This window comes from Dipteris shenzhenensis, chromosome 22 (assembly GCF_047967505.1).
Source record: "Dipteris shenzhenensis isolate YYH24624 ecotype China chromosome 22, Dip_SZ_1.0, whole genome shotgun sequence".
Taxonomy (NCBI): domain Eukaryota; kingdom Viridiplantae; phylum Streptophyta; class Polypodiopsida; order Gleicheniales; family Dipteridaceae; genus Dipteris; species Dipteris shenzhenensis.
In genome coordinates, this window is record NC_141617.1 from 29,046,908 (window position 1) to 30,057,577 (window position 1,010,670).

The 1,010,670-nt window shown below is 43.6% G+C and overlaps 7 protein-coding genes and 4 pseudogenes across 11 annotated transcripts; 6 read left to right on the top strand and 5 right to left on the bottom strand.

The window, feature by feature from the left end:
- Window positions 1–171,864: 171,864 nt before the first annotated feature.
- LOC147887965 (uncharacterized) lies at window positions 171,865–208,550 on the bottom strand. Of its 2 annotated transcripts, none has more exons than XM_087393655.1 (5): window positions 208,366–208,550; window positions 172,824–172,931; window positions 172,634–172,708; window positions 172,458–172,537; window positions 171,865–172,344 (listed from the first exon to the last, which is right to left on the bottom strand). In XM_087393655.1, the coding sequence occupies exons 1-5, from the start codon at window positions 208,404–208,406 to the stop codon at window positions 172,193–172,195; spliced, it is 456 nt and encodes a 151-aa protein (XP_087249781.1). In that variant the 5' UTR covers window positions 208,407–208,550; the 3' UTR covers window positions 171,865–172,192. The 2 variants fall into 2 exon arrangements, with proteins under 2 accessions (XP_087249781.1, XP_087249780.1); XM_087393654.1 differs by lacking the exon at window positions 208,366–208,550 and adding an exon at window positions 208,016–208,041.
- Window positions 208,551–254,402: 45,852 nt separating this feature from the next.
- LOC147887966 (pentatricopeptide repeat-containing protein At3g09040, mitochondrial-like) lies at window positions 254,403–257,919 on the top strand (annotated as a pseudogene).
- Window positions 257,920–355,052: 97,133 nt separating this feature from the next.
- LOC147887967 (pentatricopeptide repeat-containing protein At3g03580-like) lies at window positions 355,053–360,685 on the top strand (annotated as a pseudogene). Its single transcript, XR_015543142.1, has 2 exons — window positions 355,053–355,194; window positions 355,404–360,685. The product of XR_015543142.1 is annotated as a pentatricopeptide repeat-containing protein At3g03580-like (transcript).
- Window positions 360,686–405,087: 44,402 nt separating this feature from the next.
- LOC147887968 (uncharacterized) lies at window positions 405,088–725,781 on the top strand. Of its 3 annotated transcripts, none has more exons than XM_087393486.1 (14): window positions 405,088–405,280; window positions 405,481–405,550; window positions 405,714–405,801; window positions 426,389–426,526; window positions 426,804–426,884; window positions 459,559–459,620; window positions 483,354–483,511; window positions 533,758–533,906; window positions 548,819–548,914; window positions 599,606–599,749; window positions 599,896–600,036; window positions 630,047–630,121; window positions 649,879–650,023; window positions 725,702–725,781. In XM_087393486.1, exons 1-13 carry the CDS (start codon window positions 405,208–405,210, stop codon window positions 650,014–650,016), a joined length of 1,413 nt encoding a protein of 470 aa, XP_087249612.1. In that variant the 5' UTR covers window positions 405,088–405,207; the 3' UTR covers window positions 650,017–650,023; window positions 725,702–725,781. The 3 variants fall into 3 exon arrangements, with proteins under 3 accessions (XP_087249612.1, XP_087249611.1, XP_087249613.1); XM_087393485.1 differs by lacking the exon at window positions 725,702–725,781 and adding an exon at window positions 720,316–720,415; XM_087393487.1 differs by lacking the exon at window positions 725,702–725,781 and adding an exon at window positions 687,211–687,600 and having other exon boundaries at window positions 649,882–650,023.
- A 1,290-nt stretch (window positions 725,782–727,071) lies between these two features.
- Window positions 727,072–730,915, bottom strand: LOC147887969 (pentatricopeptide repeat-containing protein At2g27610-like; annotated as a pseudogene).
- Window positions 727,298–925,008, bottom strand: LOC147887970 (pentatricopeptide repeat-containing protein At1g06140, mitochondrial-like). The gene is made up of 2 exons (XM_087393483.1): window positions 923,124–925,008; window positions 727,298–727,387 (listed from the first exon to the last, which is right to left on the bottom strand). The coding sequence occupies exon 1, from the start codon at window positions 924,982–924,984 to the stop codon at window positions 923,209–923,211; it is 1,776 nt and encodes a 591-aa protein (XP_087249609.1). The 5' UTR covers window positions 924,985–925,008; the 3' UTR covers window positions 727,298–727,387; window positions 923,124–923,208.
- Window positions 753,938–757,903, top strand: LOC147887971 (pentatricopeptide repeat-containing protein At2g27610-like; annotated as a pseudogene).
- On the bottom strand, window positions 825,186–885,410 carry LOC147887972 (phosphoglycolate phosphatase). The gene is made up of 10 exons (XM_087393265.1): window positions 885,352–885,410; window positions 885,174–885,273; window positions 885,009–885,083; window positions 869,288–869,419; window positions 868,211–868,932; window positions 860,782–861,007; window positions 852,382–852,749; window positions 844,447–844,651; window positions 827,378–827,610; window positions 825,186–826,506 (listed from the first exon to the last, which is right to left on the bottom strand). Exons 1-10 carry the CDS (start codon window positions 885,408–885,410, stop codon window positions 826,332–826,334), a joined length of 2,295 nt encoding a protein of 764 aa, XP_087249391.1. The 3' UTR covers window positions 825,186–826,331.
- Window positions 898,825–902,074, bottom strand: LOC147887973 (pentatricopeptide repeat-containing protein At3g09040, mitochondrial-like). Its single transcript, XM_087393482.1, has one exon. The coding sequence runs from the start codon at window positions 901,494–901,496 to the stop codon at window positions 899,151–899,153; it is 2,346 nt and encodes a 781-aa protein (XP_087249608.1). The 5' UTR covers window positions 901,497–902,074; the 3' UTR covers window positions 898,825–899,150.
- A 19,680-nt stretch (window positions 925,009–944,688) lies between the features above and the next one.
- Window positions 944,689–947,596, top strand: LOC147887974 (pentatricopeptide repeat-containing protein At2g13600-like). Its single transcript, XM_087393484.1, has 2 exons — window positions 944,689–945,077; window positions 945,165–947,596. The coding sequence occupies exon 2, from the start codon at window positions 945,364–945,366 to the stop codon at window positions 947,116–947,118; it is 1,755 nt and encodes a 584-aa protein (XP_087249610.1). The 5' UTR covers window positions 944,689–945,077; window positions 945,165–945,363; the 3' UTR covers window positions 947,119–947,596.
- Window positions 947,597–965,818: 18,222 nt separating this feature from the next.
- LOC147887975 (uncharacterized) lies at window positions 965,819–981,442 on the top strand. Its single transcript, XM_087393358.1, has 8 exons — window positions 965,819–966,167; window positions 966,338–966,511; window positions 967,719–968,155; window positions 968,599–970,180; window positions 970,318–970,418; window positions 970,515–970,623; window positions 970,804–970,956; window positions 980,087–981,442. Exons 1-8 carry the CDS (start codon window positions 965,976–965,978, stop codon window positions 980,813–980,815), a joined length of 3,477 nt encoding a protein of 1,158 aa, XP_087249484.1. The 5' UTR covers window positions 965,819–965,975; the 3' UTR covers window positions 980,816–981,442.
- The last annotated feature ends 29,228 nt before the right edge of the window (window positions 981,443–1,010,670 follow it).

The following is a 1,010,670-nucleotide window of genomic DNA, read 5'->3' on the forward strand; positions in this document are numbered from 1 at the left end:
CCCACCATGCTACGCCATGTTGCAGCCCTTTGTAGGCACCATGTCCTGCCCGTACACCTTCCGTACATTGCCCTGCAGCAGCCCGTATAGATCCATATAGCGGTTTACATCATTGCACTTTCGTTCCTTGATGGAGATGCTATGTAGACCTGCTCTGCTCTGCCCTTGATAGTCACTTGGCCATTCTCTGCTAGATCTGCCCTCGAGGCAAGCTTTCTTCTGCCAGGTACTCTCCTTTCGTTGTGTGAGGTGCTGCCCATGTGGCAGCCCCTCCCTCTTTCTTTTCCTAGGTTCAACCCCCCCATGCTCTCCTCATATGGGGGCTTACAGATGGGGAGGTGACCATTCCAACACCCCCTCTCACTGACACATCGATGGTGTAATTATAGAAGTTTCTAGAAGAGGAAAAAAAATAGTGGCCCAGTACATCCATGAATATCTCAGTTTCTAGCATGACCTTTTTGCGGGTGTCCATGTGGGCGTGGTTATTCTCTTCACGTTTGTGTTTGCATTCTACAAGGTATCTGACTTCTAGGTAGTTTTTATAATTAGAGTACTTAGGAAAAATGACAATGATTTTTTAGAATTCCATATTACTCTCTTTATATAGAAAAAAAGAGGATTTTCTATATCATTTACTAGTTTGTAACTAGGAAGTGTGCAAGTTAGAGAAAATTCCCTATCTAAGAAAAATCACTCTTTGGAGAAATTTGTCCTATATAGGCAAATAAGAAATTCGTCATTGATTCCCCAAATAAGGAGTGTTTTTTCTTAGATACTAGGGAATTTTTATTAGATAGGCTATCTAGGAAATGTTCCATTTTCTCTAGTTTGCACTCTTCCTAGTAGTTATGTTCATTTTTAACTAGTAAATGATATGGAGATTTCTATTTTTTTGCTATATAGAGATTGGTCAAAAGTCCCTTGTGAGCTAGTTTGTTGCCCTTCTACAAACATTAATGGATTTGGTCTTGTTGATCGAATTTTCCCTTGAGTTATAGGCCATATTTGCTTAATGTTGTGATCTAGTTACAGTCATGATACTTAAATAAAGCTCAATTTCTGCCATCACAATCACCCTTATGGATTGTGTGGACGTTAGCTTTGGCGTGATGTACTTTTTGCATGTACGCTCTCATAAGTTGTAACACATGATAGCATCAGTCTTTCTTTGGTGGATCAGTGGACTTGTTGATTCGTAGGCAGGCCTGATAGATAATTGGAAACTACATTCTCATTAACTGGGTCTATCCCCCTTCATTGTCTCTATTGATTACCATTGATGGGGTGCTCATTAGATATGCACTCTTATCAGCTCTACCGTAGCTGACTGCGCAGCCCTCTCAGTTGCTGGAGCTCTTAACACTTAAGTTTTGGTTGTTAATTAGCGTTCTTTTGCAATGTTCTTGTGTCTTCCTTACCTTATCTCCATGTATTGCCAAATCCTTCATGAACTTCGATGTCTCCTTTGTCCTTTGCCCTCCTCTAAAACTTTTCGATCTGGAAGATGATGACTCATTCTTGGCTGAGATTGGCATCACTCATTCTTGGCTGAGATTGGCATCTCTTATTCATGGTTTAACAACATCTCTTAATTTTCATTTTCGGACTCACTTATGCCCTATTTTCAAGTTCCCTTTCTCTCATTAATAGGGCTATCAATTATATTTCCACCTTTTTCATTAAATCTATGTTTAGAATCCTTGATTAGCAATCATGGGTGTGGAGTACCTCCCATGATTAATTATTTATTTTAAAATAAGGAAGATATGGCCTTTTCTTCTCATAAGCATGTGGACTATCCCCCTTGCAAATTTTTCACATGAGAAGATGGATCATCCCTAAGTGTACTTTGATCGATAATGGGCCATCCCTTGGATTACATTTGCATAGATTTGTTTAGCCCCTTCAATGAATCTCTTATACACGAGGGTATGGAGTACTCCCTTGATTTTCTTTTGATACAAGTACTATTAGCCGGAAAAGAAATTAGGACCAGAGGATGGAGGCTAAGCATGGCGACGCTTGAGGGCCATAGAGGAAAGGAGATCGTGAGGGCGAAACGTTATCATGGGAGGGGAAAAGGAATTAGAAGGGGAGGGAATGAAGAGGGAGACTATGACACAAGGGGAAAGGGAGAGGGGAAAGAGAAGCATGTACATGATGGGAGGAGGAATGTAAAGATGGAGACATCAAGGGAAGATGACCATGATTTATTTAAAAGAAAGGATGAGAGGGAAATATCAAAGTACTAGCTAGGTGGCTTTACAAGAATGAGCGTGTCTCATCAAGGAATAGCCCCCTCCTTTTATAGCCAAAAGAGGGGGTCTCTCCCAATTAATGCATCCTCCCACATGCATGGTGTGTGTGGAAAAGTCTCCCATGTGGGCTAGGCGGTTACGCACTCTCAATTGTGTGCGACAACCCTTTGCCTCAATTTTCCACATAAATCAAGCCCCATATCTCAAGTCTATGATACTCCCTTGGTCTCTTCCCAATTTTATAATATGTTCAAACCTCTAGGAGGACAAGTGGAGGGTTGGCACAAGGAATCTTGCCACCTCATCCTACTTTCCCCATTATTTAAATTGCTCTCTTGGACCTTCTATACCTCCCCCACATGGGCCTATCCTATATGGAGGGAATATATCCATCTCCACCTATTTTATATTACTTCTCCCATGGACTTTGAGCCGTATCTCACTAAATGCAGCCTAGGTGGAGGGGTGGCACATGGAGGAGCCATGCCACCTTACATTTTATAATATTACTACCATGGATTATGTACAACACACCTTATGGGTCCTTTTACGTGGAAGGGTGGCACATGGTCATGCCCTGCCCTCAACCCTGGGCCCTATGCACACCATATTTTATTATACTATTGCCACATATACAAACACACACACATATTAATGCCTTTTTCCTTAGACAAGTTTATCCATAACAGTTCCCCCCCCAGGCAGGGAATGCATAGCATTTCCATGCCTGGGTCCATCACGCACAAAGAAAGGCTTGAGGTAACGCTTGTTGATCACCTTCTTGCCATATGGTTCATGCAGCTCCTGAACTTGTACAGACCCATTGCTACGTTCCTTGATGACTTTGTATGGACCAGTCCACAGTGGTAGAAAATTCTTATCCATTTGGTGGTCCAATCTGTTATCAAAGCATAGCACAACATCCCCCTCAGCAAAGTGTCTTTCCCATCCCTTGCGAATCTTAGCATCCAAGCGGGCCTTTTGTCGATTCTTTTGGATCTCTGTTTGGTGTAGTGCAAGGCGTCGGGTTTCATCTAACTTCTCAAGTTGTAACAATCTGACCTCTACATGTTCATCTTCTGTCATCCTCTATTCTTGTGCCAATCTCAAAGCTGGAATCTCTATCTCTAGTGGTAAAACGACCTCAGTACCATACACCAACTCAAAAGGAGTGTGACCTGTAGATGTTTTATGAGTGATGTTGTAAGCCCACACGGCTTCAGTGACCTTTTGATCCCACTGGCTCCTATTCCATGTGGCCATTTTTCCCATGGTTTTACAAAGGAGGCCATTGGTCCGCTCTGTTTGACCCATGGATGCCGGATAATAGATACTAGAAGTGTGATGATCAATACCCATGCGATCCATGAGTAACTCCACTGCTTCATTTAAGAATGGACTCCCATGGTCAAAGACAATCTCCATGGGTGTCCCAAACCTTGTGCAGATACGTTCAAATATGAAATTTGAAACTGCCTTGCCATTTGCAGTAGGGAGGGTGATAGCTTCAGCCCACTTAGTGACATACTGAGTGGCTACCAAAAGATACTTCTTTTTGCGGGCAGTCATGGGCAAGGGCCCGACAAAATCTATTCCCCACTTCTGAAACGGATGGATGGACATCATTAGATGATGTTGCCCAGAACGCAAATCCTTCCTACCAAAGAATTGGCATGGTTCACAGGTTTTGCAATACAAAGTGACATCCTTGAACAAGGTCGGCCAATAGTATCCAGCATGTAAAATCTTCTTAGCTGTATAGTCATTAGCATAGTGGCCTCCACAAAATCCATCATGATAATGCTTCAATACCTTAGGCACTTCATCTGCATCAACGGCCCGTCTTAGTACCCCATCCATGCCTTGACGGTACAACACCCCATCAAGGAGGGTGTAGCGCCTACTATCTCTGCGGATCTTCTTTCTCTCATAGCTAGTACTTTTTGGAGGAAAGGAGAAAGCAGTCAAAAACCTATAAATACCACAATACCATGGATCCCCAACTTCTATGGCTGCTACAAGGGTTACATCAAGGCACTCCTCTAAATCAATCAAAGCATTCTTCAAGTTGGAACATCCCCCTTTTACAATTTTGAAAGAAAAATCATATTCTTGTAGAACTGCCAACCATTTGGCCAACCGGCCCATGGGATTTGGTGATTGAAGAACCTGCTTTGCAAGACCAGTGCTAGTGAGTATAATGAAGTACTTTCCAGCCACATAATGCTTAAATTTCTCAATGCAAAACACCAAAGACAAGGCATGCTTGTTAGCCTTTGAATAGCGTCACTCAGTGTCGAGCAATTGTCAAGAAGCAAATCAAACGGGATACATGAACCGATCCTCCCCTTACTGGAGAAGAATACCTGCCAAAGTGTGCTCACCAAACCCAAGATTGATATAGAAAGTATTTGACCAATCTGGATTGCATAGAATGGGTTCTGAAGCCAGAGCATTCTTGATTTGTGCAAACCCATGATCACAATCCTCATCCCAAGAGAAATCAACCCCATCTTTTAATAGCATAGTCATGGGTCGTGTCAAAGCAGCATATTGATCAATGAAGCGGCGATAGTATCTTGCTAGATTGACAAATGAGCGTACCTGACGTTTGGTTGTTGGCGGGGAGAGCTTGAGGATAGCTTCTACCTTCTCAGGGTCAGGCTTGATGCCCTCGGATGAGACAATATGTCCCAATAACCTCCCTTGAGTGGCTCCAATGGTGCATTTCTTAGGGTTGAGACTACCGTTTGCATCATTGACCCTTTGGAAGGCCAATCTAACCTTCATGACATGCTCCTTACGTGACAAGAATATACAGAAATCATCTAAAAACTCCTCCAAGAAATCCCCCAAATAAGGAGCAAACACCATCTGCATAAATCTTTGAAAGGTAGCAGGAGCATTGGTGAGGCCAAATGGCATTACTTTGAATGCAAATGTCCCCCAGGGTGTGGCAAATGTGGTTTTAAGCACATCTTCTTTGGAAATTCTGATTTGATAAAACCCAGAGTAACCATCACAGAAAGTATACATCTCATGACCACTTACCTTCTCAAGAATGAGGTCTTGAAAGGGCAGAGGATGATGATCCCTCTTGGTGGCTGCATTGAGTTTCTTATAGTCGATGCAGACCCGCCACTTGTTGTTTTTCTTTGGGGTGACTACCACTGGTGAAACCCATTCAATATTGTGAACCGGAACAATAAACCCAGCCTCTACAAGCTTCTGCAACTTTGAGCGCAAAGCATCCGTCTGCAGGGGCCCTAATCTCCGATACTTCTGAGCCACAGGCTTCGCACCAGGCTTCAACTCTATCTTGTGCTCTATGGCAGTCACATGGTGAAGGTGGTGGTAGCTAGTTGCAAAGAGGTCAGGGAAATCTTTGAACATTTCTAGGAACTCGTCTTTCTCACTTGGAGTGAGGTTTGGGGAAAGCATAGACTCAAGCTGTTGAGGACTAGCTGTTACCTTTTCTGCAGATGGCGGGGTCAGAGACACCCCCATCATGTAAACTTCCTCCTATGAGAATTCCTCCCCCCCGTCTGATTCTTCCATTGATTCAGACACGGAGGATGAGAGAGTATCACTGTCTTGCTCCTCTTCTTCTTCTAGTTCTGTGGCATTGGGTTGCACTGGGATCTTCTCCCTAGAAGCACCGAAAGACATGTGTCCTGTCTTCCAATAGCTGACTGCATCACTCTTTCTCAACCATGGTCTCCCGAGTATGGCTGGGTAACTCCTGCCTGTATCTTCAATGTCCACTACATAGAAATTGACAGTGGTGGTCAAACCATTGACAGTGATGGGCAAATCCTCAATGACTCCCAAGGTGGCGAGTCGTCGACCATCTGCTACCTTGATTCGAGTGGAGGAACGCCTTGTACATTTCAAATTCAATTTCTTCATGATTCGGGGCACCATGATATTACATGCAGCTCCCGCATCAACACACACATTTTTGACAGGGCAATTATCTATGATGACATCGACTGTGTATGGGTGCCGATCAATTTCTTCAGAGATAGAAGATACCTCTCTTACCTTTCCCTTTTTCTTGTTCCTCCTTGTTGAGAGCCCTTGCTACAGCTCACGTCTCACCTTAGGGCTTAATGCTATTAGTTGAGGGAGCGTGATGCTCAAAGAATGATGAGCAAGGTCCTGAACGACGACCGAATAGTCTTCTTGCCCTGAGCCGATGGGAAAATCCAAGGGCGACCACTTACTCCTATGGGATATTTTAGTCTTCTCTGTTGGTGGGTCTGCCATTTCAGCATCTGAGGGCTCTGAGAAGGACACCTTCTTCCTAGGGCGGCCCGGTCCATGGTTTGGAGAGGGGTCCGAGGTGGTACGACTTCTTTTCCCGAGGTCAAGGATCTCTACATCAGAATCGTCAGTGCTTGATTCACCTAGAAGATTCACCCTTGGAATATTGGGACATTCCATGCGATAATGACCCTTCTGGTGGCACTCGTAGCATACAACATTAGCACGGTCTCTTGGAGGGCGGTTGTCTTGATTTCTGATGCCCACCATCTCAAGCCGAAGATCATTCAGGGCCTTGGCTAGGTCATTGACTCCAGGTTCTATTGCAGGGGGGGCCTCTTTAGCTAGAGGGGCTGAGGGAGTAGAAAGGAGGGGGGCTCGTGGGCGAGGCTGGGGAAATCTTCGAGGCGAAGGGTGAGAATATACACCTTTTTGAGGGTAAGCATCTAAGGGAGGACCATACATTTGAGGTGGAGGTGGTGGATACATCCCTGATGAGGGGTGGGGGTATGCCCCTGAGTTAGAACCCCCAGGTTGTTGTTGGAAGAATTGAGGGGGTTGCGGAGGGACAATCATCTTCTTTGAAGCCGGGTCAGACTGAACTTTATCAAACTTTTGAGCAATCTCATGTGCTAGCACCATGGTTTTTGGATTCTCCCATTTAAGCTTGAGGCGGAATTCATCACTTGCTCCTGCTACAAACACATGTTGAGTCATTCCAGCTCGAAATCTGGCATTGTCCTCCTGCGTGGCAATTAAACGGTCCAGGAGCACGGCTGCTCGATCCACATATCGACGCGCCATCTCACCTTCTGACTGCTTCAAGTTTGCCACCTGCAGATACACATTCTCCGGCTCCTCTTCTTTGCCGAAATACTCAATCATCGCTGCTGTCAACCTTGGCCAGCTTTGGCGAACGTCTTCGCCCTGCTTCTCATATAACACTTGAGCCAAACCCTCTAGAAATGTGGGAAGAACCAACAGCCATCTGTCTTTAGTAAGAAAGTTGAGAGAAACACAACGGCGCTTGAAGGCCACAAGATACTCATTTGGATTTTCTTCCACCCATCCACAAAACACGGGAATGTCAGCCATGCTTGGAAGATGGAAAAGAGAGAGGCGAGACGAGGCTTATCTATGGACAAACAATAGAAAGAGGAAGCTTGAACTGAAAATCGGGTGAAGATACATCAACAAAGCACACATAGGCAGGGTAGGGTGTGACTGGTGTATTGTGAAATACTACACGGGAAGAATCTTCAGCATAGAATAGCACATAGACAATTTTAAAAGGACCAACCCTCATGATATCACATCCACCTTTATAAGTGAGGGTTAGAGACACGGCGCTGCATAAGGTTGTTCATCAAGGCAAACAAGAATGCCATGACAAATGTCAACAGTCGGAGAGCTTGCACATCACCTTCAGCTTCTTCCAGTTCTTGTAGTCGCCATGCTATTTCTTCAAGGGGTGTGCGGTCTGGCATCCTTCTTTTGAGCAATGTCCTTGAGGACCTTTCTGATGATCTTCCGAAGTCGGTGAACTCGTATCAAGTATGCCCAACACTTAGTTTCATGATGACCAGAACCTTTGCATTCCTTACAAATGATCACCCTCCTTCGTGGCTTGTGGCTTTGTTGGGGTGGTGCTTCCACTCGCGTCATGTGTGATTGAAGTACAAGCTTCACGTGCCAAGAAATCAGCAACTAGATTTCGAGCTCGAGGGATATGTTGAATTTTTACCTCTTCAAATTGGTTGCAAAGTTCCAATGCTTGTTGATGTCGTGGAACCAAGCCTTTGCTTCGCACCTTCCACTAACTTGTTCACACACTAGTTGAGAATCTCCTTGCACTTCAAGTTGCTTGACGTGATGTTCTTGTGCCTTTTGTAGCCCAAAAATGAGCGCCGAGTACTCAGCTTGATTGCAAGTACATGCAGGTGCAGACTTGCTGTAACAATACTCCTCACCACCCGGTGAAGTGAGCTTCACACCCACACCAGTAGCCTTGGTCGAAGGTTTGTAAGCTCCATCAAATTGAAGGATCCAAGATGTCATCACACCAAGACTAAAATTCGGACATCCCAAGTTTCTCGGTAGTCCAGGATAGGTAGAAGGAGAGGGTGGGGAGAATTCAACACTTGAGCCAAACGTTCAGTACCAAATAGACTTGCAATCCTTTGTTGATAGTTTATCTTTAGACCAAAAAGAATTACAACTTGAAGCTCGAAATGAGGCACAAAAGGTTGATTAGGTACAAATGGATTCCTTGGTCGAAACATTACCAACCATAGCTGAGGCCTAGAAACCTTTGTAGTGAGATTGAGAATAAACCATTTAGGACGAGCTTATCCACCGGAACTAACAAGCAGATGCGCCAAATCTCCCCCCAAGCTTGGGGAGAATCCCACCCTTTGATGAAGGACACCGTTTTAATTACCTCTGAAGCAGCAAGTAGTTCGATCACCGCACAATGAGTAGAATTAAAATCAAAGTTCTCCCAGCGTATCAGTAGTTCTTCACCATGAATCATCCATGGTGTATCATTCCACCCATCATCTCCTTGAACAATGCACTGGACAATCAGCCGTTGAAGGTCGACATGAATATCAAGGAAGAGATCACATGCATTGGTAGCCGTAAGGCGCGAAGGACCAGGCACCAAATCCTTAAACGTGTCGAGAAGTGACATAAATATCCACCCTCCTCGTGTGGCGTGCATCCGTGAAGTGGACTTGGAAAAGTTCCGAATCAGTGATCTAGTAGGAGATGTGAATAGAGCACATGAAATGAAGTACTTTTGCTTTTTACAGTAAGAGTAAACTCCCCATGGTTAGAGAGTTACAGTTCCCAAGATTTCAAGACTTGTTGGTTGCCATTGCATACATTTAAAATGGCAAAAATATATGGCACTTTTGGTTGCCATTTCATACGTAAATATGGCAAAAACATATGGACCTTTGGGCTGCCATTTCATACGTAAAAATTGCTAGAATATATGGCACTTTTGGTTTCCATTTCACAAGTAAAAATGGCAAACATATATGGCATTTTTGGTTGCCATTTCCAAAAAATGGCGCATGTGGAAATGGCGGCAAGAAAGTGCCATTTACTAAGGTAGAAATGGCACTTTTAGGCTACCATTTCTACCTAGATTTGTAGTAGTTTGCATGTTGAATGCTAAGTCCTAAGTAGTACATAGTCATACCATTAGTAAAAATGACATCATCATCATCACCACAATCCTCATCATCTTGTTAATCAATCCATGTCACCGCAGATCTGATTCGTACAATGTGGCCTCACAGGGTGTAAATGTCAAAGGGAGCTTGAGAGGGAGCGGGGTCCTCTTGATGCATAGCCAACCAATGATGGAGCACTAGCGATTGTCTTTGGGCACTATCCATCTCAATCTCTTGGCAGTGTCTTTGCTCTTAACCAAGGCTAGTGTAACACCTGTGGGTTGTGTTCCAGGTCTGAACAAGGATGGGAGGTCACCCAATGTGATCTCCATGTCCATATGCTATCTAGTATGGCATGCCTCAGGCTCTTGGCCCCTACTCTGTTTGTAGTTGGTGGTTGTGTCGTCCATACGATCTGACTGGAAGAACTCCATGAACGTGCTTTGAGATGAGTCGGGTAATGTGTTTGAGGCCTACCCTTGTATCTTGAGTAAGTGCTCTCTATGTCGAACTGTCTCATGAACAAAAGTAGCGAGGCACCCCTGGTCTAGATACGAAAGAAGTTTTGAGAGGGGTCCAAAGTCATATGTAAAGAGACAATGATAGTGACCATAGATCTCATAGTACACAGGGCATCGAAGTGTGAAATGCTCCTCTGACTCAACCTCCTACTGGTTGCATAGCGTACATAGGCGTTACTCCCTCAGCTTGTCTGCTCTCGATACCGGTGTGATGATACTCAAAATTTCCCAATGGAGATCCTCGATGAGTGCGGTAAGTGATTTTGAGTGTACTCTGGCGAGACAATGAAGGCCCCCTCAAAGTTACAAATGCAGTGATCTCTATAGAAGTTGAGCTTCATTGGAAGCTCTCTCGGATTCCACCAAGTCATGAATGTGTGAAGCTGTAAGAGATCCTCTCGAGTGACCTGGTTCTCATCATACTACCCAAGTGGGATAGATGGAGTGTCTAAGCTGTGCTAGAAGGGGGTAATCTATCCATGTGGAACCCCAATCTCTCAAACAACCTATGCCTAACCTACGTGTCTATGCATACCAGACTCTCCTATCCCCTCCATTTGCAAGACTTATGGATGAAGCTACAGCCAGCCATGGTAGCCCACGTCTCCTCATGTGCAGTCTCCATATTTTCTGACATGGTGTAGATAAGTAATGGTCCGGAACGTTGCATCTAGCTATTGTGGAGAAGCACCAAACTCGGCTTGAATGATATGATGTGGCACTGATGGGTTTCCTCAGATTAACCGTGAGAGCAAGAGGATCCGGAGTCGCTCTATTTGATCCCTCTCTATGTTTGAGAGGTTGGGTCCCCAACAATGGTTACCATACATGCCGACTGGTCGAACCAAGGAGTCGAAGAGAAGATCCTTGGTCTGAGGGTCCTAGAAGTATGAGTGGAAGCACTATCTCTCCAACTGGGCAAGCGAGCCATATCCCCTGCTTAGCTGAGTCTGCATCGCCGGTCTAATCATGAAAATCAAGCTAGAGAAGACAATGCCCAAGTAAGTATATGAGGAGACGATCTCAACCGGGGATCGGCCAATTGTGAAGTGCTCCCTATGCATGGCTACTTGAGATGTGTTGAAGATCATAACCTTGGACTTGCCAACAAATCATGTGACTCACAAAAAGCTTGCTGGAGTAGTTTTTCTCTCTCCTCCCTTTAGGGTAGGTCTTCAACTAAATCTAATGGTAAAAACAACGTTGATTTGCACTAGCGAGAGCTTCTTTTTTTTTTTTGGGTGTCCCCCATTTCTGCTTTCTTCCTTGGCTCAATCACTCTGACATTGCAAATACGTGAGGTCGATCTGCTCATTATGATCTTGGTGTGCAACATGGATCACCACAAAGGGGGTGACTAGGGCATGCTCCAGAAGAAGGACCCTATCCAGGATCTCGCAATCAGCCCCAGGGCGGTCAAACATTTCTTATGCTTTGGCCACACCTCTGACTTTAAATGTTTTTGCCTTCCTCGAGTTGTGGCTCAGTTGTAGGTTGATCCCAAACAGCCTATCGAGGCCTATTTGCCTAATCATAGGTCGTATTTGCTTGTCAGGGGGACTTGGAATAACTGCTTTGAGTGGGCCATGCAAATAACAAACTTGTGCCATTTGATCTTGGGGGTTTGTAAAATGGTAAGAGAATACCCTCCAACCAATGGTCGTTAAAAGAGAAAATCAAGTCCCTTAGGGTAACGGACATTGGCCATTGCAGGACCTCAAACTCCATTCAAAATGAATACTTTATGCCCTTAGTGGATGAGCCCACTCCGTATTAACCGATTATCGTAATAACATCCCCTCGATGATCCTTTAACGCAATTTCATCAAAACTCTCAATTGGCATAAAAGAACCTCCACTCGTCTATGTTAATCTTTGCTGGGATATTGATAGTCCACTCGCCTTTAACATAATTTAATAAAAAAGGTCAATTGGCATAAAAGCACCTCCACTCGTCTATGTTAATCTTTGTTAGGGATATTGATAGTCCACCACGCCTTTAATAGGGATAACAGGAGAATCGATGAGCCCTACTAGGGTAGCCTCATTAGCCCTTCTAGCGAGGTCTAAATGATATTGTTTCTTTGGAATAAGGGCCACCATTTGATTTATCATATTCCTCTCATTGGTAGAGAACTACGCTTCCTTGCCCCTTTCTTTGTTGGCTCGCCACATGTAAAGGAGGAGGCCTATGAAACGGGCCATACAAGCCACCCCCGCTATTTGGTCGGACAACTGCTCAAGGGGAGTCATGCTTTCCTAGAGCGTTGATAGTGAGGTGGCGAAGTCTGTGCCTATGCTCGCCGTGCAGGGTGATCAGGGCTTCATTTGAGCAATATTCTTCCACCAGCAATCGAAAGTGGCGAGCAGTGCCGCAAAAACTGGGACCATCCAACTATAGCAAATGTGTTCATTGATCATTTGGCCAAAGGACTTTTGTTTCCACCGCGGGTATAGATCCTCCCCGCCACCAATAAGTTGTAGCTGGTTAAAGGCCTATATTTCACTTGTGGGGTTAATCATGTCCTCTGGAGAGGGCGGGGGGGAGGGTCTTCTCTCAATGGGAGAAGTAAGGGGCAGTGGCAGATGTAGTGGGGATATCAATAGGCAAAGGATGGGACCCTAAAAAATCCGAGGGTGTGGGCATATCAATAGGAGAACTACGGTACTCCTATAGTGCAGCAAGAGTCAGTGATGGGTTGGATGAGTGACTAAAACCTGAGCGAGTTGTCTCATATGAGGATATTGAGGAGACGCTATGGGGAGTCATCCCTGTTGTTGGTAAGGGAGTTTGGGAGTTCACGATGGGCTCTTGTGGGACCATAAGGGTAAATGTGAAAGGAATGCAGCCCTTGTCATCTATTGGGGGTGGGTTAAAGTTAAACAGTGGATTATTCTGAAGAGGCAGGTAGGCTAAGTTGAGAGGTTTTTCGGCTTCCTGGTGCTGAGCTAGTCATTCTTGTGCCTTACAATCATCTCATTTGCCACATTTTGACCCAACTAGGCCATCCGAGATTTAGAGTTATTTGGAATACAAACTCATCCCCCCTTGTAGAGTGTCTTATTAGGTATACGAACCCACGGGGACAACTAATCAAGGGAATAGAAGGTAGGGGGGCCTGCCCCTTAGTTAAGCACAAATAGGTAATCTGGCAGAGCTCGGCCTAGGGCTATCAACCCCATCCGACTTATTTTATGCCACCCATGTGCGGAGGAGGCATGGAGGGTGATGCTTACATAAACGGTTCCTCTGGAGGTTTGCCTTCTTTGAACACCGGCCATTCAGACGATTGCATAGTTGAGAGAGTGGTTGAAGGCTTGAATCGGCACTATCGGTATTCCACTTGCCTTACAATGGGCTATATACAAATGGTAGGCATACTTTAAGGGAAGCCTAGCCATCCACAGCTCTACCAAGTTTAGCCTCAATCAACTTTCCATAAAAGTGTACTTAAACGACTCTTTCTTAATGGCATCCAAGGAGGCGAGAGAGTTTGCTGAGGTAGCATCGAGGATCTCATTCTCTCTAGGGTTATATTCATTTCATATGTCTCCATTAAACAATTTTAAAGAAAAAACTACCCACCCCTCATCGTGGGGAAAACCCCTCTATTCAATGTGACTTAAGCTTCTCTTGGAGGACCCGGGAGGAGTAACATAACTATGATAATCAATCGGCACAAGGAACACACCCCCAAGTGCAGTGGTGATGGAAGTCTATAGAGTGGTTTCTTGTCTACCTCTTATTATATACACAAGCGTGCAACTAGGATCAGTGGAGGAACGGTAGGGTTAGAGGGTGTAAAGGAGTCGAGTTAGACTAAAACACCAAGGGCACATGAACTACTTTCCGTGTACGTGAGTCTACATCTATATGTAGCCAGTTGTCAAGCCCCCTACATGAAAGTGAGGCATGGAGGTTAGGAAAGGCCCTAGCTAGGCAGCGGGGTTGGCTTTGTAGTAGACAAAGACGAATAGGAAGCCGATGATATGGAAAAATTTGAAGCCTATCAGCACTTGGAGGATCTGTTGGGTCATCACATGGTGGTGCAAGTTAAAGGAGAAGGAGCCAACCCCAATCATAAGTTTATTTATGGTGTGGTTCTGAACTTTAGGGCCCTGTAGCCCCACCCCATTAATGATGTGTATATACTCTACCTCCTGTACCAACAAATAGGTGTACCAACAAATAGGAGGTGAGGATCGCAAGGGCTAGATGGATTACCACACTAACAAGACCTTTGCGTGCCAGGTTGCAAGTCTCCCTCTGGACGGCCTCTCTATGCTTTTGATCCATATAATGCTAGAAGGGGTAGGAGATGAGACTGTGCCCCTAACAAAGAAAAACTATTCTAGCTATGTACGGCTTTTGAGGGGTCACCGGCCATCCCACTAGCGATGTCAATGACCCTAAAGCCCTCCACCTTGATGGATGGTTGCCCATACCGCTTGGTGAAGGAGCTAGAAAAATGCATAACTAGGCTGAAAGATGGCTCCTCAACACGATGAAGAGCTGCTAGATCTTATCAAAATGAGGAAGCCATAGGCATAGTGAGGGTGTGCTACATGGTATTCTGCCTATTCAGGAGCAGGACTCCTCCTCCTCCCTCCTCCCTCCCTCCTCCTCCCCTCTCCTCTCTCTTCCTCCTCCTTCCTTATCCCTCCTCCTCAACCCTTACCCCTCAAATCCACGAAGGAGACTAGCTCTCCACTCCTCAACCTTGGACTCCTCCTAAACCCTGCAACCCCCTCTGAACCCTGGAACTCTTAGCTAGCTCTCTCAACCCTGTCTCCCTTTTGAACCCTGAAATCTCCTTCTAAACCCTTGAACTCCTGTGGAGGAGAGAGCCTCCATCAATCGTTATAATCAAGCCCTCTTTCTCACCCACACGTGCATGAGGTCTGCTTTCCACACTTTAGCCTACACCTCTCATTAGAACACGACCCGAGGACCTATGCTACACTTGTGAATGCTACAATGAGCAACAACTGGACTGTAGGTGACCAACACCCTCGGAACCTGCACTTGAGATAAACAGAGACAACATTTTTGGATGGGTGGGCCTTCCTTTAGAGTTGTTCTGAAGGAGTTGGATATCATGGTGTGCCATACCGGTATCTATGCCAGGTTGATGGGAAGGGAGAAAGCCCCTAACACATGGGAGGCCTCCTCCCTCTTGAAGCACATTTTCTCCTAGTGGGACAAGACATTACCAAACCCCTTCTAAAAATGCTACTTTATTTGGGTCTAAATGCCACAAGCATGGTGGGGGATGGGGCTATGATCATCTAGATGAAATCGACCTTGACTTCTATAGGAACTCTCTCTTTTTTAGACCCCTTTTGGACAAATAGACAAAATCTATTGGCCACGATTCAAAGGCATGCCTATTATGGTAAGCAGGTTGAGGCCTCCCTCCTCGTGAATCATAGAAGTCGATACCATAAGGGCCTACTCACCTCTTGGGCATTGGCTTCCCACGAGCTTGTCATCCTTATGACCATCGTAGACTAGCTGTTGCTTGATCGAAGTGGGATCCCTCTCAGCCCAGAGAATGATGGGCTGATGTTTCTAACCCATGCATCTACTAGAGAGCACACACTTCACTCACGGTATGGGCAGGGAGAGAGAGAGAAAAGGGAGGAAAAGGGGAGAGAGACAGAGAGAGAGAGAGAGAGAGGGGGGGGGCAGGGGGGGAGGTGGAGAGAGAGAGAGAGAGAGAGAGAGAGAGAGAGAGAGAGAGAGAGAGAGAGAGAGAGAGAGAGAGAGAGAGAGAGAGAGAGAGAAGATGCTCACCATTTTTGCACACGCTCACCAAAAAGATGCACATTGGGCTTAAGAAACAAAATTTCACTGTATGCCATTCATGTCCCTTAAACCATTAGTGTTTGACTTCTTTCTACCTCTTGTTAAAAAGAGAAGAAAATTCCACTAAATAGCTTGGCTATAGCAACTACCATGGAAACACAAGCACTTTCAAAAAAATAGATTTGCTACGAGTGTAAGATTTTTCATGTCACATAGTGGCGAAGTTAGTGACTCACTAAGCTATGTAAATGTTGCACATTATTTGAACCACTATGTGGCAATTGTTATTAGTTGGAAAAACAAGCTACATTTCATTTGACCAGGAGAAGAGTACATAGAAAGCTCCATTAAGCACATAATTAAAGGCTAAGGTATGGTGTAGGAAAGAATTAAAGTAGCCACCCTAGGATGTGGACTACATGATGTGGAGATGTGGATTGAGGATATCCACAAGGAGAGATGTGGATGAGAGGATCACACATGTGTTGACTATTCAAAGGGCACTCTTTATATAAGAGGCCTATCATGTATTGTTGAACACACATTGCAATAGAGGAATGCACATTCACTCAAGATTCTCTTTATGAGTCCAAGCTAATCTATCTTGGAACCTAATTGAATTGAGATACATGTCATGAGCATTCTCTTTATCATGTCTCCACACAGGTTCCATCCACCTTAGAGTGCTGCATAGATCCTGAGGCATGTATGTTTTGACAAGAGGAAGGTCTACATAAAAGAGTAAGGGAGAAGATGGGGAGAGGTTGAGGGGTTGATTATGCAAATTTAGAGGATATGGAAGAAGAGCAATGAGGAGAGGGCAGGTATTACCAAATCATGTAATTACACAAATATCTATGCTATTAACTAACATGATTATGGGATCAAGTTAGCAATGGGAAATCACAACGCGTTTGGTATGACCTAGTAACTGGTAATTATACCACTGATATAAGCCCATATTGTGGCGTCATATTTATATCGTTGTATGTATTGATGATATGTTGATGTACCGGTAAGTATTTGACATTGGTTTGGGCTTCCAAGATGGTTTGGGGGCTAATGCATGATTAAGTGTAGCCCATCACGGAACCATTTTTGGGATGTGCCATAATGTTTCTAGTGACCAGCTAACTTTCCATGAAAAACGTTTTTTGAAGCCCTATCCTAAAGACATTAAGGGTAATTCTAAAATAAATATCAAGATTTTTCAAATAAGACCAATATTCATAAAACTAAAATTCATAATATATATTAATTAACAAGGTTGTCTTTATAAGACCTATTGCAACTATTATGCTGGCTAGTATGCTATTTAAGCTCCATGTAGCCTCATCCTACAAGAATTTGACTACCAAATCATACATACACCTGGGAGGTAGCATGTTGTAGCCGACTACCTAAGTAGAATCAATGAAGGAGAACCCCCTGCCAGTATTTTTGATGATCTACCTGATGCTGACATTTTTTAGTCAGTGGAAGCACCAATAGATTGGTATGACAAGATGATTTTCTTCCTAACTGATGGTGTCATACCAAAATCATTGACCCAAGATCAGACTTGCGGGATAGGGGGTTGGGAGTGGAGGCCGAGCTCCGACTCAAACTCAAAAAATTCATTCTTCGGATTCATAGGGAAAAAGGAGGGCAACTGAGTGATGAGGGAATTAGTGGAAGAGGAGGATCTTGAGGACATGAACTGAGTGCTAGATTGCTATGTGGAAGAGGGCAGGGGGCTAGAAGATTTCTGACAGAATTTTGATAGAGTCTGGGGGTAAGTGCTATGGCGACAACCCAGGGGGATAGGGATCCTTTATATAGATTTGGCTATCCCCATGGTAGGCATGATACTAAGAAGGCGACGATCGGCGGGATAGGTAGATGGCAACGATCAATGAGATATTGAGAAGGCAACGGTTGGCGGGATACTGAGAAGGCAACGGTTGGCGAGATAGGTGGATGGCGATGGTTGGTGGGATATTGAGAAGGCGACGGTCGGTGGGATAATGAGAAGGTGACGGTCAGTGGGATAGGCAGATGGCGACGGTCAGCGAGATAGTGGAATAGCGACCGTCGGCAGGATAGTGCTATGGCAATGATCGGTAGAATACTAAGAAGGCGACAGTCGATGGGATAGTGGAATGGAGACGATCGACGGGATAGTGCTATGGCAACGATCGGCGGGATAAAGTCTGAGGAAAGTAAGGAAAGGGAAAGAAGGGGGAAAGTGGGAAGGTGAGAGAGAGGGGAAAGGGTTAGGAAGAGGCGGTTGTGTACGTGAGGTGTACCAGTGAGGCATGGGGTGGATTGTGAGGTCAGTGTGCAAGAATACAAAAAATATAGAAGGGACGTACTAGCCCTAATCACCTAGTGCTGATCATGCATATGGGTGGGTGTATGTGCAAGGAAGTGACTTGTAGGCTACGGGTGCGTTGGGGTGATATGCCTACCGTACATGTACGGCTCACCTAGACCTGGACTCGTGGAATGCAATGTTGATGAATGTCATGCTACGGCATAGTGTGTTAACAGTCATGTAGAGCATGTTGAGATATCGAGCTCCACTCGTGATATACCAGGGTGACCGTTGTGCATTTATGTCACCGACTTGTTAGCTGCAGATGCGGTTGGTACACCGCCCATGAATAATAGCTAGATGACAGCTATGTTTATGTACTCTAGTTAGTGGCTCAATTAGTATGCCACCTTAGTTAGCTGAGTTTGGTTTGAGACCTACATATAGGGTTCACCTATTCCTTTTGTACTTAGAGAGAGTTCTTTTGGCTTTCACAACTAAAGAAGAGGAAAACTATTTTCAACCTCCACCTTTGTGTGTATTCCCCCATTGTGTATGTGAGAAAGCCGCAAGTGAGACTCCTTCCTTCTCTCCCACTCTCTTCACAAGGTATCAGAGCCTGGTTCGTGGTAAGGAGCTCAAGAAAGCAAACCAAGTTCGTGGTGTCTTGGTAAGAGGATCAATGTTGCTTTTCTTTTTCGAGTTTGGGAGCAAATCTCTGCAGGTAGCACACCCGAAAAGTGCAAGAGTGCATTGTCTCAGATTGGGACGCCCGTCGCGGTGTGACATTATTTTTTTGATTCGAGGCCATTTCGGAGGCCCGTTTTGGTGGCGGAAGTTTTCCGCAGGCACTTAGAAAAGCACAATGTTTTTGCTGTGCGACCATTGTTCTGTAGGTCGGTGAAAAGTTGTCGCAGAAATTACATCGTATGCCTATGCGCAGAGATATTGGGAGTGACACAATCATTCTTATTGCCTGTTGATGCAAAATTGTCACTAGGAAGTGACTGTGTGGTCAAATACCACTTTCATCAGTTTTGCAGATTTGCCCTTGTGAGGCAAAAGTTGTGTTTTTTGCAGTGTTCTGTAATGGCGTCTGATGCTCTTTCATAGATAGTCACTGAAAAGCTTGACAAGAAAAACTTCCAAGCATGGAAGTTTAGAATGACAAATTTCCTTAAGGAAAAAGGCTATTGGGAGTTCATTATTGGAGCTGAACAAGAACCAGTTATTCCTAATGTTCCCAATCAACAGGAGTTGTAGGCATTTAAAGGATGGCATGAGAGAGCCAGAAAAGTTATGTACTGGCTGTCTATCAATATTTCAGATTCTATGATTGTGCATATTCAAGATGCAAGCACGCCGAAGGAGGCGTGGGATGCTTTGACAAAAATGTATAGCACAAATACGCAAGCCAGGAAAATGCAACTCAAGCAGGAGTTGCATAATGTGGAGAGAGAAAATATGAGCATCAATGAATACCACATGAAGGTGAAGAAGATTGCAGATGCACTTGCTTCCATTGGGTCGCCAGTGGAAGATGATGATTTAGTTTCTGTGACCTTGAATGGTCTAGCAAAGGATTATGCACAGTTCCAGACATCCATTGCCATCCGTGAGAATTTTCCTGATTTTGGGGAGTTGATTGCTCTTCTAATTTTTGAAGAGCAGAGAAATGGTAGTGCATCTTCTTTAGGAGGAACTTCAAAAGAAACTGTCTTCTACTCAAATGCTGGAAGAGGTAGAGGCAGAGGTAGAGCAGGTCGATCTAGTGGCCATGGCAGAAATCAGAATATGCAAAAAATTCAAGAAAACCAGTCCCATGGAGGACGACGTGGTAACTTTAGAGGCAGGGGGAGCCAAAGAGGTCGTGGTGGATGGCAGAGAGGCCAAAATGCAAAGAGCTATGTTGAATGCTAATACTATGGTAAAATGGGTCATATGGCTAAAGACTGCTATAAAAAACAAAATGACATCATGACTGGAAAATTGCAGCAAGGCAATTATGCATCCTCTAGTAGACAGGTTGATGAAAGAAATGAGCATCTGTTCATGGTGCAGCACATGACCAATTTTATGACAAGTGCAAAAGAAAGCAATGATGTGTGGTATGTTGACTCAGGTGCGTCAAACCACATGACAGGTCATGCAGAATGGATGTAGGATGTAAGGAAAATGGAAAGACCAGGATCTGTGGAGACTGGTGATGATATTGCACATCCTATTGTGCAGATTGGTAAAATTCCTTTGTCTATGTGGGATGGGAAAAAGAAATACCTATCTAATGTATTTCATGTCCCGAATATCACCAAGAACCTGGTTTCTATTGGACAAATGGTTGAGCAGGGCTTGTAGGTCAGATTTAATCCTCATGGATGCTTTGTTGAGGATATGAAAAATAAAGGTCGCTTGATAGGTTCCTTTGGAGCAGAATGTGAAGCTGAGCGCAGATGCAAGTGAGCTTCTGGAAGACCCTACTATGTACAGACGCATAGTAGGAAGTTTGATTTATATGACTATTACCAGGCCGGACTTGAGCTATGCTGTTGGTTTGGTAAGTCAGTTTATGCAGGCTCCAAGGAGACCACATTTGGATGCGGCTAGATGCATACTAAGGTATGTGAAGTCCACATTGCAGTTATGGACTATTTTATGAGACTAGGGTTCAGATACAATTGCATGGATACACTGATGCTGATTGGGTTGGTAGTATTTCTGATAGACGATATACCAGTGGATATGTGTTCTCTTTTGGGAGTGCTGCAGTCACTTGGAGCAACAAGAAACAACCTACAGTTGCCTTGTCGAGCACAAAGGCTGAGTACAGGGGTGCAGCAATGGCTGCATGTGAGGTAGCTTGGTTGCATAAGCTACTTTATGATATGCATCAGTCTACAGATGGGCCACTTGTCAATCATTGTGACAACATGAGCAGTATACACTTAGCAAATAACCCAGTCTATCATGCTAGAACAAAGCACATTGAGGTGCCTTATCACTATGTGTGGGAGAAGGTTCTAGTAGGTCTTATTGATCTAGTTTATGTCAACACAGAGGATCAGCTAACTGACATATTCATGAAGGCATTGGGTGCAGAGAAGCTACGTAAGTTCAGAGACCTGCTTGGTGTGCAGGAATTGGGATTGAGCTCGAGGGGGAGTGTTGAGATATCGAGCTCCACTCATGATATGCCAGGGTGACCATTGTGCATTTATGTCACCGACTTGTTAGCTGCAGATGCGGTTGGTACACCGCCCATGAATAATAGCTGGATCACAGCTATCTTTATGTACTCTAGTTAGTGGCTCAGTTAGTATGCCATCGTAGTTAGCTGAGTTTGGTTTGAGACCCACATATAGAGTTCATCTATTCCTTTTGTACTAAGTGTTCTTTTGGCTTTCACAACTAAGAAGAGGAAAACTATTTTCAGCCTCCACCTTTGTGTGTATTCCCCCATTGTGTATGTGAGAAAGCCGCAAGTGAGACTCCTTCCTTCTCTTCCACTCTCTTCACACCCAGAGCATGGTCTGACAAGATAGGATAGTATCTTGTCACTATTGGCTTTCAGATTTCCAAGGCAGATTTCTCACTTTATGTGAGAAAAACAGAGAAAGGTATTATGCTGCTTGTCATTTATGTTGATGATTTGATCATCACAGGTGATAGTGATAAAGATATCCTTCATGTGAAAATGCTATTGAAGCAAAAGTTTGAGATGAAGGATTTGGGAGAGTTGCGTTACTTCTTGGGCATTGAGGTGATTAGATCCACAAGTGGGATATGGCTCTTGCAGAGGCAGTATGGATTGGACATGCTATCCAAATATGGAATGACAGGCTGTAAGCCTATTTCAGTTCCCTTGGAGCAGAATGTGAAGCTGAGTGCAGATGCACGTGAGCTTCTGGAAGACCCTACTATGTACAGACGCATAGTAGGAAGTTTGATTTATATGACTATTACCAGGCTAGACTTGAGCTATGCTGTTGGTTTGGTAAGTCAGCTTATGCAGGCTCCAAGGAAACCGCATTTGGATGCGGCTAGATGCTAAGTATGTGAAGTCCACATTGCAGTGTGGACTATTTTATAAGACTGGGGTTCAGATACAATTGCATGGATACACTAATGCTGATTGGGCTGGTAGTATTTCTGATAGACAATCTACCAGTGGATATATGTTCTCTTTTGGGAGTGCTGCAGTCACTTGGAGCAGCAAGAAATAGCCTATAGTTGCCTTGTCGAGCAAGAGGCTGAGTATAGGGGTGCAGCAATGACTGCATGTGAGGTAGCTTGGTTGCATAAGCTACTTTATGATATGCATCAGTCTACAGATGGGCAAGTTGTCATTTATTGTGACAACATGAGCAGTATACACTTGGCAAATAACCCAGTCTATCATGCTAGAACAAAGCACATTGAGATGCATTATCACTATGTGCAGGAGAAGGTTCTAGTAGGTTTTATTGATCTAGTTTATGTTAGCACAGAGGATCAGGTAGCTATTATATTCATGAAGGCATTGGGCACAGAGAAGCTGCGCAAGTTCAGAGACCTACTTGGTGTGCAGGAATTGGGATTGAGCTCAAGGGGGAGTGTTGAGATATCGAGCTCCACTTGTGATATGCTAGGGTGACCATCGTGCATTCACATCACCAACTTGTTAGCTGCAGATGCATTTGGTACACTGCCCATGAATAATAGCTGGATGACAGGTATGTTTATGTACTCTAGTTAGTGGCTCAATTAGTATGCCACCTTAGTTAGCTGAGTTTGGTTTGAGACCCACATATAGGGTTCACCTATTCCTTTGTACTTAGAGAGAGTTCTTTTGGCTTTCACAACTAAAGAAGAGGAAAATTGTTTTCAGCCTCCACCTTTGTGTGTAGTCCCCCATTGTGTATGTGAGAAAGCCGCAAGTGAGACTTCTTCCTTCTCTCCAACTCTCTTCACAGAGCATGTGTCCAACTTGTGTCTCATCCTGGATGCCAGAGGTGCGTTGGCATGGTGACGATCTTTTGCTGCGGGTTGAGCAGGTTCTTGTGTGATCACCCTCCGTGCCAACACTTACTCTCGTGAGTTGGGCAGCACCATTGGTGATGGTGTGATTGGAACAACCTTTGTCAGTTTGCCTTCAGATTTGGAAGGAGGTTCTTGTGTAACTCCCCTCATTACAAGGGTCAAATCTTGTGTTGCTTCCTCATTGTCTTGGGCGATCGTCGTGTTGAGTTGTATGATTTGTGGTACTAGGGCACATTTGGGACTCTGGGGCTTATTTATTGCAGTCGGTTTGACGGTAGCTTCTTGTGGGATTGCATCCAGGATCAACACAGGTTCTTGTGTTTCTACCTTCGAAACCCTTACAGTTTGGGATTTGAACTTCGGTACCCAGACGACCTGCTTGCTGTTGTAATTATCTTGAGCTTCCAAGAGCTTGGTGGCAACCCAACACTTGGGGGGATGCTACGGTTGAGGAGGTGGATTAGGGCCTGGAAGCCGAGGTGATGGATGGCATCGTGTCATTATCCTACGTGGGGTTTCCTTCGGTAGAGTTGTCCCTGGAGTGGTTAGGACCCTGCTTGGATCTTTTCAAGTCATCGGTTGCTATTGAAGTAGCATTGAACATAGACAATAGCCTCTTGTACCTGCTGTCATGGCTTTCTTGAGTGGGGGATAGAAATGGCAGAGTAATGGGCAATTGCACCTAGATGCAATCGAGGTTTGGCGAGTTGGAGATGGATGGAGCTTTAGGTCCGTCCTCTTGTAGAACTTCCTTGCCTTGGGCCGGTGAGGGTGCAATAGAAGGAGTAGGACATGGTTCACAAAGTGGAATTACCGCAGTTCTACCACCATTCATGAGGGAAGCGGTTCTGTACCTCTACTCAATGTGGCAGCTCACAGCGTAACACCAAGTCCTTCCCAATATTATCTGTTCGTCTGTCGCTTCTGTGGGGAGAACATAAAAGTGGATTTCTACTGCCTAGTGAACAACTGTTAGACTCATGCTCACAAATCCTAAGGTACTTAAGAGTTGGCCATTAATAGTGCGCATTCAAGGGACAATGAGGTTTAGGGGGTACCTGTAGCTTCTCCCATAGATCACGGGAGATGAAGGTGTGGCTCGCTCCCAAATCCACGAGTGCTCAGATGCGCGAGCCTGGACCCTACAATTGAGCATGCAACCTAGCTGGTTCTACCATTAGTTCATCCATCAGTCTTGGGTGTTCAAGCATTGCCTTAAGAAATGCCATTTGCTTACGTTGTCTGAGCTTGGTGTTACATGCCCTGGCTTCTTTGATGGCCTGGCTTTTCATCCTGACTACCTCGGCCTTAATTTCTTATTCTCTTTAGATGGCTTGAAGGGTAGGTTGGTCCGTAATATCTCTTTAATTTGATCCCATTAAGATAGTCTTCCATTTCTACTCCATCAAGAGTGGCTATCCGCCGGCATGCCCCTTGCAGAGTGATCTCTACCACGTGGTAGGGCCCATGCCATGGTACTTGAGCTTGTGCTTGGTATTGCAGATGCTGTAGAGGAGTGCAAGATTGCCCTTTGCTAGGTCTTTGTTCTTGAGGTTGTGGTCAAACCACTTTTTGCATCGTGCCTTCTCTACCCGGAGGCAGTAGGCTACACACAACCTTGTCTCATCTAGATTTTCAAGGTCAATCAAGCATTTTGCCAAGGCATTCTCAGTGAGCCTTTCTTTGACAGTAAGGTAGAGGCTAGGCACTACATACTCCATTGGCATAACCGCCTGCACTCCAAAGGCTAGGCTAAAGGGGGTGCAGTTCATGGCCACCTTGTAGGATGTTCTGTTGGCCCATAGGGCTGCGATGAGCTTATGCTTCCAATCGGTACGACTGGCCTCTATTGTGTAAGTTATGATCATACGGCAAGTTTTATTGGAGCTCTCAGCCAAGTCATTCACCCTGGGATAGTATGGCGTTGATTTCCTATGTATGATCATGAATTTTCTTGTCACGATTGCTATAGTTTCATTGAGGAAATGAGTTCCTCGGTCGTCATTGACTAGCTCTAAAGGACATCCAAGCCGCATGATAACTTGCTCGTAGAAGAATTTAGCAGTGGATCTCGCATCTGCCTTCACGGTGGCTCTCTGTTCTACCCACTTGTGGTGAAGTAATCTGTGGCCAAAATAATGTATCTAGCTTTGGTTCCTTTAGCCGCTAGGCTTATAGGTCCAGTAAAATCTATGCCCCATTTCACAAAGGGCTGATCGGTTAATATTCCGGTTAAGGGAATCATGTCCACCTTATGTGAGATTTGCACATGCTGGCAGGGGTCGCACCGCTTGATAAATTCGGCTGCGTCTTCGAAGAGAGTTGGCCACCAAAGGCCATCCTGGAGCACCTTACGTGCTGTAATATGAGCATGGCAAAATGCCCTTCTGCAATTCTAGAATGGGCTTCTTTGAGCACCTTGATGTATTGATGCTCACACATGCATCTACGCATGATGCCATCTTTGTCCCTGAGGTATAGTTGGCCGCAATTAGCTGATACAGTGATGCATCCTTAATGAGTTTGCGGGCTCTTTCTTTCTTGAGAGCTTGGCCCAGAGGTAGGCAATCGACCAAGTAGTGACCGATCTCAGTGGCCCATTTAGGTATGATGTCAATGAGTAAGAGGGAAGCATCCAGGAGGTCATCTTGGACTCCCGTTGGGGTTCGCCATTTGGGATACTCAAGAGGTGGTCGACTAGGACATGGGTCTTCCCTTTATGCACCATGACTGTGAAGTCAAACTCCAAGAGGATTAGCATCCACCTGGTGATGCGTCCCGTCATGCATGGCTTGTTGACCAAGTATAGTAGTGCTTGGTGGTCCACAAAGAAGATGAGCTTGTTGGCCAACAAGTAATGCCCGAACTTCTTGACTCCATAGACCATGGCCAGACCTTCCCTCTCTGTTGTGTAGTTGACCAATGACCTCGGCCTCATTCAGTTGGTGACTTGCGAAGTACACTAGGTAGTCTAGGTTATGTTCCCATGGTTGGGTTAACACACACCCAATAGCAAAGTTGGAGGCATCTATATGAATGTGGAATATTAGATTCAAATCCGGGGCTCTCAATACCAGTGTGGTGGCTAGGGCTAGTTTGATGGCTTTGAAGGATTTATGGCATTCCTCAATCCATTTAAAGAATACTAATAGTTTGTGTAATGGGTGGGCTATGTTCGTGTAGAACAAGATGAACCTTCTATAGTAGCCCGTGTGGCTAGTAAATCACTATACTCCCTTGGCGTTGGTGGGGGGTGGTAGTTCCAAGATGAGTTTGATTTTGTTGTGGTCCGTGGAGATACCATTTCGGGAAACTATGTGGCCGAGAATTATGCCATGTTTAACCCAGAATTGGCACATAAGGGGGTTGAGGGATATACGGTACAACCGGCACTTTTCTAGGACCAGTCTCAGGTATTTCAGGTGGTCATCCCACGTCGAGCTCACACATTTTTCATCCAAGAAGACTTCCACGAAGCCCCTCAAGTACTCCTTGAAGACACTAATCATCAGGTGGCAGGCGCATTGGTCAACTCAAATATCATTACTTTAGCTGCATACACACCCCACTCGGTTGTGAAGGCTGTTTTGTGGTGATCTTACGAAGCGATGGACACTTGGTTGTATCCAGAGAATCCATCCAGGAAGCTATAGCTTCCTTTTTGGCTACCCTTTCTAGGACATGTTCCGTGAATGGCAAGGGGTAGTGGTCGTGCCTGGTGGTGGCATTCACATATTTCAAGTCTATGCATACTTGAATCTTCCTATTCTTCTTCAGGACTATCACGATGGATGACACCCAGTCGGTATGCTCGATCTCATAGATGAATCCTGCATCTATGAGTTTTGGATTTCCTCCCTCACTACTATGAGCGCGTATTTGGGATTCATAGGGTAGGGACATTGACGTACCATCCATCATGGGTATCGTGTGCTGCACAACTTTAGCGGGCACCCTTTCATATCGGTGTATTTCCAAGCCATACAATCCTTGTATTATTGTAGGAGAGCTATTAAAGCATTCTCCTCATTGGGGGAGAGATCATCAGCGATGAACACCGGTTGGGGGTCTTGACCTTCCGGAGCTAGGTTTACCTCCTTGATTGGGGCTGGACCATCATCTTGCAATCTTTGATTGTGTAGGCCTTGTAGTGGGATGGGACTTGTCGTAGACCCTCCTTCTCTTCATCTTCCTCTTCTATGCCTTGAAGAGGAAGGCGAAGAGTGGTCCTCTTGGCCTTAGCCGAGATTTTGGATAACGGTAGTTTTGGACCTAAAGGGGGCTCTTTCATGGCACTTATAAAGCCAATTGGGGAGGTTTTCCATGCTCACCCTAGCTCCCCAATTAGAAGAGAACTCATGGTGGGCGGTAGTTGCGCCAATGTATGCTAGCCAATGGAGGTCTGATTTGACCCTTACTATCCCCTTGCTCACCTCATGGGTTTTGAGCATGTTAAACATCGTAAGGGGAACCATTCGGGTCATTTTCTCGAGTTTGGGTGTTGTAATTTGAAACCCTATTCTCTCTGGAACATCAATGTTGGCGAGGATGTGCATCTAATTATGAGAAAATTCCAGCTCAGGGAGAGGTGAATACCAAAATTCATCGGACTCTTTCTCATCCTCTTCCCTCTCACAGGGTTGGAACAGCTTCAGGGATGCTGTCCAGATGGTTGTGTCTGATTCTGTGGGGAAAAGGTTTCCTGACAATGGGTGGCCCTTGTAGGTGCGCAAGTCCACCCGCATGATTTGTTCGTCATGCCAGTGAATTCCAAGTGAGCTCACTCATATCCAAGCATCCATATGTTGGTTTTCTCCAAGGGATATACCAAGAAGGAGATTCATCCATATGACATTGATATAATCATGGCTTTGATAGAATGGATGTCTTGTACTGATTTTTCAAGACCGTCCATGCCTCCTCCGCCATGGTGACATGTTGAATTAATGCCATGACAGAATCACTTACACATCAGACAATAGAACACATCGCATTTGTATTTCTTCTTGTCCACACGAGAATCCAATCCGCAGTTGGTACTATCTGTTGTCTTGCATTGGCTGGTGCATTTGGTCTCGCAACCGACTTCACGTCCACCCTAGTAGTAGTATCCCAAAGCTCTTATGTGCTTAGGATGGTCTTCATCTTGAACTTCCAGAGTGGATAGTTAGTGCTGTCCAACTTTTCGCTTTCACCGAACAGTGGGATTCACAATCTTGCGGGCTGGGCCATCTCTCAGCCATCTCTCACAATTTGCTCACAAACAGAAACACACTACCAAATCTTCTTGCTAGAGCCCAAGCTCTGATACCATGTAAGAAAACAATACAACGTCTGTGCTCAATAGATAACAGGATCTCGTATGCAAGAGAGAAAAGTTGATAGTATGGAGAATAAAAAATTGATTACTGTAAAATTGATACAATAGATGGCGCTGCCTCCCAACCGTGTGCTCCTGTGTGAGAAGCTTCGATGGCATGCTAGAAACAGTAGAGGACGGAGGCTGGATGCTAAGGAATCAGGGTTGCTATAGCCAATGATGATAATGGGCTTCACCGGCTTGCTCTTATATAGCCACCAGTCGTAGTCAGTTAGCGCCGCGATTGGGAGACCGACTCAGCCAGCCCAAAACGACCGACTGGAGGTCGGTCCCCAAATAGACCATTGACCACTCGTTAGAACCATGGTGCAGAATAGAGAAACTAACCTACGGTTGCTGTTCAGCCCAGAGCCATCTGAGATCATCTGAGGCTCCACCGCAACCCGAGAGTGGGCTGCCCCAGGAAATGCTCCATCTACCCTCAATGCGGTCGGTCATGGGATGCCTTCCTGCACTTGCATGTAGCCTAGTTGGCAGTGTGCCAACTCTATCTGAAGCTGTCCAGCCATTAGGCCACACTTGGCCCCCATCTGGTGTCCAAACCAGGACCTACCGGATAACCTAGCTACTCAAATGCCTCCTCCTCATATGGGGGGCTTACAAGTAGAGTTAGTTGGTTCCCGCATAGTTACTCGAGAGTGGAGCATTGATATCTAACACATACCTCTGCCATTCCTGTCAATTCTTTTGGGTTGGTGACACTCTTGTTTGTCACAACCTAGCAAATTCATTCTTCATAGATACATTGAATAGCTTCAGATCTGGATGCCTCTTCTTTAGAGCAACTACACAATTCACGGTGGGGTGACTCATGAAATGTTCATCTTTAACATGTTAGACATGTAGCCATACACACAGTATGCAATCATCTTTTGATCGACCAATCTTTGATCCAGGTGGACTTTACTTTCTACATATTTCCTTCCTCTTCCCTTCGTCCTATCTTTTGGGTTTTATTCCCAAAGGCGAAGGATGAACCACAACTTAAGAGTGGAAAATACACATTATGTACAGGATCTAGTAAGCTATACTCATTGTACATGCTTCCTCTATGTAGTCACTGTGCTCATATACACAAATACTACTTTGATTTCTTTTCAGTTTTGGATGCTATCATATGCACCAAAAAAAATCCACAAAAAGGTCTGGTACATGTACCCTCTACTTACCCAGTGCAATTTAAGAGGGGGAGTTAAGGATGGTGTAAATTGCAACATCTAGATAGGGCATTAGGGGTAAACCCTAACCCTAGCCCTAAGGGGTACTCATGTATATATTCATGTTTATGTTCAATACAACATAGTGTAGAGGTAGCTATATTGTGTGCACTCCTCTCTCTCTCTCTCTCCCCACTTTATTAGGGGCAATGTCCTTGATAAGTTTCATGGTCCTATCCTTGTTAAGGGCCTTATCTTGTGGGAATCCATTGGCTAAGAAGTGTTTGATCTCCTGCACCCATTAAGAAACTAGATCAACCAAGAATAACAGGGCATCTGGAAGATCATCCTCCACTCCTATCTCTAGTTCTCCATTGGGAATACAAGACACATGATCGACCATAAAATGGGTACGTCCCTTCCTTACAGCAAAGGTGAAATCAAATTCTAAAAGAATGAGCATTTACTGCGTGATGCATTTGGTCATACATGGCTTATTAACTAGATAGAGGAGAGCATGGTGATGTACAAAGGAGACAAACTTGTTTGCCAACAAGTAATGCCTGAAATTTCTAACTGCATATGTCATAGGAAGAGTCCTTCTCGCTCCATTGTGGTATAATTCATTTCTGCATCATTCAGTTGGCGACTAGCAAAGTACATCGGGTAGTCCAAATTGAACTCCTATAGCTGCACCAGCATGCACCCTATTGTGAATTTTGAAGCATCAATATGGACATGAAATATCGAGTCCTAGTTAGGTGCTCACAAAATTGGATGATGCTAAGAATAGTTTAAGGGTCTCATAGGAAATTCGACATTCTTTCATCAAATGAAAGATGATCAACAACTTATACAAAGGGTGGGAAATCTTGGCATAGTTGTAGATGAACCTACGATATAGCCCGTGTGCCCAGTGAACCTTTGTATGCCCTTTGCATTGGTGGGTGGGGATAATTCCAAGATAAGTTTGATCTTGTTAAGATTTGTGGAGATCCCATTTTTGGACACTACACATCCTAAAATAAGCTTGATCTACGATAAGTTTGATCCAAAAATAAGTTTGGACACTACGTTATAATTCTAGGATAAGTTTGATCTTGTTATAATATGTGGAGATCCCATTTTTGGACACTAAGTGACCAAGTATAACCCATGTTTCACCCAAAATTGGCATTTCAAGGGATTGAGGGAGATCCAATAGAGATGGCATATTTCGAACACATATCTCAGATACTTGAGGTGATCATCCCAATTGTAATGAACACACGTCATCTAGGAAGACCTCTAGGAAGTCCCTTAGATATTCCTTGAAGGCTGTGATCATTAACCTTTGGAATGTTGCAGGAGCATTTATGAGTCCAAAGAGCATCACCTTGGAGGCATAGACTCCCCATTCCATGGATGAATGTGGTTTTGTGCTAATTTTGTGGTGCTATAGGTACCTGGTTTTATCCATAGAACCTATCTAAGAAGCTATAAGCTTCTTTGCCCGCGAATCTCTCTAGGACATGCTCTATAAAGGGTAGTGGATAATGGTCTTTACGAGTCGTCGTGTTTACTTTTGTGAGATCTATGCATACGTTGATCTTACCATTCATTTTTAGGACTATAATGATAAGGGATACTCAGTCCATATGTGCAATCTCATAGATGAACCCTACGTGAATTTGTTTCTATATCTCTTCCCATACAATCATCACATACTTTGGGTTATTGGGTAGGGTCTCTGTCACACTAGTCTTATGTCATCCATCATAGGGATGGTGTGTTGTACAACCTCAAGTGGCACACTCTTCTTGTCCATATACTTCCAAGAAAAACAATCTTGGAACTCATGCATTAGAGCAAATAAATATTTTTCTTGCTCAAGGGTCAAGTTATTGGCTATATAGACTAGTTTAGGGTCTTCGGATACATTGGTAAGGTCCACTTCCTTGACCTTATCTAGAGCGTCATTGTTATGTCAGCCATAATACCAGAATTGACTGGTGCGATTATGGTGAGGCAGGAAACCAAGAGGGCTTGACACTGCAACGGTGGATGTAATTAAGTGTGACTAGGCATAAGCGGGACCTAGCATTAGAGAGGGATGCCAAGAAGGGGTAATGACTAAGGTCCCGTAGAAGGACACTTGGCATCTAGAAGTCCACATGGCATGCAGTGGGCTAGGTGGGAGGATTCTAGAGGGAGCTAAAACAAAAGGAAGTTTGAGATAGATGACTTCATGACTCAGAGGGAGCTCCATAGAGAATTTGTGGCTAGGAGGACTAGTAGGAAGAGGCCCTCGAAGTTTGTGGACCCGTAATAGTCATAACCGTATTGGTTTCCTTACTTTGCTAACCCATTTAGCATATTAAAAAGTATCTTGTGGTCCTGGACCATGTAATCCCTTAAGTGCTTGGGGACTTGTTGTAAATTAGCTTCCTCTTCCTCATTGTCTCCATGGCTTGTGAGGTAGGTTTCAGATTTGATGTCCTTATCCTGGTGTTTGGTAGCCCGTTTGTTGTCTTCTTTCTTGCTATCCATAAAGCCCAAATTCTTCTCCTGCATCCATGCATATGCTGTCCTTGCATTCTCAATTAATTGAGTCATAGAACCCACCTTGGTTTTGATGCAATAATCACGTAGCTCACTAGGCAATCCGCAACAGTACCTCTCTATTTGCTCTTTCAAAGAAACATGCCTGTAAGAGCTCAGTGGCAGCAAAACATCCCAAAACCTCTTGGTGTAATCATCAAGATTCTTGCAAAGTTTGTATGACAAGTCATGCCAGTGTGAATGTACTTCAACTTCAAAAGTTGGAGTAAGCCAAGTAGAAGAGAACACTTGCTTAAATTCCAGCCAAGTAGCAGGTGCATCTCCATGAAGCATAAGGTTGGTGTACCACTTAAGTGCATTGCCTTTCAAAAATGTGGCAACCTTCCTCGTCTTGGATGCTTCTAGTGGATTTAAATCCCATCTACATGGCTATGCCTCACTTACCTTATCATTTTCCTTGAGCCATATTACTATGGGATCTATGGTCGATTGGGTGGGTCTTGATGATGTGGATGTGGAGACTGTCATTGTCTCTTCATCCGAGTCACTCTAAATGATGACTCAATCTGATCCCTTTCCTGCCTTAATCGCATTCGCGTGGCCTTTACCATTGGATTGAGATGTGGCTACTCTTCTTTCTTAGCTTGCTTATGGAGTTCTTTACTCATGGATTTAATGACATAGAGGACACTTGGCCTCTCTCAATACTCAACAAATTAATGTTGGTTTTAGGGTTAGGGGCCACAACTGGAGCATGATGTAGCATTCGATTTAGTTGTAGATGTTCCAAGCACAGGTTGGTCATCCTTGTAGGGGCATTCCTTAAGGAAGTGGGGTCCTTGGCACTTATAACAAGCGATGGGATGATTAGCAACTACCTTGTAAGGACACTCACTTGCTCGATGTTGGCCTTTATACATATTATAGCATTGGATAGCCGGTCTGTGATTCACAGTGTTCATATGCCTAGCTCGTTGCATAGTGGGAGCATTTTGATACATCGGAATGTAATGTTTGTCCTGCATGATGTAGTGGCTTATGTGAATTGTTTGATACACAATACTTTCATAAGGCAAGGGATCAAGTGCCAATATGGCATAGTCAGGATCCTCCCATTCACTTGGTAGCTCTTCATGTGAAGATAGTGGGAGAGACGGAAGGAGTCTCACTTGCGGCTTTCTCACATACACAATGGGGGAATACACACAAAGGTGGAGGCTGAAAACAGTTTTCCTCTTCTTAGTTGTGAAAGCCAAAAGAACTCTTGTACAAAGAAATAGAAGAACCCTATATGTCGGTCTCAAACCAAACTCAACTAACTAAGGTGGCATACTAACTGAGCCACGAACTAGAGTAGATAAAGATAGCTGTCATCCAACTATTATTCGTGGGCGGTGTATCAACCGCATCTGCAGCTAACAAGTCGGTGACATAAATGTACAACGGTCACCCTGGCATATCACGAGTGGAGCTCGATATCTCAACACTCCCCCTCGAGCTCAATCCCAATTCCTGCACACCAAGCAGGTTTCTGAACTTACGCAGCTTCTCTGCGCCCAATGCTTTCGTGAATATGTCAGTAAGACCTAGTAAAACCTTCTCCCGCACATAGTGATAATGCACCTCAATGTGCTTTGTTCTAGCATGATAGACTGGGTTATTTGCCAAGTGTATGCTGCTCATGTTGTCACAATAAATGACAACTGGCCCATCTGTAGACTGATGCATATCATAGAGTAGCTTATGCAACCAAGCTACCTCACATGCAGCCATTGCTGCACCCCTGTACTCAGCCTCTGTGCTCAACAAGGCAACTGTAGGCTGTTTCTTGCTGCTCCAAGTGACTACAGCACTCCCAAAAGAGAACACATATCCACTGGTAGATCGTCTATCAGAAATACTACCAGCCCAATTAGCATCAGTGTATCCATGCAACTGTATCTGAACCCCAGCCTCATAAAATAGTCCATACTGCAATGTGGACTTCACATACCTGAGTATGCGTCTAGCCGCATCCAAATGCGGTTTCCTTGGAGAGCCTGCATAAACTGACTTACCAATCCAACAGCATAGCTTAAATCTGGCCTGGTAATAGTCATATAAATCAAACTTCCTACTATGCGTCTGTACATAGTAGGGTCTTCCAGAAGCTCACCTGCATCCTTGCTCAGCTTCACATTCTGCTCCAAAGGAACTGAAATAGGCTTACAGCCTGTCATCCCATATTTGGACAGCATGTCCAATCCATACTACCTCTGCAAGAGCTGTATCCCACTTGGTGATCTAATCACCTCAATGCCCAAGAAATAATGCAGCTCTCCCAAATCCTTCATCTCAAACTTCTGCTACAATAGCATTTTCACATGAAGGATATCTTCATCACTATCACCTGTGATGATCAAATCATCAACATAGATGACAAGCAGCATAATACCTTTCTCTGTTTTTCTCACATAGAGTGAGAAATCTGCCTTGGAAATCTAAAAGCCAATAGTGACAAGATATTGTCCTATCTTGTCAGACCATGCTCTAGGTGCTTGCTTCAAGCCATACAAGGCTTTCTTCAACCTGCAAACAAACTCAGGATGAATAGCATGAACATAACCTGCTGGCTGCTCCATAAAGACCTCTTCTTGCAAATCACCATCATGCAAGAAGGCATTCTTTACATCCATCTGATGTAAAGACCATCCCTTTGATGCAACCATAGCAATGACTGCTCTTACAGTTGCCATCCTTGCAACCGGACTGAATGTTTCTTCATAATCAATGCCATATGTCTGTGCATACCCCTTGACAACTAATCTAGCCTTGTATCTGTTCACAGAACCATCTGCATTGTGCTTGATCTTATAAACCCACTTACAGCCAATTGCATTCTTATCTTTAGGCAAAGGCACCAATTCCCATGTAGCATTTGCTTCCAAGGCATCCATTTCTTCATCCATGGCTTTCTCCCATTTTTCATTTCCCATGGCTTGCTCAAAACAAGTGGGTTCTGGTTCCTGTATCACTTTGACCATATAGGCATAGTGAATGGCTGTAAATCCATCATATTTCAGCCTATCCACAAGATACCTTAACCCTGGTAGACCTGCGCAAAATAGGCTCACTTCCAGGTGCTCTCAAAACATCCCTGGTCTTCCTTACTCCAGGTGTAACAACAGAAGGAATACCCAACTCATCATCAATGCTCTGTTCTGAGCCACTGGATTCACCATCCACATAAGAGTGACCTGTATTCACATCAAACATGGGCTGATCTACCTTCTCTTTTCCTTTTCGTGATACCTGCGTACCACTATCTGCATTGCTTTGAGGAGATTCTCCTGATCTCAATCTACCTGTCCATGGCGAAGTATGTGAACCACTGCCAGAGGACACTGTAGGTCCACTGATATTTTGTGATTGCTGCTGTGAATTTTGTGCAGCATTACCATTTTGTGCATCTACATCAATCATCACATTTACTGGTTTATACCAGCTGCTCATCTCATAAAAAACAACATCTCTGCTCAGTGTGAACTTACGTGTAGAAGGGTTATAGCATCTATACCCTTTCTGTTGCAGAGAATAACCAATAAAGACGCACTTCTCAGCCTTTGGATCCAACTTGGACCTCAACTCATCTGGCACATGGACATAGGCAATGCAACCAAAAATTTTCAAATGAGAAATGTCTGGTTTCCTACCAGTATACATCTCCTCTGGCGTCATGCCATGTATTGCTGGAGTGGGAGTCCTGTTCATTATATAAACTGCTATAGCAACTGCTTCAGCCCAATAATAATATGGTGGATCTTTTTCATTTAGCATGGCCCGAGATACCTCTCCAATATGCCTGTTTTTCCTTTCTGCAATTCCATTTTGTTGTGGGGTATGACTGCATGAATATTGCTGCTTTATGCCATGCTCCTACAGGAACCTTGCAAACTCATTTGAGAGGTACTCTCCCCCTCCTTAGGCATTTTATTTGCAGGCCTGTTTCTTTTTCAACCATAGCTTTAAAAGCTTTGAAGTGCCCAAACACTTCACTTTTCTTTTTCATAAAATACACCCAAAGTTTTCTGCTGAAGTCATCAATAAATGTGACAAAATAGTGACAGCCTCCAATAGATGTTTTGATGATCAATATGCTTTTGCTCCCACAGCTCGACTAACCACAATTCGTAGTGTTTTGGCTTTAGCTGCCCAGGGAAGTTGGCCCGTGTTTAAGATGGATGTGAAATCCGCCTTTCTGAATGGAGATCTCAAGGAGGAGGTATACGTGGAACAACCACCAGGTTTTGAGATCCCCAATTCAGAAGGTAAAGTATGCAAACTAAAGAAGGCACTTTACGGGCTAAAACAGGCCCCACGAGCGTGGTACCAGCGAATTGATGCCTACTTTCTGCAAAACGGGTTCAGGAGGAGCCCATCTGATGAAAATTTGTATATCTTCAGAGGAGGCAGGTGTATGATCGTGGTCCTTTATGTGGACGACCTTGTCATAACAGGGAACCATGAAGAGAAGATCTCGCAGACGAAGCATTTGCTAGGAAGAGAGTTTGAAATGATAGACCTCGGACTGATGGATTTCTGTTTGGGGATTGAAGTTTGGCAGGAGCCGAAACATATCTTCATTTCACAGCTGAAATATGCTGGAGAGATACTGAAAGCATTTGGCATGGCTGAGTGCAAAACAGTTGGTACCCCTATGGAGGTTGACGCGAAGCTCTCAAACGAGGATTCATCACCACTGGTGGACGAAGCGAAGTACAGAAGGCTTGTGGGCAGCTTGATCTACCTGTGCAACACACGGCTGGACATCAGCTTTGCGACTGGTGTACTAAGCAAGTTTTCCAATAAGCCCCGGGAGAACCATTGGAGGGCAGGGATACGGGTGCTGAATACATCAAAGGCACACTTGATTATGGCATCGCCTATACCAAGGGCAACATCTTGAACTGATTCTGTGACTCGGATTGGGTAGGAGACGTGGACAGCATGAGATCAGTGACAGGGTACTGTTTCTCACTTGGATCTAGAGTTGTGTCATGGGTCAGCAAGAAGCAACCCACAGTTGCTCTTTCTTCTACCGAGGCCGAGTACAAATCTGCATGCTTTGCTTCTTGCGAAGCAGTGTGGTTGAGGAGGATTTTTGGGGACATGGGTGCAGTGCAGAACAAGCCTACGCAGTTATCATGTGACAATCAGAGTTGCATGGCGATTGCAAAGAACCCGGTGTTCCACGCTCACAAAAAACACATTGAGATTCAATATCACTTTGTACGCGAGCTGATCATGGATGGAGACGTCGACTTGGTGTACTATCCGACTACAGAGAATGCTGCGGACATCTTCACGAAGGCTCTTGGAAGAGACTTGCCGGAGAGGCATCTTCATCGACTTGGCATTGGGCCGAAAAAGTAAGTTCACTTGCGGGTGGACATTGAGGGGGGGTGTTAGATATCAATGCTCCACTCTCATGTAACTACACGGGAACCAGCTAACTCTACTTGTAAGCCCCCCATATGAGCAGAAGGCATTTGAGTAGCTCGGTTATCCGGTAGGTCCTGGTTTGGACACCAGATGGGGGCCATGTGTGGCCTGATGGCTGGACGGCTTTAGATAGAGTTGGCACACCACCAACTAGGCTACATGTAAGTGCGGGAAGGCATCCCTTGACTGACCGCACTGAGGGTGGATGGAGAATTTCTCAAGGTAGCCCACTCTCGGGTTGCGAGGCCCGTTTGGAGCCTCAGATGATCCCGGATGGCTGTGGGCCGAACGATGACCGTAGGTTAGTTGCTCTGTTTTGTGCACCGGTTCTATCGTATGGTCGGTGGCCTATTTCGGGACCGACCCCCAGTCGACCGTTTTGGGTGGACTGGGTCGGCCACCCAATTGAGCTTAACCGACTACGATTGGTGGCTATATAAGAGCAAGCCCGTGAAGCCCATTTCATCACTGGCTACAGCAACCTTGATTCCTTAGCATTCAACCTCCGTCTTCTACTCTTTCCAGCATGCCATCGAAACTTCTTTCACAGGAGCGCACGGCTAGGAGGCAGTGCCATCTATTGTATCAATTCTACAGTAATCAAATTTTTGATTCTCCATACTATCTTGTTTTCTCTCTTGCGTACGAGATCTTGTTATCTGTTGAGCACAGACGTTGTATTATTTTCTTACACCAAGAGCACAATAGTCTTTCTACACAGCTCAAAGGATGTGGGATTCAGGGTGCACAAATGATCATGCAACTTGGCATCCCTTAACCCAATGAGGAAATGAGGCAAGTGCCATTAATTAGTCATCCTTTTGTGAGGTTCATAGGGTCATTGTTTGCTTGGGTGTAGCCATTTTTGGTGAGGTTCAGGGAATTTTATCTATATAGGTATCTTGCATGACCCATAACTTATGCATTGCTCAATGGAATTTGGCAAACTTTGTCTTCAAGTTGTAGTACACATTCCAAACTTGAACATGAGACCAAAAAATTCAGGAATAAGGATTGTGAATGATACCATTAAAGCATTATATGTGCTATGTTGCATGTGAAGCATGCATCCTAAATACTATAGGATATAGCAATTTATTCAAAAACATCAAATTTTATTCTTTACATACATGCAACCAAGTAATCATTCAAAAGTACACTACGTGAGCTTCTTCTCAACCCAAGGACACAGCTAAATGAGAACATTAGGAATGGATTAACGGGCCTCAAATGTTGTGCTAAAGTGATGCACACCCATTTGAGGCCACGCTCCATATCTTTTTTTTGATTTGTTGAAAACCAAAATAGATTGAAAATTTGGAATCCAAACTAGTGGGATATTGGATGGTGGTCTTAAAACATTGATAGTTGTTGGTATTGGTATCTAGATTCACCCTAAAATGGAAGGTTGAAAATGTGCAATTTGTGCATGTGCGATCTTTTAATAAATCCAACACTATTTAAAATTTTGAATTGTTTCTTTTTCCATGCACTTGCTTGCTCTATGGCTCATAAGCATGCCAAAGGTCATTGCATTTCATAATACATACATCAAACCCGATAGCATGCCCTTTGGTCTATTTGTGCTTTGAAGCATTTGAGGCCACATTGCACTTGTTTGCGATATCCAATTCTGTTGACGTGTATCGCCGGAGGTGGGAAACCAATGGCTGAAAATTTTGCTACTCCCACGAATTTTGAATTTTCACACCTTCTGTCCATCAAATTTTGAAAGATTAAGTACCTGCCTCCGTCGTGCAACCCGCACACACCTCAATGTGACCTTGTGTCATCTTTGGTTTGGCATTTTCGTCTTTCGGGTAAGATGTCTTCTATTCTTTACTCGCCTCACAAGCTAGCTTCTCTCTGTTTTGGTTTGGCATTGTTGTCTTTCACTGATCATTGCCATGGCAACATGCAGCTCGCCATGGCTTGCAAGAGAAGAAGACAGAGGTTGTGAGATAGGAAAGCTGAAAAGCTTGGTCAAGGCACAAGAAGCATAGGACTCCTTGAGAGCAGTAGCAGGGTGCAATTGTAGATGCACGCATTCGATCATTGCCATCAGAGCGAAGAACATGAGCTGCGATGTCATGATTGGTGGTAGCATTTGAGGAAGCAACATTAGGCCATTCAGGTGAATACTAGTCTCATGTATTCACAAGCTTTATCCTTCACCCTAAAGTTCATAGAGTGACAACCCTACCAATACCTCGGGAGATGCACATAGAGTTGAAGCAATGCCCAATCATCCCGATCCAAGTAGTCTATGGCTTCAACAGAACACAAGAAAAGGAGAGACAACCTTAGTGCAAAATTTGTTGCAATAGTGGTGATGTTTTGGCACAAAAATACGAGAGTTTCTCCAAATAACAAGGACATTTGTAGAAAGCGGACATGATGCAAGATGTTTGACGAGCATGTCATACACATGCTTGGTACAACGTAGGTCAGTGGTTGCCTAAACCATCTCGGTGGTTGTTTGTGATTGAGCTTTGGGATGGTTTACTTGTTTCATTTCTTAATACAACATAGGTCAGTGGTGGCTACCTAAACTAGCCCAGTGGTTGTTTGTGATTGAGCTTTGGACTTATTGATTGTACTAAACCAGCCCGGTGGTTGGAATATCATGCAACCGTGGTGGCTGGTTCAGCTGAAACACCAGAACCAGGCTGGCTTGGGCTTAATGTGATTGTCCTAAACCAGCCCAATGGTTGGAATATCATGCAACAGTGGTTGGTTCAGCTCAAACACCAGTTATGTGATTGTCCTGAACCAGTGTGGTTGAATAAAAAGTAATAGCAATATATTTCACAACAAAACAACAATATATTATTTTTATTAAACTAGCCAAGTGGTTGGAACGTCATGCAACCATGGCTGGTTCAGCTCAAACACTAGTGTGGTTGAACAAACATTAGTTGTGACCAGCTCGATGGCTGAAATTATTGTGTTTCTTAGTACTTAAATTAGTAAAATTTAATTTCTTACTGTTCAGGTCATATATCACTTAATTTCTAGACCGGGGTGGCTTGGAATTAATGTGATTGTGATTGTCCTAAGCCAGCCCGGTGCTATTTCAAGTCAAACAACAATATCTGACTGAAATTATGGTTGAACAAAAATAAAGAAATGAAAAGCAATATATTGGTATAGAAATGAAAAGAAATATATTGTTATTTTCTAATGGTAAAATTCAAAAATGAAAAGCAATATACTTGTTATCGTCTAATTGTGACCATCAGGCTAAACCAACTCAGTAGTTGAAATAGTGACTATCCTAAACTAGCCCAGTGGTTGAAATTGTGACCGTGTCCTAAACCAGCCTGGTGGTTGAAATTGTGACTATCCTAAACCAACGCGGTGGTAGAAATTGTTTTGTTTTGCTAGTACCTTATTATATATGACTGTATTAAATCAACCCGAGGGTTGAAATTCTTTTGTTTTCCCATAGGTTGATTAGTTTAATTAGACCGTGTTTTTGCACATACTGTATTTTGTTTTGTTTTCCTCATAGCAGTGCAAAAAGGGGGCCTGCATGTTGGATCAACAGATGGATTGTATCTCAATTTTATGGATCATAATCCTGACATTTCAATTGGGAAGAGGAGCTTTGAGCATTGGAAGCCTTGGTACATCAGGAAACTCAAAGACAGGAATGTTTGTTGTTGCCAATTTTCCAAACACACATAGGCTTTGACCTGTATAGGCAAGCTATGAATGACTTGAGATATGGTCGTATTGGAGCATCGCTCTGTGGGGATCGATGCCCATGCATCCCAGATGAATGTGCAATCTACTAATCTACCTAAGCTTGTGGACACCTACGCTCTGATACCGTGTGAAAGATACAAGATGTGATCACCACTAAGACTAGTGCAATAATATTGCCATCTAATATGCTATAATTTTCTACTGCGATGGAATGACATGAGTCTGTTTGCTGAATCTGCAAATTATGGTCCAAATTCCATCATGTCTTGATGGTGTACGAGGCAGATAAAAAATAAAGTCCATGGCAATGCTTTGCCAGGGTCTATCCAAAATAGGCAATGGCTGTAACTACCCAGCTGGATTATGCCTGTCATACTTTACTTTCTAATGAGTGATGCAATCGTTCCTCAAAGCGATCCAGTAGAAGAAATGCTCCACTTCTTTGACTATGGCTTCAATGCCTCTATGTTTTGCATATGGTGGGCCATCCTTAAGAGTATAGTGCTTATGCCTATGACTCTCAACCAATTGATCATATACCCTTGCAAAATCATCAAAATTAGCATATTGATCTATCATGGCATCAAGTTCACTGTGGTATGCAATGGTGATACTAAAACTTGTGGTTTCTTTGATATTGCATCGAGACTTGGCTTCTTGGAAAGTGCATGTGCAACAACATTCTTCTTTCCAGGCACATGCACAATCTAAACATGAAACATTGAAAGGAAATTTTCCCATCGTATGTGTTTTTCTGACAGCTTTCTCTAAGTGAGAAGATACCTCAAGGATCGATGATCTGCCTACACATAAAAATCAACACCTAAAGGTAATGTTCCTAAGGAGAAAGAGCATGTATGATAGCCGCCATCTCTTTCTCATAGATCTCAAAATTCTTTTTAGCATCAGTGTGAGCATCTTGATCTCATATGCAACTACTCTCCCTTCCGCATAATAAATCCTCCTACGTTGTTTTCACAAGCATCACATTGGACAGCAAAGGGCTTGCGTAGATCTAGCAATATAATGACAGGATCAGTGCATAGTTTTTCCTTCAGCTCTCAAAAGCTACATTTTCCTTAGTACCCCACCTGAAAGACACTCATTTCGTCTGTAAGGCATGAAGGGGTGATGCTATCTCAGTACAGTAGTGGATAAACTGCCTGTAGTGATGCTTAGCCTCATTCTTATAGAACACTATGATGTCATCAAAGAATGTACCAACAAAGGCTCTGTGCTCTCTAAAAATTCTTTCCATCATCTGATTGAAGGTGGTAGGTGCATTTGTCAACCCAAATGGCATCACAAGAAATTCATACAAGCCAAATGTGGTCCCAAAAGCTGTCTTATGCACATCCCCAGGCCATATCCTAATCTGATGGTAGCTACTCTTCAAATCTATCCGACTGAACATTGTAGACCCCTCTAACCTATCCAAAATGTCAATCATTGGTATAGGGAAGGTGGTTATCTTATTCATAGTCCTCTAATCTATGCACATCCTCCAAGTTCCATCTTTATTTTGTACAAGCAACATGCAGGAAGAATAGGGAGAAGAGTTGGGCTAAATCAACCCCTTTTATAGGAGTTCCTTTACCTGGTTCATGATCTCCTCCTACTAGGATGCACTAACCCTATAAGGAGGGTTTCCCCTCGATGAGTCAAGGTCAGCGTTCTATTCCTAGCATCAAAAAGTGCTCCCTTCTTGTTGTGTCAAGGTATACCCAACAAAACATCGCATCCATTCAGTGGCATAATATAGAACTCTTCAATGTCCACGTAAGTCTGAATGTGCATGCGGAGCTTCCCAATTATTGGAGTGACTGACTCATTGTTCCCTAGACAAGCCATATTTGCATCACATAGTGGCTGCATCCCTTCTGCCTTTATTCCCAATTTTCCATCCAACTCTAGAGGAATGAACTTGGCTCATGCCCCTAGATCAAAGAAGAAAAATATGTTTGGTCACGGATTTTGCCCCATGCTCTACATAGCTCCATGGCATTCACGTCCTATGTGGCTCCAATCACATCCACAACAATAGGTTTGGGCTTCTTACCCCTGTGGTCTTTCTTCTTTTATTCCTTTTGTTCACCCTGCTCATAAGAGGGAAACTTTCTCTTTCTGTTTGGGTAATCATGTGATCTGTGGCCTTCTTTCCTACATATGTAACATTTATTGGCATCATAGAGGGCTTTCTTTTCTTCCTCTAACATCTTTGGTCGAGGCGATGCCTCTGTCCCTGCAACAAGCCTTGACGGGCTTTTTATTGTCTAAAATTTTTATGACCTTCTTTCTTGCTGCCCTTGAAGCCCGAAGTTTTCCCTTGCAAGAGGGCATAAGCTGTAGTGGCAGTTTCTATCAGCTAAGACATACTGGAGACGATGGTTTTGGTGCAGTAGTCCCGAATTTCTTTTGGCAACACAAAAATACTTCTCAATCTATTCAGACAGCTCCACACACCTATAAGAGCTCGCGAGCAGCAAAGCTTCCCAAAACTTTTTGTTGTACTCCAAGTTCTTACAGTTTGCAGCATCAAGCTTGCACTAGGCTGTCATAATGTCCACCTCAAAAGTGGTGGTGAGCCAAGCAGATAAAAAGACTCACTTGAACTCAACCCAAGTCATAGGGGCTCTACCTTGCAAGAGCAAATTAGTCCACCATTGAAGTGCCTTGCCTTGGAGAAATGTGGTTGACTTTCTAACCTTTGATGACTCCGTGAAGTTCCCACCACCATAGGCAGCATCAAATTGTTGCAGAAAAGTCAATGCTTTCAGCCTGTCCTGTGTGCCATTGAATGTCTCGAACTTAATAGTAGCCCCACCCTCTTTGAAGTCTTTCAAGTTGCACTTGGGTGCAATATTGTCATACACAGGTGGCTGCAAATAGTACGGTGGCATCATCTGGCCCATACTCTATGCATTACTGCCAATTCCCATTGCGGGATTCACCATTCTAGGTCCCATTCCTTGCATCTCAGGCATGTTCAATGAACCACTCATATTTACTGGCATGCCCAGTTGCATTCCGGACGCATCCCTATGTTGGCATACATCATATTAGGATTTCCAGCCTGCATACCACCCATCATTTGTTGCTGAAATTTTGCATTCCTGGCTAAAAACTTCCCAAGTATGTGCTAGGCATTCCTAGACCTTCTGTGGGCTGTCCCACCATTGCTTGGAAGACCAACATTCCTCCAAAGTATCCTGGGTACATCATCGAAGGAGGAAAGGGTTGCTGTCCATACTTTACCAATAGAAAACTGTTGCCCTGTGGGGCATTCCCCATTCCAGGAGCAATTGAACGCATCACAGGTGGAGTCAAGAGTGGCTATCCACTTGAAGGTGTATCATTGTGTGTAGGCCTTTTCTTCTTGTGCTTCTTCTCGCCTATCTTTATGCTCTTTGGAGGGGCATTCAAAATTTTAGCAAGATTTTAGGTCAATTGTGTTAAAGTGCCCAATGCACTTGCCAATTGCACCTTGAAGAGGTCTTTTGCATCAAGTTCTTCCATCTCATTTGCCTCCTCATGGTGGTCCACAGTGGTATGTGTAAGAAAACAATACAACGTCTGTGCTCAACAGATAACAGGATCTCGTACGCAAGAGAGAAAAATAGATAGTATGGAGAATCAAAAATTTGATTACTGTAGAACTGATACAATAGATGGCGCTGCCTCCCAGCCGTGCGCTCCTGTGAGAGAAGCTTCGATGGCGTGCTGGAAACAGTAGAGGACGGAGGCTGGATGCTAAGGAATCAGGGTTGCTGTAGCCAGTGATGAAATGGGCTTCACGGGCTTGCTCTTATATAGCCACTAGTCGTAGTCAGTTGGACCCAATTGGGTGACCGACCCAGTCCGCCCAAAACAGTCGACTGGGGGTCGGTCTCGAAATAGGCCACCGACCACACGATAGAACCGTGGCGCAAAATAGAGCAACTAACCTATGGTTGCCGTTCGGCCCAGAGCCATCCGGGATCATCTGGGGCTCCAAACGGGCCCCGCAACCCAAGAGTGGGCTGCCCCGGGAAATGCTCCATCTACCCTCAATGCGGTCAGTCATGGGATGCCTTCCCGCACTTGCATGTAGCCTAGTTGGTAGTGTGCCAACTCCGTCCAGCCATCAAGCCACACATGGCCCCCATCTGGTGTCCAAACCAAGACCTATCGGCGGATAACCGAGCTACTCAAACGCCTTCTCCTCATATGGGGGGCTTACAAGTAGAGTTAGCTGGTTCCCGCGTAGTTACACGAGAGTGGAGCATTGATATCTAACGGTATGCTCAAAGGGAACATGCTATCCCACATTAAATTGCATGTGATGTGCTTCATCCTGTTGTGCCTCCTAATGTTTCTCCCATTCTAAGTCTTCCAAGTCTTTATATTCTAAGTCAAAGGATTCGGAGGGCTCGGAGTTCACTTCTCAATCACTGGTTGAGTCAACCATGGTAGCTAAATTGTGTGGCTATAATAAAAGTGCAGCATAGACTTCATTTGCCCAGCACTACCAGGGCTCACCTCTATGGGAAGATGGTGATTAATCCCGGCAATAGAACCACTAAAATCGGCCTTGAAAAATCTAAAGGACAGTAAACCTTAACTGACTCAGCATACACTTCATTCATAACCACATTACAACATTTCTACCCACTTCCATTAGTTAAATTCCACTAAAAGACAAACTTTAAACACACTTGTGGTGAGGCTAGAGTGCCCCTACTCAGAAACCAAACACCAAGGACAATAATTGGCCCCAAACACTTTGGCACCCCTTTCAATAAATGGAAATTGTGCAATTACATCAAGGGCTCATCCTTGTGATCTGCTACACTACTAAGTCCACTGCCCAAGCCAATACTTGGCATCAAAATGCATCCAATTCCCAAGTGTCACTAGAATCCAACTGTCAAGGCATAGCTAAGGCATTCCACACTGACTGTGCTCCACTAAAAGTGGCAATGCATTCCTTAAGTCCCATAAAATACTAAAATAGCCTGAAGGCATAAAAATTGCAATACACTATCCCTCTAGTACCTTTTCTAGGCACACCCTCTGTGGTTGGGTGTATGTTTACAACCTATGTGGCCTAGAGAGAGCCCCAAAGCAAGCAGAAGCAATAACAACGTTAAAAATGACAAATGAAATTCAAAAGGAAGTCAGCATATCGATATCCACCACTGCCCATGGAAGAGGGACAAGCTCTATCCCTACACCTATCCTCTGTCCAGGCCCCCAGGGATGTAGAAATGACTTCTAGCCAAGGGGAAAGCAAGAGAATATTAGAGATAAAGATTCCACGCGCTGAGAACGGAAAGAAGAGCAATGCCCACATGTGCAAAGGCCAAAAACAAGAGAAAAATGTCTAATACACCTTTAGAAGTCCTTGGAGTCAATGCCAATCAGCTCGCGTAGCGAGAGAGTGGTCCGTACAGCACCAAGAAGCAATGAAAGAGTTCGATAGCTAGAGAAAAACCATTCAATATTGCAGTTAATACCATCCGTACAGTCATTAATGATGTCCATATAGTCCATATAGTAGCAATTAATGATGCCTTGGGAAGCGTGCCATATATATATATATGTAGATGTATATATATATCTATATATATGTAAATGTATATGTACATATGTATATATGTATATATATATGTATATGTATATATATATATATGTATATACATATATATACATATACATATACATATATATATGTATATACATATATATATGTATATGTATATGTATATATATGTATATACATATATATATGTATATGTATAGAGAGAGAGAGAGAGAGAGAGAGAGAGATGCATGAAGATGGAGAGATGAAGGGGCGTGGAAAATCTGTACAAATGAGGAAATTAGACCAAACGTTGGGTGTAGGGAACTTTGGAGAGAAGGGTGCATTATTGCCATGTGGCACATTTCCCCTGACTTGATTAAAGTCCTAACCCCTACAACCAAGGACACACTTAAGAACTCTAACCCACCTTACCAATGGCACATTGGTTTCCTTGGGCCCAACATTTAGACCCTCCTTTCTAGCCTTAGACTAACACTTGGGACTAGTGGTTGCACCTAGGCATTGGATGCATTCCTAGGGCCTTCTAGGAAGTATCAGTCCCCCAAGGCTAGTCCCCCAAGACAAAGGTAGTCATGGTTACAAAATTCACGTCCCCTGACATGTCCTATAGAACTGTCCTAGCCACCTGCCATCCACCCAAGTCTGCGAAGCAACCCTCCATGTGGCTACGTGAATCTCCCTCATCCAACCATTGACCGACTCCTTGAAAGTGAGAGATTGACGGAGCCTGATTGGAGTCAAGTCCAACAAGCTAGCTAGTCTACTGTCCCACTGAGCCTAATCTATGTGTGTCTGTTGTTCGAGCATACAATCATCTTGATCTCAGACCTTCGGGTGCCAAATGAGGGGCTAGAACTCAAACTCTTCTTGCACCTAGGTGGGTCCTGGTGGATGAGTCCTCTTTCCAGTCTCTGCCAGACCCTGAAGAGGATCCACATCACTGGAGATCCCCTCCTTGTGAGGGGGGCCTCGGATAATAGCCACCAATGGGATTGCTGCCCCTGACCTCCTATGTGTGCAGTGTTCCTGAGAAGCCCCCTCTATAGAAGGAGATTCCATGGCTCTATACCTGGAGTCAGGCTCTGAACCACTAGCTTGCCCAAGAGGGATCCTCTCTGTATCACTGATCAATGATTCCCAAGCCACCATGAGCCTACGGCATGATGACTGTCTACCAAGAAACCATGGCCATGGTGTTCCTCGTGCCATCCAAACTAGCCCAAAGGAAATTGCACACCAGGCGCCTAAGTTGTCGCATGCAACCATAATGAAAACACTAGCAAGAAATTGTGTTCTATTTTAGCTTAAAAATCGACAAATTATCGGGAAAAACCTTCAAAATTTGAAACCCCAAGTTTTGTGATTTGTTGAGAAAAATATTTTATGTGGGGAAGCGGAGGTAGCAAACTCAGAAAATGAGGTATTGGATGACATTCCCTTGAATTTTTGCATTTTCCAACTTTTCAATTCGGTTTGCTGGCCATGGATTTCTCTAATCAAGAGTTGTCTATGCACTCACGGCCTTCAAATTCAAAAGAAGCTCATTGTTCTGCCTTATTCAAAAGAAGCTCATTCTTCTAAACTAATATGGGACATGCTGCGGTCTTTTGCCCATCGAGTAACCAGCTCTGTCCATTTCACAGGCGAATGCTATTCAATGGGCAGTTTACTATTCATCTTGTTTTTGGCCTGCCCATAGGAAAGGCTATAGTGATCGGCTGGTTTTGGTGGAGATGATAAAATGCCATTTTTAGCGTGCTCATGGATATTCAGCTATTTTTGTCCCCATTTTTTTCTCCCCCTTTCTCTCTCTTCTTCTTCTTCTTGCTTGCTATTTTCGTCCCCATTTTTTCCTCCCCTCTCTCCTCTTCTTCTTCTTCTTCTTCTCCTCTCTCTCACCTTAGAGGGCAGGCCCTTCTGAATGTATTCAACTTGTTCTCTCTCTCCCTCATCTCTCCCCTTGGCTCACGAGGCCACAAGAATCTTTACCATCCCTAAAAGGACGAGTCCGAAAACGGAATGTCGAAGAACTCGACAGTGCTATAGTGCCGAAACACTAGTGAAACTTTCCCTGGAGCTCCTCGCAATTGAACATTAGATCCATTTCGGGTACAGTGTCCGGGTAGAATTCCAAGAGCTGAAGGAGCTCCCCAACAGTGAACAGAGTCGTGGTCTGGTAGCAAGGACGGCAAGGCTCGAGGAATAGGAGCCCATTGACGGTGAGCACGCGAAAAGAGGAATATTGCTTGGCGCATTGGATGAGAGCTTTCTTGATCCCTTTGGCCATCCATGGCGTGAGATCCTGGTAAATCTAGTGGAAGAAGCTGGGGTAAGGAGTGGAATTTGAGAGAGTAGGCTGCACAGTGCAAGGAGATGGTGAGCGATGGTGTGTAGAGAAGCAAGATGATCGAGGACTCACTCTATTTACAGCGGCGAAGAGACCGGAGACATTGCCAAGTTTGAGAGGCCGGTGAGAAGCAGCAACATAGACGATGGTGACACTGTAGCGAGCTAGAAGAAGAAGAAAATGAAGGCTACGGTGTTGCACCTTTTACAATTCCAAGGAAGGATGCATCAGAGGAAGAGTTTGTCCACCACACCAAAACCCAGGCGGGAAATGGATTCAAGCTTCCACAGCGCCAAGCAAGGCTCAAAGAGCTGACATGCAGCTTCTCCCTTATGCACCCATCCCTTCAACTTTTGAACCGACCTGTATTCAGACAGTGATGTCCACAGCTGGTTCTGGAACGAAGACGGATATGAGCAATTCCAAACACCTTTTGAGCCTTCTTTCTGAATTGAATGGTTCTAGCAAGCAAGCAGCTCCTTAATCCGTTTAGAATGCTCGTGTAGCCCTTACCAATTGTGATATGAGGTTTGGGTACTCTTCGTGCTCTTTCTCGGAATCTAGGTCAAGATCATAGAGGGAATTTGATGTAGTTGCTATCCGCTCCCTTTCTTCCAACACAGCGAAGACGGACTCCTGCAGGGATCGCAAACTCCACGCCTTAGCCCCTGGCCGATGGTAGGCGGTTCCCTAGGACGCATTGAATTTCTCAATTTCAAGAAAAGCAGTTGGCTAAGACAAGAAAGAGTTGAGCCTCTGCCTGAAGAATGAACCTGCGCTTCCTTCCCTGACGTCAGTAGTCGAATTCGCATGCTTTCTTTGCCTCACCTTCGACATCTCCTTCTTGTATACATCCACCAGAAGCTTGACGAATTGAGGCTCAACCACAAGGTCCCCTCTCCGCTTGGATGACGAGATTCCACGGGAAGCCGTCCTAGCGCTCCCATGGAGCTTCTCCCTACAAGGCGCCAATTCTCTCAGCAATCTCGTAGACGGGGCTTCCTCAAATCAGCCTATTTGAGAAAGGTGGATGGGGGCTACGGTCCTGCACCTTGTACAATTCCCTGGATGGAAGGAAGATGACAAGGTTGGGCATATGGGAGAATGCACAAGCAGCCTACACGTTCATCACATCCCCATATGAGAGCCTTATTGGAAAAGCTTGGGCATCAAGCTAAGATATGAGATCTGCGGGTATCCCATATTGAAGACAGCATGCGTCGCATCCCAGTGGAGGAGAGTGAAATCTAGCATAGATGGTGCATTCGTTTTGCCTCTGTAGTCTACCAGCACTTTGCCCCTTCTCTGTTGCACATCTTTGTCTGCGTGCAAGCTTTGTTGCTGCCAGACCATATAACACGATGCTCATGCCTTCCCTGCTTTCTCTATAATCATTTCATAGCTCAGACAACCTTCCGTTCTCTCTACTGCCGAATTCAGCCTACCTGAGACCTTGTTGTTTAGACTTCGAGAGTGATCTTACAACGAGTCTTACAATGTCCATTTAGGACGAAAGGAAGCTTGCCAAGCCATCAAGTCCCAAGAATCGATATGCACTCGTAGCTAGATTTTGCAGCTTTCTTAGATGATTCTCATACGAGAGACAGTATTCAAAGACAGCTTGTATTGATTCAGGGGAAAATTAAAGTCACAAGCACCCTAATGAAAAATTCTCCACCCCTAAAAATTAATTTAATGTGTCGCTTCCTCTTACTTCCGTCGCCATCTTGCCTCTCGTTGCCATCGCTCCCTCACCCTAAGCTTGCCCTTGCCTCCTCATCTCCCTCCACTCTCCCTTATCTCACCTTTATTGCTCCGTTTCCTCACTCTCCCTTCCCTCTCTCCCTTTGCTCGTAGATTTACTTGCTCTGTCCTTTTCCTCGCTTTCCCTTTTCCTTGCTTTCATTTGCTCTCCTCCGCCTTCCATAGCTTTCTTTTCCTCCCCCTTCCATCGTTTCCCTTTTCCCTCTCTCTCTCTCTCTCTCTCCTCAACTTTGTGTCTCCCTCCCCTCTCTGTCTACTCAGTCTCAAAGCTTTTCTTGCTCTCCTCATCCTTCCATCGCTTGCTCACCTCCCCCCTTCCATTGCCTCCCTCTCTCGTTAGCCCAACAAGTCCACACGAGTCTTGGGTCCTTCTTTGACCATAGTCTATTGTTTTGTCGTGGAATGCTTAAGCTATCACCCTTGAAGTTACTATGCAGATACTTGTTCCAAGTTCTATTTTACCCAAGCATTCAATCTAAATGATGTGAATGCAGGTCCCTACTAATCTTGAAATAACACTCAAAACTGCCATTTTTTGAAGAGACGTTAATTTGGAAATAACACAACACACACAACATATCGCCGGAAGGCTAGTTGGGGGATTGAACCCTTGACCTGGGTTTCATAACGATCCGCCTCAACCACTAGGACATCCTTCCATTGATTAAAACTGCCATGTTAGAGGCTTTCGAAGTAAGTATTACAGATGCATCCAATACCCCTGTACCTTGTGAAGTAGGAATGGAAGCTTGTGGCATCACAACCTATGGTTGTTTCGCCTAGTATTGGGACTCAACACAACAATGGGGTGTTGTGTTATGGCAGCAAGATACATCACGTGTCATTGTCAGGATTAATTATAAGTAAGGCGGGACTACTTTTATTTTGTGGATATGCTTTTTGTATGTAAACTTATTCCTTTTCTCTGAGAGGGAGGGAAGTAGACTGTTAGAGAGGCTAGAAGACGACATAAGAGGGAGGAAGTGGTGGAATGGGAGAGGGAGAACATGAAGGTGGGGATGAAGATGAGCGAGGTGATCACGAGGACCCCACCAATCCATGATTGTGATCAAATGTAGTCGGCATAGCTAGCAAAAGATAAGGTTGAGGTTTGTAGCCAGCAAAAAATGTTGGCATATAGGTAAAAATACAATTCCGTGGCTTGTAGTGGAAGTTTTTTCAGCCATTGTTTTCTTTTTTTTAAATCATCTTTTCAACTTTTGCCTTAATTCAAATTTGTCCCTCAACATAGGTAGCAGGGGAGGGAAGGCAAGGGAGTGGGTGAGGAGGTGATGCTGACCTTGCAAGGGGGACCTTAATTTGTGGGGTTACCTTGATTTTTGGGAGGTTTACATACCTTAATTTACTCAATAATGGGTTTACCTTAATGTAGTACTTTAATGAACTTACCTGATGTACATTTAGCAAATTTAATGCAAATCGAGTTTTTGTTGTGCGATTTTTATAGGTAGAAATTAAAAAAATGTCAGCTTTGGAATCAAGGTAATTGGAGATTTGGATTGAAGTTGCCAATTTCACAAGAAACTTGACCCATTATTTTATGTGCCCCTAACAAACTTTTACGTTAGGATCTAAATTTATGTTTTGAATGATTTAGGATTTAGGATTCAAAACTACATTTCGAATGATTCAGGATTTAAAATATAGGAGATTTAGGATTTAAATGTGCATGATTTAGGATTTAAGATTACATTTCAAATGATTTGGGATTTAAGATTACCTTTTAAGTGATTTTAAGATATAGGATTCAAATATATTTAATTAGGATGAAATATAGAATTAAAATAAGTATTTAAATCTAGGTTTTGTTACAAATATTTTTAAATAAGAGCTTGCATGAAATCTTGAGATTTTAGAAACTCGCAATGGCCTTTTATAAGGATGAGACTCCAAGAAGATTGTGGTTTCTAATATAATGCTTTTGAAGTTTTAGGAATCTACAACATCTGTCGCAAAACTTTAAATGGAAAAGTACAATGACCTTGAAGAAATACATTGATCATGGTTGATTCTAGATGACAAAACAAAATATTGTCTTACTGAGTTATTACTTGTAAGACGATGTATTTGTACACCACCTCTCTGAGAGAGCATTTCTTCGACTTCTTTTTTTCTTCAATTTTGATTCATAAATTAGCCGAGAGAGATCAATCGTGGAATAGAATTAATGGCCAACCCGGCAAGGCTCATGACCCAAAAACTATGTATCTTCTCATGTGTCTAAGCATCAAAATTACTCTATGCAAGTGGGTGTTGTTATAGGCAAAACAATTACCAAGAAAAATGGTATTAAAAAATGTGTGTGTGAATGCGTGTGGCATTAGTAGAATAGTTGATGTGCTATGCCAAGCAATCCCAACGAAGACGCATGGATTTTCTCTTAGAAACCCACAACCACAACAATGCTACCCTCCATCCATCGAAACTATAGCCACTACTATGAGCTGACTAAAGCCATGCGTCAACAATAATCACACTTCCTAGAAATATTGAACAGAATCCTTGTTGTTCAACACACAGATGACGACATCACATATCTTAATGAACAATATAGAACAGAGCCAACATAGAAGCATACATTGCCACATCTCTTCTACACAAACAATGCCAAGGATAACCACAATAATGATGTCTTCCAAGCTTTAACATCAAAAGCACATTCAATAAAGGCAAAGGACACAAGGTAGAAAACATGCAGTAAATCCATCAAATTGCCAAATGACCCAACTTACAATGACTAGACTACATGTGCAACTAAACCTAAAACAAGGCATGCTCATAGAGATATGTTTAGGTAATCTGGACATCAATGACGGTTTAGTGAATGGAGCTGATGGAACATTCATCACCACTGGTCACATTAGCCAAACCAACACCATTGTATGGGTTGAATTCAATGACTGTAACATTGGAAGAACACACGTGCACATAATAATTCCTTGTACACTGAAAACATACCCAAAACCTAGACTCCGATCCTTCAAGTAACAAGGGAATTCCAGATTGGCAAGAAAAACCTTAACATTGTTACACAAACTCAATTACCAATCAAACTAGCTGCAGCAAGAACAATACATCAAAGCACAGGGAACAACCTTGTGTTTGCGACCCATCACATATCAGATTACACGGCCTGGTGTACATGACACTTTCTCAAATTAGAGATCCTTCCAATCTGTACTTACTCAACAAAATAGAGTCAAATCAAATTAAGGTCAACATTAATGTTCTCCAAGAAATCGAAAGGCTAAAAACAAATTCACCATGGAAGACAAAACAATTAGACTTCTCCAACCCTAACAACACATGCTTGACCATACAATCACTAAACACCAGGTCCTTCAAATACTACAAAGAAGATATCATGCATTGTAAAAGCATATTAGCCGCAACATTCCTATGTCTCCAAGAAACACATGAATCCAACCCCTATAAACTAGCCATGTTAGGATTCAAACTAGCATTTGTTGGTAAAAACATAGGAATTTCCACATACTACAAGCATGAAACAAAATTGCTCCACAATCAACAACAATGTGAAAACGGCAGTGAATGGTGCGGAGCAAATGGTTGATTTGGAACAAACGGATTGCATGGCGGAAACATGTTATCCATGTAAGTGCATGCTATTACAAAGAAACTTAGAAAATCCTAGCTTCTTAGCAGTAGTAGCTTTTGGGTTTTTTAGGAACCTTGACCTTGCTCTTGAAGACTTTCTTCCTTTTGACTTTCAAGTGGACTGAGTTAGATGATCATGAAGAGTTTGGCATCTTGGATGGCTAATGCAACATATACAAGATCATCCAAAAGAGCCTCACACCCCACTGGTCTTCATTCCCCACGAGAAATCTTTTCAAATGAACCTTATGATAGTCAAAAAATACCAATTTATTGACTGGGACAAGGAAACAAATCCTTAGAATGAAACCCCAACCTTGAGGCAATTCCCATCCATCAACAAACCTTACTTTACGTACCACTTTTGATGATGCCAAGACTTCAATGGGCGTGCAGCTTGGAGTACTAAAATCAAAATTGATCCAATGAATGTATAATACATCAATCTCCTTTATGTCCCACGATAGAAACTCCCATCCATCATCAAGCTCAGCTAACAATTGGACTATATGGCGCCGCAAGTCGACTAGAAGCTCTAGGAACACATCTTGCCAATTGTCCACAATAGCCAGTATTAGACCTCAAAGGAAGTCTTTGAAATTGACTATCTTAGTCATACAAGTTGAACTATCACCCTAATGTACCTTTGGTTAAATTTGATCTACCAACGCTGTCGGTTTTAGAGAATTAAAGACTTTCCCTTTTGATAGCACCTCAAAAGGAGGCCTAGAACAAAAGTTACAACCAACTGACGTGCCCAAAACGGAGTTGAACTTTAGCACCTTTGCAAACCCACTCTTTCTTGGTTTCAAAATCTCGTGATGTAGAGGTCAGAAAATTGAACAAACTATTAAAATTCCACTTCCATCAAGAGTTATGGCCACCAAAAACTTTTGACCGAACATAAAATCATATCCAACTTTTCCACCATAGTTACAAGGAACTTTGATTGGCCCAATGGTAAAGTAATACTTTTGCTAAAACTGAGGTCTAGAGTTCGAATCCTTTGAATGCTCCACACTTCCACATCAACAAGCACGTGGTACTGCCACAGCATTAGTGGGGTCACGAGGCAACATGTGGCAGACGACCATGAGGAGTGACACATGGCAGTGTATGGACTACCACGTCAGCACTATACGGTAGGACAAATGGCAAAGTGCCACATCGACAGTATGAGACAACTAATTGGTAGGCGATCCATGCTCGATCCATGTCAGTAGGGAAGTGCCACATCATTAGAGGTACGATTGGGTGCCACATCAGCAAGGGTGATCGAGCGGGACACATGGAAGATGGCCACGTAGGCAGAGGACTTCGAGGAGCAAGACAACGACAATGGTGCATGTGGGCACAGGGCTCGAGGTGTGTGTAGCCATGTAGGTGAGCGGCATGGGATGACATATGGTGATGCCACATAAGTGATAGCGAGTGACTGCATAGACTACCATGTGATGCGATTGCCACAGCACTAGAGGCACATGTCGTAGGTGGCCGTGCAGAGGCATAGAGCTACTACAACAGCTCAAAGAGTAGGAAGGGTAGAGGTTAGAGAGAGAGAGAGGGGGGTGTTGAGAGATCACGCTCAACATCATGTGATCATATGTGCATAGCACGAACCCAATAAAGTGCTATAAAAGAAAGGGTTAGATGCCCTAGCCCTAACCCTAAATGGCTTTGTATATATTCTACATTTTCAACTAAATCTAGTGTACTGTTAATCATTTGTGGTGTGCTCTCTAGCTATGCCCTCTCTCCTCATCTCCACTCTTCTCCTCTCCCCTCTTCATATTTTGTCATGGTATCAGAGCTCCCTTGCCTTCCACTGAGGCATGGCGATCCGTATGAGAGAGTGTGATTGATTGAGAGATTGAGGTTCTCTTGAGTGTTCTTCGTGCAAATTCACTTCCGTTGAGAGAAGGAAAATTCGATTCCAGTTTCATTCATGTAAGAGGAATTTCCATCCATATTTCCATTCATTGCTTTAGTTCTTTTTTAGGATTTCCATTCATCCTTCTTGAGAGTATCTTCATGAGAGAGAGAGAGTGAGTTTCCCTTTGAGAGAGGTTGTGAGAGAAGCCTTGTTGAGATTTGCTAAGATATCCTTGAGTTTGCTCTATTGTTTGAGAGAGATTTGAGAGAAAAGCTTTTGAGAGGGAGAGAGAGCTCGAAGCTCTACCTACACCCGAGTAAGCAACATCGGATGCCTACTCTAAGGCAAGCTTGGAGTCTACACGACCGGGCAACTAACTAAGCTAAGCTCCTATGCTAAGCCTCTCCAACAAGTCTCCTTCGACGGCCGTCCCTATCAAGAGCTCCCTGAAGCAGCTCCATTCGATCAAAGGCTACTCCAGCTGCATGCCAGCCAAGACTAATGCTCAACGGCTCTCTCGACCAGCCTAAGGCACTTTTGACACAACCGTATAGGTAGCGCCTCCATACGACACAATCGTCTCTCTAAAGCAAAGGCTTAGCTCCTACATGGACTGCAACAAAGGAGACTGCTCACAACATCAACTGCTCAAGCCAGCAAAGTCGCCATCATTGTCAACTCTCTGGCTCCAACGCCATTCCACCGAGCTCCAGCAGCCTCTCCAAAGTCCCTGATCAAGGCACTACAACAGCGGGCAGCGAGCGACTGTGTTGATGCCTCTAACTCAGAATTGCACCATAGCTCTAACCGGCTCCAATGAGCCTGCACAAAATTCTTCAATAGTGCCTTCTCCAAGTCTACAGCCAGATCTCACAGCCAAGCCGTCCATCGACACTGCATATCCCGCGGTTGTACCAACTTCTCAATAGCTACAGACGACCTATGCCACCAGCGCGAGCCTCTCCAACGAGCCAAGCTCCACCCGACAACCGGCCTCTCCAACAACCTAAGTTTACAAGCCTCCAGCCGACGTATCACGTAACTCCCACGAACTGCACGACCTCTCGCCTTCAGACGCATTCATGGGCCGTAGCGCCTTCCTTCACGTGGGCAGCTCATGCACGGCAAGTTGGTTGCGCACGACTAGCCAAAGCACCTCTCAGCTCCATAGTGTTGTGCAATTGTCGGGCCTCCATCAATGCAATGCACGGCACACCTCTCCATGGCTCGCAACGGAATCTCACATCTTTCGTTCAGGGGATCTAAAGATTTCGATCCAATCCACTTATTTCAACGGATTGGTAAAAGGTTCTGTTGGGAATCTTATTTGACCCCATCCTCTAGGGTCACCATAGGGTTGGCTTAAAATTTGCCATGTGGTAGATTGGATAAGAGTGCCACATCAGCTATTTGCCACATCACCTCAAGTGCCACATCAGCAAACCCTGGAGCTACCACATCATCGGGTACACGTCACCATTGCCACATCAACAGTCCATGTCATCAATGCCACATCACCATGCCATGTCATCATTGCCATGGCATCAACTTGACCCTGGGTTAGTCATCTTGACCATGGTTTGGTCAGCATGACCCTGGGTTAAGGTTAGCTTGTGCCACCTCAGCTGTCCAATCAGCACTAACCCCCTGTAGGCACAATTATCACTCTGCAGGCACATTGTCCACTCCATGTGCACCTAGCTGCCACGTCACACAGTGCTCCACAGGCACACCTCTTGCTAAGCATAGTGCCACATTATCACTGCATGTGACTCACAGTGCCACATCATCACTACACATTTCACTCTTTTTTGCCCCTCTACCTAGATCAAGCCGTATCTCTTGATCCAGGAGGAATTTAAGGGTGCTACAAAAAGGTGAAATAATTGATTTTTTATGCTCTACGTGCTCGTCACATCACGTGCACATTTTGGCTCAAGTATCACTCACTTTTGGGCCTCATCATGTTGATAAATCCACTTCCTACGTGCACATCAGCCTCTACATCGACATATCTGACTCAACACATAAAAAGAACCAAAGAAAAAAAATTATTTGCTATTCTTTCATCAATCGATAGTTGGTATAGATCTAGATCAGGGTAGACTAGATCTCCATAGAGGGGATGCTTTGAATTTCCCGAAGTTGCCAATCTAGTCCATGCCCGAAATTCCTGACTAGTTCCTACTCGGAGTTAGTCCCTACACTCACATACGGTTTCACATCATCACGTTAATTGAAACTTGATGTTCATCAGTTCAGTGAGAAGACTTCAGAGTGTTCAGAGGCATTGCCGATTGATAAGCGGGCAGATAGCACATGATTTGATTTCACACACACATGCCATCATTGTAAAGCCTATTCAGCTATTTCACGGCATTATGCACATCATTTCAGCCTTGTAAAGCCTCTTGGCTATTCTTGACATTATTTGCCACAAGCCTTGTAATTCAGATCCGATTATATACTGCAGTTCTATCTTCACCGACAATTCATATTTCACTTGCTACAGTCAGTGTTTTGTAGTTGATTCAGACAGTTATTTTCATGACACTTTGAGTACATTTCTTGTACCATGTCTACGACTAGCAAGCTCAATCTAGAGGCATCTGCTAAGCTAGACAACTCCAATTACGGCACATGGAAATATCGAATGGAGACCATTCTTGTACTTTAGGACAAATGGGAGTATGTCGATGGATCTACACCTAGGCCATTGGACGATCTAGCCAGCAGTAGCTCTACTCCACTTGTTGTCACAACCGGGACCTCCAACTACACAAATAGTTTTTGCACCTGTAGCAGATCCTGCCATTGCTCGAGCATAGGCAGAATGGGATAAGAAAGATAAGCATGCATATCATCTGATCAAGCAGAATGTGGAAGCTGTCATGCTAGGACAACTCAACACCGTCAAGACATCAAAAGAAGCATGGGATATGTTTGCAGCTCTCTACAAGTCCAAGAACACTTCCAAGATTCTCACACAGAGGGACCAAATGAACCAGAGTTTTCGCAACAGCAGCGAAACCGATCATGCTTATGTACTCCGGATCAAAGACTACAACAATCAACTCGCAGCACTATGAGAGACTATGAATCCAACAGAAATGGTTCAAGTCATCCTGAATGGACTAAGAGAGGGATACGAGAATCTAGTACAGAGTATTGCCATCCAACGGCAAATTCCAACACTAGAAGAACTTCAGTAAGTATTACTTGGTGAAGAAGTCAGGACTCAAGCTATTCATGCATGCAAAGGTCATTCTAATGATCAGGCATTCACATCTTCAGATAGAAGCAGAGGCCCATAAGAATTCCACTAATAATTTGTAAAGTGGTCTAGCTATCATGGCATACCGCAATATAAATCTTCTATAATAGCCGGCATGTCCCATAAAGACCTGTACCCCTTTGGAATTTGTAGGAGGAGGCAATTCCATGATGATTTTGATTTTGTCCATGTCAGTTGCAATCCCATGTTGAGAGACGATGTGTCCCAAAACAACTTCATGGGTGACCATAAACTGGCATTTTGTTGGATTTAGGGAGATGCCATACTCCCTGCATTTGATTAGTACTGCTTCAAGACATTTGAAGTGGTCTTGTTTCTTTGAATGGATGCACAAATCATCCAAGAACACCTATAAAAACTTATTCAGAAATGACTTGAAAGCTATGAACATGACTCGCTAGAATGTGGCCAGGGCATTACAAAGGCCGAATGGCATGACTCTATATGCAAAAATACCCCATTTTGTAGCAAATGTTGTTTTTGATTAGTCTTTAGGAGCAATTTGCACTTGGTTATAGCCACTGAAGCCATCCAAGAAGCTATATATTTTGTAGCCTGCCACCTTTTCCATTAATGTTTCTGTTAAGGGTAGGGGATAGTGATCCCTAATTGTGGCAACATTCACATTTTTTAAGTTTACGCATATTCTGAGCTTCTTGTTGTGTTTAGGCACAATGACGATGGGTGAAACCCAATCAGTGTGCTCTATCTCGTAGATGAATCCAACATCTAGGAGTTTTTCTAGCTCGTCATAAACCATGGTGCCATATTTAGGATTTGTGCAATAAGGTCCACATACCTTAGGGTGAGCACCTTCCCTTATAGGTATCATGTGTATTGCCACTTCTAGTGAAATTCCTTTCATCTCTTTGTATGACCATGCTAGGCAGTCATGGTATTCCATTAAGAGTGCTTTGAGTTTGGTTTCATCTTCTTGTCGAAGTTGTTTCCCAATGAAAACCAGTTTTTCTTCCTCCCTTCAAGGCCGAGGTTTATTGTGCATGTTTTTGTCCGTCCCTCATAGATTGGAGTTTCTCCAATGCTATCGGTTTCTTGAACTTTGGATTCTCTTAGTGGTCTTGGCATTGCTATTGGCGCACTGCCACTTGTGTAATTCTTGAAGTATTACAGCACTTCTCGAAGATCGGCCTCTGGTGGTGTTGAACTAGCCTGACATGTGCCATGTGTACTAGGTGGCATAGTTTCATTTACCAATTTGTTAGGCTCTTTTGGACTTTCTTTTTCTGAAGTCTCTTGATCGAGCTTCATCCGCACATGTGGCTTATATTTTCGAAACTTCTTACGTTGGGAACTGTGGGGTAACTTTTCCACTAGTAAGGTGTTTCCAAGTAAGGGTTCATTTGCTGCGCATACTCCTTCCAATCCCTCAAGAGGCGGTGGTTCTGATTTTGAGGGAGCTAACTTTGCAAGGTACAATTCGACGATCCTTGTTTGGACTCGTTCGAATTCATTGAAGTGCTCGGCCTTGGCTCTTCTGCGATTTCCTCCATCTTTCTTGCGGGATCTTCTGCTATTATTCAACTTTGGAGGTTCAAATTTTGGGAGCTCGACTACCATTAGGGCATGCAGAATGGCTAAGTCATTATCATATAGTGAACATGATATTTCCAATCGAAGGCCTTTCATAAATTGGGCATTCAAACAATATGGCAACTAGAAATGCTACACACATACGGTAATGGAGGCCTCATTGCAATGGATGCAACATTTGGCATGAATCGATACAAAGTATGTGTCTACACCTTGTCTATTATTGGATTATGACCATCTTCCATGAATGTTCTCAAGGCTATTGAAAATGGATGCAGTTCCATCTTTACACATCGATGATATTTGACAAGCATAGAAATAAGGTTCCTGTTGCCTGGCTTATCACTTCCTCTGCTACAAAGTTGGACATCTAGAGATGGCTTATAGCTTTTCGTAACCACATCCTTGACCACAACAAGTCATGGGTGCCTAATGCATTCATCGTGGATGATGCCCTCGTAGATTTGGATGCCCTATTGTACATGTGGGCTTGTGTGCATGATAAGATCAGATTGCCTCCCTTAATGTTGTAACACATATGTCATTGCAGGCAAGTTTTTGGAGTAGAGTTATATCTATTCCTATGGCACGTCTAGCATTCGTGGCTAAAGAGCTTAGTCAAGAAGGTACATGATTGGCCCACTAGAGCTACCATGTTCAAGAGGGATGTTGAGATATCGAGCTCCACTCGTGATATGCCAGGGTGACAGTTGTGCATTTATGTCACCAACTTGTTAGTTGCAGATGCGGTTGGTACACCGCCCATGAATAACAATTGGATGACAGCTATTCTTTATGTACTCTAGTTCGTGGCTCAGTTAGTCTGCCACCTTAGTTAGCTGAGTTTGGTTTGAGAACCACATATAGGGTTCATCTATCGTTTTGTACTTAGAGTTCTTTTGGCTTTCACAACTAAGAAGAGGAAAATTGTTTTCAGCCTCCACCTTTGTGTGTATTCCCCCATTGTGTATGTGAGAAAGCCGCAAGTGAGGCTCCTTCCTTCTCTCCCACTCTCTTCACATGGTATCAGAGCCTGGTTCATGGTAAGGAGCTCAAGAAAGCAAACCAAGTTCGTGGTGTCTTGGTAAGAGGATCAGTGTTGCTTTCCTTTTTCAAGTTTGGGAGCAAATCTCTACAGGTAGCACAACCGGAAAGTGCAAGAGTGCATTGTCTCAGATTGGGATGCCTTCGCGTTGTGGCAAGTGTTGGTAAACTGAAAAGAAAGAGTAGAGTGGACACAAACTCAGAATACTTGCATTATAGAATGAAGAAGAGTGAGGTCCTTATGTAGGCACGTCTTATATGCTCTCACTGACATCACTGATGACTTCAGAGCTCCACAATCATCTCCTCAATCTACTCCTAGATTCTCTCAATCATCCTATGTGGCTTTCCACCACCTAACTGTGCTTATGGGCACCTAACTGTGCCTCTAGCACTCACACATAGAAACCAAGGTGTGCCTGAGGCATACACCTTGAGATATCCCAACAAACCCCCCCTCAAGGGAATGCCTCAGGCTATGTCAAGGGTACAGCTAGCACAAGATGTCTCATGCCATCTCATGGTGGTCATGGATCTATCAATGGCTAGGATCTCAAGCTAGCAAGGGTTCCCATGGGTGTAAGGTAAACAAAAGGGATACAAAAGACCTTCCAATGGTTATCTCCCCTACATGTACATGCACACAATGTTTGCAGGAGGTACCATGGAGCATAAACACATACACATGGCCTACATCATAAGGTGACCAGAGGTGTTTACAAAACACACAAAACACAATAGTTTATTTCATTCATTTTGGAGGACTATCCAGGCTGAGTACCTTGACTCAACATAAAAAGAGAGATCTGGAGCATACATAGAGATGATTTAAAATGCATAATCTTCAAAGGATGCCTCATCTTGTGGAGGCACATCAACTGAAAGTAGATTTGCATTTTCTGTCTTTGGTTTGGCTCTGCAAAACTTCTCATGATGGTTGTTTTTGCCACAATGTTTGCATGGATTGATTTTGAAGCAGTCCTTTGAAAGGTGATTTGTCTTTCCACAATGATTGCAAGGTGTAAACTTGCCCTTCTGGATTTTTACAGCATAAACTGTGTCATTGCCTTTCCTGAGCTCCATGTGCCTTCCTTCTTCTTGGAGAGCAGAGATAATACCTTCAAGATTAGGATTAGGAAGATTTTTCAAAGTGGTAACAATATGATCATAATCTTCAGGCATACTCTTAAGCAACACTGCCATAGCATCATCTGTAGTGATAGGAGAGTTGATAGAAGCAAGTTGAGTCATAAAACTCCGCATGTAATTGACATGGGCTGCCAAAGGAGTGCCACTATCCATCTTCAATTCAAAGAAAGAGATTTTAAGTGATAATTTAGAGATGTGAGAGCTAGCACCAAAAATCATGTTAAGCTTCTGCCAAGCTTCTGAAGGAGACTCTAAGTCAGAGATGTGATGAATATAATCATCTCCTAAAGCAAGAGCAATGATACCATCCCTTGCTGGGCATGTCGGAGTTGAGGATTCTCCAGCATTGGAGGCTGTAGAAGAAGCGGTTGAAGTCGGTTTGACAAGTCCCCAGAGGTTTTCCCTCATCAATGCAAATTTCACCTTCATCTGCCATGTGTGGAAGCCCTTTCCATTGAACTTATCTATATTCAATATGGTAGCCATGAGAGGGTCTAACCCAGATATTGGGCAGTGTCTTTCTCTCTTACAAGGCTAAAAACAACTGAAAGGCTTCCAAATATAAGCACTTGATGTAGCAAAGACTAGTGACCAATATTCAATCTCAATGATGCTTTTTCTTACATGCTTCATAGAGGTGGCTAAATTGAAAACTTTCCAATCAAAACCAGGTATAGCAATTCAAAGCAAAACTGAAGCCACACTTGTACTGATGTTATTGAAAGTTTCAAAAAACCAGAAATGCTAGAATAGCATCTTATGTAGCATCATCTTCAAAAACTTGTCAAAACTGTCAAAATCAAAAGACTGAACTTGGAGGGCTTGTATCTTACTCTTCAGAGCAAAGGAAAAGGGGGTTTCTAAGGCAAAAGAGAGCTGATATACCACAAAAGGTCCTCTGAGAAGAAAAGGTGCAAAAACACGTCAGGGCACCATAGCTAGTCTCTCCAATTTCAACTGTTTTTTCTCTATTTTCAGCTTGAATATGCAACCATTGCTGCTCAGATTTCAGCACAAGATAGCTCTAGGTATGGACTAGCTCCCTCTGAAAGGAATTAGAGAAGTATGGAGTATGCTGAGAGAAAACGCAAGAACAAAGGTCGAAGAACTGTGTGTAATGGCAATGAAAGGAGCACGTATTTCTTCAATTCCTTTCAGCCACGGGTTCGTCCCTTCAAGGTGGATCTCCAGCAGGAAGGGCGTGGAAAATGGTAGAGAACCGGAGGAGAACAGGCTTAAGCAAACTTTGGGAAGAAGAGGAAGAGATTGTGAAGAAGAAGATGGAGAAGAAGATGATGATGTGGCATAAATGGATCAAGGGGGATCAAATGGCTCTGATACCATGTTGGTAAACTGAAAAGAAAGAGTAGAGTGGACACAAACTCAGAATACTTGCATTATAGAATGAAGAAGAGTGAGGTCCTTATGTAGGCACCTCTTACATGCTCACTGACATCACTGATGACTTTAGAGCTCCACAATCATCTCCTCAATCTGCTCCTAGATTCTCTCAATCATCCTATGTGGCTTTCCACCACCTAACTGTGCTTATGGGCACCTAACTGTGCCTCTAGCACTCACACATAGAAACCAAGGTGTGCCTGAATCATATACCTTGAGATATCCCAACAGCAAGAGGGCAGTATTATTTTTTTGAATCAAAGCCATTTTGGGGCCCATTTTGGAGGTGGAAGTTTTCCGCAGGCACTCAGAAAAGTGCCCTATTTTTGCTGTGCAACCACTGTTCTGCAGGTCAGTGAAAAGTTGCCACAAAAATTGCATCATATGCCTCTGCACAGAGATATTGGGAGTGACAAAATCATTCTTATTGACTTTTGATGCAAAATCGTCACTAGGAAGTGCCAAGCATTACCCATGATTGGGGGAGTCACTCATTATATGTAAGCCTATCACGTGAGGTCAATAGATGGACCTTTATTAACTCCATTACTTACGTAAACACATATATATACATAAGGAAGTAAACTAAGGCCTAAATGTTAAAATACAAAAGGATAGTTTAAATTATAAAAGTTTGAGAAGCTTGAGAGAAGCTCCAAGCATATAACATGGACATTTGCAAACTCTTTAGGAAGAGTGGTTTATGTCCTATGACATAAAATGAGCCCAAGTCTTTAAAGAAGGGTTGAAATCCCTACCTTGGATTGTTGTGGTGATTGCTGATATGTAGTCTTTACATTGTGTCAAATCATTGAAAATTTTCTCTTACATTGTCTCTATAGGAGGCAAAATCCAAGGATGATTTTTCGCATTAGTTTCATTAATAAGTGAAAGATTTATATGGCTTGAGAACGTTTTTCATCAATGGACAATGGAGTTTTATGTTCTTATTGAGTTGAGTCATCTGTTGAGCATGTTGTAATTTGGTTTGAGTGTGCCATACTGGTTAATTCGTTGTGGATGCAAATTAGGGGTTTGGCAAGATAGTTCTAAAGTAAGCCTCGTGATGTGAATTAATGGGATGTCAAGTCTTCTTAGTGGATTGTTATGATCATATTGAGTGGACTCATATGTAGTCTATGCTCGGGGGGGTCACTCATCATATGTAACCCTATCACGTGAGTTCAACAGAAGGATATTTTTTATTCCTAAAATTTACAGAAATAAATATACATAAGGGACTATTTAAAATAGTTTTGGAAAAAATTTACAAATTTGTATAGAAAAGGGGTACATTTTATTAATGAAAAAATTTACAGATAAGGGATTTTAAATATAGGCCTTGAACGCACGTGATATAGAGGGTTTATACATAGTGACCCCCCCGAGAGTCTATGTTATAAATGGTTGGGTGTGTGCCATGAGTGGTTAATTTTTAGTGGATGGTAAGTGGTTTGACAAGGTGATCATTTAGTTCTTGCATATGAGAGGCCTAATAGGTTTTTAGATGATAAGTTGGTTAAGGACTGGTATTAATGAGGTTGTCATTAGGGAAAAAGGGAACTCATTTTGGGGCCCTGTAAGAAATTCACTATTTTTTGATTTATTTCTCTCCTAAAAGACCTCAAAAATAGTAAAATACGGAAACGTGGCTCAGATTTGTCAGTAAGGACTACAGAACTGTCAATTCAAAAAGGAATAAGATAATCTTTTGTCTGACTAACACGATTTTGTATTAAATATCCTCTTAGATTTTTTTTTGTTTACCAAAGATTCCGCATCTCTTTGGCCGACGTGTGCAGGTCTTTCATTAAGAGTCCATCACTGAACTTAGTGAGTGCAAGTTTTCAAAATATTCACATGGATACCGCCATACTTCCACGATTCATGTTACAAAACGACGATGAGATTGAAAAACAAACTTCGCAACCTGAGGAGCACAAAAAATGGCCGATACTAGTGAGTCACTATCTGAGAAGAAGCGATTACACCATCTTCACATCGACTTGGAAGAACAATATGCTCCAGCACAAAAAAGACGAAAGGATACGGTGCTGAATGCTCAACAGCGGGAAAATATGAGAAAAGAAGGGCTTCAACATATTGACTTATGGTGCGACGGAAGCATATATCCAAAATGTCAAGTAAAAAACTCTACACCTCCATTTGTCAATCCCACCACATTACTGAGGTTTGCCGGCGATGGACAAAATGGACTTCTTGGTTATATTTCAGCGCAATCTGCATTTGCGGAAACGTATAAAATGATGTACCTACAAGAAAAGGGGGCCAAGATGGAGGAGATAGCCATTCATGCAAAATTGGAGCAGCAGTTGCAGAATGAAATCGAGGAGCATTCAAAGAGTAAAAAAGAATTGACAAGAGCAAGAAAGAAGAGAACCATGCTTGGAGACAGACAACGTAGCAGGAAGATTAAAAACATTGCAAATTTGAAGGCTGGGACTGGTGGATGCAAGCGACGAATTCAGGAAGCAAGGTTAGATTGAAATTTATCATTTTGTATACTCAAAGGCTCTCTTCCAGACTATATCTATTTCGTTGATTGTCGCAAAATAAGAATGGAGGTGCTGAATAATATAGTCATATAATGTTGTTATTACAGGAAATTATTGGAGCCTGCAAAAGAAAATATGGACCCGAACCTTCTTCCTGTAAAACAAATGAAAGGATTGCTTTCTTGCGGTGTAGCAAAAGGTTTGATTGAGGAAAAAAAATACAAAACAGTCAAACGCAATGTTGTAGAGGACTTTGTATCCAATAATCAAGTTGATGGCACTATAATCCAAGAGGCTCTTGATGTTAGTGGAGTTAGCAGGAAGGGATATAGTTCGATTTTCCATGCGATATCCTCAACTTTGAAAGATCAAAGGATTAAACGAGTTTTACTGCCAAATCCAGCAACCGTGTGGAGGATAAGAGGTCATTTGAATGAAAGTATAGATGAATTTATTGGGCAGTATATCCATATTGAAGAAATATTTCATGGTGTTAAAGGAACCACTGTGTATGATCCTTGGAACAATATATTTTTAGATCTGCAACAACTTCAAAAAAGAATGGTCGAGTTTTATGGAATAACATTTGAGGAGTGCAAAGGCATTTTGAAATTTGTTATCAAACTGGATGAGTGTGAGGTTGTAAAGGAAAAGAAAATGGAAAGAGTTACTATTACATTGATGAATGGAGCGATTGATACATCATTGACTGAAGCGAGTTCGAAGTATTTTAGTGTGCAGTCAGAGAAACACATATGGTGGTTAGGCTCGTTCCAGGTATGATCATGGGCTGTTTTATACTTGATTTTGGTCATTGTTTTCAAATCTGATATAGTAATACTTTTGTTTTCTATAATCTCGCAGGTGAAGACCGAAGACCATGAAACACTAGATTGGGTGTTTCATCACACGGAAATACCAACAATAATCAAAAGACAAGTGCAAGGCGAGAATCTCCATGTTGCAGGAAAAGGTGATTTTCAAGTAGAGTGGCACATGGCCGGGGATCTTAAAACACTTAAGTGCATGTATAACATTAGTAAAGGAGGCAACTCAAAGTCTCCTTGTCTTTACTGCAAAGAATCAGCTCAAGTAATGGATTCAAAATGGTGGAAGAGAGCACCTAATAGAGATAAAGTTGACCCTGACTTCAAGGCCATTCTGGACATTCCACTATGTAATGTTCACATCTGCACATTGCATGGTCTATGTCGAATTATTGAGAAATTGGTATTTTTATATATTGGATTTGCTTGGAAACTCCGTCCCGAAAAAAATAGAAAGGATGCTCTTCAAGCATTGGAAAAAGTGTTATCCGATATAGGTCTGCATGGAGGAGATGTTCAAATCACAAAGGATTTTAAAAAGTCTACCAATGGCAAGGAGGTACCAATCAAGCCCTCTATTGGTGGTGTTAAGGCAAGAAGATTCTTGTCTCGACCCAAACACATTAAGCAAGTAAGGCAAGGTAGAGCAGTTTCAAAGATTAATTATGAATTGTGGAAGCAAGTCCATAATGCTGTGAAAGATCATGAGGCAGATGGGGAAGCACGAAATAGGAAGGCAGAGGTGTGGAGGTCTCTTGATCAACTCTTCATGTTCTGTGACAAAGTAACATGGACAAAGAGTGATTACAAGAACTTTGAGGAGGCAATTAAACATTTTGGGAAGTCAATGAAAGACGCGTGGACAGCCTGCAATATAACTCACTACATGGTAAGGTTCTGTCTTTTTCTTTTACTTAAGTGTGATCCTCTTTTTTTTATTACTTACTATGCATTCTTATGTCTTACAGCATATCATATACAACCACCTTCCCTATTTTGTCAAAAAGTATGGATGTCCAGCTATTTGGTCTACCCAAGGCATGGAGAAGTCTCACTACATGGCACGTAATGCATTTTTTAGACACACACAACACTATGGAGGGAGTCAGAAGGCGAATAGTCTGAAGGAAGTCTTCCAATGGTTTTATCGAGGCATACTACAAAGGCTGCATGCTAAAAGAAAAGTTGCTAGCTCCAAAATCAAGCTTGCTTTTCTTCTAGCCCAAAAGCAAAGACGAAGACCAAGCTCTAGACAATTCAATTGCAGCAGAGAGACATAGACAGTGGAGGGAATCGAAGATATTTAGAAACCATAAATGGACAAGTAAACATGAATAGGACTCATTTGTAACTTATTGGGGTTATGTCCACATGTTTTCAAACTCATTCAATAGAAATTTTTTTAGTCGAACAAGTGACTCTTGGTGTTATGCATGAAAAAAATTTCAATGTGAAACATATGATCTGAACTTAATACAATTTGTTTACAATTTCAATATATTGTTCATTTAATATTTAACGACACCACTCTATGTAAATGTACAAATCATTTCATCATCAACTTATTAATCATTTATACAAGATCATACCAGATATCAAAGACTTTATACAAATCAGTTCAAATTTAATATAATGTTTGTGCTATATTCGATGACTAAATCCTATTTCTCCCAGGGCCTGTTCATCGGAACTCTCTTTTTGATCTTGATTGGAGTCTTTTTCTTCTTTATTGGCTTGATGTTGACTGTCTCTTTAGCCTTTTCTTCAGCTCTCTCCACCTGTTCCTCTTCTTGGATTGTGTGGCCTGATGCAATCATGGGTGGCTCTCGAAACCTTACAAGCTGGTGTTTTCCATAGCCCTCCAGATATTTGGGGTCCTTAACACCACATGCTAATGCATAAGAAGTGTAAGACAAAAAGTAAGCGGCCCTAGAGGCCTGCTTATTCACATAATCTCCAAATATATCTATGGCAGACAACCTCTCTATCAAAATGATCTTTTCCTTTTGCCATGAAAGAGCATGTCCACCTAAAGCCCTGGACAAACATTTTAGGAAGTAAACAATGGCTTCTCCATTGGTGCTCAACTGCCTATGGTAAATCAAGATCTTGGCACTGCCTAGATCATGAATATAATGAGCTAGGCCTGACATTTTGCGAAACCCAACCTGCCTGCTTCCACTTGATCTCTGGAGGAATGTGTCATCCTCAATTTGTAGCTGCAACATATCAAAGGATTGGAGTGAGACAATACCCAACCTACAAAACTAAAGTTAAGCAGAAGTCAAAGTATATGATTTGAAGTACCTTCTCATTTTCATCAGCAACAAGCAGTTCATCTTTCCAAAGATTTATCCCTCTCCCTTCTTGTACAGCCTCTTCTCTAGTCTTTTCTGTGTATAGAGCTGAGAGATTCATAGCTTCCTGTGTGAGCTGGAAGGCAGCTTCATCTGGCTCTTGGAACTTTTCAGCCTCTTTGAAACAAAATGAAAGGGCCTCTACAGGATCAAACATTGTTTCCAAAGCCAGAAGTGATTGGTCATCCTCTATGCCAACCTCCTTGTCAAGCCTTGAAGCCTGGGCAATAAGGGAAATGGCATAGTCCTCCCTCAAATCAAACATATACTCTATATCATGGAGGAAAACATAATCCTTTCCACCAATCAACACACCTGGAAGCATGGGCACTGCATAGTTGCTGCTCTGAACATCAAAATCTTCAACTGGCTCTACTCCCCTCAGAGTTTTATTCCTCAGTTGAACAAGGTCAAGAGCAGCCACTTGCAGCCCCTCATCCTGAAGGTTGATATCTTCTTCTTGCTCTGCCATTTCAGAGCCCAAAGAAACATCCTCCTTTTCAGAAGCTTCAGATGTGTCTTCTTCTTCTGTTTCCTGCCCTTGTTCATCCAAAGACTCCTGACTGAAGACAATGTACATGAGAAATGCCATGCTCTCCTCCAGCACTCTGCACTTTCTGGTGTGCAAAGTACAGTTGAATTTATAGTGATCAGGCAAGCTGTCAAATCTTCTGCTCACATGGTACCTCAGCCTGTCATTGGAGACAATATGATTAATGTGCACAAAAACCTTTTCACCTCCCACAATTCTTCTTGCCTCTGTCAGTTCTTTGAAGGCATCCCAATAGTCTGAAAGAAAATCTTTGTGTTGAGCTCATTGAGAACTCCATGTTGAAAATACTGTGGTATAAATGGAAGTTACTCTGAGCCTTGCATTTGTGAAGAAACTCAAAAAGGAGCAAATCTGGAGAACTGTCCTCTTCTGGTTCCATTTGTTTTTTGCTGGAAGAATCAGCACTCTGCTCCAGCCTCTTCTTTTTGCCTGTTCAAAAACTTATATACTATGAATTCTATATGCTGACATATGCAATCAGTGAATGCATTGTATATCACCAGATAATTCCTTCATGACATCTCATTACTCACCTGGTGATTGCTGAGGTTTTATTATAGCAGCAGAAAAGTCCAGCTTCCTCTTGAAAGGTGGGGCCTGGGAGCCAGCTGTTCCAAAACAAAAACATTTCTCATCATCAAGGAAGATCTCCACAGGGTTAAAGGTAGCAAATTAATGAGGTAGAAGTGAGAAACAAATAATACACAGGAATTTGCAGCAAAATGCGATATGGGCTGTTTAGAGAATTGTAAACCACTCTCCTCGCATTTTGTTGCAAATTCTCAAATTCTGGTCATGTGCATGTCAAATCAAGAACTTGGTTCATCTCAGTGATTCCTGGACACTATGAACTCATATACAAGAGAAATAATGGAATGAGTGATACTATTCATGAGGAATGTGTCAACAACAGGAATTTGCAGCAAAATGCGATATGGGCTGTTTAGAGAATTCCAAACCACTCTCCTCGCATTTTGTTGCAAATTCTCAAGTTCTGTTCATGTGCATGTCAAATCAAGCACTTGGTTCATTTCAGTGATTCCTGGACACTATGCTCTCATATGCAAGAGAAAAAATGGAATGAATGAAAATTTTCATGAGCAAGGAGTCCACAAGAGGAATTTGCAGCAAAATGCGATATGGGCTGTTTAGAGAATTCCAAACCACTCTCCTCGCATTTTGTTGCAAATTTCTTGTTTCTATTCATATCAACCTACAATCTAATTTCTGGGTGATTTACCACATTGTGGAAGAAGGATGGAGCTGAGTGAAGACATTGGGACATAAAAAATCCAATGGATGGAAGAAATAAATGTTGAAAAACATTGAAACCAAACTAGAACTCTGACCTTTTTTTTCCTTTTCCATGCTGATTGAGTTGCACTGGTAAATCTCCTGCTCTTTCTCTAGCTTGAACCTTGCACTCTAGGTAACCTGGAGATCTGGCAGTACTGTCTTCAGGCAGGTTGCAGTCTGGATGGAGTGTGCTGGGTAGGAAAGAATCAGAGAGAAAGGATCAGGAGAGAGTCGTGGCAGGGATGAGAGATTGGAATCCAGGGGAGGGAAAAGTGGTTGTGGTATTCATGATGAAATAATGAATGGCACAAGTTCCAAGGAATAAAGTGTACTTTCACACGTGCCAGATTTCAAACTCCAAGAGATCTGGGTCCCATCCACACGTGTGAAAAACGACTAGATTCCACACGTGTGGGATTTAGTGATTCTTTAATTCTATTTGCACTTCTTTGTGGTATCCTGTTTTAGAACTCTTGCCCTCCAGTCTCTGCTCTCTTGCCTCCCTACCTCCATACTCTGCAGCATCAGCATCTTGTCCAGCAGCACAGAATCATCCTCAGCACAGATTACTCCTCAGCAACACAGCACATCCACAGATAGATTCCAGGTCAGGAACAATGGGTTCTCCCCTTAGTCTCTGCAATCTTTTTGCCTAAAATCGAAAAAAAAATACTGTATGGAAATGCATAGACTCAAACCAAGACAAAGAAATCACTGTAGGAAAGCAGATCTTCAAGTGTGATATTTGCATGTGATCTTCTTGCATAACCTCCATTCATACTGTATTTGGTTGGAGAAACATAGAAATCACTGTAGGAGTGCACCAGCATGTCATTTAGAAAATTTGCAGCAAAATGCGATGTGGACCTGTTTGAAATTCCAAACTGCTCATATCGCATTTTATTGCAAATTTCTCTATTTGGCTTCTTCCACCCCTGTGATTGCCTTCTCTTTGTGAGAACATGTTCTGGTTTTCTGACTTCCATAGCAGTAGTCTTCTTGCATAAACTCCATTCATACTGTATTTGGCTGGAGTGACAAAGAAATCACTGTAGAAGTTCACCAGCATGTCATTTCAGAAATTTGCAGCAAAATGCGATGTGGACCTGTTTGAAATTCCAAACTGCTCATATCGCATTTTATTGCAAATTTGTCTATTTGGCTTCTTCCACCTCTGTGGTTGCCTTTTCTTAATGAGAACATGTCTGGTTTTGTGACTCCCCTTAGTCTCTGAAATCTTCTTGCCTAAAATAGAAAAATTACATCCTGTATGGAAATGCATAGGCTCAAACCAAGACAGAGAAATCACTGAAGGAATGCAGATCTTCAAGTGTGATATTTGCATGTGATCTTCTTGCATGACCTCCATTCATACTGTATTTGGTTGGAGAAACATAGAAATCACTGTAGGAGTGCACCAGCATTTCATTTAAAAATTTTGCAGCAAAATGCGATGTGGACCTGTTTGAAATTCCAAACTGCCCATATCGCATTTTATTGCAAATTTCTCTATTTGGCTTCTACCACCCCTGTGATTGCCTTTTCTTTGTTAGAACATGTTCTTCATGTCTTTGATCTCTTTCCAATCCTTTGTATGCAGTTTTTCAGAGTGATGGCAAGGACCAAATCAACTGCAAGGCAAGTTGGTAAAGGACCAGGTCTTGCAGCAACAGCAGCTGGGACAGGTTCCAAGAAGTTTAGTGTGCCTCCAAAGGGAAGAGCTTCACATGGCAGGAAGGGTAAGCCAATGAGCTTGCTCAAGCAAAAGGCCAAAAGATTGAATAAGGGTGCAGGTGTGCTTAGGGAAATAAGGAGGCAACAGAAAGCCATAGGTTTTGCAATACCCAAAGCACCCTTTCAAAGACTGGTGAGAGAAATTTGTGACAGTTGGAACCTTGGGTTCAGGTGGAATAGAACTGCCATTCTTTCCTTGCAGGAAATGGCAGAGGATTACCTGGAGAAATATTTTGAGGATGCAATGCTTGTAGCAGCCCATGCTCACAGGGTGACTTTGATGGCCAAAGATTTCAACACTTTGTCCAGAGTGAGATGGAGATATGACAAGCTGGTTCATCCTGTGGAATGGCAGGACATCAAAATGAGAGATATATTGCTAATTCCACCTACAAGGAAGGTCAAGGTTGATGAGGTAAAGGTTGTTGAGGTAACACACTCAAAGAACACCAGAGGGAAGGCTGCTTATGAGGACTCACTGAAGCAGCAAGTAAAAGAAACAAAATCTGTGATAGATGTGGAAACTGGAAAGAAGGAGCTACACATACATAGAAGGTTGAAGGAGCTGGGCCCTGATGTAGTTGTGCATATTGAGGATGAAGTTTCAGTCAATGATTTTGATTTGACAAAACAATGCTTAGCAGCTTTGGCTAACAAGAATGAGTATTGCTCAGATACTATCATTCTTGCAATGCTCTAGTAAGTGTCTTTGAATTTTACATTTTTTGCAAATCAATCCTCCTTGTAACTCTTTTATAACCTACCCTAATTATGTTCTGATCCTATGCAGCATGATGAGAAGCTGGCTTCATCCCTCTGTACAACATACAGTCCATATTGTTGATCCAGCCATTTCTTCTAGATTAAGAGATGCAAAAGAGACTCCCATGAGTATTTCCAGCTGGTTCAAACACTGCAATTTTGAAGTAATTGACATTTTGCTACTTCCATATCATAGCAGGTATGTGGGTGACTACTTCTTTTAAGATTCTTCTTTAATATTGGGAACTCTTGTAGCCTTTCATTTGCTTATGCTTTTTTCCTTATGCAGTGACCACTGGAGTTTTGTGTCTATTGACATCCAGCAGAAGCAGTGCTTTCTATTCAACTCTCTAAAAAACACACACAGAGAGCTGAAATTGTAAGTACTGTGTGTGCTTTTTGAACTCAAAACTTTATTATTTTGATACCATACTAACTAAATTATACATATTGCAGTTGTATTAGAAGGCTATTAGATGCATTGGATCATTGTCCTCCAAATGTCTCTCTGTTGGATTCAATAGAGCCATTAAGTCTAGAGGTAAAAAGTCTATTAAATGCTATGTCTTTGAACTTATTGAATAATTTTGTTTTGTGCTGATGCTCACAGTTTCTAACATTTTTTTCTAACTGTACAGACACCACAACAAAATGATTCAAGTAGTTGTGGATGGAGGGTGCTGATCAATGCAAAATATATACTTTCAAGCTACTTTGAAAAGGAACAGCCAGATCTGGTAAGGAAAAATACTTTTCATTTAGCTTGAATATAATTCATAATGATACAAAGTGTTCTAAATTATCCTCTGCCATTGCAGATGAAAGAGGATAGCTTCAGCCCCAACTATGTACATAATTTTAGAGCTCATACAATTTTGAGGTTTTTGAGCTATGCCTCCCCCAGACCTATTGTAGCAGCTACTGTGGAGCTGGGTGAAAGCTCTAAAGTACAAGAAGGTGTCATACACCTTGATCCCACATATGAAGCACCTGATGTTGAGGACCAGAAGCCACAGGAGCAATCACAGAGTGCTGAGGAGGAGCAGACACAGGAGCAAAGACCTGCTGCTGATGTTGAGGAGAAGGTGGAGAAGCAGCAAAGAGAGGCTTCTGGGGCAGTGGAGGAGACAGGATGGAGCACGGACAGGATGGAGCAGCAGAGAGAAGATCCTCCAGAAAATGTAGAGCAGCCTCTGGATGAAACTGTACATAAATAGAAAATGGATGTTAGAAATATGTTCTACAGATTCAGCTAAACAATTCTGTACAAAATCTTACTTGATTGAATACAAAACCTTTCTTTATGGAGTATGTGTGATCTCAATTTTAAAATTTTCTATGTCTTTGCATTTAACTGAGCTCTCTCTTCTTCTGAGTAACTACAAAAAAGCAATATGAATTAGAGTGGTAAATTAAACTAATAGCAATGCTTATAGAGACTAGGATAAATCAGATGGTGTACCTTTCTGTTCTTGTAGATAAATAAAAAGTCGTTTGAGATAGAACCTTCAGTCTCAAACAGAATGTCACTCCGTAATTGAGCTAGGGAGCAACATTCTCTTAACGAGATACTGGCTACCACATCACCATTCTCAAGAACATCAATATCAATAAGTTTATTTTGTGCACCAAACGACTCTTCATCTTGGTCCATTGGGACAAGCTTTGAACCTAGCATTCGACTGCGCTTGTAATAAAAAGAGAAAATAAAATTTTGTGATGCAACCATGTACTTCAGTTGCATAGAAGGTTGGACCACCTCACAAAACACTGAACTACATGTCTTCTTATCCCAACCTTTATCCAAAAATTGTGGCATGCATGCCGAATTTGTTGCTTTAACTGTGAGCATTGTTTTTGAAACCTTTACTGGAAAGGTATTAAACAAGTCTACAAAAACTGTGAGAGGCATGCACAAAGAAATTTTTACTATCCTAGTGGCAATATTGGGCCTCAGAGCTTTCTGTACTTCTGTAAAAAGCTTCGCCCTATATGCCTCTGTAACACTAGAATGTGGGTGAGGCCAATCCACCGAATTCCACGCCGGAAGGTCTTGTTTTATTAATACACCATGTGTGTTAGCTTTGTCCAGCAACTGATAAAAATGATCAGTAAAAAATATACCCGATTGAGCTAGCTCTGTTGCACATCGACCTTGGTATTGTTGTTCTCCTATCGATCCATGCAGAACATCTATAAATCCCAGAATACAATCGATGTTTTGCCATGTCTCATACGATGAAGGATATAAATCTGAAATAAAACAACACAAGAATGTCAATAAGTTAAGAGAGAAAGCTTCATCTTAAAAATCCATACACCTCATGAAGGAAAAAACCAGAATAGAAAAATATACAATTAGGCCTGTGTTGCGGAAGATTTTTTGGATAGTCTCGCAAGACAAGTTCTTTATGCATATACACGTGCTGAATCAAAACTTCTTTCACGGATATCTTCCCTTTGGTGATTTTAAAATCTCGTACTCTTCCCTTCCACGATGCCAAGAAAATGTTTTTTGTCTGGGGTCTTTTTCTTTTGCTAGGTTGCATGAGCACCCATGCTCCTTTCGAAACACTAAACCTTTCCCAAGTTCCTTCTGTTTTGACTGTACTTGAATTCTCTACCGACGAAATAGAAGAAGCAGGTCGACGGGGTAAGGATGTTTGGTATAATTCTGCCTTCGTAGCATTATCATCCACAGAGCATCTTGCACAAGAACGGCCGTGGTTTTGGTTCACCATGGAGATTTTCTGAATCTGTAACAATAGCAAAGTAATGTAACTAAGATAACAATTTGAAGTTTCAAGAAAGAGAAAGTGGGCAAACAGACAGTAGACGAGAAACATCTTACTCTACGCCAAACAGGATCAAGGGAGCAGTTTTGGAAAAGGAAGGCAGTTGCACAATGAGGCAATGGTGTAGAATGGTAGACCTTTCGCACGAAAGGCGGCACAATATTTGAAAATTCAAAGGAAGGTGGAAGCGGGATGGATCTTGTCAGATAAAATGTCAGTTTAGATTCTATCTTCTTGTCCAAAGATCTTCTACGAATAAAAAACCAATCTCCTCATTAATGTAGCACGCTTGTACTTACATAAAGTATTGTTTCTTTTTTCTATTTTCTCTTATTTTCGTGAATTTTCAACGTTACGTTGGCCTTCTATTGATTGGTTGAGAGCTTATTTTTCCAAACCGTAAAAGGCCCCAAAATGAGCTCCCTTTTTTCCTAATGCTTGGTAGTTCTTGTTTAGTGTTGGATTTCGATGAAGGATTGTTTTGAAAAGATGCCAGAGGTTCATCATAATTAAAGGAATGATTTTTGTCTACTCTAGTTGATTGAGCTACAATCTTTTCCTTTTGTAGGTATATATTTTTTTTAAATTGGAGAGGTGGGTATACTAGGATGATAATAATAGAAAACAGGTTTGGTTAGTCTAAGTTGGTTGGGTAATTAATAGTTAATGAGACATGATTAGCTAGTGGGACTTAATGTTAAATTGATTGGATTAAAGAAGTATTAATAGATGGGTGCTAATGGGCAATTTGTGATTTTCAATGTGTGGTGATAAGAGAAACCTTCTCTAAACCTCAATATTCTCAAAATCTACAAGATTATGGGGGCTAAGTTTATAAGTTTAAAGAAGTTTTTTCTTTCTTTGCTTTTTAAAGAGGTTAAGTTTATGATGGCTCTCAATTTTTGGTATTTCTTCGATGTCAGAAGATAAAGTAGAGAAATCAAAGGTATTTTTAATTGATAGATGCTTAATGAAGGTCGCCTCTAGAAACAATTAAAGAAATTGGTACTCTAGAATGCGTTTGTCATTTTCGTTATATCGGATGGATTGGGTGTATCTTCCTTGATCTTCTCGTGAAATATGATGGATTAATAAAGGAGATGAAGATCCATTTTTACTCCACATTATAGCCTAGTGAGTAGTGTTAAAATAGGTTGGATAGTACTCGTGTTAAGTTGATGCTTTGTTGTCTTAGGAAGCTAGGATTCTTTAGGAGAAATTAAAGATTGCTACCAAAAAGTTAGAGAGAGTTCCAGTAAGGCTCACTACCTTTGTATTGACATTTTGAGTTTGTGCATATTTTCAATCTGATATGTCATAAGTATGATGTTCTAAAACAAGTGCTTATTAAGGAGGAAGTTCAGTGATAAATGTGGGGATAATCTTGACTTGCAGGGACCTAAGAAGATATTTCACAAGGAAATTTTGACCAATCTCAATACACTGAACTCTTACCAAACTACAAAATTAATGGATTTTTACTAGATAGAATTACTCATTTTATCCTCTTTATATAGAGAATTGTATTTCCTATATAGCTATCTAGGAAATGCCAGTCCTTATATAGAGAATGAAGCCAATTTTTCCTTTCTTATATAGGGAATTTGATAACCTATATAGTCCCATCTAGGAAATCTGCGTTCCTATACGGAGAATGAAGTGGATTTCAAGTTTGTGGATTTCAAGTTTGCTGTGTAGGGAATTGTGTTTCCTATATAGCCTATGTATGCTGCTATCTTGGAAATGTGGGATCCTATATGGAGAATGAAATGGATTTCAAGTTTGTTGTGTAGGGAATTGCATTTACTATATAGCCCATGTAAATTGCTATCTAGGAAATGTGAAAGGTATGGCTCATGCACAAATGTGGAGATTGTAAGGGACATTTAACCAATGTTTTAAAGCTATGTATAGCAGATGTAGGAACTCATTGCATCCTCAAGTAAGCTGATCTCACAACAATGAAGGGAGGTTCAGAGGTAGCTCAAGATGTAGCACTCAAGAGTGTCTTATCAAGAAAGCTTGGGGCACAGGGACCATAGCAGCACATCCAGTAGTAGAGGAATCTCAATCGATGAGGAGTTGATAAAGTCTTGAATGCCAAGGTCCCTTGAGAGACCAAGGAGTATATCACTGCCCTTACCTGGGATGGGTGCTTGGTAGTGAGCAGAAGTGTGGAGAACATGTTAGTGTTCATATCCAAACCAAAAGATAGTGGATATAAGCAATAAAGTATTAACAGTATCTATGCCATTGATTTGGTTGCAAGTTTCTATCCTTGTGTTTTGGATCTAATTGGCTCTGGAAGGCCCCCGATCACAGCTTTGAGTGCCCCATGAAGAGACAGGAAGGTACCATGAGCTCATTTGGAGGTTAAGAAAATTTTATCGATATCCTTGGCATCTATTTATCCTTCCACTACCAATTTTAGCAACTTGTGGAGGTGGTGTTGTATAGAAAACTACAAGGTTCTTTGAAGGATCTCGAATTGCAATGGTGCTATTTTATGCTTGCAAGGTAATTCTAGATTTTTGAATTAGAAGAGACGTGAAGAATGTATTTGTGGCTTCTAAGAGAAAATTAGGTGTTGTACTCAAATTTGCAAGGTACTTTAAAGGATCTCAAATTGCAATGGTGCCGCTTTGAAGCTTGCAAGGTACTTCCATATTTCTGCATGAGAAGAGACGTGAAGAATGTATCTGTGGCTTCTAGGATAGAATTAAGAAGCATAGTAGAAGCCCTAGTATCGCCAACATGCCCTCTCCCTTTTCCTTCAGAATGCTTGCTACCTCCATTTCCTCTACAGTGTCCTCTGCCTCCTCCCTTGATCACCATCACCTCAAGTGTAACCTTTAAAAAAATGATGTTGCTTCCACCTTGACTTAGGCTCTCTATATTGTTTCTTGTTCTCCAAATCCCCTTCTCTTAACCAATAGGAAACACACAAATCACCTGGTGTAGGTGATTTCATTTTATTGATAATCTCTAAACGCTAGTGCTAAAAGAGATCCAAGCTATTTGTGGTAGATATGAATTTTGACCTTGGTAGACTCGTGGTAGATTTGGATTCCATCTTGGAATTAGAATCACTAGTACAAACAAAAAACACCATAAGGGTTGATTCACAAGAAGACTATATTAGTGGAAATGAATTGCCTTTTGCACATAGTTTTGAAAGATGTGAAAATTGAGACACACACAAACGATGGAAAAGGCTAGGAACAATCACGTCCATGAATGGTGGTAGTGAGCAGAGTATTTAGTACACTATCACTAGATCGATAGGGGCTTACTTTATCGTTTTACCTAGTCAAGCTGATGTTCAGCACCTAATCTCCTATTTGCGCATTGTTTCCTGCATGGATTTCCCAGTAGATAGTATTTCAAGCGTATTCTATAGCAGGGACAATAGTACATCATTTGTTGACTAGTTCTACACTTGGTGACATGGTACAAATCTTCTAAGTATGCGTTTACGACGAGGGTCAGGGCTTGAGGTCGAGGCCTCCTCTTCCATTTGTCCCTCCTGGAGAAGGAAAATAAAGGTCATTTCCCAGGATAGGAACCTATTTCCTGTGTTTCTGATGACTCCGCATGCTAGGAGGTCATCAGTGTCCACCTCCCTAAACCCTAGGGTGTGAGCTGGGCCCAAAAGCAATCTAAACGCTTCACAAACCTGGGTTCGTGATTGAACAAGTACTTCAAATAATCAATTGGGACCCATCTTTTTGTAGACTCATCAAGTTGATATGCAAAACTCGCGATGTGGTCTTGCATGTACTTGATGAGGTCTTCAAAATCATCTCGGGCTTCCAAGTAGGTGCCTAGGACATCTATGCTCTTATCAAAGACTGGAAATAACTCCTCCTCTCTATCAATTAATGGAGTACGATTTGTCTAATCTTTTTCAAAGTCTACCTTGAGACAAAAATATCTTGTTTACTTTCTTTGGCATATTCACATCCCTCCCAAGTGTTGATGATAGACTCAAGAAGATGACATCATGTAATAAGTCCATTTTGTTACTGAAGAATCCATTCCTTCATCTTCTTTTGAATCCTGAGAGCCAAAGATTTGGCAAAGATCTTGGAACTATAGTTAAGCATAGTCAAGGGCCTCTAGGTTTTAAGCTCATTTTTAGGTTTTTCTTTTCGAATGAGCTTGATAACTCCCCCATTAATGTGTGCTATCAAAGCTCCATTCTTTAAGCTTTCTTGCCACAATAAGAGAAGATAAGGGCCAATCATGTCCCAAAATTCTTTGTAGAACTCAATGGGCAATCCATCCTCAGCTAGAGTTTTCTCTTTTGCCATAATAGATATAGCTTCCTTTAACTCATCCAGTGGCCCCTCTAAATACACCATATCAAATTTCTTAACAGAGTTCTCTCTCACCACTTTACATAGCTCTCTAACCCTCTCTACCTCTTCATCTGGTGTCACAAAAGAAGATATAAAGGTTTGGAAGTGACTTTGAATAAGGTTTATGTTATCCTCCTTGGAAGAGAATAATGTGTTATCAGCCTTCTTTAGTAAAGGGATTACCTCATTAGCCCTTTTTGTTCTAATGAGTTTGAAGGCCTCTTTAGTAGGTCTATCCAAATTTCTTGCCCAACAATCTCTAAAATATATCTTGGTGTCATTTAGCCTAATTTGTTCCTATCTTATGAGCTCTTTTCTGGCTACCAACAGCTTATCTTGTGCATCAAAATCCCCCAATCTAGCCAGGGCTTCTAGTCCCTTAATCCTTTCCTGAATGTTATCCATCCTATGAGCTTTAATTTTGCCCTATTCGTCCTTGCTATCTTAACAAATTTTTGAATGTTCTCTACTGCTGCTACCAAAGAGTGTGCAACAGATCTACAATTTAAAAAAAGCATTCTCCTAGACTATATTTACCATAGACTAAACACTCTTTAGGGAGAAAAGATTTGGATCAGCTTTAAACCAAGAGGAATATCTTTGTCCAGATTCAAAGACACAAAAAATGAGGACTAGTTTGTGATCTGACAAAGATAAAGAGGAGAAAGTCTAGTTTTCATAGAACTCAAGCTACCCAAGAGTCCCTGAGATAGGTAAAGCCTTTCAAATTTTCATAGAACTCAAGCTACCAAGAGTCCTTGAGATAAATAAAGCCTTTCAAGTCTCGCCTCCCTCCTATAGGCACCAACCAGACTATTGCACCAATGGAAGTCCCCCGTTGGACAAGCACCAACAACTAACTGCAAATTGATCCATAAATTCTTCCCAAGCCTGTAGTTCAAAACATCTTATCATTGTACCCTTTTCCATCCATCTATCACTCTTCCTTTCCACCATATTGAAATCCCCTTAGGCAAAACAATTGCCATTTGTAGTAAAAGGTGATTCCCACATTGTTTTTCTATCTACAATAAATTTGAAGCATATTTGGATACAGCTAAAAGTTTTTGACCCTTGATAATGAATTTTAGCATGACCCATCTATGTTGGTCATCTGTAACCACTTGTAACAACCCTGCATTGTAATGAGAGAGTATACCAATAGTAGTACCTCCCTTCATGTGAGGTATAGTAGCAGTTTCTTCTTTTATCAATTACTTTAAGTCTACTATCTTGACTAGACCCAAGGAAGGTGGGGGAGGGGGAATTAGCTCTCAGCCACCAGTGAGATATCTCCTCACCTCTACCAAGATAAATCAATCCTCTAACATTCAAAGTCAAGAAAGTAACATATTTATCTGGCATTCTTTTTTTTCCCTTTTTAGCCCTGGGGTTTGTTAGATATGCTCAATGCCCCACCCTCCTGGTAACCACCAGTGGTCCAAGGTGCTCAAGTTGTAAGGCCCCCATATGAGGAGAAGCCATGTGTGAGCCCGAGACACTTGATGGATCCTGACTTGCATGTCAAATGAGGTCTATCAATGAGACTGTTGATGGTAGAAAGGTGATTGTGTGGGAGCCTCTTATTCTTACTGGGGCCAAGGGGGCCAACTAGCCCCCTTGGTGGGGGTTCGGGGGCAAGAGCCCTGACGCAATGGTATAGGGAATATTCCTTGAATATTCCATGGACGACTAGTCGGTTCCACCGACTAGGTTGACTGGTCAGCTTCACCGACTAGGTTGACTAGTCGGTTCCATCGACTACGTTGATCTGACTACCGCCCTCATAGCTATAAAGAGGTGACCTCCCCAATCCATTGCATCAGATCAGTTTAGATCATATCAGATCTTCCAGCTAGTAGCTCTTCACCTAGTATCTATCTAGATCGCCATCTAAGCTCCACTATGGGAGTGCACGGGTGGACGGAGCCATCTTTTGTACTACATCAGTATTGAAGGAAAATTTTATTCATCTCCAATTTGCTATGTACTCTTTATTCTTTGTTTAGTGTCTGTTCCGTTGCGCCATGTAATTTAATAGGGTTAGGGCTATTTTCCTATGGGGATGTTGCTTTAGCTTGGGACTATCTTCTTTTATTGTGTGCCATAGTAAAAGCTTTACCTTGACCAGTGTCCTCCTTGTACCTTGGACTAGATTTAGAGTGTTCCTCTTTTGAACCTTCATCAATTATCTCACCCCCTTCCATGACATCATATTTGTTAACATCCTCTTTAAATGTTTAGACCTACCAAATTCAATCATGATATCATCCTTAGTTTCCTGGCTTTTTTTCCTCCTTCCTCAGCCTAATTCTCCCTAAGAGATTCAAAGAATTTTCAGGAGGTAGAAGGGATGGGTGCTATTTCCTTCCCTTTTTTTGCAGTAACCTTGGAGGCATTACTTGTGTGTACTTCCTATTTAGAAGTATTAAGCATTGAAGGAGCCTTAGGGAACCATTTTAAAAAAATAATAAGTTGCTTGTGATAAAGACAAGCAGCCTCTTTGGGCTGACTCCTCTTCAAAGGACAATTCTTGACACATGGGTGGATAATCCACATAGGAAGCAAGAGCTGGGTAAGTTCTGACAAAATATGAAGAGGGGAGAGGAGAAGAGTGGAGATGAGGAAAGAGGGCATAGCTAGAGAGCACACCACAAATGACTAATTGTACACTAGATTTAGTTGAAAATGTAGAATATATACAAGCCCATTTAGGGTGAGGGTTAGGGCATCTAGCCATTTCCTTTATAGCACTCTATATGTGTTAGTGCGTAATCACATGATGTTGAGCATGGTCTCTTAACACCTTCCCTCAAGATCAACATCATGAAGTAGGCCTTCCCTCAAGATGATGATTGTGGGGAACCGAAGAAGGACTAAGCATTACATTCTTGTTAGATCTTTCCCAGGACTTCCACAGGAAGAGTAGGGTATTCTCAGTATGCAGGGTTCTAAGGCTTTTTGTCACCTACAGATATATCGGGGTTGTCGTTTGTAGTATACGTGTAGCTTAGGACCTCGAGTCGTATTCTAGTGAGAGACGTAGGCTTAAGTGTGGTAAGCAAACATAGTGCATGCATGTGTGAAAGGAACGTGCATCATCATGGTTGAGGTAATGAAGGATTTCGCCTTCATTGGGGGTTGAAGGGTTTAGGAGGAGTTTAAGGGTTAGAAAGAGGTTCCAGAGTTTAGAAGAGGTTCCAGGGTTAGAAAAGGGATCCAAGGTTCAGGGTAGAGTACATAGTGGAGAACTTGTCTCCCTCATAGATCATGGAGGTTAAGGGTTGAGGAACTAAGGGTTTAGCGGGAACATAGGAGTGGGAGAGGAAGAAGGTGTAAGAGCATGGAGGAAAGAAGAGAGAGGGGGGAGGAGGAGGAGGAGGAGAGGGAGAGGATGGGTTGCAAGGTTGGAGGAGAGGGGAGGAGAAGTTGCAAGGTTAGGACATGCTTTTGGACATGGAGTGCAAGGAAGCATGGAAACTTGAGACAATTTCTTGGAATACCAAAGTAGAACTCAACACAATGCCCCAAAAAGTGTGGGCTTCATTCCATTATGGGGTATTTATACAAGTTGGAGAGCTTCTCTCTTCGCATGTAGAACTTGCATATAGAAGTTGCATGTAGAAGTTGCAAGTTGCATGTAGGAGTTGCATGTATAACTCGCATGTTGCATGTTCCATGTAGGAGTTGCAAGTAGAACATGCATAGGAATCGCATGTAGGAGTTGCATGTAGGAGTTGCATGTAGAAGTTGCAAGTAGAACGTGCATGTAGGAATCGCATGTAGGAGTTGCATGTAGGAGTTGCATGTAGAAGTTGCAAGTAGAACATGCATGTAGGAATCGCGTGTAGGACTTGCATGTAGGAGTTGCACGTAGAACTCATATGTAGGAATCGCAAGTAGAACTTGCATGTTGAGGATTGCAAGTACAAGCGGAGCTTTGCCACTACTCTCCACACACATTCTGTACTACCTAAGTCCATGTTGGCATAGAGACAACAATTCCATCACATCCCTTTAATGGGAATGTCCTTCCTCTACATCAAACCAAGAGCTTGTCGGTGTTTCACGAAATGCTCTTTGCCGAGTGGTCTAGTAAAGATGTTTGCAGCATTCTCTTTGCTATCACAATGCTGTAGTGTGATGTCACCAAGTAACACTCTTTCTCTAATGAAGTGCTCTTTGACATCAATGTGCTTTTTCTTGGAGTGATATACTAGATTCTTTGACAATGCTTGAGCCAATTAATTATCACGGTATATTGTTGTTGGCTTTGATTCATCAAAGTAATCTATTTTTGACAATAGTCTTCTGAGGCATACAGCCTCACATGCACTTGTAGTGAGTGCTCTATATTTCGCTTCAGTCAAAGACAAAGAAATAGTTGGTTGTTTGTTGGACAACCATGATATAGCACCTTGACTAATGAAAAATGCATATCCCTGTGTGGATCTCCTAGTCTCATGATCTCCGACATAGTCTCTATCACAGTATCCATGCAACCGTGGATGACATCCTTTGTATTCTGTCCCAAAGTGTCTTGTACCTCTGATGGATCTCAAGAGCCTTTTGGTTGCATTCTAGTGAAACTGTTTTGGATTTTCCATAAATTGTGTAAGTGAGCTTACTTGATAACATATATCTGGTCGTTTGATAGTCAGATATATAAGAGATCCGATGTGCTGCCCATAGTACCTGTCATTGAGTGTAGGCTTTTCTGAATCTTTAGTAAGTTTCAAACTTTGTTTCATGGGAGTGGCTGCAATCTTGCAATCTGCCACATGAAACTTCTTCAGTAGATTGTCAACATATTTGAGCTGACTCATGAAGGTGCTATCTGAATCTCTCCAGAACTCAATTCCAAGACAATAGTGCATAAGTCCAAGATCTTTCATGTCAAACTCTGCAGATAAGTCTTGTTTTAGTTTTCTAATGAAGCTATCCTTGCATTCAGTCCCAATTAGATCATCTACATACAAAAGTGCAATAGTAATGTCTTCCCCTTGAACTTTGTAGTAGAGAGTATGATCTGCATTGGACTTCATGTATCTCATATCATAAAAATACTTGTCGAATCTGTTGTACCAACTTTTGGGTGCTTGATTTAAGCTGTAGATACTTTTCTTAAGATGTCAAACATGATTCTGCTTTCCTAGCTCAATATAGCTTGGGTTGTTGCATGTAGACTTCCTCATCTAGGTAACCATTAAGAAATGCATTCTTGACATTGAGCTGGTACACATTCCATTTCAATTCTTGCTCTTCTTCATCAACCTTTTCTATAGATGATTGTGAAATTGGTGAATCTATCTCCTGTGTATTTGAGGTTTTCCATTCTGATTCCTCATCAAACATTACATCTCTGGAGATAACAACCTTGTGGTTGATGGGATCATATAGCTTGTATGCTTTGCTTTCTTCACTGTAGCCAACCATGATGAATTTGCATGACTTTGCATCCAATTTTCTGCGATGGTCCTCATGTATGTGGGCAACCTAAGTTACAAGAATGGTCTCCATTCGGTATTTTCATGTGCCGTAATTGGAGTTGTCTAGCTTAGCAGATGCCTCTCGATTGAGGTTGCTAGTTGTAGGCATGGTGCAAGAAATGTACTCAAAGTGTCGTGAAAATCACTATCTGAATCAACTGCAAAACACTAACTGTGGCAAGTGAAATCTGAAATGTCTGTGAAGGTAGAACTGCAATAAATAATCTTATCTGAATTACAAGGCTTGTGGCAAATGATGTCGAAAATAACCAAGAGGATTTACAAGGCTGGAATAAAGTACACAATGCCATGAAATAGCCAAATAGGCTTTACAATGATGGCATGTGTGCGTGAAATCAAATCATGTGCTATCTGCCCACCACTGAACAATTGGTCAATGCCTTTGAACACTCTGAAGTCTTCTCACTAAACTGATGAACGTCAAGTTTCAGGTAATGTGATGATGTGAAACCATATGTGAGCGTAGGGACTAACTCCAAGTAGGAACTAATCAAGAATATTGGGCATGGCTTAGATTGGCAACTTGGAGAAATTCAAATTGTCTCCACTATGGCAATCTAGTCTACTCTGATCTAGATCTAGACCAACTGTCGATTGAAGAAAAGAACAGCAAATAGTTTCTTTTTCTTTGGTTCTTTTTATGTGCTGGGTCAGATGCGTCGATGTAGAGGCTGATGTGCATGAAGGAAGTGGATTTGTCTCAACGAGTCTCAAAAGTGAGTGATACTTGCACCAAAATGTGTGCATGATGTGACGAGCATGTAGAGCACAAAAAATTGAGTGATTTTCCTTTTTGGAGCACCCTCAAATTCTTCCGTGATCAAGAGATACGACTTGATCTAGGTGGAGAGGCAAAAAGGGTGCAAAGTGTGCTCAGTGATGATGTGGCAATTAGGGGTCACATGTAGTGACTGTGCCTATGAAGGGGTGTGCCTTTGGGGCACTGTGTGATGAGGTGACGTAGGGATTCACATGCAGTGCCTGTGTGTGCCTTGTAAGAGGTAATTGTGCTTGGTAGGGGATTGCCAGTGGCAGTGTTGAGGTGACAAACATGGCACTTTGATTTTGATTGGCTGACGTGGCAATCGACCAGTCAAAGATGATGTGCCAACTGAGCTGGATAATGTGGGAGCTGATGTGGTAGGGTGACATGGATCTGATAGCTGGAAGATAAGCTGATCACATGGATGTTGGTAATGTGGCCTTGCTTACGTGGCTTATAGACTAATGATGAAGTGGAAGTTTACCGCCTTGATGACGTGTCATTTAGAGCCTACATGGCAAGGATAAGGCTAGGTACCACGTGGCTATTATGATAAATCTACCATGTGGTAGACTATGAGCCAAGCTAGAGATTCCACTAGAATCTTTGCTAAGATTCTGCAGAGTTCGTGGGTTGCTACACATTGGAGCTGCTTTGTCGCTAGAGGGATTGAGCGTCGTTGGCTTTGTTTGAAGAGATGGTGTCCATGTCCTTCACAATTGGAGCTCTTGTGGGCGACCGTAGAGAGTCGTTCAGAACACCAAATGTTGGAGCTGTTATGGACGACCGGTCATGCTAGAGGCAAGGCTGACAGTCAATCGTCGAGGCAATGGAGATCGTATGGTGAGCTGCAAGGTTTGTTGATGGCACGGGCTTCTGTTCGTTGGATGAGCGATTGGACCGTTTGCTGGTGGCTGAAGCCAATGATGGAGCACTGTGTAGTCGGGCTGGCGATCTCGAGCTGGCTTGGATATGGAAAGGTTGTTTGTTGTTGTTTACCAGTTGTTGTGATGAGTCCTAAGATGAGCTCAATTAGCTACTATGTAAATTTGTTGCGCTGTAGGATTCAGGCACTATTGGAGAGGCATAGACACCAACAAGTAGGCTGTAGGTCATTTAGCCATTTGCAATGGTCGTCGCTCATGCATCGATGGATGCGGGATTGATAGCTCTTATGCATACTTAGAAATTCTTGTGCTTCTTCTCTGCTGGCATGCTCTCCCCTTTTGCATCCCAGAAGAAACTCCAGTGCTTGCTATGTCTTCTGGATTGATGGCGGAAGACATGAGGGCAGAATTCATAGAGATTGTGCCTGGGGCGATCAAAGTAGTGATGAGAGGAGATGAAAGGATAAAGGCGACATTATTGGTCTAGAATCTTGACGTGAATCCATGGCGGTTTTGTTTGCCTGCTTGCACTATACCAGAAGCTACGCTGCGCACTTGGAACTACTCAAACAAAAAGTTCATCTTGGTTGTAGAAATTTTTTTGGGAGTGAGCCCAGGCGTAGGTCCATTGTCTTCCTTTCTCTCAAATGAAATCTCTCAAAGGGATAAAACTCTCTCATAGAGTAGGCAGAAGAGAGATCTATCTCTTTCTCTCAAAAATCTCTCTTACTCAGAATGAATCTCTCTGAACTCTCTCATGGAACTCTCTCTCTCTCATGGAACTCTCTCAATCTCTCAATGATAGAATGGAAATCTCTTTCAATCAAATGGATGGAAATTCCTCTCAAACGGACGGAAATTTTCTTTCAAGAAAGTGGAAGTTCTCTCAACATAAGAGAACACTCAATCTCTCACTCTCTCACGTGGATCGCAATGCCTAAGGGGAAGGCAAGGGACCTCTGATACCATGACAAAATATGAAGAGGGGAGAGGAGAAGAGTGGAGATGAGGAGAGACCTTGGTTGCTCTTAGTCTACCCAGCATCTGTGTGATTTTCTCCTGTTTGTCCTCCTCCTATTGAACCTCCTCTGATTATGTCTTCATGTCGATTTTTGGTGCTCCCATCAATTGTGCCTATGTTGTGTTTGTTATCCTTTGTGGTTCCAACTTTATTGACTCCTCCTTCGTGCGCCACGATGGTAGAGTTGATACTAGCATCCTTGGGTCTTGGAGCGGGTTTTCCTCAAGTTTCCCTTTGCATGTCATCTTCTCTTCTAAGTTGATGAGCACTAAAAACTACGGCTTGGTGTAGTAGTTCAGAAGCCAAGGCCCCATCTAAATAGGGAGTGCCAATAGAGGATGTGATTCCAGGGGGATGCTTAAAAACCCGCCCCATGGCTTTTGAGCCGCATGCATGGAGGAGAGACATGCGTGTCCTCCTCCTCTTCCTCCCAGACTATACTAGAAAGGTCTAATTCCATAGTGTGATGAAGAAGGCAACAGCTCCTCGGATGCAACAATCTGCTTCTTATAGATGTCCTTTCTATTTGGAGAAACTCTCATATTTTCATGCCAAAACATCATCACTGTATTGTTGGCAAGCAGTGAAAAGGGAAGAAGCCCTTGGTCTCCATGTCTTGTCTTATCTGTTGCGTAGGTACATCAGTTCCATCTATATTGTACAAATTTTCATGCCTTGTTAGATCACCCGGAGCTCCATACTGGCAACTAAAAACTTTAGATGGGGGGAGGAGGATTAGCGTAGGTGCATGATCGCCAAATGTATTCAGGGTGGTTTTACCCAAAGCACTTCTACATCAGACCTTAAGCAAATACTTCCATCAAGAGCCGTAACACAGAATTAGAATACAATCAAATACAAGTTGGAACTAATCACAATTCAGAAATACATTGCAAATAGTAGATACAAAGTACAAAGAGTTCTCCATTCATTTATCATTGTCGGTTAAAGTAAAAGGTCACAGTGAAACTGAATAGACACAACATCATTGTAATCCAATTCATTTTTGAGTTCTTTCTGATTCACAAGACTCACAAGTACGATTCACCAGTAGCTACATGCATATATAACTAAATAACTATTTTAGGATGCTGACCATGACAATCAACCCCTCTAGGTATTATTTAGGACTAGAGCTAACTATAGGTGCCTAGTTAACCCCTAACACACCTCTTGATCCATTGCAAAGTCATAGGAGGAAGAGAGGTCTTTAGATTACAAGGTATCCCCATGGGATTTAGATGCTCATTAAATGATCGATGAGATTGTGTAATCGATAAAATCAAGGATAAAATCAATAAGTGGTAAGGCCTGCAACAACCAACTCTCGCAAGGAGAAAGTTTTTCCTAAGTCACTACATCTATCCATCAATTCTTTACTTTATTTCCTGTTGGACACCAACCAAAAAGAGTCTGGGAAAAATTAACAGCGTTTTTTTATCTTTCTTGTTGGGGGGGGGGGATACAGACCACCACAAAATGGCCAAAAATCAAAGCAGTTCTAGATCTCGACTCAACTTGGACTACTTAAATCCTTCGCAACATAAAAAAAGTCAAACTCAAAAGATGTAGACACTGGAAGTAGATTCTGTTTGAGGTGGTACTTTTTGTCAAAGAACCATGCATCACTAAAGGGTCAGAACTCTGGAAGGGAATGTGGCAAACTTGGGAATCAACATGCCCATATATCACCTGGAAGGGCTTTTCAAGAAAGACGGGTACCCTTTGTAGTTAAGACTCACTCTGGCTCCCCCTAATCTAGCCAAATGCACACGTGAGTGATGAAGACCTGATAGGAGTTCTTTAACTTAACAAGAAGGGAGTAAGAGTTTGGGGGGATCTTTGGAACTGAGAGCAGAGAAAGTGGCTAGATGACAAAATGATGATAGCTAGGTATTGATACATGAGAGATAACCACTGTGGTTGAGAGATCACCTCTCGTGGATGGGTGGCCATCTCAAGACTTTCATAAAGGAGTTCAGATTGGTAGGTCAAACTCAGATGACTCCTATCCCCATTTGTGTAGAAGGATAGGAAGAGGTAATAAGGCTCCTTAACCTAAAATGGCAAAGGAGAGACTTGAGTAGAACCTGGAAGAAGAGATTTGAAAATTTGTGGGATAAAGACATCTTAGAGAAACAGTCGTACCTTCTTTGGTTGATCTCGCACAAAGGAGTTTAGACAGCCAGTCGATCACGGAGGATAGGTCATGGTGACAAAATATGCAAGAGATGTAGGTGTGCACAAGAGGACATTCTACACCTCTTTGTTAATTGTAGACTTTCCAGAACTCTGTGGTCTTCAACACAATTACAACATGCCAAGATCTCGTTCAACTTTGCCTACCTACTGCTGGGCAACACGCCTAGCAGTGCTCCCCCCATCTAGAATGCTATCTGTGCTTTTGCACTATGGTCAATTTGGTTTACTTGATGTGCAAAAGTTTTTAACAATAACATTGTTGATGCTACTAATTTTTTTCTAAATCTATGTATTCAACCAAGAGCGAAGTGATAATCTGCTGAAAATTCTCCAAACTCAGACTTAGCTTACAAGTGTACATCCAAAAAGAGGACAACTTGGCAAGAGAGGAGAACACACTTTTGGCACAACTACAGCACAGAGAGAGAAAGGTGAAAGAAAGAGAGGAGATGCAACGCTAAGAATAGAGCAATTTGGCATCCTAGGGAATGCAACCTCTCGCCACCACTCAAGACACTACAACTTTTCCTATTACTCCTTCTCCTTTATTTGACGAGAGCACTGTGGCATGATGTGTGCCACCCACTCAAGATTAGAAGCTTGCTGCCCCCCTAGAACCACAAAGAGCCTCACCTTGCCCACCCCTCTTTAAGAGACTTGTCTCATGTGTTGACCCTGCAAGAACCTCTGTTAAAGTGTGCAATGAGAATTTGTCAAGAGAACAGTTCCTCTAGTCCATTAAGCGACCACACAGAGAAATATCGGGGAAGGCTTAGAAGTGCAGATGGTCTTGCCTCTACATGCATATTCTGGGCATTGTTGTTATCAGGGTTGTTACACACGTCGTGTCGAAGGAAGGGACGAACTAACATACCTATCTCATGGCCCAACTCAGCACTTCTTCTTTGGATAAATGAAATCCCCTACTTCTTCTCATAGTACTACTTACCCCTGATATGGGGTAGAGAACTTTGGTTGTAAAAATGATTGGTTCTATTTTTGACATGATAATATAAACCCGCAATTTATTTAAAAAATATTTTTGGGTTGTGGAGCCATTTTGCAATGAAAGTTTTCATTCTCCAAAATTGTCAAAATCAAATATAATTATATTTCACTAACCTTCAAGGCTTGTTTTGATGTTGTGATTCATTACAAATGATTCTTGATGGTTTAACAATGGTTGATCAACACTTTTTCAACTAGACATGTTAATATCCATGTGTATTGTCATGGTTTCAAGCAACTAGTTATATCAAGAGATGTTGTCATGAAAAAAAAGCTATTTAAAAGAGGTATCAAAATAGAGATTAATGGTAGTAGACAATGCAATACAATTTAAGGTTAGAGAAAATAACTTTGTAACTCCTATATTGAAAAACTTTATAAGAACTTTGCAACATGAATTAGATTAGCATAACTTTGCAAAAAAATGGACTCAGTGGTACATATAACATTTGCATGGGGAGCAGCCTAATCAATAGGAACTCCCTCATCTTCAAGGTTCTTGTACAAGGTCCTCTTGCCATGGGAGTATGCATAGTGATACTCATCTATGATTGGTTGCTACCCAACCGCAACTTTGACATTACAAGAAAAGAAGTTTCAAAGGCCCCAAAAAATAATTGCTCAAAAATGTTAATTAGCAATGAGAGAGAAGGGATTTACTTACAAAGAGCTTACAAACTCCACTTTGAAAGTTGTCTTGCCATGCCTCCCCCAACAATTGTCATATGTCATGCAACTATTGTGGTTAGATTATGATTATGATGTTATGTTGTTGCTTCTTTGTACTTTTAGGGCAAAGACACCCAATCAGTGGCTTCACCTAACCAAATTTATTATATGAGGATCTTTTTTAGTGTCTTAGGCCCTTTGGTCTTTTGAATACTTTAATAAGCTTTCTTTCTTTCTTTCATAACTACGCATTTTCAATCCATCTTATGAATGTGTGGTGACATGATTTCATGGATCTTTAACTTGTGGTGGCTCATTCAAGCATTCAAGCATCTACTTGTAATCAAACTCCACCCTCCATCAATAATATAACCTTGGAATGATACTTTATCACAAGGTTGTTCACTCCAATAAATAAAAATTTTATGATCAAATGCCAAGGTCATGAATAAACATATACAAGACATGACCACTTTGTGTAATATTCTCCACAATCCTCTTACTCTCATCCACCTTATAGGAGAGAACACCTACATGTCTCGACTTCAATAGGGGTATGTGGGGGGAATTAAAATCTAAACCTCTCACATAGGATGAATTCCAAGAAGTTTTCAGTAAAGAGTTCATTCAAGAAGGCAATTAGGTCAACCATTTAAATAAATTGGAAAGATTGTAGATGAACTCACAAGGATTGGATCATTTGTTTGCTAGCTTAAAGCTTTGAGGGCTAAAATATCAAATATAGATAACGAACCTGATGCACTTGGCATTTGCATTGTGACCCGGGGTAGGCCAGATTTAGAAGAATTGGAGGTCCCTAGGGATGGGCATGTTCACGCCAGGCTTAGACCTATATGCATCGGTAGATTGGTATGGAATGCCTCCCATGCTCCTTGCCCAAGTTGGATAAGGTAGAGCTTGAGGTAACGAGAGCCTAGTAAGCATATCTTTTTCATTACATATTTGTACTTCTTGGCAAGACACTTGGTAGTCATGTGGGACCCTAGGGACAAATTCACCCCTATATTATTGCCCTCCTCCCAAGAATTGATTTGGTGGTGTTTGATTGCCTACAAGTGTGATGGGACTTGGTTCTCTATGCATGTAAGTGCAGTGGTGTTCGATTGCCTACAAGTGCGGTGGGACTCGGTTCCCTATGCATAGCTTCTGACACCAGTAGTTGGGATGACTCTTGAGGCTCTTCTAGCACCCTGATCTATCTAGCAAATGGATTTACCATGTCTGTTGGTTCAGTCATCCCAAGCCTTCTCATCATATTAGAAATGGTTTCTTTCAGTCAAACATTTGTAGAAGGAGTAAGGGATTGAGTTCAATAGATCTGTCTTTTGATGCCATTGAGGCTCTAGCATTAGATGGTTCTCCCATGTCTCCATCAAAAATCATGGATTCTTTTGCACTAGATAGGTCACACAGGGGTGGTCCATGCAACGAATATGAGTGATATCATCTCAGGGCACTAAGGTAGTATCTCCACCCCATATGCCCAATCACACCCTTGTATTCAAATTTCCACTCCCCAGAGTGTGTGACCAACTAACACTCAAGAAAAAAAAACCCATACTAGCTGTACACATACTGACGTTGGGATAGAGCTACGTAAGCACCTCTTGGATAGAACTAAGTTACTGCCACTTGGATATGGCAAAGTTAGTGCCATTGGGATAGCCTCTGAACTAGAGATAAGCACATACAATTGCAAGGACCTACCTGGGTTGGTAATACCCTACGAGGTGACATTGTTTCATCTACATGTACCTTAGGTCTAGTAAAGTGCTAGAAGTAGAATCAGAGCCTAAGACAATTCCTCAAACAAAATCTTGGGTAGCTACCTCATTGCTTCGCATCAATCTGATCCAAGGCTTCAATCCTTAGCTTCACCCTGATTTCTATCGACATGTGATGATGCCATAATAATTCTTTAAAGGTTTGGATCAACGTCCAAGTGATTAGAATGAATCCTAGAGGATTTGGTAGCCATGCTACCTCAATGCCTTGAGATGTTACCACAACGGCTGTTGAGATATCGAGCTCCACTCGCGATATGCCAGGGTGACCGTTGTGCATTTATGTCACCGACTTGTTAGCTGCAGATGCGGTTGGTACACATGCGGTTGGTACACTGCCCACGAATAATAGCTGGATGATAGCTATCCTTATCTACTCTAGTTGGTGGCTCAGTTAGTATGCCACCTTAGTTAGTTGAGTTTGGTTTAAGACCCACATATAGGGTTCTTCTATTTCTTTGTACAAGAGTTCTTTTGGCTTTCACAACTAAGAAGAGGAAAACTATTTTCAGCCTCCACCTATGTGTGTATTCCCCCATTGTGTATGTGAGAAAGCCGCAAGTGAGACTCCTTCCCTCTCTCCCACTATCTTCACATGGTATCAGAGCCTTGTTCGTGGTAAGAAGCTCAAGAAAGCAAACCAAGTTCGCGGTGTCCTGGTAAGAGGACCAATGTTGCTTTCCTTTTTCAAGTTTGGGAGCAAATCTCTGCAGGTAGCAAAGCCAGAAGTGCAAGAGTGCACTGTCTCAGATTGAGATGCCCTTCGTGGTGTGGCGAGAGGGCAGTATATGCATGTGTGCAGAGCCCTTCGAGGCCATTTCGGGGCCCGTTTTGAAGGCGGAAGTTCTTCGCAGGCACTCAGAAAAAGGCCCTGATTTTGTTGTGCGACCACTGCTCTATTGGTCGGTGAAAAGTTACCGCAGAAATTGCTTCGTATGCCTGTGTGCAGAGATATTGGGAGTTGTAGAATCATGCTTGTTGCCTGTTGATGCAAAATCGTCACTAGGAAGTGACTATGTGGTCAAATACCACTTTTGTCAGTTTTGCAGATCTGCCCATGTGAGGCAAAAGCTGTGTTTTTTTGCAGTGACAAAATATTTTGCAGTGTTCTTAATGGCGTCTGATTCTCTTTCACAGATTGTCACTAAAAAGCTTGACAAGAACAACTTCCAGGCATGGAAGTTTAGAATGACGAATTTCCTTATGGGAAAAGGCTATTGGGAGTTCATTACAGGAAATGAAGAAGAACCAGTTCTTCCTAATGTTCCCAATCAACAGGAAATGCAGGCATTTAAAGGATGGCATGAGAGAGCCAGAAAAGTTATGTACTGGCTGTCTATCAGTATTTCGGATTCTATGATTGTGCATATTTAGGATGCAAGTACGCTAAAGGAGGCATGGGATACTTTGGCAAAAATGTACAGCACAAATACGCAAGCCAGGAAAATGCAACTCAAACAGGAGTTGCACAATGTGCAGAGCGAAAATATGAGCATCAATGACTACCACATGAAGGTGAAGAAAATTGCAGATGCACTTGCTTCCATTGGGTCACCAGTGGAAGATGATGATCTAGTTTCTGTGACCTTGAATGGTCTAAGAAAGGATTATGCACAGTTCCGGACATCCATTGCCGTCCGTGAAAAATTTCCTGATTTTGAAGAGTTGTTTGCTCTTCTAATTTCTGAAGAGCAGAGAAATGGGGGTGCATCTTCCTCAAGAGGAACTTCTTCTACTCAAATGCTGGAAGAGGTAGAGGCAGAGGTAGAGGAGGCCGATCTGCAGGCCATGGTAGAAATCAAAATATGCAGCAAACTCAAGAAAACCAGTCCTATGGAGGAGGACGTGGTAACTCTAGAGGCAGGGGGAGCCAAAGAGGCCGTGGTGGATGGCAGAGAGGCCAAAATGCAAACAACAATGTTGAATGCTACTACTGTGGTAAAATGGGTCATATGGCTAAGGACTGCTACAAAAAGCAGAATGACATTATGAATGGAAAATTGCAGCAAGGCAATTATGCATCTTCTAGTAGACAGGGTGATGACATAAATGAGCATCTATTTATGGTGCAGCACATGACCAATTCTGTGACAAGTGCAGAAGAACGAAATGATGTGTGGTATGTTGACTCAGATGCGTCAAACCACATGACAGGTCATGCAAAATGGATGCAGGATGTAAGGAAAATGGAAAAACCAGGATTTGTGGAGACTGGTGATGATACTGCACATCCTATTGTGCAGATTGGTAAAATTCCTTTGTCTATGCAGGATGGGAAAAAGAAATACCTGTCTGATGTATTTCATGTCCCGAACATCACCAAGAACCTGGTTTCTGTTGGTCAAATGGTTGAGCAAGGCTTGCAGGTCACATTTAATCCTCATGGATGCTTTGTTGAGGATATGAAAAATAACGGTCGCTTGATAGCAAAAGGAAAGAAGAAGGGCAGGATGTTTACGTTGGATGCAGACATGCCTGAATTGAGTGCAGCAATGTTTGCACATGGGACCAGTGTAGTTGCAGATATTGATATCTAGCATAAACACATTGGTCATGTTAATATACAGTGACTTAAATCAATGCAAGCCCAAAATATTGTTGCAGGATTTCCTAAATTCAAGGTTGCAGAAATGCATAAGGTTTGTGAAGGCTGTCAACTTGGAAAACAGGCAAGGAAACCATTTCCTAGGCATGTTCAAGAGAGTAAAAAGCCATTGGAATTAATCCACTCTGATGTGTGGACTACTAAAGCTGCATCTATTGGAGGCTGTCACTATTTTCTCACTTTTATTAATGACTTCAGCAGAAAAGTTTGGGTGTATTTTATGAAAAAGAAAAGTGAAGTGTTTGGGCACTTCAAAGCTTTTAAAGCTAGCAAATAAAATGCCTAAGGTCAGATGGAGGGCGAGAGTACCTCTCAAATGAGTTTGCAAGGTTCCTACAGGAGCATGGCATAAAGCAGCAATATTCATGCAATCATACCCCACAGCAAAATGGACTTGCAGAAAGGAAAAACAAGCATATTGGAGAGGTATCTCGGGCCATGCTAAATGAAAAAGATCTACCAGATTATTATTGGGCTAAAGCAGTTGCTACAGCAGTTTACATAATGAACAGAACTCCCACTGCAGCAATACATGGCATGACGCCAGAGGAGATGTATACTGGTAGGAAACCAGACATTTCTCATTTGAAAATTTTTTGTTGCATTGCCTATGTTCATGTGCCAGATGAGTTGAGGTCCAAGTTGGATCCAAAAGCTGAGAAGTGCGTCTTTATTGGTTATTCTCTGCAACAGAAAAGGGTATAGATGCTATAACCCTTCTACTCATAAGTTTACAGTGAGCAGAGATGTTGTTTTTGATGAGATGAGCAACTGGTATAAACCAGTAAATGTGATGATTGATGTAGATGCACAAAATGGTAATGCTGCACAGAATTCATAGCAACAATCACAAAATATCAGTGGACCTGTAGTGTCCTCTAGCAGTGGTTCACATACTTCGCCATGGATAGGCAGATTGAGATCAGGAGAATCTCCTCAAAGCAATGCAGATAGTGGTACGCAGGTATCACAAAAAGGAAAAGAGAAGGTAGATCAGCCCATGTTTGATGTGAATGCAGGTCACTCTTATGTGGATGGTGAATCCAGTGGCTCTGAACAAAGCATTGATGATGAGTTGGGTATTCCTTCTGTTGTTACACCTAGAGTAAGGAAGATCAGGGATGTTTTGAGAGCACCTGGAAGTGAGCCTATTTTGCGTAGGTCTACCAGAGCTAGGTATCCTGTGGATAGGCTGAAATATGATGGATTTACAGCCATTCACTATGCCTATATGGTCAAAGTGATACAGGAACCAGAACCCACTTCTTTTGAGCAAGCCATGGGAAATGAAAAATGGGAGAAAGCCATGGATGAAGAAATGGATGCCTTGGAAGCAAATGCTACATGGGAATTGGTGCCTTTGCCTAAAGACAAGAATGCAATTGGCTGTACGTGGGTTTATAAGATCAAGCACAATGCAGATGGTTCTGTGAATAGATACAAGGCAAGATTAGTTGTCAAGGGGTATGCACAGACATATGGCATTGATTATGAAGAAACATTCAGTCCGGTTGCAAGGATGGCAACTGTAAGAGAAGTCATTGCTATGGCCGCATCAAAGGGATGGTCTTTACATCGAATGGATGTAAAGAATGCCTTCTTGCATGGTGATTTGCAAGAAGAGGCCTTTATGGAGCAGCCACCAGGTTATGTTCATGCTATTCATCCTGAGTTTGTTTGCAGGTTGAAGAAAGCCTTGTATGGCTTGAAGCAAGCACCTAGAGCATGGTCTTACAAGATAGGACAGCATCTTGTCACTAATGGCTTTCAGATTTCCAAGGCAGATTTCTCACTCTATGTGAGAAAAACAAAGAAAGGTATTATGCTGCTTGTCATTTATGTTGATGATTTGATCATCACAGGTGATAGTGATGAAGATATCCTTCATGTGAAAATGCTATTGAAGCAGAAGTTTGAGATGAAGGATTTGGGAGAGCTGCGTTATTTCTTGGGCATTGAGGCGATTAGATCACCAAGTGGGATACAGCTCTTGCAGAGGCAGTATGGATTGGACATGCCGTCCAAATATGGGATGACAAGCTGTAAGCCTATTTCAGTTCCTTTGGAGCAGAATGTGAAGCTGAGCACAGATGCAGGTGAGCTTCTGGAAGACCCTACTATGTACAGACGCATAGTAGGAAGTCTGATTTATATGACTATTACCAGGCCAGATTTAAGCTATGCTGTTGGATTGGTAAGTCAGTTTATGTAAGCTCCAAGGAAACCGCATTTGGATGCGGCTAGACGCATACTCAGGTATGTGAAGTCCACATTGCAGTATGGACTATTTTATGAGGCTGGGGTTCAGATACAGTTGCATGGATACACTGATGTTGATTGCGCTGGTAGTACTTATGATAGACGATCTACCAGTGGATATGTGTTCTCTTTTGGGAGTGCTGCAGTCACCTGGAGCAGCAAGAAACAGCCTACAGTTGCCTTTCGAGCACAGAGGCTGATTACAGGGGTGCAGCAATGGCTGCATGTGAGGTAGCTTGGTTGCATAAGCTACTTTATGATATGCATCAGTCTACAGATGGGCCAGTTGTCATTTATTATGACAACATGAGCAGTATACACTTGGCAAATAACCCAGTCTATCATGCTAGAACAAAGCACAATAAGGTGCATTATCACTATGTGTGGGAGAAGGTTTTACTAGGTCTTATTGATCTAGTTTATGTCAACACAGAGGATCAGGTAGCTGACATATTCACGAAGGCATTGGGCGCAGAGAAGCTGTGCAAGTTCAGAGACCTACTTGGTGTGCAAGAATTGGGATTGAGCTGGAGGGGGAGTGTTGAGATATCGAGCTCCACTCGCGATATGCCAGGGTGACCGTTGTGCATTTATGTCACCGACTTGTTAGCTGCATATGCGATTGGTACACCGCCCACGAATAATAGCTGGATGATAGCTATCCTTATCTACTCTAGTTCGTGGCTCAGTTAGTATGCCACCTTAGTTAGTTGAGTTTGGTTTGAGACCCACATATAGGGTTCTTCTATTTCTTTGTACAAGAGTTCTTTTGGCTTTCACAACTAAGAAGAGAAAAACTGTTTTCAGCCTCCACCTGTGTGTGTATTCCCCCATTGTGTATGTGAGAAAGCCGCAAGTGAGACTCCTTCCCTCTCTCCCACTATCTTCACAATGGCTTGGAATGCTAACTTAGCGTGATGGCTCTTTTGGTGTAACTCATGGTTCTACAATGATATTTGAATATGAATATGACAAGGTAATTCCATTTTAGTTCAATTGGTGACTATGCTAACTTTGTGCCCTGAGATGCTATCTCAGTGTCATGGGTTGTATTGCAGCATCCTCATGAGTTGGCATGCCAACTGTGCACATTTAATGTTCAGCTATCATTATGTGAATTTGTCAGGGGGTAGGTGACGACAGGCTATACCAATGGCATTGAGATATATCTTAGTGCACTGGAATGCTAAGTCAATGTCCTATTTGCTAAGTTAGCATCTTTACTTCACCCTGGTCGCCGATGGGTTTTCGAGAATTTCTTGCTTAAATTTTTCTTGTGTTCGGGGTTTTTTGTTTCCTAAGTGTTCTACACTACCTTCTCTATCTATTGAAACAAACAAAAAAAGTCTATTCCCAAGTCACCTAATTCAACTTACCTCCAAATCAGTCCACTCATTTGTTACCTTAGTATCAATAACCACCCCTAGTGTCCATTCATACCCCTGTCATGGTCCTTGAACCATCGGTGTATCTAGAACGCTGAACACTTGTCCTAAACACGACGTCATGTTGAATTCAAGGCTATCTCAATGCCCTTGGGTGAATCACTAGTTTGTATGCTTATTTGCTAGTCCACATGAGGCATATGCATGCTAAGTCAACCCCCTGTTGATTCACATCTGAAGTCCATATCTGAAGTCCATGCTAGCACAAAAGGCCACAAATATAAGATCATGTTGAAATAGTAGCTAATTCAACTTAACTGAGTGAAGCACCACTTCCATACCTCCACGACATCTCAAGTCAAGTTTATGGCAAATTCTACATGTAAGAAGTCTACAATGCACAACATTACCCCAACAGATATACTTAAGGTAGAAATTCATGTCAACATGTCGAAATAGCTCTACAACTTTCACATAATCTCAAGTGCTCAGATCATTTCTACAAGTCTAAGGATGCTCACCCATGTCACTCTTGACTATTTCCTCTCCAAGATGGACTCAAAGCAATTATAATGTTGAAATAAGCTAATTTAGTATGGGTGTTTGAACTAACCAACTCATGGTGTGAAGGCATGGCAACCAATGCTCAAGTAAGGTCCATGAAGAAGAGCCACCACCATAGTTCCAAGCCTAGAGTTGTCTAAGAGTGCTTCCCCGTGATCTTGCCACCGCTTAGCATTTAGTATTTGTTTTCCCACCCAGTAGTGAAAAAAATATGCCTCGTGAAGGCTCGCTTTTCTAGAATGTGTCTAATGAAGCATAAACCTAGAAACCTACAGGCTATATCAACCAATCACATGAACGTCAGAGTATTTTGGGCCAATGAGAATGTTTGGCCATTGCAAGGATGGGCTAAAATCTTGAAGGATGTTGAGCTAGAGCTGTAATGCCAGCCCTTGATTCTCACCTAGCCCAGGCTTGCATAGGGATGTGGGACTTGCTTGCTATTGGGGCTAGGAGAGCTCCATGAGCATGCACGAGAAGGCACTTTAAGTGGTTGTGCAAAGAAAGCCTCTGGGACAAGGGGTGGCTAAGCAGATTTGGCTAATTGATAGTGGAAGTTTGGCACAAGAGTCGGACGGGTGGCACAAATAGGGAGCATATCAATTGTTCTCTAGTATACTGTGAAAAGCCCAGACACATACAAAGTACTAAACTGGTAGCCCCTTGGCTTCTACAACTCTCAAGCTTCTTTATTGATTAGATCGACACTTACAACTACAAGTCTGTGCATGCGCTAACCAAGCAATCTCCTCACATCTCCCCCCTCAAGAAGAAACCACAAAGGGTTTCATTCAACAAACATGAACACATGTTAGGCGACTATTGGAAAGTCATTGCAGTTGATATGTGAAGTGGCGGATCCATTTCAACACTTTGTAAGAGCCAAGCCAAATTATGCATGAGGCTTTCTGAAAGGCCCTTCTTTCAAACGGGACAGTATAGGGACACCAAATCTCCTTGATTGTATTGAACATCTCTTTGCCCTGCATCATAGTGATGTTGTTGAGGAACTTGAGCAATCTACAGATTTTGCAACCCAATAGAATTTAAAAGAGGCTAAACTTGTTGTAATAATCTTGTTTAGGTGGGCACCTACATATGCCAGGATTTCACTATACCCACGCAACTACTATACGAGCGGAACGACTAGGTAAGATTAGCGTCGGTGGCACATCAAATTTGGTGGGACTCGGGAGCGTGACTGAGAGTTTTGCTTGTAGAGTGTAGGGTTATCGCACGAATCATACATAGTGTAGAAGGCGACAGATATGCGCTCCGCAAAATCTCAATTAGTTCTGGCTTGTGGAACTTATTTCCCAACTAATCAGCCTTTGCAAAATACACCTTTCTTTTCCCGCCTGTGAGGGCAGGCCAAGAGCAGATGTGGGAAAAGTCATTGCCATTGTCATTGATGAGAAAGTATGTGCGCAATATGGATACTACAATGGATGATGCACGCTCCGACCAAACGCAAAGTTTTGGCAGATGCAGTTGAGCTTGTTGAGATTTTCTAACGGGAGCGCCTAGGCGGGTGTGTGCTGACTGAACAATCGATATATTCTTCTTCTTCTACCCAGTTTGTCCCTAGTGGCAGGGCAGCCAAAAATTTGGGCACACACACCGGTCACACACAGTCGTGATCACAGCTATTGACTAATCTTCATGCCATAGTCGCTAGCCTAGCAACAGCGCCGTGTGTCCGTTCCTGTCCTTTCCGCCAAACTAGATATTGGACAAAGGCATGGCACGATAATAAATAGTGTGCCCCCCGCGAGGCCCAAAGCATTAGATCTTGTAATTGCCACAACGCCGTTTGAGTGACGTTTGCGTGTGCAAAGTTTTGCAAAAGCTGAGATTTCAAGGTCGGCCAATGCGATTTGTGTGTCTCCAGCTGCTGGACAAACCATTTTGATGCAATCCCCTCCAATAGTGTCCTCAATTCCAAGGCCTTACTTTGAAATATTATTAAAATGGTCGATCTATGTCATCACCTCTTGGGTCGGTAGTCCATGAAAAGATTCTAGATGTACTTTGTGATTAATTTGATGTTGCACAGGTTGGGGATGGTGGTGCTGAGAAGCCAAGATTAACAGAAGGGCCTGATTTGTCTGAGCTAGTTGATTCATCAATTGGGCTACATATTCACCACATGGATTCTCTTGGAATTCATGTTGCTGAGAAACAGGTTCTGACATATGGTACTCTAGAACATGGTGGACAAAATCGTGCATCTGATGTTCAGGGTATGCCATCAATAGGGCATTTCCATCAATATATGACTAAAGTGCTTACCACAATAGCCCCCTACTACTACTACTACTACTACTACTGCAGGGACAAAAATTGACTAAGATATCATTGTCATTGGGTGTTCTCTTTTTCATTTACAAACACTCCCGAAAAAAAATTGTCAAATGAAAAATGGAAATGGGGAAAATTTTTGTCATTTTTATATATACACATAGGAATTTTGGGCCAATGACAAGTCGAGGATCAATACTGATTTTCTTTAGAAAAGGGAGGACGGTGCTGAATTTTTGTCCTTGCCCCCTAGCTTCTGTGACTCTCAGACACATACAAAGTACTAAATTTATGTGTTACGCTACCCAAAATTTTCCAGAACCCATCACAGAAAGGCTTGAGTCCCAACGTTGGTGGTGCCTTGGTGTTTCCGAGACTGGCATAGCCCTTGTCTTTTCCAGTACCACTTCAAGTTCTCGCTTTGCAAAATCCCTTGATTTTTTGACTCCGCATTCTCACTTTGGGGTAAGTAATAGACGTTCTACACACTAGAGTTGAGCATCAGCTAGATGCCACACGTCTCTGACTGATCCATTGCTTTTTGGCAATGGCAAGAAGAATGGAGGGACAAAAGTTGAGGACCTCGGCTTCTTCCATAAAGATGATCTATGTTATTTTGGATAGGGTCGAAAATAGTGCATAATTTGCATTTCTGAGAAATCCATTACCTCCGAGAAAGAGCTGAGATATTCGCATGTATAGTGACTCATGAAGATGTTGGCTGATAAACCATCCGTCTATTGTTCGTTTTGATTTTGAAAGCATCCATTTGGAATAATGGGAAGATAATGAGAGCTTTAGAGCCTCACTTGAATCAGCCAAGGTGGGCAACTTTAGATATCCTATCTACTCTCCTTCAAGATTACAAAGAGAATCGAGTTCTCTCTAGGAAGAGAATTCGAAATTCAAAGAGACAAGATGGAGTCGCTTCATAGAGTATTATTACATGGGGGTTTGAGTTTATTCAAAGATTTTATTACTAGATCAAGAAGCCCTTCTACTTATTCCAAGCAATCCTTGTTCTTTGCTTTGGTGGCATTCCCTAGTGCTAGAAAGAGCACTTTTGGGTTGGATTTTGGTAGTTTTTTGATCAAGCAATGGTTGCAGATCCTTGAAGAGACCAAAGCAAAAATTATTTGTTTATATTTAGAAAGCAACCACGTTGAAGATTATCTTAACCGGATCCAATTTTTTCATGATTTGAATTTGTGTTGCTACCATTCTCTCAAGGTAGATGAATGAGGGAGATGGCTAGCAGAGGAAAATGGCTTTCATACAACCCAAATTTTGGCACTACGTTGTCTCCATGTAGTTGTATATGCACCTATTCCAAGTAGATCTCGACTCGAGTCATAGGAGAAGGTTATCAATATTTCTTGAAGGGCTTGCAAGTGAATAGGCGTCATCTTCATGAGAAAATCGAGCTAGTGGACATGATTTTGTTCATCAGATTGGGTTTGGGTATTCCATGACGGAAAAGGTTTCTCTTGTGTTGGTTCTTCGATGGCCTTCTCCCATGACTCTAGTTAATCTACTTGGAATAGGTGCATATACAACTACATGGAGACAACGTAGTGCCAAAATCTGGGCTACATGAAAGCCATTTTCCTCCACTAGCCATCTCCCTCTTTCATCTATCTTGAGAGAATGGTAGCAACACAAATTCAAATCATGAAAAAATTGGATCATATTAAGATAATCTTCAACTTGGTTAAATATGAACAAAGTCTGATCAACAAGGGAGTTTTTCCTTGAAGGATGACAATGATGCTGTGTAGTCTGATAGTGAACCTACATGGTTTCAATTTCAGAGTATGTGCACATGTTGGATGTTGTACACACGAATGGTAGCTTGATGTTTCCCATTATGATAATAGGCAAAACAAGGTTTTCTGCAGAAAATATGAAGCTGCCTCTTTCATTTGATGAAATGTCTAACATAGTTAAGGCCTCATGAAGCAGCTTGCTTTGACTACAGAGGTAGAGGCACTAGATGATTCATAGCTAGAAGGTCTCTCCCTTATATTGCGATTTTGTGGTGGAATGTCCCGGATGCTTGCATTGTTAATGCGAGCTCTCTTGGATGAACACAACACTAAGTCGCCTGCAAGTTTGCTGGTGAGTTTGAGAAGAAATAGAAATTATGATGAGGTTGTTGTGGTTTGAGAAGGCTTTTGGGCAGGATAAGAGAAAATGATTATTTCTTAGGCTACCTTGGAGATGCTGAGAAAGTATTTCTTTTTCGGGCTCTAGTAGCTTCAATGCTAGGCATAATTGTTAGTCGAAATGGCAAGGTAATTGAAGGGTCAAATTTCAATGATACATGGGGCAATTTGGAAGCTAAGGGTTTGATTGCATTGAAGGTTCATTATCAAAATGGTCTATCTAAGCAAAGCAGGGGTCAAAAGCCAGGTATTGAGGAGAGGCATGTCGATGAAGTTGCGGATGTTGGAAACGCCAAATTGTAGGTGCAATTTTTCCCTATCTTATTATTTCATCTCTTTGATAGGGAATTTATCCTCTTTGAGAGAAAAACATGGCTATTTGCAATGCCAAATGTGCATGACCAATGGTGGAAGAAGACAGAGCATGCCCATATTTCAGTTATCATGCTAAACTTGAGCTCATGCAATTGTCCTATTGTTGGAAGACTTTCAAAGTACGAGATCTGTTTGCTCCATATGTGGTGGTACCTGAATTCTTGCAAGCATGGTCTTTTTATATGCTACTAGAGGACCATACAAAGATTCTGCCCTCTAATCAGCTCAAGAGAGCAGAGGATTTTTTTCGCATAACCAAAACTTTAGTAATGTCTTTATAGGACCTGCAAACTTTGGGCCTGACCCTTAGCTTAGTGCAACATAAGTGAGTGAAGGAAAGCAGGTGCTTTCGGTCTGCAATCAAGAAGTATGATGTTGGAGTAGTATGTGAGTATCAAGACAATTTTAGATTCATTTGAATGACTACGGAAAGTGGTTTCCCTTACCAAGAGTTTTAGGGAGCCTCAGGGGGGGAAAAAGAGAATGAGAGAGGAGATTTTAGGTTCTCGTTATGATGAAGGTGCAGAGCATGCTAATTCCAAAATACAATTGAGGACTTGTGACCAACTAGTTAGCTATGAAGAGGAAGAGGATGATGAATATGACAATATGATGCTGAAGCTCCCTAAGTTTATTTATCTGTATTGGATGGATGAGAAAGTGTCAGAGCAAGCACTATATCAATTGGAAAATCTAGTTATGAATGATGATCCTTGGGATGTTCAGATTGTTTTATGGTACAATGAAAAGGATCTTACAACTTCAGATCCATTGAGTTTTCTTTCATTAATTCAGTATGTAAGTCAACATACTTGATAAAGTAGGTTTCTAAGCAAACATCTCCCTGAAGCAGGTCTGTAGTATAATTGAGCACTTTGTTGTTGCCAAAAGATGGGATTTATGCAATGTTTTGGTACATGTCTCAAATACTAGGCAGTAGGGAAACCTCATAGACAATGTAGATGCCAAAAGGTAGCTTGGAGCATCTTTCATGGTTTTTGTTATTTTTGATGGGTTATGTTGACTATGCAAGTGATACTCGTGATGGAATGGTAAAGGATCCTTTATGCATAGGAGAGATTGTTTGAAGATGGTATTGAGCACGAAGCCTTTCTTGGCTTATCTGCTCACGTAACATTGCTGTCAAAGAAGCTTCACAAAATTATGTAGATGTTGGCCAAGTCTCTAGTTTGTTGATTTTTTTGTCATTGAAATTCCATTATGGTCTTTTTTCATATATATATTTTTCCTAATTGGTCATTCTATAGGTGGTCACCTTTTCTATTAGTATGCTTTTGTTTTAGCATTTTGTGTCACATATTTGTGCATTTTAATGAGCTACAAAGTAATTAACTCTTCTTTTCTTTGATATGTTTATTTTGTTAGGAGAGTCTTGGCTCTCTTAGTATAAGCAGCCATTTAGCCAAAAGCAAGGACTAGGCTTCTTTGATTTTGTCTATGAAGTATCATTACATAAAAGATTATTGGTTTTATGGTATGAAATATGTTTGTTTCATCCCTTGGCATGATCTTAAGTCTATTGGCATTCTCTTCATTAGCCTCCACTCCCCCTTCCCTTTCCATCCCTGTGCTATCACCCCTCCTTCAGTATCTTGACACTTATGACCTTGTCCTACCTTTTCTCATTGTCTACTCATTTCTCCCCATCAATGGCTAAGGTCAACATCATTTAAATATGGACCATTGGATCCTAAAACATACTTAATCATAAAGCACCAAAATTGCGATGATTGGCAATATTACAAAAAACTTATACCACAATTTTAAAAACACAAAATATTCAAAACTTAGCCAAACCATTAAAACTTTAATGACACATCAGATTGCAAAACGTGGAAAAAAACCAACTGGGTCCATTATTATAAAAGTCATTTACGAGTATACTTGGATACACTAGTTATTATTAATGAACTGCACACAAAAATTGTTAAACACTGCACCGTGAAGCACTGCAATAGGAGTGCCATGAAATTCCAATGCCAAAGCTTGGGCCACAATAGAAGAAACACGAAAGTATCTCATAACCATCATCCTCTCGATACACAGCTTCATATTTCAACGTTTGAAGGCATCTTATTCACACCACAATGAGAAACAAGTGAACCAGATATACCTCTTGAACCATGCTAGGTGAAGCTTCAACAACCATTATCCCCTTGATACACAGCTCCATATTTCAATGTTTGAACGCATCTTATTCACACGACAATGAGCAACAAGAAAACCTGATACACAGCTCCATATTTCAATGTTTGAAGGCATCTTATTCACACGACAATGAGCAACTATGCTAGGTGAAGCTCTAGCAATGCTAATGCAATTCTCAACTGTACCAACATCCAAAACAACAATAGAAACAACTCCACCACAATAAACTCCACCGACAGAAGAAGAATCCACACAAGCAAAAGCTTTGCCAACATTAGATAGTTTTTAACATTAATCAGTAAAGCCACTATGCCAGACACACAATAACCCATTCCTAAGGTCAAGATAGATCCTTGATGAAGAGATATGCTAAGTTTTCCTCCATGGGAACATAGGGTACATGTATATCTCTAGTTGGCAATCACTCTCGAACATAGTGATATTGTACCTCTATGTGCTTGGTATGCACATGAAAGGTAGGATTACACACAATGGACAAAGAACTATGGTTGTCAGTGTAGATAGTAATAGATGAGATCTAGAAAACATCAAGTTCTTCCAGTAGCTAAAGAAGCTAGACACACTCCATTGTAGCTATAAAAGCTACCTTGTACTCATATTCATAGCTAGAACTAGTGACTATAGGTTGCAGTAGTTGCCACTGTGAGACATCCGTGTGTCATAACAATGAGCCTTATCACTTTCCGTAAAATCATGCATAACTATCCACGAATTAACATCATATAATAGTCCCAAACACATAACTAGTGAAGACTTACCATCATATAATAGTCCCAAACACGTTTCACTATGCTAGGCATTTGACTTGTGCATGAACCTACTTAATGGGGAGGGGGTTGATACCGGCTTACAATCCTCAAACTAGAAGTGATGTAAGAGCTATACTTAGATTGGCTTATCATTATACCCCCTTGAAAGTGAGAAAATTGGATGCCAAGATAGTAACGCAACTTGCCCATATCTGACATGGAAAATTATTTTTGCAAATCATCCTTGAAGGCTGCAATTTGCGGAGTATGAAAGCCTAGTAATAAGCATGTCATCCACATAAAGAATTAAAATTAGCAAATATAACACTGTATTCATAACTTTTGGACTTGTCTAAAGTCCAATCCTAGAATTGGACTTTACACAAACCCAGTGTGGGTGGAGGCATCTTCCATTTGAGCTAGGAGGTACACATTCTCGACAACATGCAACAATTCCTCTTCTCAAAAATCAAACCTTCTTATCCTAAGTCTAAGATGCCCCATGGCTCCTTCTCAATATTATAATACCTAGGAGGACAAGTTGAGGGTTGGCACAAAGATGCTTGCCACCTCATCTACTCTTCCCTTATAGAATTATTTTTTCTTGGACTATATAGTCTAAGATTCCTTGCTAGCTCCACCAATTTTGTATTATATATCCCATTGAATGTGGCCATATCTCACTTAACTCTTGCATGGGACCTCCCTAGGTGGAGGCGTGGCACATGGGATACCCTGCCAACTCATGATACTATATTATGTTTTGCCATGGACTATGTACAACACCCCTCTGGGTCCCCTTACACGGAAGGGTGGCACATGGACTTTCCCTACCACCTCAACCTTGGGCCTTAGCACACTATATTTTATTCTACTAATGCCACACACATTCACACACACATTTATATATTCATTCTCCTTGGTAAATTTTTTGCCTATAATAATTTCCCACCCCCCCTAGAAATGGGATGCATAGCATCCCTATGCTTGGGACCATCACACACAAAGAAGGGCTTGATATCCATTTTCCTACTCTCTTTCTGTCACTACCTCCCTCAACACTTACACCCCTCTCTTCCCTTCCATCTCTTTCTACACTCCCTATTCTTTTTGATCCCTCTCCTCTCCCTACCCTCACTCTCTATCGCTACTTTCTCTCTCCCCTCGTGGACTCACACTCTTTCTTTTCTATCTCTCCTCCACTCTCTCTCCTCCCCCTACTCTCTCCTCTCTCTACATTATTTCCTCCTCTCTGTTTCTCTCTCCTCACTCACTCCCTCCTCTCTCCTCATGACCCCCCCTGCCCCACCCCCCCTTCTCTCTCTCTCTCTCTCTCTCTCTCTCTCTCTCTCTCTCTCTCTCTCTCTCTCTCTCTCTCTCTCTCTCTCTCTCTCTCTCTCTCTCGCTCTCGCTCTCTCTCGCTCTCTCTCTCTCCTCTCTCTCTCTCTCTCGCTCTCTCTCCCTCCCTCCCCTCACAACCCCACCCTCTCTCTCTTTAACCTCTCCCCTCCTTACTGTCTGAGTTGCCACAATAGCTCTATGCCTCTCCACGGCCGCCTATGACACATGCCTCGGGCATCATGCCAGTCGCACCACATGGCACTCTACGTAGCTAGTTGCTATCGCTTATGTGGAATCACCACATGTCACCCCCTATCGCTCACCTATGTGGCTACACACACCTTGAGCCCCATGCCCACATGCGCCATTGTGACTAGCCCAATCCCTCAAGTCCGCTGTGCCTATGTGCTGTCTGCCATGTGTCCTGCCTAGTCACCCTTGCTAATGTGGCACCTGACCATACCTCTGATGATGTGGCACATTCCTGCTGACATGGATCGCCTGCCACATGTTTACCTCATACTATCAATGTGGAAGTCTACCATTTGTCCTACCGAATAGTGCTGATGTGGTAGTTCGTACACTACCATGTGTCACTCCCCGTGGTTGTCTACCACATGTTGCCTCATGACCCTACTAATGATGTGGCACAAGCTTTCATCCACAAACACCCCAAAGAAACAAACATGCACAGGGTGGTAGCACGAAGGCCATCAAATCATGCAGTCATCTACGATGTGGGTCTTGTTGATAGAGCATTTCGGACCCTGATGCATAACATGATAGGCATCCGATTTAACTATTGCGGCCATCAATACCAGAGTTTGACTCTGCACATGAAGTTTCTTCTTGATTTTTTCCTCCCTCATCCTAAGGTTGTTGATGTTCTCCTTCAGCTCCTCCATTCTTTGCTCACTCTATGCAACATCTTCATCTGCTGATTCCCTCAACATCTCTTGAAGCTGCTTAAACTCATCAATAGCAACAAGATGGGCCGTTTCTAACCCTTCCACTCTAGTTTCAAAATATCTCATGATGACATACTGCTTTTTAAAACTTTTAAAAGCCAATGCAAGCTTGTGCACAACCTTATCGTAATCTTTTGTGGGGTTTTATGCTTAACTTTCCAAAATTGCAAAAGTGGTTCTACATAACAAGTTCCATTTTGGCTGTTGCAAGTTGCTCCACCGTGGAGGCTGCTCTCTGCATCTTTCCTAGGCTGGAGAGATTCCTCGTTGTCTTCTCCATCATGGCTTCTCTTTGCCCATCCTTCCTAGCCTTGAAGCTCTCTTGCAGCTCCTATATCACCGCTTTGGTTTTTTCATTCTCCCTTTTTAGTTCCTCCATCATCTGGTCTATTTCAAATGTTCAATGCATTCTGCATGTTGCAGAGCCATTTGTAAAGAGCCTCCTTTTTGGATCTCTGATCTTTAAGATTCTTTTGCATCATTGCTATCTCCTTCTCCACAATGTCGCATCTGTTTTGACATCTTCAAGCCTATCCTGGAGCTCCTTGATGTGTTTCTTTGTTTCTTTTCTTCTATGCCTTTTGATGTCCACCATTTTTTCAGTGGGCTCAGCTTGCTTTTGTGCTTGCAAGGCCCTCACTTCTGCTCCTCTACCTTGGCTTCTGCACCCTCCCTAAGAATTTTCTCATGGAGTGCTACCTTTGCTGTGTTGGTGGTTTTTCTTGTAAAAAAGTCATCTTCTAAGACATCTTCTTATCGTATTAGTCAAAAATCCCTTTGAGGGTAGATGTCATCAGGTGCATTGCAGCTCCAACAAACTGAGTTGACAATTTGGATTTGCCATCCATGCAATTCTTTAAGTTGATTATCATGCCCTTGGAGATCTTCCTTGAGACATCACGTCCTTTTAGTTTCTCTACTATTGCTTGAACATACCAAAACTTCATAGTTCCTCTCATATCAGGAAAGAAGTGAATTGTCTTCTTCAGCACATCCTAGAGGTCTATTGGCAAGCTACAAAGCTTTACTCCACCATTTTCACTAATCTAACCATTGTGGTATACATCTATTGGCAAGCTAGAAAGCTTAACTCCACCATTTGCACTAATCTAACCATTGTGGTATACATCTATAATATCATGTCTCTTCCACTGCTTCTCCAAGAAGTGTGCTTGCAAATTGCCTCTAGAAATGCCTAGCGCCTCCTTAACAGACTATTTGTCCCTCCTTCACGTTCACCTCCTATACCAACAGGGTGAAGTTGGTGAGAGCATACATTTAAGGATTTTGAAGAGCAAGTGAGGAGCTCCCATATGTCACGATTTCAAGATCAGGAGAGGAGAGGCTCTCGCATTGTGCTACAAAGGGGGAAAAAAGATTGTGTGAGGAGCTCCTGGGCTATGCAGAGGGGGAGGAAAGATTATGTGGGGAGCTTTTAGATTGTGTAGACACATTTTGGAGCTTGGTGTGTCCAAGGGGATTCATTATGATAGGGGATAAAAGTTGCAAGAAGAGTGCAAGGGAGAAAGAAAGGACCAAGAGGGATAGAAGATGAAACAATGAAGGAAATGGAATAGTGGAGGCTTAATTTTGCAGGTCCGAGTGCAAGGGAGACAGATATGGCTAAGAGGGATAGAAGAAAAAATATTGAAGGGAATGGAATAGTGGACGATTAAGCTTATAGCCCAACTTTAAGGGAGAAAGAAATGGTGGAGATGGATATCATACAAAATAGTGAAGGGAATGGAACTATCAAGGTGAGAGCCACTAGGGTGGTTGACCCAAATTTTGATTAATTCAAGACAAAAATACTACCTTGCATTGTAATGAGTGGTTAGACGTGATTAGGATTCATGATTTACATTTGTGGTAATTACTACCACCTTCTGCCAATGGTGGTGGCTAAGATTCTATCGAGGTGGTGGCTACGATTACTAGCCACATCTGTGGTGGTGGCTAAGATTCCATGGAGCTAGCAGTTAATTACTAGCCACCGTAGTGGCCTACAATTACTCACATGCCAGTTACCACCACTGGGATTGCATGATTAGTAGAGTGTAATTAATTACCAATCATCAGGCTTGCATGCTCTATAGAGTGTAGTTAATTACCACAATTAATTACCAATTAATTACTAGGTTGGTGGTGTCTTCTTTATGATTATCAGCCATGTTATAGTTAATTTCCAATGCCGTTCAGTGGCAAGGTGGGTGGCACCTAAGATTCCACTAGGTTGGCTAGCCACCATGGTGGGCTACAATTAAAATGGCTCATGATTAAATTTGGCCTCATATTTTGATTAATTAAGGTGGTGGTTTAAAATGGCTCATGATTATTTGGATGGCACACCAAGCCTCCAGTCTCTGCGTTGGCTAGACCTTTGACTGTGGCATTTGGCATTTTGGTACTTTGATTAAAATGGCTCATGATTATTTGGTTGGCACCCTCTTTGGATTTTGATTAATTAAGGCAGTGGTTTAAATGGCTCATGATTATTTGGATGGCACACCAGGCCTCCAGTCACCATAGTGGCTCAAACTTTGTAATATATAAGGTCATTGGCATTTGGCATTTGGTTACTTTGCTCTCATCCACCCTTGCTCTGCTACTTTGCTCCATGCACCTTCTTCCAGCTCTCTTCCACCCTTGCTCTACTTTGCTCCACGCTCCCTCCTCCAACTCTCATCCACTCATCTGCTCCCTTGCTCATCTGCTCCACTGATCACCCACTCTAAAGACCATGCCTATTACTACTATCACCCCTCAATACAACGTGATCCCAATCTTGCCTGCCTTCTCATATAAGGTCATTGTGTTGCACTCATTAGGACTTGAAATGCTTGCTCTTGTGGAATATCTTCGTTCCCTCGATTGATTCCCCCCACAACTGCATGTCACCACCTTAAATGGCATGCACACCTTTGTCATCTATATGTCTATGCTCTATGAATAACCTGGAGACGTTGATGAAGGGCTAAGGATTTTCACTACAGGGTACTTGCATCTTGTTGGGGGGGGCATATTTTGAGTCTTGCATTTGTGCAATTCCTTGGCCTCTCCATCATCTCATCCATTGGATCCCCAAAAAATGGTTGGATGCAATCTCTTAGCCTCTAAGGCTCTCAGTGATCTTTTAGCTCACTAGATGTAAACTTTTGGCCTCTAAGGCTCTCAACAATTGTTGAGTTTTTACAAATATAATCTCTTTTGTTCAATTTTTTCTCCATGAGGCTCTCGGTATAAACTGTTGTTACTTTTTATATAAACCACTCACCAATGGTTGAGGCTTTGAGCTACAGGAGATCCTTTAACTAGAGTAGATTGTGTATCATATCGTAAGTAAGGGACCTCAAGGTAGGGTATTTTATAGGTACCTCATCAAGTTTAAAAATTATTCGGCATTTAATGCCAAGTGAATGGATGAAGACATGTTGTTTGACTATTCACTACTGGTTCTGAATTTTTACAAAGAAGCTTTTCAGTTAGGTCAACTAATTAGAAGCCGAGGGGATGTCACCAAGTTATAAATATTCCAATTAAACTACAAATTTGACTTTTTATCGGACCAAAAGTTTCTTATTTATTTATGATTATGGTCAAAGAGTGCTTCTAATTGGTCAAAGCATTGACTTTGATCAAAGACACTTGACTTTGGTCAAGGAGATTTGGTTCAAGCCAAGAGGGTTGACTTTAGTCAATCAAGATATTCCAACCTCTGTTGGAGATATTGTTTATATATAAGGTTCGTTGACTATAGGTAAAGGCCCCTTAATTATAGTAAAAAAAGATTGACCCTGATCAACTAAAGAAATTAATGTATGTGTGTGCGCATTGGTTTGCTTGCCCACAGAGACTAGGATTAGTCTAGAGATTATTTTTTCATGCAAAAGCTAATAGTTAATACTTTTATTGCAGGTACCAAGAGGGGTTAAAGTGTCCTAGTTTTAAGGGGCTAAGGCTTCTTACCAAGAGGAATCCACATCACCATGTGACCCAAGGCTTGGAAATTCAAGAATGAGAGAGGGAGACATGATTTGAAGATCATTTCATAATTCTCTATGGAAATTTGCACGTTGAGATCATTGTGTTGGTGAATGCATGTTGTGAGAATTTTAGCTTCTCTTTCAATGAAATATAGATTTAGAATAGCCAATGTAGTGTTCAAACCCCAATCCTTCTAGGAGCCCTCAGCCTCATTAGAGTGATGCCCCTGATTTGCAGCCACTTGATGATGTGCAGCCACTTGATGATCATGCTATTGAATAGGCAGTTGCAGAGGAGAGGCATGCCACTATCCCAAGTTGGCTCTTCGATATCCTCACAGACAGCAAGCTAGATGAACCCTTAGCTGCCAACACAACAAATACATAGAGATAGATGCATGGAAATTTGATTGATGGTGCTTTGATTGCCACAGCTTGCAATGAAGAACCTCTAAGCCATATAGATGCATTTGATAACAGGGAATGGATTGATGATGAAGATCTACATGCCACCTCATAGACAAAGGAGGAGATGACTCCTTCTAGATGTTGTAATCAGGGAGAGTGTGGCCATCTGAACTTGATTCCATTTACTAAAATGGCACATGGGAGTTATAGCAAGAGATAGACTATCCTCACTCTCTCTTTTGCTTAATACTAATTGGAACTACAAGATGATGCAATCAATACACAAAGTGATGTTGTGGATGTGAGTGAGAGAATAAAAGGGAGAGAATGTAGTGGACCTCCAAAGAGGAAATAGATACAACTAAACAATGAATGCCCAAAGGGCTGAAAACAACTGTATGAAGGGGCTGAAATCCTCACTACAAAACTCGAAAGACTAGACTACCTAGAGGAGGTGAATCCTCACTACAACCCTAAAGAGGTTGAGGCTACCTTGTTCGTCATCCACTCCAGCAAAGAGGCCTTGTTGCTACTATTCTTTGGGTTGAAGTGGTCAACTGTGGGATCAAGAATGAGAGCCAAAGGTTTCCCTTTTATAAGCTATTAGGTTAGCCTCATTCATCTAGTCAATGCCGATCGTTGACATGTTTACAAAAAGTCAATGTGTTGACATCTAGACTTAAAGTCAACTTTGTGTTTTTTTACCTATGATGATGTGGCATTGACTGTATATTGAATGTACGCTGATTATGATGCATAAGGTTGCATGTCTATATGGATGCCTACATGGCAATCGACTTGGCTACCTACATTGGCACCAACTAGCATGGCCATGGGCTTGTGGATGCCTAGGACATCTCCTACATGGACTTAAGTAGCACATAATTTGTGTAGAGTAGCGGCAAAGCTTCTCTTATACTTGCATAAGGCTAGGAATAATCTCTCTTAGGAATCCTTAACATTCATGTTCTACATGCAACTCCTACATGCATGTTCTACATGCAAGTTCTACATACAATTCCTACATGTAGTTTCTACGTGCAACTCCTACATGGATGTTCTACATGCAACTCCTACATGCAGTTCCTACATGCAACTCCTATATGCAACATGAAACTCCTACATGCAATGTCTATATGCACGTCCTAGATGCAAGTTCTACATGTAGAGAGAGAATGCCTTACAATTCCTACATGTAGAGAGAGAAGCTCTCAACTTGTATAAATACCCCATAATGGAATGAAGCCCACATTCTTTGGGGCAATGTATTGAGCTCTACTTTGGTGTTCCATGCAATTGTCTCCAAGTGTCCATGCTCCCTTGCACTCCATGTCCAAAAGCATGTCCTAACCTTTCCTCCTACTCCCTCTCCTCCAACCTTGCAACTCCTTCTCACCGTCTCTTCCAACCTTGCACCTCCTCCTCTCCCCCTCCTCCTCCCGTCTCCTCTCTTCCCCCCACCCCCATGCTCTTACACCTTCTTCCTCTCCGTCTCCTATGCTCCCCTTACACCCTTACTCTCTTAGTCTAGCTCCTCAACCCTTGACCTCCATGATGTATGAGGAAGATGAGTTCTCCACCATGTACTCTACTCTGAACCTTGGATATCCTTCTAACCCTTAAACTCATTATGAACCTTGGAACTCCTTCTAAACCACATCAAGGATTTTTGGGACAAATATCTTGATATGAAAACTCGAGGTGGATGGACCCTAAACGACTTCCCTACCAGCCTTTGTTAGCACCAAATTACTGAAGCTTGGATCTGCAAGTTGGATCCCCAATGTGAATGGCAGTGCCCCAAGCTCTTGGATGTAACATTGTTGAAAGAATATCTCCGTGCACCTCCATGCCTCATGACCCATCCCAAATTCAATGCACTTCCACGACGCCACATATGGGAGGCCAAACACACACTTTGGGTGAGGATCACACCATTAATTGGCTAATGATTGAGCCATACTCTAGCATAAAATGGAACATCCAAGGCACACTCATCCGAGCACTTCAAAAGCATGAGACAATAATGCGAGGAAACATTGACGCATACTTCAACAAAGCACCATCTTTTGCAAAACCTTGGAATACATTCTGGAGGTTCCCAACCATATTGATCACCATTTGCCTACACTCAGTTTCAATCCCAATGGTTAGATCAATGCTCAGACTACAAGCAGACTCTATGAAAGAATCATCTTCTTAGAAGAATGTCGCATCCCTCTCCCTCTCCTCCTCCCTTCTCGTCTCTTCTTCTCACCCCCATGCTCTTACATCTTCTTCCTCTCCCTCTCCTATGCTCCCCTTACACCCTTACTCTCTTAGCCTAGTTCCTCAACCCTTGACCACCATGATCTATGAGAAAGAGGAGTTCTCCACCATGTACTCTACTTTGAACTTTAGATCCTCCTGCTAACCCTTAAACTCCTTCTGAACCTTGGAACTCCTTCTTAACCCTAGAACCTCTTCTAAACCTTGGAACCCCTTTGAACCTTGAATCTCCCTCTAACCTTTAAACTCTTTCTAAACCTTTCAACCCCCAATGGAGGTGAAATCCTTCATTACCCCAACCACGATGATGCATGTTCCTTTCATACAATCATGTGCTTCCCACACTTAAGACTACGTCTCGCACCAAAATATGATTCGAGGTCCTAAGCTACACTTAGACTACAAAGACAACACCGATATATCTATAGGTGACAAAGGCCATGGAGCCCTGCAAACTAAGAACACCCTACTCTTCTTGTAGAAGCCATGGGAAAGAGACAGCACTAGGGTAGGAAAGGGGCCTCCCACCATGCTAATAGTGGTGACTGTAAGTGGTATACCTGGATGATAAATCCTGATCTAAATGCCTAGTTCATGAATTCAGAGAGGTGATCTCTTAAGTCATGAAACTCAATCTATAGAAACTGAAGTCTTAGGTCTGGTGATAACTTCTTGTTAGGATATTGAGGGGATATTGGCTATGGTATAATGCTATAGGATGATGTTCCACGTGTTTTTTATCACTGCATATAGGTGATAGGGATGAAGGAAGACTAGGTTTGAGAGAGGCATCCAGGTCTTCTTGTAACCCTATTGCTTGCTATAATATTGTATCCTACTATAGTCTGTGTCTTGATGGCACCAATGTTGAGCCCCTCGAATGATTCATATCGAAGGTTGAGGTGGAACACCCTTGTAAATCCAATAGATGAACTGGGAGGTTGTTTATCTTTCTTAATAGCACTCCTCAAGTGATTAATCATGTGAAGCACATGACAGTGGTGGTGAAGAGTATCTAGGAGTACTTGGCATCCCTATACAATCAAACCTCTCCCATGAAGAGGGTTTCCTTGGAAGTCCAGATGAGATTGTTGGATCCCAAGAAGTACTCATCAATGTGGAAGCACATAAACAAGTTACATGAACTTTAGTAAGAAATGTGAGAAGTGCAATGGAATTGAATAGAAGTGAACAGAGAGAGAGAGAGAGAGAGTCAACCTCACACACAGCAAACTAGAAAGGGGGGAGAGAGAGAGAGAGAGAGAGAGAGAGAGCCTCAACCTCCCTCACATACAACAAACTGAAAAGGGCAGAGAGAGATGAGAGAACTGCAACAAGTGATCTCAAGAAAATCTCATGGGGTAAACCTTAGGCTATATATGGCTGAATTGCTCCAAAATTAAATGATAAGAACAAATCGGGGGGGGGGGGGGGGGGGGGGGGGCTATATATATCCCCATCTCCCCCCTAGTCAGTATGTATACTAGGGGGCCACAACCCTGGGGCACCACCTCAATATGTAATATGTTACTACCCTCGTCCAAAATCCAGGGTATGGGGGGGACAAGCTCCATAAATAATATGCATGGATTTCCTTTAAAATTTTCAAATATGCAAGGGAAAAATATGAAAATTTCATGTCCCCCCTCCCACAAAATATAAGGTATATACCTTGAAAAATATGCAAGATTTTAAGTTTTGTACATATTTTTCATAATATGTGAGGTCCAAGGGGGGGGTCTTTTGGATGAGGGGGGGTAAAACAAAAAATATACTAAAATATGAAAACCCATCTCCTTTCAAATGAATGTAACTTTTTCATGTGTTACCCAAATTTCAAGGTGTAAATACATATTTCAAGCTCTTTTAGTGTAGAACACAACTATGTTAATTTGAATAATTTCTACACATGGCATATTGTTAAATTCATCTCATACTCAAGATTTTGATATGTTTTCTTACTAAAGGGAGTTGGCGCCCCAGGGGGCCGACCAACTGGCAATGTGGGCTGGCCCAGAGCCCTAGGGGCAACCCCTCTTGCTCTATATGCTAGCTCAACACTACTTCCACACCTCGGGGCTCTAGCCAATAGTGGCTTTGATACCACATGAGAAGTGAAGTGGAACTGAACAAAAGTGAAGAGAGAGAGAACCAACCTCACACACAACAAACTGAAAACAGGAGAGAGAAATGAGAGAACTGCAAATAATCTCAAGAAAACCCCTGTTTGATGGGGAAAACCTCTTTCTATTTATGATTTAACTGCTCCACAATGAGATGATAGGAACAAATGAAGGGGGACAAGCATCCTGAAATGTGGGCTGATGATCCATAGCCCTAGGGACTGACCCCTCCATGCTTTGCTACTAGGCAACCCTACAAGGGGCTAATCCCCTGCCCTCTAGCCTGACTACAAGGGCTCTAGAGCCAACTTACTCACGTGTTAGGGGAAGGATGACTGATCATATGTATTGCATGATGAAGTAATGGATGGGCCCACTAGGGAGGATTGATCAGCCATGGGGGCTCAGCCATTTACCAGCTTGGCTTTTTTGCATTGCGGCCAGGTGAGACCTACACTGGCACACCCCGTGGTTGGAATTTGAAAAATTCCAAGACTCGAACCCACTAATTTATTTCTAGGTTCAACCTAATGGAAGTTAGTAGACCCCATTCATGATGTAAACATCACATCAATTCAAGACCATGCAGTTAGTAGAGTGGAGAGATTGGTGTAGTACCAAGGTTCAAACTACTCCCATACATAGATGTCCACTACCTTCCAAAAGGAAGAGATTATTCTACAGTAAAGTAAAACTAAGCTATAGTGCATATCATGATTATGTGAGTGTAAATACAGTGCTACCATTTTAGGGTAACATGCCGGCGGGCTAGGAACCCCATAAAATAAAGTGTCATCCATGCTAGTTTATACAAAATGAATAAATAGAACCATGCATGAATAAGTATGTTCACATTCCACCAGCACAAAATCAACATATTTCTCCAATCAAGCAAATAGGAATATGTCGATGAAGCTCTAGTGTCCACAACATATGTTGGTGTAGAGTCCTCAAAGAAATCCTTCATTTTTCTTTTAAAATTCTGAATTTGGATGTGATTAAACAATAGGAATTCTAAATTCTAAATTTGATCGATTTCCATGACTGACTTTTGACTTCGGACTAGCATTTTTCTTTTAAAAATTTGAATTTGGCTATGATTAAACAATAAGAATGTTAAATTCTGAATTTAATTGATTTCCATGATTGAATTTTGACTTCGGGGACTAGCATCCATCACATTCATGTATGAATTATTCGTACTATTTCAACAATGTATGTTGAATTAAAGAACACAAAAATTACTATTTTTCTATCATTCAGAATTTTTGAACTTCCTCTCTTTGAAATCAATTTGATAATCAGAATTTGGACTGTCCGAAACATGCCCAAACTGCTTTTTTTTATCAGACATACTTCTGAGTTGTTTGTTGAATTTATGTTTGTTATTTTTCATGATTCCCAGCTTTCATTTGTTGTATTATTTGACCTTGAACACTTGCCAAGTGTTGGAATGTTTTTGGTATGAAGTAGAGGTGATTAGGGGACTCCTCCAGGCTGTTTCCACTCCATTTTGGGCTCTTTTAGCCCTGGTTTAACCTTCTCCTTTTCCCTTCATCTTTCATCCTTACCATTTCATCCACTTCAGCATCAATATCATTATTATCATTTTCTGATTTTGTTTTGGTATTTGTGTTTGAACTTTTGGTTTGTGCTTTGCACTCAAGTCCTCCCACACAACTGGAACTTTGCCAACACTTGGATTTGACTGTAAACCAAATTTTGATTGCATAATATCATCTTTTGCATCATAAAATTCATCCTTAAACTCAGTAAAAGCATCATAAAATATTTCAGATATATCATCCTTCAAATCTAAAATTTTTGTTTAGGAAACCACCTCACTGAGTGATTCTTCTGAAACACTATCCTTACCATTTTCTTCACCCAATGATTGAACTGAAGTTAATTGCATTTTGTAATCTTCAAAGAGTTGGTCTTCAGCTTTATCTTCATCTAGCTTCTTTTTTTTTTAAACCTCACCCTCAATCCGATCATCACTTTGCCATGTATTGTCATTTGTGGATTGCAGAAAAGCAATTTTTTTACTGAAAAAACACACTCGGATGAATGGGTTAGCCTTATCCAAATCAAAAACCCTTTTAGGTGGATATAGACCATATATATGACTAACACTCAGCCATATAACATCAGTCATATGAGTCCATTTGACCTACTTTTGAAGCTCCTCAAAACTGCCAACCAATAGCCTACAATGCAGTTTCCAACTAGGCTTGCATTTTGGCATAGACTGAAACACACCCAAATCATATTCAAAATGAGATCCAAATTGATGAAATTGATGTCCATAATTGGTCTTGGAATACCCAAGCCCACTTGATGAAACTCCATCATAAATTTATCCAACAAAACATCTAAATCAACCTCTTGACATAGGTACGGGCTACAAACTGCTTGCTTTTGTAACATGTGGGTCAATGATAATGAGGGCTGGACACACCATATTCATTTTCAAGAGAAAGTAAGAATTGATCCATCACTTTATCCTCTTCATTCATATTCTTATCATTGAATCATAATACCTCATCCATAACATCATGTTGTTGTATGTCTGGATTCTTTTGCTTCCTCTCAAGCTTATTAGCTACTTGACATTTTGCAAATAAAATCATTAACATCATGCATTGTGCCATACCTCTTATGGATTCTAGTACATCAACATCTTGCAAACCTTCAGGTCGTGTGAGGTTTAGGGATGGAGAGGGCTCCTCTTGGCTTCTTTGGTTCTCGGTTTGCTCATCTTCTTGTCCTCCAACATTGTAACATCTAATTTGAGAACTGTAACCTCAAAAGGAGAACTCTAGGGGAATCTTTCAAAGATTCCCTTCTTTACATGTGAAATTTACATATTTTTTAAAAAGATGGCCATTTTGCACAATGTCTTTGGCAAAAGACATAAAAAACATATTTTTTTGAAAAAATTCGACAACGGTATTTCAGAAATCAAGCATGAAATCCTTACTTAGATTACTATTTAGAGTTCACACTCAACATCATGTGATCATGTGTGCATAGCACCATCACATGATCATATGTGCATAGCACTAACCTTATAGAGCGCTATAAAGGAAAGGGTTAGATCTCCTAACCCTAACCCTAAAAGGGTTTGTATATATTCTATTTTTTCAACTAATCTAGTGTAAGTGTACAGTTAGTCATTTGTGGTGTGCTCTCTAGCTGTGCCCTCTCTCCTCATCTCCACTCTTCTCCTCTCCCCTCTTCATATTTTGTCATGGTATCAAAGCTCCCTTGCCCTTCCGCTGAGGCATTGTGATCCTTGAGAGTGTGAGAGAGATTGTGAGATTGATAGTTCTCTTGAGTGTTCTTCAAGCAAGTTCACTTCCGTTGAGAGAGACATTTTCATTCATTGAGTGTTCAATTCCGTTCATGAGAGATATTTCCGTCATTGTGAGGATTGAGAGATTTCTATTGCATTTCATTGAGAGGTTCCGTCATTCTTTTGAGAAAGATATTTGTTCTTCTGTTAAGAAGAGAGAGCAGCCTTCTACCTATGCAGCTTGAGAGAAACAGAGCTTTATTTTGAGAGCTTTGTCTTGATTTATCAGCATCTTGATTGCGTACAACTCCAACATAGGCAACTCTAAAACTATATGCAAGAGAAAGGCCTTCCAAACGAGCTTAAGCAAACTCTTCAACAAGCAGACAATAGAGACGATGCCCTACGCCTTCTCCAAACTACAAGGCAGCTTCCATCGATGCCCGTGCTCCAGCCAACCTGCTCCAACAATCTACAACTTAGCTCATGGCCACGGTATCGCCAAGCTCACAAGCTAGGCTCAGCTGCTGCAACGGAACATCCAAACTCTAAGACCCCTTAGATTATATTTGACATTCTCTAATGTGGGAAAGCAAGGCCACCACTTTGTTTGAAGCCAAATAAAATAAGGGATTACCTGGTCATGAGGCAATATAGTTGCTAGAGTGGTGGAGCCAGAGGATAGAGATGAGGGTGGAATAGGAGAGGAGGGTGGTGGAGACAAGGGTGGATGATAACTTAAAGTTGATTAGTGTCCATCACATTGGTGGCCTAGCCTACGATCTGAAACACTTGGTCATTGGGGAATTTTGGATATAGAGCAGACAATTTGAGCTCTAATGGATCAGATGTTCATCCCATCATGCAAGCTAGGTTGCAATGCATGAGTAGGCTCAATACCAAAAGGAGGAGGAAGAGCATCCATTTTATATATGCAAGCTTGCACTGCTAATTTTATTGCATAAACAAACTCTAATCCAGAAGAAAAAAAGGAAATTAGAGCTCTTTTCAGATGCATGACTCCTTTCTAGAGAAGGCATGGTGGTGATGCAAGAGCATGCATCACACATGGGTTGGTTACTACTTCCATGTCCATTGCTTCTAGGACAATAGTTGCCACCAGGTACAATTATGTTGTGCCACAACAACGCACGTGTCCCCTTAATATAGCATCAGACCATCTATCATTGATCATTTTTTTGATACCTTTGTGTACAATTGTATTATTTTTGCATGATTGAAAGGGAGGGAGGGAGAGAGAGAGAGAGAGAGAGTTTTGTATTAAACGAGTAGGCAACCTTATTTTCAAAAGAATCACATATGGAAATTGAGAAAGGAACATCCCATTCTCCATGAGTTCTCCACTCCACCATCCTTACAGGTGAATATGGCACATGACTCGTCATTGAGTATTAGGTTGTAAAAACTAGCTCTAGAATAGCTTGGGGGTGCAAACCCTAAAATAGAGCTCCACATTTCCTTAATTGGTGGTTGTGTCAGCAACAACCAACATGATGGTTGACATGGGCTAGTACACTTGGACAACTCTACAATCCTCACCAAGTAGTTTCAGCTTATAGGTTACTATGTCATGAACTGAGTCTATGACACTTGCACATTGTTATAATCAAAGAGATTATACCTCACAAAACTCCAAGGACACTTGGTTGTTAACATGATGATATTTGAGAATATCTAATTTCGAAGATTGTTTAGATAAGATATACCAATGCATGCAATCTAAGTCCGAAAAATGTGTTGTTTTATTTGTAGAGCCCTAACTTAACTCTCCACTCTTATCTTGACTCTCTCCTCACTGTACCTCTCTCTCCATTGATGCTTCCTCTGATAGTTAGCACTCTCTTCCTCTCACATTGGCATGATTGGCATTTTCTTGGACACTCTACCTTCTTCTCCCCACTTCCCTACTTCAAGTGATTACTTTTGAGCATCTTCACATACATCTATATGATTAAAAGATAGTGATTTCCTAGACATTCTACTATATTCTCTCCACTTGCTTGCTTACTTCATGGCAACGGTGCCAAGTTCATACATCATGGATTACTCCTACCTATAGCTAAGAAGTACCTATAAGCAACAATGTTTAAGGAATACCTTGTGTCCCTCATAAGTAGTATGAGCTTCCCTAGCCTTACAATGGCTACATAATAATGGATCTTCTTTCTTCTAAATTCCGTAAATTACAATCTACAACTCAGATGATCATACTACCGAAGCCAACATTTTTGTTCTAAGCATATAAAAATCACATACTAAAAAACCAAAACTTCAAATTTCAAATTAATTCACATTAAAAGACATTGCTATTACCTTCCTTAGGGTAGTATCAACAATACTTGATTAACCTACGCTAGTTGAACTTGACCTTACCCAGCATGGTTCACCCAATCTAACGCGATCTTGTCCCTAACCTAACCTAACTTAGCCCATAACCTAACCATAGGTAGGGCAAACCCATCCGCCATAGCTGACTACCCATTGCTATAGCTCTTCCTCCTCCTCCTCCTCCTCCTTTTGCCATAGTTGGTATAATCCTCCACCTCCCATGCTACCACCACAAAATGGTTTTGTTGACCAACCTTCATTAGAGCATCCAAGATGGAAGAAAAGAGACTTCGAATAAGCAGTCTTACACCCTTTTTTGGGACTTTAATGTAGCAAGAAGAGAAGAATGAATGCAACAAACTTAGCACATCAAAACAAGAAAAACACACAAGTTAGAAAGGACCTAGGGAGAGAGGGAAGAGTAGGGAAGGAGAGAGGGAAAGGGAATAGTCTAGCTGAACTTGACCTAGCCCAACATGGTTCACCCAATCTAACACGATCTTGTCCCTAACCTAACCTAACTTAACCCATAACCTAACCATAGGTAGGGCAAACCCATCCGCCATAGCTGACCACCCATTGCTATAGCTCCTCCTTCTCCTCCTCCTCCTTTTGCCATAGTTGGTACATGCTACCACCACAAAATGGCTTCGTTGACCAACCTTTGTTGTGGCTAAGAGCGTGCAAGATGGAAGAAAAGAGACTTCGAATAAGCAGTCTTACATCCTTGTTTGGGACTTTAATGTAGCAAGAAGAGAAGAATGAATGCAACAAACTTAGCACATCAACACAAGCAACACACACAGGTTAGGAAGGACCTAGGGAGAGAGGGAAGAGTAGGGATCGAGAGAGGGAAAGGGAATAGTCTAGGGACAAGCATCACTTTCATCTGCTATGGTGCCCGGTACATGCTAGCATTTTTTAGATTGAGAACCCTAGCTTAAGTAGAATTTTCAGTCTAACAATTGTTGTGGGTATCCCGATGTGGTTGAATTTTCATTGGCAGAAACCTTGTCTGTTAATATGTAGGTGGACGGGCATGAAATGCACCAAAATCTCACTCTACATTCTGAATTTATAATTTCTTTAGTACAACTACTTGGACATGTATTAAATTCTTTATACACTAAATGTTATGTTCTTTAAAGAAACACTCTTATTAACTATTTTGAAGAACTCTACATTCTGAAATGATGATTCCTTTAGTACAACTACTTAGACATTTATTAAATTCTTCATACATTAAACATTTTGTTCTTTAAAGAAACACTCATATTAACTCTTGCTGCTATAGATGCTAGGAGTGAGCACTTGTGCATGCTTATGGTGTAGCTGATGTATGGAGGGGAGAGCAGGGGGAGTGTGAACCGACCCCACTTAGAGTCTGTATTAGGGATGTTTTTATCGAAGCTATACTAATATATTAATATAAAATTTGGGCGAAAGTTTATTGAGGTAATTTTTTAAGTTTCACAATATTAAAATAACATAGTATGCTTTTATATATTTTCTTTTCAATTTTGAAGTAGAAGATGCAAATCCTAGTGAAACTTCATATTTTTTTGTATAAAAGTTTCAAATCATGGCTAATGTTCCAAACATTTATTTTTATTAGGGCATACAAACTTTCGACACTAATATAAAAGTTTTGCTTCTTAACAAAACTAGCACGAAAAATTCATCCATGGTTTGTATGTCTTATTAACCACATTCAAAAGACTATGAGTGGAGAGACAGGGGAGTATGGGAGCACTTCCAAGGAGGTAGAGTGAACTACAATGGAATCTTCCGACGAGGATGATACCAAGAGCAAAGGTGCCTTGTCATATGCTGATATCCTCATAGAAAAAATGCTTGGTGGCTTCTCCCCACTCCCCGATGAGGAATCTCAAAAGATTTTGTGTGCAAAAATATCTTGATGAGTGAAAGAAACTAAGCATAAAGATGAGATAAAGATTGGTTTGAGACAGTAGGAAGTACTCCTTCTCAATGTGTGAGATGTAGATGGACGATAGGTCAAGTCGCATCAATGGATGAACTCACACAATTTATGGCATAGAATGCATCTGCCTACCAATAGCTTTACAAACTCATTCATGGGAAAGGGCTTCTTCTTGTTCTGGTGGATTTTTGAGGCAACCACCGTGATGAGCTCGTGATGAGCTCATTTTTATTTTTGAGAACATCTGTTTTGGTCATGCCATGGAGCCCCCCGCCTTTAGCATGGACAAGTTCCTTTACCATGACTGCCCTATATGGATTGAATTTTTGAACCTTCCCACTTGGCTAGGTGACTCCGAGGCAAAGATGACAACATGCAAAATTCTACTCATCCCCCCGCATGCTGCTAAGGCTCCATCAGGGTGGATAAGATCTTGGAACTATGGGATCATATGCAGGTGGTGCCGGAATATTTCTAGACGACATGTTGTTTGTGCAGCAAGCTGTTTGGAACATTTCCTGATGCCTATTTTGTCTGCAAGAAGTTGGGTCACTTTGCAAGGGAATGTCCCAGTAGGGAGGCCGCACAAGGGGAGAAGATGGCTAATGTAGAAGATGCATATGAAGAAAGGATCCTGAGCAATATCATTCATCAAGAATTATAGGTGCCATCTTGCATCAATGAGGGTGATAGGCCCCAAGTCTATACCTTGGAGGAAGTCGATGCTCCCCCTCAAGTTGAGCAATGGAAAACAATGGGAAAGAACGAAACGGTCATATCAAAAGTGCATGATGCTAAGTGGATCTCCTAGCATGTGAATGATCCATACGATTCAGCTAGCTAGGAATTAAGGGACATTCTATTCAAGTTTAATAAAAGATTACTTTTGATACATTTTGTGTGTCTATCAGGAAGGTGGGTAGGAGGTCAAAGTGAGACACTGCCATCCAAGTGTCATGTAAAAGGCTTGGGAGTGGGATTTCAGATATAGGACTAGTAGGAAGGATGCAAATGAGTTGTTGGTGGCTGTCAAGCAACCATTGAGAGCGGTGATGCCCTAACACCCCACTCACACCCCAAGACCAGTTCGTAGAGGGTTCGTATCTACCCTCCTTATTGAAACTGAGCTTGCCATGTAGGAATGGGAACTCAATGAAGAGGGATCTACAAGGTTTAAGAGTTGGTAGTTGTGCCTTGCCATAGGAAATTGCCTATTGAAAGATTTTTTACACTCCTTCAAGAGAAAGCAGATGAAGGAAATGATCGATAGAGTGCAAGATGCACATGAATGAGTTTTGGCATGTGGTAGATTTCATAAGGAATTGAGTGCCATAATAGATGAAGGTGTTGGGGAGGATGTTGTATTAATGCGATATTGGATGGATTGGATTGCTAGTTCTTTGAATATCAAAGAGCATGACTTCCCCACCCTATTATCAAAGATGAACTCCAAGAAGCACTCAATGCTATGGCCAAACACAAGTCTCCAAGGCCTAACAACCTTATCACAGAGTTTTTTAGGGCCTTCTAGAACTTATTGGATAGGTCCATCTAACTAATATGGCCAACTTAGCTATAGTTGAGAGGGGCACATTGTCAGAGGACATGAATGCTAGCTTAATGAAGCACTTTTCCAAGAGACAAAGCTGCTTGAGAGTTGATGTCTGGCACCTGATCATAATGCTAAACAATCCCGTACAAAGTGATTGCTAAGGTGCTAGTAGTGTGAATCCATGATATCTACGTGTCAGTTGTGGACTGTGAGCAAAACGACTTTGTGAAGGGAGGGACATATTGGAAAACATCCTAAATGTCTCGATGGATCTTGACCATGTCAGTGCCATAGGATGCATATTCTACTATTTGGTTTAGACCTTGAAACTCCCTAGAAAAGGCCTACAACATGTATAATGGGACCTTCTAGATATTCAACTTAAAAACATTGCCTTGGTTTGCATCTTATCATTCTAGGAGGTTGAATGACAGTGCATATGCACTCTCTCATTCTCATGTGATCATTGCTCAAGCATCAAAATCTCCTTTTATCATGCACACCTTTACCCCTCCCTTCTCATATGCCTCAACTTCTGATAGTGATAGAACTAAAGCTTCTCTAGGGCGAAGACCCATAAGTCATCAAAACCTGCTAGCAGCTAGAATCCAGCAAGCTGCCTCTCTATTATCACATGATAGATGATGGATAGTTTACTCAACTATCATCAGCCACCATTTCAACCTAGGATCTATGGTCTAGTTGTCTGCCACTGACACCTTTATCTTCATGCCTTTCATGATGAAGACTTCAGAGGTCCTTACCAAAATTTAATCAAAGTTTTTTCCTGGCCCAAGCTAAGACACTTGCTACACCTCTGTCGTCAGTCGTTTGCTACTTGCCAATCATTTAGACACCAACCACCAAGCGCTCTGGTGATATACAACCACCCACCCATTCTAGTTAGTGGTCTACGACATTATGGGCCTCTTCCCTACATCCTCTTCAGGCAACAAATACATAATAGTATTGACCAACTATCTAACAAGGTTGTAAGACCGCCGACACAAAACCCGCCCGGTGCCCATTTTAATGTTGGAGTGTGGAGATCCGTGGAGTGGCTCACATCACAAGCCCTTCTATTCACGTGCCGTTCATTTTTTTATTGAAAGAGGTATTCTCATATATTCCACAAAATAGTATCTTATATACATCACACACAATTTCTTACATACGGCTCAAACAAAAGACATCTCACTCAAAATACTCAAGAGGGACTCTAGCGCTCTCCTCGGGCCAATTAGCCACTAGCCATTTCACTTAGATCCCTATGTCAACTACTGCTTGTTTACAATTGAGAAAGAAGATAACCGAACTACTAACGGATGCCTCATAACGAGCAGACTAGATTTTGTGAAGTGTGGCGTATCTTATCACCTCCCACAAAGTGGCTCTATCTAGACTAGGACCTGTGCCAAAGATAGCTGCTCCTTTTGAAATGAATTGCATGCCCAAGGTTTTGGCACACCGCCCTCGCAAAATTCCCCACAGATTTCAGACCCAGGGGCAACCTCAGAAAAGGTGGGAAAGTGATTCTGCTGCGCATTTGCAAAGCTTACATCTGTCATCCACGCGGAGCCACGGTACGTGACTGCCAATAGGGAAATGCCCTCCGCATATTCTCCACAGAAAGTAGTTAATCTTGTTATAGGGCGTCGATTTCCACAGCCTCGCAAATCTGCCACTCCACATGGCCTCACTATCATCTCTAAGCCATCGGTCATTAAGGGCAGAGCATTTCAAACAGACCTAGGACTAAGTTCAGTTGGTCAAGGTCAGCCTTGCAGATCGTGTTGGAGTCATCAACAAACAGCTGAGCGAAGAGAGGAGTGTTGGATCTTGGAAGTCTCATGGGATCCAAGGAACCCCTTGCACTGAGCTTGCGGAACAAAGCGAGCAACGGTTCTATAACCAGAGCAAACAGCAATGGTGCCAAGGGGCATCCCTGTCTGATAGACCTCCTGAGCTCAAACGACCCTACCTCAGTTCTGTTGATGCAGATGGAGGCTGAAGCATTGGCTAGAAGTGCCTTTACTAGCGCGAGAAACTTATCTCCAAATCCCATTGTCTTCATGACTGCCGGGATGTAGCCCCATTCCACCCGGTCATTTGCTTTATTGAAATCAATGTTGAGCAGAATAATCTCTCCTTTTCTGTGTCCAAGCGTGTTCTAGAGTAGCAATGACATTCAGTACATTATCATGGATGTGCCTTCCCTTGACAAAACCATATTGTTGATTAGAGACCACTTCGGGTATCAGATGTGTGATTCTTGTAGCGAACATTTTGGCAATGATTTTGCATGAGACATTTAGAAGTGACAGAGGCCTCCAATCACCAAATCTTTCCGCTGGAAATCTCTTGGGAATGAGCCTGATGAGTCCCTTATTGATGTTTGGAGAGAAGGGTTCCCTAACCCATATCTCGTTAGCCATCCTCACAAAGTCGCCTCTGAGAGTGCCCTATAACACCTGATAAAATTCGAATGTTAGTCCATCAGGACCTGGGGATTTGTTTCTCTTCATGTGTAGAATCATTGCGTCTACTTCCTCGAGGGTGAAAGGCTTGCACAGCATAGATAGATCACTTTCCCCTATTCTTTTTTCCACACACTCCAGTAGGAGCTGCAAGGCCTCCATCTTTGCATCTGATTGCTCTTACTTGGCTCCGAAAATTGCCTCTAGAGACGAGGTAAAGTGCTGGCTGATGCTGTCCTACTCAGTGATCTAGATGCCTAGAGAGTCACAGACTCTACAAATATTGTCCCGAGCCTTATCTGCCCTTATTGTCCTAAAGAAGAATGCGGAGGGAGCATCTCCTTGTGCAATCCATCTGGCAGACGAGCAAATTGTGGCCCCCTCTGCTTTGTGAAATTCGAGCTGTCTAAGCACAGCTTCACACCATTGCATCTCCCTAATGTCCTGTTCCTCCAAGTCATCTTTCTCCCTCAGTTTCTTCAGTTTCTCTCTTGCAGAGGAGTCTAGAATGCACTTTCGAGCCGCCTGCAACTTACCCAGCATCCGCGCAACCTTGATAACATCAGAAATTCCTTTGTCAAAGGCTCTGACTGGATCTTTTGCACCTCTGACCCCATGTCTCCAGGCGGCTTCCAAAGCCTTGCAATTGTCTTCACTCAATAAAGAGGCATTGAGTTTGAAGGATTGGCGACCCTTCCTAACTGCTGGCTGCATCCCAACTACAAAAGAAAAAATGCATGGCATGTGATCGAAGAAGGTTTGTGAATGGTCTACCTCCCCTTCCCAAGGTGGGCAGGTCCAAGAAGCACCCCCACTGAACCAACATAGGTCAAGCACAGCTGACTACAAATTGCAAGCTCTTCTTCTGTACCATGTGGGTCTCGTATCTAACAGGCCAAGCTGACGAGCTTCTACAAAGCCATGCTGCTCCTGCATCGTAGAAAAGTGGCTGAATTCACCGACTGTCACCAGTCTAGCACTGAGTTCTTGGTCTCCCATCCAATCCCAAAATTAGCATCTGTAGGAACCGGGAATCCCCACCCTTTAAAATGAACGGCACATTTTTTTAAGGAAAAGAGGAGCAGGAGGCTCAGCAGTGCTTGGTGCATAATGAGGGTTCAGCATTAGGGGTTGACATCGATGTCGATGGAGAACCTCTATACATGCCGTTCATTTTAAAGGGCGGGGATTCCCGGTTCCTATGAGTCACGACCACCGTAATAGCAAGGCCAGCTCCAGAGTCCGGATTCTCAGCAAGGCCAAATCGACATGTGGCCGTACACTCCTTATTAACTCATTAAGTTTGAGGCTAACGAGCCGGTTGAGTCCAAGGCCCATAACATTAAAACCTGGTATACATGTAATGCGCACAGCTCCTTTGTCGTGCCGTACTTCTTCTCTTCAGTCTCGCTTCTCGTTGCTTGCTTCTCTTCTCTTGTGATGGTTCTAGGCTTCTACTGTTCATCTACTTAGTTGTTACAAATGTAATCAACGACTACCTAACAACCTGAACAACAACTGAAGGGAGATGATTCGAGGCTGTTCCTAGAGATTCAGTCGTGCCAGAGCAGTTCAAGCAAATGTCAAGTAATAATCATTAACGGTGGAGGTGTATAAACCTAGAAGCCTAGCGAGAGGAGACCATTTTGAGGCATGCTATTGTACTACGTACAATCACGAATGTCGCACTCCTTAAGTTCTCACGACACTCATTGTCATCAATTTCACCATCATCTTTGTGAAGTCGTAGCACATATTTGGCGAGATCTCGCATCTCTTTTAACAGATCTCTGCATTTTTCACGATTTTGACAGCTTAGGTTTTGTTGTCTCAAAATGTATGCCACCATTGATAGTGCGGTAGCAGTCCAATGGAGATTTCCAGCAGCTCCTAGCACATCTGATAATACTTTGGCCATGGCTCTTGTAAAAAAATCGTGTACCTGTCAAAAATTTGTTTGCCACTGATGATTTTCAAAACAGTTCGAATCCGACGACCGTGTACAACAAATGTGGAGCAAAAAAGGCGATGACGACCAAATATCTACAACCGTATTATCAAACAAAGACTAAGCATGCACACCTGGCCCTTTGCTTTTTCCGCATTATCGGCAATCTTGCACATGATTGTCGATACAATATCCAGGGTATGCTGGACAGCCTCTGGTATATCGAGGGGTGTCGATGGTTCACCTTTTTCAAAACTAGAAATGGCCTACAAAAGTTCTTGAGAGGGTCATTCGAGCAGTCTAACATTTGAGCCTACCATTTGAAAACAATCAAAGTAGAATTTCCTTCTTAAAAATATTCAACACACACATATACAAAACCTACAAAACAAACACACCCAATAAAATTTAATTTATATTATTTAAAAAGATTGCCATGTAGCATTATGGCTTATGATTATTTGAATGGCACACCGGGCCTCCAGTCACCACCATAGTGGCTTGAACTTTGTAACATATATGGTCTGTGGAATTTGGCATGTGTTTACTTTTATCTAATCCACCCTTGCTCTGGTACTTTGCTCCACACACCTTCTTCCAGCTCTCTTCCACCCTTTCTCTACTTTGCTCCACGCTCCCTCCTCCAACTTTCATTTACTCATCTGCTTCCCCGCTCATCTGCTCCACTGATCAACCACTCTGAAAACCATTCCTGTTACTACTATCACCCCTCAATGTAACGTGATCCCAATCTTGTTTGCCTTCTCATATAAGGTCATTGTGTTGCACTCATTAGGACTTGAAATGCTTGCTCTTGTGGAATATCTTCACTCCCCTAGGAATGTTGATGAAGGGCTAAGGCTTTTCACTACTGCAGGTCTCGCATCTTGTTGGGGGGGCCATATTCTGAGTCCTACATTTGTGCAATGTGCATGGTCTTTGGCCTCTCCATCATCTCTTCCATTGGCTCCCCAAAAAATTCGAATACAACAAGCTAGGCCGGCAACAATACTTAGTTGTACAAATATCCTCTTGCTCAATGAGGGTCATAACCACTTAGCAATGGTTGGATGTAATCTCCTAGCCTCTAAGGCTCTCAGTGATCTTTTAGCTCACTGGACGTAAACTTTTGGTCTTTAAGGCTCTCAACAATTGTTGAGTTTTTACAAATGTAATCTATTTTGTTCAATTTTTGCTCCATGAGGCTCTCAGTATAAACTGTTGTTAATTTTTATATAAACCACTCAGCAATGTGGCTGAGCTAGAGGAGATCCTTTAACCAGGGCAAATCATGTATCATATGGTAAGTAAGGGACCTCAAGGCAAGGTATTTTATAGGTACCTCATCAAGTTCAAAAATTATTTGGCATTGAATGCCAAGTGGATGGATGAAAACATGTTGTCTGATTATTCACTAGTTCTGGATTTTTACAAAGAATCTTTTCAGTTAGGTCAACTAATTAGAAGCTGAGGGGATGTCACCAAGTTATAAAATGTTTCAATTAAACTACAAATTTGAACTTTTATTTGACCAAGAGTTTCTTATTTATTTATGATTATGGTCAAAGAGTTCTTCTAATTGGTCAAAGCATTGACTTTGATCAAAGACACTTGACTTTAGTCAAGAAGGCCTGACTTCGGCCAGGGAGATTTGGTTTAGGCCAAGAGGGTCGACTTTAGTCAATCAAGATATTCCAACCTCCGTTGGAGATATTTGTATAATTAAGGTGCCTTTACTATAGGTGAAGGTCCCTTGATTATAGTCAAAGTGGGTTGACCCTGATCAACTAAAGAAATTAATGTATGTGCGTGTGCATTGGTTTTCTTACCCACAGAGACTAGGATTAGAGTCTAGAGATTATTTTGCATGCAAAAGCTAACAGTTAATACTTTTATTGCAGGTACCATGAGGGGTTAAAGTGTCCTAGTTTTAAGGGGCTAAGGCTTCTTACCAAGAGGAATCCACATCACCATGTGACACAAGGCTTAGAAATTCGATACTGAGAGAATGAGAGAGGGAGACATAATTTGAAAATCATTGCATAATTCTATGTGGAATGCACATTGAAATCATTGTCTTGGTGAATGCACATTGTGAGCATTATAGCTTCTCTTTCAATGAAATATAGATTCAGAACAACAAATGTAGGGTTCAAACCCCAATGCTTCTAGGAGCCCTCGACCTCCTTAGAGCAATGCCCATGCTTAGCCTAATTTGCAGCCACTTGATGATCATGCTATTGAATAGGAAGTTGCAGAGGAGAGGCATGCCACTATCTCAAGATGGCTCTTCAATATCCTCACAGACAGAGCAAGCAAGATGAACCCTTGGCTGCCAACACAACAAATGCATAGAGATAGATGCATGGCAATTTGGTTGATGTTGCTTTGATTTGCTACATCTTGCAATGAAGAACCTCTAAGCCATTTGATAGCAGGGAATGGATTGATGCCATGAGAGCTGAACTTGATTCCATTTACTGAAATGGCACATGGCAGTTATAGTGGGAGATAGACTTTCCTCACTCTCTCTCTTGCTCAATACTAACTGGAACTGCAAGATTATGCAATCAATACACAAAGTGAAATTGTGGATGTGAGTGAGAGAATCAAAGGGAGAGAATGTAGTTGACCTCTAAAGAGAAAATAGATACAACTAAACAATGAATGCCCAAATGGCTAAAAACAACTGTATGAAGGGGCTGAAACCCTCACAGCAAAACTAAAAAGACTAGACTACCTAGAGGAGGTGAATCCTCACTAGATCCCTAAAGAGGTTGAGGCTACCCTGTTGATCCGCTACGGGGAGGCCTTGTTTCTACCATTCTTAGGGTTGAAGTGCCAACTATGGGATCAAGAATGAGGGCCAAAGGTTTCCCTTTTAGAGGCTATTAGGTCAACCTCATTCATCTAGTCAATCCCGATCATTGACACGATCGGTCAAAAAGTCTATGTTTACAAAAAAGTCAACATGTTAATGTCTAAACATAAAGTAAACTTTGTGTTTTTCTACCTATGCTGATGTGGCATTGACTGTATATTGAATGTATGCTGATTATTGATGCATAAGGCTGCCTACATGGCTATACAAATTCCTACATGGCAATCGACTCGGCTACCTACATTGGCACTAGCTAGCATGGCTATGGGCTTGTGGATGCCTAGGACATCCCGTTCTGCTGAAACTCAAACTAGATGTTGTCTCTGTGCCAACATGGACTTAAGTAGCATAGAATTTATGTGTAGAGTAGTGGCAAAGCTCTGCTTGTACTTGCATAAGGCTAGGAATAATCTCTCTTAGGAATCCTATGACATGCATGTTCTACATGCAACCCCTACATGCATGTTCTATATGCAAGTTCTACATACGATTCCTACATGCAATTTCTACATGCAACTCCTACATGGATGTTCTACATTCAACTTCCACATGCAGTTCCTACATCCAACTCCTATATGCAACATGCAACTCCTACATGCAACATCTATATGCGCATCCTAATGGAATGAAGCCCATACTCTTTGGGGCAATGTGTTGAGTTCTACTTTGGTGTTCCATGCAATTGTCTCCAAGTGTCCATGCTCCCTTGCACTCCATGTCCAAAAGCATGTCCTAACCTTGCCTCCTACTCCCCTTTCCTCCAACCTTGCAACTCCTCTCCCTCTCTTCCAACCTTGCACCTCCTCCTCTCCCTCTCCTGTCTTCCCCCCACCCCCATGCTCTTACACCTTCTTCATCTCCCTCTCCTATGCTCCCCTTACACCCTTACTCTCTTAGTCTAGTTCCACAACCCTTTACCTCCATGATCTATGACGAAGACGAGTTCTCTGTCATGTTAGATATCCTTCTAACCCTTAAACTCCTTCTCAGCCTTGAAACCTCTTCTAAGCCCTAGAACCTCTTATGAACCTTGGAGCCCCTTCTAACGCATGAACCTCCCTCTAACCATTAAACTCTTTTGAAACCTTTTTGCAACAACTAACACCCTTCCATATTACTCTACCATGTCCCTAGATTTTCTCCATGCCCCGGCATCACCTCTGACACTACTTGTGTTGTCATCAGCAGAAATGGACCCAATATTTAATTTCGAATATCAGGATCCAGATTATCCAAATCACATTCCCATGCCAACTTCCAATAATGATGGGTATGATTTTGATGTAATACCACTTCCCAGTAACCACATCAAGGATTTTTGGAACAAATATCCTAATATGAAAACTCGAGGTGGATGGACCGTGAACAACTTGTGAAGATAGTGGGAGAGAAGGAAGGAGTCTCACTTGTGGCTTTCTCACATACACAATGGGGGAATACACACAAAGGTGGAGGCTAAAAACAGTTTTCCTCTTCTTAGTTGTGAAAGAAAGAACTCTAGTACAAAGAAATAGAAGAACCCTATATGTGGGTCTCAAACCAAACTCAGCTAACTAAGGTGGCATACTAACTGAGCCACGAACTAGAGTGCATAAGGATAGTTGTCATCCAGTTATTATTCATGGGCAGTGTACCAACCGCATCTGTAGCTAACAAGTCGGTGACATAAATGCACAACGGTCACCCTGGCATATCATGAGTGGAGCTCGATATCTCAACACTCCCCCTCGAGCTCAATCCCAATTCCTACACACCAAGCAGGTCTTTGAACTTGCACAGCTTCTCTGTGCCCAATGCCTTCGTGAATATGTCAGCTACCTGCTGATCCTCTGTGCTGACATAAACTAGATCAATAAGACCTAGTAAAACCTTCTCCCACACATAGTGATAATGCACCTCAATGTGCTTTGTTCTAGCATGATAGACTGGGTTATTTGCCAAGTGTATACTGCTCATCTTGTCACAATAAATGACAATTGGCCCATCTGTAGACTGATGCATATCATAAAGTAGCTTATGCAACCAAGCTACCTCACATGCAGCCATTACTGCACCCCTGTACTCAGCCTCTATGCTCGACAAGGAAACTGTAGGCTGTTTCTTGCTGCTTCAAGTGACTGTAGCACTCCCAAAAGAGAACACATATCCATTGGTATATCGTCTATCAAAAATACTACCAACCCAATCAGCATCAGTGTGTCCATGCAACTGTATCTGAACCCCAGTCTCATAAAATAGTCCATACTGCAATGTGGACTTCACATACCTGAGTATGCGTCTAGCCGCATCCAAATGCGGTTTGCTTGGAGCCTGCATAAACTAACTTACCAATCCAACCGCATAGCTCAAATCTGGCCTGGTAATAGTCATATAAATTAAACTTCCTACTATGTGTCTGTACATAGTAGGGTCTTCTAGAAGCTCACCTGCGTCTGCGCTCAACTTCACATTCTACTCTAAAGGAACTGAAATAGGTTTACAGCCTGTCATCCCATATTTGGACAGCATGTCCAATCCATACTGCCTTTGCAAGAGTCGTATCCCACTTGGTGATCTAATCACCTCAATGCCCAAGAAATAATGCAGCTCTCCCAAATCCTTCATCTCAAACTTCTACTTCGATAGCATTTTCACATGAAGGATATCTTCATCACTATCACCTGTGATGATCAAATTATCAACATAAATGACAAGCAGTATAATACCTTTCTCTGTTTTTCTCACATAAAGTGAGAAATCTGCCTTGGAAATCTGAAAGCCGATAGTGACAAGATACTGTCCTATCTTGTCAAACCATGCTCTAGGTGCTTGCTTCAAGCCATACAAGGCTTTCTTCAACCTACAAACAAACTCAGGATGAACAGCATGAACATAACCTGGTGGCTGCTCCATAAAGACCTCTTCTTGCAAATCACCATGCAAGAAGGCATTCTTTACATCCATCTGATGTAAAGACCATCCCTTTGATGCAGCCATAGCAATGACTGCTCTTACAATTGCCATCCTTGCAACCGGGCTAAATGTTTCTTCATAATCAATGCCATATGTATGTGCATACCCCTTGACAACTAATCTTGCCTTGTATCTGTTCACAGAACCATCTGCATTGTGCTTCACCTTATAAACCCACTTACAGCCAATTGCATTCTTGTCTTTAGGCAAAGGCACCAATTCCCACGTAGCATTTGCTTCCAAGGCATCCATTTCTTCATCCATGGCTTTCTCCTATTTTTCTTTTCCCATGGCTTGCTCAAAAGAAGTGGGTTCTAGTTCCTGTATCACTTTGACCATATAGGCATAGTGAATGGCTATAAATCCATCATATTTCAACCTATCCATAGGATACCTAGCTCTGGTAAACCTGTGCAAAATAGGATCACTTCTAGGTGCTCTCAAAACATCCCTGGTCTTCCTTACTCCAGGTGTAACAACAGAAGGAATACCCAACTCATCATCAATGCTCTATTCTGAGCCACTGGATTCACCATCCACATAAGACTGACCTGCATTCACATCAAACATGGGTTGATCTACCTTCTCTTTTCCTTTTCGTGATACCTGCATACCACTATTTGCATTGCTTTGAGGAGATTCTCCTGATCTCAATCTGCCTGTCCATGGCGAAGTATGTGAACCACTGCTACAGGACACTGTAGGTCCACTAATATTTTGTGATTGCTGCTGTGAATTCTGTGCAGCATTACCATTTTGTGCATCTACATCATCAATCACATTTACTGGTTTATACCAGCTGCTCATCTCATCAAAAACAACATCTCTGCTCACTGTAAACTTGCAACTAGAAGGGTTATAGCATCTATACCCTTTCTGCTACAGAGAATAACCAATAAAGATGCACTTCTCAGCTTTTGGATCCAACTTGGACCTCAACTCATCTGGCACATGAACATAGGCAATGCAACCAAAAATTTTCAAATGAGAAATATTTGTTTTTTTTACCAGTATACATCTCCTCTAGCATCATGCCATGTATTGCTGCAGTGGGAGTCCTGTTCATTATGTAAACTACTATAGCAATTGCTTCAGCCCAATAATAATCTGGTAGGTCTTTTTTATTTAGCATGGCCCAAGATACCTCTCCAATATGCCTATTTTTCCTTTCGGCAAGTCCATTTTGCTGTGGGGTATGACTGCATGAATATTGCTGCTTTATGCTATGCTCCTGCAGTAACCTTGCAAACTCATTTGAGAGGTACTCTCCCCCTCCATCTGACCTTAGGCATTTTATTTGCAGGCCTGTTTCTTTTTCAACCATAGCTTTAAAGGCTTTGAGATGCCCAAACACTTCACTTTTCTTTTTCATAAAATACACCCAAACATTTCTGTTGTAGTCATTAATAAAAGTGACAAAATAATGATAGCCTCCAATAGATGCAGCTTTAGTAGACCATACATCAGAGTGGATTAATTCCAATGGCTTCTTACTCTCTTGAACATGTCTAGGAAATGGTTTCCTTGCCTATTTTCCATATTGACAGGCTTCACATACCTTATGCATTTTTGCCACCTTGAATTTAGGCAATCCTGCAACAATATTTTGGGCCTACATTGATTTAAGTCGTTGTACATTAACATGACCAATGCATTTATGCCAGATATCAATATCTGCAACTACATTGATCCCATGTGCAAACATTGCTACACTCAATTCAGGCATGTCCGCAACATCTTGCCCTTCTTCTTTCCTTTTGCTATCAAGCGATCGTTATTTTTCATATCCTCAACAAAGCATCCATGAGGTAATCTGACCTGCAAGCCCTGCTCAACCATTTGACCAACAGAAACCAGGTTCTTGGTGATATTTGGGACATGAAGTACATCAGACAGGTATTTCTTTTTCCTATCCTGCATAGACAAAGGAATTTTACCAATCTGCACAATAGGATGTGCAGTATCATCACCAGTCTCCACAAATCCTGGTCTTTCCATTTTCCTTGCATCATCCTGCATCAATTCTGCATGACCTGTCATGTGGTTTGATGCACCTGAGTCAACATACCACACATCATTGCTTTCTTCTGCACTTGTCACAGAATTGGTCATGTGCTGCACCATAAACAGATGCTCATTTCTATCATCACCCTATCTACTAGAGGATGCATAATTGCCTTACTGCAATTTTCATTCATAATGTCATTCTGCTTTTTGTAGCAATCATATGACTCATTTTACCACAATAGTAGCATTCAACATTGTTGTTTGCAGTCTTCAGCCATATGACTCATTTTACCACAATAGTAGCATTCAACATTGCTGTTTGCATTTTGGCCTCTCTGCCATCCACCATGATCTCTTTGGCTCCTCCTGCCTCTAGAGTTACCATGTCCTCCTCCATAGGACTGGTTTTCTTGAGTTTGCTACATATTCTGATTTCTACCACGGCCTCCAGATCGGCCTGCTCTACCTCTGCCTCTACCTCTTCTAGCATTTGAGTAGAAGATAGTTTCTTTTGAAGTTCCTCCTGAAGAATATGCACCACCATTTCTCTGCTCGTCAGAAATTAGAAGAGCAAACAGCTCCTCAAAATCAGGAAATTTTTCACAGACGGCAGTGGATGTCCGAAACTGTGCATAATCCTTTCCTAGACCATTCAAGGTCACAGAAACTAAATCATCATCTTCCACTAGCGACCCAATGGAAGCAAGTGCATCTACAATTTTCTTCACCTTCATGTGGTAGTCATTGATGCTCATATTTTCTCTCTGCACATTATGCAACTCCTACTTGAGCTGCATTTTCCTGGCTTGCGTATTTGTGCTGTACATTTTTGCCAAAGTATCCCATGCCTCCTTTGGCAACTTACATCTTGAATATACACAATCATAGAATCTGAAATACTGATAGACAACCGATACATAACTTTTCTGGCTCTCTTATGCCATCCTTTAAATGCCTGCATTTCCTATTGATTGGGAACATTAGGAAGAACTGGTTCTTCTTCATTTCCTATACTGAACTCCCAATAGCCTTTTCCCATTAGGAAATTCGTCATTCTAAACTTCCATGCTTGGAAGTTGTTCTTGTCAAGATTTTCAGTGACAATTTGTGAAAGAGAATCATATGCCATTATAGAACACTACAAAATATTCTGTCACTGCAAAAAACACAGCTTCTACCTCACAAGGGCAAATCTGCAAAACTGACAAAAGTGGTATTTGACCACACAGTCACTTCCTAGTGATGATTTTGCATGAACAGGCAATAAGGATGATTTTGTAACTCCCAATATCTCTGCACATAGGCATACGATGCAATTTCTGTGGCAACTTTTCACCGACCTGTAGAACAGTGGTCGCACAGTAAAAACAGGGCCTTTTTCTCAGTGCTTGCGGAGAACTTCTGCCTCCAAAACGGGCCTCAAAATGGCCTCGAATTAGAAAAATAAAGTCACCAGGGGCTTTGCCTTCTTCCCGCAGCATATACTGCCCTCTCGTCACACAACGAAGGGCGTCTCAATCTGAGACAATGCACTCTTGCACTTTTCGGCTGTGCTACCTGTAGAGATTTGCTCCCAAACTCGAAAAAGGAAAGCAACACTGGTCCTCTTACTAGGACACTGCGAACTTGGTTTGCTTTCTTGAGCTCCTTACCACAAACTAGGCTTTGATACCATGTGAAGATAGTGGGAGAGAAGGAAGGATTCTCACTTGCGGCTTTCTCACATACACAATGGGGGAATACACACAAAGGTGGAGGCTGAAAACAGTTTTCCTCTTCTTAGTTGTGAAAGCCAAAAGAACTCTAGTACACAGAAATAGAAGAACCCTATATGTGGGTCTCAAACCAAACTCAGCTAACTAAGGTGGCATACTAAGTGAGCCACGAACTAGAGTAGATAAGGATAGCTGTCATCCAGCTATTATTCATGGGCGGTGTACCAACCGCATCTGTAGCTAACAAGTCAGTGACATAAATGCACAACGGTCACCCTGGCATATCACAAGTGGAGCTCAATATCTCAACACAACTTCACATACACAATGGGGGAATACACACAAAGGTGGAGGCTGAAAACAGTTTACCTCTTCTTAGTTGTGAAAGCCAAAAGAACTCTAGTACACAGAAATAGAAGAACCCTATATGTGGGTCTCAAACCAAACTCAGCTAACTAAGGTGGCATACTAACTGAGCCACGAACTAGAGTACATAAGGATAGCTGTCATCCAGCTATTATTCATGGGCGGTGTACCAACCGCATCTGTAGCTAACAAGTCGGTGACATAAATGCACAACGGTCACCCTGGCATATCACGAGTGGAGCTCAATATCTCAACACAACTTCCCTACCAACATTCGTTGGCACCAAATTACTGAAGCTTGGATTTGCAAGTTGGATCCCCAACGTGAATGGCACTGCCCCAAGCTCTTGGATGTAACATTCTTGAAAGAATATCTCCATGCACCTCCATGCCTCATAACCCATCCCAAGTTCAATGCACCTTATGGCTTGATATCATCCCAAAACTCCATACATATTGATGTAAACTAAATTTCGTCCCCCAAATTGAGTAGAAACCCTCCCAAACCTTTCTGTAACCCATATCCATTCAAAAAAACAATCTTTATCCACATATCCATTCACCCAAACCATCTTCATTCCCAAATCTATTCTCCTCTAACCTTGTTGGTATTTTGTAAATTTCATATCATGTCATGGCTTCATTTTTGCAAGATATCACCAACATGAAGTGCAAATGACTAAAAAGTCACACGAGCAGATAGCAAAAGAGATTCTTAGGAGAAGGAAAATCCTAGAATAGCAGATTGCAGAGCAGCAAGAGGAAGAAAGGCATGAGGACACAGCGGCTAAATTAGAAGAGGAAGAAAGTGATGAGTCTAACTATGCAGCAGCACAACTGATTCAAATATTGTTGACTCTGTGCCACCATGGACTAAGGTAGAACAGAATGTGTGTGTAGAGTAGCGGCAAAGCTCCGCTTGTACTTGCATGAAGCTAGAAATAATCCCTCTTAGAAATCCAACCTGCATGTTCTACATGCAAGTTCTACATACGACTTCTACATACAACTCCTACATGTGAGTTGTACATGCAACTCCTACATGGGACTTGTACATGCGAGTTCTACATGCAAGTTCTACATGTGAGTTGTACATGCAAGTTCTACATATGACTTCTCCATGCAACTCCTACATGTGACTTGTACATGCAACTCCTACATGCGAGTTGTACATGCAAGTTCTACATACGACTTCTACATACAACTCCTATATGCGACCTTTACATGCAAGTTCTACATACGACTTGTACATGCAAGTCCTACATACGACTTGTACATGCGAGTTCTACATGCAATTCTACATGTAGAGAGAGAATGTGCTACACTTCCTACATGCAGAGAGAGAAGCTCTCCAACTTGTATAAATACCCCATAATGGAATGAAGTCCACACTCTTTAAACCTTGCAACTCCTCCTCCCCTCTCCTCCAACCTTGCAACCCATCCTCTCCCTCTCCTCCTCCCTCCTCCTCCTCCCTTCTCCTCCTCCCTCTTCCTCCTCCTACTCCCTCCTCCTCCTCCCTACTCCTCCTCCTCCTCCTCCTCCTCCCTTCTCTCTCTTCTTTCCCCCATGCTCTTACACCTTCTTTCTCTCCCACTCCTATGCTCCCCCTAAACCCTTAGTTCCTCAACCCTTCATCTCCATGATCTACAAGGGAGATGAGTTCTCCACCATGTACTTGACCCTAAACCTTGGAACCTCTTCTAAACTCTAGAACTCCTTCTAACCCTGGAACCTCCTAAACCTTGGAACTCCTTCTAACTTGGGAACCTCCTTCTAAACCTTGGAACCTCCTTCTAATCCTAGAACCTCTTCTAAACCTTGGAACCTCCTCCTAAACCCTACAACCCTCAATGAAGGCAAAAGCCTTCATTACCTCAACCATGATGATGCACGTTCCTTTTACACATGCATGCACTATGTTTGCTTACCACACTTAAGCCTACGTCTCTCACCAAAACACGACTCGAGGTCCTAAGCTACACGTATACTACAAACGACAACCCCAATATCTCTGTATATATACACATGTAGACGAGCATGCCAGGGAAATGTTGGCTCTTTCATACTGCTTTCGTAGGAAGAGCAGGGTATTCTTAGTATGTAGGGTTCCAAGGCTTTTTGTCACCTACAAATATATTGGGGTTGTCGTTTGTAGTATATGTGTAGCTCAAGACCTCGACTTGTGTTTCGGTGAGAGAGGTAGGCTTAAGTGTGGTTAGCAAACATAGTGCATGCATGTGTAAAAGGAACGTGTATCATCATGGTTGAGGTAATGAAGGCTTTCGCCTTCATTGAGGGTTGTAGGGTTTAGGAGGAGTTTCAGGGTTAGGAGGAGGTTCTAGGGTTTAGAAGAGGTTCCAGGGTTAGAAGGAGGTTCCAAGGTTTAGAAGGGGGTTCCAAAGTTAGAAGGAGTTCCAAGGTTTAGAAGGAGGTTCCAGGGTTAGAAGGAGTTCTAGAGTTTAGAAGAGGTTCCAAGGTTAAGGGTAGAGTACATGGTGGAGAACTCGTCTCCCTTGTAGATCATGGAGATTCAGGATTGAGGAACTAAGGGTTTAGGGGGAGCATAGGAGTAGGAGAGGAAGAAGGTGTAAGAGCATCGGGGAAAGAAGAGAGAGGAGGAGGGAGGAGGAGGAGGGAGGAGGAGGAGGAAGAGGGAGGAGGAGAAGGGAGGAGGAGGAGGGAGGAGGAGAGGGAGAGGATGGGTTGCAAGGCTGGAGGAGAGGGGAGGAGGAGTTGCAAGGTTAGGACATACTTTTGGACGTGGAGTGCAACGAAGCATGGACACTTGAGACAATTGCTTGGAATACCAAAGTAGAACTCGACACAATGCCCCAAAGAGTGTGGACTTCATTCCATTATGGGGTATTTATACAAGTTGGAGAGCTTCTCTCTCTGCATGTAGGAAGTGTAACACATTCTCTCTCTACATGTAGAACTTGCATGTACAAGTCGTATGTAGAACTTGCATGTAGAACTTGCATGTACAAGTCGTATGTAGAACTTGCATGTACAAGTCGCATGTAGGAGTTGCATGTAGAAGTCATATGTAGAACTTGCATTTATAAGTCGCATGTAGGAGTTGCATGTAGAAGTTGCATGAACAAGTTGCATGTAGGAGTTGCATGTAGAAGTCATATGTAGAACTTGCATGTAGAACTCGCATGTAGAACTTGCATGTAGAACTCGCATGTACAACTCACATGTAGGAGTTGCATGTACAACTCGCATGTAGGAGTTGTATGTAGAAGTCGTATGTAGAACTTGCATGTAGAGCATGCAGGTTGGATTTTTCTAAGAGGGATTATTTCTAGCCTTATGCAAGTACAAGCAGAGCTTTGCTGCTACTCTACACACACATTCTGTTCTACCTAAATCCATATTGGCATAGAGTCAACATACTCCCAGATCCATTTATTACCCGTCCTCGGGTTATGTCTTATTTTGATTTCTAAGTTGGGATGCCATGTGCATAACCCAATGGCTGTTGATCTTGTGGCATGTGGGTCACTCCTGCTATAATGCCTTTGCACCATACAATTTGTGGTCTATAGTCAGGAAGCTTATCTCCTCTTAAGGAGGGGTAGACAGTTGTGAATTTCAGAGGGGATCTTGTCACTGAGGTTGCGGACTCTGCCATTGAATCTTCTTGGGAAGAGGTTTGGCGGGGGTCTTGTTGTTGAGGCTGGCATTTCCTGCTATCTTGCATACATGTTGGATGCGATTGTACTCGTATCATTGAGCTTGTAGATAATTTGTATGCAAGTACGATATTTTTGCATATGGGACATGGCTGTGATGTTTGGTGGGGGTCTCGTTGCTGAGACTGCAGACTCTTTTGCCAATTCATCTTGAGTTTTGGCATAGCTTCTTGTCTTACTTGTGAATTCATTGCATGCTTTGAGAGTATGGAATGAAAGTGTGTGATACTATTATTGATGCAAACTATTATGTGTCTATGCAAAATCGTGTGAGTGTATGTGATGTGTCTAACTATATGCTTATTTGTGGGATTTAATAGGGAAACTAAGACTCAATCATCCCTAATACAAAATTGATTAGGTCTTCCTAAATGTCCAAAAACGTGCATATGCTAGTGAGTGTGCATGTAACAATCTAATGCAAACTATATGTGCAAAAAAGTGCATATGCTAGTGAGTGCTCGTGATACAATCTAATCCTAACTAAGGAAGACTTGGTTTCCCAAATCTTCATTTTTGTCGGGATGGCTTGTGTGTTCATGTAGTAGCGCTTTAGTCAGCTCTCGTTTATTGTTGTGTTGAATTGGACTCCATCCAATGTCTCTAGCAGCACAACTCTGTTGGGATTCATCTTTCGTACTCGGTAGGTCCTTGACCTTTTACGTTTTTCTGTTGTCATGGCATGGTAGGCGACTAGTCTTGTCTTTGTATGCTTCTCCAACTGATAGAGCCTTTCTTGCAAGGATTCATGGTCTCCCATGCGTTCTTGTACTGCTATGTGTAGACTTGGCATTACAAAATTGAGTGGGACCACAGCTTCAAGGCCGTACACCAATTGAAAAGGTGTGTACCCTATACTAACCTTGAATGTGGTTCTGTATGCCCATAAGGCTGCATTCAGTTTCTTTGCCCAATCAAAACGCTGTGGTTCTACTACCTTGGTGAGGATAATGCATATTATTTTGTTGGTGGATTCGGCCTGTCCATTCCCTTGGGGGTAGTAGGGTGTGCTTTTTCTATGGATTACCATGAAGCCAGACAAAATTTCTTGGATTAACTCATTGACAAAATGTGTGCTTCTATCTGACACAATTTCAATGGGGCATCCGAATCGGGTGATCACATTTTCATATAAGAATCTTGCTATGCTTCTGGCATCTGCCTTTCTGACTGCTTTAGCTTCAGCCCATTTTGTAAAGTAATCAATGGCCACAATGATGTAGCATGCCTGTGTTCCTTTTGCTACTGGATGTATGGACTCACATAGTCAATCCCCCATTTTTCAAATGGTTTTTGTGCAACAACTATTGTTAGGGGATTGAAGTCTTTGTGTTGTGGTTTAGTAGTCCATTGGCATATATCATAGCCTTTTACATATTCATAGGCATCTGCCCACAGTGTTGGCCACCAGTAGCCTGCGAGGAGAACTTTTCTTGCTGTGGCTTCCCCTTGGAAGTGTCCTCCTGCAATGCCTTCATAGACTTCACCCAGGATTGGCATGATCTCATGAGGCATTGCACATCTTCTTAATATCTGGTCCTTGCCCATCTTGTACAATTGTCCTGCAATGAGTTGATAGGGTGTAGCCTTTAGAATCAATTTTCTGGCATCTACTACTTTCATTTCAGGGGGTGGTCTTCCTGCCATCAAGTACCTAATGATATCTCCACACCACTCTGGAACAACATCTATTTGAAATAGTGTGGCATCTGGTAAGTCGTCTTTGACTCCAATGGCTTCTTCTCCCGACTTGACTTGAGACATGTGATCCGCAATGTAGTGTTGGGCACCTTTGCGGACCACTATTTTGAAGTTGAATTCTTGAAGCAAGAGGAGTCATCTAGTTATTCTTCCTGTTGTACATGGATGGTTCACAAGATAAAGCAATGCTTGATGGTCAGTGTAGAAGACAAAATCATTTGCCAATAGATAGTGCCGAAATTTCTTTACACTATACACCATTGCTAGGGCTTCTCTTTCGGTGGGGGTATAGTTGATCTCTGCATCATTGAGTTGTCAACTGGTGAAGTAGAATGGATAGTCTTTCTTATATTCACCAGGTTGATAAAGCACAGTCCCAATTACATGCTTGGATCCATCAGTATGAACATGAAAATCGATATCCGAATTGGGAGATATAAGGATGGGTGCTGTGATTAGGCACCACTTTAAAAGCTCAAAAGCTTGGTCGCACTCTTTGGTCCATAATAATAATTTGTAAAGTGGTCTAGCTATCATGGCATACCGCAATATAAATCTTCTATAATAGCCAGCATGTCCCATAAAGACCTGTATGCCTTTGTAATTTGTAGGAGGCAATTCCATGATGATTTTTATTTTATCCATGTCAGTTGCAATCCCATGTTGAGAGATGATGTGTCCCAAAACAACACCGTGGGTGACCATGAACTAGCATTTTGTTGGATTTAGGGAGATGCCATACTCCCTGCATTTGATTAGTACTTCTTCAAGACATTTGAAGTGGTCTTGTTTGTTTGAATGGATGCACAAATCATCCAAGAACACCCATAAAAACTTATTCAGAAATGACATGAAAGCTATGAACATGACTCGTTGGAATGTGACCGGGGCATTACAAAGGTCGAATGGCATGACTCTATATGCAAAAATACCCCATTCTGTAGCAAATGTTGTTTTGGATTGGTCTTTAAGAGCAATTTGCACTTGGTTATAGCCACTGAAGCCATCCCAAAAACTATATATTTCGGATCCTGCCACCTTTTCCAACATTGTTTCTATTAAGGGTAGAGGATAGTGATCCCTAATTGTGGCGGCATTCACATTTTTTAAGTTTATGCATATTCTGAGCTTCTTGTTGCATTTAGGCACAATGACAATGGGTGAAACCCAATCAGTGTGCTCTATCTCGTAGATGAATTTGGCATCTAGGAGTTATTCTAGCTCATCATAAACCATGGTGCCATATTTAGGATTTGTGCAATAAGTTCCACATACCTTAGGGTGAGCACCTTCCCTTATAGGTATCGTGTGTACTGCCACTTCGGGTGAAATTCCTTTCATCTCTTTGTATGACCATGCTAGGTAGTCGCGGTATTCCATATGGAATGCTTTGAGTTTGGTTTCATCTTCTTGTCAAAGTTGTTTCCCAATGAAAACCAGTTTTTCTTCCTCCCCTTCAAGGGCAAGGTTTATTGTGCATGTTTTTGCCGGTCCCTCATAGATTGGAGTTTCTCCAATGCTATCAATTTCTTGGACTTCAGATTCCCTTAGTGGTCTTGGCATTGCTATTGGCGCACTGCCACTTGTATAATTCTTGAAGTATTCCGTCACTTCTCAAAGATCAGCCTCTGATGGTGTTGAACTAGCCTGACATGTGTTATGTATACTGGGTGGCATACTTACATTTACTAATTTGTTAGGTTCTTCTTGACTTTCTTTTTTTTAAGTCTCTTGATCGAGCTTCATTCGTACATGTGGCTTATATTTCCAAAACTTCTTACATTGGGAACTGTGGGTAACTTTTCCACTGGTAAGGTGTTTCCAAGGGTTCATTTGCTGTGCATACTCCTTCCAGTCCCTCACGGACCATTCAAGAGGTGGTGGTTCTGATTTTGAGGGAGCTGACTTTGCAAGGTACAATTCGACGATCCTTGTTTGGACTCATTCAAATTCATTGAAGTGATCAGCCTTGGCTTTTCTACAATTTCCTCCTTCAGCTTTCTTGCAGGATCTTCTGCTGTTATTCAACTTTGGAGGTTTAACTTTTGGGAGCTCGACTACCATTAGGGCATGTAGAATGGCTAAGTCATTATCAAGGATTTGATCTTCAATTTCAGCATTCTCAACCTCTGTTTCAAGGTCCCAAGGAAAATATGAGCCATCATTGGTATGGGTACCTTCTTCAGGTTCATTATTCCACTCAAGGTCAGCCGTAAAGAATGGCATCTCTAGATCGATTGGTTCTTCATGTGGGAGTGGAGGATCTACTAGTAGCACCTTAGCATCTATCTGTGAAAGATGGGGTCTAATGTATGGCAGTTGTTGATGGTTTCCAATGTTTGTATCTAGTTATTGACATTGCTTTGTGTGTCACCTACTATGGCATGCTGTTGCAAGGGAGCTGATTTGCTTGAGATTGTTGTTGAAGATGTGTCATCCAACGCTCTAGGCACAATTGGTTTAATAGCTCCTATCCCCACATTCACCCTGACGGCAGTGTCACGATTCTGAATTGTTAGTCTATCAGTTTCCCAGTCATGGAGGACTAATGCTTCCCTTAACCAAGGACGTCCCAATAAGATTTGATAGGATTTTTTGGGGAGATCCAAGATTGTGAATTGAAGGGAAAAGCGGACTCCTGTGATCTTTGTGGACATGCGATTCACTATTCCCAAGGGTTTAGCCCGTGAATCATCGGCAAGGCATATGTTGAAATTAGCCTTTTGCATTGGTGGGAGACCCCATTCTTTGTAGAGCTCCTTTGATAGGACATTTACACCTACTCCACCATCCACTATGGCTTGGACTTCATTATATGCCTTGTGGATCAAAGGCACAGTAATGTTGCGTATGTCATCTCTCTCACCTATCTGCACAAGGATATCTTCAATGTCGTTCATAGGTGGAGGGGGATTTGCGAGTCCAATCCATCCTTTGAAAGTCTCCCAGAGATTGGGACAATTCCGTAGGAGGATTCCGATGGGAATTGACACAGGGCAACTCAGGATGCTAGAGAGTGCTGCTCCTTCAAGTTGACATGGCAGTACATCATGTTGTGGAGTTTGTTGTTAGAACAGAGGCTCGAGTACAATATTAATACTTTGTGGGGCCAAGTCATGGATTGGGTCTTGAGCTTGTTTCTTAGCCTCAAATTGAGCTTGTTCGTTTTGTACCCATTGTTGAAGTGCCTGAAAATGAGCCTTCTCCACCTCTTCATTTGGGTATGTAGCTTTTTTTATTTGAGGCTCGAGAGTTGATGTGGATGAGCTCGGCTGCTCATTACTTGGTGGAGGTGGAGGCACTTGTGCTTTCTTTTTTAGAAGTCACTTTGGTTGGATTGGAATGTTAGGGTCCTTGGTGGCCTCTTTCTGTTGGCATGTAATTACATTTACAGGTTGTGATTTTACACTTGCCGGACCCAGACTTTGATGGTCCACCCCAATGATGCCGATTGGGATGTCAAGCTTAACCTTTGTTTGTTCTGGGCCTTTATTTTTCATGGTACAATCCATACAAGCATGTCCTATGCAACAATCTCTACAGAGAGGTTGGAAAGTAGTTGGGCTTCCACGATGAGGGCTCTCTGTGATCTGGTGATTTTCTCCACAACCGTAGCACTTGATTGGTGCACGATATGTGTTGGGATGTACTTTGAGTTGCATAAACTGGTATTAGACCCTCTGCACCTTCTACATAGTACACTGGGTACTCTACTTCATACTCAAATGGCAAGTCTATTTCCTCGGCTTGTACTTGTAATTGATGTATAGGAACTGCCTGAGGAGCTGGATTTGGTGCTCTTGGATATGGTCATGGATTCGGATTCCTGAGTAGTTGTGGGACTTGTGTCCAAACGGGAACAAGATTTAGCCTCGGAGCTAGGGCACTTATGCAAGTGTCGGTTGCCTGTATACTGGCATGGGTGCCGCCTGGTATTGTTGAGGCCGTGGTGGGTTATTACGCATGTTGAAGATGCAACTGTACTCATCATGGCCACTGATGATGCAGATATTGCACCACAACCTTGGCAGTGGATTTACTTATGCAGTGATCCTGCTTTTAGGACCGGACACTCATTTGCTGTATGATTGGCCAGGTAATGTGGACACCATACACTTTCTCGCCGTGGATATGTTTGAGTTTGTGGTTGAGACAATTGAAGTTTTTGTTCCATGGCCTGCATCATGTCTTCTTTTAGCTTTAGGGTCATGGCCTCTAGGGGATCTTCATTTTATGTTTCGGTAGTGGCCTTTGATTTGCCCTTTTTCGAGCGCTTATCACGTGTACTAGATTTGCCGTCATCACTGCTAGTGTTTGAGTCTGTCATGCCATCTTCGATGTCAATGGCTGCCGCATGAGCAGCACTGAATGTTTCATAGCTACTTATATTTTTCATATCCTTTCGGATTTTCTTTCTTAGTCCTGCAATGAACCATGTCGTGAGGTACTTTGCATCTGGGCGTGGGTCACATTTGGCGATTAATCTTTTCATCTTACCCAGGTACGTGTGTACATCTTCTCACCGGCCTTGTTTGATCTTGCTTAGCTGGAGAGCAAGATCATCTTGTAGCCTCTCCATCTGAAAGCCTCGTTTGAATTCTATTTGAAGTAGGTCCCATGTGGTGCGTTCTTCCACTAGAAGATCTAGGTTCCATTCAGATGCTTCATCAGTTAAGGCCATGGGAAACCAAGCCACCTTGGTTTCATGGGATTGATCTCCACCTACTCGGCATGCGGCATCAAAATGCTAGAGGAAGCGGGCTGGATCTCCCCTACCATTATATTTGGGAATTCTTAGTTTTCCCAAGGGGCATCTGCCTTGATTGTTATTATTTCTTCCATTGTCAGCTTCTGCATCGAGGTCGATATCCCCATCATTGTTGTGATGGCGTCCAGCCATGTTGGGGCGTGGAGGAGTTAAAGGGAGAGATTGAATTTCAGGGGGGGGATTCAGGGTAGAGGATTGGTGGGGGCGATGGTTGCAATGGAGTTGTATGTGGAGTGGTGAGCATTGGAGTCAGAGGCGTTGGCTTGAACGTAGCTGCATGTAGATTGGGCGAGATTTGCCAAGGGTGTCTTTGCCACAAGTGCGGGTGTGAATGTAGTTTTGTTGGGAGAGTTAGAGTGGTGTTAGTTTGTGTAGGGACCATCCGGTTAATAATGTGCCTAAGATTGTCCTACGTGTGTAGGGAATTGTGCCAGTGCAAATGGACCATTAATCGGAGGTCATGGTGTGAAGATATGAGCAAATTTGTGCGAAACGAGGCCCACACGGGGGTGCAAATGAATGAGTTCTAGGGATGCCAAAATGGTGTGCAATGGGCTGAAAAAATACCCCATAATGTGGTGTTTTTGTGTGTGAAATTTGGGTTCAAACGCGGTTCAGTTTGGGTCCCAAACGGATGAGATACGAGGGGTTAAAGTAGGAGTAAAATTTGCTTTTTATGGAGGGGGAGTCCTAAGGGTGGTGTGAATGGACTTTAAGTCCAACTGAGGGGTTGGAACCAAGTGTCTCAACTAACCTAGATCCTCTGAGTTATTGTAACTGGGAGGTTAACCTAACTAAGATAACTAACTATAGTTAGTTACTAACTAGAGGTTAGTTAGACTAACCTAACTATCAATACTAATCAAGGTTAAACTAACCTAACCAAGGTTAATAAAACCAACTAACCTAACCGAACCTAGGTTAACTAAACTAACTAAGGTAATCTAACCTAACCTAGGTGCGACTAACCTAATCGGGATTAGTCTAACCTAGGTTAATATAGTCGTTACTTTTTTTTTTTTTACTGTGGGGGGGGGCTTCCCCGACAGCGGCGCAGGGGGGTTTTGAGCAGGGGGGAAGGGGAAAGGGGACGGGGGCAGAAGGGGAGGGGAGGGGAGAGGAGAGGTATGCAAGGGAGGGGAGGGGAGAGGGTTGTTGCACAGGGGCGGGCGGGGAGGGGAGGGGGAACGGGGTCGGAGGGGGGGTGTGCAAGGGAGTAGTGGGGAGGGGAGAGGAGGGGAGTGACGGGGTGGGTGTGCAGGCGAGCGGGCACAGGGGAGCAGTGGGGAGGGGAGAGGAGGGGAGCGATGGCACGAGCGGGTGGGCGGGCGGGCACCGTGTTGCCCTATGGCCGGTGCTACGTGCAAGTGCTGGCCTGTGGCAGCAAGGGCCTTAAGGCCCTTGCTTAGGTAGCTCTTAGTTGGTAGCTTAGGTAGGTTGGTGGTAGCTTATGGTAGGGAGTGGCTGGCGAGGGGGGGTAGAAAGAGAGAGAGAGAGAGAGAGAGAGAGAGAGAGAGAGTGTGTGAGAGTGAGAATGGGGGGAAAGAGAAAGAGAGAGAGAGAGAGAGAGAGAGAGAGAGGGAGGGAGGGAGGGAAAGAGAGAGAGAAGGAAAGAAAGAGAGGGGGAGGGAAAGAGAGGTAGAAAGAGAAAGAAAGAAAGAGAGAGGGGGAGGGAAAGAGAGCTAGAAAGAGAGAGAAAGAAAGAGAGGGGGAGGGATAGAGAGCTAGAAAGAGAGAGAAAGAAAGAGAGGGGGAGGGATAGAGAGAGAAAGAGAGAAGAGGGAGGGGAGGGATAGAGAGAGAGAGAGAGAGAGAGGGAGAGAGAGGGAGAGGGGGGGGAGAGGGAAAGAGAGAGAGAAAGAGAGAGAGAAAGAAAGAGAGAGAAAGAGAGAGAAATAAAGAGAGAGAAATAAAGAGAAGAGGGGGAGGGAAAGAGAGAGAAAGGGGGAGGGAAAGAGAGAGAGAGGGAGAGAGAGAGAGAGGGGGGGGTAGGAAAAGAGAGAGGGAAGGGGAGGGAGAGGGGGTGGTGGAAATGGGAGGGGGAAAAAAGAGACAAGAAAAAAAATTGACGGACGGAAATCCAAAGGGAGGAAGAGGTGCTCACTTGAATGCTCTCCAAGTCTTTCTCGATGTAACGGAATTGTTGAGGAACAATGGACGGTGGGTGGATGACTAGGTTATCACTGCGAGATGGGCTCGAAGTCACTTACCATGTGAGGATGGTGGTCGATGGAGAGGGAGGAGTGTCTTACGTAGGGCTCGGAATGAAGAAGAGGATGGAGGCAAAATGTGAAAGATGAAGAATGAGGGGGTGGAGTGGGTTTTTATAGGAAATGAGTTTAGGTTTAGGGTTTAGGTTTAGGGTTAAACCCTAAACTCTTCCCAAGCCGTAACTTTTTATGAATAGCTCAGTTTGCTCTTCTGCAAAAAGGTGAAATGATCAAAATTGCAAGCTCTACACATTCATGTCCACTACCTAGCCTGATTGTTTATCAAGTGGCTTCTTTTTAAGAAATAAAGAAAATTTCTTAAGATAGTAACCCAAGGTTGATGCTTTGGGTTGATATGTTTGGCTAGATCATTGAGAATAGTAGGGTTTAGGAGGAGTTTAAGGGTTAGGAGGAGGTTCCAGGGTTCAGAAAAGGTTCCAGGGTTAGAAGGAGGTTCCAAGGTTTAGAGGGAGGTTCTAGAATTAGAAGCAGTTCCAAGGTTTAGAAGGAGGTTCCAAGGTTTAGGGTAGAGTACATGGTGCAGAACCGGTCTCCCTTGTAGATCGTGGAGATTAAGGGTTGAGGAACTAAGGGTTTAGGGGGAGCATAGGAGTGGGAGAGGAAGAAGGTGTAAGAGCATGGGGGAAAGAAGAGAGAGGATGGAGGAGGAGGAGGAGGAGGAGGAGGAGGGAGGAGGAGGAGGAAGAGGGAGGAGGACAAGGGAGGAGGAGGAGGGAGGAGGAGAGGGAGAGGATGGGTTACAAGGTTGGAGGAGAGGGGAGGAGGAGTTGCAAGGTTAGGACATGCTTTTGGACGTGGAGTGCAAGGAAGCATGGACACTTGAGACAATTGCTTGGAATACTAAAGTAGAACTCAACACAATGCCCCAAAGAGTGTGGACTTCATTCCATTATGGGGTATTTATACAAGTTGGAGAGCTTCTCTCTCTGCATGTAGGAAGTGTAACACATTCTCTCTCTACATGTAGAACTCGCATGTACAAGTCGTATGTAGAACTTGCATGTACAAGTCGTATGTAGAACTTGCATGTACAAGTCACATGTAGGAGTTGCATGTAAGTCGTATGTAGAACTTGCATGTACAACTCACATGTAGGAGTTGCATGTACAAGTCGCATGTAGGAGTTGCATGTAGAAGTCATATGTATAACTTGCATGTACAACTCACATGTAGAACTTGCATGTAGAACTCGCATGTACAACTAGCATATAGGAGTTGCATGTACAATTCGCATGTAGGAGTTGTATGTAGAAGTCGTATGTAGAACTTGCATGTAGAACATGTAGGTTGGATTTCTAAGAGGGATTATTTCTAGCCTTATGCAAGTACAAGCAGAGCTTTGCCGCTACTCTACACACACATTCTATTCTACCTAAGTCCATGTTGGCACAGAGTCAACAGATACTGGACTCGGATGCTCCTTTGAATGAAGCAGTTGGGGGATTTGCCGAGATAAGGAAATGGAGCAATGGAAATAGGAACAAGAACACAAAAGGCAGCAAAGAATGGAGCATAGGAGGAAGCTCAAACCCCAACCACAACGAGAAAGTCTATGGCCCAAAGTTGTCAATAATTTTTTGCATGGGAGGCCTATGGTGGGAGGAAAGTCACTCCCAAGGAGGACCCCACAAGCACGTCCAACCCAACAATCCAGAGTAGATCCAAGCCAACATCCCACAAGAGTAGCTCCAACCCAAATAACCCACAAGATAAAATGATCTAGAGGTGGTCATTGCTATTGGTGGTGGTGGTGGTGATGCTGGTGGTGGCGACGGTGGTAGTGGTGGTGAGTGACAGTGGCAGTGGTAGTGGCAGAGGTCGCAAAAGACACTACCGAATGAAACCATGGAGGGGGGAACTCTTGGAAATAAATAAGTATCAAAAGAGTGTTGAATTGTTTATTCCTAGAGTTCCTTTTTCCCATTTGGTGAAGGAGATTTGCAAGAACACATGGATGATGCACGAATTCAAAGTGTTGTGTTAGTGGCATTGCAAGAGGATGCAAAAGTACAGATTATCACTATTATGGAATATGCTACCTTGTGATGCATACATGCAAAGAGAGCAACCATTATGCACAAAGATATAGCTCTTGCTATTCATATCAAAAATGATCCATCGTTGAGAAAATGCTGAGTTGTATATTTTTTAAACCAATGTTACCAAAATTTCGGAATCAATGAAATACAATTTTGTTAAAAGATGTATCGGAAGAAATTGTTGATATTTCTATGGAATCTTACATATTATTTTGTTTTTTTCATGATTTTTTTTTTAAAGATGTAAATGGTCATAGTTTCTACCAAAAAATTTTAATCAAAGTGTTTGAATGTGCTTGTAATGCAAAATTTTTGAATGTACAACAAAGTTTTTTGAATGAATCAAATATTTTTGTTGTAATAATTGCAAGGGCCATTAGTGCATGGGCCATGAATGCATTGCCTCCGAAAAAAATTGGAGAGGGAAAAAAAAAGGGGGTGCACTCGTGTGCCTAAGGGCCAAACCGGAACCCTATCTGGCCCTTGGGCCAGTGCATCCCCCCGTTTTTTAGGCTTAATTTTCTTTGTTTTAATTACCTTATGCAATGGCAAAGTGAATCCACTTCCAACTAAAAGTTATTGCCCTAAAAAAATAAATTGGAGAGGAAAAAAAAAGGGGCGCACTAGCACGCCCAAGGGCCACACTCCTGGACCTTGGGCGCGGTAGTGCGCCCCATTTTTTTCTATTCAAATTTTTTTTTGGGCAACGCATTCATGGTTCATGCAATAAAGGCCCTTGCAATATTATAACAACAATAGCTTTTTTGTTGTACATTCAAAAAATATGCATCACAAGACATACGGTCATTTGAAATTCAATCAATTAATTTCTTCCAAATTTGCAATCAATCATATAAAATCCAAGCATCCTAGATTTTTCAATTAAAGGGACCTTGCAATACACGAGAAATTTTTGTTGATTTTTTTCTTTAGTACAACAATTAAGAATTTCATATCAATGAAATTCTATCTATTAAATTTTTCATGTTTATCTCTATGCAGACAGATTACATTTGCTATTAATTGATTCCCTCCACCAACGCTCCATCCAAAAGCTTTGTACTCCCAATGAGAAAACCTCAAGTTTGAACCCTAGTTCTTTTACAAACTCACATTAACATTTACACTTTTAAATGTGAATTTATGGAATGACAAGAAAAATTAATGCCCTGAAGAATGCAAACAATGTAGCATAAAAAGTGTTTGTATTCATATTGATGGAAGTATACAACTATAACCTTTGTCATTTGTTACGCGTATGTACTCAAATGTACATTGCAATATACAACTATATCTTTACAAGTATATTTTAATCCTTACCCTCTTTTTTTGCTTCTTCTAGCCTATATTGAACTGAAGCTTTTGTCTTTGAGTTGGTAAGATCGTTGGACTTGCAAAGCCTTGAGTGAGTAGTGGATCCCATCCATAAAGTCGATTGCCACACCAACTCCTACAAGTGCCAAGATCCTTCCAGAGACCTTTTGCCCAAAACATCCAAGTGCTACTTCTTAATGCAGCAAACTTGATTTATTTACATGTGATAATGGTGCAAAGGATGTAAATTTGGATAGTGCCTTGCACTTTATTAGTTCCTCTTTTCCATGGGGTGCGTACTTTGCATGCATGCATACAATTGTGTGCCTTTGAAAAAGCCCCATGTAGTGGGCAAGGGAGCAAAACATTGCCTTGTGCCTCCCTTCCGCATTCCAAAATCATCAACCCCAATTCCAGCCTAAGAAATCCAACAAAACATATTGATTATATTATTTTTTAACATGAATTGAAATTAAAACTCATCAATCATTGAAGGTCCAACAGACGAAGAAGCCTCTCCAGATGATTCAACTTGACATCATTTTGTAGCTCAGCCTCTCTCCACCACCATAGCTTGGGCTTGTTGATATTCTTCTTTTATGACATAGCTTTGTTCAGTATGCAACATCTCTTCCCAAGTTGCATGGAGTGCACCCTCCAAATATTCCACCTTTGCCAGATCAGTGCTGCTATGTAGTTCTTCATCTACAATGCTTAGGGCATTGCTTGATTTCCAATAAGACAATGTGGATAGAACCTCATCTTCATGGAATCCTATCAGGATTTGTATGTCTTGCCAAAAAATGTATTCTTTACCATCAAGAATGATAAGGGATTATAACACTACTTCATCCAATACAAGCTCCCCTTGTTCTCGATCTTCTACATCTATCACTAATGCCTCTTCAAATTCTAAAGGAGTGTCTGGTTCTGGTTGTTGTTGATATACAACCATCTCCAAACCAGTCACCCTGTGCTCCTCTATTCAGGGTCTTGGAGACTTGGTTCTACCTCAGAACTCTCTACTCCTGTCGATGGTCCTACCCTCTTCCCCTCCCTTTCATGCCTTCCACCCCTAGCTCCGATTGTGGGTGTTGCAGACTTGATTCTTCATATAATTGGATGGCCAAAATTTCCTCCATGTTGGCATCCCCATAATCTCTTTGACGTTAGCAACTTCTTCAATTGACAAGAGCATTGGCATGCCTTGCACAAATTGCGGAACATCAGGGCCCTCCATCTCTAGTAGAATAAGACAATAAGCCATTTGCCAAGACAAGTAACGGTTGACATGGCCTTGCAAACCAAGATCTTGTAAATCTAAGTCTAAGAATTGCAAAGAGTGTCTCTCATACAGATCCTTACATAACCTCTTAATCCTATGTTTGAATACTACATCTTTGTGATGACATTCAAATAGCCAATTACAAAGGAACCCCATCACCTCCCTCAATGCCAACATGAATAGTGTATGGCCGGAATAAATCTTATCACATCATTAAAAATACGGTGGTGCTTAAGGATGGTATGCTCTACATTGAGCTGGCGATCAAAGATCTTGCAGAGTTATCCTCCGTTTTTGCACAAGGAGTAGCATCTACAAAGTTGTGAAAGGCCAGGCGTGGGGTGGCCATGAGCAGTGTGAGGAGTGAGGAAACAATGACAATTTTATTTTATCTTTGCAGGGTCCACCTTTTATAAAATATAAATTATTAAAAATTAAACAAATTTATCATTAAAAAATATAAGAGGACTCATGGTTACAATTAAATAAGAGACATTTTTCATGAGAAAAAAAATCAAAATATTCATATATTTAGTCGATCAAATTGTGGACAGAAATTTCACATGATGGTTTCCAATGATTGTACAATGACGTAGCTTCATGCAAGGTCCAACTATAGGTTACTTTAGGACACTCGATCACACCATGTGGCATAGAAATATGTACCTCTGTTGTCTCTTCTACAACACAATCCAATGCAATCCAAGTATTGTGATTATTCTTCCAATGCGTGTATGCATACCTCATGTAACTTCCTTGATATCGCAACCAAGATAGAGGAGATTCTCCAAGAACCGTTGCACCCTTTGTTTACAAACCCACATCGTCTTTGTTCTATGCATGAAGATCGATTTAAAGCAATGGGCAAACACCAAAGAGGGCATGAACCAACTCACACCAACGGATTTCGAACCAAAAGTGAATTTCATGGATGCTTGAATATCTTTTTGCATCTTCATTGTAAATTCCTCTATGGTGAATGATCAGGAATGGGCCATTCTATACTATTAAAAGTGGGAAGAGGTAGTGGATGAATTCTTCCAAATGCTCGATCTCTTTGAGGCACTTGATAGCATGCATTATTTTAAAAAACCATTAAATTGATTAAGGAGACCGAACTATGCCCTGGGAATGTCAACTCCTCAATCGCTAAGTGGAAAGCTTGAATCTTCCGGTTAGACTCTCCAAAGGCTGGTATTCAATCTTTGTGGAAGGAAATATGTCTACATATAGATAGCCAAGCAAGAGAGTTTGTTCATGCTCTCTCTCTCTCTCTCTCTCTCTCTCTCTCTCTCTCTCTCTCTCTCACACACACACACTTTTCATAAACAAGCAAGCCACACACTTTTGTTTTGTGAAATCATCAGTGATCACACACACTTTTGTGCTCTCTCTCTCTCTCTCTCTCTCTCTCTCTCTCTCACACACACACACATACACACACACAAGTTTTACAACTTGCATGCCATAGACTTTTGTTTTCTCATAAACACACACACATTTTTCATAAACACACACACACATTTTTCATAAGCACACACACATTTTTCATAACTTGCAAGCCACACAGAAACACACAAATGAGTTTCTTAATGCTCAGCAACACATGGTGCATACACAAACCCACACACACACACACACACACACACATAACATAAAATTTGAATAAACACTTACAATGTGAAGGAAAGCAAGCTTGATTTGAAGGATCCAATTTCATGTCATGCCATGTACATGTGTTGGACCCTTGCCTTGATGCCCTTCTTGGTGTTCAAGAACCCAATGATACAACCTTTCTAATGCTTCTGTTTGTTGCCTTTGTCCTTCCTAAGAACCTTGTGTGGAGCTATTGTTGCTGATGGTTGCATTGTAACCCAAGACATGATCTTGAACCCTTGAGGAGTCCAAACACCATTAGCAGCCTTCAAGTTGTGGCAAATAAGAGATACCTTTGGTTTAGAAGATGGGGAATGCTTCACCATGTTGAAATGGAGAGGATACCAAGAGGAGAAAGAGGCCCTTCAGGCCTCACTTTGGAAGAAGAGGAAGAGTAGTTTGTACCTTGGTAGAGGGCTTGGGTGCAAGGGAGTGGTTTGGGAGAGCTTTTGGAAGAGTTTTGGGTGTTTTGGATAATTTTCCCAAAAAGTCAATTTTTTGGAGGGAAAAAGTGATGCAATTGACCAAGAGAAGGGAGTAGTTGAACAAGAGAGGGGCTGGAAGTGATGCACAAAAGGAAAAATGAGGTGGGGCACAAAAGGACAAGTGAGGGGGAGTGGGGGGGACAAGAGGGGACCTAGTGGCAATATGTGGGGACCAAGGCAAGTCTCTCCACCAATGAGAGGCATTTCTAGTTTCCTACATAGTGATCTCATTACCTCCTTAAGTAAAGGGCCCTTTTTGACCCCAAATCTCCCCTAATTTCTACCTTGGGAAACCCCAGATAAGTGGTGACTGCCAACCTAATTGCCAAAGAGCACATCAATCATGGAATGTGGACATTCTTGATTATAACATGGAGAATGATAGAGAACCTCAAGGCAACTCGTGTGGATGATGAAAATGTGTTCTAGAACACCCAATTTGAGATCTATAACATTTCTCTAGAGGCATTTATGGGTTTCCAAAGCGCCCAAACACTTCGGCTAAAAGGGGCCATCAACGACAGACCAGTTCACATATTGGTTGACAATGTCCAACCTATTAAACTACACCCCACACAGGTTGAGCATGGCCTGCAAGTTCAAGTAGCCAATGGGGAGCACTCCATTAGTGGATATTGCTATCAAGCCACCCAATTCAATTGTTCCCAAATTATACCTTCCAAGGAGACTTGTTTGCTTTGGATATGGGGCCAATAGACATTCTACTTTGCTATGAATGGTTGAGAGCACTTGGAGAGATTACTATGGATTTCAATCACATGTTTATGAGGTTCTTCCATGAAGGTAAGGAGGTACTTTTGAAGGGTCACAAACAACCTCAATTATTGTCCTTTTGGCCTTAAACTCAATATCAAAATCATAATTTTGAACTATAGAAAGCCATCTCCTTTGTTTGGAGAGAGATTATTTTGTGGCAGGAAATAGTTAAGAGTCCTGTGATTTGTCTTTACCTTGAACTAACCACCATAGACATAATGCTATCACTTCTGTATGGCATGGAGTATGACCAACATCTCTTGATCATATATGTAAGTGACCTCTTTAGCATCTAACTTTCTAACTCCATGAGACTGCTTAAGTGACCTCTTTTACTTTCAAAGAAGGCAGTAACTTCATGATGCTGCTTAAGGTTTCTACCAATGCCTCTCCCACTTGCATCACTTCAATAGTGAAGGGGGGGGAAAATCATGGCATACCAATATAAGAGTTGAGGAAAGGGCAATCTTTAATTGCTAGAAACTCTTTTTTGCATTTGATGTTCATACATAGGAATCCTTCTTGAGTAGGTCAGTGAGTGGTGCATCAATCTTAGAAAATGCTCAATAAATATCCTATAAAAGGAAGCAAGACCAAGAAAACCTCTGAGCTGGTGTACCTTCTTAGAAGAAACAACACGTGGGCATGCACTTTGAGTTTTATCACAGAGGGTACGAGTTGCATCACCCATCTACGGATAGCTTAGAGACTTGCTCTGTTGGGTCTCAAGGTGGGATCTTAAAAATTCAATAAACAAAAATTCAAGTCTCATGTAACCCAATTTACTCAACAAATGCAATTCAATTTATTGGGAGAGCTCTATGTAGATCTATTGTATCTTTTTGGATTTGTTGTCTTTGCTCTATACTCAACAAACACAATTCAACTTATTAGGGGAGCTCTATGTGGATCTTTCTATATATGGCTTTGGAGGCTTTAACACTTTCTTTTATATCATTGTGTTCTTTTGTACATCATTGTGATGAGGACTCTCTCTCTCTCTCTCTCTCTCTCTCTCTCTCTCTCTCTCTCTCTCTTTCTATCTATCTATCTATCTATCTATTGATATTTATTTCTCTCTCATAGCATACATACACTTGAGCAAGTGTGCACATATGTGATACACAAATGTATATATATATGTGCATATACACACACACGTGTATATATATATGTGTGTGCATATAGCAAGTGCCACCCCCTCGCCCCCGAACACACTTTTTTTTTGCAGCAATATTTTCCCCCTGTGGGTAAGAATATGCACATGAATATCCATGATGTTCAACCCATCATGCATCTTGGGAGAACAAATGTGATGCATCGAAAGCAGCCTATGACTTTTTCTGCCATGTTCGGATCGCCATAAGATTTCCATAAAGACAAACATGAAAGATGTAAGATCTGCCTTAGTGAACATGATCAATGGCAAGTCAAATTGAATATATGCCACAAGGATGGACTACACTATTCGAAGACGAATGTGCAAAGGCCAGGTTGCCAGTTTCCAATACTCAAGCTTTTTTCGAAGCTTAGCCAAAACCCAATCAGTTTGTTGTCGATGAGTGAGTTCCCACCCCAAAGGGTAACCAAGATGACAAACAAACTGAGTGGGTGGAATGATATTTCCATGCCATAATAGACTATGCCAGTCTTTGATATGCAAAGGGAACAGCTTAGACTTCTGAAAATTAACATGAAGACCAGTTGCCAAACCATAAACAGAGAGGGCCTGCATCAAGACACCAAGATCATGTGGCATATTCTTCGGGGTAAAGAAAGAATCATCAGCATAAGCTTGAGCAACCATGCTGCGATTAGCATCCAATTCCAAGCCATGAAGTGATCATATAGCCACAAGATGATCAATATATTGCAGCATAGGATGAGTAGCAATGGCATACAGTAAAGCACTGAGAGGGCATCCTTGACGGATTGAACAAAGAAGAGTCCACTCATCAGAGATATCCTGAGAAAGAATGCAAGCCGCATTGCTATCTCTGTAAAGCCAGTAAATAACCTACTGTATTTTTTGTCCAAACCCCAAAGCTCGCATAGTTTGCAAGATGAAATCCCATTGAACGGTGTCAAAGGCTTTTGCAATATCTACCTACAAGAGTATAATATCCTGCTGCATGTATTTGGCATATTCAATCCCAATATAAGCATTGGCAATGTTATCTGTGATATGGTGACGTGGAACAAAGCCATATTGGGAGAGATGCAACCCATCATGCAAATAACCTTTAATCCGGTCAACCACCATTTTGGCAATGATCTTGTAAATGACTGGCATGAGCATGATTGGCCTCCAATCACCAAGTGAATCATATAGCTGCTTCTTTGGAATCAGCTTGAGAGGACCCTTTTTCCATGACACAGGCATCTGCTAATTTTGCCATGCTGTATTTACCATTTGCAACAATGTGAATTTAACAAGATCCAAGAATGCAAGAAAGAACTCAACAGTGAGACCATCCCATCCTGGAGATTTCCATCTGCCACAGGATCTCAGTACATCAAACAATTCCCTTTCAATGAAGGGATGTTCAAGTTCCAAAGCTTGCTAAGCATCAGACAGAATTCCCAACATCTACTGCAGCAGGCATCCATCCTAGGAAAAAAATTATAATGGCATGCTTTGCATACTCCTTAACTGGATCAAATATATCATCCACTTCCGCCATAATGCCAGTGGTGGGAAGTGGATCTTTTGAACCTTTGTGGGTGTCTTCAAACCCTTCATGCATAACCTCATAAACAAGTCGAGCCTCAGCAGAGTCATGAAAGGAATCATCTGAATCCATCACCTGTTTTTGTTTCTTGTTGAAAACCGACTTGTCTTTGTGAAAGGTTTTCTCATAGGAATAATCCGCCATTCGAGTTAAGGAAAAGACTTGGAAGCAACAACACTTTACAAGGAGGAAAGCACATCAGGTACAAAACTGTACATATTTTTTCTAGCTGTACGGACGAAATCGTACGAATTTTTGACATTACGATTTTATTTTATTTTTTATTTTTTTTCGAATTTTTTGATATCAAAACTATAAGGATTTTTCCCAACTGTACGGGCAAAATTGCATGAACTGTACTGATTTTTTCTAGCTGTACAGATAAAATCGTATGAATTTTTAACAGTACAAAAAAAAAAGTTCGCATTTTCTAACAACAAAACTGTACGGATTTTACCCGACTATACGAACAAAACTGTACGGACTATACGGACAAGACAAAACTGTACGAATTTTTCCTGGCCATACGGTCAAAATCGTACGAATTTTTGACAGTATGATTATTTTTTATTTTTTATTTTTTTTGTGAATTTTCTAATAGAGCGTACTGACACAAAACGAGCGTCAAATGGAACCTCAAGGGCGTCAAACTGAGGGAGAAACAAGCAACTGCAACGTGAGAGCACGAGGGCTAGCACAGGATCTCTCTCTCATACCAAACACACACACTACTCCCTCTTCACACACACACACACACATATAGAGAGAGAGAGAGAGAGAGAGAGAAGCTCCTTTTGGCACATGCATTGATCGATTCTTAAATTGCTAATCAATTCACCTTGCATACTTGGATTACCTTTTGAAATTTTGGCTAAGTCTTAACCCATGGCTGTGCTGCCATCTCCTCCTTTCATTCCATTTACCTTCCATCTCCTCCTTCCTCCCAAAGGAGAACTTCCATCCCCTCCATTCCATTGACCTTCTATCTTCTCCTTCCTCCCAAAGTTGCCTCTTGTCTTTCCACCTCCTCTCCACTGAAAGCCTTCCTCTTGTCTTTCCGGCTCCTCCCCTATCCAAGCCTCCATCCAAGAGCTCCTTCTTTGTGACACGTGGCAAGCTCTTCTCCTCCAAGCTACCATGTGTCCTCATTTTTTATCCCCTTGTGTCCGTGGTTAATAGGTTAAAGATAAGGAGTGGATACATGGTATTCAAGAAGAGTATCTCTCAATTAATGAAGCTGCGGTCACGTTCCAAGACTTACAAAATCCTTCATGTGAAGACCATCCTCACCATAAGTTGTCTAATGATTTATTGTGGTATAAAGGGAGAATTTTTCTTATAGACAATTCTGCCTATAACTTGCTCGTCCTTCAAGAGATGCATTCTTCTCTCATGGCTGGTCACATTGGACTGTTTAGGCTTATGAAAAGGTCAGACAGTTTTATATGGAAGGCATGATAGAGAGATGAATATTAATTGTCTGAGCATGCAAACCCTGTCAGCAAAATAGGGAATCAAATCTCAAACTAGTTGGCTTGCTTCAACCTCTTCCCATCTCTAAGGGCAAATGGACCCACATTTCTATGGACTTTATAACTAGATTACCAGCGACAACAAAGGGGTGGAATAGCATCTTTGTGGTTGTGGATAGGCTTGCCAAGGCATCACATTTTATACCCACAAAGACACAATACTCAACTTCTCTGGTGGCCTCAAGAAATAGTACTAAATTTATGGGTCAGTTTTGGCAAAAATTGTTAAAGCCATCACTCTCTTCACCCAAGCATGGTTGACCATCCACACTGAAAGGGCCAATAGGTGGCTTGCGGGATATCTCAGACATTGTTGTTTTGGCACTCAAACCACATAGGATAAATGGCTTCACTTGGCTGAATTCTGCTGTAACAGTACCAAGCATACTTCATAGGGATGAGCCTATTTGAGGCACTGTATGAGAACAAAATTCATGTCCCTTCCACTATTCCTGATGGCACCATGTCCAATCAACAGGCCATTCAGAATGTAGCTCGTACGACAGCCCTACTTCAACAGTGCAAAGACCACATGATGAAAGCCCAAGCACGTATGAAGACTTATGCTGATACTCATAGGAAAGAGCTTGAATTTGAAGTTGGGGATTATGTTTTTCTCAACATCATAAGTCAAGATATGCCTCACTGAAGGAATACCAATCTTAAATTGACTCACAGGTATTACAATCCCTACAAAGTGTTGCAAAAAATTGGTGAAGTGGCTTAAAGACTGGAATTGCCCTCTTCCTCAAAGATACATGATTATCTCACATTTCCCTTTTAAAGAAGCACTTGGGTCCAACTGATCAGATTTTAGAGGAGCTTCCTCCAATATGAGCAAGATCAAATTCAGTACATACCTGAGAATTATTGGATTCAGGGACGAGATACTCGAAAACACATCTTATGCTGAATATTACATTAAATGGAGGGGCTTACCTGATGAGTAGTCATCATGGCAGCCATCATCGATAGTGAAAAGTATCCACATCTACTCAGCTGATCTCTTCACAGATTTGAGCCTCAGCCTGATGGATGGATTCTCTGGAATCTCAATCCTACACTTATTGCAATGCTCTCTATACCCCCATCATTGTTGTTGCAGACCCACATGTATCAGAGATGATTGTGTCATTTGGACTTGCTGTCACAACATGTTTTGACCAGATATTAGTTACTTTCCCATTTCTATCATTGTAATTCCTTGTTACAGCCATTGCAAATTTGAGGGCAAATTTGTTTTGGGCCCGAGTGACTGTAACAAAGGGTAAATTTACTTAGTTAGCTTTTAGAATGGTGGGCCTTTAAATGGCTTGTAAATAAAGAGTTCTTTTAGTAAGGGGAACCATAAGTTGCCACATGGCATCACAGGCTGGCCATCCCATAAATAGACTTGTAATTGATGCCAGGCCCACACCTATAAAAGGGGGCTCTGCTGTACTATGTACTGAATTCATTCTTAATGCAATCTTGTGATCATTCATTTGCAGCTGAGCTTAACTAGCTCTCAGCTAAACTAGAATGTTTACTCCTAGCCTAGGAATCTCCCTTCCTCGCGCTGTTGCTGGTGTAGCCCCTCACTAGCTATGGATCTACACACAAATCCAGGTACTTTGATGGTTCAGCTCATGAATTTCCGCAACCTATATGCTGTCCTTTATCTTTGCATTCATTTGCTGCCATTTCTACTTTACTAGGCTGTGAACTAGATCTAGCTGGAGGCTAGTTTAGCTACACAGTTCCCATGCATGATCTTCGGGCCAGGGAAATCACATTAGCTTCAGTTTTCAGGGAAGGGGGGGGATATATACATAATCCTATATATAATGAGGTATAATACTGTGCATGCCATATCAAAAAAAGGTGCACCTTACCTTCCTACATTTTCTGTCCTTTCCAAAGGAGTGGAGGCAAGCACTATGATTGTATGAAAAACTTAAGCAGCCACTTTTGTACTTGTTTTAGGGGGGAAAAGGAAGAAAGAGTAACCTCTTCATTATGAGACTAACATAAGCAATGAGAACATGACAATATTTCCTACCCTGCTCAATCTCTCTCAGTCAAGGACATTAGGAAGCACATGTAAAACAGAAAACATTGTCAGACAGATATTGTTGATCAAGAATGCACAACCAGTATACTAAGGAAGCCCAACCATTTTGTCTTCAGATGCATTCAGGCCACAAGATTTGCCAGAGATTGTAATAGTTGATGCATCTCAAACGGCTCCTGATAAGCCTCTTCTGGATTATTATCTAAGCTCTCATATCAATACACAGAATTACCATTTAAGGGCTTGATGTCTGGCAATGCTAAAAGTCCTTCCAAATTGAAATGAAAGGCAGCAATAAGGTTTTTCCTTTCTTAAGTGTAACACAAGAAAGAAACTTCTGTTTCACCAGGCATGAAGGAAAGGTTGACCCAAGTGTTGGCTCATTCCCATGGTCTACAAAAGAGAATGTGCTACTAGTTCAGTAGATCGTAATCATCAAGCCGATCATTGTACTGCAACACCTTCCTTCTAATTTTTGAAGTGTCCACCCATGTAACAAGATCCTCCATGTTCCGAGTAACAAGAAAAGCAGGATCTGTCACAGTCTCCGGTCCAATTCTAACATCTAAATTAAACATTAAGGAAAGTTTAAAATAGTTCAGGCTTATAATTCTTAATACAACTAAAAGGAAGAGCAAAATCAGGGTACGAAAAACCCTTCTCACATTAAAAGGATACGTCCTTGTTCAATGAATGTGACAGCCTCCTGAAGATGTTCAGCCAAGCGAAGCCTCACAATCACTACAGCCAACCTCCTTCTGCATACAGCAAAAAATCGGAAGTGAAATGATGAAGCATATGACCAAATCATTATCCAGTCTAAACACATCCAAACAGAATTGTAGATAACTCACCTACAGAAAGAAGACACTGACAATTTATCACAAAGAGCCAAGCTTTTCTTGCTCGGAATTACACCCATTGAATACCTGCAAATTGACAGCAGAACATTGATGTTTCAAAATTAGTCATCGTGTATTAAAAAAAGAAAAGAATGCAAACCTAGAGTTCCTCCCCTTTTTAGATCACAAGCATCAACCTTACAATTTTTCCAGTAGCTGCTCCGTCATTTTTATCCGAAAAGGGTCCATAGAATCCAATTTCTTCAATATACTGACCAGTTTTGTCACCATGCCACATATCCCATTATACCTGTACCAGAAATTAATATCTTATTCAGACACAATTGAAGGCCGACAACATGTGAAAACCATGCTCTTGAGGTTATTGCATATAAACATGATGCAAAAACAACATTGTGAACCTCAAATGAAAGAGTGTAACACATTTTATGTAGAAAAGGGGGTAGGGGCAGATTAGAGAAAGGGGATAGAAGAGCAGAAGAGAGAGTAAGGGGGAGAAATCATTCTCATTATAGCTGCTGTATTTGGGCTCCAGAAGCATCTTTACTTTGATGGGAGCACAATGGCTGTAGCAGACTGAATTCCAGCCGGATCCCCTGCTTGAATAGCATTGTCACTTGATGATCCTGCATCCTTTTTAAGTACTTCGTTCCTGATTGGTACTAGGCTGGTCACAGTATTCCTCTCCTTCATATTGGAACTGTACAAGGAATTTACCATCGTTATTTCTTACTGTGCCAAGGTAGAAATCCCACATGAACAGCATGAGGTCTTTAAACAAGCAACCTGGTTCCTTGACTTCTAGAGCTTGGCATATGAGATGTGCTCGAGAGCTAAATGTACAGATATAAAACTCAAGATGTAAGGTCTTCAGCACTCTAAACCCTCCTTCCTCCCAATATTCTTTGCCAGCGTTTTGCATATCAGCAGACACTCCTTGTTCTTTCAAAGAGGAGAAAACCAGTGCTTGATGCCCAACTGGATGCAAAAATATCCCTTTGTAAAACTGCATCCCTAAAAACCCTATATGTTGCATAAATTTGCCCATAGATCCCTTACTGCCTGCCTTCATTCGACAAAAATGAATCCTCCTTGAAGGCAGGTTTCAGTGCAGTATTTCCAACTTTGAAAAGCATATGCTGACATGTTTCTATACCAATCTTTTCTAAATTCTTAGAATCATCTGGGAGTGAACTCAGTAAAGAGACTTGCATCGTCACACATGCTTTGGTATCATCCATGGCCAAACCAGAATTACCACCCCAACATCCCCCTGCATGTCAAGCGGAAAGGCCTGCCTTGGTAGAGTGACTTCCAAGTGACTCATGCTTGAGTTCTTCATTGATTTCCTGAAGGTCTAAAGGAGCCAGACTGTCATCTACCACAGCCCTAGCCAAGAACAAGGCAAGCTCATTTGAATGTCCAAAGCAGTATCATCTGCACTTGCTACTAGTAGAACAAAAGTTTTTGCAATATCCTCAGCATATAGAGAAGGCAGTAAAACAGAATTTATCTCTTTCTCACGATTTTTCCTATCCATTGCCAAAGTTATCAATCTCTCTACAAAAATAGAATCCCTGAAGCTCTCCAACAGCAGAATTGAAGTTGGCGTACTGTTTCAAGTTGCCTTACTATGTGATCCTTCGATTATGATGTTGTATTGGTTATATCTTTTGCTCTGGGTTAACTCCCGGGTATACTCACCTAGTGAGCAGTAGTAAAGGGATTTAGGTATGTGAAAGTTGTGGCCATAGTCCCTATTGTCATGCTCTTGAATGCGTTGTGATGTAGCTTCAGGATTGAATCTGTCATACATATCTTGTTGATGCTGCACAAGCTGCTCCTTGTCATTGTGTGTAAGTTTACTTTGGCATCCTTTGTTATCGTCTGTGTGGTCTTCCATATCTTCTTCCTTTAGGGAGACCATACAATGCTGGATACTCACCTCCGCCTCGAAAAATTTATCCTCAAAGTTTGCATGCCTAGAAGAATCAAGTGTAAGCACACCCACATCCTTACCTTGTTGGAAAAGCACATTGGCACACACAGAGAAAAGACATGAAAAGTGGCTACCACATGGGAGCACACAAGCTGCCATGTGGGCAGAACATACCTGGCAGGATGGAGCTCTTATGGAGGACAGATCTGGTACAGCTCAGACGTGTGTATGTCAGGAGGTATACAGAGCAGATTTGCGCAGGAGAAGAGATGTTCAGATCATGGGACCCTGACGCGAATGTATAGCACAGATGCGCCTACTGTGTGGATGCTTGCAGGTGCCTGTACAGAGCATGAGCAGGGCTGGACATGTCCAGAACAGTGCAAGGATAGACAGAGCAGGTCTGTGCCTGTTTGGAGCAGTAATGGCCTGCATACGGCCTGGTATAAACACCAACTTGGGCACAGGATGGCCTGGGCTAGTGTCTGCCTGCCACGTGACCAGGCGGATCTGTTAGGGCAGCAAAAAGGTGCCCACAGGTCAGTGTAACAGACCAGCCTAGTTGGGTTTACAAACTGGCTGGGTCAGTTATTATGGGGCTGCACGTCGACCAGTTTTGGCCCTTGAGGGCCTCTAAAAGGAGCCCACTTGGGGTCTCACAACTCACTGATTAGGGATCCAAGCAAGGAGCAAATTGGAGCTGCAGGAGGCCTGCCTCAGGAACCAGTTCAAGGACAAGGGAGGTGGCGCATTAGCAGCAGACAAAGAGCCCACAGGAATCAAGACCCTTGGCTGTCTTCTAGGGCAGCAAGGAGAACGGGAGTCAGGAGAAGCTTGGGCCTCACCCTTGGCTGCACATCAGGGCAGCAAGGAGGTCTCTTGGACAGAAATATATCTATTGCGGGTTCTACATCTCTCTCATGAACTGTAAGAGTCGTGCTTACACGGAAGCATGATTTTCAGTCCAATAACTTGATAAACTTAGAATTTTAGAACTTTTATAAATTCCACATAAAAATACCACAACTTTAAATGCATTCATGCCACATAACAACAGGACAATAAAAGAGAGAGAGAGACAAGTACACCAGCACCCGACTGGAGGAGAATGAGGCTGCTCCCCCCCCCCCCCCCAACTAGGTAAACCCAATTGTGTTTTTTTATATTCAATGATGCTTAGCCTCGACCATGAGGGAAGTACAATGAGTCATCTTTATCACTACATGCAAAAGCTTAAAGAGAGTATGCTCAACTGTAGATCTCTCTAAAGTCATAGGTATGCGAACTCTTTGATGATTCTATCATGACTCATGAGCTACTACATAGAATTTAGAGAATGTTTATTTATACATAGTATTGAAATTTAATATATTGCAATTTACAGGGTGGATGATCTTCGTGCCATATGGACAAAAAGATGGAACTGGTTTCATAAACCAATCCATATTGTTTCCTACATGGTGCATCCATTGTACAAGCAGGAAAGTCATTGGTCCAATATTGTTCTTATGAATGGATGGACATCCTATGTCGATACGGTTATCCCCTCTGAAGAGCAAGGAATGTGAGTACTAACTTCTAAGTATCTTGATTCTTGATTCTAGTATATTGTACGATCAATTAGCTTTTACTTGCAACCTCTTTTGACTCTGGCATGCATGCCTTTAAAGTCTACTTCATGAATCATTATCCTAATTCCTATCTAACACTAAAGTGATGTCCATGAACGCTGCTCCTGCGAGCCTTCTCCCCTCGCCATAGCCTCTACCTCCCTACCTTCCTTTTCGCCTCGCCTCGCGCCCCTCGCCCGTCGCATCGCCTCGCCACCGCCTTCGCTTCCGCCCAGCCTCGCCGTCGCCTCGCCCTTCCCTTCGCCACGCCCTCGCCTTCGCCCTCGCCTTTGCCCTCGCCCTCGCCTTCGCCTCCGCCCTATACCCACCGCCTCGCCTCGCCATCGCCCCCTCTTCTTCCGCCTCGCCTCGCCTCGCCCCGCCTCCTCCGCTTCCACCTCACCTCACCCGCCACATCCCGCCCGCCTCGTCCCGCCTCGCCTCGCCTCACCTCCTCCTCTGCCCCGCCTCGCCTCGCCACTACCCACCGCAGCCCCGCCTCGCCACCGTTCCGTCGTCGCCTCGCCTCGCCTCTTCCTCTTCCACACCCAGGCTCCATCCCTCGTCTAGCCCCCTCCCCTTTTTGGTGGCAGCCTCTTCCTCATCGGAGGTCTCGCAGTCTGTCTTGGCGGTATGGCGGCTCCCTGCCCGAAACCGGAGGCCCATCCGGACCCCCCCTCTCCAGAAGCCTACCGTGTGATCTTGACAGAGCAACAGTCGTCCCGGGTACAACAGGTTGCCAATGACTTTGCCCACACTTCAGTCTATGGCAGAGTCATTGGACACTCTCCCTCCAGACCAACCATCAGGGATTGGCTTCAATCCACTCTTATGCTAGAGGATAGCCACATCGAGGAGGTGGCCCTTATGGGAAGGGGCATCTTCTGGCTTAAACTCTCCACTGCGAAAGCTGCGAGCAACCTGATTGCTGGTTCCCCCACATCTGTGGATGGAAAGATCATCATGATAGTCCCTTGGTACCGAGGATTCAGCGCAGCGGACTTTGATGCTCGTTTCCGCATACCTCGCCACCCAGTGACGCTAGTATTTCCAGGCCTTGCTACTGAGTTGCGGCCAATAGTCAGGGACCTAGGTTCCCACTTTGGCTGGGTGATGCATGACACTTTTGTCGACGCGGTTGCTGCGGCAGGAGCTCCCAGAGTCCGTGTGGCTGTGGCAGATCCTGCGTCCCTCCTTGCAGTGATTGAGATTGTGACAGATGCTGGCAGCATTACTCAGAGCATGGTAGTCACAGGGCAGCCAGGCCAGTGCCTGAGGTGTCATGGCTTTGGGCACCTGGCTGCTGCTTGTCCACGCTTCTCCAACCCGTCTCGGCCCCCCCCGCCCCCCCCCCCTCCCTCCAGGCAGCCACGTCACGCTGAGCAGAGGCAGCCGGAGCCCGGTCCAGAGGTGGCTGGCGGCTGGACCGAGGTCAGAAGAAAAAGAGGAAAGAATAAGAAGACTTCTGACAAAGGCAAGGAGGCAGAGGTTACCCAGCCTGCAGCAGTGCCTCAGCGACCTGACAGGCAGCCGCCCCAGGGTCTAGGGAGAGCTTCCTCTTCATCTGTAACCCGCCCTTCGCAGCCTCAGGTCCCCCTCTCTCCTGATCCCCAGCTCCCCCCCACCCAGCCCCAACCCCTACCTCAGCCGCAGTCCCCTTCTTCCATCCCTCAGCATCAACCCCGCCTCTTCCTCTTCAACCCCCGCCTCTTCCTCTTCAGCCTCAGTCCCAACCCCAGCCCCATCCCTCCTCCCCCGCCCCTCTCAGCTCTTCCGCAATGTCAGCTTCACCGGTGGTCTCTCAACCGCGTGTAGCCCCCACTCCCCCACCTCCGGCCCCCCCACTAGTCGCTTCCGTGGAGTCTGTGTCTCCTACCCCACAGCCTCCTTCCCCTTCCTCACCACAGGTAGGGCACCCCGAGACTGCACCACCCCTGGAGCAGCCTTCCTTATCTGCTAGTCCGGCCCCCTCAGTTGCAGATTCTGGCGGGCCTTAACTCCAGGAGAGAGAGCTCCCTCGCGACTTCTTCAGGTCCGGTCCCTGGGATTACTTGGATGTGGCCGACCTCGGGACTTTCCCAGCTTGCCTCGACATCAGTATCTTCCTGCTCCGTAAAGGGGCGGATGGGAAGATCACAACCTTGGCCCCGAGGGATGGCCCCAGCTTCGCTTTCACTTTTCTCAGCGACGGTACCGAGATTTGGACAGACGACTCGGTCTAGGAGGCTCTCAGAGAGCAGACGCACGCTCAGATTTGCTCCTGGATAGGCCCGACGGGTGGACAGCTTCTCGAGACTCAGTGGTCCGAGGGTGACGTGCGCCTGCGGTGGCGATGCGCCACCAAGCGTTTCAGATTGATTGTGATCCTCAGGCCCCCTCTGTCGTGGCCCCTCCCCCAGGATGTCAAACCCTGGATACCACAGAAACTTCGCGCCTTCTACGGGATGACTACCTCAGAGATCTCGAGTTGGCTCGAGAAAGCGTTTATCCATGGCACCAAAGGCCTCACGCCTCTGCTAAAAGTTTTGAAGAACGGGCAGGATGACCCCGCCTCCCCCTCCAAACCCTCACAGAAGCGTCAGCGCCTTCATCCCAAACTACTAGCCTCTTCATCGACCTCGGCCGCGAGCACACAGTTGTTTGCAGCCTACCAGTCCTCATCATGAGCTTACACCTTATCTCCTGGAACGTGAACGGGTTTCATTCTTCTGGCACCCGTGGTCCTAGGAAGCTCATCTTGAGACAGGAACTTCAACCAGCAGTGATTGGTCGCTTGGATATACTCCTGCTCCAGGAGCATAAGCTTTCAATGGCTCATACCCGTAGCTGTGGGAAGATCCTCCCTGGACGCTCTTACACTTATTGGGAGCCCTCGATCGGTGCACAGGAGAGGAGTGGCGGTGTCTGCACTTCCGTTTGCGAGTCGATTGCCCAGGGAGTTTTTGGCCATGGTACGTTGATCCCAGGCCGTGCACTTTGGGTTGGCCTAGAGTTGGAGGGTTCCAAAATAGGAATCCTCAACATCTATGCACCCACAGACCTCCGACGCAGAGCCACCTTTTGGAGGACACTCACAGATATTCTCCCAGACATGGATTCGTGGATTGTTGGAGGTGACTTCAACAATCTGGAGACTTTGGAGGACCAGCAGGGCAGAGGACCAGAGTTTACAGGTATAGCTCACGCAGAGCAGTCCGCTTGGGACTCCTTTCTCTTCGCGACAGGAGGTAGGGATAGCTGGAGAGACCCGTCCTTCCGCCGATGGCACGGGAGCTTGGACTTCTCGTGGGGTTTCCGCAGGGAAGGGGGCAGAGTCCTGGAGAGATTGGACAGATTTTATGTCAGTGATTGGGCCATCAGCAGAGGTGGTCAGGTGGGTGTAGTGCCAAGGACGACACTCTCCGACCACGCGCCAGTGCTCTTGTCACTAGACTCGGCAGCTCAATCCCTTCCTCCCCGTTCGTGCAGGATTCCTGATTCCATCTTCTCTAGGGAGGAGGTGCGCAGTAGTATCGGTAGCCTTTGGGACAGAGATTGGGGCGAGTGCGTGGATCTGGTAGAGTCGGTGGCGCAGGCTCTGCAGGAGTCCAACCAGATTTGCCAGCTTGCAGCCCTTCAGATTCGCCAAGAGTGGTGGGGCAGAGAGAGAGCTCTTCGTAGGGACCTCGCCTGCATTCAGCGGCTCCAGCAGGCAGCTCCGGGTTCGGAGGAGCTTCGGATCCAGGCCCTTCGAGCCAGTGCCCTTCTTGAGGAGACTCTCCAACGTCGCTCAGAGTTTTCTTATCACGCCTCCCTCTCTTACTGGGCTCGGAAGGGCGACCGGATGAGCAAAGAGTTCTTCAGGACGCATAGTCAGAGGGCAGCAGGTGACCAGCTCCGGAGTCTTAGGACAACAGAGGGTCACATCATTACCGACCAAGAGGAGGTCTTGGGGTCCATTTTATAATAACCAAAACAAGAAATTCGTAAAAATGCACGAGATCCAAACTACAAGATTAGACAGGCTTCCAATCTGGCTGAAAGCTCTGCATTCAAAAGAAAATAGCAACCACTTACAGAGGGGCTGGTCTCAAACAGAGGTTAGCTGAATATGCATGGCCTTATTTTTCAAGTAACTCAACTTTACAAGATGAACCTCACAAGGAGGAAAGAAACAATAGGCCTCTTTTGCTATAAGCCCATTGTATCAAAAGTGCACATGCTTGATCACCATGTAATGAAGCAAACTGGATACACATCCCCTCACGAGAAAATGCTGCTGCAGTAGAAGAGCTAACACCTCTTTAAAGATGGAAACTTTCTTTTGGTTTTGTCATGGCCATCACAGTACGTGTTGATGCCACTCATCATCCTTCTCATTTACTTATTGGCTAGGTTGGAAATACTTGGAAGTTGGCTATGTCTACTTTCCGGTTGCCATTTTAGCCTTCCCTTAGCCATAGTGGCTTCCCTTTGAGACGACTTGAAAATTAGAGATGGGAGATAAACCAGAAAAGAAGAATTGGCTTGGAGCTCTTTGGATGCTTTGAGCTAGAAACCTTATAGGACAAAGATTTCTTAGAGTGGTTTAGCAAAGCCTAAACTTGTCCTTTGTCGAGCACTGCTAAGCTCTCTCTTGCAGGTCGTGCTCTTGTAGTCAACCAAGTTCTCCTGGCCACGGCCTGGTATGTGGCCTCTTGTTGGTGCTTCTCGAGATCCTGCGTGGCACAGCTCAGGAGGATGGTCCGGAATTTCCTATGGTCTGGGGGGGATGGTCTCAGAGATACCAGAGCCAGGGTAGCCTGGCACAGTCATTCTTCCGCAGGTTGAGGGTGGCTTGGGGGTCATTGATCCTGAGCTTCAGAGTCAGGCCCTGCTGGGCAAGTTAGTTATCCGCGGTTTGACCCCGGGGGGGCAAACGTGGAAGATGTTACTTCAGCAGGGGATCAGTTCTTGTACCTCGCGCCGAGGAGGAGAGTGGCTACCGTCCCTCAGATGGATCTTCACCTCTGCACCGCTTACCCACCCCCGCTCCCCGCTCATTCGTAGCCTGCTCACGGTTTGGAGGCGACTCTGTCTCAGTCGCCTCCTAGCAGTCAGGAGGAGATCGACCGCCAGCCGCTCATCTGGAACGATCTGGTCAGAGATGCCTTGGGCCTTCAGCTGGGGGAGAGGTCACATATCCCGTGGGACGGCTGGATGCGGGGGCCTGCCCGATCCCTTCGAGTTTGGAGGGACACTTATAGACACTTGGAGACCGTTGCTCTAGCAGCCGCAGCCGGAGGTGTCCGTGGAGCTCAAGCGAGGCGCACAGAGATAGATGGAGCGATTCCTGCCGATTGGTTGGTTCCACCCGAGATTCAGATCCTCATGCCTGGTGATGCCCGTTGGCTTGGACAGTTCACCCCTCGTGGCATCCCACTGGTTGTTGCAGGCCGGCTGGACAACACCTCTGTCTCCTTCGCCGTTTTGGGGGACGGCCGACTCAGGAGTGAGGGTGCGCTCATCGACCCCCTTCTCTCGTGGCAGAGGGTCCGTGTCGTAGGCCTTGTCGTATAGAGCAAGATCAGCTGCAGTCATGGCGCCTTTGGCTTTGGGAGGGGCGGGCCCTGTCAGAGCTTGATTGGGACCCAGGAGAGTGGAGATGGCCAGAGGTTGTGGCAGACCAGGGGCCGACCCCTTTCTTCGCTTACAACACGAAACTGGGCAGGAGCGTTCTCGGGAGGATGCAGAGCAGACCGCCCACCCAGCGGCCCAGTTGGTATTCTCAGGGTATTTCCAGGCTATTTTTGCAGGCCTTCTGGAAGGCCTTGTGGGAGAGCTGGCGGCCCCGGAAGATTTCCTACTTCCTTTGGCTACTCGCCCACAAGGGTCTTCCAGTGGGGAGCTGGTTGCGGCAGATTGGTCAGGATGGACTCTGTCAGATTTGTCATGAGGACAAGGAGTCACCAAAGCACTGCCTGTGGAGCTGTACTCGCGCCCAGGACGTGTGGAGGTGGGCCTTCAGGATCCTTACTCGCGCAGCACCGGAGTTAGGTTTGATCGCTTGGGGCGCGTTCTGCTGGTGCAGCACCACACCTGGCTATCACTAGTTGTTCGAGGCAGGCCCGCAGGACCCTATGTTCCTTATCACACAGGGGACTTGGGGGCCGCTTGAGGGCATCCCGCAGCACTTGGCAGAGGCGGACACAGGATCTCAGGTGAGGCAGCCAGTCTGGGAGATCATTAGCAGCATCGTCGGATGGCACATTTGGACCTCGCGCTGCGCGCAGATCCTCGGAGGTACCTCTCTTTCGACTGCTCAGGTCATGGCCGACATCTGGAGCGAGATTATCCACATGCTCAGAGGCCAGTGGGACCAGATCCAAGGGGATTCCCAGGCTGGCCGGGAGAAGCGGAGACGTTTCCTCCGAGATTGGGATACGCAAGGCCTCTTCTTCAAGCATACTTCTCAGGGCCTTCAGTGGCGCTACTCACCGCCTCTTTGGCTGTTTATTCACACCCGCCTGATCCCTCCGTGAGAGAGAGCTTTTTGTTTCCTCTTAGGGCTGCGTCCGATTTGAGAACGCAGCCCCGTCATCTGCAAAACTGACCCCATGTATCTTGTTTTTTCGAAGTAATATAATCAGCACTATTTTTTCGGCAAAAAAAATAAATAAAGTGATGTCCATGACTCATCTTATAGGATTGAAAGACAGTCTGTCCTCTATGTTCATGACCATAGCCAATTCAGGCAAGACGTGGCTATGAGTCTAGAGCAAAGGAAATTTGTTGTATCATGGTGGGAGATAAATGGGCGACTTACTCCCACTTTGCAAAGATTAGCTCTTCGAGTTTTATCACAGGATTGTACTAGTGGATCAGCTGAGCGCATATGGAGCATATGTGCGGACATCCATACTAAGAAAAGAAATAGGTAATCCAACTTATAAGTTATGAATGGTTGGATGCATTTCTTGAGTCTTGAGTCTTCTCCAATTTTACAAATCATGACTAATTAGAATCTAGATGCATTTTCAATCTTGTTTTGGTTCAAAATATTTATGTTTTATGTGATGTATCATGTTACAGATTGAGCACATCACAGCTTGATAGGTTAGTCTATGTAAATGCCAACCTTCGTCTCTTGGAGCAGTTCAAAGACAAAGAAAGTACCAGTGGGGCTGAAGGGGCTGAAGTGTTACATTGGAAGGTGAAAGAGGTTGATCCTGAAGTTCTAAGAAAGCTTGAGCGAGGCTTGGCTCGAGGGGAGAATATTGATATATCATTCATCCAAAGGCGCAGCGATGAGGATATAGCATATGATTTCCTTCGAGAGGATGAGGCACGCTTTCGGCGCGTCACACGTTCGCAATCAAGGGTTATTGCACAAGCATCTACTAGTGCACCACCCTTGATTGCAAGCATTGGCAGTTCATCTTTACCACGTTGTTATAGACGCCAACGAGATCGTGGTCGTACCCTTGCTACTAGTGGTCATAGTAGTGATTCCTTTGAGGAGATGGTAGCAAGGGTAGAGGAGGAAGAGAGTTCCGATGGCACAGAATCCACAGATTAAGATGCAAATAGTGATAGTGAACTTGGTAGAGAGAGTAGTGAGCACTCAGTAGTTTCAAATTATGATTTGTTATCACTCATGCTACTCATTTTTGGAGCTTTGAAGTTTGAGCTTACAACTCGTCACTTTGGAAACTTATTATTTCATATGTCTATTTTGGGAACTTATATTTACTTGACATTTTGGAAAGTAATGACTCATATATCTAGATTCAAATTTCAATGAATCAATGATGTTCATATATCTAGATGCTAAAATCCAATGTCCAATGTCAATATGCTTTTAAGTTTTGACTCCATAAATATTAATTGGTCTAAATTTGAAACTTTAGAAAGAAGACTTGAATTCTGAATGTGTTTGTGTTTTGGATTACCTAGACACTGGGTGTCTTGACTAAGGACTTGACACTTGTATTTCTCTTTGTTCACTCTAAACTTGAATATAACATGTCTTATCTGCCCCTATCCTTGTATATATCAAGTATCATTTCGAAACCTATCCGTTTCATCCGAAGATTCGAAACGAAACTTGTCGAAACCTCGAACAACAAAATGGACGTCTTGTGACTATGGTCAGGCACAAGCTACGTAAGTCAGTCTCTAAGCCTTAGGTCAAGTCAAACAATCATACCTGTGACAAAATATGAAGAGGGGAGAGGAGAAGAGTGGAGATGAGGAGAGAGGGCACAGCTAGAGAGCACACCACAAATGACTAACTGTACACTAGATTTAGTTGAAAAAATAGAATATATACAAACCCTTTTAGGGTTAGGGTTAGGGGATCTAACCCTTTCCTTGATAGCACTCTATAAGGTTAGTACTATGCACATATGATCACGTGATGGTGCTATGCACACATGATCACATGATGTTGAGCGTGAACTCTCAACACCTTCCCTCAAGATCAACATCATGAAGTAGGCCTTCCCTCAAGATGATGATTCTGGGAAATCGAAGAAGGACTGAGCATTACACCCTTTAATGGGAATGTCCTTCCTCTGCGTCAAACCAAGAGCTAGTCGATGTTTCTCGAATAGCTCTTTACCGAGTAGTTTGGTAAAGATGTCTACAACATTCTCTTTGCTATCACAATGCTGCAGTGTGATGTCACCGAGTAACACTCTTTCTCTGATGAAGTGCTCTCTGACATCAATGTGCTTTGTCCTGGAGTGATATACTAGATTTTTTGCCAATGCTTGAGCCGATTGATTATCACAATATATTGTTGTTGGATTTGACTCATCAAAGTAATCTGTTTCTGACAATAGTCTTCTGAGCCATATAGCCTCACATGCACCTGTAGTGAGTGCTCTATATTCTGCTTCAGTCGAAGACAAAGAAACAGTTGGCTGTTTGTTTGACAACCATGATATAGCACCTTGACCAAGGAAAAATGCATATTCCTGTGTCGATCTCTTGGTCTCATGATCTCCGGCATAGTCACTGTCACAGTATCCATGCAACCGTGGATGACTTCCTCTGTATTCTATCCCAAACTGTCTTGTACCTCTTATGTATCTCCAGACTCTTTTGGCTGCATTCCAGTGAGACTGTTTTGGATTTGCCATAAACTGTGCTAGTGAGCTTACTGCATAACAAATATCTGGCCGTGTGATTGTCAGATATATAAGAGATCCGATGAGCTGCCTGTAGTATCTGTCATTGACTGTAGGCTTTTCTAAATCTTTAGTAAGTTTCAAACTCTGTTCCATGGGAGTGGCTGCAATCTTGCAATCTGCCATATGAAACTTCTTCAGGAGACTGCCAACATACTTGAGCTGACTCATGAATGTGCTATCTGAATCTCTCCAGAACTCAATTCCAAGACAATAGTGCGTAAGTCCAAGATCTTTCATGTCGAACTCTGCAGATAAGTGATGAAGCTATCCTTGCTTCCTGTCACAATCAGATCATCTACGTACAAAAGTACAATAGTAATGTCTTCCCCTTGAACTTTGTAGTAGAGAGTATGATCTGCATTGGACTTCATGTATCCCAGATCAGCAAAATACTTGTCAATTCTGCTGTACCAACTTCTTGGTACTTACTTTAAGCCGTAGAGATTTTTCTTGAGGTGGCAAACCTTATTCTCCTTTCCTGGTTCAACATAACCTGCTGGTTGTTGCATGTAGACTTCCTCGTCTAGGTGACCATTGAGAAATGCATTCTTGACATCGAGCTGATACACATTCCATTTGCTAAGTGTCGCTAGTGATATTAAGAACCGTATGGAATCCATCTTTGCTACTGGAGCATAAGTCTCATCATAGTCTTGACCATATTGTTGTGCAAATCCTTTTGCGACTAATCTGGCTTTGTATCTCTGAATATTGCCATCTGGTCTGTACTTCACTTTGTATACCCATTTGTTAACTATGGCCTTCTTTCCTGGTGGAAGGTCGCATAATTCCCAAGTACTATTCTTATACAAAGCATCCATTTCTTCATTCATAGCAGTTTGCCATTCTGGCTAGTCTACTGCGTCTTCGAAGTCGTCTTCGAAGTACACTGGCTCTTCTGTAGCCATGATGGTAGTCATAAGAGCATAGTTGGTGGTTTCCACCTGAATTGCTTTGCCTTTCTGAGCATATGTCAATCTGGCTGGAGGTCTGCTTTCCCTAGTAGACCGTCTGAGTTACTGTGGCTCTGCTTGGGGTGTTGCAGGCAATTCTTGCTCTTCTTCATCAACCTGTTCTGTAGATGACTGTGAAGTCGATGCTTCTATCTCCTGTGTAGGTGAGGTTTTCTATTCTGATTCTCATCAAAGATTACATCTCTGGAGATAATGACTTTGCGGTTGATGGGATCATACAATTTGTATGCTTTGCTTTCTTCACTGTAGCCAACCATGATGCATTTGCATGACTTTGCATCCAATTTCCTGCGATGATCATCATGTATGTGGACATATGCTATGCAACCAAATATGCGGAGATGCCCATTGTGTGGCTTGTGTCCAGTGAATGCTTCGTAAGGAGTCATACCTTGTATCGGTTCGATAGGAAGCCGATTAAGCAAGTAGTTAGCTGTAGCTATTGCTTCTGTCCAATACTGATTCTGGTGCTATGACAACAGATGGAGTAGAGCTACTGGTAGCTGGATCGGCCAATGGTCTAGGTGCAGACCCATCGACATACTCCCATTTGTCCTAAAGTACAAGAATGGTCTCCATTCGGTATTTCCATGTACCGTAATTGGAGTTGTCTAACTTAGCAGATGCCTCCAGATTGAGGTTACTAGTCGACATGGTGCAAGAAATGTACTCAAAAGTGTCGTGAAGATCTCTGTATGAATCAACTGCAAATACACTGAATATGCCAAGTGAAATCTCTGTACCGTCGGTGAAGATAGAACTGCAGTATATAAAATATGATCTGTATTACAAGGCTTGTGGCAATGATGCCGAGAATAGCCAAGAGGCTTTACAAGGCTGAAATAATGTGCACGATGTCGTGAAATAGCCGAATAGGCTTTACAATGGTGGCATGTGTGTGTGAAATCAAATGCTATCTGCCCATTGAAACAATCTGCAATGCCTCTGTACTCTCTGAAGTCTGCTCACTGAACTGATGAACGTAAGGTTTCTGGTAATGTAATGATGTGAAACCGTATGTGAGCGTATGGACTAACTCCGAGTAGATACTAGTCGGAAATTTCGAGCATGGCTTAGATTGGCAACTTGGGGAAATTCAAAGCGTCCCCTCTATGGCGATCTAGTCTACTCTGATCTAGATCTAGACCAACCGTCGATCAATGAAAGAACAGCAAATAATTCCTTTTCTTTTGTTCATTTTAAGTGCTGGATCAGATACGTCGATGTAGAGGCAAATGTGCGTGAAGGAAGTGGTCAGCAAGGCTCAAATGTGAGTGTAACTTGCACCGAAATGTGCGCGTGATGTGACGAGCGCGTAGAGCACAAAAAAACGAGCGACTTTCCTTTTTGGAGCGCCCTCAAATTCTTCATGGATCAAGAGATATGACTTGATCTAGGTGGAGGGGCAAAAGGAGTGCAAATGGTGCTCAATGATGATGTGTCACTGTGAGTCACATGCAGTGATGATGCAGCATTGTGCATAGCAAGAGGTGTGCCTGTGAAGCCCTGTGCTGAGGTGACAGAAGTGGTCACATGAAGTGACTATGAAGCACTGTGTGTGCCTGCAGAGGTCAGTGCTGACTGGACAACTGAGGTGGCACTGTTGAGGTGGCATAGATGATGTGACAGAGGTGACGTTGATGACATGGCACTGATGACGTGGCCTGATGATGTGTCACTAATGACGTGGCACTAATGACATGGGCTGATGGCGTGGCAGTGGTGACATGTCCTGATGACGTGGCTGGATGACGTAGCCAGATGACGTGGTAGAATGACGTGGCTTGCCTACGTGGCACTGATGATGTGACAGCTGACGTGGCAGTGATGACATGACTGCCACCGTGACAGATGACGTGGCACTTGGAGATAAGGTTGCCACGTGGCACACTGGAGACCTAGCCTACGTGCTATCTTATCCTGCCACGTGTCGCTTTCTGAGAAGCCGGAATCGTGTGAAGATTTTGACGGAATCTAAGAAGATTCGATCCGCCTGCGGATTTCCGTCGATGTCGTGTAGAGGCTGTCGTTGGCGGAGGTCGCCTGGGTGCAAAGCTCGGTGCAAGGCTCAAGGACTTGGAAAATGGCTTTCAAATCGCGCTTCGCAGCCTCTTTTCGAGGGTTGAAAGCACACTTGCAAAGCGGGACAACGTCGTAGTAACTTGATGGTCGCCATGAAAGCTATTTGGAGCTGAAGGTGCTGGAGACGCTGGAGCTCACTGGTACGCGGGCGTGGAAGGAGCTTGGGCTGCTGAAGCGCAGTTGGTTGCTTTGTTAGCAGTTATTGTTGCAGGAGACCATCTCGTTGCACAACCGGTTGACGGAGGAGGCGCCTTCATCTTATAGTCAATACTGTTGTAGATGCAGCTGTAGAGCTTTGTGAGCTACAGGTGAGCTGTCGTAGTAGCTTAGCTTAGTGGCTTGTAGTTGCCATCAGGTGCAGCGGCTGCTGGTAGGTTGCAGCTGTTCTGTTGGAGAGGCGCTACTAGGAGCCGAGTCGTTTCTTTGTGGCTGTAGGCTGTGTGCGGATGTCCTGGCCTGAGACACCGAGAAGCTTTCAATGAAAAAGTGAAGAGTTTGAAGGCTTTACTGGGGGAGACCTTCGCGACGGTCTCCTCCCTCAAAGAGGAATACCTTCACTTGCAGTCCACACAATCACCCTTGGACAAGCTGTATGATGCCGATAAGGCGGTGTCCCTTGAGATGAAAAGAAGCTTTCGGAGGTGGAGGATCGTTGATGGCAGCTTTTGCAGAAAAACAGTTTCAGAAATTCAGCCAAATGTTTGTTGTCATTGCTGAGAGCAAGAGGAGGTGTAGAGGTCGCTGAGCTCACTCCCTCTCACTCTCTCTACCTTTGAACTCTCTCCCTCTTGCAATGCAATAGATCCAAAGTCTCTTTCTCAAAGAAAATCTCACAAGAGAAATGGAAATGGACGGAAATTCACCACTCAATGGAAGTGAAGATCACTCAAGAAGAACTCTCTCAATCTTTCGATCTCTCACACTCTCTCATACTCTCGCATACGGATCGCAGTGCCTCAGCGGAAGGCAAGGGAGCTCTGATTCCATGACAAAATATGAAGAGGGGAGAGGAGAAGAGTGGAGATGAGGAGAGAGGGCACAACTAGAGAGCACACCACAAATGACCAACTGTACACTAGATTTAGTTGAAAAAATAGAATATATACAAACCCTTTTAGGGTTAGGGTTAGGGGATCTAACCCTTTCCTTTATAGCACTCTATAAGGTTAGTGCTATGCACATATGATCACGGGATGGTGCTATGCACACATGATCACATGATGTTGAGCGTGAACTCTCAACAACTTGTTCACTGATACCCACTGGAGAACAGCAGGTAGTTAGTGTTTCCATCTTATGTTAGGTTATGTCTAGGTCATAGCCTAGGATAGGAGCCCCAGAGGGGCCCCCAAAGGCTGACCAGTAGACCAAAGGGAAGCAAGCGAGGCAGCCTACAAAGGCTGCCCACAAAGCTCCCTAGAAAATGAGCCAAGGAAGGGCTTTTATAGGCCAAGGGGCTAGCAACCAGTCGGCTATAGCCAATTGCTCACTCGGCTACAGCACTCTATAAGGTTAGTGCTATGCACATATGATCACGTGATGGTGCTATGCACACATGATCACATGATGTTGAGCGTGAACTCTCAACAACTTGTTCACTGATACCCACTGGAGAACAGCAGGTAGTTAGTGTTTCCATCTTATGTTAGGTTAGGTCTAGGTCATAGCCTAGGATAGGAGCCCCAAAGGGGCCCCCAAAGGCTGACCAGTAGACCAAAGAGAAGCAAGCAAGGCAGCCTACAAAGGCTGCCCACAAAGCTCCCTAGAAAATGAGCCAAGCAAGGGCTTTTATAGGCCAAGGGGCCAGCAACCAGTCGGCTGTAGCCAACTGCTCACTCGGCTACAGCTAGGCTGGTTGGCTGGCTCCTCAGCCCCTGTAAATAGGCCCTTGCTGCCCTCTCATTTCTCATTCATCGCTCCTACCTTCACACTCCTACAGCTCCACTGTAGCCCCTCCTGAACAGCCTGACGCCTCCATAAGTTGGCCTCTGACCAGCCTCAGCTCTTGGCCTCAGTTCAGCTCAAAGGTGTTCACGCAACGCATTAGACGGGGAATCGGATCAGCAAATGAAGGTTTGGGGTTCTGTTTCAGCAGCTCTTTTCAATTACCTTTTACCGTTTGCACAGCTCACTTCTCAACTCTATATTTCAGTCATCTCTCAAGTCTCTTTTAGAATCTATTACTCCTAGCTTTCACTCTCTCACTCATGCAGTAACCCTACATTCCGGTGGACAGCACAAGCCTCCCCCTTGCCTTGCAGAAGTGCCCTACATTGTCAATGTGGACAGCATCAAGGTCTCGGTATTGGTCGGCGTTGCCTCTCACGTCTTTGGGTCTGCTATACGTGTGCACAGTGTACTCTTCAGAAGCGTGTTTCCATGCTCTCTCGAAGAGTGTTATTTGTATTTCTCCGTATAAAGCAAATTCTCCCCTAATTAGGGGAGGGGGCGTGGGTACAAGGACCCAATCGGCTGTCAACTCCATTCTCTCTCTACCCTTATCTCCTTTCTCTCTCGATGGTGCATAACACTAATTCCTCGCTAAAGGTTTAAAGAAGGTCTTGTTGTGATTAAACAATCAGATTACCGTTGCATGTTACATTGGTATCAGAGCTTCGGTCTATATCCAGCTTGACTACCGTGAGTGTATGGTTGTGTTGAGATATACAATCAAGTGCCATGGAAGGATCGAGAAAGCAAGTCAACTTTGAAGACTATGAAGAGGAGAAAGACTACCAAAGATACGCTTCCGCCAAGTGCTCAAAAAATGATGGCGAACTTTCTGGAGCAGAATCGGGTCCTCCCTACAGCAACTCGAAGAACATTCATCCCAGCTAGAAGAAAGAAGAAGACAGTCAGACCAAACAACTTCTAGAGGAGAAGGAAGTAGAAAAGCCGCTAGAAGAAAGAGGAGCCACAGATTTTGAGAAACTGCTCTTGTCGATGCGTGAGGAACGCAAAAATGAGGAGGCACTGCGACGTGCAAAGCTCGCCCAGGCAGAGAAGCAACAAAAGCTAGACCAAGAGACGATGCTTCTCCAACACAAACAAATGTTAGCCACTAAGCAAGCAAGTTTGAGCGCTACAACCGTCACCGCCACAGCTTCGTGATCGACAAAAATAACACCACTCACTCGGTCCACTCCAAATTTTGTTAAGTATGATGGTAAGTGTGGCGATTCAGCTATCTTCAATTCATTCATCAGTTCGTAGCTCATTTTTCGTTAGCGTGGCAGCTGTCACCGCCACAACTTCATGATCAACAAAGGTAACATCTCTCACTCGGTCCACTCCAAATTTTGTTAAGTATGATGGTAAGTGTGACCATTCAGCTATCTTCAATTCATTCATCAGTTCGTAGCTCATTTTCCGTTGGCGCGGATTCAAGATGAGCAAGACAAAGTCCACCTAGCAGCCCGTCACCTTAATGGTGAGGCGGTTACCTGGTGGCAACATTGGGCTAGTAAGCATACGAACTCAACAACGTTTGTTTGGGCAACGTTCGTTACCAACCCCAAAGCCCGTTTTCTCATGCCCCATTATATGCGACAAGATGATGCAATTCATTCGAGGATTGGACACTAACATCCGTTTTACCATCCGTGTAATGAAGGGGAAAAAGAGGCCAAGTTAGAGACCCTTTAGGTGAAAAATGTGGAGGGACTATATGAGTCTCCATCCACCCACTACTATGTATCTTTTTGATGTGACATCTAATCCTATCTATTCTCCCTCCTCCTTCCTGCTTCCTACTGCCTACACTCACAGTCTCTCTCCTCCCTCTCTCTATCTCTCTATCCCCTCATCCTTCTCTCTCTTCCTCTCTCTTTCCCCTTCCCCTCTCTTCTCCCTTCCTTCTGCTATTCTATCCCCATCTCCAAATCTGCCCCTTTCCCCTTCACTACATTGGTATCAGAGCTCCACTCTCTTGCACCTTTGCTTCTGTCCTTTACACCCTTCACTCTGAATTCTAGTAGTTGCTACACCAACGCCTATCCCGAACTTGCAAGCTACAAACAAGCTACGCCAACTTCCGAACGACGGGCATAAATCCTGAGCGTTGCTCCAACGCCTAAGCGTAGGGCCTCCATCACCACCAAGCGCACCACCACCATGATGATCACACTCAAGATCTGTGATAACATTTTGGAGCATCCTGTCCCCAACTGCCATTGCCAACGAGTCCAAGGTCTTCTGCCTCAAGATGAAGGGCGACTACCATCAGTACACCTTGCTCGCCTACAATTCTGCCCAGGCAGATCTTGCATGACGCCCCTAACGCCGTTTCTCGCCCGACCCAAGCCTCTTGCATGGCGTCGCTACTCCTGCGTCCATCCCTTCCCGTCGGACGACCTACCCTCCCCCGTCATCGCTGCCCGCGTCCATCCCTCCCGTCGCCTTTACCCCTACAAAAAAAACCTTAGCCTTTCTTCCTTCCTAAGGTTCAGTAGCCAGGGTTAGTTGGGTCAGGTTAGGTCTGGCTAGTTTGGTTAGGTTTAGTTAGTGGAGTGAGTTAGGTTAGTAGATTGGGTTAGGTTAGGTTAGTCAGTTAGGTTTAGTTAGTTTGGCTCTAGGTTAGGTTAGTACTAACTAAGGTTAAATGCTAGGTTAGATTGGTCTAAGACACTGTCCTAACAGTCCTAAAGGTCCTAGGTTAGAGCTGTCTTAACTATCCTAGGTGACTTAGGACCCCTTCCCAAAAAAAACAAAAAAAAAGGGGGCAAAAACTCAGAATTCTAGCCTCTTTTAGGGGCTTTCCACAGCCCTATTTGGGATCATTTGAACCCCGTTTTCGAAGCTTTTTCGACAACCCTTCTTTCGAGCCTCTCCATCGACATTTTCGTGTTTCCACGCACTATCTCAGGTGCTCATTACGCAGGATTTTGTTATCCATTTCTCCTTGCCTAGATTCGAGCTCCTCTCTCCAGGGCCAGTCACCATGGCACCGAAGTATGTCCCTCGTGATATATTGCATGACACTGATGTGGCTGCTCAATATGAGCAAGTGCCTACTGTGGCTGCATCCACTGGTGGTGCAAATCCTTCCACTCAGCCTCTCTCTCCTGCATCCCAGGAAGTGCAAGCAGTGCAGACGCAGTTTCTGGATGCCCTTTCCTCTATGCTCCAAGGTGCTTTCTGCCAGATAGGACAGGAGTTCAGCCAGCAACTTACCACAGCCATGGCTATGCAGGATACGGCTCTTGTCCAAATGGGACAGCAGATTGGTCAGCAAATCACATCTACCATTGTTATGCAGGATAAGGCTAAGCAGCCTGCACCCCAGCACGGGGACCATTCAGACAGTCACGATGTTTTGTCTGCTCCACGCAGGGGTTTTATGGCAAATGCCCGTCGTGCCTATGAGCATCAGTCTTCTGGACCATTGCATGTACCCCAGCTTGGGGATTATCTAGACATAGATGATGCATTTTCTGTGCCACAGAGCACCTTCTTGCAGGATGTCAGGCCATCTTTTGGCTCTCAGCTTTCTGCATCTATGCAGGCTGAGCCGTCTCTTTTGGGCCGACCCGTTGGTGTGTACTCCTTTCACCGCACCAGCGAGTATGCCTAGAGTTGGCTTGGGTTTATATGGCAGCCCACACCCCTAGGAGAGAGGTCAGTCCTCTTCTCAACCCTTTGGTATGCCATCATTTCGGAGAGATGCATTTGGTAGAGAGACCCAGCCCGGGGTTCATGCACCTATTGCTCCGCCAGCGAGCACATATAGCCAGACGCAGCCAGTGCATCAAATGGCAGCAGCTTCTACGCAGCAGGGGATTGGTGGTGGGCAGCAAGCCACTTTTGATGACATGTTGGCAGATTCTTTGCGTTCATACAGGGCCCTACCTGAGGCCATCAAACTTGAGATGCCCTTCTCCGATTATGTGAACCTCAAGCGTGATGATGCCCGCACTTCTGGAGTTTACACACAGAAGAATTATGCAGCCAAGGATATCAAGGACAAACTCATAGTGCATAAGTTTAAAGGAGACACTCGCATTCCCAATGAGTTGGAGGAGTGGCTCAAGAAGCTGGAAGACTATTTCCCCTTCTACCCCAAGTCTGAGAAGGAGCGCATCATTTTTGCAGGTATGCATATGCAGGACTATGCCCACACATGGTGGCGATACATGAGGGATTCGCCTCAAAGACCAACCACTTGGAGGGGTTTCAAAGAATTGACACTACATTTGTATCTCCACTTGTATTGGATCAATACTTGGCTGAATTTTATGCCTTGTCACAGACCGGTACAGTCCAAGAGTACTTGTAGCGCTTTTGGAGGCTTTCCCTGTTTGTGCAGGACGTATCTGAAAAGGGAAAGCTGTTGTGTTTCATCCATGGGTTAAATTCTTCTCTCACTGCAGATGCGAGGGCACATAACCCTCAAACAATTGAGAGGGCAGCTCAGCTTGCAGAAGTATTCGAGCCTAAATATGCTGGCAAGCACAGAAATGCCATGGGCAGCTCGCATGCTACAGGGTATGACGCTGAGTCGAAGCCTAAGTTTGCTGAGTAAACTGACAAGAAATCTGCAGCAGCACCATTTCCTCGCTTTCCTACTGTCTCAGGTAGTAAGATGCCATATGCTAGGCCTCACAGGTGATACGGTCGAATCCTGTGAGGTCGTGTCATTTGGTATCAGAGCCACCCTCTCACGGCAGGTAGAGAGGTGAAGTAGCGTAGGAGATTTCTAGGTACGGTTCTCATATCTATGTAGGATTTTCCATATTCTCTTTGATTCAAGACGAACATTGTGAAGATCCACACTTTTCGAAAATGCAAATGTGTGCAATGCATGCAGAATTTGAATGCCGATTGGCCCTCCAATGGGGAAGAGCGCCCTCGTGAGAGTACTTGTTTCTTTTTCGACCTACATGCAAGGTGGGAGAGAGATGACGGATGAATGCAATGTGGTAGAAAGAATGCTACGTGAGATTCACAATGAAAGGGTGATACCCTTTCATTAATGTCCCTTGAGATCACTCAAGTTTCATCTTCCCATTTACACCTACCCTTAGCCTATGACCCATGCACCTACCATTCAATGCACTCTAATGCACCCTTTCCCTTTCCTATTGCCCCTAGGACCTAGACACGTGTGTGCACATCTTTATTACTAATCATTGGCCAATGTTACATAGTTTTTGCGGTACTATTTACACCGCTTGATCGATCATAAATACAAACATATAACCGCACCATAAAATTGGCGCCTAACAATAATAAAGTTCTAATAGCTATTAATTAACTAAATAATCATTTCTCTTGTCATGACACTCCCTCCTGCTTGAATGAGCAGAAGTCCTCTTCTGGATTATTGCTTGTCTCTTCCTCTTATGTGCACTTTCTCTTGTTACTTCTGCCATTGCATCGCCTCTTTGTAATCTGCGAGTATCTGTGGAAAATCTGTAAAGAATTCTTCTTCCATCCATTGTGCATCACTAGCTGGCTGGTTTTTAAACTTCAGTAAATACATATATCTCTTCTTTCCACGAGTACTCTTCTCTTTATGGTACACGATCTGTTCCGGAGTAAGAACTTCAGTCCCATCTTCAAGTTCAGGTTCTTCTTGATGTTGAATATCCAAAAACGCAGAAGTATCGCCATGGTATCTCTTCAAATTGCTCACATGAAAGATGTTCTTCATACGCCAGTGGGCTGGTAACTTCAGCTCATACGCTCTGGATCCTTCTTCTGGATATAAAGCTGCTGAAATCTGAAATGGACCATAAAACTTCGGTGCTAGCTTGACATGTTTGGTACTTCCTCTCACTGACTTGATTCTTCTTTTATCAATCTTCAATAAAACCCAATCATCCTCCTTGTAATAAACTTCTTTTCTTTTTTTATTGGCTGCCTTGGACTGTTGAACCTGGGCCTTCTTAATATGTTCTTTTACTTGCTCAATAACCTGTGACATATCCTCAGCAAACTGGTCAGCAGCAAAAATTCGCTCCCCCAAGTGTGTTATTGGAGTGGGTAAACATTGCCCATAGATGATTTCAAATGGGGCTTTCTTGGTGGAAGTATGTACAGTGTTATTATAAGCAAACTCTAACATGGGTAAGAACTCTGGCCACCTTCTAGGTTGGTCATGGACATAAGCTCGAAGTAAAGTAATTATGGTTTGATTGGCATTCTCACTTTGTCCATCTCCTTGAGGATGGAAGGCTGTAGTAAATTTCAGTTTGGTTCCGAGATTCTCTAATAGAGCTGTCCAAAAGTTGCTAATGAAACGGCCATCATTATCGGATACAATGGATTTTGGTAACCCATGTAACCTGAAGATTTCCCTAATGAATAACCTTGCTGTTTCAGGAGCAGACAACTCTTTTTTACAGGGAATAAAATGAGCTTGTTTACTCAGCCTATCTATAACAGTGAAAATCTGCTCAAACTGACCAACCTTGGGAAAACCAGACACAAAATCCATTGTAATGTGTTCCCACCTTTCCGAAGGAATAGGCAAAGGCTGCAAAAGACCAGCAGTCTTACTTGTGTCAGATTTAATGCGCTAACATACGTCACATTGTTGAACAAAGGTCGAAACTTCTTTGCGAAGTTTAGGCCAATGGAAGTATCTCTCAATATTGTCAATGGTCCCTCTAATGCCTCTATGTCCAGAATATGGACTCGCATGTAACTCACTCATGACTAGATACCGAAATGTTTTGGGTACACATATGGCACGTCCCAAAAATAAGTATCCATCCACGATGGAATAAGCCTCTAAATCCCCAACCTCATTACGCTGAATCTTCCCATAAATGTCAGCGAAGTCCTCATCTAAAGGATAAGCTTCAACCATTGCTCCTAATGATTTCTCCTTAATCACAGAAACGTGATTAACTTGGGGCCGTCTACTCAAAGCATCAGCTACTAAATTCTCCCTTCCTGGCTGATATTCGATATTTGGTTGCCCAAAGGATTGAATATATTCAGCCCATTTGATTTGTCTTGAAGAGACAATGGGTTGAGAGAACAAGTGCTTGATACTTTGATGGTCAGTCTTAATCTTGAAAGCAGAACCATATAATTAATGCTTCCATAACTTTAGAGCATGAATGACTGCCAATAACTCCTTCTCATACGTGATATATTTCAATTCAGCCCCTTGAAGTTTTCTACTCTCATAAGCAATGGGATGCCCTCCTTGCATTAACACTGCCCCAATCGAGGTACCACTTGCATCCGTACATACAACAAAGAACTCTTTGTCCATGTCCGGAAGTGTTAACACTGGTGCAGTCACCAATGTTCTCTTAAGCTCCTCAAAAGCTACTTGGTGAACCTCTCCCCACTCATACAAGGAATGCTTCTTCAACAAATCTGTTAGTGGGGAAGCAAGACGTGCAAAATTCTTAATGAATCTGCGATAATAACTACACATCCCTAGGAAGGATCTCAGCTCATGTATGTTTTTGGGTATTGGCCATTCAATTATGGCCTTGACCTTTTTAGGGTCAACCCGAATTCCCTCGGCAGACACAATGTGTCCCAAATACTCTATTTCTGTCTTGAAGAACTCACTCTTCTTGGTATTTAGGAACAATCGATCCTTCCTTAGGAGCTCCATCACCTTAGCAAGGTGATCCTTATGCTCTTCCTCATTCTGACTGAACACTAAAATGTCATCGAAAAAGACTATGACAAATTTTCCCAAGTAGGGTCGCAAAACCCTTCTCATCAGCCTACTAAAAGTGGCTGGAGCATTAGTTAGGCCAAAAGGCATGACCAAAAACTCATAATGTCCAGTGAGAGTGCGAAAAGCAGTCTTATGTTCATGCCCAACTTTCATACGAAGTTGATGATAACCAGATTTCAAATCCAATTTGCTAAAAACTTTAGCACCTTTAAGCATATCCAATAAATCATCCACTCTTGGAATCGGATACCGGTTCTTAATCGTAAGTTTATTCAAAGCACGGTAATCTATACACATACGATATGATTCATCCTTCTTCTTAACCAATAATACAGGTGCTCCAAATGGAGAACTGCTTGGTCAAATCAGGCCTTTTTGCAACAGATCTTCAATTTGTTTTTCTACCTCCTCCATTTCTATCCTGTTCATCCTATATGGGGCTCTACATGGAGGGGAAGCTCCTGGCTCTAAGTCTATGGCATGATCATCTTCTCTCTCCATGGGCAATTCGAATGAGTCATCTCTTGAAAATCGATCCTCATAAGCTCTAAGGAACTCATTTCTCTTCCGATCTTCTTTTGAGATATGAAGATCTCGTGAATCCCGTATATACACAAGATTACAATCTACCCCTCTTTTTACCAATCTTTTCGCTTGGGTAGGAGTAATCAATGGAATTGTATACACGTCCCGATCCCCTACAATCCTTATGTTTTCATCCTTATGTACAAAGCAACAATGATGAGTATGAGGATGAATAGCAGGGTTAAAATCATACCGCCATGGTTTACCCAGTATCATGTCAACGTCTTGTAAAGGGGCTACTAAAAAATCCCTTCGATCTCTATATTTTTGTATACGAAAAGGAATATTTCGTACTATGGATGTGTCTTCTTCATTGTGTCCCCTAAAAGCTCCTGAAAGCGACATGTTTTTTATAGGTTCTAGTTTAAGATGGAGTAATTTTGCCAATCTATCACTTACTAAGTCATAATTACATCCATCATCTAAGAGAACCACTATTCTCTGTCCATTCACGAATCCATACACCTTAAAAAGATCATGAGGCCCAAAGGTATTGGCTGAATGGACTGGCTGAATGGACAGCATTCACTATTGGCTCAATAGTCACAGTAGATTTCGAGGGTGACAAAGTAGAAGCCTCACCCTCCTGCTTGGATGCCTTGGCTTTCCCTTTTATTGAATTCGTCTTGGCAATCTTAGCCAAGAGAACGGGACACTTATGCCATACGTGCCCTGGCTTATGTTTCTTACAACCGAAACATTTTCCTTCCTTAATCAACTTCCTCTTCTCTTCGTCAGTCATAGAAGGAAATGGCACCCATCCAGGACGCGATTGGCTGTTCACATTCCTTACAAGAGCTTTACCCTTCCCTTTATTATTCTTAAACCGGTTTGGTTTCCTAAAAGTGGGTATATTATTGGTCTTAGATGATGACCCATACTCCTTATTGAAGGGTTTACGAGGATTCAATTTTCTCTCGGCTATTTCAGCCAGCTTAGTGAGGTCCTTAAGCGTGGTCGGGTTAAACATTTCAACCTCGTACCTTACTTTTGGGCTTAAAGCTGCTAAATACTTCTTTCTCCTATCTTCCTCACTCTTTTCGGGTAACTCTAGAGAGAGTTTCCAAAATCTGGCTGTAAAATCTGCATTACTCTCATTATTGAACTGCCTAAACCTCTCCCAACGAAAGGTTAGGTTCTCTTCATGCCTCGGTGGCATGAAAGTGGTTTTCAGTTGCTCCACAAATTTAGCCCATTCATGAATAGGCTCTTTTCCTGTTTGTGACAAGGACCACCACATTAGAGCATCCTTCTGCAAATGCAATGTGGCAAGAGCAAGCTTCTCTTGCTCGGTCTTGTCTTGATGGGCAAAGTATAGCTCAAAATGACGAATCCAATTGAGGATTTTGTCAACCTCCCTTGCCCCATCATATTTGGGGAACTCAATTCTCTCTCGCGGTTGGAATTTGGACCTCTTAGAAGGGTTACTCGACTCTTCATTCCCGAAGTTTAAAGTCCTCTTAGTCCCTAATCTTGTCATAATGGACTGCTCAATCATATTGCTAAGCTGAAAAACCAGCTTATCAACAGGAGTCTCCTCTCTTCCTCTTGCACTTGGATTAGAATCCATGTGTATTGGGTTTTGAGTTGCAGGCGTGAACTCATCACCTTGTTCTTGGCTGGTCTCATTTCTTCTTTCATTACGAAAGGAGAACTCCCTATCAGGAGGTTCTTGAAGGAGAGACTGCTGTAAATCTATTTGTGGGTTATCATACTCAAGATGTGTATAACTCTCACCTAATCCATCCTCTTCAAGAGGGGGTGAAGGTGTTCTTTCTCTCTCTCCTTGGGGTAATGGAGGAAAAGGAATAAGTTCATTGTTATATGTCCCTTCCCCTTCCATTCTTTCCTTTTAGTAATACAAGAGAGAAAATGTCTTGCTGTAATTTCAAAAAAGAAGGTTTATTTTACAGCAAACTTCAAGTGTTGTAGAGGTGGTGGTACTTATCCGACTCCCGCTTCGTTTGTGTTGAGAAGACACTTAAATTCACCTCCTTTCCCTTCTCTTTCAAGCTTTTCTTCTTGTATTTCTGCTGTAAACTGGTACGCTCCGTTTGGGCTACTTGTTTTGAGCGGATTGGAACTCTAGATACCGTTATAGGGGTTACTTGATGGGTGGATCACTCCCTTAAAATCTTATTCCGATCCGACTTCCGGTTAGGTAGAACGGGAATCCCTTTTTCTCACGGTTTGAGGGTACATTCACATGGGGGGGGGGGGGGGGGGAGAGAACACCCCGTTCGCCGTTCGCCGTTGAAGGCCAAAATTTTTCAGAAAAATCCCTTGTCTCAGAACCTCCAGATCGGTCAGTCGCGATCCTTTTCCGCCAACCTCTCTTGCGACTTCCGTCGTTCGCAACTGTCGCCCTCTTCTCGTCCCGCTCTCGTGGATCGTCGCTGCTCTGATACCAAATGTGAAGATCCACACTTTTCGAAAATGCAAATGTGTGCAATGCATGCAGAATTTGAATGCCGATTGGCCCTCCAATGGGGAAGAGCACCCTCGTGAGAGTACTTGTTTCTTTTTCGACCTACATGCAAGGTGGGAGAGAGATGACGGATGAATGCAATGTGGTAGAAAGAATGCTACGTGAGATTCACAATGAAAGGGTGATACCCTTTCATTAATGTCCCTTGAGATCACTCAAGTTCCATCTTCCCATTTACACCTACCCTTAGCCTATGACCCATGCACCTACCATTCAATGCACTCTAATGCACCCTTTCCCTTTCCTATTGCCCCTAGGACCTAGACACGTGTGTGCACATCTTTATTACTAATCATTGGCCAATGTTACATAGTTTTTGCGGTACTATTTACACCGCTTGATCGATCATAAATACAAACATATAACCGCACCATAAAATTGGCGCCTAACAATAATAAAGTTCTAATAACTATTAATTAACTAAATAATCATTTCTCTTGTCATGACAAACATATGGGGTTGGCAATTGCGCTGGTAACTAGTGAAATCCTTGGATTTCTTTGACTAGTTGGGATTCCTCTGTGGTTTGCCTTTAGAGAAGGAATTGGACACTGGATTATTGAATGAGAATTCAGAATCGTTGATCAGCTAGTTGTTTGAGGAAGGTACCTAGCGTAGAAGATTCGATGAGGTTGATGGATGATGTGATTGCATGAGCGCTTGGTAAGCTCTTGCGATGGGGATGATAAAAGGGGAGGATTAGGCCGTTAGGATTGGGGAAGCCAGATGCGATTATCCAGGGCTGGATTGGGCTTATGAATTGGGACGAAGGAGTAATTCGCTGCTGATTGTTACGGGGCTGCGATGCTTTTCTGACGATCTACCACAACATAGCTTTGATTTCCTTGTTTGGACTACATGCAAGGATTTGGTACGAAAAGCAACGTTTTCCAACAATAACTGCATGGTGTAAATCTCGTCCAAATGCCCTGTTTTGATCGTCTCTATTTGATGCGCCAGGAGCGCCTTTCTTCTTCGAGGTATTAGCGCAACAGCATGGACATGCGTGGGCTGCATGGACTACTGCATAGGAGGTGGGCGATGTGAGCATGGCGTTTAGGGGACCACGGCCTTTGAGATCATCGCACAATGCTTCACTTTTTTTTTTCGGCCAAGAATAGAAAAGCAACGCTTTTTTTGGCAGCATGCTTTTGGAAAGTGTGAATGAGCTTTTCCTAAAAGCCCATATGTTTTTTGATTCAAAGCATTAGGCTTTTGGGATTCTCACCTTTATAAGATTCCCACCCTTGCTCTGTTTACCCTGATTTCCCCTTCACCCTCTTCGTTATCTTTCCTCATTCGTTGCTCTTCACACCTTTTTCGCTATTCCTATGGAAGGCCATCAAAGCACTATTTCTTTATTGAGATGGAGAACGAGGCTACATCGAAGATTATTCCTCGTAGACCTCACGACCTGCTACGAGAGATGGATTCCTTGATAGATGAACTCTAGGCAGCTCTCCACTACTATTAAACCCCTCAGTACTAGAAATATATTGAAGAAGGCTCGTGCTGTTCTAATTGTAAACAGCTTGTTTTAGAGTCTTTGTACCGCTTCCGAGTTATTAAGAAGCGATGAAGAGGTTGAAATCCTCAGTTTTGACCGACACCCAATTATTTTTTGCTCGACTGGATCTTTTGAACCACTCTTAGTTCAAGATGTTCCCCAATTTTGTATTTGTATGAATTATGTTTTAAATTGTCTTGTTACGGTAGGCAGCCTATGGGGAATTTTGGGTTTCTTGGCCTCTCCTTGAGCCACGTGTCCTAATATAAGCCTTGGATTTAATTTTGATCTGAAGGCCTACAACACTTGATGAAAAGCATGCTTTTTGGCCACGTGTCCTAATATAAGCCTTGGATTTAATTTTGATCTAAAGGCCTACAACACTTGATGAAAAGCATGCTTTTGGATGAAAAGGCATGAGCGCTTTTGAAGGCCTCTAAATCTATATATTTCGCAAACTTCAACTCTTTGGATTGTCTAGCTGATGTTGGCTCTGCCGCCCTCTCTCTCCAACATCGCTCACATCGAGAAATCGCTTCGGAGTTAGAGATAGGATTTCCACGGCAAATGACGGAAGAAATCATGACAAGAATTTGGTTGATGCTCGAGTTAGAATACAGATACACTCATTGATATTTAGGTAATATAGCATTACATATTTGCAATACTCAATCTCAGCGCTAATATTCTCAGCGATTACAACCTCAACGCACGGGGAAGGGCCCGTTCCCTCGGATTATAACTAATTGGGGAAGGAAGCGCACCACCTCCCCGCCCACACTATGTTTTGATCTCGATGTGATTGTGAGTTATGACGTTTCTTCGAGTTACCGTTGGACATATGAAGGTTCTTATTGATTAGACTAGGATGTGTCTTGTTGGATACCTTCTTGGAATCATATCCAAAGGCGAGGTCATTCTAATTCTCACTCTTTTAGCCCGAGGTCATGGATAGTCAGGATTCAAGAGTTGTTAGGGATGCTACCTACTTCTTTCCTTCTTTGACCTATTGGTTGGGATATTGTAACACAAGGGGGTGATATAATCACATTAAGAAAAGGATTGAAAACGGATTTGCCACCCTGACTCAATCTGGGATGGTCTGAGTGAAGAGGGATTGGCTACCCTGATTCATTCATATTGTCCACTGAGTTTTTTATTTGCAATGTACTTTGGTGGTACGGGACAATAAGGTATGTTACATTTAAGATTCTCTGATGTGGTGGTATAATCCAACGTGAAATAATACCCAAGGACCTCTAGAGTGAAGTACAAGTAGGCTGAATTGAATGGGGGGCAACGTGATTAGATTTTTTACGAGGACTAACTAAGATTCTTTACCCTAAGAGAAGCCATGTATTTTTTGGGTTCAACCTTGGAGCTCCATAGTCTAGAATCAATCTTAGGGAGGGTTACCACATCTCTTCTGATGATGGTCTATCAGTGCCTTGTTTGGAACTTGGTGTTCCTAGATAAGAGATCCTAAGAACTAGATGATCCTGTGATAGGAGCGGTTTATTGTTCACAAGTTTGGTTGGGTTGAGGACGAGATTCTAGGTTAGTGATTGGGTCAGATCCTGCGGGGTTGTGTCAGTTACAACGATGATTGCAGGGCAGAGGGTGGTGCCAGCAACGTTTAAGGAGCTAGGTCCATTGCATCTGGAGCAAGAGGCTCGAGAGAAGAAGTACAATAGCGAATCTGAATGTGATGACACAGCCCTTGTAGCTCAGGATAGGAGTTGTTAAAACTGAACCAAACAAAGGGTATCCCGCAGTGGAACACTGATAGAGCATCTTACGAATGCATGCGGAAGTGTTTAACTACAGAGTCCAAAACCTCTTTACTTATGTGTACTTAAAAACGTACATGTGTGTAGACTAGTAAATAGAAAGTGCTCTAGAGATATACAACCAACAAAATGTATTTCCATGCACAACTGAACACAATACAAATGAGGTCCTAAGTCCCACAAAACCATGGTCCTCTGTCCCTACCAAAAGTTGTCCTACTACCTCCATGGAACTTTTAGATCTCGGAGCCCGTGTGCTCCTTCCTGAGCTTCTGTAGACCTAGTCACCTGTGCCGACAAACACACCTCCAAGCTATCCTCCCAGATAGCTACCTGTGATGCCTAGAAGACTTGACCTACTTGCTGCCCTAAGATGCTCCTGTTTGTTGTACCTTGATACCCGAATCTTGCTGTCCGGATGACAGTCAAGGGTGCAAACCTTCCCAAAGCTCTTTGTCTGCAGGTCCTTGCCACCTCCCTCCGTGTTGTGTAGGCCCTTCTGGCTGGCTGTATACTGCTCCAATTTGCTCCGCAGAAGCTGCCACAATGGATGCCTAAAGGGCTCTCCTTGCTGCCCTGGGGGACAGCCAAGGGTATTCATCCTCAAGGTCTCTTTGTCTGCTGATGGCCACCTCCTTTGTCCATATCCTGGTCCTTGAGGCAGGCTCCCTGCAGCTCCAATATGCTCCATATTTCGACTCCTGGTGAGTGAGATATGAGACCCCAAAGGCCCCTTTATATAGGAGAAATCCCCCTCCTTGTAAATTGACCCAATAAGGGTATACTGGCCAACCCAGCAGCCCCTCCACTCGCCAACCAGCAGCCCTAACAAGCCGACCAGATAGTCAGCCTGGTTGGCAGCCTTACCAGCCCTATAGTTGGGCTTTACTGGCCCCGCCTGTCCACATGGCAGGCAACCAGTGGACCAGGCACCTCCAACTCCAAAGACTGCATATTAGGCACAACCCTTCTTTCTCTGTTCTGCACCTATTCTGCCCCTATCCAGCTCCAACATGCCCTCTAGATATGGGCCCATACCCAGGTGCTACTCTTCTGTACCCTTTCTGCAAGGTGCTGGAATGATGACGGGGCCTTCCAGCCTACATATGATGCTGCTGACAGCTCCGTACTATTCCATCCTGACACATGGCAGGTGCACACTATCTTTGGCTCCCAGAGAGCTCCAAATCAGCAAGGTATTGCCCTGATCTTGCTGCGCACATGGCAGCCCGTGTGGCACCCCATGTCTTTCTTCTTTTCTGTGAGCTTGCTACCCAAACTCATGTGGCAGACCCCTCTTCATGCTTTTATGCTGCCCACATGACAACCAAAGTGTTGCCCATGTGGCAACCCTAATCCTAAGTCCACCTCCCCCACGCAGTCCTCATGTGGGGGCTTACAGGTGGGGAGGTGACCTCTAAAGGTAAGGGAAAGGGTGAGCCTAGCAGAGGTAAGCCCAAGATGCTGGAGGAGACTCTTCAGATGAGGAAAACAGAAGAAAAGAAAGCAGAAGAAGTGCTTCTATTGTGATAGCCTGGTCATTTTACGAAGGATTGCAGAAAGAAGAAGGCAGATCAGCAGAAGAACAAGAAAGGGGCCAGCTCACATTAGGAGGAGTCGAAGACTGTAGCTAATGTGGTGGTCACAAGAGAATTTTTCTTGGTGATATCTCCAGGTGTTGCTGAGGTAAGGTATGTAGACTGTGGACATTGAGGTATGGTCAAACGAGATGTAAGAAACCTTTGTGAAGGTGAAGGACAGCGACGATGAGTGCTTGGATTCATCTAGGGCTTGGCTGGTATTACTGACATGAAGGAGGATTCCTCGAGCGGACCTATGGATTCAAAGTTAGATGGATGCCGTGGCTTAGGAGGGGCCATTTACATGACTGCACTTGGAAGCTGAGAGCTCATTGCGAGCTTATAGTAATCTGGATTTATTCTTAGGATTTGATTTCTCAAGATGGTTGTTTGGTTCCAGACCTTGCCAAAGGGAGGACAGGTTGAAACCAACCCTGAGAGCATGGTGCCTGCAAGACTCTAGGCTGTTCACTGAGGATGATGGCAACGCGAATGCTCGAGTTTGATGGTGGGAGGGCAACTGACGAAGGTGGTATCATATGGTGCTACCAAGGATGGAACTACATACCAGGAAAAGTTTGCTTATGCGGGTCGGACAGGATCCACTGATTGAAAGGATCAACATCGATACCGTAATGGTCTAGAGGGCTTCAACATGGGAGCTGATGGATCATCTTCATCGACGAGTTGGGATTGGGCCAAGATGTGTCGGTGAGAGGGGGTGTTGGAAGCCCCCATGAGGGGAAGGTGCACTTGGAGATGATGTAGTTGCCACATGGGCAGCACATTGGCTGCATGTGGGGCAGCATACCACAGAGAAAAGACATGAAAAGGGGCTGCCACATGGGCAGCACATACAAGAATGGCAGGATGGAGCTCCTCTCTGGTACAGATAAGACATGTGTCTATCAAGAGGTGTACAAAGCAGATCTACACAGGCAGATTCACTGCCCAAAGATGGAAACAAACCTTCACCCAAAGCATGGTTTCTAGGAGTTTTGAAAAAAGGTGATACGGTGCGGGTGGGAAACGGTGTTTTGGAGTTTCGGCCACTGGAAGGAGTAGAAATGGAGTTTCCATTTTTAAGGTTAATAATGTTTTTAATATTATACATACATATATCATTCACGAATACATTACAAAAGCTTGAAAGATACATGTTTGCTCAAGTTCAAAACGCTGCATAGGCTGTTTTGGAGCTCACAGAGGCTACAAGCAGGCTGCAACAGCCTATTTTTGGGCCAAGAAGACACCTATATATGCATGAGGAGAGCGGGCAGGGAGGGGTAAAGAAAACGGGTGAAAGGCGGCAGAAAAATAAACGCGTAGGACAAGAACAAACGGAGATCCGAAACAGATTTTCACCTACCCGAAACAGCGTTCCGTCCGAAACGCCATTTCTAGAAAGTATGGCCCAAAGAGGGAGAATAGTGCTAGAAACTGAATGACCAACGAATAGAGGACACTTCTACAAAAAAGGAAATCTTCTTACGCCAGCATTTTCTTTAAAGAAAAAGGCCTTAATCAAGATACAACGCACCTCTTAAGTGAAGAGGGAAGTTTCATTGATCAGTATTTCAGATTATGCGAAGGTCATCAAGGATTACACAACGACAACAAAATTTGCATCTATTCTTAAATCAAACCACATGGTCGATTTTGGCTACCTCTCCAACAATCAAGTGTGTCTGAGGAAAAGACATGACTCAAGTGATGAAACACAATTTATTCATGGAAAGAACACGTCTAAAAAAGTTTTAAATCCACGGCTACCACATGCATTGTGTGGCTTGAGGAAAAGACGTGACTCACGTGATGAAACACAATTTATTCATGGAAAGAACACGTCTAAAAAAGTTTTAAATCCACTCTTTGTAGGGCTACCACATACATTGTGTGGCTTGCCTTATCTGGTTGTTTTTGGTCACAACTTCCAGGGAATACCTGCTACGTTAATGGACAGTCTTTATACCAAAGTAGCTATATGGAGTGCAAAAACATAAGACACCCTGACCTGTTATGCATGGTAGAATAACTGGTTTTTAACCTTGTGACTTTCACCAGGTTAGAAACTGCACTGTATGCTATGTCTTGGCTACCATGACTTGCGCATGTTCCCTGAATTCTTCTAGCCGTATTGCTGTTCAGTACAGGTTAGGGAGCAAGCAACCTAAATCATTTTCCGGGATATAGGGATGCTGTAGAGTCTCTGGACGCTCTCTCTCTCTCTCTCTCTCTCTCTAATACACACACACACACACACAAAACTGGTCGATCAAGCAAGCACTAACGGTATTCATCGCTTCATTATTTTACCTGTAGTTTGTGTGTGTGAGAGAGTAGAGAGGGAGGGGGGATACTCACTTCTTGTAATCATCCCGACCGGTTATGTGATACCGACGCATGACCAAGGCCTCCCGATGGCCTCTTTCTCTCTTCCATTCGAGAAAGTTAACCTTTTTGAGAAGCTTCTGCTCATGATACTTGAGCTTGGAAGCATGATTTAACAGAGCAGATAGCTTCACGAGTTCCTGTTTAGTCAAGACATAGGACTTTTTGGGCACAGCAAATTTTTAGTCCATATTTTGTAAGTTTGGTCAACTCGACCATGCAAATTGTGGTTAGTGTGAGCTTTAAGTGTGTGTTATAGTAATGTGTTTAGGGTTTAAGGTTTTTGTTTGCTTGTGGAGGTCCTAAATGTTCTTGTCTTTTGTTGTGGAGATCTTAAATCGTTTTGTCTTTGTTAAGTATTTCTCTCTGAAGATAGAGACTCTCTTTGTCTCTTGTATGACACCACCTTTATATAACTCTCGCCAAAATAGGCATGTCCCCACTTTTATTTAATGGTCCATCCACCACACACCTCTTCCACCTCTTTTCTCTTTAGAATTGATTTTAAGACCCCCTCTAGTGTAGGCACTGCTTGCCTTGGCTCTATGCTTAGTTTACTCTATGCATGAGTATTTCATCTTGAGCACACATGTACAATCTCTCTCTCTCTCTCTCTCTCTCTCTCTCTCTCTCTCAGTATTAAAAAAAGATTATTTGAAAGTATTATTTATATATATATATATATATATATATATATATATATATATATATATATGTATGTGTGTGTGTGTGTGTGTGTGTGTGTGTGTGTGTGTGTGTGTGTGTGTGTGTGTGTGTGTGTGTGTGTGTGTGTGTGTGTGTGTGTGTATATAATCTCTCTCTCTCCCTCCCTCTCTCAAGCTTCCACAAAGAAATTAAATTAAAGAAACATTATTACACACACACACACACAAAACTAAAGATAAAATGAAAAATAATAGATAAATATCTTATATCTGATACAAAATCTCTCTCTCTCTCTCTCTCGTTCTAAGGCCTCAAAAACGAAATCAATGTTAAATGAAAAGTATCTTCAAAAAAGATTATTTAAAAAGTACACACACGCACACATAAAGATTATTTAAAAAGTACTTAAAAAGTTTTGTGTACCTATATAAGCCCCACCCTACATGACTGCATTTTCTTACCGTGGCTGAGATCGCTCTATTATCAGGGTAATTAGGTGAAAAAGAGTGGGCCAGTAGCCTCTTGGGGGATCACTCATAAACATGTAACATGGCACGTTAACGCACGGAGGGGTGTCTTTTTAATAGGGGGACTTACATGCCATTTACATACATGAGGGGATTTATAAAATAGGCACTCATTGTAATTCATATGTGTATATTTATGGAGGGGTGTCTAAATTTTAAGCTGGAAAAATGTATACATCATGCAAGAGGGGGTTAGCCAATTACATGAAAAAATGTAAAAATTAAAGAATAGGGGTATTTTTAATACATGATTGCTCGCACGTGCTATATGGGTTTTATGGAGAGTGACCCCCCTAGGGCCAGCCTCTTGTAGAAGGAATTAGCAGAGAGGTTAAGGTTGAAGGTCAAACCTTGCTGATATGCTCTTGGAGAAGCCATTCATGTAGGTAATGTCTCGTGCAGACCCATAGCCTACTCATCAACGTGACATTGTTCTAGGGTCTACTATACTCACCCATGGCAAGGCCATGAGAGTTTATTGGAAACTTGCAAGCCTAAGAAATAAAGATTTTAGGTTCCTCAATAGAAGTTATGACACATGTAATACCAGTTGAAAGATACAGGAGGCCTATAAAGATTGTCGATCCCATCTCCATTGGCTCTTCATGTCATACTTGGCAAATCTACCATATTTCCCATCACAAATCTATTATCATGTTCTCTACAATGTCCGCCATCTACGTAAAACCCGTGCAAATATTGCTTGGGATATTGCATGTGATCATGCATGGAGAAAGTAAGGGCATGATTCTGAACCGTAATTTTATGAAACTATTGTTTATGCATGTCAAAACAAACAAAAGTTTAAACAATTATGTTTAATCATAACCGTATATAAAATTTATAGGGAATGTCACAAAATTAATGCCTAGAATCACACATTACAACCCAAACTTAATGGAACTCATTTTTTAAAAACCACATCATTTATAGCCTACTCTTCCTCATAGAATAGGCTGGAAAGATTGGTGCATGCATGGTCAAATTCAAAGAGTAATAGAGCAATTAGCATTCGTAATCCTTTAATTACCATAGCTCGCTTTGACATTTCTTATACCCATAATTGTATAGAGAGAAGGGATGAAACCCCTTGTTTCAATCTAGAGCATATTCACTCGCAATATATCGAGATTGAACTACATGCAATGTTTGAGACCTCCGTGCTTATCTTTGTTCATGTGTGTAGTTTGTTGTTGCTTTGTTGAGATTATGATATGTAACCTAGCCATAGTTGTTCCCACATTAGTGACCCGACTCTTAAACTCTTCTTTCGAGGTAGGAGCATGAATCTCTCTCTCTCTCTCTCTCTCTCTCTCTCTCTCTCTCTCTCTCTCTCTCTCTCTCTCTCTCTGTGTATATATATATATATATATCGACTTAGCAAAGTGAGTTCAAAGAGAGCCAACACATCCGTCCCTCAATGAGCAGTGCCATATTGCACCGCCCTTCGAGTGCCATGTACCACCTTATCTCTCTCTCTCTCTCTCTCTCTCTCTCTCTCTCTCTCTCTTTCAGTATTAAAAAAATATTATTTAAAAAGTATTTATATATATATATATATATAACCTCTCTCTCTCCCTCCCTCTCTCAAGCTTCCATAAAGAAATTAAAATTAAAGAAACATTATTACACACACACACACAAAACTAAAGATGAAATGAAAAATAATAGAAAAATATCTTATATATAATACAAAATCTATCTCTCTCTCTCTCTCTCTCTCTCTCTCTCTCTCTCTCTCTCTCTTTGTTGATCTTTCATGTGTTACATACTTCCATGATATTTAAAGGTGTAAGATTAATTCTCCAATGAATGAACGATATGGATGTCCAGTTTGTGCTTTCCCTTTCCATTCCCATCTAGAAAAGTGAGTTCAAAGAGAGCCATCACATCCCACACAGGTGCCACACTTTGAGTGCCACATGACACCTCATCTCTCTCTCTCTTGCTCTCTCTCTCTCTCTCTCTCTCTCTCTCTCTCTCTCTCTCTCGTTCTAAGGCCTCAAAAAAGAAATCAATGTTAAATAAAAAGTATCTTCAAAAAAGATTATTTAAAAAGTACACATACACACATAAAGATTATGTAAAAAGTTTTGTGTACCTACATAGGCCCCACCCTACATGAATGCATTTTCTTACCGTAGCCAAAATTGCTTATTATCAAGGTAATTAGGTGAAAAAGAGTGGGCCAGCCTCTCGGGGGATCACTCATAAACATGTAACATAGCACGTTAATGCACAGAGGGGTGTTTTTTTAATAGGGGGACTTACATGCCATTTATATACATGAGAGGATTTATAAAATAGGCACTTATTGTAATTCATATGTGTATATTTATGGAGGGATGTCTAAATTTTAAGCTAGAAAAATGTATAGATGCAAGAGGGGGTTAATCAATTACATGAAAAAATGTAAAAATTAAAGAATAGGGGTATTTTTAATACATGATTGCTCGCACGTGCTATATGGGTTTTATGAAGAGTGACTCCCTTGGGGCGAGCCTCTTGTAGAAGAAATTAGCGGAGAGGTTGAGGTTGAAGGTCGAACCTTGCTGATATGCTCTTGGAGAAGCCATTCATGTAGGTAATGTCTCATGCAAACCCATAGCCTACTCATCAACGTGACATTGTTCTAGGGTCTACTATACTCACCCATGGCAAAGCCATGAGAGTTTATTGGAAACTTGCAAGGCCAAGAAATAAAGATTTCAAGTTCCTCAATAGAAGTTATGACACGTAATATCAGTTGAAGGATACAGGAGGCGTATAAAGATTGTCGATCCCATCTCCATTGGCTCTTCATGTCATGCTTGGCAAATCTACCATATTTCCCATCACAAATCTGTTACCGTGTTCTCTACGATGTCCACCACCTACATATTGCTTGGGATATTGCATGTGATCATGCATGGAGAAAGCAAGGGCATGATTCTGAACCATTATTTTATGAAACTATTGTTTATGCATGTCAAAACAAACAAAAGTTTAAACAATTATGTTTAATCATAACCGTATATAAAATTTATAGGGAATATCACAAAATTAATACCTAGAATCACACATTACAACCCAAACTTAATCAAACTCATTTTTTTAAAACCACATCATCCATAGCCTACTCTTCCTCATAGAATAGGCTAGAAAGATTGGTGCATGCGTGGTCAAATTCGACGAGTAATAGAGCAATTAGCATTCGTAATCCTTTAATTACCATAGCTCACTTTGACCTTTCTTATACCCATAATTCTATAGAGAGAAGGGTAAATCTAGAGCATACTCTTTTTTTTCGCAAAAAGTAGTGCTAGTTATATTGCTTGAAAACGAGAGTACAAGAGGGCCTAAAGGCCAGCGGGCTGCAATCACAAAACGGATACAGCTCGTGGTAACAAAATACTAATTACAAGCCTCTCAGGGCATAATCATCGGAGTGTGGACAAATAGCCACGGTGGGGGGGAGTAATGCCACTGAAGACTCTGAGTAGAGTGCTGGAAGAAAAGCTCTCGATGGCCCCAGTCGTGAAGGAAGCGCCATCTCTTCTCCTTGCCTGCCCGGGACTCCCCCTGAATCTGATCCCACTGACCCTTGAGCGTGTGAATGATCGTGCTCCAAATGTCCCCACTAGGGTCTGGTTAGCAGAAGAAGCCTGATCTCCTAAGGTCTGCGTGCATCTGGAAGTCCAGATATGCCAGCCTACAATACTCCCTATGATCTCCCAAACTGGGTGCCGAGTCATCGCTCCTGCATCTATCTCTGTCAGATGCCAAGGGAAGCTGTCCATGTATGCCCAGGTGGCCTACGTGATGAAGAAAACTGGATCCTGCCTAGAGAACTCATAAGCCAAGTGATGTCCCATTTCGGTGCTGCACCAGCAAACGGCTCCCCAAGTGATCGGTCCTATAGCTTGGGTGCAGCCCTCGCTAAGATCCTCATGACTCCCTTCCACACTGTCTGAGCATGCAAGCAGCTCCAAAGGCAGTGCTTCAAGGACTCCTCCTGAAAACACATATGGTAGTGCCCCTCCTGCCCCTTCTGCCTCAGCCAGCTGCCAACTAGTAGCCCCTTGTGGGCCACCATCCAAAGAAAGTAAGAGATCTTCCTCGGCGGCCAACTTGCCCAAAGAGTCTTCCAGAATGTGCAAAGAAAGACCAGAGAAATCCCTTGGGCATTCCAACTATTGCCTATGTGGGTAGCCTGTGCTGACGAGCCCCAAGAGCACGCCTACCAGTACGCGCATTGTATGAGAAGAAGGGGGTAGGGTTCTTTGAGGTCTCCAGTGGTGGCCAGCGCCACTCCCTTGGGTCCCACTCCACCTCTATCAAGGAGCGGCCCTCCCAGATCCAGAGTCTCTAGTCCTGGTCCTGCATAATCAGGGGGTCTATATGCTACGTTTTCCCTTGCAACCCTATGATGCAAAGGCACTGCCAGGGAAGCTGGGGGTCGATCATGGCCTCTCTGCTCTGGAGATGGCTATCATCGGTGACGGAGAAGAAGTGAATCGAGGAGTCCGAGAAAAGGCCTGCAACCACCAAAGGAATGCCACGGGGTGTGAACTACCCTAGCCACCTCTCATCTCCCGAGAGGAGCTGTCTGGTGATCATGGGAATCCTCCAACCTGCAGGAATGGCAGCATCGATCTCTGCTCGTCGAGCCTGGATCCCACGTGCCGTACCTACTTGTGCTGCCAGCTCACTTGAGCTCAGCTGGCTATAGATGTCCCTCCAAATCCGGAGCGAGCACGCGGGCCCACGCGCCTAGAGCGCCCAAGGGATATGGGATCTCTCTCCAAGCTAGCGACCTGTATCATCTGTCACCTGGCTGCTCCAGATGAGGGGCTGTCTGTCAATCTCCTCACATCAGCTAGCGGGAACCTGAGAGAGGCTGTGTCGCAACTTCCTCCAGACCGAGACGAGGCTACGGAGGAAGGGGGAACAGGGTTGAGTCAGTGGGGCAAAAGTGAAAATCCACCAGATAGACGGCTGCCAATCACCCCCTCTCTGGGGGGTACACATGCTAAGACCATGCTAAAGCAAGAGCTTCCACGTCTGCCCTCTTGGGGTCAGACCGCGGATGACTAACTTGCCAAGTAATGCCTGACTCTGCAGTTCTGGATCTATGATGCTAACAAGACCACCCTCTGTTTGGGGGAGAATGACCATCTGCCAGGTGACCTAGGCTCTAGTGGTGCCAGAACCATCTGAGACAGACCAAAGAAAGTTTCGCACCAGTCTCCTCAGCTGGGCTACACACGATCTCGAGAAACACCAGCAAGATGCCACGTACCAAGCGGTGCCAAGAAGGACCTGGTTGACCACAAGGGCCCTGCCTGCCAAGGATAGCCAAGCCGTGCTCCAGAAGGCTAGCTTCCGTCGTATGGAGACTAGGACCGGTAAGAACTGCTGAGTTGGTGTGATATCTAGGCCTACCTGGAATCCCAGGTAATGTGTCGTCTGTCCTCTAGGGATCCAGCGAAACCCCAGGAAAATACCCCACTGTGAGCTGGCTCCCGGATCTGTAAGAAAACCAACTGACTTATGCCAGTTAATTTTCGCCCCAACGGCTAGGCAAAAAACCTCTAAAGACAGTCTCACTTGCTCAAGTGACTCAATATCATCCTGCACATACAGGACTGTGTCGTCTGCATACTCAGAGTCCAGAAGTTCTGCATCGTCTCGAATAGGGAGGCGCATCCCTCGAAGACCAGTGGTACAGGCTCATAGGAAGTGAGTCATGGCGTCCGCAAAAAATAGGACGAGATAGGGCACAAGCGGGCAGCCCTGACGCACCGAGCGCTCGAGGGTGAATCTCTCCCCCATCCTGCCGCTGATGATAACCTGACTGGAGGCCCGACCTGTAGAGGCTAGCAATACCTCTAATCCACTTGTCTGGGAAACTGAACTGAGAGAGTGTACCTTCCAAGAAGGACCAGTCTACCCTGTCGTACGCCTTCTCAAAGTCGAGAAGGAGTGTGGCAAGGTGCTGGCCACTGTGCTGGGCCCACTCCGTCGCCTCTAAGAATGTGAAAATGTTGTCCAAAATGCTACGATCTTGGACAAAACCAGGCTGGGTGTCATGGATCAAGTCATGTAGCAGGGGGCGGATGCGGCTACTGATCATCTTGGTGAGGATTTTATAGGCAGTCGAGAGGAGGGTGATAAGGCGCCACTGTCTGATCTCCTAACGGTCCCCCCCTTTGGGGATGAGGCAGATCAAGCCTGTCGCAAGGCTCTCTGGCATATGACCACTGGAGAAGATATGCTGGAAGGTTGCGAGTAAGGGCTGGTGGACCTGCTCCTAGAAGGTGGTGAAGAAAGCTTTAGAGAGCCCATCCTCACCTGGGCATTTCTGCCCATCAATAGCGCTCACCGCATCCTGCATCTCTGCCATGGTGAAAGGGGCGAGAAGGGTTTCACTCATGCTAGGCTGCACGAGCGACGATGTATACCTCCACACCTCCTCCCTGCAACGGCAGGCACAAGGGTCTGGGGGCTCCTGCTGGAACAGGGATCTGTAGAAATCTGTTGCCAAGTCCCGGACCTCGTCTGGATCTGCTGTCCTGACACTACCATCCTGCGCTCTAAGAGATCGGAGCTGTTCCCCTGTTGACCTCTGGCCATGAGTCCTAAAGAACTCTCTGCACATCCTATCGCCTTTCCTAGCCCAAAAGGACTTGGAAGCATGAAACGAGAACTTTGAGCCTCACTGGGTGATCTCCTCTAGCATGGCTCGGGCTCTAACCTCCTGCCGTCTGAGCTCCGAGCTCCTCAGAGCCTGGAGAAGACTGCTGCATCCGCTATATCGAGGCAAGATCTCGTCTGAGACCCCTCTCCTTCACCCACCACTGCTGCCTGACCTGAATCGCCTCCTACTGATAGATGAGACTAGACTCGGCAAGAGCCTGAGCTACTTGAGCTGCCATATCCCCCATGGGGTCCCAATCCTACTCCCACAAGTCCACTATCCTGCTGCGAACCGCTGCTCTAGAGTAGATGGAGTCTGGGATCCGGCACGAGCGTGGAGGTAAGGAGTGAGAGGCTGAGTCCAGGACTAGGATGACTGGGGCATGGTTAGAGAGGGTCGTCTGTGGAACCACTCCTGACTCTCCACCTCTGCCTAGCGCCCAATCGCTGACATAGAAACGGTCCAACTGCTCCAGAAGTCTGCCTTACTCCCTCCTGTAACCCCAAGAGAAGTCCAGACTCCCTATCCCTCTGTAAAAGGAAGGCTCCCTCCAGCTGTCCCGACCTCCCACAATGAACAAGAAGGAGTCCCAATCTACCTGCTCCGCCTGAGCTATACCGAGGAACTTTGGGCCCCGTCCCTGCTGATCTTCTAAGGTCTCAAGGTTATTGAAGTCCCCTCCTACAATCCAAGAATCCATCTCTGGCAATAAGTTTGTCAAAGAGCTCCAGAAAGAGGCTCTCTGTTTGAGGTCAGTCGGGGCATAGATATTGAGGATGCCAATGCGGGATCCCTCAATATTCAAGCCCACTCAAAGCGCTCGTCCTGGGATCAGAGTGCCAAAACCACACACATGCTGAACTAGAGAAGCGTCGATGGAGGTACAGACACCCTGGCTTCTCCCCTGCTCGCCAATCAAAGGTTCCTAGTAGGTGTGGGAGCGTCCTGTGAGGAGCTTCCCACATTTACTGGTCTGAGAAGCCAAAAGCTTGTGTTCCTGCAATAGGAGCACATCTACCCTTCCCACCAAGGTTGGTTGGAGCTCCTGTCTGAGCACCATCTTCCTAGGGCCGTGGGTTCCTGATGAGTGGAACCCGTTGACGTTCCAAGAGATAATGCGTATACTCATGAAGAGGGGAGATGGGCCACAAACAGTTGTTTGCTTGCGGTCGATGTCGAAGTGGTCGGAGGATGTCCAGTGTGCAGACGAAGGCGCTTCTGTGAGGGTTTTGAAGGAGAGGCCGGATCATTGGACCCATCCTCTAAAACCTTCAACAAAGGGGAGAGGCCCTTCGTCCCATGGTGGTAAGCTCTCTCTAACCAACTCGACGCCTCCGCCAGGGAAATATTATAGAAGCCCGCTACCTCTGAGGTCCTCCACGGGTAGAACCCTTCTGTGTAGATCCACTCCAGAGGCGGTCGAATAATGACCAAAAGGCGGAATCATTTGGCGCTGTGGCGCCATCTCATACGACATCACCCTCCTTCCACTGCTGCTGAAGAAGCTCTGCTGCTCTGCTACTAATCTAGTCCTGCACCTGCTCCTAGGACTGATCTCGAATCGTCTCCCAAACATTTTCATTCGTCCATTGCTCATTCCCGTCACTGGTGATAGTGAAGGAATAGCTAGGACCATCGTGGGGGGCAAGAATGGACACCTTACCCTCCGCCCCCCTTCGGAGGAAGATGCTGATGTCTAGGCATGCAGGGAAGGAGCCAATACCCGCTGCATCCAAATAATCCCAAGGTCCTGCTCGGTAAAACTCCAAAGGTAGAGCTCTAGGAGCTGCCCTTGGGTGTGGGGACGAGGATGAGGAGTCTGAACTAGAGAGAGTGGTGCTGGCCATCTGTGGGGAAGGGCCTCTCCCCTCCGCTGGGCCAGGAGGGATAGGCACGGGGGAAGTTTGTGCTGGCTTCAGGGCCACAGGCGGTGCAAGTGGAGGGGGGGTTCCCTCGGGATCATGCTCGAGGGAGAGAGGGGGGCTGAAACCAAAGGTGCTGGGGGGGGATCCTGGAGGGGGGGGAGGTAGGGGGATCGAGGACGAGGGGGGAGGGGGGGGCAGGGTGAAGGATGAGGGGGAGGCTGGCTGATCTTCTCCTTCCCTTTCTCCTTCCCCGTACCGGGCTGCTGTTGATTGGTGACCACAGGGGGCTCTTGCTGTAGATGGAAAGGCTTTTTTGGTCCTGTTTTGTTTCCTTTCCGTTTTCTTTTGACCTCAATCCAGCCTTCCCCTTCGGGAGGGGGTGTCGATGCCTGGTGGGGGGATCCTAAGTTGCCTGGATGGGGGCCATCTGAGGTTCTGTCCTCGTGAAGCGAGGGCAGGAGCGCGCCTGGTGCCCGAAGCTGTGGCATCTCAGACACTGATCTGGGCGACCAATGACCATAATGCGCTGCGTCACCACACATGTATCCGTCTCAATCTCGAACTCCGAGGGGATACTCTGCGGATCTAGGACTACCACTTTGATACGTGGTACCCCTTGGGCTACCACCGCATCAACGAAGGTGTCCTACATGAGCCAGCCAAAGTGTGCCCCTAGGTCCTTGATGATCGGGCGAAGCTCAGTTGGAAGGCCTGGGAAAATGAGGGTAACTGGATGGCGAGGAATGCGGAAGCGGGCATCGAAGTCTGCTACACTGAAACCCCTATACCATGGGACCATAAGGATGATCTTCCCACCCACAGAAGTAAGGGACCGTTTGACCATATCGCTCGCAGCCTGTGCTGAGGAGAGCTTGAGCCAGAAGATACCACGTCCCATGAGTGCAACCTCCTCAATGTGGCTGTCCTCAAGGTAGAGGGTGGACTCTGCAACCAGTCCCTGATGTCTGCTCGTGAAGGGGCGTAGCCCATGACTCTCCCATAAACGGATGTATGGGAGAAGTCCGTGGCGGCCTACTTCACCAAGGAGACCTGATGCTCTGTCAGTGTTATGCGGTAGGCTGATGGAGGGGGGGTCCATTTGGGCCACCGGTTCCGGGCTCACGGTCGCCATACCGCACCGACAAACTGCAAATGCTCCGAAAGGTGGGGGAAGGAAATGGAAATGGCAGAGACGAGGGAGGGGGGAGTGGGACGGAGGCGGAGGAGGAAAGAGGGAGGGATGGAGAAGTACGGGGAGGCGGGGGGGGAGAGGTGGTGGAGAGGGAGCGAGTGGCGGAGGGGGAAGGAAGGAGGAGGGAGGGGGGGGCAGCGCAAGGCAGGGAAGAGGAAAAGGGGGGGTGTGGCAGCGCAGTGCGAGAGGGGGCGGGGAGGAAAGGCAAGGAAGGAGGGGAAGGGGGGGCAGCGTTGCGCAGTAGTAGGGAGGGGGAGGAAGGGGCGGGGGGGTGGTAGCGCAACGTGAGGGGGGGGAGGCAGGGAGATGACAGAGGGGCGGAGAAGGGAGGAGAGGTGGGGGGGATCGCGGGTGGAGAAGGAAGAGAGGGGGACAAAGGGGCACAGCAGGATGCGATGGAGAGAGAGGAGGGGGAGGGGAGAGGGTGCCACGTAGCGCGAGGGGGGGGGTAGACGGGAGCGGGGGAGGGGAGGGGGCATTCGCAGGAGCAGAAGACACTACACTTTCAACATTGTCTGTGTAATCTAGAGTATACTCGCTCGCAATATATCGAGATTGAACTACATGCAATGCTTGAGACCTCCATGCTGATCTTTGTTCATGTGTGTAGTTTGTTGTTGCTTTGTTGAGATTATGATATGTAACCTAGCCATAGTTGTTTCCACATTAGTGACCTGACTCTTAAACACTTCTTCCGAGGTAGGAGCATGAGTCTCTCTCTCTCTCTCTCTCTCTCTCTCCCCCCCCCTGAAATAATATAGTATTATATTAAATTCTCTCTCTATACACACACACACACACACACACATATATACATATATATATAGTATTTTTTTATAAATATAAATCTATATATATAGTATCTTATCTAAAATATAGTATATTATATATTTTTTATAATATAATATATGCTATATTATATTATATTATAGTATATTCTCTCCCCCCCCCTCTCTCTCTCTCTCTCTCTCTCTCTCTCTCTCTCTCATCTTCACTATGAGTTTACGATGTAGGCCCACCTCGGCAGGGGATACCCTTCATTGGTCAAATTAGAGAGGCAGTGTTTTCGCTTGCACTTTCAGGATCCACAAACCAAGGGGCTACATTTTGACTCGTTAGTCCACCCAGTGGGGATGTATGGCAACCCTTGCTGGGGGCCAGACTTGTTGGATATAGAGTGGGCTCCTATGTAGCAGCTACAGGTTCTCATGCTATCATGGATGATTCGTGGTAAGCCGTCCGGCCTCACCAGATCATTCAGGCTGAGTTTGGGTCGTCCCCATTATACCTGGGTGCTGTATTTTAGGTCATCACATATTTGTATCAAGTCAGGGAGTATGGGAATCCCGGATTACACGTGGATGAGAGATGCTAGTATGCATGCACAAAGAGATGGTTTGAGTGACTAGGGCTCCACATGGATAGACTCCCTCCCTTCCGGTATAGTATGGACACTCCTTTTTCTCCCCTCCTATCACACGAGGTCAACTAGGTAATCCGTGAGGATCTCTTATAGCTACACACATTCCGGACCGTGTTGGGACCGAGCAAACTCCCTTTGAAGCTCACCTTCTAGAAAGATCATTGCTTGCACATCACAGAGGAGGGTTTCATTGACCCACTAGGATACAAGCATATCAACTTACCCCACTCACTAAGGATCTCTATTGGACAGTTCCAGGTCTCTTCACATAGACTTTGTATCGAGAGCAGCAGAGCAGAGGGCCTACCCAAGGAGAGGCGCAAATGCACATTATGTGACATGCAGGTGGTTGAGACGGAGGATCACTTCATCTTCAGCTGCCCTGTTTACTATAAGATTCGAGGGCATTTCTACTGCCTCTTCAAAGATAGCTATGGGGTTTTGTCCCATTTCCTCTCCTACCTAGACCAGAGATGTTTGGCCTCCTTCATCCATGAGGTAGTCAGGCACTTCGAGAGGATACTTCGCTCACGGACACAAGAGCAACTTCTTCCTTGGAAGATCCCTCTCAAAGCTCTATTACAGAGTTCTTCTTACCAGATCACATGGACCCCCATGAGACAAGGCCTCAACATGATCGTGACCCAAAGCCAGTGACTCGACAGCTCAGACAGAAGATTGATGGGCCAATTACACTTGGGGATATCCCCTCTCTATTCAAAGTCAGAGCTTTGGCCGACCATAGACATGGCTATGCTGTACTTAGTACTATCATTTTGCATTTTTTATGCTCATTTAGTAGCTCCACCCTCACAACTCATTTTGTACCAGGTTTTTCACAGTCTCATAGACCCATCAGTCTCCGAAGACTTTATTAAACTTTCTCTCTCTCTCTCTCTCTCTCTCTATCTATCTATCTATATGTATGTATGTATGTATGTATTGTATCTTATATAAAATATATTATATTATATATTATAATATGTACGATATAATAGTATATTATATTGCTCTCTCTCTCTCTCTCTATATATATATATATAGTATTTTTTTATAAATATAAATCTATATATTTTATATACTATATTATATTATATAAAATATAATATGTATAACATAATATTATATTATATTCTCTCTCTCTCTCTCTCTCTCTCTCTCTCTCTCTCTCTCTCGCTCTTTCTGGACCCATCTTCACCGATGCATGCCCACCTGGACAAGGGATACGCTTCATTGGTCAAACTAGAGAGTCAATGTTTTTGCTCGCACTTTCAGGATCCACGGACCAAGGGATAGCTTTTTTACTCCTTGGTCCACCCAGTGGGGATGTATGGTAGCCCTTACGAGTGGGGGATAGACTTGTCTGATATAGAGTGGGCTACTCCTTGTGAGAGATGCAAAGCACGAGCCATCCACAAGTGTCACTCAAGTGGCTCCTTGATTGTTGCAATGTGTTTCCATGAGAGAAGGAGGGAACGAGGAGAGGGGAGAAGACAAGGAGAAGGGGCGCAGAAGAGGAGAATGAATGGGGATGGAGTGGCATACACAAAGGCACTATAAAAGAAACAATATAACACCCAAAAACACTCTTGGAAGAGAAGAGGGAGCTTGTATTTCAAACTTGTGTGTCCAACATTAAAGACCAAAGTCAACCACTTGGCCTTTTATACTTGTCACCTTTTGAAAGGAGGGCCAACCATAATCTCTTTATACCACTCTCTTTCCTTATTCTTTACAATCAACTTAGGCCTATTTGGCTCCAAGGCACAATCCTAGCTCTACGGACTTGCCACTACATTTCCACCAACTAATGTAGTTACCTCCCTTATTGTTCTTAATCCAATCCCATGGATCGTGTAAGGGTCATGGATGTTTGTTCTTTGTCGGTGAAGATCATTCTTGGTGAGTACCCGTGTGATTTTTTGCCATTTGCAGTGCTTCATAGGTCTTCACTGGATCCTCTATGGTGGCAAAATTATTGCTGGAAAGATGGATACTGCATCTAGTAGCATTGGATTCCAGTTGTAATTGGCATGGCATGGCTTGATTGATTGTAATGGTTAGACGTTGGGTGGGTGGATTATAGATGAGTACTTGTGACCTTTCAAAGAAAAAGGAAAAAAGAGAAAAAACTAAGGTGTAAGTTAGTAGGGATTCATGTAAGATCCTAGTGGTTTTAAGGTTAGCAAAGTAAGTGCAGTATATTCTCGTTTAGCAAATCCAGATCCTAGTGGTTTTAGGGTTAGCAAAGTAAGTGCAGTGTATTCTCATTCTCCTCCTTAAGCCTTGTATTTGATTTGAGTGGAATTTTTATTAGATTCTCATCAGACTATGTCTTTGACCTGCCATGCTTGTAAGTCCGAAGTTTTGCATGATATTTTCGCTTGCTTCTCTACTTTGAAGTTCTTTTAAAATCCATTTTATGGATTATATTTCATTGAGGGCTTTGTTTGAGTCATCATTATGGATTATATTTCATTGAGGGATTTGTCCAAGTCATCAAATTAAGAGGTGTTTGATAATACAACATCCTAAAATGAGGAGTATGGCTGAAGAGGTTTATTGCATTTTGGGTTCTAGGAAAGTCCTCTAAATTAAAACTGATATGACATTGGAAGGCTCAAATGGTTAAGTGGGTACTAGGCTTAAGCATAAAAAATAAGAATAATAATAACAAATAAAAAGAGGAGGGGAGAGTTAGAGTTAGCTAATGAAGAATGGGGTTAGTAAATGAAAGTGAAAACAAGTCTTTGAGGATGAAACTCATCTAGACCCCTTTGTTTTGTCATCAGAGTCACCTTGTAATCAAACTCATATGTTGCTATAGGATCACTTTTTGTTCTATATGTGGAGGAGTGCCTTAGGATAACCCCAAACCTTGTTAGTGGGGAGCTTCTTCCATGGTATCAATGTGTTGTGAAGAGCTCTAGTATCTTTTGTTGCAGTAGGTTCTTGTGGATCTACTCCATTTTTATGAGTAGGTTGAATGTTGTACTGAAGGAGTGGGTTTGTATCTCTTCATGGGAAAACTGATGAAGGGCCTCAAACTAGCATTGTCTTGTCCTTTGTGGAGCTTGCAATAGGTTCTTATGTTGCTACTCATGTTTTAGGAGTAGGTTCTTGTGTACCTACTGCCGGTGAATGCTTCATTATTGGTGTTGTAGACTCATACATTTTAGGTCTCTCCTTTGATTTTTGTGGGTCTAGAGGGGTGGTGAAGCTAGCCATGATACAAGCACGAGAAGGTGGGATTCCATGTTGATGATTCTTAGGGATGTATATTGCCATCATAAGATCTTTGAGCTTATGCCTTTGTCAATTACATCCTCTAGCCTATTCAACTTCCATTGTCTCAGCATAACAAAGTGATGTATGTCCTCTTGAACAAATGTGAGTTAGATCGTAGTGTCTCGGAGACCTTTTGTTTTTTTTGAGCCCAAGTTGCTTTTGGGAAAGTTGCTAGTGAAAATAAATTCTCATTCTCATTGGAAGGTTCTTGTGTGAATTCCATTGTGTCTGGCATGGTTGGTGTGACACGTGTAGTTGCCACAAAGCTTGATGCCAAGTTTTGTATTAAGGAAGGTTCTTGTGTAGCTCCCAAAGCGTTTGCTTTAATGTCTCCCATGAGATGAGGTTGCAGCTTGCTCGCCAATCTACCACGGCCAATATTCGGCACATTGCACAGGGTGATGTCAGCTCTACCCAAAGTTGAGATGGAGTCATATCTACCTCGTTAGGATAAATAACATTATTAATTGTAGGTTCAACTTTAGTAGGTAGTACCACTCTTATGGTGTAAAAAGATGTAATGGTAATAGGTTTATCATTGTGAAGGTGAATAAATTGAGTTCCTTTCATACTTGGCAGATCTATTGTGGCTAGTGTATGTGTCCAATTTCGTGAGTCTTATAACTTAGGTTTAGGAGCACAGAAAGAGTCTTCAAGACCAAAGTATTGGCCCAGTTTGTTGACTGGCACGACTGGCACACTTGGAAGGTCTTGAGCTTGATTGGGAGATTCGACATTCGTAGTATTAGTGGACTAGGGTGTCACTATTTGCCTATTCATCCAATCCAAGAGGTCTCTCTAAAGCGTTGGGTTGCCTGTGAAAGTGAGGGATCAAGGAGGATCAAAGCACCATGAGAGAGACGTAGGGTAGCAAACACTCAATCTATTGCAATGTATATAATCAACAATACATTATAGGCTTCTTATATAGAGAGAGCCCTTTGAATAGTCAACACCTGTGGAGATCCTTTGATCCACATCTCTCCTTGTGGATATCCTCAATCCACATCCTCACATCTTGTAGTCCACATCCTAGGGTGGCTACTTAAATACATTCCTATACCATACCTTAGCCTCTAATATGTGCTCATGGCACCATATCTCAACACCTCCCCTTGGTGCCATGATCTTTTGGCTACTGCAAGGTGGTCAGATGTGAGTTACAAGATCAAATCCTCCCCTGGGTGCTTACATGGCTACTCTCAGGTGGTCGGGTTTGATTTACAAACATGTGGACTAAAGGTGGAAAAGATGTTGCTTCTCAATATATGTTCTTCTTGTCATTCTGCTCATGGCTTAATGAGTCCATGTGGTTGACCTGCTGGTTCTTCAATCTGCAATCTTCTTCCTTGTGTCCTAGATTCTTGCAATAGTGACACTTTGGTTTGTTCTTCAGTCTGCATTCACTTTGATAGTGACCCATTCTTTCGCAAGGGTAACACTTCGTTGATGTTTTAATGATAGAACAATACTTGTTCTTCATTATTGCTGTTACGTGTTGATGTCGATGTCGATGTCAATGTCGATGTCGATGCCTTCAACTCTCTTTCTTTTTTAAGAGGAGAGGATATACATTCCTTAAACTTTGGATCTAGCAAATTCTTCAAAGTGGTTGTCAATGAGCTGTACTATGCATGCACGCTTTTAAGGAGAATTGCAAGTACATCTTTTTCCCCTACTTTAGCATTTATGCCTTCTACTTGGGTCATAATGCTTTTGATTTTGTTGACAAATTGTGCCAAGGATTCATTGAAGGTCATGTGCAAACCATAGAATTCAATCTTAAGATGAATTTCTTGGTTTTTGGCTTTTGCACCAAACACTGTGTTCAACTCATCCCATGCATCTTTGGCATGATCCTTGGAGTCTATATGATGAATTATGTTTGGACCCAAGTGCAAACCAACGAGTGATAGTGCTGCTTCATCTTTTTCCTTCCAAGCATCATTTTGTGCAGTGGGTATGCCTTCTTTTACTCAATGTCATACGTGTTAAGGCCCCTGCCAATCCAATGAGTGTCCCCTCAAGGGAGCAATGAATCTGCCGGTCACATGTACACCATTGTTTAATACATCACTGCCATTGTGCGCCCAGTGTGGTGTGGACCTTCTTTTTAAGGATTGCTCGATGAGAAGGCCATCTAAGACCATAAGCTTTAACTTGTTAAGCATTGAGAGAGGCCAAGTGTCATCAGTATCCTTAAATGTAATCACAAGGTTGCAAGCTAAAGCCCTAAACTAAAGCCCTTAATAAAGAGCTTTTCAAACAAGCCAAAAGGGATAAAGCTAGCACGCCACAGCCTAAGGATGTAACTGAATCAGCATGAGTAAGCACCAAGGGTGCAACGAAGATTGTGAAGGGACACAATAAGGTCATCATCCAAGATGGGTCAGATGAAGACACGGCCTCCCTAGCAACATTATCTTCCTGTGGTGGTACTTTCTCAAATGGTAGCAACAACAAACACCTACATGAGGCAAATGAGGGAACAATACCAGCCTTAGCCCATGGCTAAGCCACAACACCAGAGGGTCATGGTGAATATCCCAACCCATGGGTGGAGAAACAATGTCTCACTTTGGCACATAAATTGGTATGCAAGAGCAAAGATGAATGTGAGCAGAGGCTCAAGGCAAGCAAGAGTGTTGGTACAATTCATCCAAGACATAAGATAATCACTTGAGCCTTAAAAGCATTGCAAAGACCTGAAAGGGTAGATGAACAAGGTGTGTCATGCCCTTTAATAGAGGGATCCACCATAATGTAGTGGATGTTTGAACAAGACCCCGACCTGTAGAATCTAGAACCTAATGCTCTGATACCAAGTGTAGAATCCCATAGGATAGAATAGATGCATCTTGGAAGAGGGGGACGAGCATTTTCTGAGCGAAATCTTCCGAGCGTCCGAGCGAAGGAAAAAAAAAGCTTCCAACTATGCATAAATATGGCAAAAATCGATCAGAAGAAAACATAGTTTCACTTAGAAATATGCAAAGTATTATAGCAATGCCTATTTTATACAAAAATCTTTAGGTGAATTTGTAGGAATGGTGAGAGCATAATGGGATGGCTTTTGAAGAAACCCACATGTAGAGTAGACTTCTCTATGAAAATTCCCTTATGATCCTTCTTACAACTTTTACTTAATAGGGGGTGACATTGAAAACCCTCTCTCAACCTATCTTCATGAAAGAGTTTCTTCAAAGAAAACTCATTGAAGCAAGCCATCCAGGTAGTTTCGCCAGCGAAACCCCTTTGAAGCAAGTCTCCCAAGGTAGTTTCGCTGGCGAAACTACCTTGGACAGCACTTTTAAAAGTGACATAACTTTCATATCCAATGTCCAAATATAGTCATTCAACCACTCAAATTGATTGGAACACCCCATTTGAGCACATCTGTGAAGTTCTATTTTGGAAAATCTTCCATATATAGTATTAAATATTACATGTATTTTATGAGAGTGATATATAAGCCCAAGTTAATACTTATTTATAGTAATTTAAACTTCTTTAGAAACATGTCCATAAATATGCTATAAAAACACTAAAAAGATATTGCCATATGATATAAATGTGTTAATAAGTAATTATATATGCATAGAATTATTACATTGAGAGTGATTATGAGGAATGTTTCTTAAAGGAATCAACACTTTTTTAAGGTAATAACAGGCGTACAAAGGGATGTCTCTAAATAAGAAAATTATGTTGTGTAAAAATGAATGAGTGACTAGTCTGTATATTTTTATGATAAAGGGATCTAGTTCTAGTGAAAATAAAAGTGTAAAAACCATGTTTCCTAAAGAAAAACATTTTTAAAAATCTCTTGAAAAACACGCTCGGATAAACCTGCTCATAGGTTTTTGCTCGTAAAATTGACGCATCCAAGAGGAGTGAGAGCACAATGAAACCAAAATGTAGTTCTCTATTATGGATTGTGAGAGAGGTGACTCTCTCTTATAGAAAGGGGGAGAAGGTAGTACCTTCCCTACATAAGTGGCAATCAGCCCCTACATCAGTGGGAATCAACCCCTATATCAATGGGACTGGCCTAAATCAAAGGAACCTCCCATGTGGGGGCCTTTGGCTTACATCATCACTTAGGTCACACACTAGACACATCATAGCACTTGATGTGCCTTTACAACACACACAAACACACATGTGACTCCCCTAGATGCACACATGCACCATAGAGCAAGCCCTTGATCATACTTATCCCAACATACCCTCCCTCAAGGGTTTGCCTCTTGCAGTGTTAAGGATACATCTAGTCTCATAGTTTCTCATGCCATCTCATGGTGGTCAAGGATAAATCTATGGCTAGGATCTCATGCTAGCAAGGGTTCCCAAGGGTGTGAGCTTCATAGAAATGGGATAGACAAAACACATATCACATGGTCTACATCATATGGTGACCAGAGGTGATTTGCAAAAGACATAACATATGATATTCTTTTTGGAGTACTACTCCAGGCGGAGAACCTCAAAATTTGACCAAGTGATGATAAACAAAAAATTCAAAAGACAAAGTGCTTAAAAAGCAGAGTCTTAATTTTCAAAGTTTGATTCTTCATTTGCTACTGGAGTTCTTCCTGCAGCCAGATTTGCTTTGTTGTTGAAGTAGTCCTTCTTCACAAGAAATGCTTGATTCTCTTTGTTGTTGTTGTTTTTCATAAAATAACACATTCCCTTTTCCAGTTGTAGGTAAAGGAACTTAATAAGCAAGATATATTTGAAGCATTTTCCTTGTGCACCAAATACTGAGAGAAGATGATCCCAAGCTTCATGTGAGGTTTCAAAGCCATCAATGTGGTGAATGTATGAGTCACTTAATCCCAAAGCAATGGTAGCAAGAGCCTTCTTGACTTTGATCAACCAATTAGCTTCTTCTTTTGTAGACTTCTTTCCATTCACAACATTCCATATCTTCTTTTTCATAAGCAAAGACTTAGCTTTTGATTGCCAAGTATGGAAACTGGTTCCATCCAACTTCTCTACTTGCTTGGGTTTAGTCATCTTTACAATTCAAGTACTCATCAAGAGAGAATCACATAGTCATCATTCTAAATGCAAAGTATAAGGACACTTATGAGCTCCATGACTGAGTTCTACTGCTCAAGTACAATCAAAGCAATGAAAGTCTGCAGTAAATACAGAAAGCCCCAAGCTTATGGTGATTTCTCAACACCCTTTAACCAAAATATGCAGCATTCTATCAACAGAGACCAGAGTAGATTGGAGGGTGCAACTCTCATAGCTCATAGCTCTATTCAAGGGGATTTTTATGTAGAAAGAAAGGTCTTATACCAGAGAAGGTCCTCCACCAAGGAAGAGCGCAATGTTGCACCAGGTCGCCATAGCCAAGCTTGAGAAAATCGACTGGTTTTTTGGCGTTTTCTCCTCTAATTCTTAACCAAATGGGCTCAGATTTCATTAGTAGCTTGCCTGCAATGTTGTCCAATTGGGGCTTAGAGGAGTTTGCAAAAGGATAAGCACAAACGTAGCATTATGCGATAGATCGGCGAGTAGTCTTCGTGTTGGCATTGCGTGTACAGGAGAAATCTTTCTAATTGCTTATAGCTAGAAGGTCGCCCATACATGAGGAGTCTACAGCTCAAAGGGTTTGAACAGTGGTCGCTTATAGGTAGAGAACAGGCTCTCACAAAATTTGGGGAAGAAAGAGGAAAATGGAGATGATGAAGAAGCTTTGAAAAAACTAGTAGTTTATGCTAGAGAGAGCATCTAATGCTAGGCTAGGCTAGATCTAGAACCTAATGCTCTGATACCAAGTGTAGAATCCCGTAGGATAGAATAGATGCATCTTGGAAGAGGAGTGAGAGCACAATGAAACCAAAATGTAGTTCTCTATTATGGATTGTGAGAGAGGTGACTCTCTCTTATAGAAAGGGGGAATAGGTAGTACCTTCCCTACATAAGTGGCAATCAGCCCCTACATCAGTGGGAATCAACCCCTACATCAGTGGGACTGGCCTAAATCAAAGGAACCTCCCATGTGGGGGCCTTTGGCTTACATCATCACTTAGGTCACACACTAGACACATCATAGCACTTGATGTGCCTTTACAACACACACAAACACACATGTGACTCCCCTAGATGCACACATGCACCATAGAGCAAGCCCTTGATCGTACTTATCCCAACATGCCCTACAACACTTAAAAGAGGATGATGATAGGTCCTTTTATGGTTTTGAGGAGCCAAAATCAATCGGATTGGAGTCAACCATGGGGCCATGAGACGTCGCTAGTTTAGCCTCATTTTTATCCACAAAGGTGAAGATGCCTATGGCGACATTGTTTCGAGGCAATGTTGAGATATGGTGCCACGAGCACATATTAGAGGCTAAGGTATGGTATAAGAATGTATTAAAGTAGCCACCCTAGGATGTGGACTACATGATGTGTATACGTTGCAATAGATTGAGTGTTTGCTACCCTACATCTCTCTCGTGGTGCTTTGATCATCCTTGATCCCTCAATTTCACATGGTATCAGAGCATGGTTGTATCTTTAGTTAAGGTGCCATCCTTTGTTTGAGAGATTTGAGAGGTTTCTTCTATTCTTCAAGAGATCAGAGACTTAGTTCCTTGAGAGAGAGACAGAGAAAGTCCATTCTTTTCCAACTCCTTAGAATCATTTAGAGAGATTCATATGTTTCATCCATTGTTCTTATGAGCGAGAGAGATATCCTAGACCTTACTCTACTGTGAGGGAGAGACAAAAAGGCTCATAAGGCTCCTCTATCTATAGCTTATCTATCTATCAATGCTCATCATCAACCAAAGCTCCAGCTCAAATGGCTTTTGCAAGTAGCTATTGAGCCAACAGGCTCTCGCAACATATGGCTCTCCAAGGCGAACTCGCTAGATCTAAGCCTAGCCCTTCTGCACAACATATGGCACCTAGCTAAACAGCAAGTAGCCATTGCCCTCTGCACCTCTATTGAAGCCGCTCTCGTCTCCAAGCAACCAATCGCCAAGCTATCAAAGTTGCGCCTTTGGAGCCGATGCTGAGCATGAAGCTTCGGTTGATGAGCCTCCCAGAACGTTGTCATACTAAGTCTTGAAATGGGATTGTGCTGGAACAGAGCTCCTCCAAGAAACCAACCATGGCTCCTACGCTCTCATGGCTCATCCTCTACATCTGTAATGTTGGCAGAAAGGACTCACTTAGCGGCTATGATAGAACGATGATCGATCGCTTTGAATCTCTACACCGGTGTTTTCAACGTCCCGTCATCAACGATCTCCTACCAACAATGCTCTAGCAAACCCCAAATTCGCAGACCGTAGCCATTGTTTCATCGCTACAGCATCTCTGCAGCTAGGAAGTCTTCAAGCTAAGGTTCCCTTGACAAGACATGTGGCAAATATTAAAATTAACCATGGTAAATGATTTAACCTTGGTTGAGTACGTGGTTAATATTAAATGGGGTGGTTATGTTAGTGGGGTTAGGTTCAATTGCTTGGACTATGGTTAAGTTTGCTTAGCATTAGGTTAACTCAGTTGAGTTAAAAGATTGCCATGTGGCATAGTGCCACCTAAGCACATAGTCCCTTACTAAGCACAACTTGTAAGTTGCATGTGCACAGCCTGTGCCACATCATTAAGGTCCACTTCTTCATAAAACTTCAACAAGCCGTAACTTCCAATCCAGGAAGAATTTGCACACACTCTGAAAAAGAAAAAGTGATCGCCTTTTCAAGCTCTATGCACCTGCCAAGTCAATTCTATTGTGTGCAATTAGACACTGCCATATTATTTGAAAGTTTCTTCAATTGGTAAGACCTTTGCAATGGCAATATGCACCCCAACTCTTGAGAAGTTCACTGGGGAAGGATTTCACAACTAGTCTACACAAATGAGGTATCTCCTGATACATCAAAAGGTTTGGAAGACTGTCCAAGTTGCTCATATATCCCATTTTTTGAGGAATCAGCGCCGCTTGGTAGATTAGTACAAAGTGGTCATCTTACCTAACATAGTGACTCATAATGTTGGGCCATTTTGAATTGGCACCATATTGGGAGTCCTTGTTTCCATGGAAGTTAGGTTCAGGGTTGCCCCAATCACTAGGTAACTCTTCCACCCATACTTGATTCAGGGGAGTATTTAGTGGTGGTTGTGGTTGAGGTCCTAGTACTAGCGGGGATAATGGAATATTTTGAGCCCTAAATTGCCATTGATTGGCTGATGTGGCTCCTTGTATTGCCAATTGTGCCTGATTGGATGGATTGGGTAGTGCAAGCAATATTAGATGCAACCTTTGTTGATACATGGGTTGCAGAATCACCCTAGGATAATGACATTGGGATGTGTCATGATTTTCTCAACAAACACAATGGGGACAATAGAGTGTTGGCCTAGCTCTAAGATCAGGGCACTCATTAGTGGTATGGTTTCCATTGCATACCCCATAGCATACGTTATCTCTTTGTGGAAATATATGGGGGTTGCTAGGAGCACCTTGCAATGTTTTTGCCTTCCATTGTTGGCTGAACTAGGAGTTGCTAATTGATTATCCATAGTTCCTCTTGTCGTTTGGTTATTGTATACTCATCCTCAACGAACTCAAAGTGATCCCAATAGAACATAAAGCATAATGTCATTAAAATGGTAGAAAATCTTCAAATATATGCAAAAGAAAACCTCCCTTTCTTCGTGATATGGGCTCAGTAGGGATGCTACTCTTATAGTAAGAGGAGGATAAATAGGCTCGACAAGGTTGGTGTTGAGGCTATGTTCAAACCCTTAGCAAAAATATCAAAGGAAGACAACACTTATTGATGACTCTCCATACAAGGCTTGTATCAATCCTCCATAAAATTACATATTTCTTCCCCATTTCTTCTTACATTTAATGTGCAAGACAATGAAGATAGCATTATACTAAAAGAGTTGATGCCGTACTTGCTACATCTTGAAGGCACCAATCGTGTGCACATCGTGATTGAGAGTAATTTGTATGGGCAATTACCGGTGGTGGAGCGCCATAAAGATTTCAACTGCATCGAGGAAGTTCTTGAAGAATGGAGTGATCAAAATCATCAACGATCAATAACAAAATATAATACAAGAAAGCTTCCTCCTATAGACCAACTAAGGGCAAGGGTTAGATGTTATAAGAGAGAATTAGAGGGGGAATTCCATATGCCAAGTCACGGTGGTGGTGAATTCTTGCCTCAACTTAACACGTCACAAATAAATATGCTAAGGACTGTGCTCCACCCATCGATAGTATGAGTGCTATGCAAGCTTCTCATATGGCTATAGAACTAGGGTACAAAGGTCGCTATATCAAGAAGAACATTGCTAAGGCCTTTCTAAAGAGACTTCTAAATGAATATTTTGCATGAAGGTACATATGCCAAATTTTCATTTGATTTTGTCTCAAGTTACTGTAATGTTTTTTCGGCTAATTGGGTTGTCATCATTTGCCATGCAGATAGATATACTTTAAGATTTTGTCTGAGTATGTACGTACGTGGACATGATCCACTTGGAACACCAAAGTTTCCTATCCCCATTAAGGAAGTCTTTGGATTAAAAATGTGGATTTTGAGGTGCATGAGTCAACTATTATAGGCACTGGCCACGGTTTATTTGTGCATGATTCCATTAAGAGAGGGACTCCTATTCTCCATTATTGAGGTGACAAATATGTGTATCAATATTGGAAAGAATTTTGTGAAGTTAGATCAAGTCTAAAGAAGTACTCTATCCAAGAGGACCCTTATGTTTCTATGGAGGATATGGTGTACACTGTTGGTGATGTTCGGCATGGCAATGTCACCCAGTTTACCTATTGTTGTAGAAATACAAATTCAAAGCCAAATTTTTGTTATGTACTTTCTCCTTATTTACCACCTTGGTCCATCTCCACAAGGAGAGCATGGATACATTTGTGTTGAAACCATAGATGATATATGTGCAAGAGAGGAGCTACTTGCGATCTATGAGTTTTTATAATTGATATGTACTCATTTGAACATGCAATACTAGCCAATTCATTTTTTGCTTACCAGTTCTGGACTTTGGGTCTTAACTATTGTGTATGATTTTTGTTAGCACTGCCCCATTAGGGGCAGAGCTCTAGCTACTACAAATTTTTTATTTTTGATGCCCTTTGAAAATGAAACAATAGTAGTTATACTCAGCCACTTCAGGGCAGTGCTCTAGGCACATGTGCCTCTTGTTTACATAATGTGTCAACGTAGTTAAGGCAATGATACATATTTCATATTAACACTTTGTGAATATTAAACACTTTGTCATTGCCTCATATCATTGCATCAACTATAATCTTGCATACCTCCACTTAGTCTAGGGCTTTTGTGGATATGGACACCACTGAGGGTGATGACATGATGGAAGATTCACATGAATAGGCATGGTTAAGGTAAGAGATACTACGGTGTTTATGAACACCACCAAGGTTCATGAGATGATTCTCACTCCTTAAATTCCATTCATTTGACAAGGTGTTTGTAGACTATGACCCTAGTATCATTCTCCTTGGCATAGAATTATGGAGGAATGGAAGTGGTTGGATTCTTACCATTAAGTATATGCTTTGACACAATGCAAAGTGTTTGTAGACTATGACCCTAGTACCATTCTCCTTGGCATAGAATTATGGAGGAATGGAAGTGGTTGGATTCTTCCTATTAAGTATATGCTTTGACACAATGCATCTTTGTTGCATCATGGTAGGATGGATGAATCATTCGCATTCACCACTGACTTAGCGGTGGCGGCGGCTAATATTATAGGTATATATTTGTTAGTAACTAAATGCTAACTTGGTTTATTTAATAATATATTTGTTGACATTTAGAAATAGTTAGGTCCAAGGTATTGGTAAGCTCTAGTGACACCACATCTATTGGTCAACTTGCTAGAGATGGCATCTTACCTTGGGTGAATAAACTATCCTTTTGTCGCTTTATTTTTTTTGGCAATAAGTGAGACTTATTTCAATTGTGTTAGTGCATAAGATCGATATTATTTTTTCTTAAAACCCAATTTGAGTTTTTTGTTGGAACTCCAAGTTTGAGACTGTGTTTTTGGGGGATACATGCACCAAGTATATTATCGTATTATTCCTCGACGAGTTGCGGGTGCCTATGGACGACAAAGGATCTTTGTGTGCTTCTTGGGATATGAAGAGTATGTAGGATGGAATGCATTTTTTCATGGGAAAAATGAAGATTATATCTATCAATTTTTACATCTTATCTGTGCTCCTGTGTGTAAGTATTCTAAGTAATGAGTTGCAAAAGTCTTTTGATTTGACAATTGTAATTCTTGACTTGATTTATTTTCCTTGTGTAGGTACAATATGGAGTTCTGAGACTCCATAGTACAATCATGATCAACACCTAAGTGGGACCATAGTAACACCTTCCTTGATGTCTTTAGCTTTAAGATTTCTGTCAAACCATGCCTTTCTTCTGTGTTTTTCTATTGTCATGGCATGGTAGGCGACTAGTCTTGTCTCTATATGCTTATCCAATTGATAGAGTCTTTCTTTCAAGGATTCACGGTCTCCCATGCATTCTTGTACTGCTATGTGTAGGCTTGGTATTACAAATTCTAGTGGAATCACAGCTTCAAGGCCATACATTAATTGAAAAGGCGTGTTCCCTGTATTGACCTTGAGTGTGGTTCTGTATGCCCATAAGGGTGCATTCAGTTTCTCTGCCTAATCAGAACGCTATGGTTCTACTACCTTGGTGATGGATTTGGCCTGTCCATTCCCTTGGGGGTAGTAGGGTCTGCTTTTTCTATGGATTACCATAAAGCTAGACAAGAGTTCTTGGATTACCTCATTGACAAAATGTGTGCCTCTATCCGACACAATTTCAATGGGGCATCCAAATTGGGTGATCACATTTTCGTATAATAATCTTGCTATGCTTTTGGCATCTGCCTTTCTGACTGCTTTAGCTTCAGCCCATTTTGTAAAGTAATTAGTGGCCACAATGATGTAGCATGCCTGTGTTCCCTTTGCTACTGGATGGATGGGGCCCACATAGTCAATCCCCCATTTTTCAAATGGTTTTTGTGCAACAACTATTGTTAGGGGATTAAAGTCTTTGTGTTGTGGTTTAGTAGTTTGTTGGCATACATCACAGCCTTTTACATATTCATAGGCATCTACCCACAATGTTGGTCACCAGTAGCCTGCGAGGAGGACTTTTCTTGCTGTGGCTTCCCCTTGGAAGTGTCCTCCTGCAATGCCTTCATGGACTTCACTTAGGATTGGCATGATCTCATGACGCATTACACATCTTCTTAATACCTGGTCCTTGCCTATCTTGTATAGTTGTCCTGCAATGAGTTGATAGGGTGCAGCCTTTAGAATTAGTTTTTTGGCATCTACTGCTTTCATTTCAGGGGGTGGTCTTCCTTCCATTAAGTACCCAATGATATCTCCACACCACTCTAGAATAGCATCTATTTGAAATAGTGTGGCATCTGGTAAGTCGTCTTCGACTCTAGTGGCTTCTTCTCCTGACTTGACACGAGACATGTGATCGGCAATGTAGTGTTGGGCACCTTTGCGGACCACTATTTTGAAGTTGAATTCTTGAAGCAAGAGGAGCCATCTGGTTATTCTTCTTGTTGTATACGAACGGTTCACAAGATAAAGTAATGCTTGATGGTTGGTGTAGAAGACAAAATCATTTACCAGTAGATAGTGCCGAAATTTCTTAAAACTATACACCATTGCTAGGGCTTCTCTTTCTGTGGTGGTATAGTTTCTCTTTCTGTCGTGGTATACTTGATCTCTGCATCATTGAGTTGTCGATTGGCAAAGTAGAATGGGTGGTCTTTCTTATATTCACCAGGTTGACAAAGCACACTCCCAATTGCATACTTGGATCCATCAGTATGAACATGAAAATCAATATCCCAATTGGGAGATATAAGGATGGGTGCTATGATTAGGCACCACTTTAAAAGCTCAAAGGCTTGGTCGCACTCTTTTGTCCATAAGAATTCCACTAATAATTTGCAAAGTGGTCTAGCTATCATGGATACCACAATATAAATCTTCTATAATAGTCGGCATGTCCCATAGAGGCATGTACACCTTTGGAATTTGTAGGAGGAGGCAATTCCATGATGATTTGGATTTTGTCCATGTCAATTGCAATCCCATGTTGAGAAACGATGTGTCCCAAAACAACTCTATGGGTGACCATGAACTGACATTTTATTGGATTTAGGGAGATGCCATACTCCTTGCATTTGATTAGTACTGCTTCAAGACATTTGAAGTGATCTTTTTTGTTCGAATGGATGCACAAATCATCCAAGAACACCTATAAAAACTTATTTAGAAATGACTTGAAAGTTGTGAACATGACTCACTGGAATGTGGCCGGGGCATTACAAAGGCTGAATGGCATGACTTTATATGCAAAAATACCCCATCTTGTAGCAAATGCTATTTTTGATTGGTCTTTAGGAGCAATTTGCACTTGGTTATAGCCACTGAAGCCATCCAAGAAGCTATATCTTTAGGAACCTGCCACCTTTTCCAACACTGTTTCTATTAAGGGTAGGGGATAGTGATCCCTAATTGTGGCAACATTCACATTCTTTAAGTTTACACATATTCTGAGCTTCTTGTTGCACTTAGGCACAATGACAATGGGTGAAACCCAATCAGTGTGCTCTATCTTATAGATGAATCCGGCATCTAGGAGTTTTTCCAACTCGTCATAAACCATGGTGCCATACTTAGGATTTATCAGATAAGGTCCACATACCTAAGGGTGGCCACCTTCCCTTATAGGTATTGTGTGTACTACCACGTTTGGTGAAATTCCTTTCATCTCTTTGTATGACCATGCTAGGCATTCACGGTATTCCATTATGAGTGCTTTGAGTTTGGTTTCATCTTCTTGTCGAAGCAGTTTCCTAATGAAAACCAGTTTTTCTTCCTCCCCTTCAAGGGCGAGGTTTATTGTGCATGTTTTTGCTAGTCCCTCATAGATTGGAGTTTCTCGAATGCTATCAGTTTCTTGAACTTTAGATTCTCTTAGTGGTCTTGGCATTGCTATTGGGACATTGCCACTTGTGTAATTCTTGAAGTACTCTGGCACTTCTCGAAGATTGGCCTCTGATGGTGTTGAACTAGCCTGACATGTGCCATGTGCACTGGGTGGCATAGTTTCATTTGCCAATTTGTTAGGCTCTTTTTGACTTTCTTTTTCTGAAGGCTCTTGATTGAGCTTCATTCGCACATGTGGCTTATATTTTCGAAACTTCTTATGTCAAGAACTGTGGGGTAACTTTTCCACTGGTAAGGTGTTCCCAAGTAAGGGTTCATTGGTTGCACGTACTCCTAATCCCTCAGAGGACCATTCAAGAGGCGGTGGTTTTGATTTTGAGAGAGCTGGCTTTGCAAGATACAATTCAACGATCCTTGTTTGGAGTCATTCGAATTTATTGAAGTGTTCGGCCTTGGCTTTTCTACGATCTCCTCCTTTAGCTTTCTTGCGGGATCTTCTGCTGTTATTCAACTATGGAGGTTCAACTTTTGGGAGCTCGACTGCCATTAGGGCAGGCAGAATGGCTAAGTCATTATCAAAGATTTGATCTTCAATTTCAGCATTCTCAACCTCAGTTTCAAGGTATCAAGGAAAATCTGAGTCATCATTGGTATGGGTACCTTTTTCATGTTCATTATCCCACTCGAGGTCAGCCATAAAGAATGGTACCTCTAGATCGATTGGTTCATGTGTGAGTGGAGGATCTACCTGTAGCACCTTAGCTTTTTTTTGCAAGAAGATGGGGTCTAATTAATGGTAGTTGTTGATGGTTGCCAATGTTTGTATCAAGTTATTTACATTGCTTTGTGAATCGCTTGCTATGGCATGCTGTTGCAGGGGAGCTGATTTGCTTGAGATTGTTGTTGAAGATGTGTCATCCAATGCTCTAGGCATAATTTTTTTAATAGCTTCTGTACCCACATTCACCCTGACTGTGGTGTCGTGATTCTGGATTGTCAGTCTATCAGTTCCTTGGTCATGGAGGACTGACACTTCCCATAACCAAGGACATCCTAGTAAGATTTGTTAGAATTTTTTGGGGAGATCCAAGGTTGTAAATTGAAGGGAAAAGTGGACTCCTGTGACCTTTGTGGACACGCCATTCACTATTCCCAAGGGTTTAGCTCATGAATCATTGGCAAGGCGTATGTTGAAATTAGCCTTTTGCATTAGTGGGAGACCCCATTCATCGTAGAGCTCCTTTGATAGGACATTTACACCTGCTCTACCATCCACTATCGCTTGGACTTCATTATATGCCTTGTGGTTCAAAGCACAGTAATGTTGCATATGTCATCTCTCACCCATCCGTATTTTCGATGTCGTTCATAGGTGGAGAGGGATTTGCAAGTTCAATCCATCCTTTGAAACTCTCCCACAGATTGGGACAATTCCGTAGGAGGATTTTGATGGGAATTGACATAGGGCAACTCAGGATGCTGGAGAGTGTGGCTCCTTCAAGTTGACATGGCGGTACATTAAGCTGTGGAGTCTGTTGTTGGAACAGAGGCTCAAGTACAGTATCAATACTTTGTGGGGCCAAGTCATGGATTGGGTCTTGAGCTTGTTTCTCAGCCTTAAATTGAGCTTGTTTCTCAGTCTCAAATTGAGCTTGTTCCTTTTGTACTCATTGTTGAAGTGCCTGAAAACGAGCCTTCTCCACTTCTGCATTTGGGTATAGAGCTTCTTTAATTTGAGGCTCGGGAGCTAATGTGGATGAGCTTGGCGGAGGTGGAGGTACTTGTGCTTTCTTTTTAAGAAGTCGCTTTGGTTGGATTGGAATGTTAGGGTCCTTGGTGGCCTCTTTCTGTCGGCGTGCAATTACATTCACAGGTTGTGATATTATGCTTGTCGGCCCCAAACTTTGATGGTCCAACCCAATGATGCCAATTGGGACGTCAGGCTTAACCTCTGTTTGTTGTGGGACCTTATTTTTCATGGGACAATCCATACAGGCATGTCCTATGCCACAATCTCTGCAGAGTGGTTGGAAAGTAGCAGGGCTGCCACGATGAGGACACTCTACGATCCAGTGATTTCTCCACACCTGTAGCACTTGATTGGTGCTCGATATGTGTTGGGACATACTTGATTTGCATAGACTTGTATTAGTCCCTTAGCGCCTTCTACATAGTACACTTGGTACTCTGCTTCATACTCAAATGGCGAGTCTACTTCGTCGGCTTGTAATTGATGTGTAATTGATGTATAAGAACTGCCTGAGGAGCTGGATTTGGGGCTCTTGGATATGGTTGTGGATTCGGATTCCTGAGTAATTATGGGACTTGTGTCTGAACAGGAACATGATTTAGCCTCAGAGTTGGGGGCGCTTGTGCAAGTGCCGGTTGCCTGTACATTGGCATGGGTGCCGGTTGGTATTGTTGAGGTCGAGGTAGGTTGTTGCGCATTGTTGAAGATGCAACTATTTTCATCATGGCCGCTGATGGCACAGATATGGCACCACAACCGCGGCAGTGGATATGCTTGTACAGTGATCCTGGCTCTTAGGACCGAGCACTCATTTGTTGTATGATTGGCCATGCAGTGTGGACACCGGAAATTTCCTCGCCGTCCATAAGTCTGAGGTGGCAGTTGAGACAAGCGAAGCTTTTGTTCCATGGCCTGCATCATGTCTTCTTTCAGCTTCATGGTCACGGCCTCTAGGTGATGTTCATTTGATGTTTCAGCAGTGGACTTGGATTTGCCCTTTTTAGAGTGCTTATCTCGTGCACTGGATCTGCCATCATCACTGCTAGTGTCAGAGTCAGTCATGCCATCCTCGATGTCAATGGCTACTACATGAGCAGCACTAAACGTTTCATAGCTGCCAATCTTTTTCATATCCTTTCGGATTTTCCTCATTAGTCTCGCAATGAACCAAGCCGTGAGGTACTTTGCATCGGGGTGTGGGTCATATTTGTCGATTAATCTTTTCATCTTGCCCAGGTATGTGCGTACACCTTCTCGACGGCCTTATTCAATCTTGCTTAGATGGAGAGCGGGATCATCTTGTAGCCTCTTCGTTTGAAAGCGCCTTTTGAATTCTGTTTGAAGCAGGTCCCATGTGGCTTGCTCTTCCACTAGAAGGTCTAGGTACCATTCATGCGCTTCATTAGTTAAGGCCATGGGAAACCAGGCCACCTTGGTTTTATGGGATTGATCTCCACCTGCTCAGCATGTGACATCAAAATGCTGGAGGAATCGGGTTGGATCTCCCCTACCATTATATTTGGGAAGTTCCAGTTTTCCTAGGGGTGCCTGCCTTGATTGTTATTATTTCAGCGATTAAAGAAATTGTCAACCTTTGCATCGAGGTCAATATCCCCATCATCGTTGCGCGACGACGTCCAGCCATGTTGTGGCGTGGAGGAGTTAAAAGGATTTCTTGAATTTTAGGGGGGGAATCGGGGTAGAGGATTGTCGGAGGTGGTGGTTGCAATGGAGTTGTATGTGGATTTGGCAAGCATTGGAGTCAGAGGCGTTGTCCAGAGCATAGCTACATGCAGATTGGGTGAGAGTTGCAAAGGGTGTCTCTGCCACAAGTGCGGGTGTTAATGTAGTTATGTTTGGAGGGTTAGAGTTGTGTTAGTGTTGTAGGGACTGTCGTGTTAATAATGTGCCTAAGATTGTCCCACGTGTGTAGGGAAATGTGCCAGTGCAAATGGAACAAGCGAATTAGTGCGAAACGATGCCCACACGGGGGCACAAACGAGCGAGTGCTTGGGATACCGAATGGTGTGTTTGCTGAAAAAATACCTTGTAGCGTGTTGTTTTTGTGTGTGTAATCGTGGTTCAAACGGGGTCCAGTTTGGGTCCAAAACAGGCACGATACAAAGTGTTGAAGTAGGAGTAAAATTAGCCTTTTTTTAGGGGGGTCCTTGGTCTTAAGATTTGTGTGAATGGACTTTAAGTCCAACTGAGGTGTTTGAACTAGGTTAATGCCAGTTAGTCTAACTAGCCCTACTAAGCTAACTATCCTAACTATCTAGTTATTATAACTAGACAATTACTTTAACTAACTTAACTCCTTCCACTAACTAGAGTTAGTCTACAAACTGAACATCAGTTAAGCTAACCTAACCAACTCAGTTATACTAACCTAACTATAAGTCTAACTAACCTATAGTTAACCTCGATTCAATCTAACCTAGCCTAGGTTAACACTAACCTAACTGTAAGTAACTAACCTACAGTGAACCTAACTAACCTAGATTAACATTAACCTAACTAGAGTTAGTGGGATGATTAGGTTAGTTTAGGGTTTTCTTTTAAAAAAATGATAGTTATATATATATATTATTTATTTTTATTTTTTGGGGGGGGGCCATCGAGCGGCAGCATTTGAGATGAGAGGGGCCTGTGAGGAGAATGGGGAGGGGAGAGGAGTGTGAGGGGAGAGGGGGGTTAGGAGGATGGAGGGTGGAGGGATGGAGGAAGGAGGGTAGGAGGTGGGATGGAGGAGACAGGCGCGAGGTGGAGGGGGGCTGAGGCGTTGTAGGGCATCGGTGGAGGAGGCGTTGCAGGGCATCGGTGGAGGGGGGCTGAGGCGTTGCAGGGCATCGGTGGACGGGGCATCGTTGGGCGGGGCATCGTTGGGCGGGTAAGAGTTGCCAAGTGCTGGGCGTCACATTGGTTGGCTAGAGGAGGTGCGACGGGTGCCACCACGTGGTGGGCACCACCGTCGTAGTAGGGCAGAGGGTGGCTGAGCTGCCAAATTGGCGAGCGCCATCGGTGCGCCGTCGCTTAGGCGGGTGCTACGCGGGCCACCGAGCATTGCCTTGCCTTAGGCAAGGCGAGGGCTTATAATAAGCCCTTATTATTAGGTTAGGGGCTTTAGCCCTTTAGGTAGATGTAGGGAGGAGCGGACGGTGAGGGGGGGTAGAAAGATAGAGAGAGGGGGAGGAAAAGACAGAGAAAGAGGGAGAGAGAGAAAGAAGAGAGAGAGAGAGAGAGAGAGAAGAAGAGGGAGGGGGTAGGAGGGAGAGAGAGAGAGAGAGAGAGAGAGAGAGAGAGAGAGAGAGAGGGGGGGGGGTAGAAGAGAGAGGGGGGTAGAGAGAGAGAGAGAGAGAGAGAGAGAGAGAGGGGGGGGGGGAGCAAGTGGAGAGGAGGGGGTGGTGGAGATGGAGGGAGAGGGCTAGGGGAGATGAAAAGGGGGGGTGGAGATGGAGGGTAGGGGGTGGAGGAAATAGAGGAGGGGGGGGGAGATGGTGGTGGAGATGGAGGAGGGTGGGGGGGGGGGGGGGTGATGGTGGTCGAGATGGAGGAGGAGGGGGGGGTGGAGGGAGGGGGGTGGTTGGAGGGGGAGGGGGGGGGGAGGAGGTGGTGGTGGTGGAGATGGAGATGGAGGGGGGGGTGGGGGAAAAGGGGGGGGAATGAAGGGGGTGGTGGAGGGAGGGAATGGTGGAGGGGGAGGGGGGAAAAAAGAAAAAAGAAAAAAGAAAAAACTTTGACGGAAATCCAAAGGAAGGAAGAGATGGTCACCTAAATGCTCTCCAAGTCTTTCTCGATGTAACGGGATTTTAAGGACGAATGGATGGTGGGTGGATGGCTAGGTTATCACTGCAAGATGGCTCAAAGTAACTCACCGTGTGAGGATGGGAGTAGGGTGGTGGTCGATGGAGAGGGAGGAGTGTCTTGCGTAGGGCTCAGAATGCCTCATCAGGAACTCCTAGGGCTTGTTGTTGATGCAAGGATAGATGCAGACGCTAGAGTGTCTTGCATAGGGCTCAATATGAGAGGGATGGGTGCACTTTTAAAGGGAAGGAGGGGAGTTGTGGATTTAGTCAAACACATGTGCACCTTTGAATTTGTCCACATTTGAGTAGTCAAATACATGTGCAGCTTTGAATTTGTCCACATTTGAGTACGGAGGTGGTTTCAATTTTTCTTTTGGGTTATGGCATTTAGAACATTTAATCATTGATTATCCATAACTTTGGTGGTTGTGTCAGAATGTGCTTCCGTAAAAAGGACAAATGTTCACAATTTCAAGCTCTACACTTTGACAACCATCACATGGTCTAATTTATTCCTTTATGTGCTATTTTTCCAAAAAACATGCATTTTCCTAAACCGGTAACGAAGAGTTTCATCTAGGATTTATATATATATATATATATATGGAAAAATGTTAGCTCTCCTAGCCCTTGAGTGATTTGAAGTAATAGTTTGTTTGTCATGCGCACATGCTTGCACATGTTTATCTTATCATGAGACGATAGTCTCCCCGACAGGGCGCCAAATATTGGCTCTTTCCCATGGTAGGGTGTTCTTAGTATGCAAGGTTCCGAGGCTTCTTGTCACCTACAGATATATTGGGGTTGTTATTTGTAGTATATGTGTAGCTTAGGACCCCGAGTCGTATTCCGGCGAGAGACATATGCTTAAGTGTGGTAAGCAAACATAGTGCATGCATGTGTAAAAGGAATGCGTATCATCATGGTTGAGATAATGAAGGCTTTCGCCTTCATTGGAGGTTGCAGGGTTTAGGAGGAGTTCAAGGGTTAGAGGGAGGTTCAGGGTTTAGAAGGAGGTTTCATGGTTTAGAAGGAGGTTCTAGAGTTTAGGAGGAGGTTCCAGAGTTTAGAAGAGGTTCCAGGGTTTAGAAGAGAACCATCTGCATTGTGATTCACCTTATAAACCCACTTATAGCCAATTGCATTCTTGTCTTTAGGCAAAGGCACCAATTCCCATGTAGCATTTGCTTCCAAGGCATCCATTTCTTCATCCATGGCTTTCTCCCATTTTTCTTTTCCCATGGCTTGCTCGAAAGAAGTGGGTTCTGGTTCTTGTATCACTTTGACCATGTAGGCATAGTGAATGGCTGTAAATCCATCATATTTCAGCCTATCCACAGGATACCTAGCTCTGGTAGACCTGCACAAAATAGGCTCACTTTTAGGTGCTCTCAAAACATCCCTGGTCTTCCTTACTCCAGGTGTAACAATAGAAGGAATACCCAACTCATCATCAATGCTTTGTTCTGAGCCACTGGATTCACCATCCACATAAGAGTGACCTGCATTCACATCAAACATGGGTTGATCTACCTTCTCTTTTCCTTTTCGTGATACCTGCATACCACTATCTGCATTGCTTTGAGGAGATTCTCCTGATCTCAATCTTCCTATCCATGGCGAAGTATGTGAACCACTGCTAGAGGAAACTGAAGGTCCACTAATATTTTGTGATTGCTGTTGTGAATTCTGTGTAGCATTACCATTTTGTGCATCTACATCATCAATCACATTTACTGGTTTATACCAGCTGCTCATCTCATCAAAAACAACATCTCTGCTCACTGTAAACTTACGAGTAGAAGGGTTATAGCATCTATACCCTTTCTGCTGTAGAGAATAACCAATAAAGATACACTTCTCAGCTTTTGGATCCAACTTGGACCTCAACTCATCTGGCACATGAACATAGGCAATGCAACCAAAAAATTTTTAATGAGAAATATTTGGTTTCCTACCAATATACATCTCCTCTGGCGTCATGCCATGTATTGCTGCAGTGGGAGTCCTGTTCATTATGTAAACTGCTGTAGCAACTGCTTCAGCCCAATAATAATCTAGTAGGTCTTTTTCATTTAGCGTGGCCCGAGATACCGCTCCAATATGCATGTTTTTCCTTTTTGCAAGTCCATTTTGCTGTGGGGTATGACTGCATGAATATTGCTGCTTTATGCCATGCTCCTGCAAGAACCTTGCAAATTCATTTGAGAGGTACTCTCCCCCTCCATCTGACCTTAGGCATTTTATTTGCAGGCCTGTTTCTTTTTTAACCATAGCTTTAAAAGCTTTGAAATGCCCAAACACTTCACTTTTCTTTTTCATAAAGTACACCCAAACTTTTCTGTTGTAGTCATCAATAAAAGTGACAAAATAATGACAGCCTCCAATAGATGTAGCTTTAGTAGTCCACACATCAGAGTGGGTTAATTCCAATGGCTTCTTACTCTCTTGAACACGTCTAGGAAATGGTTTCCTTGCCTGTTTTCCAAATTGATAGGCTTCACATACCTTATGCATTTCTGCAACCTTGAATTTAGGCAATCCTGCAACAATATTTTGGGCCTGCGTTGATTTAAGTCGTTGTACATTAACATGACCAATGCGTTTATGCCAGATATCAATATCTGCAACTACACCAGTTCCATGTGCAAACATTGCTGCACTCAATTCAGGCATGTCCGCATCCAACGTAAACATCTTGCCCTTCTTCTTTCCTTTTGCTACCAAGCAACCGTTATTTTTCATATCCTCAACAAGGCATCCATGAGGATTAAATCTAACCTGCAAGCCCTGCTCAACCATTTGACCAACAGAAACCAGGTTCTTAGTGATATTCGGGGCATGAAATACATCAGATAGGTATTTCTTTTTCCCATCTTGCATAGATAAAGGAATTTCACCAATCTGCACAATAGGATGTGCAGTATCATCACCGGTGTCCACAAATCTTGGTCTTTCCATTTTCCTTGCATCCTGTATCCATTCTGCATGACCTGTCATGTGGTTTGACGCACCTAAGTCAGCATACCACACATCATTGCTTTCTTCTGCACTTGTCACAGAATTGGTCATGTGCTGTACCATAAACAGATGCTCATTTTTGTCATCACCCTGTCTACTAGAAGATGCATAATTCCCTTGCTGCAATTTTCCATTCATGATGTCATTCTGCTTTTTATAGTAGTCTTTAGCCATATGACCCATTTTACCATAGTAGTAGCATTCAACATTGCTGTTTGCATTTTAGCCTCTCTGCCATCCACCACGACCTCTTTGGCTCCCCCTGCCTCTAGAGTTACCACGTCCTCCTCCATAGGACTGGTTTTCTTGAGTTTGCTGCATATTCTGATTTCTACCATGGCCTCCAGATCGGCCTGCTCTACCTCTGCCTCTACCTCTTCCAGCATTTGAGTAGAAGACAATTTCTTTTGAAGTTCCTCCTGAAGAAGATGCACCACCATTTCTCTGCTCTTCAGAAATTAGAAGAGCAAACAACTCCTCAAAATCAAAAAAATTTTCACGGATGGCAATGGATGTCCGGAACTGTGCATAATCCTTTCTTAGACCATTCAAGGTCACAGAAACTAAATCATCATCTTCCACTGGCGACCCAATGGAAGCAAGTGCATCTGTAATTTTCTTCACCTTCATGTGGTAGTCATTGATGCTCATATTTTCTCTCTGCACATTGTGCAACTCTTGCTTGAGCTACATTTTCCTGGCTTGCATATTTGTGCTGTACATTTTTGCCAAAGTATCCCATGCCTCCTTTGGCGTACTTGCATCCTGAATATGCACAATCATAGAATCTAAAATACTGATAGACAGCCAGTACATAACTTTTTTAGCTCTCTCATGCCATCCTTTAAATGCCTGCATTTCCTATTGATTGGGAACATTAGGAGGAACTGGTTCTTCTTCATTTCTTGTAATGAACTCCTAATAGCCTTTTCCCATAAGGAAATTCGTCATTCTAAACTTCCATGCTTCGAAGTTGTTCTTGTCAGGCTTTTCAGTGACAATCTGTGAAAGAGAATCAGACGCCATTACAAAACATTGCAAAATATTCTGTCACTGCAAAAAACACAGCTTCTATCTCACAAGGGCAAATTTGCAAAACTGACAAAAGTGGTATTTGACCACACAGTCACTTCCTAGTGACTATTTTGCATCAATAGGCAATAAGGATGATTCTGTAAGTCCCAATATCTCTGCGCACAGGCATACGATGCAATTTCTGTGACAACTTTTCACCAACCAAGACACCAGGAACTTGGTTTGCTTTCTTGAGCTCCTTACCACGAACCAGGCTCTGATACCATGTGAAGATAGTGGGAGAGAAGGAAGGAGTCTCAGTTGCAGCTTTCTCACATACACAATGGGGGAATACACACACAGGTGGAGGCTGAAAACAGTTTTCCTCTTCTTGTGAAAGCCAAAAGAACTCTAGTACAAAGAAATAGAAGAACCCTATATGTGGGTCTCAAACCAAACTCAGCTAACTAAGGTGGCATACTAACTGAGCCACGAACTAGAGTACATAAGGATAGCTGTCATCCAGCTATTATTCATGGGCCGTGTACCACCAATCGAATCTGTAGCTAACAAGTCGGTGACATAAATGCACAATGGTCACCCTGGCATATCACGAGTGGAGCTCGATATCTCAACACATGCAACTCCTACATCCAACATGCAACATGCGAGTTCAACATGCAACTCCTACATGCAACTTCTATATGCAAGTTCTACATGTAGAGAGAGAATGTCTTACAATTCCTACATGCAGAGAGAGAAACTCTCCAACTCGTATAAATACCCCATAATAGAATGAAGCCCACACTCTTTGGGGCATTGTGTTGAGCTTTACTTTGGTATTCCAAGCAATTGTCTCAAGTGTCCATGCTTCCTTGCACTCCCCTTGCACTCCACGTCCAAAAGCATGTCCTAACCTTGCAACTCCTCCTCCCCTCTCCTCCAACCTTGTAGCCCATCCTCTCTCTCTCCTCCTCCCTCCTCCTCCTCCCTCCTCCTCCTCCTCCTCCCTCCTCCTCCCTTCTCCTCCTCCCTCCTCCTTCTCCCTCCTCCTCCCTCTTCTCTCTTCTTTCCCCCATGCTCTTACACCTTCTTCCTCTTCCAGGCCTATGGTCCCCCTAAACCCTTAATTCCTCAACCCATAACCTCCATGATCTACGAGGGAGACAAGTTCTCTACCATGTACTCTACCCTGAACCTTGGTGAACAGATACAAGGCAAGATTAGTTGTCAAGGGGTATGCATAGACATATGGCATTGATTATGAAGAAATATTCAATCCGGTTGCAAGGATGGCAACTGTAAGAGCAGTCATTGCTATGGCTGCATCAAAGGGATGGTCTTTACATCAGATATGTAGTCTCAATATGTTTATCCTGAGTTTGTTTGTAGGTTGAAGAAAGCCTTGTATGGCTTGAAGCAAGCACCTAGAGCATGGTCTGACAAGATAGGACAGTATCTTGTCACTATTGGCTTTCAGATTTCCAAGGCAAATTTCTCACTTTATGTGAGAAAAACAGAGAAAGGTATTATGCTGCTTGTCATTTATGTTGATGATTTGATCATCACAGGTGATAGTGATGAAGATACTCTTCATCTGAAAATGCTATTAAAGAAAAAGTTTGAGATGAAGCATTTGGGAGAGCTGCGTTATTTCTTGGGCATTGAGGTGATTAGATCACAAAGTGGGATATGGCTCTTGCAGAGGCAGTATGGATTGGACATGCTATCCAAATATGGGATGACAGGTTGTAAGCCTATTTCAGTTCCTTTGGAGCAAAATGTGAAGCTGAGCGCAGATGCAAGTGAGCTTCTAGAAGACCCTACTATGTACAGACGCATAGTAGGAAGTTTGATTTATATGACTATTACCAGGCCAGATTTGAGCTATGTTGTTGGATTGGTAAGTCAATTTATGCAGGCTCCAAGGAAACCGCATTTGGATGTGACTAGACGCATACTCAGGTATGTGAAGTCCACATTGCAGTATGGACTATTTTATGAGACTGGGGTTCAGAAACAGCTGCATGGATACACTGATGCTGATTGGGCTGGTAGTATTTCTGATAGACGATCTACCAGTGGATATGTGTTCTCTTTTGGGAGTGCTGCAGTCACTTGGAGCAGCAAGAAACAGCCTACAGTTGCCTTGTCGAGCACAGAGGCTGAGTATAGGGGTGTAGCAATGGCTACATGTGAGGTAGCTTGGTTGCATAAGCTACTTAATGATATGCATCAGTCTACAGATGGGCCAGTTGTCATTCATTGTGACAACATGAGCAGTATACACTTGGCAAATAACCCAGTCTATCATGCTAGAACAAAGCACATTGAGGTGCATTATCACTATGTGCGGGAGAAGGTTTTACTAGGTCTTATTGATCTAGTTTATGTCAGCACAGAGGATCAGGTGGTTGACATATTCACGAAGGCATTGGGCGCAGAGAAGTTGCGCAAGTTCAAAGACCTACTTAGTGTGCAGGAATTGGGATTGAGCTCGAGGGGGAGTGTTGAGATATCGAGCTCCACTCGTGATATGCGAGGGTGACCGTTGTGCATTTATGTCACCGACTTGTTAGCTGCAGATGCGGTTGGTACACCGCCCATGAATAATAGCTGGATGACAGCTATCCTTATGTACTCTAGTTCGTGGCTCAGTTAGTATGCCACCTTAGTTAGTTGAGTTTGGTTTGAGACCCACATATAGGGTTCTTCTATTTCTTTGTACTAGAGTTCTTTTGGCTTTCATAACTAAGAAGAGGAAAACTATTTTTAGCCTCCACCTGTGTGTGTATTCCCCATTGTGTATGTGAGAAAGCAACAAGTGAGACTCCTTCTTTCTCTCCCACTATCTTCACATGTAGAACTCGCATGTAGAACATGCATGTAGGAATCGCATGTAGGACTTGCATGTAGGAGTTGCATGTAGGACTTGCATGTAGAAGTTGCATGTAGAACTCGCATGTAGAACATGCATGTAGGAATCGCATGTAGGAGTTGCATGTAGGACTTGCATGTAGAAGTTACATGTAGGACTTGCATGTAGGAGTTGCAAGTAGAACTTGCATGTAGGATTCCTAAGAGAGATTATTCCTAGCCTTATGCAAGTACAAGCGGAGCTTTGTCGCTACTCTACGCACATTCTATACTACCTAAGTCCATGTTGGCACAGAGACAATAGATTCCAATGCGACATGCACCGTTTGGAGTAAAATCAAGCAAGATGTTACCAGGGTGTAAGTCTCTATGGAACCATTGGGCCTCATGAAAGCGTGCTACTCCAGCCAAGAGAGAAAGGATCAAATGGTGCACATTGGCACAAAAGAAGTTAATTCTCTGCACCACATCTCCTAATCCTTTGAATGCATCCTCTAGCTTGCCTTTTGCTTGTGCTCTCTTCTCTACTCCTCCCTTCAAATGTGTATCAAAGGAATGCTTGAAGGACCCTTCATGAAATGGTAGCTGAAGGACAATTTGAGACAAGCATGATGGTCCAAAGAGGCTTCTCTAGAGTAGTAGTGTTAACTACATTAGTTGGTGGCAGGTCCATAGATCTAGGATTGTGCCTTTGAGCCAAACAGGCCCAAGTTTGTAAAGAATGAGAAAAGAGAGTGGTATAAAGAGATTAGGGTTGGCCCTCCCTCCAAAAGGTGACATGTATAAAAGGCCAAGTGGTTGACTTTGGTCTTCATTGTTGGATGCACAAGTTTGGAATACAAGCTCCCTCTTCTCTTCTAAGAGTGTTTTTGGGTGTTCTCTTGTTTCCTTTGTAGTGACTTTGGGTTTGCCACTCCATCCCCATTCATTCTCCTCTTCTCCTCCCCTTCTCCCTCTCTTCTTCCCTCTCCCCTTTCCCTCCTTCTCTCATGGAAACACATTGCAACAATCCGGGAGTCACTTGAGTGACACTTGTGGACAGCTCATGCTTTGCATTTCTCTCACAAGGAGTAGCTTGGAGTGAAGGCTCCATCAACATTCCTTCAAGATCCCCATGACACATGAGTCACCATTGAGACTACATATCTTTGGCACCACTACTGAGGAGTTCACTTCTGCATTGCACTTGGTTTCTCTTGTCATCTATCCATTTCTCATTTCTTCAAGATTAACTAGGAGCATTGATAGTGGAGTTGTAGGAGAGGAATGAGTGAAGAAGTGCGAGTTTTAGAAGGGGAAAGAAGCAGATGTCATTTTCTCTTGGAAAACATTTTGGATCATTTAGAGCTTGTTGTTGATGTTTTTTAGTGTTTTGAATTGATAGGAAGATAGTTTAGAGGATTGCTAAGGTGTGTTTGAAAGCAAACTCCAACAAAAAAACCCAAAAGTGATGCTCGAAGTGATTTCAAAGTGGTTTTGGAAGGAGAAACTCACATTTTGCAAAACACCCTATTTGTCATTCAAATGTTTTTGTTTTTGTTGTTTTTTGCATTGAGTCGGTAGACCAGGTAGTTTAGCATTGAGTAGGTAGACTAGTTTTGCAAAACACCCCATTTGTCATTAAAATGTTGTTTTTTTGGTTGTTTTTTGCATTGAGTAGGTAGACTAGGTAGTTTAGCATCCCCCTATCACAAAAAAACCAGAACAGAAACTTCAAAATAAAAAATCATCAAAAACCAGTTGGCAAAACTACGAGTTTCTATCCTGCCAACTCGACACCATAGGCCAGCTATTCGACTAACCGGTGCCACAGCCCCCTATCTCATTGACTAACACGTGTCAGCCATCTAACCCACCTACCAAATTTATGGTCTTACACGAGGGTTGGGGAGGGTTGACCCGGTGCTATAGTTGTATCCCTTCGACTGGTACCATCTGTCTATTCCACCGACTGACGGAGCGGTACTGATCATTCTACCGACCTGCTATCCCACTGGGTTGGTGCTTTAACTTTATCTCATCGGGTTAATGCTTTAATTCTATCCTATTAGGTTGGTATTTAAACTCTATCCCATTGGGTTAGTGCTCTAGTCAGTGCTTTAACTCTATCCCTCTAGGTTGTTGCTTTAACTCTATCTTGCCAAGTCAATGCTTTAGCTCTATCCCATTGGGTCAATGCTTTAGCTCTATCTTGTCCACTCAGTGCTTTAGCATCTATCCCCCCATCTAAAGGGGTAGCTCTGGGAACACAAAATCAAGAAAAATCAGGAATATAATTGTATTCTATCACCTAAAATTTGGGACCCCAAGCATCGAGAAATGATGAAATTTGCATGCAAATTTCATTGAAATAAACCCTACTTTGCAAAAAGATCACTGGGGCAGCTACCTATGCACCTCACCACCAGGATAGTCCTTGGATCATACCCTACTATGGTACCGGGAAGCCACAAGGGGTTGCGGAGAAAAAAAATTGGGACACATTGCATAAATCTTTCATTGTGGGGTTTGCTCCCAGTGGTCCCAAGTGAAGCCCAATTAACCAGCTTTGTGAGGTAAAGTAGAAGGAGAGTGAGTCCTTAAGGGACTGTATTTCCAAGATTAAACATTTGAACTCATGATGTGAGCCCCACGAGAGGATGAGTCATGCTCAGCTCTTACCATGCTTCCTCATAGGGCTAGGGGATGCTAAGCTACATGATCATTTGTTTGCTATGAATCCCACATCGTTTGAGCTTTGTAGCAAGACAGTGATACGCCTAGGGGATAGCATGAGGGAGAATCCCCAAAAGGATATATCCTTAGCTTCCTCTGATATGTCCCAAACAGTAAAGGCTTCAACCTCAGAAGCAATTGCTCTTTCAAATCCTTCACATTAGTGAGATAGGCATCCATGTTTCCAACCTCATCAAGCTTCAAACCTTTCACTTGCTTGCAGAGATAGGCAACCCTCGCCTCATTCCACACCTGATACAAAGATGCAAGATGATCCCATGCTTGCTTAACTGTCTTGCAAGACCAGATGTGAGGGATAATAACCCATTTCGCTAAAAGAGCAATCAAGGCACATGCTTTGGCATCATGACCATCCCCAAACAGCTTGGGAAAGCTGTCAATGGATGAGGGAATGGATTCCTAACCTGCTTTGATACCGCTGTTGGTTATGACAAGGAATGGAAGCTCAAAAATGGAGGAGAGAAGGAGAAAACCAAGATGCTATAATAGATTGCTACAAAACTGAAAGTAGAGGCTCAAGAGGGAGCCAACATAACAAAATCCTAGGGCTAGCTGCCCTAATTGGACTAAGTGTCCTAACCTAGGTGGTACATGTACTAACTGTACCAATAGTCCTAATTGACTATAACTAGGCCTACAAGGCACATACCAAGGAATAAGTGGCACCTATAGATAGCCCATAGAATGGCGTACATAAAATGGGTTGTGCGTGGAGAGAATTGCAACGCATTACATAAAATTTGTAGGTTGGAGGAAGTGGGTTGGTGAGGTGAAGGTGATATTGAATGGAGGCTACCTTAAGGATAGTGCAATGAAAGTGGAAGGCATCTTCCATCATGTGGGGTTCCACGTTGTAGGTGCTTAGGTTAGTGGAAGCCTCTAGAACCTACTCATGCGCGATGAATTTTCTCAAATTCTCCTTCGACGAACCTTCTCGAATTCTTAATTCCAGCTTATGTTGATTCGCCGCCTTTGCAAAAGTGTGTGTTGTACCTAGGTTAATTTATCGGTGTGCCGGTGTTGCCCCTCGACTAATAGGAATGCACCAAAGCCTATGCCCATGAATTGAATGCGCTTGTGTACATCGTGTCTAAGTTAGAGTCATAAATCCGTTCCAATGTCAATAGCCAAGAGGGTTAAGTTCCATGGATGACTTGTCTTTTCTCCTCCTCCTCTCCTTGTCTTCTTCGCTTCAAAAGTTCCATTGAAATGTGAGTTCTTGTTGATTTCTCAGTTCAGTTCATTTCGCATGTTGTCTGTCTATCGTCGCACTTTGCCAACTACCCAATGCTTTACTTGCCTCCGCAAATCACATCCCACACGCTTCTGCAAAAGCAGACAGATCGAGTAGTGATCGATTATGGAAGGAGTACTTCGCCGATCCCTCCCAATTTTTTAACAATCGAAACAACCAAGTGCGTGTACGACGAGCTGAACTCAATCCTGCTTTAGTTGTGGATTGAATTCTCACTTGTAGACAATCCATGTTGGGTTAAACGCAAGCTCCAGAGAATGGAGACTTCAAACAATGTCATGCACAGCCCCACGGCACAACTCCCAGAGCTTAGCTTAGACGAGGCACTCGCTTCTTTGGAACGCATGCCCCATCCGCCTTCGGTTGACAACTTGACGTGTATCTTGCGCAAGTGCAGAAAACACAAAATTCCAGCGTATGCCCTGCGCTTGCATGCCTACCTGCGCAAAAGGGGGCTGGAAGGTCATAAGTCACTCGGGAACTACGTCGTCCCAATGTTGGTGGAAGTTGGATGCATGCGTGATGCCCAGCAGGTTTTTGATAGATTGGTTGATCGGAATGAGTATTCCTGGACTTCTCTCATTACAGGTTATATTGAATGTGGGGAGTTACTGCATGCCTTCGTACTACACGAAAAAATGCAGGAGCATTGTGTACATCCCAGTGGGTATACGTTCGTAGCCTTACTAAAGGCTTGTGCCAGGCTGAAAGATAAAGAAAGAGGCCGAAAAATACATGCTCAGATTGCGAGAATGGGGTTGTTGGAAATAGATCCTTTTGTTGGTAGCACGTTGGTTGATATGTATGCCAAGTGTGGCTTGCTTGCAAATGCACAGGAAGTGTTCGACAAACTTCCACTTCGAGATGCATTCTCTTGGAATGCACTTATCGGAGGGTATGCTGACCATGACCTTGGCCAGGACGCTCTGAACTGTTTTAAACAGATGCAATTGGAGGGTGTCTCTCCTGATGCAGTCACATTTGTTTGCATCTTGAAAGCTTGTGGCAGCATAGGAGCCATAGACAAGGGCCAAGGAATACATGCTGAGATTGCGAGAATCGGGTTGTGGGACAGAAATCCTTTTGTTGGTAACACCTTGGTTGATATGTATGCCAAGTGTGGCTTGCTTGCAGAAGCACAGGAAGTGTTTGACAAACTTCCAAGTCGAAGTGCAGTCTCCTGGAATGCACTTATCGCAGGGTATGCTGAACATGACCTTGGTCAGGATGCATTGAACTGTTTCGCACAGATGCAATTGGAGGGTGTATCTCCTGATGCGGTCACATTTATTTGCAGCTTGAAAGCTTGTGGCAGCATAGGAGCCATAGACAAGGGCCGAGAAATACATGCTGAGATTGCGGAAAAGGGGTTGTTGGAAAGAGACCCTTTTGTTGGTACCACCTTGGTTGATATGTATGCCAAATGTGGCTTAATCACAAAAGCACAGGAAGTCTTCGACAAACTTCCAATTCGAAATGTAGTCTCGTGGAATGCACTTATTGCAGGGTATGCTGAACATGATCTTGGTCAGGATGCTCTGAACTGTTTTGAACAGATGCAATTGGAGGGCATCTCTCCTAATGCGGTCACATTCATTTGCAGCTTGAAATCTTGTGGCAGCATAGGAGCCATAGACAAGGGCCAAGACATACATGCGGAGATTGCAAGAAAGGGACTGTTGGAAAGAAATCCTTTTGTTGGTAACATTTTGATTGATATGTATGCCAAGTGTTGCTTGCTTGCAAATGCACAGGAAGTGTTTGACAAACTTCCAGTTCGAGATGCAATCTCGTGGAATACACTTATCGCAGGGTATGCTGAACATGACCTTGGTCAGGATGCACTGAACTGTTTCAAACAGATGCAATTGGAGGGCATCTCTCCTGATGCGGTCACATTTATTTGCAGCTTGAAAGCTTGTGGCAGCATGGGAGCCATAGACAAGGGCCGAGAAATACATGCTGAGGTTGCGAAAAAGGGGTGGTTGGAAAGAGATCCTTTTGTTGGTACCACCTTGGTTGATATGTATGCTAAGTGTGGCTTGCTTGCAAAAGCACAGGAAGTGTTTGACAAACTTCCAATTCGAAGTGCAGTCTCGTGGAATGCACTTATTGCAGGGTATGCTGAACATGATCTTGGTCAGTATGCTCTAAACTGTTTTGAACAGATGCAATTGGAGGGCGTCTCTCCTGATGCGGTCACATTTGTTTGCAGCTTAAAAGCTTGTGGCAGCACAGGAGCCATAGACAAGGGCCGAGAAATACATGCCGAGCTTGCAAGAAAGGGGTTGTCGGAAAGAGATCCTTTTGTGGGTAACACCTTGGTTGATATGTATGCCAAGTGTGGCTTGCTTGCAAAAGCACAGGAAGTGTTTGACAAACTTCGAATTCGAAATGCAGTCTCGTGGAATGCACTTATTGCAGGGTATGCTGAACATGATCTCTGTCAGGATTCTCTGAGCTGTTTCGAACAGATGCAATTGGATGGCGTTTCTCCTGATGCTGTCACATTTGTTTGCAGCTTGAAAGCTTGTGGCAGCATAGGAGGCATAGACAAGGGCCGAGAAATACATGCTGAGATTGTGAGGAAGGGGCTGTTGGAAAGAGATCCTTTTGTTGGTAACACCTTGGTTGATATGTATGCCAAGTGTTGCTTGCTCGCAAATGCACAGGAAGTGTTCGACAAACTTTCAGTTCGAGATGCAGTGTCGTGGAATGCACTTATCGCAGGGTATGCCCAGCTAGCTGAGAGTGAAAAGGTTTTTCTTATGCTTTACAGAATGAGAGCAGAAGACATACAACCAAATGGGCTCACATTCCTTAGCATTCTTACTGTATGCAGTCACACAGGTCTAGTGGAGAAGGGCCAGATGTACTTTGAGTCAATGAGCAAAGACTATGGCATCACACCAACTATCGAGCACCACAATTGCATGATTGGTCTCCTTGGCCGTGCAGGCCAGTTAGAGAAGGCAGTAATGATGATAAAGAAGATGCCATTAAGTCCTAATCTCGTGTTGTGGCATACTATGTTGGGTGCTTGTCGGAAGTGGGGGAATGTGGAGCTTGGAAGGTGGGCCTTTGAACATGCAGTGGATTTGGATAAAGAGGATGCTACAGCTTATGTCTTGATGTCTAACATCTATGCAGAGGCTCACATGCAAGAGGATGCTAAGCAGGTTGAGCTAATGAGATCAAAAGAAGCAGCATGGAAGAAGCCAGGACAGAGTTGGACTAACGTTGATGGAATTATGCATTCATTCTTGATAGGGGATACAAGAAATTCCCAAAGAAATCATATATATACAAAGTTAGAATATCTTTCTTTCAAAATAAGGGAAGAAGGATATATACCAGATTTGCATTGGCTATCCCAGGACATATCTAATAATCTAAAGGAATTTGAGTTATGTGGGCACAGTGAGAAGTTGGCTATTGCTTGTGCCCCGATTAGTACACCCAAGGACGTACCCATGCGTGTTGTAGAAAATCTTCGTGTTTGCAATATCCAAAGTAGAGCTGTGAACCATTCTTGTTAGAGATGCTAACCGCTTTCATATTTTCAAGAACGGAAAGTGTTCTTGTGGGGACTATTGGTAATCCTATTGTAACTATGGTAGCGTTTATTCCTCTGACTTGATGCTAGCATGGCAGAAACATAGGTGAAGTGGACTCGGACCAGGAGAATGAACGGCTGAAAGTGAGTTGGGACCATGTGTGCTTTACTGAACAAGGTTCTGAGGTTCAAGAAATCCAGTCTCCTTACCTCAAAAGACTTTTGATTTCTGCAAAATACAGTTTGTGACTTTTTCATGATTTGTTAATTGTGGTGTTTTCATTTTGTCTTATCATAGATTCGTCCCCCTATATTAAATTTCCTTGTTAGAGTGGACAAAGTCTTCTATGAGCTAGATCTAGTATTTAAAGTGGACAGTCTTCTATGAGCTTCGTTCTAGTATCTCAATTTTGAAGTTTGTTACTAAGGCTATTTTATCTTGTATCTTTTTTTTGCTTAAGAAGGTGCGACATCAACTAAGGCATGTATCTTTGGCCTTTTATGACATGATAATATGAGAGTTTAAGAGTTGAAATTATATTGTTTTTTATTTGTACTCCCATAGGTTGCCATATTCAATTTGTGCAACCAGGTACTTTAGGTATCGAAAGTTCTACTAAGACGTTTCCAGAGTACTTAGCCTTACCATTGAGCAGAGTTTTGCAGGAATATTGCAATGGTATGGTTATGTAAACTAACTCTACCTCAGTTAATTTAGTTACGCTAGTTTGGGGCTTCATACATAACCCAAGATTTCATACTTTCAATTGTTGTTGAATGAAGTTTTGCTCCTCCAGTTTGTATGAGCTAACTCCCGTGTCCCGTTTGGTCAACTTCCAATAGGCCTCAAGCTCACAACTGGATAGTTTGATGGTACGCTTGATAGATAGTAAGTGGGCAACCTCATTTATTTGTGCTCTACGACGCTTGACATTGCCTATGCTATAAGGCTACTCCATCAGTTTAGGCATTGTCCCACAATCACGTTGAAATGCAGCCAAAAGGGTTTTTAGACATGTACATGGTACTCTCACGTTTGGTTTGCATTATGCTTGAGATTGGGAGATTGACCTTCATGGGTACGCAAACTATGATCTGGTCAAGGACATTGATTACTGACGATCCACTTTTGGCTATTGTTCTCATTGAGTTCATCAAGCTAGGGTCTCTCTTTTATCTAGTGAAGTGAATACAAGGCAACAAACGCAACCACTATGTAATGCATGTGATTGAGGAAGTTAAAACATGATCTACACTAATTCAAAGGTAGTGTAGCCGCTCCCACTTACTGTGATAATAGCATCGCCATAGCAGACAATATCGTCTTTCATGCTCATGTGATGCATATTGGAAGTCATCAACATTACATTCAGGACAAGTCCATTGACCTCACTATTTCCATCTAAGGACAACGTGATAAACATCTTCACCAAAGCCCATACATTTGTACATTCTGGAGTCTTCGAAGACACATGTATTACATCAGTGATAGACAAAGTGTCTCTACATCTACATTTGGTTTCTTAGCCAATTTGAAATCTTTAAAGAGGAGCAATGCCTTCATCTTCTACTATCCATATCTTGGTGTCTTTCAAGGCTTTGGTTTGGCGAAGAATTGCCAATCTTTGCTCTTGTGTCTTGAATGTGATGACAACATGATTTTGTGGTGTGCGTCAGAATGTCTCAACTATTGTAGTGTCCCAAGTGAGCATGGGCATGTTGTTTGCTATATTATCAAGGCATTGCTCAAATGGTAAAGGAACTTGAAGATCATTATAGCCAAATGCTTTTGGCAACCCCAATCTGCAAATTAAGTGTAATTTTATCGTTAGATTTCTCCTCCTAAGTGCTAAATCCACATTTTTGTTGAGATTTGATTTGACCCAATGGAAATCAATTTATCAAGCTAGGAAATGACATGCAAAGGGGGGCCACTCACATATTGATGTATAGAATCTTGAATGCCTTTGGGGCTAGGTTGCTTCTCTAGTTGGTTCTCCATTATGGCTAAACGTATGGCTAAACGTTTGAGGACCCTGTGCATTTGTCTTCTTAGCTCATGATTTTTTCGTTGAAGGTCCTCTACTTGTCTTGCAGACTCAAAGTCAGCTTTGGTTTACCTTGCTGGTTCGAGCTACGATCGACGATGTCGTTATACAAGAAGCCATTGCTTGTGCAAAATATTCGATCTTGTTTTGGGCATATTGGCTAAAAAGAATTGCTATATAATTTCATCAAAAGCACAATGTCTCCTTTCATCATGTTCGATGGAAAGCAGGATCCCATCACGTAGCAGTTTTTCATTCGACAAAAAATGGGATTCTGTCATGTAGGCTCCAATGGCAACCATTTTGAGCTTATTTGACTGTGTACGCAGAACTAGGTGTAATGACAAGTTCTTTCAAGCTTCTAATGCAATGGTAGGTTGTTGAGCTATTGTTTGGTGGACTTTTTGCAGCAGGCCTAAACAGAGACGAGCATGGCAATCGTGTGGCGATAGCTTGCTAGGTTTGTTAAATGGCAACTTTGTGGAGTTTGTCGGGTGGCTATTGTTCATTGAGCAGCATATCTGAATAGAGCTAGTTCAAAACGAGCATGGTGATGGTGCCTTGTCGGGTTGTTCGAGCTTTGGAGCAGCCCTAGAAATAGACCTCGATCAAAACAAGGAGATGGTGGAAGATGAGCTAGGGCTAGTAGATTTCGACAAAAACGACTGGTGGTTGTCAAGTGAGCGCAAGACCTAATTTTCGTTGTTATCTAGTACGGCCTCGAATAGAGCCATGCCTAGGCTGTGGAGTTTCTCCATGGCTATTCTAACACCTTGGGCTAAGCATGGAGCTTGACTTAGCAAGGCGAAATCAATCAATTAGTTTGTGGTGCCAACGCGGGGCAGGAGGGGGGCAATAAAGCTAAGGTCATTAATGGGATGATTTGATTGAGGCGGCGGTGGCTTCTTTGAGAAGCCACCGAATCGCGAATGTTCTACAGAAGCCCTTATAAGAGGAGGGGGGGAGGGGCAGTCGTTCGAGTAACAAGGAGGGGGCCGTGAAGCCTCCCAATAGAAGGAAAAAGAAGGCGACGAAGGGGGAGAGAGAGTGAGATTAGGAAGGAGGAGGAGAAGTGGGGAAGAGGAGGGAGCGGAGGAGTGGGGAAGGAGGAAGACGGGGGAGCGAGAGGAAGCAGAAGAAGCAGGGGGAGGATGAGGAAGCCAAGGAGAGGGCAGCGGGAGGGGAGAGCAGGAAAGCTGTGGAAGGAGGATTAATGCAGCGCGGGGCATAGGTTAAGGCGAAAGATGAATATTTTGGGCGGGGCATAGATTAATGCGAAAGTTGGGGAGGGGGAGGACGAGAGAAGTTAATGCGATTAGGGAGAGTTGCGATTAAGGCTGAGAGAGAGAGAGAGAGATTCATTAATTTATGTAGAAGACAATCCATGTTCAATGCTTCAGCAAAGCACGCAACGCATCACTGAACTTTCCAGTATATGCATGAAAGCATACCTAAGGGAGAATTAAATCACGATCGAGCGAATCCCAAGCTTTCGTGATAGGCTTGTCTTCCAAATGGCCTTATTCTTGGAATAGAGCAGGCTACCACTGGCTATTGGAATCCTTGTTCCTTCAAGCCAAGGTGTATACAATTTCTTCTATACGCACTTGAGGAATATTTGTCGTTGTGGCAGAGGTTCACCAAGTGGCATGGGTAGTGATTTTCAAGGAGAGACTCCAAGTAGAGGTGTCACGGGTGGCTAGAGCAGAAACAAGAGGCACGTCGATAACGACAAAGCTCGAGCAAGAAATTAATCTTCTCTTCCCCATCAAAGGTGACATAGAGGTGTCGTTGTACCTCGGAGTGGTGATCAGAGCGTCGGTACCTAATGGCCCAAGGATTGTCTTACCAGAAGAGGAAGAGACACCATGGCAGTTTGTTGCAAGCGCATATGCCAGGTTCGAATGGCCCTCCCACGATGGTAGTTTTGGTGGCGCCTGTGCCACCCTTGCCCTCGCTTGTCTCAACCCAGCCGGTGTCCAAAGCAGTTTCTGCGCCACCCTTGCCCCTACCTATCTCAGCTTAGCCTGAGCCTAAAGTAGTCACGATGCCACCACCAACTTTCAGAGCAGTCACGACACCACCATCAATTTCCGAAGCAGTCACGATAGGATTGCTTGTCAGCGATATAGGGACCTAGTCCAGTGCGACATTGATAGCCAGTCTTGTGGGGACAACGATGATGCCATTCCAGTGACAAGTGTGGTAAGTACCGCTATTGTGACTTCCAACATTGGATCTCTGTTGGGAAGTGCAGCAAGGTTTGGGAATTCTCTTTGACAGCGGTGGGAGAGGATTCTGAGTATCTCGATCACACCAACCTGTGCAGTTTCGACGACAGTAGAAGGAGCTTCATCAGTTTCTACGCAGCTGGTGTGTTCTCTTCCAATACTGCCAACACGATTCGTCACGGTAGGACCCTTGCCATTGGCAGTGCCACCAAGGACCTCACAGCCAATAATGTAGCGTGATGCTTTAACTTTATAAAAGCTAGACACCAAATCGTTGCGTTAACTTTATGGTAGTAGGTTGAATTAAAATAGTATGCAATGACTTGATTAATGCAGTGGGTTGATAATGCAGTGAGTTGATAACGCAGTAAGTCTGTGTCGTTGTGCTGCTCTATATAGCTACGAGTCAAATAAGGCAATGGGACAATTATAGCAGTGGTTGGGTCATGTAACATAGCGAGTCAGATATATGTTCAGCATAAGATTGAACTAATCCCAGGGGCAGAACCTATAAATAGACCCCCCTATAGGTTGAATTTTACTGAAGAGGCGGAGGTGCGAAGACAAGTGGAAGAATACCTCAAGTTGGGGTAGATTCAACCAAGTTTTCACCTTTTGCTTCGTCAATGATATTAAAGAAGAAGAAAGATGATACTTTTCGTCTCTGTATAGATTACAGAGCATTGAATAATATCACTATTAAGCACAGGTATCCGATGGCTCGGATCGATGATTTGCTAGATGCATTACATGGGGCCGTAATTTTTAGTAAGATAGATCTTAAATGTGGCTACCATCAGATCTGTATTAGGGACCCCCCCCCCTCTCCTTCGGCCTCACATATTATGAAAAATATGTACAAATCTTAAAATCTTGCATATTTTTCAAGGTATATGCCTTATACTTTGTGGGACGGGGGACACGAGAATTTCATACTTTTCCCTTACATATTTGAAATTATTTAAGGAAAATTTATGCATTTTCTATATGGACCTTGTCCCCTCATACCCTGGATTTTGGACTAGGGTAGTAACATAATACATATTGAGTTGGCGCCCCAGGCAAGTGCCATTCACTAAAAAATGCTTTCCAACTCAAAAACCAGCACTCTTTCTTTTCTCTCCCAAACAAGTTCTTATACACCAACTTTAACACTCCTAGTTAAGCTAGAAAGGTTGAGCAATGGGTAGTTTAACAACAAAAGAAAAAAAGCACAATGCAAAAGCATGCCTAGCTAATCCCCAGCAATGGCACAAAAAATGTATAGTCTAACGGTGACTCACGTGTCATGGGGATGTTGTAGGAACATTGATGGAGAACTCCTCCAAGCTACTTTGGCTTGAGAGCAACTCATGAAAATGCCATCTACTAGTGTCACTTTAGCAATTCCCAGCTTGTTTGTGATTGTGGATCCATAAGGAGAAGAGAGGGAGGGGAGAGGAAAGTGGAGAAGGGAGAGGAGAAGAAGAAGAAGGGAAGAGGAGAAGAAAACATTTGTGGAGAATTTGGGTCTCCAAAGGGCCCCCAATTAGTGTTTCCTAATTTCAAGGGGTTGGTGAGGGATTTGAGGTGTACCAATGGGCGTGCTTCTTTTTGTGGGGCAACGCCATATTGAGGTGGAGGGTGGGCAGACCTGCACAACCCCTATTGGTTACTCCTCTTATACCAGGGAACCATGCCCCCCCCTCAACCCATGCTTGACCCTCCTTCTGTGTGCACTCTATGGGGTCACTCAGCGTAATATGTCTATATCATGTGCATTCAAGGCCTTCTTTTCTAAATCACTTTGTAGCCTATTTTTATCATTTCCTTACACCCCCTTCATAAAATTTCTCAAAATTTATAAATCCCATAATGTAATTATATATTTTTTTCTAGAGGAATTTTTAATGTCCTTTTGTGAGAGATACATTACTACTTTGGAGTCATTTTGAAGGCGGTATGAGAGAGATTGAATGTATCACATTGTGTTATTTGAGTCTACATATCACATTGTGTTATTTGAGTCTACACACATGAAAGAGAGGTACTATAGTGCAACAATAGGCAACACATAAGTTTCAACCCTGATGATAGTGCCAAAAGGATAAGAGAAACAGAGAGTAAACAAGGCAATGCATGTATACCAAAAGTAAGAGAGATAAAGAGAAAAGAAGCTGAATCATGTGTGCCATACACACCAAGTTCCAACACTAAAGAGGTATGTAAATTAACTTGAAATATGCAAAGAGCTCGTGCAAGCCAAAAGAAACAATGTTTATCAAAGATTGGAAACTTTTATAAATGACATATATTCTTCAAAATGTCACAAAAGCCATATGTTTGGATTAGTCAAATTGACAAAATATTTTATGAGAATGCATAACAATTATTTCTTTCCAAATACAAACATCTAGATCTTTCCTATGTCAAAGATTGAGAACTTTAAGAATTGTATATGTCCCAAACTTATTAATTGCTTCTGCGTTTTTGTTGTTACAAGAATTTAAAAACACCATGGTTCTTTGCCACATTCATAGAAGGCCTTGCCACTTTTTTTCTTCTATAAAAACCCTTGATCATAATCTACAATAATGTAGTACTAAAACCTCTATGGCTGAATTCATGCAAGACCTTTTACTATATCCAATGCCAAAACATAATCTTCAAAAGCTTTGCCACATCCAAGCAAAACTTTGTTGTATCCCACACTGAAACATAGTATTTAGATTTGCTTTGGTACATCCATGTAAAACCTTATTGTAACCCATGCGAAAGCTAGTATCCAAAACCACTTTGTTGCATTCTTAAAGGACAATGCTGTAACAAATCTCATAAAGAGAATTGGTCTAGAGGGTTGGGGGGCGAATAGAGAAGAGTTTAAGGCTAAGTGGTTGGGGAAATCATGGAAGTCACCATGAAAATATTGCAAATCATCCACTTGTGTGATTGAAGGTCCTACAAAATGATAATTCAATAAGGACATCCATCAAGCTAGATCCAACTCAACACATAATAAAAATGTTGGTTTTCTCTTAGATAGGACTATCAAAAGCAAGATCAAGAAGAGGCACATACCAAGTACCCTTAGTGCCCCTTTACAAACCTATTGAATACATTCCAATCATTCTCATCCAAAGTATACTTGTTGCTATTACATGCAAAGGTGAGGTTTGATAATGCAATGAAGCCCAAGGTCTATCTGAGAGGTTGAACCCTCTCCTATATTCCACATATCCCCCACCAACCTTTCTCCTCATTTTTTGAACTCCTCCAAGATACCATGTAGCTTGTGTCTTCTTTCTTTGCAAAGAGCTTGGATTGGATTTCATTTTTCTTTTTTTTCTTGTTTTGTCTTCTTCTTTAAAGTATACAGCACAATCAGAACCTATTCCAAATAGGTTCTCATTTGATGTAGCAAGAGGTATCTCTTCCTTATAGTAGTATACTCCTTGTCGAACCCTTGTAAGTCTATCTTTAGAGAGTGTGGGATTTCCATTAAACTGGCTTACCAATGTGGACTTGAATAGAGTCTTACCATCAATGCTAATAACCGGGTTCACTACTTCTTGCTCATCTAGGAGAAAATCTACCAATTGGCTAATTTCACTTATGGAGGCATCATTGTCATTTTCCCCTATATTTGACACATGATCTACTTGTTGATCTTCCTCTTTGGAATCAAATTCTTGGGCATATGCATCTGCAAATCTAGTTAACTGAGGTTCTAGCCACCACTTCAAGTCCTCATCCTTTGGCTTCATATGCAAACTTTCACAGATTCCATGAGCAATTTTCAGCCCTTTCTTCAATGCTTCAATGATTTTATCATTAGTTGAGACACAAGTATAGTCTCCTAGATTAGCTTCTAGCATGTTCTCTTTGAGATTCAATTCCCTCCGAATATGTTCTTGCTTCTTATGTGCCCTTGTAAATAAGGGACTATCCTCTTTACATTGAAAGCATGTTCAGACGACTAGCACTATGTAGCATGTCCATCACATAAGTACATGCATGTCCCACCATGCTTCCAATCTTACTGAAGAAGATTTCAACTGCATCTGATCCTATAAGATGTAAAGGGCACCTAAGGCTTGGACAAAATTCTCTAAAGTTTTTTATTAATAAGATCAAAAAATGGCATGAGAGTTGCACATCTAAGAAGGCCTCCTTAGTTAAGAAGTTTATATTAAATGTATAGTGTGTATGATGAACAATCCAAGACCTCCAAATCTAGAAGGAAGTGGAAACTTTGCTCGCAAGATGGACTCGATCCACAAGGCTCAAGTGTGGAGACAAGATGTCAATGTAGTCGCTGACAATTTCAAGATAAGCTTGTGTTCCCAACATGCTTCTCTCTTTTCTATGCATTCCATTGTTTGCCAGTTCCCCCAAACACCATTGCGCTTGTCTACTACATATCCTTTGAGCTCCAAACCAATTTTGGCGGTCATCTCATCTAATATCTCCCTCCCTTAGCATATGCTTGTCATCGATGGAAAAATCATAATACACAATAATAACATAATTTAAGTAATCCAAACATTGCCTATAGCCAACTAATGCTTAGGCTTATCAAGAACATTGACTAATTTTTTCCCATTATGTACAAAGTCTTGATCATGTAACCCATAAACTTCATTTTCTAAAACTTTTTTGAGAGTGTCCATTGATCCAATTTCATCATAAATCTATTGTCTTTTTTGTCTACATAATCAGACAACATAAATGTCCTTTATTGACTATCACCATCAGATGAAGGCCCAATAATTGGACCAAGCATGGGCTTTAGCTTCTCATTCCATAAGCTACCAATGGCATTCCATTTCTTGTGATGAACAAAGCTTTCTATCAAATCGACTGCAAGTGCAATGAAGTGCAACAACCAAGCGTTGGAGGGCATAATGCAATGGTTAGCAAGGGAAACTCTTGCACGTTCACCAATGAACACAATTCTGAAAGACATCAATAATATTCTCATATCCTTTTTGTCCTTCTCCCACTTTGATCATGCATGTAGTTATACATTCATGATCATCTGTTTATATCCATCAAAACCCACGAGCATATCATCTTTTGGACGCCACCTAGAAGTAGTAATGAGCATGAGTTAGTAAGCTGATTTATAATTTCTTTTAATATAAAAGAAAATTCTGGATTAAGAAATTCTTTATGATGGTTTCATCTTCCACTAAGATGAAGGGAACTTTGACACAATCCCATGCTTTTCTTTCTCCTTTCTATAAATTTCACCAATTGCATAAAAAATATACTCATGTATGCCTGGTACAAATTGGGTGGCAAGTCTTTGCCCTTGCTGATAAAGAAGATCCATTGAGATAGGTACTCAAGAAGTCATGTAACCTTGGGCCTTCCCAGATTCTTGCAACCTCAAATATTGCTTTTGTATTCTCCACTATATCTTTGTCCTGAACTTGACCTATTTATTTTGTAGCAACAGCTTGTAGAAAGTCCCATAAGGTAGCTTTACCATAGAATTTGTCCAACCTATGGGCTTCAACTATGTTGTTGCAAAATCTTCTTACATCCTTTCGATTGAGAGACTCTCTGCTAGCTTCTCTTAAAGTCTAGACTCTTATTGAAAGAATGGCAACCTAAGACTTTGCCCACCATAGTTGCATAGAAAGATTTCTTGCTCGCCTTTTAGCAAAAAGAGTTGCCTTTGTAAGGTTATAGATAATCTAGTCTTCTTCCACAACTAGTACCCCTTTGTCCTCTCTTGTTCTCAACCTTCTCTTTTGTATACAATCTCATTCTAAAGTTGGCAAGTTTTACTATCCCCTTGCAATGGTGGCATGTGAAGCCTTCAAACTGTGGGAAAACAATACAACGTCTGTGCTCTCAACAGATAACAGGATCTTGTATGCAAGAGAGAAAACAGATAGTATGGAGAATAAAAAATTTGATTATTGTAGAACTGATACAATAGATGGCGCTGCCTCCTAGCCGTGCGCTCCTGTGAGAGAAGCTTCGATGGCATGCTAGAAACAGTAGAAGACGGAGGTTGGATGCAAAGGAATCAGGGTTGCTGTAGCCAGTGATGAAATGAGCTTCACGGGCTTGCTCTTATATAGCCACTAGTCATAGTCGGTTAGACCCAATCAGGTGACTGACCCAGTCCGCCCAAAACGATCAACTGGGGTTGGTCTTGAAATAGGCCGCCGATCACACGATAGAATTGTGGCGTAAAATAGAGCAACTGACCTATGGTCACCGTTTGGCCCACAGTCATCCGGGATCATCTGGGACTCCAAACGGGCCCCGCAACTCGAGAGTGGGCTGCCTCGGGAAATGCTTCATCTACCCTCAGTGCGGTCAGTCATGGGATGCCTTCCCGTACTTGCATGTAGCCTAGTTGGCAGTGTGCCAACTCCGTCCAGCCATTAGGCCACACATGGCCCCCATCTGGTGTCCAAACCAGGAGCTATCGAATAATTGAGCTACTCAAATGCCTTCTCCTCATATGGGAGGCTTACAAGTAGAGTTAGCTGGTTCCCGCGTAGTTACACGAGAGTGGAGCATTGATATCTAACACAAACAGTTTCCCATCTTGTAAAATTTGCATGCAACTTATGTGATGAAAGCATCCATCCACATAAATTTCATTACCTCCATCATGTAATATCGCCTTACCATGATGCTCTATAAACCAATGGTTTCCACCACAATGATCATCTAAGATAGAATTTATCTCTATTTTGTCAGCCCTTGCTGGTTGATGCACTAATTTGGTCATACTTCTTTCTGTAGTCCTCGAGCAAACAAATAATTGAGCTCATGCTTTTTACTCTCCAAGATTTGAAATATCATGAAGATAGAGAAGAAATTGTAAGCTACATGCTTGCCTTCAATCAGCCTTACCATAAACTTCATACATTGATGAGATTATGTCTACTTCTTAGCTTGTTTATAATACCCTTGATGGATTTCCTGATTCTTATGAAGGCTTTGCTGCTACATTGAGGTTGGTTGCAGGGGGTAAATCCAATCATTTCTATTTGACCACGTGGTTGCTCTTCTTCTTTAGGAGGAGAAAAGTCGTGCGAATCACAATGCTTCTATGGCTAGTGATCAAGCCTTTGCTGCCCAACACAAACACAAAGGTAAAGGCCAGGTTTCAGCTGGTAAACCCCCTCATTCCCATGCTGATCATTCACATGGTGCCTCTTCTTCAAGGGATAATAAAAAGAAGAAGAGATGTAACTATTGCAGGAAACCTGGGCATGATATTTCTGAATGCAGGAAGTACATTGCATCTAAAAAGAAGAAGAAAGAGTCTGGTCTTGTAGTATCTAGTTCTTCTAGTGTAGAAGATCGACACGAGTCTGCTAATTTTGCACAAGACCAATATTGGGCTTTCTTGGTTACATGTCAGTATAGTCCTGATGTTCATGATGCTTATATGGCAGTTTCAGATGTTCATGATGCTTGGTTCTTTGATAGTGGTGCTAGCAAGCACATCACTTCCTGCCGAAAGTTATTTAGCTCATTAGAGCATACATCTTAGGGGGATAGTGTCACATGTGCCAATAGTGCATCATACACCGTGAAAGGTATTGGGCAAGTTGCTCTTACTTCTGTCTCTGGTGGTATTGTTACTCTAGAGAATGTGCTTTATGTTCCAGGCATTCGTAAGAACCTCATTTCTATTCAGCCATGGCTACATGTGGCTTTCACAACCCTGTGACAAGGAAGAGGATGAGAAGGAGTCTGACGACTTTTGGTATGCACCTCTCCCTGAGCCAAAATTCTCGCATAACTGGATGCACATCTTAGTCAACCTAGATGTCCCAGAAAGAGTAGGGTTTTAGATCACCACCCCAGAGCTCGAGGGTCTGACCCCGTGGCTCCCTTAAGGATGTTCAATATGCTCAAACCTCGGGAGGTAAGCAAGGGAACAATAAGGGTAAAATCAGATCTTCACTGGTTGACCTATGTAGGCACCACAACCGCCCACCACAAGTTCTCCTCTAACTGGGGAAACAGGGTGATAAAGGTAACCACCCCTGTCAGCTCTATAAGAACAAGGGAAGAGCCCCCTTTAGGTCCCAAATCCCCTGCATCCAAAGGCAAGGCTAAGGCAGGCTAAGGCCAAAAATTCCACAGCCCCAGCAGAAAACAAGAAGGAGATTGAGGATAAATAAGACCTATGGCAGGTGCCATCCCATTACAAGGCCTATACTATTTAGGATCACAATATCTTATACCAATAGGCCAAAAGAACGCGAGAGGATGGTTGTTCTGAAGGATATGATGGACTGTCGGCCTCGGTCAAGGAAGTAAACTTAGCCTTGGAAGGATAAGACCCACAACAACTTAGCCTTGGAAGGATAAGACCCACAACCCATTGGTCTTGACTGGCACATTGACTAGAGGTCTTTATAGACTTGATGCTTATGACAGATGTTTGGATGATGATGTTGCACTTGTAGATGCACATGCCTTTGCTCTTGATTCTACCATGGCAGATACCCATTTGTGGCATGAGAGGTTTGGGCACCTCAATTTTGGATCTTTGGTGAAGTTATATAAGGATGGTATGGTTGTTGATCTTCCCAAAATGCATATGCCTTCAAAGCATGTTTGTGAACCATGCTTGCTTTGGTAAGATGCACCGTGCTACATTTCCCAAGGATGGGAGAGTTGGTGCTTCACACAAGCTTTATCTAGCTCATAGTGATATTTGTGGACCCATGAGGGTTGTAGCTCTTGGGGCTTCTATTATTTTGTCACTTTTATTGATAACTTCACTAGGTACACTTCTGTTTTTGCCTTGAAATACAAATTTGAAGTTTCTTCATGATTCAAGCACTTTATTGCCTTGGCTGAGAATGTTGCACATTGCTCACCTTAATACAGATAGGGGGGTGAATACATGTCAAAGGAGTTTGCTGTTATTTTGGCTTCCAATGGCATACATCATCGATGCATGGTGCCTTATACTCCTCAACAGAATCCCATGGCTGAGAGGAAAAATAGTTCAGTGATGGAGATGGAAAGGTGCATGTTGCAAGGCAAACATTTTCCTAACAAGTTGTGGTTAGATGCGGTCATGCATGCTAATTACATCTTGAACATATGTCCCATAAAGGCATTGCGTCTAGACTATCACACCTTACGAGGCTTGGGCGGGTCGTAATCCTCACATTTATCACATGAGGGCTTTTGGATGCTTAGCTTATGCTCATGTGTCTTCACAGACATGCACTAAGTTGGATGATAAAGCTATCAAGTGCATTTTTATTGGGTATAGCTCAGAGAGCAAGGGCTACAAGCTCTATCAACCCCGCATGGGCAAGTGTTTTGTCAGTCGGGATGTTGTGTTTGATGAATCTTCCACTATGCCTTTGTTGGACTATCAAAAACAGGCTGTTGTTAATGCCCCATACATTTTTGACAGCTTAATGCCTTTGTTTCCATCCAATGCTCAAGATGATGTTCCATTTGAGGTTGTACCTCCTCCATCTGTTGGTCATTTGTAGCCACATGTGTAGCTAGCTATTCAGCCTGATATGCTTCTCATTGATCAGGAGCATTTGCATAGGGCTCTTGACCAGGAAAGAGTTGATATTCAGTAGCCCAAAAAGGTACCCCGATGGCTCCTTAACACATTAAAAGATAGCAAACAAGATACTCCTCTGCCAACTCGTACTAGAGCAGCTGTTCAGAAAGAGCATGCTAGTTTTGTTGCTTATGCTTTGGTTGCTACAATATGCAATGAAGAGCCATTATGTCATCAATATGACTTTCATAATGCTTTTTGGTTGAAGGTTATTCAAGCTGAATTGGATTCTATCCATTAGAATAACACTTGGGAGTTGTGTGATATGCCTCCTGGTAAGAATGCCATTGGAACTAAGCAAGTTTATAAAATCAAACCGAAAGCTAATGATTTAGTGGACTGTTACAAAGCCCGTCTTGTTGGGCTATGCTTAGTGGCATGGCATTGAATTTGAGGAGACTTTTTCTCCCACTTCCAGGATCACTACTATTCACATTGTTATTGCCTTTGCTACCCACTTTCATTGGGAGGTACATCAGCTTGATATAAAGACAGCTTTCCTTCATCGGCATTTGTAGGAAGAGGTCTATGTTTCCCAACCTCCTGGCTTTGAGGTTGAAGGTTCTGAAAGCAAGGTATGCTGCTTGAAAAAAGCCCTTTACGGATTGAAGCAGGCACCTCGAGCTTGGTATTGCAGGATTCATACTCATTTACTCACACTTGGCTTTCAGAACATCCCTCCCTACAGAGGCTACCATTTACATCCGCAAGCGTGGGACAAATTTGCTGATTTTAGTCCTTTATGTGGATGACATGCTTGTGACTGGGACACATGCTCAACAAATTGCAGATTTTAAACTTGATTTGCAGAAGACATTTGCTATGTCTGATCTTGGTCTTTTGCACTACTATCTAGGCATCCAATTGGCTAGCAGTAAGGGGGGCATTTTGATGTCACAATCCAAGTACATTGGACAACTTTTTTAGCGTTTTCAATTCGAGGATTGCAAGCCAATATCCAATCCAAGTACATTGGACAGCTTTTGTAGCATTTTTAGTTTGAGGATTATAAGCTAGTATCCACACCATTAGAGCTTGGTTTTCACTTCTCTTTTGAGGATGGCAGCGGTACATGTGATGTCACTCTCTATTAGCAAGCAACAAGTAGTTGGTTGTTTGATTTACATATGCCATACAAGACTTGATCTATAGTATGCTGTCTCACAGTTGAGCAGATATATGCACAGCCCATCTGTGCATGGCTGTGAAGCGTGTTTTTAGATTTCTCAAAGGCACTCAACATTTAGGCCTTCTTTATGGGACTGATACTTCACTTATCATGCATGGATTCATTACTGATAGTGATTGGGTTGGTTGTTCGGACACTCATGTGTTATATAGTGGCAACTGTTTCATGCTTGGTACTTCATGTGTTTTTTGGTTCAATAAGAAGCAGAGTTAGTTGCTACTTCTAGATGTGAAGCTGGGTACAGAGAGCAGATTTTACAGCTACAATGGAGTGCGTTTGGCTTCGGAAGCTACTTGCAGATCTTTATGCATGTCAGACTGCTCCTACCGTCATCTTCACTGATAGTTAGAGTGCTTTGGTTGTTGCATGGAATCCATGAATTTTTTCTACGTGAAATCCACGTGTAACTTGAAATATTGGTGTCCATGAATGTTGAGTTTTGCTTGTGTAGAGCATTAAATTTTCAGCTTGTGCCTTTGAACCTATCTTCATGTCAGTGAAGCTCTCATGTAACAATGTATACCATATTCCTTGGATGAGTAGGAAAAAGATATTGGAAACCTCATGCTGGAATCCATTATAATTGATCATAAATTAATCTCTAATACATTATCAAATATGGGAAGGCAAGGGAGGGATTTCAAAATATTCCCAATTCTCCAAACCTAAGTACTTTCAAGGAAATGTAGTCCCTAGTGAACTCCTTCCTAACATAATATGAATTAGGGAGAAGTTGTAACTCTCATATACATCTTGAAATTTTCAATTTATCTCTTTTATACCTATAAAAATTATAATTTTAAGCCTAACATTACATAGATAATGAAATTTTAAACATTTTTCCTTTTTACAACTCCTCAATCTGAGCTAAGGAGCAAAAGTTATGACCCCTTCTGCGTAGGGTCTCCAAGGGTATTCCGCCGGCAGAATAGGGTTGGGGCAAGCTCTTCAAACCATTTCCTCTGGTAGAATACACTTAGAGGGTCTATTAAAAAGGCATTATATATTTTTCTTAGGTCATCCTGAGGAACTGTAAAGAGGATATTTGCTCAAAATTTCATGATCCAACCAATGGTGAAAGGAAAAGAAAGGATTTTTGAAAGTCATAAAATAAGTCACCACTTGGACATTGTATATGTATATTATATAAAGGTATATTTATATCTATATATATCTATTTATCAATATTTCATATTTACTTACATATTCCTTGAAATAATTTGAAAATTTTTGCTCCCAAAAAATGACTTGATCCTATATATTTTGACCCCTCCCACCTTTTGTCCGCTCGTCGCTCGAGGGTTTTTGCTCAAAAAATGGAAACCCCCTTCTTTCTCCCCTCTCTTTTCCTCTTCCATCCTCTCTTTTCCTTTACTCCTCTCTTTCCCCTTTCTTCTCCCCTCTCTTATTTGCTCTCTTCTCCTGTCTCTTCTCCTCTCTTCTCTTATTTCCTCTCTTCTCCCCTCTCTTCTCTTTTCCCCCCTCCTTCCCCCCCTCTTTTCTCCCTTCCCTCTCTTTCCCTTCTCTTTCCCCTCTCTTTCCTTCTCTCTTTCCCTCTCTTATTTCCTCTCTTCTCCCCTCTTCTCTTTTTTCCCCTCTTTCTCCCCTCTCTTTTCCTCTTCCATCCTCTCTTTTCCTTCACTTCTCTCTTTCCCCTTTCTCTTATTTTCACATTCTCTCCCCTCTCTCTTTCTCTCTTATTTCCTCTCTTTTCTCTCTTTTCCCTCCCTCTTTTCCCCTCTCTTTTCCTCTTCCATCCTCTCTTTTCCCCTCTCTTTTCTCCCCTCCCTCTCTTTTCCTTCTTTTCCCCTCTCTTTTCTTCTCTCTTTCCCTCTCTTCTCCGCTCTCTTATTTCCTCTCTTCTCTTATTTCCTCTCTTTTCCCCTCTCTTTTGTCCCCTCCCTCTCTTTTTCCCTCTCTTTTCCTCACTTCTTCCCTCTCTTATTTCCTCTGTTCTCCCCTCTCTTCTTCTCTCTTCTCGTATTTCCTCTCTTCTCCCCTCTCTTCTCTTTTTTCCCCTCTTTCTCCCTTGTCTTTTCCTCTTCCATCCTCTCTTTTCCTTCACTCCTCTCTTTCCCCTTTCTCTCATTTTCACATCCCCTTTCTCCCCTCTCTCTTTCTCTCTTATTTCCTCTCTTTTCTCTCTTTTCCTTCATCTTTTCCCGTCTCTTTTCATCTTCCATCCTCTCTTTTCCCCTCTCTTTTCTCCCCTCTCTCTCTTTCCCCTTTCTTTTCCTCTCTTTTCTCCCCTCTCTTTCCCCTCTTTTCCCCTCTCTTATTTTCTCCTATTCTCTTTTTTCCCCTCTTTCTCCCCTCTCTTTTCCCCTTCCATCCTCTCTTTTCCTTCACTCCTCTCTTTCCCCTTTCTCTTATTTTCACATCGTCTTTCTCCCATCTCTCTTTCTCTCTTATTTCCTCTCTTTTCTCTCTTTTCCCTCCCTCTTTTCCTCTTGTAGCCCCTCTTTTACCCTCTATTTTTTTGCATCTCTTATTTTCCCCTCTTCTCTTTTTTCCCCTCTTTCTCCCCTCTCTTTTCCCCTTCCATCCTCTCTTTTCCTTCCCTCATCTCTTTCCCCTTTTTCTTATTTTCACATCCTCTTTCTCCCCCCTCTCTTTCTCTTATTTTCATACAACATAACAAATAACAAAGAGAGGGATAGAACATAATCTCATCATGCATAGAGCATAACAAATATCCAAGAGGGGTTACATCAATTATCCAAAAGAGGGCTCCCCTCTCATATACTAGAAATTGTAAATACATTCTCCAAATCGGAGTACTTTATAAACTGTTATTACATTTTTCATTGTTTGGTCTTTGATGAAGTGCTACCCTCTCCTTTGTCATCCCTCTTCTTATTCGTATCCTTCACCTCTTTTTTATTTTGCTCCTTAGCCCAAGGAGCTTCCTTGGGTGTGTTGCCTTCCTCTTGGATGTAGTTTAGCATCTCCTTAATAGAATCCTCCAGGATCTCATGATTGGTCTTGTCCTCGTCGGAATGATCCTTGCCCTCGTCGGCGTGTGAGGAGGGACACAAATGCACCCAGGGAGTGATGGTACATATACCTCCCCATCCTTTATATCATAATATTGATGGTACATCTCCTCCAAGTATGCTATCACAGCTTTTTTATTGGTAGGGGCCATTGGGAGTAGCACAGAGAGAGAGCGATGAGAAGGGAGTGATAAGAAGGAAGTGACGGGAGAGTGATGAGGAGTAGTAGAGTGGAAAGAGTGGAAGTTTGGGAATGATGAGAAGGAAGTGGTGTGAGAAGGGATATAGCAAGGGAGTTGTGTGAGACAAAGAAGAGAGGAGGGGATACTTTTGTCAAAGAATGTAAGATCATGCTAAACCTAGTGCAACTAGATGAGCATAAGAACTATGGAGGCTCAAAGCATAGAAGAAACTCCATGAAAGAGATGATGAGCAATTATCAATCAATGTATTTCCAATCTATGCTTTTGCAATACAAGAGATAGGCTTCTTATAGAGAGAGCCCTTTGAATAGTCAATGAGAGTGCTCTCAACGGAAGCAAGAACAGAAGAGGGAGAGAGAGAAACAAAGAGCCACACAAGTTTTGGTGGGTGCAGAACACCCTAATCTTCTTTTTCATTCATTTATATATGTGTTTGAGTATTGTACATAACCGGGGTAAAGGCACAGTGACCTTTAACCCCCACAACCTCCCACTTAAAGGACAATGTGCCTTTAAGGGAGAACAACCAGTGAGCATACTATCCAATGCCCATCAATACACGACAATACTCAAACCGCAGACTAGGTAGACTCTTCGTCAGCATATCTGTAGGGTTATCATCTGTACGAACCTTGACAAGCTCTATGCGCTTGTCCTCAAGTACCTCCCTGATGAAATGGTACCTGACCTCAATGTGTTTGGTCTTTGCATGAAAGATCGGATTCCATGCTAGCTGAATAGCACTCATGGAATCACTATGCAATGTCGGTACACCTGTATGAATCCCCAAATCTCCCACTAGCTGATCAAGCCATATAGCCTCCTTGCAACGCTCTGTGGCTGCAACATACTTAGCCTCTGTGGTAGACAAAGCAACGCATTTTTGTGCGCGAGACATCCACGACACTGCACGACCTGCAAAGGTGAACACATAACCAGAAGTGGATCTCCTACTATCCACATGCCCTGCATAGTCTGAATCTGTGTACCCAAGTACACGCATGTCTCCTCTACCATAGCAGATGCACATCTCCTTGGTACCCTTCATGTACCTCATGATGCACTTAACTACCTCCCAATGCCTCTTTCCTGGATTAGCCATATACCGGCTAACAACTCCCACTGCAAATGCAATGTCTGGTCTAGTAGCTATCATAGCATACATAAGACTCCCAACTGTTGATGCATAAGGAACCTTGGCCATCATGGCCCTTTCCTGATTTGGGACTATTTGTATGACTCAGTTTCACATATGGAGGCAATGGAGTACTCACTGCCTTCCCCCCCTCCATATTGAAATGCTGCAATACTTTTGTAACATACTCTTTTTGTGAAAGCCAAAGGAGTTTCCTACTCCGATCACGCGTGATGCGCATACCAAGAATATGACCTGCAAATCTCAAATCCTTCATATCAAAGGCCTCATGCAACTTGGCCTTTAATGCATCTAGCTCATAGGTATTCTTGCTAGCCAATAGCATATCATCCACATATAGTGCCAAGATTATCAGGCTATTATCCTTAGCCCTTTTAGTGTAGAGGCAGTGATCAATTTCACTTCTTCTAAAACCCTGGGACCGAATGAAAGCATCAAACTTCTGATACCATTCTCTAGGTGCTTGCTTAAGACCATAGAGACTCTTCTTCAGCTTGCAAACCAAATGCTCTTTGCCCTTTTCTTCAAAGCCTTCCGGTTGCACCATGTAAATTTCCTCATGCAAATCCCCATGCAAGAAAGCTGTCTTGACATCCATCTGCATAAGCTCCATATCCTCTGATGCCACTAGTCCAAGCATGCATCTAAGTGTGGTCATCTTCACAACGGGAGAGAATATCTCATCAAAGTCCACACCCTTCTCTTGCTTGAACCCTTTAGCAACCAAACGGGCCTTGTACCTAGGCACGTCATCACCTGTGACCTTCATTTTGTAGACCCATTTACATGGCAATGCTTTCTTTCCATGTGGCAAAGAAACCAAGTCCCAAGTCTTATTCTTCATAAGTGAACTCATCTCTGATTGCATAGCATACTCCCACTTGCGTTGATCCTCACGCATCATAGCCTCTCTGTAGCAAGAAGGCTCCCCGCAATCAGTAAGCATCACATAGTCTACCCCTGGAACAAACCTATCAGGTGGTCTAGACACTCTAGATGATCTTCTCAAAGGCATTTCAGCTTGCTGTCCCATTTGCATATCAGCCACATTTGGCTCATTATTTCCACCAATAGATGATTCATCATCTACCCTTGATTGTATACCTGTGGGAGTACTTGGTGGTACCATTTCTTGCACATTTGGTGCATGGACAGCTTGCTGTCTATCAACATATGCAGGTGGAATCACATCCTGGAAAGTGATTCTCCTCATTTCCACATCCCTCATGGGTGCCTTATGCATCTTCTTCTCATTGAAGACCACATCATGGCTGCGTATGATCTTCTTTGCTTCTGGATCCCAGAGACGATAGCCCATCTCTCCACTTTCACCATAACCCAGAAAGATGCATTTCCTAGACTTAGGATCTAGCTTCTTTCGAAGCTCTTTTGGCACATGTGCATATGCCTCACACCCAAATATACGCAAATGAGAGTAAGAGGGCTTCTTGCCACTCCATGCCTCTTCAAGAATACCACCATCCAAACTCTTACTAGGTGATCTATTGATCACATGCACTGCAGTCTTCATTGCCTTAGCCCAAAAACCACCAGAAAGACTTGCATTGGAAAGCATGCATTGCAACCTTTCTTGAATGGTACGGTTCATCTTTTCTGCAACTGGATTTTGCTCTAGAGTATGAGGGGATGTGAGCTCCCTCTTCATCCCACGTGTATCACAGAAATGATAAAAGTCATGAGAGAGATACTCTCCACCATTGTTAGTCCGTAGGCATTTAAGCGTTCTACCTGACTGATTCTCAACCAAGGCTAGTCATTTCTGAAATACCTGGAACACATCACTCTTCCAAGCTATAGCATAAGCCCACACTTTCCTAGTTGCATCATCAATGAATGTCACATAGTATTCAACCCCGCCTAATGACTGTCTAGGCATGGGACCACATATGTCTGAATGCACCAAATCAAGCTTTTCAAACTCTTTCTTTCCCCTTCTTTTATGGGCTGATTTAGTCTGCTTCCCATAGAGACAGTGCTCACAAAATTCAAAATCAGAGAAACTCAAATGCGGTACATAACCCAAATGGCATAAGAGTTTCATTCCATTCTGGCTCATGTTCCCCAACCTGCAATGCCACAAAGAAGTGCTTGGCTGCTCGGTTATTGCAACAACATGATCAAATACCCCTGATACATGTAAGGGATACAAAGTCCCACACTTGGCACCCCTGGCCAAAAGCATAGAGCCCTTTTGAATTTTCCAACTCTGTAAGCCAAAAGTGGTGTGAAAACCAGCATCATCTAGCTGACCCATTGAAATAAGACTCTTGGTCAACTTAGACACATGTCTCACATGTTTTAAAATAAATGCAGACCCATTTGCAAAAGAAAACTTTATGTCACCTACTCCCACTATGTCACATGCATAGTCATTTCCAAGATGCACACAACCTGTCTTTCCACTGTCATAAGTGGAGAACCATTCCCTATGGGGAGTAACATGGAATGAAGCACCAGAATCCAAAATCCAATATGCATCATCTGAAGTGGTAAGCAACTCTACAGATAAACTAGACATGAAGAGAACATCATTGTCACTATCATGTGTGACTGCATTGATCTCCTCGATCTTCACTTTTCCTTTGTCCTCCCTTGGACTCTCTTCCTTTTGATTTGCACCCCAATTTGCATTCTTTTTCTTATCCTTTTGCTCTCTTTTTAGCTTGTAGCAATCCTTTTTCATATGGCCCTTCTTGCCACAGTGGTAACACTCAATGTTCCGTGCCCTGGATTCGCTACGAGACTTCCCTCTTTCTTGGGACTTCCCCTTGAACTGTGATCTGCCCCTTTGCACATTTAAGGCTGCATCCTGCTTGTTGCCGTCCATAGACTTTCGTCTAATCTCCTCGGCCAACAAGCTACCCACAACATCATCAAATTTCAGTACTCCACCAGGTGCAGAGTTACTGACAGCTGTACGAAAGGTATCCCATGAGGATGGCAATGAACATAAGAGAAATATTGCCTTACTCTCCGCATCAAAATTCATCTCTTCTGAGCCTGAAGCTGGTTGAAAATAATATTGAATTCATTCAAGTGAGAAGCAATGCAGACCCCTTCCTTCATCTATAGCTCAAACAACCTCTTCATGAGGTAAACTTTATTAGAGGCAGTTTCCTTTTCATAAGTGGCACATAGTTTCTTCCACAAATCTTCTGTAGTCTGCTCATTTACTACTGTGAAATAAACTGACTCTGCAAGATGAAGTCTAATAGTAGACTTTGCTAATGCATCCAACTCATTCCAATCATCCTCAGACATATTTGCAGGCTTAGCTTCAATCCTTGCCAAGGGTTTAATTTGCTTCTTTTGAATAAGCACATCCCTTATCTGTTCTTTCCACAAAGAAAAGTTTGTCCCATCAAACTTTTTAATGTTGAAAAACTCTTTTTCAGACATGGAAGAGGATGCCATAATGCAAATAAAACAAAATCCCAAATGCTAGTGCATACAAGAGAGAATCACACCAAATACGAGGTGCACCCAAATGTGTATGCCACAATAGAGTGAAATATCACCAAAACTCAAAGCTCAAAGCATCAAAAGATGCATCTAACTCATGTGCATATACTATGCATCCATATGAGCAAATCTGGCTTAAAAGAAAATGCCAACTGTAATGGCAATCCAAAATGCCAATAAGTGCCAAATGACTCAAGCATAAACACCGTCCACTAGCATATGCATCAATAATATCTCATCCAAGAGAGCATAGCACTATCAGTGCATCACCTGCAATGTGTCAAAGCTGTCCCTTAGCATAAAATAGCATCCATGTGCAAAGCGTCCATAAAAATAGCATCCCACAAGGCAATTTGGGCCTATCAGCGCATCCAATAAGGACCGCAATACATCCAAATGGCCTATAAATCATCCACTGCAACCAAATGCACACCACGAATGAGCGCACACTGCTCAAACTGCAACCAGAGTGATCTGCATAAGGTATGCTCAAGAAATCATGGTCCCACGGTAATGACCGCTACCAAAAATAGAACTTGAGATGCCTCAAAAAATGGGCGCCATTGCATAATTGGACTCAGCAAGAAAATCTGCAAATATCTCTCTTCTACCGGAACTCCAAAATCCCAACCGATGAGTGAGGAATGGGAGTCAACACTTATCCACTGCCATGTGGCATAAATCTAAGGTTTCAAAACCTTAGAATGAAAAATGCATAACAGAGAGACGAAATCGAATACACAGAGATCTATAACTCTGAAAATCCTCCACCGAATCGCGCAAGAACTGATAGGTAGGGGTTTTTGGGCGTTCTGAACGCAATGGCACAGACGGTTTTGGAAACCGTGGTCTCAATCACTGGGTCTAGCACACGGACTAAAAAAGGTTTTTTGAAACACAGTTGTTTGTAAACTCCACCAGAGTGCGAATGATGAGCAACATAGAAGTTTTAGGACCTCTTGAGTCCACCGGAACTGACAGATCTGCAAATGGTTGCTCCAAACTTGAGTTCCAACACCCGGGCAAAAAAACGTAGGAATTGACACAGTGAGTCAGAAATCCAATGAAATGACCCCAGATTCAAGAATGAAGGTGTTTCCAAGCTCCTGAAGTGAAGTGGACACCAAAAGCAAGCAATAGTTGCCTCTACAAGTCAATATGGAGTCTCTGTCATCGAACGGAATAGGGAAAAGCTTAAAAAACGACTTTTTCTTTGAAACCACTTAACAGGCTCTCAAAAAATCACTTCGCAAAGCCAAAGTGACTTTTCCAAAGGTTCCTCCAAGGTCTCTGCACACTTGAATGCAAGTAAAGTCCCCCACAAAGCTTCCCACAGAGCTTCTCCTTCTTCCCACAGAGCTGCTGAGCTTCAAGCATTCACGCACGCTTAGCTAGATCACCCGGGCTCTGATACCAGTCGAGAGTGCTCTCAATGGAAGCAAGAACGGAAGAGGGAGAGAGAGAAACAGAGAGCCACACAAGTTTTGGTGGGTGCAGAACACCCTAATCTTCTTTTTCATTCATTTATATATGTGTTTGAGTATTGTACATAACCGGGGTAAAGGCACAGTGACCTTTAACCCCCACAGTCAACACATGTGGGTTCCTCTCATCCACATTTCTTCTTGTGGATATCCTTGATCCACATCTCCACATCATGTAGTCCACATCCTACGGTGGCTACTTTAATACATTCCTATACCATACCTTAGCGTCTAATATGTGCTCATGGCACCATATCTCAACACCTCCCCTTGGTGCCATGATACATTGGCTACCACAAGGTGGTCAGATGTGAGTTTACATTCCATCACCTCCCCTTAGTGCATACCTTGCTACATAAGGTGGTCAAGTGTGGCTTTTACATGTCAATACCTCCCCTGAGTGCTTGCATGGCTACTTTGCAGGTACTCAAGTTTGATTACAAGAATATAAGCTAAAGGTGGAAAGGCTTTTGCTTTTCATCAATACATGTTGTCGAAGGCGTTCTCTTCTTTGTTTGATGTAGCTTAATGCATAATGCTTTGTTCTTCCTGTGTCTTTAATGCTTTATGTGCAGATGCCATGTTTTATGATATGGTCATCTCACGCACTTGTGCATTCGGCATGCTTATGACAATGATGTGTCCATTCATGCTTTGATTTGGCATTCGTTGCAAAGGTCTTACCAATTGATTTCTTTCAATATTGGTAGTGTCTAATGATTTTAACTCAACAAGTGCATAGAGCTTAAAAAGAGGATCACTTTTCCTTTTTGGAGCGTGTGCAAATTCTTCTTGGATTGGAAGTTACGTCTTGTTGAAGTTTTATGAAGAAGAGGTGGCTTGATGATGTGGCATAGGAGTTCACATGCTGTACACACACTATGCTTAGTAAGGTACTCTATGCTTAGGTGGCACTATGCCATGTGGTAGCCTTCTAACCCAATTGAGTTAACCCAAGGAAGCAAACTTAACCATGGTTCATTGTGGGTTGAGTTGGTCCTATTTGCCACGTGTCGATTTGTTGACCATGAACAGACCCTTACCTAACCTCACCTCGACGGGTTCACTTGACTAACCCTATTTGCCATGTGTTGATCAATAGGGTTACCACGCGTCCTAAGGTCTAACCTTAGGAGAGAATAAGGCCTGTAGATGTTTCTGAGGCGATTAGATCTATGATGGCATCCTGCTATATTGCTTGTGAATGGGGCTTCTTTTGTTCCTCACAATACACGGGACATTTGAGAAGCTCTCACCTTCTTCAACAATTTCATCCGTATTTCTTTTCTTTATCTGGGAATGCCTTCCTTACCAAGAATGATGTTATTGCATTGTGTTGACTGGCATAGATTCACTTTTCCCAAAATCAAAGTTTTGGTCACCAGACAAACCTGTGATGTGGGGCGAGCCACAAGACCTAGTAATCCAATGTGGAGCCAAGTGTGAAGCAAACATAGCCGTAGGAATCGAGAGTAGAGATCCGATAGCATAAGCAAGCACAAGTAAGCTAGAGAAGCGAACGAAACATAGGAGGAGAGAAGTATGCTATGAGATTTGAGTGGGTTCTTCAAATTCATGTGCACTTCCCGACCACAAGTTGTTGGAATGCTTAGCGTGCGGAGGAAAAACTCTACCCAAACATCGAATTAGATGAATGAAGGTGCTGCTTCTCGAATCAACATGACCTCACCTTCTTGGTTGCCCATATGGCTTGTTGGCTACCTTGTGACGGTTGTGCCTTTGGAGTCGATGCCAGTGCTTAGCCTTGTAGAAGGCCATTGAAGCCAAGTTGGTCTGGTTGGATATGAAGGCTGTGCCATTAGCATCATGGAATAGAGATGGGCTAGAGCATTGGTAAATACTTTAGCAGCTGGTGAAGCTTTGGTGCGCGACCGAGATGTTGTTGTTGATCCTCAAGAAGCCAAAGCACGATCGAGATGTTGTTGTTGATCCTCAAGAAGAGCTTCTGAGGTCTAGCTGAAGGCCGAGGCTAAGATGGAGTAGCTTGTTGTTGGAGTCATAGTAGTGAGTTGCATGAAGTTGCTTAGATAGGCTACTGCATGGAGATTTTGGAGTCGCTAAGCCTCTGTGTGCATGGAGCTGGAGCCTTTGTTGTAGCTCGGATTGAGGAAGTTGTGGCTGGTGAGGAGTAGGATAGGACTTCCTAGTTCTCTCAAAGTAGGATACAATGGAATCTAGGATCTCTTTCTCACAAGAATGGAAATGATGAGAACTCTCATGAATCTCTTAAGAAGAATGCTCAAAGGACTCTCAATCACCCTAAAACTAATCTAGGTTTAGCTAAACCTGCTCTAATACCATGTCAAAGAATGTAAGATTGTGCTAAACCTAGCGCAGCTAGATGAGCATAAGAATGATAGAGGCTCAAAGCATAGAAGAAATTCCATGAAAGAGATGATAAGCAATAATGAATCAATCTATTTCCAATCTATGCTTTTACAATACAAGAGATATGCTTCTTATAGAGAGAGCCCTTTGAATAGTCAACACATGTGGGATCCTCTCATCCACATTTCTCCTTGTGGATATCCTTGATCCACATCTCCACATCATGTAGTCCACATCCTAGGGTGGCTACTTTAATACATTCCTATACCATACCTTAGCCTCTAATATGTGCTCATGGCACCATATCTCAACAACTTTACAGATTGAGGGAGGATGGAGCGAGGAAGGGAAAAGTAAAGAATCAAATGTACAAAAGATAAGGAGGATAAAGCGGATAGGGTGATAGGGGATGTGATTGGCACAGATTGTGGAATAAAGGAGAGTGGATGCAATAAATTTTCCTAGAATTATCTTTTCAGAATATATTGGCTTGGGCGATATATATAATTTTTTGAATAGAAGTGAATGTGAATGTAGCTTGTTTATATCCTAAATTCTTTTATAGATCTTGAATGAGTTCCCCATGTTGCTATCATTCCGGACATCCAAACTCTACTATCACATGTAGCAAAAAAGATTGTGCATGATGCAGATTGGATAAAGTTCAACGTCAAAGTGCATACGCGTGGGTGGGTTCCAAACTGATCATGCATGGAGCGGCATTTTATGAGGGAGGCACGAAACAACCTATGGGATCTCTGTAAGCTTTGGAGAGACTGCTTCGAGCAACTACTTAGCAAGGAGGACACTATCAAAGACATAATGGTTTGTGTAGACATATTCTTAGACTGTGAGTACATAGTCCAAGAGGAGTATAATTATATAGTAGAAGAAGTGGAAGATGAGGTCCCGCATGACTTGTCTAGTGGTGAAGAGGAGGTCCTCTCTTTTGGAATTTTTGGAGAATGTCTCTTTTGGGGACAAATTTTGTTTAAGAAGACTATTTTTGCAAGAATTTTTGCATATGAAAAATCTTTTGGAGATAAATTTTGTACCTGAACACTCTTTTGGACCCAAATTTGGTATATGAATACTCTTTTGGATACATATGGTAATGTATCTTATGGAGATATATGATAATATATGATGAAGTCGTAAGTAAATTGTCTTTTCTTAGTTTTAGTAAATTGAACTTGAGTTTTAAGTAGTGAATTGTATTTTAAGTAGTATGTAAGTATTTATTGCTTTTTCCACTTTGTAATTGCTCTTGTGTTTATGTTTGTGTTTGTTTTCGTGTTTGTGTCTACATTTGTCCAATCCCCCCAAATTAGACATGTCACTGATTAGGAAAAAAGGGAGCTCATTTTGGGACCCCTGAGAGAAATCCACAATTTCTTCTTTCTTCGCGAGTTTGAAATATGGGAAAGTAATAAAATACTCCATAAAATATTTAGAAGTACTATAAACATGTCAGAGGAGGAAAAAATAAGATATTTTTCTATATTCACTCCCATATCTCATGAACATTATTATTTAAAGCTCCTATAAGCCACGTCTTTCTCTCAATCATTTTCTAGCCATCTCCACGATCGTTAAGCTTCTCCGTCAAAACACCATAACTAATCTTGCCATATGCTTGTTTTTCAAATTACCACCGCCATCAAGAGTCTTTGCCTTATTAAAGAGTAATGAAATCGCGAAGCAATGGAAAAACACTGCACTCAAAATGGCAACACCGAACTACAACTTTACAGAACAAGCCAACAAGAGATGGCAACACCATCTTCACATTGATTCAGCTGCTGAATATGCGTCTCTTCCAAAATGACAACACGTCGGTGCCATACAAAGAGAAAACATGAGGAGAGTAGTTTTACAACATATCGACTTATGGTGTGATGGAAAGATTTATCCAAAATGGCTTATTCGAAGCTCTACACCACCATTCTCAAATCCGACAACATTGCTAAAATTTGTGGGTGATGGAACAAAAGGTATGCATGGATACATCAGGGCTCAGTATCAAGTTGTGCACATGTATAAGTCTTTATCTGAGCAAGAGGCAAACACCAAAATACAATAGATAGTCGAAAGCCCCAGATTGAAAGAGTAGTTACATAATGAAATTGAAGAACATACAAAGATGAGGGAGAAGTTACATAAAGTAAGATCGAAAGCGACCCCTTTGGGAGATAGGCTTACAAGAAGAAAACTTTGCAACCTTGCAGAATTGAAAGCAGAAAGTGGAGGGTGCAAGCGTCAAGTACAAGTAGCAGGGTGAGATTGTTTGAAGTGTTTGGTATTTGCAATGTGGCTATGTAAGTCTTCCTTTGTTAACTCTTATTTACGCATTCGGTCTATAGGAAAGTTTTTGAGCCCCAAAAGGAAAATGTTGATCCGAACACTCTTCTCGTAAAACAAATGAAAGGTCTATTTTCAACAACTATTGCGAAGGGTTGATTGAGGAAAAGAAGTTTAAAACCATCAAACACAATTTGTGCAATAGTTCATGGAAAGTAATAAAGTTGATGTCAACTTTAATTCAGGAGACTCTCAATGAGAGTGGAGTTAGTAGGAAAGGTTATTCTTCTATTTTCGAAGCAGTGTCATCAACTTTTAAAGATCAAAGGATCAAACGTGTGCTTCTTCCAAATCTTGTAGAAGTTTGGAATTTAAGAGCTTCATTCAACGAACAAGTAGATGACTTTATTGGTCAGTGGTTGCATATTGAGGATGTATTTGAAGGTAGTAAGTGGACCACTGTGTATAATCCTTGGAATAATATTTTTGTTGATCTTGAACAATTACAAAAAAGAATGGTTGAATTCTACGGAATCACATTTGAAGAGTGTTAGGGATGGCTTATATTTGTCATAAAGTTGGATGAATATGAAATTGTGAAAGAGAAAAAGATTGAAAGAGTGACCATCACACTTATAAATAGGGCACTTGATACATCAATCACTAAAGAAAACTCAAAGCATTTTAGTGCACACTCTGAGAAGCACATTTAGTGGTTGGGAACATTTGAGGTAAGCATGAACTTTCATTTTTCAAATATATTGCTATTTGATTTCATTTATTAGATCTATATGCTTCAATATAGTTTCTTCTTAATGGCAGGTGGACCACCAAACCTTGTTTTGGGTGTTTCACCATACCAAAAAACCAGAAGTAATCAAAAACCAGGTTCAAGGAGGGCAACTTCATGTTGAAGGCAAGGGTGATTTCCAAGTTGATTGGCATATGGCAGGGGACCTCAAGACCCTTAAATGTATGTTCAACATAAGCAAAGGAGGTAATTCAAAATCTCCATGCCTTTACTGCAAGGAGCCAGCCCATGTCATGGATCCTAAATGGTGGAGAAAAGCTTCTAATAGGGACAAGATTGATCCTGAATTCAAAGTAGTTCTTGATATTCCTTTGTGCTATGTACATATATGCACATTGCATGCTTTATGTAGAATCATAAAAAAGTTGTTCTTATTGTATATTGGATTTGCTTGGAAGCTTCGACCAAAAAAAGAGAGGAAAAAAGCAATTGATGCATTAGAAAAAGTATTATCAGAGTTCGTGATAACGGGTAATACTAAGTAATCATTTGATATACTGCTAAATTTCTCTCATCAGCTAGGAATTTCTTTCAACATACTATTGTGCTAATCTGGTAAATCTATTACCAAGTCGAATTATTAACTTTAATGTTATAACCAAGACCCGACTAATCACAAACCCAAATGGCTTTTTTAGGTCCAATTCCAAAGATTTGGGTTGAGAAAAGTCTGACTTATCTATTGGAAACTAATCTGGTTCCTCTAATATATGACCTAAGTAGAAAAGTTTGAATTCGTGACTCGGAAAAATTGAGAAAATCGCTCGAATGATTCGAATGGAAGAAAAAATCGATTAAAAAAACGGTGACACGTCACGTTTTTTATATAAATCGCCATGTCATCACCACATATTCATATAACTTTTATTCGTATAAATAAGTATTCATACGAATAAAGTATTCGTACGAATAAACTTGTATTAGGACAAATATGTTCCTTTGATTTTGCATATAATCTCATTTTTTGCCATTTTTTCTTATCTCACGCTTGGTTCCTTAGCCGAGCATAAGAGACCTAAAAACGAAAAGAAGGAGAATGGTCCTCAAGGTTGTGAAAGCAATCTAGAAGGTCCGAAATAAGATAGATTTTTGTTAGGGAGCTTTAGGATCTCATTCTGAGTTCCTGAGATCTCTTGTTTGGATTTTGGTTTTGGTCTTTTCTTTGTTTGTTGGAGTTCTAGGTTCTCTTTATTGAGTACCTTCGATCTCTTGTGATAAAAATATTTTAGATATTTATGTGTTTGAAATTTGTTTGTGGGAGTTGTAGGTTCTCTTTATGGAGTTCCTTCGATCTCTTGTGATAAAAATATTTTAGATATTTATGTGTTTGAAATTTGTTTGTGGGAGTTCTAGGATCTCCCTATTGAGTTCCTTAGATCTCTTATGAGATAAATATTTTTGTGAGAGTTTGAGGATCTCCTTGTTGAGTTCCTTAGATCTCTTGTGAGAGATATGTTTGTTTTTGTGTCTATGAAATTTGTTTGTGGGAGTTTTAAGATCTCCTTGTTGAGTTTCTTAGATCTCATGTGAATAGATTTTTGTACGTGGGAATTCTAGGATCTATCTCTTGTGATACACAGGCTTGTTTTTGTGTCTATGAAATTTGTTTGTGGGAGTTTTAAGATCTCCTTGTTGAGTTTCTTAGATCTCATGTGAATAGATTTTTGTACGTGGGAGTTCTAGGATCTCTTTGGTGAGTTCCTTAGATCTCTTGTGATAAATGGGCTTGTTTTCGTGTAAAAGAAATTTGTTTATGGGAGTTCTAAGATCTCCTTGTTGAGTTTCTTAGATCTCATGTGAATAGATTTTTGTACGTGAGAGTTCTAAGATCTCTTTGGTGAGTTCCTTAGATCTCTTGTGATAAATGAGCTTGTTTTTGTGTCTATGAAATTTGTTTGTGGGAGTTCTAAGATCTCCTTACTGAGTTTCTTAGATCTCATGTGAATAGATTTTTGTACGTGGGAGTTCTAGGATCTCTTTGGTGAGTTCCTTAGATCTCTTGTGATAAATGGGCTTGTTTTTGTGTCTATGAAATTTGTTTGTGGGAGTTCTAGGATCTCCTTGTTGAGTTTCTTAGATCTCATGTGAATAGATTTTTGTACGTGGGAGTTCTAGGATCTCTTTGGTGAGTTCCTTAGATCTCTTGTATAAATGGGCTTGTTTTTGTGTCTATGAAATTTGTTTGTGGGAGTTCTAGGATCTCCTTGTTGAGTTTCTTAGATCTCATGTGAATAGATTTTTGTATGTGGGAATTTAGGATCTTCTTGTTGAGTTCCTTAGATCTCCTGTGAGAAATGGGCTTGTTTTCGTGTTTATGAAATTATCAAATTAGTTTGTGGAAGTTCTAAGATCTCCTTGTTGAGTTCCTTAGATCTCTTGTGGGAATTTTTGTATGTGGGAGTTTTACGATCTTCTCGTTGAGTTCCCTAGACCTCATGTGAGAAATATGATTTTATTGTGTTTGTATTCTCACACTTTCTTTGAATGAATATGTAATATTCTTTCAATAGAATGTGAAAGAATACAAAGAGTTTTAAAGTGTACGAATTGAAAGTTTTAAAAGTTATTAGAAGAGTTGTCTCATTCTTACACTTTCTTTTGAATGAATATTTAATATTCTTTCAATAGAATGTGATTATTTTAAAAGAGCGTGATTGAATGACAATTAATATATTGCATGCTTGAACGTGTTGCATTTTGTTTTTGGCAACTTCAAAAGCATGGTGCACAGCAAGATTTGGTCATACGTAACGGAGATACAAAAAGTACATGCCTCGGTCTCTTTCTTGCAGTGTAAATATTGTGGACACAAATTCACAGGTGGTTCTATTTGCATCAAGCAACATTTTCTCGGAATAGGCAGTGACGTTGGAGCTTACACATGCACTCCGTCTGATGTTCTTCCATTATGCAGATCGTATTTAGAGAAAGTGAAGAAAGTGGTTAATCCGACCCTAATAAGAAATTGTGCAAATCAACAAGATGTGAGCACTGAGGTTGATGAGAAGGTTGAAGGAGAAGCACCAATAAATGCGAGGAGTGTATCCATACATGAAGGTGATGTGGATATGCTAGCAAGCGGGTTGCAAGTGAGTTTTGATGCGACTAATGTCTATCAGGTAAAGAAGAGAAACAAGGGAGAACGATCTTCTATGGAGGATGGATTTCTTCGACAACAAGTGCATGAAGAGCACTTAAGATGGACAGAAGCATTTCTTAAAAATGTCTAGCGATATTGCCATCTCCTTCAATGACGGATGCAGCAAGCAAGGGAAGGCCTATCCTAGCTCCAACAGCACAACCCTAGCAGCAACGACCTCTAAGAGCAGCGAACTATAGCTTCTCCTACAAGCTTCCAGTAGCCCAAACGATGGGATGACAACTCCAACAAAAGCTTAGTCTTCCGAGCTCCCCTACAAATGACCATCCAGCACAAGCTCACCGGTAGTCCATAACGCTTACTCCAAAGCTCTCCTACACAACCTCGAAAGCCTGCTCCATCCAAATACGCCTCATTCAGGTCCATCCCTCCAAGCAAGTCAAGACACCCCACATCCAAGCCTTGTAGTCTACATCTTCAATGAGTAGCTACAAAGGACCCTAACAATAAAGCCTTCGATGCTCAGCCTAGCCCACAGCAAATGCTATCTATCCTATGTCAACCATTAAAAAATTGTTTGGAGAGACAAATAGCAAAAGGCATTTGATCCACTAAAGAAAATGTTGGTAGTAGCACCTATTCTTATTCCACCAAACTGGACCCAAGATTTCCATGTTTTTGTGGTTGCATTGGATATTGCCATAGGGGCAGTATTAATGCAAAATTTGAAAAAGGAGTAGTTCCAGCCCGTTTACTATGCTAGCCGCACCTTGTCACCAGTCGAAATGAAGCATTCAATTATACTCAAAACTAGGGTCTAGACTTTGTGTGCACTAGCTGCAAAACACACTGGGAACAACTACATTTTGGTAGCCATGGATTATTTCACTAAGTGGGTAGAGGCACAAGCACTACATGACAATTCATCGGACAGTACTGCAAAGTTCTTATTCTGCAACATCATTACATGGTTTGGATGTTCGATAGAGTTAGAGGAGGACACTTCCTAAAAAGAACCATTAAAATTTGACAAAATTTCACATGATTGTTCACAAAATTGTATCAACATACCAAAGTTCTAACAAAATCATGAAGCGGATTCTGAAATTGATAGTTTTGGAAAATAGAATGGACTGGGACACAAATTTGGATTCAACGTCGTGGACATTCCAAACAGTATTCAAAGTAAGCACTGGAATGAAACCTTTCAAGTTGGTTGATAGAGTTGAGGTAGTGGTACATATGGAATTCAAGTTGGTTTATGGAGTTCATGCAAGGAAGTGATAACTGTGACACTTCACATGTGCAATTGTTTCAGCACATGCAGGAATCAACATTTCACTTCGTTCACAACAACAACCATTTCAAATTCCTCGTTGTCCTTTGCGTGTTTCAGTTTTGTCAAAAAATCACCCTTGCTATTCTCATCGGTTTCCCAGCATGTAGACTAATCTCAAACCTATAGTAGTTGAAGAACACACAGCAGGAGAAGGTGGTGCGAGTAGTTCATCTAGCTTACAAGTGATGGCAACTTCCTTCAATAAGTCAGCACGTAAAAGGAAGGGACCACCAACATCATGGTGCGTAGTCAAGTGAGAGCTAATGTGGATGATAAAGCGATGAAGTCACCTTGACCCGTGCGAAGAAAAGGTTAGCAGACACTCCTAGTTGTGATTTTCAAGATTTTAAACACAACTTGGATACAACCAGTCCTCGAAACATTACACGTCTACATAAGATGGGACTTCATGAATACTTTCATCTGCCATGGTGCGAGTGGGCTATAAATATGGAGTCCTAGAGTCAGTTTGATTATTTAAGGAACACAAAAGGATTGCTTACACTAGAATTGCCAGTGATAGTGGAGTTAGTAGCTTGATTTTTCAAATTGCCATTTATTTCTAATGCACCAACAACAGCTCCGAGCAGATACCTGGACAAATTCATGGTTAAGAGTTTGGTGAGTAGGTTCATTCCAAGGGCTATTTCTATGTCAAAAATGCTTTTAAGGGTCAGCGATGTGATCAATGCAAGTCGTTTTTGGAAAGAGTATTAATGCTAACTAAATATGATTACATCTCCAAGGATAATTATTCATTAATGCATTTTTCTAAGCTAGGAAACTAAGTGAATTGGGCTGCCTTCATACATGAAAGGATAATGGGAGAGAGCAATGCCAAGGACAAGCGCAAAAGCACTACACGTAGTAAGCTCTAGTCATTATTGTATGCCCTATTCTTTCAAATTATAGAGGGTCCAAAACCATGGCAACGTTTACCATTTTTGGACAAAGAAAAAGAACCAGGTAACTAGCACATCAGGGAAGGAATTATGAAACAGGAAATAGATAGGTTGTTGAAGGAAGCTGGCTACGACCAATCAAAAACTGATGCAACACTAGGAGGACAAAAGGATCTTGAATCCCAATAGAAATCACTCATCAATAAAGCAAGCTAGAATCAATTAAAAAGCCCAAGCTAAAAATCAGATGCAAGACCACACGGAGACCATGCAACAAAGATGAACAAGAAGCTTAAAAATAGGGGGAGCAGCAAGTTCAGGAAACTCTGCCAACACAAGAAATCTAGGGGACCAGAAGTTGAAAGGTCAGCAGATGGAACACCCCCAATGCAAGAAGAGCATATGAACTCACTCTTGAGAGTTCATGCTCAACATCATGTGATCATGTGTGCATAGCACCATCATGTGATCACACGTGCATAGCACTAACCCAATAGAGTGCTATAAAGGAAAGGGTTAGATGCCCTAACCCTAACCCTAAATGGGTTTGTATATATTCTACATTTTCAACTAAATCAAGTGTACAGTTAGTCATTTGTGGTGTGTCCTCTCTCCTCATCTCCACTCTTCTCCTCTCCCCTCTTCATATTTTGTCATGGTATCAGAGCTCCCTTGCCTTCCACTGAGGCATTGCGATTCTCGAGAGTGTGAGAGAGATTGTGAGAGTGAGAGTTCTCTTGAGTGATCGTGAGTTTCTTCCGTTCACTTCCGTTGAGAGAATTTTCATCCAGTTTGAGAGAATTTTCGTTCATTGGTTTATTCATTTCGAGAGAAAGATTTCTTCCTCTTTCGTTGAGAGAACTACATCCATTGCATGTCTAAGAATTTCGTTCATTGAGAGAAAAATTTATGTCCATATTTTCGTTCATTTCTTGAGTTCTTTGTGAGGATTTATCTTCATTCCGTTTATACTTCGAGTGAGAGAGAAGGATATGCTGAGAGAGAGAGAGAGAGAGAGAGAGAGAGAGAGAGAGAGAGAGAGAGAGAGAGAGATAGGTCTTAGTCTTTGAGAGATAGGTTTTAGGGATCCAATTGAGAAAGAAAGACACTATCTTGATTCTGAGAGTAAAAGAAAGCAAGAAGAGGTCAAGCACTCTAGGTCTTGGCTCTATCTAAGGCGGCTCTCGCTACCATTCAATGTCATGAGAGATGACACATTCCGTAATGCCTTGAAATCATGTGCTAGACCAAGATCTATTTTGCCAGATTATAATAAAATGCGTACTAATCATCTTGATAGAGTCAAATAAACTGTGGCAGATTGCTTGAAAAAAAAGATATTGGACTTTATTCCTACATATGGGTGCACTCTTGCATTTGATGGATGGACTAGCAAGTAGGCCAGACCCTTGATAAATGTAATGTGCATTACTCCCAAGGGAACTATGTTTTTGGAGAGTATTGATACATCTCTAAAAGAAAAAGCTTTGGCATATATTGTAAAAATATACGAAAGAGCGATTCGCAAAGTTGGTGGTAGTGAGAGTGTTACTGCATTAGTAACAGATAATGCATCGAATTACAAGACCACAGGTGAGATGGTCATGGCAAAGTATCCCACTCTGACATGGGTGCCATGTGGTGCTCATACTCTCAACTTATTATTGAAGGATATTGGACAATTGCCATTTGTGCAACCAGTACTGCAAGATGCTAATGCCGTAGTGAGTTTTATAAAGAGTCATCAATACTTGCATGCAGTATTCAGAGAGCACTCTGTGAAGCAACTCAGGAAATTTTGTCAAACTAGATTTGCCACTTCTTTTCTAGTTCTTGCTAGACTGTTGGAAGTGCATCAAACCTTAGTCGAGACTGTTGGTGATAGACGATGGATGAATTTGCTAGAAAAAAGATGCAGTACGCAATACCCGTCTCTAAACGTGTACATTTTGTACAATCATCTCTATTCTGGAAAAATGTTGAAAGAATAAAAGAAGGTGTAGAACCATTTGTAATAGTATTGAGGATGGTTGATGTTGATGCCTTTGTTATGGGTAAAGTGTATTGGAAGATGCCAGAAGCAATACGACAAGTTAAAGAATTTGTGCGCTTTGCCCCTAGGGAGAAGCAACAAGTGGTATATTTGGCCGATAAGAGATGGAAGCAAATGCACACCCCTTTGCATGGAGCTACGTTTGCAGTACATCCACAATATCAAATTCATGCTCAATCACAGAATCTTGAAGTCATAAGTAACTTTCGAGAGGTTTGTAAAAAGTTACTTCCTAGAAATAAAAAAAAACTAGCCTATCAGCAATGAATGAGATATACGAATCGTGAAGGCTCTTTTGGAGATCCTTGGAATCTTGATGCTATTAAGATGACTATTGCACCTACTTGGTGGAAGGAATATGGTGGAGAGACATTGGAGTTACAACATGTTGCAACTCGTGTCTCTCTGTTGCTGCATCATCGGGTGCATGTGAGCGAAATTGGAGTGCATACGATTTTATTCATTCTAAGAGACGCAATCGCTTAAAGCCATCAAGAGCTGCAGATTTGGTATTTTGCTTTGGAAATCTACGATTGTTGAAAGGATTTAATGTTGCAGCTATGCAGCTAGGGCAGCAAGCGAAGCTATTGTAATGAGAATTGTTGGACAACGATTGACTATAGAATTAGTTGCTGAGAGTGCATTCAGTGAAGAGGAAGATGAGCTTGAGCTACTCAGTGACAATAGCGAAGTCGAAGAGATAGACAATATTGTACCTATGTTGAATGCAATATAGAGTGATAGAAGAATATGATAGGTGATAGAAGCAGTGGATGAAGCTCTAATTATATCGGATATAATGTTGTATGCAAGGGGATGGATGGGAGAATATGTCAAGCGATGGGAGAGCGCATATGCTCATATCCATCTCCTCTCCTTTTATATTGAAATCTAGAACCTTGTGGGCTACAAGCGATGTTGTGTTGTAATTATTGAGATTGTGGATGATTTTGGTGTACATAATAGTTAGAGACAACCTTGTGACTTGCAAATACTTTCAAGGCAACATCGAAGGGAACATCAAAAAGTTGGAAAGAATAATCGAATATGCACAATCGAAGTTTATATTTTCAAGTCTCAAGGGTTGATCTAGCTATTATGTGCACTAATTCATGTTGATATATTTTAATATTTTTGTATTAACTTTACAAGTCCACCTAATCCATTGAAAACCACATAAATCACTTATACCACTTAGTTCAGTTAAATCACTTAGTCCACTTAAATCACTTATACCACTTAATTCACTTAGATCACTTAAATCCATAGAAAATTATTGAAATCAATTATACCACTTAGTTCACTTAGATCACTTTAATCACTTAAGTCACTTAAATCACCTAGTCCACTTAGATCACTTATACCACTTAAATCACTTAGTCCACTTAAATCACTTATATCACTTAATTCACTTAGATCACTTAAATCACTTAGTCCACTTAAATCACTTAAGTCACTTAAATCATCTAGACTACTTAGATCACTTATACCACTTAAATCACTTACTCCACTTAACTCACTTATATCACTTGAACCATCGTTGTAGAAGAAGAGTATTATAAAGTTATATATGAAGTTTACAATGTACATAATTATGCAATAGGATCCACATCTACCTTTCCTTGAGTGCTTGGTCTTGCACCCTGCGAATCTATATTAGTGAGGTCCTTAAAATAAAAAATATAAGTATCCTCAACTACATCCAAATCTCCAAAGGACTGTTTGTAGTGTGCAAGCTCAGACTCCAATGTCTATACATGTGCTTGTAGGTCCTTGATCTCTTTGGCTTGTGATGCAACGCGATCTTGTAACTCCTCAACAGTAACACCTTGTTGACAGAGAGGTATGGCAGATGTGGCCAAGTCAACAAGATCACTGTGTGACTGGGGAGTTAGCACATGAGGTCTCTGAGACACGGGCTCTCTGTTCTCTATCCTTGCTCGCTTGCGCTCTGTAGGACATCCCTTACCTGTTCCTGACAAGTGATGCTTGTCATTCCAATCCACGCGTCGATGCAAGATCTCGTAGACATACACCTGTTGGATGAAATACATGGATATTTGCTGGTTATTGGGGATGCTTCCTTCCACCTCTATGAATTGTTGGAGAAGGATGTGGGCTAGGGTTTTGTGCCGCAAGTCTGTCAACTTGGGCTATGCATATTTATTCTTAGCACTTCCTGAACGAACAAATAAGGTGTTTCTTATGAACTCTGATGGGCATAGTCTCTGTACTTGTCAAAGAGAGACCGGGTCGCCTTGCATGGTATCATCATTAACTGGACCAGTAGCAAATATACCTAGTCCCTCTCTGCCTAGCATCTCTCTTTGCTCTTGTAAGATAGCCTGAGCCTCGGCGTGATTTAGCTAGTCTACTAAATCAGCCTCTTGAGGCACAAAAGCACCTTGTGGGCCCTCTTGGACTGGAGGTTGCTATGGTTGGGGAGGATCTTGTGGTAGAATGTTCTCTAAGTTCTCTCCCTCCATGCTCATACTTAGCCTAAAAAATGACAACAAGATAAAATTAATTTGTAACCACAAATAATATTAAATATTTGAGAGTGCTCTCAACAAAAGCAAGAACGGAAGAGGGAGAGAGAGAAACATAGAGCCACACACGTTTTGGTGGATGCAGAACACCCTAATCTTCTTTTTCATTCATTTATATATGTGTTTGAGTATTGTACATAACCAAGGTAAAGGCATAGTGACCTTTAACCCCCACAGCCTCCTGAAAGTCATGACAGAGATACTCTCCACCATTGTCAGTTCATAGGCATTTAAGCATTCTACCTGACTGATTCTCAACCAAGGCTAGCCATTTCTGAAATACCTGGAACACATCACTCTTTCGAGCTATGGAATAAGCCCACACTTTCCTAGTTGCATCATCAATGAATGTTACATAGTATTCAGCCCCGCCTAATGATCGTGTAGGCATGGGACCACATACGTCTGAATGCACCAAATCAAGCTTTTCAAACTCTTTCTTTCCCCTTCTTTTATGGACTGATTTAGTCTGCTTCCCATAGAGACAGTGCTCACAAAATTCAAAATCAGAGAAACTGAAATGCAGTACATAACCCAAATGGCATAAGAGTTTCATCCCATTTTGACTCATATGGCCCAACTGGCAATGCCACAAAGAAGTGCTTGCTGCTCGGTTATTGCAACAACATGACCAAATACCCCTGATACATGTAAGGGATACAAAGTCCCACACTTGGCACCCCTGGCCAAAAGCATAGAGCCCTTCTGAATTTTCCAACTCTGAAAGCCAAAAGTGGTGTGAAAACCAGCATCATCTAGCTGACCCACTAAACTAAGACTCTTGGTCAACTTAGGCACATGTCTCACATGTTTCAAAACAAATGCAGACCCATTTGCAAAAGAAAAAATGTCACCTGCTCCCACTATGTCACATGCATAGTCATTTCCAAGATGCACACAACCTATCTTTCCACTGTCATAAGTGGAGAACCATTCCCTATGGGGAGTAACATGGAATGAAGCACCAGAATCCAAAATCCAATCCTGGGAGTATGCATCATCTGAAGTGGTAAGCAACTCTACAGATAAACTAGACATGAAGAGAATGTCATTGTCACTATCATGTGTGACTGCATTCATCTCCTCGATCTTCACTTTTTCTTTGTCCTCCCTTGGACTCTCTTCCTTCCGATTTGCACCCCAATTTGCATTCTTTTTCTTATCCTTTTGCTCTCTTTTTAGCTTGTAGCAATCCTTTTTTATATGGCCCTTCTTGCCACAGTGGTAACACTCAATGTTTCGTGCCCTGGATTTGCTACGAGACTTCCCTCTTTCTTGGGACTTCCCCCTGAACTGTGATCTGCCCCTTTGCACATTTAAGGCTGCATCCTGCTTGTTGCCATCCATAGACTTTCGTCTAATCTCCTCGGCCAACAAGGTATCCACAACATCATCAAATTTCAGTACTCCACCAGGTGCAGAGTTACTGACAGCTGTACGAAAGGTATCCCATGAGGATGGCAATGAACATAAGAGAAATATTGCCTTAGTCTCCGCATCAAAATTCATCTTCTGAGCCTGAAGCTGGCTGAAAATAATATTGAATTCATTCAAGTGAGAGGCAATGGAGACCCCTTCCTTCATCTACAGCTCAAACAACCTCTTCATGAGGTAAACTTTATTAGAGGCAGTCTCCTTCTCATAAGTGGCACACAGTTGCTTCCACAAATCTTCCGTAGTCTGCTCATTTACTACTGTGAAATAAACTGACTCTGCAAGATGAAGTCTAATAGTAGACTTTGCTAATGCATCCAACTCATTCCAATCATCCTCAGACATATTTGCTGGCTTAGCTTCAATCCCTGGCAAGGGTTTAATCTACTTCTTTTGAATAAGCACATCCCTTATCTGTTCTTTCCACAAAGAAAAGTTTGTCCCATCAAACTTTTTAATGTTGAAAAACTCCTTTTCAGACATGGAAGAGGATGCCATGATGCAAATAAAGCAAAATCCCAAATGTTAGTGCCTGCAAGAGAGAATCACACCAAATACTAGGTGCACCCAAATGTGTATGCCACAATAGAACACCCGGGCAAAAAACGCAGAAACTGACACAGTGAGTCAGAAATCCAATGAAATGATCCCAGATTCAAGAATGAAGGTGTTTCCAAGCTCTTGAAGTGAAGTGGACACCAAAAGCAAGCAATAGTTGCCTCTACAAGTCAATACGGAGTCTCTGTCATCGAACGGAACAGGGAAAAGCTCAAAAAACGACTTTTTCTTTGAAAACTCCTAACAGGCTCTCAAAACCACTTCGCAAAGCCAAAGTGACTTTTCTAAAGGTTCCTCCAAGGTCTCTGCACACTCGGATGCAAGTAAAGTCAACCACAAAGCTTCCCACAGAGCTTCTCCTTCCTCCCACAGAGCTGTTGAGCTTCTAAGCATTCATGCACGCTCAGCTAGATCACTCGGGCTCTGATACCAGTTGAGAGTGCTCTCAACGGAAGCAAGAACGGAAGAAGGAGAGAGAGAGACAGAGAGCCACAAGTTTTGGTGGGTGCAGAACCACCCTAATCTTCTTTTTCATTCATTTGTATATGTGTTTGAGTATTGTACATAACCGGGGTAAAGGCACAGTGACCTTTAACCCCCACATTTACCCTAACAGAATATTGTCTCAAAGCAATCAAAGATAGAGCAAGACAAGTTACCGATTCAGTTATCCTTGTAGGACTCAAGTAGGTTTTTCTTTTTATATATCCATTTAGACAACCACTTATTTTGAACACTATTATGAATTCCTCTGTTAATTTGCAGCTTACTCAAAAAAAGTTACATGAGGAGATTCAAGGTATGGTACATATTGTGAATCTAGCTATCTCCTTCAAAATGAGGGATCCCAGGGAACCGGTGGACCAGCTTGCGAAGTGGTTGACATATTGCAATTTTGAATCTGTGACCCTAATTGTCATCCCTTACCATTCAGAGTAAGTGATTAGTAAGTACATTGCATAAGGAGCTAGATTGTTATTTTCAATCCAAAAATGCTAATCTTTACATCGTTTGAATGAAGTCGACATTGGAGTTTAGCTATAATACATCTGCCATCAAAAGGATGCTTTAGCTTCAATTCAATTACACATACTCATCGAGAGATCGATCTGTAAGTGAATTTATGCATGAAATAAGTATCGCAATTTTTTAAAATAATAAATTATTTATTTTGTAGAAAGTTGTTCACACTCACATATGCAACTTGCAGTGGTTTGAAGAGACTATCTTTTGCAATTGATTTCTGCATAAAAAAATCATCTAAGTTGGGTGCAATTGAACCACTACACCTGGACGTAAGACATAAAATCCTTTGCCCTCTCAGTACTTTTTTTAAATTAATTAGATTAATTTTATGCTTAGAAGTGACTGGATGGTTCACAAACACCACAACAATACGATGCCCACTCTTATGGATGGAGGGTCCTTATAAACACCAAGTACATTTTGGAGGCTTATTTGTAAGGAGATACAACAGGTCTCATAAGTACCATTATTGATGCATTCAAAATTTATACATAACATTAATCTTACAGAACTTGAAACTAAAGTTTTGTTTGCATTTCTACAGATGATAGAAGAAAGCTATGATTATCAGTTTGTGTTAAACTTCAGAGCTAGGATGACCATAGATCTCTTTCATATGCCTCCTCGTTACCACAAGAGAAAAGCAAAGAGGAGGAAAGCTAAGAAATTAGATGAGGGACAGAGCTCAAAATTGATGTAGGACCTCACTCTGGAGTAGGATGAGGACCCTTTGACAAGACTAAAGGACCCTAAGGCCCAACCTTAGATGCCTCCACAATCCACTGAACTTGGACATGAGGACCCTCATTTAGCCCCTCAAACTACCAAGCCTGGACCTGAGGATCGTGAACCCCTTACCCATCCATTTACTGAGCTCGGACCTGAGAATCATTTAACTACTTCAGAGCCTCCTAGTTGAGTTGAGGCACATTGTACTCTTGGAAGTTTGTAATGCATAATGACATTTAATGAAACTCATCTATATACAAGACTCTAGTTTGTAATCCTTAGAGCAAGAGCAAGAGAGAGAGAGAGACTTGATTCATGAATATAGATGTATCTTTTACAAAATTTTAATGACAAATTGTTACAATACCAAAGAAACGGATTCTCGATTGTTATTTATAAATTATAAAAAATATAGTTACAATGCTGATTATGGCTGTAACTTTAGAGCCAAAACTATTATGGAGCTTCTCTGATTCCAACAATATGAGCCTAGAAAGGTTCAACTACTAGAGCGAAGGTGAGAGGAGAACATTGAAGAGAAGGTGGTGGATGAGGAAAAGGTACAATAGAAGCTCCTTGGTCAACCGTCTTCATAGGATCATCCTAGGCATTGGATGCCAACTCTTCATAGCATCCACCATCGCCTGAATGGCACTGATTGTCTGAGAATCATTAGTTTGTTTGACATTATAATGTATAATTGTTATCCGTTGCCTCACAATTGTATACTAGGTAACAATCATTTCGTACCTGTAATCATGAATTTTGAATTATCTCAATAATTCCATTTGGGATATCTCTACACAGATTTCTCCTTTCCCTTTGCCGCAATACTTGTCAACATGTAGTGTTAATCAATGATTCATTCAAGAATAAATAAAAAACATTGAGTCACATTTATCTCTTTGTTTACCTTCTTGTTATTCACCCTCTGTCTCCACCTGAATGTCCTGGCATAATTGAGCAAGTGTGTAGCATTGTCTGAGTGATATAATTCCCAAGAAATTGTCATTCTCATTAATGGTGATATCCAGTGCTTCATTCTTAGGACTAAAAGAGTTCAAATCTTGATCAATTGGAACCAATTGGTTCCTAATCATTCTACTGTGTTTATATTAAAATGTTAGTATGAAATTTTGAGTGGCAATCATGTACTTAAGTTTAATGGAGTTGTGCACAACCTCACAATATACTTGGTTGGATGTCATCATGTCCCAACCATAATCCAAGAAGTCAGGAATTCTTTTAGCACCATTTGCATTATAAGTGAGCATCTTCTTGCAAATCTTGATAGAAAATTTATTGAATAAATCTACAAATATTGTTATTGGCATGCAAACAGTTATTTTGTTGATTCTACTAGCAATCCCTGGCCATAAGGATCATTGTACTTTTGAAAACAACCTGGCTCTATGTGACTCTGTTACAGCACCATGAGGAATTGGCCAATCAATGGTATTCCATGCTGGGAGAGCTAGTTTCTTCAACACACCATGTGTGTTGGCTTTATCCAATAGTTGGTAAAAATGATCGTAGAAAAAGACTCCTAACTAAGCTAACTGTGCTGCTGATCTACCTTGATATTGCAACTCTCTTATGGACCCATGTAACACATCCATGAATCCTAAAATGCATTCGATAGGCTGCAACTACTCATAAGATGAAGGATATATATCTAAAAATAAAAATAGACATTGAGGTTCAGGAAATTCTCTGATTATGAAATATAAATTCTCAATGAAGTCACTTACAATTTGGTCTGTGTTGTGGAAGATAAGTTGGATAATTCTCTCACAACACAAGCTCTCTATACATGTATACATGTTGAACCAATATTTCCTTTATTGATTTCATCCCCTCCTGGTTCTAAAACCTTTCACCCTACCCTTCCAAGATGCCAAAAAGAGATTACTTGAATGTGGCTTCTTCCTTCTATTTGGTTGCATGAGCACCCAACTTCCTTTTGATACAATCAGTCTTTGCCAGGAGCCATCCACAGTAACCTTGTTGGCAACATCGATGGAAGATATGGAGGAAAGAGGTCGACGAGTGAGGGAGCTCATGTCTATAGCTTCGTCCTCGATGGTCTGATTAACACAACATTTGGCACAAGAACGGTTTTGATTATCGATGCATGCCATTGAAACTAGTATCCAAACTTTTGCTTGAACACCTGAAAATTCAATGGACATATCAAAGAGCACACATTATACTCTAGTCTTGCATAAGCACGATCTTCTTATTCAAAACTTTAAGAATATTATCAAAGAGAGAGATTGATAAAGCAATGATGTCATTCTCATACCTTGCGCTTCAATATTATGATCAACAAAGCTTCCTGAACAACTAAGACCAGTCATTGTGTTGTTTTCCACATGAAAAACTTTCAAAAGTTATATTCCATTCTGCAGCATCTTTATAAATACACTCTTAGATTGAAAAAGCAAAGAGCTCATTATTTTACCTTGCTCCTTGATATTTTGATAAAGAAAGCTTCTCAAAGAATGAGGTCCCGTCAATGGTTTGCCATACCCACAAAAAACTTGCAAAAGTTATATTCTAGTCTGCAACATTTTGATAAACACACACTTTTGCACAAGCATAGATTAGATTCAAAGAGAGAGATTGAAAAAAAAAAAAGAGCTCACTTTTGTACCTTGCTCCTAGAGGTACCTCGAGTTACTGGTTTGCCATCGCCACCCAAAACTCGCAAGGGAAGGAAACCCAATCTACAGGTTGAAGGAATGTATACGAGGAGGCAACCAAGAGAGAGAGAGAGAGAGAGAGAGAGAGCAGGAAGAGTAATTTGGGAGGGGAGAGTAGTTTGGGGGGAAAGCACATTTCAGTTGGTGATGTATTTTGAATGAGACATTGTCAGATAGTAGAATCGTGTCAGTAGCTCGATGAAATTTTTTATTTGTTATTGATAGTTGTACATGAATAAAATATTCTTTCTTGCTCTAACAATCCAGATACAATTCAAAATTTTTATGATTTCCCCAAAGTTAAGTTGGCTCTATGGCCATTGGTTGAGAGCTATTTTTCATTTTGGCCAAAAGGCCCCAAAATGAGCTTCCTTTTTTTCTCGGAGAGCATGGACCCCGTGATCATGGGTCCCCTCGTAGGAGGAGTCGTCATGGGCTGTACTCTCTAGAGGACTTTCTTTCCACTCAATTGACTTCTGAGGGGCCTACCCCTACGACTACCCTGGGGTAGACTCCCCATGGGCCAACTCCTTAGGGGCCTACCCCTATGACTACCCCTTGGGGAACTCCTTTGCTAGCAGCCCATGGCTTCGTCGGGAGTCCCAATGAGTTTGCCGCATCCATGAGTGATGCGGAGGCAATGAGATTCTTCTCTCTCTTGTCCCAGAGAACCTTAACTATTCCCTCTACACATCTTAGGGGTAGATTAGGGAGGACATCGATTGCTTTGCCTACTTGACAGCCATCCCCTGTAGCCCCTTCCAAGGGGTCATCACCTGGGTGTTCCCATCGTAGGTCCAAAAAAGAGTAGTAAGGGTTGAGGCTGCTGTGGTGGCACGAGGGATGTAGACGAGTTTGCACACTCACATCCCTATAGGTCTCCCGTTCCTCATGAGACACAGTACCAATCAGACCCCTTGCCCTCTCCACTCACAGGCCATAGCACCCCAGATACCACTCGCTCGCTTACTCCTCGCTCCTTAAGCACTCGCTCCACCCCTCACTCTAACTCTACTACTCCATCCATCATGAATCCTTCAGACTTTTTTTTGCTCGAGTACCTATCTTACAGAGTGAACATCATTGGGGAGGTTATATAGGATGAGGACGGGAGGGCAGTCACAAGATACATGAGGAGGTTGGTGAGAACCCACTTCCCTAATGATATATTCAAACCTTGGAACCAACAGGACAATAAAGCCAAGGATGCCTGCATAGGTGCCCTCAGTAGACAATTTCCAAATCCTAAAGGGTATGAGTTTGACCAAAATGCCATGCTTACTCGCATGGGGGAGCTCTTTAAGTCTTGTAGATATGAATTACGGGAGGTTTCTAAGGAGAGTAAGCACAAGCCAAGGTGGGCAGACTCGAAGGATTGGAAGAGAGTGAAGAAGTTTTACAAGGAGAATCTAGATGCATTTGAGCCTCAGCGGAGGGCGGCGAGGATACACCTAGAGATTGTAGGTCCTTTGCACCTTGGGAGTGGTGGCAGACTTGGCAACGAGGCATGGGTAACAAATATATATTTATCTTCTACTAAATTTCTAATATGTTCAATCATTCAAATGTCTTGTCATTCATATCTAACTAATTGAATTTGGATCCACGTGAATCTATGATTGGAAGGCCTCCAAACAACGAGGAGTGTAGAAGGGCGTTCAGGATTGGAGCTAGGGCATGGTTTAAGGAGAAGGAGAGAGAAAGAGTCAACATATATTGGGAAAGGGTGGTGGCACATCATGTGAGTATACCCTATTCCTCTTCGTTATCATTTGACTGTTACCATTGTCTTACAATCAACGCTCTTAGTTTTTCTAAATTGTTTCATTCTTAAAGAGGCACGTTCAACCCATCCAAAGATCCGGATGGAGAGACGGGATCTGAAAAAGAAGTGGTTAGGCTAGTAGAAGAGGAGGGCAAGGGATCAGGCACACGTAGAGAGACCAAGGGTGAGGAGGGCAAGGAGGATGAGGAGGGTGAGGAGGATGAGGAGGACGAGGAGGAGCAATAGTAGGATAGGACATTTAGTGATTCAATATTTTGGCACTTCTGCCTTTTTGTAGTAGATTTCCTTAGTGGATTTGCCATTTTGGAGTTCGGCACTTTTGCCAAATTGTAGCACATTAGCGCATTACTTCAGCGGATTTGCCATTCTATAGCACATTGCTTCGGCACATTTTCCATTACTTTGTAGACTTTCTTTGCAAAATTGTAATGTACACCTCCACATTTGTAACATTTAATCGTGATTTTAATGGGAAAAAAAATTATGTGGGGCATGATGGGACTGAAACAAGCCCCATCCTACCCTTAAAAATCTTTTTTAAGCTTTTGTCAAAACATTAGTATATATTGATGCATGTACCAACATTGTAGTGTCGGTATATACTAATGCCTACACTGATGCCCATACTGACACTGTTGGGCATATTTTTTTGATGGTGACACCAACTCTCGCACCAACGGTTTCTTAGCAACGTCCACACTGATGGACTTTTTGACACAGTTTTCCACTTGTTTTTTTTTTTAATATTCATATTTAGCATCAATATTGGTGTCAAAAAGCGGCCAGTGTCTTGTAGTGTAGAGTGTATCATGATTCTCCAAACCCCCACATCCTTGGTTACAAGGGCTCTCGCTGGGTAGGTTATGCATTTAGCTAGGAGTAGCATCACGTGCAGCCTGGGAACCACCAAAATATGCAAATAAAACTCCCCCAAATAGCACAATAGTGTCATGTACCATGCAGAGATGCAAGTAATGTAGTTTGAAAAGCTAGAAGTAGGTGCTACATAATGCACATACAAAATGGCTAGATGTCTAATGCTCAACTTATAGAGAGAACACTTAGAGTTATCATCCACGGGAGCTACTATCGTTTTTGCCACGAGAAGACTTAAATCACATTACAGAGGAGCCCAAGCTAACAGAGCAGTCAAACTAGGCTTTCTTTTGACATGTAAGCTCAAACGTGGTCTAATCCTTTCAAGGTGCACTGGCTTGCTTTCAACGTGCAAGCGAAAATAGTGTTTGCAAATATTTCATATGCTCGATTAAGCAAAAGTTGAGCCCATCAACCAAGCTCACCAACTTATCCCAGTGGCTATGAACGTCTTGTCCCGTTGAAGCCAAAACTTGTTCCAAACAGTAACAACCATAACAATGTGAGTTGGGACGAAATGCTTCTTGAGTGGCTATTATAGTAGCAGACATAGTCCTTCTAGTGAGGTAAACAGTGAAGGTGAAGATGATGCAAAAGAAAAATGATGTAGGAGATAATAGAATAGAAGAATGCACAGAGGCTCGGCAGGGTTACTAGCAATGTCTCCTGTTGACTCTTTACCATGGCTTTCGCAACAAGAGCAGAGTATTCTCAGTATGCAGGGTTCTGAGGCTTTTTGTCACCTACAGATATATCGGTGTTGTTTTTAGTATAATTGTAGCTTAGGACCTCGAGTCGTATTCCAGTGAGAGACATAGGCTTAAGTGGGATAAGCAAACATAGTGCATGCATGTGTGAAAGGGACATGCATCATCATGGTTGGGATAATGAAGGCTTTCGCCTTCATTGGGGGTTGAAGGGTTTAGGAGGAGTTTAAGGGTTAGAGGGAGGTTCAGGGTTTAGAATGAGGCTCCAAGGTTCAGAGAGAGGTTCCAAAGTTTACAAGAGGTTCAAGGGTTAGAAGGAGGATTCAAGGTTCAGGGTAGAGTACATGGTGGAGAACTTGTCTCCCTCGTAGTTCATGGAGGTTCAGGGTTGAGGAACTAAGGGTTTAGGGGGATCATAGGAGTGGGAGAGGAAGAAGATGTAAGAGCATGGGGGGAAAGGACAGAGAAAAGTAGGGAGGAGGAGGGAGGAGGAGGGAGGAGGTGGAGGAGGAGGAGGAGGAGGAGGAGGAGGAGGAGGAGGAGGGGGGGGGGAGGAGGAGAGGGAGAGGATAGGTTGCAAGGTTGGAGGAGAGGGGAGGAGTAGTTTCAAGGTTAGGACATGCTTTTGGACGTGGAGTGTAAGGAAGCATGGACACTTAAGACAATTGCTTGGAATACCAAAGTAGAACTCAACAAAATGCCCCAAAGAGTGTGGGCCTCATTCCATTATGGGGTATTTATACACGTTGGAGAGCTTCTCTCTCTGCATGTAGGAATTGTAAAACATTCTCTCTCTACATGTAGAACTTGTATATAGAAGTTTATAGGAGTTGCATGTAGAACTCGGATGTAGCATGTTGCATGTAGGAGTTGCATGTAGAACTTGCATGTAGAACATGCATGTAGGAATAGCATGTAGGACTTGCATGTAGGAGTTGCAAGTAGAGCTTGCATGTTGAGGATTCCTAAGAGAGATTATTCCTAGCCTTATGCAAGTACAAGCGGAGCTTTGCCGCTACTCTACACACACATTCTATACTGCCTAAGTCCATATTGGCACAGAGACAGCATCGCCTCTCACTTATACGCTCCCTTGCATGAGCTTAACGAGTGAATAGATCTACATAAAGCCTAGGATTCGTAAAGTAAAGCCTATAAGGCCTCTTCACATGGCTATCTTTTGAGTCATTTTGTGACTCTTGAGAATAAAAAAATGCGAAGGCTTTGCCCTTTCACTATGTTGATGTAGTCTAGTCGACTAGTCCATGCATTCATCCAACTACGTGCTCACATGGAGAGGCAAGCTAGGCTAGTGCACTTGAGGGTGTAGTATCCAAGCTAGGAGGTGAAAAGGGAATGCATCAAGGTGAGCAGAGGTTGGGAGTCTATTCTACATAAAGAGAAATTAGTATCACCTCCCAAGAAGAGACAAAGAAAAACGAAGCAGACTGTCCAACCTAATCTTGTTGAGGGTGAGGTAGATTTGGGAGTTGAGACACTTGCGAACACAAAGGATACTACATATATTCATGACACTGAGGGTGGAGAAGATGAGGTTGATTCGGAAGTTGAGGATATAGACTCGGACCTTGTTAGTGGGGGAGATATCATTTCAAAGTGTAGGCTCCTTAGCTCAGATGAGTGTCCTAGCCTCCCTCTTTGTGGACTCATCACTTAGAGGTTTAAGGAGTGATGTGACTACACTAAAGAGTGCATTTCAGTATGAGGGGTATCTCCCTAAAAAGGGCGCATTCATTATATCCATTTGCACAGGGAGTGGGGAGGAGATGGTGGTTACTCCGGCAAAGAGAGACTCCTAGTCTCCAATATGGAGAGAGGTTAATGACATGTTCGAAAAAGAATTGGAGCAAAGGCTAGATTTGCATTATCTATGTAGCAAGATGTTTTATGTGTGGGAAGGCAATCATAGGACAATGGTATGGATGTTTGTCATTGAGGAGTCATACAAGGAAACAAGGGCAAGAAACATATGTGTTTTGTGCACACTGATAGACCCATGGAAGACATTTGAGATTGACTTACTGGCCAACTTGCACTGGATTAATTCGTAAGACTCAAGCGAATGGTGTCTATTTTTTGATTATTTGTATTACCTTTTTACATAAACTAATCATGGAATTGGATTTAAACAAATTGAATGGACATGCCATCATAAAGCTGAGCTTAAGGGATGTTCTCATTAATGCCAACATTTGCAAATGTGATGCTCAGGCATTTATGAGCACTTTGTCTCAAGAATTTCAAGTCATTATTAATTCTAGGAACAAGGAGGTGAAGGGAGCTATGGGATGGTATCCTCTTAGTAGAGGGTATTTGGCACATCTAGTTCCCAGGTTTTAGTTAGACTTTATTTTGTTTTGGATACATATGAACCAATACAATAACTTTGATCTATATGTGGTGAGACATGTGGGTGGCATACCTCAATTTTCTCCTTTCCTAGAGGCTAGTTTTAACCAATTTCATACATGCTTGTAGGGCTAGAGCTTGTATGGTTAGGGTGGGAGCACCCTGTGTTGATGCCCATGCCTTGTGTGGGGTTAGAGTGGGAGTCCAACTACTAGAAGAAGAGGTTGACAAGTGAGAGTGAGTTGAAAGGGAAATGTGTGTGTGTGTGTGTGTGTGTGTCTGTGTGTGTGTGAGAGAGAGAGAGAGAGAGAGAGAGAGAGAGAGAGAGAGAGAGAGAGATTAACATCCTTGGGATGCCTCGTGGACTTATGGGACAAAGTACACCAAGCAAACATAACTCATTGAAGCCTTGAAGGGCTGAAGCAAAGGGTGAACTAGGGCTCTTGGTGAGTACCATACTAAGCGTAAAAAGGCTCAAAAACTCAAGAGCTCAAAAAAAACTTAAATACAAGCTGAAAGATGAGACACAAAAGGTGAAACCTGTTACCGCAATTGCTCTTTGATGAGCTACAAGAATATGTTATGAATTTACATTTGTCGAGCTATCTCATGTTATGGTGGGGGATGTGGTCTCCTTCATCTCTAGATTCGATGAGCTATGTTAAGAGTGACACCTCATCTCTGGCGGTCCCCTCTGAGGAGGGTTGAGATAGGATGGACCTTGATTGTATAAACTCTTGCTACTCTCTATGTCGGGGGTTTGTGCTCTTTGCATCCCTCGCTTGATAGCATGGTGTCAGCTCTCTCTATTGATCCATGCTACCCTCATATGAGCTAGCTCCTCTTCCTCCACCCCACTATGCCATTGAGCTAACTCAAATGCACAAAAGTTTGTGGCATGCCGCTTTGCTTGATTTGCCTCAATGACCTGTGGTGTGTCACTTCCTACTACTCTCTAATATGTCGCAATAGTGTCTCTGTGTCATCACATCTCAATAAGATAGAGCCCAATGTAAACGTGGTTGTGGAAGTGGATCAATAATGAGAGTGGACCAAAGTTGTGCCCCTCTTAAAAGAGGCAGTGGTATCATCCTCGGATCTCATAGTAGGCTTGGAAGATATGTTGAAATTGCTCCTATGTCTCATCCTTCCCCACTGTAAATAACTTGTAGACCTGCTGCTCTTTAGGTATACTTGCAATTCTCCCTGCCTCAATCCTCAACTAATGGAATGAGACCCGCATCTGTCCAATGGCATCCTCAATGGTTGTAAGACTCCTCTATCCTTGAGGTACTGGGGTTTGATGATGAGCCCATCCTATGATACATGCAAGAAGTGGTCATGATAGAATTGGATCTTACTGGGGAACTCCTGGTCCCCCCCCCCAAGTTTGAGACGCATGGAGCTAGAAGAGATCCATCTATATGATATGTTTAATCTCATCTCATGGGATTGACTCAGGTGATGCATCCATGATGTACTAAAAGGGGGAAGCCAGTCCATCTAATTATCATGACTAGCAGACCATATGGATATGTGTGCATACCATATTGTATCAACCCCTCTCTTTGCTAGTTATTTGGATGACTCTAGTGCCAGCCTCAATAATTTCCAATGGGGTAGGGCCCAAACTCTGTGGAGGAATGTCACTGTTTGGAAAAGGACATCAACCTAGAGAGGTGTCATGGCAAACTCTACCTGTACTATATGATGAGGGACTAATTAGCTTACTCTGAATCATCATAGACCCCATAGTCACCTATAGCTACTCAAATATCCTCCACTCTATTGCTAAAAGACTACTCCCCCAAAAAGGTCACTATAAAATATCACTCCTCTCTTTGGCCGCCGAAAGATTGCTCCCGCAAAAAGGTGATGTGTATACAGCAGTCGGCCTCACTAGGGTGCTGAAAAGCCTCCCTTTGTTGGTGGATCTTGAAAATGCACCTAGGATCACTATATCTCTAGTTGAGCCAAAGCACCCCACCCTCGTGTGAGTCATGCTTTAGTTGAATGAGTCATCATGAAAATTGGCCTTATGAAGATTGCCCCCAGGTATGTGTAGGGCTACACTATCTCCACTAGCTCACCTCGATAAGTAAAGCTATGTCCATGAGCACTGCATGTGACGTGTTGAGGTCAACCTTGGTTTTCCCAAGGTTGATTGTCAATCCTCTCTGTCTACAAGACACCTCTAGGGCCTTCATATGTCTCTACAATCCTTCTATGGAAGATTATATGAGGGCTATGTCATCCCCATAAAATGGAATATGTATCATCAGGTCAACCACCAATAGCGATCCCTCACCTCCTAGCCAATTTATAATGGATGTGATCTCATCAATGTAGGGCCCAAAGAGAGTTGGTGAAAGGCGGCATCCATGCTACACCTTATTCGTGCTCTCAATCCAATCCAATAGGTCTCTTGGAGCACAAACTCTCCCTTTGATGGACTCATATAGGCTTATCACCCCACAAATCATAATCTCTAGAATATGCATCCCTTGTAGCCTTCTGATCAAATAGATCATGAGACAGTGTCAAAGGCCTTCCAAAAGTCTACAAATCAAATGTATCCTTTTGACATATCGACCTTGCCTCATCAATGATAGCCACAGGGTGAGGATGTGGTCTAGGGTGGAGTGTTGTTTCCAAAATCTTGCCTGCCCTAGAGCCCACTACCCATGAGCCTTTGTGTGGCCACCAATATCCCTCTCTAGTACCGACCCATAGATCTTGGCCAAGGTGTGGCCAATCATAAGAGTGCAATAGTTCCCAGTGTCCATGGGGTCCCTTGCTTTGTATATTAGTACAATAGTGGTAGTAGTCCAAGTAATTAGGAAGCCATGACATACTGCATGGTTGAAAATCCATGCTAGAATCAGAGCCAAGACCTCTTGCCCATGTGCAAAGTGCTCAATCAGCCCTATGCTCTCCAATTATGGAGCCGATGGACTATGACACATACATTTTGTGTGGTGAACAGGTGGCAAGTAGTGGTCCTGGGCATAAAGGACATATCGGGTGGTGCGTGCATATCTAAAAATATTAGAGAGAGCATACATATGTGTGCCAAATATTTGGATCTATCATGGGAATAGATGGCTTCCTCTCTCATAAAAATCCCCCATCTAATGTTAGGATATCCTCCTCAAAATGATTTGATCACCTCATCCACGTGGTGTGTGAGAAAAACCTTACGATGTGTCAATCATCATGAGATCTATTGTGCCTCATGTGATGCCATGTAGCCTAAGGCTCGCTCATGTGTGAGGTGAGATCTCATTTCTCTGTACTCGTCATTAAACCAAGGTTTTTGAGGAATCTTCCTAGCTAGGACATGTGCGGATCGAGTTGTGGGGAAAGATTTGATCACAGCATCATGTATTACTGACAAGGGTGTGTAAGGCATGGGCAAGGTCTACATTACCTCCAAGTAGGCTAGAAGCTCTCGGGCTAAGTGGCTCACATAGGCTAGACCAAGGGCACCTTCAAAGTGGATATGGACATGAGACTTGATACTGGCATAATAGTAGAGACACAAAAGGATAGGTATGAGTGGTCATCAGCACCTAGTGGGGGAGGAGGCACCACAAAGACGTGTATTAGTCTAAGCGACCCAATAGGTAGTCCACTATGCTTGTCCCTCCCCCACGTGGGAAATAAGTGAGTCTGCTAAATGTTGTCTACCCATGGAGACCGTTATATAATGATCAAATCATGGATTGCACCCAAATCCAATAAATGTTGTCCATACCCCATCACATGTTGTGCATCTATTGAGTGCCTCCTATCTTAAGATCTGCTACATCTAGCTTCGGTACTATGAGGGAATCAGATGCAAATTCAAGAAAGCCCAACTGTCTATCTTTTGTGTGTGCATTGAAGTCACCAAGAAGGAGGGTGTCCCCCCTACCTAGACAACTTTGTGATGTCATCATGTATCATCTCATATGGGCCATAACCCTCTATGGGCATGATAAAAAAAGGACAGCCGTGCCTTCAGCCCCCAGAGCCTCATACCCCACTGTCTCTCCTCATCACCGTCCTATGGGCTGACTCCCATGTATATCTTGTCACTGTTGGAAGTCCTGTCTCTGGGCTCTCATGCGTCTTGGCATAGAAAAACATGTCTTTGTTGTTATATGTCTCCAAGTACTCCCCCTCAGATTTGAGCGAAGGGTGCCATTACAATTCCACACTGCCATTTTTAGTCCTCTTTGTATGGGCCCGACATCGTCATAACCTTCTTTTCCATGTCTTCTTTCTCTTGGATAATCACCTTGCCATCCCTATAGGTGGCCCATTTTCCTGCTTCTCTTGTTGCCATTACCTGTACCATCCCCTCCCTCTTATGCTCTTGCTATAGGTGAATGAGATCACATCTAAGAAATTCCCAGTGCCCTTCATTGTTGCCCACATATTCATGGGGGTGGATCTATCTTTGGCTTTCCATAGTTTCACTACCATGGGCCTTATTGGTGCATCTATTGTACCCACTCTCCACGCTTTTTCACAGATGAGATTAACCCCCATCTTGGTAAAAAATGCTACAACATTTGCCATGGAAGTATCACTAACTAGCGGGTCTCTAACCGACACATTTAGTGCCTTGCTACTCTTCCTCTTTTCTTCCTCGATAGTTTCATATATGAGCTCTTTTGTGGGTGCTACTATGCCCTTTTTAACCACCTCTTTCCATGCAAGGATATCATCTTCTCCTTTTGTGATCTGCTGTGTGATCTCAACGTGTTTTCCTTTCATTGTTTCTTGTAGATCAGCCATTTGTTTCTTGAGCTTCTCATTTTCAAAACTGAGCTCCTCAACAATCTTGCATCCTCTCTCTAGTGTCCCCTTGGTGCCCTTGAGTTGTTGTATTTTTATGGACATAGGAGAGAGAGAGGGAGAGAGAGAGAGAGAGAGAGAGAGAGAGAGAAAGTTTATTAAAGTCTTCGGAAGACCGATGGGTCTATGAGACTATGAAAAACCTGATACAATGAGTTGTGGTAGTGGAGCTACTAAACAAGCATCCACACCAATGCAGAATGCAAAAAATGCAAAATGGCAGTACTAAGTCCTAAGGACAACATAGTCATGTCGATAGTCGACTATATATATCAATCTCAGCATCATCATTAACATCATCATAATCATCATCATCATTATCAACAGCAGGACATCAGGATGGATGAGGCATGAGGTCAGCAATAGAGCGCTGTGGGCCCCTCAAGGGTGCAGTCTTGGTACGTCTCCTGGTCGTAGCTCTACGTCTAACCAGGGCCACTGTGACCCCCATCGGTCGGGCCCCAACCCTAAACAAGGAGGGGAGAGAGAGAGAGAGAGAGAGAGAGAGATGCCAAATTATCACTGGTATTATAGGGATATTTCCCCATAGTTAACCAAATAACCCTACTAAAAGCCTCAAGTGAATGCAACGATAATCGAGCCAACTAGAAAGACAAAAAGGGTGATGGGATCATGGATAATACCAGTGGTATTCTCTAAGTATGTAGGCCTTAAGGAATCCCATGAATATGAGAGCAAAGTGAGAAGGAGATTTATCACCGCAAAAACACACGAAAGCACGTCGTGGAGATGAATGCCAATTGTCTCTGTGCTCAGGGCTAACACAATTTCTTTCTTGAGGAACTCATCTCCTCCGCTTGTGCAACAATATCATATGAACTTTTCACCTTCAAGCATCGCACTATATAGAGCTAAGAGAGATGGACTGAGCTTGTGAGACAATGTCGAGGGAGAAAGACGTGAGGTTAGCGCCCTTTGTAGTTTCTTGTGCACATCTGTAAAGCGGCAACATAGGCCTTGGTAAGGGCGCGACATTTAATTGGGTGAAGGACGAGTTGAGGGTCTAAGTTGGAGGGGTTATGACCTGTTAGACTTAGATCCGGGCACAGGAGCCATGCAAAGAATTGAGCATGTTTCAAATCCATGAGATGGTAAACATTTAAAGGAAACCCCTATTTCAGTTTTCCAAGGTGGGCGAAGGAAATAAAATCCCACAAAATAATTTCATCTTTCGAAATGAAGCATTACTAAGACCTTTCCTTTTTTTGGACATTGACTAGGTCCAATGTAAGGGCTTTCCAAGGTGGGTGAAGGAAATAAAATCCCACAAAATAATTTCATCTTTAGAAATGAAGCATCACTAAGACCTTTCCTATTTTTGGGCATTGACTAGGTCCAATGTAAGGGCTTTTAAGAGTGTGACCCAAGAAAAGGTGTATAGTAGGTTTTTGAAACCAAATTGTGGAAGTATGAGAAAGGGGTCCACACGGTTTCAATGGTGGGTGAACATCCTTCCCTTAGAGTATAAAGATATCTCTTCTAAAAGTGAGGACTAGTGTTTCCAATTAGAACAAGTATCCTACAACTCCTCCTACTTGGCTTGAATAACTTATGTGCTTTCGGTTGCTTCATACTTTGAGGTTTCAACAACATCCTTCCTTGACATTTCCAGCCACTCTTCGCAATTTCAATACACAGTTTTGTGCTTCATCTCCTCTCCAGCTTCCATGGTGCCTTCCGCCTCCCTCATCGTCATCGCCCTCTTGCTCTCGCTCGCCTCCTCTATCGCTCTTCCCCTCCACAGTACAGCCTCCCTCCATCTCGACCTTCCCTCCCTGCTTCCTTTCCAACTTCTCCCCCGTCGGTTCAGTAGAGATCTTCCCGTTCAAAGTATCGCTCAGCCTGCCTCATTCTTTGGGGACCCCGAGTTCTTCAATGAACTGGTTCTTCCGGACGAGGACGAGGATATCGATGCCGACAATGGTGAAGTGTCTTCGTTAGACATTGAAGGAGTCTCTCGTTTCATGGGCGATCCTGAGTTCTTCAATGATCCAACGTCGGTGTTGCTTACGAGCTGACCTGCATTCTGCAATCCCAACTGCAGAGGGCTGGACAGTGCTCATGAGTAGCAGTGACGATTGCAAAGTCGTTGAAGATGCACGACGTTTGCTCGACCCTCTAAAATCCCACTGCCTCGAGGCTTGCAAGTCACGAATTTCTGTATACATTGCGTAGACGATAGGCGGAATAGGTGCCACGTCGTAGCGCAAGTACTTCTGGCAAGTATGTGAAAGACTCGTGTAACAAGGAAGCCAATCTGCAGGAGCCTCTCTCCCGATCAAGAGAAAAAGGCTCCAACTTCCTTAAGTGAACCATGTATATATTTGTCGTAATAAATTAGTTTGAGATTGTAAAAGAGAATCATGTGTAGGTCGGGGAAGAAAGCGCTAAAAATCATGGTGTCTTGCTTGGCTCTCCAATTTTCCTTTTGCTTTTATAGTTCACCTTTTCCTCCATAACTAGACAACTTTTTAAATTGGGGGGGCAAAGAATAACAGATTCGAGCTATGTCCTAAAAAAGCTAAAAAACAGATTTCTTTATTGAAGCCATTATAACTATGAGTTAGAACCACTAAACAAAAAATCATGTAAAAAGCTAGGTAGTTTAGAGGGACACCTTTACACAAAAGTTAGGACATAGCCTGCATCTTACTACCAAGACAACTAAACTTAGTCTTTATTGGGAAAAGTTCTATCTATGTAATTAATGTCAAGGGTAAATATCATGTAGGAGAACTAACAATCACTATTTTAAAATGCATGAGAAAAGGGATACATGAAATTTGGGATTTATACTAGACTTGATATTGCATCAACGCCCATTAATTGGTATAATGTTGAACACTATGGCAATTAAGGTAATTTTAGTAAACAACTTTGAAGAAAGCACATATACTCTATTCTATATGGAGACTAATCCCATACGTGAGAGGAGCGAGGTACGCGAGAGGTTCGGCATGAAAACGAGGTTCGCTATAGGTTTGGGAGGAGAAGGTTCTCCAAAAGATGAGTCCAAATTATTTCTAGTCCATGCTGTTAAGAAGAAGGCTTCATTGAATGTTCTATTTGAGGTTGAGGACTGAGGGGTTTCGCATAGTCTGAGAGCACCCCTAGAGCAACCAATTGAACATGATGTTATAGGCATACATGGATGACCTTGGTCAATATTGGAGAGTATATGTACATGTCAGGACATGCCAACATCTCAAGTCTAGACACCTTGATCACACCTTGGTCACACCTTGGTCACAAGACTAAAGTAGTACATGTTAGGACATGTCAACAACAGGTCAAGGGTGGAATGACCTTGGTCATAGTACCGGAGCAGTGCATGTCAAGACATGTCAAGGGTGGATGACCTTGATCATAGTACTTAGTGGCACAGCCACATGTCAAGAAATATCAACATTAGACTATAGAAATCACAAGAGCACATGGTGGTGCACATGGGAAGTTGTGTCACCAATCTAGCTCACTACCAACTACTATCAAACACACTAGGAGGTGCATATGGAGTAGATAGAGAGATGCACATGGAGTACTTAAGTCATTAACTAGGAGGAGGATGGCAATTCAGGAAGTCATCGAAGCCATCAATAGACAAAGTGGTGGAATGGCTAACAGAGACAGGGGTGCAAGCATCATAGGCCTCCAATAACACCTCCAAAAGAGATCAAACCTCCCTTCAGATAGTTTATTGCGATCGCGATGGGACAATACCGGTGTTGAGTAGCAAAGATTGAAGTGGTGTCCTAGGGTCCATATCTTACACCGAGTAGTTCTGATACCCTTAAAGGAGCTAGTGAGAGAACTAGGAGGTACTTAAGGCGACTGGAGGGAAGACTTCCTGCATACCAAACCCAATATAAGAAGCATTGTGTGTAATAGAAGTTTCCAAAGTCCTCGAATTAAGTACAAAGTGAACCCATTGAATAGTAGCTAGAACTCTCAATGATCTAGACCAATAGTATCCCTAGGGGTCAAATCGAGACTCCAACACAGAGAAGAAGTGCAAAGTAGAGAGTGGGTGAAAGAGGAAGGTACAAAGCATGAGGACTCATCAAGAGCTCATCAAGGTCAAGACAACCTCCCTTCTCCTCTTGCAAGGGTGTCTTCATCCACATCCACTTTGATGGGATTCGTGATTGCTCCTCTAGCACTAGACTCAACTTCCACTAGTCAAGCTACTATTTTGTCTATTATGCATAACTAAGGTTTTCATCAAGTCTAGCTTCTACATTCATGTCAGTTGTGGTTTCTTATTTTTCCCCAATCTTGTCCTTGCCATCCATGCGTGACTAGAGAATGGAATCCAATTTACAACTCTCTTGATATGGTGAACGTGAATTATGATTTCATCGTACAATGCTAGAATTGTAAAGAGATCTTCATTTGGTGGGATGGGGGAGTGAGCTTAGGGTGAGCTCAATAACTCTTGAGCTTTGACCATTGTAAACATCAACAATCCGTCCTTAGATTTTTTTAAATAAAATAAGCTATAGGAAAATACCAAGAAATTTGAAGAGAACATAAAAAAAGAAACCGCTCTTGAAGGAGAGAGTTTGAAATTTTGCTATATTTTTGTCAATAAACTCTTCAAGAGGAAATCCCTTCCTCCCCTTGGGCCATCCACCCCTCGCCCCCCAAGTGAATAGATTTCACAATCACGACAAGAGAGAGTTGAATAACCTAACATAATATTTATTGAGTCCTCTACATCTATAAGTGTCACTAGTTTTTATGGCCCATAGTGGCTTGATTGAATTCTTGAGAGATCTCTTGTGGAAACCAAAATATGAATGTTTTAACTATACTTTGATAGAGTAAATTATTCTTTCTATGTTGTACATAGGTATGAAGTCTTTAGGGTCAAATAGAATTTTGAATCACTATCATAACCTCTCTCTGAGGGGTTTCTCCTTATATGCACACATGTGTGCACACTGTTTTGTCTATTGTTTTCACTATCCAAACTTTAGTGCAAGTAGGAATTTGCCTACACAATAATAGGACAACTATTTCCAGCAAAGTATTATTTCCAAGTCATCCAGGTATTGATCCCTTTACATACAACCAACCTTCCTAGAACACCACCACGGCATGTTTCAACTCAATCCTTTATTGAATTGTAACGTATATGTTTTTGGTAATCCTCAAATGTTTTGTTGGTCTTGGATTGTTAAAGCATACACACTGGTATGCAAAGAGATATTGGAAAAAGAGGAAAAATGTGTCACTTCTTGCAAGTTTGTATCTATAGCCTTGTGTAAAGCATTAGAACATGCCCATGTTTGTTTTTTATGCTCTAAGTTGTTAGAGTTTTTGTGCCAATTTGTATAATCACCCCTTGTAATGAGGAGTTTTGATGTAAGCAAGGAGCATGTCATAATGAGGTTTTTTTAAAATCACCTCTTCTAATGACGTTTTTTATGTTGTAAGCAAGGAGGATGGTTCTTCAAATAGGGGAAACACACTTATGTGTGAAGCTACCATAACCATTACCCTCTGACTACCAAACTCATCACAAATGCTAAAGAGGACTTGTAGATCCTTCAATTTTGTGGATGTTAAATGAAATAGAGCGTTTTGAAATGATACATTTACCTAAGCGTGGTGACGACAATCTAATTGAGTTTCGCTTATGGTATTTGGCAGCAATGCATTTTGCATTACTCTTTGTTTAAAATTTTCTAGCAGGGGCATGATAGGTTAGAACTCAACTTGTTCTTCCTATATCATAGTTCTTCATCTTTATTGAAATCCTTTAAACCAATAATTTCATATTTAAATTTTCATATGCTTTATATTGTCAACATGCTCCTCTCTCTCTCTCTCTCTCTCTCTCTCTCTCTCTCTCTCTCTCTCTCTCTCTCTCTCTCTCTCTCTCTCTCTCTCTCTCTCTCTATGTCTCTCTCTCTCTCTCTCTCTCTCTCTCTCTCTCTCTCTCTCTCTCTCTCTCTCTCTCTCATAATGCCATAAATATATGCTATGGGATATATATTGAAGTGTGTGCATTCACTTTAAGGTTGAGAGTGGTCACTCTTAACGTACATTCACACGGGAGATGCAAAGGGGTGTGGACCTTTACGGTTCCCAACTCCTTCACCTACTTTTTAGTCTCGTAGCTTTTCATTCCTAGGATGGCATGTATATTTTTGGATGATGAAATTAAGTGCAAATGGAATGCAATGTTTAGAATATGTATTCTCTTTTATGAACAATGTTTCTTATTCTTCATCTGCATTATCTTAAATTGTCATGCATGCTTTAACATTGGCAATCCTGCAGTTAGTACAATTATTCAGAACTCTCAAGAAAGACTAGCCTCTCTTGGGAAATGAAAACTCAATCATATCTTGTTGATTGATGCTTTGAGGTTGAAGAACATTGATTAAAGGCATGTTCATGAGGAAAGTTTGCTGAGCAATGCAATGAAGTTTTGAAGCCGTGCGAGCCTTTTGATCTCAGGAAAAGTTAACAGAAGAACACCCCAAGTACCTTATGAACAAGGAACACAAGCTTTCACAAGAAAACTAGAATCGATGAAAGTAGCACTATCCATTTGCATTACGAAGGTTTTGTTAAGACAATGAGCAATTGGAGCTATGAATGAGAAGAGTAATGCTCTCCCATGCAGAAGCGTGTGTTGCGAGAAAAATTATCTTCATCCTCAAAAGTCATAGGAATTTCCCTTTGTCTAATTGGAGGAAACTTTGGGGGATGATGACTTCCCAGTGTCTAGCGTTACAAAAGGAAGGAAACAAAATGAAATTGAGCAAGGCGGTTCCCAAATGGAGAGGATCTCACAAGCAGGGACCAGAGGACTGTGAAAACTTTGTCGCAACCCCTTTTGGAAGAAAGGTGACCATATGAAGTTTGTAAATCAAAAGAAAGGCAAGCAATCCATGTTGAAGGAGGGAAGCCTATGTTAATTTCCAATGAAATTGGGCTTTGTTTTCTAGTTCTGCATTGAAATCTCCATGAAAGTTTTATGCAAGGAAACTATCCATGAACGTTCAAAGAGGAGAACCTTGTAAGGCTTCTGAAGAGTAATCTCTGCTGGAGAAAGCATGATGGGAGTGACAAAATGCTGGTTTGGAGACTAGCATATGAGCATCCTATCCACAAGAGCAATCTAGCATCTTTGACAGTGCTATGTATCAACCCACTTGCAATTGGATTTAGTAGGAGGTGACATCTAACCTTGGTTTGATTTTGTTCTACATGGTATCATCAAATTTGATCCAAAGTCCAATAATTCATATCAACTTATCAATTGTGATGGTGGTGAATTCATCTCTAGAGCATCAATTGTCAATCTTGCAACTCTTATATATCATGTTTTTAATGCAATAAGGCACCTTTGGAATTTCCACTCTAGCAAAAATATGAAATCCATTCAATGTCCATTCCAATAGATCTGCCCATTGCGAATGCCAATCATAAATTGGTCTAGAAATTTAACCCATATTCCAATTCTGGTAATTACACAAGCAAGGTCCCAGGAATCTGATCAATCTAGAATAGCAATGTGGATGGCTTTGAATCAAATATTCAACAATAGAATTCTGATTCCTTCAATTCATCCAACACTTGTCATCATCAACAAGGAGAGGGAGTTTTCAGAGGAATACAACCCAACATGCAACAAGAAGACAGATCCTTATTAGATCGTGCTTCAGATTCTCAAAATTAATGAAACTCAACTTTTATTAATCCCTCCCATGGCAACAACTTCCGGTTTCATGAGATGGTGAAAGATTGACTACAACACAGGCAAAAGAGCAAAAGCATCAAAATGGCACAAAGACCTGACCAAGGTGTCAGGATATGAAAGGCAATTATAGCACACAATTAATCACTGAGATTTGATAAAAGATGATGGAACTTGATGATTGGATGAAGGTTTTGGAGTCCTCTATTCCCTTGGACAAAAGTTCACTTTCCACCAGTTGCTGCACTCCAAGGTCTAAGCGTTGTAGGGGAGAGTCAATGTTGATATCACCCACGATGGTTCATGGCTTCAAATAGCCATATGTAAAGGAAAGAAACATTTGTGCTCATCTTTAATTCAATCACAAGCTCGCATTACCAACAATTATAAAAAATACAAAGTCTTGAATGAACATCAATGATTTGCTATGTGGATCAAAAGCTACTAGAGGGTTTCACTGGGTCAATTGACAAGAGGCTAGCGATTGAGTCTTAGCGGCTCAAGAGATTTGGAAGTAATGCTGAGATCAAGCATAAAGTTCAAGAAACTAATCAAGGATGAGACCACCGAATGCCAAGGAAGGGCAATGCATGACGACTCTTGAAATCTCAAGTTTGAGGGCTAATAAAAGAATTTAATAAAAATTCTAGCATTCTCTATGTGAAGGTGCCAGAATGATTGAAGAAAGCTAAGGGTTTTTGAGAGATAGAGTTGCAATTTTGAAATATGGTCCAAAACAACAATCCAAAATAGAACAGAACAGCAATCAAATACAAAAATCTAGAAAGAGAAAAAAAGTTCGGCAATCAAGAGAGAGAACAAAGATCTAGAAAGAGATCCAAAAGAGAGAGAACAGTAATGGATTCTAGAGAGAGATCCAAAAGAGAGAGAACATAAATCTAGAGAGAGATCCGTAATCGGGATCCAGAACAGATCCAAAATGGGGGCCTTATGGGATTTGGATCTAGAAGTGGATTTCATCCATAATTTTTTTCCTTTTCTTTGCATAAGTTAGATTTGATGGATGACAAATCAAGGTTATTTTTTGATGCTATGATTGAGTTTGATGATGAATTCTTGGATGCAAATGATGACAATATACATTCATATTTGAGTTTTGATGTAGTTCCGAAGCTTTGAGAAGATTCTAGTGCAAAGTCAAAATCATAAATATCATATACAAATAAAAGCAAGATGATGATGATGCTTATATTGAGGAAATGAGAAGGATGAAAGATGAGGATGAATGGATCAGTCCAAATCAGAGCCAAAAGAACCCAAAAAGGATCCAAAAGATCCCAAAGGAGTTCCAAAAATATCTCTACTTCATACCAAAACTTTTCCAACATTTGGCATGTGTTCATGATCAAAATATATAGCAAAACAATAAACTAAAAAGGAAATTACAAGAAAATAGTAATCTAGAAACTGGATTATCGCAAACTGGAATAAAAACTGTAATCGAAACAAAAATTATAACTAAAATAGAAATTCGAACTGGAACAATAACTAAAACTGGAAAAGTAATAACAGTAACTGGAACTGGAACAATAATAGTAACAGAAATTAGAATAGTAACAATAACTAGAACTAGAATAATAACAATAAATTGGCAGTCTAAAAATAGTACAGTAAATTCAAGTTTTGATCTTCTAAAAGTTGTGCATTCCATACATGATGGGATCCATGTTGATGGATTTTTCGATGTCATGGATGGTATATCCCATTCTTTTATGACATATGGCTTTGATATTGCTTCATCGACATATTTCTATGGGCAATGTGATGCCTCTGCTATCTATACTCTGTGGCAGTGGAGTGTGTATATTCTTATTCATTCATGGTTTTATGTTTTTATCCTTTATGATCATATCTAGATGACATTATACTTTATGGGTTCCTAGCCCTAGCATGTTTCCATAAAATGGTATCATTGTATATTCACACTCGCATAATAATGGCATGCACCATAGCTTAGTTTTTCTTTATTGCATAATAATTTCTTTCTTTTGAGGATTACTAGACCGTTGTGTCTGAAAGTAATTTGAACCTTGTTACTACACCAAGCTCTTCACTCTACGTTCTAGCATGGTCTTGGATTAATGTGATCTCTTTCTCTCTCTCTCTCTCTCTCTCTCTCTCTCTCTCTCTCTCTCTCTCTCTCTCTCTCTCTCATGATAAGTATGATAAGTTTAAATAGTGTTTTTTCAAATTAATGCCATTACAGTTGCAGAATCCAAATTCATACGAGGTTGGATGCAATGTTTTTGTAAGAAAAACCAATAGTTAGATATCAAAGGAAAGAGTAGCCATTACTAAATTGTAAAATGATTGTATGTACTAACCTGACCAAGGGCTAGCTGGGATATCTGTGTGTGTATTTAGATTTAATAATCCCATCAATAAATGAACCATACAATTGATTCATTCATAGAATAGCTTAAAAGCATTAATTAGAAATTATTCAGATATGGAGAAAAAATACTTGAAGAACTGAAATTTAGTTTTATTTCAAATGTATTATTACATCCACCCGGTAGGGTTACAAAAATGAGTACAAGTGTCAAATCTATCAGGTAGTCCAGGCTCCAAGGTTAGGCTCCTAACATCATAGTTTCATTTGGGTAGATAGGTAATGCATGTTTTCCTTGGCTTGTCATTGCTTTACCTAAGAACTAGAAATCCCTCTAGATTCTAAATTAGGAAGGCATTTAATATTTTGGAATATCTTCAAAAAGTTCAAGGGGGTATTCCACATCCATGAGTGAAATAAAAAAGATTGGAGGTAGTCCTCACCCAATGATTAAACCTAAACCTCTCATGCAAAAAAATCCCAAGGGGGGGTAGTCCACACCCTTAAGTGATACATAATAAAAAGATTAAAATTTTAAATGAGAAAATTGAATCATGTTCTAAATATCAATAAATTGCATTGATATAGGGAGTTGTACATAGGAATAAAATAGAAATGGATTAAGAGAATTAAATTGAATAAACCTTTTGTTTTAATAAAGGAAAAACACTTACTTTAATAAGAGAAATAAATTGATTGAATGAGTGAAGAAATTATTTTAATAAAAGAAAAAGCAAATGAATGAAGAATAAAAGCTCGCTAACTAGATTGGTAATTAATTTAATAAAAGAGAAATATAACTAAGAAAGAAGAAAATGCATAAAGGACCATCAATATGAAGGAATTAGCAATTAAAAATCAATAAAAAAAGAAGTAAAAAATGACTAAGACAAAATCGAGTGATAAAGAAATGACAGTGGGTGTGACTAGGAGATAAGAGCTGGGACAAAAGCAGCATAGTGAAAGCAACTAAGAAAAAAAACCTCATAAAAGGTCAAGAAACAATAGAGTTAACCAAACAAAAATTAAATTGGCACATGAAGGTAGTTAAAAAATAATAATTTAATTTAAAGATAGGAAAATAATTTAAAGGAAAAATAATAATTTAATTTAAAGATAGGAAAATAATTGAGGGCCTAGAGAATAAAAACAACAACAAAGTGCCAATATTCAGACCTATGTGGAAAGGGAAAGAAGAGTAAGTATAGGCAAGAATAAGTGTTTCACACTTTTTGGGTGGTGAGACCATCAATTACATCACAAAAAAAACCAATTTGCTTGCATCGCAAAGACAATTGCAAGCAAATTGGCAAGAAGTGTCTCACAGGCATGAAGGGTATAACAAGTTCCATCTTAACTATATAGATTGTCTTAGGCAGATGAAGTGAAGAGCTAGTAAATACAGTCCCAAAGCATGGAAAACTCCATACTTTGAATCAATTTGGGTAACTTAGAGTCCAATAGTAATTCATACTCATAGTGTAAATGGCTAAGATCTAATCCAAGAGCACTACCAAGTATGGCTCAAAAGGAGACAAAATCACGTAATATACTTCTCACAATTTGATGTTGTAGTACCAGTCTAGTCTTGAACAAAGGTAGCGCATCCCATGAGAATTGTGAAGAGTGATTATTGACCAAGAAGGACAGAGGAGCATGAGGCCTAGACCCAAGCTAAGAGGGCGTGAGAAGATGATGTGAGCAAACCAAGAGTCCAAAGAAAAGGTTTGCATGTGATAGGTGATGGTGGAAAGAGGGAAAAAAATATGATGGAGTAATGAACTACTGCCAAGATCAAAGTCGAGATAAGAATCTTAACCATAACACTACAAGGAGATTGTAAGGTGGATGTGCAACCAGATGAGAAATAGAAGAGGCACCAGGAGGGTACGAGAAGAGACAACCTACAAAGAAACTATACAAAAGGCTACCAAGCTGCCCCACGATTGAGGAAGATGAGTGATAGAGGAAGCCGAAGTTGGTAGCTATGAAAGCAAGAAGGAAAGCTTGGCCATGACATGAGATGATGCAAAGGGGAAGCTGACAAGACCTCATCAGGTGGTGGAGCCATAAGGGGAGCTTAATGATGAGGAAGTTGAGGGCAAAGAGGCACGCTAATCGAAAGTTTAGGAGGACCAAGACCTTCGATAGAAATAAAACCTGAAAGAAGGAGTATAGTTGTGTAGCAACAAACTTTTATAGATAGTTTCAAGAAGAGGCTATTACGAGAGAGAGCTATGCCGCCAAGCAAGGGAGGAATGTAGGTCGATGGCCCACGTGGGAAAAATTCAGTTGGGGTCTAGTTAGGGTAAGGTTGGGGTTGGGGCTGGCGGGTTTCTAGAGTATGAGAAGTGGGGGGTTAGTAAAGGGGCTTTACTCAGGGGAAGGGGGATTAGTTAAATGTTTAGGTAGGGGAGAACTCGGGTTTGGATTGGGGTAAAATTTCATGTGATTGAGTGTAAGCAGTGTAAGTGTGTAGTGTAAGTGTGTAAAACAAAAGACAAGTGTAAGTGTGTGTGTGTGTGTGTGTGTGTGTGTGTGTGTGTTTAGATTTAATAATCCCATCAATAAATTAACCATACAATTAATTCAATCATTTGGATGGTTATAAAAAGTAATGGAATGATTTTTTAAAGAAAACTAAATTGAAGTAACTTTTGAAAATATTGCAATCCAAAAAATTTTGGCAATGAAAGCAAGAGGGTTGGCAATAGAATTTTTATTTTTATTGAGTTTGCAAACTTGAGCAAAGAATTAGTACAAAGTGTCGAATCCATTAGGTAGTCCAGGCTCTGAGATCAGAGTCCACTTCCACCATCCAGACAAAACAATGTGTTAGGACATCATAGTTTTTTGAGGGAAGACAGGTAATGCACTAACACAAGCGCTATTTGGGAGCCGGTTAGGAATACCTCCTAATTCCAGGTTTGTCCCAAGCCCTCTAATATGGTTTACACAAGTGCTATTTCTGCTAGTAGGGAGAGATGGAAAGAATAGCAATATGCCTAGGCACCCTATGGTCCCAAGAGCCTTTCATGTAAAGAGAGGGAGAGTGCTAAAAGGAAGCTGTTACTTGGGAGAGTGCTAAAAGGAAGACCAAAGTCAACACTTTTGCCTTTTATACCACCCCTCTTCCACCCAACACACTCCGAACCATCCTCCCCTTCAATCCTAACCACCACTATCGTCCCGTCCTTGCCATGTACTGATATTTTTAATTTGGCATTGGTATTGTTTTTCTCTATGTTTGATAAGAGTTTGAGTATCAAGTGATAGCCTAGCGGCTCTCACTTATTTCTATTTTCTAATATATTGTATGGGATTGAGAGGATGAGTGGAATGGATCATTGTAAATACCATAGGTATAAATTATTATACCTTGGTATGGGGTGAGAGTTATTTATGTATGGGATATTGTGGGGTTTTTAGAAAATAGGAAGAGTGAGTCATATAAAGAGGTGGACTCATGTCCACGTGTTCCAATAATATAAGAGAGTCCACATGCCAAGCGTGTGGAAGGCATGTGGAGGAGTGTGGAGTCAAGAGGAATCCTTCTAGAATTCCTATGTGGAATAAGGAGGATGTGGACATATGGAAAAGAGAGGGTCCCTATGGGCTCCATGTGGGGAGACTCTTGACTTTCTCAATATTTTAAGAGTCTTGAGCATCTTTTGATGGGACGCATGGCAAGAGTAGCCAAAAAGGACATGGATGGTGACATACAGGCTTATGTGATTGATGGGGAAAGGAATCTACAGGCACAGCAATTGTAAATCGGTGAAGGAGGGTGATAAAATCTTTATAAAAAGAGCCCTTCTCTCCCTTGTTCAACATCTCTTCCACCATTAGGCCTCATGTTGCTGTAGCCCTAGTCTCCTCAAGCCTCTTCCATGAGCCTTCTCTCCCTCTTGTAGATATTCTCTTATGTAGACTCTTGAGTCCATCTCTCTCTAGTTTATTCTCTCTCTCTCTATGAGTAGTCTTGGAGCTTCCGCTCCCTCTTGTATGTATGAAACCTCTTCTTCTCCCTTGTGTTTGTAGTATTTTGAGTGTATTTGAGTGGAGTCTTACTCTCATGGCAATGAAAGTCACTTCTTATCATTTTCCTTGAGTCTCCATTCCTATGTCCTTTTCTCTCTCTATTCAAGTCTTTAAAGTAGTTCTTGTTCGGCCGCTCACTGTGCACACATGGTCCATCCATTTCCCGAGCCACCATGCAAGCTTCTTCCTCTCTTTTAGGCGAATTCTAGGGGTATTGGATCGTTGATAATTGTGGAGCCTTGAGAGAGTAGTTTGCTCATGTGAAATTGGCATGGGTGGAGGTCACTTTTTATGACAGTTTGATCGCCTGTTAGTGTTTTGCTCATGACTTTCTGCTCAGTAGTCCGATTTTGATGAAAATTATATCAATGCAAAGCTCTCTTCAAGGCTCATGTTCCTATGTGATTAGATCTTGAATCATATACTACTGTAAAACGTTATGAGTCTCTGTGTTTGACAGTCTGCTTTCATGATAGTTTTTACCCCCTTTCAATAAACTATCCATATCTCTTCAACCGGTTATCTATTTTTAACGAAACTTATATTAGTACGAAGCTCACTTCAAGGCACATCCCTATATGTACTTTTATTTTTTATATCAATTTTTTGGTGGAAGTTATAGACCTCTGTGTTTTCTAGCAATTTGTAGAATGATTTTGGGCCATTTCTAGAGGCTTCTATGAAGGAGGTGCCATGTTTCCCCGGAATATACCCATCCAGCCAAATCAGCCCCTTCAAGCCCCTAGATATATATCAATTCATGTCATGTGGAGCCGAAAGATCTTCTTCCAACAACGCATCGCTCTTCTCTTTGGCGCCGACCGGCTTGGTGAGATAATGGCCTCTACGGATCCTTTTCTTCTCCCGATGCTGGACTAGAACATCACTTGGAATGTTACCATATTCATTCTCCTCTAAGGGAAGCAAGGAGAAAGATATGTTGTGGTTTTCTTTGCATGAAAATATTTTCTTCATCTCTCTTTACAAGTGATAAGGGTCTCTATTATTAAGATTGGGAAGAGCAGGAAGCTAAGAGGTGCGTGAAGTTTCATTACCCCCAACTTCATGTCACATCTTTTGGTGGAGACGCTGGGTACGTTTGGTATTGGATTCATCCCACCTTACTAAATGGTCTCGGATGTACTTGATCGCATGTTAGGCATGTGTTTTCTGATGTGATAAAGAAGATGCCTGGAAGAACTCTGTTAGAAGAGATTGCAGCCCATTTAAGAGAACTAGAAGATTGTGAAGGTGATGCTCAAGCTATTCGCACGGTCATCATGATCATATCCTTTATGTTTTCACTCTTGAATATGTTGGTGAATCGACAATGCCGGCAGCAGGCACAATGATAGATTGGGGATTGTTTCATGCACTGGCAGCTTGGTGTGAAGAAGAGTTGAGTCTTTGGGTAGTTTTTGACTATAATAGTGGAGTGGTGATTCTCAACACTTTCAACTTCTTTTGCTATGTAAATGATGAAGAGTACAATATCTTGAAGCTGTTATGTGCACTTCCAATTGTGAGAACGGTGATTCTTGAATGCAAATATACACAATGTTTTCATGGTGCTGGTTGGTCACTTATTTTTGAAGATTTTATTGAGGATCACATTGTGGACGGTTTTTAACAAGTGGTTATGCATAATAAGTTGGTCTTGGTATACTAAGGCTCTGTGGGATCTTGCTTGGATCTTGTTTAGGATATTAGTTGGATCTTGGTGTTTCCTTTTTGTGTTTCATCATGGTGAAGATTCTAGTATTTCGAGGGACCCAAGGGGAAGACCCGGAGTCTTATCTTTGGGATTTTGCTCGAGGATGCCAGCTTTCTGGATGGTCCATGAAGGATCGGGCAGAGATTTTGCCTAGTTTTCTTGAAGGTGTAGTCTTGAGTTGGCATGAGGCCTTGCCGGACTCTACCAAGGAGGACTAGGACTAAGTGGTGGCAACAATGAAGCAGATATTTGGGGCAGTGGAGTCGCCAAATGCTTTGATGTTGCAGTTGGACCAATTCTATCAAGGAGAGGGTGAGATGGTCTCTGCGTTGGCAATCCGATATGAAACTTTATGGACAAAGTATGAAACGGCAGCATTGCGAGCTGTGGCATCTACACCATCGGCCCCTCAAAGTCTTGTAGGGATGGAGCACTTAAAGATGAGCAAATTGTTATGGCTTTGGAGCCTCGTCTTCGCTCAAAAGTAATGAGTAAAGATCCAACAACATACGTGGAGGCACTTCGCATTGCAACCAAGAAAGAAGCTTCTTTAAAGATCAAATCCTCTTTGGGGTCTTAATTAGCTTCAACTTCTAAGGTGGAGGTAATGGGCACTCCTTAGGTACCAAAGTCCTCTGAGCTAGATCATAATATCTCCCAATTGATGGCAGAGTTTGCTGATTTGAAATTGCATTTGGTCAATGCACATGATGAAAAAGGTCACTATCGCCCTAAGTGTCCTAGAGTGAGAAAGAAAGAAGAAAAACAAGTATCCTTGTTAGAAACTTCTTCAGGGGATGAGGAAAGAGAGGTAATGATGCCAAACGGGGGCGTGGTAAAGCAAAAGAAGAAGAAGAAAGAAAGGAAGAAGTAGATGAGGAACATCAGGAAGAGGAACGCCGTAGTAAGAAAAAGAAGGCATCTAGAAGGAGAATTAGCCAGTCAGACTTTCCTTTAGGACAAGGCATTGGAAGCTCTGACTTGTTGTCCGACCTTAAAGAAAAGGAAGCTCATATCACCTTTGGTCAATTACTTGCTTTGTCTCCAAAACTATGGAAAGAATGGGGAAAGCTAGCAAGCACAAGAGTGTCAAAGAAGAAAAAGAAGAAAAGTTCCATTCCTGTTGTTCAAAAGGCAGATATAGATGTTGGTGATGATGTACCTATGGTTTATGTAATCATTGATGGTCAAGTGATTTCTAATGTGTACATTGATGGAGGTGCATCGATTAATGTCATGAGTGAGAAGACCATGATAGATGTTGATTTAAAATACTCTAGTACTACCTCTCCTTATCGCATCAAATTGGCTGACAACACTAGGTTAAAGACCTTGGGAGTTGTGAAGAATCTAGAAGTGGATGTGTGTGGAATTTTTGTGCCGACTACTTTTCAGGTGATCCCTACCAAGCCAGATGCACGTGCCTATCCATTGATTGTGGGAAGGCCTTGGCTATGCAAGGTGAAGGCTGTTCAAAAGTGGGATACTGGAGAATTGATTTTGCAAGGAAATGATGAGAAGGTGCGCTACAACATCAGAAGTTGCAAAAAGGAAGTTGTCAAGGAGGAGTCTTCAACATCAGAGAGTTCGAGCTCTGACTTAACCGATGAAGAAGAAGAGACAGGGTGTAGCTCCAAGGAGTCCAGCTCAGAGGGTGAGGTGGAAGGAGTGGCCTTTGGTCTTTGTCTTAGTGCTGATCGGGATGAGTCAGGAGGAAACAAGGTGGTGGTACAAGAAGATCCTGTAGAGATGAAATACTAGACAATGCATGCACAATGGCTTCTGTGAAGGAGGTGCCATGTTTCCCCAGAATTTACCCATCCATCCAAATCAGCCCCTTCAAGCCCCTAGATATATATCAGTTCATGTCATGTGGAGCCGAAAGATCTTCTTCCAATAACGCATCGCTCTTCTCTTTGGTGCCGACCGGCTTGGTGAGATAATGGCCTCTATGGATCCTTTTCTTCTCCCGATGCTAGACTACAACATCACTTGGGATGTTACCATATTCATTCTCCTCTAAGGGAAGCAAGGAGAAAGATATGTTGTGGTTTTCTTTGCCTGAAAATATTTTCTTCATCTCTCTTTGCAAGTGATAAGGGTCTCTATTATTAAGATTGGGAAGAGCAGGAAGCTAAGAGGTGCATGAAGTTTCATTACCCCCAACTTCATGTCACACCACCCCAACCTGCTAAGCTTCCAGGCGTGGTGCCTGGTCATCATAGAGTCCACAAACTATCCACAGGAGGATGAAGTAATGCAGCACCCTGCAGTCGGTGACTATACTCTGTGGATGTTAAGACTTGCCAATGTAAATTTTTTTAAAATATATATAAATCTATATAAAGTCACAAGAGCAAAAAGTACACTAGTGGAGAGTAAATTTTCATTAAACTAGTGGAGTGTAAAGAAGTGTAACAAAATGTAGAAAAAAGATTTCTCAAAAATAAAATAAAAATTAAACCTTAAAGAGTAACAAAACTTGAAGAGAAAAAAATCTTAAGTACACAAGAAACAAGTGGGGGGTCATCCACCCCCTCTTATTTATAACTAGAGGGTACTCAAAAAATCTATTAAAAAAACTAGAGCCAAATAACCAAAGTCAACCATCAGTTTGACTCTAGACAGCACATAACTGCCATGCAACCACGCGTACAACAAAACAACAAACAAGAACTGAATGCAAAATGACGAAGAGCTAGGTCACGCTACAAAAAGTGCAGTGAATAAGCAAGGGCCTAGATAACCATCACAAAGGTCACTACGAAAAGACACTCTAGTAAAAGAGAGGCAAAGTGAAGGAAGTAGATTAAGATACGCAAGTGAGCAGTTCATTACCAGGAGCCGATGCTATAACAGGACAAATAAGCAAGAGAAAACAAGCACCTAAGAAGGCCAGTGACTTGGAGTGTGCAACTTGAGTCCAGAAGCTAAATAAGCACCAGGAGAGTTTGCCCAACTGAAAGCAAGCAAGGGACCAATATATACAGAGACAAGGTTTGAAAGTGGAAGAGCGTCGTGAGCTGCAAAAGCACATAAACGATTCAACGGCTAGAAGATACAAGGATACATAAGGACTTAAAATGATGAACATATACAAAGGCGAACTATGTGAGTGGAGAGGCTAAAAAAGAGCATGGGCTCGTAGTTCAACTAGGCAGAATTAGAGCACATAAATAGGGAGTGGTAGGAAGGCAATAAATAAAGAGAGCATAATGCTCTATCAAGAAGAGTGTGTAGAATAAGGATGTGTAAGAGGGGAGTGGTAGTGGTGGTTAGGGGTTGGGCATTGGGTAGGGAGAAAATAAGGGTCTAGAACTAATTGAGGGAGTGATTACATGAATAGTGGGTTAGCATGATTAGGGGGTTAGGGAGTGGTTTGGAGGCAATCAAGGTTAGGGACTGGTTAGGGGAAGCAAGGGGTTTGGGATTGAGGTGTGGGTTAAGGTAGCATTATTAATAGGGAGGGGGACATCAAGGGGGGTGCTTGTCTCATGCTATATGTATGCATATATATATATATATATACTATTAATAAATATATAGAAATTAGAGGGTGTAGCTAGGTGGGAGGCGGGAAGACAAAACCAGGGTTATGAAGAAGAAGAAAAAAGAAGCTAAATTAAAAATGATATCTCAATGAACAATAAAGAATTACGTCATCTAAATTTTAAAAAGGGGTTTGGGGGGGGGGAAATTTTATTGACTAGGGATTGGGCAGAGTTAAAAAGGGGGAAGAACCAAGTTAGGGGGGTTAGCAAAGATAAAAAAGTGGAAAAAAAGGGGGGATAAGAGGGTTGCTTGTAAGAATTTTTTACTGAGAAAATTGTGTGTGTGCGCGCGCATGCATGTGCACGTGTGTATGCTAGCCAAAAACATAATCAATATCTTAGAGATAAGTGTGTGTGTGTGTGTGTGTGTGTGTGTGTGCATGCGTGCACATGCATGCGCATGTGTGTGCACGGCGTGCGTTCACATGCATGTGCATGTGTGGGTGGGTAGTGCTTGTTGCTGGGCGTTTTGCCAGTAGGCACCACACTGGCTCAACATCGAATTGCACCGGTGCATTGCTTGCATCACTCTTGTCCACCATGAGAAATAATTCTACATCTATTTTGGACTTATCCAGCTACTACTAGGACTCTCCTTGCAACCTTATTGGGGTTGGCCTTTAGATTTGTTCCCTTCACATAGCTTTTCCAAGAACTTTTGGGTGTTTGAGCGCTTTCACTCCTCTCTTGTTGACTATGGCACTCTCTTTTCAGGGGTTAGATTCACTCCATAGTGGACATCTACCATGATAGAAACCTGTGCATGTCCTCTCATGCCCCTATTGACACTTATGCATTCTTCAAGAACTCTTTGCCTATATCACTTTATGATGCTTATCATATATATGATATTTCTTTGAATATTTCAAAAATGTTTTCCCACTGCTTCTAGCTACTTGCTACACTTCATGGTAGTCATCGTGAATTGCATTACTTGAATTAGTGGTTTCACCCAAAATGTGTGTGTGTGTGTGTGCGTGTGTGTGTGTGCAGGCGTGCGCATCGTAGTGCATATGTGGGGGGGTAGTGCTTGTTGCTCGAAGTTTTGCCAGTAGGGACCACACTGGCTCAGCATCAAATTGCATTGATGCATTGCTTGCATTGTCTTGTCCACAAGAAACAATTCTACATCTATTGTGGACTTATCTAGCTACTAGAACTCTCCTTGTAACCTTATCAGTGGCTAGCCTTCATATTTGTTCCCTTCACATAGCTTTTCCAAGAACTTTTGGGTGTTCGAGCACTTTCACTCCTCTCTTGCGGACTATAGCACTATGTTTTCAGGGGTTAGATTCACTCCATAGTGGACATCTACCATGATAGAAACCATTGCGTGTCCTCTCATGCCCCTATTGACACTTATGCATTCTTCAAGAACTCTTTGCCTACATCACTTTATGATGCTTATCATATTTATGATATTTCTTTGAATATTTCAAAAGTGTTTTCCCACTACTTCTAGCTACCACACTTCATGGTAGTCATTGTAAATTACATTACTTGAATCAGTGGTTTCACCCAAAATGTGTGTGTCTATGTGTGTGTGTGTGTGTGTGTGTGTGTGTGTGTGTGTGTGTGTGTGTGTGTGTGTGTGTGTGTGTGTGTAAGACAAGACAAAACCCCTTTTCATAGTGAAATGACAAAAGAGTGAGGACAATGGAATAGAAAGAGACACTTACAGAATTAAGGGAAATTTTGAACAAGTATGTATACACCTACTAATATTTATTAAAAGTTCACAGGAGTTTGGTAATAATATCAAAATGATTTTGCAAAACTTGCAAAAAATTGAGCTTCAAAGCGTCGTGGCAAGGGTCACTTTTATACCATCTAACAAGAAAACATGGTAAGAATCAGTTCAACTTTGGTTGGGAAGGCAGGTGTCATAAACAGCCCTCCTTTGTTATTGGGGTCTCAATAAAATAGAAGCTTAACCAAAAACTTAAACAGCTCGATGTAGAATTATGAGTGTAAAAAGATGGGTTTATAGAGTGTGGAATGGGATGAACCAACTTGAAATAGTTATGGAGGGGAAGGAAAGGTGTAACTGAAGGTGGGAAGGTTATATAAGTAATAGAAGAGTTTTCTAAAAAACATGAAGAGGATATTCTTATTGGGATAACTATGGGTAGGGAAGGAATTGATAAGTAGAAATATGATATTGAAAATAAGAAGGAAAAGTGGAAAGAAAAAAAGAGGAAAAAACCTAGGTGAAAAGAGCCTTAAATGAATCAGGTGAGGTAAGGAAGAACTTATAATTAGGAATAGGTGAAAGGTTAATAACCATAAGGCTAAGAGTAAATGATAAGTGGAAATGAAAAATAAGTTAAAGAGGTAAAGCAAGGCATTAATAAAAGTTACTATAAAGGGGAAATTGTGTATATAGAAAAGGGGCAAGGAAAAAAGGAAGGAGGGGGGGAGGGGGGGAAGGGAATTATAAATGAAATTAATTAGATAAACTTTAAGGGAAGTAGGGGGAGGGTTTAGTGGTGGGAACATGAGAATAATAAATGAATGAGAAGGGGGGTGGGGGTCTGGGGGGGGGGGGGCAAACATAATGAAAAAAGAATAAAGGAAAAAATATGAATTTCATTCATGTGGCTTGCTCGAGATTGGTGCACGAAAAAGGGGCGGATTGAAAGTTGAGAGAGAAGAGATTAGAGAGAGAGAGAGAGAGAGAGAGAGAGAGATGGGAGGATTTCAAGGGTACAAATAGCAAGTGCAAATTAGCCCAATCATAACGAGATGGTGCATGGAAAAGGGGTGAGAAAGAGAGAGGAGAAGAAGAAGAAGAAGAGAGAGAGAGAGAGAGAGAGAGAGAGAGAGAGAGGAGGAGAAGAAGAAGAAGATAGAGAGAGAGAGAGAGAGGGAGAGGGAGAGGAGAAGAAGAAGAAGAGAGAGAGAGAGAGAGAGAGAGAGAGAGAGAGAGAGAGAGAGAGAGGGAGAGGGAGAGGGGGAGAGAGAGAGAGAGAGAGAGAGAGGGGGGGGGCGGGGGGGAGAGAGAGAGAGAGAGAGAGAGAGAGAGAGAGAGAGAGAGGGGGGGGGGGGGGAGAAAAAGATGGAGGATTTCAAGGGATGCAAATAGCAAGTGCAACTTAACCCCATCATAAGAATCCAAGTGCGATTTTCAAAAAATCAACTTTTTAAGCTTCTCAAAGTTGAACCTCCAATTAGAACTTCCCATGGGGTAGGCTAAAAAGGAGCCTTTGAATCCATTTCATGCAAAGAGGAGGATGAAGGGTGAGGTTTGAGGGTGGCTGAGAAGCATCGAACCTAGAGAGGTGGGTCCAATCGTAGACTATGGAGAAGCACGAAGATAGAGAGACGTGGCAGGTCGTGGGGGAAGATGCTCAGAAGCTGTTGCCATCATGAATGGTGGAGGTTGCAAGGGTAGTCCGCACAGTCAATGTCAATCCACATGGGTACACTAGTGATAGGGGGCACGATAGCTAGAGAGCAGGATAGTAGGCGGTGTGAACAGGCAATGTAAAATAGAATTGTGAGGGAGTAAAGTTAGTAGAGGGAGGAGTAAATAGGTAGCCATTGAGAAGAGTCAAGGGGAAATCAGTTTGTGAGGTGAAAATTTCAAAGAAAGGGGTTAGTCACGGGAGGCCTGGGGTAGCGCATTTTGCAGGGGCGGGGGGATGAAGAGTAGTTTGGGGAGGTTAGAGTAGTTGTTTTAGGGAGAGAGGTTAGGTTATGGAGTTTGAAATAGGGGGAAATTTTTGTAAAAAGGAAAAAATTAGAGGAACATGGGACGAAGGGAGAAAATAGGGAAATTTCAGGGGGGGAGAGAGAAAAAGTTTAAAATTCAAAAAGGAAAAAAGATAGGGAAATTTGAGAAATAACAAAAAATAGAGAAATTTTAGGGGAAACTAGGGAAAATTAGGGGAAAAAAAGAAGGATTTGGGAATTGGGGGGTAGAGTGTGGGGGGAAGGGGATGGGGGAGTGGGTGTTTAAGTTAGAGAAAAGTAGGGAAAGAGTATGAGAAAAATAGGGGGATGATTAGAAAAAATTTGTGTGTGTGTGTGTTCTCCCTAACACAACTACTCTAACCTCCCCAAACTACTCTCCATCCCCCCCCCCCCCCCCGCAAAATGCGCTACTCCAGGACTCCCTCTACTGACCTCTTGCCTTCCTTGATTGTTTGACCTTTTGAATTTTTCACCTCACAACTGATTTCCCCCCTCTCATTGAACTACCTATTTATAGCTCCCTCTGCTAACTTTACTCCCTAAAAATTCTATCCCACTCACTAGCTACCATGCCCCCTATCACTAGTGTACCCAGGCGGATTGACATTGACCATGCGGACTACCCTTGCTATCTGCACCATTCGTGATGGAACAACTTGTGAGCATCTTCCCCCACGATCTGCCATAGCTCTCTATCTTCATGCTTCTCCATAGTCTACGACTAGACATGCCTCTCTAGGTTCCATGCTTCTCGGCCACCCTTAGGCCTTGCCTATCATATCACTCCTCTTTGCATAAAATGGATTCATAGGCTCCTTTTTAGCCTACCCCATGGGAAGGCCTAATTAGAGGTTCGAGTTTGAGAAGCTAAAAATGTTGCTTTTTTGAAATTCACATTCGGGTTTTTATGATGGGGCTAAGTTGCACTTGCTTTTTGTATCCCTTGAAATCCTCCATATTTTTCTCCTCCCCCCCCTCCTCTCTCTCTCTCTCTCTCTCTCTCTCTCTCTCTCTCTCTCTCTCTCTCTCTCTCTCTCTCTCTCTCTCTCATCTTGGCTAAGTCAAGCTCAATGGATTGGCCCAAGGTTTTAGAAGAGTGATGGAGCAATTCCATAGCCTAAGAGCCAAAGTTATGGCTCTATTCAAGGTCACCCACCAGCCCTGGCTTGACTACCATAGTCATTTTTATCAAGGCTACCAACAATAGCTCAGCCACCATAGTCTCCTTGTTTTGATCGACGCTTATTTTTAGGGCATCTCAAAATCTCAAAGGACCATACAAGCCAACATCGCCATGCTCATTTCAATCAAGATCTATTTAGAGATGCTCTAATAACAACTCAATGAGCAACAATCGCCTGATAAACTCCACAAGTCTGTTGTCCAATGGACCCTACAAGCCACTCCCATAATTTCCATGCTCATCTTTGTTTAGGGCTACTCCAAAAGTCCACCAAAGATCAACTCAACGAAGCTTGAAAGAACCTATCATTAGATCTAGTTCTGTGTACACATAGTTGGATAAGTGCAGAACATGATCTTCGAGCCTACAAGACAGAATCTTATTTTCATCGATGAAAAAATGTTGTATGACAGAATCCCTCTTTCCATTGAACATGATTAAAGGAGACAATGTGCTCTTGATGAAATTTTAAAACATTGAGTTTTACCTAGTATGACTGAAACAAAGATGGAATCTTTTTCACAAGCGGTGGCTTCTTGTATAGGGCCTCATCGATTGCAGTCAGCCTCATCAATTGTAGGCCAAACTAAGCAAGGTTGACAAAATGCAGAATTTGAGTCTGTAAGAACAAGTCTAGAACCTTCAATAAGAAAAATGTGAGCTAGAATATAGATGGACGGGGACCTTAAGTATCTATCCACAATGGACACCCAACTAGAGAAGCCATCTAATTCCAAGTTCATTCAAGAACCTATACACCATTGTGTGTGACCCCACTTTGCATGTCATTTCTAAGGTTGATAATTTAATTTTGATTAGGTCAAATCAAAACTCAACAAACATGTGCATTTAGTGCTTGAGGAGGAGAAATAAAAAAAAACTTACACTAAATATGCAAATTAGGGGGTTGCCAAAGCATTTGGCAAAGTGATGATCTTCAAGTTGCTTGACAATTTGAGAAATGCCTTGCTAATATAGTTAATGCCATGTCCATGCTCACTTGGGATACTACAATAGTTGAGGCATTCCTATGCACAATACACAATCATGTAGTCATCACATTCAAAACACGAGAGGATAGGATGGGAATTCTTTGCCAAAGCAAAGCCTTGAAGGCACCAAGATAACCCTCAACATCTTAAGATAAAGGCTAATTAATGTCATGAAGTCCCCATAAAGTATAGGATGTTGAGATATGGTTCCATGAGCACATAAATCAGAGGCTAAGGTATGGTGTAGGAATGTATTAAAGTAGCCACCCAAGGATGTGGACTACATGATGTGAAGATGTGGAGCAAGGACATCCACTAGGAGAGATGTGGATCAAAGGATCCCACAAGTGTTGACTATTCTAAAGGCTCTCTTTGTATAAGAATCCATCATGTATTGTTGATATACATATTGCAATAGATTGAGTGTTGCCTACCTTATGTCTCTCTCATGGTGTTTCGATCCTCCTTGATCTCTCACTTCAACATGGTATTAGAGCATGGTTGGACTTTTTGCTAAGGCACTATCCTTCTTGTGAGAGATCGAGAGTTCTTGACCGATTGTAAGCTCATTTCATTCTCTTTCGTTGAGAGATTTCCATTTTTTTGAAAGAATTCCGGCCATCCAATAAGATCGAGCCTTCTCCTTGAGGAAGCTCTATAGCTGCAACCTTTGCTACTCTATGCAAAGTAGCCCATCTCTCCAATACCATTCATTGGGTTCATCCTCCCTCCGTCCCCAGCAACATATAGATTCCAATCACCATTGGCCTTTGAGGAGATTCCTGACCCCTGTTTGATTACAACCTTGTCCAAAGGGGTGGATATTGACTTTCCTGTAGTTCAAGGTCTAAGGGGATATCGGCCAACCAAAGATTAGGAAATGGTGCATTGCAATCGATGACCATGGACTGAAGATGATAGCACTACGCTACACGATCAAAGACATACATACGAAGAGAGCATTGTAGATCTACACTGTGAGTCAAGTCTCATAGAAGCATAAGAGCCCACTTTGCAGCTCTCAACCAAAGGTGGACACAGTGACGTTGAAGAGTTCTTGATCTGACTCCAAAGCACAGGAGACCCAAGAAGCCTGGCTCACACAAGCAGTAAGGAGCGACTAGCTGACTCACATGACTAGCAGCCAACAATTGACAAACCAATGCCTCAACTAGGCTGTGTGCCAACTAGCCGGCCGTCTACATCCGCCTCTATGAACTACATGCCTCTATGTGCAATTGACGTTAACGGGCAATAGCTATGTCATGCCACCAATGAGCCAACGAGCGTGCATGCAGTAGACTCGTCCAAAACAACCTTCATCTTCGACCAAGAAGATGGAATCGTGACTCCACCGTGCTATCATCGGAGAAGAGCACCGCACCATCGTTGTTCTACTACAAGCCTTCTCAGACCTTAGAAAATGGCATGTGGAGGGTAGGATAATTAAAACTTACCGTGGTCAAGTTTGTTTAGCCTTTTGTTAACTCAGTTTGGTTAGAAGACTAACACATGGCATAGTGCCACCCAAGCACAAAGGTCCTTACTAAGCACAATTTTAAATGCTACATGTGAATCCCTGTGCCACATCATCTAGGGCCATTTCTCGATTAAAACTTCGACAAGCCATAACTTGCAATCCAAAAAGAATTCGCACTCACTCCAAAAATGAAAAGTGATCACCTTTTTGAGCTCTACGTGCCTGTCAAATCAATTTTGTTGTATGCAATTGGACATTGCCAGATTTGGAATTTCTTCAACTGGTAAGACCTTTGCAATGGTAATACATACTCCAACTGTTGAGAAGTTCACTCGGGAAGGATTTCACACCTAGCCTACACAAATGAGGTATCTCTTGATGCATCAAAAGCTTTGGAAGACTGTAAAAGAAGACATACCCACTGCACAAAATGAAGCCTGGAAAGAAAAAGATGAAGCAGCACTATCACTCATTGGCTTGCACTTGGGTCCAAACATAATTCATCACATAGACTCTGACTATCATGCTAAAGATGCATGGGATGACTTGAACACAGTGTTTGGTACAAAAGCAAAGAACCAAGAAATTCACCTTAAGATTGAATTCTATGGTTTGCACATGAGCTTCAATGAATCCATGGTACAATTTGTCAACAAGATCAAAAGCATTATGACCTAGTTGGAAGGCATAAATGCAAAAGTAGGAGAACAGGATGCACTTTCAATCCTTCTTAAAAGCATTCCTAAAGAGTACAACACACTTATAGCCACCTTGAAGAATCTTCCAGATCTAAAGTTTGAGAAATGTGTATCATCTCTTCTTGAGAAAGATACAGAGTTGAAGGCATCAACATCGACACGCAGTAGCAGTCATGAAGAACAAGCATTGTTCAACAAAGCATCAACAAAGTGTTACCATTGCGGAAGGATGGGTCACTATCAAAGTGATTGCAAATTGAAGAACAAACCAAAGTGTCACCATTGCAAGAAGCTGGGACACTAGGTGAACATGGTAGGACATGTACCATCTACTATCCATAAAACAGTGGAGAGTACTCCAGTAGCATTTATTTATGATGCTCATCCACCATTATGATTTCAAAAAAACCCTTGCCGCATAATGCACCTTACGAGCAAAACAGCCACCTAGTGTTCTTGTCAACTAGTTACCCACATCTATTGCAATTGGCAAATGACCCAAGAAAAAATAATCACAACATGCTTGGCATATTCACGCACTAGATCCACTATGTCATCTACCCCCACCATAATTCCAAAAATAGGAGCAGAATCTTTCCAATCCTTGCATGTATCTTCAAAACCTTCATGCATGACATCATACACCAACTGGGCCTCAAGAGAGGCATGAACAAGGTCATCTGACCCAAGTCCTGCTTATGTTTCTTATGCATATAAGTCTTTGTAGTTGCCATTTAGTGAAATGAAATATAAGTGAAAGGAATAAGATAAAAGAAGAACATAGCGGAATGGACAGCAAAGAAAGCAGAGACAGGGGGAAAGAAAGGGCTGACATAGCACTAGCACCAGGGTCTATGAATAGCACTAGTAGCTAGAAAACAAAGCGCTAATAGCAGGGTTTACAAACAGCAAATCAAAGCTAAGAGCGGGTTCTATGAACAACATTAATAGAAGGGTCTATGAACAACGCTAAAGAGGAAGGTCTATGAATAGCAAATCCAAGCAAGCAGGTAAGCACAAAGTGAAACTGACGTGGCAAAAGGGAGAGCAGAGAGGCAGGACAAGGCACTGAAACGAACATCCAAAGGTTCAAACACCCACACATGCGACAACGTATGCTACCCGTGAGCACTCCGTACATCATCATTCTGATCTTCATATCCAAGCCTAGAACAACCTGTACAAGTGCTTGTACCCTGGTGTTATGTTCACGGGACAAACTATGTACAAAAGACAAAAAGCCATCCGAGTGACTAACGATGCCGTACACTCCCCACCCCCACCCCCCACCCACACACACACACACATTGGGGAGAGTCACAAAGTGGAAAGCGAGACTTCTAGATTGTATCTTTCGAGAGAGCTTGACTCAACTAGAAAGCTCCACTAAATAGACAAGAATGAAAGTACAACTTTTGGGTTATATAAAAGAAACCCAATAAGATAGACTAGACTAACTAAACTAAGAATATTAACATTCATAACAATACCATTTCATATGCTCCTACAATTTTTTCCCTCAATGATATGACCTTAGGACTCTAGAAATATCTTAGTAGTACCTAGTGTACATAAAGTACCATGGCTGCACAGATTCATATTTAGCAATATAGCAACATATGGAATTTCAAATAAGTAAAACAACATCATTTTTCAACCTCCATTGATATTTTTAATAGATCTCTCATCCCCAAGCCTTCTTGAAGAAGATGTACAAATGTATGGGTTTTGGTGAAAATGTTTACCACATTACCCTTGGATGGAAAATAATGAGGTCAATGGATTTGTCTTCAAGACAACCCTAAATGTGATGCGGATGACTTTCAATATGCTTCATGTGAGCCTAAAAGACAATATTGTATGCTATGGCAATGCAACTCTAACAAGCACGCTATCTTTTGAATGATGTATCATGTTTTAACTTCATCTACGAGGTTGTATTTACTACCTTATATTTCATTTCAAACGATAAAAGAGAGACCCTAGCTTGCTGAGCCATGAAATGCAAGCTGAACTCCTGAAACAATGCCCAAAATTGGATTGTCAGTCATCAATGTCCTTGACCAATCATAGTTTGTGTACCCATGAAGGTCAATGTCCCAATCTTGAGCATAAAGGCCAACCAAAAGTGAGAGTACCATGTACATGTCTAAGAACCCTTTTGGTTGCATTTCAATGCGTGATTGTGGGACAATGCCTAACTAATGGACCAAGCTTGTTGCATAGACAATGCAAAGCCTTGTAGAGCAGTTACTATGTATGAAGCATACCATCAAATTATTCAGTTGTCTACTACTTATTAAGCTTCAGGCCAATTGGAATTCGACCAAACAGAGCTAGCTCATACAAACTAGAGGAGAAAACTTCATTCAACAACAATTGGGAATATGAAGTCTTGGATTATGTATGAAACCCTAAATAGTGTAGCTATAACCATACCATTGTAATATTCCTACAAATCTATGCTCAATGGCATGGCTAAAGTTCTATGGGAATGTCTTAGTACGGGTTAGGGTGAGGTTAGGGTACCTAAAGTACCTGGGTGCACAAATTTATCCATAGGAATATAGCAACCTATGGGTGTCACCAATTGGTATTTCTCCCAAGAAATAAAGAAGGGTCTTTATTAGATTGAAAACGATCAAAGAAAACTAACTTTGGTTCACTAGAATAAGTTTTACTACTTTTTCTTTGCATTGGTAAAAGAGAACTGTGGGAATGCCATGGCTTGCAAGAGAAGCAGACAGATGCTATGAGATAGGAAAGTTGAAAAGATTGGTCAAGGCACAAGGAACAGATTGCGGGTCGAGGAAAGCAATGGCAAGGTAATGGAATACACTTTTGCAACATTTGCAGAGGGAGAAAAAATGAGAATAAAGAAAAATTCTTGCACAGTAGTAGTAGAAAGTAGCTGCAGTAACATGCCATTGCAGCGAAGAACATGAGCTTAAATCAACTAGTTGCAAAGAGGGTGACATTAGCTATGTTGGTGTCCCTTGAAACACAGGACAAATGGCTTGGGCACACAATGTCAAAGATGTTGTCAATCAAAAGGGCCAACGTGGCTCCAGCTGTTGGATCTAATCTTAAATAAAAAGGACATTTGCAAAAACTAGACATGATGCAAGAAGTTGGATGAGCACAATATACACATGCTGGATACAATGGTCAGTGGTTGCCTAAACTAGCCTAGTGGTTCTATGATTGAGTTTTAGAATAGTTTAATTATTTAATTTTGAAATCAGGCTGGCTTGGACTTAATGTGATTGTCCTAAACTAGCACGGTGGTTTTTTGTGATTGAGTTTTGGAATGTTTGGTTTCTACATTTGGCTAGCTTGGACTTAATGTAATTGTCCTAAACCAGCCAGGTGGTTGGAACATCAAGAAACCATGGTTGATTCAAGTCAAATACCATTTATGTGATTGTCCTAAACCAGTGTGGTTGAATCGAAATTAACAACAATATATCTTGCAACAAAAAAAAAACAATATATTGTTATTGTCTAATTGATGACTAGCCAGGTGGTTGAAATTGTTATGTTTCCTAGTAGTTAAATTAGTTAAATTTAATTTTCTATGGTTTGGGTCATCTACCAATTAATTTCTAAACCAGCTTGTCCTAAACTAGCCCGGCGATTAGAACATCACCAAGCTAGTTCAAGTCAAAAAACAATTACATGATTGAAATTGTCATTGGACAAAAATACAGAAGTGAATAGCAACATATTGTTGTTGTCTAATTATTATATATGACTGAGACCTATTCATATATCAGACACCAGTTATGCGATTTTCCTAAACCAGCCCGCTGGTAGATTTGTTTTGTTTTCTAGTAGCTTTGATTATTTTAATTAGATTGTGGCTCTTGCATATACAACAATATATTACCAAGCTGTTTCAGTTCAAACACTAGTCCGGTGGTTGAAATTATGATTATCCTAAACTAGTCTAGTTGTTTTTCTTTACTAGTGTCTTAATTAGTTTAATCATTAGCTTGATTATATGTGACTATCCTAAATTGGAATTATTTTGTTTTACTAGTAGCTTGATTAGTTTAATTATTAGCTTAATTATATGTGACGGTCATAAACTTGCTTGGTGGTTGAAATTGTTTAGATGACATTTTTGCACAAATGGTGTTTTGTATTATTTTCCTCATAGTAGTGTAAAGGGGGCCTAGTATGGTTGTTTGCACATATTGGGTGAGCAACAGACTCAGGACCACCATCTCATTTAAAAGATGGAGATTACCAAAATTCAAGCGGCTGCATTTGAGCGAGCCTAAAGTTCAAGCAAGCCTACATAGTCAAATTTAGCACTGGAGTTCATTTATCAATGTTACAAAAGTAGCAATCATTGATGTCAAACCATTTGTTCTTGGGCGAAAAGTATAGCCATGTTTAAACCTTCCTAGGAAGGACCTCGCTTTCATTATTGCTGAATAGTGGTTTGGTGCAAAGTAGCTGTAAGTTTTTATGTCTATCTTGCTTCATTATAACAAATATTTGCCTAAAAGACTTGACCATCTCCAAAAATTATCTATAGCAATAGTTTCTTGCCCTACCTATTAATAATAACAAGAATATTAATATTTTCTCTCAAACAAAAAAAACCATACTTGAACAAGAAGTCGATCAAAGGGATTCACACATGTACAAGCAAATCAAAAGATAACATTACCTCACATCTTTATTGTACTGGCAACATCTTTCAAAAATTACATAGGGGATAAATCAAAACTATAGTATGGCTTCTATGAAGTAGTCTCCAAAAATTTGATTGCAAGCCAATTTTCACCTGCACCATTTGTTAGAATATGAAGCCAAGTTGAGTCAATTTGGCGTGTTCTAGTGTGTTCTAGTGTGAGTTCTAGTCTAGTGTGTTCCATGGATGCCACGTGTCATATTGGGAGTTATCTCATATGCATAGGTGTTCATATGTGTGTGTGCTCTTAAATAAGAGTTGTACTTGTCTAGTGTCAAATCAATCAAGTATCAAGCTACAAGCTCTTTGGTCTACATGTGAGTACTCTCATTTTTGTTCATTGCTCTAGTCATTTCATTTCCATTTCAGTATGTCTCCTTTTGAGTATCACTTCCTGTCTCCCTAGCCTACCCTCTCTCTCTCTCCCTCTTTCCACCATGTTCCTTCATGTGGTATTAGAGCCTTTCTTCCTACTTTCCCCTTCTTCTTGCTCTATCTAGAGAATGAGAGAGGCCCGCAAATGGAAGCTCCGCTCTCCTCTAAGGTAGAGCCTCCCTTCCCTTAGCCTCGCCATGGTTCCTCGCCATCAAGTACTCCGGTGTCCTAGTGATTGCTCTTGGTCCTTCTTTGTGAGTTCAGCTCACTCCCGCATTAGTTCGTGGTTCTCCCTCAGCATTGGTGGACATTCCTTGTCAATTGGTCACCAAAAACATATTTTGGAGTAGTCCAGCGGCTGTTTTTTGACCTTTTGAGGTCCAAATTTGACGTTTTTTGATAATTTGGCACTGCCCAAACATAAACGACCCAGTCCCGCATCATTTAGAGAAAAAAAAAGTTTCAATTTTTTGTTCGTATAGATGTACGGACCTTTGCAGGCAGATGCGCGATAGTGCCAGGAGTCCGTACAACTTGTCAGAAGGCGACTTTGAGTAGTTTTAGACTACTTTTTGGCATTTTTTGCTCAGATTTGGACTCTCGTGATCTCCACCAGTGATTTGAGCTTCTCGAGCTTACCCACAAATCATTTTGATTGTACCGACACTCCGGTACATTGACTTGAGGCTTTCGACAGCGGGGAATACTCTTTTCACACCTCGTCATCTCCTACAGTACATTTTCGCTCATTTTTTTGAGCCTCTTCTGTGCATTCAGTGACTCTTTGATCGACACATTGAGAGTCATGACATGATTGCCCATGGTGGCTGCTTCCATGTTCTCCATCAACACATCTTCCAAGGCATCCTTGACATGAGCATCTTTGACACATCATCGACGAGTAAGATGTGCACACTTTTGTGCGGTAGCTACTTCGGGCTCATGGGTTCTTTGCCCTTGCTATGCATGAAATGAATGAAATCTTTTATATTTTTTTATGTTTGAGTTAAAGGTTCTCTGTCTTGTGTAGTCCCTCTAAAATGAATGTTTGAAGAGTCAATAAAGGTCCTCTGCCTTGGATAGTCCTCCTAAAATGATGTATTTCTTTTATATTTTTGGTGTGTGACTCCATGTTTCTAGTTAGTCCCTGGAGTCAAGAGGGGGGATGTACTGTGGGAGCCATGTATTGGTATTGACAGGGTCCAGTTTATTAGGCCTTGCATATGAGTTTCAGGATGTTAGTGCATTGGTATTCTAGACCTCTGAGTTGTTCATGCATCCATGCTGAGACATGAGCCTCTGAGTCATGTTTGGGACATAAAGCCATGTGAGTTCTCAGTCCAACCTCTAAACCATGCTCAAACTTCAGCCTCAGAGTTGGCATGGGAGCCATGTCTAGTTCAGATATTGCACAGTTTAGTAGTCCTGTCACTGTCATGTTCTATCCTTGGTTCCATTCCAAATGTCTCTCACCTTGCCTTCATGGGGGGATGTTAGAATATGAAGCCAAGTTGAGTCAGTTTGGTGTGTTCTACTGTGTTCTAGTGTGAGTTCTAGTCTAGTGTGTTCTATAGATGCCACGTGTCATATTGGGAGTTATCCCATATGCATAGGTGTTCATATGTGTGTGTGTGTGTGTGTGCGCTCTTATATAAGGGTTGTACTTGTCTAGTGTCAAATCAATCAAGTATCAAGCTACAAGCTCTTTGGTCTACATGTGAGTACTCTCATTTTTGTTCATTGCTCTAGTCATTTCATTTCCATTTCATTATGTCTCCTTTTGAGTATCACTTCCTCTCTCCCTAGCCTACCCTCTCTCTCTCTCCCTCTTTCCACCATGTTCCTTCACCATCTGCCTTGAAACCTCTAAATTTTGGTAATGGGAACCCATTCTTTATTAACTGTTCATTAAGCTGACAATGGTGTAATATTCAAAAGAACGTTCTAGAAACTATCCTCATCCACTTTTTGGCATCCTCTTTTTTGCCAATCAACATTTCCATAACAATATCTTTGGCAACACTAACCTCAATCTTTTGTCATGACACCGAGAGGTTATTTTTGCATGCTTTGATATCATATCATCCACGTGTTTTTTTGTGTGACAACTTCTACCTTTGTCCACTGGATGCACATGAACACCCATGTGCACTGCACACCTCATAGTGTGTTCCCAATCATGTGCAATGCAGTAGTAAATGAAAGCACCACATTGTGCAACACATATTGGTATCTCACCACGATGAACACAAACCAAGCCTATCACATTCTCTATCGATTGGGCCTACTAGACATTCATTCCTCAATTTTCCCTCCCAATGTGTCTCGTTACAAATTTTAGTGCGCTCCATGTAAGGAAAGTCCAAATTACAACATCTCAAATATTCTGCACATCTACTTATTTGGACTATTCCATTGAAAGTCTCTTGCGTGCTTGTGGAGTATAGCATCCAAACATGGCCATCAGACTTTTGATCCATTCCAAACATTGGAGATCCATGAGGAGAAGTTGGGAGCTCATATACAACATAACCATTGTACATTGTTGGCAACTCCAACACCTCTTCTATACTTTCAACACTCAAGAAAGCAACATGCAAAGCACTATGGAGTGGTAGGCTCTCTACTAGTAAGGTGAGCACACTCAACATGTTCTTTTATTTGTGAAGTGTGACTGGTTCATGAAGCATAACTAAGGAGAATACTCCACCAGACTTTTTCTCCAGCTTGAATCCAAACTCTTCACCATCAAGCACCAATGGTTGATGAATGATCCCAACATCCTCTAGTTCTATCTCCTCTTGAAGAACAATGTTGCCATCTTGCAGCCCAGAGAAGCCTCTAACATGTAATAGCAAAACCTCACAAACAAGAGAGTCGAATTTGATTTGCAACTCGTACACCCCATGTTTGATTACAAAGAAGGAAGCCATTGGCACCATAGGAATTGAGGGACAAACACTCAGGTGAGAGAATGCAGAAACAAGTGAAGGTGAAATTGTGAGGACACAGGATCTTTGAACAAGGAGACAAGGAGTCCAAAGAAGACAGTGGAATTCTGCTTACCAAAGCTTTATACAGCGGTGTGCCAGAGCAAGCAACAACAGATTCCTACTTGGTTTTACCTATTAGCAAGACAAGTGTCCACAAATCTGCTCCACCTTAAGCAATGCAGGCAATGAAGGAAAAGAAAAGAAGTTTCAAACAAAAGGAATTTTCATGAAATTTTTTTTAGCACAAGATCCATTTTTGCAGCAGAGTTAATTACATATACTAGGCACTATCCTAGCAACTAGCCACCCTCATCTCATAAAGAACTCGCCATCTCTCTCAGTAGAGTATCTATCTATATCTCCTTGTACCTCTTAGCTATCTAAGAGTTGCTCAGTCTCTAGCTCTTTCATTCAGTCTCTCATGTAGTCTCTCACTAAGTCTTGCTCAGTCTCTAACTCATTTGTTCACTCCCACTCTTTCACTAAGTCTTTCACTCTCGCTGAGTCTCTAACTCATTCATTCACTCTCGATCAATCTTTAACCTTTTGTTCACTCCCACTCTTTTGTTCACTCCCAATATTTTATTTACTCTCGCTCAGTCTCTAACGCTTTCGTTTACTCCCACTCTTTCATTCACTCCCACTCCCACAGTCATAGTCACAAGTACTTACTCTCACTGAAGTCTCGCTCACTAAGTCTCTCTGCATACAAAGTCACTAAGTCTCACTCCCTCTCACAATCCCTTTAACACTCCCTCGTTGCAACCCTCTAACTTAGACTCTCTCTTACTCTTATCATGCATGCTTCCTCTCATGCTACCTCTTCTCATTTGCCACTCTTCTCATACACACTTCCTTTCATGATCCCTCTTCCTCCCACAAATCCTCTCACGCCCTCTCTTCCTCTCCAAACCTCACTCTTCCTCTCCATAGTTCATGCTTCCTCTCCATAGGTCATGCATCCTCTCTTCCTTTGCATCGCCCCTCACCATGCTCTGCATCGCCCACTCTCCCTCTTCCTCCCCTTGCCCTCTTGCCCTCCTCCCTCTCTCACTCTCTGTGCTCCCTCACTCTCCTCCCACTCCACGCTCGCTCTTCCCCCACTCTTCACTCATACTCATCACTTTGCTCAGTATTCCCCACCATCTCATCATAAGTCGCTCTTCCCTACTCCCTCTCATCGACCCTAATCCCCATTCTCCCGCAATCCAGTCTCCATCCACCCATCATTTTGACCATTTGCTTGGTGCATAATTCCTCAAATAGCTCGGCTTGTTTCATGCAACTTCCTCACATCACTCAATTGGCAAGCCCTCCCTTCGCTTGCCAAGCTTGTTCATTGCATCTTCTCTATTTTTCCAAGCTAGGTGAGTCTCTCACAGATGTCTATTTCTATGCTTCTTCTTGTTATTGTTCATCAATCCAAGAAAGATAATCAACCTCAAAAAGTCATCAAATACCTCCCCAAGAAGACAGTGACATCACGGGCTTCTGGCAGGCCTATTTGCACAGTTTCCTAGCATGTAGCAAGCTAGTTAGCTAGGACTTTCTTATGAAAATATTTTGTATTATGTAGGCACAAGAGGTGGATAGGGAGAGCCAACGCCAAGGAAACAATATTTTTTTAAATGGAAGTGAGAAGAGGGGGGGTTCGGGAAGATCCTAGCTTCACTTTGGGTGTGTGAGGGAATTGCTTTTTCCAGATAGCTAGCAAGGTGTAAGCCTTTCAGTGAATGAGTGAAAATTGTAATGCATGAATAGATTGCATGGGGAGTAAGGGGGAAATGCGCAACTTGGAAAGTTACTTGTAAGCAAAGAATGTATGCAAATGAATTGGAAATTTCTTTCTTCTATTCCTTAGCTAATATTCCTTCTAGCGTGGAGGCCTCAGTCCATGCACATGAGTTGCCTTGGTAGTAAGAATGACACAAACTCCTAGAAATCTAGGACTTTATATACATGACTCATCTAACATTCATTGAGGGTTATACCCTTAGCCTTTATAAGTGTTTGCACCTATCCATGAGAGGTAGGTGCCATTAAATCATATCGGACCTTCTCACAGTTTTCACATTCATAGCCTATGTCCATTGTCATCTAAATATTTCTCAGGTTCAAATCGTTGATGATTGAAACCATTGCCATTTGATTCTTCTTTGGGATTCTATCTTTGATAGACAGAGCCATCATCATTTGTCTTTTCCTTAGAGGATGGCTCTTCTGCTACTACAATAGGCTCAATTGGATATCACGGTCAAAGTATCTCATCACTGTGCCTTGTCCTATAGCGTTGCATCACCTTGTTGTGTAGCACCGTGTATGGGGTGATAGAGATTGAAAGCAACAAGTGTAGCAAGACAGAAATCAAATGTCGACTCTATCTTTCTTCTCGGATCAGTCTAGCTTGCCCAGATCCTCATGTCATCTGAGAGGTTGGATAGAATTCAAAATAGCAATCAAGCTTTAAGGATCACAAGAAAATCCAATGGCATGAGGTCCTCACTCATCTTTCATATCTTTGTGTCTATGCATGTGTGTATGTTTGTGTGTGTGTGTGTATACGTATGTATGTATGTATGAGCGCATGCACATATGCACATACATACACATGCACACATGCACATATGCACATACATACACACGCACACATGTACACAAACACACACGCATGCACATATGAATGCACGCACATACATGTGTGTGTGTCTGTACGTGCGTGTGTATGTGTGTGTGTGTGTGTGTGTGTGTGTGTGTGCTCAATGTATTAGCTTTTTGCAACTAGAGTTTGAAAAATGCAACTAGAGTTTGCAAAAATTTTGATCAAAATTAAGAATTTTTAATAATATTGAGTTTGACAAACATAATATTGAAAAAAAATGTCGAATCCTCAGGAAGTCGAGGTTCCAAGGTCGGGGTCCACTTACTTGCCACCATCCAAACAAACTAGGTGTTAGAACATCATAGTTACATTTGGGTAGACACGTAATGCCTGTTTTCCTTGGCTTGTTATCGCTTTACCTAGGAATATAGACAACCATATGGATTCTTAGATAATTAAAAAAACAATTTAGCCACAAGTGAAGTTTAAGTCACAAGTGAAGTAAGGAGCGAATGAGTGCATGGATTAAGAAGGGATTAGAGGAGGTATGGGATGATTGGTGGGCTTGGTATGTGGGGTGGTTAAAAAGAAAGTGTAAAGGGGAGATTTCACAGGGGTACATAAAAGAATAATTCATAGTTAGGGAAGTATTCATGTGTGTGTGTGTGTTCGTGTGTAAAGAAATAAGTGTCTGTGTGTGTGAGATACATTTACTAATCAATTTTTGTGTGTGTGTGTGTGTGTGTGTGTGTGTGTCCTCAATGTATCAGCTTTTTGCAAGAGGACCTTTGGTCTTTCACATAAAGCAAGAGCCACAACCACCAGTGTAGCTACCTCTAGAAAGCAAATCCAAAGCACAAAGCATTGTTGAATGTGGCTAACCTTTTCCAAATAGCCTGAATGATTTTAGGACTGCAGAGGCATCAATTACTTTGGTTTTAGCTAAGCAACAGGATTGGTCATTGATTTTGATGCCCACAAAATCCATAGAGCTTGCGAGCGATTCATATTGTTGCAAGGTGAAGGAGGGTAGTTGAGCATCCACATTTAAGTACATGGAGTGAGGGTACTTTCCAAATATAAGCAGGTGCATAAACTTGCAAAAGATGACACACTTCAGAGGACCATAGACAATTGAAACCTTCGAAGATGATCCATTTTCAAAGAACGATACGTCGATATACCATGGAGACCTTTAAAGAAAACCCAATCTATAGGGTGTAGAAAAGCATGTGAGAGGATTGTAGTTGAGCAAAGAATGCAAAGAAGTTCTAATTCAGACAATTATAGACAATGCCGCTTTTTGCTTCTCACTAGCCCAATTGATCTCTTTGCACTGTTGCTTTATCTTTGCGGGAATTTGAGTTTGTAACATATCATGTGCTGTCCAATGTTATACCCATGGAGCCTCCTTGATGTCCAATGCTATACCCATGGAGCCCTTGATGGGGCTGTTATACATGAATAATTTTGTAAGAGCATGAGTAGCAAAATAGGAAGAAAGGGAGTAAGCAATTTGAGCTTGGAGGAATGTGACTAGATATGCTTTTCTGTAGATAGAAACAACTCTAGCATGCAATGACAACAAGCTGTGCCATATGGTTCCATTATTTGAACTTTTTGGCCTGCCATGGGTAGGCCATGATTTTGAGATGGGAAAAATAAAATTATTGTTATTATTTATGCTCTGTTAGGTGTTAATTTGTGGTTGGTGCACTTGTTGGGTGGATTCATTGTTATTTTGGGTGTTAGAAATTACCATTGGTTGCTCCGAACATTGGCAAAGAGTATTGATAATTTGGGGTCCCCTTTTATGACTTTTGGACCATTAGCATTTTCTACTCTTTGGACACTCTTAATCTCCTTGTGCCTTTTCACCTTGGGGTTTCACTCACGAGAGGAAAGCCTACTAAATGATAAATATACCATTCACCTGGTTGACAATGAAACGACAACATGTCTTCTAGGAGCCAATAGGCATGAGCCTGCATAGGCCTTTCGAGAGAGGGTCATGGAGAGTGATCTTACATGGAGAGTATAGTCTTTTGTGCCATTGCGATGACCATTGCTGTGATTTTTGAGGAAAGAAGCCTTACACGATCTCTTGGTCTAACCATCCTTTCTAAGCCTTACACGGCTTGCTCGTCTAACCAGCCTTTGCAAGCGCCATCCATCGCTCCATTGAAATGTGAGTTCTTGAATTCTCAGTTCAGTTCATTTCTGTCTGCCGTCTCACTTTGCTCCACACCCACACCCCGATGGAGTACTGAGCCCTTATGGAAGGAGTACTTCACCGGTTGAACTATCGAAACAACAAAGTAAGTGTAAGACGAGCTGAACGCAATCCTGTTTTAGCTCTAGATTGAATTCTGACGCCTCTGCTGTCAGTTGTAGCAGACAACCCAAGAGCCCCAGATTTCAAGAAGAAACTCACCAAGGAGGATAGACGGCTGATGCAATCCAAATTGGGTTAAAGGCACGCTCCGGAAAATCGAGACTTCAAACAACGCCGTTCACAGCCCCATGGCACAACTGACAGAGCTTAGCTTAGACGAGGCACTCGCTTCTTTGGAATGCATGACCCATCCGCCTTCAGTTGAAAACTTGACATGCGTCTTGCGCAAGTGCAGAAAACACAAAATTCCAGCATATGCCCTGCGCTTGCATGCCTACCTGCGCAGAAGGGGGCTGGAAGTTCATACGTCACTCGGGAACTACGTCGTCCCAATGTTGGTGGAAGTCGGAAGCATGCGTTATGCCCAGCAGGTTTTTGATAAGTTGGTCGATCGGAATGAGTATTCATGGACTTCTCTCATCACTGGTTATATTGAATGTGGGGAGTTACAGCATGCCTTAGTACTACTTAAAAAAATGCAGGAGGATTGTGTTCATCCTACTGAGTATACGTTCGTGGCCTTACTAAAGGCTTGTGCCAGGCTAAAAGATAAAGAAAGAGGCCGAGAAATACATGCTGAGATTGCGAGAATGGGGTTGTTGGAAAGAGATTCATTTGTTGGTAACACCTTGGTTGATATGTATGCCAAGTGTGGCTTGCTTGCAAAAGCACAAGAAGTGTTTGACAAGCTTCCAGTTCGAGATACGGTCTCTTGGAATGCACTTATCGCAGGGTATGCTGAACATGACCTTGGTCAGGATGCTTGAACTGTTTCAAACAGATGCAATTGGAGAGCGTCTTGCCAAGTTGGGTCACATTTGTTTGCAGTTTGAAAGCTTGTGGCAGCATAGGAGCCATAGACCAGGGCCGAGAAATACATGCTGAGATTGCGAGAAAGGGTTTATTGGAAAGAGATCCTTTTGTTGGGAACTTCTTGGTTGATATGTATGCCAAGTGTGGCTCGCTTGCAAACGTACAAGAAGTGTTTGACAAACTTCCAGTTCGAGATGCTGTCTCATGGAATACACTTATCACAGGGTATGCTGAACATGACCTTGGTCAGCACGCTCTAAACTGTTTTGAAGAGATGCAATTGGAGGGCGTCTCACCTGATGCAGTCACATTTATTTGCAGCTTGAAAGCTTGTGGCAGCATAGGAGCCATAGACAAGGGCCGAGAAATACATGCTGAGATTGTGGGTTGTTGGAAAAAGATCCTTTTGTCGGTACCACCGTGGTTGATATGTATGCCAAGTGTGGCTTGCTTACAAAAGCACAGAGAGTGTTCGACAATCTTCCAATTTGAAATGCAGTCTCATGGAATGCACTTATCGCAGGGTATGCTGAACACGATCTTAGTCAGGACGCTCTGAACTGTTTTGAACAGATGCAATTGGAGGGTGTCTCTCCTGATGCGGTCACATTTGTTTGCAGCTTGAAATCTTGTGGCAGCATAGGAGCCATAGACAAGGGCCGAGAAATACATGCTGAGATTGCAAGAAAGGGGTTGTTGGAAAGAGATCCTTTTGTTGGTAACACTTTGGTTGATATGTATGCTAAGTGTGGCTTGCTTTCAAAAGCACAGGAAGTGTTTGACAAACTTCCAATTCGAAATGCAGTCTCATGGCATGCACTTATTGCAGGGTATGCTGAACATGATCTTGGTCAAGACGCTCTGAACTGTTTCGAACAGATGCAATTGGAGGGCGTCTCTCCTGGTGCAGTCACATTTGTTTGCTGCTTGAAATCTTGTGGCAGCATAGGAGCCATAGAAAAGGGCGAAGAAATACATGCTCAGATTGTGAGAAAGGGGTTGTTGGAAAGAGATCCTTTTGTTGGTAGCACCTTGGTTGATATGTATGCCAAATGTGGCTTGCTTGCAAATGCACAGGAAGTGTTCGACAAACTTCCAATTCAAGACGCAGTCTCGTGGACTGCACTTATCGCAGGGTATGCTGAACACGAATTTGGTCAGGGCACTTTGAACTGTTTTGAACAGATGCAATTGGAGGGTGTCCCTCCTGATGCGGTCACATTTATTTGCAGCTTGAAATCTTGTGGCAGCATAGGAGCCATAGACAAGGGCCGAGAAATACATTCTGAGATTGCGAGGAAGGGGTTGTTGGAAAGAGATCGTTTTGTTGGTAGCACCTTGGTTGATATGTATGCCAAGTGTGGCTTGCTTTCAAATGCACAGGAAGTGCTCGACAAACTTCCAGTTCGAGATGCAGTCTCATGGAATGCACTTATCGCAGGGTATGCTGAACATGACCTTGGTCAGCATGCTCTGAACTGTTTCGAACAGATGCAATTTGAGGGAGTCTCTCCTGATGCGGTCACATTTCTTTGCAGCTTGAAAGCTTGTGGCAGCATTTGAGCCATAGACAAGGGCCGAGAGATACATGCTGAGATTGCGAGAAAGGGGTTGTTGGAAAGAGATCCTTTTGTTGGTAACACCTTGGTCGATATGTATGCCAAGTGTGGTTTGCTTGCAAAAGCACAGGAAGTGTTCGACAAACTTTCAGTACGAGATGCAGTCTCATGGAATGCACTTATTGCAGGGTGTGCTGAACATGATCTTGGTCAGGACGCACTGAACTGGTTCGAACAAATGCAATTGGAGGGCATATCTCCTGATGTGGTCACATTTATTTGCAGCTTGAAAGCTTGTGGCAGCATAGGAGCCATAGACAAGGGCCTAGAAATACATGTTGAGATCGCGAAAAAGGGGTTGTTGGAAAGAGATCATTTTCTGGGTAACACCTTGGTTGATATGTATGCCAAGTGTGGCTTGCTTGCAAAAGCACGGGAAGTGTTCGACAATCTTCCAATTCGAAATGCAGTCTCGTGGAATGCACTTATCACAGGGTATGTTGAACATGATCTTGGTCAGGATGCTCTGAACTGTTTCGAACAGATGCAATTGGAGGGCGTCTCTCCTGATGCGGTCACGTTTGTTGGCAGCTTGAGAGCTTGTGGCAGCATAGGAGCCATAGACAAGGGCCGAGAAATACATGCTGAGATTGCACGAAAGGGGTTGTTGGAAAGAGATCCTTTTGTTGGTAACACCTTGGTTGATGAGTATGCCAAGTGTGGCCTGCTTTCAAAAGCACAGGAAGTGTTTGACAAACTTCCAATTCAAAATGCGATCTCATGGAATGCACTTATGGCAGGGTATGCTGAACATGATTTTGCTGAGGACGCTTTTAATTGTTACAAACAGATGCAATTGGAGGGTCTCTCTCCTGATGCGGTCACATTTGTTTGCAGCTTAAAATCTTGTGGCAGCGTAGGAGCCATAGAAGACGGCCAAGAAATACATGCTGAGATTGTGAGAAAGGGGTTGTTGGAAAGAGATCCTTTTGTTGGTAACACCTTGGTTGATATGTATGCCAAGTGTGGCTTGCTTGCAAATGCACAGGAAGTGTTCGACAAACCTGCAGTTTGAGATGCAGTCTCATGGACTGCTCTTATTGCAGGGTATGCTGAACATGACCGCGGTCAGGACGCTCTTAACTGTTTCGCACAGATGCAATTGGACGGCATCACTCCTGATGCGGTCACATTTGTTTGCAGCTTGAAAGCTTGTGGCAGCATAGGAGCCATAGACAAGGGCCGAGAAATACATGCTGAGATTGTGAGAAACGGGTTGTTGGAAAGAGATCCTTTCGTTGGTAGCACCTTGGTTGATATGTATGCCAAGTGTGGCTTGCTTGCAAATGCATGAGAAGTGTTCGATAAGCTTCCAATTCGAGATGTAGTCTCCTGGAATGCTCTTATCACAGGGTATGCTGAACATGATCTTGGTCAAGATGCTCTGACCTGTTTCAAACAAATGCAATTTGAGGGTGTCTCTCCTGATGTGGCCACATTTGTTTGCTGCTTGAAATCTTGTGGCAGCATAGGAGCCATAGGCAAGGGCCAAGAAATACATGCTGAGATTTCCAGGAAGGGGTTGTTGGAAAGAGATGCTTTTGTTGGTAACATCTTGGTTGATATGTATGCCAAGTGTGGCTTGCTTGCAAATGCACAGGAAGTGTTCGACAAACTTCCAGTTCGAGATGTAGCTTCATGGACTGCCCTTATTGCAGGGTATGTCCAGGTAGCAGAGAGTGAAAAGGTTTTTCTTATGCTTGACAGAATGACAGCAGAAGACATACAACCAGATGGGGTCATATTCCTTAGCCTTCTTTCTTTATGCAATCACACTGGTCTAGTGGAGAAGGGTCAGACATACTTTGAGTCCATGAGCAAAGACTATGGCATCACACTGACTATTGAGCACCACAATAGCATGCTTGATCTCCTTTGCCGTGCAGGCCAATTAGACAAGGCAGTAGTGATGATAAAGAAGATGCCATTATGTCCTAATCTTGTGTTGTGGCATACTGTGTTGGGTGCTTGTCGGAAGTGGGGAAATGTTGAGGTTTGGAGGTGGGCCTTTGAACATGCAGTGGAATTGGATAAAAAGGATGCTGCAGCTTATGTCTTGATGTCTAACATCTATGCAGATGCTCATTTGCAGTAGGATGCTAAGCTGGTTGAGTTAATGAGATTGAAAGAAGCAGCCAGGACAGAGTTAGACTAATGTTGGCAGAATTGTGCATCATTTTTGGTAGGGAATACAAGACATTCCCAAACAATAAATATGCAAAGCTAGAAGATTTTCTTTCAAAATAAGGGAAGGAGGATATGTATTGGCTGTTCCAGGACATATCTGATAATCTAAATTTGAGTTATGTGGGCACAGTGAGAAGTTGGCTCTTGCTTGGACCCTGATTAATTTACCCAAGGGGGTATGCATACATGTTGTAAAAAATCTGTGGGTTTGCAGAGACTGTCATTCAGCTAAAGGACTCATATCCAAAGTAGAGCAGCAAACTATTCTTATCAGAGATGAACCACTTTCATGTTTTCAAGAACGGAAAGTGTTCTGTGGGGACTATTGGTAATCCTAGTTATGGTAGCGCTTACTGGTCTTACTTGAAATGTTGATGCTAGCATGACAGAAACATGGGTGAAGCAAACTCAGCCCATGGGCGCTTTAGTGAACAAGGTTGTGAGTTTCTGAGAAATCCAGTCTCCTTACCTCAAAAGGCGTTTGATTTCTGCAAAGTACAGTTTGTGACTTTTTCATGATTTTGTTGAGTGTGGTGTTTGCATTTTGCCTTGTTACAGATTCATCGCCACTATATTGAATTTTCTTGCGGCTCCTTGGAATCAATTCGCAGCATGTCTGTGTGCTTTGGATTCAATTTACAGCATCTTTGGGCACCTGGTAAGGCTAGAAACCCTAATCACAGCAAGTGGATGATCTTCCAAAAGGGCTGGGAACTGGATTGCTGCAGCTGCACTCTTTCCGGGCACTTGCATGCGTCTGAGAGTCGAAGATATGATGCTAGAATGAATCGCAACTCAGCCTGGGAGGAGTAGAAGTGAATCGCAGCAATAGAAAGAGGGGTCTGGGAGAGAGAGAATTCAAGACACCACACTAGGGCCCAGAAATAAGGGCTGGACCCCCCGAAGGTCTTTATTGCAATAGAATAATCTTTGTACAATTGGCTTTCATTAAAGGTCTTTATTGCAATAGAATAATCTTTGTACAATTGGCTCATGAAAGAGCATAAGTATGAGTACAATCTTGAATGAATTTGGGAGGCCAGGGGCCTTTCTTTTATAGACTAAGCCTAGCAAAAAGCTAAGGCCTGCTTTCTAAAAGCTACTTTACAAAAAGCCAAGCTTTTAGTCCTTTTCCTTCTAAATCAGGTGCTCTGGAGCTTCTAAATCAGGTGCTCTGGAGCTTTTAGGCGCCTTTTAATCTTGTGGGCCCTCCTTTTAATGAGGTGCCCCTTGTCTTCAATTTTTGAGCCTTGTGGGACTTGCTTTTTACACTTTTCTCTCCACTCTTGGATTCTTTTTGCACTCTCTTAGGTCCTACACATGGCACAAACAAATTCCAACACTTTAATCCAAAAGATTAGTGAAATGCATGCATTCCTAGTTCTTGGACTAATTTTAGTCCCTTGTGGGTGTCCCCACAGTTCTCTTATACCAATGCAAAGCAAAAGTAGTAAAACTTATTCTAGTGAACCAAAGTCAGTTTTCTTTGACCATTGTCAATCTGATAAAGCCTCTTCTTTATTTCTTGGGAGAAATGCCAGTTGGTGACATTCCCCTTGGCTTCTAATCAGTTGTCCTTAACTAAAAAGCTTCTTGATGCAGCTGTAAAACTAGGGGATACCTCCTCTCTTGGCATCAATTGCCTAATAGTTTTGGTACTTGGCAAGATACCTGCAGATAAACTTGCCTTTGGGTGCTTTTCTTCTTTGTGCGGTACATAGACTATTCTTGTTGGACGGTCTCCTTCCATCGCTTCCACCTAAAGTGGATCTTGGAATTTGGTAACTTCTGATCTTAGATCAGTCTTGTGGCATTCTCTGCTCGTTTTGGCTAATTGGCCTTCTAGGGCACAAGGCAACCACACGCCCCTCTTTGTGTATCTAAAACACTTGCTTTTCGCATGGAGATTCTTGCTTTTCTTTGGCATTTCCTGTTCTTTAAGAGCATTGGGCAGCCATAGGCCCTTCTTTTTCTTGGCGTTTCCTGCTCTTTAAGAGCACTGGCTAGCCATAGGCCCTTTTTTTAACTTGGCGTTTCTTGCTCTTTAAGAGCACTGGGCAGCCATAGGCACTTCTTTCTGATTCTGGATTGATTATTCCATCTAGGAATTTTTCATGCCACTACTATGCAATAATCCTCTTGCTAGGATCAACCCACCTGAGTCCTTTTGATCTGGTGCCATTCTCGATTATATCAATATTCTTGGTCCAAATTCCTTAGAATGACAAAGCTCTTGACATCTCTGTTTCTAAGAATCAACATAATGTCTGTAGATACACTCAGAGAAGTTTCCCATCCAGTACTTATAATGTCCTTTCTTGGCAAATCCATGCCCCTTTCACTTGGAGTTGACTGCTACTTCTTTGACTTTCACAAGCCGAACTAGAGAGAGTTCTGAAATGATTGCTTCTTCCAAGGGCTTTGTATTCCCCTCGGCTTCTTTGGCTGCAACTCCATCTTTAAATCCGAATAAAAAGGAAGCCATAAATCGCATGGCCAATATTTGGGCATATCATACGCATTGACTTCTCATTCATGAGAGGTGTCTTCCAGAAACAAATTCAAGAAAATAGTCCACTTTTCTCCTTGTATTGCCATACAGAGGTTACATCTTCATAAGGCAAATGGGAGATACATAGCCTTATATCCTCTTTCTTTGAGAATCCTCTCAAATCTTTCTGAATGAAGTGATAATCTCCATACTGATACTCATGCTGGTTAGACAAACTTGGAGGGTTCTCAAACTTTCCAAAAGGACATATAATTGACAGATGAACTGTAAATTCTTCGCTTTGGCCATAATAATCCATGAGAAACCGTAAGAGTTATGTATGAAACAAATCCCAATGGAAACTATTGAATAATAGAATCTTGAAGAAAATATTGGGTCAATAATGACTATAAAATACTGCCATATTGAGGTCTGGTGCTTGAGCATGTCATGCTCCATAACTAGAAAACAAAAAAACTGAATATCATAACTGAAAATCCTCTGGAACTGAGATAATATAGCTTGAATCTGAGATACTTAGTCAATCATGACCACATGGAATTCCACCATAAAGGATCGGATACTTGATTATCTCATCATCCATAAGAACATAACTGATGATCATGAATAGTTATCATAACTCAATTCCCTAATTGAAGATCATAAAATCAGGCGCATGAGTATCAACTTGCCAACTTTGTACATACCACCCTCAAATAGGTTCTAATCTTGAATCTATCATGGATCTAACTCTTCAATTTATAAAAGATATACAAGTAGTCTCTGACACTTCTCCTCTTTGGCATAAGCTGCTCAAACCCATAAACTAGATATAATAACTTTGAGATTCTTTTGTCCTAAACAAATAGTCCATAGCCTTGACGACATAGTTCATAGAAAACTGGTTCCATAATAGAGACTATATCACTCGTGTACAATAACTTGAACTCTTCCAAAACTAAAATATAACTCGTAATAACTAGCTTGTCCCATCAAGGAATACTTTAGGACCACAAATGTATGTATAAGCAATCTTGTGTGCTTGGCTTTTGATTCTCGAAACAATCAAGGAAACAACACACTTCTTTCCTTGCAATAAGATACAAGGGTTAGATCTTTAAATAAAGATAAATCAAACTTCATAATCATGAAAGAAATACTTAGCTTTAGATCTCCCATAACATCTCTGAAAGCACTTTGTCCAATGACAAGCTTTCACTAAGAAGTGGTTCTTTCTTGCTTTTACCAATTCAACCAATAGTTCTCGATAGGAATCCTCATCCTGGGACCTTCTCCCCTTCATCTCGCAATCTTGGTTAGGCACTTGTACTTGTGAGGGCTGAGAGGCCTTGTTTGTGATGAGAAAAACAAAATAGCAACTACTGCTTTTCATTGCTTTTTGCTGCTTTTATTGCTGCTTTTATGCCGCTTTGGAGAAAAGAAGGCTACGTATGCACAAAAAGTGGGTGGTTTTTCAAAGAGAAGCAGATGCTTTTTGTGCCCCCCGAAAGTCTTTATTGCAATAGAATAATCTTTGTACAATTGGCTCATGAAAGAGCATAAGTCTAAGTACAATCTTGAATGAATCTAGGAGGCCAGGGCCTTTCTTTTATAGACTAAGCTTAGCAAAAAGCTAGGGCCTACTTTCTAAAAGCTACTTTTACAAAAAGCCAAGCTGTTAGTATTTTTCCTTATAAATTTGGTGCTCTGGAGCTTTTAGGTGCCTTTTAATCTTGTGGTTCCTCCTTTTAATGAGGCGCCCCTTGTCTTTACCTTTTGAGCCTTGTGGGACTGCTTTTTACACTTTTCTCCCCACTCTTTGGACCTTTTTGCACTCTCTTAGGTCCTACACATGGCACACAAAAATTCCAACACTTTAACCCCTTAAAGGTTAGCGAAATGCATGCATTCCTAGTCCTTGGACTAATCCTAGCTTGCCATTGATGCCATGGAAACAATCATTGAATCACTAGAATAGAACCTCCAAAATAGAGACCAGCTAGCTTTTGAGGCAAGCAAAGAATAGAAGAGAACTTACTCGAGTCATCCAATCTCGATGTTTTTGTGCACCACATGTTGCTACACATTCTCTAGGCTACAAGGGCCATCTCAACATTCAACATCTCAATGCTAATGATCCTTAAGGGGAGGGGGGTTTTGGGTGCTTGTTCAAGGGTGGTATTGATAAATAGGGGTTACAGTGCAGTATTCAAGTGGGAGGTGTGAAAATTTGCAATTTGTGGGAGTAACAAAATTTTTAGCCATTTTTTATGTTTCCCCCCTTTGGCGATACACGTCAGCAAAATTGGATATCTCAAGCAAGTGCAATGTGGCCTAAATTTCTTTAAAACACAAATACGCCAAAGGGCATGCTATCGAGTTTGATGCTGTGCGTGATGAAATCAATGACCTTTGGCATGCTTATGAGCAAGTGCATGGAAAAAGAACCAATACAAAATTGAAACAGTGTTGGATCTATTAAATATCTTTGCACATGCACAAATTACATATTTTCAAATTCTTCCATTCTAGGCTAAATGTAGATACCAATATCAACAACTATCAATGTTTTAATACCATCATGTAGCAGTCCCACTAGTTTGGATTCCAAATTTCTAATCTGTTTTTGTTTTCAACAAATCAAGGAAATGTTATGGAGTGTGACCTCAAATGGGTGTACATAATTTTAGAGGGCTCTTAAACATACCTAAGGTTATCAATTAGGTGTATCCTTGGGTTAAGGAGAAGCTCACATAGTGTTCTTACTTGGTTGCATGTATGTGCAGAATTTTTTTTTTATGTTTTTGGATAAATTTATATATCCTGTGCTCTTCAAGATGCATGCTTCATATGCAACATGGCACTTGTAATGCTTTAATGGTCTTGTCCCAAATCTTTGTTCCATATTTTTTTGGTCTCATGTTCAAGTAAGAATGTGTAATACAACTTGAAGATAAAGTTTGTCGCTTTCCCTTGAGCAATGCATAAGTTATAGGTCAAGCAAGATATGTATATACAAAAAATGCTGTGAACCTCACCAAAAATTGGTACACCCAAGAAAACATTGACTCGAGCCTCTAAGAATAAGGAGAAAGGAATGCCACTCATGTAGTTGCAAGACTCCTACTCTAATCACACCCAAGGTAGGTGTACACACTACATGAAGATCCTCAACCACTGGTGCATTCTAGCTATTACAAGCCTCTCACACTTATAGCAAGCCTTCCACACAAGAACATCAAGAATGAGACAAGCACAAATGTTCAAGGACACAAGGTCACATGGATTGCAACCAATAGGATGTGGAGGTGGATGTAATCCTCCTATGCTATGGTCTAAATCATATGATATATGCACACCTAAATATAATCCAAATGTAGTGCAAAATATGCCTAGCTAAAACCTAACATTGATGGCCACTATGTTAATCCTAGAAAGGGGTTAACATGCCCCCACCTCTCAAGTATATTAAATCAATAGAATCTAAAAAATATAGAAATGAAGTACAAATTACAGGGGATATGTAAAATGTGGCTCAAGGGGATAACGATGGCTTATGAGGATATGTTGATAAAGTGCAAAATTCATGCCAATGATGACTGAGATAAGGAAGGCTCCCCCACCTCTAAAGTACACACTGAGATAAGGAAGGCTCCCCTACCTCTAAAGTACACAGTACTTCACCTAGGTCCCAAATGAAAATAGGGAATTCAAATGGCTCCCCAAGTGGGTGCAAAACTCTAAGAGGTACTGAAGATGATGACAATGAAGCACAAGTCAATGTAAATGGTGTCGAAGCACAAGTAGAACCTCTCAGGTACATTCTTGAATCCCACATATATATGCATCATAAAGCATAAGTAAAACCTTTGGGGTGCATGCATAGATCCGACATATATATGCTAAGAGATGATGCTCTAGTAATGGCCAGTGATAAGCATAAGCCAAAAAATAAAAGGCCATAGAGTGGAGATGATGGAGCTATCATATCCAAATCTATATATGAAGTACATCTCAATGAAGGAAGAGACCTAAAATGGTGTGGGGTGCGATGATGGTGATTGTTTATTTAACCCCCCTCCCCTCCTCCCTGCATGAAGGAAGGAGGAGTGGATGGGGGTTGTAGTTTGTGATGAAGGGAGGCATGTATGGAGGGACAGAGGGAGGGAGAGAAAAAGAAGAGAGTGTTTAAAAAAAACCCCACCCCTCCTCCTCCCTGTGCGTGGCCATGGCTAGACATAGTGAGGAGGAGGGGAGGGGGGTCAATCTTTGTAAGGGAGGGATGAGAGAGAGGAGAAAGAGTTTTTAAAAAATACCCTCCCCTCCTCCTCCCTGTGCATGACCATGGCTACATGCAAGGAGGAGGGGAGGGAGGTTCCTTCTCCTGGTGCATAGATTCCCCTCCTCCTCCCTGTGCATAGCTACATCCATGTGTAGGGCAGAGGAGGGGCGGGGAGGAGGAGGGGAGGGGGATAACTAAGGAAGGGAGGGGGGTGTGGTTAATTAATTACAAACACAACCATATGTAGGGAGGAGGAGGGGACGGGGTAAGAGAGGTAGAGGGGGTAAGAGAGGTGAGAGGAGAAAGAGAGGAGAGAAGAGAGAGAGATGGGAAGAAGAGGAGATAGAAAGATGGGAAGAAAAGAGAGAGAGAGAGAGAGAGAGAGAGAGAGAGGGGGGGGGGAGAGAGAGAGAGAGAGAGAGAGATGTTGGAACATGAAACCCTCAAGCTCAATGTGACCTTGCACATCATACAAGCCTAAATCATCTCTGAAATACTCAAATTTGTCTTTGTCGGATGCCTTCCTAAAGATATCTACGACTTGCTCTTGAAGGACCTCCTTGCCATAATTTAGTATTATCATCCTTTGACATGTATGCATTTTTAACCACTTCTTTGGGCTGATACCAAGCCTCATACTCACTAAACTTGACATTCATGCTCTCAAGTATTTGCCTTCTAATAGGATCATAGCACTTATACCATTTCCCCTCTGTGGGATATCCAAGGAACACACACTTCACTACTCTTGGTTCCAATTTCTTTCTTACCTCACTAGGCACATGAACATAACAAACATAGCCAAATACTTTCAAGTATGCCAAAGTTGGCTTGTGTCCATAGAGCTTCCCATATGGAGTCATACATGATGTAGCCTTTGCAGGTGTTCTATTCATTATGTGCACCACTGTGTGCACTACTTTAGCCCAATATGTCAAATGCATATGCATCTCATCCGTCATAGCTATAGCTGTATCTCCAATCACTCTATTCTTCTTTCTGCTATTGCATTTTATTGTGGAGTATACTTGAATGTAATTCGACTTCTTATGTCTTGATCATGCAAGTAATCATCAAACTCTATCACATATATTCACACCATTATCTATGTGAAGGCATTTAATGTAGCAGCCAAGCTCTTTTTCAAACATCTTTTTGTATTGACCAAACACCTTGAAGTCATCACTCTTAGTCTTCAAAAAATACACCCATGTCATGTGGCTATAATCATCTATGAAGGCAATATAGTACCTTGCACCACCTAGTGTCACATTATCTATGGGTCACCATATATTAGTATGCACAATTTCCAAAGGGTGTCTACTCACTCTCTTCCTATTTGAAAATGGGAAACCAGCTTGCTTGGCATATTGACAGGATGGGCACACATAGCTGAAATCCAAATGACCAAAAATGGGCAACCCTCTCACAAGCTCCTTTGTTTGCATTTCCTTTAGCCTTCTATAATTGATATGGCTAAATCTTTTACGCCGTAATTCACCTTCTTTGTCTTTTTTGTTACTAATTTTTACAAACATACCTTGATGTAAACGAGCTTTTCCTGCATCAAAGGTGAATAACCTTCCTCTTTTATGGCCTTTGGCAACCACTTTTTGAACCATAGCATTGTGAAACTCTTCCACAAAGCATCCAAATTTATTAAATCTCACTTGGTAATCTTGATACCCATTTGACCCATAGATGCAAGATTTGTAGTGATGGTGGGAGCATACAACACATCATCCAAAGTGTTCTGCACACCGTTCTTATCAAGAAATGGAATGTCTCCAATGCAAGTGATTATATGCATTGTGTCATCACCTATAGCCACATACTCATGAATTATCACTAGGCATCTTATCTTATGAGTAAACCATTCACTGTGGTAGGTAGTGATTGGTGGCACCAAAATCTATAAACCAATCATCACTTTGTGAGGGCTCTGATATGCTGCCCATGACATGCTCCATACTAAAGAGATGAGCACCATGCCTATGCTCATACTCATACTCTCTTTGACCAACATAATCGTTGTATTGGTGTCTTTCACCTCAGCCTCTATGGTTGGAATTTTTTTGGGCATAACAATGCCTCTCATTATGGCCATATTTGCCACAAAAATGGCAATTTCTAGCTCCTTGTGCATGGGTGGTCTGGCCTCTACCATAGTTGTAGATTCTCCCTCCCCTCTATGCATATAATCACCACTTCTTGGTGCATAATCATTTCTATCCACATGATATTCATGAGCATATGAGGCCCTATGATGACCTCTAGAGGGTCCACTCCTTCCTCTAAAATCACCTCTACCTTTTCTATGGTAGAACAAATTATCTCTTCCACCACTACTTGACCCTCTAAGTCCAAGTTTAATTTCTTCCATTAAGAATAGAGCAATGAGCTCTTAAAATTTTGGCCTAGAACCTCTCATAGATATGGATGTGTCTATAGATTTTTATTGTGGCCCTAGTCCAATGTGATGGAAACTAGGTCATCATCTTCCACATTGCAATTAATAGTTGCCAAATCCTTCTTTTTTTGTATAACTTCTACAACATAGTTTGTAATAAATCTATTGCATGTCCACATTCCATGGAGTCTTTGCTTGAATTGTATTTTCCTTGCTTCGATTCTAGTGCCATACGTTTTCTTAATTATATCCCAATCCTCTTTTAACACCGAGTCATAAAAAACGACAATAAAATCATGTAAATGACAAGTCAACTCCATTTTTGGAAAAAATCCCAAAAAATGTGCATTTTGTCAAAATTAGAGGGACTAAATATACACTTCATGTCAAACATTTTAAAAAACTAGTACTTTTGAAAAAAAGAATGCATAAAATATTACTTACATTTTACTCCAGAACCCAAAAATGTCTAGTATTATCAATTGAAAAAAGTGCACTTCTTTAATTTTAAAAACACGACAAATTACAAAGAAGAAGAAACTCCTTCATTCAACTAAGAGAGTCGTTAGAGCTTTTGCTTTAAAATACCAATTGTTTTTCGTGCAAGTGCCCATATATTTTTAACTCAAATCCATATACAAGCATTTCTACATCCTATAAATCAAGCATGTCCACACATCGATGAATTCCATTTTTATTTTCTTTTATCGCATTGTTTAAGCACCTCTAGATGATATGTTCCCTGAAGCCCATGAAAATTTTGTTTCATTGACGAAAATTTTTATCTGTTCAACTTTATCACAACAAAGTGGATTCCAAAATCTAGATTTACATCATTTTTTAAAAGGACAATAGTTTTCATCTTCATATTCATATTTAGATGAAAATAAAGTAAATTTTCTTTCAACAAGCCTCTTCTTTGTCTATGGATGACATATACCTACTTATCTTAACACCACATATATTCTCTAATTCAATGATAAGGATGAACTTCAATGATTGGGATGAAGTTTTCGTAGAAGAAAAAACATATTTTTGTAATTCTAAGTAAGTAATGTATTATACTTTACGCAGACATGCATGAATTATTAGTAGTTTCAAAGAATATTAGATCGTATCATTGATCTTGTTTTTTTCAATTTGTCATTTGATGTGAAAAGTAGAAAGTTTTTCATCTTTCAATTAGCAATATGTACATTTTTCAAAAGAAGTTTGAAACTATGCTTATTTTGTAAAAGTTATGAAAATAGTTCTCATTAATGTCTCCAAAAGATTGTAAAATTGATCAATATTTAAGACTAGTAAAAAATCATAATAGCCTATTGCAAACGACAACTCATGACTTGTTGTCATTTTTCATGACTTGCTATTTTTTGGAGTGTTGGTCTTCTTGATATGTGGAATACGAGTTTTTGAAATACATATTGACATCGAATGCAACACCTTTCTAAACTTCTCAATCCAAGTCCTACATGCCAACTTTTTCTCCTCCATTGGCTCATCATCTGGCAATTTGGGCATTCATCAACTCCCATAATCAGCTCCCATAATCCTTTACCCATTAGAAAGTTCCCCATGCGATAGGACCAAATGCTATAATTATCTTTGGTGAGTTACTGACCCCCACGTTTACATAATCTGAGAAATTTCTCCCATCTTTTGCAATTATAGAAAAGGTATAAACCACTCCAACTTCAATACTTGTGATTGTATGCAAATTGGAGATTTATCCTCTTTTTTAAAGCATCACTTAGCTCAACATAAAATGGCGTCAACCATACCACTTTCAAGGCAAACACCAAATTGAAATTTTTTGATTTGCAAATCTCAATTCATGTGAGGGATAAGGCATCCATTAAGTAAATGCACCATTTAATGAAGTTTTTTTATGTCCAATTTATCCTCTCACATCATGTGAGGTATATGAATCAACCATTTACCAATCGGGCGTCAAACAGCCTCTGACATCATGCACGTTGCTGCTGTAAATTTGGATTCATGTGTGGTTGTTTGGAAACAAATCATACCCCTGGCAAATATCAACTACAATGCTACTCACGGTGGGCTATGCCACTTCTTGCAACAAAGTGAAATTATGTAGAAATCGGAGAGTAAAAATGTCTTAAGTGGTCTCCAATGGTTGTGGCAAATCATTCTTCTCTTGAGTAGAGTGAGCAAAGTGGTCTTGGACTAAGCTTTCATAGCGTCTAATTCCACCTCTATGGAGAACTCCTTTAAGTCCTCAAAGCTATTGTAACCAAGTGAAAAGTTTTTTGTCCTCAAGGTCAATATATGCAATCCAATGTGAGACTCAAGTTTTCAAGGCATACTTGTCTAAGGTCTCATTTACACTGTGCCTTCTTAGCATCCAACCCTATCCTTGGCAAATCAATCAACACTATGCTCTCTGTAATAGAAATATGCACCTATGATTTTGGATCCAGCAATTACAAATGATTTTTTGCTCATCCACCTCCCTCCTTTTGTTATTTCTATGAAGACTCTACTCTATCTATAGTTCTAATAGCCTGCACACTCTCCATTGTGATGTAGCTCTTTGGTTTTAGAGAACCAATATGGAGCCATTTCTTTGCAAGTATGTTGATGGCATGATCTATAATTCTAAGCTATTACTTTAAGTGGAAAAGGGTTCTTTGCAATTTCAAATTTAGAGACTTACTTTCTTGAGGAGGAACTCAAAAGCTTTTGTTTTGTTGAGAGTAGAGGCATTTTGGTGAAGGCGATGAGGTGCTAGCTCTTTGACATCGAGTAACTTGGCCAAGAGAGTTGTAGTGCTACAACTTCCTTGGGATCTCTGGCTCAATCTCTGGCTCACTCCTACTCTTTCTTAGATCTTCCTTGTTCCTCGAATCCTCTCACAGGAATTCCACTAGACTATTGGTTCAAAACTCCCTCTCACAGATAGTCTATGTTTCTTCGATGCTTCTCAGTTCATAGAAGGATCATGTGGCTAGTTCTCCAAATTTCTTTGTGTCTAGTTAGCGCTTTTCTGCCACCGCCACCTTAATCAAATCTCTAGCATTCTCTAGTCTCTCAAATCATGGTGTTGTCAAGGATCGGAAAGAACTTGCCATTGATGCACAATCCCCAGGCACTTGTGTGAATGTGCAACTCCAAGACTGGTTCCTAGAGCAAAAAAAAAATCCCAAAGGCCTTAGAAAGCGTCTTGTTGCAATAAGGATAAATTCCTTTCTACTGGTATTCTTCTCTAGCTCACGCATAAGGCAGGGACTAATATTTCTAAAAGCCTTGCTTGCACCTTTGATGGCCCCTGAGAGAGAGAGAGAGAGAGAGAGAGAATGAGCTGAAAAGGAGGAGGGAGAGAAAAGAGACACAAAGAGGATGAAATGAGAGGAGGGATAGAGAGAAGGAAAGAAAAGAAAAAGAGAGAGAGGGGTGAGCGAAAAGAATGGAAGAAAGAGAGAGAGGAATAGTATGAAATAAGACAAGGGAGGGGTGAATGAAAAGGTTGTGAAAGGAAATGGAGGGAAGGAGAAGGGGGAAGCTTACAAAAGCAAAACCAAAAGCAGAGAGGGAGAAGAAGGAAACTTACAAAATTGAAGCGCTGGGAGAGGGAGAGGAGGAAGAGCATCATAGAAGAGAGGCAAGCTAAGGGAAATGTGGAAAAGGACAGGAAAAGAATCTAGCAGAAAGAATGTTGTGCTATTGTAAGAGAATGTCATGCTAATATCCACCTTTCAAAAACTAAATTTCTCGCACTTTTTAAATTACACATTTTTCATTTAGAATATAAAAAGGTAAATTTAACTAGAGGTGTATCTAATAATTTGCTAACTTTTTGTGTTAATGTCCATCTTCAAAAACTTAATTTTCAAAGTATACATTTTTCATTTAAAATATAAAAAAGGTAAATTGAAATAGAGGTGTATCTAGTTATTTGCTAATTTTTTGAGTAGAAGTATTTTGCAATTTTTTTAGATTTTGACTTTTCCAAATTAATTAAATAAAGATTCATGTGCTGATTTTGTATTAAGTTTTCTAGATTTTAAATTTTTAACATTTACATTTAATTAATAATTCATGTAATTATTTCTTAATTTTTAAAATATTATTGAAAAATGATAATAAATACTCCAATAATATTCACAAATTATTAGATCCACTCTAAGGCGTGGCCCGCGGGGTAGTCATTGGCCCATATGCTCACAAGGCACAAGAGCTAGATGGAACCACTCCAATGGTCAGGTTCCTAAACTCACTCAAAGAGAGAGGTGGTTATTATTGTACTTTGTGTTGTGCACTATACAATTTGCAAAAAAAATGACATGTTTTTATTTGAATTTATAATTATATACTCCAAGAAAATTCACAAATTGCCAGCCCCACATTAGGAATGTGGCCCACGGGATAGTCCTTGGCCCTTGTACTCACAAGGCATGAGAGCTAGATGGGACCACTCCAAGGATCATGTTCCTAGACTCTTTTAAAGAGAGAGGTGGTTTTTATGTACTTTGTGTTGTGCATTTTTGCATTTCAAAAAGATTTTTTAACATTTTTATTTAAATTTTAAATTTTTTAATATAAATAGAGATTTAACATTTGAATCTTGAATATAAATAGATATTTAACTTTGTGTTGTGCATTGTTGCATTTCCAAAAGATTTTTTAAACATTTTTATTTAAATTTTAAAATATGAATAGAGATTTAACATTTGAATGATTTCATGACAGTTTTCACCTTCTGATCTAGGATGGCACTCAACAATTAAAAGTTGCTATGTAATGTTGAATTTACCCATATGACTCCACCCCAACCTCTTGGCACACAAGTTGTAGTGGTTGCAACATTGGCACACCCACTTTGCTTTGACCTCCAACTTAACAAAGACTTCCAAGGAAATGAATAAGAATCCAACACTTAGGGCATCCACATCACACTTGCTCAACTTAGTAAGCTCAATGTTAACCCTTTATGTGCCAAGTCTGTGTGAACTAGCTATTCAAATATCGTCGTGCTTAGCAATAGCCAAGGCTTGTCCTCGTTATTGATGTTTGATTAGGAGTGCCTTGTGCTCCATCCCACACTTGTGCCCACCACCATGATTAGAAATGCAAAGTCACTCCTACACAATCTCATGCAATGCAACATGGCCATGCCACAAAAGTATAGAGTAATAGACCAAAATTAAAGGTGTGACTCCCTAGGACATGAGCTACACTATGGCTCTGATACCATGTTTTGAGAGAGTGCAAGGGAGAGACAAGGAAGGAGAAGTGAGGAATGTCACCTAGATGATAAGCATTATATATGGACATATGCAAAGAATGTCTGAAGAATATGTAAGTATCAATAGGAGTATGAGAGGTCATGTGAAGGCTTCTATCATGCCAGATAGTCTAGTATGTTGTAAATCAAACCCATAAAAAAAGAGGGCTATAGTTAGCAAGGGATGAGGGAAATCACCCAAATATACAAAAGTGCTTGGAGAAAGTATGTGAAGGGAAGCGTATCCGAAGGGCATCTGAGAGGGTCGTAAGGAGATCCTTGGTAGTTGAACAAGTCCACAAGAGATGTAGCATGGTTTCTCTAGGATAAGAACAACATAGATAGTGTGCAAATGCAATACGAGGTAAGGCCAGTGTTGTCCCCACATGCAAAACCCCTAACAGACACTGCCACATGAAGACCTTCCGCTTTAGAGGAACCCCATTCTTACATATGAAATGCAAGCATCTTTTCCACCATTTGAGAGGTTTATTCATCCGCCAAAGCTCATGGTGTGACTCTGAATCCATGGAGCAGGGATCAGAATTCGATAAGTGGTCATAGCAGTTAGTTTCATCAGAGGAATATTCGAACAACCAATCTCAAGTCTTTCAAGTTTCCAATGCTCCAGTCTATCTTGGCCCTAAATATGAGGAATTGGGAGGAAAGGCTGAATAAATTCCTAGAGCTTATATCATATAGGCCTAGAGTGCATACCCACACCATAAAGCTTATTCATCTCGCAAGACAGGACATGAAAGTACCATCACTGAATGACCTCCTGGACATATTTGACATCTTTGCATGCAAGAAAATATGCTTTTCAAGGCTCTACCATAGCTAGGAAATAGTTTGCTCCAATGTATGCTCTCCAATGCCATACTATTTCCCATATCTAGTGAAATCCCAGACCACAGTAGGGGTATTGTAGGATTGCTTGCGAATCAACAATCAGTCGGCTAGAAAAAGGAATGTCGCATGCACACACACATGCACATGCACGCACACACATGCACATGCACGCACACACACACACACATGCATGCATACATGTGCACATGCACTCGCATGCACACATGTGCTATTTATTGATGTTTCATTAGGAGTGCCTTGTGCTCTATCCTACACCTATGCCTCTTTTAACAAGGGAGGCTTGTGAAAGATTAACAACAAGAGGAAGAGGGGATGTCTTCTGAAGTTTGGGGGTATACTTGGGAGGGGAGCTATGTCTACATTTGAGAGGGGGGTTGGTTTTAGAAGAGGAGGGAAGGGAGAGAATGTTGAGAGCAAGAGAGGGTCCAGGAAGGTTTTGGAAGGAAGAGGGGAAGGTAAAGTCAATGAAGGGTGCGAGAGACTTGGCTGTTTCAATAAGTATCACTCTGAAATGATAAAAGGTAGAAAATGACTTCCTTTGGTAACTGAGACATCCCATTAAGAAAGGCGAAGAACTTAGCTTGAAGGGAGCCGAGAGGGAAAAATATATCTAGGTGATTTAGCATATACCATAAGACATGGTCAAGCTAGAGAATGGAGGATTTGCAGGAGAGATTGGTCTTCTTGATAAGGCAGGTACATTTCATTTAATGTTAGGACGAAAGCGTTCTAGAAGTTTTTGACATAGTAATTATCATCTTTGTTTGAAAAGCCAGAGTCCTGACGGTTGGAGCCTTTGGAGCGAAAGAAGATTTCCTTAGTGAGACCGCACTTGGAATGATCAACGGTTTTTAGAAAGAAGGGAATGTTGAGGAAATAATTAGAATTCAGATGTTGACGACCATGGTAGGCATCATTTTTGCATTGCTCCACCTCTTTGGAAGAGACGTTACAAATGAAGGCGAGAGACTGAATGGAGAAGGGGGCACAGAAGCTAAGATTATCAAGGCACCAGATTTTGTGATCAAGCAAGGGGACCTTCATTTTGATGTGTCTGGAAGGGAGAAGTGGTACACATGAAGCGAAGTTCTTAAGTTCCTTGCCATCGAGGGGTTGAGGAGGCTAGGAGTGAGACTCGAAGAGGGTTTTGAAGGAAGCTTTATCCTCAAGGGAGAAGAGGTCAAGGTTGATGAAAGAAAGAAAAGTGTTGTTGGGAGGGGCAAGGCCAGCAGGGATGTGGAGGGAGAAAGCGCCGTTGAGGATGAGTATGTCGTTGGCGAGGCTAGGGATAATGGAATGATACTCATTAAGAGCAGTAGTATCATTGAGGTCAATTGCGAAAAGATTAGAAGCGACTCTTTGAAGTCTTGTAAGAGCGCCGTCCGTTTCAGTGTGGGAGAATTTCAAAAGTTTAACCCAATCATTGAAGGAGAGGGTTTTGATGAGTAGGGGGGAGTTTTTTGCAAGAGCATTGAGATTGTGAGTCCTAATAAAAGAAAAGAACTCAAAAACCTGGAAACAGGAGAGTATCGCTTGACAAGCGGGAGAGGGAGCGAGAAGTGGGTTGTTGAGGGTCTTTGATTGGAGTGAGACATCCCAAGAATGTTTCTGAAAAGAAGGGAGAAAAGGAGAACCAAGTTAGATCAGGGAGTCAAAAAGCCAAAGAAAGGCCTTGATGACTTAAAAGTCCTATGTGCAACCATCCAAAGTTGCAAGGGAAAGCGTGTGTGTGTAGAAGACATTTACAACACCCCTTTCCATAATGAAGAGAAGACAATTTAGAGTACGAATGAGAAATGTTTCATTGATAAATTTTAAAATAAACATCCACTAAGAATGAAGTAGCATCACTAGAGGGTGAACAATTTTATTTAAAAAAGAGAAAATGTGAGTAGTTGGAGCTTTGATAAGTCGTTGGCAGCATCATTTTTATTGAAGAGGAGAATCTGCCTACCTGCCACCATCCAACAAGAAAAGATGATAAGAACCATGTTTAACTTAGTTGGGAAGACAGGTGTCATGGACACCCCTCCCTTGTTATCGGGATCGCAATAAAATTAGATGCTCACGCTACAAACTTATAAAGCTAAATTCATAAAGGTTTATGTGTAGAAATGAGTGGGTTGTGTTTGAAAGGAAGATTAATTAATGGTTATGTAGTAAGAAATGTTTAAAGAATTTGAGATAATGGGAGAAGGTAGAAATAAGATTTGTTAATTGTAGAATTAGGAATTTAGAGTAAAGGAGGGAAAATTTTAAAGAAGGGAAGGGCTTAGCATAAAAATTTTAAAAAGGAGAAACTAAGAGCAAGAAAGGAAGAAGCATTAAAATTAAGAGAGGAACCCTTAGTGTAATCAAAACTATTAGAATCTAATTAAAATACAAGACTAAGGGTAAGGAAGGTAGTGAACAAAAGTTAAGTTAGAGGGGGAAAAAAAAAAAATTTTTTTGGGGGGGGGGGGGGGGTTTTAAGAATTAAAAGAGAAGGGGGTAACGAATTAAAAAAGGGGGATAGAGGCAGGGGGGGAGGGGGGTTTAAATAAAACCTCAGAATCCATAGGTGTGCAAGTCGAGGAGAAGAGTACGATAGTTAAGGAGGGGGGTTTTGTACAGGTGAGAGGCGTAGTCGTGGCAGTGTTGTACATAGGAGCAGCTCAAGGAGTGTGACAGTTGAGGAGGCACAGAGACCGCAAGCATGCGGGCATAGAGATCGGGGAGCAACACAGTGATAGAGGTAGATGCAGTGAAGTGTGGCCTAGGGAGTCGGGAGTGTAGGAGATAAAGGCGGGTGATAGGGGGCAGTAAAGCAAGCAAGAGCCAATGAGAAGAGGGCAATGTAGGAGTAGGGGAGGTAGAGGGTAGATGAGAAAGAAGATGTGAGGGGAGGGATTAAATAGGTAAGGGGAGAGGGAGGTCAGGTAGCTAGGCATTAGATGAAACGGCGGGGAGAGCGTAAAATGAAGAGTCGGTTAGATTAGGAGAGATAGCGGGGGTTTAGTTTGGGGGAGTTGGGTTTTAAAAGGGTTAGGGGGGTTTTAAAAGGTAGAGAATTAGAGAAAAAATAGAGGTTAGAGGAATAGTCAGGGTTAGAGGAGCGAAGTGAAAAAGGGAATAAAAATGGGAAGAAAAAGGAAATTTGGAAAATTTAGAAGGAATGAGGGGAAAATAGGGGGGAAGGGAAAAATAAACAGGGGAGAATTTAGGGAAAAATAGGGAGAGAGGGGAATTAGAGGGGGGGGTGGGGAGCCGGGGGGGCAGGGGAGGGGGAGGGGGAGGGGGGGGGGGAATAGGATAAAATTAAGGAAATTTAGGGGAAAAACCAAAGACAATTTAGGAAATTTTGGGAAATCAAGTTAGGAAGAAATTAGGATAAAAATAGTAAAATTTAAGGAAAACTTAGGATAGCAATAGGGATAAGTTAGGAAGGGAGAGGTTTAGGGGGAAATTAGGAAAAATGGGTAGAAAAATAGGAAAAAATGAGGAAAAAAGGTGTAGAAATAGGAAAAACTTAGGAGAGTCAGGAAAATAAAGGATATTAGGAAAAAAGGTTAGTAAATAAATTAGGAGAAATATTAGGAAATTATTAATTAAGGAAAATTAGTCAAAAAAATAGGAGAAAAATTAAGCAAAAATTAGAGTGAGTGTAATCAATCAAGTTAGCTTAAAGAAGAAAAATAAGAAATAAGAAAAAATAAGGAGAAATTAGAAAAAATTAGAAAAAATAAAGAGAATTTTGAAAAGGAAAAAAAAAAGAGACATTAAAAAGGAGAAAATAAAATTGAAGAGAGGGGGATAAGGTAGTCGGATAGGGGGTTAAGAAAAAACGCATACTATGTTTGGGGGAAAAAATATTAGGAAGAAATGGGAAAGGTGTAAACTAGTAAAATAGGAAAATAAAAGGGAATAATTAGGAGAAAATATAAAAAATAAAAAAATTAAAGTAGGAAATAGGGAGGATATGTTCATAACAAAGTAGAGATTTTGTAAAAAATAAGAAGGGAAAAGTAGTAATTGAAAAATTAATAGAGGAAATTAAAAAGAATTTTAAGATAGGAAACAAGGAAGAGAAATAAAAGGATTTAAAGGAGGAGTTTGAGTGGAGATTGAAGGGGGTTTGAGGATAAAAGGGAAAGAAAAAAAGGGGGGGGGGGGGAGGGAAATAGGGTAAAGTGAATGTAAAGGGGGAAAGGAATAAGAAGTGTGTATGTGTGTGTGTGTGTGTGTGTGTGTGTGTGTGTGTGTGTGTGTGTGTGTGTGTGTGTGTGTGTGTGTGTGTGTGTGTGTGTGTGTGTGTGTGTGTGTGTGTGTGTGTGTGTGTAGAGAGAGAGAGACTTGAATAACTGGAATAGGTGGACCAAAAATTAGTGGGTTGCCAAAAAAAACTCACTCCTTGCACATACTCAAGAGAGAGCATAATTTGTTTTGCACAAATAGGTTGAACTTTGGGACATTTAGAAGAACTAATAGCTTGTAAGCACACACATCGATTAACACATTATCAATCCAATCTTTCATGAAGAAAATGAGAATGTAAAGGAAGATCTCTTGAAAAACTTCCTTTGATTCATTTAAATGGGTTATGATTGGCAAAAGCATTCCACCATCTTGATTATCCTCTAATTGAAGGTATAACTATTTTACAGTTTCATTACAAAAATGGAAAACTCTATTCCATGGAGTAACGTGGATCCTTGAAAAGGGTTTTTAAAGCACTAATCCAAGGATAAAAGTAGAAGGTGTATTACTAAGCCCGACCTTATTTTCTTCAAGTAAGAGCCAAATTGACATTATTTCAAAGATCATCATTGACTGAACTACCTTCCCTAAAGCCTCAATAAATGCAATAATAATCTAGCTATGCATAACAACAAAGGTGATGGGATCATGGAGAAAACCATTTGAATTCTGAAGGAATCAAAGAAGACGATATGATGTAGGCTGAAAGTTTGATTGACAAGGTGGCATATGCTTAGAGATCAAAGCTAGAAGAAGATTTAGTTAATGGAAACAAGTTCCACTTGCCATAACAACATGTATGCACGGAAGCACTTAGCTCCAACTTGTGGGTTTTACAGGTCTTTAAACATTGTCGATTATTTAGAAAGAAATAATAAAAAAGAAATGCTTTGAGGACTCGCAAGATCCATTAGGCTTTGCCAAGATCCTATAGTTATTTGCATGCTCTCATAGTGACTGCAAAGCCACTGCCTTTATTTTAAAAAGACTATAATTTAAAACTGAAAGGTAAATCGACGTTACTTTTCCCTGAAGTTTTTACGAATGAAACCTGCAAAGTTTTGATGTTAACTTTCTGGGGGTTTTTTTAACTTTATTTTTATAAACAGATCCAGTAGACGACAATCTCTTCACCGGCAGGCATAAAGCTTGTTAGGCAGGCATAAAGCCCATTTGGCTGGCATAAAGCCCGTTCCATAGGAAAACATATTTTTTTTACAGGCGAACCTGCTTTTCTAGCAAATGGCTTTTTGGATAGCAATTGTTTTTTAAGCAATGGCTTGATAGGCGAATTGGCTTTAGAGCCTTGCTCACAAATGAACACACGAGACTTGGATGAGCGACCTGAAAGCTTGAAGTGACTTGAAGACTAGTAGCTGGAGGAAGCCAAGCAATCGTTCTAGGGAGAGCTCAAGCATGGAGGGAGAGTGGAGCCCCTGAATTAATTTATAGCCATGTTGGAGGAGGTAAAAAGCACTCACAAGCTAAAAGCTGAAAAGCTAAGAGCCACACACAAGCTAAAAGCTGAAAAGCCAACATCCATCTAAAAGTAGAGGTTAAGAATTTTAGAAATTCCTAATAAAAATTCCTGAAAAACTAAGAATAATCACAAAACTCCCACTCAACTCAACCTAAAGCACTGTCTCTAGGAGAGCCAGTGCTAATAAAAGATCTTACTTCAAGGGACAAGATGTTAGTGTCTTGATCTCACCAAAGAGTGGCATTGACTAGGTCCACATGAAGGACTTTGACAAGTGTGCTCCAAGAAAAGATATGGAAGGAAAGGGACTTATTGGGGTTGGTTTTGAAAGGAAATTGGGGAAATGTAAAGAAGGGTCCACACACTAGACACTTTCAATGGTAGATGAAGGTCTTCCCTTAGAGTATAAAGAGAGAGCCAATCTATGCTAAGTGACTACAAGTGTTTCTTTCTAGAGCTACTCTTGCTTTAAATAACTTCTTTGCTTTTGGTTGCTTCATACTTGGTTTTGAAAGGAAATTGGGGAAATGTAAAGAAGGGTCCACACACTAGACACTTTCAATGGTAGATGAAGGTCTTCCCTTAGAGTATAAAGAGAGAGCCAATCTATGCTAAGTGACTACAAGTGTTTCTTTCTAGAGCTACTCTTTCTTGCTTTAAATAACTTCTTTGCTTTTGGTTGCTTCATACTTTCAAGTTTCAACAACACCCTTCCTTCCCAATTTCAATACATAGTTTTGTGCTTCATCTCCTCTCCAGCTTCCATGGTGGCTCCCGCCTCCCTCATCCTCATCGCCCTCTTGCTCTCCCTCTCAGGGACTTATTGGGGTTGGTTTTGAAAGGAAATTGGGGAAATGTAAAGAAGGGTCCACACAGTGGACACTTTAAATGGTAGGTGTCCACTTTCAATGGTAGGTGAAGGTCTTCCCTTAGAGTATAAAGAGAGAGCCAATCTATGCTAAGTGACTACAAGTGTTTCTTTCTAGAGCTACTCTTTTTTGCTTTTGGTTGCTTCATACTTTCAAGTTTCAACAACACCCTTCCTTCCCAATTTCAATACATAGTTTTGTGCTTCATCTCCTCTCCAGCTTCCATGGTGCCTCCCGCCTCCCTCATCCTCATCGCCCTCTTGCTCTCCCTCTCAGGGACTTATTGGGGTTGGTTTTGAAAGGAAATTGGGGAAATGTAAAGAAGGGTCCACACAGTGGACACTTTAAATGGTAGGTGTCCACTTTCAATGGTAGGTGAAGGCCTTCCCTTAGAGTATAAAGAGAGAGCCAATCTATGCTAAGTGACTACAAGTGTTTCTTTCTAGAGCTACTCTTTTTTGCTTTTGGTTGCTTCATACTTTCAAGTTTCAACAACACCCTTCCTTCCCAATTTCAATACATAGTTTTGTGCTTCATCTCCTCTCCAGCTTCCATGGTGCCTCCCGCCTCCCTCATCCTCATCGCCCTCTTGCTCTCCCTCTCCCCCTCCATTGCTCGTCCTCTCCACAATACAGCGTCCCTCCATCTCGACCTTCCCTCCGTGCTTGCTTCACATCTTCTCCCCCGTCATTTAAGTAGAGAACTTCCCCTGCAAAGAATTGCTCAGCCTGCCTCATTCTTTGGGGACCCCGAGTTCTTCAATGAGCTGGCTCTTCCGGACGAGGACGAGGATGGTGACGCCGACAATGGTGTGGTGTCTTCATTAGACATTGAAGGAGTCTCTCGTTTCATCGGTGATCCTGAGTTCTTCAATGACGATGCTGCTTACGAGCTGGCCAGCATTCGTGCAATCCCAACTGCAGGGGGCGGACAATGCTCATGAGTAGAAGTGACAACTGCTTAACCGTTGAAAATGCGGGCGCGAACGACTCGACCCACTAGTTGATCCTAGAATGGCAGTCTTCGTTTATATCGCCCTGCCCACAAGCTTTCTAAAAGTCCACGGTGCTGCATCAGCCACGAAGTCTGCCGATCGCTGCATTTTCGAATAGTGATCGTTGCAAGAAGGAAATATGTACCGCACTTCACAGACTCTGAAGTTGTCGAGGATAGTTGTAAAATGCGTTGCTTCCTTTTTCTTTTCTTTTTTTTTTAATGCGTTGCTTGGAAGGTGGAACAACTGGCAAGTATGTGCTGTTTCTTGGGACCGACCTTGTTTGGCGGAAAAAAAAGGCTTTCAACATAAGCGACATAAGTGATGTGTATGTGACCAGCTTGAACCAAATCTGAAATCATATTTAGCCATCTCTCATTGTAATCCTATCAAGAGAATCACTATGTAAAGGCTTGTCATGTATGAAGAGAATCATGTGTATACTTGTAGCATATTAGTTTGTGGGTGACTTTATTAATTGATGGGTGAAGAAAACACTAAATTCCATGCTTTCCTTTTGGTTTTGGTTTCAAGTTTTCCTTTTGCTTTTATGGTTTACCTTTTAGTCTGTAACTAGACAACTTTGCTTTCTATGCTTTTAGAAGCATTTTTTTAAAATTAAAAGCCTAAAAAAGTGGGTAAAGTAATTGAGGCCATTATATTTATGAGTTTAAACCACTAAACAAAATTGAGTAACAAGCTCGGTAGTTCAAACAGAGTTCAAACACGATCTTAACTCCAAAGTTAAAGTAGGGTACCTTTAACCATCTAGTATAACACAACCACATTGTCGTTGTTGGAAAGACAAACTGCCACACATGTAATTGAGGTCAAGAGCAATTACCACGTACAAGAACTAATAATCATTGCTTCACTATCCCATTTATTCATTAGACAAGAGATATATAAACCTTGGAGTCGGGTTCGAAATCGACCTATCAAAAGCATGTAAATCAAGTCAACGGAAAACAACCTATCAAAAGATGAAGTACTACTTAGTAGTAATAATTAACTAACACATATCTGTAATTGTATTTGAAATAGTAACTAACACATGTTTGTAAAGAAAAATCATAATCTGAGATAATAATTAACACATATTTGTGAACAAAATTTAGAAGTATTAAATAAGATATGGAATAAACAATCTAAGAGGTAACACGAGATGGTATCCAAAATATATTTGGTGAAATTTGAGGAAGGAAAGGCCCAAATTTTCCTTTTCCATGTGAAAGCCACTCTATAGAAGGGAAAAATGCCACACTTTAGGGTCACGCAACTTGTCAATGTAGAAGGCTTGTGCATTAACATGCAGTCTTCATGACACTTCAAATTGCCACAAAAGCACTCCAAGTCATAAATAATGTCCTCATTGACCTACCATATCATCTGACACAATTAGGATGATTGCCATCTTCTCTCGCCACCTCATTTTGAGTCATATTGCCTCCTCAAAAAGCGACACATTATCAAGCATTCGCTACCATTTGCCATCTCATACATGGTAAAACCTTATAAGGGACATGTCATCTACCACTTGGATATGATGATGCATCATGCCACATTACCTTGCCAACTATTCATGGCACGTCATACCTATTGACGTTGCATCAAAGACATCAACATAAACACACGAAAGTCCAAAACAAGAAGTGAAACTATAACGACAACAATAATTTGGAATGACTTCATAGAGGAAAATGCTTAACCTCAACCCCATTTATCTATCAACCTTCCAACAATGAATAGGTCACTGAAAAGCATCTTCTAATGGGCTTCAATAAGAAATAAGTTTTTGACTCAATTGGATAAAAACTAAAGCAAAGAGGGCATGACTTGGCGTCTTTTCATACTTTGTATACTCTTTGGCAGAAGAAATTTGCACATTTTAAAATTTCCAAAGAGACAAAAAATGTCAAAGTGCATAGACTGTGACGATGAACAACATCTTAAGAACTTATTAATGTTAAGTTCAAAGGAATTCGATATACACTTGTTTGCTTGGGTAATAAGTAAATCCTATAAAGTTTTTTTTTAAACGAGAAAAAGGTAAATTGTATTAAAGGCCCCCAAAAGACAAAAGTGGGAAGCTACAAAATAAAATTTTAGCCTATAAACTTTTTCTCAAGTTCAATTGTTAACAATAGAAAAATGGTTAAAGGTGAGAAATTACTTCAAAAACTATGCTTGAGTAAATAGAGGAGCAAATGTACAATAATAAATTTAAAAAAAGGTCGCTGCCACTACCACTACTCCTTGCATATATATGTAGCTCTCATGGCTAGCCTCTTGATTCCTTCTAAAAAAAGATACCTTCTAAACTGCATTATCAAAAGAAAACCCTACATTAAGATTGAAATACTAACAACATGAACCTATAATTAGCAACATGAATCTGTACATCACCAAATTTACAACTTCTTGTACTCTAACACCCCTGGTATCCTCTAAAGTCCCTTGGCAAATCCATCCACAAAATACCTTCCAAACTGCATTACCAAATTTAAGATTAAATGAATTAGTAAATATCAATACGCCAAGGTCCATGGAATATCAATAAATTAGTAAATGAATTAGTAAATATCAATACGCCAAGGTCCTATGGAAGCCTCTTACTAAAACTAGAAAAATAGTAGTGCTTTTGGAAGGAAAGAGAAGGAAAAAGGTGATGTACCCAAAATATTGTGACCCCCTCAAGTGCAACACATACAAATAGGGAAATTTTCACCTCTATGGTTAGTGGCGATACCTCTTCTAAATAATGTGGTCAAACAAGCTCTTTAGACAAAAATAAATTCCTTATGCTAATTGGATGCACTTTAGAATTGTTTGACACAATTGCTTCTATAGATTTTCGATGGTTAGTGGCGATACCTCTTCTAAATAATGTGGTCAAACAAGCTCTTTAGACAAAAATAAGTTCCTTATGCTAATTGGATGCACTTTAGAATTTTTTGACACAATTGCTTCTATAGATTTTTGAAGCATGGCCAAGTACACGTAGTCAGCTAACGTATTCCTTCCCATATTTAAGACTACTCTTGACCTTTCCAATATCCATTGTAACAGCGGTTAGCCCACTTACGTCCTAAAAGGAAGTGACCATGTCTCAAATATCAAATTCCAATTGAGACACTAATACAGGCAGTACCTTCCTTCTGACAACATTTAGGGAAGTGGTCGCTGCTAAGCACGTCATAGACCATTATATGGTCAAGCAATGATACTCCCTCAAGAGTCTTATGCAATTATGAATTTGCCTTAAATCTTTCTCATCAGTAAGAGACAAGTTCTCTTGTCCTTAGTCAATATTGGGACTTGGAGGAAACTCTCTAGAACCTCATCTTTGGGGGGAAGATGAGGCCCCAAAGAGTCTCCTTCAAGCCTCAATATTAACTAAGGACTTCACAAATGTCCTTAAGTGGATTGAAAAAACAATACAAAAGGGAGACGAAAAAATGCACCATATATTTCTTGATAAATGTATAACCAAAAATACGCACCACCTCTTGACGCATTTGTGCTCAAGGGTGAGGCCAACATGGATTCAATCAACCCCATCCTTGAGTCCATGAGATCAAGGAAACCATCCATGGTTTGAAACCTAACATCCATGGTTTGAAAGTGTGCATCCCCTAGACACTATTGAACCATCCATGGTTTGAATTTGAGTGTCCATCCTCAAGGCAAGGTGTGCCCCCATGCTGCCCATGATCTTTTAACTTTGGGTTCGAGCGCTCTGGCAATAGCTTGAACATATGTCTCTCTTGCACTTTTCGCTCTTCTAGTCCAAATGGACAAGGTCCACTTGATCCACTCGGGCTTCCTTGCACTAGTCCAAGAAGGAAAACGTCTGCTTGATCCACTCCGACAACTTTGGCTCCACTATTGAGGGTGTCAACATTGGTGCAGTGGCAAGACAGAGTGAGAGTTACTAGTGCATAGGTATGTAAGATAGACAAAGAGGGTTTTTGAAATGGCAGAAAAGCAAGAAGTGAAGATAGAGCAGAGTTATTGTGTAAGATAGATAGAGAAGCAATAAGTGACCAAAGAAATGGCAGAGAAGCGAGAAGTGACCAATTAGTATGCTAGGGCTAGTGGCAAAACAAGGGGCGTGAACCTAGCTAGCCCAATCACACACGATTACTTTACACGTCATGTCTCAATATCCATGAAGATGCTATAGAAATTTGGAAAATTGTGCTACACTTGGCACTTTACATGTATAAACTAACCTCCGATGTGTGTGAATGCCAAAGAGGATGGCTATGAGTGTCTTAATTTTTCAACTAACCTCTAATGTGTGTGTGAATGCCAAAGTGGATGGACATGTGTGAGACAAAGCGCGTCACCCCAAATGATCAAAGAAAGTAGGGCTATGTTCCATATGTCGGGGGTGGCGGGAAATATGCCCCACTCAACTTCACACACCCCGTCCATCTAAAAATGTTTTTGGTTTTAAATGTTTGAACTCACACCAACACCAGGGTGTAATGTGATTGGCTTATCCAATGGGCCATGACTAGCATGTAAAGCCCCAAGTGAACAAATTTGAGTGGCGGGTGGGGGAGCTAGTGATGTGTAATGACCTAACTCTCCACACAATACTCATATATTATGAAGAGATTAAGGGCCTTTTCATGCATAGAAAACCTATCCATTTGTGAAGCTATGCCCAAATTAAAAATGATGACTCTATTTGCTATTTCACCTTCAAGACGGTGAGTACACACACTCTCTCATCAAGTTAATCCCCCTATCCTTGGGCTGATAGCCAATGTGCAACACAAAATGTGCACAAAATTTATATCTTCTGCATACACTCTCTACAAATGGTAGCGATGCAAACATGATGAGGGGCAAAGCTTTGTCGCTCCTATTGTGAAAACACATGATGTGCAAATAGGCTCTAAGATGTATTTAAAATGAAAAAAAGGGTATTTAAGAATATACAAATATGTTGGGCCCCACAAGTACTTTAAAAAAATAGACATGGACTCTCTCTCTCTCTCTCTCTCTCTCTCTCTCTCTCTCTCTCTCTCTCTCTCTCTCTCACACACACACACACACACACACACGTGCGCGCATGCGCATACACACATGCACACACACACACACATGCACAACTGTGATCATTGACAAGGAGTCATCATAGCCGCTAGAGTTGTTATGTTGGTCAAGATCAACACTCTCATGCAAGGCTACTCCATTATACAAGGCACCATCACTGCCTCTCTCTCTCTCTCTCTCTCTCTCTCTCTCTCTCTCTCTCTCACACACACACACACACACACACACACACACACACACACACATGCACGCACACACGCATGCACACACACATAGTTGTTGTGATCATTGACAAGGAGTGATCATAGCTGCTAGAGTTGTTATGTTGGTCAAGATCAACACTCTCATGCAAGGCTACTCCATTATACAAGGCACCATCACTGCCTCTAGAAACCTTGTGCATCTCTCTTACCTTGTAGTGCTCATCACTATAGGCACAACTCTATATTAATGACTATGGATGAGAAGCATTAAACATTGCCTCCCACAATGAACAAGAATGTTGTTAATAAAGGGAGTCGAATCTTCCTACAAGAAGGTAAGATATTTCAACTCTTTGAATACTACAACTCTTGCAAGGTCTGTTCTTATGACTTTCTTCCATGTGTGAATGTTTTAGATACCCAATGTTGAATACTACAACTCTTGCAAAGTCTGTTCTTATTAGACTTCCTTCCATGTGTGCATGTTTTAGATACCCAATGTTGCACATATCTACCTTAATGAATTCCACAAAGACTAGGAATTTTTGCATTGTACATCTCATCCATATAAAACAAACCCAAAGCCCAAGTGAGCTATGTGCAAGAAGAGTGAGTCTTATATTTTTTGTTTCCCACATGTTCACAACACATTATTGCAAGGCAAAATAGATGGATCAGACAAGTTGGCTAGGTGAGGGTTCCCTCAATCAGTTTTCCTCACTATGCCCCTAATAACTTGCACAAGATTCTAAAAAATTGCAAGTTTTATTAGCATGTATGTATACTAAGAATTAAGATAAGATTTAAAGTTTTACAGTGGGCAACCTAGTTAATCCTACATGGATACTACAATTAGTGGCATTGTTAATCATGTGTACTAGATCCAAAGAACACATAGGCCAATGATTTATAGGAAAATGACTCATATTAAATGACTTTAGAAGGTAATAGCGACCACAAAGTGAGGGCTTCCATATTTTGGATCACATTACATCTACTTGGTAGCCAAGAAAGTCATATGTCACCTTAAATCCTAAACCTTAAGTTGTAGCAAGCTCAGCTTAGATTGTCTATTTTTCAATCTTTGCTTTCTTTCATGCATTTATGTGTATGGTAAAGATATAGAGTTGTTAGACATGCCTCATCATAAGAATCCCCCCCCCCAAGTATACCACGAATAGACAAATAACCAAGTGCTCCATGTGATGGATATAATGTTGTTAAGGTTTCATGTTATCAGGTTGGTGATGTGGAATGACACAATTAGCACTAGCTTTAAAAACCTATTTAAATGACATGTTGGATGAGCATGGGAGTCCAAAGTGATACACATGTATGACTTTTTCTGAGTTTTATGATATTGAGTAGTTTAGCTTTATCAAGTTATAAAACATAGCTTACAAATTGTTCCTATGTAATGTAATTACGTAAACTAATAGAGGTGAAAATCAATTTTCTCATAATCTGTGTACATGTCAGTTTTTCAACCTTTGTAAGATCACAAATATTATCACTGTCCTCACTTTCTATAGCTTTATGTATATTTCATTAGTCTCATTCAACTTGATAACTAAGGCATAATTACCTAATTCATTTTCAATCTCATTGGCATCATGTACTTGTTCCTTGAATTTTGTTGTTTTTTCCATGTATGATGTATAATTGCAACGAAATACGCATAAACTTCCAACATATTTCAAAAAGTCAAATGGGTATGATATTTTGCATGAGAAGTGTGTCCTTTTTAGGAAACATAGATGTCCCTTTCCCTTGGATTAATCTAGATATCGTAGGATTTGAGTCAATTGAGCACTTTTTTATAATTTAACGTGCCTTTAATCAAGCCATATAATTGTATTATATATATATATATATAATTTGAGGTGAATTTAATCAATTCATTTAAATACACTATATTATTAGATGTAATACTTGTATGCATCCTAGGGGAGAGAGAGAGAGAGAGAGAGAGAGAGAGTAGCTATGACTTGCACGAGACGATTTCATGCTATCCATACATGCATAATGAGGTGGCATGGTGATGATGATGTGTCATCTCACCTTGATGGCATGGCACACCCTATGTATTAACATACATGGGCATGTGAAGGCTAATGTGCCAAATAGGTCCTTGCATAGAATGGCCTAGCACAAGCAAGCTAGTAATATGTCCTTGATATGTGTTATATTGAATGGCATGTTACTAGGTCGGTGTTAGTATGAGGTGGCAAGTGGAGCCATGCATGGGATGATGTGATAGTATTAGTAGCAAGGACCTTGATGATGTCTTTGATAATGTGTCAATAGGTATGAGGTGGCTTTGGCATGTAATGTGCTAGTAGTAGCAAGCACCTTAATGATGTGGTAATGAGGTGGCTTTATGGTACCCCAAAAAGTCCCTTGTGGTACCTTGAAAGTTCCCTTGTGGTATTCGAAAAAGTCCCCTGTGGTAATCTACAAATAACCTCATGGTACCTCTTCAAGGTACTAAATTGTACCTTTTGATGTACCTTGAGTCAAAGTACCCCAACATACCATCTAAAGTACATTGTAGAAAAAGTACCCCAAGGTACGTTGAACTAAAAGTACCATATTGTACCTTTGAAGTAGCTTATGAAACTCAAAGTACCCCAAGGTACTATCCAAACTACCCTGGGGTATTGTGAGTACCTTCAGTTGAAGACAAAGTAATAGTTGGTTGCTTGTTTGACAACCATGATATAGCACCTTTACCAAGGAAAAATGCATATCCCTATGTGGATCTCTTGGTCTCATGATTGCCTACATAGTCACTATCACAATATCCATGCAACCTTGGATGACTTCCTCTATATTATTCCAAACTATAATGGTCTTGTACCTATGATGTACCTTAAGACTCTTTTGGATGCATTCCAATGTGCAAGTGAACTTACTGCATAGTAAATATCTAGCCTTGTGATAGTCAGATATATAAGTAATCCGATGAGCTACCGATAGTACCTGTCATTAACCATAGGCTTTTTTAGACTTTTAGTAAGTTTCAAACTTTGTTTCATGGGTGTGGCTGCAATCTTGCAATCTGCCATATGAAACTTCTTCAAGAGACTATCCACATATTTTTTCTTTCTCATGAAGGTGCTATCTGAGTCTCTCTAGAACTCAATACCAAGACAATAGTGCATAAGTCCAAGATCTTTCATGTCGAACTCTACAGATAAGTCTTGTTTTAGATCGCTAATGAAGCTAACATGACTTCATGTATTCCAGATTAGCAAAATACTTGTCTATTTTGTTGTACCAACTTCTGGATGCTTGCTTCAAGTCGCTGTAGAGACTTCTCTTGAGATGGCAAACCTGATGCTCTTTCCATAGCTCAATATAACCTGCTGGTTGATGCATGTAGAATTCCTTGTCTAGGTAACCATTAAGAAAAGCATTCTTGACATCTAGCTAGTATAAATTCCATCTGCTTAGTGTCCCTAGTGATATCAAAAATCTTATGGAGTCCATCTTTACTACTGGAGCATATGTCTCATCATAGTCTTGACATATTGCTGTGCAAATCCTTTTGCAACTAGTCTGGCTTTGTATCTTTCAATGCTTCCATCTGGATTTTACTTCACTTTGTAAACCCATTTGTTCGCTATGGACTTCTTTCCTAGTGGAAGGTCACATAATTCCCAAGTATTATTCTTGTACTAAGTGTCATTCCTAACATATTTCCATTCTGGCTTGTCTACTACATCTTATCTTTGAAGTACGCTAGCTCTTCTGTGGCCATGATGGTAGTCATAAGAGCATAATTGGTGGTTTCAATCTACATTGCTTTGCCTTTCTGAGCGTATATCAACCTAGGTGGTGGTCTTCTTTCCCTAGCAGACCATGTGAGTTGTTGCTCTTCTCGGGGTATCTCTAGCAATTCTTGCTCTTCTTCACCAACCTTTTTTGTAAGGTGACTAAGTAATCTGTGTGTCTATCTCCTATGCATTTGATGTTTTCCGTTCTAATTCTTCATCAAAGATTACATATCTGGAGATTATGACTTTTTGGTTAATGAGATCATACAACTTGTATGCTTTGCTCTCTTCACTATAGCCAATCATGATGCATTTGCGTGACTTCACATCCAACTTTCTACAATGATCGTCATGTATGTGGGCATATGCTATGCAACCAAATATGCGGAGATGCCCAATGTGTGGCTTGTATCTAGTGAATGCTTCATAAGGTATCACATCCTGAATCAATTCAGTTGGAAGACAATTATGCCAGTAGTTTGCAGTGGTGGTAATTGCTTCTACCCAATACTAATTTGGAAGATGCTTCTCACTGAGAATTGCTCTAGCACTGTCTACTAAGGTATCATTCTTCCTTTCCGCTCTTGCATCCTGTTGAGGAATATCTGCACATGTGAATTGTTTGCAAATGCCATTACTTTTGTAAAAGTTCATGAATGCTGAAGACATGTATTCACCTCCTATGTTTGATCTCATGACTTTGATCTTTCTGCTTGTCTACTTTTCAACCATGGCTTTGAATTCTTGAATCTAGAAAATACTTTAGATTTCTCTTTCAAAAAATAGACCCAACAATATCTGCTATAGTCATCGATGAAAGTCAAGTAGTCCAGTGAACTATTGATGCTTTGAGCTCACTGCAGGTCTATGCATAACCCCATACATATGTATCAAAACAAGAATACCTCGTGCTCAAGAGGTGCTTCTACTGAAATCGGTTTGCTTTTGTTTACCGAAGCAACATGCTTCACAAACTTTTCCTATAAACTATAGCTTAGGAATTCCAATTGCAATTTTTTGGTTTCTTAGCTGTATCAAGCTTTTGAAATTGACATGTCCATATCTCTTATTCCATATTGCAAAAAGTAGCATCAATTTTTGTTGAGCTAACATGGCATGCAAATCTGGCACTAAAGTTAGCACTGTGAACAAGCATCCTTCCTTGACTACTTTTCCTACCAGTTGATATCCTTTGGATTTGTTGTCTTTGATAGTGCATCCATCTCCATCGAAGATGACTCTGTAATTGTGTTCTGTCATTTACCCAACTTACAAGAGGTTCTTGCTGAGCTTGGGAACATAGAGTACATCTTTCACCAATCCTTTTTTACTAGTGAAATTGTTCATAGGGACAATGCCTTTCCCTTGAACTAGATTTGGTGTGTTATCTACAGTGTAGATAACATTCTTTTGTTCTTCTAAGTTTCATCTCTATGAACCACTCCTAATGCTTTGTCATATGAGATGATGCGCCATTTTCTATGTACCAAGGATCTTGATCAATTTGATCATTGCATTTCCCTTTTGAATTGCAATCAATGTCAAGATACACTATATCAGTCTTCTACATATCCTCACTTACAAGAAACATATTCTCATGCTCATTGGCATAATGACTATGACTTGAATGTCCACCACGATGATTTCCTCTTCCTCAAACATTCCCTTCATTGCTACTAGATTGACCTCCTTGGTTGTACTATTTTTTGCAACAATCTCTTTCATAGTATCCAAACTTTTGACGATAATTGCACTGACTGTTTGACACATTGGTGGTGGATGCATTCTCTCGTCCTTGAAGTCTTTCTCTATTGGAATAATTTACTCTTTGTTGGTGCTAGTGCTGACTTTGATGTTGATGATGGCTTCTCCGAGATGCTCTACCTCTGTCTCTAGTCCTGTCTGAAGCTATGAAGGCTTGATCATTGGAATGACCTTTGCATGCGTGAATGGCCTGATTCCTAAGTTCTTCACCAAGTAACAATGATTGTAACTCTTCTAGTGTTGGAATTTTCCATTGTATAGCAATACTCTAGACTAGAATCTTGTAAGCCTCTCCTAGTCCATTCAAGATGACTTTAACCATTTTTGCAGGATTCATAGTCTCTCTCCTGGTGTTGTGAGTTGATTGTTGTAATCCCTGATCCTAAGTACATAAGCATGACCGGTTTCATTGCTATTCCAGAAACTTTGGTTGAGCCGATTTCTTAGTGTGAGAATCCTGGATGTATTCTTGGACTTGTAAAGAGCTACAAACATATCCCATGCTTCTTTGGATGTCTTCACTGTGTTGAGCTGTCCTAGCATGACATCTTGCCCATTTTGTTTGATCAAATGATATGCAGACTTGTCTTTCTTGTCCCAAACTGCCTGTGCTCAGGCAATGGAAGGATCTACTGCAGGTGCGGACTCTATTGGTGCAGGTGTATATCCTGCTGCTTGTGTTGCAGAAATGCTGGGAGTTGATGCTAGACCATCAGATGGTTTAGGTGTAGACCCATCGAAATAGTCCCATTTTTCTTGACGTATAAGAATATCTCCATTCAACATTTCCATGTGCCATAATTGGAATTTTCTAAGTTAGCAGATGCCTCAAATTGAGGTTGCTAGTCATAGACAGGGTGCAAGAAATGGTACTCAAGGTGCTTGTGAAAAAAAACTATCTGAATCAACTACAAAACAAACACTATTTGTTTTAACTGAAATATGAATTGTCGGTAAAGAAAAAACCGTAATATATTCCAATCTATTACAAGGCTTGTGGCAAATGATGTTGGGAATAGCTAAGAGGCTTTATAAGGCTTGAATAAAGTGCACAACACCAGAAAATAGCAATGAGTGCTTTACAATGGTGGCATGTGTATGTAAAATCAAATCATGTGCAGTCTTCCCATTGATGATCATTCAGCCAATGCCTCTAAACACTCTGAAGTTTGCTCACTAAACTAATGGTGGTTGGGTTTCAAGAAATGTGATAATGTGAAACCGCATGCAAAGGGATTGACTCTAAGTAGGAAATATTTGGGAATTTTTGGGCATGGTTTCAATATACTGTATTTTTGTTGCAAGCTCTTTCGTTTGTGAATCTTGCTGGGTTTGCTAGTGTTAGCATCATTTTGTCATGCAAACCTTTTGAAGACCCCATCCTCAGCTAGAGAGGGGTGTTGGAATAGGCAACGTAAGGATAGGGCGAGGAGGATTTGGATTGCCATGTTGCATGATTGTTTACATGTAATCTCAATGGATTAGGCCAACTTGGAGGCTATTATCCAGCCATTGATGCTGGCACAATTTGAGGTCTTGAGAGCCATGCAGTTTGTGTGCCATGATTATCGTGATGTTGTGGGTCGTGGTAACCTCAACTCTCCTTCTAAGTTCAACATAAGAGGTCTCATTGCTAGGAAGGTGATAATGTAGAGAGTAAGTTGTGGGTGATAGTAGAGTCCTATTATCATGAGTTGATGTCCATGTTTGTAAGCTTGGATCCTCCAACAAGCCCAGTATGGATGTGGAGGATCCCTTATGAGTGTTTCTAGTTTTTCAACTGCATGAAATAATAAAGGCTTGGTATCTTTGAGAAATATCACATGCTCTCTTACAATTGTTTAAATCATTTCATGTTCTAAATCAATTCTTTGTTCGTAGTGAAACTATCAGTAATGCCTTTTCACCCAAAAAAAATTCTCTATTTCCAGGAATCCTGTATCCACCATGATGGAGGTATTCATTTAAGAATTTTACATCAAAGAGCTTGCAACGGTTCCATTCATGTTTGGGATCCAACTTGTAGATCCAAGCTTCAGTAATTTGATGCTGATGGTGAAGGTTGACAAAAAAGTTGTTCACTACCCATTTGTCTCGAGTTTTCATATCTGGATATTTGGTCTAGAAATCCTTGATGGGGTTACTTGGGAGTGGTATTACATCAAAATCATACCCATCATTGGAATCTGGCATGGGCATGTGATTTGGATTATTTGGATCTTGATAATTCAAAATCAAAGATTGGGTCCATTTCTGCTGACATTAGAAAAAATCAGAGCTCATTTTTGGGCCTTTTAGCGCAGAAGGAAAATAGCCCTCCACCAATCAAAGGAGGGCCAATGTAACATTGGAAAAAAAATCACAAAAAAAGAAAAAGAAATACCGCCGAGTTTGCATTCCACGAGGATACTTGAGTTACTTTATTACACCTGACATATGGTGCAGAATTTGGTATTTTTGACATCACCGGCACGTTCGGAGCGGGCCAAAACCCTCGAAGAATTACCAAGGTGCTAAATCCATTTGCCCAGTTCTTCCCCCCCCCCTCGGATACCCCTCCCACACCAAAAATAACACTCTTCCATATTATTCCCCAATGTCCCCTGATTCTCTCCATGCACTGCCATCACCTCCAACACTACTTGAGATCGTTGGATCTTGGTAAATCTTCTCTAGTTTGTACTTGAGTTGATAGTAGTATTGGAAAGATCGAATTGACACTTAGTTCATTTGTTGATTTTCATTCATCAAAAGTGCAACCCCATCATTTTGAATGATGGATGTTTGGATTTCTATTCCACCCCATCCATCAATCATGCATGCCTCTACTGCTGATTTTTATATCTGCGCTAATGCATGTAGCTTTGTATCTTTTATGCTTTGACCTTGGGCTTGATTATGTTGAGTTGAAAGTAGTTCATTTTTTTGTGGTATCGGATGGAACACTTTTTGTTGAGGAACATTTGTATTGGATGACTTCATGCTTAGTGTGTGACTTGTTTTCATAGACACAAAGTAACTCTCTACAAGTTCTACACGTTGTTAGTTAGGTACCCAAAGTTCTTGTAGCTCATTTTATAGTCTATCGATAGTTGCAAGTTTGTTGGAATAGGGAGACTATCCACTTTCTTAATGCATCTTTTGGGGATCCATGCCCATATTATCCAAGTGTTGATGTTTATTTGGTACAAAGTAGTGCACATCTTTCTTTTGTATCCAGATAGATTTTTCTCCATTGTACCCAATTATATGGAGTGGAATGCTTACTTGGGGGGTTTGCAGGCTGTTTTACTATCTCATAGTGGATGAATGACTCTTTCCTTTGCTGTTGATGGGTCCATGTTGACAATTTCTTGTTTGCAAGCTGACTATGTGATTTTCTTTGTAGTCTTCTTTGATCCTTATTGTGGAGCATATATCTTGACGTTATTCTTCTTATTGTCTTGATATTGTTGACTCCTCCTTTTGAATTTTGAAAATTGGCATAGATATTTGATAGGGGCTGGTGTCAATTATTGCTAGCTTTTTTTTAAGTTGAGTGAGCTCATCTTTTAAGTCTTGGATCTCATTCTTTTGCTTTGCATGACATGAAGTAAGGTTTTTCTTTTGATCTTGTTCCTCTTGTAATTGTTGCCAAAGCTATGCCAATTTTTGTTGCCAAGTCTTCTATAATTCATGGATTAGTTCAACATGGTCTTGGAAAATAGTCTTGAGTTATTGCAAATTGTGTGGTGGAACTATTCCCTCTTTTTCTCCCCTCTTGAATGTGTCAAGAATATGGCTTTGAGGGTTTTGATAAGAGAGTGGATCACTATGGTACCTTTGTTGTTGCCTTTGGGGAATCCTTTGATGCATGGCCAACATGTAATTCTTCTTCCATTGTTGGCATCCATATTTGAGATTTATCACAGAGGATGCTTTGTACATCCTTTTCATGCAGAAGTGTTGCACTTGAAGAGCCACGGTGATCGAGATGTTCTTGAATACCACACTTTGGGTTTGTATCATGTGAGAGACATGTGTTACAACCTTTGAGTGCAATGCTTTGGATTTCTCCCCCCTTTGGGCAATCTTCTTTTATGAGTGATGGTTCTGAGTCATCACTTGCTTGCACATTCACATTATTTCCTTAGCTCTTTTCTTCTTTGTTTCTTTTTGCTTGTTGGTTGATTTTCCATTGTGCACCTGTTAGTGATAGGGGGTTTTCTTGAAACGATTGTCAAATTGCCCTCATTACTCTCTAGTATGTTTGATGATTCTATAGGCTTTGCGCTATGTAAATTTGTGGAGTTAGAAATGACTTCACTTGTGTCATTAATTGATTTGGAAACCTATCTTATAATTTCTCAATCCTTCTCAATTGATTCTTCAATCATCATTGTGGCATCATATACCTCTATTATAGTTTTGCAATTATAGTGATCCAATTGTTGCTCTTTAATTTCTTCATGCAAGCCCTTGACAAAGCTTGTGAATAATTGGTGCTCTGTTAGTGATAGATTTCTCTCGGTGATAGTGTCTTTTAGCTTAAAGAAATAATCTGTCACAGTATCTCGATTCTTTTGAACCACCCTTGGCAATGCCACTTTTTGAATCTCATTATTTGATCTTTCGTGATTGCCCAAATTTGTGGATGTTGCATTGTGGTGGAGATCCAACATTTCTTTGTCGCGATGACTATAAATTGTAGCATAAAATATTGTCACAGCATGAGCCATTAGCTTTGTATCTCCACATTCAATTTGAGGTACCAATCATATGGTTCTCTGATGAGAGCTTGTGGGAAAACATTTAAATAATCTTCCTCGTGCCTTGAGGTGTCTCCTAACCATTTTTTCTCAATGAATTCTTGGCGGTTACCTCTATCAGAACATAGGCATGTAAGCAAGTGCATCATTTTGCATGTCAAGTTCTTGTGTGATTGACTCCAAGTGATCCAATCTATTATCGATACGCATGTTGCGGTATTGAGGGTTGTCCTCTGGAAGTTCATCCCATATAGGTTCCATTGGGGGATCGTTGAAATTCTTTCAATGATGATGCCCTTTTTGAACAGTGGTAGTTTCTTGATGAATTAGTGACCTTTGAGTTTTAACTTGGAAAAATTGCCCAATAATCTACAAAATTACTATAGAAACACTACATTTGAATGGTTGAATGTGTTGGGGAAGACCATAAACAATTTTGGTATGGTTTACTGAAGTTATGGTGATTTTTTTCTTCAAAATGAACCTTAAATTAGTGGAACAATTGGCCTTTGAAATTATGTCCAAAATTAGGTCAAATGTATTAAAAAATTCACACAAAAGGTACTCTTTCAATGTGAAATTTGGGCTTCAAAAGGGTCCAATTTGACCTTCAAATGACCAAGAAAAAGGGGCCTAAAGTAAGGGGGAAAATGATCAATTTATGAACAAGGGTTTCTTTTGGAGACCTAACCTAACCTTATGTACTATGGTTAGTTTGAATAACCTATGAGTTAGTTAGTCGTATTCTAATCTCTCTCTCTCTCTCTCTCTCTCTCTCTCTCTCTCTCTCTCTCTCTCTCTCTCTTTGTGCAAAGATTGTGGAGGTGGGGGGAGTTGCGACTTGCTGGTGCGATGTGCAAATTAGTGGCATCGATTGCATGTGCAAATTGGAGGTGCGGTGGCATGATTTCACGTTGGCAGTGGGGCATGGAGGCGTATTGTATGGAGACAGATGTGGGCAGCACGAAGGCGGAGGCAGATGGCATGGGTGCCTAAGCACCTTGGGTGCTATGCGTGGGTGGGCATGTGTTGTGCCACCATGGGCGTCACCTAGGGCACTACGCTACAGGCAGGCATGTAATGCACCGCTCCAGGCATCACTTGGGGTGTTGCACCACATGCATTGTTGCCTAGGGCACTATGCCACGGACACCGCCACCTAGGGTAGTAGATGCATAGACCTTAGGGATATAGTGAAGGTAAGAGGATTATTGATTGAGGGAGCCCTCACTTAGCCAACTTGTTTGATCCATATATGTTGCCTTGCAATAACGTGTTGTGAACATGTGGTAAACAAAAATACTAAGACTCACTCTTCATGCACATATCTCACTTGGACTTTGGGCTCGTTTGATATGGCTGAGATGTACAATGTGATTTTCTTGTCTTTGTGGAATCCAATAAGGTAGATATGTGGTTGGGTATCCAAAACACACACACACAAAAGGAATTATAATAAGAAACAAGCTTGCAAGAATTGCAGTATTCAAAGAGTTGAAATTTCTTACCTTCTTGAGCATCTTGATTTATATTACAATCACAAAGCCAAATATCCCTTATTCAATTGGCGTACTTAGTCAAAGGTCAAAGTTTGCCATTATATAGAAATATGGAGAGATAATAATGGCATCATGCTTACATAGTTCTTTGATAGTTTTTGCTACATGATTGCAAGCCATTTCCTACTCCAATGGAAAGAATTATCAATTATCAGCACATGGCAAGTCTCTTGACATAGATCCTCATCAATACCGTCAAATTACTAGCATCTTAATTTATTTTACAATCACAAGGCCAGATATCCCTTAATCAATTGGTGTACTTAGTCACTTCATGCAGTTAAAAGGGTCCTTAGGTACTTGTAAGGTACATCGGATTATCGACTGCAATGAGATTAAAATATGATAAACTAACAAATCTCAATTTTCATAGATACACATATATTAATTGCAAAAGCATTGTAGAAGATAGAAGATGTACAAATGGATACAATTTTGGCCTTCATTCAGTATCTTTGTCTTGAGATGCCCTATTTAAGTGATGACCATTTGATTTTGTACATTATTTTGCAATTGATTTTAGGAATACAATTCGATTGGGAATACAATTCTCAATTGGGAGGCTACCTAGAATTGCACTTGTCCTAGACTTTTCATGATTATTTTTAGGAATACAATTCCCAATCAGTAGGCTACCTAGAACTGCACTTGTGCTAGACCCTTCATGATTATTATCATGCACATGAGCACAAGCTTATGAGTATTCCTTCTCTATGAACAATGTTTGTAGAACAATATTGTAGATTGCCAAGGTTCACCAGGATCTAGTGATTCAAGCCATAATTGTAAGTAGAAGATGCAACGACTAGAGGAGCCATCCCACATCCACTCTCAGAGTAGTTGCATGGTACATCTTGCATAGGGAAACCTTAGGAAACATAAATTTCAGTACATGATACATCAATTACAAGGCAAGCCACCATGAGTTGGCATCATTCCATGAGGCACATGTTGCAAGGCAACCATACTTGATGGATATATTGATTAATTATTTTGGGACCGCCGACTATGAGCCTACTATATCTAAGGAGCCCAGCCATACTCCCGTCCTATTGTATCCTTTCTTCATACCTATGGAGTAGACTCATGAAGTAGCTTCAAAACGTAGTTGAGAAAGTAATAGGAATGAAGTAGAACTAAGAACTCGCTATGGATCAATTGGTGCCCACAGATGCACTTTCTTTTGAGCTCCACGAACATATGCATTAGGCCCTTGTGGGAGCAAGAAAGGTCCGCAACATATGGAGGACTTTATTTGGAAGTTTTACATGGTTCATACAGATCATGCATTTGTCCTCCATTTCTCCTAAAACATTGAATGTTTAACATGGTTCATGTAGTCCATGCACTTGGTTGATTGTTGCATGACTTTCACCATAACATAGCGTAGCACAAAACTTTTTACTTGCCATGGATAGTGAAATGTAAAAGGATTCCTCTATGGAGACAAATGGGGAGATAAGTGGGCTACAACACACATTTTCGACAATCCAGGAGACAATGTTTAAGTTGATGGGGTTGTGTACACTTGGAGTTTGAAGCAAAACAAAAAGAGATTGATAGTTTCAAATCAACTTCTAGCTAAAGGCAAGAGCTCAAATTTCGGAGATACAATATGAAAGCATCAAACCATGAGCAAGTTACATGACGAGTAGACAATGAATTGGGAAATAGAGATATTCTATCTAACTTTGAAGCAACACACTTCCTTCAAGCACACGGTGAGGTGGATGCAATTCATTCCTAGTTTTAGTAAGATCAACTTGATAAGGGAAATGGCCACCATGTTCTAGAGGCATGAGACAAAGTGAGGACAATGGTGGACACCATTGCACTTGCCCATCAAGATATTTTATAAATATGCATCTCCACTTATGATAGAGGAATTCCAAGAGAAATTGGCAAGGCAAAACTAAAGGCCCCAAGCTATAGTCACCCACCAGCAACTTGCGAAATACCAAAAAATTGTAGTGAAGTACAAAGCGTAATACTTCAAAATCAAAATCATCATGGTTGGAATAGAGGACGTAGGGCCTAAGGGAGAAAATTTAAAGGAGGATCTCTTAAGCTACAGCCACATATGGTGCAAAATAGATAGCTCAACTTTCTTTTTGTATGGTATTTCGTATGTTTCTTTTCAAAGATTTACATTTGGATGCTAGTGATGTCATATTTAGAGACATTGTTTGGCTTCTTCTTGGTATCCATGTATCCACCTGCGTAGATGATGCCAGTTTGTCTATTCATACTACAAGGACACCTATGAGCAATAGATAGCTCAGCTTTCTTTTTGCATGTTTTTTGTATGTTTGTTTTCAAAGCTTTTACATATGGATGCTAGTGATTTCATCGTTAGAGACATTGTGTGATTTCTTCTTGGTATCCATGTATAGGTGATGCCATGTTGTCTATTCATACTAGTGGAGGAGCAGTGGTTTGCACTAGTGTTGAACCCTTGTAATACGAATGATAGTTGACCCACGTTTGTGTAGAACCAAAATACATTGCAATGCTGGTAGGTGCTCCATCATGGATGGATTGGCCAATAGAACATATGAAAATTTTCCCAAGACCCATTGTAAGTGCTTGAGGAGAATTCATCCTTGAGTTCTACTACTATCACCCTATTGACAAGTTTTATCACCCAAGGTGATATTTCCTCCTATGGATGAGTTCTACCACATGACGTGAGTACATCCTCCTATCGATGCCTAATTCTTTGTAGTAGCAAGCCCCAAGTGCTCTCCAAGGTTTACTTTGCTGACAAGTTCTACCGAGTTCTACCACCCAAGGTCACATCTCATCCTATGGATGAGTTCTACGACATAAAATGAGTACACGCTATAGTCACCCACCAGCAACTTGTGAAATACCAAAAAATTATAGTGAAGTACAAAGAGTAATACTTCAAAATCAAAATCATCATGGTTGGAATAGAGGACGTAGGGCCTAAGGGAGAAAATTCAAAGGAGGATCTCTTAAGCTACAACCACATATGGTGCAAAATAGATAGCTCAACTTTCTTTTTGTATCGTATTTCGTATGTTTCTTTTCAAAGATTTACATTTGGATGCTAGTGGTGTCATATTTAGAGACATTGTTTGGCTTCTTCTTGGTATCCATGTATCCACCTGCGTAGGTGATGCCAGTTTGTCTATTCATACTACAAGGACACCTATGAGCAATAGATAGCTCAGATTTCTTTTTGCATGTTTTTTGTATGTTTGTTTTCAAAGCTTTTACATATGGATGCTAGTGATTTCATCGTTAGGGACATTGTGTGATTTCTTCTTGGTATCCATGTATAGGTGATGCCATGTTGTCTATTCATACTAGTGGAGGAGCAGTGGTTTGCACTAGTGTTGAACCCTTGTAATACGAATGATATAGTTAACCCACGTTTGTGTAGAACCAAAATACATTGCAATGCTGGTAGGTGCTCCATCATGGATGGATTGGCCAATAGAACATATGAAAATTTTCCCAAGACCCATTGTAAGTGCATGAGGAGAATTCATCCTTGAGTTCTACCACTATCACCCTATTGACAAGTTTTATCACCCAAGGTGATATTTCCTCCTATGGATGAGTTCTACCACATGACGTGAGTACATCCTCCTATCGATGCCTAATTCTTTGTAGTAGCAAGCCCCAAGTGCTCTCCAAGGTTTACTTTGCTGACAAGTTCTACCGAGTTCTACCACCCAAGGTCACATCTCATCCTATGGATGAGTTCTACGACATGAAGTGAGTACACCCTCTTAATGATGTCTATTCTTTGTAGAAGCAAGCCCCAATTGCTCTCCAAGGTTTAGTGGCTGATGGCATGGGTGGAATGAAGTATGGGAGAAATGTTGCGCTTGGCATGATTGAGGCTAGGTGGAAGCAATTGAATTCAAGACATTGCAGTTTAAGTCCTTATGCTAGGCTGAGAGGTCCACTTGCAATGTTTAGTCAAAGGGGTATCAATAAGAATAGACATCATGGTAGGATGGACGTGTTGTATTCTCCATAAAGGGCAATAAGGATGCAAGCGTTCAACATTTTTCCCAGAAACCTAGAAATTCACAAAGGAGATTCCCATGTTAACAAAAGATTTGGTTTTGTTTAGGAGTCTGAAAATGCTACTTTGGATCCTATATTCCCAAAGCTAAGGTTTGAACTAAGGGCCTTAGCATGGATTAGGATGGGAATCTATTTGTCATCATTACTTCCATCCTAGACCAAGTGGTCTAGGATGGGACCTGGGTTTAGATGGGAATAGCCACTTTTTCTCCCATCTTGGACCCTAGCCTCAAGACCCTTGGAGCCAGAATGAGATCCCCTTTGTTTAGAATGAGATCCCTTTGTGGAGCCTCTCATCCACAAGCTCACCCCTTTTTTAGGATTGAAAAGCATGGAATGTCCCACCTCCTAAACACATGAAATAATGCCATGTGTCCTCTCCCACCTAACCCATTAGCATATGCTGGAAAGTGAATAGGATAGAAATATATATTTGAATATGTCCTCGCATGTGCTAAGACCCTAAGAGCTTGTTCATGCGAAGGGGGGCGCCAAAATTCGATTTGGGTTCACACGTGGCATAAATCTTGATTGCTTCGAAGCCGAGTAGGGGCAAGTAGAAGAACCAGTTGCCGGTCAGTCTTGAAAGGGATAGGGTGGTTTCGAAAAACCATCCTCCTGAATTTTCGAAGACCCATTATCTCTTCAAAAATGCTCTACGAGCTCTAAGCCTCAAGTTTGAAGCTATAATCTTATAAGAGGCATAAAGATTGCGGGGAAAATCCACCTTTTTAATGCGTTGTACTAAAATTGAAAGTGCCAATAGCGCCCCCTGGAGTGACCAAGATAGAATCCTGAGGTGCCCTTGGGGCTTGAACTTAGGTACGGCACATACACACCCACACATTTTAGCCGCTTGGTCTAAATGCTCTTGGCAAACAGGAAAGTCATTTTCATTGATTCTGAAATTAAATTTAAAAGAAGCAAAAACATTACAGCCTTGGTCTAGGTTACTAAAAATGTATTCTTCTTGATTGGAACACAGTCTGAGCTATATACCATTCACGTTTGAGACTCAGTAACCCTAGTTTTTGTGTTTTTGAAATTTGAATCCATCTTATTCACTGAGTTTGCTTTCACTATTCGAGCCCAGAGTCTGCCTGAATCTTTGTAGCCATGAACAGCAGCGGAGAAGAGCCTTGCTCTGCTACAGAAATGCCAACGCTTATGTTTAACTGTTGCAAACAAGGTTTATTTCAATTAGACCACAGCACAACTATAATGTTATGGTCTTGACATTAGGTTTTCGTTGTAGAGAACGGATGAATGTGGATAGTCAAGCTAGATTATCTGTTGGAGCTTGTCAAAGCATGCGTAAACGAATAACATCGTTCCTATCATTTGCGTTTCAGCCTACGTGATAGATTTAAACTTGTCCCCTTCTTGCAGAGTCACACTCTTCAATCCAAGGTTTCAAGAGCTTGGCTAAAAGGTTACGGGGTGTTTTTCAAATTCTTTTGTAAGAAATAAGCTCCATACCGATCTTAACAAACAAAAGTACTGAGTACTTTTTATTATTTTTAACGGTCTAGAACGATGTGGATGTTTGATAACGCAAGATTTTATATTAGAATATATGACAACGTAGACCCTATTTTTTTAAGTATAAATTTTAATTGCAGGAACAAAGATGAGCTTTCGTTTGCAAGTTTGGAAAAGGTGGCCATTGTGGTATTTGGTTGCCCACAAGAGAAATTCACAGCTATAGAGGTCATTTTGCCTTTGCAAATTTAACTTTATAAATCTATTTGATGAATCCTGGAGTGGTTAGAACCCAATTCTGACGTCTTATTTTTCAATCTCTTTAAAACATACAAAGAAATCAGAAACAAAAGATGGATTTCACTTCAAAGAGCGAGAAACTTTGCATCATTGAATGGTTACATGAAATAGTACATTAATATCAAGTAAAATAGATGGTGATCAGTAATCCTATGCAGGTTTCAAGGCGCTTTAAAATTATCTAGATCTAGAAGCCATCGTTATTACAATTGCATCGTACTGGATGCTATTTTTTGCCTTCCAAATAAGGTTCTCAATACTCACTATTCATATACCAAATGGGAACCACCACTTCCAAATGTAATGGGGCTTACAACGCTTGACCAACCGTAAGTTATAGCAAACAGATCCCTTCCAAAACATGAATAAAGGCAAGCTAAGGTTACGTGAGGCTGGTGCGGTGAAGTGATGCCCTGTTTATTCAAAGTATACAGAAATGAGGTGCAAAGTAAGGTGTAACAGTGCTCCTATGCGATAGTCAAAGATCAGTAGCCAAGGAAGGTAAAAGAACTGTGGGGGTGGCAAAGGCAAGTGCATGTATAAAGTGCTTACCTATGCTAGTGATCCACAATTAGGGAGAAATAAATTAAGAAGAAAAGGCAAGGCACACAGTAATTTTGTTGCACCAGCTGCTGAAAATGCAAATGCTCCACCACAGGCACACTTTGCATAAGAGGACAAAAATTTTGTGTTTGCCACAGTTCAGGACAGCTTTGATGCCAGGGGGGATTCTAGTGCACATGCTCAGTCTATTGATGCTTCTTTTGCTGCCATTGATAAATGGTATTTGGATAGTGATGCTACCAAGCACATCACTTTTAGAAAGTAGTGGTTTGAGGAAATCTCACCTGTTCATGGCAGACAGGTTACATGTGCAAATGACGCATCACAGGACATCACAGGAGTGGGAGATATTCCCAACCTTTTGGATTCAAGCAAGAAGATATACATCCGTGATGTTTGATATGTCCCAGATTTGAGAAAGAATCTAATTTCAGTTTCTTCTATTGCCCATGATCAACACATGCTTGTTGAGTTTCAAGATGATCAATGCAGAATCAAGGATCCCAAGAAAGGGTATGAAATTGTGGCAACAGGTACTTATGATAAAGAGCTATACAAGCTTGATGCTCAGTCCTATGTACAACAATCTTTGCCTTCTCATTTTCTTCTCCCAGTGATTTATGGCATGCCAGGTTTGGCCATGTTCATCACAGGGCATTGGCCTACTTGTACGACAATGAAATGGTTCAAGGATGCCAAAATTACAGCAGCCAGATAATGAAGTGGTTCAATGAAATAAAGGACAATGAAATTGTTCAAGGGTGTGCCCTTGGCAAATTGCACTGTCTTCCTTTCAAGAAGGATGGCTCAGGTTTAGTGAAAGCCACAAGAGTTTTGCAGATCATACATTGTGATGTATGTGGTCCCATGAATGTGACAATCCATAGAGGGGCAAGGTATTTAATTACCTTCATTGATGATTATTCTAGATTCCTATGACTCTTCCTTATGAAGACTAAGTCTGAAGTGTTTTATTGGTCCAAGGAGTTCAAAGCCTTGGCTGAGAACCAAACTAATTCCACGATACAAACATTTTGTTCAGACAATAGAGGACCTTTGAAGGGTGTTAAAGGAAAATGGGATCAAACATCGCAAGACTGTGCCATACACACCACAACACAATCCGTATTTGAAGGAAAATGGGATCAAACATCACAAAACCATGCCATACACACCGCAACACAATACTATTTCAAAGAAAGAAAGAAGATATATTAACGTCCTCGGAAGACCTTGAGGGTCTATGGGACAAAATACACACACCAAAAAACTACAACATCAGTTAGAGACTGAGAGTTTGTGGGGGAGTAGTACAACTCAGCCTCAAATTATTATTATAGCATAACATAACTACATTCAGGTATTATGTAAGAGTAATGGGTTTAGGTTTGAAATCTCTTATCAATGCTTGCCCATCTCGGTAGACCGCCCATTTACCTTCCTTCCTTTCTTCTTTCACTTTGATGAGTTCATTTGCCCGTTGTTTGAGTTGGGTCATAGTGAGCTCTTCAGATATCCAAATCCTAGTACCTTTCAGCTTGTTGGTTTGTCTAAGGATCTTGACCCTTGAGCTTTTTTTTTTGAAGTAAATCTATGCTTGGTTACCCTTTTGAGTGATGAAGCTTATGTCATTCTCATCCCAATCGACTTGTGGTACTGCCTTCTTGAGTTGAATGATCTTGCTCTCATCAATGTGTTCGTCTTCCTCTTCCATTCCAAAACAGTTGAGGCAGCTGTCTTGCAATCCTCCAATGCGTAAAATCTTCTTGTTACTTACTATGGTTTGCTGCTCTCTTACCTTAGTATAGAGATCACATTTGTTGATCTTGTTGTGTATTGCTACTACTGTAATTTCCTGTCCCATGGATTGGAGCTGAGTGTTGACCATTTCTTGGACCTTGACTATGAGTTGTGGTGTTGGAGCCGCGGTGTTGCATTGCTGTAGGACTTCTTGATACCTCTTGTATGCCTTCATTCTTCATTTTTGAAACTATCTTCTCCAGAGAAGCAATGCGGAGCTTAGTATCTCTGAGTTCTTGCTGTAGGAAGTAAATCCGTTCGTGTGGATAAGCTTACTTTGAAATCTCTGATAAGTTAGAGCATAGGGGGAAGGCGTCGATGCCTTGGTGGTGTAGGATGGCTTCTTGGTGGCTGGAGTCGATGGAAAAAGCTTGGTTTTCGGGAACTCCATATTGAAAAAGACCTGCGCAATCAACAACCCCTTTATTTGAGCTAACACCTCAGACTAAGCCAAGGGCTCAGCTCAACCTGAGGCTGGGTTAGCTGACGAAAACCCCCCCTGTACTGCGAGCTATATAGCAAGTGGAGGTGGAGGGGCTAGTAGGCGGAGGGGGCTAGCGGATGGAGAGGCTAGTGGGTGGAGAGGCTAGCAGGCGGCGGCAGAGAGACAGCAGGCGGGGAGGCTGAGTGGCGGGGGCGGAGAGGCGAGGCTAGGAAAGAATATGATACTTATGGAAATGACAAGATGCATGCTGGAATGTAAGAAAGTGTCAAAGGCATTTTGGGGAGAAGCCATTACTACAGCCACATACATACAGAATAGATGCCCTACAAAAGCAGTGGTCGATATGACACCTTTTGAAAGGTTTTATGCTCAAAGCCAAAGGTTCATCATTTCAGAGTAATTGGCTCAATTGCTTATGCTTTGATTCCATCTCAGCTTAGATCAAAGCTCGATAAAAAAAGCATCAAATGCATTTTTGTTGGATAAAGTACAGAAAGTAAGGCTTCAGGCTCTATGATCCAGCAACCAGGAAGATAATAATTAGCAAAGATGTTGCATTTGCTTAAAATGGATGCATGCAGCCCACTAGTGTGGATTTGCCACCTTATGATGATGTCCCTTTGAATATAATTCAGTTTGAGGATGATTATATGGGTTCTCCAGAGGATACTCTTTCCTCTCATACTTAAGCTATTTGCAAAATGTTGAGGGTGATTCTTCCTCATGTTCCAGATCAGCAGCCAGCTAGTGAGGAAAAACAGCCCAATGTTTCGGTACATTACCACCATCGTGGAGTCAATCAACCTCAAGATACAACTCCCAATGGTACAGCCAGCGGTACAGTTGAGAAATCCATTCCAAAATGGGCAAGGTTGACCATTCAGCAAGAAAAGGATTAGCCTATTTTGGGGAGAACCAGAGCAAACACAAAAATTGCTCATGGACAGGTCAATTTTGCATTGATGACCTCTGTTATGGAAGCTGAAATCGAGCCTCAAAGGTTTGAGGATGCACAGGGACATCCTTCATGGCAGAAGGCCATGGAATCTGAAATTAGGTCCATTTAAAAGACTGCCACATGGGATTTAGTTGATGCACCCATTGGTAAAAATATTGTGGGCACCAAATGGATCTATAAGATCAAGTATCATTCCGATGGTACTGTGGAAAAATACAAGGCCCATCTTGTTGCAAAGGGGTATGCTCAAGAAGAGGGGATTGACTATGAGGAGACTTTTGCTTTGGTAGCAAAAATGACTACCATTCGTTGTGTCATTTCTCTTGCTGCAAATTATGGTTGGTCAGTCTATCAGATGGATGTTAAGACTGCCTTTTTGAATGGAGATCTCAAAGAAGAGATCTATGTGCAACAACCCCAAGGATTTGTGGTAAAGGGACAAGAGCACAAGGTGTGCAAGCTTAGGAAAGCTTTATATGGGCTCAAACAAGCACCCTGTGCATGGTATCACAAGATACATCGTTTTCTACTGTCCCAAGGCTTTGTCAATACACATACAAAGCCTAATCTTTATGTTCTGCGAGAAAACTCAGATTTGGTTATTCTAGTAATTTATGTGGATGACATATTACTCACAAGGAGTAATGCACATCAAATTACAGCAATACAGTCTGCTTTATGTCTGACATTGGACATGACATATTTGGGTTTATTGCACTATTGTCTTGGCATTGAGTTTTGGTAGACTTAAGAGGGAATATGCATGTCACAGACAAAGTATGCTAAAGGTCTCTTGGGGAAATTTAAGATGGAAGAAAGCAAGCCTGTGGCTAGTCCGTTGGGAAAAGAACTCAAACTTACTAAGCATGATGAGTCTGAAAAGTTTGATGGCACACTTTACAGGTAGTTGGTTGGTAGTTATTTATGCTCCACTAGGCTAGACATTGCTAATGCTACAGGGTTGCTAAGTCAGTTTATGCATTGTTCTAATGTCACACATTGGAATGCAGCCAAAAGAGTTCTTAGATATGTGCATGGCACTCTCTTATGGCTTGCATTATGCTTCAGCTTGTGACGGTTCTCTCAGTGGTTTCATAGACTCAGATTGGTCAAGGGACATTGATGATAGAAGATCCACTTCCGGCTATTGCTTCTCATTGGGTTCAGCTTGTATCTCTTGGCTCACTAAGAAGCAAGACTGAGTCTCTCTTTCCTCTGGTGAAGCACAGTATAAAGCAGCGAATGCAGCCACTATGGAATGCATGTGGTTAAGGAAGCTTTTGCATGACTTGCATCATGCACAGGATGGTGAGGCAACCTCACTTCTTTGATACAGCCAGAGTTGCATTGCCATTGGCAAGAATCCTGTCTTTCATGATCACATGAAACACATTGAAATTCATCATCACTATATACAATTGTATTTGAGATGGCTTCATTGACCTTATCGATTGTTCCATTGAGGGCAATGTGGCAGATATCTTCACCAGAAGCTTGTCAACACCTCTTCTCACACGTCATCGACATGGCTTAGGGATCAAAGACATTAAACCAATGTTAAGGAGCGTTGTAAAATGACATTGTTTCTGTTGTACTCCCATAGGTTGCTATATCCATACATGGATGAATTTATGCAGCCATGGTACTTTAGATACAACAGGTACTTCTAAGGTCATTCCAGAGTACTTCAGCCATATCATTGAGGGGGGATTTGTAGACACATACAATGATATTGTGGTATAGGATAGACTAGGACTTGTTAGTCTATTTTGGTGTGTAGTACTTGGGTACTATATATACCAAGTACTTGTACTTAATTTTCATTAAGCATTCTATCAGAGTTTCTGTGTGATCACTTCTTGCTCACTTGTGTTCCCAACCTTTCTCCATGTGCTCCTTCATATTACACTTGACACGACATTCCCTTTCGCTTAATCTTTCCACTAAACCAAACATTTGTGATATATCATATGTCTTGTTCTCTTTTCATGTGGTAAAGGTGGTGGTTCAAGAAGTAAGTAGAACTTCTTCACGTACCAAGTTATCATCACCACTCAGTTTTCATTTAGTCTAGTTAGATAAAAAATTGGGTGTACTCTTCATTCTTTTGGTAGAGCTCAAGTTCTCTAACTCTTTGAGTGTTAGGAATGTCCATAATATATTGGAGATAACTTTGGACATTTATCCATCTTCAAGGTCTGTTAATATTTTGGCACTTTAAGATAGACTTTCTTGCCCTTTTTTCTTGCAAAAAAAGGAACCTTCTATTAGTGCTTGAAAAACGGGTCAGCTTCCAAAGGAGGTGCTGAAGGTGTATACAAAGAGAAAACCAGCTATTAACCAACGTGGATTCCGTAGGGCCTAGCGCACTGCCTAGGGTCCCTCTCGAATCGGGGCTAATAGCCAGGGTGGTGGCCCAACGAATTCCTCTTATCGCGGAAATAGTGAAGAATATGCTTGCAAGCCAAGCCTTGTAGAAACACTTCTGCCTCTCAATGGCCAAACGTAAGCCTAGGGTACCGCGTTCCCAGATGGCGCACAAGGTAAAGATAATGTCCTGCCAAATGGCAACAAGTGTAGCCGTCGGAGGGACCTACTAGCCTCCCATCACCTGACTACAGCTGGTGACCCATGTAGTAATGTTGGCCACAGTCTCCCAAACACTATCCTCTGTGGAAATAATCGAGTGAGTGCACAAAGGAGGGACTGCGTCCTCAATCTCAATCCGAGAAACCTCCTGGCCGCTAATCCTGTACACGGGAGAAATTGGATCAATAGACAAAGTATGACCCCCCTCGGTGAGCCATGACATCATCCCCCATGTGAAGTCCCTCTACCTCCTCTGTGTACTGGCTACAATACTAACAGCTACTGCCCAAATCCTTTGCGCCACTGTACAACCCCAAATACAGTGTGAGATCGTCTCGAGCACTCCTTTGTACTCCAATGGCAACAACCATCGGCCCGCATCTGCTCCAGCCCAATGGGTAGGCCCCCATGTGTCATCATCTACAAGAAATAGGAGATCTTCTGTGGCCTGAGGCTAGCCCACAGACGTGGTGAGAAATGGGAAATGACCTCCCATGGAACATCCTACTCTAACCAGTGGCGTGTTCTCAAAAGAGTATAGGCCGCTGCCTCCAGCTGAATACTGCGTCCAATGCGTGCCGTGTAGGAGAAGAAAGGCACCTCCTCCGTCCTGTCTGAGAGCCCTACACGCGCTAGCTAGAACCACTCTCCCGGGTCCCACTGAAGATTGCAAGGGGCCACTAGTCCTAGAACCAAAGATACCAGACTGCTCCCTTAGGCCCTGATAAGATTGAGACCGGATCAATGTGCCACTCCTTGCCCAAACGGCCCACAACCATGATTCTCTATCACTCCAAACCATTTAGGAGCTCCTCCTCCCTCGGGTCTCTATCCGTCTTGGCCTACAGGTGCCTCTTGGTCCTACTCTGCAAAACCCTGCGGCGGCGATGGATCCGAGGAATTCCCGAAAGAAGCACACACTTGTCCGCGAGAACTAGCCAGACCGACAGTGGGGGGTCCATGGATTGTGTAGCCCCTCCCACCATGATCTCTTGAGTTGTTCCATATATCCTTTGGGGGAAAAGAACCTAGTTCATCAATATAGCTCTCCTTGCCAAGGACATCTTGCAGTATAGGAGCTTTCGTCGGTGCACACTCTCCAACACCGAAGCTATCTATTGATCTACTGGGATATCAAGCCCACCTGGAAGTCCAAATATCATGCCATCTAGCCTCATGGCATCCATCTGAAGCCAAGATCAACACCCTAGAAGAGCACATCCTCTATCATTGTAAGGAAGCCAACTGATTTGTTCTATCCCCATATGCCTTGGAGTAAATATTTAGCAAGCTTCACCCGCTCCAAGCTAGTTGTTGTACCCTCGTCATATAGAGTTGTGTCATTTGCAAACTCTGAGCCCAAGAGCTCCTCCTTGATATCAACATGGGGAGACTGGGCTTCTTGAGGAGTAGGTACATGGGATCTTTGCTCTGCTATATGCCAGCAGCTCCATACAACATTGGATGGAGCTGTTGGCATATAGAGCAAAGATCCCATGTACCCACTGCTGTAAGAAGCCTAGTCTCCCCATGGAAAAATATCGTCCATAATGCTCCTCTCCTAAACAAAACCTCTCTTGAATGAAACCTTTGTGGAGGTTGTCAGGAAGGTGAGGCCACAATCCTATCCCCCTCCTTCGGAATCAGACAAAGCCAATCATGTGCAAGGCTCTGAGAGAGCTTCCTTGAGCTAAAGATCTTGAAAGCCAAGGGCAACGAGCACTTGAGTGTTCCCCGAAGATGTGCAAGAATAGTCAAGAGAGGTCATCTCCCTTGAGGCAATTTGCACCAAAAGGACCTCGAGGGTCTCGACGAACTTTGCAGCAATGAAGAGGGTTCGTTGTCTCAGGATCCATGGAGAGACCATCAGGGGAATGTGGGCCCACACTTCCCCCCTAGCTTCACGTACTTGTGGATTCTCCTCCTTTGTGTGGAATAGTTGGCGTAATAAAAAGGTAATAATTCTAAGATCTCCTGAGGACCGGAGTGAAGTTGCCTCATCTCATCCCTCAACCTCTATAGCTGCAAGTTTGTTGAGTATAGACTTATAGTGTAGAAAAACCACCATGTCAACTTGTCTCCTTGTTGTACCTAGCGTCGTGCATGCAAGGAATGGTGCGAAAACTTAGCATCTCTAGCCTCGGTCCCCTGCAAGGTCCAGCTAACACATACATATAGCTCTGCTAGCCAATGGCAGCCGGCTCTTTTCCTCTCGATGGATGCCAAGTCTCTACAAAGGACCTCTGCTGCCCAAAGGATCAAAAACTTGTGGAAAGGCATCCTCTACAAGCTAGATTTTGCTAAGACAATGGGAAAGTGATCCGAATTGTCATGCCTACCAAAATTCCAGGAGACCCCTCTATGCAAAGTCTAATAAACTGATATAGAACCTGTCACTGTGTCGTTTACCAAAGGAGAACCATAGGCTCCCTTCAGCTCCAACCCATCATCGCAACCTCGGATAGAAAAAGTGAATTGCTCCCATGTGCCTCCCTCAGCTAAGGGCAGGACAAAAAAAAGCGCCACCTAGCTTGTCCTTCTTGAAGATGTCGAAATCCCCTCCAACAATCCTTGAATCCAAGTCTGGTAGGAGTTGGCATAAAGGAGACCTCTACTGGCGCAAACATCGAAAACCCCAAGCCAAATATCCCCAAGTTGAATGCCCATCCATAGCCTGGCCACCAATCAGCAGCTCCCCCAATCAAATACCTCTCTAGGGCTTGCCCAATAGAAGTACGAAGTCCCCACTCCGAGCTATTTCCGGAGACCATATCTTAGGCCTTCAAGCCTCAATGTCCTACCCCTACCCATGAGCCTTGATGTCCTTCTCACCATGAATTCATTCTTCATGAACCTATTCTTCATTAAAATTTGCACCACCAGCCCAATAGGAATGGAGTTGGGGCTCCGACAAGGTTTCTAGTTGGTGGGCTAGAAGAAAGTGCACGAGAGTAGGAAGAAAGAGAAAGTACATGAAACAAAAAGAGAGGATAGCAAAGCAAAGCAAAGTGGACAAAGGGGAAAGAGAGGATGGTGCAAAGCTGAGTCCTAACAGCGAGATACAGTAGACGAAGGGGTTTGCTAGCAAGGGAAATGGAGAAAGTGGCAGAGGGGAGATACCGAGTTACACACACTTAAGGAAATAATACTGAGTGCAATTCACCATAAAGGACAAGAGTATAAACAAAAGGAATCAACATATGTTGATCTACTTACAACCAACCTGCCTCAACTTGCAATGAACACGGAGTAAGCTTCCTAACCTAGCAAGCTCAGGTGAGAGGGAGAGAGCTTGGCACATTACTGAGAGCGTTCGGCGAAAGCTTTTGTATTGGAGCTCCGCCAAACTTTCCTTAGTAGGAAGAGCGTTGATCGTTAACCATGTCCTTCTTGCCACGGCCTGGTATATAGCCTCTTGTTGGTGCTTTCATTGGGGATGCATGGGACAGCTCAGATGCTTGGTTCATAACTTCCTTTGGGTAGGATCGGATGACACGTGGAACACCGGAGCCCGTGTTTCTTGGCAGACAATGATTCTACCGAAGGCACAAGGAGGGCTAGGTATCATTGATTCAGAGATGCAGAGCAGAGCCCTTTTGGGCAAGCCAGTGGTGGTCCATGGTCGCACTCTAGGCACAGAGCCCTGGAGTCCCATAGATGGATTTCTCGGAGGCTCCTCTCATGGGGAAAGGCTCCCTGCTGATGCAGAGTCTTTATAGGGTCTGGCGGAGGTTGTCTGAGGGACTTATTCATGCTAGCCCCTTATGAAGGGAAGAGTTTGAGAGACAACCACTCATTTGGCACCCAAGATCAGAGATGTAGAGGGTCGCATGTTGGGGCAGCGCACACACATTGGTTGGGCACAGGGACAATGGCCCTGCGAGGTCCTTTGGAACCTGGAGACAGCTCCCGCGAGCAACAACGAACAAGACACAAACATTGGCTCACCTGAGAGGGGCATCCATTAGGATGACAAAGATTGATGCAGCGATAAGGGGGTTGGGCATCATTGACCCGAGATGCAGAGCAGCTAGAGGGCTTACTTGGGGCTTCTACTCGTGCAGGGGCTTTTAGGGAGAACCCCTCACATTGGGGCCTATTGGCAACAGTTGCACTAATAGATCTTTATAGAGGCTCTCCTAATGGGGAAGGGGTTTCCCTTGAGGAGAGAAGGGTGTGGCGACACCTCTCCTTCAGCTCACCTAACGGGGAAGGGGTTGCCCGGATGAGGAGCCTAACAAGAGTGAGAACCCACCCGGGGGGGGGATGAAGATGTCACGGGGTGAGGGCTGGGAGCAGCCCACGAAGGGGGACAGGAGCAGCCCGGGGGCGGATGGAGATGCCATGGGGAGGGGGGCAAGAGAACCCGTGGGGGGAAGCAGTCCACAGGGGGGAGGGAGAGAGCCCGAGGGGGTGATGGGGGCAGCCGGGGAGGAGGAGGCAAGGCGGGGGAGGGAGAGGGGAGGAGAGGAGAGCTAGGGGGCTGAGGGAAGAGCTAGGGGGGGCAGCAGGGGGAGAGGCATAGAGGAGCAGCAGCTGATGGACACTCAAAGCAGTGTCATGATATGATTTTACCAGTTTTAGCAATTGTAAAGAATTGACATGCTGAAAATAAATACAACTCTAAAGACAAGAATTTTACGAAAACAGAGTTAAATTGAATATGCATGTGTTTTTTGAGTAAGGAATTTAATATTGCATCATTCTAGGAAGTGTTACATCAGTGTAAACGGTTCCTTTAATTTCGTAAGTCTTAAATAATTATTTATTTATGTCATTCTTTCTTTCATTCATACATGAGAGAGAAAGAAAGAAAGAAAGATGTATTAATGTCCGCCGCGGGAGGCCTCGCGGGCCTATGGGATGAAGTACAAAGGACACCAAAAGGGAAAAAACTCTTACAAGCCTCAATGGGCTGGAGCAAAGGCCGTGCTAAGACCCTTGCTGAGTACTATGCTAATATAAAGAGATCAATAGCTTGAGCAAAAATCAAGTACAAATCATACACATATACTAACTGAAATAGGCTGAGAGCTGGGACTCAGAAACCGAAACCTGAAATTGTGGTGGCTTGTCTGTGAGCGGTAAAAATGTCTTGGATCTTCATCTGTTGAGCTGTCTTACGTTGTGGTGGTGGAGGGGGGTGTGGTCTCCTCGATCTCTGAACCCATTGGGGTATGTTCAGAGGACCCCTTGTCTCGGACGGTCTTCTTTGAGGAAGGTTGTGATAGGATGGACCTCAATAGAGTGTGCTCTAGTCGCTCTCCATGTCGCGGGTGGCCTACGCGTCTCTCTCTCGATAATGCAAACTGCCCGCATATCAGCTAGCTCCTCCTGCTCCACCCCGCTGTGTCTTGGAGCTGACTCAAATGCATAAAAATCTGTGACATGTCGTCATGCCTGGTCAGCCTTTGTATCATGTGGTCTAGTCGCCTTCTTCTGCTCTCTGATCTGTCCTAGTACAGTCTCCCTATGTCGGCACATCTCAAAAAGATAGAGCCCAATGCAGACCTAGTCATGGAAGTGGATTAATCACAATAGTGGGCTAAAGCCGCTCCCATCTTGGTAGAGGTAGTGGTATCGTCCCCTAATCTCATAGTAGGCTGGGTAGGCACATAGAAAATGCTCCTCTGTCTCAATCACTCCCAGTGTGCATACATGCTACTCTCCCTGTCTCAATCCTCAGCTGATGGGATGAAACCCGCTCTGTCCAGTGGTGATCCTCAATGCATGTGAGACTCCTCTGTCCTGGGGTCCGCCGATGATGAATCCCTCCTCCGATACTCTCAAGAATGGTCGCCATAGAATTGGGCCTTGGTGGGGAGCTCCTTATCTCCCCCCCAAGTCCGAGATGTATGGAGCTGGAGTAGATCTAAGCATATGATACGGTTAATCTCATCTCATGGGATCTACTCAAGAGGTGCATCCATGCTGTATTGAAAGGGGGGAAAGCATGTCCTTATGAATAACGTGCCTGGCAAACCATGTGGATATACGTGCATACCATGTGTCTACTCCACTCTTTGCTAGTTGTCTGAATGACTCCAGGGCCAGCATTGGTAATCTCCATCGAGGTAAGTCCTAGACTCTATGAATGAATGCCACCATCTGGAAGACGGTAGCAACCTGCAGTAGCGGTGTCATGGCGAGCTTTGCCTGTACTATCTCATGTGGAATTGAGGGCTTAATCCGAATCATCCTAGACCCCATAGTCACCTGTAGCCGCTCAAATCTCCTCCACTCTGCCATTGATAGGTCACATCCCCGTAAGGGTGCTGCATACATGGCAGTCGGTCGCACTAGCATATTAAAAAGCCATCACTTCATCAGTGGATCCTAGAAGTGTGCCTAGAAGCAGTGTCTCTCCACCGGGCCAAAGCACTCTACCCCCGTGTGATTCGTGCCTGGGTTGCATGGTTCATCGTAAAAAGGGGTCCTGTGAAGACTGCCCCCAACTATGTGTAGGAGTGCACTATCTCCACTGGCTTGCAACGATAAGTGAAGTTAAGTCGACGGAGCACTGCGTGTGAGGTGTCTTCTCAAGGTTGACTGTCAGGTCTCTCTCTGTGTAGAACACCTCTAGGGCCTCCAGATGTCTTTGCAGCCCCCCTCTGCTAAAGATGAGATAAGGACTATGCAATCAGTATATAGCAATATTTGTATCATGAGTTCAGCCAATAATGATCCCTCGCCTCCTAGGCGGTCTATGAAGGAAGTGATCTCATCAATGTAAAGCCCGAAGAGAGTCGGTGAGAGAGAAAGAAAGAAATTTTATTAAAGGTCCACGGGAGGCCATACATGGCCTATGGGACACAAAATCATCCGAAAGGAAAATACATCATCAACGAGAGAGAGAGAGAGAGACAGAGAGAGATTTTATTTCTTCTTCTTCTTTTTTGATTGGGTCTCTTTTGTTTCTTGATTTATTTCTTTATTTCTTGTTATCTTTCCCTTTTGTTTAATTGACATATCTGAGTAAGCATTGGATTTTCCCAAGAGACACTACGGGTCTCTAGAAACCCAATATAATTGCTTATGCTTGGGAACTAATGACGACACAAGCATTGCTTTGCTTGCTAAGTATGTCTACCTTTTGTTTTCAAAAAAAAATTGCTAGCTTATTTTTCTTCTCTTTCGTGTTCTCTTTTATTTTCATTGTAGAATTTTGGACTTTAGAACAACAAAATTTGAATTGATACAATCCGATTAATTCTAGTCTTACAAAGATATATATACATATATACTCTTTTGAGCTTTACTAGCTTTGGATGAAACTTGTCTCCTTGCATTCTTTCTTTATGTGCTCTCACTATGCACTTCTTCCTTGCCTTTCAAGCTGTGACTTGGGTTCGACTAACACAGATGTTGTTGGTGCAAGTCAACGGGAGCTTCGAAGAAGTTGGTACATTTGGCGATTGCTCACTTTGTACTCGAGTTGAGGACTTAACTAGATTTAGACTAAACTTTGTCTCCTTGCCTTATTTCTTCAATTGCTCTCCACTTTGCACTTCTTCCTCTCCTTCAAGTTGTGAATCAGGTCCGACTAACACGAATCTTGTTGGTCCAAGTCAACGAGAGCTTTGAAGTTGGTACATTCGGCGATTGCTCAGATGGGCTTACGTTGTGCTTGAGTTGAGGTTTTTTCTTCGTATATACGACTTCTTGTATGCAAGAAGCCTTCTCTCCACTCTCTTCAAGTACCGTCTGGTTCTCTCACTTGCTCTCTCAAGATCGTCACTTCCGGAGGTTAGAGGCCAAAGGCCAATAGTGTGAGGTGCAAGAGGTCTCACGACCACATGTGTCAATGTGACAATATATGTGGCTTCGTACAATTACGGTGCCACCAATCAAACTGAACAAACTATGGTGCATGTTATTGTGCAACTAGCAAAACGGAAGAGAAAGAAGGAATGGATGGAAACACAAAGAGAAGATTGTTTGTGAGAACTATAACAATGATACACTAACTTGGTGCAATGTGAAAGCCAAACAGAACAAGAGTCCTTCTCTCAATCAATTGGCATCTTTTTCCATTAGGAGCCATGACTCTCCTTTCCATGCAGTGGTGGCAGATCTTCCTAACCTTCTAAAGTCTCATTTCTTCTCTCAAGTCGTTATCCATTGGCTCGCTCCTTGATGGCCTCCTAACTCTTCGATTGCGCTGGGAGACTCCATCATCTTTAGGGGATGCTATGGTTTCTTTAACAACTCCCTTGGTGATGTCATAACTCCTCCATGTGTGGACTATTACACCCCATGTGCAACACTTGGAAGAGGTTTGGAGGAGGACGGGGAGAGTGCTCACGCGGGAGATGAGTATTGGTCTTATGAGGCCTCCAATGAGTTCGAGAGAGCACTTATAGCTTGCCAAAAGGCAAGTGTCCAGGAGAGGATGGTTAACTACTATCCTTTTTTAGTCTCATTGGGAGATTATGAGCTCAGTCATTCTCATAGCTTTTCAGGACATCATAGAGACAAGGGATATACCAGATAGACTTTCAAAGGGGGTAATTCACCTTGCCTAAGGGCAGTTGGAGATAGAATTGAGATTTCACAGTGGAGGCCCATCACCTTGCTTGGTTCTGCTTACAAGATCCTAGCTAAGGCCATTGACATGAAACTTGCCGCTGTCTTACCAGACATTATTCAGCCCACCAAGACAGGCTTTGTACGAGACCATAGCATTTTTTATAACATCTTTGCTTTTTGGGATGCCATAGTGTTGGCATGGTTTTGCCATGAGGAGTCAACACTCTACTCCTTGGGCAAATAGCCAAGTTTTAGTTAGGGGAGCGCGAGGGGACAGGTTTAATACAGCCGGGTCAATGAGTTAGGGATGTCCCTTGGCCCCTCTTCTTTTTCTATTTATCGCAAAGGCTATGAGCATTGTAGCTTTGGAGGAGCTTCTTGATGCAAAGTTTGCATATGATATGGCACTATATCTTGATGGAGGGGTAGACAACTTCAAGGCATTTGTTTCAGAATGGAGGTGTTTTTCCTCGCTTTGGGAGCTCTTATCAATTGGTACAAGTCCTATGGGATTTGGGTCAGTGATACACCACACCCAGATTGAAGACCACACCGAGATTTCATTGTGTGCCTAGAGGGATTATAATATGATACTTGGGAAATCATGTAGGGCTGGACATCATGTTGGAGAAGCAATTGGCACCACTAATTTTGAGCATTTGGATGAACCTCTTGCATTAGAGCTTAACCAAGCTATCCCTGGTGGGTAGAGTAGTGGTTGCCAACCAGGTTTTGCTTGCTACTATGTTGTACATAACCTCTTGTTGGGCTTATTCTAGATCTTGCATTGGCCAGGTGAAACGACTCATCAAGGGATGGCCATCTGGCTATGGCGAAGGTGGCTTGGACGGCATTATTTAGCCATATCCCATAGGAGGGCTAGAAATTGTGGACCTAGAATGCTAGAGTAGAGCGTTTGCTCATGGAGCTCATTGTCAAAGGCATGCTACCTGGCAGTGAGCCATGGAAGGAGCTACTCCTTCACAGACTTCATGTGATTGGGTTAGAGTTGGAGGCATTGGGACCCAATATTAGGTTGATTTTTTCTAGCATGAGGGCTACTCGCTTGGCTAGGAGCTTAGAGGTGAGATTTGCAGCAGCAACTATTCTTAGGACTTGGAATGTAGTGCGAGAGACACTTTACCAGAGACATCCCATGTTGTTAGAAGAGTGGAGGCATTAGCTCCTTCTTTTCAACGACCTTATCAGATTGGTCACTGGACACACCATTGGGCAAAGACACAGTGCCCAGCATAGTGGGAGAGTGGTTTTCTTTCATGAACTTGCCCCCACTTGCTCAAAGACAGAGAGTTCACGGACTTGGAGAATCAGAGTGCATTCTGGGAGGACTAGAGAGCAGCTTAGGAGCCACATGTTTTACAGGATCATTCATGGATTTCATATTTCATGAGACATGAGATTTTACTTTTGGTGGTGGATGCCTCAGGTCAGTCCTCTTTCACATTTACAGTGCAGGATGATGGTGGGTTGTAGTTAAGATGGAGGACTTTGGAGGATGTACGGCTCAGAGAGTCAGGATAGTAGCTCAATATCAAAGGAGGTGGTACATTGATCCAAATCCTTGCACAGCAAAGGAGGAGGCTTGGAGGTTTTGGGTGTGGGAGAGGAGACCCTTGCAAAGGCTTCAGTGGGACTTAGAAGAGTAGTTTTGGAGAGACCCTTTCATTCAAGATGCCCCCGATATTCCTTTTTGCAGCAGCTATACTGTGAGATTGGGCAGAAGGATCTAGATGGCACACTCACCTGCAGCAGAGCATTGGCACTGGTAGGGACGCTCTTAGAGTTTTCTTGTGGATTTTTGGCGCAAGCTCTGGGACATTTATGGGCCAAGGAAGATCTCCCACTTGCTCTGGCTATTGGCACACAGAGCCCTTGCATTGGGCACGTGGCTTGGGTTTGGTTGTTTCCCAGTTACATGCTCAAGTTGTGGTTTCGCAGAGGAGTCTCAGAGGCACTGCATTTGGGTTGCCCACTGGCACATGAAATCTGGAGGAGAGCATCAAGGACAGTCTTCACTGGGATAGAGGATGAGGAGGTGGTGACCCCAAGAGGTGTCCTTGGTTACAGACAGAGGACTGCATGTGGGGGGAGTTTGTCCTTCAGATTGGTAGGCCAAGAATTGACCTTCATCCATACTCCGGACTTCATAGAGACGGTGTGGACACCTGAACACTATCGTGGACGGGAACTGATAGTGAGCACCGTTGCCTAGGACATATGGAGAGGTCGGTGCAGGCAGGCCATAGAGCAAGCATATCACTTTAGCCTTGGAGACACTGGCCAGCATTTGGTTAGATATCAATCATACTCTCAGAGGTAGATAGGATAGACTCCAGGCAGATTAGGATCACGCTATCCGTAGGAGGGAGGCTTTTATCAGTATATTGGAGCCAGGCCCCTTCCTTCGTTTCACAGATGGTGGCATAACATGGCATTATAAACCACTGGAATGGCTATTTAAATAGTTCAGCCCTTTGTACGAGGTAATCCCCCATAGAGCTGCCAGCCAGCAGGATATCCTTGTGTTTTTAGATTATACCCTTCATAGGGGAGTTGTATTTTCTTTGGTGTCCAGGTCAAAAAGAGTTTATTCACACATGATGTATTTCCGCTTTGAGCTAGCTCTTGCATGTTTTTTTCCATATTAATGGAAGTCTTTTTCATGAAAAAAAAGTAGTTTATTAGTAGATTATCATTTCTCTTTAAAAATAATCTACATCTGGTTCTCTCTCTGAGTGATGCCCATGTCAATCGCCTTGGTGTGGTTGACTCTGCATCTTGTTTCTAGCTTTGTGGGCTCCTCGGTCATGGCGGACCTTGGGGCCACCTGTTCCCTGCTCTTTCACCGTTAATGTGTTGCGCCTATGTTTGGCTTCATAAGAGTCTGATCTTCAAGACACGGGACCAGGACTAGTGCTGCTTCTTGAACCATCCAAGTATGCTTGTTGGCATGGGACCAGACAAAGTCCATTCATTAGCGTGGGACTGAGACTGGGGACCATCTTAGTCCGGCGTTTGAGTGGAATTGTATCAACTAGCACCCTGAAGGATCTTCCTGGCCATGATTTTTGCTGAGTAGTGTCCATCTGTTGGCCCCTCGTGCACATTAGTAAGAATTTATGGTACTTCATGCAGTGCCAAGTGACTTTATCATGTCCTTGTGTGAATAGATGACTGTTGATTAAAGTGCAAGGCATGAGCCATATCAATAAGGGGCACTTTTCATTGGCGGTGTAGCCTCACTCGCCACAATCATGTCATTGTCATGACCCATGGGGCCTCGTTCTTGCTTGTTTATGTGTTGGAGGGAGGGGGGTATTGCTTAGTCACTATAGACTGTCCTTTATCGCCTCTTTGGAAGGAGCATGACCCATGAAGTGCATGCTAGATTTGGTCAGTCAAAGTCTCTGCATTAGCTTTCCTCAAGGAATGAGGGGGTCTTGAAGCCCATCTCAGACCTATGGAGAGGCTAGCTCCTCCACTCCCTCTCCTCATGAGTTCCTCTCCACCTTAGCTCTCTTCTCCTCTCCTTCCTTGAGTACTCCCTCTTCCACCCAAGCCTCACCATCGAAGACCCCATCAACATCGGGTTTGTCTTCACCAACAAGCAGGCCTTTAACCTCGAGCCTCATCAAGGAAGGACCGCATGGAGCTGCAGCACCCGCCATTGCTCAGCCAACTAAGCCGCCATTTCTCTCGCCATTCTGCCCGCCTCTCTGCCCGCCATCCTGCTGCTCTTCTGCCCTTCTCTTCTGCCCGCCATTCTTCTCTCCAAAAGTGTGCCATTCTCTGCTGCTGCTGCTGCCCACGCTGCTCCAAACGTAGCTTTGCTGCCCACGCAGCTTTAGCTCTAGCTGCTGCTGCTGCCCACGCAGCTCCTGCTGCCTGACGACCAAATTCCAGCAAGCTTCCATCACTATAGAACCGGACGGGCTCGCTCCAACGACGCAGGAAGCAAAAGGCTCCGTTCATCGACTGGCTTGCCACCTCCATCTCCAATGCTAACGCCCACATCGCCTTCTTCAACCTTGATGTGAGCTCTTGACATTACATTGCGATGACTCCTTCACGTGCCTACTCCAACATTGCTTATTCAATCGGTGCCTGAGGTACTTCGCATTGGTTGACTTCCCGATTGGTCGTGGTACTTGAGGCTTCTACTTCGACATTGGTGACTCTCCTTCCGGCATTTTGAGAGTCATCATGTGAGTGCTCCATGTAGCTACCCCATGGACTTCACCGACACATATTTTAGGGCATTCCTACCTAGCGCTTCATCGACATCGTCATCGTCTCGCAGGGATGTGCACACATGTGCATTAGCTACTTGGAGGACATCTCTTACTCCTAAGAGATCTATTTTTATTATTCCTACAGCTTGATGTATTTTGGGGTCCTCTGCCCTGGGTAGTCCCCCTAAAATGATATGTAATGAGTGTTTGGTTTTCATTGAGTCTAAAGGTCCTCTGCCTTGGATAATCCTCCTAAAAAGATGTATTGATTTTCCTATTTTGGTGTGTGGCTTCCTTACATGTCCTGTTATGAAGCCAAGGGGGGATGTACTGTGGGAGGCATATCTATTGGCTTTGATAGGTCTAGTTATCAGGCCTGGCATATGAGTTCCAGGATGTTGGTGCATTGGTCTCCTAGACCTCTGAGTTGATCATGCATCCATGCATGATGAGCCTCGGAGCCATGCTAGATAAGCTTTCTATGTTATGCTCACTAGTGTCTGAGCCATGCTCACTTGCCTCTGAGATTGTGTGGGAGCCATGTCTAGTTCTAGACCGGCATGCACAGTTTTGATGACCGTCATTGTCATGTTCTATTCTTGGTTCCATTCCAGTAGTCTCTCACCTTGCCTTCATGGGGGGTGTTGGAATATGAAGCCAAAGTGAGTCTAAAATGAGTGTTCTAGGTGGTCTAGGTGTGTTTTATAGTCTAGTGAGTCCTAGACATGCCACTTGTCATATTGGGAGTTATCCCATATACACTATGGCTTTCTAGAGTCTAGTGTCACACTATATAGTGTTGTACTTGTCTATTGTCTATCACATCAGTCAACATCAAGCTTTATATCATGTGAGTATTTTGGTTATCATTGCCTAGCACTTATTCTTTCATTTTCCTTTCCATTTTGCCTTTCATTATGCTTTCCATATTTCCATTCCGTTCTAGCTAGCTACTAGGTCTCTTCAATATGCTTGTATCAAACTCAAGCTTACCTCAGCTAGGGACCACAGTCTCATGTGTAGAAGTTACAATGTTGAAGAGCATACTATATGCCTTATGTTTAAACAGCATTCACAGGTTTGGGTCAGCGCAGAGTTCTTGTTTAAGATATATCAGTTTGGTGAGTAGAATGGATTATTTTCTTAACAAATCAACCTCTTCTTGTGGAAATGATTTCATTAATGGCTATTAGACCTTTTCAGCACTTCATTGGTGTAAAGCTATTTATTTGGCTCTACCATTTTTTCTCACATTGTATAGTTAAAATTGAAAAATATAGTTAGAGTTCACCTTAGTGAATGTTCTTTCAAAGCATTCCTTTTTATGGAATATTTTCTATGCTCTGACCAGATTTTGTAACCATTGTGCTGAAACAGCTGGATTCTTTGAAAATTTATCTAAGCAGAGGTGGCAGCGTGTTCTTCTTAAGCAATGAAGGCGGTGACAATAAGCAAGGCACCAATGCCAATGACTTTCTTCAAGACTACGGCATGACAATAAAAGCAAATTGCCTTGTAATGATGTTTCCCTCTCATATTCTCCATTATCACATAAGGATGCAATAGTTGGTTTGAGACAACTGGTTCATGAAAACATATTGTCCTTTTTGTGATTCATCATGATCAGGATTTACTAAAGTTAGAACTGGTATGCAACAAACAATTGTAATAGCTGTATGGTTTGCAGACATAGGAGCATGTTTGAGAATAAGTAGCATCATCTTTGATGAATTCTGTGCTCTTGTGACCATTTGTCAAAGTTCTGACCTCTTCCCCTTTTCCTTGTCCGCAGATAAGTACAATGCAGGAACGATACTTGCACCCCAAAGAAGTTCTTGTCTCAGATTGTGTTCTGTGTAATGAGTTAAATCAAGTTAGTCTCTACACTATGCTTGAAATCTGTGCCATTCTGCCTGGAAATACGTTTTGTTTTTGTGCTTATAATAGACAAGAGGATAAGAGTGCTGAAGGTTGTTTTGATATAACTTGAGGGAGTAAGAAAAATGTTTGAAAGGGGCACCAATGAGACTATTATGCAAATTAAAAAAGGCATGTGATAGGAAGACAAAAGAAAGGAAAATGAAGTACCACTCTGATTCAGTAAACAATGCAATGCACCTGTCAATCTGAGAACCACAGCAGTAGAATTGCGAAGAGGCTTACACTCCATCCCTTATCTTTCATTTCATGAAGATAAAATTTGGTGGCATATAGAACCACTCAATCCTTTGTCTAAGAAGAAATGAAGTGTCGCAGCATTTGCAGAGCTCAGGAACCTCTTGCTTTGCCATCAGTGGATCTGGAGTGCAGGAAAAACAGGAGCAGTAGCTTTGGCAAATGAAGTATCTTCATTGACGTTTAGCATGAGACATTTCCTCTTGAGGTCTTGTCCTTCTGGTCCCTTGTCTTCCCCCAGTGCCCTCCATCCTCACCCCCTGTTGGAGGTATAGGGTAAATTCCCCATCTCTGAGCCCCCAACTGGAAAGAGCTCAGGGGCTCTGAGCCCCCAACTGGAAAGAGCTCAGGGGCTTGACACCTACATAGCATTGTGGGTAGATGGACCAGTACAGGGAAGGGATAAGTCTGCCATGTGGGCTGCCATGTGGGCAGCAAGATGGCTGCTACATGGGCAGCAGATGGAACTCCTTGTTTATTTTATTTTGGGGCAGCCCAATTGGACCACTCTAGTCAGCATAGAGGGCTGACTGTCTGCCCACATTTAGGGCAGGCTGTGGGGCTGGAAAGGTCCCAGCCATGTGCCCATGTATGGGGAGTTGGGGATGGTGCAGGACCAGCAAAGCAGTAGCAAGGAAAGCATCAGCAAAAGTTCTGTGACAGAGAGAAAGCTTCTGGTTGGCAGCAATAGCAGGTACAGATCTGGAGCAGTATGGTGGCCTGTACAGCATTGTTAGAAACATGGTGTTAAGGGAGAGAGAGAGAGAGAGAGAGAGAGAGAGGGTAGGCTAGGGAGAGAGGTAATGATACTCAAATGAAAACATAATGAAAATGAAATGACAAAGTACTAGATAACTAAAAGAGCTTGAGGCTTGATTTCATTGATGTGACATGAGAAGTACAAGCCTTTATAGAATAGGCACACACTCTCATAGTACCAAATGTATATGGGATAACTCCCAAAGTGACACGTGGCACTCACACATAGAACTACTACTAGAACTTCTAGTAAAACACACTCTTCGGCTATGATTTCTCCAACATCCCCCTTCAGAGCAAAGAGTGTGAGACCCAACACGCAAGGAATAGACTGATCCCCCCTCCACCGCAATACTGCAAAGAGCAAGTTCAACTATCCTAAACCTCCTGTGTTATAGTGACTTCTTAGTCAACTTGCGACGGCAAGGGTAAACCATCACTTGTTGACTCCAAATACAATCATTTTTTAGGGCCTACTCAAGGCAGAGTATTGACTCAACTGAAAAACACACATCATATAGGGCCTAGAAAGCCCAAGAATCCCAATCATATTGTTCCACAAGAGGGGCCGTGCACCTCAGCAGTGGCTGCATGTATCTCCTTAGGGGGCTCTTCAAGGTCGGCTTGGTCTTCAGCAATAGATTGGCATGGTGCTTCTCTTGTTCTTGTTCCTTCTTTTTGAAGCAATTAGCTTCAACATGTCCTTTTCTTTTACAAAATCTGCAAATAATATTTGTATTGGTCTTCCATTTGCTAGTGGAAGCAAATGCATGACACCAACAGACGCGAGAATAACGCCTTTATTACGGCAGTCCTTTTCAATAAGTAGAGCCACCATATCATCAAACGTGGTAGTGGCAAGCGTAGAACTTCAAGGGTTTGCTCAAAACGAGGTATCCTTTGATACTCTTCATAAGGACGACCATTTTATCTTCATCATTTGGCGGGCTTTTCAAGCTTGAGAGTTGTTGAACAAGAGACCGAAATCTTACTAATTGATGACTTAACTAACTCTTCACTTTCTTCCATTTTCAAATCATAAAGCTTGAGTTTCAAAAAGACTTTAGAGTTGGTGATTTTGTTACCAAATAAGCTCTCAAGGTGATCCAAAATCTCCTTAGTAGTTGACTTGAAGTCCACATGAATGAGAGAATCGGCCAAGCAAAGACCAATGAGAGAAATTGCTCTTGCATTCTGCTGCTTCTAGACTTTGCGTTGTGTGGATCAGTTGTATCAAGGTGGTCTTCTTCAACGACATCCCAAACTCCTTCACGCATAAGCAACAGTTGCATATTTGTTTGCCATCTTGGGAAGCCTTCCCCCTTGAATGTCTCCACGATCAGGGAACTTAAAGACAAGGAAGACATGATGGAAGAGAGCTTTGTGAAGGCGGTCAGCAACCCGAGGTGAAGAACCAACAAGTAAGTCGGCTCTTCTAGGGCTCCAAACTGCAACAGCATACTCCACGTGTGCAAGGGGGCAGATGGAAGGCTCCACAATGGTCTCGAGGGACCACACGTGCAGGCGTGTCTAGAAAAAAGTGCCGACCAACAGCTGAGAGGCTGCCAAGGGCACCTAGAGCTCCAAGAAATACCGAATGGAGGTGGTCGGCAGTGGAGAGGCTTAAAAGAGATGCAAATGGCTAAAAGGAAGAGGCGAAATGAGCCGATTAGGAGAAGATAGCATAGAAGAGGTTTGAGCAGAATTAGGGTTAGGGCTGATGACATGGCAAGACAAATTAGGGCAAGGACGACTTGCTCTGATACCATGTTAGAAACATGGTGTTGAGGGGGGGAGAGAGAGAGAGAGGGGGTAGGCTAGGGAGAAAGGTAATGATACTCAAATAAAACATAATGAAAAACTAAAAGAGCTTGAGGCTTGATTTCATTGATGTGACATGAGAAGTACAAGCCTTTATAGAATAGGCACATGCACTCATAGTACCAAATGTATATGGGATAACTCCCAAAGTGACACGTGGCGACAAAGCATCATAGCACTGCTGCTCCTCCCCAACCCTTGCTGCCCTCCTCTCTCAGCCCCTCCCTCTGCTAGCCTCTCCTCTCTCTCCCACAGCCCCACCCCCTCTACCTCATCTCTCCTCTCAGCTCGCTGCAGCCCCTTGCTACCTCCTCTCCCGCTTCAGCCCCCTCTCCTTCCCTCGCACCCTCTCCCTCCCCTTCTTGCACCCCCTCAGCCCGCCCTGCGCGTACCGTCTCCCCTGCTACCTCCTAGCCCCTCGCAGCCTGCTCGTACCTTCTCCCCCGCCCCTCCTAGCCCCTCTTCCTCTCTCCACCTGCCCCGCCTAGCTCCTCTCCCTCTCTCCACCTACCCCGCCCCTTCTCTCCTCTCCTTTTTCCTACTTCACCCTCCCTTTCCTTCCCCGCTCTCCTCTCCTACCCCGTCCCCCTCTCCTTCCCGGCCCTTTTCTCCTCTCCTACCCCGTCCCCCTTTTCCTTCCTAGCCTTCCTCCCCTAGGCCCTCCTTTCCTCTCTCCTCTCCTACCCCCCTCCCTTTTCCTTCCTAGCCTTCCTCCCCTAGGCCCAATTCTCCTCCCTCCTCTCCCCTCCTCTTCTCTTCCTTCAGCTCCCTTAAACCCTTGTCAGTCTCTCTCCAGCTCACAAAAGGGTCGGACGGAGCACATTGTGTTCGAGTCGGCCTCACTGCCCTGATCGACAAATGGATCCCCATTCAGTCAATCAACGTCCGCTTCCACCGGCCGCGAAAACTATTATTTTTTCAAAAGATGAGTTGCAACAGCTCAAGAAAGACACTAAGGTTGAGTATTCCACTTCTCTTTTTGTATGTATCCATGGGTCCCATCCTTCTAGATTACAAACAAGGGATTGGATGCTGTCAGCTTTATCTAGAGATCTCGCAAGCCACTTGACAGATGTTCGCTTGCTAGGACGAGGTTTCTTCTAGGTGGTCTTTGACTCTCCGGATTCAACTGCTACAGTGCTAAAGGCCAGTTTAGCTATCAGAGGATATTCTTGATGCCCTTTTCTTTGGGCTTCGATTTTGTGGAGGAGGATAGTCAGGTCACTTCTCTCTTCATCAGATTCCCTGGCCTCCCATAGGTATACCACCGACTCCTTTCCTCTAAGAGATCCCCCCCCCTTCTTGGCATGCCCTCTTCGGCAGCAAAGGCAACAGATCTGATGGGGTGCCACGAGTTAGGGTCATTGTTTTAGACCCTAACATGACTGATGATCATATCATGCTTCTGTTGAGTTAGCATCATTGTTTTGGACCCTAACATGATGGATGATCATATCATCCTTCTGTTAGGAAATGGAGTCAATTTGAGTGACTTTTAGTGTGTTCTAGAGTAGTACTATACTGCTTTTTATACTAGAGTGCCACGTGTCACTATGGGACTTATGCCATATACATTTGACACTTAAGAGTGTGTGTGCCTATCCTATAAAGGCATTGTACTTGCATTGTTATAATCATCAAGCCTTATGCCTTTCTTGATCATGTAAGTACTTTGCTTGGTTGTATATATATATCTTTCATTATTTCATTTCCTTTATGCTTTTCTAGTCTTGCTTTGCTTTCCATTCCATTCCATGTCTTGCATCTTCATATGGTATCAGAGCTAGACTATCTTCCAAGAGGTTGAGGTAAGAGATTGAGGACATTGAAGCCTCTCTCCCTCATTCCCCTTGGAGGAATGGCTTCTCCAATTCCATCTTGAGCTCTTTTTTTTTTGCGCAAAAAGTAGTTCTAGTTATATTGCTTGAAAACGAGAGTACAAGAGGGCCTAAAGGCCAGCGGGCTGCAATCACAAAACGGATACAGCCCGTGGTAACAAAATACTAATTACAAGCCTCTCAGGGCATAATCATCAGAGTGTGGACAAACAGCCACGGTGGGGGGGAGTAATGCCACTGAAGACTCTGAGCAGAGTGCTGGAAGAACAGCTCTCGATGGTCCCAGTCGCGAAGGAAGCGCCGTCTCTTCTCCTTCCCTGCTTGAAACTCCCCTTGAATCTGATCCCACTGACCCTTGAGCGTGTGAATGATCGTGCTCCAAATGTCCGCTAGGGTTTGGGTAGCAGAAGAAGCCTGATCTCCTAAGGTCTGTGCGCATCTGGAAGTCCAGATATGCCAGCCTACAATACTCCCTATGATCTCCCAAACTAGGTGCCGAGTCATCGCTCCTGCATCTGTCTCTGTCAGATGCCAAGGGAAGCTGTCCATGTATGCCCAGGTGGCCTGCGTGATGAAGAAAACTGGATCCTGCCTAGAGAACTCATAAGCCAAGTGATGTCCCATCTCGGTGCTGCACCAGCAAATGGCTCCCCAAGTGACCGGTCCTAGCTCGAGTGCAGCCCTCGCTAAGATCCCCATGACTCCCTTCCACACTGTCTAAGCATGCGAGCAGCTCCAAAGGCAATGCTTCAGGGATGACTCCTCCTGAAAACACATCTGGCAGTGCCCCTCCTGCCCCATCTGCCTCAGCCAGCTGCCAACTGGTAGCCCCTTGTGGGCCACCATCCAAAGAAAGTAAGAGATCTTCCTCGGCCACCAGCTTGCCTAAAGAGTCTTCCAGAATGTGCGAAGAAAAACCAGAGATATCCCTTGGGCATACCAACTATGTGCCTGTGTGGGTAGCCTGCGCTGGAGAGCCCCAAGAGCACGCCTACTAGTACGCGCACTGTATGAGAAGAAGGGGGTAGGGTTCTCTGAGGTCTCCAGTGGTTGCCAGCGCCACTCCCTTGGGTCCCACTCCACCTCTGTCAGGGAGCGGCCCTCCCAAATCCAGGGTCTCCAGTCCTAGTCCTGCATAATCAAGGGGTCTATATGCCACGTTTTCCCTTGCAGCCCTATGATGCGAAGGCGCTGCCAGGGAAGCTGGGGGTCGATCACGGCCTCTCTGCTCTGGAGACAGCTACCATCGGCGACGGAGAAGAAGTGAATCGGGGAGTCTGAGAAAAGGCCTGCAACCACCAAAGGAATGCCACGGGGTGTGAACTGCCCTAGCCACCTCTCATCTCTCGGGAGGAGCTGTCTGGTGATCATGGGAATCCTCCAACTTGCAGGAATGGCAGCATCGATCTCCGCTCGTGGAGCCTGGATCCCACGTGCCGTACCTACTGCTGCTGCGAGCTCGCCTGGGCTCAACTGCACGTCCCTCCAAACCCGGAGCAAGCGCGCAAGCCCACGCGCCCAGAGCGCCCATGGGATATGGGATCTCTCTCCAAGCTGGCGACCTGTATCATCTATCACCTGGCTGCTCCAGTTCAGGGGCTGTCTGTCTATCTCCTCTCGGCAGCTAGGGGGAACCTGAGAGAGGCTGTGCCGCAACTTCCTCCAGACCGAGACGAGGCTACGGAGGAAGGGGAAACGGGGCTGAGTCAGTGGGACAGAAGTGAAAATCTACCGGATAGACGGCTGCCAATCACCCCCTCTCTGGGGGATACACGCACTGAGACCATGCTGAAGCAAGAGCTTCCACGTCTGCCCTCCTGGGGTCAGACCGCGGATGACTAACTTGCCGAGTAATGCATGACTCTGCAGTTCTGGATCTATGATGCCAAGACCGCCCTCTGTCTGGGGGGCTGTCTGGGGGAGAATGACCGTCTGCCAGGTGACCCGAGCTCTGGTGGTGCCGGAACCATCTGAGCCAGACCAAAGAAAGTTCCGCACCAGTCTCCTCAGCTAGGCTACACACGATCTCGAGAAACACTAGCAAGATGCCACATACCAAGCGGTGGCAAGAAGGACTTGGTTGACCACAAGGGCCCTGCCTACCAAAGATAGCCGAGCCGTGCTCCAGAAGGCTAGCTTCCGTCGTATGGAGACTAGGACCGGTAAGAACTGCTGAGCCGGCGTGATATCCAGACCTACCTGGAATCCCAAGTAACGTGTCGTCTGTCCTCTAGCGATCCAACGAAACCCCAGGAAAATACCCCACTGTGAGCTGGCTCCCGGATCCGTAAGAAAACCAACTAACTTATACCAGTTGATTTTCGCCCCAGCGGCTAGGCAAAAAACCTCTAAAGACAGTCTCACTCGCTCCAGCGACTCGATATCATCCTGCACATACAGGGCCGTGTCGTCTGCATACTCGGAGTCCAGAAGTTCTGCATCGTCCCGAATAGGGAGGTGCATCCCTCGAAGACCAGTGGTACGGGCTCGTAGGAAGTGAGTCATGGCCTTCGCAAAAAATAGAAGAGGTAGGGCGCAAGCGGGCGATCTTGAACAAAACCAGTCCAAAATGCTGCGATCTTGAACAAAACCAGTCTGGGTGTCATGGATCAAGTCATGTGGTAGGGGGCGGATGCGGCTACTGATCATCTTGGCGAGGATTTTGTAGGCAGTTGGGAGGAGGGTGATAGGGCGCCACTGTCTAATCTCTTGACGGTCCCCTCCTTTGGGGATGAGGCAAATCAAGCCTGTCGCAAGGCTCTCTGGCATCTGTCCACTGGAGAAGATATGCTGGAAGGCTGCGAGCAAGGGTTGGTGGACGTGCTCCCAGAAGGTGGTGAAGAAAGCTCTAGAGAGCCCATGGGCATTTCTGCCCATCAATAGCGCTCACCGCATCCTGCATCTCTGCCACGGTGAAAGGGACGAGAAGGGTTTCACTCATGCTAGGCTGCACGAGCGACGGTGTATACCTCCACACCTCCTCCCTGCAACGGCGGGCACAAGGGTCTGGGGGCTCCTGCTAGAACAGGGATCTGTAGAAATCTGTCGCCAAGTCCCGGACCTCATCTAGATCTGTCCTGACACTATTATCCTACGCTCTAAGAGATCGGAGCTGTTCCCCTGCTGACCTCTAGCCATGAGTCCTGAAGAACTCTCTACACATCCTGTCGCCTTTCCTAGCCCAAAAGGACTTGGAAGCATGAAACGAGAACTTTGAGCGTCGTTGGGTGATCTCCTCTAGCATGGCTTGGGCTCTAACCTCCTGTCGTCTAAGCTCCTCAAAGCCTTGAGAAGACTGTTGCATCCGCTGTATCGAGGCAAGATCTCGTCTGAGACCCCTCTCCTTCTTCCACCACTGCTGCCTGACCTGAATTGCCTCCTGCTGACAGATGAGACTAGACTCGGCAAGAACCTGAGCTACCTAAGCTACCATATCCCCCATGGGGTCCCAATCCTGCTCCCACAGGTCCACTATCCTGCTGCGAACCGTTGCTCTGGAGTAGATGGAGTCTGGGATCCGCCGGCACGAGCGTGGAGGTAAGGAGTGAGAGGCTGAGTCCAGGACTAGGATGACTAGGGCATGGTCAGAGAGGGTCGTCCCTGGAACCACTCCTGACTCTCCACCTCTGCCTAGCGCCCAATCGCTGACATAGAAACGGTCCAACCGCTCCAGAAGTCTTCCTCCCTCCCTCCTGTAACCCCAAGAGAAGTCCAGACTCCCTGTCCATCTGCAAAAGGAAGGCTCCCTCCAGCTGTCCCAACCTCCCACAGCGAACAAGAAGGAGTCCCAATCTGCCTGCTCCGCCTGAGCTATAGAGGAACTCTGGGCCCCATCCCTGTTGATCCTCTAAAGTCTCAAGGTTATTGAAGTCCCCTCCTACGATCCAAGAATCCATCTCTGGCAATAAGTCTGTCAAAGAGCTCGAGAAAGTGGCTCTCCAGTCGGGGCATAGATATTGAGGATGCCGATGCGGGATCCCTCAATATTCAAGCCCACCCAAAGTGCTCGTCCTGGGATCAGGGTGCCAAAACCACACACATGCTGAACTAGAGAAGCGTCGATGGAGGTACAGACACCCTTGCTCCTCCCCTGCTCACCAATCGAAGGTTCCCAATAGGTGAGGGAGTGTCCTGTGAGGACCTTCCCACACTTACTGGTCTGAGAAGCCAAAAGCTCGTGTTCCTGCAATAGGAGCACATCTACCCTTCCCACCAAGGCTGGTTGGAGCTCCTATCTAAGCACCATCTTCCTGGGGCCGCGGGTTCCTGATGAGTGGAACCCGTTGACGTTCCAAGAGATAATGCGTATACTCATGAAGAGGGGAGATGGGCCACAAACAGCTGTCTACTTGCGGTCGATGTCGAGGTGGTCGGAGGATGTCCAGTGTGCAAACGAAGGCGCTTCTGTGAGGGTTTCGAAGGAGAGGCCGGATCATCGGACCCATCCTCTAAAACCTTCAACAGAGGGGTGAGGCCCTTCGTCCCATGGTGGTAAGCTCTCTCTAACCAACTCGAAGCCTCCGCCAGGGAAATACTGTAGAAGCCCGCTACCTCTGAGGTCCTCCACAGGCAGAGCCCTTCCGCGTAGATCCACTCCAGAGGCGGTCGAATGATGACCAAAAGGCAGAATCGTTTGGCGTTGTGGCGCCATCTCAGACGAACATCACCCTCCTTCCACTGTTGCTGAAGAAGCTCCACTGCTCTGCTACCAATCCAGTCCTGCACCTGCTCCTGGGACTGATCTCGAATCGTCTCCCAAACATTTTCATTCGTCCATTGCTCATTCCCGTCACTGGTGATAGTGAAGGAATAGCTAGGACCATCATGGGGGGCAAGGACGGACACCTTACCCTCCGCCCCCTTTCGGAGGAAGAAGATGCTGATGTCTAGGCATGCAGGGAAGGAGCCAATACCCGCTGCATCCAAATAATCCCAAGGTCCTGCTCGGTAAAACTCCAAAGGTAGAGCTCTAGGAGCTGCCCTTGGGTGTGGGGATGAGGATGAGGAGTCTGAACCAGAAAGAGGGGTGCTGGCTATCGAACAAGCTGGAGTGGTGCTGGCCATCTGCAGGGAAGGGCCTCTCCCCTCCACCGGACCAGGAGGGATAGGCGCGGAGGAGGTCTGTGCTGGCTTCGGGGCGGCAGGCGGCGCAGACGGAAGGGGGGGTTCCCTCGGGATCATGCTCGAGGGAGAGAGGGGGGCTGAAACCAAAGGTGCTGGGGGGGATCCTGGAGGGGGGGTAGGTAGGGGGACCGAGGAGGAGGGATGGGGGGGGGGGTGGCGGGGTGAAGGATGAGGGGGAGGCTGGCTGATCTTCTCCTTCCCTTTCTCCTTCCCCTTACCGGGCTGCTACTGATTGGTGACCACAGGGGTCTCTTGCTATAGATGGGAAGGCTTTTTTGGTCCTGTTTTGTTTCCTTTCCGTTTTCTTTTGACCTCAGTCCAGCCTTCCCCTTCGGGAGGGGGTGTCGATGCCTGGCGGGGGGGATCCTAAGTTGCCTAGATGGAGGCCATTTGAGGTTCTGTCCTCGTGAAGCGAGGGCAGGAGCACGCCTAGTGCCCGAAGCTGTGGCATCTCAGACACTGATCTGGGCGACCAATGACCATAATGCGCTGCATCACCACACCTGTGTCCGTCTCAATCTCGAACTCCGAGGGGATACTCTGCAGATCTAGGACTGCCACTTTGACACGTGGCACCCCTTGGGCTGCCGCCGCATCAACGAAGGTGTCCTGCATGAGCCAGCCAAAGTGCGCCCCCAGGTCCTTGATGATCGGGCGAAGCTCTGTTGCGAGGCCTAGGAAAATGAGGGTAACTGGATGGCGAGGAATGCGGAAGTGGGCATCGAAGTCCGCTACACTGAAACCCCTATACCATGGGACCATAAGGATGATCTTTCCACCCACAGAAGTAGGGGACCGTCTGACCATATCGCTCGCAGCCTGTGCTGAGGAGAGCTTGAGCCAGAAGATACCACATCCCATGAGTGCGACCTCCTCAATGTGGCTGTCCTCAAGGTAGAGGGTGGATTGCAACCAGTCCCTGATGTCTGCTCGTGAAGGGGCGTAGCCAATGACTCTCCCATAAACGGACGTCTAGGAGAAGTCCGTGGCGGCCTGCTTCACCAACGAGACCTGATGCTCTGTCAGTGTTATGCGGTAGGCTGATGGAGGGGGGGGGTCCGTCAGGGCCACCGGCGGTTCCAGGCTCACGGCCGCCATACCGCACCGACAAACTACGAACGCTCCAAAAGGCGGGGGAAGGAAATGGCAGAGGCGAGGGAGGAGGGAGTGGGACGGAGGCGGGGGAGGAAAGAGGGAGGGATGGAGAAGTACGGGGAAGCGGGGGGAGGAGAGGTGGTGGAGAGGGAGCGAATAGCGAAGGGGGAAGGAAAGGAGGAGGGAGGGGGGGGGCAGCGCAGCGCAGGGCGGGGAAGAGGAGGAAGGAGGGGGGGGGGTGTGGCAGCACCGCGCGAGAGGGGGCGGGGAAGAAAGGCGAGGAGGGAGGGGAAGGGGGGGGGTGGCAGCGTTGCGCAACAGCGGGGAGGGGGAGGAAGGGGCGGGGGGGGTGGTAGCGCAACGCGAGGGGGGGGAGGCGGGGAGAGGACGGAGGGGCGGAGAAGGAAGGAGAGGGGGGGGGAATGGCGGGCGGAGAAGGAGGAGAGGGGGACGGAGGGGCGCGGCAGGAGGCGGCGGAGAGAGAGGAGGGGGAGGGGAGAGGGGGCCGTGCAGCGCGAGGGGGGGTAGACGGGAGCGGGGGAGGGGTGGGAGCATTCGCAGGAGCTACGATCAAAACTAGGTGTGTTGGCCGTCTGTCCATCTTGAGCTCTACTCCCTCCACCCTGGGCCTCACCAACAATGGCAACTCAACTCAAGGCTCGTGGCAACTCCAATGGTGTGAGGCAGCTCAGCTCCTTTTGTGGCAGGCCCGTGCTTTGCTCCTAGGCGCCATTCTCTTGGCCTAGTGCCCAGCTCGCAGCTCGCAGCAAGCCCGTCATTTCTTCCCGCTTCTCTGTCCGTACCGGCAGTACAAACAGCCGTACAACAGTACGGACTGTTGTGCTGTACAGTCTGCCCATACTCTTTGCCCATACAGCTTGCCCGCTCCTCTTCTCTACCCGCTGCTGTTCTGCCCGCCATTCCTTCCTCTCCTACATCTCCATTGTGCCTGCCATTTTTTCCTTTCCCCGCCATTTCTCCCATTTCTTCCCATTTCTTCCTTTGTCCGCCATTTTTTCCCATTTCTTCCTCAGCCCTCCATTTCTCCCTCAGCTCACCTGTGCCCTTCATTCTATCCATCACTCTTCTCTCTCCTAGCTGCCAACTTTATGGGTTCACTTTCCACCAACTCTCTTCTTGTGGACAAATTCAAGGGGGACGGATTCCCTACATGGTAAACAAAAGTGCAACTCCTTCTCATGTAGGAGAATGTTTGGGATGCCATCGAAGATGATGAAGCACTTGAGGCATCAACGGAGCCTCAAACACGAAAGATTTGGAAGCAACACAATTCGAGGGCCATCGCAATCATCAGGCTTTGCCTAGATGATTCATTGATTCATCACATCGACTTCAAATCCAAGGCAAAGGAGATTTGGGCACGCCTCGAGAATATATTTGGTAACAAGATCACCAACTCCAAGGTATTTCTAAAAATGAAATTTTATAAGCTGAAAATGGGAGTCTGATACTTTTTTTTTTTGGGGCAAAAAAGAGACTGCTATTAAGTATTAAAGAAAACCGTTAGAGCAAGCTCCATACGGGAATACGGGATACACCATGCAATGCATAAAAAGCTCAAGAGCCAAAAAGAAAGGATTGGGGCTGATAGTGCCATCTCAATCCGGTAGCAACCTCCGAGAAAAAGGGAGAACCCCTCCAAACTCGAAGAAATGCAGTCCTCCTAGAAGAGGCTGCCTGTGAACGGCCCTGCATGCTATCCCATATGGCTATCAAAGTGTGAACCGTGTCACTCCAAATACCCATGAACACCTGTGATGGGTGTATGTGAGTGTCATCCAAGGCCTCTGTGCATCTGGCTCTCCAAATGTGCCAAGAGGAAATGCTAGCCAAAATCTCCCAAGAGGTGTCCACTGAAACATGTGAAGCTCTGAAAGGAATATGTGGACATCCTAAAGAGAGCAGGGCTCTATCACCTGTCGGCGGATCGAGAGTGCCCAAGACAAAGGCTCACCCTCATAAAACACCTGGGGCCCAGTAAGGGATAACCATGCGACCGAGCCCCAAGTCATGAAGAAAGAGGAAGCATGAAAAATGCTGGGTATCCGAGCAACTCCTTTCCAAACAATTCTCACTTGATTGCAGTCCCAAAGGCAATGGCGCACTGACTCCTTTGTAGAATGACAGCGACGACAAGTGGGATCAGCCCCAAATCGTGATCTCCACAGTTCATTGCAATCCCTCCATGAATAGAAAGCCAAAAGAAAAGAGTGATCTTTCTATTTCTGAGGGATTTTCAGAGCCACCTCCAGAAATTCCTACGCAAATCTGCAGTGATGAAGAAGCTATCCCAATGGGGGGCTCTGGAGGGAATCCAACCTCTACTGCTCAGCTGAAGTCTCCTAGCATTACCAACCATGAAACAAAAGAAGGGAATCCCCCTCTCTTGGTGCCCATGATCTATCCATTCCCACTTTCCTAGGTCCCACTGCAAGCACCTAATAGGTGCACCTCCATATAACCACAACCTCCAGGATCCCAGGGCCAAGAGTACCACTGCAAGCCCGCTCCATGGTCCACAAAACCAGCAATCCTGACACAGGCTGAAAGGCAACCTCTAGAAGAATATCATCCGTGGATCTAGAGAGTATACCTCCATCCCCAACATCAAAGACCAGAGCATCTTTCCCGAGACCTCAAAGAGTGATCACCTGTAGAGGAACTGCTGTCCTCGAAAAAGATCTCAGGCTGAGCTTTATGGGTTGAGATCGCCCTTAAGACAGGAGCAGGAGATTCTTGACTATGAGTTGGCTGATGACATTACTATTTTTATTGAGGCCTCTTCGTAGTCACTTGATTCTTTCCGGACAGCCTTGGATATTTTTTGCTCAGCTGCAAGGGCACACATTAATTGGCATAAATCCTTTGGCTTTTGGATCAATGATGAGGACACTCTAGGCTGGGGAGTTGACATTGGCTTTTCTTGGATTCAGAGGGGTGTTCCTGTCAGATATTCGGGATGCCAGGTAGGATTGGGCATCTCTCCAGCATAGCAGTTTGCCCCAGTACTAGAAAGTATAAGGAAAAAGCTCCTTTTTTGGAGCTCAGCCAAACTTAGAGTTGTGGTAGTGAACCAGGTTCTCTTGGCCACCGCCTGGTTTGTGTGTTCTTGCTGGTGCCGGTCTAGGGATTGCATCACTCAGCTCATTAGACCAGTCAGGAATTTTTTATGGAGTGGACTTGATGGCACGGCAGATGTTGCAGCGAGGGTGGCCTGGGAGACCATTATTCTCCCTACTTGGGAAGAGGGCCTTAATATCGTTGACCTGGACTTGCAGTGCAAGGCATTGCTTTATAAGGTGGTGGTAAGGGGACTCATGCCTGGGCAGGAACCTTGGAAGGATTTCTTTTTTGGACGCATTCAGGCTTGCACACCTACCTTAGGAGATGATTGGGTGGACAGCCCTCGCTGGATTTTTACTTCCGCCTCTCTCAGGTCTCCTGCCTCTCCTCTCATGACTGCCATCCTCAAAGCTTGGGGGAGCTTCAGGAACACTCTTCGAAGGGTTCCGCCCTCTACCCTTGAAGAGATTGATAGGTAGCCGATCATTTGGAACGATAGTATACTTGATGAGCATGGCAGACCTCTGGGCACTTCCCATTATATGCAGTGGTCTAGATGGGAGAGAGGCCCCGCCTACACAGTAGGCACTTGGAAGGCTTTTATCAGGCTACCTGAGGATCAGAGGCTACAGTCCGTGAGTCACCTCAGAGGGGTAGCACGCAGGATTCAGCAGATAGATGCAGCCATCCCAGTGGATTGGACAATTGAGATGCCTATTACTTCCACCACTTGGATGGGGCTAAAGGGCATCCCTGACGAACTAATCTGGAAATCTGAAACCTGTCACCCCTTACCCCTCCAATCAAAACCTGGCTGTGGGCTGATCTGTAAAGGGAGGCCACCCCTCTAATCCATGCATCTGAAAATCCAAACCGTAGAAGAGTGCCCTCAAGAAAACCCCAATCTACTCTGTCATATAGCAAAAATTTAATCTTTAGTTCAACAACTCTCCAATTTGAAGTATTGCCCGGATGAGGACAAAATGGTTGTGGTGATGACAAGTATGGAAGGGATTTCTCGCTTTGAGAATGCTCTTGAAGTAGTTCGCATTGCATCGACTACATTCAAAGATATGGTGTCTCTTTTGCTTGAAAAGGATCGCCGCAACAAAGAATCTCCATCCTATTCAGTGGATACTACACAGGCTCTTGCCTCCACCAGCAAATGGAGACCTAGGCCATTGACTCCACTAGCATGAGGAAAGACATTCAAGCCATTTAAGTACACTTACTGCAACAAGCTCGGTCATACGGAGGACAGGTGTTACCAGAAACTTGCTCAACAACAATCGAAGGATCATGCCAGTTGGGTGGCATCTGCCACTAGTGATGATGCAGACGAAGATGACCAGACGACACAAGATCATGCTCTTACAGTCTATCTCCTGCATCTAGAGGATGATGGAGATCATGATTTTGCTTTCTAAAGCATAATATATTTGAGTACTCTGCCCTGGGGGTGTTTCCCAAAAATGAATGCAATAAATCATGTGTGTTGAGTCAATAAAGGTCCTCTGCCTTGGATAGTCCTCCTAAATTGATGTATTTCCTTTATATTTTTTGGTGTGTGGCTCCATGTTCCTCATTAGTCTTTGGAGCCAAGTGGGGATGTACTGTGGAAGCCATGTGTTTTTTTGGCTTTGATAGGTCTATTTGTTGGTGCATTGGTCTCCTAGACCTCTGAGTTGATCATGCATCCATGCATGATGAGTCTCTGAGCCATGCTAGATGAGATTTCTATGTTATGCTCACTAGCCTCTGAGCCATGCTCACTTGCCTCTAAGATTGTGTGGGAGCCATGTCTAGTTCTAGACCGGCATGCACATTTTTGATGACCATCATTGTCATGTTCTGTTCTTGGTTCCATTCCAGTAGTCCCTCACCTTTCCTCCATGGGGGGGTGTTAGGCAATGGAGTCAATTTGAGTGACTTTTAGTGTGTTCTAGAGTAGTACTATACTACTTTATATCCTAGAGTGCCACGTGTCACTATGGGACTTATCTCATATACACTTGAAACTTAGAGTGTGTGTGCCTATCCTATAAAGGCATTGTACTTTCATTGTTATAATCATTAAGCCTTATGCCTTTCTTGATCATGTAAGTACTTTGCTTGGTTGTATATTTCTTTCATTATTTCATTTCCTTTATGCTTTTCTAGTCTTGCTTTTCCTTTCCATTCCATTCCATGTCTTGCATCTTCAGCTTCAGTGCCCCGATGGCTCATTCTTCGCACAGAGGATTGAGGTAGCAGGGAGACAGGACCAGTGTAGGATTTGTAGAATTCCTGGGCATTTCACCAAAGATTGCCCAAGGAAAAAGAAAAGACCTAAAAGGTCTTCAGGTGCAGGTCATTCTCGTACCACCACTTCCACATAGACTGCACATCCTACACCTTTGACACGTGCTACCAGACCTTTGACAGATCATCCTAGACCTTTTGCACCAACCACTAGATCAAGACCTTCAGTACCAGCACGTCTAGGACCTTCAGCACGTCCTACTCTTGTTCTCCCCTGTTGGGTACTAGTAAGTGAGGGTTGTCGCTCCTACTTCTACACAAGAAGACACCACTGGTGCTACGGACCATTCATCTTTATAGGCAGGCAACATCCCATTCATATTTTTTGGTGCTGATGTGGTGGCCTCTGTTCCCCTAGTTGCAGAGTAGGAGGGGTTACCCACTCATGGTTCACCTGTGGAGAGAGCCAGAGCTGACAGTCACACTAATAGTCACTACCCTGATCATCCACCTCAGCAGCCCGGCCGTGGTGGATGGCAGAGAGGTCAAAATGCAAACAGCAATGTTGAATGCTACTATTGTGGTAAAATGGGTCATATGGCTAAAGACTGCTACAAAAAGCAGAATGACATCATGAATGGAAAATTGCAGCAAGGGAATTATGCATTAAAATTACTTTGTCTATGCAGGATGGGAAAAAGAAATACCTGTCTGATGTATTTCATGTCCCGAATATCACCAAGAACCCGGTTTCTGTTGGTCAAAGGGTTGAGCAGGGCTTGCAGGTCAGATTTAATCCTCATGGATGATTTGTTGAGGATATGAAAAATAATGGTCGCTTAATAGCAAAAGGAAAGAAGAAGGGCATGATGTTTACGTTGGATATGGACATGCTTGAATTGAGTGCAGCAATGTTTGCACATGGGACCGGTGTAGTTGTAGATATTGATATCTGGTTAAATCAATGCAGGCCCAAAATATTATTGCAGGATTGCCTAATTTCAAGGTTGCAGAAATGCATAAGGTATGTGAAGCTTGTCAATTTGGAAAACAGGCAAGAAAACCATTTCCTAGGCATGTAGCACTCCGGCTTTGGACTTGGCTCACAGGAACTCTTTTGCAGCTCTAGCAAAGATGGTAGAGTTTTTTTTTTTTCATTCAAGAAAATTACTTCATTAAGTATGAATGAAAACCGCGAGAGCAAGCTCAAATGCGGGAGTACATCATGCAATGCATGAGGAAAAAACAGCTCAAAGTGAGCTAATAAAGAAACAAGGCAGAGGCTGAAAATGCTATCTCAACCCTGAAGGAAACTCAGAGAAGAAAGGAGATCCCCTCCAAACTCTAAAAAAAGTAACTCTCCCTGCAGTGGCTGCTCTGGAGTATCCTTGCATGCTCGCCCAAATGGCCATCAAAGTGTGTACTGTGTTGGTCCAAATATTGGCCATAGCCTGTGAAGGGTGAACCTGGATACCCTCCATCGCCTCTGTACACTTGGCTCTCCAAATATGCCAAGCTACAATGCTAGCCAAAATCTCCCAAGACGTGTCTACTGAGGCATGAGCAGCTCTGAAAGGACTGAAGGGAACATCCTGGAGGGAACAAGACTCCACTGAGTGTCACTGTACAATGAGAGCTAGATCATGTCCCTCAAAAAACACCTGAGGGCTAGTAAGAGATAACCAAGCCACTGAACCCTAGGTCATATAGAAAGGTGTCGTATGAAAGATGCTAAAAATCCTAGCAACACCTTTCCAGATCGTCCTCGCCTGTCTGCACTCCCAAAGGCAATGTTGTACTAACTCAACTGCCATGTGACAACGAGGACAAGTAGGGTCAGCCCCGAACCTGGATCTCCACAGGTTCACTGCAATCCCTCCATCAATAGAAAGCCAAAAGAAAAGAGTGATTTCCAAAGCCTATGCCAAAAGTTCTTCCGCACAGCTGCGAAAATCTGAAAACTATCCCAATGTGGCACTCTGGAGGGCCTCCAACCTTCACTGCTGAGCTGAAACCTCCGGGCATTTCTAACTGTGTAGCGAAATAAGGGAAAGCTCTTCTCTTGATGCCCCTCATCAATCCATTCCCACTCCCCTGGGTCCCACTACAAGAACCTAATAGGGGAACCACCATACAGCTAGAGTCTCCAAGACCCCAGCGCAAGGAGAATAGGATCAGGGTCAAGATACCACTGCGAATCCTTGCCCCACTCCATGAATCCTGCAATCTTGACAGGCTGAAATGCAACCTCCAAAACAATATTATCAGAAGATCTAATAAGTCTGCCTCCCAACTGAACATCAAAGACAAGGGTATCCTCATGTGTATCCTGCAATGCAATGATCTGTAACGGAATGCCCGTCCCTGAGAACGCTCCCCACCAAGTGGACTCTGTAAGCGGCATGTGATCTGTTTCAATCCACTCTGCGGAATGGCTGCTTGTATCTGCTGTATCTTGAGTGCACTCCCTCTGAGGTGGCCAACTACTAAAAGTCTTCGATCCTCTGGAAGTCTCATAAAGGCCTGCCAAGCGCGTACAGTAGAGGCAGGTCCCCTCTCCCATCTAGACCACTGCGTATAATGTGACATTTCAAGTGGCATGTCATGATGATTCATTCCACATGACTGGCTGCCTTTGAATCTCTTCACGAGAAGTGGGTGGAACTCTACGAAGTGTGTTTCTGAAGCAACCCCAAGCTTTCAGAATAGCAGCCATGAGAGGGGAAGGGGGGGATTTGAGATGAGCTGAAGTAAAGATCCATCTGTTGCTGTCCAACCAATCTCCCCCATGAGAAGGGGTTGCGTGAGAAAAAATCCTTCCAGGACTCCTGTCCAGGCATCAATCCACGTACTACAAACTTGCAGAGCAAGGCCATACACTGCAACCTCGGGTCAATAATATTGAGACCCCCTTCTCCTGTGGGGAGAATGAGGGTCTCCCAAGCCACCCTGGCTACAACATCTGAGGTGCCATCTAAACCGCTCCATAGGAAGTTCCTGATAGGTCTCATGAGCTGAGCGATACAACCTCTAGATCTGCACCAACATGAGCAAACAAACCAAGCAGTGGCCAACAATACCTGGTTCACAACCACAACTCTGGATGCAAGGTCAAGTCTGGCTGAACTCCAAAAGATGAGTTTCCTCTTGATACTCTCCAACACGAGAGCGAACTGCTATGGTGGAGAGATGCCTAACCCAACCTGGCATCCCAGATATCTAACAGAGACTCCCCTCTAAATCCAAGTGAACCCTATGTTAATCCCCTAGAATGGAGTATCCTCATTACTGATCCAAAAGCCATTGGATTTGTTCCAATTAATGTGTGCACCTGTCGCAATGCAAAAAAAATCCAATGTTGTCCTGAATGAATTCAGTGTCTATGGAGTGGCATCCAAAAATACAGCCGTGTCATCTGCCAACTCACTGTCTAAGAGCTCATCCTCCTGCCTCAGAGGGAGCCAAAGCTCTACGATTCCAGCTTGAGGTCTAATGTAATAGCTCATAGCCTCAGCCACAAAAAGGAATAAAAAGGGAGCTAGGGGGCATCCCTGACGGAATGATCTGGCAATCTCAAACATGTCTCCCCTGACTCCACCATGTAGAGGGCTGACACCCCTCTGATCCATGCATCTGAGAAAACGATGCATGGCCCAATCCGTATCATGGATAAGATCTGGTAGAAAGGGCTGCAGACGAAGGTTGATAGCTTTAGCTAGGATTTTGTACAAGGTACCGAGCAAGGTAATCGGTCTCCACTGAGACACTAAATTCCTGCAACCCCCTTTCGGAATCAAATGAATGAGGCCCTCCGTAAGTGAGTCTGGCATCTCAGCCGAGTCCCATACACCCTGCAGGGCTGAGGTAATGTGATCCCTTATCTGATTCCAAAAAGTAATAAAAAATAAGGGGGTAAGTCCATCTGAACCAAGACACTTGCCCTTGTGAAGGGCAGAGAGAGCAGTCCTGAACTCTACGTTGGTGAAGGGTGCATCAAGTGAAACAGTCATATCCCCTGTCACCAACCCAGGTAAGTGTCGCCAAATAACCACTCTAGCATCATCTATGGCCTGAGTGTCTGGATCTATTCTAAGAAGGGAGGCATAGAAATCGGTAGCAACCTGCAAGACAGCATCTGGATGCGTTTGAAGAACTCCGCCTGAGTCAACAAGCTGTGAGACGCTCTCCCTACTATGTCTAGGGCCAAGAATAGAGAAGAACTGCTTGTTGACCCTACCTCCCTTTTGTGTCCAAAATGACTCTCTGGCATGAAAGGCATACTCTGCTCTCTGATTTAAAAGTGATTGCTGCTGAGTGCTTGCTGTAGCAAGGGGCTCTTGAATCCAAGCATCTGTAGGCCTCTTCTGCTCCTCCCTCTAGAGGGCAGCCAACTGCTGGCAGATACCTATCTCATGCTTGAGGATCTCACCCCTTCTTATACGAGCAACTGAAAGATAAAAGTCACTGATATCAGAGAGGGCTGCGGCTAAATTTGAAAGAGACTTTCCATCAGAAGGGAAGAGGAGCTACTTGACAGTGAATTGGCAGATGACACAGCAATTTACTTGGATGCCAGACCACAGACGCTCACTTCTTTCAGGACAGCATTGGATTTATTTTGCTTGGCGGCGGGGGCGCAGATAAATTGGCATAAATCCAATGGCTTTTGGATCAGTGACGAGGACACTCTAGATTGGGGGCTTAACATAGGGTTCACTTGGGTTCAGAGGGGTGTGCCAGTCAGGTATTTGGGCTGCCGGGTCGGCTTGGATATTTCTTCCATGCAGCAGTTTGCTCCCGTGTTGAAAAGCATCAGGAGGAAGCTCCTTTTTTGGAGTTCAGCCAAGCTGGATTTGGCCTCTAGAGTTGTGGTGGTCAATCAGGTCCTCCTGGCCACGGCCTGGTTTGTTTGTTCATGCTGGTGCCGTTCTAGGGATTGCATCATTCAACTCAGGAGACCGATTATAAATTTTCTTTGGAGTGGACTTGATGGCATAGCAGATGCGTTAGCAGGGTGGCTTGGGAGACCCTCATCCTCCCTATACAGGAAGGTGTTAGATATGCTCAATGCCCCACCCTCCTGGTAACCACCAGTGGTCCAAGGTGCTCAAGTTGTAAGGCCCCCATATGAGGAGAAGCCATGTGTGAGCCCGGGACACTGGATGGATCCTGACTTGCATGTCAGATGAGGTCTATCAATGAGACCGTTGATGGTAGAAAGGTGATCTATGTGAGTCTAGCCTATGGGCTAGGCAGGGTAGGTAAGCTGGTAGCACAACGAGGCACATTGTCTTGATTGTGTGGGAGCCCCTTGCTCTCGCTGCTCATAAAAAGTGGCCAGTTTATTAAATGGATGTTAAATCAGCATTCTTGAATGGTGACCTAAAGGAGGAGGTGTACGTGGCTCAGCCACCAAGGTTTGAGGCCCCTCATTCTGAGAACAAGGTATGCAAGCTGAGGAAGGCTTTGTACTGGCTGAAACAGGCCCCAAGAGCATGGTACCAACGGATAGACAAATTCTTTCATAAATTAAACTTCAAAAGATGTGCCTCAGATGCTAACTTGTATGTGTACAGGAAAGGTGAAAAATCTACTATTATTATTCTATATGTGGATGATCTCCTTATTACAAGTGACTATGAAGACATGATCCAACAGACTAGAAAGGCGTTGAGCACTGAGTTTGAGATAACAGACTTAGGCTTGATGCACTACTATTTGGGGATTGAAGTATGGCAAGAGCCAAGCAAGATCTTCATCTCTCAGCAGAAATATGCAAGGGAGATCTTGAAGGCATTTGGTATGTCCGAGTGTAAGGAGATAGCTACACCTATGGAGGTAAATGCGAGGCTGTCTATGGAGGATGCCTCACCACCAGCAGACATCGGGAGGTACAAGAAGTTGGTCGGCAGTCTCATCTATCTGTGCAACACTAGAGCGGACATCAGTTTTGCTATTGGCGTTTTGAGCAGGTTCTCCAATAAGCCTCGGGAGAATCATTGGAATACAGGGATGCGGGTGCTCAGGTATGTGAAGGGCACTCTTGATTATGGCATCATTTATGGTACGGGCACTTCGTTGGTTGGTCATTGTGACTCAGATTGGTGGGCTGGAGATGTTGATTCTAGGAAATCAGTTTATGGATATTGTTTCTCTTTAGGTTCAGGTATCTTCTCTTGGATCAGTAAGAAACAACCAACAGTGGCATTATCCTCTACTGAGGCTGAGTACAAGGTAGCATGTTTTGCTACATGTGAAGCAGTGTGGCTGAGGAGGATATTATGGCACATGGGAGTGCAAGAGGATGAGGCAACTATGCTGAGGTGCGACAATCAAAGTTGCATGGCCATTGCTAAAAATCCAGTGTTTCATGCATGCACAAAACATATAGAGATTCGGTATCACTATGTGCGTGATTTGATCGAGAACGGGATAGTGGAATTGGTCTACTGTCCAACAGAGCAAAATGGAGTAGATATCTTCACCAAGGCACTCGGGAAGGATCAGCTTCAAGGTCATCTTCAGAGACTTGGCATTAGGTAGTTCACCTACGGGTGGACATTGAGGGGGGGTGTTAGATATGCTCAATGCCCCACCCTCCTGGTAACCACCAATGGTCCAAGGTGCTCAAGTTGTAAGGCCCCCATATGAGGAGAAGCCATATGTGAGCCCGGGACACTAGATGGATCCTGACTTGCATGTTAGATGAGGTCTATCAATGAGACCGTTGATGGTAGAAAGGTGATCTATGTGAGTCTAGCCTATGGGCTAGGCAGGGTAGGTAAGTTGGTAGCAGCACGAGGCACATTGTCTTGATTTTGTGGGAGCCCCTTGCTCTTGCTAGGGTCTGGGGAAGGTATAGGGAATATTCCTTGAATATTCCATGAACGACTAGTCGGTTTCACTGACTAGGTTGACTGGTCGGCTCCACCAACTACGTTGATCCGACTACCGCTCTCATAGCTATAAAGAGGCGACCTTCCTAGTCCATTGTATCATATCAGATCTTCCAGCAGAGATCTTCCAGCTAGTAGCTCTTCACCTAGTATCTGTCTAGATCGCCATCTAAGCTCCACTATGGGAGTGCACGGGTGGACGGAGCCATCATCTGTACTACATTAGTATTGAAGGAAAATTTTTTGCTGTATACTCTCTATTCTTTGTTCAATTTCTGTTCCGCTGTGCCGTGTAATTTAACAGAAGGGGGTCTCAATATTATTGATCCAGATTTACAATGCAGAGCTTTACTTTGTAAGATGGTGGTGCGGGGACTTATGCTAGGGCAGGAGCCGTGGAAGGCATTTTTTATTAGCAGCATATAGACATGCACACCTTCTTCAGGAGGAGATTGGATGGGCAGTATTAGGTGGATTTTCACCACATCACACCTCAGGTCTCCTTCATCCCCTCTCATGGTTGCCATCCTGAAAGCATGGGCCAATTTCAGGAGCACTCTTCGGAGGATTCCCCCTTCCTCTCGTGAAGAGATTAATAGGCAACCGATCATGTGGAATGACAATGTATTAGATGATCTTGGCAAACGACTTGGTGCTTCACTCTACATGCAGTGGTCCAGATGGGAGAGGGGACCCGCCTCATCATTGGCGTCATGGAAAGCTTTCCGCCGCAGGCTTCCAAAGGAGACTAAATCTCAGTTGACAGGATATCTCAGAGGGAGTGCAGGGAGGATCTTGCAGATTGAGGCAGCCCTTCCAGCGGATTGGGTAGACACAAATGATATGCCACTCACTTGCTCCACTTGGGTAGGTGCTTTTATGGGAGGGGGTGTTCCTCTTCAGGTTTTGGCCTTTCGAGATGCACATGAGGATGCCTTGGTTTTTGGTGTGCATGAGCTTGCTCTCGCGGGTTTTTTCTTTCTTACTTAATAGAAGTCTGTTTCTTGAAAAAAAAAAAGGTTTGAAGGAGAAAGCTGCCCATCCTGCAAATGAGATACCCAGGTCCTCAACAGTGTCTTTGTAAGGACCTCCTTTGCATAGAAAGAATCTGGAATCCTAACACTGGCAGAGCAGCGCCTCACATGGGGATCTGAGACCATCAAAACCACTAGAAAATGATCCGAAGTGGACACCCCAGCTGCAATGCAAATAGTACCACCTCTGTCAAGAGCCCAATCATCCACATAAAATCTGTCAATCCATGCATGTATAGGCATCTGCAATCTCCTATTCGACCAAGAAAACAGGAGAGAATGTGGCTAAGTGTAAAAAGCATTATCATGCCAAGCATCCCGCCAATGTACTGAAAAAGGAAGGAATCCCACGTTGCTCTCTCTAGGAAGTGAATGCCACCTTCCCTACCACCCCTTTTGTTTGAGGGCATTTCAACCATGTTGAAATCGCCCCCTATAATCCAAGCATTCATTTTGAGCTGTTTTTTCTCATGCTTAACATGATGTACTCCTGCACTTGAGCTTGCTCTGCGGTTTTTATTCATACTTAATGAAGTACTTTTCTTGAAAAGAATGTCCATGGGACTGCCAGTAACACCTGGATGAAGTTGGTTACGAATCAACTGCCTACGGTGGCGGTGAGGTACACCCTTGAGGCCCTGAACATTCCAACTGACAATCCTCATCTGTGAGAGGAGGAGGCCGGATGGAAGATCCTACCTGACCTGGTAGCGGAGAAAGCCCTCTCCTGCGAAAAATTCCTCCTATTAAGAGGAGGGAAGTCAACTGGGGAAAGCACACCCCCCCTGCTGAGAGGGAAACTCTGTCCTGGAAGATGTGCTCCCCAAGCGTGGAGGGTACAAGCTCCTCTGCCTCAAACTCAGCCAAGTCTGCCAGAACTGAAAATGAATTCCTGCGAAGTACCTCTGGCTCAGAAGTACGAAGGAGCCCTGTGGAAGGAGTGGAACCAATAACCCCCTTACCTCTGTCAGGTGTAGACAGATGTGGGCACAACTGCATGACCTCATCCACAATTTTATCATTGTTTTCAAGTAAAGCACGGGTCTCTGCAGAAAGGTTCTCTCTAGATGAGCGCTCTTGTATCTGAACAGGGTCAGGAGCAGTCTCATTTGCACATGGAACCAGGACAGGGATGTCTCCTGCCTGAAGAGATGGGTTTGCGGTCCCGTCAGTGGTAGCTTGAGGTACTAGCTCACCAACTCTGACAGGCACCCAACGGGGGATGACCAAAGCAGGACGTGCTGACTATCTTGTCCGCGTTGTAGAAGTACCAAGACGAGAGGCTGATGGTCCTAGCTGTGAAGTTGAAGGTCTAGCAGCGCGTGAGGCGGTAGGAGCTGGTCGTGAAGAAGGTCTAGGTCGGGTGAAGCTATGAGGCGCACCAGTGGATATTTTTGGCCTTTTCTTTTTCCTTAGGCAATCTCTGGCAAAGTGCCCAAGGGTTCTACAAATCCTACATTGATCCTGTCTCCCTGCAATCTCGACTCTCTGTCTAAAGGAGCCATCTGGACGCTGAAGCATAATGTGGTCATCCAAGATGTTAGGGTCAGAGACAATGACCCTAACACGCTGTACCCCATTGGACCTGACTGCCTCTATGCTGAAGTAGGCATCTTAGGGGGAGGGGGGATCTCAGTAACCACTCCAAAGGCGGCTCCAATGGAATGTAGTAGTCGATGGTACACTTGAGGAAGGCTTGGAAATCTGATGAAGAGTGACGTCGTCCGGCTATCTTCCTTGACAGGATCAAACCCCAAAGAAAAAGGGGTTTAAAAAATCATCCTGGAGCTCAGTGCTAATGGGCTAGCTTGCAACATTGTACGAGCTAGCTCCGAGGAGTCAAGAACAATCTGGAAGAAACCTCGCCCAAGCATAAGAACATTTGTGAAGTGCCTTGCGAGGTCTCTAGGTAGAGTGGCGAGCATCCAGTCCCTGGCCTGTAACCTGGAAGGGTGAGACCCATGGATGCGAGCAAAGAGCGATGTCGAGCTCTCCTGCTCAGTATCTTTTTTGAGCTGCTGCAACTCCTCTTTTGAAAAAACAACTGTTTTTGCGGCCGGTGGGAGTGGACGGAGATTGGCTAAAGGCAGAGCCATCGCCAATCGAGGTGGGTGAGGCCGACTCGAACACGAAAAGGTTCCTTCTGCACTAAGCTGCTCGGGAGAGGAGGAGGAGAAAGGTGAGTTGAGGAGGAGGAGGAGGAGGGGCTGAGGAGGAAAGGGAGGAGGGGGAGGAGGAGGAGGAGGGAGGAGGCGGAGAAGGGGTAGGCAGAGAGGAGGGAGGAGGAGTAGAGGGGGAAGGGTGGAGGGGATGAGGTGAGGGTAGAAGAGGCAAGGGGGGGGAGGTAGAGGAGGCAGGGAAGAGGGTAGAGGAGGCGGCGGGTAGGGAGGGCTGAGAAGTGGGTAGAGGAGGCGGGGAGGGAGGGTAGAGGAGGCGGGGGAAGGGCTGAAGCGGGGGGAGGGAGGGAAGCGGCAGGGGTAGAGGAGGCGGGGGAGAGGGTTGAGGCGGGGGGTAGGGAGCGGGGCTGAGAGGGAGGAGAGTGGCTGAGAGGGAGGAGGCGGGGTAGGGAGGGAAGGGATGAGGTGGGGGGTAGAGGAGGCGGGGTAGGGAGTGGCTGGGAGGGAGGAAGCCAGGGGAGAGGGAGGGGAGGTAGGGAGGGAGACGGGTTGAGAGGGCGGAGAGGGAGGGGATGAGAGGTAGGGGCAGCAAGGGAGGAGGAGGGGGCTGAGAGAGAGGAGAGGCTAGGCTGAAAGGAGGGAGGGGCAGTCGTGCGGGGAGGAGCAGCCAAAATGTCTATGAGATGGCAGAGTTTGATATTGAAGAGGATTTTGTTCCCTTCACTTTAGGGGAGGCTGTTATCGGATTCCTGTAGATAGAGCCTCCCCCTTTGGATGTGTGGGGATTCTTTCCCCTATTGATTTTCCTCCACTTGACAGGAGGGTTTTTTTGCAGGAGAGGATTGTCTCTGCCACCAGATCGGGTAAGGTCTTTCACTCGACCTCCTCTCATCGATGAGGATTGTCAGCTAGAACGTTTAGGACCTAGGTGGTGTGCCACATCTCCGCCGTAGGCAGATGATTCGTAACCAGCTTCATCCAGCTGTAACTGGTGGTTCTATAGGGATACTCTTTCTTTAGGAACACAAACTGGATGCCAGAGATTGTGCTAAGTCAAGCAAGTTACTTTCAGGACACACTTTATGGTCGCCTGGTCTTGGTACTAGGGGAGGTATTTGCATTTCTGTTTCTTCCGCTATGCTCCCCTTGGTGGTTGGACACGGAGTTATTGTTCCCTTTAGAGCTCAATGGATTATTTTATTGATTGGGGGACGTAAGGCTGGCTTGCTAAACCTCTATGCCCCAAACATTAGAGGGGACTGTCCTTTTACAGAAGGAACTGCTCTCTTGGTCCTCTATTGCAGATTCTTTGATTATTGAAGTGATTTCAACATGGTTGAGATGCCTTCAGATAAAAAAGGAGGCAGAGAAGATGGGATTCACTCTTTGGAGCGAGCAGCATGGAATGCCTCCCTATTTCAGCTCAATGGCAGAGATGCTTGGTATGATTATGCTTTTCATACTCAGCCACAATCACTCCTATTTTCTTGGTCAAACAGGTGGGTGCAGATGCCTATCCATGCACAGATTGACAGATTTTATGTCGATGATTGGGCTCTGGATAGAGGTGAGTCAGTATGCATTAGCACTGGGGTGTCCACTTCATACCATTTTCCGATTGTTTTGATGGTTTCAGAGCCTCGGATGAGAGGACACTCTATCAGTATCAGGATTCCAAATGCCTTTTATGATGATGAGGCCCTCACGGAGTCTGTTTTGCAGATTTGTGATTCTCACATACAGGATGGACAACCTCACCCGTCACATGTGGCTTCAGCCCTCCTTGATATTAGTGACTTTTATCACTCAGCTGCTCGCACTAGGAGATTTGAGATTCTTAGGCGAGAGATTGGCATTCATCAGTAACTGGTAGCCCTTCAGAGAGAAGAGCAGAAATGGCTTACAAATGCTTAGATTCAAGAGCGCCTTGCTGCAGCAAGGGCTCTGCATCGACATTATTAGATCAAAGAGTAGAGTATGCCTTTCATGCTAGAGAGTCATTTTGGACTCAGATCGGAGGCAGAGTCAATAAGCATTTTTTCTCTACTCTTGGCCCCAAACATAGTAGAGAAAGTGTCTCTCAGCTTATTGACTCAGATGGCATTGTACCAACAGATCCTGATGATGTCATGCATATTGCTACAGATTTCTATTCCTCCCTTCTTATAGCAGATGCTAGGGATGCTATTTGGCAGTGTATATCTATGCTGGTGAAACCTGATATGAGAGTCTCACTTGATGCAGATTTCACCAGCATAGGATTCAGGACTGCTCTTACTGCCTTTCACAAGGGCAAGTGTCCAGGTTCACATGGACTGACTCCTTTTTTCATTGCTTTTTGGGATCAAATTGGGGATCACATTACTTGATTGGGAATTAGATTGGGCAGATTGGGGATCACATTACCTGAGCCCTGCAAGGCGTTTGGGACTCCGGTGAGATGCTTGACTCACCTACGGAGGGTCTCATACATCCCTAGGAAGGATCTCAACTCATGTATATTTTTGAATATTGGCCATTCAATTATGGCCTTGACCTTCTTAAGGTCAACCCGAATTCCCTTAGCAGACATAATGTGTCCCAAATACTCTATTTCTGTCTTGAAGAACTCGCTCTTCTTGGTATTTAGGAACAAATGATCCTTCCTTAGGAGCTCCATCACCTTACCAAGGTGATCCTTATGCTCTTCCTCAGTCTAGCTGAAAACTAAAATGTCGTCAAAGAAGTGTTGGAATATGAAGCCAAAGTGAGTCAAAAATGAGTGTACTAGTGGTTTTATAGTCTAGTGAGTCCTAGACATGCCACGTGTCATATTAGGAGATATCCCATAGATATTGTGACTTTCTAGAGTCTAGTGGCACACTATATATTGTTGTACTTGTCTATTGTCTAATATATCAGTTAACATCAAGCTATCTACATGTGAGTATTTTGGTTATCATTGCCTAGCACTTGTTCTTTCATTTTGCTTTCCATTTTGCTTTTCATTATGCTTTCCACATTTCCATTCCGTTCCTAGCTCGCTACTAGATCTCTTCATATGGTATCAGAGCCATGTTCCTAGCCCTGCTCTCTCTTTCCCTTTTCCTTCCAAGAGGTTGAGATGAGGGAGGCCAATGAAGCTACTCTAACTCCTCCTTCTTGGAAGGCTGCCCTCTTCTCTCCTTCCTTGAGCTCTCTTCTCCACGCCATGATCTGCCACCTCTCTTCTCCTTCCTTTAGCTACATCTTTCTGTGACCTGTGGACGATGTGACGCTTATATCCGGAGCGAGAAGCAGAATCACGGCTTTGTGTCTTCAGCAAAGTTGTAGAGGACGCTGAGTACTACAAATTTCGTTTTTACATCATTGCAATCCTAGTTTCCTGTGAAAGGTTACAGCCCTTGCAAGAAGTGACGAAATTTGTTTCTGCGCGCGAATTTTGTTCTGGAGCTCAATGATTTGACAGCCCAAGCATGATGCAACTAGCTCAACGTGGAGCTGTCCAGCCTCTTCATCGTTGACCTATGCTCCAGCCCTCCTTTTGCTCCTTCCGCCCAACATTCTCTTGGAGCTGCTGTCCACAAGTTTGTGCCCGCATTCTGCCCGTCATTCTCTTGGAGCTGCTGTCCACGCTGCCTCTATCTTCTCTGCCCGTCACTTGACGTGAGCTCTTGACATTACATTGCAGTGACTCCTTCACGTGACTACTCCAAACTTTGGTGAAGACTTCCCGAGCTAAATGTGAGTTCTCCGATACTACTCCGACACACTCCACTACAGTGATCTCTCTGATTAGTGTATTACATTGAGCTTAATGTAGACCACTCTACATCAACAAGTGACTTCTTCAACATCGCTTATTCGATCGGTGCTTGAGGTACTTCGCATTGATTGACTTTTTGATTGGTCGTGGTACCTGAGGCTTCTACTTCGACATTGGTGACTCTTCTTCCTGCATTTTGAGAGTCATCATGTAATTGCTCCATGTAGCTAGCTACCCATGGACTTCACCGACACATATTTTGGGGCATTCCTGCCTAGCGCTTCATTGACATCGTCATCGACTCGCAGGGATGTGCACACATGTGCATTAGCTACTTGGAGGACATCTCTTTTGCAAATAGCTATTTTTATTTATTACTATACGCTTGATGTATTTTGGGGTCCTCTGCCCTGGGTAGTCCCCTAAAATGTATTGAGTGTTTGGTTTTCATTGAGTCTAAAGGTCCTCTACCTTGGATAGTTCTCCTAAAAAGATGTATTGGTTTTCCTATTTTTTTGGTGTGTGGCTTCCTAACATGTCCTGTTATGAAGCCAAGGGGGAATATACTGTGGGAGCCATATGTATTGGCTTTGATAGGTCTATTTATTTATCAGGCCTGGCTTGAGAGTTTCAGGATGTTGGTGCATTGGTCTCCTAGACCTCTGAGTTGGTCATGCATCCATGCATGATGAGCCTCTGAGCCATGCTAGATGAGATTTCTATGTTATGCTCACTAGCCTCTGAGCCATGCTCACTTGCCTCTGAGATTGTGTGGGAACCATGTCTAGTTCTAGACCAGCATGCACAGTTTTGATTACCGTCATTATCATGTTCTGTTCTTGGTACCATTTCAGTAGTCTCTCACCTTGCCTTCATGGGGGGGTGTTGGAATATGAAGCCAAAGTGAGTAAAAAATGAGTGTACTAGTGGTTTTATAGTCTAGTGAGTCCTAGACATGCCATGTGTCATATTGGGAGATATCCCATAGACATTGTGACTTTCTAGAGTCTAGTGGCACACTATATATTGTTGTACTTGTCTATTGTCTAATATATCAATCAACATCAAGCTATCTACATGTGAGTATTTTGGTTATCATTGCCTAACACTTGTTCTTTCATTTTCCTTTCCATTTTGTTTTTCATTATGCTTTCCACATTTCCATTCCGTTCCTAGCTAGCTACTAGATCTCCTCAAGAAGACTATGACAAATTTTCCCAAGTAGGGTCGCAAAACCCTTCTCATCAACCTGCTAAAAGTGGCTGGAGCATTAGTTAGGCACTTTTCTCAGCTACATTTAAATGTCAGGAGATTTCAGCTTAGTTTGTAGAGGTTGGAGGTCCTCTAGATCTCCTCGTTGTTACATCTTTCACATTTTTGTAGATGTGCATAAATACTTTTGGAGGAGACTCTAGAAATCCCTCAGGAATAGAAAAATCACTCTTTTCGTTTGGCTTTCTATTGACAGAGGGATTGCGGTGAACATGTGGTTGGGGCTAACCCTACATGTCCTCGTTGCCATTCTGCGATTAAGATAGCTCAGCATTGTCTTTGGGGGTGCAGACAGGCGAGGACGATTTGGAAGGGTGTTACGAGGATATTATGTATTTTCCATACTTCACTCTTCTTCATGACGTGGGGTTCAGTGGCTTGGATTTCTCTTACGAGACCTCAGGTCTTATTTGAGGGACATGATTAGATGGGGGTTTTTTGGTTTGCCGACACTTTACTTAGAGTCATGTTCCCTGCGGGATGTTGCTTTTACTCCTTTCAGATTTGCACATGCTTCGATAGACACATCATGGGAGTTTCTGGCTAGTATTGCAGTGTGGCATATTGGAGAGCCAGATGTACAGAGGCATTGGATGGATCCCAGGTTCACCCCTCTGAGACATTGGCCAGTATTTGGACTGATACTATACATACCTTGATGGCCATCTAGTGGAGTATGCAGGGGTCATTGAGAGCAACCTATGCTCTAGGAGGAACACTTTCTTCAGAGTTTGGAGGGGATCTCTTTTCTTCTCTGATTCTGTCTCGGGGCTGACTTGGCATTTTCAGCCTCATCCCTAGTTATTTGCTAGCTCTTTTTGAGCTTTGATTTCTCTCATGTATTTATTGACATGATGTACTTTTGCATTGAGCTTGCTCTGTGGTTTCCTTTCATTATTTTTTAAAAAAAGTGACAGGTGACAATCACACATAGAACTACTCCTGGTAAAACACACTAAAACACACTCTCTGGCTATGATTTCTCCAACAAGCATCAGGGAATGGTGCATGTCTTACCCGCAGCAGGTCGGCAATAGGGGCAGCACCAAAAGCGGCCAATATTGGCTGCTAGGGGGATGCTTTGATAGGCCCCACAAGCAGTTAGCAAACTGTTGACAGACCCAGTCAGGTCAGACCTGGTCGGCAGACTGCTAAATGTGCATGAAATATATCGCAATAAATGCTAACTTTCCATGAATTGTGCATGTGAAGGTGCGAAGGATACTCTAGTATGAAACTGTTTGGTAAATTTTTTAAAGCTTTCAATGCTATGAGACCTTAAAGAATTTTATGTCTTAGAATGTCCCATCTCGAACTTAACTGGGAACTTTTTTCGGTTGTTGCAGTTTGCAAGGAGTGAGCTGCAAGTGACAGATTTTGTGAGCATGGACTCTCCAAGCGCACACAGGTTGGTATTTGGAACTCTTCCCTTGTTTATGGTTGTCGTTTTTGTATTATCCTCTTTGTCTACATTTATATCATCCTACATGTTTGAATCTTAGTTGATGGGCTATTGATATGGGTGTTGTGGAATTTGTGCATCTTCCAAATCACAATCATGCATCTCATGGGAAACCATTTGGGACTCACCACCCAACCATAGAGCTCTTCTAGCTCTTATCCCAAGCATATAAAGTCACGGGTAAGGTTTATGGTCTACGCTAACCCAATAGGCATGCGTGTCTCATATTGTAGATGTCCTTTTTCTAGGGAAGCGTCAAACGAGCTTGCTAGCCTACCATGCCTATGGCCAAGATTCACAATCCAAGTACTGATCAGTACATACATACCCACGTCCCAAGACCTCATGCCAATAGCCTAGGCCATGGCTAAATATAGCCCGATTAGACCTCTATTCCAAATGGTTTTTTAAAACCATATCCTAGAGCTTCCACTCTAGGTTAATAGCCTTGCCCTCTAGGGTCTCTCCTAACCCAGGGATAGCTACTAGCAAGCCATGGTTGGTCAAGGATGTAATAGCCCAAATAAGCAAATCTATATAGGGGACTCCCAACCACCTACAAGGACTAATAAAAGAACCCAGACTAGGGATGGAAAGTCTCAATGCTACTAACAATCTACGTTGAGCATATCCATCACAACCATAAATGCAAGATGCTCCTATTTGGATAATGGTGTAAAAATTGAAATGGATTTGCCCTCCAAATGGGATGGAAGGAGTGCCTACATGAGTAAATTTTGCCTTAGCCTCCTGTAATTGCTCATGCACACCACAATCAACATTTAGCTTATAGAGTGACTCTTGTAATCTTTGTGGCTCCAAGTCCAATGCATTTCACTCCAAGTTCAATTCTTTGGCTTTATCATGAAGATCCTTGTTCTGCCTTTGAAGCTCCTGCATAAAGTTATGCATTGCAGCAATGGTGCTATTTCCTAAATGTGCTAGCTGCTCTACTTGGGCTCTGTGCATCTCGCTTGCTTGCATAGCTATTGTCTAAGAATTGTTTAACCAATTGCAATAACCAAGCAATCTCGCATGTCCATTTCCAACAAACCAAACCAGCTTATGCATTGTATGAAAAGGAGGGCTCTTTTGGTTGCCAGGATCTAAAGGATACAAGGATCCTTCTACCCAAAGGTCGAGATGCTTCTTCCTTGCAAACGAAGATTGTGGATCTTGGAAGCTCCCCTCAATTCCAGACTACATGCGCTTGCATATTCAACCCCCAACTCTCAGTGAACCTGGTAGTTTTGTGGAGACGTCCGTGAATGGTGCCATGAGTAAAGGACTATAGAGAAGGAGAAGGTGTGGAGAAGCAGGCTTGAAGCAACAACATGCAGGAAGGGGTAGGGTGAGGAGGAGGGATAGAGGAGAGAGGACCATAAGTTGAAGAGGAGGGATGGAGGGGGAGGATCAGTAGGTGAATGCCAATGTCCACGCAATACACTATGCATGATGCGAAAGGGTACAATCTCTCATGCCTCTTGGGATCACATCCCTTGGGAATATCCCACTATTCTATCCTTAGCCTAGGACACTTTTAGGCTTTCCATTAATCAATGCAATACCCATGCTATTATCCTTTCCTACCCATTTTAGGACCTAATGCATAAGTGCACATTATATTATATTAAATTGACATGGTATTCTATCCTTAGCCTAGACACTTTTAGGCCTTCCATTAATCAATGCAATACCCATGCAAATACTATCCTTTCCTACCCATCTTAGGACCTAATGCATAAGTGCACATTATATTATATTAAATTGGCAAGGTAATTGCCAAATTCCCTAGAGTGATCCACTAGGATCTGATACAAAATTCATGTCGTGGCATGCCCTCTTGCTTAGGGAAGAAGTGTTAGAAATGACCCAACAGAGGGTATGCACAGCAAAAGACTAATAGAATAGCCCAGGAGCTCACATAGTGTGTGTGGGGTGTGGAATCACTGTCACAATAGAGACACCCCAAGCAATTGCTATCGTTAGGTGTTGACCACAGGTCGACAAGCATTGACCATGTGTTGACCATGTGTCAACACATGTCAACCACATTACATCAAGCGTTGACCACATGTCAATCATGTGTGACACGTGTCAACCATAGGTTCATCCAGGAGTACCATACCCAAGGCGACCATGCATCGACACATGTCCACCACAGGTCGACACATGTCAACCACAAGTCAACCACCCAGGAGTACCATGTCCAAGGAGAACCAGGAGTACCATGTCCAAGGTGATCTCATTGAGAGCTGTGCACATGGAGGGTGAGCTCCACGCATGGAGCAGTCAGGAGTATTTACAGTTGCACATGGTGAAGACGTGTATAGTGGTTTAGTGGTGCGGTGATCCAGCTCACATGCACATGGAGTATTTACACCAACCTGACTCGAAGAGGATGGCGAGTCAGGAATTCACCGAAGCCATCAAGAGAGCCAACATGATGATTGTCTCTTCTTGTGCTCATGTTGTGGATTTTTCATTTGATCGTCATCTCGCATAGTGCACTCATATGACGCGATTCACTACAGTACAGCCTACGACACCCACACACCACTTCACGGTGCACTTCACGCGATCCATTGCATTAGACCTTACAACACTCATGCTCCTCACACCAGTGGCCTTTGGCCTCCGGTAACACCTTCAGAAGGGAGAGGAAACCCTTCCCCCCGCAGACAGTTTATGGCTATCGTGTTGAGTAGCAAGAGGGAAGTGGAGCTCTAGGATCCTAGAAGAGAGAGTTCTTATGCCGCCGAGTAGTTTTGATATCCTTGAAGGAGCGAGTGAGAGAACTAGGAGTACTTAAGGAGAGTGGAGAGGAGACTTTTGGCCGACCAAACTCGATACAAAAAGCATTACGTGAGACGAAAGCTTGCAAAGTCCTTAGGACGAGCACAAAATGAACCTATTGGAGCTGTAGCCAGAGCAAGTAACTTCATCAAGACTCTCATCGATTTGGACCAACAAGATCGGTGGTGGTCAGATCCGAACTCCGGAGAAGAAGAAGTACAAAGCAGAGAATGGGTGAAAGAGGAAAGCACACTAAGGACGAGGGCTCCTCAAACGCGCATCAAGGTCAAGACAGCCCCTTATCTCCTGTTGCAATGGTATCTTCATCAGCAACCACTTCAGCAACTTCAATGGGAGTAGTGCCCACTTTAGCACCGGACTTGACATCCAGTGGTCAAGCTACCATTTTGTCTGCCATGCATAACCCTGGTCCTTCGGGTCTAGTTTCTACATCCGTGACACCCGTGGATTCACTTTTTGCTCTTGTCATGTCCCTACCGTTGCCATTATCTCTACCCTTCCCTACTGCTTCTTATCCATCCTACATGGCTTTGACCCCTTCCTTCTCCTTTCCAGCTGCCTCTGCATCCTCATTGCCTCCACGTTCCCTATGTCTTCACCATCTACTTTCGCAACGGTAGTGCCTGCAGCATATGCAGTACCATCTATCTCCACTATGGCTACATCAGTAGTAATTGCACTAGTGTGGTCTCCTGCATGGGGTGTTGTCTCATCACCCACTCCACCATATGTCTCCATGGCACCCACATTGAGTACTGCTCTTTCGGGAGGCCCTTCAGCTCTTCCTCTCGCTTCAGCTTCCAAGGTAAGTGCGGTGGTTCTCAGTGCTGGAGAAAAAGCCAGACTTCTCTAGTTACTCAACAAAGTCCATTTGAAGACTCAGAAGTTCAAAGGTCACCTACATAGAGGATGCGGAAGCTCATGTGAGGAAATTTCTCACCGCATGCAAAGCCAAAGGTGTGGGAAATGAGCATGCCTTTCTATGCATCTTTCCTTCGTCATTGGAGGATGCAGCCGATGTATGGTATAGCCAATTTCCAACTGACCATTTTCAAACTTGGATAGCTCTAAGGGAGGAGCTTTTATGGACTTTGAAATTGGAGAAGTTTGAACATATGATTGTCCAAGAGTTGTCCACTGACACCATGAAGACTGGGGAAAGCAATCTCTAAGATGTACACAAGGATGAGGGTCTTGGCGGCGAAGATGTCTATGCCACCTAATGATGTTGTCATGAAGGGGTGGTTTTTGAAAGCATTACTCCCTACCATTGCTATAAGGCTGGTTGACAAACTCCCTGAACATGCCTCACTCCAAGACTTCTTGAAGGAAGCTGTCAAGATGGAACGGTCACAGTTAAGTTTTACCTCATCATCAACTACGACCCTACCACCCAGCTCCCAAGAGAGGAGGGATCATCCGCATGGCAGCAACTCAAGAAGTTAGAAGAAATCAAAGAAGGTCTAAAGGATAGAATAAAGGTGTATGGCCAGTCATCCTTTGAGGCCCAGATTCGAAGTGGTCTTTGGTGCATAGAATGCAAGGGTTCTAACCATGGTCACTAGGAGTGTCCCTCCAAGCGTAAGGTACCTACTTCTACCTCATTTTGTACATTTTGTGAGATCCATGGACATGATGCCTCTGAGTGTAGGTACATCAAAGGATTAAGGAAGCTTCTTTCGGAGTATACTTTGGGGGAACCTCTAGTTGTTGCAATCAACAGAGTGGTACCAATAACTTCTAGCCCAGCACCCATACCTCCTACTCCTTTTGCAAAAGCGTTTGAGCCACCTTCTCCTCCTATCATTCCGCCTCCATTACTTCCGACTCCCCCTTTGCTCCAAGCTCGTGTACCCAATCTGGTTGGTGCCCCTTGTTTCTATCCTCAGCCTTACTATGCACCGTACCAACCAGCTATGTCAGGGGGTGGCTATGGACTCGCTTATCAACATGGTCGACGGGGTGGTTTCGGAAGTGGACGTGGAGATGCAAGCAAAGGTACCAACTTTCGAAGACCCATCATGTGTCACAGATGTGGCGAGTACGGCCACTACCAAGATGATTGTGCATAGTCGTTCGCGGGACCCTCTTGTACACAGTGCAACACAAACGACCACTACACCAGAGATTGTACCAATGGAAGAAGGGAACCCGCATCCCAAGTGAATATGGTTGATGTAGTGGTGGCGGGGGAGGGCAACAACCCCCATTTGATTGGCGCAGTGTTGGGCACTGTGACACGGTCACAAACAAAGGGTGACAAATGTAAGGCGACTCATAGTCAGCACCGCAAAGACCTCATCACCGACCAGTTCGGCAAGTGTTCCCCCACCAAAATTCTCCCCCTCCAAAGTACACAGTATACCGAGGAATAGCCCACCCTTGCTTGCTCTTGATAGTGATTCAGAAACAATCTTGAAGAGCACACAACCATTAAGGTCTACCACTAACTCCAAAGGTGCCTCATCTTCGGGTGATCACTCTTTGCCTTTAAGGTATCAGGAGATGGTTAAGAGTGTCACGAGAGATCTTCAATCCAGTTCTGAAGATGAAGGTAGCACACCTTAGTTTCTGTTCCGCAAGTCCAGAACTGTGAGGTTTGCAACAAAATTGAAAACCCTCGGACATCACAGGGAGAATGAGGCACAAGTAGGTCCTTCCACTTTTTCCCCAAGCGCACTCAACAAAGAAAAGGAGATGGAAGTAAGACCTAGTTGTGCCCAGGAAAAGGGGAAAGGGGTGATGGAAGAGACACTACAGGAGACAATGACTAACAGTTTAGACGTACATCCTCATCCTTGCGTAAGCTTCTACCCTCGACCAGAAGCCAGGAGGATGAGGTCGCACAAGGCTACTACTAGTGTCTAGCACTACTCCTTGTTTGAAGATCTTATGGGTTTCAAACCCAACATCACTCCACGACAACTTTGTTTGTTGCCCCCCTGAATCAAGCATCAGACCATTACATTTCTCAACCGCTTGCCAGGAGGTTGACATAAGGGATCCACTTCGAGTGAGCCAACACCAGAGACATTACCGGCTTAGCATAGGTGTACACCAGATCACTGCTCTGCCTACGCTGCCCTCACTTGTGAACAAAGTCCCAAGCTCACGGTGGATATTCATGGAGTGGAGCTGAAGGACGTCTTCCTAGATGGTGGGGCAGCTGTGAACATCATGCCGAAAGGTACACTCCAAAAACTAGGGCTGAAGTTGACAAGTGATGTTCACTTTCAAGTGCGCATGGCTGATCAATGCAGAGTGAAACTAATTGGCGCAGTCAAAGGTGTTCACATGAAAATTGGCGGAGTAATCTCCAATTTTGTTGTCCTTGGTATGATCGAAAATGAACAAACGTGTCCTCTACTTCTTGGTAGAGGTCCGCAAAGGCCATTCAAGATTGGTCAAATGATGAAGTTCGGTTGCCCTTGGGATCCGCATCCCTCGAGATAGATATGGTCACAAGACATGCATGGCATATCCTGATACAACTAGGAGAAGAGGATTTTGAAGAACAAGCAGGAGTCGAAGAGGAGCATTGGGCTTGTGGGGACTGCATGGTTAGTGACCAAGATAACCGCGAGGAGACAACGCTAGAAGGCTTCGAAAGATCGACCTACTTGTTGGATCGGGCTGATCAAGAAGAGGAGGAAGTTGTCATTTTGGATTGGATGGGAGCCCTGGGATCCTAAATAGTCAACATGGTGGAACTATGCCAACAAGAAGATCCCGAGGTTAGCACTTCAAGTAGGATATCGGAAGTCAACCAAGAAGCATGTGCATAGGGTCTAGCTGAACTAGTTTACAAAAGGATGCCTTTTGGTCTTTGCAACAGCCCACAGAGGTATTAGAGAATGGTGACTAGGGGTATGGCACAAGGTGGTGAAGAGGGATGGAACATGCCTCAGAGACAAGGGGCAGAGGGTACTACAGTGGACACCAATGATCGTACCGAGGCCAATTATGGTAATGCAGCAAACACTGATGGTACTGCCGAAGATCGCCACCTCATTCACAAACAGGAGTGGAAGGCAGACATGGCAACTTTGCGCAGCCAGCATACAACAGATGTATCCAAATTCCAGCAGGAGCTCACTCAGTTGTTGCAGGACTCATTGAATTCCTCACTGACTGCCAAAGGAAAATCACATTCTCGGATAGCTGAATTGGAAGCAAAGCTTTCAGCCATGGACGATGAGTTTACAGAGCTTCGTACACAGCTTACCACCCTTCAGACTTCCCATTCCACTTTGCAATCGCAATATGATCATTACTACATGCGATACCACCGGTATAAGGCAAAGTACCAGGATCTAAGAAATGTGATGAATACAATTGAGGCCGAGGAAAACAACAAACCTAAGATAGGTATGACTGTGGTGGCAAAGGAGAAGGCTATTGATGACCTCCCTCAGTGATCTATAGATATCTATGTCTGTTTTGGTTTCATACCACTTTTGGATCTTTGACAAGCAGATTTTCTATCATTGTAAATATCATGGTGTGATCTCCTCATGATGTCCTCTGTTTTGTTCAATTTTCACTGCTGTAACTCAAGCAAGAGGCATTTTATTTTACAAAGTTTCATTTTTATACAATTGCTGGTATTACTTGCATGGCCAGACACATGGTCTGTAATTTTTTCTCTTTTTCTATTGTATGGCCATATAAATGGTTTGTATTTTCTTTTTCTTTTTCACGGGTTCTCCTTGCTAGGAAATGGAGTCAATTTGAGTGACTTTTAGTGTGTTCTAGAGTAGTACTATACTACTTTATATCCTAGAGTGCCATGTGTCACTATGGGACTTATCCCATATACATTTGACACTTAGAGTGTGTGTGCCTATCCTATAAAGGCATTGTACTTTTATTGTCATTTTCATCAAGTCTCATGCCTTTCTTGATCATGTAAGTACTTTGCTTAGTTGTATATTTCTTCTCGCATTATTTCATTTCCATTATGCTTTCCTAGTCTTGCTTTTCCTTTCCATTCCATTCCATGTTTTGCATCTTCATATGGTATCAGAGCTAACATCCTTGGGCTGAGACTTTCCATTAGAAGGGAAGAGGAGTTACTTGACAGTGAGTTGGCAGATGACACAGCAGTTTACTTGGATGCCACTCCACAAACGCTCACTTCTTTCAGGACAGCATTGGATTTATTTTGCTTGGCAGCGGGGGCGCAGATAAATTGGCATAAATCCAATGGCTTCTGGATAAGTGATGAGGACACTCCAGTTTGGGGGCTTTACATAGGATTCACTTGGGTTCAGAGGGGTGTGCCTGTCAGGTATTTGGGCTGCCAGGTCGGCTTGGATATTTCTTCCACGCAGCAGTTTTCTCCCGTGTTGTGGTGGTCAACCAGGTCCTCTTGGCCACGGCTTGGTTTGTTTGTTCTTGCTGGTGCTATTCTAGGGACTGTATCACTCAGCTCAGGAGACCGATCAGAAATTTTCTTTGGAGTGGACTTGATGGCACAACAGATACCTTAGCCAGGGTGGCTTGGGAGACCCTCATCATCCCTACACAGGAAGGGGGTCTCAATATTATTGATCCAGATTTACAGTGTAGAGCTTTACTATGCAAGATGGTGGTGCGGGGACTTTTGAAACCGTGGAAGGCCTTTCTTATTAACAACATATCTCTAGAGGTGCACACCTTCTTCAGGAGGAGACTGGATGAGCAGTATTAGGTGGATCTTCACCACAGCACACCTCAAATCACCTTCGTCCCCTCTCATGGTTGCCATTCTGAAAGCATGGGCCAGTTTCAGGAGCACTCTTCGGAGAATTCCTCCTTTCTCTCGTGAAGAGATTCATAGGCAACCCATCATGTGAAATGACAATATTTTAGATGATCATGGCAGACCACTCGGTGCCTCACTCTACATGCAGTGGTCTAGGTGGGAGAGGGGACCTGCATCATCTTTGAGGTCTTGGAAAGCTTTCCGCAGGCTTCCAGAGGAGACCAAGTCTCAGTTGACTGGACATCTCAGAGGGAGTGTAGGGAGGATCTTGCAAATTGAGGCAGCCCTTCCAGAGGAGTGGGTAGACACAGATGATATGCCACTCACTTGCTCCACTTGGGCAGGTACTTTTACTAGAGGCAGTGTTCCACTTCAGCTTTTGGCCTTTCGAAACACACAGGAGGATGCTTTAGTTTTTATTGTGCAGGATGGTGGCAGATTGCTCAGATCCACAGAGGACATCTGGCTTGAGTCTGCTTTTCAGCCTATCAGGGTTGTAGGTCTTTTGGTGGAGGGTTCAGATTCAGAGTGGTTCCTCGACCCAGACCCTGGCTACTCTCCACCGGGTCTTGGAGGCCTTGTCTCTACGGGGGAGTTTCCATTAGATATTTTGCAGTGGGACCTTGGAGAGTGGGAGTGGATTGACGCAGGGCATCAAGAGAGGAGCATCCCCTTCTTTCGTTACATGTTCAGTAATGCCACGAGATTTCAGTAGAGGTTGGAGACCTTCCAGAGTTTCTCATTGGGAGACATTTGATATCACTGCGGATCTGCAGAGGTGCTTCTAGAGGAGACTCTGGAAATCCCACAGGAATAGAAAGATCACTCTCTTCTTTTAGCTTTCTATCCATGGTGGGATTGCAGTGAACCTTTGGAGATCCAGGTTCGGAGCCGACCTTACTTGCCCTCATTGCCTCTCTGCTTCGGAGACTATTCAGCATTGTTTATGGGATTGCAGACAGGCGAGGATGATTTGGATGGGGGTAGCCAGGATTTTCAGTTACTTTGCCCACTCCCACTCCCCATTCTTTATGACATGGGGCTCAGTGGCTTGGCTTTCTCTTACAGGGCCTCAGGTATTCTATCAGAGACTTGACTCCTCTCGGGCCATTTTGGTTCGACGTCATCAGATTGAGTCCTGTTCGTTGGATGTGGTACCATACCTTCCTTTTACAAATGTACATGCCTCTGTGGATACTTCTTGGGAGATTTTAGCGAGCATAGCATCTTGGCATATCTGGAGAGCCAGATGCACATAGGCTATGGAGGGTGCTCAGGTTCACCCTTACACACTTTGGCTAGTATCTGGACAGACACCGTACATACTTTGATGGCCGTATGGATGAGTATACAGGGAGACTCTCGTGCAGCCTCAGCTAGGAGGGCTTCTTTCTTCAGGGAATGGAAGGATTCTCCTTTCTTCTTCGAGACTCCTACAGGGTTGAAGTGGCACTTTCAGCCTCAGCCTTGGTTGTTTTCCACCTCACTTTGAGGGGGTTTTATTTATCCTCATGATTTCATGATATTGTATTTCCGCTCAGAGCTTGCTCTAGCGAGTTTCTTTCTTTCTTAATAGAAGTCTCTTTTTTGCAAAAAAAAAAAAAAAAAGAGATTGAGGACATTGAAGCCTCTCTTCCTCATTCCCCTTGGAGGAATGGCTTCTCCAATTCCATGTAGAGCTCTCTTCTCCACGCCATGATCTGCCACCTCTCTTCTCCTTCGTTCAGCTACATCTTTCTGTGACCTGCAGACGATGTGACACTTCTATCTGGATCTAGAAGCAGAATCACGGCTTTGTGTCTTCAGCAAAGTGTGTCTTCAGCAAAGTTGTAGAGGACCTTGAGTACTACAAATTTCGTTTTTACATCATTGCAATCTGAGTTTTCTGTGAAAAGTTACAGCCCTTGCAAAAAGTGACGAAATTTGTTTCTGCGTGCGAATTTTGTTTTGGAGCTCAATGATTTGATAGCCCAAGCATGATGCAGCCAGCTCAACGTGGAGCTATCCATCCTCTTCATCGTTGACCTCTGCTCCAACCCGCCATTTGCTCCTTCTACCTGACATTCTCTTGGAGCTGCTGCTCGCAAGTTGGTGCCCGTATTCTACCCGCCATTTCTTCCTCTCCTACATCTCCATTGTGCGCGCCATTTTTTTTTCCTTCTCCATTTCTCCCTCAGCCCTCCATTTCTCCCTCAGCTCACTTGTGCCCTTCATTCTATCCATCACTCTTCTCTCTCCTAGCTGCCAGCTTTATGGGTTCGCTTTCCACCAACTCTCTCCTTGTGGACAAATTCAAGGGGGACAGATTTCCCACATGGCAAACAAAAGTGCAACTCCTCAAGAAGTAGAATGTTTGGGATGCCATCAAAGATGATGAAGCACTTGAGGCATTAACGGAGCTTCAAACACGAAAGATCTGGAAGCAACACAATTCGAGGGCCATCGCAATCATCGGGCTTTGCCTAGATGATTCATTGATTCATCACATCGACTTCAAGTCCAAGTCAAAGGAGATTTGGGCATGCCTTGAGAATATATTTGGTAACAAGATCACCAACTCTAAGGTATTTCTAAAAATGCAATTTTATAAGCTGAAAATGGAAGTGTCTGATACTTTTTTTTTCCCCCCAAGAAAAAGACTTATATTAAGTAAGAGAAAAAACCCGCGAGAGCAAGCTCAAAGCGGAATACATCATGAAATCATAAGGATAAATTAAAAAACCCCCTCAGAGTGAGGTGAAAAACAACCAAGGCTGAGGCTGAAAGTGCCACCTCAACCCTGTAGTAGTCTCAGAGAAGAAAGAAGAATCCTTCCATTCCCTGAAGAAAGAAGCCCTCCTAGCTGAGGCTGCACGGGAGTCTCCCTGCATACCCGTCCATACGACCATCAAAGTATGTACGGTGTCTGTCCAGATACTGTCCAGATACTAGCCAATGTGTGCGAGGGATGAACCTGAGTACCCTCCAAAGCCTCTGTGCATCTGGCTCTCCAGATATGCCAGGATGCTATGCTCGCTAGAATCTCCCAAGAAGTATCCACAGAGGCATGTACAACTGTCAAAGGAAGGTGTGGTACCACATCCAACGAATAGGACTCAGTCCGATTATGTCGAACCGAAATGGCCCGAGAGGAGTCAACTCTCTCATAGAAAACCTGAGGTCCTGTAAGAGAAAGCCAAGCCACTGAGCCCCATGTCATAAAAAATGGGGAGTGGGCAAAGTGACTGAAAATCCTGGCTACCCCCATCCAAATCATCCTCGCCTGTCTGCAATCCCATAAGCAATGTTGAATAGTCTCCGAAGCAGAAAGGCATCAAGGGCAAGTAGGGTCGGCAACCTGGACCTCCAAAGGTTCACTGCAATCCCACCATGGATAGAAAGCCAAAAGAAGATAGTGATCTTTCTATTCCTGTGGGATTTCCAGAGTCTCCTCCAAGAGCACCTCTGCAGATCCGCAGTGATATCAAAAGTCTCCCAATGAGGAACTCTGGAAGGTCTCCAACCTCTACTACTGAGCTGATATCTCCTGGCATTACTGACCGTGTAACGAAAGAAGGGGATGCTCTTCTCTCGATGCCCTGCGTCAATCCACTCCCACTCTCCGGGGTCCCACTGCAAATACTTGATGGGAACTCCCCCATAGAGCCAGAGCCTCCACCTAACACTACTCATCCAGTCTCCTCCTGAAGAAGGTGTGCACCTCTGTATGCTGCTGATAAGAAAGTCCTTCCACGGTTCCTGCCCTGGCATAAGTCCCCGCACCACCATCTTGCAAAGTAAAGCTCTGCAAAGTAAAGCTCTGCACTGTAAATCTGGATCAATAATATTGAGACCCCCTTCCTGTGTAGGGAGGATGAGGGTCTCCCAAGCCACCCTGGCTAAGGCATCTGCTGTGCCATCAAGCCCACTCCAGAGAAAGTTTCTGATCGGTCTTCTGAGCTGAATGATGCAGTCCCTAGAACGGCACCAGCATGAACAAACAAAGCAGGCCGTGGCCAAGAGGACCTGGTTGACCACCACAACTCTAGAGGCAAGATCCAGCTTGGCTGAGCTCCAAAAAAGAAGCTTCGTTCTGATGCTCTCCAAAACGGGAGCAAACTGCTGCGTGGTAGAAATATCCATGCCGACTTGGCAGCCCAAATACCTGATAGGCTCACCCCTCTGAACCCAAGTGAATCCTATGTCAAGCCCCCAAACTGGAGTGTCCTCATCACTGATCCAAAAGCCATTGGATTTATGCCAATTTATCTGCGCCCCTGCTGCCAAGCAAAATAAATCCAATGCTGTCCTGAAAGAAGTGAGCGTCTGTGGAGTGGCATCCAAGTAAACTGCTGTGTCATTTGCCAACTCACTGTCAAGTAGCTCCTCTTCCCTTCTGATGGGAGTCTCAGCCCAAAGATGTCAGCTTGAGATCTAACATAGATACTCATAGCTTCGGCCATGAACAAAAAAAGGAAAGGAGCAAGGGGGCATCCCTGACGGACTGATCTTGAAATCTGAAATCTCTCACCCCTTACCCCACCAATAAGTACCTGGCTGTGGGCTGATCTGTACAAAGAGGAAACACCTCTGATCCAAGCATCAGTAAAGCCAAAGCATAGAAGGGTGCCCTCCAAAAAACCCCAATCTACTCTGTCATAAGCTTTCTCAAAATCCAAAAGTAGAATGGCAAGATTCTGGCCACTCTGCATGGCCCACTCTGAAGCTTCCCAGAAAGAAAAAATGTTATCAAAAATGCTTTTGCCATGCACAAATCCCGTCTGAGTGATATGAATAAGATCAGGGAGAAGTGGTTGCAATCGGAGGCTGATAGCCTAGTGTCTGATACTTTGAGTGCGCATATAGCAAAAATTCAATCTTTAATTCAACAACTCTCCAATTTGAAGTGTTGCCCAGATGACAAGGACAAAATGGCTGTCCTGATGACAAGTATGGAAGGGATTTCTCGCTTTGAGAATGCCATTGAAGTACTTCGCATTGCATCGACTACATTCAAAGGTATGGTGTCTCTTTTGCTTGAAAAGGATCGCGGCAACAAAGAATCTCCATCCTATTCAACGGATACTACACAGGCACTTGTCTCCACCAGCAAATGGACACCTAGGCCATCAACTTCACCAGCACGAGGAAAGACATTCAAGCCATTCAAGTGCACTTACTGCAACAAGCTCGGTCATACGGAGGACAAATGTTACCAGAAGCTTGCTCAACAACAATCAAAGGATCATGCCAGTTAGGTGGCATCCACCACTACTGATGATGCAGACGAAGATGACCTGCCGACACAAGATCATGCTCTTACAGTCTGTCTCCCACATCTAGAGGATGATGGAGATCATGATTTTGCTTTCTAAAGTGTAATATATTTGGGTACTCTGCCCTGGGGGTCCAGTAGTCCCTCACCTTTCCTCCATGGGGGGGTGTTAGGAAATGGAGTCAATTTGAGTGACTTTTAGTGTGTTCTAGAGTAGTGTTCTAGAGTAGTACTATACTACTTTATATCCTAGAGTGCCATGTGTCCCTATGGGACTTATCCCATATACATTTGACACTTAGAGTGTGTGTGCCTATCCTATAAAGGCATTGTACTTTCATTGTCATTTTCATCAAGCCTCATGTCTTTCTTGATCATGTAAGTACTTTGCTTAGTTGTATATTTCTTTCTCGCATTATTTCATTTCCATTATGCTTTCCTAGTCTTGCTTTTCCTTTCCATTCCATTCCATGTCTTGCATCTTCACTCCTCTCCATTTTCTATTCACCGGGACGGTGAATGATAGTGGCGGGGAAAACTGTTACAATAGAGACACCCCAAGCAGTTGCTGTTGTCAGGCGTTGACCACATGTAGACCATGTGTCAACACATGTCAACCACATGTTAATCATGCATGACACATGTCAACCACAGGTTCATCTAGGAGTACCATACCCAAGGCGACCATGTGTCGACACATGTCAACCACAGGTCAACCATGAGTACCATATCCAAGGTCAATGAGGAGTACCATGTTCATCGAGAGCTGTGCACATGGAGGGTGAGCTCCGCACATGGAGCAGTCAGGAGTATTTACAGTTACACATGGTGAAGACGTGCACAGTGGTTCAGTGGTGTGGTGATCCAACTCACATGCACATGGAGTATTTACACCACCTTGACTCGAAGAGGCTGGCGAGTCAGGAAGTCGCTGGAGCCACCAAGAGAGCCAGCGGCGCAACGGCTATCCTCAATAGCTAAGGAGATAGGAGGCTCACTAATTCGGAGAAAGGAGGGAGATTCTTAGGCGAAGGAGGGACCCTCCAAGGCAGAGGGTGTGAAGATAGTGGGAGAGAGGGAAGGAGTCTCACTTGCAGCTTTCTCACATACACAATGGGGGAATACAAACAAAGGTGGAGGCTGAAAACAGTTTTCCTCTTCTTAGTTGTGAAAGCCAAAAGAACTCTCGTACAAAGAAATAGAAGAACCCTATATGTGGGTCTCAAACCAAACTCAACTAACTAAGGTGGCATACTAACTGAGCCACAAACTAGTGTAGATAAGGATAGCTGTCATCCCGCTATTATTCGTGGGCGGTGTACCAACCGCATCTGTAGCTAACAAGTCGGTGACATAAATGCACAACGGTCACCCTGGCATATCGCGAGTGGAGCTCGATATCTCAACACTCCCCCTCGAGCTCAATCCCAATTCCTGCACACCAAGCAGGTCTCTGAACTTGCGCAGCTTCTCTGCGCCCAATGCCTTCGTGAATATGTCAGCTACCTGATCCTCTGTGCTGACATAAACTAGATCAATAAGACCTAGTAAAACCTTCTCCCGCACATAGTGATAATGCACCTCAATGTGCTTTGTTCTAGCAGGATAGATTGGGTTATTTGCCAAGTGTATACTGCTCATGTTGTCACAATAAATGACAACTGGCCCATCTGTAGACTGATGCATATCATAGAGTAGCTTATGCAACCAAGCTACTTCACATGCAGCCATTGCTGCACCCCTGTACTCAGCCTCTGTGCTTGACAAGGCAACTGTAGGCTGTTTCTTGCTGCTCCAAGTGACTGCAACACTCCCAAAAGAGAACACATATCCACTGGTAGATCGTCTATCAGAAATACTACTAGCCCAATCAGCATCAGTGTATCCATGCAACTGTATCTGAACCCCAGCCTCATAAAATAGTCCATACTGCAATGTGGACTTCACATACATGAGTATGCGTCTAGCCGCATCCAAATGCGGTTTCCTTGGAGCCTGCATAAACTGACTTACCAACCCAACAGCATAGCTCAAATCTGGCCTGGTAATAGTCATGTAAATCAAACTTCCTACTATGCGCCTGTACATAGTAGGGTCTTCCAGAAGCTCACCTGCATCTGCGCTCAGCTTCACATTCTGCTCCAAAGGAACTGAAATAGGCTTACAGCCTGTCATCCCATATTTGGACAGCATGTCGAGTCCATACTGCCTCTGCAAGAGCTGTATCCCACTTGGTGATCTAATTACCTCAATGCCCAAGAAATAACGCAGCTCTCCCAAATCCTTCATCTCAAACTTCTGCCTCAATAGCATTTTCACATGAAGGATATCTTCATCACTATCACCTGTGATGATCAAATCATCAACATAAATGACAAGCAGCATAATCCCTTTCTCTGTTTTTCTCACATAGAGTGAGAAATCTGCCTTGGAAATCTGAAAGCCAATAGTGACAAGATACTGTCCTATCTTGTCAGACCATGCTCTAGGTGCTTGCTTCAAGCCATACAAGGCTTTCTTCAACCAGCAAACAAACTCAGGATGAATAGCATGAACATAACCTGCTGGCTGCTCCATAAAGACCTCTTCTTGCAAATCACCATGCAAGAAGGCATTCTTTACATCCATCTGATGTAAAGACCATCCCTTTGATGCAGCCATAGCAATGGCTGCTCTTACGGTTGCCATCCTTATAACCGGGCTGAAAGTTTCTTCATAATCAATGCCATATGTCTGTGCATACCCCTTGACAACTAATTTTGCCTTGTATCTATTCACAGAACCATCTGCATTGTGCTTGATCTTATAAACCCACTTACAGCCAATTGCATTCTTGTCTTTAGGCAAAGGCACCAATTCCCATGTAGCATTTGCATCCAAGGCATCCATTTCTTCATCCATGGCTTTCTCCCATTTTTCATTTCCCATGGCTTGCTCAAAAGAAGTGGGTTCTGGTTCCTGTATCACTTTGACCATATAGGCATAGTGAATGGCTGTAAATCCATCATATTTCAGCCTATCCACAGGATACCTAACCCTGGTAGACCTGCGCAAAATAGGCTCACTTCCAGGTGCTCTCAAAACATCCCTGGTCTTCCTTACTCCAGGTGTAACAACAGAAAGAATACCCAACTCATCATCAATGCTCTGCTCTGAGCCACTGGATTCACCATCCACATAAGAGTGACCTGCATTCACATCAAACATGGGCTGATCTACCTTCTCTTTTCCTTTTCGTGATACCTGCGTACCACTATTTGCATTGCTTTGAGGAGATTCTCCTGATCTCAATCTACCTGTCCATGGCGAAGTATGTGAACCACTGCTAGAGGACACTGCAGGTCCACTGATATTTTGTGATTGCTGCTGTGAATTTTGTGCAGCATTACCATTTTGTGCATCTACATCAATCATCACATTTACTGGTTTATACCAGCTGCTCATCTCATCAAAAACAACATCTCTGCTCACTGTGAACTTACGTGTAGAAGGGTTATAGCATCTATACCCTTTCTGCTGCAGAGAATAACCAATAAAGACGCACTTCTCAGCCTTTGGATCCAACTTGGACCTCAACTCATCTGGCACATGAACATAGGCAATGCAACCAAAAATTTTCAAATGAGAAATGTCTGGTTTCCTACCAGTATACATCTCCTCTAGCGTCATGCCATGTATTGCTGCAGTGGGAGTCCTGTTCATTATATAAACTGCTGTAGCAACTGCTTCAGCCCAATAATAATCTGGTAGATCTTTTTCATTTAGCATGGCCCGAGATACCTCTCCAATATGCCTGTTTTTCCTTTCTGCAATTCCATTTTGCTGTGGGGTATCACTGCATGAATATTGCTGCTTTATGCCATGCTCATGCAGGAACCTTGCAAACTCATTTGAGAGGTACTCTCCCCCTCCATCTGACCTTAGGCATTTTATTTGCAGGCCTGTTTCTTTTTCAACCATAGCTTTAAAAGCTTTGAAGTGCCCAAACACTTCACTTTTCTTTTTCATAAAATACACCCAAAGTTTTCTGCTGAAGTCATCAATAAATGTGACAAAATAGTGATAGCCTCCAATAGATGCAGCTTTAGTAGTCCACACATCAGAGTGGATTAATTCCAATGGCTTTTTACTCTCTTGAACATGCTTAGGAAATGGTTTCCTTGCCTGTTTTCCAAATTGACAGGCTTCACACACCTTATGCATTTCTGCAACCTTGAATTTAGGCAATCCTGCAACAATATTTTGGGCCTGCATTGATTTAAGTTGCTGTACATTAACATGACCAATGCGTTTATGCCAGATATCAATATCTGCAACTACACCGGTCCCATGTGCAAACATTGCTGCACTCAATTCAGGCATGTCCGCATCCAGCGTAAACATCCTGCCTTTCTTCTTTCCTTTTGCTATCAAGCGACCATTATTTTTCATATCCTCAACAAAACATCCATGAGGATTGAATCTGACCTGCAAGCCCTGCTCAACCATTTGACCAACAGAAACCAGGTTCTTGGTGATGTTCGGGACATGAAATACATCAGACAAGTATTTCTTTTTCCCATCCTGCATAGACAAAGGAATTTTGCCAATCTGCACAATAGGATGTGCAGTATCATCACCAGTCTCCACAAATCCTGGTTTTTCCATTTTCCTTGCATCCTGCATCCATTCAGCATGACCTGTCATGTGGTTTGATGCACCTGAGTCAACATACCACTCATCATTGCTTTCTTCTGCACTTGTCACAGAATTTGTCATATGTTGTACCATAAACAAATGTTCATTTCTGTCATCACCCTGTCTACTAGAGGATGCATAATTGCCTTGCTGCAATTTTCCATTCATAATGTCATTCTGCTTTTTGTAGCAGTCTTTAGCCATATGCCCCATTTTACCACAGTAGTAGCATTCAACATTGCTGTTTGCATTTTGGCCTCTCTGCCATCCACCACGACCTCTTTGGCTCCCCCTGCCTCTAGAGTTACCACGTCCTCCTGCGTAGGACTGGTTTTCTTGAGTTTGCTGCATATTCTGATTTCTACCACGGCCTCCAGATCGGCCTCCTCTACCTCTACCTCTGCCTCTACCCCTTCCAGCATTTGAGTAGAAGACAGTTTCTTTTGAGATTCCTCCTGAAGAAGATGCACCACCATTTCTCTGCTCTTCAGAAATTAGAAGAGCAATCAACTCCTCAAAATCAGGAAATTTTTCACGGACGGCAATGGATGTCCGGAACTGTGCATAATCCTTTCCTAGACCATTCAAGGTCACAGAAACTAAATCGTCATCATCCACTGGCGACCCAATGGAAGCAAGTGCATCCGCAATTTTCTTCACCTTCATGTGGTAGTCATTGATGCTCATATTTTCTCTCTGCACATTGTGCATCTCCTGCTTGAGCTGCATTTTCCTGGCCTGCGTATTTGTGCTGTACATTTTAGCCAAAGTATCCCATGCCACCTTTGGCGTACTTGCATCCTGAATATGCACAATCATTGAATCTGAAATACTGATAGACAGCCAGTACATAACTTTTCTGGCTCTCTCATGCCATCCTTTAAATGCCTGCATTTCCTATTGATTGGGAACATTAGGAAGAACTGGTTCTTCTTCATTTCCTGTAATGAACTCCTAGTAGCCTTTTCCCATAAGGAAATTCGTCATTCTAAACTTCCATGCTTGGAAGTTGTTCTTGTCAAGCTTTTCAGTGACAATCTGTGAAAGAGAATCAGACGCCATTACAGAACACTGCAAAATATTATGTCACTGCAAAAAACACAGCTTTTGCCTCCCAAGGGCAAATCTGCAAACCTGACGAAAGTGGTTTTTTTTTACCACACAGTCACTTCCTAGTGACGATTTCGCATCAACAGGCAATAAGGATGATTCTGCAACTCCCAATATCTCTGCGCATAGGCATACGATGCAATTTCTGCGGCAACTTTTCACCGACCTGCAGAACAGTGGTCGCACAACAAAAACAGGGCCTTTTTCTGAGTGCCTGCGGAGAACTTCCGTCTCCAAAACGGGCCCCGAAATGACCTCGAATCAACAAAATAAAGTCACCGAGGGCTTCGCCAGTTCCCACAGCATATAATGCCCTCTCGCCACACTGCGAAGGGCGTCTCAATCTGAGACAGTGCACTCTTGCACTTCTGGACCTGCAGAGATTTGCTCCCAAACTCGAAAAAGGAAAGCAACACTAGTCCTCTTACCAGGACACTGCGAACCCTGGCATATCGCGAGTGGAGCTCGATATCTCAATAGAGGGATGAGGATGAAGGACAAGGGGGAGTAGGGGGCATTCGGCATTCTGCATTTGGCGTTTTGCATTGGAGATAGAGAGGGGAGTGTGAGGAGAGATAGAGGCTGGAGCTATGAGCTCGCCGAGAGGAGAGTGTGTGGAGAAGATAGGGGCTTGAGCTATGAGCTCGCTGTTGTACCTCTCTGTTCACTATGGGGATAGACTTGTGTATTCTAGTTCTTGTGACTTGTGATTTGTGGTGCTCTTCCAGTGATGTGTACTTCGGCCAACCTGGTCTTTTTCCCATTTCTTCTATTTCTTCGTATATGGGGATTGTTCACTAGTGCATGATGACTGTCTCTTCTTGCCCTGATGTTGTGGATTTTTCATTTGACCATCATCTAGCATAGCGCACTCATATGGCACGATTCACTGCTGTAAAGCCTACGACACCCACACACCACTGCACGGTGCACTCTGCGCAATCCATTGCATTAGAGCTTACAACACTCATGCTTCTCACGCCGGTGGCCTTTGGCCTCCGGTAACACCTCCAGAAGGGAGAGGACCCCCCCCCCTCTCAGACAATCACAAACTTAATTTGCATCACATAGATGTGCAGACTCATCAATAGACAATGAACCAGCCAAATATAGAAACCACCAAAATAATATATTTCCGTCCAAAGCTATGGACACAATACAAAACAGAGAGATCCAGAGTCCCACCAATGGTGTGGTCCTCGGATCTTACCACAAGGAACTTCTCCTATCTACGGGCTATCTCTAGACTCGAACCCCGTGCTTCATGTTGAGCGTATGTAGACTTTCCGTCCAGATTGATCCTGTCCACCTTGCTGTCTGGAAACCAGCCTAGGTGGGCAGCACTTACTACCTCAGTCTGCAGTCCTCTTTAGGTCTCCTTCACCTCCTGGGAAAAGGCCCAATGAAGCCCTAACTGCTGCTCCTGTCTGCTGTAGATCTGCTGCTTCAGAGAATGAGTAATGAGGGCCTGGAGGCCCTCCTTTTATAGGTCCTCAAAACCGACCAGGAAGGCTGCCTATAGCCGACCCAAACAGGCCAACCAAGCCCTGCCCTGGTCTGCTCTAAATGCCCCTTTGGGGCTGTCTTTTCAAGGGCCTATGCAGGCTGACTTGTGCCGTGCCTCCCCACTGCTCTGTGCGGCTATAAAACCAGGGCCATATGCCCTTTAACCTTGTGGGGTCCAGCCCCCCATAGTCTGCCCTTGTTCTAGGCCTGGTAGACTGGCTGTGACCAGCCCTACCAGCCTCCAAACAGGCTGACCTGGCTGCCGGCTCCCCTGCCATCTCCCGCCATCTTGCGCCATGTGCCCTCCATGATGCAGGCCGTGTATCTGCCTCTAGCCTCCCGCCATGCTGCGCCATCTGTCCGGGATACCTCTCTCTCTTTGATTCTTGCCCACATGGCAGCCATGCTGCTGCTCATGTGTCAGTCTCTCAAGCCCTAGGTTCACCCCCCCATGCTCTCGTCATATGGGGGCTTAGAGATCCCCGGGGAGGTGACCTTTCCAACACCCCCTCTCACCGACACATCTTGGCCCAATGCCAACACATCGATGATGATGCTCCAGTAACTCCCTAGTTGTAGTCCTCTGGAACATTTCGATGTTGTAACCTTTTCCTGGCTTTTCATCCAGTGGCTCCTGCTCCACCAGGTCTGGTTCCGCTTCCGCACACCATCCTGGTACACAGGTCCATCTCTGGTAGCACCTCCTGGCACCACCACCTTCAGTCATGTTCCCACCTTTGAACTTGAGCAATCCAGCTGCCACGACCTTCTAGTTGTCCCCAGGTCTGCAACAAATGAATATCTCCAGATAACCTGGACCACGAACTCTCACTGAGTTCTCAAGTGGGTACTCTTTTGGCTTGAGTACACCTTGTCCATCACCTTCCAACAATTTGTGTCAGAGATTTGAAGAAGCACCCACACTTCCCCTTCTGCCTTCGAAGAAGGCTAATTCCTTCCAATCTCGCATTACCTGAGACAAATGAAGAGTGGAGTCTCTCCACAGCATGTTGTAAAGGCTCAAATAAAGAACATCAAGTACATACCAGATCGTTGTACTGCCTATGTGCTTGCTCTGAAAGAAAACCATGCACCTCCTCGAGGCACATACCAATAGCTTGTGTAATTTGTATTGTCCCCTTCTGAAGTGCAGCATCCATCTGAACATGAAACCCCAGGGCACTCCATGGAATCCACCCTCGTGTCAGTATCAGCAGCCACGCACCTGGAAGATACCAAGCACTCCATGCTATCCTTCACCTTCACAAAGGCATTTGACTTCTCGTCGACCCACATCTCAACATCAGACATAATCATTGTGGTTTCTAGGTCGGCATATCTGACCTCAGTAACACACGGAGATGTCACCAAGAACAACTCTTCGATTACCACATTAGCTTTGGATTTTGTATCAACCTTTGAATATGAGTATACATCACGCTCCAAGTCACTCCCGTATGTATTTTTCTCTTAGCTCTTTTGTTAGATAAGAGTTGAACATGGGGAACATCGGACTCACCCTTTAAGGTGATCTTTGTACCTTGGTACTCGAAGGAACATGTATGTTTCCTTGCATCCATAGGTGGTTGGAAATCATACCTCCATGGCTTGTCTAGGATCATATTGCCTTCTTGCAAAGGAGCAACAAAGAACTATCTACGATCCTCGTACTTTTGAATCCTAAAGGGCAAGTTCTTGATTGTAGAAGTACATTGATCTTCATTTCCTTCACTTCATAGAATATTGAACACGCCTCATGTGTGCATTATCTCTACACGGTTTGGCAGCTGGCGTGCAAGTGAATTTCCAAAAGCCTCTAGAGGATGAATGTGTTTTGCTTAGTCTATGTTTTGAAGTAGGGTAGAGGCTATTTTCAATTTCACACTTGGTTTGGACTTAACCATCTCTATAAGTTTGCAAATTTAGGGCAAGCATGTCCCGTAGACATGTTGGTTGTTGTGATAAGCTGTGGGTTGTTGATCCATTGAGAGATTGGCGTTTGGACATTCCCCGATTTGGACCTATTCAAAGGTCTTTCCAGGGTCTGCTTCTTTTAAGGCTATGCTGCGATCTGATAGAATGGAGGTGGCCATTATTTGAAGTCGACTACAATATACATTGAGGATTGATTACACAACCCTTTTCGGAATCTCAGAAGATATTCTACTAGATTCATGGTCTTTTAGCCTCTCAATGGCATCAACAATGGATGATAGTTAGACAAACAAATATCTACTTCTTTGTGTGGCCCTCTTGGCACTGCAGCATTGCAGTGGGTATACTGCATCATAATGATGCCATTTTCAAACGGACAGTACAAAGCCTTAATGTGACTCGGCCAAAACCTAATCATTGACTTTTTTCATTCCTTACCGTTGCTCTTAACCATTTTGAGTTTTAAAGTTGTGTATTATTAACTAACAAGTGCATAAACACATGAATGTGCAATCGTGCTCACCCCCCAACACCCTCCCCTCTTCCTTCACATGCAATCTTTTATGCAGCTGCATTCAAAAAGGTTTGAAAACATATGGTGCATCTTATATGTTTTCTGTTGCAATATCTGCAGGCTGGAAACTGAAGCAGTCCATGCTCAGGACAGTGCAGGATTGTCAGATGAAAGTCTTAAATTTGTTTATCCTTATGGAGCAACCCTATCTTTGCAAAAACCAGCTGCAGCAATTTTGTCTTCTGGGTTGATGGCTCACCCTGTTCGCCAGCCAGTCGGTATATTCAATGCGAGCTCCTACAAAAGCTGTATTGGAATCACGTTGGTGGCTCTATTGAATGCAAGTTTAATCATTTATAGAAAGAGCTTAAGGATCTTTATGTCATTGCAAGGTCTTTGTTGAGCCTTGATCCAGTTGGCTAGGTTTATACACCCTTTCGGTATCTTGATATAAGGACAATCTAAAAAAAAGAAAGAAACGAGGCTCCTATATTGATAAATGTACAATGTGGAGGGAATAATTCTGAGTGTGATTTGCAATACGTTACTATTTATTTGATTTGTTATTTTGAATCATTCATTATGCTTTTTTAAACAAGCTTTGTGCTTGTGCATTGTGTACTATGACTCTTTGATCAATAAAGATAAATTTTCCAAATTCTTCCATCAGGAGTGCTCTTAAATAAAGCAAGTGCTCTATTTGTCTCCTTGGTTGTGACCGATTGTCATACCATAATACAAAGTGGGTCTCATAGATTTCTCATGTTTACAAAATGTAATAGAATTTTTTTTCAAGAAAGACACTTCTATTAAGTAAGAGAAAAAACCCGCGAGAGCAAGCTCAAAGCGGAATACATCATGAAACCATGAGGATAAATAAACCCCCTCAAAATTAGGTGGAAAAAAACCAAGGCTAAGGCTGAAAGTGCCACCTCAACCCTGTAAGAGTCTCTGAGAAGAAAGGAGAATCCTTCCATTCCCTGACGAAAGAAGCCCTCCTTGCTGAGGCTACACGGGAGTCTCCTTGCATACTCGTCCATATAGCCATCAAGGTATGTATGGTGTGTCTGTCCAGATACTAGCAAATGTGTGCGAGGGATGAACCTGAGTTCCCTCCAATGCCTCTATGCATCTGGCTCTCTAGATATGCCAGGCTGCTATGCTCGCTAGAATCTCCCAAGAGGTATCCACAAAGGCATATACAACTGCAAAAGGAAGGTGTGGTATCACATCCAAAGAATAGAACTCAACCTGATGATGTCGAATCAAAATGGCCCGAGAAGAGTCAAGTCTCTCATAGAATACCTGAGGCCCCGTAAGAGAAAGCCAAACCTGAGCCCCATGTCATAAAGAATGAAGAGTGGGCAAAGTGACTGAAAATCGTGGCTACCCCCATCCAAATCATCCTCGCCTGTTTGCAATCCCATAAGCAATGCTGAATCGTCTCCAAAGTAGAGAGGCAATGAGGGCAAGTAGCGTTGGCTCCGAACCTGGATCTCCAAAGATTCACTGCAATCCCACCGTGGATAGAAGGCCAAAAGAAAAGAGTGATCTTTCTATTCTTGTGGGATTTCCAGAGTCTCTCCCAGAACCACCTCTACAAATCCGCAATGATATCAAATGCCTCCCAATGGGGAACTCTGGAAGGTCTCCAACCTCTACTACTGAGCTGGAATCTCCTGGCATTACTAACTGTGTAACGAAAGAAGGGGATGCTCTTCTCTCGATGCCCTCCGTCAATCCACTCCCACTCTCCAAGGTCCCACTGCAAATACCTAATGGGAACTCCCCCGTAGAGCGAAAGTCTCCAAGATCGGGTGGAGAGAAGCCAGGGGTTTGGGTCGAGGAACCACTCTGAATGTGATCCCTGCACCAAAAGACCTACAACTTTGATAGGCTGAAAGGCAGACTCAAGCAAGATGTCCTCTGTGGACCTAAACAATTTGCCACTATCATGCACATTAAAAACCAAGGCATTCCCATGTGCATCTCGAAAGGCCAAAACCTGAAGGGGAACACCGCCTCTCGCAAAAGCACCTGCCCAAGTGGAGCAAGTGAGTGGCATATCATCTGTGTCTACCCAATCCGCTGGAACGGCTGCCTCAATCTGCAAGATCCTCCCTGCACTCCCTCCGAGATGTCCTGTCAACTGAGATTTGGTCTCCTCTGGAAGCCTACGGAAAGCTTTCCATGACCCCAATGATGAGGCGGGTCCCGTCTCCCACGTGGACCACTACATGTAGAGTGAAGTACCAAGTAGTCTGCCAAGATCATCCAATATACTGTCATTCCACATGATCGGTTGCCTATCAATCTCTTCACGAGAGGAAGGGGGAATCCTCCGAAGAGTGCTCCTGAAAGTGGCCCATGCTTTCAGGATGGCAACCATGAAAGGGGACGAAGGAGACCTGAGGTGTGCTGTGGTGAAAATCCACCTAATATTGCCCATCCAGTCTCCTCCTAAAGAAGGTGTGTACGTCCGTATGCTGCTAATAAGAAATGCCTTCCACGGCTCTTGCCCTAGCATAAGTCCCCGCACCACCATCTTGCAAAGTAAAGCTTTGCCATGTAAATCTGGATCAATAATATTGAGACCCCCTTCCTGTGTAGGTAGGATGAGGGTCTCCCAAGCCACCCTGGCTAACGCATCTGCTGTGCCATCAAGCCCACTCCAAAGAAAAATTTTGATCAGTCTCCTAAGCTGAGTGATGCAATCCCTAGAACGGTACGAGCATGAACAAACAAACCAAGCCATGGCCAAGAGGACCTGGTTGACCACCACAACTCTAGAGGCAAGATCCAGCTTGGCTGAGCTCCAAAAAGGAGCTTCCTCCTAATGCTCTCCAACACGGGAGCAAACTCCTGCGTGGAAGAAATATCCATGCCGACCTGGCAGCCCAAATACCTTACTGGCACACCCCTTTATACCCAAGGCATTGGATTTATGCCAATTTATCTGCGCCCCCGCCGCCAAGCAAAATAAATCCAATGCTGTCCTGAAAGAAGTGAGCATCCATGATGTGGCACCCAAGTAAGCTGTTGTGTCATCTGCCAACTCAGTGTCAAGTAGCTCCTCTTCCCTTCTGATGGGAAGTCTCAGGCCAAAGATGTCCGCTTGAGATCTAATTAGATACTCATAGCTTCAGCCACGAACAAAAAAAGAAAAGGAGCGAGGGGGCATCCCTGATGGACCGATCTGGAAATTTGAAATCTCTCACCCCTTATCCCACCAATAAGTACCTGGCTGTGGGCTGATGTGTACAAAGAGGAAACACCTTTGATCCAAGCATCTGTAAAGCCAAAACGTAGAAGGGTGCCCTCCAAACAACCCCAATCTACTCTGTCATAAGCTTTCTCAAAATCCAAGAGTAGAATGGCTAGATTCTGGCCGCTCTGCATGGCCCACTCTGAAGCTTCCCAAAAGGAGAAAATGTTATCAAAAATGCTTTTGCCATGCACAAATCCCATCTTAGTGTCATGAATGAGATCTAGGAGAAGGGGCTGCAATCGAAGGCTGATTACTTTGGCCAGAATCTTGTAACATGCCCCCAAAAGTGTGATAGGCCTCCACTAGGACACTAAATTTCTGCAACCTCCTTTTGGGATAAGGTGTATGAGACCCTCTGTAAGTGACCCAGGCATCTCGCCCAAATCCCAAATGCCCTGTAGGGCCGATGTAATGTAGTCTCCAATCATATCCCAAAATGCAATGAAGAAAGAAGGGGTGAGGCCATCCGAACCTAGGCACTTGCCCTTGTGAAGGGCTGAAAGTGCACTCCTGAACTCTGTGTTGGTGAAAGGTGCATCAAACAAAACATGCATATCCGGTTTCACCAACAAAGGGATACTTTGCCAAATAACTTGTCTAGTATCCTCTCTATCCTGTGTGTCAGGATCTGAAATAAGAAGGGCGGCATAAAAATTTGAAGCTATGCGCATGACATCATCTGGATTTGTCTGTAAAACCCCATGTGAGTCAATAAGCTGGGATACACTCTCTCTACTATGTCTAGGGCCAAGAGTAGAGAAAAAGTGTTTATTGACTCTGCCACCCATTTGAATCTAGAAGGACTCCTGTGCATGAAAGGCATACTCTGCTCTCTGATCAAGTAATGTTTGCTGATGAGCCCTTGCTGCAGCAAGGCGCTCCTGAATCCAAGCATCTGAAGGCCGTTTCTGCTCTTCCCTCTGCAAAGCTGCCAAATGCTGGCGAATACCAATTTGACGTTTGAGAATATCTCGTCTCCTGATACTAGCAACTGAGTGGTAGAAGTCGCTAATGCCAGAAAGGGCAGCAACTACATGTGATGGAGATGGCTGCCCACCCTAGACATGAGAAACCCATATCTGCAAGGTTGCCTCAGTAAGGTCCTCCTCTGTATACAAGGCATCCGGAATCCTAATGCTGGCAGACCGGCCTCTCATGTGAGGCTCTGAGATAGCCAGCACAACAGGAAAGTGGTCTGAAGTGGAAACCCTAGCAACAATGCATACCGATCCACCTCTGTCGAGTGCCCAATCATCTACATAGAATATGTCGATGCGTGCATGAATAGGCATCACACCCATCTTACCTCACACCCATCTTACCGGGCTTCCCTAGGTTTACCATTGACTTTTTGTTATTGGGGATCATTTCGGTGCGGTTGTTGAGATCCCACTTCTCCCTAGGTTGCCGTTGACTGCAGTAGAGGCAACCAAGGCTGATGGGGTACCTAGAGTTAGGGTCCTCCGTAAGGATCCCAACCTCACAATGGACCATGTTACCAGCGCCCGGATGGTTCCTTTTTTCACAAGAGAGTAGAGATTGCAGGCAGGCAGGAACAGTGCAGGATATGCAGGACCATTGGACACTTTGCCAGGAAGAAGAAAAGGCCCAAGAAGCCCTCTGGTACAGCTACCACCCCACGGCCTCGACAGGGGGTGGTACAGGTCCAGCACCTGCTCCTCGGCCTCGATAGGGGGGTGGTACAGGTCCAGCACCTTCTCCTCGACCTCGACAGGGCGGTCCTCCTCAGGGTAGTGGTATAACTCCTATTCACCCGCCGCATACCGGTGGGTTCCGGTTCATGTGCAGATTCCACCTTCAGCTCACAAGGATACACTAGTGGGCTCTACTTCAACCTCGGGCTGTCCCTCTAGCCTCACCTCACACAGTCCGAGACGCTTCACAGCTTCGACTCCTCCCCGGTTGCAGCTTCTCCCCTGGAACTAGCGGTGCCTGATACTCTCCCCGAGGCAATAGAGGTCTCCGCAGCCGTGTAGACACAGGATCGTCTGGAGCAGTCCTCACTTTCTCCCTTGGATAGGGGGAAGGGGATGGTTTACACTCTTGATGCTCTTCCCTCAGAAGGGATCCTTCGCACTCCGGTGTCTGGCCTAATTCACAGGAACTCATTTTCAGCTTTGGCAGATGCTTTAGATTTCCCAGAGGAGGAGTTTATGCCCTCTACTTTTGGTGAGCCAGTGATTGGGTTTCCTGTTGACAGGGCCTCAGGTGGCAGGGTTCTTTCTACTATTGATTTTCCGCCACTTGGTTCTATTCCTCGTTCCTCGAGCAGGAGGTGTTTGTTTCCGCCACTAGGTCGGGTAAGGTGTTCCACTCTACATCCTCCCATCGATGAGGATTGTTAGTTGGAACATACAGGGCCTAGGTGGCGTCCCACATCGCCGCCGCAGACAGGTGATCCGGGATCAGCTTCATCCAGGTGTTACTGGGGGTTCCATTGATATATTATTTTTTTTCAGGGCACAAAGTGGATTCTAGAGATTGTACCAAGTCAAGCAAGTTACTTTATGGCCATACTTTTTAGTCGCCTGCCTTGGGCACTAGGGGAGGCACTTCTATTTCAGTTTCACAATCGGTTCTCCCCTTAGTTGTTGGACACGGAGTCATTATCCCCTCTAGGGCTCAGTGGATTATTCTCTTGATTGGAGGGCGTAAGGTTGGTTTCCTTAACCTGTATGCCTCCAACATTAGAGGGGAACGTGTCATTATGTGGAAGGATTTGCTCTCCTGGGTCCCCATTGCGGATTCATGGGTGATTGGAGGTGACTTTAACATGTTTGAGTTACCCTAAGACAAAAAAGGAGGTAGAGAAGGAGGACTTCACTCTTTGGAGAGAGCAGCTTGGGATGCCTTCCTTTCTCACTACTGTGGCAGAGATACTTGGTTGGACGATGCCTTTCTTATTCAACCACAGTCCCTCCTGTTCTCTTGGTCGAATAGGAGGCAGCAGATGCCTATTCATGCACACATTGACATATTCTATGTAGATGATTGGGGCACTAGACAGAGGTGGATCGGTATGCATTGCTGCTGGGGTTTCCACTTCAGACCACTTTCCTATTGTGCTGGCTATCTCAGAGCCTCACTTGAGAGGCCGGTCTGCTAGCATCACGATTCCAGATGCCTTGTACACAGAGGAGGACCTTACAGAGGCAGCCCTGCAGATATGGGTTTCTCATGTCTAGGATAGGCAGCCATCTCCATCACATGTAGCTGCTGCCCTTTTTGGTATAAGCGACTTCTACCACTCAGTTGCTTGTACCGGGAGACGAGATATTCTCAGACGTGAGATTGGTGTTTGCCAACAGTTGGCAGCTTTGCAGAGGGAAGAGCAGAAACGGCCTTCAGATGCTTGGATTCCGGAGAGCAAGGGCTCATCAACAGATATTTATTGATTAGAGAGTAGAGTATGCCTTTCATGCACGGGAGTCCTTCTGGATTCAGATGGGTGGTAGAGTCAATAAACACTTTTTCTCTACTCTTGGCCCTAGACATAGTAGAGAGAGTGTATCCCAACTTATTGACTCACATGGGGTTTTACAAACAAATCCAGATGACATCATGCGCATAGCTTCATATTTTTATGCCGCCCTTCTTACTGCAGATCCTGACACACAGGATGGAGAGGATGCTAGACATGTTATTTGGTAGGGCATCCCTTTGTTGGTGAAACTGGATATGCATGTTTTGCTTGATGCACCTTTAACCAACACAGAGTTCAGGACTGCACTTTTAGCCCTTCACAATCATGTCAAGGCTTCGTCTTGTGGGGGTCCAAGTGATATGGCTGAAAGAACTCCGTAATAGGGCTGTGAGAGAGATTTGCCAAGGAAGAAGTCTGCTCATGTCTCCATGATCGAAGTATGCTCTCTGGGTGCCTGACTACCTCATGAATGTAGCCTGCCAAGCATCTCTAATCTTGATAGGAGAGGAATCGGGACAAAACTCCATAGCTATCTCTGAAGAGGCAGTGGAAATGCCCTTGGATCTCATAGTAAACAGGACACCTGAAGATCAAGTGCTCCTCCGTCTCAACCTCATGCATGTCACATAATGTGCATATGTGCCTCTCCCTGGATAGGCGCTCTGCTTTGCCGTTCTCGATACGAAGTCTCTGTGAAGAGACCCAGAACTTCCCAATAGATATCCTCAGTGAGTGGGGTAAGTGGATCTGCGTGTATCCTAGTGGGTCAATGAAACCCTCCTCTGTGATATGTAAGCAGTGATCTCTGTAGAAGCTAAGCTTCATTGGGAATTCACTCGCAGGTCTGGAATGTGTGTAGCTGTAAGAGATCCTCATGGATTACCACCTCGTGTGACAGGAGGGGAGAAAACGGAGCATCAATGCTATACTGGAAGGGAGGGAGACTATCCATATGGAGCCCCAATCGCTCAAACCATCTCTCTGTGCGTGCATACCAGCATCTTTGGTCACCTCATGCTACTGAAAGTGCCATAGAGGACAATGCTAGCCATGGTAGCCTGCTGCGTCCAGAAGTGTAATCCCCATACTCCCTGACTCGGTACAGATACGTGATGACCTGAAATGCAGCATCTAGCTGTAATGGGGATGACCCAAACTCAACCTGTATGATTTGGTGAGGGCTTACCGCGAATCACTTGTGATAGCATGAGAACTTGTAGCTTCTCCACACGAGCCCATTCTATATCCAACAAGTTTGGCCCCCAGCAAGGGCTGCCATACATCCCCGCTGGGTGGACCAAGGAGTAAAAAAGCAGCCCCTTGGTCCGTGGATCCTGACAGTGCGAGCAGAAGCACTGCCTCTCTAGTCTAGCCAATGAAGCGTATCCTCTGCCCAAGCATTTTTGCATCGTGGGTCTCATAGTGAAGATGGGTCTGGAGAAGACAACCCCAAGATACGTGTATGATGAAACTATCTCAATAGGCGACCCATCAAACGTGAACTGCTCCTGGCGCATGACAGCTCGAGATGTATTGAAGAGATGTAGGTAAATGGGCTGTCTATAGAGATGGGAAAGTGATCATTAGAGGGAAAGCAGGAGAGGAAAGGGAAGAAAGAGAAGAGGGGGAGATGGACAGCACATGACGGACCAGGAGATGAGGGCACAAGGGAGGCTGAGAATAGCACTGTGGAAATGTAATGGTACTCTTTGGTTTGACCGTGGGGGTTTCCTAGAAACATACATGGACAAATACATGACAAATACATGATCTACACCGATATCCATGAAATCCTGGAAAGAGAGCTGCCCACAGTGACGGGATATATCTGGGAATCAGCCCACACGAAGGAGATGAGAGGCAGCCAGACAGACTCAGATTTGACTCAGATTCGAGACATTTTCATCGCTCATAGATTAGCCACGACAGTGCCGGGCTTCGGTTTTTGAGTTTCCACTTCCCTCAGCTTGCTCCAGATAATAGATAGCACATGATATGTTATTTTTGTACTTGTTTTTGCTTGAGCCATTGAGCTCTCTTTATTTCAGCACAATACTCAACAAAGGGTCTCAACGTGCCCTTTGCCTCAGCCCCTTGTGGCTTGTGTGAGTTTTTCTCTTTGGTGTCACTTTGTCCCATAGGCCCGTGAGGCCTCCCGTGGACGTTACTCTCTCTCTCTCTCTCTCTCTCTCTCCCGTGCATTGTATTGCGTAGCACTTAGATGATATTCGACGATGCCTCTTCTTTGTGGCACGTTGATTTTGTGCTATCTTGTATGCAGAGTTCTTGATGTCCCATGGGCCCATTTTGGCCTTTAGTGGACAATAATACACTTTCTTTCTTTCTTTCTCTCTCTCTCTCTCTCTCTCTCTCCCCTTCCCCACCTCTCGGCTCAGGATCCTGCAATAGCTAGTATGATGACGAGTGTAAGGCTTTACGCTGGCGATGCCGACGTGAAACTAAGCATCATCTTGCGAGTGAGGTAGAGAAGATACATGCCGCCGTCGTCTAGTTCATAGGAAGAAACAGGCTTTCATTTGTTGGAATGAGGAGTCTTCAATAAATATCTTGTTTAGTAACAACTCTAAAGGCTTCTAGCGGAGGCTCCTTGAGTGGCAGTGAGCCCCATCATCTCTCACAGACACCAAAATTTGGCACTCCGAAGTACGCATACTATATGATGTCCCTAAACACCAGCTCTCGATCTCTCACATGTACCACGCCCCACTTCATGCAGCTTGTCACAGCTGGTGGTGTCAAACATGCAGCCCTAAAGCTTCACAATGGTCGAGTGAAAGATCATGAGGGCCTACACATTGAATTCATTGCATACAAGATAAATATCTTGGCCCGATCTTAGCAAAGCTCTTTAACAAAGCGGTTTGCACAGGCTTCCTACACACTTGGACCCTTAACACCATCCCCCATACATAAGGCAAGAGATCCCATGAGCCTGGAAAACTACAGGCCCATTATGATTAGACATGTCATGCCCAAGATCTATTCATCAGTACTTGACACAAAGGTCAGCCTAGTCACAGAGCTTCGGGGATTCACAGCCATGGGACAGCAGGCAGGCTTCCGGATAGATCTAGAATGGTAGGGTAAACATTTGTACAAGTGGAGAATGGCAGTGGTGCCAATCTCTTATTAGGCCCTAAGAAATGGCATTGAGAAGTCAAGGGGGTCATTGAGGAGGCCAAGGCATGGAGACAGAGGATCTATTTCTCCTTTGTCGATTTCCGTAAGGCTTTAGACACAGTGCCGAGAACCCGACTCATCAAACATTACAGGGGCTGCAGGTTCTCATGCTTTCATGAATGATTCGTAGGCAAGACTTCAGTCCCCATCACATATGTCTACCGCATTAGACAAGGCGACATAGGCTTCCTTGGTAGGCTTTATCCTCCTCCATGGCAGTGGCAGCAACAGAGGGTGACTACGTACATGCAGATGGTTTGAGAGCCGAGGCTCCACATAGACATGCTATCTCTCTCGTAGTACGTTGTTGAGGCCCCCTCCATTCCATTCACATATCATGAAATGAACCAGGTCATATGAGAGAATCTCTTACAGCTAGACACATTCAGGACTTGGTTGGCACCTCGTGAGCTCCCTGCGAAGCTATAGTGGCCACTACCTACGGTTTTCAGTAGGGGGCTTCATCGATCCACCAGGATACACACGGATCCACCTCCCCCACTCCTTGAAGAAATCGATCGGGTAGCTCCTCATCTCATCACATTGACTCCATATTGAGAGCGGCTGGGCAAAGGGAGTCGAATCTGCACCCTATGCGATCAACATCAGATCGAGTGAGAGGAGGTCTTTGTTTCCAGATGCCCTATGCACTTTGAGATCAAAGGTTGCTATCACTATCTCTCCTCGCAGATGGTTTCGGACCCCTGTCCGCCAGTATACATTGTTCTGGCAGCTAGGATGCAACGTCCAAAATCTGTAGCTCTGATGTAACAAGACGACATCTGACAATCTAGGCCTCAAGTTTGAGACCTTCTCTGCTCACATTCAGTATCTTCAATTGCACACAAACTAGGCAAGTAGCTCTACCCAAATCACACCTGGATATGGATCCAAAGGCATCACACAGCAGAGGAGCCCAAGACATCCCCTCCACCACATTCCCAAAGCAATCCATACAACACAAGTGCACGCACAGTTCAGCCCCGTGCATAGAATCCACTTCCACTATTTGCTCTTGCAGCGTTTTGAACGTCCTCGGCTGCTTTGCCCCTCCCGATCCCAGCAAACCTAGCATGGATAGAATCTCGTCCTCTTCATTGCTGCAGTCCTGTGCCGGGTCTCACCCTCCCACCCAACTACCCACAAAAGTCTTCTGTCCTACCTAGATCAGATATGCTTGGTGGCCTTCATCCATGAGACTGTTCGACACAGGGAGCGGCTGCTCAGGGCACATAGGTGAGATCATGGTACACAACCAGACTTCACTCAAAGCGTGATAACTAAGTTTTTCTAGCCAGACAACTTCGACCAGCAGGACTCACGAAGACGGTTGACTGTGAGGACCCAAGTCAAAGATACGTCACATTGGCCAGAGGTCTGAGGCACATATCACGCCAGGGGACTTTCCCTCCATGCTTATCAAACTGGAGACACAACCTACAAGAGTGACAGTGGCACTTGTTCGCTGCTGCAGGCTATAGCCAGGAGACCACAGCGGGCCGCACACATCAACATCCACTAGTGCTTCATCATAGGTTTCATGCCCCCATAGCAGCTTCACACATCGACGGCCCTAGCTTAGGGTTGACTCCCTCACCAACTCCCATCCTCTCCGTGAGCTTGGAGAGTTTTGTCCCTATGTATTGATGTCACCAAGTTGTAAATACTCCAAGTCAAAGTTTCAGTTGATCATTTATTTGATCATAATTATAGAGCTCTTTATCTATTTAATTATGGTCAAAGAGTTTTTTTGGGGGCATCCCTGACGGACTGATTTGAAAATCTGAAATCTCTCACCCCTTACCCCACCAATAAGTACCTGGCTGTGGGCTGATCTGTACAAAGAGGAAACACCTCTGATCCAAGCATCTGTAAAGCCAAAACGTAGAAGGGTGCCCTCCAAAAAACCCCAATCTACTCTGTCATAAGCTTTCTCAAAATCCAAGAGTAGAATGGCTAGATTCTGGCCGCTTTGCATGGCCCACTATGAAGCTTTCCAAAAGGAGAAAATGTTATCAAAAATGCTTCTGCCATGCACAAATCCCGTCTGAGTGTCATGAATAAGATCTGGGAGAAGGGGCTGTAATCGGAGGCTGATTGCCTTGGCCAGAATCTTGTAACATGCCCCCAAAAATGTGATAGGCCTCCACTGGGACACTAAATTTCTGCAACCCCCTTTCGGGATAAGGTGGATGAGACCCTCTGTGAGCGACCTGGGCATCTCGCCAGAGTCCCAAATGCCCTGTAGGGTCGATGATATGTAGTCTCCAATCATATCCTAAAATGCAATGAAGAAAGAAGGGGTGAGGCCATCCGAACCTGGGCACTTGCCCTTGTGAAGGGCTGAAAGTGCAGTCCTGAACTCTGTGTTGGTGAAAGGTGCATCAAGTAAAACATGCATATCCGGTTTCACCAACAAAGGGATGCTCTGCCAAATAACCTGTCTAGCATCCTCTCTATCCTGTGTGTCAAGATCTTCAGTAAGAAGGGCGGCATAGAAATCTGAAGCTATGCGCATGACGTCATCTGGATCTGTCTGTAAAACCCCATGTGAGTCAATAAGCTAGGATACACTCTCTCTACTATGTCTAGGGCCAAGAGTAGAGAAAAAGTGTTTATTAACTTTGCCACCCATCTGAATCCAGAAGGACACCGTGCATGAAAGGCATACTCTTGCTCTCTGATCAAGCAATGTCTCTCTGATCAAGCAATGTCTGCTGATGAGCCCTTCATGCAGCAAGGCGATGATAATAGATCTTTTATCAAGAGGGCACCCTTTCATATATTCTTTTCAATGTAGCACATTTTTCCCATTTTCTATTAGCACTTTACCAACAAAAAAGATAGGAAAATATACACAAACTATCATGGCCGTATCATGTGTGTGTGTGTGTGTGTGTGCACGCAAGTAACATGATGTTTGGGTGCGAAATTTATGTTTAGTAAATAGGTGGGGGGGGGGGAGGGGGGGTTATGTCATACTTAGTAGAAATCTTTAGAAGGGGAAAATAAATGTTATATTGTATGTCGACTATAGCATAAATTCAGCCATATAATGTGTGTGTGTGTGTGTGTGTGTGTGTGTGTGTGTGTTGTCAAAACTCTGCTCTTCTGAACTGCACGCGCCTTCCGTACGGGTTCAGTCAGCACTTTCTGTACCGCACTTCCGTACTGCCCAAGCCTTCCGTGTAGGTTTTGTCACCATCTATCAGGATTCCGTACAAGCTCTGCTTGCTTTTTTAGTACATCCTTTGCCAAGGTGTTCGTACAGCTTGGCTTTCTGTACAGATTCCACAGTTTCAGCAAGCTTTCTTTTGTCAATTGTATCTGCTAGCCTTTGCTGGTGCATATCCACCAATGTGGGTTTCGGTTTGATTCAACATGGCCGCGTATGAATTTGAGAAAAGAAAGGCTAGGACAGCACAAGAAACAAAAGCAGTTTGTGATGGCTTTGAGGACACTCGTAAAGCCTAGAAAGATGCAGCCCCTACAGTTGGACTTATGGTAGAGGTGGATGACATAGTCGACCCTACGAGGGATTATGGCTGTAATTATTTCTTTCCAGGTCGTATGCCTGTTGCTGCAGATGTTGGGAATTGGTTGACTAGAACACTTGGTGGCTCTTTGGTTTGCAAGGTCCACTATGCAGCCAGATTTTTTTTTGAGGTCATAATGACAGATGAGGAGCATAAGAAAATTCTTCTCGAACACTCTCATTTTTTTGGGCAGCAAATGGTACATGTCCTTCCATGGTCACCGACTAGGGATTATCAAGCACTCATTAGACATCACTGTCCGGTTTGGGTGGAGGTGGTGGATTTCCCCAAGTGTTCGGCGTCTCTTGTGCCTAAAATTTCTGCCTCTTCGGGCAAAGTGGTTTGTCCCCCAAGGCCAAATGGGAATTCAAATAGATTTTGCATCTTATAGGATACTGATAATCCCACACCTCAATCTTATTCTATTACTGTAAATAATGTTGCCATAGTGCATTCTACAAGCTCAAGTGGGGTTTATTTGCAGGAGCTTGTTTTGAATGCAAGAAATTAGGACATATGGCTTCACAATGCTTTGTGTGTGCAAAGAACGCCACAAGAAGCTATGCCTACACAGATGCAAAATAAAGACATTGGTGGGTCTTCTACAATTTAAAAAAAAGGAAATAAACAGGTTTATGTAGCACAAGATAAAGGCAAAGCACTGATGGTTTCTACTGGGAATGCTCCTATCTTGCTGCCTCCCACTTCTCAATCTAAAGGCAAAGAAAAAGATTACAAGAAGTTTGGTAGACTCCAAGAAAAACAGTCACAGCTAGGAGACCTCTGCCTCCTCGCACATGGAATGGTACTGCCCCTAATGGTCATACCCCTAAAGAAAATTCAGGTGTTGGCATTACTTGGGCTGCTGTGACAGCCGGTCGCACTCTCCTTGAAGAGGACATTGTGGGTTTGCTGTCCTCCCATCAGGAACCTTTGTCACCTCAGGGAAGAGGTTATGACCCTGAGGTGGATATGTAGACTTGAGTGAGCTTTGCTTTGACTGTACATAAAATGTAAATATGTTATCACAAAGAAAATGTTTGACACTCAATGTACAGGGTTTGCGTGATGCTAGCAAATAGAAGATGGTATGGGTGTATCTCAATCATTTGCAGACTGACATAGTGGCATTACTAGAGCATAATGAGCACATGTATGCAGGAGAGCATGGTCATTTTGCTGGTTATGATATCTTTTATGCTGGACAACGCTCCTTTTTAGGAGTGGTTTTTGTAGTGAGGCATGATCTTCAGCCCACTATTGCATTCAATGATACACAAGGCAGATGGATGGTTGTGCAGTGTCTTATTTAGGGAAATTTTTTTGAATTTGCCTCAGTGTATGCACCTCAATCCTCTCTCAATAGAGGTATTATTTGGGATGACATGCAATGATATCCCTGGAGGCAACATGCTTTTCTTTGTGGAGATTTTAACAATTCCCTTCAGCAGGGAGATAATACATCAGATCATAGTCATAGGCTGGCCTCTGAGAGGCATATTTGGTCTCAATTACTGCTGCAATTCTGTTTTGTTGATCTTTGGAACGAATCACATCCTTTGCTACCAAGCTTTACCATCCACAGTCTTCTTATCAAGATCGACTGGATAATTGATACAAGATCAACCTGCAACATTGTGACATTCTTCCTACTAATTTGTGGGTAGATTATGCCTTACGCATTCCGATCATGCCCCTCTTTGGTTGAGGATCTCTTTTCCTGAAATTCCACATGATAGGCTGTCACATCGAAGGCTCCTCATTGTGAATAACAGTTATCTGGAGCATGATCAATACAAGGAAATGGTTTATGATGCATGTCATCCTCTTTCACATCAGAGCCATATTGATATGGATTATGCTTGGGATGCCTTTGTTGCTTGAATGCAATCAGTTATTCGGAATTATGGTAAAAAATACATGAAGACATTGCGAGATACTATTGCTCAAGCCAAAACCACTTGTCAATCTTTGACTGAGCTCGGTCATTTTTTGCCTTTGTCTTTTGAAGAAATCACATCTTTATTGCTTGCAAAGCAATGATCATAGAAGAATGACTAAATGGGAGACAAGAGCATGACAAAGGGCTTTCTTTGACAAAGGTTGCTCCTCCAAGGAATTTTTTAAAAGTTTGCACTGCAAGAGACAGTCTACAAATATTTGCCGGGCTCATATGCCTGATGGTGTTTGGACTTCTTCTCGAGCAACTTGCTATAGATTTTGTTAATCACTTTTCCAGGCAATTTGGAACTGCAGATCCTCCTTCACAAGAGGTTCTCGTAGCACCGAGTCAATTATTGCAGCATGTTTCTCTCCTGTACAGGCTCTAGAGCTGGAAAGTCCTTTCATTGAAAGAGAATTATCGGATGCAGTAAAATCCTGTGGTAGATGGAAATTTCCAGGATGGGACGGTCTTATAGTTGAATTCTTTCTTGCATACTGGGATGTCCTCAAGTCAACTTTGTTGCGTATGATTAACTATCCATGGGAAAAGCAGTACATGCTGAATTCTTGGAAAAAAGGGCTTGCAAAGCTTATTCTCAAAGAGTACATATGTGAATCCTTGGTTGATTGGAGGCCTATTACTCTTATGTCTGTCATTTACAAGATCATCACTAAAATGGTGGTGGATCGCATTAAAGGGTATTTACATGATGGCCTTCATCCTGCTCAATATGGTTTTGTTCCTCGCAGCAGGCACATTATTGATAATATTGCAAACGCCTACGTTGGAATAGAATATGTCAAATATACTCAGCAGGATGTTTTGTTACTGCAAGTTGACATTGCCAAGGCATTTGACACGGTCCAATGGGATTTATATCACAGACTATGCATGCATTGGGCTTTGGACAGAAATTGCAGCATACTATTTATTGGCTTTACAGCGAGACAACAAAGTTGCTTGCATATTGTCTGGAGATATTTCTGAACCATGGATCCTTCGCTGTTTGATTTGTCAGGGCTGTGCGCTTAGTGCACTTCTATATGCCATCGCCACACATCCCATGCTTCGGTACATGGATCATCTGATAGCATATGACTTGCTTCATGGTTTGGAAATTCAAGGAAGCAGTACTTTGATTGCTCAAGCTTATGCACATGATTCCTTTTTCACTCCTCAACATACAGAGCAAGATCTCTCTTGCTTTTGATGCTGGCTTTATCTTTATATGGGTTAGCAGTTGGTCTTCATGCAAATTTTCAGAAATTGAAGTTATTGCGATTGCATTCAAAAGAGTGGCATACTCTTTTATGACCGGGGGAAATTGTTCCACCCAATCAAATGGTTTGGCATCTTGGCTATCCTTTGTCGATTACTCGCCGCCAACAAGTTCACTAGATATTAGCAAAACTAAAAAAAAGCTTTAATATTGAAAGCTAGCAACTTGGCCTCTACATATCAGATTTCAAATTGTTCAATCTATTTTGGTGGCTTATATTTAGTTCTACTTGCCTTTGATAATGTTCAGCAATGCAGAACTTTCATCTTTTATGTCCACTGTTATGGAAACTTTTGGGCATTCAAAACATGGCAAGAAGAGTTTTTTTTTTTTTTCAAAAAAGAGACTTATATTAAGTAAGAAAGAAACCCGCTAGAGCAAGCTCTGTGCGGAAATACACCATGCTAAGCATGTAATAAAAAACACCTCAGAGGAATGAGGTAGAAAGAAACTAAGGTTGAGGCTGAAAATGCCATCTCAACCCTGTAGAAGTCTCAGCAAAGAAGGGAGAGTCTCTCCAATCTCTAAGAAAAGTAAATGGAGGAGGCTGCTCGAGATGATCCCTGCATGGTTGCCCAAATGGCCATCAGAGTGTGTATCGTATCCGTCCAAGTACTGGCCAAGATCTGAGAAGGGTGAACCTGAGAAGAACCTGAGAACCCTCCAAAGCCTCAGTGCATCTGGCTCTCCAAATGTGCCATGCTGCAATGCTAGCTAGGATCTCCCATGGAGAGTCGACCGAGGAGTGAGCAGCCCTGAAAAGAGTGGCCGGAACATCCTCTAGAGAGCACGACTCCACAAGGTGTCATCGGATGTGAAGAGCCCAAGAGGAATCAAGTCTCTCAAAAAATACCTGGGGCCTTGAAAGAGTAAGCCAAGCCACTGATCCCTAGGTCATATAGAAAGGTAGGCGAACAAAAGTGTTGAAAAGTCTTGCAATCCCCTTCCATATGATTCTCGCCTGTCTGCAATCCCAAAGGCAGTGTTGTATTGTCTGGCAAGAAGAGTTTAAGATTACTCTCACTACAACATCTCTGTTCACTAAAAATGCATGGGGGGCTGAATATCCTTAACATTCAAGTGCACATTCTTGCCCACAAGGGGAAAATGATGATGTAGTTCTTGCAGCGATCTCAGCCTTGGACTATGATTGCTTTTACAACTCACCACTCCTGCTTTTGGACATTGGCAGCCTACACAATGGGATTTTATTTTGGGTTGTGTTGATGTCAAGATCAAAGGCTGTTGGCTCTTTCCTACTGCTTTCGTAGGAAGAGCAGGGTATTCTCAGTATGCAGGGTTTCGAGGCTTTTTGTCACCTACAGATATATTGGGATTGTCGTTTGTAGTATACGTGTAGCTTTGGACCTCGAGTCGTGTTCCGGTAAGAGACGTAGGCTTAAGTGTGGTAAGCAAACATAGTGCATGCATGTGTAAAAGGAATGTGTATCATCATGGTTGAGGTAATGAAGGCTTTCGCCTTTATTGAGGGTTGTAGGGTTTAGGAGGAGTTTAAGGGTTAGGAGGAGGTTCCAGGGTTTAGAAGAGGTTCCAGGGTTAGAAGGAGGTTCCAAGGTTTAGAAGGAGGTTCCAGAGTTAGAAGGAGTTCCAAGGTTTAGAAGAAGGTTCCAGGGTTGGGAGTTCCAGAGTTTAGAAGAGGTTCCAAGGTTTAGGGAAGAGTACATGGTGGAGAACTCGTCTCCTTTGTAGATCATGGAGATTAAGGATTGAGGAACTTAGGGTTTAGGGGGAACATAGGAGTGGGAGAGGAAGAAGGTGTAAGAGCATGGGGGGAAGAGGAGAGAGAAGGGAGGAGAGAGGAGGAGGAGGAGGAGGACGGAAGAGGAGGGAGGAGAAGAGAGGAGGAGGAGAAAGAGGGAGGAGGAGGAGGAGGGAGGAGGAGAGGGAGAGGATGGGTTGCAAGGTTGGAGAAAAGGGGAGGAGGGGTTCCAAGGCGATATTGCTGATACAAGTGGTGCCCATGTAGCCATCCCGATGATTCTGTAGTACTTAGGGGAGGTTGTTCCAATGGCATTTCAGTATCTTGTGTACAATAGTCATACTGTTGATCTGGCACTAGCTCCCCTTGTGGCTCATCGACTGGTATGGCGTCGATGGGTGGTTCGAGTGCTGATGTAGCCTCAGGCTCTGGTGCCGATCTTTCCTCAGATTCGGGTGCCGATCTTGTCTCGAACTTTGGTTGCTGCTGTTGGTGGAGACATATTGGTTGCAGTTGTGCACCGAGCTGTAGCATCTCGTGGGGCAATTCCGCAATCCCGACCTCCAGAATAGGTATTTCTACTAAGGCATCTGCACTTATCAATGTGATAGTAGGAGAAGTTGGTGACGGCTCCCATACTGGTGAGAAGGGTATGTCCAGCTCCTCAATTGGTTTTGGTGACTGGGGCAGAGTCATTTCTCTTTCTTGTAGTTCTTTTTTGATGATTATAGCCAATAAGTGTGGAATTTTACATTTTTGGCCTGAAGAACCATCGAGTTTCTTTGTAAAGAAGATGACGAAGTGCTGGACCCAGTCTTGTTTTAGCTTCCTACTCAGCAAAACAAATGTGCGGAGTGGAAGGAAGCGATTCTTGCTGCACTTAACCCCCAAGATTGTGGATAGAAAATTTGCTGTTTTTTGATGTTAAGAAGTGAGCTGCTGCTCCTCCCCGTGAGCTACTGTCCCCCCCTCTCCCTCTCTTAGCCAAGCCCCTCTCCCTCCCTCTCCCTCGCTACCCCCCCTCTCCCCCCCTCGCTGCTCCTCCTCTCCCTCCCCTCTCGCCAGCCCCCTCTCCCTCCTCCCTCACCCTCCCTCTCCCCTTCCTCCTCCCCGCCCTCCCTCTCCCCCCCCCCGCTTCCCCCTACCTCTCCCTCCCCGCCCTACCTCTCCCCCACCCGTCAGCCCCCCCGCCCCCCTTCTCCTCCCCCCGACCTCCTCTGTCATCCCTCTCTCCCCCCCCCGCTGCCCCCTTCTCCTCCGCCCTCCCTCTCCCCCGCCAGCACCCCCCGCCCCCCTCCCTCGCCCTCCCTCTCCCCCCCCGCTGCTCTCCCCCTCCCCACTGCCCCCTTCTCCTCCGCCCTCCCTCTCCCCCACCAGCCCCCCCGCCCCCTTCTCCTCCCCCACCCCCCTTCCTCCCTCTCCCTCTCCCCCCCAAGGAGACCCCACCCAAAAAAAAAAAAAAAAAACCCTCCTCCCTCTCCCTCCCCGCCCCCTTCCTTCCTAACTCAGCTCCCCACGCCTCCCCCTCAGCCTACCTCTGTCTCCCCCTTCAGTCTATCGTCTCCTTCCCTTCCCCTCTCTCCTACCCTCTCTTTCTCCATCTTCCTGCGCCCGCGTTCAGGGCGTCCTGGGCAGTAGTTTCACGGACAGAGCTTTTTCAGTGTTGGAATCGGCCTTTTCACATCGATTGGCGAAGTAGAACCACAAGAACCTACCTTAAAAAAGGTAGAATCACAATAACCTGCTCACATGGACAAGAGAAAAGCCCCAATACAAGAGGATCACACACAGAGATCATCCTCTATCTTCTATCGGAGTAGTTACACAAGAACCTGTCTAAAAAAAAGAGAGAGTAACACAAGAACCTACTCGATCACTAAGCTATCAAAATTCATTTGGCATCATCTTCAAGGCAAATAGTAATTACACAAGAACCTGCCAGGAAAAGAATGGAATCTACCTTGGAAGCTACACAAGAACCTTCTTAGTAAGAAATTTAGCATCAAGCTTCGTGATAGCTACACAAGTCATGGCATTATTATTTGTTAAATGAGTATGGAATGGATATTGATAAAACATCTAGTACATGATATTTGCATAGATATGTACATCTAGTCCACCTCCACCGGCCGCGAGAACCGTCATTTTTTCAGAAGACGAGTTGCAGCAGCTCAAGAAAGATGTGGAATTAGAGGGCTCCACATTTTTCGCCGGCATCTTTGGGTCACTCCCTTCCAGATCACAGGCTAGAGACTGGATGCTAGCGGCGTTACCAGGAGACCTCGTCCCTCACCTCAGGGATATTCAACTTTTGGGACGTGGATTCTTCCAAGTGGTTTTCGACTCCCACGAGTCCACAGCCCTTGTTCTCAAAGCTAATCCCCTGGCTTTGCGTTCCAGGAGGATCTTTCTTTTGCCCTACACCTTGGGCTTCGATCCGGTCGAGGAGGACAGGCAGGTCACATCACTGTTCATTAGATTTCCTGGTCTTCCTCAGGTCTACCATCGACTGCTTGCCACTATCGGAGCCACATTCGGAGTGGTCACGGAGATTCCCTCCCTTCCTGGCATGTCTTCTTCCTCGGCAGAGACAGTCAGTGTAGACGAGATGCCTCGTGTTAGGGTCATTGTCTGTGACCCTAACATCTCAGATGACCACATTATGCTTCAGCGTCCAGACGGCTCTCTCTTTCGACAGAGAGTCAAAATTTCAGGTAGACAGGACCAGTGCAAGATTTGCAGGACCCTTGGGCACTTTGCTAGAGACTGCCCAAGGAAGAGAAAAAGACCCAAGAGGTCTTCTGGTGCGGCTCCTTCACGTACTACCACGAGTGCAAGTCTTCTTCGCACTCCTTGGCCAGACTTGCTTATCAGGAATTCTTTTTCGGCACTGGCAGATTTGGCGACTTTCATGGATGATGAGGAGTTTGTGCCCTCCACCTTAGGGGTCCCGGTCATTGGGATTCCTTCTGACAGGGCCTCCCTTTCAGCAGGTGTGGGGATCCTTTCACCTGTTGAGTTTCTTGGCCTCAGCAGGAGTGTTTCAGCCCAGGGGACTGCTCTACTAGGTCGGGTAAGCCTTTCCATCCAACATCCTCCTGTCGATGAGGATAGTCAGCTGGAACATACAGGGCCTAGGCAGAGTTCCACACCGTCGCCGTAGGCAGCTAATGTGGAACCCCAGCTTCATCCAGGCATCACTGGAGGTGCTATTGATATCCTTTTTATCCAGGAACACAAGCTGGATTCCAGTGATTGTTGCTCTAAGTCTGGCAAACTGCTTTCAGGACATACCTTCTGGTCGCCTACTATGGGCACAAGGGGAGGTACTTGCATTTAGGTCTCTCTTTCTCTTCTCCCCTTGGTTGCTGGTCATGGTATTAGCTCCCCTTCTAGAGCTCAATGGATCATTATTTTGATTGGAGGGCATAAGATTGGTCTTCTCAATCTTTATGCTCCCAACAACAGAGGGGAGCGGAGCTCCTTTTGGAAGGAGTTACTCTCTTGGTCCCCCATTGCAGATTCTTGGATCATTGGTGGCGACTTCAACATGGTTGAGTTGCCTTCAGACAAAAAGGGAGGCAGACAGGATGGAAGAGAGGGCAGCCTGGGATGCCTTCCTTTTTCAGTTCAGTGGCAGGGACACTTGGTTGGATGATGCCTTTCATATTATGCCACAGTCACTCCTGTACTCTTGGTCGAACAGGAGAATACACATGCCCATTCATGCACGGATTGACAGATTTTATGTAGACGATTGGGCGCTTGACAAAGGAGGATCTGTATGCATTTCTACTGGGTTTTCCACCTCAGATCACTTTCCAGTGGTGTTGCAGATTCTTGAGCCTCATCGGAGAGGACGCTTTGCCAGTGTCAGGATTCCGGATGCTTTTTATGCAGAGGAGAGCCTCACGGAGGATATTTTACAGATTTGGGTTTCTCACATACAGGGTGGAGCTGTCCACCCATCTCAGGTAGCTGCAGTCTTATCCGGAATTAGTGACTATTATCATACAGTCGCTGATTCTAGGAGACGTGAGATTCTCAGATGTGATATTGGTATACGCCAGCAGTTAGCGTCCCTTCAAAGGGTAGAGCAGAAGAGGCCCGCAGATGCTTGGATTCAAGAGCGCCTTGCTGCAGCAGGGCTCATTTGCAGACATTGTTGAATCAGAGAGCAGAATATGCCTTTCATGCACGGGAATCCTTTTGGATTCAGATGGGTGGCAGGGTCAACAAACACTTTTTCTCTACTCATGGGACCAGACATAGTAGAGATAGTGTTTCGTAGCTTGTTGACTCAGACAGGGTGTTACAGTCAGATCCTGATGCTGTCATGCGTGTAGCTTCAGATTTTTTTGCATCCCTTCTTATACAGATCCAGGCACACAGGCCATTGATGATGCCAGAGAGGTTATTTGGCAGTGTATCCCTGTATTGGTGAAGGATGAGATGTATGTTTCTCTGGATGCACCTTTCACCAATGCAGAATTCAAGACTGCATTACTTGCCCTTCACAAGGGCAAGTGCCCAGGTTCAGATGGACTTACCCCCTCCTTTTTTATTACTTTTTGGGAGCAGATTGGTAATCACATTACACCAGCCCTGCAGGGCATGTGGGACTCTGGTGAGATGCCGGACTCACTTACAGATGGTCTCATTCATCTGTTCCAAAGGGGGGTAATAGGAATCTTGTGTCTCAATGGAGACCCATCACTCTATTGGGCACTTTTTACAAGATTCTAGCGAAAGCCATCAGTCTGCGGCTACAGGTTTTTCTTCCAGATTTGATTTATGACACGCAGACAGGGTTTGTGCATGGCAGAAGTATTTTTGATAATATTTTCTCATTTTGGGAGGCCTCAGAATGGGCCATGCAGAGCCGCCAGAGATTGGCCATTCTACTCTTGGACTTTGAGAAAGCTTACGACAGAGTAGACTGGGATTTTTTAGAGGGTACTCTATCTCGCTTTGGTTTTTCAGATGCATGGATTAGAGGAGTATTTTCTCTCTATAGATCAGTCCATAGCCAGTTGCTCATTGGGGGGGTAAGAAGGGACAGGTTTCCTATCCGCCGGGAAGAAGAGCTCCTGGATAGTGAGTTGGCAGATGACACGGCTGTTTTTTTGGATGCCTCCCCCAGGACACTCACTTCCTTCCGGACAGCCTTGTATTTGTTTTGCATGGCTGCAGGTGCACACATTAATTGGCATAAATCCAGTGGTTTTTGGATTTGCGAGAATGACACCCCGGATTGGGGTAATGATATTGGCTTCACTTGGGTACAGAGGGGCGTCTCCGTCAGATATTTGGGCTGCCAGGTTGGGGTGGGCATCTCTCCTTCACAATAGTTTGCTCCGGTGTTGGAAAGCATCAGAAGAAAGCTCCTTTTCTGGAGCTCAGTCAAACTTGACTTGGCCTCCAGGATGGTGGTGGTTAACCAGGTTCTTCTAGCCACAGCATGGTTTGTATGCTCTTGTTGGTGCCACTCTAGGGATTGTATCACTCAGCTTAAGAGGCCTGTACGAAACTTTTTATAGAGTGGTCTAGATGGCACAACTGATGTTACAGCCAGGGTGGCTTGGGAGACCTTGATTCTTCCAACAAGAGAAGAGGGTTTGAATATCATCGACCGAGATCTACAGTGCAGAGCATGGAAAGCCTTCAGGAGAGGATTGGACACACAGTACTAGATGGGTTTTCACCACAGCCCACCACACGTCTCCCTCTTCCGCTTTATGGTTGCTATCCTGAAAGCATGGGCCAGCTTCAGGAGTACTCTTCGCAGGATTCCCCCATCCACCCGTGAAGAGATTGAAAGGCAGCCTATCATGTGGAATGACAAGATTTTGGATGAGCTTGGAAGACCACTTGGAGCTTCTCCTTACATGCAGTGGCCAAGATGGGAGAGGGGCCCTGCATCTACAGTGGGAGCATGGAAAGCCTTCAGGAAGCTTCCTACAGACCAACAGACCCAGATGGTTCTTAATCTCAGAGGGAGTGCAGGGAGAGTCCAACAGATTGATGCAGCCTTGCCCTTGGATTGGGTGGGCACAGATGACATGCCAATTACTTGCTCCACCTGGATGGGGGCATTTTCCAGATTGGGAGTTCCTTTACAGGTGATTGCTTTTCTTGACCCGCATGAGGATGCCTTAATATTTCATGTTTCTTCGGGGGGCAGGCTGTCCAGATCCACAGACGATATCTTGTTGGAGGTACCGTTTCAGCCAGTCAGGATAGTGGGCTTCATGGAGCATGGCTCTCTTTCACAGTGGTACTTGGATCCTGACCCGCTTCTCCTTGCCCTTGGCTCATGGAGGCTGTGGCTCTATGAGGTGTCCCAATTAAGTTTTTGCAGTGGGACCCTGGGGAATGGGAATGGATAGATGAAGGGCACCGAGAGAAGGGCATCCCCTTCTTTCATTACACGGTCAGTAATGCCAGGAAATTCCAGCTCAACTGTAGGGGTTGGAGGCCCACCAGAGCTCATCATTGGGAGAACTTTCAGATTCCTGCTGACTTGCAAAAAAATTTTTGGCAAAGACTCTGGAAATCCCACTAGAATAGAAAAATCACTCTCTTCTTTTGGCTTTCTATTCATGGTGGGATAGCATTAAACCATTGGAGGTCCAAGTTCGGAGCTGACCCTTCTTGCCCTCGCTGCCTTTCTGCTTTGGAGACAATATAGCACTGCCTATGGGACTGCAGACAGGCGAGAATCATATGGAAGGGGATTGCAAGACTTTTCAGCACTTTTGTTCGCCTGCCTTTCTATATGACCTGGGGATCAGTGGCTTGGCTTACTCTTTCAGGGCCCTAGGTATTTTTTGAGAGACTTGATTCCTCTTGGGCTCTTCACATCCGACGACACCTTGTGGAGTCGTGCTCTCTAGAGGATGTTCCGGCCACTCTTTTTAGGGCTGCTTACTCCTCGGTCAACTCTCCATGGGAGATCCTAGCTAGCATTGCAGCATGGCACATTTGGAGAGCCAAATGCACTGAGGCTTTGGAGGGTTCTCAGGTTCATCCTTCTTAGATCTTGGCCAGTACTTGGACAGATACGATACACACTCTAATGGCCATTTGGGCGACCATGTAGGGATCATCTCGAGCAGCCTCCTCCAGGAGAGTTACTTTTCTCAGAGATTGGAGAGACCCTTTCTTCTTTGCTGAGACATCTACAGGGTTGAGATGGCATTTTCAGCCTCAGCCTTGGTTTCTTTCTACCTCATTCCTCTGAGGTGTTTTTTATTACATGCTTAGCATGGTGTATTTCCGCACAGATCTTGCTCTAGCGAGTTTCTTTCTTACTTAATAGAAGTCTCTTTTTTGAAAAAAAAAAAGATTGTGGATAGGATTTGTGCTGCTTCGTTGAGGCGATGGTCAAGGATTGTGCGAAGCAATATGTTGTCTCTATGGATCAGTGTGCCCTTGGTGAGGAGAGACTGTACTTCGAGAAACCTTGCATCCGCAGGTCGTTTAGGATATTTGCCACCTTGTGTTGGCAGTGAGAAAGCCCTTTGAATGACTGTACTGTCGAGGATAATGTTGAGTAGACTCTGCTGTACAGTGATTGTACCGTACTTGCCAACCTTTGCATTGCTGTAGTAAGAATGGAGAAAGTCCTTGATGTATGTGGTCAGGTTAGGACTGTCCTCCAAGGATTTGAGGCTCTCATGCAAACTGCCTAGACCCCGTTGCTGTAAGTAAGATGTTGCTTCCTGGGAAAGAGCATAAGTCGATGTGGGTGGCCAGACAAGTTCCAATGACTGGGCCCTGCCAATGGCTGTGTAGGCCGGTGGTGACTGGGGTGGCATTTATTCTGCTTGGTCATGCACTAAATCTTCTTCGGAGCTATTGCTCTGGACCATGAATGCCTGTGATCGCCGTGGTTGAGAGAAGGTAGATGGCTGCAAACTCTGAGGGGGTCTCGTGGTTGAGGCGGTGGACTCTTTCTGTGCATCCTCTTTAGTGGCAGCATCTTTGCTGAACCTGCATCCATGTGCATGTAGTGTACCATTGATCATTAGATTGATTGGCATGCCGGTATGACCTTTCTGTGTGTATGTGTGTGTGAGAGAGATCTTATTTTCATACATGCTTTGAGAGTATGGAATGAAAGTGTGTGATACAATTATTCATGCAATCATCTATGTGTCTAAGAGAAAGCGTGTATGTGCATGTGACCTAGTAGCTAGGTAGGGACTAACTATATGCTTTTAAAAAAAAAAAAATTTGCTAGGATTTTCATAGGGTAGCTAGAACTCAGTCATTACTTCTGAGCCCCAGGTTAAAATCGATTGATGCTACCTATATGTGTGAAGACATACATTTGCAAGTGAGTGCTTGTGATACAATCTAATCCTAACTAAGGAAGACGACTAGTCTAATCCTTACTTCTGTTGTCATGGCATGGTAGGTGACTAGTCTTGTCTCTGTATGCTTCTCCAACTGATAGAGCCTTTCTTTCAAGGATTCATGGTCTCCCATGCGTTCCTATACTGCTATGCGTAGGCTTGGTATTACAAATTCTAGTGGGACCACAGCTTCAAGGCTGTACACCAATTAAAAAGGTGTGTTCCTTGTACTGACCTTGAATGTGGTTCTGTATGCCCATAAGGCAGCATTCAATTTCTCTGCCCAATTAGAACGCTGTGGTTCTACTACCTTGGTAAGGATAATGCATATTATTTTGTTGGTGGATTCTGCCTGTCCATTTCCTTGGGGGTAGTAGGGTGTGCTTTTTCTATGGATTACCATGAAGCCAGACAAGAGTTCTTGGATTACCTCATTGACAAAATGTGTGCCTCTATCTGACACAATTTCAATGGGGCATCCGAATCGGGTGATCACATTTTCGTATAAGAATCTTGCTGTGCTTCTGGCATCTGCCTTTCTGACTGCTTTAGCTTGGGTCCATTTTGGAAAGTAATCAGTGGCCACAATGATGTAGCGTGCCTGTGTTCGTTTTGCTGCTGGATGTATGGGACCTACATAGTCAATCCCTCATTTTTCAAATGGTTTTTGTGCAATAACTGTTGTTAGGGGATTGAAGTCTTTGTGTTATGGTTTAGTAGTCCGTTGGCATACATCACAGCCTTTTACATATTCATAGGCATCTGCCCACAGTGTTGGCCACCAGTAGCCTGCGAGGAGAACTTTTCTTGCTGTGGCTTCCCCTTGGAAGTGTCCTCTTGCAATGCCTTCATGGACTTCACTCAGGATTGGCATGATCTCATGAGGCATTACACATCTTCTTAATATCTGGTCCTTGCCCATCTTGTACAGTTGTCCGGCAATGAGTTGATAGGATGCAGCCTTTAGAATCAATTTTCTGGCATCTACTGCTTTCATTTCAAGGGATGGCCTTCCTGCCATCAAGTACCCAATGATATCTCCACACCACTCTAGAACAGCATCTATTTGAAATAGTGTGGCATCCGGTAAGTTATCTTCGACTCCAGTGGCTTCTTGGCCTGACTTGACTCGAGACATGTGATCGGCAATGTAATGTTAGGTATCTTTGCGAACCACTAAGTTGAATTCTTGAAGCAAGAGGAGCCATCTGGTTATTCTTCTTGTTGTACACAGGCGGTTCACAAGATAAAGCAATGCTTGATGGTCGGTGTAGAAGACAAAATCATTTGCCAGTAGATAGTGCCAAAATTTCTTTACACTATACACCATTGCTAGGGCTTCTCTTTCGGTGGTGGTATAGTTGATCTCTGCACCATTTAGTTGTTGACTGGCGAAGTAGAATGGGTAGTCTTTCTTATGTTCACCAGGTTGACAAAGCACACTCCCAATTACATACTTGGATCCATCAGTATGAAGATGAAAATCGATATCCCAATTGGGAGATATAAGGATGGGTGCTGTGATTAGGCGCTACTTTAAAAGCTCAAAAGCTTGGTCGCACTCTTCGGTCCATAACAATTCCACTAATAATTTGTAAAGTGGTCTAGCTATCATGGCATACCGCAATATAAATCCCGGCATGTCCCATAAAGACCTATACACCTTTGGAATTTGTAGGAGGCGGCAATTCCATGATGATTTTGATTTTGTCCATATCAGTTGCAATCCCATGTTGAGAGACGATGTGTCCCAAAACAACTCCGTGGATGACCATGAACTGGCATTTTGTTGGATTTAGGGAGATGCCATACTCCCTGCATTTGATTAGTATTTCTTCAAGACATTTGAAGTGGTTCTGTTTGTTTGAATGGATGCACAAATCATCCAAGAACACCTGTAAAAACTTATTCAAAAATGACTTGAAAGCTGTGAACATGACTCGCTGGAATGTGGCCGGGGCATTACAAAGGCCGAATGGCATGACTCTATATTGCAAAAATACCTCATTCTGTAGCAAATGCTGTTTTTAATTGGTCTTTAGGAGCAATTTGCACTTGGTTATAGCCACTAAAGCCATCCAAGAAACTATATATTTCGGAGCCTACCACCTTTTCCAACATTGTTTCCGTTAAGGGTAGGGTATAGTGATTCCTAATTGTGGCGGCATTCACATTTTTTAAGTTTACGCATATTCTGAGCTTCCTATTGCATTTAGGTACAATGACAATGGGTGAAACCCAATCAATGTGCTCTATCTCGTAGATGAATCCGGCATCTAGGAGTTTTTCCAGCTCGTCATAAACCATGGTGCCATATTTAGGATTTGTGCGATAAGGTCCACATACCTTAGGGTGAGCACCTTCCCTTATAGGTATCGTGTGTACTGCCACTTCTAGTGAAATTCCTTTCATCTCTTTGTATTGTCATTTTTTATGACTCCCTGTTTAGTTCGATGTACTTATGGAAGCCAAGTAGAAATTTTGTCCACCGTGAGAGGAACTCAGGAAAATTACCTTCGTTGCACCACATTCATCTCAGGTCTTCGGTGGTGTCTCTCTTCATCAGAAGCATGCCACCCTTTCTATCGGTTGATTCTTTGGCCATCTGCTGTAGCTAGCCTTCTTTCTTCATTTCTTTCACGATGTAATTCCTCTAGAATAATAGCCGAGTATTGTCTCAATGTAGCCGAGTATTGTCGAAGTTGTTATCTTCGTTCTCTGAGCTGGTCTTCACGTTAATTTTGATGTTCCACAGAGTAAATCGCCATCCATTTGAAATTTAAGCTCTCCTTAGATGAATGCATAGACTCCACTTGCCATGATGGACCTTCATCCACCAATATTCTTGGATGCCTCAGCCCAAGACCAGCGTTCCATCCTTCTGACTCTGCATAGTAATAAACTTCCACCCTTGGGGTAGTGTGGCCGAGTCTCTCTCCTCGTTCTCATTGATCCTTTTGGACAGTTGATGCTTTTGCTAGTCTCCTTTGGGTATTGAACTCCGGCCGCTCTAGTTCTCATGGTAGGATGCAACCAACTCCTTTGGCTCAAGAATTCTTCACACCTGGCTGGGTATCTTCTTCTTCTTTTCGAGCGTGTGTCAACCATTGACTAAGGTAGAAAGTATCCAAGTAGCAATCTGAATACTTTGTGTATTTTGCATGCCAGTCTTCAAGAACATCACTAGACTATGCCACTCATATGAAGTTACTTGGAGAAATTTCTTCTAATAACCCGCAATTTTCAGCAACTGTTTCACTTTGTCACTAGTCAACATGAACTTTATTGACCTCAGCACTAAGATTACTTACCTCAGTTCTTTAAATCTCTTGAACTGACAACTCATCAACTTGCAATACAATTGACCCCTCCCCAGCAAGATTGCCAAAATGTTGACGCTTTGGTTTACTCACCTGTGGCTAACTCTGAAAAGGTGCATGGTGTTAACCCAACCCAGTGCTTCTCTTGGTGAAGATTCTCTCTCTTGCATTCCTAGTCACGGTATTCCATTAGGAGTGCTTTGAGTTTGGTTTCATCTTCTTGACGAAGTTGTTTCTCAATGAAAACCAGTTTTTCTTCCTCCCCTTCAAGGGTGAGGTTTATTGTGCGTGTTTTTGCCGGTCCCTCATAGATTGGAGTTTCTCCAATGCTATCGGTTTCTTAAACTTCAGATTCTCTTAGTGGTCTTGGCATTGCTATTGGTGCACTGCCACTTATGTAATTCTTGAAGTATTCCGGCACTTCTCGAAGATCGGCCTCTGATGGGGTTGAACTAGCCTGACATGTGTCATGTGTACTAGGTGGCATAGTTGCATTTATTAATTTGTTAGGCTCTTCTTGACTTTCTTTTTCTGAAGTCTCTTGATCGAGCTTTATCCGCACATGTGGCTTATATTTCCGAAACTTCTTACATTGGGAACTGTGGGGTAACCTTTTCACTGGTAAGGTGTTTCCAAGTAAGGGTTCATTTGCTGCGCATACTCCTTCCAGTCCCTCAGGGGACCATTCAAGAGGCAGTGATTCTGATTTTGAGGGAGCTGACTTTGCAAGGTATAATTCGACGATCCTTGATTGGACTCGTTCGAATTCATTGAAGTGCTCGGCCTTGGCTTTTTTGCGATTTTCTCCTTAAGCTTTCTTGCGGGATCTTCTGTTGTTATTCAACTTTGGAGGTTCAACTTTTGGGAGCTTGACTGCCATTAGGGCATGCAGAATGGCTAAGTTATTATCAAAGATTTGACCTTCAATTTCAGCATTCGCAGCCTCTGTTTCAAGGTCTCAAGGAAAATCTGAGTCATCCTTGGTATGGGTACCTTCTTCAGGTTCATTATCCCACTCAAGGTCAGCCATAAAGAATGGCATCTCTAGATCGATTGGTTCTTCATGTGGGAATGGAGGATCTACCTCTAGCACCTTAGCATCTATCTGTGAGAAGATGGGGTCTAATGAATGGTAGTTGTCAATGGTTGCCAAGGTTTGTATCCAGTTATTGACATTGCTATGGCATGCTGTTGTAAGGGAGCTGATTTGCTTGAGATTGTTGTTGAAGATGTGTCATCCAACGCTCTAGGCACAATTGGTTTAATAGCTCCTGTCCCCATATTCACGCTGACTGCGGTGTCACGATTCTGGATTGTCAGTCTATCAGTTCGCCAGTCATGGAGGACTGACGCTTCCCGTAACCAAGGACGTCCCAGTAAGATTTGATAGGATTTTTTGGGGAGATCCAAGATTGTGAATTGAAGGGAAAAGCGGACTCATGCGATCTTTGTGGACACACCATTCACTATTCCCAAGGGTTTAGCTCGAGAATCATCGGCAAGGCGTATGTTGAAATTAGCCTTTTGCATTGGTGGGAGACTCCATTCTTCGTAGAGCTCCTTCGATAAGACATTTACACCTGCTCCACCATCCACTATGGCTTGGACTTCATTATATGCCTTGTGGATCAAAGGCACAGTAATGTTGCGTATGTCATCTCTCTCACCCATCCGCACAAAGATATCTTCGATGTCGTTTATAGGTGGAGGGGGATTTGCGAGTTCACTCCATCCTTTGAAACTCTCTTAGAGATTGGGACAATTCCGTAGGAGGATTCCGATGGAAATTGACTCAGGGCAACTCAGGATGCTAGAGAGTGCGGCTCCTTCAAGTTGACGTGGCGGTACATTATGTTGTGGTCTGTTGTTGGAACGGAGGCTCGAGTGCAATATCATTACTTTGTGGAGCCAAGTCATGGATTGGGTTTTGAGCTTGCTTCTTAGCCTCAAATTGAGCTTGTTTCTCAACCTCAAATTGGGCTTGTTCCTTCTGTACCCATTGTTGAAGTGCCTAAAACGAGCCTTCTCCACCTCTACATTTGGATATGGAGCTTCTTTTATTTGAGGCTCGGGAGTTGATGTGGATGAGCTCGGTTGCTCATTGCTTGGCGGAGGTGGAGGCACTTGTGCTTTCTTTTTAAGAAGTCGCTTTGGTTGGATTGGAATGTTAGGGTCCTTAGTGGCCTCTTTCTGTTGGCGTGTAATTACATTTACGGGTTATAATATTACACTTGTCGGACCCAGACTTTGACGGTCCACCCCAATGATGCCGATTGGAACGTCAGGCTTAACCTCTGTTTGTTCTGGGCCTTTATTTTTCATGGGACAATCCATACAAGCATGTCCTATGCCACAATCTCTACAGAGGGGTTGGAAAGTAGCTAGGCTACCACAATGAGGGCACTCTACGATCTGGTGATTTTCTCCACAACCATAGTACTTGATTGGTGTGCGATATGTGTTGGGATGTACTTGATTTGCACGAACTAGTATTAGATCCTCTGCACCTTCTACATAGTACAGTGGGTACTCTGCTTCATACTCAGGCGAGTCTACTTTCTTGGCTTGTAATTGATGTATGGAAACTGCCCGAGGAGCTGGATTTGGTGCTCTTAGGTATGGTCGTGGATTCGGATTCCTGAGTAATTGTGGGACTTGTGTCCGACGGGAACAGGATTTAGCCTTGGAGCTGGGGACGCTTGTGCAAGTGCCGGTTGCCTGTATACTGACATGGGTACCGCTTGGTATTGTTGAGGGCGAGGCAGGTTGTTGCGCATGTTAAAGATGCAACTATTCTCATCATGGCTGCCGACGACGCAGATATGGCACCACAACCTTGACGGTGGATTTGCTTGTGTAGTGATCTTGGCTCTTAGGACCGGGTACTCATTTGCTGTATGATTGGCCATGCAGTGTGGACACCAGACATTTTCTCACCGTGGATATGTCTGAGTTAGTGGCTGAGACAAGTGAAGTTTTTGTTCCATGGCCTGCATGTCTTCTTTCAGCTTCATGGTCATGGCCTCTAGGCGATCTTCATTTGATGTTTCAGCAGTGTCCTTTGATTTACCCTTTTTCGAGCGCTTATCGCGTGTACTAGATCTGCCGTCATCACTGCTAGTGTCTGAGTCGGTCATGCCATCCTCGATGTCAATGGCTGCCGCATGAGCAACACTGAACGTTTCATAGATGCTTATCTTTTTCATATCCTTTCGGATTTTCTTTCTTAGTCATGCAATGAACCATGCCGTGAGGTACTTTGCATCTGGGCGTGGGTCACATGTAGCTGCATGCAGATGGGCAAGATTTGCCAAGGGTGTCTTTGCCACAAGTGCGGGTGTAAATGTAGTTTTGTTGGGAGAGTTAGAGTGGTGTTAGTTTGTGTAGGGACTGTTGTGTTAATGATGTGCCTAAGATTGTCCTACATATGTAGGAAACTGTGCCAGTGCAGACGGATCGTTAATCGAAGGTCACGGTGTGAAGATATGAGTGAATTTGTGCGAAACGAGGCCCACATGGGGGCGCGAATGAGCGAGTGCTAGGGATGCCGAAATGGTTTGCAATGGGCTGAAAAAATACCCCGTAACATGGTGTTTCTGTGTGTAAAATCTGGGTTCAAACGAGGTTCAGTTTGGGTCCCACACCGATGAGTTAGGAGGGGTTAAAGTAGGGGTAAAATGTGCTTTTTATGGGGGGGGGGGGGGGGGGGGTCCTAAGGGTGGTGTGAATGGACTTTAAGTCCAACTGAGGGATTATAACTAATCCAGTTTAGTTGATCTAACTGGCTCAATTAGTATAACTAATCGGATTGTCTAGTTAGATGGTAATCAGTTAGTCTAACCTAACCTAGTGATGGTTAGATTGACCACAGTTAGTTCAACTAATCTAGTTAGTATAACTAACTAACAGTTAAACTAACCTAACTAAGGTGAAAACTAACCTAATGTAGAATAATACTAACCTAGGATAAAACGAACCTAACCTAGGTTAATACTAACCTAGGGTAAGCTTTGGGTTAGTTTTTTTTTTTTAAATAACACAGTGGGGGAGGCTATCACCGTGGCGGTCGGGGGGGAGGGCTGCGTGTGGCGGCGAGGGGGGGTTTTCACGCGGGGGGTGCAGGGGAGGGGAGGGGAGGGGAGGGGAGGGTAGGGAGTAACAGGCGCTCGCAGCTCTGCCACTGGCGAGACGGGCACTCTGCCCGTGGAGAGACACAACAAGGGCTTAGGCCCTTGCTTTAAGGATAGGAATAGGTAGGGAGGGGGGGAACCGATCGGGGAGGGGGGGGTAGATATATAGAGAGAGAAAGAAAGAAAGAAAGAAAGAAATTTTATTAAAGGTCCACGGAAGGCCATACATGGCCTATGGGACACAAAATCATCCGAAGGAAAATACATCATCAACGATGCGCCAACTAGGTGGCCTCATCGTAATACCGCTAAGATGCCAAAAATGGCTACAAAAATCCTAGATACAAAATGAAATGAAATAGAGTACCAAAAATGCCTAGATACAAAATGTAAAATATGAAATATGAGGAACATCGTCTTCCCTAAGGGGTCTGTGATCCAAAGAAATGATGGAAGTCATGGCCATCGACCATGCCTCCTGCCATGAGTGTGAAGATCTGGGCAAGTGTCAAATGGGCTACTGGCGGTGCCAAGTCTCCATGGAGCAATCTCCTCCGAAAATATGCCATCATCCTCCATCGTCTAGAAATAAAGCGACGGGTACGGCCTCTGTGTAAGATCATCCTGCGGTGCTGCCGGATCATGTCATATGTACATCCTCGGGGTGGAACCATCGGTGCTCTCTGGCAAGATGGGCTATCTCTGTGCTCATGGTCCTGCGCCTCATCCTGCTCCTCATGAATAACCAGGTCTCTGGCAGGGATGCGACGGTGCTCTCTAAGGAATCTCTCTCTGTATCTGGTGATCTCCCTGATGAACAACGCTAAGCAATACTGATCCTCATACTCCATAATCCGAGAGAGAGGTCCAAATCCGTGCCCAAATAAACAGTGAAATCTGCCACGGATCTCATAATATAAAGGGCATCTGCAATTGACGCGGGGCATCGAGAGAAGACCTTCCCCTTCTTTCGTTACACGGTCAGCAATGCCAGGAGATTTCAGCTCAGTAGTAGAGGCTGGAGACCCTCCAGAGTTCCTCATTGGGAGACTTTTGGTATTACTGCGGATCAGCAGAGGTACTTCTGGAGGAGGCTCTGGAAATCCCACAGGAATAGAAAGATCACTATCTTCTTTTGGCTTTCTATTCATGGAGGGATTGCAGTGAACCTTTGGAGGTCCAGATTCGGAGCCGACCCTACTTGCCCTCGTTGCCTTTCTGCTTCGGAGTCTATTCAGCATTGCTTATATGGGATTGCAGACACGCGAGATTGATCTGGATGGGGATAGCCAAGATCTTCAGTCACTTTGCCCATTCCCCACTCTTTATGACTTGGGGCTCGGTGGCTTGGCTTTCTCTTACAGGACCTCAGGTTTTCTATGAGGGACTTGACTCCTCTCGGGCCATTTCGGTTCGACGTCATCGGGTTGAGTTCTGCTCGTTGGTTGTGGTTCCACACCGTCCTTTTACACCTGTACATGCCTCTGTGGATACTTCTTGGGAGATTATAGCGAGCATAGCAGCCTGGCATATCTGGAGAGCCAGATGCACAGAGGCTATGGAGGGTACTCAGATTCATCCCTCGCACACATTGGCTAGTATCTGGACAGACAATCTGGACAGACATCGTACACACTCTGATGGCCGTATGGACGGGTATGCAGGGGGACTCCCGTGCAGCCTCAGCTAGGAGGGCTTCTTTCTTCAGGGAATGGAAGGATTCTCCTTTCTTCTCTGAATCTACTACAGGGTTGAGATGGCACTTTCAGCCTCAGCCTTGGTTTCTTTCCACCTCACTCTGAGGGGTTTTTTATTATCCTCATGATTTCATGATGTATTCCGCTTTGAGCTTGCTCTCGCGGGTTTTTGTTCTTACTTAATAGAAGTCTTTTTCATGGAAAAAAAAAAAAAAAAAGTGCTCCTCAGTCTCCACCTCCCCCATAGTGCAACAAGGGCATATCCTAGTCTCTCGCCTGGGTCTATGTCCGGTAGCTGTACGACGCATCCTGCCGGCCTCAACGTCTAATCTGTGGGAAGATACCCTGAGCTGGCCCAAGGCAATCCTGAGTGAGTGCGACATATGAACGCTGATATATCCTGGGGATATGATGAAGCCATCCTCTGAAATCCTGAGAAAATGGTCACGATATGTGGCCATCTTCGTAGGAAGCTCCGTGGGATGAACCCAAGTGCGAAACATGTGTAGCTGCAACAAATCTGCCCTGATAACCTGGCTGAGCTCATGTCGAGTGAGAGGGAGGCGAGGGGCATCTATGCTGTATCGAAATGGTGGCAGCCTATCCATATCCAAGCCCAGCGAGGTGAGCCATGTGGAGAGTGTGTGGTACCAACAAAAAGTATGACCTCTCTCCGCTAACATCTGCGAGGATGTCAGTGCTAGCCACGGTAATCGTGCTCTGCCTGCTGCTGAGTCTCCGAGCGCCTTGATCCTATGCAAGTATGTAACTGACTGAAATGCTGCATCTAGCGCTAGGGGTGTAGCTCCGAACTCTGCGAACGTAATCTGATGCGGTACCGTGGGCTTCGCTCTGATCAATCTGGAGAACATGATGATCTGTAACCTCTCTACTCGTCTCCAATCTGCAACACTGAGATCTCCTGCCCAAAAGGGGCTAGCATACATGACTGCAGGTCTCACCAGCGTATCGAAAAGTAAGGACTTCGTGTCGGGATGCTGAAAATGTGACTGTGCACACTGCCTCTCGAGAAGAGCCAAGGCGGCATACCCTCTACTGATCCTATCTCGTGATGCATGCGTCATGGTGAAGACTGGACCTCTAAATGTGGCACCCAAATATGTATACTCCCTGACTAGCTCCACCTCCTGCCCATCAAATGTGAAAGAGAACTCGCCTCTCCTATAAACCTGGTATGACGTGTTGAAGACCATGACTTTGGTCTTCCCAAGGTTTACAGACAACCCTCTGTCCTGACAAAAGCTGTGGAGTGCATGGAGATGTGCCTGTAAACCCTGCTGGGAGGAAGAAATAAGAACCACGTCATCTGCATAGAGAGAGAGAGAGAAGAAAGAAAGAAAGAAATTTTATTAAAGGTCCACGAAAGAGAGAGAGAGAGAGAGAGAGAGAGAGAAAGAAAGAAAGAAAGTGTATTATTGTCCACTAAAGGCCAAAATGGGCCCATGGGACAACAAGAACTCTGCATACAAGATAGCACAAAATCAACGTGCCACAAAGAAGAGGCATCGTCGAATATCATCTAAGTGCTACGCAATACAATGCAAGTGAAAGTACATAATGTCAAATCTGAGCCTAAATACAAAGTAAACTAGATGCAAGAAAACCGCCCCTGGGTGCAAAAAAATGGGGGGATGAGTACAATATGCCAATGCAAAGATACAAGTCCAGGTGTCACAGAGTCTGAGAACCAAAATAATACTGGAAATCCTGTCCATCGACTCTGCCTCCTGCAATGAGAGTACAAATCTAAGCAAAGGTGAGGTGAGTGGCTGGTGGGGTGAGATCTCCATGAGTAAGTCTCCTCCGAAAAGCTGCCATCATCCTGGATCGTCTGGAGATGAAGCGGCGAGTACGTCCCCTATGTAACAAGATCCTGCGGCGTCTACAAACCATCTCATATGTACATCCACAGGGTGGAGGCATGTGTCCTGTGTGAGCTCTGACCTCCTCATGCTCCTCCTGGTCTCTGTCCTCTGGTATAGCGTGTGCCTGAGCTCTATCAGGCTGGGCTCTATCACGCTCCGGTCTGTGCTGATGGTCTCTGAGGTAGTCTCGTCGAAGCATAGTGCCCTCCCTGACATAAAGAGCTAGGCAATGCTGATCCTCGTAGTCCATCACTCGTGAGAGAGGTCCAAAGCCATCCGTGAAGAGACAATGGAATCTACCTCTGAGCTCATAATATAGCGGGCATCTGCAAATGAAGTGCTCCTCTGACTCCACCTCTCCCATGGTGCAACAAGGGCAGATCCTGGTCTCTCGGCCTGGTCGCCGTCCATCCTCCATGCGTCGCATCCTACCAGCCTCTATCTTGAGCTGATGCGAAGAGACTCTAAGCTGGCCAAGGGCAATCCTCAGTGAGTGGGACATGAGAGAGAGAGAGAGAGAGAGAGAGAGAGAGGGAGGGAAAGAGAGAGAAATAGAGGGAAAGAAAGAGAAAGGGGGAGGGAAAGAGAAAGAAAGAAAGAAATTTTATTAAAGGTCCACGGAAGGCCATACATGGCCTATGGGACACAAAATCATCCGAAAGGAAAATACATCATCAACGATGCGCCAACTAGGTGGCCTCATTGTAATACCGCTAAGATGCCAAAAATGGCTACAAAAATCCTAGATACAAAATGAAATGAAATAGAGTACCAAAAATGCCTAGATACAAAATGTAAAATATGAAATATGAGGAACATCGTCTTCCCTAAGGGGTCTGTGATCCAAAGAAATGATGGAAGTCATGGCCATCGACCATGCCTCCTGCCATGAGTGTGAAGATCTGGGCAAGTGTCAAATGGGCTGCTGGCGGTGCCAAGTCTCCATGGAGCAATCTCCTCCGAAAATCTGCCATCATCCTCCGTCGTCTAGAAATAAAGCGACGGGTACGGCCTCTGTGTAAGATCATCCTGCGGTGCTGCCGGATCATGTCATATGTACATCCTCGGGGTGGAACCATCGGTGCTCTCTAGCAAGATGGGCTATCTCTGTGCTCATGGTCATGTGCCTCGTCCTGCTCCTCATGAATAACCAGGTCTCTGGCAGGGATGCGACGGTGCTCTCTGAGGAATCTCTCTCTGTATCTGGTGATCTCCCTGATGAACAATGCTAATCAATACTGATCCTCATACTCCATAATCCGAGAGAGAGGTCCAAATCCGTGCCCAAATAAACAGTGAAATCTGCCACGGATCTCATAATATAAAGGGCATCTGCAAACAAAGTGCTCCTCAGTCTCCACCTCCCCCATAGTGCAACAAGGGCATATCCTAGTCTCTCGCCTGGGTCTATGTCCGGTAGCTGTACGACGCATCCTGCCGGCCTCAACGTCTAATCTGTGTGAAGATACCCTGAGCTGCTGGCCCAAGGCAATCCTGAGTGAGTGCGACATATGAACGCCGATATATCCTGGAGATATGATGAAGCCATCCTCTGAAATCCTGAGAAAATGGTCACGATATGTGGCCATCTTCGTAGGAAGCTCCGTGGGATAAACCCAAGTGCGAAACGTGTATAGCTGCAACAAATCTGCCCTGATAACCTGGCTGAGCTCATGTCGAGTGAGAGGGAGGCGAGGGGCATCTATGCTGTATCGAAATGGTGGCAGCCTATCCATATCCAAGCCCAGCGAGGTGAGCCATGTGGAGAGTGTGTGGTACCAACAAAAAGTATGACCTCTCTCCGCTAACATCTGCGAGGATGTCAGTGCTAGCCACGGTAATCGTGCTCTGCCTGCTGCTGAGTCTCCGAGCGCCCTGATCCTATGCAAGTATGTAACTGACTGAAATGCTGCATCTAGCGCTAGGGGTGTAGCTCCGAACTCTGCGAACGTAATCTGATGCGGTACCGTGGGCTTCGCTCTGATCAATCTGGAGAACATGATGATCTGTAACCTCTCTACTCGTCTCCAATCTGCAACACTGAGATCTCCTGCCCAAAAGGGGCTAGCATACATGACTGCAGGTCTCACCAGCGTATCGAAAAGTAAGGACTTCGTGTCGGGATGCTGAAAATGTGACTGTGCACACTGCCTCTCGAGAAGAGCCAAGGCGGCATACCCTCTACTGATCCTATCTCGTGCTGCATGCGTCATGGTGAAGACTGGACCTCTAAATGTGGCACCCAAATATGTATACTCCCTGACTAGCTCCACCTCCTGCCCATCAAATGTGAAAGAGAACTCGCCTCTCCTATAAACCTGGTATGACGTGTTGAAGACCATGACTTTGGTCTTCCCAAGGTTTACAGACAACCCTCTGTCCTGACAAAAGCTGTGGAGTGCATGGAGATGTGCCTGTAAACCCTGCTGGGAGGAAGAAATAAGAACCACGTCATCTGCATAGAGGAGAATCGGTATCGTGGATCCTGCCAGTAAAGAACCTGTACCACCCATCGTCTGTATGTACATCTCTAACTCATCGATATGTTGGAAAGCTGAAAGGAAAGCAAAGAGTGGACACAAACTCAGAATACTTGCATTACTTGCTTGTAGAATGAAGAAGAGTGAGGTCCTTAAGTAGGCACCTCATACAAGGTCACTGACATCACTGATGACCTCAGAGCTCCACAATCATCTCCTCAATCTGCTCCTAGATTCTCTCAATCATCCTATGTGGCTTTCCACCACCTAACTGTGCTTGTGGGCACCTAACTGTGCCTCTAGCACTCACACATAGAAACATAAGGTGTGCCTGAGGCATACACCTTGAGATATCCCAACAAACCCCCCCTCAAGGAAATGCCTCAGGCTATGTCAAGGATACATCTAGTCTCATAGTTTCTCATGCCATCTCATGGTGGTCAAGGATTAATCTATGGCTAGGTTCTCATGCTAGCAAGGGTTCCCTTGGGTGTAAGGTAAACAGAAAGGGATACAAAAAGACTTTCCAATGGTTATCTCCCCTGCATGTACATGCACACAATGTCTGCAGGAGGTACCATGGAACAAAACATACACATGGCCTACATCATAAGGTGACCAGAGGTGTTTACAAAACACACAAAACACAATAGTTTATTTTCATTCATTTTGGAGGACTATCCAGGCTGAGTACCTTGACATAAAAAGAGAGATCTGGAGCATACATAGAGATGTTTAAAATGCATAATCTTCATGGGATGCCTCATCTTGTGGAGGCAGAATATCCATGTTAAGGCAAGGTCTTACCACATGGGCAGTGTCTAATGCCTTATAAGATGGTACTATGATAGAACAAGTGGATCTGAAAATCATATCCTTCAAGAGAACAATTATCTTGTCGTCTCCATAGTTGTGTAGAGAAGCATATCTTAGGTATCTGACCTTCATCTTTTTCTTGTACTTGGAGTCAAATAAAAGTGCCATGAGAGGGTAGATCTCTGTATTTGCTTCCTTTTTGGCAACCATTGTCTTGGCAATCTTCAACAAGGAAGTCAGGTTGGCATTTTCATCCTTTGTAGCATAACAAGACATTGCTTTATGTTTTGGCTTTTCACATATTTTGCATAAGCAAGCCATGAGAGGCTCTAACCCAGGTATTGGGTAGTGTCTTGTCTCTTACAGGGCTTAGAATAACAACTGAAATGCTTCAAAATATAAGCATTTAATGTAGCAAAGTCTTGTGACCAAATTTCAAACAATGATGCTTCTTCTTACATGCTTCATAGAAGTGGATGAAATAAGTACTTTCCAATCAAAACCAGGTCTAGCAATTCAAAACAAAACTGAAGCAACACTTGTACTGAAGTTATTGAAAGCTTCAAAAGACCAGAAATGCTAGAGTAGCATTTTATGTAGCATCATCTTCAAAAGCTTGTCAAAACTGTCAAAACTAGAGAGCTGAACTTGGAGGGCTTATAGCTCACTCTTCAAAGCAAGGAAAAGAGGGCTTTCTGAAGCAAAAGAAAGCTCATATACCAGAGAGGGTCCAGCATAGAGGTTGGACGAAATGGTGCGCACTTTTGCCCGGGAGAGTTGCTACAGGCTGAAACTGAGTTTTGACGATTTCTCCCTCGTTACTGAACCAAATGACCTGAAAAGTGGCTCAAAATCTTCGTCTTGAGGTCGCCCATCTACTCCTAAGAGGGCTCAGGCAATGGCGGAGCAGGCAGGGAGTATTGAGCAACAGAAGAAATTCGCTGTTTGGAGAATGGCAGCCACCACAGACGTTTTTTCTTCAATTGCTTGCAGGTGGAAGTTCGCCCATACTAGAGGAGTTTCCAGCTCAGAGGGTTTGGGCAATGGTCGTTTGTAGGTGGAGAACCAAGCTCTCAAAGATTTTGGGAAGAAGGAGGAAGATGGGAAGAAGAAGATGAAGAAGAAGATGATGATGTGGCAGAAATGGGCTCAAGGGGGATCAAAGGGCTCTGATACCATGTTGGAAAGCTGAAAGGAAAGCAAAGAGTGGACACAAACTCAGAATACTTGCATTACTTGCTTGTAGAATGAAGAAGAGTGAGGTCCTTAAGTAGGCACCTCATACAAGGTCACTGACATCACTGATGACCTCAGAGCTCCACAATCATCTCCTCAATCTGCTCCTAGATTCTCTCAATCATCCTATGTGGCTTTCCACCACCTAACTGTGCTTGTGGGCACCTAACTGTGCCTCTAGCACTCACACATAGAAACATAAGGTGTGCCTGAGGCATACACCTTGAGATATCCCAACACGATATAGAGACCACGGAGACAAAGGACACCCCTGCTTCACCCCTATCGTACTGCGTACTTCCCCCGACAGCCCCGCCCGTGTCCTGACTCTACCTGTGACTCTCTCATACAAGGCCATGATCGCCCATTGAATCTCCCCATTAAATCCCAAGTCACGAAGTCGCTGGAAGAGTCTGAAACGCGGCACAGTGTCAAATGCCTTTCTGAAGTCCACGAAGCAACAATAGAGCCGTTGCTTACGTGACTTCGCCTCCTCAATCAAAGCCCTGAGTGTGAAGATATGATCTAGAGTCGAGTGCTCTGCACGAAATCCTGCCTGCCCTCTAGCTCTCGTGCCTGTCGCCTCGGCATGGTCATTTATATGTCCTTCTAGAATGGTCGCATAAATCTTGGCCATGACATGGCCAATCATAATGGTCCTGTAGTGTTCGATGCCTCCAAAGGATCCCCCGACTTGTGTATGGGTACTATAGTATTTTCTAGCCAACTAGGTGGAAGACCTGTACAAATGGACTCGTTAAAAAGACGGGAGAGGACTGTAGCTAAGGCATCAATCCCATGGATTACATACTCCGCTTGCAATCCATCATGGTCCTTAGCTCTCCCAGTCTTCAAACGATGAGCTGCTGCTCGGACACTATTGGATGAGAATAAGGCAGAGGAGGTGGGTCTAGGCACATGGGATACGTCGATCTGTGGCTGGTCTGGAATATCATATAAAGTGGAAGTATAGGCAAGCCAAACCTGCGGGTCTGTAAGAGGAGTTTGAGATTTCAAGCGAAGGAATTTCTTCCAGAATTCCTTGGAATCACAGCTGAAAAGTAAACTTCTCAGCTCCTCCTCATTCCGGGCTAGAAATTGGCACTTTTTGCGTCGCACCAAACGCTTGTAACTCTTCTTGGTCTCAATGAGGAGGGGAGACTTCTCCTGTGTCTCAAGGCGAAGCTTCCTGCGGAGTTCTTTACACTCCTCATCATACCATCCATTACAAGGCACAAGACCGACTGGTGGAGGACTGGATGTGTGGCAAGTGATGGGGAAGGACTTGTGGGCTGCCGAGATGATGGAGGTATGTACAAGGTCCCACCGATCCTGTGTGGAGGGTAGGGCATCGAGAAGGTGCGGACGGAGAAGACCACTCAGGTGCTGGCTATAAATATCATCAAACTGGTGGTCAAAATGAACCTCATAGTATGGCTGACGCTCATGATGTCTAGAAGGGGGGGCATGAGGAATCTGGGTAAGAATAAAGTGCAGACGTGCATGATCGGCTGAAGGCATAAAAGGGTCGACTGTGAGGTTATGTACAAAAGGGATTAAAGTCGGGGGACCCAAGACGTAATCAATGACGCTCGTACCACCACCCGCGAAGGGAAAACATGTGGCTGTGGATGAATGCGGCCACTGTCGAAGTCCATTATAAATGACCATGCCGTGCGATGAGAGAAGCTCCAATAGGCGATGTCCCTGATCTGTCACCTCTACCCCTCTATCTGAAGATAAGCGTGGAAAACTCTCATTTGGGGCAGCTGGAACTAAGACTGGATCCTCAGCAAAGTCCAAAATCTCTGCCTGTCTGTCTGATGTCCTCGCGTTGAAGTCTCCTAAAAGGATGACCTCTCCACGGCGTGAGTACTCCAATACATCGGCTGACAAATCCTCAAAAGGTGACTGTCCTGGTCCATCTGAGGCATAACGAGACTGTCTCGGGGGAAAGTAGCATACTGCAATAAACAAGTCTCTCAGGGGGGGTCTCCTGATCCGTACCCAAAGATATCTGGCCCGATGGTCTCTCCTCATGACTGTGAGTATCGATCTGAGATGCTCTCTATAAAGAACTGCCACACCGCCAGATCCTCTGACTCCTCCTGATCGTCTAGTCTGCTGTCGAAAGACAGACTCCCAGGCATACCCTGTCACCTGCGGCAAGCCTCTCTCTGGGCTCTCATGGGTCTCTGTAAAGAAGACGATGTCCTGATCAAAAAAGGCCTCTCGTAAGTTGCCAGGCTGAGCTGTGAGGGAACCATTACAGTTCCAAACTGCGAAACTCAAGCTATCTGGCAGACTACGTGTCCCATAGGCCTCGTGTCGTCAACTGTGGGTTCCAGCCGGTCTAGATCGCATAGCTCCTATCAAAAGTCTGCCCTCTCTGATCACGGCCCACTTGCCCTCACGACGGGCAACATCCCTCTGTGCAATGAGACGTCTATGCTCCTCCCACTGAAGAGCTGTAAGGTCCTCATCCATGTGAATCTGTGGATGGTCCCTCAATCTGGATCTCCGTAATAATACTGCGAGACGGGCCTCAGCATCTCTGAATCTGATGATAAGTGGCTGGTGCCGTGCTGCACTCGATATGCAGCTACTATGCCATGATCCTGAACTCCGAGTGTCCCAGATATGAAATCTGTCGCCTGATCCATGGCTGATCTCGTATCTGATCGCTCAACTCCGCGGATGCGGATGTTGAGGGCCTTCTGAGCTCGCCGCTGACTCTCGGCAATAGTCTCAGAGACTGTGGTCTGCTGGGCCTGTGGGGCTCTACGCACAACGTCCACCCACTCTGAGGTCTTCTGTACCTCTGTCTGCAGTGTGGCCAACCTCTCCTCAACTGCTGCACTAGCTGGAGGAGCTACATGCAGCTGCTAGAGGCGATCATCGCATGCCACAACATGCTCCTGAATGCGTGCCTCCAGCTGCACTATGCGCTCAGCATGTGTCCGTAACTGGATGTCCCGATCAATATCTCTGGTATGAAGCTGGCGAATATGGGAGTCCTGATCAGATCTATGACTCTCAACTGTCGATAGCTGATCAGTCAGTGTGTGTATTTGTGCTGTGAGAGACTGAATCGCAGCGCCCTGAAGTCTGCAAGTCTCCATGCACACTGCATAACTAAATCTCTCAAGCGCAGATTATCTGCCAGGACTGCTTCCGCTGTGGAGGGTAAAGGGGAGAGGGGGTACAAGGATGAGGGGGTAAGAGGGTAAGAAGGTGAGTAAAGAAGGGGTGCAAATGGAGGTCCTGAAGAGAGAGATCCGGTAGAAGGAAGTAGGGAGTCAGGGACCGAAGAAGAGCCTACACTAGGGGAGGAAGGGGCTGAAAGGGAGGGTCGGTGGGGAGAGGTGGGAAGAAGCTGGGTAGGGACTAGGGGAGGGGAAGAAGAGGAGGGAAGAGGCTGGGTAGGGAGCTGGGTAGGGAATAGGGAAGGGGAGGAAGAGGAAGGAAGAGGATGGGTAGGGACTAGGGGAGGGGAGGAAGAGGGAGGAAGAGGATGGGTAGGGACTAGGGGAGGGGAGAGAGAGAGGGAGGGAGAGAGAGAGAGGAGGGGGTAGGAAAAGAGAGAGGGAGGGGGAGGGAAAGAGAGAGAGAGAGAGAGAGAGAGAGAGAAAGGGGGAGGGGGTGGTGGAGGGGGGAGGGGGTGGTGGAGATGGAGGGGGAAGGGGGGGAGGTGGAGGGGGTGGTGGAGATGGAGGGGGGAGGGGGAGGAGGTGGTGGAGATGGAGGAGGGGAGGGGGAAGGGGTGGTGGTGGTGATGGAGATGGAGAAGGGAGGGGGAGGTGGTGGTGGAGATGGAGGGGGGGAGGGGGAAGGGGTGGTGGAGATGGAGGGGGGAGGGGGAAGGGAGGGAGGGGAAGGAGGTGGTGGAGATGGAGGGAGGGAGGGGGAAGGGGTGGTGGAGATGGAGGGGGGAAAAGGGGGCGGAGATGGTCGTGGAGATGGAGGGGGGGAGGGGGAAGGGGTGGTGGAGATGGAGGGGGGAAAAGGAGGAGGAGATGGTGGAGATGGATCGGGGAGGGGGGAGGGTAGGAGGGGGAGGTGGTGGTGGAGATGGAGGGGGGGAGGGGGAAGGGGTGGTGGAGATGGAGGGGGGAGGAAAAAGGGGTGGTGGAGATGGAGAGGGGAGGGGGGGAGGGGGAGGGGGTGGTGGAAATGAGAGGGGGAAAAAAGAGAGAAGAAATAAAACTTGACGGACGGAAATCCTAAGGGAGGAAGAGGTGGTCACCTGAACGCTCTCCAAGTCTTTCTCGATGTAATGGGATTGTTGAGGAACAATGGACGGTGGGTGGATGGCTAGGTTATCGCTGCGAGATGGGCTCGAAGTCACTTACCATGTGAGGATGGGAGTAAGGTGGTGGTCGATGGAGAGGGAGGAGTGTCTTGTGTAGGGCTCGGAATGAAGAAAAGGATGGAGGCAAAATGTGAAAGATGAAGAATGAGGAGGTGAAGTGGGCTTTTATAGGAAATGAGTTTAGGTTTAGGGTTAAACCCTAAACTCTTCCCGAGCCGTAACTTTTTATAGATAGCTCGGTTTGCTCTTCTGCAAAAATGTGAAATGATCGAAATTGCAAGCTCTACGCATTCGTGTCCACTATCTAGCCTAATTATTTATCAAGTGGTTCCTTTTTAAGAAATAGAGAAAATTTATTAAGGTAGTAACCCAAGGTTGATGCTTGGGGTTGATATGTTTGGCTAGAAATGGAAAAAAAATTCTCTCTCCTTACCCTTGAGTGTTATGTTCGTGAAAGTTTAAAGTAGTTTGTTTTTTTTACACATACCTGCGTATGTTTACTCATTACTTAAGACGCTAGTCTCCCCGGCAGCGGCACCAAATGTTGGCTCTTTCCTATTGCTTTCGTAGGAAGAGCAGGGTATTCTCAGTATGCAGGGTTCCAAGGCTTTTTGTCACCTATAGATATATTGGGGTTGTCGTTTGTAGTATATGTGTGGCTTAGGACCTCGAGTCGTGTTCCAGTGAGAGACGTAGGCTTAAGTGTGGTAAGCAAACATAGTGCATGCATGTGTAAAAGGAACGTGTATCAGTAATGAAGGAGGCTTTCGCCTTTATTGAGGGTTGTGGGGTTTAGGAGAAGTTTAAGGGTTAGGAGGAGGTTGTAAGGTTTAGAAGAGGTTCTAGGTTTAGAAGGAGGTTCCAAGGTTTAGAAGGAGGTTCTAGAGTTAGAAGGAGTTCCAAGGTTTAGAAGGAGGTTCCAGGGTCTCGTCTCCCTTGTAGATCATGGAGATTAAGGATTGAGGAACTTAGGGTTTAGGGGGGGCATAGGAGTGGAAGAGGAAGAAGGTGTAAGAGCATGGGGGAAAGAGGAGAGAGAAGGGAGGAGAGAGGAGGAGGAGGAGGAGGGAAGAGGAGGAGGGAGGAGGAGAAGGAAGAGGGAGGAGGAGGAGAAGGAGGGAGGAGGAGGAGGGAGGAGAAGAGGAAGAGGATGGGTTGCAAGGTTGGAGGAGAGGGGAGGAGGGGTTCCAAGGTTAGGACATGCTTTTGGACGTGGAGTGCAAGGAAGCATGGACACTTGAGACAATTGCTTGGAATACCAAAGTGGAACTCAACTCAATGCCCCAAAGAGTGTGGGCTTCATTCCATTATGGGATATTTATACAAGTTGGAGAGCTTCTCTCTCTGCATGTAGGAATTGTAACACATGCTCTCTCTACATGTAGAAGTCGTATGTAGAAGTTGTAACACATTCTCTTTCTACATGTAGAGCTCACATATAGAAGTTGTAACACATTCTCTTTCTACATGTAGAACTCGCATATAGAAGTTGTAACACATTCTCTTTCTACATGTAGAACTCGCATATAGAAGTTGCATGTAGAAGTCGTATGTAGAACCTGCATGTAGAACTCGCATGTACAAGTCTTATGTAGAACTTGCATGTAGGAGTTGTATGTAGAACTTGCATGTAGAACATGCAAATTGGATTTCTAAGAGGGATTATTTCTAGCCTTATGCAAGTACAAGCGGAGCTTTGCCGCTACTCTACACACACATTCTGTTCTACGTAAGTCCATGTTGGCACAGAGTCAACAATGGTTGTCCTCTCGTTTGTCATATGTTACTTGATTGGCAACATGTCCTCTCACACTTGGAATGACATGGTCGGGAAACCTTTGCAGAGAAACTCTCTCAGAGCACAGAGCATACATTGGTCAAAGGCTTTTGCTCCTCCATTGGCAGTGCAAGAGCCTAGATGTTCATATTTCCTTAGCTTGAAAGGGATCCACTCAATTGCGGATGTTATTCATGATGATGGGACTCTCCTTTCTTTCTTTCTTTTTTTTCAAGAAAGAGACTTCTATTAAGTAAGAGAAAAAACCCGCGAGAGCAAGCTCAAAGCGAAATACATCATGTAACCATGAGGATAAATAAACCCCCTCAAAATGAGGTGGAAAACAACCAAGGCTGAGGCTGAAAGTGCCACCTCAACCATGTAAGAGTCTCATAGAAGAAAGGAGAATCCTTCCATTCCCTGAAGAAAGAAGCCCTTCTAGCTGAGGCTGCACGGGAGTCTCCTTGCATGCTCGTCCATACGGCCATCAAAGTATGTATGGTGTCTGTCCAAATTGTCTGTCCAAATACTAGCCAATGTGTGTGAGGGATGAACATGAGTTCCCTCCAATGCCTCTATGCATCTGGCTCTCCAGATATGCCAGGCTGCTATGCTCGCCACCAGTATCTCCCAAGAGGTATCCACAGAGGCATGTACTACTGCAAAAGGAAGGTGTGGTACCACATCCAAAGAATAGGACTCAACCTGATGACGTCGAATCGAAATGGCCCGAGAAGAGTCATGTCTCTCATTAAAGACCTGAGGCCCCGTAAGAGAAAGCCAAGCCACTGAGCCCCATGTCATAAAGAATGGGAAGTGCACAAAGTGACTGAAAATCCTGGCTTCCCCCATCCAAATCATCCTCGCCTGTCTCCAATCCCATAAGCAATGCTGAATTGTCTCCAAAGCAGAGAGGCAATGAGGGCAAGTAGGGTGGCTCCGAACCTGGATCCGGATTCTCCTTTCTTTTGCTTTGGCTGCTGCAAAATTTGATCTTGGTATGCATTACCGCTTCATGTGGCAAACTATTATTGGAATGCTCCAGCCTTTTCAGCCCATTCTGCCATGGGAGCTTGAGGATCGTCTTTAGGACTGGACTCTTTCTTCACCAGGGTCACCTTGTCATCCTTTGAGGCTGTCACATATTACTGTGTCTTCTTTTCTCACAAGGTGAATCAGCTTCGGCAAATGAATTGCACTGCAAAGTGGTGATGGAAAAGATTGAGACAGATTTGGGACTCAAAAATTCCACTCCAACAACAGGTCTTCTTGTGGAGAGCTTTGTTGGGAGTTCTTCCATTTGGGCAACGTTTAGAATGCAGGAATATTGCTCTGGCGATTTGTCGCAGATGTTTGGCTCCATTGGAGTCTGTGCCTCATCTTCTTTGGCATTGCTCCCATACTCGTGATTTTTTGAGTTTCCTTGGGCAGCGTTTGCGAATTCAATTTCCATATGCTACCTTTGGAAAGTTATTCTGGCTCTTTGGAATACACCCACCTAGACAGGATTTTGATTTATTTTTCACTTGGGTTCGCTACATGGCACTCTGGACTCTATGGAAGGACAAAAATCATAGAGTCTTTGATGATCTTACTTTTTCACTTTTCTCTTTCTTCAGGCACTCTCTGCAGCAATCTTTCTATGATTGCTTGCAAACTAAGTACACAGACTATGATGTGTATCTGTCATATATTGAGATCTTCTCGTGATGTATTTTCCCACACCCCGTTTTTGGGATTGTGATTCTATAATATAAATCAACAAAAAATTCACCAAAAAAGTGTGTGTGTGTGTGTCTCCACATGCACGCATGTTCACGCATGCATGTGTGCATGTGCGTGTGAGAAAGTGTTTGTTGCTGTGAAGATTTTAAACATCCATACTGATCTTCACATTTTTAGATTCACATGCATATATGCATGCATGTGCTATCCCTCTCAAAGTCATACATAGACATGTCGCTAACCTATTCAAGGTAGAAAATACAAATTTTAACTTTTTTGAACCATTGTATCATAATTCATGCATATCTTGAGTAAAGTCATGGCATTAACATTAGATATATTTTCTCATAGTGGTTGTTGGAAACTTTTGGAATGTTCTTTTCCATGGCAGGAGCGATTTGGCAAGGAGGAAAAGGACAAGGAAGAGTGGTTGTAGTTGGAAGTGTTGCGATGTTTGAAGATTCATGGATTGGGAAGGAGGACAATGTTAAGCTATTGGATTTTCTTCTCTTGTGGCTTTCTGGAAGGGTTTCCATTAAGGTATTTGATTAAGTACGTGTCTTTAAATAAAATAGCTAGCTCAACAAATTGTTTAAGTTTCTTCACCACTTTCTTGGGGGTGGGGTTCCACTTTCTACTATTGAATAATAACATTTTTTTAAAATTGTTCTCATAATAGTTGGTGGTGTGAATTCATTTTCACTTGTGTGTAGGGGTCATGATGTATTGAAAATCTAGTTTGAATATTGCTATTCAGATTTGATTTGTTTCACTTTTTTAAAACCCAGTTCTTTTATTCTCAATCCTTATCAATAAACTCAGATAGTAGTAATCTAAAGAAGTGTACCAATGGGATACCTAGAGTTAGGGTCATTGTCTTTGACTCTAACATTACTGATGACCACATCTTGCTCTAGTGCCCAAATGGCTCTCTTTTCGGTAGAGAGTTGAGATTGCAAGCAGGCAAGAGGACCAGTGTCGGGTTTGTAGAGTCTTTGGGCATTTCGCTAGAGATTGCCCAAAGAAGAAACAAAAGGCATAAGAAAACCCGTGATGCGATTTCTTCTCGTACTCCTTTAAGTGTACCTTCGACACCACCTCATCACCTAACACCAGTCACATGTTCAGTACCTCCTGCTAGCCATCAGTGGGTTCCGATTAGGCTCCATGCTCCTTCACCACCTACAGGCCCTCACTCATTCCAAACTACGGACCTTCGGACATTCTCGTTCTGTCTGTTGCTATATGATTCTTATGATCCTTCTCAGGCTACAACCGTGCTATACTTGAGGTTGCCCCGTGCTCAGCTTAAGATGTTACTACCTCGGACGTTGCCCCGATTGCTCCTCTGGATGTTGCCTAGATTGTAGCTTCCCACCTTGATCTGATTGTAACCTCGGCAGATCTTCATGGTCATGGTTTCTCACAACAGTCCCATTCTTCGTCTGCATTCCCCCTTGTTGACCAAAGGAAGGGGGTTGTGTTTACTTACTCTCTAGTGTCAACTGTAGGGATTCTAGGGACCCCGATGCCGGATTGGTTTTCAGGAACTCTTTTTCAGCCCTAGCAGATCTATTGAGCTTTTTTGAGGAGGATTTTGTGCCCTCCACCTTTGGTGAGGCAGTGATTGGTATTCCTTTTGACCCCAGGGTGGCTCCTTCCTTAGGTGGACAAGTTCTTTCCTCCATGGATTTTCCTCCACTTGGATCCCTCCCTTGCTCTTCTAGTAGGTCTTCCTCTGTGGAGGGGTTTGTTTCCGCCACCAAGTCGAGTAAGGTGTTCCATCTGACTTTCTCCCCCAGCTTCATCGAAGTGTTACTGGGGGTCCCGTTGATATTCTTTTTATTCAGGAACACAAATTGGATGCCAAGGATTGTGCCAAGTTAGGTAAGATGCTTTCAGGATACACTTTTTGGTCACCTGCAGATAGCACTATGGTAGGTACATGCATTCCAGTTTGAGACTCTCTTCTCCACTTGGTTTTTGGACACGGAGTCATGAACCTGTCTAGATCTCTGTGGATCCTCCTTTTTATTGGAAGACATAAGGTTGGGTTCCTCAACCTTTTCACCCCAATAATAGAGGGGATTGTGTTACCAAGCTATAAATAGTACAAAGTTGACCCTTTATTTGATCATAATTAAGGAGTCCTTCTTTGGTTTTTAATTATGGTCAAAGAGATCTTGTAAGTGGTCAAAGCATTGACTAAAGTCAAAGATACTTGAATTCGATCAAGAAGGCTTGCACAGAGACTTGGTTTAGGACAAGAGGGTTGACTTTAGTCAACCAAGATATTCCAACCTCTGTTGGAGAGGTTTGTTTATAATTAAGGCGCCTTGACTTTAGTCAAAGCCTCTTAATTATAGTCAAAGAGGGTTGACCTTAGTCAACCAGAGAATTAATGTTTTGGTGTGCACTTTGGTTTGCTTGGTGGGGACACCCACAGAGACTAGGATTAGTCTAGAGTTTATTCTTGCATGCAAAAGCTAATGGTTAATGGCTGGCATGGCAGTGTGCTTCATTAAATTGATGCAAGTACCAAGAGGGGTTAAAATACTCAATTTTCATGGAGCTAAGGACGAGCCTTAGCAAAGCAAGTGACCATGGGAGTTGGAAGGCTTGGAAGAACTTAACCAAGGCCTGAGTTTAGATAGTAGCTAGAAATTAGACACTTGGCACTTGCCAAGAGAAGGAGTTTCTCTCCTTTGTAGTTTCAGTCTTTTCTCATGTTTGTAATTAGCTTTGAGCTACAGATTTGCACTCTCTGTAAATTTTTCATATGTGAAATAAAGTACCTATGGGGGTTCAGCCCAAATTGGTTTTGGACCCTAAGAGAAAGAAAGATGTATTAACATCTGCGAGAGACCTCGCGGGCCTATGAGACAAACGCAAAGTCAAAAGGTAACTCATACAAGCCACTAAGGGCTGAAGCAAAGGGCTCACTAAGGCCCTTTCTGAAAGCTAAAGTGCTAAGCTAGTGAACAAAGTAGTAGAAGTAGCAAAATATCAAAAGAGTATTAGGTGCTCAAAGCTAACGCTCCTAGCACATGCCCAAGTTCCATATATCCAGGTAACCTAGTGGCTCTTTGATGAGATGTGAGAAGCTCTCGTATCTGTGTCTATCAAGCTGTCTCTTGATGTGGTGGAGGGCGTGGTCTCCTCAATCTCTTTATCCAAAGGGATACATAGAGAGAGAGAGAAAGAAAGAAAGAAAGAAAGAAATTTTATTAAAGGTCCACGGAAGGCCATACATGGCCTATGGGACACAAAATCATCCGAAAGGAAAATACATCATCAACGATGCGCCAACTAGGTGGCCTCATCGTAATACAGCTAAGATGCCAAAAATGGCTACAAAAATCCTAGATACAAAATGAAATGAAATAGAGTACCAAAAATGCCTAGATACAAAATGTAAAATATGAAATATGAGGAACATCGTCTTCCCTAAGGGGTCTGTGATCCAAAGAAATGATGGAAGTCATGGCCATCAACCATGCCTCCTGCCATGAGTGTGAAGATCTGGGCAAGTGTCAAGCGGGCTGCTGGCGGTGCCAAGTCTCCATGGAGCAATCTCCTCCGAAAATCTGCCATCATCCTCCGTCGTCTAGAAATAAAGCGACGGGTACGGCCTCTGTGTAAGATCATCCTGTGGTGCTGCCGGATCATGTCATATGTACATCCTCGGGGTGGAACCATCGATGCTCTCTGGCAAGCTGGGCTATCTTTGTGCTCATGGTCCTGCGCCTGCTCCTCATGAATAAAGAGGTCTCTGGCAGGGATGCGTCGGTGCTCTCTGAGGAATCTCTCTCTGTATCTGGTGATCTCCCTGATGAACAACGCTAAGCAATACTGATCCTCATACTCCATAATCCGAGAGAGAGGTCCAAATCCGTGCCCAAATAAACAGTGAAATCTGCCACGGATCTCATAATATAAAGGGCATCTGCAAACAAAGTGCTCCTCAGTCTCCACCTCCCCCATAGTGCAACAAGGGCATATCCTAGTCTCTCGCCTGGGTCTATGTCCGGTAGCTGTACGACGCATCCTGCCGGCCTCAACGTATAATCTGTGGGAAGATACCCTGAGCTGGCCCAAGGCAATCCTGAGTGAGTGCGACATATGAACGCCGATATACCCTGGGGATATGATGAAGCCATCCTCTGAAATCTTGAGAAAATGGTCACGATATGTGGCCATCTTCGTAGGAAGCTCCGTGGGATGAACCCAAGTGCGAAACGTGTGTAGCTGCAACAAATCTGCCCTGATAACCTGACTGAGCTCATGTCGAGTGAGAGGGAGGCGAGGGGCATCTATGCTGTATCGAAATGGTGGCAGCCTATCCATATCCAAGCCCAACGAGGTGAGCCATGTGGAGAGTGTGTGGTACCAACAAAAAGTATGACCTCTCTCCGCTAACATCTGCGAGGATGTCAGTGCTAGCCGAGAGAGAGAGAGAGAGAGAGAGAGAGAGAGAGAGAGAGAGAGAGAGAGAAAGAAAGAAAGTGTATTATTGTCCACTAAAGGCCAAAATGGGCCCATGGGACATCAAGAACTCTGCATACAAGATAGCACAAAATCAACGTGCCACAAAGAAGAGGCATCGTCGAATATCATCTAAGTGCTACGCAATACAATGCAAGTGAAAGTACATAATGTCAAATCTGAGCCTAAATACAAAGTAAACTAGATGCAAGAAAACCACCCCTGGGTGCAAAATGGGGGGATGAGTACAATATGCCAATGCAAAGATACAAGTCCAGGTGTCACGGAGTCTGAGAACCAAAATAATACTGGAAATCCTGTCCATCGACTCTGCCTCCTGCAATGAGAGTACAAATCTAAGCAAAGGTGAGGTGAGCGGCTGGTGGGGCGAGATCTCCATGAGTAAGTCTCCTCCGAAAAGCTGCCATCATCCTGGATCGTCTGGAGATGAAGCGGCGAGTACGTCCCCTATGTAACAAGATCCTGCGGCGTCTACAAACCATCTCATATGTACATCCACAGGGTGGAGGCATGTGTCATGTGTGAGCTCTGACCTCCTCATGCTCCTCCTGGTCTTTGTCCTCTGGTATAGCGTGTGCCTGAGCTCTATCAGGCTGGGCTCTATCACGCTCCGGTCTGTGCTGATGGTCTCTGAGGTAGTCTCGTCGAAGCATAGTGGCCTCCCTGACATAAAGAGCTAGGCAATGCTGATCCTCGTAGTCCATCACTCGTGAGAGAGGTCCAAAGCCATCCGTGAAGAGACAGTGGAATCTACCTCTGAACTCATAATATAGCGGGCATCTGCAAATGAAGTGCTCCTCTGACTCCACCTCTCCCATGGTGCAACAAGGGCAGATCCTGGTCTCTCGGCCTGGTCGCCGTCCATCCTCCATGCGTCGCATCCTACCAGCCTCTATCTCGAGCTGATGCGAAGAGACTCTAACCTGGCCAAGGGCAATCCTCAGTGAGTGGGACATGTGGATACCTGTATAGCCTGGTGGAATGACAAATCCATCCTCTGAGATCCGAAGGAAGTGGTCACGATATGTGGCCATCTTCGTCGGAAGCTGCGTGGGATAAATCCAAGTGCGATACGTATGAAGCTGCAGCAAGTCTGCTCTCGTGACCTGGCTAAGCTCGTGGCGAGTCAACTCGAGATGAGGGGCATCCATGCTGTATCGGAAGGGAGGCAGTCTATCCATGTCTAGTCCATAAGATGTGAGCCACCTAGTGAGTCTGAAGTACCAGCAGTATCGGGCCCCAGATCGTGCCAACTCCATAGAAGATGCAAGTGCTAACCATGGCAACCGAGCTCTGCCTGCTGCTGAGTCTCCAAACTCCCTAACCCTGTGCAAATACATGACCGACTGAAACGCTGCATCCAATGCAAGGGGAGTAGCTCCAAACTCTGCTAGCATGATCTCGTGCGCGGAACTGTAGCCTTGGCCCTAATGAGCCGAGAGAACATGATGATCTGTAACCTCTCTACTCGTCTCCAATCTGCAACGCCGAGGTCTCCTGCCTAGAAAGGAGCTGCATACATCGCAGCTGGTCTCACCAATGTATCAAAAAGCAAGGATTTCGTATCGGGATGCTGAAAGTGGGACTGAAAACACTGACGCTCAAGATGAGCCAACGAAGCATACCCTTTACTAATCCTATCTCGTGCTGCATATGTCATGGTGAAGACCGGTCCCCTGAAAACTGCCCCCAAATAAGTGTACTCTCTAACAAGCTCAATGGGCTGTCCGTCATAAGTGAAGCAAAACTCATCCGTGCTGTAAATACGATCAGAGGTGTTGAAAACCATAACCTTGGTCTTGCCAAGGTTTACGGTCAACCCCCTGTCCTGGCAAAACCTGTGGAGTGCCTCAATATGTGCCTGGAGGCCCTGAGCAGTAGAGGAAATGAGAACCACATCGTCCGCATACAGGAGGATAGGAATGGAGGATCCTGAGAGAGTAGAGCCCACACCGCCTGTCATCTGTACAAACATCTCTAGCTCATCAATATATAATCCAAAGAGAGTAGGAGAGAGCGGGCAACCCTGTTTCACCCCAATCGTGCTGCATACCTCCTCTGAGAGCCCCTCACGTGTCCGAACCCGACCAGTGACCCTCTCATACAAAGCCATGATAGCCCACTGTATCTCTGCACTGAAGCCCATCTGACGAATCCTCTGAAACAATTTGAATCGCGGAACTGTGTCAAATGCCTTCCTGAAGTCCACGAAGCAACAATAAAGCCGTTGCCTTCGTGACTTCGCCTCCTCTACCAGTGCCCTGAGTGTGAGGATGTGGTCAAGTGTCGAATGATCCCTGCGAAATCCAGCCTGCCCTCTGGCTCTGAGTCCTGTCGTCTCGGCATGGTCATTTATACGGCTTTCCAAAACTGATGCATAGATCTTGGCCATAACGTGGCCAATCATGATGGTCCTGTAATTCGACGGCTCCATAGGTTCCCCCGACTTGTGGATAGGTACTATGGTATTGCCTAACCAGGACTGTGGTAGGCCTGTACAAACAGACTCATTGAAGAGACGGGAAAGAACAAAATCTAAGGCATCAATCCCATGGATTACATACTCCGCTTGCAATCCATCATGATCCTTAGCTCTCCCGTTCTTCAATCGGTGGACTGCTGCACGGACACTCTCTGGTGTGAAGAGAGAGAGAGAGAGAGAGAGAGAGAGAGAGAGGCTAAGAAACGAATTATCGCGTGATTTCCTTACGGAAGATAAATTGTTGTTAGTTTTTGTTCTTCATCGTTGTGTGAAAATGGTATCAAGAATTTCCTGCCTCGTTGTATTCATATCAAGGCACGACCATACTGTCTTCTCAGACAGTGTCGATCTAGATAGCTAATTGACGTATGTGAGACATCACGTATAGTCAGCTAGTTGGTTTGGTATCCATTGAATTATTGATAATTGTTGGAATTGTCTCTCTGTCGATTACATGAATTTCATTGTATAAATGAATCGTCACTTTTGCCTGGAGAATTGGAATCTAAGTCCTATGAATTGCCAGAACATGAGGATTAACCCAGCGATCATTCGGGGGACAAAGAAATGGGGCGACACTCTTGAGGGCAATTATCAGACAGTGCAGAGTAGAGCTATGCTGGTGATGGCTTGCACGTCAACATGTCTGATGGGGAAAATTGGTTGTATTTAGAAATTGCCCTGCGAATTATCTTTGTGGTGTCATCCAAGACCCATGTTCAAATGCTACAAGATTTACGTTTCAGAAAAGATCATCAAGGTGAAGCAGATATGCTTTGCCCAATCCACTTGAATCCAAAAAGGGCATTTTGGAAGCAAGATGGACTCAGAGGTATGTGCGAGGTATGTGCGTAGAGAACATCTATAAAATTGAGCGATGGCGCGAGGAGATTGGGTGAATTTAATTTCCTTGCTGATAACCGACCCAGATCTCTCCCAACCAAAGAGCTTCGGTGCTATTGCCACGTAAGCCTAGCAGCTAACCAGTCCACCTAACCAAACTCAAGCAGTTAATCAGTCTGCAAATGCAATAGTCCCAAAAACCATGTACAAATCCCGCCTGTGTATCATGAATAAGATTTGGAAGCATGGGCTGCAAAAGCACGCTGATTGCTCTAGCCAGGATTTTGTAGCAACAAGTTCCCAAAAGAGTAATAGGCCTTCACTAAGACAATAAATTTTTGCTACCCCCCTTTGGAATAAGATGAATGAGACCATTTGTTATTGATTCCGGCATTTCACAAGAGTCTTATTGAGGGAATGTGATCCCTAATCATATCCCCAAAAAGTAATAAGAAGAGGTTGTAAGTCCATCCGAACTTGGGCACTTGCCCTTATGAAGGACAAGAAGCGTACTCTTGAACTCTATGTTGATAAAATGTGCATTAAGTGAGACCCGCATACGTGGTTTCACCAACATAAGAATACGCCACCATATAGCATATCCGGCATCATCTCCGGCCTACGTGTCAGGATTCGGTGTCAGGATTGGCTCTGAGAAGGGAGGCATAAAGATCTGTAGCTATGCGCATGACCGCATTATGATCTGTCTGCAAAACCCCTCCCGAGTCAATAAGTAGTGAGACACTTTTTCTACTATGTCTGGGGCCAGGGGTAGTGAAAAAGTGTTTATTGACTCTACCTCCCATCTGCGTCCAAAATGACTCGCGTGCATGAAAGGCATACTCTGCTTTTTGATCCAGCAATATCTGCTTATGAGCCCTTGCTGCAGTAGGGGCTCTTGAATCCAAGCAATTTTAGGATGTTTTTAATCTTCCCTCTATAGGGATACCAACTGCTGGCGAACACCAACCTTGCGTCTCAGAATGTCACGTCTCCTGGTGCTAGGGATTGAATAATAAAAATCACTGCAGCCACACGTAAAGGGGACGACACTCCACCCTGCACGTGAGAAACCTAGATCTGCAATGTTGCCTCTGTGAGGTCCTTCTCTGCATAAGAGGCATTTGGAATCCTGAGACTAGCAGAGCGTCTTCTCAAATGAGACTTCGAAATCATCAATACCACAGGAAAGTGATTTTACGTGGATACCCCAATGGAAATGCATTACTGAACCACCTCTATCCAGAGCCCAATCTTCAACATAAAATCTATCATTCCATGCATGGATAGGCATCTGTAGCCTCTTGTTTGACCACAAGAATAAGAGTGACTATGTCTGAGTGTGAAAGGCATCTGAGACGTCCGTAAGTCACAGAAAGATGTAGCTGAAGGAAGGAGAAGAGAGGTGGCAGATCATGGCGTGGAAAAGAGAGCTCAAGGAAGGAGAGAAGAGGGCAGCCTTCCAAGGAGGAGGAGGTAGAGTAGCTTCATTGGCCTCCCTCACCTCAACCTTTTGGAAGGGAAAGGGAAAGGGAAAGAGAGAGCAGGGTTAGGAACATGGCTCTAATACCATATGAAGAGACATGGTAGCTAGCTAGGAACGGAATGGAAATATGGAAAACATAATGAAAGGCAAAATGGAACTCAAGACAAGTACAACACTATATAGTGTGACACTAGACTCTAGAAAGCCATAGTGTATATGGGATAGCTCCCAATATGACACGTGGCATATCTAGGACTCACTAGACTATAAAACACCCCCTAGACACCTAGTACACTCATTTTTTAGTCTCTTTGGCCTTATATTCCAATAGTTCTGTTATTGGTTCCATTCCAGTAGTCTCTCACCTTGCCTTCATAGGGGGGTATTGGAATATGAAGCCAAAGTGAGTCAAAAATTTGTGTTCTAGGTGGTCTAGGTGGTGTTTTAGAGTCTAATGAGTCCCAGACGTGCCACGTGTCATATTGGGAGATATCCCATAGACATTGTGACTTTCTAGAGTCTAGTGTCACACTATATAGTGTTGTACTTGTCTATCGTCTATGACAACAGTCAAAATCAAGCTATCAATACATTGTGAGTATTTTGGTTATTGCCTTGCAATTGGACTTTCTTTCCTTTCCATTCTGCCTTTCATTATGCTTTCCATATTTCCATTCCGTTCCTAGCTAGCTTCCATGTCTCTTCAGGTCTAGTAGCGCGCGTTGTAGCATGAGCGGGAAGTGAAGGGGTGGTACAAGGAGGAGCCACACCAAGATACTTCTTGGGTCTTTTTTTCTTCCTTGGGCAATGTGTATCGAATTGCCCAAGGGTTCTGCAGATCCTGCACTGATCCTGTCGACTCGCAATCTCAATCCTCTATAAAAAAAATGATCCGTCTGGGCGTTGAAGCATGATGTGGTCATTCTGATGTTAGGGTTAGAGATAGTGACCCTAACTCTAGGCACCCCCATCGACCCTAACTCTAGGCACCCCCATCGACCTTCATTGCCTCCACTGAAGAAGAAGCCATGCCAGGGAGGGGGGGATCTCTATGACCACTCCAAAAGAGGCTCCGATAGTAGCAATTTGATGATGGTACACCTAAGGAAGGCCAGGAAATTGGATAAAGAGAGAGGTGATCCGACTATCCTCAATAGGATCAAAACCCAAAGGAAAAGGTGAAAGAAAAATCCTCCTGGAGGCTAGCACCAAGGGGTTAGCCTTGAGCACTGAAGCGAGACAAGAATTTTTTAAGCAAAATGTTATGAGCGTCCGAGCGAAGGAAAAAAAAAGCTTCCAACTATGTAAAAATATGGCAAAAATGGATCGGAAGAAAACATAGTTTTACTCAGAAATATGCAAAGTATTATAGCAATGCCTATTTTATACACAAATCTTTACGTGAATCTTTGGGAATGGTGAGTAACATAATGGGATGGCTTTTGAAGAAACCCACATGTAGAGTAGACTTCTCTATGAAAATTCCCTTATGATCCTTCTTACAACTTTTACTTAGGCTTTGGAGGGTACTCAAGTTCATCCCTCGCACACATTGGCTGGTATCTGGACAGACATCGTACATACTTTGATGGCCTTATGGACGGGTATGCAGGGAGACTCCCGTGCAGCCTCAGCTAGGAGGGCTTCTTTCTTCAGGGAATGGAAGGATTCTCCTTTCTTCTCTGAAACTACTACAGGGTTGAGGTGACACTTTCAGCCTCAGCCTTGGTTGTTTTCCACCTCACTCTGAGGGGTTTTTTTTAATTTATCCTCATGATTTCATGATGTATTCCGGTTTGAGCTTGCTCTCGCGGGTTTTTCCTCTTACTTAATAGAAGTCTTTTTCTTTGAAAAAAAAAAAAAAAAAAGGGGGTGACATTGAAAAACCTCTCTCAACCTATCTTCATGAAAGGGTTTCTCCAAAGAAAACTCATTGAAGCAAGCCATCAACGTAGTTTTGCCGGCAAAATCCCTTTGAAGTAGGTTTTCCAAGGTAGTTTTGCTGGCGAAACTACCTTTGACAACACTTATAAAAGTGACATAACTTTCACATCCAATGTCCAAATATAGTCATTCAACCACTCAAATTGATCAAAAAACACCCCATTTGACCACATCTAAGGAGTTATATTTTGGAAAATCTTGCATATATAGTATTAAATATTACATGTATTTTATGAGAGTGATATGTGAGTCCAAGTTAATACTTATTTATAGTAACTTAAACATCTTTAGAAACATGTCTATAAATATCTTATTATTTATGCTATAAAAACACTAGAAAGATATTGTCATATGATATAAACGTGTTTAACAAGTAATTATATATGTATAATATTATTACATTAAGAGTGATTATGAGGGATGGTTCTTAAAGGAATTATTTTTCAACACTTTTTTAAGGTAATAGCAGGGGTACAAAGGGATGTCTATGAATAAGAAAATGTATGTTATGTAAAAATGAATGAGTGACTAGTCTGTATATTTTTATGATAAAGGGATCTAGTTCCAGTGGACTATTGTATCCTATTCTACTCATGTTTTCTAAAGAAATACAATTTTTTAAATCTCTTGAAAAACACGCTCGGATAAACCTGCTGATAGGTTTTTGCTCGTAAAATTGACGCATCGCACTGAAGTCATGGCCTTAGGAGAATCGAAAACCACCTGAAAGAAGTCTTGTCCTAGTAAGCGTACATCTGAATGAGGAGCGAGGTCTTTCGCTAAGGCCGCAAGCGTCTAGTCCCTGGCTTACGATCTAGAAGAGTGGGACCCATGGATGTGGGCGAAGAGTGAAGTAGAACTTTCTAGATCTATATCCTTTCTGGGTTGTTGCAACTTGTCTTTTGAAAATTTTACTTTTTCATGGTTGGTGAAAGTGGTCGAGGATTGACTGAATGGGAATCCATTCGTCAATCGAGTCGAAAACACCAACTCAAACATGGTGAAGTTTCACTTGTCAAGTCCTTGCTATAGGAGGGGATGAAGAATGGTGGAATATGAAGCCAAAGTGACTTAAAAATGAGTGTACTAGGTGTCTAGGGGGTGTTTTATACTCTAGTGAGTCCTAGACATGCCACGTGTCATATTGGGAGATATCCCATAGACATTGTGACTTTCTAGAGTCTAGTGTCACACTATATAGTATTGTACTAGTCTTGAGTCTAACACATCAATCAACATCAAGCTTTATATCATGTGAGTATTTTGGTTATCATTGCCTAGCACTTGTTCTTTCATTTTCCTTTTCATTTTCCTTTTCATTATGCTTTCCACATTTCCATTCCGTTCCTAGCTAGCTACTAGATCTCTTCATGTGGTATCAGAGCCATGTTCCTAACCCTGCTCTCTCTTTCCCTTTCCCTTTCCCTTTCCCTTTCCCTTCCAAGAGGTTGAGGTGAGGGAGGCCAACGAAGCTACTCTACCTCCCCCCCCTTGGAAGGTTGCCCTCTTCTCTCCTTTCTTAAGCTCTCTTCTCCACACCATGATCTGCCACCTCTCTTCTCCTTCCTTCAGCTACATCTTTCTCCGACCTGCGAACGATGTAACGCTTCCATCCGGATCTAGAAGCAGAATCACGGCTTTGTGTCTTCAGCAAAGTTGTAGAGGATCTTGAGTACTACAAATTTCATTTTTACATCATTGCAATCCGAGTTTTCTGTGAAAAGTTACAGCCCTTGCAAGAAGTGACGAAATTTGCTTCTGCACGCAAATTTTGTTCTAGAGCTCAATGATTTGACAGCCCAAGCATGATGCAGCCAGCTCAACGTGGAGCTGGCCATCCTCTTCATTGTTGACCTCTGCTCCACCAAACCGCCATTTGCTCCTTCTGTCCGACATTCTCTTGGAGCTATTGCCCGCAAGTTGGTGCCCGTATTCTGTCCGCCATTCTGCTCCACGTAGATTTGCTGCACACGCAGCTGTGAGCTCTTGACATTACATTGCGGTGACTCCTTCACGTGACTACTCCAAACTTTGGTGAAGACTTCCCGAGCTAAATGTGAGTTCTCCGATACTACTCCGACACACTCCACTACAGTGATCTCTCTGATTAGTGCATTACATCGACCTTGATGTAGACCACTCTACATCAACAATTGACTTCTTCAACATTGCTTATTCGATCGGTGCCTGAGGTACTTTGCATTGATTGACTTTCCGATTGGTCGTGGTACCTGAGGCTTCTACTTCGACATTGGTGACTCTCCTTCCTGCATTTTAAGAGTCATCATGTAATTGCTCCATGTAGCTACCCATGGACTTCACCGACACATATTTTGGGGCATTCCTGCCTAGCACTTCATCAACATCGTCATCGACTGGCAGGGATATGCACACATGTGCATTAGCTACTTGGAGGACATCTCTTTCACAAAGAGATATTTTTATTTATTACTATACGCTTGATGTATTTTGGGATTCTCTGCCCTAGGTAGTCCCCCTAAAATGATATGTATTGAGTGTTTGGTTTTCATTGAGTCTAAAGGTTCTCTGCCCTGGGTAGTCCTCCTAAAAAGATGTATTGGTTTTCGTATTTTGGTGTGTGGCTTAGACCGTCATTGTCATGTTCTGTTCTTGGTTCCATTCCAGTGGTCTCTCACCTTGCCTTCATGGAGGGGTGTTGGAATATGAAGCCAAAGTGAGTTAAAAATGAGTGTACTAGGTGTCTAGGGGGTGTTTTATACTCTAGTGAGTCCTAGAGATGCCACGTGTCATATTGGGAGATATCCCATAGACATTGTGACTTTCTAGAGTCTAGTGTCACACTATATAGTGTTGTACTAGTCTTGAGTCTAACACATCAAGGTTTATATCATGTGAGTATTTTGGTTATCATTGCCTAGCACTTGTTCTTTCATTTTTCTTTCCATTTTGCTTTTCATTATGCTTTCCACATTTCCATTCCGTTCCTAGCTAGCTACTAGATCTCTTCAAAGAATAGGTAAATAGGAAGATGAAGGGAGGGGCTAAAGTGAAGAAGGGGGGGGGGCTGAAGGGTGAGAGCTTGGAAGGCTGAGGGGAAAGGGGGGGCTTGAGAGGAGGGAAGGCTGAGGGAAAAAGGGGGGGGTTGAGGGGAGGGAAGGCTGAGGGGCAAGGGGGCGGGGCTGAATGAGTGAGTGAGGAGGTGAGAGAGGGTAGCAGGGGGGCAGTACAACAAAGGAGAGGGAAGAGAGAGCTAGGGAGGGGGGTGTGGGAGCTGCAAGGGTGGTGGACCTGCAGCAAGGGCCAGGGCGCAGAGGCAGAGGAGAGGGGGTGGGACAGCAGCCAAGGGGAGGGAGAGGGCTAGGGAGGGGGGCGGGACAGCAGTCGAGGGGCTAGGGAGGAGGCAGGAGTAGGACGAGGCAAGGAGAGGCCAAGAGAGGGGGCAGCAATGGAGGAGGCGGGGAGGCCAAATATTCCACCATACTGTAGATAAATCCTCACAATTATTTATTGGCTTTAAAGGGAATTATTTTGAAACAGTTGGGGGCAGATGGAGGCCTCTCTTCCCTTGTTGACCACCCATCAAAGCTTCTCCAAGTGCAGTCCACTTGTACGAAGTATTATCACCCCTTTTTTAGAGGAGCGAGTGTCCTCCACATTTCTTTGTCCAGTGGCTCAAATACAGATTTTGGGCCGGCACACTTGGTGCTCTTATATTCTTAATCATTGTAGGGTTAACACATCTTTACATAGGGATCAATGGCAGGGTAAGTACAATGCTGCTCATGACGATCATGAGACCGACCTTCATACTTGGAGCTGTGAATTTCTTTTCTCCATGGTCCACATCAACACAATCCTCATGCTAGATTATTGTCTTTTTAAAGTGTTTTTTTGCAGCATTGATTTTTTGTTGTAGCTTTCCCTAAGGTTCATGACCGAGGCCAAAATTATGCAACCATGGGAGATTTTCTCCTTTATTTTAGTTATGCTCTCAAAAAAAACTATTTTTGGGTATAAAGAAAAGGAAAGGGATCAATCGTGTTCCATATTTGGGATGAGTCTTTTAAATAAGCTATACATTGTTTAATGAAAGTTTTGGGTGACATGATGCAACAACAAATGGTACTTATATCAATTTGATGAAAGCTAGAAAAGTCCAATCTCCTAAGATCTTGTCTTCATGATTAATACCTCATGAATCTCTCTTAGATGGACAAGATCAGCATGGAAGAACTGGAATCCATTGAATTAGAGCACGCCCCTGACATAGGAACGTTGGCAAATCGTTTACGCTCCTGCTTGCAAGTAAGTTATTCCAAACTTTTGACAAATCTTTTGAGATAGACATGTATAGAAAGAGTTACTTAGACCATGAGTTGTTAAACTTCGATTTTTTATAAAATGGATACATGTAAAGTTCTTCTCCCAAAGTGAGATACTTAGCTAGTGTAAAATCTCCTATGCACTAGCATTGCTAACACTTATTGTCTATCCTTGGCAGCCCTTTCATTTGATATTTCTTACTTAGTTTGTTGTGGTTTTCTCCCACCTAATTCAATTTATTTTTTATTGTTTCCTTTTTTCCTTTCAACATGGTATGATTTTCTAGTCTATGATATACAAAAAATATGGAAAATCACAAGCGCCTGAGCTGCTGCTCCTCCCCGTGAGCTACTGCCCTCCCCTCTCCCTCTCTCAGCCAGCCCCCTCTCCCTCTCCCTCTCCCTCTCTCAGCCAGCCCCCTCTCCCTCTCCCTCTCCCTTGCTGCCCCCCCCTCTCCCCCCTCGCTGCTCGTCCTCTCCCTCCCCTCTCGCCAGCCCCCTCTCCCTCCTCCCTCACCCTCCCTCTCCCCTTCCTCCTCTCCGCCCTCCCTCTCCCCCCCCCCGCTACCCCCTACCTCTCCCTCCCCGCCCAACCTCTCCCCCACCCGTCAGCCCCCCCGCCCCCCTTCTCCTCCCCCATCCCCTCCCCCGTCATCCCTCTCCCTCGCCAGCCCCCCCCCCCCCCCGCTGCCCCCCTCCCCGCTGCCCCTTTCTCCTCTCCCCTCCCCCGCTGCACCCCTCCCCACTGCCCCCTTCTTCTCCGCCCTCCCTCTCCCCCGCCAGCCCCCCCGTCCCCTTCTCCCCCGCCCCCCCCCCTCGCCCTCCCTCTCCCCCCCACTGCTCTCCCCCTCCCCGCTGCCCCCTTCTCCTCCTCCCTCCCTCTCCCCCGCCAGCCCCCCCGCCCCCTTCTCCTCCCCCCCCCCCCCTCCCTCCCCCACGCTCTCCCCCCCCCCCGCTGCTCTCCCCCCCAAGGTGACCTCCTCCCTCTCCCTCCCCGCCCCCTTCCTCCCTTTCTTGAGGGGGGGGGAACCTCCTCCCTCTCCCTCCCCGCCGCCTTCCTCCCTTTCTCAGCTCCCCACGCCTCCCCCTCAGCCTACCTCCGTCTCCCCTCTCTTTCTCCTTCTTCCTGCCCCTCTCTTTCCCTTCCCTTCCCCTCTCTCCTACCCTCTCTTTCTCCTTCTTCCTGCGCCCGCGTTCAGGGTGTCCTGGGCAGTAGTTTCACGGACAGAGATTTTCCATTGCTGGAATCGGCCTTTTCACATCGATTGGCGAATGGATCCCCATTCAGCCAATCTCCGTCCACCTCCACCGGCCGCGAGAACCGTCATTTTTCGGAAGACAAGTTGCAGCAGCTCAAGAAAGATGTGGAATTAGAGGGCTCCACATCACTTTTCGCCCGCATCTTTAGGTCACACCCTTCCAGATCACAGGCTAGAGACTGGATGCTGGCGGCATTACCAGGAGACCTCGCCCCTCACCTCAAGGATATTCGACTTTTGGGACGTGGATTCTTCCAAGTGGTTTTCGACTCCCACGAGTCCACAGCCCTTGTTCTCAAAGCTAATCCCCTGGCTTTGGGTTCGAGGACGATCTTTCTATTGCCCTACACCTTGGGCTTCGATCCGGTCGAGGAGGACAGGCAGGTCACATCACTGTTCATTAGGTTTCCTGGTCTTCCTCACGTCTACCATCGACTGCTTGCCACTATCGGAGCCACATTCGGAGTGCTCACGGAGATCCCCTCCCTTCCTAGCATGCCTTTTTCCTTGGCAGAGGCAGCCAGTGCAGACGGGTGCCTCGTGTTAGGGTCATTGTCTCTGACCCTAACATCTCAGATGACCACATTATGCTTCAGCATCTCAGACGGCTCTCTCTTTCGACAGAGAGTCGAGACTTCAGGTAGACAGGACCAGTGCAGGATTTGCAGGACCCTTGGGCACTTTGCTAGAGACTTCCCAAGGAAGAGAAAAAGACCCAAGAAGTCTTCTGGTGCAGCTCCTTCACGTTCTACCACAACTACACCTCCCCAGCACCGTGTACCACGCACTCCAGGACCACCAAGAGCAACAGGGCGCCCTGCTTCGCGCACCCCAGGACCACCAGGGACAGCAGGGCGCCCAATGCCCGCAGCACACCCAATACCACGATGGAGAGCTATCAGAGCGGCTCCCTTACCTCAGGAGGAGACTTTTGATCTTGTTCAGACAGACGCCTTCCAGACTCCAGAGGTGGATGTTGCTGTAGTCCCAGACACTACAACTCCACATCAGGAGGGGCCTTTAGATCCGCCAGCCCTAGTCACTTTGGTTTCTGACCCCTTGGTTTCTAACCACGAGGGGACTACAGGTACTTCTTCCTCGTAGACTGTTCCTGCCACAGTCAGGACAACCGAGAAAGTGCAGGCGCAGATGAGGGCTCCTGGTTCCTCTTCACCCCAGCCACAAGCCTCCTCAACCCCCAGCTCCAGTTCTGCTGATAGAGGCCTAGCAGGTCCTTCTCCTCCATCTTCCACGAGTGCATGTCTTCTTCGCACTCCTCAGCTAGGACTTGCTTATCAGGAATTCTTTTTCGGCACTGGCAGCGGCGACTTTCATGGATGATGAGGAGTTTGTGCCCTCCACCTTAGGGGTCCCGTCATTAGGATTCCTTCTAACAGGGGCCTCCCTTTTCAGTAGGTGTGGGGATCCTTTCACCTGTTAAGTTTCCTGCCCTCAGCAGGAGTGTTTCGGCCCAGGGGAAGCTGGTCTCCTCTACTAGGTCGGGTAAGCCTTTCCATCCAGCATCCTCCTGTCGATGAGGATAGTTAGCTGGAACATACAGGGCCTAGGCGGAGTTCCACACCGTCGCCGTAGGCAGCTGATTCGGAACCAGCTTCATCCAGGCGTCACTGGAGGTGCTATTGATATCCTTTTTATCCAGGAACACAAGCTGGATGCCAGTGATTGCTCTAAGTCTGGCAAATTGCTTTCCAGGACATACCTTCTAGTCGCCTGCTATGGGCACAAGGGGAGGTACTTGCATTTCGGTCTCTCTTTCTATTCTCCCCTTGGTTGCTGGTCATGGTATTATCTCCCCTTCTAAAGCTCAATGGATCATTATTTTGATTGGAGGGCGTAAGATTGGTCTTCTCAATTTTTATGCTCCCAACAATAGAGGGGAGCGGATCTCCTTTTGGAAGGAGTTACTCTCTTGGGCCCCCTTTGCAGATTCTTGGATCATTGGTGGCGACTTCAACATGGTTGAGTTGCCTTCAGACAAAAAGGGAGGCAGACAGGGTGGAATTCATTCTTTGGAGAGGGCAGCCTGGGATGCCTTTCTCTTTCAGTTCAGTGGCAGAGACACTTGGTTGGATGATGCCTTTCATATTATGCCACAGTCACTCCTGTACTCTTGGTCGAACAGGAGAATACACATGCCCATTCATGCACGGATTGACAGATTTTATGTAGACGATTGGGCACTTGACAGAGGAGGATCTGTATGCATTTCTACTGGGATTTCCACCTCAGATCATTTTCCAGTGGTGTTGCAGATTCTTGAGCCACATCGGAGAGGACGCTCTGCCAGTGTCAGGATTCCGGATGCTTTTTATGCAGAGGAGAGCCTCACGGAGGATATTTTACAGATTTGGGTTTTTCACATACAGGGTGGAGCTGTCCATCCATCTCAGGTAGCTGCAGCCTTATCCGGAATTCGTGACTATTATCATTCAGTCGCTGATTCTAGGAGACGTGAGATTCTGAGATGTGAGATTGGTATACGCCAGCAGTTAGCGTCCCTTCAGAGGGAAGAGCAGAAGAGGCCCACAGATGCTTGGATTCGCTCATTTGCAGACATTGTTGGATCAGAGAGCAGAATATGCCTTTCATGTACGGGAATCCTTTTGGATTCAGATGGGTGGCAGGGTCAACAAACACTTTTTCTCTACTTATGGGCCTAGACATAGTAGAGACAGTGTTTCGCAGCTTGTTGACTCAGACGGGGTGTTACAGTCATCCTGATGCTGTCATGCGTGTAGCTTCAGATTTTTTTGCATCCCTTCTTACTGCAGATCCAGGCACACAGGCCATTGATGATGCCAGAGAGGTTATTTGGCAGTGTATCCCTGTATTGGTGAAGGATGAGATGTATGTTTCTCTGGATGCACCTTTCACCAATGCAGAATTCAAGACTGCATTACTTGCCCTTCACAAGGGCAAGTGCCCAGGTTCAGATGGACTTACCCCCTCCTTTTTTATTTCTTTTTGGGAGCAGATTGGTGATCACATTACATCAGCCCTGCAGGGCGTGTGGGACTTTGGTGAGATGCCGGACTCACTCACAGATGGTCTCATTCATCTCATCCCAAAGGGGGGTAATAGGAATCTTGTGTCTCAATGGAGACCCATCACTCTTTTGGGCACTTTTTATAAGATTGTGGCGAAAGCCATCAGTCTACGGCTACATGTTTTTCTTCCAGATTTGATTCATGACACACAGATAGGGTTTGTGCATGGCAGAAGTATTTTTGATAATATTTTCTCATTTTGGGAGGCCTCAGAATGGGCCATGCAGAGCCGCCAGAGATTGGCCATTCTACTCTTGGACTTTGAGAAATCTTACGACAGAGTAGACTGGGATTTCTTAGAGGGTACTCTATCTCGCTTTGGTTTTTCAGATGCATGGATTAGAGGAGTATCCTCTCTCTACAGATCAGCCCATAGCCAGTTGCTCATTGGGGGGGTAAGAGGGGACAGGTTTCAGATTTCCAGATCCGTCCGCCAGGGATGTCGTCTTGCCCCGTTTCTTTTTCTGTTTGTGGCGGAAGCTATGAGTATCTACATTAGATCTCAAGCTGATATTTATGGGCTGAGGCTTCCTATCCGCCAGGAAGAAGAGCTCCTGGATAGTGAGTTGGCAGATGACACGGCTGTTTTTTTGGATGCCTCCCCCAAGACACTCACTTCCTTCCGGACAGCCTTGGATTTGTTTTGCACAGCTGCAGGTGCACATATTAATTGGCATAAATCCAATGGTTTTTGGATTTGCGAGGATGACACCCCGGATTGGGATAATGATATTGGCTTCACTTGGGTACAGAGGGGCTTCTCCGTCAGATATTTGGGCTGCCAGGTTGGGGTGGGCATCTCTCCCTCACAGCAGTTTGCTCCGGTGTTGGAAAGCATCAGGAGAAAGCTCCTTTTCTGGAGCTCAGCCAAACTTGACTTGGCCTCCAGGGTGGTGGTGGTTAACCAGGTTCTTCTAGCCACAGCATGGTTTGTATGCTCTTGTTGGTGCCACTCTAGGGATTGTATCACTCAGCTTAAGAGGCCTGTACGAAACTTTTTATGGAGTGGTCTAGATGGCACAACTGATGTTACAGCCAGGGTGGCTTGGGAGACCTTGATTCTTCCAACAAGAGAAGGGGGTTTGAATATCATCGACCCAGATCTACAGTGCAGAGCTTTACTCTGCAAGTTCGTTGTGAGAGGGCTTATGCCAGGACAAGAGCCTTGGAAGGATTTTTTTATCAGATGCATACAGTCTCGCACGCCCACTTCAGGAGAGGATTGGACACACAATACTAGATGGGTTTTCACCACATCCCACCTCAGGTCTCCCTCTTCCCCTCTTATGGTTGCTATCCTGAAAGCATGGGCCAGCTTCAGGAGTACTCTTCGTAGGATTCCCCCATCCACCCGTGAAGAGATTGAAAGGCAGCCTATCACGTGGAATGATAGGATTTTGGATGAGCTTGGAAGACCACTTGGAGCTTCTCCTTACATGCAGTGGCCAAGATGGGAGAGGGGCTCTGCATCTACAGTGGGAGCATGGAAAGCCTTCTGTAGACCAACAGGCCCAGATGGTTCTTAATCTCAGAGGGAGTGCAGGGAGAGTCCAGCAGATTGATGCAGCCTTGCCCTTGGATTGGGTGGACACAGATGAGATGTCTATTACTTGCTCCACCTGGATGGGGGCATTTTCCAGATTGGGAGTTCCTTTACAGGTGATTGCTTTTCTTGACCCACATGAGGATGCCTTAGTATTTTGAGCTCATTCCTCTGAGGTGTTTTTATTACATGCTTAGCATGGTGTATTTCCGCACAGAGCTTGCTCTAGCAGGTTTCTTTCTTACTTAATAGAAGTCTCTTTTTTGAATGAAAAAAAAAACAAAAAGGAAAGATGCTTTAAGGATCTAGCTTTGTTTCTCTTTTATTGTTATCGTGCATCCAAATTCAATTTCAGTAGCCTCCAAGGCTTTGGGTAGGCTAGTGCTTTGGGCATTGTGTTTCCGATGTTGGGGTCATGGGTTCAAGCCCACCAGCCTTAAATACAGCCGAAACAGACTCCGTCTCCATTTTAGATAGTTCAATGTGATACTTTTTGTTTGATTGTGAAAACCTAGCAAAGTTCATGTCTTTCTCCCTTGTGAATACAGATCCTCCAATTCATTTTGATAGAGCGTCGACCTCCATTACTCTGGGGATCCTCTCCTAAGTGGATTTTCCTCCCCTTCTCCCTCTAGCAAGGGGAGTTACTTTCGCCACTAGGTCAGGAAAGTTGTTCCACACTTCTTCCTCCCATCGATGAGGATTATTAGCTAGAACATTTAGCGCCTTGGTGGTGTTCCTCATCGTGAAAGGAAGTTGATTCATGATGAACTTCATCCAAGTAGTATTGGGTGTCATGTTGACATTCTCTTTATCAAGGAACACAAGTTGGATGGTAAAGACTGCAAAAAGTCAAGTAAATTGCTTTTAGGTCACACTTTTGGTCTCCTACATTTGGCATTAGGGGAGGAACTTGTATTTCAATTTCAAAGTCTTTTCTCCCTCTAGTGGTTGGACACGGTATCATCACTCCTTGTGAATTTTACTTTTGATTGGTGGACGTAAGGTTGGTCTTCTCAACGTTTATGCTTCCAACAATAGAAGAGGACATGTCTTGTTTTAGAAGGAACTGTTATTTAGGAGCCCCATTGCACTTGGATTATTGGGAGTGACTTCAACATGGTGGAGTCACCCTCATATAAAAAAAGGGGAAGAGAAGGAACAAAGAGGGATCTCCCATGGAGTGGCAACTCAATAGAAATATACCGATCCACAAAGGAGATACACAGGGTAGCAAACAATTATAGAATGGTCATGATGAGCAGTTTAAGGGCAAAACTATATGGTACTATATAAGCTGAAAATCAGCAAATGTGCAAAAGAGCAAGGAGAGCAATCACTATCTCACATGAGTTTGAGGTCCATGTGTTCAACAATAAACCACTTGGTCACAAAACAAGCTGCAATAGAGGGAGTCAAGAAGAAGAGGAAAGCACATTACCATTGTTTTGTGGATCTCAAGAAAGGCTTTTCCACAATACCTAGCAAAAAAATTTGGGAAAGGATTGAACAATTGCAAATACCTCAAGAACTTGTGGAAGCCACACTTTGACTATATGAGAAGGTCCTTGTAGATTGGCGAAGCCATTAGTAGATGGGTCAAACTCTAAAGAGAAGATAATCATTAGCAGTGACAGGGGTGAAACAAGGTTGTCCCCTCTTCCAACTTTCTTCGGTTTATCCACATATCAATTAGAAGATTAGGTAGTACAAATTGCCGGGTATGCCTAAGACCTACTCAAGAAATGATAAAGTTCTCTTTGCAAAAGAAAGACATGCAAACACATTTGGATGCATTAGGTAAATTCTTCCAACCCTCGGGGATTAAAATCAATATCAAAAAACCTCTTTTGATTGGTGAGCTAGAACATGAAGCCAAGTTGAGTCAATTTGGTGTGTTCTAGTTAGTTCTAGTGTGTCCTATGGATGCCACATGTCACATTGGGAGTTATCCCATATGCATTGGTGTTCATATGTATGTGTGCGCTCTATATAAGAGCTGTACTTGTCTAGTGTCAAATCAATCAAGTATCAAGTTACAATTCATTATGTCTTTCTTTTAGTATCATTCTCTCTCTCCCTAGCCTATTCTCTCTCTCTCTCTCCCCTCTCCACCATGTGCCTTTGTGTAGGACCGTTGGGCATTTCGCTAGGGAATGCCCAAAAAAGAATAGGCCCAAAAACCCTTCAGGTAACCTCCTCCTCGACCTCAACAGAGTGTTGGTACGTTTCCAACACCTCCTCCTCAACCTCGACAAGGTGTTGGTACAACTCCATGTCAGAGTGCTCTTCCTCGACAGAGTGCTCCCTCGGTACCTCCACCTGCTTCCATGGCTCTTGCAGATGGGTTCCAGTTTGTGTGCGTCCCTCACACCCTCCCTTTTAGGAGGCCACCATCCAGGTAGCCATTCTCTCTGGAGCTTTGAATATTCCCATCCTGGTTCCTCTCGTTGATGTTACACATCACTCAGTTCAGGGCGCTAGTGCTCCAACTGCAACCTTGGTGGTACCTTCTCCCAATGACTTAGCGTCAACTTCAGCCCCTCTTCTTGGCCAGAATCTTGATGATATCTCTTCGGCTAGAGAGGCCTCCACAGCTTTCCAAGATCTTGGCATTTCATAGTAGTCCCTTCCCTCAGCTCCCCTCTTGGACAGAGGGAAAGGGGTTGTTCACACTATTGATCTAGTTTGCTCTGAAGGGATTCTTTGCACCCCTGTGACAGGTTTGGTTCACAGGAACTCTTTCGCAGCCCTGGCAGATCTCACGACTTCCCGGAGGAGGAATTTGTGCCTTCTGAACAGACATGGTAGCTAGCTAGGAACGGAATGGAAATATGAAAAGCATAATGAAAGGCAAAATGGAAAGGAAAGAAAGTACAAGTACAAGGCAATAACCAAAATACTCACAATGTATTGATAGCTTGATGTTGACTGATGTATTAGACAATAGACAAGTACAACACTATATAGTGTGCCACTAGACTCTAGAAAGTCACAATGTCTATGGGATATCTCCCAATATGACACGTGGCATGTCTAGGACTCACTAGACTATAAAACCACACCTAGACAACCTAGAACACTAATTTTAGACTTACTTTGGCTTCATATTCCAACACCCCCCCATGAAGGCAAGGTGAGAGACTACTGGAATGGAACCAAGAACAGAACATGACAATGACGGTCTAAGGTGAGGGACTATTGGAATGGAACCAAGAACAGAACATGACAATGACGGTCATCAAATTGTGCATCCTATGTAGCTCAGAGGCTAAAGTCTGAGTGTGTTCAGAGGTTGATCCAAGCACTCTCATGGCTTGAGACTGAACATGCTCAGAGGCTCACGTTATAGCATGGCTACATGACCAGCTCATAGGTCTAGGAATACACCAACATCTTGGAACTCTGCCAGGCCTGATAAACAAATAGACCTATCAAAGCTAATGCATGGCTCCCACAATATATCCCCCTCTAAACCTATCAAAGCCAATACATGGCTCTCACAGTACATCCCCCCTTGGCTTCACAACAGGACATGTTAGGAAGCCACACACCAAAATAGGAAAACCAATACATCGTTTTAGGAGGACTATCCAAGGCAGAGGACCTTTAGACTCAATGAAAACCAAACACTCAATACATATCATTTTAGGGGGACTACCTAGGGCAGAGGACCCCAAAATACATCAAGCTATAGGAATAATAAAAATAGATCTCTTAGGAGTAAGAGATGTCCTCCAAGTAGCTAATGCACATGCGTGCACATCCCTGTGAGTCGATGACGATGTCAATGAAGCGCTAGGTAGGAATGCCCCAAAATATGTGTTGGTGAAGTCCATGGGGTAGCTACATGGAGCAATCACATGATGACTCTCAAAATGCAGGAAGGAGAGTCACCAATGTCGAAGTAGAAGCCTCAAGTACCACGACCAATCGGGAAGTAAATCAATGCGAAGTACCTTAGGCACTGATCGAATAAGCAATGTTGAAGAAGTCACTTGTTGATGTAGAGTGGTCTACATCAAGCTCGATGTAATGCACTAATCAAAGAGATCACTGTAGTGGAGTGTGTCGGAGTAGTATCATAAAACTCACATCTAGCTTGGGAAGTCTTCAGCAAAGTTTGGAGTAGTCACGTGAAGGACTCACCGCAATGTAATGTCAAGAACTGTAGTGGAGTGTGTTGGAGTAGTATCGGAGAACTCATATCTAGCTTGGGAAGTCTTTAGCAAAGTTTGGAGTAGTCACGTGAAGGACTTACCGCAATGGGGGAAAATCTTTTGGCGAGCTTTATAATGTGAGCTTTTTTACCATTTCCTTTGTTTTTGTGAGCTTTTTTTAGAAATCCATGTGTTTTTGTTATAAGAAAGATGGGGAGGTTAGAAAGAGGGGGCGAGGATATAGGGTATGTTCATTTTCATAGCATGTGGGAGGGGTGGAAGAGTGTATACTATGCATAACGGGGGGACGGATATGAGTGGCAGTAGGAGGCAAAAAATTGTGGAAGATATGCCCATATTCAAAGTAGAAGGGAGAAACTATGGGAGATATGTTCATTTTAAAAGTGTATAGTTTGAAACTTTTGACCTCATATTTGGATTCCTCGAGGAATTCCGGTCATGTTTTTTTTTCCAAGAAAAAGACTTCTATTAAGTAAGAGAAAAAACCCGCGAGAGCAAGCTCAAAGCGGAATACATCATGAAATCATAAGGATAAATTAAAAAAACCCCCTCAGAGTGAGGTGGAAAACAACCAAGGCTGAGGCTGAAAGTGCCACCTCAACCGTGTAGTAGTCTCAGAGAAGAAAGGAGAATCCTTCCATTCCCTGAAGAAAGAAGCCCTCCTAGCTGAGGCTGCACGGGAGTCTCCCTGCATACCCGTCCATACGGCCATCAAAGTATGTACGGTGTCTGTCCAGATACTAGCCAATGTGTGCGAGAGATGAACCTGAGTACCCTCCAAAGCCTCTGTGCATCTGGCTCTCCAGATATGCCAGGATGCTATGCTCGCTAGAATCTCCCAAGAAGTATCCATAGAGGCATGTACAGCTATAAAAGGAAGGTGTGGTACCACATCCAACGAACAGGACTTAGTCTGATGACGTCGAACCGAAATGGCCAGAGAGGAGTCAACTCTCTCATAGAAAACCTGAGGTCCTGTAAGAGAAAGCCAAGCCACTGAGCCCCATGTCATAAAAAATGGAGAGTGGGCAAAGTGACTGAAAATCCTGGCTACCCCCATCCAAATCATCCTCGCCTGTCTGCAGTCCCATAAGTAATGCGGAATAGTCTCCAAAGCAGAAAGGCATCGAGGGCAAGTAGGGTCGGCTCCGAACCTGGACCTCCAAAGGTTCACTGCAATCCCACCATGGATAGAAAGCCAAAAGAAGATAGTGATCTTTCTATTCCTGTGGGATTTCCAGAGTCTCCTCCAAGAGCACCTCTGCAGATCCGCAGTGATATCAAAAGTCTCCCAATGAGAAACTCTGGAAGGTCTCCAACCTCTACTACTGAGCTGATATCTCCTGGCATTACTGACCGTGTAACGAAAGAAGGGGATGCTCTTCTCTCGATGCCCTGTGTCAATCCACTCCCACTCTCCGGGGTCCCACTGCAAATACTTGATGGGAACTCCCCCATAGAGCCAGAGCCTCCAAGACCCGGTGGAGAGTAGCCGGGGGTCTAGGTCTAGGAACCACTCTGAATCTGATCCCTGCACCAAAAGACCTACAACCCTGATAGGCTGAAAAGCAGACTCAAGCAAGATGTCCTCTGTGGACCTGAGCAATCTACCACCATCCTAGACACTAAAAACCAAAGCATCCTCCTGTGCATCTCAAAAGGCCAAAACCTGAAGCGGAACACCGCCTCTCGAAAAAGTACCTTCCCAAGTGGAGGAAGTGAGTGGCATATCATCTGTGTCTACCCAAACCTTTGGAAGGGCTGCCTCAATCTGCAAGATCCTCCCTGCACTCCCTCTGAGATGTCCTGTCAACCTTGATTTGGTCTCCTCTGGAAGCCTGCGGAAAGCTTTCCAAGACCCCATAGAAGATGCAGGTCCCCTCTCCCACCTGGACCACTGCATGTAGAGTGAGGCACCCAGTGGTCTGCCATGATCATCTAAAATACTGTCATTCCACATGATGGGTTGCCTATCAATCTCTTCCCGAGAGGAAGGAGGAATCCTCCGAAGAGTGCTTCTGAAACTGGCCCAAGCTTTCAGAATGGCAACCATGAGAGGGGACGAAGGTGATCTGAGGTGTGTTGTGGTGAAGATCCACCTAACACTGCTCATCCAGTCTCCTCCTGAAGAAGGTGTGCACCTCTGTATGTTGCTGATAAGAAAGTCCTTCCACGGTTCCTGCCCTGGCATAAGTCCCCGCACCACCATCTTGCAAAGTAAAGCTCTGCACTGTAAATCTGGATCAATAATATTGAGACCCCCTTCCTGTGTAGGGAGGATGAGGGTCTCCCAAGCCACCCTGGCTAAGGCATCTGCTGTGCCATCAAGCCCACTCCAGAGAAAGTTCCTGATCGGTCTTCTGAGCTGAATGATGTAGTCCCTAGAACGGCACCAACATGAACAAACAAACCAGGCCGTGGCCAAGAGGACCTGGTTGACCACCACAACTCTAGAGGCAAGATCCAGCTTGGCTGAGCTCCAAAAAAGAAGCTTCCTTCTGATGCTCTCCAAAACGGGAGCAAACTGCTGCGTGGTAGAAATATCCAAGCAGACCTGGCAGCCCAAATACCTGATAGGCTCACCCCTCTGAACCCAAGTGAATCCTATGTCAAGCCCCCAAACTGGAGTGTCCTCATCACTGATCCAAAAGCCATTGGATTTATGCCAATTTATCTACGTCCCTGCCGCCAAGCAAAATAAATCCAATGCTGTCCTGAAAGAAGTGAGCATCTGTGGAGTGGCATCCAAGTAAACTGCTGTGTCATCTGCCAACTCACTGTCAAGTAGCTCCTCTTCCCTTCTGATGGGAAGTTTCAGCCCAAAGATGTCAACTTGAGATCTAACATAGATACTCATAGCTTCGGCCACGAACAAAAAAAGGAAAGGAGCAAGGGGGCATCCCTGACGGACTGATCTCGAAATCTGAAATCTCTCACCCCTTACCCCACCAATAAGTACCTGGCTGTGGGCTGATCTGTACAAAGAGGAAACACCTCTGATCCAAGCATCAGTAAAGCCAAAGCGTAGAAGGGTGCCCTCCAAAAAACCCCAATCTACTCTGTCATAAGCTTTCTCAAAATCCAAAAGTAGAATGGCAAGATTCTGGCCACTCTGCATGGCCCACTCTGAAGCTTCCCAGAAAGAAAAAATGTTATAAAAAATGCTTCTGCCATGCACAAATCCCGTCTGAGTGTCATGAATAAGATCAGGGAGAAGTGGCTGCAATCGGAGGCTGATAGCCTTGGCCAGAATCTTGTAACAAGTCCCCAGAAGTGTGATAGGCCTCCATTGGGACACTAAATTTCTGCAACCTCCTTTTGGGATAAGGTGGATGAGACCCTCTATAAGCGACCCAGGCATCTCGCCAAAGTCCCAAATGGCCTGCAAGGCTGAAGTAATATAGTCTCCAATCATATCCCAAAATGTAATGAAAAAAGATGCGGTGATGCCACCCGAACCTGGGCACTTGCCCTTGTGAAAGGCTGAAAGTGCAGTCCTGAACTCTGTGTTGGTGAAAGGTGCATCTAGTAGAACATGCATACCCGGATTCACCAACACAGGGATGCTCTGCCAAATAGCCTGTCTAGCATCCTCTCTATCATGTGTCTCAGGATCAGCAGTAAGAAGGGTGGCATAGAAATATGAAGCTATGTGTAAGACATCATCAGGCTCTGTCTGTAAAACCCCATGTGAGTCAATAAGCTGGGATACACTCTCTCTACTATGTCTAGGGCCAAGAGTAGAGAAAAAGTGTTTATTTTATTTTTTTTCCATGAAAAAGACTTCTATTAAGTAAGAACAAAAACCCGCGAGAGCAAGCTCAAAGCGGAATACATCATGAAATCATGAGAATAAATAAAAAACCCCTCAGAGTGAGGTGGAAAGAAGCCAAGGCTGAGGCTGAAAGTGCCATCTCAACCCTGTAGTAGATTCAGAGAAGAAAGGAGAATCCTTCCATTCCCTGAAGAAAGAAGCCCTCCTAGCTGAGGCTGCACGGGAGTCCCCCTGCATACCCGTCCATACGGCCATCAGAGCGTGTACGATGTCTGTTTAGATATCTGTTTAGATACTAGCCAATGTGTGCGAGGGATGAACCTGAGTACCCTCCATAGCCTCTGTGCATCTGGCTCTCCAGATATGCCAGGCTGCTATGCTCGCTAGAATCTCCCAAGAAGTATCCACAGAGGCATGTACAGCTGTAAAAGGACAGTGTGGTACCACATCCAATGAACAGAACTCAACCCGATGACGTCGAACCGAAATGGCCCGAGAGGAGTCAACTCCCTCATAGAAAACCTGAGGTCCTGTAAGAGAAAGCCAAGCCTCCGAGCCGCAAGTCATAAAAAGTGGGGAATGGGCAAAGTGACTGAAGATCCTGGCTATCCCCATCCAAATCAATCTCGCCTGTCTGCAATTCCATAAGCAATGCTGAATAGACTCCGAAGCAGAAAGGCAACGAGGGCAAGTAGGGTCGGCTCCGAATCTGGACCTCCAAAGGTTCACTGCAATCCCTCCATGGATAGAAAGCCAAAAGAAGATAGTGATCTTTCTATTCCTGTGGGATTTCCAGAGCCTCCTCCAGAAGTACCTCTGCTGATCCGCAGTAATACCAAAAGTCTCCCAATGAGGAACTCTGGAGGGTCTCCAACCTCTACTACTGAGCTGAAATCTCCTGGCATTACTGACCGTGTAACGAAAGAAGGGGATGCTCTTCTCTCGATGCCCCGCGTCAATCCACTCCCACTCTCCGGGGTCCCACTGTAAATACCTGATGGGAACTCCTCCATAGATCCAGAGCCTCCAAGACCCGGTGGAGAGTAGCTGGGGGTCAGGGTCTAAGAACCACTCTGAATATGATCCCTGCATCAAAAGACCTACAACCCTGATAGGCTGAAAAGCAGACTCAAGCAAGATGTCCTCTGTGGACCTGAGCAATCTGCCACCATCCTGGACACTAAAAACCAAAGCATCCTCCTGTGCATCTCGGAAAGCTAAGACCTGAAGTGGAACCCCGCCTCTCGAGAAAGTACCTGCCCAAGTGGAGGAAGTGAGTGGCATATCATCTGTGTCTATCCAAGGCTCTGGAAGGGCTGCCTCAATCTGCAAGATCCTTCCTGCACTCCCTCTGAGATGTCCTGTCAACCTTGATTTGGTTTCCTCTGGAAGCCTACGGAAAGCTTTCCAAGATCCCAAAGAAGAAGCATGTCCCCTCTCCCACCTGGCCCACTGCATGTAGAGTGAGGCACCCAGTGGCCTGCCAAGATCATCCAAAATACTGTCGTTCCACATGATGGGCTGCCTATCAATCTCTTCCCGGGAGGAAGGAGGAATCCTCTGAAGAGAGCTTCTGAAACTGGCCCAAGCTTTCAGAATGGCAACCATGAGAGGGGACGAAGGTGACCTGAGGTGTGCTGTGGTGAAGATCCATCTAACACTGCTCATCCAGTCTCCTCCTGAGGAAGGTGTGCACCTCTGTATGCTGCTGATAAGAAAGTCCTTCCACGGTTCCTGTCCTGGCATAAGTCCTCGCACCACCATCTTGCAAAGTAAAGCTCTGCACTGTAAATCTGGATCAATAATATTGAGACCCCCATCCTGTGTAGGGAGGATGAGGGTCTCCCAAGCCACCCTGGCTAAGGCATCTGCTGTGCCATCAAGCCCACTCCAGAGAAAGTTCCTGATCGGTCTTCTGAGCTGAATGATGCAGTCCCTAGAACGGCACCAACATGAACATATAAACCAGGCTGTGGCCAAGAGGACTTGGTTGACCACCACAACTCTACAGGCAAGATCCAGCTTGGCTGAGCTCCAAAAGAGAAGCTTCCTTCTGATGCTCTCCAACACGGGAGCAAACTGCTGCGTGGTAGAAATACCCAAGCCGACCTGGCAGCCCAAATACCTGATAGGCACACCCCTCTGAACCCAAGTGAACCCTATGTCAAGCCCCCAAACTGGAGTGTCCTCATCACTGATCCAAAAGCCATTGGATTTATGCCAATTTATCTGCGCCCCTGCCGCCAAGCAAAATAAATCCAATGCTGTCCTGAAAGAAGTGAGCGTCTGTGGAGAGGCATCCAAATAAATCGCTGTGTCGTCAGCCAACTCACTGTCAAGTAGCTCCTCTTCTCTTCTGATGGGAAGTCTCAGCCCAAAGATGTCAGCTTGAGATCTAACATAGATACTCATAGCTTCGGCCACGAACAAAAAAAGGAAAGGAGCAAGGGGGCATCCCTGACGGACTGATCTCGAAATCTGAAATCTCTCACCCCTTACCCCACCAATAAGTACCTGGCTATGGGCTGATCTGTACAAAGAGGAAACACCTCTGATCCAAACATCAGTGAATCCAAAGCGTAGAAGGGTGCCCTCCAAAAAACTCCAATCTACTCTGTCATAAGCTTTTTCAAAATCCAATAGTAGAATGGCAAGATTCTGGCCACTCTGCATGGCCCACTCTGAAGCTTCCCAGAAAGAAAAAATGTTATCAGAAATACTTCTGCCATGCACAAAACGCGTCTGAGTGTCATGAATAAGATCAGGGAGAAGTGGCTGCAATCGGAGGCTGATAGCCTTGGCCAAAATCTTGTAACAAGTCCCCAGAAGTGTGATAGGCCTCCACTGGGACAATAAATTTCTGCTACCTCCTTTTGGGATAAGGTGGATGAGACCCTCTGTAAGCGACCCAGGCATCTCGCCAGAGTCCCAAATGGCCTGCATGGCTGAAGTAATATAGTCTCCAATCATATCCCAAAATGCAATGAAAAAAGACGGGGTGAGGCCATCTAAACCTGGGCACTTGCCCTTTTGAAGGGCTGAAAGTGCAGTCCTGAACTCTGTGTTGGTGAAAGGTGCGTCGAGTAGAACATGCATATCCGGATTCACCAACACAGGGATACTCTGCCAAATAGCCTGTCTAGCATCCTCTCTATCGTGTGTCTCAGGATCAGCAGTAAGGAGGGTGGCATAGAAATCTGAAGCTATGCGTAAGACATCATCAGGCTCTGTCTGTAAAACCCCATATGAGTCAATAAGCTGGGATACACTCTCTCTACTATGTCTAGGGCCAAGAGTAGAGAAAAAGTGTTTATTGACTCTACCACCCATCTGAATCCAGAAGGACTCCCGTGCATGAAAGGCATACTCTGCTCTCTGATCAAGCAATAACTGCAGATGAGCCCTTGCTGCAGCAAGGCGCTCCTGAATCCAAGCATCTGAAGGCCGTTTATGCTCTTCCCTCTGCAAAGCTGCCAACTGCTGGCGAACACCAATCTCACGTCTGAGAATATCTCGTCTCCTGGTACAAGCAACTGAGCAGTAAAAGTCGCTAATACCAGAAAGGGCAGCGGCTACATGTGATGGATGTGGCTGCCCACCCTGGACATGAGCAAACCATATTTGTAGGGCTGCCTCTGTAAGGTCCTCCTCTGTGTAAAAGGCATCTGGAATCCTGATGCTGGTAGACCGGCCTCTCAAGTGAGGCTCTGAGATAGCCAGCACAACAGGGAAGTGGTCTGAAGTGGAAACCCCCGCAGCAATGCATACCGATCCACCTCTGTCTAGTGCCCAGTCATCTACATAAAATCTGTCAATGCGTGCATGAATAGGCATCTGTTGCCTCCTGTTCGACCAAGAGAACAGGAGGGACTGTGGCTGAATAAGAAAGGCATCATCACACCAAGTATCTCTGCCACATAAATGGAAAAGGAAGGCATCCCAAGCTGCTCTCTCCAAAGAGTGAAGTCCGCCTTCTCTACCCCCTTTTTTGTCTGACGGTAACTCGACCATGTTAAAGTCACCTCCAATCACCCATGAATCCACAATGGGGGCCGAGGAGAGCAAAATCTTCCACATAAGGACACGTTCCCCTCTAATGTTGGAGGCATATAGGTTAAGGAAGCCAACCTTACGCCCTCCAATCAAAAGAATAATCCACTAAGCTCTAGAGGGGATAATGACTCCGTGCCCAACAACTAAGGGGAGAACCGACTGCGAAACTGAAATAGAAGTACCTCCCCTAGTGCCCAAGGCAGGCGACCAAAAAGTATGGCCAGAAAGCAACTTGCCTGACTTGGCACAATCTCTATAATCCAGCTTGTGCTCTTGAATAAATAATATATCAATGGAACCCCCAGTAACACCTGGATGAAGCTGATCCCGGATCAGCTGTCTACGGCGGCGATGTGGGACGCCACCTAGGCCCTGTATGTTCCAACTGATAATCCTCATCGACGGGAGGATGTAGAGTGGAACACCTTACCCGACCTAGTGGCGGAAACAAACCCCTCAACAGGGGAAGACCTCCTGCTCGAGGAGGGAGGGATGGAACCAAGTGGTGGAAAATCAACAGGGGAAAGAATCCTGGCACCTGAAGAAGAAGCCCTGTCAACAGGAAACCCAACCACTGGCTCCCCAAAAGTAGCGGGCACAAACTCCTCCTCTTGGAAATCTGAACTCTCTGCCAAGGCTGAAAACTAGTTCCTGTGGAGCAAGCCAGACACCGGAGTGCGAAGGATCCCTTGTGAGGGAAGAGGATCAATAGTGTAAGCTATCCCCTTCCCCCTATCCAAGGCAGGAAGTGAGGAATGCTCTCTATCCTGTGTCTGCCCAGCCGCGGAGATCTCTCCTGCCTCAAGAGGAGCATCTGGCACTGCTGGATCTAAGGAAGAAGCTGCAACTGGGGAGGAGGTCGAAGCTTCAGCGTCTCGGACTGTGCAAGGTGAGACAAGAGGGACAGCTCGAGGTGAAGCAGAGTCTACTAAGGTACCCTCGTGAACTGAGGAAGGGACCTGCACACGTACTTGAACCCACTGTAGAGCGTCGCGTGTGCCTGAGGGAGGTGGGGGTCGAGGAGCAGGTGAAGGACCTGTACCACCCCCCTGTCGAGGCCGAGGAATAGGTGCTGTACCTGTACCACCACCTAGCTGAGGAGGACCGCCAAGCGAAGGACGAGGAGCAGGAGCTAGACCTGTACCACCCCTCTGTCGAGGTCGAGGGGCAAGTGCAGGGTCTAATCCACCCCCCTGTCCCCCCTGTCGATGCCCTGGGGCGGTAGCTGTACCAGAGGGCTTCTTGGGCCTTTTCTTCTTCCTGGGGCAATCCCTGGCAAAGTGTCCCGAGGTCCTGCAAATCCTGCACTGGTCCTGCCTGCCTGAAATCTCCACTCTCTGGCGAAAAAAGGAACCATCCGGGCGCTGGATCATAACGTGATCCATCTTGAGGTTAGGATCCTTGCAAAGGACCCTAACTCTAGGAACCCCATCAGCCTTGGTTGCCTCTGCTGCAGTCAATGGCAACCCAGGGGGTGGGATCTCAGCAACTGCGCCAAAATGCTCCCCAATAACAGAAAGAAGTCGATGGTAAACCTGGGGAAGCCCGGGGAACCTGATGAAGAGCGAGAAGATTTTCTTATCTGCCTCTACTGGGTCGAAACCAATGTGAAAGGCTTCAAAGAAAATCTTCCTGTGTCCCAGGTGTAAAAACTCAGCCTTGAGCACAGTGCTCGCAGCCTCTGGAGTGTCAAAAACAACCTGGAAAAAACCTCGTCCCAGAAGACGGACATCTAACAATCGTGGAGTGAGGTCTGGGGGGAGAGCCGCAAGCATCCAGTCTCTGGCTTGGGATCTGGAGGGGTGAGACCCGAAGATGTGTGCTAGCAACGTGGTAGAGCATTCAATCTCTACATCCTTCTTGAGCTGCTGCAACTCGTCTTTAGAGAAAGTGATAGTTTTCACGGCCGGTGGAGGTGGAGTAGGATTGGCTGACGGGGTATCCATTGCCAATCAAGGTGAGGAGGCCGACTCTAACAAATTAAAGGCTCCTTCCGTTCCAAAAAAGCTGCGGGAGAAAAGGGGGCAGAAGGAGGGGAAAGGAGGCAAGGAGGAAGCAGGGGGGAAGGGGAGGGAAGGAGGAGAGGGGTTGAGAGGGGAAAGGGGCAAGCTGAGAGGGAGGGAGGGGGGGCTGGAGGGGAGGGCTGAGAGGGAGTGGAGAAGAAGGAGAGGGAGAGGGAGAAGCAGAAGAGAGGGGGGGGGGGAGGGGGCAGAGAAGCAGGGAGGCGGTGGGGGGGAGCAGGCTGAGAGGTAGGGAGAGGGCTGAGAGGAAGAGAGGGGGCGAGAGAGCAGGCAGGGAGGGGACGGAACAGCAGGGAGGGGGCGGAACAGCAGGGAGGGGGCGGAACAGCAGGGGGAAGGCGAAGGGCAAGCAGGGGGAGGGGGCGGAACAGGGGGAGGGGGCGGAAAGGCAGGGGGAGGGGGCGGAACAGCAGGGGGGAGGGGGCGGAAGCAGGGAGAGGGGGCGGAACAGCAGGGGGGAGGGGGAGGAAGCAGGGAGAGGGGGCGGAAAGGCAGGGGGAGGGGACGAGGGACAGGCAGGGGGAGGGGCCGGAGCAGCAGGAAGGGGGGAGGGGGCGGAGCAGCAGGGAGGGGGCGAGGGACAGGCTGAGGGGAGAGAGGGAGGGACGGGCTGAGGAAGGGGGAGCAGCAGCTCAGCTTCCGCTTTTTTTTTTAGTCTAAAAAAAGTGTTTATTGACTCTACCACCCATTTGAATCCAGAAGGACTCCCGTGCATGAAAGGCATACTCTACTCTCTGATCAAGCCTCTGATCAAGCAATAACTGCTGATGAGCCCTTGCTGCAGCAAGGCACTCCTGAATCCAAGCATCTGAAGGCTGTTTCTGCTCTTCCCTCTGCAAAGCTGCCAACTGCTGGCGAACACCAATCTCACATCTAAGACTATCTCGTCTCCTGGTACAAGCAATTGAGCGGTAGAAGTCGCTAATACCAGAAAGGGCAGCGGCTACATGTGATGGATATGGCTTCCCAGCCTGGACATGAGAAACCCATATCTACAGGGCTGCCTCTGTAAGGTCCTCCTCTGTGTAAAAGGCATCTGGAATCCTGATGCTGGCAGACCGGCCTCTCAAGTGAGGCTCATCTCGTCTCTTGGTACAAGCAACTGAGCGGTAGAAGTCGCTAATACCAGAAAGGGCAGCGGCTACATGTGATGGATATGGCTGCCCACCCTGGACATGAGAAACCCATATCTGCAGGGCTGCCTCTGTAAGGTCCTCCTCTGTGTAAAAGGCATCTCGAATCCTGATGCTGGCAGACCGGCCTCTCAAGTGAGGCTCTGAGATAGCCAGCACAACAGGAAAGTGGTCTGAAGTGGAAACCCCAGTAGCAATGCATACCGATCCACCTCTGTCTAGTGCCCAGTCATCTACATAGAATCTGTCAATGCGTGCATGAATAGGCATCTGCTGCCTCTTGTTCGACCAAGAGAACAGGAGGGACTGTGGCTGAATAAGAAAGGCATCATCACACCAAGTATCTCTGCCACAGAAGTGAAAAAGGAAGGCATCCCAAGCTGCTCTCTCCAAAGAGTGAAGTCCGCCTTCTCTACCCCCTTTTTTGTCTGACGGTAACTCAACCATGTTAAAGTCACCTCCAATCACCCATGAATCCACAATGGGGGCCCAGGAGAGCAAAGTCTTCCACATAAGGACACGTTCCCCTCTAATGCTGGAGGCATACAGGTTAAGGAAACCAACCTTACACCCTCCAATCAAAAGAATAATCCACTAAGCTCTAGAGGGAATAATGACTCCGTGTCCAAAAACTAAGGGGAGAACCGACTGCGAAACTGAAATAGAAGTGCCCCCCCTGGTGCCTAAGGCAGGCGACCAAAAAGTATGGCCAGAAAGCAACTTGCCTGACTTGGCACAATCTCTAGAATCTAGCTTGTGCTCTTGAATAAATAAGATATCAATGGAACCCCCAGTAACACCTAGATGAAGCTGATCCCGGATCAGCTGTCTACGGCGGCGATGTGGGAGGCCACCTAGGCCCTGTATGTACCAACTAATAATCCTCATCGACGGGAGGATGTAGAGTGGAACACCTTACCCGACCTAGTGGCGGAAACAAACCCCTCAACAGGGGAAGACCTCCTGCTCGAGGAGGGAGGGATGGAACCAAGTGGCGGAAAATCAACAGGGGAAAGAACCCTGCCACCTGAAGAAGAAGCCCTGTCAACAGGAAACCCAATCACTGGCTCCCCAAAAGTAGCGGGCACAAACTCCTCCTCTAGGAAATCTGAACCATCTGCCAGGGCTGAAAACGAGTTCCTGTGAAGCAAGCCAGACACCGGAGTGCGAAGGATCCCTTGTGAGGGAAGAGGATCAATAGTGTAAACCATCCCCTTCCCCCTATCCAAGGGACGAAGTGAGGACTGCTCTCTATCCTGTGTCTGCCCAACCGCGGAGACCTCTACTGCCTCAAGAAGAGCGTCTAGCACCGTTGGATCTAGGGAAGAAGCTGCAACCGGGGAGGAGGTCGAAGCTTCAGTGTCTCGGACTGTGCAAGGTGAGACTGGAGGGACAGCTTGAGGTGAAGCCCAATGGTTCCATAGAGACTTACACCCTGGTAACATCTTGCTTGATTTTACTCCAAACAGTGCATGTCGCATTGGAATCTATTGTCTCTGTGCCAACATGGGCTTAGGTAGTATAGAATGTGTGTAGAGTAGCGGCAAAGCTCTGCTTGTACTTGATAAGGCTAGGAATAATAATCTCTCTTAGGAATCCTACATGCAAGTTCTACTTGCAACTCCTTGCAACTCCTACATGCAAGTCCTACATGTAACTTCTACACGCAAGTCCTACATGCAACTCCTACATGCGATTCCTACATGCATGTTCTACATGCAGGAGGCAGACTCCAGAGATATTCAGAAGACATTCTTTTGGAGGCTCCTTTTCATCCTGTCAGGATTGTAGGATACATGGAGATGGGTAGAGACTCACGGTGGTATCTTGATCTAGACCCTGTTCTCCTGGCTATTGGATCTTGGAGGCTTTGGTTGTATGGAGATTCCCCTATTAGATCCTTGCAGTGGGATCCAAGGGAATGGGAGAGGATAGTTGCAGGGAACCGAGAGAAGAGCATCCCCTTCTTTCGTTACACAGTCAAAAATGCCAGGAGATTCCAGCTCAGTTACATAATACAGGGAACCTCCAGGACTGCTCTTGCTAGGAGAGTTCTTTTCTCAGAGTTTGGAAGGATTGTCCTTTCTTCTTTGACTCTCCTTCAGGGATGAGGTGGCATTTTCAGCCGCCACCCAGGATTTTTGTTTGGTCATTTTGAGCTATTTTTTCTCATGCTTGACATGATGTACTCCCGCACTTAAGCTTGCTCTGCGGTTTTTATTCATACTTAATGAAGTACTTTTCTTGAAAAAAAACAAACCAACCTGTCCCACACCATTTCAAGCGGGGAATTTCTTTTGGGCTTTTTTGTTTGTACAGTTGTACGGACGTCCGTACGGATCTGTCCATGCGGAGCCCGGAAGGATTGTCCTTTCTTCTCTGACTCTCCTTCAGGGATGAGGTGGCATTTTCAGCCGCCACCCGGGATTTTTGTTTGCTCATTCTGAGCTGTTTTTTCTCATGCTTGACATGATGTACTCCCGCACTTAAGCTTGCTCTGCGGTTTTTATTCATACTTAATGAAGTACTTTTCTTGAAAAAAAACAAACCAACCTGTCCCACACCATTTCAGGCGGGGATTTTTTTTTTGGGGCTTTTTTGTTTGTACAATTGTACGGACATCTGTACAGATCTGTCCATACAGTTGCGCGACAGTGCTGGGAGTCTGTACGACTTGTCGGAAGATGATTTCGAGTAGTTTTCGGCTGTTTTTCGGCGTTTTTGCTAAGATCTGGACTCTTTTCAGCTCCAGCCTCTCCCAGGTGTGTTCTAGCAGCTCCAGGTGTCTCCATACTTCTCTAGGATCTTCCCTACACGTGTATTATGTTCAGAAGTACTCCCGACAGCTTCATTAAGCTCCAAGCAGCACACTTCATCTCCTTTGTCATCTCCAGCTTGCTCACACAGTCAGTGGACTATTTGCAAGTGGTTCCGGCCAAGGTGCGCTTTCAGTAAGTGTTTTGAGCTGTGTATTTCGCTTCGGGACTGTTTTTGCAGCCCATACTCTTGCACTCTCAGGTGTATTTGCAGATACTCTACATTGTTGGGTGCATTTGGAGTTACTTTACAGTTGTGGATGCCTTTGAGCTCTGGTGGATGCATTTGAGCACTTGTGGGTGCACTATTTCAGATTTGGGTTGTGCATTTTCAGTTTGGGATTGCACTTTAGATTGCAGCAGAGTGCAGTGATTGGTTTATGCCATTTTTGCAGTGATTGCATTGTGCAGTCAGTGGCATTTTAGAGCAGCCAGTCGTACTTTGCATTTGCAACAAGCATTTGTTCGAGATTTGCATGCACATTTGCAGCTAGTTGCACTTTTGGGACTTGCAGGTACATTTGCAGCTTGTGGGTATCCCATTTTGCATCATGTCAACTCTTTCAGATAGATTTGGCAATTTGTCCGAGGGTGACAAGCTAATGGACCAAACTATGCCTTGTGGTCATTCATGCTTAAGAACATCTTGGTTGGTAAGGGCTTGTGGGATATTGTTAGTGGGGATGAGGTGAGGCCAGCAGGCTCATCTACATCTAGCACTGCTTCTTCGGGTCAAACTACAAGCAAATAGCAGACTGCTACAGCCCTTCTTGCTAGTCCCATAGCATTGACAGAGGAGCAGAAGAAGTTTGACTGCCGCAGTGCCCAAGCGATGTTTTTGATTGCCACAAATGTGAAGAGGCACATTATGACGACTATCAAGTGGTGCAAGGATGCAAAGGCAGCATGGCAAAGATTGGCAAACATGTATCATGTTAAGAATGAGGCAAGGGCCATTGCCTTGACAAATCAGCTCAAGGATCTCAACATGCAGGAAGGCCAGACCATCACTGATCATATTGCCAGGATCACTGATCTACGTGATCAGCTCGCAAGTATTGATGAGGAGATAGAAGACAAGAAGCTCATCTCTGTTACTCTCAATAGCTTAGCGCCCTCATATGGCACATTCATCACTTCATTGACCATTGTTCTCAGGGCAGCCCCACTCTCGTTCGATGAGTTAGTTGGGCTTTTGTTGCAGGAAGAGGAGAGATGCTCAAATTTTGCCAAAGCCTCTCGTCAGGGTGAGCAAGCACTTGCCATGAGTGGAAAGGGCGAATTTCAGAAAAAGTTTGAGCCAAAACACAACCATACAACTCAGCCCAAGGAGGGGAATGCAAGTAGTTCAAGCAAAAATCAGAAAAAGGGTAAATGCAACTATTGCAAGAAGCCAGGACATTACATCGCAGAGTGGCAGAAAAGTATTGCCAATGAAAAGAAAAGGCAAAGGGACAGCTCTAGCAGTAATTTTGTTGCCCCCACTGAAACTCGTGCTTCAGATGCACATGGTGAAGCTCATCTTGCCCAAGGTGATAGAGATTTTGTGTTTGCTGCATTTAGTGAGAAGATGGATGCTAGGGGGGAATTGAATGCTAAAAATCAATCAAGGGATGCTTCCTTGTTGCAAGTGATACATGGTATATCGACAGTGGTGCTACTAAGCACATGACTCCTCGCCAGGAGTGGTTTGAGAGCATCGCACCTGTTCATGGCAGACAGGTTACATGTGCCAATGATGCTTCTCAAGACATCATAGGAGTTGGGCACATTCCCACTTAGCTTGATAACGGGAAAGTTAAGTATATCCAAGATGTTTCGTATATTCCAAATTTGAGGCAAAATCTGATTTCAGTTTCAAACATTGTCCATGATCAACATATGTTGGTCGAATTTTAGGATAACCAACGCACGATCAAGGATCCAAAGAAAGGGTATGAGGTTGTAGCAAGAGGCACATATGACAGAGGCTTATACAAGCTTGATGCTCAGCCTTATGATCAGAAGGTATTGGCTGTAGCAAACACTTCCCATGCTAATTTATGGCATGCCAAGTTTGGACATGTCCATCACAGGGAATTGTCCTACTTGTACAACAATAATATGACTCAGGGAATGCCAAAATTGCAGCAACCAGCAAATGAAGTGTGTGAGGGGTGTGCACTTGGCAAATTGCATTGCTTGCCATTCAGTAAACAAGGCAAGAATTGGGTCAAGGCAACTAGAGTGTTGCAGATAGTGCACAGTAAGAAAGGAACTCGCTAGAGCATGCTCTGAGCGGAAACCCAAGCTGAGGCTAAAAATGCCAACTCAACCCTGTAGAAGTCTCAGCAAAGAAGGGAGAGTCTCTCCAATCTCCAAGAAAAGTAACTCTCCTGGAGGAGGCTGCTCGAGATGATCCCTGCATGGTCGCCCAAATGGCCATCAGAGTGTGTACCGTATCTGTCCAAGGACTAGCCAAGATCTGAGAAGGGTGAACCTGAGAACCCTCCAAAGCCTCAGTGCATCTGGCTCTCCAAATGTGCCATGCTACAATGCTAGCTAAGACCTCCCATGGAGAGTCAACCGAGGAATGAGCAGCCCTGAAGAGAGTGGCCGGAACATCCTCTAGAGAGCACGACTCCACAAGGTGTCGTGGTCGGATGTGAAGAGCCCAAGAGGAGTCAAGTCTCTCAAAGAAGACCTAGGGCCCTGAAAGAGTGAGCCAAGCCACTAATCCCCAGGTCATATAGAAAGGTAGGTGAATAAAAGTGCTGAGAAGTCTTGCCATCCCCTTCCATATGATTCTTGCCTGTCTGCAATCCCAAAGGCAGTGCTGTATTGTCTCCAAAGCAGAAAGGCATCGAGGGCAAGAAGGGTCAGCTCCGAACCTGGATCTCCATTGGTTCACTGCTATCCCACCATGAATAGAAAGCCAAAAGAAGAGAGTGATTTTTCTATTCCGGTGGGATTTCCAGAGCCTCTGCCAAAAAATTTTATGCAAGTCAGCAGATATCTTAAAGTTCTCCCAATGAGGAGCTCTGGTAGGCCTCCAACCCCTACAGCTGAGCTGGAATTTCCTAGCATTACTGACCGTGTAACGAAAGAAGGGGATGCCCTTCTCTCGGTGCCCTTCATCTATCCATTCCCATTCCCTAGGGTCCCACTGCAAAGACTTAATTGGGACACCTCCATAGAGCCACAGCCTCCATGAGCCCAGGGCGATGAGAAGCGGGTCAGGATCCAAGTACCACTGTGAAAGAGAGCCATGCTCCATGAAGCCCACTATCCTGATTGGCTGAAACGGTACCTCTGACAAGATATCGTCTGTGGATCTGGACAGCCTGTCCCCCGAAGAAACATCAAAGACTAAGGCATCCTCATGTGTGTCATGAAAATCAATCACCTGTAAAGGAACTCCCAATCTGGAAAATGCCCCCATCCAGGTGGAGCAAGTAATAGGCATGTCATCTGTGTCCACCCAATCCAAGAGCAAGGCTGCATCAATTTGTTGGGCTCTCCCTGCACTTCCTCTGAGATTAAGAACCATCTGGGCTTGTCGGTTTGCAAGAAGCTTCCTGAATGCTTTCCATGCTCCCACGGTAGATGCAGGGCCCCTCTCCCATCTTGGCCACTGCATGTAAGGAGAAGCTCCAAGTGGTCTGCCATGCTCATCCAAAATACTGCCATTCCACATGATAGGTTGCCTTTCAATCTCTTCACGGGTGGATGGGGAATCCTGCAAAGTGTACTCTTGAAGCTGGCCCATGCTTTCAGGATAGCAACCATAAGAGGGAAGAGGGAGATTTGAGATGCTCTGTGGTGAAAACCCATCTGGTACTGTGTGTCCAAACCTCTCTTGAAGTGGGTGTGCGAGAATGTATGCATCTGATAAAGAAATCCTTCCAAGGCTCTTGCCCTGGCATAAGTCCTCTCACAACGACCTTGCAGAGTAAGGCTCTGCACTGTAGATCCGGATCGATGATATTCAAACCCCCTTCTCTTGTAGGAAGAATCAAGGTCTCCCAAGCCACCTAGGCTATAACATCAGTTGTGCCATCTAGACCACTCCATAAAAAGTTTTGTACGGGTCTCTTAAGCTGAGTGATACAATCCCTAGAGTGGCACCAACAAGAGCATACAAACCATGCTGTGGCTAGAAGAACCTGGTTAACCACCACCACCCTGGAAGCCAAGTCAAGTTTGACTGAGCTCCAGAAAAGGAGCTTTCTTCTGATGCTCTCCAACACCGGAGCAAATTGTTGTGAGAGAGAGATGCCCACCCCAACCTGGCAGCCCAAATATCTGACGGAGACGCGGCCCCTCTGTACCCAAGTGAAGCCAATATCATTACCCCAATCTGGGGTGTCATCATCGCAAATCCAAAAACCATTGGATTTATGCCAATTTATGTGTGCACCTGCAGTCGTGCAAAATAAATCCAAGGCTGTCCGGAAGGAAGTGAGTATCCTGGGGGTGGCATCCAAAAAGACAGGCGAGATTGATTTGGATGGGGATAGCCAGGATCTTCAGTCACTTTGCCCATTCCCCACTTTTTATGACTTGGGGCTCGGTGGCTTGGCTTTCTCTTACAGGACCTCAGGTTTTCTATGAGGGAATTGACTCCTCTCGGGCCATTTCGGTTCGACGTCATCGGGTTGAGTTCTGTTCGTTGGATGTGGTACCACACTGTCCTTTTACAGCTGTACATGCCTCTGTGGATACTTCTTGGGAGATTCTAGCGAGCATAGGAGCTTGGCATATCTGGAGAGCCAGATGCACAGAGGCTATGGAGGATACTCAGGTTCATCCCTCGCACACATTGGCTAGTATCTGGACAGACATCGTACACACTCTGATGGCCGTATGGACGGGTATGCAGGGGGACTCCCGTGCAGCCTCAGCTAGGAGGGCTTCTTTCTTCAGGGAATGGAAGGATTCTCCTTTCTTCTCTGAATCTACTACAGGGTTGAGATGGCACTTTCAGCCTCAGCCTTGGTTTCTTTCCACCTCACTCTGAGGGGTTTTTTATTTATTCTCATGATTTCATGATGTATTCCGCTTTGAGCTTGCTCTCGCGGGTTTTTGTTCTTACTTAATAGAAGTCTTTTTCATGGGAAAAAAAAAAAAAAAAGACAGCCATGTCATCTGCCAGCTTACTATCCAGGAGCTCTTCTTCCCGATGGATTGCATGCTGAAATTCAAGGGAGTCTCAAAGGCTTTTTGGGAAGAAGCAGTTGTGACATCCACTTACATTCAGAATAGATGCCCTACCAAAGCTTTGGTTAATGTGACTCCATTTGAGGCTTTGTATGGTTTTAAGCCAAAGGTTAGTCATTTCAGAGTTTTTGGCTCAATGGCATATGCTTTGGTTCCAAATGCACATCGGACAAAGCTTGATGACAAGAGTGTCAAATGCATTTTCGTGGGGTATAGCACTGAAAGCAGGGGATTTAGGCTTTATAATCCCACTACCAAGAAGGTAATAATCAGCAGAGATGTTCTCTTTGCTGAGAATGAGTGCATGCAGCCCACTATTACAGACTTACCACCATATGATGACACCTCTTTGGACATCATCCAGTTTGAGGATGATGAGATGGAGTCTCTTGATGCTTCCCCTTCTACTTCTCATAGTTCAGATGGCTTGCCACATGGTGAGGATGGCTCTCCCTCAAATGTTTCAGATTTACAGCCAATTAATGAGAAAAGACAGCCTCATGTTTGGAGGCATTATCAACGTCGTGAGGCCACCAAATATGTTGATGCAGCCCTGAGTGGTACATTAGAGAAATCTATTCCATGTTGGGCAAGGTTGACCATTCAAGATGCTAAGGATCAGCCTACTTTGGGGAAAACCAAGGCCAACACTCAGAAAAATCAGAAAAAGGTCAATTTTGCTTTGATGACCTTAGTGATGGAAACTGAAAATGAGCCTTAGAGCTTCAAGGATGCTTAGCATAATCCGGCATGGTAGAAAGCTATGGAAGATGAGATTAAATCCATCGAGAAGAATGCCACATGGGACTTGGTTGATGTGCCCATTGGAAAAAATGTGGTTGGCACGAAATGGATTTACAAGGTGAAATACCATTCAGATGGCACAATTGAGAAATACAAAGCCCGTTTGGTTGCCAAGGGGTATGCACAAGAGGAGGGGATAGATTATGAGGAGACTTTTTGAAACGAACCTAATTTCTATCTCTCTCCTTGTCTTCATGTAATCACGGGCGATGGCATCCGGTATATCCACCCAGCCTTTTGCTCGTGGATCGCATTTCTTCAGATACGTAATTTTGTCTCATGCCTATCCACAAAACCCACAACTCCCTAGATGGTTCCCTCTACCACATGTCATCATTTTAGCCCTTTTCTTGGTACACCATTTACCCCTCTCTTGGGGCACAATTAAACCATTTGCCCCTTGGCATTATTACACATTTAGGTGCACCTAGGCCTTAGCACTCAGAACCACCTAGTCAATGCCATTACACCCTCACCTAGGACCTTGGCAGTTACTTCTCTTGACCATTTTATTTACGCACATTAAATATTACAGAAGTCGGTCATCTAAGAGAAAATGCCCACCGATTTTTCCGAGGTCATGCTATCTCGGCTAGAGCATAACACTTTTGCTCCAGTGGCCAAGATGACCACCATTCATTCTATCATCTCTCTTGCTGCGTTTTATGATTGGTCAGTGTACCAGATGGATGTCAAGACCGCTTTCCTCAATGGATATCTTAAAGAGGGGATCTATGTACATCAGCCCCAAGGTTTTGAGGTGAAGGGACAAGAGCACAAGATATGCAAGCTCAGGAAGGCTCTATATGGGCTCAAGCAAGCACCTCGTGCGTGGTCTCAGAAGATACATCAGTTTTTGCTATCCTAGGGCTTCGTAAACACTCATATAGAGCTAAATATGTATGTTCTGCAGCAAAAATCAGAATTGGTCATGTTGGTACTATATGTGGATGACATCATACTCACTGGCAGTGATTTGCAGCAAATTACAGCAGTGTAGTTCGCTTTATGTCACAACTTTGACATGACATATTTAGGCCTATTGCATTATTGTCTTGGCATTGAGTTTTGGTAGACCCATGATGGGATTTCTATGTCACAGACAAAGTATTCGAAGGGGTTGTTGCAGAAATTTAAAACGGAGAACTATAAGCTTGTGGCTACTCCATTGGAAAAGGGACTCAAGCTGAGTAAGCATGATACTGCTGAAAAGTTTGATGGCACTTTGTATAGACAGTTGGTTGGCAGTTTGATATATTTAAGCTCCACAGGTCCTGATATTGCTTACGCCACAGGGCTTTTGAGCCAGCTCATGCATTGTCCCACGATCACACATTGGAATGCAGCAAAGAGGGTTCTTAGATATGTCCATGGCACTCTCTCTCTTGGCTTGCATTATGCTTCAGATTGTGATCTAGAGCTGAGTCGTTTCACCGACTCAAATTGGTCAGGGGACATTGACGACAGACGGTTCACTACTGGCTATTGCTTCTCATTGGGTTCAGCCTATATCTCATGGCTCAGTAAGAAGCAAGAGCGAGTTTCTCTTTCCTCTAGTGAAGTAGAGTACAAAGCTGCAAATTCAGCCACTACGGAGTTAGTGTGGTTAAGGAAGCTTTTGCATGACTTGCATCATGCACAGGATGGCGAAGCAAACTCTATCTTCTGTGACAGCCAGAGTTGCATTGCCATAGCCAACAATATTGTCTTTCATGCTCGCATGAAACACATTGAAAATCATTATCATTATGTACGGGGTTGTATTTCTTATGGCTTCACTGATCTCATCTATTGTCCATTTGAGGACAATGTATTTCTGCTCAAAGCTTCCTCTAGCGAGTTTCTTTCTTACTTAATAGAAGTCTCTTTTTTGCCCCCCCAAAAAAAAAAGCCCTGTCAATTGATCTTTTCTTACAACATCAGAGACATTCTCACAATGTCAAGGGGGTTTGTGAAGTGATTCACAATGACATTGTTTTCATGTACTCCCATAGGTTGCGTATCCATCTGGATGAATTTGTGCAACCATGGTACTTTAAGTACTGCAGGGTACACCTAAGATGTTTCCAGGGTACTTTCAGCTATATCTTTGAGGGGGGATTTGTAAGAGATTACAAAGATATGGTGTTGTAGGCATAAAGTCAACCCTATGGTTGACCAGTAGTACTTGGGTACTATATATACCAAGTACTTGTATTGTTTCATTTAAACATTTCTATTGGAGCTTTCTTGTGTGTGCACTCTTGCTCACTTGTGTTCACAACGTGTCTCCACTTTGTTCCTACAAGCCTAACTCTCCATTCATAGCTGACCATACACTTGTGTATTTGTCAGTACAAGAGCATTCAGCAAACAGCCTGTGCATGCACTCAGCCCATAATGTAGTAGCCTGAAATCTGTACATGCTGCACTCAGCTTCGGAACCCGTGCAGTCCATACCGCAACAGTCGAATCCTTCCATACAGCTCCAACCCGTACAAGTGATTTTAATCTCTACATATGGATTGTCCGTACAGTCCATATTGTAGCAGGCGTACATTCCAGCCCGTACACGCAGCCCATCATAACGAGATCGTATAGTGGCCGTACCACGGATGGTTCGTGTGAATTATCTCGTGTGTTCGTCCTCTCGTCGGCGCTTCTTGCCTTACGTGAATTTCTTCTAGGTGATTCCCAAGGCAACCTTGCCAAATGCATCAAGGCATGGGGAAATGCCACGTGGCACTCCCCCCCTTCATTTGCCCCATGCCCCCTCTAGTGGGACCTTTTTAAAGCCAAAACAATGGCCAACTTTTGTATCCTAAGGTTCTTTGCCCTCTTCTTGGTCCAAACCACAAAATTCACCCCCAAGGCCCAATGGCTAGGGGTTCTAGCACATCAAGCAACCCATGCCCTTGCTACTCGTTTCCCCAGGGTCCTACCCACATGCAGACCAACATGCATGCTCCAGAAATCACGCCTTCGTCAAAGGACTCATTATCTTTATATATTCAAGGCAACTCATATGTCATCTTTGCATATGGGATTGTTATCCCTCATCTTCCACGTGTCCAATGCGCACACTAAGGGCCTTTTAGCCCCCCATTTTCCCATTAATCCATATTACACCAAGGTACCATGAGGGGCATTACGACCACACAAAGGGACCAAAGGCCCACAATTTCCAACGCTTTCCCTAAGCATCTTGCATGTTTGGCCAAATGCAAAAGAGCATCCATCCCTTTTAGATCATCCCTTGCTTGCTGAATTTTCACAGCCATGTTTGCTACTCTAAAACCATCACCAACCTTACATCCATACATTGTCTCAATAGGACCACCGTTTGAACAAGCATAACTTCCTGGGTTTCCAACTCCATGGATGTGCTTTCTTGCATTCGTTTTGGAAGCTGTATAAGGCTTTCAAACATCCCATAACTCTTCTTTTCATGCATGCATTCCACTCATAGTTGGTATCAAACTCAAACCCTAAGTATTTGTAGATTGTCACTGCTTCTAGGGGTTCTCCTGTGAATGCAAAGGAAATTTGCTTGTTTCTTGTTCTAATAACCAATGACCTTTGTCTTTTTTATATGGATTTTTTTTTTCCATGAAAGAGACTTCTATTAAGTATGAAAAAAACCCACGAGAGCAAGCTCGATGTGGAAATACATCATGCTAGACATGAGAAAAAACACTCTAGAAGAGTAAACAAAAAATCAAAAAGAGCTGGAGAGAAACCAAGGTTGAGGCTGAAAATGCCACCTCAACCCTGATGTAGTCTCTGAGAAAAAGGGGGAGCCCCTCCATTTCGTAAGGAATATAATCCTCCTGGAAGAGGCTGCCCGGGAGGACCCTTGCATGCTCGCCCAACTGGCCATTAGAGTGTGAATGGTATCAGCCCAAATCTGGCCAAGGTATGCAAAGGACCTGAGATCCATCAATGGCCTATGTGCATCTAGCCCTCCAGAACTGCCGAGCAATAATACTAGCCAATATCTCCCAAGGAGAATCCACATCAGCATGCACTAGTCTATCTCGGGAGATAGGCACGTCCTCCAAAGAGCAAGGCTCACCATCGAATAGAAATGGCCCAGGAAGCATCCTGCCACTTGTAGAATATCTGAGGACCTGAAAGAGAGTCAAGCCACCAATCCCCACATCATGAAAAAATGAGAGGGAAAAAAAGTGCCGAGAATCCTGGCAGTCCCTATCCAAATGGCTCTCATGGTGCTGAGAATCCTGGCAGGGCACCGAGAGAAGACCATCCCCTTCTTTCGTTACACGGTTAGAAATGCCAGGAGATTCCAGCTCTATTGTAGAGGCTGGAGGCCCTCTAGAGCTCCTCATTGGGATTCTTTTCAGATTTCTGCAAAGATGCAGAAAAACTTTTAGAGGAGACTTTGGAAATCCCTAAGGAATAGGAAAATCACGTTATTCATCTGGCTTACTATTCATGGAGGGATTGCAGTGAACCTGTGGAGATCCAGGTTCGAGGCTGACCCTACATGTCCTCGATGCCACTCAGCAGTTGAGTCAGTGCAGCACTACCTTTGGGAGTACACTCAGGCGAGGATGGTTTGGAAGGATGTTGCTAGGATACTTTGCACTTTTCATAGAGCACCCTTCTTCATTACCTGGGGATCAGTTGCTTGGTTGTCACTCACTGGTCTGACAAAGTGAGGGATCAAGGAGGATCAAAGCACCACAAGAGAGACATAGGGTAGCAAACACTCAATCTATTGCAATGTGCTTATGTTCTCAACAATACATGATAGTCCTCTTATATAGAGAGAGAGCCTTTAGAATAGTCAAACCATGTGTAATCCTCTCGTCCACATCTCTCCTTGTGGATATCCTCAATCCACATCTCCACATCATGTAGTCCACATCCTAGGGTGGCTACTTTGATTCTTTCCTATACCATACCTTAGCCTCTAATTATGTGCTCATGGCACCACAACTCTCAACACTTCCCCTTGGTGCCATGATCCTTTGGCTACTGCAAGGTGGTCAGATGTGAGTTACAAGATCAAATCCTCCCCTGGGTGCTTACATGGCTACTCTCAGGTGGTCAAAATATAGGCAAGGTTGGCAAGGTTTTTGTTTCTCAATACATTCCATTGATGTCACCTTTTGGCTCATGGCTTGATGACGATGCTGTGTAGTTGACGTGCTAGTTCTTCAATCTGCAATCTTCTTCCTTGTGTCCCAGCTTCTTGCAATGGTGACACTTTGGTTTGTTCTTCAGTCTGCAGTCACTTTGATAGTGACCCATCCTTCCGCAATGGTAGCACTTCGTTGATGTTTTACCGAATAGTACTTGTTCTTCATTAGAGCTATTGCGTGTTGATGCCTTCAAGTCTCTTTCTTTTTCGAGAAGAGAGGATACACATTCCTCAAATTTTGGATCTGGCAAATTCTTCAAAGTGGTTGTCAGTGCACTGTACTCTGCAGGCATGCTTTTAAGGAGAATTGCAAGTGCATCTTTCTCCCCTACTTTTGCATTTATGTCCTCTAGTTGGGTCATAATGCTTTTGATTTTGTTGACAAATTGTGCCATGGATTCATTGAATCCCATGTGCATACCATAGAATTCAATCTAAAGATGGATTTCTTGATTTTTGGCTTTTGCACCAAACACTGTGTTCAACTCATCCCATGCATCCTTGGCATGATCCTTGGAGTCTATATGATGAATGATGTTTGGACCCAAGTGCAAACCAATGAGTGATAGTGCTGCTTCATCTTTTTCCTTCCAAGCATCATTTTGTGCACTGGGTATTTCTTCTTTTACAGTCTTCCAAAGCTTTTGATGCATCAGGAGATACCTCATTTGTACAGACCATGTGTGAAATCCTTCCCGGGTGAACTTCTCAACAGTTGGAGTGCGTATTGCCATTGCAAAGGTCTTACCAACTGAAGATACTTTCAAATCTGGCAGTGTCTAATTGCATACAAAAAATTTGAGTTAACAGGTGTGTAGAGCTTGAAAAACCGTTTATTTTTCCTTTTTGGAGCGCATGCAAATTCTTTCTGGATTGACAGTTATGGCCTATCGAAGTTTTTATGAAGAAGGAAGAGGCCTGATGATGTGGCACAGGGATTCACATGCAGAATTCAAACTGTGCTTACAAAGGGACTGTGCTTGGGTGGCACTATGCCATGTGTCAGTCTTCTAACCAGACTAAGTTAACTCAAGGGTAGATAAATTGAACTATGGTCCTAGCATGGAACTTAACCATACTACCTTAACCACCCATAACCATGGCTTAAGGTGGGTTAACTTAACTAGTCCTATCTACCATGTGTCACTCGATGGTGACCTTAGGAAGAGAACTTTGAGAAGCTTTGATTTGAAGCATTGTGAGCTTTATGCAGAGCCGCGTCCCGTGAGCGTCAATGGAAGCTGGTGCTTGAAGGAGGTGCCGTTCTCGGTTGTTGTGGGCTGAGTCGTTTAGGCTTCAAAAGTAGAGCTGGGTGAGGCATTGCTGGCCGGTAGCTACAGCCCGTGGAGCCAAAGACTTTGACGCTTTGTCGTAGGACACTTTGGAGGCTCGGTCAATTTGTGAACTACTTGTCTCGTCGGTGAGTAGGCTGGAGGTAGCTTGCTGCGCCTCAGGAGCCGCGGTTGCTTGAAGACTGGAACACTGGAGCCGTGGTTGCTTGAAGATCTGTGTAGTTATGGAGACAAGCACAAGGTCAAGTAGTCTCCTGTTTGGAGCAGCCGATGTTGCGGGTTGTCGACCAAACGACGCTAAACTCCAGCTTCCAATGAAGCACTACCAGAGCAGCTTCTTCGCAGACACGGTTGGCGAGGCTTATGGCGCTGTTGGTCGTTGGCAAAGTAGCCAGTGGGTCTTTTGGACATTGCTAGAGAGCAGCCCGTGAGCTTCTTCGCAGATGGTTGGCGAGGCTTATGGTGCTGTTGGTCGTTGGCAAAGTAGCCAGTGGGTCTTTTGGACATTGCTGGAGAGCAGCCCGTGAGGAAGTGCCAAGCTTAGGAGCTTTGTTGAAGGGAGTCTAACCTTAGTCTCAAGAAGAAAATCTCTCAAAAGAAGAACTAGAGCACTCTCTCTCCCTAGAACTAATGGAGTCTCTCACTGGAGTATGGGTCTCTTCCTATCTCTCTCATAGAAGAATAATGAACAAGAGAAACACTCACTCTCTCTTGCAAACGGAAATGATTACAATCAAGAATGAGCGGAAATTTCTCTTCCATTCAACGGAATACTAGATCTCTCACACTCTTACGCAAGGATCACCATGTCTCGGCAGAAGACAGGAAATCTCTGATACCATGACAAAGTGAGGGATCAAGGAGGATCAAAGCACCCCAAGAGAGCCATAGGGTAGCAAACACTCAATCTATTGCAATGTGCTTGTGTTCTCAACAATACATGATAGGCCTCTTATATAGAGAGCCTTTAGAATAGTCAAACCATGTGGGATCCTCTCATCCATATCTCTCCTTGTGGATATCCTCAATCCACATCTCCACATCATGTAGTCCACATCCTAGGGTGGTTACTTTGATTATTTCCTATACCATACCTTAGCCTCTAATTATGTGCTCATGGCACCACAACTCTCAACATGGTCCACAGGCTTTCTTTGAGGGACATGACACGGACACAACTTTCTTTGTTCGTGTGAAGCTATGCAGTCAGTTGTAGTGTTGAAGAGCTCAAAGAGATGGCACAGGACTTTCCAGAGTTCTGGGGTATGCCATATGAGAATGCAGTGAGGTTCCTGGAAAAGATGGAATTTACAGCACTTATGAAAGATAGGACAATCCCTGAAATTTTGTTTCAGATCATGACTTATTGTTTGCAGGGAGATGCCAAAGCTTGGTTGCAAACCCAAATCACTATTTTTAGAAGTGCCCATCCTCAGCAGCAAAATCCAAAGTATACAGTGGTGAGAGCAGCTTTCCTTGCATGGTTTGCACAGGCCAGAAGCCCCAATGAAGTATGGAAGGAGCTATGCAGGGTGAGGCAGGAGGAGGAGCAGGAGGTTGACTAGTACTTGATTCAGTTTGGGAGATTATGGAGTCTTTGGTGTGAAGCTCTTGTGCCGGAGGTGCCTCCTCAAATGAATAAGAAAGACCGCTTCATTTCAGGCCTGAAGCCTTCACTCCGTTTGAAGGTGGAGCTGAGGAATATCGATAGTTTTGAGGATGCTGTAAGAGTGGCCAGAGAGGAGTGGAAAGTCAAGAGACTGAGGCAGCTTGGCATGCAAGAAGAGCCTAAGAATCTGATTGGAAGTCCAAAAGTAATAAAGGCTTATGTAGAGAGAGAGCCAATGTTTGTTCTTATGTAGGATGACTCCCTGAAGAAGGACTTGCATGATGTTGTAGAGCTCATGAAATCACTCATCCTGAATTGGTGGATGGAGACTGCAGGAAGAGGCAGAGGTCAGAATAACAGGAGAGAAGCTATGGATGGAGGAGAAGGAAGTTCAGCTGATGCAGGGATAGGACCAGGTTATATCAGCAATGTCCAATGCTGGAATTGTGGGGAGTGGGAACATATCAGCCCTCACTATGATAAGCCAGCCAGGGCAGGGGGAGATGTCTATCCTGTGCAGCAGAGAAAAAATGATAGATCAAGTGACTACAGTATGGAGGTGAAAGATCTTAATCAGGTCTCTACCAGTGGTGTGAAATGGGAGGATAAAGGGAAAAGAAAGGCAATTAGCCTGATCAGAATAGAGACCATACTAGAGATTATGTCTGTACCCATGCAGTGTAATATGAGCTGTAGGCTGGAATTGGAAGAGGAACCTGAGGAGACAGTCACAAATGAAGAGACAGAGAGTGAGACAGAGGAAGAGAGCATCTCATCAGAGGAAGAGAGTCAGTTGTCTTCACTGCTAAAGGAACCGGATGCATATAGTGTTGATGATGTAGGGAAGCTGGAAATCATTACACTTGTCATGAATGGAGCCTTGTCAGTTGCTATGGAGGAGGGTGTTGCTCAACCAGATCTGTGTGAGGTGGCAGAGGAGAGCCCGAGTGAAGGGGTTGCTGCCATAGATGGCAGAAAGGTTGAGAACCCATTAAAGGCAGCTAAGGATAAGATTGTGTGTGTAGTGGTAGATGATGATCATGCTCCAGTGTTGTGTGATGATGTGCATAAGATGGCTGGTCATGTTGCAGCAGTTATGCAGCCACTTGAAGACAAGGCTTGGAAGGAGTACATGGCTAAAGGGAATCAGTTTATGGTTGACACTGTGATTGTGCATACCAAGGGACCTGAGATTGCAGATTCAACAAGTGAGGAAGAGAGGTGTGAAACTAGCAGTGAAGATGAGAGCTCAATCATGTCTGATAGTGATGAAGCTGATGTGGCTATTACTGATAAAGTAAAAGACCTGCAGTTAAAACTCTTAGTTTGGGTGGGACCAGCAAGTGTTGATTGTGTGCATGCAGACTAGATGTGTATGATGAGGTTAAGATTCAGTGTTTACAGGATGATGGTGATTCAGATGATGAGCTGGATTGCATTCTTGATGATGCACTGGATGATATGTTAGCATTGATCTCTTCGAAAAAGAATGTAAACACCAGTATGCATGTTGATCAGGATGGTAGTGATAGTGTGGTTGATGATCAGCTAGATTCTTTACTTGATGATACCCTCATGGATTCTGCATGTGTGGTTGGTAGTGACAAGAAAAAATGTACTTCTCATGATTGTTCAAAGAATGACGATATCAGTGAGGATAGGATGCATAGCAAAGAGTGTGCTGATATGTTTGAGCATTCTCCAGAAGGGAAGGACGTTTGTTTGCTCTTGGGTGATCTTGATAATTCATGTGATGGGTTAAGTTTTGCAGATTATAAGGTTGAGACATTAGGGTCTGTTGAGAAGTTCCTAATCACAGATTATGGGCTGGTTGTGCCTGAGAAATCTACGTGTGAGGTAGTGACCTCAAAAGATGTGGCTCATGTGAAGTTGAGCAAGACTCATGATACAAGTGTGATGGCTAATAGCCAGTGAAGTTGTGTGATGTCTTGGCAGGATAAGCTATGGGATCCTGGAGGCTTAGTGAGGATGTGGGTATATGGAAGGAGCTGGTGGCTATATCGATTTGGTGTGTTGTTGATTCCTTTTGATCCAAGGGGATGGTGGATTATGCATATTTGGCAGTGGAGGGTTCAAAGTTATCCTTTTGATCTGGGAAAAGAAAAGCAGGTGCATAGAGTACAAACTCATTTTGTTTTTGATCCAGGTGGTTTGATGATTTTTCTCTTTTAGCTGCTGGACATGAATGTCACAGCAGAAGAGTGGGGTTGCAAAAGGTGTGTGAAGATTTTTGAAAACCCCAAACTCGTCTTGTACATATGTACATGTGTGACATTCAACTTGTGTGTGTGCTTGATGGAAATCATAGAGTCTTTGGTGATCCACTATTTTCATCTTTTATTTTTTTCAAACGATCTCTGCAGCAATCATTCTATGATTGTGTTCAGACTCGTTTGATTGATCAGGATGTGTATACAACTTATACTGAGATCTTTAGTTGAGTAGTAGTTACTCCGAAATAACTATGAATGTAATTATTTTACAGCAATAAAAGATTTCTTCTCACAAAAAAAAAGTGTGTGCGCTTGATGGCATTCAATCAGATCTTGTGTAAGTAGCTTTCGAGTACAGCATGGTATCCAGAGTGACGGTGTTGATCGTGGATGACATATGTTCGTCATAGTAGTCCTTTTCCAAGAGCTCTTGATCATAATTAAGGGACTTTGACCAAGGATCGAGGCACCTTAATTATAGTAAAGTCTCTGTAACCGAAGTTGGCACATCTTGGTTAACCGTAGTTAACCCTCTTGGCGCATGCCAAGTGTCGTTGACCGAAATCAACACTCTCTGACCGTAGTCAGCTCTGTAGTTCTCTGGTTAACTGTTGTTAACTCTCTTGGTAATAAACCAAGTGTCCCCGACCGAAGTCAGGCTTACTTGACCAGAGTCAAGTATCTTTGACCGTAGTCAATTCTTTGACCATTAAAAGAACTCTTTGACCATAATTAACACATATGAAAACTCTTAAATTATGATGAGATAAATGGTCAAGTGTACTTTGACTTAAGATATTTAGATGGTGGTGACATTCCCTCGGCTTCTATTCAGTTGACCTCAACTGAAAAGCTTCCTTGTTGTAAACATCCAAAAGATGTGGATGATCGGACAACATGTCTTCATCCATCCACTTGGCATCTAATGCCGTATAATTCTTGAATTTTACAAGGTACCTGTAAAACTCCTTGCCTTGAGGGCCTTTGCGTACAGTATGGTACGCAATCTGCTCTGGTTGAAGGACCTTCTCCAGTTCATCCACTTCTAGTGGATCCTCTTATATTGGCTCTGTAGGCTCTGGCCCCTGGAATTTCTTTAGAAGAGTCACATGGAATGCATTGTGAATCCTCCAATGCTCTGGCAATGCCAACTTGTATGCAACCTCATTTATTCTTTCTGTAACCCTGAAAGGGCCATAGTACCTGGGAGATAACTTTGCATATACTTTCTGTTTGCCTTTAAACTTGCGGAGCCTAGCTTTCTCGAACTTTAAAAGTACCCAATCCCCTTCCTTGAGATTTAACTGTCTCCTATGCTTATGTGCAGCTCTTTTATGCTTCTCTTGAGACCTTTCAATTGCTGTCCGGACTTGGCTGTAAGCTGTCTGGAGGTCTCTCACAAACTGATCAGCTGCAAATATTTCATCCTTGGTCCTCAGGATAGGTGGCAAAATCACCTTCCCATAAATGACCTCAAAGGGGGCTTTCCCTGTAGAGCTGTGTACTGTATTATTGTAAGCAAACTCTACCAATGGTAGGTATTTTTCCCAGTCTGAACCTTGGTCACCCACGTAGCATTTCAGCATATCCAATGCTGTAGAATTTGCTACTTCACTTTGACCATCTGTCTGGGGATGGAAAGAAGAAGAAAAATTCAGATTCGTCCCCATGTTATCAAATAAGGCTCTCCAGAATAGACTGGTCATTCGAGGATCTTGATCACTGACAATGGACTTAGGCATACCATGGTGCTTAAAGATCTGTGCCATGAAAAGCTTAGCCATATGATCTACCTTTATGGTTTTGCAAACCGGAATGAAATGAGCTTGCTTGCTGAATCTATCAATGATAGTCCAAATCCCATCATTCCTTGACTTTGATCTTGGCAAATAAAAAATGAAGTCCATCGTAATACTTTCCCATGGTGCCTGAGGCATGGGAAGAGGCATAAGTAGGCCAGGTGCCTTCCGTCTATCATACTTCACTTTCTGACACGTAAGACATTCAGTAACAAACTGATGTATATCTTTCCGCATCCCTAGCCAAAAGAAATACCTCTCTAGTGCTAGAGTTGTTGCTGTAATTCCTCTATGTCCAGTATAGGGAGGTGCATGGCATTCCTCCAAAATCTTTTTCCTCATCTCTTGGGTGATGCATAGGCAGTCATCTTTCATTAGATACCCATCTTTCAGGGAATAGTGACTGGTGGACTGCCCCTCTTGCATTTGCTGTGAAATCTCGTCAAAATCTGCATCATTAACATATTGCTCCCTCATGCCTTCCAGGTCCTGATGATAAGCAATAGTCACATTGTTGACCTGGGGTCTTCGGGACAAGGCATCTGCCACTCTATTTCGAGGGTATGGACGATCTGAAAATGATACATTGACAGCATATTTGCCCATTTCATATGCTTCTTAGAAAGTTTTGTTTGAGTTAGAAAATATCTCAGACTTTGGTGATATGTTTTAACAGTAAAATCTGCACCCAAAAGATAGTGCTTCCATGTATTCACAGCATGAACTACAGCCAACAATTCTTTTTCATAGATTCCCAGATATCTTTCAGCATCACGCAATCTTCAGCTCTCGTATGCTACTACATGTCCATTCTGATGTAATGCAACCCCAACACACTCTCCACAAGCATCGCAATCAACATCAAAAAGGTTGATAAAGATCCGGGACTACAAGAATAGGCTCTGTAGTCAACTTCTCCTTGAGTGTATTGAATGCTTTCTTTTGTGATATTCCCCATGTGAAAGCTGCATTTTTCTTAGTAAGATCATGTAATGGAGCTGCGATATCAACAAAATGCCTGATGAATCTCCTATAGTAGGAGCAAAGTCCCAAAAAACTACGGACTTCATGCACGGTTTTTAACTCAGGCCATTCTTGGATGGCTCGGATCTTTGCAGGATCCAGCTGTATCCCATTCTTGGATATTTTATGCCCCAGATAATGGATCTCTTTCACTTTTCTTGCTATTGGCAAAAAGCTGATGATTTTGAAGTTTTTGAAATACCAAAGCAAGATGTTCCCTGTGCTCTTCTTCTGTCTTCGAAAACACTAGGATATCATCAAAGAAAGTACCCGTGAAATGCTTGTACTTTCGAAAGATGCGATCCATCTATTAAATGTGGCTGGTGCATTTGTTAACCCAAAAGGCATCACTAAGTATTCATACAACTCGAATGTAGTGCGAACAGCTGTCTTATGCACATCTTGTGGTTGTATTCTGACTTGATGATAGCCACTCTTCAAGTCTATCTCCTGCTGAAAACTGTTGCTCCTTTGAGCTGGTCAAGCACATCATCTATGCATGGTATCGGAAATCTATTTTTGATGGTCATCTTATTCAATGCATGATAATCTCCACCGGGTCTTGAAGGCTTTGGCTCTACGGGGGAGTTCCCATTAGGTATTTGCAGTGGGACGCTGGAGAGTGGGAGTGGATTGACGCAGGGCATCGAGAGAAGAGCATCCCCTTCTTTCGTTACACAGTTAGTAATGCCAGGAGATTTCAGCTCAGTAGTAGAGGTTGGAGACCTTCTAAAGTTCCTCATTGGGAGACATTTGATATCACTATGGATCTGCAGAGGTGCTTCTGGAGGAGACTCTGGAAATCCCACAGGAATAGAAAGATCACTCTCTTCTTTTGGCTTTCTATCCATGGTGGGATTGCAGTGAACCTTTGGAGATCCAGGTTCAGAGCCGACCCTACTTGCCCTCGTTGCCTCTCTGCTTCGGAGACTATTCATCATTGTTTAGGGGATTGCAGACAGGCGAGGATGATTTGGATGGGGGTAGCCAGGATTTTCAGTCACTTTGCCCACTCCCCATTCTTTATGACATGGGGCTCAATGGCTTGGCTTTCTCTTACAGGGCCTCAGGTATTGTATGAGAGACTTGACTCCTCTCGGGCCATTTTGGTTCGACGTCGTCAGATTGAGTCCTGTTCGTTGGATGTGTACCACACCTTTCTTTTACATATGTACATGCCTCTGTGGATACTTTTTGGGAGATTTTAGCGAGCATAGCATCCTGGCATATCTAGAGAGCCAGATGCACAGAGGCTATGTAGTATGGAGGGTACTGAGGTTCATCCCTCGCACACTTTGGCTAGTATCTGGACAGACATCGTACATACTTTGATGGCCATATGGATGAGTATACAGGGAGACTCCCGTGCAGCCTCAGCTAGGAGGGCTTTTTTCTTCAGGGAATGGAAGGATTCTCCTTTCTTCTCTGAGACTCCTACAGGGTTGAAGTGGCACTTTCAGCCTCAGCCTTGGTTGTTTTCCACCTCACTTTGAGGGGGTTTTATTTATCCTCATGATTTCATGATGTTGTATTTCCGCTCAGAGCTTGCTTTAGCGAGTTTCTTTCTTACTTAATAGAAGTCTCTTTTTTGCACACAAAAAAAATGCACGATAATCAATGCACATTCGAAAAGAACCATCTTTCTTATGTACTAGAAGCACTGGTGAACAAAAAGGAGACGAGCTGGGCTGAATCAACCCTTTGGACAGCAAGTCGTGCACCTGAGCCATAATCTCCTCTCTCTGAGTTGCACTGACTCTATAAGGTGGTCTATTTGGTGGCTCTCTACCAGGCATTAACTCTATCTGATGATCCTTTGGTCTTTCTTGGGGTAACTCCCTTGGCAAAGCATCGGAAAAGCAATCTTTAAAGTTTACAAGAAACTGAAATTTATCTTTGTTTGCATCATTCATTTCAGCGGATGCGTCAATTTTACGAGCAAAAACCTATGAGCAGGTTTATCCGAGCGTGTTTTTCAAGAGATTTTTAAAAATGTTTTTCTTTAGGAAACATGGTTTTTACACTTTTATTTTCACTAGAACTAGATCCCTTTATCATAAAAATATACAGACTAGTCACTCATTCATTTTTACACAACATAATTTTCTTATTTAGAGACATCCCTTTGTACCCCTATTATTACCTTAAAAAAGTGTTGATTCCTTTAAGAAACATTCCTCATAATCACTCTCAATGTAATAATACTATGCATATATAATTACTTATTAACACATTTATATCATATGGCAATATCTTTTTAGTGTTTTTATAGCATATTTATGGACATGTTTCTAAAGAAGTTTAAATTACTATAAATAAGTATTAACTTGGGCTTATATATCACTCTCATAAAATACATGTAATATTTAATACTATATATGAAAGATTTTCCAAAATATAACTCCATAGATGTGCTCAAATGGGGTGTTCCGATCAATTTGAGTGGTTGAATGACTATATTTGGACATTGGATATGAAAGTTATGTCACTTTTAAAAGTTCTGTCCAAGGTAGTTTCGCTGGTTCGCCAGCGAAACTACCTTGGGAGACTTGCTTCAAAGGGGTTTCGCTGGCGAAACTACCTGGATGGCTTGCTTCAATGAGTTTTCTTTGAAGAAACTCTTTCATGAAGATAGGTTGAGAGAGGGTTTTCAATGTCACCCCCTATTAAGTAAAAGTTGTAAGAAGGATCATAAGGGAATTTTCATAGAGAAGTCTACTCTACATGTGGGTTTCTTCAAAAGCCATCCCATTATGCTCTCACCATTCCTACAGATTCACCTAAAGATTTTTGTATAAAATAGGCATTGCTATAATACTTTGCATATTTCTAAGTGAAACTATGTTTTCTTCTGATCGATTTTTGCCATATTTATGCATAGTTGGAAGCTTTTTTTTTCCTTCGCTCGTACGCTCGGAAGATTTCGCTCAGAAAATGCTCGTCCCCCATTTCAGCATGCATATCATTCTCTTTTTCTTTTACAAAAACCATGTACGTGGAAATTGCAGACTTTATTGCTTTACCACATGTAACATCAGATACAATGGGGATAGTTTGCCCTTTATTCCTGGCAACTAAACGCTGGTTTTTCCCCCTATGGATAAAACTCAGCACCCTCTCAGGGTATTCTATTGTTACTTCCTTTCGATGGAACCACGGTGTACCAAGTACAACATCATGCTGCTTGAGAGGAGAGATTAAGAAGTCCTCCTGATCTACATAGCTCTGCACATGAACACGAAGCTTTCCAATCAAAGGAGTAACTTGCACTAGATTCCCTTTGAACATTTGATCAGCATCAAGAGCTCTACCTAGCTCTTCAGTTTTTATCCCTAATCTTAGGGCTAAATCTTCATATATGAAATTGCCTGTAGACCTTGGATCAAATAGGATTAATGCTTGCTGATCTCTTATCTTTCCCCATGGTGGCAAAAGCTCTTTTTCCTTTGGGTCTGAGGTACTACCCAAAACATCTAGGACTGCTCCCACCATTGGCCTCGGTGGTACTTGTGGCTTTTTCTGCTCCTTAGAACCCGAAGGCTTCTCAGGGCACTGGGCAGCCATATGCCCTTTCAAAGAGAAAAATTACCTCAACAAGAGGTGTCTTGCATTCACAACTTATGCTAGTGCCGGGCTGCCTGTCAACTCAAGGCATAAACTCAAAGCTGTGTGCCCCTGTTCTGGCTACTGCAAATGACTTCAAAATGCATCTGTTTTTCCCTCTTTTCTCTGCTCAAAGGCATGCATATTCTTTTTCTGCAAATCTCTGATTTTCTCTGATTTCTTCTTTCTCTGACAGTAAATGTCTGACAGATATGTGAAAATTGATGGCCAGAACTGTTTCTGCAACTGTCTTTTTTTTTTTTTTTTTGAAACAGTAACTGGATGGGTAACCGGCTGGTTACACTAACCAAACTAACTGGCTCTGGTCTGGTTAGTCTGTGACTGGATGGTTACTGTCTGGTCAGTTTCTGTCTGGTCAAACTGAGCAGACTGGTTCTGTTCTGGTCTAGTTTGGTTGGGCCAACTAACTAAAGCTCTAACCAGTCTACTAACCAAGGTTAGGTTAGATAAACCCATGGTCTGCCACATCAGCCACCTTTCTGCCACGTGTCAGTGCCACATCAGCATCTGATCTGGCTGCCACATGTACTGCCACGTCAGCACCTGCGCATGCATGCCACCTGGCTGCCATGTCAGCTCGCACGTGTGGCCACCACGTCACCTGTGTGCCACGTGTTTGTTGACCATCTCTGCCACGTCTACTCAGTACACGTGTCTGCCACGTCACAAAAGCCATGTCACCCTAAGGTTAATCCTTGGGCTGAAGACGGGCGACAAAATTTCTCACGGCGTTGCGCGTTGCGCCTGTCTACATTCGCGCAATCAGAGCTTCATTACCTTGACACCGCCCATCGTTTGGCGCCTCAACTCATATGTCAGGCGCCTTTCAGTTCTACCCGTCAATATCTCCGTCAAACAACAGGTTTGCACCATGTATCCCCGTGAAGGTGTCGCCAAATGCTTTCTGTCGTTGCGCAAATGGATGATGAGACCGCCAATGCAATCCAGAAAAAGGTGCCTCGTTTGTTCTCACGCTGCTTGGGAACCCCCCGTCTGACGCATGATTCAGTCGGATTATCCTCTCTATCACCAACTCTCCGTCATCACGCCCGTTGCTCGAGGAAGCCTTCCTATACCCAACCAATCTTACAAGTCCTGGAATAAAAGACTTACTCACGCTACGCTACAATATGAGCAGTCCATCTCCTTCCCATCTAGAGACCGACGATCGTATATAATGCATTACTCTTCTGCAAAAATCTCTCTTGCTCAGACTGTCTCTGCCTGGGAAGACAGAGAGCCTACGCTCTGATACCAATGAAATCTTACTCGATGAAACCCCGAAGGCTTGTAACACCTCTTGCTCTGGAAAGACAGAAATTATACTTTGATTTGCTACGAAACCTCCTTCGTAAAAGATAGCAATGATACTCTCATTTGCTCTCCCTCTCTCAACAGATACACTAGGGCCCAGGACAATCGTCGGGCTGGACCCCCCCCCCCCCCCCCAAGGTTTTTATTCGTCAGAGAGAAAATGGAGTACATGAGTTCAGCATGGAAGCTATTCATACCAAATTCAAACGTAAAATGAATCATTACATGAGCTCTTAGGCTCCCTTTCTTGGCAACAAGCCACTTGTCAATTCTACATTACTTTCCTAATTACATGCCACTAAGGGCAACTCTAGAGTCTTCGAAGTACTTGGTCACGCGAACCGCCTCCTGGACTCTTGTTAGGCTCCATTGCGCTTAGGAAAATCACTCTTCCTAGTACCTGCAACAATTAATTAAAGCGCACCACCATGGTACCCATTAATTGTTAGCGCTTTGCATGCAAATAACACAGTATGGACTAATTCTAGTCACGGTGGGTGTCCCCACTAAACACATGTGCACACATAACAAATATAAAAATATATATTTATTCTCTGGTTGACCGAAGTCAACGCTCTTGATCATAATTAAGGGGCTTTGACCAAGGGTCGAGGCGCCTTAATTATAGTCAGGTCTCTCCAACCGAAGTTGGCACAACTCTCCAACTGAAGTTGGCACATCTTGGTTAACCGTAGTTAACCCTCTAGGCGCATGCCAAGTCTCGTTGACCGAAATAAACACTCTCTGACCGTAGTCAGCTCTGTAGTTCTCTGGTTAATCGTAGTTAACCCTCTTGGTAATAAACCAAGTCTCCCCGGCTTACTTGACCAGAGTCAAGTATCTTTGACCGTAGTCAATTCGTTGACCATTAAAATAACTCTTTGACCATAATTAACACATATGAAAACTCTTTAATTATGATGAGATAAATGGTCAACTGTACTTTGACTTAAGATATTTACATGGTGGTGACAGTAGGTGGAGAGGCTTTGGCTAGGCGGGTGCTCAGTTGTAGTTGTAGAGACCTTGGCTGATGGAACTGCAGAGATGGCGAGTTGCATCACGTGAGCTTGGCTCAACTCAGATATAAGAATATCAATGGGAGCTTGTGGGTGGCGGGTTTTTGACAAAGAGACCGTGTTAGTGTATAGCTCCATGCATGGCTTGTAAGGACGTAGTGCATGCTTGGCTTGAGCAACAAGCCCAGTGCTCATGGATGATCTTGGAAAAGGCCTTGCTTGTGGCAACGGGACTATGGGCAGCAGATGGCTTAAAGTACTAGGCTTCATGCAGTCCAAAAGTTCAAATCCATAAAGTGCTTGTGTAGCACTCGGTGTGGGTTCTCTTATAGGGTGGCAGTTTTGAGCATACAAGGCAGTTGGCTACTTGAAGTCAAAGAGATCTGGGATTGTTCTTCATGGATTTTGTCAGGGGAGATATGAGCATGGTTGTTTATACCTTGAGTTGTTGGGAAATGTTCATGGCAGTTATGCAGTTTTGAAGTTGTCATTTTCTGGAGTTTTATGTTTCATGGGTATTCTATGTATTTTTTGAGCTTGATCTCAGTCAGTAGGAGAGCTTGTTTTGAGCGGTGTAGTCCTTTGGGTTCTTTTTGAGTTTTTTTAGTTTTCAGTGGAAATGTGGCCAGAGTATGAGTGGTATCCGGAGGTGTGTAGAGACAAGGAGTTTCAATGAAAGCCTTTTACCTTTTGATGGTGTTGTTCACTTGATTTAAATGTGGATGATGGTAGTTGTGAAGGCGGTTTAGGCTCTACTGCTTTTGTCCATCCAACGGTTCACACTTTGATAGCCATATGGGCCCTTCACGAGCAGCCTCTTCTAGGAGGACTGTATTTCTTCGAGTTTGGAGGGGTTCTGCCTTTTTCTCGAAGGTTTCTACCGGATTGAGATGGCACTATCAGCCCCAATCCTTTCTTTTTGGCTCTTGAGCTTTTCATGCATTGCATGGTGTATCCCGGATGGAGCTTGCTCTATCGGTTTTCTATAATACTTAATAGAAGTCTCTTTTCGCAAAAAATTTAAAAATGATGGATGAAGAAAGGATTGTTACGTGGATTTATAGAGGTATTGACCTAAGGAAGGATTGGGAAAAAAAGGGATTTGTGTTTCATTGTAGCAAGTAGGACAGATTCACTTATCAAATGCCTTTGCTGGATATTGGTACTTATTTTCTAGAAAGTGTAAGAACTTATTTTAATGGTTGTCACTGGGAAATTGAACTGGGCACTTGAAAATCACTAGATTTTTTCTAATATTTAATGACTGAGAGCTAGAAAAGGTGAGATGATAGATTGGATCCTTTTTATCAAATATAGAAATGTTTTGGTAATTTTCATAAATATAAGAGACATAGACTCAATGGTATTATGAGTCAAGACTATAACAACTCGATAGAAGACTTTTCCCGATGATTTTGTTTGGCAATTTTGAAGGGTAGAGGGGTGACTGAAAAAATGATGCTACCTAATCTGGAACTTTATGATTAAATAACTTTTTGACTCATACAAATGAAGTCAGTTTAATGGTGACCATTCATTTCTATCTAAAGTAAAGTGCAGAGGTTATTGATCATTTCACTATGGGATTTGTTGGGCTCTAGGATGGCTATATAAATTGGGCTGTGGATGTATTCACGCTATCATTAGAATTGACAACTTGAATGCATTTGAGTATTGATAAATGAATTGCTTTTTGTATACATCATTCTCTTGAGCTTAGATCAGGAGATAACTTTTTTTACAATGGCTCCTTGCATTACAGGAAGCCGAAGAACTACCAAGAGACTTTACTAAACTTCCTGATGATAGCTTGTTCACATTTCACTCTAATCTAATTCCTGAGGTAGTGGATCTACATGAGCGTCTTGGTGTGAAGCCTGGTCCATTGACTCTCATAGCTCCAGAGGCAAGCATTTGGGAACCTTTTTTAATTCCATGTTGTGATCATTTTGTTTAGAAGGTGACTCAAATCTAACAGATTTGATGTAAATGTTTGTCAAATTATGTGACAACTTTAACTCTTGTCCAATTCACTTGATGTAAATTGAGCAGTTTGAGACTCCAACGCCACCGCTTCTGCCAGCAGTTTTCCCTCCAGCATTGAGAGAACCTCCTCCTCCTCCTCTTGACCTTTTTGATCTTGACGATTGCTTTGCATCTCCTTTTGTTCACTTGGCAAGACTTACAAATAAGGTCTCTCTCTCTCTCTCTCTCTCTTTCTCCCTCTCTCAGACAAACAAGGATGAAGGCTTGTCTTTTGCTGCAAACGGTGCTTAAAAGCTTGCTTTGTGTAAAGTCTGGGACTGGAGATCATGGACGGTAGTAATGGATGTCAGCATGGAAAAATAAGCATCCTGGGAGGGCAAACAGCACTATCTGAAGTAAAACACTAAAAAAAAAACCCAGATTTAGGTAGCTAATGCTATATCAATAGGGAATTGTATTGTATGATAGCCAAGCATGGGGTTTGAGATCCCAAATGAAGTATACTGTATATGGCAGATTGTGCTCAATACTTTTTCAGCAAGTTTAGCCCGCATTTATCAATACTGAGAAATTTGCATCTTTTAGCTTTTTTTTTAAATTTGCAAAAAGAGACTTCTATTAAGTATTAAAGAAAAACCGTTAGAGCAAGCTCCATACGGGATACATCATGCAATGCACGAAAAGCTCAAGAGCCAAAAAGAAAGGATTGAGGCTGATAGTGCCATCTCAATCCGGTAGAAACCTCCGAGAAAAAGGGAGAACCTCTCCAAACTCGAAGAAATATAGTCCTTCTAGAAGAGGCTGCCCGTGAAGGGCCCTGCATACTAGCCCATATGGCTATCAAAGTGTGAACCGTGTCAGACCAAATACCCGTGAACACCTGTAATGGGTGTATCTGGGTGCCATCCAAGGCCTCAGTACATCTGGCTCTCCAAATGTGCCAAGAGGAAATGCTAGCCAAAATCTCCCAAGAGGTGTCCACTGAAACATGAGAAGCTCTGAAGGGAGTAAGTGGTACATCCTGTAGAGAGCAGGGCTCTATCACCTGCCAGCGGACCGAGAGTTCCCAAGAAGAAGGCTCACCCTCATAAAACACTTGGGGCCCGGTAAGAGATAACCATGCGACCGAGCCCCAAGTCATGAAGAAAGGGGAAGTGTGAAAGATGCTGAGTATCCGAGCAACCCCTTTCCAAACAGTCCTCGCCTGACTACAGTCCCAAAGGCAATGTCGCACTGACTCCTCTGCAGAATGGCATCGAGGACAAGTGGGATCAGCCCCAAATCGTGATCTCCACAGGTTCACTGCAATCCCTCCATGAATAGAAAGCCAAAAGAAAAGAGTTATCTTTCTATTTCTGAGGGATTTCCAGAGCCTCCTCCAGAAATTTCTACGCAAGTCTGCGGTGATGAAGGAGACCTCGGAGAGCGATCACCTGTAAAGGAACTGATGTCCTCGAAAAATCCCCCATCCAAGTGGTGGAATTAATAGGCAGCTCAACTGTCCATTCCACCGGGATGGCTGCATCTATCTGCTGAATCCTGCGTGCTACCCCTCTTAGGTGATTAACGGACTGCAGTCTCTGATCCATAGGTAGCCTGATAAAAGATTTCCAAGTGCCTACTGTGTAGGCGAGGCCTCTCTCCCATTTAGACCACTGCATGTAATGGGAAGTGCCCAGTGGTCTGGCATGCTCATCAAGAATACTATCATTCCAAATGATCAGCTGCTTATCAATCTCTTCGACGGTAGAAGGTGGAATCCTTCGAAGAGTGTTCCTAAAGCTCCCCCAAGCTTTCAGGATGGCAGTCATGAGAGGAGAGGCAGGAGATCTGAGAGGGGCTGATGTGAAAATCCATCGAGGGCTGTCCACCCAATCATCTCCCAACGTTGGTGTGCAAGCCTGAATGCGTCCAAAAAAGAAATCCTTCCAAGGTTCCTGCCCAGGCATGAGTCCCCTCACCACCACCTTACAAAGCAATGCCTTGCACTGCAAGTCCGGGTCAATGACATTAAGGCCCCCTTCACATGTAGGGAGAATAATAGTCTCCCAGGCCACCCTTGCTGCAACATCTGCTGTGCCATCAAGTCCACTCCATAAAAAATTCCTGATTGGTCTGATGAGCTGAGTGATGCAATCCCTAGACCGGCACCAGCAAGAACACATGAACCAGGAGGTGGCCAAGAGAACCTAGTTCACTACCACAACTCTAGATGCAAGGTCGAGTTTGACAGAGCTCCAGAATAGGAGCTTTTTCCTTATACTTTCTAGTACTGGGGCAAACTGCTGTGCTGGAGAGATGTCCAATCCTACCTGGCATCCCAAATACCTGATAGGAACACCCCTCTGAATCCAGGAAAAACCAATGTCAACTCCCCAGCCTGGAGTGTCCTCATCACTGATCCAAAAGCCAAAGGATTTATGCCAGTTAATGTGTGCCCCTGCAGCTAAGCAAAAAATATCCAAGGCTGTCCGGAAAGAATCAAGTGACTGCAAGGAGGCCTGAATAAAAATAGCAGTGTCATCAGCCAACTCACAGTCAAAAAGCTCTTGCTCCTGTCTCAAGGGAAATCTCAGCCCAAAAAGCTCAGCCTGAGATCTAAGGAAGATACTCATAGCTTCTGCCACAAAAAGAATGAGGAAGGGGGCTAAAGGGCATCCCTGACAAACTGATCTAGAAATCTGAAACCTGTCACCCCTTACCCCTCCAATCAAAACCTGGCTGTGGGCTGATCTGTAAAGGGAGGCCACCCCTCTGATCCAAGCATCTGAAAATCCAAACCGTAGAAGAGTGCCCTCAAGAAAACCCCAATCTACTCTGTCATAGGCTTTCTCGAAGTCCAAGAGTAAAACTGCTAGCCTCTGCCCACTCTGCATAGCCCACTCTGTGGCTTCCCAAAAGGAAAAGATATTATAAAAAATGCTCCTGCCATGCACAAAGCCTGTCTGAGTATCATGGATGAGATCTCGAAGAAGGGGCTGTAGTCGGATGCTGAACCCTGGCAAGGATTTTGTAAAGAGTGCCCAAAAGAGTGATGGGTCTCCAATGGGATACAAAATTCCTATTGCCACCTTTCGGATGCCCTGCAGGGCTGAAGTAATATGATCACCTATCATATCCCAAAAGGCTATAAAAAAAGAGGGAGTAAGACCATCGGAACCAGGGCATTTGCCCTTATGAAGAGCAGAAAGAGCAGTCTTGAATTCTGTGTTGGTAAAGCGTGCATCAAGTGAGCATAACATCTCTGGGGTGACCAACACAGGTAAACTCTGCCAAACTTCATCTCTAGCCACCTCTCTGGCCTGTGAGTTCGGATCTGCGGAAAGAAGGGAGGTATAAAAATCTGTCGCTAAATGCATGACGGTTTCCGGATGGGACTGCAAAACGCCGTCAGAGTCAATAAGCTGCCTGACACTCTCTCTACTATGTCTGGGGCCAAGTGTAGAGAAAAAGTGTTTATTGACTCTCCCTCCCATCTGTATCCAAAAGGACTTCCGTGCACGGAAGGCATACTCTGCTCTTTGATCAAGCAAGGTCTGCAAGTGAGCCCTTGCCGCAGCAAGGCGCTCTTGTATCCAAGCATCCGATGGTCGTTTCTGCTCCTCCCTCTGAAGGGCTGCCAACTGCCGGCGGATACCGATCTCTCACCTGAGTACCTCACCTCGCCGAGCATAGCAACTGAGTGATAGAAGTTGCTGATACTGTCAAGTGCTGTGGCCACATGTGAAGGACCGGCCACCCCCCCCTACATATGAGAAATCCAAATCTCCAACACTGCCTCTGTGAGAGTCTCATCCGTGTATAAGGCGTTTGGGATCCTGATACTGTGAGACCGTCCTCTCAGACGAGGCTCTGAAATGGACAAAATTACCGGAAAATGGTCTGAAGTGGAAACACCGGGTGCAATGCAAACTGTCCCCCCTCTATCAAGAGCCCAGTCACCCACATCGAATCTGTCAATCCGAGCATGGATAGGCATCTGCACCCTATGGTTTGACCATGAAAACAAAAGTGACTAAGACTGAACAAGAAATGCATCATCTGACCAAACATCTCTGCCACTGAACCTGAACAAGAAGGCATCCCAGGCTGCTCTCTCAAGGGAGTGGATACCACCTTCTCTGCCCCCTTTCTTATCAGAAGGTGCCTCAACCATGTTGAAGTCGCCTCCAATAATCCATGAATCCGCAATGTCAGCCCATGAGAGCAACTCTTTCCAAAACAAAACACGGTCCCCTCTGTTGTTCGGAGCATAAAGGTTGAGGAAACCAACCTTACGTCTGTCAATCAGAAGTAAAACCCACTGGGCCCTGGAGGGGGTTATGGTACCGTGTCCAATGACCATAGGGAGAATAGAGTCTGAAACTGAAATGCATGTACCTCCTCTGGTTCCCAAGGCAGGAAGCCAAAAAGTCTGGCCTGAGAGCAGCTTACCTGACTTGGAGCAATCTCTGATATCCAGTTTGTGTTCCTGAAGAAAAAGAATGTCTAGGGAACCACCTGAAACACTTGGATGGAGCTGATTCCTGATCAGCTGTCTGTGACGGCGATGAGGGATGCCGCCCAATCCCTGTATATTCCAACTGGCTATCCTCATCGGCGGGAGGAAGTGGGTTGGAATACCTTACCCGACCTGGTGGCGGAAACAGAAGCCTCTACCGGAGCAGACCTCTTGCCATACACACGAGGTCTGAGGGGAGGAAAGTCCACAGGTGAGAGAGAGAAGGATCTCTCAACAGGGATGCCGATAACTGGATCTCCAAAAGTAGAGGGTACAAAATTATCATCTGGGAGGCCAGAGAGGTCCTCCAAAGCGGAAAAAGAGTTCCGCTGAGCCAATCCTGGGAAAGGGGTACGAAGTATTCCTACCGAAGCAGGAAGAGAATGTAAAACCCCCTTCCCTCTGTCCAAAGAGAGAGGCACCTGTACTGGATCCTGATCAAAAAGTGGTGCAGACGAGGTGCCAACAACCTGTGCTGCTGAGGAAGGTACAGCTTGATCCAAGGGTGGAGTCAAACAAGGCTCCTGAACAGTAGTCTCCTCCTGAGGCTCCAAGGGGGTAGCCTCCGAAGAGGTGGAGGAGTGAACTAGAGTAGAGGGCCTAGCCGCGATCGGAGTCCACCGTGGGCCAGAGGTGGCGCGGGGTGCCGAAGGGACTCGAGTAGCCCTAGGAGAGGGGGGAGCCCGTGTCTGAGGCCGTGTTTGTGGAGCGGTATGTCCTGCTCCAGCTCTCTGTCGTAAGCTAGTACAAGCTAGTTGCTTTGTGGGCCTCTTTTTCTTCTTTGGGCAATCTCTGGCGAAGTGCCCCGAGGATCTGCAAATCCTGCACTGGTCCTGCCGACCTGCAACCTCAAATCTTTGGCGGAAGAAAGACCCATCGAGTCGCTGTAGCATGATGTGGTCATCTGAAATATTGGGGTCCTGGACAATGACCCTAACCTTGGGTACCCCGTCCATCCTGACCGCCTCAGCAGCCGAAGAGGGCTCGCCAGGGAGAGAGGGGATCTCTGCCACCACACCAAACCTCTCGCCAATAACTGAAAGAAGCCGGTGATAAACTGAGGGGAGACCAGGGAACCTGATGAAAATAGAAACTCCCTGCTTGTCCTCTTCAACTGGGTCAAATCCCAGTTGAAAAGGAAACAAAAAGATCCTCCTGTAGCCTAGAAGTAGGAACCCGGCCTGTAGCAGGTCTCTCGTGACGTCCGGGGAATCTAGGCACACCTGAAAGAAACCCCGTCTCAACAAACGAACATCCTTGAGGTGGGGGGCGAGGTCCTGAGGAAGCGCCGACAGCATCCAATCTCTAGCTTGTAACCTGGAGGGGTGTGAGCCATGAATGCGTGCGAAAAGAGTCGTGGAACACTCATGTTCGAAATCCTTTTGCAACTGCTGTAGCTCGTCTTTTGAAAAAGTGACAGTTCTCGTGGCCGGTGTGAGCGGAGACGGATTGACTGAATGGGAACCCATTCGTCAATCGAGGTGTGTTGGCCGATTCAAACACAAAAAATAAAAACTCCGTCCGCTTTCCTGAATCCCAGGACACCCCTATAGGAGAATAGGGGTAATCCAGATGAAGGAGAGGGTGAAGAAGAAGGGAGAGAGAAGAAAAAACCAGGGGGAGACAGCGGGGAGGAGGGAAGAGGAGGGGAGGATAGGGGAGAGGAGGAGTGGAGGAGAGGGGAAGAAGAGGAGTAGAGGAGAGGGGAAGGAGAAGGGAGGAGAAGCAGCAGCAGGCTGCAGCGGGGGGAAAGCAGCAGCAGGAGCGGGGGGGAGCAGCAGCAGGTGCCGGGGGGAGCAGCAGGCTGCAGCGCAGGGGGAGCAGCAGCAGGCGCGGGGGGGGAGGAGGCTGCAGCGCAGGGGGGCGAGGCTGCAGCGCGGGGGAAGGGGCAGTGCGGGGGAGAGGGCAGGTAGGAGGGGCAGCGAGGAGGGAAGGGAGGGGGCAGCGAGGAGGGAGCAGGAGGAGTAGCAGGGAGCGGGGAGAGAGGCAGCAGGGAGCGGGGAGAGGAGCAGCAGCAGGGGGGAAGGGAGGGGGCAGCGAGGAGGGGAGAAGGAGGAGCAGCAGGGAGCGGGGGAGCAGCAGGGAGCGGGGAGAGCAGCAGGGAGCGAGGAGAGCAGTAGTGAGGAGGGGAGCAGGAGGAGCGGGGAGCAGCAGCAGTCGCGAGTTTTGTCTTTAGCAATTTTTGGAAATTTTACTCTGGAAAAAATGTTATTTTTCAAAAATTATGTGACAAGGCTCTCCCTGCTATGCTGAGCTGCTTGGCCCCAGCCCGCCTCCCCAGCTTCACCTCGCTTCTTCCACTGCACGCCTCTCCACCTTGCCGCCTCCCCTCCCCACCTTTATGTGCCTCTGCCCGCACTTCTGCTGCCCCCTTTTCCTGCCATTTCCCCTCTTTCGCTGGTTGTGCCACCTTTTCCCTGTTCCTTTTCGTGTGATCTTGGCGCCTTTCTTCTAGGATGTTGTGCCTTTCTGCACCAGCTCTTTTTTATTCTTTTCTGTTGGAGCAGCAGTCCGTCACCTGGCTTTAAGCAACTGGGGTCAAAGGGTCTTTCCCCTTTGGCAGTAGCCTGGTTCGAGGCAGTGTTTCGCCTTGGACTGTGGGGGTTTTTCCTTAGCTGGTAGTTTATTCAGCTGGCCGCTTTCCGATGCCTTTAGCAGGACTTTCAGCCTGCTTTAGCCCTCTTTTCAGTGGGTTTTGTTGGAAGGCTGAAGCTTCTCCTTCAAGCTCCCTTTCCTTTTCCTTTTCCCTTGCCTTTTTCCCTCTTTCCTCCGTTGGCAGATTAGTGTTTTTGGTTCTTGATTCCGGAGATCCTTTTCTTGGTGGTGACCTTTGGTTTGGCAAGAGGGGCTCACACGGAAGCTCCCCCGACTCCTTCAAACATCAAAATCATATTTGCCCCGAAGGACAAACAACAGGTGCAGTATTGCCCTCGGTCCCCTTCAGAATTGAGCCTTGGTGGGCTAAAATTTTGGGCTCACTCCTACTAGGAGTCAGGTGCAGGATTGCATACAGGTAAGTTTGGTGCTAGAGGAGGTTACCATCTCCAGGAGGGGAGCCTTTCTTCTCTAGCTAAGCTCCCTGATACCACCTAGGCTTTGGTGGAGTAGAATCACCCTGCACTTGGTTTACTTCATTCCTTGGTATCATAGGTTCATGGTCGATGACATGGGTTTGTCAATACAACACATTTTGCAGCGACGCTCCATTTCCTAGGGTTCTCAGAGTACCATTGCATCCTATCCTCCATCGGGGATGCTTTGGCAGAGTGAGTCCCTGCCAGCTTCAGCAGCCTCGATGGTGGCAGATGCTAGGGTCCCATGTCCTAGGGTGATTGTTGAGACTCCAAAGTCTTTGCCGTTGAAAATCTTCCTCGAGACACTTGATGGGGGAGTGCTCCTAATAGAGGATGGAGGTTCATGGCCTCTCAATTCAGTGCCTTCATTGTAGACAGATGGCCACATGGCATGATCTTTTCCTAAGGGGGGAGGTCGGGCACCCCATCCCCCTCAACCCTGCCAAGATTACTAGTGGGAGTTTCGTGAGGACATAGCTCAATGTCCATACTGGCATCTAAGGGGCCTTCTAAGGAGTTTCCCAAACCCCCTAGGTAGAGCATTCTAAGGGGCTTAGACTAGGGTAGAAAGGAAGAAGCCTGGCAAGAGGGCCATGAAGAACTGTAGGCAGCAAGCCCGAGCTCTCGACAGTAGGCAAATGGCAGGTCAGGCTTCAATTCCCCCTTCACAAGGAAAGCATGCAGATTGAGCCCCTTAAGACTCTTGAGGGTGAGATCTTCTTTGACCTTACAATAGACCCACTAGATGTAGTGGCCTTGAGTACTAAGGTGACTGCACAGAGGCAAGACACCTATCCCCCTTACCTCTCCAGTTCACTCCCCCCCCCCCCCCCCCCAAAAAAAAAAAAAAGGGTTTTCTCCCCTATCCCTCCTTTCCCTCCGCCTCACTCCACATCCTCGTTTTCTCCGTCCCCCCTGGCGCAATCACCCTCACCACCCGCCCTCCTTCAATCCTCTTCTTCATCCCTCTCGCCTCTGTAGCGGGCCCTCCCATCCCCCCCCCCTTTCTACCCCCATAGAGTCCCAGTTCCCCCGGGTGCCTAAGCGAGTAGGCAAGGTCAGTATTTGGGCTGATACCATTCACACTCTGATGGCCAGTTGGGAGAGCATGCAAGGGTCCTCCCAGATAGCCTTTGCCAGGAGGGTTATATTCCTTATGGAATGGAGAGGTGGCATTTTCAGCCTCAACCTTGGTTTCTTTCTAGCTCATTCTGAGTTTTATTTACTCTTCTAGAATGTTTTTTCCTTATGCCCAGCATGATGTAGTTCTGCTTCAAGCTTGCTCATGCGGGTTTCTTTCGTACTTGATAGAAGTCTTTTTCATGAAAAAAATAAAAAGGCAAGGGCAAGAATTCGGCCCCTTCTTCTCAATCTCCAGCTTCTTCCTCTAGTCCCCAGCGTGGCTCTCTTCTGATGCAAGATGTAGATCCCACGGAGCAGAGTGAGACATATGGCCCTTGCCCAAGACAGCCCCTTCCATGTGAAGTCCGGAGGCTTGGTGGACCCTAGAACTATCTCGACATCTAGATAACTTCCCCCTTGCCTTGGAGATAATGGCTTTGATCCCAAAAGGGGGGGTCCATTGGAGCACTTGGTCCCCCTCTCATCCTTCTTGGAGTTTTGACTTTGCCTCCACGGGAGAGAGAAGTTGACCCCCATGCTTTTAATCTCATGATGAGAGACTAGATGTCCCGCATGACAGAGGAGTTGCTAAAACCCTAGGGAAGAGAGCTATGGATCTCCCATGGCAATTCGGATGTGGCCTTGTAGTAGCTGTGATCCACTTGAGGTCGGGAGTTCAGCTCAAGCACATTACGCACTAGGCGCTACAACAATGAGCTAGCCGACTTGGTGTGGAGATATCCTTCATGGTACAGTTGGTGCTAATGGTAGGTATCGAGCTTGTCATGCCCGTCACACGGACACTGACTACTCCTCGTCCAAACCCTATCAAAATTGCAACAATCCACGGTGTTTATTCATACTCCCACCCCATAAGAGGGCCTTGTTCCCCATAGATGGACCATGGTGAGTTGGAACGTGCATAAGACTTCACGATTGTACGCATCAGCAACCATATCGGTGATACTTCGCTAGGAGTTGCAAAGGGTTGTGATAAGATGGATAGTTGATCTTCTCTTGGTTCAAGAGCACATGTTTTTAGCAAGAGATGTTAGTTTTGGGAGCCACCTTCTTCCAAGGAAAGGCCCTGAGGTGTGACCCCCTGCAGTAGGCAGGAGTGGAGGGGTCTGCATTTTTGTCTCCCAAGAATTGTTGGCCCTAGATGTGTTTGATGAAGGTGAGCTTATTAGGCCGGGTAGTATGGATTGATTTACGGACGGGTGACTCTAGGATAGGAATCCTGAACTTGTACAACCTTGCTTGCAGACAACAACATCCTTATTTTTGGAGGTGGCTTACTGAGAGCCTTCCAGATGTTGACTCTTGGATTGTTGGAGGTGACTTCAACAACCTAGAGCTCGAGGGGGACAAGCAAGGTGGAGCCTCTTATTTAGGGATGTCTGCCATGTGGGAGCAGTTCATCTTCACGATCAGTGGTTCTGACCCATGGAGAGAGGTAGAGTTTTGTAGAAGTCTTCGCTTCTCCTTGAGTCAATGAAGACATGATGGCCTGCTAGAGCGTCTTGACAAGTTCTACATGGGGGGTTGCGTTGCACAGAGAGGAGCCACCGGATCACTCCCCGATTGTGCCTCACCAGCCTCGCCGTGGATTCCCACAAAAGGGGATATTGATTCCCTATGCTTTGCTTCAGGAGGAGAAGGCACAACTAGTCATGGCAAAGATTTGGTAGTAGCCAGAGAACCCTCCAGGGGATGGTTGGGCTCTCTTCCACAACCCTTGAGTCGAGGTTGGGGAGTATAGATTAGATATTTGCCAGTGGAGACCAATTACTTTTATTGGACACCACTTACAAGATATTAGACAAGGTCTTGAGCTTGCAGTTGCGGCCCCACCTTGAAGATGTCATCCATGACATGCAGACAAGTTTTGTCAAGAATGAAGTATCTTGGAAAAAATCTTCAATTTTTGAGAGGCAGTTGACTAGGCCTGGGAGAAGTCACAGCCTATTGCGATCCTTCTTCTAGATTTTGAGAACGCTTATGATAGGGTGGAGTGCTCTTTTCTTGAGCACACCATGCAGAGGTTAGGCTTTTCAGACAGATAGATTCGGGGGGTTTCGGCCATGAATGTAGGGAGTGCCTGCCAGACGCTCATAAGTAGTCATATGGGGGAGGAATTCTTCTTCCCTACTTAGTTCATCAGGGCTGCGCCCTTGCTCCCTTTCTTTTTCTCTTCGTGGAAAAAGCTCTAGGTTGGTTTTGGTGGTCTCATGCAACAAGCCTCATTGGGATGCGGCTTTCGATCCGTCAAGAGGATCTCCTAAACTCAGAGCTCGTAGATGACACAGTACTCTTTGTGGAGGCTACCGCGGTGGAGAGCCTAGAGTGTGGTCCGTGGAACCCTAGAGACACCCAATGGATATTGCCCCCTGATGCCAAACAGTACCAAATCAATTGGCTTTTAATAGCAACTAATGAGGTTTAGGAGATTCGAGATTGGGGGCTGCACTTCGCTTTTGGTGGATTCCGCACAGGTAGACAGTGAGTTTCCTAGGTTGTCAGGTGGAAATATAAAATTTCAGCAGAGCAGTAGATTGCCTCAGTGCAGGAGAGTTTGATGCACAAGCTTTTGTATATAATCTTGGATTGACGAAGGGCACTGAGAAAAGAGACTCCCCTTCTTTTGTTATACTGTCAGTAATGCCAAGAGATTTCAGCTCAGCTGTAGAGGTTGGAGGCCTTCCAGACCTCTTCATTGGGAAAGTTTTCATATTTTTGCTGATTTGTATAAATTTTTTTGGAGGAGACTCCGAAAATCTTACAGGACGGCACACACTCTGATGGCCGTATGGGCGACCATGCAGGGATCCTCTCGAGCAGCCTCCTCCAAGAGAGTTACTTTTCTCAGGGATTGGAGAGACTCTCCCTTCTTTGCTGAGACTTCTACAGGGTTGAGTTGGCATTTTCAGCCTCAGCCTTGGTTTCTTTCTACCTCATTCTTCTGAGGTGTTTTTTATTACATGCTTAGCATGTATTTCGGCACAGGGCTTGCTCTAGCGAGTTTCTTTCTTATTTAATAGAAGTCTCTTTTTTGCAAAAAAAAAAGAAAATCTTACAGGACCAAAAACTTGCTACGAGTGAGCTGCTGAGCTCCCCGTCCGAGCTGCTCCTTGCTGCCCCTTCGTTCTGTACCCCTCTCCCCTCCCTCTCCTCCCTGTATTTCGGCACAGGGCTTGCTCTAGCGAGTTTCTTTCTTATTTAATAGAAGTCTCTTTTTTGCAAAAAAAAAAGAAAATCTTACAGGACCAAAAACTTGCTACGAGTGAGCTGCTGAGCTCCCCGTCCGAGCTGCTCCTTGCTGCCCCTTCGTTCTGTACCCCTCTCCCCTCCCTCTCCTCCCTTCCCTTCCCCTCCCTCCTCTCCCTGCCAGCCCCTCCTCTCGGGCTGCTCCTCCCTCCAATGCTGCCCTCTCCCGCTCCCCTCCCTCCCTCTCCCACTCCCCTCCCTCCCTCCCTTCCTCTACCCCTTCCCTCCCCTACCCTCCCTGCCTACCCCCCGTTGCCCCTCCCTCCCTACCCCTCGCTCCCCCTACCTGCCCCTTCCTCCCTTACCCTGCTGCCCTTCCCCACCTCTCCCTACCCCCCCACATCCCTTTCCCCACCTCTCCCTACCCCCGCTGCCCTTTCCCCACCTCTCCCTACCCCCCGTTGCCCCTCCCTCCTTACCCCCCGCTCCCCCTACCCCAACTCCCCTCCCCCTCACCTACCCCCCACCTCTCCCTCCCTTCCTCCGCCCCTTCCTCCGCCCCTCCCCCGGCCTCAGCACCTCCCTCCTTCCCTCCCCCGCCCCTCGTTCCCTACCCTGCCCCTCCCTTGCCTACCCCCCCCCCCCCCCCCCCCCCCCGGGCCACCCTCCCCCCCCTCCTTCAGCCCCCTCTAGGAAAAAGAGAGAGATTCTTTCTTCCTGGCAGCAAGTTTTCGGACAGACAAAGCAGATTTGTGTTTGCGTCGGCCTTTCCACCTTGATTGACGAATGGGTTCCCATCCGCTTCCACCGGCTGCAAGAACGGTTACCTTTTCCAAAGACGAGCTTCAGCAGCTCAAGACACATTCAAAGCATGAGTACGCTACCTCACTCTTTGCTCGCATCCACGGTTCCCACCCTTCCAGGCTAGGATGCTTTCGGCTTTACCTGGAGACCTCACAGGGCACCTCACCAATGTTCATCTACTTGGACGAGGGTTCTTCTAGGCGGTCTTTGATTCTCCAGAGTCAGTAGGTTCAGTACTTAGGGCTAGTCCTTTGGCATTGAGCTCCAGGAGGATCTTTTTGACACCCTTCACTTTGGGTTTCGATCCGGTAGAGGAAGATAGTAGGGTTACCTCACTTTTCATCAGATTCCCCGACCTTCCTCAGGTTTATAATCGACTTTTACCGTCCATAAGAGCCACTTTTGGGTTGGTCACAGAGATCCCCCCCCTCTCTGGCATGCCCTCTTCAGCGGCAGAGGCTGTCAGATCGGATGGGGTGCCACGAGTCAGGGTCATTGTCTCTGACCCTAATATTACAGATGATCACATTATGCTTCAGCGACCAAATGGTTCCTTTTTTCAACTGAGAGTCGAGGTTGCTGGGAGTTAGGATCAGTGTAGGATTTGTAGGACCCTTGGGCACTTCGCCAGAGATTGCCCAAGGAAGAAGAAAAGGCCCAAACAATTTTTCCATCTTCTCGTCCTTCTTCTTCTATACACGCTACCAGAAACCCCCCTTCTCGCCCAAGACCTTCGGGACCAGCCCCTAGACCTGGACCCTCTTCTTCAATGCGCATAGAACGATCAGCATGTCCTGCTCCTGTCGTCCCCCGTGGGGTGCCTGTGAGGGTTGCTGACACTGCGCCACCTCTACGAGGCACCTTAGACCATTCTCAGTTACAGGTAGGAGATATTCCTGTAATTGTTTTAGGCGTAGATGTGGTTGCCCCAGTCCCCCCACTTTCTCATCAGGAGGGGCAACCCATTTCTTCAGGGCCTATCACTGATGTTCTTGATCAGCCTCTCAGTATCCATGAGCAGCCCCCTCCCTCTGTTATTCACACTTCACCTCTTGATAGAGGTAAGGGGGTTATTTCTCCTACTCCATTGAGTGCAGGGATTCTTCGCACTCCTATGTCAGTTCCCTCTTATAGGAACTCCTTTGCAGTACTGGCAGATTTGGCAGAGTTTGAGACAGAGGAGTTTGTACCCTCTACCCTGGGGGAGCCGGTTATTGGGATTCCGTTGGACAGGGCTTCCCTCTCTGCTCGAGTGGGGTTTATTTCACCAATTGATTTCCCTCCGCTTGACAGGAGGACTCTTTCACAGGAGAGGATTTTCTCCACCACCAAGTCGGGTAGGGCCTTTTACTCGGCCTCCTCCTCCCGTCGATGAGGATCGTTAGTTGGAACGTTCAGGGCCTCAGTGGTATACTTCATCGCCGCCGTAGACAGCTGATTCGTAACCAACTCCATCCAGGTGTTTTAGGTGGCCCCATTGATATCCTTATGCTCCAAAAGCATAAGCTGGATGGTAGAGATTGTGCCAAGTCAGGTAAGCTTCTTTCTGGCCATACTTTTTGGTCACCTGCCTTGGACACCAAGGGAGGCATTTGCATTTCTATCTCTTCTTCGATGCTGCCCTTGTTCATTGGACACGGAGTCATAGTCCCCTCCAGAGCACAGTGGGTTATTTTACTGATTGGTGGGCGTAAGGTTGGCTTTCTTAACCTTTATGCACCCAACTTGAGAGGGGATCGTGTCCTCCTTTGGAAGGAGTTGCTCTTTTGGTCCCATATTGCAGACTCTTGGATTATTGGGGGCAATTTCAACATGGTTGAGATGCCTTCAAACAAAAGAAGGGGTAGGGAAGGTGGCATTCACTCCCTTCAGAGAGCACCATGGGATGCCTTCCTTTTTCAGTTCAGTGACAGAGATTTTTGGTATGATGATGCTTTTCACACTCAGCCACAGTCTCTTATGTTTTCTTGGTCGAACAGGAGAGTATGGATGCCTATCCACGCACAAAGTGACAGATTTTATGTGGATGATTGGGCCATGGACAGAGGTGGGACAGTATGCATCAGTGCTAGGGTGTCCACTTCAAATCATTTTTCAGTTGTTTTGGTGGTTTCAAAGCCTTGGGGCGAGAGGCCTCTCTGCCAGTATCAGGATTCTAGATGCCTTCTATGCAAAGGAGGGCCTCACAGAGGCAGTGCTACAGATTTGGGTTTCTCACCTGTAGGGTGAGGAGTCCGTCCCCGTCAGATGTGGCTGTAGCACTCACTGACATTAGCAGCTTTTATCATTCTGTTGCTGGTATCAGGAGAGATGAGATTCGCAGGCGAGAGATTACCATTCGCCAGTAGCTGGCAGCTCTCTAGAGAGAAGAGTAGAAATGGCCTACAGATGCTTGGATTCAAGAGCGCCTTGCTGTAGCAAGGGCTCATCAGCAGACACTTTTAGATCAGAGAGCAGAGTATGCCTTCCACGCCAGAGAGTCTTTTTGGACACAGATCAGAGGTAGAGTCAACAAGCAGTTCCTCTCTACTCTTGGCCCTAGACATAGTAGAGAGAGTGTTTCGCAGCTTGTTGACTTAGACGGGGTACTTGAGACACATCCAGATGCCGTCATGCAAATTGCTTCAGATTACTATGCCTCCTTTCTGAGTGCAGATCCTGATTCACAGGCCAAAGATGATGCTAGACAGGTTGTTTGGCAGCATATTCCTATGTTGGTGGATCGAGGTATGAGAGCCTCACTTGATGCCCGCTTCACCAACATAGTCAGGACTGCTCTTACTGCCCTTCATAAGGGTAGTTGTCTAGGGTTAGATGGACTTACACCCTCTTTTTTTTTTATTTTTTGGGATCAGATTGGGGATTACATCACCTCAGCCCTGCAGGGCGTTTGGGACTCGGGTGAGATGCCGGACTCACTCTCGGAGGGTCTCATTCATCTTATCCCAAAAGGAGGTTGCAGAAATTTAGTGTCTCAGTGGAGACCGATCACCTTACTGGGCACTTTGTATAAGATCTTGGTGAAAGCCATCAGCCTGCGATTGCAGCCCATCCTGCCGAATCTTATACATGACACGCAGACAGGCTTTCTCCATGGCAGAAGCATTTTTGATAACATATTCTCATTTTGGGAGGCTTCTGAATGGGCTATGCATGAGGGCCATAGACTGGCAATTCTACTCCTGGACTTCGAAAAAGCATATGACAAGGTAGATTGGGGTTTTCTAGAGGGAACCCTTCTTTGCTTTGGATTTCCAGATTTGTGGATTAGAGGGGTTTCTTCTCTTTACAGGTCAGCCTATAGCGAGGTACTCATTGGTGGAGTCAAGGGAGACAGGTTTCAGATTTCAAGATCAGTCCGCCAGGGATGCCCTCTAGCCCCCTTTCTATTCTTATTTGTGGCTGAAGCTATGAGCCTCTATATTAGAGCTCAAGCTGATATCTTTGGGCTAAGACTTCCGTTGAGACATGCAGAGGAACAGTGAGCTGGCAGATGACACGGCTATTTTTTTGGATGCCACTCCATAGACACTCACCTCTTTTAGGACAGCCTTGGATTTGTTTTGCATTGCAGCAGGGGCTCACATTAACTGGAACAAATCCAATGGTTTCTGGATTAATGATGAGGACATTCCAGATTAGGGTGCTGATATTGGCTTTACTTGGATTTAGAGGGGTGTCTCTAGAGGTCAGGTATCTTGGATGCCAGGTTGGGTGGGGCATTTCTCCAGCACAGCAGCTCACTCCCGTGTTGGAGAGCATCAAGACGAAACTCCTATTTTTGAGTTCGGCCAGACTTGACCTTGCATCCAGAGTGGTGGTTGTAAACCAGATACTGTTGGCTACAACCTGATTTATTTGCTCTTGCTGGTGCCGATCTACAAGTAGTATCACTCAACTCAAGAGACCTACCAGGAATTTTTTGTGGAGTGGATTAGACGGCACTTCAGATGTGATATCCAGGTTGGCTTGGGAGACTCTAATTCTACCCACTGAGGAAGGGGGTCTCAATATTAGTGAACCAGACTTGTAGTGTAGAGCCGATTGTGGTCAAAGGTTTGACAGGAGCCATGGAAGGATTTTTTCTTACGCAGTATACAGACATGCACACCTTCTCAGGGAGGAGATTGGATGGACAGGCCTAGATAGATCTTTACGTCAGCCCATCTTCGATCTCCTACCTTCCCTCTCATGGCTACCATTCTGAAAGCTTGGGACAGCTTCAGAAGTACTCTTCGGAGAGTTCCACCCTCCTCTCGTGAAGAAATTGACAGGCAGCCCGTCACGTGGAATGATTGCATAGATGAGCATGGCAGATCACTGGGCATGTCACACTACATGCAGTGATCTAGATGGGAGTTGGGCCTTGCCTCCACGGTGGGTGCTTGGAAAGCTTTCAGGATGCTTCCAGAGGATCAGAGAGTTTGTTCAGTTAGTCACCTCAGAGGAAGTGCAGCCAGGATGCAGTAGATAGATGCAGCCATACCAGTGGAGTGGATGGATACATACCATTTACCTATCTCGGAGTCCACCTGGTTGGGGCCTTTTACGAGGACAGGTATCCCTTTGCAGGTTATAGCCTTGCAGGATGCGCATGAGGATACCCTTGTCTTTCAAGTTCATGTAGGAGGCAAACTCCACAGATCTTCAGAGGACATTCTCTTGGAGTCTCCTTTTCAGCCTGTCAGGATTGCAGGATACATGGAGATGGGCACTCCAAGCCTCCTAGTGCTTGCGGCATGATCACTGTCTGCCAAGCTATTCGGTCCCTAGTGTTCCTCGTGCCATCTGAACCTGCCCAAAGGAAGTTCCGTACCAACCATTGAAGCTACCCAATGCAACCTCTGTGAAAGCACCAACAGGAGGCGATATACCAGGCCGTGGCAAGAAGGACCTAAGGTGTGACCTGCTAAGGAGAGTTTGGCCAAGCTCCAATAGAGAAACTTGCGCCGAACACTTTCAAGGACCGGGGCAATCTGCTGTAATGTCAATACCCACCTGGCATTCGAGATATCTCATTGTCTGGCCCCGCAGTATCCATCTAAAGCCAAAGTCACTCCCCCACTCCCAGATCTCCTGTGTCTCCTCAAAGCCTGTGAAGAAACCTATAGATTTCGTCCAGTTGATCCATGCCCCCGAGGCCTCACAATAAATAGCCAGGGCGCCCCTGACTCTCTCTAGACTCGCTGTGGTGCCCTCAACATACAAAGCCGTGTCGTCTGCAAACTCCGAGTCAAGTAGCTCCTCCTCCTATCTGATTGGGAGCTTCAACCCTGTGAGACCCGCCACCTGTGATCTCAAATAGTAGCCCAAAGCCTCCGCCACAAACAAGAAGAGGAAGGGAGGAAGTGGGCAGCCCTGGTGAACTGAGCGAGAGAGAGGAAAGGCCTCACCTGTGTGTCCTCCGATAAGCATCTGGCTAGAGTTCCCTGCATATAGCGCTGAAACTCCTCAGACCCATCTGTCTGAGAAACCCGATCTCCTCATAGTGCCCTCCAAGAAAGACCACTACACCCTATCGTAAGCTTTCTCAAAGTCCAAGAGAAGGACGGCCAATGGCTGTGACTCCTCTCTGGACCAATCCACTACCTCCCAGAACAAACCCAGTCTGTGTGTCATGGATGATGTCGGTAAGATGGGTTCGTAACCGCAAACTCAAGACCTTGGTGAGGATCTTGTATGCAGTATCAAGCAAAGTGATCGGCCTTCACTGTCAGATGTCTGACCTATCTCCCCCTTTCGGGATCAAACAAATCCACCCCCTGCTCAAAGACTGAGGGAGAAGGCCTATGTCAAAAATCTCCTGGCAAGCTAGACGGAAAGGGGTGGAGATAATCTCCCAGAAGTTTCGGAAGAAGGCCGAAGTCAAGCCATCCTCACCCTGGCACTTCTGGGTTGGGAGAGCCTTGAGGGCTTCCCAGAGCTCCTCATCTGTGAAAGGCTCCTCAAGTCTGCTACATAAGTCCTGCGAGACTACTGGCGGAACGTGATCCCAAACTAGCTCTCGGGCCACAAGACCACAGCTGAGGTCATCCTCTCTGTCTGAAAGAGCTGGCTGTAGAAACCCATGGTCATGTCGTGAATCTCATGCGGGTTAGTGTGCATGATGCCCTGCGAGTCCCGGAGATGCTGTAGCTGTGTGCGTGCCGATCGGGGCCCAGTGGTCTGAAAGAACTGCTGCTTCGTCATCCGGTCCCTCTGCTACACCCATCGGGCTCGGGAGGGAATGATAGGAGAACTCAGCCCGCCGCACCTCCATGTCCTGGAGCTCGAGACCGAGCGCTCTCAAATCTGCCACTAAGCCACTGAGACACTGGGTCCTACTCCCTGAGCCTCTCGATGGAGGCAAGGTCTCTCCTCAAAGCCCGCTCTCGCTCCTGAAGGGTACTCCTCCGCCGAAGGGCGTGAGCCTGCAGCTCCACTGCTCCTCTGAATCGCATCGGCCACCCACGTAGCCCAGCCCTCACACGGTGCCGTCTCTGACTGCTCCCAAATCCCTGCCATGATCTGCCGAATCTCCTCGTCCTACAGGAGGTACTCTGGAATGCAGACCCCCTTCTGGGGAAGACCTCGGCGGGGCTGATCCAAGTGACGTACCACCGGAGAGTGGTCTGATACCGTGGTACCTGCCAGAATCCCGGTAGATGCGCCTCAGTCCCCAACATAGAAATGGTCTAGTCTCTCTAGCAATCCATCGTGTCTCCTCTGTCCAAAGGAGAAGAGAAGGCTGCCAGGTGTCCTGCTGAAATCTGGCTCTCTCCACGGGTCTCTGCCACTGATCATGAAAATGAACTGCTCCCAAGTGCTACGCTCTGCTACTGGCATCTTAGAAAAAGAGGCTTCGCCGTGCTTGTCTTCCCCAAACTCCAGGTTGTTGAAGTCACCTCCAACAATCCAGGAGTCTACATCCGGAAACTCCAGGTTGTTGAAGTCACCTCCAACAATCCAAGAGTCTACATCCAGAAGACACTCTAACAGCCTCCTCCAAAAGGCCGGGCGGTGCTGCCTGCACGTTGGGGAGTCAGTATCTGTGCGTCGCCGTACTAGTGTGGATACCGGCTCAATACCGATCTTCCGTGCCTACTTCATCATGAAGGAGGCTTCCACCCTGAATAGCTCCGCACACTTCTGGAGGGGCCAGAGGTGTGCCTGCTATAGATTTTGACTCTTAACTATCACGTATTTATCTGAGCAAAGAACTTATAAGAAACCCACATGAAATGACGAAATATATTTCATTATGACACAGAGATTTGGGCAGTTCATCTCTACCAAGCTTGTTGTTGCCTTACAAAAAATGATCTATGACTTAACTCTGTGTAAGACACGACTCTGCCTACGACACCTACTAGTAGCTACAGACACAACAGGCCCGTGGCCTCGACAAGTAGAGATGCGTTGCCAGCAAGTATATATAGCTGCAACCGCTCAAAGTCACCGCCTTCCCATGCACCAATCTCTCTAGAACAACCAGCACCGAGATGCTCATAGTCACACGCCAAGTGTCTAGCAACACTCATGCATTGGCCAGCGTATCAACCTATCAAATGGACCAATCACTGTCCTTTGTCTATCACGTAGCCCCCCCATGAGGGAGTGCATACACCAATAGTGCCAACAATCCCCCCCCACAACCGAAATGGGGAGCAGACAACACAAACAAACAGAGAAATAAACTGAACCTACCAAGAGCATCTAATACATGACCTCCTTGATCATCTGACACAGTTACCACATAGGTAACTCCTCAACACGCTCTTGATCTAAAACGCCCAATCTTTATTTGAGACATTCTCTGAAACTAAACCAGCAAATTCTGAAGAAGACTCAGCCGCAATACAAGCTTTATCTCGTAAGCTCTTCTGCTCCTCGTCTTTTTGTTTCTTAAAGCAGAACCTCTCAGCATGTCCCAACTTCCCACAGTAGTAGCATAAACGGCCTTCTTCCTTGGCTTCTCTCGAAATTTTTCTCTTGTCACTTGCAACATATGCATGTTCACCAGGCAAAGAAGATGTTTCTTTACGCTTCTCTTCACTCAATAGCATGGCTACACAATCGAGGTAGGCTCTCTAGAAGGATGGCCTTCTTATCTTCATCTTCTACTCTGGACCCAACATCGCTGATTTGCTTCAGGAGAGACTGCATGCGATTCAAAAAGACACCCAAATTCTCTCCTTCCTCCATTTTCAAATCAAAAAGTTCTTGCTTCAATAAGGCTTTCGAATGTTTCATGCATACACCGAACACTGTCTCAAGAATAACCCAGTTCTCTGCTGCAGTCTTTCCAACATCAATATGATGAAAGTATTCTGAGCCCAGTGCTTGTCCTATAATCTTGATGGCTTTCTCGTTCTTAGTTTCCCAGACTGGAACCTTCTCAGCTTCATTTTCTCCACCTTTAGGTTTCTTCTCTGTACCAGCTGCCACGCCCCAGAGTCCTTTTTGCATAAGATATAGGCGTGTTGCTAACTGCCAGTAAGGAAAGTTACGTCCGTCGAATTGCACAATTGCTCCTGAACCCGCTTTGTCCTTCTTCATAGAATCCATGACGAACTTCTTCACAAACCGTTCTTGCTCTAATACCAAATGTAGATTTCGACTCTTAACTATCACGTATTTATCTGAGCAAAGAACTTATAAGAAACCCACATGAAATGACGAAATATATTTCATGAATATAACTCTAAAGACAATCAAAATATGACGCATAGGTTTGGGCAGCTCATCTCTACTGAGCTTGTTGTTGCCTTACAAAAAATGGTCTATGACCAAACTCTGTGTAAGACACGACTCTGCCTACGACACCTACTAGCAGCTACAGACACAGCAGGCCTGTGGCCTCGACAAGAAGAAGTAGAGATGCATCGCCAGCAAGTATGTATAGCTGCAACCGCTCGAAGTCACCGCCTTCCCATGCACCGATCTCTCTAGAACAACCAACACCGAGATGCTCATAGTCACACGCCAAGTCTGTAGCAACACTCATGCATTGGCCAGCGTATCAACCTACCGAATGGACCAATCACTATCCTTTGTCTATCACGTAGCCCCCCCATGAGGGAGTGCATACACCAATAGTGCCAACATCTGCTCCACCTTTGCCTCTAGCCTAAAGGTCTAGTCCATGTGGCCCCATACACTCATCCATCATGAGTGTAATCTAATTCCCCAAAATAGCATCAAACACCTTCGGGGACCATTTCTCCACCCCTATGGAGGCAAACAAAAATCTTCAAACGGGGTGTGTCGAAGATCCCACTGCACTGATCAAACCCCCCTTTCGGGGATGAAGGACCATGAGCGTTACCTCCAATGGTAGAGGATAAGAGTCCGGAACCTCCAGATAGTTCCCGGGTCCTAACCTCCAGAAGTCCCGTGGTAAGGGACGCCCAGGCTGGAGGTTAGGGGCCGCTGACTAGGAAGACGAGCCTCGTCCCTCAGGATCCCTCCCTGAACGAGCCTGCTATTGCGATGAGGAGGCAGAAGGGGGTGTCATCATTCCCTTGCCAGCTGGTAGGGGTGTCGAAGCAGAAGAACCTGCTGTTGAAGTGGAGAGGGGGACAGTAGGAGAGGGAGCGGTGGGGACGCGGGGGATAGAGGGAGGGGGGCGGGTGGTGAGGGTGACTATAGCAGGGGGGGCTGAGGGGGGGGGGGGGGGGGGACCCTGGAGGGGGAGGGGGAAGTGAAGATGAGGAGGGGGCTGGGTCTGGGGGGGAGGGGGAGGGGGAGGAGGAGGAGGGATAAGAACGACATCAAGTCCCCCCTGCTGATCTAGCTCGCCAGGGTTCTGGATCGGCTCCTCCGCAGTCCTCATCAAACTAGCGACTGGAGCTTCCGCCATCACTACGTCTGGAGCTCCTGGGGCTCGCCGCTGCTGCAAGGGTGGGTTCGGAGGCTGAACCTCCGAAGCTGGAGGATAGGCAGAGCGGCGGTGGCCCCTGCCGCTAGAGGAGGTGGCTCCTACTGATCCTCCTTCGAGGCCTCTCAGTCAACCCTATCCCTCTCTCTGCGATTGGCCCTTTGCCTGCAGTGTTTGCGGGCCTGCTTACTTTGTTTCTTTTTCTTTTTAACCTGTGTCCAATCCCCTGCTGAGGGGGTAACCCATGGGGTCTAAGACTCTTGCTGCTCCTGCCTGAGAGGGCGCTGAACTCGGGCCTGCTGACTCTGCCTTCTCTGCGGAGGAGGTGGGGGAGGTGCACGAGGGAGGCCACAGGGGCAATCTCTCGCGAGGTGACCCATCTGTTTGCACCGAAGACATTGGCCTGGTAACGCGGAGATCTCCACCCTTTGGCGAAGTGTGCCCCCTTCCAGGGTCTCGAGAAGGGATCAGCTCTGGGAGGGACTCTGGGCTCTCAACCACCAGCCTGATCCTAGGAACTCCATCATCTGTTAGAACTGAGGCGGCCGACTCTCGCGGGGACTCGAGCACTGTGCCAAATGCTCGACCAATGGAAGGGAGGATGGCACGATACTCCTTGGGGAGCCCTGGGAAACGGAGTGTGACCGGAAAATATGGAACATGATGTTTCGTATCCATGTCCTCCACTGTGAATCCATGATACCAGGGAAAGAGGTAGACAAGATGCGAGCCAAGGAGGATGGGGCTTTGCTCCACAAGTGTTAAGGTAGTGTAGGGGGAGCTCAGCTGGATGAGAAAAACGCCTCGTCTATAGATGGTGACCTCCTGAATGTGGTCTCCCTCTAATGCCAAGCTCGCCTGGATCCATGCACCTGTCTCCATGTAGGCATGAGGCCCACAATTCTACCCACAAGCATCGTGTCTTGGAGGGACTGAATTGCCTGCTATACGTGTTGCTTGTCAGCTGGGGAAAGAAGAACCTTAACGGCAGCTGTGGGATTCGAGGGTGCTGCCATAGAGCCCCTCTGGCCAGACCAAGGGTCACCACCAAGGTTCTTCTTTCGCCTTAACAAGCACAAGTGCTCCCGCTGCAGGGAGGAAGAAGAAAGGGAGGGTGAGGAAGAAAAGGGTCAAAGGGGGAGGCGGAGGCAAGGCGGGGTGAAGGAGGGGGCAAGTATAGAAATGAAAGAAGGAGGGCGGGAGGCGGAGGAGGAGGGAGGGCGAGAAGGCAAGGAGGGAGAAAAAGAGGTAATGAGAGGGCAAGAGAGCGGAGAGGAGGCGGGAGAGGGAGGGGAGCCGATGGGGGAGAGGAGGAGGACGCGGGGGCGGAAGAGGCGGAGGTGGCGGGGGGCGTAGGTGGAGGAAATGGAGGCGGAGATGGAGGTGGAGGGAGTGGGCAGGGCTGGCGGAGGTGGCGGAGATGGAGGTGGCGGAAGTGGGCAGGGCTGGGGGGGCGCAGTAGGCGAAGGGGGCGAAGCAGGCAGAGGGGGGCAGCAGAAGGAGCAAGGAGGCTGGAGCTGAAGGGGCGGTGGAAGCAGAAGAGGCGGGAGAAAACGGGGAGGTTGAGAGGGTGAGGGCGTTTAGAGGGGGAGCAGAGGGAGGCGGACGGGGTGAGGCAGCGGGGTAGCTAGGGGGGGCACGGCGGCTTAGCAGGAGCTCACGGGGAGCTTAGCTCGCAGCTGCTTTCACATGGCATATTTTAAGAGCCAGATGCACAGAGGCTTTGGATGGATCCCATATTCACCCCTCCCACACTTTGTCTAGTATATGGACAGACACTATACATACACTGATGGCCATTTGGACGAGTATGCAAGAATCCTCTCGGGCAGCTTTTGTTAAGAGGGCTATTTTCCTCCAGGAATGGAGGGGCTCCCCCTCTTCTCTTTGAGGTGGCATTTCCAACCTCAACCTTGGCTATTTTCTACCTATTTTTGAGGAGTTTTTTCTCATGCATTGCATGATGTATTTTCGCCTTGAGCTTGCTCTTGTGGGTTTTATTCATACTTAATGGAAGTATTTTTTTAAAAACAAAACTCTCTCTAGGAGGCTGGGCCCTCGTAGCCAACCACGTCCTCCTGGCTATAGCTTGGTATATAGCCTCTTGTTGGTGTTTTCATAGAGTTTGTATGGCTTAGCTTACGCACCTAGTGTGCAATTTCTTGTGGTTCTTGTGGTTAGGTTCGGATGGTACAAGGAACTCTAGAGCCAGGGTCACTTGGTAGACACTGATCCGTCCCTGGCGCAAGGAGGACTTCACATAATTGATCCTGAGATGTAGAGCAATCCTTCCTAGACAAGATGGTGGTATGCTCATCACCTCAGGCTCTGTGCCCTAGAAGCTCTTGCTTCACTTAGGAACACACCCCATATAGGAGGTCAATGGCAATATTCCCACAGGTGGAATTTTTTCAAAGGCTGCCCTGATGAGGAGCCTCCATAATGTTTCACAACACTTATTCGGGCCAGTCTTAGGTGTTGGAAGGAGTTTGAGCGGTGGCCACTCATCGAGTTTTGTTTGTTTGACACTAAAAGGGACTCATGCTATGGAAGAGGGCGCACATCGAATCGGCTTAGTGGGATAGTGGCCCAGCCAATTCTTTTGGGGCTTGGAGCCACGTACGCAGAGACAGAGACACATGGTCGGTCACCCTCTCATTTGAGGGGAGTAGGCACCTAGATGGCGGAGATCGACATTGTGATCCTAGAGGCATGGTGAGAGGGACTGCACAGTGTCTCGGACCCCTCTCATTGTTATGAATAGTTTTCTAGGACCAGGGTGCCTCTCTAGATTTTGTTTTATAAAAAACCCTTGGATCCTTTTGATGCAGAATATACAGAGTGGGGGCCTTTTTCAGCGTAACATTGTGGAGGACTGCGGAGTCTACGAGGCATTGGATTCGTTAGACTGGTAGCAGATCAGAGTAGTGGGCCGGCTTGGGCAAGGACTGGACCATTGATCCAGTTCCAGTATTGACAGGGAAAGAGGGGGCATGGTAGCGCCTTTGGTTATGGGAGAGCTAGCCTCTTAGAAGATCTAGAGGGATCTAAGTGAGTGGTTTTGTCCCATATGAGTAGGGCTAGCTGGGTCCTCAACATAGAGGCACAAGATGCAACACCTCCTTCCCGCTCATGCCCTTTGCCTTCGTGTTTGGGAGACGGGGTCCAGCATCACTCCTTGGATCATCTGAGTCACGCGCTACCAATTTGGTGATAGGAAGCCATCAAGCTCCCCCGGCAACCAACCTTATCCATCTAGCAGGATAAGGTGAGAGCATTTCCGCAAGGTTTGGCCTGTAGGTATCCTTTATATTTTTATCAAGAGAGGTATTCACTGAATGTTCTCCGGTTACACTTTTTGGTCACCTACAGTTGGTAAGGTTGGCTTTCTCAACCTTTACGCCTCGGAGTTAATAGATGGGATCATGTCCTTAGCTACTCTCTTGGGCCCCCATTACAGATTCATGGGTTATTGGAGGTGACTTTAATATGGCGGAGTTGCCCTTAGACAAGAAAGGGGGTAGAGAGGGTGGCGTTCACTCCTTGGAGAGAGCAACTTGGGATACCTTTCTTTTTCGGTTCACTAGAAGAGATGCATGGTTTGATGATGCCTTTCACACGTAGCCAGTCACTCCTATTTTTGTGGTTAAACAGGAGGCCGCAGATGCCTATTCATGCACGGATTTATAGATTTTATGTTGATGGTTGGGCTCTACATAGAGGTGGGTTAGTATGCATTTCCATTGGGGTATCCACTTCAGATCACTTTCTCGTGGTATTGATGATTGCAGAGCCTCGTTTGAGAGTATGTTATGCTAGTCTCAGGATTCCAAATGCCTTTTATGCAGAGGAGGACCTCACAGAGACAGCTTTGCAGATTTGGGTTTCTCACGTGCAGCGTGGAGTGCCGTCCCCTCCACATGTGGCTGCAGCCCTCATTGGTGTTAGTGATTTTCATCATTCAGTCACTAGCACTAGGAGACATGACATTCTCAGACACGAGATTCATATTTGCCAGCAACTGGCAAGCTTGCAGATGGAAGAGCAGAAACGGCCTTGTAGCAAGGACTCATTAGTAGATATTGTTAGATCAAAGAGTAGAGTATGCATTTCATGCACGTGAGTGATTTTGGACTCAGATGAGAGGTAGATTCACTAAACACTTTTCCCTACTCTTGGCCCTAGACATAGTAGGGAGAGTGTCTCGCAGCTTATTGAGGTTTTGCAGACAGAGTCTGATACCGTCATGCGCATAACTACAGTTTTTTAATGCCTCCCTCGTCACTGCATATCCTGATACACAGGCCAGAGATGATGCCAAATACTCTATTTGGTAGTGTATGCCTATGTTGGTGAAACCAGATATACGAGTCTCATGCAACTTTCGCCAACCAACATAGAATTCAGGACTGCGCTTCTTGCCCTTCACAAGGGAAAGTGCCCGAGCTCGGATGGGCTTACTCCCTCCTCCTTTATTACTTTTTGGGATAAGATTGGGGGGATCACATTACCTCAGCCCTTTAGGGCATTAGGGACCCTGGTGAGATGCCGGACTCACTTACACACAGTCTCATTCATCTTTTTCCAAAGGGGGGTAGCAGAAATTTACTGTCTCAATGGTTGCCTATTATTCTTTTGGGCTCTTTCTACAAAATCTTGGCTAAAGAAACCAGCCTACGTTTACGGCCCATACTTCTATATTTTATTCGTGATACGCAGACGGGCATCGTGAATCACGCAAGCATTTTTTATAATATCTTCTCATTTTGGAAAGCTTTTGAGTGGGCTATGCATAGTGGCCAGAGGCTCTGGCCATTCCACTCTTGGATTTTGAGAAAGATTATGATGATAGGGTAGATTGGGACTGTTGGAGGGCACCCTTCTGCACTTTGGATTTATAGATGCATGGATTGGAGGGGATTTCTCCTTATACAGATGAGCCCACAACCAGGTGCTTATTCGCAGGATCAGGAGAGAGAGGTTCTAGATTTCTAGATCAGTCTGCCAGGAATGTCCTCTAGCTCCTTTTCTCTTTTTGTTTGTCTACATAAGATCTCAAGCTGATATTTTGAGCCTGAGACTTTCCCTTAGACTGGAAGAAGTGCTTCTAGATAGTGACCTAGCAGATGAAACCGTTGTTTTTTTGGATGCCACACCACAGATGCTTACTTCTTTCAGAATAGCCTTGGATTTATTTTGTAGTGCCTAGCGGAGCACACATCAATTGGCATAAATCCAATGGATTTTGGATCAATGACGAGAATACCTTGGATTGGGGGAATGATATTGGCTTCACTTGGATTGAGAGAGGTGTTCCCGTCATGTATTTGGGGTGCAGGTCGATACGGGTATCTCTCCATCACAACAGTTTGCTCCTGTCTTGGAGAGTATAAGGAAAAAGCTCCTTTTTGGGAGTTCATCCAAGCTTGACCTTGCCTCTAGAGCAGTGGTGGTTAACCAGGTTTTGTTGGCCATGACTTGGTTTGTATGCTCTTGATGGTGCCATTCGAGGGATTTACCACTCAACTCAAGAGACCTATAAGAGCCTTTTATGGAGTGGACTTGATGGCACATCGGATGTTATAGTTGGGAGACCTTGATTCTCCCCACACGGGAAGGGAGCCACAACATTATAGATCCAAATTTACAATGCAAGGCCTTGCTCTGCAAGGTGGTGGTGAGGGGACTTATGTCTGGGCATGATTTTTGGAAGGACTTTTTTATTCGCAGCATATAGTCTTGTATACCTATTTCGGAAGGAGACTAGATGGATAGTACCAGATGGATTTTTACTTCAGCCCACCTTAGGTCTCCTTCTTCCCCTCTTATGGCTGCTATCTTGAAGGCTTGGGCTAGCTTCAAGAGTATCCTTCAGAGAGTTCCTCCTTCCTCTCGTGAAGATTGATAGGCAGCCCGCCATGTGGAATGATAGCATACTTGATGAGAACGGTAGAGCACTTGGTACCTCTCACTACATGCAGCGGTTCAGGTGGGAGGGTGGCCCTATATCTACTATGGGATCCTAAAATATTTCAAAAATATTACAGAGGATTGTAAGGCTCAGTTAGTAAGCAATCTCAGAGGGAGTGCAAGTAGAATTCAGCAAATTGATGCAGCCATTTCAGTGGATTGGATGGACACAGATTATATGCCCATTTCATATTCCACTTGGATGGGAGCTTTCACGAGAGCAGACACTCCTCTATAGGTTATTGCTTTTCATGGTGTAGATGAGGATGCCTTGGTTTTTTATGTCCTTATGGGAGGCAGGCTATTTAGATCAACGGATGATGTCTTATTAGAGGTTGCATTTCAGCCAATCAGGATTGTTGGTTTGTGGAGCATAGTTCAGACTCAGAGTGGTACATAGACCTCCACCTGCATCTTATCACCCTGGGTGCTTGGAGATTGTGGCTTTATGGGGGTGTTCCCATAAAGTTCTTGCAATGGGATCCCGGGGAGTGGGAGTGGATCGATGAAGGGCACCGAGAGAGGAGAGCCTCCCCTTCTTTGGTTAAATGCCATGAGATTACCCCTAAGTTGTAGAGGCTGTAGAGCCTCCCCTTCTTTCGTTACACTTATAGCAATGCCTAGAGATTTCAGTTGACTTGTAGAGGTTGGAGGCACTTTAGAGCTCCTCATTGGGAGGGGTTTGAGATTTCTGCTGACCTATAGAAGAACTTTTGGAAGAGACTTTGAAAATCCCTCGAGAATAGAAAAATCACTCTTTTCTTTTGGCTTTCTATTCATGGTGGGGTTGCGGTTAACCTGTGGAGATCTAGGCTCGGAGCCAAACCTACTTGTCCTCATTGCCTTTCTGTTGTGGAGTCGATTCAGCATTGCTTATGGGATTGCAAACAGGAGAGGATTATTTGGAGGGAGATAGCTAGGATTTTCATTACTTTTGTACGTTTCCCCCTTCTTCAAGACTTGGAGCTCGCTTGCCTCTCTCTTTTGAGGATGTTCTTGCCTCACCTTTTAGAGTTGTGCATGCCTCTGTGGCTTTTTCTTGGGAGATACTAGCAAGTATTGCAGTGTGGCATATTTGGAGAGCCAGATGCACAGAGGCATTGGATGGATCCCAAGTTCACCCTTCTCACAGTTTGGCCAATATATGGATTGACACTATGAATACACTTATGGGCATTTGGGCGAGCATGCAGGGGTCCTCTCAGGGAGCTTCTGCTAGGAGGGCTATGTTTTGTAGAGAATGGAGGGGCTCCCCCTTCTTCTTTGAGCCTACTGTAGGGTTGAGATGACACTTTCAGCCTCAACCTTGGTTGTTTTCCACCTCATTCTGAGGAGCATTTTTCCTCATGCATTGCATGATGTATTTCCGATTCGATCTTGCTCTTGCAGGTTTTGTTCATACTTAATGGAAGTCTTATTTTTGTAAAAAAAGAATTTCTTATATATTAAATTTCCCAATCTCTATTTGCTTTAAGAGATTAGGTACTTGGGTAGTGCTGAATGACGTGTGTTACATTTTTGTTCCTTTTCTCTAAAGTCAGCTTTTTTTATTGAAATTTGAATTGTATCTCAAATATAGGAATGTTGAGGTTCCTATTTTGCAAGCAGAGGTCAAGTTTCCAATTTAATCCTCAAAACTCCATTTTTACTATCGTTCACATTTTGATTTACATTTTGTAGTGTAAAGGTGCCGATCCGGAGGACTTGGTCTTCTACATTCTAGAAGGTGCCTCCACTGTTGGTGTTAAGCCTGAGGTTTAAACTCACACTTTCCCTCCCCAATCTTAAAGACACAAGGGGCCATGATAAGTGAATGCTTCATACACTCCTATGTTTAAAAGAAGCAAATCTTTTACCCTTTTTTTTGGAGGTCAAACTATGATCATTCACTTGTGTCAATGAACTTTCTACAATTTTCAACAATGATCCTGTATTGTTTCAACATTAGTTAAAGAGATGTAGCACAAAGAAAGTGTTTTGCAAATCCTTCCATTAAGTACCTTAAGGGCAATTCTTGATACTAATATTGAGTGTTTAATCCTCTGTGTGCGCCTATGTGTGTGTGTGTGCATGTGCGCACTTGGCATTTCCCTTACGCACGTGCACATACGTACCGCGCGCACACACACAGAGAGAGAGACACAAATAGAGAGAGAGGGAGAGAGAGAGAGAGAGAGAGAGAGAGAGAGAGAGAGAGATGTATTAACGTCTTCAGGAGACCTCGTGGGTCTATGAGACAAGGTACAAAATATATGTAACCCATACAAGCCACTGTGGGCTGAAGCAAAGGGGTCACTAAGGCCCTTGCTGAGTGCTAAGTGCTAAAAATGCAAAAGGCTAGTACCAAATAGTAGGAAAAAAGCAATCAAGTATTGCTCAGAACCATAGCTCCAAGTACATGTGTAGGCTCTATATAACCCAGCTCCTTGATGGCCCTCTGATGTGATGCAAAGAGCTCACGTATCTGTGTCTACCAAGCTATCTCCTGCGGCGGTGACGGGGGTGCTCTCTCTTGTATCTTTGTATTAGGGTATCGCCCTCGGATCTCATAGTAGGCCGGACAGACACATAGAAAATGCTCCTCTGTCTTGACCTCCCCCATCGTGCACAGTCTACAGACCCGCTACTCTCTAGGTATGCCGGCCGCTCTCCTTGCCTCAATTCTCAACTGGTGGGACGAGACTTTTATCTGTCCTATAGCAATCCCGCAAGGCGTGTGAGATTCATGATAGAATTGGGTCTTGGTGGGGAACTCTTGATTCCCCCCCAAGCCCGAGATGTGTGGAGTTGGAGAAGGTCTAACCGTATGATATGGTTAATCTCATCATGTGGAATGAGCTCCAGAGGTGCATCCATGTTGTACTGAACCAGAGGGAGCCTATCCATCTGGATACCGTGGCTATCAAACCATGTGGACACCCGCGCATACCATGCTGTATCGAAACCTCTCTTTGTCAGTCGTCGGGATGACTATAGTGCCAGTCTCAGTAGTCTACACTGAGGTAGGGCCCAAACTCTGTGGGGAAAAGTCGCGGTCTGTGGAAGAGAGCGTCCACTTGGAGAGGTATCATGGCGAACTCTACTTGCATATATGGCAGTCGGTCTCACGAGAGTGTAAAAAAGCCAACCCTTCATTGGTGGGTCCTAGAAATGCGCCTGGAAGCACTGTCTCTCTAATCGGGCCAGGGCACCCTTCCCTCGTCTGAGTCATGCTCTGGGGGCATGGGTTATCGTGAAGACTGGTCCCGTGAATACTACCCCTAGGTACGTATATGATTGCACTGAAAGATCATAGTGGTAGGGAGAGGAGCAAGCTAACACTAGGAATGGAAAGGAAAGATAACAAGCATAATGGAAATGAAATGGAAAGAAAATGAAAGCAATGGACAAGTACTCACATGATACCAAAGAGCTTGATGTTGACTGATGTGTAAGGACTCAAGACAAGTACAATACTATATAGTGTGACACTAGACTCCAGAAAGCCATAGTGTATATGGGATAACTCCCAATATGACACGTGGCATGTCTAGGACTCACTAGACTATAAAAGGATGCGTCAATTTTACGAGCAAAAACCTATGAGCAGGTTTATCCGAGCGTGTTTTTCAAGAGATTTTTAAAAATGTTTTTCTTTAGGAAACATGGTTTTTACACTTTTATTTTCACTAGAACTAGATCCCTTTATCATAAAAATATACAGACTAGTCACTCATTCATTTTTACACAACATAATTTTCTTATTTAGAGACATCCCTTTGTACCCCTATTATTACCTTAAAAAAGTGTTGATTCCTTTAAGAAACATTCCTCATAATCATTCTCAATGTAATAATACTATGCATATATAATTACTTATTAACACATTTATATCATATGGCAATATCTTTTTAGTGTTTTTATAGCATATTCATGGACATGTTTCTAAAGAAGTTTAAATTACTATAAATAAGTATTAACTTGGGCTTATATATCACTCTCATAAAATACATGTAATATTTAATACTATATATGAAAGATTTTCCAAAATATAACTCCACAGATGTGCTCAAATGGGGTGTTCCGATCAATTTGAGTGGTTGAATGACTATATTTGGACATTGGATATGAAAGTTATGTCACTTTTAAAAGTGCTGTCCAAGGTAGTTTCGCCAGCGAAACTACCTTGGGAGACTTGCTTCAAAGGGGTTTCGCTGGCGAAACTACCTGGATGGCTTGCTTCAATGAGTTTTCTTTGAAGAAACTCTTTCATGAAGATAGGTTGAGAGAGGGTTTTCAATGTCACCCCCTATTAAGTAAAAGTTGTAAGAAGGATCATAAGGGAATTTTCATAGAGAAGTCTACTCTACATGTGGGTTTCTTCAAAAGCCATCCCATTATGCTCTCACCATTCCTACAGATTCACCTAAAGATTTTTGTATAAAATAGGCATTGCTATAATACTTTGCATATTTCTAAGTGAAACTATGTTTTCTTCTGATCGATTTTTGCCATATTTATGCATAGTTGGAAGCTTTTTTTTTCCTTCGCTCGGACGCTCGGGAGATTTCGCTCAGAAAATGCTCGTCCCCACTATAAAACAACCCCTAGACACCTAGAACACTCATTTTTGACTCACTTTGGCTTCATATTCCAACACCCCCCCATGAAGGCAAGGTGAGAGACTACTGGAATGGAACCAAGAACAGAACATGACAATGATGGAGTCTACTGCTTTGTGCACCCCAAGTAGCTCATAGGCTCAAATGAAGCATGGCTACTTGACCCAACAAATCGGTCTTGGGAAATGCACCAACATCCTGGAACTCAGCCAGGCATGATAGAGAGACCAATCAAAGCCAATAGAAAGGCTCCCACAATACATCCCCCCCTGGTTTCATAACAGGACTAGGTAGGAAGCCACACACTCATAAAGGAAATAACACATCATTTGAGGAGGACTATCCAAGGCTGAGAACCTTTATTGACTAAAGGACACAAGACTCATTATTACAAGTATTTTTGGGAGACTACCCAAGGCAGAGTACACATAGAATAGATCAGAAACAAAACTCCCGATCATTAGGTACATAGACCTCTGAATAGAGAGATAGATCCCTGATGTCGGCATTTAGGAGCATGAGTCAATGTCAAAGCATCATCTTCTTCTTCGTCTTCACTTGTTGCAGCCCCAACCAAGTTGACATAATTCTTGTGGTGTTGGTTCACAAGCTTCTGGAAGCAGCAATCCTCGGTGTGACCAAGCTTCATACAGTGATTGCATTTGAAAGGCTTGAATTTGCCTTTGCCTTTGCCCTTGGAGTACAGTACAGTGGAGTCTAGAGTGTCTGCATACCATCTTTCATGATCAATGAGCATAGCAACCATATCATGATAACCCATTTGTGTCACACGCAATGCTGGTATGATCTCCCGATACTAAGAATTTTCCTCAATGCTCAAGAGGTGCACAACAACTTGATCATCTTCCCCTAGAGGGGTCTTCAGACTAGCAAGCTGAGTGACAAGGGATTCCATACGATTCAAGTGAGCAAGAAGAGAGTCTTCATGCTTCATTTGCAACTTGAAGAATTCCTGTCTGAGGAATACCTTTGAATTGATGATTTTGTTGCCGAACAATTCTTTAAACTTAGCCGATAAGTCGTGAGCAGTGGAGTCAAAGGTTCTTTTCATCTGATTGTGGCTTTTAATCCTTGCCACACACAACATTCCACACTCCATCTTTGATAAGTACAAGACGCATCTTTGTTTGCCATGTAGGGAAGTTCTTACCATTAAACTTCTCGAACGAAATGGTAGTTTATTTAGAAGACTCCATGGTTGGAAAAGAGTAGAAATGCAAGTGTAACTATGGAAAGATAACCTTGGTAAGTTCTTCATGAGCTGGAGCCAGGTCTGGAACTTCTTCATGGCTGACATAAGTAGAAGGACAGCAGATCCAAGAGAATGACGGGAAAAATACGGGCACCAACTTGCAGGCAGCAGCTCCAAGAGAATGTCGGGCAAAAGGGGCAAATGGCGGGCATGTCACATCAGTACGGAGGGCTGGTACGGCCTGCTGTACGACCCTAGTGCAGTACAGATCAGTCCGTACTGTTCCATATGGCCTGTACGGCCTGTTTGCAGCGGGCTGGAGCGGTTGGAGGCGAGGCTACCAGGCGGCTGATGGTGAGGCAAAAGAAGCAGCTGTTGGCGAGGCATTTCGGGCTGAAGAAGGGCTAGTTCATGGCGAGGTAAATCACTCCAAGTCCGCTCCTGTTGCTTGGGTATGAGGAGAAGAGAGCTCAAGGAAGGAGAGAAGAGGGCAGCCTTCCAACGAGGATGAGGTAGAGTAGCTTCATTGGCCTCCCTCACCTCAACCTCTTGGAAGGGAAAGGGAAAGAGAGAGCAGGGCTAGGAACATGGCTTTGATACCACATGAAAGATCATAGTGGTAGGGAGAGGAGCAAGCTAACACTGGGAATGGAAACGAAAGATAACAAGCATAATGGAAATGAAATGGAAAGAAAATGAAAGCAATGGAAAAGTACTCACATGATACCAAAGAGCTTGATGTTGACTGATGTGTAAGGACTCAAGACAAGTACAACACTATATAGTGTGACACTAGACTCTAGAAATCCATAGTGTATATGGGATAACTCCCAATATGACACGTGGAATGTCTAAGACTCACTAGACTATAAAACACCCCCTAGACACCTAGAACACTCATTTTTGACTCACTTTGGCTTCATATTCCAACATGCACTATCTCCATTGGCTCTCCTTGATATGTCGACATCGATGTCAATGAAGCATTGCTTGGGATGTGTTGAAGATCATAACCTTGGTTTTCCCAAGGTTGACTATAAAGGCCTCCAGGTGTATGCAACTCCTAGGCTGAGGACGAAATAAGGACTATGTCATCAGCATATAGTAGTATCTGTACCATCAAATCTGCCAATAGGGAGACGTCTCCTCCTAGGAAATCAACAAAGGATGTGATCTCATCAATGTATACCTGACTCGCCCTCTGACGGACTCATATAAATTCATCACTCCCTAGAGAGAGAGAGAGAGAGAGAGAGAGAGAAAGAAAGAAAGAAAGAAAGTGTATTATTGTCCACTAAAGGCCAACTCTGCGTACAAGATAGCACAAAATCAACGTGCCACAAAGAAGAGGCATCGTCGACTATCATCTAAGTGCTACGCAATACAATGCAAGTGAAAGTACATAATGTCAAATCCGAGCCTAAATACAAAGTAAGCTAGATGCAAGGAAACCGCCCCTGGGTGCAAAATGGGGGGATGAGTACAATATGTCAATGCAAAGATACAAGTCCATGTATCACGGAGTCTGAGAACCAAAATAATACTGGAAATCCTGTCCATCGACTCTGCCTCCTGCTATGAGAGTACAAATCTGAGCAAAAGTGAGGTGAGCGGCTGGTAGGGCGAGATCTCCATGAGTAAGTCTCCTCCAAAAAGCTGCCATCATCCTGGATCGTCTGGAGATGAAGCGGCGAGTACGTCCCCTATGTAACAAGATCCTGCGGCGTCTACAAACCATCTCATATGTACATCCACAGGGTGGAGGCATGTGTCCTGTGTGAGCTCTGACCTCCTCGTGCTCCTCCTGATACCTGTCATCTGGTATAGTGTGTGTCTGAGCTCTATCGGGCTGGGCTCTATCACGCTCCGGTCTGTGCTGATGGTCTCTGAGGTAGTGTCGTCGAAGCATAGTGGCCTCCCTGACATAAAGAGCTAGGCAATGCTGATCCTCATAATCCATCACTCGTGAGAGAGGTCCAAAGCCATCCGTGAAGAGACAGTGGAATCTCCCTCTGATCTCATAATATAGCGGGCATCTGCAAATGAAGTGCTCCTCTGACTCCACCTCTCCCATGGTGCAACAAGGGCAGATCCTGGTCTCTCGGCCTGGACGCCGTCCATCCTCCATGCGTCGCATCCTACCAGCCTCTATCTCGAGCTGATGCGAAGAGACTCTAAGCTGGCCAAGGGCAATCCTCAGTGAGTGGGACATGTGGATACCTGTGTAGCCTGGTGGAATGACAAATCCATCCTCTGAGATCCGAAGGAAGTGGTCACGATATGTGGCCATCTTCGTCGGAAGCTGCGTGGGATAAATCCAAGTGCGGTACGTATGAAGCTGCAGCAAGTCTGCTCTCGTGACCTGACTAAGCTCGTGGCGAGTCAACTCGAGATGAGGGGCATCTATGCTGTATCAGAAGGGAGGCAGTCTATCCATGTCTAGTCCAAGAGATGTGAGCCACCTAGTGAGTCTGAAGTACCAGCAGTATCGGGCCCCAGATCGTGCCAACTCCATAGAAGATGCAAGTGCTAACCATGGCAACCGAGCTCTGCCTGCTGCTGAGTCTCCAAACTCCCTAACCCTGTGCAAATACATGACCGACTGAAACGCTGCATCCAATGCGAGGGGAGTAGCTCCAAACTCTGCTAGCATGATCTCGTGCGGAACTGTAGCCTTGGCCCTAATGAGCCGAGAGAACATGATGATCTGTAACCTCTCTACTTGTCTCCAATCTGCAGCGACAAGGTCTCCTGCCCAGAAAGGAGCTGCATACATCGCAGCTGGTCTCACCAATGTGTCAAATAGCAGGGATTTCGTATCGGGATGCTGAAAGTGGGACTGAAAACACTGACGCTCAAGATGAGCCAACGAAGCATACCCTTTACTAATCCTATCTCGTGCTGCATATGTCATGGTAAAGATCGGTCCCCTGAAAACTGCCCCCAAATAAGTGTACTCTCTAACAAGCTCAATGGGCTGTCCGTCATAAGTGAAGCAAAACTCATCCGTGCTGTAGATACGATCAGAGGTGTTGAAAACCATAACCTTGGTCTTGCCAAGGTTTACGGTCAATCCCCTGTCCTGGCAAAACCTGTGGAGTGCCTCAATATGTGCCTGGAGGCCCTGAGCAGTAGAGGAAATGAGAACCACATCGTCCGCATACAGGAGGATAGGAATGGAGGATCCTAAGAGAGTAGAGCCCACACCGCCTGTCATCTGTACGAACATCTCTAGCTCATCAATATATAGTCCAAAGAGAGTAGGAGAGAGCGGGCAACCCTACTTTACCCCAATCGTGCTGCATACATCCTCTGAGAGCCCCTCACGTGTCCGAACCCGACCAGTGACCCTCTCATACAAAGCCATGATAGCCCACTGTGTTTCTCCACTGAAGCCCATCTCGCGAATCCTCTGAAACAATCTGAATCGCGGAACTGTATCAAATGCCTTCCTGAAGTCCACGAAGCAACAATAAAGCCGTTGCCTTCGTGACTTCGCCTCCTCTACTAGTGCCCTGAATGTGAGAATGTGGTCAAGCGTCGAATGATCCCTGCGAAATCCAGCCTGTCCTCTGGCTCTGAGTCCTGTCGTCTCGGCATGGTCATTTATACGGCTTTCCAAAACTGATGCATAGATCTTGGCCATAACGTGGCCAATCATGATGGTCCTGTAATTCGACGGCTCCATAGGGTCCCCCGACTTGTGGATAGGTACTATGGTATTGCCTAACCAGGACTGTGGTAGGCCTGTACAAACAGACTCATTGAAGAGACGGGAGAGAACAAAAGCTAAGGTATCAATCCCATGGATTACATACTCCGCTTGCAATCCATCATGATCCTTAGCTCTCCCGTTCTTCAATCGGTGGACTGCTGCACGGACACTCTCCGGTGTGAAGAGACTAGATGAAGCTGGCCTAGGGGAGTGGGATAAATCGATATCTGGCTGATCTGGAACATCGTATAGAGCTGAAGTATATGCAGACCAGACACGTGGATCTGTGAGGGGGCTCTGAGACTTCGAGCGGAGGAATTTTCTCCAGAATTCCTTGGAGTCACAGCTGAAAAGCAAGCTTCTCAGCTCCTCCTCGTTCCGGGCTAGAAATTGGCGTTTCTTGCGCCTAACCAACCACTTGTAGTCTCTCTTGGTTTCGGCAAGGAGGGGAGACTTCTCCTTGGTCTCAAGGTTAAGTTTCATGCGGAGTTCCTTACACTCCTCGTCATACCAACCGTTGCAAGGAACAAGACCAACCGGTGGGGGACTAGACGAATGACATGTGGCAGGGAACGACATGTGAGCGGCAGAAACGAGTGAAGTATGTACAAGTTCCCACCGGTCCCGCGTGGATGGTAGAGCATCTAATAGATGAGGACGGAGTAGGCGGCTGAGGTTCTGGCTATATACATCATCGAACTGGTGGTCGAAATGAACCTCGTAGTAGGGTTGGCGGTCGTGATAACGAGGGGGAGGTGGGTCATGGGAGACATGAGTCAAAGTAAAGTGGATGAGTGCATGGTCGGCAGAGGGCATGAAGGGGCTAACAGTAAGGCTATGGATGGAAGGGACTAGAGTCGGGGGACCTATGATGTAGTCGATCACGCTAGTACCACGCCCAGAAGCAGAAGAGAATGTAGGCATGGAAGACTGTGGCCACCTGGACAAGCCGTTATAAATGACCATACTGTGCGAGGTGAGGAGCTCCAGTAGCTGACGTCCCTGATCTGTGGGCTGTACTGTGCAGTCTGATGAAGTCCGACAGAGGCTATCATCATGAAATGCTGGGAGTATGACCGGATCCTCCATGAAGTCATAAGTGAAGGCCTGTCTGTCTGAGGTCCTCGCGTTGAAGTCTCCTAAAAGGATGACTTCTCCGCGACGTGAAAAATCTGCAATGTCCGCTGAGAGATCCTCAAATATGGACTGGCCTGGTCCAGTGGAAGAATAGATCGACTGCGCCGGGGGGAAGTAGCAAACTGCAATAAAAAGATCTCGCTGAGGGGCCTTGCGGCAGATGCGTACCCACAAGAATCGGGCATGTGAATCTGCTCTCTCCACTGTGATGATCCGATCGAGATGCTCTCTGTACAAAATGGCCACTCCTCCAGATCCTCTCACTCCAAATGTCCGGGCGTGCTGCCTGAAGGCAGATCTCCATGTATACCCTGTCACTCGTGGCAAAGGTCTCTCTGGACTCTCGTGTGTCTCCGTGAAAAAGATGATATCTCTCCCAAAGAATGCCCCCCGTAGATTGCCTGGTTGTGCTGTAAAAGAACCATTGCAGTTCCATACAGCGATGCGTAGACTATCTGACGGGTGGTGTGTCCCATGGGCCCTGTCCCGTCAAGCGGACGGGGCAGGAGGTGGAGGTGGAGGTGGGGCTGTATCTGCTGGTCTGCCATCTCTAAGCACTGTGGGAGCACGCCTCAAGGTGCCTGTGATGAGTCTGCCATCCCTAATCACTGCCCACTTGCCCTGAGCTCGGGCTGCATCTCTCTGAGGCATGAGCGCCTTGCGCTCCTCAACCTGTATCTGAGTCAGATCCTCGTCCATGGAAATCTGTGGGTGGTCTCTGAGTGTCCCTCTCCTCCTGAGGGCAGCTAGACGTGCCTGGGCATCTCTGAATCTGATAATGAGGGGCTGCTCTCTAGTAGGATCCCTCCCGACTCTATATGCTCCTACTATGCCATGATCCTGTACTCCCAATGTCTGAGAGACAAAGGTCACAGCCTGTGTCATCGTGGACTCTGTCGCCGAGGGCAAGATACCACGAATGCGAATGTTGAGGGCCTTTGTGGCCCTCTGCTGTGACTCGACCAATGTAGCTGATACAGTAGATCTCTGAGGCTGTGATGGCTGACGGCGGACGACATCCACCCACTCTGTGGCTCTCTGGACCTCTGTCTGAAGGGAGGTCAAACGCTCCTCAACCGCTGCTACTGCTGTAGTGGGAGATGTATCCATGTGCTGAACGCGAGTCTCGATCTGCTGCACTCGCTCTGTGTGTCCATGAATCTCTCCAGCAAGAGTCCTATGGGTCGCCTGTAAGACCTGAAGATCTGTCCTAATAGATAAGACCTCCCGATCCTGCTGTGTCACTCGATCAGCAAGAGATGCAACCTGAGCTGTAAGTAGAGAAATGGTCTCGTCCTTTCTGTGAAGCATCTGAAGTGCAGCTCGGAGATGGGTCTCAAAGAGCTGAAGCTCTGGCAGGATGTGGCGGCAAGGACAAACAGTGCAAGGCATGGAAGGAGAAAGAGAGGGAGACAGGGGGGAAACCGGTAAGGTGGGTAGCGGGGATGAAGGAGAAGGCTGGAAAGGGGGAGAGAAATTGGGTACCGGGGAAGGAGAGGAGGGGATGGGTAAAGTCTGTAGAGAGGATGAGGAGGAGGTAACCTCTGGCAAAGTAGGTAAAATAGGCAACAAAGGGGAAGAGGTGACAGAGGGCTGTGAGAGGGAGAGGAAAAAGGGTGCAGAAGAAGGAACCTGAGAGGAGAGGGGTGAAAAAAACTGCGGGTACAAAGTAGCTATGGGCGAAAGATGAGATAATGGAGCTGAAACCGGTGAACCTGCGACTGGGAGTGCGGGCACTGCACTGGGCGGAAGATGGGACAATGGAGCTGAAACCAGTGTACCTGCGACTGGGAGTGCGGCAAGTGCGGGCAGTGCGCTGTCCTTTGTAGAAGATGCGAGTCCTCTTCTACTATAGTGCAGCATCTCGGTCGTGGCGGCCATTGATGTTGCTGCTTCTGTAACATGTTTGACGGTGTCGGCCATTTTTAATTACGGGAAGCCGGCAACATTGAAAAGCGGGAAGAAAAGTTGGGGTTGGGGCTGCCCCCCGAAAAAAAAAAAAAAAAAAAGTGAGTGGAGGGGTGAGCGAGGGGTATTCATTTATTTATTTATTTATTTTTTTTAAAAAAAAGGGGGGGGGGGTCGGGGCTGCAAGTGCGAGGGGGTGAGCGGGGTCGGGGGGCGGGGGGTGAGCGGAGGGGTGAGCGGGGGGACTGAGCGGAGGGTTGAGCGGGGGGGCTGAGCGGAGGGGTGAGCGAGGGGGGGGGGTTGAGCGGGGGGGCTGAGCGAGGGGCTGTGAGGGCTGTGGGGGCTGAGCGGGGGGGGTGAGCGGGGGGGGGGGGGCGGGGGGTGAGCGGAGGGGTGAGCGGGGGGACTGAACGGAGGGGTGAGCGGGGGGGCTGAGCGGAGGGGTGAGCGGGGGGACTGAGCGGAGGGGTGAGCTGAGGGCAAAGGAGCAGCAAGGAGGGGTGAGCGGGGTGAGCTGAGGGGTGAGCGAGGGGGGGGGGTTGAGCGGGGGGGCTGAGCGAGGGGCTGTGAGGGCTGTGGGGGCTGAGCGGGGGGGGTGAGCGGGGGGGGGCGGGGGGTGAGCGGGGGGGTGAGCGGGGGGACTGAACGGAGGGGTGAGCGAGGGGTGAGCGGGGGGGCTGAGCGGAGGGGTGAGCGGGGGGGCTGAGCGGAGGGGTGAGCGGAGGGCTGAGCGGGGGGGCTGAACGGAGGGGTGAGCGAGGGGTGAGCGGGGGGGCTGAGCGGAGGGGTGAGCGGGGGGGCTGAGCGGAGGGGAGAGCGGGAGGGCTGAGAGAGAGAGAGAGAGAGAGAGAGAGAGAGAGAGAGAGTTTATTAAAGTCTTTGGAAGACCGATGGGTCTATGAGACTGTGAGAATCTTGATACAAACAAACACATGAATGTAGAATACAAAAGGCTAGTGCTAAGTACTACATAGTCATGTCAGAGTGATGACTACACATCAGTATCATCATCATCATTAGTTCATCCAAGTGAATGAGATGGCGGAAGCATGAAGTCGGCGATAGAGTGATGTCGGCTGCCTAAGGGCGTGGTCTTGTGTCGTCTCCTGGTCATAGCTTTGCGCCTAACAAGGGCTACATTGACCCTTGTCGGTAGAGCTCTGACTCCTAGTCATAGCTTTGTGCCTAACAAGGGCATCGTCTCCTGGTCATAGCTTTGCGCCTAACAAGGGCTACATTGACCCTTGTCAATAGAGCTCCAACTTTAAACAGAGAGGGGATATCCCCAAGTGTAATATGTGCGTCAATCCTTGGTCTGAGCTGTCATGTCGTTGGCTCTAGATCCCGATCATGTCGGGGGGCCTCATAGTATGGAGGTCCACCTGCTTTGGTTGGAAGAACTCTGTGATTGAGCTCTGAGAAGGGTCTACCAAGGAGGTCTGCTCCTATCTCCATGATTGAAGTAGACGCTTGTAGTGCCTGAATGCCTCATCGATGAAAGACGCTAAGCATCTCTGGTCTGGATAGGAGATAAACCAGGACATCACCCCAGAACTGTCTCTGAAGAGGCAATAGAAGCATTCTCGGATCTCATAGTAAATTGGGCACGTGAAAATGAAATGCTCCTCCGACTCGACCTCCTGTGTGTCATCTCCCGGGGTAGACTCTCTGCCCTGCCACTCTCAGTGTGTAGTCTATGTGAAGAGACCCGAAACTGCAGAGTAGAGATCCTCAGTGAGGGGTAATTGGATATGTGTATATCCTAGTGGGTCAATGAAACCCTCCTTTGTGATGTGTAAACAATGATCCTTGTAGAAGTTGAGCTTCACTGGAAGCTTTCTTGGTCCCAACCAGGTTGGGAATGTGTGTAGCTGTAAAAGATCCCCGCGGATGATCTGGTTGACCTCGTGTGACAAGAGAGGAGAGAACGGCGTGTCAATGCTATACTGGAAAGGAGGGAGTCTGTCCATGTGGAGCCCAAATCGCTCAAACCATCTCTCTGTGTGTGCATACCAGCATCTCTGGTCACCCACCTGCTGATAGTGCCATAGCAGAGGACAATGCTAGCCATGGTAATCTGCTGCACCCAGAAGTGCAATCCCCGTTACCCCTGACCAGGTATAGGAGATGTAAGTTGAAATGTTGCATCCAGTTGTAGTGGGGATGACCCAAACTCAGCCTGAATAATCTGGTGAGGGATGGACGGCTTACCGTGGATCATCCGCGATAGCATGAGAACCTGTGGCTGCTCCACACGAGCCCACTCTATATTTGATAGATCCGGCCCCCAACAAGGGCTGCCGTACATCCCCACTGGACAGACCAAGGAGTCAAACAACAATCCCTTGGTCCGCGGATCCTGATAGTGTGAGCGGAAGCATTGCCTCTCTAATTTGGCCAAGCATATCCCCTGCTCAGGTGGGCCTGCATCACGGTTCTCATGGTGAAGATAGGTCCAGATAAGATAACACCAAGTTCTGTATATGACGAAACAATCTCAAAAGGTGACCCGTCAAACGTGAACTACTCCTGGCGCATAACGGCTCGAGATGTATTGAAAATCATGAACTCACAAAAGGACTGTAGTGCATCAAGGTGTCTCTAGAGTCCCTCTACTGATGAAGACAAAAGTGCCACATCATCTGCATAGAGCAATATCCGGATTAGCGTGCCAACTAGAGAGCATCCATCCCCCCCCAGTGTCTGCATAACTGTCTCAAGCTCGTCAATATAGAGGCTAAAGAAGGTACTGATAAAGGATACCCTTGTTTGACCCCAATAGTGCTCATGATCTCCTCTGTCCACCCTGACCCTGCCTGGACTCTGCCTGAGACTCTACCAGGGTATGATCTCCTGGTCATACCCCAAATCCTGTAGGCGTCGAAAGAGGCAGGCTCTCGGAATCATGTCAAAGGCTTTGCGAAAATCCACAAAGCAACAATATACCCTCTACTTCCGTGCCCTCGCCTCCTCGATGATACACCTGAGTGTGAGAATGTGATCCACCGTCCCATGATCACGTCGGAATCCAGCTTGTCCGACTGCTCTAAGTCCCCTACACTGTGCGAATCAACTGACCTCAGAATCAAGTACTGATGCATAAATCTTGGACATGACATGTCCAATCATAATGGTCATGTAGCTCTTTGGGTTTATGGGATCCCCTGCCTTGTGGATGAGTGAGATAGTGTTGATAGTCCAAGTGCATGGAAACCCCAAACAAACAGCTTCATTAAAGAGCTCTGCTAAGATCGGGCTAGGAGATTAATCCCATATGCAATGAATTCAGTGCATAGGCCCTCATGATCTTTCGCTCGATCATTATGGAGTTTCATCACACCCTGATCCACTACCTCTAGCATGAGGATCATCAAGTCCCCGTATTCTAGACCGTCCCAATGAACGCAAGGGCAAGAGACCTAAACCCAATTGCTTGGAGACCCCCACTCCAATGTTACACCGCTTCCTCAACCCCTTAAGATACCTACACTCGGAGGCATCATGTCCATGAATTTCACAAAATGTGCAAAAGGAGGTCGGGGTGGGTACCTTACCCTTCGATGGACATTCCCAGTAGCCATGGTCAGAACCCTTGCAGTCGGTGCACCAGAGACCACTTCTTATCTGAGCTTCAAAGGGTGACGGTCCATCCACTTTTGTTCTGTCTTTCAGACCTTCTTTGATTTCTTCTAATTCCTTCTTGAGTTGCTGCCATGCCTGTGAGCCCTCTTCTCTCGAAAGTTGGGTGGTCTGGGCGGGTGTTGAGGCGAAACTTAACTAGGACCGTTCCATCTTCACCGCTTCCCTCAGGAATTCTTGTAGTGAGGCATGCTCAGGGAGTTTGTCAACCAGCCTTATAGCAATGGTGGAGGGTAAAGCCTTCAAAAACCACCCCTTCATGACGGCGTCATTGGGTGGCACTGACATCTTCGCGGCCAGGACCCTCATCCTTGTGTGCATCTCCGAGATACTTCTACCAGGCTTCATGGTATTAGTGGATAACTCTTGGATAATCATGTGTTCGAAATTTTCCAACTTGAAAGTGCGTAAGAATTCCTCCCTTAGGTCTGTCCACGTCTGGAAGTGGTCAGGGGGAAATTGACTGTACCATACATCGGCAGCATCCTCCAATGACGAGGGGAAGATGTGAAGGAACGCATGCTCATTCTCCATACCTTTAGCTCTACATGCTGTGAGGAATTTCCTCACATGAGCTTCCGCATCCTCATGGAGGTGGCCTTTGAACTTTTGAGTCTTCACGTGGACCTTGTTGAGTAGCTCGAGAAGTCTAGCTCTGTCTGCAGGACTGAGAACGGCCATCTCCACCCAAGAGGCTGAAGCAGATGCAAGAGTTGGAGGGAGTCCCGATGGAGCAGGAATGAGTGTGGGTGCTCTAGAGGAGGAGACTACACCGACAACATCTCCCGTGGAGGACCAAAATGGGGAAGTCACTACTGATGTAGCCATAGAGGAAGTATACACAGATGGTCTTGCATACGCGGAGGGTCTCGGTGTTGCAGAGGGAAAGGGTGCGAACATAGAAGATGTGGGGGTTAAAGAGGATGAGAGAGCATTTGGGAAAGAGAGGGACGGAGTTGAAGTCATGGATGAGTAGGCAGTAGGGAAGGGAGGGGGTGGTGGAAAAGGCAGTACCGGTGTGGATGGAAGGGAGATGAAACCATCATGGCAGGTAAAGGTATGGCCGGAGTAAAGATTACCCCCAAGTGGGATAGATGTGGAATAAGGATTAGATAGAAGCCCAGAGCTATGCATAACAGATGAGGTAGCAACTTGTCCAGACGCAGATGGAGCAGATGGAGTCACCACTCCGGCAGAAGAGGTGGTTGATGAAGACATCATTACAAGAGGAGGAGAGGGGCTGCCTTGACCTTGATGAGTCCCTGAGGAGCCCTCGTCCTTCGTAACCTCTTATTTCACATGTTCTCCGCTTTGCACTTCTTCTTCTCCGGAGTCCGGATCTGACCACCACGGTTTCTGTTGATCCAAGTCGATGAGAGTGTCGATGAAGTTACTTGCTCTGGCTACTGCTCCAATGGGCTCACTTTGTGCTCGAGTTGAGGACTTCGCAAACTTACATCGCACGTAATGCTTCTTGTACCGTGTTTGGCCTGCCGGAAGTCTTTTCTCCACTCTCCTCAAGTACCTCCTAGCTCTCTCGCTAGCTCCTTCAAATGTTTCAGAACTACTCGGCATAAGACCTCTCTCTAGGACCCTGGATCACCACTTCACTTGTGCTACTCATCACCAGCAGTGTCTCACTGTGATCGCCATAAACTGTTTGGGGGGGGGGGGGTTCCTAACACTTCCGGAAGTATTACCAGAGGCCTAGGGCCATTGGTGCGAGAAGCAAGTAAGACATGCCATAGGTGTCACTGATGGTACGTAGGCGAGTGCTAGTCGATGGTGTCAACTATGTGCAAGCGGTACAAGTGCTGAAGTGATGCGAGCAAGAAGAAGACCAAAGTGGAACAACATCATAAAAGCCAACCCTCAACATGAACGGAAAAGAACTTCAACCACATGACACAGGGTCCGTTGTACCGGGTGAAGGGAGAGGAGGGGAGGAGAACACAACGGAAATAGATTTTAGAGTAGTGAGCAGAGATGGGGAGTAGCGGGAGATTGTGGGTTCGAGTCCCACCGTGATCGCTATAATCGTCTGAGGGGGGGGAGGTTCCTAACACTTCCGGAAGTATTGCCGGAGGCCTAGGGCCACTTGTGCGAGAAGCAAGTAAGACATGCCATAGGTGTCACTGATGGTACGTAGGCGAGTGCTAGTCGATGGTGTCAACTATGTGCAAGCGGTACAAGTGCTGAAGTGATGTGAGCAAGAAGAAGACCAAAGCGGAACAACATCACAAAAGCCAACCCTCGACATGAACGGAAAAGAACTTCAACCACATGACACAGGGTCCGTTGTACCAGGTAAAGGGAGAGGAGGGGAGGAGAACACAACGGAAAGAGATTTTAGAGTAGTGAGCAGAGATGGGGAGTAGCATAATTCATTAGAAAACAAGATGACTGATACACTAGGAGAAGATACACACGAGGCGAGCTCTTGACTCTAGCCTCTCACTCCTTCACTCACGCCTCCCACCCCTGCCAGAATGTCCCCCCTTTTCCCCATTTCCCCCTCTTCACCTTCTCCTCCTCTGCTCCCTCCACTGCCAATCTCCTTTCCTTCTTCCTATTGGATGTCTTCTTGCATCCTTAGCCATTTCACTGTTTGTGGGCTGCTCCGCCCTTGATGGCTTCCGCAACACTCTAGCCTGTTCTGGGTCAGTGAATCCCGTGCTCCATGTGTTCTCCTATCTATTCCATGCGCTCTTGACACTAGTTGGTTGCGAGGGTTGGTGCACTACCTATACCTCTTAACTGTTGGACTGTTTCCCATGTGCACCAACGAGTACCGCCTGTGCGCTTGTGCACTCTGCTGGACTGCTTCCCATGTGCACCAATAGGTGTACGCCGTGCACCATTGCGCTAGCTAGAATGCTTCCCATGTGCACCAACAAGTGTACCCCATGCAATGGTATGCACCAATAGGTGTACCCCGTGCACCATTGCGCCAATACTTCCCTCTGATCAACTTTGACCATGGTGGGTCGAGGTTGAGGTTTGGTACTCTTCAGTCATGTATTGCTCCCGTCATATCCAAGTCATGTCCAGGTCCTCTACAAGTCATGTACTGTCAAGTTATGTCCATGTCATATCAAGTCACGTCCAAGTCAAGTCATGTCCAAGTCATGTCAAGTCATGTCCAAGTCAAGTCATGTCCATGTCCAGTCATGTCCAAGTCATGTCAAGTCATGTCCAAGTCATATACTGTGTTCCAGAGTGACCAAGATGTGAACACATGTGAACACGATCCGACTAGGTATGACCAAGGTCTAATAACTTGGCATGTTGCTGAGGTGACCATGATGTGACCCAGGTGTGACTCTTGGTGGGAGTCCCGGAGACTTAGAGTACAACAGGGGTTGCATCCACAGTCTCTTTAGTTTCGACTACAGGCATCTTACGTATCCCGATGCCAGGTTTGAACTTCAGGAATTATTTTTCAGCCCTAGCTGATCTAGTGGACCTTCTGGATGAGGATTTTGATTTCATGCCTTCCACCTTCGGTGAGGCAGTGGTTGGCATTCCTTTTGATCCCAGGTTGACTCCATCCTGAGATGGAAGGGTTCTTTCACTTGTGGATTTTTCTCCACTTGCTTCTCTCCCTCGCTCCTTGAGCAGAAGGTCTTCCCCCATTGAGAATTGGGTAATGCTACTTCCACCCGCCGACAAGGATTGTTAGTTGCAACATACTGAACCTCAGTAGTATACCTCATGGCCCCACTGTAGGAAGCTTATCTGTACTCAGCTCCATCTAGGTTTAACAGGGGGCTCCATCGACATTCTTTTTATTTAGGAGCACAAGCTGGATGCCAAAGATTGTTCTAAGTCATATAAATTTCTTTCAAGTCGTACGTTTTGGTCACCAACCTTGGCTACTAGGGGGAGGACATGCATTTCAGTTTCATATTCCTTTTTTTTCTAGTATTTGGACATGGTATCATTATCCGCTTTAGAGCTTAATGGATCATTATTTTGATTGGGGGACATAAGGTTGGTTTTCTCAATCTTTATGCTTGTAATAATCGAGGGGACCGTGTCCTCCTATGGAAGGAACTTGTTTCTTGGGCCCCCATTGTAGATTCTTGGGTCATAGGGAGTGACTTCCACATGGTGGAGTTGCCTTGTGATATGAAGGGAGGTAGAGGAGGTATCCATTCCTTGGAAAGAGTTTCAAAAAGGTGTCTTATGAACATCTTAAGGATAGATTTTTATTTGGTGGTGACCGCTTTTTAAATCAATGCAACTAAAGATCGTGGCCCCTTTTAGTTTGTTCAATATATCGTCTATGCGAGGGATTGGAAACCTATTCTTGACTGTCATTTTGATGAGGACTCTATAATCCACACGCATGTGATAGGAGCCATCTTTCAAGAGCACGGGTGAACAAAATGGTGACGAACTGTTGGAGCAGATGCAGGTGGAGAGGCAGTGTCATTGTTGCTCTGCAGGAGTTCTGGAGACGATCCCTCACTGCCTTTGGAGCTGTCATAGCACAGTGAGGATCTGGATGGGAGTCGTCAGGATTATGACTCGCATGCAGAGCCTTCAGACGGACTACACCTAGGGGATGGTGGCCTGGTTGACTGAGGGAGGTCACGCAGTCTAGATTGATGAGGTCTTTCCAGCTTACCGGCGGATACAAGGTCAGAGCATTCAGAGGATAGAGCTCCATGAGGCAGTCCCTCCTGATAGCCCAGATCCTCATTCCCCTCCAAAGGATAGCGAGTGGGAGGTAGTAGGGCGTGGAACATTTGGGTTGCTCGTTGTAGTCTGGTGATGGGTGGGCATCCGGTTCCACCCTTGGTCGCCATCTGGCAAGATATCATCTACACCTTGCGCTCCACCTGGGAGCGTGGGACCCCGGGCTCTAGGGCGATTGTCGTGAGGTGCACACGTTTCTGCAGGCTTGGCTTGCAGGAGTTTTCTACATATTCACTCCGTGAGGGATTTGCTTGACAGAGGCATTATATATGAAAGCCCAAACTGAACAGAACTAGACTAACCTAACCATAGTTAGCCCACATAACTATACCATTGTAATATTCCTAACCTTAATATCTCCTGTGCCTTTTATTTAGCAGGTAATTCAATGTTTTTTTCACATGCTATGTGATTCACCAGTCCTCCAGTCATCTTTTACCTCCTCTTGCTCTTTGTCCTTTTTCCAACAAAGAATTCTCAAGAGTCAAATGTGGAATTAAGGTCTCTAAGGTATGTTTTATTCCATCTTCATTTTGTCTTGTTTTAATTTCCCTTGGATTGATTTTGTTCTTGATGGATGTGTGATTATTGAAAGCAGGCCTGCAGCACCTCCAGTGGCAGCCATACAGAGAAGGGAAAGGCTGTCTTAGCGTTCATTTTAAAGGAAATTGTTGACATGAAGAAGTTGAAGGAAGAAAATGCGCTGGCTTTAACTTCTGCATTTTGTGAATGACATTAAGGTAAATATGTCTCTTTCAAAAGGTTCGCTGTTTTGTTTTCCTTATGTAGAATACATACATATGAAACATTTAGTTCCCAACTTCATGTGCCTTCTTGTATAATCTCAGCATTATTGGTAAAGAAGAACAATGCGTCATACTTCATGCTTTTTTTGATGGTCTAGATGTTGATTGCCGAACAGGAGGTTTCTTTCCCTGATTCCAGCAATGAAGAAATATCTTTGGGTGCAGCCTGTCACAATCTCTACGTTCCTTCTTTTGTGTTCTCCATCTACCCTTTTTCTTCCTCTCCATGCTGCCCAGGCTCTTAAGTCTTAGCTCCTCGCGTCGTCTCCCCCTCCCCTTTGCTGTCTTATCTAAGCTAGAAGCTTTTCCATGCGCAACTCCTTTTTCTATGTGCTAGCTAAGAGAAAGAGAACAACAAACAAAAACATACATTATAAACCCTCAGGTTACTTCTTTGGAATGTAGACAGATTGCAAAGTTTTCTGCTATGGGTAGATGGGAGCATGAGGGAAACAAACTGCCAGAAATAACTACGATCATTAAACCCTCCAGATGAAATTAAAAGAAGTATAGCTGATATGTGGGATATTCAGAGTTCTCTGGACCCTTGAGCTCTTTGAGCCCATTGCTTTGAGACATTCCCCACCTTGACCTCTGCCTTGCTCCCTTGCCACCACACCCCCTTGTTTCCTTCGACTCAGCCTGTTTCTGACCGGCCTTGTCGTGGGCTGTCTAGGCTCCCCCACCATCTGTAGCCGCCTCAGAGTTTACCTGTCTTTCCTTGCCACCAGTAAAATCTCCCCCCCCCCCCTCTTCTTCGGCTCTCCTAAATCATTGCTGGTACCACCCCCTCACGGTCAGCCTCTCCTATCTCGTCATCAGGACCCCTCTACTTGACTTCCATCTCTCCTTTCGCTTGTGAAACAGCCCGTGTTGGGATGTCCCATCAACTCAACCTGCTCCTTCAATAGCCTGTGTTGGGGTGCCCTTTCCTTGCCATCAGCTCCCTTCTTTACCTCTCCACCAGGTCTTTCCTCGCCTTGTTCTTGGCCTCATTTTGGGTCTTGTTCTTGGCCTCTTCCTGCCACTAACAGCCCGTATTGGACTGCTTGTCACACTCTTACCATCGTTTCTCTCTCTCTCTCTCTCTCTCTCTCTCTCTTGTCGTAGGTGACAGGGTATGCCTGGGAGTCTGTCTTTCGACAGCAGACTAGACGATCAGGAGGAGTCAGAGGATCTGGCGGTGTGGCAGTTCTTTATAGAGAGCATCTCAGATCGATACTCACAGTCATGAGGAGAGACCATCGGGCCAGATATCTTTGGGTACGGATCAGGAGACCCCCCCTGAGAGACTTGTTTATTGCAGTATGCTACTTTCCCCCGAGACAGTCTCGTTATGCCTCAGATGGACCAGGACAGTCACCTTTTGAGGATTTGTCAGCCGATGTATTGGAGTACTCACGCCGTGGAGAGGTCATCCTTTTAGGAGACTTCAACGCGAGGACATCAGACAGACAGGCAGAGATTTTGGACTTTGCTGAGGATCCAGTCTTAGTTCCAGCTGCCCCAGATGAGAGTTTTCCACGCTTATCTTCAGATAGAGGGGTAGAGGTGACAGATCAGGGACATCGCCTATTGGAGCTTCTCTCATCGCACGGCATGGTCATTTATAATGGACTTCGACAGTGGCCGCATTCATCCACAGCCACATGTTTTCCCTTCGCGGGTGGTGGTACGAGCGTCATTGATTACGTCTTGGGTCCCCCGACTTTAATCCCTTTTGTACATAACCTCACAGTCGACCCTTTTATGCCTTCAGCCGATCATGCACGTCTGCACTTTATTCTTACCCAGATTCCTCATGCCCCCCCTTCTAGACATCATGAGCGTCAGCCATACTATGAGGTTCATTTTGACCACCAGTTTGATGATATTTATAGCCAGCACCTGAGTGGTCTTCTCCGTCCGCACCTTCTCGATGCCCTACCCTCCACACAGGATCGGTGGGACCTTGTACATACCTCCATCATCTCGGCAGCCCACAAGTCCTTCCCCATCACTTGCCACACATCCAGTCCTCCACCAGTCGGTCTTGTGCCTTGTAATGGATGGTATGATGAGGAGTGTAAAGAACTCCGCAGGAAGCTTCGCCTTGAGACACAGGAGAAGTCTCCCCTCCTCATTGAGACCAAGAAGAGTTACAAGCGTTTGGTGCGACGCAAAAAGTGCCAATTTCTAGCCCGGAATGAGGAGGAGCTGAGAAGTTTACTTTTCAGCTGTGATTCCAAGGAATTCTGGAAGAAATTCCTTCGCTTGAAATCTCAAACTCCTCTTACAGACCCGCAGGTTTGGCTTGCCTATACTTCCACTTTATATGATATTCCAGACCAGCCACAGATCGACTTATCCCATGTGCCTAGACCCACCTCCTCTGCCTTATTCTCATCCAATAGTGTCCGAGCAGCAGCTCATCGTTTGAAGACTGGGAGAGCTAAGGACCATGATGGATTGCAAGCAGAGTATGTAATCCATGGGATTGATGCCTTAGCTACAGTCCTCTCCCGTCTTTTTAACGAGTCCATTTGTACAGGTCTTCCACCTAGTTGGCTAGAAAATACTATAGTACCCATACACAAGTCGGGGGATCCTTTGGAGGCATCGAACTACAGGACCATTATGATTGGCCATGTCATGGCCAAGATTTATGCGACCATTCTAGAAGGACATATAAATGACCATGCCGAGGCGACAGGCACGAGAGCTAGAGGGCAGGCAGGATTTCGTGCAGAGCACTCGACTCTAGATCATATCTTCACACTCAGGGCTTTGATTGAGGAGGCGAAGTCACGTAAGCAACGGCTCTATTGTTGCTTCGTGGACTTCAGAAAGGCATTTGACACTGTGCCGCGTTTCAGACTCTTCCAGCGACTTCGTGACTTGGGATTCAATGGGGAGATTCAATGGGCGATCATGGCCTTGTATGAGAGAGTCACAGGTAGAGTCAGGACACGGGCGGGGCTGTCGGGGGAAGTACGCAATACGATAGGGGTGAAGCAGGGGTGTCCTTTGTCTCCGACACTCTTTGGTCTCTATATCGATGAGTTAGAGATGTACATATAGACGATGGGTGGTACAGGTTCTTTACTGGCAGGATCCACGATACCGATTCTCCTCTATGCAGATGACGTGGTTCTTATTTCTTCCTCCCAGCAGGGTTTACAGGCACATCTCCATGCACTCCACAGCTTTTGTCAGGACAGAGGGTTGTCTGTAAACCTTGGGAAGACCAAAGTCATGGTCTTCAACACGTCATACCAGGTTTATAGGAGAGGCGAGTTCTCTTTCACATTTGATGGGCAAGAGGTGGAGCTAGTCAGGGAGTATTCATATTTGGGTGCCACATTTAGAGGTCCAGTCTTCACCATGACGCATGCAGCACGAGATAGGATCAGTAGAGGGTATGCCGCCTTGGCTCTTCTCGAGAGGCAGTGTGCACAGTCACATTTTCAGCATCCCGACACGAAGTCTTTACTTTTCGATACGCTGGTGAGACCTGCAGTCATGTATGCTAGCCCCTTTTGGGCAGGAGATCTCAGTGTTGCAGATTGGAGACGAGTAGAGAGGTTACAGATCATCATGTTCTCCAGATTGATCAGAGCGAAGCCCACGGTACCGCATCAGATTACGTTCGTAGAGTTCGGAGCTACACCCCTAGCGCTAGATGCAGCATTTCAGTCAGTTACATACTTGCATAGGATCAGGGCGCTCGGAGACTCAGCAGCAGGCAGAGCACGATTACCGTGGCTAGCACTGACATCCTCGCAGATGTTAGCGGAGAGAGGTCATACTTTTTGTTGGTACCACACACTCTCCACATGGCTCACCTCGCTGGGCTTGGATATGGATAGGCTGCCACCATTTCGATACAGCATAGATGCCCCTCGCCTCCCTCTCACTCGACATGAGCTCAGCCAGGTTATCAGGGCAGATTTGTTGCAGCTATACACGTTTCGCACTTGGGTTTATCCCACGGAGCTTCCTACGAAGATGGCCACATATCGTGACCATTTTCTCAGGATTTCAGAGGATGGCTTCATCATATCTCCAGGATATATCGGCGTTCATATGTCACACTCACTCAGGATTGCCTTGGGCCAGCTCAGGGTATCTTCACACAGATTAGACGTTGAGGCCGGCAGGATGCGTCGTACAGCTACCGGACATAGACCCAGGCGAGAGACTAGGATATGCCCTTGTTGCACTATGGGGGAGGTGGAGACTGAGGAGCACTTTGTTTGCAGATGCCCTTTATATTATGAGATCCGTGGCAGATTTCACTGTTTATTTGGGCACGGATTTGGACCTCTCTCTCGGATTATGGAGTATGAGGATCAGTATTGCTTAGCATTGTTCATCAGGGAGATCACCAGATACAGAGAGAGATTCCTCAGAGAGCACCGTCGCATCCCTGCCAGAGACCTGGTTATTCATGAGGAGCAGGACGAGGCACAGGACCATGAGCACAGAGATAGCCCATCTTGCCAGAGAGCACCGATGGTTCCACCCCGAGGATGTACATATGACATGATCCGGCAGCACCGCAGGATGATCTTACACAGAGGCCGTACCTGTCGCTTTATTTCTAGACGACGGAGGATGATGGCAGATTTTCGGAGGAGATTGCTCCATGGAGACTTGGCACCGCCAGCAGCCCATTTGACACTTGCCCAGATCTTCACACTCATGGCAGGAGGCATGGTCGATGGCCATGACTTCCATCATTTCTTTGGATCACAGACCCCTTAGGGAAGACGATGTTCCTCATATTTCATATTTTACATTTTGTATCTAGGCATTTTTGGTACTCTATTTCATTTCATTTTGTATCTAGGATTTTTGTAGCCATTTTTGGCATCTTAGCGGTATTACGATGAGGCCACCTAGTTGGCGCATCGTTGATGATGTATTTTCCTTTCGGATGATTTTGTGTCCCATAGGCCATGTATGGCCTTCCGTGGACCTTTAATAAAATTTCTTTCTTTCTTTCTTTCTCCCGCCCCCCCTCCCCAAAGGGAGTTTCTTTTTGCACTCCCTTGGAGCTGCCATGTGCCCTCCCTAAGCAAATGTACTAGATGGTTTTTTGTTGTCCCATAGGAGTGTTGGCCGCCTTCAGTGGACATTGGATACTTCTCTCTTGGACAAAGCATGTCTTTTTGTTGTGAAAGATGTTTGAGAGGTGTGCATTAAACAAAAACTCAAGTGGCCAAGGTCTTGTATGCCATGTCTAAGAGAGTGATCGGGCACCACTGTCGATTTTGGTTCGATAGCCTCCCTTTAGAATTGGATAAATCCACCTATGGGTCAGAGGCTGAGGTAGCTGCCCCGAATCAAAAATCTCCTAAAATGCCAAGCCTAATGGGGTGGCCACATGGTCCCAAAAGGTGCAAAAGAAGACTGGGCAGAGACTATCTTCCCCTAGACACTTCTATATTGAGAGGCCTTAAGGGCCTCAAAAAGCTCCTTGTTTGTGAACGGGTCTCTAACTACCTCATCAATCGAAGAGGCCCGCACCCTACCGTCATTGCCCGTATCTGTGGGGTTGCCTCTTCTGCTTGGGAAAGCTGACTATAGAAACTGGTGGACAACGAGCCTAGAATCTCTTGGCTATCTGAGTGAAGCAGCCCCTCAATCACACAGCCTTTGAAGTTGTGCACTGGCTGCATGTAGACCTGTCATCCCGTTTGGCTTTAGTCTCTTGGAGGTTCAACCGAGTGCTCTTGTATTTGTCATCCAGCCAAGGGGAGTCTAGCTGCTACTCCCTGTACCTCTCTGTGGATACCAAGGTTCTACAAAGGGCCTATCTCTTGATTGTATCGCCTTTTTGCATCTCAAATCCTGGGCCCACATTTTTGTGCTAGGCCTTTAAATAGCCTCTGTTGTCCAATGGGCCCAGCCATCCTACAAAAAAGTCGTCATCTACGATCAATATTTGAGCCAAGGCGTTCTAGACCTCCTCCTCCTAAAACAACGCGTTTAGATTCTAGAATCCTCACTCGACGTTGGGGGGAACTTGGTCAAGGCTGCTCATAATTATGACAATGGGAGGATGGTCGGACATGGTCGTGCTTGCCAAGATGCTTGTGGATCCTCCTCTATGTAGAGCTCAATTTTCAATGTAGAATCTATTCAGTTGCTCCAACAAGCCATCTCGATGTCTCTGATTGAAGGAGGAGAGGTTGGTTGGGAGGGATCCAGGTAAAATCAGGGTCCCACCAAGCATCTCTACCTCAGAAGGGAAAAGTATACTACTCCAAAATGCATCTCTCTACCGCCACCATGTCAGCCCCTCCCTGCTTGTCCTCCTCGAACTCTAGATTCTCCTCCAATAATCCAAGAGTCCATTGTAGGAAAACAGTTTATGAGATGACTCCAGAAAGGGCCCCTCTGTTGGTGACATGCTGGTGCATAAATGTTGCAGACCTCACTACCTGAATGCCCATCCATATCGCTCTCTGCCCTATCAGCTTACCTTGGTCAAAACCCTAAGAACCCAAAGCCTATCCCACAGCGATGCAGACTCCGCCTCTATATCGTAATTGCTAGGATCCAACTCACCACTTTGAGACATCAGTTAAAGAAGTCTTACAACCAGCTGCAATGAATCTAGGTCTCTTATGAAACTTCCAAGCTGCACAAAGAAAATAAAGATTTCAGTTTTCAAAATCAAAGTCCTCTGAAGTTTAGAACAGCCAACATATGTCTTTGGTGTGATCCTTTCCTAGCAAAGATTGCAAATCAAACTTTTTACATGTGAAATCCAAGTCATTTGAGCATTTGTCTACAATAGAAATCACAAACTTCTGCTGGAATTTATGCAGGCTGAGCTGAGCCCCTGGCTCAGCTTGGGGCGTTAGACTCAGCAAAGGGGCTTTCAGATCCACAATGGCCAAGATGGAGTTTCCCAAGCCCAAACTCTTTGCTTCTACCCCGAACAACAAGCCTCAAGCGAAGGATTGGCACAGATCCTAATGAGCAGATTTATTACCTACATCAACAAGTGAGAGAACTCAAACTTTTGGTTGCAGCCCTTGGGAGGAAAGTGAAAGCAATGGCAAGAAAGAAATTATACAGGAGGTCATGCAGGTACACAGTGAAGCAGAGCCTGCACCACAATTGGTGACTAAAGTCCAGGACATGGTTACCAATCAAGTCAAGTTAATACAATAGGAAATCAGAGCAGCAATGGACAATAAAGTCAACAAAAGCAAAGTATATGAAGAGGTACAAGAACAGGAAAGGAGAGAGGGTAATACCTGGTGCCTACGCATGGGAGGACTACCTGAGAGTTGGCATGAAGGTAATATGGAATAAAAGATTGACCACATCATAGCGGCTATATCAGCGTGGGAGGCTCCCACTATCCATCACTTCAGTCTTTTCCCTTTTCATCACTTGACAGCAAGAATGTCCAAGGCATAGTTCTGTTGGAGAAATCATAGTCAAAGAGTGTGTTCTAGTGTGTACTAGGCATTAGTTCATGAGTCTTTGTATGAGAGAGTGCCATGTGGCATCTGTTAGGAAATGGAGTCAAGATGAGTCAGTATGGTTTGTTCTAGTGAGTTCTAGTCTAGTGTGTCCTATGGATGCCACGTGTCACATTGGGAGTTATCCCATATGCATTGGTGTACATATGTGTGTGTGTGCTCTATATAAGAGCTGTACTTGTCTAGTGTCAAATTATCAAGTATCAAGCCTACAAGCTCTTTGGTCTACATGTGAGTACTTTCATTTTGTTCATTGCTCTTGCTGTTTCATTTCCATTTCATTATGTCTCTCTTTGAGTATTATTATCTCTCTTCCTAGCCTACCCTCTCTCTCTCCCTCTCCACCATGCACCTTCATGTGGTATCAGAGCCTCCTTTCCTACCTTTTCCTTCTCCATGCTCAATCTAGAGGATGAGGGAAGTCCACAAATGGAAGCCATCCTCTCCTCCATGATTGAGCTCCCTTCCACTCCTTTCTCCCCATCTGGTTCTCTTCTCACCCTTAGCCTCTCCATGAGATGCTCTTCTTCAACAAATTATGTTGCCATTGGTGAAGCTGCTGGTCTTGGAGCTCTTCATCACAAAAACTGTACTCTAAGCTCGTTCGTGGACTCTCTCCCAACTGCCACACTGTTTTTGACAATTTAGGGTTTGGATGAGGTCGTTTTTAAACTGCCGCCTATATCTCTATAGTCGCCCACCTCTATTGCTGTTGGACGACACTCTGAACACCAAATCCAATACTGGAATCTAAGAAAAACAGTCAAAACGTGTTTTTTGACCTAAAAGTCGAGTTTTAAAATTTCAGGTTGGATTCTCAGTACTTTTTGGGACTTTCATGTTGCTAGGAAACTTTCATGCAACAAATTTTGAAAAGCCCTAATTTTTTAAAGGAATCCCAATTTTTAAAATTTAGGGCTTTTCTAACTTTTGCAGTCCTTTGTCATAATTGAAGCCTCTGACATGTAATTTTTTTGGGGATTTTCCAAAATTGGTGTAATTTCATTACTATTTGGTACATTCATTTGGGCATTTTGCCTCCTTTGGGCATAATTGCTCAAATTTGAGGCTCTACTCTGATCTTGGGGACTCACATCGCGACATTTTGAGAGTCATCATGTGATTGCTAATTGTAGTTGCTTCCATGGCCGACTTCGACATATCATTCGGGACATTCCCGCCATGATCTTCATTGACATACTTCATCGACTGGGGATGTGCATATTAGTACAGGCAGCCACTTGGAGATGTTTTACGGGTTCTTTGCCCTTGCTATGCATAAAATGAATGACATATTTTTTATACATTTGCATCGAGGGTACTCTTCCATGGGTTGTTCCCAAGAAATGAATGCAATAAATCATGTGTGTTGAGTCAATAAAGGTTCTCTGCCTTGGATAATCCTCCTAAAATGATGCATTCATTTGTTTATTTTCTTGTCTGTGACTCCATGTCCCTCATTAGTCCCTGGAGCCAAGAGGGGGATGTACAGTGGGAGCCATGTATTGGCTTTGATAGATCTATTTATTAGGCTTGGCATGTGAGTTCCAGGATGTTGGTACATTGGTCTCCTAGACCTCTGAGTGGTCATACATCCATGCATGATGAGCCTCTGAGCCATGCTAGGTGAGCCTTTGAGTTTATATACCATGCTCACTAGCCTCTGAGCCATGCTCACTTGCCTCTGAGATAGCATGGAAGCCATGTCTAGTTCTAGACCGTCATTGCACAGTTTGATGATTATCATTGTCATGTTTTGTTCTTGGTTCCATTCGAGTAGTCACTCACCTTTCCTCCATGGGAGGGTGTTAGGAAATGGAGTCAAGATGAGTCAGTTTGGTGTGTTCTAGTGAGTTCTAGTCTAGTGTATCCTATGGATGCCACGTGTCACATTGGGAGTTATCCCATATGCATTGGTGTTCATATGTGTGTGTGTGCTTTATATAAGAGCTGTACTTGTCTAGTGTCAAATCAATCAAGTATCAAGCCTACGAGCTCTTTGGTCTACATGTGAGTACTTTCATTTTGTTCATTGCTCTTGCTATTTTATTTCCATTTCTTTATGTCTCTCTTTGAGTATCATTATCTCTCTCCCTAGCCTACCCTCTCTCTCTCTCTCCCTCTCCACCATGCACCTTCAGCATCTTGGGAGTTATCCCATATACATATGGTAATTGAGTGTGTGTGTCTACTCTATATGAGTGTTGTACTTTCACTTGTCACATCAATCAACTCAAATGGAGCTTTTGGTCATGTAAGTGATGTCCTTTGGTTCTTGCCTTTCTTTTCATTTCCATTTCCTTTCATTTCTATTTCAAGTTATGCTTTCTTCCTTCCTTCTAGCTCCCTTGCCTTCTTTCCACCTTCTTCCAGTTCCTTCATGTGGTATTAAGAGCCATGTCCCCTTTCTAGCTTTCCCTTCCTTGGGCAAACCTTAGGAGTGAGGTAGCCCGGAAATGGAAGCTATCTTCTCCCAAAGGAAAGCCCTTCCCTCAAGCTCTAGCCTCCTCATGGAGATCAAGATGTTGACTTGGAGGAGCTGCTCATCATTGACTTGTGCTACGCTTGTTGCCAGCTGCCCATGCAATAGCCCGCGCTGCCTCCAGTCTCTCTTTTCCTACCTGCGTTGCCCTTGCACCTCTCCTTTTTTGCCTGCACTGCCTTCTCTTCTACCCGCGCTTCCTTCTCTCCTTGCCCGCTGCCACTTCTCCCTGTCCGCTGCTACTCCTCCCTGCCGCTGCTCGCACTGCATCTTCTCCCTGCTCGCTGCCTCCTCTTGGCGTTGCCTTCTCTTTGGAGCTGTCACACTATTACTTCTCTTTTAACATTGCTCATTGTCGAGAAGTTCAAGGGCGAGGGGTTTGCCACTTGGCAAACTAAGATGCAACTGCTCCTCATGAAAGAAAATGTATGGGATGTGATTGAGGATGATCGCGACCCCGCCACAATAATAGATCTTCAAGAACTCAAGATATAGAAGCAACAAAACTCAAGAGCCCTTGCTCTTATTGGACTTTGCCTTGCCGACACTTTGATTTATCATATTAACTTCAAATTGATGGCCAAGGAGATTTGGGAGCGTCTCGTCGAGAATCTTTGTGGTAATAAAATCACAAACTCCAAGGTTTTCTTGAAGCTGCAATTTTATAAGTTAGAAATGGAGGATAATGATGCATTAAGTGCACACTTGGCAAAAATGCAATCTCTTGTTCAACAACTTTCCAACCTAAAGTATTCACAGACGACGAGGACAAAATGGCTGTCCTCATGAAGAGTATATGGAAGGAGTCTCTTATTTTGAGAACACTCTTAAAATACTTAGGCTTACCTCGTCGACAACCTTTGATGATATGGTGACCCTTCTTCTTGATAAAGATCGCCAGAACAAAGAATCTCCGCTCTTTACATCAGGCACTGAAGAGGCTCTTGCCTCCACCAGCAAATGGAAAGCCCATAAGAACATCAAGTGCAGATACTATAAGCACAAGGGCCATACTGAAGCACATTGCTACACAAAGAAAAAAAAAGAACAAGACCAGCATCATGCCAACTTGGTTGAAGGAGAGGAGATTCTAGTCATCGACCAAGCACTATATGCCCATGTCACCCTCATTGAGGATGACGACCCATATGTATTCTGATTTCTCTTATGTGACTCAATAAAGGTCCTCTGCCTTGAGTAGTCCCTCTAAAATGATGTATGCTTTTATGGTGCGTTGCCCTATCAGTTAGATGGTCTAAGCATTTTTTTGCTTAGTTGCTCATTTGGGAGAGACTAAAATGAAATCTTAGTCTTCACAAGCAGTTTTAGCTTGAATGAAGAGAATGTGGACTACTTTTGATTAGCCTTCTCCTTTAGTGCTAGGCTTTGTCACGGCTGAGTTTGCTCCTACACCTCTGGACTGCCGACAGAAACTCAGCACAAAGACCTTGGTATAAATGGTATGTCAAGCAGTAAACTGCTGCTATGGGCTGCTCTAGGGTCGGCCTAGACCCCACATAGCTGTTGTAGATAATGTGAGGGGCGCATTTGCCGCGAAGTGCCCCCTTTTGGGGGTTGTCAAGCTCATGTAGGCCCTGTTAGAATTGTGTGTCCTCCCCAATTGTGCTGAACCTCCCCAAACCTGCAAGAACTACAAACAAGCTGCAAGAACCAACCAAAGATGCTGCTAGGAGGTGGATGCAACAACTGAAGGGAGTTGTGAATAGAACAACCCAAACATTGCAAAAATTGCAAGCTACTACATGCTCATGGGGAAACTGAGAGGAAATTTCTGCTCTTGACTACATTGGGGACATGTTAGTTGTTTACAATGCCTATAGGAGGAAGCAAGCACTAGAGAATGCCATGGCACATGGGGGGAGCAAGCACTAGAGAATGCCTATTTGTGACCCAAGTTGGAAATCTTGGTTACGGACGTATGGTAAGTGCAACGTAAACTTCAAATTGACTTTTGAAATTCCTTAGAATGTCTTGCTAAAGTGTTTTTTTTGCAGGTGACTAGATTACTTGTGTTCACAAACCTCAACTCACAGCTTGTTGAGCACTACTGTGGAGTTTGGCCATTTGATCTGCTGTAATTTTCTTTCTTACTGGCACAAAGTGGGCTTGTTTGCTAAACCTGCAAATTATTGTCCACAATCCATCATGTCCAGTAGGAGTACGTGGAAGATCAAACACAAAATCCATAGCTATGCTTTGCCATGGTCTATCCGGAATTGGCAAAGGGTGTAACAACCCAGGTGCCTTCTGCCTGTCAAACTTTACTTTCTGACAAACCATGCATGTTCTCACATATTCTTCCACATCTTTCCTCAAAGATGGCCAATAAAAGTATTGCTCCACTGCTGTAATTGTTGCTGTAATTCCCCTATGTCCTGCATATGACTTTCCATTATGACTTTCTGTCAAATCAATTTGAGCAATTATGAGCCCAAAGGAGGCAAAATGCCTAAATGAATGTACCAAATAGTAATGAAATTACATCAATTTTGTAAAATCCCCAAAAAATTTACATGTTAGAGGCTTCAATTATGCCAAAGGACTGCAAAAGTCAGGAAAGCCCTAAATTCTGGAAATTAGGGTTTCTATAAAAAATTAGGGTTTTCAAAAATTTAGGGCGTTTCAAAATTTGCTGCAGCAAAGTGTCCTAGCAACACTCACGAGCCCTCTGATCATGAAAGTTCCCCCCCCCCAAAAAAAAAGAAAACAACTGAGTATCCAACCTGAAATTCATCCCTAGATGCAAAGCATGTTTTCATTGGGTTGGTCCCCTCGTCCCGAACTGCTGCTCCTCCTCCCCACTCCTCCCTTGCAGCCCTCCTTCTCCTCCCCTCCCTTTCCCCTCCTCCCTCTCCCTCCCTCGCAGCCCCCTTCCCCTTCCCCTCCCTCCCCGCTCCCTTCTCCCTCCCTCCCTAGCTGCCCTCCCCCACCCTTCCCCGTTGCCCCTTCCCTCGTCCTTCTCCGCTGCCCCTCTCTCTCGCCCCCCCACCCGCCTTCCTCCCACCCCCCATCCTGCTCGCTACCCCGTCTTTACCCCCGCCCCTACCCCGCCCCCATCCCTCCCCTTCCCTGCCCCCCTATTCCGCCCCCCATCCCTCCCTTTCCCCGCCCCCTCCTTCCGCCCCCCTTCCATCCCCCCTTCCGTACCCTATCCCCACCCCCCATCCCATCTCTCTTTCTTGCCCCCACCCCGCCTCCTTCCCGCCTCTACCCCCCCCCTTCCCTTCCCCGCCCTCCTCTCACCTCCCGCACCGCCTCCTCTTGCCTCGTATTTGCCGTCGCTCGCCTTCCTCATGTGCAAGTAGAGAGAATGGAGTTTCATCGTATTCGAGTCGGCCTTCCCATTCAGATTGACGATTGCTTAGCCCTCAGTCAATCCTCGCCCACTTCCATCGGCCGTGAAAACCGTCACGTTTTCTAAAGACTTGTTGCAGCAGCTCAGGAAAGACACCGAGCAGGAGAGTTTCACTTCACTCTTTTCTCACATCCACGGGTCCCACCCCTACAGGTTACAGGCTAGGGACTAGATGCTCGTCGCATTACCTGGAAACCTCGCAGAGCACCTCACAAATGTTCGTCTGCTTGGTTGAGGTTTTTTCCAAGTTGTTTTTGACTCCCCAAACGCAGTAGGTACAGTGCTTCAGACTAGTCCTTTAGCATTGAGCTCCAAGAGGATATTTTTTACGCCTTTCTCATTGGGGTTTGACCCTGTGGAGGAGGACAGTCGGACGACTTCACTTTTCATTAGACTTCCCGGCCTTTCTCAGGTGTACCATCGACTCCTACACTCCATTGGAGCTGCTTTCGGGTTGGTCATCACTGAGATTCCCCCTCTTCCTAAGATGCCTTCTTCGGGCAGCAAAGGCAGTCATGTCAGATGGGGTACCACGGGTTAGGGTCATTGTCTCTAACCCTAACATCATGGATGACCACGTCATGATTCCGCGTCCGGATGGCTCTTTCTTCAGACAGAGAGTCGAGATTGTAGGATCAGTGCAGGAAAGATTGCCCAAGGAAGAAGAAAAGGCCTAAAAGGTCCACGGGTGTAGCGCCCCATGGACCTACCTCACGACCCACTATACATCCTACTTCCCACTGTACATCCTACTTCTCGTGCTGCTGGACCTTCTACTTCACGCCCAGGATCTTCGGCCTCTCATGTTGTTCCTCCTTCTTCAGTGCATCCAGGACCTTCAGCACGTCCTACTCCAGACGTCCCTCGCTGGGCGTCGATCAGAGTTGGTGAGCCAGTTACCCTTCATGAGACTACTGTTGGCGCCACGGACACCCGGCTACAGGGAGGAGATATTCGTGTCCTTGTTTCTTGTTGATGAGGTTGCTCCTATCCCCCCAGTTGTTAGCGGGAAGGAGATTGATGAGGTTGCTCCTATTCCCCCAGCTGTTAGCGGGAAGGAGATTGATGAGATGGATCAGCTCATTGCGAATCTCGTGCCTTACTTGCTGAAAATGCTAGAGTTTGTGCTTGGTTTTGCTAGCAGCCCTCTTCCTCCCCTGCTTTCCCTTCCACATCTATTGACAGAGGAAAGGGAGTTATTGCTCCCACTTTGCCATCTGCAGGGGTCTTACGTACTCCAACGCCAGATGCATCACACAGGAATTCCTTTGCAGTTTTGGCTGACATGGCAAAGTTTGAGATAGAGGAGTTTGTACCCTCTACTTTTGGAGAGCAGGTCGTTGAGATTACAGTTGATTTTCCTAGGAGGAAGATTTCCCTGGAGAGGGTTGTCTCCTCTACTAGGTCGGGTAGGGTTTATCATCTAGCCATCTCCTCTAGCCGATGAGGATTGTTAGTTGGAACATTCACGGCCTTGGAGGTGTACCTCACTGCCGCTGTAGGCAGTTGATTCGTGACCAACTTCATCCAGGTGTTACTGGGGGACCCACTGATATTCTTATGATCGAGGAACACAAATCGGATGCTAGGGATTGTGCCAAGTCGAGTAAGCTTCTTTTAGGACATACTTTTTGGTCACCCGCCTTGGGCACAAGGGGATGCATTTGCATTTTTGTCTCTTCTTCGATGCTTCCCTTGGTGATTGGGCACGGGATCATAGTCCCCTCTAGAGCTCAGTGGATCATCCTTTTGATTGGTGGGTGTAAGGTTGGCCTCTTGAACCTCTACGGCCCCTATTCTAGAGGGGACCGTGTCCTTGTTTGGAAGGAGCTGCTTTCTTGGTCTTGCATTGTACAGTCTTGGATCATTGGGGGTGATATCAACATGGTTGAAATGCCCTCGAACAAAAAGGAGGTAGGGAAGGCGGTATTCATCAGCTTGGTGTGCCTTCGTCTTTTAGTTTAGTAGCAGAGATGCTTTCCACACTCCGCCACAGTCACTCATGTTTTCTTGGTCGAACAGGAGGTTGCAGATGCTTATCCATGCACGGTTTGAGAGATTTTATGTGGATGATTGGGCTCTTGACAGAGGTGGTACTGTATGCATTACACTTGGGGTGTCCACGTCAGATTTTCATGTGGTTTTGTTTGTTTCAAATCCTCATGTGAGGCCCCGCTTTGCCACTATCAGGATTCCAGATGCCTTTAATGCAGAGGAGGGCCTTATAGAGGCAGTGTTGCGGACTTGGGTATCTCACATGCATGATGGGCAGCTTTCACTGTCCGATGTAGCTGCAGACCTCTCAGATATTAGTGACTTTTATCATTCAGTTGCTCGTACCAGGAGAGGTGAGATCCTCAAGTGAGAGATAGGTATCTGTCAGCAGTTGTCTGCTCTTCAGAGGAAGAAGCATAAGAGGCCTACAGATGCTTGGATTCAGGAACGCCTTGCTGCAGCAAGGGCCCAAAATCAATCATTGCTAGATTAGAGAGTAGAGTATGCCTTTCACGCTAGAGAGTCATTTTGGACTCAGAAGGGAGGTAGGATCAACAAGCAGTTCTTCTCTACTCTTGGCCCCAAGCATAGTAAGGAGAGCGTATCACAGCTTGTTGACTCAAACGGAGTTTTACAGACACATCTAGATGTCGTCTTGCAAGTAGCTACAAAGTTCTATGTCTCCCTTCTTACAGCAGATCCTGACAGTCAGGCCACAGATGATGCTAGAGTTGTTATTTGGCAGCACTTACCTATGTTGGTGATAGGGGATATGATAGTCTCACTGGATGCACCCTTCACCAACATAGAGTTCAGGACTGCTTTATCTGCCCTTCATAAGGGCAAGTGTCCTAGATCATATGGACTTACCCCCTCTTTCTTTATTACTTTTTGGGATCAGATTGGGGATCACATTACCTCAGCCTTGTAGGGCGTTTGGGACTTAGGTGAGATGCCAGACTCGCTTACAGAGGGTCTCATCCATCTTATTCTAAAAGGGGGTTGCAGGAATTTAGTGTCTCACTGGAGACTGATCACTCTTTTGTGCACCTTGTACAAAATCTTAGCAAAAGCAATCAGCCTTCATTTGCAGCCTTTTCTTCCATATCTTATACATGATACGCAGATGGGCTTTGTGCATGGCAGGAGCATTTTTCATAATTTGGGAGGCTTTTGACTGGGCCATGCATAATGGCCATAGACTTGCCATTCTACTCCTGGACTTTGAGAAAGCTTATGACAGGGTAGACTGGGGTGTCTTAGAGGGTCCCCTCGCTCGTTTCAGATTTTCGGATGCATGGCTCAGAGGGGTGTCAGCTCTCTACAGATCAGCCCATAGCCAGGTGCTTATTGGTGGAGTCAGGGAAGACAGGTTTCAGATTACCAGATCAGTCCGTCAGGGATGCCCTTTAGCCCCCTTTCTCTTTTTATTTGTGGCTAAAGCTATGAGCTAATACATTAGAGCTCAAGCTGATATTATAGGGCTGAGGCTTCCATTGAGACAGGAGGATGAGCTCTTGGATAGTGAGTTGGCAAATGACACGGCTGTTTTTTTGGATGCCACGCCACAAACACTCACTTCATTTAGAACAACTTTGGATTTATTTTGCACTACAGCAAGGGCTCACATTAATTGGAATAAATCCAATGGTTTCTGGATTAGTGACGAGGACACTCTAGACTGGGGTAACGACATAGGGTTCACTTGGATTCAGAGGGGTGTTTCTATCAGGTACTTAGGATGCCAGGCCGGGTTGGGGATCTCTCCAGCATAGCAATTTGCTCCCGTGTTAGAAAGTATCAGGAGGAAACTCATTTTTTGGAGTTCCACTAGACTTGACCTTGCATCTTCAGAAACACTCTTCGGAGAGTTCTACCCTCCTCTCGAGAAGAGATAGATAGGTAGCCAGTCATGTGGAATGACTCGTCGATACTGGATGAGCATGGCAGATCACTAGGAGCGTCACATTATATGCAGTGGTCTAGATGGGAGAGGGGACCTACTTCTACAGTAAGTGCCTGGAAGGCGTTTAGGTAGCTTCCAGAGGATCAGAGACTCAATTTCGTTGGCCATCTCAGAGGGAGTGCAGTTAGGATGCAGCAGATAGAGGCAGCCATACCAGCAGAGTGGATAGATATAGATGATTTGCCAATCACAGAGTCCACTTGGTTGGGAGCTTTCACGAGGACGGGTATTCCTTTATAGGTCATAGCCTTGTGGAATGCACGTGAGGAGACCCTGGTCTTTGATGTTCAGTCGGGAGGTAGTCTACTCAGATCTTCAAGTGATATTCTTTTGGAGATTGCCTTCTAGCCTGTTAGGATTGCAAGTAACAAGGGGTGGGGCACGGATTCACAGAGGTATCTTGACCCTGATCCTCCTCTCTTGGCACTTGGGTCTTGGAGACCCTGGTTGTATGATGGTTCCCCCATTAGGTTCTTTTTTTCTTTTTTCAAGAAAATTACTTCATTAAGTATGAATGAAAACCGCGAGAGCAAGCTCAAATGTGGGAGTACATCATGCAATGCATGAGGAAAAAACAACTCAAAGTGAGCTAATAAAGAACCAAGGCGGAGGCTGAAAATGCCATCTCAACGAAGGAAACTCAAAGAAGAAAGGAGATCCCTCTAAACTCTAAAAAAAGTAACTCTCCTGGCAATGGCTGCTCTGGAGGATCCCTGCATGCTCGCCCAAATGGCCATCAGAGTGTGTACTGTGTCAGTCCAAATACTGGCCATAGTCTGGGAAGGGTGAACCTGGATACCCTCCATCGCCTCTGTACACCTGGCTCTCCAAATATGCCAAGCTGCAATGCTAGCCAAAATCTCCTAAGACGTGTCTACTGAGGCATGAGCAGCTCTAAAAGGAGTGAGGGGAATAGCCTGGAGGGAACAAGACTCCACTAAATGTCGTCGTACAATGAAAGCTAGATTTGGATCATGTCCCTCGAAAAACACCTGTGGGCCAGTAAGAGATAACCAAGCCATTGAACCCCAAGTCATACAGAAAGGTGCTGTATGAAAGATGCTGAAAATCCTAGCAACACCTTTCCAGATGGTCCTCGCCTGTCTGTACTCCCAAAGGCAATGCTGTACTAACTCAACTGCCATGTGACAACGAGGACAAGTAGGGTCAGCCCCGAACCTGGATCTCCACAGGTTCACTGCAATCCTCCATGAATAGAAAGCCAAAAGAAAAGAGTGATCTTTCTATTCATGAGGGATTTCTAGAGCCTTCTCCAGAAGTTCTTCCGCACAGCTGCGGAAATCTGAAAACTATCCCAATGTGGCGCTCTGGAGGGCCTCCAACCTCTACTGCTGAGCTGAAATCTCCGGGCATTTCTAACTGTATGGCAAAAGAAGGAAAATCTCTTCTCTCGGTGCCCCTCATCAATCCATTCCCACTCCCCAATCCTAGTAATACCCTCCTCGCCTATCTGCACTTCCAAAGGCAATGCTGAACTGACTCGACTACTGTGTGGCAAGTAGGGTCAGCCCCGAACCTGGATCTCCACAAGTTTACTCCAATCCCTCCATGAATAGAAAGCCAAAGAAGAGACTGATCTTTCTAATCCTGAGGGATTTCCAGAGCCTCCTCCAAAAGTGATCTTATTCCCCTTGCGTGGGGGTCTCAGAGACTCTGGCTGTATGGTGGTTCCCCTATTAGGTTCTTGCAGTGGGTTGTATTTTTCATAGAGCACCCTTCTTCATGACCTGGGGATCAGTGGCATGGTTATCTCTCACTGGCCCAGGTGTTTTTCGGGGGACATGACTCAGATTCAGCCTTCATTATACGACGACACTCTGTGGACTCTTGTACCTTTTAAGATGTTCCTTTCACTCCTTTCAGAGCTGCTCATGCCTCGGTAGACACATCATGGGAGATTCTGACTAGCATTACAGCATGGCATATATGGAGGGCTAGATGTACCGAGGCGATAGAGGGTTCACAAGTTCATCCCTTCCAGCTATGGCCAATATACGGACTGATACTATACATAGTTTTTATGGCCATCTGGTCGAGCATGAATGGATCCTTTAGAGCAGCTACTGCCAGGAGGGCTATCTTCTTCACAGTTTGGAGAGGATCTCCCTTCTTCTCTGAGTCTTCTACAGGGTTGAGGTGGCATTTTCAGCCTGCACCTTCGATTTTTGTTAGCTCTTTTTGAGCTGTTTATTTTCTCTCATGCATGGCATGTTGTACTCCCGCATCAAAGCTTGCTTTTGCGATTTTCAATCATACTTAATAAAGTGATATTTTTGAAAAAAACAAAGTAAAAAAAATCAAAACTTGACTTTTAGTTCAAAAAACACAGTTTTGACTTTTTTTCTCAGACTTCAGCACTGGATTTGCTGTTCAGAGTTTGGTCCAGCAGCAATCATAGTTGCATCCGTACGCGTACGGACGTTTTTTTCCGTACGGCCGTCCGTACGATTTGTGTGTGTGTGTGTGTGTTTTGTGTTGTTTTGTTTTGTGTGTGATTTTGTTTTGGTTTATTGGGCGGGGTTTTGTTTTTTGGGTGTGGTTTGGTTTTTTTGTTGTGTGTGTGGGAGGGGGGCCTGGGGGGGTTGTTTTGTTTGGGAGGGGGGATCGATTTTGTGCCTAGCCAAAACCTTGGAAAACACATTTTTAGCACTATTCTAATCCATACGTTGCTAATCCGTACTCCATACACTATTGGCCAACTTTTGCTATGGTTGGCCTCAAGGATGGTCTCAAGGAGGAGAAGGATGAGGAGGAGGATGGCACTGATGCAGATGATGATGAGGATGAGGATGAGCAAGAGAATGAGGATGAGGATGCAGGCTGCAGCTTGAGGCTTGAGCCTCATCGGTTGTGAATCATGATGCATTTCAATTTTCAGCTTTATTTCCGAGCTGTGGCAGCCTTTTCTTCTATGATGTTTTGCCTTTGATGTTTTGGTGTGGTACCTACTTCCAAGTTTCTACCACCTACTACCTTTGATCATGATGTTTGGTGTAGTATTGATCTATTATTGACACTATGTATCAGAATCCAGATTCCAAATGACTCTGGTCTCTGGAGAAAGTTTGTAGCTCCATGTCAATGTAATGTGTACAATGTATACCTTTCTAAATGTTTTTGAAAAAAATTAGGGTCACGTATGTTTCAACCCTAGGGGCTGAACCATACTCCAATCATACTTCCATACTCGTATGACGTATGCGTATTCTAACATATGGAAAAAACTATGGCAGCAATAGAGGTGTGCGACTATCGAGATAAAGGCAGCAGCTAAAAAACGACCTCAACCAAATCCTAGTCGTCCAAAACAGTGTGGCGGCTCGTAGAGAGGCCACGAACTTGCTGAAAAAGAGGTGTAGAGTGAAGTTTTCACGATGAAGAGCTCCAAGACCAGCTGCTTCACCCATGGCATCAGCTCCAAGCTTGAATTTGTTGAAGAAGAGCAACTCATGGAGAGGCTAAGGGTGAGAAGAGAACAAGATGGGGAGAAAGGAGTGGAAGCGAGCTCAATGATGGAGGAGAGGATGGCTTCCCTCATCCTCTAGATTGAGTATGGAGAAGGGAAAGGTAGGAAAGGAGGCTTTGACACCACATGAAGGTGCATGGTGGTGAGGGAGAGAGAGGGTAGGCTAGGGAGATAGATAATGATACTCAAAGAGAGACATAACGAAATGGAAATGAAATAGCAAGAGCAATGAACAAAATGAAAGTACTCACATGTAGACCAAAGAGCTTGTAGGCTTGATACTTGATTGATTTGACACTAGACAAGTACAGCTCTTATATAGAGCACACACACACATATGAACACCAATGCATATGGGATAACTCCCAATGTGACATGTGGCATCCATAGGACACACTAGCACTTTGCTAGAGATTGCCCAAGGAGGAAAAAAAGACTCAAGAAGTCTTCAGGTACGGCTCCTCCTCGTACCGCTCCCTCAACACCCCATGTTTGTCTTGTAGCGCATGCTACTAGATAGCCATCTCCTTTAGCACATCTAGAACCCTCCTTGCGTCCTCCACCTGCCATCCCTCGTTGGGTTGCGGTTAGGGTTGTCACTCCACCATCACAAGAGGACACCTCTCATGATCCGAGATCTTCTTCGATTTCAACACGAGACATTCTTGTTTTGGTTGTGAATGATGCTCCCATTTCTTCGGTTATATATTGGGAGAGGACTTCTGATGCCATAGCTCCTGCCCTCTAGAGATACCTCAGTTTCAAGGACCACTGATGGCACTTATGCAGACATGCGGACTCTTGGTCCTCTACATGAGTAACCACCTGCCTCTACTTCACTTCAAACTTCTTCCATTGATAGAGGCAAGGAGGTTCTCTTCTTCTCCTTCCTTGCGTGCAGGAATTCTTCACACTTCTGTGTTAGGCCTGGTACATAGAAACTCATTTTCTGTCCTAGCAAATTTGGCAGAGATTGAGGAGGAGTTTGTGCCCTCCACATTTGGGGATTCTATTATTGGATTTCCTATCGACAGAGCATCTCCCTCCATAGGGGTGGGGGTTCTTTCTTCTATGGATTTCCCTCCACCACTTGGCAGATTTGGAAGGAGTTCTCCTTCTCAGGAGAGGTTCATTTCTGCCACCAAGTGAGGTAAGGTATTCCATCTTATCTTTTCCCGCCAATGAGGATTATATCTTGGAACATACAGGGCCTTAGTGGTGTGCCACATCGCCATCCCACTAACAGTTGATTCGAAATCAGCTTCATTCAGGTGTTACTGGGGGCACTATTGACATTCTCTTTATTCAAGAACACAAATTGGATGCTAGGTGTTGTGCCAAGTTAGGTAAGATGCTTTCATGCTACACCTTTTGGTCACCTGCAGCTGGCACTAGGGGTGGTACATGCATTTAAGTTTCCGCATCTTTTCTCCCCTTGGTTGTTGGACACAGAGTCAGTATCCCCTCTAGAGCTCATTGGACCCTGCTTTTGATTAAGGGACGTAAGGTTGGTTTTCTAAACCTATACGCCCCCAACAACAGAGGGGATCATGTCCTTATATGGAAGGAGCTGCTCTCATGGGCTCCCATTCCAGATTCATGGGTTATTGGAGGTGATTTCAATATGGTGGAGTTGCGTTCAAATATGAAAGGGGGTAGAAAAGGTGGTATTCACTCGTTGGAGAGAGCATCTTGGGATGCCTTCATGTTCTGGTTCAGTGGGGCAGATATACATGGTTTGATGATGCCTTTTACACATAGCCACACTCTCTCTCTTGTTTATGTGGTCAAACGGCAGACTATAGATGCCCATCGAGATGCAAGGATTGATAGATTTTATGTTGATGGTTGGGCTCTGGATAGAGGCGGATCTATATGCATTTCGGCTGGAGTATTCACCTTAGATCACTTTTTAGCGGTATTGATGATTTTAGAGCCTCAATTGAGAGGACACTCTCCTAGTCTCAGGATTCTATATGCATTATATGCAGAGGAGGGCCTCACAAAGAGGCAACATTGCAGATCTGGGTTTCTCATGCTCAGGGTGGACAGCCGTCCCCTTCACATGTGGCTGCAGCCCTCACAAGTGTTAGTGATTTGTACCACTTGGTTGCTAATACCAGGAGACGTGACATTATTAGACGGGAGATTGAAGTTCTCTGGTAGTTGGCAGCCCTGTAGAGGGAAGATCAAAAGAGTCCTATAGATGCTTGGATTTAGGAGCACCTTGCTATAGCAAGGGCTAATCAATAGACACTGCTAGATCACAGAGTAGAGTATGCCTTTTCATGCACAAGAGTCTTTATGGACTTAGATGGAAGATAGAGTCAATAAGCAGATCTTCTCTACTCTTGGCCCCAAACATAGTAGGGAATGTGTTTTGCATCTTATTGACTCAGATGGGGTTCTACAGATTGACCCTGATGCCTATTAGATATCAATGCTCCACTCTCATGTAACTACGCGGGAACTAGCTAACTCTACTTGTAAGGCCCCATATGAGGAGAAGGCATTTGAGTAGCTTGGTTATCCGGTAGGTCCTGGTTTGGACACCAGATGGGGGCCATGTGTGGCCTGAAGGCTGGACGGCTTCAGATAGAGTTGGCACACCGCCCACTAGGCTACATGCAAGTGCGGGAAGGCATCCTTTGACTGACCACACTGAGGGTAGATGAAGCATTTCCCAGGGCAGCCCACTCTCGGGTTGCGGGGCCCGTTTGGAGCCTCAGATGATCCCGGATGGCTATGGGCCGAACGACGACCGTAGTTCAGTTGCTCTGTTTTGCGCACCAGTTCTATCGTATGGTCGGTGGCCTATTTCGGGACCGACCCCTAGTCGACCGTTTTGGGCAGACTGGGTCGACCACCCAATTGAGCCTAACCGACTACGACTGGTGGCTATATAAGAGCAAGCCCGTGAAGCCCATTTCATCATTGGCTACAGCAACCTTGATTCCTTAGCATTCAGCCTCCGTCTTCTACTGTTTCCAGCATGCCATCGAAGCTTCTTTCACAGGAGCGCACGGCTGGGAGGCAGCGCCATCTATTGTATCAATTCTACAGTAATCAAATTTTTTATTCTCCATACTATCTTATTCTCTCTTGCGTACGAGATCCTGTTATCTGTTAAGCATAGACGTTGTATTATTTTCTTACATGGTATCAGAGCCTGGACTCTAGCAAGAAGATTTGGTAGTGTGTTTCTGTTTGCGAGCAGATTGTGAGAGATGGCCCAGCCCGCAAGACTACGAATCCCACCGTTCGGCGAAAGCGGAAAGTTGGACGGCCCTAACTATCCTCTCTGGAAGTTCAAGATGAAGACCATCCTAAGCGCATATGAGCTTTGGGACACTGCTACTGGGGTGGACGTGAGGCCGGTTTCGACACCGAATCCAGCCAATGCAGGACAACAGATAGTACAACTGCGGATGAGATTCTCGTGTGGACAAGAAGAAATGCAGATGCGCTGTGTTCTATTGTCTGCAGTGTTAGTGATTCTGTCATGGTGTTAATTCAACATGTCACCACAGCGGAGGAGGCATGGACGGTCTTGAAAAATCAGTACGAGACCACGAATCAGACGCGGATTCGGAATCTGGAGACTCAACTCGCGAATGAAAAGTTGTCTGAGTCTGAAGTGGCAGAGAAGTTCATCACCAGGGTGAAGAATTTGCGCGATCAAATGACTGCGATTAGCATCACCATCACCAGCGAGAATCTAGCACGAAGGTGCATACGGATTCTCCCACCAAAGTACGACGGTCTTGTTACGGCGCTGAATACGTAGAACAGAAATCCGCCCCTCAACTTTGAGGATTTCAGCGCGATGCTTCTGGAGGAGGAGATGCGTCAAAAGACGAGGACTGGAGAAGATTCGGCCTTCTAGACCGGATCAAAGAAAGGTAAGGGTAAGGACTCTGGTAACCCATCTTCTCCTAATGATAAAAAGAGAAAGAAGAAGATCAAGTGCTTCTATTGCAACAAGGCAGGGCACAAGCAGAATGAGTGCCGCAAGAAGATTGCAGATGAGAAGAACGAAGTGAAGAAAGAGTCCAGCAACAGCGCGCAGGCAGTACCCATAGAGCTGCTCGTCGCAATTGAGGAGATTTGCACGGAGGCAATTCATGTACCTGCAGATGAACCTTGGATCATTGACAGTGGTGCATCGTGCCACATGACCAATCGGAAGGATTGGTATACCTCTCTACAGCCGGTAGGGAATGACATCATGGTAGCAGTCGGCAATGATGCAAAATGTCCAGCAAAAGAAAAAGGTACGATAGCTCTCAAGTCAGATGGAGTTGTAAAATAGTTGTCCGATGTTCTTTATGTGCCAGATATCAAGAGGAACTTGTTGTCCGTTTCTGCGATCACGGATCGGGACCTCAAAGTTCAATTCGATAAGAATGGTGCACAGATCCTGGATCTTCAAGGAAAGGTCGTTGGTAAAGGTACACGGTGCAACAACATTTACGAACTCTCAGTTTTCAGTGCTCGAGCGTATGTGAAGAACACTAAGCTGTGGCATGAGAGGTTTGGTCATCTAAACCTTAGTTCTTTGAAGGAGATGCATAAAAGTGGAATGATTGCAGACCTACCAGAAATTTCAGATCTGCCCGATGTATGTGAAGCTTGCATGATGGGCAAGCAGCATCGGCAGCCCTTTCCTAAAGAGGCCAGCAGAGCAAAGGCTCCTCTAGAGCTCGTTCACACGGACCTCTGCGGAAAGATGGAGACGGAAGCTTTGGGTGGTTCTTTCTACTTCATGACGCTGATCGACAACTATAGTGGAAGGATATGGATATACTTCCTGAAGACAAAAGACGAGGCTTTCAGTAGGTTCAAGGAATGGCATGTAATGGTCGAGAAAGAATCGGGAAGGAAGGTGAAGAACCTGAGATCAGACAGAGATGGAGAGTTCACATCGACTGAATTCGAAAGTTACTGCAAAAGTCACGGAATCAAGAGGCAGAAACCCCCGCCACATACATCACAGCAAAATGGAGTAGCAGAACGCAAGATGTGCGTCATCTGCGAAATGGGCCGGAGTATGATGAAAGGGAAAGATTTGCCAAAGACTTTCTCGGCTGAAGCATGTAACACTGCAGTTTACATCCTCAATCGTAGCTACACGAAGGCTGTGAACGGGATGACTCCACTGCAAGCCTTTTCTGGTAAGAAACCTTCAGCTGCACATTTCAGAGTTTTTGGATGTGACTGTTTTGTGCATGTCCCTGATGCTACCAAGACCAAATGGGAACCAAAGAGCCGGAAGTGTATTTTCTTGGGCTATAGTGAAGAGGCGAAGGGTTACCGTCTCTATAACCCTGTTACTAGAAGGTAATTGTAAGTCGCGATGTGGTCTTCTCAGAACAGCCGCATCAATTGGAGGAGGATGCTTCCTTCCCAGACAACCAGGACCAGGATATCATCCAGTATCGCCACCAACAACAGACCGAACTCCCCCAACGGTGCTTGGGAGGATTCAAGACAAAGAAGATGAAGAAGACCCTGCAGAACCACAACGGCAACGGCCATTCCCGAAGTGGGTAAAGCAGCTTTTGGACAGCAGAGAACCTCCAACCATTGAGGAGGAACCATCCGAACACCCCCGGTCCAAGAGATTAGAGGGGCAAAGAAGGACGCAGGAACACTTGGTCAACTATGCTTTGATGACAGAAGTGATCCGTGCTGATGAACCCAAGTGTCTTGAAGAGGCACAGGGCGATGATAGGTGGATGGAGGCTATGCAGTCGGAGTATGGCTCCATAATGAAGAACAACACTTGGGACCTTGTGGATCGACCACCAAAGCGCAAGGTAATCAGAACCAAGTGGGTGTACAAGATTAAGTACAAGTCCGACGGCACGTTGGATAAGTACAAGGCTCGGCTCGTGGCAAAAGGATTTGCACAGGTACATGGTTTTGATTATTAAGATACTTTTGCTCCCACAGCTCAACTAACCACAATTCGCAGTGTTTTGGCTTTAGCTACCCAGGGAAGTTGGCCCGTGTTTCAGATGGATGTGAAATCCGCCTTTCTGAATGGAGATCTCAAGGAGGAGGTATACGTGGAACAACCACCAGGTTTTGAGATCCCCGGTTCAGAAGGTAAAGTCTGCAAACTGAAGAAGGCACTTTACGGGCTGAAACAGGTCCCATGAGCGTAGTACCAGCGAATTGATGCCTACTTTCTGCAAAACGGGTTCAAGAGGAGCCCATCTGATACAAATTTGTATATCTTCGAAGAAGCAGGCATGTGTATGATCGTGGTACTTTATGTGGACGACGTTGTTATAATAGGGAACCATGAAGAGAAGACCTCGCAGACGAAGCATTCGCTAGGAAGAGAGTTTGAAATAGCAGACCTCGGACTGATGCATTTCTATTTGGGGATTGAAGTTTAGCAGGAGCCGAAACAGATCTTCATTTCACAGCTGAAGTATGCTGGAGAGATACTGAAGGCATTTGGCATGGCTGAGTGCAAGACAGTTGGTACCCCTATGGAGGTTGACGCGAAGCTCTCAAACGAGGATTCATCACCACTGGTGGACGAAGCGAAGTACAGAAGGCTTGTGGGCAGCTTGATCTACTTGTGCAACACACGATTGGACATCAACTTTGCGACTGGTGTACTTAGCAGGTTTTCCAATAAGCCCCGGGAGAACCATTGGAAGGCAGGGATGCGGGTGCTGAAATACATCAAAGGCACACTTGATTATGGCATCACCTATACCAAGGGCAACATCTTGACCGGATTCTGTGACTCGGATTGGGTAGGAGACGTGGACAGTAGGAGATCAGTGACAGGGTACTGTTTCTCACTTGGATCTGGAGTTGTGTCATGGGTCAGCAAGAAGCAACCCACAGTTGCTCTTTCTTCTACCGAGGCCGAGTACAAATCTGCATGCTTTGCTTCTTGCGAGGTAGTGTGGTTGAGGAGGATTTTAGGGGACATGGGTGCAGTGCAGAACAAGCCTACGCAGTTATCATGTGACAATCAGAGTTGCATGGCGATTGCAAAGAACCCGGTGTTCCACGCTCGCACAAAACACATTGAGATTCAATATCACTTTGTACGCGAGCTGATCATGGATGGAGAGGTCGACTTGGTGTACTGTCCGACTACTGAGAATGCTGCGGACATCTTCACGAAGGCTCTTGGAAGAGACTTGCTGGAGAGGCATCTTCATCGACTTGGCATTGGGCCGAAAAAGTAAGTTCACTTGCAGGTGGACATTGAGGGGGGGTGTTAGATATCAATGCTCCACTCTCATGTAACTACGCGGGAACGAGCTAACTCTACTTGTAAGCCCCCCATATGAGGAGAAGGCATTTGAGTAGCTCGGTTATCCGGTAGGTCCTGGTTTGGACACCAGATGGGGGCCATGTGTGGCCTAATGGCTGGACGGCTTCAGATAGAGTTGGCACACCGCCAACTAGGCTACATGCAATTGCGGGAAGGCATCCTTTGACTGACCGCACTGAGGGTAGACGGAGCATTTACCGGGGCAGCCCACTCTCGGGTTGCGGGGCCCGTTTGGAGCCTCAGATGATCCCGGATGGCTATGGGCCGAACGGCAACCGTAGGTTAGTTGCTCTGTTTTGCGCACCGGTTCTATCATATGGTCGGTGGCCTATTTCGGGACCGACCCCCAGTCGATTGTTTTGGGCGGACTAGGTCGGCCACCCAATTGAGCCTAACTGACTACGACTGGTGGCTATATAAGAGCAAGCCCGTGAAGCCCATTTCATCACTGGCTACAGCAACCTTGATTCCTTAGCATTCAGCCTCCGTCTTCTACTGTTTCCAGCACGCCATCGAAGCTTCTTTCACAGGAGCGCACGGCTAGGAGGCAGCGCCATCTATTGTATCAATTCTACAATAATCAAATTTTTGATTCTCCATACTATCTTGTTCTCTCTTGCGTACGAGATCCTGTTATCTGTTGAGCACAGACGTTGTATTATTTTCTTACAATGCCATCATGCACATAGCTACAGATTTTTATGCCTCCCTTTTGACAACAGATCCTAACACACATGCTAGAGATGATGTCAGATTTGCTATATGGTAGTGTATTCCTATGTTGGTGAAACCATATATGCAGGCCTTACTAGATGCACTTTCACCAACATAGAGTTCACAAGTGCACTTCTTAAGGGCAAGTGCCCAGGTTCAGATGGACTTACCCCACCATTTTTCATTGCTTTTTGGGATATTATTGGGGATCACGTTACCTCAGCCGTACAGGGTGTTTGTGACTCTAGTGAGATGCCAAAATTACTTACAGATGGTCTCATTCATCTTATTCTAAAAGGAGGCAACAGGAACTTAGTGTTTCAATGGAGACCGATTACTCTATTGGGCACTTGCTACAAAATCTTGGCGACAGCGATCAGCCTACGCTTGCAGCCCATGCTTCTAGATCTTATGCATGATACTCAGACGGGCTTCATTCATGGCAGGAGAAGCTTTGATAATATTTTCTCATTTTGGGAGGCTTTTGAGTGGGCTATGCAGACCAGCTAGAGATTGGTCATTCTACTCTTTGATTTTGAGAAAGCTTATGACAGGATAGATTGGGGTTTTTTGGAAGGCACCCTTCTTCGCTTTGGACTTTCACATGCATGGATTTGAGGGTTATCCTCCTTATACAGATCAGCCCATAGCCAGGTGCTTATTGGTGGGGTCAAGGAAGAGAGGTTTCAGATTTCTACATCAGTCCACGAGGGATTCCCTCTAGCTCCGTTCCTCATTTTATTCGTGGCTGAAGCGATGAACATCCATATTAGATCTCAAGATGATATCTTTGGGCTGAGACTTCCCCTCAGATAGGATGAAGAACTTCTGGATATTGAGCTCATACTGCTATTTTTTTGGATGCCATGACACATATGCTCACGTCTTTTAGGACAGCCTGGGATATATCACTTGGGTTCACAAGGGTCTTCCTGTTAGGTGTTTAGGGTGCCAGCTCGCCATGGGAATCTCTCCATCACAACAGTTTGCACCCGTGTTGGAGAGTATAAGGGTAAAACTCCTCTTTTGGAGTTCAACCGAGCTCGATCTTGCATCTAGGGTTGTGGTGGTCAATCAAGTTTTGTTGGCCATTGATTGGTTTATTTCTTCTTGCTGGTGCTATTCTAGTGAGTGTATCGCTCAGCTCAAGAGACCCGTAAGGAATTTTTTATGGAGTGGGCTTGATGGCACATCAGATGTCATAGCCAAAGTCGCTTGGGAGACATTTGATCCTCCCCACACAGGAAGATGGGCTTATCATCATAGATCCGGATTTACAGTGCACGGCCTTGCTATGCAAGATGGTGATGAGAGGACTTATGCAAGGACAAGAGCCATGGAAGGATTTCCTTTATGCGCAGCATGCAATCCTATACGCAAACTTCGGGAGGAGACTAAAGTTATAGTACTAGATGGATTTTCACTTCAACTCGCCTCAAGTCTCCCTCCCCTCTTATGGCTGCTATCCTAAAGGCTTGGGCTAGCTTTAGCCCCTTCCTCTCGTGAAGAGATAGACAGGTAGCCTATCATGTGGAACGAGATCATACTTGATGATCATGGCAGACCACTTGGTGCCTTACACTATGCAGTGGTCCAAGTGGGAGAGGGGTCCTATCTTCACAATGGGGTCCTGCAAAGCTTTCAAAAAGCCTCCAGAAGAGCGTGAGTCCCAATTAGTAAGCCATCTCAGAGGGAGCGCAGGCAGAATTCAGCAAATTGATGCGGCCATTCTAGTGGATTCGATGGAAACAGATGTTATGCCTATTTCTTGCTCCACTTGGATGGATGTTCATTGGAGCAAGCATTCCTCTATAGATTATTGCAGTCTATGGAGTGGATGAGGATGCTCTGGTCTTTGATGTCCTTGGGGGTGGCAAGCTGTCCAGAGCGACTGATGATGTTTTATTACATATTCCATTTCAGCCGGTTAGGATTGTTGGATTGGTGGAGCATGGCTCAGACATAGAGGTGGTACTTAGATCCATACCCACGTCTTGCTACCTTGGGAGGGTGGAGATTGTGGCTTTATGGGGGTGTTCCCATAAAGTACTTGCAATGGGACCACGGGGAATGGGAATTTATTGATAAAGGGCGCCAATTGAAGAGCCTTCCCTTATTTTGTTACACTATTAGTAATGCCAGGAGATTCCGGTTGAGCTGTAGAGGTTGGAGGCCCTCTGGAGCACCCCATTGGGAGTGAGATGAGATTTTTTTTTTTTTCCATGAAAAAGACTTCTATTAAGTAAGAACAAAAACCCGCGAGAGCAAGCTCAAAGCGGAATACATCATGAAATCATGAGGATAAATAAAAAAACCCCTCAGAGTGAGGTGGAAAGAAGCCAAGGCTGAGGCTGAAAGTGCCATCTCAACCCTGTAGTAGATTCAGAGAAGAAAGGAGAATCCTTCCATTCCCTGAAGAAAGAAGCCCTACTAGCTGAGGCTGCACGGGAGTCCCCCTGCATACCCGTCCATACGGCCATCAAAGTGTGTACGATGTCTGTCCAGATAACTGTCCAGATACTAGCCAATGTGTGCGAGGGATGAACCTGAGTACCCTCCATAGCCTCTATGCATCTGGCTCTCCAGATATGCCAGGCTGCTATGCTCGCTAGAATCTCCCAAGAAGTATCCACAAAGGCATGTACAGCTGTAAAAGGACGGTGTGGTACCACATCCAACGAACAGAACTCAACCCGATGACGTCGAACCGAAATGGCCCGAGAGGAGTCAACTCCCTCATAGAAAACCTGAGGTCCTATAAGAGAAAGCCAAGCCACCGAGCCCCAAGTCATAAAAAGTGGGGAATGGGCAAAGTGACTGAAGATCCTGGCTATCCCTATCCAAATCAATCTCGCCTGTCTGCAATCCCATAAGCAATGCTGAATAGACTCCGAAGCAGAAAGGCAACGAGGGCAAGTAGGTTCGGCTCCGAATCTGGACCTCCAAAGGTTCACTGCAATCCCTCCATGGATAGAAAGCCAAAAGAAGATAGTGATCTTTCTATTCTTGTGGGATTTCCAGAGCCTCCTCCAGAAGTACCTCTGTTGATCCGCAGTAATACCAAAAGTCTCCCAATGAGGAACTCTGGAGGGTCTCCAACCTCTACTACTGAGCTGAAATCTCCTGGCATTACTGACCGTGTAACGAAAGAAGGGGATGCTCTTCTCTCGATGCCCCGCGTCAATCCACTGGTATGAGATTTCAGCTGACATACATAAGAATTTCTGGTGCTTTTAGAGCTATACATGCGTCTATGGACTCTTCTTGGGAGATACTGAGTAGTACTACAAGTGGCATATTTGGAGAGCCAGATGCACTGAGGCTTTGGATGGATCCTAGATCCACCCATCTTATACCTTGGCAAGTATATGGATAGACACTATACATACACTAATGGCCATCTGGGTGACCATGCAAGGGTCCTCACGTGCAGTCTCTGCTAGGAGAGCTATATTTTTCAGAGAAAGGGGGGGCTCCCCTTTCTTCTCTGAGACTACTACAGGGTTGAGATGACATTTTCAACCTCAACCTTGGTTGTTTTCTACCTCCTTTTAAGGGGTGTTTTCTCATGCACCGCATGATGTATTGCTGCCTTGAGTTTTGCTCTCGCGGATATTGTTCATACTTAATAGAAGTCTTTTTTAGGGGGGGGGGGGGGAAGGAAGATAGAATCCAATTGAAGACCATCCTCACAAGGTGTCTTTCTTTTGGCCATCTTGTCCGCCCGCCTCTTTCAACTCTTCCAAAGTGATTTCTTTGTTCACATAAGCAGCATCAAAATCTGAATGACCTTTTCTCTAACCTCACCGCACCTTTCTCTTGCAATCAATTTCTTTGTAGTTGTGACTTCTTGCTCCCCTAAGACTTTATTGAAATCAGAATGGGCCACTTTTAAAATTTCATCATTTGTTGAAGCGTCTCTACCAGGACAGGATAGCTTCTGAATGTACTTTTGTGCTGCTTTTTTCGTTAATCTTCTAAATATGTCTTCATTCGCTTTGTCTGCCTTCCTTGCCCACCTTTCTCTTTGATAAATCAATTGCTGCTTGCACTTGCAAAGCTCTTCCTCCCTTAGTTTGACTTTTACTTTCTTTAATTGTTTTCATCGTTCCACTGAGCTATTATCATTCAATACATGCATCTTTTCCTCCAAATCTTTCCTTCTTCCCTTGTGGAATCTGCGGCTCTCTTTGGAATGGATTTCAAAAAATGTCGTGTTTTGCTAATGGCTCCAACCCACTTCTCATTGCATGATGCATTACCTCCAGAGGCACAATTCCAAATCCTTTTTTTAAACCTTCATTTGGACGTAAGATAGTTGGAAAAAAAAGGGGTTTTCCTTGAACCATGATTCCTTGACTGCCCCATGCCTCTATCTAAGTACATTCGAACTGGAAAGGGATCAAAAAATGAGAGGGAAATGAACACTTTGCATTTCACTTTCATAGTCCCATCTTCTGCTTTCCTTGAGAGGTGAAAACTGGTCTAACCTACCCTTTCTGTGATTTCCCCCTATTTTTGAAATTGAAGTTGTTCCTTAAATCAACAAATCTCTTCATTCTTTTTTTTTTTTTCAAAAATATTACTGCATTAAGTATGAATGAAAGCCGCAAGAGCAAGCTCAAATGCAGGAGTACATCATGTCATGCATGATAGAAAAAAATGGCGCAAAGGGAGCTGACAAAAATCCAAGGTGGAGGATGGAAATGCCACCTCAACCCGGAAGAAGACTCAGAGAAGAACGGAGATCCTCTCCAAACTCTAAAAAAATATCTCTCCTGGATGTAGCTGCTCTGGAGGATCCCTGCATGCTCACCCAGATGGCCATCAGTGTGTGTATAGTATCAATCCAAATATTGGCCATAGACTAGGAAGGGTGAACCTGTGGCCTCCGTACATTTGGCCCAAATATGCTAAGCTGCAATGCTAGCCAGAATCTCCCAAGATGTGTCTACCGAGGCATGAGCAGCTCTGAAAGGAGTGAAGGGAACATCCTGGAGAGAGTTGGACTCCATAGAGTCATCGTATAATGAAGGATGAGTCTGAGTCATGTCCTTCAAAAAACACCTGAGGTCCAGTAAGAGATAGCCATGCCACTAATCCCCAAGTCATAAAGAAGGGTGCTCTATGAAATATGCAAAGAATCCTCGCAACACCCTTCCAAATCATCCTCGCCTGTCTGCACTCTTAGAGGCAATGTTGAACTGACTCAACTGCTGCATGGCATCGATAACAAGTAGAATCTCTTCATTCTCGCAAGAAGTTGTGTTGCAAACCAACCTGTTGCTCAAGCAATAGGTTCTTTCTCCAACCTATTTGCTTGAGTAACAGGTTGGGATGCAATACAACCATCTGCTCAAATCAATAACTTTTATTGATTCAAGAAAGAAGCTATATTATGCCAATCTATTGAAGAGACATGGCAGTAGGAGAATGCCAAGCTAACTAGGAACAACATGGAAATATGGAAAGCATAATGGCAAAAGGAAAAATGGAAAGCAAATGGAAGAACAAGTGCTAGGCAATGATAACCAAAATACTCACATGATATGAAGCTTGATGTTGATTGATGTGAATGACTCAAGACAAGTACAACACTATATAGTGTGACACTAGACTCTAGAAAGTCACAATGTCTATGGGATATCTCCCAATATGACACGTGGCATGTCTAGGACTCACTAGACTATAAAAGACCCCCTAAACACCTAGTACACTCATTTTTTACTCACTTTGGCTTCATATTCCAACACCCCCCCATGAAGGCAAGGTGAGAGACTACTGGAATGGAACCAAGAACAGAACATGACAATGACAGTCATCAAAACTGTGCATGCCGGTCTAGAACTAGACATGGTTCCTACACAATCTCAGAGGCTAGTGAGCATAACATAGAAATCTCATCTAGCATGGCTCAGAGGCTCATCATGCATGGATGCATGACCAACTCAGAAGTCTAGGAGACCAATGCACCAACATCCTAGAACTCTCAAGCCAGGCCTGATAAACAAATAGACCTATCAAAGCTAATACATATGGCTCCCACAGTACATTCCCCCTTGGCTTCATAACAGGACATGTTAGGAAGCCACACACCAAAAAAATAGGAAAACCAATACATCTTTTTAGGAGGACTATCCAAGGCAGAGGACCTTTAGACTCAATGAAAACCAAACACTCAATACATATCATTTTAGGGGGACTACCCAGGGCAGAGGACCCCAAAATACATCAAGCTGTAGGAATAATAAAAATAGATCTCTTAGAAGTAAGAGATGTCCTCAAAGTAGCTAATGCACATGTATGCACATCCCTGCGAGTTGATGACGATGTCAATGAAGTACTAGGCATAGATGCCCCAAAGTATGTGTTGGTGAAGTCCATGGGGTAGCTACATGGAGCACTCACATGGCCACTCTCAAAATGGCTAAGGGAGAGTCACCGATGTCGAAGTAGAGGCCGGAGGTGTCACGAGCATTCGGAGAGTCAGTCAAAAGTGGATCTTGGGCACCAAGGACAGTCAGGGTGGTAATCGGAGAAGTCGGGAAGTGTTTGGAGCTTACATAATGCTCCCACGGCTCTTAGGAATTTTCAGAGCACAAAAGCCCCAATTTTTATCCCAAAATAGGACAGAAATGCTATGTAGACTGAAGCAGCAGTAGTAGCAGGCAGAACTTTTGAGTCATGAAATGAGGCGTGGATAGCAACGGTCGTTGGTGGGAATCCCAAGGGCAGGAGCAATAGCTTGGCAACAATCCCGAGGGCAGCATGAGCAGCAGATCCAAGGCTGATGGCGAGGGCATGAGCATGAGCAGCAGTCCCGAGGTAGACGTAGGCTGGTGCGGACAGATGTATGGCAGGGCAGTCTGTACGTATGGACAGATGTACGGGCGGCGGGTCAGATTGTACAGCAATTTGTACGGCCAATTGTAGGGCAGATCGTAAGGGCAGATGCAACGGCTGGTACGGGCTGTTGTACGGCAATCTTCAGGCCTGTTGTACGGCGCACCAGTCCGTACGGCTGTACGGCTGATGCTGAGGCTAAAGGAGCGGCCAATGGTCAGGCATGGGTAGGAGGAGAGGAGCCCATGGTGGAGAGGCAAAGGAAGAAGAGGGAGTGCTCAAGGAAGGAGAGGAGCAGAGGAGGAGAACTAGAGTGGAAGGAGCTAGCCTCTCTATAGGTCTGAGATGGGCTTCAAGGCCTCCTCATTCCTTGAGGAAAGCTAGCTCTGATACCATATAAAGAGACATGGCAATAGGAGAATGCCAAGTATGCTTATAGGAGAATGCCAAGTATGGAAAGCATAATGGCAAAAGGCAAAATGGAAAGCAAATGGAAGAACAAGTGCTAGGCAATGATAACCAAAATACTCACATGATATAAAGCTTGATGTTGACTGATGTGAATGACTCAAGACAAGTACAACACTATATAGTGTGACACTAGACTCTATAAAGTCACAATGTCTATGGGATATCTCCCAATATGACATGTGGCATGTCTAGGACTCACTAGACTATAAAACACCCCCTAGACACCTAGTACACTCATTTTTGACTCACTTTGGCTTCATATTCCAACACCTATTCTCATGCAACACGTTGTTGCTACACCACATGAAAGAGGTACTCTCAGAAACATCAACCAATCTTGCTTGAACTTTTAGCTTCAACCAAGCATTCAACTCAATTCCACTTAAGACCCTACTTTTATTATTCCATCTATTTGCTTTGAATCCCACCTTGTTGAAGTCTCCCATCAGAATCACGTCCCCCGAGAGATTACATGCGCCCCACAACAGGGTTCTATCCATGACAGAAAGAATACACCGAAAAGATTCAGCAGGTTGACTTGGGGTGTAGAAGCTCAACCCCTGTTCCATGTTTACCAGAGAAAAGGTTAACCCTCCCTATAAACTCTGCAAATTTTCTGCTAACTCTAAGGGCAGCCCGCCCTTCCCTGGATCATGGGCTGAAGTAAACCAAATTCTATTTTTGTCAATCTGCTGAACCTCCCAATGTATCTTCCTACCTTGACCTGCTGCAGATCCCAGGAAAGCTCGGTCTATAGTCTCTCAGCTTTGAGCCATCTTCCTAAATGTGCGGGGGCTGTAGACCTGGATGGTTTTTTCGATAGTTGAAATGTTCGAAATCGTCAAATGCATAATAATTCACACCTTCAGACCATTCATTGTATTATGTGTAGAGTGAAGCAATTGTTGCCAAGAATGTTTATTTTCCATTCATATATTACAAATTGAAAAATAGCTCTGATCCAAATAGTCGGGTGTTACGTCACAATATGCAGTGCAAATCAAAAGGTGGAAGCTTAATCAGCAGAGAGATGGGCAAACTGCATGGTACCAGAGCCTAGAGATACTAAGAGGCCACAATGTATGACTTCAATGAGGGATGAGACCGTGCAGAAAGCTATTCAAGAAGGTTTGTGAAATTACCTCACCAATTGATCACATGGATTCAGGTGAAGCGTTTCTGTATGCAATACAAACCAAAAGGGGTTTCTTCCTGCAGTGCAAACCAAATAGTGTGGCTTCATTGGGTGAAAGACAGGCTCTTCTCTTCATCAACATCAAGGGAAATTAAAGCCTTGTGTGGAATCCTCTGTATATCTAATGTAATTTGCCTCAAGAGCCCAGAAGAAGTGCAGAATGTAAAGTATCTTCCTTCATGTATAGGCTACCAGGGAGTACTTGTTTGATTTTATGGATATCTGTAGAGAAATGACTTTCTGACTGTAATCAAAAAATTCAAGAAGGGAGATGAGCTCTACAGATTCTTTATCAAAAGAATGGAATAGTGAATGCAAGGATTCTTTGGAATCTTCAAGATCAATTTGATTTTATGATGGGTATTAAATATCGTTACCCATACCATTTTTCCTTTACCATTATCTAGGAGATTTTTACTTTTTTTGCAAAAAAGAGACTTCTATTAAGTATTAAAGAAAACCGTTAGAGCAAGCTCCATACAGGAATACGGGATACACCATACAATGCATGAAAAGCTCAAGAGCCAAAAAGAAAGGATTGGGGCTGATAGTGCCATCTCAATCCGGTAGCAACCTCTGAGAAAAAGGGAGAACCCCTCCAAACTCGAAGAAATACAGTCCTCCTAGAAGAGGCTGCCCGTGAAGGGCCCTGCATGCTAGCCCATATGGCTATCAAAATGTGAACCGTGTCACTCCAAATACCCGTGAACACCTGTGATGGGTGTATCTGGGTGTCATCCAAGGCCTGTGTGCATTTGGCTCTCCAAATGTGCCAAGAGGAAATGCTAGCCAAAATCTCCCAAGAGGTGTCCACTGAAACATGTGAAGCTCTGAAAGGAATATGTGGTACATCTTGAAGAGAGCAGGGCTCTATCACTTGTCGGCAGATCGAGAGTGCCCAAGAAGAAGGCTCACCCTCATAAAACACCTGGGGCCCACTAAGGGATAACCATGCGACCGAGCCCCAAGTTATGAAGAAAGGGGAAGTATGAAAAATGCTGAGTATCCCAGCAACTCCTTTCCAAACAGTCCTCGCTTGATTGCAGTCCCAAAGGCAATGTCGCATTGACTCCTCTGCAGAATGACAGCGAGGGCAAGTGGGATCAGCCCCAAATCGTGATCTCCACAGGTTCATTGCAATCCCTCCATGAATAGAAAGCCAAAAGAAAAGAGTGATCTTTCTATTTCTGAGGGATTTCTAGAGCCTCCTCCAGAAATTCCTACGCAAATCTGCGGTGATGAAGAAGCTATCCCAATGGGGGGCTCTGGAGGGAATCCAACCTCTACTACTCAGTTGGAATCTCCTAGCATTACCAACCGTGAAACGAAAGAAGGGAATCCCCCTCTCTCGGTGCCCATGATCTATCCACTCCCACTCTCCTGGGTCCCACTTGATAGGTGCACCTCCATATAACCACAACCTCTAGGATCCCAGGGCCAAGAGCAGAGGGTCGGGGTCTAAGTACCACTGCAAGCCAGCTCCATGGTCCACAAAACCAACAATCCTGACAGGCTGAAAGGCAATATCTAGAATAATATCATCCGTGGATCTAGAGAGTATACCTCCATCCCCAACATCAAAGACCAGAGCATCTTCCCCGAGACCTCGAAAAGCGATCACCTGTAGAGGAACTGCTGTCCTCGAAAAAGCTCCCATCCAAGTGGTGGAAGTAATAGGCATCTCAACTGTCCATTCCACCGGGATGGCTGCATCTATCTGCTGAATCCTATGTGCTACCCCTCTGAGGTGACTCACGGACTGTAGCCTCTGATCCTCAGGTAGCCTGATAAAAGCCTTCCAAGTGCCTACTGTGTAGGCGGGGCCTCTCTCCCATCTAGACCACTGCATATAATGGGAAGTGCCGAGTGGTCTGCCATGCTCATCAAGTATACAATCGTTCCAAAGGATCGGCTGCCTATCAATCTCTTAAAGGGTACAGAGCAGAACCCTTCGAAAAGTGTTCCTGAAGCTCCCCCAAGCTTTGAGGATGGCAGTCATGAGAGGAGAGGCAGGAGACCTGAGAGAGGCAGAAGTAAAAATCCAGCGAGGGCTGTCCACCCAATCATCTCCTAAGGTAGGTGTGCAAGCCTGAATGCATCCAAAAAAGAATACCTGGCATCCCAAATATCTGACAGGAACACCCCTCTGAATCCAGGAAAAGCCAATGTCAACTCCCCAGCCTGGAGTGTCCTCATCACTGATTCGAAAGCCAAAGGATTTATGCTAGTTAATGTGCGCCCCTGCAACTGAGCAAAAAATATCCAAGGCTGTCCGGAAAGAATCAAGTGACTGCGAAGAGGCCTCAATAAAAACAGCAGTGTCATCAACCAACTCACAGTCAAGAAGCTCTTGCTCCTGTCTCAAGGGCAATCTCAACCCATAAAGCTCATCTAAGGAAGATACTCATAGCTTCTGCCACAAAAGGAAAGAGGAAGGGGGCTAAAGGGCATCCCTGACGAACTGATCTGGAAATCTGAAACCTGTCACCCCTTACCCCTCCAACCCAAACCTGGCTGTGGGCTGATCCGTAAAGGGAGGCCACCCCTCTAATCCATGCATCTGAGAATCCAAATCGTAGAAGAGTGCCCTCAAGAAAACCCCGATCTACTCTGTCATAGGCTTTCTCAAAGTCCAGGAGTAGAACTACCAGCCTCTGCCCACTCTGCATAGCCCACTCTGTGGCTTCCCAAAAGGAAAAGATATTATCAAATATGCTCTCGCCATGCACAAAGCCTGTCTGAGTATCATGGATGAGGTCTGGAAGAAGGGGCTGCAATCGGATGCTGATCGCCTTGGCAAGGATTTTGTATAGAGTGCCCAAAAGAGTGATGGGTCTCCAATGGGATACATAATTCCTGTTGCCACCTTTTGGGATAAGGTGAATGAGTCCCTCGGTCAGTGAGTCAGGCATCTCACTTGAGTGCCAAATGCCTTGCAGGGCTGAAGTAATATGATCACCTATCATATCCCAAAAGGCTATAAAAAGGGGAGTAAGACCATTGGAACCAAGGCATTTGCCCTTATGAAGGGCGGAGAGAGCAGTCTTGAACTCTGTGTTGGTAAAGCGTGCATCAAGTGAGCATATCATCTCTGGTGTGACCAACACAGGTAAACTCTGTCAAATCTCATCTCTAGCCACATCTATGGCCTGTGTGTCAGGATCTGTAGAAAGAAGGGAGGCATAGAAAGCTGTCGCTAAGTGCATGACGGTATCCGGATGAGACAGCAAAACGCCATCAGAGTCAATAAGCTGCCTCACACTCTCTCTACTATGTCTGGGACCAAGTGTAGAGAAAAAGTGTTTATTGACTCTCCCTCCCATCTGTATCCAAAAGGACTCTCGTGCATGGAAGGCATACTCTGCTCTCTGATCAAGCAATGTCTGCAAGTGAGCCCTTGCTGCAACAAGGCGCTCCTATATCCAAGCATCTGATGGTCGTCTCTGCTCCTCCCTCTGTAAGGCTGCCAACTACCGGCGGATACCAATCTCCCGCCTGAGTACCTCACCTCGCCGAGCACTAGCAACGGAGTGATAAAAGTCGCTGATATTGGCAAGTGCTGTGCCACGTGTGAAGGATTGGCCACCCCCCCCTGCATGTGAGAAACCCAAATCTCCAAGACTGCCTCTGTGAGAGTCTCATCGGTGTATAAGGCATCGGGGATCCTGATACTGTGAGACCGTCCTCTCAGATGGGGCTCTGAGGTGGACAAAACTACCAAGAAATGGTCGGAAGTGGAAACACCAGGTGCAATGCAAATTGTCTCCCCTCTATCAAGAGCCCAGTCATCCGCATAGAATCTGTCAATCTGAGCATGGATAGGCATCTGCACCCTATGGTTCGACCATGAAAACAAAAGTGACTGAGACTGAATATGAAATGCTTCATCTGACCAAACATCTCTGCCACTAAACCTGAACAAGAAGACATCCCAAGCTGCTCTCTCGAGGGAATGAATACCACCTCAACCATGTTGAAGTCACCTCCAATAATCCACAAATCTGCAATGTCAGCCCACGAGAGCAACTCTTTCCAAAACAGAACATGGTCCCCTCTATTGTTCGGAGCATAGAGGTTGAGGAAACCAACCTTACGTCCGTCAATCAAAAGTAAAACCCACTGGGCCCTGGAGGGGGTTATGGTACCGTGTCCAATGATCAGAGGGAGAATAGAATCTGAAACTGATATTCATGTACCCCCTCTAGCTCCCAAGGCAAGAAGCCAAAAAGTCTGGCCTGAAAGCAACGTACCTGACTTGGAGCAAACGATCTCTGACATCCAGTTTGTGTTCCTGAAGAAAAAGAATGTCTAGGGAACCACCTGAAACACCTAGATCGAGCTAATTCCTGATCAGTTGTCTGCGACGGCGATGAGGGATGCCACCCAATACCTGTATATTCCAACTGGCTATCCTCATTGGCGGGAGGAAGCGAGTTGGAATACCTTACCCGACCTGGTGGCGGAAAAAGAACCCTCCACCGGAGTTGACCTCCTGCCATACACACGAGGTCCAAGGGGAGGAAAGTCCACAGGTGAGAGAGAGAAAGATCTCTCAAAAGGGATGCCGATAACTGGCTCTCCGAAAGTGGAAGGTAGAAAATCATCATCTGGGAGGTCAGAGAGGTCCTCCAGAGCGGAAAAGGAGTTCCGCTGAGCCAAACCTGGGGAGGGGGTACGAAGGATTCCTACCGAAGCAGGGGGAGAATGTAAGACCCCCTTCCCTCTATCCACAGAAGGAGGCACCTGTACTGGGTCCTAATCAAGAAGTGCTGCAGACGGGGTGCCAACAACCTGGGCTGCTGAGGAAGGTACAGCCTGATCCTGTGGTGGAGTGGAACAAGGCTCCTGAACAGTAGTCTCCTCCCGAGGCTCCAAGGGGGTAGCCTCTGAAGCGGTGGAGGTGTGATCTGAAGTAGAGGGCCTAACTGCGATCGGAACCCACCGTGGGCCAGAGGTGGTGCGGGGTGCAGGAGGGACTCGACTAGCCCTAGGAGGGGGGGGAGCCCGTGTCTGAGGCGGTGCCTGTGGAGCGGTAGGTCCTACTCCTGCTCTCTGTCGTAAGCTAGTATGAGCTGGTTGCTTTCTGGGCCTCTTTTTCTTCTTTGGGCAATCCCTGGCAAAGTGCCCCAAGGATTTGCAAATCCTGCACTGGTCCTGCCGACCTGCAACCTCAAATCTCTGGCGAAAGAAAGACCCATCGGGTAGTTGTAGCATGATGTGGTCATCTGAAATATTAGGGTCTTGGACAATGACCCTAACCCTGGGTACCCCATCCATCCTGACCGCCTCAGCAGCCGAAGAGGGCTCGCCAGGAATGGGGGGGATCTCTGCTACCACACCAAACCTCTCGCCAATAACTGAAAGAAGCCGGTGATAAACTGAGGGGAGACCAGGGAACCTGATGAAAATAGAAACTCCCTGCTTGTCCTCTTGCGAAGAGAGTCTTGAACACTCATGCTCCAAATCCTTTTGCAACTGCTGCAGCTCGTCTTTTGTGAAAGTGACGGTTCTCGCGGCCGGTGTGTGCGGTAACGGATTGACTGAATGGGAACCCATTCGTCAATCGAGGTGGGATAGGCCGATTCAAACACAAAAAAGAACTCCGTCCGCTTTCCTGAAGCCTAGGAGACCCCTAAAAGAGAATAGGGGTACTCCAGATGAAGGGAGAGGGTGAAAGGAAGGTGGGAGAGAGAGGAATGAGCAAGGAGAGGAGTCGTCAGCAAGGAGGAATGGGGGGCAGCAAGAGGAGAGGAGGGAAGGATAGAGGAGAGGAGGAGACGGGGGGGGGGGGGGGGCGGGGCTGGCTGTGCAGGCAGCAGCGCGGGGGGGGGGCATGCAGGCAGGCAGCAGCGCGGGAGGAAGAGAAGGGGAGGCGGGGGGGCAGGTGGGGGGAGCAGCAGGTAGGGGGGAGGGGAGGGAGGAGGCAGCACGCGGGGGAGGAGGCAGCGCACGGGGGAGGAGCTGGCAGCAGCGCGGGAGGTAGAGGAGGGGAGAGAGGGAGGGGAGAGAGGGGAGTGAGGCGGGGGGAGCAGCAGGTAGGGGGGAGGGGAGGGAGGAGGCAGCAAGGAGGGGAGGGAGGGGGCAGCAAGGAGGGGAGCAGGAAGAAGGAGGGCAGCAGGAGGAGCGGGGAGCAGCAGCATTTCCTCTAGGAGATTATTTTGGATTTTACACTGGAAAATATAATTTTCTGTTGAGCCAGGAACTGTGTGTTTTCGGTTGCCTGTTTCATACTATTGAAGTTGTTGCTAGGTGAATAGTTTTATCTGACCATGTCAACATAAATATGCAGGGCATATAAACAAGTACATGAACATGTTACGTGATATTAGAATATTATTGACAACCATCTTCACAATTAGAGGCACAAAAGAGCTGCTTGAAATTAGACATGGTTAAAAAAAGTTGGATTAACTAGGGATACATTGCTTTCATAAATCTCAGTTATGGAGGCAAAAGCAATCCCTTCAATGATGCACAAACAAACTTCTGGAAGTAAAAATCAAAGCTCCAAAAGAATCCCTCTAATTTCTAACCAGGTATACAGAAGAGTAGAATTGCTCAATCATGCCTCCTGTGCCAATAAAATATAAGGGGTCTTCACTTCCAGGTGTAAGGAATGTCCAACATGTAGCTACGTCACTCTCAAATTTAAATACTGTGTGAAGCACAGGATGAAGTCTGTCTCGATAGTTGCAAGACTCTCTGAGACACCTATGATATAACCTCTTGCAACCTAGACACAAGGATCCTTATCATGCTAAGGAACTATGCTCCCTCTTGGCATTTAAACTGTGTCAGGGGCTGCAAAGTGAGACACCAATCCTCTTCTTAGTCACTTAACCTACTTGAGGACTGGTTCCGTCTGTAAAGTGATAACTCTCCGTCTTGCCATTTAAATTGTGTCAGGGGCTGCAAAGGGAGACATCAATCCCTTATTAGTCAACCTACTTGAGGCCTGGTTCCTTCTATAGCGATTTCTAATGGGCACACTTGGAAAATCAGAGAGACAATGTTTCTTAAGTCTCTATCCCTTGTTGCCATTGCAAGTAGTAAATTTAAGCACCCCATGATTTCTCTAGTCATCTCGCTCTCTTAAATAACCAGTTCTAGAAGACCCCAGATGGAAAAGATCTCCCAATGCAGCGTGCCACACCAACCACTCGGAGTGTTGCAACCAGTTGTCCTGCTTTGGGAGAGAGGATCCAAAACGGGTTTCCCAAGGTTCCTCAACCAATCTAAGTTATGCCTTCACATTGCTTTGTCTGTACTATCGTAAAAATATTCCAATGCAGGGCTGCTGCTCAAGAACTGTGAACTTGGATGCATCGACCAATCTAGGTGGTGCACTTCCCTTGCCTTGCCTTGATGATAATGAGTCCAACACGACCAAAACCATTCATTGTGGAGCAATGACCCTTACATCCATACATTCATTGGTTGTCCTGTACCATGGGACTTCCACTCCCACAACTTCAAAGGTAAGATAAGGGGTGCAGCACATGGACATTATTTTATATCAGAACGCTGTAGTCACTATTCTCAAGTTAATGTGAGGCATGGCTGCTATCCGTGGGAATGGTGGTACTGTAGTGGTGATTGGTGCAAGGGAATGTTCTAGTGGAGAGTGAATTTTCTCAAGGGAGTTTGTCCCGTGAGAGAACATGCAAACATATGATTGCCGATAAGACAATGAGAATAAGAGGCAAAACAGTAACAGCACATTAGTCTCATTTTAAAAATATATATGCATTGATTCCAAGAAAGGAGATGAGATGGAGGATGGTGATGGAGGCTGTGACAGTGATGGGACTCACCCTCTGTCTAGGTCACCTCTCCCTCCTCTCAGACCAGATTACGACACAATCTCAGAGTTCTATAAACCTTTTTCATGGGAGAATGACCTCGCTGACGTCTCCAGTTTTCCTCCTTTGAAAATGATTACGAAACAGAATCTGTTTGTGCAGAATGTGCTAGGGAGCTTGGGCGAAAAGGAAAGTTGGCAGGGTCCCTTTGAGCAAAAACTTGTCCGTTACCAAGGGGACCATGCAAGATAAGGAGGGAGGCACTCTTACGCGCATGCAACAAAAACTTATAGAAGCGGGTGTTTCACGATTCCCCCAAGGCCGAGAGCGGCATATCCTGGCTTTACTGATGGTGAAGAGGTGTCTACCTCTCCCCCCCCATCGCGAGAGGAAGTGTTGCAAGCATCAAAGGTGGATACCGCATTGGAGAAAGCAAAAGAGCGGGTCTCGAATAAGAAGCCCTTGGACGAGGAGACAGCCCGAGTTCTCAGCCCACGGTTGTAGGAGTCGTCCCCGCACACTTGACGAAGGAAATACTAGTGAAACCTTCAGTGCAAAAGTTGTTGTAGGCACCGAGAGAAGTGTTCTTGCTTCCACCACAAAAGAAGACTCCGAACACACTAACATTGGTGAGAAAGCAAACGTTGAAGGCCCATCCCAAAAGGAAAGCTCACCGTCCTCCCTTGACCATCCCACCGTAGGAACCCTTGATGAGTCCGGAGAGCAAAAAGGAGCACACCATCTACTGAAGAGAGCGAAGAATTTGTGCGAGCATTGACAAAATATTCTATAGGTATAAGTGGCTCAGTTTTCCTCGATGATGAATTGTACATGGACTCTGTCGATTGGCTAAGAACACATGCACTGGTAGGTTTCTTGCTAGGTCCCCATCCTCCAGCCTCAGTGTTGGAAACTTGGATTAGATTTAATTGGATATGTAAAGGAATGAATGTCCTCAATGTAAGATTTCTCAATAAAGGCTACTTTGTTTTTCTCTTCGAGAACTCTGAGATGGTAGAGAGAGCCTTGGATCATGGTCTATGGACTATTAGAAATTGGCCTCTATATTTAGAATGGTAGTCAATTGACTTCTCCCCTAATAGAAACTAGCCTCTATATTTAGAATGGTGGTCAACTGACTTCTCCCCTGAAAACCAGAGATCCACCAAAATATTTATTTGGGTTGAGCTACCTGAATTAGGTAGTACCGTTACGATGTTAAAAGGTGTAATGGTGATAGGTCAATCATTGTCAAGGTGCACAAATTGAGCTTCTTTAGCAATTGTAGATCTATTGCAGCAGTGTATGTATCCAATTTATTGCATCTTGTATCTCTAGTAAAGGAGCACACCAAGAGTCTTCAAGACTGTTCTTGTTTTTCTCTTCCTTATAAGCTTTGAACACATTTACCAATGTTGACCTATTGGTGGTATTCAAATTCAGCAGTAGCAGCTGCTATGAATAGTTTCCTCAACATAGGGTGAGCCTTCCAAGTTTGGAGATCCACCCTCATGACTTGCTCTTCCTTAGGATATGGCTGAAGACCTGCCTAATACTATGGTGATAGTAAATAGAAATGGGTCTATTTTTAGAGAGAAAGAGCTGGCTTACAAAAAATTACCCAATTCCTGTCTCTTGTGTGGATTGCAAAGCCACAGTGTTAAGAATTTCCCTCAGAAGTGTTAGGAAATGGAGTCAATCTGAGTGACTTTTAGTGTGTTCTAGAGTAGTGCTATACTACTTTATATCCTAGAGTGCCATGTGTCACTATGGGACTTATCCCATATACATTTGACACTTAGTGTGTGCCTTTCCTATAAAGGCATTGTACTTTCATTGTCATTTTCATCAAGTCTCATGCCTTTCTTGATCATGTAAGTACTTTGCTTAATTGTATATTTCTTTCTCGCATTATTTCATTTCTATTATGCTTTCCTAGTCTTGCTTTTCCTTTCCATTCAATTCCATGTCTTGCATCTTCATATGGTATCAGCTAGACTATCTTCCAAGAGGTTGAGGTAAGAGATTGAGGACATTGAAGCCTCTCTCCCTCATTCCCCTTGGAGGAATGGCTTCTCCAATTCCATCTAGAGCTCTCTTCTCCACACCATGATATGCCACCTCTCTTCTCCTTCCTTCAGCTACATCTTTCTGTGACCTACAGACGATGTGACGCTTCTATCCGGATCTAGAAGCAGAATCACGATTTGTGTCTTCAGCAAGGTTGTAGAGGACCTTGAGTACTACAAATTTCGTTTTTACATCATTGCAATCTGAGTTTTTTGTGAAAAGTTATAGCCCTTGCAAGAAGTGACAAATTTTGTTTCTGCGCGCGAATTTTGTTTTGGAGCTCAATAATTTGACAGCCCAAGCATGATGCATCCAGCTCAACGTGGAGCTGTCCATCCTCTTCATCGTTGACCTCTGCTCCAGCCCGCCATTTGCTCCTTCTGCCTGACGGTCTCTTGGAGCTGCTGCCCTCAAGTCGGTGCCCGTATTCTGCCCGCCATTTCTTCCTCTCCTACATCTCCATTATGCCCGCCATTTTTTTTCCTTTTGTCCCCCATTTCTCCCTCAGCTTGCTTGTGCCCTTCATTCTATCCATCACTCTTCTCTCTCCTAGCTGCCAGCTTTATGGGTTCGCTTTCCACCAACTCTCTCCTTGTGGACAAATTCAAGGGGGACGGATTTCCTACATGGCAAACAAAAGTGCAACTCCTTCTCATAAAGGAGAATGTTTGGGATGCCATCGAAGATGATAAAGCACTTGAGGCATCAACGGAGCTTCAAACACGAAAGATTTGAAAGCAACACAATTTGAGGGCCATCGCAATCATCGGGCTTTGCCTAGATGATTCATTCATTCATCACATCGACTTCAAATCCAAGGCAAAGGAGATTTGGGGACGCCTTGAGAATATATTTGGTAACAAGATCACCAACTCCAAGGTATTTCTGAAAATGCAATTTATAAGCTAAAAATGGAAGAGTCTGATACTTTGAGTGCGCATATAGCAAAAATTCGATCTTTAGTTCAATAACTCTCCAATTTGAAGTGTTGCCCGGATGACAAGGACAAAATGGTTGTCCTGATGACAAGTATGGAAGGGATTTCTCGCTTTGAGAATGCCCTTGAAGTACTTCGCATTGCATCGACTACATTCGAAGATATGGTGCCTCTTTTGCTTGAAAAGGATCGCTACAACAAAGAATCTCAATCCTATTCAGCGGATACTACACAGGCACTTTCATCCACCAGCAAATGGAGACCTAGGCCATCGACTCCACCAGCACGAGGAAAGACATTCAAGCCATTCAAGTGCACTTACTACAACAAGCTCGGTCATACGGAGGACAAGTGTTACTAGAAGCTTGCTCAACAACAATCGAAGGATCATGCCAGTTGGGTGGCGGATCATCCGCCACTAGTGATGATGCAGACGAAGATGACCCGCCGATACAAGATCATGCTCTTACAGTCTGTCTCCCGCATCTAGAGGATCATGGAGATCATGATTTTGCTTTCTAAAGCATAATATATTTGGGTACTCTGCCCTGGGGGTGTTTCCCAAAAATGAATGCAATAAATCATGTGTGTTGAGTCAATAAAGGTCCTCTGCCTTGGATAGTCCTCCTAAAATGATGTATTTCTTTTATATTTTTGGTGTGTGGCTCCATGTTCCTCATTAGTTTTTGGAGACAGGTGGGGATGTACTGTGGGAGCCATGTGTTTTTGGCTTTGATAGGTCTATTTGTTGGTGCATTGATCTCCTAGACCTTTGAGTTGATCATGCATCCATGCATGATGATCCTCTGAGCCATGCTAGATGAGATTTCTATGTTATGCTCACTAGCCTCTGAGCCATGCTCACCTGCCTCTGAGATTGTGTGGGAGCCATGTCTAGTTCAAGACCGGCATGCACAGTTTTGGTAACCATCATTGTCATGTTCTGTTCTTGGTTCCATTCCAGTAGTCCCTCACCTTTCCTCCATGGGGGGGTGTTAGGAAATGGAGTCAATTTGAGTGACTTTTAGTGTGCTCTAGAGTAGTACTATACTACTTTATATCCTAGAGTGCCATGTGTCACTATGGGACTTATCCCATATACATTTGACACTTGGAGTGTGTGCGCCTATCCTATAAAGGCATTGTACTTTCATTGTCATTTTCATCAAGCCTCATGTCTTTCTTGATCATGTAAGTACTTTGCTTAGTTGTATATTTCTTTCTCGCATTATTTCATTTCCATTATGCTTTCCCAGTCTTGCTTTTCCTTTCCATTCCATTCCATGTCTTGCATCTTCAAGAAGAAGGCTAAACCAAAGACATGGGACTGCTCATTATTTTTTCATTTGACCCCTTTTGGGATGTCGTGGCATTTTAGACCACCACCATGGCTTTTTTGCCACATTGTTGAGGCTAGGGATAGAGTACTTTCTCTCCCACCTGTTGTATGATTCGTTTTGAATGGAATATATCACTTTTCTCTTAAAAAGACCACAGCCACCCCTTCTCAAACGCCAGCTCGCCCCAAGGAGAAATGGGTCCCCAAAGAAAACCAACAGACCCCTGTCCCTTCTGTTTCTCGTAGTAGGACAAATGCTCAAGCAGTCAACCCACAGGTAAACAGAGGTAAGGATAAAGAGGCCTTTATTGTCTCTTCCTTTGATGTGCTGGTTGACAAAGAGACTGAATAGTGGATCAAAGAAAATGAGAATAGGGAGGATGACATGTTTAAGCTATCTATCCTGCAAACCCTCTACCATGTTAATAGAGGGGATGATATGGTCACAAAATTATTATAGGGTGAAGACTCTGGAGATAATAGTCCTCACCTAGTACTTGGAGAGAAGGATTTCTCCCTAGGTTTTCACTACTGCGCACAATAAAAGAAGGCAGTCTTAGATCAAGGGTGTTGTCCCTCAGGTGAATAGCCCTAATCCCAGGGCTAAGAAGGGTAAAAAAAAGAATGGTAAGTAAATCCATCTCTTTTATGACTCTACATGTTAGGGGTCTTACTGACCCTGGAAGAGGTGATGAACTTGCTCATTGGCTAAGAGCCAGCTAGTCTTGCGGGCTGGGCCATCTCTCACAATCTACTCGCAAACAGAAACACACTACCAAATCTTCTTGCTAGAGTCCAGGCTTTGATACCATGTAAGAAAATAATACAACGTCTGTGCTCAACAGATAGCAGGACCTCGTACGCAAGAGAGAAAACAAGATAGTATGGAGAATCAAAAATTTGATTACTGTAGAACTGATACAATAGATGGCGCTGCCTCCCAACCGTGCACTCCTGTGAAAGAAGCTTCGATGGCGTGCTGGAAACAGTAGAAGACGGAGGCTGGATGCTAAGGAATCAGGGTTGCTGGAGCCAGTGATGAAATGGGCTTCACGGGCTTGCTCTTATATAGCCACCAGTCGTAGTCCGGCGGTTAGGCTCAATTGGGTGACCGACCCAGTCCGCCCAAAACAGTCGACTGGGGGTCGGTCCCGAAATAGGCCACCGACCATACGATAGAACCAGTGCTGCGCAAAACAAAGCAACAAACCTACGATATCCGTTCGGCCCAGAGCCATTCGGGATCATCTGAGGCTCCAAACGGGCCCCGCAACCTGAGAGTGGGCTGCCTCGGGAGATGCTCCGTCTACCCTCAGTGCGGTCAGTCAAGGGATGCCTTCCCGCACTTGCATGTAGCCTAGTTGGCGGTGTGCCAACTCTATCTGAAGCCGTCCAGCCATCAGGCCACACATCGCCCCCATCTGGTATCCAAACCTGGACCTACCGGATAACCGAGCTACTCAAATGCCTTTTCCTCATATGGGGGGCTTACAAGTAGAGTTAGTTGGTTCCCGCGTAGTTACATGAGAGTGGAGCATTGATATCTAACACCCCCCCTCAATGTCCACCCGCCAGTGAACTTACTTTTTCGGAGAGAGGTTTGGACACTGTTTCCTCAGCTTTCTCAGCTCTCTTTTACAGTTTACACAGCTCACTCTCAGCTCTATATTTCTGCCATCTCTCAGTTCTCTCATAGGATCTATCACTTCTAGCTTTTCACTCTCTCACTCACGCAATAACCCTGCATTCCGCTAGACAGCACAAGCCTCTTCCTTGCCTTGCAGAAGCGTCCTACATCATCAGTGTGGACAGCATCAAGGTCTCGGTATTGGTCGGCGTTGCCTCTCAGGTCTTTGGGACTGCTATACGTGTGCACAGTGAGCTCTTTAGAAGCGTGTTCCCTGCTCTCTTGAAGAGTGTTCTTTGTATTTCTCAGTTCTCCAAGTATAAAGCAAATTCTCCCCTGATTGGGGGAGGAGGCCCTCAGTGGGTACAGGGACCCAATCGGTTGTCGACTCTACTCTCTCTCTACCCTCATCTCCTTCCTCTCTCTATGGTAAACAACGCTCATTCCTCGCTAAAGGTTTAAAGAAGGTCTTGCTGTGAATTACACGATCAGATAACCGTTGCACGTTACATTGGTATCAGAGCTTCGGTATGTATCCAGCTTGACTACCGCGAGTGTATGGTTGTGCTGAGATCCGGAAAGGACACACAATCAAGCACCATGGAAGGGTTAGGAAAAGATTTCAACCGTGAAGACTCTGAAGAGGAGAAAGACTACCAACAAGATACGCTTCCGCCAAATGCTCAAGAAGTGATGGCGAACCTTCTAGAGCAGAATCGGGTCCTGCTGCAGCAACTCGAAGAACATTCATCCCAGCTGGAAGAAAGCAGAAAACAGCTGGACCAGACAAAACAACGTCTGGAGGAAAAAGAAGCAGAAAAGCCGCTGGAAGAAAGAAGAACCACAGATTTTGAAAAACTGCTCTTGTTGATGCGTGAGGAACGCAAAAATGAGGAGGCACTGCGACGCGCAGAGCTCGCCCAGGCAGAGAGGCAACAAAAGCTAGACCGAGAGGTGATGCTTCTCCAAGAGAAACAGATGTTAGCCACTATGCAGGCAAGTTTAAGCGCAGCGGCCGTCTCTGCCACAGCTTCGCCATCGACAAAGGTAACACCACTCACTCGGTCCACTCCAAATTTTGTTAAATATGATGGTAAGTGTGATCATTCAGCAATTTTGCAATTTATTCATCAGTTTGTAGCTCATTTTCCGTTAGCGCGGATTCAAGATGAGCAAGATAAATTCCACCTTGCAGCCCCTCATCTTACAGGTGAGGAGGTGACTTGGTGGCAGCATTGGGCTAGTAAGCATACTGACCCAAAAACGTTTAAGACGAATTTCGTTTGGGCCGAAAAGGCTGCGAAAGCACCTACTTCGTCTGTCGCTAATGTATTGGCTCTTCCAGCTACGCCTCCATCGTCAGCTACGAATGCCGTCTTCCCTGCTTTGAACGCCGTTTCCATGGTGGTCTTTCAAGGTAAGGAGGAGGGCGACTTCTCATATCAAAAGAAGGCGCTCATTCAAGCGTATGCCATAGCTAACGGGCATCAGTTTATTGTCCTGTTCGATATGGGGAGTTCAGAAGATGCCATCTCCCCTCAACTTGCCAAGACAGTGGGGTGCACCTTGGTGCCTCACGAGCTTGCAGTGGACGGGTTCACGCTCGGCTTGCGCACACACATCACGCATAAGGCCATCCAGTTCACTTTTTCAGTTCAGAAGGCCATGTTTTCAGGTTCCGTGAGCATGTTCCGACGCCTGATTGGTGGCAGGACACCTTCACGATTGTGGAAGGTTTACCTGAGCCCGCCGTGATACGCGGTGATCGGAGCATACCAGGGATTCCATTAATCTCTCATATTCAAGCAGGTCGCGCCGTCCGCAAGGGTGCCATGTGTGCACTTGTCTATGTCTAGTGCCAGATCACTGCAGTTCAAGCCGCTCCTCCGATGGGGCAAGCAATGGAAAAGTATAATGGTATGGCATTTGATGTTTTGAAATCATATTGTTGTGATGCTTAGGGAAAGTCGAAGTAGTTTCTTCCGCTTGTGCAGGCCATTTTGAACGATACCTATTCTTCGAGTATTGGTCGCACATCTTATGAAGCGGCGTTTGGAGGGCGATGTACCTCACTCCTCACCCAGATGGCGTCCCCATCTCTTGAAGCCAACAAAACCACTGAATCCATGGTAGAGATTACGGAGTCCGTGAAAAGCCGCATCGCCAAAGCTCAAGCATCGTATACACGCCAAGCTAATAAATCCAGACGAGATGTCCAGTATAAAGAGGGTCAATGGGTGTATTTATGCATTATCAAGCAACGATTGAAGCACGTGGGCAAGCGATGCCCTAAGCTGTCCTTCAGGAGCTTCGGACCATTCCCTATTATTCAAAAGATCAACGATGTCTCAATGAAGTTACGCCTACCAGACAATTGGACTATGCACAACGTGTTCCATGTAGCTTGGTTGAAGCCATATTTTGGGCCTCCTCTTTCAGAGATTTCCGACGAGCAACAACCTGAAGTTCTTGATGAAGCCGAAGTTTTGCAGCCAGAGCAGATTCTTCTTCATAAATTCAAGCATGGGTCAGGACGCAGGATCCGGGAGTTTTACACCAAGTTCCGTGATCGAGGTACCCATGAAGCAGTGTGGTTGGACGAAGATTTTTTCCAGGAGTTTCCCCAGATATTGGCAGACTACTTGGAAGCAATGAACCTACCGCCAAGTTAAGAAGGAGGGAATGTCACATGCACCCCTGCACTTGGGTGCAAGGTAACACACTGGCTACATCGACAAGTGCATTATAGTTCCCAGATGACACGTTCCAGCAATCCTGAAACCTCTGATCTGCAAACAAACACACACAACGTGAGAAACTGAATAGGCTGCTCACCACCCAACCATGACATCTACGGGATGTGATCTTGAATCAGGAGATGTCCCCTCCGAGCCACGAGCTGAGCTACTGGCACGAACTCCCAATCAGATCCAAACCAGCCTGGTGTCCCATACCACCAGGTGGCACTGTGAAGCCTGGGATCATCTACTGGGCCTTGGGCTACGCTAAGATGCAGGCGCGCGTCCGCGACTCAATCCAAGATCAAACCTAGCACCTGGGAACGAAACTTGCTCCCATCGGCTCTTTGAGAACTGAACCCTTAGGCCCCTTTTATAGACTCGGGCCCCAAGCGCCAAAAATAGCGAAGACCTCAAACTAGTTCGTACCCTTGCCACTCAACCCGAGAATCAAGCCTGCCTAGCTCTAAGCCTCCCCAGGCTACTTGAGCTAGTCTTGTGTACCCAATACACGTCAGATACCAATCCGTGCACATGACATACTCCCCCTCCTCTAAGAACTCACTCCTGAGTTCGCTAAAAAACCCGGAAATGTTCTTTGGAGGTTTTGTAATGTCTCCCATGTTGCATCTTCCTCAACACTATCCTTCCACTTGATCTTGTATTCCGTGATAGATCGATTACGAATCTGTCTGTCACGAAATTCAAGAATACACTCAGGTTCGTGTGGAATAAAAGTCAAATCTGTAACTTCTATTATCTCTTGAGGAGAAACAAGTTGATCATCTGCACCCAATACTTCTTTCAGTCTACTGACATGAAAGACTGGATGTACTTTAACATCAAGAGGCAATTCTAGTCGATATGCAATTGGTTCAATTCTTTTAATGACCTTGACTTGACCACAGTATCGGGGGGATAATTTCGGAACCAAACCAATACTTAGGCTCTTGGATTCCTTGGAAATTCGCAAATATACCATCGTTCCTTTAGAGAACTCTCTAGGTGAACGATGTCTATTAGCATAAAATCTGTCCAGATCTTGGGCACTTCTAATAGACTCCTTGGCAAACAGCAACATTTCCTGCATGTCTAGCAAGAAGTTCTTAGCAGCATCACTTTGAATCCCTTTTAACCCAACCATAACTGGTGACTTAGGTTGAAACCCGTACATAAGCATAGAAGGACTGTAACCAGTACTAGAATGCTTTGCACTATTGTAAGCAAATTCTATCATAGGTAGATAATCTTCCCATGAAGACTGTCTCTTAGATACATATGCCTGAAGCATGTCTTCAACCAACTGGTTAACCTTCTCTGTACTGCCATCAAATTGTGCATGATCTGAGGAACTCATACTTAGAGTAGTTTCTAACTTCTCAAAAACAAGTGTCCAAAAGTTACTTGTAAACTTTGAGTCCCTGTCACTGACTATGTCAGATGGCAAACCATACAGCTTAAACAAGTGGTCCACAAACTCGTGAGCCAGCTGAACAGCTGAAATAGTTGTTCTAGTAGGTAAGAATCTAGCCATTTTTGTCAAACGGTCGACTATGACCCAAATGGAGTCATGACCCTTGCGCGTTCGAGGCAAACCAGTAACAAAATCCATGGAAATACTTTCCCATTTATTACCTGGAATCTGTAATGGTTGTAATAAACCCGCGCTTCTAAGGCGTTCGGCCTTAGTAACCTATCAAACCCGGCAACCTACTACATAGTTCTCAATAAATGCACGCATCTTAGGCCAATAAAAGGTATGCTTCACAAGAGACAGAGTCCGATGTATACCCGGATGTCCAGCACTAGGAGCATCATGACACTCCTAGAGAATCTTGGAGCTAAGGTCCAGAACATCTGGCACACAAATCTTTCCATTTCGGAACAGCAAGCTGTTCCTAATCATCCACTGACCTCCCACTGCCTGTACCGTAGGTGGCACAATCCCTGAGTCCTGGTCAACCATGGAGCTCCCATCCTGGACTCTCTACCAATAAGAACTGAAATGACTATCAGTTGCGTATAGCCCTCTCAAGGATTGAAATAGGTCTGAGGATATTTCCGTAAATGACATAGCATTTACAAACTTGACTCCACTTAAGGCATCCGCCACACTATTCAACGAACCCTTTCGATAACGTATTTCAAAATCAAAATCTTGCATTAATTCTGCCCATCTAGCTTTCCTTCCCCTCAATTCAGACCCGTCACACACATACTTAATTGACTGATGATCAGTCAATACAAGAAACTTCGAACCATACAAGTAGTGTCTCCAAACCTTAAGGGCATACACTACAGCATAAAGTTCCTTTTCTAGTGTGGGCCAACGATATTGGGTGTCGTCTAGCTTCTTACTCTCGAGAGCTACAGGTCTGCCCTCTTGGAATAGAGCTGCCCCAATCGCAAAATCACTCGCATCGGCCTCTAGAACATAAGGCCGAGTAGGATCGGGTAATGCAAGAACGGGTGCTTCCTTGATAGAAAACTTCAAGGTTTCAAAAGCCTTGTTCATTGCATCATTCCAAGAGATCGGCTGGGTAGACCTGCGTCCACGACCTTTCAATATGTTTGTTAGGGGTGCCGTGATATGTGAATAATCACGCACAGACTTCCGTAGAAATACCGTAAATCCTAGGAAAGAACGATGTTGTTTCACAGTCTGAGGGATAGGCCATTCTAAAACCTTTTGGATACAATCCAGATCAATGCTAATACCTTCAGAAGAAATCTTGTGTCCTAAGTAAATGATCTCCTTCATAAAGAAGTCACATTTACTCATCTTGGCATAGAGCTTATGCTGTCTTAGAATAACTAAGACAATCCGGAGGTGTCCTATGTGATCCTCAAGCGTTCGACTATATACCAAGATGTCATCTAAGAACACTACAACGAATTTGCCCAGAAAATCTCGGAACAAATCGTTCATCATTTGCTGGAAGGTGGCAGGAGCATTGGTCAAACCAAAAGGTAATACTAGAAACTCGTAGTGACCATACCTAGTTCGGAATGCGGTTCTATCTATGTGTTTAGCATAGATACGGATTTGGTGATAACCCGTACGCAAATCAATCTTAGTGAAATACTTCGCTCCGGCCAAACGGTCTATCAGATCATCGGAATGAGGTAGAGGGTATCGATTCTTAATTGTCACTTTATTTAATCGTTTATAATCTATACACATTCTCCATGTAGAATCTTTCTTCTTCCTTAAGAGGACAGGTGCACCCCAAGGTGATTTACTTGGGCGAATATAGCCCATATTCAGGTAATCCTGTAGCTGTGTAGCTAACTCATCCTCCTCAAGCTGGCTCATCCTATAAGGTGGTACACTAATAGGTTGAGCCCCTGGGACTAAGTCTATGCGATGATCTACTGCCCGTTCTGGAGGTAAACCTTCCGGCAGTTGAGCAGGGAATACATCCTTAAAACTATCTAATAACATTCTCAATTCACAGTGTTCAAACACACTTAAATCATTCTTGTTATTTACAGAGACAACAAATGAAGAAAGCGGAATCAAAACACACTGATAGACATCATAATGAGAAGTGTTTAATATATTCCGAAGCTGCATCGCAGATACAATAGGTCCCTGAGACGAGGAAATTTTATCACACTGAATACAAAATTGGGTGTCCTTATCCACAAAAGAAAGGGTATGCTCCGTCCATCCAATCCAAATATTGTGGGTTTTAAACCACTCTATTCCGATTAACAAATCCACATGCTCCAAGTGCATAACATAGCACGTAAGAGCCCCTGTGTATGTTTGAATCCGGATAGGAAGCGCTTCAATCTTGCGATCCCAAAACTGCTTCCCAGCTGGAAGCTGCACCTCATAGGTGTGATCGCTAGGTATCGTGGACAGCCCCATCTTCTGTACAAATTTGTAATTAACAAAGTTGTGAGAGCTGCCCGGGTCAAAGAGAATGTGAACCCTTTGGTCCCTAACTACTCCATAAACTCGGAAAAGATCATGGGAACCAAATAACGAAGTATTGAAAGTGCAATTACAAGAAAGTGGGCAGGTAATGACATTTATAGAAATACCTGTCATCGAAACTTGATTCGCTCCCTTGGCTTTGGTACCTGGACCCGCCTGGAGCTTCGCTCCGAGCGCTAACTTTTGATTCTTGCGCTTTGGACATTCATTCTTGGTGTGGCCCCGCTTCTCGCAGTAGAAGCAACGTCCTTCCTTCTTAAGCTTCAAGGTACGAAGGAAACGGGCTCGACCATTCTTTGCCTGAGTCAAGTGTTTCTTGGAGGCGTTGTCTATAGACTTCGTCTCCCCAGTACCAGTCGTAGGACTGGAAAAACTTCCGTTTGTTCTTCCCACTCGTGTCGGAAACTGTAGTTGCCTTTGCACCGGCCATGGTATCATCATAAATACGCGCGTAATTCATGGCCTCTTGCAACGTTGTACATTTGTTGTTCTTGATTTGCAACTTGTACGAATCTGGCAAACCATCCACAAAGAAACCTAACAAGGTCACTGGATCCATCTTTGTGGCCCTGGTCTGCAAATCTCGAAACCTTTGAAGATAAACTTTAAACGACAAGTTCAGCTTAGACATATTGAGGGCTTTAAGCTTGCCTACGATATCATAGTCGTCCTCCTTCTTCAGGAACTCCTTCCTGAAGACCCCTTCGAAATCTATCCATGTTACCGGCTTAGGTTGGAGTTCCTTCCACCATAACAAAGCCTTTCCTGACATGAAGCCGGCTGCAAGCTGTATTTTCTTTTCATCTGGGTACGGGAACTGGAAGTGTACCTACCACTTGTGCAACCAAGTGTCAACAACTTCCTTGGTTCGAGACTTCTGATCTCCGGGAAAAGGGTCTGGAGTTATGTTCGGACCTAGCACTAAAGCCATGGCATCCACATGCATGAGTGCCTGCACAGTGCTAGTCAGAAGGGTGAGAGTCGTTTGAATCCCTTGGAGTTGCTGTGTCAACCCCGTTTGATTCGCATTAACCTGCTCAAATTTTCCATCTAGAGCAGTGGTGAATTCACTGAAGGCTTTCTTCGTAATCAGATCGTCGTAAAGACCCTGGTCTTCCTCTACAGGGTAATCCAAATCCTGATCTCCCATGGCGAACTCAAGATTTACAGAATCAGCCATGTCTGAAATCTGATCTGAAAAGAGTATAAAACTGAGAGAAATAATTGGGGGAATCGAAGCTGGAAGGAGAGTGGAGCAGAGAAAAACCGTCCCCAGAAGATGTGACGAAGAAGAGGAGCTGGCCGAAAAGAAGTTGCTGGGAGCTGTCGATCAGCTGGCGTAGGTGATCCCGTGGTCTCTCCTTGCTGCAGGCTGCAGTGTACGGAAGTCTACTACAGTCCGTACTGTACGGAAATCCCCCCCCCCCCCCGGCAGGCTGTACGAAATCTGACGCAGGCTTGTACGGAAGCTGACGCAGGCTGTACGGTAGCCTGTCGTAGGCTATGGCCGTTCCTAGATGGCGCAATCAAGTAGATGTGCAAGGAGATCTTCTTGCGCACTCTAGCTGAGGCTATGGTTGAGCTTAGGACCCTGCCAGACTATATAGGAGATGGTGCAGCTAATCTAGGAAGCTATGCTTCCCAGAAAAGCTCACCCTCCCAAACTTGGAGGGTGGTGCTTTTTTTGAAAAAAACAGCTCCTCCAACAGTGTGGCCGCACCCTGCTCCAGCCCCTGGCGCACCTCCCTGCCTGGCCGAAATCCTTTCCAGCCTATGGCGCAGCTCTCAGCCACTCGCACCTGCGTCACCTACCTCTACGCAGCCCTAACCAGCAAACGGAAACTCTTCACCTGCTACTCAGCTCTTCTCACGCCTCTCCTACCTGCATCTCCACTCTCTCCTAGCTACGCCTCAACCCTCTCTCACTATTCCCTTCAGCAATTTGGAAATCAAGACTCTCCTTCTTCCTACCTTTTCCCTAGATCCTGACCACATCCGATAACCCATGAACCAACAAGATCTTGCAGCAGCAAATTTCGAAATTAGGGCATACCTGGAGGAAGAAATCGTCCAAAGTTTTCGCATCAGAAGTTCCTACCTCAGGAGTTGGCTCTGATACCAATTGACACATCCCAGCACTCCTGAAACCTCTGATCTGCAAATAAACACACACAACGTGAGAAACTGAACAGGCTGCTCACCACCCAACCATGACATCTACGGGATGTGATCCCGAATCAGGAGATGCCCCCTCTGAGCCACGAGCTGAGCTACTGGCACGAACTCCCAATCAGATCCAAACCAGCCTGGTGTCCCATACCACCAGGTGGCGCTGTGAAGCCTGGGATCTGCTACTGGGCCTTGGGCTACGCTAAGATGCAGGCGCGCGTCCGCGACTCAATCCAGGATCAAACCTAGCACCTGGGAACGAAACTTGCTCCCATTGGCTCTCTGAGAACTGAACCCCTGGGCCCCTTTTATAGACTCGGGCCCCAAGCGCCAAAAATAGCGAAGACCTCAAACTGGTTCGTACCCTTGCCACTCAACCCGAGAATCAAGCCTGCCTAGCTCTAAGCCTCCCCAGGCTACCTGAGCTAGTCTTGTGTACCCAGTACACGTCAGATACCAATCTGTGCACATGACACCAGATAGGAGATTTTGTCGTATGCTGTGACCCCTTTGTGAGCCCTTGTCCAGGGACAGTCAGGCACAAGCTACGTAGGTCAGTCTCTTAGCCTTAGGTCAAGTCAGTAGTCAGTTCTTGTTCACTAGTACCCATTGGAGAATAGTAGGTTAAGTGTTTCCATCTTATAGTTTAGGTCTTAGCCTAGGTTAGGAGTCCCTTTAGGGCCCCCAAAGGCTGGACAGGTAAGCAGGGAAGGCAGCCTGCAAAGGCTGCCCAAAAACTCCCCTGGCAAATGAGCCAGGGAGGGCTTTTTATAGGCTGGTTGTAGGCCAGCCAGTCTGTAAAACAGACTGAGTCTGTAATACAGACTGAGTCAGTCTGTTTACAGACTGGGTTGGCTCAGTCCAGCCCTATAAAAGGACCCCTTGGCTGCCATGTTTTCTAATTCAGTTTGCTCCTGCCTTCAGTCCTCCTACAGCTCCACTTCAGCCTCCTGTGCAGCCCCTGAGATCCTCAGATCTGGCCCTGCTCTAGCCTCAGTCCCTTGGCCATCAGTTCAGCCTGATCTAAAGGTGACCATGCAGCACAACAGTCGGAGTTTTGGACCAGCAAACGGAGAGAGGTTTGGACACTGTTTCCTCAGCTTTCTCAGCTCTCTCTTACAGTTTACACAGCTCACTCTCAGCTCTATATTTCCGCCATCTCTCAGTTCTCTCATAGGATCTATCACTTCTAGCTTTTCACTCTCTCACTCACGATGTAACCCTGCATTCCGCTAGACAGCACAAGCCTCTTCCTTGCCTTGTAGAAGCATCCTACATCGTCAGTGTGGACAGCATCAAGGTCTCGGTATTGGTCGGCGTTGCCTCTCAGGTCTTTGGGTCTGCTATATGTGTGCACAGTGAGGTCTTCAGAAGTGTGTTCCGTGCTCTCTTGAAGAGTGTTCTTTGTATTTCTCAGTTCTCCAAGTATAAAGCAAATTCTCCCCTGATTGGGGGAGGGGGCCCTTAGTGGGTACAGGGACCCAATCGGTTGTCGACTCTACTCTCTCTCTACCCTCATCTCCTTCCTCTCTCTATGGTAAACAACGCTCATTCCTCGCTAAAGGTTTAAAGAAGGTCTTGCTGTGAATTACACGATCACATAACCGTTGCATGTTACACTCCTTCTCCCACATCCCCTTCTCCCTCTTCTCTCCTCTCCCCCTTCCCTCTTCTCTCGTGGGCAGGGATGTGCACACGTGCGGTGGCTACTTGGAGGACATCTCTTATCATAAGAGATCTATTTTTTATTACTACATGCTTGATGTTATTTTGGGGTCCTCTGCCCTAGGTAATCCCCTAAAATGATATGTACGGAGTATTTTGTTTTCATATAAGGTTCTCTTGGATAGTCCTCCTCAAATGATGTTTTATTTCCTTTATGAGTGGTGTATGGCTTCCTACCAAGTCATGTTATGAAGCCAGGGGAGGATGTATTGTGGAAGCCTTTCTATTGGCTTTGATGGGTCTCTCTATAAGGCCTAGCCGAGTTCCAGGATGTTGGTGCATTCCCTAGACCGATGTTTTGGTCAAGTAGCCATGCTTCATTTGAGCCTCTAAGCTACTTGGGGTGCACAGAGCAGTAGACTCCATCATTGTCATGCTCTGTCCTTGGCTTCATTCTAGTAGTCCTTCACCTTTCCTTCATGGGAAGATGTTGGAATATGAAGTTAAAGTGAGTGTATTTGTGTGTCCTAGGTCCCTAGGACTTATTTTATAGTCTAGTGAGTCCTAGACAGTGCCACGTGTCATATGGGAGATTATCACATATGCATTTTGACTTTCTAGAGTCTAGAGGCTCACACTATATAGTCTTGTACTAGTCTTTGAGTCTTATCATAGTTGTCAACATCGAGTTATCAATACATTGTGAGTATTTTGGTTATCATTGCCTTGCACTTTTACTTTCTTTCCATTTTCATTGTGTCGGCATCCATTATGTGGCATTGGGGTTACATTGCGAGTTTTGGTAGTAATAGGACCTCCCTCTTTTGAACCTTTTGGCAGAAATCCTTTTCTTACAAGACCAATTCCTTTTATTCTCACTTCAACCCACTTAATTTTGGGTTAAGTGGCAGCTTAGGCGACATGTTCTGCAGTTGCTTGAGCTGCATACTTGTTTGATTCATTGTGGGGTTCGCCCCTAGTGGCCATAAGTGGAGCCCGATTAATCATTTATATGAGGTGAAACAGGACGACAAGGAATCCCTCCGTGATTACATTGCTAGAATTACAAGAAGGAATCCCTCTGTGATTACATTGCTAGAATGACAAGGAATCCCTCCAAGGAATCATCGAGTAACCCCCACTTGTTTCCCAGGAGAGACAATGTTTGGTGCGGGGTAGGGCAAGCACCCCTCCAACAAGTGCCCCCGCCTTAGGGCAAGGCAAGCACTCTACTGTGCACATTGCTATAGATGGGGAAACCATGACAGCTCCCAATGTCGATTCCCAAGGGTCCTTCCCCAACCAATCTATCAAGCAAGACCCCCATTAGTCCCGACGGCCCCACCCAACTTGATGAATTCACAAGGTGCCCCTCTAGCCAATCCAGGGCGATATAGGGCACAACAGGCTCCCTTACTGCCACCTATACTGGGTCTGCAACTGCCCCCACCTTGTATAACTCCCAGGCTCCCTTGAAGGTCATAGGCAAGGAGGGACAAAACGCCTATGCTGCAAAACCCTGAGGCGCCCCAACCACCGCAAACCAGGTCCAAGAAGGTCCCCCGGGTGGGCAAAGGAACGAACCAAGTGCTCATCCAAGATACTTCAAATGAGGAGACAACCACCCTCGCCACCTCCTCTACCTCCGGACGAGCCCTCTCCCAAGATGACCCGAGTATGCCCATGTACCCGGATGTAAACAGGCCAATGCGGGCCCAAGGCCTCACATCTCCACCTTTGTATAACAAACCATATCCAGACCCAACAATGGAAAAACAACACTTAATAGATGCTCAAAACTTGGTATGGGAATGCTAGAAGGAATTCAAGCATAGGCTCAAAGCTAACAGAGGGTCAGATACCATCCACCTGGACCACCTGACCACCCATAAAGAGGAAAAGGCACTTAGGGTGCCAGGGAGGGTGGAAGAAGAGGAACTATCCAGCTCCAGTAAATCAAAGGCTTCAAACTTGATGCAGCGAATGTTCCAAGAGGACCCAGTGCTACATAACCTACGAGAGGAAGGAGAAATCTACGGTCTCCAGGATCTGCTATCAGCAGTAGGTAGGGAGACCTCTTAGGAACCATGCGGTAGTGCCGGGTTAGCAACCTTCCTCTCCACAGCAGTAGGTAGGGAGACCTCTTAGGAACCATGCGATAGTGCCGGGTTAGCAACCTTCCTCTCCACAGAGGTTAAGATGCCAATCACATTCTTATTAAGAGGAAATCCTATCCTCTAGCGAGACCTCTCAAACTAGATGAACGGGCAATTCCTGCCCCAAGGTCCTACCAGCCCCAAAGTCGACCATCCGTAGGAGGAGAACCGAAAACTACCCAAGGTCCCCATCAATAAGTTAGGCCAATACTTCGAAGGTGATGATACTAATGTAGCTATCTCCATAACCTACCAGAACTAGAAGGTTGACGCCATCCTGGATGGGGGAGCGAGTGTGAGTGTCTGCACCAAGGAATGTTGGGAAAGGTAGGGAAAACCTTCCCTCAAGCAAACTCACCTAGTAGTGAAGCTAGCCGAAGGCGGAACTGCTGAACCCTTGGGAGTCTCACGAGTATTAACATTAAGGTATTCGGCTTCACATACACCGTTAGATTTGTAGTCATGGACTTTACCCAGCAGCCTGGATATGAAGCCATCCTAGGCAGGCCCTTCTTGCAAATGTCTAGACTCGTACATGATTGACGCATCAACAACATCTATTTACGACATGAGGAGCAAATCGTGCGAGTGGACTTGCGTACATACAAGGCCCACCCTCTGTCAGGACAACTATTTGCCGCGGAGTTCCACCCAATGGACAGGACCACATCCCTGAAACTGTTCCAAACTTGTGAGAGAGAAGGTACGAGAAGGAGGCAGATGAAATTTGGTTTGTCCCTCTCCCCGAGCCAAAGTTCTCTCAGAATTGGATGCACATTCTAGCAAACATCGACGTCTCAGAAAGAATAGGATTCCAAATAACAATCCCCAAGCGCGAAGAGTTGAGCACGGTGGTTCCCCTCATAATATTTAAACCCTGCGAGGTAAGCTAAGGGATAGTAAGGGTTAAATTAGGCCTCCACTGGCTAACATATTTGGGTGCTACTACTGCTCACCATGAGTTATCCTCCAATTGGGGATTACAATTGAGCAAGGTTACCTCTCTAGTCGGCTCCATAAGTGCTATGAAGGAATCCCCCTCAGGTCCAAAGCTCCCAAGTTTGAAAAGCCCGAAGGCTCCCACCAGGGCCAAGAGGGACACCATCCCAAGGGGAGTAGAGGAGGAGGATAAAGAAAAGGAGGACCTACGACAATTACTTTCCCATTACAAGGCCTACACGATCGAGGACCGCAAGATCTTATACCAGCAGTCCAAGAGAACCCAGGACGAAGGGTGCTTCCAAGGATAAAATGGTCCAGCTAAGGTTAAGGAGATAAACCTGGCACCAAAGGGGAGGACCCACAACCAATATTCATAGCAGATGACCTCACCCCATACGAGGAGCGTGCTTTAATAGCCCTCTTTTGAGAGTACAAGGACTGCATGGCTTGGAAGTACATAGATATGAAGGGTGTTGCCTTGTGCATCACACGATACCCATGCTAGATGATGTGCCATTGTGCCAATGTGCCAGTGTCCCTAACCTATGAATCCCTAATATGCACTTATAGTGTGCCAGTGTCCCTAACGATACCCTAACCTATGAATCCCAAATATGCACTTATAGTGGGGGAGGAGGTCCAAAAACTCATAGATGCGGGATTCATCTATGAGATAGAGCATATAGACTGAGTGGCACCCATCGTGATAGTCCTAAAGGAAGAATGGAAAGATTCGAGTAGGCATGGATCTGAAGAAAGTCAATGCCGCCACCAAGCGCGACTACTATCCCCTGCCTTTCACGAAACATGTTCTAGAAAGAGTAGCTGGAAAGGAAGCTTACAGCTTCCTAGACGGATTCTCGGGATACAACTAGGTATCTATCGCCCCGTAGGATCAACATAAAACTGCATTCGCAATCGAGTGGGTCGTGTATGCGGCCAAAGTAATTATATTTGGGCTTACCAATGCGCCCGCCATATTTCAGCGGTTGATGATCACCGTCTTCAAGGAGTACCTAAGAGACTTTGTAGAAGTCTTCTTGGATGACGTGTGTGTGAACTTGACATGGGATGATCACTTGAGATACCTTAAACTAGTCCTTGAAAGATGCAGGTTGTATCGGATATCCCTGAATCCCCTCAAGTGCCAATTTTGGGTCAAACACGGCATGATTCTTGGTCACGTAGTGTCCAAGAATGGCATCTCCACGGATTACAACAAGATCAAGGTCATTTTAGAGTTACCTCACTCCACCAATGCCAAGGGAGTGCAGCGGTTTACGAGCCATACGGGCTACTATCGAAGGTTCATCTTGTTTTATGCACACATAGCCCAGCCATTGTACAAGCTGTTAGTAGTCTTTGAGTGAACCAAGGAATGTCAGAAATCCCTTGGAACCCTCAAGCTAGCTCTGGCCACAGCACCGGTACTGTGAGCCTCGGACTGGAATCTAATATTCGATGTCCACATAGATGCTTCAAACTTTGCTATTAGATGTGTGTTACCCCAACTAGGGGAGTACAACCTGGACTACCCGGTGTACTTTGCTAGTCGACAATTAAACAATGCGGAGTTTAATAGAGAGGGAAGGCCTGGCCATGGTCTAGGCAGTTAAGAAGTTCAGTCATTACTTGTTAGCCAACAAGTTCGTCTTTTTTGTTGTATCATCAAGCCTTCCTGTATTTGGTTAACAAGCCCTACATGACGGGATGCATCACAAGGTGGATGCTAATCCTTTTGGAGTTTGACTTCACAGTTGCGGTACATAAAGAAAAGACCCACATCCTAGCCGACCACCTCTCAAGGATCCCCAATGGGGAGTCGAGGATGACCTTCGAGATGCTCCCCTATTCCTCATAGACATAATTTCGGAATGAGTAGCCGAAATAGTCTACTACCTAGCAAACGGATTGCCTTTAGAAAAAGCCCTCAAGAGGGATAGAGCCCGCAAACTCATCAAGGATGCAACACCATATCAGCTAATTGCTGGCCAACTATACCGCATGGGTAAGGATGGCATCATACGTAGGTGCGTGTGCAAGCACGAATATATCGACATGCTTGAAGAAGCCCATCCTGAGATAGCAAGTGGTCACTTCGCCATCGCTGACGTTACGGCACATAAAGTGCAGGCCTCTGGTGGCCAGCTCTCTTCAGAGATGTAGCTAAGTTTATCAAGCGATGGGATCCCTGCCAGAGAGTGCAAATCCCACATAAGGCAAACATGATGCCCCTAACGGAAATATTGACCGATCAGCCCTTTGAGAAATGGGGCATAGATTTTGTTGGCCCGATAAGCGCAGCCACTAGAGGAACAGGGGCCAGATACATTATCCTGGCCACAGATTATTTCACCAAATGGGTGGAGGGGCGAGCCACAAGAAAAGCCAATGCGCAATCCATAGCTAAGTTTTTATACGAGCAGGTCATCACACAGTTTCCTCAATGAATCTATAGCGATCTTGACTAGTGAATTCATGATCATACATAGGAAGTCGACGCCATACTACCAGGGCAAACGACTTGGCTGAGAACTTGAACAAGACATGCTGCAAGATTATAACTTGCACCGTGGAAGCCAGTTGTACCAATTGGGAGCACAAGCTCATCGCCGCATTATGGGCCTATTGAACGTCTTACAAAGTGGCCACAAACTACACCCCCTTCAGCCTAGCCTTTGGGGTGGAAGTAGTTATGCCAATGGAATATGCAGTGCCCAGCCTTCACATCACGATCAAAGAAAGATTGCGTGTAACTTATTGCCTCTGAGTGGAGAAAGCACGGCGCAAAAAATGGTTCGACCACAACCTCAAAGACAAGGACCTTGAGAAGGAGATCTCGCACTCCTCTATAGTATCCGCAACACCAAACATAAACTTAAATATAAGGGCATGGGTCCCTACCGCGTAGTGGAGATTACTCTGCAAGGCGCATGCCGAATAGCTACCCTGGATGGAGTGGAAATGGACAGCTACCTTAATGGGAGCAAATTGAAAAGATACTACGGCCCCCTCACCCTGCAGACCCTCCAGGCCATCCATAGGGGAAAGGAGCTTAAGGCTGAAGTAGCCTGGATGAGACGTCAGGCCATCGATGAAGCCAAGGCACGTAATGCCAAAATCAAACAATGAAAGCAAATGGCCGTGTTTAAGGCAACACTCGAACATCCAGGACCGACTAATGAACTAATGGTAGATCCAGCTAGGTTGAATGTCCAATTGCAGGGCCCAAGCTTACACATCTAGGCGCTCGTGGATTCGGGAGTGAGCCATAACTTCATCTCCTGTAAAGCATGGGAAGCGCTGCCGAGGTAACCCTAAACCTTACTGTGGCTTCAATCGGCACAATCAACAATCAACTCTTAAGCACATTGGAGTAGGTGGACTTGAAACTAATGGTTGTTTGTCAGGAAGTAGAGATTCATTTTTATGTTCTCCCCACAGACACGATCAACGAGCAGATGATATTAGGAAGGACCTGGTGCTACGATGTGAGCTGCCAAATTGACTGGAGGGCTTGAACAACAACTCTCACGAACGGGGGAGAACTGTAGTGATTTCGCTTTATGAAGTTCATCCCACCTCCCCCATAGTACCACCACCCGTAAAAGGCAAGGAATTTTTAAATGAAGGCAATTCCAAGGCCCCAGCAGCCCCTAGTGCTCCTAGCTCTGACCCTCAGAAGGAAGTCTAGGTCGGGACAGTCCGAAGTTCTAATCGTAGTGACAACAAGTCCATACTGCAAGGTACTCTTCCACCCCTACCACCCACCCAAAAATGCCACGAACAGCAGGTACAAGAAGCCTTACATTTGTGTGGGTATTGATAAGAACAAACAAAGTGCAACAAGTGCCTTCGAGTCTTTTATGCAAGAAATCAGTTGTCTCAGCCTGAATGGATTGATTGCTATTGTGGGCATAATCCAAGGGAGGATTTTAGACCAATGGTAGAGTTAAGCAAGGTGACTTTGCCTTAGTGAGGCAATTTGACCCTATATACCCCATATGGCTTGGGATTGCCCAATGAAGTGTCGAGATGGATGCAACATCTCCCAACTTTAAGAGTATTCATTCACTATTGGGCATCATTGGTTAAGAGAAAAGATCTAAGTGATGTAAAGGCCTATGTTGAATGTTGGAACACTTGTATCGAAAAAAAAATAGGTCAAATCCACAATTATGGAAATATGTTGATGTAGTAATTTGGTATGGATATCAAAAGTCATAAATCTATAGAAGAAGATAAAGATTCCATAGCATGTATGTATCAAAGTAGGGTACTTGGATGGAAGATGGAAGCTTGATAGCCAAGTTTCGACTCAACAAATTTGATATGAGACTGATACATGAGAGGCAGCTACTCTGGTAAAGAGAAAGCCTGCCGTGGATGGGACGCCACCTCAAACCATATCTGAGGGAATTTAGATGGTCAGGGCAAAACCAAATGACTCCTATCCCGATCTGGGTAAAAGGGCAGGAAGAGATAATAAGGACACTTAACTTGAAATGGCGCAGGAGAGACTCAAGTGGAACCTAGAGGAAGAGATTCAAAAAGGTCTGGGATAAGAACATTTCTGAGAAGCAGTCCTGCCTTCTTTGGCTAATTGTGCACAAAGGAGTCTGGACAGTCAGTAGAGCACAAAGGGTTGGGCACGGCAGGGATGAAATTTGCAAGAGATGTAGACGTGCACAGGAGGACATATCGCACATATTTCTTAACTGTAGACTCTCGAGAACCTTGTGGTTTCAGCAGACTCAACACGCCAGAATTTTGCTCAATTATGCTTACCTTCTACCTTGTGGTTTTCAGCACAGATCCAACACGCCAGACTTCCGCTCAATTATGCTTACCTTCTACTAGGCGACACGCCTAGCAGAGCACCCCCCAATTGGAATGCTATCCGAGCATCTGCGCTTTGGTCAATTTGGTTTCTCAGTGTGCAAAAGTATTTAACGACAATGTTATTGATGCTACTAATGTCTTTCTAAATCTATGTATGCAACTAGGAACGAAGTGATATTTTGCAGAAAATCCTCACAACCTAGACACAGATACAGGTGTTCGCCCAGAAAGAGGACGACCTGGCCAAAGAAGAGAACAACCTGTAGGCTCAATTACAAGAACATACCTGCTACTTAAGGTGGTCAGATATGGGTATTACAAGATCAAATCCTCCCCTGGGTGCTTTCATAGTTACTCTAGGTGGTCAGGCTTGATTTACAAACATGTGGGCTAAAGATGGCAAGGTTGGTGCTTCTCAATGCTTGATGTCGATGGCGTTCTCTTCTTTGTTTAATGTAGCTTGATGCATGATGCTTTGTTCTTCCTATGCCTTTAATGCTTTATGTGTGGATCCCATGTTTTATGATATGGTCATCTCACGCACTTGTGCTTCCGGCATGCTTTTTGCATTCATGCGTTGCTTTAGCATTTGTTGCAAAGGTCTTACCATGAGTTTAGTTTTGCTTCAATGGCAGTGTCTAATTGCATAATACAATGATCTACCTTGATAGGCGCATGGAGCTCAAAAAGACAATCCTTTTCCTTTTTGGAGCATGTGCAAATTCTTCTTGGATTGCAAGTTATGGCTTGTCAAAGTTTTATAAAGAAGAGGGGCAATTGATGATGTGGCACAGGCTATTCACATGCAGCTTACAAATTATGCTTAGTAAGGGCCTTTGTGCTTATGTGGCACTTTGCCAGGTGTCATATTATTGACCACTGACTGAACCCAATCTGATTTATCTAACCAACCCTATCTACCATGTGTCAAGTCAACCTTGGGAAAAAAAACCCTTGAAAGCAGCAGGAAGCTTGGGGCGACGCACGTTGTCTGTGTTCAATTCTTGGCTCCTCTAATGTTGGTTGGTCGCCTCTGTTTTGCTCTCCTCAACTTTGTTGGAATATGAAGCCAAAGTGAGTCAAAAATGAGTGTTCTAGGTGTCTAGGGGGTGTTTTATAGTCTAGTGAGTCCTAGACATGCTACGTGTCATATTGGGAGTTATCCCATATACACTATGGCTTTCTAGAGTCTAATGTCACACTATATAGTGTTGTACTTGTCTTGAGTCTTTATATATCAGTCAACATCAAGCTCTTTGGTATCATGTGAGTACTTGTCCATTGCTTTCATTTCCATTATGCTTGTTATCTTTCCTTTCCATTCCTAGTGTTAGCTTGCTTCTCTCCCTACCACTATGATCTTTCATGTAGTATCAAAGCCATGTTCCTAGCCCTGCTCTCTCTTTCCCTTTCCCTTCCAAGAGGTTGAGGTGAGGGAGGCCAATGAAGCTACTCTAAGGAAAAAGAGGGTAATACATCGTCGTCACCCCTTGCCAACCATTTTAGAGGGCAAAGTGCCGCATTAAGGACAAGAAGTAGTAGACAAGAGAGGCGAGATGCCTCCCCAAGCCACATAGGAGCCTCAATTGTGAACCATGGCGTCTCAACCAAAAGTGGCCGCGTCGAGCATCCCAACCAACACGGAACCCAGTGATCTCAATGAGGAGAGCAAGGAACATCAAGTGGTTTTTTAAATCAAGACTTACATCTTGAGTCGATAGATTGGTTGTCTACTCACACACTCACACGCTTCCTACCTTGGCCTAGACCGAGTGTATTGGTTTTTGTTGAAAATTAGATTGGAACAAACTGGGGGAGGAGAGGAATGGTCGTCACCAATGTGAGATTCTTGAGGAAGGGATTTTTATTTGTCCTCTTAACAAGAAGATATGGCATATGATGCACGGCATCAGGCCCTTTGGACTATTAGAAATCAACCATTTATCTAGAGTAATGGTTTGAGGATTTCATAGAGTACTGATTTGAGGATTTCAACCCAGATAGATCCAGATCAACTTTCATCTCTGTTTGGGTTGAACTGCCAAATTTACCTCTCTCTTTGTCCCTCAAGCTGCAAACTTGTATAGAAGTCTAGGGGAGGTGGTTGTGGTAGAAAAAGAACAATTCATTAATCCTAGAGGCAACCCACAAGTCTGTGCCAAACTAGATGTGGCTGAGGAATTGCCTGACACATTGGTGATTGTCACGAGGAATGGTGAGGTGTACAAGGAACATCCCCTGGTTTATAAGAAGCTCCTTAATTCCTCCTTTCTATGTGGGATTTCCTCACATACTGTCAAAAATTGCCCCAAGAGGAAGATGTTAAGCGAGGATGGTCCCAAGAGCTTGAGAAGAAATTAACCATTATTATGAGTGACACTGATGGAGATGATTCTGAAGAGGAATTCCCCCACATAGTGTTGAAGCTAAGAAAGAATTCACCCTGAAAGATAAAGATCAAGCCACCATTTTGAACAAGAGAAGAATTTCCTGGGTCAAGAGCAAGATTGCCCCCCCGAGGAAAAAAAGGGGAAAAGCAATAATGGTAAGTAAATCCATTTTCTTTCTCACTTGAATGTGTGTGGACTCACTAATCCTATGAGAGGTCAAGAACTCTCCAGTTGGTTGAGAGCCAATGCTCTTTCCCCTACTTTTCTTGCCCTACAAGAAGCTAAGGTAATTGAAGAGATACTCGAATAAAGATTGAGGTTAGATGACAAGATAAGAGTCTAGTACTACATTAGAAATGAAAATGGAAGGGGTGGTATAGCTCTGGGGGTGCTTTCCCATTTCAATGAAGGCATTGTGGATAGTCAGATTGATAGAGCAGACATATGTATTGCCTTATCTTGCAGAATTAAAAACATTTCCTTTACATTGGCTTCAATTTATGCCCCCACTGGATCACAGTCAAGAAGATGCACTTGGGATGGTTTAAATGGGTTGGTGGGCCTAAACACGGTTTTACTAGGGGACTCTAACATGGTTGAACTCAAAGAAAATTTTCAAGTGGTTGACTCAGGCACGTGTGGAAATTTTACTTGAAGTAACAGACAAGTGGGGGAATACAGAAGGGAAGCAAGATTAGATAGAATCTATGTTTCCCAAAGTCTATTGGCCTAGAATATTGCCTCCAAATTATTGTTTTTCTTCTTTAGCTCTTTTTTATCACAAAATTGTAATAACAATGCTTCATTTTGGCAAAGGGAATAAAAGCTCATCTTGGTTTAAGGCTGATCCCAAACTCTTCAAGCTTCAGACTGTTCAACATGACATCACCAGGTTTGGGTGCATGCTTTTTCTTTGGAAACCTCTGCAGTAGAGGCTTTAGCTAGCTATTTCCAACACCTAAAGAATCCTAAAAGAAGCTAGAGAACAGAGCAATCATTCGTGCTAGAAGAGTGGATAGTCTCAAAAAGGATCTAGAAGATCTAGAACTACACAAGCCCAAGAAAGATTGTTGGAAAAAAAGAGGGAAATGCGAATACAAGAGCCAATCAAGATTAATGAATCCAAGGTGTAGTTTAGAGACCAGTGGGCAAGCAAGATAGATAGACCCACCATAGAAAACTTTAAGCCTCCTCAAATGAAGAAAACTTGGACTTCATTAGGCAACATTTCTAGGACATGTTTAAGCACAACAACTGAGGTCATTGAGAATATTAGAGATGCAAGGAGACAGTGCAGTAATGCTAGGAAGACTACAGTTCCAGGGTTTGATAGAGTGCATCTTGACAAAGATGTAACACTCCAGGAATTGAAAGATGCTGTTTATGCTATGGTTGAGGGTAAGATATTGAGTGAGGATGGACTACCCTGTGAATTTTACAAATGCTTTTGGGAAATTGTAAGCCCTTGCCTTTTGAAGTTTGGAATGAAAGCTTGACCTTGGAGCAGCTTTCCTTTTGTCTAAATGGTGGAGTTATTATGCTCATTCCAAAGTAGGGTGACAAACATGAATCAAGGAATTGGAGACTTCTCACAATGCTAAATTGTAGCTACAAGATTCTAGGGAAGGATTAGGCATCAAGACTCCAAAACAGAATGGACAAATGGATTTGACCTGAACCGAAAGGATTTATCAAAGGAAGGCATCTACTAGAAGCTATCACAAACATCTAGGAAGGTTGTGAGTATGCTAGTGAAACACATCAAGAAAATTTGCTTTATCAAAGTTGAATTTGACAAGGCTTATGACAGACTAAGCTGGGAATTTTTACTCTTATCTTTGAAGGACATGGGCCTTGGTAACCAGCTCATTACCTTTGTCAAGCTTCTCTTGTCTACCTCTGCCAGAATTTGTTTCAACGGGAAAATGACCCAACCTTTCTTGCTAAAGAGAGATATTAAACAGAGCTGTCCTCTTGCTCCTCTGCTCTATGCAATTGCTGCTGATGCCTTGGGATGGTTACTTCAAGAGGGGATAGGGAACACTCAGAAGAATTGACCTTCTTGATGGTCTCCAACTAGTAAACCAACGTTTTGCATATGACACCAACCTCACTCTAAGGAATACACCTCAAGAGGTCACCACAGCACTTCAATGCATTTGATACTTTTTGTGTGGCATCTGGGTCTATAATCAATCACTCCAAGACAAGTTATGCAATATTGATAGATAAGGAGCCGATCATCCTTGAAAAGCTAGGCTGCAAAAAGGTTCCCAAGGGGAAAGTCTTTAGACTACTAAGGATTCCCATGGGATTTGGGGTCTCCATGAAGGAGGACAGATGGGATTGGTTCCTAAACAGACTTAGGGCCAAACTTGACAAGTGGAGAGGTTTCCAAGCCAACCTAGTAGGGAGAAGGACTATTCTAAATCATTGCATGTACCCTATCTCCATCTTCTATTTATCTTAATGGTTCCTTTCCAAGACTGGTCTTGAAAAATTTATCAGACTGTGTAGATCTTTCCTTTGGGGTGGCATTGACACTAAAAGAAGAATAGCCAAAGTTAAGTGGTATTACTGTACGAGACCAAAAAATGAGGGGGTTTAGGAGCCATAAACATTCAACATGCCTCATTTATATTAGCATCTTCATGGGTAATAAAAGCAGTTTTGCACCCTGAGGCAGACTGGGCTAGCCTCCTCCTGAGAAACTTCAAATATGTTAGACCTATAGGGGCTCCTAAATGGAAAAATTATCCCAGAGTCTCTGCCTTGTGCCACCCTGAGCCTTGTCAGACCCAAGGGTAGTCAGCTTTGGAGATCACTCTAGCATGCCTTTGAGCAAGTCAACGGCCACCACAAAATCATGCCATCACACATTCAAGACATGAGAGGATAGGTTTGCAATTCTTCACCAAACCATAGCCTGAAAGGCACCAAGATATGGATAACAGAAGCTCCACCCCTCAACAGCTTAAGATGAAGGGTAATGGACTTCAGAAAGCATGGGAAGCTTGAGGTCAAAATAATTAGCTAAAGCAATTGCTCATGAGACATTGCTCTCACTAAAGATTTCAAATTGGCTAAGGCACAAAATGTAGATGTGGAGATACTTAGTCTTTAACTGATGTAATACATAAGTCTTCTAAGACACTGCATGGACTCCCAATCCATTACTGACATTTTGGTTTTGATGGACTCTCAGTCCATCACAGATTCGAGTTTCTTTAGTCTCATAGACCTTTCGTTCTTTCGTGGACTATAATACTCTCTCTCTCTCTCTCTCTCATATGCACACACATATGCACACATCTATCTTGGTTCGTCTAATGTTTATAGGATGTGTTATAGTGTATGTTGATGTTCTCCTTTTATGATCTTAAAAGGTTGGTTCAAAGGTAATGATTTTAGTGTGATTGCAGCACGATGTCTTTATATTAGACCAATAAGGGTGTAGAGGTCATGACATCATGTTACTTGTGTGTATGTGTGTGCATATATATAATTCAAATAGATACATAAAGATAGATTAGAAATAGGGGAGAGTCACCCTAGTGTACCTAAAGTACCATGGTTCCACAAATTCATCTTTAGCAATACATCAACTTATGGAAGTGCAAATAAATAAAACAATGCCTCTTCAACTTCTCATTGATCATTTTTGTAGATCGCTAGGCCTTCTTGAAGATTTACAAATGTATCGATGGAAAGGGTTTTGGTAAAGGTGCTTACCTCTTGTGCTTGGATGGAAAATAGTGAGGTCAACGGATTTGTCCTCAATACAACCCTAAATGTTATGCTAATGACTTCCAATATGCTTCATGTGAGCATGAAAGACGATATAGCTTGCTATGGCGATGCAACTCTGACTTTCACAGTAAGTGGGAGTGGCCACACTATCTTTTGAATGATGTAGATCATGTTTTAACTTCCTCAACCACAAGCATTCCATAGTGGTTGCGTTTGTTGTCTTACATTTCACTTCACTAGATGCAAGAGAGACCTAGCTTGCTAAGCCATGAAATGCAAGCTGAACTCAATGAGAAACAACAGCCAAAAGTAGATCATCAGTCATCATTGTCCTGACCAATCCTAATTTGTGTACCCATAAAAGTCAATGTTGCAATCTCAAGCATAATGCAAACCAAAAGTGGGAGTACCATGTACGTGTCTAAGAACCTTTTTGACTGCATTTCAATGTGATTGTGGGACAATGCCTAAACTAGCAGAGCAACCATGTAGCATAAGTAATATCAAGCCTCATACAGCACAAATAAATGAGGTTGCCCATTTACTATCTATGAGGCATACCATCAAGATTATTCAGTTGTGTCATACTTATTGAGCTTGAGGCCTATTGGAAGTTGACCAAACGGGAGACAAGAGTTAGCTCATACAAACTGGAGGAGCCTGGAGGAGCAAAAATTCATTCAACAACAATTAAAAGTATCAAGCTTGGGTTATGTATGAAACCCCAAACTAACATAACTAGATTAACCTAAGTAGAGTTAGCTTACACAACCATACCATTGTAATATGCCTGCAAATCTCTCCTCAATGGTATGGCTAAAGCACTTTGACTTAGGCTACCCTAAAGTACCTGGTTGCACATGTTCATCCATGAGAATATAGTAACCAAATAAATAACAATATCATTTCAACTCGTAAAATCTCATATTATAATGTCATAAAAGCTTCTATCAAAGATGCATGCCAAAGTAGATATAACACCTTCTTAAGAGAAAAAAGATAAAGATAATAGCCTAGTAACAAACTTCAAAACTGAAATACTAGGAACTACTCATAGAAGACGTCGTCCACTTTAACAAGGGGATTCAGTATAGTGGGGACGAATCTGTAATAAGACAAAATGCAAACACCACACTTGAACGATATCATGAAAAAGTCACAAACTGTCAGAAATCAAATGTCTTTTGAGGTAACGAGACTGCATTTCTTGAAACTCACAACCTTGTTCACTAAAGCACTAGTGATCCTAACTCACTTTCAGCCTTTCATTCTCCTGGTTTGATTCTGCTTCACCTATGTTTCTGTCATACTAGCATCAGCATTTCAAGTAAAAAAATAAATGCTACCATAGTTACACTAGAATTACCAATAGTCCCACAAGAACGCTTTCTTGAAAACATGAAAGCAGTTAGCATATCTGATAAGAATACTTCGCTGCTCTACTTTGGATATAAGTGCTGTAGCCAAATGACAGTCTCTGCAAACCTGAAGATTTTTTACGTGTATGGGTTATCCCCTTGGGTGTATTAATCAGGGAACAAGTGATAGCCACCTTCTCATTGTGCCCACATAACTCAAATTCCTTTAGATTATCAGATATGTCCTGGGATAGCCAATGCAAATATGATACATATCCTTTTTCCCTTATTTTGAAAGAATGATCATCTAGCTTTTCATGTATATAATTGCTTTGGGAAGGTCCTGTATCCCCTACCAAAAATGAACACAAAATTCCTCCAGTCCAACTCTGTCCTGGCTTCTTCCATGCTTCTTTTAATCTCATTAACTCAACCTGCTTAGCGTCCTCCTGCATGTGAGCATCTGCATAAATGTTAGATATCAAGACATAGGCTGCAACATCCTTTTTGTCCAATTCCACTGCATGTTCAAAGGCCCACCTTCCAAGCTCCACATTCCCCCACTTCTGACAAGCACCCAACACAGTATGCCATGACACGAGATTAGAATTTAACGGCATCTTCGTTATCATCACTACTACTTTGTCTAATTGGCCTGCACGGCCAAGGAGATCAACCATGCAATTATGGTGCTCAATACTTGGCATGATGCCATACTCTTTGCTCATGGAATCAAAGTATGTCTGGCCCTTCTCCACAAGACCTGTGTGACTGCATACAGTAAGAATGCTAAGGAATGTCACCCCATCTGGTTTTATGTCTTCTGCTCTCATTCTGTCAAGCATAAGAAAAACTTTCTCACTCTCTGCTAGCTGGGCATACCCTGCGATAAGTGCATTCCATGAGACTGTATCTCGAACTGGAAGTTTGTCGAACACTTCCTGTGCATATGCAGGCAAGCCACATTTGGCATACATATCAACCAAGGTGTTACCAACAAAAGGATCACTTTCTAACAGCCCCTTTCTCGCAATCTCAGCATGTATTTCTCGGCCCTTGTCTATGGCTCCTATACTGCCACAAGCTTTCAAACTGCAAACAAATGTGACTGCACCCGGAGAGACGCCCTCCAGTTGCATATGTTCGAAACAGTTCAGAGCATCCTGACCAAGGTCATGTTCAGCATACCCTGCGATAAGTGCAGTCCATGAGACTGCATCTCGAACTGGAAGTTTGTCGAACACTTCCTGTGCATTTGCAAGCAAGCCACACTTGGCATACATATCAACCAATGTGCTACCAACAAAAGGATCTCTTTCCAACGACCCCGTTCTCACAATCTCAGCATGTATTTCTTGGCCCTTTTCTATGGCTCCTATGCTGCCACAAGATTTCAAACTGCAGACAAATGTGACCGCATCAGGAGAGACACCCTCCAATTGCATCTGTTTGAAACAGTTCAGAGCATCCTGACCGAGGTCATGTTCAGCATAGCCTGCTATAAGTGCAGTCCATGAGACTGCATCTCGAATTGGAAGTTTGTCGAACACTTCCTGTGCATTTGCAAGCAAGCCACATTTGGCATACATATCAACCAAGGTGTTACCAACAAAAGGACTTCTTTCCAACATCCCCTTTCTCACAATCTCAGCATGTATTTCTTGGCCCTTTTCTATGGCTCCTATGCTACCACAAGCTTTCAAGCTGCAAACAAATGTGACCGCATCAGGAGAGACGCCCTCCAATTGCATCTGTTTGAAACAGTTCAGAGCATCCTGACCAAGATCATGTTCAGCATACCCTGCGATAAGTGCATTCCACGAGACTGCATTTCGAATCAGAAGTTTGTCGAACACTCCCAGTGCTTTTGCAAGCACGCCACACTTGGCATACATATCAACCAAGGTGTTACCAACAAAAGAATCTCTTTCCAACAACCCCCGTCTCGCAATCTCAGCATGTATTTCCCGGCCCTTGTCTATGGCTCCTATGCTGCCACAAGCTTTCAAGCTGCAAACAAATGTGACCGCATCGGGAGAGACGCCCTCCAACTGCATCTGTTCGAGACAGTTCAGTGCATCCTGACCAAGGTCATGTTCAGCATACCCAGCGATAAGTGCATTCCACGAGACTGCATCTCGAACTGGAAGTTTGTCAAACACTTCCCGTGCTTTAGCAAGCAAGCCACACTTGGCATACATATCAACCAAGGTGTTACCAACAAAAGGATCTCTTTCCAACAACCCCTTTCTCGCAATCTCAGCATGTAGTTCTCGGCCCTTGTCTATGGCTCCAATGCCGCCACAAGCTTTCAAGCTGCAAACAAATGTGACTGCACTTGGAGACACGCCCTCCAATTGCATCTGTTTATAACAGTTCAGAGCGTCTTGACCAAGGTTATGTTCAGCATACCCTCCAATAAGTGCATTCCAAGAGATTGCATCTCGAGCTGGAAGTTTGTCAAACACTTCCTGTGCTTTTGCAAGCAAGCCACACTTGGCATACATATCAACCAAGGTGTTACCAACAAAAGGATCTCCATCAAAGCACCCCATTCTCGCAATCTCAGCATGTATTTGTCGGGCTCTTTCTTTATCTTTTAGCCTGGCACAAGCCTTTAGTAAGGGCACAAACGTATACCCACTAGGATGTACACAATCCTTCTGCATTTTTTGGTGCAGTACGAAGGCATGCTGTAACTCCCCGCATTCAATATAACCTGTGATGAGAGAAGTCCAGGAATACTCATTCGGATCAACTAATCTATCAAAAACCTGCTGGGCATGTCGCATGCTTCTAGCTTCCACCAACATGGGGACGACGTAGTTCCCGAATGACTTATGAGCTTCCAGCCCAAGTTTGCGCAGGTAGGCATGCAAGCGCAGGGCATGCGCTTGAATTTTGTGTTTTCTGCACTTGCGCAAGATGTACGTCAAGTTTTCAGGAGGGTGGGGCATGCGTTCCAAAGAAGCGAGTGCCTCCTCTAAGCTAAGCTCTGGCAGCTGCGCCGTGGAGCTGTGCATGGCGTTGTTTGCAGTCTCCATGTTCGTTGGTGAGTTTGTGCTTGAAATGTGGGCTGCTACAATGAATTCAATCTAGGCCTAGGATTGAGTTGAGCTGATTGTTTCGATTGTCAAATCACTTGGGGGGATCGGTGAAGTACTCCTTCCGTCAAGGTCGCCCCTCGTCTAAGAACCCACTAAGGAGCTGTGTCCGCACAGAGGGGTGCTGTGGCAGAATTTGCAGAGATGGGCAATCCAATCACGTATGGACTCATTCCAGCACCCGGTTTTCACGTGCAAGCTATCCTTGTCCAGCAGCTCGTTGCTTGCATCCCTGTGCGCCTCTGAAAGCGTGTTCCCCCGTTCTACCCTGCTAACAGAATCGCCACGAAATGCCAACGCCATACGTGTTCCCCGCAATGTACACCTCACCGCCACGCCAGAAACGAGAATTGTTCTGCCCCGCTGGAGACGGGTTTTTCAAATCTCCCTCCAGGCTTTGCGGGGTGCCAGCACGCCATCATACTTGCTCCAACCCATGAGATATCTTTAACCTATTAACCACGGACAGGAGGGAAAAAATTTGAGGACACTTGACGGCTTGGAAGAGAAAAAATTTGAGACACTTGATGGCTTGGAAGAGAAGCGCATGCCACATGTCACAGAGAAGAAGCTCTTGGATGGAGGCTTGAAGAGGGGAGGAGGTGGAAAGACAAGAGGCAACTTTGGGAGGAAGGAGGAGATAGAAGGTCAATGGAATGAAGGAGATGGAAGTTCAGCTTTGAGAGGAAGGAGGAGATAGAAGGTCAATGGAATGAATGGAGGAGATGAAAGGTCTCTAAGCCATGGGACAATTTCAAAATTTCAAAAGCCAATCCAAATACGCAAGGTGAATTGATTAGCAAGCTGGATTCCTCGAAACTTTTGTGCTGGACTAATAGTATAATCTGTAGAAGAATAGAATCGCATTTAAAGTGCTTCATGCGCTCCACCTGATGTTGAGATGATGGTCACAAATTGGATCTCTTGCAGCCACTTGCATTACTCTTAAACCACAGCCAGTTACGAGATCATTCACATCAGAAATTGATCAAATGAGCAAACGCTTTCTACTGGCCTAACTGAGGAAAGATCCACCTTTAGATGGTGAGTGGTTAAGGATGGTCATGTATCTTTGCCCGTGCAAAGCACAAGTCCAGTACTCGTGTTCTTTCAATGCCTACACGAAGGAAGAGATGATTGCAAGTCCCCTCTCCATTGGTGTTCTGACAATCTTGGCACACGAAAAAAAGAGTAGGCGAATTCGAGCATGCAAGAACATTGCTAGCTTCTACTGGGCGTAGCATTTCACTGCCCAAATTGTGGAGCTGAGCCCGGTGCGGGAACGTCATCTAAACCAGCATAATTCACCACCATGACCTGCTAAAAAGGTAGCATGACGCATTTGATGCGTTACAACTTCTCCTTGCTACTGCCAGCCACCCGCCCGCCTCCCCATGTTCTCCATTAGCGCTTAGGACGATCCGTGTGTAGTTGTTCGTTTAGGCAATAATGTTGAAACTTTAAAGCGAAGAAGACCAAGGAGGACCGGATAAGAGAAAAAAGGTGAATTCCATTCAATTCGAAGTTATGTTTGTCCTTTGCAACATTTCTATAGAAAAGATGAGCAATGCATTCCTTATTTTTTGGCAAGTGCATGTATTCTTTATTTAATTTGTCAAGGTCTTCTTGAGAATATTCTGTTATGCTCAATTTGTTGAGGATTTTAATGAAGCAAATGTTTTCTTGACGCATCGGTTTCTTTACTTCATAGTATTTTATGTTTTCTCTCCATACTGATGGTATCATAGCCAAGCGAGATTCTTTTTCTGAGAAAATCCAATTGCCCTTTGTAAGACTTTCTTGGCGTAAGTCTCCACAAAGAAGGATGTCTACTATTGATAGTGCCCAAAAGTTCTCACCAGTTAGGCTTGCATAATTTATCATTAGCAAAGGTGACAGAATGTATGGTTGTTCCTCCGATATTGTATGCTGCTTTACCTGTGTATCCAAGTAATAAAGTCTTTGGTGCATCGTCATCTGTTGTTTCATTGTGTGAGTAATGCCACATGAGACCTTGTATGATAAACATTAATGTGAATGTCTTTCCTGTGCCAACATTACCCGATCAAAATAGACGGAACGTTTGAGATGGGTTGTTCCTTTTCCTCAATAGCACATCTCTACAATTAGTCATTATTCAATGCTAAGTTTACTGAAGAGAGCATAGTCTTGTTGATTAGGTAACATTTGATGTGTTGCAAAGGCCGCTTGAGTGAATTCATTTTTCTTGATTATTGAACCCATATCTTGTGCGAGGTCAAACTTATATCCTTCATGCTTAGTAATTTTACATTGATCTTGAGGTTGATGTTGAAGTACTACTACTTTGAACAGCGATTGAAGTGTTAGAAATGAAATCCCGTAGAGGGTGGAAGACTGATAGAGCATCCCTAGGAATTACGCGCAGAAGTTTTTCCCTATGAAATCAAACTTCTTTACTTGTGTGTACTTCACAATCATAGATGTGTATGTAAGCTAGTAAATAGATAGCACATCCAAGACAAATATAGAATGCACAATGATATGTTTCTGTCTAAAACCGGATACAATACAAAAGAGATATAGAGACCCACCAAACCGTGGTCCTCAGATCTTACCAAAGCTCTCCTACTATTTGCTTGACACTCCTAGATCTCTGAGCCCGCGTGCTCCTCTGAGCTCATGTAGACTCACTCTAATTGATCCTTCCACCTTGTTGCCTAGGTAGTTAGCCTAGGTGGACAGCTTCTCTTGAGCTGAGTCTGTAGCACTACATGCCTCCTTCACCTCCTGGATATACGCCCAAGGGAAGCCTTCCTATTGCTCCTTTCTACTCTGGATTTGCTGCTCCAAGTGATGCAAAACTAAGGCCTAATTATCGCCTTTTATAGGCCCAAAGGGCCCTTTCAAAACCAACTAGTCAACCCTATTGTGTTGGCTAGAATCCCCCCTACTAGCCATCTAGGGAGGGGGGAGGTCTATAAATGCCCTCTAGGGCTCCCATTTGGAGGCCATTGTTTGCTGACAACCTAGCCACATGGTATCCAACCACTGGCTGAGGCTGTACCAGCCGAGGTTAGGGGCCTAGTTCCGCCCCTATGCAGCCCTAAACCCTACCAAATAGTGCACCATTGTTGTTGTTCTGCCCCTGTTCCAAGGTCCTTCTATCATCTGGATCTCCTGCAAATAGCCTCAGATCTGCACACAATCTGCCCAGACATCTTGCTGACATCAGCACCCTATCATTGCAACCTATTATTGTTGAATACCCTTCACAATCCTACCCTCTCCATCCATGGTGAGCCTCTCGAACTTGCTGCCTCAAATCTGCCCAATTGTAGATGCTTACTTTGCCAATGCACACTTCTCCATACTATCCACAAGGCAGCCTATTTGCTGGCCATGTGGTAGCCCCAAAACTCTTTCTACTATTCTATGGTACACCTCCTTGATGCACTTCTCATTTGGGGGCTCATAACTAGGGAGGTGACCAAACCTAATCCAACACACCCTCTCACCTGACCATAATGATCCCATCTCAATTTGTCGATGAAGATGCTCTAGTAGCTTCCATTTCGTAGCCCTGTGGATCATTGCCACATTGATGTAGCTTCCTAGCTTTTCATTCAGTGGCTCCTACTTTGCCAGGTCCCATTCCGCATAAGCACACCAGTATCGTACACAAGTCCATCTTTGGTAGCACCTGATGGCACCACCTCCTCCAGTCATGAACCCACCTTCGAACTTGGGCACTACAGGTACCAACATCATCCAACTATCCCCCTCATAGTGGGTGAATAGCCTGAAGTTGTCTGGGCACCAAGTTCTGAGGGTCTGTTTCAAGCCATCCTTCATCTGGTAGGATCTATAACCAAATAGCATACCCAAGACATTATATCCCAAGCATAAATCTAGATTAGCTAGATCATAAATCTCTTTGTGGTTCTGTGTTGTCCCCCTCTAAGTCACACCTCACTGAGTCCTCAAGTCCTATTGAAGAATCCCCCTCTAGCCATGTGCATCACTATCCATCACCTTTACAAAGGTCCTTGATTCCTCCCCTAACCATTCCTCAATGTCAGTCATCCTGACAGTAACACCGAGGTCCATATACCTATTCTTAGCAGCATTGGGAGATGCCACCAAGAAAAGTTATTCTCTGACCACCAATTGAACTGACTCCTTTGACTCTAAGCTGGCCCCCTTCTTCTTTTGACCATCCTTCTTTTTGTAGTCCTTCTTAAAATGTCCTGGAATCCTCAAAATAAGTATTCGCCATCTATATGTGAGGAAGCTTTGCATCCGTTGTGGTACTCACAATGACAACCAAGGCCTCTACATCATGGATCTACCATGCTCTCACCAAAACAGGGTTTGCTGGTCCTAGCACTGCTACTGTAGTTGATGTGGCTAGAGTATGCATGGTGGGTTCAGTTATCAGCTGCTCCCATTCACAATCTCCCATGACTCCCTCGATACTAAGTGGATCCAAACCTTCATTCTCCATAATGGATAATTCATCCCATAGAGCGTGCCCATCTCACCAAAATTAGGGATCTGATATCTGTTGTCCATGACAATGATCTGAAAATGATCAAGTTTAGATCTGATATTTGTTATCCATGACAATGATATGAAAAGGATAAAGTTTAGAGTGTTGTACACATGCCTGAACCTAAGCCTCCCAACTCAATACAATCCTTCAAACACTTGCTTGGACCTGAGTCTCTTGCCTGGGTACAATCCTTCATACTTCAATGCTGATTCCCCTGAGCAATGAATCAAGGTCATCCTTGAGCAAGGTCCTTGCCTTCAAGCTCTAGCTCCCATGAACTTTCTCAGTGCTTTGATACCACAGTAGAAATGAAATCCGAGCAATGAATCAAGGTCTTCCTTGAGAAAGGTCCTTGCCTTTAAGCTCCAGCTCTCATGAACTTCCTCAGTGCTTTAATACCACATTAGAAATGAAATCCGACATAGGGTATCCCACAGTAGAAGACTAATAGAGCATTCCCATGAATTGCACGTAGAAATGTTTCACTATACGAAATCAAACTTCTTTACTTGTGTGTACTTCACAATCATAATGTGTGTGCAAGCTAGTAAATAGACGGTGCATCTAAGACAAATATAGAAACCACAATGATATATTTTCATCCAAAATAAAACACAATACAAAAGAGATGTAGATTCCCACCAAACTACGGCTCTATGACCTTATCAAATTTCTCCTACTATCTTCCTGGCACTCCTAGTTCTCTGAGCGCACATGCTCCTCTGAGCTTATGCAGACTCAATGTCTAGTGATCCTTCCACCTTACTGCCCGGGTAGTCAGCCTAGGTGGATAGCTTCTCTTGATCCTTCCACCTTGTTGCCCGGATATCATCAAAAAGGATTTCTTTACTTTGTGGGTCCATCTTCTCTAGTTGCCACGTACGTTTCAAGAGCAAAGTTCGCTCATCTGGTGGACTTGTGTTGATGTATGTGAACTCTCTTGTGCTACTGATTAATGGTAGTGATAATGCTAGATTACCATAATGATAGATAGACCGCTAGTTCCATGCTAATATGCTGAGTGTTTTCGTATTGCGTTTCTCACCCTATGTACTCACTCATTCATCGGTGCATTTGTTATTATGTATTCACTCATTGTGTTTCTAACTGCCTCTATTGTTGCCTTGTCTACTAAATTCATAATGTGAATAAGCTATTGCTCCACGTGGGTTTATAATGAAGTGTATATCTGTGTTTGCACCCCATAGGGCTAACAACATAGGGCTGAAGTTGTTTGTGTATATGTCTCTCAGTTTCCTTCCCAATAACACTGTTGGTTGATGAAATTTTGTTCGTAAGAGAGAATGTATTCTCTCTCTAATAGGCCTACTTGCTGCTACTAGAATTCTTCATATTGTACTTCCATTATGTATGATTGAGATAGTATATTTTCAATACATGTCATGTTATGCTTCATTGCATTTGTATTAAAATCATGGCCCAATGGAAGAAATATTCTAGTTTCTCACATTGGTGGATGTGGAAACCCAAATTTACATCCCTTCTCTTCTTACAAGTTTTCCTATGCTTGTGCATTTGAATTTCATTATTTGGCAATTGGAGGAGCGTTGAGTCTATTGTGATGTAGCGATCCAATAAATGTAATTAGTACTTCTTCTGATGATTCTCCATATATAGGTGTGTTTTCAATCCTAAGAAGACCATGATTGTGTTGGATTCCTATATTTTGGAACTCTGTAGCAAAGAAGTCAATGACTCTTCCTAAAATGATTATATCTTTTTTAAGAACTTGCTTAATAGCATTGAATTTGTGAACGTAATATTGTGTTGTGGTGACTGGAACATTACAAACTAAGTTTCTTATGTATGCTGTGGTGAGTTGAATGTTTCCAAGTTGGTTTTATTTTGTTGTAGTTTATTCAAGAAACTTATCAAGAGCTCCCATGCTGCTTTTGAGAATGTAACGAAAAAGTAAGGAGGTCCAATTTGTCTTATCATTGTGAACAAATTCTTCATGAGCTTCTGCTTGTAGTCCACGATTATTCTAACGCAAGCAAAATCCTTGAATCCAAGGTTAGAGTGTAATAATCTCTCAATGTTGGTATTGGCCATGACATCCCTTGCATGTAGTGTGTTGTCTTTTAGTTTACCTTTACGCATTCTCACCCAAGTGGATGACAGCACTTGGCACACCAGTATTTTCATTGTTTTGAAGAAGATATTATTGATGCACTGGGAAAATTGCTAGTGTTGGTTGGTGACCTCCCATTGCAAAATGCTTTGGTAGATTATGTGTGTTGGTATGTTATAATTTCTTGGTTCTCTATAGAATGCTTTGGGAAGACTAGTTTCTCACAATGCTTGTCTTTGAAGATGCTCAAAGGTGAGAAACCCTTTGAGGATGCGATTGCTATGGGCTTGTCCTCAAAGTCGACCACTTGTTGACTGGTGTATATTCCATGGACAAGTGTATCTATTTGAACTTTGTCATCTGCAATTTTAGATTGGACATCCTTTATGTTAGATTCGATATTCCATGGACAAGTGTGAGTCTATTTGAACTTCATCATCTGCAATGCTAGATTGGATATTCTCTGTGTTTCCATTCTCTATTTCATACATGCTCAATATGTTTTGCCCAAAGAGTATTAATTTGAGCATTTCTCATTCTGTATAAAGGAGTTTTGAGTAGCTCCTTTAAGGCATGAAGTGTTAATGTTGGTGGTCTTACAGGGCCACTCATGTAATTTTGTTTGCATTTAATTGTTGCATTGCCAGTCATAAATCTTGGAAGAACATGTTGCACTCTACCTACATTAGTTAATGCATTAATTACACGTCCATGCAACTACAATTGACCATCAAATGATAATTCTCATATTTGTGTATAAGGTAGTCTAACAGCAACAACCAATGGTGCCTCAATTTCATTTAGCAACTACATGAAAGCCTTTATTTGAGTGAGTCTCTCGTTGCTTTGGCAAAACAATCTACTTTGTTTTGCTTTACTTGCTTGTAGCTAGCACTTTGAAAATCTAGGGTGATCACATCATGTTGTTGTAAGAAATTCTTACTTCATTCCGTGAGTCTCAATTTTGTAGGGAAGGTTAAAGTTCCAAGGGTGTCATTCACTTTTATCTTGTATAATTCTATAGCAGTTTTGTTTTGCATGCTTCTTTTCCATGGACCACTAAATGCTATTTTCATGTTATCATTTTTGGGCATTATATTTGGAATATTTTGTACTCCTTGTGCATCAGCGGAGATGCCATCAAAGGCATTGGCCATTAATGTTTATGCAATCTATAGACCTTATTTATAATTCTATATAGTGTACTTGCTTTCTTAGTTATTCTCTTTGTAAATGAGAACAATATCCTTTGCTGATAAGTGTGGATTAACATGGAGTGCATGTTGTAGTTGTTTCTCGTCACTTCTACTCCATGTTACATATCTTCTCTTAGTCTTAATTGGATGTAAAGGAGAGCGGATGGGTGTTCTAGTTGTGTTAGAAAGAAAAATGGCATGGTAATGTTTATTTTGTCGGGGCACTACATTGTACAATGTGGACAAATAATTTCCATCGTGATGAAGAACTTTGAAGCTTACTTGTAACTCAGTGGATAACCACATCAGAGTAACCAAAGTAACAAATATCAAATATGCTACTGTTTGAGCAAAGAGTTGGATGTGTTGCCTTGTTAGGCCATGATTTAGCACATCAAATGAAAACATGGCTAGCATATACCAAGGTCTTGTTTTTAAGCTTGTACACATGCAAATTTAGTTGCAAGGCACATCAAGTAAATCCTCATAAGATGAGGATGGTACAAAATCTAGGATGCATGTAAGTATATCTATGTTGTTCAAGTTTCTTTGAACGAAAGCATAATTATTTTCCATGTCGTACCTATCAAGGGTTTCTGTGGTTTCAATTGATATGTTTTTTTGGATTGCTTCTTAATGAACATTTTCAATGCTTCGTGTTGCCATGCTCCCTAAACAAACCATCATGTTGAGGTAAAGGCACTCTTCCCTACGAATAAAGTTGAAGTTGATATTAACATCCAAATTCAAGGAGAACATGATCTGCCCAACTCTCCTCTTATTTTTTCGATGGAATTGGAACAACTACTACACCAAGAAGAATGCGAGGTATATCTCCATGAACTTACTTTTATTGGTGATTTTATGTCTTCTACATCGGAAAGAAGTAATATTGTTTTTGAAAGTATCAATCTTCTTTCAATGATTTAACGTTTGAATTTTAAGATGTTTTTTCGTATGATTTACCTGATGGTTTACCCCTTGAGAGAGAAGTAGATCATAAAATAGATTTGATTCCTAACACAATTTAGAGAGATAATGTGTTAGCTATTTTAGTTTTACATTTATGATTTATCATTGATGACCAAGCCTTTGCATAAGGGAACCACACTAGTATAGCGATATCTTGTAGGAAATAAAATACCAATGTATTTAAAGAGCCATAATAGAGTATTTGCAAAAGTGGAACATCGAATGTCATCTTTATTGAAATCAAAAGCACACAAGAACATCAACATAGGAGAGGCACTTATTTAAGGCAAACTAAAGCAAAATAGTGCCTCAAATATGTCAACAAAGTGGTAGTCACTCTGCATCAAATGCAATGACATGCCTTGAGCTATTCATAGTGAAGCTTCCGGTTGGTTTGAAGTAAATTAGAATGGATCGAATTTGTAGCACGCTATCCTCATGAAGATCCAAGAGGGGAGTCTCCAAATATAGCAAGTAATCAACCTAACTGCCTTTGGTATGCATCTACACCTCTATACCATCTTGTGAAAGAATCTACACTCTCCGAAAAGGAAGTTGGATGATCACTGCACTTGGTCACATGTATAATAGAAATGGCTTTGATGGATCTCTATTCACACGTGTCTCCACAGGAGCTGCACTGGTAATCTATCAACTACCGTTCAAGTTGGTGCAATGTAGAATACCATGAGCTTTCACAACCAAGCGTGCTCACCTTTCATTTGTGTCCAAGCTCAAAGACTTGGGTGATGAATGCTTGCTTTAACTCTTCTCATTTGCTACCCTTCGGAATCTTAGCCAATATGGTGAAGTCAAACACTCCTAATGTGTCACGTGCACGCATGTAAGACACATTCATGAGTGCATACATGAAAATTCCGTCCTCATTTGACTCAAATCAACAAAATCTAAAGATTCTTTCATCCATGAATGAAAGATGTGGCATAAACATGATGTTCATAGTGAGAATGTGCATTCCTAAATAATTTTGAAACAAAAGAAAATTAATTCGTGGTATGAAAGGTACCGCTACCCTATCCTCATTTTGTGGACCGTATACAATGATAAGTTGGTCTTGTGTGCCATAGTTGGTATCTACCTTGATGACCACAAAAGAAATAGTCCCCATCACCATAGAGATTGTGCCCCTATTGGACTTGATCATTGAAGAAGCCCAAGGCACATAGCATGCAATGGTTGTCTTGGGCAAAAAATCTATGCACATGTCAAATGGCTCTCCCTTAATAATCACGGTTGTTGCATTCACATGCAATGAGTAATTTGCGGTGCCTCTTCTCCTCAGATGCCTTAGTTACAACTATCACATAGTCTACACAATAAAATGAATCACTCTCAAAGGAATCTTTAAATTCTTTCACAAAAGTATTATGGTCTCACAATTGCGACTCTATCAATTAAGTCTTCCTGGATACATGTTGGATTAGTGCTATCATGGGCCTTGTAAATGCCATATTTAACCAGCAACTTGCCCTCACAAGCAAACAATGACAAACAAACTCAAAGAGCATGCTTATATGAAGTGTGGGTAATGTATTTGACCCAACAATGAAAATACCTCCAACAGGTACTATAGCCTTAGGATCATACTAACTACTTGGTAGTGGGGATTCATGACTATGAGTTGTTTTGAGGGGAGCATTTGATGTAGCATCGTCATCACTTGGTTGCTCAAATTATAATGAGAATATGGTGAGATTAATATGAACTTAAAATAATAGAATGCATAGATTGAGCAACACTATGGCTTCATGAATAATATGAACTTGAAATATTTAAATGTATAGATTGCACAACACTATGGCTTCTTGAATAATAGAAGCATCCAAAGTATGGCCCTTCTCTATGTTCTCATGATATTTCTTTTTTATCTTGGACCTCCATTCAACTACCTTCCCATCTCTGAACCTAGGTCAAATACTATTGGGACCTACAAACCCCAACCCTGGCACTTAGCACAAAATCCATGGGAGCATTTGTTTGAAGCATCTGCACCTTGTGTTGCCACAAACACATCCCCTCTTGCACTGGTCATACTCTTGGTGCCGATCTTGGCGTGCCTATCACCAAGCTTTCATCAACATTCCAAGAGTGAGCATTTGACACATTACAAAACCAAATAATTCCCTCCTTAATGCCATCTAGATATCTATGTCACCCCTGAAAGCATGGGGCTAGCACTTCGAAAGCACTCTTCCCATATCCTTCACAATGTGCCATCCACACCTTCTACCTTTGCCAGGCAAGCAACCAAAATAAGTCATTTTTCTATATGTCTCTATTTTGTGAATACAACATTGTTTTTGGCACCTTTGACTCCACAATTGTACTCTAGCTTCCTCCTTCCACGTGAGCTACATTGCAGGGTGTGCTGCTTGTGCACAGTGGTTGTCCCATATTTTGGTCTATGGCCATTCTCCTCCAAGATCTCATTTTGATCCATAGCACCATACATTTTTTACAAACAATCCATATGATTATCCCATGATTGTTGCATTTTCAGTGACCTCACACCCATCTCTTGCATCGAATCATTATCAAGTCAACCAATTTTTTGCTTGCTCGAAGATGACCCAGCACCTCTGCCATAGAAGAACTCTACCGTATCATCCATTCTAGAGACACATCCAAATATAATTTCTTTAAAATATGCATTATATTTTACAATCTAAAGGACTGCCAGGAACAGATCCACCCCTAGGGGCCTCAAATAAATAAATATGGTCCATGTGTCCCACACTTGCCCTCATGCTTGCATGCTTAGCCTTGGAAAGATTTGTGGTAGGGACAAACATGCCAGATTCATCTTATGAAACAAACCAAGAATCCCAATGAAAAACTCTCATATCCACCAAGCCAACCATGTTTCCAATGGTTGAATCTCATCTTGCATGGTATGACCAGCATGCCAAATTTTTTTGAGTTCATTCTTGCAGACCTCAGCAACATTCTTAGATGGGGCATTTATCTATTTCCTACATAGCGACTTGTATCCCTCCTGAGAAGAAGCCCTCCACATGCAATTACTATACACCATTACATGCCCAAGGAACCTCTTGCAAGGAGCCTAGCATGAGATGCATTGTGGGGGGGCTTGGAGAGGAGTCACACTTTCCTTGCTTGTTTTGTGGAGCTAATTTGTTGGCTAGGGGAAGTATGTGTTGAGTTGGGATGTGGCACCACCCTTATACTCAAGACATGCTTGAATACAGGGCATCTATATGCCTCTAATGATATAGACAAGAAGCTTGTCACAACATATGTTTTACCCTTGGTTAGTAGTAGGAAGTGAGGTAGGGAGGAAAAGGCAAATATTGGTGATGATGAGGTGGACATGAACACAAGAAATAATCCATTTGATGACTAATGATCACCTTATATCACATAGGAAGGTGTTTCATTTGCATATGGGCTCATGTGTTAGTGTTTTTAATATTTACTTTTGTTTTGTATTTTGGCTTGTGTGATATGGTGATATATAATTGATGACTCTGTTCATCAATGTTCTTTTGCAGATTTGGTGTAACTAAATGCTTTGATATGTGCTATTATGATTGCATTGTAGTCTAAAGGTGGGTGCTCCTTTTGGTTTGGTTTTATGGCAAAGTGTGTTACTGGTTTATGCAAGGGACATGGTTGATGATCCATGGTATGAAGTCCCTTGACCAAGGCACAGAATTAGGCAAAGAATCTTCATTAATGATGAGTGTGACTCCTGTTGAGTGGCGATGGAGGGGTGGACGTCCATCTATTTTGCATTATAATCATTTCATGGAATAGAGAGACATGTTTGGTGTTGCATGTACCATTTTGAAAGTTGTATTACAATCAACATGACAAGATGATGGACATTTGATGCTCAAAATTTTATGTATTGTCCTCCTTCCTAATTGTACTTCACTTGGATCAGCCTTTCTTTTTCGCTATTGATGATAGTGTCTTTATAAATAATTGGGATTTCAATTGGAATAGCCTTCCTTTTTTGTTATTGATGATAGTGCCTTCATAAATACTCATTTTAAATAAACCAAATTTGGCATGGTGTCCATGATGGTGTTTTGAAATTATGTTAACAATTCATAGTGTCCATGTTGGTGTTTCCAATCATGACATTGTCTTTAACATTTGTTAAGAGCTTGTAAAAACCATAGGATAGTGTTTTGAAAACGTAAGGGCATCTTTGAAAATATGATCATGTCAAATGGATCATTACATGATGATGATGATGCATGTGAATTTTTTTGGTGAGTTTTGCTCGGATTCTACTTCACTTGAAAAAACTCGCTCAAAGGATGAGAACGGGTAATAGATCCTAGGAGAGGGGGAGAATATAGGGGGTGACAACCCCTTGCCATTTTCTCCCCTCCTCATTGTTCCACATGCAATAGGCGGTCACGCCTCCCTCTTATGTGCGCAATAGGTCTCAAGGGGAGGGGGAGTTATCCCCCCTCTATTCCCCCCCTCCCCTCACCTATTACATGTGCAACTAGGGGCAGTGTTGCCCCCCTCATTGTGCATGCAACAAGTCAAGGGAGGGAAGGGAAGGGTGAGTGCCCTTCCCCTCTTTGAAAGTGGTGATAAGGGAGTAGAGAAAATGGAGTATAGGGAGAGAGGGAGAGGGAGACACAGTGGAGGAGATGAGGGGAGAAGACTGAGAGGAGATGGAACCAAGAGGAGTAGAGAAAATTAGAGGGAGATGGAGAGGGAGAGGAATGAAGTGGAGGGGGAGGAGTAGAGGAGAGGAGAGGAGCAAAGTAGAGGGAGAGGAATGAAGTGGAGGGGGAGGAGCAAAGTAGAGGGAGAGGAATGAAGTGGAGGCGGAGGAGCAGAGTAGAGGGAGAGGAGAGGGAGAAAAGTAAGGGAGAGGAAAGGGAGGGCCATGAGGGAGAGGAGGGGAGAGAGGGGACGAGGAGGAGGAGGGGAGGTACTTGGAGGAGGATTACTTGAGTGAGTATTGGAGTCTTTTGGAGAGGGTGAGGGATTTATGTGAGAATGAGGATTTATGTGATTTAGAGAGGATGAGGGATTTATGTGAGAACGAGGTTATAGTTTGTGAGGTATTTCGAGAGGGTGAGGGACTTATGTGAGAATGAGGATATAGGTTGTGTGGATGAGGAGAATAGGAGGAAATGGAGAATATATAAGGGGTATGTGGTTAAGTTTACCTTAGGCCTTTCAGGGAATCTTTTTTATGTTATGATTATAAGTAGCATAACCCTTCACTCTACACTTCATTTCATCATCATTCTAGTTCACTTTGCATCTCAACATGTTGCTTGCTTTGGAAAAACTCTCTCTCTCTCTCTCTCAAATTAATAGGAGTTTGTCATCCATTGCTCAAGAACTTGCACCTACAATTGGAGTGATAGTGTTCTCTAAACTCTCCCTACCGAATTTTGGCACCAATATAAAGTAAAAATAGACTCTATGAAGTAGGTGGGGGAAGCACATAGTATATTGCAAAAGAGGCACTCCACAACCACAGCAAATATGAAAGCTACCCTCACCAAAATTCTAACCCATATAGTGACCTTGAATGTAAGTGATATAACCACCCTCACATTAATGTTAGTGTTATATTTCATGTCACTACTCAACCATGGCCTCTTAAGAGCGTCGAGATATAAAATCTCAAGGTAGCTAGCTTCAAGCTAATGGAAATGGAATCACTCTAGAACATAGCTTTTTGTGCTATGCAAGAGACTGATTGTGGCATGTGTATGTTCAAAGTGTTTTGCACCAAGAGTTGAGGTAGGCTAACTACAAATTTTTTGATATGTGCGAAGTATGTCAACAAATGATCAATAAGTTGTAACACATAAACTTGACATAAAAGTGTTAACATCATAATTTTAGTCCAACATAAATGGCCAAGTGTACACTCAGTGCACAAGAAGAAGTCTATTGTATTTCAATTTTATAATATTTTCAAATCTTGGCATAGGGGAAGGTGTTGCAACTACTAGAAAATTCTTACTTGGCCTCAAGGTAGTTAAAAAATGTATCTCTTCAAGGGATCAATCTATAGAATTTTCCCATATTACATGTGTACGGTCTTGTAAACATTGCTTTCTCCTCTTGATGTGAATAAACCAAAGCAAGGAGTTTTCATCATCTTCTTCATTCATATTTGTGTATTTGAGATATGATCAAGGTATGGGCAAGAAAAAGCAAGGGGGTTTTCAACATAGAACACTTTTTACATCAATTGAAAATCCTTTAAAAGTGAAATCAATTTAATGATTGTTTTTCACACTTTTGGCATAAGTGACAAAGGTTTGATGGAATGAAGCCTATTTTCTTTGCCATCCATAATCTTGATTAAAAGATGGAAGAATGAGAAAATTGTCTACATGGCTTGGTGGATTGTGATAGAGGTGGGTGAGGTAGAGTGATGGAAGGGAGGGTGAAGCAAGCAATGAAGGGAGGGTGAGGGAGAAAGAAAGTTTATTAAAGGCTTTGGAGAAGGGTCTATAAGACTTTAAAAACCAACCAAATACAATAACATTGTATTTAGAATTTTTGGACTTTCTCTCTTGTTTTGGGCTTTTTCGCCAAGCCAATCATCTCCACTTGAATTGACCTAGTGGACTCAAAAAAGGGGTGTTTTCGCAAGACTACATATATCCATCTCCATAGAGCATGATCTGTAGAAGCAAAAGTGGAGGTACAATGGGCACATTTGACCCCAAATGAAAGTTTTGATAGAAAAAAGAGGAAGGTGCCCCCAACATGTGACACACCCCTTGATATGTGGGCACATAGGGCTTGATCCTTATGTGCCCACCTAAGGCTTGAGCCCTCTATAATAGCAAATTATTAATGAGTTTTTAATTTATAATTAATTCTTGAATTATTAATTTCTATTTATTTTTATTAATTTCTATATAATTAATTTTTATTACTAATCCTTTTCTATTACTAAATAGTTTTTTGATTAATTATTAATTTAATGTTTTTATTACTTTTTATTAATTCTTTAATTATTAATTAATTTTATTACTAGCTAGCTTTTTTATTAATTAATAATTAATTTCTTAATTACTTAATTATTAATAGATATAATTCAAGATTTGTTGATATCAACAAAGAGGTGGTGTAAGGATAACCATTTTGGAAAATGATGTATAGGATCACTGAGAGGGGACCGCCACATAGGGACATATCTACTCTTATGCTTTAGAATCTCTTTCTGAGGCATCATACTCTGTTATTGCAGCTTAAGTTAGATCAAGTCTACCTAAACAATATTTTATATGTGTGAGGCTGCTATTAGGGATTGTGATACTTTTTTCCACATCGTACCCATGCTTCTTTTTAAGATTTCAAGTCCTTGATTTCCAACAATGGATGATACTACTCAATTCCACTTTAGCCAAGCCCTCTTTATTTGGAACCCATTCCTGTTTCTTTTCCAAACAACCCTCATAAAGTTGTTTCATTGTATATTTCTTTGGGATATTTTTTAATGGTTTGCCTTCGTACCAGAACGCCGTGAATGTGCTAAGGATTCCCATTTCATCCCTTGCTATCCAAGCAACCTTTGCAACCCAAATTGGTCCACCTTGGTTATCCAACTTTGATTCTTGATCCGCTACACAAACGGCAACAAAAAGAATCTCTTGGATTTCATCAAATGGTACAAAATCTAGCAACGCCTTATCACCCTTCCTACCATAAAATTTGCGAGGGAAATGGCATTGCTTAGCTTCTTCCATATCTTCAGCTATAGTGGACTCTCTAGCAAATGTAGAATCTCTCTTGACTCAATTTGTTGCGGCCAAAATAGCTATGAGGATCTATGCTCGATAATTTTTCTTGCTCTTTTAGATATTTGACAAGAGATTTATTTCCCATGATTATCTCCATATTTTTCTCGAACTGCTCTCGGTATTTTTGCATCGTATTCCTAACGTGAGAAATGAATGCTTGCAAGCCTTTCATTTCATCCCTGTTAAGTGCTTTGTTTTTTGTGAGAATGAATGTAGTCTCCTCCAAGGGGATGATTCGTTCTAGTAAAGTGTATGGCGCACTCCATAAATGATCTACGTCCACTGAGTAGTACTTCCATTGAGATCACTGAGAGTAGTACTTCCATTGCATCACTGGAGTGTTGTCATGCATGCTAAACCAGAAGAAGTGTGGATTTGTGTGCCCACATAGTGCATCATCTCCTCGTTTCAAATGTGGCTCTATGAACACTCTCCAATCTACCATCCTCTCCAAGATAGCCACTTCTGACTCTTCCTTTTGAGAACCTTTGATCTTTTTCCCAATTTGATGTCTCATGTCGTTTATTGTCAAAACATCCCTTGACTTCAACTCTCTAGAGATAACACTAAATATTTGATCTATGTCTTCGTGTGTATGGCTGACAAGAAGAAAACTGACCTCCACTTCTTCAAATATTTTCAAACCAACTAGCACAGAGCACAAAGCAAAAATGTATCTATTCTTATTTTCTCTCCAACAATTATCAGCCTATATACATAGGATGCAAGGTAAACATCCACGTGCATCCTTGACCTCTTGTATTGCATTTATGATGGATGTTGCCACTTGGTTACTATCAGATTCATGCAAGCTATCAATCCATAGATCACAAAAGAGTCAGAATCCATGTACTAATATTCCACACAAGTGTGTTTTTAGTTTACCCTCCAATGGAGGTGGGGTGCGTCTAAATGTAGGTAAAGAAGTTGTATTCTACTCCATGCCATCAATGGTGATGCACATAGACTTCTTGATATATGGAATAGCTTCCTCTCTCCAAGAAGCATACACCATTCTAGCATCTTGCACACGATGTAAATGGATTGCTCTCCATCTTATATATTTTCCTTGACATTTCTCACATTTACTATGCTCAATGGCATTTTTCAATTCATCACATGTCTTACAATATGACATTCGTTTCTTTGATGGCATCTTCACATTACAAAATTATCCACGCCAAATTTTGTAAAAAGTAGCTCTATAAATTTATCTCTTCTCAGTCTTGTAATGTTATGTTAACGGACTCTAGTGCAACCTTCATTGTCATTCCTAAAGGAAGATGGCATTGGCACTAAAGTTGCAGATGCATTCAAGGTGCTTCTTTGTCCTTTTAACTTGCATGCATTTCCATGAAGGCTATGAACCACCTTACCTTTGACCTCTATCCATATGCCATAGTAGGTACCATGTGATAATCTACTTAACAACTAATATCCTCGGTTACAGATGACTAGTCCATTAACCATCGGCATCAACTAAGGTTTGCATAGGGTTGTCTTTAAGCTGCCTTTAGGTTGTTGAAGGAAGCAAGAAGACTCTTGAAGAAGATGATTATGTCTATTTGACCCTGTCTTGCTCCAAATACCTACACGTATAGCCTCACAATCTTCCTATGTAACTCTTCTAAGGCAAAGTTTCTTACAAGCAAACCTTCATTATAGTTTCTTGTATATTCTATTAGGATAGCATTAGATGCCTCTTGGGTTCTAGAATTGGTGCCATGATTCATTGCCTCTTAACACGTACATACTTTCTTTTTTAGCCTAGCAGCTTTCTTTTCCTATAGGACATGACATTGTTGTCCATTTCAGATTGCATTTCTCTTGCATCTTCATTTGTAAAGTCAAATGTTGAAGGCCTTGAGAACTATTTCACGATATATAATACCTTGAAAATGGCAATCTTGTAGACATTGAGTTCAATGAAGCCAATAGTTTGAATCCAATAGTATGTGGTTGAATTCAATCCATATCAGTGCGAACACCATGACCAATACTGAATAAATCCGAGTCCCACAAACTACATCTATGTCTTCCACCCCAGTAAGAACTTCATGGCCAATATCATTATTATCATCGATCTAGTTATTGCATCACTTATCCCAGAAATGGCACCGATATCCCCTATTCCTGTGAGTGCTTCATGACCAGTATCACTAAATTTATCATTAACTCCTATTACTACATCGCTTGTCCAAGCATCATCAATATCCTTTGTTCCAATTAGCAGTTCATGACCAGTATCACTAAATTTATCCTTGACCCATGATACTACATTGCTTGTCCCACAAACATCATCAATATCCTATGTTCCAATTAGCACTTCATGACCAGCATCATTGCTCTCTGCTAGCGTATTATTTCAGATTGGGTGCCCTTTAATGTCGTCTTCTATTCTTTTGGTAGTACATTAGACTTGTGTCATCCATCACATTGAAAGATACTTTTTCAAGCACATGGGATTTCATGAATGCTACCCCCCAAGTGATAGTATTTTGCACCTGTAATTGTGATTCACCATAATCCATTGCTTTTTGAATAATTCCTTCACTTGTCAACTTAATAATCTTGATCATGCAAAGTATATTGTGAGTATAACCCATAAATGTGCCAACTCCTAGTACTTCTCTTGACCAAGAAAAAATATCAACCTTTTCTCCCTCAAGAAAGGTTTGAAATGTAATATGATTATGAAGAAGAGACATTGGGATGATCTCGTCCCAATCCCAAATTATTCATTGTGCTTGTATGTGAATAATTTGACATTCTAATAAATCATTGAGTGTTTCAAACTCTCCTTGTTGCAGATACTTTAAATCCACTTCGAGGCGAATCACCTTGTCTAATGCCACACATGCATAAATTCTCATGCATCAATTGTGTGACAAAAATGCTAGATCTCACTCAACTAAATACTAAAGGATTAAATTAATGGGACATTTCCAATTCTCATAACAATGTCTTCAATTGTTTGCAGATGATATAATTTCCTTTTCTATTGAGGATCAAATCAATGTGGAGAACTCTTTTTGATACAATGAGATAGCTCTATGTGGCTTCTAGCGCAGAGTACAGATGGGCCAAAACCTTTTCTATCAAAGCTGATAGTGGGCCTCTCCCAAGATAAGCAAAAGGATATCCAGTTTAGTGGATTTATAGAGGTGGTATTGCATTAACTGGGAGCTGGGAGCCCCCCTTGGCTTAGCAATCTCTCTTTGGCAAAGATTTGAGTTGCTAAAAGGCAAAATGAGGCAAAATTATATTAAATAAAGGGGGGGTGTTCCACTTGGGTGTAAACGTGAGGCTGTTTGTTCTTCACCTATGGCCAGAACATATATAGCTATTGTCTCAAATTTTAAAAATAACCATTTTATGGAAATCAAAGAGTTTTTTTATAGACGTTCTTTGGCTAGAGGAAGATGGAAGAAGAATGCTTCACCATATTCCTTATGAGGCTTTGAAAGTCCCCAAGATGGATGGAGATCTAGCTTTACCTAATGTTAGCCTTAAGAACAATGCTCTAATTTGCAAATGGTTCTTGAGATGTTTGAAGCATGCACTCCATGGTTATATATAGCTCAATGCTTTATTTTGATAGGTAAAGACTATGTGGTGGGTAGTTGGAGGAAGACATCATGGTATGCTTAGGTCTCCCCCTGAAAATTTATGGCTCTGATCTTCTAGCCGACATTGTCGAGGCATGGAAGAGGTATTGTGTCTAGCTCACTTGGAAAGATCCTGGTGGACTCAAAGGGGATGGTAGACTAGATGAGAACATCTGGTGGAGCTTAGTAGCACGACAAGTAGACCATAAACGGTTAGTGCTCTTAGATCTCCTTTATTCTAGGGGCCTGCATAGGAAGGGGATTCGTGAGTAGGCAAATTTATGGGATGCCAAGAAAGTTGATTGGTTGCCTATGGATGTCACTTTATGCCTTGAATTATTGAGAAGCAAACCTTTTGAATAGGTGGTTAGTCATTGCTTAAGACATGTGGGGAGGTACCTCCTCAAGAATTAAATTTTGCATACGTGCTTAGGCCATAGGCAAATATAGCCAATTTTTATCTTAGGGTCCCCCTCCCCTTTCGTTCCTTTTTTTGCATATAATAAAAGCCGGCATATCTTGTTTTTTTAAAAACAGGTTCAAGATATACACATAGGTAGGAAGTGTTAAACATTAGGAGCAACATGCATTAAAAACTCATAAAAGGTGATATAGACTCTATCTTTCTTCCGAGATCGTTCTAGCTTGACTAGATCCTTGCATGACATAGAAGAGGTTGGATAGCATTCCAAATGTCAATCAAGCTTTAAGCATCACACAAGAAACTCCAACGGCATGTAGTCCTCACTCAACTCTGAGATCCTCTCTTACAGCATAGTTGCATTTTAAAGGTTTTAGCATAGTTGTATTCCAAAGCTTTTGCAATCCGCTATGCCATCTTTGATGATTATTGGTGTTTAGAGAGAGAGAGAGAGAGTCTCTCTCTTTGTGTGTGTGTGTGTGTGTGCACACATGCGCATGTGCATCCATGCACATGCATGCGTGTGTGTGTGTGTGTTCACATGCATGCATGCACGTGTGTGTGTGTGTGTGTGTCTGCATGTGCATGTGTGTGCATGTGTGTGTGTGCGTGTGTGCCTGTGTGTATGTGTACATATGTATGTACGCGATAGGCATTTAATATTCTCTTTTCTTGGGTTCACTACTACTACTAGGCCCTATGGACTGTGCAAAGACAGAAACCATCGGGTGTTTGGTGACATTCCTCTAAACAAGTTCTCCTTTTTCCAAGCATCCCTCATGCAATCCTTTTATCATTGTCTACAAGTGGGCCAGTTGGATTACTCTCAGTACTTGGCATATATGCAAGTTTTCTAAAGATGTAATTGCTCTCCTTCTTGGAGACAACTTCTGTTAAGATAATTATCTGGATTTCACATGCAAAAAAGTACCTACATACGTGTGTGTGTGTGTATAGATAGATAGATAAATAGATCGATAGAGATATAATATGACCATGTGATTATGATTTGGCAACCATGTCTCTACAAGAGAACCCAAAGCATAAGAGGACAAAGAGATAATCAACAAGCCTGATATGAGTTACCCTATGACCTAGCGCCTTACCTTCTCTAGTGATTGTAAGTAGGCAACACAGGAAATATTTGACCTAGTAGCTTTAACATCTTTAGAAAAAGCATCACTAATGCATATGTAAACTTGATGCCAAATAGTTGTATGAGGGGAAGTGAAAGCGCAGAAACAGTGCATATGTAAGGTGCTTGATTATTAACTACAGAAAGAGAAAGAGATTTCTTATATATAGTGACCACCTCCGCATCTGAGTTGTTTTCCAGTAGTTCCCCTAGAAAAACAATTTTGGAGGGACAAGCATAGTGCATGGTGTACGGGTTGGTGCCCACAAAATCCACACAGAATCTACAAGCAATTTAGATTGTTGCAAGGTGCAAGAGGGCAGTCGAGTATCCACATGTGCATGGAGTCAAGGTGATCTCCAAATATGAAAGGGTATAGAAACTTTTAAAGATGATGCACTTCAAAGGACCATTAGACCATTGAAACCTTCAAAGATTATCCATTATAAATGAGGATATGCCATGGAAATATTCAAAGACAAGATTCAGAGGAGCATAGGGTAGAAAAGTGTGCCAGAGGACTGTAATGGAGCAAATGATGGAGAGAAGTCCCATTTCAGACACTTATAGATGATGGAAGCATGGAATCATCCTAGTTTCTGCTACTTCCTAGCCCAATTTGAAATCTGAATCTATTTGCACTGTTGCTTTGTCTTTGTTGGAATATCAGTATGGTTTGCTCAATGCTATACCCATTGAGCCTCCTTGATGGGGCTACTATGCAAGAAGAACTTAGTAAGAGCACAAGTAGCAAACTAGGAAAAAAGGGAGTAAGTATTTTGAGCTTGGAGGAAGGCAACCGAATGGGCTTTTTGGTAGATAGAAACAGCTATAGCATGTGGTAACAACAAGTTACAAGTTGTGTCCTACGATATATGGCTCTGTAAAGCTCAATGAAAAAAGAGCACATCTTCCATGAGCTAGCAAGCCTACGCCTACATAGCCCTCTACTGAGGAGTGCAGTTCAAAGTGTGATTTAGTGCTTCACTTGATCCCGGAACTCCTTGAAGCATATCTCATGTATGCAGCATAGTCTTATTTGCCATTGTAATGCAAAACGGAATGGCACATGAAAACAAGCACAATACAATCGTTGTGATTTCTCATGAAAGAAGCCTTACATAATTTGTTGGTCTAACCATCCTTTGTAAGCATCTTTGAGTGCCTGAGGTAAGTCTAAGGTAAGTCCTAATGGTAAGCATCTTTGAGTGCCTTGAGGTAAGTCCTTACATAATATGTTGGTCTAACCATCCTTTGTAAGAATCTTTGAGTGCCTAAGGTAAGTCTTAATGGTATGAAGTCACATATGGCTGAATGTATAGTGGTACGAGAAATGTGTATCTTATGACATCTAGTAATTGTAAATAGGGAAAGGACTATGATCTTCCGCATACCTTTCTTAAGGGGAGTGTGACTCAAGGAATTATAGTGATCGATGCCTCTTTGATTAGATTCCTTCCCCTCTGCAAACATGAGAAAACACATGACTCTCATCAATGGTTACATCATGTGTGGCTGCATGAAATCCATTTGAGCTTTTTGAAATAACAAACACCAGGAATCCATCTGAGCTTTCCATGATGACAGGTACCGGGATATATCTATGAGACCATGATATGGGGAAATCGATATACATGTGAGGGCTTTCAATTCATGGTAAACATGGGAGTATGCATTGTGACCATCATTGTCTAGTTAGAGTCCATGATGCCATTCCAATGTCAACGACGACAAGGCCTAAAAGTATTGCATTTGATGTTAAAAGGGGAAAATGTCTAAAGCATGCCTAGAATCTATTGTATTGGTGGTCAATGGGAGTAAGGATTAAATGCTAAGCTGTATAATATTGTTCAGTTGAATTGAAAAATCCACACCACGTGCAAATTACCAATTAACAAAACCACGTCCATCTTATTGCACTCTCCACTCACCAATTGATTTCTCAGTTCAGTTGATTCCTCAACAACAACAACAAAGTATGTGTACACGAGCTGAATTCAATCCTGTTTTAGCTCTAGATTGAATTGTGACGCCTCTGCTTTCACGTGCAGCAGAAGCTCACCAACGAGTCGCTATGGATAGACGGCTCGTACCCACGTTGGGTTAAAGGCACGCTCCTAAAATGGAGACTGCAAACCACGCCATCCGCAGCCCCATGGCACCACTGCCAGAGCTTAGCTTAGAGGACGCACTCGCTTCTTTGGAACGCATGCCCCATCCGCCTTCGGTTGAAAACTTGACATGCATCTTGCGCAAGTGCAGAAAACACAACATTCCAACGTATGCCCTGCGCTTGCATGCCTACCTGCGCAAAAGTGGGCTGGAAGCTCATAAGTCACTCGGGAACTACGTCGTCCCAATGCTGGTGGAAGTTGGAAGCATGCGTGATGCCCAGCAGGTTTTTGATAGGTTGGTTGATCGGAATGAGCACTCCTGGACTTCTCTCATCACAGGTTATATTGAATGTGGGGAGTTACAGCATGTCTTCGTACTCCACAAAAAAATGCAGGAGGATTGTGTACATCCTACTGGGTATACATTCATGGCCTTACTAAAGGCTTGTGCCAGGCTCAAAGATAAGAAAAGAGGTCGACAAATACATGCTGAGATTGCGAGAACCGGGTTGTTTGAAAGAGATCCTTTTGTTGGTAGCACTTTGGTTGATATGTATGCCAAGTGTGGCTTGCTTGCAAAAGCACAGGAAGTTTTTGACAAACTTCCAGTTCGAGATGCAGTCTCTTGGAATGCACTTATTGCAGGGTATGCTGAACATGACCTTGGTCAGGACGCTCTGAACTGTTTCGAACGGATGCAATTGGAGGGCGTTTCACCAAGCGTGGTCACATTTGTTTGCAGCTTGAAAGCTTGTGGCAGCATAGGAGCCATAGACAAGGGCCGAGAAATACATGCCAAGATTACAAGAATGGGGTTGTTGGAAAGAAATCCTTTCGTTGGTAACACCTTGGTTGATATGTATGCCAAGTGTGGCTTGCTTGGAAAAGCTCAGGAAGTATTCGACAAACTTCTAGTTCGAGATGCAATCTCGTGGACTGCACTTATCACAGGGTATGCTGAACATGACCTTGGTCAGGATGCACTGAACTGTTTCGAACAGATGCAATTGGAGGGTGTCTCTCCTGATGTGGTCACATTTGTTTGCAGCTTGAAAGCTTGTGGCAGTATAGGAGCCATAGACAAGGGCCGAGAAATACATGCTGAGATTGCGAAAAAGGGATTGTTGGAAAGAGATCCTTTTGTTGGTAGTACCTTGGTTGATATGTATTCTAAGTGTGGCTTGCTTGCCAAAGCACAGGAAGTGTTCGACGAGCTTCCAATTCGAAATGCAGTCTCGTGGAATGCACTTATCTCAGGGTATGCAGAACATGATTTTGGTCAAGACGCCCTGAACTGTTTCGAACAAATGCAATTGGAGGGTGTCTCTCCTGATGCGGTCACATTTGTTTGCATCTTGAAATCTTGTGGCACCATAGGAGCCATAGACAAGGGTCAAGAAATACATGCTGAGATTGTGAGAAAGGGGTTGTTGGAAAGAGATCCTTTTGTTAGTAACACCTTGCTTGATATGTATGCCAAGTGTGGCTTGCTTGCCAATGCACAGGAAGTGTTTGACAAATTTCCAGTTCGAGATGCAGTCTCGTGGAATGCACTTATCTCAGGGTATGCTCACCATGGCCATGGTCAGGACGCACTGTTTTGTTTTGAACAGATGCAAATGGAGGGCGTCTCTCCTGATGCAATCACATTTATTTGCAGCTTGAAAGCTTGTGGCAGCATAGGAGCCATAGACAAGGGCCGAGAAATACATGCTGAAATTGCGAAAAAGGGGTTGTTGGAAATAGAGCCTTTTGTCGGTAACACGCTGATTGATATGTATGCCAAGTGTGGCTTGCTTGCAAATGCACAGGAAGTGTTCGACAAACTTCTAATTCGAAATGCAGTCTCGTGGAATGCACTTATCTCAGGGTATGCTGAACATGATCTTGGTCATGATGCTCTGAACTGTTTCGAACAGATGCAATTGGAGGGTGTCTCTCCTGATGCGGTCACATTTGTTTGCAGCTTGAAATCTTGTGGCAGCATAGGAGCCATAGACAAGGGCCAAGAAATACATGCTGAGATTGCGAGAAAGGGGTTGTTGGAAAGCGATCCTTTTGTTGGTAACGCATTGGTGGATATGTATGCCAAGTGTGGCTTGCTTGCAAATGCACAGGAAGTGTTCGACAAATTGCCAATTCGAGATGCAGTTTCATGGAATGCACTTATCGCAGGGTATGCTGAACATGATGTCGGTCGGGACGCTCTGAACTGTTTCGAACAGATGCAATCAGAGGGCGTCTCTCCTGATGCATTCACATTTGTTTGGAGCTTGAAATCTTGTGGCAGCATAGGAGCCATAGAAAAGGGCCAAGAAATACATGCTGAGATTGTGAGAAAGGGGTTGTTGGAAAGAGAGCCTTTTGTTGGTAGCACCTTGGTTGATATGTATGCCAAGTGTGGCTTGCTTGCAAATGCACAGGAAGTGTTCGAAAGACTTCCAGTTCAAGATGCAGTCTCGTGGACTGCACTTATTGCAGGGTATGCTGAACATGACCGTGGTCAGGACGTTCTGAACTGTCTCAATCAGATGCAGTTGGAGGGCATCTCTCCTGATGCGGTCATATTTGTTTGCAGCTTGAAGGCTTGTGGCAGCATAGGTGCCATAGACAAGGGCCAAGAAATACATGCTGAGATTGTGAGAAAGGGGTTGTTGGAAAGAGATCCTTTTGTAGGTAACGCCTTGGTTGATATGTATGCCAAGTGTGGCTTGTTTGCGAATGCACAGGAAGTGTTTGACAAACTTCCACTTCGAGATGCAGTCTCATGCAATGCACTTATCGCAGTGTATGCCCAGCTAGCAGAGAGTGAAAAGGTTTTTCTTATGCTTGACAGAATGAGAGCAGAAGACATAAAACCAGATGGGGTCACATTCCTTATAATTCTTACTGTATGCAGTCACACAGGTCTAGTGGAGAAGGGCCAGACATACTTTGAGTCCATGAGCAAAGACTATGGCATCACTCCATCTATTGAGCACCACAATTGCATGGTTGATCTCCTTGGCCGTGCAGGCCAATTAGACAAGGCAGTAGTGATGATAAGGAAGATGCCGTTAAATCCTAATCTCATGTTGTGGCATACTGTATTGAGTGCTTGTCAGAAGTGGGGGAATGTGGAGCTTGGAAGGTGGGCCTTTGAACATGCAGTGGAATTGGATAAAACGGATGCTGCAGCTTATGTCTTGATGTCTAACATCTATGCAGATGCTCACATGCAGAGGACGCTAAGCAGGTTGAGTTAATGAGATTAAAAGAAGCATGGAAGAAGCCAGAACAGAGTTGGACTAATGTCGGTGGAATTATGCATTCATTTTTGTAAGGGGATACAGGACATTCCCAAAGCAATTATATATATGCAAAGCTAGAGGATCTTTCTTTCAAAATAAGGGAATAAGGAGATGTACTAGATTTGCATTGGCTATCCCAGGACATACCTGATAATCTTAAAGAATTTGAGTTATATGGGCACAGTGAGAAGTTTGCTATAGCTTGTGCCCTGATTAATACACCCAAGGGGGTACCCATACATGTTGTAAAAAATCTTCAGGTTAGCCAAGACTGTCATTCGGCTACAGCAACTGTATTCAAAGTAGGGTAGCAAAGTATTCTTATCAGAGATGCTAACTGCTTTCATGTTTTCAAGAACGGAACATGTTCTTTTGGGGACTATTGGTAATCCTAGCGTAACTATGGTAGTGTTTATTCCTCTGACTTGAAATGTTGATGCTAGCTAGCATCACAGAAACACAGGTGAAGCAGACTCAGACCAGGAGAATGAAAGGCTGAAAGTGAGTTGGGATTATGTGTGCTGTAGTGAACAGGGTTGTGAGTTCGAGAAATCCAATCCCCTTATCTCAAAAGACATATGATTTCCGCATAGTACATTTTGTGACTTTTTCATGATTTTTTAAAATGTGGTGTTGGCATTTTTTCTTATTACAGATTCGTCCCACTGTACTGAATTCCCTTGTTAAAGTGGACAAAGTCTTCTATGAGCTAGTTCTATTTTGAAGTTTGTTACCAAGGCTATTTTATCTTGTATCTTTTTGGCTTAAGAAGGTGTTATATCTACCGAGGCATGTATCTTTGATTAAACCTTTTATGATATGATAATATGATGGAGAGTTTAAGAGTTGAAATGATATTGTGTATTCCCATCGATTTCTGTATTCCTATGGATGAATTTGTGCAACCAGGTAATTTAGGTACCCTACATCTTACTACTAAGACATTTCCAGAGTACTTTAGCCACACCATTGAGCAGACATTTGCAGGAATATTACAGTGGTATGGTTATGTAAACTAACTCTACTTAGGTTAATCTAGTTACACCAGTTTGGGGTTTCATACATAACCCAAGACTTCATATTTTCAAGTGTTGTTGAGTGAAGTTCTGCTCCTCCAGTCTGTATGAACTAACTCCCATCTCCTGTTTGATCAACTTCCAATAGGCCTCAAGCTCAATAAGTAAGACACAACTGAATAATTTGATGATATGCTTTTTAGATAGTAAATGGGCAACCTCATTTATTTGTGGGGGGATGGCATTGTGTTATTTATTTGCACTTCATAGGTTGATATATGCTAAAGACAAACTTCTGCAACCATGGTACTTTAGGTACACTAGGTACTACGGAAGACATTTCTAGAGTCATAAAACCATATCATTGAGGAGAAAAATTGTAGGAACATCTGCAATGGCATGGTTAGAACGTTAGTCTTAGTTTAGTTAGCCTAGGTTATTTTATTTGGGTTTCATATAACCCAAAAGTTGTACTTTCATTGTCTATTTAGTGGAGCTTTCTAGTTGAGTGAAGCTCTCTTGAGGAATACAAACTTGTAGTCACGCTTTCCACTTTGTGACTCTCCCCAATTTGTATATCTATCTATATCTATTAGAATTAGTTATATCCACACACATACACACAAGCAACATGATGTCATGACCTCAACACCCTTATTGGTTTAATACAGAGACATCATGGTGCAATTACACTAAAATGGTTACCTTTCAACCAACCTTTTAAGATCATAAAAGGAGACCATCAACATCTACTACATGGTTAGGTTATGGGTTAAGTTAGGTTAGGTTAGGGACAAGATCGTGTTAGATTGGGTGAACCATGTTGGGCTAGGTCAAGTTCAGCTAGACTATTCCCTTTCCCTCTCTCCTTCCCTACTCTTCCCTCTCTCCCTAGGTCCTTTCTAACTTGTGTTTAAAGAGTCGAGATTGGCATGCCATACTTTGGCTAGGAGAGATTTTAGATCCTCATGTTCTGATCAGGCACTTGGGATATCCTATTGGCTGGCTGGTCACTAGAAAACAGCAGCTTAATTGGATATTAGACAAGCTAAATCCAAAGCTAAATTATTGGAAAACTGCCACTTGGCCACTTCATGTCCGCCTCAGGATTGTGCAGTCCATTGTTATGGCATACATACAATTTTTTCTGCCACTCTTACATTGGACAGATCAAGAAATTGCAGCCTATATGTCAAAAGCCATGGACATGCTATGGAAGAATAAGGCCTCCAAGAAGGCATTCCGTTTGTTGAAAATGGACTTTATCTGTTCTCCTCGGAAATGTGGCGGTTTGAATGTGCTTAATATTCGCTATCATGCACTCTCACGAAAGGTATCAATGCTGCTCGCCTTCTTTAAGCAAGAACAACCATGGACAAGAATGCTTTCCTATATGTGTCAGACTATGCAGACACTTTTTTATGGTAAATGGGAAGTGGATGTCTGGGAGCTTTTACTTGGAAAATTTATGGGGAAAATCCCAAACATAAAGACTTCTGTAGCCCATGCCGTGGATACACACTCATGCAAATTATTTGTGGCATATGCAAAAACCCCTCTCTTGGTGGTCAAGGAACTTAAGTATTTTATGGAAGGCCAAGCTGCCTCTCAAACAAAGACTATTTCTTTGGCGTTGCATAATTGGAACATTGCCAGTTGGAACTACTTTGGTTAAGAGGAAGATAGCTATTGCCACCGCTACCTGTTTACGATGCCAGGCACATGCAAAGACAGTACCACACTTATTATGGTTTTGTCAATGCTCCAGGCCTTTGACTGCAAAGATTTCAAGGTTCTTATGTCTTAGATTCCCAAATACCAGATTTGGGAAAATTTTTTGGCTTTTTGACAGGTTTCCTGCTCCATTGAGACCTTATTCTCTACTCCTTCACTGGATTAGATTTTGGGCTCTATGGACCTTCTAGACTGAACATAATATGGCATACTTGCACAAATACTTCCATCAGCCTTGTGAATTCTTCAAAGCTTCCTTAAGGCAATCTGTTTATGATGCCTGTAAGGAAGGAGATCTAGACAGGTCTTGCATGGAGATAGTTTATTTGTGTTTTTGATTTGGGCTCTCCACTTTTAGGAGAGTCTCTTTGTACAATATTAATCTTATAATACAAGCCCATGGAATTACCCAAAAAAAAAAAAAAAAGTGTGTGTGTGTGTAGGTAGGAACCGGGATACCCGATTGGCTGGTGTATATATTTAAAGGAGGAAATCCTTGGGTAATGGAACAGATACAACAAAAGCTAGATTGTTGGAAGCTCTCTACTTGGCGGCTACATATGCGACTCTGCATTGTGCAAGCAATCATCATGGCTTATATACAGTTCCACTTGTTGCTTATAGCATGGGATAAGAAGACCTTGGATGCCTTCATGTCACAAGCGTTGGAATACCTTTGAAAAACAAGAAAAGGCAAGAAAGCTCTCTGTGTCCTGAAATTTGAGCTAGTTTGCTCTCCAAAAATGCATGGCGGGCTAAACATTTTGAACATACATTATCATTTGATCGCTCGAAAAGCTGCTATGCTACTTACTTTTGTAGCTCAGAAGGAGCCATAGATGCTGAGGCTTGCTGGGATGTGTATTAATGTTCGCACACATGCTTTTGGTAACTGGGAGACCACTTTTTGGGATTTGGTTACAGGCTCTTTTCAAGGAAATATCCCCGGCAGTCCTTTTTCTAGCCGATTGGCAAGTAATCCTGCAATACCTCTGCTGGCCTGGACGTCTACAAGATATGAAAAACAGTATGGCATTGGAGAGCATACATTGGAGCAGACTCTTTCCTACGCCTCTTGCTGTGTTAGGACGCCTCTTGCTGTGTTAGAACCCTGAAAAGCATATTTTCTTGCGTGCAAAGGTGTCAAATCTGTGTAGGATGTCATTCAAGGTGATGGTAATTTTATGTCCTTTCCTGCAGGGAATAGGCGTCATGGCTTGGGCATGCACTCCAGGCCTGTATGGTACAAGCTGCAGGATTTAATTCAGCCTTTCCGCTTGATTCTTCGTCTTCAAGTCCAAGATAGACTGGAGGATTGGAAACCGTAAAGACGTTGAGACTGGTTGTCAGAACCTTCTGATGAGGAAACTGGCTGCTACGAGTGCCTATTGGCTTCTGATTCCCACACCATGGATTCAGAATCATGCCAATGAGCTTTGACGGTTGAGTAAACCTCTCAAATGGTGGAAAAGATGCTTGTGTATCATATGGAAGAATGGGCTTAGGTCTTCATGTGGTGGTGTGTGCTGGTGGGGGTTTTGCCTGTGGAGACGACACTAGCCCGATGCAATATTGCAGCTGTGCATTGTCTGTGTTGTTCTTGTCGTAGAGAAACCGTGCTACATCTCTTGTGGACTTGTTCAACTACCAAGGTTCTCCCTACGACCCTTTCAATTGGCCTTCGGATTCGCTTCCCTTCGCATATTTTCTCAAACACTGTAAGATATTTGGGCGATTTCACTCATCCCTTGCTGACTATAGCCCTCTCTTTTAGTGGGCTCGTTTTATGGCATGCTAGACCATCTGGCATGATAGAACGCGTTCTTCAGACATTCTTTCCATACGTCCCTATATGATGCTTAGGTGACCTTTCTTTACATCTTTTGGAATTGTTTTCCCACTACTAGCTGCCACACTTGGTGGTGGTGATTGTAAATTGCATTAACTAAAAAAGTGTGTATGTGTGTCTCTGAAGATCAAGGCTGAAAATGTGAATATGGGAGCTAAGTGTTTGTTTTGGATGCTTCTAAGCTTTGAGTTTTATCGAAACCCTAAGATAAAGGGTTTACATTTCATCATAATGCACACTCACAATACTGGGGCTGACTAGATAGGTGGTACTTGATCCATGCTAAACTGAATAATGATTTTGCATGTGACATGTGGGTGGACCACTTGCTTCTGCTATATTTGAATCATTTAGAAGTGTTTTCCTATTGCTTCCCACTGCTATGCTTGGTGGTAGTGATTGTAAATTGCATTAATTAATTAAATCAATGGTTTTAAAAAACAAAGTGTGTGTGTGTGTAACACACACACACACTGAGAGAGAGAGAGAGAGAGAGAGAGAGAGAGAGAGAGTATTATACTCATAAAACTGAAAGGTCTATGATATTAAAGAAACTTGAATCAGTTAAGGTCTGAGAGTACATCCAATTTCTTAAAAGACTTGGTATTACATCAATTATAGGTTGCTCAACATCTACATTTGTTATCTTCACCAATTTGAAATCTTTAATGAGAGAGATTTCTTGAGATACTACCCACTTGCCATTTTTTTAAGCTTCCCATACTTTTGAAATCTCATTAGCCTTCATCTTGAGTTGTTGAGGGGTGAGGTCCATACCGGCCTTTCAAGGCTTTGGCTTAGTGAAGAATTGCCAACCTATCCTTTGGTGTCTTGAATGTGGTGATGGAATGATTCTATGGTGTGTGTTTGAATACCTCAACTATTATAGTATGCCAAGTGAGAATGAGTGTGGCATTCGACTATATTATTAAGGAATTGTTCATATTGAAACTTGAAGATTATCACTTCGCCAAATACTCTAGAAACCCCCCAATCCACACATTAAGTGTAAGTTTCTCCTTAATCTTTCCTCCTCAAGTTCTAAATCCACATGTTTGTTGACTTTTGATGTAACCCAATGCAAAATCAAGTTACATGTGTAGGTAAGTCACTCACACACTGATGTATAGCTTCTTGAATGCCTTTGGGGCTAGATTGCTAGATTGCTTCTCAAGTTGGGCCTCAATTGTGTCTAGACGCTTGAGGATCCCGTCCATCTATATTCTTAGCTCATGATTTTCCCATTGATAGTTCTTGACTTGTTCTTGCAGAGTAAAAGCCTGCTTTTGTTCATCTTGCTTAGTTCGGGCTACTATTGATCGATAAGGCTTGTGTAAAGACGCCGCCACTTGTGAAAAAGATCTGGCCTTTGTTTTGGTCATATTTGGGTAAAATTAAATGCTTCATAATTTCATCAAAACATAGCATCTCCTTTTGTCATGCTTGATGGAAAGCGGGATTCTACCAACAACATTTTTCCATCAACAAAAAATGGGGTTCTATCATGCAAGCTCCAAGATGACTGTTATAAGCTTAACCAATTGTGTATGTGCAAAAGTCAATGTAAAGATGGATTCTTTTTCTATTGCAATGTAAGTTCATCTTTTAGAGCAGCCCTAAACCAAGACGAGCAAGTGGTGATTGTGATGGCTTATAGGGTCTGTTGAACTATAGAACTTCTAGAGTTTGTTGGGTTGTTGTTCATTGAGCTATTGTTGGAGCATCTCTAGATTTATCTCCACCAAAAATAGCATAGTGACGATGGCTTGTGGGATTGGCCGAGATTTAGAGTAGCCCTAAAGATATATAGGCCTCCATCAACACAAGGAGATTGTGGTGCTAAACCTCGATAAAAATGACTACTTCATTCAAGCTAGGGCTAGCAGAGACCTTGAATACATCCATGACTAGGCTTCTTAGGCTATGGAATTTCTCCATTTCTATCATAATGCCCCAAGCTAAGCCAAGAGCTTCACAACATGATACTCACAAGTTTGTGCACTTGTGTATGTGCACGCACACACAACACACACACGTGCATGCACGCATGCACCCATGTGTGTATGTGTGTGTGTGTGTGTGTGTGTGTGTGTGTTTTTGGGATAGCTTTTTTTTGTAATATAATGACTCAAAGATTCCACCCACAAAAAAAAAAGTGTGTATGGGGAGAGAGAGAGAGAGAGAGAGAGCAAGAGCATCCTAACAATATAAAGAAGCTCATTGGGTGTAGCCTTGCATTGTAACGACTCGTTTAAAAGATATAAAATAAAGATGAAGAGCTAAATATAGGAAGAAAAACAAGAGTCCTAACATATCATGACCATTCTATAGAATATTAAACAGAGAGTAATGCAAAATGCATTGCTACCAAATCCCATAAGAAAAATTCAATTAGAGTGCTATAGATTGTCATTACACTTAGGTAGACATATCATTTGAAAGTGTATATTTCATATCCACAAAATTTAGGGATCTACATGCTCTTTTTAGCATTTGTGACGAGCTAGATAGTGATAATGGCAACTTTGCACATAAGTATATTTTCCATATTTGAAGAAACAAGCTCCTCATAGATATTGTATGCAATAATGTGAAAGGATGATTACTTCGCATAAGATGTAAATAGGTGCAAGCCTAAATTCCACAGTACATAAACCTTGATCAAATACTCAAATGAATTGGAAGATGAGTGACAATTAAATAGATCAAATAGTTTGCTGTATTATCTACTCAAGCGATATGAACCAAGGATGCTAGACATCCTGCTCATCCCAGCCAAATTTGTTGTAAGTTCTAAATGAATATTCAAGGCTCTCTAAGGATCCTAAAAATGGAACAAGACCTTTGTTCAAGAACCAACTCTCATGAGACTCTAGAGCACACTGAGTTGTGGGCCTGTGTAGGCTAAAAAAGAAGTTTATGTAAGAGACAAGATCTGTAGCCAGCTCGAACCATTGAGAAGTCCATGTAGGCAAGATCCAATTTGCAACCATGCATTGGCCTTGTTACCTCATTCAATTGGAGCCTTAATCTCACACGTTCCATGCATGCCCAAGTCACCATGTCAATTGACCAATCTCATTGTGAGTTTTCCTCCCATTCTAAAACCTTAAACAAAGGAAGGTCACCCCATGAGAGTTTATGCCAACAACCCCCCCCCCCTAAAGTGAATGGGAAACTTATGACCTGCTAATAATGCTACCACAACAAAATAGCTAGACTAACAACTCAATACAAGTGCAATGGCAACAAGCACCATAAGAATTGACCTATAAGACAAGTGCTATACAATCACCACTATACAACTTAAATCAATAGTTCAAGAGAAGTGCTCATAACCAGCACTATAAGAGCTTTAAGAGGCGTACTCATCTTTTACAATAGCAGTAAAATCATCCCAATCATCAGATGTCGATGCCTCAAGAGCTTTGGCTATTGAATTTTTGTGTTTTCTTCATGTTCATCTCTGTGCCTTTTCTAGCAATGTTCCTTGATATAAACAGGCTTCATGCAATATTCACAACCTCTCTTGCTCTTCTTCAAAGTGTTACCCTTCTTCTCTTCAACTAAGTATGCAAACTTTCCAATTGGTTACAAATCTTCCTCTCTATGTTCCTTGCTTAGTAATAAAGACACAACATCGAGATAATTTGCATCATCATCAAGCTAACTATTCTAGTTGTATCACTATACTTGGGGGTAGAGTCTACAGGAGTATAGCCCTTTTATCCTCCTCTTTGATTCCAGATCTTAGCTCATGTAATTGCTTTAGTAAAGCCTACATTCGATTCAAGAATGTACCCATATTCTCAATTTCCTCCATCTGCAAGATGAAGAGCTCCTACTTCAATGTGACCTTGTAATGTTTCATTTGTATGCCAAAGAGTTTCTCCAAGATCCTCCAATGCTCTACTGCCATCTTTCCTACATCAATGTGATGAAAATAATCAATCACTACCAAACTACTTGCCCTATCAAGCCAGTTGCTTTGTCATTATGGTGTGCCCATGAAACCCATGCAACTGCTTCCCATTCACCTTCGGGCTTTTTATTAGTTCCTACAATCAAACCCTAGAGACCCTTCTACTTAAGTATAGCCATGTGGCTAACTACCATGATGAAAATTTGTGGCCAATGAAATTTCTAATAGTTCCCTTAATGGCTTTCTATTTCTTCATGGAATCCATAGCAAGTGCCTTGAAGCTTTACAACTACTAGACTCCTTCAAATTTATAAGCCCACAAAACTACACATGGTCCCTCATAATAAAAAAATTTGATACAAATTGTTAGGATTTTGATGCTCATGGGTATTGCATGCAATCACAGACTGAGAAAGGAAGAAACTTCATGTAAGATGTAAATAGTTGCAAACCAAAATTCCACAGTACATAAACCTTGATAAAATACTCAAATAGTTGGAAGAAGAGTGACACAGTGAATAGATCGAATACTTCATTGTATTATTGACTCAAGTGACACAAGCCAAGGATGTTGGACACCCTACTCACCCAGACCAAGTTTGTTGCACGTTCTACATAAAAACAAGGCCTTTATGTAGGAACATACTCTCATGAGACTCTAGAATGTACCTCAACTAAGCCTGCACGTAGGACAAAAAAGGAGCTCCAAACCTGACTATCTAGGAGACAAGATCCATACATAGCTTAAACCATCAAGTAGTCCACATGGACAAGCTCCAAATGGCAACCATGCATTGGCCTTGCTACCTCATCCAATTGGAACCTTGATCTCACGTATTCCATACATGTCCAAGTTGCCATGTCAATCGACCAAGCTCATTGTTGCGAGTTATCCACCCGTTCTAAAACCTTAATTAAAGGAAGTTCACCCCATGAGAGTTTATGGCAACAATTTTCTTGTAAGATCAGAAAACATCATTAGAAGATGTGATGAAACAGATTTGCCAAAAATTTTGACAACTCAAAGTAAGAAAAACAACCATTCTATGCTTAGGGCATGTTATATTGCTTGTTTTTTTACAAAGGTTGAAAGACACAAACTTATGAGTTCTATAACCCAAGTGAAACATTTTCCCTTTCCTTTTGCACCTCTCTACATATTGATTTTCTTGCTTCAACAATCCAAGGCCAACAAAATTTTTGAGCATTGAAAATGTTACAATTCATTATTAAGTCAAGCATGAAACATACCATAGTGGGGTTCTAGGAGGGTAGGTAATATGTAGAGGGAGCATACCCAGATGACTTTGCAAATAATATATGGGTAATATTCTATTGGAATCACTCATGCTTTAAAATAGTTGTCCTTTTATTGTATAGGCATCTCATAAGCAAACTCCTGCTTACACTAAAGTTTGGATAGTGAAAACAATAGACCAAAAGATTGCATGTATGCATGCATAAAAGAAGAAACTCCTCAGAGAGAGGTTATGATTGTGATTGCAAAATTTCATAAGGAACTAAACAATTCACACGTATTTACATAATAGAAAGCATGATTTCCCTTATCAAATTATAATTAAAACATTCATAGACTGATTTCCACAGGAGATCTCTAAAGAATTCTTGGCATACAAATCACTATGAGCCACCAAAGCAGTGACATTTATAATCTAGAGTACACAATAATACCATTTCTTTCTTTGGAAGCTTCCTTTGATTGTGAAATTTACTCTCGAGAGGTAGTTGGGCAGGGCTAAGGGAGATGGCCCAAGTGGAAGGAGAGATATCTGCTTGAAAAGTCAAACTGTATTCTCAAGGATGGTTTCTTTTTTATGTTATCTTCAAACTTCTTGGCATATTCCTAATTCTTTATTTTTTGAAAAAATATCAAGGATGGATTGTTGATGAATACAATGGTCAAATCCCAAGAGTTGTCGAGCTTAGCCCCCCCATCCCTCTAAAAAAGGACTTTTGATACAATTCTAGCACTGTACAATGAAGTCATAATTTAAATTGACAATGTCAATAGAGTTGTAACTTGGAGTTCATTTTCTTCTCCTTGCTAAATTCTTCCAGATTTGTACAAAGTTCAATGATTGGATGATACTTAATGTAGACCTTATCAAAAGATTGCAACATAACATTTGCAACAAATGGAACGAAGATAGGATGACACACTACAAAGTTTTTATGTTCCTCTACTCTTGATTTAATAGGCTTCAAAACACATTCAAGGGGCATACATGATAAATCAATTTGTCATGCTTTGCTTGCATGATATGTAAGAAATTACTATAAAAATGAACTAAAGGCCCCCATACAAATCCATCAAGGAATCCTTTTTTAAGCCAACAAAATTTTTTTCATCCGCCATGCATCCTCCTTGAATGCCATCAAGAAATCCCTTTTTTAAGCCAACAAAACTTTTTTCATCCACCCCACATCCTCCCTGAATGATACATTACTATATTTTTACTTAAGGAAACCCCTCTTGCATATATCCATTGAATGGAGAAGGCTACAATCACAAACCATGCGCTTCATATAGAGGAACAAGAATTCTGCTTATCTTTCCAATATTGCACCTTTCTCATCCTCACTTTGTGCTCTACTATGGTTCTCTCTACTATAACTCTTACATCACTGCTCTAGTTTGTGCATTGTCCCTTCTCTCTACTATAACTCTTGCATCACTACTCTAGTTTGTGCATTGTCCCTTCTCCACTAAATCAAAAGTTCAATGTGTTATGCATGTTGTAGAGCCATTCATAAAGAACCTCCTTTTCTTATCTCTAAGCATCAAGAAGTCCATTCATAGATATTACTCAACCGTTGCTTGGTCCCCCATCTATTTTACTATATTCTAGCTACTAATATAGGTACTTGATGCACTTCTTTACTTCTTCTGTTCTCTTACTTTCCACCTCACCCATATTTTCATCTTCCCTTGATTAGCTTTAGTGGCCTTCATTTTCTCGTGTGCGTGCAAGGCCTTTGCTTGTGCCTCCTCTACCTTGGCTTGTGCTTACTCTATCTTGTCTTGTGCCTACTCTACCTTGGCTTCTGCATCCTCCCCAAGTTGTCTCTCATGTAGCGTAGCTAAATTTTCATTGGTGGGTGCCCTTAACGTTTACATTATTGCATAACTTCTTTGAGGGTATTGCCAATCTAGTGCACTCCAACTCTCATGGTCTATGATGATAGTCTGGATTTTTCCTCCATAATATTGTTCAAGTTGTTGTGCATAGCATTGATGATTTTTTCAAGTTAGTTTTGCTAAGAAGATAAAGTTTTAATTGGTGTTGAAATTTTGTATGTCCTAAGAAAATAAATGTTTGAAATATTCGCCAGGATTTGAAACTTTTATGCAAAAAATTTTAAAGTTTTGCCAGGATTTGTATTTTTTCCTTCAAAATTCAAAAGAAAATATATAAAAGTGCACTGAATTCTAGCAATATTGAGAAACTAAAAAAATTAGCATGGTAGGCTTTTGCCAAGATTTTATATTAATATATACACATAACTTTGATAAAAACATCCATGGTGCATAGTCTTAAAGATTGCCTTTGAATAAGAGACCGAATGTGCATGCATTTGCTCTACTATAGCTTGAACCTACCAAACTTCACAATTCTTCTTGTATCATAGAAGAATTGCTTTGTCTCCTTTAAAATCACCTAAAGATCTGGTGGCAAGATTGAATCCTAAACTCCACCATCTTTGCTCCTTTGAGTATCAAGGTTGAAGGTCTTTTTTCTTCCATGGATTTTCCAAGTAAAGTAGGGGGGGAAATCCCTCAAGGGATACTGAGCACTTAATCAATTAAACTTTCGCCAATGTGACTTTTTTGATCTCAACAACAATATGTCCCTCTTTCACATTCATATCATTTCTCATGTTGGTGAAGTTTATAAGGGGATGCATATTGGTTGCCTTGGATTACCATTTTTGAAGATAGGGGAGTAGCTCTAGGACTGTGTAGAGGGATCATGAAATATGATTTCAAGAGTAGGGGAGATGCGTAATGGCAAATTTTGGAACTCAATGTGTCTAAAGGGATCCATTGTGTAGGAGAATAAAAGTTGCAGGAAGTTTAAGTTGAGAGGAAAGTCACTAGGCTGGCATGTGATTAAGTAGGGTGAGGGACATCATGCTGGCATGTGTGACTTCTAATTACATGCAGCTAAAGAAATATCGATGCATCCATTGACTAAAATCCCCCTATTCCTAGCCACACCAGCTTGCCAAAACTCTAGTTTAATATAGTAGTGCACACAATACCACTCTTTGAAATTAATGCCCAGAAATGCAAAGCCATCATGTACCAAGCACCATGTTTCCAATCACCAAAATGTCACACATAGTGGTCTATTCAATTCATGGATAGAGAGAAGAGAGATGAGAGAGAGATGGGAGATGAGATGAGACATTTTTGTTGGGGGGGGGGGGGGGGACTATGAGTAGTCGAGAAGAGGAGGACAAGGAGAGAAGGTACATGTAGAATGAGAGGGGAAGGAAAGGTACATGAAGAAAGAAGAAAGATGAGAGATGATAGAGAGAGAGATACCACTTTAATGCGCACTCACCAAAAGATGCTGGTGATGGAACAACAGCAAGGGATCAACAAATGAAGCAATGAGAGTTGTTTATTCAAGAGTGGAGAGGCCCTTATAAGGGCAACTGATACAATGCATGTGCCCCAAAGGAGAGCATTTCCAGATCCACAAATCACTCCATTGATTTGTCAATCATCCCCATGAATCTCTCAATCACACTTAACCTCGTCACACTAACCAACACACAACCCTTGTACCCCTTGGTACACCCCATTACATCAATTTGTCCTTCATACCCCCCCACAAATTAATGACCTCATCCCTCAGCAGTAGTACATGGGATGATCCATGGCTTGCCCACCATCATGTGGCAGCACACATGGCCCCAACCTGTGACTCACTCTTAGAACTCTTGGTTTACTAGTGGAAGTTTGGACAATGACTATGTATGGAAGTCCCCATGGGTCCAACAAGGTGAAACCTCAAACAAAGGACTAACAATCATTTAAGGGGGACATCCCAAGGCAAAGAACCCTTATTGACCACACACACAAGCAACTTAGAAGATATATGGGTCATCACCCTCATCAAGATTGATTTGGGTGGTGAAAGCAATCAGAGCTTTAACATCCTCTGGTTCTTCTTCTTCTTTCTCTGCTTGTTCCACAAGGTTTGCTGAACATTTCTTCTTTGCATAGCACTCTTTCTCAAAATGTCCAGGTTTTCCACAAAAGTTGCACTTCATCTTGCTCTTGCTAGTGGATCGCTTGAAGTTGCTTTTGGCCAAATATGCCCCATGTTCTTTGTAGTCATTCCTCTATTTGAATTTCCTTTCCTCTTCCAAGAGGGATGCCTCAATTTCCACCAAACTAATCTCTGGTATATTGTGAGAGTAGTGACAATAGTGCCATATTCCTTAGTTAGGCTTTTAAGTAAGATAGCAATTACAATGTCATCATCAAAACTTGATGATAGCTAATTGAGTTAGTATGCTCTTCATAGAGTTCAAATGTGAAGGGATGGATTCTCCTCTATCCAATTTCAAATCAAAGAATTTGATGAGCAAGCTAAACTTGGAACACCTCCCCTATGCTCCAAAGACAAGCTCAAGATGATTCCATGTAGCATGAGCAGTCTCACAGCCATCAATGTGGTGGATAAAAGAATCACTCAATCCTAGTGCAATTATTGCCAATGCTTTTTCATCCTTGGGTAACCATGATGCCTCTCCTTCCCTGGTATTGGGTTTCTTCTCTTTTTCATTAGCAATATTCCAAATTTAGTGGCATAATGTAGAACTCCTCATTGTCCACGTAGCTTTGAATGTGCATGTAGAGCTTCCTAATGATTGCTGTAACTAACTCATTGTGCCCTAGGCAAATGTCCCCTAAGCAAGCCATATTTGCATCACATAGTGGCCCCATCTCATCTACTCTTATGCCCAATTTTCCAGCCAGCTTTGTCGATATAAAATTGGTTCTCACGCCTCAATCAAAGAAGAATAAAGTGGTCTAGTCATGAATTTCACCCCACGCTCTGCATAACTCCATGGCATCCACATCCTGTATGGCTCCAGTGACATCTGGCAAAAGACCAATAGTTGGTTTGGGCTTCTTACCCCACTGGTGATCCCTCTTTTCTCCTTTGTTCACACTCTGATCCGACGAAGGAAACTTTCTCTTTCTATGTGGGCATTCATGTGCTTGATGGCCCTCTTCCTTGCATATGAAACATTTTTTGGCATCATCAAGGGCCTTCTTCTCTTCCTATGATGATTTTGTTGATCTTCTCTTCCTCTGATAATTTTGGTGATCCTAGCCTCTATCCTGCAACAAATCTAGACTTGATGGGCTATTCAAATCTTTGGAAATTCTTGTGGCCTCCTTGCTTGCTACCCCGAAACTTTTGTGGTTCTTGGTGGCTACCCTTGAAGCCCGAAGTCTTCCCTTGCAATAGGGCATAAGTTGTTGTAGCATTTCATATCAGTTGGGACATATTGGAGACTTTGGTTCTGGTGTATTAGTCCCATATTTCCTTTGGTAGCCCACAACAATATTTCTCAATCTGTTTGGATAGCTCCACACACCTACAAGAGCTCATGATTAGCAAGGCTTCCCAAAGCGGCATCCATCTTATGCCATACTGTCATTATATCCACTTCAAAAATAGTGGTGAGCCAAGCAGATGAGAAAACTTTCTTGAACTCAACCCAAATATTAGGGGCTTTACCTTGCAAGAGCAAATTGGTCCACCATTGAAGTTCATTGCCCTTGAGAAATGCGGTTGCCTTCCTGACCTTTGATGACTCCGTGAAGTTCCCACCAACATAGGCAGCATCAAATTGTTGCACAAAGGTCAATGGTTTTAACCAACAGTCCTGAGTCCCATTGAATGTTTGAAATTTTATGGTAGCCCCACCCTCTTTGTAGTCTTTCAATTTTCCCTTGGGTGCAATGTTATCATACACTAGTGGTTGCAAATAAGGTTGTGGCATCATCTGGCCCAAACTCTGTGCATTATTGCCAACTCCCATAGCTGTATTGACCATTCCAAGTCCTATTCCCTACATCAATGGCATATTCATGGAACCACTCATCATTCCTGGCATCCCCATCTACATTCCGGGCTGCATCCCTATGTTTGCATGCATCATGTTGGCATTTGCAGCCAGCATACCCCCCATCATTTGTTGTTGGAATTTTTGCATTTTGGGCTGAAAACTACCCAGGTATGTACCAGGCATACTAAGCCCTTCTATGGGCTATCCCACCATTGCTTGAAATACTAATCCTCCCTTAAAATATCCTAGATGCATCATGGGCTGAGGGAGGATTGCTGTCCTTGATTCACTGAATGAAGATTACTGGCAGTACCTGCTACTACAGGGGTGACTATGGGCATCTCTAGTAGTGGCTGTCTATACTGAAAGACACATGCCGGTGAGTCTTCTTATGCTTCTTTTGTTTCTTCTTAGCTATCTTTTTGCTTCCAAAAGGAGCAATATTAGTAGAAGGAGTTTGCATAATTTCCATGAAAGTCTATTGCAACTGTGATAGGGCTCCCACTACACTTTGCAGTCGCTACACTTTGCATTCGCATTTGCAAAAGCGCTCTCACTACATTTTGCATTCGCAATTAACAAAAGGCATTGGAATTAAGCTACTCCACCTCATCTATCTCATCGCAATTGATAAAGGGCATTGGAATTAAGCTACTCCACCTCATCTATCTCATCTTGTGAGTCCTCGGTGGCATTTGCAAGAGAAACAAGTTGTTCCCCACTATCTTGCTCCTCATCACCCCCGCTGATGCTATGGTCCTCCTCAAAACTCTTTGACAATCTATCTTCCTCTTGCTTTGAGATAGTCAAGAAACCTCTCATGGTGTGACATGCTTGCTAGTTCTATGGTTGTAATTTGGATGCAATGGGGGCTTCCTTCACCCAACACTACCAAGGCACACCTCTATAGGAAGATGTTGACAGTCTCAGCAACAACAAAACCACTAAAATTGGCCTTTAATTAATTAAAGGGCAATAAATTATAGCTATCATAGCATTCATTCCTTTTACAGCCATAATGCATCATTCCCAATCACTTTGATTAAATAATTGCCTCTCAAAAACACTTAGAAATAAATTGAGAATAACTGGATGGAGGCTAGATTGCCCCTGCTCAATGAAACAACACACGACACCCACTGGCCCCAAATTCCTTGGTGCCCCTTTTGATTTTATTTAATTCTTTTGAAAATGGAAATTGCTTTACAATAAGGGTGCACGCTTATACTATTCTTCTTGCACTTTGCCACTACCAAAGCCAACACTTGGCTTCTTCCCACATCCAATCCTAGTGCACCACTAGTACCCCAATGCCAGGATCAAGACTAAGGCATATCTCAACAATTGTGTCACTTGATTGTGACACAAGGCATCAATGCAAATCCCCATAAATGTTCAAATAGCCTCAAGGCATCAAACTACAATCAATCTATTCCTCTAGCACCAACCAAGCATACCCTCTATGACTGGGTACCTACCTATAGCCTGTAATGCCAAAAAATAACTCCAAACAGCAAAATGCAAAGCAAGAAGCTTCCAAGATAGCAAAAGCAAACCAAAAGGAAGTCAGAATGCCCATAACCATTGTCCATGGAAGAGGGGTAGGCTTTTTCCTACACTTATCCTCTGCCTAGGCCCCTAGGGGTGTAGAAATGAGTTCTAGCCACCAAGGGGAAAGAGAGAGAAAATGGGAATATAGATTCTCAAAGCTGAAAAGAGAGGGAAGAGCAAGGATCACTAGTGTAAAAGCCAAAAAAAGTAGAGAGAACTATTCTGCAAAGAAGGGAACCCTAGAAAGGAGGCAGGAGGTCCTCAACATCTCCAAAAGCTTGCCTTGAAGTGCATGCCATCTCCAAAACAACCCGAACAATAGCCCCAATCTATACAATAGCAACAACTCCTCGAGATGCATGCCAAAGGTAAAAATATCCATACAGCTTGTAGAGAATGTGGGAACTTGCTTGTATTGATTGGCCTTGGAAAATGTGCCAACCTATACAACCAGCAATTAATGCTTTTGTACGGCCATACAAAAGCAACCTTAGAGAGAGAACTAGCTCTGATACCATATGAAGAGAATGGCAGTAGGAGAATGCCAAGCTAGCTAGGAATGGAATGGAAATATGGAAAGCATAATGGCAAAATGGAAAGCAAATGAAAGAACAAGTGCTAGACAAAAATAACCAAAATACTCACATGATATAAAGCTTGATGTTGACTGATATGAAAAGACTCAAGACAAATACAACACTATATAGTGTGACACTAGACTCTAGAAAGCCATAGTGTATATGGGATAACTCCCAATATGACACATGGCATGTCTAGGACTCACTAGACTATAAAACACCCCCTAGACACCTAGAACATTCAATTTTGAATCACTTTGGCTTCATATTCCATCAGTCCATGCTAGAAGATAAGGAGTAGTAGGAATTCGCCATGTACAAGGAGGTCTCTGCATAGCTTGCCACCTACACATTATCCCCATTCACAATCCCCCAAACACTTCAGATGCACTGCGACACACTATGCACAAAAAATCTCATCTTCCACATCGATCTCACAGTCCCTCTCCTACCCAACACCCTCTAGAATATCCTTTACCACAAGCCCAACCACTGTTGCCCCATTTTAGCTATGTCCTACTTCTCACTAGATCTTCAGCCCACTAGTGTATCTCTAGTCCATCCCTCCTATCTTTAAGCCTTAGCTACCCACCCCATTCTCTTAAACTTCTAGGCATGGTGTTGAGTAACACTGAGTCCACCAATTAACCATAGGAAAATGATCTGATGCAGCTAGACAAGCTCGACGAACTGAGCCCATGGGTTTGTACTCCCAAAAGCATAAAAGCTGACATCGATTGGATGCAGACCTATGGCTAGGATATTCAGTAGTTCAAACTCAAGCACATTTAGCTGCCTATCACTCCATGACCTACCACCCCCTTCGCATCATCATTTTGTTCAACAGGGTGCTACAAGCTCTCTAGGACGAGTCCTTGGTAAGCAATTTTGATACGATTCATGCAGTGTACTCCAAAGTTGTAAGCGAGGAGGATGGTTAGGAATCCATCTCCGTATTTAATGCTACCTCCCCCTTGTAAATATTCCTAGCACCAATCCAACACACCACAAATCTTCCCCACCTCCCTCAACAACCCGCCTATCCCGTCCCGCCTCCCCTCCCCTGCATAAACTAGCCCAAGTACTCCAACACCTCCAACACTAGCATGGGACCTCTAGTCCATATCCTCCAATGCTCCTATTAACCTACTAGACGAAGCCCTCAATACATTGTTGCTGCGACTAGCAAATCTAGTGGACAAGCCAATCGATCTTTCAACCACAAGGCATATAGAGGAGGACCTAATGCCAAATGATGATGACGATGTTTCTTTAGCTCTCCCCTCATCACTGCTAGAAGATGTACAATGGCGGCCCAACCTCCAAACCTTTTAGGACTTACCCGATAGCACCCTCATTCATCACTAGAAGGCCCAACTCGCAAGCTTTTGTCTTCATCTGTACAAAAAAATGGAATTTTTCCCCCTCACTACTTTTATCACTCAATCCTTTAATGAATGGAGGTGAGCCAACCCGAAGCACACCTGTGGTGGCTACAACTTAAGTCCATATGCACCCAGTTCCCTCAGCAACACAGACACAGGTCTCCAACCCCACTGGCGCATCCCATTTTTGAAGAAGGAACAATTTTGGTGTTGCTATTGCAGTGCACCCCTTGAGTGGTGGATCTATCCCCTTTATATGCCCATGGAATGATGATGATGTTGGGCCCACTTTTGGGAGCTACAACAAAATGATCCCAACATAATGTACAACTTTACAAAGTATAACTTCCCCAAGGAGATGAATCAAGAAGGATTTTTCTTTTGCCTTTAGTAATTCAATGATACATATGGCTTGGTACCCGACCCCACAGTGGTAGTAGTGCACTTCAACCACCTGATCCTCCTACTGCTCCAAGATCTCCCCACCCACAATCGTCCTATCAAAGACAAACTTCAAAATCTCAACAACTAGATCATCTTCAACCTCAACATTGACCCCTCCCAATTCCAAGACTTGCATTTGTATCTTCGGGTCCAAAATATGCATGGCCATCACATTTGAATGTTTGAGGACATGCATACCACCCACTTCTAGAAGTACCAGTCTTACTTCACATAGATCACCCCATGGCAATTGGACCACTACGTAGTACTCTAGATGGTCCTGTCCACTCATTTATTGTAGCGCTACTAATCAGCTCAATAAATAGAAAGGGGAGCATGTTAAGAGCCATTGAGCATGACAGATTTTGAGCCATAAATCGCTTAGTATCGAAGTGGATATCGAAGTGGACACTGAGGTTGGCTAAATTGGCAAAGATAACATAAGATCCATTTGGATCTTGTATATGGATAACACAAGAGTCATTTGGATCTTGTATATGGATAACATAAGATCCATTTGAAGATAGAGAGAAGATTGAGAGAATCATCGTATGCCTTGGCACCATATGGGCTAAGTAGTTGTAACAAAAGAGAGAGAGTGCTACAAGGAATAGGGTTGGCCCTTCCTTCAAAAGGTGACATGTATAAACCGCCAAGTGGTTCACTTTGGTCTTCATTGTTGTATGCAACCTTTGAGAAATACAAGCTCTCTTCTTGCTCATGTGTTGAGCTTGAGGTTTGCTTGCTCTCCTTGTGTGCCTTTGGTGTTGCCCATCATGATCCCCCTTCACCTTCTTCTCCTTCTCCCTCCCCTTCCCTTCTTCCCTTCCCCTCCCCTCTCTCTTTCTCACCCCCTTCTTCTCGGTGGAAACCCCATTGCAATGATCCGGTAGGCACTTAAGTGACACAAGTGAAGGATTTACTATGCAATTATCCCACGAGGAGTAGCATGGGAGTGAGGAGCTCCATCGGCACACTTCCAACATCCCCATGACACATGTGTCTCTGCCAGACAACACAGACGTGGAATGAATGTAAGTGAAGGAGCTAAGGGAAATATTCCTTCCAATTTTGTATGCAAGGCTATATGCCTCATTTTTGTAATAGTGCTCAAATGATTTTGTAAAATGGTAGAGGACTTAAAATGCCTACCATATCTTTTAAGCACGTATTCACTTTATTTTTTGAAAAGTATGAAAAAGGGTGAATGAGAGGAAAAGTATGGATTAAAGGGAAAGGATGGATGCGAGAAAAGTATGGAAAAGGAGGGATCAAGAAGACACTACGCCCTTTTGTATTCATGGCCCTAAGCTTAATGCCATATATATAAATACTCTAGGTATGGAAGCGAGATCCACACAGATTGTATCCAATTCTTGTCTCTTGTCTTCGTCTTGCTCATGGATTTTTATGCCTGTGTATGAGTTGATGCTATATTTGCTATTGCTTAAATTTCACTTTTGTAACAACTAGGAAGTACACAAATCTAATAAAGGATCTGTTAGGCATGGGCTCACAAATGTTGGAGTGCACCATTTGGAGGGATTCCATGTCTAGCTCATGGTGATTATCGAGAATGGATCCCAATGTTGCTTACCCTCCATGCACACACAACAAACCTCATGATTATTAGTGTATCCAGTGTGGTTGAACCTTTCATGCCATAGTCTTAAAGCATCTTTGCCATCTTCAAGCAATATAACACTGATTGTTTTGAGACATTATTTCTTTACCCCTTGGGCAATAATTGTCCCTATGGCCTTAGACCTGACATGATGTTAACTTTGTTCAAAACCACCAGCATTCGATTTCATGCAAGTTGATTAATTAAGAGTAGGTTCTTACATAGGTCTAAAATGTATAGTACTTCTCAAAATATACAATACTTCCAGCTCCCTACCTTGATGGCCTTAAAAAGCATGAACTCGATTCCATTGATGGGAATCTCTAGTGGTCACCCATAGTGATATTGGATCCAAAGATAGCTCTAGTAAGTGTCTAGAACCACTCTTAGGCCTTTGTCATGTACTTATAAGGACTATCATCCATGTAATAATCTATAGTACATGGACTATCATCCATGTACTAATCTAAGTCACTGGCAGCATAGAATATCTAAGAATATATCTCTGTTACCCATGCCACAAATAGGTCCACCTTGCATATCACTAACCCACTCTTAACACTAGTGGAGTGAAATCTCAAATTTTAAACACATGACAAAATATTTGAAATGGTCCTCATCACTATGGTCAAAGTCTCATTATTTTGACTATTGTGAGGCATAGTATATCATATGCACCACTTGGTGGTCTCAGTTAAGAAAGCTCAAGAACACACATATTTATGCATTAAAAGGTGTTTATAGGTCCTTGAAAGGGGCATAGGATTATAGACTAAGATATCATAGAGTCAACATATCTAAATTTATTTGGATATTCTCTAATACAACAATATTCAACTAACAAAGAATCTAGTTACATCCTAGGTCAAAGTACATAGATGTACAATACTACCTCATCAAAGAAAATTTTCAAGTAGAAAATTGATCCTTAAATTTGTCCAACTCAACACGTTGTTGACATCTTGACTAAACCACTTATTCTAATTTTGTATAAAATAACTTTGATGTGTCAAAACACACTAGTTATGTGGTTGTACATTATGCCTACAAAGATCATAGTAGCTCATAGCTCAACTCTATGAACTTTTATGCTTTTTCATTTCCAAAATAAGAGAAAAGAAAAATGTGCTACATCCTCTAGCTAAAAAGTACAATTTGAGAAGCGATGTGTGAATGATATCGTGCATCCACAATTAGGGTTTATATGTACGTATATGTCCATACTATCCTTTGTCAATGAGTTTGTTTTGCACTCCTTTATTCCCCTCCTTACTCACTTGTCCAGCATGATCTTCATCATTCTCGACAAGATATAGCTACTCTAATTTATTGTGATAGCCAGAACTGCATCACCATGGCAAAATGCATGTATTACATCGATGCCATTGATTGTCCATCTATGGGCAATGTAGCAAGCACATTCACCAAAATCCTTTGCCAAGACACATCTTTCTAGCTCAAAACAAGCATAGCGAAGAAATACCTCACAAATTATTAAGGAAGATAGTAAAACCACTTTTTTTTGGCGTACTGATTACTCCCATACATTACTATAGTTCCATGGAAGGGTAATTGAAGGGCCCAATTATGATGGTATGAGTTTAAGTATCTCCCATACGTTACTATAATTTTGGGTTTCTCCCATAAGTTATTGTAGTCCCATGGAAGGGTAATTGAAGGGCCCAATTACAATGGTATGGTATTGTACTGAGGTTAGTCAACTACACACTTAACTTTCCATGGTTAATTATATGCATTTGTCTTCCTTCTTCACTCTTTGTTACTCCTTTGTTCTTTTAGTTATATGTTGTTTCAATTATCAAAACAATATACAGTCATAAAATAATTGGTTGTAGGATGTGCATGAAAACTTGATAGGTAGATTGTATTCAAGGGACATGTGCAAGCTCTCAATTGTGTGTAGAAAGGCTTCATGCATTGGGGTTACCTGGGTCACCTCTTTACCTGTGAGCCTCCAAATGAGGATATGGGGTAGAAGTACCAACAAGTATTTAGAGACCATATGGATAGAGACCACAAGGGAAGATATGAAGGTGTATGTGGGTAGCATAGACAGCATGGAGAGCTTTGAGAGAATATGGCAATTGAGTCAGCACCAACTTGGAGAAAAGCATTCATTGTAAGGACAGTAAGACTGGCTTCTAGGTCCATGTTAGATGGTAGGAGCATGCATTGGTAGGTTTCATAGCATGGAGCACTACCAAGTGGTAATAGTAGGTTGCATAGTTTGGGTAGACTTTTATCTGCAAGGCCAAGTTGTGTTAGTCTGCACATAGGTCGATGAGTTTGTTGACTAGTTGGGCTATTTTCTAGGACTTAAATCCCTATATAAATAGCCTAAAGGGCCCCAAGGGGGACATTTCATATTCAGTCTATAGGGTTCCAAGTGCCTCACTTTGGGTTGCCCACTCGGTAGCACCAAGGAGGTCCTACAAAACCCAAGGTAGGTCCTCATACTAGGCTGCCTACACTAGCAACAAGGAGAAAAGGAATCAAGGGAGGCTTGTGTCTCACCATTGGGTGCAAATGGAAGCAACAAGGAGGGGTCAAGGATCAAGCAACAAACTCTGCCTCACAATTGGAGTAGCAAGGCATGTTTGTAGGGCATCACTATGGAACCCATTGAAGCTCTAGGAGAGCATGCAAGCTGAAAGTGTCTTGAAGGTGCCACAAGGGGGTAGGAGAATAGTCTTGGAGTCACAAGGGTCCATATCTAGGTAGCACCCTCTTGCTAGATTGTGGCACAATATGCACACATTTTGTATACAGTCTTGGTCCATGTTTGCAATAGTACATATCTTGTGTTTCTACTCTCTTGAGCATTGTTCATTTACTATTTGCATCATTTTCCTTCTACACTAGTACATAAGTGTCATGCGAATTGGCATTGGTTCCTTAGTATACATTTCATTGTCTTCCACTCTAAGGGGAGCATTGGCTATAGCAACCGACCTCCAAATTTGGCTTCTAACTTGGGATAAGCACTGAGAAAGACTCACAGGTGCTAGAAGCTTGAGGGGGAGAACCTTGTAGAAGTAGATCTCAGTTCAACCTATAGAAATCAACTTCTATGCTTGAAGGATAGGTATACTCATTGTTGCAAGAAGAAGGGTGATCTAGATTTAGACTGGTGTACTCCTCCTAAGTCCTTCATATCCTCACCATAGTTAATAGACTACCCATTCCAAGATTTGAGGAATTAGGTAAGCTCCATGGAAGCAAATACCCTCTCTTGAAGATGAGCATCCAAACAACCTAGTGGTTTTGATGATCTAGAAGATAACAACAGGAGTGGGAGCTAAGGCCACAGGATGTCCAAAATGCAACTAGGGTAGTAGTAGATTTAGTCGCAATCATGGATTTGTTACTATAAGACACAAGACCATGATACTATTATTAGCAGAATTGCAGACTCGGACCTCCCTCACATTCAACTAGCCGACTAGTGTTTTTAGCATGGACCATATTGAACAATATCTATGAAATCAACAAGGTGGCCAAGTTCATTGACTGGGAAATGGAACTCTACAACATGAAGATGGAGGAGGGGGACACAATGGGTGATCACATAGCCAAGATGAAGGTGGTGAGAGATCAACTATCAATAGTTGGTTAGTATACAGACTCAACACAGATTCTCAAGCTTTTTCTTGGCATGCTCCCAAGGACCTATAAAGGGTTTGTAACGACCATGGTTGTTGGACAATGGTTGGCACCGATGACTTTTGAGGAGATAGTGAGTCTACTTCTATGGAAGAAGCCTAGGGAGAGAGTAGGATGGATCCAATGATAAAGCCTTTATTGCACAAGATGAGCAAGGGCATAGGGAAGGGTAATCTTGGCAATGGCAATCCCAACAACAAAAGAAATGACAAAACTAATGAGGAGGAATCCTCTTCTTCCAATGGAGGCAAGAAGAAGAGGAAACTCTTCTACTACAAGTAGCAAGGACATTTTGTGAAGGATTACAAAAAGGAGTGATAAATAGACATTTATTTAATCCAAATTTCAATCATCAAATGTAATTAAGTCCCAAAATATATCCAATAGCATATGAAGAGTCCCCTATTAGGAGGTGCACCTTTTGAATTCTCACTTCTATGACTTTGGGGTTTAGACTTTTTGGAGATCATAATTATCTCTTATAATGCAATGCACATGTTGTTGATGATATACAATCTTTTAGAATCTATACTTTTGTGATGCATGACTGAATACTATTTCTTAGTATTCATTGACTTTGTTTTTTTGAATCATTGACGATGCATTAAAGATGAATGAGTAGCAACGTTTTTTTCATTAAGAGAGTAGATTGTGTTTCTTTCCAATCAATCATGGACAATAGTTTTGCATTTGCCATTTTGGAAATTAGTCTGACCACATCCAACTAGTTTTATCCCTGCATGATTTTTAAGACATTTTAGCCCTTCGACACTAGTGATCTTGCAGATTCAAGAAATCTAATTAAGCTCCAAGACCAAGGAAGGCATTGAAGAATAGGCAAGATGCATCAAAAATGAAAATTCAAGACTGATAATAGTGATTTTGGACTAAGAAATAAGTGCTTGGAAAGATGGATCCAAATGAAAGAATGGGGGCAATAAGAATGAGAAGATGGATCTATCATCCTACAAGAGCAACACTTTGGTGATCAAGAAGTGTTCAAGGCCAATTCTACTCTAGAGCTCATATTGCCCCAACTTGGTGATTCCGGACTAAGGGGGGGTTATGATAGTTTTTACAATTGCGGCATCAATTACCATTTTAGATTTATTTGATCCACATTAATCTTTCTAAGATCAAAGTATGGAAATTCACATCCACAAGGCTACATGTCAAACAAATATGCCCAAGGTAACCAAACCTACAATACAATACTTGAAGCATGGCTCAGACTAGAGCTCCTCTAGCAACAAAGGAGTTTTGATCAATCAATAGATGCTGGACCCCAGTCCACAGAGCTGTGGTGGAAGCAGTACCCCAAACTCCCGACATGGAATGTCTATGGCAAGTCCAAGAGACAAATTGGTAGTGGATACATGATTTAGGGCATTTGTCAAAACTATTGCCTTGGTCCATTGAGGGTCTAGTGGTAGGCTAATTGTAGGCTATAGTTTGACCCTCTCCACACCAAATGAGCAAAGAAAAAAGAACATCTGCTCGATGAATAGGAGATGGAGATGTTGGATTTCAAGAAACAAGTCAAATACGTGAAGTGATAACTTATATGCAGCCAACTGCATATTCTTCTTAGAGAATGAAATAGATCTTGCACATAAAAGATAAAGCTTCCCATATGAGATGATACTAGTAACCAAAAATCTAAGGGATGGTGACTAAATTCTAAGACCAAAAAAACTCCTACAATAAGATCAAAACTTGGTACTCAGCCTCATGGCTTGTTATAAAGAGAGTTTGCCATAAAGGAGACCAAACTGCCCCCCCCACAAGGCTTACGAGACCAAATATTGCTAACAACTTCCCATAAGCCGAGTGGGGGACAGAAATATTGGCAAGAAAAACTCCACAACCAAAACTATTGCCATCCACAAAACAAAACCTTGACCCAAGCAGAAGGCATAATCATTATCTTTCACCAAGTCAACAATTCGCATCTTTGTCTAAACAAAAATTGGAATCTTTGTCTAAGCAAGTGCTCCCAAATCTTCTTCAAGTCCTCCTTCCATGAGACAAGATTTCTTGTTTGAGTCCTTTTGCTTGATGTCAAAGGCATGTTTATAGTAGGACTTCGCAATGTGCCCTTCTCTCCCACAGTAGTCACAAATTTCTTACCTTTCCCTTTGTCCTTGATCGTATATGCTGGTTCTCCCCATGCCATATTAACTCAATCCTTTTCTCTTCGCTCATCATCATTGATACCACACCATGGAAATCAAGAGAGTATGAATTCATCCTTAGAATAGTCGCAATATTAGAGTATCTAATGTCCTTGATCGTATATGTTGGTTCTCCCCCATGCCGTACTGACTCAATCCTTTTCTCTTCACTAAGCAACATTGAGACCACAACATGGAAGTCAAGAGAGTATGAATTTATCCTTAGAATAGTCACAAGATTAGAGAATCTAGGTGGAAGGATGGTCAATAGAATGGCTATTGCATCATCATCCTCTACACGTGCTCCCAATGCCTATAGTTACTTCAACAATGATTGCATCCAGTTCATGTTAGCTCCCAGCAAATCATTGTCCTCCATACAGAGTCCAAATGATTCCTACTTCAAAAAAATCATAAAATTTTAGACTTTGGACCCAAATAATGTCTCTCTAGTATATGCCAATTCTATGTAGCTATTTTGGAAACATCAATATGATGAAAATAGTCAACTGCAATTGCTCTCCCTAATAGACCTAGGCCTCTCTCATTCTTCAATTCCTAGTCATGTATCTTATTTTCTCCTTGATCATTTGCAAGTTTCTTTTTTCAGCCTGGAATGACCCCTCAGAGGCCTTTCTCCATGAGCAATAGTTGTACAAACAATTGCAAGGATGGAAAGTGCTTTTTGGCAAACTGTACGATCAAAGTTTTTGGTAATTGAAATTTTGATGTGGATGTCTTAGATCAATTTTCCATTATGACCTCCCATAGGGATCCTCACCACTAGATTCAAGATGGTAGAGGAAAAAAATACTCTGATAACAATTGTTAGCTTTTAAGCAAAGAGTCAATGACCCAAAATGATAGGGTATATGCAATCAACCACTATTCTTCTCAGAGAATAAAATCGGTCTTGCATATAAAATATAAAGCTTCCCACATGAGATGATAGGAGTAAAAGCTCCTGCGAGCTCCCTCCCTCCCCTTCGTGCCCCGTCTACCCCCCCCTCGCATGCTGCGCAGCCCCTCCCTCTCCCTCTGCTAGCTGCTGCCGCGCAGCTAGTCGCCCCCTCTCCACCACGCTCCTCCTCCTCTCTGTCACGCTCCCCTCCCCCTCTCCTCATCCTCTCTCCTCTGCTCATCACTCCTCCCCCTCGCTTCGCCATGCTCCTTCACCCCGCCCTGCCTCACTCCTCTCCACCTGCTTTGCTCACCTAACCCACCGGCCCATCCCGCTCTACTCCTCGCCACCTGCCCGCTCGCTCACCTCACCCCCACTCCGCTCACCTACCCCACTCCGCCTCGCCCACTCCACTCCATGCCACACACCCGCTCCACTCACCGCACCCCCTCTCCACTCACCTCACCCCATCTCCACTCCACTCACCTCACCCCACCTCGCTCTGCTCCGCTCTACTAACCCTGCCTCACACCGCTCTGCCCTGCCCACCTCACCTCACCCCCCCACCTTGCTCCGCTCCACTCACCTCTCCTCCCCCTCTCTTTCTCCTCCTTTTTCCCCTGCTTCCCTTTCACCCCTTCTTTTTCCTTCCCCTTCCCCACCTTGGGAGTTCGCAGTTAGTCAAGCAATATGGCAGCTACGTGCCCGAAACCAGTGGCCCAAACGGACCCCCCCCTCCATCAGCCTATCAGGTCACATTGACAGAGCACTAGGTCTCCTTGGTGAAGCAGGCTGCCACGGACTTCTCCCAGACATCACTTTATGGGAGGGTCATTGGCTACTCCCCTTCACGAGTAGACATCAGGGACTGTCCACCCTCTACCTCGAGGACAATCACATTGAGGAGGTTGCACTCATGGGATGTGGCATTTTCTAGCTTAAGCTCTCCTCAGCACAAGCTGCAAGCGACATGGTCAGGCGATCCCCTACTTTTGTGGGTGGGAAGATCATCCTCATGGTCCCTTGGTACAGGCGATTAAGTGTAGTGGACTTCGATGCCCGCTTTCATATTCCTCGACACCCAGTTACCCTTATCTTCCCAGGTCTCATAACTGAGCTTCGCCCAATCATCAAGGACCTGGGGGCGCACTTTGGTTGGCCTATGCAGGACACCTACATTGATGCGGCGGCAACCCAAGGGGTGCCACGTGTCAAAGTGGCAGCCCTTGATCCACGGAGCATCCCATCGGAGTTCGAGATAGAGACAGATACGGATGTGGTGATGATGCAGTGCATTCTGGTCACTGGTTGCCCAAACCAATGTCTGAGATGCCACAGCTTCGGGCACCAGGCTCACTCATGTCCTTGCTTCACGTGTACAAAACCTCAGAAGACCCCCGTTCAGGCATCTCAGGATGCTCCACTCCAATCAGCGACATCCCCTCTCGAAGGGGAAGGCTGGATGGAAGTCAAACGAAAATGGAAGGGCAACAAAGTAGGCCCCAAAAAACGTTCCCAACCACAGCAAGAGCCCCCTCAGATGACCCCTACTCATCAGCAGCCCGATAAGGGGAAGGAGAAGGGAAAGGAGAAGGTCAGCCAGCCTCCCCCTCATCCCTCATCCCGCCCTCCCCCCCCTCTCCCCTCCTCCTTGACTCTTCGACCCCCACCCCCTCTAGGATCCCCCCCCGCACCAGTGGTTTCCGCACCACTCTCTTCCTCGAGCATGGTACAGAAGGAATCCCCCCCTCCACCTGCGCCACCTACAGCTCCGAAGCCAGCACAAACCTCACCCTCATCTACCCCCTGGGCCCGACGGCGGGGATAGGCCCTTCCCCACAGGTGGCCAGAACCCCTCCCTCTGGTTCAGACTCCTCATCGTCGTCCCCAAGCCCAAGGGCTGCTCCTAGAGCTCTTCCATTGGAGTTTTACCGAGCAGGTCCTTGGGACTACTTGGATGTAGCGGGTATTGGCTCCTTTCCCGCATGCCTAGACATCAACATCTTCTTCCTCCGCAAGGGGGCGGAGGGTAAGGTGTCCATTCTGGCTCCACACGATGGTCCTAGCTATTCATTCACTATCTCCAGTGAAGGGAATGAGCAATGGATGAATGAAAATATTTGGGAGACGATACGAGACCAGACCCAGGAGCAGGTGCAAAACTGGATTGGTAGCAGAGCAACGGAGCTTCTTCAGCAGCAGTGGCAGGAAGGTGATGTTCGTCTGCGTTAGTGCACAGCGCCAAACATTTTCGACTCCTGGTCATTATTAGACCACCACTGGAGTGAGCCTATGCGGAAGGGCTTCGCCCCTAGAGGACTTCAGAGGTTACAGGCTTCTACAGCATTTCCTTGGCAGAGGCGTCGAGCTGGTTAGAGAGAGCTTACCACCATGGGACGAAGGGCTTTTCCCTCTGCTGAAGGTTTTAGAGGATGGGTCCGATGATCCGACCTCTCCGATGGTTCGGCTTTCCTTGGCAGGAAGGACCCTTGTGGTCAACCAGGTCCTTCTTGCCACTGCTTGGTATGTGGCCTCTTGCTGGTGTTTCTCGAGGTCTTGTGTAGCCCAGCTAAGGAGACTGGTGCGGAACTTCCTATGGTCTGGTTCAGATGGTTCTGGCACCACCAAAGCTAGGGTCGCCTGGCAGACGGTCATCCTCCCCTAGATAGAGGACGGCCTCGGCATCATAGATCCAGAGCTGCAGAGTCAGTCACTTCTTGGGGAGCTAGTCATCCATGGTCTGACCCCAGGAGGACAGACGTGGAAGCTCTTGCTACAGTATGGTCTCAATGGGTGTACTCCCCAGAGAGGGGGTGTTTGTTGGCAGCCTTCTATCCGATGGATCTTCACTTCAGCTCCTTTGACTTAGCCCCGTTCCCCCTTCCTCCATAGCCTTATTTCGGTCTGGAGGAAGCTGCGACACAGCCTCTCCCAGGTTCCCCCTAGCTGCTGAGAGGAGACAGATAGACAGCCCTTGATCTGGAGCAGTCCGGTGACAGATGATACAGGTCACCAGCTTGGAGAGAGACCCCATATCCCTTGGACGCTCTGGGCGCGTGGGCCAACGTGCTCCTTTCGGGTTTGAAGGGACATCTACAGTCAGATGAGCCCAGGTGAGCTGGCAGTAGTAGTAGGCATGGCACGTGGGATCCAGGATCGACGAGCAAAGATTGATGCTACCATCCCTGCAGGTTGGAGGATTCCCGCAGGCACCGGACAACTCTTCCCGGGAGATGAGAGGTGGCTAGGACAGTTCACTCCACGAGGCATTCCTTTGGTGGTGGCAGGCCTCTTCTCAGACTCTTCAGTGTACACTTCTTCTCCATCACTAATGACAGTCGCCTACAGAGCAGAGAGGCCGTGATTGACCCCCAGCTTCCCTGGCAGCGCCTTTGCATTCTAGGGCTACAAGGGAAGACTTGGCATATAGACCCCCTGATTATGCAGGACCAGAATTGGAGACTCTGGATATGGGAGGGCCATTCCTTGTCAGAGGTGGAGTGGGACCCAGGGGAGTGGCGTTGGCCACCATCGAAGACCTCAGAGAACCCTACCCCCTTCTTTTCTTACAGTGCACGCACGGGTTGGCATGCTCTTGGGGCTCTCTAGTGTGGGCTACCCACACAGGCACATAAGTGGTATGCCCAGGGGATATCCTTGATCTTGGACCTATTCCATGGTTAATTTGAGAATTATACCCTTGCCTTTTACTATCATAATCAATGTGGTCACTTATTGAGTGTCCATGCTTGGTGGTGGAATCCCATCCTGCTTGGGGGCTCTTGGACAATGGGCTTTGAGCCCGGTCATCTTGTTCTTTCTCTTTTCAAGTAGCTTCCTCCTCTTGCTCCTTGCTTTGTCAACCAGTTGCTTTGGATTTCCATTTGTTATGTTCCTACATAATGGCCATCATTTGATATTTGCTTTAGCCTTTGCCTTTTCTTCTATGTCTCACATTGCCATGGTTTGGCTTGATTTACCTTGGCCTTCTATGTCTTTGCAAGTTGCATGCTCTTTGGGATCCCTATTCAAAATTTAGATGCAAACCCATAGTTATTGGTGAGCGACATGGCCATTTTGCCATGTGGTAAATTACCAACATCAAGAGAATGGGATTATGTACTTTTTTACCATGTTGGGTGTACTCAATTCATAGCTCTATGAAGAAATAATTTGCCCAATTCATGGGGTGCTATTAGGAATTGTGGAGCCATAATTGAGATTTGAAAGTACATTATGATGGTCTACCAGCTCCACTATCGCAAGAAACCTAAGCACACTCAAGAAGGTTAGTCGGGTCCTTGATGTCCTTGAAAGGAATTTCGCTCTTATGTTTGCAGGATGAGAAGTCCATGATGCCTTGCAACTTCCTCTCTAGTTGTCAATAATTCACAAAGGGCTCTTGAAGATGGGAAAGTTGAATGCCCCTCATAACATTATATTAGAGAATTTGGAAATCTCCCAAGTCCCAGTTTCAAACAAGGGGTTAAGATTTGACCATGTGGCTAAATCTTGATCCCTTATTTGAAAGTGGTACTTGGGAGGATTCCCTAGTATAGTGTTTAGGATGGATACCACTTTCAAGTAAGGGCTTAGGATTTGACCACATGGACAAATCTTACACATATTGGGCATTCCCAAACTATTTGAAAATTCCCAAATGCCCTAATACCTTGAAGGTGTTTTTGTCCCCTTCAAGTATGAAACTCCCTTCAATGACCCATACATGATGACTTGATGGACCTATTTTGATGCAATGTGTGGGTCTGAGTTTGTTGACTTGGGGCTGACTATGAATTTATGAAGTCTCCCTAATTAAAAAATGTGTGAGGATTGAGTTAGGAGACCCTATGACCTAACTTTGTGCAATAAAAACTAATGTCTTTGAGTTTGGCTTAATTCATCATGTTGATGTCTTTCTTCCCTATTCACTTAATTTGTGAAAATATGTAATGGGAGTAGGGTGTGACATGCACTGTGACGAAAAATAGACATTTAAAAAAAAGACACTATGAGGGGCTAGTGCATGCACTCCATGGGCATATGCTTAACATTTGACTCATCTTGAATTAAAAGTGATGAATGCATGTGAGTGCCTACGAATCCATTAGATCAAACTGTAATAAATGTTTAGGATTGTCATAGTGCATTGATAGCTATTAAAAATATAAAGTAAATGTGTTGGTTAGGCTGACTGTTAACAATAATCTTGGTTTACTAGAAAGATGTGCCATTGAGTCATCTTTATTGGTGTAACATTCCTCTTTAGTAGTAGCAATGTTGCCTCAAGATGTGTCAATTCATCCAACTCAATAGGTTCTTGTGATACTACTATCATGGGCATGGACAAAATGTCACTTTGAAACCTTGTCCTTGGGAGTCCTTGGATGGTAGCTTGGTTGGGTATTGATTTCATGGGAGCTTGCAGGACCATGGATGGTTAGGTTTAGGCAAACCTTGCAGCAAGTTCTTGTGGCAATACTTCATTTTTATGAGTAGGTTTTTGTGTAACTATTACTGGCACCCTTGGTGCTGGGATTGCTAGACCCTGAGGATTTTTGGATTTCCATTCCTGCTCTTGGGGTCATCAATGTGCATGGACATTCTTGGGATAGGTGGAAGGTGGCTGTGTACAACATGCATGAAGCTTCGATATCCATAGTTGTGATTTGCCCTCGTAATATCCTTGGGCTTGTAATAAGGCCTTGGGAACCCAACACGGCTACTGTCTTTGCCTAGTTTTTGTTCTCTTTGTTGAGTGAGTCCCCTTAGAATGAATATGCACGTTAGGAGACTCTTTTGGAATCAACAAATGTTGTGTTTTATTCAACATATGTCAATCATATAGCATACCCTTTCTCATCCATATTTCCTTCATTTGTGGTCATTTATGTTGGTGTGAATAGTAGTGGTAGATGGCAAGGAAATTGCTTTTGAACTACTGAACTTGGTAGGCCACTCTTAGCCTCTAGGCAAAGAGAGATTACACATGTACGGCCGCCACCACTTGTCAATATGGTCATTCTCTCTTGCCAATTGATTTGGCAGTGATGCTCCAACTCCATACTCTCCCCAAGGTGACCTATTCTTTGCTTGTGCTAGAGGGCATGATGAAGAATTTATTTTTAGCTTCATGGTTATTCACATATATTTTAAGACTTATGTACATAACTTGTATAGTTTGATTGTTAATATCCCTAATAGTTGTAGGAGTAGGTGTAAGGGGTACCTATGAAAGATTCTCCCAGACCTCTTGTGCAAGGAAGCTATGACTAGCACCGAGGTCCACAACACACATGCCTTGATCCATGTTTTTCTCAAGCCTATAGCTACACAAGTAACTTTGCAGGATCTATTGTTAGCTCCTCATGGGTGCTGTCACCTTAGAGTGTTTCTTTTTAGATTGTCATGGTCATCTTTTGCCAAAACCCTGCATTCCTTATCTTAGCTTCCTCTTGAGCTTGTTTCTTTAAAAGTTCAAGCTTTTCTTGTAGTTCATTTTATCTCAATGAATGGCTTAAAGGGTGAATGACCTGTAGTAGTGTTTAAGTTTGCTACCATGGATAGAACCATCCATCTCAACCCCATCCAAGGTTGCAATAGATATTGACCCTTGTGGAGCAATCTCCACTAGTCTATAAGGACCTGTGCCTCGATATTTTAACTTACATTTAGTATTTCTTAGGCTATACGATAATGCAAGATTGCCTTCATTGAGGTTGTTATTCTTCAACCTTCGATCAAACCATCTTGTGTCATAGTCTTTCCACCTTCATGCCATAGGCTACCCTTAACCTAGTTTCATCAAGTTTCTCAAGCTCAACAAGTCTTTTTGATTATGCCTCCTCTACTGGCCTCTCTTTTAATGCTATCCTAAGGATTGGCACTTGAAATTCCATGGGCATTACCGCCTCTACTCCAAAGGCAAGGCAGAATGGGGTGCAATTTGTTACAACTTTGTACGTTGTGCAATATGCCCAGAGTGCTGCAGTGGTGAAGCCATATTCCCAATCATTTCTATTGGCCGGCATCGCATATCATAGTATTGCACAGAGTTTATTTGAGCTCTCATATTGGCCATTCACTCTAGGATAGTAGGGTGTCAATTTTCCATGGATAATCAAGAACTCACTCATGATATTTTCTCAAATCATTAATGAAGTGAATCTCTCAATTAGTAACAATTTCTAAGGGACACCCAAAGCATGATGTAACATTGTCATATAAGAATTTAGATGTCATTTTAGCATTATCTTTCCGTGTTTTCTTAGCTTTGGCCCACTTGGTAAAAAATCAGTCATCATTGCGACAATAATATATCATGCCTGTGTACCTTTGGCCGCTGGACTTATTGGGACAATGAAGTTAATTCCCCATTTCTAAAAGGGTTGATTGGTAAGTTCACCCCAGTAAGGGGCATATAGTCAAGGTATAGCTTCTCTTTGGCAGGGGTCACAACATTAACAAATTCAATTGCATCCGCAAAAATAGTGGGCCACCATAGGCTTTCTTGTTATACCTTGAGAGCAGTGATTTTGCCTGCAAAAAGACCACTTGCGATTCCAGAATCTTCCTTTGAAGATCCTGCAGAGTTATGCATTGCAACAATGGTGCTATTTCCTAAATGTGCTAGCATCTCTACTTGGGCTTTGTGCATCTAACTTTCTTGCATAGCCATTGACTGAGCATTGTTTAACCGATTGCAATAACCAAGCAACCCCGCATATCCATTTGCAACAAACCAAACTAGCTCATGCATTGTATGGAAAGGAGGGCTCTTTTGGTTAGCAGGATCTAAAGGATACAAGGATCCTTCTACACAAAGGTCGAGATGCTTCTTTCCTTTATGAACAAAGACCGTGGATTTTCGAAGCTCCCCTCAATCCTAGACTACGTGTGCATATTCAGCCTCCAACTCTAAGTGAGCCTGGTACTTGTTGGAGACGTCCTCAAATGGTGCCATGAGTAAAGGAGTGTAGAGAAGGAGAAGGTGTGGAGATGCAACTTTCTCTAGCACATCTAGAAACTCTTCTTAGACATAGCGAACGAATGATGCCATTTTTCCCCTTTTGATATAGTTGTCTAGTAACCAGTTGATATGGCGAAGCATCCTTGACTATTTTCTGTGCTCTTTCTTTGCTAAGGGCTCTATCTTGTAGAAACCCACTTAGTCTGGCCAAAAACTAATCAACCTTCTCTGTCCATTTGGGTTTTAAATCTACAATCAAATAGTTTTACAAAAACCTAAGACCAATATTGTGAATTGATATGAACTTTAGCTAGTGTGATGAATCAAGGTATGGTGCAATGACTACTAAGTTTGATGATGCCATAGTGTAGCTAAGATATCTAGGCATAGCTTTTTGGTGAGATTGAGGCTATCATTAGGGGAGAAACGGGGTCTCAAAAGGGCCTTGATTTACAATTTCCTAACTTCAAGTGATTAGAGAGGGGTTTGAGTTGTACCAATGAGAGTGTTCCTTTGTGTGGAGCAATGGTATGTTGAGGTGGAGGGATGGCAAGCACGTAGAGACCCCCTACTAGCTATTCATCTTACACTAGGGACCACCCAAACCATCCTTCCTTCCATTGAGTGATGCTTGATCCTCCTTTCATGTGCACCTACCCCACATCAGCCCCAAAACTCATTTAAGTCTTTGTGGGAGCTTTTGTACAAAATTATATTCTCCTCTGGTCTACTATAGGTTTGCCTCCTCTTTCTTTGCTCTATTTTTCTAGTACAACTATCCTCTCCCTCCATTGTGGCATCTTTTTGGTGAATTTCCCTTCTCCTCTAGTCTATTGTAGGCATCCCCCCTCTTTCTCAGCTCCTCTACTTTGGTCCAACTAGTCACCCCTTCTCTTCTCCTCTAGTCTAGTATAGGTCTAACTCTTTTCTCTTCTCCTCTACTCTAATCCAATTGTTCACTCCTTCCACTTCTCAAAATTTTGGTTGCGACACCTCCTATAGTTGGTCTCCTCCATGCTACTCTTCCCGCTCCACTTTGCCTCTTCTAGCTCTATCTCCATCCTTGCATGCTCTTTTCTCTCTTGCTCTACTAACCCCTCATACTTTGTGCCTCCTCCTACTCTATGCTCTTTCCTCTCTTGCTCTGACCCCTCCTACTCTATGCCCTCTTTCTCTACCTCTGCTATAAGGTGGTGGCAGTAGGAAGGTTGGTCAACCCATGGTCTTGTCGCATTTTGAGGTCCTCATAGTAGTAATGGCACAATATGCAAGTTCGCATTGATTTTTGGGCAAAGCCAGTCACCGCCCGGCCTTTACTCGCTATATGCAACAACCAAGTGGAGCCACGCCTTGTCGCTTGCCCAACACTTTTTAATTGAATTGTAAGGTCCACATATTTCATGACCATATAGTAGTTCTAATTATACCATAAACCAAGAAAATGCCATGTGTTTGCTTGGCAGTGCACCTTCTTTTTCTTCAGTTTCCAAGAAAGAAAGAATTGCTCATTTTTCACGTGCCCTATAAACCTTGCCTCCATCTGTCAAGCGTTTAGTCGTTCCACATATGCAATGCACTTTGAAGGAGAAATCGCAGGTGTGGATGGTTACACAAAGCATGTGTTGTGCTCGTGTAGCCAATGGAGCTGTAGTGAAGCTTTGTGAGAAGAAAGTGGTGGGTAGCCATCCATGACACAAAGTGGATGGCTGCTTGCCACTTTTCTCCATCTCATGCAATTGTGATAATGTTTTTTTCAAATATTATCCAACTTTTTCTTCTTCGCCATGTGGACAAATTAAGATCACTCCTGCCCCCTCCAAGATTCTTGTGGTTGTACCACCATGAATCAAATTAGTGGATTTGAAACCCATATGCCAGATTCAATTCATAATTACCAATTAGATTAAATACGCGAAAGGAATTCATTATGGATTTGAAAACCATATGCCAGATTCATAATTATAGTGTTTGGTTTGGAAAATCATCCTTGGGTAATAATGTATCGAATATTGACTCTTTCTGTGTAAATGAGGCACTCTAACAACTGCACTAATTGCCCTCTACAGGGGGCTCAAAGCCCTCCCTTTTCTTCTACGGTGCCTACCGACCCCCATATCGAGTCCCCCCTTCGGCAAGGCCCTCGACCCTCTTGCTTGGAATTACCAGATCATCAACTATCAACAAAGAGCACACCATGAGTGGTGCATTTCTCGATGTTGTCCTTCCATTGATCACTCAACACTTTATCTTACTACATATCCCTATTGGTAATTCATCGCTTTGTGCCCTGAGTCGCTGCGCAATTGAAGTGCATCCATCCCTCGACCTTTTAGTTAGAGCGAAGTGGTGGATAAGTGGCTTGGCTTTTGGTTGAAGAAGATGGGCTGCAAGATTCCCTTCCCTGATTCTCGAGAGAAATGGCATGCGGGGCACGAAACGTGCTCCAAAAAGAGATAACCCTTGAAGCGAAGCATGCAAAAGCACTTCTCCAGATATAAAGTGCTGAGTTGTTGGGGTTCCTGTTAGGGAACCAACAAGTACCCCCATTTCCAAAACAAGAAATTGGAAAAATGGAGAATGCCCAAATCTTAGGCAAAGGAAGGAAAATCTTTTGGAATTGACCGTCCCCTCCCTAAGGCACAAGAGATGGAGGGGCTAAAAGCGAAAATGATATCCCAAGGGTGAACTACCTCCGATTTGTTGTTATGGCCCAAATGACTAGCCAAAGGTAGCCTAGAGAGGTGCCCTAGGAATATGAGGAAGCACATCAATTGTACTGGCAAGTTGAGCCAACTAAGAGAGATCAATCCCTAAATTAGTGATCCACCCATGTAAGTCCAAAGGTCAGTATACCACATTGCTCATAGGCCAATCCACCCTAAGTCGAGAAAACATGGTAGCAACAAATCTTACCTCTCTTTGAGTTAGCATCCCACATATCAGGGGAATTCTAAACTCCTAACTATTCCAGCAACCTCTGTAATCTAGGCCGATGAAAGTCTCATGGCTCGTCTCCTGCAATTTTGCAAACCTCCTTACATAGTCTCACCACCAGCTTCTTACAAATTTTTTCATCCCTATAGGTGCACAGTAATGCCTCCTTATGCTTCTTACTTTCCTTATCTTTGCCTTCTCTCTCAATAAACCTTTGAGCCCATGCCATGTCCTACACAAAAACTTATATCATAAGCTAGCTTATGGCCAGGTTGACATGATTCATGAAGCTAGGAAAAAGGGTAGAATATTCACTCTCTCCACGAAGTTCATATCAAACAACCAAAGATATGACGTGTTCTCCTTGTAGTCCCTCTTCATGGGATTAGGTTCTTGCCTTTGCTCATCTAGAAGGCACCTTAGACAATAGAATAGTTGTTGGAAGGTTCTTGGGTAGTAGGCCATGATCTGTAGGAAGGAGAGGTAACTAGGAAAAGAGGATGGTGAGATAAGGTTTGGGGTAGAGAGACCATAGCAAAAGAGCAAAGGAAGGAGTGGATGAGAGCAAAGTAGCCAAATCATGTTTGGGACCACGGTTAAATATACCTTAAATTAATCAAAATTTGAGCCACCACGGTGACTAGAGGCCTAGTTGTGCCATCCAAATAATCATGAGCCATCTTAATAAGCTACCATAAATTAATCAAAATCACATCTAGTGCGGTGACTGGTAATTAACTACACTAAAAATATTTTGCCCCCAAAAAAATCGCATGCAAGCTCGACATGCAATCACATGCCACCACTGTGACTGGTGATTAATTACATGCCACCACTGTGCAAAACCCCAATGCATGAATTTGTCCATTTAAGGGTGTCCAAGTGGTTGAATTTTTTCTATAGCTTACTAGAACATGGTTATTAGATTGGCCAATATTGGCCAAGAGTATTTTATTGACTTGGATATTTATGATATTTCCTTAAATTGAATTTAAAATAATATACATAATATTGATGGTGATTAATTGCATGGAATATGAAGAGAATAGTAAAATAGCAATAACTTGGGCTGCAGAGCTTTTTAGTTCAAAATCAAGAGCACGAGTAGCTCTATAAAATTTGATTCAAAAATATGATCTAATTTTAAATATTCAAGATGAAATTCAAGGTGAATGTAGAAGACCCTTAAAAATCAATCACAAGTTCAGGTGGTCGTAATTTTGTAACTACTTTGGATCCAAATGAAGGAAAAGGGACAAGTTTGCATACAAAAGGTTCACCGCCACTCTACACAACAAACTTGGATGTGGTGTAATTAATACTCTATAATTCAAAGTGGAATTACCTTATTTGAAAATTAACACATTGAAAATTTATTCATAGATGAATGAGACAATTTTCTTATGACATGTCACCTTGCAAGGATGAGAATGTGATAAAAAGTTCATGTTTGTATTATAATTTTTGGACATTCAAATAAAAAGACTCTTCATAGCATGTATCACTTCTTTAGTACCTCTAATATATAAAAATTAGAAGCTTTTGAAATCCCCAAGTAAGTTCAGGGTAAATTCCCAATACAAATAGCCCTCTCCTCTCTTGTAGCCAAGCACATAGTTTATTCCATCATTGCTAATTATATAGAAATGCATTAAGGGAAGCCATGTGATGGATCAAAATGATATTGTTAGTATTTAGATGCACATTAGTAGTTCTATAGGCCCTTGTGAAATTTGATGTGTAAGACCACAACGTGCCCTCTTGCTCGACTAATGTAGTGCACGAATGAGTGGTCACAACAAAATGTGCTATGAAAGTTGGTCCCGCCGGGGAGATAACTCATGAACCTCAAATGCCTCCTAAAACAATTCAACAAATATTACATTAGAAGACCCACAAAACACATTAGATTAGAACACATTAAAAGACCCACAAAACACATTACATTAAAAGTCCATTAAAACAAAAATCATTTCATACCCTCATAGCATTGTCTTCTTTTATTCATTCCTCTCTTTTAATAATGATTAATATTTAAAAATTTTCTTATCTTCCAATGTTCATTGACCTTTAGATGAGGCAATCAAAGCAATATGATCGTTTCTAGAAGAAAAATCAAGTGAAAGCGCCTCTCTTATCCCTTTATATACCCAAAACCTAAATATTAATTTAAAAAAAAATACTACATATTATCTAAAAAGTTCAGACATGAAAGCACACGATAAAACCATCAAAATAAATTGTGACACTATTTTTAATGTTCTCCAAGTCATGAAGCAAAGCTATGAAAATGCCAAAATGCACAACATAGAATTTATGCAGAGCCTACACTTGTCAAACACAATGTTTCATGTCGCATGAGGGATGAAATTGGTATTGTTTATGCACCTCTCTAGATGCTTGCCTAGATTTTAGGTAAATTTGGACTCTTACATACCATTCTCCATGTGCACATCACCTAGAGAGTCCATTGCTAGTAATATCTAAATCCTTGTGAATGGCATTGAACTTACCTATCATCAACATAAAGTCTCAAAGAGACTATTGACACTCATAGATAAAGAAGGTAGACAAAGAAGATACACATGAAGAATGACTTACAATGTGATTTTATCGTAGAAAGAAGGCACATGCCCTTTGCACTATAGGCATGTTGTAACTTGGTAAGACGTCCTTCCTCTACAAACCCAAACTTCAAGATGCGGCCCTATAACTCATGTAAAACATCACCTCTCTTGCTCTCGGGAATATTATGTGGACCCTTATCTGACCCTTTTCTCATTCTCACTATAAGTGCAAGGCATCCACTCATCCTTGAATGCATTTTTTGTGTCTTGGAATACCCTGGGAGCTCATAATATTACCTACTTGTACAAATTTTCTCCTCATCATGCCTATAGGGGTCATGAAGACCTTGTAATAGGGAGGAGACAAAGGAAAAAATGTCACCATAGCAAGAATGGACCTCCAATAGAAGGCGGGTAGATAGGGTGCATCTTTGAGGGATAGAAAAGCTCTAATGCAAGAAAAGCTCCAATATAGAGGCTACAACCCACAGGTAGAGAGGATAATAGAACAGATGTAAGAGGCGAAAGAGTAGGTATAGGAGAGGGTAGAGCAAAGAACTGTAGAAGGGAAAAGAGTAGCTATAGGAGAGGGCAAAGCAAGAGGGGAGAAAACAATTATAAGAGAGGAAAGAGGTGCAAAAAGTCCTAGTTCCCGCTCGACATTACACGGGCCCGCCATTGTAGCCACTCACTTCATTTTCCTCGAAAGCCTCATTCAGGCAAAAGATATAGTTTCAACCTTCAGATCTCTACTGGCATAGCCATGCCAAGTGGAAAGAACCCTGATGAAGAATCTATAATGATTCATGATGTTTGGGAAAATAGCTTAGTTTGGTTAGAGTGCTAGTCTGTCACACTACATGTTGTGGGTTCGAATCCCATTTTTCTTGGTGAAACTTGAGTCAGATTTCCTACAAGCAACGTCTTTGGGAAAAGCCCTTCTTGGACTACTTCTTGAATTTTCTAAAATTTGGTGATGATACAAGTTATTCTCCCTCCGATGGTCCACCCCGTCACTTTTCGTCCAGGAGGGATGGAAGGAGAATGGGAATCGGGATGATGCTATGGAAGATGGGAATTATCCATGCAACGATGCTCCAAAGCATGGTTATTATCCAAAAGAAGGGAGAGAACCTTCAAAATTTCCTAATTAGGGAGTAATGATAGGGAAAAGGGTGACTCCGTGGGATGTCTCAATAATAGAACTGACAGGATTGTACGTGGGTCTAGTATCGATGAACATATTAAGAATTTCGCTACGATGCACTGACTTTCGGAACAACTTTAGGAATTATATGCAAATTATTGGGAGAGTTGGTTAGGTTGTTTCGACAAGTACAACCTATCATTGGAGGTGTGGCGAAAAATTGCACTACAAAAATGATATCAAAATTTTGAATGGATTCAAAGGGATTCGGGGAAGCTTTCTCGCTGAGCACGAATATGACCTTCGTGAGAAACGAAATGATTATTCTATCTATATCAAAACCCCGTTCCTCAACCTAAAGTTGTGTTTTTTTGCGGTTTGGTGATTTTCTCACCAAACTTGAAATGGGACTTTCTAGATCATTTTAGGTTTTACAAATTAGAAGATTAAGAACATGAACCCCCTCATGGGTTTCTTCTGTCACCTTTCGAGCTATTCATTGTGGACCCAAAAATTGTGATGATCAGAGTCTAGAAAGTAAAATTGAATGTAACGAGTGTATTATGTTTAACTTTGAAAACCATTAAACGCCCTAGGTTGGTGAGTTGGTTGGGGGAGCTTTGAAACTTCCTCCCCCAATCACAAGCTTTGTCTTTTGGTCTAGTCTCAGCCAAGGGAACAAAGCAAACCCGACACCAAACACTAGTTGAGTCAGTGAAGCAAACCTAGAGTACACCTTAAGCCAAGAGAAGAAAGATTCACTTGAGCCCATGGCGTATAACGTTAAGCAAGCACAATGCCGTTGAGGTTGTTTAACATATATGCCATCCCTCTAAGTGGTATAACCAATCACTCTAGAGGAGCTATTGATTCAACCATTTCTAGTCTACCTCCAACATGCATAAACCCAGAATGACTCTTCATTTTCTCCTCCATCGGCTCCCCAAAAATTTGAATGCAGCAAGTTGGGCCAACCTCTGTGAATTTTACTGTACAGTGGTCTATCAACAATCGGCAATACTGAGTTGTTCAAATATCCTCTTTGTAACTTTTGCTGAATGAGGTTCATAACCACTTTACAATGATTGAGTGGTTATCCTCATCGGATGTTATATTTTGGGCTCTAAGGCTCTCAACAATTGTTGATTTTTTATAAATGTAATCTCTTTTGTTCAATTTTTTGCTCCATGAGGCTCTCAACAATAACTGAGTTATTAATTTTTATAAACTGTCTTTGGATGTAGATGTAATCTCTTTTCTTCAATTTTTGCTCAATGAGGCTCTCCGCAATTGCTAAGTTGTTGTCTTTGGATGTAATCTTTTTGTTAAACTTTTACTCTCAATAATGGCTGAGTTGTATACTCATCGAGTGTAATCTCTCTTAAGTTTTAACTTTAATATAAACAATACTATTATCGCAATCATTGCTAATTGTAGTTGTTGCACAAGCAATTGATGCACAAGGAAACACTTTTTCCTTGGTTTTAGGATTAACTCTGAGAAACACTAAAATAGTTCTAAGACCAACGTGGTGCTTGCAAGAAAATACATTTTCCTTGGTTTAGGATTAACTATGACCCACACTAAAGTACAACCAACACAGTGGTTGCACACAAAAATACATTTCCTTGGTTTTAGAATTAACTACAAGCATCACTAAAATACTTCCAAGAGCTAGTGTAAGAACCAATGTTTCCTAGGTTTAGAATTAACTGCAACCCCCACTAAAATAGAACCAGCATGGTGGTTGCACAAGGAAACACATTTTCCTTTGTTTAGTATTAACTTTAAAACGAAGAAAAATGTATTTCCCTCATTTAGGACTAGCTTTAAAACGAAGGAAAATGTTTAACTTTATGCAACCACCGCACTAAAATAGAACCATCATGGTTGTTGCAAGAAAATACATTTTCCTTAGTTTAGGATTAACTACAACTCGCACTAAAATAGAACCATCATGGTAGTGGCACAAGGAAATACATTTTTCTTCATTTAATATTAACTTTTAATCTCTTGTTTTAAACTCAATGCAAAATATGAACAATTGTGGGACTCCAACATGGGTCTCACGTGACCCAGCAAATTAACATAAATACATTTTCTTTGGTTTAATTAGAAGTAGCTATAGCCACCTCTAAGAACCAATGCAGTGGTCATACCAAGCCAATGTCATTGTAGTGTAGTTGCAAATCTAGATGAGCATGGGAGAGCTGCACGTAGATGACAGGTGGTGAGATGTGGGTAGATGACAAGTGGTGAGTTGCGGATAGATGACAAGTGGTGAGGAGTGGATAGATGATAGGACAAACTAGAGATAGCCTAATGTGCGTCAAGCTCTGCGGGGTGTTTAGAACAACAAGTTTTGATAGATTGCATCTCATTAGTACACCTGTAAGGCAATCATTATGCTAGGAACAATTTGACAAGAGCTCAAGTCTGCCCTAAATTCAAAATATTGCCCACTAGCGCATCATGACACGGCCCTGAAATTGCCCCAAAAATAGTTCCATGATTGGCTACAACCAATTGTACATCAACCCAGGCAACTTGGTTTACTCCATTCCCTAGAATGCAACTTTTTTTATCATGGAAGTTCTTCTCCATGGTTGCCTAGTATGGATCCACTTTTAAAACATTAGTGAATTGTTGGTTGATGAGATTGAAGCCATTGCAGGTACCCTTGGCATGTCTTGTATCTCCCACTAGTTCAAGCAAAAAGAGCTTCTCCTCAGTTTTGCATTCTATGGAACAGACATGAAGAGCCTCCTACCCAACTTGTGCTCACTACTCTGAATGGGTGGGAATTGGTTATTGCAATTAATTGTAGCAACTTCCTAGATGTGTGCTATCATGGCCATTAATGTGGCTATTTTTCTTACAATTCTCCTCTCCAAACATCATCCAATACTTTAGAGCCTCTGATGGTATTTGCCTCTAACCTCTTCCACCTCAAAAATCTAGTAGTGCTCCTGTTGTGGCTTCTAAAGTGTCCAAAGGTGAAGTGGCTAAAGGCATTGCCAAAGGTGGAAAAACAAGGAATCGGCAACATAAAGTACCGCTACAACTTTAGAGTAGAGACCCGATGCACCATCACAAATCAAGGAAAAGGCATTGGATCTTCAAGGGAGTGACAAGAGTGATGACATCCCTGGTTTGATAGTGCCAAATCCCACAAAAACTCTCGCATTGCATGAAAGGACATAGAGTGGAGAAGAATCATGACAACAGAGTCAAAACTCGCTTGTTTTATTTCCATTTGAATTTTCACTACCAATCTCTCACAATGTGTCAGCCTAGCATCGCACCAGCAAGGATTTATCATTTTGCATCGTCAAAGGTGCAACACAAAAAAAGGTGGCATTTATGGAAATTTAGGGTGTTTATAGACTATGTTCATGCACACCCGTCCACGTGTGTTGCTTGGGGATAAAGACCACCAAGCTAAGCTTTAGCACTTGGCAACTGTAATTATTCAGAACATATGGAGGATTAGGAATCGCATTGTTTTTCATTGTGCCAAATTGCCTTTGGACTTTCAACAACAAGTCTAAAGTGAAATTCTAGACCTCCTTATTTACGTTGCTAGCCATGAAGAAGTTCTCTTTCACTGGTATGGTATTGCAACAAGCTCTTTAGGAGCACGTTAATATTTTTTAGCTATATTTTTTTGTATCCTTTCTTTTACTTTTAATAAACATTGGTTTTTTGCAAAATAAAACTAGTGGGGGAAAATACAATGTAGTAGTTGAACACTCTCATGGATATTGGCTTGTCAAACTGATGTGAGTTTGGATTTGCATAGGAACCGATTTTGGGATCCAAAAAGAGAAGAAACTACAAAACTCTTCATGTAGTCTAGAATGTACAGTTTTCAAGTTGAAAGGACGATTCTTATGCTACAAAAATTTGGTTCACCTTACTCCATGAATTAACATCTACTATAACTTGCCAAAAGCACCTATATTTACTACTTTGAAACAAAGTTTCTCTATATACATGCAACTATATATACTTATATTCCTTTTAATAAAATAATTGAGGCTTTTCTCCTTGAACCCCCTCTTTTTGTGCTATGGGCATCTCTACCAAAAGGCTAACAAGAAGCCATGTTTAAGTCTACAAGAGGGAAAACTCAAGATAATCAACAATTGAAAATAAAAGGTAGTGTGGCTTCTCTTGTTCTCAAATGATAAAGGTTGGAATTGACATTTAAGTATTGCTATACATTGATCTCTTGTTACACTTTTTGGCCTGCCCCTAACGGGTACGCCTTAGTAATTGTTTGCCTTTCAAAGAGAAAAATAACTTATTTACTTATTTTTATGTCCACTTTTTTGGTGTGCCCCAAGGGAAGGTAGGGTATAGTGACGGGTTTCATTTGACAAAGCTAAAACTCACGTTTTTTATTTAATTTGAATTTCCCTAATTTCCATTGGTGGATGGCCCTATTTTTATTAGTGCATGGGTCTTTCTACTGGTTTTGCCACCCTATTTTTGTACTTGCGATTGGTCCACTGCATCCATTTGTGCATGGCTTCCCAAAATCTATCTCGGTCCTCCATTGCAAGTCGTGGTTTGCCCTCGTAGAGGTTGAAGGGCTTCTGTGATCATGTCCTTGCTAGTACCTGGTTAGAGAATCAATGTGAAGCTTTTGTTTTTATTATGCCAGCATTATGGAAAAGTTTGCAGAGCCATGCCTTAACTTGAATCGAGGAGGCCAAGACCACCATGTTGAAAGTCCGAACACAGCAATGGTCCTGCAAACTTGGTGCCAAGAAATTCACTCAAAAATTCCCCCTTGGTTTTACTAGCTTGTTGCCATCATGCATGCAGTATGCATGATGGTTTTGTGGGCTGGCCACATAGAATCCAAAAATCTCTACACCAACGCTAAGGAGAGGAGGTTGTGCCTCCCGAGTCATTTCGTGGCTTTGCGGCGTACTCACCATGTAAGAACGTTTCTTTTTTAATCAAGTTTTTCGTTGTTTGGTTGAGGCAGTGTCTTCGTACGCACAAAAATCTTGAGTGTTCCTACGGCCTTTGATGCTCTTGAGGAGTCACACTGCCCACACTTGTCGTCTGCTAGAAGTCAGTTACCATTGTCTATAAAAATCCTATAAAAATGCAGCTTTATTCCAGGATCTGTTAAATGATCTGCCTGTCCTTCACCCCTTGATTATATTCTCTTCACTTCCATCATATCAGTAGTTCATCAGCATGGCCTCCCACCCTATCTCTGATTCGATGCATTCTAGAAGGACTTTCCAATGAGATCACACTTTATTGATTTTTTGAACTTACTTCTTCTTATTCCTTCAACTTCTTATTTTGTATTTCTTCGTTCCATTCTCTGTTTTTTCCTTCGTTTGATTCACTGTCATTCTATTGTAGAATTGGAGAACAAGTTCAGGAGGAAGCGGGACAAGGCTCCTACTGTAAACACAACTGTAGAAGTTATTGAGAGCAGTAGCCCTTCCCCCCATGATCCTTCATTTCCAAAGTTAGCACATTAATGTAATTGTGTGGGTCATGCAGTTGACGTTGAGGTGGAGTCCATAAAAAATGAATTAGAATAGTAGGATTGCTCCATGTTTGAGATGTCTAAGGCATCTTGGTGTCGTCAATTTCAGACAGTGTGTTTGATCGTGGCCAATGTTCAACAGTTGCTCCTCCCCGCATTGGAAATATGATGTGCTCGATCTTGCTAGTAACTTGGGCCCGAAGCATAGTTCATGACAACCTGACTGAAACTGGTATACCAAGTGCGATGGATGTTCCTCCTTCCAAAGATAGTTCACCTGTCGATTGTATTTCAATTTGGTTTGCTCTTTGCATTCAAGTACTATGAGTGCGAGCGGGGTGAAGTGATGTAGTAAAAGGGCTTTAGAGAAAGGAGAGGGTATACAGGTGGATAGCTCCCCTATTAAAAGACCTCACAAGACCTTGAAGGATGCTTTCCATGAAGCAGCTAAGGAGGCTTATGCGGAAGGTTAGTAAGCTTTATTTCTATCTACCTGCCACATCGTCGGTTTCGAAATTTGCTTGTCCTTTTGTTATGCACCTCAACGGTCTTACCCACATACACACTCTGTAGGATATTTCTTTGGAAACCGTAGATTGTGTACATACTGCACCACATTTGTGGGTTGCCGTTATGAATTGTCGATTCTTTGAGAATAGGATGATGGGATATCTCAAGATATATGCCCCAGGCATACCTTGGGTTCTATGTGTATGTGCTAGAGGCACAGTTAGGTGCCCATAAGCACTATTAGGTGGTGGTAGCTACCACATAGGATGATTGAGAGATTCTAGGAGCTGATTGAGGAGATGATTGAGGAGATGATTGTGGAGCTTGGTGGCTCCTGTAAGAGGTGCCTACATATGGACCTCACCTTTCTTCATTCCATACGCAAGCAAGCATTCTCATTTCGTGTTCAACTTCATGCTTTCCTTTCACTTCTTCAACATGGTATCAGAGCACTATGATCCTCCTTGATCCCATTTGTGCCATGTCATCTTCTTCTTCTTCTTCTTTAGATTCCTCTCCACTTTGCCCCTTTCTGCCCAACCACTTGGAGGGCTGAGTTCTCTACCTACAAGCAGCCATTCCCAGGGTCCTTCTAGCTAGAGAGACCCTTCATATGGGCAAACTTCCACGTTAGAGGAATTAGATAATGGTGCCCACAAAACCGCACAATTGTCGCCTTCTTCTTGATGCCACTTTGTTCAATTCCACTTGCTAGAGCAACCATTCCAAAATTCCTATGAGCCAAGCTTGCACAACAGTATGAGCTAGCTCTTGTCTAGGTTTGAAGGGAAATGGTCCACCAGGGAGGGAGAAACAGCCAAAAAACCAGTCGACTTTCAAGCTGCTGGCTATGGCGACATGACGCGGCATTTCACCTCTCTTCTTCAGTGGCTCTTCTCTGGTATACTAGCTTTATTTCTACCTAGAAAGCCCTCTTTTGTTTGCTTTGAAGAGTGAGATACAAGCCCTCCAAGTTCAGGCCTCTGTTTTGGACAGTTTTGATAATGTTGTGAGTTTGATGCTACATTAGATGCTACTTTAGCATTTCTGATGTTTTAAAGTGTTGAATAGCATCAGTACAATTGTGGCTACAACTTTCCTCTAGGTTGCTATACCTGGATTTGCTTGGAATACTTTCATTTAGCCACCTCTATGAAGCATGCAATTTGAAGCATCATTTCCATTATGATTTGTAGTATGGAATTTGGTTACAAGTCTTTGCTACACTAAATGCTTGTACTTTGAAACTTTTCAACTCTTTCTAGCCTTCTAAGAGAGTAGACACTGCCCATTTTGGGTTAGACCCTCTCATGGCTACCTTCTTGAATATGGATAAGTTCAAAGGTAAAGGCTTTCACACATGGCATATGAAAGTTAAGTTTGCATTGATGAGGGAAAACCTCTGGGGGCTTGTCAAACCTGCTTCAACTTCTTCTTCAACAGCCTCTAATGTTGGAGAATCCTCAGCTCCTACACGCCCGGCACGAGATCCTGCTAGAGAGGAGAAAGCCTATGGCATTATTGCTCTTGACTTAGGAGATGACTATATTCATCACATTTCTGATTTGGAGTCTCCTTCTGAAGCTTGGTAGAAGCTTGATATTATTTTTGGTGCTAGCTCTCACATCTCAAAATTGTCACTTAAGATTGCTTTCTTTGAATTGAAGATGGCTAGTGGCACTCCCTTGGCTGCCCATGTCAATCACATGCGGAGTCTCATGACTCAACTTGCTTCTATCAACTCTCCAATCACTACAAATGATGCAATGGCAGTATTGCTCAAAAGTATGCCTGAAGATTATGATCATGTTGTTACCACATTGAAAAATCTTCCTAATCCTACTCTTGAAGGTCTTATTACTGCTCTTCAAGAAGAAGAAAGGCACATGGAACTCCGGAGAGGCAATGACACAGCCTTTGCCATAAAAACTCAAAAGGGCAAGTTTCAACCTTGCAAACATTGTGGGAAGACTAATCACCTCTCAAAAGATTGCTTCAAGATCAATCCTTGCAAATATTGTGGCAAAAATAATCACCATGAAAAGTTTTGTAAGGCAAAAAAGGAAGCAACTACAAAACCGGAAACTGCCAATTTACTTTCAGTTGATGTGCCTCCACAAGATAAGGCCTCCTATGAAGATTATGCTTTTTGAACCATCTCCATATATGCTCCAGATCTCTCTTTTATGTTGAGTCAAGGTACTCTACCTGGATAGTCCTCCAAAATGAATGGAATAAACTATTGTGTGTTTTGTAAACACCTCTGGTCACCATATGATGTAGGCCATGTGTATGTGCTTTTGCTCCATGGTACCTCCTACAGACATTGTGTGCATGTACATGCAGGGGAGATAACCATTGGAAGGTCTTATGTATCCCTTTGTTGACTTCACACACTTGGGAAGCCTTGCTAGCATGAGATCCTAGCCATAGATTTATCCTTGACCACCATGAGATGGCATGAGAAACTATGAGACTAGATGTATCCTTGACATAGCCTGAGGCATTCCCTTGAGGGGGAGTTTGATGGGATATCTCAAGGTATATGCCCCAGGCATACCTTGGGTTCTATGTGTGTGTGCTAGAGGCATAGTTAGGTGCCCATAAGCACTGTTAGGTGGTGGTAGATGCCACATAGGATGATTGAGAGAGTCTAGGAGCTGATTGAGGAGATGATTGTGGAGCTTGGTGGCTCATGTAAGAGGTGCCTACATATGGACCTCACCTTTCTTCATTCCATAAGCAAGCAAGCATTCTCATTTCGTGTTCAGCTTCATGCTTTCCTTTCACTTCTTCAACATAGGAATGTCGATGAAATTATACTATGTGGGCAGAGCTCATGGTGTGTTTATTGCTTTGAATAATTTTGGAAGTTCTTATAGTTTTTCAAAACATTTGTTGCATGCATTCATTTTTTTTCTTACATTGAGACCTGTGTTCCCATTAATTAAATTTGTTGCTTCAAGTACAATGACAGTATAGGATTTCTTGTTACGGACACATAGGAAAGGAAATGCAAAATTATGTCAAAACCTTAAGACATTCAAAGGAATATTTGTTGTTCATAGTGCTTGTGAAGGGTTTTCATGAGGCGAAGGACATTCCTTACCCTACTATTCTAGTGTTGATTTTACCAACCACAAGAATCATGACACAGTCACGTTAGTCGTCCCCCATGGCTTTGTGCAACATTACAACGATTACTTAGAGATAGACTCTTTCTACTGCATTAAGGGTGCTACTGTAGCTCAAAAAGGCCACAGGGGAGGGGGGTACATGCAATTCCTCATTGCACGTAAATGCCACCAATGCCTTTTGAAGGTGCCTTCACTCTTGTTCCAGAAACTAGCATTGCATGTTATGTTCCATGGGCTTCATCGATGGTCAAGTTGGGTAGACATACCATATCTTTGGTGATGGGCATGATAGCATTTGTGATAATCAAAGTGGACACTGTTGGAGGCACAAATGACCAAGTAATCATTGTAGATGGGCCTCACAATGAGGATAGATCCGCGGTGAGTCCATTATCAAAATTTATGCACATTTACTTCATATGGTATGAGCTAATACAAGATGCTAACTGAGATTGTTCATTGGAGCAATTGTCATTTGTGAATGAACGCAAGAGTATTCAGACTCGCGTAATCCAGGAGTTCAATGAGAATGCGATCATCATGTACACATTGCAAAATGTTTCATACATGCATATGTGCAATACATTATGTGTTTACGACTTTATAATACTAGCAGATGTGCCCGAGGGAAACATGCGAGAAGACTTGAAGCATGCATTCACAACACAGATAGTTGAGCTTGGCTATGGAACATAGGTAATTGTATGTTTCTTTGATTTGATGAAAGTGAAAGCATTGGAGACCAACTACTTACGTTAAAAAACGTGTTGTAGGTGTATGGCATATTGCACTTCATGAATGTTAATGGGCAACTTGTAGATTACTTGTATGGTTCATGTGGGGGTGATCGTGTTAGTTGAGGTCCTAGCTATCTATAGTGCTACAGTTGTTGCGACACCATTCAGGAGGCTATGTAGGTCCCTACACTGAGAGGGAGGTTTTTGTTAGAAGATGGATCAGATGTTCTGGTTCAAATCGTGGGGCCATACATGGATGCTACCTTGTCATTGCAAACAATCTTCTTGGCGCTATATGAGGAAAATATTCTTATGGTTCACTCGATGCTACTGGACTTGAAGCCCAGTGGTAGTTTTACCATCAACAGTTCGAGCTATGTGATTGCTTTTTACCCTCAGCGAGAAGCAGCAGTGGTGTCTTAGTCCCTTCCACAGTTTTTTTCACTCGCCTGCATTAGCTGCATTGATGACAGCTACATGACTTCCATGTAGATTGGTTTGTTAGTTGTTTCAGTTCTTCATTGGTGGTATTGATGACTGCATCTTACCTAGAAGATGCATTTTGATACGATACACACATGGCAGTTTTGTTCCTTGTGAAGGAGTTGTTTTTGTCATGGATTTTACATTGCTTGCACGTGTATTGCTCTCTTACATATCATGATTCTATGTTCACAGCACTATCACGAGTCAAAAAGAACCTTTTCCTACTACATAATATAGAGGGAAAACACATCAAGGTTGACACAGTAGTATTAAATGAGATAAATCAGCTAACGAAACGAGTCATTATGGACGCTAGAACAAATTTGTCATTCAATCACTTAACACAAGATCGATACAAAGTCACAAAGAAGACATTCAAAGTTGAACAAGCATCTTGTGTGCTACAATACTCTGTCTCCAAGAGACACACGTGCCACATCCAAATGTCCATACCATATGAGGATTTAAACACATTGCAAAAGACGATGGCGTAGGGATCACAACATACTATAAACCAAAACTAATAGTTATGAAATAAGAATATTACATCCAAGAAGGGGCTCAATGCCTACTGATACTATTCGAAACAAATTCACTGGAAAAAATAGTTGTAGTCAATGTCTACAAACATCCCATAACAAGAGCTGCAATACGGACTACAATTGATCATGTCATTAATGCCACAAGGCAGCACTACTTACATCATTGAAGACTTTAACATCGACTTAAACAAACAGAATCATGAACCAGTTCATGTGCAAAAACATGTGTCAACTCATTGACACGAATACTACAGTCCACAATTCCAAAATCGACCACGCTTGGACAAATAAAACCAATCGTAATAGGTGCACAGGGATTAACTTCATCCATTGGTCAGAGCACTCACTTCTCTTTACAACCATCAACATAAAACGACAAATGAATGACAATAACGTTCAAAATGGGCAAGCCCTATGAATGATGTCTTCTATTTGTATAAAATGGATGGCTCCTAGGATCTTGGCATTAACTTTGCATGCTCTTGCTCCTGCTATTGTTGCTTTGCTTGTGCTGCGTGTAGTCTTATACCTTTTTTGTCTTCTTTGTCCTTAAGATGTTTCCAAATGGGCTCTGTAGGCATGCTTTTCTTTGGCCTCCTCTACGGCCCTAGCCTTGGCTACTCTGTTTTTTTTGCCTTGCTTTAACTGCGCTTCATTGGCATGTGGCTGGTTCTTGGATGTGTCACGTGGCTATCAAGGGATCCTAAAATAAATTCTTTAGCTCAATAACAAAACTATGACTCCGTCCGAGGTATCACAATCTAGAAGGTCTTCTGGTACAGTGCCTACCAAGAAAGAGGATAAAGAGTCTAAGGGTTTAGATATTGGCGAGTTGGCCTTTAGTTTACTAAATCAACTGGGCTAGTAGTGGAAGGCAAGAACCTCCAAGGAAACATCGTGTAACCCCCACTTATTCCCAAGAAGAGACAATGTTTGGTATGGGGTATGCAATGGCAATCACCCCGTAAGTGATTGTCCCCGCCTCAGAGCAAGGCAAGTCCTCTATTGTGCACACTACTATAGATGGGGGAACCACGACACCTCTCAGTGCCAATTTTTGAAGGTCCTTCCCCACCGATTTGCTAGCAATTGATCATGATGGCCGCCCCATCGAACCCGATGAATGTGCAAGGAGACCCTCTAGCCAAGGCACAACATGCTCCATTACTACCACCCATACTAGGTATGCAACTGCCCCCACCTAGCATAACTCCAGTCAACCAAGTATTAGTGCAGGAGCTACCTAGTGATTGGGAAGAGCCTGAGAATGATCACAGCCACCCTAACTATCATCCTTATGAGGAAGGGAGTGGCATCATAAGTCACTACCCTTTACATAAGGATCACCATGTCCCTATGTATCAGACAACACGCATGGCCTCAAGGGCAAGAGACATGAATGCCCTGACACGAAGGCCCCTGATCCAATGCTATACATGCCAAGGTCCCTCCCATATCATGCTTTAAATGCCAAGGACTACACTTCTTAAAAGGTGCCAGAGAGAGTGGAAGAAGAGGAACCACCTAGCTATGATAACTCAGAGGTCCCAAACTTGATGCAATAGTAGTTTCACGAGGACCCAGTGTGGCAAAACCTAAGAGAGGAGGAAGACATCTACAACTTCGAGGACCCACCCTCAGTGGGAAGGGAGACCTCTCAAGAACCACATGATATCATTGGGTTAGCGGCTTTCCTCTCCATAGAGGTCAAGATGCCAATTGCATCCTTGTTAAGGGGGAATCCTACCCTCTAGTGAGACCTCTCAAGCTGGATGAATGGGCAAATCCTAGCCCAAGGTCCTACAAACCTCAAAGAAAACCAACCATAGGAGGAGGGCCGGGATCTGCATAAGGGTCCCATCAATAAATTAGGCCAATACTTTGAAGGTGATGACACTAATGTAGCTATCCCCATAACCCACCAGAACAAAAAGGCCGATGCCATACTAGATGGGGGAGCAGGTGTAAGTGTATGAACCAAAGAATGTTGGGAAAGGTGGGGGAAACCTTCCCTCGAGCAAGCCCATATGGTAGTGAAGCTAGCTGACTACGGAACTGCTGAACCCCTAGGAGTTATCATGGGTATTAACATTAAGTTGTTTGGCTTCACATACCCTGTCCAATTTGTGGTGATGGACTCCACCTAGCAGCACGAATATGAAGCCACCCTAGGTAGGCCCTTCCTGCGAATGTCCAGACTCATACATGATTGGCGCACAAACAACATCTATTTAAGCCATGAGGAGCAAATCGTGCGAGTGGACCTATGCACCTACTACATGGCCCACCCACTATCAAGACACCTATTTACCACAGAATCTGACACAACGGATAGGACTGCATCCCTAAAAATGTTCCAAACGTGTGAGAGAGAAAGCGATAAAAATGTTCCAAACGTGTGAGAGAGAATGCGATGGGAAGGAGGCAGATGAGTTTTGGTATTCCCCTCTCCTTGAGCCAGAATTCTCTCAAATTTGGATGCACATTCTGGCAAATATTGACATCCTAGAAAGAATAGGGTTCCAAATAACAACCCCTGAGTATGAAGAGTTGAATGCAGTGGTGCCCCTCCGAGTGTGAGCTAGGGGGAAGTGAGGGTCAAATCAAGCCTCCATTAGATGACATATGTGGGGGCCACTACTACTCACCATGAGTTTTCCTCCAATTGGGGATCTCTATTGAGTAGAGTTACCTTGCCAATCTTCTCCATCAGTGCCATGGAAGAGCCCCCTTGAGATCCGAAGCTCCAAAGCTCTAAAAGCCCGAAAGCTCCCACCAAGGACAAGGGAGAAGCCACCCAAAAAGTGGAGGAGATGGGGGATTAGAAAAAGATGACATGTGACAAGTTTCTCCTCATTATAAAGCCTACATGATAGAAGACCACAAAATCTTATTCCAGCAGGCCAAGAGAACCCAAGAAGAAGGTTTACTTCCAAGGATACGATGGCCCACCCAAAGTTAAGTAAACCCAGCACTAGAAGGGGTGGAACCACAACCGATATACATAGCAAATGACCTCACCCCATCAAGGAGCATGCCCCTTAATTGCCCTCCTTCAAGAATACAAGGACTGCATGGCTTGGAACTATACAGACATGAAGGGTGTGCCCGCTGAAGTCGTGAAGCACACTATACCCATGATAGATGACATCAGGCCTGTGCAACAACTTCCCTATCCTATGAATCCCAAATATGCACTCATAGTAAGGGAGGAGATCCAAAAACTCATAGATGCAGGATTCATCTATAAGATAGAGCATACAGACTGGGTGTCACCTATTGTGATATTCCTAAAGAAGAATGAAATAATCTGGGTATGTGTGGACTTGAAAAAGGTCAATGATGCCACAAGGCATGACCACTACCCCTTGACCTTAATGGAACATGTTTTAGAAATAGTAGCCGCCCAAGAAGGAAGCTTATAGCTTCCTAGATGGGTTTTTTGGGTACAATCAGGTGTCCATCGCCCTAGAAGATCAACATAAAACCATCTTTACAACTGAACGGGGTGTGTATATGGCCAATGTGATGATATTTGGACTCACCAATGTGCCTGCCACATTTTAGCGGGCTGATGATTATCACCTTCATACACGTCTTCTTGGACGACCTATGCATGAATTCGAGATGGGATGATCATCCAAAGTACCTTATGCTAATCCTTGAGAGGTGTACGTTGTACCAAATATCCCTAAGTCCTCTCAAGTGTCAATTTTGGGTCAAGCATGGAGTGATTCTCGATCACATAGTGTCCAAGAATAGGATCTCCATGGATAACAATAAGATTAAGCTCATTCTAGAGCTACTCCTTCATGAATTCCAAGGGAATGCAATAATTTATAGGCCATATGGGTTACTATCGAAGATTCATCCTATTCTACGCAGACATAGCCTAGCCATCATACAAGTTGCTAGTAGTAATATTCCATGTCCACATAGATGCCTCAAACTTTGCCATCAGATGTGTTTTGGTTCAACAAGGGGAGTATAACTTGGACTACCCTGTGTACTTTGCCAACTGCCAGTAATTAAATGATGGCGAGGTTAATTACACTACAATAGAGAGGGAAGGTTTAGCCATGGTTTATGCAACTAAGAAGTTAGGCATTACTTGCTAGCCAACAAGTTCGTGTCTTTTGTTGATCACCAGGCACTACTATATCTAGTTAATAAGTCCTGCACGACGAGATGCATAACAAGGTGGATGTTAGTCCTCCTAGAGTTTGTCTTGATAGTCATGGTGCATAACGGAAAGACCCACATCCTAGCTAACCACCTCTCAAGGATTGTCAATGGAGAAGCTCCAAGAGGAGTCGAGGATGACCTTCCAAATGCTCCCTTATTTCTCATTAACATAATTCTGGCATGGGCGACTAAAATAGGACACTACTTAGAAAATGGGTTACCTATGGATAAAGTCCTCAAGAAGGACAAAGTCTGCAAACTCATTAAAGATGCACGCCAACTCTATTGCATGGGTAAGGATGGCATCATGCGCAGGTGCATGTGCAAACACAAATATGTGGATGTGCTCGAAGAAGCACATTCTAGGGTAGCAGGCAGTCACTTTGCCGTACACATTATGGCAAGTACGGTGTTACAAGAAGGCCTCTAGTGGCCAACCCTCTTTGGAGATGTAGCCAAGTTAATCATGTGATGCAATCCCTTCCAAAGGGTAAAACTTCCACATAAAGTGGATATGATGCCCCTAATAGGAATATGAACCGATTAGCCTTTTGAGAAATGGGGCATATATTTTATTGGCCCTATAAGCCCGAAAGCTAAAGAAATAGGGGCTAGATACATTATCCTAGCTACAGATTACTTCACCAAATGGGTGGAGGGCCAAGCCACAAGGAAAGCTGATGTGTAGTCCATAGCTAGGTCTTTATACGAACAACTATCCACACAGTTTGGGTGTCCCTTGGAACTAGTTAGCAATCAAGGAACTCATTTCCTCAATGAAACAATAGCGATCCTGACTAGCAAATTCACGATCATACATAGTAAATCTATGTTGTATTATCCCATAGCAAATGACCTAGCTAAAATCTCGAACAAAACGTGTTGCATGATTATAACTTGCACAGTTGAAGCCAGTCATACCGACTGAGAGCAAAAACCGATCGCAACATTGTGGGCCTACCAAACGTCTTACAAAGTGGCAAATGACTACACCCCCTTTAACTTAGACTTCGAGGTGGAGGCGGTTATGCCAATGGAGTATGTAGTGCCCAGCCTCTCATCACAGTCAAGGAACGGCTCACCAAAAATGTTTTTGCAGAATGCTTAATCAATCTCGAACAGCTAGATGAAACAAAATTGTGTGCAGCGTATCCTGAGAGAGGACAAGGAGCTCTTGGAGAGTGGGCTGGCTAATGATATTCTTGCTTTTTTGGATGCCCCGAGCCTGCCTACAAGGAAAAGGAACCTAAAGGGAGGAACCAGCCCCCTTTTGGAAAGGAGCAAGAAGGGCGGTTTCCCCCCTTTGACGATACTCAGCAAAATTGGATATCCCAAACAAGTGCAATGTGGCCTAAAACGCTTCAAAACACAAATAGGCCAAAGGGCACGCTATCGGGTTTGATGCTGTCCTTTTGAGACCCCCATTCTCCCCTAATGGGCCTTGCAACTCCTCCTCCCCTCTCCTCCAACCTTGCAACACATCCTCTCCATCTCTTCCTCATCCAAACCCTACGGCTTTTGAGCCACAAATGGCTCAGTATCGAAGTGGACACCGAGGTTGGCCAAATTGGCAAAGATAACACCAAAGCAATTTGGATATCGTATATCGATAACACAAGAGCCATTTGAAGACAGAGAGAAGGTTGAGAGAATTAGCATATGCCTTAGTGCCATATGGGCCAAGTAGTTGTAACAAAAGAGAGAGAGTGGTACAAGGAATAGGGTTGGCATTCCCTTCAAAAGGTGACATGTATAAAAGGCCAAGTGGTTGATTTTGGTCTTCATTGTTGTATGCAGCCTTTGAGAAATACAAGATCTCTTCTTGCTCATGTGTTGAGCTTGAGGTTTGCTTGCTCTCCTTGTGTGCCTTTGGTGTTTGCCACGATCCCCCTTCACCTTCTTCTCCTTCTCACTCCCCTTCCTTTCTTCCCTCCCCCTCCCCTCTCTCTTTCTCACCCCCTTATTCTTGGTGGAAACCCCATTGCAACGATCCGATAGGCACTTGAGTGACACAAGTGAAGGCTTTACTACGCAATGCTCCCACAAGGAGTAGCATGAGAGTAAGAAGCTCCATCGGCACACTTCCAACATCCCCATGACACAAACATGGAATGAATAGGAAAATATTCCTTCTAGTTTTGTATGCAAGGATATATGTCTCATTTTTGTAATAGTGCTCAAATGACTATGTAAAATGGTAGAGGATGTAAAAATGATTTTGTAAATTGGTAGAGGACTTAAAATGCCTACCATACCTTTTGAGCACGTATCCACTTATTTTTGGAAAAGTATGAAAAAGGATGAATGAGAGGAAAAGTATGTATGGAAGGAAAATTATGGAAAAGGATGGATGAGAGAAAAGTATGGAAAAGGAGGGATCAAGAAGACACTATGCATCTTTTGTATTCATGGCTCTAAGCATAATGCCATATCTATAAATATTCTAGGTGTGGAAGTGAGAGCCACACACCTAGGGGGGAGAGATTGTACCCCATGCTTGTCTCTTGCCTTCTTCTTGTTAATGGATTTTTATGTTTGTATGAATTGATGCTATTTTTTCTATTGCTTAATTATCCCTTTCATATCAACTAGAAAGTACACAAATCTGACAAAGGATCTCCTAGGCATGGGCCCACAAATGTTGGAGTGCGCCATTTGGAGTGATTCCATGTCCAACTCATGGTGATTATCAAGAATGGATCCCAATGTTTCTTACCCTCTGCACACACAACAGACCTCACGATTGCTAGTGTATTCAATGTGATTGAACCTTTCATGCCACAGTCTTAAAGCATCTTTCCCATCTTCGAACAATATGGTCCCATAAGTTATTGTATTCCCATGGAAGGGTAATTGAAGGGCCCAAGTACAATGGTATGGTACTGTACTGAGGTTAGGAGTCAACTACACACTTAGCTTTCTGTGGTTAATTATATTCTTTTGTCTTTCTTCTTCACTCTTTGTTACTCCTTTGTTCTTTTAGTTATATGATGTTTCAATTATTTTAAAAATTATACAATCATAAAATAATTGGTTGTAGGATGTGCATGAAAACTTGATGGGTACATTGTATTCAAGGGACATGCGCAAGCTCTCAATTGTGTCTAGAAAGGTTTCGTGCATTGGGGTTACCTAGGTCACCTCTTTGCCTATGAGCCTCCAAATGAGGATATGGGGAGAAGTACCAACAAGTATTTTGAGACCATGTGGATAGGTAAAGGGCTACCACAAGGGAAGATTTGAAGGTGTATGTGGGTAGCATAGACAACATGGAGAGCTTTGAGAGAATATGGCAATTGAGTCAGCACTTGCTTGGAGAAAAGCATACACTAGAAGGGCAGTAAGGCTGGCTTCTAGGTCCATGTTAGATGGTAGGAGCATGCATTATAAGTTGCATAGCATGGAGCATTGCCAAGTGGCAGTAGTAGGTTGCATAGTTTGGGTAGACTTTTGTCTATAGGACGAAGTTGCGATTAGTCTGCACATTGGTCAATGAGTTTGTTAATTAGTTGGGCTATTTTCTAGGGCTTAGAGCCCTATATAAATGGCCCCAAGGGGGGCATTCCATATTAATTCTATAGGGTTCCATATTCAAGCCTTATACAAAGGGCCCCAAAGGGGACATTCCATATTCATTCTATAGGGTTCCAAGTGCCTCACTTTGGGTTGCCTACCCAGCAACACCAAGGAGGTCCTACAAAACCCAACATACGTCCTCATACCAGGCTACCTACGCCAATAATAAAGAGGATAGGAATCAAGGGAGGCTTATGTCTCACCATTGGGTGCAAATGGAAGTAGCAAGGAGGGGTCAAGGATCAAGGAACAAACTTTGCCTTACAATTGGAGTAGCAAGAAGGCATGTTTGTAGGGCATCACTATGGAACCCATTGAAGCTCTAGGAGAGCATGAAAGCTAAAAGTGTTTTGAAGGTTCCACAAGGGGGTAGGATAATAGTCTTGGAGACACAAGGGTCCATATCTAGGTGGCACCCTCCTGCTAGATTGTGGCACATAATGCACACATTTTGTATACGGTCTTGGTCCCTCTTTGTGACAATACATATCTTGTGTTTCTACTTTCTTGAGCATTGTTCATTTACTATTTGCCACTTTTCCCTTCAACTCACTCATGTGGGTACACTAAGCTTTAGAGCGAGGAGAGAGGAGCTGGAAGAAGGATGAGGAAAAGCAAAGTAGGAGCCTAATGCTCTAGGGAGAAGGGAAAAGATAGGCAAAGGTAGATACAAGTGATGGCATAACTACAAAGGGAAGAACCGGATGATGGAGAGGGAGGAGAGAGGTCTCTTTTATAGAGCAATTCTCACCCTCCTTCACCTTGTTACATTTTCAGCCAATAGATTCCTTCACCCCATGGTGACATAAGGACATGGGTCACCATCAAATGTCCTTTTGGGCACATTTTGACAAGTGTCCCATCACAAGATCCTCATGACTCTTTAAAAATTGAGAAAGTCAAGAGTCTTTCCCCTTGGAGCCCATAGGGACCCTCTCTTTTCCATATGTCAACATCCTCCATATACCACCTTGGAATTCTAGAAGGATTCCTCTTGACTTTACACTCTTCCACACTCCTCCACATGCCCTCCATGTGCTTGGCATGTGCTCTCCATATTATTTTAGTACATTATGGAGGCCAGGCAGTGATCTAGCCCACTCAAAATACATGACTCATTTCTATTTTCCCAATTACCAAGCAAATAATATATCTCTCAAACCATTCTATCCCTATACTAAGGTATTTATAATTCATACCCGTGGTATTTACAATGATGCACTCCACTCATAATCACATCTGCAATCATTTTCACTAATTATTCTAATTAGTGTCAAACCCACATTAATGATTACATGAAATAAAGTAGTCGACATCAAAAGATTGACAAGCCGCAACTAGAGTAGCTGTAAAGAGCCGTCTCCCACCACCAACTTCTCCGTCACGCTTCTTGGTGCTTTATCTCCATGGCTAGCTTTTGTCACCTCGCGGGCCCCACAAATCCTCCCACAAGTTTCAAAACAAAATATCATTTTTTATTATCACACACTACTCCTCTATCTAGATTAACTCTACTAAAATCTTATACAAGGGATGAGAAATCTCTAGCTAGTAGAATATAAGCCTTCTATAATAGCACATGTGCCTTGTAAAGTGTTGTACACCCTTTGGGTTAATGGCATATGGTAACTCCAACGTGAGCTTGATCTTGTTGTAATATGTCGAGATTTCATTCTTGGACACAACTTGTCCTAGGATTACTCTATGCTTAACCCAAGATTGGCATTTAAGGATATTTAATGTAGTCGACACCTTGCAAAAACTAGACTCCAATATTGAAGATGCTCATCCCACTTTGAATGGATGGATAGGTAATCTAGGAAAACTTCTAAGAATTCCCTTAAATATTCTTTAAAAGCTGTACTCATCAACCATTGGAATGTTGCTAGAGCATTGGAGAGCCCAAAATGCATCACCCTGCATGTGAATACCTCCTTGCTAGGTACTCTTTCCAATAGGTGCTCAGTGAAAGGTAAGGGATGGTGATCATGATGAGTGGCATCGTTAACCTTTTTAAGGTCGACAAGTACTATGATCTTGCCATCATTTTTAATTACAAATCACTATCGAAGACACCCAATTTGTATTTTCAACTCATAAATGAATTCTACATTGATTAGTTTAAAAATTTCTTCTCTCACGATGGTGGCCTACTTAGGATTCATAGGATATGGCCTCCATAGGACTGGTTTTGTGTTGCCTACCATCAGAATGGTGTGTTGCATAACTTTTGGTAGCACACCTTTCATATTAGAATATTTCTAAGAAAAATAGTATTCATATTCATGAAGGAGTGACATGAGTTCTCCCTCTTATTCTAGTGTAAGGTCATCTGCAATGTAGACTGGTTTAGGGTCTTCGTCGTCTTTTGATAGATACACTTATTTGACCTTAGCGGGTCCATCAAAACCTTGATTTTTGCCTTCTTTTTCTATCCTTTTGACTTTCTCAAAGAGTATTTTGTGGTCTTGGACCGTGGAATTCGGTGTATATCAGTATGAATTGAGAGATGCAAGCAAAGTCATGATTTCCTTTGTTGATACATGGGTTGGAAAATTACATTGGGGTACTGGCATTTTGGCAGAATATAGTGTCGGCCTAGCCCTAAGATGAGGGCACTCATTAGTGGAGAAATTCCCTATGCAAGTCCCATACCACACATTGTCATGCGTTGGATGTAGATGAGGGTTACTAGGAGCTTCCTTTGCTGCTCCACCTTTCCACTGTTGGCTCAGCTAGTTTAACAAGTTGGTAGCCAATACTTCCATGTTCATTATCTTAGAGATCACGGTTTCACGTGAACTTGTGTGCTTTAGGGTTTGTGACACATTAAACAAGGTGGATGATGAATTTTCTCCTTGAGCTTTCTCTTTCATATTATCACTTAGACGTATCACAATTTTACTATACAACTCTAACGATGTGGGACTCATTGCAAAATAAATGGTTATGTAGCCTAGAATCCCATAAAACTAAGAGGAAGTGTGGCAACAATTGAGTGGGTTTACATCATGATTTCATATTCTTTATTCTAATGTAGTCACTGAGGTATTTCGTCTCTTTCTATTTAACCTCATACAATTGATTGATTGGGCTCCACTTGGGTCCATTGGGAACAAATCGCACCATAAACGACTTACACAATGAGTCCCAATTAATTTTCTTCCTCGGATCCAAGTCCCTAAACCATTGTTTGGCCTTGCCATCCAAGCTTAAACTAAAAAATTAGCCATATCCAGGTCTCTAATATCACTGAACGTTCCATAGATCTATTCAAATACTCCCACATGGGATATTGGATCTCCTTCACCTAAGAATTTAGTGATTAGCTTGGAGATTGTAATCGATTTATCCTTTAAAGATTAGATTCCCTCCTTGTAAATGTTGGAGGCATGGCCCCCATTCCTAGTGCTTGCACTAGGATTCTCATAGTCTCATCAAAAAGCACATTCTGTGTAGTGGGAGGATTTGCAGAATACAATGACCCTACGCTATACATTGGAAGGCGATCGATAGAACAAGCAAGCAAAAGCGAGTAGGCCTAAAACAGCAAATGATTTTTTCTAAAATCCCCTTGTAGAGGTTTTTAATATAGCTTTGTGGTACCACTATTTGAGAAGATCTCCAAAATGAAACTTAACTTACTATGCTAATACGTGGGTACAATAACTATATAACATTGAAACTTATACTCTAGCTTAACTTTCAATTCAAGCCATACTCATTTTTCAATGCTCATATGTGGGTTTAGTAATTGAAAGAAACGAAGTGACACTTCAAAACATAGGATTGTATCACATATATGACAATTGTTCCACACTCAAAAATCGGTCTTATTATCACATGTGATATCAAAGTCAAACAACAACAGTTCTTATTAATTGAAAGAAACGAAGTGACACTTCAAAAAATAGGATTGTATCACATATATGACAATTGTTCCACACTCAAAAATCGGTCTTATTATCACATGTGATATCAAAGTCAAACAACAACAGTTCTTATAAATTTATAGCTAGTGATATTGCATGGGATTGCATCATAAATAGAACAATATTTCCACATTCAAAATGGGTCTTACTTATCATAACTACCACCAAATTATCAATAAAATGGTGTTCTAAACCATATCCTACTCCTCTCTACATTGATCATAAAAAAATGCAATTGCGAGCTCATGGCCTATCTAAACACCCCTCATCATACCTCCTTTGGTTGACATGAATCTTGCCATTTCTACGACATAGCATGAAAATGTACTACAATCAAACATATATTTGAAATCGATATAAGTCAAAATGTTAAAGACAAAATGACTTGCATAGATATGATTTTGCTATATCAATAGCTACTATATTATTCAACTACATGCATATGAAAAAAGCTTTAACTCACTGCATGTCTGCTCAATATTCCCATGCCAATATCTTGTTGAGAAATTGTTCTAGCTACTAATAACAATCACGAACTGTTTTTCCAACTAAAAATGATTGACAATAAGCAAAGTATAACAAAGTCGAGTTCAATGCTCCAGAGGTACCCATTAAAGTCACATTCATCCAAAATAAAAGACATTCAACAACATTGTGAAAATCCACAATAACAACAATCCAATAATATCTAAATGTTATAACAAAAGATCTAAGTTAAGCAACATACAAATTATCATGTGGATTTGTGATGAAATCCACTCTATCTTCATCCTCATCTCCATCACAAGTAGCTCAACAATGTTAGGCACAATATTGCTATCTAAATCAAATAAGAAACACGGCCTACTAGTAGCCTAATAAGCCACATGAGAGGAGTTGTTCCACAACCCATCTCCAAAACTAGTCCACCTGGAATACACGAGAGAGACAAAAGGCACATAAAAACAAACATCTCTTAACTCCACCACGTGCCATCTGAGAAGAAATTGGCATGGTTATCCTCTCCATGAGAGGTACATAGTGAGTCCACAAATCATCCAATGATGTATGGAAGTTTGTGAAATAATGGTACTCTCTCATACAAAAAAACTGAAGGATTCTTCTTAACTCTACGTACTAGGACCAACATAGAAGATTGCATCTGTAAACCACGCATAGAGAAACCCATACAGAAGAATGACTTTAGCTAGTGCATTACAACATGAAAGAGTACACTTGCCAACCAAGCATACAAAAAGCCCCAAAAAAGAAGATTTTAGCATAAAAACATAGCTAAGATCCCAAAAAAGAAGATTTTAGCATAATAACATAGCATGCATACCACATGCAAGGTGACATTTGCCAACCACACATAAAGAAACACATTAAAAAGAATGATTATAGCAAGCATGGAATCGTAGCTAACCTTGAAGAGTTTTACCATTGTCTTTGCAATATCCATATGGAAGCTGGTCATGAATAACTATACACCTAACAGCGCCCAAGCCTTGAACAAATACAAAGCACTCCATCCAAGCAACACAATGTCAATCAAATAAGATTATCTCAATTAAGATGTAGCATGCATGGAATAGCTAACCTTAAGAGCTTGTCATGAATAGTTATATGCCTGACAACTTCCAAGTCTTGAACAAATGCAAAGCACTCCATCCAAGCAACACAGTGTCTTACAATCAAATAAGATTATCTTAAACAAGAAGAATGGGATTACAAGACACATGATATCAATAGTGACAATCAACTTTACCTACCATGGTTGCTACTGCCAACCAACCACTATCCGATAAAGAAGCTGATGCAACCACTGCAAACCTGTGACAAAGATGATCCTCTAGCATATTATTCCAAACTAGGTGGTTCTCTCCCATAAAGTGGATATCCAATGAAAAAACCAAGCACGATAAAATCAGCAGCCCACTTGATCTTCTTAACCAATCTCATGAGTCTTGATCTAAGTTTTCAAAAACTGATGAAGGTCATGTTAAAGATGGAAAGATTAATACAAAAAGAAAAGCCATTCTTAGATTCTTAAAAAAAGGACTAAAGACGCTAACACTAATGAGTCCCTTCCCTACATAGATCAACGATGCCATGTCTATGTGTCTGTATAGCTAAAGCATGCTTGTCGTAATCCAACGGAAAAGGCATGGCATGGCCATCATATCAAGAAACAAGTGCTCAAAGACGACAAGCTCATACTACTGCACAGTGCTCCGTGGGAGAGTGCCATTGAGGTTAAGGTTTCAATGATTGCATGATAAAATTTTGGTTATGTTGAAATAGTGACACATTGAAAATCTTAATACTTGATGAGAAGCTGCATTGTTAAGCATGTATTAACTGTCACTGTTGTCCTACAAAAGGCCCATTGGCAAAAATTTGATAAACTCATTAGGGCATTTATATGGTCTCGAACCCATAAAAAGAAGAAGATACATCTGGTAACAGCAGGCAGACACGGACAAATACCTCTAACCAATCAATTGAAATTTACCAAGAAAGAGCATTCAAAAAAAAGCTTTGACAATCAATGGGGAAGAACGCCAGCAGCATAAAAAAAGAACTTTGACAATCAATGGGGAACTTACCAATAGGTTTCTTTTACGAATTCTTTTTCCAAGGGGGAAGGTACAAACAACCAGATCACTTCTTTGCATTAACTAAAGAAAACATCAGTTTTGCTCATTGACTGCATCCATCAGACAAGTGAATCCTTGACAAAGGTAGTCTGCAATACCCAGAGATAGAGATCCCAAGCTTCTCACACATAATAAACGCAGAGCTTCAACATCAGATGTGCCTTCTAAGAAACAGCCTCTGTACTCACCCCAGAGTGATGAAAAAACTGTGTGTCCATGTTAATACTTCCGTATATTTCCCTCAGAAGACAGAATCAGCTAGTCACTACACATTTCTTCTGCAAGGATGCCACATAAAGCCTTTCCTGCTTATGGATTATTTATTAGCTTGAAATTGTGGAAAGAAGATAAGTTTTTCAAAACCACATTAGCGTTAGTTTCTGAAATTCTTCCCTCTTGCATGGCTGGCATCACGAGTTTACTTGTTATGAGATGAATACAAACACAGTTCTTGCTTCAAAAACAATCAGAATATGTATACCTGATGTCCATTAGCCTTTAAATCTCCATCCCGAAACAACAAACGAAATAGACCTCCATTAATCATGAAACTTGGCAATCTGTTAGCTCGCCAAAGCAGTCCCTAGTAAGCCACAAACTGCCTATTTAGTTGAAATAAAAACTATGATTCTCTTTCATTCCTCAAAGCAGCTCAGAATGAGCTTGACAATTTACCACGAGATGTACACAACAGAGAAGCTCTGCAGATGGTTCTGCCAAAAATTGAAGAGCTCTAATAAACAAGAAGTGATGATACCCTGAAAAATCCCTCTGTATAATGAGGTCTCCTCAAATCTACTGAGGTTATTTTGTCTTGTGACGCTATGGTTTCTAGCCACTGGCAATCTCTCTTGAAACATACCTGTTGTAGAAGCACCAGGCGCATGTTCACCCTAGCTCAAATAATGAATTTCTTGAATGGCCATGATTGAGAATGACAAAAACCGAGGAAAGCAATAACAGCAGGTGGAAAATGTTGAGGGTATCCAGCATTAAGCTCGATTTTTAATTTGCTACCATGCGGGAGTCCCATGCTGCTTCATTTTCCACAAAACACAAGTCGAGACTCTCTACTTTGAAGTCCATTGAATGCTCTGCCTGATACCCCGATAGATGAGACCCAGTGATCTGCCAATCAAAATAACAAGCAGGAAGGAAATTCCCTCTCCAAGTTTTGTCACAATAGCTTTCAATAGAGGACCCACCACGTCTGAGAACTCCAAATACAAGCTGTAAAAGTATCTCCTGCAGCGAATAACATCAATAACCACTTCATCCCATAAAGAGCAAAAAGTTAAAACTACATAGTTCCCCATAATTAAGTGCTTCCAACATCATCCAAATTCATTGCAACGTCCAGGCATCTCAATACAAGGTAAAAGGCTGCACTTTAATGAAAACTAGTTTGATTACCCAGAAATTAACATTCTCTGAAGATTGCTCACAAAATGCCAAAAATTTAATCAAGGTTTTCCTAAGTTTTCTGTTTTCGATGAAAACTGCAGGTGAACCCGAGATTAGAGCGAAAATTTGGATGCTAACACACCTACCATCAGCAGAGAATTGTTGTTAATTCAAAACATTGACAACTCATCATTAACTCTCAAAGCACTCACTAAATAGAATTGAGAAGTGATTCAATCAACATGCATGAATAACTTCCAGTAAAGTCAGGGCATAAGTTAGTCTGATCTGGTTCTCCTATTTCTATTAGAAAGTTGCGGTAATGCATAGACAAAACAAAGTGGTATGACCCACAGCTCTGAGCCATATCCATCTGGCTAATTTTAAGCAGAACATTGTTAATGAATTAATTAGGTATCTGATTCAAATTGGGTATCCATACACAGAGAAAAACTATAACCAGCATTAACAGTCACATACTACACCATTAGAGAATCAATTTCCATGTTCTCTTAGCATTCATTAATTTAATACAGAGGTCTGCTGTCAAGAACTTGCTGGATGAACAACTCTGTATGATATGTATGATCGCATCAGTAAGATAAACAGCTTCTCTCACACCTTTCTTTCCTCCTCCCCCTTGAAATAGGAGGCAATACCAAAAAGACAATAAATTCAACTTTTAAAAAAAGGCAGATCGGTGGAAATTTACCAGCCTGATAAAGTCCTTAGTTCTCTGACTCGCCTCGCGGGAAGCTTTAGGCGATCAAGGACCAGCCTGGGTGGACCTTCTGCATGTGCCAGGCTTCGAGCACAATTCTTGCTCTTCCGTTTAAGATGAGTGTTGTTCATGTTACAAGCCTTTACAATGCAGAGATCAAACCGATCTTCAAACATAGCAGTAACTGACTGAAAATTCTCATTTAGCCAGCTATGTAAAGCAACCTGCATTTTGCATGAAGAAATATTAAAATGCATGCTGTTTTAGACTCTCTCTCTCTCTCTCTCTCTCTCTCTCTATGGAGACTAGGAACTACAATACCCTCATGATTGGCCATACTCTGGCCAAGATTTATGGATCAGTCTTAGAGAGGGAGCTCAGCTGTCTACAGAGGCTCGGGGGCAGCGGGCACTAGGACAGGCAAGATTCCAGAGACAACATTCTACCCTAGATCACGTCTTCACTTTGAGGGCTATCATTGAGGAGGCGAGATATAGACAACAGAAGGTCTACACATGTTTTGTAGACTTTCAGAAGGCTTTTGACACTGTCCCACGATCCCGCATGATCAAGAGACTATAGGAGCTACAGATTCCAGAGACACTGATATGGGGAGTGATGAGCCTATATGAATCAGTTAGCGGCAGAGTTCGTGCCCCAGTTGGTCTATTGGATTGGGTCGAGAGTATGATCGCAGTGAAGCAGGGCTGTCCCCTCTCACCGACCCTTTTTGGCCTTTACATTGATGAGATCACTTCCTTCATAGACTGCCTAGGAGGCAAAGGATCATCATTGGCCGATCTCATGATACAGATATTGCTATATGCTGATGATATAGTCCTTATCTCATCCTCAACGCAGGGACCGCAGAGACATTTGGAGGACCTAGAAGTATTCTGCAGAGAGAGAGACCTGACAATCAACCTTGGGAAGACCAAGGTTATGGTCTTCAACACCTCACATGCAGTGCTTCGTCGACTCAGTTTTACCTATCGAGACGAGCCAGTGGAAATAGTGCAGTCCTACACATATTTGGGAGCAGTCTTCACAAGACCCCTTTTCACTATGACACATGCAGCCCATGCACGACTCACATAGGGGTGAGGTACCTTGGCACGATTGGAGAGAGAGTGCTTCCAGGCACACTTTTAGGATCCACTCACGAAGTGTTGGGTCTTTGACACGCTACTACAACTGACTACCATGTATGCAGCACCCTTCTGGGTTGAGATCTACCGACAACAGAGTGGAGGAGATTTGAGCAGCTACGAGTAACTATGGGATCTAGGATGATTCGAAGCAAGCCCTTAGTCTCGCATGAGATAGTACACGTAGAGTTCGCCATGACACCACTGCATACTGATGCCATCTTCCAAGCAGTGGCATTCATTCATAGGGTCTAGGACTTACCCCACTGGAGACTACCGAGGCTGGCCCTGGAGTCATCCAGACAACTAGTTGAGAGCACGGAGGACACATGGTATGCACGTTTATCCACATGGTTTTCCAGACACGGGATCCAGATGGATAGGCTCCCTCCCTTTCATTACATTATGGATGCACCCCATGAGTCGATCCCACGAGATGAGATTAACTGTATCATAAGGTTAGATCTCCTCCAGCTCCACACGTCTCGGACTCCCCACCAAGAACCAGTTCTACCGCGACCACTTCCTAAGCGTCTCAGAGGAGGGATTCATCATCAAACCCCAGCATCTCGAGGACAGAGGAGTCTCACATGCACTGAGGATCGCTATTGGACAGATACGGATTTCATCCCATCAGCTGAGGATCGAGACAGGGAGAGCAGCACGTATACAACCTAGCACTCGATATAAATCTTCAACAAAAATAAGGACAAGCAAGCAAAGCTACACAATCTAAACTACAGATTATTGAAAAACCCAGAGAGCAGCGGATTTGCATGCTACGCACATTGGGAGGGATTGAGACAAAGGAGCACTTTCTCTACGCCTACCCAACCTACTACAAGATATGGGGGCGATACCACTGTCTCTATCAGGATGGGAGAGGCTTCGGCCCATTATCACAATCGATCCACTTCCATGACCAGGTTTGGATTGGGCTCGACACAGGAAGACCCTACTACAACAGATCAGAAAGTAGCAGGAGACGACTAGACCACAGGATACAGAGGCTGACCAGGCACAGCGGCGAGTCAGATATCTATGCATTTGAGTCAGCTCCAGGACACAGTGGGGTGGAGGGGAAGGAGATAACTGATATGCGCGCAGTATGGATTACCGATAGAGAGTTGCAGAGGCCACCCACGACACGGAGAGCAACCAAAGCACTCTATTGAGGTCCAACCTATCACAGCTTTCCTGAGAGAAGACCGTCCGAGACGAGGGATCACTCTGGACATAGCTCAGTGGGTGCAAAGATCAAGGAGACTACGTCCCCCTCCACCACCATAGCATGAGACAACCCAACAGGAGCAGGCTCAGGCCATTCAAGCGCAAGGTGGTCTCATTCAAGGACTCAGACAAGATATCTCGCAGCTCCGACAGGAGGTCACAACCATACACACAATCTCAAGGAGTACCCCGGTTGTCGAGGCACAGATTGCGAGCATGCAACCTGTTATTGAGAAGACATCCTGATGGGTTGACGTGGCCAAACGGGAACCCGCAAGGGTAACTGTTTCGGCTACCCTCATGGAGCAACAGCAGAGAGCCAGTAAGGCTCTCAACAACGACTTCTTACATGCCCCCGTAGGACACCAGTCCCCTCCCCTACATAGGAAGCAGGGTCTATGAGACTCAGATATCCGAGACCCTATCCTGCACCATTTGGAACTGTAATGGTACCTTATGGTCAAAACCAGGGAACTTCTCAGAATCCTATACAGGTCACAACATAGTCTTTTATACAAAGACACATCAGAGTCCAGAGCGCCCACTTCCAGTAGTCAGCAGGTATACATGGGAGTCTGCCTATAGAGATGAGATGAGGGATGCAGGGGGAGTTCGAGGGTCAGGTGGAGTCGCAGACCTTTTCAAATCCACACTTTTGGGGACCATTTCAGTAGAGCAGAGAGATGCACATTCCACGTTTCTTTGGATCCGGATTCGGCACATGGACAATCGGGATCTGTTTGTTGCAGTTTGTTACTTCCCCCCGAGACCTCCCACTTTGCCAGAGATATTCGAGGTAGGATGAGACATCTCCATTTGCTGCTCTTTATCAATCCATTGTTCACTTCTCTAGCCGCAGAGAAGTCCTCCTAGTGGGGGACTTCAACACAAGGACAGGCACCCGTGAAGTGCCACTCCTCGACTTCATGGATGATTCCACTCTACTGCCAGACATTGACCTTGAGGAGGTAGGTATGCTACGGGTTTCGGCTGACAAACGAGGTTCATTCACATCTTATGGACAGGCCCTATTAGAGCTCCACAGGATACATGATCTCATTATCTATAATGGTCTTGACAGATGGCCCACCTCAGGTGGTTTCATGTGTTGTCCACAAGGGGGAGGCTCCAGCGGCGTTGATTACATTATGGGATCCCCTACCTTCACATCTCGCATCATTGACTTCACCATAGCACCTCTCCCTCCACGAGCTGATCATACCTATCTTTTCTTTAGCATTTCCACTCCTTGTCGCACAGCACCTTCCACCCCACTGAGTTCTTACTCCACCTACCATGATATACGCTTTGACCGCGATCACTCACCTACTTACTCCAACCGTCTGTACATACTTCTCGCTTATTGACTTCATACCCCTTTTAGACAATTGTCCTGCCTTGATCACCCGCTCACTACACGAGGCTGCCCTTCACGCTTTTCCCCACACCACCCGCTCCACCCTCCACTACCCCCTGAACCATACCCTATAATAGCTAGTAAAATTATGAGTGTAAGGCTTTACGCCGTCAGCTCAGATTCAAAACCAAAAACAGTCTTCTGAGTGAACTAGAGACGCTAAGCGAGTACCGTAGACTGGTGCGTAGAAAGAAACTAGACTTCGTTTGCCGGAACGAGGAGGAGCTACCGAACATTTTGTTTAAGGACTTTTGGCAGAGATTTCTAGGGGGACGGTCCCCCTCACCACTCACTAGCACTCAAATCTGGTTTGATTATGCACGCACACTTTATGACATCCCAAATCAGCAAGTCCCTAACCTCTCACATTTCCACGCCCCACATCCTGCACCCTCTTCACTAGGGGGGGGCTAAAGGATGCCGTAATGAAACTTCATAATGGCCGAGCGAAGGATCATGAGGGGTTATGCACTGAGTTCATTGCATATGGGATTAACCTCCTACTAGCCCCGATCTTAGCAAATCTCTTTAATGAAGCTGTCTGTTTGGCGTTTCCACGCACCTGGACCATTAACACTATCTCACCCATCCACAAGGCAGGGGATCCCATGAGCCCGAAGAACTACAGGACCATTAGGATTGGGCATGTCATGTCTAAGGCTTATGCATCAATAATTGATTCCGAGGTCAACAGATTTGCACAATGTCGAGGACTTAGAGCAGCAGGACAGGCCGGATTCCGGCGTGATCATGGAACAATGGACCACATTCTCACGCTCAGATGTGAGGAGGTGAGGGCACGGAAGCAGAGGATTTATTGTTGCTTTGTGGATTTCAGCAAGGCATTTGACATGATTCCGAGAGCCCACCTCATACGGCACCTACAGGATTTGGGTTATGACCAAGAGATCATTTGGGCTGTTGTGGTACTTTACGAGAGAGTTTCAGGCAGACTCCGGACAAGATCTAGGTGGACAGACGAGATCATGAGCACTATCGAAGTCAAACAAGGGTGTCCATTATCACCTACCTTGTTTGGCTTCTACATTGACGCACTTGAGACAGTGATGCAGACACAGAGGGGTAGGTTACTCTCTTGCGGGCACGTTGATCCGGATATTGCTTTACGCAGATGACGTGTTGGGGTAAAGGCACATTGCCACCCCTTTATTAAAGATAAGACATCTATGACTATCTTAAGACAGTCATAGGGTAAAACCTAATCCTAATAAAAACTAATGAGTTTGTGGTGTGGCTCATCACTTCACACCCGCACACTTGAGTCTTCTCTCCCTCACTCACTCTCTCCTCCTTTGCTCTTCTTCCTGTTTCCTTCCCCTCTCAACTGGTATCAGAGCCTCCTCTCCCTCTACCCTAGCCTACCCACCCCCCTCGACCTCTACCTAGCCTCCACAAGGGCCAACGGGCCAGCAGGCGGCAGCGCAGGCCAGCAGGCGGCAGCGCGAGCCATCAGGCGGCAGCGTGAGCAGGGCGCAGGCGCGGGCGCGGGCGCGGGCACGGAGTAGGGCGCGGGCAGTAGCGCAACTGCTAGCTGCAGCAGGGCGGCGGCGCCGCGTCACGCCAGCAGCTGCTAGCTGTTGAGCCCTCGGGCTTCTTCCGTTCGTCGCACAGGTTCGTGCAGGTACACGGCCGTACGGGCGTCCGTACAGTACGGACGCCGCCGTACCTGCAGGGAGCTGCATCAGGGGAAAACTTTCGAAATTTTTTTTTTCCCCTCTTCTGGGATTCCGTACACTGCGCAGGTACAGGAAGTACAGTAGGCGCAGATTTTTTTTTGAAGAAGAGAAGGAGAAAGAGCTCTCTGCTCTTCATTCAGGATAATCTTTCACTTCTAAAACTGTGTTTTCTTGAAAGTACAGCAAGTACCTTCATTTACCTCGTGCTTGAGGTGAAGAGAACCACAGTGTGTGGTTGATTGCACAGTTATCTGTTTTCGTGAAGGAAATGCCTTGATTTTGCAGAGGACTTTTATGCTTTTACTGGGCTTGAATCTCAGTTTCCGGGTGAGCAGATCATAGGGCTTTTGCCTGGCAGTTGATGCTTTGTATGCCTTGAGGTAGTGTGGTGCCAGAGAGCACACATTTGCCTCGATTTCCGCAGTGTGGAGGTGACATTTTCTTGAAGGTCACATTTCTTGTGCAACATTCAGAGAACCTCAGTTGAGCCACGCTTGGCCAGGGCACATCGAGTTTACTCGGTCCCTAACTGTCCATCGTTGACAGTGCTCAAAAGGTTCCTCATTGAGTGTTTGTACGTTGGGATCTGTGTATGGCTTTTCTACACAGGGCAGTATTTGCATTACACTGTTGGTTTATTTTGTCAGAGAGATTTTCACATTGCATGCTACCTCAGTGTTGAGGTGTTCTTCACTTGGTTCAAGTGTCAGATCAAGGGGCTTTTGCCCAGATTTTGTTTGATAGCACTTGGGTTACCGACAGAGATCTTCAGATGCATTTTATCCCCTTGGCAGAAGGGTGATTGCTTGGGATTTATCCCATTTTCTGTTGCATGTTTTGTGACAGGCTGAAGTGTCTTTTTTTTTTGGGGTGTATGCCAAGTGGTTTATGCATATTAACTCAGTGCAATACCTCATCTGAGGTGGGAGAAGTGATCAGTACAGCCAGTACAGCAGTGTTTGTGTTTTGTCAGCTGATTATGCACTGTTAAAGCACTTGTTGAGCAGCTGCAGCATTCTGAAATTACTGTTTTTATGCCTCTTTGAGCACGGTACAGTGTTTCAGAAGGTACAGTAACTGGGGGAATTTTCTGTTTTGCTGCAGATTTTCTGACAGTTTTAAAAAAAAAAAAACAGCACTATTGTGAGTGCTCCTGGCTCTTTATAGAGCAGGTTTTTTCTGAGAAATCAGAATTTTATTCAGTCTTTCTGAACTACAGGTACTTTCCTTATCTGATATGGCATCAGGGGGAAGTGAATCTTCAATTCTGAACATAAAGAAACTGGAAGGAGCACACAATTATGCATTATGGGCAGAACAGTGCTTGAATGTACTTCTGTTAAAGAAGATTTCTAAGCCCATAAGGGTGAAGGGTGTCAAGCCATCTGACATGGCAGCTGATGACTGGGAAGAGCTTGATTTGTCCGCAAGGGCAGCTATCATGCTTACTATTTCTGATACTCTTGTGTTCAATGTTCAGGCTGAAAAGACCTCTTATGGCCTATGGCAGAGGCTAGAAGAATTGTATGCCCAAAAGAGCTCAGCCAGTAAGGTTTATTGGTTGAAGAAGCTGGTTGATCTTCGCATGAAGGAAGGTACAGCTATGACCTCACACTTGAGTGAGTTCAATGCCATCTTTACACAGCTGATTGCACAGGGATTGAACCTTGATGAGGAGTTCAAGGCTACTTTCTTGCTGTGTACCCTCCCTGAGAGTTGGGACACTTTCAAGACCACCCTGTCAAATTCGAATGTCACTCTTATGTATGCTGATGTAGAGAGCTCTCTCCTTATGGAGGAGATGAGCAGGAAGAATAATGCGAGCAGCAAGTCTTCAAATGCCTTGCACGTACAGGATAGAGGCAGGACTCAGCAGAAGGGGAGATCTGCTAGTAAGTCCAAATCCCGCAGTCAGTCCCGTGGCAAAAAGGATATTGAATGCTTTTATTGTGGCAAGAAGGGACATGTGAAGTCTAAGTGCTTCAAGTTCATACGGGATCAGAAAGCCAAGAAGGCTGAAACAAAGGATGCAGGCAATGGAAGCAAAGGCAAAGGCAAGGCCAAGGCAGATGACTTGGATGCAGTGAATGTTGCAGCAGAGGACAGTGACAGTGACATACATGATGTTTTATGCTCTTCTGCTGTAATAGCACATGCTTTGGTTATTGATGGCCATGACATGCACACCTGGCTCTTGGACTCAGGTGCTTCTTTTCATGTTACTCCTCATAGGGAGTGGTTTACTTCCTACACAGGTACTTATGGAGTTGTTCATCTTGGGAACAACTATGCATGTCAGATTGCAGGGATTGGCAGTATACAGATAGTATTCCCTGATGGACGCATATTTATGCTTGATGGTGTTCGCCATGTGCCGCAAATCAATAAAAATCTGATTAGCACTGGCTTATTGGATGACAGTGGTTACCACACCACATTTGGGGATTCCAAATGGGTGATTACTGATGGCCAGGCTGTAGTGGCTGAGGATTTTAAGAGTGATACCTTGTACCCTCTTTATGTTTCCAGTGTGGGTAATCATGTTGTTGCCATAACCGAGCTGCCAAAGGTTTCATTGTGGCATAGCCGGTTGGGACACATGTCTGTTAAAGGAATGCAAGAACTGTCACGTTTGGGTTATCTGCCGTCTCTTTCTTTTTCAGATTTGCCTACTTGTGATCATTGCATATTTGGCAAGCATTCTGTGACTCCTCATAAGAGGAGAACTCCCCAGAATAGAGCACCGCTTGATCTAGTGCACACTGATTTGTGTGAGATGCCACAGTTATCACTAGGGGGTGCAAAATATTTTATTACTTTCATTGATGATGCCACACGCAAAGTGTGGGTCTATTTCTTGAAGCATAAGGGCAATGCCTTAGATGCTTTCAAGAGGTTTGTCGCTCAGGTTGAGAATCGGACAGGTCGTAGGCTGAAATGCCTCAGATCCGATAATGGGGGTGAGTATGTGTCACATGCTTTTGTGCAGTTTTGCCAAGCTAAGGGCATCAAACAGGAACTCACAGCCCCTCATAATGCATCTCAAAATGGTGCAAGTGAGCGGATGAATCGAACTATTCAGGAGAAGGTTCGATGTATGTTGTCTTATGCTGCATTACCCCATGGCTTTTGGGCAGAAACCGTGCAAACAGCAGTTCACATTATTAACAGGTCGCCAAACAAGGCTTTGGAGTTGAAAGTGCCAGAGGAGGTGTGGTCTGGCAAGCCACCTTCATATAAGCACTTACGTGTATTTGGCTGCGAGTGCTTTGCTCATGTACGCAAAGAACTTCGCACCAAACTAGATCCAAAGTCTATCAGATGCATCTTTATGGGTTATGGTGACGAAGGTGAAATGGGGTACAGGTTATGGGATCCCGTTAAACGGAAGATTATACGCAGCAATGATGTCATCTTTAAAGAGGATAGTGTACACAAGGAACCCGTGCAACCTGTGGAATACAGGAGGGTTATTTATGATGATGTTGGACAGCAAAGAATGCCCATTTAGCTGCTGCAGATAACCCTGTTCAAGAGGGTATACAGGCTGAAAATCAGCCAGATAATTTTGCCAATGATGCACCACTGGATATGCCAGCAGATGGGGCTGTAGAACAGCCAGATATGGTGGTCCAGCCACCCGTCATGCATGACGAACAGGCTGGACAGCAGCCTAATCCGGAACATTTTGTTAGGAGGAGCACCCGTGTACAACGGCCTCCTGCCAGGTTTGTTCCAGGAGCCAATAATGTGGCTGATTTTATCATGCTGACAGATTGTGGTGAGCCTTCCAGCTTCAAGGAAGCTATGGGAAGAACAGAGAAAAAGAAGTGGGAGAAAGCCATGCAGTCAGAAATGGACTCCCTACTTCAAAATGATACATGGGACTTGGTGCAGCTACCTGCAGGCAGAAAGGTTTTGCCATGCAAGTGGGTTTACAAAGTCAAAGTGGATTCAAATGCTTTACCGAGGTATAAGGCCAGATTGGTTGCCAAGGGATTTAAGCAGGAGAAGGGCATTGACTTTGATGAGATCTTTTCCCCTGTAGTCAAGATGACTACTTTGAGAGCAGTGTTAGCTCTTGTTGCTCATGACGACATGGATTTATGTCAGATGGATGTGAAGACAGCCTTTCTTCACGGAGATCTCCATGATGAGATCTATATGAGTCAGCCAGAGGGATATGCTGTTAAAGGGAAAGAGCAGCTTGTGTGTAAGCTCAAGAGGAGCTTGTATGGACTCAAGCAGGCGCCAAGAGAATGGTACAAGAAGTTTGATGCCTTCATGCAGTCCCAAGGGTATCATAGGTGTGAGACCGATCATTGCTTGTACACCAAACGGGCAAAGGATGGCAGTTTGATGCTACTCATTCTATATGTGGATGACATGCTTATTGCCAGTAAATCTCAGCATGAGATTAGTGCTTTGAAGAAACAACTGCATAAGTCTTTTGACATGAAAGACTTGGGTGATGCAAATCATATTCTTGGCATGCGGATTACTCGTGACAGGTCCAAGGGACTTTTGTTTCTGTCACAGAAGGAGTACATTGACAAAGTACTGCAGCGCTTTAAAATGGAGGGGGGGAAGTCTATTAGTACCCCGTTGCCTCCACATTTAAAACTCAGCAGTAAGGACAGCCCCAGATCAGATGATGATAAGGCTGAAATGGCCAAGGTTCCGTATGCATCTGCAGTTGGATCTTTGATGTATGCCATGGTTGCCACTCGTCCAGATATTGCTTTTGCGGTGAGAGTCATCAGCAGGTATATGGCAAATCCAGGCAAGCGGCACTGGGAAGCAGTGAAAGGTGTCTTGAGGTATCTCAAGGGTACCAAAGACTTGTGCATATGCTATGGTAGGCAGGATGCATTGGTGCATGGTTTTACAGACTCAGACTATGCAGGGAATGCAGATAACCGGAAGTCTACTACCGGTTATATTTTCACATTTGCAGGAGGTGCTATATCATGGGTGTCTCGGTTGCAGAAATGCATTGCACTGTCAACTACTGAAGCTGAATATGTTGCAGCCACTGAGGCTTGCAAGGAAGCAATATGGCTTACTCGGCTGGTGGGAGACTTGGGCATTACAGGAGATATGCCAGTTTTGCATTGTGATAGTCAGAGTGCTATCATGTTGGCAAAGAATCCGGTCTTTCATCAGAAGACCAAGCACATAGATGTGAAATATCATTTCATCAGGGAGGTACTGGAAGACAAGCGACTTGAGCTTGTGAAGGTGCATACTGATGATAATCCTGCAGATTTGCTCACTAAGAGCTTGCCTACTGAGCGGTTTGCACATTGCCGCCACATCATGGGATTAGGATGAGACCATTCTTATTTTATGGTCTTGTATACAGTAACTGTATATTGCTGTAATTTTTTATTCTTTTCTCCCCCTTAGGCACATTGGCCTTTAGGTGGGAGGTTGTTGGGGTAAAGGCACATTGCCACCCCTTTATTAAAGATAAGACATCTATGACTGTCTTAAGACAGTCATAGGGTAAAACCTAATCCTAATAAAAACTAATGAGTTTGTGGTGTGGCTCATCACTTCACACCCGCACACTTGAGTCTTCTCTCCCTCACTCACTCTCTCCTCCTTTGCTCTTCTTCCTGTTTCGTTCCCCTCTCATGACGTGGCTCTCTTGTCTTCCTCATTAGAGGGGCTCCAGAGACACCTTGACGCACTACAGTCCTTTGGTGAGTCTCATGATTTAAAGGTCAACCTCGATAAAACCAAGGTCATGATCTTCAATACATCTCGAGCCGTCATGCACCAAAAGCAGTTAACATTTGATCGGGTCACCTGTTGAGATAGTTTCATCATACACTTATCTTGGGATTGTCTTTTCCAGATCCATCTTTACATGAGACCCGCAATGCAGGCACGCTTGAGCAGAGGATATGCTTCATTGGCCAGACTAGAGAGGCAGTGCTTCGGCTCGCACTTTTAGGATCCACGGACCAAAGGGTTGCTTTTTGACTCCTTGGTCTGTCCAACGGGGATGTACGACAGTCCATGTTGGGGACCAGACTTGTCGGATACAGAGTGGGCTAGTGTGGAGCAGCTACAGGTTCTCATGTTATCACGAATGATTCGAGGTAAGTCATCCGTTCCTCACCAGATCATTCAGGCTGAGTTTGGGTCACCCCCTTTACAGCTAGATGCTACATTTCAGGTCATCACCTATATGTACTGAGTCAGGGAGTATGGGGATTACACCTCTGGGCGTAGTAGGCTACCATGGCTAGCTCTGTCCTCTTCTATGGCACTTACAGCAAGAGGGGACCATAGGTGCTGGTATGCACGCACAAAGATATGGTTTGAGCGACTGGGGCTCCACATGGATAGACTACCTCCCTTCCAGTACAGCATGGATGCTCCGTTTTCTCCCCTCCTATCACACGAGGTCAACTAGGTTATCCGTGAGGGTCTATTACAGCTACACACATTTCGGACCTGGTTGGGACCGAGTGAACTCCCAGTGAAGCTTAGCTTCTACAGAGATGACTTCTTACACATCACAGCAGAGGGTTTCATTGACCCACCAGGATACACGCAAATTTACCTACTCCACTCACTGAGGATCTCTCTTGGGCAGTTCCAGGTCTCTTCACACAAACTTCGTATCAAGAGCGGCAGAGCAGAGCAACTACCCAGGGAGAGGCGCATATGCACATTGTGTGACATGCAGGAGGTTGAGACAGAGGAGCACTTCATCTTCAGGTGTCCTGTTTACTATGAGATCCGAGGGCGTTTCTACTGCCTCTTCAAAGATAGCTATGGGATTTTGGCCCAATTCCTCTGCTACCCAAACCAGCGATGTTTGGCAGGTTTCATTCATGGGTACTCAGACACCGCGAGGGATACTCCGAGCACGGAGACAAAAGCATACTTTTCCTTGGCTGATCCCTCTTAGAGCTCTATCACGAAGTTTTTTCAGCCAGATCACATGGACCCCCATGAGACCAAGCCTCGACATGACCATGACCTGGAGCATGTGACCCGACAGCTCAGACAGAGGGTTGACACACAGATCACACTTGGGGACATCCCCTCCCTGTTTAGAGTCGAACCCGACCGACGGGGTTCACAGTAGCCTTGGTTAGACGCAGAGCTACAACCAGGAGATGTAACAGGACTGCACCTTTGAGTGGCCAACAGCACTCTATTGCCCATTTCATGCCCCTATTGCCTCGTCCACCCTAATGTCCTGCTGCTGCTGATGATGATGATGATGCTGAGATTGATATATAGTCGACCATCGACATGACTATGTCGTACTTAGGACTTCGTACTACCATTCTGCATTTTTTGCATTTTGCATTGGTGTGGATGCTCGTTTAGTAGCTCCACTACCACAGCTCGTTTGTACCAAGTTTTTCACAGTCTCATATACCCATCGATCTTCCGAAGATTTTAATAAACTCTCTCTCTCTCTCTCTCCCCCCCCCAAACGAAGTCCCCTTACCCTACCCACAGAGACTTCCCAGCCTTTCCCTCACCTGTTGTACACAACTTCGTACAAAACACCCTTGCTGCTACAATTTTTACTGCTGTGTCTTGTGGAACCACTATTTGGAATAGTTTCACCACCCATTTCACCACTCTCTTAAGACACGCTTCCACCTGATTATTCGAATTTCCCACGCGGGCTCCCTCAACCTTGGCCTTGAACTCTATGGACCATGTCGAGGAATGTTTGAAGGCAGTGAGGAAACCCGTGGATTAGAAAATTGTTTCCCAAGATGGAAACGGTTAAGCTCCACCAGGCACCACAGAAACGTCAAGCCAAGTAGCAAGAAGCTCATCCTTCTGAAGCTAATCTTAAGCCAAGTGCCTCATCGCAAATCTCCCCACCGAGGGTGAGCTTTCTTCTCTTAACATGGTAAGTATAAAGCTTTGTTAGAGACTTTAAATATGAAGCGCAATGCCTTCCGTTTGGAGGCTTTCTCTCCTGCAAATGGTCTCTGAATCCGTATTGTGGAAACAAAGCAGGGCAAAACTGAGTCTCTATTCCGTGAGAGGATGGTTTATTTTGCTACCTTTTAGGGCTGCGTCCGATTTGTGAACGCAGCCGTCAGCTATAAGCTGACCTCTTGTATCTTGTTCTCGAAGTAATATAACCAGCACTGTTTTTTCGGCAAAAAAACTGAGTCTCTACAAGTTGTACTGGATAGGGACAAAGACTACGAGTCTCTTCCCAAAGTGTTGGAAGTCACCTACTCATCTGTAAGCCCCCATATGAGGAAAGCATGGGGGAGGTGGACCAAGATAGGAGGGGGCTGCCACGTGGGCAGCACATTGGCTGCCTGTCGGCAGCAAGCTCACAGACTACAAAATTTGCCTACAGGATGATGAGACTTGCACAGTGGGGAGGGCCCACGAAGGCAATGGAAGATACCTTCAATAAACTGCCCCCATCAAATAAGAACCCAACTTAGTTCGTGACTTTAGGAAAAAGTTGTAAATGTCTGAAAGCATGCATGGACAAATTGGACAGCCAATGTGATGTACTTGATTTCATCAAGAAGGAGAATGATGTCTTGAAAAAATGAGTGGAAGGGCAAGCCTTCACTATCAAGGTGCTTGAATTTGAATTGCAAGAACTCAAACAAGGAACCACGGGCGGAAGACTCCAATGTCTTGGGAGCTCTAAGGGATGATAATTCCTGCACTTAAGACATGCCTGGAAATTTATGGAAGAGTTTAAAAAGATGGAAGCAAAAATGGAGGCCAAAAGAAGGCACGCACTAAACAAGCCGAGATGGTCAAGGGACATAAACCATAGATGGTCTTCCAAAAGGGGTGACACATCATTACCACCGTCTGTTAAAAGAATAAAGCCCTTTACCACAAGGTGATTGAAGTTAAGGAAGATGCAACCTTGGACACACCCAAGACGCAGGAGAAATTCAGGGTGGCCAAAAATCTGTCAACATGCATGGAGAGTCACGAAGCATGCCTCAAAGGAGAAACCTCTGATCATCCAATTTAAGAAGAAAAGACGAAGGTGGCTTGTATTCTCCAAGATATGCCAAATAAGTTTGCATTGGGAAAACACAAATCCACCCTTACACACATGCAACTAGAGCATCACAGGGAACGCCTAAAGAAAGTCATGGAGACACAAGCTCACAAAGACGATGAGTTTTCATCCAAGACTGGGAACCCCCATCACTTGCCAAAAAAGGCACACGAGGCTTGTGGATCCATCACTTCTTTGACTTTTTATCTACACAAAGGAAGGCCACTCACGTCCTGTAGATGAGAGCGTGGTTTCTAAATATTGTACCTATGGTGGAGCTTCAGTTTTTAGCCTGATTGAGCTGTACATATTCATATCTATATTGTATGTTCTTTCTCTCTCTCTCTCTTTTGTGTGAACAATTCCTGGTTAAAGATTGCTTCCACTGAAGCGCATTGCACAAATGGTGAAATCGCTCATCAACCCCTTTAAGAGAGAGAACTATGAAATGTTTCTCTATTTCAATAACACTTGGCTTTGATTGCAATAAAAATATCAGAAGTTCAGATGAAACCTATAAATCTAGGACTTACTAAACAGATAATGACACGTTTATGACAGACTCCTTTCGGAGTGAAAATATTATTCAGAACTAAGTACGTGTACTTTTATTAAAATGCCCCACTAGAGACAACGGATAAATATCTCTTCAAGAACCATACAAGATGCCAAAAACTCAACCAAAGATGGTGGCTGAAATGATGAACCTCAAGGAACTGAAGTAATTCCCCTACGCAAGCACCGCCACCCATTAATAGCATTAGTATCTCCAATCCAACAGCGAAAACCAACCTCTAATGAAACCAGAAATCATTGTAGGAGCAAGAATCCACAATCACACCCATCTAACCACCCTAGATGATGACTAATCCATGACAGGACGCTAGAAGGAGCTGCTTTATAATCTGACCAAGTGTGAAGTTCAGTGCCTCAAAGCTGAAACTATACTGCATTAATCACAGGTTTCCAGTCTCTGCAAAGTCCTCATGCTCCACAATAGTTTTCTTCCCCTAGAGGAAGCTATACGAGGCGATTCTAAACATGGCACTTACATTCGTCCACGAAAAAAGTGTTTTGTTTGGGCACTTACATTCTTCCTGTTCTTCAACATCGATGTTGCATCACTTTCTTTCCTCGCTGGGATTTAGTAACACAATCATGTGCATATAACCATGCGCCTTCTTGACCACTTCAGCTGGCTTAATTGTGTCGTGGTGTTCTATTGGCATGGGCAAGCTTGAGTGTATTGCTCATTGTATTTGAAGTGCTACATGAGGCAACCCAAGTTGGTCAAAATAGTGACCTTGGTAATGTCATTGTTGACCCATTGGTAGCACATGACACATCGCCTCTCCCAATCCCCTTTTGTTGCCATTTCCCCCATCCAAAACCCACCCATTCCAGCATGAGGTAGATGATATCTTTTTTTTTTTGCAAGAAGAAGTAAATTCTATTAATGCTTAAAAAAACCATACAACAAAGAGCTGGTTGCCAGCTACAATAACAACCATCCGTTTCCAGATCTCACGGCTCATCACCTATAGAGAGTCCGAAACAGGAGCTAGCAGTCATGCTGGTGGTCTATATGCCCAGCTTCCTCTACCTTATTTTCCTTTTCCTCTCTTTCTGCAATCAATTGAACGTTTCATTATCTTCTTAAACTCCACTCGCAAGCTTACGATTAGAGATAACAATAGCGTTTTTGGGCTGACTAGCTTCCACACATACAGATAACCATGAGGCTAATGAGTACAACTAGAGAACGTTACGGTACAATATCAGACCTTTGTTTGGCGAACCATCCGAGCTCGAATATGTCCTTTCTATACAAAGATCCGAGACCCGCCCTTTATATAATCTAGAGGCCACATAGCTAGCCACTAACCATATTGTTACAATCTTGTCTTGATAGCAAAAAATTCTTGTTAGATCACATAGCTAGCCACTAACCGTGCAGCCCGTTGAAGTAATCAGTGTCCAGTGATGTAAGTTAGATCAATTTTTTACAAATCTTGTCTTGATAGCAAAAAATCTCCAATCGTATACAAATGCTTGGAAGTTTTTAATGCCATTAAATATAATGAAGGGAAAGTATAGAAAATAATTAAAGCTAGCGAGTGTTTCGATTTCATTTGTGAGTTCTTTTGACCAAGGATTATAGGTCTCAATTGGAAAATGACTAGGTAGTCCAACTCCACTATTGGTAGTTTTAGACTAATACTTAACAATTTAAAAAGTCTATTAAGAAAGGACGCTATGATATGAATGAGATATAAATAAACAATTCTTTTCGAAAGACAACTCTCAACATTCTTTTATCTGTCAGTATCGTGTAATCATCAGATTGCCATATAAACAAATTTATGGGTTGAGCTAGAACAGGAGAAAACCAGTCTAAGGATCGATGAAAATACCCTAATGTCTTAATGGCCTATCTAAAAAGAAAAGTGCACACACACTTACATAATACTCTTGCCATCAAATAAGTTCCTTATAAAATCCTTCTTCTAGAGTGTTTTATTGATGGCTACCTCATTCCTGAACCTTTCAAGCATCCTCGTTGAAGAAATTGAAGGTGCAATCACATCTGACCATCCACTTTCGCCAGACAAAATGTCTGCAGAAACGAGTTCCAAGTATAAAGCTGCTGCTCCATCAGCAAGGGCAACCACTAAATCCTCCAAAATAGCTTCCCTATGACTGCTCAACGTTTTCAAGCTGCAGCAATTCGTAGACCTGCAGCAAATCATTCCAATAAAGAGACATCAGGTAAGGTAAGCTCCAATGAAAAGAACAATAATGCCACACTGCTAGTCAACAAAGCTCATATTACTTTTACACTTAGCTCAACAAAAGTCCTTGAAACTACATATGTGATTGGCCTTAATAACTAAGGGAACCTCAAACCTGGCCCCTCAATTCAATACATCACACTTCAGTTTAGTTCACTCTCTCTTTTATATAGAAAACTTTGTGTTACTTCAGCTATTTGATTAAACCCTACTTTGTCTTAAGATATTCATAAATTTCTTGATGCAAATCTATGAAGCTAATTAGTTATGCATCATGGTGTAGGAATCAATTAATTATATTAAATGTCTCCACTACAACTATTGCCTCTTCAATTCTTGTTAGGCTTGTCCACCAGTCAAGGGATATGAATACAGTTGACCTCCAATAGAAAACATAACAAGTGTACATTAGCAAGCGTATGCATTTGCATTCACCCAGCCAACACTCTCAGCTGGACTCCATGACTGTTACATTCCAAATGCACTAGCTGCTATCCCTAAGCTCGGTCACCTTACTAAACGGATGCTAGTTCCCTTAGGAATCTTGACACACATAGGACATTAGGTTAGTACTAATAGTATTTACAGTACTAACTAGGCACTACAAGCCTCCTAATTAAACAATGACCACACTTTCTTGCCCCTAATTTCCTAAATAGGATTAAAAAGAGTTGACATCCTCAGCAACAGTATTAGGAAATCCATTTTTGGGTCGCTTACACTTTCCCAAATACCATTCTCTTCTCAACTATCTTTCCACTTTACTAAATATTCTTGAAAAGTTCTATGTTTCTTTAATATCAAGCATTCTTTCTGGCTCATGTGGAAGCTCTATAGTTTGAAATCAAGCCCACAAGCATCCTCTCTCCTACCATACTTTCACTTTGAAGTAGGCTCATCACCAACAAACTAGCTTAAAGTACTGGATGCTTTCTATATCTCTAAGCCCTTTGTCCTCATATGGGGGCTCATAAGTCGGGCATTGACCCTGTCATACCAACAGTTAGGACTATGTTAGCCAAATTTATGCACAAAGCTCTCACAAAAGAAAGAACTATTCTTGAAATAAGAGATTATGCCAAAGAGATCAAAAGTGATCATGTATATCATCAAGCTGAAATTTCACGTTTTTAAGCAAGCTCACCAATCCTCTGAAGTATTGTGAATAGTCAACAATACATTGGAGACAACTTTTGAGACTCCTCAGTCAAGGTTTCAGACGATTCATGTACTCTCAAATACACTTTCTCATTAAATCATTGTTTCTTCTGTGAGGATTCATATTACTCTTACCTCAATCTTAGCTTTCTTAGTCTATCTTCAACATGCTTCAAACTTTGATCCATGTCTTGGAGAAAGTCTTTCGCTGCTTATACCTTTCCTTTTTCAAGCCACGGAGCTCTAGACTGAAATATTTCACCTTGGATTACAAAATCCCTTTGCCAAACACCTTAAATTTCTTCAAAATATGTGTATGCCCACAAAATGCAAAGCCCCTTGTTTGTCACCACCACGTCGTCTATAAGTATGCATATACAGCAAGAATCGCCTATCGTGAATCCCAATTTTTAAATGCCAGATTGCATTTAAAGTTGAAATTTCATCGCTGAAAGTGAAAAAAGTTAGGTCACCTCCCCACCTGTGAGGCCCCAAATGAGGAGAGCAAGAGGGAGGTGTACCGATATGAACTCAGAGATGCCACAGGGGGAAAACTCAGAAGGTTTACAGGGCTGCCACATAAGCAGCATGCAAGCTGCCATCTGGGCAGCATAAGGAACATAACCAGGTTGCCAATCGAGGGCTGGACAAGCTCTGAGCAATGAGCAAAAGGGCCCATCTCATGGACTTCTTTCCATGGTGTGTAAGCAACCTCCGCTCCCTTTTCTAACAAAAGAGAACTATCAAAGCTTCAAAAGATTACAATCCTCAATCCAAGAATGTTATATTAAGTGAATGGTCCACCATCGTCAAGCTGCCACAGTATGTTTGTGGAACCACCCTATGCATGGCCTAGTCCCCAGTGTAGAATCTAACCAATCTCTCCAAGAGTCCCTGTCATATCAGCACTAGCCAAAAGGGTATTTAAGGCTCCATTGCATCTTGGTAAACATGCCAAGGGTCACATCCAGAGAGAGAAACTATATACAACTCTATGCCATATTCCATGCTGCAATCACTTTGAGTTGAAAGATCAAAAGGCTAGAGGGGTTGAATTGATTCAAGAGTTCAACATTTAGCGAGATATCGTAAAGGAAAGTATAATGTTGTAGTCGATACATTGAGTCAGATTTCCATAGTTGATAAGCCGAGTTTTACATGAGTTCCTCGAGTCCAAGGTAAATGTGAGCAAGATTATCTTTACTTAAAATTTTGGAAAGATGTAGAAGAAAGAGGCCCTATCGAGGTTGCACTTATTGATGATATCAGCCTATGGTTTACAATGATGGTGGGCATTGAAAAACAAGTACTAGAAGTTGGCAAAAATAATAGCACTTTCTAAGACATAGTAATTGTGTCTATAGTTGCAAAGCACATACAGTTGATGTTGAACAAGGACATAATTGAGGAGTATACCTCAGAAGATAGTTATCTACTCTATAAGGATTAAACTTGTATACTGAAATCATCTAGCCATTTAAAAAGAGGATCTACATCCAAAAATGGAAGAACTGATGGATCATCAAGATGCAGCATACTTCACTAAGATTGACCTTTGATCCGGATATCATCAGATATAAATAGAACCTACTGATGTTGCTCTAACAGCATTCCAAACCCGATGCAATTTTTACGAACTTTGGTTGAGTTGTTTGGTCTAACCAATGCCATGGCAACTTTCCAACAAATGATAAATTACTTATTTATCCATACAGGGGAATGTTTGTGGTGGTCTTCCTCAACAATTTACTCGTATCTGGGGCTGTTGCAATACTATCTGGGCATTCAATTTATGTAATCAGAAAAGGCATTGTTCTCAAACAGTCCAAGTATATATTGGGAATGTTACAAAGGTCAATTTTCAGGACTCCAAGCTGCCAATGGAGCCTGGGCTGAGGCTGTCCATGCATGAAGCAAGTGAACCATTTAATGCGGTTACATACAATCGTCTGTTGGATGCCTCATATATGTCTGCAATACCCATCCAAATATTCAGGTTAGTGTATCCCAGTGGAGCAGGTATATACATAGCCCAAAGACACAGCATTGGAATGCTGTAAAGTGTGTTTTCAAATACCTAAAGGGTACTCAATCTCTTGGTTTATTCTATGCCAGGGGGGTGACTCTGAGTTACATGCTTTCATCGATTCACATTGGACTGGTAATTATGACATCAAACATTCCACCAATTGCCGGCAGTTGTTGTTTTCTTGGCAGTTCATGCATTTCTTAGTTGAGCAAGAAACAATCCACAATGGCTACATTATCATGTGAATCTGAGTACAGGGCAGCTTTTGTCATGACGTGAGTACCCAGTATTGCCTAAATTAGTATACTAATCAATGGGATTCGTCAAGAGAAGAATGTTGGTTCCGATGGCTCTAAGATCAGAGCCATATTGAGTGAGATAGATAAGAAATAGGGTATGTTATGCTCTAAGTCATTGCCTAGGGTTAAAAAGGGATTAGAATAAATTGTAGGGAGGGTGTCAAAGAACCTTAGAAACTCCAGCACCTAACGTCTAAGGATTTACCTAAGTTTTAGGGAGAATTGAAACGGCCCAGCTACTGGAATGTGGGCATAATGAGACCGACTGAGGAGGGGAAAGGTGGCTGACTGACGAGTAAGGGTGACAGAGATGAGGTATACTGTTGGGGAGGAGCATAGTGGGTCGGGCCAAGACAAACTCCCCTTGATCCAAACACTACGGTGGTACAACAAAATCTGCTGCAGCCCCTGACATTGCTACACCCAAGGATGGTGGAGCTGCCATCTCCAAAGACGGTGCAAAAGATGATCCCAAGGATGATGATGATGGTGGTGGTGATGTAGAAGCTGGTGCTGGTGGTGATGATGTAGAAGCTGGTGCCAATGCTGGTGTTGAATTTGAAGTTGGTTGAGCAGAAGCTTTGTTGGTTGCCTTCAGTGTGGCAGTGCTGTCAACGTTTCTGGGTTGCTATGAGCAGCCACGACTACTCACCAAGGGAGCGCAGAAGTAGCCGCGACTACTCCAAGCACGAGGATGCCTTCGCGACTACCCTAGACAGAGGACCTGTTTTAGGCCCTTCAAGATTTACTCGAGACCAAGATTCAAGAACATACCAAGAAATCAAGAAGTCCTATTGTTGCCTTTCGAACCTGCAAGAAACCATCAGATTAGCTTGAATCTCAAAGAAGGGCCTGCCAGGAGGTTGTATGGACATATGCAGTCTCAAAGAGGAGAAGCAACAGCAAAAGCAACACACGATAGAAGATGTGAATAAACGCAATGGTCCCAAGAGATGACATGGTCGAGCTGCTACAACACCCCACAGGTTGTTGGGAGCTCCTACAACAAGCGAAACTGGGCCGGGACCTAGGCTGGGCCTAGGTGATAGCAAGGAGGTCCCTCGCGGCAGCAAGAAGGCCTCCAGAGGCAGCTAGAAAGCCTCCATGACAGGAAGGTAAGTGGGGAAGAGCCTCAAGGGGTGGACGGGGGAGGAGGGGAGGGAGGTAGGGAGGGTAGGGAGGGAGGAAGGGGTTGGGGGAGAGAGAGAGAGAGAGAGAGAGAGAGAGAGAGAGCACATAGGATAGGTCCTATGCACATAGTTAGTTATCTCACGGTAAGAAAAGATTAGGATCAGCAAAGAAATACTCAGTGTAGAGATCAGGGGAGCACTACTACAGCTTGGACGCTGCAGGAGGGCCTAGGAAACAGACATAGAGTCTTAGTTTTTCAACAAAGTGAGCGGAAAATGAAGAATTAAGAGAACCAGAGACCTTGTTCATTACATTTGGTATAAGAGCCTCTCTCCGAGCAAAAAAGAGAGGCTCTACAAATCAAGGAGGGACGTAGCTCACATGTGGATCACCCAAAGGAAGCATAAGATTACTAAGCAAAGAGAACAGCATAGCGAGGCATTTACTAATTAAACGTGATGAAGGAGTGGATGCTGAGTTTCAAAGGCAACGAGAGTCCAATGTTCGACGATGTTCCATAAAAGAGTAGCTCCAAGCTGGATCACTTGGCGCTAGACCATTAGAAGAGTAGTTCTAAGTTCACTTGGGCCTATACCATTAGAAGAGTAGCTCTAAGTTGGGTACTTGCAACTAGACCATTTTGTTTTGCATAGAAGAGTAATTCTAAGCTGGTCACTTGGGACTAGACCAGTTGTTTATTTTGTAGAAGAACTTCCATGAGGTCCAAGAAAAGTCTATAAGGACAACGACAAGATATTCATGAAGCAAAGCGTTCTTGCCCTTTCTTTTTTATTACTATTTTATTAAAAGGAACAAATAAGATAAAATAAATCTAAGAATTAGGTCTGCATTAGAAGCCTAAGGGTGAGTGGTAAGATAGCAAAGAAAAGAGAAAGAAGGGTTATCCTAGAACTCATGGAAACTTCCATTCACTATATCTGGATGTAGTTCACAAACACAACCAATGATAGGAATTTGGTATGTGCCTTGTAGGTCAGGTCAACTCATAGAGTCGACTTCACTCGTCAACCATATGGTTGACTTGGGGGCCATATAGGCCACCCCTTTGTATTTTCTCTTTATCCATTTGCAAGTACTCCGTTTTGCCTCTGCTTGTTGTCTGCTCGTTGCATTCCTTTTGCACTCCATTGCTTCCCGCACCCAATAGTGGTATCAGAGCAAGTTCTCTTGCTCCTACTTTGCTCCTACCTGCCATTTTGCTCCAGCTCCGTCCGGTGCCTCATTTCATCGCCAGAAACCTGTTTTTTGAGCAGAAAAACAGTCCAACGGCTGTTTTTTGACTTTTTGAGGTCCGATTTCAACGTTTTTTGAAATTTCTGCGCTGCCCACATACAAACAACCCTGTCCCACACCATCTCAGCCGAAGAAAATTTGTCCGTACATTTGTATGGACGTCCATACGGCCGTACGGACCTGTACAAACAGGTGCGTGATGCTGCCAGGAATCTGTACAACTTGTCAGAAGTTGACTTCGAGCATTTTTGGAGGTTTTCAGCTCAGATCTGGACTCTTTTCAGTCATTCCGGCCTTCCTCCAGGTGCTTCAACATGCTCTAGCACCATTTGGCTGGGATTCTCTCCCTCTTAACTCAAATCTTCTTGGTACAGTTGGATTTGACACTTTTCACCCTCTTTTATTTTACGTATTTTATGTGAATGTCATAATGTTCCAACTGCTAGATGTCTAGACATACATCATACCTCAGATTTGGTCACAAAGGGATTTTTATTGGCCAAAGAAGGCCACGTGATAAAGCGTAAGCAGATGTCACATGATAAGGCCAATAGTCTGAGAGACGGTGGTATGTTGCATCCACTTGAGATTCCAAATACACTAGAGCAAATAGACATTCTTGCCAAGGAATGGTGGAAGAGAGCGAAGAGGATACAAAAGAGGTTCATAATAAAAGAATTGGGAACCAAAGTTCACTCCCTTACCCATTCCACTAGCAGAGACATGCATGCTACCATTGGAAGGGGAGCTCTATGCCAACATTAGTCACCTTGTTACAATTGAAACAATAAGGGTTGCAACACTGCAGGAAGTGTGAATGGACAACATACTGGGAGATAGGTGTGTCAGATCTTCTTGATGAAGATATTGCTATGGAGCTTGTAACGCGGGAATTCCTAGCCAAGATATGGCATTAAATGAAGGATAAGTTGGTCTTCTACACAAGAGAGATCTAGGAGGCAGGATTACCTCAATGAGAAAATCGATGTTGAAGAGACGCCCAATATGCAAACTAATGACCAGCTCTCATGAATTTGAGGCAGAAAGCCTATCCAAACCCTTCTTTCTAATGTATCCTATCCGAAACGTCATAAGGAGCGATATTTGTTCAGGCTGAGTTAATGTTTTCCTACCATTTTTCCGGGAAAACATGTTTTGGAAACTTCCATGTTTCCTTTGGATCCCCGCAACTACGGTGTGGATATACAACTGGGTCATACATTTAATATTGCGCCTTTGTTCTTTTTTATATGCCAATCTATCAAACTGACAGGAGAACAAGGAAAGTAGGGAGGACTGGCATTCAGTCTTTAAACTTCAATTAGATAAATAATGATAGAACCTTGTCTTATTCCTCCCTCTCCTTTTTCTATTGAGTGAGATACTTAATTTTCCAACTTGATATCCTATACATATGTTCCTCTAATTCGTGAAAAAGTCCCCTCACAAAGCTGCAGACCATAAACTGCACAATGCAAAATGGAGTGCAAGGGAGGAAAATTGGCGAACTAGTTTCTATGTCTGAGCCTTTCAGATCAAATGAAGCCGAAACTTTAGGCAAAACAATAAGCTTTTACCAGTCATAAGTATCTGTTGTCCTTTGATTTTGCCAGAAATTCAAAGGAAGGAACATTTCCGACAAGTTTAGATAGCCATGAATACAGCTTACATAACCAGGCAAAAGCCTTGAACCCTATGACAAGATTGTGTTCTCAAACATTGTAAAAAGACATCCATTCAAATGAGAAATAAACAATCCGCTCCATGACATGATTATCTTTGAAATACTTAAACAGTTGCTACCTGGAAGACCCAAAGCACAGGAAATGAAGGAAATCTGCATATAAATCTGCCTTTCCAGTCACTTTGAGATTCCCCATCATAATTTTATGTCCCCCATAACGTTCTAAACGGGAGCTGAATGCTGATTCCCATTGTAAGACAATGTCCTCCTCTATTACCTCTGATGACTTGGATCTGCGTTCCTTAAGTGGTCCCCATGCTGCAACCAATACCCCCTGAGTTGAACTTGGTTGATCTTTGAGTTTCCTCATTCGTTCCTCAGAAACCCAACTTCTGCAAACGGGTACCACCAATTCACATAACAATTTGATGGAAGTACGTGTCCAACCAGACTCCGAATAATTTCTTTCATATTGTAGGTTGCAAATCTGCTAAGACCACTGTACAAAGAATCAATTAGAGATATAAACTGCTTGTATATTGAAATCCATTTAAACCAATGTCATACAAAAATATCAAGCCACGCAAAGTGGTCTTAATAACTTAAACTTCAGATGATATACACATGCCAACTTCTAAATAAAGTCCTAATCATTCAGTTCCGATCAAAATTAGTTCTTGGAAATGCGCAAGATCTCTACATATGCCAGGGGGAAAACGGGAAAAACCATGACGACCCATGTCATTCATCGTCATCTAAAATTCCCCAGCATGTTTAACTAGGAGTAAGTAGAAAATTGTCCCAATAGGACAGGTTACCGCACCCTGTATGGTGAAAGCCTCTTATCATATTGTAGGCAACCTAGCATGAATCATACAAGCGGCTGCTGATAACATCTACTTTTATGCTTCCTGCCCCCAACTTCTGCCAAGAAATTCCTTTCCGGAAAAACCCAGTTATATCATCAGGCTATTTTATCCTTGCCAAGACCTGTCCCCGATTTGAGTTTCCATCATCTTAGATACTAAGGCTACCAGTTCAGCTCTTAGGCATTATTATTTCCACACATAGCACATTATTAGCATCTTAGAACTTAAACACAACTTTAGTATGCCAATTCCTTATTGTTCTAATCTGCATACTCCATAATATGGGCTTGAGATTTGGCCATGCTGTGGTATTAAGCCACAGTGCTTCCTCCACAACAATCATAGAGATTTGCAAACCTAAAGCATGGTATTTACACCCACCTAGTCATTGGCATTTGGAAGTTTTTGAGAGCATTTGCAGGACAAATTGAAGTGCATTCTGAGCCTTTCACAGGCTGTGACAGTATTTGTCACTGTGGGCAGACTTTTCTTTGCAGATTTTACTTGTGCATTTTATATCCGAGGAAGGGATTTCACTTGGTCAATCTGCTGTATTTTTTGATATTATCTGGTATAAATGGCTCAAAATAACTCCAATGAGGTATTCGGGGTTCTCACACAGGAGGATAAGTTGGATGGCACCAACTACTCCTTGTGGAGTTTCATGGTTCGCAATATCTTGGTTGGCAGACATCTTTGGGATTATGTCAATGGAGATGAAGCAAGACCAGATACAGCTACTACACCCGTCACTCCTACAGCTAGAAGCAGACCAGATACAGCTCCTACACCCGTCACTCCTACAGCTGCAGATTTTACTTGTGCATTTTATATCCGAGAAAGGGATTTCACTTGGTCAGTCTACTGTATTTTTTGATATTATCTGGTATAAATGGCTCAGAACAACTCCAATGAGGTGTTCGGGGTTCTCACACAAGAGGATAAGTTGGATGGCACCAACTACTCCTTGTGGAGTTTCATGGTTCGCAATATCTTGGTTGGCAGACATCTTTGGGATTATGTCAATGGAGATGTTGCTTCAGACTCTCAGGGAGAGTAAGCTTGAAGCTCCATTGCCTGGCAGGACTCGTAGTGCAATAAGGCACATGGGGGGGCTCTTTCAGTTGAACCAACTTATGCAGGTACTCTTCTTGATGAGGAGGAGCTTGAGACATTTGAAGAAGCAAAGGATAATGTGCATTGGATGAATGCCATGCACGATGAATTGCAGTCCATTCATAAAAATCAGACTTGGGATGTTGTGGATTTGCCACCAGGTAAGAATGCCATAGGTACACGTTGGGTTATCAAAGTCAAAAGAAAGCCAGATGGGTCCAGTGATCGGTACAAGGCAAGGCTGGTTGCAGAAGGATATGCTCAAAAAAAGGACATAGATTATGAGAAGACTTTTGCTTCTACATCTAGAATGACCACCATCAGATCAGTTATAGCAATGGCTGCAAATTTTGAATGGAATGTTCATCAATTGGACATTAAAACAGCTTTCCTTCTGAAACAAGCCCCACGTGCATGGTATGCCAAAATTGATAACTTTCTAACCAGCAAGGGATTGCACAATAGTCCAACTGAGAGCACCCTCTATATCAAGAAGGATGGGGGGGATATTTTGGTCATCATTCTTTATGTAGATGACATGCTTCTCACCAAATCAAATGAGGAAGTAATTGCAGATTTCAAAGCCCAATTGAAAGCTACATTTGATATGTCAGACTTGGGCTTGTTACATTTCTTTTTGGGGATCCGGTTTGTTCAAGAGAAACGTGGCATTGTTATGTCTCAGTCCAAGTATGTTCAAAAACTCTTGGATAGATTCAACATGCATGATTGCAAGCCTATATCCACTCCCATGGAGCCGGGGCTGAAGCTTACAATGCATGATGTGGGTGAATCAATTGATGTCACACTCTATAGTCAGGCTGTTGGATGCCTCATTTATCTCTACAATACACGACCTGATATTCAGTTTTCAGTTTCTCAGGTGAGCAAGTATATGCACAGCCCAAAGATTATGCATTGGCATGCTGTAAAATGCATCTTCCGTTACTTGCAAGGTACAAAGTCCTTTGGCTTGATGTTTCCCAGGGGGGGTGACTTGCAGATGCATGCTTACAATGACTCAGATTGGGCTGGAGACTATGATACTAGGCAGTCCACCAGTGGGAATTGTTTCTTTCTAGGACATGCTTGCATTTCTTGGTTGAGCAAGAAACAGTCTACAGTGGCTACCTCCTCATGTGAAGCTGAGTACAGGGCAGCTTTCACAGCGACAGTTGAATGTGTTTGGCTGCGTCATTTATTTGCTGATCTTCATCTTTCATTGGAGGGTCCTTCTCCAATTCTCACTGATAGTCATAGTGCTATAGCAGTGGCAAAGAATCCTCTGTTTCATGCTCGCACGAAGCACATTGAGGTTCACTATCACTATGTCAGAGAGAACTTGCATGCAGGAGAGATCAGTATGATCTATGTGTCAACACATGACAATGTTGCAGGCATCTTCACCAAAGCGCTTCCACGTGAAAAGTTTGAGGCATTTCGCAGTGCCCTGAACTTATCTCCTTTTGGTGATTGATCATTTCCTTGTACATGACATTGGCACTGCAGGGGGGTGTTAGAATTATTATTATATTCTAGCAGTGACCAATGTAATGTAATAAGTAGGTTAGGGGCACTTTTCCCTCCTTTTAGAGGTTTTTTCCCCTAACCACAGTTAGTTCACTAACTACGGTTGCCTTCCCAGCCCTATATAAGGGCCTATGCCAGGCCCTTTTGGGCTGCTGCCAGGCCCCACCTTCCTTGGCACCTGGGTTCCATGGCTTTGTGCTGCCCACATGGCAGCCTGTGTCCCATGTGGCAGTCTATGTTTTGACTGTGTGCTGCCCACATGGCGGCCCATGTGCTGCCCATGTGGCAGCCCCTTCAGGCCTTGGTCTACCTCCCCCATGCTCTCCTTATTTGGGGGCTTACAAATGGGAAGGTGACCTTTCCAACACCCCTACTACGACTTAAGCATGTTTCTCATGGTGCCTACAGACTTTTCAAGAGTTTTTGAGCTGTTCATAGGTTTTCAGAGCTGCTGCGGCTGTTGACAGGCTGCCTAAAGCTGCGGAAACCTTGCACCAGCCAGGAACCGCAGCTAGTAGCGTTTTTAGAGGTCTCTTGGACCGCATGCAGCTGTACAGAACTGCCCGTACAATCGAGCCTGTTAGACACTGTATTCTAAGGTTTTTCAGAAGCCTATCTGCTGTTGGAGGGCCTTTTTGCAGTTTTTTGCACGTTTCCAAGGGTGTGCAGACATTTGGAGCTGTCCAGAACAGCCGTGACCTACGACAGGGTAGAGTGGTCCTTCCTGGAGGGTACTATGCGGAGATTGGGTTTCTCAGACAGATGGGTCAAAGGAGTTTCTGCACTTTATGCGGGGAGCTCTAGCCAGATGCTTATCGGAGGACACACGGGCGAGGCCTTTCCTCTCTCTCGCTCGGTCCGCCAGGGCTGCCCACTCGCTCCCTTCCTCTTCTTGTTCGTGGTAGAGGCTTTGCAAGTTCATTTTAAAGCAGGTGCACTCTTGTTGAGGCCCTACTAGCTGTGGAATAGGTGTATTTGCCTGCAATTGTCATCTAGATGTGTTTGAAGCTGCTTTAGTTCAAGAAATCCCAGCAAATAGAGCATTCTTAGAATAGATTTGAATCTACATTGGTGCCGTTCTGAAGCTGCCTTGATAAAGGTCAGAGGTCATAGCCTCTGTTTTGTTGAGGCTTTCAAGCTTCATCACTTGAGGCCATGTCAAAAGTGGGGGGGGGGGGGGGGGGGCGCGCGGGGGGGGACGGACGGAAAAAGAGAGTGCGAGGAAACAAGACGGGGGTAGAGCGAACAGAAATTGTGTTGTGAGGTATGAATCTACAGAATTCCTTGCATCCAGCAATAACAGCTCGTTGGAGAAGATTCGTAGCTAGATTTAGTGTCCCATCTGACACCTTGACCAAAACAGACTCACTATTACTATCATGATTAAACTTAGCTAAGGTGAGATAAAGAGATTTGCTGCCATGCGGCATCTTTTGAGCACCTCTGAACTTCTTGCTGTCTCTAAACTTGCTGTAGCAGCTCAGTATGGCTTAGCTTGGCTTCCATTGAACAACTTGGGGAATTACCTCCCCTTGCAAATCATCCAATTGCAATGTACCATTGCTTTGAACATCAATCAACCTGTATGGTCCATTCTACGCAAGTTTGAGATTGGTTTTCAATGGTCCTATCTTGCCTTGTATAGCATTACTAGCATTCCCTTCTTTAGGTTCTTCCAAACAATATGCAGACCATGCTAAGCTTCTCCCCTCCTTTGTATCACCTATTGTGACTATGCAGCTCAAATGTGCAGATCATCCAACTTAGCTAGCTTCTGCAATCATCTCTTGATTGCTTCTAGTTCACCAAGGTGATGATCAATGGCAGCCCGCAAACTTGGAACTAGAAACTTGACAATAGCTTCTAATCCAAAAGCCATCTGGAATATAGTCAAATTTGCAGTGACATTCTAAGGTATCTGGTAGGGCCATAATGCTGCAACAAGCTTTGTATCCCAATCCCGTCGGTGTGTACTCACTATCTTTATGAGCACTAATTTTAGAGTGTTGTTGATAGACTTGGCATGTCTGTTACACCGTGGGTAATAAGTTGTGGCAACTCTGTGTACAACCATAAACTCTATTGTCAATAACTCAAATACTTCATTCATAAAATGAGCTCCTTCATCACTGACAAATTCAGTTGGGCATCCATATCTGCAGATAATATTCTCAAAGATGAATTTGGCTATTGTCTAAGACGAGTTGTCCCTTAAGGCTTTAGCCTTGGCCCATTTAATAGCATAATTTTAAGCTGCTAGGATATATTCATTTCTAAGTATATCGAGCTATATTTTTTAATGAACCCATGTAATCCAGGACTCAACGTTGGAATGCTTCCCCTGGTTGCAATGGCAAGTGGTCTAGTGGAAGCAATCTTCCAATTTGCTGACAGCCATCACACTCAACACGCCAAACACGGGCATCCTTAAATAGGGTACTCCACCACAATCCAGCTTGTAAAACTTTTTGAGTAATAAGCTTGCCACAAAAGTGACCTCCCATAGGGCCTGTGTGTGCCTCTTAAGAACCTCAACTCGCTCATGTGGGAAAACCCATCTGCATAGAATGCCATTAGCACCCTAATGATATAATGGACCACCAATTAGGCTATACTTTCACGCATTACAAGGCAAACAACCTGCGCTTGTCCTTTGGCACTAACACCTTTACTACCATCCAAGCCTGGCAACTGGGATAAACAATCAGTTCTTGCATAAGACTTTCCTCATTTATGAATAATCTTGAAATTGAATTGGTATAGTAACAGCATCCATCTATCAAGCTCAGCTTTAACCTATTTAGCATAATTAGGATTCACTCTGTATCTCTATTCCTTGATAGGCTTTGCATCTAGGGCGGGTGGAATTCTGTGCTGATGAATCTCTAGAGGAACTCCCCTTTAGTCATATAACTCCAGGCAAAGGCATCTCTATACTGCATGAACAAGTCTTTAACTACTTGAAGCTGATCACCCACCACATAGGCACTGATTCCTGTTGTACATGGTTCCTCATCTTATCCTAGATTTAGTCCTTGTGTTGGCTCCAGTATTAATTGTTCTAAACCCAAACGAGTAACTTTCATTTTTGACTCGACCAATTCTCTTTCACCAACTATACCTTTAGTGAAATTAAAAGGGTAGATATTTTGTTGTTCTACTAGTCTCTAAGCTTTTATCTTTTTTTAAAGCTCGGCAGTCACTTGGAACAGGTCGACAGTCATCAGTGCTCATGACAAACCTTCCAACAAGTGGTGGTAGGGGCACTCGTCTTCCAATCATAAACCCTTTTTGCACCCAACTCGATCATTGGTGTTTAGCATTGCCACATCGTGGTGTCAATGCACGACTCAGTGTCCTATTTCTTAGCAGTGGTACAACAAGTGTCCTTTGACTCCATGCTACTCCAATATGTGAGCCTCTGCTAGTCAATTGCATCTATGGCACTGTCACTGTGACGAGAGAGAGAGAGAGAGAGAACCCCAAACAAGGGAATCATGAGGGGAAGCCCCTGGTCATCTACCAATCTGTCAGCTGATCCATGTGAGTCACTGGACCGATGTATGTTGTCTTTGGGACCAACTCCACTGGACAACCGAGGAGAGACCAAGATGAGCTCGTTTGATAGTGGCTCTTTAACAGCTTCGAGATACTTCTTTCATGGTGGAGGCTTGCAACCAATAGTCAGCTAATTGTAGGATCGTTAGACGAAAGAGCAAGTGCAAGGTACAAAAAGTCGAAAGGTCACAGCCATCACGTCAATCTTGAGTTGTGAGTTGTATAATGAAAAGAAAGGTACATAGTACTTGTACCTAGACCTAGGACTAAGTGTCCTAGGTGTCACATAGGACTAAGCGTCCTATGTGGCATAAAAGGCACAAAATAAACTGATCCGTACATATCTGTATAAACGTCCGTATAGTCGTACGGACTGTACAGAGGGAGATACGGGGAGTAGGTGCAAATCCGGGGGCAGGAGACAAGTCGAAACCTGGCTCTGATACCACTATAGGATCGTTAGACGAAAGAGCAAGTGCAAGGTACAAAGAGTCGAAAGGTCACAGCCGTCACGTCAATCTTGAGTTGTGAGTCATATAATGAAAAGAAAGGTACAAAGTACTTGTACCTAGACCTAGGACTAAGTGTCCTAGGTGTCACATAGGACTAAGTGTCCTATGTGGCGATCTCACAGCAGAGATTCGTTACACAGGCTAGTATGGCTTGGATTCGATGCTGGGAGAACAAAGTATCAACATTGGAAAGGGAGTCACAACAAGGAAAAGGAAGCTTTAACATGGAGAAAAAAAGAGAAGCTGTGTAGGAAAGAGAGCTTTGACTTGGAAAGAGAGAGGCAGCAGCTGCATGGAAAAGATGGAAATGATGATGCAAGGACCTAGCGGGGCTGGCAAGGCACTGAGGAGAACAGATGGAGCAGGGTATCTCCCAACAAGGAGGAGGGGCAGAAGCCTGCAAGCATGGGACAATTGGAATGAATGAATGAGGGGCCCTAGGGGTTCTTTTCAAAGAGAGGAGGAAGGTGAGGCAGAGGAAAGGACCACCCACTTGTCCCACATGTGAATGTGGGACGTCACCTTGTCGGATGGGACGTAATGGAGCAATACCTGCAGATCATTCATTAAGCGATCCCATCATTGTACGTCCAAGACCACATAAATATCTACAGCTCTAAATGTAGGAGTACCCATGTTGCAAAAAATCCCTCAGAATTTCAAGATTCAATGTTAGTGTATCTGTTAATTTATTTTATACTTCCCGCTCTCTCTTCATTTTTCAACTAGGTTTCTTTGCACCTCTAATGACAAAGCAGGTGCACAAGAATTACTCTTCAAATGCCATATAAATAGCAGACATAAACATTTCACAAAGTATTGAGCTCAAAACAGACTGCATTCATCCTGTTCCAAATTATGCTTCATTACAAAACAATACAGACAGATACTTGAAGGACAGAGATCAACTAGACACTTCTGAGTCAATGCCTGCCTCTTTATGGAGATGTTCCAGTGCAGCCAGCAGCAAGCGCAATCTGGGACCCCCAGCTATAGCCTGTAGGCTAAACCGCGAAGACTCAACAGAGCTATCATTGGCCAATATATCGACTGCAACTATACTCTTTGAAAGCTTGGAATGAGCTCTATTCCAAATGTCCTCTTCCCCAGCAGATGCTTGTTCAGAATGCTCCCTCTGGGCATCCTGTGATATCTGGAAACTGCCAATGAAAGATTGCATCAGATGCAGTACTAACACAATACTAGCAGAAATTAAGTAACAAAAACGTCAAAAGCTCATCCTTGAATTATTCAAGGCATATAAAATAGAACTACACGTTCAGATTTAGATATATGAATGTAAAAATGTGCATAAGACGTGTAAGTGCTTGTGTCTGGTGGCGATCTTGCTTTCTATCTAGAGAGCACTAGAACAAGGACAGTAATTCACAATAGTAACTGGCAATCATAATTAGAAATGCATGTAGGCTCCACAAGCCATATAAATGACAAGTATACACAATCCTTCTAAGTGAGAGGTGATGCAAGGTGACGGCCGGCAGTGGATGGTCCTGCATCAGTCATCCATGCCAACTCCGGTTAGTGACATTGCAGATCAGTTTCCTCTCACCTGCCATGTCAAAATGGCAGTTTACATGACCACATACACTTGCTACACTCTCCTCCCCTAGAACTGCGACTGCCCTCATCTCTTTAGAGATTTGAGTTATTGCTGCCAATTTGCCCTCAACCAGCAAGTTTGCTTGATCTACAAGGCGATCCTTGAACTTCTGCATACATCTTGTGACAGGACACTCTATTACCTCATTTTGTACCAGTGCAAGGTGACTCCTCCAGGTCAAAACGACTGTCAACTGGTGTCATCAACGAACTTGATTTCGACACTTTTGGGAGGTTTTTCATTATTACCAAGATCAAAATATCGAGTAAAAAATGACCAGCTGCCATGCTAACTTGGAGTAGGAATGAAACACAATGATGGTGCTTGTTCATATTGTTTGATTTGGATATGGAAAGAGCACAAATCTATTGAAGACCTAACCCGCCTAGCGAATTAATACATTTATATATATATATATATATAGAGAGAGAGAGAGAGGATGAGTTTGGGCTTGTTCCTGGATAGATAGAGAGAGAGAGAGATGAATCCAGAAACAAGCCCAAACTCGTCCTCTAAAAGCACAACATAGTGCAGTTTCAATCTCATGTAGTCACTCATAAGGTTGAAAACCACAAACTCCATCACGCATAGCAGGGACTAGCTACTATGACATCTCCACTGACGTCATCAACACCCAACAGTGGGTGTAGACCATAGTACAAACATATGCTCTCACACATACAAATCCACACACCCACACATCTTGAGCATCCATACTCAATCATGACGAAGGCTAGCACTTTCACTTGGACTATTCTGTAGACCCTAATTGGTCAAAAGCATATGAACTTTCTCATACCAAGCCCATTAACAGCCTTATGAGTCTGCATATTGTAAATTCCTAACCAAGCATCCAAAAACCAACAAGCTAACTCACATAGACTTCCTTCCTACCAATCCCCATTAAGAGGGGTTGCTTTTATATCCAATTCATGTACTTTCCAACCAAAATGAGCTGCCAAAGGAACATCACACCCGATGGTCTTCATTGTCACGGGCATCCACAACCCGTGACATGTTGCCTACAGGTTGTAGCGCCATCAGATACCACCAAGCAGCCTTAGAAGACAGCGGGGTTTAGGGCAGCAGATCGCAGTTCTCACTAGTAGCAGCACAACGGGCCAGCATCAGGGAGCAGCAGATCTGCCCCTTCCTTGTGCAGTTCAAAGATAGCCCTGCTGTTTTATGGTATAGAGAAGATCCGGAAAGGACACCATGAGTACTAGTGGCATGTCCAACACTGGTAGGTATGTAGGATTCACTTCCCAGGCCTCACCAAAACAAAACCCAGCTGCAGAGGCCCTAATGACAGTTTCTGCTATGATGGCCATGCGGCAGACCGTGATGTAGATGTGGCAACAACATGTTAGAATTATAGATATAATTCAGCAGTGACCAATGTAATTTGATAAGCTAGTTAGGGGCACTTTTCCCTCTTTAAGAGGTTTTCCCCCCTAACCGCAGTTAGTCCACTAACTATGGTTAGTGACTACTAAGGTTTTGTCACTAGGACAAAACCTTATCTCTCACTCTTTCAGTTGTACTCTCATACTCTTCTATTGCAACTAAGCTTTCAAGCTTTCAGCTCACTCTCTTGCTCTCTCTCTCCCCAAATCTTACATTTGGTATTAGAGCAGATCGTGCTCTTGGACCTACTCCCTGCTCCCGGACTCTAGCTCCCGCGAGCTCCCTTTGCTAGCCGTACCTTCTATCTGCTGCAGCTCATCATCTCGTACAGTGCCGTACATTCTGTACAGGTCCGTACGGACTTGCTACTCCAACACGTACGTACCTGCGTTGACGCCCGTACCAGCACACCTGCAATCTCGCCGTCCGTACCTGCAATCGTACGATTCGCCATCCGTACTGGCGACCGTACGATTCGCCGTCCGTACCTCGACCATACGATTCATCGCCGTACCTGCCATACCAACGTGTACCTGCTGTTGCCGTACCTGCGCATACACGCCGTATAGTAGGTCGTCGTACCTGCTTCCGTACAAGTTTTGCTTCTATACAGTTCGCCGTACACCTGTACTTCGCCGTACATCCCGGATCTGCTCGTCCATACATCAGTACAAGCTCATCTGCACGTGTGGCAAATCTGTACTTGCTCATCCGTACTCTGTCGTACAACCGTACCTGCTCATCCGTACTCATCGTACCAACAGATCTGGTGGTATTTGTGCAGACATTTGCAATCTTTTGCAGTCATTTGGGTATTGTCGGGTTCATAGTTGCTTGTGAAGCAGACATTGCAGGCAGATTAAGAGGTCTAGCCCAAAAATTTGGGGCTTTCTGCTGAAATTGCAAAATTTGGGGCTTTCTATGCTTCTGCCCCTTTCTGGTTGCAATTTCAAGCTCAAAATTTGGGGCTTTCACTTTTGCAGTACAATTTCTTGTAGAAATTTGGGGATTTTGTGATTACACTCCAATTTCGCAGTGAAATTTGGGGCTTTTGCAGACAGAGCGCAATTCTTGCAACATTTGGGGCTTTTGATCAATTTGCCCCTTTCTGGTTGCAATTTCGGGCCTCTTTTCGGGCTTTTGTGTTGGGAGAGCAATTTTGAAGATTTCAGTTCATACTGCCTTTCTTGAAGTGTTTTGCAGCACTTTTGGCAGATTCTGGAGAGTTTTTTATGCTTGGACAGATTTCTGACGGTGCAAGTGCAGAAATTTGAGTTGCATTTACAGCCAGTGCTTGGCTGTGTTTTTTGGGAGTTGTGCATTTCATTCCCAGTAAGGGAATTCAGTTTTGTATCTGCTAAAATCTCTTTCTCAGATATGGCCCAGCAAAATCAAAATGATTTCCAGTTCGGTGGTCTTTCACAGGAAGACAAGTTGGATGGTACCAACTACTCCCTCTGGAGTTTTATGGTACGCAATATTCTGATTTCTCGCAATTTATGGGATTATGTGAATGGGGGTGAGATCCGACCAGCAAGTATAGCAGCTAATACCCCTCCCCAGCAAGGAGGTGGAAGAGGTCGTGCACAGGGTGCAGCTGCAGGACAAGTTGGTCGTGCAGCTATAGCCACTACTCCAGAGCAGAAGAGATGGGATTCACGGGATGCCTTAGCTTTGTCATGCATCTCTCTTTCAATTAAAAGATTTATCATTCCGCATATCCGGTCATGTAAGACCTTGAAGTCAGCGTGGGATATCTTAGAAAGCATGTATGCAGCCCGGAATGATGCAAGGGTATCTTTCTTGAAAAGAGAGTTAAGTAATACACATATGGAATAGGGTGACTCCATGTTAGTACACCTCACAAAGCTACAGGATCTCAGAGAGCAATTATTGAACATTGATGAGATTATTCCTGATTCAGAGATGATTACCACCACTCTGAATTCTCTTCCTGAGTCTTATCTCAGCGTTCATACCTCGCTGAACTTATCATTGAGGGGGGGTGCAAATCCTCTCACTTTTCATGAATTGATAGGACTTCTGCTTCAGGAAGAGCAAACCAGGAAAAATTTGGCTTCACGTGCAGGTGAACAAGCCATGCTCTCAAAGTTCAAGTCAAAAACAAAGGGACAGGCAAAGACATCAGCAGCCTTCCAGTGGGTCAGGACAGCCTTCACAAAAGGCTAAAAATGATGCAAGTAAGCCCAAGAAGAAGGGTTTTTGTCATTACTGCAAAAAGCCAGGTCATCACATTCCGGAATGCAGGAAAAGGCTTGCAAAAGAGAAGAAAACAGCTCCGGTATGGCTATTTCAGATTCAGCTCCTCATGCATCTGACAGTGGGGATGCTGCAGCCAACTTTGTGGACAGGATTATGCCTTTTTATCTTGCATTTCAGATTCTAGGCTGGCTGCTCCAGATGCTCGCGATAGTACAGCCACTTGTAGTGATGATACATATGCCTTTTTGACTTGCAGTTATGATCCTTCCACGGATGCATCAGCTTTCAATGTCAATGAAACACTGAATACTTGGTATTTTGACAGCGGTGCCTCCAAGCATATCACTTCTAGGAAGTGTCTCTTTACTTCCTTGCATCCACCTCCCGTTGGTAAGAAAGTCACTTGTGTCAACAACTCGTCATATTCAGTACGTGGTACAGGAGAAGTTGAGCTTACTGCCATTGATGGCTCAGTTTTCAGACTTTCAGATGTCTTGTATGTGCCTGGTATCACCAAGAATCTCCTTTCAGTGTCCACTCTTAACAGGGCTGGATTTCAGGTCATTTATTTCAGGTCATCTTTGAGGATGACAAATGTGCTGTCCGGGACAGAGAAAATGATTATGCCTTGAGATTATCTGGTACTCTACTGCGTGGGCTTTTTCAGCTTGATCTTTTTGAGAAAAGAGCAGCCCATGCTCTTGCAGTTTCTACTCCTACTGATGCCATGCAGAATGCAGAGTTATGGCATGCCAGATATGGCCACATGCATTACAACAGCTTGATGACACTTCAGAAGCACTCGATGGTTGATGCATTGCCACCTCTTGAGATACCTCCTCCACATGCCTGTGAAGGGTGCATTTTAGGCAAGATGCATAGATTTCCCTTCAAAAAGGATGGTTCAGTTAAAGCTGTCCGGAAATTACAGCTTATACACAGTGATGTCAGTGGTCCCATGAGGACTCCATCATTGGGTGGTCATCTCTACTTTGTTACTTTTATTGATGATTACTCTAATTTCACTTGGGTTTTTGGGCTGAAGCGCAAATCAGAAGTGTTCATGGTGTTTAAACACAAGTAAGCCCAAGAAGAAGGGTTTTTGTCACTACTGCAAAAAGCCAGGTCATCACATAGCAGAATGCAGGAAAAGGCTTGCAAAAGAAAAGAAAAACAGCTCAAGTATGGCTGTTTCAGATTCAGCTCCTCATGCATCTGACAGTGGGGATGCTGCAGCCAACTTTGTTGGACAGGATTATGCCTTTTTATCTTGCATTTCAGATTCTAGGTTGGCTGTTCCAGATGCTCGGGATAGTACAGCCACTTGCAGTGATGATACATATGCATTTTTGACTTGCAGCTATGACTCTTCTACAGATGCATCTGCTTTCAGTGTTAATGAAACACTGAACACATGGTATTTTGACAGCGGTGCATCCAAGCACATCACTTCTAGGAAGTGTCTTTTTACTTCCTTGCATCCACCTCCCGTTGGTAAGAAAGTCACTTGTGCCAACAACTCATCATATTCAGTACGTGGCACAAGAGAGGTTGAGCTCACTGCCATTGATGGCTCAATTTTCAGACTTTCAGATGTCTTATATGTGCCTGGCATAACCAAAAATCTCCTTTCAGTGTCCACTCTTAACAGAGGGGGATTTCAGGTCATCTTTGAGGATGACAAATGTGATGTCCGAGATAGGGAAGCTGACTATGCCTGAAGGTTATCTGGTACTCTGCTGCGTGGGCTTTTTCAGCTTGATATTTTTGAGAAAAGAGCAGCCCATGCTCTTGCAGTTTCTACCCCTAAAGCTGCCATGCAAAATGCAGAATTATGGCATGCCAGATATGGCCACATGCATTACAACAGCTTGATGACACTTCAGAAGTTTTCAATGGTTGATGCATTGCCACCTCTTGAGATACCTCCTCCACATGCCTGTGAAGGGTGCATTTTAGGTAAGATGCATAGATTCCCCTTCAAGAAGGATGGTTCAGTTAAAGCTGTCCGCAAATTACGGCTTATACACAGTGATGTCTGTGGTCCCATGAGGACTCCATCGTTGGGTGGTCATCTGTACTTCGTTACATTTATTGATGACTACTCCAGTTTTACTTGGGTTTATGGGCTGAAAAAGAAATCTGAAGTGTTCACGGTGTTTAAACACTTTTCAGCCATGGTTGAAAATGAAACCGGACTCAAGATACAAACATTGCGCACGGATAGAGGTGGGGAATACCTATCTGCAGAATTTGATGCTTTTCTCAAAGGCAAGGGTATTGTGCATCAGCTCACAGTCAGGCTGACCCCTCAGCAAAATGGCAAAGCTAAGAGGAAAAATAGAACCCTCGTGGAGATGGACAGATGTATGCTGAAAAGCAAACACATGCCTCATAAATTCTGGCTAGAGAGTTTGATGTGTGCCAATTACATTTTGAATCGGGCTCCCACTAAGGCTTTAAAAACAAAAACTCCTTATGAGGTCTGGAATGACAGGAAGCCTTCAGTGGATCACTTCCGAGTCTTTGGATGCCTTGCTTATGCACATGTGCTAGTTGAATTTAGGCATAAATTGTTAGATAAAGCCATCAAATGCATATTTGTTGGATACAGTGCAGAAAGCAAGGGGTACCGTCTCTACAATCCTACTACACGCAAGATCATAGTAAGTAGAGATGTGATATTTTCTGAAAATTCAGCTCACACTCAGGCTGAATTTAAAATGCCTTCGTCTTCAGAGGATGTCTTTGAGGGGTTGCTACCCATTGCCTTGGGTTCCCCTGCTGATTTTTCTGATGCAAATCAGAATTTACAGCAACCTCTAGATGCTTCAGTTCCACCACAGGATGTCTTACGCCCTCCACAGGCAGTGGAACAGGTGGTACAGCAAGAAATTGCAGACATACATGCAGCAAAAACAGTCCCAAACTGGCTGTTACAGACTCTCAGGGAGAGTAAACTTGATGCTCCGTTATCTGGCAAGACTCGCAGTAGTGCAGCAAGGCACATGGAAAGAGTACGAGGCTTGGAGAAGCATGCACGAAAATGTGGGCTTTACTTTTCCAAAAAAAAACACTCTCTCAGCAATCAAAAGATTAAGGTTTGACTCACTCATTAAGTATTGTACCCACGGTCGATGGAGCCTTCTTTTGACGTTGTGTGATGCCATTAGAACGGACAAATGTAGTTGGAGCTGATGGGGTGATAATACCTGCAGTATATGCAAGTGCAATGCTTGAAATCAATAGAATATGGTCAAGAGCAGGCTTCCATTCCAGGGCTACTACACTTCCCAGCTCTCCAATACCAGAGCTGCATTTACATAGCCTGCCCTTTTCTACTTCCTGAAAGAATCCGTACTTCGTGGCTGTGCGGAGAGAAAATAGCGCCGCATTTCCTGTATTAGAGTGATCTGCAGACGTAAACATGGAACGACTCGATGCATGCAGTGGAACGCAGTGTCCACAAGGGGGAATTTCCCATTTCCATCTCTCAAAGGTGAGATTACAAGAAATTGATAGTGGTACTCCTAACTTGCGCCGTAGAGATCCTTGTATGTTGGAAAAAGACCTCCCAAAAGTGGCAACAGTTGTATCCCGAACGCTTGCTTCGGGGGAAATGGTCACAGAACCGTATGCACATTCTGGTCTACGAGAGGAAGATCGTTTCTGTTGCATGGCAAGCCCCACGCTTTTTTGAAAACTCCGATGGGTCTCACGGGTTGAGAAGATGGATTCAGCCGGAAAGTTGGCTGATGAGTTGCAATCGACGCCCAAAGGTAATAAGAATGTCAAAGCAGGGGGGGGGGGAGAGAGCGCCATGGAAGGATCGATCTGCACAGAGACCAAATTTTGTATGAGAATCATGATATACAGCAAACGAAATCATCTGTGCGCTCTCTCTCGCTCTCTCGCTCTCTCATTCTCATTCTCATTCAAAGAGTTCACAACAACCCACATTATCTATAGTCCTCGTCCTCCTCTTGGCAGCTTCACCTTACAATCAAGCCCTCCCACCCGGGTGCTCTCTCTCTCTCTCTGTCAACTTTCCAGATATCCCACATTCCTACACGAGTCCGCCCCTCCCTCCTCTCTCTCCTTGTTTCTCCATATTGCCAACCCCTTCTCATCCCTCTCTCTCTCTCTCTCTCTCCCGGACTCTCGACAAAGATGGGCATGGCACGTCCACCTTAAAAGAGCTCAGCAGAACCCCGTCCCCTGCACAAATCGGCTCAGCAGAAACCGCCTCCCCTGCAACACAAATCGGCTCGGGAGGAGACGGCGAGACGAGAGAACGTACCACAGCATTCACAGCCTTTTGCTGCCTGCACACAGCCACGTGGAAGCCACGTTGGACAAAGAGTCAAATTGCACTTTGCCCTTTTGTTCTCCACATTCATGTGGAGGCAGGATTCTCTCATATTATCTTTGAATCCCATGTATATATAATGAGAGAAAAGAAAAGACTCTCTAGTAGGTAATAATGAAAACTACAAACGATATGAATTTCATTCATGTGGCTTGCCCGAGATGGTGCATGGAAAGGGGGCAAATTGCAAGCACAGAGAGAGAGAGAGAGAGAGAGAGAGAGAAGAAGAAGAAGAAGAAGAAGAGAAGAGAGAGTAAATGGGGTATTTCTTATATGGATGGCTACATTGCGATAGAGTTGAACGAAGTGGGGTTCATAACCATTAAGTGGTCATGCAGCTTCGGGTCTGCCATTCTGATGAGGAAGCATGGCAATAGTCATTGGTTGCTCATCCTCTCAGGTAGCTTATAGCAACAGGAATTAAGGTGTTTGATCCTAGCGATGTAGTCTCGAGGGGATTCATTCTCTTTCTGTTTCACCTCATACAATTGATTGATTGGGCTCCACTTGTTACCACCACTGGGAGTGAACCATACAATGAAGGCTTTCCACAACGCCTCACATTTGACTTAGGGCCCTTGTCACAAGGATGTAAATTTGATGTGTAGCTAACCCCCTGGCTACTTCCGTGGTCACCTTGGCCAAGGGGATTGGCCTAGAGGAAGCACTCGCTTCCTAGAAGTCCTTAGTCCAATTTCGCCTACACCTACTAGGCCCAAATGCTAGGGATTGAGGGGTCCAAAGGTTAGGCCCACTGAGGACTCACAGGATGAGATAGATGAGGTAGAGGAGCTTGATCCCAATGCCCTTTTTCAATTGCGAATGTAAAGTGTAATGGGAGCCTTGTCACAGTTGCAACTGACTTTCATGGACATTATGCAAACTCCTCCTACTAACATTGTTCCTTCTGGAGGGAAAAAGACAGCTCAAAAGAAGCATAAGAAGCATAAGAAGACTCAGCGGCATGTATCTTTTAGTGGATAGCCACCAGAGATGCCCATAGTCACCCTTGTAGTGGGTATTGCCAATAATTTTCATTCAATGAATCAAGGACAGCAAGTCCTCCCTCAGCCCATGATGCATCTAGGATATTTTGGTGGAGGATTAGTTTTTCAAGCAATGGTGGGACATTCCACTGAAGGGCTTAGTATGCATGGTACATACTTGGGCAATTTTCAGCTTGGAATGCAAAATTTCCAGTAACAAATGGTGGGAGGTATGCCGGTTGCAAATGCCAACATGATGTATGCAAACATAAGGATGTAGCCCGAAATGCAGATGGGGATGTTAGGAATGATGTGAGTGGTTCCATGAATATACCACAGATGCAGGGAATAGGAACTGGAATGGTCAATCCAGCTATGGGAGTCAGCAATAATGCACAGAGTTGGGCCATATGATGCCACAACCTTATTTGCAGCCACTGGTGTAACATTGCACCCAAGGGTAAATTGAAAGACTACAAAGACGATGGGGTTGCTATAAAATTTGAGACATTCTGGGACTCATGACTAGCTGAAAGCATTGACCATTGTGCAACAATTTGATGCTGCCTAAATGATGGTGGGAACTCCACGAAGTCATCAAAGGTCAGGAAGGTAGCCACATTCCTCAAGGGAAATGCACTTCAATGGTGGACCAATTTGCTCTTGCAAGGTAAAGCCCCTAATACTTGGGTTGACTTCAAGCAAGTTTTCTCATCTACTTGGCTCACCACCACTTTTAAAGTGGATATAATGAGAGCATGGCATAAGCTGGATGCCACAAGCTATAAGAACCTCAAAGAGTATAGTATATTTTTTTGGGAAAGTCTTTGCTGCCTGTGAGTTGTTACAAGCGTGTGGAGCTATCCGAACAGATTGAGAAATATTGTTGTGGGCTGCCAAAGGAAATATGGGACTACTGCACCAAAACCAAAGGCTCTAATATGTCCCAATTGATAGAAAATGCCACGACAGCTTATGCCCTATTGCAGGGGAAGACTTCGAGCTTCAAGGGCAGCCACCAAGAAGCACAAAAGTTTTGGGGCAGCAAGCAGGGAGGCCACAAGCATTTTCAAAGATTTGAACAGCCCATCAAGTCTAGATTTGTTGTAGATAGAGGCGAGAATCACCTCGAAAGAAATTGTCAAAGGAAGAGAAGAAGGCCCTCTATGATGCCAACAAATGTTTCATATACAAGGAAGAGGGCCACCGAGAACATGAATGCCAAAAGAGAAAATTTCCTTTGTTGGATCAGAGTGAGAATAAAGGAGAAAAGAGGGATGACCAGCACGGTAAGAAGCCCAAACCAACTGCTGGTCTTTTGCCAGATGCCACTGGAGCCATACAGGATGTGGATGCCATGGAGTTATGCAAAGCGTGGGGTAAAATACGTGACCATACCGCTTTATTCTTCTTTGATCTAGGCACGAGAGCCAATTTTATATCGCCAAAGCTGGCTAGAAAATTGGGCATAAGGGCAGATGAGATGGGGCCACTATGTGACACAGATATGGCTTGCTTAGGGGCACAGTGAGCTAGCTACACCGATCATCAGGAAGCTTCGCATGCACATTTAGAGCTACATGGACACTGAGGAGTTCTACATTATGCCACTAAATGGGTGTGATGTTTTGCTGGGTATACCTTGGCACCACAGGAAGGGAGCACTTTTGGATGCAAGAAACAGAACTCTAATTTTGACTCACCAAGGGAAGACTCATGTTTTGGATGCTAAATTGAAAGGAGAATCCATTCTAGTTGTATCGGCTTCAGCCATTTCAAATGCAATGAAAAAACATCTTTTTGCATACTTGGTTTTTGCAACTGAAAAACAACAAGCAGAAGAAAATTCTAATTTTTCTAAGCTGGATAAAGAAAGGATAGATTGCCTTTTTCAGTTTCATGAATGTTTCTCTGACTCCCTACCACAAGAATTACCCCCCCCCAGAATGACCTGAGGACCATGCCATAGATGTAATTCTAGGTAGTAGGCCACCAAAGAAACCTCCTTATAGGGTTAGTGCAGCCCAATAGGAGGAGATAATGAATCAAGTAAAGGATCTCCTGGAGAAGGGGTTAATTCAGCCCAGTTCCTTGCAATATTGTTCCCCAGTCTTGCTTGTGCAAAAGAAGGATGGCTCATGGAGGATGTGGATAGATTATAGGGATATGAATAAGATAACCATTAAGAATATATTCACGATACCCAAGATTTGATGATATCTAGGATAGGTTAGAGGGGTCTGCAATGTTTAACTGCATAGATTTGAAGAGTGGCTACCATCATATCAGGATACGGCCTAAGGATGTGCACAAGATAGCTTTCATGACCACATTTGGCTTGTATGAATTTCTCTCACTCAGAGAAAGCTGTTAGAAAAGCACATGCAGTGGATAGGCCCACGAGAAACCAATGTCTCATTGGTTTAGAGGGTTAGGATTTTAATGTGAGGGGCAAACCAATGTTCCATTGGTTTTGATGGGTTAGAGCATTAATGAGGGGCCCATGTGGCAACCCCTCATGCATGCACCCGTGAGCCTTGCTCTTCCCTCTCTTTTCAGCTCTCAAAATATGTATCCCCATTTTCTTTGCAGAGGAGTTTCTCTCTACTTTTTTCGGCTTCTACACCTGTGAGCCTTACTCTTCCCTCTCTTTTCAGCTCTCAAAATCTATATCCCCATTTTTTCTCTCTTTCCCCTTGGGTGGGTGGAAGTCATCTCTACACCCTTAGAGGCTTGGGCAGAGGATACGTGTAGAAAAAAGCTTGCCCCTCTTCCATGGACAGTGGGTATGGACATTCTTACTTCCTTTTGGTTTGCTTCTACTATCTTGGAAGCTTGTTGCTTTGCATTTTGTTGTTTGGAGTTCTTTCTAGGCATCACAGGCTATAGGTAGGTACCCTGTCACAGAGGGTATGCCTGGTTGGTGCTAGAGGAACATATTGATTGCAGTTTGATGCCTTGAGGCTATTTGAACATTTCTGGTGATTTGCGTTGATGCCTTGTCACACATTCAGGTGAAACAGTTGTTGAGATATGCCTCTGGGCAGGTTCAGATGGCACAAGGAACGCTAGGGCCCAAGTAGCTTGGCAGACGGTGATCATGATGCAGGCAGTGGTGGGAGGCTTGGGTATCATTGATCTGGAGATGCAGGGTAGGGCCCTTCTGGGCAAGCTAGTGGTTCGTGGCCTCACCCCAGGTGCCGAGTCTTGAAAGCTCCTCTTACAGAGAGGGCTTCTGAGAAACACCCCACGCACTGGGGGATAGTGTCAGCCTTCACATAGATGGATCTTCTCAGAGGCCCCCCTTACGAGGAAGGGCTCCCCCCTGATGAGGAGTCTTCATGGCAGAGACTAGCAGGAGGTTTGCTCCACCCCAGATGCAGAGAGGAGTTCGAGCGTCAGCCCCTTATGTGGCACCCAGAGGTCAGAGATCAGGAGGGACGTATGCTTGGGCAACAGACTCACATTGGTTGGGCACAATTGGATAGTGGTCTAGTAGGGTCTTTTTGTCACTGGAGCAGACTACCTATGGAGGCAGAGATGAGGCTTGATGGTCTTAGCGCATCTGAGAGGGGCAGGGCAGCAAATGGGCGAGATTGACTTAGCCATTCCTGAGTCGTGGTGGGAAGGACTTCACATTTGGAGAGACAACAAATGGCTAGGGCAGTTTTCCCGTACTGGTGTTTCCTTGAGGATTTTGATGCAGTGCGACAGCACACACCCTGGCTTCTTCCATGTAGGACCTAGAGGCCTATTGCGGCCCCTCACTGGGAGTGACCCTAAGATGGATGGGAGTCTTGATGGGATACACTCGCAGATGATCAGAGTGGTAGGATGCTTGGGGAAGGAGTGGCACATCGATCTTCCCAGTATCTCAAAGCAAGATGCCTCTAGATGGCGCCTCTGGCTATGGGAGGGTAGACCCCTGAGGGAGGTCTAGTGGGACCCTGGGAGTGGTTCTTGCCCTCCAGGGGCGGCCTAGCTGAGACGATAGATGAGGTGCCTTTCTTTTCCTACACCACACAGATTTGTAGGAGACTTTAGATGGATTTGTTGAGATGGACTTCCGTGAGGGAGAGACACTGGGAGACCTAGAGAGTGCCCCAGGATGTTCGCTCCCAGGTTTTGGACACGGTTGTGATCTAGCGTGTGGTCGAGAAAGATTTCTTACTTCTTCTGGCTGGCAGCCCACGAAGGCTTGCTGGAGACTATCCCACACTGCCTATGGAGCTGTTGTAGCACAGTGAGGATTTGGATGAGAGCCCTCAGGATCATGACACGCATGTAGAGTCTTCACAGAGACTACACCTGGGGGATGGTGGCTTGGTTGACACAGGGAGGGCACGCGTTCCAGATTGATGAGATCTTCCCAACCTATCGGATACAAGGTCATAGCATTCAGAGGATTGCACTCCACGAGGTAGCCCCCCCTGACACCCTAGCTCCTCCTTCCCCTAGGGAAGACAATGTTTGGGAGGTGGTAGCCACAGCATCACGGCTTGGAACATTTGGGTGGCTCGATATAATCTCGTGATGGGAGAGCACCTGGTTCTACCCTTGGCTACCTTGGTTGCCATCTGGCAAGATATCATTTATACTCTACGGTCCACTCGGGAGTGTGGGACGCCAGCCTCCAGGGTGACTATTGAGAGGTGTGCTCGTTTCTGCAAGGCTTGGCTTGCATATGTTTTCTACATCTTCACTCCACAAGGGATTCACTGGTTGTAAAGTCCCCCCCCTTGGCTGTTAGCCCCAATTCCCAAGATCCCCTAGGTAGTGAGCTGGGCTTCTCTAGAATTAAGCCAATTTTTCTTTCAGCCTTTTTTGATTTTTTCATATGTAGCACCTTCGGGGCTGTTGTCTTGTATGAAATCTTTCAAGCATTAATAGAAGCTTTTTTTCTTTGGAAAAAAAAACATTAGAATTGATTGATTTGTGATGCATTCAATGGTGACTTCTAGTGTTATTGATTACCTGCTATGAAGACGTTGTTCACAGCCATTGAGCATGTTGATGGATGTGGCACATCCAAACCCTACGAGTTTTGAGCCATAAATGGCTCACTATCAAAGTGGATGTCGAGATCGGTCAAATTGGCAAAGATAACACATGAGCCATTTGGATCTCGTAAATGGATAACACAAGAGCCATTTGAAGATAGAGACAAGGTTGAGAGAAGAAGCATATGCCTTGGCACCATATGGGCCAAGTAGTTGTAACAAAAGTGAGAGAGTGGTACAAGGAATAGGATTGGCCTCCCTTCAAAAGGTGACATGTATAAAAGGCCAAGTGGTTGACTTTGGTCTTCATTGTTGTATGTGACCTTTGAGAAATAAAGCTCTCTTTTTGCTCATGTGTTGAGATTGAGGTTTTCTTGCTCTCCTTGTGTGCTTTTGGTGTTAGCAACGATCCCCCTTCACCACCTGCTCCTTTTCCCTCCCCTTCCCTTCTTCCCTCCCCCTCCCCTCTCTCTTTCTCACCCCCTTCTTCTCGGTGGAAACCCCATAGCAACGATCTGGTAGGCAATCGAGTGACATGAGTGAAGGCTTTACTATGCATTGCTCCCACAAGGAGCAGGGGAGTGAGGAGCTCCGTCTCAAGACACCTCCAACATCCCCATGACACGTGTGTCTCCGCTAGACCACATCTTTGGCACCATTTTTGGAGAGATACGAGGTATGCTTTTGCGTTTGTTTAGCTTCCTCTTGTAGACAACCCATTGCACATGTCCTTAGGCTCTATTAGTGGACATTAGGAGCGGAAAAGAGTGAAGAAAGAGTGATTTTAGAGTAGAAACGCTTACTTTTTAACTTTCTGTCCATAAATCCATTTTCATGCATTTGGGCTTGTTTTTTATTATTTTTTATTGTTTGTTTATACAAGAAGGTAGCTAGAATGATTGCTAAGCTGGTTGTAGTGTCAAATCCAACTAAAAACCCTTGAAAACAAAGATTGGAGTGGAATTTCGAAGTGGTTTTGGTTGCTTGATAGTCCAACTTGTAGAAAACACTTGTTTGTGTGTTATGATGTTTTTTGTTTGAGGTAGGTAGTTTAGGTCCTTAACAGCCCCCCTATGCACACATACCTAGAACAGTTTGTGAAGAACCACGAAGAATCATCAGAAGAGAGTCGGCAAGATTGTGTGTTCCCTTACAATTCCTATCCCGATGACCCGTTGCCTTAGCTCGCTATCTTGCTGACTCATCACATTAGTCCCTATCTCACCGACTTGACAACTGTCATTCACCCAATCCCCCACCTTAATTATCATGTGTCAAGGTTTGCTATCCTACCTGCCTAACAAGCATTGACCCAATGCCTTAACCACGATCCCTCTGACCGGTGCCATTCTAGTATCATCCCTTCGAGGTAAGCTATCTCGCTAGTGGTTAACCCTATGACCGTTGTTATCTTTCCATCTTGCTGGATTGATTTATCCTTCCACCCATTGCTTTAATGTTAACCCTTTGACCTAGCATACCAACCCTAACCCAACCCGCCGACACATGTCATCTGCTATCCACCATCCATTGCCTTAAGGCTAACCCTCCAACCCGACGACATACAACTAACCCTCCAACTAGAGGGATATCTCTAGGAACAAACTCTCTAATAGAAGTATATATCTTAATTTGAACTAGGGTGTACCTTCGCAGGGATCTCATACATGCACTTGAGGTTCGAGAAAGTTTTGCCCAAGGAGCCTGAGCCCATGACAGCATTTCAAACTACCTGCAACACACCATTTGTCCTAGTTTTGGTTCAGCTCCAATAGGGAGTTCAATTCCTTGCTCTCACTTAGTGTTAGGGCCTCGATGTATTGACCCCTCTAGTTCAGACGAGACCGAGAGCTTGAACGAGGAAATGCAAGAGCCAACTAGTCCGAGGGCCTCCGAGGCCACCTACACTAGCATAGCTCCACCCCATTCTCCTGCTCCTTCCATAGCCGATAGATTAAGGGGGACTATATCCAACATGTTTGGATGGTTAGGCCAAACGGATTCAACAAAAATGGACAACCCTTTTTCCAGTATGCCCACGGAAAGGGAGGGCCAAGATAGCTAGTCCCTGAGCCACAGGCATGGACTAAGGCCATTTTTGTGGACTCAGGACCCACAGTCTTCACTAGGCACCCTGACTTAGAGTGCATGGAAGACGAAGACCGGTGGATGAGGGACCTCTAGCCTTGGAAACTCATGAGACTTACAAGGGGGAACCCCTTATGAGCCCTAGACCTTCCAAATGCCCCCAACATTCATCGTTAGTTCACAAGCCACTGGCTCTGTGCCCCTGCAAGTCCCATCCTATAGACCAATGCATGGAGCGCCCATGCAAATGCCTGGTAACCCGCTTCCTTGGTGAGTCGGATAGTTTACTCCCGTAGTCATGGCTCCAATGTACGAGGGAGTGGGGTTCATAGCCCCAACATCGGTACTGGTAAACAAATGGACCCCGCTACCAGGGCAAGGCCTAAGGCTCTGCTTCTATGTCCTATTAGGCCCACAACAGTGATGCCTCCTCAAGCTTCCCAAACGCTGCTATCGGATGAGGCAATGCACATCTTGGTGGACGCACTAGGAAGGGGGACCATTCCATCCTCGACTTTGCTTGTATTTCTAGCATTGCAATCACCAATCCCTCTAGGATTCGACCCATAGCCATATCCAAGCTAATAACTAATTTTATCGGGGAAGGAGATCTGGTCTCCCAAGTGGAGAGATTTGAGCAAATATATAAAGAATTCGGTGCTCTTGAAGACCTAGAAATGGTTAATGCATTCAGTCTCAGCCTAGATGGCAAGGCAAGCCAATGGTATAGGGTTGAAACCGACTTCAGTTAAGTAAAGGGTAGTAAACTATAACTATCGTAGCATTCATTCCTTTTACGACCACATTACATCATTCCCAATCACTTCCATTAATTAATTACCACTGAAAAACACTTAGAAATAAACTGAGAATAATTGGATGGAGGCTAGAATGCCCCTACTCAATGAAACATCACATGAGGCATCCACTAGCCCCATTCAACATTTATTTAATTCTTGTGAAAATGGAAATAATTGCTTTACAACAAGGGGGCACGTTTCGCTTACACTTTTCCACTACCAGAGCCAACACTTGGCCTCTGCCTGCATCCAATCCTAGTACACCACTAGTACCCCCATGCCAAGGTCAAGACTAAGGAAGTTTTGTACCAACGATCGGAGTTGCCCAATGCATCCTCTATGAAAGCACCAATAGGAGGCAATATACCAGGCAGTGGCAAGAAGGACCTGGTTTGCCACTAAGGCGTGACCTGCGAGGGAGAGTTTGGTCGAGCTCCAATAGAGAAGCTTGCACTGAACACTCTCAAGGATGAGGGCAATCTGTTGCTCTACTGTAATGTCAATACCCACCTGGCATCTGAGGTATCTCACTGTCTGGCCCCATGGTATCCATCTGAAACCAAAGTCACTCCCCCACTCACGGATCTCCTATGTCTCCTCAAAGCCCGTGAGGAAGCCTATGGATTTCGTCCAGTTTATTCGTGCCCCCGAGGCCTCACAATAGATAGCCAAGGTGCCTCTGACTCTCTCTAGACTCACTATGGTGCCCTCAGCATACAAGGCTGTGTCATCTGCAAACTCCAAGTCAAGGAGCTCCTCCTCCTGTCTGATTGGGAGCCTCAACCCTGTGAGACCAACCACCTGTGATCTCAAACAGTAGCCCAGAGCCTCCGCTACAAACAAGAAGAGGAAGGGAGCTAGTGGGCAGCCCTGGTGAATTGAGCGAGAGAGAGGAAAGGCCTCGCCTGTGTGACCTCCGATAATCATCTGACTAGAGCTCCGAGTGTATAGTGCTGAAACTCCTCTGACCCATCTGTTGAGAAACCCAATCTCCTCATAGTGCCCTCCAAGAAAGACCACTCCACCCTGTCATAGGCCTTCTCAAAGTCCAAGAGAAGGATGGCCAGTGGCTGTGACTCCTCCCTGGACCAATCCATTGCCTCCCAGAACGTGAAGATGTTGTCCAAGATGCTGCGCTCCTGGGCAAGCGCTCCTGGGCAAACCCAGTCTGTGTGTCATGGAGGATGTCGGTAAGATGAGGCCGTAACCACAAACTCAAGACCTTGGCGAGGATCTTGTATGCAGTATCAAGCAGAGTGATTGGCCTTCACTGTCGAATATCTGACCTATCTCATGCTTTCGGGATCAAACAGATCCACCCCCTGCACAAGGACTGAGGGAGAAGGCCTGTGTCGAAAATCTCCTGGCAAGCTATATGGAAGGGGGTAGAGATAATCTCCCAGAAGTTCTGGAAGAAGGCCGGAGTCAAACCATGCTCCCATAGAAGCTTCTAGGTTGGGAGAGCCTTGAGGGCTTGCCGGAGCTCCTCATCTATGAAGGGCTCCTCAAGTCTGCTACATAAGTCCTGCGAGAATACTGTCGGAACATGATCCCAAACTAGCTCTCGGGACACAAGCCCAGCTAGGGTCATCCTCTCTGTCTGAAAGAGCTGGCTATAAAATTCGGTGGTCATGTCAAGAATCTCCTGCGGGTCAGTGTGCATGATGCCCTGTAAGTCCCGAAGACGCTGTAGCTGTGTGCTAATCGATCGAGGCCCAATGGTATGAAAGAGCTGCTCCATCACCCTGTTCCCTTGCTGTACCCATTGGGCCCGAGAGCAATGGTAGGAGAACTCAGCCTGCCGCAGCTCTGTGTCCTGAAGCTCGAGATGAGCGCTCTCCAATCTGTCACTAAGCCACTGAGAAACTGAGTCCTGCCCCCTGAGCCTCTTGATGGAGGCAAGGTCTCTCCTCAAAGCCCGCTCTCCTCGCTCTTGAAGGGTCCTCCTCCGCATAAGGGCGTGAGCCTACAGGTCCACACTGCTCCTCTGAATCGCATCGACCACCCACACAGCCTAGCCCTCACTCGCTGCCATCTGTGAGTGCTCCCAGATCTCTGCCATAACCTATTGGATCTCCTCGTCCTGCAAAAGGTCCTCTGGAATGTGGACCCCCTTCTGGGGGAGACCTCAGTGTGGTTGATACAAGTGAAGTACCATTGGAGAGCGGTCGGACATCGTGGTACCTGCCAAAATCTCGATAGAACTGCCTCTTTGTAATGCCTAGTCCCCAACATAGAAGTGGTCTAATCTCTCGAGCAATCCATCGTGTTTCCTTTGTCCAAAGTAGAAGAGAAGGCTGCTAGGAGTCCTGCTGAACTCTGGCTCTCTCCACGGGTCTCTCCCACTGATCATGAAAATGAACTGCTCCCAGGTGCTACGCTTTGCTGCTGGCATCTCTAAGAACGAGGTGCCACCCTGCTTGTCTTCCCTAAACTCCAGGTTGTTGAAGTCCCCCCCAACAATCCAGGAATCAACATCTGGAAGACACTCTGATAGCCTCCTCCAAAAGGCCAAGCGGTGCTGTCTACATGCTGCGGCATACACCTTCAGGATTCCAATCCTGGACTCTCCTGTCCGAACTCCCATGCAAACTGCCCATCCTAGAATGAGCTTGCCCTCATCATAGACCTCTGAAGCCAAAGTCTGTGACACTAAGATGCAAACCCCTCCGCTCCGTCCTACTGCAGGAGACTACTCCCCTGGATCTCTCCCTGGGAGAAGGTGATGGCGTCGTCTGATGTTTGCTGCTGAAAACATGTGCTCCTGAATCATAAGGATGTCCACTGCCCGCCCTACCGCTACCCTCTGCAACTCTTGTCGGAGCAACAGGTACTGCTGCTGACTATGAACACGGTCGTGGAGCCCGTGTATGTTCCAGCTCACTATGGTCCAGCTCATGAGGAGGGGGGAGTTGGGAACAAGGCTCTCCTATGAGTGGGTGCCTGTCCTAGAAAGACTGCCTTGTGTGATTTTGCCGAGGGTTTGGAGGGCGAGTAGTCAGTGTCTGTGTGGCATCGTACTAGGGTGGATACCGGCTCAATACCAATCTTCCGTGCCCACTTCATCATGGAGGCTTCCACCCCGAGCAACTCGACGCACGTCTATCGGCTCCTTGCACGTGAAGCTCAGTTGAAAGTTCACCTCCGCACCATGGGTGTACCAAAGATCTAGTCCATGTGGTCCCATCACTCGTCCATCATGAGCATAATCTGATTCACCTCCGCACCATGGGCGTACCAAAGATCTAGTCCAGGGACCACTTCTCTAACCCTGTGAAGGCAAATGGAAATCTCTAAACGGGGTGTGTCTGAGATCCCACTACACTGATCGAACCTTCGTTTCAGGCTAAAGGACCATGAGCGTGACCTCCAATGGTAAAGGGTAAGAGTCAAGAATCCCTAGATAGTTCCAGGGTCCTAACCTCCAGAAGTCCCGTGGTAAGGGACACCCAGGCTGGAAGTTGGGAGTTGCTGGCCAGAAAGACGAGCCTCATCCCTCAGGATCCCTCTCTGAGCGGACCTGCTGTTGCGATGAGGAAGCAGAACGGGGCATCGTCATTCCCTTGCCTGATGGCAGGGGTGTTGAGGCAGAAGAGGCTGCTACTGAAGCAGAGAGGGGGGCAACGGGAGAGTGAGAGGTAGGGATGCGGGGGACAGAGGACGGGGGGCAAGTAATGAGGGTTACCATAGAAGGGGGGGCTGAGGGGGGGGGAGGGGGTGGGGGGAACCCTGAGGAGGGAGGGGGAAGTGAAGAGGAGAAGGGGGAGGGGTTTGGGGGAGGGATTTGGGGGAGTGTTAGGAGGAGGGAAAAGAGCGACCACAAAACTCCCTATTGATCAGGCTCGCCGGGGCTCTGGATCGACTCCTTCATGGCCCTCGTTGGGCTAGCGTCTGCGGCTTACGCCATTTGTCACAATCTGGAGCTCCTAGGGCTCTCTGCTGCTACAAGGGTGGGTGCGGAGGCTGAACTTCCGAAGTTGGAAAATCGACTGGATGGACAATGGCCTCTACTGCTGGGGGAGGTGACTCCTGTTGTTCCTCTTTCGAGGCCTCTCCGTCAACCCTGTCCCTCTCCCTGCAGTTGGCCCTCTGTTTGCGGCGTTTGCATGCCTACTTGCTTGGTTTCTTTTTCTTTTTCACCTGTGTCCAGTTCATTTCTGAGGGAGTAACCCATGGGTCTGGGACTCCTACTGCTCTTGCCTGAGAGGACGCTGAACTCGGGCCTGAACTCGGGCCTATTGAATCTGCCTACTTTGTGGAGGAGGGAGGGGAGTCGCACGAGGGTCGCCACAAGGACAATCTCTGGCGAGGTGACCCATCTATCTGCAACGAAGATACTGGCCTGGTAGCCCGGAGATCTCCACCCTCTGGTGAAGTGTGCCCCGTTTCAAGATCTCGAGAAGGATCAGCTCTAGGAGGGATTCCGTGCTCTCCACCACCACTCTGATCCTGGGGACTCCATCACCTGCTCGGACGGAGGCAGCTGTCTCTCGCGGGGACTCGAGCACTGTGCCATATGCCCGACCAATGGAAGGGAGGATGGCTCAATACTCCTTAGGGAGCCCTGGGAAGCGAAGTGTAACCGAAAACCGTGGAACATGGTGTGTCGTATCCATGTCCTCCATTGTGAACCCATGATACCAAGGAAAGAGGTAGACAAGGTGCGGGCCAAGGAGAATGGGGCGGTGTCAGGGGAGCTCAACTGGATGAGGAAAACACTTCGTCCATAGATGGTGACCTCCTGGATGTGGTCGCCCTCTAATGTCAAGCTCGCCTGGATCCACTCTCGCACTTGTCTCCGTGTAGGCGTGAGGCCCACAATTGTGCCCACAAGCACCTTGTCCTGGAGGGACTGGGCTGCCTGCTGTACCTATTGCTTCTCAGCTGGGGAAGGAAGAACCTTAACAACTGTGGGAGTCGAGGATGCTACCATAGAGCCCCTCTGGCCAGACCAAAGTTCACCACCAAGATTTTCTTTCACCGTAGCAAACATGAGTGCTCCCATTACAGGGAGGCAAATGAAAAAAGGACAAAGCGAAGAGGCGGAGGAGGGAGAAGGAGAGGGAAGGGGAGAAAGAAGGGAGGAAGGGGAGGAGGAGGAAGGAATGAAGAAAAGGAAGGAGGCGGGAGAGACGGGAGAGAGAAGAAGGTGGGAGGAGGCGGAATGGCGGGGGGGGATGCGCCAGCGGGAGGGCAGAAGGGCAGGAAGAGATGTGAGGCGGGAAGGAGGGGAGGCGAGGAGGCGGAAGGAGGGGGGGCTGAGCGGGAAAGGCAATGGGTGGGGGAGCGGAGGTGGAGCAAGGGAGAAAGCAGGGCGAGGGGCGGAGGTGGAGCAAGGGAGATGGCAGAGGTGGAGAGGGAGGAGGAGCGGGAGAGGCAAGGCGGGGTGGGGGTCGGAGGTAGGTGGAGGTGGAGCGAGGGGAGGCAGAGTGGGACAGGCGGAACGGAGGTGGAGCAGGGGGAGGCAGAGAGGGCGGAGGGTAAGGGCAGATGGTAGGGGCGAGGGCGGAGCTGGAGCAAGGGGAGGCAGAGCAGGGGGACGGAGGTACTAGCAGCTCCTCCATCCTTGCTCGATGCCCGCCAATCCTATCACTTTCTAATGTTATTGTTAATAATCAAACATCAATAAACACATAAACATGGCATCACACCATTGTATGGTCATATAAGCACGCACAATACATATTAGTATTTACAATGGAATCACCCATGATACTAAATGGCAATATAAATATATATGTCTAGCTAGGCATCCCTAACTAAACACACAAAGTATAGATAGAACCCTTACCATGTTTGGTGGGCTTCTACCTAATACTTTGCTTACATGTAGTCACTCATTGACTACATGTAGTCACTCACTGACTACTAGCAACAAGTAGGGTGAAAAATAAATATATGTAAGAGTCCCTCTTGCTTAGGGTGGTGCAACTGACCTCAATCCTATTTGATTATAAGAGTGGATCAAATGAGGAAAAGCTCGGAAATATTGTTCTGGAAACCATTGTGCATCATCCTTTAAATGATTTTTAAACTTCAATAGATAAGAGTTATAGGTATTTCCTCCACATGTAGCCCTAGGACTTTTGATGTTATTGGTAACTCACGGTTGACTGCCCACATATGCTCTAATCATGTCCAATATTGTGCTATTAGTAGGCTCAGCCTACCCATTGGCTTGTTGAAAAGTAGAAGTGAAGTCTAGTTTGGTTCCAAAGTTCTCAAATAAAGCTTTCCAAAAAGCGCTACTAAACTTGGAATCTCGATTAGAAATAATAATCCTAGGTAGTCCATGATGCACAAAGATGTGTTTTATGAACAAATGTGTTGCTTGTTGTGTAGTCAAGGTTATCTTGCATGGATAAATATTCTTGTTTATTGAATTGATCAACAATGGTCCAAATCATGTCATTTTGATCACTAGTAAGTGTAAATCCGACAATAAAGTCCATTGAAATTTGTTCCCAAGATTGTGGAAAGTGTTGTTCCATTATGACTCAAAGAAAAATAACAAATTCCCTCAATAAAATATATACTTATCTCGCTCGTGATTTTTGTCCAAAAATCTCCCAGAGCAGTGCGATCTATCCAATAAAGATATATTTTATACTTAAAAAAATAAATGAAATTTACAGCATTAGAGCTTGGCTTTCAGAGCATGACATACCATGGCAACAGACTCGAAAGTGTGGCTATAAAGCTCTAAAACATCAATGATAGTCCGTTGGACGTCAAACAAAATCTAAACACAAAAGAGACATAATTTAAAAACCGTAAAATTACAATTCCTCCAAACATGGTGAATAATGCAAGCACAAATAATATACCAAACATGCAGTTGAGCCTCATTCAACTGGCCCCGGTCACCAAATAGAGCTTGTTTCCATTTGGAAGGAACTGTCAAACTCGCACTTTTGCACCACACCCGAATCCTGCGCCCCCAAAGGAGATGAAAGTGATCCCCAAGCGCAACCCTGCACATAGAACAAGTCGCACTTCCATTAGCCTACCCGGTCTTTGCACCCTCCACAACAGAAAATTCAAGCGGTTCATAGACGTGGAGATCCATATGCGCGATAAATGATGGGCCCAAATGTCCATTGAGTCTAAGGGATCCCATTTCTTCCAAGCAGCTCTTGTACGCAGAGGAGTAAACAACACTTGAGCATCCATGAACTGACGAGGCTGAAGCTTTGATAAAGGTTTCCCTGAAGCAGAAACCCAATCTGTGAAATCCGTACGCTGAAGCATTAAAGGGCTGGCTGGCTAAACATCCCTCAGCCTAGATAAAGTAGAAGAAACAGAATCCTGCTCCCCTGCAGTCAAAGTGAACTCCCTCTCTACACCGCCAAGAATGCCTTTGCGAACACCAAAGCTTACTCCAGGAAGTAATCCCTTTGTGATTGAGGGATTTCCACAGGCGGGGTTTCAACTGAATGGGCACAACATGATTGCAAAAGGGAGCCCCCGACAGCAAGCAATTTAGCCTAAGCGATCCATCACCTCGAGTGCCCTGCCATCTGGACCCTTCACATTTTTTCTTCCACAAAGCTACCGATTTGTGAAGAATCTCAGACTGAGGAAGTCTAATCAAGAAAGGCAAAATGATTAATTCTTGCCAACTTGCAATACCATGTGAAATACCAAGCGCCCCTGCCTGTTCAATCCAGAACCTAGCTATGATAGCCCACGGCTGCGGGCCGGCACTTTGTGGAGTATCCAGTCGAGACGTTGCTTCATAGTAATCCCGACACCCATGGGAAAGCCAAGATACTGGAAGATAGCGCAAAATGGAATGTGATGGAACTCATACAAAGCAAGCCAATCTGGTGTGCTCTTTTTGGGCTTTGAGATGTCGGGCTACTTCAAGATCTGTTCCCAATCCTCCTCAAGTCAAGTACTTCACAATCCACTCCCCCAAATAGCAATATCAAGGCTCTAATACCACTATTACGAAAGGGAAATTCAAGCAATACCAAATAATAGCATCAATTTATAGAGACAGAGAAGAAGACAAGAGCCAAGCATTGGGTACAATCTCGGCCCCCCCCGCCCCCCCCGGTGTGTGGCTCTTGCTTCCACACCTAGAGTATTTATAAATATTGCATTATGCTTAGAGCCATGAATACAAAAGATGCTTATTGTGTTCTTGATCCTCCTTTTCCATAATTTCCTCTCATCCATCCTTTCCCATCCTTTTCCTTTCATCCATAATTTCCTCTCATCCATCCTTTCCCATACTTTTCCTTTCATTCATCCTTTTCCATACTTTTCCTCTCATTCTCCCTTCTCCATACTTTCCAAAAATAAAGTGGATAATGCTCAAAAGGTATGGTAGGTCTTTTAAGTGCTCAAAAGGTATGGTAGGCAAAAGTGGATATGTGCTCAAAAGGTATGGTAGGCATTTTAAGTCCTCTACCATTTTATAAAATCATTTGAGCACTATTACAACAATGAGGCATATAGCCTTGCATACAAAACTCTCGGAGAGCTCCTTTTCTCCCATTCATCCACGTCTTCACTTGTACTAGAGTAATCAATAACATTAGAAGTTGCAATTGAATGCATCACACATCAATCAATTCTAATATTACTGTTAATAGTCAAACATCAATAAGCACATGAACATGGCATCACACCATCGTATGGTCATATAAGCACAGGCCATCCACATTAGTTCTTACAATGGAACCACCCATGATACTAAATGGCAATATAAAACATGCATGTCTAGCTAGGCGTTCCCAACTAAACACACAAAGTATAGATAGAAACCTCGCCACGTCTCGTGCACTTCTACCTAATACTTTGTTTACATGTAGTCACTCACTGACTACCAATAATCCTAGCAAGTAGGGTGACAAATAAATATGCATAACAGTAACCTTCATCGATGACTACAACTAGATGACATGGATCTACATGCTATCAGACTAGGATTATAAACTAGGCAAAGGTGGAGCTTGAGAAATGCTTGAAATTGAAAATTTGTCAAATGAATAGAGGTAGAGAGTTTACATCAAAAGAGCTCGATACCTACTACAGATGAACTAGGATGAAACTTCAATTTATGATTGGCTACCGTGGTATCCCAACAAAATAGGGGAGCAGAGTGAAAGAACCACATCATTGCTAGTATTTCTACAAGTTGTTCATCAAATGCGATTTCTATATCATTCATGTTTTTAGTTTTGGATCTAATCCTGATGTATACCCATTTGTTGTGGGTTGGCAATAGGCGTTCACATCCCATGAAGCTATCATTGTCAAATTTGGTGTATATGTTGCGCCGATTGCTTTTCCTTTGGACCCCACATGAAATTTTAATCTTGATTCTAGTGGTTTCACAAGATGATTACTCAATTCTAGTGGTCTCAAATGAGGATTTCTTACTTTGGGTTCACGCTTGGCTACATTGTACAACTTTTTTTTGTAGTTCACTTCTATATGACTAGGTTTTGAGTAGTGTGGTTGCAAATAAACGTGGGGACATTCATAAACATAATGGCCATCATTTTGCAAGCTCGACAGACGGCCCCTGCATTTGGAACATCATGCTTTCTTTTATCCATTATATTGTGTACCTTTTTTAGAATGTTCACAATCAACCACTAGCAATTTAAACCTTTTGTCTACGATCTAATGGAAATTTTTGTGCACGTCTTTAACCTCAGTTCAAGAGTTATCATATGATATGTCTAGTGAGGATGTTGAATTATGGGGTTCACTATAGTGAGAGGTGACAATGTAAGCACCAAGGTAGGAGCCCCTCCCTAACTGGGTTGCTCACCCTATCTGTCATCAAACTAAAGTGTTGTTTTTTAGCCACTACACTAGCAATGGTTTTGGTGGATTCTCTCTCCTTACAAACATTTGGATCCGCCTCTTCAGCCCCCATATGAATAGTTTAGGCATAACTATGGCTACTGTGAGCGTTGTCCTTCCATTACTCTAGGGGAACAGCTCTTGAACTTTGTGAAAATAACCTTCCACACTCTCAGGTGTTCCTTTCGTTAGAGTATCCCATCTTGAGGACATTCACTGAATAGTTATTGCTATTTTAAATTTAGCTTTGAATTATTCTTTGAAGCTTTTCCAGTCATCTATTAATCTTGATTGCAATCAAACATACCAAGTCAATACCTAATCCTTAAACGTCCATGCTAAATACACAATTCATTCTATATCCTCAACAATTTCTATCACAGTGCATATGTATTCAAACTCTTTTAAGTGCAAATGAGGGTCTTCTCCAATAATGGTGGCATCACAAGTGTGAGAACAATAGGCACTCATGATACATGCATCACAAGTGAAACCAGACGTGATGGAGGTGGTGCTCATGTTCCATTGGGTGCTACACTCAAACCTACCATTAACAAGAAACGTAGGTGTTGTAAGAGGAGATTATGGTTGTATTGAGGTTATCAAGGTTGGATCTACCAAAATTTTGCCCATCGTCCTTTTCTATTCTATCGTTTTGATTATCCAACATTGGCCAAGCTTATGTGTGGTTGGAGAAGAGGTATTTGGCTCTCTATATTTTCAATACTTTGGATAATTTTCTTCTCGAAAGGTTCTATTGGGTCAAGTCCTTGAAAGGAATGTTCCCTCAATTCAAAAGATGTACCATCAATTGATCTAAACTCACATCTTTTAAAAATCAAGAACCTACTCTCTATTGTTGGCTTCAAATTTTGTGCTGGGTTCAAGGGTCTACCTCTATGTTGCTCATCTTCGCCTTAGCCTGTGATTCCTTCCACCAAAGCCTCAAAAGGCATTTGGGATGGGTCTAGGTGGACTGATGAGAGAAAAATATATGATTTGGACTCTTCAACTATTGCCTTCTATCGAGAATAAATTGTCATTAAAAGCTCACTGTGCCTACACAAATTCTCAATTCTTCTAAAGATAAAGGGATGAGCCACCAAAATCAAGATATTCTTGCTCCCGGCAGATGCATTAGATGTTGGAAAACTTTCAACTAAATTGCTCTTCAAATTTGGATCAAACCCAAGATAAAAAAAGAAATTGCCCAGCCTCATGCATTCACCTAGCCTCGGCACTCTTCAACATTGAGTGAAGCAATGTGTTGAGTAAAACTCACAAGAGTAAGAAGATTTTGTATCAACTCTATCGACATGTAATCCCTACAACATTATTGGCTTCCAAGCCTATACTACCTAACATTTGAGCCCTTCTTTTTGTATATGTACACACACACACACACACACACACACACACAACATTATTGGCTTCCAAGCCTATACTACCTAACATTTGAGCCCTTCTTTTTGTATATGTATAGACACGTACGTGTTTGTGTATGTATAGTTTGACAAAGCTGAATGCAAATCCAATTATATTCTTTAGTAAGTGGATCCGAGCATTGCTAGGTGTACAAATAGAAGGATGAGAGAACATTTGAGTCTCTCTTCTACTTCACTCTGTCCTAACCCAGCTGTAGATTTGAGTTCCTCTATGAAATATGACATCTGTCAATATCATGCTCCTCCTCTACATCATGTGTGTGTTGATCTACTACCAAATCCTACTTATCTAGATGCTCACCTACACATAAGTAATTTTTCCAAATGCACATAGGCAATTCCATGTACAACATTTGACATGTTCTTATATAAAAATGAGGCCAAAAGAATAGGGCATTTATATCAAAAGAATATTGATCATACAAAATTGACTCAAGGTCATTGCTTCAGTGGCTCCATCTTGATCCTCAATTTAACCGTTTTGTGATGGATTGAGTCCAGATGAACTTGCAGAGGTGCATGAGTGCTCTCCTTTTCCTAGATGTACATTCACCTATTAAGAGGTGCACCTTTTGGAGGAGATCGTCATTGACTCATGTAATGCAATGCACATGTTGTTGACAGAAAATCTTACAGAATTCAAACTTTTGTGATGAATGAATGAATACTATTGCCTACTATTCACATACTTTTGTCCTTCCGAATCATTGATGATGTATTGTCTGTCGTATTAAGTGATCTTAAAGATGAATGAGTAGTGACTTTTGTCTGCATTAGTAACAAAGAAGATCATGCTTGTTTCCAATCAATCAAGGTCAATGGTTTCACATTTACCATTCCGGAATCAGTCCGAGCACATCAAGCTAGTTTTAACCTTGCACGATTCTTGAGCCTTAACAAGGAGGCTGACCAGAAGAGAAGGAAGCAGTCCAATCAAGAATGAAGGTCAAAACCAACAAGCCAATGTAGTAGTAACTAAGGAGCATTTCTTCTCCGAGTGTTGCTGAGATAAGATATGCAGACGTTGGTGTACTGGTTTATATGTCTGACATTTAGAGATGGTTTGAGGAGTGAGAGGGACCAGTAACCTTTGTGAAGGTGAAGGACAACAATGTTTGCTCACACTGTTTTGGAAACAAGTTAATCCCTTGCATGAGGGAAGGGAGAGGGAGATATCTTTGAGAGTACCCCAAGGATCAGACTTGGATGGATGCAAGGACACTAAAGATGGCACTACAAATTTACACAAGGGAGCTGTGGGTGCCTTCATGAGGTACTTGGCTTGTTTTCAAAGCAAGCACACATATGGGTGGATTCATTGGTACTTGTATTCTTTATGCATACATTCATCCTTTGGTAGCATGCTATGGGCAAAGTCTTTGCTTTATGTTTCTCAGGTGTTGAGAGACTGCGGGGGGGGGGGGGGGCGGGGGGGGAGGGGGGTTTGAAATCCTTCTTGGTAGGCAGGGGGGGAAGTCTTTTTGCTTCTTCAAAGCTAGGCTGCATGTAATTGGAAGGAGACCAAGAATCGTGAACTTGTTGAAGCCTTCATGGTGGAGACGAAGACATCTATAGGTCAAAAGAGTACATGGTTACTCATTTGAGAGTGCGTGTCCTCCCTCTGTCCACCAGGCCACCATCCCCCAGGTGTAATCTCTGTGTAGACTTTGCATACGTGTCATGATCCTAAGGGCTCTCATCCAGATCCTTGCTGCCCTATGACAGCTCCATAGGCAGTGCGGGATAGTCTCTAGGACACCATCTGAGCACCAATGGCACTGCCCCTCCACTCGCATCTGCTCCAACCATGGGCCCATGGGCAAGCCTCCGTGGGCTGCCAGCTAGAAGAAGTACCACAACCGCGTCCAAAACCTGGTGCGAACATCTCAGGGCACTCTCTGGGTCACCTAGTGTCTCTCCCTCGAGGGAATTCACCTCAATGAGAGTCCATTTGAAGTCTCTTGCCAATCCGTGTGGTGTAGGAAAAGAAAGGAACCTCATCTATCATCTTGGCTAGGCCGCCCCTGGAGGGCTAGAACCACTCCCCCGGGTCCCACTGAACCTCCCTCAGGGGTCTACTATCCCATAGCCAAAGGCGCCATCTAGAGGCATCCTACTCTGAGATACTGGGAGAATCGATGCACCACTCCTTCCCCAAGCGTCCTACCACTCTGGTCATCTGCTAGTGTATCCCATCAAGACTCTCATCCATCTCAGGGTCACTCCCAGTGAGGGGCTAAAGTAGGCCTCCAAGTCCTACACGGAAGAAGCCGGGGTGAATGCTGCCGTGCTGCATCAAAATCCTCAAGGGAACACTAGTATGGGAAAACCGCCCCAAACATCTGCTGTCTCTCCAAATGTGAAGTCCTTTCCACCAAGACTCAAGAATGGCTAAGTCGATCTCGTCCATCTGCTGCCTTACCCCTCTCAGATGCGCTAGGGTGTCCAACCTCACCCCTGCCTCCATAGGTAGTCTGCTCCAGCGACGAAAAGACCCTGATGGACCACTGTCCCACTGTGCCCAGCCAATGTGAGTCCGCTGCCCAAGCATGCGTCCTCATGATCTCTGACCTCTGGGTACCACATAAGGGGCTGGCGCTCAAACTCCTATCTGCATCTGGGCGGAGCATGGATAAGACCCCCTGCTAGTCTTTGCCAAACCCTGTGAAGACTCCTCGTAAGGGGGGAGCCCTTCCCCGTAAGGGGGGCCTCTGAGAAGATCCATCTATGTGAAGGCTACCACTGTCCCCCAGTGCGTGGGATGTTCCTCAGAAGCCCTCTCCGTAAGAGGAGCTTCCAAGGCTCGGCACCTGGGGTGAGGCCACGAACCACCAACTTGCCCAGAAGGGCCCTGCTCTGCATCTCCAGATCAATGATACCCAAGCCTCCCAGTGCCTGCGGCAAAGGAAGTGTTCCTCATGCCGTTGTGTTCCTCATGCCGTTTGAACCTGCCCAAAGGAAGTTTCGTACAACCGTCGGAGCTGCCCAATGCATCCTCTGTGAAAGCACCAACAAGAGGCAATATACCAGGCAGTGGCAAGGACCTGGTTTGCCACTAAGGCCCGACCTACGAGGGAGAGTTTGGCCGAGCTCCAATAGAGAAGCTTGCACCGAACACTCTCAAGCACTGGGGCAACCTGCCGCTCTGCTGTGATGTCAATACCCGCCTGTGTCTCCTCAAAGCTCGTGAAGAAGCCTATGGATTTCGTCCAGTTGATCCGTGCCCCCGAGGCCTCACAATAGATAGCCAAGGCGCCTCTGACTCTCTCTAGACTCGCTGTGGTGCCCTCAACATACAAGGTTGTGTCATCTACAAACTCCAAGTCAAGGAGCTCCTCCTCCTGCCTGATTGGGAGCCTCAACCCTATGAGACCCGCCACCTGTGATCTCAAATAGTAGCCTAGGGCCTCTGCTACAAACAAGAACAGGAAGGGAGCTAGTGGGCAGCCCTAGTGGACCGAGCGAGAGAGAGGAAAGGCCTCACCTATGTGTCCTCCAATAATCATTTGACTAGAGCTCCCTTGCGTATAGCACTGAAACTCCTCCGACCCATCTGTCTGAGAACCCCAATCTCCTCATAGTACCCTCCAGGAAAGACCACTCCACCCTGTCGTAGGCCTTCTCAAAGTCCAAGAGAAGGATGGCCAGTGGCTGTGACTCCTCCCTTGACCAATCCACTGCCTCCCAGAACGTGAAGATGTTGTCCAAGATGCTACGGTCTTGGACAAACCCAGTTTGTGTCATGGATGATGTCGGTAAGATGAGGCCGTAACCGCAAACTCAAGACCTTGGTGAGGATCTTGTATGCAGTATCAAGCAGAGTGATCGGCCTCCACTGTCGGATATCTGACCTATCTCTCCCTTTCGAGATCAAACAGATCCACCCCCTGCGCAAGGACTAAGGGAGAAGGCCTGTATCAAAAATCTCCTGGCAAGCTAAACGGAAAGGGGTGGAGATAATCTCCCAGAAGTTCCGGAAGAAGGCCGTAGTCAAGCCATCCTCCCCCGGGCACTTCTGAGTCGGGAGAACCTTGAGGGCTTCCCAGAGCTCCTCATCTATGAAAGGCTCCTCAAGTCTACTGCATAAGTCCCTTGAGACTACTGTCGAAACTTGATCCCAAACTAGCTCTTGAGCCACAAGACCAGCTGGGGTCATCCTCTTTGTCTGAAAGAGTTGTCTATAAATTCGGTGGTCATGTCAACAATCTCCTGCAGGTCAGTGTGCATGATGCCCTACAAGTCCCGAAGATGATGTAGCTGTGTGCCGGTCGATCGGGGCCCAGTGGTCTAAAAGAACTGCTTCATCATCCTGTCCCCCTATTGTACCCATCGAGCCCGGGAGGAATGGTAGAACTCAGCCTGTTGTAGCTTTGTGTCCTGAAGCTCGAGACGAGCGGTCTCCAATCTGTCACTAAGCAACAAAGACACTAGGTCCTGCTCCCTGAGTCTCTTGATGGAGGCGAGGTCTCTCCTCAAAGCCCACTTGCACTCCTAAAGGGTCCTCCTCTGCCTAAGGATGTGAGCCTACAGCTCCACACTACTCCTTTGAATCGCATTGGCAACCCACGTAGCCCAGCCCTCACTCGGTGCCATCTCTAAGTGCTCCCAGATCTCTGCCATAACCTGCTGAATCTCCTCGTCCTGCAAGAGGTCCTTTGGAATGCGGACCCCCTTCTTAGGGGAGACCTCGGTGGGACTGACCTAAGAGACCTCGGCCGGACTGACCCAAGTGAAGTAGCACTGGGGAGTGGTCGAACATCGTGGTACCTACCAGAATCCCGATAGCAGCGCCTCTGTGTAATGCCCAGTCCCCAGCATAGAAGCGGTCTAATCTCTCGAGCAATCCATCGTGTCTCCTCTGTTCAAAGGAGAAGGCTGCCATGAGTCCTGCTGTCTCTCCATGGGTCTTTGCCACTAATCATGAAAATGAACTGCTCCCAGGTACTACGCTCTGCTGCTGGCATCTCAGAGAACGAGGCGCCGCCTTGCTTGTCTTCCCCAAACTCCAGGTTGTTAAAGTCCCCTCTAACAATCCAAGAGTCAACATCCGGAAGACACTTTGACAGCCTCCTCCAAAAGGTCGGGCGATGTTGTCTACACGCTGGGGCATACACGTTCAGGATTCCAATCCTGGACTCTCCCGTCCGAACTCCCATCCAAACTGCTTGTCCTGGAGAGCTCGCCTTGATTGTCGATCTCTAAAGCCAGGTTTTATGAGACTGAGATGCACCCCTCCGCTCCGTCCTACTGCGGAGACCACTCCTCTAGACATCTCCCTAGAAGAAGGTGATGGCATCGTCTCATGTCTGCTACTGAAAACATGTGCTCATGAATCATAAGGATGTCCACTACCCGCCCTACCACTGCCCTCTGCGACTCCTACCGGAGCATCAGGTACTATGCCTTGCTACGAATACGATTGTGGAGTCCGTGTACGTTTCAACTCACTATGGTCCAACTCATAAGGACGGGGGAATCGGGAACAAGGCTCTCCTATGGGTGGATGCCTGTCCTAGAAAGACTATCTTGTGTGATTTTGTAGGGGGTTTGGAGAGCGAGTAGTCAACTGGTCAGGAGGACCGAGCCTCCTCCCTCAGAATCCCTCTATAAGCGGACCTGCTGCTGCGATGAGGAAGCAGAAGGGGTCGTCGTCATTCCCTTGCCTAATGGCAGGGGTGTCAAGGCGGAAGAAGCTACTATTGAAGTGGAGAGGGCGGCGGCAAAAGAGGGAGAGGTAGGGACGTGGGGGAAAGAGGGCGAGGAGCGGGTGGTGAAAATGACCATAGAAGGGGGGATTGAGGGGAGGGGAGGGGAGGGGGCGAGGGAAACCCTTGAGCGGGAGGGGGAGGGGGGGGGAGGTGGAGAGGGAGGGGAAGGGAAAAGGGGGACCTCAGCCCCCCCTGTTGATCAAGCTCGCCAGGGCTCTGGATCGGCTCCTCCACGGCCCTCGTCGGGCTAGCATCTGCGGCTTTTGCCATCGCTGCGTTTGGAGCTCCTGGGGCTCTCTGCTACTGCAAGGGTGAGTGCGGAGGCTGAACTTCCGAAGCTAGAGGATCGACTAAATGGGTAGAGACCCCTGTTGCCAGGGGAGGCTCCTGCTGTTCCTCTTTCGAGGCCTCTCGATCAACCCTATCCCTCTCCCTGCGGTTGGCACTCTGTCTGTGGCGTTTACGGGCCTGCTTGCTTGGTTTCTTTTTCTTTTTTCCTGTGTCCAGTTCCCTTCTGAGGGGGTAACCCATGGGGTCTCATACTCCCACTGCTCCTGCCTGAGAGGGCGCTGAACTTGGGCCTGCTGACTCCGCCTACTTTGTGGAGGAGGGAGGGGAGGCACACGAGGGAGGCCACGGGAGCAATCTGTAGCAAGGTGACCCATCTGTTTGCATCGAAGACACTAGCCTGGTAACCCGGAGATCTCCACCCTCTAGCAAAGTGTGCCCCCTTTCAAGGTCTCAAGAAGAATCAACTCTGGGAGGGACTCCGAGCTCTCCACCACCAGTCTGATCCTGTGGACTCCATCATCTGCTAGGACGTAGGCGGTTGTCTTTGGCGGTGACTCAAGCATTGTGCCAAATGCCTGACCAATGGAAGGGAGGATGGCTCGATACTCCTTGGGGAGCCCTGGGAAGTGGAGTGTAACCAGAAACCGTGGAACATGGTGTCGTATCCATGTCCTCCACTGTGAACCCATGATACCTCTCTCCACTGTGAACCCATGATACCAAGGAAAGAGGTAGACAAGGTGCAGGCCAAGGAGTATGGGGCTCTGCTCCACAAGTGTCGAGGCGGTGTTAGGGGAGGTCAGCTGGATGAGGAAAATGCCTCGTCCGTAGATGGTGACCTCTTGGATGTGGTCGCCCTCTAATGTCAAGCTCGCCTGGATCCACTCTCACACCTGTCTCCGTGTAGGTGTGAGACCCACAATTCTGCCCACAAGCGCCTTGTCTTGGAGGGACTTAACTGCCTGCTGTACCTGTTGCTTGTCAGCTAGGGAAAGAAGAAACTTGACGGCTGTGGGAGTCAAGGGTGCTGCCATAGAGCCCCTCTGGCCAAACCAAAGGTCACCACCAAGATTTTCTTTCACCGTAACAAACACGAATGCTCCGGCTGCAGGGAGGCAAATGAGAAAAGGAAAAGAAAGAAGGACGGCGAGGCAGAAAGGCGGAGGACAGAGAAGAGGAAGCAAGGGGGAGGAGGAAGGAATGAAGAAGAGGAAGGAGGGCGGGAGAAGAGGAGAAGAAGAAGGTGGGGGGAGGCAGAATGGCGAGGGGGGGGACGCTGGCGGGAGGGCAGAAGGGCGGGAGGAGGTGCGGGGCGGCAAGGAGTGGAATGGGAGGCAAGGAGGCGGAAGAAAGAGGGGTGGAGCGAGGGAGAAGGCAGGGCGGGGGGCGGAGCAAGGGGAGGCGGTGCAGGGGAGAAGGCAGGGCGGGGGAGAAGGCAGGGCGGGGGAGCAGCAAAGGGAGGAAGCCAGCACGGGGCGGAGCGGGAGAAGGCAGGGCAGGGGGCGGAGGTGGAGCGGGGAAGGCAGGACAGAGCGGAGAGGGAGGAGGGGCGAGGTGGAGCGAGGGCGAGGTCGAGGCCGAGGCAGGGAGGAAGGGCAACAAGGAGGAGGGGGCAGCGGGCAGAGCAAACAGGAGCCGTGGGCAGCCTACAGGCCGCTGCGGGCAGCTACACTTTTGTCCTTTCCTTTTGTTCAGGTGGAGGACTTGGCCACTGATATTGCCAGAAAAAAGACGGATTGAAACAAACCTTGAAAGCGCGGTGCTTGGCATATTCTTAGATTCTGACAGGATCGACTCAAATACTGTTTGTGCCAAGATTACTCAAGAACACTGGCAGGCTCATGATTGAGGATGGTGCTGCCATCGACATTTGGTACTACCTGGATTGTACCTATGTACCTGGATGGTTTGCTTACACGGGATTGGACTTGGAGGAGAAGAAGCTGCAGGTTGAAAGACCTGTCATCGGGGACGTCTCCGACTTGTTCTAGGGTGCTTCTCCATGGCGCTAATGGAGCATCTGCATCGATGTGTGGGTATCAGCCCATGTTGGGTTGGTGAGACGGGGTGCTGGGGTTATCTTGGGTCACCTCCCCAAATGTGAGCCCCAAATGAGGACACGGGGAGTGTACCAACAGGGATTTAGAGATGCTAAGCCGACAGGGAAAGGGACTGCCGAGGGGACAGAACTGAAGGTGTATGCAGGGCTGCCATGTGAGCGGCATAGACAGCATGGAGAGTTGTAAGAATACTGCGACTGAGTCAACACCAGCATGAAGCAGAGGATACACTGCAAGGACAGCATGGCTGGGCTGTCAGGGCCTTGTCAGATGGCTGGAGCAGGTCTGGAGGCAGCAGATATCTGCACAGGAGAAATGGGCAGCAGAATGGTCCATTTTGGGGCTGTCAGACAGGTGGAGGCAGGCCAGAAAAGTGCAGCAGACATGTGCAGCATGGAGCCCTGCCAGTTGCAGCAGGTCGTACTGTTTGGGCAGAATTTTGTCTGCAGGACCAGGTCAGGTCAGTCTGCAGACTGGTTGGGCTATTTTCCACGCTTCCAGCCCTATGCCCCCAGGGGGGCGGGGGGGGCATTCCATACCCATTCTACAGGGTTTCAGGTGCCTCAAATTGGGCTGCCCACACAGCAGCAGGTAGGTCCAACAAACCCCTCATAACAGGCTGCCTACACAGCAGCAACGCGGACAGAATTGAGGGAGACTTGTGCCTCACCATTGGCTGCAGACGGAAGCAGCAAGAAGGTCAAGGATCACGCAGCAAACGCTGCACTAAGACTGGCTGTCCACTGGAGAGGCAAGAAGGCGTGTTTGTGGGGCATCAGTGATCACTACGCAGCACATAGGTTTAGAGTGTTTTAAAGGTGCCACGAGGTAAGAGAACAGTCTTGAGTCACAGGGGTCCATATCTATGCAGCACCCTGTTGCTAGATGATGACACATTCTACACACATTTTGTATATGATTTTGGACCATCTTGGTATCTACTGTTTCTACTCTTTTGAGCATTGTTCATTTACTGTCTGCATCTCTACCCCTCTACACTAGAAACACATTAAGGAAAGACTTGTAGCACTGTGTGGTTCCTGGGTATACGTTTCATTATCTTCCGCTGTGCGCAGAGCGTTGTCTGTAGCAAGCAACCTCCACCTCTGTTTCTAACACCATGTACAGTGACAGATTGATGTATTCCACCCCACTTGAAACAACAAGACCCTGTTTCACCAGTAAATGGACTTTTGAAAGGGCTATTAAACCGCTGATGAAATATTTCACCGGTCATTTAATAGGCGTCTCACCAACAAGTTCTCCAGATTAGCAATGTTGAATGCAGAGTCGTTTCACGTGTCCAGCTTCTCACAGGGGTAGTAAAGCAGGTGTTCTTTGATTTCCTCCTGAACTGCTATCATGCCTGGCACATATGCTGCATCTTTATCTTCCTGGTCAACCTGTGCAGCTGTTCTATATTTCCTTGACCTGAGGTGTTGTGTGTAAAATTGTCTGAACGAAACCTGAGAAAACTGCTCTACACAACTGCACCCAGAATGTTTTCCTTCAAAGCAACTCTTATTGTTGCTATGTCATTCCACCTGCCAGCTGCAGCATAAATATTTGACAGCATTACATACGGTGCAGGATTCTCTGGATCCAATTCCAAACAATGAATTGCAGCATGCAATCCTCGTTCCACATCTCCATGTATTCTGCATGCACCAAGCAAGGTCAACCACACTACAGCAGTTTTTATAAATGGCATGCTGTTGATTAACTCTTCTGCCTCATCCAGACGTCCAGCACGACCAAGAAGATCAATCATACACATATAGTGATCCTCTGTCTGTGTTATTCCATGATCCCTCTTCATACAAATAAAGAAATCTCTGCCATCTTCAAGCTGTCCTGTATGACTGCACGCAGATAAAACAATAACAAAGCTTATCTCATCTGGCTTGATGCCACCAATCTGCATTTGAGAGAAGAGATCAAGTGCTTCCTTCCCATAGCCATTTTGGGCAAATGCTGCAATAATTGCATTCCAAGAGACAATGTCCCGCTGAGGCATTCTATCAAACACATTCCTCGCATGGAGCAGAACTCCACATTTGCCATACATATCAATTAGGGCGGTCCCCACCACACCATCTTGCTCATATCCATAGTCAACAATGGTCTCATGGACCTTCTGCCCCTCCTGGAGTGCTGCCAAACTTGCACATGCATCAATAGCACATGAAAGGGTGACTTCGTCTGGTCTGAGGCCATCAAGCTGCATTTTACAAAGGAGATCCAAGGCCTCCCTGCCGTGCCCATTTTGGACCAGCATTGCCATCATTGTATTCCAAGATACAACATTCCGAGAAGGCATTCCATCAAATACAGTCGTTGCCTCACATAAATTCCCACATTTTCCATACATATTAACAAGAGCTGTTCCTACAACCACATATTGTGCATATCCAAGATAATGGATGATTGCATGGATTTTCTGCCCCTTTTCAAGAGATTCCAAATTAGCACATGCATCAAGAGCAGAAACAAAGGTGATATCATCCGGCTTCACACCATCAAGCTGCATCTGATAAAAGGACTCCAGAGCATCTTTCCAATATCCATTCTGGGCAAATGCAGCAATCATGGAATTCCATGAAACAACATCCCAATGAGACATATGCATAAAAACACTTCTCGCACTCTGCACATTCCTACAGTTTCCATACATGGTTACAAGAGCATTCCCCACAACAATATCTCCTGCATATCCACTGTCAATGATAGCAGTATGGATCTCCTGCCCCTCTCCTAAAGCTGCCAAGCTTGCACATGCATTGAGTGCACATACAAGTGAGACATTGTTGGGCTTGATGCCTTCAAACTGCATCTGGTGATAAAGATCCAAAGCCTCCTTGCCATGCCCATTTTGAACAGAAACTGCAATCATGGCATTCCAAGAGACAACATCTCGATAAGGCATATGTCCAAAAACTGTCCTTGCCTCTTTCAAACTCCCACATTTGCCATACATATTGACGAGTGTGTTCCCCAGGACAACATCTTGTATAAATCCACAATTGTCAATGGCAATATGGATCTTCTTCCCCTCTTCTAAAGCTGCCGGGCTTGCACATGCATCAAGGACACACATGAAGGATACTTTACTGGGCTTGATGCCTTCCAGCTGCATCTTATGAAAAAAATCCATAGCCTCCTTGCCATGCCCATTCTGAGCAAAGGCTGCAATCATGGAATTCCAACACACAACATCCCGACAAGGCATTCTGTCAAACACACTCCTTGCATAGGGCAGGCTTCTACACTTGCCATACATATTAACGAGAGTTGTCCCAATCACAAGATCTTGTTCAAGTCCAAGCCCCACGATAGAAGCATGGATCTCCTGCCCCCCTTCAAGGGATGCCAGACTGGAGCATGCATCAACGAGACTAACAAAGGTGATCTTATTTGGTTTGACAAATTCAAGCTGCATCTGTCCATACAGATCGAGAGCCTCCTTGCCATGCCCATTTTGGGCAAAAGCTGCAATAAGGGCATTCCAAGAAACAATGTCCCGGTCTGGCATTTTCCTAAACAATCTGCTTGCATGATCTAAACCCTCATTTTGACCGTACGCTTTAATCAATATATTCCACGAGTACACGTTAGGCTGGGCCACTTTGCCAAAGACAGCTTGAGCTTCTTCCATGCTTCCACAGTTTCCATACATCTCGATAAGACAATTTCCGAGAAATATGCTGCTATCATATCCATGCCTAATGATTTCAACATGGACACATCTACCATTAGAAAGGGCCTTGGCCTTACCATAACGTCTCAACAAAGAGGCCAAGGTGTCATCGAATCCAAGCCTCCCCATTCTAAGGTTCCTGCCCTGGAAAAATTTGACACATATGTGTCTCTACCGTTTTGCAATAAGAGCGTTTCAAAATTCATTGCGGTTTTTTGGTTCCAAGGTACCCAAGCTAACATAGTATCTCTTCCTCTAGGTTGGACATGTCAGCCAGGTACATTGTTTCCTGCTAAATACCCCTTTCTCTGGTTCATCTAGCAGGTTATCGTCACGCTTTGTTAGGAGCCATCTGTTGCTGGGAATACTATTGTAGCTTTGGAGACGACGACGCATTGCCATACGATCAAGGTCCGAAAAACAACCAATGGGCGGTGCATGAAATGGAGTTTCGTCTCTGATTCTCTTTTAGGGGGATAAAATTGTGCTAAAAAGTGGCTATCTGCCCATATCTCACTTGCTCACGTACCACCTGCTCCATTGAGCCCTCTCGTGCACATGTACTCAACCCTTTGAGTTCCTCCACCTACCCCTATGCCCTTGGGATGCTTGAAGTGCTCTATGGTTGGATGGTGGTGCTTTCTAGTTTGGGATCTCAGTCTTTGATTTGAGACGAGCAAGTTGTCTCAGTAATCACGTCCAGGTAGAATGAGATCTCACTTCCTACTTTTAAGCCAAGAAGAATACCAAAACTCTAGACTCGTTTCCTAAGAAAATAAAATATTTAATGTAGAGTATATCTTTATGGACTTGGGGAAACTATGTTTCAGGTATATATTTTTGCCCTCCAAGGGTCCTTAAGGGATCTCTTGGTTTATAGGTCCATAGTTTTGAAGTTAGTTCATTTGGTCAATTTGACCATGCAAATTCTGGTTAGTATGAGCTTTAAATGTCCTTTCATAGTAGTTTAAGAGCTTGTAATGTGTTTAAGGTTTAAGAAATCAGCCCAAAAGAATCGAACATTTATATCAAAACAATATTGGTCACACAAAATTGACTTGAGGTTAGTGGCTTCAGTGTCTCCATCCTCAATTTGTCCCTTTCAAAAGAATCGAGTCTAGCTACACTTGTAGAGGTGGATGAGCACTCTCCTTTTTCTGAATCTCCTCTATTGAATTTATGACCCGCTATACTAGCATCACATCTCTCATGATCTTGAGACAAATTATACCAACTCTAATTACTAACTTGAGTCCTACGATCAAGGCTCTCGTTTCACTCATATTATTTATGTACCCATATCCTAGCTTAGCTCCCACCATGACATATCCTATAGCTATTTGGAGCACTATCCTAAGCGACCTTCATTCTTCAACCTCTAGATGCTAGCATTGCCTCATACTATGACAAATACCAATAGTTAGCATAGGACTTAATCAAAAAATTAAACCTTCTAGTGCTTTCCTTTGACATGCACATAACACAATAGCATAATCGACAATATTGTTATAATTACTTCAGTTGTCAATGAATAAAGCATGAAGTAATCAGTTCAAATACTTGAATACCCCAAGTTCCTATTCCAATTTAGCATAATAAGGCTTAATCTTATCAAAGTTTTTTCGAGTTGGAAACTATTTCCCAAATAGTTCAACTAGATAGACATTGTAATTTGTCCTTCATCAACAACTTCACTAGTCCTTTGCCATGATTGGAACTCTCATGGAAATAGCTCATGACTCAAATCAAAGAAAAGAACTACATTGTTCTCCTTGAATTAAAAGTCCCAAGCTCTTTTATCATGATACCATTTTTGATTGCCTCTTCTCGGATATAGCATTCAAATAAGCCCTTTCACTCTGCTTTAGATCTAAAAAAGTTGGTGTTCAAGAGCTTTAGCTTCCCCTAGTTTGTGTTCCAACACCATTCTAAGTGTTGGAATGTTTGTTTCAATGGTTGAAATACATTCCATATCTTAAAAAGTCGATGTTCAAGAGCTTCGGGTTCCCTTAGATCATATTCCAATGCCATTCTAAGTGTTGGAATATTTGTTTCAATCGGTGAAATACACTCCATACCATACACAAGGAAGTACAATGTATAATTTATGCCCTTCATATAAGTCAAGTTGTACGCCTAGACTATTTGTGGCAGTTCCTGGTTGTAATCTTGTCATCCAGCTTTTATTTTTTTCTTGATAGTGGTGCCAAAGATTTGTTGGTTGTCTCCACTTGGCCATTTGCTTTTGGGCTATATGTTGTAATCACTCGATGCACAATTGAGAGCTCAACAATTCCTTCAATTTGCTCATTCATAAAACATGTCCCCCTATCGATGATTATTTCCCTTGATGCATCATATTAGGACATAATATGATCACCAAAAAATTTGCTGTTGTAGCAGCATTGTTCTTAATAGTATCCACTACTTTCAACCATTTCATGAAATAATTAGTCACTACCAAAATGTACTTCCCTAATGAAGATGCTAGAGCAATGGGTCCAGTGAAATTGATTCCCCATTTTCAAAAGGGAGTAAATCAATACAGAAGTGATTCATTGGTTTTGCTACTAATTCACTCAACTCTTTGATAGGTGTCACAAGTTTTAATATGTTTGTGGAATCCTTTACAAGAGTTGGACCTAGCCAGAAGAACATTTTGGGCTGATTGATCAACAATAGAATGTCACCCACAAGATGACTCATGAAGTTCCTACAAAATTAAAGGGATTTCAGTTACTTTCATGCATCGAAAGGGCCTCTTCTATAGAGCATTCCCCCTATTCTAATAAATCTTCATGCTCTTATCACTATACTACACTTTTGACTTTGACCATATCCTTGCAAAATTTCTCTCGTTCAAACGTACTAACCAACCCTTGAATACTAATACGGGATTATATAAATCTTGACCAAATCATCCTCGAGCCGAACTGGCTCCTCTCCACTTGATTGTATAGAACCATTTGTCTCCCCATAGCCATCAATAGTGGGGCCATCACTCGTTATCCAACATTCTAATGCTAAGTATAACTGAGGTGGCTGCTTTTGTAGCACGTGATTGAACTCCTCCAAGATAACTATCCAAATAGGTTGATGAATGTTTTGGTAAGATTGGATTGAATTGGAGTGCCTCAGATGCAAACACATACCTCCACATAGAGGGGGATAGGAGGGTGGTAATGATCTTGTAATGGATGAATTGATCATCACATGATACCATTTAAAAAAAAACAAATAGTTGAAGACATAGTTAATGATGAAGGAGTTCAAAATGATTGATCTCAAAATTCTTAACTATTTTCTTGGCATAAAGATAGAGCAAGGATATAGGTTCATCTTGTAGGAGGATTGTGCCTAGAGATCTTCAAGAGATTTTGCTTGGAGACCATCAAGAGATAGAGAAAGTCTTATAGGAGGATTGCGCTTGGAGATCTTCAAGAGGATTTGGTTAGAGAATTGCAAGCCATAAATTATCCCAATGGAGGTCAGATCCAACCTAAGCATGAAGGATGTCACATAACCTGCCCCATTTTGAGAAATGGTTAAGTGTCTACTATATTTGGCCAAAATTTGATTGGACATCTCTAGCCTACTCTCCCAATTTGCATCTGCACCAAGCGAGATGCACGAGAGTCTAGATTGTGCATGCTTCGATGCTTGAATGGTACCTCCAAATATAGAATTACACATAGAAGTGGAATGGACTTCCATGAACATTGTGGTTCAGATTGAGTGGAGACATGATCATTTAGTGGTTCGCATGTGACATTTCTTTGTGCTTAGTTTTGAGACCATCTCATGGCTTAGAATGAAGCATCCCATAATGTCTCCTTAACAAAAGTAGAGTACCCATTAGCATGCATAACACCCTATGAATCCTTATGGATGATATGGATGCTAGAAGACATGATCCTCCAACAAATCAAAGTGGTGGAATCTACTCGACAATTAGGGATCCGTTGCAAGTGCCAAGAACTTGGTGTTCCATGCAAGAAACACATTGAGGTTCACTACCAGAATTGATCAAGGATCTGTTGATATAGCAGCCAGAAGGCTTTGAAGAAAAGGGAAAAGAGCATTTGGTTTGCAAGTTGAAAAAGAGTCTCCAAGCTCGCCCTTGTAGAAGCTTCCACTAAAAAAGAGAACTCAAACTCCTGCAGGACTTATCTAGCTCCCAATAGAGGAGAACTTTGTGGATATCTTAACCAAGGCTCTATCAAGGGAACAAATGGAGCATCTCATCCTATTTTTGGGAATATTGATATAGTGAAAGGGAATGTTAGAGATCATTTCCCCACATGTGAGTCCCAATATGAGGAGGTCAAGATGGTCGTTGATGGAACAGTCTAGAACCAAGCTTTGCAATGAATCCACATACTAGATGTTAACCCAAATAGGGGTCTAGATGAAGGCTAGGACTTGGATCTAAATGTATCCCAAATAGGGATCTAGATGAGAATACGAATTGGCTTTTGGATATGAAACCTAGATTAGGCTCTAATAGGAATCTCTAGAAGGCACGAGTCCTAGATTGGACCTGAATGATAGGTAACCCTACAAGTCTATCATAATGGTTCTAGGAGAGTAAGTTTTCCAAGTGGGACCCAAATGATAGGAATATAGCAAACAACACTAAGATGAGTTAGAACATTGCTTTGAGGGTCAACCTAACAAGCTAGAGATCTAGAGATAATGTCCATAACCATTGGTTGCAAAGATGTGCAACATGTAGTTCAAAGAGAAGAAGCCCTAGAAAAATGCATAGCATAGTGGGAGTAATTGGTCTAAAACTAAACAAGACAAGAGAAATCAAAGTCAATAGATACAAAGAACAAAAGCCTTAGAAAAATGCATAGCATAGTGGAAGTAACTGGTCTAAAACTAGACAAGACAAGAGCAATCAAAGTCAATAGAGATAATGTCCATAACCATTGGTTGCAAAGACGTGCAACATGTAGTTCAAAGAGAAGAAGCCTTAGAAAAACACATAGCATAGTGAGAATAATTGGTCGGAAAATAGAGACAAGAGCAATCAAAGTCAAGAGAGCCATAGATCTAGTGCAAAGTAAAAGTCACCAGCAAAGATCAAGTTGAAATGATTTGATTGTGACAAGTTGGGCCACATCGTTTTGCCTAAGCCTAGACAAACGAAGAGCAATTAAGTAAACAAAGACATTATTCTAGTGCAAAGAAAAAGTAACTAGCAAAGAGCAAGATTGAGCAATTTAATTGTGGCAAGTTGGGACACATTGCATTTGCAAAACAAGGCTATGAGTAGCCCGAAAGGCAATAAAGAATTAGGTAATATAGTGCTTATGTAGCAAGTGTTGAATATGCCCAAAGGGTTTGAAAGAGGAGATGCTAGAAGATGTGTTGTGCACTAGCAAAAAGGCTGATTGATCTAAAAAAGCCATGCAAAGATATGGGACATCTCAAAAACATCAAATTATGCACTTTTTTTTTTTGGGTAGAAAAAGTAGTGTGTATTTATTGCTTTATATCATGTCATACATAAAAAAAAGATAGAACCAGAACTGACTGTTGTGGCTAAAATAGCCCTTACATCCTGAGGATCAACAAAAGTATAAACTCCTAAAGAAAACATCTCAAGGATGAAATGAAAAGCTGAAAGTATCTTCCTTAACACCTGAGGCAGCAATAGCAGAGGTGTCTGAAGAGTGTGCCTGGGCAACAATAGTGTCAGAAGAATGACCATGAGCAGTAGAGAGGCCCTGTAGAGGGTCAATAGACATGGATGATAGATGGGTAAGATCAACAGGGATAGGAATATTTTGTGTAGAAGAGCCAGAGCCATGGAACTGAGTTTTGGCTCCTAGAGAGGCAGCTTGAGGTTGTTTAGATGAGTCAACAACCACAAAAGGGGAGTTGATGGAGAGGCTCCCAAAAGTAGAAGTAGCTTGTATGGAACTAGCAGCAGCAAAAGTAGAGGGAACTTTGCTTGTAGAGGCATGAGGTGTTGATCCTGGGGAAGAGGGAAGGGGTTCACCAGTTGTGGCAGATCTTCTTTGAAGAAAAGGAGGAATCTTTGCATGATCATCAGGAATAAAACAGGAGAGCTTGTGTCTGGCAATATCTGCACTTAACCTTTGATGTTCAAGATTGTATGCACTAATGATGAAGTCAATTCTCCTTTTTTCCTGTTCCACCATGTAGCAAACATAGCATCAGTAGACAAATCTTTATGATTAAATTGGAAGTTATTACTAGATATCCAAATGAACCAGAGTGCATGGGCCCTGATGATAAACCAAGGCTCATGCATTATCCTACAAGCATCTCTACAAGCATCTCCTAATAGAATAGCTTTCCAATTAACAGGTTCACCACATTCCATCTGAATAAATTTCCATACTTTCCTAGCATGAGGGCAAGCAACAAAAAGGTGGAAGACATGTTCAACAGGGTTTATACATCTCATACACTTGCCACCACCTTTGCCAATGCTGAGTCCTCTTGAATTAGACCAAATAGATTTATGAAGTATTAGCCAGGTAAGACATGACATTTTCTCAGGCACACTCTTAGTCCAAATTCTGTGGAATCTATAGTACCATTTGGTTCTATCATCATTCAACTTCCACCTTCTGTTAAGGGTTATGAATAAATCCTCCATATCAGTAGTAGAAGTTGGGATTGGTAATAGGGAGGAGCACCCCACCTAGCTAAACTCCTTGTGTATGCACAGTACTGAACCTCCCTTCCAAGTCACCTCTCCTTGCTAGAGTTCCAATCTTTCCATAATCAGTCTTTACTATTGGTTGGATAAAGAGAACTCTCTTCTAATTTCAAGCCATGATTTCCATTTGATATGTTCTCTATTCCGTAGCTGACCCCAAGTTTGAAGCCCTTTCTTGAACAACTTAGCTGCAACTGTGAATTGATCATCTAACAAAGTGGCAAATCTAAAAATGGATGAGACCCAGATAGAATCAATTAACATGAAGTTACCTTTACCAATGAAGAGGATATAGGCTTTTACCTCTTCAAAGGCTTCCCAAATGGATTTCCATAGGGGGCTCCCCTTGGATTTACAAGGTTCAGGGTTAAAAAGACCAGAATTAAAGGGATATTTTTTTCGATTGGGTGCCCTGCATGGTCTGATATAGTTCATGTTTCTCACAAGCAGCTGTGCCCAATTCTCCTCAAGACGAAGAGCAGCTTTGATGATCCAAGTGGCAAACAGTTTTTTGGCAGCAGAGGAGATGTCAATCGCCCCTTACCCCCCTTCCTCTTTGGGTTTGATACAATAATCCCATCTAACCTTAGAGATTTTGTTAGACCCCCCCCATAAGGAGGATCTACATAGTCTGATAAATCTGTCCAAGGTAGTTTTGGCAACAAGATAGATAGAAGATAATAATAGAATAGAGACAATGATTAAGAACCATTTTCCTACCTGCCAAATTTGCTTGGAAGTTTCTCCATTTTTCTAGTTTCTTCTGGAATCTGTCCAATACCCAGTCCCACCTCTGCTTCATTGTGACATCAAATCCCATTGCTATCCCCAAGAGTCTAAAAATTGTACCTTCTTGTAACTTCATGCATCCTAGCTATTGGAGGACCCCCTGATCTTCCCCATTGAGATTAGCATATCTTGTTTTGGAGTGTTAATACATGAACCTAAGGCTTGATAAAAAACATCAAGGTAGTCCATTACACAAATGACATCTTGATCAATGTTTTTAGGAGTTAGAGTAGTATTATCGGCAAACTATTGGCATAATAATTGTTTACCATTACTGAGTTCAATCCCTTTTAGAGCTCCCTCCTATATCTGACTTCTAAGGAGCCATTCTAGAGAATCTACAGCAATTCCAAATAGAAGAGGAGCTAGAGGGTAGCCTTATCTGATTGATCTCTTAAGGAAAAAAGAGTCACTCATAATGCCATTAACATTGACTCTAGCAATAGCATTAGTAAGCAACAGCTTAACACTAGAGACAAATGAAGGGCTCATACCCATATCCTACAAAGATTGGATAATAAAGTCCCATTCCAACCTGTCATAAGCTTTATCAAAGTCCCTTAAGAAAACATATATCCTATTTGGTTTCATTAGCATTCTCACACCCTTCCTAGAGGTTGATGATGGCTTCCAAAAGATGACGTCCCTTGATGAACCCTTTTTGTTCCGGTAGAACCCAATCCTTCATTTTGCCTTGAATCCTTAAAGCTAATGCTTTGGCAAATATCTTGTAGCTACAATTTAACATTGTGAGGGGTCTCCAATTTTTTAACTCATCCTTAGAGCCCTCCTTAGGGATCAGTTTTATAATTCATTTATATGAAGGGGAAGACAACCTTCCCTGACACTTTCTTGCCATAGGAGTAAAAGGTATGGCCCAATTAGTTCCCAAAAGGCTTTGTAGAATTTAATAGGAAGACCATCTTCCCCCGGAGTCTTCCCATCTACCATAACATTTACAGCTTCTTTCAAGTCTTCTAGACTGAAGGGTCTTTCTAGATAGGGGAGGTCAAAGGATTTAATAGCTTTATCCCTTATTATTTGGTAGAGCTGTCTTGCTCTTTGGTGTCCTCATTTGGGGGGCAAGTGTTGGAAAGTAAATCCTTGAAGTGGTTTTGAATATACTCAATATTTTCCTCAGCGTTGCTTAAATGAGAGCCATTTAGTCCTTTAAAAAGAGGGATCTCCTCTCGACATCTTTTCCTTTTGATAATTCTAAAGGTTTCCTTAGTAGGAGTATCAATCTTTCTTGCCCACCAGTCTGTGTAGTACACTTTAGTCTCATTTAGTCTAAGTTGTTCTTGTTTTCTGAGCTCTCTTTTTGCCTTATTTAATTCTTCATGAGCATCTACATTACCCTCTCTGGATTTTTGCTCTAAACTGCTGATGTTAACTTGGATGTAATCCATCCTTTGAGCCCTGATCTGTGCCCTTTTTTTCTGGCTGTTCATAAAATATTTTGAGTATCCTTGACAGCCAAATCCCAAGCAAGTGATGCTGATGTGTGCTTAGAGAAAGCTCTATGCTAAGCCACCTTGATTAGTTTCTGTACACTTTTAAACTAAAAGAGTTTAGGGTCAGCTTTGATCCAAGAGGGACTCCTCTCCCCAGGACCAAAATCACATCTCAATAAGATAGGCTTGTGATCTAACAACCTTAAAGAAGAGTATGTTACAACTCTTAAAGAAGCTATTTGTTCAAGAGGTTTTGGGAAATATAGAATCTGTCAAGTCTAGCCTCCCTTCTGTGCTCCCTTATCTGACTGTTGCACCAAGTGAACTCTCTGTTATTACTGACATCCACCATCTGCTAGTGCTCTTTACAGTCTTCCCAAGCAAGTAATTCAGATCCTCTAATGCACGTGCCCATTCCCTTCCATCTGTCTGATTTGATCTCTACCATATTGAAGTCCCCCATTATTATGCTTTTGCCATCTGGGTATTGTAGAGATTCCCATAACTCCCTCCTATTTGAAGCTAAATGGGGAGCATATACGAAAATCAATTTGTTTCACACAACACTATAGCATTAACCATTTGTTGTGAGCATCTGTAATGACTTGAGAAATGCAATCCATATAGTGAGACAAAATACCTAGAGTTGTGCCCCCTTTGCCATCCTCATGAGAAGTGAAAAACCAAATCCTTCTTCTATCTATTGCTTTTAGCCTATCTTCAAGAGTATACCTACTTGCTTTGACCTATTGCAATGCTAAAAAGAGAGGTGAGAGTGAATTAGCTCTTAGCCAAAAAGCTAATTCTTCACTCCTGCCTGGATCCATTAATCCTCTAACATTGAGAGTCAAGAAAGTCAATGATTTATCTAACATTCTTCTTCTGCCCCTTTTTAGCCCTGGGGTTTGGGCTGCTCTCTGGCACTGTGGCTAGCTTGGATTGTCTTCTCTTATGCTAAACTACTGTGAATGACTTGCCTTGACTAGTGTCTTCCTGAGAAGGTATAATATCTTGAGTGGCCTTTCCTGGATCATCTTTGAGTCTTCTTCACTAGCTTCTGCCTCTTCCATGGCATCTTCCTTGTTAACATCCTCTTCAAATTCCTTGAACGAACTAGCCTCTATGACCATGTTATCATCTTGGTTGATAGTGACCTCCTTCTCCAAACTCTCTTCTTGTTCCTTGAGAGTATCAAAAAAATTTTTATTGATTGTTTCTGTCTGTTTGTTGTCTTTTTCACTCCTTTTATTGGCAATCTGACCAATAGATTGGCCCTTAGAAGGAGGACTATGGGTTTTAGGGACCCACTTTTCAGTGGGAGGATGCTTCTTTGTAGCATTGGCTTCTAGCTCCTTACCTTTGGGTCTCTTTAGAGGATAGTTCTTGACCACCTGTATGGACAGACCACACAAAAAGCAAGAATGGGGGAGATTTTTATAAGAAAGGGGTTGTTCCCTAAATACACTACCATTTCTGTTAAGAATGGTGAGGGTTCCACGCATCTCTTCTGCTATGTCCATTTTGATGCAAATCTGAGGATTTCCTCTGGGGTTGATAAAGTTTTCTTGCTCTACTCCAAGGACTTCTCCCATCCCACTACATAAGGAGGGAAGTTGGTTACATAAGTACAAAGGTAGGTCTGGGATCTCCACCCATACAGGAATCTTGGTTGATCTAGGAGAATCAAGACAAAAATCTTTGGACCACCACTCAAGATATAAGGGTTGATTCATAATAGTCCAAAGACCATTTTGCATGGCTCTAGAAGCCATTTCTAGCTTCTTGAAAAGAAAGACAAAAAAGCCTTTCTTGAGAAATCTTACATTCAAAACATTCATACCTTTCCTAGTCCAGTTCATCCTGATCCAGGACTCAATGAAAGTGAGAGAGGTTCTTACTTCAGGCAAAAAGCCTACTAAAACATGAGTCCTAAGCCATATTAGAGAGTCTTGAAGTAGATTGTCATCCAAGAAAGCCTTTACTGACTTACCTTCTCCATCTACTGGATTAATCATGCACATTTTTATAGTAGCAACAAAGGATTATGACCAAGATATATAGATAGTGGACTCATAGTGCTCACAAATATATAACGATTGGTCTAGGCAGTGGTGCTCTTGATGTTTATCTAGGAGATAAACCATTTACTCCCAATCAAATGGATTAGTGATATACCAATTTGGCTTTCTAATGGATCAAGTGGGGATATGCCCATTTGTGATGTGTTGTACATGCTTGAACTAGCTATAAATCACTTGTAATTCTTGTAGTGTGTTGCTTCAAAAAGTTTGGGTCCTTTCCATTTTGACAAGAACTTGGTCATCTTGTTCACAAAAGATGGAAACACGACGGGGCATGGACTATGAGATGGCACTTTCTATAAACTTGCAATTGTACCCTTAGTGAGTGTGCATGAATGCTTATACATATTGATTCAAATTTATGGAGCCAAAGGTCTATGACCTTTCCTTTAGAGAAATGCAATTTTTTAAAGCAAAAAATTTATCAATGGACCACCTCTAGTCAAAGAATAGGATTTGTGTGAAGGATGCTTTTACATAGCGATTTCTTGAATAAATCCATTTCCCTGTGAATGCTTTACCTATTATAATACCAAAAGAATCATGGAGTGGATTTAAAAATGTCTAGCATCTTGAAATCTTTGGATGGTGATCATCATCATCCTATGTTCATGTATGAAAGGACAAGAGAGGTAAGCTTGATGCCAGGAGAAAAGATTACATCTTGATCTATTTTGTGGAACATCATAAAGTTGCAAGCTATATAGTCCAACAATGCATGAAATATTGTTATGATGTGGCGTTTAATTTGAAGAAAAAGTAAAGTATGAATCATGCCATCGTGTCCATGAGAGGCTAAATGAAAAGATAAAGCTCGCATAACAAACAACAAGAAGGGAGATGAAAATGACGTGTAGACATCCACAAAGTGTGGACTATTAATTGTTGAAGGTTGTAAAGTATGCAAGCTATATAGTCCAACAACACGTGAAATTCTTATTTGTTATGATGTGGCACTTGATGAGAAAGTAAAGTCTGAAGCATGCCATCATGCCCATGAGAGGCTAGATGAAAATATCAAAATCCGTGGAGATGCAAATGATGTGTAGACATCCACAAAGTGTGGACTATTTAAGGACATGCTAGTTAGCAGCACAAGTAAGAGTGGTCAGGGAGAATCCCCAAGTAAGTGATGGTTGAAGGGAACATCTCATGGTTAAAAAGAAATCTCATCATCCAAGTCAAACTGAGCTAGGAAGTTCGTGGTTGAGGCAAAGAACATTGTCAAAATATTGAAGCCAAAAAGTAGTAGTAGTCTTTATTTGTGTGGCACAAGTCGAGGGACCTAATGCCTTCCAAGAGCTAGCACAGTTGTTAAATAGATACATCCCATGGAGGAAAATTACATTATGAAGAATGATGCATGGGATTCGGTTGAACCTCCTAAGGGAAAGAATGTCATATATGGGCCTACAAGGTCAATCACAAAGATGATAATAGCATTGAAAAGTATAAGAAAAGTTAGTTACAAAGGGGTATGCTAAAAGAGGGCATAGACTCTGTGGAATTTTTATGGGTAGCCAAGATGAAGACAATCATCTTTATTCTCAATGTAGCATGCAATATGGATTTGCATGTGCATCATATAAATCTCAAGTCTACATTCTGGAATGGTGATCTATAAGAAAAGTTTGTATAAAGGGTTTGTAGAGAAAGTATCTAAACCTACCGATCAAAGTAGGCATTATATTGCCTCAAGTAAGCCTCCCAAGGTTTATGACATCAAGATTGAATCCTACTTCAAATAGCAAGGGTTAAAAATAATTGAACTTGATCATGAAGTGCATAGACATCCACTCCCATTTCATTAGGCAATACTAGAAGAAGGGCATCTGTTGGCTATGGCAATCAATGGAAGCTAAAAATTGAGTGGTAGAAAGCCAAAAATGAGCTGTTGTATTGAAAATGCTGCTACAATGAATGGAGGCTCAAGAGAGAGCCAATATGACAAAACCCTAGGGCTAAATGCACTAATTGGACTAAGTGTCCTAGCTGAACTAGGTGGTACGTGAACTAATTGTACCAACAGTCCTAACTGATTGTAACTAGTCCTACAAGGCACATACCAAGGAACAAGTGGCACCTATGGATAGCCCATAGAATGGCCTACAAACCCCCTCCATGGTATGGGTTGAAGTACCTTGGACATGGCTCAGGATACCTGGATATCTAATGTCATGGCTGCACATGTTCATCCTATAGGGATATAGCAACCAATGACTATATAGAGTACAACAGATCAAGTCACAAAAGGAACTAAGTTTAAAACATGCCAAAAAGCCTCAAACTTAAGTCGAGGTAGAGCCTTCATTAAAAGATCTACCAAGTTGTCTTTAGTAGGAACATAAGACAAGTGAATATCTCCTGCTAATAATCACTCTCTAACCTCAATATGCTCTATGCGAGCATGGAAAATAGGATTCCGTGCAATAGCCAAAGCACTCTGACTATTAGTGAAGATGACGGTAGGAGCAGTCTGACATGCATAGAGATCAGCAAGCAACTTCTGAAGCCAAACACACTCCACTATAGCTGTAAAAGCTACTCTGTACCCATAGGATTTTGTTGAGGAGTATAAGGCACCGTGCATCAACGATGTATGCCACGGGAAACTAAAAAAACAACAAACTCTTGTGACATATATTCACCCCCCTGTCTATATTAAGGTGAGCAATGTGTAGCCCACTCTCATTCTTAGCCAAGGCAATAAAATGCTCGAAGCATGAAGAAACTACAGATTTGGATTTCAAGGTAAAAATCCAAGTGTACCTGGTGACAAAATAATAGAATCCACCAAGAGCTGCAATCTGCATGGGTCCACAAACATCACTATGAACCAGATAAAGCTTGCATGAGGCACCAACTCTCCCATCCTTGGGAAATGAAGAACGGTGCATCTTTCCAAGAAAGCAAGGTTCACAAACATGCTTTGAAGGCATATGCATTTTGGGAAGATCAACAACCATACCCTCCTTATATAACTTCACCAAAGCCCCAAAGTTGAGGTGTCCAAACCTCTCATGCCACAAATGGGTATCTGCCATGGTAGAAGAATCAAGAGCAAAGGCATGTGCATCTGCAAGTGCAACATCATCCAAACATCTATCATAAGCATCAAGTCTATAAAGACCTCTACTCAATGTGCCAATCAAGACCATGGTAAAGGCATGTGTAGCATCATACACTGCACACCGAACACCATAAAAAATAACATGATAGCCACATGTAGCTATGGCTGAAATAGAAATGAGGTTCTTGTGAATGCCTGGAACATAAAGCACATTGACCATCAGAAACAGAAGTAAGAACAACTTGCCCAATACCTTTCATGGTATATGATGCATTATTGGCACATGTGACACTGCCCCCCTTAGATGTATGCTCTAGTGAGATGAATAGCTTCCGACAGAAGTGATGTGCTTGCTAGCACCACTATCAAAGAACCAAGCATCATGAACATCTGAAACTGCCAGGCAGGCATCATGAACATCAGGATTATACTGACATGTAACCAAGAAAGCCCACTGCTAGTCTTGTGCAAAATTAGCTAACTCATTCGATCTTCTGCACTAGGGGAACCAAATACTACAAGACCAGACTCTTTCTTCTTCTTTTCAGATGCAACTTTCTTCCTGCATTCAGAGATATCATGCCCAGGTTTCCTGCAATAAATACGTTTGTTGTTCTTTTTATTATCCCACAAAGAAGAGGCACCATGAGAATGATTAGCATGTGAATGAGGGATTTTACCAGTTGAAACCTTTCCTTTTCCTTTGTGTTTATGCTGGGTATCAAAGGCTTGGTCACTAGCCATAGAAGCATTGCGATTTGCATGACTTTGCTCCTCTTGAAAGAGAAGAGCAACTAGCTAGTCAAAAGAGAAATGGTTGGCATTGCCACCTGCAACCAATCGCTATGTAGTAGCAAAGCCCTAATAAGAATCAAGCAACCCATAAAGGGTATTAGAAACAAGCTGAGAATCAAGCATAACCTCATCAATATTGGCCAATTGCTCTTTCAAATCCTTCACATTAGTAAGATAGGCATCCATGTTACCACCCTCTTCAAGCTTCAAGTCCTTCAACTGTTTGTGGAGATAGGCAACCCTTACCTCATTCCGCACTTGATATAAGGATGCAAGCTGATCCCATGCTTGCTTAGCTATCTTGCAATATCAGATATGAGGGATAATAACCCTTTTGACTGAAAGAGCAATCAAGGCGTGTGCTTTGACATCACGACCATCCGACTGAATCTGCTCCTGTGTAGGAGACAAAGTACATGTAGTAGTAGATGTAGCTGCTCTAGAAGAAGCATTAGAACCATCACCCGAAGACCCACCACCTGAAGTAGTACCAGAGGTAGAATGTGGAGCACTAGCATCTTTGTAGTCATATATATATATATATATATATACATATATTTGTAGGTACTTTTAAACAAATACATATTGATACATAGATATGTTGATATATTGTTACATATATGGTAATAGATATAGAAGTACATATTGAATATATGAAGGAATACTAAGGTACTATAAATTTGTAAACATAGTTACAGATATGCTATGATACTTTGATATTCTTATTTATATGGATAGACATAAGATACACATATATGCTTAACTACTTATATCTATGCTACATATATATATATATATGCTTGGCTACTTACATATTCACTAAGATACGTATTTATAAATGCCAGGATACAAAATAATTATATATCTGTGTGGATATTTGTACATGTGAGAAGCTCTATGCGATTGCCTTTCCACATTTTTGCCAAAGATTTGCCTAAAATTTCAACAAAGAGGGATGACTATTTGAGATTCCCAAGAGGATGCGATACCACATCCTTCTTGGAAAGAGGCTTGTGGCTTTCTATGACAAAGCATACCATTTGTTGATGGAATCCTGGTTGTTAGATGGTAATCGCTACTTGATAGGCATGGAAAATCCTTGCTATTGCAAAAAATTGCATATCGGGCATGTCAATTCTAGCTATTACAAAAAGTTACTAAGACCAAAGGGAATTGATCTTTTTGGGTTGCTAACTAGTTACAAGAGCTGGTATCCACAGTTTCACTTGACATGAAGCTTTGTAGGGTCTTACTTTGTTAGTATGTTACAACATCTACAATGATGATGTAGAGGAGATGGACATCAAGTCCACCACCTTAGAATCCAATGGATTCATGAAAAAAATAGAATGGCTATGATAAGTTACTCCTCATTTTAAAAATCTCTAAACTTGCTTTTTAGAACTTTTTCACCCTACCTAACTTAACAGATAGGGGGGACATACTTTGTCAACATGAAGCTTTGCAACACCTTACATGTCAACATGTTACAACATCTATAGTGATGATGTAGAGGAGATGGCCATCAATTCCACCACCTTAGAATCCAATTCATGAAAAAAATAGAATGGCCATAATAAGTCACTCCTCATTCTAAAAATCTCCAAACTTGCTTTTTAGAACTTTTTCATCGTGCTTGACTTAGCAGATATGAGGCTCCTATTGTCTTTGCTCACTTTAGAAATTCATATCTCCTAAAAAACTAATCCAATCAAACCCAAACCACTCGCAAAAAATAGCTAATTTGTCTCTTTGAGTGCTTGCTGTATCTTGAGTGACACAAGCGAGAGAGGGATGCCTATTCAATTAAGCTTGCATGTTTAAATTTTGTTTGCATTGTTTTCATGATAAATTAAGCCTAATTTATCATCCCCCTAATTGAGGCAGCAGTTCAGAGGCGGGAGATGACGTTGTATGAGCCTAGAGAGAGAGAGAGAGAGAGAGAGAGAGACAGAGAGACAGAGAGAGACTGAGAGTGAGTGAGAGAGAGAGAGAGAGAGAGAGAGAGAGAGAGAGAGAGAGAGCCAAGTGAGAGGCGGTAGATGAAGGGAGAGAGAGGGAAAGAGGGAGGGAGAGAGACAGGATGCAGAGTGAGAGAGAGGGACAGAGGCACTTGAAATCGAGGAAAGGAGGGAAGATATAAGGGAGGCACAGCATTTTGCGAGGAATCTAGATGCTCACTATTAGAGCATAGCTGTTTTGTCTTGAAAGAAAAGTTGAGAAGCTCAAGCATTTTACTGATCTCTTTTTTGTATCTCAAGTACAATTTTTGTAATAAAAACTTGTTAATATATTATACACATTTCTATTTATGAGAGTAAATCACTATGTCGTTAGAGGTAATGCTATAGTTTTAGGTGTATTTTTTTTAAAGAAATAATTGAGTTGGGCTTCTACAAAGTTTTTCTCTTAATATAGGCATTATTGGTGGTCATTTGGTTGGCAAACAAAGCATAAAACTTATTTGAAAATCATGATATCTGTCTTCTTTGGGAGATTTAAGGTACAATCCCGATTAACCTTTAGGATTTTCCTTAATCTAAGGGCTTCAAAAAAAGTTGTGCATGGGGGTTGATTTGTCTGCTTTCAATTGGCTAGTTTTTGCCATTGTGGTGCTAGGTTTGGCTAGTTTCAACCATTGTTGTAGTTGACATGGGCCACTACACCTACACTATAATTCTGATGTACACCACTTTCACGTGTGCAATGTCAAGTGTTATGCATCTACTGGCAGGTCAGTTGCAATAGATGCATGGGTTGATGTGGTTATGGTGTTGATTGACTTGGCCATGCAAGTTATTCCATCAAAGATAGTGGTTAGCATGGTCTAATGTCCTCCTCCAAGAATCATGTTTATATATTCAAAGATGAGTAAGCAATGCCATGTATAGGAGCCAACATGGTGGTCGCAATAGCGTCTTAGTCCATGTGGCATGCCATCATTGCCGTTGATAGATCTAATGATGCTCATAGCAATCATGCAATAAAAGAGTCTACAATGAGATGGAAACTGGTTTTTAAAAATTTGTGGTGAGAATTAGGGCCCCACTTTCATGCCCCAAAAAGAGCTAATGAGCGTGTATGCTATTCCATGTCTGGCATGTCTCGCTCATTGATTTTCCCCCCACTAGCACATGATGTAGCATTCCACAAGAGTGGTTCTGCGATTGGCTACATCGGATTATAGATTGACCCTTCTATTCTGTACATATGTTTCAAGTGTTTAGGTTCATATAGATTTTGGAATCACCCATCATAATGTTTCTTCCTTTATTCACATATACATGCACACTATCTAGTTTATTTTTTCACTATTTAAACTTTAATGCAAGCCAGAATTTGTCTACATAATAATAGGACACCTATTTTAAATCAGGAGTGATTTTACCAAAATATTAATCATATACTCTTTATAGGTCATCTGGGTACTGACCCGTTTACATACTGCCTACCTTCCTTGAACACCGCTACATCATGTTTTATGCTCAATCCTTTGTTGAATTGTAACATATATGTCTTTGGTAATGCTCAAAGCTTTTGTTGGACTTAGATTGTTGAAGCGTGAAAATTTTTATGTAGAGGTGTGTCAAAAGAAAGTAAAAAAGTGTCACTTGGATTAAATATCTCGCAATTTTGTATCTTTAGCTTTTTGTAAAGAAACAAGAAAAATAATATGCCCTGAGCATAGAATGGTTGTTCTTCTTGCTCTGAGTTGTTAGAGTTTTTGTGCATTTATTTAATCACCTCTTGTAATGAGGCTTTTTTAAATGACATAAGCAAGGAGCATGTTTCTTCAAATATGGGAAAAACACTTATGTGTGAAGCTTCCATTAGACACAGTTCATCACAAATGCTAAAGAGAACATGTAGATCCTTCAATTTCATGGACAATAAATGTCCTAAAACACTTTGAAATGATATATTTACCTAAAGGTGGTGACAACTTATAGCACACTGCTTGAATTTTGCTAATGGTATTTGGAACCAATTCATTTTGCATTACTCTTTGTTTAAAAAATTCTAGTGTGGGCATGATAGGTTAGGAAATCAACTTGTTCTTCCTATATTAGCTCTTCATCTTTATTTTAAATCCTTAAGGTCATTTCTTATGGAAATTTTGATTTGCAAGACAATGCTAGTGAGCGTCTTTATATTGTCAACAAGCTCTCGCCCCTCCAACCCTCCAACCCTCTCTCTCTCTCTCTCTCTCTCTCTCTCTCTGTGGCTAAGTCAAGCTCCATGGCTTAGCCTAGGGCATCAGAATAGGCATGGAGTAAGTCCACAACCTAAGAACCCTAGTCGTGGCTTTTTCCAAGATCGTCGTGTGCTAGACCTATCACCACAGTTGTTGTTGAGGCCTACCAGCCCTAGCTCAGTCACCAAAATCTCCTTGTTTTGGTCAAGGTCTATTTTAGGCATTCTTCAAAGCTCAAAGAACCCTACAAGCCTCCATCACCATCCTCGTTTCATCTAAGCTCTATTTAGAGGTGCTCCAACAAACTCTACATGTCTATCATTCAACAAACCTTGCAGGCTACCACCACAATCACCATGCTCATCTTTGTTTATGGTTAAAGTCCACAAGTCAACAGCTCGACAAACTACCATTGCAATAGAAGCATGAAAGGACCCATCATTCCATCTAGTTCTACATATACACAGTTGGATAAGTTCAAAGCAGTGATCATGGAGCCTGCATGAAAGAATCCCAGGTTTTGTAGATGGAAAAATGTTGTGTGATGGAATCCGTCTTTCCATCGAGCGCAATGAGAGGAGATGACATGATTTTATATCATTGTTTGTTACCTAGTATGACCATAACAAAGGTCGATCTTTTGCACAAGCGGTATCTGCTTGTACATGGGCCTTGTTGATCGCAACCTAGGTGAACAAAAAAAAAAGTTTGCAAGAACAAGTTCAGAACCTTCAATGGGAAAATTGTGAGGTAAGAATACACATGCAGGGGGTCCTCGAGTGTCTAGCCACAATCGAGACTCAACTAGAGAAGCAATCTACATTGAAGACATTGTACACTAGTGCGTGAGTGATCCCCATTCGTATGTCATTTCCAAGATTGATAACTTGAATTTGCATTAGGTCAAATCAAAACTCAACAAATGTGTGGGTTTAATGCTTGAGGAGGAGAAATCTAGGGAGAAACTTACACTTAATGTGCGGACTGCGGGTGAGCATTTGACAAAGTGATGATCTTCAAGTTCCATTTGAGCAATGCCTTGATAATGTAGCAAATGCCATGCCCATGCTCACTTGGGACGAGTCACAAAGTGGAAAGAGAGACTACTACATTGTGTTCCACAAGAAGCTCCACTAAATAGACAAGAATGAAAGTACGACTTTCGGGTATATGAAACCCAAATAAAATAGACTAGACTCAACTAAGACCAACTTTCATAGCCATACCATTGCATATTGTATAGTTTTTTCCCTCAATATGGATTTAGGAATGATGTAGATCATGTTTAACTCCTCAATCACATGCATTGCATAGTGGTTGTGCTTGTTGCCTTGTATTTCACTTCACTAGATGAAAGAGGGACCCTAGTTTGCTAAGCCATGAAATGCAAACTGAACTCAATGAGAAACAATAGCCAAAAGTGGATCGTCGGTCATCAATGTCCTTGAACAATCATAATTTGTGTACCCATGAAGGTCAACGTCCCAATCTTGAGGATAATGCAAACCCAAAGTGAGGGTACCATGTACATGTCTAAGAACCCTTATGGCTGCATCTCAATGTGTGATTGTTGGGACAATGCCCTTAACTGACGGAGCAACCCTATAGCATAGACATTGTCAAGCCTAGCACAAATAAATGAGGTTGCCCACTGACTATCTATAAAGTGTACCATCAAATTATTCAGTTGTCATACTTATTGAGCTTTAGGCATATGGAAGTTGACCAAACGGGAGACGGAAGTTAGCTCATACAAAGTAGAGGAGAAAAACTTCATTCAACAACAATTGAAAATATAAAGTCTTGGGTTACATATGAAACCCCAAACTGCGGAGTTAGTTTACATAACCATGCCATTGTAAAATTCCTGCAAGTCTTTCTCAATGGTATGGTTTAAGTACTCTGAAAATGTCTTAGTGGGACTCACAGTAGCTGAAGTAGCTGGTTGCACAAAGTCATCCATGGGAATATAGCAACCTATCGGAGTACAAATAAATAACAATATTATATTCAACTCTTAAAACTCTCATTATCATGTCATAAAAGGTTTAATCAAAGATACATGCCTCAGTAAATATAACCCCTTCTTAAGACAAAAAAGATAAAAGATAAAATAGCCTTGATAACAAACTTCAAAAGTGAAATACTAGAACAGGGTTGTCCATTTTAACAAAGGAATTCAGTATTGTGGGGACGAATCTGTAATAAGACAAAATGCAAACACCACAATTTAGAATATCATGAAAAAGTCACATGATCACGTGTACTAAATTGAGTTTGGATCATGTGTACTAAAGCATACATGATCCCAACTCACTTTCAGCCTTTCATTCTCCTAGTCTGAGTCCGCTTCACCATTGTTTCTGTCGTGCTAGCATCAACATTTCAAGTATGAAGAATAAATGCTACTATAGCCTAGACTAATAGTCCCCACTAGAACACTCTCCATTCTTGAAAACATGAAACCCCATTAGCATCTCTGGCAAGGATAGTGCGCTGCTCTACTTTGGATATAAATGCTGTAGGTGAACGATAGTCTCTGCAGACCCAAAGATTTTTTACAACATGTATGGGTAACCCCTTGGGCGTATTAATCAGGCACAAGCAATATCCAACTTCTCACTGTGCCCACGAAACTCAAATTCCTTTAAATTATCAGATATGGCCAATACAAATCTGGTACATATCATTCTTCCCTTGTTTTGAAAGAAAGATCTTCTAGCTTTGCAGATACATAATCGCTTTGGAATGCCTACCCTACCAAAAATGAATGCATGGTTCTGCCAACATTAGTCCAACTCTGTCCTGGCTTTCTTTTAAGCTCATTAACTCAACCTGCTTAGCATCCTCCTGCATGTGAGCATCTGCATAGATGTTAGACATCAAGACATAAGCTGCAGCATCCTTTTTATCCAATTCCACTGCATGTTCAAAGGCCCACCTTCCAAGCTCCACGTTCCCCCACTTCCGACAAGCTCCTAACACAGTATGCCACAACACAAGGTTATGATTTAACGGCATCTTTTTTATCATCACTACTGCCTTGTCTAATTGGCCTGCACGGACAAGGAGATCGACCATGCAATTGTGGTGCTCAATACTTGGCATGATGCCATAGTCTTTGCTCATACACTCAAAGTATGTCTGCCCCTTCTCCACTAGACCTGTCTGACTGCATACAGAAAGAATGCTAAGGAATGTGACCACATCTGGTTTTATGTCTTCTGCTTTCATTCTGTCAAGCATAAGAAAAACCTTTTCACTCTCTGCTAGCTGGGCATACCCTGCGATAAGTGCAGTCCACGAGACTGCATCTCGAACTGGAAGTCTGTCGAACACTTCCTGTGCATTTGCAAGCAAGCCACACTTGGCATACATATCAACCAAGATGTTACCAACAAAAGGTTCTCTTTCCAACAACCCCATTCTCACAATCTCAGCATGTATTTCTCGGCCCTTGTCTATGGCTCCTATGGTGCCACAAGCTTTCAAGCTGCAAACAAATGTGACCGCATCAGGATAGACACCCTCCAATAGCATCTGTTCAAAACAGTTCAGAGCATCCTGACCCAGGTCATGTTCAGCATACCCTGCTATAAGTGCAGTCCACGAGACTGCATCTCGAACTGGAAGTTTGTCGAACACTTCCTGTGCATTTGAAAGCAAGCCACACTTCGCATACATATCAACCAAGGTGCTACCAACAAAAGGATCTCTTTCCAACAACCCCTTTCTTGCAATCTCAGCATGTATTTCTTGGCCCTTTTCTATGGCTCCTACGCTGCCACAAGATTTCAAGCTGCAAACAAATGTGACCACATCAGGAGAGACTCCCTCCAATTGCATCTGTTTGAAACAGTTCAGAGCATCCTGACCAAGGTCATGTTCAGCATACCCTGCTATAAGTGCAGTCCACGAGACTGCATCTCGAACTGGAAGTTTGTCGAACACATCCTGTGCATTTGCAAGCAAGCCACACTTGGCATACATATCAACCAAGGTGCTACCAACAAAAGGATCTCTTTCAAACAACCCCATTCTCGCAATCTCAGCATGTATTTCTCGGCCTTTTCTTTTATCTTTCAGCCTGGCACAGGCCTTTAGTAACGGCACGAACGTATACCCACTAGGATGTACACAATCCTCCTGCATTTTTTGGTGCAGTATGAAGGCATGCTGTAACTTCCCACATTCAATATAACCTGTGATGAGAGAAGTCCAGGAAAACTCATTCCGATCAACCAACCTATCAAAAACCTGCTGGGCATCACGCATGCTTCCAACTTCCACCAACATTGGGACGACGTAGTTCCCAAGTGACTTATGAGCTTCCAGCCCACTTTTGCGCAGGTGGGAATGCAAGCGCAGGGCATACGCGGGAATTTTGTGTTTTCTGCACACGCGCAAGATGCATGTCAAGTTTTCAACCGAAGGCGGATGGGGCATGCGTTCCAAAGAAGCAAGTGCCTCCTCCAAGCTAAGCTCTGGCAACTGTGCCATGGAGCTGTGCATGCGGTTGTTTGCAGTCTCCATTTTCTGGAGCGTGCCGTTAATTTCAACTTGGGTTGTACGAGCCGCCTAGCCATAGCGAATTCCTGGTGGGATTGTGCTTGAAATCTGGGGCGCTTGGGTGTGTCTGCTACAAGTGACAGCAGAGGCATTAGAATTCAATCTAGGATTGAGTCGAGGAGGTTGTTTCGATTGTGAAATCAGTGGGAGGGATCGGTGAAGTACTCCTTCCATAAGCGCTCAGTACTCGATGAGTGTGTCGGCGTCGCTTGTGCGGTACAAGATGACGCTCAAAGGAATTTGTCAAGACAGACAAACATGCATGCAAATGAACTCAACTGAGAAATCAACAAAAACTCACATTGCAATGGCCTAAGTTTAAAACTGTGAATAACCAATAACACCAGGTTAATCCGAGCAAGAAGCAGCACTTTGATGGAACGTTTTACTTATAAGGGGGATCTCACCACCCGACTCCACCTAGATGGGATCTGCCATTGTCAATGGCTACAAGTCACCCATCCAATGGGCGGCTAGATTTTAGCAACTGCGAAAATGATTTTCACTGGGCGCTCAACCAATCGCTTGGTGGTGTTGTAAATGGGCAGCTTTTTGTTAAAAACTTTTCCTCCAGGTGGTGCGAACCGCCACACCTGCCCGAACATCCTTCAAGAATCTTTCTTTCTCCATAGGCGGTGCCCAGTGGTGCTTTGAACCTAGCATCTTGGACAATTTTTAGCATCATTATCATCAATCATGGTGGACGTGGACCTAGCATCTCGGACATTTTTTCACACCAATTTGGTAATTTGTAGCTGGTTTGGATTTTTCAATTCAACAAAAGAATGTCATTTCCCTGAACATTGTTTGCAATTATAGAAAGTGTCCCTCCCAATTGGTCAGCGTCTTTCCACTTTCAGCTTCCGCTCGAATGAACAAATAAATGCTCAAACTAGCCATATCACTTAATGGGCGATACACTTGTTTATTTGAAGAAATGGTTGATATTGGCTTTTAAGATACTGAGCACTTTAGTAAAGCCAATACTGCCGTTGATTAGTACAATAGATTCCAAGCATGCTTTTAAAGGAGATGCAAAAATTTCAAAAATTATTGTCCTTGTGGCTATCTGATAGCGGAAGTGAGAGAGGGAGAGAGAGAGAGAAGTGCACACGATATAGCTACCTATACACTAAGTGTATTGAACATGAACATGAAGATATACATGTGAACCCCTTAGGGTTAGGGTTAGAGTTTGCTCCTATGCCCTATGTAGATGGTGCAATTTACACCATCGTCAACACCTCCTCTTAAATTGCACTGGGTAAGTAGAGGGTGCATGTACAAGACATATTTGTGTTTCATTTGGTGCATATGATAACATCCAAAACAGAAAGAAAATCAGAGTAGTATGTGCATATGTGAGCACAATGACTACATAGTGAAAGCATGTATAACGAGTACAACTTACGATCTTGTACATAAGTGGATTTCCCCCTCTTAAGCTATGGGTCATCCTTCGCCTTTGGATCAAAGATGGGTTGGTTAAAGAATGATTGCGCTATGGCTTAACCTAATGATGTCCACTACAGTGGGGCAGGACTGCACTAATGCATAGACATCCTCTTGCTGAGGAATGATCTGCTGATCGGAGGTGGTGATAATGGGATCCAAGGGTGGTGCAATTGCCTCTATTGGAACTACATTGCCCTGTGTAGGAGTCCCATTCTTGCTGTTGCAACCTTTGCCAGCATGGTGAGAAGCAAGGCTACAAGATCATGCAATGATGTGACCTCTTGTGTCTTCTACAACACTAGAAATGCATTGGATGAATGGATCCCTTGCACCTATAGCTTGAATGACTAGATGGTGATGAAAGGATCGGCCAAAGGTTCATAGAGCTTCCCAAGAGCAAGAGCGGTGATATCTTGCATGAGTGGAAGGGCCACATCTTGAAGTTCAAGTTGGGAAGAAAGGATGGCTTGCAAAAGTGCAACATGTCTACATGGGAAAAGATATGCAGTTGCCTCCATCATTCAATCAATCTAAGATAACATCACACTGTGAGCCTTTCTATCTATGTACCTTTTTCAACTGTAAGGGTAATGAGTCCATTTGGAAATTTTGTGTTTGGTTTCTAAGAGATCTTATTCATGGTAGATGTTATCCCTTCGGACTTCGAGGAGTGGGAACCGGTTGAGTGATTCATAGGCAAGTTCACTGCGATTCATGATGGGTTTCGATAGATTACATCAAGTATCTATTCCTAGACAAACCCAAGTTTGTGAAGTGCTTGGCCTGCTTTTGTGATAATCTTACAGAGGAAGGGTTTAGGATGGTAGAAGTGAATGACATCCTAGAAGAAAGGATCACGGGAAATACAGGCACCAAATTCTTTTCATGTGAGATGACATTCATATTTCTTCTCCAAGAAGGAAATATAGAGGAAGAAAGCCCTATCTTTCAACACCCCCTCTAGTAGAACTACTCATCTCCTCATCCGTAGACTAGACTTTGTACACAGAAGAGAGTCTTGACCATGCAAGAGAGGAGATGGAAGTAGCTAAAGCATTGGGCCTACTTCAAGAGCCCCCACCAAGAGTAGAGCAAGAATCTGTATCGAAGACCATTGACCCAGAAGCAAACTTATGGTCCTTGTCCCCCCTCATCATTGATGTAGAAAAGTACTTATTCCTCCATGACATAAAGGTTCTTTTTGTACTATGAGAGGATGAGGCACTTAGAGTCCTATCTGGGTTCGATGTTGACACAAGTGTCAAAGATCCCGGGGTTTTAGGTTCCGAAGACCAGACAATAGAAGAGTTTCTCCTAACGACGCTTGTTTCATTGAGGGATGCAGACATGTCCATATATGATGCACGACCCGCTCATGTAGAAGCTTCCACCTCTAGGACAACAGGACAGGAGAAATCTTCCACCTCTCAAATGGAACATCACATAGCACCTGGTTCCATCAACATTGCAAGCTAGGTAGGGATAGAATCCGACGAGAACAATATTTTATATTTTGTATTGCCTTAGTCTCCGCATCAAAATTCATTTTCTGAGCCTGAAGCTGGCTGAAAATAATATTGAATTCATTCAAGTGAGAAGCAATGGAGACCCCTTCCTTCATCTGCAGCTCAAACAACCTCTTTATGAGGTAAACTTTATTAGAGGCAGTTTCCTTCTCATAAGTGGCACACAGTTTCTTCCATAAATCTTCCGTAGTTTGCTCATTTACTACTGTGAAATAAACTGACTCTGCAAGATGAAGTCTAATAGTAGACTTCGCTAATGCATCCAACTCATTCCAATCATCCTCAGACATATTTGCAGGCTTAGCTTCAATCCCTGCCAAGGGTTTAATTTGCTTCTTTTGAATAAGCACATCCCTTATCTGTTCTTTCCACAAAGAAAAGTTTGTCCCATCAAACTTTCTAATGTTAAACTCCTTTTCAGACATGGAAAAGGATGCCATAATGCAAATAAAACAAAATCCCAAATGCTAGTGCATACAAGAGAGAATCACACCAAATACCAGGTGCACCCAAATGTGTATGCCACAATAGAGTGAAATATCACCAAAACTCATGTCTCAAAGCATCTGACTCATGTGCATATACTATGCATCCATATGAGCAAATCTGGCCCAAAAGAAAATGCCAATAAGTGTCAAATGACTCAAGCATAAACACCGTCCACTGGCATATGCATCAATAATATCTCATCCAAGAGAGCATAGCACTATCAGTGCATTACCTACAATATGTCAAAGCTGTCCCTTAGCATAAAATAGCATCCATGTGCAAAGTGTCCATAAAAATAGCATCCCACAAGGCAATTTGGGCCTATCAGCGCATCCAATAAGGACCGCAATGCATCCAAATGGCCTATAAATCATCCACTGCAACCCAATGCACACCACGAATGAGCGCACATTGCTCAAACTGCAACCAGAGTGATCTGCATAAGGTATGCTCAAGAAATCATGGTCCCATGGTAATGACCGCTATTAAAAATAGAACCTGAGATGCCTCAAAACATGGTCGCCATTGCATAATCGGACTCAGCAAGAAAATCTGCAAATATCTCTCTTTTGCCGGAACTCCAAAATCCCAACCGATGAGTGAGAAATGGGAGTCAACACTTATCCACTGCCATGTGGCATAAATCTAAGGTTTCAAAACGTTAGAATGAAAAATGCATAACAGAGAGACGAAATCGAATACATAGACATCTATAACTCTGAAAATACTCCACCGAATCGCGCAAGATATGATAGGTAGGGGTTTTTGGGCGTCCGAAACGCAATGGGACAGACGGTTTTGGAAACTGTGGTCTCAATCACTGGGTCCAACACACGGGCTGAAAAACGTTTTTTGAAACAGAGCTGTTTGTAAACTCCACCAGAGTGCGAATGATGAGCAACATAGAAGTTTTAGGACCTCTTGAGTCCACCGAAACTGACAGATCTGCAAATGGTTGCTCCAAAATTGAGTTCCAATACCCGGGCAGAAAAACGCAGAAACTGACACAGTGAGTCAGAAATCCAATGGAATGATCCCAGATTCAAGAATGAAGGTGTTTCCAAGCTCCTGAAGTAATGTGGACACCAAAAGCAAGCAATAGTTGCTTCTACAAGTCAATACGGAGTCTCTGTCATCGAACGGAACAGGGAAAAGCTCAAAAAACGACTTTTTCTTTGAAACCATTTAATAGGCTCTCAAAACCACTTCGCAAAGCCAAAGTGACTTTTCCAAAGGTTCCTCCAAGGTCTCTGCACACTCGGATGCAAGTAAAGTCACCCACAAAGCTTCCCACAGAGCTTCTCTTCCTCCCACAGAGCTACTGAGCTTCAAGTATTCACACACGCTCAGCTAGATCACCCGGGCTCTGATACCAGTTGAGAGTGCTCTCAACGGAAGCAAGACTGGAAGAGGGAGAGAGAGAAACAGAGAGCCACACAAGTTTTGGTGGGTGCAGAACCACCCTAATCTTCTTTTTCATTCATTTATATATGTGTTTGAGTATTACACATAACTGGGGTAAAGGCACAGTGACCTTTAACCCCCACAACATCATTATTTGGATCTTCTGCCAGCATCTCCGTATCGACATTCCCATCTTCAAAAATATGTTTGCTTCAAGGAGCAACTTGGACCACATACCACCACCTTGGATCCAAACAACTTGGATGAAAGGCCACCCATGTTGAAGATACAAATTACGTGCTTGTAATTATATTTATTTATGCTTAAGTATAAATAAATATATATATATATGAACATCTACCAATATTTGTTTGAAAACAAAGATATTAGCTTTTAATCAATTCATTAGTATGTACCTGTTCACAATACTCTCGGAGAACAAAAGTATCACTTTCATCGATCCACTCTGGTAGAGTCAATGGCAAAGAAACCCCATTGATGTCTCTCCTAGCTATAGCATTGGGACCATTGTAGATAGCTTTGAACCATTTGACATCAAGAATGAAAATACTAAATCATCTAAAATCATCTTCACAGATGTCAAGTATGGTCCCACAATAATCTAACTACAAGGAGAGAAGATTGGTATCATAAGCACTTGCTCGGCTATCATGTACAAAGTTAGCCATGGCTCCACAATATGTGACTCTCCTTGAATCGATGCGTTCCACATGAAAATTCTATATATGTGCACTATATTTTTTGTACTACAAAAGAACATGCTTACAACAATGAGGATGCATTGTGTAGCGATTGTGATCATAAATACCCAAATTAAGCAGAATGGTAAAAAAATTACATGTGGCACCGACTGTAAGCTCCCGAGTTATGTCCTCTCCATCATCTTCGGCTTCACAAAGAGCTTCTTATAGCCAATCACAAGACATGTGTCTAGGGAGAAGAGCAAGGTCTAGTGGATGTGGCACCCTTCGCTCGTACATGACTCTAAATCTTGCCCTCTCATTTATTCTTTTTGCTTTTGCCTCTTCATATCTCTCCACCCATATTTGCATCTTGGGACTATTGAGGATACAAAACTTATTGAATTCTCTCTTTGCTCTTCATTCATCTTTCTTTCAACTCCTTTACCTTGGGGAACCTCTGCAATGACACAATCATCTTCCTTAACATTCCAAGCATGTGGCATATAGGGATCCATGGATGTAAGAAACCCTGTGAAGTATACTAATGACTCTTGCACAAGCCATCCATCCCTCCACCATTCTTGCTTCGGGTCTAGCTCTTTGCCTTACAAATCCCTTCAAAGTTTTCATAAACCATTCAAGATAAAACATCCAACAACTATGAACGGTTCCTACAATGGCGGCCTCATCAACTACGTGTACAAGCAAGTGCACCTGAGTCATCATAATTCTTAAGGGAAAGTGCTTCTCAAGCAAGCACACAGCTTCCATGGACTCCACCTTATCCCTCTCAATGCTCGATATAGAGATCTCTTTTTGTGAGACCCACCTATTCCACCTGCACTTGTAGTAGATAGCTTTTCTAACATCTTTTGATAAGCATCATTTCACTGTAATTTGGAGGATAAACTCCCCAAGCAACAAAGGAGTTATAACAATGTGTCACAAGCATATAAACTACACAAAAGCATCACAATCTCAGTTCTACTCTTCTTTCAAGCACAAGCAAGACCTTGTGCCAATCATGGGATTTGAGGCCACTAAGCTTATTGTCCTTTGTAAACGCTCCCCTCAGGCAATGCATGTGTCCCATGGGTGTCTGAAAAGATGCAATGTCTGCCTTCACCAATCATCGAATGATTGTGCTATGAACTGTGTGAGGGGGTGCACCTCAAGAATTTCATAGAGGTAGAGGTGGGAGCCCTCAAGCTATCGCTTCCAATGGTGCATTAGCACACTATCTCATAGCTCTTCAAAGGACTGCAAGTCCAGGCACCAATGAACATCTTCAAGGGGAGAAACTGGTAGAGATGGCGGAGCTTCGTCATCTGCAAGTGGCATGGGCTCTGGCTCTGTGGGGCCTGCAGAGGTTGCGGCATCGGTGATTTGTACAAAATGTGCTGCTTTGAGCAGTGTGTTGAAGGCTTCATCAAGGAGGTCGACCGGAGCGTTGGAGGAGATGGACTGGGGGTCCGTGCTATGCGGTGGTGGTGTTGGAGGCATTAGACAAGTACTCGGGTAGTGTTGTCTGAGGGAGAGGAGGTTGGATGGCTTATTGGGTGGGTTAGGCGGGATCTAGGGGAGGCGGTAATGGAATATCTGCAAGGGGCATGGTATTAAAGAGGGTGACTGCATTTTTTCCCTCATCCTCGGTTATTTCCTCAAGGTATGCTACGTGAATTGTTTCAAAATTGCTCACCAAGGACTCAAGTGAGTCTTGGATTATTATTCCGAGGGGTTGGTAGGTGGTGGACTGGTAGGCCGCAAGGTGTGTTTGAGTTTGGACTGCTGAGGCTTGGCCATAGGTCTGCATCCAATTTATGTTTGCATACAGACTTTTGGGAGTGCAGACCCATGGCGTGAGTTCCTCGGGCTTTGCGAGTTGCATCACCTCATCATTCGTAGGATAATTAAGGGACTCAATGAGATGATGTGGCACCAGGCTTGAAAATTAAGAAGAATGGGATGGGCAGATAGGGTTTGGATATGAGAGGGATGGAGAAGAGATAGGGAAGTGGGCCGAAGGTCAAGAGAGAAATATGACGGCTTAGATGGGTCGACAGTCGTCGGGATTACGACAAATAATAGTTTGGAGGGCGTTAGGCAGAAGTGGAGTAGTGAGGTCTAGGTGGAAGATGAGGTTTTCTGCACACAGTGCATCAACGTGCATTTGTAGGGTTTGGGTGATGGTGCATGGTGCAAGTGTGTACGTGGCTAATTGTGCAGACACCTCCCTGTACATCCTAAACTCTTGCTACTCTTGGTCTTCCAACCTTGACTAGCCCGTGACGCGCTAGCTTTCGATTTCTTCTTGGAGGGAAACCATGAGGTTCCTTTCTTGTGCCAAGAGATCCTATAAGGAGTGGATCTGTTGGTCATGGTACTCTTGTGAGCGGTCGTACCGCTACTCTACCTCTACTTGCTACTCTAGCATCGTGCGCAGGACTAATTCTGCCTCGTCCACTTGGTCCAGGACCAAGGATTCAATGGTGGTGACATCGTCCTTGACCTTCGTAAGAGTGACGAGCTCGAGCTCTTCCACCTTGGCTAGGTATTCTTCAGCTCGATTTAGTGCGGCATGGCCCGTTGCTTGAGCTGCGAGACCATTGTCGACTGGCTTTCATGCACAGAGAGATGGGCTTGGATGAGATTGGAGGAGAGTTGTGAGGCTTACTCCTACATCCGGTGCAGTTTGGGATGGTGAGACAACCTAGTGGGGTATCGTGATCGTGATATCTAGCGCTGTACTCTTTGGTGACGGTCGACGAATATTTTGGCGATGGTGGGTGCTATAATAGATTGGCGAGATGGTTGGCGGGGTAGTGACTGTGTCAAAGAGGGAAAGGGAAAGGAAGGAAGGAGTGGGGTTGGGGAAAATGTGGTGACTGAGTGGAGTGCCCTTGTGCGGTGCAACGTGAGGGCAAGGTCAGCGTGCAAGTGCATGAATGCTTGTAAAAATGTAAGAATGGACTCTAATCACCTGGTGCTGACCATGAGTGCATGTGCGATGTGTTCAGTAGGGACTAATGGGTTACAGGTGCATCGGATGAGATGCCTACCGTACTGACCCACCTAGACCTAGATGCGATGATTATGATGAGTGCGGTGTAGGTAGGCACCATACTATAGCATAGAGAGTAAGGAGCCATGTAGAGTATGTGTCCAACTTGTTCTTTACCTTGGATGCTAGGGGTATCTTTGCGTCGGACTCCGTTGTTGTTGCGAGGTTCGACTTCCTTAGAGATGTGAGCTTTTGTGAGCCTACCTATGGGGCCAGTCCTTGCTTGTGTGAGTAGGGTGATGCCCTTACCTTCGAGTGTCCGTCCCGAGGGAGAGGTTCTTGTGTGACTCTTTGTGGGCTGGAATTTCGTTCTTGCAGAGTTCCTCGACTGGTGGTGGCGATACTTGTGTTAAGTCAGACCGCTCGTGGCACAAGTGCATATTTGCTACCTTGAGGCTTGTGGTGATGTATCTCAAGAAGACACAGGTTCTTATGGTGCTTCCTTCAATTCCTTCGGGGTTTGCCCTGTCTTTTTCTGGATCCAAGCTACTTTCTTGCCTTGGCTGCCAAAGCGGGCGGTGTTGCTCGAATGGTTGGCAATGCATGGTAGTGGATGAGGTGGAAGCACTAGGCGTGGCTTTCTCCGAGTAGTAGATGGGTTCAGAGGAAACTTTCTTGGGGCGACTGGAGCTACCGTCACTGTTTCAGTGTTCTTTAGGTGTCAGTCGTCACGATCGAAGTGACGTTGGGCATAGAGGATAGCATCTTGTACCTGCAGCTCTCGAATTTGTTGGGCGGAGGATGGTGGCATTGATCGGGCGTGCAATGGCATTGGTTTACCATTGCGGTGAGCTTTCTTCTTATTTTGAGTTGGGCCCTTGACCGGGGTGTTGGTGGAGGCTGGGGCTTCTAATTGGTCGTGCTGCATTGCTTCACTATCGTGGATCGGCAAGGTCAGGGCTGAAGAGGGGGGGCTTGGTCTGCACAGTGGGACAACTGCCATTTGGCCACCATTGGTAAGCAAAGTAGTTCGGGTGCACCAGTTGATTTGACAGTTGATGGCGTAGCACCACGTTCTTCTTAGAATAATTTGCTCTTCGATGGTTTCTGTAGGGAGAACATAAAAGCGTATATCCATAGCTTGGCAAATAACCATTAGACTTAGATTTACATAACCCAAAGTTTTTAGAATTTGGCCATTTATAGCTCTTCTTGAGACAACAGTGAGGGTTAGGGGTACTTGTAGCTTTTCCCATACCTCTCGAGAGATGAAGTTGTGGCTCGCTCCTGGGTCCATGAGTGCTTTGATGTGCATGCATGGGACTTGTAGCTAAACAAGCAACCTGGCTGGCTCTACTATTAGCTCATCTGTTAGTTGCATCTATTCAATCATTGCCTTAAGCAGGGTCATTTGTCTACACTATTGGATCTTAGCATTATAGATTCTGGCTTACTTGATGGCCTGGCACTTCATCATGACCACCTCTGCCTTAAGTTCCTTTTCTCTATGCACAGCTTGAAGGGTGGGGAGAGTGAGTAGTCCGTAATATCTTTTTAACTTGATTCCATTTAGGTAGCCATCCATTTCTATTCCATCAAGGGTGGCTATTCGGCATGACCCTTGAGGAGTGATCTCAACCACATGGTAAGGACTTATACCTTGGTATTTAAGCTTAGGTTTGGTATTGCTGACATTGTATAGGAGTACCAAGTCTCCTTCCGCCAAGTCCTTGTTCTTGAGGTTGCAGTTGAACCACTTCTTACATCAGGTCTTTTCTACTCGAAGAGAGTAGGCTACACATGACCTTGTCTCTTCTAACTTTTCGAGGTCGACTAGCTGTTTAGCTAGCGTGTTTTTTGTGAGTCTTTCTTTTATGGCAAGACGGAGGCTAGGCACTACATACTCCATTGGCATTACTGCCTCTACCCCAAAGGCTAACTTGAAGGGGGTACAATGTGTTGCCCCTTTGTAGGAGGTTCTGTAGGCCCATAACACTGCTATGAGCATATGCACCCAGTCAGTACGATTGGCTTCTACCGTACATGTGATAATCTTACAGTATGTTTTGTTGGAGCTTTCAGCCAAGCCATTCACTCTAGGGTAGTATGGCGTTGACTTTCTATGATTGATCATAAACTCACTTGTCTGGATTGCTATGGTTTCATTGAGGAAGTGTGTCCCTCGATCGCTATGACTAACTCCAACGGGCATCCAAACCACGTAATGACTTGTTCATATAAGAATTTGGTGATGGATCTTGCATCATCCCTTACTGTGGCTCATCCTTCTACCCACTTAATGAAGTAGTCGATGGTCAGGATGATGTATCATGCCCCTATCCCCTTAGCTGTTGGGCTTATGGGACCAATCAAATCGATGCCCCATTTTTCAAAGGGTTGGTCAGCCAGGATTCCTGTCAGGGGCATCATGTCTACCTTGTGTGGGATTTGGATACGCTGGCATGGGTCACATTGTTTGAAGAATTCGACCGCGTCTCTAAAGAGTGTTGGCCACAAGAGACCAGCTTGCAGCACTTTATATGCTGTAACATCAGTGGTGGCAAAATGACCTCCTGTGATTCCTCAGTGGGCTTCTTCAAGCACCTCAATGTATTCGTGTTCGCACACGCATCTTTGCAATATACCATCCTTGCCCATGCAGTATAGTTGGCCTACAATCAGCTGATAGGGTTTGGTGTCCTTAATGAGTTTACAGGCTCTATCCTTCTTAAGGTCCTGTTCTAGGGGTAGTTTGTTGGCCATGTGGTGGCCGATTTTGGTGGCCCATTCTGGAATGACGTCGAGGAAGAAGAGGGAAGCGTCGGGGAGATCATCATCTACTCCTGTCGGGGCCTCACCATTCGGGATCCTCGATAAGTGGTCGGCTAGAACATGGGTTTTGCCCTTACGTACAATGACTGTGAGTCGAATTCTAGTAGCATCAACATCCATCTAGTGATGCGTCCCATCATGCAAGGTTTATTGACCAAGTACAGCAATGCTTGATGGTCCATGAAGAAGACAAACTTGTTAGCTAACAAGTAGTGCCTGAACTTCCTTACTGCATAGACCATGGCGAGGCCCTCTCTCTCAGTGGTGGTGTAGTTAACCTCAGCCTCATTTAGTTGATGGCTTGCAAAGTATACCGGGTAATCCAAATTATGCTCCCCGAGTTGGCCTAACACACATCCAATGGCAAAGCTAGAGGCATCAATGTGGATGTGGAATATTAAATTCCAGTCGGGAGACCTCAACACTGGTGCAGTGGCTAGAGCTAGCTTGAGGGTTTCAAAGGATGTTTGGCATTCTTCGTTCCACTCAAAGGATACTAGCAATTTGTCTAATGGGCAGGCTATGTTCGCATAGAACAAGATGAATCTTCGGTAATAGCCCGTATGACTGGTAAATCTTTGTACTCCCTTAGTGTTGGTGGGGGGCAGTAACTCCAAGATGAGTTTGATTTTATTGTGGTCCATACAGATTCCATTTCAAGACACTATGTGGCCCAGGATGACACCAAACTGGCACTTAAGGGGGTTGAGGGATATGTGGCACTTCTCGAGGACAAGCCTGAGATACTTCAGGTGGTCATCCCATTTTGAGTTCATGCAGGTATCATCTAAGAAGACTTCCATAAAGTCCCTTAGATATTCCTTGAATACCGTAATCATCATACATTGGAAGGCAGCAGGGGCATTGGTTAATCTGAATATCATCACCCTGGCTACATATACACCCCATTCGGTTGCGAAGGTGGTTTTGTGTTGATCTTGGGGGGCAATCGACACTTGGTTGTAACGTGAGAATCCATCTAGGAAGCCATACGCTTCCTTTCCAGTTACCCTTTCTAGAACATGTTCTGTGAATGGCAGGGGGTAGTGGTCATGCCTCATGGTAGCATTAACCTTCTTCAAATCCATGCATACTCTAATTTTTCCATTTTTCTTTAGGACTATCACAATGGATGATACCCAGTTTGTATGCTCGATCTCATAGATGGATCCTGCATCTATGAGTTTCTGGATTTCTTCTCACTATGAGTGCGTATTTAGGATTCATAGGGTAGGGGCGTTGCTGTACTGGCATGACATCATCCATCATGGGGATTGTATGTTGCACTATGGCAGTAGGTACTCCTTTCATGTCCGTGTATTTCTAGGCCATGCAGTCCTTATATTCCCATAGGAGAGCTGTTAGGGCATTCTCCTCATTGGGAGTGAGGTCATCAGTGAGACAAATACGGGTTGTGGGTCCTACCCTTCTGGGGCTAGGTTTACTTCCTTGACTGGGGCCGACCCATCATATCCTTGAGAACCATCCATTCGGGATATTTTGGCCTGTTAGTATAAGATCTTATGATCTTGAATAGTATAGGCCTTGTAGTGGGCTGGTACCTACCATAGGTCTTCTGTATCCTCAATCTCCTTCTCCTTTTCTGTCGGAGTAATGGACTTTTTGGCCTTAGCCTTGCCTTTGGATACAAGGGATTTGGGACCTAAAGGGGGCTCTTCCATTGTAGTTATAGAGCCGACGGGGGTGGTTACCCTACATACCGTGTTTCCCTAGTTAGAGGAGAATTCATGGTGAGCAGTTGTGGTGTCTATGTAGGACAACCAGTGAAGATTTGATTTTACCCTTACGGTTCCCTTGCTTACCTCTCAGGTTTGAGCATGTTAAAAATCCTTAGGGGGACCATTGGGGTCAGACCCTCGAGCTCCGGGGTGGTGATCTGAAACCCTACTCTTTTTGGGACATCTATATTGGCTAAGATGTGCATCCAGTTCTACAAGAATTCTGGCTCGAGGAGAGGTGCATACTAGAAGTCGTTAGAGTCCTCCTCATCCTCTTCATTGTCATAGGGTTGGAATAGTTTTATGGAGGTGGTTTGGGCAGTGGTGTCAGACTCTACAGCAAAGAGGTGTCCTTCCAATGGGTGAGCCTTATAGGTGTGTAGGTCCACTCTCATGATCTGCTCCTCGTACCAAGATTTGGTGTAGGCATGAGGCTTGGTTTTTTAAGGTTTTGCATACCCAAGAGGTTTGGAGACAGTTTAGTTTTTTAAAAACCCTAAAAATTTTCAAAGAATGAAAACTAAAGGTTTTTGAAATTGTTGCATATGCAAGAGGTGAGGTTGGGAGACATATTACTTTTTCCAAATTCTTGAAAATTTTCAAAGAAGGAAAACAAAAGATTTTTGAAATTGTTGGATAGGTAAGAGAGGAGGCAACTGACCTTTTTTGAAAGAAAGCAAACAAACCCTTTTTGAAGTTGTTGCATATGCAAATAGTGGAAAGACATTTCACCTTGGTGCAACATCTTAAGATGCAAAGTGGATTAGCATGATGACAAAATGATGTGTGGAGTGAAAGGTTGTGCTACTCATAGTCTTAACCTAAAAACATGTTCCAAAAAGCATAAACCTCAATTTAACCAAGTACCCCTTATATATTCTTGAGTTCTTGCTATTCTCCTCATTCTCACAAAAACCCATCACGCCCTCTAAATCACTTCAACATTTGAGGGGAGGAGGTTTTGATAGAGGGGGACAAATTCCCCCTCTCCCATCGAGACCTAGTGCATCCACAAGCTCACCCCCTACTTGTGTGGCAACAATTGAGGAGAGGCGGAAATGGGGTTTGTCCCCTCCTCCCTTGGGACCTATTGACATGCAATATGTTAGGATGGGTAAGAAAGTGAGGCCCGTGTTCCCACTCTATCCCCTCTACCCATCCTCCCCTTAGACCTATTGTGTATGCAACAAGGGGGGGCGATGGCCCCTTATTGAGCACACATGTTGCGAGAGGAGGATTAGAGTCATTAGTTGTGCCCACCTCTATCCCCCCCTCCCCCTTCTCCTTTGAGTCAGCTCTGGTGACCCCCTCTCCACCCTTTCCCTCTGACCCCCTCCTCAAACACTCCTTTATAGCCTCTCTCCCCACAAAGACCCCCCCCCCTCCTCCCCCCAACCCTCCCTCTCCACCCTGCCTCTTCCCCCTCTTGACCCTCCTCTTCTCTCCCTATGTCCCTTGTCTCCTCTCTCATTTCCTTCCCCTCCATCCTCGTCTCTCACTTCCCTGATTGCCGCTTGCCAAAAAGTATTAATAAAAATAAAATACTTTTATATTAATAACAATTTAATATATATTACTTTAATATATTTTTATTAATTTGAATTGAAATATAAATAATTTTTTTTGTTAATTTAAATTCAAAAAGATTAAATTAATGTAACTTTTTATTTTATGAAGGAAAGGTTTGGAGGAACACAATGTAGAGTGTAACTAAATTAAGTGAATTTGCACAAAACCATGGCAATGACCCAAGCTTCCCAAGTTGTTAAGGTCAATGGGAAATTATTAATCAAGGATGGCACATATTGGGGCAAAACATAAAGTTATATTTGTTGATCACGGTAGGAAAGTCTCAACCTCAAAATATAGTGCAAAGGTAGTAAAAAATGTTGGCACAATCATGGAGATATATCTGTTGGCACAATCATGGAGATATATCTCGAAGCTAATGTTTTATGAAAGCACTTTGCAAAATAAGAACAATGAAGATGTGTACTATAAGTTATCTTACCATTGATTAAGAAGTATTTCTTGAAGCCAATGCCAAATCAACAGGATCTCCACAAGTACTTCATGCCTTGGAGCCTTTGAGGTATATATGGGGTGCATTACCAAGTGTTGATGGTAATGTTGTACCTGAAGCATCTTAGGTTGAACCCATTCAAACACAAGCTCCAACAAGTGTTGTATATGCAAGATCGTAGGTTAACCCATCCAAATCAAATCTTCAACAATCGTTGTACACACCACATCTCAAGATATACCCCTCTAAAAACAAGCTCCAACAAGTGTCATAGTACTTGCAACATCTTAAGATGTAACTAACATAGGGTTATGCGAAGGAGATGCTCTAAGATAGGTTTAATCGTGATGCCTATCTACAAACAAGATCTTCATGAAGGTAGATGAGCGTTTTGCACAAAACCTTTATGAAGATTTCGAGGACAAGCAAAATGCCATCTACAAGCAACGTCACGTTACATCTTATGATGTTTAGAGGTGATGATCCTCTACTGATTGATCTTAGATTTTGAAAGTGTAGAGACTTTTTCCAAGCCTTTTAAGGCTTTAAAACATACTTTGTTAAGTTGCATAGTATCAAAGTACATAGATGTGGGGGTGACCTAGCAAAGAAATACAAGTTCTCAAAAAACAGGTTCTTTGAGCGATGGAAATCTGAGCCCATTGGTGGGAAACATTTTTGTGAAGCATGTAGAATTGACTTGGATGAAGTGCAAAAGGGAAACTTGCTAGGTGGTGAACCCATGGCAAAGATTTCTAGGTTCATCACTTTATGTATGCGTATTCAAGATGATTCTAACTATATTCTTGAATCTCAAGTATGAGATTCTCAAGTTCAATCCATAAATGGTACCCTAATAAATGTTTTTGGCTCTTTAATGATGAATGATTCAATGGGAAATCACCTTGTGCCTTGCAAGTTTTTTGTAACACCTACAGGTACATATCTTAATAGAAGCAGCAGTGCTTGGTAAAAGTTAGATCCAAGCCTCAAATTGATTGAAATGAAAGGTCAACCACATTGAAGACTAAGGATAACACCTCCATAGTGTTGTTTGTGAAGACTTTCAAATATTTTCATAAAGACAAGGGATTTGTGGGTCAGGTGTGGCAAACCACTACCAACAAAGGGCAAGAGACCTATAGTTGAATTTTTGGCACATTAGGGGAAACTTTATTAATGCTTGAAGGGTGCTATGAGAGATGTCCAACTAAGCCTAGGATTTGAACACTATCATTGCAAGATACAAAGATTATGGATGCAAAGAAGGTATGCCAGAAGATCTTAAATGGCGAATGCTTCTTTGGTAAGAAGATGAAGCATAGCCACAATGAAGAAAGGGCACCCATATGGTCAAAGATGAAGGTTCTTGCTTAGGGGAAGTGGTCCTCCACTCGAAATTCCATCAAATTTTCTTGAGCTCTTATTTAAATGAAAAGAAAAGCCGATCAATAAAGTCAATGTGTCATGCATGGGCTATCAAAAGCCAAAGCATCCCTCCCTAATAAAAGATATGGTAAACTCCGATTTAATGATAAGCATCCCTCCCTAATAAAAGATATGGTAAGCTCTGATTTAATGGATAGAGGGATGCTAGCACTATGTTAAATTTGTTTCATTGCTGAAACATTTCATTCTCTCACTAGACTCTCTCTCTCTCTCTCTCTCTCTCTCTCTCTCTCACACACACACACACACACACACACACACGCGCGCGCGCGCGTGCACCCCCCCCCACACACATGTCCTCAATGTATAATTTTTTGCCTTTGGTCTTTTGCATAAAGCAAGAGCACAACTAACAGTGCATCTACTTATAGAAGAAAATCTAAAGCCACAACCACCAATGCATCCACCTATAGAAGAAAGTCCAAAATGTAAAGCATGGTTGAATCTGGATGAGCTTTTCAAAACCATCTAAAGTTAGTGATTTGAATTATCCCATCTAGCTTCATGCTTCGTAATCTCTTCTTTAATATTAGCTTTGCTCCAAAGTCCACAATAACCTCTACTTGGATGTCTGCATTTCACTTTGAACCAAATCCTTAATCGTGGAAACTAACTAAAGGGTAAGTAGGGAAGCTTTGCAAGACTTTACAACCTCATCAATTACTTCTTGCGTACTAGGTCCTTCAAGAACCTAGATTCAAGCAAATAACATCTGCCAATTGTGCCTTCATCTCTCTCACTTGATCTTGTCGAAAGAAAATATGTTCATGGTATCCAATAATGGGGTGGCCAAAAAGACCTCCTCTCTCATATATATGTGTGTAAGGAGAGGGTGTTCCAGCTACAACCATGGCATATCTCATCCTACTGGAAGGGGCTGCCAGAGTTGAGGAGTTTTTGAAGAAGAGGAGGAGGAAGAGAGTTTGGGCCACTCTTTACTTGCCATTTCTCTTGTTATCCCTTGGTTGCACTCACCCCCCTAAGTGAGCTGGGGTTTCAGCCCAAGTAGGGGTTCACCCCTTAGATGGGAACCCTTCGACCTGCTATTGACAAGACCTAGGGCTACGAGAGGGCTACGGAGAGAGCTGGCGGAGAGTTACAAAGGGGTTATGATATATATGGTGAAAGGTATAAGAGAGCTACGGGAGGCCTACAACACACTTACGAGCCTCACGAGCCAGCACTCCCCATGAAGCTAGAAACAAATGCATGTCGTCTATCATGGTTTGCTACATATTCACTCTAATGGGTGTCTTCAGAGGGAACAATTATGGCATGGAGGGGAGGGGAGTGGGCTGCCATGAAGGGTGGAGAACGTCCAAAGGATCCATTTTCTTGCTAGAATCATCCCATAACTAAACAGCCAGTGGAAGACACAAGGAGAGAGATTTCTTACATGAATCAATCGCCTCCAAATGTTTTGTAGCAATTCATCGAGGAAAGCAAATTTGGAGTGTACCTAGTGTAATGGTTGATGCTCGCAAAAAATCCATAAATCCTACCTGTGATTTAATTTCTTATGAGGTTAAGGAGGACTATCAAGCATCCACATTCAGGTGTGTGGAGTCACGGTAATCTCCAAACATGAGTGAGTGTAGAAACTTGCAAAGATGTCACACTTCAAAGGACCATAGACCATTGAAACCTTCAAAGATGATGCATTTTAAAGGAGGATATGGCATGGAAACCTTCAAAGACAATCCAATCCAAAGGACCATAGGGTAGAAAAGTATGTCTAAGGGCCACATTGAGCAAAGAATGCAAGCATGGAATCATCCTAGACTCTAGTTCCTACTGCTGCTTTCTACTAGCCCAATTCAAATTCCAGAGCTTTGCACTTTTGCTTTTTCTTCACTAGAATTTGCCTTGGTGGGGCTATTATATGAGAAGAATTTAGTAAGAGTGCAAGTAGAAAAATAGGCAGAAAGGGAGGAAGAAATTCGAGCTTGGAGGAAGGTGATTGAATAGACTTTTTTGCAGATAGAGATGGCTCCATTCTTAAAATTTTGACAATGAAAAGATAGCAGGTCTTCTGGGAGCCAATATGCCTAAGCCTGCATAGCCCTCTGCTACTATAAGAGTGGCTCCTTGAGCGTGTTTTAGGTCCTTGGATTCCTTAAAGCATGTCTTTACATATGCAACATTGTCTTTTCTGCCATTGCACTGCAAAATGAAATGGGACATCAAACAAGCGTAGCACTATCGCTACGATTTCTTAGAAAAGAAGCCCTACACGATCCTTTTTTTTTTTTTGGGCAAAGAAAAGAACCTTGGCTAAATTTGTGCACACAGTGAGATGAGAACTGTGTCCCTCATGGCATCTTGTAATTTGATCTTCCACATACCTTTCTCACTCAGGGAGGTATAGTCATCGATGCCCCTTTGATTTACACATCCGTTGGCCTTTGCAAAAATGGGAAAACACATGACTCTCATCAATCGTTACATCATGTGTGGCTGGCTGAAATCCATCTGAGCTTTCAAAGATAGCAGAGACCAAGAATCCATTTGGGCTTTCCAAGATGATAGGTACCAGGATATATTTGTGAGACCATGATATTGAGAATTGATATGCACACATTCCCATGTTTGCCATGAGTTGAATGCCCTCCTGCATCATGACCCTCATTGTCTAGTTACATCTATGATTCCATTCCAATGTTTACAGCCACCACAAAGACTCTAATCTCTAAAAGTTCCACATCTCCTTCTAAAAGGGAGAAAAGTCTAAAGCATGCCTAGAATCTAGTGTGCTGAGCAGGGGGAGTATCGAGTATCGATGTTACTGAAGTCTTATATATGGCCTGTCAATGATTACAGGCTAAGCTTGGATGATTCTAAGGGAAAGCAAATTCTTGAAAAATCTAGACAAGGTGCAAGTTAGAGCAACTCCTCGCGTGAGCTAGCAGGGCTATCCCAGCTTTGCTAGAGCTTGTTTTCAAGTCCCCATGAGCTTGGATGCCTGCTGGACATAGCATTTGATTGCCAACCCAGCCTTCCCAAAATCCTCATCTCCAGCCCAGCCTTGGGCTGCTAGACTGGAAGAACTGGTTTCAGGCTGCATTAAATGCAATTTTGAGCTTCTGAAGAAACTCGATATACCAGTTTCTTGCACAGTGCCGACTGTGCAGCCGGTTCAGCAGGTGAACTTCATCATTTCCTGGCAGGATTTGACACAGGGGAACGCTCACACTGCAGGACTATGGTTGCTCACTGGGAGGCTCTCTTACCATCCGACATGCTAAAACATATGCCATGATTGGCTCTTCTGTCCTTGAAGCATGTAGCTATGCATGGAGGAAGCACTATCGAGAGTCTTCCATTTGATGGAAGCATTCTACTTCCATCAAATGCCATCCCTCCTCCTCCTCCTCCTCCTCTTTCGGATTAACCTATTCTTCTTGGCTTCAAAGTTCCAACCGTGGACATTGAAATGTGAGTTCTGCTTGATTTTCTCAGTTCAGTTCAGTTCATTTCGCATGTTGCATGTTTGTCTTCTCACTTTGCCAACTTCCTTGACAGGGCCATGTGCCATTGCTTTAGTTGCCTCCCCCACTCCTCCCCCTTTGAGCATCGTCGTCTACCGGCTCTTGGGTGTGTCTGCTGTTGCTTGTAGCAGACACACCCAAGAGCCCCAAATTTCAAGCAGAAACTCACCAAGAGGTCGCTATGGATAGACGGCTGGTAGAATCCAAGTTGGGTTAGAGCCACACTCCAGAAAATGGAGACTACCATGGCACCACTGCCAGAGCTTAGCTTAGAGGAGGCACTCGCTTCTTTGGAACGCATGCCCCATCCGCCTTCGGTTGAAAACTTGACATGCATCTTGCGCAAGTGCAGAAAACACAAAATTCCAGCGCATTCCCTGCGCTTGCATGCCCACCTGCGCAAAAGTGGGCTGGAAGCTCATACGTCTCTGGGGAACTACGTCGTCCCAATGCTGGTGGAAGTTGGAAGCATGCGTGATGCCCAGCAGGTTTTCGATAGAATGGTTGATCGGAATGAGTATTCCTGGACTTCTCTCATCACAGGTTATATTGAATGTGGGGAGTTACAGCATGCCTTCGTATTGCATCAAAAAATGCAGGACGATTGTGTACATCCAAGTGGGTATACGTTCGTGCCCTTATTAAAGGCTTGTGCCAGGCTGAAAGATAAAGAAAGAGGCCGACAAATACATGCTGAGATTGCGAGAATGGGTTTGTTGGAAAGAGATGCTTTTGTTGGTAGCACCTTGGTTGATATGTATGCCAAGTGTGGCTTGCTTGCAAAAGCACAGGAAGTGTTTGACAAACTTCCAGGTCGAGATGCAGTTTCTTGGAATGCACTCATCGCAGGGTATGCTGAACATGACCTTGGTCAGGAGGCTCTGAACTGTTTCGAGCAGATGCAATTGGAGGGTGTCTCACCAAGTGCGGTCACATTTATTTGCAGCTTGAAAGCTTGTGGCAGCATAGGAGCCATAGACAAGGGCCGAGAAATACATGCTGAGATTATGAGAATAGGGTTGTTGGAAAGAGATCCTTTTATTGGTAACACCTTGGTTGATATGTATGCCAAGTGTGGCTTGCTTGCAAAAGCACAGGAAGTGCTCGACAAACTTCCAATTCGAAATGCAGTCTCTTGGACTGCACTTATCGCAAGGTATGCTGAACATGACCTTGGTCAGGAGGCTCTGAACTGTTTCGAACAGATGCAATTAGAGGGCATCTCTCCTGATGCGGTCACATTTGTTTGTACCTTGAAATCTTGTGGCAGCATAGGAGCCATTGACAAGGGCCAAGAAATACATGCTGAGATTGCGAGAATGGGAATTTTGGAAAGAGATCCTTTTGTCGGTAACACCTTGGTTGATATGTATGCTAAATGTGGCTTGCTTGCAAACGCACAGGAAGTGTTCAACAAACTTCCAATTCAAGATGCAGTCTCATGGAATGCACTTATCGCAGGTTATGCCCAGCTAGCAGAGAGTGAAAAGGTTTTTCTTATGCTTGACAGAATGAGAGCAGAAGACATAAAACCAGATGAGGTCACATTCCTTAGCATTCTTACTGTATGCAGTCACACAGGTCTAGTGGAGAAGGGCCAGACATACTTTGAGTCCATGAGCAAAGACTATGGCATCACGCCAACTATTGAGCACCAGAATTGCATGGTTAATCTCCTTGGCCGTGCAGGCCAATTAGACAAGGCAGTACTGATGATAAAGAAGATGCCCTTAAATCCTAATCTCGTGTTGTGGCATACTATGTTGGGTGCTTGTCAGAAGTGGGGGAATGTGGAGCTTGGAAGGTGGGCCTTTGAACATGCATTGGACCTGGATAAAAAGGATGCTGCAGCTTATGTCTTGATGTCTAACATCTATGCAGATGCTCACATGGAGGAGGACGCTAAGCAGGTTGAGTTAATGAAATTAAAAGAAGAAAGCCAGGACAGAGGACTAATGTTGACTGAATTGTGCATTCATTTTTGGTAGGGGATACAGGACATTCCCAAAGCAATTATATATATTCAAAGCTATAAGGTCTTTCTTTAAAAATAAGGGAAGAAGGATATGTACCAGATTTGCATTGATTATCCCAGGACATACCTGGTAGCATTGATTATCCCAGGAAGTACCTGATAATCTCAAGGAATTTGAGTTATGTGGGCACAGTGAGAAGTTGGCTATCTCTTGTGCCCTGATTAATACACCAGAGGGGGTACCCATACATGTTGTAAAAAATCTTCAGGTTTGCAGACTGTCATTCGGCTACAGCACTTATATCTGAAGTAGAGCAGCAAACTATTATTGTCAGAGGTGCTAGCTGCTTTCATGTTTTCAAGAATGGAAAGTGTTCTTGTGGGGACTATTGATTATCTTGGTGTAACTATGGTAGTGTCTATTTCTCTTACTTGAAATGTTGATGCTAGCATGACAGAAACATAGGTGTAGCGGACTCAGACCAGGAGAATGAAAGGCGAAAAGTGAGTTGGGATCATGTGTGCTTCAGTGACTAAGGTTGTGACTTTCTCGAAATCCAGTCTCCTTGCCTCAAAATACATTTGATTTTCATGATTTTTGGGAGTGTGGTGTTTGCATTTTGTCTTATTACCGATTCGGGCCCATTATACAGAATTCCTTTGTCAAGTGGACAAAGTCTTCTGTGAGCTAGTTCTAGTATTTAAAGCGGACAAAGTTTTCTATGAGCTAGCTTGTTACTAAGGCTATTTATCTTGTATCTTCTTTTGCTTAAGAAGTTGTTATATCTACTGAGGCATGAGTCTTCGATAAAAGCTTTTATAACCTGATAATATGATGGAGAGTTTAAGGGTTGAAATAATACTGTTATTTATTTGTACTCCCATAGGTTGCTATATTCCTATGGATGGATTTGTGCAATGAGGTACTTTAGGTACCCTAAGTCCTACTAAGACATGTCCAAAGAACTTTAGCCATACCATTGAACAGAGATTTCCAGCAATATTACAATGGTATGGTTATGTAAACTAAGTTTACTTAGGTTAATCGAGATTAATCTAAGTAGGATGATCATAGCAATAATTCTTGTGATCATCCTACTTAGGTTAATCTAGTTACGCCAGTTTGGAGTTTCATACATAACCCAAGGCTTCATAATTAAAGTTTTGCTTCTGAGCTAACTCTCGTCACCATACAAAACTCTCTTCTCCCGTTTGGTCAACTTCCAATAGGCCTCAAGCTCAATAATTATGACACAATGATTAATTTGATTGTATGCTGTATAGATAGTAAGTCGGCAACCTCTTTTATTTGTGATCTACGAGGCTTGACATTGTCTATGCCACCGGGTTGCTCGGTTAGTTTAGGCATTGTCCCACACTCACACATTGAAATGCAGCAAAAAGGGCTCTAAGGCATGTACATGGTACTCTCACTTTTGGTTTGCATTATGCTTGAGATTGGGACTTTGACCTTCATGGGTACACAAACGATTATTGGTCAAGGACATTGATGACCGACGAACCGTTTTTGGCTATTGTTTCTCATTGAGTTCGGCCTGCATTTCATGGCTCAGCAAGCTAGGGTCTTTTTCATCTAGTGAAGTGAAATATAAGGCAACAAATGCAAACACTACAAAATGGGTGTGGTTGAGGAAGTTAAAACATGATCTGCATCATTCAAAAGATAGTGTGGCCACTCCCACTTACTGTGAAAGTTAGAGTTGCATCGCCATAGCAAACAATATCGTCTTTAAACACCAAAAGTGACTTACTACATCTTGATAGCCAAAGAATTGGGAGAGTGCAAAAGGCTAGCTCCTCCTAAGTTATTATAGGGCGTAGCTACATTCTAGTACCATCATAACCTTTGTAATATCAGTTTAAGATTGAGAGTCTTTGGGTTTGGATTTGAAATCCCTAATCAATGCCTGCCCATCTCCATAAACTACCCATTTGCTTGCCTTGTGTGCTTCCTTTACTTTGGTGAGTTCATTGTTTCTTTGTTTGAGCTAGATCAGAGTCAGCTCCTCAGATATTCAAACCTTAGAACCGTCCAACTTATGTGTTTGTGTGAGGAGCTTAACACTTGCTACCCTCTCTCTGCAGTAGACGTGTGCATATATCATTTTTGTCCCATTCAACTTGTGGTATTTCCTTTTTCAGACATGATTTTGTCATCTATGCCTTTCTCCTCATCATCATGAAGGCATCTTTCAATCCCCCAATGTGCAAGATTACCTTATTTCACGCTCTTTTACTTCCATGTAGAGATCCGGTCTATTGACTTTGTTGCTGGCATCAACAACCATTTTTTACTTGATTGAGCTCACTTGATTGGTGATCATATCCTTGACCATGGAGACAAGTGTCGATGCCGGTGGACGTGCATTGCATTCGTGTATCACCTTTACAATAATTTCTTATTTTTCATTGCTCTCCATATCTTGCACTTTCCCATGCTGCAAGTTGAAGTTTGAGCTCTCTAATTTCTTGTTGCATGTATAGTAGATTTGCTCCTGTGAGTTTGAGATGATTCTTTGTTTGTACGCCTTTGCATATGGGGTGGGTGCCGATATGAATGCTATGGCTCAATATGAGGGTTATTGGATTTTATGTAGTGAACAACTTTGTCTTGGGGAGCTTGGGAGGCTCCATGGTGGCGGCCTGCATAAACCAATGCTATAGCTAACCCAACAAGTTGCACTAGGGGCTCATCCTGACTTGGGGTTTGAACTGATTTGAATTGTGGACTCTAATTGAAAGTTTGAGTTGAAATGAAGTGAAAGGAAGAAGGTCCAGCTGCAAACTGAGCTAAAAGGCTAACTAATGCTGTGTCAGAATGATTGATTGCACGAAGTGAAGATGAAAGATGAAGACAACTCTTGTGACTGTGTTTTTGCTTGGCAGCTGACACGACTTGTGTTTTTATTTCATTTTTGCTAGTGGTGTATTTGTTCTTGCTATCATGGACTTTTTCCTACTATCTTTTGGACTAGATGGGAAGGACTAGGAGGGCTAGATGGGGAGGGGAGGGATGGATGTAGAGGGAGGCAAAGACAACTACTATCGAGAGAGAGAGAGAGAGAGAGAGAGAATATTATAATCTACGAAAGACTAAAAGGTCCATGAGACTAATAAAATTTGAATGAGCTAAGGACTTAGAGTCCATCAAAACCAAAATGTCATTAAGGACTGAGAGTCCATCCCAATATCTTAGAAGACCTATGTATGACATCAGTTATAAACTGAGTGTCTCCACATCTACATTTTGTGTCTTAGCAATTTGAAATCTTTAATGACAGCAATGCCTTCACGAGAAACTGGCCACTTTCCATTCTTTTGAGCTTCCCATACCTTATGAAGTTCATTAGCCTTCATCTTAAGCTCTTGAGAGATCTTCTACTATTCTTTTCTTGGTGCCTTTCAAGGCTTCGTTTCAATAAAGAATCGCCAAGCTATCCTCTCGTGTCTTGAATGTGACGATGGTATGACTTTGTGGTGTGTGTTGGAATGCCTCAACTGTGGTATCCCAACTGAGCATGGGCATGGCATTCACTATATGTCGCCAGACACTCTAACAACTCCCAATCTACACATTAAGTACAGGTTTCTCCCTAGATTTGTCCTCCTCAAGTTGAGTTTTTATTTGACCTAATGTGAAATCAAATTATCAAGCTTGGAAATCACATTCGACACTTAGCACTAGTGTACAACTTCTTGAATGCAGTTGGGGCTAGATTGCTTCTCTAGTTAGTTATCCATTGTGGCTAGATGCTTGATATCACCGTCCATCTATATTCTTAGCTCACAATTTTCCCATTGTAGTTTCTTAGGTGGTTGTTGTAGACTCTAAGTCTACTTTTGTTTACCTTGCCTGGTTCATGCTATGATTGATGAGGTCCCTGTACAAGAAGCCACCACTTGTGCAAAAGTTTTGAACTTTGTTTGGTCATATCATGTAAAAATCAATGCTCTATGATTTCATCAAAAGCACAGAGTCTCTTTTTGTCACATTTTATGGAAAGCGATAGTTCAACACTAGAATTTTCCATTGACAAAAAATGAGATTATGTCATGTAGGCTCCAAGGTCACCATTTTGAGCTTATCCAATCGTGTATACACAGAATTAGATGTAATGATAGGTTCTTTTGAGCATCTACTGCAATGGAAGTTTGTTGATTTGTTGGACTCTTGGAGTATCCCAAGATAGAGACAAGCATGGCGAATGGGGTGATGATTTGTAGGACTTCTTGAATGACAAACTTATAGAGTTTGTCGGGTTGTTATTGTTCATTGAGTTGTTGTTTGATAATGTCTAATAGAGCTTAGCCAAGATGAACATGGCTATAGTGTCTTTTGTAGGGTTCTTCAAAATTTGGAGTAGCCTTAAAGATAGACCTCGATTAAAAAAAGGAGACTGTGGCAACTAAGGTAGGCTTGGCAAACCTTGACAAAAAATACTGTGGGTTAGTGATGAACTTGAACAAAGCATGACTAGGGTTCTTAGGCTATGGAATTTTTCTATCAATGGCTATTTTAATTCCCTAGGCTAAGCCATGGAGCTTACTTAGCCAAAATGAGAGAGAGAGAGAGAGAGAGAGAGAGAGAGAGAGAGAGAGAGAGAGAGAGAGAGAGAGTATGATGACAATATAAAGAACCTCATTGGGTGTAGCCTTGCATATTAAAATTTGCATATGAAGAAATGATTGGTTTAAAAGATTTAAAATAAATCTGAAGAGCTAAATACTAGAACAAGAAGCTAAGTCCAAACCTATCATGCAAATGATAAAAATCTTAAATAAAAAGTAATGCAAAATGCATTGTAGACCAAATATCATAAGCAAAATCCAAATAGGGTCCCCCAATTGATGAAAATAAGCATGAATAGGATCCCCGAGTTGATGAAAATAAGCTATTAATTAATTAGTTCTACATGGCCGAAGGTGGAATGCCAAATTAACCTAAGGAAATTGGTGAACAATTCAATTAATTAAGCTGGAAGGTTTGACAAGCGTGGAAGTCTACAAGTTTCTTGTTTGCCACCTCAACGAAAAATATATGGGGGAGGAAGAGAGAGGGAGACTTGAGGGAAAGGGGGGGGGTAGAGAGAGAGTTGAGGGAGGCACCTCGATTCCTCCACACATTGAGTACCTTCAAGTGATGAAGAATGGAGGAGAAAGAAACATAGGGGGAGAGAGAGGGACGGTTTAGTGGAGGGGAGAGGTTGACAAACGGTGTGGAAGGAGAGGCAGGGAAGGATGGGTGGAGGGCAGAGTTGAATGTGAGCTGAGACTGAGTCAGGCTGAGAGGGAGAGTTAATGGAGGAGAGAGGCTAAGTGAGGGTGAGAGGGAGGTTGAGAGATGGTTGTAAAGGTGAGGAAGATGAGGCTGAGAGACAGTGAGGAAGGAGAGGCGGGGGAGAGGATGAGTGAAGAGAAGGAGAGGCGAGGCTAAGAGAGAGAGAGAGAGATGGTGAGGAAGCTACAGGTGAGCATGACACAGAGAGATGATGGGATCTGCAAGGAAGGGAGTGCATCAGCTAGTTCAGATCGGGGCCAAAGTAGTCAAGCTTGGCAGGATATTTAAGAAAAATGGAAGTAGTAGAAGCTCGAATTTTCTAACCGTCCATCCATCGTGGAGGAGTAAAAAGGGAGACAATGCAAATAAAATGATGTGCTACGTGAAATCTCCCATCCCAAAGCTAGAACCAAACATTCATAGCTCCGAACATTCGAGAGGAGAGAAGATGTAGGAAGCTTGAGGAATGAGGAAGGGGTGATAGAGAGGGGGGGATCAAAAGGTGTGGGAAGCAGATGAAGGGTAGTGAGGGGGGAGGACACGGGAAGAGAAATGGGGGGATGGCGAGGGAGGTGGAGACTACATTTGATTGTTGGAAGATGTAGGAGCATGCGGAGAGGTTGCGGTTGATTGTTGAAAGCTACAGGAGAAAGAGACTGCTGGATGGAAGAGAGATTGTGGTCATCTGTTGGAAGTTATAGGAGAGAGAGAGGTTGCTCGATGGAAGAGAGACTACGATTGATTGTTGGAAGCTGTAGCAACAAGAGATTGCTCGACAGGAGAGGCTGAGAGAGATGAAGCTAATTAGGTTAGAATAGCTTAGGTTAATAGATTAAATCTTTTAATAGCTTAGGTTAATTGACAGTAAGGTGGAGGCGAGGTAGATTAATTAATTGAAAAGTTAGGAGTAGCGATTAGGAAGAGCTCTCCAATTAGATTGCTATAGAAATTCACCACCCTTAGGTAAAAATATCATTTCATAATGTTTTGGGTGAAGGATATATATGTTCTCTTTAGCGTTTGTGACGAGCTGGGTAGTGATAATGGTAGCTTCACACAAAAGTGTATTTCCCATATTTGAAAAAACATGCTCCTTGCTTACAATGTCAAAAAAACTGGTGATTAAGCATATTTTCACAAAAACTATAACAATTCAAAGCAAGAAAAAAACCATTCTATGCTTAGGGCATGTTGTATTGCTTGTTTCTTTAGAAAGGGCTAAAGATTCAAACTTGTGAGATCTTGAATACAAGTGACACATTTTTCATTTTTCAATAGCTCTCTACATACTAGTTTGCATGCTTCAAAAACACAAGGCCAACAAAGTTTTGAATGTTACCAAAAACATGTACTTCACAACTCAATCAAGGATTGAGCATGAAACATGTTGTTGCAATGGTGTTCTAGGAAGGTAGGAAGTATGTAAAGGGATCATACTCATATTACCTACAAAGAATACATGGGTAATATTCCATTGGAATCATTCATGGTCTTCCTAACTTTTCAATTAGGAAAGCTCTTCCTAATCGCACCTCCGAACTATAACAAGTAGGAGAGCTCTTCCTATTTGCTCCTCCTAACAATAACAAGTAGGAGGCTCTTCCTAATCACTACTCCTAACTTTCAATTAATTAATGTGCCTCACCTCTGCCTTAATGTCAATATACCTAACCTATTAAAAGATTTAATCTATTAACCTAAGCTATTCTAACCTAATTAGCTTCATCTCTCTCAGCCTCTCCTGTCGAGCAATCTCTTGCTGCTAAAGCTTCCAACAATCAATCGTAGTCTCTCTTTCATCGAGCAATCTCTCTCTCATGTAGCTTCCAATAGTCAACTGCAATCTCTCTTTCATCCAGCAATCTCTTTCTCCTGCAGCTTTCAACAATCAGCCGCAGCCTCTCCGCATGCTCCTACAGCTTCCAACAATCAAATGTAGTCTCCACCTCCCTCACCATCCCCCCATTTCTCTTCCTGTGTCCTCCCCCCTCACTGCCCTTCATCTACTTCCTACTCCTTTTGATTCCCCCCTCTCTCTAACCCCTTCCTCATTCCTCAAGCTTCTTGCATCTTCTCTCCTCTTGAATGTTCGGAGCTACGAATGTTGGGTTCTAGCTCTGGAATGGGAGCTTTTGTGCATCACATTATTTTATTTGCTCTCTCCTTTTTTATTCTCTTGCTTCCTTTTTCTCCTTACTCTCCTGCCAGACTTGACTACCTTGGTCTGGAGCTGATGCTCTTGGAGATATAGTTTTGAATAATACTCCATGATGGAGACGGTTAGAAAATTCGGGCTTCTACTACTTCCATTTTTCCTAAATATCTTGCCAAGCTTGACTACTTTGGCCCCAATATGAATTAGTTGATGCACTCCCTTCCTCACAGATCCCATCATCTCTCTATGGTAGCCTCACTTGTAGCTTCCTCACCGTCTCTCTCTTAGCCTCGCCTCTCCTTCCTCTCACTCATCCTCTCCTTCCTCACCGTCTCTTAGCCTCACCTTCCTCACCTTTATAGCCATCTCTCAACCTCCCTCTCACCCTTGCTTAGCCTCTCTCCTCAACTCTCCCTCTCCAGTCTCAGCTCACATTCAACTCTACCCTTTGCCCATCCTTTCCCCGCCTCTCCTTCCTCACCATTTGTCAACCTCTCCCCTCTCCCCTCCACTAAACCGTCCCTGTCTCTCCGCCTATGTTTCTTTCTCCTCCATTCTTCATCACTTGAAGGTACTTAGTGTGTGGAGGAATCAAGGTGTCTCACTCAACTCTCTCTCGACCCCCTCCTTCTCTCAAGTCTCTCTCCCTCTTCCTCCCCCAAATATTTTTCCCTAAGGCGGCAAACATGAAACTTCTAGACTTCCACGCTTGTCGAGCCTTTCGGCTTAATTAATTGAATTGTTCACCAATTTCCTTAGGTTAATCTGGCATTCCACCTCCGGCTGTATAGAACTAATTAAAAAATAGCTTATTTTCATCAATTTGGGGACCCTATTCATGCTTATTTTCATCAATTGGGGGACCCTATTCATGCTTTAAAATAGTTTTCCTATTATTGTGTAGGCAAATCCCTTCTTGCATCAAAGTTTAAATAGTGAAAACAATAGACCAAACCATGTGCATGTATATGTGCATAAAAGAAGAAGCACCCTAGAGAGAGGTTATGATGGGTGATTGCAAAATTCTATATGACCCTAAACATGTCACACATATGTAGAATATAAAGAATGACTTCCTTTATCTAATTATAGTTAAAACATTCATAGACTAATTTCCATATGAGATCTCTCAAGAATTCTTGGCAATAAAAACACTATGGGCCACCAAAGTAGTGACGTGTACGTCTAGATTACTCAATAAAACTTATATTAGGCTATTCAAACTAATGCATTTTTTATTTTAAAAATATCAAGGACGGATAGTTGACATATACAATGGTCAAAGACAAAAAATTATTGAGCTTATCCTCCATCCCACTTGTAGTTCATTCTCGTCCTTGGCAAATTGTTCCAAATTTGTACAAAATTCAATGATTAGAGGATACTCCATGTAGACCTCATCAAAATATTGCAACATAACATTTACAACAACAAATGGAATGAAGATAGGATGACATACTTCAATATTTTTGTGTTCTTCTTTTGTTGAAGGCAAGACTTAGGCTCCAAAACACATTCAAGGGGTATGCATGCTAAATCAATTTTCATGCTTTGCTTGCATGATATGTATGAAACCACTATCAAAATGAGCTTAAGGCCCTCACACAAATATATCAGGGAATCCTATTTAAGCCAAAAATACTTTTTGCATCCACACCACATCCTCCCTGAGTGATACATTACTATATTTTTTCTTAATGAAACAACACCCCTTGCATATACAAATATTCTTTAAGTGGAGGAGGTTGCTATCACAAACCATGTGCTTCATATAAAGGCATATAAAGGAACAAGAGTTGTGCTTATATTGCCAATATTGCACATTAATTTGTATATTTTTACTTAATGAAACAACACTCCCTTGATATATAGATATTCTTTGGGTGGAGAAGGTTGCCATCACAAACCATGTACTTCATATACAGGAACAAGAGTTATGCTTATCTTGTCAATATTGTAATTCTCATTCTCACTTTTTGTGATATTTGTGCTCCACTATGGTTCTCTCTACCCAATCTGCATCCTTCCCAACTTTCAAGCTCTATTGTAACTCCTCTACCTAATCTACATCCTCCCCAACTTTCAAGACTGGTTCTGTCTACCTAATCTGCATCCTCCCCAACTTTCAAGCTCTACTTTAACTCATGCATCATTCTCTAGTTTGTGCATTGTCCCTTCTCAACTAATCTATCATTATTGTGATTCTCAACATTCAATGCATGTTACATGTTGTAGAGCCTTTGCAAAGAACCTTGGTTTTGCACTCTAAGCATCAAGAAGTTCTTACATAGATATTAGATCAGCCTCGAATCGGGCCCCTAGTATTTGAATGCATTCTAGCTACCCATATAGGTACTTGTTGCACTTTTGTACTTCTCTTCTCTACCTTTCCTCCTCAACCATTTTTTCATCCTCCCTTGATTGGGCCTCAATGGTCTTATCTTGTTCTTGTGTGTTTAAGGCATTTTCTTGTGCATCCTCTAACTTGTCTTCTACCTACTCTACTTGGCTTCTGCATCCACTGTCAATTGTATCTCATGTAGCATAATTGATGTTGCATCAGTGGCCTGCCTTAGTAGCTTCTTCATTTCTTCTTTGTATTTTTTCATAACTATTTTGAGGGTACTGCTATTAGGTTCACTCCAACTCTAATGGTCTACCCTCCATAGTGTTCTTCAAGTTGTTTAGCATAGTATTGGAGATTACCTTTAAGAAAGAGATCAAGCATTCATGTAGTTTCTCTACAATAGATTGAATGCTCATGTAGTTGCTCTATGACATCTAGAAGCTACCAAAAAATTATGACTCCTCTTGTATCAAATAATAATTGCATTGTATCCTTCAAAATAGCCTAAACATATGGTGGCAAGATCGAAGCCTTAACTTTAGCATCTTTTCGAATTCAAGCATTAGGGATGTTGTGAATTTTATGACCTTAATTAATCTTTCATCGTTGTGAATTTTATGACCTTAACATACAATATATCCCTCTTTCGCATTCACATCATTCGTCATGTTGGTGAAGTTTATAAGGGGATGCATATCAGGTGTGTTGGATGACCATTTTCAGAGACTAGGGGAGCAGCTCTGGGCTATGCAAAGGGATCATATTTCATGATTGAATGAGTGGGTGAGAAGCTAGATGGCAAGTTGGGAACTCGATTTGTCTAGAGGTATCCATTGTGTAAGGGGACTCAAATTTTCAAGAATTTCAAGGCAATTGAATGCAAGGGAGCAAGGTCAAAAGGTAATAATGAAGAAAGTGAGGCTTGAGCTTTAAATGAATCGTGTCGACCACTATGTTGGCATGTGATAAATAGAGTGAGGGAAACCCTGCTAGCATATGTGATGTCTAATTCTATCCACCACCATGCTGGCGTGTGTGACTTCAAATTCCCATCACCATAGTGGTTATCTTACAAATTACAATTAAGGAGAGATTGAGGCATCCACATTGAACAAAATTCCCCTGTTCCTAGCCACCCCAGCTTGCCTAACATTTGGCCTAATATGGTCGTGCACACAACATCACTCTGTAGCATTGATTCCCACAAATACAAAAGTATAATGTATCAAAAACCATGTGTCTAATAGCAAAAATGCCACACACAATGGTCCCAAAAGATTGATCTTTGAATATATTCATAGCTTGATTTACCCTAGAATGGATGAAGATAAAATATTCAAATCATGGATGTAAAACAATGCTTAAATAAATCCAAGATTATGTCTAATTTCAAGATTTATGTATAATTTCAAGATTATGTATAATTTAGCATTTATTATTTTTCAATGCACTTCCTTGCAGTGAGGGCAGTGCCTACATCTCATAATCCACAACATCAAAATTGCTAGCATGCCATTTGGCCTATTGGACTTTCTAAACATTTTAGGTGTCACTACTCTAGCTTGGGGCCTACTAGGGGCTATTGGCATGCATTTGGCCTATTGGATTTTCCAAAAATTGCCTCATTGCACTAGCTTGTGTCTTGATAGGAGCTATTGGAATCTCAAATTTGGCGATGTGTATTGCCAAAGGTGGCAAACTATATCCATCACTTTTATCCAAATTTCCACATCTCCCATATGGTCTTTTGGAATTTCATGCCTCATGTATTGGCAATAAGCCAATTGAATGCTCAAAATATACTAGCACAATAGCCAATTTCCTCCACTATCAGTGGATAGAATAGTATATCATGGAATTAGACATGCATCATCATTAAGAGCCACTTTTCCCTTCCACCTTTGCCATCTTCTCTACGAGACGCACCATTATTTTAGATTTTCCTCAACTGCACCATCATTTTTAAAGCTAATTAAGTCACATGGACATCATGTAAACCCAATTATTAGAATATTCCATATTCTTAGAGTTGCCAAATTAAGGTAATTGAAGCCCAGTTTCCACTACAATTTGGAGAGGTAGTCCTCCCAACTTTCTAAGTTGGAGTGTAGAGAAACCCTCTTACAAAACACCAATGAGAAGGTTACTAAAGAATTTGAGATAGTTTGTGCATGATTAGGATATTGTCATTTGTCAGAGTGATTTTAGAGTGGAGATATTAGAGTAAAATGTCCACACCCTCAAGTTGAGAGAGGCAACAATAAAAAGATTGCTACAATGATTCTCATAGTAGCATTTGTAAAATCCAAAATTTATTCTCTTGAGATGGGACATGATCAAAAGTACATAATATGCCATGCCCACATCATAGATGGGTGCCCGGTCCTATGGACCCGATTTTTTTACCCTCTGCACATGTATTGGCTTGAAGTATGGTCAAAGGCAACATTGACATGTAGATTTTGTAATGTCCTAAGTCAAGGATATATCAAATGTGACCACCTATTTTGTTACAAGAATTGGAATTAGCTTATAGTTATTAGCACATATGAATTATTAGAACGTTTGTATTGTTTGCAGGCATGTAATAGCACAACTGTGATTTAGCACACCTATTATTAGCAAATCTATAATTTGGCACACCTATTATTAGCACATTGTTGTGCCCTCCTTCTGCTTGACTTGTGGCTTCTTATGTTGTTGATGGTTGTTTGTATAGTCCATACAATATGTTGCTTGGTGTCTAGGTTGTGCACATTGAGCCTGGTCTTTGCATCTATTTCTCTTGATTCACTTTGTTGTAGAAGCTTGCTTGCTTCTTCTACTTTGTAGCATCAACTGACTGATTGCTTGTCATCTGCTTTGGATTTGTTCTTGTCACATCACCTTATTCCATGCTGGCTATTGTATAGCTATAGATAGAGTAGGTCTTTCCTCTATCTCAAAGATAGTATCTCTCTCTCTCTCTCTCTCTCTCTCTCTCTCTCTCTTGCTCTCTTGAAGAAGAAGAGGCATAGAGATGTCTCTCTTTCTCTTAATAGATCTCTCTTAGAGCATACGATGGAGAAGAACAACTCTCAAATCTCTCACAAATGAGATAATAGAAATGTATGGATGGGAATTCTATTTAATGGGAGGGAACTCTAAAGAAGATCACTCGAGAGAAACTCTCAATCACTCTCTCACAACTATCTCAATGTTCAACAGAAGATAGGAGAGCTCTAACCATGCACAAATATGAAGAGGGAGAGAGAAGAGTGGAAATGAGGAGAGAGAGGGCATAGCTAGAGAGCACAACATAAACAACTAATTTTACACTATATTAGATGAAAAGAATGAATATATACATACCTTTAGGATTAGGGTTAGGCTTCCAAACCTTGTGTCTTTTAGCCCTCTTTGTGTTAGTGTTATTTATGCACAATATGAACACATAATCTTGAGATGAATCCTCAACACTATAACATTATGTTGAGATGAATCCTTAACACCATAATTTGATGCCTCTTTTGCTTTGTGTTCTTGTTGGCCAACTTAGAATGAAAACTTGCTAAATTAGAGAGTTGTGGATGGCAAATATGAATGTGAAGAATTTGGATGTGCCATATCTTCTTGTATTTTGCTTCTCTTAATTGTATCTTGAATTGACCCTGAGTGGCTATTCTAGGTATGTAGAATCAATTCTATTCTTTGTTAGTTTCCATTGCTAATGGTTGTATAATGGAATGGGTTATGGGTACTTAAAGGTTATTGGTCCTTACTGGCTATCCAATGGGATTTAGAGTAAATAAAATTAGGTTTCATCCAAGGGTCTACTATTTTTTTTAGGTTGCAAATTCTTCTAGATGATGATCTACAATTTGATCTAGGCTTCTCTTAGGTTTTCCTAGGTAACTATTAAATCTGGTGGTTTATTTGTTTTCCTAAAGTAATTTCTCTAAAATATTATCCTAAGTCCTTTAGGACTTAAGGATTTTCTAGGGTGATCAAATGGTTTCATGCTAGGTTTATGCCTCTGTGGATCTTATAAAGAGGTGGGGAAATGATTTTATAACATCCTCTACTTCCAACTCTTTAGTGAATCTAATTTTTTTGGGATTCCATAGTGGTTGAATTTTAAAAGTTCCAATTAGTAGTTTTGCTAAAGAGTGTGTGTGTGTGTGTGTGTGTGAGAGAGAGAGAGAGAGAGAGAGAGAGAGAGAGAGAGAGAGGCGTACAGAGTGACAGAGAGAGAAGCATACAAAGTGACAAAGAGAGAATGATAAGTGAGACACACACACAAGAGAGAGCACACACCAACGAGACCTAAATATACATCTATTTTAAAAACTGAACTCATAGACAAATGGGGCCTTGGGGTTAGATCCCCATAGTTTGAATATACTAACTCAAGCCTCACTAGACTATATACACTAACATTGACCTATTCCAACACTTCCCCTTTAGTTGAAGGTATCATGTTTGAGTTATTTATTTTCTTTGAATCCTTGAATGTTGCTCTTGGAGATGCCATGGTAGTGGATAAGTCTACCAATTTTTCTTACAGAAAATGTGGAGGGTTGAATTTCTTCGTACCCCTCTTCAATTTGATGTTGAATGGAATGATAGGAAATATCATATGCCTTACCTTCCCATGATATTTTGGATTTATTGCTAGACCAATTGTGCTCATGTTGTCACAAAAACTCCTAGTATGTGCCCTTAAATTGCACAAAGCTAATCTATAAGCCTTCTCCTCCATACTACTTATAATCATATTTTGCTAAAGTATTATATTTTGTTTCTATTATGGACAAAGTAATTGTGTCTTGCTTCTTGCTTGACCATGTTAGAACATACTATGTAATGATGACTAAGTAGGAATATAAAACTCATTACCCTCCTTGCATGTTTATCTTCACCCCAATTTACATCACAAAATCTCATGAGGTAATGTTTTTGACTTGGACCCTTCACATATGATGATTGATGGTCCATTGTACGTTTGAGGTACTTGAAGATTCCTCTTACCAGTTTCCAATGATGCTCACTATGGAAATTTGAGACTTAACCTACTCTTAGATGTACATAAAAAATTCAACGCCAAGGATCTTGATCTTTGAAGGACTTCCCTTTGATCTAATGCAATGTCACAATAGACTCTCGACCATGATTTTGAGACTCGATCTAATCCCAAATGGACACAAAAATTCAACACTAGAGACCTTGATCTTTGAAGGACTTCTCTTTAGTCTAATGCTCAACCATTGCCACTAATAGACTTCTCTTTGGTCTAATGCTCAACCAAGTGCACACACAAAAACAAATGCCTCCTTGATTACATAGAGCTATTAATTGCATCATACAATTTTGACTTTGTCCTATGTACAACAACGCTTGTATTACGAATAGGAAGAGATGATGGTGGGGATGCTACATGCCTCTTAAAAGGTCATTAGTTGAATGTCATATATGCTCAATCCTATGCTTGCATTGCTCAACACCTTGGCTCACTGATTCTGGGAGATAGACTCCCGATAGACTTGGAACTTCTCCACATTGTTAAGTCCCATCGTCTCCACTAGCACAACAAGAGCAACTACAAGTATGTAATTGGCAATGCACTTGCCTTATCACATCAACCACCCTTCATAGTCTAATGACCTTGCTTGTCTACAATTGTGTGCATAGCAATGGTGTCAGAAGTTCTTGATTGACCATTGGAAACAGTCTACGATTGTCTTCCCCAAACCTTTCCTTAAGGTTCGACACTCTAAGCATAGTAGAACAAAGCAAGTGAAAGCAAAATAAGTTTCACAATACCTATGTAAAGAAATAGTCTATGATTGTCTTCCCCAAAACCTTTCCTTAATGTTCAAGAGTCCAAGAATAGTAGCACAAAGCAAGTTAAAGTCCACACTACCTATGTAAAGAAAACAACAAAATCATGATCGACTAGCAAATCTTGATACTTAAGGATGGGTAACAAAATTGGTATTAACCTTGAAGGCACCAATCAAATGTAGCAAATGGAAACTGCATGTGTGTGTAGCAACATAGCTCCATTTGTAATAAATTAAACGTAATAGTATCTTTAGAAGATATAATAGCCTAAGCATAATCTAAACACTCTCTAGCCAAGGCTTGGGCATATACAGAGTCATGTGCAAGAGATAGAAGTCTAGTCCCAGTGAGAAAATGTTGCTTCAATGAAAAAGTATGAGAACTCTCTAACCAAACTCCATTTCTCCTCCATTTCCACTCCTATGTGATAGAGGATACATAGCCTTTAGATTTTAAAGACCAAATGTATTTTGAAGTTTGAGAGAGAAAGACTAAGGATAGAGAGAACAAGACCTCTTGTACACTCAAGTATGGCATGTTGTAATTCAGTTATCATCTTGGTTTGACCTCTGGTTTGGATTTTGGGACAAAATATTCTTAGAGAGAGACTATCAAAGTCTCATGTATAAACTCCATGAGAGGTGAGAACCCACACTTTTTCACTTTCAATTCACTCCTCCTTCTAGCCTCTTCCCTCTCTTTGCCTCTCTGCATACTCCCATATTCTCATATCTACTTTCTCCCTTAACTCCAAACTCCATTCTACATGCTCTCTTTCTCACTCCTTATTGAATTCTCAAGCCTTAACCTTGTTAATTGGTTAAGGAGAGTCTGACCAAGTCTTCTCTCTCCAACCCTATCTGTTATTGGTACCGTGTAACCTTTTCAAAAACCTAAAACTTTTTCTAAGCCTTGAAATCCCAATGGAGGTGAAACCTTCCTCATATTTGATCAATCCACAACTCTTCTTCACATGAGTGAATGTGAACAGATCTAAAAAGAGGTCACTGCAAGATTCCACTTTTCCAAAAAGTGAACCAAGAATTAGCCCTGCTATGTAAAAAGAAAAGGAAGCGGTAATGGGAAAGAGAAGGAAAAGACAAAGAAAGAGCCCTATAGATTTCAAAAACTAGAGAAAAAAAAAAGAAAATACCCCCAAGCAAAGGGGTTTAGCAAGTTAAGGATGCCTTTGCTTCGACCCCTTGGGGTTGGTAGCTAGCCAAAATGAACCAAGGCCGACCAAGGCTGGGGATAGGGCGAAAAGGCCCTCTACTACTAGTTGCAAATAGTTATCAATGATAGCAAGGTAAAAGCCCCAGTAGAAATTGCTCAAGGAGCAGTCATCAAAGCAGGGAAAAAGCCATTCTTAAGCACGAACCCAAGTGATGGAGGAAATCGTATGGAAAAATATGTTTAAGCTTTAAAATGAAGAAAAAGAAGGGCTCTAATCTTTATTTTAGGAAATAAGCAATGATGAGTTAATGTGGCATCATACACAAAGAGCATCATCATTTTTATTTCTTATGACATGCACAATGACATTTTTCATATGTATGTCAAAAAGCATGGCCAAATAGCTATATATGCCTATAATGTGGTACATGACTTTCTATCTCACTTGGAGGTTAAGGATCATAATTTCATCATAGGTTAAAGTGTAAGTAATTGTGCTTCTTTCTCAAATTCCAAATACGGAGGAAGTCATGGTTGCTGTCACTAATTCTCTTCTCAACATATTTCGTGGTTTTTGTCTCCATTGAGGGTATAAATTGAAGTGTAGAAAGCAAGTGTCCAAGAGGGGTTCTTATGGTAGCTCCCTTGACTCCCCAAGTGATTTCAGCCTCCCTGAGATCCCAATAAGGCAAACAATAAGTTCTGCTACAACGATTGTCTAATGCTGCTGGAGATCTGGATGGGTCAGTAGATTGCTAGTGCGGGAACCTAGACACAGTTGAGTGATCCTTGTGAGATGTTATATGTCCGTGTTGGAAAGGTCACCTCCCCATTTGTAAGCCCCCATATGAGGAGAGCATGGGGGAGGGAGACCTAGGGCAAGACATGCCCAGAGGGAAAAGTGCCACCCATTCCCTCTAGATGGAGCACTAGTGGGTTGCATTGGATTCAAGTGGGTTTGGCCTTAGAGGCCGAGAAGGTCACCATCTATGGGAGAGACATCTTTTTTCTCCAACTCCCCCAATATCCATGGTACTTATCTATTCATTTCAAAGGTTTCAAGGCTTTTTGTCTCCTACGAATATAATGGTTGTCCTCTTTGTAGTATATTTGTAGCTTGGGACCACAGGTCATATTTAGGTAAGAGACAGAGACTCAAGTGCAAAAAGTAGAGTTTGCATGCAACAACATCGTTGGGGTATTGAAGGCCTTCACCTCCATTGGGAGTTTAAGGTTTAGAATGGTTCAAAAGGAGGTTCCAAGGTTCAAAAGGAGGTTTATAGATTTCACCTCCTCATAGATGTTGGAGGATAAAGGTTGAGAAACTAATGCTTTTCGATCAGGATTTTCATCGTATGCTCATAAATACATGTTGCACGCAAACTAAAGAGCTCAATACCACGGCTCGAACTGTCATGCCACCTCCTCGAGTTGTTGACTACTACCGGTTAGAAACTTGTAAAATCGGCTCTTCGTAAAACTGGCTCTTGGCGTAAGAGCCGGTTCCCATGGACTAGCAAAACAGGGTGGGACTAATGATTTCGAAGGAAGTTAGTCCACATGAACCAATGTTGAACTGGACACCAAATAGTTCCTGATCGGGATTTCTTCCTGCTAAAATAAGGTTGGCATGCCTTTCCGGGTTTAGGGCGATTGACGATTTTTGCCTCGCCGTGGGGCCTCTACCAAATTGCTTCCTCGAATGTCTTCGTCGGGTGGAGGTCCCTCATTCCGCCGGTGCAAAGGGACCGGCTCGAAGGACCAATCGCCAGGTGCTGCCGATTTCAGGAGTTTCCGACTGGGAACGACCACGCGAGTGCTGATCCCGAACTAAGGATTCCATTCCATGATGAGTGCCTATATCGCGAGTTTCCAACCGGGAACGGCCAAGGGGGGGCTGATCCCCAACTCAGGATTCCATTCCCTGATGAGTTGTCGTCGTCTTCTTTCTTTCTTTGATAAGGTAGAGCACGTTGAGCTTTGTTCTGGCGAAGCTTGCAGGCTATGGCTATGGCTATGGCGATGGCGCCTGCATCGCTTTGTTGAAGTTTTGGCTCCCTCTCTCCCCCAATCATGGCTTCTCCCCGCATCGTCTCCCTCTCCCAGGGCGCTACCGATTCCATCTGCGCCCTCGGCTTGCTCTCCTCCCTCGTTGGTCGCTCTCACGACTGCATCGGTCCCCCTCCCCTTCTTGCCCTCCCCTGCCTCTCCTCCTGTAATCCTTCGCAGCCCAAATCATCGCCTGACCTTCCTCCTCCTCATCACGTACGTGCCTGCTTCATTCCAGCTCGTAGCGAGCTTGTTTGCCCATGCCTTAATGCTTGCGGAATCGAGTTCCGTCAATTCCCCCCAATATTAACGCTACCCATCTTTTGAAGTTCAGCTCTACCGCCACCAATGCGCTCATTTGGTTTGTTGGCTGACACTCTTTGCAGAGGAGTCTAGCGCTGGGCGATGTGAATTGGGAGCTTCTGCAGGAGCTGAAGCCGAATTTGATTTTTATCCAGAACCAGAATGGGAAAGATGCGCGTCTTCCACATCGGGCTGTTCGAGAATGGGTTTTGGGCGGGGACACAATGTGCAGGGTCGTATCGCTCCAGTCTCATACGGTAGGTACATTCTCTTTAGTTGCGTGGTTGGCTGATGACCCCCCGAAAAGGTTGCATTCCACAGTAGTTATGTACAATCTTGCTGCATGTATGCGTAAGTCTAAAACAATGTTCCACATTGACTATTGGTGGCTGATGTCTAAAACAATGGCTCACATTGAGTGTTGGTGGCTGATGTACTGGGATGCCATGCCCGATGGAAGCAATTTGCAATTGAGAACAAAATCGCGATTTTTTTTTGGCTTTCAAAGATGTTGGGTATGTTTGCAGATTCACGTATATCTCTCTCTAATTCGTAGCAAGCATAATGTAAATCTGCAAACATACGTGAATGTGCAGAATTCGTGCGGCGAACTAATGTCATGAGATTTCTATTGTGGCACATTCCGCTCGGCTACTTTTTCTTTATGTTTCTTGTGTGGGAGAGAGGTTTGTCTTGTTTTGTTACAATGATTGAAGAGTTTGGGCACGTTTTCGGACTTTCACCGCACATGCAGACTCCAGCTTTTGAAAGTCGTGTCCCTTTCAGCAAGACGATGTACATTTTTAATCAGTTACCTCTTCTAAGCAATTTCCGTGAGATCTCTTGGTTTGCTTGGTTTGGGAGGGGCTCAAATGAAATTCTTGTCGTCATTACAAATGGTTTGAATGCAAAATATTTGTATGTGTCTACGTCTGTGTGTGTATACGCTCTTGGGGGTTGGGTTAGCTCGGCTTATGGTGTTGGATGTAGAGCGAGTCATTGAGGAGTAGCCAGGCCCTGTTATGCGTGACAAAATTAATGGTTTGAAATTTGGGATTTACAAAAATTTCAATTTTGCTTAGCTTTTATAATCCACGAGTCAATTTTATCGGCTTCACTAAACGTATAGCCTATACATGATCCATTTCTGTAGAGCATATATGCCTTTGGCTTGATAAAGTTGTGATTTAATGCTGTGCTACAGCGAACTTGTAATTCTTTTGTGCCAAACTTTGGTCTTGATTTGAAAGTGACAGTGTGTAGTATAGAGCAAGCTTTGAGGATTTCTTCCGAGCACATTACTGCATGGCTGCACCTTGTGAGAGTTACTTTTGCTTATTGTCAAGCAGAGGATGGAAACCTAATTATTGTGAAGCAGAGGAGTTGCTTATTGTCAAGCAGAGGATGGAAACGTAATTACTAATTCAAGGTTGTTTTTTGAGCTTTTGAAACAATGTCCTGCAGATTGAAGATATTTTCAGGAATTTAGAAACCATTGCCGACTTGTGTGGTGTTCAAGAGGAGGGTGCGAAGCTAGTCAGTGCACTCCGCTCCCGATGGAAGCTAATAAAACAAAAGACCCCTCAGTGGGCAGATGGGATGCCCCGTATTAGTGTGGCTTGCCTCTCTTCAGTAAATCCATTGACTGGGGCAGGATATTGGATTCCTGAAATCATCAGCTGTGCTGGTGGCTTGAGTTCATGTGGTAGAGCAGGCTGCCCTGACAATTCTTTGACTTTGGGAGATCTTTTACAAAGAGATCCAGATCTTATAGTCTTTCTCTACCATGGGTTTAATATTGAAAGTTTAGCTGGAGAAGTGTCGTGGCTTGATAGCAACAAGGACTGGAAACAGTTAAGAGCAGTAAAGGCAAACAGATTCTTCCTAGCTGATGCAGACAGGTGTGTTATTCGCCAGCTGATTTAAGCTTTAAATTTGGTTGTCCTGTGCACAGAAGTTTGTAACTTAGGGAGAATGTTGAACTTAGGGTCCTCTAAGAGGCTTTATATTGGATTTTCAGAGCTCTGTGTGTGTGTGTGTGTGTGCGTGCGCGTGCGCTCTTTCTATGATTGTCTGCAAACTCATTACATAGACTCTGATGTATACTTGCCTTATACAAAGATCTTCTCTTGATGTATTTTGGCACATCCCACTTTGGGATAGTTACTCTGTAATATAAAGCATCAAAATTTTCACCCAAAAAAATGTGTGTGTCTGTTTATTTCTTTCCTACCTTCATTGTAATTTTCTATTTTCGGTAAGATTGGACGCATTCCAGTCTTATGATTGTATATTTTCTATGCCTGAATTTTTCATTTTTGATGTGTTGATTGGATCTTCACAGGTTCTTTATTGATTCAGGTCCAAATCTAGTTATCTCAGCAGAAATTATGTTAGAAATTTTCCATGGTTTTGGATATGGTCATGAGGGCAAAGGTTTCTTGAGATGGCAAGGGTATGCATCTGCAAAAGAAATGGAGGTCAGTGAAGGCGCAGTTCAGAAAAAGCCTATAGATGTGTGCAGTGGTGAGAGGTTCAAAAGGGAACTTTCGTTGGATACTGTCAGGAAGGAGGGTTCGCATTTGGAACAGCGTAGTCCAGAAAATTCTCAAGTTTGTAGACAAAGTCTAATTCTAGAAAAGGATCCACATGATCATCCCAAGTATGTGACCAGTGTATACCGGAACAAAAGACCTCTCTCAGCTGAAAGGGATCGGCAGATCTCATATCAGAGTAAATCTAAACCTGATGTTTGGAATGGGGATTTAGGATTTGAAGAAGTCAAACAAGAAGATGTTATAGAGAACGCGTTGTTCTGCAAGGAGTCAGATGTCAAAGCAAAAGCACCCAGGTCTTTGAATACAAAGAACAGTAGGAATATGACACCCATGGTGACAGAAGTTGTTAATCCAGTTCCTGAGGATACATTTTTGGATCACCCTGGAGGAAAGTGGGAAAAGCCAACAGAGGAACTGTTCCTATACAACCCAGCAGGATTGAGTCTCCCTCAGAGTAGCATGGAATCATTCAATTCATTTCATGTGGTTAATCTCAAGGCCAGGACAGAAGAGGAAAGGCCAGAACAACAGCTAGTTGATAGCCACAATATATTGAGACAGCCTTCATTGGACCTTAAAGCAACTTCAGCCATTCTTGCAAAGAAAAATGATTATCATGACCAGGAAGTGATTACTAAAATATGGGCTTCGATACAGTCTGCTGGTAAAGCTAGAGCATTGCACAAGTCAAGAAGCGTGCCTGTTTCCAGTGGAGTGTCTGGAGGCAAGAACCTTGATAATGGTGTCTCATCTACTAAAGGAAGTGAGGCTTTCAACAAATGGAAGAGTTTACGGAGGCTTACTGCCTCACCTTCTCTTACTAGCCATGATCATAAGCTTTCCTCAGAGAAATCATCATCTGCAGAGCCAAATAGAATTATTTCCAGAAGTGTTTCCAGCATTTTAGGAGAAGACACTAAGGCGTTGAAGGGACCACAGCTACAAACAGTTGATAGAAGTGTAGAGCGCTGCAGCTCTGCAAGGAGTTTAAAAAAGAAGAGCTTTAATTCCACTTCATTTAGCTCAACAGCAGAAATATTACCAAGAAAAGCAAGAACTCTTAGGGGTTTGATACTTTCATCTCTTGCAGATATTCAATCTGTTGATTGTCTATTACTAAGTGGGGGCCTAGCTTCAAGTATACTTGCTGAAGGAGCTCCTTTGGTTCACGGTCAGGGTTTCAAGTTGGGTGTTTCTGTTCTTGCTGGTCCAACAGCCACTGATAGAGCTTTTGCAGAAGCTGTTGTCAAGCGCTGTGGAATGAAGCATGTTGTAATTGGTGGCAAAGAAAAAGGAAGTGCTGTAGCTTTGGTTGCAAGGGAGCTAGCTTTTGTTGTGGGGACGCTGAAAACATTTGATCCGATCCAGGTATCAAACAAACCCTGCTGTTGATTCTGATGCCTTGCTATGGTTTTTTGAAGACTTTTTCTCGAATCATTGAAAGTTATCTCTTTCAGATCAAGTACGGATGTATTTGAGACTTTATATCTGAATTCTTAGGACAGATACGTAACAGTGTACCAATAGCTGCAGCTTTGAGAGAAGCAAAGCATCAGGGTTTCAACTATGTAGTGACAGGTGACGGAATGGATGAACTTTTTTCTGGGTACGGCATCTACGTTTATGTTTAGTATCCTGTATGTATTTCAAGTAATCCTAAACTTGAAAAAAATTGCCTGATTATTTTGATCTTGATGCTCAGGGACACATCAATAAGAGTTTCTATCAATGATATTGAGAATTCCCACCTCGGAACTAGAAAAGTCATCTGCTCTTCTGCAGTGCTTTTGGGAGAAGCCCTTGGTGTAAAGGTAGTGCATACATTTTAAGCCTTGTAAAGGTTTTATTGATTTGCGGAGATGTGTCTTGGGTGCCGCCGCTTGTGCCATCTGATGAGCTGGCAGCATATATTTCACACCTATAGCATGCTGTGTGGGTCAAAAGTTAGGTCTTATGATTGATGTCTATTTTGTTGCAAATGGTGAGCACAGGTGCTTCAGCCTTTCTTGCACCCAAAGCTCGTCGAAGACTTTAAGACATTGATACATGTGGATAAGGCTGCAATTGGAAATGTGACACGGTCAATTTTGAGAGTGGCCTTTCCTGAAGTAGCTGCTGCTGGCAGAGAGAAGCATTTGATTGAGGTAGTCGTTTACACATTATAAAAATGCCTCACATTGACTCAAACATTTCTGATTTGGCAAAATCATAATCATTTCTCCCCAATGCCATAAGATTTTCCCGCCTTTGTACAACCAAGGAATCTCAATGTAGTAATTTGATCACTTTGCTAAAACACAAGAAGTATAATCCAAAAAAAGAAGAAGAAAAAAGTACACACAATCTTAGATATAAAGTCTTTTATCTACGGTGTATCGGCCTTAGGCATGCTTAGAATGTTGAACATAAGCTGAAAATGAAAAGCTGGGCATTGAACAACCCGTTTTTCTTTTAGTTTCGAAAAAGAGTTAAATTGAGTATGCATGTTCTTTTTAAGTAAGGAATTTAATATTGCATCATTGTAGGACGTGGTACACAAGTGTAAGTGGTTCGTTTAGTTTAAAAAAAAACAACAGTTAAAGTAATTCATTCATTTATATGAGAGAGAGAGAGAGAGAGAGAGAGAGAGAGAGACATTCATTCTCTTTCATTTATATATGAGAGAGAGAGAGAGATATTGTTCCTGTAACCTGTTTTATGTCTCTTTTGTTATCTTTATTTTCGCTTAGTCACCTTCTTCCTTTTTTCATTATTTCTTCTTATCTTTCCCTGTTGTTTATTTCTTCTTATCTTTCCCTTTTGTTTAATTGACTTATTTTAGTAAGCACTGGATTTGCCCAAGAGACATTGCGGGTCTTTAGAAACCCAGTTAGCTGCTTATGCTTGGGCATTGATGATGACAAATGCATTGCTTTGCTTGCTAGGTATGTCTACCTTTTGTTTTTCAAAAGTTTTTTGTTAGCTCATTTTTCTTCTCTTTCGTTGTCTCTTTTATTTTCTTTGTAGAAATTTAGACTTTAGAACAACAAAAATCTGAATTTGTACAATTGGATATATTCTAGTCTTACAAAGGTATGTACGATTGAGGTAGTGTCTCATGTACTGTTCCCATTGCTCCCTCAGTGATATGCTTAGACAGTGCATGTGAAAAAGTTGTTGAGAGCTCTTGCTTGCTTTAAGTTGTAATGTATAAGCAGCAAGAAATTGGGGGTTGCAAGGGGTTCAAGGTGGATATTAACTGCACCCTTTGTGAGTTTTCTATTCTTGTTTTGATTTTGGTATTTTGCTTCTCTTAATGAGGGGGATGTCAAGGATTAGTGAGGTCTCTCTTTTTGGTCCTATATTTTCTGAGGTCCTAATATAGAAAGCAGCGGACATCTCTTTGATGTTCTAGGGGTCCGAATGGAGCCTCTTTTGCCCATCCTTATCTCTCAATCTCTGAAGCAGAGCTTGAGCACGGACCTGTAGCTTGAAAAAGTGCTGCATCCTGTCTCCTTGCTGTACCTAGCTAGCCCGCGAAGAATGGTACAAGTGCTTTGCCTGCCTTTGCCTCAGTCTGCTCCCTTAGTCTCTCAACTGATGCCAAATCTCATGGAAGTGTCTTCTATCAAATCTGGAGAGCTTGTCTGTCCCTCAAGGCCTGGCCTGCAACACTGTACTGCATGCAGGCATCCTGTTTGCACCCTATCTGGACTATAATGTGCTGGTAGCTCCTATTGCTGATAGAGCGTGTCCAAATTCCTGACTTCTCAATGGGGAAAACCAGGCGTAACTTGCTCGCAGCTTGGAAAATCTGACATCCAGGTAGAGGGCAGTATAAGGAGATGTGTCACCCTTTTCTCGGAGCTTCTTGGCAAAGTGTGAGGTCTTCGGTGGAAAGTAGCAGACGGCGATGAAGGTATCATGTGGAGATGTACTCCTGGTCTGGATCCATAAGAATTTGGTGTCGCTCCATGGAGATCATCTTAGTGAGAGATGATTGGTGTAAAAAAATGCCACGTGATCCTCACCTGTCTCTCTGCTATTGTCATGGTAGTATGACTCCCATGTGTACCTACAGATTGGTGGTGGAGGACGCTCTGGGCTTTGATGAGTCCATGTGTAGAAGATATTGTCGCACCTTGTATGCGAGTCTGAGAAGCTCCTTGGCTTTGACCATAAGGTTCCATTACAATTTGATGACCACAAGGTTCCATTACAATTTGATGACCACAAGGTTCCATTATAATTTCAAATTGTACAGATCAAGGTCAAGGTCTTGGTCCTCTGAGTCTCATAAAATCTCCCTTCCTAGATGAGAGTGTCAACGGGCCCTCTTCAAGGACCAGTCAGCCGTCATGTACCACTACCCACTTGCCCTCCCTACGGGTGGCAACTCGTTGTTGCAGGAGGACCCGTCTTGCCTCTCCTTGTAGAGCAGTAGATCCTCATGTATGTGATGGAGTTTATGGATTTCAACCTTATGAGTGACTATGATGAGTTTGAAACTGCACTATGTCATGCTTTTAACTAGACATATCCTCGTGTATGTGAACCTGTGGGTGACCTTGGAGGGTTGTGCGCACAGCTTAAATGTCTCAATTTGGAGAGATAGGAGTTTGTTGAAGTGACAGTAATGAAGCCTCAAGATATGGAAACAAGGGGTTCAATGAGGCAATAGTGTTAGCACTTAGCCTTGATATGACCTTGTAGGCTAGTCTTGGGACTCAGTCAACTATTAGGTTGACTTTGTTGGTCAACCATATGGTTGACTTCATGGACATATAGGCCACCCCTTTGTACTTTCTCATTATCCATTTGCAAGTACTCACATTTGCTTCAGCTTGTTGTTTGCTCCCAAAATTTTTGAGCTGCCCCCCACATACAAGCGACCCTGTCCCGCACCATTTGGGTTGATTTTTTTTTTCTGTGCAGTTGCACGGACGTCCGTACAAACTTGTACAAACACAAGTTGTTTTTGAGTTTTTTTGGGCTGTTTTTGAGGTTTTTTGCTTAGATATGAACTCTTTCTTGTCATTCGGGCCTTTCTCCAGCTGCTCCAACTTGCTCTAGCACCATTTGGCTGGGATTCGCTCCCTCTTGACTCAGATCTGCCTGGTACAGTTGGATTTGAAACTTTTCACCCCCTTTTATCTCACATTTGCGCACATTGCAGTGACATTGAGGTGATTTTGCTCTAGAAAATGGGGCTTTTGTGTCACATTGCAGATTTTGCAGTGACATTTGCTCCTTTTGGTCACATTTTGGGGCTTTTGTAGTATTTGCCCTGCCCTATTGTGACTCCATTTCAACTCCGACATTGGGGATTTTGGATCTATTGCTGGCAGATTGAGGGATATTTTCAGATTTGCAGGTTAATTTGTCACATTTGCCTAAGTAGCAGTGACATTTGGCTGCTTTGATATGAAATTGGGGGTTTTTAGTGATATTGGCAAGAAATTGCTTCAGATTTGGTCACATTTGAAAAATTACAGCTTATTTTGGGGCTTTTACCAATTTGCCCTCTTTTTGGCATAGTTGCCCTCTCCAAATTTGAGTCTTTTGTCAAATTTGCTGATATTTGCAGCCTTCTTTGCTTGACATAGCCAAATTTGGGTTCTATTTGCACTCGTCCTTTGATTTGGGCTATTTGTCCTTTGACATTTGTGGCATTCAGCCACCATTTGGGACAGATTCAGCTGAGATTTGCATTGGACAGATTTACAGACTTTTGCCAATTGATTTGGGTTGGTCATTTGCAGGACAGCTATTTGCATGGGGGTCCTTGGATTAGAGAGAGATTTTCTTGTAGGTCACATTTTGGGAACAGCTTTTGCATTTTTCTCAGTGTTTGAGCAGCCATCTTGGCATTGATACTTGCAGATATTCACAAAATATGAAGTGGGGAGAGGAAAAGAGTGGAGATGAGGAGAGAGGGCATAGCTAGAGAGCACACCACAAATGACTAACTGTACACTAGATTTTAGTTGAAAATGTAGAATATATACAAACCCTTTTAGGGTTAGGGTTAAGGGCATCTAACCCTTTCCTTTATAGCACTCTATGTGTTAGTGCTATTCACAATATATAACACATGATGTTGAGATGGTTTCTCAACACCTTCCCTCAAGATCAACATAGATAATTGCTTATGTCTCAAATTTGAGCTTGCGAAGCATGATCAAATTCAGAAAATCCACATCCCATGTAAACCTTGAGAAAAGAAGTTCCACATGTGATTAACACCGATTAAGAGACATTACTATCCAAAGACACTATCAAATTGAGATTACTACCCTAAAGGAAATAGTGGAGCAGCGGAGCAGTACTTGAAGCTAGATTGGGCTGGTAGGAGAGAGAGAGAGAGGGGGAGAGAGAGAGAGAGAGAGAGAGAGAGAGACTCTTGGGGACGCAAGCAAGATGAGCTAGGGAGAACTCGACAATCTAGATTGTACTATATACATGATCAATACAAAACTCATTCTAAACATGGTGTTCACTTCTAGTCCTCCATGCCATCATGGCATGTAAATGTGCCACTTCCAATACATATCATAGGTGTCAATTAAAATTTGAAAAGATATCAACTCCTAAGAAAATCTCCTTATGTTTATCATAATGAATGTAATAGATTGATGGAGAGACTAGTGCCTCTTTCACATTCTTTTCAAAACATAGAAACTAATGAACCTAAAGAATACATTAGAATAGATACAGAGATTTACGCTTCTCACTTATTAAAGCACTTTGTGCAAACCATGGACACATCTAGAGAGAATCTCAATCAAGTTCATCATGCACAATGGCATCACTTTGTCCAATATCCTTGGTAATGTGGCTGGAAGAGATGCCATTACTAGAAAGATGGCTCAAGCCTTAAACTTTGTCTTGACTACTGAAAATCTAAACATGAGCTATACAATTTTGACCCTCGTGAGGTACGTTGTTTAAAAAAAATTAAAAAAATGAGGTACGTTGTTTTGACTTTTCCTGTTAGTATAAAGGAGTCACTTGTTACAGCCTACTCCTATGCAGCAGAAAAAAGGTCTTGAGATCTCACAATGAAAACTTCATTATGCCAACTCACTCCACTTGCTTGCATGTATAAAGAGATGACACTTCAGGTAGAGAGAGAGTACACATGGATGTACAGCAAAACAATCTCATGTATAGATAACAAATCCAAGTATGAGATCTTGTCAAATCTGTACCATCACCTTGAGCAAACATCCGCTGAGTAAGGGCACCAAACTCAGATACTGTTTGCAGTTCCTACTGCTGTAGACCTCTCCTAGATCACTGCAGGCCTCGTACAGAGTTCAGTGGCACTCTAGGTGAGTCTGCTTCTGATCCTCTTGTGCACCACAATATGGCTCTTCTACAGCCTGTATACCTGCCTCTTTGTGTGCACTTGGATAGGACAAAGACTCCTGCAGAATGACTGCTTGGAGTGCCCACAATGAGCCCTTTATATAGGGGTCTAGGTCCTCCGATCTGGCCAACCGACTCTAGTTAGGCCAATGAAACCTCCTTCGAGATGACCTGGTCTAGCACTATCTTTTGCCCAGACAGGCACCTGCGTTACCCGACTTCAGTATGCAGTCTGCTGCTGCTTCTGGCCCAGTCTGCCATGTGGCATACATCTATTAGCCTGCCTCCGTTGTAGGGCTGGCGACCTGGATCTAGTACTGGACTGGCAGTCTGCTGCACAATTCCCCATTCCTTTGACCATTGTTGTGCTGTCCTTCCCCAGCCTAATAGCCTCATCAATGGACCCATGGCTGGGCCCACAACCAGCCCAGGCATTGGGCTCACTGTCAACCATATCTGCTGACCAGGGTGGCCTCTTTGGCTGGCCTAAACCAAACCCGAGAAGGATGATCTGTTGCTGCCCATGTGGCAGCCTGTCTACTGCTCACGTGACATGCTCTTCCACTCCCTCTTCAGGTGCCCATATGGCACAATGCTGACCTAAAGTGATATAGGTATCAAGCCCTGTTGCATTTCTTATACGGGGGCTAGTAGGTGGGGCATTGACCCTATTTATTCAACAATTCCATCCATTGTTTTGCTTCTAGACATGTGAGAAACTCATATAGAGATAGATTTTATTTCTTTGTCTGAGTGAATTTGAATGAACTTCGTGATTTTGAGAAAGACTCTATTAGATGGTCTGATTTTAAGTCGATATTGGTTAGCACAATTAGATGTGTAACAATGCAAGGATCCTCATTAAATTAAGACATTAACCATATTCGTGGCTGTCAATCTCTCAGTCCTATTTATATCATCCAAGTAATCTATGTTGTTTATAATATTCATAGTAGTATTATGCTTTCTGTAGGTGAGACTTACTGTATTGCTTTCTTCTTTTTTTAAGAGCATGTGAAGGAAGCTAAGGAAGTTATTAAAAGGGATTCTTTGTTGGAATATGGGCCAACCCCCTTGTGTGGCTTGATTGATGGAAATGGCAAAGGGTTGAAAAGGGCTCCTTGGCGCTTGACGGCACACGTATTGTGGAAGCCTTAGTCCCATAAGCAATAGTGGGATCTAAGGATCCTTGGATATATGTAGAGGTTGAAACCCCTCTCCAATATCCTGCAGGCCTTTTTGGGAGTTGGAGAGGGCATGCATTGCTAGGGTGCGAGGGATTGGAATTCCTGGTAACCGGTGCACCCCTATATTGACATGTGGCACCTTCTGGGATCCTACATTCTTTGATTAGAGTTTTGAAGCCCTTAAATGCAGCAATATTCAAGGCAGCTAGGCCCTGTGAACTGTTTTGGAGGAGAACTTTACATACGTTCTTTCCAAGAGGTGTTAATTTGGAAGGAAAGTTGGCTCATTAGGACTTAAAAGGCTAGTCAAAATAATCCTATTGTTTGGAAAACTCATTCAAAGACTAAGAATGTATCTCCTTATCATCATAGTCTAAATCTAGTGTGGAAACCGGAATTGGTTCTTGTTACTTCTCCCCATTTCTTTGATGATGATATTATAAAGGTTGTATCTACTTCCAGACCGATGCCTCGTGTTCCTTTTGATTCTCCTAAGTTCTTAACTAGATAAAATTTACCTATGGAAATTGTAAGGGAAGGTTACAGTTCTTGTATTAAATTTTCTATTAAGGTTTTTGGAATATATATTTAAGGTTCTTTTTGGCTTCTGTATACTTTTGTATACTTCTTTTGTCAAGTCTTCAATTAAGAAATCAACATTCATTAAATTGAAAGTGTTGTTTAAGGAGTCTTTGAAATCTCAAGTTGAAACCTCTTCCATTTTCAGAAAAGGAATTATGATCACTCTGTTTACTTATTTCTGATCTTGATAAGATAGATTTACATTCTGTATTGAAGTCACCTCGAGTTATGAGTACTCTTCCTCTTTGGGCTAGAGGACTTTGGAATCGTCCTGTGATTGCTTGGAAGTATGTGAGAACATTAGGATAAAATGACTTCAATCATTTGGATATTGGTAGAAACCTTACAATGCATCGAAAGTTTAGCCGTTCTTAGTAGCCTTTGTTGTTGCACTAAAAGAAAATTGCTCCTTTCATTGACAGTTCATCAAGACATGTTACTATTGATACTTACGTTCTTTCTATTGCTTTTCTAAGGGAGCTCTTCTTAAAAGGCACAAAAGTTTGACTTTCTTCTTCCAGGGATTTGTGCCTGTTAAAAGCCATTAATGAAAAACTTAAGAAACTTAGATTCATGGTAGCTGCTTGTAAGACTTCTCTAACAGATGTCTCAAAGTGGTTCAATTATTGTTTCAAGGCCATTTCTAGAGATGGCTTAAATACTTTTCTAGAGTTTCCCCAAATACTCAGACCACACTTGGTTTTCTTAATACCTTTGTACCACGGTTTTATTGTAGATGACTTGGACACATGTCATCAGATCTCAAGGTATCCATGATCTCGTGCTTCTTGGACATGCCACAAGAATACGAGAGTGTCCTCTCCTCGATTGGGTCTAGGTGTGGGATCATTTTGGAGCCCCCCAGATAGCAGCCATAGTTCTTGTGGATGATGGGGTGGGCCCCTCCACCATACCCTCTTGCATCTCTTGGGAGCCTCTCCGCGGAAGTACCGCGTGGAGGTTGTAGGGCTTCTAGAAAAATGTCATCATTATAGGGAGGTTTGCCATCTTGCCGGTCCATGAGCTTTGGAAAAACCTATTTAGAGAGGCTAAGTTGGATTTTGAAGGATTTGGTGGGAATTATACCCATCATAAAGTTTTTTGACTCCTCTTAAAGTGTAGAAGAGAAGTGCACTTCAATCTTGCTTGAACTTCTGATTTTACTGCACTCTATACTAAGATTTGGAAGATTTGACGTGACGAATAGGAAACAAGTTTTCAATTACAGATATGAAAAATATAGATGCAAAGTCATAAGAGTTGAAAAATTAGCCTTGCATTTTGATTTTTGTTCGATGCTTTCTAAAAATCAAGATGTCAAACTTTCATGAAAACTCAAGACCTTGAATTTTCAGGAAAATAAAGACCTTGAATTGATACAGAAAAGGTGGACAAAAGTTGTAGCTGGACCAACCCATTCTTTGAGCCAACCTAATGGACCACATTGTTCACCACTCCCCTCATACTTTAATATAATCTTTATAGCATCAAAACACATTTAGACTCACTAATCATGTCTTTGATTGCTCCCATTATATTTTCTCTCAACATATTTTAAGCATATGGAATAATAGAATAGGGAGGTAAAAAACACAGACTTCTTGGATTGAGAGATCCCCTTAAAGGGGTTTGAGTACCTATTCATTGTCTCAACCATAGTGGAAGATGTGTACAAGATGTATAGGGTGAAGGGCTAGTAAAGAGGCGGGTGCCTTTAAAAATGTTAGTATACCCCCAATAGTGAGGCAGTTCTCATCATGATGTTTCAAGCTCTCCTTTCACTATTTTTTGGACGAACACTGTGTTTGAGACCTAATGATTGGCTACTTGTTATTGAAGATGTCATTTGTTGGTTAAACTTTCTCGTACGTAATTTGTTCCTAGAAAATGGTTGCTAGCTACTACACTAAGTAAAAATCATGTGTTGGAAAGTTGTGAGAACTATTAGGTTTATGGCTAATTGCTTATTAGATGTCACATGTTCTTAATGTTAAAAGTGAATGTCAATGAAGTATGCGTGGCCTTCATAGCATTGATAGACACCAGCTCTTCTCGGTTTTGTTCTTAGGATTGTTGCTTCATTTTTGTGCTGATTATGCCGTAGTCCAATAATTGTGTTTAGTTGCCTCTAATGGAACACAGTTTTCTTTGGCAGGTTGGTAGTGGTATGTCATTTGTTCGAGAGTATTTCTCTACTGCGATATCTGTCTCAGTACTGCAGAACAAAGCTAACCGCATTTATCAAAAGGAGAGGGTTCGTATTCGTGATGCTGAGCATCTGGTTTATTATAGGGCATTCAAGAGGGCCTTTAAAGGCAAAGTTCCAACAAGTAAGTTACGCTGGGGCTCTGAGCCCTGTTCTGGATGTGGTTATCAATTGTCTTCAGATGTGAAGGGATATTGTGTAGTGTGTGGACAAGGTTCAAATCAGGTTGAGCAGGGAAAGATTAAACATTTGTGTGATGTTACTCCGGCAAAGTTGTCACCTTCACAATCAAGTAACAATATTCAACTTAAATACCGCTCACGTAGCTCAATCATCAAGGATGAAGCTGATCAGAATGCTGTTCAGAGGGACAGCATCAATAACTTTGAGGTTTCCAGAGAGATTAATCCTGGGCTGCCTAAAAACTGGAAAGCCTCAAATGAAGGCACAAAGCCCAAGTCTCGACACAACAGTCAGAGGTTTGGGAATGAGAGAAATCAGACAAAGGGTACCCAAAGTACATCTGGAAGTTGCAAACCAACTTCTAAGGCATCTTCTGGTGAAGGTTCGGTTATACCAACAAGCAATCCAGAGACAGCAAGAAAGCCAATCCATTTATTGGTGCTAGGGGCAGGGTCAGCTGCTTTGTTCCTCTTTTTACAGCTTTCAAAAAAATAAGTTGCTGTGCTAACTGTATTCCGAGTTGTGGTTTTGTAGCACCACTAGGTGAGGAGCGTCTGGCATAATTATCGAGCAGATTGTTTTGATTTGTGAGGTTTGCCAGCTGTAAGGACTCGGTGTCAACTTGACATACTGTGGGTTTGATGAGCAGTATCCCCAGAGATAATGGATGGAGTGCAAGCAAGTGCATCCAATAGGTCACGAAATCAGTGCATAGGTTGGGTTCTAGTTCTGATAAAAACACTAGGGTGGTGCCGCCATCTGTGATTTTCTTCAATAGAAAAACTTGCACGGGTGATTGGGTTTTTGGCAAAGGCCAGTTGAAGCTCATCTCACAGTCTTTGGGAGCCATATCGAGGTTGGGATGGATCTATACATGCATGTTAGGTGGAGGATGTGAAGGGTAAGAATGCTTGACCTTGGCCAACATGGTTGAGAGGGCCTACATGTTATGGAAGTACCAATTGGGGTATCATTTTGTTGACACGAGGGTGAGAGTGGAAAATATATATATTTGTTTTAAGGCAAGGGTATGGATGTGTAGCATGCCTCGACAATTTGTAGGGGGATATGGATGCATGTCTATAATCTCAAATGTTGCAAAACTTTTTGTTTTTCCATTGCACATTACAAGCAAGAAAAAAATCCCCCAAGGAATTCACCTCCAGGGAGAATGGTGTCCTTCAACTGGTACACTGAGAAATTGTTAGAGACATGTCTACACCATCACTTGGAGGTGCAGTATACTTTCTAACTTTCATAGATGACTTTACTTAAAAATTTGAGGAATGTGACAATTTTAAGTAATCGCTAACAATAGTGGAGAATGCAATTGAAAACTATGAGGAAAGTCTTATCAATAAAGTTAAATTAGTTTGCAGCTCAAGGGGGATCAAGTGTAGCTTACCATAGCACTCCATCCTAAAATGGGCAGTAGAACACAAGCATAAATGCATAATGAAAATGGCAAGGTCAATGTTGGATGGAAAAAGACTTCCCAAACGCACTAAGCAAGATATGTTGTAGTGTACTTACTTAATAGGAGTTTGATAAATTGAAAAGGCTTGACATGGAGCCTGAAATATTCAAAAGTTTTTGGTTCTAAATGCTATGTGCATGTTCTTGGCTCTCTCCCACTCTCCTCTCTTTTTCTCTCTCTCGCTCGCGCGCTGTGCCTCTCTCTCCTCTCTCACCCCTCTGTCTTTCTCTCCTCTCTCTTAACAAAGCTTGATGTGAGGACTCAAGAATATCTCTTCATTGGATATAATGTGAACTTTGAAAGGATACAAGTTCTACAATCTAACCACCAAGAAGATTGTAGTTAGTAAGGGTGTTGTGTCAACCTCCCCCATGCCCTCATATGGGGGCTCATAGGTGTGGAGGTGTCCATAATACTAACACAGAATGGAACTTTAGCAGTACATAATTTATGAGACATGTTGAGTAATACAAAATATGTTACTATGGCAAGTTTGCTATATGAGCTCATAGTAATTTTCATACGGATTATTCTTTTGATATTTAAGATGGTGATTGGTGTGAGACGCCTAATTACAAAAGTCGAGTTTTCATATAAATCACAATTCGGAATTGGAAAAGAAAGAGTTTCTATATCCCAAAAAGAGCCCATTATAAAGGAAAAACTTATCGTAGGAAGAGATGTACTACCCATGAAGCTTCTTCAAAAATTAGTGTAGTGTAAAGTGTTCTTTGAAAATCTATCTTTTTCTATGACAAACTTGCTTTTTCCAAAACAACCCTGCTTTCCCAAAATAAAGCCATCGCTTTGATTTTGCAAGTTTGTTTAAAAATGTACACTGGAAAAAGAGTTGTGTTTGGAGCCCCTATCTCCCAAATGGTGTAGAATCTAGGAATAATTAATAAGATGACTTCTAATCGTATTTTGATTCCTTACAACTTTGGCCTTAATCTCTTTTTGCCGAAATATATTACCGTAGGCCTCAAATCCACATTTTTAGATTTTTGCATGAAAACAAAGTAGGAAAGCCAATCAAAAGCACTTTTTCATGATCGTTGGATTATCTTTTCATAATCCAAATAGTTGAACCATGTAAATTACGAAGTATCAAAATTTTAGCTTGTTGGAGAATCTACAACTCTCTCACATAGACTTTTCCCAAAATGAATCATCTTCCCATGCATATTTGTCTTTTAGAAATAGCCAAGTATCAATATTGCGATGTTGAATATACCAAAAATGTGTAAACAACAAAACATAGAAGCAAAATAGAGTGTAGTGAGCTAAGGGTCTTACACTTGATTGAAACATAAGTCCATTGCAATGCCATAAAATATGCCTTGGTAGTGTTCTCACAAGTGGTTGGAATTTAAGAAGGATTATCCAACATAGCCTTATGCTTGGTAAATGATCTCATATCATTAGCCTTAGAATATAAAGGTTGTTACTTATAAAAGAATTCGAGTCGAAATGGGGGTCCTAAAAGGTGAGCAATATCGTGTTGTAGATCATTTGACTCGATTCAGAAAGGTGAAACCACAAAATGAGTTGGGGCCCCCTAGATGGCATGTTGCAAAGCATGCAATGCCCAAGTCGTGCTTTTGATACTGTATGAAAAAAGACCATTTGTAGATGGAAAGAATGCTTATCAAAAGTCAATGCATGGTTAACTTATAGCAAGGCAGTCCTAGAAAATGGTTTGAGAACCAATCTTGAGAAGGTATGTGATGCCCCATGAAATGAATCCTATATTGTCGTGACAAGGGATATTTAACACAAATTCCACATTATGGGACTTCTAGTTACATATTGTAAACCAAAATGGCAAGCAATGGATGAGGACACTAGAAAACATGACACATACACGTGAACTACCAACCGACAAATTGAAAACATCTTTGAAAGTAGGTACAATAAGGATGGAAGAATGGATGGACATATAGCAAAGGTTAGTTGCCCAAGACTATTGTTCAACAATATGATCAAGGCTATGACAAGACCTAAGCGCTAGCTTCGATAATGTACTCTCTCATATATCATTCTCTATACCAACCACACAACATTTGATTTTCTAGTACTTACTATTATGACCATTGCCAACTCCATATTCATCCCCATCTAGCCTATAGGATTGGATTGCCCATTTACCTCACATTTGTGGTTCCAAAAAAACTTATAAGATAAACCTAAAGGAGGCTAATCAAATGGAAACCATCGAGCCCAAAAATTTACGGCTTCACTAATTTTCCAATCACAAGATTGAGGGTTGACTTCACATAGTATGTTGAGAAGGGTTGAAACCTACAAGAAACAATGCCTAGCATTGAATCCTATACAAAATCTACAACAAAGTTCAATGGGAGTCTATTTTTAGATGCTGCAATTGATGGGCTTTGATCCAAATTTTGTCAATGTTGCCAAAGCTCTACTTGCAAATGTTGTTGTGGCTATTATGATCAATGGTGGAATTGTGAAGGGTGCCACAACTGAGAGTTCACCATGTCTCAATAATTTTAAGTGCATGATGGATTGGTTGTCTAACAATGAGCACCTAGTGTGGCTTACATAAGGCTTACAATGGGTCAATTTACAATGTGCCAATTTTTCAGCACATTCAAGTTTCTTGGGGAGTGAATAACGTAGTGAACCAAAGATATTTATGGTTCTTTGAGAAAGTAAAAAATAGTGTAGGCAAATCTATTATTTCTTAAGCATATATTATTAGAGCATAGTAGTCGTATTAGGCTTGTCTTGTAAAGGAGTTTCAAAGGTTTTTTTAGATGGAGCCTAGTAGAAGGAGATTGCATATTGTATCGTTTGAAGGGCTTATGGCTAGAATGGAAGAAAAACTATGAGTTTGCTTATTGTCAACTGCAAATTTGGAGGAGATTAGGCAATGAAGCTTGTTTATAACTAGGGATTTAGTGGTGCTACCAATCGATCAAAGAAACTTTTATAGCAAATGAATGTTAAATGGACTAGAGATCTATAGCAAAGTAATAGTGAAATTGTTGTCAAATTGAGGAGAAATGGCCTTTTGATCTTGCCAAAATCAGCAAGAATGGTGGAATGGCCAGCATTTAAGTGTATGCACACTTTTTGGGAAGTTAAAATACATACATTGTTACTCCAAGGTGCTATCAGATGCTCCATGGAGATATTAAATTCTATTGAATGCTAGAATACTCCCTGGATCTCTTGGGTTTAGTTTCTTTAATGGTAACTTTTACATCAATTGGATTGCTTGGCATGCATATATATATATATATATACACACACACACAAATAAATAAATAAATATACATATGTACATATACATATATATGTATGTACACACACACACACACACACACACACACACACACACACACACACACACACACACACACACACACACACATATGTACCTATAAATATGTATACACATATGCATATATATAAATATAACTATAAAAATAAATAAATAAACACACACACACACAAAATAAATTAGATTAGTAAATGTATCTCACACAAATATCTCAAGTTGAATAAAACAAAAACTAGTACAACAAGCTTGATCATTTCTAAAAAGACTTTGAGCTTCTAACATATACATTCTTCATGGAAAAGGATCTCAACATGCTTATTATTGAAACATGATTTTGGACTAGAGAATAAAAAACAAAAAAGCATGAAAAGTAACAACACTACAATTCAAAAACTACAAAATTATGGCCAAAACGCCTCTCTCTCTCTCAAATTTAATTAAAAAACACTAAAAAATAACTTCATAATTTGAAGATAAAGCTAAGATTTTAAATAAAAATTGATCAAAAAACAAAAACAAATCACCAAAAAACCCTCTCCCTCTCTCCAACTATCCCTCTCCCCCTCTCCCTAATTCTCTCTCTCTCTCTCCCTCCCTCCCTCTCTCTCTCTCTCTCCCTCCCTCTCCATCTCTCTCTCTATCTCTCTCTCCCCCTCAAACCCTCTCGCTATTTCTCTCTCTCTCTCTCTCTCTCTCTCTCTCTCTCTCTCTCTCTTTCTCTTTCTCCCTATTTCTCTCTCTCCCCTCTCCCTATTTCTCTCTCTCTCTCTCTCTCTCTCTCTCTCTCTCTCTCTCTCTCTTTCTCTCACTCCCTCTCCCTCTCTCCCTAATTCTCTACCTATCTCTCCCTCTCCCTCTCCCTCTCTCCCTAACTCTCTCTCTCCTCTCCCTCTCTCCCTAACTCTCTCTCTCTCTCCTTCTCTCCCTCTCTCCCTATCTCTCCTTCTCCCTCTCTCCCTAACTCTCTCTCTCCTTCTCTCCCTCTCCCTCTCCCTCTCCCTCTCCCTCTCCCTCTCCCTTTCCCTCTCCCTATCTCTCCCTCTCCTCTCGCTAATTCTCTCTCCTCTCCCTTGCCTAGAGCTCGTCGATGATATCATTGACGGGCTAGAAGCCCATCGATGATATCATCGATCGGGCAAGCACTTGCCAGCCCGTCGATGATATCATTGATCGAGCAAGTGCCTCGTCGATGATATCATCGACGGGCTACCAGCCCTTCAATGATATCATTGATCAGGCCAACAACCCATCGATGATATCATCGATCGGGTGACGCACTTGTCGATGATATCATCAATGTGTTGCTTGCCCGTCGATTTGGGCACCACGTTAGAGCGGGGAGGTGAGGCGAATGAGTAGGGAAGCATGGTGATTGAGCGGGGAAGATGAAGAAGCTCGTGGGTGATATCATGGATCGGGTGAGATCCGGTCGATGATATCATTGATCGGGAAAAAAATCAGCTCCCTTCAGTCTAAAAAAGCTTAAACAAATGCATGAGGAGATGGAGAGCTTACCTGGAAAAGATGGAGAGCTGAGAGGGGTAGATGGTAGAGGGAGAGATGGAGAGGTTAGATGATTAAACAAGAAGGGATTGAAAGCTTAGAGGGTAGAATATAGAGTAATTTATTTTTAGAAATGTTTCTTGCTATTTTTAGTAAATAGGATAGACTAGTAATCAAAGCAATGTGTTTCCCAAAAAGCAAACATAAAGGAGTTTAAATCATATTCAAGCACACCACCCCCATTTTCAAAACACAGTAAATTATATTGAAGCGCGCCTTAAAATTTTATTTCATGACCAAATTAAAAATAAAAAACACTTAACCATAAGAAAATTGCACATACCTGGTGATTCTCTGAACTCTTGGGCCTATTTTGGAAATAATGAGAAACAAATGTGGGAATCTCATGTTTATAGAGAAAATTTTCTATTTTTAGAAATGCCTCTATGCTCAAAACCCTAAACCGAACCTTGAATTTTATGGTTAGGCATATAGTTTCCACCTTTCATTGTTGCATGGCACTTTTCAGGCATCCCCTTTAAAGCTTGCCAAAGTTCTGCATGGGAGGTTCATTCCACACTACGTCTATCTCAATTTCTTCTTCTCATAGTTCCAAGGGCACTTCCTTTGCTACATTGGATGTATCTTGTACTAGTGGTGGAACCTCTTTTGCAACCTTAGATGTGTCTCCTACTCCTTCACCTAAGCATGATGGTGGACATAGAAGCCCAGGTACTCAAATCCATGGACCTGATATTCCCATTGAAGAGCATGAAATAATAGATGTCACTACAAGCACGAGAGGTCAACAAGTGTTATCAGGTATGTGGTCCATGTCTAATTTTATTCAATGGCTCTCTTTGTTTTGTTTTTGAAGCTAGAAATTATTTCTTACAAGGGACATCTAATCCAGATGGTTCTCAATGGCTGTCTCGGCTATCACAAAAGGGGTAGTGGAATTAAATTTCGTCTATTGAGGAGAGACGAAAGGGAAGACCAATGAATGTGGACCTCCAAAAGTCTAGCTACACAAGAGGGAGAGCTCGCATAATGCTAGACATCGCACATCTGAAAGAGACTTGCAACACTCTTTGTTGTAGCAGAATGTGCATGGCCACTTTTGGGGTTGCAAAATTAATAGTGTTACGGCAAAATTATGTTGAAATGAATAAAGATGATCAAAATTTTTATTTAGCATGGTCTGTAAGACCTAGGGAAAAGAATATGAACAAAATTGTGTTTGAGTACTCATTCAGTTCAAGGATTATTTGTCACAAAGCATATAGACTTGCACATTGTCTTGGCAATAAAAGGCTAAAAAGCTTATAGGCCTGCCTTTATAAAGACCCCCGCATTTGTATAGTAGGACAAATAAGAGTGCCTAGACCAAATGGCAATATGGTATGCTCGTGGTTGCAAGACTTTGTGCAAAAACATGCCAAGGCTCTTCCAAATAGTGACCAATTGCACTTACCAAATAATTTCTCAAGTGTGAGATCCATTCCATGTACAAGGATGCCATGGTTACTGCAGGTGACGAGTACATGACAACCAGGATTTTTGTAGGATTTGGAAGAATGAATTCAACAACGTGAAGATACCCAAGCTTTGTGGCTTTGGTGTGTGTGCCACATGCGCGGACTTGAAGGCCTTGTATAATAGAAGTCAAGGACAAGAGAGAGGTGTGTGTAATGATGCCGTGAAATTTTCTTCTTTTTGACAAAAATCGTTTGCTTGCAATATCTAATCATTTTCTATATTTGCAGAAGAAGCAATTGTAGAGTTGCAAATACATCGAGAAATGCAAGCTCTAGAAAGGAAGAAGTTAGCAAAGCATCGCAAGAAGAGCTACCAACTGCTTGATACATAACCATCATCATTGATTGGATGGATCAAAAGAAGACCAATCTTCCACACTTCAAACAAGTGCCCAACGATTTGAAAGAGGAGAACTTCACTAGATATCACGTGGTTGGATGCATGATCTACCATGGTGAATTAATCCCCAAGGTTGATCTGACGACACCAAATGTAAGAAATGATCATCTCATAGATTCCATTCTTAATGATGCATTGAGGAATCTTACACAACCTCTTCCAAAAGTGTTGCATGTCCAACTTGATAACACATTGAGAGAAAACAAGAATCAAGTTGTGTTGACATACCTTTGCATGCTTGTGGAGGAAGGCATGTTTCTAAAAGTGAAATTAGGATTCCTTATGGTGGGCAACACACATGACCATATTGATTAGATGTTTAGCCAGTTCTCAGTAAAGATGAGAAGGAAAGAAACATGGGATGGGGATGCAATGATCCGCATTTTACAGGATGCATATGTGTCAAAACCGATAATTGAAAACAACAAATTTTAGACACTTTGTGTTTGGTAACAACAAGCGAATTGATCGACGTATTGAGAAGATCAACGAGTTAAGATTTCAACACCAATTTCGAATGAAGAAAGATCAAGAAGGGATGATGTTGTTTGTTGGGGAAGTTCTATTCCACATCACCGAATTGGGTTCCAACCAGTCAAAGGATTGAAGTTCTTGAAGTGTGTTCTAGAGCGTGAGTTGTATGTGGCACTCTTACAATCTTTACAATCAGTGAGGGAGGTGCAACGAGCCATGAAGGAGGGGAGAGATGTAAACCCTATAAGTTCAGTCAATGAGATTAGAGAAACAATCCAACATGCTGCAATGTATTTTGAAGATTTCACACACTTGTCCCCCCGATGAGTTTTATTAAGCCATTAGCATTAGTTGCTGTGTGCACGAAAAAATCAAGCTAGTACTAGACAACGAGGATGAAAAAATTAAGCCAAGGTAAGCAAAAATTGCGATGTGATGGCTGTGGGAAGCCAACATGGTGGCCGATTTCCACCATCATTATTATAATTATCCACATCCCAATTAATCCAATTTAATGCTAGCACAATGGCCGATTTCCTCTAGTATGATGGTAGAATGACATACCACTAAATTAGAGATTCACAATCCTAGCCATCCCACTACATCTTTTATAGCTAATAAGACCACACATATCAGCCCCATGGCCATCATGAAAGCCTAGTGATTCTCCTTGAATGCCATAATTCAACAAGCACAATGGCCAATTTCCTCCACAATGGTGAGTAGAATAATGTACCAGGGTAGAATTGGAGATGCAACATCTTCCACTTTGGCCATCTTTCCCCTCCCTACAAGCCATCTTCTCATGCTTACTCCTTGCACTCCTATTTACCCCTTGAAACCCTTGCACATTGCGAGCCTTCTACCTGTAACTCTTTCCACATATTGATCATGGAAGTCTCAAAGGCACATTCTAGGTCCAATACTCTCTAGCCAACTCCTCCATGACTTCTAATAGGGTCCATTGCTCTAGCTATCTTTCAATCATATGGCATCCAATGTGTCCATTGGTCTCTCCCTTAATACTTTTGTGAGAAATCTAAGATACGCAAATGTGAAGGAGGGAAACATTGTCTATGGAAGTACTATAATCCACAACACAAAGATGTTTGAGAGCATGCTCAAAGTCCCTTAAATAGCTTTCCAAAAGAAGGATATATGATCCTCACACTACCATAAGAGTCTTCCTTTGTAGATGTAGCGGGGTGAATTGTGCACAATATGTGGACCTACCTACATCATGGATGGTTGCATGATCCAATGGCCCCAATGTTTTCACCATGTGTACTATTGCTTTGGGGTATTTGTACAAAAGACTTGGGTTTAATAGACATTTTATGTTTTGTTTTTTTCATTTTTCATTTTCATTGTTTGTGTTTTCAGTTTATAATGAAGAAGGAAAGTTATTCTCTTAATAACCTTGTTGAAGGAATACATAAAAATAATTAAGTATAAAAACTTTTTCCTTTTCTTTTAAAAATAGAAAAAATAGAATGCTTCCTTACATATACACATATCCTTGCCATTCTCTCCCATGTAAAAGGAAGAATGGCATTGGTGCCATTTTCCACATTTTCCTATGACATTATGGGGAATGACACTACTACCATTCTCCTATTGCAAGTTGAGGATGACACTAGTGCTATCAAGCTTGATATGTTTCTTAGTAGCTACCATACTATTTGCATTGATTATAGTCTCGACTAATGTTTGCATCAACTCTATACCTCTTGTAGTAGGCTCCATCAAATGAGGGATACACTTCCAATTTACCATTTAATCGGGGGTTTTCATTTTCTGAGCAAAAACCCCCGAGCGACGAGCGGACAAAAGGTAGAAGGGGTCAAAATATATAGGCTCAAGTCATTTTTGGGGAGCGAAAAAATCCAAATTATTTCAAGGAATATGTAAGTAAATATGAAATACTAATAAATAGATATAGATATAAATATACCTTTATATAATATACATATATAATGTCCAAGTAGTGACTTATTTTATCACTTTCAAAAATCCTTTTTTTTCCTTTCACCATTGGTTGGATCATGAAATTTTGAGCAAATATCCTCTTTATAGTTCCTCAGGATGACCTAAGAAAATAATATAATACTTTTTTAATAGACCCTCTAAGTGTATTTTTCTAGAGGAATATGGTTTGAAGAGCTTGCCCCCCAACCCTATTCCGCCGGCGGAATACCATTGGAGAGCCTACACAGAAGGGGTCATAACTTTTGCTCCTTATCTCAGATTAAGGAGTTATGAAAAGGAAAAATGTTCAAAATTTTATGATCTATGCAATGTAGGCTTAAAATTATACTTTTGATAGCTATAAAAGATAAAAAGTAAAAATTTCAAGATATATATGAGAGTTACAACTTCTCCCTAATTCATATTATGGTAGGAAGGAGTTCAATAGAGACCACATTTCCTTAAAAGTACTTAGGTTTGGAGAATTGGAAATATTTTGAAAATTTGTTCCTTGCCTTCCCATATTTGATAATCTATCAGAGATTAATTTATGATCGATTATAATGGCCTCAAGTATGAGGTTTCCAATATCTTTTTCCTACTCATCCAAGGAATATGGTATACATTGTTATATGAGAGCTTCAAATATGGGATTGCTAAAGATTAGGGAAACTCTTTTAAATTGATTTAATTACCATAATCCTCAAAAGAGAGTATGGTAGGGAGGTATTTATAGGAGTCTCTAAAGTGTTCACTATTTGTTCATATATAGATGATGTTCTCTAAAATGAGGGTTATAATGAAAAATAAGTAAGTATATGGTTCCATAAATGAGAAATTAAGAAAGAATTGTATATTCCTTTGAGAAATATACAAGCATGGTTGGTGTCAAAAATTATCGCTCGGACTTTTCTGCTCATAGGTTTATGCTCGGAAAGTGTGCACATCCCCATTTAATCTAAAGCAAGCATTTATAATCTAAAGCCAAAATGGCACTACCACCATATTGCCCATTAGAATGGGAGAATAGTAGTGGTTCCATTCTTCCATTGCAATTTGGAGAATGGCACTAATCCATGTAAACCATCAAATGCAATTTGACCAAATTAAATCCTAAAGTTACTTTTTTGCTATTTTAAATTTTGTGCCAATTTAAAATTTGTATTTGGGAGAATGGCACTAGTGGAATCCTCAAACACAATTTGAAAAATTTGAAATCCCAATATTCCTTTTTTTATATCTTAAAATTGAATTTAAATATGAGATTTCCCCACCAGATTAAAGGTCATAATTTGAATTTAAATTTCTTATGAAAGAAACATTAACATTTAAATGGTGTAAGGTTTTGTTTCCTAACAAATGGCTAGATCAAATTTGTTTGCCTCATGAAGTTATTAGGGTGGAGAAAGAGGATGCTATCAAGGTAATCCATGGTGGAGAGATTGCTGATGACCCTCCACCCAACAAGAAAGTAAAGCAAGGGGAGCTAAGTTGTGGATCTCTACCCAATAAGAAGACAAATTAGGAGGAGCCAAGTTGTGGATTTACACCCAATAAGAAGGGGTTAAACAAGCCAGCAAGATTGAGGTTGAAAGGATGGCTCACTCTCTTGACATGTGACTTGAGGTTTTCTGACGTATTGTAGTTCAATCATGATACCTTTCAAATTTATTATCATTGAATTTTTCACTTTCATATTTCTTGTTCATTTGGGTGGTGTCCAATTGCCTTGCGTCCTAGCCTTCTTGTTATTTGGATTTTGGAATTAAAATTTTGAGAAGTGACTTGCAAGCTCTAGACTAGATTCCCTTTTCTCTATATTGTATAATGTCTTCAGACTAGATTCCCTTGTCTCTATATTATAATATTTAATGTTAAATAACTCATTTGAGGGTATATCTTTGATTATGGACTTGGTATTATTCATTATAGCCTAGGATATTGAATTGTGATGGCACATTCACACAAGAGCATGGAGTAGCTTCCATTACTATTTTGCAGCTTCCTATAGTTTTGGCTAGATGGCACCTAGCCTGGTGGTTTTGGTTATTTAATAGCTAGCTAGCTGAGTCATTGATTCTTACAAGACACCCCATGATGTGATCATGAGTGTCACATCCATTTTCAAGACACTTTTACCCTTATTTCCTTGAGACAAACCTTGCATTTGAAACTTAATAGCTCTAACTAAGTGAGAGTAGACAAATGCAATGGTTTCTTATCTAAGGGCCTATATTTATGGCCTTTCTTGGATATCTTCTGGTACCAAATACCTCTAGCCACTACTTCACACTTCTCATAGAGTGATCATGGGAATACTTCTTTCACCTTGTGTCTGGGTTTGGTACACTGCAGCATGGGTCATCTTCCTTATTCTCCTTAGAAGTAATGACGAGAACTCTCTCTCTCTCTCTCTCTCTCTCCCCCCCCCTCCCTTGAATGTGCAGGCTGCACTTCGTTGGCTACACAACCGAAAAGCATAGGATCATGAGGGCCTATGGATTGAGCACTTTACACATGGACAGGAGGTTCTAGCTGTGGTCATAGCACACATGTTCAACTAGGCTGTTTGTTAAGGCTTCCCACCCACCTAGACTGCCACCACTATTGTACCGATACACAAGGCTGGCGACCCTATGGAGGTTGGGAATTATTCCACCCTCATGATTGGTCATACTCTGGCCAAGATTTATGGATAGGTTTTAGAGAGGGATCTCAATAGTCATACAGAGGATTGAGGGCAACGAGCACTAGGACAGGTAGGATTTCGCAGGTAGCATTCTACCTTAGACCACATATTCACTTTGAGAGTTGCCATTGAGGAGGCAAGATTTCAGACACTAGAAAGTCTACACATTCTTTGTAAACTTTCAAAAAGATTTTGACATGGTCCCATGTTCCCACATGGTCAAGAGACTATGGGAGATACAGATTCCAAAGACGTTGATTTGGGGTATGGGGAGCTTATATGAGTTAGCCACCATAGGCAAATTACATCCCCCGAGTGGTCTATCAAATTGGGTCAAGATCACAATTGGAGTGAAGCAAGGCTCTCCACTCTCACTGACCCTCTTTGGACTCTACATCGATGAGATCACATCTTTCATAGATTGCCTAGGAGGTGAGGGTTCACTCTTGGGTGATCTCATGATACAGATATTGCTATATGCTGATGACATAGTCCTCATATCATCCTCAACAGAAGGGATGCAGAGACATCTGGAGGCACTAGAGGTGTCTTGCAAAGAGAGAGACTTGATAGTCAACCTTGGGAAAACCAAGGTTATGGTCTTCAACACCTCACATGCAGTGACTCGTCGCCTTAGCTTCACCTATTGTGAGGAGCTAGTGGAGATAGTGCAGTCCTACACATATTTGGGAGCAGTCTTCACATGACCCCTTTCCACATAACACATTTAGCCCACACAAGGATGGGGTACTTTGGCCCGATTAGAGAGACAGTGCTTCCAGGCACACTTTCAGGACCCACCAATGAAGAGCTGGCTCTTCGACACACTATTGCGACCGACGGCCATGTATGCAACACCCTTCTAGGGATGTGACTTATTGAAGGCCAAGTGGAGGAAATTTGAGCTGCTACAGGTGACTATGGGTTCCATGATGATTCGTCAGAGTAAGCCCTCAGTTCCACATGAGATAGTATAGGTAAGAGTTCGCCATGACTCCCCTATAGAGTGATGTCATCTTTCAGACATTGACTTTCATCCACAAAGTCTGGGACTTCTCTGGGACTTGCCTGAATGGAGATTACCGAGACTAGCCTTGGAGTCATCCAAACAACTAGCATAGAGTGGAGTAGACACATGGTATGCATAGATATTTACATGGTTTACCAAGCATGGTATCTAGATGGATAGGCTCCCCCCTTTTCAGTACATCATGGACACACCCCCTAAATCGATCCCGTGAGATGAGATCAACCATACCATATGGCTAGATCTCCTTCAGCTCCATACGTCTCGGACTTTTGGGGGGGAGACCAAGAGCTCCCCACCAAGTCCCAGCTCTACAGCGACCATGTCCTGAGGGTTTCAGAGGAGGGATTCCAACTTCTGGGTACGATTTTCCATACTGATGTTTGTACAGAACGTCATTTTCAAGGGTCCCGAAATAATGTTGGACCACAAGTTTGGTCATTTGAAAGTTTAAAAATATAAGAGTATGTCCATCAAAATTGAGATCAAAATACTCATATATTGATAGTGAACTTAACATACAAATGTACAAAATGTCACTATAAAAATGTGAGGGCCAAATTAAACAATATAAGAAGTCTCGTCAATGTCAAAACATTGAATCAGTAGCATATACATCGACGGCTTCATCTTGAGCCAAGTCTTGCATGCCAAATATGTCTATCTCAAGGTTTACATACAATTGATCACCTATATCATATGCATCATCCCTTATTGTATGAATACCTAAGACTTGATATTGATCTTGTAGTTCTCCCTCTTCTTTGCAACGTCGTGATCACCTTCCTCCATTACAATGTCATTTTTGTCACCTTCTTCATGGCCCATATCCTCATCTTCATTCTCTTCCCTAGATCCATCGACAACATCATTATTTGGATCTTATGCTGGCAACTCCGTATCGACATTCCTATCTTAAAAAATATGTTTGCTTCAAGGAGCAACTTGGACCACATACCACCAACTTGGATGCAAACAATTCGGATGATAGGCCACCTATGTTAAAGATACAAATTAGGTGCTAGTAATTATATTTATTTGTACATACTGACTATACTACCAACCCTTCCACTGACACTTTCACTGACTTCTGGGTACAATTTTCCATATCGATGTTTTTACAGAACGTCATTTCCAAGGGTCCCAAAATAATTTTGGACCACAAGTTTGGTCATTTGAAAGATAAAAAATAGAGTATGTACACCAAAATTGAGGTCAAAACACTTATATATTGATAGTGAACTTAACATACAAATGTACAAAATGTCATTATAAAAATGTGAGGAAAAAATTAAACAATATAGGAAGTGTCATCAATGTCAAAACAATGAATCCTTAGCATATGCATTGACGGCTTCATCTTGAGCCAGTTCTTGCATGCCAAATATGTATCTCTCAAGGTTTACATACAATTGATCACCTCTATCATATGCATCATCCCCTATTGTATGTCTACCTAAGATTTGATATTGATCCTCTAGTTCTCCCTCTTCTTCTCCAAAGTCATGATCTCCACCTTCCTCCATTACCATGTCATTATTGTCACCTTCTTCATGGCCCATATCCTCATTTTCATCCTCTTCCCTAGATCCATCGATGACATCATTATTTGGATATTTTGCTGGCATCTCCGTATCGACATTCCTATCTTAAAAAATATGTTTGCTTCAAGGAGCAACTTTGACCCCATACCACCACCTTGGATCCAAACAATCCGGATGAATGGCCACCTATGTTGAAGATACAAATCAAGTGCTAGTTATTATATTTATTTATGCTTAAGTATAAATATAAAAATAAATAAATAAATAAATAAATATATATATATATATATATGAGCATCTACCAATGTTTGTTTTAAAACGAAGAGATTAGCTTTTAATCAATTCATTAGCATGTACCTGTTCACAATGCTTTGGAAGAACAAAAGTATCAATTTCATCGGTATAGGCTCTCGTGGAGTCAATGGCAAAGAAACCACTGCTGTCTCTCCTAACTATAGGATTGGGACCATTGTTTATAATTATAAACCATTTGACATCAAGAATGAAAATACTAAATCATCTAAAATCAATTTCATAGATGTCAAGTATGGTCCCACAATAATCTAACTATGAGGAGAGAAACTTGGTATCATAAGCACTTGCTTGGCTATCTTGTACAAAGCTAGCTGTGACTCGACAATCATATGTGACTCTCCTTGAATTGATGCATTCCACATGAAAATGTCATCCATGTGACCACAATGCACTATACTTTTTGTACTACAAAAGAACATGCTTAAAAGGATGAGGATGCATTTTGTAGTGATTGTGACAAGAAATACCCAAATTAAGTAGAATGGTAAAAAACTTACATGTGGCATACATCCGACTGCAAGCTCCCATTGTTGATTGGTTATGTCCTCTCCATCATCTTCAGCTTCACGAAGAAATTATAGACAATCACAGGACATGTGTCTAGGGAGAAGAGCAAGGTTCGGTGTATATGGCACCCTTCGCCTGTGCATGACTCTAAATCTCGCCCTCTCATTTATTATTTTTGCTTTGGCCTCTTCATATCTCTCCACCTATCTTTGCATCTCAGGACTATTGAGGAAACAAAACTTATCGAATTTCTCTCTTTGCTCTTTGTTCATCTTTCTTTCAACCCCTTTACCTTGGGGAACCTCCACAACAACACGATCATTATCCCTGATGTTCCAAGCATGTGGCATATAGGGATTCATGGATGGAAGAAACCCTGTGAAGTATACTAATGACTCTTATACAAGCCATCCCTCCACCATGCTTGCTTCGATTCTAGCTCTTTACCTTACAAACCCCTCCAAAGTTTTGTACACCGTTCAAGGAAAAACATCCAACGAGTATGAACGATTCTTGCAATGGTGACCTCATCGACTATGTGTACAAGCAAGTGCACCTGAGTTGTCATAATGCTTGAGGGAAAGTGCTTCTCAAGCAAGCACACAACTTCAATGGAGTCCACCTTATCCCTCTTGATGCTCGATACACAAATCTCTTTTTTTGAGACCCACCTATTCCACATGCACCCGTAAGATTCAATATTTTCTATCGATCATTTAAAATTGGATAAAATACAATGAACTTTGATATGATTGTAAGCATACCTGACAATGCCACCAATCTTGTAGATAGCATTTCGAACATCTTTTGATAAGCATCCTCTCACTGTAATTGGGAGGATAAACTACCCAAGCAACAAATAAGTTATAACAATGCGTCACAAGCATATAAGTTACACAAAAGCATCACAATATTAGTTCTACTCTTCTTTCAAGCACAAGCATGTAGAATATCTATAAGACCTTGTGCCAATCATGGAACTTGAGGCCACTAAGCTTATTGTCCTTTGTAAACGCTCCCTGCATGCAATGCATGTGTCTCGTGTGTGTCCAAAAAGATGCAATGTTCACCTTGACCCTTGCCTCCTCTACCTTGGAAAGGATCCATGGTGCCTTCGGGAGAACAATTCTAGTAGGATGCTCTTGGGTTCCTGAACCACCCTCCTGAGTTGTAGAACCATGCTCTCGAGTTCTATGCACATGCTCTTGGGCCCACAAGTGAGGCATCCTACCCATCTTGTGCAAGTCTTCTCACACTCCCCTTATGTCTTTGTCACCAGCCAAGTGTGCCCAAATAGAAGCCCCTACATTCTTGAAGATATGCATGGGATCCAAGAGGTGATTGATTTGTAACTCATCCCAATATGGAAGCTTGTGAAAGATAGACAGCCATTCCATACCAGGAGGAGGCTCCTCACTATTAGCTCTCCAATCTTGAATCTAATCACTTGTCTATGGACTAGTGGTGGCTCAAATTGATTTTCGCATGTAGGATGATCAAGCAGAATATATTGAGCATGACCTTCATAAACCATCTTCCTCATATGTTTGGAGCATTGTGCATTCAAACTAGGGCCACAAATAGGACAAGCATGGTACCCTTGTGTCTTAAGTCCTACATTTATGCATGCACAACTAGGCCATGAGACGTGCATAGATTACACCACAATAAAGCATAAAGGTATCAATAGTCATGCATAAGTAGGCTCTTGAAATATCAAAGACACGTATCCCCCTCCATAGGGTCTGCAGCTCCTCAATCAAGGGTCCCATGTACACGTCCATATTTTTTGCCTTGTACTTCCCTGACATGAGTAGGGCAAGCATGAGGTGTCCCTTTTTTGTTGTTACCCTTGTGGTATATTGTAGTTCACCAAGACTATGGGTCATGTCAACCAAGATGTAGAACATAACCCAAAAGGGTTCATGCCATCCAATGCAAGCCCAAGATGTAAATTGCATGTCTCGCTCACAAAGTCTGGCCACATGTTGTCTATGTGCTTCCAAGAAGCATAATCTACAAGGATCCTCAAAGCGGACCGGTGTGTAGCATGCCACATCATCAATTGCACAATGGACTTGCATTTGAACATGTGCTGTATTCTGGGGATGATGGGAAAATGTTTCAAGACCTTCACTGGGACCATCTTCCCTTGCAAGTCCTATATGTAGTGATGTGCTCCACACTCTGAACGGTTAACCAAATTGCCATACTCATGATGAAACAAAATACAATCATTAGGGCAAGCGTGGATGGTGTCATAATCCATCAACCATCGTCAACATCTTCTTTGCTTCATCTATGGAATTGGGCATGGTATTTGGGAGGACAAGCAACATCTTTTGGAGCAACCTATTGCAATATGCATATCCAAGAAACCTTGTGAATGAGATACTAATTAATTAAAACAATTAGGAACGAGATACTAAGATCAAGGATCCAAACAGGATTTGCGCTAACCTTATAAGGCTAAGACATTTGTGTCTGACCATCCATACTTTGCTTACAAATTCAAGATCGAGAGGCAAGCTCGTAGCTTTGTCATCATCCTGATACCATCATACAAGCGAGTTGATGCCAAATCCTACATCATGGTCTCATGCTCAAACATCTCACCCCCATCTCCTATGGTGCCTCCAAAAATAGAATCCATCATGTCGACCATGCCCTCATCCTCCTCTAGAGGATCATCCTCAAGATCATCTTGCTCGAACTATGGTGGTGGTGCACATGCTCTCCTCATCTTGTATAATGATGCAAGGTTAGTGTGTGCAACACGCATGCGATATAAATATCCATGAATTAGTCAAATATCATTGGTTTATCGATGATGCACTAGCATGAAGACTAGTATCCTCTTTTGCTGGCACCTCTCCATACATCTGCAAGTGGCGAATGATAATACGATCTTGATAATGAACCCCTTGCCTATAATGCGTGCAAGGACAAGGCGATCTTTCATGAAGCCACTCCAACAAACTCCTTGTAGGTGGCCAATGACCTGTCACTACTCATCCTCTCCACCTGAACACATCCAAAATCATCCCCCCCAGTCAAGTCAAACACCCAAATCTCTCAAAAACCCTATACCCTGTCTAAATTCCCTAAACCCTTAACCCCCCTTAAACCTCGAACACCCCCTAACCCCCCCTTAAATCCCTCATAAATCCCCTCAAACACCCTTAAACCCCCAACAACCCCCAACCTGTGCCTTAAACCCCCTAAATTCCCTTAAACCCCCTTACCCCATCCCTAAACCCCTTTAACCTGTCAAAATTCCCTTACCCCCCCCTGAACCCCAAACACCTCGGGGCCTAAATCCCCCCTAAATCCCTTCAAAAACCCACAAACCTTCAAAATCTCCCAAGCCCCCCCCAAAAAACCCTAAACTCTAAACCACTAGAACCCCTGTTTCATTGGTATGGATGTCTGTAAATACCAACTCCTATTCCGACCATAGTACCAACACTCTGCTACATATACTGACCTTGCTACCGACATCATCGGGGAAATGCGTGCTCTTCATCCCATGATGCCATTCATGTTTTGCTATGTTCTCCTTCCACGCTCCTCGCTTTTAGCTTGCGATCGCCCACAACCCTTGCCTACTCATTGCTCCCTCCCCCTCCTACCTCTCCATCATCTCCTACATTCTCCCTCTCCACCTACAAGACTTGTTATAGCTCCCTCTTCACCTCAAGATAAGAATTCCTCTAATCTACTTCTATTTCAAGTTTTTTTTGTTTCTTTTTCTTTCTTTCTACCTCTCCTTAGTTTCCTTTCCTCTACTTTCCCTTCCCCTAGTTTCCCTTCCTTTCTCTAAACTTTCTCCTCTCCTTTTCATTTCTTTCTCTCAAGGAAAAAACAATACATGAAAAAAATCATGAAAGAGAGAAGTATGAAAGATCTACCTCTTGTTTTTGTGCTTTGTCCTTGTTTGTAGGCTTCTCTTTGTCTCCTCAATCCATTCCTTTAGAATGTTGCTTCTCCAAACTCCTCATTTCACTAATTAGTTTTCTTAAAATGGTATGTTTCCTCTCTTCTATAGGGCAATAAACACGAAACTTTGAGCGGGATCATAAGGGGCCAAGGCACATACTTTCGAGTCGGTAAGAACGTGCTTCCTCTCTCTCCTATTTTCTTTTTGTGTATACATTGGCCTATAGCAGCTACCGCCTTAAGAGCTAGCTGTAGTGATGGGCATAGGAACTCTCCTCCCCTTTCCTCTTTCTCTCATAATTTCTCTCTTTCTCTCCTCTCTTTTCCTTCTCTCCTCTCTTTTCCTCTTTCTCTTATTTTTTTTTCCTCTCTTCTTTTCACAAATGTATTTCCCTCTCCTATATTATTTTTGCTCTTTCGCTCCTCTCTTTTCCTCTCTTATTTGCACAAACGTATTTCCCTCTCTTATATTTCTTTTTTTGTTGTTTCTCTCCTCTCTTTCTCTTCTTTCTCTCGTCTCTTTTCCTCTCTTTCTCTCTTTTTTCCTCTCTTTCTCCCCTTTTTTTTCCTCTTCCATCCTCTCTTTTCCTCTCTTTCTCCTCTCTCTTTTCCTCTCTTTCCCTCCGCTCTTTCTTTCCTCTCATTCCCTCCTCTCTTTTCACCTCTTTCTCTTTGCTCTTTTGCCCGTCTCTTTTCCTATTCGTTCTTCTCCACTCTTTCTATCCTCTCTTTCTCCCTTCTTTCTTTCGCTACTCTTTCCCTCATCCTCTTTCTCTCTTTCAGCATAATTACTTCTTTCACAAATGTATTTTCTCTTCCCTCCTCTCTTTTCCTCTCTTTCTCTCCTCTCTTTTCCTCTCTTTTCGTCTGCTCTTTCTTTCCTCTCTTTCCCTCTGCTCTTTGTTTCCTCTCTTTCCTGCCTCGCTTTTCACCTCTTTCCCTCATCTTCTTTCTCTCTTTTTCTCTTTTAGCATAATTACTTCTTTTAGCTTTTCAGAAACTCCTCTCTTTCCCCCTTCTTTCTCCTCTCTTTCTCTCCTCTCTTTTCCTCTCTTATTTTCACAAATGTATTTCCCCCTCTTTTCTTCTTTTTTGCTCTTTCTCTCCTCTCTTTCACCCCTCTCTTTTCCTCCCTTTCTCCCCTCTCTTTTCCCTCCTCTCTTTTCCTCCTCTCTTTTCCCTCTTTCACCCCTCTCTTTTCCTATTCATTCTTCTTTGCTCTTTCTCTCCTCTCTTTTTACTCTCTTTCCCCCTTCTTTCTTTCCCTCCTCTTTCCCTCATCCCCTTTCTCTCTTTTAGCATAATTACTTCTTTCACAAATGTTTTTCCTCTTCCCTCCTCTCTTTTCCTCTCTTTCTCTCATGTCTTTTCCTCTTCCCTCCTCTCTATTCCTCTCTTTCTCTCCTTTTTATTCCCTTTCCCCCTTCTTTCTTTTCCTCCTCTTTCCCTCATCCCCTTTCTCTCTTTTAGCATAATTACTTGTTTCATATTTTCAAAAACATATAGCGTAACAAATATCCAAGAGAGGGATGCAACATAATCACTTCATAGAGCATAACAAATATCCAAGAGAAATATACAACATAATCACTTCTTAGAGCATTAAAAATATCCAAGAGAGGGATCCCTCTCATATACTAGAAACTGTAATTTGAGTATCCAAATCGGAATACTCGATAGTACTTTGGTCTTCTCATTGTTTGGTCTTCAATGAAGTGTTACCCTCTCCTTTGTCATCCTTATTCTTCTTCTTCTTGTCCTTCAATTATTTTTTCTTTTGCTCCTTACTCCAAGGAGCCTCCTTGGGCATGTGGCCTTCATCTTGGATGTAGCCTTGCACACACTCAATAGAATCCTCCAAGATTTCATGATCTATCTTGTCCTAGTTGAAATAATCCATGTCTGTGCCATTTGTGGAGGGACACATATGCACCCTAGGGAGAAATGGCACATCTACCTCCCCATCCTTTAGATCATAATACTGATGGTACAACTCCCCCAAGTATGGTATCATAGCTTCTTCACTAGGAGCCATTGGGAGTAAAGAATACAAGAGAATGGGGGGAGTAGCAGTGTAGGAGAGAAGAAGGGAATGACAAGAGGAGTAATAGAGTAGGAGAGGACTAATGAGAGGAGTAGCAGAGTGGAAGGAGGGGCACAACGAGAAGGGAATGATGAGAGAGCGATGAGAAGGGAATGAGCAATAGATCGAAAGGGAATGATGAGAGATATAGTAGGGGAGTGGTGTGAGATAATGAAGAGAGGAAAGGAGACTTTAAAGACTGAAGGAGGATGAAGTGAAGAAGGGAAAAGCAAAGAATCAAATGTACAAAAGCTGAGGAGGATAAAGCAGAATAAATTGATTGGGGATGTGATTAGCAAAGATTGCAGAATAAAGGGGAGGGGATGCAAAAAAAGTTTTTTAGAATTATCATTTCAGAATATATTGGCTTGTGCGACATATATTGGCTTATTGGTGCCCTTAATTTTTTGAATAAAAGTGAATGTGAGTGTAGCTTGTTTGTACTCTGAATTGTTTTATAGTTCTAAAATTAGTGATTTGTAATGTGTTTTATATGCTCATATTTGGTTATTTTTTTCCTAATAAATTATAAATGGACCACCCAAATCCCCAACAATCTTTCTTAAACCCAAAATCTCTTCCCCATGTTGCCACCATTCGACATTTGGATACCCTGATACTCCATGTAGGAGAGAAAATTCACCATGAAAAAGAATGGGTTAAGTTTAACGTGGAAGTGCATGCGTGTGGGTGGGGTCAAGACAGATCGTCAAGGGAGTAGCATTACCTGAGACTTGCAAGAACCAACATGAGGGATCTCCACAAGCTTTGGAGGGACTGGTTCGAGCCAAAAATTAATAAGGATGAGACCATTAAGGATATTATGGTTGTGTTCAAATCTTGTTGGACCATGGGTACATCGTCAAAGAAGAGTATCAATATATAGAAGAAGATGTGCAAGATGAGGTCCTAAGTGACCCTTCTAGCCATGAGGACAAGGGCAGTATGAGTGATAGTAATGCATAGCAATAGACCTCCTCTTTCTTTAACATATGATAGAATGTCTCTTTTGGAGACAAATTTTGTTTATAAATACTCTTTTTGTTGACATATGATAATGTCTTTTATGGAGATCCATGATAATATATGATAAAGCCTTTTTATGGAGACCAATGGTGTTATCAATATGAATTTATCATAGTTTTAGTAAATTGAACTTGAGTTTTAAGTAGTAAATTGTCTTTTAAGTAAAGTTTACATATTTGTTGTTTTTTCCACTTCTTAATCAATCTTGTGTTTGTGTTTGTTTTCTTGTTTGTGTCTGTGTTTGTCCAATCTCATTAAATTCGACATGTCAGCACATCGCACGTCCAAAAGAGCAGACTCCCCATGGTCATCGGACTCCTCGTAGGAGGAGACATCATGGGCTCTATCTCCAGAGGACTTTGATTCCACTCAGTTAACTACACTACATGAGCTTCTCCTCAACCCAAGGACACACCTAAATGAGAACATCAGTCATGGGTTAATGGGCCTCTAATGTTGTGCTAAAGTGATGCATACCCATTTGAGGGCACACTCCATAACTTTTTTTTATTTGTTTAAAACCAAAACAGATTGAAAATTTGGAATCCAAACTAGTGGGACTACTGCATGGTGGTCTTAAAACATTGATAGTTGTTGGTATTGGTATCTAGATTCACCCTAAAATGGAAGTTGGAAAAGTGCAATTTGTGCATGTGAAAAGATATTTTAATAAATCCAACACTATTTACAATTTTGAATTGTTTCTTTTTCCATGCACTTGCTTGCTATATGGCTCATAAGCATGCCAAAGGTCATTGCATTTAATAATACACAGCATCAAACCCGATAGTGTGCCCTTTATCCTATTTGTGTCGTGAAGCATCTTAGGCCACATTGCACTTGTTTGGGATGTCCAATTCTGTTGACCTGTATTGCTGCAGGGGGGAAAACTAGTGGTAACTGAAATTTTGCTACTCCAGCGAATTTCAAATTTTCACACCTCTCGCCCATCAAATCTTGGAAGATTAAGTACTTGCAACCAGCCTCTGCCCTGCAAATGCCCCTGCAACCCGAACGCACCTCAACATGACCTTGCGCAGACTTTGGTTTGCCATTGTCTTCTTTTGGGTAAGTTGTCTTCTATTCTTTGCTTGCCTCACCAGCTAGGTTCTCTAGGTCTATTCTAGACTGATTGTGGCCATGGCATCAATGGCAACATGCAACTCGCCATGGCTTGCAAGAGAAGCAGACAGAGGCTATGAGATAGGAAAGCTGAAAAGCTAGGTCAAGGCACAAGGAATAGAGTGCAGGTCGAGAAAAGCACTGGCATAATATCGAATCGGCAACGAAAGACACTTTGCCAACATCTACAAAGGGAGAAACAATGAGAAGAAAGAAGACTCCTTGCAGAGTAGCACAAATAAGTGGTTGCGGATACACGCATTTGATCATTGCCATCAAAGCGAAGAACATGAGCTGTGGTGGCATGATTAGTGGGAGCATTTAAGGAAGCTACATCAGACCATTCAGGTGACTATCCTAAACGTGTCCTAAACCAGGCCTGGTGGTTGACTATCCTAAACATGTCCTAAACCAGCCGGATGATTGAAATTGTGACTGTCCTAAACTAGCGCGATGGTTGAAAATTGTTTTGCTTCATTATATACTTTAATTAGACTGTGTTTTGTCTTCTTTTAGTAGTAGCAAAAAGGGGGCTCACTATTCTGTTGTTCTTGCATGTTGGGTCAGCAGCAGACGGAGTTTATCTCAAGTTTATGGATCAGAATCCAGACATTTCAATTGGGCAGAGGAGCTTTGAGCATTGTAATCCTTGGTACGTTAGGAAACCCAAAGACAGGAATGTTTGTTGTTGCAAAACACACATACACTTTGACCTGGCCCGACAAACTATGAATGACTTGAGATTTGGTCATGTTGGAGCATTGCTTCATGGGGATCGATGCCCATGCCTCCCCAATGAATGAGCAGTTTGTAGGCCACCTGGATCCTCATCGTGTGTTGTGAGGGAGGGCAGCTTTTGTAGCCTAAGGTCTCTGTGGGAGCCAATAATTTGTCCAAAGGGAGACCGTGAGTGGCATAGGATTGAATGCATTTGCAGCACATGCAAGCATTACAGTTTAAAGCTGAAGAAGAAGACATTCAATGTCTATCCAAATGAAATGAGGGAAGACAACCATGTTGCTCTAAAATGGAGGAGATTTAAAAATGTCAATGTTGAAGGATCCGATAAAAAGAGATGGCTATTGTCATATAAGAGCACCCAGCCAAGGGAGCTTGTAGGTCACATGGTTTAATCCATCCCACATTATATGCTTCATAATTTCACACGGCTAGCTGGCAAGATAAGCAGTTCAAGACATGCCTTGCCAATTTTCCCCATGAAACTATTGCATCTATCATAGATTTTGCATAAAATTATTCATTTCAAGAACAAGATGAGATAAAAGTGCTCACTAGTACAAGCAAATAACAATTCTTGTGCATATTACATATAGCCATTTGCTTGATTCTTCCATGCCTGATGCCAATCTATTTGATGACTCACAGGAGTCCAAGTCAGTGCAACATACGTACCATTTCTACATTTTAGATGATAGGAAACATGACACCTTATTGTGTAGCATGCTTTTCTACTGCATTGAAAATGGCTGAAAAAGAAAAATCCCCATGCAAAAAATATAAAACAACATTGGGTGTGGTCAGATGGTGCTCCCTCTCAATTTAAATCTGCCCGTGGATTCTACTTCGTCTCAAGGTTCAAATCCTTGACCGCCGGTCTAGACATGATGTGGAATTTCTTTGGGTCTAGCCACGGCAAGGGTGAACATGATGGATGGGGTGTTGTTATTAAGCAAGTTCTATTTAAACACCAATTAGCATGCCCTCAAGAAAAACTCAATGATGCCCATGATGCTGTAACATGGCTTACAGCCAACCTCTCCACAGACGTGCATTCAACATATAGTAAACAAAGCCTTAAGAATACTTAGTACGAAGAGTGTTCCATGAAGTGAAAGTGGATGAAGTGTAAAGGAGAAGCCGGCACGATTGCGAGAAAATTCAAGAAGTTCGTGGTCACAACATATGGGGCTTTTCAAATAACCAACTGATTAAAATAAGAAAACTTTCTTGTTTTTGCGATGTGTGCATCATAGGGGATCATGACGATTGTGAGAACATTGCAACTGTGAAGACATGGGAGCGAGTTCAAGTTTTCCCTCTATGTTCAGATGGAGTACCAAACAATGGAGAGACAAATGACTCGCCATACTTTGGGGAGAGTTTTGATGACCTCACTAACTGTTTGGAAGAGGGAGATAACTTTGCAATTGTTGTAGCATTTAGGGAGAATGAGGAAGATGGCCCATACTTTCTGTTATAGTGCACAAAGTCTAAGCACAAGTTGAGGAAACATTTAAGGATAATTGGGGAACAACCTATGAGAAGTGGGATGTAGTAGTCGGAGCTTTTTGGTAGAAAAAAACATCCAAGAGAGGTCGCAATTACGAACTGCTACATAAGAGTCCACAAACATGTGTGTACTCTCATCTAGTAAGAGCTTTTAAGTTCCGGATGCAACTTGTGCCACAATGAAAGAAGGGCAAGAGTGTCTTCAAATTGGATTTAGACACGCATGAGCACATCTTGGGGTGTCTTGGAGCGGTGGACGAGGATGATTGAGATAGTACTAAGAAAATGTATGTAGTCTCATTGCAAGGAAAAAATATGTCCACTTATCCTAGAAAATGGAATTTGTATTTGAGACTATGCTTCTTTTTAGTATATCCCAAACAACCACCGTGCTAGTTTTATTAAATTGTTTTTGTAGATCCCATGCTTGTTTTTAGTATATCCCAACAACCACCACACTGGTTTCTCATAACAAATCCACACATCCTACAAATCCATTCATCTTGTAATAACAAAAGCAAACCACTGCGTTGATGGTTGTTAATATCTTAGTGCAACCAACCACTGCGCTGGCAATAAACTTATCCTACACTACTACCATGCTATCCCTACACTGCTGCCGTGCTATCCTCAAATTGTTGCATAGTGCTATACTAAAACAGTGCCCTTTAGACTGTTTATCATTTTGTTAGCCGTCGGATTTCATCCCATGCTTGTTTTTAGTATATCCCAACAACTGCAACACTACATTTCCATAACAAATCCACACATTCTACAAATCCATTCATCGTGTAATAATGGAAGCAAGCCACCGCACTGGTGGCTATTAATATCCTAGTGCAACCAACCACCGTGCTAGCGATAACTTATCCTACATTACTACCGTACTATCCCTACACTACTGGCGTGCTATCCTAAAATTTGTTGCACAGTGCTATACTAAAATAGTGCCCTTTATACTGGTTTTTGTTAATCGTCAGATTTCAACCACTGGGCTACTTAAAACATTTTAAGTAACATGGAAGCAAGTCGATACAAAATCAGGTATTACGAGTACCATGAGCAAGTCCACAAGTCTAAGAAATGTCTGCAAGGTTTTTATTTTTTCAAAATACAATGATATTTTGCGACTCAAGAAAATTCCAGACTCCTAATTATCTTATCAGCCTCTCTATAGCAAGCATCTCCCAGCTCTTTAGGCCAGTCTGATGCACAATGGCAGACCTCTTCACACACTCGGATTACACACTGTTTGCTTGACTTTGCCGACTTATACACCCATAGTAACTCCTTTCGATGGGGGTCCTCTTCATCCTAGTCTTTGCGCTCTATGCGTCTTCGTGCCTCTATCATGTCCTGCTAAAAGAAACCTACATCTTGAGCTTGACAAGTACCTTAACAACAATAGCTAGGGAGATTAATATTCACCATCTCTGCCGACTCCCAGTAATACACCCACCATCGAAGCATTTCCTCCTTGTAGCTATTTTCCTCCTTCTTCGGGTCTATTTCTGTGACGATGCCATCCAACATCATCTTCAGATAACACAAAAGCATTCCAAAGTTATTTGGGTATGACATATATTCATTGTAAGTGGATCGGCACTAGGTGGATTGTTGTACAGAGTTTGGATCGATGTATAGAGTTTTGGAGCTAGATTTCATAATGGGCTCTTAGTTGTGTCTACATTGCACTTAAATAGGGAGAGAGTTCATTGAACCTGACCTTCTCAATCTTCAGTCTCATGTTACTTTAGTAATCGAAATCTTTGGGTTCATTGAGCCCGACCTTCTCATTCTTTAGTCTCATGTTAGTTGTCTAATCGAAATCTTTCGTCTCACATTAGTTCTCTAATCGAAATCTTTCGTTTCACATTACTTGTCAAATTGAAATCTTTCGTCTCATTATTATCAACACGCTGGCATGGATCAAAGGACACTATTTAGTCACATAGGTAAGAAAAAATTGCCCAAGTAAACTCTGGAGAAGATTAACAATTCAATAGATTGCACACAGATTACATAGATTACATCTCAAAGACTTCTTTCCTTCAGATTGCATCTCAAGGACTCCTTGTTGAGATCCATGATTGCAGGCTTGGCCCTCCTTACTCCTTTCCAGAATGGGACTAGTCCCTTCCTGCTAGGGCCCGGCCCCTCCATGCCGCTTCCTCTTTCCTTGATTTGAGCTTCCTTGTTGCAAGCTCGACCCTTCTTGCCCCTTTTTTGAAGGGGGATGGTTCCTCCCTTTAGGCTTCTTTTCCTCACAGTTAGAGGCTCGGCCTTGGCCTTCTTCAATTTGAGCTCCTTGTCTTTTGTATCTTTTGCCCAAATGGCAAATTGAGCTACAGCATCTACTTTCTTATCATAGATAGCCAAGCAAGCATATTTGATATATCCATGACCTGGGCAATGGAAAATGGCATTCTCTATAGCTAGATTTTGTATGCACAAACACCCCAAAGAAACAAGGGTGGTAGCACACAGGCCATCAAATACAACGGTCATCTATGATGGGGGTATGGAGGGATGTTTTTTGGAGAGCATCTTTTGGCGAGCTTGCCCAAAAATGGTGAGCATACTCTCTCTCTTCTCTCTTCTCTCTTTGAATGTATGTTTCCCTCTCTCTAATGACGCATGTATTGTCTCTTCTTCTCTACTCCCGTCTGTCTAGTCATCCCCCTTTCACACACTCCCCTTCTCTCTCTCTCTCTCTCTCTCTCTCTCTCTCTCTCTCTCTCTCTCTCTCTCTCTCTCTCTCTCTCTCTATCACTCCCTCCCTCACTTCCTGCCTCCCTCCTACCCCCCCTTCTCTCTCTCTCTCTCTCTCTCTCTCTCTCTCTCTCTCTCTCTCTCTCTCTCTCTCTCTCTCTCTCTCTCTCTCCCTCTCTCCCTCCATATGCCTCTCTCTCCCTCCCCTCTCTTTTAATGTCTACTTCCCTCACTCTCATCTCACATGTACTCTATCTTGTTCTCAACTCCCCTCTATTTCCTCATCCCCTTTCACTTCACACCCTCTCCTCTCCCTCCCTCTCCCTCTCTCTCTCCCCTTCTATATGCTCTCTCTTCACACCCTCTCCCTCCCTTGATGACTCTCTCTCTCTCTCTCTCTCTCTCTCTCTCTCTCTCTCTCTTTGAATGTATGTTTCCCTTGCTCTCATCTCACATGTACTCTCAC

Excerpts from the sequence above, each read along its gene's own strand:
- LOC147887965 (XM_087393655.1), bottom strand. The coding sequence starts at position 208,406 with ATGCGTCGGTATCACATAACCGGTCGGGATGATTACAAGAA. Across the intron at positions 172,932-208,365 it reads GGTCGGGATGATTACAAGAA|GTATAATGGGATATGTGGCA; the intron begins GTGAGTATCCCC and ends TTTCTGGTACAG. Across the intron at positions 172,709-172,823 it reads GAGCAGCTACTGGAAAAATT|GTATTCAATGGGTGTAATTC; the intron begins GTAAGGTTGATG and ends GTCAATTTGCAG.
- LOC147887968 (XM_087393486.1), top strand. The coding sequence starts at position 405,208 with ATGAACAGCAGCGGAGAAGAGCCTTGCTCTGCTACAGAAATGCCAACG. Across the intron at positions 459,621-483,353 it reads GACTCTCCAAGCGCACACAG|GCTGGAAACTGAAGCAGTCC; the intron begins GTTGGTATTTGG and ends CAATATCTGCAG. Across the intron at positions 483,512-533,757 it reads CCCTGTTCGCCAGCCAGTCG|GAGCGATTTGGCAAGGAGGA; the intron begins GTATATTCAATG and ends TTTCCATGGCAG.
- LOC147887972 (XM_087393265.1), bottom strand. The coding sequence starts at position 885,410 with ATGGATCTCCACGTCTATGAACCGCTTGAATTTTCTGTTGTGGAGGGT. Across the intron at positions 885,274-885,351 it reads GTGGAGGGTGCAAAGACCGG|GATTCGGGTGTGGTGCAAAA; the intron begins GTAGGCTAATGG and ends TTGGGGGCGCAG. Across the intron at positions 826,507-827,377 it reads CTAAGGACTTTATCAGGCTG|GAGATACTTTTACAGCTTGT; the intron begins GTAAATTTCCAC and ends TATTCGCTGCAG.
- LOC147887973 (XM_087393482.1), bottom strand. The coding sequence starts at position 901,496 with ATGGGGAGGCTTGGATTCGATGACACCTTGGCCTCTTTGTTGAGACGT.
- LOC147887970 (XM_087393483.1), bottom strand. The coding sequence starts at position 924,984 with ATGGAGACTGCAAACAACCGCATGCACAGCTCCATGGCACAGTTGCCA.
- LOC147887974 (XM_087393484.1), top strand. The coding sequence starts at position 945,364 with ATGGAGACTACCATGGCACCACTGCCAGAGCTTAGCTTAGAGGAGGCA.
- LOC147887975 (XM_087393358.1), top strand. The coding sequence starts at position 965,976 with ATGGCTTCTCCCCGCATCGTCTCCCTCTCCCAGGGCGCTACCGATTCC. Across the intron at positions 966,168-966,337 it reads ACCTTCCTCCTCCTCATCAC|AGGAGTCTAGCGCTGGGCGA; the intron begins GTACGTGCCTGC and ends CACTCTTTGCAG. Across the intron at positions 968,156-968,598 it reads TTCCTAGCTGATGCAGACAG|GTTCTTTATTGATTCAGGTC; the intron begins GTGTGTTATTCG and ends GGATCTTCACAG.